This window comes from Schistocerca cancellata, chromosome 3 (genome assembly GCF_023864275.1).
Source record: "Schistocerca cancellata isolate TAMUIC-IGC-003103 chromosome 3, iqSchCanc2.1, whole genome shotgun sequence".
NCBI lineage: Eukaryota > Metazoa > Arthropoda > Insecta > Orthoptera > Acrididae > Schistocerca > Schistocerca cancellata.
Window position 1 is genome coordinate 546,736,440 of NC_064628.1, and position 814,977 is coordinate 547,551,416.

The window sequence follows — 814,977 nt, forward strand, 5'->3', positions numbered from 1 at the left end:
CATCCAACTGGCTGAGGAAGTCAAGGACATGTGGCATCAGGATAAAGTTGACATTATACCAATTGTACTATCAACTAGAGGAGTCATACTACACAATATCCACCAGTACATCAACCAATACAGCTACATACAACTACATACAACTACAGAAATCTGTAATTATTGATACATGTTCAATTACCCAAAAGTTCCTAAATGCAATGTAACATATACCGTACAGTTAAAAAGAAGTCACGCTTGATCAAGGTCGGCGTCACTTTCCATTTTTAACCAGACATAAGGTCTGAGAAAGGAAAATAATTATAATAATAATAATAATAAATAATTAGTGGGGGAATACCCAGTTCACATGTGCACTAACAGAAATGGAGAATGACTTGTGGGACTCTGTAAAGAATTTAACCTAGTAATGAAATCAATGACCTTTAAGCATCTACCAAGAAAACAGAATACAAGAACTTCACCCAATAAACTCCTAGGAGAGTTTCAAATAGATCATGTTGTCATTTCAAGAAAGTCTTATAGTGAAGTCCAGAATCAGACCACTACCCCTCAAAAATAAAGTTCAGATTTCTACCTAGGAATACAAGGAAGTCTCAAACTCCCAAACTTACCAAGTTTGACTGGAAAAACTGAAAACCTGCTATATGCTTACAGAGAGAATGCAAGCACTAGATCATGAATGCAACAACTAAGACCAACTAAGGGACAAACTAGTAAAAGCCGCAACAGAATTCGCCCCACTAAAGAAACAGTAGAAACATGAGTGGTGGACAAGTACCTGCGACCAAGCGATCGCAAAGAAACAAGCAGCTTGGCAAAGATAGAGCTCACAGAAGTCCGAAACAAAGAAGGAGAAGTCCATAGAACAGCGCCGGCTAACTGCCAAAACCATCAGGCATGTTTAACGCCAGATCACACAGGACCAATTTACTCAATTGGATGATAATTTAAAGAAGAGAAACACTACAAACTTTTACCAAACTTTCAAACGAAACCTTCTTCAGAAGAAACTGTTACCTTACATGTGGATGAAAGGAAATTTGAGCGACATCGCTCGAGTTAAAACATTAAAACCACAATAAAAACATTTTCCACCTGAATACATAACAGGTACAGTCAAAATTTTAAAACAATATATAAATATGCCGCCATGGGAATTAGAGCGACGCTGTTATTCACTCGTGACCTATGCCACTGTAGTGCCCTTACTGGCATATTTATACATTGTTTTAAAATTTTGACTACACCTGTTATGTATTCAGGTGGAAAATGTTTTAATTGTGGTTTTAATGTTTTGACTAGAGCTATATCGCTCAAATTTCCTTTTAACCACATGTAAGGTAACAGTTTCTTCTGAAGAAGGCGCCTGTAGTTGGCGTTGAAAACTAATTAAAGAATTTTAAATTCTATTTGCAACCGGTTGGCTGGAAATTTGTGACATTGTAATTAAATATGGTTGCTGATCATAGCCGTGTTCAAAACATTATGTTCCTAAGTTCTTGGTTGTACTGTCAAAACGTACTGTTGTCTGTTTCCTTGCAGCTCATCACCAACACCGAACCTCCTCTGATACCTCTAGCACTGTGGCTCAGGACAGCTTCAATTTCCTGGATGAACAAACGGGTCCAAATTAGCATACAGTCTAGGGGCCACTCACGCATCACATTTATCCATCTCAGCCTCTCTGGCATATCTTGAAAAATAAGCAGTCAAGTTCAGGTGAACTCCTGTAACAAAAAAATATTGAAAACTATACAGAGATTATAAAAGAATTAAATTCATAAACATGAATGCTCAATTGGATGCTTTACTTTAGAATTTGATCTAAATAATGATGCAAATGGTGATGTATGTAATTTATCCAGTTTATATACTGATCAAAATAAACAAATGTACTGTAATTTAAAAATATTATCCCACCCTCCCTGTATCTCATCAGTCATCACTCAGAAGCCGTGTATTCTACTTTCACTTCCCATTAATCAGTACCTTCTATGTAACCGCAGAGTAAAAAAATAATCTTAACCTTTAAAACTATGTAAGCAATAAATGTTATCCCCTGAAATTCTCAGATGCAGCAATACGAGATATGATTTGTAAGTTTTAAGAATGGATCCGCTACTGCTTACTGATTTGGCGGGCAGGTACACGGAGGGTAAGGAGTGAGTCATTAGCTTGTCCTTGAACGCCCTCTGACAGGAAACTGCGTTTCCTTTATTCAATTCGTTGTGGCAGCTGGTTGAGTGCCTGTCTGTTAGGGCTTGTTGCCATATTCTGTCTGCGTGAAAATGGACGTAAAAACGGAGCCAAGAGTTTGAGTGAAATTTTGTTTTAAAACCGGGAAATCAGCTTCTGAGACTTACGAACTATTAAAAACAGCTTTTGGAGATAATTATATGGGCCAGTCAAATGTTTTTGTTTGGTTTAACTGATTTAAAAACGGCCGCGAATCATCTGACATGAACCATGGTCCGGCCATCGTCCAACCTCAAAAACGAATGAAAATTTTGTGGAAGTTCGGGAAATAGTGCACACTGACCGTAGACTTACAATTACGGAGATGGATAATGAACTTAATTTAAATTTCTATGCAGTTCAGTCAATTTTAACAGAAGATCTGAACATGCCTTGAGTGTCCGCAAAATTCATCCAAAAGTGTTGTCAAGTGACCAGAGACAATATCGACTTGAAGTGTGCCAAGAACTGATTAATCGGACTAAAAATTACCCAGATTTTTTAAATAGGGTAATTACAGGTGACTAATCGAGGAGATGTGTATATGATCCTGAAACCAAAGTGCAGTCTTCGCAGTGGAAGACTCCAGGTTCACCACGACCAAAAGAAGCACGACAAAGTTGGTCGAAGATGAAGACAATTTCGGTGATTTTTTTCGATTCTACCGGTATTGTGCATCATGAATTTACCCCTGGAGGACAAAAAATTAACCAGGAATACTACAAATGTATCCTTGAGCGTTTGCGCGAAAAGGTGCGGAAGAAAAGGCCTTGTGGAAAGACAGGAGTTGGGTGCTACACCATGACAATGCTCCGGCTCATCGTGCCTTCTCCATCGTTGAATTTTTGACCAAATTCAAAATTCTTGTGCTTCCACAACCGCCATATTCCCCTGATTTGGCCCCTGCGGACTTCTACCTCTTTCCTAAACTGAAATTTTCACTGAAAGGGAAGCGATTTGACTCGATGGAAGACATCCAGGCAAATACGGAGGGCGTCCTTAACACACTTCAGAAAAAAAGTTCCAGGAATTTTTCCAAAAGTGGAAACACCGTTGCAGTCGGTGTGTTCAGTCAGAAGGGGATTATTTTGAAGGAGATGCACTACAGTAGCACGTAAGTGCCACCATTGCACAATTACAAACCCATTCTTAAAACTTTACAATCCCACCTCGTATAATTTCATTTAACAAAACTAAAATTAAGACAAACAAATACAAATAATTTGAAAACTGACAATCATAATTTTTACACACTTCACGCACACTGAGGCACTTCATCAAACACTCATCTTTCATATATCTTTAAAATTCTGACCCTTCGGGTCAAGCTCTTCTAATAATTCAGTGAGTTTCTCCCTCTGTGCTTTATTTATCCCCTCAATCTCAATAATTGTATCATCAACTGCACAAAGTACCTTTTGCTTTCATAGCTCAAGCTGATCCCATTGTGCATAGTTGTTAGCTGATTCGTGGCACCGCTAGAATGAAGCTTAAAGTTTCTTGATAAAACCTTGTTAAATGAAACTGTAAAACTGTTATCACTTACTTTTAATTCAAACAGTTGCCTACTGCAGTTAATCATAGCACCTGCTTTTGCCATTTATTCCATATCCATACAAAATTCAGACTCACATCTGGGATCACTAAACAAGCGTGACTAAATTCAGTAACATCTATTCTGAACGTTAGCAAAATCTGCTTTCTTACCGGCTTACTTAGCTTATTTGGTGCTCCTTGAATGTCCACCCCAGTGACTGAAGACTAAATTAACTTAGTGTGCTCTTATGTATACTCTACAAACATATCTGGTTCACCACAAACCTGACTCCCCCTATCCAGCAAAGCCTCTGCTTCAAGATCTCTTATTTTTACGTACACCGCTGGTTGTATTCTAGCACTAATTCTCTCCTCAGGCTTTTCTTCCTTTAACAAATCCCTCTGTAGTTCTTCAAAATTATCTTTAGAAGCAACTGACGGCGTGGTTGCTATATTCCTCTCCTCCTCAAAAGGCTATTTCGAAATCACCATCATGTCATTTTCCAAGAAATATCCTATCTTACGTTCTACAAGAACTCCCTTGCGAACACGAATTTATTATCTTTCCAGTAATTTACACATGTCTGATGGCATAGGAAAGCAAACTCATCCCAGTCTCTCTGACTTTTATATTTCAATGTTTATAATTCCAGGCATTCTTCCCTATAGTGTATCATGTCCTTCCTATAATTTATTAACTGCTACACTTAAGTCATTTCTCATATCATGAAATTCTTCCGCATCACCGTATTACGTGTTACATATTTTATTACTGAATTTATGTTTGACCTTAATCCCCTTGATTTCAAAGTATCGTCTTCATTTGTCACAACTGTTGCGTTCGACTTCATCACTTGAAAGGTTTCAGCCCCAGTAAGACTTTCTGCACTATCAACAAAATGAACTGAATCATCAATAGTTACAGCACTGTGCAAACCAACTCTAGCATTAATAGCTTCAATCATTTATAGAAATAAAATCACCAACCTCATAAACACGAAAATCGGCAACATTGCTTATAAAAGGTATTTTTACTTGTGCAACTAGAGTCTTTTGAGCTCCATCAATATGCACATCACTAATATCAACATGCACTCTCTCACATTCATTCACACTATTTGGCTGCTGCAAACTCTTATCAATATCACTTCCTTCCAATGGTGCCACTGGAATAAACACTTCATTCTGCCCATTTAAAAATACCACCAATATCGTCACTCAAACACTACATTCTGCCCACTTAAACAAACGAATTTACGTAACACACTAGCTTCTGTTATAATAAACAATTAAAGCAACTTATCATTATTTTCTATCAATTGGTCAGCTGATAAATAAACAGAATATTGATATGGAAATCAATAAGGCAGCCACGAGAAACTTTTATAACCGTGCCTGGGTCTTAATCCGTGTAACTGTGAGAGTAGCCTTATTTGATGATTACGTTCTTTTTATTTTACTGTTTCTCTTCGATCTACTTTTCTATTTATATACGAGGTTAAGTCAATTATTATCCGCAAAGTATTTTTCGACATAGTCTCCTTGTGTTTGAACGAACTTGGTCCATCGTTGTACAAGTTTCCTGATGCCCTTATAAAAGGAAGTCCCTGGTTGAACTGCGAGCCAGGAATGCACCGCTTCTTTCACTGCTTCGTCCGAGACAAAGGGACTTAATGTTTGTTTGAGTGTACCAAACAAGTGATAGGAGAGGCAAGATCGGGACTATATGGAGGATGATGCAGTATTTCAAATTTGAGATACTGGAGCGTTTCAGCAGTGTGGGCAGCAGCATGCGGACGGGAACTGTCGTGCAACAACGCAACACCTTTTGACAGCAATCCTCGGCCTTTGCTTCGAATTGCAGGCTTTAGCCTGGCATTAAGCATCTCACTGTAACGTACACTGTTTATTGTTGTGCCCCTTTCCCCATAATCTTCCAGTACTGGACCTTGTGAGTCCCAAAAAAACCGTAAGCATCAGTTTTCCTGCGGACGGTTGAGTATCGAACTTTTTCTTGCACTGTGAATTTGGATGTTTCCATTCCATACTGTGCCGTTTACTCTCCGGCTCGTAATGAAGGATCCATGTTTTGTCACGAGTAATGATCCTGTCTAAGACGTTGTCCCCTTCGTTACCATAGCGATCCAAATGTTTCTTGCAGATGTCCAAGCGAGTTTGTTTATGCAACTGTGTGGGTTGTTTTGGGACCAATTGTGCACAAACTTTATGAAACCCAAGTTTGTTGTGGATGATTTCGAAGGCAGAACCGTGACTAATTTGCAGATAATGTGCCACTTCGTCAATAGTTAATCGTCTGTCTAAGAGAATCATTTCACGTGAACGCTCAATGGTTTCTTCATTTGTGACGGTAAACGGTCGTCCGGCTCCTTCATCGTGCGTAACACTTACCCGACCATTTCGGAATTTTTCAATCCATTCGCAGACACTCCGTTGTGGCAAAACACTGTTCCCGCACTGTGCCGAAAGTCTCCGACGAATTTCGGCCGCTGATACGCCTTCCGACCGCAAAAAACGGATCACTGAATGCTGCTCTTCTTTGGTGCAAATAGACAGCGGAGCAACCGCGATTAACAGTACGACAGCGATTACTAAACTAACGCAGCAGCTTGAAAATTGCAAAGATATAACAACAAATAAACAAAGCATGCATCATAAACGTAAAACGACAGTACTACCAAAATAAACAAAAATGTAACTAAATTGCGGATAATAATTGACTTACCCTAGTAATAACCCCGCGTTTTTAATATTTTATGGTTTGTTACATGTTTTAATTGATTGGTTGGTTGGTTGGTTGATTCTGGGGAGGGGACCAAACAGCAAGGTCGTTGGTCCCATCGGATTAGGGACCGATGGGGAAGGAAGGCGGCCGTTCCCTTTCACAGGAACCATCCCAGCATTTATCTGTAGCGATTTAGGGAAATCATGGAAAACCTAAATCAGGATGGCCGGACGCGAGTTTGAACTGTAGTCCTCCCGAATGCGAGTCCAGTGTGCTAACCACTGCGCCTCCTCACTCGGTTTCAATTGCTTACATAGTTGTGTGTCAGCATAGTAATAATAATGTTTTTAATAATGCTGTGTAATGGTAAAAATTGAATATGTGTGTATGTATTGTCAGTAACAACGTTAGTTGAGGGAATACATGCGCGTGTTTTGACTCAAAGTACAGATACTAAAAGTTTAAAAAGAAAATCCGATATTAGACACACAACAGTAAGAGTCATTTTACACTACGTTCCAAAAAAATGTGTTTGAAATCTTATGGGACTTAACTGCTAAGGTCATCAGTCCCTAAACTTACACACTACTTAACCTAAATTATCCTAAGGACAAACACACACACCCATGCCCGAGGGAGGACACGAACCTCCGCCGGGACCAGCCGCACAGTCCATGACTGCAGCGCCTTGGATCGTTCGGCTAATCCCGCGCGGCACTACGTTCCAAATAAGGGGGTTATGGGCAGAGAGTAACAATTAGAATAACATCAACTTATATAAATATGAGTGCATTTATATATAAATGTGTATATGCTCTGGAATGGCGTCAGTGCATGGTACCATTCTCTCTCTGCCGTAACAACTACTTCTTTTTTTCTTTGAAAGGAATCTCGGGAACTAATCGCAACTGTTTACTGCACAGTATTACACTTGATGTGTTATGCACCTGCTTCTGGCATTTAATGATAATGTCCGAACAGCGGTTAAGGCAAATGTGACAAGTTACGTTGCAAGCAGATGAAAGTGAAGTGCTGGAAGAAGAAAAAACAATCAGGCGACAAATGATTTTTCTTCCTTTACAAATATCGAGTTCCCGTATTTGTTACTATTGGTACAAAAAATAAGGTTTAAAAAGGAGGGATGATCCTCGCTACGAAAGTTGAGTTTAGAAAGAGATATCACACTTAGCCAATATTGGAATACCATCCTCGTAATAATAATAATAAAAAAACTGTTAAATTCTTTTTACTAATTGTTTCTGGAGACGATTAAAAATATACCCAAGCGTTAGCAAATCCTTTCCTAGGAAAAAAACAGTATTCACTGTCAGTCCGCTTATGTCTCTGTTCATTAGAGGTTGTAAATAAAAACGAGTTTCTCTTACATATTTGGTACAGTTGGAGCACAACACTTCATAACATATGTAACAATCCTATGGCTATGTCGTTAGATGGTGTCGTTCATCATGCGCTCTTCTTGTGTACATATATATGTAAAAAGCTTTGTTAGACGTTATGTTGAACGGTATGACAACGTAAGTGCTTTCTGCGTTGCGAGGCTTCTTATATTTAGTGATATGATACTTAAACCTTTTCCTCTCATAATGTTTTTGTTGATTTTGGTTTTTAGCTTTGCTTGGTTCTGTGCTCTTATTTTTATATTTGAAGATGGCTGTAGACCGCAGCTGAAACCACTAGCTGTAAAAATAAACCTAGTACGTTTAGTCCAGTGTAATAACAAGAAGAAAAGAGATTTATCAGATGACCTTTGTCTCTCCATTCGCAGCGTTGGGGACGTTTTGTAGAAGGTAGCATGTATTAGTGGTTAAGCCAAGCACCAGGATTCATTAATAGTCTTACAAAAACAATAAACTATGATTAAATCAGGCAGATAGTGGGGTACTTAACTCTGGAAAGAAAAGACGCTGGGTAGGTTTAGATATTCTATTTCCTTGTGAGTTGCACCATGTAATATATTGGAACAGGTATGTTATATCAACACCGAGAAGGTCACTGAGGCACAGCTGAGTCCTGTCTGAAAATTTAGTGAACTTGGACGCAAAACAAATGTGGGAACATCCAGCAGAATTGTAAACTACGGCCGCGTACAAGTGTGGCTCCAACTAAAGAACTGAGCAACAAACAGCAGATCCTACACAAATGCCTGAGGCGCGTAATAACCAGTGCTAAAATTTGGCGAAAGTCGTAGAGAAGGTGTAGATGAACTGGAACACTTTCAGAATTCGCGTGAAAATAGGCCTCTAAGTGGAGGTCGGAGGAACCGAGACCTAAATTGTATTACTCCTAGTACGCCGGGAACTGGCAGCCGCCGAAAAGATCAGAAAAGCTATAAGCATACAGCTACCGACAGAGTACTGCGGAGATCTCATGTGGACGAGAATGTTACTCTGGGAATTAAAGCCTCTATCATATTTCTACGAACAGTTCTACAGAACAACTGATGTAATTTACGACTACTGCAAATATCAAAAGTCGTGTAATCGCGTCGGCTGGCAGCAGCACTGTGAACGACCTTGAATTGCTCCTGGAAGACTTTCTCCAGCAGCTCGAGGGGATGGGAAGGCCCCAACTGTTCCAGGAATGGCATCGGCTGAAAACAATGTTGTCCAGGTCGCAGCCCAGCTCGTGGAAACAGTTTCTCTTTTGCGATCGCAACCGTCGCATTTCCCTGCGTTACGCAATATGTGGTTCTCGGCTGTGTAGCGACATCATACAGCCAGTGGACGGCGTCGAGATGCTTCTGTCTGACGACATATATACCACGCATAGCCACAATCCAGACTCGCGTTTACCACAACCTTCTTCATTTATATACATCCGTCCCATTTTTTTGGTCGTTGTCCCGGCCGATTAAATAGTTTCTAGCTATTTATATGTACATTGTCGACTATATCCATACCACAAGCTACAGTACATAGGAAAGTATCATTATTGGTCGCTTAATTTTCTGTGCCATTTATGCAGAAGGCAGGAGGGAATGGCTCCCTAAAAGCCCTGTTGTCTCTTGTTTTGTACTTCGGCTTTGCTATGAAACGCATCATATGAACAATTAACATTTTTTGGTTTTCTAGATTTATTCAACAGAATTCAAATCTGCATCCATCTTCAACTGAGAACGAGTATGTAGAGTGTGGTGTCTCGCGAGAGAAAAATTGCCACTCTTTTTACTATTCCAGACGAAAGCCTGGTTTACACCGAAGTCAACGAACGAGCATCAACCAACGAGAATTTTTGCTGGTGTAAACGATAGAGAACATGAGCGAATTACATTCGCCACGAGTTTTAATTCCACTCTTGAACCTTTCTCTCCCTCTCCCCCACCCTCTTCTAACAACCACTAAATACATTCACAGACAATTCCCTGAAATTGTATACCTTATTCTTCCTCCCTCTCTCCCGGTTGTTCCAACTTTCAGGACTAATGTCACATGTTCTGTATGTTGTAATTGTATTAAGTAGGATAATTGTGAGGACATTGAAAAGATTATGGAAAAAAATAAGATAAAAATAAAAATAGCGGCGCACTCACCGAGTGCCGAATGTATGTATTCAGTAATATACTACAACATAAAACACTAATCTACGACTTATGCATGTCATGAATAAGAATTTTTTGAAGTAAATTACAAAAATTTAGAAACAGTTACCATAAAAAAATCAGTATAGTTCTCAAATGTTATATTATTAAATAAATATTTATATTTAATTTTTTGTTAATTTTGTAAGTAAAGAGGAAGAAAATATGAACAGATTTTCAGAACACTTGCATGAGAGCCCTCTAGTGGCTTTAGTTATTTATATGCCTTATTTTTGCATCATGCTATTCAGATAAACTGTGCCGGCCGGTGTGGCCGTGCGGTTCTAGGCGCTACAGTCTGGAACCGCGTGACCGCTACGGTCGCAGGTTCGAATCCTGCCTCGGGCGTGGATGTGTGTGATGTCCTTAGGTTAGTTAGGTTGAAGTAGTTCTAAGTTCTAGGGGACTGATGACCACAGATGTTAAGTCCCATAGTGCTCAGAACCATTTGAACCATTTTTGAGATAAACTATGGTATTTCGAGTGAGAAGGTTCCAAGATGTGCTTCATTGGTCAGTAAATGTAAACATTGCCACATACGTGCACTTTTAACACATGTTGCTGCTTTTAACAATTGACAAGCATCTAAGGAGTGCTACATATGTAGACAAGCGAAGTTCCATTAGGTATATTTTAGCTTTTGTATATATTTTTGCTTGTGGCAGACCTGTCTAATTTTATTTTTGACAGTTGTGCGGAATGTGAAACATACCATCCACTAAGATGTTAACATGGCATGAATAATGAACGCACAGTGGAACATGACGCAGAACCAAACAAGTTTTTGGAGGTATGTAAATGTATAATTGGCATTTCCTCATGTTTATCGACACAAAAATAATGGTGGTAGATGTAGTTTATGTAAATTCGTAATATTACAGACCTAAAGACTACAGTCGTACCTGTCGAAACCGGTTCATAAAAACAGTTTTGAACGCCATCTTGGCTATAAAAAATTCTTTAACGTACATACAGTTCGCTCCTTCCCATGTGTCATTATGAGAAACTTCTATCGAACTGCCTTCGGTTGTTTTTGGTTCTCATTCGCTAGTGCCTACTCGTGTTCTGCTGGTTGTCGGTCATTTAGGAAACCATCAAACGAAGTGCGCTTCCTTTCCGCTTTGGCGCTAGCAATACGGAAATCTTTGCTCTGCTAACTACGAACTTAGTTATCAATATGTGTTGAGCGATGGAATGGTTTGAAGAGGACGAAATCATGCTAATGGAAGAATATAGATACCAAAGGTACTTCTCCGATTCAAAAGATCCACAACAGAAATGCCGAAGGAAAATAAATATGAATAGTAGAGAATTGGCGAAAGACGGAAGTTCTGTCTAGAGATGAGAGAAAGACGACAAATTCATTAGATGCTTGTATGAAGCGGATATAGAGTTAACAAGTACAATCTTCGTATTTCTTTTATTAAAATGGAAGGTAACAGTAAATTTCCATAAAAGTAAACAAGTGCTACTATGGTGATGATTTAAAACTATACCTAAAAACTACTCATTCACGTCACGGTAAATGTAATAACGTAGGTGGCGTTTCATTGTGTACGAACTCCTCTCTGTAATGCGGAATTGAGCTCTGGAAGTCACGAGAGGCGAACCCTCCAATATGGAGGGAGGGGGCGAGTTTTGCGTTGTCACTAGAGAAACAGTAACCCCAGAATGTGTCGGTTAGAAGACCTCAGTGATGAAGAACTGCCGGCCGGTGTGGCCGTTCGGTTCTAGGCGCTACAGTCTGGAACCGCGTGACCGCTACGGTCGCAGGTTCGAATCCTGCCTCGGGCATGGATGTGTGTGATGTCCTTAGGTTCGTTAGGTTTAAGTAGTTCTAAGTTCTAGGGGACTGATGGCCACAGATGTTAAGTCCCATAGTGTTCAGAGCCATTTGAACCATTTGATGAAGAACTTAGGCTACTGAATGGATGTCACTTGAGCAACAAATGCATCAGGGATATTTCAACCCTTCTAAATTTGCCCAAGTCGGCTGTTTTTGACGTGATTCTGAAGAGGAAACGCCAAGGCACAACGACAGTGAAACCAAACCAGGGCAGACCTCACGTACTAACGAACAGGGACCGTCGAGCGTTGTGGAAGGTGGTTGTAAAAAATCGCATGAAATCAACGGAAGGAATCAGTCGTGCGTCTTAGAATGCTACAAGCAGTCCAGCTAGAAAAATAACAGTGCGTAGGGAATTAAAAAGGTAGAATAGTCAACTAGGGGATCATAAGGCACACGTTGCTGCAGTCAGTGCTGTGTGACGCTTGAGATGGTATAAAGAACGACGCCACTGGGTAGTGGATAGCTGGAAACGAGTGATGCGTGCTGAATGGCGCTGTACCCCGCGGCAGTGGTTCCAGTGTGACGTCTACCTCGAGAACGTTATCTGTCACCATATCTGGTGCCAACAGCGCAGTATGGAGGAGGTGTGGTTGCGGTATGGAGGTGTTTTTCGTGGTTGGGTTGTTGTTTCCTTATAGCGCCTAAAAAACGGTAAATGCAGAAGGATGTGAACACACTGTACGGCATTGTGTACTGCCTACAGCACAGGAACAGTTCGGAGGCGATGACTGTAGTAGCACAACACTGCGTCCTGATGTAAAGCAGCGTCTGTGAGGCAGTGGTTCTGGACATAAAATTCCTAAAATGGACTGGCCTGCGGAAAGCTCCGACCTGAACCCAATGCAACAACTTTGGGATGAATTAGAAAATCAGCTTCGCTCTGAACCCCGGCGTCACTACCTTCTCTAGTTTCGGCTCTTGAGGGATATGGACTGCCATTCTTCCACACCTCATTGAAACAGTTCCCAGCGTAGTTCAACTCATCATAAAGGCGAACGGCGGACGCACCTAATGTTAATTTACGGATAATTTTGATCAGTTAGTGTAAAAATGGTTTACCCCGGATCTCACTAGCCGCCCTCTACAAACTATATGACAGATTTTATCAAATAGCCTATGTGACAGGTCACATGTATATTTCACAGTTAATTAATCATATTTTATGAACATTATCTTCTTTATACGTTAACAAATCCGAAGATTGCTTTGCATTTGTTACCACAGGCTCAAATTCAAAATGGTTCAAATGGCTCTAAGCACTATGGCACTTAACATCTGAGTTCATCAGTTCCCTAGACTTAGAACTACTTAAACCTAACTAACCTAAGGACATCACACACATCCATGCCCGAGGCAGGATTCGAACCTGCGACCGTAACAGCAGCGCGGTTCCGAACTGAAGCGCCGAGAACCACTCGACCACAGCGGCCGGCCTACCGGCAGGCATCAGAAACTATTTGTGATATAGAAGTTATCGAAATGCAAAACAATCACTAACGCAAATGTCCCCAGTGAGCCGTGGCGGCTTCATTTAATTTTTTCTGCCCTTTGATTTGCTGGCTCCCCGCTAGGTGTCATGAATTACCCTTAGTTCCTGTGTGTTACCGCTGGCGCGGAGTCTTGAAACATGACGGAGCGTGTGGAGTTGCGAAGTGACTGGGTACGCGGCGAGAGGGCCGTTGGCGCTATTTTTGCGGAGACTGATTAGTTGCGAGTGTAGCCTTAGTGGCTGCATCGAAGTTCTCGCCATGCTGCATTCTGTTGTGTCCATGCTGTGCACTTTTGGATGCTGGCGTTTGGCACTGAGCTGAAATTACGGAATAACGACTTCTTGGTGTAGCAGTAGTTTGTATCTCTCGTGCTGTGATATGCCCGCCTCTGTGACTCTCGCTTTATCCTGCGAGCCGTCAGGCGGTTTTTTACTCTAGTGCTTAATGAAATTGCGTATTTAGTGCTGTTAAATTGCTCATAAGCTCCTGCAGAGTGAAAATCTCATTCTGGTAACTTAAATTTCTTTAAAACCCTTTTAAGAGCTGTAAGTGGCGATTTATTCTTAAAGTTTTGGGAGAAAAATTCTTTTAATTATTCCAAAGCCAAATTGCTTTAATTAATAAATGTATTCCCTTACCTTGAAATTTTGTATTTATTACTGATTATTTGCCTGTGCCTTGGAGCTTTGATCAGAGGCTAAAACCGATTATTTGTAAAAAAAAAAAAAAAAAAAAAAAAAAAGGCATGTTGCTCATTCTTTGGCATGGTTAATGCTGTATTCGATGTGTTAGTGTAATTTGTTGTGTAAATACATGCGAACTGTCGAAGAAAAAATGATGCGAGTATCATGGGTCTTTTCATGTGAACTTCCTTTCCCATATTATGTAAGGGGATTTAACCCATTTGCTGATAATATCCAGAGTGTAAATACTAACTTTTCTTCAGGTTATGTTGGTCGTCGGTAATTACGGTTCTGCTTTACTTTCTTCCCATTGCAATGATAATTTAGCGAAAAACCTCAACCGATATCATGTGCAAAATCTTGTATTATTGCTAAGGAAAGCTGGGGCTGCAATTCAGTTTTAAGTGCACGATCTGCAAGCATTTCACGCTTACTAAATTCAGACACCGAAATTCCTCTTTTCCTATGCATTTTTGGTTACTTGGTCGAAACAGTGCGTTCACGTTTCGAAATAATCCTCTCTGCACATCAGGCTTGCGCCGTGGCACCCTGTGTGCCGATTCTTAACGACAAAAATCCGTAAAGCTATGACTATGCCCCTTATCTCATGCAGCCTTCCGTTCCCTCAAGTGTTCAGACAGAAGCGAGCAGTGGTGAACACTGGCAAATTGTCTGCAAATGCTCGTTCGCTTGTGTGCTCCAATGCAAACCAGGCTTAAGGCGAACAGCCAACCAGCTTCGCCGATTCAGAGATGCTCGTTCACAATTGGTCCTTTGTCAAAGTCGGTTATGTCGATGGATTTCCCCTTTGCGACCCTTATTGATGCCACGATAATTCTCATTCGTCTTCGTTCCACTTCCATATTTCTTTCCCTGCGTCACGTACTCGCAGTGTCACAAGGTATTCGTCATAGAGAAGGGCAGTGATGATAACGTTTCAGCTCATCAGTGGTGTGAGCGTGTGTGTGTGCGCGCGCCTAAAACACATAATGGCAGATTTAATTATTAGTACTGTAACGGTCCACTTGTAGCGACCATATGAAATTACTTTATTGTCCAATACAAAGGTCTATTTGTCTGGGGATGTTGTTTAATGTAGAGGCAGCTGAGAAGACAGCCGTGGCCCATAATGAGGGGAATTTCTGTGTCCAATCCTAGTAGAAAAACGTTGCAGGAACACCGATGTAAATAACTTGTCGCCCCTGTGGGCAGCCCGACCGGTGAAACAGGCCACTAACATCGGGCGTCAGACGGCGCGACGAGGCTGAGGCAGCCGACAAAGAGAACACAACCTTGCCGGCCGTGTGAGTTTATTTGATATACCGTAAAGTAAAGAAGTCCTGTACTGTACCTAATCTTGTAACGATGAAAGCACCAAGCTCGAATAGATATTTAATGGACATAATTGTAACTTGATTCCATTCAAACCAGGCAATAGCAAGGGCGTTCTGCTGTGTAAATACATCCAAATATAGGTTGATACAAAAAGAAAGAATAGGTTTTAGTTGTTTATTACAGACGAAATATGAAAGATAGAAACACATTGCGCATGTCAATAGATCGAGGAAGGTTCAGAGTTTTATGATTGCACAAACGCTATACCATACACTCAAAGTGAACTCAAGAATCACCGAAGTGGTAGCCCACTTTATTTCACAGACAAATAAACAGGTCTCTGTTTATTGCATAGACAGTTTCAACAATTCGATTTCTCAGTTGTAGAAGAGTAGTCGTCATAGTTGGGAGAAAGACTCGTCTTTTATGTACCTCCACAGGACACACAACACCGTTGTTAGTTAACTTGTAGTTCCTGGCCTGCCCGTCTAGCGGATTTCCGAGGGCTCTGTGTGAACGCATCTCGGATACGTCTGATATTTTCATCAGACGTGCGTGGACAACCATTGCCCTTCCCTCTGCATACGAAACAATCTTCCGAGAATTGCGTAAGCCCGACATAAAACTGCTTATACAAAGGAGTCTTCTTGCTGAATCGATAGCGGAATGCACGTTGCACTTGAACAAGGGATTGACTTCACCCAAATTTCAACACACAATGATTTCTCTTGTGGTGTAGCAGCCACGTTGCTACAAACAGCGCACATGCTTCAAAACTTTGTACCTTCATCCATCAAATGAATTGCGCAATGAGGTTCTATCTTTTATAGTTTGTCTCTAATACTCCACTGAAATCTGTTCTTTCTTTCTGAACCACCTGGTACAGTATAATGATGTGTATCTGAAGCAATTCTGGCTGTGATTCGCATTCTGAATTTCTCTAAATTTTTAGATGAGTTGGTAGGACGGGTTTCTACCTGTATGAATGCAGAACTAGTCTGCGACATTTTTAATAGGCAGTTCAAAGCATTTTTTATATAGACAGTGTCAAGCTGTTTATTCGGTGGAAGATGTTAATATGTGGTTTTGATGACTTTTGACCAGTGCTTTTGACAATATTAAAACTTCTGTAAGTACTATCGTCTTTCGACTCTAAGTGCGCAGTTAAATATTAAATAACTCAGGGGCTGATAAGCATCTGTCAGGTGAAAATTCTACACAGGATTTCATTATGTTTTCAGGTGGTGGTACTCCTCAGCTCGTAGATATATGAAAAATGTCATGATTATCGCTCTGAGCTGCTGATAAAATTGTCTTGACCCGACGTGTTTAGATCGGCTGCCTGCCGTCAGGTTCCTATATACCAACTAAAACATTACATAAGTGACTTTTTAGAGTCTTAAACTGTTACGAATCTGTTAACGGATGCAAATGTTAACACGCACATAAAACGTCACGTACTCACATAAAAGTATTCATACTACCGTGATAGGCGAAATATAAAATCATTAACGTCAGATGATAAAACCATGAATTAAACGTGGTAAATAAAAGTATGCCGTTACACAGTGATGTGGATAATCAAGACCCCAATCTTAATTTCTTCGCATTCGTACAGAGTTATGTTATCATATCGTAATATTAATTATATTGTTTATTAAAATCTGTGCTAGGCTGTGCTGTCATTGCTCTCATTTGTACTATAGCTGCAGTTGACGTTAATCCTGTGAATAGATTCCTATCACATAGATCGACTGCACAACTGTTCACTGTTTACTGGTAGAGCCAGGAAAGGTCATAGAGGTCTTCATACACAGTGACAAGTTTTCATTGTGTATTAGGACGGCTCCTTAGGATCTTGCGAATGTGACTGTGACCCAAGTATTTCCATCTGATGACTTATACTATGTAAGTCTTTAGATTACGCGACAAATGATTGTTTTATATTTGACAAACTGCCTATTGGCTTCTGTCTACGGTTCTTCGGCCGACGTTCATCTAATGATTTTTCTGACGTTTCGCCAGCACGAGTGGCTGGCATTGTCAAAGCTTCACCCTCCATTGCCGGTGATGAACTGGAGCCGAACTCGCGACCGCAGACTATATGTACCTGGGGCGTCCGAGGTTGGCGCGCCAGGTACATATAGTCTGCGGCCGCGAGCTCGGCTCCAGTTCATCACCGGCAATGGAGGGTGAAGCTTTGACAATGCCAGCCACTCGTGCTGGCGAAACGTCAGAAAAATCATTAGATGAACGTCGGCCGAAGAACCCGAGACAGAAGCCAATAGGCAGTTTGTCAACAAGTGGCCACGAAAGCCTTAACAATTTTGCGTGTTATATTTGTTTTAACTTACTTACACCTGATAGGTATCTCAATGATTTGAAAACGCCTGGGCAGCCGAAACTGCGTAATACTGAATGCGAAACGAGATATGTCAACTCATCCACTGGAAAACAGTGTGAAAGAATTAAATAATTCAGAATTTTTAAAATATCATTAGAACTGGTCAGCATAGAGCAGAAATAAATACAAGAAGAAAAATAAAGATACCAAGACGGAGCCTGCGCGCAAGATTGGCTTGTGACTTGGAAGAACCTTGATGGGCAGGGAAAAAGAGCATGAGCATGAACATAGAGAGAGAGAGAGAGAGAGAGAGAGAGAGAGGCGGGGAGGGGGGGGGGGACATTGAGGCACGCAATACTTTCCAGCTGATTGGCTGTGATAATTCACACAAGAAGAGGCTGTCAGAGATCTATGATCCATCCTGCTTGTACGTCCCACACGCAGAATGCAGTTTTTTCCTCCACCGTAATTTTTAACCGCCTTTCACGTTGACAGCTATGACTTGAAAAACATTTGTACACATAGCTCATTGCTTGTTGTGTCACCTGATGATCGAAGTTACTGATCAGTCTCAACATGTTGTCTCTTACTGCGATGAGCGTTATCAGAAGATTTCTAAATTCGCTAATTAACTTCCAATTTATTCGTAGTACACTGTTCTTTACATATTTTCTGAGGCCGAGTCAAATATTCACCGCAAGTTAGCTTTAACACTGTCCAACGTGAATTAAACTTTAGAATTGTACAGTTCCGTCCATTAGGACTCAACGTCCATATTTGCTCTAAATCAGTGGCACAAATGTTATAGAGGTTTACGAATCTGCTATCAATAATCACCATCGAGCAGCCACACTTTTCTAACTCAGAATGTCGTGTTAATCGACACGGTCCTTAGTTTTATTAAGAGCTAGCTACAGATTTTTTGAGTTAGTTTGTCTTGAAAGTTGGACGTCTATGATCCTGCTGTGTGTATACACAAAGTCTTACTTATTCTGAGGTATTAATACCGCGAGTAGTAGCGAGCAGCTGGAAGTGAGCAAACGCAGCGTACGGTGGAGAGAAGCCGCGCGATATGAGCGATCGCAGCCCGCCATGATAGAATATCGAGGAGCACACTGGACATTGGACGCTCTCCTCTCATGGGGTTGACATATTTTTAGTTAGCTGCCCATTGAGCGTCATTTATGTTACACTATGACTTGGTATTCTGTTCTATTCAATCGACACATTGAGGTTAAGTCCTTACTTGCATATTGTATGGGTATTGGTGAATTACTTTGTAAATGTCTTTCCAAAACCTTAGAGACTGAAATACACACAAAATTTACTAGGCTTCTGAAGTCGCTGTTAAATCTCTATAATCTATTGTTTGGCAATAGTGTTTTACCTCGGCAGCACTTGTTCGGTACAGCAGCTCTGATAGCCTCTTAACCTGAATAAGTTTATATTTGACAGAAAAAAATAAAAAATTATATTTTGCAATCATAATGAAGCGTTATAAAACACATAAGGTTAAATCGAAGGAATGTTGTTCCTGTCAGTTATAATTGGGTACGTCACATATTTGCGACAACTGACTTTTGAGAAACTTATAACACTTCATTTAGCAACAGACATTTATTTAATGTATTGATGATGCACTGATTGGATTTACATGATTAAGAATGAAAAAATATGGTAATATACTTTTTGGAATACAATGGGCGGTCAAATGAAAAAGGACAAATGGGAAAAAAGTCAGTAAACTGATTATTTCAAACTACTCGCCATAATTGTGAGATAAGACGGTCAAGAATGTGTGCGGTTACATTACATTAATACATGTTCCATAGATGATGAATACAACATTTTGTAATGATGTGGAATGTGTCAGATCAATGTAAGGTTTCTTTACAAGATATAATTAATTTTTTTTCAATTACTGCTTCATATCTAGAAATTCATCTATTGAGTAGAAGCAATTGTCATTCAGAAATCCTTTTAATTTGTTTTTAAATGCTGATTGACTATATGTCAGGCTTTTAATGCTCTTTGGTAAGTGACCAAAGACTTCTGTGTCGGTGTAATTCACCCCTTTTTGTGCCAAAGTCAGGTTTAATCCAGAATAGTGAAGATCATCCTTTCTTCTAGTGTTGTAGCTATACACTTTGCTATTATTTTTAAATTGGGATGCGTTATTAATAACAAATTTCATAAGTGAATATATGTATTGCGAAGGTACTGTGAGTGTCCAAAGTTCCTTAAATTGTACACAGTGATCTTGAGTGGGTTCCATCAATTATTCTGATTACACGCCTTTGTGCAATGAATACTTTTTCTCTTAATGACGAATTACCTCAAAATATGATGCCATGTGAAACCAGTGAATGAAAATAGGCATAGACTAATTTACTGCAACAACTAATAGCATAAGTAACTGAACTCAAACGTTTCAGTCAACCATGAATGCGTTTCCTCCAATACAATTTCGCATCAGGCACCTTCCCAGAAATTTTGAAGATTCTGCCTTAGTAACAGACTGTTGTTCAAAATCTATATTTATCAATGGTGGTATGCCACGTACTGTACGGAACTGTACATACGCAGTGAGAGTGCATTTGCAGATGTTGTTGTTGTTGTTGTGGTCTTCAGTCCTGGGACTGGTTTGATGCAGCTCTCCATGCCACTCTACCCTGTGCAAGCTTCTTCATCTCCCAATACGTACTGCAGCCTACATCCTTCTGAATCTGTTTACTGTATTCATATCTTGGTCTCCCTCTACGATTTTTACCCTCCACGCTGCCCTTCAATACTAAATTGGTGATCCCTTGATGCCTCAGTACATGTCCTACCAACCGATCCCTTCTTCTTGTCAAGTTGTACCACAAACTCCTCTTCTCCCCAATCTTATTCAATACTTCCTCATTAGTTATGTGATCTACCCATCAAATCTTCAGCATTATTCTGTAGCACCACATTTCGAAAGCTTCTATTCTCTTCTTGTCCGAACTATTTATCGTCCATGTTTCACTTCCATACATGGCTACACTCCATACAAATACTTTCAGAAACGACATTCTGACATTTGAATCTATACTCGATGTTAACAACTTTCTCTTCTTCAGAAACGATTTCCTTGCCATTGCCAGTCTACATTTTATATCCTCTCTACTTCGACCATCATCAGTTACTTTGCTCCCCAAATAGCAAACCTTCTTTACTACTTTAAGTGTCTCATTTTCTAATCTAATTCCCGCAGCATCACCCGACTTAATTCGACTACATTCCATTATCCTCGTTTTGCTTTTGTTGATGTTCATCTTATATCCTCCCTTCATGACACTGTCCATTCCGTTCAACTGTTCTTCCAAGTCCTTTGCTGTCTCTGACAGAATTACAATGTCATCGGCGAACCATAAAGTTTTTATTTCTTCTCCATGGATTTTAATACCTACTCCGAATTTTTCTTTTGTTTCCTTTATTACTTGCTCAATATACAGATTGAATAACATCGGGGAGAAGCTACAACCCTGTCTCACTCCCTTCCCAACAACTGCTTCCCTTTCATGTCCCTCGACTCTTATAACTGCCATCCGATTTCTATACAAAATGTAAATAGCCTTTCGCTCCCTGTATTTTACCCCTTCCACCTTCAGAATTTGAAAGAGAGTATTCCAGTCAACATTGTCAAAAGCTTTCTCCAAGTCTACAAATGCTAGAAACGAAGGTTTGCCTGTTCTTAATCTAGCCTCTAAGATAAGTCGTAGGGTCAGTATTGCCTCACGTGTTCCCATATTTCTACGGAATCCAAACTGATCTTCCCCGAGGTCGGCTTCTACCAGTTTTTCCATTCGTCTGTACAGAATTTGCGTTAGTATTTTGCAGCTGTGACTTATTAAACTGATAGTTCGGTAATTTTCACATCTGTCAACGCCTGCTTTCTTTGGGATTGGAATTATTATATTCTTCTTGAAGTCTGAGGATATTTCGCCTGTCTCATACATTTTGCTCACCAGATGGTAGAGTTTTGTCAGGACTGGCTCTCCCAAGGCTGTCAGTAGTTCTAATGTAGTCTACTCTAGGGGCCTTGTTTCGACTTAGGTCTTTCAGTGCTCTATCGAATTCTTCACGCAGTATCATATCTCCCATTTCATCTTCATCTACATCCTCTTCCATTTCCATAATATTGTCCTCAAGAACATCATCCTTGTATAGTCCCTCTATATACTCCTTCCACCTTTCTGGTTTCCCTTCTTTGCTTAGAACTGGGTTTCCATCTGAGCCCTTGATATTCATACAAGTGGTTCTCTTTTCTCGAAAGGTCTCCTTAATTTTCCTGTATTCAGTATCTATCTTACCCCTATTGAGGTAAGCCTCTACATCCTTACATTTGTCCTCTAGCCATCCCTGCTTAGGCATTTTGCACTTCCTGTCGATCTCATTTTTGAGACGTTTGTACTCCTTTTTGCATGCTTCATTTACTGCATTTTTATATTTTCTCCTTTCATCAATTAAATTCAGTATTTCTTCTGTCACCCAAGGATTTCTACTAGCCCTCGTCTTTTTACGTACTTGATCCTCCTCTGCCTTGACCACTTCATCCTTCAAAGCTATCCATTCTTCTTCTACTGTATTTCTTTCCCCCATTCTTGTCAATTGTTGCTTTACGCTATTCCTGAAACTCTCTACAACCTCTGGTTCTTTCAGTTTATCCAGGTCCCATCTCCTCAAATTCCCACCTTTTTGCAGTTTCTTCAGTTTTAATCTACAGTTCATAACCAATAGATTGTGGTCAGAGTCCACATCTGCCCCTGGAAATGTCTTACACTTTAAAACCTGGTTCCTAAATCTCTGCCTTACCATTATATAATCTATCTGAAACCTGACAGTATCTCCAGGCTTCTTCCATGTATGCATTTGCAGATAATCATCTAATAATTTTCTGAAATTATTTACAATTTCCTCAGTTGATTCTTGTATGTTGGGCATGATTACTATACTTGTATCATCAACAAAAAGAACTAACTTTGCATCTTCATGAATATACAGTGGCAAGTCATTAATGTACACTCCTGGAAATGGAAAAAAGAACACATTGGCACCGGTGTGTCAGACCCACCATACTTGCTCCGGACACTGCGAGAGGGCTGTACAAGCAATGATCACACGCACGGCACAGTGGACACACCAGGAACAGCGGTGTTGGCCGTCGAATGGCGCTAGCTGCGCAGCATTTGTGCACCGCCGCCGTCAGTGTCAGCCAGTTTGCCGTGGCATACGGAGTTTAGTAGACTATCTGTACTGTTAATTTAAATATTCTGCATTCTTCCATTCATGCACTGTCTCACTCATACCATAATACATAAGCTTAACTGGAATTTCATGATTCACATAGTCGAAAGCCTTTGAGAGATCGAAAAAAATCCCATTAAGTGATGTTCGGTTATTCAGAGCATTTAATATTTGATCAGTGTAAGTATATACAACATTTTCTGTTGAAAAACCTGTCCGAAAACCAAACTGACATTCTGTTAGTAGTTAATTTTTAGAAATATGTGAAGCTACTCTTGAATACATTACTTTTTCAAGAATTTTGGATAAATCTGTCGGTAGTTGTTAGCATCAGACCTATCTTCCTTTTTACGCAATGGTTTAGCAATAGCATATTTCAGTTTATTTGGGAAAATGTCCTTTTTCAGTGTGGTACCAAATATGTGGCTGAGAATTCTGCTTACCTGTTGTAAACAAGCTTTTAGTACCCTGTTGAAAATACCATCAATTCCATGAGAGCTTTTACTTTCGAGTGAATTTGTTATTTTCCTAATTTCAGTGGGACATATATGGGAACTCCTTCTCCCCCCATAGTGTCTCTGCTTGCAAGTGCTGAAAGCTTATATCCACCTACAATTATCTTTCCCATATGTGACTATATGATATTCAGACCGCCATAGTACATATATTCTACGCTCAGCTTCTAAGTATTCTAACCAAACAAGGTAGTCATCTATTTTGTTTTTTAATCCCCGATATTCAGATGCAATTCACTGACGTTATTTTTCACTGTACTTTTATGAGATTCTTGTGGTATTTTAATACATTTTAGCTGCTCATTAAGCTTAATTATATTCAATGTTGAATCGTTGGACACTTATTTTAGCTTACATAAACATGACTGTACCCCGTCGTGCACCTGTTCGTCCAAAGGGCACGAAATAAGAGTCTGTCTTCAGGGCTCCAAAAATATGGAAATCGCATGGGAAGAGATCTGGACTGTATGGAGGATGCGTAACTGCTTCCCAGCGAAACCTCTGCAGATTAGTCGAAACAATCTTGGCAACATGTGAATACTCCAATGACATAATAAATTAGTTCTGGTAGACTCCTCTGGAACTGGTTTGTTGGATCCCGAAGTTCCTCGCATAGTAGTTTTGTTTCTATACTGGCTGAAAGCCTACCTCAGTTTCTTTGTCATGTCTTTTCCCTATTTTCAGACAGTCTCAACTTTTACAAATTTGAATTTCAATATATAATTCGTTTAGCATGGGGAATTTTGATACTGTCAGTCTCCCGCCGTGGGTGGTACACCACCTATCAAATGTGCATTTGCATTGCCTGGAGCATAAAACCTCGGGTATTTTTAATAAAGTAAAAGCTCCAGAGTATTAGCAGGTCATTAAAATTTTCACATCACAATAGAAGTGAAATGTAATCAGTCAAAACAGTATTGTGTTCCACTTGATTTCACCTAATTGTGAGGCATGATCCTACAAAGCTACACAAATGATGCGTATTTTGCACTATCAGTATTTTCCAAGTCCCTTACACTTGCAACTGGTTTATCACATCAAAATATGATTTAAATCACACCATTGATATGTTATACTAACAAATAATTATCGAAACTGAACTTACCTCTGTATCTAGATGTAATTCTTCAGAGAATGATGTTAACATCTTGTGTGTGTGTGTGTGTGTGTGTGTGTGTGTGTCGAGAACAAAGGCGCGAACAGCAAGTGACTCTTGAAGTACCCAAAACGCTCGAGAAATGACAGCACGTGTTAGAGGCGTTGGTAGCTTCGTATAAAAGTTGCACCTACCGTCAGGAGCCCTTAAAAACAATTAACTTTCCGTTTATTGAGGACCCTTTGGTATGGTGCGAATTCACGGTAAACGGCACTAAGGGGTCTACATTTTCATCAGCGATTTTTACCTTTGTTCGACAATCCGTGCTGTTATTTTATAATAGATGTTCACGTAGGTGATTCGTCTTAGGTTCCCAATTACTTTATTTCCTGAGCTTTTAAGAACCAAGATCATTATCCCTTCTGCAATGTCCTTTTGTATATTACTATCCAGATCTGCCGGTTTATTGTATTTACATAAAAGTTTATTTTTCATCTGTACAAGGAAAATCTGGTGATCCTCTACGGGGATATCGTCTGGTATGGGATATTTACTGTTAAAGCTTTGTTTGATCACATATTACAGCTCTTCTTCGAAAATTTCTGTTATTACATTCTCTTTTTCTTTTTAAGCTTGAAGAAATGGAGCAGCAGTTTGTCAAGATTTGCGAGATGAGCAAGGGATGTTTGAAAGAATTCGTAACTCATTGTAGAGATGAAGACAGTTTTGCGTCTAGATGACAAGACGACGTGTAGGGCAAATCTGATAGGTGCCAGAGTACAGATACACCGTGTTGCAATTTGAGTCCATTTCGGCGGGAGCTTAATCTGAAAGCCTACATCTCAAATACATTTGTACCAAGTAATACAATACTTCATACTGAAGTTAATGGCAGGTCGTAACCAAATATTCACAATTACGTCGCAAATGGATAGTTTACGCACACATGTGTACTATCATGAATTGGGTTTCGCTGTTAATTATGAAGCATACTGCATATCACTTTTTTATTAATTTCCTTTTTTGTTGCTGTTGTCCTATCGTCAGTTATCTTTTAAAAAAATTCTGGACCCTCCATAATTCACCCACATCACATTATACGCTGATTCTTGATTTTTGCTCTTATTTAGTTAGCTCAATAGTTTTTCTTCTTTAGGTCCAGTAGCATAATATGTGCCAGATAATAATATGATTATTAGAAAGATGCTATTTGGAAAGCAAAATAATTGATGTTGGTCGAAGTAGAGAGGATATAAAATGTAGACTGGCAATGGCAAGGAAAGTGTTTCTGAAGAAGAGAAATTTGTTAACATCGAGTATAGATTTAAGTGTCAGGAAGTAATTTCTGAAAGTATTTGTATGGAGTGTAGCCGTGTATGGAAGTGAAACATGGACGATAAATAGTTCGGACAAGAAGAGAATAGAAGCTTTCGGAAAGTGGTGCTACAGAAGAATGCTGAAGATTAGATGGGTAGATCATGTAACTAACGAGGAGGTATTGAATAGGATTGGGGAGAAGAGAAGGTTGTGGCACAACTTGACTAGAAGAAGAGATCGGTTGGTAGGACATGTTCTGAGGCATCAAGGGATCACCAATTTAGTATTGGAGGGCAGCGTGGAGTGTAAAAATCGTAGAGGGAGAGCAAGAGATGAATACACTAAGCAGATTCAAAAGGATATAGGTTGCAGTAGGTACTGGGAGATGAAGAAGCTTTCACAGGATAGAGTAGCATGGAGAGCTGCATCAAACCAGTCTCAGGACTGAAGACCACAACAACACCAGCATCAGAATAGCTACTTATAATAACTAACATTTATTAATGTTTCTGTATTTATCGCCATTGCCAATTACTTCTGCAATACAATCTCAAACATGACTGCGACTTCTAGAATAATGTGACGTCCATATTTTGTCGTTAGTGAACTGTCTCATAAGTGTAAGTGTTTTGATTAGACGGTAAATAACGTAGATATACTGAAAATTAATTATGGCTTGACAAAAGTTTGACAGTTCTATCCTCACGACCAGCAAGAATGTGTCTGGAGACGTCACAGACAGAGGTAGTATAACAGCTTGTGATGTGCCATATGGCCCGACAACCAGGAATGATGGTGTGGGGTGCCACTTTATTTCATAGCAGGACCCCTTCTGATGTCATCAGCTGCAACCTTACAACACAGCGGAACGTCGACAATATTCTACGTCCCGTTTTGATGCCCTCTATGGCAAGCTATCTTGGGCTTACATTTCAGCAAGATAATTCCCGCCTGCACACTGCAAGGGTTTCTATTGCTTGTCTTTGTGCTTGCAAAACCCTATCTTGGCCAACAAGGTCGCCAGCTCTCTCCCAAACTGAGAACATTTAGAGCATTATGGACAGGGCCCTCTAACCATTTTGAGATTTTCACGATCTAACGCGCTAATTGGATAGAATTTTGGACGATAACTCTCAGGAGCATATCTAACAACTCTATGTATCAGTGCAAAGCCGAATAACTGCTTTCGTTAGGGCCAGAGAGGTACCAACATGTTATTGACCTGCTCAATTTGTGAAGCTCTTTCTCTTTAATAAATCATCCAGTTTTTCTGAAATTGTAATCTTTTGGTTGTCTGTTCATGTATATCACATCTATTGATTAGATTTCTGTCTCATTCGGATAATTCCTTCGTTGTGTGTGCTATAATCGATATATTCATAGTATGCTTCCGGCTGGTTACTTTCTTTGACAGCCAGCTATTGTCTGTATGGTCATTAACGCCGTATAATGACGGCATTTGTTTTCCTTCTACGTTTTTTGACGTACGGTCGGTGTGTCGCCAGGCTCCACATATGTGAGAGCTACATTTTCAGTTTCTTACGTGCCCACTTTGGGTGTTCCGAGGAACATTTTGTATCGTATTTCTTTGTTCTTGCCACAGCTGTTGTCTGATGATGATGCTGTATCTAAACGCATCAGTGAATTATTTTGCGACCAAGGCCTTCCACAGTTCATTGTATCCCAATAATTCATTTTGCTATACCAACATTTTTCAAGGCTATTATTGATTTAGTCGAAATTTGTACTTCTCTTGCTGGAAACCTGGTAATATGTACTGTGTGCTAATACGTGGTCAGTTGTTCCACATGCTGTCTACGCTCGGGGCTGAAACGTTTCCCCGGTATCGAGACACAATTATTTATGAGGGTATGTGCATTTTTAATCCTTCCTCAGTTATCTCAGTTTCATACAGGTAAATTTTTAACGTTGCATCATTTTTCAAAAACGCCTTCGCATAAGTGGATTTTATTGGTTTAACCTACTCTGCCGATATTTATCACTTTTTTACCAATATTATAAATGTTTAGAGGCCAAGGTCAGCATGCGTTACATTCCTAATGTTCCCATCGATCTACTTAAATTTAATCCAGACAGGACACACTAAAATGAAACACAGAAGTTAATGATGGTTGCACTACTTGCGTTATCTACATTGATTGTAGGAATTTAAGATTTGTCTTGATATCATTATCTTCTTTTATTTATTTATTGAACTTGATCTGATTTAGGGCCATCAGCCCCTCTCTTACATCGGACAAGAGTTTCACTTTTACGTCATAGTTACCTAAGAAATATCAATTTTAAAATGACAACAGCTGTAAAATGATCTGTGTGTCTATAGTAACAATGTGAGTAAATAGTACGGACTGTGAGCTAATTAAGTTAATACTGGCAGTGATACTCTTGCTGCTTCCATTAATAATGATAACAGTAATAATAATGACAATAATAACGATAATGATAGTGGCAGATATAAAAAGAATTTATAGATGTGCAAGATAGATGTTTCTGATACAGCGAGTTCTGGGGAAAGGACGTTTACGGGGACTGTACCAGGTAAGAATTCTGAGAAAAGAGGAAAGATCAGGTTGGGAAGAAAGATGTACAAAGGTAACGAGTGCGTACAGGGACAATGATAATCCTTTTTGTTGCTTTAATAAATATGTCAATAACTGTCTTTTGAAACTGGAGATGTCACTGAGTTCCCTAATATAATGCTGGAGATTATTCCAGAGTCGAGTTCCTGCTACTGGGAAAGGACTCTGAGAAAGTGGCTGAACGATTGGGTGAGACAGAAAGGATTTTGCTCTGATGTGAATGGGTGTTTCTGTCTTGCTGTTCAGACAAGAGTGTTAACGTCGAGAAAGGATATGACGACTGCGTTCGTTGATAAGACGGCAGTGAAGACATAGGGCACGGAAATCTCTGCGTCTGTCTGCACGCAACAAGGACAGCTGTGCATATTATGGTGACATATGAACGAATTATCGAATATAACGAACACATGCACTCAAAACCAGTTCTAGGCGCCTTGAGATTTCCTGAAAATAACTTGCAGTAAACGTCTCTGCAATCAATAATTGGAAGTGTAAGTGTTTGTACAAGTTTCTTTTTCCGGTCAAGAAGGAATAGCTTTTTATAGTATTGTAGGGTATGGAGAGATGCTGACACCTTCTTGCACATTTCAGTTATGTGCTCAGTCCAGTTTAGATTTTCATCTATTATTTCTCAAGCTATTAGCTTGAACTAATTCAACCAGTTGCTGCGGTCTTCATAATAGTAGGTATTAGCAGGAGGAGTTAGGTTAAGGGGAGCTGGAACCTTCTATCCCGACAATGTTAAATTTAGTGACTTGGCTTCTCTGTATTTCAGGAACCACTGTAGCCACTGACATGAAACTTTTACAGGACATTAAACTGTATGTTCTGAGTCTACTGAACTACAATAATTGCATTTCAGCCACTGCTTTCGGAAATACAATTTTTAACTACACGGTTAAAATTTTGAGTACTTTTTTGTACGTTATCCTAAATAATTTTAATTATACCTAAAATTCTGTTCTTCTTTTACTTCAGTAGACTCAGGATACGTATGTTATTACTCCTTGATAATTTGAATACTCTACTCTAAGTGGTTTCTGAGATTTAAGGAAAAAAGTAACAGAAAATGTAAATTTTCAGGAACGCCTTCTCAGAAGTACCCTGCACCATACTGTATATCATCCTCTTGATCTTTTTCCAGGTTCTTTCTTCTTTTTTCTTCTTTTTCTTCTTTCTGGACTCTTTAGTGGCCTACTGTGCTGCATAGTCTGCTTTATCAAAGTTAATCTTGCCCATCCGTTCAAGTTTTCTGATGCACGTTGCTCCAGGATTAATTCCCGTATGCTGTAGCACTTTCACCCTACCAATGTTGCCATCATTAAAAGCAATAACAGCCTCACTGAACCCCCATTTTGGTGTCTTCATTCCAACAAAAACATTTTTAGGTAAGCGAGTCCATATAAGATTATTGAACGACTCATTGGGATTTTGAGTCTGACCATACAGACACTTCTTCAGCAATTCAGGATTTGCCGGGTCTCTGTAAATAGGTTTTTTGATATCCATGACTGCTGATGGGATGGAATGTTTATGGCTGTATGAACTGTTCGAGTACTGGGCATTGCCGTAATTGCAACATGAATCAGGTTCAGGAGGGCAAAGGTGGTGGACTGGTTTTTCATCACTTAACAGCCAAAGGAAGAAGGTAGCCCATACTGTCTGCTTCATTTTCAACAAATCCTCTGTTTTATTTCTAATGGCCATCCCATAATACTGCTGTAGTTCATTCTTTTTGCCAGTCAACCTGCCTCTTATGGTTTTACCATCAGGAAGTTTCTTGTCTCTCAAACTTTGTTTCAACTTCCGCAACCTGGTGCCCATCCTCTTCTGGGCATGACCAACACATTCCAGTTTTGTGATAATCTTCTCAACATAAGGCTGAGCGGCTACTACACTGTTATATGCTTTTGAGCCTCCATCACCTAAGAACTTAGTGTAACACACTCCACTTTCGTTCACAGCTCGACTAAAAATTTCAATACTGCAGAGGCCTCCATATCATCACTTATTCCTTTATAATTTCTGTCACAGATATGCCCTTCATTCCCTGATTTACACTCATAACAATGTTTGGTTAAGATCTAGAAATCTATTACCTTTCCAGTATTCACATTAGTCACCATAGCAACAGAGTTCTTAGAACTGTAGCTGCTCTTCTGCCAAGTGCCATAAAAACCTTCTGGTATGTCAGTCATACTATCATTATTTTCAACAACTTCGTTTGCAGCACACTCCATTTACTCACATGCAACAGATTCCACAGCAGCTCCAATAAATCCTGCATACTTGTCGATTTTACAAGGTGGGCGTGGCATATTCATCACGGCACACATTGTTTCTGCTGCAGTGTGTCCTTTACCAATAGCTCTCAATCTATAAAACCACTTATCATTTACTTCAAAATAATTATCTTTACACTTATCAGAATTCCAAAATGAATGAGTATATCTACAACTGGCACAACCAATGATAAGTTTCCTGGCTAGTCCATTTGATACCTCACTATCTTCACGTAAACTAACTGGCCCTCCACATATTTTACAACACACACATTCACCTAACACCCTTGTTAGGATGTGTAAATCTATCAGAATATAACCTAACCTACCATTTACATCACTTTCGTTTTGAGAAAACTGTGTATCACAAGGTTTTATATTAATCTTCGAAGCACTAAGGGGCGTTTCTCTAGATACTGACGAGTTTGCCTGTATTTCATTCTCTGTAACTTCACACGCCGCATTTTGAACATAATGTTTCCCTTTATTTGAAAATTTATTACCACGAAACCCATGTTTCTTAAAAACACTTCGTTTTGGCGTCATACTTTACCTTTTGAGAGATTTACCAATCTAGTCGTCAGTTTTCCTGGGAAAAACGTTATCACTTCGACGTACAACGCATTCTTATACTATGAAAAGATACGATACTGTTTTTGACAGTGTTACCAATACAAACACGTAATTTAAGCTTTATAACACAGCAATCCACAACCTTCTATATAAAAAATTACCGATTTTATTAGATCTTGAAGTAATGCACGTAAACTTTTTAATATTTTCAACCGGTGTAGATTATATTAAAAAAATACTTCCCATGTGAGTTTATAAGTGATATATATGTCATTTTATTCGGAAAATAGAAAATTCTATAATGAGACAAAAATTCGCAAAATGTGAAAAAATCTTTTTTCCGTTCTAACTTCCCTTAAGTGTACATACTTTTGCTAACTGACTCCTGTTTTGTGGAACTATGGTACACAACCGAGCTCTGGATAAACAGTAAATTCTGCTCGAATCGATATCACCCTACTGATCTGATTATGTTTTCTGCTAAACCCGTTGTATGCGGCGATTAAATAAAAATTGTAGCATTCCCCTTCTAAAAATGCTACTCTGTCTGCGATTTATATGTAAGAAATGTGTTTTGACTGTAATATACACTCCAGGCAGTGTTCGACCATAGCTGATTTGCTTGGCGATTTCAGTGAGTGCTGCGGTGACGTTCCTTGCTCTTATCCTTGTCTATTCGGGTAGTATGGTATATATTAAATCAAACTCTAGCACTTAATGTCGTATACAACCGACAGTAATAAGGTTTATCCTTTGTTATATCGATTGTCAGTATGTATCTGTCTTGCGACCAGCAACATTCAATTGCCTGTTCAACACGTAACGCCGGAAATGCATATCTTCCCATTTCCATCTTTTGTACTATAATTTTTTTCCTTATTTTTGTTACCTGAATATATGACGTTTCTGTGTCTTTACATATTGTAATTGTTTTACTATTTGTATATATATATTTACGCATTTATGTCGATGTATAATTGGTTTGTTTCGTAAATATTATTTGTATTTTTACGCTGGGTCTTGCCTAGGGAAAACTGCTATCGAACGATTACATCGATAGGTTGTGTGAAGAATCAAAGTGTGTAGGATCTTTGGTAGTGTTAACTCTGCCGCGTGGAGCGCGGGCTGAGCAGAGGGAGTCTGGCTGGAGTAGCGAGTGGAGCAGGTGTGTTGTGTGAAGCTCCCGCGAGTTGCCGCGCTTTCGGGGTTTGGCAGCATGTAATTGCGCTCGACTTGCGATGATAGTTTCTGACATGGTGTCGCGGACGGGAAGCATTAGCTGGCGCACATCAAGAGCCCGTTTCGTCTGGTGACCGTGTCGAGAAGAAGGCGCGCCAACATCCAGCTTCTGCTACAGCGACGGCCGACAATGAGTGACTGTCGCCACCTCCTCGATCGACGGCTTCAAACCTTCAATCAACCAACAAGGAAGACTGGAAGCACGTAAATTTTTAGAACTGTATGGCAGACCTCAGTTTTTCAAACTTTTAAAATTGTTGCATCACAAAATTACAGCAACTTAGCATGAACCTTTGTTGCTCATTGTCCCAATTGCATTACCAAGCAGGGTCCCTTCCTTTTCCGGAATGAACCCGAGTGTCATTGAAATTCAAACGCCAGCATTAAAGTAATATTCTATTTCACTGCTTTAATTTCAAAGTTCAGTTAAAGTATTCATAGCTGGCTACAATATTTAGATTACACAAGCACAAATTATGAGTGCGAGTTTTCTTACCATATTTTAGCTTACCTGTGACTACAGCTCAGCTGTAAATTTTACTATTGTTAATTGTTCACAATCATGTAATTCAAGTTCAAAGTTAAATCTCTTATTTCTAAATTGCGTAGATTCAAGTAGCTTTTGAAATGATTGTTGAGGTAGTCCAAGACTAACCGTATTTTACTGAATTTCGATATGTTTCAGAAAGAAAGCTCACTATTAACTTCAGTCACTAAATTAACTTTCGATTTTCCGGTTTTATTAATTCTTTTGCTAAATTAAGTCAGAGTGTAGCGAAATTTATTACTTCTGACAAACTTTCAGTTTTCACACTACACTTGTCAACCTTCAGTTGCCACACTCCTAGTGCTAATTATATGTGTAATACTCTTTCTTTTTCAGTTACTATAGTAATTGTCCTTAGGACTGGCGACCGTAATTTCCCCCAAATCTCAAATATCTAATTACCGCTAGTTGATTGTTAACGTAACGGCCGCACATTTACTTTCTTTATTAACTTTACCCCTTTTTCAAAATTAATTTCCACCAGTTTCATTAGCATTTTTCCTTTCATTTAGATGTAACCCTTTCCTCCCTCTTTACCGACAAGTTAACCTCGGTGACGATTGCTTTTCCCAAATTTCCATTAGATACACGCGGTCTAATTTTTCACTGTCATTAAGGTCGATATGTGAGGGGGAGGTTACAAACATATGGCGCAGAAAAGTCAACAGAATTGCTATTTTTATGTCAGTGCAGCTTATAGTAGGTACATGCCGCACAGTAATCAATATATATTATAAAATTAAGTATACAATGTGCGTGACGCTAAAACTCAGAATGAGTTCCGGTACGATCAACGATATGGTGTGGTAGCCCTGCGCCCAATCCATGAAGGAGGTTCCCGCTTTTACCCGATGGGCGTGTTTTTGAAAATATAAGTGTTGGGAAGTTCCACCCTCTAGAAATTTCTAGAACATTCCAGAGCATTCGAGAGTATTCAAGAGCATTCCATAACATCCCAGAATATTCTGGAATTTTCCACAATAACCTGAAATGTTCTGGAATGTTTGGGAATTGTCTAGAAATTCGGGAAGATTCCAGAATGTTCGGTAACATCCCAGAACATTCCAGATTATTATGGAACATTCCAGAACACTTTCGAATGTTGTGAAATGTTCTGGAACATTGTAGACCATTCTAAGCCTTTTTGGTGTGTTCTGGAATTCGCCACTGGTGGGGCTACCCTTTGGTAGGAGTGTATAATGGCAAGACCCAGCGTGGCTTCGACGTCCGTTTCTTATCAGTGCGAAGGGAAAAACCGACATAGTAGTGCAGTTGAGTGAATAAAAAAACCAGTGAAGTGAGAGTAGTCAAAGTGACACAATGACTGAATATGAATCGAAAATAAAATGTGTGTAAAGTGTAGTTAGTGTATTTGTTAATAAGGAGTTGATTTGATTTATACTTTAGACAATGCCCAAACGTAAAAGAGGAGGAGATCTTACCGCCGCGCGGAAAGGCCGTATGGTTTGAGGCGTCGTGTCACGGATTGCGCAACCCTTCCCACCAGAGGTTCGAGTCCTCCCTCGTGCATGGGTATGTGTGTTGTTCTTAGCATAAGATAGTTTAAGTAGAGTGTAAGTCTAAGGGCCGATGGCCTCAGCAGTTTGGTCCCTTAAGAATTTACACACTTTTGAACGTTTTTTTGAGATCTTACCATTGCCAAGCCATCTGGCTGCTGATACATCTCAGTATTGAAGCAGAAGCAATTATATGAAAGGAACAGCTGCGAAAGTTATGTAAGCTCCTTCAAAGCTCCTACTGACAAGCATTTGTGTTTGAGAAAGTTACTTTTTATAATATTAACAGTATCCTTGATGGGGATGTTAGTCTAGAGATCCTTGATATATAGTGATATCCATTTGTAGTTATCTGGAATGCTAATATTTTCGATTTTAGAAACTATTTCATATGTATGCTTGCATCGCCTCGGTTCTGAGAGTTCGGTAACCTGAACAGAAAATTGGAATAGAGATCAACAAAAACATCATTTCCGCTCTTTCTTTTTTTTTTTCTCATGAAAACCACACATTGCATGTTATACCACAGTACAGAGAGACCTTCGGGTGTTGTGTGATGTCCTTAGGTTAGTTAGGTTTAAGTAGTTCTAAGTTCTAGGGGACTGATGACCATAGATGTTAAGTCCCATAGTGTTCAGAGCCATTTGAACCATTTGAACAGAGAGACCTTCAGAGGTGGTGGCCCAGATTGCTGTACACACTGGTACCTTTAATACCCAGTAGCACGTCCTCTTGCATTGATGCATGCCTGTATTCGTCGTGGCATACTATCCACAAGTTCATCAATGGAATGTTGGTCCTGATTGCCCGACTCCTCAACGCCGATTCGGCTTAGATCCCTCAGAATGGTTCCTGGATCACGTCCTCCATAATCAGCCCTTTTCAATCTATCCCAGGCATGTTCGATAGGGTTCATGTCTGGAGAATATGCTGGCCACTCTAGTCGATGTCGTTATCCTGAAGGAAGTCATTCACAAGATGTGCACGACGGGGGCGCGAATTGTCGTCCATGAAGACGGATGCCTCGCCAATATGCTGCACTCGCTGGATAGTGTGTCTAAGGTGTTCAACCTGACCGGGTTGCCTCCGACGATCGTCTGGTTGAAGGCATTGCGACACTCATCGGTGAAGAGAAAATTATGCCAATCTTGAGTGGTCCATTCGGCATCTTGTTGAGCCCATCTCTACCGCGCTGCATGGTGTCATGGTAGCAAAGATGGACCTCACCATGGACGTCGGGAGTGAAGTTGCGTATCATGCAGCCTATTGCGCACAGTTTGAGTCGTAACGCGAGGTCCTGTGGCTGCACGAAAAGCATTATTCAACATGGTGGCGTTGCTGTCAGGGTTCCTCCAAGACATAATCCGTAGGTAGCGGTCATTCCCTGCAGTAGTAGCCCTTGGGCGGCCTGAGCGAGGCATGTCATCGACAGTTCCTGTCTCTCTGTATCTCCTCCATTTCCGAACAACATCGCTTTGGTTCACGCCGAGACGCCTGGACACTTTCCCTGTTGAGAGCCCTTACTGGCACAAAGTAACAATGCGGTCGCGATCGAACCGCGGTATTGACCGTCTAGGCATGGTTGAACTACAGACAACACGAGCCGTGTACCTCCTTCCTGGTGGAATGACTGGAACTGATCGGCTGTCGGACCCCCTCCGTCTAATAGGCGATGCTCATGCATGGTTGTTTACATCTTTGGGCGGATTTAGTGACATCTCTGTACAGTCAAAGGGACTGTCTCTGTGATGTAATATTCACAGTCAAAAATCTATCTTCAGGAATTCCTGGAACTGAGGTGATGTAAAACTTTTTTTGATGTGTGTACATAATATTTAAACAATGCCTCATTTAGTTTGTGGGAGTGTCTATATGATGAAATTCCTACATAATTAACTATTAGTCTCATGGGCCCTCAGGCGTGTGGCTTGCGTATTCATAATCTCTATGGTCTTAGTAGTCTTCTCATCAAACAGAAAGGAAATATTTTTAATGAGCTTTTACTGTGTTTTGTAAAGTATTTTGTCGCATGTTTGAGCTTAACAATGCCATTCGTTTCACAACTCTGTTTCTTTAGTGATATATTCACTAAAATAAAGTATAACTAGCGTATTACCTTCATCTGGCGTTAAGATAATAGCATCATTACTTTTAGTTTCTTATTAATATTGATTGCATACAAGCACTTCTTCATTATCTATTCTGTTTGTCTTATTGCAGCTGACGTTTTTGCTGTTTTTCGACAAAGCAATTGCTTCAGCGACTTTCCCACCAAGGATTATCTGTCTAGATCTATCAACTTTAAGAACATCGGCTTCTCTCTTAACATTTACAATTAAAGGTTTTGTGTCATTTCTATTCCATATTTATTGCCTTTCAGAATAAAAAATCAGATTCTTTGTTATTAAAAGCAATCTCAGAACAATTAATAACTATATCGAAATCTCCCACTCAACCTCGTCGTGTGGCTGTTAGGAACTTTCTGCTGATGTTTAAGGATACAAGTGATCCTATTGTGTGTATTAACAATTTCATTTCATTATTTTCTGTTATATAATCTGCATATGATAAAATAAACCATCAAACTGACTAAGGTTCATAAATTTACTAAGACGCACATGCTCAAGGTAACGTTGTTTAGATAATTCATGTTGTTCTCCTTATAGGCTCCTCAACTCCAGCGTCATCCATTGCAATTCACTTTTTGAATTATCCTTGCCACTAACATAATCCCGCTTCTTTTTTATTGTAATCTGTGCAAACCTTGGTGTAACACGTTCTGCTAAACATCTCTTAATGAAGCTGACAGCAGCAGTTGTAGCCAATAGCTTGGTTTTCTTGGATATAAATCCACAGGGCCTTCCATAACGTGGTACAGTATGTTCAGTTTGTGAAAGTCTATCCTGCTTGTGAATGTGGGACAGCGGCTGACAATATAAATAATGGAAATGAAACATCATAGCCGTATCGTCAAACTATTTGTTATTCAGACGACTAGTTTCAACGCTACATTTGCATCTTCCGGTCCTGTTTATCAAAAAACAATTCATATTGTTACAGTGCCTGTGTCTAATGATGTAATTGATGTAAAAATTAAGATACAACTGCTTCAACATCATACAACCGAAGTACCCTACAAGAATACACATTAGTACATGGAAATACTTTGTATGTTATGTAATTCTTTTTTTATTAGACACAGGCAGGGTAACTTGATAAGTTGTATATTCATGAACAGGACCTGATGATGCAAATATAGCTTTGAAACTAGTTGTCTGGGTAATAAGTATTTTGAAAACACGACTGTAGCGTTCCGTTATGATTACTTATATTGTCAGCCGTTGTTCCACGTTCACAAGAAGGATAGACTTTCACAAGCTGTACATTATGTCTCCCTGCTCTTGAATTGAATATGCTGCCATGTATGAAAGGAGCACTTTCCATTAGTTCACTACCTTAGTACATGTGCACAATATACTCGTTGAAGACAGGTGAACATAAACAAAGCTCCGTGGCAACACAACGCCATATAGGATACGACTTAAATTTGGTGCAAATATTTTGTTGTCGGGTTGTACCTGGAAAGCCAATGAACGTCAGCTTTCATTAATAACTCGAAAAGGAAGGATTTTCGGACATACGTTTATATGAACTTTTTTTCTTGTTTTGGAGTAAGGAGTCTGTTCCCAAAGTTTGTAAAACGACTTTTCAAACATCCTGCATATTCACTTTTCAGTGTGACACATTTTTGTCAACGGATGATGACTTGGCCGAGACCTTGTTGTAGAAGTTGCACTTTGTTTGTTCAGGAAATGTTCTACAAACTGAGGCCCTTTGTACCTCCTGGTCAGACGGCTGATCGTATCGGGTTGGGATTGTAAAAGTTATTGTCTCTGTCACATAACCTTTTATTACAACTGGTTTCCGGTTTCGGCTTTTCATCCGTCACCAGATCTTAAATTTAGCATTCTCGAAATGCATGAGATGCAGTGCCTTCCTTAAGCAAAAGAAAGGGTAGGAAGTCGTGGGGGTGTTGTTAGGAGAATCCGGTTGGGAGGATTGGAAGTGGGGGAGGGGGGAGGTGAGACGCAAAATTAGATAGCTAAATAGAATGCCCTGTGTAGAATTGACCGAGGCGTTGTCGTGGTGGAGGAACACACATTGTGACAATTTTGCGCAACGCTTTGTATTGCCAGCCACCCATAACCCCGTCAGGAGATTTTAGAAGTATGCTCCTAGTGTGACGTGTTCCCCTTACGAGCATACTCTGTTAGCGTCATACCACGGCAGTCCCAAAAAACACTCAGCATCACGTAATCCGATGACGGTTGGGTCTTCGGCTTTTTCGGCGGTGATGAATCCATACGATTCCACTGCTTGCGTTGCCCTTTTCTCCCGGGGTCATGACACTCCCAGCAATCGTCTCTGGTGATTAGGTGGCTAAAGAAGTCATCTGAATTGGCCTCACACAACTCCCACGTTTACGATGCTGTCTCGGTTCGGCGAACTTTTTCAGTAGGTGTGAACTGTAGGGAAACCCCCCGGGCGCTGACCTCTGTAATGTTCAAAATGTTGCGCAGGACGTTGAAAATTAATTCATTACTGATTTTCAGTTTTCCCTCTATCGCCTCTATTGTGATTCGCTGGTCTTCGAGCACCACGATTGTGTGATCCCCTGTTAATCATGGAGAGATTGTCTGAACTTCGTTCTTCGTAGTTCAGAATACGGTGACTACGCAAGCGTCTGCGGCACCTAACCACTATGACACACGATGGTGCGTTGCTGCCATACATTTTCACCAACTCTGCTTGGATTGTTGCAGCGATGTTCCGCTTGAAATACCGAAAACGGCTTACCTTTTAAGGGATTCGTCATTTCATTGTGGCCCCTCTAACCGAGTGCTACGGTAAAGTAGGACTGCAGCTACATATACGCTAAGAAGCAAAAAATAATTATGTAACTTCATACTTTCGACATGATAATTCTTTCCTCGTCCACTCACTGTAAGGTAGTTCTTTCTTTCCTTGATTCTCTAGCACGGTTTTGTTACATTATCTCACTTGGAGCCCAATGAACGACAGTGAGACACACTGTAAGGTTACTACTTAGACGGGGTGGACAAAAATATGAAAAGGCCAAAAACACATTTGCATGCCTAATATGATGTACGAAAACCCTTGGCATTCAAAGCAGCTTCCAGTCGTCACAGAACGGATAAATACTGGAGCTGTATGGTTTTAATGGAACCTTATACCAGTCTTCCTGCAAAATATTGGCAGCTTCAGGTAACAATAATGGATGTGGATAGCGATCAAGAAAGATTCTCTTCAATGTAGACCACAAAGGATCATCAATATTAAGGTGTCATTTCTGAGGTGGCCAGGGGAGATATTTTATCTTCGTACTCACAGAACCATTTCTGGACGATGCGAACTGTCTTCTTGGAACACAGCACCGCCACTGGGGACCAAAAAATTGTATCATAGGATGAACCTAATGAGCCAAAATGGTCAATTAAACATCGGCAGTAAAGCGATCTCGGCAGAGTAACCAAGGGACCATGGAATAAACCACATGGTGAACACCCGCCATGTTTCACTCTTGGCAGCAAGAAGTCTGCATCCTAGGATTGGAAGACGTACGCGAGAAGTAAATTAAGACGGAAGTTGGAAAGAGTGCGAAACAGGACTCATTCGACCAAATGAATTTCTTCCATTGCCCCATAGTCTAAGTTTTATGGCTCCGGCACCACGTTATCTGTTACGGGCATTTCCCTCACAGACGAGTGGTTTTGGGATACCAGCTCTCCCTGCAGCTCCCAGCTCATGAAGCTCCTTTCCCGTTTTTTTATGGTGACGGGGTTCGCGAGATCAACATTTAGTCGTCCAGTGACTTTTGCAGCTGTCGTCCCCTCATTTTTCGCCACAATCCTCTTCAATGACCGTTCGCACGAACACTCAACATGCACTTTTGACCGCGTTATTAGTCAGCGGATGATGTTTTTCTCCTTTCCCTGTAAGTGGTATAAATCTTCGATACGGTGACTCTTGAAATACCAAGTACTTCGGCACCCCTCGCTTACGGCAGGAACAACCACATCAGCACCAACAACTTGCCCACTTAGCTCCAAGATAACGCACCCACAACTACACAGAACATTGTTCTGACCGCGACTCACACTTGCAATGTACTGAGGAACAGCACATCCTGCAGGCTTGGCTGACATCTTCATTTATGTTCAGGCTTGCATTTTTGGCGGTGTTTCCACGCTTTTGTGCAACCTGTGTAATTCTATCGGTAGACATTCAGTTCAAATGACAGATGCGTATTACATTCTACGGAAATGATTTGAGTGCATACAATCAGAGTAATTTTTGCTCTCAAGTTATCGATTGTTATGGAAGACAGTCAGACTGATGTGCGCGAGAAATGACGTCAATGGGCGCAACCGTGGCGCATCGATTTGCTCCTACCCGTCCGACGACCTGTCGAATGAGCGGGTAGGCAGGCAGCCCTTGCGGTCAGACGCCAGTGTGTGACGTGAGACATAAGCCAGAGGCCACGTCCCGGGTGGGCTGCATGCAATTTACCTGCAGGATCTGACTGTCTCACAAGCGAACAGCTGACGCAAGTCGCACTTACGCGTCGTTCTTCTCCGATGATGCATGGCTCGCTTCACGTTGACATATCTATACCAAACGGTCAAAAAATCTTTGATTGAATTGTGTAATACTATTTGATATTTCGCTTTTGGCTGTCTGCATAGCAGATTTATAATAAATAATGTTTTATCCGTGATTATTGCACTTCTTTATCTTTGATACTACCAGAAAATTATGCCACTGGAAGAAAGAAAAAATGTGATAAACTGTTATACATTTTTTCTGTCAGTCTTCTGATTTATTTAATGCTCTTCGCCACCCTCTCCTGTGGAAATCTCCTCGTTTCAGACTAATACATACATCCATAGCCCTAAATTAGTCACCGAGCGAGGTGGCGCAGTGGCTAGCACACTGGACTCGTATTCGGGAGGACGACGGTTCAATCACGCGTCCGGCCATCCTGATTTAGGTTTTCCGTGATTCCCCTAAATCGCTCCAGGCAAATGCCGGGATGGTTCCTTTGAAATGACACGGCCGACTTCCTTCCCCATCCTTCCCTAATCCTATGAGACTGATAACCTCGCTGTCTGGTCTTCTCCCCCAAACAACCCAACCCTGAATTAGTCGCTGCATAAAGAGTACATATTCTAATTCCTGCCATCGCTTACAGGTGCTTCCCTCTACAGCGCCCTCTCGTACCATGGAAGTTAATCTCTGGTTTCTTAACACTTCCTCTCATCCTACATATAAATATAGCGATACAAAGTGTAGTGAAGCAATATGATATTTTGTTTCATGGCTGGAAGAAGAAAAATGATTCTGTGTGGCCGTCAGTACTTCATCATGGCATTTCCACACCTGAAAAACTTCATCGAAGATGAAAGGTGCAATGTTCACCTCCTAAATCCTGAAGAGAATGAAGGTACACTACAGAGACGAGTGATATACAATATTTTAAATATCACAGCAAACGTGGAGCTATGAAATTAAGTGAACGAAAAGGCCATGCTCATGTTAAAAGCGTTATCAGGAATGGTTACAGTTGTTGTTGTTGTTGTTGTTGTTGTTGTGGTCTTCAGTCCAAAGACTGGTTTGATGCAGCTCTCCATACCACTCTATCCTGTGCAATCTTCTTCATCTCCCAGTACTTACTGCAACCTACATCCTTCTGAATCTGTTTAGTGTATTCATCTCTTGGTCTCCCTCTACGATTTTTACCCTCCACGCTGCCCTCCAATACCAAATTGCTGATCCCTTGAGCCTCAGAATATGCCCTACCAACCGATCCCTTCTTCTAGTCAAGTTGTGCCACAAATTTCTCTTCTCGCCAATTCTATTCTACACCTCCTCATAGTTAGGTGATCTACCCACCTAATCTTCTGCATTCTTCTGTAGCACCATATTTCGAAAGCTTCTGTTCTCTTCTTGTCCAAACTATTTATCGTCCACGTTTCACTCCCATACATGGCTACACTCCATACAAATACTTTCAGAAACGACTTCCTGACACTTAAATCTATACTCGATGTTAACAAATTTCACTTTTTCAGAAACGCTTTCCTTGCCATTGCCAGTCTACATTTTATATCCTCTCTACTTCGACCATCATCAGTTATTTTGCTCACAAAATAGCAGAACTCATTTACTACTTTAAGCGTCTTTCTCTGGTTACAATTAATCAATGCCATTGTTGACTTGTATTCGGAAGAAACAAATAAAAAAACACTCACAAAAACAATTAAAATGTGAGTGGAATAAAACCAGTACTAAGACGCGCAACGAAAGGATAACTCACAAGGAATTTTTATCGGAATAAACAGTCTGCATAGCACACTATTTTGGCAGAGGATAAGTGACATTCAAATGAAAGCAAACTCCAAGGGGAAAAAAAACGACGCACCACGAATGAATTATCCGAATAGGACGGAAATCTATGGATGTGATTTACATGTACAGGCAAACAAATAATAACTATTTCAAAAAATTGGATGATTTATTCAGGAGAAGGAGATTCACAAACTGAGTAAGTGAATAACTCATTGGTCACCTCTGGCCCTTATGAAAACTGGCTTGGCACTGATTGACAGAGATGTTGAATATCCTCCTGAGGAATGTCGTGCTAAATTATGTCCAGTTGGTGCGTTAGATCATCAAAATCCCGAGATGGTCGGTAGGTTCTGCCCGTAATATTCCAAACGCTGTCAGTTGGGGAGGGAACGCAACTTTACTGGCCAAGGTAGGGTTTGGCAAGCACGAAGATAAGCAGTACAAACTCTCGCCGTTTGCGAGCGCGTGTTATCTTGCTGAAATGTAAGCACAGGATAGCTCGCCATCAAGGGTAACACAAGGGCTCGAGGAATTTCGTTGACGTACCACTGTGCTGTTAGGGTGCCGCAGATGACAACCAAAGGGGTACCACCATGAAAAGAAATGCAGCTCAGACCATGACTTTTGGTTGTCGGGCCGTATGGCGACCGAGAGTCAGGTTAGTATCCCATTGCTATCAGGATCCCCTCCAGACATGTCTTCGATGGTCATCGGGGCTCGATTCAAAGCGGCAATCATCACTGAAGACAGTTCTACTCCAATGAGATTCCAGGCCGAAGACTTGTCTGGAGACGTACCGGACAACGATGGGATACCCAATTTGAATGTCGGCTGCCATAAGGCCCCAGGAGTGATGGTGTGAGACCCATTTGAGCGTCATCCGCAGCAACATTACAGTACAGCAGTAAGTCAACGATATTCTACACTCCGTTTTACTCCCCTCCATGGTAAGCCATCCTGAGCTTACATTTCAGCAAGATAATGCCCGGCCGCACACTGCGAGGGTTTCTGCTGCTTGTCTTCGTGCTTGCCAAACCCTGCCTTTGCCAGCAAAATCTCTGGATCTCTCGTCAATTGACAACGTTTGGAGCGTTACTTGCAGAGCCCTCCAACCAGTTCCTGATTTTGACGATATAACGCGCTAATAGTACAGAATTTGGCGCAGTATCCTTCAGGAGGACATCAAATAACTCTACAGTAAATGCCAAGCCGAATAACTGTTTGCGTAAGGGCCAGAGATGAATCAACACTTTATTGACTTGCTCAACTGGTGAAGTTCTTTCTATTGAATAGATCATCCAACTGCTCTGAAATTGTAAGTATTTATTTGCCTGTACATGTACATCACATCTATCGATTTCCATCCCATTCCGACATTTACTTCGTGGTCCGTCATTTTCTTCATCTTAGAGTGTATTAAAGAAGTCTAACAGCGATTTGTTGCACATCAGAAATGAGCAGCAGAAAGTTAAATAATTCTCCTGTTTTGAAAACGAGATTATTCAGGAAGCCTAAAGCAGAAATGACCGCCTCCGTAGCTGAGCGGTCAGCGCGACTGACTATCTTGCGGAGAACCCGGTCTCGAATCCCGGTACAGCCAGGGATTTTTCCTTGGTGGGTGTACTGGCACGAATTATACTGTGCCTCGTGGGACCAACTAAAGACTTTTTTCTATTCTCTTTTGGCTCATCAGTTTTATGACTGGTTTGAAGGGGCCCGCTACTTATTCCTCTCCTGTGCCAAACTTTTCATCTCAGAGTAGCAGGTGCACCCTGCGTCCTCAATTATTTGCTGGATATATTCCGATCTCTGTCTTCCCACAGTTTTACTTTCTACAGCCCCCTCCCCCTAGTACGATGGAAGATATTCCCTTATGCCTTAACAGATGTCATATCATTCTGTCCCTTCTTCATGTCAGTGTTTTCCACATGTTCGGTTCCTCGTTGATTCTACGGAGAACCTCCTCATTTCTTATCAGTCCGTTTAATTTTCAACATTTGCCTCTAGCACCACATCTCAAATACCTCTATTCTCTTCTGTTCCGGTTTTCCCACCGTCTATGTTCGCTACTGTACAATGCTGTGAGCCAAACGTGCATTCTCAGAAATTTCTTCCTCAAGCTAAGACCTATGCTTGATACTAGCAAATTTCTGCTGGCGATCATCCGCTATAGATTATTTTGCTGTGTAGGTAGCAGAGTTCCTTAACTTGGTCTACTTAGTGATAACCAGTTGTAATGTTTGTCGTTGTCCTCATTACTATCGTTTTTCTTCAGTTTACTCTCAGTCCTTATTCTGCACACATTAGACCACTCCATTCAACACATCCTGCAATCCTTCACTTTCACTGAGGATAACTATGTCATCAGCGAATCTTATGATTGGTACCCTTTCACTATGAACCTTAGCAAATTTGTGGTAAGATCCTGTGGGACCAAACTGCTGAGGTCATCGGTCCCTAGGCTTACACACTACTTAGTCTGACTTAAACTAACATACGCTAAGGGCAACACACACACACATACACACACACACAAAACATGCCCGAGGGAGGACTCGAACCTCCGTTGGGGGCAACCTCGTGAACCGTACAAGACGCCCCAGACCGCGCGGCTACCACACGTGGCATGAATTTTAGTCCCTCTCTTGAAACGTTCTTTTATTTCCTTCATTGCTTCTTTGTCGTATAGATTGAACAGCAGGGGTGAAATACTACATCCGTGTCTTCCAACCTTTTTAATCCTAGCGCTTCGTTCTTGGTCTTCCAGTCTTATTGTTCCCTTTTGGTTCTTGTACACATTGTATATTACCCGCCTTTCCCTGTAGCTTACCTCTATTCTTCCCAGAATTTCGAACATCTTTCACCATTTGCCATTGTCGAACGCCTTTTCAGGGTCGACAAATCCTATGAACGTTTCTTGATTTTCCTTCAGTATTGCTTCCATTATCAACGTCAGAACTGCCTCTATGGTGCCTTTTCCTGTCCTAAAGCCACACTGGGCCTCATCTAATAGATCCTCAATTTTCTTCTCTATTTTTCTGTATATTATCCTTATAAGCAACTTCAATGCCTGAACGGTTAAGCTGATTGTACAGTGATTCGCGCAATTGTCGGGTCTTCCTATCTTCGGAATTGTGTGGATGATGTTTTCCGGAAAGTCTGATGCTATATAGCCAATCTCATATATTCTACACGCCAACGTGAATATTCGTTTCGTTGTCAGGTCCCTCAACGATTTTAGAAATTTCAATGGGATGTTCTCTATCACTTGATCTTAAGTCTTCCAAATCTCGTTTAAATTTTGATTCTCATACTGGATCTCCTATCTCTTCAACATCGACTCCTGTTTCTTCTTCTATCACATCATCAGACTAGTCTACCCCATCGTAGAGACCTTCAGTGTACACTTTTTTCACAGTGGAATTCCTACTGAACTCTTAATATTACTGTCCTTGCGTTTGATTTCACCGAAAGCTGTTTTGTCTTTCCTATATGCTGTATTCGTCCTCCCGATAATCATTTCTTTTTCGATTTCTTCACATTTTCCATGCAGCCATTTTGCCTTAGCTTCCCTGTACCTTCTATTTATTTCGTTCCTAAGTGACTTGTATTTCTGTACTCCTCAATTTCTCTGAACATTTTTGTACTTACTTCCTTCATCAATCAGCTGAAGTATTTCATCCGTTATCCATGGTTTTTTCGCAGTTGTCTTCCTTGTACCTACGCTTTTCAACTTCTGTGATTGCACTTTTTAGAGATGTCCATTCCTCTTCAACCGTACTGCCTACTGAGAGATTAGTTATCGCAGTGTCTATAGCCTCAGAGAACTTCAACCGTATCTCAGTATTCCTTTGTACTTTTGTAAGCCACTTCTTTGTGCATTGATTCTTCCCGACTAGTCTCTTAAACTTCAGCCTACTCTTTATCATTACTAAATTGTGGTCTGAGTCTACATCAGATAATAGGTACGCCTTACAATCCAATATGTGATTTCAGAGTCTCTGCCTGACCTTGGTGTAATCTAGCTGAAATCTTCACGTACCTACCGGTCGTTTCAAAGTATACCTGATCAACTACACGACGGATTATTAGCGGTTCCAAGATCAAGAAATACGACAAAGAGCGGGAAAGTAGTGTGTTGATCACAGGCCCCTCCCTACCGCATAAAATGACGTCATTGTCTGAGTATGACATGGCGGTCAGTCTGACCTGACTGGCACACCCATTAGAGTCCTGCATGACCGAGTAAGCGAGCACAAAATACGGGATGGGGCGAGCACACCCTAACTGGATAGGCTGCCCGCACTAGTTCATGTGACCGAGCATAGAAGCCGTGACCGAATACGTAGCACGTAACTTCAAACACATTACATGTGTCATTATCCGTGTGAGACTGCAGCCAGTACAGGCTTCTCATTTGTGGTGTGTCTCTTTCTCTGTAATCATGCAGTGCGAGGAAGCCAGTGCAGTAAGACGTAAGATTGAAATCAATGTTTACACATTGAAGAAACGGGAAGGTCTAAAAAGCCAAGCAGGGAGCATATTTTTGTTGGTTGTAGACGAAAACAGTGCGTCTACTGGGTACGTATCGTGCATAAACTGCTCCACATTATTGTGTTTCCAATCGGGAACCATTCATTTAAAGAAACACAGTTGCAAGAAACCTCACAAAGATACAGCTCCTTCAGGAATACAGGCAGTAATAAAAAGTAGTATTACAGCAAAGTGTGTTGCAATGTGTGCTAAAGATATGAGACCTTTTAATGCTGTTTGCGGTGAAGGTTTCAGAGAACTAGGCCAAGAATTAATACATCTAGGTGCGCATTATGGAGAAGTTAACGTGGCAGATGCCATGCCACATCCCTCTACTACAAGCAGACATGTCAAAGAACAAGCTGATGCAATACGAAACAGCATAATGCGTTCTGTTATTGCGGAAGTTATTAATAAAACATGTGCTGCGACAGTTGATGTGTGGACTGATTCGCATAATCAGCTGCACTATTTGACGCTTACAACACATTACATTAACACAGATTGGTCTCTTGTGATCAATGTTTTATTTACAACAAAATTCCCGAACGTTAGAAAGACGGGAGTAAATGTTATAAAAGAAAGTGCTCTATGAATTTAGCTGTGTTACGAACCCGTTCTTGGAAACGTTACTTTTGTATTAAAAGAGAGAGAGAGAGAGAGAGAGAGAGAGAGAGGGGCGTTGGATTTGTAAAGTACAGAGCAGCGAGCCGTGGCGAGGCGAGGTGAGACGTCATCGGTGACCGGTCATGCTCGGTTATCCGCGTGTCCGGAATCCGGACATCAGACATGGGGCGAGTACGTGACCGAGCCGAGTCGTGTGGGGCCGGACACGAGCGGCTCGGTCCCCCCGTCAACAGGCGGGCCGTGACCGGTCAAACATGGAGCGTTGCAGCACCCAGGGCCAGAACGAGGAACTAAAGCAAGACAACGTAAGAAGCAGATTGTAGCAGGTGAAGAAACCAGTTCGGCGAGGAATTCTACTTTCGAGTGAGGACCTTAGTAGTTTAGTCCCTTTAACCAACCAACCAATTCTACTGGCTACAGATAGTATAAGGAATTGAGGAAGAAGTTCCTAAAACCTTAAACCGTATATCTGGGGAACAGCTTTTTTTATTACTATAACATGGATCGTGTGCAAACTGCGGAGGAAGGAACTGGAAATTCAGACACAGTATGGAATAAAAACTACTAGAAAATACAAGAGAGTCTATTGCAAACACTAGCAACAGAACTTACTGCTTAATGGAACGTTCGCTAATTCATCACGTAATAGTCAAATTAGTAGGAGACGGAACGGCAGAGACGAAAAATACTACGTACAAGCTAAAATTAGAATCCACAAGTCGATTAAGGTGGATGTTGTAGACTTTAAATGTCAGGAAAGAACGGATAAACGTCGACACCAAAGCCAGCCGAAATGCTAGTGGCTCCGGCTCTCCATCAGTTCAATACTAAAATTAACAGTAGAACTGCCCCTGTGTTATGGAAGGAAACAAATTGTAACACGATAATCGACATTTATGCAGTAGTATGGCCTGCCTAATCTCGTCAACAAAGTATTTTGCTATTTTTCTGCGATATAATTATGACGTTCAGATGCTCAGGGGAATGTAAAGAGTCCTTATATATCAATTCATCCTTCAATTCTTTGCTAAATTTCACCAGATAGTCATTCTCCTTCTGAAAATCTTAAGGCAACAACGATTTTGGCTGGGATACGACAGATTTTGAAATAAACTTCGTTCTCATAATGCCGACAATCTCGGACGTTCGCTTGAGTGGAAAAACTACTAAGTTGTCCATAGACCGATGGCTGGAGTGGAAACTAGAGTGATCTCACATGCATGGTCCTTTTGAAGGTCGTATGCCCTTGCTTTCTTCCGATCTTTTAACTGATCTACCCAGTAAGTAATTGGAGTAGTGGACTCCGGACGAGAGTGCAAATCGTCACGTTTCACACGAAGAAGTCATCGGCAGAAGTGAAAGAAGCGAAAAGTGGCGGAAAAACCTTGGATCTATTGGACATCAATCCCTGGACCTTTGCATGTGTAATCTCGCTCTCACAACTTGAGCCACCGCACCGCACGTGATACTGTTAAGAAGAGGGAAAAGTAATTATGTGGAGTACAGACATTTAATTTTGCCTTTCATTAAACAAGGGGAGATTTTCTTGAATTGGTTCACATAAATGTGTGGCTGGTACGTCACGATTTCCAGCAGTAACAAGTAATACTTTTATTTGCTATAAGCAAATTTCAACCTCATGCTCAGTATCGAGCATTTGCATGTAAATGGTCGTATATCTACTATCTGCAGAATATCCACTAAGCTTTAAGTGTGCTATACGACCATGTTCTTGATAATGACCATGTTCTTGATAATGACCATGAGAGTGAAATTGGCCAATAGCAAATAAAAGTGTTACGTAAAGCTGCAGCCTGAGCGGAAAAATGTCCTCTTTTTATCGGTATTCGATGATTGTGGACTCAGTTTCGAACATCACGATTTAAACAAGTAATATCAAAGACGATGATGTAATTTTGTCATAAACACTTAGTTAATTGTGCCAGAGAAGTGCATGGGAGGTACGATGAAACACCTCATGGTAGAAGATATTACGTTGAAGTTGACTTCAGATTCTGCTTTCAAATATTTAAAACACTCACCGTCAAAATTTACTACAAGAAATATCACTTTGAATTCAAATCCTATCATAAGCTATAAAATTATGTCTCATTGCTCCCTTTTCTGGCAATCCTTACTGATTTTTGTCACAGTTTTACGATTACCAAGTCTATTATATTTTCCTCATTCTCTTCTTGGCATTCAGAGAACATTTGACTTTTAATCCTCCTCAAACAAGCTTCACGACGGTACAGTTCAATAAATTCGGTCTCAAAATTCTTAAAGTAATTTCTTATATATTACATTTCAGACCCTTATGATTGCACGGAGTATCTTCAGACATGTGAATCACTCGCAGAATGCTAGACTGATAGGCCACAATTCATTATACTGGACAGTGAATGTTCAACAGGAACGAATGTAACGTTTTCTGTAGCCCAAGGAAGCGTAATATGATCGCCGGTGTTATAGTGTCAGACAGGATCAGCAGTACCACCTTGTTGTTCGCTGGTGTTCCTGTTATCTACTGGAAGGCAACTACATTAAACGAATGTAAGGACGTGTAGAAGGCCCGTGGTCTACATTTCAAAGCAGCGTGTGCTGGGAAATGTCGGCGGGGAACGAAAACGCGGAAACTGGTGGATATGAAGGATGTCTTTAATAGGAAAAATGAACAACTGATCGATACAAAAGAAGTAAAACTTTAAGAAGACTCGAAAGAGGAACTAGAAACTTCGGAAAAGAGATTATCAAAATTAAAAGGTAGAAAGAAGAAAGGGAAGAAGATGACGGAGAGGATAATGAGGATGGTGACGCAGGAAACGACGAAAGTTCCATTCCTGAATCCGGCCCGGAAAATGTCGGGTGCAAGAGGCAGAAAAGGGGTGGAGAACTTTACTTCATGACCCTAAAGAAAGAAAGTTTTGACATTCCACCACTCCGATTTCGTTGGTTATTCACCCTTTTTCTCGTGGTTACCTTCCACTTGGCAATGCTCTCTCGGAGAATCGAGTAGGATAGTAATCTGGTGTCTAGTACCAATGGAGAACTCATCACGACACTTTTTTGACTTATAAGCAACATGTTCTGACATTACGTGATTTTAATGCCTTCATTATACTCATCCCGTTGGTCAACGTTGAATCTTGCGCCTTTTGGCAGTTTTCCACCCCTAGAGCAAGAGTGTGCCCTGAACCTCTGTCCACTCTTCTGCCCTCTTTGACACGCGGTTGATAGAACGAGTGGACTTTGTATACCGGATTTCTTCTCTTGCTTTTGCTGATCATTTATATTCAAAAATTAAACAGTGGCTAGGTTAGAACCCTTGAATCATGACGTTCTGATTGCCAGTCTACTTCTTTCTTTCTTTTGATCTGGTACTTAGTTGTTTTTTCGTCAGTGGTTCTGTATGGATGTCTCACAACACCGTTAAATTTCCATCAATGAGAACTTTACTCAGTTACAGAAGATGACCAGCTCTCTCGCCGAGCACGCTGAGCTACCATTGACGGCATCCCTGGACATTTTTTGTATATCTATCTATTTGCACTCATATCCATCACAAAGGAAGAGTATATTTCAGAGAATCTTCACATTTGGAAATCAGTTACAGGATTCTGTTTTAAATTAGCAAACACAAAGAAAATTACAAATGTGATACGGGACATTACTCAAGTCACCACCATCAGACAGACTGTAAAAAAGAGTTCTCGTATTGGACAAGTTGCAGAAGAGTGCGATGAAATCTAACGTCACAACAGATACTCAGATCACCATCATTATGACACTCTGGATATCGGCCTTTTGAAATGTAAAGATATTACCATTCTATACGACTGCTGATAATTAACGAAATAATGCAGCTTCCACACTAGCACTGTGCAACCAAATCCGACAGTAATCCATATTTCAGTTCGTCATATAAACTGCCAGACGATATCCATTAGAATCAAGCACAAATCGAGGTCAGAATCATTGTAAAATACATCACAAAAGTTCAATACCAACTTACCAATCAAATATGATTTAGACTGAAACAAAAACTGAACAGAAAATATTTGTACAATACAGGATTCATAGGGACTGTGTTTCAAGTGCAAAAAAAGTTGTAAAAATTATGAAAACATGAACACAATGTTGGCAGATGTAGTTCTATCAACTGTGTCGTTTTGCACAAAGCTGAATAGTACAGTTAAAAATCAAATACTGTAGCAGCAATACTATAAAAAATCTTTCACATGAATATGGAACGTCAAGGTCGCAGAAAACTGGAAAGTTGTAAGTAGGCTGTTTATATTTTCTTATTGGCAAAGTTACGTAGCGCTCTATATGAAAATCACTGGCTGTGCTGTGTGCAGTCTGTGGCTAGTTTGCATTGTTGTCTGCCATTGTAGAGGGGCAGCTGGATGTTAACAGCGTGTAGCGTTGCTCAGTTGGAGGTGAGCCGCCAGCAGTGGTGGATGTGGGGAGAGAGATGGCGGAGTTTTGTAATACTGGATGTCAATTATGAATATTAAGGTAAATACATTGTTTGTTCTCTATTAATATCTTTCATTTGCTAACTATCCCTATCAGTAGTTAGTGCCTTCAGTAGTTTGAATCTTTTATTTAGCTGGCAGTAGTGGCGCTCGCTGTATTGCAGTAGTTCGAGCAACGAAGATTTTTGTGAGGTAAGTGATTTCTGAAAGGTATAGTTTAATGTTACTCAGGGCCATTCTTTTGCAGGGATTTTTGATAGTCAGATTGCGTTGCGCTAAAAATATTGTGTGTCAGGTTAAGCACAGTCTTGTATAAATTGTTCTAAGGGGACGTTTCATATGGCGACTTCCCTTTTCTGCATTGTTGTTTTTAATGTAATATTTTTTCTGCTTGAGCTATGTCATGTTTAGGTATAAGTTGCTGCTGTTTGCCAGGCATAGTGTTATTGAATTTGACTTTTGCTAATTTCTTAATGCTGCTTGCTTCGCAAATCTGCGTTTTTTTTCATTGCTGTTTATATTAACTGTTTTATGTGATGCTGCATTGCCTCGTCCCTTGGTGTATATATCTGAGCTCAGTAGATTTAAGTTAGCTTAAGAGGGGTAGACTATATAAGAAACTAACTATGATGACTTGGAAGAAATGCATTGAGAAGCTATCAGAAAATGGTCTGGCAAAAAAAGGGATACTGTACAGTGGAGAAAAACTATTTTTGACAGAGGATCTGAACAGAATACAGAAAGCAGGCTTAGATAGGACTTTTGGGAATAATGATGAACGAAGGGAGATCTCCATGCAAAATACTGTAGTAAAAAAAAAACCCTGTCCTTTCCTTTTGTGTTATCCCACTATGTGTTTGTGTACCCTTGTGTATTTGTTTTCTTCCTGTCTCTGTGTAGTTTCATAGAATTTTTTCTTCTGTTAATATTAAGCTACATTTACTATGATGAGGAATACTGTTATCCTCAAATATACTTTGCATTAATAATATGGTATTTTCTTTGTAAAAATGTTTAGACATTATGTATTCTGTTTTGTTTTAATGCTCATGTGTGAAGTTGACGTTTCAAGAGTGATTCTGATCTTTTATTTTTGTACTCATGTCATCATTCCTGTAACACTGATGTATATGTTTATTTCTATTCTTTTGTAAAGCCCCTATTACTACAAATGTTATCTGTATTGTTATGTTTTTAATGATGTATTTTGTACCTTTGTAATTGTATTCTTATGTTATATAATTGTAATTGACGCCAGTTAATCAAATTAAGTAACTTGTAAGCATTCATATCACTGCACACATTTCTGTTGGTCATAGTATATGGACAATATGTGAGAAGTAGGGACTGATAGTGTTTGCACGTGTGTTAATAATTCAGCAAGGGACTGGATAACAGCATTGCTGGTTCTAAGGACAATTAGAAAAAAAAAAACTTTGTGAGTGGACAAGTGGTGGTTTATGGACTTGCTATATTCTCCGCAAGACTCTTCGATGGTGAATGTGCACCTGCACAGTCGCAACAGATGGCTGCTGGCCGTCTCCACAAGGACTACAGTGGGTCTGCATCTTTGATGACCCACCAATACCATTATTTCTACAAGGACTGCAGTGGGTCTGCACCTCTGGTGGCCCACCAATACCATATTTTCTACCAGGACTACAGTGGGCCTGTCCACAATTTCTACAAGGACTACAGTGGGTCTGCATCTCTGGTGGCCCACCAATACTCTCTACCAGGACTGCAGTGGGTCTGCTCTGTGATGACCTACCTACCAATATTCGTCAGAACTTCGAATGAATCTGCTGTGGGTTTGCTCCATTGTGGCCCATTACCTGTCAGCATGTCAAGAGTCAGCACTGTCTTTCCGTTGGAAGGACACCACTACTTCTTCAAGACTGCATGGAAATCCACTACTTCTGTGTGCAATTTTTTTACTAATGAGACTTTGTGAAAAAAAGCTGTAATTACTATTATGATGAATGATCAGGACTGTCTTTATGGACTGTGAGAAAATTTTAGCTTTTGACCAACATTGTATCAATAAGTGTGTGCCTTGGATATCTTTGTTAGTGTAATTATGAAAAATTTTATCAAATCATTATTGGCCACTGGCCAAAAAAATTTGTAAAATTTTTTGTGGGGAGCATGGGGGCTATGTAAGTAGGCTGTTTATATTTTCTTATTGGCAAAGTTACGTAGCGCTCTATATGAAAATCACTGGCTGTGCTGTGTGCAGTCTGTGGCTAGTTTGCATTGTTGTCTGCCATTGTAGAGGGGCAGCTGGATGTTAACAGCGTGTAGCGTTGCTCAGTTGGAGGTGAGCCGCCAGCAGTGGTGGATGTGGGGAGAGAGATGGCGGAGTTTTGTAATACTGGATGTCAATTATGAATATTAAGGTAAATACATTGTTTGTTCTCTATTAATATCTTTCATTTGCTAACTATCCCTATCAGTAGTTAGTGCCTTCAGTAGTTTGAATCTTTTATTTAGCTGGCAGTAGTGGCGCTCGCTGTATTGCAGTAGTTCGAGCAACGAAGATTTTTGTGAGGTAAGTGATTTCTGAAAGGTATAGTTTAATGTTACTCAGGGCCATTCTTTTGCAGGGATTTTTGATAGTCAGATTGCGTTGCGCTAAAAATATTGTGTGTCAGGTTAAGCACAGTCTTGTATAAATTGTTCTAAGGGGACGTTTCAAAGTTACAACTTCTCTGAAATATAATTTTAGTAATGAGCTTCTGAAATTAAAAACTACCACTAGTAAAAGATTTCTAAAACTGCAATAAAAATATTCGATTGTGTTCATATAAATTTTTGAAACATCGAAACAAACGTGCATACTAGAGTAGGCACCTGGATTCATTCTCACGGTGTTTTTATGAAAGTTTTTTTAGAACTGCAAGAGATTATGTTTTGTTATTTTATAAACAAAATTTAAGTCACGTGACATATTCTTGAGAAGTATACCATTCTGCAAGACACTTGTGAAGTGCAGCACGACTATTATTAAAACTTGCAGAAGTTTATTCTTCAAGTAGATACCAAAGCTTTTACTGTTACTTTAATGAAATCCTTCTTCCGTGCATGATTAAACTCTAGATAATGAGCATATCCTTGTCCACAAACACCCTTCATTATTATCTCCTACAGGTTAGCTTTCTCCAAATTTTCTTTCAAGGGCGTATTTATCTCTTCATCAGTAGTGGCTAATGTTCAGATGCAAATTTGTCATCACTCTTGCTAAAGAATTACCTTTTTTTTTTTAGGGCTCTGTGCCTCAGCCGGTAAAAACGAAGCCCGTATAGGATCGCTTTCTTGTCAGTCTGTCTCTACGACTGTTAAAAACCCTTTTCTCAGGAACAAGTAGACGTATCTTGTTGAAATTTATGTCACACACTGATGACTATGGTCCCTTGCAGGTGTAAAAATTGGAGGCTTTTAAGTTAATCCAGTCAAAAGATACGGCCATTTATGTCACATACTTTGATACTCGCAAACTCACTCATCAGAACCCATTGGCCTAGAATCGTGATACTTTGCAAGAAGTAAGATTTCACCGTACAACTGAAGGGAAAAATCTGAAAATTGTAATTATATCATAGGAAAAAAATTATCATTTTTTTTTAATCCGACTGTCTATACGTCCGTCCAAGACCAATTTTTCTCAGGATCGGGTAGACGTAACAAGTCGAAATCTGTGTCAGATATTAATGTCTCTGGTCATTTGGCAGTATAATAAACGTTAGCTTCTAAGTCAGTGCAGTCAGAAGACACGGCCATTAATTGCATATGTGAAAATTCCTGGCAGATTAAAACTGTGTGCCCGACCGAGACTCGAACTCGGGAACTTTGTCTTTCGCGGGCAAGTGCTCTACCATCTGAGCTACCGAAGCACGACTCACGCCCGCTCTCACATTTTCGAGAATGTTTTAATTTCCACAATGCAAGAGGCAGGCGACTATTTTTATACTGATCAATAGTACTCCATTCAGGCTGACCGTGTCACAATATATATATATATATCACCCGTTACGGGAATCAAGAAACTCGACCATTTTATATAATTACTAATAACACCAAAAATGGTCGAGTTTCTTGATTCCTGTAACGGGTAAACTGTATATATTTATAATTAGGATTTTACGGAACTGTCAGTGCGAAAGACCTACAGGCAGATTTCTTCCCAGACTTTTTGTTGAGAAATTTTTTAGAGTTATGTTTTGAAGCCACTCTTTCAATGTTTTGTTTTTGGTAGTATAAGTACATATTTTAGACCGTAGCGATTTCTTCTGTTAACACTCTCTCAGTTTGAATCACGGTTATATTTATGTTTGTTGTTGAAAAGTGTTATTTGTGAAAAGTTTCGCTTCGTGCGAGTTACGAAAGTACTCTCTCGTTCAACTTCGTTATTTACGGATTTTAATACGTGAAATTGTTGAAGTTCTACGATTTTATATCTGAGGCTGATTGGCTTAAAAATACTAGACTGCGTTTCTAAAATTTTGAAATCAGTCTCAATTCAACAACAGTTAAACAATTTTCATGAAAAAGTTAACTTCCGATCTCAACGCAAAGCGGTCGGCTCACTGTCATTTATTTGAAGAATTTCACTGACTACATTGCAGAAACCTCTCTGACTTTCAGCGTGTAATCTGACGCGAAAACTTAATTACGACAAATATAATGTGTCAATAAATTTACTTTCAATTCCGAGTTCTTGAAATTAATTCTAATTAAAAACAAATAGTATTTGTTCTTCGAATTAGATTGAGTTTGCTTAATAACAGGGCTTGTGAATAAACAATTTACGACGATGTCAAGCTACGTTACGTCAGCTATTACTGTTTTAAGAGATTTTAATGAAGTTCGTGACTGGTTCTCCCAGCTTTAAATAAAAATAAACTGAACACGACCCTGGAGATCGAAGACATCTTCACTTGCCAACTCAATAAACTAAAATTTAGCACCCACGGAAGACAACAAAAAGGGGGAGGAGCCACAGTTTTTTTTAGTTTGGCTTCTTCGATCCTACATCGATTTTCACTTCTGAATTCGAATGGTCCTTTTTATCTTCATACATATCTTCGTCATATGATGAATCTTTTTTTAATATCTTCCTTTAGCCCTCTTTGAACGCAATGTTAGTTCCTGTGTTTCATCTTCAAATTCTGAATATCCCTTGTTGATGGCCTGAGCTGCAGACCGCTTTGGTTTGTTGTTGGGAATAGGCACTCCAGAATTTTTGTGCTCTAAAAACACCTAAGATTCTCTCTACAGTTTCGTCATGTTTTTAGTTTTCTTGACGTCTAAAATACAACAAATAGTTTTCAAGACACTCACTTCCTTCTTACCCGGAATGTGTTCCTTCTCTTATACTGATCATACCTTTTGTCAAAATGAAACCCACAGAATTTCCGTGTGTTGTTTCTTAGAATAGTGACCTTTCCGTCTCTGTTGAGAAGAGCTCTGTGTAGTGACCTTACAGCCTCAGCCTTTAATTTCTTGAGAAGTGCGTCAATTCTTGATATTTCACCAGAGGAAGTTACTTTTCTTTCGGTTTTTCTGTTCTGGAAAGGAAAACGCAGAGGTTCAGTCAAGACATGGTGGTCAAGGAAGTGAAATGAAAAAAAGAAATAACGATTTCTGGCCAGACTAAAATGAGGCAAAACCAACAGCAGAAGAAAATGGTAAAACTGGTGTAGCAGTTACTTTGAACAGTTGAGTGGTAGGGTAGTTCTCATCAGAATCGACGGCAAACCGACGATAACAGAAATTCTCCAGAAATATATGCCAACATTACAAGAGGAAAAAGAGGTAGATAAAATATATGAGGGTATTGAAAATTGATGAAAATGGTGGTGACAATCATGGAGGACAGGAGCGCTATAGTAGGAGGAAGAATAAGACACAGTTACGGGAGACTGTGGCCTAGACAATAACAATAAGAGAGAGGAAAAACTGAGTTCTGCAAGAAATTTTAGCTAGTAATAGCGAAGGCGCTATCCAAGAAGCAGTGGAGGTAGCCTATAATTGAAAAAATCCCGGAGACATGGGAAGATCCCAGATTGATTACATCACGGTCAGACAGAGATTACGAAATCAGATATTGGACAGTGAGGTGTACCCAGGAGCAGATATAGACTCAAATAACAGTTTAGTGATGATGAAATGTAGACTGGAGTTTAAGAGAATCGAACGGAGGAATCAATGTGGAAAGAAATAGAATACTGAAGTACTATGGAATTATGAGATGCGTTTGAAGTTCTCTGAGGATTTAGATATCGCGATAATGGAAACCACAGTAGACAGTTCAGCTGAAGTCGAATGGATATCTCTAACAAGGGCAATCACAGAAGCTGGACAGACAACTGCGACATATCTAAAAAGAACAATCACAGAATCTGGACAGACAAATGTAGGCACAATACAGGTAACTGTGAAGAATACAGAAAAAAAAATCCTTAAACAGATCTACGAAAGAAGTAAATACAAAAATGTTCAGCAAAATTCAGAAACCTAGAAATATAAGTCACTTACGAATGAAATAAGTATGAAGTGTCGGTAAGCCAAGACTTTTCTCAAACAAATGTGAAGAAATAGAAAAGAAATTGTCGTACGACGGATTCAGTATATATTCCTAGAAGCGTAAAAAAATAAAAACAGCTTTCGCTAAAATTAAATGCTGAGGCGTTAACTTTAAGAGTGCAACTCGAATTTCACTGCTAAACGCAGATGAGAGAGCGAATAGGTGGAAAGATTGCACCGAAGGCCTCTACGAGTGCGATGAATATTCTAATGTGATAGGAGATGGAAGAGGAATCAATGTGGATGATATTCCGGTTTCAGTATCAGAATCAGAGTTTGACAAAGTTTTGAAGGACTTGTGGTTTTGTGTCAGAAGCGATAGTTATCAGTCCACCACAATTTATAAAATTAGGCGGTAAGGTGACTAACAAAAAATCAGGTTAGTGTGTAGAATCTATTAGTCTGAAGACATATGATCAGCTTTTCGAAAAAATACTATCCACGCAATACCGAAGATAGCAATGGTAGATAAGTGTGAGAGCTATACCATATTCTACTTAACAGCTCATACATCAGTTAATGACAAGAATAATATACGGAGAAATGGAAAAGGAAATTGAGGATCTGTTAGATGATGATCGATTAGGTTTTGGGGAAGATAAAAACACCAGAGAGGCATTTCTGACGTTACGATTGATAATGAAAGCAACAGTCTACTTTAGAAAAATCAAAACACTATTCTTATTAGAATATGTCAGCCTGCAAAAAGTATCCGACAAGTGTTAGAACCTCATGTCAGTGTACTGTGGATTCCAACTGCGCTCATCGTTGTATTTAGTGGAGGTAGAGGAGAGGGTTGAAGAGGCAAATGGAAAAGTAGAGGGAGGATGATTGGGAGAGAGGAAGCATGGAAGGGGGAGTGGTCTTAGGTTAAAATTATGAAAAATATAATTATGTAAAAAATCTCATTTAAATATTAATACCTTAGAACAATGGGTGTGTAAACAGTAAAGAGCATAAAAGAGTAAAATTGAGATTTGGGGAAGAAGGCAGGGACCAGGAGGTGGAGGGGAGTTGTAGGGTTGTCATGAGTTTAACAAAAGAGGGGGGTTATATTAAAATCGCAGAAGTTCAGTTAGGTAACAATTTTCCATTAAAATATTAAAGATGTAGGTCAATACATATGCAAAATGTGAAAGCCATAAAACATTAAGTTATAAACATGGAAACAAATTAAGTAGCATCTTAAAATATTAAAAGTACCAACAATGAAAGTATAAAATCATAGAGGGCTTGCTCTGAAAGTATAAAAACTAAAATTTTACAATAATTCTTACTAAGATATTGAAAGTATACAGCAATGTAGTATAAACAGAAGAAGACAATAAGATTGTGAAATTAAAAAAGTGGAATTGTGTTTAGTATCTAGAACTAAATTAAGTGTTATTAAATATTAAAAGATTTTAAACACTGAAAGTATAGAACTGTGAGAAGTATAAGACAACCAATAATTCAATACTAATTTTATAAACATGAAAGTAAATCTGCCCAATAAGCTTTTATGACCAAACCTCTGAGCTGGTCTTGATGAAATTTGGCATGGAGACAGCATAAACGATGAGGAAGAACATAGGCTACTTTAGAAACTGTGAAGGACAACATATTTATTGACTTGAAGAATATAACTCGGAATAGCTATTTACTGTTTTAATTTTGAACTTTATTATATTTATGGAGATGCTTTTGTTGTTTGAAATGATCTGCGTAATACTATTTGACGTAACGATTACAATGCTTTTACACATCATCTACGTGTTTAGTCCATACTTTCATATTGATATCAATCACAAGCCGATTGCATTATAGCCACTCAGCGTCACACGTATCATAGCCTTAGAGACATGTATGACTTGCATCAACAACCCGTGGTCATTTAATTAGTGCTGCACGCTAACTGTCGTGAGGTCCCTGCTTCGATTTATGGCCAGGTCAGGTTTTCTTGACTTGTGACTGGGTGCATATGTTGTTTTCATCATTTTATCACCACCCATGCGCAAGCCACTGAAGTGGCGTCAAATAACACTTACATCAAGTACCTGAACATCCCGACCAGTCTTTCCCGGACAATAAACCCATTACGCACATTTAGTTTCATTTTACTGACATGTAAGTGAAGCCACAGGTAACAGCTAGTAAATTATGAAAGTGAAACTATTTGCAGCAACTAAAGTAACAGCGAATAGGATGTGACAGTTATGACTAATTGCATTTGCTGTTGCCTGGTGCGGTTGCACAGCACGCAGTTATGCAGTATGTAAGGAAGCCAGTTTGCACACCACCCTGCTGTTAGGACTGTGTGGTGTGACGTATTTTACAGAAATTTTGGAATGCTGTGACGTCTTAGACGTGGAAAATAATTAATTTACTACTCAGTTGCGTTTTCTAACCTTGCAGCAATATATAGGTAGCAGTAAGAAGTTGTGGTTCACAGAACGAACTTAGCTCATATTACAATGCAGCCATCTGCTGGTGACAGTAAGCACTGATTTGCAACTCTGCTGCCACAAAAGGGTGACAGAAGCAAGCGGGATGTGAAACAGAACTTATTTTTATTTCATGTTTCGGGGTTTCTGTAATAGTATTTCAGGTGAAACTCAGTTTCGACAAATGTGAATTCCTTCTTCATTATTTATATTTTACAAGCAAATGTTGGATTTTAATTATTTATAGAGAAGTGTGCTATCTATTCTCTCCAATATTCCATGGGAAATGATATATAACTTCAAATGAGATTCACCGTTGTGACATTGCTGTGCATCCTCCACTGAACAGATAACCCACTCCCTATGGCCTGAGGCAGAGTTACTGTTGGCCACGATCCATCAACAGTGACTACATCATCCAATCCCATACGAATTTCTCACCCACATAGACCCTAAATTTTCAACTAATATTATTGCCACTGACCTTAACATCAATAGCCAGTCCCACGTTGAACTCCAGCTGTGGCATTGGTTTACTAACTTCCTCGATGGGGAGACAGTTCTTCTCCCACTACATACCCATCCTAAAAGTAGTTTCATTCCTGATGCTATCTTCACCTCTCCTAACCTCCTTGGGTGCATTATCACAGCAGTCCTCGACTCCATTAGAAGTGACCATCTCCATGGACTACGCACCATCCCGTACACCACACACCCCGCCCGTGCACCCACTTCTCCTGCCTCTCCCAAACACATCCAGGACTGCTCCCACACCAATTGGGATACCTACGAGGAATTCATTGCTACCCAACTCGGAAGCTATCCAGTATCCTTCCAACACCCCAGTGACATCCACCATGCTGCCACCTTCCTACAACAGGCCTTGTCAAACGTCATAACTCACCACATTTCAACGAATGCCATCTATCCACAGCATCACACACTCCCTCCACGTGCTCCCCTAGTTCTCCATGAATCCTGTCACCTGTACTGATCTTTTTTGCAGACCTGTGAACGAGACCCACACATATACCACCGACAACTACAACGACACATTAAAAATGAACCTCGCCGCCACACTGCCATAAACTCTTTAAGATATTGACAGGTATTTACCGTCTTACTGGCAACAACGCTGCTCCCTCCTATCTCCTCCTGTACGATAATCTCCCCGACAACCTAAGCAAAGCCAACCACTTTTCGTCTTTTCGCTGACACGTTCACAATCCCAGACGACTCCTACCTCCCGACGGTCCAGGTGCATACTAATACCTCCCTCCCACCTCTCGCTCCTAGCTTCTAGTACCTCAACAACATCCACAGTCACAACTCAGTACTCCAGTAACGATACAAGACACTCAATGAATACTCCATAACAAACGCAACACTGTTCCCAGTCACAACTGCATAAACTAGAGACACCTGAAAGAGTGCCTCTTTTCCTGCCCAGTAATCCTAACCACCCTTTATAATATAATCCTTCACACGGGTTTCTATCCATGGAAAATCTCTCGAATTGTCAAACCTAACAGACCAGCCATTGACGCCTCCTCTTAGCGTCCCGTCAGCCTCATCTCTGTGTTTAGCATGGTTTTTGAGTCCATCCTATCCCAATGTATCCATAAACCCCTACAACAACTCCTACCAATTCCTGTCCATCAATATGGATTCCGTCTCAGTTTCTCCTACGATGATCAATTCCTGTATCTTAATCTCTTATCCCACAAAATTAACAAACGCAAATCCGTCATTTTTGACTCCCTTGATCTCGACAAAGCATATGAGCATGTATGGCATTCCAGCTTCCTCTTTAACCTCCAGAACTATGCGCTTCCCATAAATTATGTATACCTTATCACATCCTTTCTCTCTAAGCGCCCATGTTATGTCACCGTCTACATCTACATCTACCTAAATACTCCGCAAGCCACCGTACAGTGCGTAGCGGAGGTAACCCTGTACCATCACTTGCCATTTCCTTTCGTGTTCCACTCGGAAACAGGGCGAGGGAAATATGACTATTTATATGCCTCTGTATGAGCCCTAAGTTCTTGTATCTTATCAATGTGTTGGCGGTAGTAGAACCGTTCGGCAGTCAGCTTCAAATACTAGTTCTCTAATTTCCTTAATAGCGTTTCTCGAAAAGAACGTCGTCTTCCCTCCAGGGATTCCCATTTGAGTTGCAGAAGCATCTCCGTAACACTTACGTGTTGTTCGAACCTACCGGTAACAAATCTAGCAACCCGCATCTGAACTGCTTCGATATCTTCCTTCAATCTGAACTGGTGTGGTTCCCAAACACTCGAGCAGTAAAGAATAGGTCGCACTAGCGTTTAGCGTTTTGTGTGCGGTCTTCTTTACAGGTGAACCACTCTTTCCTAAAATTCTCCAAATGAACCGACCATTTGCCTTCCCTACCACAGTTCTCACATGCTCTTTCCACCTCATACTGCTTTGCAGCGTTACACCCAGATACACTCCTGGAAATGGAAAAAAGAACACATTGACACCGGTGTGTCAGACCCACCATACTTGCTCCGGAAACTGCGAGAGGGCTGTACAAGCAATGATCACACGCACGGCACAGCGGACACACCAGGAACCGCGGTGTTGGCCGTCGAATGGCGCTAGCTGCGCAGCATTTGTGCACCGCCGCCGTCAGTGTCAGCTAGTTTGCCGTGGCATACGGAGCTCCATCGCAGTCTTTAACACTGGTAGCATGCCGCGACAGCGTGGACGTGAACCGTATGTGCAGTTGACGGACTTTGAGCGAAGGCGTATAGTGGGCATGCGGGAGGCCGGGTGGACGTACCGCCGAATTGCTCAACACGTGGGGCGTGAGGTCTCCACAGTACATCGATGTTGTCGCCAGTGGTCGGCGGAAGGTGCACGTGCCCGTCGACCTGGGACCGGACCGCAGCGACGCACGGATGCACGCCAAGACCGTAGGATCCTACGCAGTGCCGTAGGGGACCGCACCGCCACTTCCCAGCAAATTAGGGACACTGTTGCTCCTGGGGTATCGGCGAGGACCATTCGCAACCGTCTCCATGAAGCTGGGCTACGGTCCCGCACACCGTTAGGCCGTCTTCCGCTCACGCCCCAACATCGTGCAGCCCGCCTCCAGTGGTGTCGCGACAGGCGTGAATGGAGGGACGAATGGAGACGTGTCGTCTTCAGCGATGAGAGTCGCTTCTGCCTTGGTGCCAATGATGGTCGTATGCGTGTTTGGCGCCGTGCAGGTGAGCGCCACAATCAGGACTGCATACGACCGAGGCACACAGGGCCAACACCCGGCATCATGGTGTGGGGAGCGATCTCCTACACTGGCCGTACACCACTGGTGATCGTCGAGGGGACACTGAATAGTGCACGGTACATCCAAACCGTCATCGAACCATCGTTCTACCATTCCTAGACCGGCAAGGGAACTTGCTGTTCCAACAGGACAATGCACGTCCGCATGTATCCCGTGCCACCCAACGTGCTCTAGAAGGTGTAAGTCAACTACCCTGGCCAGCAAGATCTCCGGATCTGTCCCCCATTGAGCATGTTTGGGACTGGATGAAGCGTCGTCTCACGCGGTCTGCACGTCCAGCACGAACGCTGGTCCAACTGAGGCGCCAGGTGGAAATGGCATGGCAAGCCGTTCCACAGGACTACATCCAGCATCTCTACGATCGTCTCCATGGGAGAATAGCAGCCTGCATTGCTGCGAAAGGTGGATATACACTGTACTAGTGCCGACATTGTGCATGCTCTGTTGCCTGTGTCTATGTGCCTGTGGTTCTGTCAGTGTGATCATGTGATGTATCTGACCCCAGGAATGTGTCAATAAAGTTTCCCCTTCCTGGGACAATGAATTCACGGTGTTCTTATTTCAATTTTCAGGAGTGTATTTAAGCGAATTGACTGCGTCAAGGACACTAGTAATAATGTACCCGAGAATTAGAGGTTCGATTTTTCTACTCATCCGCATTAACTTACATTTTTCCCCATTTAAGAATAGCTGCCATTCATCACATCAACTGGAAATTTTGTCTAAGACATCTTGTGTCTTCCTACAGTCACTCAACTTCGACACCTTACCGTGCATCATGGCATAATCAGCAAACAACCGCAGATTGCTGACCACCTTGTCCACCAAGTTATTTATGTATACAGGGAGCAACACCGGTCCTATAACACTTCCCTGGGGCACTGCTGAAGATATCCTTATCTCTGATGAACACTCGTCGTCGAGGACTACACACCGGATCCTATTATTTAAGAAGTCTTCGAGCCACTCACATATCTGTGAACTTATTCCATTCGCTCGTACCTTCGTTAACAACCTGCAAAGGGGCACCGTGTCATATGCTTTCCGGAAATCTAGAAATATGGAATCTGCCTGTTGTCCTCCATCCGTAGTTTTCAATGTATCATGTGAGAAAAGGGCAAGCTGAGTTTCGCACGGTCAATGGACATAAGCATCTCAATCTCAAGAAAGTTTATTGTATTCGAACCGAGAATATGTTCAAGGATTCTGCAGTAAACAGAAGTGAGGGATATTGGTCTGTAATTTTGCAGGTCCCTTCTTCTATCCTTCTTATATATTGGTGCGCTTTTTTTCCAGTCGCTTAGGACTTCGTGCTGGTCGAGAAACTCACAATAAATGCAAGCCAGGTGAGGGGCCGATGCCGTAGAGTACTCTTTGTAAAATTGAACTGGGATTCCACCCGGACCTGGTGATTTATTTGCTTCCAAATTTTTCAGTTGTTTCTCTACCCAGGTATGCTTATTACTATGTCGTGCATACTGGAGTTTGTCCGATAGTGAAATGACGGTATGTTTGTACGATTCTCCTGTGTGAACGATTTATTGAATGTGAAATTTAATAATTCGACTTTCGTTTTGCTGTCTTCAACTGTCACAGCAGACTGGGCAACAAGGGACTAAATGGAATCCTTAGACACGCTTGGTGATTTTACATACGACCAGAATTTTCTCCGGTTCTCTGCCAGATCTACTCCTAAGGTGTGACGGTGATAGTTGTTGTATGCTTCGTGCATAGATATATTCACAAACGCACTAATCTCAGTTAATCTTCGCTTGTCGTCATTTGTGCGTTCCCTTTTGAATCGAGAGTGCAACAGCCTCTGCTTTCTCAGCATCCGCCGAATATCGTTATTAAATCATGGTAGGTCTTTTTCTTCCTTTATCCACTTACTAGGCATGTAACTCTCCAGACCACGATTTACAATCTGCTTAAACTTTGCGCATAATTCCTCTACATCCGTCTTACTGGAACTAAGTGTTGTCAATCACTGTCTAAGTTAGATGTTTATAACAATCTCCTAGTCTTCTTGATTGATTTATTAACTTTCGTAATCAGTTTGCTATAAAGACATCATGATCGCTAATCCCCCTTTCTGTAATGACATTGTCGATAAGGTCCGGCTTGATTGTAGCTACAAAATCTAAGATATTTCCCATTGCTTGTGGGCTACCGGATAGCTGCTCAAGACAATTTTCAGAAAACAAGTTCAAAAGTATTTCGCATGATTGTCTGTCTGTACTCTGTGCAATGATTCCATAGACATCCCAGTCTATAATCGGCGGCTAAAGTCGCCTCCAATTAGTATTGCATGACGTGGGTAGTTACGCCCTATTGACCGTAGTCTTTCTTTGAATAACTCGTGTCACAGAAGAATCGGGTGACGGTAAAATGGTTCAAATGGCTCTGAGCACTATGGGACTTAACATCTATGGTCGTCAGTCCCCTAGAACTTACAAGGGAATGGTCAGACTTGTCATGTCGAAACCTGTGTTGCTTTTTTTACCACTGTGAGTTAACATTGCAAGAAGTCTGTATGCAGAATTTTAGCTGCTGACATGACCTGGAAGTCTGTAAACAATTTTATGAAGTAAGTCATTATTGTCGCATGGTTTCCACGCTTATAACTGCCTCTTGTACAACCCTGACCTCTCTCGCTACGTTATACCAACGCCATCTAGGGACAAGGTGGCGTTAGCTACGCGCCGCTCTCTTGCCACAGCGGTGAGAGAGCTGATTCCCCCAGTGAAAGCGATCGTATGATAATTAAACATTCGTTGACAAATATGGCTGATATGTTATCTACGACATTCTTTCCAAATAGCTATGAAATTGACACAAATAAATATACGGTTTAGAACACGTCCAAATTTTATTTATTGTAATTACCGCAAAAATGCGAAACATTGATACATTGTTCAAAACATAGGTTTTTTGTGCACCAAGAACATACAAGTAAAGACGACATATGACAGCCCTGCGAATCACAGACGTTGTTAGATGTCCATAGACAAAACTGGGCTGGTGTTAGGAATGAATCAGGCCTAATATCGGCATATTTCGAGGAGTGTCACGCATATTTAATCAAATTCTGAAATCGTGGGGAGGAAAATTGATAATGTACTACTGATTGCAGCTTGAGAATATTGTCACGGTGATAGACAGGAAATTGCAGTGATCAGCACACAATAATTTTCTCTGTTAGTTTTCTGTAAAATGCCTTCCACTGGCGGATAAATTCTCTGTCTACAGGTTGAATTACGTTGGTCGTGCCTGGTGGAATCTGAAGCATCTCTACTTCTTTGTCAGGGTGGGCTCGAAATACAGCTTTTAATGAATCAGACCTTTTATGACCTGACCACGAATCTAGAAGGAGAAGAGATTTGTTCCCGCAGAACGGAAGAAAAGCATGACGTATGAAAAGTGTAACATTTTTGTTTGCCATTTTTCCAGACTTCGATGCGTCTACTACAAGACTGTTTGCGTAGAACATTGTTCTTTTGACACGTGGTCCAAAACGTCCATTGGTTCTTGAAGACACACATAAATTTTAGGCAGCAATGAACCATCCAGACTAATTATGGGCATTATAGTGTATGAATGGGTGAGTGCAGTCGTGGACTGTGCAATCGTCTTAATATGTTTTTCCCGTTTGAATGACAGTGTTCTTTTCGCACGCATTTCTTTTTGAAAACCTGACTGATCTGCATTGTACACGTATGATTCGCTAAAACTAGCGATCTTATTTTTTGCATTCGTAAGAAAAGCTTCTATCATTTCGATTTGTGTCACTTCATTTTCCGACCTGTTTCTCGATACAAATTTTGTTATTTTCCTTGCCACAATTTTATGTGATCTTTTGAAGCGACTAATCCAACTTCGAGAAGCTGTAAATTCTTTAGCGCCTATCGCGTTGGCAATCTCTAACGCCCAGTCACTCAAAGTTGTATTGCTCACACCAAATGATTGTTGTCTGCCATCGGTAAATAACTCAAAAAGTCGCGCAGTTATCTCCGTCGCAATTTCCAGTCGACTATTACGTCGTCGAGCGACTTGCTTTTTCCATCTATACAATTCACGTTCAGAACGGACAAAGCGATACTTATTTCGAACAGTACTGACACGTAGGCGTTTCTTACCACTTTCGTTCAACCAATACGTCACCGCTTTTTCTTTGTCTGATAAGGTAATTGTAGTTGCTGGTGTTACTTTCGGAGATAATTGATGATGGTACGCGGCACTAACACTCGAAGAGTCTTCACGAGTGCTACTTTCGTCGGTGTCTTCGCCGTCTGTATAGTCACAGTCTGCAATATCGAGTGTTCCAGTTGTTTCTAGCCACATGTCTACGCCATTTACATGCTCGTCTAGAAGTTTAACAACCATGTCGCACAACACATAGTCTTCACGCGTGTTTTCTGTTGATTGCTTCATTTGGCGTCTGTGGTATATCTCTATGGCAAGCAGCAAAACATTTACAGGGTTCGCCATCACTTGTGAGGGGAGGTTGAATGTTCACCGTAAAGTGGCTTGCGGAGTATAGATGAACATGTACAGAACATCTTTCATATCTCTAACCAGTTTCAGGACGGTATGTTTCGAAATACGTACCAGAAATTAAAAGGACGTGCATGCCACAGAAACGAATATTCGTTCCCCCTTTCCACCAAAACCTTGCAGCGATATTCCTCTTTAGTGAACGCCGCGGTAAGACGGCCGCTCTACCCGACCATGCGCACAACGCTCGCGACTCGCCATTTCCAGGGGTGGCCAGCCGCCACTGCAAGCGCCAAGCAGGAAACACAGCCACGTTCGTGATTTTTTTTGGGGGACTTCCAGTTCATGTCAGCAGCTACAATTTTGCAAACGGACCTTTTGCACAGTTAAATAACAGTGCTAAAAAAATCAATACATGTTTCGGCATGACAAGTCTGACCATTCCCTTGTTAGAACTACTTAAACCTAACTAACCTAAGGACAGCACACAACACCCAGCCGTGGTGACGGTAAAAACATCCAACAACTAACTTGGTTCCACCTACACATGATATACTCAACCAGATGACTTCATTGTCACACTCGTCTTCGACCTCAATAGAGACAATAGTTTTGTCAACTGCAATGAACATTCCCCCTCCTCTGTTCCCGATGTAAGTTCGACAACTCGCTAAATTTCTCAGAGCTGGTTTCAGCCAGCTCCAGCTCCCAAGATAATTTGAGCGCGAGAACTTTCTTGGAGAGCAGTAAATCCGGGAACTTATTACGAATACTTCGACATTTTACTGATAAAATTGTGACAGTTGAAGTGTCTTAATTCAGAACGCCGTTTGACTTCCCTTGTTGCACGTAGACTGGCGAGCGTTCATCAGAGCACCTCAAACTACTGCCTAGCCTAAAAATCCCACATGTGCGCTCCACAAGTACTCTGCTACCCGAGTAGCTGCTTCCTTTGTGTAGTACACCCGTGACCTGCAGACACCACACGATAACGCAGGTCTAGGAATCTGCAGCCAAGACCGTCATAGGGTCGACGAAGCCCTTGGTAGAGACGCTACATTCGGCTCCAAACCAAAGCACCCCGATCACCTCTGAGAACGATGCTGCAACTTGCGAGCTCTGCTTACAGCACGCACTCGAGGCCAGCAGTCGTCACAACCTCCGCCAGCAATCTGTACGAACTGAGGATAGCCTCAGAACCCGTGCAACAGGCGTCGTTGGTGATGATGTGAGCCACAACATGCAGACGACTGCATCCTGCACACTAGCAACACCGACTCCTGTATCTTCCTTCCCACTGCAGGTGCGCCCTAGGGTGCGGTAATGCCAAAGTCCTGTCCCTCTGTGTATTTCCCCCGGTACGCCGATGACTGCATTCCTCGCCATCCACCCTACCCTCCAGAAATCCCAACGATCCCTTTAGCTCCATCTCAATCAGTTCACTTCCTTTTAAAAGCTGTGCTCCTCAGATCAACCCTAGCACTAATGACTGTGATGCTGTATGCTCCATATCCAAAATCATCATCTCCGATGCCATGCCCAACAAATTGTAATTACTCAGTGTAGGTAATAAGTTGCAATTCGACTACAGTATTTTTTAGCAGAGCATCCCATGACAAGCTATGCAAACTAACGTAATGGGCAGTACTCAGTTCACATGTGTTAAGTCAAGGACCACGTAAGTTTTCGAATACAGCACCAAGGAGTACCACATCAATTTTCAGGCGTGTAACAGTATGATCTGCAAGTGCTATACACTTAAGTACGTTACATACAATGCAGTCTCTCTGGTATTTGGCTTCTGTATTCATTTCACCTGTTAGCAAGCTACGTATTAAACTTTTCGATTGAGCGTAGGCAAGGTTCCAGTAAAGTCGATTCGTTGCTCACATACTCATATAGAAAAACGCACCTTAAGTAAATAGGTTAAACTCTCGATCATCAGGACGATTATGTCCTCACTGTGTTCAGTTAATCGGATTTCAGGTAAGATGCGCACTTTTTGAGGGATAGCGAACAGACAAGTTGGAAATTTGTATTATAGTATCGCTCTCGGTGTCATACTTCAATACTTCTCGTAAAATATGTATGTTCTTCATGTTTGATGGTAGAATAGAAATGTGGCCTAGATATAATTTAATTTCTTCATCTACAGCTGACCTCTTTTGTTCGGAAATGTTTGTTATTAAAAAATGCACTTCATAATTGCTAAGACTGTGGAACACGACAGGCCCCATATAGTGGGGCCTGTAGTATTTGCTGCGCCTCCGTATGCACTGGTGAAATGATAGTGATCTCTGCGTTTTACCTCACCTTCCTCAAAATGCTAATTTTTACGTAAAATAAAAAATAATCCGCATTCAATCGCAAATGGTGATTTTTATTCCAATGCACGATCGATTGCGAGCCCTGAGGAGTCATCCTCAAATGCCTCATCATATTTCGTAGTTGATCTTGTTAAGGATACATAGGTATGCTGCAAAGTGACGTATTGTGACTACAATTTTTGCAAAACTAGGACAATACCGAAAAATTACGCACTATTTCCAGTAATGTTTACATGGTTTTTAAGCACAGTATGAGTAGACACATTTATCTACATGTAACACTTTTCATCCTACAGCATATTTGTAAACACGTTTCAAAAAAGCGGAGAATATCTAAATGTAATTTTCTACTGACAGTGTCGAATATAGCACTCCGTCTTCAGGCCACAAGCGGTCCATCGGGACCATCCGATCGCCGTCTCATCCTCGGCTGAGGATGCGGATAGGAGGGGCGTGTGGTCAGCACACCGCTCTCCTGGTCTTTATGATGGTTTTATTCGACCGTAGCCGCTACTATTCGGTCGAGTAGCTACTCAATTGGCAGCACGAGGCTGAGTGCACCCCGAAAAATGGCAACAGCGCATGGCGGCCCAGATGGTCACCCATCCAAGTGCCGGCCACGCCCGACAGCGCTTAACTTCGGTGATCTGACGGGAACCGGGGTATCCATTGCGGCAAGGCCGTTGCCCAGTGTCGAATATGACCTCTCAATTATTTCTCGTTGTTCTAGCAAATCTTGATTTCTACCATTATTTTCTGTATGGAGTACAGTTTGGCATTTCTGATGTACAGAAGTGCTATTTCTAATATTTCACAATGACATTACAGTATTGTTTATATGTAGATGTCGTTTGTAAAACAATTATTTGTGTAGATAGCACATGGGACCTGATCTTATGAAATGGTTGCAGTATTAAATATTTGATTGTATAGAAAAAAAAAAAACTTCGAAAATACCTGAAATAACTGTGGCTGTTCAACACTGTTTATTTAACAGGTTTTCGTAAAATGTTTCGTTGTGCAATATTTCCCCTTATACCTTACGACTCTATCATCACATAGAAAGCTCTATTTTATGATATGAAGCTTAGAATTGTTACCACTGGAATGTACTATCCCTGATAAGTGCACAGAAAATATGACTTGTGAATGTACTCGTATCTTTGCACCAACGGCCTCAGTTCACATGTAAAAAGTGTGTTAGAACATTGATCTTACTGATTTGTCTTAAAAATGGCAACACTGGTAAACGGTTTACGTAATTTACATCTTTTCATGATGTACAGAGTTTCGCGCACTTGGAAATTAATAAACTCCTACAGTGGACATGACGTGTATATTAATAGAAGAATTTTAAAAGTCTGACATGTGCTGAAGCAAAATGTAAGTCATGTTATAATCACATTTTTTTGTAATGTACTATTGACTGATGTCATGTTTGTGTGACTCCGTATATACACCCTGTGCTTCATTTTCTGCATATTTTTTTTAGCTTTTGCAGTACCACTTGATAATGGCTCAAGGACCAAAATTGCAAAAGTGATGTGAAATATTGGGTTGGTGCATACATTCGATGCGTTTTTCCATAAGTTTAATAAACACAACATATACACATAACAGGATATTAGTCTACAATAACAAACTCTCCTTAATTACTTACAACAGCCTGCCAACGCCGGGTAACTTTTCGAATCCACGACGATAGAAATGGCAGTTCTGTGGCGAAGAATTCGTCGAATCATGTTCGGAGCGCATCTGGAAAGGAAGTTCCTAGGCGGCTAGTCGACAGTGGGTGGAAAAGGGGAAAATCGGGGGATGCAAGATCATGCGAATAAGATGGGTGGGGAATGACGTCCCAACTCAACTCCTGGTAGTGTTTCTTGCCATTCAAGCAGTATGTGGCCGGGCGTTATCATGGAGCATCACTTCACGCAGTCTTCCTGGTTGTTGTTCTTGGATTTCGTGTGCAAGACGTGTCCATTGTTGACAAAAGTCGGCAGTAACGGTTATATCTCACTGAAGCAATTCATAGAAAGCCATAGCATCGCTGTTCCACCAGATGCCTAATATTATCTTTTGTGGATGCGCACCGATCTTTGTGCAGGGAGCTGCTGCTTTGTTTGGGTCAACTATTCCTTTCTTCTCTTTCTGTTAGCATAAAGACACGATTTCTCGTTGCCAGTAACGATACAGGATAGGAATAGTTGGGGTCGTTCACGAGCCATTTGATGACGAGCGAGCAGAGATGCAACTATACCCACCTATTGATTTTCGCGATTTTGACTTAAAACATGCGGTAGCCAAACACCCAATTTTTGAACCTTCCCCATTGCGCACAAATGTTGAATGACGATGGAATTGTGGGGTGGCAGTTGGAAATCATTGGTATAAAAATTTTCCTATTATTTATTTAATGCTGTTGTTTGCCATTCTCAACACTGGCTCTCTAACTACAATATTGGCAACCAGAAAGTGATTAGCAAAACGTGAAGCCTGTAATTAGAATTCCTAATGCCCACTTCATCTAAGAAATACATTTATAGCTACAGCTTATAGCTCTGAGGAATTAGGAGATTGTCTGGGATTCATAATCAAAAACCATTTTCTCTAAAATGTTCACTATATTCTGAAAATCACAGACCAAAAGGAATCCACACAATCCAACTACCAAAGCAGTTCAGAGTCTCATGCGCTGATGCAACTATAACTGTTCAAATTAAATGTTTAAGTGAATGCTGGCCATAATTTGACGATAATGTTCATCAAACGCCACGCTAAATAATGGTAGAATGTCTGTCCCGCGGCAGCACGTGAAAATACGACATACGCAAACTGAAGACAGATCATTAAAGTCATCCCAGAATTAACACATCACTCGAAAACGATTTCATGGTTACGCGTATCCCGAGTAACTTATTATGGCATCCGAGGCTGTTTATAGCAATGATACCGATGCGACGCGACTCCCGGCACAGGTAGTGCGCTAATCAGCGTCTGGAGAGAACTGGGGCATTTCTCTCTCATGCAGCGTTCTTATATATATAAAGCCGTGGTGCGGACGGCTAAGGGAATGCCTGATCAAATCCGCTCTCCTGACTAGCCACTGGGCTAGTAATGCACCACTTTAAGTTATTGAATAAATCATTGCTTCCTTTGCTGATGGCCGATGAAGCTCTCAATTTAAATGTGCAATCAGGACACAGGTAAGTAATCATAATAAAAGTCTGACGTGGCTAAGTAAAATATTTTGGGCGAGAGAATTAATTTAATTACACTACACACAGTAGACGAATTCTGAACTTGCCCTTTGGAGATACGCTATCGCTATAGTTTTATAGTTATTCAGTTGAAACTTCTCACATCTTTATGATTACAGCGGATCTCCCTTCTACTTAAATTTAAACATCCTAGCTTTATTTATTCGCCTACTTAATCTACACTCCTGGAAATGGAAAAAAGAACCCATTGACACCGGTGTGTCAGACCCACCATACTTGCTCCGGACACTGCGAGAGGGCTGTACAAGCAATGATCACACGCACGGCACAGCGGACACACCAGGAACCGCGGTGTTGGCCGTCGAATGGCGCTAGCTGCGCAGCATTTGTGCACCGCCGCCGTCAGTGTCAGCCAGTTTGCCGTGGCATACGGAGCTCCATCGCAGTCTTTAACACTGGTAGCATGCCGCGACAGCGTGGACGTGAACCGTATGTGCAGTTGACGGACTTTGAGCGAGGGATATAGTGGGCATGCGGGAGGCCGGGTGGACGTACCGCCGAATTGCTCAACACGTGGGGCGTGAGGTCTCCACAGTACATCGATGTTGTCGCCAGTGGTCGGCGGAAGGTGCACGTGCCCGTCGACCTGGGACCGGACCGCAGCGACGCACGGATGCACGCCAAGACCATAGGATCCTACGCAGTGCCGTAGGGGACCGCACCGCCACTTCCCAGCAAATTAGGGACACTGTTGCTCCTGGGGTATCGGCGAGGACCATTCGCAACCGTCTCCATGAAGCTGGGCTACGGTCCCGCACACCGTTAGGCCATCTTCCGCTCACGCCCCAACATCGTGCAGCCCGCCTCCAGTGGTGTCGCGACAGGCGTGAATGGAGGGACGAATGGAGACGTGTCGTCTTCAGCGATGAGAGTCGCTTCTGCCTTGGTGCCAGTGATGGTCGTATGCGTGTTTGGCGCCGTGCAGGTGAGCGCCACAATCAGGACTGCATACGACCGAGGCACACAGGGCCAACACCCGGCATCATGGTGTGGGGAGCGATCTCCTACACTGGCCGCAAACCACTGGTGATCGTCGAGGGGACACTGAATAGTGCACGGTACATCCAAACCGTCATCGAACCCATCGTTCTACCATTCCTAGACCGGCAAGGGAACTTGCTGTTCCAACAGGACAATGCACGTCCGCATGTATCCTGTGCCACCCAACGTGCTCTAGAAGGTGTAAGTCAACTACCCTGGCCAGCAAGATCTCCGGATCTGTCCCCCATTGAGCATGTTTGGGACTGGATGAAGCGTCGTCTCACGCGGTCTGCACGTCCAGCACGAACGCTGGTCCAACTGAGGCGCCAGGTGGAAATGGCATGGCAAGCCGTTCCACAGGACTACATCCAGCATCTCTACGATCGTCTCCATGGGAGAATAGCAGCCTGCATTGCTGTGAAAGGTAGATATACACTGTACTAGTGCCGACATTGTGCATGCTCTGTTGCCTGTGTCTATGTGCCTGTGGTTCTGTCAGTGTGATCATGTGATGTATCTGACCCCAGGAATGTGTCAATAAAGTTTCCCCTTCCTGTGACAATGTATTCACGGTGTTCTTATTTCAATTTCCACGAGTGTATCTTGCTTCCTTAATTTTTAAGACAAAAACCAGAAAATCATGAATTTCAACTAAAATTTTAATTTGTGATATCCAGAATACTGTTTCTACTAAATTATTATGAAAAAGGAATCTAAATATAAATTTTTAAGTTTCTAGCTCTTTTCTGTTGTGACAATGATTTTTACAGAAAAACATCCAAATCTCGAAAATGGTTAAAGTTATTGAATTGATATTCAACCCATATTGATTTAGTATTACTCCTGACATACTAGAATCGTTTCAGGTTATTTACTTGATTTTTAAAGTATCGCGCAACATTTATGACTTCAGAGCTAGTTACAGTGGACTAGGCTGGCACACAATGGAAAGACTGATGTGAATTTTATACGGCGTGAGTAGGCTGCTTCCCTACATCACCCTCTACTTAATTTTTTTAATGTAAATGGAAAAAAATTAATTACAAAAAGGGAAGCAAGAGTACAGCTTAACTCCCTAAAAAATTAAAATTGAAATGTAAACATATAGAAATATTAAAAGAAAACTTATTACCTACTTCAATTATTTAAATTGCTGGGATCTTCACTGCTTAATAAGCAACATTATCACTTAAAATTTAAGCAAAATCAATGAAACACTTTGGCATACATATTGCCTCAGACAGACAAAGACATAAAATATGTGAAATTATGATAATCTTAAATCCATTAAATACATTTTTACATACACAAATTCAAAGAGAATAACACAGTTATTCATGATACATAAACAGATAATTATATCTTAGCAGTCTTTTATAAACCTGAAAGAAATTTTCACAAATCATGATAATTTCATTTTTACACACATGAATGTCGCCGCTTTGGCTGGCGTTCTACACTTCCATTCACAAGGGAAGAGGAGGGGAAGTTGCTACGGAGTGCGTCCTTCACGTTCACTCTAAATTACATGGGGAAAGGGGAGGGGTCACTGTGAGTTGTGTCCAAGTCACTCCATGCTTTCACGCAGCTACCAGGCTGCCATTATCTGGTTTGTCCTGTAGAACAAACAAAAAGAGTGCCTCAGACTCTGTTCACTTAATATCTAAGGGAGGGTCACAATGAAATGCGGATGTATACATTTTATCTTTCAATATGTTACTGGGACAAAGTTAACGGAACTTTTTCAGTTTTACTCTCGCGGTTACTTAACTGTCATAAAATCGATAAACAAATGGCTCAAAACACCGTTAGTCATGTACGAGATAAAATTTATGCTCAAGGCATACAATCATAAATCCTATTTAATTTCAATTTATTATTTCTGGGCCGGAACACTGAACCAATGCTCGGTACATTCCTGACAAATCTGTATTTTATTTACTTATCTGACTCGTCTTCGATTACCATATTCTTAGAGATAGTATGAGTATATTTGATTAGTAGTTGTCTTCTCAGCTTCTTTGCACATGTGAGTAACTTGTGGTAATAGTACAGTTCTGAGTGTTCAAAACACACTACGTTTAGTTGACTACTAAATCCACTTATTGGTCCTCTGCTGCTGTGTCAGTTCCACATCTGTAATTATGTACTTACTTCCTCGAAGTGTATTTATGCTGAGCTATAAATAATGTTTCACGTCTGCCATTATGTTACTCAATTATGTTGCTAGTGTATGTACTTATTTAACACTCACTCTATTAACATTTAATGCATAGGATAGCACATTTATTTCATATCTATAGAGTACTGCAGCTGATCAGTTTGCTCACGTGGCAATCCATTTCCACTCGATCGGGCGCTGAAACCACAGGTAGTCTCTCTCGACCTACCACTAAAGTGCATTAAGTAATTATGGACGAGCGTAATGCTAAATTCCTTAAACCTATAGGACACCATGAGCTGCTCTGTCTCATCCAAAATAAGGGTACCTATGGTCGCATTCACGCCTCCAACTCATAACCTCTATACGTGTAGGTGTGTTCTGTCACACACTACACCAAATAATGGCCAGCTCCAACCTTATAAATATTTCAAGGATGTGTCCTTCACGTCTCAATCACAAACACTGTTCAATTAAACTGGTGATCCCTTGACGCCTCAGAACATGTCCTACCAACCTATCCCTTCTTCTAGTCAAGTTGTGCCACAACCTTCTCTTCTCCCCAATCCTATTCAATACTTCCTCATTAGTTATGTGATCTACCCATCTAATCTTCAGCGTTCTTCTGTAGCACCACATTTCGAAAGCTTCTATTCTCTTCTTGTCCAAAATATTTGTCGTCCATGTTTCACTTCCATACATGGCTACACTACATACAAATACTTTCAGAAACGACTTCATGAGACTTAAATCTATACTCGATGTTAACAAATTTCTCTTCTTCAGAAACACTTTCCTTACCACTGTTAGTCTACATTTTATATCCTCTCTACATTGACCATCATCAGTTATTTTGCTCCCCAAATAGCAAAACTCCTTTACTACTTTAAGTGTCTCATTTCCTAATCTAATTCCCTCAGCATCACCTGACTTAATTCAACTACATTCCATTATCATCGTTTTGCTTTTGTTGATGTTCATCTTACATCCTCCTTTCAAGACACTATCCATTCCTTTCAACTGCTCTTCCAAGTCCTTTGCTGTCTCTGACAGAATTACAATGTCATCGGCGAACCTCAAAGTTTTTATTTCTTCACCATGGATTTTAATACCTATTCCGATTTTTTTTTATTCCTTCACTGCTTGCTCAATATACAGATTGAATAACATCGGGGACAGACTACAACCCTGCCTCACTCCCTTCCCAACCACTGCTTCCCTTTCATGTCCCTTGACTCTTATAACTGCCATCTGGTTTCTGTACAAATTGTAAATAGCTTTTCGCTCCCTGTATTTTACCCCTACCACCTTCAGAATTTGAAAGAGAGTATTCCAGTCAACATTGTCAAAAGCTTTCTCTAAGTCTACAAATGCTAGAAACGTAGGTTTGCCTTTCCTTAATCTAGCTTCTAAGATAAGTTGTAGGGTCAGTGTTGCCTCACGTCCTCCGATATTTCTACGGAATCCAAACTGATCTTCCCCAAGGTCAGCTTCTACTAGTTTTTCCATTCGTCTGTAAAGAATTCGCGTTAGTATTTTGCAGCTATGACTTATTAAACTGATGGTTCGGTAATTTTCACATCTGTCAATACCTGCTTTCTTTGGGATTGGAATTATTATATTCTTCTTGAAGTCTGAGGGTATTTAGCATGTCTCATACATCTTGCTCACCAGATGGTAGAGTTTTGTCAGGACTGGCTCTCCCAAGGCTGTCAGTAGTTCTAATTGAATGTTGTCTAATCCCGGGGCTTTGTTTCGACTCAGGTCTTTCAGTGCTCTGTCAAACTCTTCACGCAGTATCATATCTCCCATTTCATCTTCATCTACATCCTCTTCCATTTCCAAAATATTGTCCTCAAGTACATCGCCCTCATACAGACCCTCTATATACTCCTTCTACCTTTCTGCTTTCCCTTCTTTGCTTAGAACTGGGTTTCCATCTGAGCTCTTGATATTCATACAAGTGGTTCTCTTTCAAAATCTTTCATTTGCTAACTATGCCTATCAGTAGTTAGTGCCTTTAGTAGTTTGAATCTTTTATTTAGCTGGCAGTAGTGGCGCTCGCTGTATTGCAGTAGTTCGAGTAACGAAGATTTTTGTGAGGCAAGTGATTTGTGAAAGGTATAGGTTAATGTTAGTCAGGGCCATTCGTTTGTAGGGATTATTGAAAGTCAGATTGCGTTGCGCTAAAAAAATATTGTGTGTCAGTTTAAGCACAGTCATGTATAATTGTTCTAAGGGGACGTTTCATATTGCGACCCTGCCAGGATTCGAACCTGGAATCTTCTGATTTTTTCTTGTAGTTTGTGTAATTAGTGTAGATTTTGTTTATTGCTAGCGCGTAATTGTAGAGAGAATTTCCTTTGTAGTTGCAGTCTTTCATTGTTGTACAGTAAAACAGGTGTGGCACACATGTAAATTTGCACCAAGTATTACGCACCTGCGCTTGCAATTAACTAGATATTATTTTCAGTGCTATGTTAATGTGTTTTCTTATTTTGCTCTTCAAATTGTGCTTTTCTGTGTTATCGTGTGAAATATTGTGACAATAATGGCGTGTGAAAAACGTAACACTAGGCTCCAAAGTAAACTGAGAAATAATAGTGACAACGAGCGTAGCTTACCAGCACCACTGTGTAATGAATTAACAGACATTCAAAGTAGTAATTTCGTAACTGTGCATAGGGAAATGGAACGGGCGTCAAATAATGGTGTAGACAGTGAAACAGGTAGTGAACAGGGAAGCATTATCGATCGATCGGTCGGCAACAACTCGCCTCAGGAATCGGGAAGGACAGAACACAATATTGCAAATACTGTAGACTCAGGTTTTGGGTTCTCTCCGTTTTTCCAAATAAGTCAAGACACATTTTCTGCTGGTCAAAATGGGAATGGTGGCGGTGCAAATGCACTGCCGAAAAGCATAGAGGAACAGATTCCAGACACAAATACATTATTATTGCAATTAATGCAACAAATGAAACAAAATCAGAGACAAACACAGCAACAGTTAGACACAATGGAACAAAATCTTCAAAAGTAAGACACCACGCTTGAAGAAACACGTGAAGATTTAACTACAGAGTTACATAACATCGAATCGAAATGTCAAAAAGTCTTTAATGACGTAAAAACACAAATTTGTGAGCATTTCCAACCTATTTTTTCGCGGCATGAAAATACATTACAGAATCACGAAGCAGCCATAAAAGAACTGCAAGCTATTGTTCATGAAAATCACGACACCTTGCAAGCTGAAATTGACTCAGTTGCATCTACCGATTCGGTTACGCAACTTGCAAAAACTCAGGAAAACTTAAAGGACACAGTAGATACGATTTCAACACAAATGGACACTCTGAAACTTGGTTCAGAATAACAGACAGAGGAAATAATTTCACTATCGGATAAAGTAGCCGAACTTTCAGATGAGTTCACTAACTTATCTACAAAGGTAGATGATGATCTGAATGACACAAGACCTGTAGCCTTCACGGACACTGAAGAGTATGAACAAATTAGAAAATTCAAACAAAATCAAAATCAAATCAATACACAGTACAAAAGAGAAATCTGGGAAGTACAAGATCAGTTGGCACAAGTAATACAAGAATTACATATTTCAGAGGACACTCGCCCTCCAGTGCGGGAAGAGGGACATAGAAATACGGAACAACCACAAAATAATAACACAGGACATTTCGGAAATTATGAAAGAAATTGGCAAGGTGCACCGAATTTTGAAATGGAACCGCCGAAACGACGTAACAATGACCGACATGCGACTCGCCGACATGATGAATTTGACTATAAGCTGTTTATTACTACACATAAATTCAAAACATTTAAGAATTCCGGCAACGACATTCATCCACAAGCATGGCTTCATCAATTCTCTCATTGTTTTCTTCCCAACTGGTCATTGGAGCACAGGTTAGAATTTATGTGTGGCTACTTGGAGAATGAACCAGCTGTAAGAATGCGATCGGTCTTTCACGATTGTCACAGTGAAGGAGAATTTTATCATGCCTTCCTCTCAGCATATTGCACTCAAGCTACACAAGACCGAGTAAAACATAGCATCATGATGATGAAACACTTTGAACAATTTGAATTTTCCAGTCTTGTCAAATATTTTGAAGACATGTTGCACAAGAATCAGTATCTTTCAAACCCATACAGCCCCTCAGAACTCATCCGCATTTGCTTAATCAAATTGCCTGAACATTTACGACATATTATTTTAGCAGGACGTTGCAAAGACGACATTGAAGCTTTTCAGGGACTGTTACAAGAACTGGAAATTGACACTGACAATCACGGAACGCGAAAACAGGAGCACAACAATTACAGGTCACATCCGTCGCAATTCCGCGATGACAGAAATGATACGCGACAAGGCTATTCTTACAACGTAAATCGTGACCAAAAGAGACACCACCCATATGACAACCGTTGGCAGAGTAGTAATAATTACAGAGAAAGATCGCATTTCCGTAGCAATGAATATGTCATAGATAACCACAGAAACAGACAATATGGTAACCAAAACTCTTATTGTCATGGGAGACAGAATAACTTCAGACGCAACAGTTCAGAGCGCAGTTACGATTCAGGGAGACATTCTAGACCATGTGACCAACAAGAAGGAAATTACGGAATCTACCGTTATGACGACAGACGATATAATCGTAACAACAGACCAGAATTTAATCAGAACTGGCGGGATTCAAACAGAGCAGGGCCCTCTCGACAATGTGAATTTGTAGAAGTTAGGTCTCCAAATCCCAAAAACGACGCGCGGCAACAAAGAGACAGACAATGACTCGCACCGCAGGCAGACACGTGCGTCGGCTGGCTCCGAGAAAAATAATGTAGACGCTAACCTTGAGAAAAATTTTAGCATTCCTTACTGACGTATACCACATCATAACTGCATTGAAGTTGAAACTCTGCGTACTAGGAAGAGTAAAGGTTTACACCACATTGCACATGTAAAACCGTTTATTGAAAGATAATCTGTTTTTTTTTTTTAACTTTGTCTTTGCCATAAAACTTTTCACTTCACATTTCTAGTATGCATTGTCAGACTTAGAAACTGTTACCATGCAACAATGCTTGAAGTTAAATATCCAATCAAGAACCAAGAGAACTTATTTAAACAGTAATTACAAATGCATTGTTATAGTGAACAGACGACACAGTGTTATTGTGTGTGTACATTCTTGCTTGTTAGTTGCACGATTATGTAACAACTATAAGGCCCACATACTTAGAACATATACTGGTACTGCTAATGAGATTTTAATGCAACATTTTGGTTTACTTGAAAATACATTCTGGATTTAAAGTACATTCTGAGAGATACCAGATGAGACAGTGGTTAGTTTATGTGACAGCTACACGATTTTATTATGACGCTACTAATGAGTGACAATTTATAATGTTGTTTTTGCGGTTTTTCTGTTTTATATCTGCACAGTTTTCCTGAATTATTCTGGAAAGTAAAACATGTTTTAGTAGTAACTTTGTGGTATAGCTACAATGAGACAGCCTTTTCTGTAGCATAACAATACGTTACAGCACAGTACTTTCTTCATCACGGCAATAAGCGTAATAACTAAGATATCTATACGCAAAGCATTTCACTTTTGTTTATCATGAGGTAAGTACATTGGCTTCTGCAGAACTTAGCTTTCAGAGGACAATAACTACGACACTTCCACAGAGATTATCTTACAGCAAGATGCACATTTAGCGCTACAGGACACGTATTGGAGTGATTAATTTTGTACTTAAATTATTAATTTTTAAAGATATTTGAAGTACAATGATACAAAGGTTTTACCGTGATACATTTCATTCCATTGCTGTAATCTGCAACACCTGAGGGTATAATTACATTAATCCTCAGGGGGATACACGCTTACTTTGTGTACCATGTGTTTGGCAAGCACAAGGAGTCCTAGCTAATGTGGTATTTGCTTATACAACTTTACACATCGGTACCATATTTCTCTAACGCATAATTACACAGCTATCTGATCATTTAACTGAGAGAGACAAACTTTTTTTATTACATCAGTGACACATGTTTACGTAATTACACAGTTGGATAACTTCACACTTATGAAATTGTATTTTGTCTGTACTTTGTGAACTGCTCATATATTTTTTGGAACTGTTGTGATACTATGAGAGCTTTGAATGATGTATGTGGTATGGGAACATGATTTTTAAAGTACATTTGAGGTAGTTGACACTATTGAAATGAGCAGAGAATTTTTTTTAGGTTTTGACATTATTGCAGAAAGCTACGACGTTTTTGAGATTTGACTGAGGTGTTATGATATTTTCACAATGACGATGTGTATTATGCTGTTGCGGTATGTTTATGATCAATAAGCTGATGCTATATGAGGAATTTGATTATGCTATGTATTTATTATGATGAAATATTGAAGAAGTGTCGACGAATATGTATATGTGTAATAATTTAAGGAATAATGAGTAGTGGTTAGGGACTCTGACTTGTGAAAAAGGATGTTGGAAACCAAGAATCGTACTTAAAGAGTTATGAAATGTGTGTAAATGCGTGAATGTACCACAATACCAACGAAAATTTTTTGGACACTGTTATATTTACAGGATTTTGTTTCTACAGATTTGTAACGCAAATTCTAGACCTGTGAAATTTTTTTTGTGAGACTGTCACTGTAATGCAATCTGGTGTCGTAAATATTTCAGTAAGAAAGTTAAGTGGCCACCTTCACGTAATGAGTCGTGGGCATCCAGCTGCGCGACAGTCGCCTGGAAAAAAGCCATTAGTGTGTGCCTTTCAGAGGCACAGGAAGAGGAAAAAAAAAGAGGCCATTATCCTCACTAATGACATTCCTTTGTAGAAAGCATCGCAAATACGACACGCTCAAACTTGAAAACATATGATTATGCTGTGGAGATTTTAATTTATGATATTTACTAAAATTCCTAATGAAACGATGAGAAACATTTCACGGCTATTGTCTTGCTAGTTGAGAGAAATGCCATATGGCTTGCTTTATGTTTTATTTACTCATTTTATTTAAAATCTAGCTTCTAGCTGCACTGCAGCATTGGTTAAAATAAAATTTAATAGATGTACTAATATAGTTATTTTATGCCTACAGATCCAGTCAATTATAAATTTATGATCTACTTCCAAGAAAACGAGGGCACATAAATAGACATTTCCCTTCACAGGAATTGCATAAATAATTTTTTTACGATTTGGTAACTTATCTGCTAGCGTAAGTTCTCGTGATGCATCACACTAGTGTTAAGATGTGACATAGGTATTAAACATGGCCATTTTTACTGTAATATTTTTTCTGCTTGAGCTTTGTCATGTTTAGATATAAGTTATTGCATTTGCTGCTGCTGTTTGCCAGGCATAATGTTACTGAATTTGACTTTGTATTACGCTGTTAAGCCAGTTTTACTGCGGATTTATTTTTCTTGTTTGCTGCACAGTGCCTTATGTTTATTGTAATATTGCAATTGCTTTGCCAATTTGAATTTTTTGTCATTGATGTTTGTGTTAATTGTTTTGTGCTACTGCATTGCCTCGTCCCTTAGTTTAGCATCCGAGCTCAGTAGATTTCAGTTAGCTTAAGAGGGGGAGGCTATATAAGAGAACGAGTGGTGATGAATTGGAAGAAATGCATTCAGAAGCTATAAGAAAATGGTTTGGCCAAATAAGTACTTTGAAAGAGGATATGAACAAAAAAGTAGGATTTAGGAACAACAGGTTAAGGTAGGATTTTCTTGGAAATAAATGATGAGGTAAGATAATGGAAAATAAATAATGAGGTAATAAATATGTGAACATATAAATACAGAAATACATGCTTGGATAGGATTTTTTGGTGGAAACAAATGTTGAAATAAGACGAAAGATCTATGGAATGAAGTTTTGGGTAAGACTGCAGTACCAAATGTCACACTGAAAACAAACCCTGTCCTTTCCTTGTGATACCCCACTATGTGTTTGTGTACCCTTGGGTATTTTTCTTCCTGTCTTTATGTGTTTATCTGATGAGAGTTGCGTTGTAGAATTTTTCTAATACTATGTTATTTACTTTGTAAAGATGTTTAGACATTATTTATCTGTTCTGTTTTGTTGCTCACGTGTGAAGTTGATGTTTCGAAAGTTATTCTGATCTTTTATGTATGTACTCATGTCATAATTCCTGTAACACTGATGTATATGTTATTTCGATTCTTTTGTAAAGCCTGTACTACAAATGTTATCTGTATTATTATGTTCTTTAATGATGTATTTTGTACCTTTGTAATTGTATTCTTATGTTATAAAATTGTAATTGACACCAGTTCATCATATTACTAACTTGTAAGTTCCATTTCACTGCACACGTTTCTGTTGGTCATAGTATATGGACAATATGTGAGAAGTAGGGACTGTTAGTGTTTGCACGTGTGTAAATAATTCAGCAAGGGACTGGATAACAGCATTGCTGGTTCTAAGGACAATTCCAAAAACTTTGTGAGTGCACAAATGGTGGTTATGGACTTGCTATATTATCTGCAAGACTCTTCAATTGTGATTGTGCACCTGCACAGTCACAACAGATGGCTGCTGGCCATCTCTACAAGGACTACAGTGGGTCTGCAACTTTGATGACCCACCAATACCATTATTTCTACAAGGACTACAGTGGGTCTACACCTTTGCTGACTCACCGGTACCATTATTTCTACAAGGACTGCAGTGGGTCTGCACCTCTGGTGGCCCACCAATACCACAATCTCTACCAGGACTACAGTGGGTCTGCACCTCTGGTGGCCCACCAATACCGTAATCTCTACCAGGACTACAGTGAGTCTACTCTGTGATGACCTACCTACCAATATTCTTCAAAACTTCGAATGACTCTGCTGTGGGTTTGCTCTGTTGTGGCCCATTACCTGTCTGCATGTCGAGAATCAGCACTGTCTTTCCGTTGGAAGGACAACAGCACTTCTTCAAGACTGCATGGAAATCCACTACTTCCGTGTGCATTTTCTTTTACTGCTCAGACTTTGAGAAAAACACTGCAATTTTACTGTGATGAATGATCAGGACTGTCTTTATGGACTGTGAGAAAATTTTAGCTTTTGACCAACATTGTATCAATAAGTGTGTGCATTTGATATCTTTATTATTGTAATTATGAAAAATTTTATCAAATCATTATTGGCCACTGCCCAAAACAATTTGTAAAATTTTTTGTGGGGAGCATGGGGGCTATGTAAGTAGGCTGTTTAGGTTTTTATATTGGTAACGCCACGTAGCGCTCTGTATGAAAATCACTGGCTGTGCTTTGTGCAGTCTGTGGCTAGTTTGCATTGTTGTCTGCCATTGTACTGTTGGGCAGTTAGCTGTTAACAGCGCGTAGCGTTGCGCAGTTGGAGGTGAGCCGCCAGCAGTGGTGGATGAGGGGAGAGAGATGGCGGCGTTTTGAAATTTGTAATACTGGATATCATGAACTGCTATATACATTACGAATTTTGAACACTATTGAGGTAAATACATTGTTTGTTCTCTATCAAAATCTTTCATTTGCTAACTATGCCTATCAGCAGTTAGTGCCTTTAGTAGTTTGAATCTTTTATTTAGCTGGCAGTAGTGGCGCTCGCTGTATTGCAGTAGTTCGAGTAACGAAGATTTTTGTGAGGTAAGTGATTTGTGAAAGGTATAGGTTAATGTTAGTCAGGGCCATTCTTTTGTAGGGATTATTGAAAGTCAGATTGCGTTGCGCTAAAAAAATATTGTGTGTCAGTTTAAGCATAGTCATGTATAATTGTTCTAAGGGGACGTTTCAATAGATTGTGGTCAGAGTCCACATCTGCCCCTGGAAATGTCCTACAATTTAAAACCTGGTTCCTAAATCTCTGTCTTACCATTATATAATCTATCTGAAACCTGTCAGTATCTCCAGGATTCTTCCATGTATACAACCTTCTTTTATGATTCTTGAACCAAATGTTAGCTATGATTAAGTTGTGCTCTGTGCAAAATTCTACCAGGCGGCTTCCTCTTTCGTTTCTTACCCCCAATCCATATTCACCTACTATGTTTCCTTCTCTCCCTTTTCCTACTGACGAATTCCAGTCACCCATGACTATTAAATTTTCGTCTCCCTTCACTATCTGAATAATTTCTTTTATTGCATCATACATTTCTTCAATTTCTTCGTCATCTGTGGAGCTAGTTGGCATATAAACTTGTACTACTGTGGAAGGCGTGGGCTTCGTATCTATCTTGGCCACAATAATGCGTTCACTATGCTGTTTGTAGTAGCTTGCCCGCATTCCTATTTTCCTATTCATTATTAAACCTACTCCTGCATTACCCCTATTTGATTTTGTGTTTATAACCCTGTAGTCACCTGACCAGAAGTCTTGTTCATCCTGCCACCGAACTTCACTAATTCCCACTATATCTAACTTTGACCTATCCATTTCCCTTTTTTAATTTTCTAACCTACCTGCCCGATGAATGGATCTGACATTCCACGCTCCGATCCGTAGAACGCCAGTTTTCTTTCTCTTGATAATGACATCCTCTTGAGTAGTCCCCGCCCGGAAATCCAAATGGGGCACTATTTTACCTCCGGAATATTTTATCCAAGAGGACGCCATCATCATTTAACCATACAGTAAAGCTGCATGCCCTCGGGAAAAATTACCGCTGTAGTTTCCCCTTGCTTTCAGCCATTCGCAGTACCAGCACAGCAAGGCCGTTTTGGTTAGTGTTACAAGGCCAGATCAGTCAATCATCCAGACTGTTGCCCCTGCAACTACTGAAAAGGCTGCTGCCCCTCTTCAGGAACCATACGTTTGTCTGGCCTCTCAACAGATACCCCTCCGTTGTGGTTGCACCTACGGTACGGCTATCTGTATCGCTGAGGCACGCAAGCCTCCCCACCAATGGCAAGGTCCATGGTTCATGGGGGGAGGGGGGGCTGACGTTAAATGTAGCTACCAGGCATTTGCTTTGTTTTTCAATTAAAACTACTCCCTGTCATTTGGGCGACTCAGGTAGATGCATGCCGCTTGTGTGAAGAATTAAAAGCTAAGATTCAAAATCCCCATATTAATGATGCGGCAAAACGGTGTGCAGTGGCTGAGTTGATGTTGCACAAGAGACAGGCTGAAAAATTCTATAATAAACCTGAAGCGGAATCTGAAATGAAAGATAAACACCATGTATTATCTCTGGCAATAGTTGTATTCAGAACATTCAGTTACCAGTGACCCCTGTCCAGGAAACTTTTTACATGCGCCAGCTGACTACTAATGTGTTTTGCATTCATGATATCGAGAAAAATAAAGCTAAAATACATATTTATCACGAGGGAATTGCCAAGAAAGGGTGTAATGAGGTATGTTCTTTCTTGTATAATTACCTGCAGGATATTCCTGCTGAAATTACAGAGCTACATTTGTATTCCGATAACTGTGCAGGGCAGAATAAGAACCATGCTTTAGTAAGGCTGCTTCTATTTTTAACAGACACTGGCCGATTTAAACAAATCGAGCAATTCTTTCCAGTCAGAGGTCATTCTTTTCTGCCCTATGACAGGGATTTTGCTTCAATCAAGCGCACCCTTAGAAGACATGATCGACTATATTGTGTACATGAAATAACCAAACTGATCGTAGAAAGTAGTACATCTGTGAAATCTGAAGTATGTGAAGTGAAAACAGAGGATATCTTGAATTTCAGGAACTGGTGGCCAATTCTTTATAAAAGAAACGGAATATCAGAAGAAACTATACCGGAGTCAGTACTACGAGACCAGAAAATACATTTGGGAATCAGTACAATGATGCACTTTTCATACAGTAGCCAACACTGTTGATTTATAATAATATCCCAGTGTATTGATGCTATTGTGAAACACACATTCCGTCTGCTCAACCTGGCCATATGTCTCATTCTACTTTTCCACCCAACTGTGCATAACCCATGGGGAAAGTTCCAATAAAAGCAGCAAAAATAAAGGACATTTCTAGATTATTACCTTATATACCGAATGAGCATGAAGAATTCTACCACGAACTGACACATTGGCCCGCAAGTGACGTTGTTAACAGAGAAGAGCAAGATGACTAAAGAAACTCAAAATGATGTATTAAATTATTTTTCTTCTCAGTTATTTTCTTAATAAATATTGATTGAAGACCAGTCGTTTTGCTTTATCTAATGTTCATGACCCTTTCACATTCCTAAACTATAAGCATATCCTCAAAGTAATAGAGGAATCATTATATTTTCCTCAAGAAACTACTAAAAGCGTGAAAATCTATTTTGGTCCATGCAGAAAGGACTTCAGTCCATCACCAAAAAACATCCTTTTTTCCTAAGCTAAAACACTTTAAACGAATGTAAACTCTGTAAGGACCTTGATACTCGGTCAATAAACAATATATATTTTTCCTCTTAGCTTTGATCTCATACTCTAGTGTCTAGATTTTTTTAAAAATATTTTCGTCCGCTTCACAATATTCGAACCACATTAACATAAAGTATTAGTCGGAATATCACCACTTCCTGCGTAGCATGTTACGGCGATACAACATTGTCTATTTGCTCACGCGGGTCCCAACGCACGCTGACCATCTCGTGATCGTGCTGGCGACAATGACCAGTTCCGGCGACAATGCCTCAAATCAAATGACGTGCGCGGGCGCGATAATTCAACGTTCAGACATCGAGTAAGATGGGGATGACAATACGCTCACATTGATGGAGAGTGAACGACTGAACAGTTTCCGTATGTTTAGTTTCAACTACAACAAATGGACGAGTTGGGATTCCCAGGGTATCTGCGTTGTGTGCTACCACATTAAAAGCAAAGTCACTGTTACACCCCTAATAACCTCATGTTTACGCCAATGGTACAATATGATTGTAAACAGCTATTGAGTAAAAGTGGATTACCGAATAAAGAATGTAGGGCGAGTGGAACTTACGCACCGATGGTTCCGTGCAAACGTAATTATGTATATGTAGTTCATCCGTCCCGGAAATCGAGGATCTGCACTATATTTACCTATTATTGGCATTATGCACGCTTGATCTATGGGTAGCGTCTTTGATCGGTAGGCAAAACGTTATCGGTCCCATTTTCGAAACCCGCCCCTGTTCAAATTTCGATAAATTATCAGCACTAGCGGCGAAGACTCCAACATAACAAGTCACCCTCATTCTGCCAACGACCTCGTCAAAGAGGGCGGAGGAGCAGACAGAGGTTCAGGGCACTGTCTTGTCCTTGAGGTGGGAAACTGCCCCTAAAGGCGTAAAGATTAGCAATGATCAACGGCATGAGGATTCGGAAGGCAATGGAAATCACTGTATTAAAGACACAGAACTTGTACACACAGGACATGTGGCCTGTAACTGAAAAAGTGTCAAGATGATTTCTCCACTGGCAAAAGTTTTCGGAATAATCTGCCATTCAGATCTCCGGGAGGGAACTGCTAAAGGGGACGTGACCGTGAAAAAAAGACTGAGTAAGCAACGGAATGTCAGAAAATTGAATGTGGTAGGGAAGTAAGAAAGTTTGAAAAGGGAAATGTAAAAGCTCAGTCTAGATATGGTAGGGGCCATGAAGTGAAATGGAAAGAAGACAAGGCTTTCTGGTCAGATGAGTATAGCGTAATATGAACAGCAGCAGAAAATGGCTCAAATGGCTCTGAGAACTATAGCATTTAACATCTGAGGTCATCAATCCCCTAGAACTTACAACTACGTAAACCTAACTAACCTAACGACATCACACACATCCATGCCCAAGGCAGGATTCTAAGCTGCAACCGTAGCAGTCGCGCGGTTCCGTACTGAAGCGCCTAGAACTGCTCGGCCACCACGACTGGCAGCAGAAAATGGTATAACAGGAGTAGGATACGTTATGAATAGGTTCCTAGGGCAGAGAATGTGTTACTTTGAACGGTTCAGTGATAGGGTTGTTGTTGTCAGAATCGACAGGAAACCAACACTGACAACGACAGTTCAGATATACATGCCGACGTCCCAAGCCGAAGAAGAAGAGATAGAGAAAGTATATTAGGATATTAAAAGGGCAATGCAGCACGTAAGGGGAGATGAAAATCTAATAGTCATGGGATACTGGAACGCAGTTGAAGGGGAAGGAGTAGAATAAAATGTTGCAAGAGAATATAGGCTTGGGACAAGGAATGAGAGAGGAGAACGACCAACTGAGTTCTTGAATATATTTCAACAAGTAATAGCGAATCCTCTGTTCAAGAATCACAAAAGGAGGAGGTATACTCGGAAAAAGCCGGATAATACGGGAAGATTTCAGTTAGATTACCTCATGGTCAGGCACAGATTACGAAGTCAGATATTGGGTTGTAAGGCGTACCCAGGAGCAGATATAGACTCAGATCACAATGTAGTAGTGATGAAGAGTAGGTTTATTTAAGAGATTAGTCAGGAAGAATAAGTAGGAATGGAATGATAATGCACGCTTGAAGTTCTCTAAGGCTATAGATACAACAATAAGGAATATCTCAGTCGTCAGTATAGTTCAAGAGGAAAGGATATCTCTAAAAATGGCTATCACAGAAACTGGAAAGAAAAACATAGTTACAAAGAGGTTAACTGCGAAGAAACCAGGGCTAACAGAAGAAATACTTCAGTTGATCGATGAAAGAAGGATGTATAAAAATTTTCAGGGAAACTCAGGAATACAGAAATACAAGTCGCCGAGGAGTGATACAAATAGTAAGAGCAGGGAAGCCTAGACGAAATTTCTGCATGAAAAATACGAAGAAGTCGGAAAAGAAATGATTGTCGAAAGGACACCTTCGGTGAAATTAAAAGCAAAGGTGGTTACATTAAGAGTGCAACGGGAATTCTACCGTTAAATGCTGAGGAGAGAGCGGATAGGTGGAAACACTGAAGGCCTCTATAGGGTGAAGATTTGTCTGATGTGATAGAAGAGGACACAGGAGTCGATTTAGAAGAGATAGGGAATCCAATATTAGAATTTAAGAGAGCTTTGGAGGACTTAAGATCAAATAAGGCAGAAGGTATAGACAACATTCCATCAGAATTTCTAAAATCATTGGGGGAAGTGGCAACAAAACGACTAGTCAAGAAGGTGTGTAGCATGTGTGAGTCTGTCGATATACCATCTGACTTCCAGAAAAATATCATCCACACGATTCCAAAGACTGTAAGAACTGAAAAGTGCGAGAATCATCGCACAATCAGCTTTACAACTCATGCATCCAAGTTGCTAACAAGAATAATACACAGAGGAATTTAAATGAAGTCCCACGCTTCTTGACAGAGCATAGAGGAACGGTGCGGGAGGTCCGCACCGGCGTACTAGGCAAGGTCCTAATAGAAGTGGTTTGGCGTTGCCTTCCTCCGAGCGTAGTGTAGATGAATGATGATGATGCAGACGACACAACGACACCCACTCATCTCGTGTCAGGTGAAAATCCCTAACACCGCCGGAAACCGAACCCGGGACCCAGTGCTCGGGAAGCGAGAAGGCTACCGCGAGACCACGAGTTGCGGACGCACAAAAGAATGGAGAAGAAAACTGAGGAGGTATAAGATGACGATGAGTTTGGTTTTAGGAAAGGTAAAGGTACAGAGAGGCAATTCTGACGTTGCAGTTTATAATGAAAGCAAGACTAAAGATAAATCAAGACACGTTCATAGGATTTGTGACCTGGCAAAAGCGTACGACAATGTAAAATGGTGCAACATGTTCAGAGTTCTGAGCAAAATAGGGGTAAGCTAATGGGAGAGACTGGTGATATACAATACGTACAATAGCCAAGAGGGAATAATAAGAGCGGACGACCAAGAACGAAGTGCGAGGATTAAAAAGGATGTAAGACAGTGATGTCTTTCACCCCTACTGTTCAGTCTGTACATCGAAGAAGCAATGGTGAAAATATAAGAAAGCTTCAGAAATGACATTGCTATCCTGAGTGAAAGTGAAGAAGATTTACATGATCTGCTGAACGGAATGGACAATCTAATGTGTACGGAATGTGGATTGAGAGTAAATCGACAGAAGATGAAAGTAATGAGAAGTAGCAGAACTGAGAACAGCGAGAAACTTAACATCAGGATTGATGGTCACGAAGTAGATGAGGTAAAGGAATTCTGCTACCTAGGCAGTAAAATAACCAGTGACGTACCGAGCAAGGTGGACATCAAAAGCAGACTAGCACTGACCAAAAGGCATTTCTGGCAAAGAGGAGTCTACTAGTATCAAACATAGGCCTTAATTTCAGAAAGAAATTTCTGAGAATGTACGTTTGGTGTGCAACATTATACGGTAGTGAAACATGGACTTTGGGAAAACTGGAACAGAAGAGGATCGAAGCATTTGAAATGTGGTGCTACAGACGAATGTTGAAAATTAGGTGGACTGATAAGGTAAGGAATGAGGAGGTCCTGCGCAGAACAGGAGAGGAAAGGAATATGTGGGAAACACTGACAAGGAGAAGGGACTGGAAGATAAGACATCTGTTAAGACATCAGGGAATGATTTACATGGTACTAGAGGGAGCTGTAGAGGGCAAAAGCCGTAGACGAAGACAGAGACTGGAATACATCCAGCAAATAACTGAGAAGGTAGGCTGCAAGTGCCACTCTGAGATGAAGAGGCTGGCACAGGAGAGGAAGTCGTGGTGGGCCGCATCGAGCCAATCAGAAGACAGATGACTAAAAAAAAAAAAAAGACTGTCATGGTATTAGTCCGGGATTTCAAGATTTTCGAGAACATTTTAATGTTAAGTTATAAGTTTCTATTTTTTGTGTACTTTAACATTTGATATTGTAACTTTCCATTTCTTTTATTAATGTTTGAAGCTATATTAATCTGCTATGCCAATTGACAATTACGGTTGTGTTGACTTCGTCTACGCTAATCCCAGTTGTGATTACTGGTAAGATTTGACGGAAGCGTTCAGAGAAGAATACGGTACAAACGGCCACGGGGCTACTGTTGGTTCGTGAATGTAGAACTGCTGTGTGGAGCAGTTCAGGGGGATACTTTATGGGCTGTCGGAACATCATCCCAAACAATGAAAGCGCAATCCTGCATCGATTACCGGTATTGCTTGCTCTGAAACATTGCAGATGCTATACGTGTCGTAGGCATAGACTGTCGGCGTGGTAGTCGAGCGGCGTTATGCGTGTCACCGCTAGAACACAGAGGCATCGTTTCCGCAGGCACTTCGTTGTAGATTGACCAATTAGCACGAAGTATTTGTAAATTATAGACACAAACCTTCCTCGTTACTCACTCTACCAATAACTGAAATCCCTACTGCATTTCCTAGATTTTGACAGATTACGAATGCAAGGCAAATTTATAATGGCAAAAAACAATTACGTGCTGTGATACAATTTAACAGTTTTCGGATTACTTACACTGTGGGACCTTGCTTGTTGCCAAATTTCAAGATTCTAGGTCAAAGGGAAGTACTCTATAGGTTTTGATGAGTGAGTTTGCGAGTATTGTATCTTTTGATTGCACTGACTTGGAAGCGTAATTTTTTTGCCGCCGAGGAACTGTAGAGGCTAGTATGTGCCACATTTTTTGACTTGACAAGTCTAGCAGTTCCTGAAAAAAAGGATTCTTGACAGTCGGACAGACAGACAGGCAACAAAGTAAGCCTATAAAGGGTTCCGTTTTTACCGACGGAGGCATGTTCAAATGTGTGTGAAATCTTATGGGACTTAACTGCTAAGGTCATCAGTCCCTAAGCTTACACACTACTTAACCTAAATCATCCTAAGGACAAACACACACACCCATGCCTGAGGGAGGACTCGAACCTCCGCCGGGACCAGCTGCACAGTCCATGACTGCAGCGACGAAGGCATGGAACCCTAAAAAGATGCACCGCAGTTCATATTTTCACAACGAATCATAATAATAATAACAATAATTACAATAAACGAAATCATGCTAGTTAAAGTTCCTTTGGAATCTAACAACATTTACTAAACACTTTTTGATTTATTTTGCTTGTCGGCAATAGGTTATTTGGGGTGGTGAAGTAGATGAGACACTCTGCTCTCGAGTGTGTCGTAGGGATGGCGGCTATCACAAAACGACTGGTTTTCGGTTGTAGCTTCTTTTCTTTCTTTTTTCAAGCCAGGTTAATGTGACTGAAGGGTTTCTGAAATAACCAATTTTCGGTTTTTTATTACCATTATTTCCTGTAATAAACATAGAAATCGAACAAAGGCTGAAATATTTTGACTCTCTCAGGTTCAATATGCATAGAATCAAAATATTAAATTAAATAGGCAAATGAAAGGATATTTAGTCCGGCCACAATCCACTATTTTTGTTGAAAGTGGTTGAATACTGCAAAAAATTAGCAGTATTGTCCTATATATTCTAATTTTTTGAAACTCTGCTCAAAGTTCATGTACTCCTGGATCATACCATTATTTGGGCATTACAAATAGTCATATCTAAAGCGTGAAAACTGAGATTGAAGGACTCTGTTTTACGTGCTGATTTGTCCGTTTTCGAGGGCGACAGGTGGATAAAGGCGTATTACGTAGACACAGGCAGCAGATCAACTTTTTTTTTGTTGTGTACTGTGAATGAATTGTTTTTAAATTTTTAGTTTATTACTGTCATAATTTGCTTCCATTTTATTATTTCATGCCAATGTCCTTGCCACAGTGGTAACACAGGTTCCCGTCAGATCACCGAAGTTAAGCGCTGTCGGGCTGGGCTAGCACCTGGATGGGTGACCATCCAGTCTGCCGAGCGCTGTTGGCAAGCAGGGTGGACTCATCTCTTGTGAGGCAAACTGAGGAGTTACTTGATCTAGAAGTACTTAGAAGGAGAGACAGCATTGGTCGTATTTTTTTTTTTTTTGTTTTATTAACCGCAAAATCGATTTTCGGTCACTTAGTGACCATCCTCAGTGCTGTAATATACAATTTAAATTGGTAGGTACTGGTGTCAACAAGCTTAGTGACCATCCTCAGTGCTGTAATATACAATTTAAATTGGTAGGCACTGGTGTCAACAAGCTTAGAGCTTGTTGACAACCAGTGCCTACCAATTTAAATTGTATATTACAGCACTGAGGATGGTCACTAAGTGACCGAAAATAGATTTTGCGGGTAATAAAACAAAAAAATACGACCAATGCTGTCTCTCCTTCTAAGTATATCCATTATCTGGTCGTGGTGCACAGGACACTCCATGGGGTCGCCAATCAATTGATCTAGAAGTAGCTGCTCCAGTCTCGTACACTGGCATACTGTCGGGAGAGCGATGTGCTGACGACATGACCCTCCATATCCGCTTCCAGTGACTCCTGTGGGCTGCGGTTGACACGGCGGCCCATCGGTACCGTTGGGCCTTTCGAGATCTGTTCAGACGGAGTTCAGTAGTTTATTAGTTCATAGAAATGGCAGACACTGGTTCAAGTGGCTCTGAGCACTATGGGACTTCTCAGGTCATCCGTCCCCTAGAACTTAGAACTACTTAAACCTAACTAAACTAAGGACATCACACACACCCATGCCCGAGGCAGGATTCGAACCTGCGACCGCAGTGGTCGTGCGGTTCCAGACTGTAGCGCCTAGGACCGATCGGCCACTCCGGCCGGCGGCAGACACTGCTTTAATCTTTTAAGGCAAATGAAGCATTGTACTTCGTTGCTATGTCACTTTGTAACAATGCTTTCAGACTAGGGTTGATGTCATTCAGCAGTACGAAGGATGTCCGGCGACGACAGCAAAAAGCTACCGTATAGGCCAGGTGGGGGCAAGTGTTACACATTGAAGACACGCACGTACCTTAAGCCACGACACACAGCAACAGGAACATAATTGTCCCAACAATACTGTGTCAGTTCGTATGCCATATTTCAAACCAATCAATTTGGCCGAATAAAAATGTCGTTTTTTTTTTAAAAAGATTTATTTAAAATCGAAAAATTTTAGCACTGCAGCTATGCCTCATTCATATTTCGGTTTTTTACTCGGTCATTAATGAAAAAATAAAAGAAACACCTGTTATAACAGAGACCAACTATTACCGTAAATTACCGGTTATTCGGAACTAAAGTACCGGTAACGGTTTTAACCGGTTGGTTTTTCCCATCCCCGTTGTGTCGTGTGGGGTACGCTGCAAGCGGGCGTCATTAAGAGCGCTGCCTGCGTGACGTTTCCCTGGCTGTGTGTGCGCGAGGCGCGCCCCGGCCGCCTGTGACGTCGCGTCGCCCCTCGCCTCCGCCGCCGCCGCCGCCGCCTCCTCCTCCGCCAGTACCCGCCGCGAACGCGCCCGGCACAGTCAAGCAACGCAACGTCACTCAGCGCGCTCGTCACGCCGCCATACGGTGAGTACAGTACTAAAAACAACAGCGCTCTCCTCGCCTGCAGCTTGCCGTTTTTATCCTCTTTGTCACGTCCAGAGCTGCGACATACAAGGCGAATCGCAACAGGCATAGCACTCCCGTTGTTCACAACAGCTGTAAACACACAAAATGCCGTTTAGACACTCTGTGGCAGGGTAGTCCATCTTTTTCACCTACCACCCACATTTGTATCTCTTTTAACCCTAGTGATACGAACATATTTTCTATAGCTTACGTCACCAACGGGGGAAGGGGTTACTTTTTGCTCACCCTAAAAAATTAAAAAAGCAAAATTCGTCATTATTGCTGGTGAATTATTTTCACAATATTATTGGACGATAAATAGTTTGGACAGGAAGAGAATAGAAGCTTTCGAAATGTGGTGCTACAGAAGAATGCTGAAGATTAGATGGGTAGATCACATAACTAATGAGGAGGTATTGAATAGAATTGGGGAGAAGAGGAGTTTGTGGCACAACTTGACGAGAAGAAGGGACCGGTTGGTAGGACATGTTCTGAGGCATCAAGGGATCACAAATTTAGCATTGGAGGGCAGCGTGGAGGGTAAAAATCGTAGAGGGAGACCAAGAGATGAATACACTAAGCAGATTCAGAAGGATGTAGGTTGCAGTAGATACTGGGAGATGAAGAAACTTGCACAGGATAGGGTAGCATGGAGAGCTGCATCAAACCAGTCTCAAAAAAAATGGCTCTGAGCACTATGGGACTTAACATCTACGGTCATCAGTCCCCGAGAACTTAGAACTACTTAATCCTAACTAACCTAAGGACAGCACACAACACCCAGCCATCACGAGGCAGAGAAAATCCCTGACCCCACCGGGAATCGAACCCGGGAACCCGGGCGTGGGAAGCGAGAACGCTACCGCACGACCACGAGATGCGGGCAAACCAGTCTCAGGACTGAAGACCACAACAACAACAACATCATTTGTAAAGAGATAATGATGATTAAGTTGGTTCTAGAACGTGAAAGCATGTTTAAACACTCTGTTGGTAATATCAATATACTTTACATATCGCGTAATACTAGCTTTATGTCTGTCACAAAAAATAATTAAAAATGGAAAATTCGTTCATTGTTGTTGACTTGTAGTCTCAAAAGACTTTTTAAAGAGATACTGATGTGTAAATAAGGTCCTGAGCCTGAAATTGTAGAATATGACATTCATTGTGGATTAAAACATATATGGAATATGATACAAGAATTCATTAAAAACAATAAATACTTTTTTTCGAAATTTTAAAATATAAAGTACGTGACTATTTCGAATATTGGGCATTAAGTATCCGCTCTCCGTAGTACTGTATGGGTTAACAGCAAAATTTTCTAACTGCCCACCGATATCACAGTAACAGTCATTTGTAACGTATAGAAGTAATTTCACTTTATAAAATTTATAAAGCAGAAATATAGTAAGTTAAAGCTCATAATAATAATTACTTATCAAGTAAGCGGTTCTAGGCGCTTCACTCTGGAACCGCGCGATCGCTACGGTCGCAGGTTCGAATCCTGCCTCGGGCATGGATGTGTGTGATGTCATTAGGTTAGTTAAGTTTAAGTAGTTCTAAGTTCTAGGGGACTGGTGACTTCAGCTGTTAAGTCCCATAGTGCTCAGAGCCATTTGAACCATTTGACAACATAATGAAAATGATTTTCAAATCGGTACCGCCTGCCGCTCAACATGATAGCTGGAACGCTCACTAGTGAACATTAGGAACCAGGTTAACTACCACTGATCTATGGTATAGACGGAACTGAGGGCGCCCACACAAGGGGGCGATGGGGGCAGTGTCCACGCCCCACCCCCTCCCACTTAAGCTCTCAGGGATGGAAATAAAATATAGTTGAGTGAGGTGGTTTTCTTTCACAAAAATTGTTTAGAAGCAGTTATTACGCAGTTTCGCAACTGGAACTTTTTATGGCTACTTACAAGCAGCCATTCGTCTGCAAAATATCAAGAATACTCCTCATCCTCACTTCTAGGACGCCTCCTTCCCTCTCGCTACAAACTATCGTAAGGACGCCCTTGACTAGAGCTACGTTCTTACGTCGAATTATAACTACTCATTTCATTATGATAGTATTGCTTCAATTTCGCTGCCGCAAAGATATAACCGTCTGTTGTGCTCCCAAGTATCACAAATGGCTAAAGAATATTTACGTACACAGAGCGATTCGCGTAAGACGGAATATCCCTTTTCATTTCGTGAACTGTTCAACATACTGTAACAACGTTTTCGGTAAATAGTACGATGCAGATGAGCGCACAATTTTGCATCATTATTGACATTATTGACTCAACTCAGAAATTGAAGTATTTTTGTAATAGTCTGAAATACTTTCTTATCAGCATCCGAGACCTCTTGAAGAAGCGAGTACGATGATATAACGCTTGTTAATATTGCCGTTGGAACATTCCGCAAAGGAATGTGCTAACACTGAAAGGCAACGACGTCAGAATATACTGTTGCGGTGTAAACACAGCCAATCGTGACTAGCGACGGTCTTCGTCGTCGTATCGAGTCTTCCGACTGTTAACTTGTTTCCGCAAAAGATGTTCGTCTACATACGAGTAAATGAATAATCTAAAATACCAGAGGCGTTCAATAAGTAATGCAACACTTTTTGTCGGTCTGTTTCGCGTGAAAAAAAGAGGACTTAACATCTGAGGTCATCATCCGCTAGACCTAGAACTACTTAAACCTAACTAACCTAAGGACATAACACACATCCATGCCCGATGCAGGATTCCAACCGGCGACCATAGCAGCCGCGTGGTTCCGGACTTGAAGTGCCTAGGACCGCTCGGCCACAGCGGCCGGCTCATGTCATCACGCACATATATGTTCCATAGTCTTTTAACGAAATTCTCGTATTGATACACTCCAGCTACATACACGCTTCAAAATCAAAATGAATACACCAAAGCAACGGAAGAATTATTGTAATGATTTTCGTTATCAATTTAATCATACCAATGCCGTGGAAGAGGGGCGCATCCCCTGCATATGTACTTCACTTCAACAGTGTCAGCTTTAAAGCCCAAAGAAAATAACGCACAAGAGCGATGTTAATAGCCGAATAGCGCTAAGCTACTTCTTTAAAGACAGATTGATTCGTTTCGTTCACTTTCACTGCATTTGTGAATCGCAAAATAGAAACGCGGCGCCGTCTACAGGTTAGAAACCGCGCAATTTGACTCAAAGAACAAGGCATGTTATCAATCTCAGAACAGTATTTCACAAACCCGTCACTCACTCGACTGTGCGGAATTTCGTGATCAGGCATTAGACGTCTGTAGTAGGGCGGAGCAGGTGAGCACCGGAGAGCGGAACATTAAAAGTTGTACATTCAGAAGCTTATAACTGCATATGATCAGGATTATGGCCCAAATTTTGGCGCGGGATCGATTGCTGAGGCTTAGTGCTTAGTACATTGCTTTATCAGACCGTCCAATAAATCGCAAATCGGAGGAATATAGCGTCCGAAAGCGTATGTCCAATAATTTGAGAAGATGCGTAATAAATATGTGCTATAACAGCAACAACTTCTCAAAACATTGACAAAGTTAAAATTTATGGGCGCTTGCAAATGAAGGGAATGCTTTTGCTTCAGTTTGTTTCCGCCTACGCTCGCGAAGTGAATCTTCCCGCCATTTTGTTTTTCATCTTGGAGGGTCTTTCCTATTTTTTTCCCCTTATTCAGTGTCCTATGGTTTTCCAGTTCTACCTATGCAATCAGTATCCGTGTCGGATTTGTTGTCGATAACTGGCACGATCAGTTTGTGAACATGCGTCTTAACCAAGCTGTAATGTTTTCCGGTGAAGCCGCAGGCCCAACCAAGTGGGCAAGCAATGGAAAGAAACCTGTGTTAAATGTAGCTTGTAATTTCTAGAATTCCTTGCCATATTGGAGAATATGCTACTGAGTTTTTCCAAAATTAGTAGCGAAATTTGCCAATTTCTATATCTAAAAATCCTCCTCATTTCTTATCCTGTCTTGCCTCAATAGCTACAGACATCTTCTCATACAGTCCATGTCTACTGTTCTAAATTTCCTCCCCAGCTTTCTTTCTTTATGGGAATATCTCAGCTCCATATAAAACAATGTTCTCAAACACAGTCTGAAATATGCTTTTTTAAGTGCCCTGCCGAATATTATCATTTCATATTATCCCAAGCAAAGCTTTACTAACTCTTTTCCCAATGATATTCTGGACGTAATATCTTTGTCACGTGTACCGGAGGTATCGATTATCGTTCCCAAATAATTTTAGCTTTTGCAGGATTTAATTTTTCCTCCTCCTTGTCAGTTTTCAAGAAATGCTGTCCCATACACATACATCCTGTCTCGTCCAGTTTATTCTGAAACCAATTTGCTATACTCATCTATAAGATGTCTCAGCGTGTACACCATAGCCTCTTCATCTTGAGAGAACTTTATCTGATTGTCCGCAAATGAAAGAGGGTGAAGAGTGTGGAGGTGAACGGAGATAACATGCTCCATAACAAAACCTTTGGAAAGTAGAGCACTTCAGTGGTATGGGTGGGTACAGAGAATGCCCATCCATAGATCGCCAACGAAGATTTTAAACTGGGAATCGCCCAGCAGAAGGAGAGGAAGGATAGCGCTAAGATGGTACTAATTCATTCAGGAAGCTAGGAAGCAATGGAAGACAGAAATCTCTGACCGGGTGACTGGAACGAAAGAGGCTTGTGGAGGTCGAAAACGGCTAAATACTGGGGGAAAACGCCGAAGAAGAAGAAGATGTATCTAAAAATGTAAAATCCTCTAAAATCATAAACATGGCTGCAACTTCAGTAATTATCTGACAATAAAGGTGGGGAGGTTGAAAAAAAATCAGCCAGCCAGCTGGAAATATTTTATTGGAACCTTTGACCCAGGTTTGGACAGTTTTAAAATTGTCTTCTTCAGAAGGTGTAATAGGCCTTATTACATCAGATGTTGAGTACTTAATCAGCACATGATGTTGAGTACATCAACACATTCTGAAGAAGGAAATTTTAAAATTGTCGAAATCTGGGCCAATGGTTCCAATAAATCTTTATTTGCAACTGGTTGGCTGATTTTTTCAACATTCCCAAGTTTATAAAAGCTTCTGTTTAAATGATTGTGGTGGATCACGACCCATTTGATCCGCGCAATTTTCCACCGTATTATGTATGGAACACTAGCAAAATCAAAACGCGTAACTTTGCACTAACAACGAAAACATTGCTCGATGGATTCGTCAGATTTCGTGAACTATGCCGTACCCCAGTCGATGTTTCACAATATTAAAAATCTTTCGCCGCAAAGGTTACTTCCCACGTGGCATTATTGGCTGGCCAACTTTCTCGTACCATCTGTACGTCGCTAGCTGGCCGCAATGCTGTCCGTCCACAGTTAGAAGACACTGCGCGACTGCTACGGTCGCAGGTTCGAATCCTGCCTCGGGCATGGATATGTGTGATGTCCTTAGGTTAGTTAGGTTTAAGTAGTTCTAAGTTCTAGGTGACCGATGACCTAACATGTTAAGTCCCATAGTGCTCAGAGCCATTTTAGAAGACACTGGTGGTTACGGCGGGTGGATCGCCAGAATAGGACCGGGGACGTGGGCCTGTACAGTGGCTAACGACTTGATAAGTGCGCGGCCGATACGGCAGGCACACGTCAGCCCCGCCGGGCACTGGACTCCAGGGGGCGTCGGCTGCTCCAGCTGGCTTGAGGCTGACGTCTGTGAAGTAAGAGTCGTCAGAGGGGAAAGGAGAGGAGGTCTTACGGAATATCAGCTGGCCGGAGCATTACGTGGCGTCCCTGGAGAAAGCGCGCGCCCGACGGTAAACAGGCCGAGACAAGAGCGGACGCCCAGTTAGAGCCCTGCGCGGAAAACCCTTGCCGAGCGCTGGCGGAGCGCTACAGCGCCGCACACGTGCGGTTGCGACCGAACCGTCAGGTGTCCGAACTTCGGCACAACCGCCTTTTGAGGACTTCAAGCGAGTTCCATCGGCAAAGGAGCTCACGTGTCGTGTGACCTTCCTCTAACACAGGTTAACCGTGAATCGTTGCGTGCCATGAATCCGTGTACGGCGGTATACATGCCTTATTGTTGCACGACCTCCTCGTTTCAGGAAGTCTTTCCGTACGGCAGGAGAACCGCAGCTCCTGCCCACACTGCTCGCGAATGCCTTTACCAAATAACATAAAGTAAGCGACTGCCTATCTACACTACTGGCCATCAAAATTGCTACACCAAGAAGAAATGCAGATGATAAACGGGTATTCATTGGACAAATATATGATATTAGAACTGACATGTGATTACATTTTCACGCAGTTTGGGAGCATAGACTCTGAGATATGAGTACCCAGAACAACCACCTCTGGCCGTAATAACTGCCTTGATACGGCTGGGCATTGAGTCAAACAGAGCTTGGATGGCGTGTACATGTATAGCTGCCCATGCAGCATCAACACGATACCACAGTTCATCAAGAGTAGTGACTGGCGTATTGTGACGAGCCAGTTGCTCGGCCATCATTGACCAGACGTTTCCAATTGGTGAGAGATCTGGAGAATGTGCTGACAAGGGCAACAGTAAAACATTTCCTGTATCCAGAAAGGCCCCTACAGGACCTGCAACATGCGGGCGTGCATTATCCTGCTGAAACATAGGGTTTCGCAGGGATCGAATGAAGAGGCACGGGTCGTAACACATCTGAAATGTAACGTCCACTGTTCAAAGTGCCGTCAATGCGAACAAGAGGTGACCGAGACATGTAACCAATGGCACCCCATACCATCACACCAGGTGATACGCCAGTATGGCGATGACGAATACACGCTTGCAATGTGCGTTCACCGCGATGTCGCCAAACACGGATGCGACCATCATGATGCTGTAAACAGAACCTGGATTCATCCGAAAAAATGACGTTTCGCGATTCGTGCACCCAGGTTCGTCTTTGAGTACACCATCGCATGCGCTCCTGTCTGTCATGCAGCGTCAAGGGTAACCGCAGCCTGGTCTCCGAACTGATACTCCATGATGCTGCAAACGTCATCGAACTGTTCGTGCAGATGTTTGTTGTCTTGCAAACGTCCCCATCTGTTGACTCAGGTATCGAGACGTGGCTGCACGATCCGTTACAGCCATGCGGATAAGAAGCCTGTCATCTCGACTGTTAGTGATACGAGGCCGTTGGGATCCAGCACGGCGTTCCGTATTTCCCTCCTGAACCCACTCGATTCCATATTCTGCTAACAGTCATTGGATTTAGACCAACGCGAGCAGCAATGTCGCGATACGATAAACCGCAATCGCGATAGGCTACAATCCGACCTTTATCAAAGTCGGAAACGTGATGGTACGCATTTCTCCTCCTTACACGAGGCATCAAAACAACGTTTCACCAGGCAACGCCGGTCAATTGCTGTTTGAGTATGAGAAATCGGTTGGAAACTTCCCTCATGTCAGCACGTTGTGGGCGTCGCAACCGGCGCCAACCTTGTGTGAATGTTCTGAAAAACTAATCATTTGCGTATCACAGCATCTTCTTCCTGTTGGTTCAATTTCGCGTCTGTAGCACGTCATCTTCGTGGTGTAGCAATTGTAATGGCCAGTAGCGTATAACGTACACTAACAGCAGACCGTAGTCAAAGGACCGTGCCTGGCACTACTGGGATGCGAAGTCTTCTTGCTGCCAATATCTGGATGCAATCAAAAGCACTGATGCCGCGCGTCTTGTCCATAGCAAGCTCCAGTATCACGGCAGTTCACTGTAATGCACTGTCTGATCAAGAGTATCCGGACACTCACACGCATTGCCGAACTGAACACAAGGCGTCACGACAGGGGGACCCGCCATTATAAAAGGAGGCAGGGAGTATTGCGTTGTCAGTAGAGAAGCAGAAACAGCAGAATGTGTCGCCAGGAGAGGTCAGTGAACGTGAACGTGCACTAGTCATTGGATATTACCTGAGTAACAAATCCTTCAGGGACGTTTCAACAATTCTCAAGCTGCTCAAGTTGATTGTTCGTGATGTGACCTCATGTACTGATGGGTGTTTGTGTTGTCCTCATCATTTCATCATTATCATCATCATCATCATCATTCGTGACAGTGACTAAATTGGACAGAGTAAAAAAAGAAGTTAAACTGTGTAAAATTGGGACTTTGTACGGTCGCTGATGACAGCGTAGCTGAGCGCCCCACAAAACAGTCATCATCATTATGTACTGACGGGCAGGGACCGTCGAGCATTTGGGAGGATCGTCGAGCATTTGGGAGGATGGTTGTAAAAAATCGCCTAAAATAAGCGTAAGGAATTATTCGTGAGTTCCAGAGTGCTACTGGCAGTCCAGCTTACACAATGACTGAGCATAGGGAATTAAAAAGAATGCGATACAATGGTCGAGCACCTCGTCGTAAGCCACGCATTTCTGTTATCAATAATAAGCGACGCTTGAGGTGTCGTAAACAGGTACGCCACTCAATGATCAATTACTGGAAACAAGTAATTTGCAGTGTTGAATCACGTCACAGCGTGTGGCAATGGTATGGATGGGTTTAGGCTTGGTGAATGCCTGGAGAATGTTACCTGCCATCAGGTGTAGTGACAACACTGAAATACAGGACAAGTGAAGTAAGGTATGGAGCGGCTTTTGGTGGTTAGGATGTGGTCCCCTCAATGTTCTTAGGAAAACCCTAAATGCTGAACAATATGGACAAATTTTACACCATTGCGTGCTGTGTGCAGTCGAGGAATATTTTGGGGACGATGACTGTTTGTATCAGAGTGACAGTTCACCCTTTAATAAAGTAACATATATGAGGCAATGGTCTGTGGATAACAAAATTCCACATATGAGCTGCCCTGCCAAGCATCTCGACATGAATCCAATGAAAGACGTATGGGATGAGGCAGAATGTTAACTTGGCTCCAGACACCAGCGCCCAACATCACTATCATCTTTGGTTTTGGCTATCGAGGTTGAATGGGATGCCATTCCTCCATAGACATTCGGACACCTCATTGAAAGTATCACCACCAGAGATTCAAGCCATTATAAAAGCGAAGGGTGGACACAGCTCGTATTAATGGCCACTGATAGGTATCTGGCGGATACTTTTGATCAGAGGGGGTATGTACTCGTTAACATTTTACGCTTAACTATTATGGATGGAAGTTTTTAGTTTGACTTCTGGTCGATATCATATTCATAGATGGAGTATTGGCTCATTTTACAAACCATGGTAAAGAGTGTCGACAGTTCCTACTCCAGTTTTCCAGAATACAAGACCAGAGCTCTGACCACTGCGGCATCACGTACGTTGATGTCTCATCTGGCTCGATACAAACCAACAGCCGATCAGGCAAACCGAAACTACCCCTTTATACACTCCGCCGCCTTGCCTCGTAACACCTATACGGAGTTGTTTACGTAAAACATGTAACCGCAAACGCAAGTACGTGAGCAATAGTCTCGGGTCCAGTGCAAAAAACAGCTGGTCAAGGTATACGACGGAATAATTCTCGACCTTGGGCCTCTAGAACCGGATCCTGCAACTAAGTGCCTCTGATGGGTGTACCCTATAATGTCACCGGTTGGGTGTCCGCAGTTGCGCACAGCGGCGCTTTACGTGTCATCCGAGTCTTTTGCTTGTAGTCCGGCGGCTCCTTCTTACTGAGGTCAGAGGTTGTTATATGGTACCTAGCAGAATACACGCCACGCCACCGTTTTCTTTTCGAAAAAAAATCGAATTTAGGATAACCAGTAGCTGCTGAGGAAATAAATTATTACTCACTACCAGTTTCGACTAACCGGTCATCAACCGTTACAATAAAATTATTTACATCAGTCTGCATGACATCGTTCCTTCCTGTGGGGTCAAAAACAAAAAATAAAAATCATCTACTTTCATTAAAGGTGCTGATAGCAGTAAATTTCATTGACAAAGTCAACCGTACAATCTATTAATATAGTCAAATAATAATAATAAAAGGCACGCGTCTTAAATTCATCAAGAACTTACTTAAAACATTAATCATCAGTATAATTGATAATACGGATTGGCTTGCGGTTCGCTTCATAATCGGAAATCTCTAAATCGAACTGGCTACAGGAGTCCTTATTTCCTACCTTAATTTTCGCACAACGTTTTCCCTTTATTACAGTAATGGCCGCAAACACAGCTTCGCAAAAGAATGATGGTGCAAGTGGAGTTAACATCCGTTAAGTTTTATTGCAAAGAAGCTGATATTCTTCTGTTCCTGACATTCAGAATTCTTGAAGTTTTATGCTTCCAATCTTTGTTTTCAATGCTCTATCGCAAGACATTTTAATAAGATTTTATTTTTCGAAAGAAGTAAATTCAAATTAAGTTATGGCTCGAAATGGGTTTTGAATCCACGTGATTTCTCGATACTATGTTCGTGAAAGTAGTTTTCGAACCATTTGATAAGCTGTGGCAGATTATCTTAAAAGTAAAATCTATATATGAAGACAAATAAACTTCATCAGAGAACAGAAACTGGTGAAACAAGGAAAAACAACCATGAATAATATCCACATACACTTTGCCTTTTTTGTAGTTAAAATATTCACAGTTAATTTTGAAATTTTCTGCCCATTGTAGGATATCACATAAATATGGTAGTTCAACCAAAGACTCAGTTTACACAAACTCTTTGGTAGACTCGTACATATTTCTTGACGTAATTGGAACGTTTGGAACAGTACAGTGCCACAAGAAAGCCATCAAGAGTGGCAGCAGTACAAGAAAGACGCTTATTTGGCTCATGTGTCCCCAGACGAGTTTCTGAAAAACGTTGCTTTCTCTGTCAAAGTTTTTATATTAATAGTTTTTTACACTCAGCCACACATTCTGAGACTAGCTTCAGTGTAGGACTCAAATATTTTCTGGAAAATAGTTCTGTATTGGCTGTGCAGCAGGTCCATGCTGAATCCGAACCTTTGTTTCGAATTAGGGTCTGCAGTCGTCCATAACTGTCGAACTCCGCACTGGAATTGTCTACGAACTCACTTTGTACACTCCAGTGTCTCGAACTTGTGCCTTTGTACTTGCGGAGATACTTCTAAAAAGGAAAAGGTCCTCCACAGTACAACTATCACATATGTATCATACATAGAAATGCTTATTACTGTCGGCGACATGACCAAGCTGCAACCCAAATTTATTTCGTTAGAATTGGTTTATTAAATATTTAGTGAGAGCCTCCGTTTCGTGTTGAATTCTGAGACTGATGGTACCATTATTCAAATACGCATTTCAATGCAGTGTCCCCACATGTTTTATCGATCTTACTAACTCTATAACAGCTGGCAGTTTCAATAGTTCTGCGATGATACAGGGCTGTTTATACTTCGGAATGGTATATGTATCCTTGTATGTGCTGCTTTACTTCACTTAAATTTAGGTAAGCAAGCCGCGAGGTTTACTAACAGAGTGTAAACTGCACGGTACATACCTTACAACGGAATGCAAACCTATGACAATGGATTTTTATTCTTTTTTTTTTCAGTAGCCTCTAGTGTTGCAGAGAGTATCGTGTCCAATATTGGAACACTTCGCGGCGTCATTCCACAACAGTTTGGAACCCATTGGGTTAGAGAGGAAACTGGACTCACAATTACTTGGAACCGAATTCAGATCTCCATCCAGCCGTCCAGGTTTAAGTGGTTTCTCTACATAGAATGAGAGACAGCGAGTGTTACTTAGAAGAAGACAGACGATTTCTTTCTCCATCCGGGTACCATCCGAGCACGCAATTTGTCTCTAGTGATTTGTTGGTAAACAGGACTTCAAACCCTAACCCACTTGCCTTGTATCCCTTGCTCGCACGGCAATCAGTTATTCAGTGCCGGCTGACACAGATCAAAATCCATATTTTAGTAAGTCTCGGTACCTTTCCCGGTCTGGGCACCACAAAAGATATAAACTGTAGTGGCTGGGTAGCGGAGTGTTTTTGTCATTTAAAAAGTTTAACCCTAGGTTTTAACTGACAACTTCTAAAATAATGCAAGTTAATAGCTTTGTACGGATAAGAATAGTGTCAAGATGATCTGCAGGGGATCTTCACAAAGACGATGACAGTGTCAGTTTTACAGTTGATTTAGTGCTCCAAAAAGAATTTGCCTAATGCCCAAAACATTTCTGCTCTTAAAATAACGTTAATATTCGTCGTAGCTGAAATCTGGTTCAATAAGCTCTGTATTAGTAATTCTATCTTTCGTTACTCGACCAAATTTTTTCAATAAACAAATTTCATGAATATAGTCAGTTCTAGAACTTTCTGCACTTATTTTCCTATGGCACCACAATGCTACGATATTCGGGTGCGGCGACTGTGGTGTTCAACTCTGAAGCAGTCAGTATGCTGAAACTTCCTGGCATATTAAAACTGTGTGCCGGACCGAGACTCGAACTCGGGACCTTTGCCTTTCGCGGGCAAGTGCTCTACCGCAGGAGACCTTCTGTAAAGTTTGGAAGGTAGGAGACGAGGTACTGGCAGAAGTACAGCTTTGAGGACGGGGCGTGAGTCGTGCTTGGGTGACTCAGTCGGTAGAGCACTTGCCCGCGAAAGGTAAAGGTCCCGAGTTCGAGTCTCGGTCCGGCACACAGTTTTAATCTGTCAGGAAGTTTCATATCAGCGCACACTCCGCTGTAGAGTGAAAATTTCATTCTAGTCAGTATGCTGTTTAATAGCTGTCCTGTGCTACTGCAAAAAAAAATCCCTGTTGATATTGATTTATGAAGTGTCGTGCATGTGTTTTTTTGCTGCGTGGCAAGGAGTAGACTTAGGCGTTGCGTCATGTCAAGTTGGAGGCCACGCATAAGAGGATGACGTGGGCTATTCAGTGACCAGCAACCATATGCAAAAAAATATTGGAAGTTGCCTGTTCGCTTAGCACCTTCATTTCTACCCATTAGATTTTGATTTTAGTACGAGTGTTTCATGCCTATGAATTTTTATGTGAAAATTCTTATAGCTCTCAAAATAAAACAAACGTTAACATTCTAACATCTTTATTCTTTATGTTTACATATATATTTCTCAACATAGTCACTCTGGCAACAAATACATTTCTCCGAACGAGAGACGTTTCGTGATATTGTCATAGCAGAATGTGTGACTTGCCGACCCACAACGTCACCTCTGCTTGCACCACTTCATATCAAAGTGAAGTCCTCGAAGGTATACTTTAAGCTTTGGAAAAAGATGAAAATCGGATGGGACCAAGTGGGGACTGTGTGGAGGACGGTCGATGGCAGTCAACCCACGACGTCGAATTCTTCAGACGTCGCAGCGGTCGCGTACGTTGTGCATTGTCATGCTGAAGAGGACGGTGCTCCTTGCGTAGACGAATTCTTCGAATTCGAAACTGGATTACTGTACGCTGTTTCTGACGCACCGATATAGTAGCACACCACCATGTTACAGGCTACAATATTTTTTTTTTGTTCGATGTAGTTCGTTGCGTTCGATCGGGCCGGACGTCACAAGACAGCCGTTCAAGTTGATCGTTGATTCCTGGACTCAGTTTTTTTGTTACAGAGAGCACGTCGCCCTCTGACCGAACATGCCGAGCTACCGTGCCGGCTGAATTCGGCGCTCTCTAGCGGCAGAGGGCTGCAAATATGTAGACATGAAGAATAAAGATGTAGAATGTTAATAAGGTTTATTCTGTTCACTTTTCACATAAAAGTTTCGGAGGCATTACTTTTCAGAACCCAATTGTAGAACGCGACATTTATATTTGCAATGCTTTACCAGTATCCGTTCTTCTCGGCTTCGATTAATAATTGTAAGCACTGTGAGCAACCTCCTTGCATTGTCGCAGAGGCAGTTTCGCATCTTTGGGGATTCAGATTATTTTCCTAACACGGGAAGCTTTCGCGAGTTTGAAGCCCCTAGGTTGTCCTTGTCTGAAATAGCATTCACAAATCTGTTTCTGATTCTGTTCCTGTTCTGTCTTGCTGCCTGTATTTTGATGTGAAGGGTCCTGTTTTGTGTTCCGGCTTGGGAGGAAGACTAATTTTTTCTGGTAGCGATCTCTGCTGGTGTGGAGATTCTGCAGTGAGGAAAGAATTGAATGAGACGATTTCAATTACTTGCCGTGGTGAAGCTTAGCTAAAATGGCCAGATTGTTTCGGCATTGTTTGCTCACGATTACTTCTCGGTTAGGAATGCTGGAGTATTCTTGCGAGTGATAAAATGCAAATTTGTATCGATAGCATTGGTAAAATACAAACTTGTATCGATAGCGTTTTCTCGGTTTACAACCTGCGAAACTTGGAATAAAATACTGGAGGTTTCGATAGTTGCCTCCGCAAACATCATGAGGAGTTAAAATCAGCCAAAATACAGGAGTGAACAAAAATATGGAAACACCAAAACACATTACTACGCTTAATACGGAGTAGGAAAATCATTGGCGTTCAAAACAGCTCTCAGTCATCTCGGAATGAATATGTGCAGGACGCGTATGATTTTCTTATACTACTCTTCCTGCAAAGCAGTGGCAAGCTCAGGAAATGATTATGGAGGTGGATAGCGATCACACACCCCTCCATAGCAGACCACAAAGGGGTCAATATGCTGAGCTCTGGTGACTGTGGTGACCGGGGAAGACGCGCCAATTCGTCTTCGTGCTCACAAAACCAGTCCTGGACTACGCGATCTGTGTGAACAGGGGCCCTATCGTCTTGGAACACAGCATAAACTTTGGAAAACAAACACTGGACCATGGGATGGATCACCCAAAATAGTCATATAATCCTTGCCCTACAGTGCGACCCAAAGACTGGAAAGTTGCACAGGTCACACCAATATTCAAGAAAGGTAGTAGGAGTAATCCACTAAATTACAGGTCAGTAGCATTAATGTCGATATGCAGCAATATTTGGAACATACACTACTGGCCATTAAAATTCCTACACCAAGAAGAAATGCAGATGATAAAGAGGTATTCATTGGACAAATATATTATACTATAACTGACATGTAATTACATTTTCACGCAATTTGGGTCCATAGATCCTGAGAAATCAGTACCCAGAACAACCACCTCTGGTCGTTCAAATGGTTCAAATGACTCTCAGCACTATGGGACTTAACATCTATGGTCATCAGTCCCCTAGAACTTAGAACTACTTAAACCTAACTAACCTAAAGACATCGCACAACACCCAGTCATCACGAGGCAGAGAAAATCCCTGACCCCGCCGGGAATCGAACCCGGGAACCCGGGCGCGGGAAGCGAGAACGCTACCGCACGACCACGAGCTGCGGACCCTCTGGTCGTAATAACGGCCTTGATACGCCTGGGCGTTGAGTCAAACAGTTCTTGGATGGCGTGTAGAGGTACAGTTGCCCATGCAACTTCAACACGATACCACAGCTCTTCAAAGGGGAGTGACTGGTGTATTGTGACGAGCTAGTTGCTCGGCCACCATTGACCAGACGTTTTCAATTGGTGAGAGATCTGGAGAATGTGCTGGCCAGGGCAGCAGTCGAACATTTTCTGTATCCAGAAAGGCCCGTGCAGGACCTGCAACATGCGGTCGTGCATTATCCTGCTGAAATGTAGGGTTTCGCAGGGATCGAATGAAGGGTAGAGCCACGGGTCGTAACACATCAGCAATGTAACGTCCACTGTTCAAAGCACCGCCAATGCGAACAAGAGGTGACCCAGACGTGTAACCAATTGCACCCCATACCATCACGCCGGGTGATACGCCAGTATGGAGATGACGAATACACTCTTCCAATGTGCGTTCACCGCGATGTCACCAAACACGGATGCGACCATCATGATGCTGTAAACAGAAATTGTATTCTTCCGAAAAAATGACGTTTTCCCATTCGTGCACCCAGGTTCGTCGTTGAGTACACCATCGCAGGCGCTCCTGTCTGTGATGCAGCGTCAAGAGTAACCGCAGCCATGGTCTCCGAGCTGATAGTCCATGCTGCTGCAAACGTCGTCGAACTGTTGGTACAGATGGTTGTGTCTTGCAAACGTCCCCATATGTTGACTCAGGGATCGATTCGTGGCTGCACAATCCGTTACAGCCATGCGGATAAGATGCCTGTCATCTCGACTGCTAGTGATACGACGCCGCTGGGATCCAGCACGGCGTTCCGTATTATCCTACTGAAGCCACCGATTCCATATTCTGCTCATAGTCATTGGATCTCGACCAACGAGAGCAACAATGTCGCGATACGATAAACCGCAATCGGGATAGGCTACAATCCGACCTTTATCAAAGTCGGAAACGTGATGGTACGCATTTATCCTCTTTACACGAGACATCACAACAACGTTTCACCAGGCAACGCCGGTCAACTGCTGTTTGTGTATGAGAAATCGGTTGGAAACTTTCCTCATGTCAGCACGTTGTAGGTGTCGCCACCGGCGCCAACCTTGTGTGAATGCTCTGAAAAGCTAATCATTTGCGCATCACAGCATCTTCTACCTGTCGGTTAAATTTCGCGTCTGTAGCAAGTCATCTTCGTGGTGTAGCAATTTTAATGGCTACGAGTGTATATTGTGTTCGAACATTATGAATTACCTCGAAGAAAACGGTCTATTGACACAAAGTCAACATGGATTTAGAAAACATCTTTCTTGTGAAACACAACTAGCTCTTTACTCGCATGAAGTGCTGAGTGCTGTTGCGAAGGGATGTCAGAATGATTCTGTATTTCCGGATTTCCGGAACGCTTTTGACACTGTACCACACAAGCTTGTAGTGAAATTGAGTGCTTATGGAATACCGTCTCAGTTATGTGACTGGATTCGTGATTTCCTGTCAGAGAGTTCGTAGTAATTGACGCAAAGTCATCAAGTAAAACAAGTGATTTCTGGCGTTTCGCAAGGTAGTGTTACAAGCCCTTTGCTGTCCTTATCTATATAAACGATTTGGGATACAATCTGCCGCTTGGGATTAGCCGAGCGGTCTGGGGCGCTGCAGTCATCGACTGTGCGGCTGACCCCGGCGGAGGTTCGAGTCCTCCCTTGGGCATGGGTGTGTGTATTTGGCCTTAGGATAATTTGGGTTAAGTAGTGTGTAAGCTTAGGGACTGATGACCTTAGCAGTTAAGTCCCATAAGATTTCACACACGTTTGTACATTTGGAGACAATCTGAGTAGCCGTCTTAGGTTATTTGCAAATGACGCTGTCGTTTATCGACTGGTGAAGTCAGCAGAAAATCAAAACAAATTGCAAAACGATTTAGAAAAGATATCTGTATGGTGCGAAAATTGGCACTTGACCCTAAATATCGAAAAGTGTGTGATCATCCACATGAGTGCTAAAATAAATCAGTCAAAGCTAAAGGCCTTAGATTCAACTAAATACCTAGGAATTACATTTACGAACAATTTAAATCGGAAGGAACACATAGAAAATGTTGTGGGGAACGCTAACCAAAGACTGCGTTTTACTGGCAGGACAGATAGAAAATGTTACAGATCTACTGAGGAGACTGCCTACACTACGCTTGTCCGTCCTCTTTTAGAATATTGCTGCGCGGTCTGGGATCCTTACCAGATAGCATTGATGGAGTACATCGAAAAAGTTCAAAGAAGGGCAGCACGTTTTGTATTATCATGGAATAGGGGAGAGTGTGTCACAGAAATGATACAGGATTTGGGGTGGACATAATTAAAACAAAGGCGTTTTTCGTTGTTGCGGAATCTTCTCACTAAATTCCAATGACTAACTTTCTCCTCCGAATGCGAAAATATTTTGTTGACACTGACTTACATAGGGAGAAACGACCACGATGATAAAATAAGGGAAATCAGAGCTCATACGGAAAGTTATATGCGTTTGTTCTTTCCGAGCGCTTACGAGATTGGAACACTAGAGAATTGTGAAGGTGGTTCGATGAACCTTCTGCCAGACACTTAAATGTGATCCATGTAGATGTAGATGTAGATGTGGATGTAGGCCTTGCAGATAAAGAATGCGCTTGTATTATACCCCGATGTGGGTGCCCGAATCATCACCGAATCCCCGTTTCCGTCTTGGGACGCAAACTCGATCAGAAGTTGAAAACAGTGTTAAACAAAACTCATCCGACCAAATGACTTTCTTCCGTTACTTCATAGTCTAAGCTTCATGGCCTTGGCAGGACGTTTTCCTGTTGCGGACATTTACATCACCGATGAGTGATTTTCGAATTCCAGCTCGGCCTCAATTCCTGGCGTGTGGAGCTCCCTTAATGCTCTGTGAGTGCGAAATTCAGTTCTGCATTGACTTCAGCAGCTGTTGTCCTCTTATTGTGCGTCACAGTCTCCTTCAATGACCGTCTGTCTATCGCTCAACAAAAATGGTTCAATGGCTCTGAGCACTATGGGACTTAACATCTGAGGTCATCAGTCCCATAGAACTTAGAACTACTTAAACCTAACTAACCTAAGGACATCACACACATCCATGCCCGAGGCAGAAATCGAACCTGCGACCGTAGCGGTCTCGCGGTTCCAGACTGAAGCGCCTGGAACCGCGCGGCCACATCGGCCGGCTATAGCTCAACACACACTTTCTTCTGTGTTGTGACTTAGTTGATGATGGTTTTCCGCTTTCCCTGCACGCAGTATAAATCTCCCATATGGTCCCTCTTGAAGCACCAAACCCTTCGGCTACCTTCAGTACATAAGCATCCATCATACGACCACCAACAATTTGTCCACAACTGAATTCTCTTAGCTCCTACATACTGCACTCAACAATTACACGGAACGCTGTTCTGACCACGACTGATATTTGCAAGGTATTGAGCACATTGCACACGTGCCGTTCGTGGTGAAATACAACAGTGCAATCTGCAGACTTGGCTAACATCTTCATTTATGTTCCAGCACGCATTTCGTTACGTCTTTCCACCTTTTTTTCCAATCACTGTAGGTAGTAAGATACTAAAAATCAGCTGCTATTCTGCTAGCTTAATTCCCATGATAATTTTTGTTTTGGCTGAAACCACAGTCATGGCAAATTTTTTGAATGATGCTGCCACCATTTGACGGTAATAATTTTTATTTTATCGTTATCCGATCTAGATTTCGGTCTAAGGCCATTTACAAGTATAAATCTAATCTATGTGTCAAAAAACATCCAGTTCTTAAGGTCACAGCGACATACGCTATCAATAGACGCTTCACAGAATGTGCGTGCACAGAATCTCGTAAAATTTTACTAGATATATTTTGAAATGATTAAGACGGATTGGTTTTTACATTTTTAGGAGGCACAGTGGTAAAGACATCGGACTCGCGTTCTCATGAGCAGGTTTCAAGCCCTAAATATCCCTGAAGAATTTATGGACTGTTTCCTTCAACAAACCGCTATTCTTTCCTATTAACCTAACACTCAAACCTCGATGTCGGCGCGTCGGGAATCTAACCATGTTTTCTCCTAGTTCATTATTAATAGAATGGTTTACTGAAATTGGGATCGCGTTTGGAAGACTCTGCTCCTACGATAATTGACCGGTAGTAAAGAAGTACTCAATAACAGTTGCGATTATGTACCAATAATTAGTCGATGACATTCCTAGCGTGGGAAACGGTATTATAGGTAGCATCGAACAATGGAAATGGTCCTGCCTAACACGGCAGAAATTCCCAGCAACAAAGAAGGAAATGATTCACAATGCTACGAAGACTGGCGCTGGTAAGGAAAGTGGAAATATGATCCTAAATGTCACCCATGAACCGAAAGCGAGGAATCGGAAAATTACGCCAGCCGTAATGGGCTGTCTCGTCGTCGGTGTGTGTATTTCCACGCTACTGCGACTCGAATGCGCAGGACGAAGTGGCAATGTGTGCGGTTCGTGTTTATGTGGAAGCTTCGCAGAAAAATCTGGAATTTTGCCGATTTTGTTAGTACCCGTTGCAGCCTTGTTAAACGATGTTTACCTAACACTGAGAACTCTGATTCGGTGTCAGTTGTGATTCCTGTCTTTGGCATATCTCCCGGAAAGTTTTAAAAGTTAGCGAGCTTTTTAATTATTGACTCTGATTACAAGAGCCATCGAATACATCAAATACTTTACTGTTAGATACTATCGTATAAGGCTTAGAAAATGATGTTGCACTCTGTTGTGCATAAACCACGTTCGTTGTTTTTCTGCAAGGGCAGCGTATAATAGGGTTTTGTTTCACTGTTTTCGCTATTTCACACTGCACAGAATGACTGATCTTGTTGTGTTGCCATCGCAACCTCACAATGATATGTACAAAATGGCTGACCTAGGAGACGGATGTAAACGCTATATTTGACAACAGCGTCAGAGTGTAACGTTCAGAGACAAACCATCCAATAACAAATGAGATGAACGTCAACAGGAGGACAGTCTATTGTAAGCCACTGAGTACCAGTCGTTCTAAAACCAAGCACAATAACCCAGGTATCAGCAAGCACTTGCGATTATATGTTTGTATGACGTACGTTTCTTGTTTTTAGCAGTATTAACTGTCGTGATGTGCTGCAACGTCACATTCATATAAACATAGACACAGGAACAGTTAACAGACACAAGAACAGTTACAAACGTACAAGTTCAATAAACAAAATGACATCCACGCGTAGCTGGTAAACAGCAAGCGTGCACCGGGCCAACACAATATTCTGAAGTTGAATATGCAAGTCACCATTGGTGATGCATCCGGAAATTGGCGAAGTAACATCGAGCGACCAAACACGCGAATCTGCTTGTGCCTCTTGTTTTCTCGCATGTGTGTTACGTAGGTCCAGCGCTCTGCCAAAACTGTTTTCAGGAAGTGATCTTTAAGATTCAGAGATTTTTAAGATTCTCTTTATTTTCTCTTTGAAGGGAGGGGAGTCTTTTTTTCTTGCATCGCTGTCTTTTTCACCGTTCGGTTTTGTCAGGACTTAACTTAACCTGCATACACAATAACAATAAAAATATAAACAGTACGAAAACTTTAATAAATAAAACTCTTCTTTTGCCATTGGATTTTGTACTCTGTCCGATTTCGTCAACTTTGTCTGTTTTCTGTGACCAGACACAAGCAAATTTCAGAGCGATCTCGTTCAGATGGCACTCATCGGTAAAGTTGTAGCACCAGGGAGTAATTATGGGGCAGTAACTTGTATGATTGTCTTTACTAATTTCACTTGCGGAACTTAGTGCATGGCTGTAAACAGTAGGCTTCCACGGCCATTGTCACAGTCAATAAAATTCTTCTGGGTTTGAGACCGCATTGTCAACTACAAAATTCTGACGTTTCGGCGACTATAGCTAACGCCTTCCTCAGGGTGCGTCCCCACGGTCTTAGTTTAGATTCTGAGGCTATGCCAAAGGCTGAGCAGCCATACAGCGTCGCTGGCAGCACCGTGGCTTTATAAGGCGTAAGTCTGGTTTCGTTTGTATGCCGGAACTTAAGAACAAAGGCACTAAGGCTTTTGCCATGACTATACATTTTTGTCCTTCTTAGTATGTGATGGTTAGAATAGAGTCCTTTATCGAGCGTCACTACGACCTGTTTAACTGTTTCACAATTACTGTCAGGAGTACGGAGTTGATGCCAGAGATTTGTTTTACTGGAGAAATTTATTGATTTCTGTCTTATCTTGATTAAGATAAGACAGTTTGATTGTTTTTACAGCACCACCGGGCAGTTAACTATATAGTATCTGACTAAAAGTGTCCACACACCCCCATGTAATACAGAACTGATCACCAGATGTCACAAGAGGTGAACCCGTCATTATAAGAAGAGGTAGTGTATATTGTCAGTTGAGAAACAGTAAAAGCAGAATGGGTCGATCAGAGGACCTCAGTATCTTCTAAGATGGACTACTCATTGGATGTCACCTTAGTGATAAATCCATCAGGCTCACTTCAGTCCTTCTGAAATTAGCGAAGTGGACTGTTGGTGAAGTGATAGTGGAATGGAAACGCGAAGCCACAAACATAGCGAGACCAACACCAGGCAGACGTCATATACTGACGGACAGGGACCATCGAGTACTGCAGAGGGCTGTTCTTAAAAATTACATGAAATCAGCAGAATGAATCACTCGTGCGTTCCAAAGTGCTACCAGCAGCTCACCAAGCACAATGGCTATGAATGGAGTTAGAAAGAATGTGGTAGACCGGTCGAACAGTTCCTCATAAGCCACACATTTCTATAGTTAGTGCTAAGTGACGTTTGAGGTGGTGTAAAGAGCACTCACTGAACACTCGGTGATTGGAAACGAGTGATTTGGAGTGATGAACCATGCTGTACCTTGTGGAAGGGTTTGGATTTCTCGAATAGCTGGAGGACGTTACCTGTCATCACGTGTACCGCCAGCGTCCCAGCAGTGAAGTGCGGATGAGATGGTGTTACAGTATGTGGAGGTTTTTTGTGGTTAGGGTTTGGTCCCCTCATTGCGCTTGAGGGAAAGGTAAAAGTGGAAGGATTTGAACACATTTTGCAGCACTGTGTACTTCGTACAGTAGACAAACAGTTTGGAGACGATGACTGTATCGGCATGACAACGTACTTTGTCACAAAGCAGCATCTGTGAGGCAATGCGTTGTGAATAATAACATTCCTGAAAGGCACTGGCCTTCCTAGAGTCCCGACCTGAACCCAGCGGAACACCTTCGAGACGAGTTAGAATCTCGACTTCGCTGCAGACCACAGCATCTAAAATCACCAATTTTCTTTTGGTTTCGGCTCCTGAGGAAGAATGGGCTGTCATTCCTTTTACAGATATTCAGACATCTTGTTGAAAGTGTCCCCAACAGAGATCAAACCGCCGCAAACAAAAAGTATGGAAGTTGTGCGGATACCTTTCATCAAACAGTGTAACTGCCTTTGGAGTCTTATATCACAAAACGAATGTTGTCTCGAACTTATGTACATGGCCGTATCATTTGCAGCTGGGCAGTTTGGATATTATAGTGCAGAGGTATGACACAGCCGTTGTTTGATGCATGTGCCCACAGCTGCCGTCCCGGAGACCACTGGTTCAAATGGCTCTGAGCACTATGCGACTTCTGAGGTCATCAGTCCCCTAGAACTTAGAACTACTTAAACCTAACTAACCTACGGACATCACACACATCCATGCCCGAGGCAGGATTTGAACCTGCTACCGTAGCGGTCGCTCGGTTCCAGACTGTAGCGCCTAGAACCGCACGGCCACTCCGGCCTGCCCGGGGACCACTGTTTGGGCCTACTTGAAGCTGGCGCTGGAGGTTGGGGGAGATGGGTGTCTACTGCTCGGAGTGCTGCGGTGTTCAGCCACCGGACCAGATTGTCACTGGTGGTGTGACTTGACAGTCCTCGCCGCTTGCGTCGTTAACGCTGTCGTTAGCGAAGCACTGCTGTCCCCTGTAAGAATATGAGGTCTTTTAAACATCCTGGATAGTAATTTTTTTAACGAAACATTCCTTCAGTAGAAACGACACAGAAAATCGCTGTCACATTCTGCATACGAACTGCTGTATAATCTCTTCTGATGTCTCTAAACACAGGCTCGGCTAAAGCTTCTCTGACAGTGTTCCCTCTCAAGTCGCAATGAATGTCTGTAGTAACTGGGAAAATCTTTATAAGTGTTAGGTAAGTGGTGTTGAGTTACACTTTCCAGTCACATTAATGTGACCAGCTGTCAAGTCTGAATAATCACCTTCTGTAGCGCGGACCGCTACAAGACGTGCAGGAAGAGTCAAGGAGATTCTGGAAAATACCGACAGGGGTGTGAAGCTATGCCGACACCAGCGTCGTGTACAGTTGTACTAGGTGTCTCGGTTGAGGATCCATGGCACGAACGGACCGAGAGAGGCGATCCCACAGATTTGAAAATTGGTTTAAATCTGTTGAATTTGGTTGCGGGGGGAGTATGGTAAATTCATCCTGGTGCTCTTCGAACCACGCACGTATACTGCCAGCTGTGTGACAAGTTGCTTTGTCCTGTTGCTCGATGCCATTGTGCCGAGGGAAAACATACTGCACGTAGCATTGGACATGGTCCCCAAGGATAGATGCTTACTGGTATTGATTCATTGCATCTTCCACATGACGAGATCGCCCAGGAGTTGGCACGAAAATATTCCTCAGGCCATAACGCTCCCTCCTCTAGTCTGGACCTTTTGCTTTCAGGCGTTTCGCGCCGTACATGACAACGGCAGTCTGTCCGATGAAGCATAAAACGTGGTTTATCTGAAAAGGCCACTTGTCACCACTCAGTGGACATCCAGTTGCGAGCCTTATTGTCGTGCAAATACCAGCCTCTGTCGCTGATGAACAGCAGTCAGCATGGGTGCATGAACCAGGCACCTACTGCGATGTCCCATACGCAGCAACGTTCACTGAACGGTCGTTGACGAGACACTTTTGGTAGCCCTTTGGTTCATCTGGGCGGTCAGTTGCTGTCACCTACGTCCCGTAACGCACCACAGTTGCCTTGGCGCCGGTTTTGAATAGCACCATTTTACCATGCTCAGTATACTTTAACGACGACGCCGCGCGAACATTCTACAAACTGAGAAGTTTCGGAAATGCTTCCACCGTTGGTACGAAAGCCAACGAGCAGCCCTTTTGGACGTCAGAGAAATCGCTCCTTTTCCGCACTACGATAACGACTGTATCATTTCCCGCGTCGCCTCGACATGCTTTATATACCCTATATTGTTAGTGCTGCCACCTGCCGCCTGTGAATGGTTATTCCACCTTGATGTTGAACAGAGGCGGTGGCCACACTAATGTGACTTGACAGTGTGTTTGGACGCTTCCGCAGTGTTATACATACACTCAAGTCAGTGATGACGTGCTTGGTCGGCTGTGGAAGCAAAGATTTTTTTCTTTTTCAATTTATTATCTTTCTGGAAGTGTCCATTCAGCCAACTCAACAGGCGAATGTCAATTATGACGATACGAAAGTAAGGACAACACAACACACGCGGAGAAAATCTCGGACCCCACCGGGAATCGAACCCGGGAGCCTTCGCGTGGTAATGCACAGCGCTGACCGCGCAGCTACCGAGGCGGACGAGCAACGACCATGCGTCCCCTGGGCAGACGCTTACTTCTCCTGGAGAAGGGGAGGCGAGCTGGTAGTCTCTTTCGCCGCCACGGCTACCCCTACCTCTATGCTTCTCCACGCCGGCTACAACGCGGCAGCAGTAAACAGACTAGCTATTTGCTAAAACTGTTGGCAAGTGGCAATAGGCTTCATCACTTACAGGTACGAGGGCTTTGTTCCAGAAGGTGATCAGGCTGGCATAAATGCACAACACAAAAGATGGCAGTACGAGCTTAGCGGGTTCAGCAAACTAGCATAGTAAGTAACAGTGCACAAGCAAACAACACGTTTTCTTCAGTTAAAACAATGAGAATTCCACAGAAAGGGGCATATGACATAATGTAGTAATACTGTAAAAAATTTGTGCTGCCTCTTAAGGATACATGGGAATCGTTTAACAGAAACTTTAATCATAAACTGGGAATAGATTCCGCTCCTATCCATAGCTACATAGTTAACAAAACATTATCATTTCTGACCGCAGCCTACCTGTCCCACGGAGAAAACCTGAACATACTGCAAGTCTAATTACCAGTGACACAGCACTGGTATATGGTTGGAAAGAGCAACGATAAGCGTATCGATGATTCGCTGTATACATGAAAGGAAATGTCCTATCTGATTCGCTGACTTATCATCGCCCAGCCCAAACCGCTAAGGATAAAAATTTGAAATTTGGGGAGGGTCTTGATCTTACACATTAGGCGTCGTTTAAGAAGAATATTTTCACGGTACCGCCCCTAAAGGGATGAAATAGCGGCTGAAATGTTTTACGAAAATATTTTTAAAGCTAATGATATGAAACTTTCTATTTGGCGTCTCGGGTAGAAATTAAAAAAATACTGTTTTCAGTGCTGGTGGAAATTCAACCCCAAGGGGATAAAATAGGGGATGAAATGTTTTATCGGAATATTTCATTATGAAAGCGTTTTAAACAATGTCTATGAAAAATTGTGTTTGGCTTCTCGGTCAGAAATAATATAATACGTGTTTCACTGTTTTTGGAAACTGATTCCCTAAGGGGGTGAAATAGGGCATAAAATTTGTTTTTAAAATATTTCATTATTTAAAAACATTTTAAAGCTAAATCTATTGAAAGAAATGTTTGACTTCTGGGTTACAAATAAAGAAATATATGTTAGGGGATGAAAGTTTCTACGGAAATATTACCACAAGAGCTCAATATGCAGGATTAACGAAAACCTCCGACTCCAGCTACTAGAATCGCTTTTTGGTCGTAAGATATTCGGAAAAGATCATGATTCTGTAGCCACAGTTGGGGTGAAAACTTTAGGTGTTGCAGGTTGTGAACTAAATCAAACAAAGCTATTTAACAATCACCACAACAAATCGGCCTTCTCAGAATAGCATAGAAAAAGAAACGGTTCTTTAATACATTGAACTTTTAGTATGTCAAATATATGTTTATGAATATTTATCTCTCTCTCTCCCCCTTTTTTTTCTGGAAACGGGAACGAAGCAGCGGGCGCTAAGCTAGTTACCATAGTTACCAACAAGACCGAGTCGGAACATCAGGTGCTAACCATCTTAACTGCGTCGCCACAGTACATATATTTGGTATTACAATTCGTTATAAATGATCCTCCACCATTTAAAAAGAATAGTGAGGTCCCTACCTACAAACTAGAGGGAAAAAATGGCTGTCAGTGGCTCAAGAGTTCAATATGCAGCTACAAAAATCTTTTATATCTGTCCAGTAACATTGAAATGTCTGACTGGTAGCAAGTCAAATTTTAAGTGTAGCCTAAAATTATTTCTGTTGGACAACATATTTTATTTCATGGACGAGTTTCTTTTTAAAGGATGCTGGGGTATATATATATATATATATATATATATATATATATATATATATATATATATATATATATATATATAAAAGACAAAAATCCGACAGTTCCTGCGTAGATGAGTCTTAAAGCCACGCGTCGTTCAGTCGGAAGTCGCTTGGGAAACCTAGTCAGTCATAAACTTGACGAAAGCGAAATTCTGACATCAGCTGCAATCGGGCATCGAAATATCTCAGTTGGTGACAAGTGTAAATTTGTGCCGAACCGGCAGTCGAACGCTTGCGGTCGCCTTAACCACTTCGGCTATCCGAGAGCACTTCTCCTCCAGATCAAATCGCTGTATGTCGCACTCTACTTACTAGTGTTCCTTGTACATTATCCTCATTGTTTCCAGCCTCACCTGATTCCCGCAAGAGGTCGAACGAAGAATGTATCCACATTGAACTTGTTATTTACTGTCAAGGCACATATAAAAAAGGTCAAACACCTCTCGACAGCTCGTGCTTACTCGAATATAATATTCTCTATGAATTTACGTTCCCTACAGGCACCTTTTTTAGGATATGCTTGGATTTTAACTTTATGCCGTCCATGTTGGTCGATATTTTAAGGAAACTGCGACTGTGTACTAGCTGGATGCAGCTAGTTCTTTGTTTTGGTTGTATGTTGCTACAAAAAGTATTACAGGCGTTTGTTATCATCGTATGGCACTAAAATTACACATTTGAAATGGTGATGAAGTTACTTACAATCTGTTCCAGTGCACAGAATCCTACAGTTCGTCACAAATGAACATTTCTGACTTGATTTTTCACGCACAAACACGAACCATTAACATAAACACACCAAAGATTGTAGCGATGTAGAAATTTGCTATTTTGCCTCAGACATGATTCATAGCTAAAAAATTTGTGGATCAGAGATGTAGATTTTTTTGGGTGTTTTGTATCTAAATGCATTAATGTGTTCTTTGAATCAAGTTTGAAAGCTTCGTCCGGTCTAACCTACATACTGTACAGAGAATTTATTGCATTTTATCTTGTATACACCTGAGTTGGAGAATTTATCCTTATTGGTTTTTGTATTGTGTGGCAGTCTGTTACCTAACTTACTGTTTGTGGAGAAATCTGCCATGGCTACACACATTTAGGACACTGTACATGCCTTTGACAACATAGAGGACAATCTAATAATACTTTACAAACTGAACAAAGGCCACAAACTCAACCTTTATGAAGAGCTGGAAATTTTCATTCACAACAGAAAACATGGACGGAACACACTAGAGAAAAAGCTGAGACAGTGTATGAGCTTCTCTAAGAGCTTTGCAGGTACACTCGATCATGCATTATAACTCTTTCTACCTTCTGCTTCCCGAGTCACTTACAAATAAATAAAAAGAATCTCAAAGCACTGTAGAGGAACAGCATATTCGTGCAAGCTCTGCAAGTTATATATTATCTATTTTATTTTATGTTTCTGTCATATATTTTGCAATGTAAGATGTTGTAAAGAAAGAAACGATTTTATAATTACTATATGTATTTCTGATCAACAATTATTTTTAGGTATGAATGAACTGTGAGGTAAAGTACCATATCATTACATCGCTACAGTCATGATGTATTTATATTAGTGGGTCGTGTTTCTGTGTGCAAAATTTATGACGAACTGCAGGGTTCTGGTCACTGAAGCACATTGTAAGTAACTCCATCACCATTTCAAATGCATAATCGTAGTACCATATGTCGATAACAAGTGCCTGTTATACTTTTCGTAGCAAAGTGAACGAAAACAAACAACTGTCACATCTTTAACGAGATATCGCTGTTTTCCGTCTGAAGATGAGAGTATCAACTCTCGAAACGCGTCGTGGGAGAAAATAAAAAGTGACTGACACAGATAAATTGTTTTATTTGAACTTTTATGTACATGGATACTGTAACTATAAACGAGGACGGTTATAGAACTAGCTGACTAGCTAAAGTGATCTCTGTTGTAACTCCTTCACGCTGACCTCTTTCACAACAAAGCATCGGCTCTCTAGCTGGCTGTGTGGTAGCTTTAGTTAGCTGGCACTGAGAACTAATTAGCCTTATGTAACTGCTGTACTGTGGCTCACATTGCGGCTTTATTACTTTATGGGCTGTTCATCTTACTGTAGATCGTCAGTTTAAGATACACAGCACTGTGTCTACCAGTATACTGACCTCGTTCCGACAAGCCAGACTAAGAAGAAGAAAAGCGTGGCAGACGGCTACATTATAATGGCCCAGTTCGTCCTTGACTTTTCGTAGCAAAGTGACTGAAAACATACAACTAGCACATTTTTAACAAGATTAATTTCTGGGATAAAAAACCGTCTTAACTTAAATTCTATCTCAGACAGACACTGACTATACCAAGGGAATCGCAGTCTTCATTAGGGCACCTACGCTGACATCGAGGAAGTCTTAGTCATCACGCAGGTGGAAAATGCCACGTTTTCAAGTTTTATAAACTTACAGTGACGCTAGTCTGGTGGCCCTTATGGTTTCCTAAAATCACTGCTTAGCGACTGTGTCCACTTGCATCATTCCTATACAAAATAAACAGACTAGTCGAACTACTCAGTAAGTGATTAGAACTACAATGAAAACAATTCGTTTTAGAGGACACTAACTGTTTTCATACTAATTTTCCACTCGATTATACTTTAGCTGAGTCAATTTCAAAGTCTGTTGTTGCTTCATCTTTAGACTCTTAGGCACAGTCGTATAAATTAAATACAACAGCAAGTGTATCTTGTTCTCGTGCTACAGCACCCTCTATTTATTTCATTAGAGGAAGTTGTACAGGAGGTACACTTGCGCCCGTATTTCGCTTCGATAACTGTGCCTAAGAGCCCTACAATAAAGCCATAAAAAGCTTCAAAATCGATTGCAAATAAAATAAACCGTAAAGACAGCCGAGTGGAAAATTAGTATGAAAGCAGCTCGTGCAATCTAAAACAAAATAATTGCAAGCTTATTTTTGAATTATCCAGCGTCATTGAAGGAACAAGAGAATGGAAGTGGTGTATTAGTACTCGACTGGTTTTGGACTTGACATTATCCAAGCGCCTACCACGAAGAGAAACTAAGGAAGATAAGAAGTTTCGCGTTTAGCGTCCTACCGGAGATGACGTCAAGAATGACGGAGCACAATCTCGGATTGGAAAATATTGGCGAAGGAAATCAGCCACGTTCTTTTCAGACTGCCTCTCCCAACCGCTACCCACGACCCACCGACAGTTAAGCCATTGACAGGAACGACGAGAAACTAAAATATATACTGGCAGACGGGAATTTGATCAGCAGTCCTCTTGGAAGTAGGACCAGTTTCTTGGCAGTGCACCAACTCGCTCGGAGCGACACTGGATGGTTACGTTTAATTTAGTCACAATTCTCTGCAATTACAGACAAAGCGACGTGAGACAAAAAAAAAAAAAAGGCGAATGGAGACTACGTCTGATTCATCGCATTCTTGCGTGAAGTAATTTTTCTAAGAGGAAGCCTTCTTCTCTACCCCCCCCCCCCCCCGACCCCCGCCACTTGATACGTAAATTCCGAGTGACGGGACATGTAAATTAAGCACTGCCTCACGAGACGATCACATAACCAGAAACTACTGTGTCAACTGGTGAGGAATTGTAAGAAAATGAATAACTTGTAAGCCTTGTCTTGCGCTACAAGTGTACTCAGTTCTTTATTTCTGATATACCGAGTTCAGCAACATCATTGTAGCTGGTGAACCCGCCAGGACTGGTATAGCATAGTGAACGACTACATTCAGAGTTGCATGAATGACAAGTTTAGAAGCACTGTTACTACGGTCTGTTATTCCATTAACTATTTTTGAGTATGAAGGAAAACTGTTGAAAATAGCCGTCCGGTGTGGCCGAGCGGTTCTAGGCGCTTCAGTCTGGAACCGCGCGACCGCTACGGTCACAGGTTCGAATCCTGCCTCGGGCATGGATGTGTGTGATGTCCTTAGGTTAGTTAGGTTTAAGTAGTTCTAAGCACAGGGGACTGATGACCTCAGCTGGAAAGTCCCATAGTGCTTAGAGCAATTTGAACCATTTTTGTTGAAAATATCTCTAAAACGCCCAAAGAAAGAAAAATAGAAAATATGTAAATAGAAATAAAGCAATAATCCAGTCATCAGTTAGGTTAGAAAAACAAGCGGGCCACTTAAATAATCAGGAAAAGGTTTGAAAAAAGAGATCACATACAGAAAAAATTTTACAGATTAAAAACCGTCCTCCTATCTCGCAAAACCAACCAAACATTAACTATGACTTCCTATGCGTTTACAGAAGAATAACTCTAGAAACTCTTCTCGAGTTTGCAGCTGGATTTTCAAACTGACACGGTATTTCGACAGTCAACCTGGTCATCATCTTCAGCTGAGGCACTCTTATTCCTGAGTATCGTCGAACTGATGCAAACTATGGTGGACCAAACTCACTTTTGGAGTTACAGTGCGGCACTTGCCCATTGATGATAAACTCTTATACAGGCCAGGAGAGAATACCAAGAGCGCGTGTTCCAAGTAGGTTGAATCCTGTCCCCTCAGCAAAAAATAGAAGTAGGGCCGCCGGTAGTGAAGGCAAACAGAAACATTCTTAAAGATGATCGGGGGCTAAGGTAACGCTGTTTTTACAAAAATCCACGCCACCGTGGCATATCATACATTCGTTAAACAATTCGTACCTGCTAGCTATTTCTCTGCCGTTCACTCTCGAATAGCCCACTGGAAAAACGAACACTTAAATCTTTCCGTGCGAGCTCTGATTTCTCTTATGATGACCATTTCTCACTATATAGGTGGGCGCCAATGAAATCTTTCCACACTGTGAGGAGAAGGTTGGTGATTGAAATTTTATGAGAAAGTCCTGCTGCAGTGAAAAACATCTTCGTTTTAATGACTGCTGCGTCAATTTGTGTGTCATATTGTAGCACTCTCTTCCTTATGTCACGACAATACAAAATAAGCTGCTTCTTCTTGAAATTTTTTCGATGTCCTCCGTCAGTCCTATCTGATGCGGATCCCTCACGGCATAGCAGTTCTCCAGAAGAGGGAGGACAAGCGTCGTGTTAAGGTCTCTCTTTAGTAGACCTGTTAACGTTTTGTAAGTGTTCTGTCAGTAAGCTGCAGTCTTCGGTTACTTTCCGCGCAACATTATCTATGTTATCGTTCCAATGCAAGTTATTCGTAGCTGCAATCTCCAAGTATTTACTTCACTTTATAGCCATTAGACTAGTGTGATTTATCGCGCGATCGAAATTTAGCGGATTCCTTTTACTAGGCATGTGGATGACTTCATACGTTTCATGATTTAGACTCAATTGCCACTTTGCACCCTACAGATAAGTTGTCTAAATCAATTTTACAATTTGTTTTGATCATCTGACGGCTTTACAAAAAGGTAAATTACAGCATTCATCAGCAAACAATCTAAGAAGGCTGCTCAGATTGTTTCCTAAACCGTTCATATAGATCAGGAGCAACAGAGGGCCTATTTTCCAGATATTACTTCTGTTTTGCTCAATGACTTCTACATCTACATCTACATCTACGTGATTACTCTGCTATTCACAATAAAGTGTCTAGCAGAGGGTTCAATGAACCACCTTCTTGCTGTCTCTCTACCGTTCCACTCGCGAACGGCACGCGGGAAAAACGAGCACTTAAATTTTTCTGTACGAGCCCTGATTTCTCTTATTTTATCGTGATGATCATTTCTCACTATGTAGGTGGGTGCCAACAGAATGTTTTCGCAATTGGAGGAGAAATCTGGTGATTGAAATTTCATGAGAAGATCCCGTCGCAGCGAAAAACTCATTTGTTTTAATGATTGCCACTCCAATTCACGTATCATGTCTGTGACACTATCTCCCCTATTCCGCGATAATACAAAACGAGTTGCCCTCCTTTGTACTTTTTCGATGTCATCCGTTAGTCCCACCTGATGCGGATCCCATACCGCACAGCAATACTCCAGAATCGGGCGGACAAGCGTAGTGTCTTTGATAGACCTGTTGCACCTTCTAAGTGTTCTGCCAATCAATCGCAGTCTTTGGTTTGGTCTACCCACAATATTATCTATGTGATAGTTCCAATTTAGGTTATTTCTAATTGTAATCCCTAAGTATTTAGTTGAATTTACAGCCCTCAGATTTGTGTGACTTATCGCGTAATCGAAATTTAGCTGATTTCTTTTAGTACTCATGTGAATAACTTCATACTTTGCTTTATTCAGGTTCAATTTCCACTTTTCGCACCATATAGATATCTTATCTAAATCATTTTGCAAGTAGTTTTGATCATCTGTACTTTCCGTCGGTTATTCCGAACTGTGACCTTTCTGACAGCGAATCACGAATCCAGTCACACAACTAAAACGATGCTTCATTTTAATTAGAAGTCGCAAAAGCCTTCCGGAGGTATAAAGATATGGAATTCATCTGTAGTGCCTTGTCGATAGCACTCATTAATTCGCCAGAGTAAACAGCTAATTGGGTTTTACAAGAACGATATTTTCTGAATCCGTGTTGACAGTTTTTCAATAAATCGTTTTCTTCGAAATAAATCATAATGTTCAAACACAATATATGTCCCATACTCCTACTGCAAATCGCCGTCAGTGATATGGGGCCGTAATTCAGCAGATTACTCCTATTTGCTTTCTCGGGCATTGGTGTGACCTGTGCAACATTCCAGCCTTTGGGTATGAATCTTTGGACGGACGAGCGGTTGTATATGATAGTTAAGTGTGGAGCTATTGTATCAGCATACTTTCGAAGGAGCCTAACTGGTCGTCGTCCTCATCGTCGCCCTCGTCGTGACGTCAGTTCAACTAGACTCAATAAGAGAAGATGAAACACGAGGTGGGCAGCCGAAATATTGTGTCAACCTGACTTGAAAATCCAGCTACAAATATGAAAAGAGTGTCACAAATATTAGTACTCATGTGAAAAACTTCACACCTTAAGCAATTAGTAAGGTATATGATTCCGTAGATAGACATCCACTGTCTAAGCTACTACAGGAATTCACACGGACGTGACGAAACTGATGGTTTAGCGATATGCACATATACATATGACTGTAGTATCGCATAGCAAGGTACAAAAGGAGAGAGCATTGGTGTAGCTGCCATTTGTGTTCAGGTGTATCTGTGTTCAAATGACGGCTCCGCCAATGTGAAAAGGTTTCCGACGTGATAATGGCCGCACGACGGAAATTAACAGACTTTGAACGCGGTTTGATAGTTGGAGCTAGAAAAAATAGTTCAAACAGCTCTAAGCACTATGGGACTTAACTTCTGAGGTCATCAGTCCCCTAGACTTAGAACTACTTAAACGTACCTAACCTAAGGACATCACACACATCCATGCCCGAGGCAGGTTTCAAACCTGCGACCGTAGCAGCAGCGCGGACCCGGACTGAAGCGTCTAGAACCGCTCGGTCACAGCGGCCGGCTAGTTGGAGCTAGACACATGGGACATTCCATTTCGGTAATCGTTAGGGAATTCCGAGATCCACAGTGTCGAGAGCGTGCCGAGAATCTCAGATTTCAGGCATTATCTCTCACCATGGACAACGCGGTGGCCGACGGCCTTCATTTAACAACCGAGAGCAGCGGCGTTTGCGTAGTGTTGACAGTGCTAACAGACAAGCAACATTGTATGAAATAACTGCAGAAATCAATGTGGGACGTACGACTAACGTATCCGTCAGGACAGTGCGCGAAATTTGGCATTAATGGCCTATGGCAGCAGAGGACCGACGCGAGTGCCTTTGCTAACAGCACGACATCGCCTGCAGCGCCTCTCCTGGGCTCGTGACCATATTGCTTGGACCATTGACTGGAAAACCGTGGCCTGGTCAGACGATTCCCGGTTTCAGTTGGTAAGAGTTGATGCTAGGCTTCGAGCCGTGGAACCAAATTGTCAACAAGGCACTGTGCAAGCTGGCGGTGGTTGTGGGCTGTGTTAAAATAGAATGGACTGGGTCCTGTGGTCCAGGTGAATCGAGCACTGACTGGAAATGGTTATGTTCGGCTACTTGGAGACCATTTGTAGCTATTCATGGACTTCATGTACGAACAAACGTCACTGGCCCACAACTGTTCTTGACTGGTTTGAAGAATATTCTAGACAATTCAAGCAACTGATTTGGCCTCCCATATCACCGCGCATGAATCTCATCGAACATTTATGAGACACAATCGAGAAGTCAGTTTGTACGTAAAATCTTGCACTTTTGCCGTTATAGACTGCTGTAGAGGCAGCATGGTTCGATATCTCTGATCGGGACTTCCAGCGATTTGGAACTGCTGCACTACGTGGGGCAAAAGGACGTCTGACACGCTGTTAGGAGATATCCTATGACTTTCGTCACCTCAGAAAAAAGCTAACGACAACAAGGGAACTGATCAAACAAATTCTGTCGGATACAACAGCTGATAAATTATGTTCTTCCGGCTGTTCTGATGAGTTGTTTTCTACATTTTAAGCACAAATAATGGAAATACGTCTGCAGAACACCGGGAAGCACACCATTAATCGATCGGGTCCAAAAAATCTGAGAAATCACGCAACAGCAGGTATTAAATTTTTTGGTGAATTTTCTCAGCCGTTCCAAGCCAAACGATTGTGGCCAGACAAATGGATAGATTATCACCATTAATTTAATTCAACTCTGGAAAAAGTGATCACGAAACAGAAAAATAATACTATAGGTAAGTGTTGACAGGAGTCTTCAAAACACCATTTGTCTTCCTTGTCTGTCATTTGCTGCTTACATTGAAATCCTTCCAATAAAAGACCAGAATCAGTCCTGTCTGTAGACAAACTCCATTAAATAGCGGCAAAATTAAGCTCCACGTTTAATACGAGAAGACCCTGTGTGGAAGAGGCCAGATCAAGTCTCGACAACCATCCTTTAATCATAAAGTTCGCAAAATCTCCCAAGGAGAGAGAGTCAAGGAGCTAGGACAAATAATTCAACTGACGGAGTTCATATAAAAATTAGAAAACTACAAGCCTTGGCTTCCCCCGTGGGAAGTTCGAGTCCTCCCTCGGGCATCGGTGTGTGTGTAGTCCTTAGCGTAAGTTACTTTAAGTTAGATTAAGTAGTGTGTAAGCTTAGGGACCGATGATCTCAGCGGTTTGGTCCCATAAGACCTTACCACAAATTTACCAAAAACTACAAGCAGCATATGATACAACAAAACTTCTGTACCACAAAAGGCAACACAAGCTCTTCACACGTTTGAAACCGTGGTACTTGGTGGCTGATCCCAAATAAAAATCTTTGAAAAATAAGAAAAGATGATTCTCAAAAGTATTTTAGGATTCGACGAAAATAAATAACCGGAGATCTATCAACGTACAGAAAAGAAATCACAGATACTACCATAGTTCACAAAGAAAATTCTAAACTAATATTAACTACAACTGACTAACAGAAAATACTGAAGACCTGAAAGAAGTTGATATTCGTTAAGAAATCGTTGAGGATAGAATGAAATTTATAACCCTAATTGACGAACACAAATATGTGGAGTTGCCTACCAGACAAAATTCAAGATGGATGGAAGAACTTAAATAGCAACACAGTGAACAAATCAAGAGCTACGGGGAGGAAAAAAAAGTGCTAAATAAATTCAAGCGCTCTCCTTGGATGGATACTACGTAACAACGAAAAAATATTCAGTTAGTTGCTACAAATACCGAGCAGCTTCGTAATTGCTGCGGGAATAGCGAAAGCAAAATCACACCATTCTGAGTTCAGTCCGTGCAGAGACCAACAGTGTCCTCAGTTGCTTTCCAGGTTAGTACCGTAGCTGTACGTTTCTTCTTCCGCCTGCATATGTGAGAGACTTGTACAGGAATTTATACGAACACTGATAGTTGCCTCATCCTGCAGCTTTAGAAACAAGCAGATGTGCTACACTAGGTTGATGGGGAACGTGATTTACACGAGGAATATCAGTTCCTTCACAAACATGTCTAACCTGATAATGGGCCAGAGAGATGAGCTGCTAGGAATAGCGGGGGGAAAAGGAAGCCACAGTTTCGTGAATCACATTGTTGATCTCACACGAGAGAGATCAGAAATCGCATTCTGAAGGTACCGCGAGGAAAGATTGCTTCTGAATCATTGTATCAACTAGGAAAATAATTAAAATGACGACAAAAATGAATAAAAACATGATATTATTCATAGCCCTAATTTTTTCAACAACTCTGGTATATATTTTTTCAATAATAAAATTCAGTCTTCAGCTGCACAACTGGAATATTTTACTGCATTTAACCGTTTTCGACAGACTGATCTGTCATCTTCATAAGTTTACTGTTGTTGTTGTGGTCTGGAATCCGAAGACTGGTTTGATGCAGCTCTCCATGTTACCCTAACCTGTGCAAGCCTCAACACCTCCAAATAACTACCGCAACCTACATTCTTCTGAGCCTGCTTACTATATTCATCTCTTGGTCTTCCTCTACGATTTTTACATCCCCCCCACGCACACACACACACTTCCATCGAATACTAAACTGGTGATCCCTTAATGTCTCAGAATGTGTCCTATCAACAGATACATTTTTTCAGTTAGGTAGTGCCACAGATTTCTTTTCTCCCCTATTCTGTACAGTACCTCCTCATTAGTTACGTGATCTACCAGTCTAATCTTCTGAAGAACCACATTTCAAAAGCTTCTACTTTCTTCTTGTCTACACTGTTCATCATCCATGTTTCACTTCCATACATGACTACACTCCATACAAACACTTTCAGAAAAGCCTTCCTAAAACTTAAATCTACATTCGACGTTAACAGATTTCTCTTCTGTAAAAACGCTTTTCTTACCGTTGATAGTCTACATTTTATATCCTTTCTAATTCCACCATTATCAGTTATTTTTCTGACCAAATAGCAAAACCCGTCTACTACTTTAAATGTCTCATTTCCTAATCTAATTTCCTCAATTTTATCTTATTTAATTCGACTGCACACCAATATACTTTCTTTGATTTTGTTGGTGTTTCGCGGGACAGAGGGATGGGTGCACAAGTTCGTTTAAGTTAGATTAAGTAGTGTGTAAGCCTAGGGACCGTTGACCTCAGCATTTTCGGCCCACAGAAACTTACCACAAATTTCAAAATTTCAAGACACTGTCCATTCCGTTAAGCTGCTCTTCCAAGTCATCTACTGTCTCTGAAAGAACTACAGTGTCATCAACCAACTTCAATGTTTTTATTTCTTCTCCTTGAACTTCAATTACTACTCCAAGTTTTTCTTTTGTTTCCTTTACGGCCTGCAAAACGTACAGATTGAATAACATCGGCGATAGCCTACAGCACTGTCTCACTCTCCTCTTAAACACTGCTTCCCTTTCTTGACCCTCGACTCTCACAACTGCCATCTGGCTTCTGTACAAGATGTTAAATAGTCTTTCACTGTGTGCATTTTACTCCTGCTGCCTTCAGCATTTCATATAGAGTATACCAGTCAACATTGTCAAAATGCTATAAACGTAGGTTTGCCTTTTCTTTGCCTATCTGGGAAGATAAGTCATAGTGAGGAATTCCAGTTAGTATTTTTCATCTGTGCCTTATTAAACTGATAGTTCGGTAATTTTTACTCCTGTCAGCAACTGGTTTCTTTGGAACTGGAATTATAAGTTTCTTCGCCTATCTCATATATCTTGCACACTAAATGGAAGTGTTTTGTCATGGCTGGCTCAGCCAAGGCTATCAGTGGTTCTGAAGGAATGTCGTTTCATCCTGGAGTATTGTTTAGACATAGCTGTGTTATTGCTCTGTCAAACTCTTCTCGCTGTATCATATCTCCTATCTCATCTTCATTTACGTCTTTTTCCATTTCTATAAAACTGCCTTCAAAGTTATGTTCGTGGTACAGAACCTGTATATACTCCTTCCACCTTTCAGTTCTCCCTTCTTTGCTTAGGACTGGTTTACATCTAAGTTTTAGATATTCATACAGCTGCTTCTGTTTTCTGCAAAGGCCTCCTTAACATTCATACAGGCGGTATCTGTCTTTCGCGAAGTGAAATATGCTTCTAAATGCTTACATTTGTCCTCTAGCCATTGCTGTTAAGCGATTTTGCGCTTTCTGTCAATACCCTTTCTTAAACGGTTATATTCCCTTTCGCCTGCTTCATTTCCTGCATGTTTTTAACTTCTCCTTTCATCAATTAAATTAGTATCTTCTGTGTTATCCAAGGATTTCTATACGGCCTTGCCTTTTTGCCTATTTGATCCTTTGCTGCCTTAAAGTTTAATATTAGATTATAGCATAGAAGCAGACATCAATACCCTATTATGCTTCATTGATGAATTTTGACAACATAAACAAATCAATAAGTATATTTCGTAGACATCTCATAAAAGTCAATGACATCTTATGAGTGGAAATAGCGCTATTTATGAACCTAATGGTACAACCACATATTTTCTGTGCCCACATTTAATGGCATTAAGCGGAGCATTCGGAAGCAGATAGAATTTCCGTTTTATTTTTTGTTTCAAAGGACAAGTATCGTGACACTAGTTACCTTTTGTATGTGTAATTATATCAACATGTGGACAAATAATCCACTAGGCAACCACCACCGCATGGCGGAGCAAGTTTAGTACTTTCTACACGCCTTCTCTACTTTTCTTTTCAGTGATCGTTCCATTTCATGTCGCTTCGTAGTATTACCCCCAGATATTCAAAAAATGGCTCTGAGCACTATGCGACGTAACTTCTGAGGTCATCAGTCGCCTAGAACTTAGAACTAATTAAACCTAGCTAACCTAAGGACATCGCACACATCCATGCCCGAGGCAGGATTCGAACCTGCGACCGTAGCGGTCACGCGGTTCCAGACGGAAGCGCCTTTAACCGCACGGCCACACCGGCCGGCCCCAGATATTCAAGCCATGCAATTTACCATTGATCCTGTCGGATGCTATCCGATTCTTTCTCTTTATCATAGGAATATAGCCTTTATCGACATTGAAAAAGAGCCATTTAGTACACTAAGTGGAAAAGCTGTCCAAGCTGTTTTGCTTGCTATCTTCCAGAAACGATACTTCTATGTAGTTAGCGCCATTATCAGTGAATAGCCTGATAGTGCTGCTGAAGCTGCCTTATAAACAATTGGAGGGGACGAGGAAATTAATGTTAAACGTTCCGTCGGTAACGAGGTCATTAGAGACGGAGTACAAGCTCGGATTAGGGAAAAATTAAGAAGGAAATCTATCGGGCACTTTCAAAGGAACCATGCCGGCATTTGCTTGAAGCGATTTAGGGAAGTCACGAGAAACACAAATCAGGATGGTCGGACGCGAGTTTGAACCGTCGTCCTTCAGAAAACGAGTCCAGTGTGCTAACCACAGCAACACTTCGCTCGATATATAAACAACTGCCTGAGAACATTAGCCAGCGCCGTGAGCAGTGGCTAGCACTCTGGACTCGCATTCAGAGGACGACAGTGCGGCTGGTCCAGGCGGAGGTTCGCCGGCCGCGGTGGTCTAGCGGTTCTGGCGCTGCAGTCCGGAACCGCGGGACTGCTACGGTCGCAGGTTCGAATCCTGCCTCGGGCATGGGTGTGTGTGATGTCCTTAGGTTAGTTAGGTTTAAGTAGTTCTAAGTTCTAGGGGACTTATGACCTAAGATGTTGAGTCCCATAGTGCTCAGAGCCATTTGAACAAGGCGGAGGTTCGAGTCCTCCCTCTGGCATGGGTGTGTGTGTTTGTCCTTAGGATAATTTAGGTTAAGTAGTGTGTAAGCTTAGGGACTGATGACCTTAGCAGTTAAGTCCCATAAGATTTCACACACATTTGAACATTTTTTAGGACGACAGTTCAAACCCGTGTCTGGCAATCCTGAAATAGCTTTTCCGTGATTTTCCTATATCGCTTCAGGAAAATGCCGGAATGGTTCCTCTGAATGGGCACGGCCGGTTTCCTTCCCCATTTTTCCTTAATCTCGTGGGGCCGATGACTGCTGTTTGGTCCCGTCCCCACCAGAGAACATTACAGGTACATTACTCTTCCTTGAGACGCACCCGACGTTACTTTGAGACTGAGCTCTATTAGTCGAAAATTCCCCGACACAGACACTTGTGAGGCTTCTACTTATGACCAAATCTTGTTTGTCTGTGAACATGCGGTGCGGTGCCGTGCGGTTCTAGGCGCTGCAGTCTGGCACCGCGAGACCGCTACGGTCGCAGGTTCGAATCCTGCCTCGGGCACGGATGTGTGTGATGTCCTTCGGTTAGTTAGGTTTAATTAGTTCTAAGTTCTAGGGGACTAATGACCTCAGAAGTTGAGTCCCATAGTGCTCAGAGCCATTTGAACCATTTTTGAACAATAAGCTACAGTGTGCAACGCCTTTCGGAAATGTAGAAAGACAAATATGAGAGTTCACCTGTCATTACAATTTACTCGTTTCTGAATAAAGCGATTTGCCTCTTACACGTGTGTTCTTCTTTCTTACAACGGGGTTGATTCTTTGAGAGAAACGACTTAATGTTCAAAGTTAGAACTTGCCCTGCAAAGAAAGATTCTGCAAAGAAAGGGCTTTGCGGTCTTCAGCAGTCACAAGAAACTATACGCTGATAGAGAGTTTTTTGTCAGATATGAGGAAATGTGCTAATTCTACAGCGTATTTCATCTGAAGCGTAACAGAAATTCAGTGAGGGTCTAGTGCCTTGGTCACTATGGACGCCAACAAAGCAGAATGGAACAGAACGACTCTTTATTTCCACAGAAGTACATCCTCTGTTGATTTGTGCAATTTACGCCCAAAATTACCAACTAATATTGAATATTTAGTTTTTTGAGTACAGTATGTTAATTTTTTTGTTTTTGCCTCGAAACATCCTCAAAATTACAATAGGGAGTTAATAAAGCGCAAATGTTTTAACTACAACCGAGGCATTGCAGATGAGTCGTGTTTAACTCTAATAAGTGCTGCATTTATTGTGGAGTAATTCCATGATTACAAGACGATATTTAAAGTTTCTGAGGAAGCAAGCTAGCGACGAATCAACTCAAAAAACCTCGAATCAGATACGTCCCAGTCAAAAGCCAACGGGTTATAACAGCCGTGAAGTAACTAATGAAAGTTTAAACTACATAGAACTGGATGACAATTTAGATCTACCTCAAGCCAAGGGGAGATACCTTTCGGTTCCACCATCTATTTTCTCCCTTCCCAAGTGCACTTGCGAATGATGTGTGGGGAAAATGGCTGTCGGAAAGCTTCATACGAGATAATTCTCTAATTTTCTCGACATGAGCATTTCGTGACAAATATGTAGGAGGAAGTAACATGTTGCTCCTCTTGGAACGTACGCTCTTGGAATATCAACAGTAAACCTTTCCGTGAGACACAACGCCGCTGTAGTAGCGTATGTTGCTGGAGTTTGTTGACCATCTTAGTAACGCTCGCCGGCCAGTGTGGTCGAGCGGTTCTAGGCGCTTCAGTCTGGAAGCGGGCGACCGCTACGGTCGCAGGTTCGAATCCTGCCTCGGGCATGGGTGTGTGTGATGGCCTTAGGTTAGTTAGGTTTAAGTAGTTCTAAGTTCTAGGGGACTGATGACCTCAGATGTTAAGTCCCATAGTACTCAGAGCCATTTGAACCATTTAGTAACGCTCCTGTGCTTACCAAATGAATACGAGACGGAACGTACTACTCTTCATTGGATCTTGTCTCTCTCTTCAATTAATACAATACTCTAGAAGCTGTCGAACAAGTATTTTCTAGAGCACTTCATTCGTGGTTGAATTAATTTTCCTTAAGATTCTTCCAATGAATCTCAGCCTACTACCTGCTTCTCCTACAATTAGTTTTATCAAATGGTTCAAATGGTTCAAATGGCTCTGAGCACTATGGGACTTAACATCTATGGTCATCAGTCCCCTAGAACTTAGAACTACTTAAACCTAACTAACCTAAGGATATCACACAACACCCAGTCATCACGAGGCAGAGAAAATCCCTGACCCCGCCGGGAATCGAACCCGGGAACCCGGGCGTGGGAAACGAGAACGCTACCGCACGACCACGAGCTGCGGACTTAGTTTTATCTGATCACTCTATGTAGATCTGGACGATTACTTCTAGCTATAATGCGGTTGCTACACTCTTCAGTTACACTCGAACAGTTATTGATCCCCTTACGTCTTTATGCGCACAACGTAGGTTTTGTCACGACGTGTTAAAATTGAGTTCCCTATGCGAAAGATATACACACTTAAACCGGATTCTTGTGGCCTCATGTCGCTTTCCTTCAATTTGCGATGCGTAGAGTAACGTTGTGCCTGTGCTGTTACTGGTTTGCTAATATGGAACGAAAGAAGCAAGAGGTTGTAATCGGCTGTCACGTAGTCCACAAGCCTCGAACACCACTACAGCGTCTGCAGTTTTTAACTACCGCCTGTACTGCCATTTCCTATCAAATACTAACAAGGAACATTTTATCATACTACCACAACTCGAACTGGCTGCTTCTGATGTGCTGCTTCGTGGGACGTCGGCTATGGAGGCAACGACCACCTTTCGTGTACGAGGAGCGTTACAACCTAACGGAATGACGCAAGGGACCAGAGACAGGTGCGCGAGTCGCGCTAAATCACAGCCGGTTCCCGGAGAGACGGCGTGTCGATATGTAGGTCATTACCGCCGACCGCCTCGCCGGTTGGCCGTGACCGCGCACCTTCTTTACGGGGCTCGTCTCACTAACCCCACAACAGCACCAGACGCGGCACCGCCTTTGTCACCTTTCCATCCAAAAGGTCTGTTTCCGGGACCATGCATGGCGGTTTCCATGGAATGAATGGACATTGGTGAGCGGTGGACTGCTGCGGCCTGTTGTGGGGTTGTGAACCAATGAGGGCTACGGCGGGACGTCCGTCGTTTCTAGGTCCCCGGTTTAATACGCAATACGCACTGATGAGCAAAAACATTATGACCACCTGCTTAATAGAGTTGGAACGAAATACATCACTGATCCGACAGTTCGTTGGTAGGTCTGTGGAGGTATGTGACATTAGATGTTTACGCACACGTCATGTAAGTCGCATAAATAACGAGCCGCTGATTTTCGTACGTGGTGATGGAGCCCGATAGCTACCCAGATGGGTTCCATACGACTTACATCAGGCGAATTTGGTCGCTGAGAAATTGTGAAATTCGCTACCATACAAGACTTTGGCAAAGGACGCACTGCTATGACCCGCGACCTGAGAACGAGCGTCTCGGATATGGCGAAGTGAGTCGGTTGTTCGCGTGCTACTGTCGTGGGCATCCGCTACAAATGGTTTGTAGACGGTGAAACGACGAAATGAGAGATATGTTGTTGGACGTCCACGCCTCGTTGGCGTTGAAAATCGGGCTCTGCAGCCAACGACCCGTAGGTGTTCCCTTATGAGCCCGACCACATCGTCAGTTACGATTGCAGTGAGCACAGGGTCATCGGGGTTAGACTGTCAGTCAATAGAAACCTCCTGAAAATATAAGGCGTTAAGGGTAAAAGTGCAGGTACTGACGTAACTGAGGACAGTATAATGAACAACAGTACATCAGTATTTACTTCATTTGCAGATTAATAATTATTACTATTAGAAGTAGTACGTTTTTAGGTTGGTTAGGACTTGCAAGTACATGTGGCAAGAGCAAGCCATTAATGCTTACTTTCTCCTGGGCAACAGGACAGGTGTTGAAGTGTGGATTTATGGACGCAAAACGGTTAGTCTATACTCACAGGCATAATCCACTTATTGGTGCAGTTACGACGGTGCAGAAAACATCACCTAGTAAATTATGTGATGTTTTTGTGGGAATACTGTTAGACACAGAGAAAAAGCAATTAGCACACTATAGTGGGTACATATTAAGGTACTAACGGTCACAATATCTAAAACCCCGTATATTGGGATCAATATAAAATTGTCACCATGTCGAATGAATCACGTTTCTTGTTACGTCAGGTCGCTGATCACGTCTAGATATGCCGTCACGGCTTGAAGGCAGGCCACTGGAGAGGGGGGAGGGTGGGCAGGGGAGAGGGGGGGCGCAGCATTATGCTATAGGCTATAGGCGACATTTATCTGGGCTCCATGGCACCTGCTGCGACCATTGAAGGCACCATGACAGCTATGCGCTACGTGAACATTATTTTGACCATCTGCATCACTTCATATTTAATTTCACCGACGGCCTACACATCTTCCAGCAGGACAACTGTCCTTGTACCAAGGCCAGAATCGTGCTACGTTGTTTTCGGGAGCATGATAGTGAACTCACTTTGATATCTTGGGCACCAAATTCTCCTGATCTGAACCTGACGGATCACATCTGGGACACTATCGGGCGTCAGCTCCGCGTCCTCAAACAATCGGCCCAAAATTTACTGGAATTTTGTGACCCGACCTGCGCGTAGACATCTGGTGCTGCATACCTCCGAAAACTATCAAACACTTGTCGAACTGAGATCACGCAGAATCGCTGCTATAGAATCGCCGAAGTGGACCAGCACTCTGTTAGGCTGGTGGTTATAATGTTTTAATTCGTCAGTGTGTTTAAGTTAATGTTTCATCGAATTCCAAACAAAATGAATCTCTCGCTGTTTGCAGTAGGTGGTTTTCCAAATTCTGAGCAAAACTTGAGAGCTTACACGCGGTGGTTCTGGCTTTTCTTCAGGAAACTCTTTCCGTTCCCGGGAGGCACAGCTGCGTCGTTACGTGTGTCCTTGCCGGCAGTAATTCTGCCGTGCCGGAGCCGCTGGCCGTGTGTAATGACGGCCGTTGCCGTAATGACAGCGCCGTGTCCGTGTTTACCCGCTGCTGGTCACACCGCACAGTCCGGCGCACGGCAGCCTCGCTTCACGCCTGCGCAGTGCGTGCCCCAGGGGACTGCCGCCAGCGGTGCAACTCCGTGCCAGTCAGCTCACACTAGGTTACCAAAGAAATAATCCACGAAACTTTTCCGTCACTGACCGTTACGAAGTTCACAGTTTACTTGTTGTTATCTATACTGCAGCGCTTAGGCCTTAATTTGAGGAAGAAATGCTTCGATTCTAGTTTATCCCGGTTTCTCCATGGTCCATGATTCATTACCATTCAGTGCTCTGCTCCGAACGTACATTGTCAGAAATTTCGTCCTCAGATTAAGGCCTATGCTTCATATCAGTAGACCTTCTGACCAGAAATGCCCTTTTTGCGTGTGCTAGTCTGCTTTTTATCTTCTCCTTGATTTGTCATCATGTGTTATTTTGCTTCCTATGTGACGGAATTCCTTCACTTCATCTACTTCGCCCCCCAGTCGTAATGTTAAGTTCTTAATCTCATTTCTGTCAACCCTTATCACTTTTTAAATATTTCAGTGTCTTTCGGGACGTGCCCATACAGAGATCTCAAAAGTGGAATTTCAATTATGACGATATGAACATAAGGACAAGACAACACCCAGTCTCCGAACAGAGAAAATCTCCGATCCGGGCAGCAGTCGAACCCGTGCCCTGTCGGTTAGGAATACGCCGCGCTGTCCGCGCAGCTACCGAGGCAGACACTTCTCAGTACTTCGTCTTGTTTCTGTTTACTGTCAGTCCACGGTGTGTGTTCATTAGACTGTTGTTTCCATTAAACAGATCTTGAAATTCTTCCTTATTTTCTCTGAGGATAGCGGACACCAACGACTCTTATTGATGAAATTCTATCACTTTCAGTTTTAACCCCAGTCTGGAACATTATTTTATTTTCGCCATTGCTTCTTCGACGTACAGATTTAACAGCAAGGTCGAAAGACAATATACCTGTCTGTTTCTCTTTGTAATCCAAGCACTTAGTTCTACATCCACATACATACTCCACAATCCACCATACGGTGCGTGGCGGAGGGTACCTCGTACCACAACTAGCATCTTCTCTCCCTGTTCCACTCCCAAACAGAACGATGGGAAAATGACTGCCTATATGCCTCTGTACGAGCCCTAATCTCTCTTATCTTATCTTTGTGGTCTTTCCGCGAAATGTAAGTTGGCGGCAGTAAAATTGTGCTGCAGTCAGCCTCAAATGCTGGTTCTCTAAATTTCCTCCGTAGCAAACGAAGAGTGGAATTAGTATCTGACTTCAAAAAGTGCAGGAAACCTGAAAATAATTTGGAGGACGTACCTACCTTATACTATTTCCACAAATTTCATTTCTCCTGTCTATGAGTCCCTTGATATATTCGAGGGGGTGTTCAATAAGTAATGCAACACTTTTTTTGTCGTACAATTTCTGTTGAAAAGCGCGGAATTTGTTGTCGGGGAGTGTGGGATATTCCTACTTCAGGCCCTAAAGTCCAATGAAGTTTCGATAGGTAGCGGCGCTATACATACCCTTCAAAATGGCGTCTGCAACCGAGGTGCGTTCCAAGCAGAGAGCTGTCGTTTGTTTTGGCTGAAAACCAGATTCATAAGTGCTTGCAGAATGTCTACGGACCCCTAGCAGTGAACAAAAGGACAGTGGATCGTTGGGCGAGGCGTCTGGCATCATTGGAACAAGGTCGCGCAGACCTGTCCGATCTCACGCCTGCCGGTCGGTCGCAATAAGCTGTGACTTTTGAAATGTTGGACTGCAGCGTCTTCGTAGCCACAAAAATTCAAATGAACTTCTTCTTCCCCATGACAACGCAAGTTCTCACACAAGTCAGTGCAGCCGAGAGGAGCTCACAAACCTTCATTGGATTGTTCTTCTCTGCAGCTCAGATCTCGCACCTTCCGACTTCCATCCGTTTGGCCCAATGAAGGAAGCTTCCGTGGGAGGAAGTACGTGGATGATGGGGAGATTATTGATACAGTAAGACGTTGGCTCCGACGTCGATCAGCAGAGTGGTACCATGCTGGCATATTGGCCATCCTAGTAAGGTGGCGTAAGGCCCTTGCATTGAACGGAGATTATGTTGTAAAACAGGGAGTTTAGCCCAAAGAGTGAGGAATAAGATGGTGTATTGTAGTCCTGAATAAAATCAACCTGCTTTCATAAATAATTGTGTTGCATTAATTTCTGAACGTCCTTCTACATAAGAGAGGATTCTTTAATTAATGTAGAAGAAGAGAATAAAAAAATTCATTTTCCATTTTCCATGCTATCGAACGAATTGGTGAACTAGCCACGCATTCAGGAACGAAATATTTCAGATTTAATTTTCCTACAGGTTCCCTATATCGCTTAAGGAGTGGTTCCTCGGAAAAGAACAGGACCGATTCCCTCCCCTATCCTTTCTCAATGCGAACTCCGTCTCTAATGACCGCATCTTCGATGGAACGTTAAACCTAAATCTTTCTACCTTCCTTCGTTCTTTCCTAGTAAGATACGAGTAAAAATTAGGTTAATGCACTTCTGCTAATTAAGAGCACTCTTTCTGTTGCAACTTTCTTTTTTATATAATTAAATCACTCTTTTTCTCAGATTGCTGGTTAACTAACGGTCCACATGGCGAAAAAGTCCAACGAAGAAGGCGAAGCCTACATTTAAGAAGAAGCGAAGCATCCCAGCCTAACGTATTCCATATAAACTTTCTTCCTTGGCTGAACGAATGTTAATGAGACTGTAATTACGTGAAACGAGTGGCCAGGAATTGATATTCGTATCTCAACATAATCTGACTTGATTATTTTGTTCTTACTTTCATTTCTGTATAACATGGGAGTTAGGAATGCGACCAGTAACCTGAAATGCTGCTAACATTGGAATAAGGCCACCAAAGCGGTTGGACCGCATTTGTTAATGAAGGAACCATTAAGTACACTCTTCCTGATTCGCTTTTGGGGCTGCCAGTTTACCTCAGTACCCAGTAACACGCGAAAGCAGTCACTGCTTAACTTACCTGTTGCAGAGGAATGTTACTCGCAAGCTGCTGTGGTCATAACATTCAGCAACAGTTGCAAATGGTGAATGTCTTTTCTTTGACATGTACTAATTCCGTTCAGTGCTTCTTCAGTGAAATAATGTGGTAAATATAAAATCGACAAACATGTACCTTGAACAATTAAAGATACTGAAGTATTCATAACAGTCTTCTATTCCAAGTGTTTTTAATTCCTTCGTATCGGAAACATGGCCCCATCTTGATAAAGAGTGACATCGTTACGATGAAGATCCAAATGCTCGAAATTGCGAGCAATTATACCAGTCTGCCACCAGGCTCTTAAAAACTCTTGGGATTATCAACAAATAACGATCCAAGCGTTTGGCACTGCAGTAATTGTATCGATGTTTTATCAGTTTCTTAGAACCACTTACGGTTATCAACAAGTAGCTATCAAAATGGTGGAACTGTAATATTTTAGTAGCGTATCAAAGAATGGTACAAATATTACTGTTTCAAACATCTAGATCGCTGAAACATCATCGAGACGATGTAATACTCCATTTAGGGCAGCATGTTTATCGCCTTCTAAAAATATTTACGTCTTGAAGATGAAACCCTCAAAAACTTCGCAGTTTCACTGTAGAGCTCTAACAGCCTGTGATAACGGAATATTAGGCCAGCTTTATGATTGGATCATGGTAAATAGAACACAGTATCTTATTCTGAAAGGAGAGAAATTTTCAGACGTAAAAGTAATCCATGCCGTACCCGATGTTGCAGTGTTATGCAATCTTTACTGTTCATAATATATATAACAAAGCAGATAATATCGTAAGTTTCATTTGGCTGTTTGCAGATGGTGGTCTTGTTTATGGTGAAGTTGCAGTCAAAAAAATTGTAGCAATATGCCGGAAGATCTACGTTTGATAAAGTATTGGCAGTTGACCATCATATGAACAAGTATAATGTAACGCGGATAACTGGGCAGAAATATCCGTTATTTTGTGACTACACAATCACTGCAAGCAGTCACATCTGTTAAATATCTACGAGTAAGCTTACGGAGCGATTTATAATGGTACTAACACATAAAATTAATAGCAGTTAAGGCAGATGCCAGACTGAGATTCATTGGAAGAAACCTCGGGATCTGCAGGCCACCCACTAAGGAGGTATTCGTCCGACCGATACTTGAGTATTGACGTAGTCTGTGACCCTTAAAAGCTAATATTGATAGACGAAATAGAGAAGGTCCAAAGATGAGCAGTGTGTCTCGTCACACGGTCGTTCGGCAAGCGCGAAAGCATCACGGAGGTAACCATCCAACTCAGTGGCAGAGGCCACAAGAGAGGCGTTCTCCACCACGATGTACTGCACTGTTAAAATTCCGACAGCGTACAATCCTTGAAAAGTCAGCCAGTATACTGCTTCCTCCTACATATATCTCGCGAGAATAACACAGAGGTAAAATCAGAGAGATTAGAGCTCACACGGAAATCGGCCAACGTTAAATTTCCGAGAGCGTATGTTTCTGGAAGGACAAAGCAATATAGTTTTCTCCTAAGTATATCTCGCGAGAATAACACGAAGGTAAAGGCGTGAGATTCGAGCTCACATGTAAACTTACCCAGGAGAATGTGTATTTTCAACCGGGAAATCCGGGAAAAATCCGGGAAATTTTTTTCCTTGTCCATGTATACACCCATCATCTGCTGTTGCAGCGAAGCGTTCCTGTTGTTATGACAAACTGTATAGTTCACATTGCAACGCAACAGGTACGGGCCAGTGGCGCTAAGGTGAAACTCTGCCTCTGCAAGACGCTCCATTTCAGCGAGTATGAACATGGCTCGATAGGGGGCGCTTTCACGTATGACATAGCGTCTCTGAGGTCGTGCAGGTGCTGGACTTACAAGTGCAACTGTGTTCGGAGAAACCGCCACCACTAATGCCAAACACCGAGGACAGCAATGGGTACATGGCACAGGTGGCCGTCGACTAGTGAAATGCAGCAGCGGATTGAGAAATCATAATGCACTCACCTGTTACTCATTAAAACGACCAGTAACTAACCATACCACCCAGTACCATCTCTTCGCTACGAGAAACGAAAGCAACTGAGTCACACTTGTGGTTCTGCACACTCCACTGTACGAAATAGGGTGTTCAACATATCTAGCGACCTCTTTCCCCTAGGAAAGAGACCGGGATCTACTGTCGGACCACATCTAAGTTCACCAGACATAATTTTAATTTCCTTAAAAGAGCACATGAGTGGATTTGAAGCGCAGTACATTGTGTACAACTGTAATCAGGCGGTCATATGACATACATCATGATAGCGAATTGGTGTACCAGTGGATCGTATGGAACTAGCACAGTAAAATTGATTAACGCGCGGACGTGACAGAATGGCAGGCAGGACCTAGCGTTCTTCGACGTGCCCGTAACCACATCGGGAAGGAAGTTACCTAGTTTGTTAATGTACCATGCCGGACCATTCAGCGCATCTACGAGGAAAAAAATACCACTCACAGCTACGTAATCCAACGCAAGAACAGTGTTCATAAAAAAGTTCGGAAACGAACGTCGTGCTTTGTTAATGACAGTCGACTTCTAGCCTAACAGAAATTGCTGCTCTTAGCGAATGCAGGTTCATCTCAACAAGTTTCTGAGCGAACTTTGCGAAGGAAACCATTGGTACGGGCGTTCGGATTCATACACCTCACAAAAGGCTATTACTCGCAGCAGCACATAACACTAGACGTCTCCAGTGGACCAAACAACAGGCACAAGCTGACGAGCGGCAGGTAATATTGCCTAACAAGTCGCCATTTTGTCTCATTTCAAGTGTCGAGTGGCAATGAGATGCTCAACTTGCAATGTATGCAGGGTGTAGTTCAAAGCAATAGTGGTTATGTGGTATCTTGTTGTTGTTTCTTGTACCCTGAATTGAATCCAGTCTTTCAAGTTACTGTGAACATGAATCAGGATGTTAACTGGATTTTCCTTCGCTTCTTGGTAGAACAAGTTCATCATTATAGAGGGAAAGGACTACATTGTGAATGTTCTGAGCGTGAGGAGCGGTATCAAAGAAAGGGACGCACTTAAATGCCAATGAAGTCGCATTGCTTATGAGCTGGTTTTATATTTCACATTTCTCTACAACACAGATCCCAAACAAAACAAATTTTCAGTATTATTTCATTAATTTTGGAGCACTGAAGCCACAATATAATTTATATCCGATATAGACTGTCGACGTATTGGCAGAAGCGGATAATTTCACAGATTGTCGTAGTAAGATGCCACGTAATAGTCAATAGTGAGTTATTTAGTTTCGTAATCGAAATAAGGTCTTTCACACACCCACACGCACAGACACACACACACACACACACACACACACACACACTCACACTCACACACACACACACACACACACACACACACACACACACACACACACACAATGTTGGTAGAAATATTGTAGCGCTTTTGCAACCTCATTATGAAGAAGTGGAAACTCATCTAAGGAAAACAGTGTAGACATCTTGGGCAATTTTGACGAAAAAATATTTGTCTTTAAAATGAGAATTGCAGTGTAGACCATTCAGTTACATCTGTACATGAACAGGGGCACTTTAAACTGAAACGGTAAACGATCTCGAAAACAATGTCCTCAAAAAGTTAAGAAAACTATCATTGTGATTCTTCCAAAGCCACAACAGTGTCCTCAAAAAGTTAAGAAAACTATCATTGTGATTCTTCCAAAGCCACAATGAACTCTTCAAATTTCGCATTTTCTTTACCGTCATTGAGTTTATCGAAATGCACGATGTTTTTTGTCAGAATTTTTTCCTTTCACAAAGAGATTTTCTTTTCTAATGTATCCCCATCAAATCAGAAGTTAGTTGCTTGTCATTTTGCAGAGTCTTACAGTTGTTAGTATGCAGTCGAGTTCACTTAAAATGCAAGGTGTGCCGCCCATTGTGGATATACTAATTTTCGTCCCTTCACTCCTTTTCCCTTCATAAATTCTACAGTTGTGGGATTTAAATCGCAAAATCGTTCCAGGCGTGCCCCTTGACTTAACCATCGCACTTTGCGGTATTATGCAGGGTGATTTTTTTCCCACCGTGAACAAACTTAAGGGATTGATCGACGAGAGAATACGGAACAATAAACGTCTAATGACCTTATGTCCGGAAATGCATGGGTTCCATGCTAGAGACCATTATTCAATCATACACAGTTACAGAGACGGGCTGTACCATGCAGCCACAGTTATGGTATGTGTTGGAAATGGTTTCCATGTGCCTGAACGCATGCGTGTACGCGCCGTAGCATGTTCTGTTTCAGACGTTCACATCGGCAGGGCTGCATCCGAACTGTGTCAAAGGGAGCATGAATACGCTGCTCTAGTGACTGCACATCTGGAATGGTTTCTGCATACAGGATACTTCTGACATGGCCCCGTAGCCAGAAATCGCGCGGGCTGAGATCCGGTGGACGAGCAGACCACGCAACTGGACCCCCTCGTCCGATCCTTCGACCAGCGAAGATACGATTCAGATGCGTCCGGACGTTAACGGCAAAATGTACTGGAGCACCATCATGTAGCAGCCACATGACCCTTCGAACCATCAATGGTTGAAGATGATGATGATGTTTGGTTTGTGGGGCGCTCAACTGCGTGGTTATCAGCGCCCGTACAATTATCCAATCTTTGCTCTGTCCAATTTCGCCACTTTCCTGGATGATGATGAAATGATGAGGACAACACAAACACCCAGTCATCTCGAGGCAGGTGAAAATCCCTGACCCCGCCGGGAATCGAACCCGGGACCCCGTGCTCGGGAAGCGAGAACGCTACCGCGAGACCACGAGCGGCGGACCCCATCAATGGTACTTCTTCTAGCAGCAGAGGGAAAGTCGCCCGCAAGAAACGCCGATAGTTCCGGCCTGTTAGGCGACGTGGAAGGAAGACTGGTCCCAAAATACAGTCGCCAATTATCCCAGCCCACACATTCCGGCTGCACCGATGCTGATGATTCGCTGTCAGCATACCATGGTGTTCCTGCATACTATCCCACAGACTGTTACGAAAGTTGAAGATACCATTCCAAATAAAGGTGGCCTCATCTGTGAATAGGGTGGATGACGCAAATCCAAGAATCGTGGTTGCCTGGTGAAGAAACCAGTGACAAAACTGCTCCCGATGTGGAAATTCTGTCGCTTATAAACCTTGCACACGCACTAAGTAATAAGGGTAGCAACAATTGTCACGGAGAATGTTACACGCTGTCGTTTGGCTTACCGTGTGCTGGCGGCCAACTGTCTGGTACTGACACAGCGGTCGCCTTCCAGAGTGTTAATCACATTTTCTCTATGTCTGGCGTTCGATCATTTCTGGTACGTCCTTCATGATTTCCTGATTTCTGAAACGAGCCTGTCTCAGACACCAGAGTGATTGCCCATTAATTTCCGCTTCGTTAGCAGGCAGCATTCGGTCTGGTGCTGGGCATTAGTTCAAAATGGTTCAAATGGCTCTGAGCACTATGCGACTTAACTTCTGAGGTTATAAGTCGCCTATAACTTAGAACTAATTAAACCTAACTAACCTAAGGACATCACACACATCCATGCCCGAGGCAGGATTCGAACCTGCGACCGTAGCTCCAGACTGTAGCGCCTAGAACCGCACGGCCACTCCGGCCGGCTGGGCATTAGTCATAATGGTTTGCCTAATCACTGCAAACTGTTCTGCGTGCTTACTTAGCTGCTCTGCCATAAAGTCTTGCACTACCTCGCGATAGTTTCGAAGCAGTGCAGTTCTTCAGAAGTCCACCAACGGAGAAAGCGTGTAGGGAGTATCCTTAGTCTCCTGAAATTGGTGTTTTTTGTCCCCACGCTACCTTCCATTACCGATGAAACTATTCTTGATCTCTCGGGATCCGACTTATGTCTTCCTTTACTCATTTCTTGCGATTCATTTCACTACTACTCATTAGTTAACCAATCTACCAATTTAATCCTCAGCATTCCTCTGTAGTATGTGGTAGTGTTTATCAAACGCTTCTTTCTTTGTCTGTGCTATTTACCGCCATCGTATCACTTCTGTACTAAGCTACACCTCCTAACACTTTTTTATTTACTAAGCAACAAATTTCGTTTTTCGAGAAATGCATTTCTTGCTTTTGCCTATCGATATTTTTTTTTATCCTCTTCACTTTTGCCCTCTTCAGTTATTTTCTTGTCCAAATAGCAAAATTCGTCTACTAATTTTATTGTCTCATTTCCTAACCCAGTGCCCTAACGCGATTTAATTGGACTTGTCTCCATTATCCTTGTTTTACTATTGATGTTCATTCTATAACCTCTTTACGAGACACCATTTCCTTGTTTGTCAACATGCAAGTGTCGGTGACAGACTCGGTGTTCGGTTTTTATTTATTTATTTTATTTTATTTTATTTTTTACAAGTTTGCTAGGACACATATGTGTCTAAAAGATAACAGGAATAATTTTGAATTTTTACTTGTTATTTTCATTCGAACTGTAATAGTAGGATCGACAGGAAGTGGGTCTGCTGTGTGTGGATATAGGAGGAGCTAGTCGCAGTTCGCGAAAGGCTGACGAAGTTGTTGGCGACAATCAGCAGTCCTCAGGCTGCCACCTCGTGGTGCAGCGGCGGCGGGGAAACAGGTGAGTTGCAAGGGGTACCTCAAGTATCGCTGTTTCGCCCATGGACCATTCCGTCGAGGTACCTTCCAGCGTAACCGATGCCTCGGAGAGGAAAACGAATGTGGGGACTGACTGTTTGGCCTTGCCTGTTCACGCTGTGAGTGGATAAGTGGCCGCTCTTTCAGCAGATTCCGAGCAGGCAGACGGGCGGTGCTCTAGTGTTAGACGTGTTATTGAGACCCTGAAGGAAATAGCGTCGAGGACAGGTAAGAAGTCCAAAGTGCGCCAGGAATGTCTGGTGGGAATGGAAATTTGTGGTAACGTCTTATTGGACCAAACTGCTGAGGTCATCGGTCCCTAAGCCTACACACTACGTAATCTAACTTACACTATAGACAACACACACACCCATGCCCGAGGGAGGGCTCGAACCTCCTACGTGGGGAGCCGCATGGACCGTGACAAGACGCTCAGACCGCGCGGCTACCCCGCGTGGTGAAGACTGCTGGCCTTGCTCGATGGCTGAAATCGGAGCTTACAGTTTACAGTGTCGTACCCGAAACTCTTTGGTTTGGAGCCGTGGCCAATCCATCCAACTTTCAATCTACAGAGGAAATCAGAGATGAGGATCAAGTTGGAGAAACCGTTCAAAACATTAGCAACAAATCTGAGTGAAATATACCATAAGACGAGGAACAGAATCAAGAGCAGGATCTCTGTGCATCCTCAGCGATTGTGGAAAATCAAGTTTTCGGAACCTCTCCAAAGAAAAAGAAAAAAACAGATGGACCACCAGGAAATCTACATGACAGCACCAATATTGCCCCAAAAAGGAGCACAAATAGCCCACAGACTAACAAAAAAAAGCTTTTCACCGACACTATGAACATATCGGTTTCCGATTTTAAATATTCAAAGATAATAGCCCCTTTTCAGGATAACAAGATAGCCACTCTTAACGTAAGCAGAATCACTTCCGAGCGGAAACTACATAGGCTTCGTGATTATTTATCCAGTTGTGATGCCTATATCACTATATTACAAGAGGTGGAATTCCAACCTAACATCCCCAGATACGAAGTGCTTGAAACCACCTCGGGCACTGCACTCAAAAGAAAGACGATTGGAAAATGGCAGAGGAATGTCATGCCTTATTAACATCATTAGATCTATTAGCAACTACACCCTCTTTGAGAATCAAAATAGGGGGGTAAGAGCCCACTTATTTGCATGACGGATGCCATATCTCGTAAGACAATATCGGGAGAAAGCGCTCGTGGAGGGCGATTTTAATCGTGTCGTAAAGCTAAAAGAAAAAAAAGGGCCACACTTTAAAAAATGAGAAGCTCTCGAAGAAAGTTTACGCCATTTAGAATTGGAGGAAGCATGATAAACAACGAAAGGAGACCAACAAATGTGTCATACAGCTACAACAGCCAGCCGCCTCGATAGCATCTACGTGGGGAAGAAACTGCGCGACAGAGTAATTGCAACGGAAACGTAGCCAATATATTTTTCAGACCACTTAGTATATCATTTTACCATTCCAGTGATAACACAGAAAACGTTCCGTGGCTGAACTGTGTGGAATTTAAATATCGGAATTCTCGAGAAGCAAGAGTTACGTGAACGAGTGCAAGAAATATGGGAGTCTAGTTGGCGCAAACAGCATATATTTCCATCTGTAATGCTGGATGTTGCAATCTGTGTCAGATCTCGACTAATCAGCTCTGTGAATGTTTCTACTTATGAAAGGAATCAGTTGCAGACAGAAACTTTTGCATTTTATTTTTGATGCCTTCGTGAGTTGTATTCCAGAACACCTCTAAAACAAGAAAATTTCAAGAAAATCAGCCGGCCGGTGTGGCCGAGCAGTTCTAGGCGCTTCACTCTGGAACCGCGCAACCGCTACGGTCGCAGGTTCGAATCCTGCCTCGGGCATGGATGTGTGTGATATCCTTAGGTTAGTTGGGTTTAAGTACTTCTAAGTTCTAGGGGAGAGATGACCTCAGATGTTAAGTCCCATAGTGCTCAGAGCCATTTGAGCCATGAAAATGAAAATAAGTCCGTTAGTACTTAAATGTGGACAAATGGAAGGAATTACAATCCGTTCCAAATATAGTGACAGCAGTTCCGAGGAAACTCCATTATCATTCCATTCCGGGAAACGGAAACGTCGGGCAAGACAAAAACTAATTACCGGGTTAAAAGAGGAACATGTGACAGTTCAGGATGAAGAAAAGGGGACATGTCACGTAATATTACAAACAATATTATAGGTGAGCCTGTGGACGATGAAGCATTGACTACAATGCAAAATTATCTTTCAGCAACACTAGACAAGCAGAAATGCTAGATAAGCAGGACGAGATTCGGGATGCAATGAGGAAGGCGCTAGTTAATAAATTAGTTGACTTTTATAATCGATTTTGATATTTGCGGGAATATTGGTTTATACGAATATGCAATGAACGTGCCCAAATACCGATTGGCTTCACTGGCAGCCTCATAGTATTGACTCCGCAAGAACACACAGATGAAGATATAAATAAATTTCGTTGCCTTTCCCTCATGAACTCTGATTAAAAGCTTGTGCCACGCGTTACAGCTGCTAGAATAAAGAATGTCATTGAGTAGACCATACGTAACATCCAGACGGTCGCAGTACCGTGATGAACGAACTTTTAAAGTTTAGTTCACAACGAGAGATCATATCTTGCAGCACAGTATCACGACCAGAGGCTGCAGTTTTAGCTTTAGATCAATATAAGGCTTTCGACAGGGTTTCTCACCACTACTTGTTCCACCTAATGAACCATCTCGGATTCGGAGTAAACTTTATTCAAACGTATGGAACTGTGTATAACCGTGTCAGTTCCATGATTATCATCAATGGGCTACTCACCAGATAAATACCTGCTGAGATGTCGATTCGACAGAACTGCCACATGTCAGTCCTACTCTTCGTTATTGCAAATTGAGCCCCTAGTCAGAATGATAAATTTCGAACTTCAAGGATAAATCTGTACTCAAGCATATGCAGATGACGCGGATGTCACTATACAGTAGCATACATGAATATGAAAAAGCGTCTAGTTCTAGGCTAAATTTCAGAAAAACTAGCCTAATGTCAATCGGGAGAGAGTTCAAAATACTCCATTCAGAGTATGCGAGAATGTCTAACGGCTAGGAATAAGAATGGACAACTGCCCTCTAAAAACAATGGAAGAATCTTTTGGCTATGACGAGAAGCTGTCTACAACACAACAAAGGCAGAGTACAGAGTTTGATACAGAGGGTAGATTTTCTAAAAGTCAAAATACTATCAAACGTATGGTATGAGGACAACGAAGCATGTCCGTTGATGTGCTGGCTACCTCTCCTGCTATGCTGCGCTTCAGATCAGGACATGTGTGAATGTTCCCCTGGTAAACCCTGTCCTTCAGGTAGCCGCACAACCAGAAATCACAGGGAGTGAGAACAGGTGATCTTGCTGGCCAAGCATTTGGAAACGATCGGCTGATAATTTGATCGTTTCCAAATTCGTTTCGGAGAAGCAGGCTAACTTCACGAGCGATGTGCATGAAAAATGTTGAGTTCAATGAGTCTCTCTCCTGTAGGGCGAATGTGACATTCTGGCGAAGCGTATCGCAGTAACGCTAGCCAGTCACATTGCACGTCTTTGGTCCTGTTCAAAAAAGAATCGGCCAGTGATGAACGTAGTCATAAGGACTGTCCCAGGGCCAGCTCTCGTCAAGTTCAACCCTTGCGAAAAACAGGAGAACAAAGTCAACACGTCGTTGTGCGTCATGTTGTACAAGCTGCTGTGCGATATGGATCTTGTACGGATATCATTTGAGAATCGTTCGAAGCACCTTCCGTACAGTGGACCACGGGATGTTCAAGTGTCGTGACACAGCAGTCGTACTGCCTGATGATCGGGAATTGCGCGCAGCGTTGTCTGCCAGAGCAACGGCGATTTCATCAACCATCTGTGGTGCAACCACTCGTCGACCTCTTCCTGGAGCGACGCCCAGTTGTCCAGTTGATTCGAACTTCTTCATCACGCTCCGCACAGCAGGTGGAGAAAGAGGACCTTCCATAATCCTTCCAGCCGTCGATATTCTCGAAGTGAAGCTGCAGCATTACTGTTGTTTTGATAATAGAGCTTCATCAACAATACCCTGCTCCTTTGTCCAAGCTCATGTTGACACGCCATCAAGTGCACTGCGACTGGTCAGGTGTGTGAGGCTATGAATCATGATGACTGATCACGGCACCTGGTGGCCATAGCTGGAACCGGACGGTGGCGCTGTGAAGCATGGAAATTATGCACCGATAATTTGGTCATTAATGCTACGAAGTTTGGTGTTTTTGTTTTTTTTTTTTTTTTTGTTTTTGGTCATCAGTCTAGTGACTGGTTTGATGCGGCCCGCCACGAATTCCTTTCCTGTGCTAACCTCTTCATCTCAGAGTAGCACTTTCAACCTACGTCCTCAATTATTTGCTTGACGTATTCCAATCTCTGTCTTCCTCTACAGTTTTTGCCCTCTACAGCTCCCTCTAGTACCATGGAAGTCATTCCCTCATGTCTCAGCAGACGTCCTATCATCCTGTCCCTTCTCCTTATCAGTGTTTTCCACATATTCCTTTCCTCTCCGATTCTGCGTAGAACCTCCTCATTCCTTACCTTATCAGTCCACCTAATTTTCAACATTCGTCTATAGCACCACATCTCAAATGGTTCGATTCTCTTCTGTTCCGGTTTTCCCACAGTCCATGTTTCACTACCATACAATGCTGTACTCCAGACGTACATCCTCAGAAATTTCTTCCTCAAATTAAGGCCGGTATTTCATATTAGTAGACTTCTCTTGGCCAGAAATGCCTTTTTTGCCATAGCGAGTCTGCTTTTGATGTCCTCCTTGCTCCGTCCGTCATTGGTTATTTTACTGCCTAGGTAGCAGAATTCCTTAACTTCATTGACTTCGTGACTATCAATCCTGATGTTAAGTTTCTCGCTGTTCTCATTTCTACTGCCTTCGTCTTTCTCCGATTTACTCTCAAACCATACTGTGTACTCATTAGACTGTTCATTCCGTTCAGTAGATCATTTAATTCTTCTTCACTTTCACACAGGATAGCAATGTCATCAGCGAATCGTATCATTGATATCCTTTCACCTTGTATTTTAATTCCACTCCTGAACCTTTCTTTTATTTCCATCATTGCTTCCTCGATGTACAGATTGAAGAGTAGGGGCGAAAGGCAACAGCCTTGTCTTACACCCTTCTTAATACGAGCACTTCGTTCTTGATCGTCCACTCTTATTATTCCCTCTTGGTTGTTGTACATATTGTATATGACCCGTCTCTCCCTATAGCTTACCCCTACTTTTTTCAGAATCTCGAATAGCTTGCACCATTTTATATTGTCGAACGCTTTTTCCAGGTCGACAAATCCTATGAAAGTGTCTTGATTTTTCTTTAGCCTTGCTTCCATCATTAGCCGTAACGTCAGAATTGCCTCTCTCGTCCCTTTACTTTTCCTAAAGCCAAACTGATCGTCACCTAGCGCATTCCCAATTTTCTTTTCCATTCTTCTGTGTATTATTCTTGTAAGCAGCTTCGATGCGTGAGCTGTTAAGCTGATTGTGCGATAATTCTCGCACTTGTCAGCTCTTGCCGTCTTCGGAATTGTGTGGATGATGCTTTTCCGAAAGTCAGATGGTATATCGCCAGACTCATATATTCTACACACCAACGTGAATAGTCGTTTTGTTGCCACTCCCCCCAATGATTTTAGAAATTCTGATGGAATGTTATCTATCCCTTCTGCCTTATTTGACCGTAAGTCCTCCAAAGCTCTTTTAAATTCCGATTCTAATACTGGATCCCCTATCTCTTCTAAATCGACTCCTATTTCTTCTTCTATCACATCAGACAAATCTTCACCCTCACAGAGGCTTTCAATGTATTCTTTTCACCTATCTGCTCTCTCCTCTGCATTTAGCAGTGGAATTCCCGTTACACTCTTAATGTTACCACCGTTGCTTTTAATGTCACCAAAGGTTGTTTTGACTTTCCTGTATGCTGACTCTGTCCTTCCGACAAACATATCTTTTTCGATGTCTTCACATTTTTCCTGCAGCCATTTCGTCTTAGCTTCCCTGCACTTACTATTTATTTCATTCCTCAGCGACTTGTATGTCTGTATTCCTGATTTTCCCGGAACATGTTTGTACTTCCTCCTTTCATCAATCAACTGAAGTATTTCTTCTGTTACCCATGGTTTCTTCGCAGTTACCTTCTTTGTACCTATGTTTTCCTTCCCAACTTCTGTGATGGCCCTTTTTAGAGATGTCCATTCCTCTTCAACTGTACTGCCTACTGCGCCATTTCTTATTGCTGTATCTATAGCGTTAGAGAACTTCAAACGTATCTCGTCATTCCTTAGTACTTCCGTATCCCACTTCTTTGCGTATTGATTCTTCCTGACTAATGTCTTGAACTTCACTCTTCATCACTACTATATTGTGATCTGAGTCTATATCTGCTCCTGGGTACGCCTTACAATCCAGTATCTGATTTCGGAATCTCTGTCTGACCATGATGTAATCTAATTGAAATCTTCCCGTATCTCCCGGCCTTTTCCAAGTATACCTCCTCCTCTTGTGATTCTTGAACAGAGTATTCGCTATTACTAGCTGAAACTTGTTACAGAACTCAATTAGTCTTTCTCCTCTTTCATTCCTTGTCCCAAGCCCATATTCTCCTGTAACCTTTTCTTCTACTCCTTCCCCTACAACTGCATTCCAGTCGCCCATGACTATTAGATTTTCGTGCCCCTTTACATACTGCATTACCCTTTCAATATCCTCATACACTTTCTCTATCTGTTCATCTTCAGCTTGCGACGTCGGCATGTATACCTGAACTATCGTTGTCGGTGTTGGTCTGCTGTCGATTCTGATTAGAACAACCCGGTCACTGAACTGTTCACAGTAACACACCCTCTGCCCTACATCCCTATTCATAACGAATCCTACACCTGTTATACCATTTTCTGCTGCTGTTGATATTACCCGATACTCATCTGACGAGATATCCTTGTCTTCCTTCCACTTCACTTCACTGACCCTTACTATATCTAGATTGAGCCTTTGCATTTCCCTTTTCAGATTTTCTAGTTTCCGTGCCACATTCAAGCTTCTGATATTCCACGCCCCGACTCGTAGAACGTTATCCTTTCGTTGATTATTCAATCTTTTTCTCATGGTAACCTCCCCCTTGGCAGTCCCCTCCCGGAGATCCGAATGGGGGACTATTCCGCAATCTTCTGCCAATGGAGAGATCAACATGACACTTCTTCAATTACAGGCCACATGTCCTGTGGATACACGTTACGTGTCTTTAATGCAGTGGTTTCCATTGCCTTCTGCATCCTCATGTCGTTGATAATTGCTGATTCTTCCGCCTTTAGGGGCAATTTCCCACCCCTAGGACAAGAGAGTGCCCTGAACCTCTATCCGCTCCTCCACCCTCTTTGACAAGACCGTTGGCAGAATGAGGCTGACTTCTTATGCCGGAAGTCTTCGGCCGCCAATGCTGATTATTTATGAAAATGTAGGCAGTGGCGGGGATCGAACCCGGGACCGAAGACATTTTGATTATGAATCAAAGACGCTACGCTTTTTTTTTTATCTCATTTTGTTCGATTTTGTTTAGTTGCATCTGCTCGGGGCGGACGTCGTAAGACACCCGCTTAAGGTCGTTGTTGATCGATTAACTCAGTTTTTTTTATTACAGAGGGCAGCTAACCCTCTGACCGAACACGCTGAGCTACCATGCCGGCTAACCCTAGACCACGGGTAGAAGTTTGGTGTTATAACGTGTTAAATACGGAAAGTTTTATTATAGCTATTATTATTGTAACTATCTGGTATACACAAACATTTAAAATATTTCATAAATACTGGACACATATTTCATCTGTATCTGTAGCGAACTTCGCCCTGCAGTTTCACATGAATCCTGAGAAAACTTGTTATTCTGCCTGGGTAAAAGGTTTAAAAAAGTCATGGACAATTGTTTAACTTTTTAGTTGGAAATCCTACTGCCATTGGAGCCTGATGGCTCTTAACCTTTAATGCTTCTATCCGGATAATATTTGTATGAAGTATGACTGAAATTAATCCAGTGGTTTAGGAGATGAGGAACGTACGTAAGTAGATACGTACAATGGTTTATAAATACATAGATTTAAGTAGTGGCTGGACTCGAACCCATGATCCAGGACATTTTGCTTCGTAGTCACATAAGCTGTCGTAGTCCAAAACGACCTTGCAATAGCATATCACAATGTTATTAGGTTGATTTCTACGGACCTGCGGTTGGTGAGAAGTATCAGTGCACAGGAGTTGGTGACTTAACGTGTTATGATTGGCTTTTTAGAGCGCGAAATGAGTTCATGAGGGCAATTGGCGGGTTGTCAATGAGGCGATGGACTGCTTATAAGCGGGTGAGATATTTTTGAAATGCTTTACTTGCCAAGGAGGAGCCGAGGTGGCGTTTCTTCAGGATAACTGGAGCCACTGCAGACCTCGCTACCAGTGGTCACGGACGCCTCCGCCTCCTCCTCCCTTTTAGTTAATTGCGTTCGCCCACACCGACCAGACCACGACAGCAGTTAACTCGCAACAGCCTCTCTCTCTCTCTCTCTCCCTCTCCCTCCCTCCCTCTCTCTCTCTCTCTCTCTCTCTCTCTCTCTCTCTCTCTCGCTGTCTCGTTCCTGATTCTCATACGAGCACACGACGGCAATTTCAATATTTGTAATTTTGATGTTGTGGTTGTGGTCAACGTAATACCTCGTTTAATACCTTGTAAGAAATTGCTTCAGTTTTGATAAATAAGATTAATTTATACTCGATAGTAAAAAAGAACTCCCAAACACAAAAAGTACTAGTTTGTTACAGAATGCTGTTCTAACACAAATTCCATGACCTACAAACGTCACACAACAAACTGGCACGAACTACGCTGTATGACAGAACAATAAAATAAAAGAATCGACGCACCACGAATGAATTATACGGATGGGAAGCAAATCGATAAATGTGGTATACATGCACAGACAAAAAATGCTTACAATTTCAGAAAATTTTTGATGAATTATTCAAGAGAAAGAGCTTCACAAATTGAACAAGTCAATAGCGCGCTGGTTTTAAAGTTCTTATTTTTATTCTCTCTGTTATTTAATGAGCATTTATTAATGTGATTGCGTATTATTATTAATTCATTTTTATTTATGGTTTGGTTTAGCGATTCCTTTTCACTGTTTGCTCCTTTTATTTAAGTTGAGTCCTTCTAATTATGTTTGCGGTGGTTATGAAGTCTATATTTCTTACTGTTCTCCTTAAGTTAAAGAATACGGTAATACCACATGCGTTACGCAGCAGCAGATCTCGTTGAGTCTCAGCGCTGGAACTTCTCCACATGAAATCGCTAAAGATAATTTACCGCTCTACGGAAATGTTATATGCATCACCTCATGTAAGCAGTTAATGGACTTGCCACTGATTTTTTGGATGTCCTTCTGAGGTATACCGTGCCAAATTCTGTCCAAATGTCGCGTTAGACCGTCAGAATGTCGAGCTGGTTGAGGCGCTCATAGTGCTCCAAACGTTCTCGATTGGAGAGAGATGCAGCGGCCCTTTTTGCCGAGGTAGGGTGCGACAAGCACGAAGACAAGCAGCAGGTACTCTCACAGCGTGGGGGCGGGCATTAACTTGCTGAAATGTAAACCCAGGATGGCTTGCCGTGGAGGTCAACAAGACTGGGCGTAGAATATCGTCGATGCACCGTTCCGCAGCCGAAGGAGTAGTGCTGTGAAGTGAAAGAATGGCACACCAGACCATCCACTCCTGTTGTCGGGTCGTGTGGCAGGCGACAGTCAGGTTGGTCCCCCTTCACTGTGTGGGTTATTTCCAGACACGTCTGCGCTGTGATAGGGACTCAATTCGAAGCGAGATTCGCCGCTAAAGACAATTATACTCCAGTCAATGAGATTCCAGGCCGAAAACGTACCTGGAGACTCCCAAATTGTGAAAGTTTGGAACATTGTGGGCAGAGCCATCCAACCGTATGGGGAGATTGACGATCTAACGCGCCAATTGTACAGAATTTGCTACGATATCCCTCAGGAGGATATCCAATTACGCTATCGATAAATACCGAGTAATTGCTTGCATAGGAACCGGAGGTAGACCAACGCGTTATTGATTTGCTCAACCTATAAAGTAATTTCTCTTGAATAAATCATTCCATTTTTCTGAATTTGTTAATTATTTGTTTGCTTATACATGCACATCACATCTACCGATTTCCATTTCATTCGTATAACTCCTTCGTGATGCGAGTTTTTTTCCCCTTGGAGGGTATTTAGTACTATGGGTGCTTCGGAGCATTCAATGCTTTCGAAGAGGTGTCCTTGTTTCACATATCGCAAATTGCAAATTCATCGGAATACAACGAGAAATGTCGTTCTTGAGTGCAATTCAAAATTTATCCGAGTACTATGAGCGAACAGTTCTTTGCGTTGTTTTCTGAAGTCTTCGATTCCAATAAGAGTCAATACACAGTGAGCTGTATGAGGGACGGCAGCTGTGTGGAGCAAGTGCACTCTGTCACACATACCATGTTAGCGATAGACGTCTCTTCGGTAGTAGTCATTTATTTATGATACTTCTTGGAGGAAATTACACTGTAACAACAGCGCGTGTTTACAGTCGCGGACGAAGCGAAGGTTGGCAAAAGGTAGGAACACAAGGGATTGAGGATGCTGGTACTATTCCGGTTAGTTGTAAACCCGTCTTTGCTTCTCACGTCAGTTTGTGTTCCCTATCTATGCCTGCCCCCCCCCCCCCCCCCCCCCATGAACCATGGACCTTGCCGTTGGTGGGGAGGCTTGCGTGCCTCAGCGATACAGATAGCCGTACCGTAGGTACAACCACAACGGAGGGGTATCTGTTGAGAGGCCAGACAAACGTGTGGTTCCCGAAGAGGGGCAGCAGCCTTTTCAGTAGTTGCAAGGGCAACAGTCTGGATGATTGACTGATCTGGCCTTGTAACAACAACCAAAACGGCCTTGCTGTGCTGGTACTGCGAACGGCTGAAAGCAAGGGGAAACTACGGCCGTAATTTTTCCCGAGGGCATGCAGCTTTACTGTATGATTAAATGATGATGGCGTCCTCTTGGGTAAAATATTCCGGAGGTAAAATAGTCCCCCATTCGGATCTCCGGGCGGGGACTACTCAAGAGGATGTCGTTATCAGGAGAAAGAAAACTGGCGTTCTACGGATCGGAGCGTGGAATGTCAGATCCCTTAATCGGGCAGGTAGGTTAGAAAATTTAAAAAGGGAAATGGATAGGTTAAAGTTAGATATACTGGGAATTAGTGAAGTTCGGTGGCAGGAGGAACAAGACTTCTGGTCAGGTGACTACAGGGTTATAAACACAAAGTCAAATAGGGGTAATGCAGGAGTAGGTTTAATAATGAATAGGAAAATAGGAGTGCGGGTAAGCTACTACAAACAGCATAGTGAACGCATTATTGTGGCCAAGATAGATACGAAGCCCACACCTACTACAGTAGTACAAGTTTATATGCCAACTAGCTCTGCAGATGACGAAGAAATTGAAGAAATGTATGGTGAAATAAAAGAAATTATTCAGATAGTGAAGGGAGACGAAAATTTAATAGTCATGGGTGACTGGATTTCGACAGTAGGAAAAGGGAGAGAAGGAAACGTAGTAGGTGAATATGGATTGGGGCTAAGAAATGGAAGAGGGAGCCGCCTGGTAGAATTTTGCACAGAGCACAACTTAATCATAGCTAACACTTGGTTTAAGAATCACGATAGAAGGTTGTATACATGGAAGAACCCTGGAGATACTAAAAGGTATCAGATAGATTATATAATGGTAAGACAGAGATTTAGGAACCAGGTTTTAAATTGTAAGACATTTCCAGGGGCAGATGTGGACTCTGACCACAATCTATTGGTTATGACCTGTAGATTAAAACTGAAGAAACTGCAAAAAGGTGAGAATTTAAGGAGATGGGACCTGGATAAACTGAAAGAACCAGAGGTTGTACAGATTTTCAGGGAGAGCATAAGGGAACAATTGACAGGAATGGGGGAAAGAAATACAGTAGAAGAAGAATGGGTAGCTTTGAGGGATGAAGTAGTGAAGGCAGCAGAGGATCAAGTAGGTAAAAAGACGAGGGCTAGTAGAAATCCTTGGGTAACAGAAGAAATATTGAATTTAATTGATGAAAGGAGAAAATATAAAAATGCAGTAAGTGAAGCAGGCAAAAAGGAATACAAACGTCTCAAAAATGAGATCGACAGGAAGTGCAAAATGGCTAAGCAGGGATGGCTAGAGGACAAATGTAAGGATGTAGAGGCTTATCTCACTAGGGGTAAGATAGATACTGCCTACAGGAAAATTAAAGAGACCTTTGGAGATAAGAGAACCACTTGTATGAACATCAAGAGCTCAGATGGAAACCCAGTTCTAAGCAAAGAAGGGAAAGCAGAAAGGTGGAAGGAGTATATAGAGGGTCTATACAAGGGCGATGAACTTGAGGACAATATTATGGAAATGGAAGAGGATGTAGATGAAGACGAAATCGGAGATACGATACTGCGTGAAGAGTTTGACAGAGCACTGAAAGCCCTGGGTCGAAACAAGGCCCCCGGAGTAGACAACATTCCATTGGAACTACTGACGGCCTTGGGAGAGCCAGTCCTGACAAAACTCTACCACCTGGTGAGCAAGATGTATGAAACAGGCGAAATACCCTCAGACTTCAAGAAGAATATAATAATTCCAATCCCAAAGAAAGCAGGTGTTGACAGATGTGAAAATTACCGAACAATCAGTTTAATAAGCCACAGCTGCAAAATACTAACACGAATTCTTTACAGACGAATGGAAAAACTAGTAGAAGCCAACCTCGGGGAAGATCAGTTTGGATTCCGTAGAAATGTTGGAACACGTGAGGCAATACTGACCTTACGACTTATCTTAGAAGAAAGATTAAGGAAAGGCAAACCTACTTTTCTAGCATTTGTAGACTTAGAGAAAGCTTTTGACAATGTTGACTGGAATACTCTCTTTCAAATTCTAAAGGTGGCAGGGGTAAAATACAGGGAGCGAAAGGCTATTTACAATTTGTACAGAAACCAGATGGCAGTTATAAGAGTTGAGGGACATGAAAGGGAAGCAGTGGTTAAGAAGGGAGTAAGACAGGGTTGTAGCCTCTCCCCGATGTTATTCAATCTGTATATTGAGCAAGCAGTAAAGGAAACAAAAGAAAAATTCGGAGTAGGTATTAAAATCCATGGAGAAGAAATAAAAACTTTGAGGTTCGCCGATGACATTGTAATTCTGTCAGAGACAGCAAAGGACTTGGAAGAGCAGTTGAATGGAATGGACAGTGTGTTGAAGGGAGGATGTAAGATGAACATCAACAAAAGCAAAACGAGGATAATGGAATGTAGTCGAATTAAGTCGGGTGATGTTGAGGGTATTAGATTAGGAAATGAGACACTTAAAGTAGTAAAGGAGTTTTGCTATTTGGGGAGCAAAATAACTGATGATGGTCGAGGTAGAGAGGATATAAAATGTAGACTGGCAATGGCAAGGAAAGCGTTTCTGAAGAAGAGAAATTTGTTAACATCGAGTATAGATTTAAGTGTCAGGAAGTCGTTTCTGAAAGTATTTGTATGGAGTGTAGCCATGTATGGAAGTGAAACATGGACGGTAAATAGTTTGGACAAGAAGAGAATATAAGCTTTCGAAATGTGGTGCTACAGAAGAATGCTGAAGATTAGATGGGTAGATCACATAACTAATGAGGAAGTATTGAATAGGATTGGGGAGAAGAGGAGTTTGTGGCACAACTTGACCAGAAGAAGGGATCGGTTGGTAGGACATGTTCTGAGGCATCAAGGGATCACCAATTTAGTATTGGAGGGCAGTGTGGAGGGTAAAAATCGTAGGGGGAGACCAAGAGATGAATACACTAACCAGATTCAGAAGGATGTAGGTTGCAGTAGGTACTGGGAGATGAAGAAGCTTGCACAGGATAGAGTAGCATGGAGAGCTGCATCAAACCAGTCTCAGGACTGAAGACCATAACAACAACAACAACAACAACATCTATGCCTGCGCCCTTGACCGCAAGTCCCTCGTTATGGTTCTGGGAGCCGGGTTCGTACCACAAGGAGCCGTGCAAACTCCTCCAGTCTGCCGCCTGCGAGTATCTCTTACCCTCCCCACAGACTCCATACGGACATATCTGTACAACTTGCAGTACTACACTGGTGTGCAAAATTTAAGAACAATCTTTCACCTAAAGTATCACTGCCAAGTAACTTATCTCAATGAAACTTGGATCACACATAGAAAAAAGAACTAAGAGACTGGAGGAAATACGCACCGAAACGAACAGAAATGACACATTTATTCAAAGACAATAAATACATTGAAGTCACTGCTAGTTATGATGGTCCCCTGGACATTACAAAAGGGCGGACATGGTTCTTAATACGGTGCGTGCTCACCACAGACAGCAATGCATGATCTGCAACGGGCTACCATGATGGCCATAAATGTAGTAGAGAGTTTTTGTGGTGGGGTGGTCCATTCCTTCACCAGTGCTGTTGACAACTGGTGGATGGTCGTCGATGCGTGTGGACCTGCTGCAACACGTCTCCCTAGTGCATCTCACAAGTATTCGGTTGATTTAAGTCGGGAGAACGGGTGTGCCAGGCCATTCGTTGGATATCCTCTCGTTCCAACAGCTCTTCCACATGCGCAGTTGGATGTGGTCACGCATTGGCATCCTTAAAAATGAAGTCAGAACGGAATGCACCGCTGAAATGACGTGCACGAGGAAGGTGTAAAGAGTCACAATAATGTAGACAGGTGAGTATGACGTGTTCAAAGATCTCGATGTCATCATTATACTGGTCCCCGCCTTAAAACCTGGACCGCCAGAAGGATCACGATCGACAATGCTCTTGGGTGCATTACTTGTTCCTGCGTCTCGTCATACGAGGGTACGTTCAGATTAGTACCCAGACTGAATCCGCGTTCATCAGAAAGCTCCTTACTGATCCAGTTCCTATGCTCCTGGCACCATCGCAAACAGTGCCAACGTAGTGCGGGTGTAGACGGAACTCAAAGTATTGGTCGTCAGGCAAAGAGACCAATGCAGCAGCCATCTGTGGTTATTTGCAGCCGACCTCCTCCTCTCCTGCTAGCAGTGCTTGTTGTTCCGAATGCTCCCCGCACGCACGTGAAACAATGCTGTGGTCAGTACCAAATTGCTGGTCAATAATCGTTAAATATCGCCCATCTTCCAGTTTTCAAGTGAGTCTTCCCCGTGTCGTCTACGGGCCTTTTTGTAATGAACAGCGTCACGACAGTGGACCGTAATTTCTCGCTGGTTGACACAGACTGACGTTTCCCGTTCCTTCAACGCCAGTCCCAATTGGCGCTGTTGAGGCTCACTTCACTCTTTGCGACGCCCAGCTTTCTGTGCACGACTGGGAGATCTCTGCCAACATGTTTCCGCGCTTTCACGCATTTCCGCTGAGCTATAAATATGTTTTGTTATTTTATCTAGATCGCCCTTAAGTCTTGCAGAACGGCGTAAGTACTAAGCTTTGGACTATGCCGCGAGATTCGTCTGGATGACTATGTGGTAAAAGCTATGATCCGAAAACACAATAGTCCATCTTGCGCCTGATGAAAAACTAAATCTGGTGATAGGATAGAAATTTGCTTGTATCACTTGCAGAACACGATTGCAGTGTATTAACCATTACGTTATGCTACTTCGCCGCATATCAGCTGAGCTGAGAGGGGATGGCCTAATGATATTGGAGACTAAATGAGCATAATCATGGAAGAACTACAGAAGACCACATACCCAGAAATACGATAAGTAAAGCCATCCACTACGTCGTCGCGAATTATAAACCACTTGATAGCAGTACCTCAGTCTTGCACGAGTAAACAGTGATAGAAAATACAGCAAGGAGCGTCAAATAAGGAATCCAGTAGCCCAGGTCACAGCTGCATAGTATATGAGCCTAGTCGTCTGCAAAGGCAGCAAGAGGGGGATACGAAACACTGTTTTTGTTTTTAAGTTTATTTTCGATTCTCTTCTTTGAGAAGCATTAGGTTAGCATTTTTCTAGACTATTTCTATTACATTCCAAGAGAATTTTCTCAATCATTCTGATTTCTTTCTGTTACTGATTTTTAATTTTCGGTGACAATCTAAAGTTATTGGTGTATTAATAAAAATATGTGTTGTGAATGTCTAGCTGAGTACCCTGGAATTAACAAAAAATGACGTAATTTGAGATCGTTAAATCAAATGTTGGCTTTCATTTCCGTATTAATAATACACTTAGCATATACCAATGAAATGTGGTTACTGTTTCGCTGTCATAGTATTCTACTTAACAACATTGAGTAAATATACTTTGATCGATTAAGATTCAACAATTCATGTGCAATTCTTTTCAAAATTTAGTGACTGGGGCAATATACATTCCCAAACTACTTTATCAGTTCCAGAATGAGATTTTCACTCTGCAGCGGAGTGTGCGCTGATACGAAACTTTCAGGAAGATTAAAAATGTGTGCCGGTCCGAGACTCGATCTCGGGACCTTTGCCTTTCGCGGGCAAGTGCTCTACCAACTTTTTTTTTTCTTTTTTATTTAGTCTCGTTTTGTTCACTTTTGTTCGTTGCATCTGCTCGGGGCGGACGTCGTAACACATCAGTTTAAGTTCGTTGTCGATCGATTAACTCAGTTTTTTATTACAGAGGGCGAGCAGCCCTCTGACCGAACACGCTGAGCTACCGTGCCGGCACCCCTGAGCTACCCAAGCACGACTCACGCCCCGTCCTCACAGCTTTACTTCCACCAGTACTTCGCCTCCTACCTTCCAAATTTTACAGCAGCTCTCCAGCGAACCTTGCAGAACTAGCACTCCTCCTGAAAGAAAGGATATTGCGGAGGCGGAAGTAAAGCTGTGAGGACGGGGCGTGAGTCGTGCTTGGGTAGCTTAGTTGGTAGAGCACTTGCCCGCAAAAGGCAAAGGTCCCGAGTTCGAGTCTCGGTCCGGCACACAGTTTTAAGCTGCCAGGAATTTTCATATCAGCGCACACTCCGCTGCAGAGTGAAAATCTCATTCTGGAAACATCCCCCAGGCTGTGGCTAAGCCATGTCTCCGCAATATTCTTTCTTTCAGGAGTGCTAGTTCTGCAAGGTTCGCAGGAGAGCTTCTGTAAAGTTTGGAAGGTAGGAGGCGAGGTACTGGCGGAAGTAAAGCTGTGAGGACTGGGCGTGAGTCGTGCTTGGGAAGCTCAGTTGGTAGAGCACTTGCCCGCGAAAGGCAAAGGTCCCAAGTTCGAGTCTCGGTCCGGCACACAGTTTTAATCTGCCAGGAAGTTTTTTATTTTATCACTTGTTTAAAAAGCAGTAAATTCAGAATGTTGCTCGATCTTGAAAAAATTTCTACTGGCGTCGATGTATATGAGGTAATTCCAAGAGCGTCATCTAAACTAGTAGTTGTGAGTCTTAATGGTCAATGCTACTTTCATAGTACTGGCAGTCCTTTCTACGTTCGACGGGGCTGTGACGACTGGATGAACATCTCTCCAATACTTAAGTTTTAAATGTTGTAAACTCTCATTTGATGATACTTTGCACAACATTGTCCCTTTCAGTAAGGTCACCAACTTCAAGAGGGGTTTGGCAGAAACTTCTTATAGTCCTATCGCATATAATTCATCTCACGAACTATACAGACCTTACACGCTTAAATAACTATTGCAGTTTCACAATGCTAAAACTATTTACTCTGTAAAAGTAATGACACTGCGTGGCACTTGTTTCGAGTGTTTGTTTTACCACGCATTACTTGGAATCGACAGGACAGTACAACTAAGCTGAAGAAAACGACTGCTCCCCTCTCCTTTTACGAATCCTGTTTCGCCGAGGTCAAGGTACTTGTGAACGCTGTGATGTAAGTCGTCGCGTGTGACGACACACGTTGCCGCCGGAGGGCCCTAAAATTTCGCTTGTGCATGAAATTGCTGCTAGCTCTCCGCTATCCGTCATGTCGAGACTGGGGAATGCTCACAACTGTGCCAGACTCCTTGTCACTGTATTTATTCACTCAACACTGTAGCAGATTACATAGTACTTTACAATGAGACATTTACCGTCAACAATTTTGACTCTACAGCTAAAAATACAGCATAAAATAGTATTACAATTATTATCACTGTTACTATTGTTACCACTACCTCCATCACTGTGAACGTTCAGTTGTACGTAAGTGGAAAACCAATATACCTGAAGACGGCAATCGAGAATGGCAGTACAGAATTGTGTACGCTATCAAAAGGTGCACGGGATGTTGAACTTTAACCCCATCAAAACCCAAGCGGTTAACATTTTAGGCTCATTAGTTCGATACATCGGGGATCCCTACCATCTTTAACCCTAATGTGGACAAATATCAACTTCTTTCCTTCACCAAAGAGTCTAGGAGTAACACCAGACGGAAATCTAAATTGAATTGAGCGCTTAACGGCAATATGCAAGAAAGCATCAGCATCTCTCGACGCCCTACAAAAATATAAAAAGCTGCTCCTCTTGACCTGAAACAGGAACTTGCACATTGATTACAGCGATGTTATCCTACAAGGCCTTTCTCAGGAAAAGCCGGCCGGAGTGGACGAGCGGTTCTAGGCGCTACAGTCTGGAACGCGCGACCGCTACGGTTTCAGGTTCGAATCCTGTCTCGGGCATGGATGTGTGTGATGTCCTTAGGTTAGTTAGGTTTAAGTAGTTCTAAGTTCTATGGGACTGATAACCTCAGCAGTTAAGTCCCATAGTTCTCAGAGCCATTTGAACCTTTCTCAGGAAAGCTCACGGCTTTATATCTGTGACGTTCGACTCTTTGATCATATTTCACCATGATACGCGCAGCTATCCTGGCCGAGTGCAGACAAGCGCAGGAATTTCCATACCTTCTGTTTTCTCTGCTTCGTTATCCATGAACACTGCTCTCGTATCTCTCCTCGACCTTAATGTTCTGAACAACATGGCAGATACATCCGTTCCCTTCAGAGAAAAATCCCTCCTGTCCATCGATCATCCACTTTCCCAAAGTTCTCAGTAACAGGAAACCCACTCTGGAATAACCTTCCGCATTACATTAGAGAACTGAATAACAACTTCAGAAGACAATTAATGACATATCCACTAAAGCAACAAAAGAATTACCATTGTTTATATACGCCCTCTTTAACCTGTACATCCCTCTTTCCAACCTGATATTCCTCACTTTCTAGTATTCTTAGCCGCTGCAGTCTACTTAAATTTACTTTCGTCAGAACTCGCTTTATCAGAAAATAACTATTTTGTACACCTATAAATTCTTATTTTACCTACAAATATCGTTATTTTAATTATTATTGTCACTATTATTATTATTATTATTATTATTATCACTATTAATGGCAGCAGCTGCAGTAATACTGGCAGTATTGACTATCTTTGTTCATGTTTAGTATAATTTACTCATACTGTAACTTTAGACACTGTTATCATTTTAGTACTATTTACTCTATTAAATTTGTTATTTCCTAGGTAACTATTATGTAAAAAAGGTACTGTATGTGAGAAACCCTGGTTCGATGTAAGAGAGGGATGGCGCTGATCAGATTGGGTTAAATAAATAAATGAATATTCCTACTACTAAATCTGTATACCTGTACTATTATTACCTCTACTACTACTAAGAACCATAACCATGGAAAACTGTCTTTCTACTTAATACTTTTTGCATTGGAGATTCCTCACCTTTGTGTATTGTATTTGTGTATTTAAACCAGCATTGTATGGTAGTGAAACATGGACTGTGGGAAAACCGGAACAGAAGAGAATCGAAGCATTTGAGACGTGGTGCTATAGACGAATGTTGAAAAGTAAGTGGACTGATAAGGTAAGGAATGAGGAGGTTCTACGCAGAATCGGAGAGGAAAGGATTATGTGGAAAACACTGATAAGGAGAAGGGACAGGATTATAGGACATCTGCTGAGACATGAGGGAATGACTTCCATGGTACTAGAGGGAGCTGTAGAGAGCAAAAACTGTAGAGGAAGACAGAGGTTGGAATAAGTCAAGCAAATAATTGAGGACGTAGGTTGCAAGTGCTACTCTGAGATGAAGACGTTAGCACAGGAAAGGAATTCGTGGCGGCCCGCAACAAACCAGTCAGTAGACTGACGACCAAAAAAAATTTAAACCAGGAACCTAGAAACGATGTAGAGGCTTTGTCCCGCAATAGCTCTCAGCAACTCACAACCCCACAATAAGCCACAGCAGTCCACCCACCCCGCCGCCGCCCCACACTGAACCAATGGTTATTGTGAGGTTCGACCACCCAGTGGACCCCTACCCCCCCGTCCCCCTCCCCCTGGACATCTCATAACAGATGAGTGTAACCCCAAATGTTTGCCTGGTAGAGGAATTATGGTGTACACGAACGTGGAAACAGTTTCTATGCAGCAATTGCCGACATAGTGCAACTGAGATGGAATCAGGGGAACCAGCCCGGATTCGCCGAGGCAGATGGAAAACCACGTTAAAAACCATCCACAGGCTGGACGGCACTCCGGACCTCGACATTAATCCGCATTCGTGCCGGGGACTGGCACACCTTCCCGCTCGGGAAGCAGCGCGTTAGACTGCGCAGCTAGCTGGGCGGGCCTTCCTAACCGTTACTCGGTGGTTTCTTGGTCTGTAGGTCCACTACCAGTTACGTAGTGTTGCAGACGACGTTGTGAAGGAATCAGAAATCTTTGTTCAGTTTAGATAACAGTCTTCGTGTGCATACTTTTGTCTCGTATTCTCTAGAGCCGAGGCGTTCGCGTTCTCATGGTTCTGTGGCACCTTGCGGTATTCAGTATTGATGGTCGCCGCATTACGACACATGTCATTACGGTCACTAGGATTCTTCGGGTGCGCAAATCAGTACTTTGCTGGCACTGCTGTTCCAGCTGTATAGGAGAAACGTATTCGTTCAAATGATGATGTGCCACTTGTGTGCCTTTGGACACAGCAACTGTAGTGTTGACGAAGATTTACCGAGTTGTGTCAAGGAGCAGCACCTTCTTAACAGCCCATGTTCCATGCTGGGCCAGTTGTGACTGCCCTGCATCAACCGCGTCCACGTGTAGAGGGCATCACAGGCACTGTTCCCCGCAGGCACGTCCAATTGTATCTTTCCCTTTAAGTCAGTGAAAGTATGTGCTGTGTGGTCTGTGGCCTGTCAGGAAATGGGTCAGCTCTCTTGAGGGATTCAGTTGCAATCTGGTTGAAGATTTGGAAAAAACTGTAGACTCCTCTTCTAGTTTCGACGTCACCCTATCGTTCCTTCCAAAGGAGGAGGATCCGGTTTTTGTTCTTGTTTCTGGCCTATAGCCTACACTCCAGTGATATTTTGAACTTGATGGTACTCGTTCCTGTTCAACCAGTGCCTAGCCGCTTTTTCCACATTTGTAGGTCATGCGTGTAAAGGTATAGCTCTAAGGATCCTGTATAACTTTTTCCTTTTATTACTTGGTTTTATTCATTATGTTGAAGAACGATTACGGGTAATGAAGTAAATGATCCACGAAGTGGACATGAAATGGAAAAGCTACTCCTTATGTTTCTGATCTAGAATGCCATAAAAATGCGAAGGAACTGTTAATCAGAACTCAGGGAGAAGTTGTAGTCTAATTCACAATCGATTTATTGATCTTAAAGAAGACAAGACAACAAAATTATTAAAGAATCATCATAAAAAAATTTTATTTACAAAAGCCTTACTAAAATTGGATCTATGGTTGACTAAGTGATCTGCTGGATATCGACACACGACACTAACCAGAACACTACTCGCTTTATCTCACTACGTACACGTGAATCCAGGTAATGGTATCAAACTATGCCACCACCAAGCATCTATATTCTACCATACAAAAAAAAAGTAAAAATATGGTTCGAAAGAACAGGGTGCTCAGAAATAGATATTTAGCCCTACGTCGCGGCAGCGAATACTTTACCATCCTACTGGTCAAGGCAGCCCACTACGATGCGTTCGGCGACTGAAGTCATGGACGGTGGAAATCTGTTATTAAATGCGTGTTCCCGAAAAAAGCAAGTACGCGATCTCGCGTTCAGTTAATTCAGAATGAAGGTATTTCCCTAAGAGCCTCTGAAACCCTGACGGATTCCAGTGCGCAGGTTGACCCGTTTGCTGGTCTGCCAAACCAATTTGACTCTGTGCCACGACTGTGCATGTCAGAATACGTCAAATGTTTAGACAGCTGACTCAAGACAAACAAGTACACCCACGCGTCACTCGTTGTGATGATATAAGCAGTACCTCTGACGGTTTAGAAGGTGACTGCCACAGGCTCTAAGTCGCACCCTAGTAAAGGACAAAAGTCTCACCGTTTAGGTAGAGACCTGCAGTTCTTTACTAGCGAAGCGCCAGTACAAGAGACTTGTACAAGAGTGTAGATCTCCCTTTCTCTGTGTTGCCTCCTCAGCTTGGTTCCGAAAGCACATTTCTCTTTTTTGACTTCCCCCATTTTCACACAAGCCAATCACGAGCTGGAGCCCGGCATTCTAAGCTCGGTGAATGGTCTTTGCACTGAAAACCGATTTCACCAATCAGAGACTAAAAGTTAATTGGCAGAAGACGGAAAACAATTCAGCTTCACAGCCTCTTTCCCACATATTTGCTGTGCCTTTTGCCAACACAATACAGGGTGGAAGTGCAGCCCTCCATAAACAGCTTCTTATCTCCCCTGTTGCGTTCATTTCGAAGTTTGCAAAGAACGGCCATAAAAGCGCATTGACAAAGCGTGTTTTGAAACAGAGTCTGGACGTCTGGGCCCCATTTCCCCTGTCCCACGGACATTTGCAGAACGTTTACATTTCTTTTGGTGGCTTGCTCGCTAACAAGACTTACAATGCGCTGTCGGCGACTTTTCGGCGCTAGGCCGTATACCTGGACATCTGGCGGAAAAAGCTAGTGTGTTTTGCACAATGCAACCGCTGCACGCGGCCGTCTGGAAATTTCTCTTCATCATTCCCCAGAAAAAACGCGCTTTGTTGGCCCACCAACACCGTGCTTTTACTGCAGTCATTTAAGTCGGCACCCTGTTCCTTTGAATGCAGGTAAAGCTTACCCTGTTTCTTTTCCTAGAGCATGCAAACAAGACCATAAACTGCTGCCCACCATTTCGTCACAACGTATGAAGTCAAATCGCCATAGATCGTATTTCCTACACCGAATCAGAAGTGAGAGTGCCGTGAAATCTCTCAATGTTTATCAATAAATGTCAGTACATTCACGGATTACCAATAAAAATTAATGTTTCTGTGCAAGGGCGCCCATACCATAGTCTGTAGGGGAGGAGGTTAGAACAGAGGTATGGAGTACTTTTTAATAAAAAGTTCCTGTTCCAACCCAGTTAAAACCAGCGCAATACCGACTTTTAAATCATTTTCTTGAAATAAAAACACGTGATTCCACTATACCTTTTCCTTTCCCTGAGAACCACCGCCCCACCCCTCTCCCACTCAGAGTGTTGGCGTCCTTGTTTGATCGTCTGTGTGGTGTGTGTGTGTGTCGTGCTCTGGTAGCCAAAGCGTTTAAGGCGACCTCTCACGTAAATCGCGAAATCCGGATTAGAGTCCCGGTGCAGCACAAATTTTCACTGCCTTCATTCCCTTATACAGCTGATGGTCGCAGGTATCTGCAACTGTGAATACATCTAATGTATTTCTCAACGGCTGTAGCTGCCCCGGTTCCTTCGGACATCTCTGCTTGTCCAAAGGAACATTGCATCGTTCTTCTTAACAATACAAGCATTGCGATTTCGTATTATCTGCCGATACTGAGCAGCGACTTTCAATTAGAATGTCCTCCCCTATAATGTGCGTACGGGTACAGGTTGTGATGCAAGAACGACACCATATTTAAGTTTCTGTCTGGCCATGGGTCGTGCACGTATAGCCAAAGTGGTTAACGCGACTGCTCAAGTAAAATAAGAAATCTGGAGTCCAGTCTATATCTGGCAGTAATTTTCACTGTCAGCATTCCCTTATACAGCCGATGGTTGTTCGTATTCACAAATGCGGATATATTTCATGTATGACTTTCGATGTTGTTGCTGTTGTGGTCTACAGTCCAAAGACTGGTTTGATGCAGCCCTTCGTGCTACTGTATGGTGTGCAAGCCTCTTCATCTCCAGGTATCTACTGTAGCTACATCCTTCTGAATCTACTTACTGTATTCATCTCTTGATCTGCCTCTACGATTTTTATCCCACACACTTCATTCCAGGACTAAGTTGGTGATCCCTTGATGCCTCAGAATGTGGCCTGCCAACCGATCCGTTCTTTTGGTCAGGTTGTACCACAAATTTCTCCCCAATTCCATTCAGTGCCTTCTCATTAGTTGTATCATCTACACATCTAATTTTCACTATTCTTCTATAGCACCACATCTCAAAACTTCTATTCTCTTCTTGTCTAAATTGTTTATCGTCCATGTTTCACTTCCATACATATCTCCAATCCATACAAATACTTTCAGAAAGGACTTCCTGACACTTAAATCTATACTCGATGTTAATAAATTTCTTTCTTCAGAAAGGCTCTTCTTGCCATTGCCAATCTACATTTTCTATCCTCCCTTCTTCGACCATCATCAATTATTTTGCTTTCCAAATAGGAAAACTCGTCTACAGCTTTAAGTGTCTCATTTCCTAATCTAATTCCCTCAGCATCACCTGATTTAATTCGACTACATTCCATCATCTTCGTTTTGCTTTTGTTGATGTTTGTCTTATATCCTCCTTCGAAGACACTGTCCATTGCATTCAATTGCTCTTCCACGTCCTTTACTGTCTCTGACAGAATTACGGTGTCATCGGCAAGTTTTTATTTCTTCTCCCTGGACTTTAATTCCTACTCCTAATTTTTCTTTTGTTTCCCTTACTGCTTGCTCAATATACAGATTGCATAACGTCGGGGAAAGGCTACAATCACTCCCTTCTCAACCGCTGCTTCTCTTTCGTGCCTCTCGGCTCTTATAACTGCCATCTGGTTTCTGGACAAATTGTAAATAGCCTTTCGCTCCCTGTATTTTACCCCTACCACATTTAGAATTTGATGATAGTATTCCACTCGACATTGTTAAAAGCTTTCTCTAAGTCTACAACTGCTGTAGACGTAGTTTATCTTTCCTTAACCGATCTTCTATGAGAAGTCATAGGGTCAGTGTTGCCTCGCGTGTTCGATATGACTTCAAAATCAGATATGGCTCTCAGTTTCAAAAGTGATGCAGTATCTCTTTTCTCTTTAAAATAAAATTTTGTCACAGACGCAATTAATTTGACGATCTTTGACAACACTGTCATTGTAAATTAATCAAACTGTAAATGTCAGTAAAATACAGTAATAGCCACGTATGCTCTATTTATTTACGGCACTAAACATAATTCTCAGATTCTGATTTCTGAGATAGTAAATAAATATTTTTTCTGAAATGAACAAATTTGCAACCCATCATTATACGACTCTCTAATATTAGTCTTCTTTTTTTCTGATTGGCCGAGAACTGGTGCTCGCACGGTATTCAAATTTGACAACTTATGTACGCGTGTTTGGGGTTGGCGTTTTGCAATATTACACGAGTCGCTTGAGTTGGTCGCGTCGGTGTATTTCGAATAAATGAGTGCATTTCTGGGAGCATGCGCAGTCACTGGTACTTATTATTCAACAACAATACTGGTACTATATACTTGTGCCACTATATCTAACGCCAAAGAATGATATTTAAGTATCTTGATCTTGATTTTTGCATGTTTGAGTAAAGGTACAGGTCGAACACGTGAATAGAGTGTTATTTCTTTCGAGTTTCACAGAAAATTTAATTTCATTCTTCTGACACAGAATCGTACACGTGGAACTGATCACGGTTAGCTAACACAAGTAAGTCCATTCAATGCAACGTAACGGGATTAGGTCACCACTTGCTTACATGCTCATTTACACTATTTAGATTTAGGTCGCTAATCGCGTTGAGTTATAAGTGAATATATTACAAGTATTACTTGAATTGCTTCCACAGATAGGTGTCTAAAGCTCCTGATAGACTGAGACATAATCTTCGTTGTACTTTGTTTATTTTTTTGTGCTGGCGTTACCACTAGTACAGCCTGAGAGGCCGGACACTTGCATAGTAACCAACGATAGCGGTTAACACAATCGAATTGTATAAACTGGCACTTTATAAAGGCGCCTGACTAAGCATTTTCTTTCTTTTCATCGTTTTCCTGCTTCTCTTACTATGAGCGTAGAAAATAAGTCACTCGCCCAGAAAGACAGCTAAATATCTAGACACACTTTTTCTTTGTATGTTCATGTTTATTAAGTTGCGTTATGTATCTCTCAAGAGATTATTTTAGTTTCTATGGGTTCAGTTGCGCACAAAATTCTTCAAACGTTCCAAAAGAAACTGTAGTCTTCGCTGCTGTCTCAAAAGAATATGAGCCCACAGTCCGAACCACAGGCACAGTAGGGACCGATGACCGTAGCAGTCTGGTCCCTTTAATCCCACAAACCAACCAACCAACCAACAGGTACAGTATACCACAACACCATTATTTTTTTCTATTTGAAACAAGTTCCTTGTAATGGCTCTGAGCAGTATGGGACTCAACATCTTAGGTCATAAGTCCCCTAGAACTTAGAACTACTTAAACCTAACTAACCTAAGGACATCACACACACCCATGCCCGAGGCAGGATTCGAACCTGCGACCGTAGCAGTCCCGCGGTTCCGGACTGCAGCGCCAGAACCGCTAGACCAAGTTCCTTGTAAATAATATGTATAACTGTCAAGAGTTTGATGGTCTTGAAGTTTAAATGCGTTGATGGATGTTACCCAGCTTCAACATTCACGAAACACAGCAGTGGATCTATTAAATGGCTCACTATTGCATGAAGTTCACCACCACAGCTGATTGGTCAGCGCTTCTGGTACTACCAGGGGTTTTTCCTTCGTGGGACAACTGGAACAGGATCCAGTCAGCCTCGTGATACCAACTGAGAAGACACTTGAATGAGAAGCAGCGGCGCCAATGTCTGGAAAGCAGGCAACTGCTGAGAGATTGTGTGTTGTTGAGTTCATGCTCCAGATTACTATACGGCGGCCGGTCAGCCTTCTGGGCCCGAAGACGGTATTATTTTTCACTTAATGTTACAATTGTCTGACGTATTCGTTTACATAAATTCGGTTGTTTCACATATTTTCCCCGTTTTAAGACTCATGCAACTGTGTAGACTTTGACACGTGTGTCATGTTAAACTCACTGTCAACACATTACGCTAAGCAGCTTAGTATTATGGTAGTTTTCGAGTCCAATTTTTGTTTCATCGTTACCTGAATATCGGTGATCGTAACAGACGTAGGTCTGGACGACACGAATTTCTCCGTTTCAAACTTGTCCTGTTAAATACTTCCTCTTTAAATAAAAAAAAATCTCCTTCGAATCACTATTGCAGTTGTTTGTTGGAGGCAATACATTACGCTGATCTACTTCATGCATGTGCACCAAATCTTCATGATTTTCATAGTGACAACGAAAAAGTCTACATACTAGGGTAGACTCATAAAGCTGGTAAGTTACTATGAAAGAATGAGAGATGGTGATAAAATCCACCAGCTTTTTAAGCATGATTTTTGTCACGCATTTATTGGAAGTTCCAAAAGCATACAATGTGCAGTGATTAATTTGAATGGGTTAACAAATGAGCAGATCAAAAGCGGATTTCATTTAAGTTTATCGGAGTCTGCACTGGTATTTGAGTGTAAATTCGTATGATTTCGCACCATTGTCTGTTTGAATAATTTGTTTTCTGCCACGTCATTATGAAACACTAAAACAACTAAAAAGCCGACGTGTCGAACGACTTTTCCGAGGTTCTCTTCAGGGCGATTAAGTGCGATTAATTGCTGGAGTCTGGTGATGGCTTCCCCATCTGTACTATTTCGGTTGTCAGGTTGTTATCGACGCCACATTCTGGGATGACACTGGACAGTCCCTGAATGTAACGTAGGTAGCCATAGAACAACAGAAACGGTATGTAAAACCTATTTCTTCGATGGAATGAGAAATTCTGACTCACGCTAATTCTCGAAAAAAGAATAATTTGAGAATTAAATTGTTAACATAAATTAATTATTGTTCACTTACTAGATTCGAAAGTAAGGCACTCAAGAGGCGGAATGTAGGCAAGTGTTTCGTTCTCCCACCTACAGAACATGTCTCGTTATTGTCATGAGCATTCCGTGCAATAACACTGGACCTTCTTGTTATACTATTGTTGCGTGCTATGCCTTCACGAACTACAGCGCACGGTGAAACGAGTGGAAAACTGCATGGAAACTTCACTGGAACTGGCCGGTATGTTTGTTTGGCGACAGACAAACGCTATCATATTGTAAACATTGGCAGTAAAAACCAAGAAAAAAAGCCACGGTTAGCATTCTCCGTGTGTCAAAGCAATTATCTGCCGCACGCTAACGTTGGTGCATCATTGCCCATAAAACCCACAAGGCACTGAGCTGTACAGGGAAATACGTGTGTGAGCTTCAGTTCTGGAGACTCGAAGAATTAACGCGAATGTGTTAACGTGCGGAGCCTAAGAATAAATACGATTCACGTGCTGTTACATTTGGATTACACAGAACATGTTACCATATTCTTCGCCACTTAAAACATTCTGTTAAAAATAAAGAAAGCTTCTTGTGGCATTATGAAACAGCAAATCTAGTCATCTTACGTTAAAAATAGTAAATAAACGAAAGGTACAAAACAGGATCATACAGCAAGAAAGAAAGTACAAAGAAAAAGATCAATTCTTTACTGAGCTGTTACATCACAATTAAACTACTGTGACGCTCAGTCAGTTATGAACATGAAGAAAATTTCTATCTTGAGATAAAACTCGGCATATGAGAGAGGAAATGTTCTTGTCGTTTTGTCTCACAGTTGAAGTTGGCTGGTATATAAATGTTTTCTCATTGTTTCTTTATGGCTGAATGTTAAAGTTCTTAAATACATCGAGATAACAACGAAATGTATGGTTGAAATACAAGTACTAAAGAATGCCATGCTACTGCATACAAAACAAGTAGCTTTTCATATTTTAGCTTCTCAGTTATGCAGGTGTTGCGATTCTATTAGATTGGTGCTTAAGTTCGTAGCGTTTTTGTTTTGCATTTTGATATTTCTATTGCTACTGGTTTATTTATCGATTACCATCTATTTGTAGTTCTCTGTTGCTACTTGAATTTTTATCTTGTCATTTGGCGATAGTGAGTGAAGCTGTGGAAGCTGTATGAACGTTTTCTGTCACCAAGATAATCTTTCTTGAAGTTATTGCCATACTTCGATGGCTGTGCAACACATGAATCTATGTCTTAACGTGTCGTCTTTCTTACATTTTCCAAAGTTGGGCGAATCCGTTATGTGAATAGCATGCAGCTTCCTACACACTGGGATCATTTCATTGACAATGATACACCACTTTGACTTCATTTCTATTGTTAGTTGATGACTATCAATATTTTTCCATATCTCAATCCAGTTTAAAAGAGAGCACTTGCTCTGGATTCTGTTTGGACATGTTGTCTATCGAACCCATCTGTGACCTCAGTTACAGATAAGGGTAATAGTCGTCTATAAGGTAAGGATAAAACTACGCTTACCCAATGTAGGCAGATAACGGTGGACACCGTTTGACCAACAGCTACAACATGGCAGAGATATTGTACATGTTTGGTCGTAGGTCAAATGGTTGGCTGTTTCTGTCCAACGCATATGGTGTCCAAGTAACACAACACCGTGACTTGCGCCAGTGTTTTGGATTGAATTCAGGCTTGAGTGAAATCATATGAGGCTATTGATGGTATTCCTTCTCAGGAGGACGTTAAGCTTGGAGGCTACGTTGATGCTACTGAAAAAGAACGGACTACATGCCGGCGCCCACTCTGAAAAAGTAAATACATTCACTGATGGCAGCCAGTTACACTAAATTTTTATACTTAAGAAACATCCCTCTTGAAACATCATTTTTTTCTTATTTGTTGCGTCAAAAACAAAGGAAACTACATCAATAATTGGAACAATGAAAAAAATTGTGTCCTCGTATAGAAAAAAATGCGGCAAACTTTATTTCCATTTAAAGAGTTAGTTTCTTCAACGTAAATTTCGGATCACTTTGTGCAGTACACAAAGAAGCAGTAAGTGGAAATAGAAACTATTGCCATTGTTGTAAAGATAAGTCTTATGAAGATTGATCTCATTCCTAGCACAAAGATATGCTGCTGGGCATTACAATTGCAACCCCAGGAAGGATAACAAGTAACGAAATTTTACTTACTGACGGTATACAGTGTAATTTGAGGATTGCATGATGAAGTTTGTACGTAATTTGCCGAAACACAAGGTGCAAAATAGAGTACACACACTAGAGTGCAAAACATAGTACACACACCACGATTAATAAACTCTTAAGTAGGATGAAATGACGTTATCCGAATATGGTCTGACTCGATATTCAGCAGGATTACTTAGAGTCATTGTCGTTGACATAAGTGGCACACGACTCAAACAGGATTCATCGGGCCAAATGACTTTCTTCCATCGTTCTATAATGCAGGCCTTATGGCGTCTACGCCACGTTTTGCTGTTACGGCCATTTGCACAACTGACGAGTTGTTTTGGAAATGCAGCTCGTCTTGCAGTTCCCTGCTTACGAAGTTCCCTTCGCGTGGTTTTTGGGGCTGACAGGATTCGCAAGTGGACGTTCATTTCTGCAGTGACTTTTGCAGCTGTCGTCCTCTTATTTTTCGTCACAATCTCCCTCAATGACTGTCTCCCACTACCGATCAGCACACAATTTCGTCCGCGTTGTGACTTAGCGAATGATGTTTTTCCATTGTCGCTGTTTGCGGTGTAAGTCTTCGATACGGCGCCTCTTGAAACACCGAACACTACGGCTACCTTGGTTACTGAAGCACCATCTATTTGCCCACGTTTGAATTCAGTTAACTACGACATAACGCATCCACAACTACACAGAACACTGTTCTGATCACGACTGACGCTTGCAACGTATTGAGGACATGGCACAGGTGCCGTTGTTGGTCAAATACAACAGCGCAACCTACAGGCTTGGCTAGCAGCCACATTTATATCGAAGCATGTATTTCTACATGTGTTTCCTTCTCTTCGGTCCAATCCCAATACGTGACATATCTGTATGATATTCTATGCCCAGTTGACTGCTGTGTCCGCTAGGTTTGGCCACCTTACACCCATCTATTCCAAGTTCTGTTGACGGTGGTGCGATCCCGACCCAAGCGAGCAGCAAAACAGAACAGCGGTAAACCGCAGTCTCCATACGCTACGAAAATGACGCCATCGCGTTTCTTCGCGTTCTGGTAGATATTTCTCCTTCTTACACGAGACACGAAACGATCTTCTCACAAACAACCCACATTCATACGTGATTACTGTATGGGAAATCTGCTGCATAATCTCTCCTTATCGTTACAGCGAGGTAGCAATGCAACAAAAGTGACTGAAAACGCCGTGTGCAGTGTTGTGGATTGGTAAAAGAGCCAACCCGGTATGAGAGGAAGCCGAAAGGCACGCGTTTTAGCTCACGCAGGCTGGCGTGAGGTCTGGAACAGGTCAAGGACTAGACTAGCAAAAAAGGACGTAGCTGTGGAATAGTTAACTTTAATCCATAAATGGTGAACATCGCTCTTGACGGTACATGTTTTACAGCATCAATAGTAACTGGTAATGGCGCCTTGCTAGGTCGTAGCAAATGACGTAGCTGAAGGCTATGCTAACTATCGTCTCGGTAAAATGAGAGCGTATTTTGTCAGTGAACCATCGCTAGCAAAGTCGGCTGTACAACTGGGGCGAGCGCTAGGAAGTCTCTCTAGACCTGCTGTGTGGCGGCGCTCGGTCTGCAATCACTGATAGTGGCGACATGCGGGTCCGACGTATACTAACGGACCGCGGCCGATTTAAAGGCTACCACCTAGCAAGTGTGGTGTCTGGCTGTGACACCACATGCAGAATCGGGATTTGGTGGGGTAGCACTCCGCTTCTATTTGGGCTAGGAATTTTGGGTGAAAAGTTTTTGGTTTAGCCCGGACCAGCGGCTATTTATATAGCCATTCTAACATCTGCCTTGCTATTGCTATTTTACAGTATATTAAGCAAGATTTGAACGACGAACTAGGGCTAGCATCAAGGCAAATTGTGCGAATTGATTAATTCATTTTGCAAAACATTTTAATTGAGATGAATTTAGTGCTCGGTTAATGGCACCATTTGTTTGTTCTCCGTTCGGATTTTACTTGCAATCACAGCCATCTTCACTCGGATTTTACTGCAAAGACAGTCACCCTAATATAACTCCAGACTGGAGCGAGACTGATGGTTCGATCTGGTCCATCGGTGTAACTGACCTTGGTCTAACATAAGTTCTAACCTTTTTAAGAAAAAAAAAAAGCTTGCTTCGTTTGGATCTTACGTACAAAAGACACATTTTTCTGGAAGGCTTATAAAACGCACCACTTCTATACTTTAAACTCGTAGGAACCCGTCCAAACTTAACACTAAGGTTGATAAATGGATAAAGTCTAAACTAAATTTATGTTATCCAATAATCTTTATTCGTTCTCGAGATACGGTGATTTAAAGTCGAGCTAAATGTAGCTCGTAAAATTTGTTCTTAGGTGAATAAAATGAATTCTTACGATAAAACCGAAAACTTGCTTTCAAAAATCTAACTTCATTCTGATTTTGCGTGCTGAAAACAGGTTTTTTCTGAGTTTTTTAATGCGCGCAGCTTCAGTGTTTATAACTTGTGCGAATCGGTTCATATATTGTAAAAAGGTAGACAAATAAATGTAATTAACTGTCATCCTGTTGTTTTGTGAGCGCTTTATCCTTTGCCACGAAGTAAGCGATATGGTTCGAAAGACATTAAAAAATCTATACCGGATCAGTTGTCACCTGAGTCAAAAAAGAAAAAAAAATGTGATGATGGCCAAATTTCTGATCGGCGAAATATTGCAACCGACCCGTGGACCGTTCGATCAGCAAATACGTCGGTTGCTAAGCTCTGACGGTCTAATGTCAAAATTATGATAGAGTGAAAGTTGGGAACCAGAATGGAAAATTCCTATCGTAACACAAAAAAAGGCGAATACATCTTGGGCAGAGTTAGGGATGTAAAAAAGGGGAACTAGCTTTTTGGCTTACCTGGCAGCTTCAAAGCCATTTAAATCAAACCGTCTTGACATATTCACACTTTTTAGGTGTAAACCCTACTTTTCCAATGCAATGGGCTCGACACAAATTTATGTCTTCTAGAGCGGGGTGCATCCACAATAGAAAGTATCCGAGAGCGGGAGTGCATGTATAATAAGAAGTATCGCCGAGTGGGGATGTATGCATCCTAAACTGCAATGACACGTTGTGTCATATTGAACAACATGACAAATGCTATGTAAGATGACGTATTATACGCATGACATCATGTATCATGGAACTTTAGTTGTCACGATACATTATATTACATGACTTGCTTACTGATACTAGCTAGTGAAAAATTTCGAATATGCCAAGATTTTTTGATTCAAATGTCTTTTAAGTTGCCAGGTAAGTCGAAAAGCTAGTTCCCTTCTTTTGAATCCATTACCATGTCCAGGAAATATTCACCTTTTTTGTGCTACGATAGGAACACTTTTCACTGTGGTATACATAATGTAGAAAGCGTTACCACTACCTACTTTACGCGTCTGTGCTTAACGCTTATCATTTGCATATCCAAAGAAGTTGCATACTTCATGCCAATGCCTGTTGCATGTCGCCTTCAACGATTGGCTATCATAATGGCCAGTGTAATATTGTGTTTACTGCCATCGTTAGTGGTTTTGACGAGTAATCCATAATTTGACGGCATTATTTCATCACAGCAGCCATTACGAGGGCCACGGAGGTCACTGTTGCAGTAAGCGGAGATTTGCGACCAAAGCTGCTCGATGGACGTTCGCGGAAAAAAAGAATCTGAAAGCGGCATAAAATGCGAGACGTGCGAGCGTAAGGAGTGACGCTGGAAACGCAAGGACGACGAGTTTGGAAACGGCTGCCGCAGAAGTGGACCACCGCCACTGGGTCAGCGGACCGCGGAATGGACGTTGCGTCGGTGCGTAGCGTAGGATCACGCCACGCCAGGGCACGGCCGGTCGCACGGCACGCGCTCGCGTGAGACCATTTAGCTTCGACCGCACGCAGGCGCGGCGCTCCAAAGGTACAGGTCGCTCTTGTCATCAGTTTTCAAACTGATTTGATGCTACCAGCTATGAATTCCTCTCCTGTGCTAAACTCCTCACAGTAGCACTCACAGCCAACGCCCTATTTATTGGATATGTTCCAACCTCTCTCTTCCCCTACAGTTCTTACTCTCTACAGGTCCCCCTTCTACCACTGGTGTTATTTCTTGTTGTCTAAACACACATCCTTCATTCCACCCTTCTTATGTCAATGTTTTCTAGATGTCACCTATTCTGCGGAGAACCTTCTCATTTCTTATCAGCCAACCTAATTTTCAGCAATCTTCTATAGGGCTATATATCTCTTCTTTTTCAGGTTTTCCTACCGCCTGTAATTCACTTCCATACAATGCTGCGCCCCAAACTTAGAATAAAAAAAAATTCTTCCTCAAATTGTCATCAATGATGCCGTCTTTGCCTGTGCTAGTCTGCTTTTTATGTACTTCTTGCTTCGTTCGTCATGCGTCGGTATGCTTCCAAGATACCACACTTCCTTCACTTTGTCAGCTTTCGAATTCTGATGTCAAGTTTATCTTTACTCTCATTTCTGCTACTCTTCATTACTTTCCTCTTTATTCAGCTTACTCTCAATACATATTCATTCCTCAGTAGACTGTTCACTACATCCAGTACCTCCTTTAATTCTTCCTCGCTTTAACTGTGGATAGCTGTGGCATCTTATCGTTGATACTCTTTCACTCTCAATTTTAATCTCATTCATAGCTAACTTTTATTTCCGTCATTGCTTCTTTGATATACAGGTTGAACAGTAGGGAAGAAAAGTAGCATCCTTGTCTTACAACCTTTTAATCCGTGCACTTCGCTCTTGGTGTTCTAGTCTCATTGTTCCATGTCGGTTCTTATACATACATATTGAATATTACTCGTCTTTACCTATTCCTGCCATTTATATTTTTGAGGACTTCGAACTTCTTGCTCCAATTTTCATTGTTGAACGCTTAACTTGAATAGCCGTTTGGTTGCCTTTTCTCCCAATGACTTTAGAAATTACGAAAGAATTTCATTTAGACCTCTACTCTTCGCAAGTCTCAACGTTCTCTTGAACTCTGTAATAGTGGAGCGATCTACTTCTTCCAAATCGACTTGCACTTCTTCAGTCATTCAGAAGACAATTCCACCCCTTTGTATTCTTTCCACCTATCCGCTCCCTCCTCTGTGTTTAGTAGCGGAATTCCTCACGTACTCTTAATATTGACAGCTTTGATTTCAGTTTCACCGAATGTTTGACTCTTTCATATGCAGAATGTATCCTTCAGACGACTATTTCGTTCTCGATTTCTTCTCCTTTTTTCCTGCAGCCGTTTCGCCTTAGCTTCTTTCCTCTTCTCATCTGTTTATTCATAAGTGCCTTACACTACTGTATACCTTCGCTTTCCTTAACATTTTTGTGCTTACTGCTTTTCGTCGAGTTATTGAACTGCTTCTTCTTACCAAATGTTTCTTCGCAGCTACTTTCTTTGTACCTATATTTGTTCTACGGCTTCTGTGATTGGCCTTGTTAAAGATGTCCATTCCACTCCAACTGCACTGCCAATTGTGGTCTCAGAGAACTTCAAACGCACAGCATCATTTCTCAGTACTTCAGATCCCACTTCTTTGCACTTTGATTCCTCATGATGATCCTATAAAAATTTCAGTCTACTCCTCATCATTATTTAATTGTGATTTGTGTCTGTATCTGTACCTGGGTACATTTTACAGTCCGACACCTGATTTCTGTGTCTGTTTTACCGTGATGTAATTCAGCTGGTATCTTCCCGTGTGTCCAGGCCAAGTACAACTTCTCCTCTTGAAAATTTCTAACAGCGTATTTCCTATCACCAGCTAAAGTTTACGGCAGATCTTCAATAGTTCTCACCCTCTGTCATCCCTAACACCATCTTCAATTCCCTCACTTATCACGGCGTTCTAACCCCCTATTCTATTAGGTTATTATCTCCCTTTACACACCGAGTTAACCGTTCAACTGTCTTCTACTTGTGATGTCAGAATGTAGGCTTGTATTATTATTTTTAGTGTTGGTTCGCTGTCGTTTCTGATGAGAGTAATGCTATCATTGAATTTTTGAATTATTCAAAGTAATTCGCTCTCTGACCTAAATTCCCATCCATAACGAGTCCTGCTCCCTTTATACCATTTTCTGCTGTTGATGATTTTACCCTTCGCTCGCCTGACCAGAAATCCTTGTCTTCTTTCCATTTTTCAATGAACGTCACTATACTTAGATTTAGCCTTTGCGTTTCCCTTTCCAGATATGTACTGCATTCAGACAGCTGACACGCTCAGACATTCTACGTTACCCTTCCTTTGGTTTTTCAGTCTTTTTTCCAACACTAGTATTTTGACAGCAAAGTCTCGACGGTTGCCCCGCAGTCTTTGTTTTAGAGTGAGGACTCAGGACGAGGCTAGGGACGTTAAGACAGGCTACCCCTTTGAAGATAATCGAATGCAGTAGGCAGTTTGCCGACCCTAGCTTTCATTCTCTCCCTTGTCTTCATTCAACAATCATCACTGTAAAACAAACACAGCGATACACTGTACAACTTCACTGTAGTCGTCATACTTTGGTAGAGTCGCGTTCAAATTCCCTGCGGTTCTTTAGGTTGTATGTTATTTGCCTAAATCATTCAAAGCAAATTTTGGAATGACACTTTTCGGAAGGTAACAGTCGATTTCCTTTCCTTTGCTTTGTCCAGTGGTCCATCCCAATTCCTTAATTACTCGTCGTCGACGAGACAATAAATCCTAATGTTACTTTTTATGTTTTGGTACTGAGAGAGAAATGGAGTTGGATTGACAACCTCTGTCCTCCGTCTGACAGAAAATAAATTTTTTTGTAATGTACCCGTATTATTTTGACTTGTTTCATATCCACTGTCTTATGGTACGTTGCGGTAGATGCTTCAGGACAAATGACTCTTGGTGAGCCATATACCTTCATTGTCTACTCCTGAGAGAAACGTATGTTCTCAAAAATTCAACAACAAACCCAATCACCACATTTCCTTATTCTGTCGCGAATGGGCGCGGGACAGACGACTCTTGGTAAGCCCTTTGCTTTCACAGTCTTTTCGTGAGGTGGGAGTACTTGTAGGATGACGATATTCACTAACGGAGTCTTCTAGGGACGTATGCTCTCGGTATTCCAACTGTAAACCCCATCGTACTGCAATATATTCCTCTTATTAAAACACCAATTTTTTAAAATGAGCCGCGCGGAGTGGCCGCGCCGTTTAGGGCGCCATGTCACTGATTGCGTGGCCCCTTCCACCGGAGGTTCGAGTCCTCCTTCGGGCATGTGTGTGTGTGTTGGTCTGAGCATAAGTTAGTTTAAGTAATGTGTAAGTCTAGGGACTGATGACCTCAGCAGTTTGGTCCCTTAGGTGTTCACACACATGTGAACATTTTTTTTTTCTTCAATGAAGTGATGGACAACGTCGGAAATTCCGTTGAGTCTGTTCGCGGATGATGTATAGAAACAGTCGGAACGCTAGAAATTTGTAGCATAATCCAGGAAGACTTTCTATCGACTAGGGATTGTCTGTTACTCTCAGTATACATAAATGTATCGTTTTTCGAGTAAATAGGAGGAAGGACCCATTACACTTCCATTACCGGGGATTTCAAATTTGAGCTCCTCCCGGAGTATAGACTGTTCAGATAAGTTACGGAAATACATCCGTCGATATTTCGACAGGTGAACAACCCATCATTTTCAGGGCGCCAGAGAGATCGCTCTGCATGGCAACTGAAACCTTCGTTGGGCGGGATTACGCCAACTGAAAGACAAAAAGGTGATATATGTAGAAGGACAACACACAGTAAACGATTAGCGCCGCCATACAACCAAACTTGACCAACGTCTGGTGTCCACAGTGGAGAACTAACTGTGGTTGAGCAGATTGTGCTAACTGGCCCCCTGTTGTTTGACCCCTGATAGAGCACTTTTCCAGTCATAATTCAAGCGAAAACCTACATCCCTATTTATAAGGTCGCGTGTTAGTTTAATTTCAACAGTTTTCTTCATAACACTATCCCAGTAATTGCAAATCCACGCCAGAATCACGGTCGCATGGATGTGTGGGATGTCCTTAGGTTAGTTAGGTTTAAGTAGTTCTAAGTTCTAGGGGACTGATGGCCTTAGAAGTTAAGTCCCATAGTGCTCAGAGCCATTTGAACCATTTTGAACCACGCCGGAATCTATGTGTTGCTACATTGCGTTGATTGAGCGGTACCAAATTAATGCACTGCAATTCCAAATATGCCTGGGTGTTTTAAGTGTGTGTGACGCTTATGCTGTATACACCGGTCCTCCACTGCCCTGATGATCTGACCGATGTATGACTCGCCACAACTTCAGGGTATATGGTAGACACCCGCATTACGCACACCGAGATCGTAAGCTACAACCGGAATAAGGAAAGTTGTTCCTGTTACTAAGTCAGCCAAACGCTGATGAGGGTAGGCAAGTTAATATCTACAGTGCACACTATCTGACAAAAGTATCCGTACACCTACTAGCGGACGTTAATACGGGGTATGTATACCCTTCGCTTTAATGACAGCTTTTACTGTGCTCAGAACAGAGACGCGGAAACCAGAGGCGCTAGTGACATTGGATGCTGGGGTCGGGAGCGACGGCGACGTTCTGTTTCTTCCTAAAGGTATTCCGATAGGTTCAGGTAGGGATTCTGGACAGACCATTTCAGTTCAGGTATGTTGTCCACAAACCATTGCCTCACACATTGTTTTATGACAGAGTGTAATACGTAGTGTAAACGTCAGTTTTGCTTTCCCGCTGCATTTGGCCTGCCATATTCGGAAGATGTCGTATTAGGGACGGGAGGGGGGGGGGGGGTGCCTGTATAGTACGCCAGAATTTTGGCGGATCACTCTTTACGTAAGTAAGAAGTCGAATCTAACTGAGCGCGAGTGAAATATGCAATTTTCACTTTGTTTACTAGGGCCTTAGTAAATTTCTCGCACCATCAGTAACCATTCGCATACAGTTACACAGTCTACACTGCTGCCTTGATAGATTTTTACTGAAAATGGTAAAATACTTTCAGTACCTTGGAAAATAACAAAGCAGCGTAATGCGGCCGACTTCGACAGGCACGAGAGGAACAATTTGTATGTCTGTTTCCATGTCCAGGTCGTGTCATCCAGAAAATAGCAACAGCTCGATGATTCTCTCTATTGACTTGCATACCACAACGTAATGGTGAGGGCGGCGTCCACGTCTTCACCTTCTTCAAGTCCGCCAGGTGCAGTAAGTTAGAGAGCACTATCTCGTGCGCATTTCGCAGCATTAGCAAAGCGTTCCCAGTCCACTCAAGCATTTGAAGGCCAGACGCAGCACCTGAAATTGCAGAGTCACGCATTCCATCAGCAGAGCGGATAATAAACGAACTGAGCAGAGATGGTACAGGTTTACAAAATGCTGAGTCAGCCCGAGGCTAAGTAAGGTTTTACGAAGTGAACAAGAAAGGAACTATAGTTTAATGCCCCATAGATATAGAGGTCATTACAAACGGAATAAAACTCAGATTCCTATCGAAAACCTCGTAGGTAGTCATCTAGTGAAACGGAAGTTATATCTGAGGTTCCCCAAGGAAACATTATATCTCTTCAGCTGTTCTTAACCAACATACACAATACAGAAAATAATATAAGCAGCCCTCTTAAATTTTTTCCAGGTGACGCTGTCATTTAGGTATCAAAACGAATTACAAAATGTTTCAGACAAATTTTCTGCAAGGTGAAAAAAGTGGCAGTTAACCCCAAAAATAAAAAAGTATGATCTCCTCCACATGAAGTCTATCGATTCACCTTGAATTAGAACCATCACATACAAAATGTTGAACGGAATGCTGCCCAAAGACTGCGTTTTGTTGGCAGAAAATTTTAAAAATGCAACAAATTTGTCGAAGAGACTATCTATACTACACTTGTCCGTGCACTTCTGGAGTATTGCTGCCCGGTATGAGATCCTTATTAGATAGTATTGACGGAGGACATCGAAAAAGTTCAAAGAAGGGCAGCTCGTTTTGTACTATCGTGAAATAAGGGAGACAGTGTCGCGGATATGATAAACGAGTAGTGATGGCAATCATTAAAACAAAGACTTTGTTGCAGTGAGATCTTTTTACAAAATGTCAATCACAAACTTTCTCCTCTGAAAACCAAAATATTTTGTTGACTCTCACCTAAATAGGGAGAAGTAATCATCCTAATAAAATAAAAGAAATCAGAGTTCACACGAAAATATTTAGGTGTTCTTTTTTTCACTTGCTATACGGAAATGGAATGGTAGAAAAATAATCTGAAAGTGTTCTATGAAACATCTAGCGTACACTTATTGTGAGTAGCGGAGTAATCGTGTAGCTGTAGGTGTGGAGCAGGGAGAGATATCGCCCTTGGTCTTGCTTATAAAAATGTTCGCCTCAAGTGATTTGGGAGACTCGCCGAAGATCGAATTGAATACTGTCGGATGGGAATTTTGAACTTGCCTTTGCCAAAGATTAATTTTTTTAACTAGGGGTGCGCGATGTTTAATGTACTGCTAAAATAATATTGTTACTGAGAGCCGGCCACGGTGGCCGTGCGGTTCTAGGCGCTGCAGTCCGGAACCGCGGGACTGTTACGGTCGCAGGTTCGAATCCTGCCTCGGGCATGGATGTGTGTGATGTCCTTAGGTTAGTTAGGTTTAAGTAGTTCTCAGTTCTAGGGGACTGATGACCTAAGATGTTAAGTCCCATAGTGCTCAGAGCCATTTGGACCATTTTTTGTTACTGAGATATAAGTATTACGCAGATAATAAGATACACGATAGACCATATTCAGTTTTAAATAGTAGGGCAGGGTTCGCCAACATAAAGGTGAGTTTTTCAAGTCACCTCTTCTATGCTTAGTGATTATGAGTCAAAAGGTTAGACGGCCGCAGTCTAAACCTCTTTGCCGGCCGCGGTGGCCGTGCGGTTCTGGCGCTGCAGTCCGGAACCGCGGGACTGCTACGGTCGCAGGTTCGAATCCTGCCTCGGGCATGGGTGTGTGTGATGTCCTTAGGTTAGTTAGGTTTAAGTAGTTCTAAGTTCTAGGGGACTTATGACCACAGCAGTTGAGTCCCATAGTGCTCAGAGCCATTTGAACCATGTTTTATTATTTTTTAATTTTACAGTTACTTGGTTTCGAATATGATGTACTGATATCGGCTGCTCTTTTGTATCTTATCGAGAAATTCGTTCATTGGCTTACTTTTGATGCTTCTGCTTATGGGCGTATACTGATTTTTTTTAAGCCACATAATGGTGCGTGGCGGAGGGTACATTTTTACCATTAACTGAACCCTCCAACCCTCATCCACTCGCGAATAGCGCGTGGGAAGACTGACTGTCGGTAAGCCTCTGTATTGGCACTAATTTCTCGAATTTTCTCCTCATGGTCATTACGCGAGACGTATGTAGGTGGAAGTAATATGTTGTCCGACTCTCCCCTTAATGTGCTCTCTCGAAATTTCAATAGTAAATCTGTCAGTGATACACAACGCCTCTCTTGTAACGTCTGCCAATGGAGTTTGTCGAGCATCCCCGTAACACTCTTGTGCCGACTAAACAATCCCGTGACGAAACGTGCCGCTTCTCGTTGGATCTTTTCTATCAGTCCTATCTGGTAGAGATGCAAGATAGGCGAACAATACTCAAGAATGGATCAAAAGGGAGCCTTATAAGCCACTTCCTTTGTGGATGAGTTACATTTCCTGAGTCTGGCATATGCTTTTCCGATTATTTGTTTTATATGTTTAAATTTGGGACTTGAATAGTGGCAACTATTTATTCACAACCGATACAAAAGAGCTACACGTTTGCACTTGTTACTGTCCTTCAAAGTAGACACCAGCGTTGTGTACAGCCCGTTGCCAGCGATGTGGAAGGCATAGTATACCGTCAGCAGAGCTGTTCTGTTTAGGGTGCGAATGGAACGGTCTAAAATTATGGTGATTCTCGTATACAATTGTGATGGTGTTATCCTAACGCATTACGTTCCTTCACGGCAGACTGTCAATGCACAGTATTACCGTTCGTTTTTGGAGCATCATCTGCGACCAGCTTTGCGAAAGGAGCGGCGACGCTTCCTGCGCAACCCACCCATCATTTTGCACGACAATGCGCGGGCGCATACAGCGCAAGCTGCGGCTGCTCTGTTCGGTCGAGGGACTGGGAAGCACTGTACCATCCACCATACTCCCCTGACTTAAGTCCTTGTGACTTTGATTTGATTCCGAAGATGAACGAACCACTTCGTGGCATTCGCTTCAGAACTGTTCCAGAGATTCGACAGGCAGTAGACCGCTCCATTCGCACCATCTACAGAACAGGCTCTGCTAACAGTATACTATGCCTGCCACATCTCTGGAAGCGGGTTCTACACAACGCTGGTGACTACTTTGAAGGACAGTAACAGCTGCAAACATGTAACTCTTTTGTATCGGTTGTGAATAAATATTTACCACCATTTAAGTTCCAATCCTCGTATATGTATAAAGCTTATACGGAATTCTCAGAGCGTGAGGCGTAATCGCACTTGTACTTTTTAAAAATATATGGGGCTTATGTCTGTCCCTCTTTCATTCAAAATGGTTTATTGAAGTTCCTGTTATTCTTTTGTTTTATCCTTCTATCGTATCCACGAAGCGAGTATTTCTTCGGTAAAGGTGGTCGCGAGATCTGATACTACGTAACGGCTGGTATCCTATGCGGTGGAATGTAGACTGAGTTCTCTAATGTTTCCGGTTCTAGAATCTTTCATAGGAAGTGCCCTCCGTCCTTTACTACTTAGGAAGAGCTGTTTATTGCTGGAAAATTCTAAGAAAATGTAATCCATCCACAAAAGACCAGGCCTACAAAGTGTTACTTAGTCCGGTACTCGAATATTTCTCGACAATCTGGAACCGTCACCAAGCATGAGGCATAGAAGAGATGGAGAAGAGACAAGAAAGAGCAGCGCCTCGCGCCGAAGGTTGGTTTAGTAAGAGCCACAGTGTTACAGAGATGCTTGTCAAATTCCAGTGGTAGACTCTATAAAAGAAGCTTTGGTGCAGCAAGGAGGGGTTTACTGCTAAAATTTCCACAATGTGAGTTCAGAGAGGAGAAACATTTTTCTTCCTCTCACACCCCTTTTGCGAAATGGCCACGAAAGGGAAATAAAGATATTTCTGCTCGTTCAGAGGGTACCGGCTGTCACATCTCCCACGCAACGTTTATGAATGGAACGGGAAGGGCAGAAATCATAATGGGACCAGAAGCATATTCCTTCACAATCCAGGAGGTGGCTTGTGGAGTATAAATGTTGATAGTCTATGCGTAAGTCCCGTACCAATGGAAACATTACAGCGTAAAAATTAATCTACTGTCTGTTAGAGCAAACAAAATTGCACAATTTTAGTGAACAGTGAGTAATCAAAATGACCTGCGTCTCGATTTCGAACCTTGCCACTGCTTAAATTTTGAGTAAAAATCATGAGCAATGGCGGCCGAAGATTTCCAGCACAATAAGTTCTGTCAACGGCCTTGTGAAAGAGGGCAGAGGTGATGACAGAGGTTTAGGGCCACTCTCTTGCCCTCAGGACAGGAAACTGCCCCCAGAAGACAGTGGTCAACGGCATGAGGGTGCAGGGGGCAATGAAAATCATTGCGTTAAAGGCACTTAATTTGTATCCATAGGACATGTGACCTATGATTGAAAAAAATGTCAAGACAATCTCTCCATTGACAAAATTTCGGATTAGTCTCCCCATTCGGATCTCCAGGAAGGGACTGCCACCGTGGCGGTGACCATGAGAAAAGAATGGAATAACCACCGAAAGGGTAGCACTCTACGACTCGGAGCGTGGAATGTCAGAGGTTTGAAGGTAGAAAATCTGAGAAAGGAAATGCAAAGACTCAAACTAGATATAGTGAGGGCCGATGAAATGAAAGAAGATTTTTGGTCAGACGCACATAGGATAATATCACCAGCAGCACAAAATTATATAACGGATGTAGGATTCGTTATGAATAGCAATGTAGAGCAGAGAGCGAACTACTGAGAACAGTTCTGTGATACGGTTCTTCTCATCAGATTCGATAGTAAATCAACCATTCATCAATCCACTGAAGGGTATTTTGCAAATCGATACTGTCTTCTGACATTTCTACTTTCTTACAGACAACCGCATCAACTGCGAATAGTCTTAAAGAGCTTCCGACGCTTTCTAGTGGATCACATACATCATGAAGAGTAACGGTCCTAACACTCTTCCTTGGGATATTCCGAAATTACCTTTACATCTGTTGATTTTGTTCCGTTAAGAGCGACCTGACCCGATACTCGACAAGCTCTGTTGATTTTTTTTTCTTTTTTTCTTTTCTTTTATTTTTTTTTTTTTTTTTGCACTAAGCTGCAGTGCAGGAAGGTGTCAAATGCCTTCCTGAAATCGAGGAGCATAGCATCAACCTGAGTGTCAACGTCTACAGCTCTGTGGGTCTCATGGAGCAAAAGAGCGCGCTGTTTCGCAAGATCTCTGTTTGCGGACCCATGTTGACTTTTATACAGGAGACTTTTCTCGTTCGTTTCGTTTGAGCATGAAATATTTTCCGTATTTCTACGACAGATGAACGTCAATAATGTGGCCTGTAATTTTGTGCATCTTTCCTTTGACCCTTCTTGAAGACGGGAAATACCTGCACTTTTCCTAGTCGCTAGGTACTCTTCGTTGCTGCAACGAACTACGATAAACTGCAGCAGAAAGAGAGCAATTTTTTCCCATAATCCTTGTACAGTATGGCAGGTACATCGCCTGGTCCTGATGCCTTTCCACTTTCAAGCGATAGTAGTTGCCTTTCTATTCCGCTATCAATTATGTCAATATCTGGTATTTCGACTTTCGTACGATGATTGAAGGGAGGGATCATACTACGATCTTCCTCGGCGAAATAATTTCGGAAGACCGAATTCAGTATTTCCGCCTTGTCTCTGTTATCTTCCGTTTCAGTGCTAGTATGGTCACTGAATAAATGAATAAATTTTTTTAAATAGTTTACTGATTTCACGAAGACCAAGATATTTTATGATTTTTGTCAGATCGGGTGACAAAAGTTTACTTTCAAAGCCATTGAACGCTTCTCTCATTGCTCTCCTTAAGCTCATTTTCGCTTCAGCTTCTGTCTGGTAGTTTTGACTTCCCTTGAATCTGTGGTGAAGCTCTCTTCGTTTATGGAGCAGTTTTCTAACACGGCTATTAAACCACGGTGGGTCTTTCCCATCCCTGAAGACACTGTTTTGAGCATGTTTGTCTAAGGAATATTGAAAGACGCTTTTGAATTTTTTCCATTGTGCTCCACATCTTCTTCCTCACACTGACTATTTGACGTTGACTACTCAGATACTTTGCAATTTGCATCCTGTCACTCCAGCTAAGCAAAAATATTTTCCTACCTTTCTTTAACTTCTTTGTAACAAACACAGTCATAGTTGCTGTCACAGCTATATGATCAGTGACACCTCCTTCTACGTTAAGATTCCATAAGTTCAAATCTGTGGTTAGGAGGTCTAAGATGTTACCTACACGAGTTAGATCTCAAATTATCTCCTTTCATACGCAGTACAGTTACCTATGATGCGCCACTCGTTTTAACATGCAAATAATATAGCATGAAGATAAATCACATTGCAAGTGTATTCAATAAGATAATAACAAGGCAGATGCACGGAATGACGTATCCATTTCTTTGAGAGCAACATAAATATTCTAATCGCAGTAAATATCTCACCCTACGACATCCTGGAGACATGAAAATGCTTCGTACGACATATAAACAACAAAGTATACCTGCACTGTCATATATACAGGGTTATTACAAATGATTGAAGCGATTTCACAGCTCTACAATAACTTTATTATTTGAGATATTTTCACAATGCTTTGCACACACATACAAAAACTCAAAAAGTTTTTTTAGGCATTCACAAATGTTCGATATGTGCCCCTTTAGTGATTCGGCAGACATCAAGCCGATAATCAAGTTCCTCCCACACTCGGCGCAGCATGTCCCCATCAATGAGTTCGAAAGCATCGTTGATGCGAGCTCGCAGTTCTGGCACGTTTCTTGGTAGAGGAGGTTTAAACACTGCATCTTTCACATAACCCCACAGAAAGAAATCGCATGGGGTCAAATCGGGAGAGCGTGGAGGCCATGACATGAATTGCTGATCATGATCTCCACCATGACCGATCCATCAGTTTTCCAATCTCCTGTTTAAGAAATGCCGAACATCATGATGGAAGTGCGGTGGAGCACCATTCTGTTGAATGATGAAGTCGGCGATGTCGGTTCCAGTTGTGGCATGAGCCAATTTTCCAGCATGTCTAGATACAAGTGTCCTGTAACGTTTTTTTCGCAGAAGAAAAAGGGGCCGTAAGCTTTAAACCGTGAGATTGCACAAAACACGTTAACTTTTGGTGAATTGCGAATTTGCTGCACGAATGCGTGAGGATTCTCTACCGCCCAGATTCGCACATTGTGTCTGTTCACTTCACCATCAAGAAAAAATGTTGCTTCATCACTGAAAACAAGTTTCGCACTGAACGCATCCTCTTCCATGAGCTGTTGCAACCGCGCCGAAAATTCAAAGCGTTTGACTTTGTCATCGGGTGTCAGGGCTTGTAGCAATTGCAAACGGTAAGGCTTCTGCCTTTTCCGTAAGCTTTTCCAAACCGTCGGCTGTGGTGCGTTTAGCTCCCTGCTTGCTTTATTCGTCGACTTCCGCGGGCTACGCGTGAAACTTGCTTCGCTCACTGCAGGCCGACCCGTTGATTTCCCCTTACAGAGGCATCCAGAAGCTTTAAACTGCGCATACCATCGCCGAATGGAGTTAGCAGTTGGTGGAGCTTTGTTGAACTTGGTCCTGAAGTGTCGTTGCACTGTTATGACTGACTGATGTGAGTGCATTTCAAGCACGACATACGCTTTCTCGGCTCCTGTCGCCATTTTGTCTCACTGCGCTCTCGAGCGCTCTGGCGGCGGAAACCTGAAGTGCGGCTTCAGCCGAACAAAACTTCACGAGTTTTTCTACGTATCTGTAGTGTGTCGTGACCATATGTCAATGAATGGAGCTACAGTGAATTTATGAAATCGCTTTAATCATTTGTAATAGCCCTGTACGTTACCAGTAACCACTCTATTCTGTAATGTGACTTTTGGGTTCATGAAGGTAACACTTTTCTGTGAAATAAAATGGAACACCCACAGCCATCCTTACGATGTTATTTATTGTATGGCTACCAATTTCGGTGCTTCAGTGCATCTTCAGGCCTTAACTGAAGCTGAGGGGGCTAATTCATCAGTGGCTAATATCTGTGAACTGCTTTTTGCAGACTACCTGTAACAACGATGTTGTGTCTCCATCCATCAACTATCAACTGGCTGGAGAAACAACTTTTTATGTTTGGAACCAGTCTCCCCAGCTTGTATTTCAAGCAACTTTTTGTATCACATCCGGAGAAATGTGAGACGGTTCCACCAACAGGTCAGAACACCACCTTCATCAATCCCTTTGAGAAAAATAGAAGCTGTTATGATTTATTCTGCTCGTAGCACAGCCTAATGGACGGGTTTGAGATCCCAAAAATTGTATTCGCTTTTTGATGATCAACTCCACGGAAAACTACCAGTTATTGATACACTTTAACTCGACAAACCGAGTGAGTCTGTACGCACATTTCGTCCATTTTATCTATCGTCTTTGTGAACCAGGAAAGGAGACGAAATGTCATAAACATGACAGCAATGTTTAAAAAAATCATTGATCCTACGTGCCTGACCACTAAATGACAGATACATTCATATACATATTGAATTTCAGTAATCAAATTCTGAAATAAATAGATGTCAAATACGTTGATCGTTATGTAGTAATAATGCAATTGTAGGAATAGAAAAAGCTATGAATCCGTCTGCTAGTAAAACCGACAATGAGAACACTACCTAGAGCATATACTGTCTTTAAGTCAGTGAATCTTTCTAATTAACGCTTCAAAGAACAGTATTATTATAAACGGTTCATTAGTGGGGCAGGTTATCTGCAGAATTTTCACGTTTCTATGTAGCTGCTAAAAGGCGTTTTGTTTCGCCATACGTAGTGCAATATATAGAAGAAAAACGTTTTCTTTAGTCGGAAAATAATATTATGAACAATTTTCGTTGTGGAGACATTAATGGAGATGTTAAAATAACAGTGTTTCATATAAAGTAAATCCTCCGTGTTTTTCTCACCTCCCCGTTACCTGCATCGAGGTGTGTAATTTTTTGTGTTTATTTTTATGTCAAATATTGACCTGAACCACTACGTATGTCATATTCATATTATAATGCTTCATACATATTATAATGCTTTATTCACTTAGACTTATTAAAGGTTTATACTTTTATCGCGAAATACTCAAGTCGCACTTTTCTCACACTGATATCCTGAAAGCTATGGACAAACACATCAGTTCAAAGCAGCGTTTCTGGGTATAGAATAGAATTTTACCACGTTACACACCAACACTTTAACTGATACTAGAGTCCTACGAGATACAAAAACGAAATTTTGTGACTGGATTAAGAATTTATTGCCGGAGAGGACACAATATGTTATCCTTCATGGAAAGTCATCAACATATGTAGGAGTAACTTCAGGTGTACCCCACAGAAGCGTGTTGGAACTCTTGCTGTTCATATGTATATTCATGTCCTGGAAGACAGAAGGTGAGGTAAGAGTACGCGTGTGGTAATGGATCGCAGTGGCATCTTCTCTACATTGGCAACACTGACCGACAACTAAAAACTACATTCAGCTGTTGGTTCTATATTGACGCCATTATATGTGATCTGGAAGAGCTCCACGAGATTTATTGGTTGTAGCAGGTAAATATTAGTTTTTGTTTCAATTATGTAAACTTTAAGCTGTATATCGTAAGCAGTAGTGTGGCACATCGGTCAAAAGTACGCTGTCAAGGTAGCGGGAAAACTATGCACGTACTCTTAATTTCCCCCCCCCCCTTCGTTTCTAACGGTTAGTTAGCCATGAAGACGCCTTAGGTAGGCAGATGTGAGTGCTTTGTTTTGACCTGCACATTCTAGAGTAGCCGCAGACCAAACATCTGAAAAATCCTTCGAGTGAACAGGAATATTCTCACTCAGTCTGGGTGTCTTCACAGCAGAAGACTTTGTTCCATCAGAAATCACTAAGAGACCCGAATTTCCAACAACTCAAGAAGGCAAAGGAGCTTAACAGGAGCCCAGGAACAAATGCTGCCCTTCAGTTACAGATAAATAGTCTGTGCGGTCATCAGGGTAAAACTAAGAACGTAACACAAATGAAGTTCAGAAAACTGATGTATGAACAGATACAGGCCTCTCCAGTGTTTTTCCAGTGCCAAAATATGATGTAACCACAAAGAAGTAGTGAATGTGAAAAAATCCCAGAATAATGCATTCTTAGACAAACAAGCTCAACCAGACAAAACCAAGAAGAGACAAAATACCAGTACCAAAACGTAAGATCTCTAGAGCTAATCTGGACATAAGCTCTACATCAGCTTCAGGAACAATCAGGTCCAAATCTAAGGAGAGATCTGTTTTGAATTGCCCAGGGTGTGGTGAAGTCTACAGGGAGACTATCACGGAAGACTGGATTCAGTGTGATAAATGCTGCCAATGATGGCATGAAGAATTCACAGACTATGAAGGACTCGATGAATTTTCTGTGATTTATGTTAGTGCATACTCTTTGACTAGATGTCGCGCACTTTTACCAGTGGATGAGGCTAAGGGTACGAACGAGCAGTATCTTACATATGTTGACATTTAAGGTTTATGTTAAAAGTTAGGGACTGTAACTCATATTTGTTGTTCGCAAATAAACCGGCAACAATTTGTTGTAAGAAAAGTTTGTTTTAATGTTCTGATCTACTAGGTATGATCGGTTAAAATACTTAGTGGGTACTCTTTCTCGACTTTCCCCTAATAGTAGCCTCACATTCTTTGCGGATATCCAGGTATTGATAATAGTAGTGCAAAGGTTAGCAAGTTGATTAGAATGGTGAAAAATTTAAGACAGTGCATTTCACAAAATACAAAAGCGCAGTATCCTATGACTGCAACATCAGTGAGTCACAATTAGAATCAGCCACTTCATGCACACTCCTGGACCTAACAACTTGAGAAGATATGAAATCGAATATGACGTAGACTTTTCTTAGCACTCGTTCGACCCAGTCAGGAATATTTCTCAGGTGTGCAGGTCCAAATGGTTCAAATGGCTCTGAGCACTATGGGACTCAACTGCTGTGGTCATAAGTCCCCTAGAACTTAGAACTACTTAAACCTAACTAACCTAAGGACATCACACACATCCATGCCCGAGGCAGGATTCGAACCTGAGACCGTAGCGGTCGTGCGGTTGTGCAGGTCCCTTACCTAATAGAACTAGCAGAGAATATTGAAGATGAGCAGCACGAATTGTCACAGGTTTGTTTGGCTAGCAGAATAGCGTTAGAGTAACACTGAAAATCTCTGAACTGGCAGACGCCTGAAGATGGAGGTCAACTGCCCCCCGAAAGCCTACTTACAAAGTTTAAAGAACCAATAGTACGTGTGGAGTCTACGCGTCACTCCCGTAGGGGCTGCAAAGACAATGTTAGACTAATTAAAGGATGCGCAGAGGCATTTAAGCAATCAGTCTTCCCACGCCCCATACGGAAATGGACCTGCAAGGAACTCTTATGCGTTGTACAACAGGGTGAACTCGTTGCCATGGCCTAGACCGTGGTTTGCAGAATATACACATACAGCACTGCATTTCACAACAGCTCATCAACGCTGTCCACACGATATAATTTAATATCTTACATGTGATGAACGAATCTCATGGCTTCCATCCGTCCTTCCTGTCAGGAGAGATATCTAGGAGTAGCCTACTCCTCCTAGTGCTCATAAGTAAGTAGAGAACGTTCAGTTGGCTTTCTTTCTATTTCTGTTAGTGATTGTATAGATGGGGGGAGCACACAAACATATACAGGGGCGAAGAACAATATGGAAACACCAAAATCACATTATTACGTCTAAAACAGTGTAGGAAATCCATTGGCATTCAGAACAACTCCCTGTCGTCTCGGAATGGATAAATACAGGTCCTGCACGCTTTTCAACACAATCTTACACCATTCTTCCTGCAAAAGAGTAAAGATAAATTATCGTGTTTATCCAATTGAGAAATTTTTTCCACTTCTCAAATATCGTATTTCGTATTCACTAAGATGCAGGTGCTATTTGCTAATGAGAAGCCGCAAACGCATTTGCTGCGTAATGCCGTATTACAGTGTTTCACCAAAGTGCAAGACGGCATCGTCGAATTATTACACAAGTCAGTCTTCAGTTCTAAATAAATGCAATGATGTTTAAGGTCCAAATTCCACTAAGAAATGAGAGTCTAGATCCAATTGAATTAATTATTATTATTTCAAGATTATCACACATATAAGCAGAACGAATTCAAAATTAATCGCTGTCAGAAACAGAAAACAACAGAATAGCTTCTTGCCTCCAAAACAAACAGAGATTAACAACAAGTGTCAAAGGTCACATATCGCTCCCTTTTCATAGATATTCACATCTTACCGATAAAATCTAAATAACAATATTAATTTATACTTTTCGCTTGTCTTTTAGCTGCAGATTTACATTTTATCTATCTACAGCTTATCAGACACGTTTAACGTCGCTTTCAATATCACTTCTAGTTCATTTTCGTCAGAGAGTCGTTACAAGGTGGGTAGCATTCAAGCAGCCTTCGCTCCAAAGTAGACCACAATATACTGAGATATGGTAACTGTGCTGAACAGGGGAGATGCGAAAATTCATCCTCGTGCTTACAGAACTAGTCCCGGACTAAGCGAACTGTATGAACAGGGGCCCTATCTACTTTATTTTATTTATTTATTTACACGTCAAGTTCCGTTGGACCCTAGGAGCAAATCTTCAAGGCCATGGAACATGCCAATACATGAAATTAAAACATAAAAGTAATAATAGATAAAAATAAAATGTATATGAACCCGAAAAAAGCCAATCCATCAGTTAAAGTAACTGTAATCAGCAATACAATAAGAATCAGCTTAATTTTTCAAGGAAATCCTCGACAAAACAGAAGGAGTGGCCCATGATGAAACTCTTCAGTTTCGATTTGAAAGCGCGTGGATTACTGCTAAGATTTTTGAATTCGAGCAGTAGCTTACTGAAAATGGATGCTGCAGTATAGTGCACACCTTTCTGCATAAGAGTTAAGGAAGTCCGATCCAAATGCAGGTTTCATTTCTGCCGAGTATTAACTGACTGAAAGCCGCTTATTCTTGGGAATAAGCTAATATTGTTAACAAGAAATGACATTAAGGAATATATACAGGGTGTTACAAAAAGGTACGGCCAAACTTTCAGGAAACATTCTTCACACACAAATAAAGAAAAGATGTGATGTGGACATGTGTCCGGAAACGCTTAATTTCCATGTTAGAGCTTATTTTAGTTTCGTCACTAAGTACTGTACTTCCTCGATTCACCGCCAGTTGGCGCAATTGAAGGAAGGTAATGTTGACTTCGGTGCTTGTGTTGACATGCGACTCATTGCTCTACAGTACTAGCATCAAGCACATCAGTACGTAGCATCAACAGGTTAGTGTTCATCACCAACGTGGTTTTGCAGTCAGTGCAATGTTTACAAATGCGGAGTTGGCAGATGCCCATTTGATGTATGGATTAGCACGGGGCAATAGCCGTGGCGCGGTACGTTTGTATCGAGACAGATTTCCAGAACGAAGGTGACCCGACGGGAAGACGTTCGAAGCAATTGATCGGCGTCTTAGGGAGCACGGAACATTCCAGCCTATGACTCGCGACTGGTGAAGACCTAGAACGACGAGGACACCTGCAATGGACGAGGCAATTCTTCGTGCAGTTGACGATAACCCTAATGTCAGCGTCAGAGAAGTTGCTGCTGCACAAGGTAACGTTGACCACGTCACTATATGGAGAGTGCTACGGGAGAACCAGTTGTTTCCGTACCATGTACAGCGTGCGCAGGCACTATCAGCAGCTGATTGGCCTCCATGGGTACACTTCTGCGAATGGTTCATTCAACAATGTGTCAATTCTCATTTCAGTACAAATGTTCTCTTTACGGATGAGGCTTCATTCCAACGTGATCAAATTGTAAATTTTCACAATCAACATGTGTGGGCTGACGAGAATCTGCACGCAATTGTGCAATCACGTCATCAACACAGATTTTCTGTGAACGTTTGGGCAGCCATTGTTGGTGATGTTTTGATTGGGCCCCATGTTCTTCCACCAACGCTCAATGGAGCACGTTATCATGATTTCATACGGGATACTCTACCTGTGCTGCTAGAACATGTGCCTCTACAAGTACGACACAACATGTGGTTCATGCACGATGGAGCTCCTGCACATTTCTGTCGAAGTGTTCGTACGCTTCTCAACAACAGATTCGGTGACCGATGGATTGGTAGAGGCGGACCAATTCCATGGCCTCCACGCTCTCCTGACCTCAATCCTCTTGACTTTCATTTATGGGGGCATTTGAAAGCTCTTGTCTACGCAACCCCGGTACCAAATGTAGAGACTCTTCGTGCTCGTATTGTGGACGGCTGTGATACAATACGCCATTCTCCATGGCTGCATCAGCGCATCAGGGATTCCATGCTACGGAGGGTGGGTGCATGTATCCTCGCTAACGGAGGACATTTTGAACATTTCCTGTAACAAAGTGTTTGAAGTCACGCTGGTACGTTCTGTTGCTGTGTGTTTCCATTCCATGATTAATGTGATTTGAAGAGAAGTAATAAAATGAGGTCTAACATGGAGAGTAAGCGTTTCCGGACACATGCCACATAACATATTTTCTTTCTTTGTGTGTGAGGAATGTTTCCTGAAAGTTTGGCCGTACCCTTTTGTAACACCCTGTATATTGAGAGGCCAATACCCAGACTCGTGAACAGGGGTCGACAAGAGGTTCGTGAACGTACTCCCCTTACTGCCCGATGAGCTCGTTTCTGAGCTAAAAATATCCTTATAGAATGGGAAGAGTTACCCAAAATATAATACCATACGACATAAGCGAATGACAATAAGCAAAGTAGACTAATTTTTGTGTTGAACGATGACTCACTTCAGACACCGTTCGAATAATAAAAATGGCAGCATTAAGTCTTTGAACAAGATCCTGAACCTGGGCTTTCCACATCCATCTGAACACCTATAAATTTGAACTGTTCAGTTTCACTAACCACATGCCCATTCTGAGAAATTAAAACGTCAGGTTTCGTTGAATTGTGTGTCAGAAACCGTAAAAAAATTAGCCTTAATGTTATTTAGCGTTAATTTATTTTCTACAAGCCATGAACTTACGTCATAAACTGAACTATTTGAAACCGGGCCAATGGAGCACACAACATCCTTTACTACCAATCTAGTGTCATCAGCAAACAATTATTTTAGAGTTATCTGTAATACTAGAGGGCACATCATTAATATAAATAAGGAACAGGAGTAGGCTCAACATTGATTCGTGGGGCACCTTCCACTTGACTGTTCCCCACACAGACCCCACATCACAACCATTCTCAACATTGTGAATAATGACGTTTTGCTATCTGTTGCTAAAGTAGGAGGGAAACCAATTGTGAGCTACTTCCCGTATTCCATAATGGTCCAACTTCTGGAGCAATATTTTGTGATCAACACAATCAAACGTCTTAGTTAAATCAAAAAATATGCCTAGCATTCGAAACCTTTTGTTTAACCCATCCAGTACCTCATAGAAAAAAGAGAATATAGCATTTTCAGTTGTTAAACGACTTCTAAAGCCCAACTGTACATTTGACAGCAAATAGTGTGTTATAAAATGACCAATTATCCTTACATACACAGCCTTATCAATAACTTTAGCAATCACTGATGGCATAGAAATAGGTCTAAAATTGCCTACATTATCCTCTTCTCCTTTTTTTTATAAAGCAGCTTTACTACTGAGTACTCTAATCGTTCAGGAAACTGACCATTCCCCAAGGAAAAATTACAAATATGGCTAAATACAGGGCTAACATGTGCAGCACATTAGTTTAATATTCTGCTAGGCACTCCATCATATCCATGAGAGTCCTTAGTCTTCATTTATTTAATTATTGACTCAATTTCCTACTTGTCTGTATCACACAGGAGTATTTCAGAGCGGGCCAGTGTGGCCGAGCGGTTCTAGGCGCTTCTGTCTGAAACCGCGCGACCGCTACGGTCGCAGGTTCGAATCCTGCCTCGGGCATGGATGTGTGTGATGTCCTTAGGTTAGTTAGGTTTAAGTAGCCCTAAGTTCTAGGGGACTGATGATCTCCGATGTTAAGTCCCATAGTGCTCAGAGCCATTTGAACCAGTATTTCAGACATCAATCTCGGAAAGGCATTTGCCAAGAAACTTCTATGATTTCCCGTAGAAACTAAATTTTTATTTAATTGACCAGCAATGCTCAGAAAATGATTGTTAAATACTGTACATCTGATTTATCAGTAACAGAAATTTTTACCGCGGACTGACTTTATATCGTCGACCTCTTGCTTCTAGCGCAAAGATTGTACCTTGGGATCGGCGAGAATGGCCACATAAACCTTGGCAGTAATGTGATCTTGCAGAGCAACCGTGGGTTCCATGGAATATCCCGATATGGCTGTCCCACCGAATCCCCACCGTGTTTCACTCTTGGGGCGTAACGTGGCCATTATGTGTGTACAACAAGACAGTGTGACAACAAGACTTATTTGACCAAAGGACTTTATTCCATTGCTTCATAGACCAGGTTTTATGACTTCGGCACCGCGTTTTCCTTACGGACATTTTCATCACTAGTGAGTGGTTGTAGAATTCCAGCTCACCGTCCAATTCCCTAATTATGGAGCATTCTTCGTGTTGTTTCGGTGCTGACAGGGTTCGTGATTGCGAGATTCATCTCTGTAGTAATTTTTTCAGCTGTCGTACTCTTATTTTTCGTCACAGTTCTCTTCAGTGATCGTCTATCCCGATCACTCAGCATACACTTTTGTCAGTGTTGTGACTTAGTGAATGATGTTCTCCAACGTGTTTCTTTCAAACGTTTATTGGTTATTTCTCTTTCGCGTCTCCTTACAAATGTTTTCACGGAGCTTCATTGTCCTACGATTTTCATGAGAGCCCTCTCAAATAGTGAGAGTTTAATTATAACAACCCTGTACAACGGCAATGGCCCGCATCTCGTGGTCGTGCGGTAGCGTTCTCGCTTCCCACGCCCGGGTTCCCGGGTTCGATTCCCGGCGGGGTCAGGGATTTTCCCTGCCTCGTGATGGCTGGGTGTTGTGTGCTGTCCTTAGGTTAGTTAGGTTTAAGTAGTTCTAAGTTCTAGGGGACTTATGACCACAGCAGTTGAGTCCCATAGTGCTCAGAGCCATTTTGAACAACGGCAATGTGGAGGCTTGGCTAGCAACTACATCTATGTTCAAACGTGTATTCCTCGCGTTGTTTCCGTATTAAATTTATTAGTTTACTCTTGCTGAGCTCGAAGGGGCGATCTGTAGTGATTACTTAGGAGAAGAAGAACTTCTTAGCCGAAACCGCTATAAAAAAAAATCTTTTTTATAACGATATAGGCTAAGAAGTTCTTCTTCTCCTAAGTAAATGCATGTTAAATTTGTCCAATTCCTGTAGGTAACAATCCTATTAGGCCATGGAAAGTATTATTGTTTTCAACCAGCGTTTAGTTATTTGAAGGATTATCAGGAGATAATGCTTGACCAATCTGCATTTCCGTGCTAATTATTATATTTCCAGTATAATTATTATGCCATGCTCTGAAAACAAGCCATGAACGTAAACGTGCATCTTAACGTTCACTGTCGCCCCAACACCGGAACAGAAAGTTGGGATCTTGCCAAGTTCTCCCTGACGCAGTAAACTTTCCGTCTTGTGTTTTTCCGCATGCTCGACCAGTTAAAGAATACAACTAATGGACGCTAATGCACGCACCTTCTTTTTCGCATACATATATTTCCGCTTGTAGAAGGCACCTGTCGAACAACTTTTTTCGCAGTAGCGCTTCTCACCTCGAGGTCTTTGTTTTGGCGACTGACGTGAGAAGACGTAGTTTTTGTTCACGGTAATATCTCTGTTGCTAGCGCACCGCAATTACATCAAGGTGACTGCGAAGACGAGACAACTTGTAGCTTTAATTATCATGCTTTCAAGATAAAATGTGTCTCCATAAATGAAAAACTGTCTGACGTGTGCTGAATACATCATTGTCATCGAGGATTACCACCGAATCTGTTTACAGTTCAATTTTATGGCTGAAAAACGTGACCGGCTGCCAAAGGTATATCACCATCGACTCAGAAAGATGATAAATACAAAGTCTGTGTTTACATGCACAAGTCGTGATCTTACGTAAACGCCCATGACAGCAGACACATGAACGGCTGCAGCTGAAAAAGTTGGAACGTGGGACCACACAGCCGGGAGCATCGATTTATCGATTATAAACTGGTGTCTGACTGAGAACTATTCGTTAATTTGTGGGGCAAGGCACAGACAAAATTCACTACTCCTTGTGCAAGTGTTGCTTATTATAGCTAACAGGTACATCAAACGTTGCTCTGTACGCACAATGATGTGCAAAACTTAAGGACGAAAGTAACTTTCGCATGGCGTGTCACTACCAAGTAACATAGCTCGATGAAACTTATAGAAAGAACTGGCACAGTATAGTGCAGAAGGTAACGGAAACAAATATGCTGTGAAACGGACAGAAATAACGCTTCTATTCAAAAACCATAATTACTGAAGTCTACTCTGTTTATGAAGGTCAACTGGAATTACAACAAGTGGGTCATGGTTCGTAGCAGAGTGAGTGATCACCACGGATGGCAATCCCTGTGCTGCAACGTGCAACGCTAGTAAGGAGTTCTGTGGTAGTGCGTTCCATTCCTCCATGAGCGTGGTTGACAACTGCTGGATACTCTTTGGTGCGTAGGATGTGCTGCAAACCATCTCCTCAACGCGTCCCACATGTGCGCGATGGGATTTAAGTCGGGGAAGTGGGCAGGTCATTTCATTCACCGAATATCATTTCGTTAAAGAGTTCCTCGGCCTGGGCTGTTCGACGTGGTCGATCATTGTCGTCCATAAAAATGAAGTCAGATCCGAAAGCACCACTGAAATGAGGCACCGTTCAGTGTACCGTATTTTAAGATTTGGAGGTCATTAACGCCCTGGCAATGTTGTGCCTCCCCACACCATAACAATGGACTATCAAAACATGACCTGTACTTTCAATCATCGTACGAATGTCGAAAAGGCAGATACTGTGATAACCGATCGGGGAACAGAAAACCAACTACAGTCGCTTAGTCGTGGAGAGGCATCGGACATAATGAGACACCTACAACAATGTACAAAGATTAGTCGAAAGAACTTTCTCCCCTTCTAGCAGAAGTTATTCTTAGATCGTTGGAGCAACGAAGCGTTACCTAGCGACTGGTAAAAAGAGCTGGTAATTCCCGTATATAATAAGGGTCATTGTACCGCAAGGAAGCAAGGGAGAGGATGTTGTTATGGGTGGCCGGTATCCTCTTTGTACAACACAAATCCACACATGGGTTAATATGGTTCTGTATTTACATGAACTGGAACATTTTCTTAACTTGAATAGAGTACATATTTGTGGTACAAGCTCATCAGTAAATAGTCCCACTATAGTCATTAATCGGGTCGCTACCTTCTGTCGTAGCCTGTGATGAAATAAACCCACTCTGCGAGTAAACTGACAGGCGCCAAGCCCCACCGGTCAGCGGCGGCTGCCTAAATACATGCCATCGAGAGGGCGTTGGCGGATTGTTCCTTGTGGGTGTGTCTCTTGCCTCTCTCGTTATAGGCGAACTTGACCCAGCGCGTTCTAATCGATCTTCTTGCTTCATCTTTGCCGACTGGTGTGCTGGCGACAACTTACGTCAGCACATTCATAGGAGAGATGCGTATTATCATAGGCCTATATCGTTGATGTCAGTCGGTTGTAGAATTACGGAACATACTTTATGCTGAAGGATTATGATGTTTTTGAAGAACGAAAATTTCCTCTATAAAAATCAGCTAGGGTTCCGCAAACAGGGATCCTGTGAAACTGAGCTCGCCCTGTTCCACCACGTGATCCACAGATCTGTAGATATCGACTCTCGATTTGATGCCGCCCCCCTCGACTTCAGGAAGCTATTTCGCACCATCCCGCACTGCCGCTTATTGAAACAAAGATGTGCTTACTGAGTATCGGATGAGATTGTCGCATGGATTCAAGACTTCCTTGCATACAAAACTCAGCACATCGCTCTTAACGGAACAAAATCGATTCATGTGAATTTCCGGAGTGTCCCAAGAAAACGTGATATGACCATTAGTGTTTACACAGTATGTAAATAATGATCTAGTAGAAAACGTCAGAAGCTCTCTAAGACTGTTTGCAGATGATGCGGTTGTCTACAAGAAAGTAACAACGCCAAGAGACAGTACGACTTACAGAGGCTTGATGATTGGTGCAGGCCCTGGCAGTTAAGCCTGAACGTAAATAAATGGAAGATATTGCGCATACATAGGAACAGAAATCCACTATTGTTTTATTCATAGCTGTTATTTTTCAGGAACTGTAGTACATAGCCGGCCACTGTGGTCGAGCTGTTCTAGGCGCTTCACTCCGGAACCACGTGGCTGCTACAGTAGCAGGTTCGAATCCTGCCTCGGACGTGGATGTGTGTGATGTCCTTAGGTTGGTTAGGTTTAAGTAATTCTAACTCTAGGGGACTCATGACCTCAGATATTAAGTCCCATAGTGCTTAGAGCCATTTGAACTATTTGTAGTATATATTTCAGGATAAAATACTAAGCTTCTGAAGATGAAAAATTAATTTGACAAACCATAAAGCGAAATAAAAATATCTGTGCAACTGGCGATGAATTTTACTCTGCAATTCACTACCTTAGGACTATACTGTTAATAACAAATTGCTGAAAACTGTATCTATCGTAAAATATCTAGGAGCAACTATCCAGAGCGACCGTAAGTGGAATGACCACATAAGACAAAGAGTAAGAAAGGCAGATGCCAGACCGCGATTGATACTAAGAATCTTAAGGAAATGTAACTCATCCACGAAAGAAGCGGTTTACAAGGCACGGTTTCGACATATCCTTGACCATTATTCATGGTGGTATACAGAAAACATCTTCCAAAATTGTACTAAATGCTTTCTCTGAGAATTACTTTGAACAATTAGTTCATGAGCCCACACGAACTGTAAACGGTTGCGAAAACACACTTGACCCCTTAGCCACAAATAATCCTGATCTAATAGTGAGCCTCATAACGGATACAGGGATTAGTGAATATAAGGTCATTGTAGCGAGGCTCAAAACCATGTCAACCAAAACCACTGAAAATAAACGAAAACTATATCTATTTAAAACAGCAGATAAAAATTCATTTGATGCCTTCCTAAGAGAGTGTCTCCATTCCTTCCAAGCTAATTATGTAAGTGTAGACCAGATGTGGCTCAAATTCAAAGATACAGTATCGACAGCAATAGATAGATTCATATCGCATAAGTTAATAAGAGATGGTGCTGATCCACCATGCCCGCATCTCGTGGTCGTGCGGTAGCGTTCTCGCTTCCCACGCCCGGGTTCCCGGGTTCGATTCCCGGCGGGGTCAGGGATTTTCTCTGCCTCGTGATGGCTGGGTGTTGTGTGCTGTCCTTAGGTTAGTTAGGTTTAAGTAGTTCTAAGTTCTAGGGGACTGATGACCATAGATGTTAAGTCCCATAGTGCTCAGAGCCATTTGAACCATTTGATCCACCATGGCACACAAAACACGTCAGAACACTGTTGCAGAAGCAACAAAAAAAGCATGCCAAATTCAGATGAACGCAAAATCCCGAAGACTGGTAAGTGTCACGGAAGCTCGAAATTTAGTGCGGACGTCAATGCGAAATGCTTTTAATAGTTTCCACAATGAAACATTGTCTCAGAATATGGTAGAAAACTCAAAAAGGTTTTGGTCGTACGTAAAGTACACCAGCCGCAAAAAACAGTCAATACCGTCACTGCGCGATGGCGATGTAAATGTTACCGATGATGGTGCCACTAAAGCAGAGTTACTAAATACAGTTTTCCGTGAGTCCTTCACGAGAGAAGCCGAAGTAAATATTCCAGAATTCGAAACCAGAACAGCTTTTAGCATGAGTGACATAAAAGTAGATATCTTAGGTGTTGCGGAACAACTCAAACCACTAAAGAAAGGCAAGTCTTCCGGTCCAGATGGTATACCAGTCAGGTTCCTCTCAGAGTATGCAGACAGAATTGCGCCTTTCTTATCAATCATATACAACCGCTCACTTGACGAAAGGTCTGTTCCTGAAGACTGGGAAGTAGCACAGGACACACAAATATTGAAGAAAGGAAATAGGAGCAACCCACTGAATTACAGACTCATATCACTGACCTCAATTTGCAGTAGGATTTTGGAGAATATACTGTACTCAAACATTATGAATCACCTTGAAAAAAAAAGACTTATTGATACATAACCAACACGGATTCAGAAAATATCGTTTTTGTGCAACACAGCAACTAGCTCTTTATTCCCATGAAGTAATGAGTGTTGTCGACAAGGGATCTCAGATCGATTCCATATTCCTATATTTCCAGAAGGCTTTTGATACCGTTCCTCAGAAGCGACGATTAATCAAATTGCAGGCATATGGAATTTCGTCTCAGTTGTGTGACTAGATTCGTGATTTCCTCTCAGAGAGTCACAGTTCGCAGTGATAGACAGTAAATCATCGAGTAGAACAGAAGTGATAGCTGGCGTTCCGCAAGGTAGTGTCATAGGCCCTCTGCTGTTCCTGATTTATATAAACGATCTAGGTGATAATCTGTGCAGCGCCCATAGACTGTTTGCAGATGACACTGTAATTTACCGTCTAGTAAAATCATCAGACGATCAATTCCAATTACAAAATGATCTAGAGAGAATTTCTGTATGGTGCGAAAAGTGGAAATTAGCACTAAACAAAGAAAAGTGCGAGGTCATCAACGTGGGTACTAAAAGAAATCCGATATATGTTGGGTATACGATAAATCGCACAAATTTAAGGGCTGTCAATTCGACTAAATACCTAGGAATTACAATTACGGGCAACTTAAATTGGAAAGACCACATGGATAATATTTCGGGGAAGGAGAAACAAAGACTGCGCTTTGTTGGCAGAACACTTAGAAGATGCGACAAACCCTCTAAAGAGACAGCCTACATTACACTTGTCCGTCCTCTGCTGGAATATTGCTGCGCGGTATGGGATCCTTATAAGGTAGGATTGAAGGAGGACATCGTAAAAGTGCAAATAAGGGCACCTCGTTTCGTTTAGCGCGCAATAGGGGTGAGAGTGTCACTGATATAATACGCGAGATGGGGTGGCAGTCACTGATCACTGCAACAAAGGCGGTTTTCTTTGCGGCAGGATCTATTTACGAAATTTCAATCACCAGCTTTCTCTTCCGAATGCGTAAATATTTTGTTGACACCCACCTATGTGTGGAGAAGTAGTATGAAATTGGTTCGATGAACCCTCTGCCGGCCACTTGAGTGTGAATTGCAGAGTAACCATGTACATTTAGATGTAGATGTATAAGAGTCTCATTTCTGTTCGTCTCATTTTGTATTTCTTTCAGTTACCTTTTGTAGTGTACTATAGCAGTTCGTTCTATGTACGGTCCAAGTTACGTATAGCTATTTTACTTGGCAGTGATACATCACGCGAAAGTTACTTTCGTCCTGAAGTTTTGCACATCATTGTATTTTGTTCTTACTGAATGTTGTCCCGAGAGGTCTTATCACATGTGGATAATTTCTGCAAGAAATAGAGATGAGATTCTTGAGGAGCGTGAAGGGCTGCACAAGAAGAGAATTAATTAAAAACTGAAACACTCGTTATGAGTTGGATCTACAGTCTGTTCGTGAGGAAATAGCTGCACAAAAAGGTAGGTGGAAATATGAGAATGGATGAGGGCTGAAACACTACACAAGAAAATCCTGATCTACAGTATAAAGCCACTGGTCGACCCAGGAAAGGATGGACATTATGAAGGCTGAACAGATAGATGAAGACCACGACAACGACGATATCGCACTGCCTTTTAGCTGTATCAGTTTCAGGGAACACTCCACAAATTAGAAGCTACAGAAATTAATCCCCACTCGCATCTAATATTCTTCGGAGGCCATACGCAGACGCATCTAGGGTACGAAAATCTTAATTAAATGATAATTAAATCGACACTCTAGCTACAAACAGGCGTTGATGTACATCATTGGGGACATGTTGAAAGTGTGTGTCCCGACCGGGACTCGAACCCAGGATCTCCTGCTTACATGGTAGACGCTCTATCCATCTGAGCCACTGAGGGCACAGGGGATAGTGTGCCTGCAGGGACTGCTCACCGTGAGACCCACACATTTTCGTCATGTCCCAAATGATGTATATCAACGTCTGTTTGCAGCTAGGGTGACGATTTAATTATCATTTCGTTCTAGAGAATCTGCACGGTCATCAATGGTATCTGTTCTTTCGGGAACAGATACTACCTTCATACATAGTTAAAATCTTAATTATTGATTATTATGCAAGTGAAGTAATACAGAAGAAGTGGCTAGGCGTGAGTAGGACTCGCGCTCTGTGGTTTCAGAACAAACTTAATTATGTATCTAGACCGTTGATCCAGTATGGGAATCGAGAATCACGACGATTTTTGCCGGTTATCGACTTTCATACTGGCAATATGTCGGTCCAGGGACTTCCAAGACTTTCGATAATGTTTTACTTTTAAGTTGGGTGTTGCATAACAAATGGTAAAGAAATACGTTTTGCGTGTGCTATTATTACAGATTAACAATTTCGAACTTTTCCCAGTACTTGTACTGTGGAGCCTTTCTTGACAAATATCATGGTTCTAGGACAACGGATAGCACCCTATAGGTTTTGAGGAGTGAGTTTGCGAGTATCAAAATATATGATATGAATGGCCGTATCTTTCGGCGACTGGAGACTTTAGTATTTGACGTAAATTTCAACTTGATACCTCTACCCTTACATGAGAAAAAGAGGCTCTTAATGGACGGACAGACTGATAGACGGACGGATGATAACGTGATCCCACAACGGTTCCGTTTTTACTGCGTCTGATGACCTCAGATGTTAAGTCCCGTATTGCTCAGAGCCATTTGAACCATTTTTTAGATGTTCAGGAATGATATAAAATTACAAAAGATGGACAAACATTTAGCATTCAGTTATTGATTTTATTCATCAGAAACAAGGAGAATGGTATGGACATGTTCAAAGGATGCGAGAAAAAAGTATTCGAATGAGTGTATAGTGGATAGGACTTGAAGAAAACAAAAAGAGGATGACCACTTAACAAATAAACACAGATAACGGTATCATCAAAAAGGGAGAAGAGTGTTTTGGAAGAATTCTGAAGAGACTAAGAAGAAGGAACAAAACAGTGACATTGTACAATCATAGGTGCTGGAAAATATCAACATTTTTCTTGGAGTGTCTGCTAATGCAGGGTATTAAATATGTATGTAACTACATACACTGGTATACAGGGAGTTTGAGTATTACAGATACAAATGAAAGGAGCTAGTAGACCACAATAAAACAAGCGAATAATCCTAATAAACATAGTTTCGGAGACCAATGGTTTCTCCGACACGAAGTATTCGCAAGTGCAGTCATTCTAGTGTTAAAACACTGTTACCGGTGTATCAGGCTACGGTTTAGGAGATGTCCCTTACGCTGAAAGGAAGCGTATGTGGTGCATACAAGATGGAGCAGTCACACACATTCGTCTGACCGTTAGGGATTACGTAGTACGAAAATTGGACACCACATGTATCGGTTGTGGTTCATCAGTACCATGGCTTCCAAGATCCTCGGAGTTGAACCCGATGGATTTTTAGTGTTGGGTACTTAAAACGCTTTGGTGTATACATGCCCTGTTGACAGTGTCGATATCCGGGGAGGCATTGTGTGTGGATTGTTGTCACTGAATTCGAAACACACGTAGGATTTTGAACCTTTGTGGCCATCGACGAGGAGACGTGCTCAAGACAGCCTTCGTATGACTGGTGGCCATGTGGAGCAATTGTTGTAAAATGTTGGTCCTCAATTGCATATCTGCATGTTATGAGGGCTATTTGTTAGTTAAGGCCCGAGCGGTCGCGAAACGGAAACGACAGTGAAAATCAAAAATGTTTTATTTGCAACAGTTAGCTACACCTTCCAGCTGGTTCTGTACATAGTCACCGATCCGATTTAAACATCTGTCGTAACGTTGTACCAATTTTCCCACAGTCATAGAAGGCAGCCGCCTATTCTTTCCGCCAGTTCTCTACGCTTGTCTGCAGTTCGTCGTCTGTGCCAAAATGTTGTCTGCAAAGCCAGCGGTTCATGTGAGCTGAGATGAAACTCAGAGGTAGCCATGTCCGGGCTGTACGGTGGGTGATCAAATATTTCCCATCGAAAACGTTGCAGGAGCCTCTTTATTGCCCCTGCAATGTGCGTCTGAGAATTATCATGAAGAAGGAAATGCATAACACTTATATTGCGTGGGTTGAATGAAATCAGGCGAAATCTCTCCGTAGGCACTCACACTTGTCGGGAGACATCATTTTCTAGGCATCTTTACGAGCTCACTGTGTACTCAGAACTACAAAGTGCGACGTTATGCGATCGATAGGCATACTAGAGACAATCCCAACATATCTGTGCAAAGCTTCATTGGATTTTCATTGTGGTTCCCAATACGCGACCGATCGGACCTTAATAAAGGCACAGCCCTCATAGATCTTCAGGACTCTGCTATAAGGTGTTCAGGTACTCTAACGTAACAAGTGGTGTCGGTAAAACAGTTGGTTTCTGGACTTATGTTTACTGTGATTATTTGCTTGTTTCACTGTCCTCTACTCTTGTCTCGTTTGTACCTGTAATAGTGAAACACCCTGTACACAAGACCTTCAAATGTATTCCATATTTTGAGAAGTGTCGGTATAGACAAAAAAAGGGAAAAATGTCCAGTCAAAAAGGACTCTAAAATGCGTACCTAAAGAGCTACGAGCGCTGGTTCAACTTCGCTGTTGTGAAACACACCTCTTCTATTACAGTAAACAAATGAGTACTTTTTTCCATTTGCCGGACCATAACAGAAGATCATGTCTGCTACTTCCCGTGTAAAACAACAGGCTTCTGTTACGCTCTCAAGTGCAAAGATAAAACTACAAAGCATTTCATAAACTTATCAAAACACAAATTGGTACCATTAGAACGGATGTATGCACTACACTTACCCAGAACTGTGAATACAGTTCATAGCAACAGCTCTGACAGATGTTTACTGCTTGCTGTGTCCGTGGACTGTGACAGAGCAACGTGTCGACATTTGTTTATTGCATTCTGTAGGTTGTTCGTAACAGTGAAGAGCCTGTAGTAAAAGAGAAGTGTTTCACAGCAGCGGAGATGAGGACGTGCTGATAGCTGTTAAAATATGCGTTTTGGAGCCATTGTTTATTGTACATTTTTGTCTTGTTTTGATCCACACAACCACCTATCCAAATATGGAATACTTTCTGTAAGAACCTGCATCAACACTAGTACCATCTGTAGCAGACTAAGATTTTTACTTTGTTATTCACTTGTTTTCGCTTCTAACGTGAGCTGTAACAAAAACAAATATGTGATACACGCCATCATTTGCTGAATACATAAATTTACTTGCTCCACACAACTTCAGTTGAAATCGGGTGGTCGTCACAGTGATATATGAAAAAGTTATTAATTGGCTAACATCCGCACCGAGCTGAGCTAGTGCTGCTTTAACAATACGAGTCAAGATGGATGTAACGGAACTTGAATAGCGTATTCGCCTCTACTGGTTACGGTAGAGAGATCGATCTTTCGGTCCTGTCTGTATATTTATATATAATATTGCATGAATAAAGGCTGGGCGAGTGTAAAGCTATCGTTAAAAACGCACGCCGCGCGATTTGTTACAATTTGGTCGGTCATAATAACATGCTTTTGAATACAATTAAAATATAACGGCGATACCTGTTTAGTGTTATTGGAAATAATATGTAGTAAATTAATGAGTAAGGTAGCCGATCCTATAAGAAGAGGTAAAATTGGGCATAGTGAGGTGTTTTGCTTTATATCGACGAAGCCGATGATACGGCGTCATTTTTTTCGTTTACTCTTAGAAATAAACAAGTAAAGAAGTGCTAATTGTGCGTAGTGAAAAAATATAGGGGCGAGTTTTAAATAACTACAGTATACAATCTGAGTAACAAAAGGACATTTAGTTACACGAAATCGCGGATAGCGAAGTGTGGTCATTAAATTGAGTACACCTACAGGGCGGTCAATTACGGGATAAATCTATACGCATCTCACGAGGGACGTGGTATTGAGACCGTTTTTTTTTTAATTATATCGCGGAGGGCGGGCTCCAATTTATGAAAAGGAGAAAAACGTTAACTTTTACGCGAACTCTTAATAACTGTGGATCGAAGAGAAAAGTGTGTAATTGTGTTACGCCTAACAAACATTCGAAGAGGCGGTGGCTAAACTAGAAGAGTCAATCACAGAATACTGCATCATTATCATTGACTGTTGGTGTCTAGCAACCAAAACTGTTCATCAAAGGGTTTCGATGGAACTTGGGAGTTAGGGTTCAGGCTTTCGCATATACTCCACATCAGAGTGTGAATGAGTGGTGAATGCGAAATAAAACTGTGAACAAAGTTACGTTAAATAAGACAGAAGAAACAAGACAGTTTGGTCGTATCTGATATTATTCCATAAACTGTAACATTTCTTATCGTTGTACGTAGCCTTTAATAGACGATCGTTATGACAATTTGCTTCGAAGGGATCTCGTTACGAGTTAAGTTTTGGGGACCTGGTCAAAAGGGGGTAGTTCGTAGATCCTAACTACTGCAGCTATTCTGGAATCAGCTGCTACCGTGACCGTTGTGTGTTGTCAATGACTTAGGGTTACCATATCTCATGCTCTAAGATCGACGCGCCTTTCCACTTGGTATAACGGTGCCTCACGGTAACAACGACAACGTCGACGACGAAGGAAGATACGGTAGACTACTACTATGTTATTGTGGTTGGAACGTTGGACTTTGCGGTATTCTTTCCCAGGCTGTGTGTGCGCAAGGTGAAGACTACACTGTCTCCGTGAATTGATCGACTGCCAGGTGACATTCACGCAGTAAGTGTGTAATAATTTGTAGATTCGGCAGCGAAGAGAGTGTGGGCCTAGAACTGCGCCCTGAGGGACGGCTGCAGAGCGCTCTCGCCCCTGGTGTCCCGTACCCTTGCGACATCCTGGAATGCGGCGTGTCCTCGGCGCGTCGCCTGCATCGCCAGCAGGTCGCTGAAACCCGCTCTCGTTTCTCCGTGTTGCGAAAACGTTTTGTTTACCAGAGCGGGAGCACGAATGTTACGTGGCATTCGAGTCCATTTGCCGGTTAGAGTGGGATGTGCTGCCCTACGAGATATGCCACAAAAGCGAGCTAACCAGGTAACAGGACCGAGGAGAGGTGGTATTTCACCGAAGCGAAAAACTCATGAAACAGAAGGGCGAGTTGCAAAATCTAGTCGGTTAGTCACAATATTCATGTACGTCTTATCTACATAACATCTTACAAAGCTCTGCGAAGTCCAGCTGGGACTTTGGCGACAAGAGGTCTTCTCGTTCCCTCCGCTAAAGGATGAAAGACTGGACAACAACTTCCCATCGACATCGAGGTTTGTAACTTGTTAAGGTTTCCGGCAAAGTTACAAATAACATTTTCATTAGCGACTACTTTCGAACATTTTCGTTCATTCTCAAACCATACCTACATTAGAAGGTACAAGTTACTAAGAAAAATGGAATTTTCAGACATTTTGTGAGCGGAGATTACAGCAGCGCATTAAATCTTTTATGACATGGCTGTAACTCTAACGTTTCACTGTACATAATACATTCGTTTTTACATCAGATCAGTGTAACAAATGTTACTTGCCTGCATTACGATTGCCTTCATACACTGGAAATTCGGTAGACGTCGTTAGTTGTTTGTATATAACAAATTTTACAGGCGCCTTCAGCTGTTGTGATCTGTCCATTTGCAACAAACCAACACACTTAGATGCGGTAATAAGAGATGACTCCAACCACTCAAAACAACATAAAAAGGCATATTTCTTTCTTATGGTAGTTCTCCTATGTTATTTTCCTTTAGATGAAACGGAAAAACAACGGGAGTTATGCATCTTCGAACAAATAGCAGTAGGTAACTGTTTTTGAGAGAAGCTTAGTTACGCGCATTGTCAAAAAATACAAAAGCGAAAAAAACTACGGTAAAGAAGAAAAAAAGTTTATTAAGTTGAAATATTATGGCCATATTACGGAACATTTAGCGCTCGCTTTTCCTGAACGGTACAAAATAGCTATCCCTACATCAACTCAATTAAGGTTTAAACTAAGACAAAATTGTAAAGAGTGAAAAAAGTGTAATGCATCTGGTTTGTATAGATTAAAATGTGGAACATGTGATCGTTTTTATATGGGCCAAAGTTACCGGAATTTTGTAATTAGATAAAAGGAGCATATCATCCCAAACAAGAAGAAAGCTTTTTACCCTCATTTTCGGAGCACAAAATAAACAACAGGTGATATTAAGAGTACTGTGAAAATTTTTCACGTGACACCTAAGGGAATGACGTTAGACATACTTGAAGAATGGGGAATATACAGACGGAAGATAAAAGAGCCCGACAAATTGATGAACGAAAAGTTCGAAGTTAAAATACATAAATTTATTTGCTCTTTTTAAAAATGATTCATGGTACAGTAAACCAGTTAGCTTCTGACATATGAGTAATTTATAAAATACTGCGATAATGTCTGAGACCTTTATTAACACAGCATTTATAAACGTAATAGAAACATTATGATCTCTGAGCGACGGGACATATGAACACGTAATAAACAACTGAAGGCGCCTGTCTACTTTTGTTTTCTTATAAACGAGTAAAGACGCCTATCGCTTTTCGTATGTATCAAGTCAAGTAACATTTGTTATACTGATCCGACGTAAAAACAAATTTATCACATACAAATGAAACACTATAATTGCAGGTATTTCGTAAAAGATTTAGTGTACTGCTGTAATCTGTGCGCCGACCGGTGTGGCCGAGCGGTTCTAGGCGCTACAGTCTGCAACCACGCGACCGCTACGGTCGCAGGTCCGAATCCTGCCTTCGGCATGGATGTGTGTGATGTCCTTAGGTTGTTGTTGTTGTTGTCGTCTTCAGTCCTGAGACTGGTTTGATGCAGCTCTCCATGCTACTCTATCCTATGCAAGCTTCTTCATTTCCCAGTACTTACCAGAACCTACATCCTTCTGAATCTGCTTAGAGTATTCATCTCTTGGTCTCCCTTTACGATTTTTACCCTCCACGCTGCCCTCCAATGCTAAATTTGTGATCCCTTGATGCCTCAGAACATGCCATACAAACCAGTTCCTTCTTCTTGTCAAGTTCTGCCATAAACTCCTATTCAATACCTCCTCATTAGTTACGTGATCTACCCATCTAATCTTCAGCATTCTTCTGTAGCACCACATTTCCAAAGCTTCTACTCTCTTCTTGTCCAAACCATTTATCGTCCATGTTTCACTTCCATACATGGCTACACTCTATACAAATACTTTCAGAAACGACTTTCTGACACTTAAATCTATACTCAATGTTAACAAATTTCTCCTCTTCAGAAACGCTTTCCTTGCCATTGCCAGTCTACATTTTATATCCTCTCTACTTCGACCATCATCAATTATTTTGCTCCCCAAATAGAAAAACTCCTTTACTACTTTAAGTGTCTCATTTCCTAATCTGATTCCCTCAGCATCACCCGACTTAATTCGACTACATTCCATTATCCTCATTTTGCTTTTGTTGATGTTCATCTTATATCCTCCTTTCAAGACACTGTCCATTCCGTTCAACTTCTCTTCCATGTCCTTCGCTTTCTCTGGCAGAATTACAATGTCATCGGCGAACCTCGAAGTTTTTATTTCTTCTCCATGGATTTTAATACCTACTCCGAACTTTTCTTTTGTTTCCTTTACTGCTTGCTCAATATACAGATTGAATAACATCGGGGAAAGGCTACAACCCTGTCTCACACCCTTCCCAACCCCTGCTTCCCTTTCAGGCCCCTCGACCCTTATAACAGCCATCTGGTTTCTGTACAAATTGTAAATAGCATTTCGCTCCCTGTATTTTACCCCTGCCACCTTTAGAATTTGAAAGAGAGTATTCCAGGTAACATTGTCAAAAGCTTTCTCTAAGTCTACAAATGCTAGAAACGTAGGTTTGCCTTTCCTTAATCTTTGTTCTAAGATAAGGCGTAAGATCAGTATTGCCTCACGTGCTCCAACATTTCTACGGAATTGAAACTGATCTTCCCCGAGGTCGACTTCTATCAGTTTTCCATTCGTCTGTAAAGAATTCGTGTTAGTATTTTGCAGCTGTGACTTATTAAACTGATAGTTCGGTAATTTTCACATCTGTCAACATCTGCTTTGTTTGGGATTGGAATTATTATATTCTTCTTGAAGTCTGAGGGTATTTCGCCTGTCTCATACATCTTGCTCACCAGATGGTAGAGTTTTGTCAGGACTGGCTCTCCCATGGCCGTCAGTAGTTCTAATGGAATGTTGTCTACTCCCGGGGCCTTGTTTTGACTCAGGTCTTTCAGTGCTCTGTCAAACTCTTCACGCAGTATCGTATCTCCCATTTCATCTTCATCTACATCCTTCTTTGATTAGAACTGGGTTTAGTTAGGTTTAAGTAGTTCTAAGTTCAAGGGGATTGATGACATCAGCAGTTAAGCCCCCTAGTGCTCAGAGCCATTTGAACCATTTTTTTGTAATCTGTGCACACAAAATGTTTGAAAATGTTGTATTTGATACTTTGTTATCAACATTGTACATTCCAATGTAGGTAGTGGTTTGAGAATGTTCGAAAGTAGCCATTAACAATAATATTTAAATTGCAACTCTGGCGGAAACTGACACTGGACTGAGTTCTGTGAGGAAGCAGGCCCAGCCGGCTACTGTGGCCGAGCGGCTCTAGGCGCTTTAGTCCTTAACCACGCTGCTGCTACGGTCGCAGATCTAATCCTGCCTCAGGCATGGATGTGGGTAAAGTCGTTAGGTTTAAGTAGTTCTAAGTCTAGGGGACTGATGACCTCAGATGTTGTCCCATAATGCTTAGAGCTATTTGATTGCTACGTTTAAACCGCAATTCCGAATAATCCCAGATATTTTTTCCGTTATTTAAATCCGGTTATTTAGGTGGCAAGTCGAGGTGCCAGAATGTTAGTCAAACACGGTACGTATACGTATAGTGATGTGAACACCAACCGTTGTCACCACGAGAAACAGTATGCTTGTCATGAACCTGAAGAATGAAGGGCAAAACTTAGTCAGCGAGAAGATATGAGGGTGTGTTGAAAAGTGGTGCCTCCGAATTTTTTATGTGAAAAATTTTAAAGCTTTTAAAATAGAGCAAATCTTATAAACATTCTACATCTTTGTTCTTCATATCTCCATATTTATTTATCAACATATCATCCTTGCGACAAACACATACTCCCAATGAGAAATCAGTTTCTTGATACCAATATTGTAGAACGCTTGACTTTCTTCACCGAGTTACAGCCGCACCTCTGCTTGCACCACTTCATCAGTATCAAAATGAAATCCTCGAAGGTGTTCTTTAAGCTTTGTAAAGAGGTGAAAATCGGATGTGGCCAAGTCGGGACGTATGGAGGATGATCGATGACAGGGAACCCAAGTCGTGTGATTGTTGCAGAGGTCTTAGTGCTCGCGTGTGGTCTGGAATTGTCACGCCAAAGGAAGGGGTGCTCCATGCGTGAACGAATTCTTCCAATTCGTGCTTTCACTTATATGAGGGTCTCGCATTACCTTGCAGAGTTTATCGTGGTCCACTTAGGCATGAATTCCAAATGTATCTCACCTTGAACATCTCAGAAAACTGTGAGCATTTTACCCGCTCGTGGCATGGTTTTTGAAATTTTCGGCGGAACGCCATTGATGCTTTCTTGTTTTCAAAATGAAAATCATGAACCTAGCTTTCATAACCTGTCCAAACGTTATTAATGAAGCCATCTCCCTCGCGCTTAAAACGCAAAACAAATTATTGACAGATGTACAGTACCCTCCGTTTCATGTCAGGAGTGAGCATTTTGAGGTATCCACAGTGAACACAATTTTCTGCCCGTTGTAACCTCCCCACACGTAAAATTATTCACCACAACCTCTCAACACAAAATGTGAACATAAATAATATTCACGCCAAGTGTAACTTCCCCACAAAAATTTTTAAATTTAAATAAAAATTATTATTGTGGATAGCGATTCTAATTTTTGTGTTACCTCAGAACAAAACTGGTTCCCACTTAATGTACCCACAAAATTCTTTTCTCATTTAATGTAAGCACGAAACAGAAAAATCCCTAAGCCTCATAATAAGAAAATAAATTCAGTAACCTGGTAAAATTTGGACGACAGCAGTGCTGCATCGTGGCCCTGTAAGATCATTCTGAATAAAAAGCAAAATTCTTACCTCAATAAAAACGGCGAATATATCTGCTCTTACTTAACATTTTTTTCGGCACAGGTCCGTGCAATGCTGGCTTATACATTTGTGATTTGTGAAAGGAAGCAACTGATTTTTAAAATTGAAATGAATGCTTTTAAAAAAAATTACTTTATATTGCAAAAATTATTATTAGGACATTTTTTTTAAAAAACATTCGGATGACAGTTCAAATACATCACTAGATATGCGCGACGCTGCTTCTTTACCTTATACAACAATACTCCAACTCCAGATTCCCGACCAGAGCAGACTGCAGACAAGCGCAGACCACCTCAGACAAGCGACTAGCAACAACTACTACAGTTACACAGTTCGTACTGCAGTCAACACTGCTCTCTGGTCAGCGATTCTCATATCGCAGATAGCGCATACCTCTTACATAACCCTCCACTGGGGGGGGCAAAAATTTGGCAGCGATGGTAAGTCAATTGGACTTGTCATGAGCAACAAATTTTTCTTAATTAACTAAGTTTACAGTCACAGAATATATACATATAATTGCAGAACATGAAATAAAATATAGTGCACATGCACTGAGTACAGAACATATCAAGCAATGACAAAATGTATACGCAATGAGTACAAAACATATTAACAAATGACATAAAGTGCACACGCACTGTAGTACAGAACATATCAGGAAATCACAAAATGTATACGCAATGAGTACAAACCATATTAATAAATGACATAAAGTGCACACGCACTGTAGTATTTTTTTTACCATTTTACAAGAACTAGGATAGGAAAGGGAAGGATTGCATCATGGTTGTAGCACAGTAGGTTGCACGTAGCTGCACTGAAAGTCCATATCTTCCTACGCAAGCACAACACCAAGTGAGACAATCTGAAGTTCTCTTCCCTGAAGAATTAATCAGTGTAGCCAAGACACTGAAATGTCGTATTAATATTCCCTGTTATCATTTTGGTAGTACATTAGGTACACCAAACAGTGGGACCATAATATCATCTCCATCGCTCAAGGTGGTGGACAGCATGTCGTGTCAACACCACGTTCTTGTAAGGTACTCCAACGTAGAATTAGTGCAAAAACCAAATATAGTGCTCCATGATCATGAGGATAGACAGGACAAACGGATATTGCAGTAATTCCTGGTAATTATGTCAGAAGGTGAAGGACATTAAGTCTTATGCCAGTCATCATTGAGAATTACACTAGTCTATCAACTGATTTGAGTAACTGGTGGCACAAATCGCCTAGTTACTGAACATTTGTGTACTATGTATGAAGTATTGCAAAATGATGTTCATAAGTCATCTGATTATAGTGAACATTGGCACTCATTGCCCAGTTACAAACCATTTTATGCATTATTCAAACATGATCATTCAAGAAGAGTTAATTAATTGCAGACTATTTACATAATTCAGCTAGTTATAATAATCATTGGCACTCATTGGCCAGTTACAAACCATCAGAAGTCATCCTTCAAAACAGGAGCTAATGAGTGTAGCATCAAGCTACTAGTATTTATATATATAGCATGTAACTGACATAATACAAATATAAGAAACAGTGGCATTCATTGACCAGTTACTAAACATTTAGGAAGTATTGAATATTACAAAATATTTTTCATCATTCAAGTGACATACGACATATTTAAAAATAATTATTGGCACTCATTGGCCAGTTACAAAACATCAGAAGTCATCATTCAAACAGGAGTTAAATAGTGTAGCATCAAGCTACTAGTATTCAAATATATAGCATGTAAGTGAGATATTACAAAACATTTTTCATCATTCAAGTGACATACGACATAATTAAAATAATTATTGGCACTCATTGGCCAGTTACAAAACATCAGAAGTCATCCTTCAAAACAGGAGTTAAAGAGTGTAGAGCATGTATGCATTATTACAAAATATCATTCACTATTACTCAGAACTCATCATTCAAGTGACACGTGACATATTTAAAATGTAGCACACTGTACTATTACTCGAGGTCTGTGATTAGAAAAACATCATTCAGTATTACTCAGAACTCTCTTAAACTGGTAGCATGATTTGGGACTGTTAATACATTTTTTTATGCTAGCAATGCATTGCCTTGGGATCGATAATTAATTGCTGGAGCATAACAATATTTACTCTTGACTTATTGGTGCAAATGAGGATAGGTAACGTCATTCGTCATCAGTCAGCTGTAGCAAGGTTATGAAACAAATAAAGTATATGTGATCACATTCATGAATGACACACACAAATGGGTAAAAGAATGCAAGTACTAGAACAGGTTTAATGACCAACTGCTTATAGCACATTAATTTCATGAATAGCTTCTCCTGGGAAAAAAAAGATACAAAATGGACTATTAAGCTGAAAGAAGAAAGGCATATTATGCTGAAAAGTAGTGAACTTCGAATTAACAGGTGTATTAAATATATATGTTCTCTAGCTGTCCTTTCCAAAACCTTCAGTCATCGTACCATGCGACATAAGACATACTGTCAAAACGAACTGCAACAAATACTTAAATAACTACATAGCATAAATACATATACTTCATCATTGTCCTCATCTGCAAAGAAAAACTTAAAAGCGGTGCGTTTAGTGGGCATATAAAGTTTATCACTATCAACACCTGTAAACAAAAACTTCATTATTCATATCACCATAACTTCATTATTATCATCACCTGTAAAGACAAACTTCATTATTCATATTACTATATTCTTCATCACTATTCATCACCATTCATTATCATCTGCAAAAAGACACTTCATCATACAACTATTCATAGTATAGAGTTCCTTATTTCTAGCATATTTCATCACTAAAACTAAGATGTGTAGTTCTGTCTGACAGTCTGCATCAATCGCCTCGTATTCTGAAAGAAAAAATTAGTTAAGACCGCTATCATACGATGTGTATAGTATATTCTTGTTAATGCTTGTTAATTCTGATCCATTTACTCTTCGTGACGAGGTATTGCATCTTCTTCCGTTCATTCCGAAGGTGAAATTCCCATTTAATTTATTTCTTTTACACGTTATTGCTTTCTGAAAATGATGAACAATGATTAATGTCTTGCATTTAAATCATATACCCATTAAATAAAAATTGGTTTCTAGTGATATAATTGAGCATACAGCATAGCATGACAGAAAACGTAATATGTCAAAAACATAGACAGTTTGCAGCTGCAAAAAAATGTACACAGAGTATCACAATGTAGCAGCAAAAAAAATGTAAAATAGTCACGATGTTGAGATATCATACGGCAAAATGTCAAAGTCAACTAGTGTTTGTTACATCTTAAATATTTCATAGTGCATACAAACAAAACAGGAAAACAATCATACATACATGAAGAATGGAAAATGTGCACGGTTTGATGTGTAACGACAAGAAAAGCGACCTGCTAACCTTACCTTGCCGAGCACTTGCCAAGAAAGAATACGATAATCATCAGTAAGTAGTCACATAAATATAATTGCATCATTGGTCATATAAAAATCAGGAAATGGCATTACAGTGTGATAAATCATAAAGTATATTCATTTAATAAAGGGTTTAATATTGGAGACATGGTGATTGCCTTTACTTTTTCTGGTTCTCAAAGTTTGACATGTACTACATTGGGGTGAGGAATGCTGCGAATTCGATATGGACCTGCGTATAGAAGCTCAAATTTACTACACCTATTCTTTCCTCTGTTGGATAAATAATGTGTGCGTACTAATATCTTCTGTCCAATGTGAAAATCACGGCGTGTACAAACCTGTTTTTGCTGTCTTCTCCGGCGCTCTGCGGCACGTTTGATGTTGTTCAGCGTAATGTCAATTATTTCATAGTGTCGTAGTCGACGAGAAGTAGGAAAGGTTACTAATTCTTTAATTTTGTTAAGTGGTTCAACATTTTTCAGTATGACAGTCGGAGATAGCATAGTAGATTCATTTGGTATGGAATTAATTACATCTTGGAATGAGAGTATGTGTGTGTCCCAATCAATATGTTTTTATGGCAGTATATTCTACACAGTTTACCAATTTCTTTCATTAATCGTTCACAAGGGTTCGAAGAAGCATGGTACCTGGATATATAGATCGGAGAAATGTTTCTAGCTCGTAACATACGTGTCCATATAGCAGATCGAAACTGTGATCCATTGTCAGAAATTACTTTCAATACATGCCCTACATGGAATAGAAAATGTTTTACAAATGCTTTAGAAACAGTTTTAGCAGTAGCTTTGCGTAACGGAGTGAAGGTAAGAAATTTTGAAGTGAGTTCAACAGCGACAAAGATGTAGCAAAAACTTCTATTAGTTCTGGGAATCGGACCAAAAATATCTACAGCAGCCATGTGTCTCAATTTAACAGGTACAATGGGATGTAACGGAGGAATATGTGAAGTCGTATCTGACTTAGCTTTCTGTCAGATTTTACATGACGCTAAAACTCGTCGAATACGTTTCTCCATGTTGGTAAAACAACAGTTCTGTCTCAGTATAAGAAAACATTTTCTGGCTCCGTAATGTGCGTAACTTAAATGAGTATACCAAATTAATTTGTTGACGAGCTCGTCAGGAATACATAATAACCAATTGTTGCTGTCAGGGTGAGAGCGGCGAAACAGAATATTATTCCGTACAATGTAATGGTTTCTAATGGTAACATTATTCCTATCTTGCCAAAGGTGTTTAATTTCTTTCCATACGTTGTCTTTACTTTGCTCTTGTGCTATGTCTTATAATGACGACGAAATGAAATTTTCAAATGCAACTTGTTGAATGTACATGACGCTGAAATTTGCTTTGCAGAAGTTGGTTGCGATGTCTTGCTGATTGCTGCTGAGAGAACGGGATAGTGCGTCTGCTACAATATTTTGTGTACCGGGAATGTGAACAATTGTAAAATTAAATTCTTGTAAATAAAGTTTCCATCTGCTTAACCTGTCGTGTGTAAACTTTGCGGAAAGTAAAAACTGTATAGCTCTAGGATCTGTGTAAACAGTCGTATGTCTTCCATAAAGAAAATGCCTAAATCTCGTAAATGCCCATACAACACATAGTGTTTCTAGTTCTGTAACAGAATAATTGCGTTCAGCAGGTGACAGAATGCGACTTGCAAACGCGATGTTTTTAACTACTGTAGTGCCATCTTCTTCAATTTCCTGAAAAATGTGTACGCCTAAAGCGGTGTTAGAACTGTCGGTGGCAATGGAGAAATTTCTAGTAAGAACTGGATGTGATAAAAGTGGTGCATTCAACAAAGCTTGTTTCAGGTTCATAAATTCAGAATGTGTTTGCCTATCCCAGGACCAAATAGTATTTTTACCCGTCAATTGACATAATCTAGGGGTGTCTAAAGCAGAGTAATGAATAAATTTACGAAAAAAGTTAATTAAACCCAAAAAGCTGCGTAGTTGTTTCTTCGTCGTAGGAACAGTAATGTCACGTAAAGCTTGAAGTTTTTCCGGGTCAGATGCAATGCCTTCTGCTGAAATTACATGTCCAAGAAATTTTATAGAAGTTTTGCCAAAGTGTGATTTACTGAGATTAACTGCAAGTCCTTGTGCACGAAAAGTTTGCAACAGTTGTTCAAGAATCAGATTGTGTTCAGACCAGTTAGCTTCTGCAATAAGAATGTCGTCTACGTACGTTGTGATTCTGTCTTTCATGCAAAAGTGTGTCTCGGATGTCGTCAAAAGTAATAACATTTTCGTGAACAAGATTCTGCGTGTCAAAAGCATTCCTTGCGTTACTGTAAGATGCAACCTGTACTGTATCTAGTCAAATTCTATGTGACGTGCTATTATTTTCGGGAGGAGGCTGTGCCATTTCCACTATTTGTACTGTTCTGTTATTTCTTCCTGACGTATTACGTTCGGGATGATATCTACTGTCTGATTCATTCATGATGATCTGGTGTTGCGGATGATTTTGTTGCTGGTAAGGCCGACTGTTATTAAACGTACGCTGAAAATTGTGCTCATTATTTTTACGTCTGTCATGATAATCATTTCTTTACGGTGCATTGCGATAGGAATTGAAATGGTGTGTTTTCTGTATGTACTGATTCCCTTGTTGCTGTGCGTTACTATTTGTTGGAGCTGACGCTATACGCGTAGGCGGCGAAACATTAAAGCTTGGTTGACCTTGTACATTACATTGTTGGTTAGGTATGCTAACCGGCTGGCTTTGATGCTGTTGCTGTGAAAAACCTCTATTGTTACCAAAATGCGGTTACTGATAATTTTGACGATTGCTGAAAATGTTGTACATACTGATGATTACAATTTTATATGTTATTAAAATTATGGCGGTAGTTGTCATTTCGGGAGTGTCTAAAGAGAACTGTCACTTTCGGTAAAATTTGTCATATCAGGTTTTCTTTACACATTCTTAATCATAGATAGATCGATAGTTGAAGAGCTGTTTTGATAGATATAAAGGATAGTAGAAGAGAAGGCAGCAGTGCAGAAAACTAAAGATGAAATAGCACTACTACAGCTCGGGGCCCTGTGCACGCTACGGCACATATTCATCGAAGTGTAATGAATCCCCTGAGATCCTTTACGCACTGCAAATAAATTTTAGTTTCTGCGTTACAGGCAATGCCGGTAAAAATTCAAAAGCAAATTGTTGTATCCATGGCAGTTCTAGTTTCTGCATTACAGGCAATGCTGTTGAAAATATAAAAGCAAATTGTCGTATCCAGTCCAAAGCGTGTACCTGTGCTCTGTCATTTTTAAACACCTTAGATTTTTTTACGGATAAAAATTGCTTATAATCAACGTTATCGTCTCTGAATGTGTGAACAGGTTCAGGTTTGTGTAAGAATCTATTTGTCTATGATTGTTCGGAATCTAACTCACGTACTCTCTGTAAATTACCTAAATTATACTGGCTGTGTGAGTCTGACAAATGTTCCCATAGTGGCGTATGCTGTGATGTGTTAAAGGCTGAAATATTTTTCATTTCCGTCACTTCGTGCTGTAAAGATGACAATTTTCTACGTAATGTATTATTGGACGAACCTATCTCACTGATTGCTGTAAATTTTGGAATTCAGGTGTTTGATTAAACGAAACTGGTGACGTATCGTCTGATTTGGTATCATAATTACTTTCGATAACATCAACACGACTGGCCAATTGATCATATTTTTCAGTCAGTGCTTTTACCTGATCATCGTTTTTATTATCACAAGCATTAATTTGTTTTTGTATTTTACGTGTCGTTTCGTTCAATTTTTTAACGTCTGCTTTGATGGCATCGGGATCCTGTATTAGTTCTAATTGTTCAAGTCTATCGGTCACTGTCTGAAAGTCTACTGTGTGTGTCTCTGTTTTTGCTTTAAGATCGGAGATTTCATCATGCAATTCGGTGTTCAACTGTTTGATAGCATTAATTTCGTCTGATACTGTAGCAATATTGTTGTCTACGTATGTTTTCGCTTTGGTAAACAATTTACGCTTATCTTCCTGTCCCTGAGCAGTAATTGTTTCCATTACTTGTCGCTTTACTGTATTCTGTTCCTGTATAAATTTACGGTAACACGTTTCACTGTTTTCTAGGTGGTGACTGAAGCGTCCGTCAATTTGGCTGTTCTGTTGGTCAAATTTCGCGTCTACTTTCGCATCCAGTGTGCGTGAAACTTCTGCTGACATTAATTTAAACTCCTCGCGTAACTGTGTTGTGTTTTCAGAGCATTGTTTAGCGACTGCACTAATTTCGTGGTTAAGTGATTCTGTTGTGGCTGCTTGTGTATTATTTAATTCTTGTACAACAGATCTAATTTCTTCACTACTTTTACTAGCACAAGCCTTAATTTCATCACGTAATTGTTCTTTAGTATCATGACATTGCGCGGCAACGGCTGCAATCTGTTCACTAAGTTGTTTGGAATTGTTGTCTAGTTTTTCATTAAGTTGTTTGTAATTGTTGTCTTGTTTTTCATTCGACTGTTTGGAATTATTGTCTAGTTTTACATAAAGTTGTTTGTAATTGTTGTCCTGTTCTTTCTTAAACTGTAGCAATACTGCCATAATTTGATCCAAACCAAAATTAGCGACTCTTTTCTCTGAGCTATGTGGTGGTGTATCTGAATTTTTCACGTTTTGTGTAACCATTTGGTCATTTTCTGATTCTTGAAAAGGTTCGCCAATTGGATGTGCACTGTTGGTCACTACCTCGGAATCAAATAAATCTGACGTATTTTGCCTACATTGTTCATCTTCGTGAGAAAAATTTATCTGTTCACTATGCAAATTTTGCAAACCGGGTGTGTCAAACTGAGCAGCGTTCATTGTATCGGAACGTGCCGCGTCATCAATTGTTACATTTACTCTGGACATAATTGCATTTGTTCGCTCATCGTTAACATTAAAATCATTACTAGTGATCGGTATGCACTGATTGTCTGTAAATAGGGAATTATCACTATTACGCTGAGTGTCGCAAATATTATCGGTCAAGCTATTCGAGTCGGCTATTTCACTCATTGCACATCGCGTTGTACTGTTATGTTTTTCGCGGCATTTTTACACAAATCAAAATTAAGCACAAAATGAAACAACGACAAAGCAAAAAGAAAAAATGGAACAAACACAATTACAACAAAGAGCAATAAATTGCCGATGATCTGTGAAAGAAAAAGTGACAAATTAGTAAATGCGTTGCGCTAGATGCAAACTACATTTAAGTAAATAAGAGCAGATATATGACTACTTCTCAGAGATTCACAAAGAAATACGATCCTGGCCGGATGTCGCCAAGTGTAACCTCCCCACACGTAAAATTATTCACCACAACTTCTCAACACAAAATGTGAACATAAATAATATTCACGCCAAGTGTAACTTCCCCACAAAAATTTTTCAATTAAAATTAAAATTATTATTATGGATAGCGCTTCTAATTTTTGTGTGACAGAAAAAAACTGGTTCCCACTTAATGTACCCACAAAATTCTTTTCTCATTTAATGTAAGCACGAAACAGAAAAATCCCTAAGCCTCATAATAAGGAAATAAATTCAGTAACCTGGTAAAATTTGGACGACAGCAGTGCTGCGTCGTGGCCCTGTAAGATCATTCTGAATAAAAAGCAAAATTCTTACCTCAATAAAAACGGCGAATATATCTGCTCTTACTTAACATTTTTTTTGGCACAGGTCCGTGCAATGCTGGCTTATACATTTGTGATTTGTGAAAGGAAACAACTGATTTTTAAAATTGAAATGAATTCTTTTAAAAAAATTACTTTGTATTGCAAAAATTATTATTAGGACATTTTTTTAAAAACATTTGGATGACAGTTCAAATACATCACTAGATATGCGCGACGCTGCTTCTTTACCTTATACAACAATACTCCATCTCCAGATTCCCGACCAGAGCAGACTGCAGACAAGCGCAGAGCACCTCAGACAAGCGACTAGCAACAACTACTAAAGTTACACAGTTCGTACTGCAGTCAACACTGCTCTCTGGTCAGCGATTCTCATATCGCAGATAGCGCATACCTCTTACACCGTACACGCTCTCGTGATACGCCACACGTACCTCAGAGCTGCGTCTGTGTTATGACGACTTTCTCGGATGAGTTCATCAACCCGACTCCGAGGAGTCTCGTCGTTTGCCGTACGCAGTCATCCACTCCGAGCTCTGTCACACACGTTGAGTTTACCATCTCCGTTTCCTTCATTACGAGCAAAAACAACCTAACGCCATACGTTACTGATGTCGATACAATCATCACCGTACACAGCTTTTATTGGTCTACAGACTTCAATTGGACGCAGTCTGAAAAACTTGTAAGGGTGTTGCAGGATACGTTGCGCTGAGAAATAACAGTTGAGAAAAAATTTGATACGTGCGCACTTTCCGAGTCAATTAGCATTGAAGTTAGTAAATGTCCACCCCGATAACTGTGTGGTCAGCGCGGCGGTCTGTCACGCCAAGAGGTCCGGGTTCGATTCCCGGCTGGGTAGGAGATTTTCTCCGTACAGGGACTGGGTGTTGTGTTGTCCTCATTCTCATTTCATCATCAGTGGAAGGCAACGAGAAACCAGCACTGGAATCACTTCCCTAGACGCTCATGCGGTGGACCTCTCTGACGAGGCTTCCCCAATGACCAGACCTGCCGTAAGGCAGAACACAAAGTTAAGTTAGTAAATGAGCCCAGTGCACATGCTAATTCAAGCTGCCCGATAGACACAATTAGTATCAGTTGTTCTCATAGCGTAGATGACTGCGCAACGAGAGTGCTCAGCCTGTGGCTCAGATTCTATCCTTATTATCGTCCCATGTCCAGTTTTGTATCGTTCTCGTGTTTGGTTTTAGGAAACCAAACGAAGAACACGTTTGGCGACGGCTGGCCGCTTGAATTTGTGCGGGCAGTGCCCTGATTGGCCAACTTCAATGCAATTGCAACATACTGAATTTTGCCCTGAACAATTGTTTCCCTGCGCAGTCTTCCCTGCAATGCTCTCATAAGCTTTTCAGGCTGTTTCTGACCACTCTGTGTATGAAACTATTCGAGAGCAGTTCGAAAGCACAATCCCTAATTGCGAAATGTTTAGCGAACGTTTACAATTCCGTGTCTTCGTCACTAGTAGTCGGTCATTCTAGTTTTACTGTCAGATATTGCAGAATTGTTGGCACCCTTTTTCAGGAGTGCCTCACATTCTGACTGCACAATCTTTATGGAAGAAATGAAAGATGAGAAATCCAGGATTACTGTCGCTGTCTATATCTGTACACATTTCAATACCATGTCAGTTGTGTCCTACAAAAATTCCATACACTCGAGTAACGTTGCATTTTAAAAGTATATTTAAGCAGTCTCTTCCACAAAAGTTGTCGAATTACTCTGTGTATTGAAATACCATATGGGAATACAGCCTTCTTTTCACACATTTGGCTTATGGTAACATTGAAAAACAGTAAGCAAGCCAACATATATTAATAGCTCACTAACATCAAAACGTTAGGGATGTATCAGCGCCTCGGACTGGAAATGGGTGAGGAAAGAAATCAACATAATGTTATTGAACCATCTGTTTCGATATCCGGCTGTATTGGTTTAGGAAGATCGCGGAAAACCTAAACGTGTGAGTCGTGCCTTCGCGCTAGCATCTCACTGTTGACAAATAAGAGCCTTTGTTCCCATACATATAGGAAGTCGCATTGGATACGAACTTCAATTAGCGAAATTAGCTGAGACTGTAAAACAGAAAGTGTCCCACTTGCAAAACTACTTACATTGCCTTGCCCTTTAAAAGTTAACCCTGTGGGGCTGTTATAAAATGATTGAGAATGTATGCAAAATGTAGTTTACTAACAACATTTGTTATCCCGAAACAAAGACAGACATAAATTATGCCAAACAAGTTATTGATTGAATACAACTAACGGTTAAGAGTACAATGGACAAGGATCCTGGGGGGTAGAAGTGAGTCAAGTACTTCGGCCTAAAAATGTGGATAGCGCAATCTGAATTGATCTGACGCTGCGCAGACATTGATTGATTAAATATACTGCGGTTTCACTACATAGGTGCAGCTGAGAGCAAGTGGCGATTGAGATCTGTACGCCCTGACAATGCCGGAGCAGCAGTACGTTACCCTGAATGAAATTTCCACTCTGCAGCGGAGTGTGCGCTGATATGAAACTTCCTGGCACATTAAAACTGTGTGCCCTGCCGAGACTCGAACTCGGGACCTAGGAGACGAGGTACTGGCAGATTAAAGCTGTGAGGACGGGGTGTGAGTCGCGTTTGGGTAGCTCAGTTGGTAGAGCACTTGCCGGCGAAAGGCAAAGGTCCCGAGTCCGAGTCTCGGTCCGGCACACAGTTTTAATGTGCCAGGAAGTTTCAGTACGTTACCCTGTTTGCTTCGTGCGGCGATGTAACTTACAGCTGGCGAGATGGGTGCCGCGGAGGTGAGACGAGAGGCGGCATCTGTGAATCTATCGCGGCCGCAAAAGAAATGCAAAAATCTCAGGTCAAGCGATCAGGCAGGCGGATCGCAATGTACTCTCTACCAGAGCCCTGAAATCACGGTAGATTTCAGTGTGTGATACACCCATTCGCTGGTCGTACCAACGACCAATTTGGCTCTTATACGACAGAGCACACAAGGATACCAAACGTCAAGACTGGTAAACCGTAAACGAATAAGTGCGTCCTCGGTAAACGAATAGTCCGAGACGTTTGAAGTCACAGTGTCAGTACAGTAAGAACTTCACCACAGGCTCTTCAGTCTAACTACTCTCAAGTGAAGTCAGTCTTCAGACAGACCCAAGCACCAACCACACATGCCAGAGCTTCGACCAGAAGGCTCCTCTACCTGACCAAAGTCCAGCACCCGAGTGCCTCACACCTCTCCAGAAAAAATTCCGTTTTCCCGCAAAGTGCACGAACGACACCGCCTTCACGCCGTCTTAAGCCTTTCATAGGGCTTTAGAGGCGCTAAATTTCCCCTCTCACACGACAGCACAAACTCATGTCAAACCAGGGCAAGAGTTAAGAAACATGCGTTTCTGGAAAAAAAAAAGAAACCACCAATTATTGGCTTTTTTACGTTTTCCCAGAGGGGGAAGATGATTTTCTCCAAAGTCGTGTCACTTCCCACGCAAACAAGTGAACACGTACAATTTAAAGATCTTTATCTGAATCACCTGTACCTTGGAGCTTGTTAGTCGTAGCTATGATGTGTAATAAAGATTGTATCTCCAAACGTTTCTCAGATGCCAGAGTTTCTTATACAACCGAGGCTGCTGACGGATGTGGGTCACAGGCCTATTTAAAGTATCGGCGAACATGAAAACTTGTGAATTTTTGTCCAGTTTACGACTCCACTGTGTAGAGACTGTCCTTTAGTCCATCGCCCCCAGCCCAGACTTTGGCTGGCGCCAATGTAGGTATCGCAGCAATGTTCTGGTGGAGACATGTCTCGACGACGGGTTGCGCTGTCTGCCCTGTACGGCTGTGGGCCTGTCTGGCAAGATTTAATGAGGGATGGGCTCGCCGCCAATTGCTTCCAACTCCCAACATGCTATTTCTACGAGCTAAGAACCATAAAAATACCTTATGCTTTTAGCGCCCTACCAGGCTCCATCAACATCTGCTCAGGCCGTTAACTTTCTAGAGTCTTGCTCAAGGTGCGTCAGGTTGTAATAAAATCTTTAATAATTTTCCTATACGGAAAATAGGTGAGAGAGTAACTTTTTTGTCCTCTCTCACCTCTTCTAAAAGTAAATTATTACTTTCAGATGATGTCTCTGAGCACTATGGGACTCAACTGCTGTGGTCATAAGTCCCCTAGAACTTAGAACTACTTAAACGTAACTAACCTAAAGACATCACACACATCCATGCCCGAGGCAGGATTCGAACTTGCGACCGTAGCGGTCGTGCGGTTCCAGACTGTAGCGCCTTTAACCGCTCGGCCACTCCGGCCGGCTTACTTTCAGATGCAAGTAGAGAATCCAGTGTCAAGCGTACACTGATGACACAAACATTATGACCACACGCATAATAGTATGTTGACCCACTTTTGGAATACACGTACTTGACTACACAAGAAGACACGTAAACTACCGAATTATTTTGCACCGGTGGCTAGCAGTGGCATGTTTGAACTTTAAATGATGTGACGAAAAGATCTGGTCTCTCTGAGAGTCGAAAACGTCACGAATCGTTATTGACAATAAATGCAGAGAAGTTAAGAATCTAAATAAATTTCCATTAACAGTTAGGTGCACTCATGCTAAAGCCTGAAAGGACATTATTAAAATTTTTGTGCTGAACCGGGATTCGAAATCTGACATGTGCTCTACGTGGAGGACTTGAGGAGTTTGGAATCTTGAGCAAACAACTAACTAGAACCAATGTAGTCAACATCTCAAGCTGAAATAAAAGACAGAGTATGTGCCCTGTGAGCATACCCGGCATTTAGTTATTTTACTAAAAGAAAAATGCTGGTGTAAGAAAGGTTAATGGTGACAGATTTTCTACATGCTGCTACCCATGCCCGTGTCATGGCCCAACCTAACCCATAGTCGGTAATGAAGGGACATCAGGGTTAACGTGAATTTGGAACCACGGCGGAATCGTATGTTCTTCACTTGGCATAATCAGGGGTAAACAGGATCTACTAGTGCCTACTAAAAAACTTCGCCTCGAGGGGGAATCGAAACATGGCCCCCACTAACCTAGTATCAAACTCCCAGACCACAGAACTGCACGCAAGACTGGCTCATAATTTTTCGTAGCACTGGCACGCCAGACCTTTTGAGAATTCTATCTTCCTGACTGCCTGGAGTGAATTACAGTCGATTCAAAATATTCATTTCTAGCTCAATAAAATCGCCATTAACCAGCTGCCTTAGCTACCCAGTGCGTACATTCAGTTATTGTCCACAAAACATTGCCTTACAGATGCTGCTTTATAAAAGTTTGCATTTTTATCCTGATGCAATCATCGTCTCCGAAATCTGTTGTACGCAGTACACAGTACCGCAAAATGTGACCATATCCTACCGCATTTGGCATTTTCTTAAGTGGAATAATTGGACCACATCCAAACCAGGAAAAATACCACCATACCACAAACCAACTCCTCCGTGCTTCACTGTTTGGCACTACAAGTGACGGCATGTAACGATCTCCAGGCATTCGCCAAACCCAAATCCTTCCACCTGTTTGCCACAGGGTGCAGCGTGGTCGTTACTCCTATCACTCGCTCCCAGTCATCCAATGTGCAGTGGCGTCGCTATTTACACCACGTCAAGCGTCGCTCAGCACCGACTACAGGTATGTGTGGCTTATGAGGAGCTGCTCGATCAGTGTACCTCATTCTATTTAACTTCCTAACGCATAGTCACTGTGCTAACTGGACTACTGGTAGCACTTTGTATCTCGCCAGTGGTTTCTTCCACTAACTCCTTGTGTCTTTTTACAAGCAATTTTCGCAGAGTCGGATGGTCCCTGACCAACAGTACATGCGGTCCGCCTGTCTTGGTTTATCTGTGGCTGTTCCTTTGCATATCCAGTTCTCAGTCACATCAACAACAGTTCACTCGGGCAGCTTTATAAAGGTTTTAATGTCCCTGTTGGGTATGTTACTCAGGTGACATCCAACGACTGGTCCACTTTCGAAGCCACTGAGCTCTCGTGATCGATCCAGCGTGCTGTTACTGCTTGACTACTGCCAACACATACCTCCCCGCCTCCTTTTATACTGACAGGTACACTTCTCATGGCATCCAGTGGTCAAATCCGGGTGTCTGCATTCTTGTATGAGACAGTGTATGACTGCTGAAGGCTGAATGCTTAGGAGAAATATTATGTGGTAGTTTCTCTTGTTTTTACATTTCTCGAGACTCATAACACTGTGCATGATCTTACACTGTTATTCATTGCGTATATTAACGATCTGGAATATGTTAATACAACCTCACAGCGTTCGCCTCCATGACATTTACTTGTGACAATGTGCTGCCAGGAGTACGACGTGCGGGCATGCAACTATACCTCATTAACTGATAGTCCACAACAGGAAGACCACCGTTCACCGCGAGAATGACGTACTTGAAAGTTCAGGTTTACTAACTGATACTGGCTGGAAATGTGTTATATCCCGTCTCTTAATCGTTAGTCAGCAGTGACGATTGGTGTAGTTGTCGCGTCTCACAACATGTGAATAACTTCCATTTTTAATATCACTTTGTGTTCGATAGCCGGTGATTTTCAAACTGCGCATAGATCAACTTTCCATCATGAATATTGTGACATTACGTAGTTGATGTTGAGGTTTCGATAGCGCGCTTGATGCTGTCAATCGTGGTTTTTCTAAGTATCTCGTACATTAATCGGTTTATGCATAAGTACTTGCCAAGTCGATAGTAGTTAATAGGTCGTTGGAATATCTTTTACAGAACAAGTATACAAGAATGACTGATGTGTTAGAGTTACAGTCATTATTTGCGTCAGGTATTAAAGAGAGTGGTGACACTACAAATATCACTTATTGTAATAAATTTGACTTTACAGGCATTTAGAACTGTCTTAGGTGTTCCCTAATATTTATAGTATTGTGTTATTGATTTATATCTAGTGTTTTCTAGTGGTCACTTGTGATAATCATCTTGTATAGTCAAATGACTGAGATTAAGGAACTGCAAGACAGTTATGTTATGTGAGCTGCATATAAGTCAGGTGAAACTTAATCAGATCTTCCGTATACTTTTGAGCATAATAGTACGTGTTCCAGTTTTATACATGAACAACCAACATACCTATATTTTTGTATTGACTGATGCGATGGAATTCTGCTGCGGGTAGACGACGGTTAACATATGATGATGATCCTGCAGGTCAGTTTCCTGCTCTTCTCATTTGTTTACTGCAGCTTTATAATTCAGATTAAATAGCATTGTTCTTCGTGAAATAACAACGCTATTTATTCATCTCTCTCGCGCACTGTGTCATCCAGCGTTAGATATCTGCCACGGAACTATTGGTTGTGCTCTCGGTAAAGCGAGACACCTGTTAGACCAATAGTATTTGATACTCCTGTGATGGTTTATATAACCCCCACGAATCTGTCTTGTTATTATCGCTGCTGTAACTAAACACACAAATATACTAGAATAGCGAGAATCGAACGAGTCGAAAACTCAGTGGTGCAAGGAATGTGACGTCACAGTGAGATGACGCTGCGCCGAAATCGATCATAGAGCATCATCTCGAATCACTATCTTGTCCAAAACAGACACATCGTGGAAATGTGCTTGTACTATAGTCAGACAGATTATAAACAGCAACGAGCACAAGTAAGGTGTTGTTGTTTGAGTCATCAGTCTTCTGACTGGCTTGAAGCGGCCCGCCACGAATTCCTCTCCTGCGCCAATCTCTTCACCTCAGAGCAGCACTTGCGACCTACATCCTCAATTATTTGCTGGATGTATTCCAATCTCTGTCTTCCTCTACAGATTTTGCCCTCTACAGCTCCCTCTAGAACCATGGAAGTCATTCCCTGATTTCTTAACAGGTGTCCTATCATCCTGTCCCTTCTCCTTGTCAGTGTTTTCCACATATTCCTTTCCTCTCCGATTTGGCATAGAATGTCCTCACTCCTTACCTTATCAGTCTATCTAATTTTCTACATTCATCTATAGCACCACATCTTAAATGCTTCGATTCTCTTCTGTTCCGGTTTTCCCACAGTCCGTGTTCCTCCAACATACAATGCTACACTCCAAACGTACAATCTGAGGAATTTCTTCCTCAGATTAAGGCCTATGTTTGATACTAGTAGACTTCTCTTGGCTAGGAATGCCATTTTTGCCAGGGCTAGTCTGCTTTTGAGGTCCTCCTTCCTCCGTCCGTCATTGGTTATTTTGCTGCCCAGGTAGTAGAATTCGTTAATTTCATCTACTTCGTAACCATCAGTCTGGATGTTAAGTTTCTCGCTGTTCTCATTACTGCAACTTCTCATTACTTTCGTCTTCCTCCGATTTACTCTCAATCCATATTCTATACTCATTAGACTGTTCACTCCATTCAGCATATCATGTAATTCTTCTTCAGTTTCACGAAGGATAGCAATGTCATCAGCGAATCGTATCATTGATATCCTCTCTCCTTGAATTTTAATTCTACTCCTGAACCTTTCTTTTATTTCCATCACTGCTTCTTCGATGTACAGATTGAAGAGTAGGGGCGAAAGGCTACAGCCTTGTCTTACACCCTTCTTAATACGAGCACTTCGTTCTTGGTCATCTACTTTATTATTCCCTCTTGGCTCTTGTACATATTGTATATTACCCGTCTCTTTTATAACTTACCCCTATTTTCCTCGGAATTTCGAACATGTTACACCATTTTACATTGTCAAACGCATTTTCAGGCCGACAAATCCTATGAATGTGTCTTGATTTTTCTTTAGTCTCGCTTCCATCATCAACCGTAGCGTCAGAATTGACTGTCTGGCGCCTTTGCCTTTCCTAAAGCCAAACTGATCGTCATTTAACACATCCTCAATTTTCCTTTCCATTCTTCTATATATTACTATTGTCAGCAACTGGGATGCACGAGCTGTTATGCTGATCGTGGGATAATTCTCGCACTTGTCACCTCTTGCAGTCTTCGGAATTATGTGGATGATATTTTTCGGAAAGTCAGATGGTATGTTGCCAGACTCGTACATTCTACACTCCAACGTGAACTGTCTTTTTTATTGCCACTTCTCCCAATGATTGTAGAAATTCTGATAGAATGTTATCTATACTTCTGCCTTACTTGATCTTAAGTCCTCCAAAGCTCTCTTAAATTCTGATTCTAATACTTGATCCCCTATCTCTTCTAAATGGACTCCTGTTTCTTCTTCTATAACATCAGACAAATCTTTCCCGTAATAGAGGCCTTCAAGGTACTCTTTCCACAAATTTGCTGTCTCCTCTGCATTTAATAGTGCAAGTCCCGTTGCACTCGCAATGTTTCCATCCTTGCTTTTAATTTCACCGAATGTTGTTTTGATTCCCCTATATGCTGAGTTAGCCCTTCCGACAATCATTTCTTTTTCGATTTCATCAGGACTATCTTTATGGACTGTGAGAAAATTTTAGCTTTTGACCAACATTGTATCAATAAGTGTGTACATTTGATTTCTTTGTTATTGTAATTACGATTATGAAAAATTTTGACAAATATGTATTGCCCACTGCCCAAAACAATTTGTAAAATTTTTTGTGGGGAGCATGGGAGCTATGTAAGTAGGCTGTTTATGTTTTCTTATTGGCAACGTTACGTAGCGCTCTGTACGAAAATCACTGGCTGTGCTGTGTGCAGTCTGTGGCTAGTTTGCATTGTTGTCTGCCATTGTAGTGTTGGACAGCTGGACGTGAACAGCGCGTAGCGTTGCGCAGTTGGAGGTGAGCCGCCAGCAGTGGTGGATGTGGGGAGAGAGATGGCGGAGTTTTGAAATTTGTTATACTGGATATTATGAACTGCTATATATATTATGACTATTAAGGTAAATACATTGCTTGTTCTCTATTATCATCTTTCATTTGTTAACTATGCCTATCAGTAGTTAGTGACTTCTGTAGTTTGAATCTTTTATTTAGCTGGCAGTAGTGGCGCTTGCTGTATTGCAGTAGCTTGAGCAACGAAGATTTTTGGTGAGGTAAGTGATTTGTGAAAGGTACAGGTTAATGTTAGTTAGGGCCATTCCTTTGTAGGGATTTCTGAAAGTCAGATTGCGTTGCGCAAAAAAATATTGTGTGTCAGTTTAAGCACAGTCTTGTATAATTTATTCTAAGGGGACGTTTCAATCTTAAACTTGAGAAGTCAGCATGTATACCCGAATTATCATTGTCTGCGTTGATTTGCTGTTGATTCGGACAAGAACAACTGTATCACTGAACTGTTCATTGTAACACACTGTTTGTCCTACCTTCTTATTCATAACGAATGCTACTCCCGTTATATCATATTCTGCTGCTGTAGAGATTACCCTATATTCATGTGACCAGAAATCCTTGTCTTCTTTCCATTGCACTTCACTGACTCCCTACTATATCTAGAGTGAGCCTTTGCATTTCTCTTTTCAGATTTTCTAGTTTCCCCACTACGTTCAAGCTTCTAAATTCCACGCCCTAATACGTAGAACATTTTCCTGCATTTTTAAATATGGCTGCGAATCACCAACTGTATAAATTTGAAGAGGTTAAGAAAAATAAACAGCCAACCGTTTGCAAACCAAAGGTTTATGCAGAAAATTAAATTTACAAAATAAATTAAAAATAAGAACGATGATCTAAATTTCCTTGATCTGAAATTACGCGTACAGAATGGCAGTGTCACTTTCGATATTTATCGTAAGACGAACTACTTTGATAATATTATTCCATCAGATTGTTTCCACCCATGGGCTCATAAATCTGCGTTTTTTTTTCATTCAACAATAAACCGTGCTTTAACGACGCCACTTTCCCCATACGATTCTCAAAAAGAAATTAATTTGATTAAGACTACTGCAGTAATAATGCTTATAAACAAGACGTAGTCGACCAGATACTTAATAACAAAAGGGCAAATAAAAAATTTTCGACACCAGGTGACAACAAATTGAGGAGTAATGAAGAGGGAAATGACAAGTTCATTTCGATAACGTTTTTAGGTAGTATGTCCTACAGGATTGGCCGTCTTCTGATTAGAAAATACATTTGTAAAGTCGCCTTCTCTACTAACTACAGTTAGAACAATTTAGTGCATACATTAAAATCTGAACAAGATCCTTTCACAAATTCAGGCGTCTATAAAGTCGTCTGTAAAGACTGCCCTAGCTATTATCTAGGCAGACTGGTAGAACTGTTAAAGCCTGATGTATGGAACACCTGTTGAGTGAGAAAGGGGGAAATGTTTATAATTCTTCTTTTGTTGAACATTTACTTATTGCAGAACATTCTCCGATGGAATTAGAAGGAACCGCAATTTTACGTAAGGAAATAAAAGGCTGGAAATTGGAAGAACTTGAAATTTAAAAATATCTTTCTAAAGCACACGGTAACATTTTGAACGATCACGTGCAACTCGCGGGTAAGTACTTCGTTGACGGATTTAAAGCGCTGTTCATGGTCACATAATACGTGTTTACCGATCTCCGTTAACCTCGGTGAACGTGCGATTTTTGTCAAAATATTTCCTCCGTACTGTTGAGCTACTGACATTTCATATCACTAGGTTTCGTTTTTCGAGGTCTTTTCAACACATGGTATTCCAAAAAAATTGTATTTGTACAGTTAAGCAGAACTTTCTCGTTTTTATGTTGTCATGTAACTTTATTCGTTTTAGTTTTTCCTTCACCTTTTTGTAACAGAAGTACTTTTTTGTAATAGAATTGTTATCTTCTGCACACTAAATTTACAACCAGTATGACTCTGCTACATAAATGTTTTACAGATAATTTTATGTTTAATGTACGCTACTAAAACTATTGCATTTATTACTGGCCTTCTATAAGAGATTGTCATTTCGCTATAATGTAAAATTATGCTACTTAACACCAGCAAGACGCAGTACTTACGTGCATGTATGTAGCGCCCACGGCTTTCCAATTTTTCTTATTGCTTAAGCTTCCGTAGTTTCAAGCGGAAGTGTTTCTTTTTGTGACGTTGTTTTAAATCAAATGGGCTCTTCTTTCCCGATGCATTTGGAACATTGCTTCTTTGTTAACAGAGCTCTAGCTTCTGCACGGTGAATTTATGTACTGTATTACTCTGTCAGCAAATGTATTAAAAATTTTATACGTAATGCATACCCGTAAATTTATTGCAGTTTAGTAGTCTTAATAGAGAAAATTTCATTCTTACTTTAATGTAAAACGATGTAATTTAACACAAGCAAGGCGTTGTTCTTACTTGCATGTATTTAGCGCCCTCTGCAGCCCAGTTTTTCCTGGTAGCTTGAGCCTGTACCTTTAAACAGTTGGCCTGACATGGTGAATACTTAGTTTATGCGAATATTTTATCGTTTGGACTCCTTTTATAATTTTATGATGACAAGAGGCTTTACCAGTGGGCAAATACATTCGTGAATTTATTCTGACGTGTGCTGAATGTAATCTGGCTACTGTCTTAAGCCATGGCATGTGATGTTTCTGGTTTTTATATCGGTTTTATATATGACAAGAGCCACTCGGCTTCAGCTTATGTAATTTACCTCCATGTGATGTAACAAGTGACAAAGCTTACCTCACAAATATATTTTTCTGTTATTAATATTTTGTTATGTATGTAAAATAATTTTTGTAACCGGTTATCTCCTGCTGAAGAAGATATTTTTAGAAATATCGAAACATAGATCAAGGGTTGAATTAACCTTTCGCTTGTAACTTGGTGGCTGATTTTTTTTCTACCTCTTCGTTTCATTGGTTATTCAATCTTTTTCTCATGGTCACCTCCCCCTTCGCAATCTCGTCCCGGAGACCTGAATGGGGGAATATTCCGGAACCTTTTGCCAATGGAGAGATCGTCATGGCGCTTTTGCGTTACAGGCCACATGCCCTGTCGATACACATTACATGTTTTTAACATAATGGTTTCCATTGCCTACTCAATCCTCGTGCCGTTGATCGTTGCTGGCTCTTTCGCCTTTGGGGGCAGTATCCCACCCCAAGGACGAGAGAGTGTCCTGAACATCTGTCCGCTCCTCCGCCCGCTTTGAAAAGGCCGTTGGCAGACTTATGCCGGAAGTCTACCGCAGCCAAAGCTAATTATTAATCAAAATTTAAGCGGTGGGGGGTGCGAACCTGGGACTGAAAACATGGTGATTACGAATCAAAGACGCCATCCCCAGATCACGGGTGGGTAAAGTTTATATTCGAAAGTCATCATTATGGGTTTGGGATTTAAAAAAAATGATTTTCAGGCGTAATTTTTTTGCTGAGGGTTCGATTTGCACCCATTTACTGGTGATACAGTCGCGTACATTCCTGAGCAACGAAACACAGTGTGACTCTGTGTTTTTATTTCTCGTGCAATGACGTTTGGTGCGCAGGACATGAAAGTGTTTCTTCTCAATCGTACATCAAAAGTAAGAATCGCATAACTCCAGATTTAGTGCACGAACTCAAAATACATTCTAAGAAAAAAAAAGTATGACGCCCCAGGAAGATATTATCCAAACTGAACGGAAATCAATTTCAGAATAATCGAGCAACTCAGTAATGCATTATCCACCTGCAGCCTTCATGCAAACAGTAATTCGGCTTGGCACTGATTGGCAAAGTCGTTGGATGTCATCCTCAGGGATATCGTGTGGAAGTCAGTGTAATTGGCGCGTCAGATCGTCCAAATCCCGAGCCTGTTGAAGGGCCCCACCCGTAAGGCTCCAAACGTTCTTAATCGGGGAGAGAATTGGCGACCTCGCTGTCCACGGTATGATTTGGCATGCGATGGAAACTCTTGTCGTGTGCTGAAGAATATGCATTATATTGCTGAACTGTAAGCCCAGGATGGCTTGTCATGAAGGGCAACAAAATGGGACGTAGAATATCGTCGATGTACCGCTGTACTGCAAGGGTGCCGCGGATGACAACCAAACAGGTTCTGCTATGAACCGAGAAGGCAACCCCAGCTTATCAGTTCTGGATCTCGGGCCGTATGGCGGGTGATAGTCAATTTTGTATCCCACCATTGTTTTGGAATCTCGTTGTATGGAGTAGAATTGTCTTCAGTGATGAGTCCCGCTTCGAACTGAGCCACGATGACCAGTGAGAACGTGACTGGTGACGCCCCCGACAGCGGTGGGATACCAACCTTATTGTTGGCCGCCATTAGGCCCGACAGCGAGGAGTGTTGATCTGGGGTGCCATTTCATTTTGTAGGAGGACTCCTTTGGTTCTTATCCGTGGCACCCTTGCAGCACAGCGATACGTCGACAATATTCTACGCCCCATTTATTTCATTTCGTGACAAGCCATCCTGGGCTTACATTTCAGCAAGATAATGACCGCCCGCACACGGCGAAAGTTTCTACTGCCTGTCTTCGTGCTTGCCAAACCCTATCTTGGCCGGTAAGGTCGCTATACCCTCCCCAATCGAGAATGTTTGGAGTATTATGGGCAGGGCCCTCCAACCAGGTCAGAATTTTGTGTTGCTCTAACGCGCCAGCTGGACAGACATTGGCACAGTCAGTCAATACTAATACGAATAATTGCTTGCAGAAGGACCAGAGATGAAGCTACATTTTACTGGGTTGCTCAATTCGTGAAGCTCTTTCCCTTGAATAAATCAACCAGTTTTTCTGAAACTGTAATTGTTGGCTATACTTCTACATCACATCTACCGATTTCCGTCTCATTCGGATAATTTCTTCGTGGTACGTGAACTTTTTTTTCTTTTCTTTTTTTGTCTTAGGGTGTAGTTCCTGGAAAGCAGCATTCGCAGTATGCTAGCGTATGTTATTAAACGCCTACAATCAGAGTTCTCAAACAAAAAAACCTGCAGCATTTCTGTGAAGATGGAATTTTAAATCCTCTGTTGACTTTCGACTAAACGTTTTGTACATTTCTTATTCGGTTGCTGTTTTCCAGTTATAATCTGCGTAATTCACCTCCACTGTTCCACAACCTTGGAGCATTTCTGTACATGCGGTATCGTTTACGACAGTAAGTCGCTGACGTTTATTACCAGGGAAACCAATTGTCTCTTGAATAGCTAACACATTCATTACTTAAATACAGTACAACGGTATGCATCGTCATTATAAGACTGTTGCATATGTTCCTATCCACACAAAAATGTGTGTATCATAGCAACTGTTTAAATGATGACCAGAAATCTCTCTCCAAAATCCCCGCTGTCAGTTGCTTACTAGTGATGTGATGCGTTTAGAGAGCAATATTAGACTGCCTGTTCCAATTATTACTTTGACGAGACGTGTGTATTTCCTTTATGTTTTCACTATGTCTGTATAAACTTTATGAAAGAAGTTGTTCTTGTTATGGTCTTCAGTCACAAGGTTAGTATCATGCAGCTCTCCATACTAGACCGTCTTGTGAAAGCCTATTCATTTCTACACAAAATTCCCTCTGTTACGAAGTTAACTATCCATTGAAGCCAAGGCATACGTAGAATTAATCTATCCCTTCTTTTAGTCAAATTAGGCCACAAATTTCTTTTCTGCCGGGAGCAGAAGATCACTCGTGAAGTCATTTTTGAGACAATTATTCATTAGTTGAATCTTCCGCAATATCGAAGCTATTTTGCTGTTATGGTATTTATGAATATACGAAAATCATTGCTTTCATCTTGTTTCAGAATCAGTGACGTACGCGGTTGTACAGTGAGAGGACTGACAGCATAGCAGAACACTTACTCTTGTTACAGGTAACCGACATTTTGATTAAACAAGTAATTTATTGTCTTTGTTACTCGAAGCACTGTTTTGGCAGTATGCTGATTGCAGACTGTGGCTACTGAAACGTATTAACAGACTACATACTACCGTATGAAGAGACGACTTTCAGAGGCTAAACCTCTGTCTGCAAAATAAGTGTCATATGTTTTAACCTGTCTACCCTCACTCGTAACACAGACCAGTTAAAAACACAGTCGTAATCTAAAACGTATTTTCACTTTGATAGTAGCGAAATAAGTGTTATTGTTAAGTTTCTGCCAAAGAAATTGAAATTCAGCTGGACTGCAATACAATAGCGGAACCAATTAAAACACTGCAGAGGCCCGTTTCTGGTGGTTATCGAACTTCAGTTCCCATCCCAAGTATAGCTGCAATATCTCTCCATCGCCGCAATTAGCAGAGCCGGTTACGTTTCAGCAGCCACGAGAAGGCGAAAGTAAAACACTTCATGCCGTAACCTTGCTACCAGAAGCTGGTCTTTGCACGTTGCACACGTGCAGATTTGGGATCGTTAACTGAGACATATTGGGATTGCAGCCTAGTGTACACTGAATCACATGTATATGTCTTCGTAATCGCTAAAACGATTTAGCGACGTACGTGTGCCAAAGTAATTAAAGAATCAATCAGTCAAAACATAATTATTGTGTTTTACGAAGTTGGAACATTTAACATGTTGTTCACTGAAAACATGTAGCATGTTTCTTTTTGTAACACCCTGTATATGAAATGGTACTTCAAAACCAGCCTCGGAAAAGGTTAGGGCATTCCCTGCAGGCGACACTTTATTTAAAATTAGATTAACAATTAATTTGGTGTTAATTAAATGAAACAACAATTTCATTATTACCAGTCACCGTTTTATTTATTTCCACGACGCGTTTCGAAGGTTTAAACCTCCATCATCGGGTGGATTTACAACGATGACTGGTAACAGTGAAATTGTTGTTTCATTTAATGTCAGTAACAGTCACGGTAAAGCCTAACCTAAAAATGTTCGCATTTAAAGTTAATTTGGTGTTATTACGCATCCTGAGGGACGTGAATAACACCAAATACACTCCTGGAAATGGAAAAAAGAACACATTGACACCGGTGTGTCAGACCCACCATACTTGCTCCGGACACTGCGAGAGGGCTGTACAAGCAATGATCACACGCACGGCACAGCGGACACACCAGGAACCGCGGTGTTGGCCGTCGAATGGCGCTAGCTGCGCAGCATTTGTGCACCGCCGCCGTCAGTGTCAGCCAGTTTGCCGTGGCATACGGAGCTCCATCGCAGTCTTTAACACTGGTAGCATGCAGCGACAGCGTGGACGTGAACCGTATGTGCAGTTGACGGACTTTGAGCGAGGGCGTATAGTGGGCATGCGGGAGGCCGGGTGGACGTACCGCAGAATTGCTCAACACGTGGGGCGTGAGGTCTCTACAGTACATCGATGTTGTCACCAGTAGTCGGCGGAAGGTGCACGTGCCCGTCGACCTGGGACCGGACCGCAGCGACGCACGGATGCACGCCAAGACCGTAGGATCCTACGCAGTGCCGTAGGGGACCGCACCGCCACTTCCCAGCAAATTAGGGACACTGTTGCTCCTGGGGTATCGGCGAGGACCATTCGCAACCGTCTCCATGAAGCTGGGCTACGGTCCCGCACACCGTTAGGCCGTCTTCCGCTCACGCCCCAACATCGTGCAGCCCGCCTCCAGTGGTGTCGCGACAGGCGTGAATGGAGGGACGAATGGAGACGTGTCGTCTTCAGCGATGAGAGTCGCTTCTGCCTTGGTGCCAATGATGGTCGTATGCGTGTTTGGCGCCGTGCAGGTGAGCGCCACAATCAGGACTGCATACGACCGAGGCACACAGGGCCAACACCCGGCATCATGGTGAGGGGAGCGATCTCCTACACTGGCCGTACACCACTGGTGATCGTCGAGGGGACACTGAATAGTGCACGGTACATCCAAACCGTCATCGAACCCATCGTTCTACCATTCCTAGACCGGCAAGGGAACTTGTTGTTCCAACAGGACAATGCACGTCCGCATGTATCCCGTGCCACCCAACGTGCTCTAGAAGGTGTAAGTCAACTACCCTGGCCAGCAAGATCTCCGGATCTGTCCCCCATTGAGCATGTTTGGGACTGGATGAAGCGTCGTCTCACGCGGTCTGCACGTCCAGCACGAACGCTGGTCCAACTGAGGCGCCAGGTGGAAATGGCATGGCAAGCCGTTCCACAGGACTACATCGAGCATCTCTACGATCGTCTCCATGGGAGAATAGCAGCCTGCATTGCTGCGAAAGGTGGATATACACTGTACTAGTGCCGACATTGTGCATGCTCTGTTGCCTGTGTCTATGTGCCTGTGGTTCTGTCAGTGTGATCATGTGATGTATGTGACCCCAGGAATGTGTCAATAAAGTTTCCCCTTCCTGGGACAATGAATTCACGGTGTTCTTATTTCAATTTCCAGGAGTGTATATAACAGCGGCAACACTGGTGGCAGTGAAATGCGACAAGAATTGTTATTAACGAGGTCCGCAGCTTTAGCAGGCTTTCTGCAGTTAGCTAATACGCTAATATGTAACAAGGGCGTCCGGACTGGTTACAAAAGCGTGTTCAAGTTTCCACTTGACTCTGAATGGGAGAATGCTACAGCGACTAATTAAACTGTGTCGGATTTGCGGTTAATATTCACAAAACTAAGCCAGAAAAATGAAAGAAATAATGATGACCGCTAATGGCTTATTACGTATCCAATCGACCTACATCAGACACGATTACGAGGTTATCAATCTACCGACTGCTGTGGTTTACGAACTAGTTCACTTGCTGTATAAGACTAAAAAGATAGGTGTAAAATGATTTTCCACTTGCTGTTCTCTTTTCGAAAAACCAATAAATTACCATCAACTTCCTAGAAAAAAAAAAGAACACACCGATCCGTTTTCTTTTTGGATTGAATCTCACTCTTATAACAATAAATCTATAACTTCCCTCTTCGGTAAAGTATTCGATTTAAGTAAAGTATACTATTTAAAAAAGACAAGTTTTTAAAATTGCTCTATTAAAAGGTATTAATTTACTTCTCAGATTTTGTTAAAACAGAGTACTGAAAAATTCGTATTATTAACGAGAGGGTAAAGCTTGGTATGATTGCACTAATTGTTCGAAATATTTTATCATATTGGTCGTCACCAGTCGCTGCCTTGCACTATTGGCAATATCTTTTAGAAAGCAGTCGTCACAGATTGGGCACAACCGCCAACATTTTGAACGGAAATGAGCAGTTCTAGATTAAAATTTATCAGTCATTTTTACCGTAGTGTGTAAAGTATTGCAGCAGCATCCATGCCAAGCCAATGATTATTTACCTTCTGCGTTGGAAATCACTGACTTTTTATCAAAGTGTTAAAATGGATTTTGCACTACGTGGAGGAAGGTTTAATATAATTATATTTACACTGAAATTCATTAGACGTGTGCTGGAGGATTGGTAGATGTGTTATTTAAATACCTTGACGTGGCAGTCGCACATTTGAAACGTTTTCGTTCTGAGGACAATGCAAACATGTCCGTTACGTAACATGAAGAGAAAAAAACTAGAAGTAAAAATAATGCAATTGAAAATACCATGATTTGTCAATCTCTAAAAATAGGTATTTTAAATTTGTAACTTGTTCTCCTCCATGCCTTCCAACCTGAGAGAGAGAAGTATAATTTTAAAAAGCCATAGGTGAACGATATTTTCACTCTGGAGTGGCCTGTACACTGATATGAAACTTCGTGGCAGATTAAAACCGTGGGCCAGACTGAGACTCGAACTCGGGACCTTTGCTTTTCACGGGCAAGTGCTATACCGACTGAACTACCCAAGTACGCCTCAGAAGACGCCCTTACAGCTTAAATTCGGCCAGTAGCTCGTCTCCTGTCTTCCAAACTTCACAGAAGCTCTCCTGCGAAACTTGCGAGACTAGCACTCCTGGAAGAAAGGATATGTGGTGACGTGTCTTAGCAACAGTCTGTGGGAGCTTCTGTGAAATTTGGAAGGCAGGAGACGAACTACTGGTGGAATTTAAGCTCAGAGAGCGGGTTCTGAGCCGTGCTTGGGTAGCTCAGTCGGTAAACATGTGGCCCAGAAACATGCGCATTAAGAAAGAAAGAAGTGTTGCGGAATTGGCAGAAGGATGAAAGGCTGGGACTGACTGATGGAGTTGAGTTAGAAATTGCTAAAAATTGCATATTTATTTAAATAACGACATATGTAACATATCACAATAACTTGAACAGATCGCTCGTTAGGGCATCTCGGTGAAATACCTTACAAACCTGAAATTTATCTTGAGCTCAAGTAACCAACGGATTGAACATTTACCAGTTGTGTCGCAAAACTTCTCGTAAACAGAAACAGGATCAAATGCACCAACACCTGTAAAAACAAGGCTCAAAAGCCATTTAACTTAAAAGCTTAAGTATTTAAAAGCTGCTTAACAACTGTTAAAACATCATGCTTAAAAACCAGGACATTTCTTTCATAATATAACTTAATCGTAGTAAAACCAATAATCAAACAGAACTTGGGAATTATTACAGAAGCCGACAATTACACAACATAATGTTAAAAATCAGACATTTCAAGAAAGACGGCTTGTCTTCGATAATGAACTTCGATGGTTCCGGGTTTGTATCCCACACAATCTTGCTGAAACCTGCCTGCTGAAAAGTATCCAACTAGTTCCATTACACATGAGGACTGGCTACATCATCCATGCGTATATTAGCCATTACTCAAAGGTTCACCTGAAACAGTTCAGTTCAGTATTAGACACAAGACACAACAACATGTTAGCGTACGCCTCTGTTATGTCGCTAAAAGCTTAAATATTTCAGAAATAACTGCTTCTGAACAGGTACACGTATTGACGTGCAACGAAAACTGCATTCACTGCTGCATATAACCTGATTACTAATGGACAGAAACATTTAACAAACAAGTTATGAAAGTTTCGATGGAAGTAAAACAGTTCATTCACTCCGGCTAAGCGATGGTAGCATTAGCAAAAACATCGGCACACAGCGCCTGTTCGATAATCTATCCTGCTGGGCACATACTGATCACATTTACTTGCAGATCATGCAGTAACATACTGTGTCCAAAGTGTCGGAATTCTCAGACACATCTGCACAACACCGTCGAGCTACACGTGCGGAAACGCCCTGTGTTTACTCTGTCCAACGGGCTGCTGACAGCCGTGCTACCCTTGGCACAGAAAAGAAATATTTGGAAACCTTTGGATATATAGCTGTAGAGAAGAATGGAGAAAATTAAATGATTGGACAGAGTAGGGAATGAAGAAGTACTCGACAGAGTAAAAGAAGCATATCAGAAAGGGAAAGCGATCTGATTCAGATACATTCATGGAAAAACTGTTGGTAAAAACCTATCATTGAAACAGAGGTAGAAAAAGAAGTATAGTTTGGTTATAGATTTGAGGGGAGAAATATCGTACCAAGAAGTAAAGGAAGAAACAAGGGATAAGTCATGGAGGACGATGTTCAGCTGAAATCTGTATTTTGACAGTTTTTTTGTGATGATTTTTTGAGTAAAAAAGTATTAACGATATTAAAAGATGATTATCTCGGTATTTAACATGCGTCAGTATTTTATGAACTCCTCGTGGATATTTGTGTAGGTAGAAGTAGATCACAATTGTCTTTAACGTGTTAGATAGATGTTTGAAGTGTAAAAGTTAAGTTCATATGTTTTCAGAAACCAACATGTAAAAGGTTCGAATGGCTCTGAGCACTATGGGACTTAACATCTGAGGTCATCAGTCCCCTAGAACGTAGAACTACTAAAACCTAACTAACCTAAGGACATCACATACATCCATGCCCGAGGCAAGATTCGAACCTGCGACGGTAGCGGTCGCGCGGTTCCAGACTGAAGCGCCTAGAACCGCTCGGCCACTCCGGCCGGACATGTATAAGGAAGTGATTGAGAAAATACATGTAGTTTTCGAAGAGCTAACCCAAATGTTTACCACTCGTACAGTTACTGCAGTGAGTAAAGGATGGAATTGATCAAGTTTTATTATTTAATAAAATAAATTTATTCTTCATAAATCAGATTTATTCGGCAAGAAATATAAAAACAGAAATTAAAATTATAATATTCTTATCACTTGCGAACGCGTAACTGTGAACCGACTGCTAGCATTCTCCGAAATTTCATTTTGTTTCACTGTGGAAAGTACGGCTTTTCGCCTCTTTAGTGGTGGGTGGTCCATTAACTGGCATGTCAGGGAACGCTGTAATATGTATTAGTTATGAGGACGCACATCACAGCACACTTTGTTACCGAGCTTACTTATCGGTTATGCAGGGTGTCCCAAACGTTTAGGGTCAAAATGACAAAACCGTTTTAAGTTAAGGGGCCAGTGGTTGGAAATGAGTACTTCACGTGGTACGAGGTCTTGGATGAGGAGTACGTGTCAGGCATGTGTTTGTAGATAACTGATGTGCCATAACCAACAACGCGTATCACACTGTCGTTGGTGGTGTTAGCCTGAAACACGAAGCTCACTGAAACTTGAAGTTAGATTTGTCAATAATACTTTTGCGTTTCTATAATTTCCAACAAGGAAAGGCAAACCTACGTTTCTAGCATTTGTAGACTTAGAGAAAGCGTTTGACAATATTGACTGGAATACTCTCTGAAGGTGGCAGGGGTAAAATACAGGGAGCGAAAGGCTATTTACAATTTGTACAGAAACCAGATGGCAGTTATAAGAGTCGAGGGACATGAAAGGGAAGCAGTGGTTGGGAAGGGAGTGAGATAGGGTTGTAGCCTATCCCCGATGTTATTCAATCTTTATATTGAACAAGCAGTGAAGGAAACAAAAGAAAAATTCGGAGTAGGTATTACAATCCATGGAGAAGAAATAAAAACTTTGAGGTTTGCCGATGACATTGAAATTCTGTCAGAGACAGCAAAGGACTTGGAAGAGCAGTTAAACGGAATGGATAGCGTCTTGAAAGGAGGACATAAGATGAACATCAACAGAAGCAAAACGAGGATAATGGAATGTAGTCGAATTAAGTCGGGTGATGCTGAGGGAATTAGATTAGTAAATGAGACACTTAAAGTAGTAAAGGAGTTTTGCTATTTGGGGAGCAAAATAACTGATGATGGTCGAAGTAGAGAGGATATAAAATGTAGACTGGCAATGGCAAGGAAAGCGTTTCTGAAGAAGAGAAATTTGTTAACATCGAATATATATTTAAGTGTCAGGAAGTCGTTTCTGAAAGTATTTGTATGGAGTGTGGCCATGTATGGAAGTGAAACATGGACGATAAATAGTTTACACAAGAAGAGAATAGAAGCTTTGGAAATGTGGTGCTACAGAAGAAAGCTGAAGATTAGATGGGTAGATCACATACCTAATGAGGAGGTATTGAATAGGATTGGGGAGAAGAGAAGTTTGTGGCAAAATTGACTAGAAGAAGGGATCGGTTGGTAGGACATGTTCTGAGGCATCAATGGATCACAAATTTAGCATTGGAGGGCAGCATGGAGGGTAAAAATCGTAGAGGGAGACCAAGAGATGAATACACTAAGAAGATTCAAAAGGATGTAGGTTGCAGTAGTTACTGGGAGATAAAGAAGCTTGCACAGGATAGAGTAGCATGGAGACCTGCATCAAACCAGTCTCAGGACTGAAGACCACAACAACAACAACAACAACATGATTTCCAACAATGGAGTTTACCAGGAATACAGTCGGTAACTAGTTGTCGAAGATAAAACATTACTGTAAGAATTTGAAGACATGCTTTTAACGTGAGTTGCCTGAAAAGCCCAACAAATGTACACAGAAAAATTTCGCAACAGCTGATATCCTGGCTAGAAAAAAAATTACTGTAGTGGACAGAGGTTCGCGACAAATTCGGTCGTTCCAGGCACAGAGAGCTGGCCAAGATTGCCAACAAGAGTTGTTCCTGAAGTAGTTTTGGTAGAGATGTGTTGGATCCTGTGGGAGAATGTGTGTGGTAATAAATTGTCAACTTGCCCGACTAATGGACACTACGAAGGATACAGTGCTGCGGAGAGTACTGATAGAGGAGCAATCTCACCCATATCGCAAACCGCATGTGCAAACGATGCGGTAACATGAATTTGAACCCAGAGTTCTGTTCCGTCAATGGATTATGTTGCAACACATACAGTGAGATTAGAGATCGTCAATTTGAACATTTGCTATCGTGTATCCGGTATATGTAGTTTTTGTTAACGAAAAAACTAAATACTCTTTTTGTGCTATTAGGTCATCAATTGAAAGTATTCAGTTAAGTTCCTTTCCACATTAAGGTCCTTTCCACATTATTATACGATTTCCACATTAACTGAAATCTCCTCGCATATTAAAACTGTATGCCGGACCGGGACTCGCACCTGGGACCTTCGCATTTCGGAGGCAAGTGCTCTACTGATCGAGCTATCCAAACACGACTCACTACTCATACTTACAGCTTTACTTCCGCCAGCATCTCCAGACTTCACAGAAGTTCTCCTCCAACTTTGAAAGACTAACACACTTGGAAGAAATGATACTTGAAGACATGACTCCTCATTTCTTCTGTAGTGCATTCTTGCAATGTTGTAGACGATCTGTGAAGTCTGGAAGGTAGGAGATGAGATGCTGGCGAAAGTAATGTTGTGAGGATGAGTCGTCAGCCATGCTTGGATACCTTAGTAGGAAAAGCACTAGCCGGCGAAAGGCAAAGGTCCCAGATTCACGTTCCGGTACGGCACACATTTTTAATCAGCCAGGGAATTACGAACATGCAGAGTGAAAATTCATTTTGACAGATTCTGTGTGGGATACCCTGTATTTGTTTATAAAGATGGGTACAGCAAGCTAGCCTGTTTTAAAAATTAGCGTGTTATACACTGTGGGAAATGTTTCAGGAACACTGACGTATTTTGATTCAGAGCCTTCGGTTGTCTTCGACTTCATTAAAGATATCTTTACAAATGTTTACCCTTCAAGTGGCAGAAACTTCATTTCACTCGGGAAAATACTATACTATGTTACGTTTGCTGCATTTAATTTCAGATGGCGTGTTTTTACTCTTTAGCATAGTACAAAATCTGATGAACATTTGTGGTTTGAAACTTCCTGGCAGATTAAAGCCGCGTGCCGAACTGAGACTCGAAGTCGGGGCCTTCATCTTTCGCAGGCAAGTGCTCTACCGACTGAGATACCCAAGCACGACTCACGACAACTCCTCCAGTATCTCGTCTCCTACCTCCCAGGCGTCAGAGGATCTCTCCTGCGAAATTTCCAACACTAGCACTCCCGGAAGAAAGGATATGCGGAGACATGACTTAGCCACAGCTTGGGCGATGTCCTGCAAAATTCTTTTTTAGTTGAATTCCAGTTGTACTGTTGTCATTAATACACGTATCATTTCTGTGCGCTATTTTTGTCTTATTTTAATGGCACAGTTTTTCTTCCTAAGTAAAGAAATAGTTTACTTGTTAGGATTTATTGCCCTGTAGAGTTATATCTACTGTCCGCTCGTCTATTTTGTCTTGGGAAAGTTGATACGCATCCCAGGTGTTCTTTCCTTTATTCTTGGAGCTCCATGATTTCCCAGAGATATTCATTGGCTGATAGAACCACTTGTTCACCTCCTTATTTAATAACTTCCATTCTCCTTCCAACTTTATTCCTATATTTTTCAATGTTTTAACCACAAGTCTGTCACCATTGATAATAAACAGAACTGGAAATTTGCAGCAACCTTATCTCACACCACTCTTAATAGGTATTTTACTAGCTTCTTACTCTCGCACTTTTACGATTAGTCTTCGTTTAACTGTGGCGCCTTGTTAGTCTCCTTCCAGTCTGTTCCCGTTTATTTAAGTAATTTAAGCATAATTTTTCATTTTACTCGATGAAAAGTTTTTACCCAATCCAGTTCTGAATCAGTAAAATATTAGTACATTGTAGATCTGACTACAAATTACAGTGTAAACATGCATTTAAAATTGACGTTATTCAGTTGTTCTTTCAACGAACTGAATAAACTCCATGCTACACTTAACAGAAGTATCCTCTACAGACATAAGAGATACTCGATTAATTTCGAGTTGAATTTTGGAGAATCTAAATAAATAACCCCTGTTCACGTAGATGCGCTTTGTCACGGGAAATACTACTGTTTACTTGCAGCATGTTCTCCGCAAAACACTTCAAAACTCGAATCGCCGAAGCAAGGCGGTTCGTGTGTTCTACGTGGATCTAGACTGCAACACGGTCGGTTACCAGGTTTTGTCTAAGTACAGCGATTAAAATAAATTGTTGCCTCGCTCGACTAATAAGGACCAGTCCCAACGGAGGACCTCGCAGCACAAAACATAACTTATACATTTTTTCTGCCGCTCAGATGACACGCAAGCAGAATCCGGTACACTGCAACTGAACTCCAGCCGTTTCTTCACGCGGCACCAAGGTCGGCTTGTTCCTAGAGCCCCGCCAATGTTGCGAAAGTATTTCGTCTCCGGCAACCTCTGTACGTGCATAGAAGCCACGTAATTACGTCTCCCGTCCTAGCAGCAATTGTTTACTAGGGCGGAACTTCGCCACAAGGAAGGACAAAGTTGCCGACGTATCATTTTGAAGCTCCTCTAATTTAGCATTGAATTCTAGTTTCAATAACGAAGTAGAACTGAAGGCACTCTCAGGAATAGTGACTGTTTACTCTGTAAGTGCTCAGACTTTTCATGTTATTATATTATCATGAGTATCCAGCGTGATTCAGTTGGCCCTATCCAAGGTTTTTATGCAATCTGCAACACCTTCAAATACCATGTGCAAAATTTACACTACTGGCCATTAAAATTGCTACACCACGAAGATGACGTGCTACAGACGCGAAATTTAACCAACAGAAAGAAGATGCTGTGATATGCAAATGATTAGCTTTTCAGAGCATTCACACAACGTTGGCGCCGGCGGCGACACCTATAACGTGCTGACATGAGGAAAGGTTCCAACCGATTTCTCATACACAAACAGCAGTTGACCGACGTAGCCTGGTGAAACATTGTTGTGATGCCTCGTGTAAGGACGAGAAATGCGTACCATCACGTTTCCAACTTCGATAAAGGTCAGGTTGTAGCCTACCGCGATTGCGGTTTATCGTATCGCGACATTGCCGCTCGCGTTGGTCGAGATCCAAGCACGGTTAGCAGAATATGTAATCGGTGGATTCAGAAGGCTAATACGGAATGCCGTGCTGGGTCCCAACGGCCTCTTATCACTAGCAGTCGAGATGACAGGCATCTTATCCGCACTGCTGTAACGGATCGTGCAGCCACGTCTTGATCCCTGAGTCAACAGATGGGGACGTTTGCAAGTCAACAAACATCTGTACGAACAGTTCGACGACGTTTGCAGCAGCATGGACTATCAGCTCGGAGACCATGGCTGCGGTTACCCTTGACACTGCATCACAGACAGGAGCGCCTGCGATGGTGTACTCAACGACGAACCTGGGTGCACGAATGGCAAAATGTTATTTTTTCGTATGAATCAAGGTTCTGTTTACAGCATCATGATGGTCGCATCCGTGTTTGGCGACATTGCGGTGAACGAACATTGGAAGCGTGTATTCGTCGTCGCCATACTGGCGTATCACCCGGCGTGATGGTATGGGGTGCCATTGGTTACACGTCTCGGTCACCTCTTGTGCGCATTGACGGCACTTTGAACAGTGGACGTTACATTTCAGATGTGTTACGACCCGTGGCTCTACCCTTCATTCGATCCCTGCGAAGCCCTACATTTCAGCAGGATAATACACGACCGCATGTTGCAGGTCATGTAGGGACTTTCTGGATACAGAAAATGTTCGACTACTGCCCTGGCCAGCACATTCTCCAGATCTCTCACCAATTGAAAACGTCTGGTCAATAGTGGCAACAAATGGCTCGTCACAATACACCTTAAGAGCTGTGAGCACTCGTTCATCTTTAGTAGAGTGAAACACATCTCTTCTACTGCAAGCTCTTTGCTTTCCATACCTTGGGAGGAGATAGTATGGACCAAAATAATAAAAAGCTGTCTAGTGAACACAGGGTCTAATACACATACCTTCAGAGCTATGAGTACTTTTTCAGTAGAAGAGACCTGTTTCACAGTAGCGAGGACGAACAAGTGCTTATAGCTCTCAAGGTATGAACTTTAGAGCCCACTGGACATTTTTCCTTGTTTTGGTCCATACTGCCAACACTCAACATAGCGAAAGCAAAGCGCTTGCAGTAGAGGGGATTCGTTTCACAGCATGGAAGATCAAGAAATGCTCATAGCTCGTAAGGTATGCATGTTAGAGCGTATGTTTACTAGACTTTTTTGCTTGATCGTTCGTGTCATACCCCTGAATACTCCTGGGACGCCATGTAAATCCTGCAGAAACCCGTTTAACATACTGAGTCGTAACAAGTGTTTAATGAAATTGGTCATAAATACAATCTCCAGTGACAGTAACATGACTACCTGTCAAAAGCCTGAACATCGTCCTCTGGTGCACAGGCCGCTGCGAGACAGTCAGTGAGGTTCTGGAAGGTATCGACAGGGATGTGGAGCCATGCTGTGGCCAGACGCGGTAGGTTTCTCGGTTGGGAATCTAGGGAGCAAACAGCCCAATCGAGGTGGCCCCTTAGATTCTCGATTTGCCTTAAATAAGAGCAATTTGGTGACCAAGTGAGTACAGTAATCTCATCATGGTGCTCTTCGAACCACGCACGTACACTGCAAGCTGTGTGGCACGTTGAATTTTCCAGCTGGTATATACCAACGTCCCGTGGAAGAACAAATGACATGTATGGGTGAACATGGTCCACAAGGATAGTTCCATACTTGTGTTGATCCATTTAACCTTCCAGTTTAACGAGATCACCCACAGAATGCCACGAAAACATTGCTCAGACCATAAATCTCCATTCTTCCGACGATTGGTGCATGGTGTTAGTCCATCTATCCGATGGAGCATAAATCGTGATTCATTCGGAAAGACCACCTGTCGCCACTCATTGAACCTTCACCCTTCGCCTCTGAAGATCAGCAGTCGGTTTGGGAGCACAAACCAGGCGCTTGCTGCGGAGGCCCTCGTTAAGGAGGCACTGATGATTGTCTCTTGGTTCATCTGGGCGGTGGGCGGTCAGTTGTTCAACAGTTGCACGACTATTCGCTCGTACACGTCACCACAACCTACCTCCTCCCCCCTACCCCCCACCCCGTCGTCTGTCGTCTATGGCCTGTGGTGTCGTGTACCACAGTTACCTCAGCATCGGTTTTGGATAGAACTATTTTGCCATGCATAGTATTCTTTAACCACAGCGGCACACCAACAGTTTACAGACTTAGCCGTTTCGTAAATGCTTCAACGGTTGGCGTGAAGTCAAATGATCATGCCCATTTAGACGTTACATACACCGCTCCGTTTTTGCCGGCCGTTGTGGCCGAGTGGTTCTAGGTACTTCAGTCCGGAACCGTGCTTCTGCTACGGTCGCATGTTCGAATCCTGCCTCCTGCATGGGTGTGTGTGCTGTCCTTAGTTTAGTTAGGTTTAAGTAGTTCGTAGTCTAGGGGACTGATGACCTCAGATGTTAAGTCCCATAGTGCTCAGGGCCATTTGAGCCAAACCGCTCCGTTTCCGCATTGCGACAACGACTGTACAGTTGTCCAGTTCCCTCTGATACGCTGAATATAATTTCCACTGTTAGTGCTACCACCTGCCGTTTGCGAGTGGTTATTGCACGTTGACGTCAAACATAGGCGGTGGTCAGATTAATGCGACTGGACCGCGTAGCTCTATTACACCGTTTACTCTGATTTGTGCATAAAGTGTGTCACTTTGATGTTTCCTCTTACTTTTCAATGATTGGTGAGGCAGCTGCCATAGTTTTCGCCAATGTTAATGTCACCTACCCAATGTCTGAATAAAATTTTCTCTAAAATATACATTTGACGAGGACTGCGAGTGACTGTAGGTTAATCAGATGTTAGTAATATTTCCATAACAAATAGCGATACATTTATAAAAACGGTCCTTTTCTGATTTGTCCACATCAGCAAAATTTCCGTCTGCTGTCACTTAGGTGTCCCTTTTCTTAATCTTGGGTTTTAGCAGCTGGGATCACCTAACAACTTCAGTCCTTCTTCTTTCTTTACTATTTCCTATTTTCCTAGTACTGTTTCCTCTGCTCCCATTTTGTCTGTCTTCTGTCTACATTTATATCCACATTCCGCAGTTCACCAGACGGTATGTGGAGGAGGGTACACTTGGTGCCACTGATTCCCTCTTCCCTTTTCCATTCGGGAATGGCGCATGGGAATAATGGTTGCCCATGTTGTTCCTGATTCGTTGCTTCTTCTGCCTTGGAAGTCATCTAAATGTAGAATTTTATTTATGTAATCTACGCTACTTTTGATTTATTTTTTCAGAAATAGGGGAATATTTGTTTCATTAGCCTATTATCATTCATTCGATAGAGGTGTCCATAGAAGATGCTTTACCGCTGATATTTTCTATGTGTTTTGGTAGATCACCTCAATATTTCTTATTTTCCAATCTTTTGTGCTTTCTGTCACGCATTTTTTAAAATAATTCATCTTTTTAAGTTACCTTCATGGTGACTCAAATTGAATCTCATAATTGAGAGTCCACAACCGATTATACTGAGACAGGGAACCAACTGTCAAAAGTGCATATTTATTGTGTTATGGACAGAGAGTACACCACATAACAATAACGTAGCACGTAACAAGTGTTCTGAGTAATGACAGCCAGTCACAATGCATGCTTGGCAACGGCGCCTGCATTTCTGCCGCACTCTCTCTAAGATCCCGGATGTCTGTTGTACCAGGAGATAGGCAGCTTGGATCCTAGCAGGTAGGTCTTCATCCGTTTATACGGAAGTTTCATACACCAACGTAACCCCAGAGGAGAAAATCGTGAAGTGTGAGATCCGGAGATAGCGCTGGCCACGGGACAGCAGCTCCCCTCCCAATGCAACGATGTGAGTACGTGTTGATCAGGTGCTCGCGGATGTTAATATCGAAGTGAGCTGGTGCACCATCGTGTTGAAATAACATCCTTTCGCGACACAAGGGTACAGTCTCCAAGAAATGTGACAATACATCTCGCAGGAACACCAAGTAACTCGGACCAGTCAAATGGGAAGGCAGCAAATAAAGTCCTATTAGGCAATCTTGTACAACGCCCGCCCAATAGTTGATAGGGAGTCATTGCTGGTGACCACCGATGTGATGTGGCGTGGGGATCATGCTCTCTCCAGATGTGGCTGTTACGTTTGTTGAAAACACCATCATGGGTGAATGAGGCGTCATCCGTGAACAATACAAACTGTACAAAGTTCGGTACTATAGCACTGCGGAGGATAATTCACTGACTGAAGTATATGCGGGGATCAAAATCCGTTGGTCCCAGTGATTGCACACTTTCTTTATGATATGTAATACCTATCCCATGAATATCAAGAGCTCAGATGGAAACGCAGTTCTAAGCAAAGAAGGAAAAGCAGAAAGATGGAAGGAGTATGTAGAGGTTCTATATAGGGGCGATGTTATTGAGGAAAATATTATGGAAATGGAAGAGGAGGTAGATGAAGATGAAATGGGAGATACAATACTGCGTGATGAGTTTGACAGAGCACTGAAAGACCTAAGTCGGAACAAGGCCCCGGGAGTAGACAACATTCCATTAGAACTACTGACAGCCTTGGGAGAGCCAGTCCTGACAAAACTCTACCATCTCGTGAGCAAGATGTATGAGATAGGCAAAATTCCCTCAGACATCAAGAAGAATATAATAATTCCAATGCCAAAGAAAGCAGATGTTGACAGATGTGAAAATTACCGAACTATCAGTTTAATAAGTCACAGCTGCAAAATACTAACGCGAATTCTTTACAGACGAATGGAAAAACTGGTAGAAGCCGACCTCGGGGAAGATCAGTTTGGATTCCGTAGAAATGTAGGAACACGTGAGGCAATACTGACCCTACGACTTATCTTGGAGGAAAGATTGAGGAAAGGCAAACCTACGTTTCTAGCATTTGTAGACTTAGAGAAAGCTTTTAACGATGTTGACTGGAATACTCTCTTTCAAATTCTAAAGGTGGCAGGGTAAAATACAGGGAGCGAAAGGCTATTTACAATTTGTACAGAAACCAGATGGCAGTTATTAGAGTCGAGGGACATGAAAGGGAGGCAGTGGTTGGGAAGGAAGTAAGACAGGGTTGTAGCCTCCCCCCGATGCTATTCAATCTGTATATTGAGCAAACAGTAAAGGAAACAAAGGAAAAGTTCGGAGTAGGTATTAAAATCCATGGAGAAGAAATAAAAACTTTGAGGTTCGCCGATGACATTGTAATTCTGTCAGAGACAGCAAAGGACTTGGAAGAGCAGTTGAACGGAATGGACAGTGTCTTCAAAGGAGGGTATAAGATGAACATCAACAAAAGCAAAACGAGGATAATGGAATGTAGTAGAATTAAGTCGGGTGATGCTGAGGGAATTAGATTAGGAAATGAGACACTTAAAGTAGTAAAGGAGTTTTGCTATTTGGGGAGCAAAATAACTGATGATGGTCGAAGTAGAGAGGATATAAAATGTAGACTGGCAATGGCAAGGAAAGCGTTTCTGAAGAAGAGAAATTTGTTAACATCAAGTATAGATTTAAGTGTCAGGAAGTCGTTTCTGAAAGTATTTGTATGGAGTGTAGCCATGTATGGAAGAGAAACATGGACGATAAATAGTTTAGACAAGAAGAGAATAGAAGCTTTCGAAATGTGGTGCTACAGAAGAATGCTGAAGATTAGATGGGTAGATCACATAACTAATGAGGAGGTATTGAATAGAATTGGGGAGAAGAGGAGTTTGTGGCACAACTTGACTGGAAGAAGGGATCGGGTGGTAGGACATGTTCTGAGGCATCAAGGGATCACCAGTTTAGTACTGGAGGGCAGCGTGGAGGGTAAAAATCGTAGAGGGAGACCAAGAGATGAATACACTAAGCAGATTCAGAAGGATGTAGGCTGCAGTAGGTACTGGGAGATGAAGAAGCTTGCACAGGATAGAGTAGCATGGAGAGCTGCATCAAACCAGTCTCAGGACTGAAGACCCCAACAACAACAACAATCCCACCATACTCTCCACACTGCATCCTCCGAAGTGTGTGATTTACGGCAAGTTCACAGGTCTTATTGCTGGAGGATCGGCCACACGATCTCCTCAGTCTGGTGTTCGGATATGTCTTAGGCGGGAACCTTGACCGGCTGTCAGTGGCGTTGACTACCCCGCCTTTCGTAAGTTGGTATTCACGGAGGTATACTTCTTCCAGTTAGGACGATGTCTGTTGCGAAAGCGTTCTCCGTATGTTCGTCTGCTTTACAGGCACTATGTCCTGCCGCAACGTACGTTAAATACATATCTGTTAACTCTCGTGACGAGTAACGTTCCATCTTTGACTACACGTCATGCACAGTACATAGTAACCCCTCACCATGGACACAACACAAGCTGTCTGATGCAATAGACAGCTGACATGAGGAATAATGGTGTGCATGTGCCACAAGCCAATGCGCCGGTGCGATACATGCGGTCGTCACATGACACATGTGCTACGAGCTAATTTATGCGCAGCATGTCTGTTTGTGATGAGGAGTGTAAGCTGTGTGTATCGCCCGCTTCTTGTTCCATTGTACAACAGATACACGGGATCTTTGCGAGAGTGCAGCAGACCTGCACGCGCCTTTGAAATACATGCAAAGAGACCGGCGGTCGTCGCTTTGAACAATTACTATGAACTACGTTGCTATTATGCGGTTTACGCTATCTATGTCCATAACACAAAATGTGCACTTCCGACCATTGGTTCCCTATCTCAATATAATCAGTAGTGAACCCACTGTCACTTATTCCAATTTGCCCGATAGGGCTTGAGACACCCTGTACACTGTCTTCCTTAGACATTCACATGTCTTTAAACACTCTGATGTTACCAAGCTCATGTTTAGGGGCCGATCAAAAAGTTTCCGTTCGACGGCGGTACAGTCCAGATTCTGTAAGCTAATCAGGTGAAATCGCTGTGATCACTGAGGCAATCATTCTACCGACGCACGCAGCTGAAGGTACTCGCTTGATTAAAAAAAAAAAAAAAAAAGTGTCCTGCTGCTTGGAGAAGTCCGTAACTTCCTGCTACACATCCTCGTCCGACAGGAATCGTAGATCCTTCTCGGCCTCTCTGCAAGGCCCCGGAGGCGTGATAATCGCATGGGGAGGAATCAGGTCTATACTGAGCTTGCTCGAGTATCTTCCACTTGAGTTGACGTAACTTCTACGTTACGACATTTACGGTGTGCCTAAGTGAGTTATCAAGAAGCAGCAGCACTCCTTGCCGCACCATTCCACAACAGTGGTTTTCGGCTAACATACTGCCCCACAAACATTCTTCATTCTCCGATTGGTGTCTGCGACGGGTGTCTAATACTGTTTGGACGCATTTGGTAATAACGTCAGCATTGTTCACGTTCCCGCATTTACCGCACGCATGTCGGAAGACAAAAGTGCCACAGTGATCCCTAGCCTACGTGTCGCATCGGAGTAGCCCTACATTGCCTGTAGGCTGCAGAAACGCCCTCAAAGGGAAACCTTCGGATCGCCCCTTATAGTATTTTAGTTTTATATTTCTGTAGATGGTTTTCTGGTTGTAGATATTTTTAGTTAAAATACACGCTCTTTCCATTTTACTAATTCTTACATATACAGCAGATTTTTTACACAAATACTGGCAGTTTGGAAAGAAAAATAAGTACTGCAAACCACATGCAGTGCAATGCAATGAAAACTGAACGGATACTAAAGCATGGTCAGCGACAGTGTGCAATACAGAAATTTCCTCAATGTCAAAAACCGTTGGAACTGGCGCCAGACATGCACCAGACTCAATACTACACTCCTAGTTAATTCTTCCAAGTACTGGAAAGTATTCCACCGATTTACTGGCACCCATCCCATACATCACTATCCGATCCTTCACAGCAACCTTCCCTTGCCTGTCGACCTTAGCAAAGCTAGTCACTTTGCATCCGATCTCCCCAACATCTTTTCCATCCCCGACGCCCCTCATATTGCCTATTCCCAATTCCTTACTGTCCATGAACGCGCAGATACCACAGTCCCATCCTTGAATCCCAGATTCTGGTTCCAGAATAACATACCGGAAACACCATTAAACACAGCACGGGATATAAAACAAGTACTTCACAGAAAACTCAACACATCCCCTGATCAAGACTGTATTACTTTATGCGACCTCAAAGAACGCCCAATCTCATAAACCATGCAACCCTGTATACCACTATTCTCTCTAAAGGCTACCATCCTGATCTGTGGAAAACGTCCAAAATCCTAAGTTTGCTCAAACCGATAAACCTCCACTGATACCTACTTGTACCACCCCATCTGCCTCACCTCAGTGTTTAGCAAGGTCTTTGAAACCGTTCTCTCCCGACGTATCTATCGTCATTTGTGTCAACACTATCTGCTTCCTGTACCCAGTGTGGCTTCTGTCCCTCCTTCTCTGCTGATGATCAGCTCCTGAACCTCGTCCATCTACTCTCCCAACGGCTCAACAAACGTAAATCCGCCATATTTGGATCTCCCTTGACCCAGAGAACCGTGTATGGTACTCCGATCTCCTTTTCAAACTCCAGATTTAACGAATATCGCCGCGCGGGGTAGCCGTGCGGTCTGAGGCATCTTGCCACGGTTCGCGCGGCTAACCCCGTCGGAGGTTCGAGTCTTCCTTCGGGCATGGGTGTGTATGTTGTCCTTAGCCTAAGTTAGTTTAAGTTAGATTAAGTAGTGTGTAACCTTAGGGACCGATGACCTTAGCAGTTTGGTCCCCTAGGAACTTACCATAAATTTCAAATCCAAATTACTTACGAATTTCAAAACAACAATGTCCACCTTATTGCATCCTTCCTCTCGATTCGCCCATCCTATGTCATTGTTAATAACATCAATTCCAATACCTTCCGCCCCACTATAGGAGTGCCCCAAGATTCCTTTCTCTCCCTTTACCTCTTACAGACTGGGAACATGCCCAGACCACCTCCACCCGTTCGCCTCCTTCAGTATGCCGATGCCTCGAAATGTACCTCGATCAGTTTACCTCCTGCTGTAGCCAGTGGTTCCGTAAGGTTAACCTCTCCAAAACCCATACAATAATTATGGGATGCACCAGCTGCACCTTCCATCTCCATCACTTCTACTTCACCATTTATGACTATCACATCCAGCTCACTAACACACTAAAATATCTTGGACGAAACTTCATTCGGTAACTAACTCGGAAATCTCAACTACTAACCATCCAACAGAAAGTCCACAATACACTAAAACTACTAACTGGCCAAGAATGGGTACTAAATCTTTCCATTGTCCTTCCTATGTACAAATCCCTGATCCACCTCATCCTTTGCTATGCAAATGTTGTATATACAAGTATATGCATTCCTTCTAAGTTGTACAAGTCCCCGCAGATCCTCGAACCCCATGCTCTCCATGTCACTTTCTGCATCCGCCAACCTTTCTCCGCAAGAATCATTTAACAACTCATCCAATTCCCACCTCTCCTCACATACATTGAACACCTCCAAATAAGCTACACCATCCTCGACTCCAACAGTCCTGTTGTGCCCCTCTCTGTTTCAATACTAGTGTGCTACTGCGCATTTGCCTACACATTGCAGCAGACCTTCACCTGCACAACCTCCACGTCCCCTCACAAGGAAATTTCAACCATCTGCCTTTCCCAGACTATGAACTCCACCCCGACATATCCTACAATCTCTGAATCCGCCCTACCCTATCCACCCCCACCCCCACCTCAAGGGCTCCCTCCTCCTCCTCTCTCCGTATCACATCTCCTCCATTTCCCCTTCCATGTTGCCCTTCCATCCCCCTTACGCTCCAATCTATAGGTTCCTATACTAGTTACCCATCCTTGTCCCCCACAGCCACCCCTTCGCTTCACCATCGCTTTCCTTTCTCCCTCCATACCCACCCTTCTTTTCCATCTACAATCTACCATCCCATGCCAGTTACTTCTCCAGTTTTAGTGAAAGTGCACAGTGCTATGTTTTGAAAGGCCAGTGTATTTTCTGTCGTGTTCCGTGTTTCTTCAGTTTTTTCTTCAATTGTTTCTCAAGTGTTTTCAACTATGCTGTCTGTGCATATTCTTGTTACTGTTTCAAACAGTTCATGCATACAGCATTACATGATCTATATTTTTCAGGTGATTATAAATTCATAGTACTCCCCTTTTTTTAGCTTCAAAGATAGTGTTAAATTCAACTAGCTGAAAAGCGGGTTATTTTTTGTAACCCCCGCCCACCGCTCACATGGGGAAAAAAGAAAAAAACACAGTTTACAATGGATTAGTCTGAGGATAAGAAGATTTACTTCTGAATAGGATACCGAATTTGCAGTTATCGACATTGCACAGGAATGTTCCACAAAATTTCGGGAGAACTGCCGGATATCTGTAGCTTCCTGCCACAATATTTCGATGCAGAGTCTTCTGGCCATCTTCAGGTACGATACGTATGCCGGGAAACTTTTAAATCTCATTACACAGGGATGCTTCTAGAAATATTCACACTTCGTGAGAGGGTGTTTATCTTAGCATGGGAATGGAGGATGCCGGGCAACAGCTATTAAAGTTGCGTATAAGTAATTCGATTGACGAGACGAAGAACATGGAGGTGCCCGAGCGTATGTAAGGACAAATTCTAAGTATATTTCGCAGAACAATTGGGTGGGAAGGAAAGAATGTTGTAGCCCTCCTGGAAACATTCTTTTGCTAGGCTTAACATGAGGTGCTTAAGTGTCGCTGCGACTTTGCTCTTTGGTGTAAGCAACAACAGTCAGCCAGCTATTGCTGGCAGAGCTTGTCTCAGCCACTGCCTTCACGCTCACCACTTGAAATGTTGCCTCCTATGTGTACAGCACTATCAGTATGGAAACATCAAGTCATCAGTAACACATTGCCTCATAATGAGATGCAGCGTGGCACTTTAAAAGTCTGTGTATAATGTTCCAAACAAAACACTAATAGCTAGGAAAGTCACTCTGAAAGAATTGTTAATACAATGGCCATGTCATTGTTCTTTGCTCGATCTTTGCGACTAAAAGATGTTACTTATTTCAGAATACATTCTGTAAAGGATAAACGAATTTTGTCTAGCTGTGGTCCAAAACATTTATATTTGTTGAAATAGATAAGGAGTCGACAACAGATGCCAACTGGTAATAACAGAGCAGCTCCATTTACTGGCTCCACATTTGGACTTGAAACTGGTGTGATGACAGTCGTTATCCACGGCCCAATCACATTAATGTGACCACCGCATGTGTTCGACGTCAACGTGCAATAGCCACTCACAGAAGGCAGGTGGCAGCACTAGCTGTGGAGGGTATATAAAACATGTCGGTGGGGGCGCAGAAAACTTAATGCGGAAACGGAGCAAATATCTAAAAGGGCATCAAATGGTTCAAATGGCTCTGAGCACTATGGGACTAAACTGCTGAGGTCATCAGTCCCCTAGAACTTAGAACTACTTAAACCTAACTAACCTAAGGACATCACACACAGCCATGCCCGAGGCAGGATTCGAAGCTGCGACCGTAGCGGTTGCGCGGTTCCAGACTGTAGCGCCTAGAACCGCTTCGGCCACCCCGGCCGGCTAAAGGGGCATCATTATTGGCTTTCAGGCCAAGCGTGGAAGCATTTCCAAAGCGGCTAAGTTTGTAGAATGTTCGCGTGCCGCCGCGGTTAAGGTATACCATGCACGGCAAAATGGCGCTATGCAAAACCGGCGCCCAGACAATTGTGGTTCGCCATATATCACAGGGTTGAATAATGGCTGCAGAGATGTGTACCAGCGAACGAGTAACTGTTGAGCAAATGACCACCCAGATGAACCAAAGGCAGTGTCTCCTCAATGACGGCAACGACGGTTCAGTTAACATTGCTGGGTATGGGCCACCGCAAGCAGGTGCCTGGTTGGTACACCGATGCTGACTGCTGTTCATAAGCGACGAAGGCTGCAATTAGCACGCCAGTACCGCAACGTGAAATCCACCAGAGGCAAGCAAATTCATCTTTCAGGTGAATCACCTTCTACGCTCCATCAAACAAATTGCTGTTGGCATGCAGCTGGCCGGTGTGGCCGAGCGGTTCTAGGCGCGTCAGTCTGGAACCGCGCGACCGCTACGGTCACAGGCTCGAATCCTGCCTCGGGCATGGATGTGTGTGATGTCCTTAGGTTAGTTAGGTTTAAGTAGTTCTAAGTTCTAGGGGACTGATGACCTCAGGTGTTAAGTCACATAGTGCTCAGAGCCATTTGAACCATTTTTTTGTTGGCATGCAAAGCGTGAAACACGTCAAAAGCGAAGTGGCCAACCCGGTGGAGGTAGCATCATGGTGTGGAGAATGTTTTCGTGCCATTCTCTGGGTGATCTCGTCGTTGTGTAAGGCACACTGAATCAAAACTAATGTGCATCTCTCCTTGGGGACCATGTCCACCCCTACGTGCAGTTTTGTTTTCTTCGGGACGATGTCATCTACCAGCAGGGCATTGCAACGTGTCACACAGCTCGTAGTGTACATGTGTGGATCGAAGAGTATCAGGATGAGTTTTTGAGTTTTCTGTATTCCCTGACCACGATGTTCCCCGGATTTTAACCTAATCCACAATATGTGGGACCACCACGATCTATCTGTTTGCTCCATGAATTCTCAGCCGAGAAATCTACTGCAAATGGCCACGGCAATGGAATCGGCATGGCTCCACATCCCTGTCGGCAGTTTCCAGGATCGCATTGACTCTATTCTTGCACGTCTCGCACTGAAAAAGGTGGTTATTCACTCACATTAATCTGACTGTACAGTGTACATGGGAAATCACCAGTAAAATTAAAATTAATGTGATTTGGACTGATACTTTTTATTCCAGGAAATTCGTTGCCGTTCCAGCATGGTACCAAAAATTCTTAATTTCGCTATCCTTTAATTACTTTCTCACTGCTAACACACCTACACATTTTATTTTTTACTTGCTGCAAGTGCTTCACTCAAGTACAATTGTTTTAATAAATGGGATTTAGAGAAATTTGCTTCCCTAGCTAAATAGTGTATTAAATCTATAGTGATATAAATCGACTTGTAATGCGGAGGCTGCTAACAAAAAAGCATGACAACATAATTTTCTTTCCAATGTTGCACTAACTACAAAATGCACAGAACATATTCTTGGCAACATGCTAGCCAAGGACTAATTGTTAAGAACTTACTTCATATTTGTTTTCCTAACAGACTTTTTTTTGTCCTGTACGCCCAACGCAAGGTAATTTGCAGGCACAACATTCCTGAAAAACATTCTGCTATCTGGACGGACTAACTATCTGCTCAAAAGAATCCACACACGATTTGTGGACATTAGTAAGAGGTGTGTCCACACTTCGCCTTTATGACAGCCAGAACTCTGCTGGCGACATTTTCAGTGAGGTGTCTGAATATCTGCGGAGAAACGGCAGGCCATTCTTATTTAAGAGCCGAAACCAGAAGAAGAAGATGATGATGATGTTTGGTTTGTGGTGCGCTCAACTGCGTGGTTATCAGCGCCCGTACAAATTCCCAACCTTTGCTCAGTACTAACTCGCAACTTTCATGAATGATGATGAAATGATGAGGACAACACAAATACCCAGTCACCTCGAAACCAGAAGACGTAGTGATATTGGATACAGGAGTCTAGAGCGAAGTAGATGTTCTAACTCATCCAAAGGTGTGCCAATGGGTTCTGGTAGGGACTGTGGACAGGAATGTTCTTGTCCACAAACCACTGCCTCACAGGTGCAGCTTTATGACAGAGAGCACTGTAATGTTGCTTCAAACAACCATCGTCTGCGCACTGTTCCTCCATTGCACACAATATGCTGTATGTTGTAAATTCGACGATTTCTGCTGCGTTTAGCGTTTTCTTGAGCGAAATAAAGGGACCACTCCCTAACCACTGTACGTCACTGTTGGCACTGCACATAATGGCAGGTGACATTTCCGAGGCATTCGCCAAAGCCAATCACTTCCACATGATTGCCGTAGCATGATTCGTCACTCCAGATCACTTGTATCCAGTCATAAATAATGACATGGAAATAGGAGAAGTTGAGAGTGTAAAATTCTTGGGATTACAACTTGATTATAAATTCAGTTGGGAGCAACATACTAACGAACTGCTAAAGCGCTTAAACAAGTCTGTATTTGCAATGCGAATGATGTCAGACGTAGGAGATATAAATATAAAAAAACTGGCATATTTTGCTTATTTTCACTCCATTATGTCATATGGTATCATATTTTGGAGTAACTCCACAAACAGAGAAAATGTTTTTAGAGTACAGAAGCGTATAATAAGAGTAATGAATAGTGTAAATCCAAGAACATCATGTCGAAACCTATTCAAAGAATTGGGCCTATTAACCACAGCTTCTCAGTATATTTATTTCTTAATTAAGTTTGTTGTAAATAATACATCTCTTTTTCCAACAAACTGCTTAGTACACAGTATCAATAGTAGGAATAAGAACGATACACATAAAGATTTAAAATCACTTACTCTTGCGCAGAAAGGAGTCCAGTATTCAGCAACGCATATTTTCAATAAGGTACCATCAACCATAAGGAGTTTAGTTTCAGACAAGGCACAATTTAAACATAATTTAAAAGAATTTTTGGTGGCCAACTCCTTCTATTCCATCGATGAGTTTCTTAACAAGTGCAGTAGACCATATTAATGAAAATTTATTATAATTTAATTTTTGACAATACTTGGTTCTAACAGCCAAGTAACTACCTACTGTGTGAATAATGGATTTATGGAAAGCAGATGTGAGTCTTAAGTCTGTAAATAGTGGAAGTTTAATTTTAAGTCTTGCACATAACCTGACTGTTCTTAAGTGAGGATCACTGAAATGAATAATTTACTTTAATTTTTGACAATAGTTGGTTGTAATAGCCAAGAAACTAGCAAATGTCTGAATGATGGATTTAATGAAAGCAGATGTAAGTATTAAACCTGTAAATATTAGAAGTTTAAATTTGATTCATGTACATAATTTTACTGTTTATTGACTGAGGATCATTAAAATTAATGACACTCAAGTTTTTCTAATTACATTTTTGTAATGTGTTTATCTGACATGTTCCACACCCAGGAGGATTCCCGCTTTTATGGGTCTATGGAATGAATAATTAATCTAATCTAATCCACTGTCCAGTGGCGTCGCTATTCACACCTCGTCAAGGGTCGCTCAGCACTGACTACACGCATGTGTGGTTTATGGAGAGCTGCTCGACCACTGTGCCTCATTCTCTCTAACTCCCTAACCATATTCATTGTGTTAACTGGACTGCTGATAACACTCTGTAACTCGCGAGTTATTATTTCTGCTAACTTCGCAGTGCTGCATAGTCCCTGTCTGTTGGTACATGAGGTGTGTCTGGCCTTGGTGTAGATGTGGTCGTTTCTTCGCATTTCCATTCCACAATCACATCACCGACAGTCGACATGTGCAGCTTTAGAAGGGCTAATATATCCCTGATGGATTTGTTACTCAGCTGACGTCCAATAACCAGCCCACTTTCTCTACTGACGATACAATACGATCAGCCTCCTTTTATAAATCTCGAGACATCAAGCGGTCAATTCAGCATTACTCGTACATACAGGTTTCAGGAAGTCAAACTGTTGAATAGCACAGAATCTAACGCGAGTTTTTTCGGAAACTTTCCAGAAGAAGATTTCACGCACGCAATTTGAACGGACTCGCTGCTAGAGTCACGCACCTCCAGAGACCTTCGTTCGCCTTCTTTCTTAGGATCAGTGCTGATACAGGCGCAGGAAACATTTGCTGAATCGTCGGCATCAGTTTATGTTTGCCGGCGCGTCACTGCGCTGTCGTCAGCTCAGACAGAGGTTTTTCTGTTGTTGTTTTGTCAGCGACCGCGGTCGGAGGACAACAGGTAGTTGCGAAAACTCATCAGCGAGCGTCGACCGCGACGGCGAAAAGTTGTCAGCAATAGGGATCTCATTTTTGCTCGGGTGTTGTTATTGCACCTCACTGACGGACACTAACCGTCTGTCATAAATTCTAGTGTGACTGTTTTCCATGATGTTTCTGTGGTTATGGACCCAGCCTTCAGATACGACAGAGAAACACTGAAACGTAAACGTTGTCATTACACCGAATTTGTCGTGAATGGGTGTGTCGAATGTGAATAATAAAGTCGTCAGTGATAAAATGGTTCACATGGTAACTACTTCCGTATTTGTACTTAGGATATGTGGGATATGGCTGGCTCTGAGCACTATGGGACTTAACTTCTAAGGTCATCAGTCCCCTAGAGCTTAGAACTTATTAAACCTAACTAACCTAAGGACATCACACACATCCATGCCCGAGGCAGGATTCGAACCTGCGACCGTAGCGGTCGCGCAGTTCCAGACTATAGCGCCTAGAATCTCTCGGACTACGTAGGATATGGTTGTTATGTACAGTTCTGTCTACGTCATCAAACTTACATGTATTTTATATCTGCGTTAAAAGATGTCACATATATAGTTAAACCTTACAGTTTATGTTAACGTATGTGCGTAATATATTTGTTCTCAGCTGTGGTACCATGATTGTCCAGCATGACGTGATCCACTCACAACTAATTTTGTTATCTGTAATAAGTGGCTTTTGGAAATAGGCAAAGTGCGAAACTAGTCCCCCGAAAAATAAACAGCAGCTTTGGTACTAAAAATGTCTTTTCTTCAAACAAAATAATATTTTATTAAAAACAGCGGCGCATATTGATCGGATCAAAACTTATAAACATTGTCCTCTCAACCGTCTCTTTCCTGTTCATGTCAAACGAAGGACGCCTGTCAATGTTTTTCACATATTCACTTCCTCCCCAATTCATTTATTATCGGCCCACCAAATTTTCAACACTCTTCTGCAGCATTACATCTCAAACGCTTCGATTCTCCTCTTTTCTGGTCTTCATACAGACCATAATTCATCTGCATATAATGCCGTGATCGAAACGTAGTAAGAGACTCCTTTACGCCAGGAATGTTCTCTCTGCCTGTATTAGTCTGCTTTTTATGTTCTCTCTACCTTGTCTGTTATGAGTTACTTTGTTTTCAAGCTAACAGAATTCCTTAGTTTCGGCTACATCGTTATCCCCAATTTTTATGATGAGTTCGTATTTAACGCATTTATTCCACTCCTACTTACCTTCCCTTCTGTTTACTATCAGTTCTTAATATGTGCGTCTTAGACTGTTCATTTCGGTCAGTAACTCACATAACTCTTCCTCACCTTCACTGAGGATAGCAATGTCATTGCGAACCACTCTTCAACCTCTCTTTTATTTCAATCATTGGTTCTTCAATGTTTAGACTGAACGATAGAAACGAAACACGGCGTCCCTGTCTGACAGCATTTTCAGTCCGAAATTTCATTCCTTCTTTTCCATTCTTTTTGTTCCCTCTTGGTACTGTACATACTGTATACTGACCTTTCTTTCCCTATAGCGTTCGAATGTTTTCTGAGAGCTTCGAGGCCGATAAATCCCATGAGAGTATCTCAGATTTTTCTTAAGTCCTTGCTACCTTTAACAATAGCAACGGCAGAACTTCCTCTCTGGTGCCTAAAGTGGAACTGATCTACATCTACATTAACATACACTCCTGGAAATTGAAATAAGAACACCGTGAATTCATTGTCCCAGGAAGGGGAAACTTTATTGACACATTCCTGGGGTCAGATACATCACATGATCACACTGACAGAACCACAGCCACATAGACACAGGCAACAGAGCATGCACAATGTCGGCACTAGTACAGTGTATATCCACCTTTCGCAGCAATGCAGGCTGCTATTCTCCCATGGAGACGATCGTAGAGATGCTGGATGTAGTCCTGTGGAACGGCTTGCTATGCCATTTCCACCTGGCGCCTCAGTTGGACCAGCGTTCGTGCTGGACGTGCAGACCGCGTGAGACGACGCTTCATCCAGTCCCAAACATGCTCAATGGGGGACAGATCCGGAGATCTTGCTGGCCAGGGTAGTTGACTTACACCTTCTAGAGCACGTTGGGTGGCACGGGATACATGCGGACGTGCATTGTCCTGTTGGAACAGCAAGTTCCCTTGCCGGTCTAGGAATGGTAGAACGATGGGTTCGATGACGGTTTGGATGTACCGTGCACTATTCAGTGTCCCCTCGACGATCACCAGTGGTGTACGGCCAGTGTAGGAGATCGCTCCCCACACCATGATGCCGGGTGTTGGCCCTGTGTGCCTCGGTCGTATGCAGTCCTGATTGTGGCGCTCACCTGCACGGCGCCAAACACGCATACGACCATCATTGGCACCAAGGCAGAAGCGACTCTCATCGCTGAAGACGACACGTCTCCATTCGTCCCTCCATTCACGCCTGTCGCGACACCACTGGAGGCGGGCTGCACGATGTTGGGGCGTGAGCGGAAGACGGCCTAACGGTGTGCGGGACCGTAGCCCAGCTTCATGGAGACGGTTGCGAATGGTCCTCGCCGATACCCCAGGAGCAACAGTGTCCCTAATTTGCTGGGAAGTGGCGGTGCGGTCCCCTACGGCACTGCGTAGGATCCTACGGTCTTGGCGTGCATCCGTGCGTCGCTGCGGTCCGGTCCCAGGTCGACGGGCACGTGCACCTTCCGCCGACCACTGGCGACAACATCGATGTACTGTGGAGACCTCACGCCCCACGTGTTGAGCAATTCGGCGGTACGTCCACCCGGCCTCCCGCATGCCCACTATACGCCCTCGCTCAAAGTCCGTCAACTGCACATACGGTTCACGTCCACGCTGTCGCGGCATGCTACCAGTGTTAAAGACTGCGATGGAGCTCCGTATGCCACGGCAAACTGGCTGACACTGACGGCGGCGGTGCACAAATGCTGCGCAGCTAGCGCCATTCGACGGCCAACACCGCGGTTCCTGGTGTGTCCGCTGTGCCGTGCGTGTGATCATTGCTTGTACAGCCCTCTCGCAGTGTCCGGAGCAAGTATGGTGGGTCTGAAACACCGGTGTCAATGTGTTCTTTTTTCCATTTCCAGGAGTGTACATACACGCAAGCCACCGTACGGTGCTTGGCAGGGGGTACCCTGCACCACTACTAGTCATTTCCTCTCCTCTTCCACTCGCAAATAGTGCGAGGGAAATATTACTGTCCATATACTTCCGTATGACCCCTAATTTCTCTTTTCTTCGTGGTCGTTCCGCGAAATGTACGTTGGCGGCAGTAGAATAGTTCTGTAGTCAGGTTCAAATGCCGGTTCCCTGAATATTATCAATAGTGTCCCTCGAAAAGAATGTCGCCTTCCCTCCAGGAATTCCCATTTCATTACCCTAAGTGTCTCCGTAACACTTGTGTGTTGTTCGAACCTGCCGATGACAAATATAGCAGCCCGTGTCGGAATTGCTTCGAGGTCTTCCTTTAATCCGATGTGGTGTGAATCCCAGTATTCAAGAATGCGTCGCAAAAGTATTCTATATGCGGCCACCTTTACACGTGAACCACACTTTCCTAAAATTCTCTCAGTAGACCGAAGTGGACCATTCACTTTGACTACTATAATCCTTACATGCTCACTCTATTGCACATCACTTTACAACGTTACGCCTAAATATTTAATCGACGTCGCTGTGGGAAGCAGCACTACTAGTGCTGAATTCGAACATTACGGGTTTGTTTCTCCAATTCATTTGCATTAATTTACATTTTCCTACATTTAGAACTAGTTGCCATTTATCACACCAATTAGAAATTTTGTCTGAGTCATTTGTATCTCCTACAGTCACTCAACGACGACACCTTCTCCTGTGCACCACAGCATCATCAGCAAACGGCCGCAGCTTGCGGCTCATCGTGTCTGCAGATCATTTAAGTATGTAGATAGTAGCAGCTGTCCTGTCACACTTCCTGGGGCACTCCTGGCGATACCCATGTCTCTAATAAACACTCCCCGTCGCGGACACTTTATTGGGTTCTACTACTTAACACGTCTTTGACCAACTCACTTATCTGTGAACTAATTCCGTATGTTCGTACCTTCGTTAACAGTTTGCAATGCACATCATGTCAAAAGGTTTCCGGAAGTCTAGGAAAATGGAATCTGTTACCCTTCATCCATAACTCGCAGGATATCATGTTAGAAAAGAGAAAGCTGATTTTCGCACCAGCAGTGTTTTCTAAAACCGAGCTAATTCGTGGAAAGAGGTTTCTACGTATGAAAAAAAATTATTGTATTCGAACTGAGATTATGTTCGTCATGTAACAGATGATGATGATGATGTTTGATTTGTGGGGCGCTCAACTGCGCAGTCATCAGCGCCTGTACAAAGTCCCAATTTTTACGCAGTCTAATTGTTTCACAATCCAATATAGCCACTGTCACGAATGATGATGATGATGATAACGACGAAATGATGAGGACAGCACAAACACTCAGTCCCCGGGCAGAGTAAATCCCCAACCGGGCGGGGTCGTCATGTAACAGATCCTCGATTTTCTTTTCCATTCTTCTGTATCTTATTCTTGTGAACAACTTGAGTTGCGTTAGCTGTCGATATGACTGTGCGATATATCTCTCAATTATCTGACGTTGCTGTATCTGAATTGCGTGGACGATATTTCTTCTGAAAGTCTGATGTTGTGTCTTCTGTCTCGTAGATTCTGCGCATCGGTTAGTTTGAATAGCTGTTTGTTGGAGTTTCTTCCAGTGATTTTAGAAATTTCGGAAGAATATTATCCATGCCTTGTCCCTTATTTGATCGCTCATTAATACAGTGCTTATTTCATCCTCAAGATATGCGATGACTGACGTAATTTGTTATTTTAGCCAAAGTCATCTACGAATACAAAACTCTTCTAAACACCGTAAGTAAAATCGTCACACTCTGGCAGAGCATAGGAATAACATCTCACGCCTCTCCGATAACAAGTTTTTTCTTGCGTTAGCCTGATGAACTAACAACGATTGCAGCTGCCGCCCTGCTGTGTCGCAACGCCTTATGGCTATAAGTGTTTACCGCTCCTGCCGCCCAAACATCAGCTCTCATCTGCGAAAGCAAACGACTTTCCTTGCGCGAACGCAGCGTTACCTCACTCGTTTACGAGTTCCGCCTTAACAAGTGTGCACGGTTACCGCACTGACTCTAGAGATCAACACCTTAAGAGTCCTGAACACAACATTCGGTTAATCGAGAGGCGGAACAAGTAACGTGCTGGCAAGAAACCAGTCATTGGTTCTAAGCAGAGACTAAACCTGGTTCAGCACTTGTAGACTTACGGAGGTTTATTCATAACAAACCTTAGTAACGTATTCTCCAATTATCATTATGGGAGATGCGTGTTTCTCGCGCTGCTGTCCTCGGCAGGATCCTACTAATAGCGCCGGTAATTTGCCGTTTCCCATCTCCCACATGTTATCAAATGCCAAGTATGGGAAGTACCAGGTGGCTATAATTAAAATGCAGCTACTCGTGGAGGTCCAGTCCGGGCTATAATTATCGTACTGCAGCGAAAATTGGTATATATCCGAATGCGTTAATGTGGAACCGACGTATGTTCGAAAAAAAAAGTTCCAGTTTTAACCACCAGTTGCAAATCTGGCGTTGTGAATGCAAGAAAGATATACAGAAATGCTTCCATATGTAGGGAATTAGGAACGGGACATGGGTGGAGGCTAAACAAATGACAAAGGCATAACATTGATTTTATCATCAACTCCCGGTTGTTCAATATAAGAATCCGAGACGTCTAAGAGATGCTGCATCCGTAAAAAAATGTGATCAACAGTTACTCGAAGCAGTTCCGATGGAATCTGAGCAACGTGTTCTGTATACTGGCCTTCAGAACAGGTATTGACCGAACGTGTTCCTGATAACGGCATTCTTTTAGCTATCCCCAGAGCCAAAAGTCACATCGACTCAGATCAGGTGGTCTTGCAGGCCATGCGCCTGTAAAACCTTTGGAGATGAAGGGTTCGTGAAAGGTTGCATTACGTAGATCTCTCGCTGTACGAACGACATGAGGTGTTGCTCCGTCTCACACGAAAATAGTGGTTTCCACACAGCTGCGTTCTTCCAAAGCAGGAGTGACATGCTGTACAAGGAGGGCTCGATAGCGTGCAGACGTCACGGTTCACTTGAGAGGTCCCCTGGGTGTATTCCCTTCAAAGAACGACGGATCGAGAATAAAGGTGCCTGTGAATCCACACAGCACAGTCATACACGGCGAATGCAATGGCACTTCGTGCACAACACGTGGTTTAACAGAACCCCAAATTCGGCAAATTTGTGTATTCACTTCACCTTGCAGTGTAAAATGCGCCTCATCGCTCCATGTAATATTGTTCAGCTTCGATCCATGCTAGGAACCGGAAAGCAAAATCATGAGGTTCCAGCTGCTGCAGTGTGCGATCTTATACGGGTACCGCCGTAAAACAGACCGAAAACTTTCCGTACTGTGACACCACACGAGCACCAGCACTATCTAGGGCACGTGCTGCGTCAGTTACCGCAATAGCAAACTCGGCAATAACTTCCACTGGGGTAGAAGGCCTTCCTCTTCCAGGTACCACACCAAGCTCAATCGTGTTTTCGAATTTCATTAACATCTCCATTAACCGATTTTATGACATCGGACCTCTCCTCAGACCTTTTAGTCGGCAATACTCTCCCAGTGCAGCACTGTAATTGCTGACGTCCACATAAAACTGTTTCACAGACAGCGCACGGTCCCTTTCCTCGATAGCCATACTCTTCACTCAGGTTATGGCTTGGCAGGTAATAGCATGGATGTCACACCGCCATACAGTGTACAGCCCCAGATTTACACTTGGTAGCGACAACTGGACTTAAATTGTTTTCCATCATAAATCGATTCCGCAATAACGCATTACCATATCTACCAACTTTCGCTGCCATATGATCATTACAGCTCAGATTGGACCACTTGAGTAGCTGCACTTTAATTATAGCCATCTTGTATTATACAATGAAGCAACAGTGCCAAATTCGTGAGACTTTGAGGATTTGTTTATCACATAATGAATATTAAATGAATAAAGTTTAGTTCTATTCGGAACTGTCTATCAGCAACATCAGTACGAGGTGTGACCCCCTCAGCCACGAATACACTCTTGTATTATTTGTGCCATAGAAGCAAGCAGCCTCCAGGTCATCTGTATGATTTTCTTGCCATGCCTGGAACACACACTGTAACAGTTCGTTAAGCTTCCTGACTGGAGGTTGGTATGACAATGTATGGCTTCCCATTACATCCGAGACATGCACTATATGGAACTCTACAAATCTGGGGATGCTTTTAACTCCACATTTGGTTTTATTGACCTACCAGCCTTTCCCCCACAGCTTCACCTCCATATGTGTTTGACACATATATTGGACACACCTCCACCTCCCCATGTCCACTGCTTTTCCCTCCATCCATCTTACACTCTCACATCTGTCTATCTCCTCATCCCCTATCTACCTACAATTCCTCACCTCCCTCTTTTTCCATTTCCTCCACCTGTCTCTCTCACCATATCTTCTTCCCCCTTTCTCAAACTCCATCTCCCCCACTTCCTTTTCCTCCTTCCCACTATCCTTCTGCATCTTCCACCTGCCTCCCCTCTTCCCATCTCTTTGCCTATTTCCTCCGGCCCCCCTCTCTGTCCATCCCCTCCTCTATTCATTCTGTACCCAGCTATACCCTTTTGGCACATATAGCCCCTGCAGTACATTTCAATGAAGCAGGCCAATACTTCTCTGTAATGCCCATCATGCAGAGCAGCCTACACATCAGGGGCTTGAATGTCATTTATTTGCACCTGACATACAGGCCACCATGGAGAGCAGGTCTATAAAGCAGGTTAATACTACTCCAATGCAACACTCCAGTCATGTGAGACAGCCTACATGTCAGGGCCCAGAATAAAGTTAATTGCCTCTGATATATAGGCTGCCCTACAACGCAGTTCAATCTGGCAGACCAGCGCTGTTCCCACACAACATACCTGTTATGTGGGGCAGCCTGTATGCCAGGGGCTAGAAACATGTTTTTTTCCATAACTCTGTTCTTATTGGAGCTAGGAGGTTGTAAAAGCAAATAATGGGCGTAAAAAATAACAAGCAACCAGCTGCTTTAATTTCTTTTACATTACTAGTAAGAAAATCAAATTTATTTTATGCAACTGGTTGCTTATTATTTCGTGACATATAACTACAGTTGCTGAGGATGGATAAAATACTAAACAAGTAATGGGCATTTGATGCAATTTTTATAACGCAACTGGCTATTTTCCGGCTCATAATACAAATGTATGTCACTGCATGACTGTAACTAGTAACAATGTTTTTCGATGCATGTTCAAGTCGTTTGTAAGATTTGAACGATTTGAAGATGGTTTTAGAAAGCAACCAAACTAGTCATCACGCTTTAATTGTTGTTGTTGGGGTCTTCAGTCCTGAGACTGGTTTGATGCAGCTCTCCATGCTACTCTATCCTGTGCAAGCTTCTTCATCTCCCAGTACCTACTGCAACCTACATCCTTCTGAATCTGCTTAGTGTATTCATCTCTTGGTCTCCCCCTACGATTTTTACCCTCCACGCTGCCCTCCAATACTAAATTGGTGATCCCTTGATGCCTCAGAACATGTCCTACCAACCGATCCCTTCTTCTGGTCAAGTTGTGCCACAAACTTCTCTTCTCCCCAATCCTATTCAATACTTCCTCATTAGTTATGTGATCTACCCATCTAATCTTCAGCATTCTTCTGTAGCACCACATTTCGAAAGCTTCTATTCTCTTCTTGTCCAAACTATTTACCGTCCATGTTTCACTTCCATACAAGGCTACACTCCATACAAATACTTTCAGAAATGACTTCCTGACACTTAAATCTATACTCGATGTTAACAAATTTCTCTTCTTCAGAAACGCTTTCCTTGCCATTGCCAGTCTACATTTTATATCCTCTCTACTTCGACCATCATCAGTTATTTTGCCCCCCAAATAGCAAAACTCCTTTACTACTTTAAGTGTCTCATTTCCTAATCTAATTCCCTCAGCATCACCCGACTTAATTCTACTACATTCCATTATCCTCGTTTTGCTTTTGTTGATGTTCATCTTATATCCTCCATTCAAGACACTGTCCATTCCATTCAACTGTTCTTCCAAGTCCTTTGCTGTCTCTGACAGAATTACAATGTCATCGGCGAACCTCAAAGTTTTTATTTCTTCTCCATGGATTTTAATACCTACTCCGAATTTTTCTTTTGTTTCCTTTACTGCTTGCTCAATATACAGATTGAATAGCATCGGGGAGAGGCTACAACCCTGTCTTACTCCCTTCCCAACCACTGCTTCCCTTTCATGCCCCTCGACTCTTATAACTGCCATCTGGTTTCTGTACAAATTGTAAATAGCTTTTCGCTCCCTGTATTTTACCCCTGCCACCTTTAGAATTTGAAAGAGAGTATTCCAGTCAACATTGTCAAAAGCTTTCTCTAAGTCTACAAATGCTAGAAACGTAGGTTTGCCTTTCCTTAATCTTTCTTCTAAGATAAGTCGTAAGGTCAGTATTCCCTCACGTGTTCCAGTATTTCTACGGAATCCAAACTGATCTTCCCCGAGGTTGGCTTCTACTAGTTTTTCCATTCGTCTGTAAGGAATTCGTGTTAGTATTTTGCAACTGTGGCTTATTAAACTCATTGTTCGGTAATTTTCACATCTGTCAACACCTGCTTTCTTTGGGATTGGAATTATTATATTCTTCTTGAAGTCTGAGGGTATTTCGCCTGTTTCATACATCTTGCTCACCAGATGGTAGAGTTTTGTCAGGACTGGATCTCCCAAGGCCGTCAGTAGTTCCAATGGAATGTTGTCTACTCCGGGGGCCTTGTTTCGACTAAGGTCTTTCAGTGCTCTGTCAAACTCTTCACGCAGTATCGTATCTCCCATTTCATCTTCATCTACATCCTCTTTCATTTCCATAATATTGTCCTCAAGTACATCACCCTTGTATAGAACCTCTATATACTCCTTCCACCTTTCTGCTTTCCCTTCTTTGCTTAGAACTGGGTTTCCATCTGAGCTCTTGATGTTCATACAAGTGGTTCTCTTGTCTCCAAAAGTCTCTAATTTTCCTGTAGGCAGCATCTATCTTACCCCTAGTGAGATAAGCCTCTACATCCTTGCATTTGTCCTCTAACCATCCCTGCTTACCCATTTTGCACTTCCTGTCGATCTCATTTTTGAGACGTTTGTATTCCTTTTTGCCTGCTTCATTTACTGCATTTTTATATTTTCTCCTTTCATCAATTAAATTCAATATTTCTTCTGTTACCCAAGAATTTCTACTAGCCCTCGTCTTTTTACCTACTTGGTCCTCTGCTGCCTTCACTACTTCATCCCTCAAAGCTACCCATTCTTCTTCTACTGTATTTCTTTCCCCCATTCCTGTCAATTGTTCCCTTAAGCTCTCCCTGAAACTCTGTACTACCTCTGGTTCTTTCAGTTTATCCAGGTCCCATCTCCTTAAATTCCCACCTTTTTGCAGTTTCTTCAGTTTTAATCTACAGGTCATAATCAGTAGATTGTGGTCAGAGTCCACATCTGCCCCTGGAAATGTCTTACAATTTAGAACCTGGTTCCTAAATCTCTGTCTTACCATTATATAATCTATCTGATACCTTTTAGTATCTCCAGGGTTCTTCCATGTATACAACCTTCTATCATGATTCTTAAACCAAGTGTTAGCTATTATTAAGTTGTGCTCTGTGCAAAATTCTATCAGGCGGCTTCCTCTTTCATTTCTTAGCCCCAATCCATATTCACCTACAATGTTTCCTTCTCTCCCTTTTCCTACACTCGAATTCCAGTCACCCATGACTATTAAATTTTCGTCTCCCTTCACTATCTGAATAGTTTCTTTTATTTCATCATACATTTCTTCAATTCCTTCGTCATCTGCAGAGCTAGTTGGCATATAAACTTGTACTACTGTAGTAGGTGTGGGCTTCGTATCTATCTTGGCCACAATAATGCGTTCACTATGCTGTTTGTAGTAGCTTACCCGCATTCCTATTTTCCTATTCATTATTAAACCTACTCCTGCATTACCCCTATTTGACTTTGTGTTTATAACCCTGTAGTCACCTGACCAGAAGTCTTGTTCCTCCTGCCACCGAACTTCACTAATTCCCACTATATCTAACTTTAACCTATCCATTTCCCTTTTTAAATTTTCTAACCTACCTGCCCGATTAAGGGATCTGACATTCCACGCTCCGATCCGTAGAGTGCCAGTTTTCTTTCTCCTGATAACGACGCTTTAATTATATAATGAAAATTGCAGTCTGGGGATTAGAAGTTTGTTCGCATAAAAAAATGTATTTAATAAATTACGTGAAGACCGCTGCCTCCATCTGATCCTTCCTGACAATGTCAGGTTTCAGTAGACATCATCCTACATAAGTCGTGATAATGATGAACTAGAGTGAACTACATGCTTATGTACAGTGGAGTACTCAAGGAATGTGTACTTTGAAACAGTAAAATTTTTATTATCTGTATCCTTAATATTAGACAACTTAACAAGAAGTCTAAAATTATCAACCACTGAGAACTTCTTGGCTATATTTCACATGTCATAATATGACTACTGTTTCGTAAAATGACAAAGGAAGCCTTGGGCATATCTGGTTCTTACCCCAAACACCCAATGTCTGCAGATCTGTTTCCTGTGTTATTACGAGTTGATCCCAAGGACAGGTCTCATTCTTTCACCACATGATGGAGCAGTTTCAAACAGTGCAATGGTAGTAAAATTTCAGTTTCGTCCAAAAGTGGAAATATCCAGTTACTGCACCAATATCTTGAATTGAGGAAGAAATTTCCGAGAATGAACGTTTCAAGCAAAGCATTGTATGTACTCGAATACTGGGCTGTGGGAAACCGGGAAAAGAAGCGTTTGAGAAGTGGTGATACAGAAGGATGTTGAAAATTAGGTGGACTGATAAAAAATGAGGAGGTTCTCCACAGAACAGACGAGGACAGGAAAAATTGGAAAACATAGGTAAGAAGGAGGACAGGGTGTAGGATGTGCATTGAGACATCAAGGAATAACTTCCAGGGTACTTGACGTAATTGTAAAGGGTAATAATTGTAGGGGAAGACAGAGATTGGAATATATCCAACAAAATACTGACGAAGTGGGGTGCAAGTGATACTCTGGGATTAAGAGGTGTTCCCTTTTGTGTCTGAGTCTCGTAAACGAATTGTTTATCCCAGTAAATTAAAACTGATGTAGGATGTACTGTGTACGCACCTATGTGTCATAGCTGTACTCTTTAGATCTGACCATGGCTACAAAACTGAAACCGGTAATACATTTTAATAAAGCGGCACGTGATTACAAAAGTCATTGACTTTTAGAATCTAAATCTAAATTATATTTTCTTAATAATCAAAAGCTAAGACACTGTCTCCGCACTGTTTGGTCATATGCATGCTCCACAGTAAAACAACGTATATACAAGTAAATGAATATGACTAAATTCTGTGAAATATTAATAAATGTTATTTTCCTGAGTTGTAAGGCAGTATTAATTGCCAATGCTTTATCATTCGTCACTCAAATGGAAGACATCTCTGTCTCGTACGCAATTATTCGTGAGGACGCAGCAGACAGAAGCGTATTCGTGTACTCAAACCAGTAACTGGTCAGTATGAAATGCTCACAGTCTTGCACCATCACTGACTCTGAACAAAAATGCTGATGAACGCTAGCGTCGAGTTAGACAAACCAGCTGTAAACTCGCCAGCATGTAGAGTGCTCTCCATATGGAAAACTTGAACCTGATTATGACAGTGTACAAAGTGTCGGTACATTTTACTATTAACTGTATGATCTATTTCACTACTAACTGTGGTGACGAAGAATTGATTTTTTTTATTTGACTCCACAGTAGGAATATTACCATGTAGGCTAATTTTATAATACGTGAAGAATATCAGACGAAGGAAACCAGTAGTAAAAAAGAATTATTTTATCGGAAGCTCTTGAGTGTTCTGAAATACGACTTTTTATCGAACAGGTTAAAACTGTGTACCAGACTAGAAGCCGAACGCCGATCCCTGCCGTTCCCGAGCAATGCGCTTCCTATTGCGCGAGCCGATCGCGCCCCACAGATACATGTTTTTTTAAAAAAAAGTTCAAATGGCTCTGAGCACTATGGGACTTAACATCTGAGGTCATCAGTCCCCCAGACTTAGAACTACTTAAACCTAACTAACCTAAGGACATCACACACATCCATGCCCAAGGCAGAATTCGGACCTGCGACCGTAGCAGCCGCGTGGTTCCGGACTGAAGCGCCTAGAACCGCTCGATGTAATCAGTCGACCTGCTACTAGGCGCTCTCCATGCCTTTCGCGTTCTCGGATGGAACAGGGATACGAATTCGTTTCCCGACCCGAAACATAGTTTTTCCCATTAACAAATGTGTACTTGACTAAAGAGGAGAACCGTGTCATCTCATCATGTGCTATTGCCAAACATTTCTGCCAAGTTGCTCGTCATCGAACTGCCCCTTAGTAGCCGGTCTTGATTCTTCCTGCTTTTCTGGATCTTTTCGTCTTCTACAGGTCAACGAGATTTATCGTTCGTTTCGTTTTTTGTCGTAACAAAGTTTTCTGTTCTGTGCAACATTTTAGAACCGTACTCGGTGTGATATAATCTGTCGAATTTTAAAACTCCAGAAAAATTAGCACGGCTTACGTTAGTCACCGTTAGTTAGTTACCCGTACAAATTTCAGCATTTTCTGCAATATCTTTGCCGGCCGCGGTGGCCGAGCGGTTCTAGGCGCTACAGTCCGGAACCACGCCGCTGCTACGGTCGCAGGTTCGAATCTTGCCTCGGGCATGCATGTGTGTGATGTCCTTAGGTTAGTTAGGTTTAAGTAGATCTAAGTTTAGGGGACTGATGACGTCAGCTATTAAGTCCCATAGTTCTTAGAGCCATTTGATCCATTTGCAATATCTTTGATGTATTATTATTCAGTGATAGCTACGGTTTTGAGATGAGAGCAGATGATCCATTGTACAATGTCTCAATGTTCTTGTCACTTCATCCCTATTTGCACACGCTGGATTAATTAGACGATGGTGAATTGTAACCATTTTACATGTGTGATCATTACCTCCATGCACTGAAATACACCCGTAAATCCAGAAAAACAATGTTGTGCCACTTCAAGAGCATCTGAGTAACCTTTACAAATAGTCATTGGGGAGGGAAGGATCCTTTATTACCCGTTCAATAACACAGAGAAGTTAAAAAGAGATCCACTTTCACCTCTCTTTAATAATACTGAAAGGGTTCCCACTCTGGTCACGAAGTCAGTAACAAGCGCTGTGTTATCTATCCACAACACTTTCCAAATTTCTCTTTGGCTTCCTTTACTGCTTGCTCGGTGTACGGTCTGAGTAACACTGGGGACAGGCTACAGGGCACAAATCAACCACCGCTTTCCTTTTTATTCTTCGACTTTTCTTACTGATGTCTAGTTTCTGGTTAACTTGCATACATTCTTTCGCTCCCTGTATTATATCTTTGCTACTCTCAGCATTGCAATGCGTGCATTCCGTCAATTTAGGCAAAAGCTTTCTGTAAATCTACAAATACTATAAACGCACGTTTTTCTTTCTTCAGTTTTTCTTTCTCCAGTTTTTCTCCCAGCTCTATATTACTAATTTCCCTTCCTCAAGATAGAAATGGGGTCGACCGTTGATGTTGCTGCTACAGTACAGGTAATTCAACCAGAAACGTCTGTGACGCCACACAAGCTAGGATATAGCTCCAAGACACGTTTCAGAAATGGGAGTAAAGTTGCGATCGAAGAATGTGTTCCCAAACATAAAACGTCGTTGTTGCAGTCTTCAGCTAGAAATCTGGTTTGACACAGTTCTCCGCGCTAGTCTGTCCTGTGCAAATCTCTTCATCTCTGTATAACTACTTCACCCTGCATCTATTTAAAAGTTCTTATTGTAGTCAAGTCAAAACTCACTTCAGTATTTCGAACCCCCCACCCCCTTCCCCGCAATTCCCACCATTACCAAACTGACAATTGCTTGATGCCTCAATGTACCGTATCAACTGATCTCTTCCTTTAGTCAAATTGCGCCACAGTTTTCCTTTATCTCAATTCGATTCAGTGTTTCTCCATTAGTTATCCTACATACACTCCTGGAAATTGAAATAAGAACACCGTGAATTCATTGTCCCAGGAAGGGGAAACTTTATTGACATATTCCTGGGGTCAGATACATCACTTGATCACACTGACAGAACCACAGGCACATAGACACAGGCAACAGAGCATGCACAATGTCGGCACTAGTACCGTGTATATCCACCTTTCGCAGCAATGCAGGCTGCTATTCTCCCATGGAGACGATCGTAGAGATGCTGGATGTAGTCCTGTGGAACGGCTTGCTATGCCATTTCCACCTGGCGCCTCAGTTGGACCAGCGTTCGTGCTGGACGTGCAGACCGCGTGAGACGTCGCTTCATCCAGTCCCAAACATGCTCAATGGGGGACAGATCCGGAGATCTTGCTGGCCAGGGTAGTTGACTTACACCTTCTAGAGCACGTTGGGTGGCACGGGATACATGCGGACGTGCATTGTCCTGTTGGAACAGCAAGTTCCCTTGCCGGTCTAGGAATGGTAGAACGATGGGTTCGATGACGGTTTGGATGTACCGTGCACTATTCAGTGTCCCCTCGACGATCACCAGTGGTGTACGGCCAGTGTAGGAGATCACTCCCCACACCATGATGCCGGGTGTTGGCCCTGTGTGCCTCGGTCGTATGCAGTCCTGATTGTGGCGCTCACCTGCACGGCGCCAAACACGCATACGACCATCATTGGCACCAAGGCAGAAGCGACTCTCATCGCTGAAGACGACACGTTTCCATTCGTCCCTCCATTCACGCCTGTCGCGACACCACTGGAGGCGGGCTGCACGATGTTGGGGCGTGAGCGGAAGACGGCCTAACGGTGTGCGGGACCGTAGCCCAGCTTCATGGAGACGGTTGCGAATGGTCCTCGCCGATACCCCAGGAGCAACAGTGTCCCTAATTTGCTGGGAAGTGGCGGTGCGGTCCCCTACGGCACTGCGTAGGATCCTACGGTCTTGGCGTGCATCCGTGCGTCGCTGCGGTCCGGTCCCAGGTCGACGGGCACGTGCACCTTCCGCCGACCACTGGCGACAACATCGATGTACTGTGGAGACCTCACGCCCCACGTGTTGAGCAATTCGGCGGTACGTCCACCCGGCCTCCCGCATGCCCACTATACGCCCTCGCTCAAAGTCCGTCAACTGCACATACGGTTCACGTCCACGCTGTCGCGGCATGCTACCAGTGTTAAAGACTGCGATGGAGCTCCGTATGCCACGGCAAACTGGCTGACACTGACGGCGGCGGTGCACAAATGCTGCGCAGCTAGCGCCATTCGACGGCCAACATCGCGGTTCCTGGTGTGTCCGCTGTGCCGTGCGTGTGATCATTGCTTGTACAGCCCTCTCGCTGTGTCCGGAGCAAGTATGGTGGGTCTGACACACCGGTGTCAATGTGTTCTTTTTTCCATTTCCAGGAGTGTACTATGCTACCTTCAGCATTCTTCTGTATCACTACATTCAAAATCGTCTATTCTATTCTTGTCTGAGATGCTTATCTTTCTCGTTTTAGTTATGTACAAGACTAGGTCCAGACAAATACATGCAGAAGAGACTTCCTTTCACTTACATTTATGTTCGACGTTAGCAGATTTGCTCTATCAGAAATTATTTTCATGCTGTTGTCTGTGTTTTATATCTTCTGTACTTCTACCGTCATGAGTTACTTTTCTGTCCAAACCGCAAAACTATGAGTGGGCTCCGAAAGGTAATGCATTAGAATTTTTATGTGAAAACTCTTAAGGCTTTTTAAGTAAAAGAAACGTTATTAACATTCTGTATCTTTATTTTTCATGTCTACATATTTCTAGCCCTCCGCCGCTAGAGGGCTCCGAATTATAGCGTGTTACATTGTGGTATGCAATCTATATCGATGAGTAAGACAGTGTGCTGTAATCGACTTTCGAATTCGAGGAGTTCGTCGGCATATGGAGCACCCTCTCCTTCACCATGTCAAATACCAGACCACACACGAGCGCTGCGACACCTGCAACAATCCCACGCCTTGGGTTCACAGTCATCGACCATCCTCCATACAGTCCCGACTTGGCCCCATCCGATTTTCATCTGTTTCCAAAACTTAAAGAACACCACCTAGAAGCGAAGAAGCGGTGCAAACAGAGGTGAGGCTGATGCTGCGTCAACAAATCCAATAAAGATTTAGAATGTTAATAGCGTATGTTTTATTTAAAAAGCATTAAGAATTTTTTCACATAAAAAATTTGGGTGGATTACTTTCCTGCACGATTTCATACATTTAGTTCTCATTTTGGAGACAATCTGAGCAGCCGTCTTCGGTTGTTTGCAGATGACGCAGTCGTTTATCGACTAATAAAGACATCGGAAGATCAAAACAAACTGCAAAACGATTTAGAAAAGATATCTGAATGGTGCGAAAAGTGGCAGTTGACCCTAAATAACGAAAAGTGTGAGGTCATGCACGTGAGTGCTAAAAGGAACTCGTTAATCTTCGGTTACACTATAAATCAGTCTAATCTAAAAGCAGTAAATTCAACTAAATACCTAGGTATTACAATTACGAACAACTTAAATTGGGGAAGCCTAACCAAAGACTGGGTTTTATTGGCAGGACACTTAGAAAATGTAACAGACCTACTAAGGAGACTGCCTACACTACACTTGCCCGTCTTCTTTTAGAGTACTGCTGCGCGGTGTGGGATCCTTACCAGATGGGAATGACGGGGTACATCGAAAAAGTTCAAAGAAAGGCAGCACGTTTTGTATTATTTCGCGAAATATCAGAGAAATGATACAGGATGTGGGCTGGAAATCATTAAAAGAAAGGCGTTTTTCTTTGCGACAGAATCTTCTCACGAAATTCCAATCACCAACTTTCTCCTCCGAATGCGAAAATATTTTGTTGACACCAACCTACATAGGGATGAACGATCACCACGATAAAATAAGGGAAATCAGAGCTCGTACGGGAAGATATAGGTGTTCATTCTTTCCGCGCTATACGAGATTGGAATAATAGAGAACTGTGAAGGTGGTTCGATGAACTTTCTGCCAGGCACTTGAATGTGATTTACAATGTAGATGTAGATTTCCTAATCCACTTCCCTCAGCATCTCCTGATTTAAGTACACTGCGTTCTGCCTTTGTTGACGTTCAATATATAACCTCGTTTCAAGACGCTATCCGTTCCTTTTAAGTGCTCTTCGAAGACCTTCACCGTTTCAGAGAGATTTGTAGCGTCATCAGCAAACCTCAAAGTTCAGATTTCTTCTTATTGAACTTTAATTACCTTTCCAATTTTTTTTTCTTAGTTACCTCTACTACTTGCTTCATGTACTGACTGAGTAACAAAAGAGTAGGCTTCAATCCTGTCTTTAATGCTTCTCAATTATTGTCTGCCTTTCGTGCCCTTCAACAGCAGCCTGGTTTATGTAGAAGTCTCCCTGTATTTTATCCCAGCTGCTCGTAGAATTCCAAGAGTGTGTTCAAGTTAATACTTTTAAATCCTTCTCTAAATATACAAATGCTATAAACGTAGGTTTTCCGTCTGTCTTCTAACGAATGTGTATAGTCAGTAAAGCCTTACATGCAACTAAGACGTAAGAGATTGTTATTAACACATCGGGGGCCCGCCCGGTTGGCCGTGCGGTCTAGCGCACGGCTTTCCGGACGGGAAGGAGCGCCTGGTCCCCGGCACGAATCCGCCCTGCGGATTTGTGTCGAGGTCGTGTGAACCGGCCAGTCTGTGGATGGTTTTTTGGCGGTTTTCCATCTGCCTCGACGAATGCGGGCTAGTTCCCCTTATTCCGCCTCAGTTACATATGTCGGCGATTGCTGCGCAAACAATTTCTCCACGTACGCGTACACCACCATTACTCTACTACGCAAACATTGTCTGGTGTGAGACGTTCCCTGGGGGGTCCACCGGGTGCCGAACCGCCCCTGAGTTCGGTATGGGGCGGTGGAGGGGTGAAGTGGACTGCGGTAGTCGTCGTGGAGTTGTGGACCACTGCGGCTGCGGCGGGGACGGAGACTCTCCGTCGTTTCTAGGTTCCCGGTTCACATACAATACAATACACTACAACACATCGGGGGACGTTTTGGATAGCACCCCGTAATGACAGAGTGTTATCAGCTGGGGTCTCCGGAGGAATTAAAAAGACGGAATGTTGCAAGACGTGAACTGAAGGTGCATCCTCACCGTGGTAGCGGTCCGTCTTCCCGTGTACCGCGGCGCTAACGGTAGCGCAGATTAGCCGCCTCCACGTGAGTGTGCATGTAACAAGGCGGATGCGTCAGCAGCCGTTGAGTCGCGGCTGGCACCTGAGATCTCGCGGCTGCGATGACACCCCGGCCGTGTGGTAAGGGGGCCGCCGGCGCGTGACCGACAAACACCTCGTTACGGCGAGGAAGTGACGAAACGCGACGAGCTGCTGTCTGTTGTCTGCGCTCTTCAAAGGGCGCCCTGCACAACCGCGGAAAGGGCAGTCTTTTACACAGACGCGGCCGCCACGGTAAGTGCATCGCTTCTCTACTACAAGCTCATTAGACAACGGTTCGCATCATATGAAGTAAAACTACACTGAGAATCTCATAGCTATTTCTCTATTTTTATGACTGATCCTTAGGGACATGATAATTTCTCGTAAACGGTGACGTGAAAAATCTTCATGTTCGTCTACAACTGTACTCAGCAGTACTCAGCAACCCACCTGACGGTGTGTAACTAGAGCAACCAACTCTCCCATATTATAGTAGTAGTGGTAGTAGTAGTAGCTTTATTCATCCGTAGATCTCTTTTTACAATGATATAGGACATGTCAAAGTATTTAAGAGTTTAGACCAATTTAAAATAAACTAATTCGTATACACATATATTTACAGACTTCTTTCTTTTCTTTAAATCCTTCCGTCTCTCTTATTGACCGCCTGTTTCTCACATACATTTCGTCAGTCATCAGTGCTATAAATATTAACCCAGCAAATACTATCGATATATCAACTCCCTGACCGACAAATCTCGAGAAGTTTCCGTATAATAATCGATAGTATTGTGTACACAGTGTCTTCTTTCCCGTTCGTGTTTCTGTGGAAAGAATCAACGTAATGAGAAGAGCGAAGAAAGAATGACATACACAGGCGGAAAAATGTATTCAGGCACTGGGAGTAACCAGAGAAGTAAACCCTAAAGGTGTTTTTAACTCTAAACATATATTTTATTCTTTACAAATGTGTAATACATATGTCAATCTGAAGATATGCAGAACAAGAAATAACAAAATACGTCTTATGTAAAAAAAAAAAAAAACGAAATATACAATGAGCAAAAGTATTCAGACACTGAGCAGTCAGTAGTTGGTAATGCGTCCCTTTCTCTGTATTGCAGCCCTCAGTCTTTGTGGCATGGAGTAAACAACCTTTTTTCTGTATGCGAACCGATATTTACCCATTATTTTTCTATCAATGGACGCAAATGTCTCAAACTACCCACAGGTCGTTTGCGTTGTCTTGTTTTCAGTTCATTCCAGATGTTTTGGATTGGACTGAGGTCCGAATACTGCGGTGGGATAATGATGCGATGAGGCGTGTTGTATAGGATCCACGGTTTGACAATTTCCGTCGTACGCTTAGGATCGTTGTCTTGTTGGAAATAAAAGTTACCTCCAGGATCCAACTTCGCAGCTCTTTTCCACAGATTTCGTTTGAGTGTTTCGAGATAGCCCAATGTGTCCATGGTGCCTTCAATAAAGACAAGCTCGCCAACATCTATGGAAAACATGCATCCCCAAAAATCACTCAAATGGCTCCAAGGGCCTAGAACCGCTCGGCCACAACGGTCGGCATTCATTTGTAGTATTTAATTATCCGTGTTTGGTTTACCCTCCAAGTGGCCTTTAGATATCTCCGTGGTAGTTGTAGATTATCGTGCTTTATGCTGTTATACATTTGTGTTGTTAAAAGACATTTTGCTGTACACCGTGAGTTATGTGTAACGATATTCCATTGCCAGACCGGTATTCAGGTGTATATTGTGGTGTCTGTATCAGATGACGTGTTTGTCAGATATGAAATCTTTGTTATAAAAACTGATGTGGATCTCTATGGTACACAGGTTATTGTGTGTACATTTTTAGGTGTGAAAGGCTAAACGGCTATTATTATTCTTATCTGTACTGAAATATCGCCGTAATATGGTTCGATCACCGTTATCCTAATCAGCATTACTTTCCATATTCGCAGTAATTAATATATAATTCTTCAGTTCTCATTTTAAATTTTACCACTTTTAAGTGTTCGTATCTTTACTTACAATCTTTGTTTCGGTGATGGTCATGTTCCAGGATATACACCGAAACGTCATATTATCTAAGGAACTTAATTTTGACTGTTAGTGTGGTAGATTAATATTAGATGAATCTACAGCTTTCGAGAAGTCCTTGTTGGCCGAGATGACAAAGTACATTTATATGGACTAATTAGATTTCATGAAACACATTATTATCACACTACAAAATGAAGGATGCGTATATAGGGTCACTACTAGCACTGAAGAGCCAAAGAAACTGGTACACCTGCCTAATGTCGTATACGGCCCCGGCGAGCAAGCAGAAGTGCCGCAGCACGACGTGGCTTGGACTCGACTAATGTCTGAAGTAGTGCTGGAGGAGATTTACATCATGAGTCCTGCAGGGCTGTCCATAAATCCGTAAGAGCAGAGAGGTGTGTGGAGATTTCTTCTGAACAGCACGTTGCGAGGCATCCCAGATATTCTCAATTATGTTCATGTCTGGGGAGTTTGGTGGCCAGCGGAAGTGTTTAAACTCAGAAGAGTGTCCCTGGAACCACTCTGTAGCAATTCTGGACGTGTGGGGTGTCGCATTGTCCTGCTGGGATTGCCCAAGTGACATGAATGGATGCAGGTGATAAGACAGGATGCTTACACACGTGTCACTGTTAGAGTCATATCTAGAGGTTTCAGGAGTCCCATATCACTCAAACTACACACGCCCCACACCATTACAGAGCCTCCACCGGCTTGAACAGTTCCCTGCTGACATGCAGGGTCCATCAATTCATGAGGTTGTCTCCATACCCGTACACGTCCATCCACTCGATACAATTTGAAATGAGACTCGTCCGACCAGGAAACATGTTTCCAATCATCAACAGTCCAATGTCGGTGTTGACGGGCCCAGGCGAGGCATAAAGCTCTGTGTCGTGCATTCATCAAGGGTACACGAGAGGGCCTTCGGCTCCAAAAGACCATATCGATCATGTTTCTTTGAATGGTTCGCACGCTGACACTTGTTAATCACCCAGCATTGAAATCTGTAGCAATTTGCGGAAGGGTTGCACTTCTGTCACGTTGAACGATTCTTTTCAGTCGTCGTTGGTCCCGTTCTTGCAGGATCTTTTTCCGGTCGCAGCGATGTCGGAGATTTGATGCTTTGCCGGGTTCCTGATATTCACGGTACACTCGTGAAACGGTCGTACGGGAAAACCCCCACTTTATCGCTACCTCGGAAATGCTGTCCCCCATCATTTGAGCGCCGACTGTAACACCACGTTCAAACTCACTTAAATCTTGATAACCTGCCATTGTAGCAGCACTAACCGATCTAACGACTGTGCCAAACACTTGTTGTCTTATATATTCGTTGCCAACCGCAGCGCCGTATTCTGCCTGTTTACGCTTCTCTCTATTTGAATACGCATGCCCGTAACTGTTTCTTTGACGCTTCGGTGTATAAAGCAATCATTGTATTATTATCCATTTGTTAATAGTCATCAGTAATACTGAATTGTGGGGTAAATAGAAAAACTGAGTGGGTACCCGGCGGAAATCAATTTCACTTCAGAAGAAATAAAGGAAGAAAGGAGCCCCTTCGACCTTGTGCTGAATGATGGAAAGCATACAGAAAATAGAGGATGTCTCTGTGGCATTTGTGAACGTGTAGAACGTCTTAAACAATATAGAGTTCTGTTCAAATCCATTCTAAGAATAATGAGAATAAAATACAAAGCCGAACGTATAGACCACAATTTTTTGTGAGAATGAAACTCCAGAAAGAGGCAACGGCCGGTTTGCAGCTTGTCGCCACGGTACGCGTATAAGAACCGATCCAAGAAACAACTGAAAATTTTAAAACAGAAATAAAAACTTAATGGTTGAATACGTATTAATATTACGATCTGTATATGGGTAGCCCTTTTGGTGAATTGAAGAAAAACAATACTTTTCTGCATAAAATTTGCGTTAAGGATTTAAAAAGGAAAACTGTAAAGAGTAATTGCGTCTTGTTAAACGTCAGCATTGGGGTGCACACAGTAGATAAACTGAAAGAATTGTCGCATATGAGAAACAAAATTGCGCAATATGGCCGAACGACTGGAGGCATCGAAAGCAGAATAAGCTTCACGCCCAGGCCTTGGAAGCCCAAGGGACGTCGACCGGCGGCCGTGTCATTCTCTGCCTTGTGGTGTGGAGGGGCGCGCGGTCAGCACACACCGTGCTCGCAGTCGTTTTTCTGACTTTCCAGACGGTGGAGCCGCTGCATCTCACTCGAGTAGCTCCTCAGTCAACATCACGAGGCTGAGTGCATGCAGAACAAAAAAAAAAAAATAATAAAAAAAGTCCTTCGCACTACCGGGAATCGAACGGGGGTCCTCCGCCTCGCAGCCGTTTAGACTGAGCTTTTTTTTTTGCATTTTCTCCGTTATTGTTCGTTATACACTCCTGGAAATTGAAATAAGGACACCGTGAATTCATTGTCCCAGGAAGGGGAAACTTTATTGACACATTCCTGGGGTCAGATACATCACATGATCACACTGACAGAACCACAGCCACATAGACACAGGCAACAGAGCATGCACAATGTCGGCACTAGTACAGTGTATATCCACCTTTCGCAGCAATGCAGGCTGCTATTCTCCCATGGAGACGATCGTAGAGATGCTGGATGTAGTCCTGTGGAACGGCTTGCCATGCCATTTCCACCTGGCGCCTCAGTTGGACCAGCGTTCGTGCTGGACGTGCAGACCGCGTGAGACGACGCTTCATCCAGTCCCAAACATGCTCAATGGGGGACAGATCCGGAGATCTTGCTGGCCAGGGTAGTTGACTTACACCTTCTAGAGCACGTTGGGTGGCACGGGATACATGCGGACGTGCATTGTCCTGTTGGAACAGCAAGTTCCCTTGCCGGTCTAGGAATGGTAGAACGATGGGTTCGATGACGGTTTGGATGTACCGTGCACTATTCAGTGTCCCCTCGACGATCACCAGTGGTGTACGGCCAGTGTAGGAGATCGCTCCCCATACCATGATGCCGGGTGTTGGCCCTGTGTGCCTCGGTCGTATGCAGTCCTGATTGTGGCGCTCACCTGCACGGCGCCAAACACGCATACGACCATCATTGGCACCAAGGCAGAAGCGACTCTCATCGCTGAAGACGACACGTCTCCATTCGTCCCTCCATTCACGCCTGTCGCGACACCACTGGAGGCGGGCTGCACGATGTTGGGGCGTGAGCGGAAGACGGCCTAACGGTGTGCGGGACCGTAGCCCAGCTTCATGGAGACGGTTGCGAATGGTCCTCGCCGATACCCCAGGAGCAACAGTGTCGCTAATTTGCTGGGAAGTGGCGGTGCGGTCCCCTACGGCACTGCGTAGAATCCTACGGTCTTGGCGTGCATCCGTGCGTCGCTGCGGTCCGGTCCCAGGTCGACGGGCACGTGCACCTTCCGCCGACCACTGGCGACAACATCGATGTACTGTGGAGACCTCACGCCCCACGTGTTGAGCAATTCGGCGGTACGTCCACCCGGCCTCCCGCATGCCCACTATACGCCCTCGCTCAAAGTCCGTCAACTGCACATACGGTTCACGTCCACGCTGTCGCGGCATGCTACCAGTGTTAAAGACTGCGATGGAGCTCCGTATGCCACGGCAAACGGGCTGACACTGACGTCGGCGGTGCACAAATGCTGCGCAGCTAGCGCCATTCGACGGCCAACACCGCGGTTCCTGGTGTGTCCGCTGTGCCGTGCGTGTGATCATTGCTTGTACAGCCCTCTCGCAGTGTCCGGAGCAAGTATGGTGGGTCTGACACACCGGTGTCAATGTGTTCTTTTTTCCATTTCCAGGAGTGTATTTGGCGTAGCGGACGTCACATGACATCCATTGCAGTTCGTTCTTATTCCTGTCATTCATTTTTTTTTTTATTACGACTGACCACGCTGCGCTACCGTGCCGGCTGAACACTTAGCTATGGAGGCGCACAAAAGCAGAATAGCATAGAATAAAAAGGCTTCTTCTTAAACAAATGTGCTCTACTGCTACCAAAGAAGTTTTAGCAACTGTACATTTGCAACACAGAGTTTTTACATAAAAATTGGATGACCATAAATGAAGATACTGAAAGTGAAATGCACTATTAAGTGGGATGTTGGAAATTACGTGCACATATAAAGTACAGAATGAGGCCTTCGTAGCCGGACGTTGTGGCCGAGCAGTTCTAGGCGCTTCAATCCGGAACCGCGCTGTTGCTACGGCCGCAGGTTCGAATCCTGCCTCGGGCATGAATGTGTGTGATGTCCTTTGGTTAGTTAGGTTTAAGTAGTTCTAATTCTGGGGGAGTGATCACCTCAGATGTTAAGTCCCATAGTGCTTAGAGCCATTTCAACCATTTGAAGCCCTCGTAGAATAATACAGAGGAAATAAAAATATGCAAAAAGCATACCGCAAGCTTACCGCAAAAAGCTTACCGCAAGAAGCAATGCGCATATAGGTCAGCACCTAAGTATCATTAACAAGGCACTTGCGGAAAGCGATAAAGTGAAAATTGTGGGATAGTCAAATATTAGAATACGTAGAAGAGATTATTGAACTTGTCGTGCGTAGAAGGCATGTAGAAGGGAGAATCTTAGGACAGAAAGAAATGGGCGACACGAAACCAATCAGAAGTCTGATAACTATACGATACTGAGGCATAGACTGAACTTTCCGTAAGACAAATAGTAACAGAACAGGTAAAGCGCAACTATCCATTACTGATCTGAATACCTCTCTTGCTAGCTAACAACAACACATAAAAGTATTTGGAGAACTAATAAGAGATGAGATGAGTGACTACTGAACTGTAGAGTTGTACTTGGACAAATCTCATCTGTTCTGTATGGTAAAAATCTGAAAAAACATTATACTATAGAATGATAAGTATTTAGACTATAAAATATTGTGGGGAAGCAGTTCCAAAGGCACTGATGAAGTTATCTGATTTTGATAAGAACGATTTTTTCCTGAGGTAGATATTCAAACACAGCTTCCTGCAATCGCATTTAGCTCGTAAGTTCTTCCTTTAAATACCTCTTCCGTGCCTGCATTTTTTCAAAGCGTCCGATCACCGCAACTCCTAGCGAAGATGAGAGGTGATAAACTTGGCGAATCGTTGCTTCGAACTAAACATGTTACTCGGCTGACTTCTCCAGAAGACCTACTCTGAGTAGGCATACTGCGTTAGGGAAACACAGTCCTGTAATTTTTTTATTATACCGGGTGACCTCGAACTCCACCAACGAAATTTCGGAAGTTGTTCTGCGATATTTTCTGAATATTTTTGTACAAGAGTCCCTTGATCTCTAATGGTCTGTTACTGAGTAATACTGTAATTATGAGATATTCGGTATGTTACCACAATGCCAATGTTTTTTATGAAACACAGCGGAAAAGTTTATCATACTCTATCATCGCAACGTACAGAGTAAAACACAGAACCTTCAGATGTTATACTACTGTAACGCGTGCTTTCGGACTCTGCGGGAACAGCTCAACATAGGATCGATGGGCCGCTCTCCATTTGCATGGAGTGAATCCGTACGCGAATTGAATAGCGGCCAACTCTACATCAGTAAACTTACGTGTACTGATGTGTATCGCTGTTAATAAACGATTAAAAGTGCCGGAAAAGATCAATCTTAGACAGAACAGAGCGCTACTGAGGGCAAACTTGAACACGAAGAGTGAAGTGGACGTTACTGTTCTCAACAGTAAGTACACATACCGTGGAGAGTTGCAGATATTTTCAGTGCAGGATACATACACAGATAAATGAGGGTAACAATTACCAAATGCAACTACTTCGAAATAAATTCGTTGAATGCGAATTACTTGGCTTTAATTGTGTTAGGTGCAGTTGTACCACTTGCTGCTGACATATGAGAAACTGTGCCAGACCGGCACTCGAACCCGGATTACCCTCTCATCGGAAGTTATAGGGATACCGACAGTGTTGTACACGGAAGTTCGGGTCTGTCCGGGGGGCGCTGGACCGCTCGCGATAAGCGGGAAATTCGGGCTCGAGTCCAGGTCCGGTAGCCGGCCGCTGTGGCCGAGCGGTTCTAGGCGCTTCAGTCCGGAACCGCGCTGCTGCCTCGGGCATTGATGTGTGTGATGTCCTTTAGGTTAGTTAGGTTTAAGTAGTTCTAAGTTTAGGGGACTGATGACCTCAGATGTTAAGTCCCATAGTGCTTAGAGCCATTTATTTTTTTCCCCGGTCCGGTAAAAATTTTCTTATGTCACCAATCACATCTGTAGCTAACACAGCTGAAGTCAAGTTACTCGCATTCGGCGAATTTACTTCGAAGTGATTCCATTTAGTTTGATTTGTTGTCTTCATTTATCTATGTTCCTGTATTGCACTGAAAATATCTGCACAACACTGCAACTGTCGACAGTATACGCTGTGGCTCTTTATTTCGAAGTAATTTCGTGCAGCTATCTATAGTCAACAAAGTCTGTTCATCCAGACATTCATTCATACATTCATATCAATTTTGCCCATATGGGCAGTATTTGAACTCAAATATCTAATGATGACACAATTTTCACTTCTTCCCTTTCTTCTTTTTCTCTTCCCAAAATCTCTTCATCCTTTGACTATCCTCTTGTTTCCATTGTTTCGTCCGCAATGCTCCCACCTTCCTCTTCTCATTTACCATAAATTTTGCGTTCTTAATTTTGTTCCTGAATTCCTTTCTGTCTTTTATCATTTTTTTGTTGATACCCAGCTGTCTTCCTCTATTTCATTATACCAATTTGTTTTAAGGCTTGAACGTTTTACTACATCAAAGATTCTCTTTGTAAGTCTGGTGTTGTCCATTCTCTGTATGTGTCCGTAGAAATTTAGTCTGCGTTTTCTGATCATGTCTGTGAGTCTGTCAGTGTGTTGGTATAACTCATTGGTAGGTCTTTTCATCCATATGCCATGTTTGTGTATTAGTCCGAATATTTTCCTGAGAATTTTGTGTTCTATTTTTTCTGTCTCTGTGATGCCTGATGCTCCAATTGTGGTCGTTTCTGAGACATATAGTGCTTCCGGTAATACAACTGTTTTGTAGTGTCTAATTTTGGCCTGTCTTGATATGCTTTTCTTATTATAAAGTGACCATGTGAGTTTGTAAGCTTTCTGGAATCTTTCTGTTCGTTCTGTGTTGGATTCATTGTTTGATCCTCCTATTTGTATGTATTCCCCTAAATATTATAATTTTTGGACTATGTTTACGGATCCATACATCTTTTGCGTGATGTATACAGTGTTGGTTTGCCGTTCCATGTATTGAGTCATCTCATACGATTTCTGTAGACCTATTTTGGCAGCTATTTTATGTAGGTGTTCCAGTGCTTCCTTTGCCTCCTGTCTGTTATTACTAAGTATGGCTATGTCATCTGCAAATGCCAGACATTTTACGATGGTTCTCGTTTCAGGTGTTCTTCCGAGCTGTATTCCTTTAACTCGTTCCTCCCATTGTTTGACAATTTTGTCTAAGACTACACTCCTGGAAATTGAAATAAGAACACCGTGAATTCATTGTCCCAGGAAGGGGAAACTTTATTGACACATTCCTGGGGTCAGATACATCACATGATCACACTGACAGAACCACAGGCACATAGACACAGGCAACAGAGCATGCACAATGTCGGCACTAGTACAGTGTATATCCACCTTTCGCAGCAATGCAGGCTGCTATTCTCCCATGGAGACGATCGTAGAGATGTTGGATGTAGTCCTGTGGAACGGCTTGCCATGCCATTTCCACCTGGCGCCTCAGTTGGACCAGCGTTCGTGCTGGACGTGCAGACCGCGTGAGACGACGCTTCATCCAGTCCCAAACATGCTCAATGGGGGACAGATCCGGAGATCTTGCTGGCCAGGGTAGTTGACTTACACCTTCTAGAGCACGTTGGGTGGCACGGGATACATGCGGACGTGCATTGTCCTGTTGGAACAGCAAGTTCCCTTGCCGGTCTAGGAATGGTAGAACGATGGGTTCGATGACGGTTTGGATGTACCGTGCACTATTCAGTGTCCCCTCGACGATCACCAGTGGTGTACGGCCAGTGTAGGATCTCGCTCCCCACACCATGATGCCGGGTGTTGGCCCTGTGTGCCTCGGTCGTATGCAGTCCTGATTGTGGCGCTCACCTGCACGGCGCCAAACACGCATACGACCATCATTGGCACCAAGGCAGAAGCGACTCTCATCGCTGAAGACGACACGTCTCCATTCGTCCCTCCATTCACGCCTGTCGCGACACCACTGGAGGCGGGCTGCACGATGTTGGGGCGTGAGCGGAAGACGGCGTAACGGTGTGCGGGACCGTAGCCCAGCTTCATGGAGACGGTTGCGAATGGTCCTCGCCGATACCCCAGGAGCAACAGTGTCCCTAATTTGCTGGGAAGTGGCGGTGCGGTCCCCTACGGCACTGCGTAGGATCCTACGGTCTTGGCGTGCATCCGTGCGTCGCTGCGGTCCGGTCCCAGGTCGACGGTCACGTGCACCTTCCGCCGACCACTGGCGACAACATCGATGTACTGTGGAGACCTCACGCCCCACGTGTTGAGCAATTCGGCGGTACGTCCACCCGGCCTCCCGCATGCCCACTATACGCCCTCGCTCAAAGTCCGTCAACTGGACATACGGTTCACGTCCACGCTGTCGCGGCATGCTACCAGTGTTAAAGACTGCGATGGAGCTCCGTATGCCACGGCAAACTGGCTGACACTGACGGCGGCGGTGCACAAATGCTGCGCAGCTAGCGCCATTCGACGGCCAACACCGCGGTTCCTGGTGTGTCCGCTGTGCCGTGCGTGTGATCATTGCTTGTACAGCCCTCTCGCAGTGTCCGGAGCAAGTATGGTGGGTCTGACACACCGGTGTCAATGTGTTCTTTTTTCCATTTCCAGGAGTGTATGTTAAACAGGATTGGTGAAAGCCTATCTCCTTGTCGGCCACCTGTGTATATCTGGAAGGGTTCGAAATTTCTCCCATGTCTCATCCATACATATAAATAAATAAATTCAATTACTCTGTAACAAGCCAACATAGACCCCAAGCATTTATACCAAAATACTCAGAGAAAAATTTCATCGGTGCAGTTCAGATTCATGTTGTATGTTTCGGTTTCAGGTCACTCTAATTATATCATGATACCATCTGAGTGAGCTGATAACTATATATTATAATAATAAAACCGGAAAAGTCATAGTAACTCTTACTTCGGAAATACTGGCCAGTCAAAATATCAGCCGTGCCAAGGATGTTTTAGGTTACGCTATGAAATCGCATAGTTAACGTACTTATTCAGATGAAGGCTAGCCTTTCAGTTAAATAAAAAAAATCATTGACACATAGCCTTAAGACAGCTGACAATGAGTCCTTGAGTCGCGTCCGTGATCCGCCGGAACCGCCTCTCGTGTCACGGACGCGTTCATGGCCGACCCGGTCCTGCGCACTCTGTACATTCGTGATGCTCTCACATGGAGAATAGTGGTCTCACTTCTCTCAACTGTTCTTGGAGCAAAACATATCGAGCCTTAGTTTGTCAGACCGGCACTCGGAAACAGCACTCGCACTCGATTTCTGTATCGCCAGATACATCTACATCCATACTCTGCAAACCGTTATGAAGTGCATGGCAGAGCGTACTTCCCATTTTAACATTTGTTAAGGTTTCTTTCCGTTCCATTCATGCATGGAGAGCAGGAACATTGACCCATTAAATTCCTCTGTGCGCGGTGTACGCTAAGGTCACAGTTGCCCTCGGATACCTTCTACTGTAATACTGTGTCTGGCCTCCTTTTGCCCGGCGTAGTGCAACAAATCGACGTGTCGTGAATTCAACAACTCGTCGGAAGTCCCCTGTAAAAATATTGAGCTGTGCTGTCGCTAAAGCCGTCCGTAATTGCAAAAATGTTGCCGGTGAACAGTCTTGTGCACGAACTGACCTCAAAATTATGTCCTATAAATGTTCAATGGAATTCATGTCGGGCGACCTACACTCAAGCTCATAAATTAAGGATAATTGAAAAATGTGGTGCTACACAACGTGGCACTACACAAAACTGGCGCTAATACCATAGACACATAGGGAACACACACGACACAGATCTGTAAGTCCACGGTACTGGTGATGTTGAGAAAACCGTCCCGAAACACATGTGCTACAAAATGCCACTGTTTCCTGCGCATGTACCCCGACATCAGCATGGGATGTGATCACCATGCACACGTACGCAGGCCGCACAACGGGTTGGCATATTCTGGATCAGGTGGTCGAGCAGCTGCTCGGGTACAGCCTCCCATTATTGCACCAGTGCCTGTCGGAGCACCTGAAATGTCGTAGGGGTTTGAAGACGTGCAGCGATACGTCTACCGAGAGCATCCCAGACGTGCTCGATGGAGTTTAGAGAGGTCTGGAGAACAGGCAGGCCACTCCATTCGCCTGATATCTTGTTCCAAGGTACTCCTCCACGATGGCAGCTTGGTGGGGCAGTGCATTATCATCCATCAGGAAGAAGGTGGCCCACTGCACCCCTGAAAACGAGGACATACTGGTGCAAAATGACGTCTCGATACACCTGACCTGTTACAGTTCCTCTGTCAAAGACATGCAGGGCTGTACGTGCACCTATCATAATCCCACCCCACACCATCAAACCACGACCTCCATGCAGGTCCCTTTCAAGGACATTAAGGGATTGGTTCCTGGTTCACGCCAGATGAAAATCCGGCGAGAATCACCGTTCAGACTATACCTACTCGTCCGTGAACATAACCTGGGACCACTGTTCCAATGACCACGAACTGTGTTCTTGACACCCGGCTTTACGGGCTCTCCTGTGAGCAGGGGTCAGTGGAACGCACCGTCCATGTCTCCGGGCGAATAAACCACGTCTGTTCAGTCGTCTGTAGACTGTGTGTCTGGAGACAACTGTTCTAGTGGCTGCGGTAAGGTCCCGAGCAAGGCTACCTGCAGTAATCTGTGGCCGTCTGCGGGCACTTATGGTGAGATATCGGTCTTTTTGTGGCGTTGTAAACTGTGGACGTCCCGTACCGTAGCGCCTGGACACGTTTCCTGTCTGCTGGAATCGTTGCCATAATCTTGAGATCACACTGTGTGGCACACGGAGGGCCCGTGCTACGACCTGTTGTGTTTGACCAGCCTCCAGTCGCCCTTGTATTCTATCCCTCATTACATCATCAATATGTGTTGTTTGAGCCATTTTCAACACAGTCACCATTAGCACGTCTGAAAACGTCTACACACTTACTCGCTGCACCGTACTCTGACATGCACCAACACATCTCTGCGTATGTGGACTGTTGTCAGCGCCACCGTGCGACGACCTCAGGTCAAATGCACCGCATGGCCATACCCCGAGGTGATTTAAACGCGCAAACCGCCCATCAGAGCGTTGTTTCAGCATGTATCAGCATTATCCTTAATTTATGAGCATGAGTGTAGGTGGCCAACTCATTCACTCGAACTGTCCAAGCCATTCTTCAAACCAATCGCGACATGGCGCTTATCACCCATAAAAATTCCATCGTTGTTTGGGAACATGAAATCCATAAATGGCTGCAAATGGTCTCCAAGTGTCCGAATATAACCCTTTCCAGTTAACGACACGGATGAAGCCACCACTACCCTTCACATTGACTTGTTGACAAACCTGGGTCCATGCCTTGATAGGGTCTGCGCCACACTCGAGCCCTACCATCAACTCTTATCAACCGAAATCGGGGCATCCGACCAGGCCACGGTTTTCCAATCGTCTGTCAGACCGCTATGGTCACGAGCCTAGGAGAGGCGCTGCAGGCGATGTCGTGCTGTTGGCAAAGACACTCGCGTCGGTCGTCTGCTCACACCCTTTTAAGGCCAGATTTCGCCGCACTGTCCTAACGGATACGTTCGTCGTACGTTCCACATTGATTTCTGTGGTTATTTCACACAGTGTTGCTTGTCTGTTAGCACTGACAGCTCCACGCAAACGCTGCTGCTCTCTGTCGTTAAGCGAAGGCAGTCCGCCACTGCGTTGTCCGTGGTGAGAGGCAATGCCTGAAAATTGGTATTCTCGACATACTGTGGATCTCGGAATTGCGATTTCTCTAGCGATTTCCAAAGTGGAATGTCCCACGCGTTTAGCTTCAACTACCATTCCCGCTGTGCCGCCGTAATCACATTGGAAACCTTTTCATACGGATCACCCGATTACAAACGAGAGCTCCGCCAACGCACTGCCCTTTTATACCTTATGAACGCGATACTACCGCCAACTGTGGGTATTCCTATACCATGACTTTTGTCGCCTCGATGTAATTAGTTTAATCTTGTTTTCCCGATTCCTACGGGAGTGATATGTAGGGGATTGTAGTATATTCGTGGACTCATGATTTAAAGGCGCTCCCTGAAGCTTTGTAAGTAGGCTTTATCGGGGTAGTTAGCGACTACCTTCAGGTGTCTGCCAATTCAGTTTCATAATCTCGGTGAGACTCTCCCATGGCTCAAAGGAAACTGGGATCATTCGCGCTGTCCTATTTGGTAAGGTTTCCACACACTTTCGAAAGAAGTTGCTCCCCTTCTACCAGCAGTTCATCGCAAATCGCTGGAGCAACGAAGGGTGCTTAGCGAATCGAAAAACCGCAGCTCATTCCCGTATTCAAAAAGCGTCGCAGGATAGATGCACACCATTAGAGAACTACACTCCTGGAAATTGAAATAAGAACACCGTGAATTCATTGTCCCAGGAAGGGGAAACTTTATTGACACATTCCTGGGGTCAGATACATCACATGATCACACTGACAGAACCACAGCCACATAGACACAGGCAACAGAGCTTGCACAATGTCGGCACTAGTACAGTGTATATCCACCTTTCGCAGCAATGCAGGCTGCTATTCTCCCATGGAGACGATCGTAGAGATGCTGGATGTAGTCCTGTGGAACAGCTTGCCATGCCATTTCCACCTGGCGCCTTAGTTGGACCAGCGTTCGTGTTGGACGTGCAGACCGCGTGAGACGACGCTTCATCCAGTCCCAAACATGCTCAATGGGGGACAGATCCGGAGATCTTGCTTGCCAGGGTAGTTGACTTACACCTTCTAGAGCACGTTGGGTAGCACGGGATACATGCGGACGTGCATTGTCCTGTTGGAACAGCAAGTTCCCTTGCCGGTCTAGGAATGGTAGAACGATGGGTTCGATGACGGTTTGGATGTACCGTGCACTATTCAGTGTCCCCTCGACGATCACCAGTGGTGTACGGCCAGTGTAGGAGATCGCTCCCCACACCATGATGCCGGGTGTTGGCCCTGTGTGCCTCGGTCGTATGCAGTCCTGATTGTGGCGCTCACCTGCACGGCGCCAAACACGCATACGGCCATCATTGGCACCAAGGCAGAAGCGACTCTAATCGCTGAAGACGACACGTCTCCATTCGTCCCTCCATTCACGCCTGTCGCGACACCACTGGAGGCGGGCTGCACGATGTTGGGGCGTGAGCGGAAGACGGCCTAACGGTGTGCGGGACCGTAGCCCAGCTTCATGGAGACGGTTGCGAATGGTCCTTGCCGATACCCCAGGAGCAACAGTGTCCCTAATTTGCTGGGAAGTGGCGGTGCGGTCCCCTACGGCACTGCGTAGGATCCTACGGTCTTGGCGTGCATCCGTGCGTCGCTGCGGTCCGGTCCCAGGTCGACGGGCACGTGCACCTTCCGCCGACCACTGGCGACAACATCGATGTACTGTGGAGACCTCACGCCTCACGTGTTGAGCAATTCGGCGGTACGTCCACCCGGCCTCCCGCATGCCCACTATACGCCCTCGCTCAAAGTCCGTCAACTGCACATACGGTTCACGTCCACGCTGTCGCGGCATGCTACCAGTGTTAAAGACTGCGATGGAGCTCCGTATGCCACGGCAAACTGGCTGACACTGACGGCGGCGGTGCACAAATGCTGCGCAGCTAGCGCCATTCGACGGCCAACACCGCGGTTCCTGGTGTGTCCGCTGTGCCGTGCGTGTGATCATTGCTTGTACAGCCCTCTCGCATTGTCCGGAGCAAGTATGGTGGGTCTGACACACCGGTGTCAATGTGTTCTTTTTTCCATTTCCAGGAGTGTATGTCGTTGCCATCAGTCTGTTGTAGAATTATGGAACGTGTTTTTTGCTCAAGAACTGGAGAACGAAAATTTCCTTTAAAAGTCGACGTGGATTCTGCAGACAGAAATCTTGTGAAACTCAGGTCGCTCTGTTCCCCCATGAGAACCATAGCGCTGAAGGCAGGAGTGCTCAGGTTGATGCCGTATTCCATGATTTCAGGTGACTTCAGGAAGGCTTTTGACACGACCCAGCAGTGCCACTTTGTGAAAAAAAATGCGAGCTTACCGAGTATCGGACCAGATTTGTAACCGAATTCAAGACTTCCTTGCAGACAGAACTCAAAACGTTGCTCTTAACGGGACAAAATCGACAGATGTAAATGTAATTTCTGGAGTATCCCAACGAAATGTGATAGGATTGTTACTGTTTACAATGTATATAAACGGGAAGGTAAATAAATGTAACGTATTTCGAATACACAGGAAAGAACTCCACTACCGTAAAACTACATTATTGATGAAAAGCTGCTGGAAACAGTAGCTACCGTAAAATATATAGGAGTAACTATCTACAGCGACCTTAAGTGGTATGAGCACATAAAACAAGTAGTAGTAAAAGCAGATGCCAGACTGAGATTCGTAGGAAGAATCTTAAGGAAGTTAGCTCATCTACGAAACAAGTGGCTTACAAGGCGCTTGTTCGACAGATTCTTAAGTATTGCTCAAAGCCAGGGATCCTTACCATGTAGAACTGATAGAAGAGACAAAGAAGGTTCGAAAAAAGCTCCGCGTTTCGTCACGGGATCGTTTAGTCGACACGAGAGCGTTACAAGGATGCTCAACAAACTCCAGTGGCAGACGCTACAAGAGAGGCGTTGTACATCTCGGAGAGGTTTACTACTGGAATTTGGAGAGAATATTTCCCGGGAGTAGTCGGACAATGTATTTCTTCCTCCCACACCCATATCGCGAAATGACGACGACGAGAAATTTCAAAAAGTTAGAGCTAATACAGAGAGCTACTGACAATCGTTCTTCCCAGGTGCCTTTCGTGAGTGGAACAGAGTTGTGGGTTCAAAAATGGTTCAAATGGCACTATGGGACTTAACATCTATGGTCATCAGTCCCCTAGAACTTAGAACTACTTAAACCTAACTAACCAAAGGACAGCACACAACACCCAGTCATCACGAGGCAGAGAAAATTCCTGACCCCGCCGGGAATCGAACCCGGGAACCCGGGCGTGGGAAGCGAGAACGCTACCGCATGACCACGAGCTGCGGACAGAGTAGTGTGGATCAGCTAGTGGTACCAGAAGTACCCTCCGTCACACACCATTACGTGGCTTGCTGAGTAAGATGTAGATGCAGATTTTACGTCACGGAACTTTTTTATAGATCGACAAATCCTATGAGCTTGTCTTGATTAAAAGTATCGCTCATCCATATGTGTAAAATGATGCCAAAAAATTAAAATAAAGGTTATTTAAAGATAAAAAGGAAAAGCACAAAAATATCCCCTGACAATTACAAGATATGGAAAGTGGCGTGGAATTCAGTACATCCCAAGCTTACACCAGCAACTTTGGCGCGATTTTGCAGGACCGTATTTTAGTCAGAGAAGACTACGCATTACACCTCGAAATTGCTGCGCAAGGCAAGCAGTCTACAGTTCCAGCAATTGATTAAGATGCTCCACGACATGCAACTCACAGCTAAGAGCCAGCACTCTTCGGGCCACTCCACGGTGTCCTACTCCGCGCCGCCGTCGTTGTCTGGTATTGTGGCTTTAGACACGCCACGGTCGTCGGCCGCTCAAGACTTTCGCGCCAGGTTCCGTTCGTTCTCTGGACGCAGCGCCTGAAAAAAGCGAGTCTCCCCAGAACGGCTCCGTTCAGCGATCATCCTCGTTCTTCTTCTGCCTTACGTCGAAGCACCGAAAATTACCCGCGAGCTGCTAACGAAATAGGAAAACAACGTCCTTACGTTTCTCTCTTCTCACAGACATCAGCAGATGTCTCTCATCCTGCACGTGTTTATTATTTCAAGACACGTCAGCGTATCTATGAAGACGTAGCTGTGCAAGTACAAAATTCGAGGAGGAAATTACACGTCATAGTTTGCCAAGAACGCTGTAGACCACTTCTGTAATTGAGACATCACCCAGCAGTTCGAGTCCAGGTGTTGTCGAATTTCACTGGTAACGGTTTAATATAATATCATTTCCTGGCTGCAATTGTGTGGTCTTCAGCTGTCAATTGTGTATGGCACAGCCAGCATCCATTGGATGGGGCCCGGAGATGATTGTCCGATCCGTCCCTAATTCTCCAAATGGGTTGTGGCCAGAGCCTATATGACTGAGGCTGCGCTCTTGTATTTGACCAGTAATGGCACCTGTGCATTTGTTTGTGATCAGCCATGATGGCCCGTGTCTCTCACTACCCATTGCGGGTAACAGTTCTCGCAGGAAGCACTCTAAGTGGAACAAGGAAATGGACAATGAAAATGCCTACACTCTGCTTCCCATACTCTTTGACTAAACGGCCTAAATGGTAAATAATTTCGTGAAGCAGTTTGGAGCTCGTGAAAGTTGGGAGTCAGTCGCCAGCTCTCGCTGGTGTACTGGCGTTGTAAAAAAGTATGGAAACACGGCCAGAAATGCGTGGTTGAACAGAAATGCACATGCTAGCCAAGCGTGAGGCTGCGCTCTTGTATTTGGCCAGTAATGGCACCTGTGCATTTTCCTCCAGTGTCTGTCTTGGTCATAACAGTGTTCGGTGTAATCGTGAGTGCGTTATGTCGCAGCTTAGTTAATTCGCTTGCGCAAATGATTGGTGCTCGTTTGCCAGGTGCATCCACAACCAAGGTAGCTGAAGTGTTTGGTGTTTTCAAGAGGCACCAAATGAAAGATTTATACCGCATGCTGGAAAAGAGGGCAACGTCATCCGCTAAGTCACAACACGTATGTTGAGTGATAGTGACGGACAGTATTTGAAGTGGACTGTGACGAGAAATAAGAGGACGACAGCTGCAAAAGTCACTGCAGAACTGAAATTCGCATTCGCGAACCCTAACAGCATCAAACCAGCACGAAGGGAACGCCATAAGCAGGGAATTTGAGAGCGAGCCGAAATACCAAAACCATTCATCAATGATGCAGATACCCGTAACAGGAAAACGTGGTGCTGAAGCCATAAAACCTGAACTGTATAGTATTGGAAGAAAGTCACTCAGTCGTATGAGTCTTCTTTCACACTGTTTCCAATTTCTGGCCGAGATTACTTCACAAGAGTGAAACAAGGCTGGGCTTCGGTGACGATTTTGGGAGCAGTATCATGGTATTCCATTAGCCGCTTAGGTACTCTGTAGGGTGGCATTAATGTTAAGGATTACCTATTCATTTTGGCTCAGCTAGTCGAACCCAAATACCCTCTACCTAATACGAATTGCGGAGTATAGAATTAGTTTACAGTGACCACACTAGTCAGCCTCTAGGCTCGCTGCGATCGAACAGATAAGACCGACGCACACGATTAAGTCACGTAGGATTTAACGAATACGACGTATGATACGACTGGTGCAGGTGAAACTGTTTTCCAAGAAGACAACGCTCCTGTTCACATAGTTCACACCAGCAGTGATTTTTAGAGTTTAAGGATCAACTGTCGCATCTCTCTGGCGACCACAGTAACAAGATCCATATACACTCCTGGAAATGGAAAAAAGAACACATTGACACCGGTGTGTCAGACCCACCATACTTGCTCCGGACACTGCGAGAGGGCTGTACAAGCAATGATAACACGCACGGCACAGCGGACACACCAGGAACCGCGGTGTTGGCCGTCGAATGGCGCTAGCTGGGCAGCATTTGTGCACCGCCGCCGTCAGTGTCAGCCAGTTTGCCGTGGCATACGGAGCTCCATCGCAGTCTTTAACATTGGTAGCATGCCGCGACAGCGTGGACGTGAACCGTATGTGCAGTTGACGGACTTGGAGCGAGGGCATATAGTGGGCATGCGGGAGGCCGGGTGGACGTACCGCCGAATTGCTCAACACGTGGGGCGTGAGGTCTCCACAGTACATCAATGTTGTCGCCAGTGGTCGGCGGGAGGTGCACGTGCCCGTCGACCTGGGACCGGACCGCAGCGACGCACGGATGCACGCCAAGACCGTAGGATCCTACGCAGTGCCGTAGGGGACCGCACCGCCACTTCCCAGCAAATTAGGGACACTGTTGCTCCTGGGGTATCGGCGAGGACCATTCGCAACCGTCTCCATGAAGCTGGGCTACGGTCCCGCACACCGTTAGGCCGTCTTCCGCTCACGCCCCAACATCGTGCAGCCCGCCTCCAGTGGTGTCGCGACAGGCGTGAATGGAGGGACGAATGGAGACGTGTCGTCTTCAGCGATGAGAGTCGCTTCTGCCTTGGTGCCAATGATGGCCGTATGCGTGTTTGGCGCCGTGCAGGTGAGCGCCACAATCAGGACTGCATACGACCGAGGCACACAGGGCCAACACCCGGCATCATGGTGTGGGGAGCGATCTCCTACACTGGCCGTACACCACTGGTGATCGTCGAGGGGACACTGAATAGTGCACGGTACATCCAAACCGTCATCGAACCCATCGTTCTACCATTCCTAGACCGGCAAGGGAACTTGCTGTTCCAACAGGACAATGCACGTCCGCATGTATCCCGTGCCACCCAACGTGCTCTAGAAGGTGTAAGTCAACTACCCTGGCCAGCAAGATCTCCGGATCTGTGCCCCATTGAGCATGTTTGGGACTGGATGAAGCATCGTCTCACGCGGTCTGCACGTCCAGCACGAACGCTGGTCCAACTGAGGCGCCAGGTGGAAATGGCATGGCAAGCCATTCCACAGGACTACATCCAGCATCTCTACGATCGTCTCCATGGGAGAATAGCAGCCTGCATTGCTGCGAAAGGTGGATACACTGTACTAGTGCCGACATTGTGCATGCTCTGTTGCCTGTGTCTATGTGCCTGTGGTTCTGTCAGTGTGATCATGTGATGTATCTGACCCCAGGAATGTGTCAATAAAGTTTCCCCTTCCTCTGACAATGAATTCACGGTGTTCTTATTTCAATTTCCAGGAGTGTATCATTGAACCTTTGTGCTATACTTTGCAGGAAAAGGTGCGTGATCGCTATCCACCATCATCGTTGCCTCAACTTCTTACTATTTTTGAGGAAGAATGGTATAAGATTTCCTTTAAAATCATATAGGTCATGTATTCATCCATTCCGATACGAGTAGAAGCTGTTTTGAATTACACTGCTGGCCATTAAAATTGCTACACCCAGAAGAAATGCAGATGGTAAACAGTTATTCATTAGACAAATATATTATACTAGAACTGACATGTGATTACATTTTCATGCAGTTTCGGTGCATAGATCCTGAGAAATCAGTACCCAGACCAACCACCTCTGGCCGTAATAACGGCCTTGATACGCCTGGGCACTGAGTCAAACACAGCTTGGATGACGTGTACATGTACAGCAGCTTCAACACAATAACACAGTTCATCAAGACTAGTGACTGGCGTATTGTGACGAGCCACTTGCTCGGCCACCATTGACCAGACGTTTTCAATTGGTGAGAGATCTGGACAATGTGCTGGCCAGGACAGCAGTCGAACATTTTCTGTATCCATAAAGGCCCGTACAGGACCTGCAACATGCGTCCGTGTATTATCCTGCTGAAATGTGGGGTTTCGCAGGGATCGAATGAAGGGTAGAGCCACGGGTCGTAAGACATCTGAAATGTAACGTCCACTGTTCAAAGTGCCGTCAATGCGAACAAAGAGGTGACCGAGACGTGTAACCAATGGCACCCCATACCATCACGCCGGGTGATACTCCAGTATGGCGATGACGAATACACGTTTCCAATGTGCGTTCACCGCGATGTCGCCAAACACGGATGCGACCATCATGATGCTGTAAACAGAACCTGGATTCATACGAAAAAAAGGACGTTTTGCCATTCGTGCACCCAGGTTCGTCGTTGAGTACACCATCGCAGGCGCTCCTGTCTGTGATGCAGCGTCAAGGGTAACCGCAGCCATGGTCTCCGAGCTGATAGTCCATGCTGCTGCAAACGGCGTTGAACTGTTCGTACAGATGTTTGTTGTCTTGCAAACGTCCCCATCTGTTGGCTCAGGGATCGCGGTGTGGCTGCACGATCCGTTACAGCCATGCGGATAAGACGCCTGTCATCTCGACTGCTAGTGATACGAGGCCGTTGGGACCCAGCACGGCATTCCGTATTACCCTCCTGAACCAACCGTTTCCATATTCTGCTAACAGTCATTGGATCTCGACCAACGAGAGCAGCATTGTCGCGATACGATAAACCGCAATCGCGATAGGATACAATCCGACCTTTATCAAAGTCGGAAACGTGATGGTACGCATTTCTCCTCCTTACATGAGGCATCACAAAAACATTTCACCAGGCAACACCGGTCAGCTGCTGTTTGTGTATGAGAAATCGGTTGGAGACTTTCCCTCATGTCAGCACGTTGTCGGTGTTACCACCGGCGCCAACGTTGTGTGAATGCTCTGAAAAACTAATCATTTGCATATCACAGCATTTCATCAGGCAACACCGGTCAGCTGCTGTTTGTGTATGAGAAATCGGTTGGAGACGTTCCCTCATGTCAGCACGTTGTCGGTGTTACCACCGGCGCCAACGTTGTGTGAATGCTCTGAAAAACTAATCATTTGCATATCACAGCATCTTCTTCCTGACGGTTAAATTTCGCGTCTGTAGCACGTCGTCTTCGTGGTGTAGCAATTTTAATGGCCAGTGGTGTATAATGGGTTTTCTGCATGGTAATGTATCGTGTTTTCGGTGTTTCAATATTTTTTGTCCGCCTCCTGTAGGTGGTGTCCTGCTCCCTCTGAGGAACAGGCAGTGTTCTAAAGTGTGTTTCTGAAGTCAGTAGTAGGTGATCAGGAGTAATCAGCCAAGTTATTTTTCCAGTACCGGAAAACTGCATTTTCCTGAACCAGCGTGGACTTCTGCTTAGGTAGTTTCCATTTCTCTAGGCGAGTGTTGCCTTTATGTGAGCATACCCGTGTCCGGTATGCAGTCTATGGAACCAGTAGGTAGTGTGATGGTATGGTTTTAGAGAACGAGATGAATTTGGTGAGGTTTAATGGAAGCCAATGAACTATATTTGTCGATGTAATTTTGGGAGTGGTGTTGTGGCAATTCATGCCCAATCTGTCACACATCGTGTTTTATAATGTAATATGCACATCCCAATAGTCAGAACAGTCAATTATTTAACACTGAATTATAACTGCAGACAATATTCAATACTGCCAATGACTGCACGGCTACTGACTTCTTCTTATTTCTTTTTATTTCGATGAGGAGTTACTGTTATTTTCTGCAGCCTTCGGAACTTTCTTTAGCTGACTCATGAGAGATAAATTAATTTAGAAGGACCAGAGGGTTATAAAATTGTTCTACGCTGAAAGCAGACTCCAAGCAGTTATAGGACAGGGAAGTGTCTGTGTTCTGATTCTGCACAGCAGGCGCATTGCAGGAGGGCCTGTGAGCCATAAAAACTGCATCGTGCGAGATGCTAGAAGGAATCCTCTTCACGAGCTAAATAAAGGCCTGAAAGCCAGGTGAAGCACGCAGAACTTGAGACGGTGGGTCGGCCATTATTTGCAGCCATTCCACTAAGAAACGTACATTTAAATTCGAGTAACAGGGACTGTGATTCACTAACAATAATTATTTCAGTAGAAGACGCATTTTTCCGTGGATATCTAAGTGGCAAGCCTTTTGGTTGGCTAAGGTTAGATACCTATCATGCAATGGGAGAGATTTTCAGCCTTCCTTCCTGCGCCACACCATTGCTGATTAACTGTGACAAAATTTGTGAGATTAGGAATTTGTTAAAAATATTTGTAAAATTATTATTGATTGGAACTCACAACGGCTGTTGCAAGAACCGGTGGGATTCCTACTCTCGCAGAATCAGCTAGGTTTTGCGGAGTAAAGTCAGAATGTACTTGCTTCAGGGAGACCGGTGAGAGCAATTGCGGTAGAGGGGTTGATAAGAGAACTAGAGAACTGCTGAGATAGATGTCTCCAACTTCGAGTAGAGCACAGAGGTCTGTACTCAGAATATCCAGTTGTTGCTGTCCTGTCTTCTACACTAACACCGTTAGGGAGTGGCGAGCATGAGGCGGCAGTGGGATCACCAAGCCAAGGCGGATGCGAGGTTATTTAACTTACGTCGTGGTTTAACTGCGCAGTTTTAACGTTCGTAGCCAGCTTGCTGCTACCGTCATGCACTTCAGCGAATTTATTGGAATCCTTTCTTCAAATCATTGACTGTTTACGCAGTCATTGGCCATATCTGGGATATAGTTTCATATTATGCTTTCATGTGTGCACCCACCTGTACAAAGCTCTTAATTTAACCCTTCGTCCACTTGTTAAATGTTCATATGCTTGATTCAGTGAGTAGATCACTTCTTCGCTGTCTTATGGTAATAAATCAAATTGTTATAGTGACTGCTAGTTTCCTTTTGCAGTTAAACGAGCCCTTCAACAATATGTCCATCTGAGGTGTAGTACCCATAATTTCTTGCTTAATTGAAGCATCCCTAGTAATTTTCATTCAATAAGGCGTTATCTGATGTGTGACTTTGTTTCTCTTAAGTAATCCCACCACGATCTGCCCTTTCTTGTACGTCACAAGGGGTCGGACTTCTAACATCTTAGGGGTATGTTAAACAGATCAGCTGACACCTCACACCGTTAGAATGTATCCTTGTTACGTTCCGTGGATGTTATAGGCGACAGGTAGGTGACGTAGGAACTGTAAACGACGTATCTATTCCAGTACAGTGGTCGGATCGCGGTATCGTTCTGTTAGAGTTGGACTACTGCAGGACTTTGACTGTTGACTTTGCAGTACTGAGAAATTTAGCCCTGTATCACGGGTCAAACTAGCATGGCGACTCTTATGTAGACTGATTTTACATTTGTAGCAGTGCAGAGAATTAATCCGGCTCCACCAACAAACGTTTCCGGTTAATCTGCAGAGCAGTATCCCAAAAGTCATCACATTGCCTCATGGGGTGAGGTATGTTCGTGGTGATGCTTTCGTCAGGCAACGATGTTAATCTCGGCGATCTGGCAAACCTGTAACGTTTCCAGAAATACGAGCTACACTATGTGATCAAAACTATCCGGACACTGGCTGAAAATGACTTACAAATTCGTGGCGCCTTCCATCGGTAATGCTGGAATTCAGTATGGTGTTGGCCCACCCTTAGCCTTGATGACAGCTTCCACTCTCGCAGGCATACGTTCAATCAGGTTTTGGAAGATTTCTTCGGGAATGGGAGCCCATTCTTCACGGACTGCTCCACTGAGGGGAGATATCGATGTCGGTCGGTGAGGCCTGGCACGAAGTCGGCATTCCAAAACATCCCAAAGGTGTTCTATAGGATTCAGGTCAGGACTCTGCGCAGGCCAGTCCATTACAGGAATATTACTGTCGTGTAACCACTCCGCCACAGGCCGTGCATTTTGAACAGGTGCTCGATCGTGTTGGAAGATCCAATCGTCATCCCCAAATTGCTCTTCAACAGTGGGAAGCAAGAAGGTGCATAAAACATCAATGTAGGCCTGTGCTGTGATATTGTCACGCAAAACAACAAATGTTGCAAACCCCCTCCGTGAAAAATACGATCAAATCATCAAAACCTCCGAATTTTACTGTTGGCACTGCACACGCAGGCAGATGATGTTCACCGGGCATTCGCCATACCCACACCCTCCTATCGCATCGCCACATTGTGTACCGTGATTCACGTTTTTACACTGTTCAATCGTCCAATGTTTACGCTCCTTACACCAAGCGAGGCGTCGTTTGGCATTTACCGGCGTGATGTGTGGCTTATGACTAGCCTCTCGACCATGAAATCCAAGTTTTCTCACCTCCCACCTAACTGTCATAGTATTTGCAGTGAATCCTGATGCAGTTTGGAATACCTGTGTGATGGTCTGAATAGATATCTGCCTGTTACAAAAAATGGCTCTGAGCACTATGGGACTTAACTGCTGAGGTCATCAGTCCCCTAGAACTTAGAACTACTTAAACCTCACTAACCTAAGGACATCAAACGCATCCATGCCCGAGGCAGGATTCGAACCTGCGACCGTAGCGGCCGCGCGGTTCCAGATTGTAGCGCCTAGAACCGCTCGGCCACACGGGCCGGCGCCTGTTACACATTACGATCCTCTTCAGCTGTCTGCGGTCTCTGTCAGTCAACAGACGAGGCCGGGCTCCACGCTTTTATGCTGTTCGTATTCCTTCACGTTTCCACTTCACTATCACATCCGAAACAGTGGACGTAGGGATGTGTAGGAGTGTGGAAATCTCGCGTACAGACCTATGACACAAGTGACACCCAATCATCTGACCACGTTCGAAGTCTTGTGGGTTCCGCGGAGCGGCACATTCTGCGTTCTCACGACGTCTAATGACTACTGAGGTCGCTGATATGGAGTAACTGGCAGTATGTGGCAGCCACTGCATCTAATACGGAAAACGTATGTTTTTGGGGGTGTCTGGATACTTTTGATCACAGAGTGTATGTGCTATCACCGAGTTCCATTCTCTCCCTTCCTGTTATACCACAATCATCCATTATTACGGAAATGCAACAGCACACTGCACAATTATTCATCCATCTTCCGTTCAGTTCCTCTGTATATAATCAGGAGAAAATTAAGCAGAAAACAGATACCTCCATTTGTACAGATCATCTGTTTCCACGATAACAGCGGTATTATTCAACGACACCGGCATATGACGCAGAAAAAGGTAGGAAGATTAGGTTCAAATGGCTCTGAGCACTATGGGACTCAACATCTTAGGTCATAAGTCCCCTAGAACTTAGAACTACTTAAACCTAACTAACCTAAGGACATCACACACACCCATGCCCGAGGCAGGATTCGAACCTGCGACCGTAGCAGTCCCGCGGTTCCGGACTGCAGCGCCAGAACCGCTAGATCACCGCGGCCGCAGGAAGATTAGGGCTCAGTGCTTAACACATGAGGAAACGATTCGACTACTAAATGCTGGACAAGAGCAGAGAAACCACTTCAAAGAGAATAGGATTAGGCAATTTCACCACCTGAATAGCGGTTGATGTCTCCCGTGATCGATTTCGGAAGAACCGTCGTTCCAGCTGAACCAGCATCGCACGCGAAATTAATTTGATCATATTCCATGTATGCCTCGCAACGGGGCCTCTGAAAAGTGGAATAAGTCAAAGACAATCCTTTTATTTATGTAAAGTGAAATTAAATTACTTTACATCACAAAATACTATTGTATTACACTATTAACAATAACTAGAAAATAAACTAATATATCAAAGTGAAGGTTCTGTTCAATGGAATAGAAGGTGATACCCAAAAAAAAGTTCTTTAATTCAGTCTTAAGCTCCAATACATTTCCCCTAAGACGTTTAATATGCACAGGCGCCGACCATAGTGGCCGAGCGATTCTAGGCGCTACAGTCTGGAACCGCGCGACCGCTACGGTCGCAGGTTCGAATCATGCCTCGGGCATGGATGTGTATGATGTCCTTAGGTTAGTTAGGTTTAAGTAGTTCTAAGTCCTAGGGGACAGATGACCTCAGATGTTAAGTCCCATAGTGCTCAGAGCCATTTGAACCACGCTTAGGCCACGACATGTATAGTCCGTATGAGCGGACAGTTGCGGGTAGTTAATTTGCCATTGTACACTACTGTTTCAATAATAATTCAAATTAAAGCATATCCGGACAAATTTGTCGTAATTTGTTACTTTGTTCGGACCTTGTGTCGTTAGATGTGGCAACTGGCTATGCCGGAGGCTCAGTTGGTGATCTGTCGTACAAAAATTATAACGAAGCCTGCGAAGTATAATCCATATATTTCAGCAATGCATCTCAGTGCAAGACTGTACACACTATCACGGTTTCTTCACGCGTGCTGGTAGTGCACTGCAACACAGAGCCTTCCGCTTGCCGCGCGTGAGTTGTGAAGCAACTCGGCCGTGCTCGCAGTCTGTTTAGGTGGGCGCTGTGTCAGCTCAGCCGCCTGCAGAATTACGGAGTCGACACGTAGTTGCGGGGCGAACGATCGAAGACTGTGTCTTTGACTTCTTGTCGACAAATGCACACATACTGCTCACGTCTACTTTCGAGTATCTCATCCACATAATTATCCTTGTCCAAGTAGGATTTCGGAACGCCGTGTGCGTCGCGTAGTCCTGTTTGTAATCCCTTCCCACTTTTCGTGGTGTTCCACATCGCATATTACCGAGTGAGGTGGTACGCACTGGATTTGCATTTGTTAGGATCGGGGTTCGAAAGCCCGTTTCAGTCGTCCAGATTTGTGCCTTCTGTGTTTTCCTTAAATCACTGAAACTTATTCTGGGACGGTTCCTTGGAAAAGACAAGCCGATTTCCATCCCCATCTCAGTCCACCCAGAATTTGCACTTCGTCTTTAGTATCCTGGTAGTCGAGGAGACTTATACACTCTGATCCTTTCTGCGTCACTCGCTGCTTCTGTATGTCACATTTGCTAAAATTTTTACCAGCTGAAGTAGCCAATCTGTTAGATATTGTTTCCGTAGGACAGGGTTCAGTTAACTGGGTAGATTTCTCAGAATTTTTGGGTTTTCAGATTGATAACAACTTGAACTGGAAGAAGCATATTATTGAGCTTCTCAAACAACTAAGTTCAACTTCTTTCGCTCTTCGTATAGTCACTAGTCTTGGTAATAAGCAGATCAGCCTCCTAAGTACTTTGCATATTTCCACTCAATAATGTCTTACAGAATAGTTTTCTGGGGTAACTCACCATTTAGACATAAAGTATTGATTGCACAAAAGAGAGCAGTGAGAATAATTACTGGTGTTGACCCAAGGACGTCATGTAGGCACCTTTTCAAGGGGTTAGGTATTTTAACTGCACCATCAGAGTACATATATTCGCTAATGAAATTCGTTACAAACAATCCATCTCAATTCGCGAAGAACATTGATGTTCATACGTACAACACTAGAGAGAAAAATGACATTTCCTATCCGTTATTGAAGCTGTCAGTTGCTCAAAAAGGAGTACATTATTCAGCAACAAAAATCCTTGATCATTTGCCCAACATCATAAAGTGTCTGGCAGTAGCAGATCAAGTTTTAAATCTAACTTAACTCCTTCTATTCCATGGACGAGTTTCTGTTTCAGAACTGGTAAAAAAAATGTACCTCTGAATGTAGTTGCATGTGTATAACTAAAAATTTCAGTAATATTAATATTAGCACTATTCATATGTAATCTGACTTGTTCCACATCATATCGATAAAATAATCGGGAAAATGATCTACAGAACATGACATGACTAAAACTAAGAACATCATCTTTTTCTAATGACTGTCCATTCTGGTTGTTGGCGACCATCACAGCTATCAGTCTTGCTCGTTCGAAAAATTTCCATGTCCTTAAGTCTCCGAACCAAGATCTTCTTCTCTCTCTCCCCGCCCGCATCTCGTGGTCGTGCGGTAGCGTTCTCGCTTCCCACGCCCGGGTTCCCGGGTTCGATTCCCGGCGGGGTCAGGGATTTTCTCTGCCTCGTGATGGCTGGGTGTTGTGTGCTGTCCTTAGGTTAGTTAGGTTTAAGTAGTTCTAAGTTCTAGGGGACTGATAACCGTAGCAGTTAAGTCCCATAGTTCTCGGAGCCATTTGAACCATTTTCTCTCTCCCCCTCATTTACCAGACACTTTGATTTGAAGAACGTTCTGCAGCCGTTTTTACCTGTTTTTACCTCTCATGGCAGAGATACTGTAATTATCTGCATTTTACTGTGCTTAAGGTTTCTTTTTCTGCCAATATTTTGCGAAGAATGTCGTTGTTAGTAATTTTATCATTCCGTGGCACTCCTATCATTCACCTCTACAGCCTCAAGCAGTTTGACCGTTGTCTCGGTCAAAATCTAGGTGCCAGAACCACAGAAAAGGATGGGAAGCATGTAGCAAGGTAGAAATCTTAACTTTGTTTGTATTGAGAGGTGATGCATCCCGAATACATTATTTATTTTACAAATAGCGGCTCTGGGTTTCTCACATACGATCTTTAATTTCTTGCGAGTTTACCATTGGTTGTTAATGTAAGTTACCGGACACACGTATTTGTTAAATTGTTAAGTAAGTTTGTCCTTTGGATTTTTTCACATAAGAATTTAATACTTCATATTATCTCGGATAATCAGATGAATAGTGAGCGGTCCATCCTACGTTGCTTTCCAAGATGATGGAATTACGGCTAGTTGGAGAATGAGCAAAGAATCGTATCTATACGGAAATAAGCACAAAACGAAGCACCTGAGAGTAGTGAAAAATATCTAACAGCATCTAATACTATCCGCCGTGCAAATTACAGAATATATAAAAATAGACAAAACTGTGGAACCTGCCAAACAATGCCTACGGCTATGCTGTAGAACTTGTGTAGACCACACAAAAAGGCGTTACGCCGAGAGAAAAATATTGAGGTGGTGTCGGTGCGGAGGGGGGCGGAAGGGGGGGGGGTGAGCTAAGAGCGATGTGAGCCTTTGTTCACAGCGGCGACAGCACAAGACTGCGAACAGTTAGCGAGTTGCTGTGCATTACTTCACGGCGCCTCTCGTTGCATGTTGTGTCTCGCTGTGCACTGAGTTGACGAGAATGCGGCCGGGCTGTGCTAGAGGTTGCCTGCATCTGAATGACCCCGAAGTTACAGCCACGCGTCCTGTGCTGATGCGCCTGTGATTTGGAAGATCAGTCCCAAATGTCTCCTCTTTTCCCAGTTATCCTTCCATCACGTAATTACACAAATAACATACATCCTCTGTAGCGTGTAGCTCATTTCCAGAAATGAGACGTCTGTGATTCACAAGCTTTGGTGACCCGTGCTTAATCACGTCAGCTCAGCAGCACACAATTGATTTCCGGAACACGGAAGCAAATGCATCAATGTCGGCGGAATGACAGCTCCGTTAAATTTCTGATGTGCAGTAGCATAAATTCAGCTTCTAATATTGCGGCTGTTTATCATTCAGCTGTCTTCAGAGTAAGACGAAAGACTGGCGCTACATCTCTCGCTCCGACCTTTTAAATTCGCGGACCGCGCCACCGCGCGTGCCGCCACAGATACACAGGTGCCGGAGATGCTGATCGGCGGAAAGCGGTACAGTGGCTGTGGCTGCGGAGTCTATCCATCCTCAGACGTCAATATATCCCTCTGAGCAGCGCCCTCACGAATTCTTTGTAACTTTATTACAGAAAGCGCCTGATTCCATGACTCACCTAAGCTGAAGCCGCTCTACTAATTAAATTCGTCGCTTGGCGATCCCGCATTTGCAGTTTCGTGGAAGTCAGGTATCTTTGAGGGACAGGCAAGTACCTTCGAATCAGTGGGGTTCTCATTGGGCCTTGCATGCAAGATGTGGAGGAAGGAAAGTTAGTTCAGTTTCGTAGGCGTTAGAGATGGGTTACCAGCTTAGATGAAAACGCGCCGAAGGAAACTGCCGCGGCTGTTTTGAAGTGACCACCGCAGTATTTTCCGGAAGTGTGAAAAGAAGGAGACCTAAATCTTACTGACCTGAGGAGTGTTTGAGCGCACTCCTTGTGTCCTAGACACAATTAGAAAGAGATGAGATTTACCTACAGTCGGTTCCATATGAAGTATAAGCAAAGCCTCGTTTCGTTGCGGTGTCGTGGACGAGTCGGACTTGCTTATATAGCACCTGTAACATGTCTCTAAGATTGACGTACAAAAATTTTGGCTTCCTGAAAAATAGTTTGTGTAAGTGATTTCGATGTTTAAGCGTTGCTTCTTAATACGTGCGACATATTAATATCATTCTTGGTATTCTCATCATTTCCAGAAGTTTTCCGCTGCCTTCTTTTGCTGCGACAGTTTTCTAAATGGGTGTGAGGAAATTATCTGAAAAGGCATGGACCAGATTGTGTATCGAACCAACAGCCGTTACTTCTCCCGCACAAACTGTCTACAATTTCTATCCTGTTGGAGCACATTCAGTGGATTGCCATGTACAGTAAACAGTCATAAAAACTAAGGGTTTATACTTTGTACATAACTGAATGACGTCACTGCCTGTTCCTACAGACTGTAGGTGTCGTAAACATCGACGTATATTTGTTTAGTGTACTGGAGCACGACAGCTAGAAGCGGATACCAGTTACCGCAATCAGAAATAATATTGTTAAAATCGAGCCACTTCACCCAGATGCAATAGCATTGCGACAGAATTTTCTTCTAAGGAACTTAGGCTGGGCTATTTACCATTTAACCCGTTTCGTACGACAAAAATTTATTTCTTATTGTTCGTATCTTTCTACGGTAAGCCCTAGGGGTTTTGCAGTTTCTAAATAGTTTAATAGAAATAAAGTTTTGAGACGAGTCGTAAATCGTGCTTGGACAGCTCAGCCATAGAGCATAAGCCCGCGAAAGGTAAAAGTCCCATGTTTGAGTCCCGGTCCGGCACACAGTTTAAATGTGACAGGGAGTTTTATTTCGATAATGACTGACATCTCCACCATGACTAAAATGTCTTTCTTTCTAAAATACAGTTTTCTCACGTCTCTTCACCAACTGAAGGAAACACATAAAAAGTCCTTCTATGAAGTACCACTTTTCCTTGAGGCATTTGTGTTTTAGGAGGCGAGCGGTGAAGAATTACTCAGGAAGGGCGTAGACGTCTGGCGGGCGTTGTTTGCCGAACGCACGTCAAGCACCGCGTGTGGGGGAAGCTGGCGCAGGGACTCCTCCCGCAGGCAGAGGCGGGCAAGAACAGCTCGGCACTAGTGTGAAAACGTTCAGAGCTTACATCTTTCTGGGAGGTCCACCGTTGTCCATAATTCCGTGCCTTACCTGTCTGTCGTCAAGGTGTTACAAACGCACTTTTTGGAACGCCTGCAATATTATGTTCAATTTACAGAAGTCACAGACGACGTAGGCATTATCTAGAAATAGATGTTGGGTAAGGACAACTTAAGCGAGAGAAATAATCTTCTTTGTGGCAGATGATGCAATACAGAGCAATATGAAGACACTAAACACATTAGGAGCAATTGGAATCAGCTTTAATAGATGACTCAGTATATAGTTTATTAATGATGTGTTGGAGACACCTCTCCAGCACTAGTGTAGCTAACAAAAAATCTCCGCACTGCTGAGACAGTTTCATCACTTATTGCCATTATTACATTAGGTTAATTAGACCTTGCTGAATCAGGCAAAGCTTTATGATGAATTTTCTGAATTTACATGCAGTTCTCATATTTCCTCCATAAATTCCTTTTCTTTCCTCAGCCAGTCTTGTTACTGTTTTCTTCACGGTTCCGTTCACCAATTAGACTTCTCCTCTGCCAGTTTTTACACTTGTACGAGCGTCTGTCTAAAGCTTCCGAGAAATTTATCTCGGCCCTGACTCGTTGAATACAACGTACAGTATCTGAATCGGTTTTGTAGGATAATCGTAAGTTTGCTGCTAAGTACCTGTGGATGTGCCCATAAAGTTCTTATTTTCTCTTTTGAATGTCTGCCGTGAAGATGGATAACTGTTTCGTTGTTTTTGAAAATTTAGTCTGTAGCTATCTTCCGTAATGTTTGGACCTTTTTCAGGATCTCTATTGGTCCATTACGGCCAGGTGACATCAACTGGTACATACTTTCCAATTCAATAAACTTCACCAACAACCGTAGACTTTAAGATATTTTATTTTATTTCGAAAGCAACCAGTTTCGGCAATTCATTTTGCCATCTTAAGGCCCCATTCACTTTTTCTTCTAATCAACGTGCTTAGCGTAGCGCCATAAAACTGGATATCGTGAATCCCAATCGTTGTGTAGTTGATTCACGCTTTCGTTTGAATCAGCTGTACAACGACTGAGATTCACGATATCCAGTTTTATGGCGCTATGCGATAATCTCGTTGATTCGAATAAAAAATCTTAAAGCGTACGGCTGTTGGTAAAGTTTATTTGATTGAAAACTTTTTCAGGATGTTTGCTTCGTCGCATTTTATGTGATGGGTGAGAGTTCCGCTGGAATAAAGGGCTTCAGGTTAAATAACCATGCAGTAGACCAAACTTTTGAATGTGTGGAGAAACAGTTTTTGTCGTACATTTTGTTTCTTCCGTAGGTCCTTATGAATTTCTGTAGGCGAATTCTCTGTGCTGTTGTCTCTCCCCAGTAGGTTCAAAGAATTCGCCTAGGTCCTTGAAGTACGGTACTCCCTAGATTTGACCATAATTGCTGGACTGTTTTTGGATTTCCAGTACTGAGAACACGAACTAAGTGTTATGGAAGGAAATTTGTGAGCTACCTTTCCAGCGCATCTTAGATTGCAGTGGTATCGTCATTCCAATTTAAATATCTCCATCTACAACTACATCTACTTGATTATTCTGTAATTCACAACTTAGTGCCTCGCAGAGGGTTCATCGGACCACTTTCAAGCTACTTTTCTATCGTTACATGCGGGAAAAACAGGTGCTTAAATCTTTCCGAATGAACTCTAATTTCTCTTATTTTATTATGATGAACATTTCATGTAGGTATGCGCCAGCAAAATATTTTCACGCTGAGAAGAAACTTAGCGATTGAAATTTAATTAGAAGATCCTGCCGCAATGAAACACGCCTTAGTTTTAATGATTGACACCCTAGTAATTCACGCATCATATTCATGCCGTTCTATCCCCTACATCGCTTTGAACTTTTTCTATCTCCTCCATCAATCCTATCTGATGCGGACCCCAAGTCGCACAGCAGTACTTCAAAAGAGGGCGCACAAGCGCAGTATAAGCAGTTTCTTGTGTAGACCTGCTGCATTTTTAAATGTTCTGACAATGAATTTCAAACTTTAGTATTCTTTCCCCACAACATTACGTATGTGACGGTTCCAATTTAGTTGAATTTATAATTTTTAGATTTATTACATAACCGAAATTTAGCGGATTCCTTCAGTTACTAATGTGGATGACTTCACACTTCGTTATTTACAGTCAGTTGCCACCTTTCCTGCAATACAGATATCTTGTGTAAATCATTTTGCAATTGGCTTTAATCATCTGATAACTTTACAAGACGATACGTGACAGCATCGTCTACAATTGTCTTTTTATTGTTTATATAGATCAGGAACAGCAGAGGACCTATAACACTTCCTTGAGAATCGGCAAACATTACTTCTGTTTTACTCGAGGACTTTCCATCAGTTACTACGAACTGTAAACATTCTGACAGGCAATCACGAATCCAGTCACACAACTGAGGCGATACTCCATAGACAAATTTGATTTTAAGACGCTTGTGAGGAAAGATGTCGAAACCCTTCTGGAAAACTAAAATCATGGAATCAATTTGACATCCCCTGTCGACAACAACCGTTACTTCGAGAGAATAAAGAGCTAGTCGTGTTTCTTTGAAACGATAGTTTCTGAGCTCGTGTTGGCTGTTTGTCAATGAATTGTTTCCTTCGAGGTACGTCATAATTATCGAACGCAGTAGATCTTCCAAAATCCTACTGCAAGTCGACGTTAGCGATATGGGTCTGTAATTTAGTAGTTTACTCCTATTTTCTTTTTTGGTATAATCCTAATGTAGTTCTAGTTAACGTGTTTCCAGTAGTTTTGAATTTTAAGTTCTTTTTCTACTTTCGGATGACTTGGTCCAGAACTATGTTGAAGAGCAGCCCTGTCGGCCACCGGTTTTAATCATATTGCCATCAGACATTTCACCCGTGAATTTTACTTTACACCTTGTGCCGATAAAAGGCTGATTAATTAGGATCAGAGTTTTCAGATCAAGTCCATGTTCTTCGAGGATTTAGCTAAAACGAATGGTGTCGTGGTCTGTCTTACATCAGTCGTATTCGTTGCATCCCAGCGGACGGAGTCATACGCGTCGGAGTCATACTCGTTTCACTTCCTACAAACGTGACGTCATTTTGATACCACACGCACTTTCGTTAGCGTTCGATACGGCCCTCTCAAAAAAAACTTCATGCGGGAGTGCTAGAGATGTACAAAAACTCCTCATTTTTGTAATGACTTGTTATAATTATTGCTATACCAAAATGTCCCAATGATTTATCAATGTTTAGTACCTTCAGATAAGAGTACTCTCGTCATTAATTTAGAAATTAAGCATGAAACAAGTTTGTGTTATAATTTTCAGTCTGTCGTTTCAGGGTAATGGAACACCGAAAATTTATTACAAACAAGTATCCATTATCATTAAATGGCACGTAACAATGCATAAACGGTATAAGCTTTCAAGAGAGAATATGGTAATCAAGACAGGAGACAAACATGACACAAATAAATGCTAGTGTAATGGATAGCGTCGTGGTTACTGGACCCAAAAGATGTGGGTTCGCATCCTTTCACACGCAATTTTTTTCATGTAAGCCTTATCAACACGTTCTGGGACTTTCTTCTGTACGTAATACAAGTACGTTCTGCAATATTCGATGTTATTTACATTCCGTCTTTTGAGAACGAAGGATGACATTGATATTTAGCGATTTCCGAATGTATAGTTATGCAGGGACCTAAGAGGACAGCTTAAATTGCTGCGACTGAAACGAGCAACAATAAAATTCATATTCGTCCTTCTCACAAATATTTGGCTCTTTACTTCCGAATATGTGCCGCTTTTTGAGTGTGCGCTTACCAAGCACCTAAGAGGATTGTTTGAATTGCTGCGAATGATACGAGGAGCAATAACCTTCATATTCTTCCTTGTCACAAATATTTTGCATTTTATTTGCGAATGTGTGGCGATTTCCGAGTGTTTACTTAAGACAGCTGAAATTGCTACGAGCGAACCAAGGAGCAAAGTACATTCATATTCCTTCTTGTCACAAAGTCGACAGCCGATCATGCGGTAGTCGGTATTGGGCGTGACGTCAAAATGACATCAAGTCTGCAGAAGTTTCACAAACTTTAATGAAGCGAGTGTTACCCGTTAACTGTTCTATTGCAGGGAGCCTACATAATCTGCAGAGCCGCATGGTTCAAATGGCTCTGAGCACTATGGGACTTCACATCTGAGGTCATCAGTCCCATAGAACTTAGAACTACTTAAAAATAACTAACCTAAGGACATCACACACATCCATGCCCGAGGCAGGGTTCGGACCTGCGACCATAGCAGCAGCGCGGTTTCAGACTGAAGCGCCTAGAACCGCTCGGCCACTTCGCCCGGCTCTGCAGAGCCTGTCAGCTGCGAGCTGAGAATGCAGTTTCTACTACGGCTTGAGGAGGGTCATTTGCATTCCACTGTCGTTTGTCCCTCTCCTGATCCAGCCGCGAATGGTGCGCAGCATGAAAATCTAACGGTAAACCTCCACAGCAGCTCATATATCCCTCATATTTCCATTTCAGCTGTTGTATGTCGAAACAAATTAATACGCTATCTGAAAAATTCTTGCTCCGTTATTTAACAGTAAATCTTTACTTGTCGTAGAATGACTCTCTGTTGTCTGGCATTAGAATTTGATGAGCATCTGGCACTTACTACACGAATTCGTGACGAAAAGCGCCGCTTTTCTCAGGATCTTTTACCTTCTCTTATAACGTTACCTGGTAACGGTCCTAAACTGACAGAAATACGTGCGAATGTAGACTTTTTTTTGCTCGCGTTGTTGTCTTCAATAAAACTTTTCGGGTATATGACCGCGTCTTCATGTTTTTTTACGGCTCTATGTTTCGGTTACTGTTGAAAAAAAGAAAAATAAAAAGAAACAGCTGTCAATAAATTACATCAGTCCCCACCTCTCCATTCCTGGCATCCAGTGAAGATAGAGATCAATGCCGTTTTTACAGACTGATACCAGGGACAGGACGGGATGTGACTCCACAAAATATGAACGTGGCACTGGCCAAATAGTAAACGCGTCAACCTGATGCGGGTCACTTCTAACAGTGGTCGAAACGACGTACAATGTGATTTTGCTAAATGGGAACAAACTGCAGGGAACAGTCCCAGATAAGTTATATGGGCATATTATTAGGAATGTGTTCCAAGGGAGGTACATTCACTGGGAATCCCTATCACTCACAAAGCAGGCATTGCTTGTTACCGACGTACTTGGTCCTTTGGCGACGGTTTTGTCGCCGGTTCGTTGCTCAGACCACCATGATGCTGAGATTTCTTTCAGCCACCCTATCCACAGATGAGTCTGCCATTACGTATCATCAGTCTTCACAACACTCACCTGCGGGCTACTGGAGGATTCCCATGGTGTAGTGGCAGCGAAACGTCAGCATCCGTTCAGCCTCAGTGAGTGGGCGGGATTTATCGACGCCCGCCACGTGGGACCAATCAGCCATCCACTACGCCTCACAGGTGAGGCACATTTGCACTTCCTGTGAGTGACCAAACCTCCCCTGTTGGATGACTTGCCGTTTCTATTAAGAATAATGTGACTACCACTTGATGGTACTCCAGAGCGTGAAGCTAAAACATTAGTTCAGACAGAATATTCCCACTTTCCTGATGTGTTCTCGTGTGTGCTTTCAGTCACTGGAACCTACACTGTTGAAGATCTTTTATCGCCATCTTAAAGTGGTTGTACCTCTCTTGGAAACCATTTACGACCATATATCCTTATGACCTTTTCTGCTCCTCATCAGGTATCATTTCCTGCATGTGTGTTTATTTTTCTGTAGTCTTGCTTGCATTATCAACCGCAACGTTAGAATTGCCTCTCTAGTGCCTTTACCTTTCCCAAAGCCAAACTCATCGTCATGTAATATCACCTCAATTTTTTTCTGTTATTCTTGTCGGCATCTAGCATGCTTGAGTTGTTAAACTGATAGTGCGATAATTTTCGCAGTTGTCAGCTCTTACAGTCTTTGTAATTGTGTGGATAGTATTTTTCCGAAAACCAGATGGCATATCTCTAGACTCATCTTGAAATTTGCCTAGACGAGTGCAGAATACCAAAGAAAATCCACACACATGCCGAAGGCAGTATGAGAAGAACCGTCGCTTATCTCGCACGCGGATTGAATGAGGGCGGGATTCATTTCCCTAAGCTAGCATGCTACGGATAATCTATAGGGTTAGGTTTACAGCGCGAATAATACATGGATTTCACGATAAAAAGAATAAATGAACAGTTTCGTAATGGTCCGCATGAAAAACAGAGTCATATACAAACATAATTAAGAGGGAATTCGGAAGTTGCTATTTCCGGTAGGACGTTATCACTGCTCATGTAGCGTTTTTATATGGCGTCGTCTAATGTGGACAAAGCGTAGTGTTTGTTTTGGAATAGTTTGCAGCCCTATAGTGACAATGTCCTGTGTATGACCCCCAGTCGCCCAATTCGGAGAGACCTTTGAAACTTTCGCATCCGCTCTCACTATAACTTACATGCGTTATTGACCTCTATACACCTCGTAAACATTCTTCTGTTCCGTTATTTCAATTAATGAATTATTAGTTTTTGCATATATAACGATATGTTTCTGCGCTCTTCAAGATTTAGGTTAAAAGCAACACTATTTATATCCTTACATCTTATATCAACAATATTTACGACACATAAAAAATAAATTCACAATATCTGCGCAGGCAGAACAGTTCACTGCAATATCCATATAAATGCTATTCTGGGTATGTTAGGAAAGCTAAGAAAATTATGAAAAGAGAAACTGGTCTTTCGCTAGTCGGTTGAACTTCTGTATACTCACCGATGGAGCATTGGTTAGCACTTTGGAATCGCATTCAGGAGGACGGCGGTTCAGACCCTCATCTGACCATCCAGGTTTAGGTTTTCCGTGATTTTCCAAAATCATTCCGGCAAAATACGGGGCTCATTCCTTTGAGAGGATACGACCGATTTCCTTTCTCAACCTTCCTCAATTCGAGCTTATCAAATGGTTCAAATGGTTCTGAGCACTATGCGACTTAACTTCTGAGGTCATCAGTCGCCTAGAACTTAGAACTAATTAAACCTAACTAACCTAAGGATATCACACACATCCGTGCCCGAGGCAGGATTCGAACCTGCGACCGTAGCGGTCGCTCGGCTCCAGACTGTAGCGCCTAGAACCGCACGGGCACTACGGCCGGCCTCGAGCTTATCCTTTGTCTGTAATGACCACCGGATTTTAAACACTAATCTTGCTCTTTTTTTGTTGTTACCTCTTCGAGTTTCTCAGCTTTCGGCACCTTCGATGATTTCTTCACTCCACTATCCATTTTTTACACACCAGCCAGAACATTATGACCACCTACCTAATACCCGGTATGTCCACATTTGGCATGGATTACAGCGGCGATGCGTCGTGGCAAGGAAGCAGTGAGGCCTTGGTAGGTCGGTGGAGGGAGTTGCCACCACATCCACTCATACAAGTCACCTGATTCCCGTAAACTCCGGGGTGAGGACCAATAACCCCTGACGCTACGTTCAATCACATCCCAGATGTCTTCGATCGGGTTCAGATCTGGCGAGTTCGTGGTACAGGTATCAACTGGAACTCGCCACTGTGTTTCTCGAACCACTCAGTCGCACTACTGGCCTTGTGACACGGCGCTTTATCTTATTGAAACTTGTCGGGAAACATTTCGTCATGAACGGGTGCACGTGTTCTGCAGCGAGACTCCTTGGCCGTCACGGTGCCTTGCAAGAGCTCCACTGGACCCATGAATGCCAACGTGAATGTTCCCCAGAGCATAATGGAGTCGCCGCCAGCTTGGAAGACGCCGATTCACGCCCTCCCATTGGCGTGATTAAGATTGTACTCTGCCCAACATTATAGTCTGATTTTAGTTCAGCCACAGTGCACCGCCAGTTCTGTTTTACCAGTCTACCCAGCCTACGACTTTCGACATCTGCAATGAGGTGCGGCCTCCCAAACCCGACCTCTGGACGTGATTTCACCTTGGTTTCACTACATGTTGAAGACACTTACCACAGCACTCCTCGAACACCCTGGAATTCGTGCAGTTTCCTAAATACACTCCTGGAAATTGAAATAAGAACACCGTGAATTCATTGTCCCAGGAAGGGGAAACTTTATTGACACATTCCTGGGGTCAGATACATCACATGATCACACTGACAGAACCACAGGCACATAGACACAGGCAACAGAGCATGCACAATGTCGGCACTAGTACAGTGTATATCCACCTTTCGCAGCAATGCAGGCTGCTATTCTCCCATGGAGACGATCGTAGAGATGCTGGATGTATTCCTGTGGAACGGCATGCCATGCCATTTCCACCTGGCGCCTCAGTTGGACCAGCGTTCGTGCTGGACGTGCAGACCGCGTGAGACGACGCTTCATCCAGTCCCAAACATGCTCAATGGGGGACAGATCCGGAGATCTTGCTGGCCAGGATAGTTGACATACACCTTCTAGAGCACGTTGGGTGGCACGGGATACATGCGGACGTGCATTGTCCTGTTGGAACAGCAAGTGCCCTTGCCGGTCTAGGAATGGTAGAACGATGGGTTCGATGACGGTTTGGATGTACCGTGCACTATTCAGTGTCCCCTCGACGATCACCAGTGGTGTACGGCCAGTGTAGGAGATCGCTCCCCACACCATGATGCCGGGTGTTGGCCCTGTGTGCCTCGGTCGTATGCAGTCCTGATTGTGGCGCTCACCTGCACGGCGCCAAACACGCATACGACCATCATTGGCACCAAGGCAGAAGCGACTCTCATCGCTGAAGACGACACGTCTCCATTCGTCCCTCCATTCACGCCTGTCGCGACACCACTGGAGGCGGGCTGCACGATGTTGGGGCGTGAGCGGAAGACGGCCTAACGGTGTGCGGGACCGTAGCCCAGCTTCATGGAGACGGTTGCGAATGGTCCTCGCCGATACCCCAGGAGCAACAGTGTCCCTAATTTGCTGGGAAGTGGCGGTGCGGTCCCCTACGGCACTGCGTAGGATCCTACGGTTTTGGCGTGCATCCGTGCGTCGTTGCGGTCCGGTCCCAGGTCGACGGGCACGTGCACCTTCCGCCGACCACTGGCGACAACATCGATGTACTGTGGAGACCTCACGCCCCACGTGTTGAGCAATTCGGCGGTACGTCCACCCGGCCTCCCGCATGCCCACTATACGCCCTCGCTCAAAGTCCGTCAACTGCACATACGGTTCACGTCCACGCTGTCGCGGCATGCTACCAGTGTTAAAGACTGCGATGGAGCTCCGTATGCCACGGCAAACTGGCTGACACTGACGGCGGCGGTGCACAAATGCTGCGCAGCTAGCGCCATTCGACGGCCAACACCGCGGTTCCTGGTGTGTCCGCTGTGCCGTGCGTGTGATCATTACTTGTACAGCCCTCTCGCAGTGTCCGGAGCAAGTATGGTGGGTCTGACACACCGGTGTCAATGTGTTCTTTTTTCCATTTCCATGAGTGTACTTGTGCCGAGCCTCTGCCCTAGGTCAAACTCAGACATATCGCACGTATCCCCATTCTAAACACATACAACACGCTCACTGATAGTACAGGCACCGTGTGTGTGTCTGACTAGCAGTCATTCTTCGTCAGGTGACGCTACTATCGTCTAGAAGGATTTACATCGATACTAAGTCGGTGGTCATAATAATCTGACTAATCAGTGTATATTGTTACAAGTTCTCTGAAATCTTCTTTCTTTCGTTTCAGAAAGACCAGTGAAAAAAACGGCAGCTCTCACATAGATAGTACACGTAAGTACCTGCAACATTCCTACACTAGTGAAAGGTTGACGAGTAATAGCAGCCGAGAGGCATCATAATTTCTCGCTCCTAGATTTCTTAAACGAAACTGCCTGAAGGAAAGAATGAAGCACCCAGAAGACATGATCAAATGTCAATGTAACTTCGTATATGCACACACCATCGGCGGGGTGCAAACGATTAGAGTTTCGTATCTGTGCGGCAGTTAGAACTACCACTAGAGTGCTTTGTTGCTGTTAGTTTGAGTGTTGTTGCCAGGCTTGGTGGGTATACAAGGGTCGCGAATAGCGTCAGATGTTGAGTGATCGCTGTGGACGACACTGACTCATGTAAGACTGCGTTATCAGCACCAGACAATAGTTTGAAAGGGACCTCATTGTCGGTCTTCGTTTCCCGTTTAGTCTAATTGTACAATATCCATGTTTGTGTGGCATTCGGATATAACAGTTGTCCGATGTTAGAATGCGTGGGGCTGTGAGGGAAGGTATACTCGTCGTCACGGTTTAGTTCGGCGATGTCAGACTAACGCAAAGGAACATCGCCGTATTGTACACCAAGCACAGCGTAACTTCAAATCTGTGCCTGTCAGTCGCGAAAAAGTAATAGATTCTCTGCAACATCCTCCTTCATCCCGCACCAGTGGTCAGAGACTAACAGCAATCGGACAGGGAATTGTCGTCTCAATGAGAACCAGCCACAATCGCTTGGTAGTGGAAAGGCGTCAGGACCAGATGAGATACCTATAAGATTCTATAACGATTATGCGAAAGAACTTGCTCCCCTTCTAGCAGTATTTTATCGTAGGTCGCTTGAGCAACGAGAGGTACCTAGCGACTGGAAAAAAGCGCAGGCCATTCCCGTTTTTAAGAAAGGCCACAAAACAGATCCACACAATTATAGACCTATATCGTTGACGTCAATCTGTTGTAGAATTATGGAACAAGTTTTATGCTCAAGAATTATGACGTTTTTGAAAAATGAACATCTCCTCTATAAAAATAAACATGGATTCCGCAAACACAGATCCTGCGAAACTCAGCTCGCTCTGTTTCTCCGTGAGATCCACAACGCAGTGGACAAAAGCGCTCAAGTTGATGCCGTGTTCCTTGATTTCGGTAAGGCATTCGATACCGTCCCGCAGTGCCGTTTAATGAAAAAAATACGACCTTATGGATTATCGGAGCAAGCCTGCGATTGGATTCAAGACTTTCTTGCAGATAGAACTCAACACGTCGCTCTTAACGGAACTAAATCGACAGATGTAAAGGTAATATCCGGAGTACCACAGGGAAGTGTGATAGGACCGATGCTGTTTACAGAATATATATAAATGATCTAGTAGAAAGCGCCGGATGCTCTTTAAGGCTATTCGCAGAAGGTGCAGTATATACCAAAGTATCAACGCCAGAAGATAGTAATAATTTGCAGAAGGACCTGCAGAAAATTCATGAATGGTGCAGGCTCTGGCAGTTGACCCTGAACGTGAATAAATGTAACGTATTACGCGTACATAGGAAAAGATATCCACTACTGTACAGCTACACTATTGATAACAAACAGCTGGAGACAGCGTCTGCCGTAAAATATCTAGGCGTAACTATACAGAGCGACCTTAAGTGGAATGGCCGCATAAAACAGATAGTGGGAAAAGATTCATCGGAAGAATCTTAAGGAAATGTAACTCATCGACAAAAGAATTGGCTTATAAGGCGCTTGTTCGCCCGATTCTTTAGTACTGTTCATCTGTCTGGGATCCCTATCAGGTAGGACTGATAGAGGAGACAGAGAAGATCAAACGAAGAGCGGCGCATTTCATCACGGGATCGCTTAGCTGGCGAGAGAGCGTTACGAGGATGCTAAACGAACTCCTCTGGCAGACGTTACAAGAGAGGCGTTGTGCATCACGGAGAGATTTACTATTGAAATTTCGGGACAGCACTTTTCAGGAGTCAGATAACATGTTACTTCCCCCCCCCACATACATCTCACGTATTGACCACGAGGAGAAAATTCGAGAAATTGGAGCCAATGCAGAGGCTTACCGTCAATCATTCTTCCCACGCACTATTCGCGAGTGGAACAGGGTGGGAGGGATCAGATAGTGGTACCGAAAGTACCCTGCACCACACACCATTAGGTGGCTTGCGGAGTATGACGTAGATGTAGATGCGTAGGCTACCATTATAACGTCACGACACAAATGCCTGTGTTTGGAGTGCTGCCATGACCGGGAAGCATAAACTGCTGACGGCTGGCGTCGCATTGTCTTTTTTTCTCGTTCGTTATTGTTCGTTGCGTTTGGGCTGTGCGGATGTCACAAGACATCCGTTCAAGTTACTCAGTTTTTTTTATTACAGAGGACGAGCAGCCCTCTGACCGAACAAGCTGAGCTACCGTGTTTTCAGCGATGAATGATGGTTCTGTAGTACACAGGATGACTGACGATGTCGGCAAGTGTAGCGTCTATCTGAGGAGAGATCCCATACTTCCAGTGTTTTGTTTTGGAGAGGCACAGCTGTGTTACACAGGCATCATGGTATGGGGAACCATCGGGTATGATTTCGGATGCCTGGTAGTGATTAAGTTGAACAGTGACAGCACAACGGTATGTCATGGACATCCTGTGTTCTCATTTTTACCTCTCATATGATAGTATCGTGGTGCCGTTTTTCAGTACGATAGAGTCAACACATGGCACGTGTCTCTATGAACTGTCTACGTCATATTGAGTACTTCCGTGTCCAGCAAGATCACCAGAGACGCCAATTACGTCCCAGGGCCAGTATCCAGGATTTTAAGGCCCAGATACAACAGTTGCGGGCCAGTGTGTCTCCCGATGAAGATACAAGAGCTTTATGACATCCTCCCCCCCCCCCAACCGAATCAGTGCATGCATCCAGGCCAAAGGGGATGCAATGTCATACTGATAAGCTGGCTCACAGTCGCAGGTTCTTTGTAAGTTCGACTCGGGCTTTTAATCAGTAAAATAACATCACATGCCGTGAAGATTCATTTTGTTTCTCCCTCCCCCTTCCCACCTCCCCCCCCCTCACCCCCGTCTTTCTGGAAGCTTCAATTTTTTTCTCAGGTAATGTACTTTATCCTTCTGGACTGTCAATTTTTTTAGTAAAAGAAATCATTACTGTGACGATATAAAGGATCTGTATTCGCAATACACAATGTAACGAATGATAAGTTTTTTTTAGATAAAATGGTTTAAGCTACACACCAGCCGAAGGCAAAAGTTTCTGCAATCTACATCTACATCTACGTCTACATGATTACTCTGCAATTCACATTTAAGTGCTTGGCAGAGGGTTCATCGAACCACAATCATACTATCTCTCTACCATTCCACTCCCGAACAGCGCGTGGGAAAAACGAACACCTAAACATTCCTGTTCGAGCTCTGATTTCTCTTATTGTTGCAATCAAACCAATTTTTGTGAATTGTAAACTTGTAAGTCTGCGGTTTCTAGTCCCATAAATAGCGGTGGAAATTTTTTTCCAACCGCGCCTTGTTTGGGATAACTGCAACAGCTTGTGTTAAGCGTGTTCACAGTTTGTGGAAACGCCCCGAAGCTTTGAGGCTGCATGTTCTTGGGAAATCTGAACGATTCCGTAGTCACTGCTTGCGTCATCAGGCGAGTCTCTTGCGAAAACACCGTGACAGTGATGGCGTCAGGCGACAAGCTCTCTTAAAGGCAACGTTGTGAATCTCCCTGACCGTTTGCAAAGTCGCATAGTATGCAATGATCGGTATCAGGTTTCGTCCCGTATGACACTTGTTTCGTTCATAGTGAGGGCATCGTGCACCTATTCCAAAAAAGAATTCGCAATACCGTGGTCATTGGAAATGAGACTCTACCGTAGATGCGAGACATGGCACTGTATCAGCATTAACGCAGACGAAGGAAACAACGATTTACCGATAGTCATACCTCTCTCCTCCATTCGCCGGGAACATGAAATGCAAGAAAATGATAGTGCTAATAGAAATATCCACTATCACACATTGTAAGGTGACTTGCAGGGTATACATGTTCTTGTTTTCTTTTTCTTTAGCGTTTGTTCCGCCTTGTTGCAGGGCCCGCTGAGTGGATTCGCTCTCCTCCTTTTCTTCGAAGGCCATGTCTGGATGAAGCTTTACAGACTTTTTAGGTGGTTGTGCAGAGTGTCGGCCAATCGCTGTCTTGGTCGTCCTCTTGGGTCTCTGTTCCCGTTCTCTTTTCCCATGGAATCCACTGTGTATGCTGTTTTTGTAGTGATATCGTCCTCTACGCGCGGCATATGTCCAAACCATCGCAGACGGCTTTCTCACAATTTCTTCCGGGTCGGTGCGACCCTCAAGCCGTTTCCTGGTAGTAATTGTCAATGTCAATGAAATTCTCCAACACCTGTGTAATTGTTATTTTATTTTATTTTGATGACTACTAGTTTCGGCACTCCACTAGCCTATGTCATCTTCAGGCACCTGCATAGTAAAAGAGTATAAATGTAGTGTATATCGGGATGTACAAAGCAATCTTACAGAAAGCGACGGGTAATCATAAAAGCGCTTAAAGATACAAAATGAAAGTAGTGGCGTTAAACCACATCTCTGTGTACATCCAGCACAATAGACTAAAACATGTGTACATACTTGTTAGTCATAAAACCATTTAACACCACGGATTTACAAGAGAATCTGCAAAAAACATTAAAAAGGTCTGAACTAGACAGTACACAATCAGGAGCTCCGCTGAAACAAAGCTTGTTCGTTCGCTTTTTTCCTTCTTTCTTTTTTTAGTTTTTGAATGAGGAGATCCCTAGTATATTTGAGGACCTATCTTCATTTGAAGTAAAATGTCACACAATAATCTATGAAGTACAATAATATGCATATTTACGGCCTAGGTCCTACCACAACTGGTGATATAATTAGTTGTCACAGCATCAGAAAAATAACTTGACGCAAAACCCAACAGCAGACGACATATCAAGAGAAAAGTGGCATGCAAAGAACACGATAAGAATATTCACAAATACGTTGTGGGCCTAGGTTAGACAGCAAATCTAAATAAAGAGATATGATTTGGCATACTTTATATCACTGAACAGGTCGGCTTTACCACAGTGAAATAAACCAACAAGGATCTCAAATCCTACTTAACTACGGGTAGTCCTCCAAGTCCTAAGCCGACATTGTCATACTATTTCCATTTCCTAGCGATCTATCTGTAGGTGACGGATCCATATAAATAATAAGATATTGCAAGTTGTCCCGCAATAGGTAACGAGGGTATGGAAAAGGATAAAAGGTAAGTGAGTGTGCGAAAACCACCATATCTTCAAAGCCCACTAAATGAGTAACGTATTTGGGCGCCAAAAGGGCACAGATTGTGCGTGAAAAAGAGTTTATTAACTGGAACGTTATTATAAAGTACTCGTGGAGTGAACAATACTAATCAAAGCATGGATAGTAATGGAGAAGCCCAGAGCAATGAAAAAAAGTGTTAGTGCCAGTCCAGATACGTATGGAGTCTCAAGGCGATCATGTCCCACAGTGGTACACCATTAAGTCAAAAATTTTGTAACTAACGTGAAGTCAACATCAAACTTCAACACGTGTCTGGTAAGAACATCATAGTATTCCCCCTAAGCTGTATGGAGAAGTAAGAATAACTCTGAAACGCCGATAAACTATCAGAATCTTAATCATACCCAAAAGATGCAGTCAGGAAGTACCGAATTCCCACAAGTGAACTAGGGACTGTGTCAATTTGGGTCTATAAAAAAATGACAAGCTTTGTTTCAGCGGAGCTCCTGATAGTATACTGCCTGGTTCTGATCTCTTTAATGTTTTTGCAGATTCTCTTTTAAATTCGTGGTGTTAAATAGTATTATGACTAACAAGTATGCACACTTGTTTTAGTCTATTGTGCAGGATGTATAAAGAGATTTGGTTTAATGCCACTACTTTCATTTTGTAGCTTTAAGCGCTTTTATGATTACCTCTCTGTAAGCTTGCTTTGCGCACCCTAAGATACACTACATTTATACTCTTTTACTATGCAGGGGCCTGAAGACGGCACAGTGGAATGCCGAAATTGGTAGTCGTCAAAACAAAGTAAAAGAACATCTCGTTACACGGCTGTTGGAGAATTTCATTGATATTGACCACTACTTAACCAACTGATGTCCCATGTCCATGATGGATGAACAGAGTTTCCTGATAGTGTCGTTCGAAACGTGATGCAGTCACGCAGCATGCTTTGTGTCAAATGTTCCACAATTTTGCAAAATGGTTCAAATGGCTCCGAGCACTATGGGACTCAACTGCTGTGGTCATAAGTCCCCTAGAACTTAGAACTACTTAAACCTAACTAACCTAAGGACAGCACACAACACCCAGCCATCACGAGGCAGAGAAAATCCCTGACCCCAGCCGGGAATCGAACCCGGGAACACAATTTTTGCACCAATCCAGCTTGTTTCCTTGTGATTTGAGTTATCTCTCGAGTCATTTTGTCGAGAATGCGTTGAAGGATCTTCATCGCGTGGTTCAGTAATCTGAACGAGCGGTAATTAGAAAATTTATCATTTCATCTTAGTTTCCATGACCCCTAATCGTCGTTCTACTTCGTTTGTAGCTGGCCTGCTCTCGGTGCCGTAGAGAGGAACAGGACGGATGACAGTCTGGTACATCTATGACTTCAGATGATCCTTAATCCGACTGTCGTAGGTGACAGCTGTTGTCTTTTGCCATTTCATTCAGGCTGCTTGCGTCCTTACGTTGTCCCCGCTAGTATGGAGCCTAAGATACTTAAATTTTGATACTTTTGGTAGATCTCCATCAACGTTGATGGTCCCAAATCCTCATGGATATCATGTACTACCGTCAGTTTTCTTTTTGTTGAACCACAGGCCATATCGCGCGACTCGTCCGATCCATCCTTCTGTTTGGTACTGGAGATCAAACTTATTCCCCACAGCCATCATGGCATCATCAGCATAGAGAAGCGTCCATGGCAGTGGCATGCGCACGTCTGATATGACAGTGTCCATCGCAAGAATAAACAGCTATGGTGATAAGGCCGGGCCTTCGTGGACTCCTACCGTGATGCGAAAGTTATTTGACACTCCTGCAGTCGCTTGGACATAGCTCCTCGGTTCTACATGCAGAAGCCGTAGCCAGTTAGCAAGGTATTCTGGAATGCCATGTCCTCGAAGTGCCAACCAGATTAGATCATGCGGCATCCTATCAAAAGCCTTTTCGAGGTATAGAAAAGCAAGATTCAGTGGCTTGGTCTTTGCTGTATTTTTCAAACAGCAGCCACGCAGCATGGGTTGCGTCAGTTGCGCTTCAGTTTTTGACAAATCCAGATTGGTTCCTTGTGATCTGAGCTATCTCTCTAATCCTTTCGTCGAGAATGCATTCAAGGATCTTCATAGTGTGATCCAGTAATCTGATCGTACGGTAATTAAAACATTCAGCAGTGCTTCCTTTCTATTTGAAGATAGCTACCTTGACTTTCCGCTGCAAGTCTGCTAGTATTCTACCTTATCTGATGGTCTGGTTGAGAAGATCTGTTACTGCCGCATTCCATGTTGAGAACGCTACAACTCTTCTGGGAGGTCATTGGGGCAAGTGGTTTTCCCTCTCCGTCTCCTCCACAGCTGCCTCGACTTCGACAGTGTTAATTTCCTTTACTAGTCCTTCAACGGCTGACATGATCGGTATTGGTGAATGGAAAAATTCCTCTGTCGAAATTCTCTCGAAGTAGCTCCACCAGCGTTCCCCTCCTTTCTTCCAGTCGACCAGCAGCTCACCAGTTTCGTCGTTGGTGCCATAAAAGTGTTGCATGTCGTCTCCGTTTTCCGATGTTTTGAGTTGAATAGTCGATGAATGTCGCGTTCTCCTTCGCATCTGTCAAGTTTCGTGTAGAGATCTAGATACTTGTGTGCTTTCGTGACTGCAGTGACCTTCTTCGCCTCCTTGCGGGCTTGTTTGCAGGCATTCGAAGGGGGTAGTGTTTTGTCTGCAAGAAACTCGTAGTACAATTTTTCTTCTTCTTCTTGCATGTGGTAGGCGTACATTAAATATAACGTGCCACCGAAGTGCAATTCCAGTTTACCCAAATAAAAGCAGCGTGTAAATGGTATGTTCCTGCACATGAAAGTAAAATAAATCTGTAATAAAAATTTTGTCCTCTAACCATTGTATAAATATAGAAGCAGACTGAAGACCTCGTGGTTAAAGAAAAATCGTTCCTAACTCCTACTACTTTGTTAGCGCACTACACTCTATGTAAGGGTTTAGGACACAGTACGTTCATGTCATTAAATTCACTGTCACCTTCATGTCTCACAGAGATACGAATTTATGTGAGAATTATTTTACAGCCCAGAAATTGAAAAACAAATCTGCAATAAACCATGATGCAGATAAGTGGTTCGAAATTAAACCTAGGAAGCAAGAACCCTGTGATGTAACTGCATATTATGTACATACGGGATACATACAGGAACTTCCTATCTCATCTACATGGGAATGAGATGCTAGATTTTAATAATGAATGTAGTTCCAAGAAATCTCATACAGTTTCACAGAAGGACGCATAAATGCATTGGGGATAACTTAACCTTGGTTTGAAAATGGAAAAAAGACAAGGAAGTAGTTACGAGGTGATCAACTGTTGACAGTCGGAATATTACACACTAGGAATACTCGGAAAGCAGATTCGTCTATTTTCACGTCACTTTATCTGACTATGCGACGAAACATGAAACCACATGTCCGTTGTGGCGTGTACTTCACGACTATCGCAGAAGACGCCTCGTAAATATTCTTGGTGTTCTGCGTCTACTGCAGAATGTAAATTGGGCGTTGTAATACAGTGTACACACGTATTCTAGTAATTTGATAATTTTTCTAAGAATGATGGCTTTAATTTGTAAGCAGTCCAAAGTTCCTTATGGATACTAACATTGTTCGAAAAGTTTGTCATACATGGTGATCAATGTAATATGAATGTTAGTGGCTGATGTTATCGTGTAAGATCAGTTTAGCAACCAGATGACAATTTTGACTTCATGAAAATTTCTTAGAGTAATTAACTATAGTTACATATTTAAAATTATTCAGTCTGATATGTTACCAAGAACCACGCACTCGGCAAGAAACAGAATTATATTGGCCGTCAATGACGAGCATCGTTCTGTTCCATCCAATACTAAATGAAACGGTCTGGCCTGTGATGCACTATTTTCTGGACAAGGCACATTTACATATGCTTATTCACTTCGTAAATCACTGAAAGATGCATGGTGGGGGATACATATACCAATATTAGCCATCCTCTGTCTTCCTTCATTCGCGATTGTAGGCTTCATTATTCTATCTTACCTTATTTCCCTTATGATTGTACAAGCTGAAAGATGAAGGCACCGTCTTCCTCAGATATAGTGGTCTCTAAACTTACACACCTGGGTTGCAGGATACCAATGTTGCCCTTCTTCCGACGATTCCCGTTCAAGTTCCTTGGGCATCCTCGTTCTACTTTCATATGGGATTTACAGGCCTGACACGATCCTGGCATTGTGCATTCGAATTTCTTTCAAATCTTGTACGAGATACACTCCATAAGAAACCTAAACATAGTAGTATTTCTCTTGGATACGTAATGAGATGCACTGCACTTTCTCAGAATAATTCAAGCAAATCTGTCTTACATTCACCTAAACTGGGACTTCTTTCCGCGTCTACATTTCTTCTCGTATCGCTATCTACTGTTGCCCAAGGTATCAAACGGTATGACAGCCTTCTTATGTTAACACAGACATTGTGATTGGATTGTCATGTTCTCCTTTTTTGGGATGTATGTTTCATGTATCCACAGTGTCGGAGAGCTGCCATTCCAAATCGTTCTTTGTTTCATCACTAGCATCCGGCAGCTACACTTAACTGCAATCAACAGCATTGTCAACAACAAAACTTGCTAACCCTACCTGCGAAGTCTTTTATGATTACAAAGTATAACAGCGTACCTGCTTGTTTACTTTTTCGTGTGTCACACATTCGTATCGTGTAGTATACTGGACACTAAGCAGTTCTTTTAATACTGCTTGGCAGTTGCCAAGGAACTACTGAAACTTGCTAAGGAGTAACAGCCAGTTGCTACAGAGAAAGTGACAATCGCTACGTAACAACCGTCCAATTATATAAAGAAATGTAGAGGGTGGGAAGTGTTATCTTCAGCGAAGTCTGTGCACTACCGTTCTGTATAAATTCGACAGTTCATGCCGTACATTGCTTGATAAAGAGTGTTGTGGAACCTATTAGTCCGACATTGCCTGTGGTACGGCAACATGTCTGCAAGGCATCATTTGAGTGCTTTGATCGTTGACGAGCTTTTGGACTGCTCTGAGCTGGCCACAATGTCACTATTGTGGCCACAGTAGAGGGTGTGTCCTAAAGTGTCATGTCGCGCTTAAAAAAGGACGTTGAAGGTGGAAATGCTCTGCAAAGGAATGCCAATGACCGTAGACGAGCCGCCACACGACGAGTGGATCGATACGTGTTCCCATTGTCGAAAAGAAACAGATATCTCCCTCCCAGGAACATACACTATGTGATCAAAAGTATCTGGACGCTAGGCTGAAAATGACTTATATGTTCGTGGCGCCCTGTAATTTAATATGGTGTTGACCCACCCTTAGCCTTGATGAAAGCTTCCACTCTCGCAGGCACACGTTCAAACAGGTGCTGGAAAGTTTCTTGGAGAATGGAAGCCAATTTTTCACAGAGTGCTGCACTGAGGAAAGGTATCGATGTCGGCATTCCAAAACATCCCAAAGGATGTTATTGTCGTGTAACCACTCTTCCACAGGCCGTGCATTTTGAACAGGTGCTCAATCGAGTTGAAAGATCCAGTCGCCATCCCCGAAATGCTCTTCAACAGTGCGAAGCAAGAAGATGCTTAAAACATCAATGTAGGCCTGTGCTGTGATAGCGCCACGCAAAACAACAAGGGGTGCAAGCCCCCTCCATGGAAAACACGCCCACACCATAACATCACCGCCTCCAAATTTTACTGTTGGCACTACACACGCTGGCAGATGACGTTCATTGGGGATTCGCCATACCCACACCCTACCATCAGATCGCCACATTGTGTACCGTGATTCGTCACTCCACAATGGTTTTCCAATGTTTCATCGTCCAATGTTTACGCTCCTTACACCTAGCGAGGCGTCGTTTGGATTTTATCTGCGTGATGTGTGGCTTATGAGCAGCCGCACGACCATGAAATCCAAGTTTTCTCACCTCCCGCCTAACTGTCATAGTATTTGCTGTGGATCCTGATGCAGTTTGGAATACCTGTGTGATGGTCTGGATAGATGTCTACCTTCTACACATTACGACCCTATTCAACTGTCGGCGGTCTCTGTCAATCGACAGACAAGGTCGGCCTGTACGCTTTTGTGTTGTACGTGTCCCTTCACGTTTCCACTTCACTATCACATCGGAAACAGTGGACCTAGGGATAGTTAGGAGTGTGGAAATTTCGCGTACAGACGTGTGACACAACTGACACCCAATCACCTGAGTTCCGCGGAGCGTACTATTCTGCTGTCTCACGATGTCTAATGACTACTGAGGTCGCTGATGTGGAGTACCTGGCAGTAGGTGGCAGCACAATGCACCTGAAAAGCGTATGTTTTTGGGAGATGTCCGGATACTTTTGATCACATAGTATAGCTGCAGATCGTGCAAGAACTACCGGTACACGTGTCTCTGCCAGAACCATTTCGTGGCGATTAAATCAGGCTGTTTTGTATGCTAGGGATCCTGTTAAATCCATCTCGGTTCAGCCATGCCATCGTCGAGAAAGAGTTCGTTGCAGTAGGGAGTATGTTGACTGAGGTCAGGAACAATGGTCCAGAGTGATGTTCTCCTACGAATCCTGCGTCACTGTGTCAAGTTATTCTGGCCCCCAGTTAGTGTGGGAGAGAGAGAGAGAGAGAGAGAGAGAGAGAGAGAGAGAGAGAGAGAGAGAGAGCGAGAGAGAGAGAGAGCGAGAGAGAGAGAGAGAGAGAGAGAGAGAGAGAGAGAGGGAGGGAAAACACTTTATACACCACAGAATGTTCATGAACGTCATCGGTATGACGTGCCCAGGCATTATGCACAACGGCCAACCACCGCTGCATATCTTTGAGTGAGGTACGGTTACAGCACGGCGGTACTGCAGGGAAATCATGCTGCATCATGTCCGTGTTTTTAGAGGTCCGGTTAAGTCCCGACTTTCTGTTACAGACGCCAAAGCCCGCCCACATAGGATTGCTGAGGTGTCAGACACACTGGAAAGTGAAGGTATTTAACGTATGGAATGGCTTGCGTATTCATCGGACCTAAAGCCAATTGCTCTGCTTCGGATGCTCCTGGCAGACGTGTTTCTCAACGAACGCCCCCTCCCCGAACTGTGCAAGAAGTGAAAACCGCCTTGAGAAAGGAGTGGGGCAATATCCCCGAATGACTCAACAGTTTGGTAGCCATTATGAATAACAGGGTAAAATGTGCGTTATTACCTGTGGATGACATATTCCTTACTGAAAGTCCGATATTATTTATTTCTATTATCCCGCTTCCCATATGTCGAAATCTGTACCATTTTTGTCGTAATTGTACGACTTCATCTTTATTACGTATGTACTGTGTTACATGTCATCCATCATTGCCCTTGGTTACGCCTGTCCAACAGTGTCTCTGCTCCTCAGCAACTGCCAAGCAGTGTATTTACTTTAAACAGAATCACAGTAACACACAGACCATTTACACTCTGCTGGAATTACAATTTCCTTGAGACGTATGAATCTGAACTTTATCTTTAATGGTGATAGAAGCTGAATAAATGAATTAAAATTTGTGCCACAGCTCAGACTTGAAGCCAGGTACTCTAGTTACTAGGCACATGTGCTAGCCATTACATCACTGCAGCAGTATGGATAACACCCCTGCACGGATTATTCTAGTGCAGCGCCCTCCCTAATACAAACTTCAATTCACGCCTTCAACCCATTGTACTCTTTTGTACACACAAGTTGGGTGCTATTCCAGCACTGGAGAACCTCAGCAATAGTACAATTTAATAAGGGGAACATAGATTGAAGGCATGAATTGAAGGTTTTGTTGTGTAGGGCATTAGACTAGGATATTCTGTGCAGTTGTGTTGGCCATACCCCTATGGTGATGTAATGGTTAGCACCTCCGCCTAGTAAGCAGAAGACAGGGGTTCAAGTCCTAGCTGTGGCACAGATCTTAATTCATTTATTCAGCTTCTATCGTTATCGAACATGTAGCTGTGTGAACGTGCATGACCGAGCGAACGATACATCTATCCTGTAGGGCGCTTGTCGTGTGGGTCAGTTGAGATGCTGCATGGCGTTGAGCATGGCCCTCCACAGCATATCAGTTCAATAATCACATGACAGTCGTGAGATGCCGACCAACACGAGCAGCAGTATTTCAGAACGATAAACCACAGGCCACAGTTCTGCCGTTGTCGAAACACGACACTCGCTGATACACGTTACTCCTTTTTACAAGAGGCATGACACGTTCTTCTTCGAAGAAAAAACATCCAAATTCGATTTTCTGATGAGAAACCCCCAGCATAATCTTTCCTTGTATACAGACTGCAGATGGTTACTCTATATGCTAGCTCTGAAATGCTAATCATTTTCATGTCTATGCATGTAATACGCATCAGACCAATTTTAAGCTACTTGCCGTCTTCTCCGTTGTAATATTAATGGACAGAAATGTAGACGCTGTATAGATATTTCCAATATCGCATATACAAAACCTGATTCTCAGTTGGTCGTTTGCCTCTATTCTATACACCTGCCTGTCCCTAAACGTATAAAAGGTGCTTTTAATGCCTCAACTGAATTATTGGTATCAGAGCAAATAGGCATGTTACGAAAAAAATTTATAATTGATGTCAGAAATATCGTTTCAATGGTATCTGAAGCCGATTTATGCGTACATTCAAAACCGGAAAGAAGAGGTGTCTACAATTGCCTACTGCAATTAGAACACATGGCCTCACATGTCATATATGTTTGCTCATCCCGATACGAGAGTAATGAGTGTGTTTCTCGAACCTGACTGTGGTGAGCGTTGTTGTCTGTCTCGTTTCTCTAAACAAGTCCATTTTTCTCGTTTCTTGCTCTGGACGTGTGGCCTCCATTTTAAACCGAACGCTTCAGCTTTTCAGTCTGGTTGTTACAGTCCACAAAGAAAATGTTTTCTTTCCGATTTTTTTTTTTGCCATTAGAGCGGAGGGGGGGGGAGTAAAAATAGTCACTAAACAGTGTTCTCCAACAGCCCGTTAAATATACAATCTAGTTTTTATAAAAAACTAGCAGCATGTGCTTAATAACATTTTGGTATCATTCATTTGGAAAGGTCGTCTTGAAATTCTGAAACGCCGGTAGCGTACTGACTTCACAGAACTTCATTTTGAAGAAAATGTTCATTGAAATGTCCTATTGCTACAGGCTTCACTCTCTGATATCCTCTAAGTAACCCATCTACCACGTGTTGTTACGTGCAGTAAAATATACATGTTCGCTAAAAAGAGCTTAAGGTTGGTATTTAACGTCTCTTCGAGGTCAATGCTTCGCATTCCTTGCCTCAAACCTTTACGTCATGGAGAACATTGTTAGAGAAAAAACATTCGCTGATGCTGCCCGGTGATACTTGAAATTACACTGAAATTGCAGCATCCACTAACTAGGTGAGCCGCGCAGGATCAGCCGAGCGGTGTTGGGCGCTGCAGTCATGGACTGTGCGGCTGATCCCGGCGGAGGTTCGAGTCCTCCCTCGGGCACGGGTGTGTGTGTTTGTCCTTAGGATAATTTAGGTTAAGTGGTATGTAAGCTTAGGGACTGATGACCTTGGCAGTTAAGTCCCATAAGATTTCACACACATTTGAATTTGAATAACTAGCTAGGTGCATCGGCATACTGCGTACCCTAGTAAACTGATACAGCAATTTTCCAAAATAAAACTTTGAGAATTAATTTCTCCAAGGAGACAAAGATATTTTAAAAGCGGGTCAGGAACTCGGAACAGGTGAGTGGATTATAGACAACACACAATGAATACGCACGCCGCAAAGTGGCTATGTCCTGCCGCCTCTCAGGAGCATAACCAATAATAAAATACTCCTGGCACGACAGGAAGCGTGGGCGAACATTTTGTCTCGAACATAACTTGTTACCCACGATGTTATCTATCGCCCAAGTCGTTTCATGGAAATACTTGGGAGCGCCCTGTATATGAGCGAAAATGTCACAGTCATCTGGCTAACATACTGGTCCATCTTTGGAACGCAATAGCAGAGATTCTGCATCTCATATATTCGACAAGTCCTTGGCAGATTTCCAGAGGTATATGACACCAGGTCACATAATTCTCGTAAAATACGAGCCGATGATTTGTGGACGCGGAGCTGACACCGAATGGCGTTCAAGAATTGTTCCGTCGATATCGCACCGGTGAATTTCGTCGTCAAAACATCAACATGGATTCACTATCATGCTTGTCAGATCATTAAAGCACGATTTTGGCCTTGTGACACGAACAATTATCTTGTTTGAAGATGCCATCGCTGTCATGGACATGATGGGATACAGATGATAGATAATAATTTTCACATAGTCAACATCTGTCTTTATATTATTACCCCAGGTCCCATGGAAGCCCATAATCAAACTCTGCCTCGGAATCTGGCAGAAAACCCAAAGATGTTCTGCTCATATGTGAAGTACACCTGCCACGATACGCGGTCATTACAGTCACCGCGCCATAACAATGGTGATGTAAGTGATAACGGAGTTCTACTCAACACGGTTTTCCGACACTCCTTCGCCAAAGACGACGAAGTAAATATTCCAGAACTTGAATCTGAAACAGTTGTCAACATGAGCAACTTAGAAGCAGATATCCTCGGTGTAGCGAAGCAGCTTAATAAAGGCAAGGCCACGGGTCCAGATTGTATACCAGTCTGGTTCCTTTCAAAGTGTGCTGATACAATAGCTCCATACGTAGCGGTCAAATACAACTGCTCGCTCGTAGAAGGGTTCGTGCCCAAAGACTGGAAAGCCACACCAATACCCAAGAAGGGAAATAGAAGTAATCTGCTGAATTACAGATCCAGTACGATTTTGCAACATATACTGTGTTCCAACATTATGAGTTATCTCGAAGAATACGACTTACCGACTAATACTCAGCACGGATTCAAAAAATATCCTTCCCTCGAAACACAACTAGCTCTTTATTCTCACGAAGTAATGCTATCGACAAAGAACGTCAAATTGACTCCATATTTTTAGATTCCCAGAAGGCTTTTGACCGTTCCTCTCAAACGAATTCTAATCAAATTACGTGCCCATTGAGTATCGCCTCAGTTGTGCGACTGGATTCGTGAGTTCCTGTCGGAAAGGTCATATGTAATCATGTTTTACGGGAAATTATCCAGTGAAATAGAAGTAATAATTGGCGTTCCTCAAGGAAGTGTTGTAGGCCCTTTGTTGTTCCTGATCTACGTAAACGATTTAGGAGACAGTCTGAGCAGCCTCCTAAGACTGTTTGCAGGTGATGCCGTCATTTACCGTCTTGTAAAATCATCAGATGATCAAAACCAAATGCAAAATGATTTAGACGAAATCTGTATGTCGCGAAAAGTGGCAATTGACTCTAAATAATGAAATGCACCACACCTAGTTAGTAAATGCCGCTAGTTCAGTGAAATCTCGTCATCCCAGGGCCGGCGAGTTCAATAAAAAGATGCCAAGCATCGCTGGGCAGCGTCAGAAAAGGTTTTTTCTCTAACAATGTTCCCCATGAAGTGATCTATCACCCTTAGAGGTTTGAGGCAAGGATAGTGAAACAACCACGACGACACGTTAAATCCCAACCTTTAGCTCTTTTTACCGAACAAAAATTTTTCACTGGATGTAACAACACGAGACGCGGTAGATATCAGAGAATGAAGTTTGTAGCAATAGCACATTTCAATGAACATTTTGTACAAAATCAAGTTCTGTGAAGTCAGTGCGCTTCTGGCGTTCAGAGTTTCAAGACGACCTTTCCAAATTATGATGTTGTTGTTTGTTGTTGTTGTGGTCTTCAGTCCTGAGACTGGTTTGATGCAGCTCTCCATGCTAATCTATCCTGTGCAAGCTTCTTCATCTCCCAGTACCTACTGCAACCTACATCCTTCTGAATCTGCTTAGTGTACTCATCTCTGGGTCTCCCCCTACGTTTTTGACCCTCCACGCTGCCCTCCAATACTAAATTGGTGATCCCTTGATGCCTCAGAACATGTCCTACCAACCGATCCCTTCTTCTGGTCAAGTTGTGCCACAAACTTCTCTTCTCCCCAATCCTATTCAATACTTCCTCATTAGTTATGTGATCTACCCATCTAATCTTCAGCATTCTTCTGTAGCACCACATTTCGAAAGCTTCTATTTTCTTGTTCTCCAAACTATTTACCGTCCATGTTTCACTTCCATACATGGCTACACTCCATACAAATACTTTCAGAAATGACTTCCTGACACTTAAATCTATACTCGATGTTAACAAATTTCTCTGCTTCAGAAACGCTTTCCTTGCCATTTCCAGTCTACATTTTATATCCTCTCTACTTCGACCATCATCAGTTATTTTGCTCCCCAAATAGCAAAACTCCTTTACTACTTTAAGTGTCTCATTTCCTAATCTAATACCCTCAACATCACCCGACTTAATTCGACTACATTCCATTATTCTCGTTTTGCTTTTGTTGATGTTCATCTTATATCCTCCCTTCAAGACACCATCCATTCCGTTCAACTGCTCTTCCAAGTCCTTTGCTGTCTCTGACAGAGTTACAATGACATCGGCGAACCTCAAAGTTTTTATTTCTTCTCCATGGATTTTAATACCTACCCCGAATTTTTCTTTTGTTTCCTTTACTGCTTGCTCAATATACAGATTGAATAACATCGGGAAGAGGCTACAACCCTGTCTTACTCCCTTCCCAACCACAGCTTCCCTTTCGTGTCCCTCGACTCTTATAAGTGCCATCTGATTTCTGCACAAATTGTAAATAGCCTTTCGCTCCCTGTATTTTACCCCTGCCACCTTTAGAATTTGAAAGAGAGTATTCCAGTCAACATTGTCAAAAGCTTTCTCTAAGTCTACAAATGCTAGAAACGTAGGTTTGCCTTTCCTTAATCTTTCTTCTAAGATAAGTCGTAAGGTCTGTATTGCCTCACGTGTTCCAGTATTTCTACGGAATCCAAACTGATCTTACCCGAGGTCGGCTTCTACTAGTTTTTCCATTCGTCTGTAAAGAGTTCGTGTTAGTATTTTGCAGCTGTGGCTTATTAAACTGATTGTTCGGTAATTTTCACATCTGTCAACACCTGCTTTCTTTGGGATTGGAATTATTATATTCTTCTTGAAGTCTGAGGGTATTTCGCCTGTTTCATACATCTTGCTCACCAGATGGTAGAGTTTTGTCAGGACTGGCTCTCCCAAGGCCGTCAGTAGTTCCAATGGAATGTTGTCTACTCCGGGGGCCTTGTTTCGACTCAGGGCTTTCAGTGCTCTGTCAAACTCTTCACGCCAAATGATGATATCAAAATGTTATTAAGCACATGCTGCTAGTTTTTTTGTCATTTCTTCGTGTTGCGACATTACCATTGCAGTTGTGAAGTGTATGGCGCTGTCAGAAGCTCTTATACCAAGGTAGGTACTTTGTAAGTTAGCCCACTGCCTTACTTTCATTGACTGCTCGATTAGTATTAAACAGTGGCATTTTGTGAACTGTATGTTACTAGAAAAACCAACCATATTTCACACTGCAACCATGAGATACACTCGTTTCTTTCTGTTCTCTAGCTCACAGGATACAGCTTTTAGAACATTACACGGTAGATCTCTTATATCTGGAAATCACTCCGCAATATTTTTCCGAGAATGTAATAAAACTGGATTGTGTATTTAACGGGCTGTTGGAGAACACTGTTTAGTGACTATTATTACTCCCCTCCCCTATAATGGTAAAAGCTGTACGGGAAGATAAAATGGTTCAAATGGCTCTGAGCACTATGGGACTTAACATGTGAGGTCATCAGTCCCCTAGAACTTTGAACTACTTAAACCTAACTAACCTAAGGACATCACACACATCCATGCCCGAGGCAGGCTTCGAACATGCGACCGTAGCGGTCTCGCGGTTCCAGACTGTAGCGCCTCGAACCGCTCGGCCACAACGACCGGCTTAATCGAAACATGTTCTTTGTTCTTTGTAGACTGAAACTGCCAGACTGAAAAGCTGAAGCTGTTCGCCTTAAAATGGAGGCCACAGGTCCAGAGCAAGAAACCAGAAAAATGCACATGTTTAGAGAAACGAGGCAGACAACATCGCTCAATACAGTTACGTTGGGAAAACGCACTCATTACTCCCGCATCTCGATGAGCAAATATATGTGACGCGTGAGGACATGTGATTTAATTGCAGCAGGAATTTGTCGACACTTACTCTTTCCGGTTTTGAAAATACGAGTAAATCGACATTAGATACCAATGAAACGATATTTCTGACATCAGTTTCAAATTTTATTTCTGTAAGACGCATTTGTGCTTTGACGCCATAATGGTTAAGGTGAGACATTAAACGTACCTTTTATACGTTTAGAGACAGGCAGAAGTATATAATAGAGGCAAACGACCAACAGAGAATTAGGTTTTGTATGTGCGGTACTGGAAACGTCTGTACAGAGTCTAAATTGCTGTCGATTAATATTACAACGAAGAAGACGGCAGCTAAATTAAAAATGGTCTGATGGGTATTACTTGCATAGACGTGAAAGTGATTAGCATTTCAGCGCAAGTATACGTAGCAGCCATCTGCAGTGCGTATTCAAGGAAAGATTATGCTAGGGGTTTCTCATCAGCAAGTCGAATCTGAATGTTGTTTCTTTGGAGAAGAACGTATTATGCCTCGTGTAAAAAGAATAAACGTCAGTCAGTGAGTGTCGTGTTTCGACAATGGCAAATCTGTGGCCTCTGTTTTATCGTTCTGAGACAATGCTTCTCGCGTTGGTCGGCATCCCGCGACTGTCATGCTTATATGGAACTGATATGCTGTGGAGGGCCATGCTGAACGCCATGCAGCATCTCAGTTGCCCCACGCGACTAGCGCCCGACAGGACAAAAGGAATCCGATCAGTTTCGGTTGCACTATAAATGACACAAATCTAATGGTTGTAAGTTCAACTAAATTCTTTCGGTTTACAGCTACGAATCATATAAATTTTAACGATCACATAGATAATTTTGCGGGGAAAGCAAACCAAAGACTGTTATTTATTGGCAGAGCACTTACAAAGTGCACGAGATCTATTAAAGAAACAGCTTGCATCACGCTTGCCTGTCCTCTTCTGGAATGTTTCAGTGTGGTGTGAGATTATCATTAGATGGGACTGACGGAGGACATCGAAAGAGTTCAAAGAAGTTCGACCCTTTTTGTATCATCGCGAAATAGGGGAGGTAGTGCCACGGACATGATAGGTTAACTTGGGTGACAATCATTAAAACAAAGGCGTTTTTCCTAGCGACAGGATCTTCCGATGAAATTTCAATCACCAAATTTCTCCTCCGATTGCAGAAATATTTTATTGGCTCCCTCCTACACAGGGAGAAGTGATCATTATGATAAAATAAGAGAAATAAGAGCTTGCACAGAAACATTTAAGTGCTCGTTTTTCCCGCCCGCTGTTCGAGAGTGGAACGGTAGAGAAAGAGCTTGAAAGTGGTTTGATGAACTCTGTCAGGCAATTGTGAATTTCGGAGTAATGAAGATATAGATTCGTTCGTGACGCTGTGCATGTTGCCAGGCATTCGGTCACCTGAATGACGACACGTTCAGACACGACCATTGAACTGGTGTAAGAAGAAACGTGATTCATCGGACCAGGCGACAAGTTTCCGTTGATCCATGGTACAACCTTCATGATCCTATGCCCACAGCAATCGTATTTAACGAAGGCGTTGAATCGACATCGGTCCACGAAGAGGTCATCCGCTGCAATCACATGTCCAACATATACTGCACGGTGTTTCCGAAACACTTCTGTCTGCACCAACTTAGTACGTCGTCGTCTTATCTGCCACAAATCACCACCTTTCGTGCTTTCCAGAACGAACAAGCCTTCGACGTCACTTTAATGAAGAATGGACGTCCAACACCTTTTCACCTACTCGTGGTTTACCGTGCTTCAGCCACTTTCTCGTAGATACTCACGGTGGTAGTGCGTGAACAATCAACCTGCTCTTTGCTGTTATCGAGACGCTCGTTCCCAATCACGAGGGTGTAAAAATCTGTCCTTTTCAAAGTCGCTTATATCATTAGATGTCCCCCTTTCCAATGCGTATCGTCGCTAGAATGATTCCCCATCCGTCTCTGCAACGTTTATATACTTGTACACTCCGTACTGCGTCACGTGCCCACAATGCCACTGGGCAGCACACATCTTCCATGCGCGTGTTTGTGTGTGTGTGTGTGTGTGTGTGTGTGTTTTCTGGCGCATTAGGTCTCCAGTCTTCGCCGGTCGTGCGGTTCTAGGCGCTACAGTCTGGAGCCGCGTGACCGCTACGGTCGCATGTTCGAATCCTGCCTCGGGCATGGATGTGTGTGATGTCCTTAGGTTAGTTAGGTTTAAGTAGTTCTAAGTTCTAGGGGACTGATGACCTCAGAAGTTAAGTCCCATAGTGCTCAGAGCCATTTCTCCAGTGTTCAATTTCTTCAGATAATCTTCATGCGTTATTACATGTTTTGAAATATTTCTAAAGCTAAACCTTTTACATGGCCCAGTTGGAGATGATATACCCCTTCCTTTTTACCTCTCAACTGACTTACACATCCAGCTGTAGAGACACCTATGGTTTAATAACTTTTAACATAGCAGGGCGTCAGCAATAGTGAATAATTTAATGATTATAAAGAATTCGCCTCGTTTGCAAATATAAACCGGATGTTGACCTAGGTTTCGGCGCGGATAACCACGCCTTCTTGGGAACACACTAAAACTACAAAATGCCCAAAGAGGCATGATCCAACATTAATACAGAACGCCAAAAGGGCAAAAGACTCGCATAAAATGTAAAATAAACGGTACGTGCGTACCATGTCAATAGCTGTTCTTAGCTCAAACGTCAGAAGCGTACTTCCTCACCCCAGCCAACGTTCGGTGGGCCGCGAGCTCTCGGGTAAACTGAGGCGGCGCCGGCAGCTAGGCAGCGAGAATGTCAGAAAGGAACGCGCATGCGCACATTGAGAAATCATCTTCTTCCATGTGACTGGCTTAAAATGTGTTACGAAAGTGATCCGATGACCGGGTCAAAGGCGCAGGAAGTTAATGCGTGTGTATGTATAATGTCCTAGCTCGAGGACAATTTTATAGAACTATAAAACGTGGATAGGTTGAAACTATATGTGGGATAGCAAATTCCACGGATGGTCAAAACGCTTGCAAGCAGGACCGACAAAATACCATCAGCTAGAAGCAGGCTGAAAATATTGGGGATGAATAACCCATTTTTCAATTACTTGGGGTCGGTGATAGTATTTGATGACTACGCTTGAATAAGCGTGTAAAGTTACTATATTAAATTCTTAGCGCTATTGACCAGAAAAGGGTCAAATTAGTATAACAGGCTTAATGTAATTGCGTGAAACGACGTAAAACGTCGCCTTCATCGCTCTTAATATCTAATGACCGACAGAGATCATTTTGAATAGTGCTATCGGATATGTAGCAAAATAATGTAAAAAGAACCTAAAGCTAAACTAGTTTCTTAAAATCAGGTGCTTGAGGTACTGAACCATGAAACTTAATCAAGTGAGGTCTGTAAACGCATATAGCGTGGAACAGACAAACTACCTGTATGTTCTAATAGCTGTTGACGTGAAAGGTCAAATAATGTAACGAGCTTAATATACATGCATGAAAGGACGTACAACGTCACTTTCATCGCCCTTATTGCCTATTGACCAACAGAGGTCAAAGTGATTAGTGCTACGTACGACGTCACTTCAACGTTTTTTAAAAAAGAGTTAAGGATTTATTTCCTCATTTTAGACCAGAGCTCGGACTTGGGATGAATATGACTAAAAACATGCTTGCATCACCATATTCAACTTGGATAATTATAACTAAGCGGTAATGGCTATTTGGACCATATTAGAAATACTGGAGCTTGTAAGAAGTGAGAATGCTGTGAACATGTACAAGAATCACTCATTATAAGGCGTTAAATGAAAGAAAAAAGATGTTATTGTATTAGTGTGCCCACGTTTGTAAGGTCAACCGTTAAAACTAAAATTAAGGGAACCTAGAGCGTGACTGAACGAATTGATCATCCGTGACACCAAGCGACCGCATGAATGCATCGGCTATCTTCTATGCGGTATGGTAGAATGTGAAGTATTGAGCAAGGGGATAAAAATTCGAAAAATTATTTGTTTTTTAATTGGAGTTGGTCGTTGAGGATGCAGCCTTTGTCATACCATAGATGTTTAAAAATCTCCATTTCTTCTAATATGTCTAATTTCACACCCTTAACTTCAGAATCAATCAGCTCGGTACTGGCCGGGGGATATATTTCTATAGTTTAACGTGGATTCCAAATCACGGCGCTACTTCTAATTATTCACACACAAAAATCGTAGACAGAGGTGAAAGAAGCAACAAGAGGTAGAGAAAGAGTCACAGAACGGACTGAGTATCCAAAGAATATGATACTATAGCTTTAACTTAACACTAATTTACCCCTTTTTACATGCCATCGTAGGCTTCAATTTTAAATCAGGACACACATCGAATAATACGAGGGGCGTTTAATAACTAAAGCAACACACTTTCATCTGAAAGCAGGATTCCAACACACCGTGTTATCCCCCACCCTTTTATCTACAAAACCCTGTTTTTCAACATAATCTCCATTCAGTGCGACGGCTTTACGCCACCTTACAGTGAGGGCCTGTTTGCCCGCATGCTACCACTCTACTGGTGGACGTCGAAGCCGACGTCTTGCTGCATCAATAAACTCCCCATCATCCACGTTCCGCTTCAGGCAGATTGCATCCTTCATTGAGCCAAACGGACGGAAGTCATAACGTACAAGGTCCGGGCTGAGAATGGACGAGGAAGAGGAGTCTAATGAAGTTTCGTGAGCTCCTCTCGGGTGTACGAATTTGTGTAAGGCCTTGCATTGTGATCGAGAAGGAGAAGTTCGTCTGCATTTTGGTGGTGACGAAATCGTTTATTCAGTTTCCTGAGGGTAGCACAATACACTTCAGAGTTGATCGTTCCTCGTTGAATCATGGGGAAGGACATCAAACAGAATAACACCTTCAGAGTCCCAAAAGAGGGTCGCCATGAATTTAGAGTGAGAGTGCGGCTTCTATATTTTTCTTCGGAGGAGAGGTGGTATGACGCCACTACATAGATTGCTGTTTTGTTTCCTGTTCCAAGTGATGAACCCATGTTTCATCGCCTGTGATGATGCTCCACAAAAAATTGTCACGATCAGCCTCGTAATGCGCAAATAATTTCGCACAGATGGTCCTTTGTTGCCCCTTATGGTCTTTTGCTAGTTGGCGATGAACACAGCGGGCATATACCTCTGAGTACCACAACTGGCGAACGAGTGTGTCAACACTACCAAAAGAAGCTTCCAGATGAGCAGCGAAGTGTTTGTGACCCGTCAATCACCTCGAATCAGAGTGTCCGCACATTTCAGCAGTCACAGCTATGTGGCACGTGGGAGATAGGACAGGTTTGCGCGACTTTGTTGCCACGATGACAGTAGGAGCTGAAGTGGGAGTATTCTACGGCGCAACAAACTCTGTATTTTTTCAAACGAAACTGGCCTAGAAAAAGTGTGTTACATTATTTCTAGAACGCCCCTCGTTTGTGTTCTTCACCTTACTATGATTGTATTACACGCAATTAAGAAAATGAGAAGTGCTCGAAGGGTCACTAAAAAAACCGATAACAACTGCACGTCATTCGGACGTGAGCAAGGAAGGGAAGAGGCAATGAACGTGTTGCTCTGACTTGTGTGAGATAAACAGCTACTCGGCTGCACTGCCATTGATTGCTCATTTCTGACGGTACCGTTTCCGCCGTGCGCACATGGGCAGGAAAACATGAGGCATAGCCGCTCCACAGAAAGACCGCCGACCGTCTGACCTGTCCAATGCACAAGTTAGAGAAAGTGTAAGAAATTCGCTGCATCAGAGAGGAAAAGTATATCCAGCAAGAGGAATGCGTACGACACACAAGCGTTACGACAGCGTTGTGACGCATACAGTAAATTTCTTGAGAATGTGGCGCTGGTGCGTGCAAGTCAGGGATTTTGTGAGGTGGCAGTGCAGTCAGTCGGCATGGACAAATTGTGTTTAAAGATATGAAACGGCTATTAATTGGATGTTCCGTATGTTCTTGTTAGAATTATTTTTCAATTATGAAAGAAAAAAAACATGATACTGGTGTAATATTGTACCATATTAATATTTTACAAACCGGTTTTCGGGTGGTATGCCATCGTCAGGTAAAAAGATATAAATGTGTGGACATGAATTTTTTCTGGGAAAAAAAATTTTAAATTTCGTGCATCTACAGAGCATTTCAGTTAGCTTTCAAAGACGGAAAATGGGACAAAAACGAGAGGAGTAATTTCAGTAAAAATCAATGTAAAACCACTTAGCTTAAAAATGTATCTCACATTAAATATTGAACCCTATGACAAATTACAAATTATAATAACTGGTTTGAGAAGAAAATAAGTTGAATAAATATAGTAGACTTTGGTGACGTGTTTCAAGGGGTGACGGTGGGGGGGGGGGGGGGGCGGGGGGGGGGGGGGGTGTACAGGGACTGTACAAGATAATCTTGCACTTAACAGTTCCAGTATTACAAACACGTAAATACACTCCTGGAAATTGAAATAAGAACACCGTGAATTCATTGTCCCAGGAAGGGGAAACTTTATTGACACATTCCTGGGGTCAGATACATCACATGATCACACTGACAGAACCACAGGCACATAGACACAGGCAACAGAGCATGCACAATGTCGGCACTAGTACAGTGTATATCCACCTTTCGCAGCAATGCAGGCTGCTATTCTCCCATGGAGACGATCGTAGAGATGCTGGATGTAGTCCTGTGGAACGGCTTGCCATGCCATTTCCACCTGGCGCCTCAGTTGGACCAGCGTTCGTGCTGGACGTGCAGACCGCGTGAGACGACGCTTCATCCAGTCCCAAACATGCTCAATGGGGGACAGATCCGGAGATCTTGCTGGCCAGGGTAGTTGACTTACACCTTCTAGAGCACGTTGGGTGGCACGGGATACATGCGGACGTGCATTGTCCTGTTGGAACAGCAAGTTCCCTTGCCGGTCTAGGAATGGTAGAACGATGGGTTCGATGACGGTTTGGATGTACCGTGCACTATTCAGTGTCCCCTCGACGATCACCAGTGGTGTACGGCCAGTGTAGGAGATCGCTCCCCACACCATGATGCCGGGAGTTGGCCCTGTGTGCCTCGGTCGTATGCAGTCCTGATTGTGGCGCTCACCTGCACGGCGCCAAACACGCATACGACCATCATTGGCACCAAGGCAGAAGCGACTCTCATCGCTGAAGACGACACGTCTCCATTCGTCCCTCCATTCACGCCTGTCGCGACACCACTGGAGGCGGGCTGCACGATGTTGGGGCGTGAGCGGAAGACGGCCTAACGGTGTGCGGGACCGTAGCCCAGCTTCATGGAGACGGTTGCGAATGGTCCTCGCCGATACCCCAGGAGCAACAGTGTCCCTAATTTGCTGGGAAGTGGCGGTGCGGTCCCCTACGGCACTGCGTAGGATCCTACGGTCTTGGGGTGCATCCGTGCGTCGCTGCGGTCCGGTCCCAGGTCGACGGGCACGTGCACCTTCCGCCGACCACTGGCGACAACATCGATGTACTGTGGAGACCTCACGCCCCACGTGTTGAGCAATTCGGCGGTACGTCCACCCGGCCTTCCGCATGCCCACTATACGCCCTCGCTCAAAGTCCGTCAACTGCACATACGGTTCACGTCCACGCTGTCGCGGCATGCTACCAGTGTTAAAGACTGCGATGGAGCTCCGTATGCCACGGCAAACTGGCTGACACTGACGGCGGCGGTGCACAAATGCTGCGCAGCTAGCGCCATTCGACGGCCAACACCGCGGTTCCTGGTGTGTCCGCTGTGCCGTGCGTGTGATCATTGCTTGTACAGCCCTCTCGCAGTGTCCGGAGCAAGTATGGTGGGTCTGACACACCGGTGTCAATGTGTTCTTTTTTCCATTTCCAGGAGCGTATTACAAGTGAGATTAAATAGGTAAGTCAAACAACTGTAATTATTTAAAATAAATTATTAAGTGTGCAAGTTAAACTATAGTACCTAAAATAAAGGAAAATTTGGACATGTGAGTAGGAGGATAGTTTGCAGTGGTCTGGATGGGATCATTAGCAGTGTCTGCAGTTAGAAGTGGCGAGTACGGGAACTGTCTTTCATCATCCACTTCTAAGCTTAGGCAACTAGATATATGTTTATTAATTTCCATTATTTGAAGGTAGTTCATCTTCCACCCTTTGTTGGTGTTCACGTTCATGTTGCACCTTGTAACTGTGGCGAGTTTCCAACTTCTATCGTGTCCCTTCAAGAAAATGGATATAGCCCTACCAGACTGACCTATACGGAATTTTCTACAAAAACAATTGATTTTCTATATTTCACTATTTTCCAAAGCTGATCTGCTGAAGAAGGGGTGAAGAGGGTTGGTATTGGTTTCGTGCAAAGGGGAATAGAGGGAAAAATACAATTTCTCACAAAAAAAAACCAAAATTAGTGGAATACTGTGGTCATTGATCACCAAGCATACTAAAGTTACCACTTTATGAGAGACCAGTGGACATCGATTCTTTAAAGAATCCCACTCCCATGTATAAAACATCAAACGTCTGATTACTTGGCAAATGAGTTAATGCATTAAATGTTTGACGTTAGGCATCTAGCCGAGAAAAAAGATTGGACAAGGTTTGAAATTATGCTCATAGTTTGTTGGAAGTCACGAAGTGCTGTCATATGAAACACTGGATGAATATAGTACGGATAATTTGCGCCCTAATTTAAACAAAAGCAGTTTTTTTCACGTATCTGTCGTACAATTATATAATTTTGCAGGTACATTAAGTGGTGTATACAGACACTGTATGCAAAGTGTATTGTGAAGAGAATTAGTACTAAAGAAATAATAAATGAAAACGTCATGCTTTATGCTAAATGTTGACTGTACGAACATCGAGAATGTAGTAAGAGATTAACTTTTTCATTTCATCATTTTATGGGGGTGTCTGCGAGAAAAAGTTTCGGTAAGTTTGAAATTATGTGTAACCTTTGTTGGAAGTCGCTGGAAGTCCTCTCATTCTCAAATACTGGATGAACGAAGTCCGTATAATTCCAAATGTCAGTTACGCTGCATCAGGACAAACACGTTGTTTTTAACCGTAATATTTTTTTATTGTGTCAAACTTTTAACGTAAGATTATACCTCTTAATGACTAAATTATGACAGCAGTTTAAATTTTTTATTTCCGTCAGCGATAACGCGAAATACTGAAAACCGAATTTTATTGCCCCTAACTGCAACTGATACCAGATTCTGGGGTAGCGTTTTAGTACAAAACCTACCATTACAGTGTCTTTAATTGAAGGAGTAAGTTTATTTGTACACTTTTTTTTACTATCGGGCAGATAATTTTCACATGTATGCGAAACGTTCTACATTGACATTTAGCAGTTTTTAACTCTGGCTGGTTATACGAGAAACTGAAAGTAGAGTGATACTGGAAGCTTTCAGAAACCCCTCTCATTTCATTGCGAGGAGAATAGCGGTACACTGCGAAACAGTTTTGTTTTGAGATTTCAAGGTAAATGCCTCTGGGTACGCTTGCTAGCAGTCAGTATCTATTACAAGTTCAGGCTGTCTTCAAGCTGATACTGAACTGATACGTTTGTCTGAGTTTCGAGGCAGCATGCGAATTCTGTTTGCGCTCCCTGGATATCCCCTTGGGTGTACCATCACCGAGCCATCTCGCTCCACGAAATGAAATGATATTCGTGTTGTGATCTTCGGTCGGAAGATTGGCTGAATGCTGCGCAAACCTCTTCATCAGTGTATAACAACCGCAACCTACATCCATTTGAACCTGCATACTACAAACAAACATTGGTCTCTCTAAAATTATTACTCCCCCCCCCCCTCCCCCATACACAGACATATATATACACTCCTGGAAATTGAAATAAGAACACCGTGAATTCATTGTCCCAGGAAGGGGAAACTTTATTGACACATTCCTGGGGTCAGATACATCACATGATCACACTGACAGAACCACAGGCACATAGACACAGGCAACAGAGCATGCACAATGTCGGCACTAGTACAGTGTATATCCACCTTTCGCAGCAATGCAGGCTGCTATTCTCCCATGGAGACGATCGTAGAGATGCTGGATGTAGTCCTGTGGAACGGCTTGCCATGCCATTTCCACCTGGCGCCTCAGTTGGACCAGCGTTCGTGCTGGACGTGCAGACCGCGTGAGACGACGCTTCATCCAGTCCCAAACATGCTCAATGGGGGACAGATCCGGAGATCTTGCTGGCCAGGGTAGTTGACTTACACCTTCTAGAGCACGTTGGGTGGCACGGGATACATGCGGACGTGCATTGTCCTGTTGGAACAGCAAGTTCCCTTGCCGGTCTAGGAATGGTAGAACGATGGGTTCGATGACGGTTTGGATGTACCGTGCACTATTCAGTGTCCCCTCGACGATCACCAGTGGTGTACGGCCAGTGTAGGAGATCGCTCCCCACACCATGATGCCAGGAGTTGGCCCTGTGTGCCTCGGTCGTATGCAGTCCTGATTGTGGCGCTCACCTGCACGGCGCCAAACACGCATACGACCATCATTGGCACCAAGGCAGAAGCGACTCTCATCGCTGAAGACGACACGTCTCCATTCGTCCCTCCATTCACGCCTGTCGCGACACCACTGGAGGCGGGCTGCACGATGTTGGGGCGTGAGCGCAAGACGGCCTAACGGTGTGCGGGACCGTAGCCCAGCTTCATGGAGACGGTTGCGAATGGTCCTCGCCGATACCCCAGGAGCAACAGTGTCCCTAATTTGCTGGGAAGTGGCGGTGCGGTCCCCTACGGCACTGCGTAGGATCCTACTTTCTTGGCGTGCATCCGTGCGTCGCTGCGGTCTGGTCCCAGGTCGACGGGCACGTTCACCTTCCGCCGACCACTGGCGACAACATCGATGTACTGTGGAGACCTCACGCCCCACGTGTTGAGCAATTCGGCGGTACGTCCACCCGGCCTCCCGCATGCCCACTATACGCCCTCGCTCAAAGTCCGTCAACTGCACATACGGTTCACGTCCACGCTGCCGCGGCATGCTACCAGTGTTAAAGACTGCGATGGAGCTCCGTATGCCACGGCAAACTGGCTGACACTGACGGCGGCGGTGCACAAATGCTGCGCAGCTAGCGCCATTCGACGGCCAACACCGCGGTTCCTGGTGTGTCCGCTGTGCCGTGCGTGTGATCATTGTTTGTACAGCCCTCTCGCAGTGTCCGGAGCAAGTATGGTGGGTCTGACACACCGGTGTCAATGTGTTCTTTTTTCCATTTCCAGGAGTGTATATATATATATATATATATATATATATATATATATATATATACTTTCCGTCGTTGCAAAATTCACGATTCCTTGATGCCTCTGGTCGTGTCTTATCAACCGATCCTTTCTTTTAGTGAAGTTGTGCAACAAAAATCTTTCCTCTCAGTTCCATAACGAACCTCCTCATTAGTTATGCGATCTACCCATCTAACCTTCAGTATTCTTATGTAGCACCACGCTTCAAAAGTTTATGTTTCCTTCTTTTTTGAACTGCCCGTCGTCCACGTTTGACTTCCGTACAAGACTGCTGCACTGTTGACAAACACTGCACCTTCAGAAAAGATTTTCTAGCTCTCAATTTTATATTCAATGTTAACAAATTTCTCTTTTCGAAAAACGCTTTTCATGGTATTGCCAATCTGCGTGTTATATTCTCTCTGCTTTATCTTTGTCGTTTATTTTGCTGCCCAAGTATCGAAACTTATCTTCTACTCTCAGTTTTTCATTTCCCAATCTAATTCACCCCGTATTGCGTGATTCAATTGGGCTCCATTCCATTACCCTTGTACTATTTTTGTCGATGTACATCTTATAGCGTCTTTTCAAGACGTTATCGATTCCGTTCAACTAATCTTCCAATATTCCACAATTTCCGACAGAAATTCAATTCTTGAGAAACCTTGGTTGCACACAGCTGTATTAATCAACGTATTACACAATCAGTTTCAGTAATATACAGACAATCTTCAGGTGCATTTTGGCATCGTAATCAATGTGAGACAACCCTTAACCAGTATGAAGCATCATGTTACAAACCAACATCCCCATTCAACCACCAGTTAGGAGATCCTGACTTATAGTTGAGTGGAGATGTTGTTTTGTAGCATGATGCTTGATTATAGTGGCTATCGATTTCACACATCTGATTACGATATCACAGTACGCCTGAAGATGATCTGTTTATGACTGAAACTGATTAAAATTTATAAATACAACTGTGTGCAACCATGATTTTTCAACAATTTTTGTGGTGTCACCGCCAGACACCACACTTGCTAGGTGGCAGCTTTAAATCGGCCGCGGTCCATTAGTACATGTCGGACCCGCGTGTCGCCACTGTCAGTAATTGCAGACCGAGCGCCACCACACGGCAGGTCTAGAGAGACTTACTAGCACTCGCCCCAGTTGTACGACGACGTTGCTACCGACTACACTGACGAAGCCTTTCTCTCATTTGCCGAGAGATAGTTAGAATAGCCTTCAGCTAAGTCCATGGCTACGACCTAGCAAGGCGCCATTAACCATATCTAGAGAGAGTCTCACTTGTATCATCAAGAATGCTGTATACAAATGATGGATTAAAGTTAAGTATTCCTGGAGCTACGTACTTTTCTTTATAGCATTCATTACGTATCCTGTTTCAGACCTCACGCCCATCTGCGTGAGCTTAACGCGTGCCTTTCGGCTACTTCCGAGTGGCGTGGCTGTCTTGCTACGCCACAACAATTTTTACAAGTTGTAAATCATCGTCTCCTCAAAACAGTGAGAATTACAATGTCATCGGTAAATCTTGAGGATTTTATTCTTCTCCCTGCATTTAACTTTCCTATTCAATTTCTTCTCCGTTTCTTTTACTGCTTGTTCAATGTACTGAATAAATAACATTGCAGTTCAACTACAGTCCCCCCACATTCTCTTCACAATTACTGCTTCTCTTTCATGTCCTTCGTATCTTCCTGTTTCAATTTGTTTCTTTAGGAGTTGTAGATAATCATTCACTTGCAGTATTTCGTTCCTGTTACCTTCAGAATTTCAAAGAGTGTTTTCCAGCCGTGATTGTCAAAAGCTGTTACTAAATTTGTAAATGCTGTGAACATATTTTTTCCTTCGTTCAACCAATCTTCTAAGATAATTCGTAGGACTTCTTTAAATCAACAAATGCTGATATTGTAAATTTGCCTTCCCTCAATGTATCTTCTAAAATACGTAGTACGTTCGGTATTGTCTCGCGTATAATCTCATCAGATGATCAACACCAATTGCAAAATGATTCAGACGAGATATCTGTATGCTGCGAAAATTGGCAACTGATTCTAAATAACTAAAAGGATGAAGTTATCGACATGAGTACTAAAAGGAGTCCGTTAAATTTCGATTCCTTGGTAAATGACACACGTCTAAAGACTGTCAATTCAAATAAATACTTAGTGATTACAATTAAGAATAACTTAAACTAGAACGATCGCACGGATAATTCTGTGGGGAAAGCAAACCAAAGACTGTGTTTTATTGGCAGAACACTTAGAAGATGCAACAGGTCTACTAAATAGACTGCCTAGGCTACGTTTGTCCGCCCTCTGCTAGAGTATTGTTGCACGGTGTGGGATTCGGATCTGATAGTATTGACGGAGGACATCGAAAAAGTTCAAAGAAGGAAAGCTTATTTTGTGTTATTTGAAACAGGGGAGAGAGTGCCACTGATATGATACGCGGATTGGTGTGCAAAAATAAAGGCGTTTCTCGTTGCGGCAGGATCTTCTCGTGAAATTCCAATCAGCAGGTTACTCCTCGGAATGCGAAAATATTTTCTTGACGCCCATCTACGTAGGGAAGAATGATCATTAGAATAACACAAGAGAAATCAGAGCTCACGCGGAAAGATTTAAGTGTTCATTTTTCCCGCGCGCTGTTCGAGAGCGGAACGCAAGTGAAATAGCTTGTAGGCAGATCGATTAAGCCTTTGCCAGACACTTAATTGTGAATTGCAGAGTAGTCATGTACATGTACATGTAGATGTATTGCTACATTACTCTTTAAACCAAACTATTATCCCCCTAATTAGGCTTCTACCATTTTTTCGATTCTTATGTAAATAAGTCGATATAGTATTTGATGACCATGTGTCATTAAAGTGATGCTTCGGCGGTATTGGCACCTGTCAGCAACTATGTTCTTTGTAATCAGGTTTACTTCATTCGTCTTAAAGTCTAAAGATATTTCACCTGTCTTATATATCTTGCGCACCAGGTGAAATACACTACCGGTCATTAAAATTGCTACAACAAGAAGAAACGCAGATGATAAACTGGTTTTCATTGGACAAATATATTACACTAGAACTGACATTTGATTACATTTTCATGCAATTTCCTGTCAATAGATCCTGAGAAATCAGTACCCAGAACAACCACCTCTGGCCGTAATAACGGCCTTGATATGCCTGGGGAGTCAAACAGAGCTTGGACGGCGTGTTCAGGTACAGCTGCCCATGCAGCTTCAACACGATTCCACAGTTCATCAAGAGTAGTGACTGGCGTATTGTGATGAGCCAGTTGCTCGGCCACCATTGGCCAGACGTATTCAATTGGTGAGAGATCTGAAGAATGTGCTGGCCGGGGCAGAAGTCGAACATTTTCTGTATCCAGGAAGGCCCGTACAGGACCTGCAACATCCGGTCGTGCATTATCCTGCTGAAATGTAGCGTTTCGCAGGGGTGGAATGAAGGGTAGAGCCACGGGTCGTAACACATCTGAAATGTGACGTCCACTGTTCAAAGTACCGTCAATGCGAACAAGACGTGACCGAGACGTGTAACCAATGGCACGCAATACCATCACGCCGGGTGATACGCCAGTATGGCGATGACGAATACAAGCTCCCAATGTGCGTTCACCGTGATGTCGCCAAACACGGATGCGACCATCATGATGCTGTAAACAGAACCTGGATTCATCCGAAAAAATCACATTTTGCCATTCGTGCACCCAGGTTCGTCGTCGAGTACACCATCGCAGGCGCTCCTGTCTGTGATGCAGCGTCAAGGGTAACTGCAGCCATGGTCTCCGAGCTGATAATCCGTGCTGCTGTAAACGTCGTCGACTGTTCGTGCAGATGGTTGTTGTCATACAAACGTCCCCATCTGTTGACTCAGGGATCGAGACGTGGCTGCACGATCCGTTACAGCCATGCAGATAAGATGCCTGTCATCTCGACTGCTAATGATAACGAGGCCGTTGGGATCCAGCACGGCGTTCCGTATTACCCTCCTGAATCCACCGATTCCATATTCTGCTAACAATCATTGGATCTCGACCAACGCTAGCAACAATGTCGCGATACGATAAACCGCAAGCGACAGACTACAATCCGACCATTATCAAAGTCGGAAACGTGATGGTTCGCATTTCTCCTCCTTACACGAGGCTTCACAACAACGTTTCACCAGGCAACGCCGGTCAGCTGCTGTTTGTGTATGAAAAATCGGTTGGAAACTTTCCTCATGTCAGCACGTTGTAGGTGTCGCCACCGGCGCCAACGTCGTGTGAATGCCCTGAAAAGCTAATAATTTGCATATCACAGCATCTTCTTCCTGTCGGTTAAATTTCGCGTCGGTAGCATGTCATCTTCATGGTGTAGCAATTTTAATGACCAGTAGTGTAGTTTTGTCACGGGTGGCTTTCCCAAATATCTCAGTGATTCTGAAATGACGGCAATTGACAAGGATGATACTGAGAACAGGAAGGTACGTGAAGCCCAGCCGAGATAGACGTCAGCTCGGTAGAGACGGCGTACAGAGCCGCTCGGCTGTGGGTGACGTTCTGCGAGCACAAGGGCGGCGCTGCGTGAGGGCAAGTGGCTCACCTTGCAGAGGCGGACTCCGCGGCGCAGACGCCGGCGCTGTCAGTTGCGCGCCGGCAGTCGTCGCCGCAGGAAGCCACCGCCTCGCAGCAAGTGTTCGCTCCCTCCCGCCGACGCCAGCTGCGCTACCTACAGGTAGGTGCGTCAGGCCATGAGCGGGCCATCAGGCGCGGAAGAGACTCACAGCTCGCCGCTGCAAAAGTGACAGCGCAGTGTTGCACGTCAAATGTGAAGTTCGCTGATAACGAAGTAAACAAGAGTTATTCGCTGACGAGTGTCTTGCTGAAAGGCAACGTGAGAACAGTGTCTTATAGCACACGTTGTGTTCTATTCTTCTACACAATTCTATAGTACTGTAGCTTTGCTATCCTCAATGTCGGCATTACTACAGAACGGAGCGATAGCTTAGTCTGACAAGTTTTCTACGTCTAGATCTGCATCCATTCCCTGAAAACCGGCCGGCCGGGGAGGTCGAGCGGTTCTAGGCGCTACAGTCTGGAACCGCGCGACCGCTACGGTCGCAGGTTCGAATCCTGCCTCGGGCATGGATGTGTGTGATGTCCTTACGTTAGTTAGGTTTAAGTAGTTCTAAGTTCTAGGGGACTGATGACCTCAGCAGTTAAGTCCCACAGTGCTCAGAGCCATTTGAACCATTTTCCCTGAAAACCACTGATAATTGCATGTCTGACGGTACGTTCCCCTGTACCATTTCGGACTTTTCCCGGTCCATTCATGTATTGAACACCCGAAGAATTATTACTTAAATGTCTCAGTGCTTGATTAATTAGTGTCTTCGCGATCCTATGGGGCGCGATACGTTAGATGTTCTGATACGTTCCCAGATTCATCGCTTAAAGTTGGTTCTAGAAACTTTCTAAGTACTTGAGACAAGGTGAACTTCTTATCGAAGATCGCTTGTACCCTTCATTGTCGATTACCGGTTTCGGTTAATCATGGCTACCATCTTCACATCTATGAATTCATTCATACAATGTGAAATTATGCTGAGATAAAATTAAGTATACAATGGCACGTGCGCTTTAATTGCAAAACCGTGTTACAACATATCTTGATAAAAGGTCATTGCATGTCTCCTACACCAGCGGTACAAGTACTCTATGTAAAACATTGCCTAGTATGGGAGGGTCGAGATGCGCGATGCGCCGGCGAGTCAAGATTAAGACCACGCCAAATGCCCGTATCCTGTATCACACACTACAGTGCACTTCACTGCAGCCAGGGCACTGCTGGGCTGGCAGGTGGTGGCAGGTACTGGCCGGCAAATGCTACCGACAGATGTCGCTTGTGTATTACTGTACTTCGTGTCAAATTTATTTATTTATTTTAATTGCAGCGTGATTCCTGTTACGTGTCAATAAAAGATCCCTAAACGCCTTTTCTAAAATTGTTGCAAAGTAGGTATTAAAACGGAAGGTAAAAAGTTATGTTTCTACGCTCAATTGCACAAGTGTACCATTGTAGGAACTGGTTTACAACTTGGTGCAATTTGGTTCAAATGTTTGAAATGGCTCTGAGCAGTATGGGACTTAACTTCTGAGGTCATCAGTCCCCTAGAACTTAGAACTACTTAAACCTAACTAACCTAAGGACATCACACACATCCATGCCCGAGGCAGGATTCGAAACTGCGACCGTAGCGGTCGCGCGGTTCCAGACTGTAGCGGTTGGACCCCCCTCCCCTCCGTCACTCCGGCCGGCCTTTGGTGCAATTTCCGCAGACTGATATACAAGAAATTTCTGTATGATGATATTTTGTTATTTATACAAATCTGCAGACATAACGGTAAAATTATCAAAATATGCAGAACTAAAGTTATAAGGTCGGTTTTTGCTACGTCATATGGACAGAAATGTACGCTGCGGATGACAACCTAAGTAATCACTATGTATCAAAATAATAAAATTATTACAGTGATAGTGGATGACACACTAAATTCACGTAGTACGTTTCCATAGGGTAGTTGGCGACTGCCGGTTCAGTTCTTTCAGCGTCTTTGTGGCAATCTCCGATAGGGTGAACAAACCTGTGGCCGTTCGAGCTACCCTCATTTGCATCCGTTCAATATCTGCTGTCAGTCCTATTTCGTACGGGTCCCACCCATTTGAGCAATTTTCTAGCTATGTTTCGGATAAAGTCTTTTTTTGTATGATTCCAATTGCCTACTATTCCACCAATGAACGGCCGTCTAAAATCCGTCTGAGACTATATGACCGTTCCATTTCACATACCTGTAAATTGACACACTGAGGTATTTGTATGCCAACTGCCTTGCCACAGTAGTAGTACCCGTTCCCATCAGATCGCTGAAGTTAAGCGCTCCCGGGCAGGGCTAGCTGTTGGATGGGTGACCATCCGGTTTGCCGAGCGCTGTTGGCAAGCGGGGTGCACTCATACCTTGTGAGGCAAACTGAGGAGCTACTGGATTGAGAAGTAGCTGCTCCGGTCTCTGAAATTGACATACGGCCGGGAGAACGGTGTGCTGACCACGTATCCGCATCCAGTGACTCTGAGGATGACACGGCGGCCGGTCGGCACCGTTGAATCTTCATGACCTGTTCGCGAGGAGTTTAGTTTTAGCTTAGTTTAGAGATATTTGTATGAGCTGACCAATTCCACTTGTGATTCATTGATATTATAGGCATAGGATCATCATCATCATCATTTAAGACTGATTATGCCTTTCAGCGTTCAGTCTGGAGCCTAGCCCCCCTTATACAGTTCCTCCATGATCCCCTATTCAGTGCTAACATTGGTGCCTCTTCTGATGTTAAACCTATTACTTCAAAATCATTCTTAACCGAATCCAGGTACCTTCTCCTCGGTCTGCCCCGACTCCTCCTACCCTCTACTGCTGAATCCATGAGTCTCTTGGGTAACCTTGCTTCTCCCATGCGTGTAACATGACCCCACCATCTAAGCCTGTTCACCCTGACTGCTACATCTATAGAGTTCATTCCCAGTTTTTCTTTGATTTCCTCATTGTGGACACCGTCCTGCCATTGTTCCCATCTACTACTACCTGCAATCATCCTAGCTACTTTCATATCCGTAACCTCAACCTTGTTGATAAGGTAACCTGAATCCACCCAACTTTCGCTCCCATACAACAAAGTTGGTCGAAAGATTGAACGGTGCACAGATAACTTAGTCTTGGTACTGACTTCCTTCTTGCAGAAGAGAGTAGATCGTAGCTGAGCGCTCACTGCATTAGCTTTGCTACACCTCGCTTCCAGTTCTTTCACTATATTGCCATCCTGTGAGAATACGCATCCTAAGTACTTGAAACCGTCCACCTGTTCTAACTTTGTTCCTCCTATTTGGCACTCAATCCGTTTATATTTCTTTCCCACTGACATTACTTTCGTTTTGGAGATGCTAATCTTCATACCATAGTCCTTACATTTATGATCTAGCTCTGAAATATTACTTTGCAAACTTTCAATCGAATCTGCCATCACAACTAAGTCATCCGCATATGCAAGACTGCTTATTTTGTGTTCACATATCTTAATCTCACCCAGCCAGTCTATTGTTTTCAACATATGATCCATAAATAATATGAACAACAGTGGAGACAGGTTGCAGCCTTGTCTTACCCCTGAAACTACTCTGAACCATGAACTCAATAGTCATAGGATACTATGTATTTTCGTTCAGTGCATGAAAGGATCGTGCGCTGTTGTAAACAACGGTCCAAGCATTCGCCGAAGTGAATGGAGGATTATCCTGAAGTGAGTATTGTGTTAACTCCCAAACTGGCATTGAGCCTCAAATCTTTCAATTGGTAATCTCATTTTCGAAGATATCTAGAGACAATATGCATATCACAGCTATCCAGCAGCAATATGCATATCACTGAGTGTCGATAACTACCGCAAGGTAGAACCGAACTACACAAACTATGCACGGTAATATGTGCCTGTTACCATTTCCATTCGTCTTCCTGTTCATTCAGTCGTTGGATAATGGCTGGGATAAATGAATTTTACCGGTGGATAACGAATACTATATATTTCTATTTCCAGTTGCTTGCAATTTAATTGCCATGTACCTCGGAAATATAAGGCTCCGCCTTCAGGCATACAATACGATACTCGATGTATGATCAATCTTAAGTTTCATCTGAACTTGAGGAAGCTGCTCATTCGTATGAGTCAAAAATGTAAACTCGTTTCTTTGAAGTGATAACAGTTCCAGGTGTATATGCACAGTATTCTAGAAATTACAATTACGAGCAATTAGATTTGCGTGTGATACTTACTGACGCGGCCTGATGATAATAGTGACATGGAATCTACGATAGCTTTGGAGAGCCATTCTGAACCACGATGGCTCAGACGGCATGCACAACTCTCGCAGATTTCGAGATGTTGGTTCCATGTATCTCGATGACGTGTCAACTGTGCTCTCTTGCATTCAAGTCAGGTGAGATGGCTTCGTGTGAGGACGGGGATGAGGGCTTCTGAGGATCACGATCATCTCTGTAGAGTGTTCCTGTAAAAGTAATTTCGGGAGTACCCCAAGGAACTGTTATAGGACCAATACTGTTCACAATATACATAGATGACGTAGTGAATAACGTCGGATGGGCCATTGTAATACAAAAAAGAAGTCCCAATTCAGAAAATTTACGAATGGTGATGGGATTTCTAATTGACTCTCAACATGAGTAAAGGTAACATATTGTGTAAATAGGTACGTCATAATCATCATCATCATCATCATCATCATCATCGCTTCCGGGAGTAGGACGCACGTATAGAATAGTCACCCAAAGTACTGCTTTCTGTATAGTCCACAAGGCAATATTGGAAATATTCGAGTTCACAAAGAGGCTTACCAATAGTCTTTCTTTCCGAGCACCACTCGTAACAGGAACACGGTATGGTGGAGGAAGGGAGCGGGTATGGAAGAGTACAGTGCTGTACAAAGTACCCTCCGCCATACACCGTAAGGTGGCCTGAGGAGTATAAATGTAATTCATTGTTATACTGAAGATACAGGCTGTTTGCAGGACACATGGTTGTACAGTTAGTTCCTGTATCTCTCGCCTGTGAGACATGATGCCAAGCGTATCATCGTACTTGTTTCATAACATGTAAACATTTCTAAACCATCAGCCTGAAATTTGCACTGTTAGCAAACAGGACACTTCACCTCATGCGGAGTTTGATATAGTTGTACCCTGCTATCAGCGAAAATCACCTTTCTCATGCTTTAAACACCCATTGAAGGTTTCCCTGCGCGCGTGTTAATTCCACTGTCGTGTGACGTGAGGGACGATGTATTCTGTATTACACAGCAAGGAGATAGTCCTAGAAGCTGTAATTAATAATCGGTTGCTGTTGTTCATCACTGAATTGACAAATGCTCTGATGAACTGTGTGTGGCTTGTCTATCCGCTGTTATACCGCACGACAGTCGACAATCACCAAGGCACATGATTTTGGCGGCGGTAGTTTCACCGAGTCGACGTATCTGCGCTACACCCTTCATACAGTAACACGTGCAACGCTCCATGGCTGCACGGCTTCAGATACGGAGTATCCTATGAACATCCTATCCGCCGGGAAGCAGCGCGTAGTTTGGCAGCGATTAACTGCGCCCGCCCGTCATGCCATAAACTAGACAAGTTATGACGACATTCCGCCACGTGAGTAGCTATTTGTGTTCTCGTGAGTAGATGAATAGCTCGTGATAACAGAAATCTAATCGACACTTTATAAAGAATGGCGATGACTAAAAAACCATCAGAAGAGAATTTAAGTCATTAGTAAATAAACTCATCAACAACAGAAATCAGAATTAATATGTCAGCTCGATAATTAGAGAGCTGCAAGCTACGCTTCTCAGTCGTGGAATCTGGAAAAACAGCAAAGGAAAGAAAGATACAAGCAGCTGATTTATGGATATGGAGGAGACTCACAACATCATACTGAACGCAAAAAAAGTAATGACAGGAAACTAAAACAAATTTACCACAAAAATTAGATTAATATCATACATAAGTGAAGTTCAAAATTAAATAGATACCGAATTCGGCATACTGATGTTTTAAATAACGGTTTCCGAGGCAAAAACTCGGGGGAGAAATCAAGAGATAGGTCTGAAAATTCTATGATACGAACAGAGAGAAATGGATGCAACAGTTACAACGGAGTGCTAAAGATGGAGAGATACAGAGAAAATTGACGGCATCGACAAGGCGTTGCCTTAAATGTATGACCAGTAGTGAGCGGACGACGAACAGTGAGGCACCAGCTGCGCTCGTATTTCAAAATCGCGTGATCTCAAGCCCAATTTGTGTTCTACCTCACAATGAAATTTCACGTGAATCACTGCGGTGAACTGAAGCTGAGACCTCTTCCCCATAACCGCCCCTCCCCATTCCTGCTCTCCCCGAAGATGTTTCCGCGAACACGAAACTAAATGTTGGATCCATCAAGAAAATGCACTCCACCACAGTATAAAAGTCCGGAAAATTCAATAACAGCAACTTTTCACAATGAATTTTCACCCTGCTGCGGAGTGTACGCTGGTTTGTAACTATTTGGTAGATAAAATAGGTGTATCGCACTGGAACTTGTATCTAGGACCTTCGTCTTTCGTGGGTAAGCGCTCTGCCGAGTAACCTATCCAGGAACGACTCACAACCCGCCCTCACAGGTATTGGCGGAAGTAAATCTGTGAGGGCGGGCCGTGGGTCGTGCTTGGATTGCTAGTCGACAGAGCACTTCACCACGAAAGGCTAAACACCGGCGTTCGAATCCCGGTCTGGTACGCACTTCTCATCTGCCAGAAAGTTCAATTGTTACATTTAACATCGTGAAAATCCACGTTTTATGGTGAAATGCCGTGTTGTAGGATCGGAATTCTCATTACTAATATTTTGTGCTCAGCACAGAGTTCACGAGTATGTTGTGTGGCCGCGCGAGGACGATTTCTCGAGGCTGTAGCCGGCCACAGAGGTCACTGCGCGACCTGGAGTCCAGAACCACTACCTAGGGACGCGGAGTTTTCCAGCGGCTCCAGCGCGGAATTCCCAGGCGAGCCAGTCACACAAGTCGGCCTCGGTTGCGCCTGCGATCTGACGTCACGGGACAGCCTCCCGCCTGCCCACGCCGCGTCACATCGAGGTGCGCCGCCAAGGGCGGTTACCCGCCTCCAACTCACCACACCACGCATAAGACGTCCGTGCGACGGTAATGGACAGTTAATGGCAGATCTTGCGGCAGTAAACGACGTCGGAATAGAAATGTGGACTCTAGCAAGGCAACCGAACAGGCAACATATAGTGCGACATCTGGCTCCGAATACTGCTAGGAAAGTGACATACAAATCATACACCACAGATTTTGTTATGTATCTATGTCCAGTAGTGTCTGCTTTGCGTGTGAGAACTGATTTTGAAGATACTATATCAGTGTGTTACTTCACTTGTTCGTTAACGTTAAATGAGATACTACTCTGGACCAAATCTAAAATTGATGTACTTACATCTGCATCTATATTTCACAATTTACTTTACGGAGTATGGCAGAGGGTACTTCGTTGCCTTCTATCTCCCGCTCCTGCCCCCCTTGCTCTACTTCTCCTGGTCCATATTCTCGAATAGTGCAGCGGAAGAACACGTAGATAAGGTTCCGTATGGTTATCAAGTATCCTTCGTACAAAAATGAGCGAGACTGATCTTATACGACGTAAATTCTTAAGTTTCCTGAGGCAACCATAGGAGCAGGTGAGGATAACAACAACAACAACTTCGTCGTACAACTGTCATATCTGTATGTTCCCAGATGAAATCTGTCGTTAACATCTGGTAAGAATTTAAATAAAAACGTTAATAAATACTACACAACGGATAACATTCGCCTCCACTGTTCCTGAATAAATCGGCCAGTTATGTAACCATTATTAATGGTTCTCTCATCCTTGGCGTCTTCTTCTCAAATGGTAGAAGGATACTGTGATCGTAAAAATAACTTCATCTCTATCTAGAATTAGGCATATAAATACTAAAAAACACTGTACATTTATTGCACCATATATTTTTGGATATCTTGTATTTCTGGATTTTCACTGACGAGAACGACTGATTGTGAACAATGTGTTGGCAGGTGGCATTTACACTGTCCATCACACATACAGAGACATCCGTTGCTAAGTGCTGCAGTCCTGGAAACGGCATATCGATTACTACATATGTCCTTAGGAACATGGCTGCCAAGGAGGGGAAGAAAGCTAATGTGCACTCTGACTGCATACCCTATGGAGTCATTCCACACGTGGAACAGTTCCTTTCGGATCCAACTGCAAGCAGTGGCTCATGGTCGGCCGCTGTGGGACTTAACTTCTGAGGTCATCAGTCCTCTAGAACTTGGAACTACTTAAACCTAACTAACCTAAGGACATCACAAACATCCATGCCCGAGGCAGGATTCGAACCTCCGACCGTAGCGGTCGCGCGGTTCCAGACTGTAGCGCCTAGAACCGCTCGGCCACACCGGCCGGCCTGGACACAGTCTGTCTTATTAAATGCCTTCTGCAACGCATGAAAATTATACAAGCACCATTGATGATAAGATTGATTCAATTACTCAAAACAGATGATTTAACTTTTAATTTGAGAGCTGTATGTCGAAAGGTTCGGAGTTAAGATGTACACCTATGCTTAAAGGTTAAACAGATTAGCAAACAATATGACAATGATAAGGCTTACTTCAAAGCAACCAACCTCTTAATTTCAATCGGCAACCAAGGTGCGACTGGATCCCAGTCTGCCCCTTCTGACAATTTTATTTTTGACTAAAGCCCTGGTAACAGTTGGCTGTTAATTTTTTCAAAGTTAAACTGATTAGCAGTTATTAAGACCGCTGTGAAAAACCGTCTTAAAACTTTTCTTGTGAACACTTATTACGAGAGAACTAACTCGGCGGAACCACATGACCCAGCTAAAATACACCAATAATGACCCGATCTTTCAAACACAGAAACGAACAGCTTAGTACAACAGATTGTTCAGATTACAACTAATGACTGAGAAATGCAATTACAATCAAAGAACTGAACCGGTTAACAGCTAAATCTAACCATAAGGTCCCTCTATTGTTTAACGGCAACGTGTGCCTTAGTAAAATTGTTCTGGCTGTATTTATGACCAAGAGCTGATTAATTAGAACATTAATGATCGGGTACAAACCAGAAAAGAAAGGAAATATAATAGCGGGACAAATTTTCAAACGACAATTATTGTCTTCGTACAATACTACTGCCTATAGTTACGACCAAAGAGCCGTCCGAATAAAACTCTGAGGGTCAGGCACAAATCAGGAAATAATAAAAAGGCAGGTAGACAATGAAACAAATCAGCAAGCGGTTCCATAGTTCCACGGTGCGCCGCAACGGTTACTCAGTGATGCCGATGAAAGCCTGGTAGAAGAGGGTAGCGAGGCCACGAGCGGTCGTCCGACACGAATGTTGCCAACCAACCGACGGGATGTCGGCCTGCTGCTTGTGGTCGGCCCTGACCCCGGTGAAGTACTCCGGTATCTTCGCTCTGCGCAGACCCTCCTTGCGCAGCTCGTGGCTTCGGCCGCTCCGATACCGTGACCACCTCTTAGCGCGACGCTGTCCCCAATCCCCAAACTTTGTGCTTCTCTCTCGGGCCAGCGAACCCCGTAAATATATCGGCAAGCAAAGACCTTCTAAGGACACAACCCACAGATAACAACTCTTCCTCACATACATTGGCAATGGGACCGCAAGAGGAATACTCGATACTGCACCTGAGCCAGTGGCGCCAGACAGAACAGTCTACTAACTCAATAGCGCCACGGCTCAACAATTAGCGCCTTCCCTGGCCGATAGCAATGGAAATACAGTCGATGACAGTGCTGCTAATGCAGAGTTACTCAACACAGCCTTCCGAAATTCCTTCACCAAACAAGACGAAGTAGATACTCCAGTCCAGATTGTATGCCAATTAGGTTCCTTTCCTTTCGGAATATGCTGTTGAAATTGTTTCATACTTAACAATCATATACAACCGCTCCCTCGTCGAAAGATCCGTACCCAGAAACTGGAAAGCTGCACCAGACACACAGTATTCAAGAATGGTAATACGAGTAGTCCACTGAATTACAGGCCCGTATCATTAACGTCGATATTCAGCAAGATTTTGGAGCATATATTGTGTTCGAACATTATTAATTACCTCGAACAGAACGGTCTATTGACGCTTACCAATACGGGTTTAGAAAACATCGTTCTTCTGAAAAACTACTGGCTCTTTACTCACACGAAATGCTGAGTGCTATCGACAAAGGATTTCAAATTGATTCTGTATTTCTAATATTTCAAGAACGCCTTTGACACCGTACGTCATAAGCGACTTGGTATCAAATTGCGTGCTTCTGGAATATCGTTTCAGTTATGCGACTGGATTTGTGTTTTACTGTCAGAGACGTCACAGTGCGTAGTAACTAATGGAAATTCATCGAGTAAAACAGAAGTGATATCTGGCGTTCCTCACGATAATGTTATAGGCACTTCGTTGTTCCTGAACTATACAAACGATTTAGGAGACAATCTGAGCAGCAGTCTTAGTTTGTTTGTAGATGATACTGTCGTTTATCATCGTAAAGTCATCAGGAGATCAAATTCAATTTCTAAACGATTTAGATAAGATGTATGTTTGTTGCTAAAATTGTCAATTGACCATGAATGATGAAGAGTGTTTGGTCATCCACATGAGTGTTGAAAGACATCCGTTAAACTTCGGTTACACGATAAATCAATTAAACTTAAATTCTATTATATAGGAATTACAATTACATACAACTTAAATTGGAAAGAACACATAGAAAATGTTGTGGCGAAGGCGACCCCAGGACTGCATTTTGTTGGTAGAACACTTAGATGCTACAGATCTATTAAAGAGACTGTCTACTCTACGCTTGTCCGTCCTATTCTAGAGTCCTGCGGCGTGGTGTGGCCGGCCGAAGTGGCCGTGCGGTTAAAGGCGCTGCAGTCTGGAACCGCAAGGCCGCTACGGTCGCAGGTTCGAATCCTGCCTTGGGCATGGATGTTTGTGATGTCCTTAGGTTAGTTAGGTTTAACTAATTCTAAGTTCTAGGGGACTAATGACCTCAGCAGTTGAGTCCCATAGTGCTCAGAGCCATTTGAACCATTTTTTTTGCGTGGTGTGGGATCCTTACCAGATATTGTAAACGGAGTACATCGAGAAAGTTCAGAGAAGGGCAGCACGTTTTGTACCATCGAGAAATAGGGGGGAGAGTTTCACGGGTACGATACAGGTTTTTGGGTGGTAATTATTGCAACAAAGGCGTCTCTCGTCGTGGCGGGATCGTCTCACGAAATTTCAGTCACCAACTTTCTCCCCCGAATGCGAAAATATTTTGTTGACTCCGACATACATAGGGAGAAAAGACCATCATAATAAAGTAAGGAAAATCAGAGCTCGCACGGAAAGATATAGGTGTTCATTTTTTAGTCACGCTGTTCGCGATTGGAATAATAATGAATTAGTATGAAATTGTTGGATGAACCTTCTGCCAGGCACTTAAGTGTGATTTGCAGGGTATCCATGTAGAAGCAGATGTACAGGACCGCAAAATTTTCGTATATTACGATGACACTACTGATTAGTAATTCTGCATATGTAGACCGCAGTGTGCTGTGTTTCTTAATTATTGCTGTAAAGCTAGTAAAATCAGTCTTCAGCACTCTACGGCGGAAGGTTTTATTTACAGTACATATCAATTATAAACGTCGCTCCGATTTACCAGAAGGAAGTACATTACAATAGCTTGTTTGTCACAGTTTTAGATATGATCATATTGCGAGCGGAATGAACATATTAACCTGCCATTTAATATTGGCTCTGAGCACTATGGGACTTAACTTCTGAGGTCATCAGTCACGTAGAACTTAGAAATACTTAAACCTAACCAACCTAAGGACATCACACACATCGGTGCCCAAGGCAGGATTCAAACCTGCGACCGTAGCGGTCACGCGATTCCAGACTGTAGTGCCTAGAACCGCTCGGCCACTCCGGCCGGCCCGTTTAATAAGAGAATGCTGAAGGGGGACCTGGAGTTTTACGTGCAAATAGAAACGCAGATAGTGTTGGCATTTCTATCACATATCAAGTAAAATGGTATCGAACCACGAACATTTATATTAATCATAAGGAATTTATCCAAGTGAGGACGGAAATGTGCTTATCAACCGTGCGCCATATCACCTTCTTTCTAGTAGTCTGTTCATGCTGACGCTTTAGTTTAATGAATCCACATTACATCCTATATTTCTCTCCAGTCGCCCACATCATTGTTCTCTGATTATTGGCGTCTTCAATTCGCCCAGCCTCGACAGCTCCTTTTTTGAACCCACTCCTTGTATCTTCCTAGCAAGTCCCATTCAACCAAAATCGAATTCTTGCTCACAAACAAAAGCAGAACGACGTCAAATGAAACGAAAGGACAGCTATGCGAAACGCTTTCGACGAATGTGAAAGCAAATTATTAACCACCGAATTGGCAAACAATCGTAAAAAGCATTGGTCCTACATAAAACCAATCAGTGAAATAATTTCATGTTCCCATATGCTTATTGATCATGAAGACCCCTAAACGGAAACTGCTAACATGAGATAAAATGTTAAGTTCTGTATACGAAATTACTTTCGACATGACGTATACACAAGAAAGTGGGCGTGAAACAGAAAAACATCGCAAGTTGCACGATGGAGGGAATGGCACTGGATCTACATCAAATTTACGGAACACTTGGCCGCACTTCCAGCAATAGTTTGTCATAAGTCACTGAACAACAGAGTAGTCCGTGTATTTGGAAAAAAAGATACTGATTGTTCCAATCAGTAACAAGAGTCGCAGGACATATGCGATAGAGCAATCTCACTGTCAGCACGATGTAGAAGCGGGTGACATTTGTGAAGAGATAACAGCTCCTTTGGTAGAATCAATATGACTTCCTCAAGCAACGATCGTGTGAAACCGCAAATTGCTTCATTTCAGTCGAGTGTCGACTGAAACGGACGGAAGGCGGTCTCAATTAACTGAACATATTTGCTACGTAAACGCATTTGCAAAGTCACTCTCTTTACTTTTGAGACAGACCTCACACAACGACAGTTATCGGCAGAATCCAAGTGTGCGTCTGTAGTACTTTGCCATGCCCACTAGCAATGATTCGATCGATTGTAACGAAATTTGCTACAGCGGAAGAACACAGCCCAAGGTCGACAAACAGTTACGCTGTAACTCTACATGACAAGTAGTCAGCTGGACAGTAATATGCACAGTCTCTGCTTTCTTGTCACGGCTCGAATAATCACATAACACTTTTTATCGACATATCAAATTATTTCACATCACTCATCTGTGGTAGGTTCGAGAAACTGATACACAATGAGTCACCAGCGAATTAATCACGGCTATCTCATGTCGAGTTAAAAACTGTTTCCCTACAAATACAAACAATTAGTGACTACGTCCATAATGGGAAGAATGCGACACAAAGTCTCACAGTTTTCTGCATACAGTGTATTCTATAGAAGTTTGTCTGTGTTTGCTGTGTTGCTGGAAGACGGGCCTTGACTTTAATTAGCGAAGTTGCCAATTAGTGGTCGTACACTCAAAGAAAACCTTCTCTCAGAGTCCGTGAACCAAGGTAGCTGGAAACTAATGCTGGCGTCTGACATCATGACACCCACTCGTGGCACGAACTTGGATTATGTAGACAGCGGCTCTTCCACACTTGTCTCACATACTCCTAAAAGCAACATACACCTCGTCAAGTACCTCCCATTTCAGCGACGCTAATTCCGTAACAAGGGCGTAAAATTCCGGCCCGTGCGCCTTTCAGTGCGCTGCAAGATTGAAGAAACAATCCACAGTTTAAAAACTCTGTCGTAGTACTTGCCAGACCTACAATACATAAGTGTTATATTACTGAAATAGTCTTGATAAAAACCGTTATTCTGGAGATAAAATAGTAACACTTTCAGATCGGTAGGCTTTTTCGTGGCCATGTTACTCACGTCGCATGTTTCATGTGCTCTGCCACAACTCAGCAATCACTTATCAACAATAGGGGTGAATTCCCTCAAAATCTCGAAAGTATTAAATGACCTGATGTGGCCTGAAAAAACTGTTTAGAGTCGAAATTGGGTGACTGAGCACGAAACTCTCAGAGGTTAGGCAAAGTATCACACGAAGAACTCTTAAGTAGAACCTTTTGTGTTACTATTAAGTCAACCATTACATAGATATACAAAATATTCACATTAAGTCTTTTATCATTTGGCAATATGATGCACATTCATTGAAATGTTAAATGACTTCATGATGTTCAAAAGGCATAATTATATTTGTTTATCTGTATAAAGCTTTTTGAAGATTTATCACATCTGAAGATGGCAACTTTGTCAAAACGTAAGTGTGAATATTTTTTGTATTTCTAAGCGATCGTTGACGTAAAAAATATTGTACAAACATTACAAAAGTCGCATACTTCCAATTAGCAATCAGACAATTAAAAAAAATAAAAAGTAGAAACTTAGTAATAACAGTAAAAGTACCCGTACTAACGAAGAAACATTCTGGTTGTTGTGCTATATAGGATGTTTCACAATTCCTATTACTGGCCTCTAGGGGTCGTAGAGGGAACTTCGATACGGGATCCCTGTCCGAAAATGTAGCGTTTGGATGTAAAGTAATTTGGAAATCGGATAACTTTCGAATCTCTCGCCTCACTGTACACACACACACACACACACACACACACACACAATGAGATCTGACCTTCTTGCTCTACAAGAACTGCTCCAAGTGTTGACTCTATTGTTCTTTGCACAATGTGCATCTGCGACACATGCTTTCATAAACACGGTCCAAAAACCCTGATTCGCGTGCATGGATCTCCGTAGTCAACTATCTTAGCTGCGAACGTAATAGTTTCGCGCAGTCGAAAAAAATAGTATGTGACGCGATCAGTAAAACGTTCTCGATACATGCTGTGTGCAGCTATACCATTATGTGCCCCACCTTGAAGCGGGAGACCCCGAGAGATCCTATCTTCAAACTTATTTCATATTCAGACACCTCATTTCCAGACGTGGGTTCCAAGTCAAAATTTAGTTACCCCTACAAGCCGTAGAAACCCGTAATAGAAACTGTGGAACCTATAGAGCCAGGCCGCACAGTACTAGTAATCGTCGACAGAACTTATAGGTATAATGATGGACAAAAATTGGATGTCTTAAATTTCAGCCCCCTAAATGTCTCGTTTACGTGGCTGTGCTGAGTTTGTGTTGTTGATAATTACAGACAAGAGAGGATGAAACAAGGTGACAGCATGTAGCCTACTCCACACTGGAATATTACCAAAAGCTTAAATGCCTACATCGGATTGACGCATCGCCATACAGTGTTACATGCCCTCATTCTACGAAAAGACAGAAGACGAAAGCTTAGGGTTTAACGACCCGTCGTCGACAGATCATTAGATACGGAGCACAATCTGGGACTGGAGAAGAATGGGAAAGAGAATCGACCGTGCCTTTTCAAACGAACTATCCTAGTGTTCGCCTTAAGCGATTTAGGGGAATCGCGGCTCACCTAAATGCGGATGGCTGGAGGCGAGTTTCAACCGCCGTCCTCCCGAATACGAAGTTACGAAGCTTACCTCGGCGTCACCTCGAATGGTCTCATACCATGGCACCCTGGAGAGAGGTTTAAACTGCAACATTCCGGGACTCTGGTACAAAATTTGTAGATCTGGAACTTTACGCCACCACCTATTTGCGTGTCCCCCCCCCCTCACACACACACACACACACACACACACACACACACACACCGCCCCTTTTTTTTCATCCTCGGTTACAGAACACCAGTAACTCAGCGAAGGCAGACATAGAACAAGAATCGAAATTATAAAATAACGTATGGAACTGCATTTGAAGCCAGGAAAACGCACTGCACAAATATCAACCCGCAGCCTGCTACGCATTACGAGCTTATTGTATTTTAAGAAATTCCTGCCTTGCGCGAAGAGAGACGTAAAATTCCCGGCTGATGAGTGTCCGACCAGTCTGACTTGTGTAATCTCGCCGTGCTAGAAAGCTTCAGTAGCCTCTGCTGCCAAGGCCTACAGCCGACTGTCAGAGAGGACTGTTGCTCAGACGCTGAAATGATTTCTTCACAGCCACTTTCTTTCTAGGTTACTGGCCAGTTTAATGGATTGCGGCAGCTAGACTGAACGTCTATTTAAAAAAGGGGGTAAAAAACGCTTGACACCTTCCTAAGAGACAATCTCCACTGCTTTCAATCTGGACATGTAAACGTCGACCAGATGTGGTTTAAAATTCAAAGACGTAGTATCGACGGCAGTTTAATTAATAAGAGATGGTACTGATCCCCTAGGTATACAAAAAAGGTCAGAACACTACTGCAGAAGCAACGAATAAAGCGCGCCAAGTTTAAAAGAACGCAGAATCCCCAAGACTGATGAACTTTTACAGAAGCTCGAAGCTCGAACTTCAATGCGAATTGCTTTTAATAGTTTCCACAACGAAACTCTCTTGAAATGTGACAGAAAACCCTTAGAGATTCTGGTGTATGTAAAGTACACCAGTGGCAAGACGCAATCAATACCTTAATGCGCGATAACAATGGTAATGTTATTGGTGACAGCGAAACTAAAGTAAAGTTACTAAACGCGGTTTTCCGTTACTCCTTGCCAAAAAAAGACGAAGAAAATACTCTAGAATTCGAATCAAGAACAGTTGCGAACTTTAGTAACGTGGAAGTAGATATCCTCTATGTAGCGAAGCAGCTTAAAACAATAAAGGCAAGGCTACCGGTCCAGATCGTATAGCAGTCAGGTGCCTTTCAGTGCAGGCAGATATAGTAGCTCTGTACTTAAGCAGTCATATAGAACCTCTCGCTCGTAGAATGATCCCACCCAAAGACTAGAAAGTTGCACAAGTCACACCAATATCCAAGAGAAGAAATAGGAATAATTTTATGAGTTATAAACCCACATCCATTTGCTGTAGGATTTTAGAACATATACGGTTCTCGAACATTATGAATCAGCTCGAAGAAAACAATTTATTCACAAATAGCCAACACGGATTCAGAAAATATCGATCTTGTGAAACACTGCTAGTTCTTTATTCTCACGAAGTAATGAATGCCATCAACAGGGGACGTCAAATTGACTCCATATCACTAGATTTCCAGAGCGCTTTTGACGCCTTTCCTCACGAGCGACTTCTAATTAAACTGCATGCCTACGGAGTATCAGTTATGTGACAGGATTCGGGATTTCCTGTTACAAAGCCCTCATTTCATAACACCTGAAGGAGAGTCATCGAGCAAAACAGAAATAATATTTGCTGTCCCTCTAGGAAATTTACAAGCCCTGTGTTGTTCCTCATCTACATAAACGATTTAGGAAACACCTGAGCAGTCCTCTTATATTGTTTGCAGATGATGCTGTCATTTACCGTCATGTAAAGTTATCAGATGATCAAAATTAATTGCAAAATGATTTAGACAAGATACCTGTATGGTGCAAAAAATGGTAATGAAAAGCACGAAGTCATCCACATGACTACTAAAAGAAATCCGCTAAGTTTCGGTTACACGATAAATCACACGAATCTAAAGGCTTCAGACTCAGATAAACACTTACGGATTACAATTACGAATAACTTAAATTGGAACGATTACATAGATAATGTTGTAGGGAAAGCAAAGGCTACGATTTATTGGAAGAACACCTATAAAATGTAACTGGTCTACTCAAGAGACTTGTCAAATTACAAGTGTCCGCCCTCTTGTGGTGTACTGCTATGCGGTGTGGGATCCACATGAGGTGGGATTGACGATGGACATCGAAAAAGTTCAAAGGAGGGCAGCTTGTTTTGTAGTATTGAGAAATAGAGGCGAGAGTGCCACAGATATGTTATACGAATTGGGGTGGTAATTACTGAAACAAAGGCGGTTTTCGCATCGGCAGGATTTTCTCATGAAATTTCAATCACCTACTTTTTCCTCAGAGTATGAAAATATTTTGTTGGCGCCCACCCACATACGGAAATATGATCATCATAATAAAATAAGAGAAGTCAGGGCTAGCGCGGTGTTCGTTTTCCCGCGCTGTTCGAGTGTGGTTCGATGAAGCTTAAAGATGGTTCGACAAACCCTCTTCCAGGCACTTAATTTTGAATTGCGCAATAATCATGTAGATGTAGATGTAAATCAAATACGATGTTGACGTCTTAGGAATTTTACAGGCTACAAGTAGCTGTAATCTCATGTACTGAGAATTCGGACCTCAGGTTGACATGGCTGCCCGAATTAACGTCACTTTTATGCAGTTTTGGGGACCTACAATTGTTCACGGAGATTTTTGAAAACGAAAAGTGATCTTCATTGAGGTTAGTATCTATCACTTTTTCTGCACATTTTTCGTTTTAATATTTTGCAACAATGATTTATTAAAGTGATGGTTCGGTATTATGCACACCTATCAGTATCTGCTTTCTTTGGCACCGGAATTATTACATTATTCCTAAAGTCTGCGATTATTTCGCCTGTCCTATATACAGCAGGTGGAATCATGTTGTCATGGCTGGCTCTCCCGAGGATCTCAGTAATTCTAATGGAATGTTTTCTACTGCCGGCCGCTGTGGCCGAGCGGTTCTAGGCGCGTCAGTCCGGAACCGCGCTGCTGCTACGGTCGCAGGTTCGAATCCTGCCTCGGGCATGGATGTGTGTGATGTCCATAGTTAGTTTTAAGTAGTTCTAAGTCTAAGAGACTGATGACCTTAGATGTTAAGTCCCATAGTCCTTAGAGCCGTTTGAACCATTTGTTTTCTACTCCAAGAGACTTGTTTCCACTCCCATTCTTCTCGCGGTATGATGTCTCTAGTCATTCTCACCTGCTTCTTTGGCAGTAACGTTGTCCTTAAGTTTATGTCCTTTATGTAGATCCTCTGCGTACTCGTTGCACCTGTCCGCTTTCTCTTCTTTGCTTAGCTCTTGACATTCGTACAGTTGCTTCTCTTTCTCAAAAGGTCTCTTCAGTTTTCCCGTTGGCAGCATCTATCATTTCACTAGTTGTGCATTATTCTACAGCCTTGCATTTGTCCTTTAGCCACTCCCTCTTTGCCATTCCACACATTTTGTCAGACTCATCGTCTGTATTCCTTTTCGTTTGTTTCGTGTCTTGTCTTCCTTTTCGCTTGCTTCATTTGCTGCATTTCTATATTTTCTCCTTACGACGATTAAATTCAACATCTCCTGCGGTATCCAGTGGTTTCTACAAGATCTTGTGTTGTTACCTATGTGATCTTCTGTTGCCTTTACTATTTCATCTCTCAAAACTCCCTCTGGAACTTTCAGCCTCTGATTCCTTCACTTTATCTGGGTACCATCTCCTTAATTTCCTATTATTTTTTTTACAGTTTCTTCAGTTTTAATCTGCAGTTCACAACCAATTAATTAAAGCCAGAGTCCGTATCTGCCACTGGAAATGTGATACAGTTTAAAATCAAGTTTCTAAATATCTGTCTCACCATTTTTATTCAACCTGAAATTTTCCAGTGTCCCAATAGTGTCCTCCATGCATAAAAACAGTTTTTCATGATTCGTAAACCAACGGTTAGCGATGATTAAACTATGCTCTGTGCAGAATTCTACCAGGCTGCTTTCTCTTTCATTCCTTTCTCCTACTCATTGTCCTCCTGCTATTTTTCCTTCTCTTCCTTTTCCTATGATCGAATTCCATTAAACCATCAAAATTAAATTTTCGTCTCTCTTATCCGGATTATTTTTTATCTCATCATACATTGTTTAATCAGTTCATCATCTGCGGAGTTAGTTGACCCGTGGTCTCTTCCACGTATACAAACCTTTCTTCATTATTATTAAAGCAAGGGTTAGCGATGATTGAACTATGCTCTGTGCAAAATTCTACCAGGCTGCTTCCTCTTTCATTCCTTTCCCTCAGTCACTAATCTTACTATATTTCCGCCGGCCGCAGTGGTCGTGCGGTTCTAGGCGCTGCAGTCCGGAACCGCGGGACTGCTACGGTCGCAGGTTCGAATCCTGCCTCGGGCATGGATGTGTGTGATGTCCTTAGGTTAGTTAGGTTTAAATAGTTCTAAGTTCTAGGGGACTGATGACCTAAGATGTTAAGTCCCATAGTGCTCACAGCCATGTGAACCATTTTGGACAATTTTTCCTTCTCTTCCGTTTTCTACTGTCGAATTCTATTAAACCTTTACAGTTAAATTTTCGTCTGTCTTCTCTGAATGCTTTTTTGTCTCATCATACATTGTTTATTCAGTTCATCATCTGCAGAGTTATTTGGCAGTACAAAGTTGTACTACTGTGGTGGTAGTTAGTTGCGTGTCTGTCTTGGCTATCTTAATGCGTTCATTATGCTGTTCATAGTGGCTTACAAGTATTCCTATTTTCTTGTTCATTGTTAGACCAACTCTGTATTACCCCTGTTTGATTTTGTATTTATAACCATGTTCACCTGACCACCTACTATATTTAACTTCATCTTATCCATTTCCCTTTTTAAATCTTCTAAATTACCTACCCGATTAAGGAATCAATCATTCCACACTTCGATCCACAGACTGCCAGATTTGTTTTTCTGATGACGACATCCTTTTGTGTAGTTCCCGCCCGGAGATACGTATGGCGGACTATTTTTATGTCCGGAATATATTACTCAAGAGGATGCTATCATCATTTGACCAAGCAGTAGAGACAGCTGCATGTCCTCGGCAGAAGTAACGGCTGTAGTTTCCCCCTGCCTTCAGCCGCTCGCAGCGCCAGCACCCCAAGGCCGTGTTGCCTAATGTTACAACGCCAGATCAGTCAATCAACCAGACTGCTGCTACTGCAACTACTGAAAGGCCTGTTGCCCCTCTTCAGGAACCACGGATTATTCGACCTCTCCAGATATATCACTCCGTTGCCCTTGTTCCTACGTTAGTACTAATATTCCTGCCTTCCTCCTTCCTTCCTATCGTAATGCATTATGAAATTTATCCTATTAATCGATTGGGTACATATGGTGAAATGAAACATCGTTTTAGCTCTCCTAAGAGCCAAGAACTCATGTCATCTGGTAACAAGAGTCGCACGTGTTTCCGTGACATTTCGTACTTGATTAGCGCGCTGACCTGCGGTGGGTTTTCCGGTGAGAATACCTGCTCACGTGTGGCAACTGCCCGAGGTCAAACACGTGGCCTCTCTAGATCAAGACTTGTTCTCACATTCGCGCTGTGGCACGAGCCAGGTGTCGTGGAACGTTGCGTACCACACTAGCTCCTGATACGTCTCTTCTGCCAAGAAAAACAAAAAAAAAAAAAGAAACACTAAAGACCTTAATTCCTTTGCAGCTGTACTTTTAGAAGGCAGCTCGACTTTTCAGCTTCCCCTCAGCATTATTTTCACACAATGGTAGGAAAAATCAGTCACAATGGAAACAGAATTAAGGCTGCGCACACCTCTTTGGTGGGCGCAAATAAATACAATTTTTGCCATGTGCTTTAGCTTGCTAGTATGTTTTCTTTCTCTGACGAGAAAGTTTTACTTTCAGAAATTATGAAAAACGGTCAGGTATTAATATCTGTTCTAATTATAATTCTCTCAAATACAAGAAGAATAATTAATGCAAGTTAGCAGCAATTGAAATATCCCTGCTTAGCCGCTCTCTCTCTCTCTCTCTCTCTCTCTCTCTCTCTCTCTCTCTCTCTTTTCTCAGAAATCAAGGAATTCTATTAACGGAAACTTATTTAAATTCGCCCAGTCTTAATTTGGTAGTCTCCCTGCTTTGGTTGTGTTGCTGGATGCCATTCCTGACACCACAAAACGTCGGTTGCTCCGACAGAGTGTTGTATACGACTTTTCCGTGAATCGTGGAGCATTTTTTCTGTGTTTATTCCTGTTTTAACAGTGTTTCTGTAGAAGTGACTGGAAACCAGCCGGTGATTTTCCTGGACTAGCGCAGAGAAAACGTGGCTGGTCGGTGTATCAACTCGTTAACGCTGTGAATGGACTTAATTGCTATATGGCTCACATCGCTGTCCCGCAAGCTACTGGGGTGTATCAGAATTACTTTCACTAGTTATGGGACAGCAAAACAAGATAAATACATAATCCCGTGGTTTCTGAGCTATTACTGAAAGAACTTTTTCCAAAATCCTCAGTTCAGATAGTCATGAAAAAAGTTTAAAGTGTCCTCCTCCCGCTTTCACACAGCAAAACGTTAGTCGTGTCATCCAGCGTTGCACAGTTCACGGCACCACTGTAGGGCGTCGAATGGTTTCGCTGGCTTCAATGCCATTTTGATCAATCACTTCTGCATTAAGAATGTCTGATGCACAAACCAGCTGTTTCACATGGCCCCATGGATCACAACAGGAACAATTGAAACCGTGGGAAATTGCAAGCCATGGGTCTATCCCTCATCTGACTATTCATCTGTCAAGGTAGGTATCATCTGTTGCATTCAAAAGCATGCTTTTATACTGAAAGGATAAGAAGCTGATTTTACTGTTGCCCAGGGAGTTACAGACCACTCTCGCTTCTATGTCATGTCTACAATGTCTTCGAACGAATGACCCATAATAGGCCCTTAGATGCAGTGGAACCCACTTAATCACACATCAAGCTGAATTTAGACCGGTTCAGAGCTGTATAGCACGGGTATGAAAACTTGCCCACGATAATGTAGAAGGCTTTGGGATCAGGAAGGTCACAGAGGTAGAATTGATTGTTCTAACAGCAGCTTACGACACAACCATCAAGTGCTCCTGCACAAAATGTATGGAATAACTAAATATTACATCGTACACCAATAATTCAATACCTGCTTCAAATTAGAATTTCAAGGTCAGCGCAATCGATGGAGAGTTCAAAAGAACGGGTTAACAAAGAGCTGTGTTTAGGCTGCTCTATTATTTAATATTTGTGCCAACTATCAACCCCCGCCTAATTACACACGAAGTTTCACCTGTGCTGTTAATTTCGCCCTCTATTTTCAGAGTACAATCTTTGAACAGGTGGAACTAAATCAGAAACATCACAGCAAAATGCAAGTGTGTGCGTTCCGTCTCAAGAACAGATGGATCCTAGCAAACTTTGAGTGATACGGAGAGGAGTGCAGCTGGAACGCAGTTTCCAGCCCAAATAGCTTAAGCTCACTCTTGATCGTAGCTGGAACACAGTTTCCAGCCTAAATATCTTGCGGTTACTGTTGACTGCACACTGACTTGCAAGCAGCAGTGTCTGAATATAAAACAAAAAGTATCGACAAAAAACTGCATATTCCCCAAAATTACGGAAAGTTCTTGGATGCAACAGCAAAACCAGTTAAATCTATAGCTGGGTAGGCTTCTGCGGGCAGAGTCAATTGGCATAAAATTTTCTGGTATTAGTCGCTTTCATATTACAAAAAGTAAAAATAATAGTTTTCATAATATGAAGTGGTACTATGCACAGTAAACCTTTACTTCAAGTGGATATTTCACTTAATGAATCGTGTAGACTAATTAATGGATCTCACATACCCACTCCGCGGGACAAACTCTACCATTTCGCTGGCATTGCTCCTCCAGACATCAGGCGTGAGGTAGCTGCATGCAGAGAAAGACATTAAGTAACTATTGTGGTGGGTAAAAATACGGAAACACCAAAAACACAACATATTGCCACGCCTAAGAAGATGTAGGACTGCTTGACTGGTGCATCGTGCCTCCACATAAATGAGATACAGTCAGCTAACTCGGTTAGAGTGTAATCAGCCATCAGGAACCTGTAAATATCAGTAGAAACTTTCATGTAAACAGAACAAAACATCAACAATAATAATGTAATTCTTTATAAAGAGATCTCGACACCGTTAACAGTAATGAAAACTTCTTCCTGGCAGTGACATATAACTGTGTCGCAAATCAGAATACGAACCAGTAAAGACAACTGTGAACGCTGGACTAAGGTAAGTCCAGCGTGAAACCCTTCAAGCACCCACAGAGGGAAAATGGTGCACATGTGACACTTCTGTCACAAAACAAAAGCGTTCCTTATTACACCCTGCATGTACTGAGCGTCTTCTGGCTTGCAATATTTCGACAATGGAGACTTGGTACCGCAGCGACCGCAGTCGTTTAAAGCGTGAATCAGCTGCCATTGACCACACTTCCAATTTGCATGTTGTATCCGGCAGTTTGCTGGAGTACAAAATCGGTAGTTTCGTATTCTACATCTACATCTACATCTGCATGGATACTCTGCAAATCACATTTAAGTGCCTGGTAGAGGCTTCATCGAACCACCTTCACAATACTCTATTATTCCAATCTCGTACAGCACGCGGGAAAAACGAAGACCTACTCCTTTCCCTGCGAGCTCCGATTTCCATTGTTTTCTATGTAGGTCGGTGTCAACAAAATATTTTCGGATTCGGAGGAGAATGTTGCTGATTGAAATTTCGTGACAAGATTCCGCTGCAAAGAAAAGCGCCTTTGTTTTAATGATGTCCACCCCAAAATCTGTATAATTTGGGTGACACTTTCTCCCCTATCTCACGATAGCAAAATATGCTGCAGTTCTTTGAACTTTTTCGATGTACTCCGTCAATCCTACCTGGTAAGGATCCCACACCGCGCAGCAGCATTCTAAATGAGGAGGGGCAAGCGTAGTGTAGGCAGCCTCTTTAGTAGATCTCTTACATTTTCTAAGTGTCCTGCCAATAAAACGCAGTCTTTCGTTAGCCTTCCCTACAACATTTTCTACTTGCTCTTTCCAATTTAAGTTGTTCGTAATTGTAATTCCTAGGTATTTAGTTGAATTTACAGCCTTTAGATTTGGCTGATTTATCGTGTAACCGAAGTTTAACGGATTTCTTTTAGCACTCATATGGATGACTTCACACTTTTCGTCATTTAGGGTCAGTTGTCTGATAAAGCTTTTGAAAGAGTTTCTTGTTGTCTGATAAAGCTTTTGGAAGAGCATGTACAGTCGATAGTAGAATCTGTATATTGTTGACGGTGTAACGAATACGCGACTAGCAAGTTTGTCATAATATAATGTGAGTCCTAAGTATTTAACAAAGTCTCACTAACACCACAACGGTCGCCGATGTATATCTCCGCTACACGTTGTGACGTCACTATAGCTTAGCTGAGCCCCACGAGAAAGACAGACCGTGGCGGTTACTTCACAGCTCGTGACGCTGCAGGTCTTCCGAGTGCCGGCAGCCGTCTGCGGCAGGTAGAGAGTAACTATTTCAAACGAATTTAATAATTCTGAATTGTGCGTTTAAACGCATGCAAACTCGCGATAGCCCACGACGAAGTTAAGAGTTTTAGTGGGTACCTTTTCAATCACACGCAAGGAGCCGAGCGTTCGCGAGGTGTGATGAACAAGCCGACTAGTGTGACGTCACAAGTTCGTTGCAGCGCCCGTATTTCTCGTAGGCCCATGTAAACCGCAAGGTCTAGGTAGGCTATATTCCTTTTTTTTTACCTGGTCTATTTCCACTCTCAAAAAATTGAGGCTGTGGAACACCCCCCCCCCCCTCCCGCCCTCCTCCCCCCCCCCCCCAAAATAAATAATCAATGTCAATAAAGTGTATAGTTTGTTCTCTACATACAGATAAGCAAATTACTCAAACGTAGCACCCACTCTCCCAAACAAGTGTCGGGGTTCTAGCGGACGCAGCGGTGGATTCGCTGAGAAGGAGGTCCTAGTCGTGAAGGAGCCGCGCATCTGAGTTGCCATTCTCCGCACGGACTGGCCTGTCAGGGAGACTCGTTCGTGTCTCGTGTTGTGTGACGGCAGTAGGCCGCAGCCTTGAGAACTTGCCCCGGCTGACCTCTTAAACTCAGACCCGTGCCCTGCCGATCCTCCGACGTGCATTATGCACGAAGCGGTCGATGCAGGGGGCCGCGTGTGACGTGGCATGGGGGACACTAACATGGGGTCAGTCCACAGTAATTACTTACTTGTTTGTTAAAATGATGACTAACTCTTTGGCTTTAGGAAAGGTGTAGGGACCAGAGAGGTCGATCTAACGTTACGCTTCATAAGAGAAGTAAAACTTAAGAAAAATCAAGACGTGATTTATCGACCCACAAAAAGCATTCGTAATTGTAAAGCGGTGTATGATGTTTGAAATCAGAAAAATAAGTGCGTTTACTATACTCGTGCAGAATTACGAGTGGGAACAATACGAATGGAAGATGAACAAAGAAGAATACGAATTAATATAGGCTCAAATTGTATCAAGGAAAGGGGGAAACCAAGGAAACGTTCAGAAGTGGCATTAAAATTCTGGGTGAAATCCTATCAATGAAAAGATTCACAGATGTCCAAGCTGTTTTCTGTCAGAGTAAGAAAAAATTACACAATTCCTTTAATGAAAAAAAAGTAAGAAGAAAATGTGAATTGAGACTCGCAGAAAGACGAAAGTGTTGAGGAGCAGCAGAAATCAGACTAGAGACAAACTTAGCAATGAAACAGGGAACCACGTAGTAGTCGAAAAGTAGGAATTCCGATATCGTGGTAGGAAAATAACGTATGATGGACGAGGCATATGGTAGTAAATGGACAACTACGGAGGAAACGAAAAAAGAAAACAATTGTAGCATTTTACATGTGGTGTTGCAGAAGGATATTGAACATTAAGTGGACTGAAACAATAAGAAAGGAGGTGGTTTCCCGCAGAATAGACGGGAAAAGGAAAATACGATCACAGTAACAGATAGAAAGGGCAGAGTTGAGACATGAGAAAATAACTTCCATGTCAGAAACAAGGAGCCGTAGAGCGCAAAATATACAGAGCGAGGCAGCTAAGACAAGCCACCCAAAATACATCCACAACGAATAAGTATATCGAGAGCGGTTTTCATCAAGTTATAGCGGACAGTATGGCGAATTTCCTGACGTTAACAAGTAATTTTTATCGTTTATAGTCTCTGAATTACGACAACGACCTTTTTTTAATGAAACTATGTAATTTTCTATGATATTTCAGACAGCTTCTAAGAGGGCTTCAACGACTTAACATTTATGGGACTGGATCAATAAGTATCAAAATAACAGCGCCGCAAACTGTTATCCCACCGTCAGGAGATGAGGTACCACAAACCTCTGCCCTATTACCCCGAATGTAAGCAAGCTCGTAACTCAGATACGGTTCTTGTGTTTACCTTTGAACATAATATGTTCTGCGGATGTAGCAATCAGATAACTCACTCGTAAAGCTATTAGGACATTCACAATGTATACGGCAGTTGAAAAAGTGAATATCGTTTACGGCAAACGTCGTCAAATTACTAGAGCAGCGGTGCGGTTGTGCGCCGAAGAAATCACGATCTGTCTTTCGAAATATTACAAAAAAATTTCTAGAAACTAGAAGTGTGGAGTATAAAATACGCCAAGGAAAAAGAAGCGCAACTGATGAAAGAACTGAAACTAGCATTTTAGCAGCATAACGCTCAATGCAAATGCCACCAAGAGGCACTGCTGAAGTACCAGAGGATCAACCAAACGAATGTTCAGCGAACACTACATTCCATCGCACTGCATCCTCTTCACATTTCGCTTCATTTTTAGTTCCAAGACAATGACTTCCAAATTTGGCAATCCTCCAAATGTTCTCGAAGAAAAGTGTAAAGTTGTGCGGCATTTCTATGCAAATTTTTTTTAAAGGCAGGAGCTTCGTTTAAAAACCACAGGCAGGTCAATGTTCACAATATGCCAGTTCAAAATTCACGCCAACTCAAAGAAATGGATCAAAACAACGCTCTTGGTCTGCCAACATCTGGTGCGTGTTTTTAAAGACCCATATCACTGGTCCCTGTTTTATTAATGGGAATCTACTCGTAAATAAACTCAAATACTTCGAGTTCTTAAGCTGCCGCCGTTGATGGAAGTCATCCCACTGGACGTAAGACTATCAATGTGGTACCAACATGACGGATGTCCGTCCCGTTCTGTACCTGTAATGACAGACTCTGTTAAGAGAACGTTAGGAGAGCACTGGAACGGTCGTTCAGGGAATGCAAAATGGTCTGCACTCTCACTATACTTGACACTACTATACTTTTATCTGTGGCGAAAACTAAAACAAGAGGTCTGTTAGGAAACATCGACAGCTGTTGAAGGCTTGAAATGTCTCATTGCACGGGCCTGTGCTCTCCTTAACTTCAGATGAAATTCAACATGCAGTATTGTTTCTCCAGAACTACTTTATAGCGTGTAGCGCTGCTCAAGATAAACGGATGACAGCCGTGATAATAAATACGGGAACTGTGTCTAAGTTACGTACTTGCTTACATTTGGTACGACAGAACATATTTTTGTGGAACTTCTTCTTCTGACGGTGGGACTACTGTTTGCGGCTCTGTTATCTTGATACTATTTGAGCAAGTCCCATACACATTAGGCTGTTGAAGTTCTGTTAGAAGTTGCTTTCAAATCCCACAGAAAAAATATATAGTTTCATTAGAAAAAAAAATTTGAAATCCCACAGAAAAAATACGTAGTTCCATTAGGAAAAAACAAGCCTGCGTTCTAATTCGGCGACTATAAACGATAAAATTCACTTGAGAAGTCAGGAAATTCGCCGTGTTGTCCGCTATAATTTGGGGAAAAACGCACCTCGATAGGTCTATTCATTCTTGATACATTTGGAGCGGCCTGTCTTAGCTGCCCCACCGCGTGTATACAGGGTGATTAGGTTGCCACTACCTAAGGATTTTATGCAACCCACAACACCTTTACGACCGCGTGAGAGATTTTCATATTATTTCTCTCGATGCGCGCAAACTATTAGTCCTACATAAAAAATGAGCAGGACCTCTTTGTAGGAAATTTAATGTAGTTAAATTTTATGCTGTGATACGTTTTCGCCAGAGGCCACAGTTTTCGAGTTATTCAAGGAAAAGGCGTGCCAATTTCCTTTTTGTACGTTTTTCTTGAATAACTCGAAAACGTATCCCAGTACACAATACCTAAGTTACATTTCCTACAAAAAGGCCTCATTCATTTTTTTCTGTAGGACTAATAGTTTGTACATAGTGAGCGAGAATATGACAATCTTGTGCAAGGTATTTCAAGGCATTATGGATTGCATAAAACACGTAGGTAGGGGCGGCTGAATCACCCCACCCTGTGTATCTGAGGTCATTGGGTGTAGGTGCCATTGCGAGATTAAGAGATTTGCCCAAGAGAGAGGCTGGAGTAAAATGGGCCATTCAGCCGAACAGTCATGCAAAGGTGGCGCTGACCAGGTTTCAGTCGCTGCTAGAGATATTTTCGAGAAGGAAAATGAATTGAGGGATCTGAAATGGGTCAACGCTTCCCCGTGCTGTCAATCACAAAGTCATTGACGTGGTTGCAGCAAACTGTGGTCGCCTCGAGAGACTTGAATCTGGCGGTAGTCTTACGATATTTACTTATTTGGGAGGGCCATCCAAAACTTAAATTTTGGCTCATCTGGTCTAGGGTAGCTACTGCCGAGATGTAAAATAAATTTTTTTATGCGACACTTTTTTTTTATTGAGTACTGAGTATTTTTAATATTTATGACTGTATTCGTACATCCAGCACAGAAGTTGAAATATATATATATATATATATATATATATATATATATATATATATATATATATATGTATAGTACTGTATTTTGTTCTGTATTTTGTTCATAGAGGAATACTTCTAACTACACACAGCCATGGGCAAAACGACTCTGACTAGGTCAGCAAGTCATGAACTTTGAAGCACTTCTTGAACATGACAATTAAATGTTATTAGAGATATGCTCAAAATATTCTCAAAAATTAAGTTATTTTACTAGCAGGTCCTAAAAACAGGTCTGAGTCGAACTTTTTACTTATGCTCGCAGTAATTGGCAAGAGTGATAGCGAGCGACATTTAACTGCAACAGGGTTTATTGTAATCTCACTCGCACTAGATACCGGGTGGTTATAAAGTGCAGTTACTCTCAGAGGCCGAGTGTGGGCTGCAGTTACCGTAAGACAGCGAAACTGGGTAGATATCATTAATGCGTTTATGTGGAACCGATTTAAACTAGAGAAAAATTAGTTCCAATTGTGGCCAACAGGTGCAAATCTGCCGTTGTGAATGCAATAAAGACGTACAGAAATCTTTTCACATGTAATGGAGTAGGAACGGTACGTGGGGCAGACAAGGTCAAACAAGTGAGAAAGGCATACTGTTGATTTCGTTATTGACCACCTTGTGTGAAAGCAGTGTTTTCCACATAGCTGCGCTCTTCCAAAGCAGGAATTCCATGATGTACAGAGGTGTCTCGATACCATACAGACGTCATACAGCACCTGACAGGTCCTATGGATCTACCCTCCTCAAAGAAGAACGGATCAAGGGGCTTGTGAATCCACACCGTACAGTCACATATGGCGAGTGAAATTGCCCTTTGTGCACAACATATTGTTTAACAGTACCCCAACTTCGACAGATCTATGTATCCACTGCACCCTGTGTGAAGTGTGCCTCGTCACTCCACAGACTATTGCCCCGCTACATATCATCAACTTTAATCCGTGCCATAAAGCGAAGAGAAAATTAAGAACGTTTGCTGCGGATCATGAGGTTTCAGTTGCTGCACCGTGTATGGGTACCAGTGTAACACACACCACCAGACTCTCCGTAGGTTGATCATGGGGTGGACAATTCTCGTGACACTGTACGAGCGCTAACATTACCCGAGGCACGTGCTGCATGGCAGTTACATCAATAGTAACCTCACCAATAACTTCCACCGGGATAGGACTTCTTCCTCTTCCAGGTGCCACACCAGGCTCACCCGTATTTTCCAAGTTCACTAGCGTCTCGTTTAAACTACACTCCTGGAAATTGAAATAAGAACACCGTGAATTCATTGTCCCAGGAAGGGGAAACTTTATTGACACATTCCTGGGGTCAGATACATCACATGATCACACTGACAGAACCACAGGCACATAGACACAGGCAACAGAGCATGCACAATGTCGGCACTAGTACAGTGTATATCCACCTTTCGCAGAAATGCAGGCTGCTATTCTCCCATGGAGACGATCGTAGAGATGCTGGATGTAGTCCTGTGGAACGGCTTGCCATGCCATTTCCACTTGGCGCCTCAGTTGGACCAGCGTTCGTGCTGGACGTGCAGACCGCGTGAGACGACGCTTCATCCAGTCCCAAACATGCTCAATGGGGGACAGATCCGGAGATCTTGCTGGCCAGGGTAGTTGACTTACACCTTCTAGAGCACGTTGGGTGGCACGGGATACATGCGGACGTGCATTGTCCTGTTGGAACAGCAAGTTTCCTTGCCGGTCTAGGAATGGTAGAACGATGGGTTCGATGACGGTTTGGATGTACCGTGCACTATTCAGTGTCCCCTCGACGATCACCAGTGGTGTACGGTCAGTGTAGGAGATCGCTCCCCACACCATGATGCCGGGTGTTGGCCCTGTGTGCCTCGGTCGTATGCAGTCCTGATTGTGGCGCTCACCTGCACGGCGCCAAACACGCATACGACCATCATTGGCACCAAGGCAGAAGCGACTCTCATCGCTGAAGACGACACGTCTCCATTCGTCCCTCCATTCACGCCTGTCGCGACACCACTGGAGGCGGGCTGCACGATGTTGGGGCGTGAGCGGAAGACGGCCTAACGGTGTGCGGGACCGTAGCCCAGCTTCATGGAGACGGTTGCGAATGGTCCTCGCCGATACCCCAGGAGCAACAGTGTCCCTAATTTGCTGGGAAGTGGTGGTGCGGTCCTCTACGGCACTGCGTAGGATCCTACGGTCTTGGCGTGCATCCGTGCGTCGCTGCGGTCCGGTCCCAGGTCGACGGGCACGTGCACCTTCCGCCGACCACTGGCGACAACATCGATGTACTGTGGAGACCTCACGCCCCACGTGTTGAGCAATTCGGCGGTACGTCCACCCGGCCTCCCGCATGCCCACTATACGCCCTCGCTCAAAGTCCGTCAACTGCACATACGGTTCACGTCCACGCTGTCGCGGCATGCTACCAGTGTTAAAGACTGCGATGAAGCTCCGTATGCCACGGCAAACTGGCTGACACTGACGGCGGCGGTGCACAAATGCTGCGCAGCTAGCGCCATTCGACGGCCAACACCGCGGTTCCTGGTGTGTCGGCTGTGCCGTGCGTGTGATCATTGCTTGTACAGCCCTCTCGCAGTGTCCGGAGCAAGTAGGGTGGGTCTGACACACCGGTGTCAATGTGTTCTTTTTTCCATTTCCAGGAGTGTAGTTAATGACATCTAGCCTCTCCTTAAATCTTTCAGCCGGCGATACCGTCTCAATGCAGCACTGTAATTACTGCCGTTCACGTAGAGCAGTTAACAGAGCACAGACTCTTTTCTCGATAGCCAAACTGTTCACTAGCTTGTAAAATGACAGCGTGGATGTCACTCCGTAATACATACAGTGCACTGCATCAGACTTGCACCTGGTGACCAAAAATGGAACTAATGTTTTTCCAGTTCCGCATTAGTATATCTAGCAAGTTTCGCAGCCATACGATGATTACAGCCCACATTGGACCTTCGCCAATAGCTGCACTTCAATTACAACCATCCGGTATGTACCGCTACAACAGCTTTTGTCTTAGTCATCAGGCACCTCAAGCAGGACGTGTTGACTGACATAACCTCGTCACTTCACAGTGCATGTCTTTACTCTCAAGAAGCTACGGCTGCACGAGTACGAGCTCCGTGAGAATAAGACATGAAGCGTGAAGTGATGCGGTTATCTCAGCCAAGGCATATTGTTTGGTATGTCTGCAGATAACTAAGTCGTAACTGGTTTTAGCTAACAATACATACCCAGTGAAATTTTGACTGCAATAAAAATTTTTGTTTCAAAAATATTTGCTTACAATAGAATACTGAAAATTATGTAACTTAAAATCAAAGTTCACTTTGTTTTATGTAGTGTATATTGAAAAAACTTTATTTTCTTGCCGGTTGGCAAAGAAGAAGTACTGTTGAACAAACCTTTCAATTCTATAATTACTTTTCTTCGTCTAATCCTTTTACCACAAGGCTATCTCACATACGTTTGCTAAAAGATAGGTTGTAGTGCAGTATACAGTTCCAGAAACTTGATAATGAGATCTTGGCGCTGCAACCTTTTCGTAACCTAGACTACTTTTAATAGTTTCCCATTTAATTCCTGATGCTCTTCTGGCTATTTAATCTAAAATACGTTCAACGGCGTGGCTTTAATTCACAATAATTTTTCATTACATTCGGTTAACACGTATTGTTTATATCTGGAAGCAATATCTTTATAAAAAAGTACTTCATTTGAGAAGGACACGGCCGACTTATGTTTCCGTCCACAGACCCCAGTGCTCTCGCGTTCCACAGTACGGACGTTCAAGTATTTGTTCTTGGCTTCAGGAAACATTGGTCGACTTTCTTTGTGAACCATTGTGGCTTAGTCTACACTCTGATCTATATTGTGCATTTCTTCTTGTCATCGATGCCTTCTGGGCAGAAGCAGGATCATGAAACCGAGCGCTATTCTCTCTCGAGGGATGCTTGTACCAGTAAGCTCTCTACGTTAGTTGCAAAAGAAGTTCTCACCAGTAGTTGACAACGATGCCTGATGACAGGTTCGTGCAACGTGCAGTACAGTTCAAAAATGGTTCAAATGGCTCTGAGCACTATGGGACTCAACATCTTAGGTCATAAGTCCCCTAGAACTTAGAACAACTTAAACCTAACTAACCTAAGGACATCACACACACCCATGCCCGAGGCAGGATTCGAACCTGCGACCGTAGCAGTCCCGCGGTTCCGGACTGCAGCGCCAGAACCTCTAGACCACCGCGGCCGGCGTGCAGCACAGTTCATAAATCCTCGTCAGTTACTTTCTTAAGTATACCAGAGCGATCAGCAAGAACAAAGCTTCCCTGATTTTTCCACCTCAGAATAAAATCACTAAGATTTGACTTGGATACAAGTATCTCTCATCAAGTCGTTCAAACGGAGTCCGCGAACTTGTGAGCAATTAAAATTGCGTCCCTTTTGAAATCGCCCACTACCTTGCGTTGATTCACAACAGGGAAGACCGTTATGACATTGTTTCCTCGAACCGACACAGTAGCCGAAGTAGCTAACGCATGTGGGAGTGGCCGAGCGGTTCTACGCGCGTCAGTCTGGAACCGCGCGACCGCTGCGGTCGCAGGTTCGAATCCTGCCTCGGGCATGGATGTGTGTGATGTCCTTAGGTTAGTTAGGTTTAAGTAGTTTTAAGTTCTAGGGGACTGATGACCTCAGATGTTAAGTCCCTTAGTGCTCAGAGCCATTTGAACCACGCTTGTGACAAATGGGTCCACTGTTTGAGCCCAGATGATGGAAGACGTTTTCACCGCTGGCATGTGGCCGGCAGGAAAAGCAGAGATTGTATAGGAAAGTTATTGATCTCCTGTCTTTGCGGAAGTTTCATGGAATAAATTCCAAACCTGTCCGCATTGTCTCACCAACAACACAAACGCACCACTACGTTATAAACAGTGTGTCCCAGAAATGTTGCTACAAACTTCGAGAGGACGTAGAGGACACCTCGAGGAACAAATCGAGGATAGGAACCCGTGTCCGAAAACGTCATCCAATATCTTTGCAGGGCGTCGAAATTACAGACGGCGGCGCCTGCCACTAGGCCACCACTTCGGCATCAAAGATGACGTTGTACGCTGACGGACCGCAGGTGGAACGTCTCGCAATGTTGTTTGTTATTTAGTGATCGCGACTGATTGCCACTGTCGCCTGTGGAAAAGATGGAGCTAGCTGCCGCGTAGACAGGCCTTACCTCCTACGAATGCGTTGCTCTGTTGCCTTGTTGGGTGATGGATTTGCATCTGCTGTTTGTATTTCTCCTGTAAACTGAAAAACATTAGAGATTTTAAAAAATTCCAGGGGAAAATGAAACTGCGGATGGATATTTGTGTCCTAAACCATCACGCACCGAGGCAACAGAGCATCACATTTATAGGAGACAAGGCCTGTCTACGCAGCAGCTATCTCGATCTTCTCCACTGACGAACGTGGCAATCATTCGCAATCACTGAATAACAAACAAATTTGTGACGCGTTCCGCCTATGGTCGGGCAGCGTACAAAGTCACGTTTGCTGCCGAAGGGGAGGCAGACTCCGGTGCCTTAAACTTCGACCCTCTACACTAAGCTGAAGAAATTCTTGGGATAGCGATACGCACACATACAAACAACGGCTGCTTCACGTACACACGATATAAAAGAACAGTGCATTGGAGGACCTGTCATTCGTACTCATGTGATTCGTGTGAAAAGCTTTCCGACGTGTTTATAGCTGCACTATGCGAATTAACAGACTTTCAACGCAGAACAGTAGTTGGAGCTAGACGCATGGGGCATTCTATTTCGGAAATCGTTGGGGAATTCAATATTGCGAGACCCACAGCATCAAGTGTGTACCGAGAATACCAAATTTCAGCCATTACCTCTCGTGGACAAAGCAGTGGCTGACGTCCTTCACTTAACGACTGCGAGCGGCAGCCATTTCGTAGAGTTTATAGCGCTAACAGACGATCAACACTGTGTGAAATAACCTCAGAAATGAATGTGGAACGTATGGCGAACGTATCTGTTAGGACAGTGCAACGAAAGTTGGCGTTAATGGTCTATGAGAGCAGACAGCCGCTTTGCTCGCAGTATGACATTGCCTGCAGCGTCTCTTCTGGGCTCGTGACCTTATCGGTTGGACCCTAGACGACTGGAAAACCGTCGGCTGGTCAGATGAGTCCCAATTTCAGATGGTAAGAGCTGATGGTAGGGTTCGAGTGTGATGCAGACCCCACAAAGCCATGGATCCAGCTTGTCAACAAGGCACTGTGCAAACTGGTGTTGGCTTCATGATGGCGTGGACCACGTTTACATGGAATGTATTCTGTACTCTGGGCCAACTGAACCGATCACTGACTGGAAATGGTTATGTTCAGCTACCTGGAGATCATTTCCAGCCGTTCATGGACTTCATGTACCCAAATAACGATGGAATTTTTATGGATGGCTGTGCGCCATGTCACTGGTCCACAATTGTTCGCAATTGGTTTGAAGGACATTCTGGACAATTTGAGCGAATGATTTGACCACCCAGACCGCCCGTCATGATTCCCATCCAACATTTATGGGACATAATCGAGAGGCCTGTTCTTGCACAAAATTCTGCACCGCCAACACTTTCGCAATTATGGACGGCTACAGAGGTAGTACGTCTCAATATTTCTCTGTGGCATTCCGACGACTTGTTGAGTGCTGCAGTACGCCGGGCAAAGCGAGGTCCTACACGATATTAAGATGCATTCTATGACTTTTGTCACTTCGGTGTATATCGTCGCTGGATGACATTTATGGTCAGGGATTCCTATCTTTGATTTGTTCCTCAAAACACCCTCTAGTCTCCCTCGAAGTCTGTCTCAATATTTTGGGGACACTCTGTGTACAAGATACAAACTGAAGACACCTGACATGCAAGTGACCCAAGTGATTTCAATTAGAAGAACCTCTAATCAGGTCGTACGTCGTATAAGTTCACTCATTCATCTACGCTCGGATACCCAATCTGATGTCACACAGAGAGCGTGTATCGACAAGCCAATTTCTGTTGTCGGCAAATTTTTGCCATAGCGGAGGAGGAACTTTTGGTAAAAAGCGCGACGGGAAGTGGGAAGCTGGTTTCGTGGCCATCATCTCGGGACAAGGTCGCCAGGTTTACGTAAGGACGCCTGCGGCTGCGGCAGCGGCAACCAACCAAGACCTGCTTTCTCCCGACCGACAACGCCGCGACGCTTGCCACCTGGTCAAGTCCGGAGGCCCCGCGGATAGGAGATGGCCGCCTTCCAAGGAAGGAAGATTAATTGTCCACGCACACTGAGCATAACTTCAGAGCCACGTTACGTTGCATAAAACATTCCCCTGTATAATTTAAATAGTCGCATTTGGGGCACTGTGGACGGAACCGGCACCATTACACGGAGAGGTTTTCTAGTGGAATCCCGAGAAGAGTACATTTCGGGAAGAATCGGACATCATATTACTTTCTTCCAAATACGCGAAATGACCTCAACGAGAAAATTCGACAAACTAGAGCTAATACCGAGGCTTACCGATAATCATTCTTCCCACGCGCCATTCGCGAACGTTACGGGCAAGGGGAGAAAAGTTAGAGGTACTAGAAGTCCATGTGTAAGGGGGGGTCCTTACACATCGTCAGGTGGCTTGCTAAATACTGATATAAATGTAGATGTTGCGACCAACGCGAGACATCTAAAACTACCAGGGGTAGAAGTATGAAACCGGAAGTTCCCTATAGATGGTGCTAACTGTCAGTGTAGGTCCCATGACATTGCATCTGGAGCGGCATCTGCTTCCTGTGATGGTTGACGACGTATGTCATCACATAGTACCCAAGTTCCACACATCGTTACCTGTTTCAAACCCGTAAACATGTCGAGTTTTGGGCCTACGAACTACGATTTGCGGACAGCATTGGTTTCTGTTATCATTTGCAGGAAACTGCTACAGAATCGCATAGAATGCTTGTCGAATCTTTCGGCGAACACGCTTTTGGGAAAACGCAGTGTTTAGAGTGGCTCAAAAAATTTAAAAGTGGTGATTTTGACGTGAGAAACGTCAAGCGCTGGAAACCACCGAAAAAGTTTGAAGACAACAAATTGCAGGCCTTATTGGATGAATATGACGCTCAGACTCAAAAGTAAATCGCAGAACAACTGAATGTGACCCAGAAAGCCGTTTCTCTTCTGTTAACAGCTATGAGAAAGGTGCAGAAAGTGAAAACAGGGGTTCCACGTCAACTGGATGAAAGACAGCAGGCAAACCGAAAGACCACTTGTGAAATGATGCTCGCCAGATGCAAAAGAAAGTCGTTTCTACATAGAATAGTGACAGGTGATGAAAAATGGATATGTTTTGAGAAACGGGCGTCGTAAATCATGGATGAATCCAGAAAAACCATCTACGTCCCCTGCAAGACAAAATCGCTTTGGAAAGAAGACAGTGCTCTGTGTTTGGTGGGATCAGAAGGGTGTCATGTATTGCGAGCTGCTAAAAACTGGAGAAACAGTTCACGCTGATCGCCACCAACAGCAAATGATCGATTTAAATCGAGCATTACGTGAAAAACGACCGGAATATTGAAAAGGCAACACAAAGTCACATAGCTCCATGGTAACGCCCCATCACACACAGCAAAACGGGTCAGTGAAACGATCGAGGCGATCAGGGGGAAATACTAGGGCATGCGGCTTATTCTGCAGACTTGGCTCCGTCTAATCATCACCTACTTGCATCACTGGGACATGCTCTCGCTGTACAACGCTTCAATTCGCATGAAGATGTAGGAAAATGGCTCGCTGACTGGTTCGCCTCGAAAGAAGAACTGTTTGTTTGGTGTAGAATTCACAGCCTGCCGGAAATGTGAGAGAAATGTATAAATAGCAATGGAAATTATTTTGAAAAAAATGTTGTTTCTCAGTTTCAAAACAACAGACTTGTAATTATTGCACCAAAATTCCTGTTTCATACTTCAAGCAACTGAACACTGCAGTCGTGTCGTGTCTCGGGCCAAAATCGAGGCGCCCAAATGAACGTCGTAAGCTAAGAAGCCAACACCTCAGAAAGGCTTTCACTCACCACAAGAAGTCCAGCCACGAAGAGTGGTAGCACTTCTAACAAGACCACACACACACACACACACACACACACACACACACACACGCAGGGGAAAAAATCTGCCAAAGCTAAACTAGCATACACTCAAAACAGTCGCATGAAATCCCTTCATAGAACAGACCCTCCCTGCCTGATCATCACCCGAAATGTGTGTGGTTACTTCCGATCGAAGTCTCACAACTTCCAGCTCATGTTGCAGGAAGCCGGTGTGAGTCAGTATTGTGTTGGCGGTGGCGGCCAGCCATTTCCGCGTTGCTTCCAACCTGCTCTACCGGTTTCTTCGTCTCACCGACCATTACGTTTATGGTATGACTCTTCATTCAATGTATTTAAGGAGTGCGATACACTAGAAAGATAAACATGTTAAAAATACATTGTAATTCATGAAAAGCTACCACTGATAAAATGAAATTGGTCAGCGAATTCATCTTCGGTCACTGTGAAATTACGGTTCACAACCTTTCAGTACTGAGTATTCTAAATAATATAATGCCATTATTAAAATGTTCAAATGTGTGTGAAATGTAATGGGACTTAACTGCTAAGTTCATCAGTCCCTAAGCCTACACACTACTTAACCTAAATTATCCTAAGGACAAACACACACACCCATGCCCGACGGAGGACTCGAACCTCCGCCGGGATCAGCCGTGCCATTATTAAAGACTGTAATTGATTGAGAGAAGAATTTGTGATGACAAGCGTAAATAATCTTATCAGGTAACTCGACTTTATTTGTGGTCCTGTTGGGATCTCCAGACCGAGGAATAGTTTAATGCAGCTATCCATCCTGACCTATTCAAACCTCCTCATCTACATTCACTTGACTCTGTTCACTGTAGGAAGACTTCGCCACTGTAACTTTTACTTCATACTTCCGTCTATTCCCAAATTAACTATTCCTTGATACTTCCGAATCTGTTCTGTCAACCGATCCCTTCTATTAGTCCATTTATGCCATAAATCTCTTTTCATCTTGATTCGATTCAGTACATTAGCTATCCGATCTACCCATCAAATCTTCAGCATTCGTACGTATCAGCACATTCCAGATTCTTCTATTGCCGGCCGCTGTGGCCGAGCGGTTCTAGGCGCTTCGCGCTGCTGCTACGGTCGCAGGCTCGAATCCTGCCTCGGGCACGGATGTGTGTGATGTCCATACGTTAGTTAGGTTTAAGTAGTTCTAAGTCTAGGGGACTGATGACCTCAGATGTTAAGTCCCATAGTGCTTAGAGCCATTTGAACCATTTGATTCGTCTATTTTCGTCTGAACTGTCTACCGTCTAGGTCTCACTTCTGTATAAATCTACACATCAGGTAAATATTAGGTTGGTGCATAAGTTCGTAGCGTTTTTGTTTTGCGTGTTCCTCTTGCTATGGACTTATTTATCGATTGTAATTATTTATTGGTAGTTCACTGTTTGCTATTTGAGTTTACATATTGTCATTTTGTTACTTGGAGATAGTCGATGGAGCCGTGGACGCTAGAAAATGAGTGTCAAGTGGAGAAATAGGAACATTTCCGATATATTCTTCTGTTTGAATTCAATAGAGGAGTGACAGCAACGGAGGCAGTCATAAACATTTGCGCCGTTTAGGGGGACTTTGCCATTGGACAGAGCACTGCAAGAAAATGGTTTTCTTGTTTTAAGGGAGATCGTTTTGACGTTAGTTCAGGGAAACCTTCGGGGTTTGATGCAGATCGTTTAAATGCATTAATCCACAAATATTCACGTCAGTGTACTCGATAACTGTCAAATATAATGAACTGTGATCATGTCACTGTCGTGCAACATTTGCATGGAGTGGTGAAGGTGCAATAATTGAGTGTATGGATAACATATGCTTTAAGCGAAAATCACAAAAATTAGCGGGTGTCCATATGTGTAACTCTGCTTGATCATCAAACTGACTCGTGAACAACACCGACCATTGCTATTTTGTCTAAAACTGACATGGTGAGACCGTGGCTGTATTTAATTAATGTAGGTTGATTCTTAAAAGAAGAAAACGGCAACCAGCCACTATTGATACTGCTATTTATTTAAGTAAATATTTAAATAAGAATCATCCTACATTAACCGACCATTGTTATCTTGCAGCGTTATTGGTGATGATAAGTGGTGTCTTTACGTTAACATAAGGAAAAGAAAGGAGTGGCTGAACTCAAACAAAGCAGCAACTGCCCCTAAAAATGCCTGCGCGCATCCATAAAAGATAATTTTATGTATCTGATGAAACAGCGGCCGGCCGGAGTGGCCGTGCGGTTCTAGGCGATACAGTCTGGATCCGAGCGACCGCTACGGTCGCAGGTTCGAATCCTGCCTCGGGCATTGATGTGTTTGATGTCCTTAGGTTGGTTAGGTTTAATTAGTTCTAAGTTCTAGGCGACTGATGACCTCAGAAGTTAAGTCGCATAGTGCTCAGAGCCATTTGAATCATTATTTTTGGAACAGCGACGGTGTGGTGTACTAAGAATTGCTTCCCTGAATTGTAAACATCGCTGCTGACATTTATTGTCAACAACTGACACGACTTACAAACGCAGCCCAAGAACTACGACCAGGAAGACTGCGTAAAATGATGCTATTCCGCGATAACGCCTGTTGTTCTGCTAGACTGACAACAAACACTATACAGACGTTGGGAAGTCATTCCGCGCACACCTTATCCTCCTGATCTTGCGCCCTCAGATTTTCACCTTGACCGCCCTCTACCGAATAACCTTCAATGAACGTCCTTGCCGGATGAAAATGCGCTCCGAACATCGCTCGACGAGTTCATCACCTCAAAACCACGTCATTTCTACAGTTGTGGAGTCGAAAAGGCACCCTAGGGTTGGCAGACTGTTGTAAATAATGAAGGCGAAAATATTATTGATGATTAAAGTGTTTCGTGCATCTGTTGCGTTTATTAACCTATGGAAAAACGCTACGAATTTATGTACCAAATTAATATTTGCAGAAAAGACCTCATAACTTTTAAATGTGTGTTAGATAAAATACGTCTTTTCTTTCTAGGAAAGCTTTTCTTCCTATTAGCAGCCTGTATCTTATATTCTTGTTATTTCTTCTAACGTCAGTTACATTGCAGTCCAAGTATCAACAATCGTCTTCTACTTTTAGTTTCTCATTCAGTAAAGTAATTCTCCCAATATCACCAGATTTCATTCGACTACGCTCCTCTATCGGTGTTTTACTTCTGTTAATGTTCATCTTAAATCTGTCTCCAAAATACTAACTACTCTGTACATCTCATTCTGGAAACATCCCCCAGGCTGTGGCTAAGCCATGTCTCCGCAATATCCTTTCTTTCAGGAGTGCTAGTTCTGCAAGGTTCGCAGGAGAGCTTCTGTAAAGTTTGGAAGGTAGGAGACGAGATACTGGCAGAAGTAGAGCTGTGAGGACCGGGCGTGAGTCGTGCTTCGGTAGCTCAGTTGGTAGAGCACTTGCCCGCGAAAGGCAAAGGTCCCGAGTTCGAGTCTCGGTCGGGCACACAGTTTTAATCTGCCAGGAAGTTTCATATCAGCGCACACTCCGCTGCAGAGTGAAAATCTCATTCTGGAAACATCCCCCAGGCTGTGGCTAAGCCATGTCTCCGCAATATCCTTTCTTTCAGGAGTGCTAGTTCTGCAAGGTTCGCAGGAGAGCTTCTGCAAAGTTTGGAAGGTAGGAGACGAGATACTGGCAGAAGTAGAGCTGTGAGGACCGGGCGTGAGTTGTGCTTCGGTAGCTCAGTTGGTAGAGCACTTGCCCGCGAAAGGCAAAGGTCCCGAGTTCGAGTCTCGGTCGGGCACACAGTTTTAATCTGCCAGGAAGTTTCATATCAGCGCACACTCCGCTGCAGAGTGAAAATCTCATTCTGGAAACATCCTCCAGGCTGTGGCTAAGCCATGTCTCCGCAATATCCTTACTTTCAGGAGTGCGAGTTCTGCAAGGTACGCAGGAGAGCTTCTGTAAAGTTTGGAAGGTAGGAGACGAGATACTGGCAGAAGTAGAGCTGTGATGACCGGGCGTGAGTCGTGCTTCGGTAGCTCAGTTGATAGAGCACTTGCCGGCAGTCAGCCTTCGGCGGCGCAGCGGTTCGGACGGTGTTTACGTCCCTGCCGCACGTCTGCGCGAGAGGTGTTTACGTTAAGTGTGTATCGGTGTGTCGCTGTATACATAGAACGAATCATGGCCTTGTCGTTCCGCAAATCGACACTGAAATTTAGTTTTGTTAACGAATATGCTCGACCGAAGGCTTACGAGATCGAACGTTATTTACGGGACGAGGTGAAAATCGAACCTGATGTTCTAGTTGGAATAGACTTATCTATAGTCAGCAGCGTGGTCTATGTCAAGCTCATCAATGAAGCGGCATGTGACGAACTACTACTTCGACACCGACAAGGACTTCGTTTCTGTCATTCGGACGGGAATGTTGGAGCGGTAACAGTTGAACACGCCGGTATGGGCCTCCGAACGATCCGCGTCTTTGAGCTTCCATTCGAAGTGCCACAAGAATTGGTGACAGACGCCCTGCGTCCTTACGAAACGGTCCTATCCCACGTGGCTGAAAAATGGGCGAGTTTCAAGACGTATCCTGTCCTCAATGGCGTCAGACAAATACGGATCGAACTCCGAAAACACGTCCCGTCATACTTGTACATCGCCGGTTGTAGGGCGATTGTCATTTACGACGGGCAACCAAGGACGTGCTCTGGATGTGGGAAGGAGGGCCACATACGTTCTGAGTGTGCTCAACGAAAGTTATTACAGCTGCCACTGGATGATCCACCCCTCACGCCGCATCCGACTGTGCTCCCCATGACTTACGTCGCCGCAATACGCGATGACGTGGGCCGCGAGACCGACGCGTACCAGAACACACAGACAGCGGCGGATCGTGGCGAGCCACAGAAGGACGACGTTGCGCTGGACCGCCTGCAGCAGTCACAGGACGCCCTCTCTTCGGTTCCGCTTGCGGCCCCTTCAGATAAGGCACTTGGAGACGTCGATAATACGACGGCGCACGATTCCGACGCGCCCCACGAACAACTGGAGACCATGCTGACCTCTGATTCCGAGGCCCGGCAACGTAAACAGCGATCACCAAAACGCCGGAAGAAGCGCCGCCTCACGGTGGAGAACGACCAATCTGATCTAGCAGACAATTCTGAGAAGTTTACGGGTACAGAACAGACGACCATGGATACAGAAGAACTGCCTAGCGTGGATGCTACGGTGGCCAGCGGGACGGCGACACGACCTACCGCTGACGATGCTCCAGACATAGCGACGGAGCTCGATCGACGGCAACAGCCTACTGAGGAGGCTACGGCGCCTGCACTGCACGACAACGATGGGACACTAGGGGACTGGTCAGAAGACCCACCCCCGTGGGGAACAGATGATGCCGGAGGAACTGCTCCCACGCACTCTCCCGGTGTAAGACCGGCAGAGTGCACGGACTAATGACAGACCATATGAGGGGACGGCGGGGGACGTTAGTCCGACAGCAGCCTATGTACGGCAAAATTAGCGACCGTACGTACCCTATCTACGTTGACCGCCATGCAACAAGCTTATCGGATAGGGTCTGTTAACATCAATAGCATTGGGACGCCGGTAAAAATCAAGATGCTCAGTGACATGATAAAGGCTGCGGATTTAGACATTGCACTATTACAAGAGGTTCGGGTACTTACCCCCTCGGACTTTTACGGTTACGACATTTACTGTTCCCCGTGTGACGAGAGAGGCGTTGGCACAGCTATACTATTAAAGGAAGGGATACGTGCAGACGAAGTAGAGTATTTGCCTTCTGCCCGTGGTACGGCCGTGACCATAGGTGGAATACGTTTGATCAACATATACGCACCGTCAGGCTCGGATAAGAGAAGGGACAGAGCAGATTTTTACGCCCATGAGGTTACACCGTTGTTCCAGGGACGATACGATGGTTGCATACTCGGCGGAGATTTTAATTGTGTGCTCGACAGAAAGGACCAACAACCTAACTATACCACTAGCCAAGAACTTAGAGAGCTGATCAACGGGATGGAATTAGTCGATACATGGGACCTGAAGTATCGCAACCAACCAGGATATACATTTTTTACTAGCCACTCCGCGGGCCGTTTGGACCGAATCTACGTTTCTAGGGCGTTAGCAATGTCGACGGTGGACGCAGGAATATGGCCGACAGCGTTTACAGACCACGAGACATATATTTGTACCGTTAACCTTGATAGACAGCAGGTGTGGAGACGGAGGGGTAATTGGAAGATGAACGTCTCCCACCTGCGAAATGCAGAATGCCGACGCATGGTGGAGGACGCGTGGCATGGCTGCCTCCGTCGACGACATTCTTTCGGTTCTGTCCTGCAGTGGTGGATCGAGTGCGCGAAGCAAGCTTTACGGAGGACGTTAATAAGTTATGGGAAGGAGGTTTCTCAATGGCAGCGCACGACCACTGAGTCTTACTTTACGGCTCTCCGGGAACTGTTAGCTCAACCACCTACACCAGAACGCCAGACGGCCGTTCACCGAGTTAAGGCGAAGCTGGTACAACTTGCGACGCAGAGGATGGCAGGTACGATGATACGCGCGAGGTCGCAGGATTTCCTGCCCAACGAGGTTCCCTCGATGCATTATGTGATAAAGGAAAGACGAAGAAGACGCAGGAATTTAATACATGAGATCGATCTCGGCGATGGCCGTCGTTTTACAACACAAAGGGGTATAGCACAGGCGTTCACGGATCATTTTAGCAGATTCTATGCGAGCAGCGGGGAGGGTCAGAGAGAGCTGGGGAACGTCCTGGAAGAGATCCCAGACGCGCCGAGTGTGAACGTGGAAGCGGACGGGTTATCTGAAATTACGTGTGAAGAGCTGGAGGAAGCGATTACACGAGGTGCTTGCAATAAGTCCCCAGGTCCAGACGGATTCCCGTTGGAATTTTACCGTGCCTTTGTGACCATTATGACACCGATGTGGCTATGTATGTTTAATGAGCTTCTGCGGCAAGAAGTACCGGTTCACATTCAATTCACGGAAGGGCTCATGATACCGATACCGAAGCCCCGTGGTGGCAAACGGCCTTGTGATTATCGCCCCTTGACCCTCCTTAATAGTGACTACAAGATCTTCATGCGCATCCTGGGAAGTCGTATCAGAAGTCGCTGGAGAATCGAATACATGCCGATCAGACTTGCCTTGGCGGCATCAGTAATATCCACACCGCCTTGGGAGACTATCGTGACGTCGTCGCCCTCGCGGCTGCATGCCGCCTCCGGGGGGCGATGGTTGCAGTAGATTTCGATCATGCTTTTGATCGCGTGGATCATGTGTACCTTGCGGCGGTGATGAACAGGATGGGTGTCTCGCCATTATTGACCAATACTGTGATGCGACTGTTGCACGGCGCCAGATCAGCGATGGTGGTCAATGGAGGGAGAACTGAGTATTTTAAGATCTTAAGATCAGTGAGACAGGGTTGCCCCTCGTCGATCCTCCTTTATGCGATCGCCTTAGAACCGTGCCTCGCAGGCCTTCGCCGCCGTCTTACCGGGATCTCCCTACGGCATTTGTCATTCAAATGCAGAGCATACGCGGATGATATTGTGTTCGTCGTACGGAATGGGAGGGAGACTCAAACCGCACTGGATTGGCTACAGACGTATGGGATGGTAGCTGGCAGTGTGGCCAACTACCGAAAATCACAATTCATGCATGTGGGGCGTGGACTAGAACCAGGAACGGAAGGACCCTTACCTGCGGTGGAAACCCTCCGCTGTTTGGGTATCACCTTTCATAAAGAGACAGCGAGAACGGCTGCGGACAACTACCGAAGACTGTTACTCAGAGTCCGCACGGCAGTGCGACTAAACGCCTTACGGTCGATGGATATGCTGCAGCGAGTGTTACTCGTCAACCTTTATCTCGCGCCCATGATGTGCCACCTGACACACCTTCTCCCCTTGACGCGCACGATGCCTATGAGGATTCAGGCGGCTTTTGGGTACTATGTGTGCCTGGGACGACTCTTTAAGGTACAGTACAACACGCTTACCCTCCCAGCGCGAGAGGGGGGCGTTGGTTTAGTGAACGTGCACGAGAAGGCGCGTGGCATGTATATTAATACTATGCTCAAACGGTGGCGCAACAGGAATCACTCGCTTACGGGGACGATCATCGAAGAACTCGTACCAACATCGCATCTTCCTCCAGTCAGTGTCGGCCATATATCGCCCCCTTTAACGTATGTGCGCACGTTCATCGTGGAACACAGTTACGTTCGAGAGCGTTTACCGACGACCCGACAGTCGACATCGAAGGACGTGTACCATCTGCTTCTTCGACAGATCGCCCGGAATAGGGTGGAACGCAAACATCCAGCTGTTAATTGGCACGTGGTGTGGCGCACATCAGTCAGATCAACTTGGTACATTGTCGTCAACCGAAAATACCCTACAAATGATAAAAAGTACATAATACATTTGGCGGATTCGCCCTTGTGTCCCCAATGCGGCGTGCTGGATACGGACGACCATCGGCTGGTCTGCGGCGAGGCATTGGCTGTCTGGACTCTCGCAAGGAAGATAATAGCGTTCATGCGGCGCACTATCTATACAGCAGTCTGTTCTGACATAGTCTTTTTTCCAGAGGAAACGTATTTTCCGCGTCATAAGACGAACGCAGTGGCGTGGATCACAGGTATGACGGTCCATTACATCTATAGAGACACACGTACGAACTTACTGAACGCCCTGGATTACTGGCAATACTTGCAAGATGGACACACAAAACTATTACGGCTACAAAAGTACAAGGATTGGTATGCCAATTTCCTAGTAACGGTTTTTGCGGACCCGCCATGTACTTGGGGTGTGCCGGGTGCGCTAAGATGAGCGGCGGTGCTTTCGTTGTGAAACCGACCACGTAATGTGATCGACTAAGAACACTATGCGAATATGCGACCTACGAAAAACACAGGCTTGAACAGTTAGCAAATGGATGTGCTTCAAATTTTGTTTTCATATCCATAAATACTTTTCTTTAGGGTGCCGGAGGTGGCCCCACTTTGATTTTGTTGTTATTTCATGCTGCATGGTAGGACGGCAGCGAGGTTCCTTCCCGGACAGTTATCATGTGTCAGGACGTACTATGTTTATTTTGTGAATAATAAAGTTTTCTGTTTCTCCTACCTATAAAAAAAAACAAAAAAAACAAAAAAAGTCTTCCCTCGAGTGAAAAGTTTACTTCTTTTATTTCCGCAACGTTATGATCTGTCCGTTCGTGAAAAAAATAAAATAAAATAAAAAAAAGTTGGTAGAGCACTTGCCCGCGAAAGGCAAAGGTCCCGAGTTCGAGTCTCGGTCGGGCACACAGTTTTAATCTGCCAGGAAGTTTCATCCCTAGGTATTGCTGTATACGCAAAAAAAAAAAAAAATGTATTAATGTATTATGCTGGAATTACTTTGTTAGAGATATAACATTAGTGTATGTACATGGTGTTGGTAATTCTATTTTATTTAGATGCGGAATTACACTCTAATGCAACATTGGATTAATTATTTGGATTTATTGCATGTTTCTCCTTCATTAACTTGTTGCAATCGCAACACATTTTGCACTCTCACCCCTAACCAACAAAATGTCATTTAAACTGTGCTCTGAATGCGTTTCTGGCTATTGATATCGATGTATAGTGTCTGAGAGGTAGAGATTTTACATTTTAGGTCCAAATTACACAGCAATTTCATTTTAACCAATCTGTTGTTTGCTGAATACCTTGTAAACAGACTTTTAAATCCATAAAATACAGCAAGTTACACAGTTTTAAGCGTCTTCTGTGCCGCAAATAAGCTGTATTTAGGAAAACACTTTACAGAGACCATACGTTTGCAGAGTGCGACGAAAAATTGATAAAATGTATGGTCCTATCAGTCCTTGACCAACAGTTCCTTGCATTGATACTGAAGCGGTCCTGCTGCTTAATGATTGCATGAGGATTTCCATCAGTCCACACTATCGATTGTGGTATTTTGCTATGCCCCCCATCTGAATAATCTGTAAGTAAAATGCAGATGGCTAACTGCGGATCTCCAGGGCCCATATCTCAACATGTATTGTTTTCCGGATACATCATTATTGGAACTTTTCTTCTCTTTTCAAACAATACTTCCTCCTACAGGAATCTGTGACAGTTTTTTAAAACAATTACCCCATATGTAGATTATCTTGAAAATATGTTTTAAGATAGCAGCAGTGAACAGTGAGAGTCAGGTTTGAAAGGGATCGTCGGTATAGCATCTTAGTCAAAAGTTGATCCTCTTTGAAATTTCAGGAAATGGCTCCATCGCGTAAATCAGATAATAAATGGAGCATTAACTGATAAGACCTAAAAATACAACAAAACGGCATTTCTAGTATTCAATGTAAGTTTTCAGGGTGAATGAGTGCGTCGTCATGTTATATTTCAGTTAACAGTGTCATTCGTAGTGTAAAGTTACGTATATTTAGGCGATGTAATCGGCGGCCCAGTACTGCTACGGCGTAAGCTGAATTTGTTGTACGGTTGAACGCTAGAGCGGCCAAGTGTCAGGGCGCGCCGCGGCTATTCCGGTTTCTGGCTGGGCGACCGGTACGAGCGAGTCCAGGTACAAAGACTAGCAGCGCCGTCGGAAATGGGGAAAATCCCGAAGCTGGGAATCTGGATGGCTGGCTGTTGCTCACGTGGCCTTTGTGCGGGAGATGCTCCAAGAAATGGCTGTGTGCCAGAGAATCTTAAAGATGGCTAAGTTACAGCTCTTTCGGATTCGACAATAACTCACAGTCAAATATTAGTGCAAATCTGAATAATCGGCGAGCTCTGATAAATGAGGCGCATCCAATGACGCTATAGTATTTCAATGTCTTTAAAGCTGCAGAAGTTAATATTTCACAGTGAATAAACATTTTCAAAATGAACCTCTGAATTAACAACTTTTAAATGCTAAGTGCGAATTTCAACATACGATATCTCAGATGATAACGTTGCACTGGAGCTACCATCTCTGAAAGCTACATATCTGTCTCTTTTATTTTTTTATTTATGACGTCTTTTATATATGTTTCATTATGCAAATGTTTGTTAGGACATTGTATCAGCCACAATTACACAGCAAATGGATACAGCCTGAATATCTCATATTTTGTCATATTTTTCTATTTATTTAATGAACAATTTACTATTTTGCCAGTAACTTTCTTTAAATGTTGATTGCAAATGCCGATAAAAACCATGGTAGTTTAAAAGTGGTCAATCGCTTATACTACCTGACGCCACTACTGAAAAGGGAACCAAAAGACGCTACTGTCAAGAGGCCATAAAAATTGTTTAAATCATACCTAAAGACAATTTGGTGTTATTTATCATGAGCGCATTTTCGCAAGAATACTTATTTACTTATGAACAAACCTTTATTTATATTCATTGTACATGGTCTGAGTGTGATCAGTTATTTATAACATTTCTTTTATTTAAAGTTTGTAGTAATATATTAGTTTATTGTTTGAAAGTGGTCAAGAGTGGGTCAAATCGTGTGTGTAACATGTAAGAACGCTGTACTTTTGGTGGGGAGGTCTTTAGCTAGTGAAAAGCGGACAGTAGCGGGGCGTTACGGGAACAAGTGGAGACTGGGGCTTTTCGAGTGAAGAGCTCATGGGAGCGATTATGCACTTTATGTGGAGTTCTGCAAGGAGGCAGATATGCCTGTGGCAGTTAGTGGTAGTCGATCGTGAAGATGTTTGATTTTGGGCGGTGAATGGCTGCTATTATACTTTAACTTCTGAAGCGACTTAATGCACTCCTGGAAATGGAAAAAAGAACACATTGACACCGGTGTGTCAGACCCACCATACTTGCTCCGGACACTGCGAGAGGGCTGTACAAGCAATGATCACACGCACGGCACAGCGGACACACCAGGAACCGCGGTGTTGGCCGTCGAATGGCGCTAGCTGCACAGCATTTGTGCACCGCCGCCGTCAGTGTCAGCCAGTTTGCCGTGGCATACGGAGCTCCATCGCAGTCTTTAACACTGGTAGCATGCCGCGACAGCGTGGACGTGAACCGTATGTGCAGTTGACGGACTTTGAGCGAGGGCGTATAGTGGGCATGCGGGAGGCCGGGTGGACGTACCGCCGAATTGCTCAACACGTGGGGCGTGAGGTCTCCACAGTACATCGATGTTGTCGCCAGTGGTCAGCGGAAGGTGCACGTGCCCGTCGACCTGGGACCGGACCGCAGCGACGCACGGATGCACGCCAAGACCGTAGGATCCTACGCAGTGCCGTAGGGGACCGCATCGCCACTTCCCAGCAAATTAGGGACACTGTTGCTCCTGGGGTATCGGCGAGGACCATTCGCAACCGTCTCCATGAAGCTGGGCTACGGTCCCGCACACCGTTAGGCCGTCTTCCGCTCACGCCCCAACATCGTGCAACCCGCCTCCAGTGGTGTCGCGACAGGCGTGAATGGAGGGACGAATGGAGACGTGTCGTCTTCAGCGATGAGAGTCGCTTCTGCCTTGGTGCCAATGATGGTCGTATGCGTGTTTGGCGCCGTGCAGGTGAGCGCCACAATCAGGACTGCATACGACCGAGGCACACAGGGCCAACACCCGGCATCATGGTGTGGGGAGCGATCTCCTACACTGGCCGTACACCACTGGTGATTGTCGAGGGGACACTGAATAGTGCACGGTACATCCAAACCGTCATCGAACCCATCGTTCTACCATTCCTAGACCGGCAAGGGAACTTGCTGTTCCAACAGGACAATGCACGTCCGCATGTATCCCGTGCCACCCAACGTGCTCTAGAAGGTGTAAGTCAACTACCCTGGCCAGCAAGATCTCCGGATCTGTCCCCCATTGAGCATGTTTGGGACTGGATGAAGCGTCGTCTCACGCGGTCTGCACGTCCAGCACGAACGCTGGTCCAGCTGAGGCGCCAGGTGGAAATGGCATGGCAAGCCGTTCCACAGGACTACATCCAGCATCTCTACGATCGTCTCCATGGGAGAATAGCAGCCTGCATTGCTGCGAAAGGTGGATATACACTGTACTAGTGCCGACATTGTGCATGCTCTGTTGCCTGTGTCTATGTGCCTGTGGTTCTGTCAGTGTGATCATGTGATGTATCTGACCCCAGGAATGTGTCAATAAAGTTTCCCCTTCCTGGGACAATGAATTCACGGTGTTCTTATTTCAATTTCCAGGAGTGTATTTGGAAAAGTCTGAATGCGCTCCATAGTTGGACTCTAATTTTTTCGGCTCGTATCACTGAACTGAGGACAGACAGTGTATGATTTACTATTCTTTGTATCATGTGCGAGAATTTGTAAACCATCATGTTGAAGTCTGAACTGTATGAACTTGTGTATATGTGGTACACTGTGATTACGAAATGGACTTAGTTTTTCGCGTATCTTCGATGACTATTTAGTTTGCGGATTTTGCTACCAGTCTCGTAATGCTCTCAATGTAACTTTACCGCATTTGATAAGACTATTTTCTGTCTGTATTTTAACTAATCGTAATATCACTTCCAGTTTATTAGAGATCACCGGCCGTGGTGGCCGAGCGGTTCTAGGCGCTTCAGTCCGGAACCGCGCGACTGCTACGGTCGCAGGTTCGAATCCTGCCGCGGGCATGGATGTGTCTTATGTCCTTAGGTTGGTTAGGTTTAAGTAGTTCTAAGTTCTAGGGGACTGATGACCTCAAATGTTAAGTCCCATAGTGCTCAGAGCCATTTGAACCATTTTTATTAGAGATGCTCTTTCTTGAATGAACGTTATTTAACATAATTCCTTCGTCTACATCAATTACAGCCATTAGAATATGAACCTTGTTATTAAGTTGTTCATTTAACTTTTATTTTGTATTTTTGCGTATTTTATTAATTCGTACTTCTACTTCAGGGTCACAGCTATTATTTGCAGTGATTAGCTGCAGGGGATGAAAACAGATGTGCGCAGCTCGACCATATGCCTACATCGGCTATTCTTTTTGAACAAACCCGTCCATAGCCCAAGTACCTAAAGTACGAGTAATCACAGGTAACGACGCATTGGTTTGAGCGTATAGAACGCTGATTAAAAGAGTAACTACACAAGCATCGTAACTACACAAGTATCGTCTCAATAGAGTGCTTAGTTGGAACAAGATACCTGTTTTAGTGAAACTATCTGCGTTTGACCAGGGTAAAATTAAATTTTTACATTCGAAGGCTGCCAATTCTCATTCAACTAAAGATAATGGCATCAAGCGAACCGATCATTCAGCGAAGCGTGGCATGTTTCTTGAAGGTTAACAACTTGGAATCCAGTTAAGCAGAAACAGCAACAGGATTTTAAACAGATTTCGTAAAAAAAGTGGAAAAGATAACCTTCAGGATATCAAGAGGTTTGATTGTCGTTTTAAGTTCTTGCTTAGGGTGACAATTTCTGGGAAAAAAGAAACAAAAACGAACAATTTTCCAAACTATGGGATTAAACGGAGGAAGGATAATAAAAAACACAAGAAGCACACCCCAGTACTTAGGGTTACAGTAAGAATCGATAACTTCAAATAAATATCATGCAGTTTGATTTCTGAGCTGTTAAATGCCATTCTGTTTTCGGAGTGCTGTTTTGCTCCTAGTAATGGTACAACAACACCAGAAGGCACGCATTATCGGGTCGAGACAGGTAGTCGGCTCTCGTTCCTATTTCTCTGATTGGGATTGCGCAATAAGACAAGATTTATCCGTTAAAGAAGTATAGACGGAATTCGTTTACAGAATATAAGTACGCTACCCTAGAACTGTGACAACGATGAAGAACCAATATAAAACTCATATTTGAGTCCGTTGGGCTGTAGAGCGAGGCTTGACATAATTCGCACTCTAAAGGTAGACTCACGCTTTGTCCACTGAGCACAAAACCGCTGAGCCGAGTACAAACGTGAAAGAGTAAAACTAATGTACAAAATTCCGATCCTAAACCCATAATACAAGACGTCTGCGCTGTGGCGGAACAAGAAGACGATGTTCTGGAAAATTTTGTAAGATATGATAAAATGCGGGTAACTTGCCTCACATTCAGAAATTACCCAAAGTTAGTCAAAATGTGACCTACCCAGTCACTAAAAAAATAATTCACACCATTAAATTAGCTCCAACGAATCGTTTCAACCATTTGCCTCCATGTCGTCGTAAGAATAGCGACGTCTGCTTTGCTTCGAATTTGTTTCCTGCATTGTAATCCCCATCTGCACACTGTGCGCGGTGAAAGAAAACTGTTACAATATTTAAAGTGGAAGCTTGCTTTACGCAAACATTTTAGGCATATTGTTCCACAGCTTATAAAAATTTCGTGAACGACATGTTATCGCCATTCAAAGACCTCTCGTTTGTGTTTCGTCCTAACTGGATGTAAATAGTATGTCTTACTCTCTGATGATGAACTTAACGCAGATACCTGTCTAATAATAAAATTATCTAAACGCATCTGATAGGCGTGGGTTTGAAAGTATGATGGCCTCCATTGTTTTGAGAAGCTGAAGAGAGGTGCAGGCGTAGCAATTGTTGACGATGAGACCTAAGAGGCGGTAGTGAAGAAGTGGGAGAGCACGTGAAATATTTATAAGATGTGTGGGTATAGGGTATGTGGCGTATCCAGCGGGACGGAATATCGCGTCTCTACTGAAACATGATAAAGTCGTAGGTTGTGTTCCAAAAATGAATAGCATAGAGACATAAGTGATGACACTTTCTGCAGGACCTGACCATCATTTTGCAGGACAATACTCATGCACGTACAGTGCAAGCTGTTAGTGATTTGTTTGACTGATGGGGCTGCTAAGTGCTATACCACCTACCGCACTCGTAAATTCAACTCGATTTCTAAACTGAAGGAAACACTTCACGGCATTCGCTTCAGAACTCCTGCAAATTTGTCGGGCAATTGACCGCGCCACTCGAACTGTCGACACAACTGGCACTGCTAAGAGTATTCTACGATTTCCACATCGCTGGTAACGGGTTATACATGATTCTGGTGACTACTTAGAAGGTCAGTAAAACTTTGAAACACGTATCTATTTTGTAAGAGCTGTAAATAAATAGTTGCCACTATTAAAGTTCCAACCCTCGTATTTATGTCTCAACATAGTCAGCCTGACGAAGAACACATTTCTCCAAACGAAAGACCAGTTTGATATTGTAGAATGTTCGACTTTGTTGACGGAGTCGCAACCTCATCTCTGCTTGCACCACTTTATCACTATCAAGGTGAAGTCCTCGATGTTGCTCTTTAAGTTCTAGAAACGGATGAAAATGGATGGGACCAAGTCGGGACTGTTATGAAGGATGTTCGATGACTCTGAACCCAAGGCGTCGGATTGTTGCAGACGTCGCAGCACTCGTGTGAGGTCTGGCATTTTTATGCTGACCAAGAGGATGCTGCATGTGTGGACTAACTCTTCGAATTTGAAACTCGATTACAGCACACTGTTTGCCACACACGTTAGCTACGTTAGACACCGCCATATTACACACTAAAATTCGGAGCCCTCTAGCGGCAGAAGGCTGCAAATATGTAGACATGACGAATAAAGATGCAGAATGTTCATAAAATTCGTTATATTTAAAAAGTTGTAAGAATTTTAATACAAAAAATTCGGAGGCATTGCTTTTCAGCACGCCCTCGAAATAGATTTTTACAGTACATCCATTTTGGATCAAATTGACGTTGCACCACATAATTTATGAATGTGACCCATTGCAGGAGAATAACAACGGAACTAATGGAACACTATCAAAATGCGACCCACTTTGTCGCATCCGTCCATGGCATAACGCAGGAAGTTATAGTCATTGCAACTTTTCTTCATAATGTCAACTAAGATGGTGGAACGTGATCGAGCTCGTGAAATGTACCTCTTAGCCAAAATCGTATTACTTCAAACTGATATGAAAAAAGAATCTTAAATTCTTTATAAATTTTTCGTTATTAATACTTAGGAGACTGCAGCAGACTTCAACTGCCTTGGTGTACAGAACACACCAATGCTTCTATACGAAAAAATAAACGAAAAAAAAATTCGTTTTGCTTGACCTTTGAATTAAAACAAAGATTAATGTACCTTACACGTTCATTAACAACTACAAAGGCAGAACAGCAAATTATTTTCGTTTAAATAAAGGAAAAAACCTAAGACAAATAATGTGTGTTCCACATTTGATTTCCGTCATTTTTACACACAGACTTGAATACTACAACGAAGTTACCAGGTCATTTTTCTGTCCACTTATCGACATTTTTTAAATGCACATATCAGACCAAAGCCAAAACAGTAGTCAAGAAACAATATTACGTTTTTTCTCCCACACACAATCATTTCTGTTAAGAACTGAAAATTTCCGCTTACAAATCGCAATTTTCGCTCTCAGGTGCTGCTCCTTGTTGGCGCGATAACTACAATCATTTCGCATGCGTTTGTTTCATTACATTTTTCGTAGAAAACGCTTCCATGCTTCTCACAGCATTCAGCGCCGAATATAGTTACATACAAATAAACAAAAAAGGAAAATTTCAATAGGCTTCTCATCCCCTCACTTACTCTTGTTTAACCTAAACTTTATTTTATTTTGTTGCCGGCCGCGGTGGCCGAGCGGTTGTAGGCGCTTCAGTCTGGAACCGCGCGACCGCTACGATCGCAGGTTATAATGCTGCGTCGAGTATGGATGTGTGTGATATCCTTTGGTTAGTTAGGTTTAAGTAGTACTAAGTTCTAGGGGACTGATGACCTCAGACTTTAAGTCCCATAGTGCTCAGAGCCATTTGAACCATTTTTTTATTTTGTTTCCACTGTAGTATCTCATTTGTAATGTTCCATGACATCCATAGTAACTCATTCCCATGGTTGGTGGAATATACTGGAGGAAACAATGGAAAAAAATTACTTTTCGTCTACTTATAAAACTTGTTATTGCTTTGTCAGGACAAAGTATGCATGGGAAGAGAAGGGGCGGGTCGGTGGTGGAAGAAGCTGCCCTCTCCCCTTTTTGGAAAAAAAATAATTTTCCCAAACTGAACCTGCATTCTGTTCCGGCTCACAGATAGACGTACCAGTAGAGTGTCAGTCTGAAGAAAGACGGAACATCTAATGATGGAGTAGCACCCCCCCCCCGCCCCCCGTCTCCTAGCTCGTGGGTTTTCTTGATATAGGTGATTATTACTCGTATGCAACGATAGATGCATTCAAAGGCTCTACCCAGTTAATAAGAAACCATAGCACTTGGGAAATATTTTCCGTACTTTATATTTCTAGTGAACGGAGTAACGAACTGTTATTGAGATCAACTTTGGCCCTTACAGATCAATATCGGCCGATACGAACGACGATTTACTGGTTTGCGATACAGTACAGTATACCTTTCCATGACGCAGTAACAAGTTTCCTCATAAGAGTGAAACGACGCGAGGGTTTTCCAGAGGGTGCTTCGCTGTAAACATACGTCCATCGACGGATTAGCAAGAAACCAGTGTATCCAGTGCATCGGGATTTCTCACAGGCCAAGGTCATGAGAGCGGCTTCTGGCGTGTATCTAGAACGCAAAAACAATGGAATTGCCGGCAGACCGACTTATGACTTTGACGCCTTTGGACTAAACGTAATCACTGGTACAGCCGCTGTTCTTTGCAAAAAGGGTACACAATACGTGAAATGCTTCTAGAAGTATTTTCAATTCACGAAGTGTAGCAGTTAATACCGACAGTGATCATTTTAAACAAAATATCAAGTATTCAACCTAACCTAACGAAAGAGGCTCGACTATGTTGCCGTCTAGAGTTTGGGCGGCCATAAATGAACCACTGACGTTCATTTTTATATTCACCAAGTGACGCATAAATACAAGTGTCATTTCGGACATTTTCGTTTTGGATCATATTGATGTTGCACCACATAATTTATGAACGTGATTCCAGGAGAATAACAGCGGAACTAATGGAACACTATCAAAATGCAGCCCACTTTGTCACATCCGCCCATGACATAACGCAGGAAGTAGGAAATATGACGTATAATTTCCGTTACGTATCCGTCACACTTACCTCCGACCTGTTTGTAAGATTGTTTTGCTGCAGTAGTTAATTTCGCTTAATGCTTACTTTTATTATCAGATTATTAAATTCCGACGAATGAGGATTGTAACTCTTTGAGACAGACTCAGAGCTGCTGAAGATTTATTTAAGTGCGGGTATTCTTAATTTAATTTAACGATTCAAGTGGAACAGTGCAACATCAAGATAACATACTGCGTTTTATATACGTTATATATAGTTCGTTGAGTAAGGGCAACAGATCCAAAGGTCAGGGATCTGGGGTTCGATAAGCACTCAGTCCTAGGACTTTTTACACTTCTGCCAACGTTTTGTTAACGCACCTTGGTTCAGAGTCCACGTTAAGTTATTCCCCATAAACGGCTACGTAAAGCAGTTCTAACGTCAGAAGAATGCAATACCACCTCCCATTGGACCATGCCTAATAAAGCACTCTGATGTTCATTCCAACATTCGAGTTGAAGACAGAAAGTGATTTATACTCAATTACTACAGTATTTTTTCGATACTCGTGACACATCATTCCTTCTTCTGTGGTCCTCTAATGACATTTGGAACTGGTTGCTGAAGGGTGTCCAAGTAACCCAGGGAAACGTTGCGAAAAGACCACAGAACATTGAATAACGCCCGTTGTACCTGCAACACATTATGCTGGAAGTCTTCGACATGGCGTTGGAAGCAATGAGACATGATTCAACGGGACACGTTAGTCTCTTCCAATCATCGTTATTTTTTAAGAGTTGTATGGCCTTGACTGCATTTGCGTTACTCTTATCAGTTCTTGAAATATTATTTAAATCTATAAACCGCCATTCGGTCGTGAATGTCCAGTGCGCGTCGTTCCCCCTTCAAATTTTGTGGCATGAACGTCGCATCTACGTAGTAACTGGGTTGTGACGTTATTTGTATCGCATTATCTCTATATTTCTTTCTGAGCTTAATCTTAAACATTCCGAGGGTTAAAATCTTCGTGAGTTGGTGCTTTCTCAGTGTTTCTCTTCCTTGATGATATCCCGCCAGGAATTCTACGCATATGTTGTGGCCATATTTGACATTACTGTTCCGGATTCAAACTGCACGATGGCAGTATTCGACAAACATGTTCAAACTTACCGCTTTCCAAAAAAATCTGCGCTAGTCCTTGATTTACTTCACATATCAGTAGGAAATAGCGCAGACAAACACGTAACACATGGAGTGTGGTGCTGTGGACTATCATCTCCCCCTTCAGTAACAATATTACAGTCACAGCGCACGAGTTATCTTTGTTACCATCGCAGTGTTTTGATATTTACGCGCATGCACTTGGAATAGCCGTACGATTACTTCATCATACGCTTACGTGGAGTATCTGGTTTCCCTAAGGGACGACGTCCTAAGGTCGTAACTAATTGCTTTTCAGACAGCCGGTAATCTCTCCCACGGCATCTTGCACGGGACTGGGTGATTTTCCTCCCATGCACCTTCAGGCAATGGCTTGCACCTTGAAACATTGCAGATTAAGGTCAAACTTCATTGCACGCGATATCATACACCTCCTTTTTCTTCTCTGATTCACGTCATATGATTCTGCATATCACCTGTTTTGCGTCATTAAGAATTCCACCGTTAATGCGGACCTACCAACTCTGAATTTAATCGAAAGCTTTAAATGATGCGATACAAAGACAGCTTTGCCATTTATTTTATTTTTCTCTATGAACCCGACAGCAATTAATTTTGCTAAAATATAGTTTTGCGCCAAAAATAATTATTTTCATAACGACTAGGAATCCATTGTGTTTTTGTTTCAGGACCGGCGTATTTTCTGCCGCCTCCTGTAGTCGACGTTTTCAGCAGTGCACATGTCTGTGTATTTTAGCTACCTGACTGTTACAGAATAATTAACTTACAAATTTTAAATTACAGTCCTCAGTTAAAGTGCTCAGTAACTCGACGATAAAGGCTGCTACAGATCGCTGTTAGAGCGTGTTCGCTCTATTAGTGAAAACATTAGTGTGACAATGGATCAGGAACCATCTGTCAACTACATGATTAAATACAAAATAAATGCTTTGGACCTAGAATTTGTTGATTATCGTAGCTTGAAAATAATATATCTCAGGTGCACATAATAATACGTGTATGGTCAAATATTCAAATTAATGGTTGGTATAGAAGCAAACACCATGACATAAGAATTTCGATTCTTGAATTAGATCCATCGTAAAATCTGTCATTTAGTCACAAATCTTCACGTGCGTTGTAGTTGATTGAATCTTGCAAATTTCAGATCCTCGCCTATACAGTCTGTTTCTAAATATGTCTCATTTAGAAAACAAATATGAAAAATATTGTCCCTGTTTGACACCGTCACTTCAGTTACCCATGGGGAAAACAATGTTGGTCCCTATTTGAGGTGTAAACGACTCCACCAACTAGCATTCCTCTATGCTCCGAATAATCGTACTTCCATAACTATTGTCAATGTCAATAAAATTTACCAATAGCCGTGTACTTTAAGATATTATTTTATTTTATAGTGAAAGCAACCAGTTTCGGTATTTCATTACGCCGTATTCAGGTCCCATACGCATCTATCCAAATAAACGAACTTGCCATATAGCGCGATAAAATACTGGATATCGTGAATTCAATCGTTATATAACTGCTTCATTCGAAGACGTGATAGCACAGAGTACTGAGTATGCAGGAAGTTATTGTGTATTATTGAGAATAAAACGTTATTAAATGTTTTTTATTGCTTTATTGCTCTGATCGCTAACACAGCGCAGAACCGGTATCGACGTAGCAGGGAGTCCAGTGTTCTGTACTTGTGTGGCTGCTGCAAGAATTGTTGCAGCCAGTTCCGCCTCTGAGTCAACAGGGGAAGGATACACGTCGGCTTTCATGTAGCCCCAGAGAAAGAAGACTAATGGGGTGAAGTCCGGAGATCTCGCACGCCTCTGTACAGCTCGTCTCCGGCCGAACCACCGATTGCAAACGTACTGGTTGTTTCTGCTCGGACTGATTCTACAACGAGCGCTGAGGCCCCATCAGGCTGAAACCACACCTCCTTCTGTTATGTAGGAGTATCTCCTCCAATAACTCCGGCAGATGAACTTGCAAGAACATTCGGTACATGGCCACCAGAGTAGAACTAGTCCAAAGTACGTTGTCACCCACGATACCGACCCACATGTTTACTGCAAAGCGTCTCCGATGACCTCGCACAACTTTAATAAGTGGGTTTTCATCCGACCATAAATGCGAATTGTAACACTGCTCCACTCGTCTATTACCTACGCATGCTCAGTGCTCACACAGTATGGGTTTCCTACATATCTTTGCTTTACGGAATATAGTTTTTTTGTCTCTTGTATCGTCCCTCTTAGTTTGGGCACTGAATTTTTGGGCAACCTGGCGCAGAAGTAACAGGTACGTTCGCAAGGAGACGCGCCAGCAGTCGTTGCTGTGCACTGTCTGCGACCAGAACTGGAAAGGATGGAGCTGATATTGATCCACTTTGTTCGCTCTTCCACAAGCCACACCTTGACTGTAAAATGCTGGTTTTGATTATTGTCAATAACGCTAGAAAACGTTAAGTATGCATTAATAAGTGGACAGACAAGGGACTAGTAACGGAATTTTGTCTCAGCAAGTCACGAACGAAGAAAAAAACTAGTATGACGTGTTGACAAAGTGGGTGCATTGACCCGCACCGTTGAGCCGGGAAGCAGGTTGTGCGACAAAGAGAATGAGAAGAGTTCCGCAGAGGTGGCCCCTCATAACCTCGTCTACCACAAGACGTCATCTCGAGAGCCTTGGAGGAATTTTCCGCAGTCCGTACGCAGGAGGCTGAGGGATCCGTTGTGTGCCTCTGGAAGCTGTTCACCCTGACATGGCGACCGGAGGCACGCATTATCGTAAAAACGCTGTGGAGGGCCACATTATCTCAGCAGCTACTGCCAGTATTACGCGGCCAGACAATCTCTGTGGGATGCAAGGTCTGCGACATCAGCTCAGTAACTTACGATGTCGTACTGCGGGAAGCCGATAAACTGAAGGGCTGAAAATCAGAGACAGTGCACTAATCAGGTGTTTCCCCTATTTCTTCTTTTAAATTTACATACATATCTACATCTAAATGCATTCTGCAAACCACGTGAATTGCATGGCACCACATGTTAGGGATGTTTCCCGTTCCAATAATGTGCGGCCCGCACGCACTGTAGTGAGTCTAATTTTGTCTTATAGTTCCTACGTAAGGAAGGAAGGAAGTGAGATCAGTGTTTAACGTCCCGTCGTCATCGAGGTCATTAGAGACGGGGTACAAGTACGGATTGTGTCAAGGATGGGGAAGGAAATCGGCCGTGCCCGTTCAAAGGAATCATCCCGGCATTTGCCTGGAGTGATTTAGGGAAATCACGGAAAACCGAAATATGGATGGCCGGACGCTGGTCTGAATCGTCGTCCTCCTGAATGCGAGTCCAGTGATCTCAAGTTCCTACGAGAGCGATACTTAGGATGCCGCAGTACACTCAGTGATTAATCACTTAATGCTGATTCTTGAAACTTTGTAAGCAAGCTTTCACTGGATAACTGGTGACTATTTTCAGGTGACAGCTAATTCAGTTTATCCAACATTTTCGTGACGCTTTCCAGCGAGTTAAATAAACTAGCGACCATGTATGCGTTAATTATGTTTGATCTGTGTCGCACCCGTTTGCGCAATGTTTTAAGATAGGAGGCACAGATATTTTGTGAACATGCTTCTTTGTAGATTGATCACATTTTCATAGTATCCCTTTACTGAACCAAAGTCTCAGACTTGTCTTGCCTGCGATTGAGCCTACATGATCATTCTATTTTATATCCAGACAAATTGTTACAAACAGGTATTTCTGTGGGTTGACTGAGTTTGCATTTCTGTACCGTTAAACCTATTTGCTAATATTTGCACCGCTTTAAAATGATACAAAATTTTAAGTGAATAATTGTGCTGTTTTTTATCAGGCAGTATTTCATTTGTAAAAACGTCTGAGATTACTAATAATATTATCTACCATGTCATTAACACACAACATGAACGGCAAGGATCCCAGTACACTTCGCTGAGGCACGCCTGCAGTTACTTCTGTATGTGGAGACGACTCTCCCTCCAAGATAATATTCTGCGTCCTCCGTGCCAATAAATCCTCAGTCCATTCATAAATTTTGTTTTTTACCTCATACGATATTAATAAGCGTTGCTTTGGCAATAATAAGCGTTGCTTTGGTAATCTCTCTTTCTTTGTCGCGTGGTGCCTTGCCGACGCCGGCTGGAAGTCTTTTTATTTGGCGTCATTTAGGTGACTTGCGTCTAGTTGATAATGAAACGATGATGAGGATAACACAACATCTAGCCACTGAGCGGAGAAACTCCGTGACATGGATGGAAATCGAACACGGGCCCCTACGGTTGACATACAGCCACGCTGACCCCGCAGCTACTGAGTCGAACTGCTCTGGTAATGAGTAAAACGCTTTTCGGAACTCAGTGAAAACTGCGGCCACCCGATTGGCTTTATCCGTGGCTTTTAGGTTATCAGGTGAGAAACATACGAGTAGGATTTCGATTTTTGCAGAATGTTGACTGACAAGGAGGAGGTCATTCTGTTTGGCACGTAGTAGATCTGACATATGATTCAGTGTCCATATACTCGATCTATTGTCACAACATTAAGTTACGGTATAAAAAGGGGTTTTGTGGTATGTTTATGAAACGGTGATGAGGAACTTTTAACGATTTCTCCAAAATGGGTTTGGGAATCAGCCAAAAAACGATAGCCAGGCTGGTCAGTATACGAAACCAGAGCAATGGTCTCTCAGTCGGTACAAGTCTTTCTCAATTCCGTGCCTTGCAAACCAATGATACACGCATTATGCTACACGATTAGATGCAAACATAGCAATCGCCAAATATAGAAAAAGAAGAAACAAAATGTATTTAGAGAAACGGAGATCAGAATCTATCATCCCAAAATACCTGCGATACCCTGCAGTATATCTTCATTGCAGTGGAATGTGGAGATAAAACAGAATGGCGGGGCGGATGTTACCACTTTCTCAGAGGGCACATCGCGAATATACCAGGCGGTTATAATTAAAATATAGTTACTAACATAGGTCAAGGGTGAACTGTAATTGCCGTATGGGAGCAAAAATTGGTAGATATTCTAGTGCGTTAATGCGAAACCGATTTACGCTGGACAAAATTAGTTCCAATTTTGGCCACCAGTGGCAAATCTGGCGCTGTGAATGGGAGAAAGACATATGGAAACGTTTCCGTATGTACTGGATTAGGAACAGGACATGGTCGGAAAAGGTCAAACAAGTAAGAACAGCATAATGTTGATTTTAATATTAATCGGCGGTTTCACAATTTGTTCAATATGAGCACCAGAGGCATCGACAAAATGCTATACAGCACCAGATTTGCAACTGGTGGCCAAAATTGGAAATAATTTTTTTCAGGGCGTAAATAGGTTTCGCATAAACGCATTAGTTTGTCTACCAAGCTATACGATAATTGCAGCCCACACTTGATTGACCTGCGTGAGCAGCTTCGGTAAAAGATTGGGCAAGCGACGCGGGGCGAGTTAGTTTTCGATGCAGAAGGGAATGCTCCATCAGTAAGGAACCCATTACCGCCGGTGGAACATTCCTGTATCCATTAAGAACGCTTTGAGCTAGTAGTCAGCCAAATCCTTCTGAATGGAATAGCCGTATGCTGATTTCGATTGTTTCTGGAAAAAAACACCTGCCGTGAACGTGTGACTCGAATTTATGTAGTGTTCAAAAATGGTTCAAATGGCTCTGAGCACTATGGGACTTAACATCTGTCATCAGTCCCCTAGAACTTAGAACTACTTAAACCTAACTAACCTAAGGACAACACACACATCCATGCCCGAGGCAGGATTCGAACCTGCGACCGTAGGGGTCACGCGGTTCCAGACTGAAGCGCCTAGAACTGCTCGGGCCACACCGGCCGGTTTCTGTATTGTTAAATGATATTTGTCTCCCACTGTTCCTCGCTTCAGATTCTAAATTTATAGCAGCACTGCAACTCTTCCTTGAAGCACCGTACTGTTTCTATTTAGGTAAGATACACTACTGTGACGTCAACTCGTGGAACACATGAATAGACGTGGCGGTGTGGTTTGCGCAGTGGACTCCCATTAAGAAGGACTACGGTTTAAATCCGCATCTGGCCATTCTCATTTGGGTTTTATGTGATTTCCCTACCTCGCTCCGACCAAATGCCGGAATGTTTCCTTTGAAAGGGCACAGCCGATTTTCTTAACCTGACTTGAAACATTCTCTAATCACCTCAGTTTCCTTCTTTCCTTCGAGGTACACCTGGGCGATAACACTGACTCCTGCAATTTCTGTAAAACCAAAACTAATCCGAAGAAAAGTGTTGTAATGTTTATTTCCGAACTGAGACCCCGCCCCGAATCCCGGCTGTCAGCTCTTCGTTGGCGACCGGAACCTGCACGAGGAAGCACTGAAAAATAATGCCTCTTTAAATAAAACAAACTTTATTAACATTCCACATCTTTGTTCTTCATGTCTTCACATTTATTTCTCAACACAGTGACTCTGACGACGAGCATACTTCTCCCAACGAGAAACCGTTACTGTAGAATGTTTGACTTTGTTGATGGAGCCACAATCTCACCTTTGTGTGCACCGCTTCATCACTGTGAAAATGAAGTCTTCGTTTTCGAAGACGTTCTTTAAGTTTTCAAAACAGATGAAAAACGGGTAGGTCTCCGTGGGGATTGTATGAAGGATGACCGATGACAGTGAACCCAAAGAATCGGATTGTTACAGATGTCGCAGCGCTCGTGTGTGGTTTGGCATTGACATGCTAGAGGGTAGTATGCTCCAGTGATCGAAAGTAGCCGGACACCCCCGAAAACATACGTTTTTCATATTAGATGCATTGTGCTGCCACCTACTGCCAGATGCTTCATATCAGCGACTTCAGTGGTCATTAGAAATCGTCAGAGGCTAGAATGGGGCGCTCCGCGGAACTCACGGACTTCGAACGTTCAGAAATGGTTCAAATGGCTCTGAGCACTATGGGACTTAACATGTGAGGTCATCAGTCCCCTAGAACTTGGAACTACTTAAATCTAACTAACCTAAGGACATCACACACATTCATGGCCGAGGCAGGATTCGAACCTGCGACCGTAGCGGTCGCGCGGTTCCAGACTGAAGCGCCTAGAACCGCTAGGCCACACAGGCCGGCCTTCGAACGTGGTCAGGTGATTGGGTGTCACTTGTTTCATACGTCTGTACGTGAGATTTGCACACTCCTAAACATCCCCAGGGCCACTGTTTCCGATGTGATAGTGAAGCTGAAACGTGAAGGCACACGTGCAGCACAAAAGCGTACAGGCCGACCTCGTCTGTCGACTGACAGAGACCGCCGACGCTTGAATAGGGTCGTAATGTGTAAAAGGCAGACATCTATCCAGACCATCACACAGGTATTCCAAACTGCATCAGGATCCACTGCAAGCACTATGACAGCGGGAGGTGAGAAAACTTGGATTTCATGGTCGAGCGGCTGTTTATAAGCCACACATCACGCCTGTAAATGCCAAACGACGCCTCGCTTGGTGTAAGGAGCGTTAACATTGGACGATTGAACGGTGGAAAAACGTTGTGTGGAGTGGCGAATCACGGTACACAATGTGACGATCCGATGGCAGGGTGTGGGTATGGCGAATGCCCGGTGAACGTCATCTGGCAGCGTGTATGGTGCCAAGAGTAAAATTCGGAGGCGGTGGTGTGGTCGGGTTTTCCATGGAGGGGGCTTGCACCTCTTGCTGTTTTGCGTGGCACTATCATAGCACAGTCGTACATTGATGTTTTCACCACCGTCTTGCTTTCTACTGTTGAAGAGCAATTCGGGGAAGTCTATTGCATCTTTCAACACGATGGAGCACCTGTTCATAATGCACCTCCTGTAGCGGAGTGGTTACACGACTATAACATCCGTTTAATGGACTGGCCTGCACAGATTCCGGACCTGAATCCTGTAGAACACCTTTGGGATGTTTTGGAACGCCGACTTCGTGCCAAGCCTCGCCGACCGACATCGATACCGTTCCTCAGTGCAGCACTCCGTTAAGAATGGGCTGCCATTTGCCATTCCCCATGAAACCTTCCAGCTCCGGATTGGACGTACGCCTGCGAGAGTGGAAGCTGTCATCAAGGCTAAGGGTGGGCCAACACCATATTGAATTCCAGCATTGCCGATGGAGGGCGCCACGAACTTGTAAGTCATTTTCAGCCAGGCGTCGGGATACTTCTGATCACATAGTGTAGTTACGTTGCACACCAGCACGTTACACGCTGTAATTCAGATCCCTCTTGCGGCAGAGGGTTTCTGCTTGCATCAACGAAGCGGGGAAGTTGACCGAGTAATATGCATAACATATAAAACCTCAACCGATTTTGAGAAAAGAATAAAACATTCGGAGGAATTACTTCTCAGCGCACCCTCGTACTTACTTACGCCTCCAGTCGATAGAGACTAACGTTTTACCAAGTCGCTTAAGGATTAGGAGGAATTGAGATTACAGCAAGTGATATTGCCCCCATGTGCTGTTTGCATCAGAGATGAAGCCTAATACTTCATAGTCACACAAATGCTCACAACGCGCATTAATAACAGCAAAGCTGGAGCCTGCGAACAAGAGCAATGTCACCTGATACATTAGAAACCTTTCAAGCAAACAATGAATCTTTGGTATAGCACAAAACGTTACAAAATATCTATTAGGAAAATTCAACTTCGCTCTTTGAAACTACTCATTCGCTACGTACACAGCAATGAGATACGTTACATAAACCGTCATCACTTATCACCAACGGGGCAACGTCAGGGCTCTTCTATTCGGGAGGACGGTGATTAAAATGCGCTTCCGGCTATCCGGCTTTGCCTTGTGTTTTACATGATTTCCCTTAAGAGTGCCTGGGGTAGGTCCTTTGAAAGGGTACGTCCGATTTGCTTCATCTCCCCTGCTGGAATTTATACTCCGCCTCCTACGCTCACGTCGTCGACTGGACGTTATATCACTATTTTCCTTCCTTCCTTGCACTATCACAAGACACTTCAAGATATTTAGTGCCGGCCGCGGTGGTCTAGCGGTTCTGGCGCTGCAGTCCGGAACCGCGGGACTGCTACGGTGCTACGGTCGCAGGTTCGAATCCTGCCTCGGGCATGGGTGTGTGTGATGTCCTTAGGTTAGTTAGGTTTCAAGTAGTTCTAAGTTCTAGGGACTTATGACCTAAGATGTTGAGTCCCATAGTGCTCAGAGCCATTTGAACCATTTTTTTTATGTTTAGTGTAGTGCAGTAACAACACATACCGTATGCAGTATCATTCAAATTTCCACAAAATAACTTTCTAATTGTATCAAGGTAAGCCAGATGTTTGTCGGGTACAGCAGTGGTAGGCTCTACTTCTGTGACAAGAAAACGAAATAACGACATGTGACGACATACGCTCTGTTCCAATGATAAAATGCTAGCATATAGTTTTCTTAAGTATAATCTTGGTGCTCTCGATTGTTTAAAATTTTGCTGACGCCATTAGCCAGTATTATCGTAGGCTGTTGATTTGCTGTAGCCGCTGCGTTCCTCTGTCTAGAAGAATTGTACGAGCCGGCGCATCAGTCAAGACTGGATTTGAATTGTGGAAGAGCGCTGTTTCAGTCTCCCTATGGCCATACACATAAATAATTCTTGATGCGTAACGTACTGATTGGTCCGTATCAACTCTTAACGCTGCAATATTACTGAAATCCTCACCAGTCCCACCTTATCACACTGGGTTATTACTGATGACTGTCTCGTAACAGCGTAATTCCAAGATCGGATTAATGTACTAGAAACGCATATCCTTGATTTCACGCCACACTGCCTCCGTACGACGTCCTCGCCAATTTTAACAAATAATAAGTATCGAGGGTTTAATGTACTGTTTAATAACATGGATATAGAGTATATGAGGTGAGTGTCCTGCTTCATAACATGAGCGTCTCTTTCGTAAGGAATATTGAAATGTACTCTCGTTCATTCGCAAGTAATTTTCATATCAATGCCATGAAATTCACACATTCACCCTAGTACGCTTCTTTTATTTTCGCTCCTCTCCCACATATAAACACAATGCAGCTGTAGTACAGCCAACGGCCTTTCCACAGTGGTAACGCCGGATCCCGTCAGATCACCGAAGTTAAGCGCTGTCGGGCTTGGCTAGCACTTGCTGGGTAATCGTCAGGGCTCCGAGCGCTGTTGGCAAACGCGGTGCACTCAGCCCTTCTGAGGCCAGTTGAGGAGCTACTTGATTGAGAAGTAGCGGCTCCGGTTACGAAAACTGACAACGAGCGGGAAAACGATATACTGACCACACGCACCTCCATATTCGCATCCAGTGACGCCTCCGAGGATAACACGGCGGTCGCTCGGCACCGTTGGCCTCCCGAGGCCTGTGGGGAGTATTTTTTAACTGCAGTTCAGGCATAATAACGTGTTTTCGTCGGTCATTCTGAAGGAACTGTGAGGATATATTTGATGCTAGTGTAATACCCCTTTCTGCGCCACGTGAAAAGATCTCTGTCAAAGAAATTTGGCCATAGACAGATGGTTCAAATGGCTCTGAGCACTGTGCGACTTAATTTCTGAGGTCATCAGTCCCCTAGAACATAGAACTAATTAAACCTAACTAACCTAAGGACATCACACACATCCATGCCCGAGGCAGGATTCGAACCTGCGACCGTAGCGGTCTCTCGGTTCCAGACTGCAGCGCCTAGAACCGCTCGGCCACTCTGGCCGGCGGCCATAGACAGATGGCAGTAATAAGAATGAAAGAATGTGCTCATTATTAAAAGTCAGTAACGGTGGAGAAAAGCCTGCTCGTGTAGTGTGATCCGCAGAGCTGTAGCTTGCGCGCCGGCCGGAGTGGCCTTGCGGTTCTAGGCTCTACAGTCTGGAACCGGTCGACCGCTACGGTCGCAGGTTCGAATCCTGCCTCGGGCATGGATGTGTGTGATGTCCTTAGGTTAGTTAGGTTTAATTAGTTCTAATTTCTAGGCGACTGATGACCTCAGAAGTTGAGTCGCATAGTGCTCAGAGCCATTTGACCCATTTTTGTAGCTTGCGCGACATGGTGAGGCCGACCAGGATCGAACCCACGTAGCGGATAAACGACCTAGGGCTGGTGAAGGGGCTGGCCTGAGAGTGATTTTAAGGGGTTTCCCAAGCTCGTTTGGGCAACTACCGGGCTGGCCCCCAATTTCCGCCTCAGAGGATGCAGTACACAAAAATAGCTGCTGCTAAGCCTTTCGGGATGTGAAGTCGTGGTCCAAGAAACTCTTGTTCCTGACCGTTTCGTTCAGGACTGCGCTGGACATCCTCAGAGGCACTTCTCCGCTGAAGTCTTGCCCAACGGAGGAGCTCCTCTAAGGACGTCCAGCGCACTCCTGAACGAAACGGTCAGGAACAAGAGTTTCTTGGACCACGACATCACATTTCGAAAGGTTTACCAGCAGCTGTGTCATCCGGTCGTGAAAGCCTCCATTCTAATACACAAACAGTTCAATTACCATCACACACAGAACAAAAGTTTACACGATTCACAGACAGGACGCACACATGGTTTTGACTCCCTTAGGTAAGTGTCGTGTGCGGCAACAGGAAGGAAATCCGGCCGCAAAGGTAAATAATATAAATTTGCCAATCTTAAGTACTCTGTGCCCCGTACTAGACGATATTAACGCGAAGAAGGTGAAGAAGAACTGACCCGTTTCCGTAGCGCCTGGCGGATGTACACGGAATATCAGGACAAATGTTACGTCTAAATGGCACGAACTATCTCTCAGAACCCACAAGTCACCAAGGAAGCAAATTCGAAATATGCGGTGAAGAGCCTCGACCTCTTTGCTCCGAACTCGGGCGGCCGGCGTTATGCAAGACAGACGAGCGAGCGCTGGCGCCGCGTCGAGGAGGCCGGCGGGTACGGCGCGTGACGCGGGAATTGCCTGCTCAGGAAAACGGAAAGCTCCCGTGCTGCGGGCCGGCCCTCCGGCTCGCAATCACCTGACTCAGCGCCTCCTCAGCAGCTGCGGTAATGAGTAATGCATTCCGGCGGAACTCGGCCACCGGCCGTTGAGTAACGCGACGCACTGCAACACAACACAACTGGCCGCACGGGGCGGCTAAAGAGCGGTCAGCACGAGAGACGGGCACAATCGAGAGCGCGAACCACACCGTCTCTTCACACAGACGTACGAAAACGTATTTTTAAATGTATATATCAGCTTCAAGTCACATAAATTGTATCGTTACCGGTTTCGACTTATTACCAAGTCATCATCAGACGATCTGCCTAAATAAGAAGAAAAAGGGGGATAGTAAAATACTGGGAAAGTAATTGATGGATGTAAGGTCTGCCAGTTATGCAAATCCAAGTGATGAATATCAAGGAAAGCAAATTGCAGATCAAATCTACACCCAAATTAATTTACTTGAATACGTCATGTAGTAACTCGTCAGCTGAAGAGGCCTGGAAAGCAGCTCACGGTGTAACTGTCGGAACTGAAAGCTACAGGTAACCCAGTCAGTTAACTCACTGTTGTGTGTCGCGACCTCATTTCTTCGTTACTTTCTTAACTAATTAAATCGATAATACAGCAATCTTCAGCTCCTCTTAATATAACGTAAAGAGGTAGGCTAGTAATCTTTTTCGCCTGATCCAGCCATCTGCTTGCTGCTCTTCCTCTTGGTGTTCTGCTTTCAATTTTGACTTGTAAGATTTTTTTTTTCCTAAATCATCCTCTTCTCTGCCCAAAATTGCCCATTGAACTGGAAGTATCTTCGGCTGACACGGGAAGAAAAGGCCGGCCGGTGTGGCCGAACAGTTCTAGGCGCTTCAGTCTGGAAACGCGCGACCGTTATGGTCGCAGGCTCGAATCCTGCCTCGGTCATGGATGTGTGTGATGTCCTTAGGTTAGTTAGGTTTAAGTAGTTCTGAGTTCTAGGGGACTGATGACCTCAGATGTTAAGTCTCATAGGGCTCAGAGCCATTTGAACCATTTTTTCGGGAACAAATGCTAATTTCTTGTGTAATTGAAGCATTAGTTCTTCTTTCTGTCCATGGTGCATGCAACGTTTTCCGCCAACGCCGCATCTCGAAGGCATCAGTTCGGCTCTTGCCACTAGCTTTCACAGTACAGGTCTCGCAGCCGTACAACAAGACACAGAACACGAAAGATTCCATCAGGCGCATCTTCGCTGTTTTCGATATTGTCCAGCTCTGCCAGATCGTAGTGAGTTTAACCATTTCCTTACCACACTTCCCTATGTCATTGATCATAGATGCTAGATACACAGTCATTCACTACACTCAGATCTTTTAAGCATCCTGTAAGGTGAATCTCATCTGAACCTTGTCGATTAATAACCATTGCATGGCTTTCTTCACGTTTAACTCTAGACCGAAACTTAAATTAATAGTTTTCACCCTGGAGACCAGATCCACAAGTTCCTCTTCCCTTCCTGCAATGAGGGTAGCATCATCCGCAAAGCGTAACGTGTTGATTTGCCTGCTTCCAATTGAAGTTCCACCATCCCAGCCGTTCAGTGTTCTCTTAATGACATACTTACTGTATTCTGCAAAGATGTTATAGAGCTGTGTTGACGTCTACATCTACATCAAACTCCGAAAGCCACCAAATGGTGTGTGGCGGAGGGTACTTCCAAAACCATTATCTGATCCCTCCAACCCTGTTCCACTCGCGAATAATGCGTGGGAAGAATGATTGTCGGTAAGCCTCTGTATTGGCTCTACTTTCTCGAATTTTCTTCTCGTGGTCAATACGCGAGAAGCATTTGGCAGTAAGCAATATGTTGTCTGACTCCTCCTGAAAAATCCTGTCCCGAAATTCCAATAGTAAATCACTCCGTGATGCAGAACGTCTGCCAGTGGAGTTTGTTTAGCATTTCCGTAACTCTCTCTCGCCAGCTAAACGATCCCGTGACTAAACGCGCCGCTCTTCGTTGGATCTTCTCTATCTCCTCTATCAGTCCTACCTGATAGGGATCCCAGATAGATTGACATTACTCAAGAATCGGGCGAACAACCCCTCATAAGCCACTTCTTTCGTGGATGAGTTACATTTCCTTAAGATTATTCCGATGAATCTGAGTCTGGTGTCTGCTTTTCCCACTATCTGTTTATACTTGGTCATTCCAATTAAGGTCGCTCTGGATAGTTATACAACCTTCTCTGACTCTGTCACATCGAAAAATTCCGAGTATTTGCCATCCACCTTTACGGTTGCAATATGACTATTATAAAGACCTTTTAGTAAAGATATTAGGTAGGTTTTTGGAACCCAAACGCATTGAGCAAATGCCACAACTTCGCGCACATGACACAATCAAAGTTATCTACGTAATAATGTTTAATTATCTCCGTCCGAACAGGCCTTTGGAAGACCCAACGGTACCAACCGGTCGCCGTGTCATCCTCAGCCCACAGGCGTCACTGGATGCGGATATACAGGGGCATGTGGTCAGCACACGGCTCTCCCAGGCGTATGTCAGTTTGCGAGACTGAAGCCGCTACTTCTCAATCAGGTAGCTCCTCAGTTTGCCTCACAAGGGCTGAGTGCAGCCCTCTTGCCAACAGTTCTCGGTAGACCGGATGGTCACCCATCCAAGTGCTAGCTCAGTCCGACAGCGCTTAACTTTGGTGATCTGACGGGAACTGGTGTTACCACTGCGGCAAGGCCGTTGGCAATGATATTTAATTGTTATCTCTTACATCGCAGATGTAAGATAAAACTTATCACAGTCTCCAACAATGTGAAAGGTCTTTTCAGAACGAAAACAAATCTTTTAACTACTGGTGTAAATAAGCTGTAAGTTTACAAGAAGCAAGGTATACACCAATTGATCAAAAGTATCCGCACACCCACTAGTCTGGTCCACCATTCCCTTTTGTGACGGCTTGGACGCTGCTGGGGACGCTTTCGACGAGGTGTCAGAATGTCTGAGGAGGAATAGCAGCTCTTTCTTCACAAGAGCCGCAATCAGAGGACGAAGTGTTGTTGAACTCAGGGGGCTGGAGCAAAGTCTATGCCCTAACTCATCCCAAAATATTCCATTGGGTTCAGGTCGGGACACTAGGGAGGCCAATCCATTTCAGGAACGTTTTGTACACAAATCATTGCCTCACAGACGCTGCTTTATGACAAGGTGCATTGTCATGCTGATCCAGTCGTAGTCTCCACACTTTCCCTTCACAGCAGAAAGTTGTCTTAATAAGTGGACCACACCTTAACCGCGAAAAACATCCCCATACAGAAATTCCACACGGTCCATACATCATTTTAGTACTACGCAAATGGCAGGCAATGTTCTCCAGGCATTTGCCAAATCCCAAGCCCTTCCATCCGAATGATACTCGGTATGGCATGATTCGTCACTCCAAATCACTCACTTCCAGTCCTCTACCGACCAGTGCTGTCGCGGTTTACACCAGCCCGAGCGTCGCTTAGCATTGGCTACAAAAATTTGTCCAACGCACAGTCAGTGTGCAAGCTGAACTGCTGGTAGCTCTTGGGAACTCTCGACTGATTCCTTCCGCTGATTTCATGCGATTTTTAGAGCCACCCTCCTCAATGCTGGACGGTCCCTGTCCGTCAGTACATGAGGTGTGCCTTGCCTTCCTTTAACTGTGGTTCTTCCTTCGCGTTTCCACCTCCCAGTCACATCGCCAACTGTCGATTTGGGCAGGGCTGAACTGTCCCCGATCGGTTTGTTACCTAGATGACATCCAGTTATTAGTCTACGATCGAAGTCACTGAAATCTCCTGTTAAGTATTTTTGCTGTTACTCTTTCTCTACTCATAACACAATATTCCTGAATGCTTTTATACTGGTAGCTATGCCTCTCGTGCCATCTACTGATCAATTTCACATTAAATAGAGGTGTCCGGATCCTTTTATATCAGATTATGTGTGTGGTGCACGCCTGTAGACACGATCCGCTAGTAGAGAACGATGCCTAGATGAGATTAACAAAGTGATTGACAGATGTTTCTTTGTTTCTTTAAAGGACAGCCACTACAGAAACAACCAATCACCCCTAACTTCTACACTATTCAGAGTTGCTCTGTTACGTCGCGTGCTTGTTACGACTGTCAGTTGCGTACCACGAATAGACCAGTAACGTAACAATATGATTCGTTTTTATTATTTGTGTTGCTTTTCTATGACTTGTCTTTATTTAACTCCAATGAATATCTGAAACTACATGCGAAAGTGCACAGAAAATTGATAAGGCTACTACTATTCCTCTATGCAAATCTGGCAGAGAACATGCGAACGTGTCAAGAATTGAAGTCCACAGCTGTTACTCCCGTAGCCATATCATGCGCACTGGCCAAAGCCAAGTGTACAGTAACTGGCGGTCCCAAGTATACAATAATAGCCAGCACGAAGTAATTGATAGATGAAGAAAGTGGGAGCTGGCAGGAAAAAGAATTCCAACAAAGAAAGAACGCAAAAAACAGGGAGAAGAGACATCATAACGGGTTAGAAAATACTTCGAAAAAGTCGTTATTACAGAATCGCTTTGTTAATTTATTTATTGTTTTGGGTATTTCTTTTTTAAACTGCTAAAAATTTCTAGCTCTTGAAATACATCCACACGGCAGGTGTTAAGCTGTTGAATTACGCTTCCTACTTTGCCATCTGATGATGAAGACTTGTTAATAAAAGAAACCGGTATTTATAAGATTCGTGAGACGGAACTATGCAGGGTGTTTCATAATTCCTATTACAGACTTCTAGAGGTTGTCGAGGGGAATTAGTGCATAAACTTGTGGTAAGGAACCCATATCAGGAAATGTAACGTTTGGATGTTTGAACATCAGATCACTTCCAACTCTTCCGCTTCACGGTACGCGGACACCAGAGACAATGAGTTCTGATCTTTCTGCATTATGGCATGGACACCGTTTCGAGTTCTCTTCGTCGAGTTCTCTTCGACGTGACGAAAGACGTTGTCTTCAAAATCAAGAGTGCAGCGCGTCCGTGGAGCACCACTGTACCATCCCAGTTGCGGACGGGCCACTTCCTCGCAGCCATTGTAGCTGTCGGACGAAACTAGCATGTGATGTCACAGAAACATCAGGGACTGACGACGGCGACCTCTTTTCAATTTGTGCACGCATCGTGAAACGACAGATTTGAAACTGCTCCGGTCTTCATATTTATTTTATACCCAAACGGAATATTTCTAGACACGGCTCCATTGTCAAAACTTTAAGTCTCCTCTGCAACCCCTAGAAGCCTATAACAGGAATTGTACAACATGCCGCACAAAAAAGCATGCTGTACGAGCAGCGTTCTGGCGTAAAATTTACTACATCTACATGACCAAGCAGCGCTCTGGCGTAAATATTTACTACATCTACATGACCACTCTGGAATTCACACTTAGGGTTCATAGGACCACTTTCAGACTGTTTCTCGACCTTTATATTGTCGAATAGCACGTTCGAAAAACGAACATCTAAATCTTTCCGTGCGAGCTCTAATTTCCCTCATTTTATTATGATGATGTGTCTCCCTACGTAGGTGGGAGTGAATAAAAAATTTTCCCATTCGAAGGAGGAAGCAGGTAATTCAAATTTTGTGAAAAGAGCTCGCTGCAGCGCAAAATGCCTTTGTTTAAGTGGTTGCCACCCCTACTCGCAAATCATACAAAAACAGTTGCCCTTTCGCTGAACCTTTTCGATAACCTCCGTCAGTACCATGTGGCAAGGACCCCATGCCGCATATCAGTAGAGCACGGAGTGTAGGCAGTCCCTTCGGTATGCCTTTTGCATCTTCTAAGTGTTCTGCCAATAAAATATGTCTTGGTTATCCTTCCCCACAACGTTTCCTACCTCATAGTTACAAATTAATTTGTTTTTACTTGTAATCCGAAGCTATTTTGTTGAATCGACAACCTTTAAATGTGTTTCATTTATCATGTTACTGAAATTTAATGGATTCTTTTTACTGGTCATGTAGAGGACCATACACTTTTTATTGTTTTGGATCAACTGCCACTTATAGCACCATACAGATATCTTGTCTAACTTATTTAGAATTTGATTTTGATCTTCTAATGACTTTAGTTGATGATAAACGACAGCCTCATCTTCATACAGTCTAAGAGGACTTCTCAGACTGCCTCCTAAACGCCCTTGAGCAGCGCCAGATACCACTTATGTTTCATTTGGTGAGTTCCCATGAATTACTACGAACTGTGTTCTTTCGTATAGGAAGTCACGAATCCGGCCGCACAACTGAGATCTACATATAATTTCCTCCTCAAATTACAGGAAGTCCTATAAATTCCAGTTATATGCTAGGCCAGTTAGGTAGTGTTATAAATACTAGACTGGGCGTGAATGGAGTAGGAGACTGCAAAAAAAAAAAAAAAAGGAGAAAAAAACACCACCTTTGCTAAACATTTTCTAAATGAACGTCATTCTTATCATACTAAATGTGACGTTCTCCATAGAGAAGATAAAGGCAGAAAAAGTAATATTACTCGAAATTTCTGGCTATCAGTGAACACCAATCAAAGAATTCTCACTTAATCTTTAATGGCTACATGCTGTTCCATTATTCACCTTCATTACAGCAGCAGCAGCTAGTTAATATTCTCACACCAGATGATATGCTTCTTGTAAATAGCATAATTGTTCCCTATCTACATTCCATTGGCCCCTTCCTCTCATCTGTCACCCCCGCATTTTTTTTTTTACCCTGTTCATCACATTCTCCGGTAATTTTTTTCACGTATCATAGTAGTGTGCCAGTAGTTATTAGTGCACCGTTTCGGCCAGTACATTCTTACACCTTTAGTCTTTGAGTTTAAAGTAACATAAGATTTATTTGTTCATAGCGTCCTTGCGAATTTCAAAATGCTTGTGTTTTTGTACAGATACGTATTTTTAAAAGGTCGTATATCTTTGAAAAAACTATCTTTGTGCAGCTATAAACTCTCTCTCTGATGTTGTGTGGACTATCTGTTTAGTCCAAAGTTTTCTGAGGATGGACTAGAAAGCCGACAGTCGGTTCATAACGAAATACGAAATAAATATTATCATGGAACATCAGTACTGTGTATTTCAGTTTTTGATACATCTTAAAATTCTACTGCTAATTGATGTCAGTGATATGGGTCTATAAATCAGTAGATTGTTGTGCTTTTATTCCATCGTTGTGTACTAGTGTGATCTGCACAAATTTCCAATCTTTACGTGCGGATCTTCCGTCGAGCAAGCGGCTGTGTATAGTTGCTAAGGATGGAGCTGTTATATCTGCACAGTCTAAAAGGAATCTAACTGGTACACAATCTGGACCGGAAGACTTGCCTTTATTAAGTGATTTACACTGTTTTGCTACACCCAGGAACCTTATGTTACCAGCAGTTCTTGATTCGAATTTTGGAGTATTTACTTCTTCTTCAGTATTTCGTAAATCTGCTTCAATGGCACTATCATCAGTAACATTATCACCACTATCGCACGGTGAAGGTATCTTGCCGCTGGTGTATTCTGCATACGACCAGAATCTCTGTAGGTTTTCTGTCAGATTTCGAGATAGAGTTTCACTGTGGAAACTATTAAAAGCATCTCGCACCACGCGCTTTGTTTCAGGCTTCTGCGAAACATCACCAACTTTGAAAATACGGAGTCCTTTTAAATCTGCATGCTTTTTTCATTGCTGCTACAACTATGCCCTGACCTGTTTTGTGTACCATGGGAGATTTTTTACGTCTCGGATTCATTTATTTGGTAGGAAACACTCAATTTTTGAATTTAAGCCCCACCTGGTCATCGGTTAAATAGGTGGTTTGAACGGAATAGAGACTCTCTCTTAAGAAAGCATCAATCAAATATTTATGTGCTGTTTTAAATAGTTCTAATTTGCGTTTATTTCTAGTGGATTTAGATGTTACGGGAGCCTATGATCACTAATTCATGTATCCGTCAAGACGCACTCTACTTGCTGACAAGAGAAGAATACACTCAGGGGGTCACAGATTTTGCGCATCTTTTACACGACTGCAGTAAAATAACTACTGTTCTAGTACGATGTACTTTCAAGAGTTTCCGAGAAACCGACCTTTAAAGTTTTACGATCCTGTTGAATACCAGCAGCAGCTTCCACTGCTCGACAATGATGAAATAGGTTACTAGAATAGAAGCGACAAGAAACAAGGTTTAAAACAGCTAGAAAAAAGAGGAAGAAGATAAATGATAAAAATTAATAGAATACCATGGAAAACCAAATCAATAAGGGAATTAAATTATGTTATAAGATAGGTTATCTTGCTTTCACAGATAACCTAGCTGTTTCTTCAGGTCCACTGGAAACAGCCGCTAGACAGATAGAATTACTGAAAAAACAAGCTGAAGCCCAAATTTATGATAAATATTAAGGTAACCCCCGTGATAATGAAAACTAAAGAGGGGGAGCACTAACAAATTCAAGCATCTAGGAGAAGTAACCGAACAAGACATTTCGGGAAAAGAAGCTATTAAAGCAAGAGTTAATAAGATGAAAACAGCGTAAGCCTACTACTTCACCAAGGATTTAAGAATATATAATAAGAAATCAATATCACTCAATCCTAAACTTAGACACTACTCTACAGCAATTCGCCCAGAAGCACTTAATGCAGCAGAAAGTTTCACTCCACCCAAAAAGGCGATGATGGAAGCACTGGAAATCACAGAAAGAAAAATATCAAGGAAAATTTTGGGACAACTTAAGCGGTAGAAACAATAGAGAAGACGTCGTAATAGTGAATTTTGTACACACATAGAAAAAATTACAGATATAATAAGAAAAAGAAGAACAACTTTCTATGACCACTTCCCAAGACTGAATACCAACAGACTAACAAAAAGACTGTTCACTTATTTCGGTAAATTAAAAATGCATAACATATGATACAAAGAAATTGGAAGGGACATACACGAACTCCAAATTAGCCCAAAAGATGTTGAACAACGATTGCCACTCAGAAAGAAATTGCGAGATTCCATAGGTTTCCACGAAAAACTCAAGAAGAAGACTAGAGCTACTTGAACAGAAGAAAGGACAGAGAAATGATGAGAGAAATGTTGAAGAAAGGGAAGGAGAAACAGTTTAAATAAACATAGTCCATAGTGGTCCATAAGTAAAAAAAGAAAAAGAAGAATGAGTAAACAATAAATATTAAGATAATGAAATTTATAATGCTTTCTGAGACGCCCTGACGGAGGAAATAAACACAACAAAAATATTTTAGAAACCATCGTAACCCAAAATATACTTGAGAAACTATGATTGAGACTACTTCATTCATAATGCTCTCCTTGTTAGATACTACTGCTAACTGATAACTTTGGTCCTTTCTTTTCTTCCATCATGATTTTGCCATACTCTGTACATTCTCGTTTCAGTATAGCGTTTGTACATTAAATATGTTTTATATGATGTCAGGACAGTTGCAACATGATACAACTGCAGATTGAACGCATTTCACAAGCTTTATATTTAACACGAAGCTGTGTGTTTGCTTGGCCACTGCTGCTCTTGGCAAAGAATGTAACTGTAACTGCTTACAAAGAGACGCCCGATGCTCCTCATGAAGTAACAAGACGAACGGTGTCCTCGAACGCTGGACACAGTTTAACGAATGCTGCGGTCGGATGCAACCCGAATATTTAACTTCGTCGTCTCGTTGAAAGTGGCACGCAAAACAAGCGAGCATCCTAAATGTAGTCATGTGCATCTAACTGCAATGCATTTAGGACGATTTTCGCTGTCTTAAGAGTCAAATCACAACGCTCTACTGCGCGCTCTTCCGTTTCTGCGATACAACTGAATCGAGGTTACTGCAGAACTGATGACATGTGTTGTTACAACAGTTAGCAATCACATACAACCGAAAGCGCTTGCGCACATTGTGGAATACAATTTTTTTCACGAATTAGATCTGGAACATCTCTGTTTACACAATGACATCGTGGAGAGTAACAGCAGTAGTAGGTCAATTTCGTGCGCCAACAGAGATGAGGTCTTTAGATACAGCTCTAGGATACATTACAGCTGAATTCATCCTAAATGAAGGTATGGGACACAAAATGAAACACACCAGTTTAAACGGGTAAAGCATATTCAAATAATGGGCGATAATATATATCCAAAGATATCTATAATTACGAAGCCTTAGCGAAACGTAGCACAGGAGATACTAATTTCGAGATCCTTAAAAACTGGACGCCCTAAACGAGAATAATCCTGATTATTTTATCCTAATAACTTCACTGACATGAAAAAAGTCGCCGGATACCCCCCCCCCATCGGCGTAGTGCAGCATCTTGGCGCGGCATGGACTCCACAAGTCGTTGAAACTTCCTTGCAGAAACACTGCCATCTGTATATGTGCATATCGCTATCCCATGACTTTTTGTCACATCAGTGTAATTCTTACTTATCCTAGCAACCGCTAGGACGCTAGCTCTCAACCAGAAGGTACAAACAGATATGCAAGTGACAACATACAATTCCTGATTGATAAACTGAACACTATTATTCCGAATTAAACCCCAAGCTCCGACCAACATGTCATGGGGAGAGACCATATAGCACTGATATGCATATCCCCTGGAAAAAAAATGGTTAAAATGGCTCTAAGCACTATGGGACTTAACATCTGAGGTCATCAGTCCCCTAGACTTAGAACTACTTAAACCTAACCAACCTAAGGACAACACACACATCCATGCCCGAGGCAGGATTCGAACCTGCGACCGTAGCAGCAGCGCGGTTCCGGACTGAGGCGCCTAGAACCACTTGGCCACCATATCCCCTGAGATTCTTTAAAAACTAAGTAGTATTGTTTGAATCTCGTCAGGATTAAATGTAGGCTTCCAGTTGCTTGCCTATTGTTGTACAAGTTATAGGTATATCTCAAGCTTATTAACTATAAACTGGAGCTACTTCTATAGAGCACAGTGTCCTCTGCAAATAACGAAGAAATTCCGTCCGTTAGGGGCCTCATTTGAAAATGTATAGTACACTACTGGCCATTAAAATTGCTGCACCAAGAAGAAATGCAGATGATAAATTTATTATACTAGAACTGACATGTGATTACATTTTCACGCAATTTGGGTGCATAGACCAATACTCAGAACAACCACCTCTCGCCGTAACAACGGCCTTGATACGCCTGGGCATTAAATCAAACAGAGCTTGGATGGCGTGTACACGTACAGCTGCCCATGCAGCTTCAACACGAGACCACCGTTCATCAGGAGTAGTGACTGGCGTATTGTGACGAGCCAGTTGTTCGGCCACCATTGACCAGACGTTTTCAATTGGTGAGAGATCTGGAGAATGTGCTGGCCAGGGCAGAAGTCGAACATTTTCTGTATCTAGGAATGCTCGTACAGGACCTGAAACATGCAGTCGTGCATTATCCTGCTGAAATGTAGGGTTTCGCAGGGATCGAATGAAGGGTAGAGCCACGGGTCGTAAGACATCTGAAATGTAACGTCCACTATTCAAAGTGCCGTCAGTGCGAACTAGAGGTGACCGAGACGTGTAACCAATGGCACCCCATACCATCACGCCGGGTGATACGCCAGTATGGCAATGACGAATACACGCTTCCAATGTGTGTTCACAGCAGTGTCGCCAAACACGGATGCGACCATTATGATGTTGTAAACAGAACCTGGATTCATCCGAAAAAATGACGTTTTGCCATTCGTGCACCGAGGATCGTCGTTGAGTACACCACCGCCGGCGCTCCTGTCTATGATGCAGCGTCAAGAGTAACTGCAGCCATGGTCTCCGAGCTGATAGTCCATGCTGGTACAAAGGTCGTCGAACTGTTCGTGCAGATGGTTCCTGTCTTGCAAACGTCCCCATCTGTTGACTCAGGGATCGAGACGTGGGTGCACGATCCGTTACAGCTATGCGGATAAGACGCCTGTCATCTTGACTGCTAGTGATACGAGGCCGTTGGGATCCAGCACGGCGTTCCGTATTACCGTCCTGAACCCACCGATTCCATATTCTGCTAACAGTTATTGGATCTCGACCAACGCGAGCAGTAATGTTGCGATGCGATAAACCACAATCGCGATAGGCTACAATCCGACCTTTATAAAAGTCGGAAACGTGATGGTACGCATTTCTCCTCATTGCACGAGGCATCACAACAGCGTTTCACCAGGCAACGTCGGTCAACTGCTGTTTGTGTATGAGAAATCGGTTGGAAACTTTCCTCATGTCACCACGTTGTAGGTGTCGCCACCGGCGCCAGCCTTGTGTGAATGCTCGGTAAAGCTTATCATTTGGATATCACAGCATCTTCTTCCTGTCGGTTAAATTTCGCGTTTGTGGCACGTCATCTTCGTGGTGTAGCAATTTTAATGGCCAGTAGTGTAGAATATGGGGACCAAAACTGAGCCTTGTTGGAGTCCACCTTTAATGGATATTATATTGCTATCGGCTCCTGGTATATCGACGTAGAAAGCTCTGCTTTTGAGAAATGGCACTACTGTCCTTATAATGTGACCTAGGCAATCATATTCACGATGCTTGCGTATAAGATCTTTCTGCTACACACAGTAAATGGCCTTTTCAGCATCTACAAAAAGCACTCCTGTAGTATGGTGAATGTTTCGAGCAGCACATATTTGTTCAGTTAACCTAATAACTTCTCTGAGCCCAAACTGTTCGAGAAAACCAGGCGATGTGGCGCAGTGCCTAGCACACCGGACTTGCATTCTGGAGGACGACGGTTCTAATTCCCGTCCGGCCATCCAGATTTAGGTTTACGTGATTTCCCTAAATCGCTTAAGGCAAATGGCAGGATGGTTCCCAGAAAGGGCACGACTGACTTCCTTCCCCATCCCTCACTAATCCGAGCGTGTGCTCCGTCTCTAATAACTTCGTTGTCGACAGGACGTTAAATCCTAATCTTCCTTTCCTTTTATACTTGTGCGTGAATAATGATACAGGTGTCTTTGAGAAAATTCCTCGCGTTGTCGTATATGACCCGCTCCTGTATCTTGCCGACGATCTTTAACAAGGAATCTGGGCGTTATTTTGCGGCAATAAAGGGTCCTTATTTGGGTTACGTGCAACTATTATCCGAGTCTGTTTCCAGCACTTGGAAAGTAGTTCTGGTTCAGGTGGCATTATAGATTGACGTCTAGCAAATTATAGCTCTAGGCAGTAGGGGTGGCTGAACGTTGTCACTGACTGGAGTTTTTTTAGAGTTGAAATTCCTAATATGCCGACATGCAGTCCCTACTATATGATTGGAAGAAGTACTAATCGGAATATGCAAAACTCGAGCTATTCTCCTGATGATTCGTTCGTTCTTCGTGATCGTCGCTTTTCGGACCAATAGACTCGAGAGCCCTGAATTGTCTTTCCAAGGAGTCGTCCAGAGCTTCAGCACAGTTTTGGAGGTCGAATACGATTCTATTCTCAGTATGAAGAAACTCAATTGAGGAGTAGTTCATTTTTCTGGTTATGTTGATTTTCAAAAATTTCTCCTGATTTTTCTCTGCTTCGTGGAGCGTGTGTATGCCCCAGGCGCGCCGCGAAAGATTTCGAATTCACGTCTGATTCGCCTGGCCAATCTGTCATCCTCTATCTGTTGGATCTAGGTCGCTTTTCCACCGGCGTCTGTAGAAGCGGTGTTCCGCTATCAGCTCTTGTATGTGATGGAAAGATGATTTCCTAGCCTGACATGTTTTACCGTAGTTGTGGCCTTCTTGCTGCAATCACGTATGACACTGCTAAAATATTCTGTTGCGGTCTTGATGTCATGTTTTGACCGACGTGAGGGTATAAGTGGTGTATTGATTTGAGCCAAATGGTTAAATCTAATGCACATTGGTGTGCTTCACTCTTATTGTTCATGTATCTTGTAAGCGAGCTAAGTCTCCATCAGTTTCCAGAAACACCGAATTGTGATCAGAGTTAATGTTATTTACCACCTTGGTTGACGTCTACCAAGTCAATTTTTTGGCTAAGAATACGTCTAGTATGTGAGGGCGGCATTTTGGGTAGTAGTGATAATTGGGGGGGGGGGGGGGGTGTATATCTTGAAGTAAATTTATCGTATGTTGATTGGTATCGAGGAATCTGCGAAGTACTTGTCGACTGGCGTTCGTAGCTCTGCAACTCCACGACCTATGGCGAAAACAGAACGCAAAAACTCTTGCACAACAACCGCTGGAGAACACGAGAAAACAGAAGTCACTTCCACTTGATATCACAAATTTCTCTGCTCTCCTTACAAGGAGTACCCAATAACCAACTTTAAGAATTTGCAAACTTCAATACACCCACGTCGTCATCAGCTGCCCCAAGTCTGTGGTCTGACATCAAAGAAGTATTTAATTTCCTTAGCCAGATCAATTTCGCAAAAATCATTCGCGCCATCAAAGAAGCTGCAACTCAAATGAGACAGGCAACAGACGCATTTTCAAAAAATACAATTTTATTTTCTGCTACAGCTAGCCTTCACGATGGAAAATATATCTTCTATCATTATGGATTGGAATGCCAGTGGCATTATTGATCAGATGAACCTTATTGGAGAATTCGTTGACGCGAGTAACATTACGTATGCCTTGTCAGAAGCGCCCATGAACACAGGTACACAATGGACGCTACATCGACAGCTCAGAGGAAGAGAACTACAAAAAAATTACGCAAGTTTCTGCACTGCTTTACATTTATCTCCTCTTATAGAGTCGCTTTGCACCGTGTATCCCAGGAGGCCACAGCTAACGCGATCTGTTCTCGCGTCAGAGGTCGAACGCCGCCCTCAGTAGCTTATAGTATCGCCGTAACTGTAGTCCACTCCAACAATTAGCATGTTACGCGCTGAGAGTCCCTGAACTTTCCACCGCATCCGCGTTGCGCAGTCAGTGTGATTTCGCGGTCAATCATCAGCTTTTTACGGGACGAAAAATTTTTGTTATCTGTATATGGCTTTGTTATACAAAATAGTTGCTGCAAATATTGTCGTAGATTACATAATCGCGTATATACGAGTCTGGCTCAGTAGCGTAACTGATTCAGCGTAGCTGATTCACTGTCATACTTCTCATTCAAAGGCTGTCATATCGATTCCTGGTTTGTAATACACGTTTACTTTTCTTCTCTGACAAGGCTAGTCTCAGGGGAAACAAATATTCAGGCGAAGTTTGTTTACTGTTCCTGTTAATACTAGTAGATGGACAGAATGTGTCTGAGATTCCTGGACGACATCAGCATACCAATATGAAAGCGTTGTTGTGTTCAGGTTCAGGTTGAGCGCTACCATTGTAGAGCCTAGCAGTGACTTACGTTACGAAGGCGGTTGCCATGTATACAAGACAAAAAGTACATCATCGTCGTCAACATAGAGGTGTAGTGTTGTTGAGACTGTTCCGTCTTCGAGGTGCTGACACCATTCATTTTTTAAGCCAGCACGCAATCATGAATGTTTGTTCATACAGCACAGGCATCCAAAGCCGAAGTTTATGTCATTGCTGATTTCTGTTTTTAGACGTTAATACTTATATTACAAAAGAATCATGGTGCATATTTGTGTTTCTACCCACAATTTAATCTTCTGCTTACACGTTTTTAATGAATAAGAAAGTTTTGTTTTACTTTTTATTTATTTTGTCATTGTACTTGACATATGATCGTGGAACACGTCATTACAAATCGGGTCGTCAGAAGCCAGATATCCGAAAATGTTGATGTTTAAAACACCGAATTTACAATATTTAATAATGGGTAAGGAATGAGGAAGTTGTTGAGCATGACCTGTAAGTGAGAACCATTCTGCCATTCTCTTGCAATGATTTGGAAAACACACGGAAAATTCTAACCAGGATGATTTGTAAAAAAATGCTTGCATCCTCTTTATGCGAACAGTTATTCTCACTTTTTCATTGTTTCGGTGAGTGGACACACGATCTACTAGACCTGAATCATTCTCAAACGAACAATATTGTTCTGTTTCACTATCGCTTTCAGATCTAGCAGAAAAATATTAGGAGGCCCCGAAGTATTCATACATATAGGAACACAACAGGAATGATCAATCGAAGTTAAAAAGTCTCGTGCAATGGACTCTGAAATGGATACCTTAAAAGCTATGAGCACTTCAACTTAAGTACTGTGAAACAAATCTCTTCTACTGCTAGCTGTTTGCTTTCCATATTTTGGGAGTAGGCAGCAGGGACGAAAATAAGAAAAAATATTTGGTAAATATGGTGTCTAAAATCCATACTTTGAAAGCTATGAGGACCTACTCGGTAGAACAGATGTGTTTCACAGTAGCGAAGATGAACAAGTAAAATAAAAACAACCCAAGTAAGTGTACGTATAAGCCTGCGAAAGGCAAAACCGTTTAGTGCTTGTAAAGCTGCCTTGATGGGAGACGAAATGGTTTTATCTTCTGATAGGTTTTTGGAGGCTGTGTAGCTCAGCAGAAATGAACTGTTTAGAAGAAGTAGTTTTCCAAGGTAATAACAATTCGTCTCGGGTTTTAAAACATGCCGTTGGTTCACAACAACGTTCAATTCCTCATATAACATAATGAAAATATATGTTTCTGCACGTTGAACGTTATTTTTGAATAATTCTTATGGGTGTGGACAAAATGAAAAGATGGCCCTTCTATCTCATAATGAAGGAATGTATTCTGTTATTCATTTTAAATAAATGCGTTTTTTCAATCACAAATTTATTGAGTGAGTAGATGCAGCGCGAAATGAGTGTAACAATACCCAGGTATCTACTTAGCGACGCAACCGAGATACCTGAACTGACGTCACACGTCGCCTGAATGGCACGTCTTTCAATGTTCCTGTACCTGTACAGAGCGATTCAGCTGCTACCAATTTGCTTCGTTAGGTAAGTAGAAATAATGAGAAAAGAATGAAGGCTCCTCATAACGGATGCGGACTTCATACACAGCAGCCGTTCCAACGGTAGTTTTATTCTCGCTAATCCGTTGTGACGCTAGGCAAGTTGCACTTGCCGTTAACGTTCAGTAACAGGCGTAATCTGCAACTGTTGCGGAAGGGACTTCGAGTGAAGTGGGAGCAGAAGTGGGGCGAACGGTAGTCGCTAACGGTGAGAAATGGCAGTGAGTGATGTTGCCCCTGACTTTGAGAGTTTTGTTTTGTCCTTTTCCAGATGTCGAGCAGCACGGAAGACATTACGGCGCGGCCCGCCGCCGAGCCAATGACAGGCGTGGACAACCCCGTAGCGCTGCAGGTCAGTTCTGTTGTAAAAACTGACGTTAATAGTAGTAATTAAGTAATAATGCAGTCAGCCCGGCTGAGATTTTTTATTTATTTGAGTCACTTCCGTATGCTGTGACTGAAGACTGATTTAAGGCAGCTATCCACGTTAGTCCATCCTGTGCCATCAGTGCATCTCTACATAAATACTGCAACCTACAACTATTAGAAGCCACGAACTGGAGCCAAGCTTTGGTCTCCCTCTAGCGTTTTTACCCTTCCTACTACTTCCATCCGTTAAGAAGTGGGTGATTCCTTGATGCCTCAGTCAAGTATTGCTTTAAATCTATCTTTTCCTGCGACTAGATTCAGAGCCCCTTCATAAGTTGTCTCATCTACCCTTCTAATCTTCAGCATTCTTCTGTATCACAACATTTCCAAAGCTTCTGTTTTCTTCTCACCACAACTATTTATCTTCCACGTTCCATCACTGTACATAGCTATGCTCTAGACCAGTGTGTTTCAACCTCTTTGAATACGCGACCACTTTCCAAGAAAAAATATTCTGGCGACCCCCAGAACGATAATAAAAGCATGTCAGTGATTTCGAAGACAACGTATTTAATTTTGTTTCTGTTTGATACTATACTGATCGAGAAATCAAGTGCAATGTGAAAAGAGGTCGCAGTGCTCTGTGGGCAGAGATTTAATTATATTCTCTGCCGCGGTAGATACGTGGAGGTGACAAGGGGGCAGCGGGGGCATAGTCGTGCGTTTTCGGTTACTACTATCAGTTGTCCGAGTACACCAGCAAGTACTGACGTGATTATTGTCTTCGCGCTTCACTCTGAGTCAAGATAAAGGCTTTAGGTTGAAAAACACAGCCTCGACCAATAATGGCCACCGGCTTTATAGACTCTTAGTTCACCTTTGAAATGCAATACATCTGTGATACCAAAGAGTAATATTCTATGAGTTGGACCGCCGAATGTCAGAAGCCGAATGTCGTAGAAAAAATCTTAAAATGGTAAAGCGAGGGCTCAGTGTATACAAACCCTGGGCCGCATGTAGCCCAAAGTTAGTATCACGCAGCCCAAGAAGTGAGCATCTATCATACGATCGGGGGGAGGGGGAGGGGGGTTGGTAAGGATTTAAGGATTACTGGTCACATGATCATAATTAGTTGAATTTGATGGTAGGTCAAGAGACTGAGTTACTGATAACAATTCAGTGATAGTGTTGTTCGTATAAGATTCGGCAGCAAACCAACGCCAACAACAATAGTTTAGGTATACATGACGATGTCACAAGCAGAAGTTGAATATGTAGAGAAAATATGTGAGGATATTTAACGGTAATTCAGTGTGCAAAGGGAAATGATAATCTAATGATTTTGGCGATTTTAACGTAGTAGTAGAGGAAGGAATAGAAGACACAGTAATGGGAAGATATGGGGTTGATAATAGGAATGATAGAGGAGAAAGATGATCTTCAACTAGTAATAGTGAATAAACTCTTCAAACCTCATAACAGGAGGAGGTATACTTGAATAGATCTGGAGACACAAGAAGGTTCCAACTGGATTATATCACAGTGAGACACAGATTCTGAAATCAGGTATTTTCGGGGCGTGCTGAAAAGTAATGCCTCCGATTTTTTATTCCGTTTTCAATATCGATAGAGGTATTAAACATCTTGCGTATTACTCCATCAACTTTCCCACATCTCTGAAACAAGTTGCAATCCTCTGTCACTACGGGGCTCTGAATTGTAGCTTCTAATGTGGCGATGTATAACGTAACTGCGCCGGTGTATGATAAGAGACACTCGGAAAATTGAGAGCACAAATTCAAAGAGTTTGTCCAGACACGGACCACCCTCTCCATCAGCTTGACAATGCCACACCACACATGATATCTGGAACAGTCCGACGCTTTGGATCCACTGTCATCCATCATCCACAGTACAGTCCGAACTTGAGCCCATCTGATTTTTGTCTGTTTTAAAAATTTAAGAACGCCCTCAAGGACTTCACTTTGATAGTGATTAAGCAGTACAAGCAGAGGTGAGGTTGTGGCTGAGTCAACAAACATTCCACACTGATGGTATCGACAAACTGGCATCTCGTTGGGAGAAATACGAGGCGTGTTTTTTAAGTAAGTACCGTTTTGAAATTAAAAAAAGACGTGCTAAGATATCTCAATAATTTTATTTTTACATGAAAGCCTGTACCTTAATCTACTTTTCTACGTAATTTCCGTCAATATTGAGGCACTTGTCATAACGTTGTATCAGTGTTTGAATACCCTCCTCATAGAAGTCTGCCGCCTGACTTTTTAACCACTGCATCACCACTGTTTTTACTTCGTCATCGTCTTGAAGACGCTGACCGCCCAGGTGTTTCTTCAAGTGCAGGAACTGGTGATAGTCACTGGACGCAAGATCGGGGCTGTACGGAGGATCTAGAATTTCCTAGCGAAAAGATGTGATCAGATCTTTGGTCTGATTCGCCACTTGCGTACGACGGGCATTGTCTTGCAGCAAAACTATGCCCTTGCTCAACTTCCATGGACTGTTGCTTTGATTCTGGTGTGACGTAGGCCACCCATGTTTCATCGCCTGTAAGAATTTGGCTTAAAAAATCATCACTGTTGTTGTGGTACCGCTCAAGTAAAGTCAATGCACTGTCTAAACGTTTGGTTTTGTGCACATCCGTAGCATTAGTTTTTTTTAAGTGTTATAGAACAATTAGGTTACAATAGTAGTGCCATATATGTTTTATGTTTGAAATATTCTTAATAATAAATATTTTTACTTTAGTGCAAAGGTCAAATTTTCATTCATAATCAGAGATATATAATTATACTTACGTATTACGATAAGCATCCTGCATGTGTTTTGTACTCGAAAGCTTTATGTATTTCATAAACAATGTTTAGTTTGGAGCATAGACCATATCTTCGAGATATCAAACTTTCCTCTCTGTGTGGAACCTTGTCCATCATCATCTTTGTCCATTTTGTGTGTTTTCAATTTGTATTTGGAGCATTTCAAAGCTATCCTTGCATATTAAAAAAGAAATGTAGTTTGAGTGATACAACACATTAAACATTTTGCAAAATGTACAATTTCCAAGATCAAGAAGTAGTAAAATGCGTATATTAGACGAAAAATAACTTCGATAATATTTTTTTAGTACAGGCCATGATGCATTATCTTTCTCCCCACAAAAGTGTACTTGGTGAGTTGATTTAGTACTGGAAACTTCTAAAAACATCAGGTGCTGAAAACCATTCATGACAGTATTTTGTAGCTACGACTTACTGAGCTGGTGGTTCTGTAATATTCACATCTGTGAACAACTGTCTTATTTCCAATTAGAATCAATACATTCTTCTTTAAGTGCGAAGGTATTCCACATGCGTCATAAATCTCGCATACCAGGTAGAACAGGTTTGTTGAGGCTGGCTGTACCAGTGATCCCAGTAGTTTTGCAGGAATATCTACTTCAAGTGCCTTGTTTCTACTTATGTCATTCAGTTCTTTGTCAAATTCTTCTCTCCCCTCTCACCGTTATCTATTTCCTCTACTTTTCCCGCAATATCGTGTCGAAGTTCGTTTCTGTTGTGGAGCCCTTCTATAAAGTCCTCCCACCTTTCAGACGTGCCTTCTTTGCTTAGTACTGGCCTGCCATCTCAGTTTTTAATATTCTCATCTTTCTAAACATTTCTTTGACTTTCTTGTAGACACTATCTACCTTTCCTATAATTACGATTGCTACTACAGCGTTTCATTTCATCTACGTCTACATCCATACTCCGCAAGCCACCTGATGCTGTGTGGCGGAGGGTACTTTGAGTACCTCTATCGGTTCTCCCTTCTATAGCTTCTCCCACTTTGCCTTTTAGCCTGCACACTTCGTTTTTTAGGCGTCATTTCTCCATTTTTACCTGCTTCATTTGTTTTTATAACTTCTTTTGTACTTGATAATCTGCAAATTGACTCTTCCAGTTGCAATTGTACAGTGGCTGATGACTGACGAAAATGTTAGCATGTCATTTGAGAATAATTATTTGATAATTATTGGTACAGTATAGATTTCAAACGCTCACTGTAGCAAACAAGGTGTTACGGAAACAGATTTTTGTAGCTTTTGCCCTCTAATCGTCAACTTTAAAAGAAACTCGTACCGGTATGCCCCCTGGAGCTTCTGATGAAACGAATCGTTATTTGCTACAAGTTTCGATCGGAATTGTCATCAATAGGCAGCATAAAATTTAAGTATCAGGTTATGCGGTATCATTCCTACCGCTGCATCTTTGAAAATAACGTTATGCAAGATCACCCGATGCCTGTTTCACGACTTTACTTATTAATACTTCTGTAGTACTTCATGGTCCGTTTAATTTTTAATGTTCTTCGAAAACACAACTTTCTGATTGCTCATTGACGAATAGCTTTGACTCAGATTGTTGTTCTCAAGTTAAATAAACATTTGAAAATCTTTCTGGTGTGACTTGACCAAAGTGCATCACTATCATCATCAACATCATGGATTAGATTTGTTGAGACTTATCCATCTTCAAGGATCCAGTTTATCTGTGGTCATCTGGTATTATGTTTCCCTACGCCTTTATAGTGTTACATAATTTTTGGGTAATGCGTCTCTCATTCCTTCAATACGCCTTAGGCAATTTATCTGATGTGTTTCACTTTGCCCCAGTAGATCTTTAAAACTAATATAAGCCTTGGATTCAATTTCGGATGCGAACAGCTCTTTTACATCCAGAATACCATCAGAAAAACCTCGTTTCTGTTGCCAGGTTTCTTAGATACTGATTTTTTTTTCAGTGTTGAGTACTCCAAAAATTGTAGAGGCTGCTATGGTTTTATAGAACTGTATCACCGACTCAACACTAGCTTTGCCACCTAAGTTTGTTCACTGCCTTGCAGCAGTCACTCGTGGCCCCAAGCCAGGCTGAAGGACGAGGGTTCGGCATTGCGCTAACAACCCAGTCCTCATTACTCTACTTTCAAATGTTAGTAGTTTTTCTATTTCTCGTTTAGTCATGATCCAGGTTTCTGAACCTATCTAACTGCTGGGCACATCACATTCCATTTTGCTTCCCTTCTTGTATATCGAGCATATTTTGACCAATTTCCATATCCATATCAACTGGATCAGTTTATACTTTATGTCTCTAAGTGCAAGCCCTCACCTCTCTCTTTGACTAATTCTCCTGTTATTCTTTCCTCCCCAGGAACATTTTGTTTCTGTGTCTTTTGACTGTAATCTTCACATCTTCGTCAGTCACTTCCCAGTTTTCTTCATCTTTCCTTTCCTCCGTGGTATCTGCAGGTAGCATCTCATCTGGGTCTGGGCGATTCAAGAGTTCTGAGAACTATTCTCTCTATCTTTCTACAGTTCTTTCTTTGTCATTTATCAAATTGCTAATGGTGTAGCACTACTAAATGAATCAAACAATGTGTCGAAAGAAATGTAGCAGGAAATGGACAACTACGCACAAAAGGTTGGGATAAGAATGAATCAAGACAAAGCGTAGTCCATGCATCTAGGAAGAAGACAAGAGCAGCAGCAATTTATTGTGATAGATGGCATGGGGATCAAAAGAGTCCATCAGTTAGGGTACTTGCGATCTTCATTTACCAGCAACAACAGCACAGGAATGGATATCAAGGAAAGAATAGCAATGGTAATGAAATTCATGTATTCCCTCAGTGAAACGATCAGCTCAGAATCAGTATCAGCGAGAACAGAGAACATACACCAAAGAGCCAAAACATTATGACCACCTATTTAATAGATTATTATTCCACTTCTCAAACACAGTGCAACAGAGATACTGCTTGGCATGGATTCAATGCATAGGTCAAGCAATTACCACAGATTACGGGATGATGGTTTATGGGCATGCAGCTGGCGCCCGATGTATTGCAATGGGTACAGATCAGGCACATTTTCTGGCCAAGATAGAGTTCACTATAATGCCCCTCAAACCACTGCAACACGATTCTGAACTTGAAGCATGGACAGTTATCATGAGGGAAGATATCATCGCCGTAGGGGGAAACTTCAAGACTGACGCGATGCAGGTGTTCCGCAATAATGTTGAAATGTCCCCTTAGAAAAATTAAGAATGACTGTGCTGGTAATACTACGTTATTTGATTTTCAAACAGCTGAGCAAAACTCGACGTACTCAAACAGTTTTCTCTTTACTTATTCTGATCATCACTAAACTGGCACACAATATTTTAGCGCAACGCAATCTGACTTTCAATAATCCCTACAAAAGAGTGGTCCTGACTAACAATAACCTATACCTCTCATGAATCACTTACCTCACAAAAATCTTCGTTACTTGAACTACTGCAAAACAACGAGTGCCAAAACTGCCAGCTAAATAAAAGATTCTAACTACTAAAGGCACTAACTACTGATAGGCATAGTTAGTAAATGAAAGATTTTGATAGAGAAAAAACAATGTATTTGCCTTAATAATGTTCAAAAGTCATCGTATATCAATTCATGACATCCAACTTTACGAATTTCTTTTTTCTGGCGGACACACGTCCAGATCGTCCGTTTGTAGTAACCTCTCAAAACTCTGGCTTCTCTCTCTCCATATCCACCCTGCTGGCGGCTCAGCTCCAACTGCCCAACGCTACGCGCTGTTCACTTCCAACTGTCCAACACTACACTAGCGTATATTCCAACAATGTGTCCAACCAGTCACAACTGCACACAGCACAGTCATCGATTTTCATACAGAGTACTATGTGGCGTTACTAACATAAAAACCTAAACAGCCCACTTAAAACCTAAACAGCCTACTTACAATGTTCATGTAATTCACTGCTGTAATTATGCCTTCGATTACCCTCATAGATCCCAAGGAAGCCCAAATCAATGTACCCCACAGCATAATTTTGCCCTCACCAGCCTTCATCTGCGGTGGTTTGCATGTTTCGTGCAGCCACTCGCCTGGATGACGGCGTGTAAGGACCCACCCATCGACCTGGTGTAACAAGAAATGCGATTCATTCGTCAGACGACACGTTTTTTCTGATCCACTCAGTGATGATGTGACCACCGCAGTCGTAACTGACGATGTTGTTGGGTCAACACAGGAACACATAAGTGTCGTATGTAGAGTTCCATGTTCAACAATGGCCTTTGAACACTGTGCTCTGAAACACTTGTACCTGCACCAGCATTGCACTCTGTGCTAGATTTGCCACAGATTGCCTAATCTGGATTACACAGCGGGAAATCCTCCGACCTCTACATTTGTGATGAGACGTGGCTGTCCAATACCATATGGACTATCCATTATTTCACCACCCTTCAACCACTTTCCGTAGGTGCTCACGACAGTAGTACGCCAACAGACGCCATTTCAGAGATTCTCATTTCCAACTGCAGCGCCCCAAGAATGTATAGGGTTATTACAAATGATTGAAGCGATTTCACAGCTCTACAATAACTTTATTGTATGAGATATTTTCACAATGCTTTGCACACACATACAAAAACTCAAAAAGTTTTTTTAGGCATTCACAAATGTTCGATATGTGCCCCTTTAGTGATTCGGCAGACATCAAGCCGATAATCAAGTTCCTCCCACACTCGGCGCAGCATGTCCCCATCAATGGGTTCGAAAGCATCGTTGATGCGAGCTCGCAGTTCTGGCACGTTTCTTGGTAGAGGAGGTTTAAACACTGAATCTTTCTCACAACCCCACAGAAAGAAATCGCATGGGGTTAAGTCGGGAGAGCGTGGAGGCCATGACATGAATTGCTGATCATGATCTCCACCACGACCGATCCATCGGTTTTCCAATCTCCTGTTTAAGAAATGCCGAACATTATGATGGAAGTGCGGTGGAGCACCATCCTGTTCAAAGATGAAGTCGGCGCTGTCGGTCTCCAGTTGTGGCATGAGCCAATTTTCCAGCATGTCCAGATACACGTGTCCTGTAACGTTTTTTTCGCAGATGAAAAAGGGGTCAACCGTTTCTTCGCTCACTGCAGGCCGACCCGTTGACTTCCCCTTACAGAGGCATCCAGAAGCTTTAAACTGCGCATACCATCGCCGAATGGAGTTAGCAGTTGGTGGATCTTTGTTGAACTTCGTCCTGAAGTGTCGTTGCACTGTTATGACTGACTGATGTGAGTGCATTTCAAGCACGACATACGCTTTCTCGGCTCCTGTCACCATTTTGTCTCACTGCGCTCTCGAACGCTCTGGCGGCAGAAACCTGAAGTGCGGCTTCAGCCGAACAAAACTTTATGAGTTTTTCTACGTATCTGTAGTGTGTCGTGACCATATGTCAAGGAATGGAGCTACAGTGAATTTATGAAATCGCTTCAATCATTTGTAATAGCCCTGTAGTATTTGTTAAAACCACTTGTATCAGTAGATTTCCGCATTTGCAACCCGTATTCGTTATAATGATTGCCCATTCGTGTCTCATCCACTTACATTCTTCCCTTACTGCGTGTAACACACTGATGTGCCCAGCAGCAGGTATGTATCGGAAATCTGGAGCATAACTAAACGAGAAAAAAACCCGTGCTATTTCTGGTAATTGGGCCGTTTCAAACGTATCGTGTATGCAGAGCCTATTCCAGATGTGGAGACACAGGAGCAGCGTATTCATGCTGGCCTTGACACTGTTCGGATGCAGCCTGGCCGATTTAAACGTATGAGACCGAACATGCTACGGCGCGTACACACATGCGTTGAGACACATTGAAACCCTTTTCAATACATACTGTAAGTGTGGCTGCATCGTACAGCGTGTATTAGACTGCATTCTCTGTAACAATGTATGATTGAATACACTGTCTCTAGAATGGAAACCATGCATTTCTGGACGTAAGTTCATTAGACCGTTTTTGTTCAGTATCGTCTCGTCGATCAATCCGTAGAGATTGTACACGGTGGAAAAAATCATCCTGTATAATCAGTTTGAAACGTTCCGGTGTCTCCAGATCTCTTCCACACATACACCCTTCTTTCAAGATTCTTAAACCAAGATTTAGCGATGATTAGATTATGCTCTGTGCAAAATTCTGCCACGTGGCTTCCTCATTCATTCTTGCCCCCCCCCCCCCTCCCCCCGCCCACATTTTCTTCCTTCGCCTATTTTCGAATACGAGTCCCCGATCACAATTAAATGTTCCTCCACCTTAACTATCTGGATAATTCCCTTTGCATGATTATACATCCTTTATATCTCATCATCTGCGGAGTTAGTTGGCGTATAAAAATGTACTATTATGGTAGGTGTTGGCTTCGTGTCCATCATGGCTACGAGAATGCGTTTACCACGCTGTTCATTGTAACTTACAAGCATTCCTATTTTATTCTTCCTACTTCCACCTTACCCCTATTTGATTCTTTAATTATAACACTGTTCACCTGACCAAAAGTCCTGTTCTTCCTGCCACCGAACTTCACCAATTCCTACTATACATAACTTCAACTTATCCATTTCCCTTTTAAAAATTTTCTACGCTACCTACCCGATTTAAGGATGCAACACTTCACACTCCGACCCGTAGAGTCCCAGTTTGGTTTTTCCTGATGACTACAACCTCTTGAGTAGTCCTCGCCCACAGATCCGAATGGAACGTCATTATTACTTAACCATGCAGTAGAGCTGCATGTTCTCGGGAAAAATTAACGCCTGTAGTTTCCCCTTGGTTTCAGCCGTTCGCAGTATCAGAATAGAATGACCATTTTGGTTGATGTTACAAGGCCGGACCAGTCAATTGTCCCGACTTTTGTCACTGCAACTACTGAAAGGTTTACTGCACCTCTTCATGAACCACACGGTTGACTGACTTCTCAACAGATATCCATCCGTTGTGGCTGCACCTACGGTACGCCTGTTTGTATCGTTGAGGCACGCAAACTACCCCACCTCGGTAGGGTCCTTGGTTTATGAGGGGATTTTGTTTATTTTTATTTCATACACCACAGAAAATCCAAATAAATGCGAGACGTTCAAGGTTAGGATACGGACACCTTGTGAGTCCTGTTCCCACGTAGAATCACACAGATTTGTTCTGCAACGGTTCACGTCGAATTGTTCCCGAGTGTGGGCGCCTCTGCAGACACAAGTTACAGCACTCGTTCTTTCCGTGGTGGAAGCGGCCTTGGGCTGAAAAGCATTTTCTCCGCGTGGGAAGCTTGCCGCCCGTGTTGTGCGTGCTGTCCGCCGCAAACAGGCTGGTGTCGGCTAGAGGTGGTGTTTACGAGTTGGGCAGTTGCGTGGGAGTCTCGTCCACCATACTGGTGTATTCTTGGAGAGAATCATTGCTTCACGCCCGAGGCTGGCACACATTGCTGCAGCTACAGTAGCTTAATATTACAAACATTCCGTCTAATGAAACTTCCTGGCAGATTAAAACTGTGTGCCCGACCGAGACTCGAACTCGGGACCTTTGCCTTTCGCGGGCAAGCGCTCTACCATCTGAGCTACCGAAGCACGACTCACGCCCGGTACTCACAGCTTTACTTCTGCCAGTACCTCGTCTCCTACCTTCCAAACTTTACAGAAGCTCTCCTGCGAACCTTGCAGAACTAGCACTCCTGAAAGAAAGGATATTGCGGAGACATGGCTTAGCCACAGCCTGGGGGATGTTTCCAGAATGAGATTTTCACTCTGCAGCGGAGTGTGCGCTGATATGAAACTTCCTGGCAGATTAAAACTGTGTGCCCGACCGAGACTCGAACTCGGGACCTTTGCCTTTCGCGGGCAAGCGCTCTACCATCTGAGCTACCGAAGCACGACTCACGCCCGGTACTCACAGGAAGTTTCATATCAGCGCACACTCCGCTGCAGAGTGAAAATCTCATTCTGGAAACATCCCCCAGGCTGTGGCTAAGCCATGTCTCCGCAATATCCTTTCTTTCAGGAGTGCTAGTTCTGCAAGGTTCGCAGGAGAGCTTCTGTAAAGTTTGGAAGGTAGGAGACGAGGTACTGGCAGAAGTAAAGCTGTGAGTACCGGGCGTGAGTCGTGCTTCGGTAGCTCAGATGGTAGAGCGCTTGCCCGCGAAAGGCAAAGGTCCCGAGTTCGAGTCTCGGTCGGGCACACAGTTTTAATCTGCCAGGAAGTTTCATATCAGCGCACACTCCGCTGCAGAGTGAAAATCTCATTCTGGAAACATCCCCCAGGCTGTGGCTAAGCCATGTCTCCGCAATATCCTTTCTTTCAGGAGTGCTAGTTCTGCAAGGTTCGCAGGAGAGCTTCTGTAAAGTTTGGAAGGTAGGAGACGAGGTACTGGCAGAAGTAAAGCTGTGAGTACCGGGCGTGAGTCGTGCTTCGGTAGCTCAGATGGTAGAGCGCTTGCCCGCGAAAGGCAAAGGTCCCGAGTTCGAGTCTCGGTCGGGCACACAGTTTTAATCTGCCAGGAAGTTTCATATCAGCGCACACTCCGCTGCAGAGTGAAAATCTCATTCTGGAAACATCCCCCAGGCTGTGGCTAAGCCATGTCTCCGCAATATCCTTTCTTTCAGGAGTGCTAGTTCTGCAAGGTTCGCAGGAGAGCTTCTGTAAAGTTTGGAAGGTAGGAGACGAGGTACTGGCAGAAGTAAAGCTGTGAGTACCGGGCGTGAGTCGTGCTTCGGTAGCTCAGATGGTAGAGCGCTTGCCCGCGAAAGGCAAAGGTCCCGAGTTCGAGTCTCGGTCGGGCACACAGTTTTAATCTGCCAGGAAGTTTCATATCAGCGCACACTCCGCTGCAGAGTGAAAATCTCATTCTGGAAACATCCCCCAGGCTGTGGCTAAGCCATGTCTCCGCAATATCCTTTCTTTCAGGAGTGCTAGTTCTGCAAGGTTCGCAGGAGAGCTTCTGTAAAGTTTGGAAGGTAGGAGACGAGGTACTGGCAGAAGTAAAGCTGTGAGTACCGGGCGTGAGTCGTGCTTCGGTAGCTCAGATGGAGCAGTCTGCGTTCGGCAGGGCAGCAGTGCGCACCGCGCTCGGCCGTCCACGCCGCTGCGCGCGCGGAGTGTTTTGTTTACTTCCTCGTCACAGCGCTTCTCAGTCGAACAAGCTGTAATGGCCAACTCTTACAGAAAGAACACTCTTAAGTTCACCTTCTCAAACGAATACGCACGACCCAAAGCACTGGCCGTCGAACGCTTCCTACGCGAAGACGTGAAGATCCCGCGTGACGAACTCATCGGCATACACCTATCGATCATTAGCAGCATCGTTTATGTTAAGATGACTTCCGACGCTGCCTGCAATGAGATCATTCAAAGGACGCGACATGGACTAAAATTTCGGCACTCCGACGGAAACGTCGGGCCTGTGGAAGTCGACCATGCAGGACTTGGCCTTCGGACGATCCGTGTATTCGAACTGCCTTTCGAGGTGAATGAAGATGAAGTCATCGCGGCGCTAAGCCCGTTCGGAAAAGTCCAGAGCCACGTAGCCGAGACATGGGCACAGTTTACGACGTATCCGGTACTTAATGGTGTGAGACAAGTCCGAATCGATCTCAAACGGCACGTTCCATCGTACATTTCTATCGGCGGCTGCCGTGCGGTGGTCATCTACGACGGACAACCTCGAACATGTTCCGGTTGTGGCAAAGAAGGACACGTCCGTAATGAATGCCTGCAACGCCGCATCACACAACTACGGCCCGACGATACGACCACCGACAGAACCACGACCACCCTTCCAGTCACCTATGCGGCGACACTGCACGTCCAGCCCTCACAAGGCGCCGTTCATGAGCTTCTCTCTGGTCCGATACACCCGGAGGCGTCCCAGCACCTTGACACCGGCGATGCCGCCCGTGAACATGTCCAACAGCCGGACACACCAACGATAGAAGATCACAAGGATACCAATGAGAGTGTTCTGGAGAATGAAGACCGCATCACAGCACCCGCGGCTTTTGTACCGGAACGACGTGAATCTCTTCCTTCCTCAGACACCGAAACTCATTGCCGAAAGCAGAAGTCGCCCAAACGACGAAAAAAACGCCGCAAGACATCAGACTCGACTATTGCGCCCCCTCCGCAGGACGAAGAGATGCCACATCACTCCGACGGAGAACACGATAACACTTTCTCCTCTGCCACGGAGACGCGTCATCCACAAGACGGTGAACCGGCCAACAGAGATCGTGCGCAAGCCCCGCGCCCAGAAGCCATGGAACATAGCACGCCTGTTGTCACCGACGCCATTGAGCCGACTCGGCCAGCGCTGCCACCTCTCGCCGATGTCAAACCTGTCGGACACCTTTCATGGGCGGATGACACGGATTTCCCACCTCCATCTGATGCGGAAATGAGATCTGTTTCTCCGTTAGACCAACACTAAAATGGGGGAAGTTTCTACGGCGACTCCTGCGACTTCTATGGACTTCCAGCATCCACCACAACAATCTTCACCAGCTACGAACCTATCGGCAGCACGGATCTCCCATCAGGCGTACCGAATAGCTACTATCAATACTAATAAAATCGGCTCCCACGCTAAACTTCAACTGCTCCGTGACACGCTACGAGCAGCGGACATCGACATCGCCCTGTTACAAGAACTGAGAACAGCGACTTGGACTGGGTGTTATGGATATGAGACGTACGCCGCCCCTGCAGCTATGGAACACTCAGGCGCAGCCATCCTCCTCCGAGAAGGAATTGCAGTTTCCGATGTCGCATACCTCCCAACAGCGCGAGGGGTGGCCATAACAGTTGAAGGACTCAAAATCATAAATCTCTACGCCCCATCGGGCACTGATAAACGGAGGGATCGCTCCCATTTCTACGCAGAAGATATAACGCCTTTATTCCTCGGTCGATACGATCATCTCATCGTAGGTGGAGATTTCAACTGTGTTCTCGAGCGCACAGACCAATACCCTCATTTCACCACATGTCCCGAACTTCGCTTCCTCGTCCGCCGCCTTCGTCTCCTCGACACTTGGCGAGTGATACACGGCGACCGCCCGGGGTATACACACATCACGAGCCACTCCGCCAGCCGACTTGATAGAATATACATCTCTAACGCTCTAAAATCAGATCTCCTCGACGCGGAACGTTGGCCGTCTGCCTTTTCGGATCATGACATCTATATCTGTACCATGAACCTACGTCGACAATCTGTATGGCGCAGTGCAGGACCTTGGAAACTCAATGTCGCGCTACTGCGGGACCCTGAATGTCGACAACAGGTCACCGACACGTGGCACACCTGTGTTCGACGCATTATGCGTTACGAGACCACACTGCAGTGGTGGTTGCTGTGCGCCAAACCGGCCATCCGACGCACATTGACACACTATGGCAGAGCCAAAGCCAGGTGGAATCACCATACAACTGATTTCTACTATAGCGCTCTACGTGAACTCATGGATCATCCTCCATCCCCGGATCGCCTCCAAGAAGCTCAACGCATCAAGGCAAAGATTTTATCCTTGACCAGATGCCGTCTAGAGGGAGCCATTGTACGAGCCCGCAGCCAAGACAGGATTAACGGTGAAGAACCTTCTATGCATCATATTGTTCAAAATGTTCGTCGACGCCGACAGGCTTTAATGACAACTTTAGACTTACCTGATGGACGACGGCTGACTTCGCAAGCTACCATTGCGGATGCATTCACAACGCACTATAGACTTTTCTATCAAGAAGTACCTGCCGGTGCAGAGGCAATTGCTGAGGTTGCCCAGGAGACACTTGGTACTCTAAACGCAGCAGCTGCAACCCTCCTGACTGCTGAAGTGACCACCGACGACGTCCAAGGCGCTGTGGCCAAGGGGTCTCTGAATCGATCTCCCGGCCCGGATGGTTTACCTCTCGAATTTTACAGAACCTTCCAAGATTTGATGATGCCACGATGGAGGGACATGTACTGGGAACTTTTGTCCGGCGCGGCGAACCCGCCACCAATGTTCATGGAAGGCTTACTTGTACCAGTCCCGAAACCCGCAGGAGGAACACGACTCGACAGTTATCGGCCGATCACGTTACTCAATTCGGACTTCAAGATTTTCACACGCCTTCTAGCAGTGCGACTCAAACGTGTCTTACGGGACATTGTTTCCCACGAACAAACATCCTTAGGCGGCGATCGTAATATACAGACAGCCCTCAGTGAATATCGAGATGTGATCGCTGTGGCAACACACTCGCGACTGCCAGGCGCTTTAATCTCCATCGACTTCAAACAAGCGTTTGACCGCGTCAATCATGCATTCCTCAACGCAGTGATGGACCGAATGGCAATTCCCCCGACGTTCACGCAGGTGATTATGCGGCTCCTTCGTGGAGCAACGTCCAGACTTCTCGTCAACGGCAGACTTACGGAACCTATACGGATTGAACGCTCAGTACGGCAGGGTTGTCCATTGTCGACGGTGCTTTTTGCCATTGCGATGGAACCACTCATTTGCGGATTACGGCGACGTTTGACAGGTATTCCACTCCGGGATCATATGTTCCGCTGCCGAGCTTATGCGGACGACTTGGCCCTCGTCGTACGTTCAGCGGCTGACGTACAAGCTGCGATGCAGTGGATTACCCGTTACAGTGCAGGGGCAGGGAGCGTTATGAACGTGGCAAAATCATGCGCCATGAAGATCGGCCGCGGCCTTCCCGCAGACAGCGTAGTTCCATTTCAACTGGTGGATACCCTTTGTTGTCTCGGATTGGTGTACACCCGAGACATTCGCCGCACCTCGGCGATTAATTTTCGGGCGCTGCTGCAACGCATCCGGGCCAACATACAAAATCACATACTACGCCCGTTGAATATGTGCCAGAGAGTGACCTTCGTCAATACCCATCTGGCGGCTCGGATACCCCATATAGCGCAGATTCTGCCCATCACTGCGACAATGGCGGCCAGGTTACAGGCGGCATTCGGCTATTTCATTTGTTCTGGACACATCTTCAAAGTCCAGTATGAAGCTCTCACCTTACCGAAGCGGGATGGTGGCCTCGATCTGGTTAATGTGAGAGCCAGGACTACGGCACTTTACACCAATACTATGCTCCGGTTATGGAAAAGCCAAAATGCTAGTTTTACTGGAATGTTGACCACCGAGCTCGCACCTGTTTCGAGACGCCCACCGACGTCTTTGGCACACATCCCACCTCCGATGTCACACATCGGCCGTTTCTTTTTGGAGTACAGCTACATATGCACCGAGCTCCCCAGGACCAGGAAGACGACCACCCGCGACATCTACCGCCTTCTCCGAAAGTCTCCACCCCGCAACCCCGTCGAAACACGTCACCCCCAGGTTTCATGGCCTACAGTTTGGAAAACGATCCACCAACCGTATCACACCACTGACACCACCTCTATGTGGTACCTTCTCGTCAACGGCAAGTATACTACAAGACAGAAACTGCATCGCATCGCACTGGTGGACTCACCCCTGTGCCTCAAGTGCAATGTCGAAGATACAGATTTACATCGTTTTGAGTGTGGGCCAGCAGCAGCTGTCTGGACCCTCGTACAGAAGATTGTGGCTTTCTACCTCCGAGTACCACCACATCACGTTTCTCCCACAATGATGATATATCCTGACACGACCTACTTTCCATCGGCTAAGTGGCACGCCATCACATGGATCAGTGGCATGGCTGTCAACTACCTCTTCCGGGACGACATTGTCGATCCGGCGGAATTTTGGACACGCCTCCAAGTACATCACCACACCCTTCGCCGGCATCGACACTATCGGGCCACTTTCGCGAACTATTTACAGAGCATTTTCACCAACCCGCCTCAAAGCTGGAATCTGAACGAACCGTGCCAGCCAAGACTGGACGATCCCACGTTCCCCTTCAATGGTCAATGATAGAATGCATTTTGTTCTAATGGCGCGCCAAAGTGGAGCATGGCGCGGAAAGTATTCCTATTTTATTTCACTTTTCTTTTCTCCTCCTCTTCTAAGTTTTTTTTTCTCCTTACACATGTTTATCCTTTTCACACATAGCTCTCTATCTGCAGCCTATTTGTTTTCTTTCTCTTGTGCTCCCAAAAAAAAAAAAAAAAAAAAAAAAATTGCTGCTGATGGTGAGACTGTATACTCATTTATGTTAACAAAAAACATAAAAATACAAAAGAAGGCCGTTGCGGAAATATAGCTACCTTTTATGTTTTACGTTTTCAAAGAATATTGTGTTATTTTATGAAGAACGTCGTCTTTTATTTAAGAGGTTTTTATTTGTTTTCTAAAAAAAAAGCTTGCAAAAAAAACAAAAAAAAAAAACAAAAAAACAAGAAAAAAAATAAAAACTAAAAAAAAAAGAAATAAAAAAAAAAAGTTGGTAGAGCACTTGCCCGCGAAAGGCAAAGGTCCCGAGTTCGAGTCTCGTTCCGTCACAAAAAAAAAAAAAAAAAAAAAAAAAAAAAAAAAAAAAAAAAAAAAAAAAAAAAAAAAAAAAAGATGGTAGAGCGCTTGCCCGCGAAAGGCAAAGGTCCCGAGTTCGAGTCTCGGTCGGGCACACAGTTTTAATCTGCCAGGAAGTTTCATATCAGCGCACACTCCGCTGCAGAGTGAAAATCTCATTCTGGAAACATCCCCCAGGCTGTGGCTAAGCCATGTCTCCGCAATATCCTTTCTTTCAGGAGTGCTAGTTCTGCAAGGTTCGCAGGAGAGCTTCTGTAAAGTTTGGAAGGTAGGAGACGAGGTACTGGCAGAAGTAAAGCTGTGAGTACCGGGCGTGAGTCGTGCTTCGGTAGCTCAGATGGTAGAGCGCTTGCCCGCGAAAGGCAAAGGTCCCGAGTTCGAGTCTCGGTCGGGCACACAGTTTTAATCTGCCAGGAAGTTTCATATCAGCGCACACTCCGCTGCAGAGTGAAAATCTCATTCTGGATTCCGTCTAATTCTAGAACAACTTACCGACATCTGAGAAGTGTTATTTATTTTGCTGGACCAAATCATCAATATTAATCCGCGCACTGTTTCTAACAGCTCAGCGTTGAAATGTTTCGTGAAGTTCGTAATTCCACAAGACGATGGTTCCGTTCTTACATACAACCCACAAAAGATCATTTTAAATATCTACTAAATCGGTTGTATGACACCAGTAAATCTAGAGAACTGACAGTGGAACGAAATAAACTAGGATCCACTTCTACATAGGCTTCTGTGTTTATAATAAGATACGTCTCCTATAGGTAATCGATGTGGCTGCCACGTATTGACAGTACCGCTGGATAATCCAGCATCTCTTCCACAAACTCTATAAATGACTGAATTACTCAAAATAAAATGTTTTGTTCTTAAACAACAGGTATAGTACACGGTATGTCATTTCTATAACGAAACATCGACAAAAGTGAAAGTAGCGCTTGATGTATCACAAGAAGTATGGTAGGATCGCTATTGTTCAGTAGCGCACCTAACGATTTCTGTTGTCTGCTGGCGCGCAAATCCACTCATCTCGGCGTAGTACCTTGGCTGGTGAATGATTAGTGCAGATTTCTCTGTGCATCTATAAATTGTGGAATGCATATATATCGAGAAGAGTAGATGGGTCAATCCGTATAAATGATGTGACAGATCACGTTCGTATCTCGCAGAGGTTGATCGCTGGCGACACTATTATAACAAGGGACGTGACGTCTTAGAAGTATTGTTGCCGTGTCGACGGAGACTTAGAGTTTTATCACCGAGAAGTGCATCGATTATCACTGGTAGATGAAAATGATCAATACTGTTCGGTCACAAGGCTGGTGACTGATCACTGGCATGAGACACAACTGTCAGGAGACAAACAGCATCTGTGTGTCTGTACACGCGAGATCTGCAACACTTTAAAATTCTTTATGATAATGTTCTCATGCAACTCCCAGAGATTTAGTTTTTCTATCCTTGACAGTACGCTCTCCCCCATTCACACACGTGTCTCAACGGGTAGTAAGGATTTTCCATTTCTCCAGGCAGTCCTCAATAGATTCTGCAACCGTATCTGTGCCCTACGACCCACTGTACGGTATGTTTCGACCGCCTTTGCAGCTTTACAGCTACTTTTAGTGTTTCAAAATGATGCGGCCTATGTTTTTATCTTAGTGAAAATGTGCATTTCTTAATTTTGCCTCAAGGTGAAGTAGTCAACTTTACTTACTATGCAAGCGCTTTGAAAAGGTCACGCTAGTTTTCTTGCAATGTCTCCCACTGTAGTTCGCCGATCATCTCCCAGACTGATGACCAATATTGAAGATTTGGTCACATAAGCTGTCCTCTATGCCGCGGAGAGTGGCCGCGCAGTTTGAGGTGCCATGCCACGGTTTACGCGGCCCCTACCGCCGGAGGTTTGAGTCCTCCCTCGGGCATGGATGTGTGTGTTGGTCCTAGCATACATTAGTTTAAGTAGTGTGTGAGTCCAGAGACCGATGACCTCTGAAGTTTGGTCCCTTAGGAGTTCACACACATTTGAACACTTTGTCCTCTATGCCACTTCATTCATAGTGAATTACATTTCCTTAAGACGCTTCCAATGAATCTCAGCTTGGCGTCTGCTTTTCCTACAATGTATGTGATAATTCCACTTTACGTCTCTCTGGACGATTACTCCTGGCTATTTTAGTGTTGTTACTGTTTAGCGTGATTTTTAATCAGTTCCGTATTCGAACAGCAACGGCTATTTTCCTCTATATACATGTAATAAGTTCCATTTACCCACGTACAATGTCGACTGCCAATCCGTCCACCAATCACGGATCTTCTGCAGGTCTTCCTGCGTTTCATCAAAGTTTCTGGCATTCCTACTTCCGTATAGACAACACAGTCTTCTGCGAGCAATCCCACAGACCTTTCAGTGTTATGCTCTACATCACTTACATACATTGTTCAAAAGAATTAGGGGAACGTGCCTTTGGACACCTGTCACACTCCACTGAGCACTAATTGAGGACTGGTTACGTTAACAAATTATACCTTTAACTTCCACAAATTAAGTACGTAACAAAACACCACTACATTGTCGATCGTTTACAAGAATTGTAATGTGCGACAGGTGCAGAAAACGAACTGGTAACAATTGTTCATCCTGCCATCCTCGGTAAAATGGTTCAAATGGCTCTGAGCACTATGGGACTCAACATCTTAGGTCATAAGTCCCCTAGAACTTAGAACTACTTAAACCTAACTAACCTAAGGACATCACACACACCCATGCCCGAGGCAGGATTCGAACCTGCGACCGTAGCAGTCCCGCGGTTCCGGACTGCAGCGCCAGAACCGCTAGACCACCGCGGCCGGCTAACCATCCTCGGTACTTTTCATTGGACTCTGAGAGCTCTCCGTGAGTGTTTATCGCTGCTTGACAGCTATGTGGGCATGCTCCGTATAAATCTATGCTCCCATTCTTCAGTGAGAGCCCGTGAGAGTTCTTGGATAGTCTGTGGTGGAACAGAATGACCACGAACGCATCGGTCGGGACTCACCGCTGGTCATTCCATTACGTCATTGTCCAGGATTCGCAAGAGATCCGCCGCATAAGCCCTGGCATTACAAGGAATTCAGGGCCACCACCGTTTGCAGCAGTCACCGCATGGTCCATGGATCTGTTCGATTTACTGCGTGGCGGTAAGGCGAACATAGACAAGTCAAGATCAGTATGGTTGTCAACACTGATACCTCCCCACAACATCAAACAACCTTGGAAATCTGTAGATTTCCTGGACAAAATGTGGAAGGTAGAACTCACCACGGGTCTCCATCACCTTGCGTCACAGGATATCTGGACTAGTGCGTGAATAATGCGTTACGCCAGTGACGAAGTTGCCAGTTAACATGGGAAGGGAAGAACTGAAGGCGAGTTTCAAGATGTTGTCGCGTTAAGCGCTGCATTCGAACAGGACGTCTGGGTCGTACGGTAACCTGTTCATTGCAGTCAGATCGGACAAAGTAGCTCCAGTAGCCCTTCTGAGATCGTCCTGCAGTGCTCTGGCGTATCCGTGCGTCGTAGAGACAGCCGGATATTGGTCTTCACGTGGGGCTGTAACGCGTCGGCGACCTTGTCCAACTCGCCTTGTGTACTGACCTATCTCCCTGTAGCGTGTTCACAAACTATCAATGACAGATGGAGAACCATTGGCATCTGCAGCAACACGACAGCAAGTCCATCCTTTTCGGATCAAGCACACTCCCACTGGAACTTGCACTGCATTAAGATGTCGCAATGCATGTGCTTGGTTGAATACAGCGTCCACAAATGACAACTACCATCTGTGTACCTCACAAGAGAACACTGAGACACCGGTAGTCACTTCCTTCTGATGTTCACCTGAGACTGCAATGCATGACACAGCCACTATGGCGAATGACTTTACTTGTTGGACGTACTGAAAGCGAAGTTCTCAAGCAGTAAGACCACAGGTATCGCCTGTATCAAAATAAATTTAACATACCGGACGTTGATTCACGTGTTCACCTAATTCTTTTCAACAGTGTATATTAAAAACATTCTTTTAGAACGTACTCTAGTTCCCAAGATATATTCTCATTAATGTCACCGACGGTGACCGAATGATGTTATTTCAGAAGTTTAGAAGCACGATGAAAGCTCTTGGAGCGAGTTATGGGGAGTAGGATGGCTGGGAAAGGACAGCTGTCAGATTTTCTGTAGATTTACAGAGCTGCGTTGGTAAGCGCGTTCTCACTTTGAATTAACTTAAAAATGGTTCAAATGGCTCTAAGCACTATGGGAGTAAACATCTGAAGTCATCAGTCCCCTAGACTTAGAACTACTTAAACCTAACTAACCTAAGAACATCACACACATTCGTGCCCGAGGCACGATTAGAACCTGCGACCGTAGCAGCAGCGCGGACCCGGACTGAAGCGCCTAGAACCGCTCGGCCACAACGGCCGGCTTGAATTAACTACGAGATGTCTTGTTATAACTATGATCTCACTATGTGAATTGTTTCAGGCGACCTTTGAAAACCAGTCGATTATTTCACCTTGAGGCAAATATTAGGAACGCATCATTTCACTGATATATAAAAACAAAGTTAAATGTGTCATTTCGAAAACTTAAAAACAAGCATAACGCTGCCAGATGCTCGAAATGCTGGTTTTAGAGATGAGTTTAGTGCTCCAACATGACGAGGCCTAATACCCATAAGGATTTTATTCAGATCGACGATAACCATAGAAGTCTGTGTATCTACACAGAAAAAAAACCTGTACCTGACACTGACGCGAGATACTCGCACTTTTCAATTACGTTGATATCTCTAGCCAACTAGCTAACTTTTATCTCAGTGTCATAGCTGCAAGTCCAACATCGTCTGGTGATTTAATCCTTTTCATGATGTTCACCACTCGTTGTTAGCGTGTTCAATGAGCATTCTGCATACCTTCACTCGGTATTCTTTCTGTTCTTCGGTCATTAAACGAGGAACAAACTTTGCTGCAATTTGTTTTCGAGTAAAATCTCATGACATGAATTATTTGAGATTTTGATAATCTTCTCAAGGTTGTCTGAGAGTTAGATGACGAACGAGAGTCGAACCCTTGATTTTTTAAACAAGAGTCCCATCAGTGGAGACGAACGATACGTAAGCTTTTGCCAACCCATTGTGACTAACGAAATTTTATCTCAGTGCCTTAGCTGCAAGCCCAACGTAAGCTGGTGATTTAATCCTTTTCATGATGTTCACCAGTCGTTGTTCGCGAGTTCAATGAGTATTCTGCATACGTTCACTTGGTATTCTTTCTGTTCTTCAGACATAAAACGAGGCACAAACTTTTCTCCACTTCCTCGCAAAATTTCTTATTGCAACGCTGCTTCCGTAAACAAAACATTGAAAAGATCATCACTAACACTTACCACATTCTTGTAAATAGCAGCAGCTCGGAAACGAAACAAGGTAAGCAATCATATAATCCGGTGAAGTTACTTAGGAAACTGTAACTGTTACAGTGCTGCTAATGTCACATCGTTAGGCTGCCTCGTTGCCACATACAAATTAGTTCGGTTATTTTTTTGAAAACACTTCCAAATTCGCCCATGGGGAATTCTGATGCCAGACTGAAATATATAGAAAAAACCCTAAGGAAGCGTAATTCGTCCACGAAGGAAGTCGAAATTTCCTCGAACTCTCGTTCGACCAACAACTGAATATTGCTCATCACGCTAGGAAACCTAAGAAGCTAACGCCAGATAGAATTCAAAGAAGATTTGCTTGTTTTGTCACGAGCTTATTCAAGGGAGACCTCACAGAGATTTCCAACAAACTTCATTGACTAGAAAGTCAATATTCATTGCGAATAGCCTTTTCAACTTTTTAAAGCTCATGCGCAAGCTGCAGTTGCAGCAATGTCAAGTAACATACCATTTTCTTCAATGTGCGTCTCACATAATGATCAGGCGGGAAAAATTGGACAAATGGCGGTTTATACTGAGAGGCGTCGAGTATAATTTTTCCCCAGTGGCGTACGAAGGGAAAAAAAGATTGTGGCGCACTAGTACCCTTCGTACTCATCGTAAAGTGGCTTATCGAGTACAGATGTAGACGCAAACTGTACGTTCTGACGTTTACAAAAGTAATCTACGGAAAACCGTCCAAAATAATAATGCTTTTTGAAAATGTCAGCGACAAGCAATCAACTAGGAAAGACCTGTGGCCAAGTCCATGGAAACGATTCGATTAGGATGCTGGTGAGAACGCACTCTTCAGAAGGTGTGTGAGAATACGCCTTCTTCTAGTTCACTAGTGGGTTGTGCTGCCTAGTGGGATGTTCTAGAGTCTTACAACTGTGTCGAATGAATGGGCCCTTCACCTGTTCTGCGCACAGAGACGATCTGTCCGCGCCGGCCGCGCAGCAAACCAGTCGAGTTTACGCTCGGTTGTCGACCTTGCTGGCTCTGCGTACGCCGCATTCAAAAACAAAGAGCGTACGCTCAGCCGGCAACAGGTCAATCCGTACAGCGCTGTTATGCGGAAAATTCCTACGCGGTGAACCTGCTCGCGTCTGCAGTGATGTAATATTTGCTCACACAAACATACCACATTTCCTGTTGGTACTGGCGTAAAACAACTACATGCAGCTACTATTAAACAAATAACTACTGCAACGAACTGTATCTGCCAGTGCTTCGATAAAATGACCTGATTAACGCAAATTTTTAAATAGAGTACGCTGTAGAATTATCCTTTTCCTCCGCGTGGGCTCCGAGCCTGATTGCAGAGTTATTTACATTTTTTTTAATTTATCATGAGTAGTTTCAATGACTGTAAAAATGCACACGTTACTGCTATTTATAAGAAGGTTAGGGGAACAGATGTATAAAATCGCAGACCTGTTCCTTTTACATCCATTTGTTGCTGAATGCTATATCAAAATGAAGCGAATAAGTTTAGTTTTACAGCTCGTAATCTTCAAGGTAAGGGAAAGTGCCCTAGCTTAGTTGAACAAGGATGGTGAAAGGATGAAGCCGTATCCTTTTAACGGAATCTTTCGGCTTTCGCCTGAAATTATTGAGGAAAACAATGAGACACCTAAATTAGAATGGCAAGACGGACATTCAAAACCAGACCCTCCCGGCCGGCCACCACATCTGTCGGTAATGCAGAACGTATAACACACAAGTATAAACTCAAGTGAGACAAGTGTCTCTCAAACAAATCGGCATCGCTGCAATAGACTAAAAGACAACACGCTGTCAGGTGTGCTGGGTGACAAGTGAAGTGTGTGAAGCAATACAAAACTACATAATGGAGCCTCTCTTGAGGTTAAGATGTCGGATGACCCAAAACTTTAGAGTCAAAATTATACAGACACTACAGGTCCCTGAAGAAAACAGATTAGCCAGGTGAAAACTAAAATCTGCGCATTTAAGTCGAGCATTAATATAAAACTGTGCCACCGAAGGCGCGGAAATATTGCCTGCCCTACTAGTAATCCTGAACTACAGGTTGTATTGAACTGTATTGAACTGGGACCTAGAAACGACGGAGAGGCGTCGTCCCCGCCGTAGCCCTCAGTGGTACACAACAGGCTACAGCAGCCGACTCACCCCACCGCCGCCCCACACCGAACGCAGGGTTATTGTGCGGTTCGGCCTCCAATGTATCCCCTCGGGAACGTCTCACGCCAGATGAGTGTAACCCCATTGGGGTAATTATGGTGTACGCGTACGTGGAGACAGTGTTTGCGCAGCATTGCCGACATAGTGTAACTGAGGCGGAATAAGGGGAACCAGCCCGCATTCACCGAGGCAGATGGAAAACCGCGTTAAAATCCATCCACAGACTGGCCGGCACGCCGGACCTCGACACTAACCCTCTGGGCGTATTCGTGTCGGGGACCGGCACGCCTTCCCGCCCGAAAGCGGTGGGTTAGACCGCACGGCTAATCGGGCAGACCAACGGGTTGCTCAACTTCGCACGCTTGTTTGTCGGCATTCTGCTGTTGGGGGTGGTATGTCTATGCCTTCCACCGACCTCTGGACTGATTTACCCAGACAGTTACAGACTAATCTACAGTTTAACGTGAGATCTGAATCACTGAGCAACTCTGGGTTATTCACACGTAGAAGAGATGAAGAAAGCGATATATCCATATCTACATGCTCTGTCTGACAAAAAATATAAAGCACCCAGGACAAGCGGTCCGATGTCCATGAAACCCCGTACAAGTACACACCATCGGCGTGTATGTATGTAAATGATTACAGTTGGAATTTTCGGTGATAGACAGAACTGTCACCGCGGCGTACTGGTGTTATTTGCGTTTAGTGTTGTTAACAGGCTTAGGGGCGTGAACAGTGTGAGGTATTAAGTGCTCCTCACTGTGGAGGACGCAGAGTTGCCGTGTACTGTGTTGAGACAGCGTTATCTGAACTTAACAGAGTTTGCGAGGGCCTCATTGTGGCTCTCCAGTTGGCAGGCTGGTCTAGTCGTGTAATCTCCAGATTTCTGGGGCATTCGGATATGATAGTGGCTGGATGTTGGACTCCTTGGGAACCTGAGAGGAGGCTCAAATGGTTCAAATGGCTCTAAACACTATGGGACTTAAGATCTGAGGTCATCAGTCCCCTAGACGTAGAACTACTTAAACCTAACTAATCTAAGGACATCACACACATCCAAGCCCGAGGCAGGATTCAAACCTGCGACTGTAGCAGCAGCGCGGCTCCGGACAGAGGAGGCATACTCGTCGTCAAGGTTCCAGTCGACCACGTCTGACTACTACGAGGGAGGATCACTGTCTTGTGCAGCAGGCACGTCGTAACCCCTTCACATCTGCATCTGCACCGGCCGCTGTGACCGAGCGGTTCTTGGCGCTTCAGTCCGGGACCACGCTGCTGCTAGGTTCGAATCCTGCCTTGGGCATGGATGTGTGTGATGTCCTTAGGTTAGTTAGGTTTAAGTAGTTCTCAGTCTAGAGGACTGATGACCTCAGATGTTGTCCCATAGTGCTTAGAGTCATTTGAGCCATCTGCACTGCCACCCAAGAAGAATTAATGCACTCCGTGCTATATTCTGTTTCATCCAGCACCATCTCGAGAGTAACAGTAACCGAGCTATGGAATTAACGGCCAATGCGTAGGCTACAGTTAACACCAGAACGCATACCGCTGTATCTGGAATGATCCCGTGATCGGGACGCCTGCTGATGAATCGTGGTTATGCACTACCTCGGATGCATATCGTCGGCAAGTTCAGCGGCGACCTTGGAAGAGGACTCATTGTTCCAACGTGTTGGAGAGACATAGTAATGTTACTCCTGGCGTCATGTTGCGTGGAGCCATCGGATATGACTTCAGGTTACGGCTGGTAGTAACTGAGGGAACTCTGAGGGCACAATGGTATGTCGCGGACGTCCTGCGTCCTCACATGTTACTTCTCATGCGCCAGTATGTGATGCCATTTTCGAAGAGGGAAATGTTCACCCACATGTGGCACGTGTTTCTGTGAACTGTCTGTGTGATGTTGACGAACTTTCATATATGTCCCTGATATAAAATGTGTGGGAGCAGCTCTGACGTCAACTGCCGAGGGAACGATTATGTTAGACAGTGTTCCTGGGTGCGTTACGTGTTACCGTGTTTCGCCAAGTGAGGGCCTGAACAACATTATCGAACATCGTCGTTTTGATGGTCCAGGTGTTATGGTATGGAGAGGCATAACGTTGCATGAGGGTACTGACCTCGAACTCACTGACATGGTACGCTTATCGGTCAACATTAATGTGACACAGATCTCCCTCCCCGTGAGCGTCTTTTCAAGGGTGCATTCCACCCTAACATCATTTCTGTAGGCGACAACGCGCGACCGCATCGAACAGTGCAGCCGGAGGAGCTCGTAGAACGAAAGAACATGCGGTGAATGGAGTTGCCTATCCGTTCCCCCGACGAAACGCCCTACCATAAGAACTCCTTACCAACCATGTGGATAGAGCGTGGGCACGCGTTGCAGGAAAAAAAAAAAAAGATTGGAAATTTGTGGTAAGGTCTTATGGGACCAAACTGCTGAGGTCATCGGTCCACAAGCCTATACACTGCTTAATCTAACTTAAACTAACTTACGGTATGGACAAATCTCACTCCCATGCCAGAGGAAGGACTCGAACCTCTGACGTGGGGAGCCGCACGGACCGTGACAAGGCGCCTTAGACCACGCCGCGTTACAGAGCATACATTGCCGTCAGTGGTGATCACACATGCTATTGAAAACCTTGCCCCGTCTTGAAATGTCCAGGGGACCTCATTAATCACGGTGATTTCAGTGTAATGAAATGTAAATGTAAATGTCGTGTGACTAGAACCTCACGTCGGGTAGACCGTTCGGCGGGTGCAAGTCTTTCGATTTGACGCCACTTCGGCGACCTGCGCGTCGATGGGGACGAAATGATGATGATTAGGACAACACAACACCCAGTCCCTGAGCGGAGAAAATCTCCGACCCAGCCGGGAATCGAACCCGGGCCCTTAGGATTGACATTCTGTCGCGCTGACCACTCAGCTACCGTAGGCGGACTTCAGTGTAATTACTGCCCGTGAATAAAAGTGTTATTTCTGTTTGTCTCATTCGAAATTTCTTTCAGTTATATTCTGTACTATGCTGTTGCATTTCTGTCTTACGAGTGGTCCATGTTTCATTGAGTTACGTAACTTGACACTCACACATCACTCGAAAGTCACTTTCGTCCTTAACTATTGCACACCAGTGTATTTTATGCGCCTTAAGGTATGCAACTCAACTCACATAGTATGAATCTGGGACAGATAATGTAAATTGGGTTACCTATCATCAGGGCATGAAAAATTTTCTGGGACAGTTTTGTTTGCCCATCCTGCAAATAAACCACTTATCAAAGAGGATCACTAGCGCTATGAAACTGGCAGCTATCGATGCTGTTTCCCACAGGAAACTGTCACCATTGCACGGTGGTAAGGAAATGCAGAAACACTTGAAAAAAAATTTCAGCTTGCGGCAGTTCTCTTGACAGGCGTGTAAATGCAAGATAGTGCTTGTAACAAGGAGACAACCCGATAGCATCTGATTACATCTTGAGCACGTCACATTACAAAAACATTTACGGGTAATACTAAGAAGCGATATAAAATAGAATTAATACGTAAAACTAGTGTTCGGAAAGCGAATGAAAGACTTAGAGTTGTAGCAATCTTCTGGGAAAATGCAAGTAATCTGTAAAGGAAATTACATTCAAGATGAGGAGCTGTTTGATCATTGTACCAAATTCTTTTTGACTCCCTATGCACAGTCGAGGTAGCTGGATTTATGGTAGCGCTTTGGAACTGACGAGTGATTCCTTCCTCAGAGTTCGTGTGATTCTCTACAACCTCGTCTACAGTGCTCGACAGTGCCTGCCCGTCAGTACATAAGGTCTGCCTGGGCTTGGTTTGGCTGTTGTCGTTCCTTCGTGTTTCCACTTCACAGCCACATCACTAGCAGTCGACTTCAGCAGCCTTAGAAGGAATGACACAATTTCAGAGACTTTGTTTGTCGCGTACAGACATGATTTTATGCGTATAGACGGAAGCAGCGAGTGGAAATTTGTACCAAGGCCGGGACTCGAACCTGTGTCTCCCGCTTACTAGACAGGTGCTTTAGTCAGTAAGACACCTCGGCACTGCACGTATTACCCTGGCACGCCCCCCTCCTCGATCAGTGCAGTTGTCTGAACCACTGTGTCAAGGTAGCTTAGTAGCCGGCGTGGTAGCTCAGCGTGTTCGGTCAGAGAGCTGGTTGGCCTCTGTTATAAAAAAAAAAAAAAAAAAAACTGAGTGGAAGGATCAACAAACGAACATGACCGGATGTCATGTGACATCCGCAACGACCAAACACAACGATGAACAACAACAACAAAGCACCTGCCTAGTAAGCAGGAGACCCGGGTTCGATTCCCGGCCTTGGTACAAATTTTCACTCGTCGCTTCAGTCTATATACATAAAAGCTACAGAAGGGTTGAAAAACCTTCTATATCCACACCTATTGGATACTTCGCAAATCACACTTAAGTGCCTGGCAGAGGGATCATCAAACCACCTTCACATTAATTCACTGGTATTCCAATCTCAACAGCGCGCGGACAAAATGAACACCTACGAGTATATCTTCCCTGCGAGGTCTGACTTCGTTTCTCCCTATGTATGTCGGCGTCAACAAAATATTTTCGCATTCGGAGGAGAAATTTGGTTCTAATGGCTCTAAGAATTATGGGACTTAACATCTGAGATGGTACAAATGGCTCTGAGCACTATGGGACTTAACTGCTGTGGTCATCAGTCCCCTAGTACCAAGAACTACTTAAACCTAACTAACCTAAGTACATCACACACATCCATGCCCGAAGCAGGATTCGAACCTGTGACCGTAGCGGTCGCGCGGTTCCAGACTGTAGCGCCTAGAACCGCTCGGCCACTCCGGCCGGCTAACATCTGAGATCATCAGTCCTCTAGACTTAGAACTACTTAAACCTAAATAACCTAAGAACACCACACACATCCATGCCCGAGGCAGGATTCGAACCTGCGATCGTAGCAGCAGCGCGGTTCCGGACTGAAGCGCCTAGGACCGCTCGGCCACAGCGGCCGGCCGAGAAAGTTGGTGATAGAAATTTCGTGAGAAGATTCCGTCGTAACGAAAAACGCGTTTGTTTTAATGATGTCAACCGCAAATTCTGTAACACGTCAGTGACACTCTTCCCTATTTCGGGGTAACTCAAAGAGCGCTGCTTTTCTTTGAACTTTGTAGATATACTCCCTTAATGCTATCTGGTAAGGATCCCAGACGGCGCAGCAGTACTCTAAAAGAGGACGGACTAGCATAGTGTAGGCAGACTCTTTAGTAGATCTGTTACATTTTTTTAAATGTTCTGATAGTAAAACGCTGTCTTTGGTTTGTATTCCCCACAACATTTTTTGTGTGCTCTTTCTAACTTAAGTTGCTCGTAATTGTAATTTCTAGGTATTTAGTTGAATTTATAGTCTTCAGATTTGACTGATTTATCCGGTAACGGAAGTTTAACGGATTCCTTTTAGCATTCATGTAGATGACCTCACACTTGTCATTATTTAGTGTCAAAAATGGTTCAAATGGCTCTAAGCGCTATGGGACTTAACATCTGAGGTCATCAGTCCCCTAGACTTAGAACTACTTAAACCTAACTAACCTAAGGACATCACACACACCCATGCCCGAGGCAGGATTCGAACCTGCGACCGTAGCGGTCGCGCTGTTCCAGACTGAAGCTCCTAGAACCGCTCGGCCACACGGCCGGCTGAGCTGTTACACTCTAATATTCCAGCTTTAGCAGTTATCTGAGGCTGTACCAGAAACGTTCACCGACACCTTGCTAGTGTCGAGCAGCCAACTACAGTGGTGGCTCGCCGTGTTACAGATGGTGGCAGCCGAGGAGGGCGGCGCAGCGGGCCCCGGGCCGGCCGCAGAGTCCTCCGGCGGCGGCCCCGGGTCGGCGGACGTGGGCCTCGAGCTGCAGACGCTGCAGGAGCGCCGCCGCCGCCAGTTCACGACGCAGCACTCCACCCTGTGGACGCGCCGGCAGCAGGCCGTCTGCGTGCGCCGCGCCTACAAGAAGTACGGCTCCAAGTCCGCGCCCAACGTCATCCTCGACGGCCTCAACATGACCGTCCCCAAGGGCACCATGTGAGTCTCTCGCTTCTGTCTCCCGCGATTCTCAGCCGTATTGTATAACAATATGCATCTGACAACTAACAGCCGAATCGAAAAAGTCAACTAACGTTAAGAGTTGTAGTTTTCCTGCTTGCAAGGGAACATCCCCATCGCACCCCCCCTCAGATTTAGTTATAAGTTGGCACAATGGATAGGCCTTGAAAAGCTGAACACAGATCAATCGAGAAAACTGGAAGAAGTTGTGTGGAACTATGAAAAAATAAGCAAAATATACAAACTGGGTCGTCCATGCGTAAGATAGGCAATATTAAGGGGAGTGTGAGGTGAGGAGCGCCGTGGTCCCGTGGTTACCGTGAACAGCTGCGGAACGAGAGGTCCTTGGTTCAAATCTGCCCTCCACTGAAAGTTTTGCTTTCTTTATTTTCGCAAAGTTATGATTTGCCCGTTCGTTCATTGACGTCTCTGTTCACTGTAATAAGTTTAGTGTCTGTGTTTTGCGACCGCACCGCAAAACCGTGTGATTAGTTGACGAAAGGACGTGCCTCTCCAATGGGAACTGAAAACATTTGATCGCAAGGTCATAGGTCAACCGATTCCTCCACAGGAAAACGCGTCTGATATTTTGTATACGACACTGGTGACAGCATGTGCGTCACATGACAGGAATATGTTGTCGACCCACCTAACTAGTACACTTGGCGAATGGGTGAAAAGTTTCTTCTACCCTGCCCGATTTAGGTTTTCTTGTGGATGTAATAATCACTCCAAAAAAAGTGATGAAAACATGAGTTTTTCACATAAACTGAAAATAAAAAGTTAAAATTTTCGGTCGAGGAAAGATTTGAACCAAGGACCTCCCGTTCCACAGCTGTTCACGCTAACCACGGGACCACGGAGCTCCTCCCCTGACATTGCCCTTAATATAGCTTATCTTACGCATGGACGACCCAGTTTGTATATTTTGCTTATTTTTTCATAGTTCCACACAACTTCTTCCTGTTTTCTCGATCGACCTGTGTTCAGTTTTTCAAGGCCTATCCACTGTGCCAACTTATAACTAAATCTGAGGGGGGTGCGATGGGGATGTTCCCTTGTTAGTAAGAGAAAAATACTTACACAGCCAGTTACGATTTTAAGATGTGCTTAATTGTTACTCGATGTTGATAAATTCGTCCATGAGCTAAGTAGTTACCTCAGGGGTGTAGGGGTCAAGTAGCGCGGCCACTGCTGTGTTAAAGCGGGAAACTTTTATTGTTTTGTCTTCCAGTACCGATAACTCACGTGTGCGAGCGTCTCGTAGCGATCAGCTGCTATGGCATGAATTTTGAGACGGAAGTACCATGGATTTGTGAATGCGTGTTGCAGAGACGGTCATAGTTAAATGTGGTACTTACTTGCAGCGAGGAACATTACATTAAAGACATTATAATACAGTGCAATGAGTAGAAGAAGACTGACATTCCAATCATATATCGTACTGTCTCATACTGAATAATGCTATGAAACATAAGTACAGTTACTTTCATTAACAAATTAACCATCCGTTCACACAGAGAACACAATACTTAGTTAGGCAAAGCTATGTTGCGACTTTTGGGTCGATGAGGGTGCAACAGTCTGAAGTAGAGAACAGTTGACACGAAGTGGTCTGAATGGTACCGATTTTTAACGATCACTACATGGGAGACAGCTGCCAACTTATCGCGCCCTTACCACAACTAGTCTACAAGACGCTTGCAACTTACTGATTTGTACAGCTCATCAATTAATAATAAGATTGGTACATATGCGGCCGGAGGTGGCGTCCCTCAATGTTAATACTGTCTCTATGGCTCTTGAGCAAAAAGCTTTGACGACCACTTCCCTAGACAGTCCAACAGGCAGCGTATCTCAAATCTTTAGACTCCCTATTTTCAGAAAGTGAGCGAATGGTCAGAAATGATCAAACCACGGTTCAGACTCATAACACATATGGAAGGATATGGAAAGTGCTACACCAAGAAGCACCAGTGCGATGTTAATCACATAATGGATGTGGAATCATTAAACTATGATTCGATATTGGACTGATATTCCATCAGAAGGGATACACGAAACTGTCGGGGATGAAGGTGGCTGCAGCAAGACTGACGGCGTTTACATAAACTGTATATTACTCCAACGAACTCCAGGAAGTATAGGCGCGCAACTTCGGCCAGAGGCGCGCCCGGCGTCGATAAATGGCGTCTTCGTTCCACAGATGCGGTCAGGCGTTAATCTTGCGACCCACAATGGCGAAAAGCGGTTTCAAGAGGACGGCGGTAGCCGCTGCCTCCGTAATGCTGAGGGCTTACAAGGTCAGCATACCTCGGCAGTGCTGTGTGAGATGCGGCGGCCTGGTGGTGTTAAGCTTCTGGCGGGGCGCTTGCGTCTCCCCATCCGAGGCGAGTGTCGAGCGCTGGTTGGCACTCAGTGTCTCAGTTACTAGGAGAGCATTAGTTCGATCCCCGCCTCACCTGTTTCCGTCCTGCAGCTGGAAGTACGTTGGCGCCTCGCGGTGGCAGCCGGTACACAACGGATGCCGATTCGAAGCCTGGTTGTGTAGGCGTCCACAGTCTGGCCAGACGGACAGCTTTTATACACGCCTGGGCAGTTCTTGTCACGTACGCGGCGCGCTAAGCGACATGAAAACATGTCGAAAAGTCGATAACTGCCACAGTGACGAAGCTACTGATAAGGCAAAATCGCTGAACTTGCAGCTGTTGAGAAGCGTTCGAATTTCGGCATCGGGTCCTGGCATGTTCCCGTAACGTTAAAATATGGTCATCCAAAAAACTTCCTGGCAGATTAAAACTGTGTGCCGGACCGAAACTCGAACTCGGGACCTTTGCCTTTCGCGAGCAAGTGCTCTACCATCTGAGCTACCCAAGCACGACTGGCGGAAGTACAGCTGTGAGGACGGGGCGTGAGTCGTGCTTGGGTAGCTCAGATGGTAGAGCACTTGCTCGTGAAACGCAAAGGTCCCGAGTTCGAGTCTCGGTCCGGCACACAGTTTTAATCTGCCAGGAAGTTTCATCCCTAGGTATTGCTGTATACGCAAAAAAAGCATTTATTAATGTATTATGCTGGAATTATTTCGTTAGAGATATAACATTAGTGTATGTACATGGTGTTGGTAATTCTATTTTATTTAGATGCGGAATTACACTCTAATGCAAATTGGATTAATTATTTGGATTTATTGCATGTTTCTTCTTCATTAACTTGTTGCAATCGCAACACATTTTGCACTCTCACCCCTAACTAACAAAATGTCATTTAAACTGTGCTCTGAATGCGTTTCTGGCTATTGATATCGATGTATAGTGTCTGAGAGGTCGAGATTTTACATGTCAGCGCTCACTCCGCTGCAGAGTGAAAATCTCATTATGGTCATCCAGATGGCAGCCTTCTGTCGACCGCGATTTACGATTTTGAGTTCACTGCCAGAAGTCACTGAAGACTTCAGCTAACAGGCACTGGCTAATCGAACCTACTTCTTCAGACCTACAGCTTTCAACTCCATTAAACTTTCGTGTTTATTAACGTAGCTGTGCTCTTTAAAATACCTCGACTGCAGCTGAGTCGTCGTTAAGTTGATGCCTGACAACTGCAGCGGGCTGGGCGCGCCGCAGCTTCGCGGGGCTGCCTCAACCAGTGCCGAAACGAGACTTTGTGAACGTCTCTATGTGCAACATCTCAGTGTGGTTCTTGCTCTACAGACGGCTACGATTCCACCTGCAGCCGTTAGCACTTCGCAGTTGAAAGCTGGCAATACTGCTGTGAACTGTCAGGAAGCTTCTTACGCCGTCTCAGGAGGACAAGTCTGGTGATCTTGGCAACCAAAGAAGATCACCGAAATGAGGAATCAGGCATCCAGAGAAAATGTTCCTCACATCTGCCATGGCTGAACTTGCAGTGTGCGATGTTGCACAATCCTATTGAAAATAAACACTTTTCTCATTTATCTGCCGTTTCCACAATTTCGGCAGAAAGAACGTGTTCATCTTGTCTAAAAACGAGATCTAAATTACGCTGTCGCTGTTATACTATAAAAAGGCGCGAATACCCCAGCCGCAGCTATGGCACACTGTACAATTACATGTGGGGAGTGAAGAAGTGTTTCACAGTGTACAGAAGGCTGTTTAGGGGCCCAAAAACAGTAGCTCTGTTAGTTAACTGAACGATTTAAGTGAAAATGCTCCTATTGCATTTGGGTCGCGCTCAAATATCATTTGCATGCACACGGCGAAGTCTTCACGTTGTTGAAAGCCACTGTCTTTGACCTTCTGAATCACCAGCTATTTATAGGAATGGAATTCTAAATCGCGTTTTCTCACAGACTCGTATGTCATCTGTAGACAGTGTGCATATTTATGTGCGGGTCGCCTCGGACTACTGATGATTGGCTCTCTCTCAATGGCGTCGTTTTCGGGTGTCCTTGCTTCTTGATAAGAATGTTTCCTGTTGTTCTGACAGCTGAAACCTATTTTAGGATCGTATTCCGACTTGGAGCTATGCGATTAAAATGGCGAAGAAATATCGGCCGTGCTGTAACAACGGATTCACAAGGGGACCGTACGAATTTCGCATCGTCGATTTGATTCATACTGACAGCGTGTGTAAAGCACGAGTAGCACTTCAACATATGTAGACAGGACGACGCAACTCTCAACCGTTTTCGAGAAGATCTAGTTTGAAAATTTTAGCCTCGCTTATGTACTGTGTATAGTTGTAGATGTAACCTCGCAAGAAATTACACAGACAAATGGAGTGTTACAAGGAGACCCCCCTCAGCCCCCTTGTGTTCAACGTAATCATATACGACGTGGTCCTAGCGATAAGAACTTAGGGTTCGTCCCTCAAGATCTATATATACGCAGACGACATGGTGGTGGGATCACACGATACAAATGAACTACAGAAAGGAATAAATGCTCTTGGAACGTGGGGTGAATACAACGGACTGCAGATAAACGCAGAAAAGACCGTACACATGGTCCTCAAGAAAGGAGGACGCCTACCCACGAAGGACAAAATACACCTGAAACAAGAACCTCTACAAACTACGAACTATCCTGTTGAACAACACCCCCTGGAATGTTGTTCATGGATGGCAGCACAACAGGTGCAATCACCAGACTGACGTATAAATTTGCAGTCAGGGGAGGTGGGATAACCACGAGAATGCTCCTGCTGTCATGCGAAATCGCACCCTAGACCACAACTTCAGGTGTAGGTCCAGGGTGTCTAGCACGGAGACACATTGGCCTCTTTCTATCCGACACACGGCCATCACTGGCACTGGTGCCAGCTTTCGTCAGAAAAAGTAACAACCTCCACCCTGCCCTCCAATGAGCTCTCGCTTGATAACACTAAAGTCGCAAATGGCGGTGGTTTGGGGTCAGTGGAATGCCCGCTACAGGGCATCTGGCTCAGAGCTGCCCTTAAAGTAAATACTTGTCAGCCTTTAGGATAAAGGTACTTAGGCAGAGACGAGATGCGGTTCCGTAGCTCCTAAAATGGCGAACTGTCGCGGAGTAAATGACACATTCTGTCATGTCCATCCTACCACTGACAGCGCTGTGTTAGCCACTCTAAAAACATCTGTTTCCCGTTGGTCACCCATATTTCACACACCAAGTACACTACTGGCCATTAAAATTGCTACACCACGAAAATGACGTACTACGGACGCGAAATTTAACCGACACGGAGAAGATGCTGTGGTATGCAAATGATTAGCTTTTCAGAGGAGTCACACAAGGTTGGCGCCGGTGGCGACACCTACAACGTGCTGACATGAGGAAAGTTTCCAACCTATTTCTCATACACAAACAGCAATTGGCTTGCGTTGCCTGGTGAAACGTTGTTGTGATGCCTCGTGTAAGGAGGAGAAATGCGTACCATCACGTTTCCGACTTTGATAAAGGTCGGATTGTAGCCTATCGCGATTGCGGTTTATCGTATCGCGACATTGCTGCTCGCGTTGTTCGAGATCCAATGACTGTTAGCAGAATATGGAATCGGTGGTTTCAGGAGGGTAATACGGAACGCCGTGCTGGATTCCAACGGACTCGTATCACTAGCAGTCGAGATGACAGGCATCGTATCCGCATGGCTGAAACGGATCGTGCAGCCACGTCTCGATCCCTGAGTCAACAAATGGGGACGTTAGCAAGACAACAAACATCTGCACAAACAGTTCGACGACGTTTGCAGCAGCATGGTCTATCAGCTCGGAGACGATGGCTGCGGTTACCCTTGACGCTGCATCACAGACAGGAGCTCCTGCGATGGTGTACTCAACGACGAACCTGGGTGCACGAATGGCAAAACGTCATTTTTTCGGATGAATCGAGGTTCTGTTTACAAGATCATGATGGTCACATCCGTGTTTGGCGACATCGTGGTGAACGCATTGGAAGCGTATATTCGTCATCGCCATACTGGCGTATCACCCGGCTTGATGGTGTGGAATGCCATTGGTTACTCGTCTCGGTCACCTCTTTGTTCGCATTGACAGCACTTCGAACAGTGGACGTTACATTTCAGATGTGTTACGACCCGTGGCTCTACCCTTCATTCGATCCCTGCGAAACCCTACATTTCAGCAGGATAATGCACGACCGCAAGTTGCAGGTCCTGTACGGGCCATTCTGGACACAGAAAATGTTCGACTGTAGCCCTTGCCAGCATATTCTCCAGATCTCTCACCAATTGAAAACCTCTGGTCAATGGTGGCTGAGCAACTGGCTCGTCACAATACGCCAGTCACTACTCTTGATGAACGGTGGTATCGTGTTGAAGCTGCATGGGCAGCTGTACCTGTACACGCCATCCAAGCTCTGTTTGACTGAATGCACATGCGTATCAAAGCCGTTATTACGGCCAGAGGCGGTTGTTCTGGGTACTGATTTCTCAGGATCTACGCACCAAAATTGCGTCAAAATGTAATCACATGTCAGTTCTAGTATAATATATTTGTCAAATGAATACCCGTTTATCACCTGCATATCTTCTTGGTGTAGCAATTTTAATGGCCAGTAGTGTACTAAAGGCACCTCTTTACTTGTTTTCAGCGCTGGCGCCATCGTTTTTCTGTCGTTTGACACGCGTCGTTACTTTGCAGCTACGGCCTGCTCGGGGCGAGCGGGTGCGGCAAGACGACGCTGCTGAGCTGCATCGTGGGCCGGCGGCGCCTCGACGGCGGCGAGATCTGGGTGCTGGGCGGCCGTCCCGGCTCCCGAGGCTCCGGCGTCCCAGGCCCGCGCATCGGCTACATGCCACAGGTCAGCAGCGCGCCTCGTCGGCACATCCAGCACTTGTCATATGATAATTACGAGTACAGCCTGGAAACTAATGGTGAATTAGTAAGGCACAAGTATGAGGATTACCAAGAGTCTTAACGGGGGTGACTTTGGCAACAGAGATAAATGAACTCCTCAACAGTTTGTCCGGTGGGGGGTAATTTATGAGGAATGTAATTAAAATGCTAAATACTCCTCGATGCTAGGACTACAAGTTGCACTAAATTAATTCGTATTTTAGTCGTGTATACAATGTATACCAAAGAGTACCGTCAAACTTTATGGACTCGTTAAAAATGTCTGGTAAACATGGGCTCTAAAATGCCTAACTTAAGAGGTGTCAGCATTTGTTCATCTTCAATACTATGAAAAATATCTCTTCTATCGCAAGGTCTTTCCTTTCCATTTTTTGGGAGGAGGAAGTATTGACCAAAACAAGAAAAAAATGTCTAGTAAACATGGGGTCTAATACGCATACTTCAAGAGCTATGAGCAATTGTTCATCTTCGCTAATGTAAAACACATCTCTTGAGCTTTGCAGTTTACAGCCCATGTTTTATAGACTTTTTTTCTTGCCTTTGTCCATACTGTCTCCTCCCAAAATATGAAAAGCAAAGAGCTTCCAGTAGAAGAGATGTATTTCATAATAACGAATATGAACAAGTGCTTATATTTCTCAAGGTGTGCTCTTTAGACCCCTTGCTTATTAAACATTTTTTTCTTGTTTTGGTGTGATGTACTTGTTCCTAAAGTTTCTCCGTGTTTTCTTGGGACACCCTGTATTTTAAACACATATTTGCGGATTAACTTTCTTAAAAGGAAAAGTTCAAGAGCTTCTGTAGTTTTAAAATGTGTATGTATATGGTTTAGCTGTAATATTACAGTTCATGTTGAAATCTCTTCCACTTCCAGGTCCAGGAACGTTCATGCAATTATCAGAAATCCGAAGAATCACGTTTCCGTCACATTGCTGAATATCAGAGACCCAACTGTATACCTCTTCCATTTATTTCGAATTTGCTGTCCGTCCTTTACATAAAGTTCACTGCAACATCTTCCATTTGAAGGATTTGAGCCTTTTGGGCATGCTCACATGAAGCCGTGCAAGTAAATTCAAAGAAAATGCTTGACAAGGCGTCATTAAATTCATTTGTGTGCCCATAGTACCAGTAATTGCTTTGCAATTCTTGAGGGTATTTACGTTCTGTCGTTGCAACTACAAAAAAAATGAGTGTTTTTTCACCAGCCACGTCTTGCTTTATTGCGGTAAAGCATCATCAGCAGTGCGGGTCTCCCGCATTGTCCCCTACGCTCTGCCAACGAATGTGGGACTTCATCTTCATTGTAGTCGGCAGCTAGTGGTCTTGCGGTAGCGTTCTCGCTTCCCGCGCAAGGGGTTCCAGGTTCGATTCCCGCCGAGGTTAGGGATTTTTTTCCTGCCTGGAGATGATTGGTGTTACTGTGTCGTCTTCGTCATCATCAGTCATCCCCATTACGGTCGGATGAAGGCAATGGCAAACCACCTCCGCTAGGACCTTGCCTAGTACGTCGGCGCGGATCTCCTGCATCGTCCCCTACGCTCCTCGGAGTGTGGGACATCATCATCATCAGTGATCTGTAATTAAGTTATTTACATTTTGATTTGCTTTTAGATCAAAAAACAGTTCGTTAGCAATATGCTGGTTTTTACTTACAGTGATAACAGCTTGATTTCTCGCCCGCATCGGGAAGTGCCGCCTGTTAACATATCGTTGTTTTTCTTCTGATAGCTGTGATATGAATACGCGGTGTCTCTCCCAAAGAACAGACACCACGCAGGGACGGTGGGTAGGTAGCACTCGGTCTTGAGGCGTGAGCCGTGTCGAGATAGTCCGTGCAGTTGTGACAACGCTGTGTCCCAGATGGCGCAGAGGTTACCACCGCTGCCCAGTAAGCAGGAGATCCCGGGCTCGAATCCCGGTCCGGTACACATTTTCGATCGTCGCTCCTGATTCCGCTTAATGTCTCGTTGCAGCTAACAGCAGTGATTCCCTTTAATTTACACTAATATGTGTGGTCTAATGTTTAGTTGCTGTGCAGCACTATGCACCCCACCGAACCCCTCCCTCCCCTCCTAATTTCATGTCACTTCTTGCTACTCACCTTCTCTTCCAATTCACACTCCATCACACTACTATACACTTAGGTCCTCTCATCATGGCTTCACTCTCCCCAACCAAAAAAAAAAAAAAATCAATCACTATTCCTTCCCTACTCATACACAGCATATAAATACACAGCAACGCAATTAAATAGAATTATACACATACAATAAACAAAAAGAAGAGTATAGGTCAAGGCAAACTTGTGGCGAAGTTATTCTGGCAACATTACAAAACACAAACCGCAGTACATACTTAGAAGTATAAAAACAAACAGAAAACAGCAGTGTGCGAAAAAGTGTGCCCTGAAAAACTTAAAAAATGCTTAGTGCTACAGAGCAACTAAACATTAGACCACAACTGTCTGACGAAGAAAAACATCAACGATGTGCTAGCAGACGGCATTTCCCGATGTAGGCGAGAAATCAAGCGGAAATCACCTTAAGTAAAAACCAACATATTGTTAACGAGCTGTTTTTCGATCTTAAAACAAATCGAAATGTAAGTAACTTAATTACAGGCCACTGATGCTTTACCTCTATAAAGCGAAACGCGTCTCGTTAAAAACACGCTTTTCTTGTAGTTGCTACGAGAGAATTACAATACCCTCAACAAAGGAAATCAATTCAAATGAATAACTTAATGTAATATTAAGAATTCTACTTTAAAGACTTATAATGTAATTGTACATTTGCTTTAAAACAATATTTAATTTATTTTTAATAACAAATATTTCGCATGAGTACTTACGTATAATTGTTTCTCTAACCGCATCATTGCATTGCTCTACCTGTTATTACGAATTAACTGAGTACGCGGCATTGCCCTGGTATGTATTTATTTCAATCCTGGTTGTCCATCTCCCCCTTCCTCCTCTCTCTGTCCACCTCCCCCCACTCCTCTCTGCCCGACTGCTTCTCCCTCCTCTCTTTGTCCTATTCCCTCCCACCCTCTCTATCTCATCCCTTCTACCTCTCCACTCCTCTCCTTCCCTTTCTCTGTCCTGCTCCTCATCCCCTCTCATTGTGTCGTACAACGATATAATTTTGGAGGTACTTCAGCGGCATGTACAGATACTGTCTGCTAAATGTGTAGGGAATAGAGTTAGTAGCAAAGAAGTAATAAATTTATAAGTCATCACGTCATGCCTGATGTGACAATTTTACTGCATGGACAGCGAAAATGTAGTAAGGTATATATTGTGAATTGTAAGCTACAAAAAATTTCGTAAAAATTTGCAATTATCTGTAAAGTTCATTGCAAGTTACTAAGTGCTCTCGTTCTCAGATACTGGCTCAACAAAATGTCGGTGTTCGTGGGTCGTGGCATACAATTCTTTTTCACCCACAATCCCTGTGATAGGTGGTTTTTACCTTCAGAACGTTTCTTCCAGACAGTACGCGATTTGTATACGAAGTTTGGATGAAATCGGTTCAGTGGTTTCGGAGGAGATGTGGAACATACATTTTTATAATGCCGATGGATATATTTTGTCCGTGATCCGGTTTTGATGAAATAAAGTCTATTCGTTGCTCCAAGCTACGCTGAAGTCACCAGTGAAAACGGCATAGAAATCCGTCTGGTAGTTTTGGAGATTAACGTATTCAAAGACAAACAGACAGACACACCGGTTTTACAGTTTTATTATTAATATAGGTTTCTGTATAATACCGATAATTGCAAAAATTCTAATTAAAAAATCGATGTTCCTAAACAGATTAATCCATCCCTAATTATTAACAACTAAAAGAAATTGTAAGATTTCTATCATTCCTCCACATTACTACTATTTAATGTATAGAATAAGTGTTTGTTCAGATTTTAGCAAAGGCTAAGTCAATTTCATTAAACAATGTTTGAAATACAATGCAGGAGCTAAGCATTGTACATATCTTTCAGTTCCACCGTCTCAAATCTCCAGTACACGTATTCCAAATATCGTCATCTTTCAGTGATTTGTAAGATATCTTACATCTCGACAACCTTTAGTATACTACACGATACACTTAATTATAGTAGAGCTATGAGGGGAAAAAACTCTTTTAGTCATTTCTCAACCACTGGAAGCACTATCCAGCATAAAAGTTGAATGTTTCTAAAAACAAACTACAGATTGTAGGAAATGACATATTACGGGTATGGAGAGAAAAATGTCGTCATTAGAGCGTCAACGTATTCATATCACAGATGTGGTGTCAATCAGACTAGTTGAAGTCCAGGCAGCGAGCACGCGTAAAACTGCAGTCTCCAACACCTGAAGAAATTACTAGATCAGCATTCGCAGCACTGCACACAAAAAATGGAGTAGTCACATAGATTGGAAACTCAAAAAAATACCTTCAGTCACATTTGCAATACCTCGGAAATTTTATGCTTCTTACCCCATTAGTGTGTGTTGCGTTGCTGCTCTATCTATGCATAAGGCGACGAGAAGACATAAAAACCATAAACGCGGTACACATATACAGAAAAACGTTTTCTCTTTGTGCTACGAACAATGAACATAAAAACCATAACAAGCAAGAAATTCTTGCATAATTTATTTACTTTGTCGTGTACTTCGAAAAGCAGGTGGCATTGTGTAGCTTCTAAGCATCTGTGCATTCCGATCAATACGCTTCTCCCCTTTCTTTCGCAGGAGATAGCCCTGTACGGTGAATTCGGCATAAAGGAGACGCTGACATACTTCGGATGGCTCGCGGGCATGTCAGCCAAGGAGGTCGATGCCAAGTTCGATTTCTTAATCGAACTACTGAAGCTGCCCAACACCAGCAGGTTCGTCAAGGAACTGAGGTAAGTCGTACTCAAATTCAGCCTTTCGTTGCCACTGTCAAAGCACAGGAACATTCATAAGAAAGTGAGCTCACCGGACAAATAGTTAGTCACCCGGTGGCTACGCACAGATGATCGTAAAACATTTACAGATGGCGCAGCGATTGAGTCACATGCTCAACAGCGCACGTACTGCCTGACGTGAGCATAAGACACTAGCGATCATTAAGACATTTCCTATATGTTTCAAGCGGACACTGTACGCAAATATGGGTAAGGTAAGGATGTAACAAAGAGGCAAAAAGGGGAATCGTCTTTGGCGGTACCCACGGCCATACGATGTGTGAATTTGATGGATTTGTTGGTGTTTCGCGGCGGACAGCTCGCACAATTGGCCATGAAACACGATGTAAGAATTGTGGTCGGGAAAAGATCCTGACTGATAGGGACCCGGGACGCGTTTCATGGCTTGGGAATCAAAATCTTTGCTGCAGGCAGTGAATGAAGGTGCATCCTCCCCTGTTAGCGAGAGAACATTACGATGGCAATTGCATGTTAATAACATCTGGAATCGGTCACCTCGCAAAAAGCCATTGTTCACACAGGCACATAAAGCTGCACGTATTCAGCGGGCTAGAAATCATCGTCCATGGGCAGTAGCTGACTGCGGAACGTAATGTGGTCTGACGACGAATCACGTTTTTTTATTTACCCAAATGGTGCTCTTCGTCGAATGCACCGAATGCAGTTTAAAGTTTCTGGATGCCTCTGTAAGGGGAAATCAACGGGTCGGCCTGCAGTGAGCGAAGAAACGGTTGAACGCGTGCGGCCAAGTTTCACGCGTAGCCCGCGGAAGTCGACGAATAAAGCAAGCAGGGAGCTAAACGTACCACAGCTGACGGTTTGGAAAATCTTACGGAAAAGGCTAAAGCAGAAGCCTTGCCGTTTACAATTGCTAAAGCCCTGACACTCGATGACAAAGTCAAACGCTTTGAATTTTCGGCGCGGTTGCAACAGCTCGTGGAAGAGGATGCGTTCAGTGCGAAACTTGTTTTCAGTGATGAAGCAACATTTTTTCTTAATGGTGAAGTGAACAGACACAATGTGCGAATCTGGGCGGTAGAGAATCCTCACGCATTCGTGCATCAAATTCGGAATTCACCAAAAGTTAACGTGTTTTGTGCAATCTTACGGTTTAAAGCTTACGGCCCCTTTTTCTTCTGCGAAAAAAACGTTACAGGACACGTGTATCTGGACATGCTGGAAAATTGGCTCATGCCACAGCTGGAGACCGACAGCGCCAACTTCATCTTTCAACAGGATGGTGCTCCACCGCACTTCCATCATGATGTTTGGCCTTTCTTAAACAGGAGATTGGAAAACCGATGGATCGGTCGTGGTGGAGATCATGATCAGCAATTCATGTCATGGCCTCCACGCTCTCCCGACTTAACCCCATGCGATTTCTTTCTGTGGGGTTATGTGAAAGATTCAGTGTTTAAACCTCCTCTACCAAGAAACGTGCCAGAACTGCGAGCTCGCATCAACGATGCTTTCGAACTCATTGATGGGGACATGCTGCGCCGAGTGTGGGAGGAACTTGATTATCGGCTTGATGTCTGCCGAATCACTAAAGGGCACATATCGAACATTTGTGAACGCCTAAAGAAACTTTTTGGGTTTTTGTATGTGTGTGCCAAGCATTGTGAAAATATCTCAAATAATAAAGTTATTGTAGAGCTGTGAAATCGCTTCAATCATTTGTAATAACCCTGTATATCTGTTGTATGCAGCCATATATGTAATGCATCGCTGTCACAAGATATTGTTCATATTGTGTCATTGTCAAATCGCCATTTAAGGAAGGCATTAGGACAAATATTAATAAATGACAGATATTAATAAGTGTCGACACTTTTCCCTATTATTTACTTTCTCAAACGTTTTGTAGTAGGCAGTGTTGTAACTAGCAGTTGATCATTTCTGAAAATTTTGTGGTTCTGGGTTAATCACAATTTAAATTTTAGAATAGTATCTCCACTGAAGGTGCCAAGTACTATTTAATATACTACGACATAATATCAGTTACCAGGATTTTTTATGACCTGAGTAATTCATTCGAATGTGAAAATCATAACATTACTTTCGAAAACTTTAAAGTTTATGGCCTTTGGATAAACTTCATATTTAACTGACAGGAAGCAAAGGATCATGTTGATAGCTCATGCAGTTTTCGTGGTGAATCTTATGAATGGGGACAAGTTACTTCTGCTGCTCCGCAGCTTTCGAAATTAGAACCGTTCCCGTCCTTGTTATAAATAAATGACCTTCTATTCTATATTGACAAAGAACACGTAGTGATTTTTGTTGCTGATGAAAGCCTTATAAACCCAGTACAAACGCTAAAATAGATGGTACAAAGTATGAAAGTTTAGAAAAATCATTGACTGGTTCTCAGTATATATCAGTTTATATATATATATAATATAATGTCAAATAATATAGATAAAAAACAGATCTTTCAGTTCTGTACAAGGCGAGATATATCGTCATCAGTACGAATAGAGATCAGCGGAAAGTAATTTGCGAAATGTTTAGTGTGTGATAGGTTTCTCTTCTGGGTAATATGCTGGATGGGTTGAAGTGAACTCATGCAGTTAGAGCAGATAAAATTCAAAGTTACAAAACCTCTCATCCGAAACAGTGTCCTTAAAGTAGCAAAGGGATCTGCAACTGAATCCGTCCAGTAAGCGATTCTAGAGTATGCAACGTCCGTCCAAAAAGTTACGAGACTAATTTTATTGCTGGCGTAGAAGCGACGTCAGCACAGTAACTGCGGTGGCAGCTTGAACTAACAACAGTAAACGATGGACACGCCATTCGACCAGTCAGCTTTGAGCAGGCAATATTATGTAGTGGATGTCGGCCACAGTGTGTCAATGTTCTTTTATCACAAATCACAGTGGAACAGCGTCTCTAAACCAAGTGTTCGACACATTCTCCAGAATATTTCGAAGAAAAGAAAATTGTGTGCAAAATCTGTTCCGTAATCCTTGACTCACAAGTAAAAACGGCGCGTGTACGCCTGCTGCAACTTCATTGAAGTGCAAAACATCGACGCTTCTTTTCCAAAAATAATCATCACTGTGACGAGATGTGGTATTATCAGTAGGAACTTACCACTGATCTACAAAGTGCAGAAATTCACGCGAAGGGGCAGCGCTTAGGTGACATAGCCAACATCAAAGCTGATTGACGCGCGAGTTGAACAACATCCCAAAGAAGGACTTCTCTGACAGTTTTACATGGTTGTATGAATGTTCTGTGCACTGTACTCAGATGGGTAGGGACTATGTAGAATACCTGAAGCGTTAAAACCACCATCTTACCTTTTGTCTACTTCTTAGTAATTGACGGGCTAAGGTAAGATTAAGTCTCCAATTGACGCCGTCGCTGTGGGGCCACCGTGAAGCCACGAGCACGGTGAAGCGGAGGTGCAGCTAGGCCTATGACTACAACATTTGTCGTCGGTGTGTTGCAGTGGCGGCCAGCAGCGCCGCGTGTCTCTGGCGGCAGCTCTGGTGCACGACCCCGAGCTGCTCATCCTGGACGAGCCCACAGTGGGCGTGGACCCCGTCCTCAGGCAGAGGTGAGGCTACCAGACTTAAGGCTCAGTTCTCATCGGCCAACACTTTGTTTTGAACCACGTAGTGATTCGCCATACACCGTCTCCCTTCCTCAGATCTCAGAACAGGCTCACCCAACGATCACTGTCGTGGAATGTAGTGCGAATTCGCATTTTTCGTCTAAACACATACTCGCTAGATCTGTGGTCGTCAAAATCTTTTTGCTCAAGAGCCAATGTTGACATTGTGGGGCGGCACCTTGAGCACAAATGTTGGCTGATCTCATTATTACTTAGTAACCTACATAAATTAGTATGTTAAGATCTCCTAATAGACTAGCTGTAGGAAGTGTGCGACTAACAAGGGGAGGCCACAACGTTTGGAACGCGGATTTACTGTAAACCTCGTACACTCGTAGTAATCCATGAGGACAACAAAATGTGTAAGCAGCAACGCGTACTTCTCATGCGTTACTGAGAAAATCGCAAGATAATTTCGATCGTCAAATATACGTATATCTGTGCGTCACCATTTTTACCATGAAGCGGCTGTAACCGAGTGGTGTTGGCACAATAGCTCAGCGTGTTCGGTCAGAGCGTTAGCTACCCATTCTAATAAAAGAATTGGGTGAACGGATCAACGAACAAACTGAACGGGCGTCATCGGACGTCCCCCCTGGGCAAATTCAACGAACAATACAGAACAACTTAACAAAAAAAAAAGAGGTTGGCGTTCAAGCCGCTGGATCGCTAGATCGAGTTTCGTTCGTCAGATTTTTTTATTTTTTTTTTTATTTTCAACACAGTCATTTTCTTTACTATTTATATTACAATTGATATAATGGGAAAAATACGTGTGTAATCGGACGAACTTTTCTTAAATTTACAATGTTATTTGGCAGTCTACTAATTTTTATTATCACAAATAATATAATATTCATAACTATCGACTAGTAAACGACCAAACGCATAAAGTGATACTGAAAATGTATGCTTGTCCGTGTCTTCAAAACTGTTCGTATTTAATCGAACGAGAACGAGAAGTTGCTTCTCGGAAGACGCTATTAAAATACACCCGATACTGCATAACCAATTATCAGCGTCGACTTTTAAGGAAATACTGCGTTATGCATGGTTTGCTTCCAAATTATCTTCTGAAAGAGAGGTTTTTGAAAATGTTAACGAGGTTTGTTTTTCCACGAAAACATCAAAAGACCTTGCGTATGCGGAAACGTAGCATTTATTCAATGCAGCTGGTGCCGTTTAACTTTATGTTTTCCATGTTTTACGAAAAATACCATCCTGCAACCTGCACTCGTAATGTCTAAAGCGACGATTAATTGTACATCTTTCGAAAGCCGTCTGTGCCGGTCAAAACTTGGAGGTAAGAAGTCGTTTCGCGCTCCTTCCACATTTCAGGGATTTCTTAAATCACGGACAAGCATACATCTTCAGTATCACATCATGCGTCTGGTCGTTTACTGCTCGATAGTTATGAATATTACATTATTTGTGATGATAAAAATTAGTAGACTGCCAAATAACATTGTAAATTTAATAAAAGTTCGTCCAATTAGACGTATTTTCCGCATTGTATCAATTATAATATAAATAGTAAAGATAATGACTGTCTTGAAAATAAAAAAAAATAAAATATAGACGAACGGGACTCAATCCAGTGATTACGGTGCTTGAACGCTTTTTTTTCGATATAGTTCGTTGCGTTTTAGTCTTTGCGGACGTCACAAGACATACGTTCAAGGTGATCTTTTTTTCTTATTATTATTATTATTATTATTATTATTATAGAGAGCACGCAGCCCTCTGACCGAACACGCTGAGCTACCCTCCACTCGGCTGCTTCCGCTTCATGGTAAAAATGGCCACGCACAAGTATATATTTGACGACCGAAATTATCTTGCGATTTTCTCAATAACGCTTGAGAAGTACGCGCTACTGCTTACACATTTTGTTGTCCTTATGGAGTACTACGTTCCAAACGCCGTGGCCTCCCCTTGTAAGTTGGCCACCGGCTCCCAAGTGCTGATCCTTTAAAGTCGGCACTATTTGGGATACTTCTTGTGGACTGTCATCTGTTTCGAATTGCTGCCATCCTCAGTGGCCCCCAAGTTGTGACGCTATAATTGCCCGACAAGTGTTGTGATGGCTGTGTAAGCGGATGACGACTTTCTTTTTTGAGTCATCAGTCTTCTGACTGGTTTTATGTGGGCTGCCACGAATTCCTCTCCTGTGACAACTCTTCACTTCATAGTAGCACTTGCAACCTACGTCCTCAATTATTTGCTCTAATACTATGGAAGTCATTTCCTGACGTCGTAACAGATAATTCATCATCCTGTCCCTTCACCTTGTTAGCGTTTTCCACATATTCCTCTCTTCTCCAGTTCTGCACAGAACCTCCTCATTCCTTACCTTATCAGCCCACCCAATTTTCAACATTCGTCTGCAGCACTACATCGCAAATGCTTCGATTCTCTTCTGTTCCGGTTTTCCCAGAATCCATGTTTCATTACCATACAGTACTGTGCTCCAAACGTACATTCTCAGAAATTTCTTCCACGAATTAAGGCCTTTGTTTGATACTAGCAGACTTCTCTTGGGCAGGAATACCCATTCTGTCAGTGCTAGTCTGCTTTTTATGTCATCCTTGCTCCTTCCATCATTGGCTATTTTGCTGCCTAGGTAGTAGAACTCCTTAACTTCTCCTACTTCGTGACCATCAGTCCTGATGTTAAGTTTCTCGCTGTTCTCAATTCTGCTACTTCTCATTATTTTCGCCTGTCTTCGATTTACTCTCAGTCCATATTCTTTACTCTTTGAACTGTTCATTCCATTCAGCAGGTCACGTAATTCTTCTTCATTTTCACTGAGGATAGCAATGTCATCAGCGAATCGTACCATTGATATCCTGTCACCTTGAATTTTAATTCCGCTCCTGAAGCTTTCTTTTATTTCCATCATTGTTTCTTCGATGTACAAACTGAACAGTAGGGGCGAAAGACTACACCCTTGTCTTGTAGCCGTTTTAATCCTCGCACTTCGTTCTCGGTCGTCCACTCTTATGATTCCCTCTTGGCTCTGTGCATATTGTATATTACCCTTTCTCTCCCTATAGCTTTACCCACTATTAATTAATAACAATAATTGTACTTATATTTAAATGGATTAACCATATGACACACAATCACAACTGTTTACTAAATATTTTGAATGTCATTTATCTTCTACTCACTGTGTTATATTACAACAACGTCAGTTTAATTTCGTATTCATCGCTACAAATATGTACCGCATCTCAAGATGTGCATTCTTCACAAATCCCTGTTACTTCCGTCTGAAATATATACCATAGCAGCTGATCGGTAAGAGTCGCGTGCTGTCTCTGTAACTACTTTTGTTAGGTACTAAGCTGGAAAATTACACTCCTAGGGAGATCTTAACGTTAACTGGCGTTTTTTAGTTCGGCTGTTAGCTGAGAGATGCATGTTACTATAAAACACGACTAAGAACAGCGGGCCGCACGAATACGTGATTCGCCACAGTTTGACTACCATTGCGCTAGATGAATGTCCAGTTTAGTGCCAGTAGAGACTAATGGATAAAAGCGCTCGTCCGCCGGATGACTGGTTTGCATACCGCATTGTCGAACGAGGGAGGTGAAGTGCCCGACCAGAGAATCAGTTCATCCGACCAATCACTTAAACGAAGATGTACAGTGTTTCCTGGAAGTCTCAGTACTCTGTCAAGGAAGCGTCACAATAATGATCTCATGGAAACAGCAAATTATCAGCCCAAGAAACCCGAGAGAAGATTTTGGCTGTAATTCTGATAGTATGCAATTACGACCTTCTAAATGTACAGTTTTTAAACTTTCGCGCTCACCGGTTGTTTGTCACTCGCTCTGCCCCACGGCAGCCGCGTAATGCCCGAGTGCGAAGTACAGGGTCACCCAGAAAACCGGTTAACATTTGAAAATTCATTACTTCACGGTACAATGTACGTAGAGATGCTTCAAATAACATGTGGTTTTATTGAAACCGAAAATAGTGCATAAAATGTGTTGTGACTTGGCAAGACAGCCAAGCCACTAGGAGAAGAAGCCGAAAGGCACGCGTTTAAGCTCACGCAGGCTGGCGTGAGGTCTGGAACAGGTAAAGTAATTATACTAGCAAAAAAAGGTACGTAGCTTCTGGAATACTTAACTTTAATCCATAATTGGTGAACATCGGTCTGACGGTACATGCATCACAAGATAAATAGCAAAGGATAATGTCGCCTTGCTAGGTCGTAGCAAATGACGTAGCTGAAGGCTATGCTAACTATCGTCTCGGCAAATGAGAGCGTAATTTGTCAGTGAACCATCGCTAGCAAAGTCGGCTGTACAGCTGGGGCGAGTGCTAGGAAGTCTCTCTAGACCTGCCGTGTGGCGGCGCTCGGTCTGCAATCACCGATAGTGACGACACGCGGGTCCGACGTATACTAACGGACCGCGGCCGATTTAAAGGCTACCACCTAACAAGTGTGGTGTCTGCCGGTGACACCACAAAATGATCAACAGATGGTGCTTCATATGATACAAAAGCAATAATTAGCAAACGCAATATTCTTTACAACAAATGCTCAACGTGACATCTGTCATTCATCAATATCTCCAGTTGGGGGACAATGTTGTGAAGAGCACTGTCTGTAGTTAACGCTAACTACGAATTCATAATGGTTGATTTTGGAGTCAGTGGTCGTATTTCTGACGGAAGTGCTCTGGAATGTACGGAGCTCTACAGAAGGCTAAAGAACGATATGCTGACAATTCCCAAACCTGAAACTAGTGACAGACAATCTACCGTTTGTTTTCATCGGAGATAAGGCGGTTTCGTTGCAAACGAATTTTACAAAAGCTTTCATCCAGAACAATGTAACAGAAGACAGGCATGTTTTCAACTACTAGTTATCAAAGACTCGCAGAATTGTGGAAAACGCATTTGGGATTTTATCTGGAAGATTTAGGATTTTCCTTTACTTCTGCATACACCAGAAGATCTGGAAGAATTTATATCCCAGGATAAAAGTCAGCAATGGGATTGCAGATACGGCACACTATTCATTATAACCTAAGTCAGTTCGCGAAAAATTCGTTGAATATTTCGCAGCCAAAAACACTACAGAATGATTTAAGTACTGACAATACCTTTGAAATGTGGTGTATTTTACGTACTGATGTGCGTTTTTATCTGTATAACTGTTTATGTTGTTGTTGTGGTCTTCAGTCCTGAGACTGGTTTGATGCAGCTCTCCATGCTACTCTATCCTGTGCAAGCTTCTTCATTTCCCAGTACCTACTGCAACCTACATCCTTCTGAATCTGCTTAGTGTATTCATCTCTTGGTCTCCCTCTACGATTTTTACCCTCCACACTGCCCTCCAATGCTAAATTTGTGATCCCTTGATGCCTCAAAACATGTCCTACCAACCGATCCCTTCTTCTGGTCAAGTTGTGCCACAAACTTCTCTTCTCCCCAATCCTATTCAATACCTCCTCATTAGTTACGTGATCTACCCACTTTATCTTCAGCATTCTTCTGTAACACCACATTTCGAAAGCTTCTATTCTCTTCTTGTCCAAACTAGTTATCGTCCATGTTTCACTTCCATACATGGCTACACTCCATACAAATACTTTCAGAAATGACTTCCTGACACTTAAATCTATACTCGATGTTAACAAATTCCTCTTCTTGAGAAACGCTTTCCTTGCCATTGCCAGTCTACATTTTATATCCTCTCTACTTCGACCATCATCGGTTATTTTACTCCCTAAATAGCAAAACTCCTTTACTACTTTAAGTGTCTCATTTCCTAATCTAATTCCCTCAGCATCACCCGACTTAATTTGACTACATTCCATTATCCTCGTTTTGCTTTTGTTGATGTTCATCTTATATCCTCCTTTCAAGACACTGTCCATTCCGTTCAACTGCTCTTTCAAGTCCTTTGCTGTCTCTGACAGAATTACAATGTCATCGGCGAACCTCAAAGTTTTTACTTCTTCTCCATGAATTTTAATACCTACTCCGAATATTTCTTTTGTTTCCTTTACTGCTTGCTCAATATACAGATTGAATAACATCGGGGAGAGGCTACAACCCTGTCTTACTCCTTTCCCAACCACTGCTTCCCTTTCATGCCCCTCCACTCTTATAACTGCCATCTGGTTTCTGTACAAACAGTAAATAGCCTTTCGCTCCCTGTATTTTACCCCTGCCACCTTCAGAATTTGAAAGAGAGTATTCCAGTTAACATTGTCAAACGCTTTCTCTAAGTCTACAACTGCTAGAAACGTAGGTTTGCCTTTTCTTAATCTTTCTTCTAAGATAAGTCGTAAGGTCAGTATTGCCTCACGTGTTCCAACATTTCTACGGAATCCAAACTGATCTTCCCCGAGGTCGGCTTCTACCAGTTTTTCCATTCGTCTGTAAAGAATTCGCGTTAGTATTTTGCAGCTGTGACTTATTAAACTGATAGTTCGGTAATTTTCACATCTGTCAACACCTGCTTTCTTTGGGATTGGAATTATTATATTTTTCTTGAAGTCTGAGGGTATTTCTCCTGTCTCATACATCATGCTCACCAGATGGTAGAGTTTTGTCATGACTGGCTCTCCCGAGGCCATCAGTAGTTCAAATAGAATGTTGTCTACTCCCGGGGCCTTGTTTCGACTCAGGTCTTTCAGTGCTCTGTCAAACTCTTCACGCAGTATCTTATCTCCCATTTCGTCTTCATCTACATCCTCTTCCATTTCCATAATATTGTCCTCAAGTACATCGCCCTTGTATAAACCCTCTATATACTTCTTCCACCTTTCTGCCTTCCCTTCTTTGCTTAGAACTGGGTTGCCATCTGAACTCTTGATATTCATACAAGTGGTTCTCTTCTCTCCAAAGGTCTCTTTAATTTTCCTGTAGGCAGTATCTATCTTACCCCTAGTGAGACAAGCCTCTACATCCTTACATTTGTCCTTTAGCCATCCCTGCTTAGCCATTTTGCACTTCCTGTCGATATCATTTGTGAGACGTCTGTATTCCTTTTTGCCTGCTTCATTTACTGCATTTTTATATTTTCTCCTTTCATCAATTAAATTCAATATTTCTTCTGTTACCCAAGGATTTCTATTAGCCCTCGTCTTTTTACCTACTTGATCCTCTGCTGCCTTCACTACTTCATCCCTCAGAGCTACCCATTCTCCTTCTACTGTATTTCTTTCCCCCATTCCTGTCAATTGTTCCCTTATGCTCTTCCTGAAACTCTCTACAACCTCTGGTTCTTTCAGTTTATCCAGGTCCCATCTCCTTAAATTCCCACCTTTTTGCAGTTTCTTCAGTTTCAATCTGCAGTTCATAACCAATAGATTGTGGTCAGAATCCACATCTGCCCCAGGAAATGTCTTACAATTTAAAACCTGGTTCCTAAATCTCTGTCTTACCATTATATAATCTATCTGATACCTTTCAGTATCTCCAGGATTCTTCCAGGTATACAACCTTCTTTTATGATTCTTGAACCAAGTGTTGGCTATGATTAAGTTATGCTCTGTGCAAAATTCTACAAGGCAGCTTCCTCTTTCATTCCTTCCCCCCAATCCATATTCACCTACTATGTTTCCTTCTCTCCCTTTTCCTACTGATGAATTCCAGTCACCCATGACTATTAAATTTTCGTCTCCCTTCACTACCTGAATAATTTCTTTTATCTCGTCATACATTTCATCTATTTCTTCATCATCTGCTGAGGTAGTTGGCATATAAACTTGTACTACTGTAGTAGGCATGGGCTTTGTGTCTATCTTGGCCACAATAATGCGTTCACTATGCTGTTTGTAGTAGCTAACCCGCACTCTTATTTTTTTTATTCATTATTAAACCTACTCCTGCATTACCCCTATTTGATTTTGTATTTATAACTCTGTAATCACCTGACCAAAAGTATTGTTCCTCCTGCCACCGAACTTCACTAATTCCCACTATATCTAACTTTAACCTATCCATTTCCGTTTTTAAATTTTCTAATCTACCTGCCCGATTAAGGGATCTGACATTCCACGCTCCGATCCGTAGAACGCCAGTTTTCTTTCTCCTGATAACGACGTCCTCCTGAGTAGTCCCCGCCCGGAGATCCGAATGGGGGACTATTTTACCTCCGGAATATTTTACCCAAGAGGACGCCATCATCATTTAATCATACAGTAGAGCTGCATGTCCTCGGGAAAAATTACGGCTGTAGTTTCCCCTTGCTTTCAGCCGTTCGCAGTACCAGCACAGCAAGGCCGTTTTGGTTAATGTTACAAGGCCAGATCAGTCAATCATCCAGACTGTTGCCCGTGCAACTACTGAAAAGGCTGCTGCCCCTCTTCAGGAACCACATGTTTGTCTGGCCTCTCAACAGATACCCCTCCGTTGTGGTTGCACCTACGGTACGGCCATCTGTATCGCTGAGGCACGCAAGCCTCCCCACCAACGGCAAGGTCCATGGTTCCTGTTTATATGTATGCAAATACGTCACATTGACTAAAATGAGTATATTTATTTCCATTTTCAAATGGTTCAGAATGCTCTGAGCACTATGGGACTTAACTTCTGAGGTCATCAGTCCCCTAGAACTTAGAACTACTTAAACCTAACTAACCTAAGGACATCACACACATCCATGCCCGATGCAGGATTCGAACCTGCGACTGTAGCGTATTTCCATTTTCCATACAGATCGCAACGATCAGTAAAGTTCTATAAATTCTGTTACAAACTATCTGGAATAAATCGGCGAGCTTGAGAATCTCTAGTAACATCACTTATACTGAATTCTGTTTTATCACAATACCGACCCAACAAGGACGCACAATGAACTGAGCGATTAGTCTGAGATAGCATTTAACGCTCAGTCTTGTCTCTGTGTCGTCTGCGTGAATTCAAATCCTGCCAAACTTTGCGTAGGGTGGACCCGACCAACAGTGCACACAAATTTACAGACAGTGACTTGTCTGCGAAAACAGTCTGTACAGACAGATCTGAGCACATGTCGGAGCGGCTGAAGGGGACCTTAAGCATGATAGCAGTAGCGGCTCAGCACGTGATCCTCATCAAACGAAGTGCACAAGATATCTTTCACACACGTATCAGTATGGAGTGGAGCGCCATCCAGCATAAAAGTTGTACCTTCATGAAGGTATTTATCTGCCAGACTAGGGACGACGCGATTCTGCAACATATCGGCGTACCTTGCACCTGTCACGCTGCCTGTTTGAAAATCAGCATTCCTTCAAAGAAGAAGCGTCCGTTCACGACTGATGTGATAAATCCACACCACATCGTGACTCTCCTGTCATGCAGTGGGGATTCCACGACAGTTCTAGGTGTTTCGGTAGCCCAAATTCTGCGGTTGGGGATGCTGACGGACCCTTGGAGTGTGAAATGTTGGTCCACAACACGTTAGACAACCAATTTTTTGAAATGTCCATACGACAAATTCTCTCCGTGTCACAAAACCAGTGGCTAACAGTTCATGACGATGCTGGATTTTGTACCGATTGGAGGGTACCCTGTCGAGCGCCATCTGTTGGCCAGTTTTTGCAATCGTTTTCATTTTCAATAAAATCTCGTGTCGTTTCAGGCAATTTGGCAATTTTTTTTTACCTCTCTACTTACCTTATACCGTGAAATGGTGCATTTTCAAATGTTAACGAACTTTTGAGACGCTATGTTTACACAGTGCAGAGAGTAAGAAGTCTCTCAGTAGACACTGGTAATGATCTTCGTTCACTGTGACAAGGTACCGCACTCGGGTTCTAACTTGTAATATTTTGACTAAAGTTCAGTCTTGATCACTCATGTATGTTTTAATGATACAGGTAACCGGTTTCGGTTCTTTCTACAGAACCATCATCAGACCCATGGCTCCCTTAGGATGGTAGGCGGAGCTCTCCTTGCTGCTACGCAGTCAACAATCTCTGTCTTACCATTCTATAATCTATCTGAAACCTGTCAGTATCTCCAGGCTTCTTCCATGTTTTTATGTTATGATTCCCAAATGCAGTGTAAATGAATGAAACAAAATTGGTGTGTCATTAAAAAGTAGGATAGCGCTATTTAACTATTAACATCTGTGCTCTGTGTTTTTTATGCTGGCGCTGTTAAAGTGGAGTACATTTGAAGGTGATGCGCTATTTTTCAATGCGCTTGGCATTATTAAATTATAAAACGAAACTCAATAACTTCATATGATAATAATTCTTCAGTTTAGAATAGAAGCTTTTGAAATTTGATACTACAGGAGAATGCTGAAGATTAGATTAGATCGAATAACTAATAAGGAGGTAGTGAATCGAACTGAGGAGAAAAAACCTTATGGCATAACATTATTAATGGTGGTACGACACATCCTGAGGAATCAAGGGATTATCAATTTGGTACTGGACGGAAGTGTGGCGGGGAAAAATTGTAGAGGAAGAACTAGGCATGAATGTAGTAAGCGGGTCCAAAATAGATAAAATTTTCTGCTTCCCAGATGAACTTTTGGAACAGACTACAGTATCTGCTGATCTAAATATGCGGTATGTATCCCCATTACATATCCTCTCCACTTCCTTCTGAATATCGCCCAGATGTGTCTTAAGACTATTGAAACCTTTTGTAACAATATGTTGTAACTGTGGCAACCCTTTAGAGACGGATTAGACATCTCTCAACTGCACATAATGAGCAACTGTAGCCCATCTTTCTAAATGTTGACTGCAGATTCTATCAGTATTGATGTTCATGCAAATTGTTCTCGTAGTGAATGCAGACAAATTGAGGTTTCAAGTGCTGTTGGATTCTTCTTTGAATGGCACCAAAAACAAACACATGCTTGCCACTATTTATCAGTGATAGTGACATTGTTCAACTACTGTTTCAGCATTTGGGATCACCTGGTGAGCATCACCAAAGAAGGCAACAGGACAGTCATCATCACCACTCACTACATTGACGAGACGCGTCAAGCCGGCATGGTGAGTCTGGTATCTGTCTCATTCCTTACACTGCCAACAACTGAAATTTACAGCATTATCATCCTGCAATGTAGGATACCTAGCCTTCAGAGATGCAGCAGTCAGAACTCGCAACATGCGACAGACTGGCTCAACGTGTGGAACAAATTTATCAGTCAAGTTTTACAATCTTGCTTAAGTACGACTTGGTGTCATGTAGTTAAGAATGACAATTAGTAAACATAAAATTGAATGGAGCAATCATTGTGAAATTTGGCTAATGGTTGGAAGAATCTCTGTTTATATCAGAACTAGCTAGATGCAAATGTACAGGTCAGGTAGGGTTTGCTTTCTGCCTGTGAAAATTAGTAGTTTTATGTGCTTCTGGGACCATTGTTTGATGGTCAACAACCAACCTTTCCTGTTGGATTTTGTGTAGACAAAAAAGATAGAACACTCCAATATCGTTTCATGTACAAAATATATACAACAGATACATAAATTTCTTAATGTGACTTGACGTAATATATAAACTAAAATCACTTTAAATACACCAGGTGCTTTAAGTTAATAGTGTATCTCCCCTTTGTTAACTTCAGGAGAGCTGAAGACCTGTGTTCCATAAATTTTGAAACATTGCACTATTGCCAAGACTAGGACTGAGGCATCTCCTGGAGTAGATGTGGGATTTCGACTCATCTAATATTTTCATTTTTCTTTTTATGTGTTTATGTATATGTATGGAATAATAAAGTGAGGCAGCAAAGAGGACTACTTAAAAAAAATATAAGTTTATGTCATTCATGTTACGAAGATCGTCAACTGTAAAGTGTGATTGTTAGCCGGAGAAAGCATTAGAAAAAGTGTACTGAAAAGTCAGTGGTATAGAAACCAGGCAGACAAAGGCAATCTTTTCTTGTATATCCATCTTCTGGTGAATATTGGGACAACAGCTGTTATTGTACTTTATCTCACATGAAATAATGAGAACAACTGTATTTACTGGTTTCATTCATATGCAACCTGTTTCTTTGTTACAACATACCCTCCTCATACTCCTTTACTACTCTGTGTGACCACATTAGCATTGGGAATTATCATAATACTTTTAGTTGCAGGTCCAAAAAATATCAGCATACATAAAATTTCTTATCGTCTGTGGTGCATATGGTGGCAGTGCCCTGTAACAAGTCGTGTTGTTGGTTGGTCATATCCCAGAATGTGATAAGTAGTGTAACAAATGAAACACGATCTTCCAAAATGGTTGAGGTACTAAGATGTGAGTTCAGTTTTGTGAGATTCATACAAAATTTGTTATGTTGTGCTTGGTATCAGGTGTTGTTCAATTTTGAGATTCACAGTTGTATCATGAGGAGGTCTCAAGACATCAAGCTGGCATTGATCTGTGAAAGGTAATCAGTGACAATGTCCACGTCTTTCATGTGATGCATATTGCTTGTACAACTGTGTGATGTAATCCAGGTGGTGGAAACGTCTGGGACAGAAGTCTTTTAGTGGGTTATGGATTGAGTCTGTTAGTGGTCAGTGATATGCATAGATGACAAAGTGGTCTACCTTCCATGTCATCCTTAAACTGAAGAATTGCCTTGTAGACCTCAAGGAGTTTGCACTCATAGGTAGAGTGTTTGCTGTACAGCCACCACTTCCTGTTTCAGGATTGTAGCAATCCTGAAATCACTTGCGTCCGCCACAATAGTTAACTGTGTGTGGGAAGTGAGTGTACCATGGTTGTCACCTAGATAGTCTTTGAGCTGGATGAAGGTTTCCTGCAGGTTAGTGGTCCACTTCAGTTTCTGTTTACTGTTGATATTTTTCCCTTTTAGGACCTCTATGAGCAGGGTCTGAATAGTGGCTGCCTGCAGGAGGTGGCGCCAGTCGAAGTTGAGCATTGCTAGAAATTGACATTATTCCTGGTAGTCTTGTAGGGGTAGTAGTTGCGGAATGAGCAGATGCCCACAGTATTGACAGTAAGGCAGAAAAAGTTAATGGAGTTAGCATTTTTCATTGTTAATTATGATGCCATTTGCTGTAAGTACACTTGTTTGAGACAAGAGTCATGCATGTCATTATCCCAGGAAAAATGGAAGTCATCAAATTCTGGAAAACATTAAGAACCCCTATATTTCCCAGAATGCAAAGGGACATCAGGTTTTTTCAAAGGAAATGAATGACATGCTACTGGTATAGATAAAGGAACAATATTTATTTAAAGAAAATACATTGCCTAGTAATAATAGTGTAGAGCACTCAAGTGCAGTAAGATAACCACACGATACAATAATAAACAAATATTGCTGCCTGGCAGATGCAAATTCACAAAGAGAAAAATACAGTGAGTTTGAAGAAAAGAACTAATGACACATACATTCAGAGAATCAGATCCTAGAATAAGAGTTCAGGGGAAGGCACGTATAAGTAGGAACAGTGCAAGAAGCCTAAGTAAGCCCAACTGGGTTGTTGCTTTGATTAAACTGTTAATCCTTTTCCAATTGTGATATTCTCTGTTGTCAATCTTAAGCAATGCCCCTAGCTGGCATGGCATCTGTGGGAGTTTGGCACTGCACACATGCATCTTGCAGATGTCTGTCCTACATTTCTCATACTGTAGGAGTCACTAGTGCAGGGCTGTGTAGACTTCCTAGTACTGCAGGTGTACTCCTCATTTTGACTTTGCAAGGGCAAAAAGAAAAGAAGACTACATAATTAGTTCACATCAGCTTCATAAATATTCATTTTATTTGACAAGTATAATTACAGTAATGTATTTTTACAGAAACATTATCTCCTTTCCCACAGGTAGAAAAAATTAGAATGAACATGGGGGGTTGAACCATTATCAGAATGTGGTCTGTGCACCCTGCACTAGCAGACTGCCTAAACATCCCTCAACATCCCTCAGAGGTAAGGTATTATGGTTACCTTATGAAGGGCTGGTTTCCTACCCATGATGGGCAGCTGATGTTGTTCAAATGTGTGTGAAATCTTATGGGACTTAACTGCTAAGGTCATCCGTCCCTAAGCTTACACACTACTTAACCTAAATTACCCTAAGGACAAACACACACACACCCATGCCTGAGGGAAGACTCGAACCTCCGCTGGGACCAGCCGCACAGTCTACGACTGCAGCGCCATAGACCGCTCGGCTAATCTCGCATGGCTGATGTTGGAAGACATTGCTAGTGACTGCAGAACAGCAGAAGAGGCACAGCCTCACAGAACTTCTGTTATGGTGTGTGTGTGTGTGTGTGTGTGTGTGTGTGTGTGTGTGTGTGTGTGTGTGTGTGTGTTGTGCCAGTTGGTTGTATGGGATCAGTTCAGTACAATAACATTGACTAACATGGTGACATGCCACAATGGCAGACATAAACTATTGTGTTGAATGTGTCCACGAACACGCCGTAAAGGAAGCTGCCCTGTTTGTTTCAAACCTGGCAGAAACTGCTGCTGTCAATGAATGCAGGCCCATCTCAATCATATCCCGAGTGAGCAGTTGTGAAGGGAACTGCATGCAATGGACATTTGGGATTGGGTACCTCATTAAAAGCCATTGTTTACATGAAACTGCGCAGATTCAATAGGAAACAACAGAAAAACTTGGCATAGCTGACTCAAGGAATATAGTGAGGTCAGACAAGTCACAATTTTGTCTGTTTTCAAGTGACACAAGGTGTCAAGTGCACCAAGAGCCCAATGAAGCTTTGAAACTACTGACTATGGATGGTGCAGTTCAGGCTGGAAATGATTCTCTGATATTTTAGGTGTGTTTTTCATAGCATGATTTGGGCCCACTCATTCAGATACCATTAACATGGACAAAAATGTTTATTCGAACACTATCAGTGACCATTTGTCACCCAATCCTCTCCATCTTCAAGAAAACTGTGCTATGGAAATCTATGACAGACAACAGCCACATCCATAGGCCTATATATTTCTGGTTTGATTAACACTCAAGGCACCTTATCACACCTCTACTGACTCACTAAATCATCCAATCTTCATCTCACAAGAATGGCTGGGACTATTTGGAACAGTTTAAGAAGTTTAACAGTCACCATCTATGCAGTCTGGTAGTGCTATGGGATCTAATCATTAATGAGTGGCTTCATCTGGATATGGTGTACCTGGAGAAACTGTTGGACTCTCTTCATTGACTGAAAGGGCACAATAATGTGGTACCAGTACCCAATCAGTTCATCTTCAATTTGAAGCCATTATCAATGCTAAAAGTGGCATTGTACACTGTATTACCTTAATGTCTCCTGTGAATGACTAATTTTTTGTTCAGTGTGCTTACCTAGACATGTGTATGAGTGATACCTGCTTCCAGCAGCAATACAACTGCTGGTAGATGAGGACTGCAGTAAGTGAGCAAGTATATATTGCTTTATATGAGAATAGAAGTTTGGATCAGAAAATTGCAATCTAGTTATACAGTATTTCAAGCATTTGTTGAAACAGGAAAGAAGCTACTCTAATGACCTGTATGAAACCAGAAGGTCAAATCATATTACCTCAGTTGTTTCAGATGTTTAATAGTTATAGAAGCTTGAAGATCTACACTGGGGGTACATATGATGCTGGTGCCATATACATTGTGACAATGAAATTTCACTTTCTTGAACTAGCTCAAAACTTCCACATCATTTCCAGGAAATGTCATTTCTTGCATGCTAGACATTGGTACTACTTTCTGTACATCAATCTGTGCCATTGATCAGCAACTGGCAGCATCCAGACTGTGTGCTTACAGCCTAATGTATAGAACATCATTAAACCATAATAAAAGGCCTACAAATGGATTAGTGCTGTAGCTAAGACTATGGGTTGTAAATGAGAAGCAATATCTATTTTCCAGTTATCAATGCTATTTCAGCACTACTGTAGATAAGTGTCAGTTGGATGTATAGTGGTGCTGAGAGAAGAAGGTAGATCTGTCTGCCATATAGTATTCCTGCCATTGTAATATAACTGTTGGATTTTTCTTGAGACCATCATTGAAGGAAAAGAGGTTAGAGTCTTACATCCCATCAACATCAAGGTCTTTAGAAGTGGAAAACTAGTTCAACTGAACAACAGCAGCAAAAGAATTCAGGAGAGGATTTTCTTAAGTCCCTTGTCATAATTGAGCTAAATCTTACTTGGGCAGCTAGCTATACCTCTCCTCCTGAGTGTGAGTTAAACCATCTACCCACTTACCTACTGCACTCTTCACAAAGTGGATTACTTCAGGTAGTAACTTAAAAGACTCTTGTGGTGTAATAAAATGCAATAAACATCTTGTATCAACATAACCTCTTATGAGACAGAAATCTAGTATAGTGTCTCACCTAAGTACAATATATGTGTGAGGTTATGTGAACTGTTTCCACTGTGATGAGACATTACCATTATAAGCACAGTCCTCAGGTTTTTCACCAATATGACCTATGTGATGTCAATCCGAATGACAGTTCTGACTTTTTCAGTACCTAGAATGTCGAGAACTAATTCAGCATATGTGAAACAGTTTGCCATAGTCAAAGATGAATTGGCTGTACATCTCTCCTCCATACCATATCACCTCATGATTCCAGATCTGAAATAGTGTGACAACCAATGGCATGCAGCCATGGGACCAGAACTGCTCAGACCATTTATTTAAAATAATTTTGCTATTTCACTTGTCACATACATTTATGTATCCTATGCCTTCTGCTCATTTACTTTAACGTTCATAAGTATTACAGTAACTAGTTCATTAGAAGTTTCATTTGTTCTACCTTAGCACTGTACTTACTACTTTGAATTTTTTTTCTAGATTGGTTTGATGCGTGCTGGAAAATTCTTGGCAGAGGAATCTCCAGAAGACTTGCTTCGTAACCATGGTTGTGACTCTTTGGAAGATGTCTTCCTAAAACTGAGCAAGATACAAAACCGGGGGAAGAGAAGAAGATCAAGTTTCATGCAGGAGATCATGGCAACAGTACCTCCACCAGAAGTAAGTGACTTTTTTATACAGGTACTTTCTTTCATCACTCTCTAGCTTATTTGTTTATCTGAAACTGTAAATGAAATGATTATGTTCTTAGTGGCACGCACTAATTGAAGTCAGTTTAAGCACCTCTAACTTCACACTGGACTATGTAACTGAAATGCTTACAGCAATGAGTGGATTTTTATATAACAGGATTTTATCACATGTGGATTCATATGTTGCCAAGGTTGTTTTGATTACACTGCAGAAGTTTCACTGGGAAGCCCTTACACATCCTCCAGACAACCCTAATCTCTTCCCATATGATTTTCCGTATCTTTTGAGCCATAAAGGCAGAGATTTGTGGCTGTAGATTTGCTTCAGACAAAGAGGTGTTCACCTGGTTACATTTATGGTTCCATAGGCAACTGCAAACATTTTTTCATGAAGGCATTGACCATTTTGTCTCACAGTGAAATAAATGTATAAATGGCTATGGTGACTTTTGAAATAATAAAAGTTTACTTCTTTCTTTCCCATCTGTCCCATTTTCAGTTGAATGCTGCTTGTAATTGGTGAATAGACATGACATAGTTCACTTATGCCATGTTCTGCAGAATACATTCTTGGTAGGCTCCTATAAATAGGAGACAGAGGCCACAGTTAAAGTTCAATGTAGGAGACAATTTTCATAAGTCCCAGAGATACGCTGAAGTAAATTATGTGTTATCTGTGGCTCACTGGTGGTAAAGAAATAGTGTTAATTTATATAACTGTGATATGATATTATGTTTATAGTTGACTCACAGACAGAAAATAGTGCATACAAACCAAAGTTTTAGAATATGATCCGTATCAAGCACAAAGTTACAATTAGAAAGTTTTTATTTCATTTCACTACAGAATGAAAGTTTCACTCTTTCACCTTGTTTTGCTATTTCAGCTCTTTATGAAACAAGTTGCAAAGTCGAAGCTCAAAGCCTGATGTTAGGACTTGCATCATGCTTTGATTGTTCTTGACTTTTTCTCGCACATAGCTTCTAAAGAGATACTGATGTGTAAGCAGGGTCCTGAAAATGAAATTACTGAATATGTCATTTCACTGGGAAAATACCATCTACTACTAAGGCTTAAATTTTTGGATTAATTTTAACAGAAAAATTTAAAACATTTATAGTATCTATCTGTTAAAAGACTTCATTAAAAACAATGAATATTTTTTCAACATTTTGAAATACAAAGTAACTGACTAGATTATAAATTTTGGAAAAAGTGGACAAAAGTACCTCCCTCAGTATTGTGAAGGTTAATATATTGGCTGAGTATGTCTTTGATTTTAAATTGTACTTTGTCTAAAATGATAAATTAGTTTTTAGATAGGTCTAGGTATCAATTTCTTTTAACATTCTTTTTTGCAATTTGTATTTCTATTTATCCAGGAGCCTGTCTCATATGACCTCAACTCAGAAATTAGTGGGGAATTTGGTGACAACATTAGCCTCTCCAACAAGGAAGCTGAAGTTTCTGTAAGTATCTGAAAAAGCATAGTAACATGTTTGTTTTTTAAGCATATATAGTTAAACAACCAGAAACTTTTATGCTAAATGTTTCAAATATTCATGACTTGTTTAACAAAGTACCATTTTTAAAGTAATTCTCACTGGATTTTGAAGGTGGTATTCTAATTTGATCACAAACTGTACTGGTAGAAGTAAAAATCTTATGTAGACAAGTCACTGGTAATGGTATTTGCATTTTAAGATCTGAAGCTGTAGCAAGCTGCAGTGAAAGAGTCTGCAACACACACTGTGTCTTGCTGTCGCCATAGAAGAGTGCATTTAGGTGTCTGTGTGGTTATGTGTGTGAATGCTTGTAGTATTGCTGGAATATTAACTAATGCTCAAAAGCTAGTGTCAGTGCTGGTTTCTGTTACATGTTACTGTGTTCCATGCATTGATCTGCTGTATGTGAGTTATTTTATGTAGTGCTCCATCCATGAATTTCCACTATTGTTCAATATACACATCATTTATTCCCCATTTGTAATTATTGAAAATATTTCACTGTGCAGCATTCTTACTGCAAAGCTGAAGCTCTACAAAATATATTATTTTGTGGTAGATTTTTGAACAGTTATGATCCTTTTTTGGAGTGATAATTTTTCACTCTTATATTGTGTTTTATGCACCTCTGTATGAAGACTTTTCAGGAATGTGAGATATGTGGACAATAAGTTTGTATACTAAGTAGTTAGTACAAGCTCCTGTGGTCTACATTAACTTTCAGATAGTGTAAGCAATAGTTCAGAGTATGTTACAGCAGTCAAAGATTCTTAGTGAAAGTGTTTAAAAGTGGTTAACATATAGGTAATATATAAGTAGAAATTCTGGTTTGAGTGGCTTGCACAATGAATCTGGAAGCCAGTGAGTGTCATATTTCACACTGTTGATGGTGAGGTCCCCATTGTCCGTGACGAGCCATGTCATGTGTGACAGCAAGGCAGGACATGAGTTGACCATTTCTCAGTAAAGGAGCAACAGTCCTGGTGTTTCTGTAGCCTGGTGTTTTTGATTAAGGTATGGAGGAGCTTGTCAGATACAACTGTAGCGAGGTTGCTGGTCGGTGTTGAAGTTCTCGAGTTGCAGAGGAGGAAGGGTGCATTGTCATTTCCCTTCTTGAGTTATCTTCTGCCTGAATGGCACTTGTATCTCCTGTGCTTTATGTACCTTGTAAGATCCAGATGGGTTTGAGGTGCATGGAGATGTGAACCTGGTATGGTGTTAATTTCGTGTGATGTGTCATGTTTGACATGTCTCTGATTACACATCACACACATTGCATGGGTAACACAGGGGGGCACTCGTAGTCAGTGCTTTCACATTATTAGAAAAGTTCACCATGTTGACATGTTTTTCAGTGAAGTATGCACAAACTGTCCATATATGCTTTCCATCAACACTGCAGTGGATGCTGCCTCATTCATGTCAGGAAGTTGTGAATCGTGGTACCATTCCCACATTAACTACCTAAGAGAAGATTTCATAGCATCCAGTTCCCTACCTAACAAAAATATGCCCGGGCTTGCAATTCTAGATTCTCATTGTGTAGCCTGAGCCTGTTTTTTGTTTCTTTTTCTTCCTCATAATTCTTCATCACCACTTGTAGTTTGGACTCCAGAGCCCAACAGTCTTCAAGTACAGTTTGAAAGGGGCTGTATCAGAATAATCACCTCTGAAACTGAATTTGTATGTGCTTGTGGGCTGCTGGTGAAACCAGTACAAACTCTGTACTGTTGGTTTGCTGAGGATTCCTAGTGTTAGGTCAGAGGAGAGGTGAATTCAATGGAGAAAATCCATGCCCAAGATCAGTTCATGAACATCTGCAGTCACAAACTGCAATGAAAATTCTCATGCAGACTTAGGTCTACAGTGTGTGTGATGCTTTCATATAGGCTGATAAGAGTGTTGTTTGTAGTGCACAGTTGGATGACAGACATCGTATGTTCAGTCTGTGACTGTTCCCGGGAATTGGTGTTCCCTGAGAGCCAGTGTCTATAAGGAGATATTTATTTGTTGTGTTGTCTAACACAAGCAGTCTACCACCATCACTTGTAGATGGGGTAAAACTAGTTTAACTCACTCACTTGAATTGTAGGTGGCTTTGTTGTGCATTTGGGTGGTTGGACAGCATAGAGCACCTGCATGCCTGCTTGCCAACACATGAGTGAAAGCAACATAGCTGCAGCCATGCCTCCTCACTGCCATGAGAGCTGTTGTTGTTGGCAGCAGGTGTGGCAGCTGCTCTCAGGGCAGTCACTCATGATGTCATTCTTGTTAGTGTATGCAGCTGCTTAGGTAGTAGCATCTCATCATGTGTGCAGCCAGTGCATCAGGCCAGGAATCTGCTGATGTCAATCACTGTTATACATCATATCTGACCATCGTCATAGCTATGGCATTGCAAAAGTCTGTCAGCCAAAAGTAAATTGTTTTCCCTCATATTGTATTCATGCAGAATCATTGCTGGTTGTATCTGAGGCAGTAATTTAACTAAACAGAGTTTGCTGGCTAGCATGAAAGTCAGGTTGATCAATTCAGAGATGTCTCCACAGATGAGACGGTGCCCTGCTGCCCAACGGTTCCTCATAAATGACTTGTTGTAGCTGTAGCTCTGGTGTCTTGGCCAATCAGTGGAGCACCAGTGTCTTTGGAGTGTCGAATTTGCCTTTGGCCACGCATCCTTGTTTGATGTCACTAATTATGTGGGCATAATTCCCTATGTTGCTTAGCAGGGCCATGAACTTAGATGTATCACCAGTGATTCCAGCATTGTTTACAGTAAAACCTCTGTAATTGAAGACCTGGAGACCTGAGCGTCCATTTCATCTTAGGTGGACGATGGCTGACTGCTATATTTCAAAAAAATGAAAGTAATATCATGGATAAAATCGAAACTATGCAGGGAGTGGGTGTGATCACTGGCTGAGATGCACATTGTTTACAATTGTGCCCACTTTATCTGAATTGTTGTTTCACCTGCCGTCAATCAGACCCAGTGTGGTTTCTATGTGTAGTTTGGTCCATGTTACATATTTATTATTCTTCCTGCCAGTTTTTGCCAATGTGAGCAGTGACTCTTAAAAGCTGAATGGAAATTAATTTCATTGGAGATGAAAGTCTTAGTACTGAAAAATTGGGTAGTGGAGAGATTATAAAAATAGGTAGCAGCAGAGTTAGGTGTAAACAAAGTAACAGTAAGTGACTGGCAGGGAAATAGCATCAAACTAGAGCAGTGTTATTCTACCAAAGCATCTTGTTTTTCTTCCAAAAAGGCATAAAAATTCAAAGATCATAAATTCATAAACACATCAGATTGCAAAAAGACTAGTAAACCCCCTTATTTGTGATGTACTCAACAGCGAGCTAAAGGATGTCCAATAAGTGGTCCGATGATTCAGGAGGAAGACTTTCATTTTGAAAAAATTAGAAGAAGAAAAAAAAAGGAAGTTTTTCTGCTGTTTGTGAGTGCTGGTGCTGGATAGGTAGAAGAAAAGTACAGGTTGTGGTAGCTTGAAAACTGTGGTGAAAAGTGATCCAAGAAAAAATTTCTAAAACAAACTCTAAGTAATAGGTTAACTGATGAAATAACTTCGTTATTTGTGATATTATTGTGAACACCAAGTACTCAATTGATTTTTAAATAAAAAGTCTCTAAAACTGTCACTCTTCATGTAATTTGAGTTTTTATCAAATTCAAGTTCTACTTTGTCTCAATTACTCTCAATTATTGGAATTTTACTGTAGTATGAATTTTATAATCACAGACCTTGTTGACGGGTATTCCATCTGGAAGGTCTATAGTTTAAGTTGAGAAACCAATGGTGTATGTCCTCCACAGAAGTCCTGTTGTGGATGTGTTGGGACATGTGGTCCAAGGTCAGTGGCAGGTGAGATCCCACAGACTGTCTGCAGTGCAGGTGGAAAACAAAAGTGTGTTCTCATGTGGTGCAGCTGGCTGGGTCTTGAATTGGATTCTGAACAGGTTCATCTGGTTCATTCCCAAATTGGATGGATGAGTAAAATCAGATGTTGTCATGCAGACCTGAATTAGTTGCCTGGATATTGTCTTGTTGATATGAGAAAAGATTTGCCTTAACACTGAAATCACCTAGAAGGACAAAATGCACGCCACATTGTTTGTGCACACATTCACCGTTGTTGCTGTCAATGGTAAGACACAGTTGAATATCGCCTTCCTGTTTCACACAAATTGTAACCTGATCAGCATGGAAGAAAACATTTTGCTAGTCACTCTTACAGTCACCATTCTGTCCAAATTGTTCAAAAAGATGGTGATCATGGGATGACTCCAATATCAAAGCTAACACTATATCACATTGTACACTTTTTAAATCAAAATATATAATGCCATCCATTGTGGGATCAGCAGTGTAGGAATTCCAGTGAGGGGTGGCTTGCAAAATGAAGCTGGAAGCCATGAGTGAAGTCAACACGAATTTTGTTACTGATAACAGAGCATGCAGAAAGATCATGTTCATACAAAACAGTTGTTCACAGCAAACTGAGAATGGCTAGACTGACAAAGATACTCCACGTTGTTGGAGCTGGGGGGAGGGGGTGTCAACTCATATCACTGCCAAAGAGACTTATTTTTGTGATATTTTGTGTCAATGACGATGTGGTCCCCATAAGTTCATTACAAAGTTAGCAGCACAAACCATTGAATGTTCATTCAAAATTTTATATATCTAGAAAGTAATGCTGTTCTCTGTTTGGAAGAAAATATGTGCTAATCTCTTAAAGTGGTTACTACTAGTCCACAAAAAAGAATTTATTTGTTTATTCCATTTTACTTCCTAATTGCACTATCTTATGAATATTATCCCCTCTTGTGTAGACTGGTCAGCCTTCAGATCTTCCTCCAGATGATGAGCCAGGAAATGAGTGGACAGATATGTTCAAGGTAGCACAGTTGCATCACTTGAAGGCTCTTCTTTGGAAGAATGTACTGTGGATGTGGCGAAACTATGGGTATGTATAAATGTTACTATGGTTTCATTGAACTTAAATACAGGTTTTTAGATGTAGAAAGATGTTATACTAAAATAGATTAAAAACTCACATTGAGAGAGAGTACAACCTGTAAAAGGATAAACAGCAGTATAAAAATATTACTCTAAACCTTAAAGGCATAAGCCTTTTCCTTTCAGTTTCGATTGTATTGCAGATAATTTGGTAACTTAATGCTATTCTGGTGTTCTATGTCTTGTTTCCTTCATTGTATGAGTTTTGAACTAAGCACATATTCATCAGTGAATTTAGTATGTATTTAATGTTGTTTTTCTTTTCTCTTCTACTTTGTCCAGTAGTTTTTACCACAAACACTGAAAACAAGACTCATGATGTTTATAACATGCAGCATCAGATTAAGAAGTATGTCAACTGAGCTACTCTGAACGTCACATTTTACTTTATACTTCCATTTCCACATTTCTGAGGAGGCATCTTTGGTTGTGTAAGATCCCTACAACACAAAATCGACTACACTATAATACTGATTCAGAGTCACAACTTAGAGGCTCATTTTCTATTTAAAGTTATTCAAAAGTGTTAACTATATTCTACTTAATCAAATATAAAAAATAGAATTTTATGTACATATATATAGGCACATAGCTAAAATGTTACAGACGCTTCTAGATTAACTATTCTGAAGTAAACAATATTTTAGTGAAGTATGTATAACGAAATGAATTTCATGTCCGTATAATGAGCACAAAAGGCACATAACTACACACACTAATTACCAGAAGGACCTTAGTAAAAAGTCTAGTTTTATCTGGAAACACTTTGATAGTTATAAGCTGCCACACAGAGAAATTATGAGGCAGAACCTACAGATTTGAGCAATTGAAAAATAAATTTTAACCAAATAAAGGCACAAGAAAGTTTTATTAGTAAGCTTCATTAAATATCTCATACAAGGGAATGGTCCAATAAGACATGTTGAAACCTACCCTGGATTTTTTTACACAAGAAGAAGACAATGAAAGAATTGCACTGTCAAAATTTTAGCTGCTAAGAGGCACTGCAAGTATTAAAAAAATAGCTGAAAATTGCCAAATTCGTAACACACCAGGCAGCGGTAGAAATATACACCCCTACTGGCACTGTAGCAACTGCTCATGCACAACTAGGCACACACACAGCCAAGGTCAGCGTAAATTTGTAAGCAGGAAACACGACACAACCCGATCATAATTTGTAAATGACGATTCAGGTTACCATTCATTGATAGTTTCTCTGACACTACAGTACACAGTTGTTATTCTCTTGAATTAGCTGCTCAGGTAACATCTATTACAAATTATCAGTTGCTTTTTGCAGTATTGGTAAGTATTGACAATACAGATAAAGTTGAATTAATCTTAACTGTTCTTATGTGAGAGTACCTTTTTTTTCTTCCAGTTTCATAGTAATGTGGAATCCAATTAACGTTCTCAATTTAGCAATGATGAAATATGAAGAAGGTAGTTTCCAGCCAAAATCACCTACTTCTCCTGAGGATGTACATATGTATTATTTGTTAGTCAATTTCCTTGACATTCATTCAAATGATATCAACATTCCGTTTGAAATTGTGAATACATTAGAAGAAAAAGGAAATAATTGTTATGATTCCATGAATTGTGGTTTTGATGACATCAGTTGTACCAGTAACAGTTATGAAGAAGAATACCTTTCAAGCCTTAAAAAAACAGCTTTCATCGAGAAAGAAAAGGCAGTGAAATATTGGTTAAACGAAGGAGGGAAAAAAAACACTTGAAGTTACACAGTGTGCAAAGGCATTTTTGTTTCATAAAATCTGAGTGTGAACTGTACAAATGGAAGAATGAATTACATAAAGTAAGAAATATGCATCAAACAGAAACCCAAAATCATCTGAATGAAAAACTGTTCGAAAGATTTAGAACTGCTCGTGAGAGGCTATGCACCATTACTGATGAAGATCTGCGTGACTAGGTCTTCCAAATTGCAGCTGACATGACATTGCTGATTTTCAGGCTTCGTCAACTGGGCTACACAGGTTCAAGAAATCATACACAATTGGAAGTTGCAAAATTACCAAGTTTACGTCACTTAAATGTGTAGAGCAGCTGCCAGTGATAGACAATGCTATAGAGAAATTCATAGCTGACATAAAGACGAAACTTGCTGGTTTCCTCACAACTGCTGTTTATAATGCTGATCAGTCAGGTTTTGTGAAAGAACTGCATGCACACTGCACTTTATCATTTTGTGGTGAAAAGAAGGTGGAATCAGTTGCCCAATCAATGAATGCAATGACACATTCATATACAATAATACCAGTGATAAGTATGAGTGTTTTTCTGTTTACGTTGCTAGATCTGTCTTCAAGAACTGCAAGGTAAATTAGGACCAAAAATAAAAAATGGACTGTTTGGTTGCAAAAATCTTGTAATTGGCATATCAAAATCTGGAAAAATGGGAAAGAATACTTTTCAACATTTTGTTTGAAATGTTATCCTATCAGCTGCAGAAACTAATTCACTGCTTTTGTTGGATTCATGGTCTGGACATAATGACACATCTGTTTTTGTGGAGGACAATGCAAAATCTGTAGATGTAATGTGGATTCCGCATGGAACTACTAGTGCAATTCAACTTCTCAATAAAGAATTTTTTTTGACAGTGGAAAGCATTTTTCAGGAAATTATCAGGCAACATAATTTCTGATACCTCTCTCTGATTTCAGGTACAGTATTCTTAAACGGAACGGCATTCTTAAGCTCCAGTCATTTGTGCATTACCAGTTTTCTTTGCCACACTTTACGAATTTGATCAAGTATGTTTGGTATGCAGCGCAATATGCAGAACAATGGCCGGGACCATTTATGACTCCATTCCAGTTCTGTCTAAATAAAACTAGTGGTTACTGCGAAGTGCTGACTGCGTCAATTTTTCCTTTGTCCAGTGTGTCTGGTGCAAGAAAAATGTTTGTTTTTGTCATTCAATAGACACTTCACAGTTTTGTGATGAGTACAGGGAATAAACAAAGAACTGTTTCACTGATAGTCAACTGTACAACATTCAAACATTATTATAAGGAATGACCTACAGGAATTGTTATAAAATGTAGTATTTCAAGACATTTCATTTCAAAGTTTACAGGTCCTCATTGATGGAAGTCGTCTGTGACATAAAACACTGCCACGATTTCATTTTCTCTGCTAGCCACTTTTATCAGAATTACATGAGCAAGAATTGAACTGCCAATATGAAGTTATTCAAAAAAATGTTCCTATGGTTTAAGCGAGGTTTTCACCAGAGCAAACAAGCTAACAAGCATGAACAGAAGAGAATTCTATCTGGTGCATCCAGTAGGCCTCTTGCATGTCTTTAAACTGGACGCCACTGCAGCTTATTAAGTGTCCCTAACCTTCCCCAGTTACCCAATCGGAAAATAGAGTCCTGCAGTTCAATGTGAAATCCGAACCACATATCTTTTGTGGCCACTCCAACATCTGTGAGAAGTGAATGCTCGGTTAAAAATCATAGTGAAAAAGTTGTGGTCTGAACAGGATTTGATCTCATGCTCTCTGGATCACAAAGCGTGCTCTTTGCCACTAGACCATTTTTGATTTAGGAAAAAAAAAAATGACTATTAGACCTTACACGCGTAGTGGAAACGCTAGCTGTGTCACCTCTTGAGATGATGGTCGACGTCAGTAATTAGTGTTCTGTTTATTAATTTCCCCTTAGTGGTAAAGAGAGGCCAGGGAAAAATGGCAGGTGACATACAAGTAAAATTTAGGACCAGTGCTAAGGAAAGATGGTGATGCATTTCCATGTAAAGTGTATGATCTCCAAGCATGTCAAACTTCCATGCAAATTGAGACACTTAATTCTTCCTTTCCTGTGCCATTTTCCATACTCCATCAAGAACAGTGTGCTCACCATGCAAAATAATCGTCACTGAATGGAAAAGTTTTGAATTGTGGCTCTAACAAGATAGAGTTACATCCTTTATGCTGAATATTAGCTCCGAAAACTAAAAACTAAAACACAGCGTTCATAGGGAATGCTGCTACCTCATTTTCTCTTCCGTTCCCTTTAGTATAAACGATTCTACCCATATATAAACAAATGGTAGCAAATTTTCTGCAAATACTCATTCACACATGTTCGCTTCCATTTGCTTCTTTGTAAGTCAGGCTTTAGGTGCTTAAAATTGCTGTCTGTGAACTCCGGATAATTCCGCTATGGGGCACTGCATGGGTGATTTGCCAAGTCCCATGCTAGGCAGGCAGGGCTGTACAAACTGCTGTGTTAAGCTGTTCTTTGCACAGCAACTTCAACATTTTTTACAAAATGCTTGCAGTGCCTCTTAGCAGCTAAAATTTTAGCAGTGCATTTTTTTCATTGTCTTCTTCCTGTGTAAAAAAATTCAGGGTAGGTTTCAACATGTCCTATTGGACCATTCCCTTGATAGTTTCACTGGTTCTTAGAGCATAGAAAGATTCATTTATTTATCCATTGGTAGCGTTTTGTAAATCCCATCATGAAAGAAAGCCTTCAGTATTGTGGAATAAATCAAGCTCTATATTAATAGGCAGAAGCAGGAAGAGCAGGCTACTTCTGCAAAGTGTACTAACAAGAATTTGTAACTTGTGTTAATCTGCTCACTCTTATAATACTATTGGAATTATAATACTATTGGAATTACAATACTATTGGAATTTCTTTATAAGGAGAGAAGCAGTTAGTTTGAAAAATTCCATTGCTTCTCCTCTTATACTTCTCAGCTGCTATTTAATGTAATACTTCAAACAAAGTATTTGTGTAACCAAACAAACACTTTTTTAGCCTTGTTTCACAGTTTCTGAAACAAGGCTAAAACAGTTTTTGTTTAGTTAATTTACAATGTTTCACCAAGAATATTATCAACTGACTATAAGCTGGAAAATACGAATGATCTGTTTAATTGAATATTAAAGATAAGAATAATTTACATCCTTGAGTCCAACATAATACAATATAAGAATGGCTAATAATATTTTATTTAGCTCTGTTTTGGAATGTAAGGCAATCTTCAATTTCCTGCCTGCCAGTTACTGGCATACTATTATAGATCTTTGCAACAGAACACAAAATACCATTTAAACAGGGATCCATGGAAATCATTCTTACTTCTAGTATTGTGATTGTGAATTACCTAATTCATTTTTACTTTACTCTTTTTATTAACTGTAAACACAATAATGGAGGAAATTTATTGACGTATAAGTGTAAGAATCCCAGTGACCCTGAATAGACCCCTGCAAGAAGTTGTGTTATCAACATCACATAATATTCCTTCTACAGAGGAGAAATGATTTGAGCAAACTAGATTTTTAAAACATTTGGCATGGCAAATATTGCTCATGAAGGGAGTCACGGCAGAACAGAGAAAGAGGAATATCAATAAATGCATAAATTGACTGCTAGGTGTGGAAGACACCTCACATTAAAAGTAGATAAACAAGATAGTGATCAAATATACAACTTTTTTGTTGTAGAAACAATGGATAGGACCCAGTCACCATTTCTGACAATTACTGTCTGAAGTAGAACAATAAATAAGATGACCTATAATAAAGGCAAGCAATATACTCCTTTTAATGGGGATAAATGTGGTTTCCAACCCAGTTTCGACCATAAATCAGCTATGTGAGAGCACTGTAAAGTAAAAATGATATGAGGAGGGTTATTCAGAAAGTATATTCTCTAGAACCATAATCAGAGACTACAGTGGCCTGAAAGTTTTATTAGGACATACATTTAAATATTTGAGCATGGAGAACTAATGTGACATCAGCGCTCCTCTTTCTGGGGTAAAGTGGATGTCAATGTTTCAACACTTGTGAAAATTCTGTCTGAGAACTCATCACTGTCAATGTAGTACTGCTGCAGAAATGTCAATTGTGCTCCACGTATTTGAATTGCATACAAGCATCAGATTTCTCAGTGCACCCCAGGCACATAATTTCCAGAAAAATGGTTTTTTTAGAGTTAACTGCAACAAGGATAAAGATGAATCTTGGAAATAGCTGTTTAGTTTTGTAATCATGTTAAATGTTAGTGAGAATCACCCCATACATGGACATGAAATTCATTTTGTTAGACACACTTAACTAAAATATTACTTACTTTAGAACAGGAACAGTTAATCAAGATGTGTCAGTAAATGCTCTGCCACAACTGTTTCATAAGATCATATTGAGAGAATATGAGGATGGAATAATTTTTTTTTGTTGTGGGAGGGGGAGGGGGGGGGAGATGGATATAAAAATTTAATAGCCCAAAGAAGCAGTAAAGCAGGATCTGTGACTGTGTCCTACACAGAATGAGCAAAAACAGCCCCTTGGACAGCTTCCTGCACTGTGCACTGCTTCATCTTGGAGGTTCCCCCCCCCCCCCCTCCCCCCCCCCACCAATCTCCTCAGGAGATTTTGGTAATATGCTCCTGCATCAATTATGAGAATAATCTTTTAGCAACAAACCATGGCAGTCCCTAAAAACCCTCAGCATCATCGTGGCCTTGATGGTCAAGTCTTCATGTTTTTGGTACTGGTGAATCCATATGTTTTCGCTGTTTGATTTCTCCTCTATCTCTGAGTGATGATACATACAGCACTTGCCCATGGTGATTAGGAGGCTAAAGAAGTCATCAGGATGAGCCTGACACTGCTGCAACATTTCTGCTGCTGCCTCAGTTTCGCGGGCTTTCTGAATAGGTGTGAGCACTCACAGAACCCAGTGGGTGGCATTATTTGTCATTTTAAAAGTGTCATGTAAGATATTTAAACCTAACCTACAACTGATTTTCACTTTTCTCCGCTATTGCACCTGTGTGTCCTTTCTTCTGTGTCATTCAAACTTGTTTGAACACACTGGACATGGCTGCACCATCTGTGTGCAGCGTTTAGATGCAGATGTTTAGGACGGGTGGTAGGGACAGAGCATCGAGTGACATTATACTGAGTGCACTATCCGAAAATTACCTCGAGCAATTAAACAGAGAACCGACTCGTGGAGATAACATCTTGGACCTACTGATAACAAACAGACCCGAACTTTTCGACTCTGTAAGTGCAGAACAGGGAATCAGTGATCATAAGGCCGTTGCAGCATCCCTGAATATGGAAGTTAATAGGAATATAAAAAAAGGGAGGAAGGTTTATCTGTTTAGCAAGAGTAATGGAAGGCAGATTTCAGACTACCTAACAGATCAAAACGAAAATTTCTGTTCCGACACTGACAATGTTGAGTGTTTATGGAAAAAGTTCAAGGCAATCGTAAAATGCGTTTTAGACAGGTACGTGCCGAGCAAAACTGTGAGGGACGGGAAAAACCCACCGTGGTACAACAACAAAGTTAGGAAACTACTGCGAAAGCAAAGAGAGCTTCACTCCAAGTTTAAACGCAGCCAAAACCTCTCAGACAAACAGAAGCTAAACGATGTCAAAGTCTGCGTAAGGAGGGCTATGCGTGAAGCGTTCAGTGAATTCGAAAGTAAAATACTAGGTACCGACTTGACAGAAAATCCTAGGAAGTTCTGGTCTTACGTTAAATCAGTAAGTGGCTCGAAACATCATGTCCAGACACTCCGGGATGATGATGGCATTGAAACAGAGGATGACAAGCGTAAAACTGAAATACTAAACACCTCTTTCCAAAGCTGTTTCACAGAGGAAGACCGCACTGCAGTTCCTTCTCTAAATCCTCGCACCAACGAAAAAATGGCTGACATTGAAATAAGTGTCCAAGGAATAGAAAAGCAACTGGAATCACTCAACAGAGGAAAGTCCACTGGACCTGACGGGATACCAATTCGATTCTACACAGAGTACGCGAAAGAACTTGCCCCCCTTCTAACAGCCGTGTACCGCAAGTCTCTAGAGGAACAGAAGGTTCCAAATGATTGGAAAAGAGCACAGGTAGTCCCAGTCTTCAAGAAGGGTCGTCGAGCAGATGCGCAAAACTATAGACCTATCTCTCTGACGTCGATCTGTTGTAGAATTTTAGAACATGTCTTTTGCTCGAGTATCATGTCGTTTTTGGAAACTCAGAATCTAATATGTAGGAATCAACATGGATTCCGGAAACAGCAATCGTGTGAAACCCAACTCGCTTTATTTGTTCATGAGACCCAGAAAATATTAGATACAGGCTCCCAGGTAGATGCCATTTTCCTTGACTTCCGGAAGGCGTTCGATACAGTTCCGCACTGTCGCCTGATAAACAAAGTAAGAGCCTACGGAATATCAGACCAGCTGTGTGGCTGGATTGAAGAGTTTTTAGCAAACAGAACACAGCATGTTGTTCTCAATGGAGAGACATCTACAGACGTTAAAGTAACCTCTGGCATGCCACAGGGGAGTGTTATGGGACCATTGCTTTTCACAATATATATAAATGACCTAGTAGATAGTGTCGGAAGTTCCATGCGGCTTTTCGCGGATGATGCTGTAGTATACAGAGAAGTTGCAGCATTAGAAAATTGTAGCGAAATGCAGGAAGATCTGCAGCGGATAGGCACTTGGTGCAGGGAGTGGCAACTGACCCTTAACATAGACAAATGTAATGTATTGCGAATACATAGAAAGAAGGATCCTTTATTGTATGATTATATGATAGCGGAACAAACACTGGTAGCAGTTACTTCTGTAAAATATCTGGGAGTATGCGTGCGGAACGATTTGAAGTGGAATGATCATATAAAATTAATTGTTGGTAAGGCGGGTACCAGGTTGAGATTCATTGGGAGAGTCCTTAGAAAATGTAGTCCATCAACAAAGGAGGTGGCTTACAAAACACTCGTTCGACCTATACTTGAGTATTGCTCATCAGTGTGGGATCCGCACCAGATCGGGTTGACGGAGGAGATAGAGAAGATCCGAAGAAGAGCGGCGCGTTTCGTCACAGGGTTATTTGGTAACCGTGATAGCGTTACGGAGATGTTTAACAAACTCAAGTGGCAGACCCTGCAAGAGAGGCGCTCTGCATTGCGGTGTAGCTTGCTCGCCAGGTTTCGAGAGGGTGCGTTTCTGGATGAGGTATCGAATATATTGCTTCCCCCTACTTATACCTCCCGAGGAGATCACGAATGTAAAATTAGAGAGATTAGAGCGCGCACGGAGGCTTTCAGACAGTCGTTCTTCCCGCGAACCATACGCGACTGGAACAGGAAAGGGAGATAATGACAGTGGCACGTAAAGTGCCCTCCGCCACACACCGTTGGGTGGCTTGCGGAGTATAAATGTAGATGTAGATGTAGATGTATTCCCCTTAAAATACAGAAAATTAATTACCACATGACATACTACTTTATCAATGGGCTGCAACATTTTATTTTGGCTCCTCTAGTCTGGGAACCTAAGATCAGAATTACAATTACAACATAAAAACCCCCAACTTAGCCTTGCACTGCCCCTTGTATAGACAAATAACAATTACCAATTATTGTTTTTCACTTTATAGTTTTAATTTAACTTGTTTTATAATGAAGAATCAAATTTTTGTATAGTTTTAAGTATGACAACATATTCTGAATAAATGAATAACAAACTTGAAATAGTTATTTTTGCTGTACACAAAATTTTCCTGTATTAAATTGTATGCAAATTTCACTAATATAGGTTAAGTATTTTAGTTGCTTTCAATTACAGAGTTTCAAGTGCTAATGTTTTATTATTTTGTACAAGGAACAGTATCTAAAACTAAGCTGAAAATTGTTAATCTGCTAAACGTTTAAGTTTTGTATATTCAACTACGTGATTTCATAATGTTTTGCAGATACTTCCAATCGAATATTCTACATATTTTACATAAAAATTGCATCACGTGAATAAGTTTCTGTCTTCTTATATTCAAAATTATTGAAATGGCTGAATGCAAACACGCATGATGAAGTTTCAGTTTGTATAGGATCTTAATTTTTCATATGCAGTGAAATGAAAATATATCTTGATCCATACAATGTACTTTGTCAAAGGATAAATAAAGAAATAAATATGACAAACTTTTCTGCTGCAGGTCATTAAGTAACAATAGTTCATACTGTATTAAATAATTATATATATAAGATAAAACATAAAAATAGATGTACAGCAACATAATAAAAAAAAAAAATTACAGTGTATCACGTACTTCGATAGAAGCATATATTGACTATTCCAATATGAAAATCTAGGGCTGTTACATTACAAGATACATTAATCTGTAACTAATATCTTCCTCCTCCCAGTGCACTAGTATGTGGATGTCAAACATACTCTAAAATATTTGAGAATTTCATTGCTTTTACATACACAATTTTATTTAAAAATACTTTTCTTAAATAAGGAATGCTTTGTACTCATCAAAGTCATCTTGAAAAGCTACTTTTTTATTTTTGTATCAGAGCATATTCTAAAATATTTGTTTTTCCAGTCTTATCTTCTCACAGATTACATTAATTCATGTCAAATCTGGAGGGAACAGTTTGCTTCTTAATTACGGATTTAAATAGCATTACTTTTTTATCAAATTGTGTGTACTGTAGCACATGCAATGAAGCAGAACTAAGTGTTTTGACATATGTGAGAGCAAAACATTTTTCTACACACCAAACAAATTAGTTTCTTTGAAAAGAATAATAAATAATACTAAATAATTATATTTGCTTATCTGATTTCCATCCACAAGATTTCAAATATACGGCTTCATAAACTAACTTGTATTTACCACATTTTTTTTTGCAGGTTTATGGCATTCTTATTTGGTTTGCCTGTTGTAGAAACTGCTCTCTATTGTCTTACAATTGGACGTGACCCAGTGGGATTACATTTATCAATTGTTAATCATGAGCTCAATAATACTATGGATCCGTGCCCAAAACATGAAGGTTGCAGCTATGAACTATTAAGTTGCCGGTACCTGCAGCATCTTTCGAAACGAGGAGTAATACTGGTAGGTCAATTATAATTCTACTATCTAGAAACTATCTGTTAATAGTCACATTCCTGTTCTGTATGCCCAGTATGACAAGAGGTTTGTAGAAAATAACTGGTATTTACTTTTCATTTGTTCAGCAGCACTCTGTGGCTGGCTGACATCGCAAAAATGCTAAACAATTATAGAAGTTGTCCAAAAAAACCTGCAGTGTACCAAAAAAAAAAACATGTCCCACTGTCATCCATTGCTAATTTCTCGTTGTTGATGTCCATCTTCTGCTGCCCATGTTTGTCTCTTTACGTCGACATCTCTGAATGATGGTTACATCTAATGCTTTGAAAAGTCCCCTTTTTACTAACCTTCCCCTTTAAATCTTACAAAGTGATCATAGGTACCAAAAGGTATGTGTTTCCTTTTTTGTATCATCCAAGCGAATAGTTTCCTCTTGTTATTTAATTTTCCTGCTTTTCTGTTATCCTACAGTCTCTGATCGACCTCTCTCTCTCTCTCTCTCTCTCTCTCTCTCTCTCTCTCTCTCTCCCCCCCCCCCCTCCCGCCCTCCCCTTTTCCCTATACCCACTCCTACATTTCCTTCTCGTCCCTCCCCCCTCCCCCCTCCTCACGACTGCCAGATACTGCACTTGAACAGGAATGAGTAGTGCTGTGAACTGGAGGAGGATGAGGTGTGGGAGAACGGTAAAGAAGCACAGGGCAGAGAGATGAAGGGGCTTCAGGGTAGGGAAAGAGGAACATTGAGACAAGGATGGTTCCCACAGAAACAAGCAAAGACTCTAGGAATTCTACATACAAGATTACTAAAGAACATTGTGTGAGCTGAGAATAGTACTAACAAGAGGAGGGAGCAGGATTGTGGACCCGTATCTGATAATGAAGTGGGCAAGATTAATTTACCGTACATTGAGATGGCATCAGTTTTTGCAGTAGCAGGATAGTAGAATGCATACCGTCCCACGCTAGTATATATGGGGGTGTGGGTTAGGTCCCAGTCCCGAGTGAATTTTGTTTTCCTTCTCTTTTTTCTTTATTCTTTCTCTATTTTCTCTTTTGATAACAGCTGATAACTGCTTTCATTATCTTTATTATAAAACAGGGGACAGAAAGATAAAATAAATTGATTTCATATGTAGTATGCTGTAGACACATACCAATTTAACAGTTTTTAGGGGAATAGTCTTCATAGAACACTGGAAACATAAACTGTTCTTGAACTAGGCATACTGAATAAAGGCAAATTGCAAACTGCTTCCTGCAGCTTAATCAACTAATCAATATTCTAAAAAGGAAAGTTGCCTCTCACCATATAGCAGAGATGCTGAGTCACAGATAGTCACAACAAAAAGACTGTCACAATACGAGCTTTTGGCCAACAAGTCCTTTGTAGAAAATAGAAGACCCCCCCCCCCCCACACACACACACACCAATACCAATGCAAACTCAACTCACACACACATGATTGCAGTCTCTGGCCAAGAAACAAGTGGACCACCCTGTTGCTGAGCACACTGCCCAACACGACATCCTTCATTTCAGTGACTGCTTCACAGCCTGACCCCACGTGGATGCTTCCCATCAACACCAGCTTTACTGAATTGTGCTGGTGGGAACTCTCCCTGTAACACATCCTATGTTCCTGTAACCCTCCTGGCCTCAAACTTCGCTAGTCATTTTTCTTGCCCATCCAGCCCTTCCCTGTTCCCAGTTCCCGTTCCAGTACTACACAGCCCTCATTCTGCCAATACACCCAATATTTTTACTTCTCTCCTCTTCCGCAACCCTCCCCCCCCCCCCCAAACACACACATCCCTCTCCCCTGCCCTCTGTCTAATTTCCCGACTGCACCTAGCTGTCCTACCCTCTCTCTATCTTGTCCTTACATGCTCCCCAGCAGCACTTCACTATCCCCAACCCCTACCCTGGTATCCCTCCCCCTCCCTGCCCCAGCCTCCACCTTACCCCCACCCAGCTGCTACTCCCATCATGCACTGCTGCTGTTGCTTGCTGTGTCACCAGTGTTGCTTCAGCTGCCAGGCTGCCAGAGGCTGCAGTCGTGTGTGTGTGTGTGTGTGTGTGTGTGTGTGTGTGTGTGTGTGTGTGTGTCTGGATTTTTGTTGTGAGTGACAACTTCCCTTTTCATAAATATTGTTGCATTCCACCCTGTATTTTCCATTGTTTGATTTACTTAACTTACCTATTGTCATGTTCTTTTGGTGGTTGATATACATCGGCTTTTTCATAATCACTATTAATTTTCAATAGTCCAGCCTTGGTTCATTTGTTCTTGCATATCAGACAATATTTGGCATTTCTAACTACTGAATGAAGAAATTGACACATTTCTTGTATCAACTTTTGAATGTATTAATGAAATTGATAAATTGAACTGAAATTTTATTGAAATTACAATTACAAATAAAACTGGCTTTAACATGAGCAATGTCATGTCATGAAGTACATATTCTGATCATAAGTTTACAAAATTCTCTTGTGGTGTTATGTGAAATTACTCTGAACTTGAACTATTAACAGTGATTCTAACTGATATGTAATATACTTCCAAATTACAGTAAGTTGCATGATGCTAATATAATTTTGAAACTGCTAAATAACGTGTGTTTTCTGAAAGACTTTTGCTGTAGAAATCTGTTATGCTTCAGTACTGGAAATGTTTACATGTGCACAATAGCAAGGATATTTCATAATCAGATAATTACATGATCATGCTGACTGTGAGATTGAAAACTGTTTAAACATGAGATTTGAAACAAATTACAGTTTAAATAGCAAATAATACACGAATAAACAAAGTTAACTGGTATTCAAAAAGAGTAAGTGCCATACACAAAATTTGTATCATAATCTGCAGCTGATGTTGTAGTGTATGAATCTGTATCTGTCACTTGACTCTGTCACTTTACAACCTTACCATAGTGACATTTATTTTTCAATAAATTTCACGGGAAACTTGTTCCAGTGTCATTCCAAAATACTTGTTTTAATCTGTTGATTTGGGAACCATAAACAAAAGTCTAAACAAAATCCTGTAGTATTCTTCCTTACCTTTAGTCATAAATGTCAAGTCATTATGAAGGAGGCAAAAATAACAAAATAATAACATTATATGACTTGTGTCAAACCTTAAGCTGTTGACACCAAACATTTTCAATTGTTTGAACACTATGGAAACCAATACCATTTCCATGGATGGTATATGTAATACATCTACTTTCTGCGGGTGAAATCTCTTGAAGGAAGGCCAAAAGGATGAGCAGCTTCAGGGTGAGGTACCTTAGATTACATGACCATTCATACAGTTCTTTGATTCCTATCCATGACTCCATGCTCTCCGTTTGTAAGAGAAAGAAATGGAAGGATATGGTGACACCAGAAAACTAAAAATAACCTAAGTGGCAGAGAGGTCCATGAGCTAGTCAGGATAGGAAAGGAACTGAGAAAGTGTACAGGAATAAATATGTATAGATGAAAAGACAGAAGGAAGTGTACAGAAATAAATATGTATTTCCCTTACCATGTTGACTGACACTGAGTTATTGCAATTGATCTAGACAGGGTTTTGACAAGCTGCCCTATTTTTTGTGAAGTAAGAATTATGTTTTGAAAACTGTTCTTTTTCTTTTTTGTAGTACATAATAAAAATTAGATTGCACTCTACAGTAACCAAAAAATTCTTTGTGATCACAACTAGAAACATATCATGAAATATTAGTTTGTGTAAATTCTGGACATCATATAAGTGATCCACCAATAACAAAGGATTTTCTGGAAAAGCCCTAAGTACAGCTGTTCTGTAGCACTCACTGGCTCTGTTACTTCTCAAGAAAGATAACAGAAGTATGGCAATACTGCAGCCCAATTGTTAATTGTCAATTGTATGACAGTTACATATCACCTTAGAAATTCAAACAAAATATGTACATAATTTAAAAATTTACAGACATCTTATGTATGCAATGTATCATATCCTCTGCAATGTGTAAGAAGTCCAAGGGGTTCCCAGTGTAGGAATTTTGAGTGCACTCTTTTAACAATGTGTCTGACAGTCTGTCTTGGGGTGTCACAGATGTGTCCTGCAGTTGTAATCTTTCCCCATCTGTATAGAAGGTCACCTCAAAGCAGTCCAATAAATTTTATCTCTGCACCAAATAAAAAACTTGAAATTAGAGCTTTTTAGGGCCAATGTTTTTTATAATTGTCAAAGAATGAAGGGAAGAAACTGACAGGTGCAGAGACTGCAGCTCATTACCATATAAAAGCAATATATCTTACATTCCTGTAAGCCCCCCCCCCTTTCCACTGCTGGCCTCATCCTTCACTAGCCCCTGTCTTTTACCCCCTCCCCATTTCTCTGCTCCAACTACAACACCACAAAGTCCTCTGTTTTGCTAATGCACTCACTACTCTTTTTCCCCTCCTCTATTTCTCTCCTTTTCCACTCCCCTACCCCCACAAACTTTCCAACTGCACCTAGCATCCCTATTCTGTCCCCACCATACCCTTGCTTTCTCCCACAAGCAGCACTGCAACCTCCCCCGCCCTTACCATGCTGTCCCTAGTTTCCTCCTTATCCCTACCACTCACAGATTGCTTCACCCATCAGGCCTCAGTGGCCAGACACAGTGGTGATATGTGTGTGAATTGTCTTGTGTGAATGTGTGTGTGTGTGTGTGTGTGTGTGTGTGTGTGTGCGTGTGTGTCCTATTTTAGAAGAAGGCCTTTGGCTGAAATCTCAAATGTATAGCAGTCTTTATGTTTTGCCTGTCTGTGACTCAACATCTCCTCTATATGGTGAGTAGCAATCTATCCTTTCACAATATTGTCATTAAAGCAGGTGCACTTTTGTAGTTTAGTAAAAACTGAATAAAAAATATTATTACAATTTGTTTTAACTTGCATATCGAAGATTCTAGGGCTAAGATTTCAGAGTGTCATCACAGCAAATTGATAATTATGATAGATATCATGCTTTTTCGTGTAATAACTCTAAATGTACTAAAATTACAGATTCTGTTGTGAGCTCCTTTACTGCAAATTATTATGGCAGTACGTTGAATTACTTTCCGCAGTAATCTGTGATGTACAGTCCATCCAAAAAGTTTTGAGATTGACTTTATTCCTAGAATATAAGCAGTGTCATTGCAGTGACTACAGACAGATTCACATGGTCTTAAGAACTTTCTGTGTGTTGCACTCAAGTGAGGTAGACTATGTAGAACATCTGAAGCATTAAAAAAACCACCATCTTAACTTTTCTGTATTTTTTATCGCTCCTGTCTCCAAACTTTTTGGACTGATGGGGTATGTAAATATGAAGATTTTTATCTATTGTTAATGTAATTTTAAATTCTTATTTTTGTGTGTTGTTTTCTGGCTTCATATACATTATGGTAAGTTTCCTGATATGTAAATTATTTATCATGCAGGTGATGAAACTGCCTGACTAACTATGGACAGATCACTAGTCAGGAAAGAACAGAGGTGCTGAGCAGTAGATATATATATAGAAAAGACAGAAAGTTGCTTAGCTTTTGAACACAGTTCTTCAGCTCTAAACACACACACACACACACACACACACACACACACACACACACACACACACACACACACACACTTGCATGTGTGCCCACATAACCACCCAACTGCACGCTGTATTTTCCTGATGCTACCATTTGAGTGTGTGTGTGTGTGTGTGTGTGTGTGTGTGTGTGTGTGTGTGTGTGTGTGCATTAGCTATATGATCAGAATCTAAGCAACTTTCTTTTTTATGTGACTATTTCTACTCATCACCACTACTATTTTGTGAGAAGTGATCTATCCTCATATATAAGAGGCAGTCAAATAAAAAGAAGACAGATGGAAAAAGTATGTAAACTACTTATGATTCCAAAAGTAAACATGATAGGTGTTAATACATTTATCACACCAAGAGACATAATGCGGCAATGCCTTCATGAAAACATGTTTGTGGTTTTCTTTGTGGTTGCCTACAGAACCATGATTATGCACAGCTGTGCACCTCGTTGACTGAAGCAAATTGACAGCCACAAATGTCTTTCTTCAGGGCTACAAAAATATAGAATCTGCATGGGAAGAGACTTGGACTGTATGGAAGATGTGTAAGGGCTTCCCAGTGAAACTTCTGCAGCTTACTCAAAACAACATTGGCCATAAATCGGCAACCTGGGAGGCCCTCACACATCCTCTGTAAGTTCCTGATCTCTACCCAAGTGATATTCATCTTTTTGGAGTCCTGAAGAAAGGCATTAGTAGCCACTGATTTGCTTTGGGCAAAGAAGTGCTCTTCTGGGAACAATCATGGTTCCATGGGCAGCCACAAACATTTTTCCATTAAGGCTTTGGTCATTTTGTTTCACAGTGGGATAAATGTATGAATAGTTAGGGTGATTACTTTTGAAATAATGAACAACATACTTGCTATTTTTCCATCTGTCTCATTTTCATTTTACTGGCCCTTCTATAAGTTATATGTTTTCCTGATTTTTCCATGAACATTAGTTAACTTTCTGCAACATTAAATGAATGAACAATATTTCCAGGATCCCTATCAAGATTATGATGCTGGACTTTATGCTGTTCAGAATGGACATGCATGGGGACTTCTTGAGTTTGCTTCTAATTTCTCACATAGCCTCGTTAAAAGGATTAATGAAAATCGGGAGGCTGAATGGTATGAATTAGAAGGCAGTGATGTAAATGTATGGATGGATATGTCAGGTGAGTTTTCATTATTCTTGTATTTCCTTTATTTCTGGTCAAAATGATCATAATAGACAAATGCAAATGTTACAAACAATGGATCAGAATAAACAAGAAAATATGTGTTTGTTAAATCTTATTCTTAATATACCAAAAATTGCTAAAGTATTATCATTATCTGTCTTGTTTCTGCATGCAGATAATACCAACTTTTGCAAGATTTTTGTTCCACTCTTATTGCATCTTTTTCACTGAGCTCTCTGATCTTCTTTTGTTAGTCTCACTCACTCTTTTTTCTCCTTGTTTATGTTCTGCTGTCACTTTGTCATTAGATGGTTTCTTCTACAATTTCCTGTGATAAGATTCCTTTGTCACTCCTGTAATTGTGCTCATTTGTACTTCTGTATTTTTAATTTGTTGCATGTTAGTTCTATATGTTTGTGAGAAGAGCTTTTGACAAGTTACAGTTTCTGAAATGATCAGATTTTTTTTAGATTAGTATTTTTACCTTTATCAAATATTAATTTATTCTATCTGAAAAAAATTGTCCCTGTTTATAGTTTAATATCAGACTAAAGAAGAATTTTCACTGACCTAAGCTCACAAAATGATGATACTGGTATGAAGACACACCGATTTCAGTACAATCAAGCTGATTAAGATGAGAAATTGTTATTGTCTTGCATAGAACTGGCGATTATGAATACTGGCAGCAAAAATGAAAAGGAATAATTGGATGGAAAAGTAGAAAAACTGAGAACTCAAATAAACGATTTGTTGGAGAAAATAGTTTTTGTTGAGCAAGAAGTCACTAAGAAGATTAATGAGTAATATGAATGATGCTACTGCTTGGATCAGTTAATGTTTTGAGTCATTGCATTCAAAGAAAGCTTATAAAGAAAATACAATAAGTGGAAGGAAGTTGAAAATATTTTACTGTATGTTCTTAGGTGAATTTATTCAAAATTGTCATTTCAGTGACTAGTAGCAAAACAAAACTTACACTGCAGTAACAAGAATTCATTATAAGTAGAAGCATTCATGACTGAGCAGCACAGCAGAAATATATACTGTGTAAAATAAATATATCATTGTGCCCTGCAGTGTAAATTATTATGAAACTTCCTGACAGATTAAAAACTGTGTAACAGACCAGGTTTCAAATCAAAACTCTTGTCTTCCATGTGCAATGTTCTTACCAATTACATTCTTGAGGCACAATGCACAATCTACAATCACTGCTTCAACTACACTACCTCCATCCCAGTTTCCAAACTTTTACTTTCCTTATTCAAACTTTCTGAAAGTAGGAAACTAGAGGAGAGAACAAGTACTATTGACACTGTAAATGTAGGTTGTGAGTTGAGCCTCAATAGTTCAGTTGGTAAGGGCATTACCCAGAAAAGACAAGAATCTGGGTTTGAGTCATGATCTGAAACACAATTATAATTTAACAAAAAGCTTTACATGTCAGTAGTTTAAGCAGGACAGAATTGGGTATCCACATGTTCTTTCTTTGATATACAAAAAAATAAATAAATAAACAAATAAAAATTGAAAGACAACATATATGTGAGAAGTAATTTGTATAGAAATCATATGAATTATGTACTTAAATGAGTATTGGGACAGATATGAATACGTACTGTCAAGTAAAAATTGAGATACTAAGTGTGTATGGAAAGCACTTTCAAGTCATAAGACAAGTAAAATCATTAATAACAGGAATTTTATAAAGGTATTTAGAGAAATAGAATTTTCTAACATAATCAGCAGGCTTTACAGCACTCAATGCCCACTAGTTCACAAGGCTTCAGGTGCTCTCCATAAATATATTTGTAATGGCACATAATAATCTTCCTTTTGCCTTCTCATTTTCATTCTTATCAGTCAGTGTCTGATTCCAAAACCTTTATTGCAAAGGACAAAACAATTTGAAATTGGCTCTACCAATTCTGGTGTGTGGCTGATGTTTCAGCATCTAAAATTTATTGTCACACAATGTACTCTTCATATGTACAGCCACATTAGGCCATGTATTCTCATAGAGCAGCCATACCCAAAACGAGAAGAGATATCCACAGTAGTCTGATCCCATATTCTGATCCCATAACTGCCTTCAACTGCTTTACCAACATGTTACTGTAGTGAGCATTAGGCACAATTAGGCCCGACTCCTGCAATTGCACCAATATTGGGCCATAAAGGTCCTAAAGATCATCAGCATGACTTTACTAGTTGATCCCCAGATCATAAATTTTTTTCCCAGACTTCCATTATATTCATTGTTTCTTATTCTGTTGTGCATAATGGGACTTCCAGGATTCATCATCTGACACAATCTGATCAAGAAAAGCATCTTCTTCATGCACGTAATGATCGAATTACTCCTGGGACCTTGTCTACTCTACACACCTGTGATTATCAGACAGCTTCTTTGGCACCCAACAGTTACACATTTTCATGTAGCTAAGATTACCATGAATACTGTATACAGGAATTACTGTATGCGGATCTGCAACTGAGGTGGAATTACTTAGCAATTTCACAAGAGTCACATTTACCCAGGTCCAGAGTTACTGATAAACATGGGAGATGTTCCCGTTACAGTAGATAATGCTTGCACTGCCTGTAATCAAGCTGTCAGTAGCACCTTATAATCCTGTGTGGTTCGTGTTAGAAGTTATAGTTCAAAAATTTTCAAAGTACGATTTGCACATGTACCAGGTCCCAAGTTGTCACCACTTTTTTATACCGGGCAATATACTCTCACAGCAATTGAGTGTATTTACAACAAGAGACATGTACATAATATTACTAGGAACAGTGCAAACTATCTTAAGTCCATTTCTCCAATCGAAATTCCGTCCAAGTTATATCAGTTTTCCATATGTCACAGAATCCAGCAGAATAACACTGTAGCCAATACGATAACATTCATATTATGCTCTCCACAGATAAATTCTAGCATATGATTCCACCTGTCAGATTTGACCAGTGGCATCATATTAGACCCAAAGATTCAACAGACACAAGATTTCAAAATGGTGACCAATACCCGCAAACGTTTCCATGGTGCTGAAATGTAATCATGAATTATAGAAACATGGGACTTCTTAATAATAAATATACTAACTAACCATCATTGGAAAATGGGAGTCTGGGTGGGGAGAAATTAGTGTAATGACCTCAGAATTGCAGTAAAAGTAAAATATAGGAACTGCAACAGAGACAGTAACAAGATATAGCTATAAATCATGAAAATAACAAAATATAGAATCAACAAGTAGAACTGAACAATATAATCAAGCAGAGAGTGCAAAACCAAAAAAATAAAGCCTAAAAGTAATAACACTAAAAACCTAACAAAATCATGAAAATAAGGAAACGGAATTGGCAACTAGAGTTGAGCTATATAGTCCAAGTACATACAGCGATTCCAAAATAGTAAAGTCCAAGTACATACAGCGATGCCAAAATAGTAAATCCCAAAAGAAATTGCACTACACACCTAACAAAAAATCAGGAAAAATAGTGAAACTTGGCGTCAAAAATTAGAATTAAACAGTATAGCTTAAGTAGGCTGAGTGATACCAAGAACTTAAATCCTAAAAGAAATTGCACTCTGCGCCTAATGAAAAATCCCAAAAACTAAAAAAAAATCAGTACTGAAAAAATAAGTTCAAGTGTATAACACAATGAAAACACCAACAAAAAAAATCAAGTAGTTGGTTGGAGACACAACACTGTTGTTACAGGTAGCCTGCAAAAACAGTTCATAGTTGCTGGTCACTGATGAATTGTGTATATGATTCGGGTTAACCCGCTCAGCATCAGTTAAAGCCTGAAGATGGTGTACTGAAGCATCAAAACTGGTAGCCATATAATAAATAACATCGTAAGGATGGCTATAGGGGTTCCATTTTATTACCTTATGTTATGCTCTTCACTGTACTTTTCTTCTCAAAACAAGACTCATCTTCTTCCAGTATGACCCCCAGTCAGTTGCAATTGCAACCTATATCCTCAATTATTTTATTGATGTGTTCCTATGTCTGTCTTCCTCTACAGTTTTTACCCTTTATAGCTTCTCCTAGTACTGTGAGTTTATTCCCTGATGTCTTAACAGATGTTGTATCACCCTGTCCCTTATTCTTGTCAGTGTTTTCTCTATATTCCTTTCCTCAGTGATTCTACAGAGAAACTCCTCAGTCCTTATGTTATCAGTCCACCTAATTTTCAACTTTCTTCTGTAGCACCATATCTCAGATGCTTTGATTCTCTTCTTTTCCATTTTTCCCACAGTTCATGTTTCACTACTACACAATGCTTTGCCCCAGAAATACCCTTTTTGCCAGTCTAGTCTGTTTTTTATGTCTACCTTGCTGTGCCGAACACAGGTTATTTTGCTTCCTAGGTAGCAGAATTCCTTAATTTTGTCTTTCTTGTGACCCCCAATTCTGATGTTAAGTTGCTCACTGCTTTCATTTCTGCTACTTCTCATTACTTTTGTCGTTCTTCAGTTTACTCTCAGTCCATACTCTGTACTCATTAGACTGTTCATTCCATTCAACAGTTCCTGTAATTCTTCTTCACTTTCGCTGACAACAGCAGTGTCACCAGCAAATCTTATCATTGATATCTTTTCACCCTGAAGTTTAATCCCACTCATGAAACTTTCTTTTGATTCCAGCGTTGCTTCTTCAGTGTATAGTGGAACAGTTGAGGTGGAAGACTACATCCCTGTCTCATGCCCTTTTTAAACCAAGCATTTTGTTCTTCATTTTACAATCTTATTGTTCCCTCCTAGTTCTTGTAATACTGAATATTACCTGTGATCTCTGTAGTATACCCCTTCTTTTCTCAGAATTTCAAACATCTTGCTCCACTTTACATTGTTGAACACTTTTTCCAGGTAGACAAATCCTATGAATGTATCTTGATTTTTCTTCAGTCTTGCTTCCATTATCAGCTGCAACATCATAACTGCCTCTTTGCTGCCTTTACCTTTCCTAATGCCAAACTGATCATCATGTAACTGATCCTCAATTTTCTTTTCCATTCTTCTGTATATTATTCATGCCAGCAACTTGGATGTGCGAGCTGTTAAGCTGATTGTGCAATAATTCTCATACTTGTCAGATCTTGCTGTCTTCAGAAGGGGTAGATGGTATCTTTCTGAGAGTGTGATGGTATATTACCACTCTTATACATTCTACACACCTATGTGAACAGTTGTTTTGTTGCCACATTCCTCCCACAGTTTTAGAAATTCTGGTGGACTGTTATCTATATCTTCTGTCTTATTGTATATTAAGTCATCCATAGCTCTTTTATATCGAGTCCTCCCTCTCACAGAGGCCTTCAAAATATACTCATTCCACCTATCCGCTTTTGCCTCTGCATTTAACTGTGGAATTCAAAAACTATTGTTAGCTGATGACACAAGCATACTTTTAAAGCTTCCAAACTGAACTAAATCACACACAGCCCACATAGTAACTGACTAGGCGTATGACTAGTTTATAGCAAATTGGTTCATGTATACCTGTTAAAGTGAAGCAGCATCTTCATTGTACCTTTCTTAGATTGAAGTCAGCTGATAGGTATTCCTGCTTAAGGGAAGTCTCTCTAACAAAGGAACCACTTTCAACAAAGCTTAGGTATCTGATTAATGAGGAAATTAGTATAGTTCATCAAAATATACAAGGTATTAGAGATAAAGTTAGTGAACTACTTATAGATGTTGACTCTGAAATTATTGGTATATCTGAACACTTCTTAAAGAAGGAGATGATTCAGAGGCTTCCTTTACCAGGATACAGGTTGGCTGGCAGCTTTTCTAGGAGTGGGGGAGTAGCCATGTATGTGAAAAATGGTATCCCATTTGAGTCAATTGATGTTTCAAAGTACTGCACTGAAAAGGTGTTTGAATGTTGTGCAGGTGTGGTTAAATTTAGTGGAGCTAAACTTCTAACTGTTGTTATTTATAGATCCCCAGACTCCGATTTCACAACATTTTTTCTAAAGCTAGAGGAGGTTCTTGGTTCACTTTATAGGAAATACAAAAAGTTAGTTATATGTGGTGACTTCAATATTAATTGTATAAGTGATTGTGCAAGGAAAAGGATGCTGGTAGACCTCCTTAATTCATAAAATCTTATGAAAACCATATTCTTTTCAACAAGAGTACAAGGGAACAGTAGAACAACCATAGACAACATTTTTGTTCATTCTTCATTACTAGAAGTGCATTCTGTTAGCAAAAAGGTGAATGGCCTTTCAGATCATGATGCACAAATTTTAACTCTAAAAGATTTTTGTGCTGCAACACATGTTAAATATAGTTATCAACTTCTTAGGAAAACTGATCCAGTAGCTGTAGAGACCTTTGTAAACCTTATCAAGGAACAAGAGTGGCAAGATGTTTATAGTGCTGATACAGTAGACGATAAATATAATGCTTTCCTCATGACTTTTCTCGTGCTCTTTGAAAGTTGCTTTCCATTAGAATGTTCAAAACAGGGTACTAGCACAAACAGGCAGCCTGGCTGGCTGACTAGAGGGGTAAGAATATCCTGTAGAACGAAGTGGCAATTATATCAAAACGTAAGAAACAGTCAAAATCTAAATGCAGCAGCCCATTACAAACAGTATTGTAAGGTGCTTAAAAAAGTTATTAGGAAGATAAAAAGTATGTGGTATCCAGATAGAATAGCTAAGCCTCAGGATAAAATTAAAACCATATTGTCAGTCGTAAAGGAAGTGGCTGGTCGGCAGAGACAGGTCGAGGATATAGAACCAGTGCATAGTGGGAATGTCCGTGTTACTGATAAGTTGCATATATGTATAGTATTTAATAATCACTTTCTGAATATAGCAGGTGAACTAAATAGAAACCTGGTCCCAAAAGGAAAAATATAGCGCTCATAGAAAAAAGTGTTCTGAGACTGTTACCTGAAATGTTCCTCCATGATACTGACAAGAGGGAGATTGAGTTAATAATTAAATCACTAAAGACCAAGAACTCTCATGGATATGACGAGGTATCTAGCAGAATACTCAAGTATTGTTCTATGTATGTTAGTCCAGTACTTAGCCATATCTGTAATTTTTCCTTTAGGAGTGGTCGGTTTCCTGACCGATTAAAGTACTTGGTAGTGAAGCCATTTTATAAAAAGAGAGACAGGGATAATGTTGACAATTATAGACCTATTTATATGCCATCGGTGTTTGCTAAAGTTATTGAGAGGGTTGTATATACAAGGTTACTGGAGCACTTAAATTCACATAATTTGCTGTCAAATGTACGGTTTGGTTTTAGAAATTGTTTAACAACTGAAAATGCTATATTCTCTTTTCTCTGTGAGGTTTTGGATGGATTAAATAAAAGGTTGCAAACGCTAGGTGTGTTCTTTGATTTAACTAAGGCTTTTGACTGTGTTGACCACAAAATATTACTGAAGAAGTTGGACCATTATGGAGTAAGGGGAGTAGCTTACAATTGGTTCACCTCTTACTTGAAGAACAGAAAGCGGAAGGTAATTGTCCGCAATATTGAGAGTGATAGTGATGTTCAGTCCCAAAGGGGCACTGTTAAGTGGGGCATTCCCCAAGGGTCAGTGCTGGGGCCACTGCTGTTTCTTATTTATTGAAATGATATGCCTTCTAGTATTACAGGTGATTCAAAAATATTTCTGTTTGCTGATGACACCAGCTTGGTAGTGAAGGATCTTGTGTGTAATATTGAAACAGTATCAAATAATGTAGTTCATGAAATAAGTTCGTGGCTTGTGGAAAATAATTTGATGCTAAATCACAGTAAGACTCAGTTTCTACAGTTTCTAACTCACAATTCAACAAGAACCGGTATTTTGATCAAACAGAATGGGCATATTATAAGCGAGACGGAACAGTTCAAGTTCCTAGGCGTTCAGATAGATAGTAAGCTGTTGTGGAAAGCCCATGTTCAGGATCTTGTTCAGAAACTAAATGCTGCTTTATTTACCATTAGAACAGTATCTGAAATAAGTGACAGTTCAACGCGAAAAGTAGTCTACTTCGCATATTTTCATACGCTTATGTCATATGGTATAATTTTTTGGGGTAATTCTTCTGATTCGAAAAGGGTATTTTTGGCTCAAAAACAGGCTGTTTGAGCTATGTGTGGTGTAAGTTCGAGAACCTCTTGTCGACCCCTGTTCAATAGTCTGGAAATTCTGACATTGCCCTCACAGTATATTTTTTCTTTAATGTTGTTTGTTGTTAGCAATATTAACTTATTCCCAAGAGTTAGCAGCTATCACTCAGTTAATACTAGGCAGAAATCAAATCTGCATGTGGAATGCACTTCCTTGACTCTTGTGCAGAAAGGAGTGCAGTATTCTGCTGTATCCCTTTTCAATAAGCTACCACAAGAAGTCAAAAATCTTAGCACTAGCCCAAACGCTTTTAAGTCTGTTTGTGTCTGCATATGTGCGGATGGATGTGTGTGTGTGTGTGTGTGTGTGTGTGTGTGTGTGTGTGTGTGTGTGTGCGTGCGAGTGTATACCTGTCCTTTTCTCCCCCTAAGGTAAGTCTTTCCACTCCCGGGATTGGAATGACTCCTTACCCTCTCCCTTAAAACCCATATCCTTTCGTCTTTTCCTCTCCTTCCCTCTTTCCTGATGAAGCAACCGTGGGTTGCGAAAGCTTGAATTTTGTGTGTGTGTTTGTGTTTGTTTGTGTGTCTATGAACATAGCAACGCTTTTGTTTGATAAGTTACATTATCTTTGTTTTTAGATAAATAAAATAAATAAATCATGAGATTAAAAATATCCTATTGCAGATTATTTCACTGTAGAACAGTCTGATGGGAATAGACTTCACTACCCACTAGACAAAAAATTTGTTGTGTGTGTGTGTGTGTGTGTGTGTGTGTGTGTGTGTGTGTGTGTGTGTGTGAGAGAGAGAGAGAGAGAGAGAGAGAGAGAGAGAGAGAGAGAGTGAGTAAATAAGTAAACTAAGAAAGTGAGTTAGTGTAATTCTTAACTAATAAAGAGTTTTTTGACAGATCAGCAAATTGGTAATATGCTTAGGAGGGATATGATATACTCCTTAATGGATTTTTCACAAGATATACTTTCTGCCTGTGACTATAATCCACATCTTGCACAAACACCATTGAAGGTAAGTGAGAATCCAGCCTTCAAATTAATAACAAACATGGATTAAGTTCTGAAGGTTTAATACAATTTTATCAGTTTGAATCCTACATTCTTCACCAGTTGAACCTAGTAATCTACTTAGTAGTTAACAGCAAAAGAGAAAAAAAATCTTTTTATCATTAAATACTCCTAACAAACTGTTTCACCAAACAATGGAAAGTTTGGTTTGGAAAAAAAGGGGGGGGGGGGGAGATAGATTGCTACTCACGATAAAAATGACATGTTGAGTTGCAGACAGGTATGACGACAAGACTGTTACGCACTTAGCTTTTTGGCAAAGCCTTCTTCAGAAAAGAAAGGAAGACAGTCACACATATTCACACAAGCAGGCACCCCTCAAGCACACATGACAAGTATCTCCAGCTGCTTTAACTGGACTGCTAGCTAAGGTGGCCGGAGGTAGTAGTTGTGTGCATGAGGTGTACCTGCTTGTATGAATGCATGTGTGTGACTTCCCTTCTTTCATGAAGAAGGCTTTGGCTGAATGATAAGTGTGTAACAGTCATGTCATTATGCCTGTCTGCAGCCCAACATGTCATTTTCACAGCGAGTAGCAGTCTATCCTCTTCCAAGCTGCTTCACTAGTTATACAAAAACAGAACACTGAGTGATGAAAGACTGCAATACTTTTATTCATTCTTCTATGCTTATTTTCTTTTTTAAAAAATAATTTGAAACAGATGAGGTGTGTCTCTGTAGATATTTGATGCTTATAGATTTTTATTATAATTATGAGAAGACATTATGTATGTCATGGTGAAGACAGCATATCATGCAAACTGAGGAACACTGTATCTTGATAAATAAAGAACAATAGCTGTTGAATGATCCTTTATTGAAATGAGCAGTTTCGTAGTTTATAACTGCATCCTCAGGTTTTCATATGAATTGAAGAAGGGGGGGGGGGGGAGATGTAAAATAAAATAACAGTATTGTTATACCTCAAGTTAAGAAAGGATGTAATAAGTAATGAGTAAAAATACTCACAGTCTATTCATAGCAAATGCAGATTGGACTTAAATGGACAACCTAACATTCTGAATCAAATCAAAATAAAACCTCTGTCAAAGGAATTGTTGGCAGGTAATAAAATCAGCAGAGTGATATTGACTGACCCAGACAGCAAGGCATCCTACAATAAAAATGTCAAGAGAACTGATATCGTAGGGTCTAAAATTCAAAATTTGAAAATGTGGAATTAAAATGAAGGTAATTAATAAAAAGGTAATATACTAGATAAACTCACAATTAGGAGAGCAACTTGTGTGGCAGCAGCATAACTGGTGCATAGGCAGAAAAACAGATCAGATAAAAACCACAATAAAATAGGAAACTTAAAGTAAAAATGGAGTGTTAATAGCCAATAAAGGCAAGTTGGGGTGGAAGGAGAGATAGAGAAACAGACTAAGCAAAAGACACTGAAAAACAGAAGTGCTACATTAAGAAACTTTCCAGAATGTGAAAGTCAGTAGAATATCAGAGTAAAGAAAGAGCAAGTACTGTAGAAATGGGTGCACAGAAAACATAATAACTGAAGGAAGAGTTGAAGAAAAAGCAAAATGTTAGTCAATACTATCTGTCTGAAGAAAGATATTTTTGTATGCAGAAACAAAACAGAAGTAAAACAATAGGTAATTACAAAGCAGTGTCACTCATAAAAATTACTTTTTTGCAGTGTTTTCCATATATTTAGATGGTATAGAGTACAGACCATTTTGTTTCATACAATACCACATTAACAACTTACAATTTTCATTTCAGAAATGGATAGGCTACTCTGCACAAAAATCTGTGGTTAAATTCACCGATAAAGTTTCATCAAAGCTGAACAAAATCAAAATTAATATTGGTATTTTCTGTAGCTCTCAGAGGGAATTTAGTTGTACAAATCATAGAAGCCCCTTTTGTTTTGAAATTAATGCTAGTTTTACTCTTTTACTTCAATCATAACCCATCTGATTCAGGATTTTGAGCAAATTTGCCTGTTCTTCCTCTCAACTAAATTAATCTAAATAATCCATTTTTGAAAATGTAATTGGATAGATAAAAAATTTACTCACCAAGTGACAGCAGGAAAACACACATATAAAAGGTATTATGCATGCAAGTTTTCAAAGCCAGTGGCTACTTCTTCTGGAAGAATGAAGAGGTGTGAAGGAAAAGAACTGGTGAGGTTTATGTAATGGGTAGAGTTTGGAAAATTCACCCAGAACCCCGGGTCAGAGGAGACTTACTGCATGGGATGAGAAGGAAAGACTCAGATGAGAAGGAAAGACTCAGATGAGAAGGAAAGACTCTTTCCACCAGTCCTTTTCCTTCACCCCTCTTCCTTTTCCTTCAACCCTTCTGCTAGAAAAGGAGCCATTGGCTCCAAAAACTTGCATACATAATACCTTTTATGTGTGTCTTTTCCTGCCACTGCCTGGTGAGTAGTTTTTTTTTTTTTTTGTCCATCCAGTTATATTATGTAACCAAATACACCAAAAGTTAAGACATCAGGAGCTGTAATCATATTTTATTGTTTATTTTATTGTTTGTCAGCATTGCTCTAGCAGTTCCCTGCTTTGTTGAACATGAAAAGTAAATTATTCTCTTCTCTCCATTACTGTTAACTTTATGTAGCATTGTGACTGATGTAAAACTCATAATAATTACATTGTCTTGTTTCATAGTTTGAGAAGCCTGTTTATGGTGCAATAATACCAAACTTCAGAGACTTTGCTGCTCCTGGAGTCCTCTTAACGTAAGTATTATTTGAAAACTTTTTGGTGATTCTTTAATTTGTTACTAACTCTGGATATTTAGAAAAACTACATTTAGATTTCACAAACTGAACTTCATTGTATAACTTATCACTGACTAGATCTCATTCATTTTCACAAACCAGACTGCTGCATGATGCATGTAAACTGCAGCCAGGTTTCATGGCTTTCAACTATATTTGACATATCACGGGAAAATGTTAAAAGCTGTCTTTATAAATACTTTCCTGCACATTCTAACATTTCTTACTTTATCATAATAATGTGTAGCATAGGTTCATGAGAGATCTTAGTGATCCTCAGGATAACAACAGGCATGATGATAACTTGTGCACTCTAAGTCCCCTGGCAATAATGTGACACAACATTGTGATTTGGATAAAAATTAGCCTCTATGAGAAAACTGGTCTGAGCTATGGAGTGGGACTTACACTGCATGATGTCCCTCCACTGATGGCACACGGAATGCACAATCTATCTGGTGCCCAGCACAGTTTTTCAAATATTCCTCCCACTGCTGAATAAACACACTCTACACATCAAGAATGTTCTCTGATGGCAGTATTAGGACTATAATCATTTGGCAGTTCCAGTTGAATAATTTGATGCAAGTACAGGGTGTGAACTGGGCATTTTAGATGTTTGATGTCACATTGCAAGTTCTCATTCACCAGGCTAGTCCTGTATGATTAGGAGCTCAACAAGAAGCCGATTTGAATGTCCATCAGGTTAACTTCCATTAGGAAAGTGGGTGCACTCAGCAACTGTGATATGATTTAAAAAATATACAGCACAGCAATCAGTCGTCACTCCTACTGACTCATGAATAAGATGGCGGCTACAGTAAAAGTTAAGCAAGTGTCCTTCCAGAAAAACTTAAATTTTGCCGTAAAAAAGAGATCATGTGAAAATTGTAAAGACGAAATCAAGAAACTGAATGAACGCATAACGAGCTTACAGTTCATAATCGGCAGTTTGAAAACGGACATTTCGAAAATACAACAAGAAAATAGTGAACTGAACACGCTAAAACTTGTGCGAAATAGTTCGTCCGTTACGGAAAAGTGGTCTAATGTAAAGTGCAAGAACAGCAAGTCCAAAGTGCAAATTCGGAAAACCTACGCAAGCTTTGTGCACGAAAACACATTTCAAGTACTTTCGATCGCCGATAGTGAAAATGCAACTTACAGTTCGCATGAACGATGGAAAAAGCAAAAAGGCACTTTGGGGAATAAGGTAAGAGAAGAAAATTTACTGACGCAAACAACTGTGAAGGAGGTCAATATAAATGTGCCGACCAAAAATTGTGTCGAAGTGTAGTAAAACAATACAAAACGATTCGTGAATTGTGAACTCCAATAACAGGAAACTGTTTGTGTTTTCAGACAGCCATGGTCGTGGACTTCCGACTAAACTAAAAGAAACAACTAAAACATTTTCGTGTGGTATAGTGAAACCGGGAGCCCCACTTAGCGAAATTAAAAAAATGACCGAATCCACAGAGGCAAAAAATCTGCATGATAAAGACTTCGTTGTACTTATGGGAGGTGCAAACGATGTCTACAAAAATGAAACAGCAAGTGCAACGCGCGATCTTAAACAGTATCTGAGGAACCTCACTCACGCTAACGTAATACTTGTCAATATTCCGCATCGCTATGATCTTGTACGATGGTCATGTGTTAACAGGGAAATAGAAAGTGCCAACAGTCAGTTTGCAAAAATCTGCAGACCTTTTAAAAACGTGAAATGCGTTGACATAAGCAGTATTGGACGTAGATTCCACACGCAACACGGACTTCACCTGAATGGCTTGGGAAAGAATATCTGACAAGCCTGATAACCAGGGTAATAAAAAACCATCAAAATAAATTCAAAACCAAAATGATAATTGCATTGCCATCGCCTGACTCCATAACGAAAACGCTCCAAAAAAATTCATTAGAAACTTCTTCAGCAGCAGCAAAACATGTAAAAAAAGACCAAATTTTAACAGAAAGAACAGTGGACATCGATTTCAACAACAAAAGAACTACTGTTCCTCATCAGCCAAGTATTATTTTAGACGAAAATAACAAAAACGAGAAGACTCCAAGTTGACAAGGAAACACAGCAGTAGTGGTAGCACCAACATTTGAAGTGTCAGAAACAGCACCACCATCAACAACAACAAATAGAAGGCTGTTGGACAGAAGAAATGCTGAGCCTCCTTCTCATCTCAATGATTTTTTATGTGTGGGCCTGAAGAAAAAGAAGGGACAACAGTAGGTAGTGTCAGGTGTCTCCTCTCTTCTGTCTTAAGGCAGACTCCAGTGGATTCTCAGTCAGGTAACAGCACTAATAGAATGAAAAAGCAAGAGGAAGGCATCTCTTTCTTTCATCAAAACATAAGGGGCCTCTTAAACAAAACAGATCAACTCCTTATTAACATTAGTGAAAAGGACAGTATAAATAATGCCCAGATTTTGTGCCTAACTGAGCACCATGTTACTGATAAATGTGCCTTGCCATCTATAGTAAGTTATACTTTAGTGACATACTACTGTAGGGAAAGTAAAGATAAAGGCGGAGTAGCAATTTATGTTAAGGATAGTGTAGCATACAAAGCTATAGATATTAAGAAATATTGTGTGGAACAACAATTGAGGTATGTGCCACAGAAATAACAACTAAATTCTACCCAATAATAGTGTTGGCTGTCTACAGGGCTCCTTCAGGTGACATAAAAACTTTTCTGCATTCAATGGAACTCCTACTTTCATGGTTACATTCAAAAGCGAAGGATATTGTAGTATTAGGTGATTTCAATATAAACTTTTTGACAGAAAATAAGAATAAAATAGACTTTGAGATTGTGATGACCTTACACAATCTGACATCAATAATAAACTTCCCAACAAGAATTACATCCGAGTGCCAAACTATGATAGACAACATTTTTTTAGATGTAAATAGACATCAGAATTATATTGTCAGGCAGGTTATAAGTGGGCTTTCGGATCATGATGGACAAATTCTCACTATTTATGATGTTAATCTGTTCAAAAAAGAATTTCCTCGGTGGAAATTCATAAGAGTAATTAATGAAGGGGCGAAAGGAGCTTTCAACCACAGGTTGCAGCAAATGGATTGGTCTTTAGTATATAGCCATGATGATGTTGATACTAAATTTAACTGTTTTATAAATAAATTCTGTGCTCTTTTTGAAGAAATATTTCCCAAGAAATGGGTCAGAAACAGGGCTTCCAATTCTGTAAGCAAGCCTTGGATTACAAAAGGTATAAAAGAGTCATGTAAAACCAAAATGGAAACTTATGCTGCAATAAGATTCTGTAAAGATGTAGAAAAATGGGAACACTATAGAATATACTGTAAAATTTTGAAGAAACTAATACAGAAATCAAAAGCCCTTTATTATGAGAAGAAAATAGATAATTCTAATAATAAAATAAAAGCAATTTGGAGCATTGTAAAAAAAGAAACAGGAAGAGATACAACAAGTAAAGAAGATATAAGTAATATCAGATATGAAGGTATCCTAGTAGATAACCCCAAAGCGGTGGCTGAGATTTTTAATAAACACTTCCTATCAGTAACTCAACAGATTGGTTGCAAGCCCGATGTTGATGAAGCTGTAACTCTTTGTCAAGCCGTATATTCAAACACAATTTCAGAAATGCACTTTAATCCCGTCACTGTAGAAGAAATTCAAAAAATCATCATGTCTCTAAAAAGTACGAATTCTGCAGGGGTTGATAATATATCTAGTAATTTATTGAAATATTCTTGTGTGTGGATAAGGGACATTCTCTGTCATATTTTCAATGCTTCCCTTCAGAAAGGTGTAGTTCCCAGTAGACTTAAGTATGCCATTGTGAAGCCCCTGTACAAAAAAGGGTGATAAAGCTGAACTAACTAACTATCGACCTATCTCTTTGCTGACAGCTTTCTCCAAAATTCTAGAAAAGCTAATACATGTAAGAATTACTGATCATCTCATGAAGAACGAAGTTCTCAGTAAGAGCCAGTTTGGCTTTCAAAAGGGCCGTTCAACAGAAGATGCAGTCTACGCACTTGCAAATGAAGTCCTAGAAACTCTTAATGAAAAAATGCTAGCACTTGGTGTCTTCTGTGATTTATCCAAAGCATTTGACTGTGTTGATCACCAGATTCTCTTGCAAAAAGCAAAATTAGTAGGAATAAGTGGTGTTGCATGCAATTGGCTACAGTCGTACCTCCAAGACAGAAAACAAAAAGTTGTGTTGAATAGCTCGGGTGGAGTACGTGACACTTCCTCAGATTCTGAATGGAGTTCCATTACATGTGGAGTGCCCCAGGGCTCAATTCTTGGGCCACTATTATTCCTGATTTTTATAAATGATCTACCATCATGTACAAGCCTGCCGTGTAAATTTACATTATTTGCTGATGATACCACAATTTTTATGAGCAGTAGAACAGACAACACTCTTGAGGAACTCATTAATCACATACTCTCAGATATGGTTAATTGGTTCAAGGTGAATGGTCTCTCATTAAATTCCAGTAAGACCAGCTTTATTCAATTCTGTACAAAAACAGAAAAAGAAAGAGACATAAGTGTGACATGTGGTAATCAACCAATAGTTAGAATGGAAACAACAAAATTTCTTGGAGTGCACATTGACAAGAAAATGAACTGGTCTTCACATATTATTGATCTCTGTAAGAGGCTTAGCTCTGCTACCTATGCTTTACGGGTTGTCACTACATGTGTTGAACCTAACACTGCAAAAGTGGCATATTATGGCTATTTTCATTTTCTCATTGAGTACGGAATTATTTTTTGGGGCAACCAGCCATTAGCAAGGAAAGTGTTCATTGCACAGAAGCGAGCTTTAAGAATTATATGTGGATTGCGCCCAAGAGACTCTTGTAGAAATAGTTTTCGTAATCTTAAAATATACACAACTACATGCCAATATATTTTTTCTCTCACGAGTTTTGTTTGTAAAAATATACATATATTTCAACCAAACAGTTATTATCATGAGCATAACACACGGAGGAAGAATGGCATACACAGTGAACTCAGAAATTTGAGCTTGGTGCAAAAGGGTGTCCACTACACTGGAGCAAAACTCTTCAATGCTCTTCCTCCCGAAATAAAGACAAAGATTCATAACAATAGTGAGTTTAAGAAAGCTCTAAAAATATTTTTGCTAGAAAAAGCTTTTTACAGTCTAGATGAATTTTTAACTAAATAAATTGTAATATTTTAATACTATATAATACAAGTTGACATAATGCCACTATGAATTTTATTTAACCTGAGCTCTGTAACTGTGTGTGCTCCATATCTGTTTTCTGTAGTGTTTTAATGATTCTAAGAAAATATGTATTTTCTTTTTCTGTATTGCTGCCCAAAGAATTTATTGTATAAATTTTTATATAATTATGTACTCAAATTTCTGTATATGCTATAAGATTATCAGATTGTACTTGTAAAAAACTGACTCGTTCCACGTCCTTGTGTATCCAACACAGTTTGACCTATGGAACACGAAATAAATCAAATCAAATCAAATCAAATCCCGAACAACAGGCAACTGACATGTATCGAGAATAGAAAATAGTGCTTTGATAATGGCCAGGCACTTGCTGAAATCTGGATTTGCCAAATAAAACCTGGAAAAAAAAAGGATGACTGATTGCTGCACTCTATAATTCATTAAAAAATTTGAATGTATTTAATTTCAGAAATGACAATGCTGCATTCTTCCACAAAACAGTGATTTTATTGCAGACTAACTCTATAGCTAAGAACAGGTTTAAAATAACATAAAACATTTGTGCGCACCAAGTGGTGGCAGGGGAACACACATATAAATGTGTAGATATATACTCTCCTGCCACCACTTGACGAGCAGTTTTTTTTTTTTTTTTTTAATCTATCAACTTGCATTATATTTTCAAAAATTGGATTATTTTTGTTTATGTAAAACATTAGTTGATAAATAATCAAAGTGCGCACTCATGCTTACATTTATTTTATTTTTCTTTCTATCCACAGGATCATTTTCTTCCTGTCTGTGGCATTGACATCTGGAGCAATGTTAATTGAGAGAAATGATGGTCTTCTGGAAAGGGGTTTGGTTGCAGGTAAAGATTATATGACATAGGTGTGTTCTCTATTTCTCCTATGTAGCATATACTGTCTGAGGAAAATGGTGAAATCTTTTCCTCAGTGTAATACATCAGCTTTCATTGTTGGATGGTACATAAGAAAGTGAATAATAACACTCATACTGTTTAGCAGAAATGCTGAGAAAATTAGCTGCCATTTAATATTTCTGATAAGTACAGGGTAGCAGGTTACATGGAAGCAAGAACACTATGAAGAATCTGGATTCTTTAATATGCTGTTTGTCAGACATCATCAAGCAGTTACCAGTCTGTGGTTACATCAATGCAAATTTTCTAAAGGGTTCTGATAGGAAAAATGATCAGGAAACATTATTTGGATCTTACAATTTGATCTCAGTAATTAACTTTCCAACACAGGCAGCTAAAGACATTAGGACCCTAATTGATAATGTTCTCTTTTGAGAAGCTCAAAGCAAGAAAATGACTGTTTACCTAGTTACATACAATTAATTAGTATTGATAAGATAGTGACTTACACTAGGGATACTTCTCAGTGAAAATCTGTTACAATAATCAATGACTCCAGGACAAATGTTTTTAAGAATAGTTACAAGAGATGACCTGAGATGTAGTTTACAATAAACCAAATACTAACATAAAATGTAATCGGATCCATGATAAATTCATATCATTATTTGAAAATAGCTTCCCTCATAAGCTAATCAGAAAGGACATTAAACAACCATGAAAAAACCATGGATCACTAGATGGATCAAAGTATCTTGTGAAAGAAAAAGGGAAATGTATTTGTTGGTAAGAACAGGTAGAGGTTTTTCAGTAGTTGCACACTAAAAAACTACTTGAAATTACTAAGGAAAATTATTGAAAATCAAGGAACATGTATTTAATGTCAGAAATCAGTCATTCTGACAACAGATTTAAGTCTACATGTAGTGAACCAGAGATGAGACAATCAACTATAAAAAGGATAAATCACTATTGAACTGAATGGAAGGACTATAAATGATGAGTCACAGCTAGTAAATAAATTTAATAATCATTTCTTAAATATGGTAGAAAGCATAGGGACAAATAGTTCAAGAGAAAAAATTACAGCAGTATGTTGAAAAAGCAACTCTCATAAAATTCATTCATATGAATGTATCACCAACTTCCCCTTCTGAAATCCTTACATTCTTTCAAAATTGGAAGCTCATCTAGTTTTGATGGTGATTCCAATACAGTACAAAAGATTTGTTCCCATATGATGAACCCAATGTCATCTGAAATATGTAATACATCACTAACTCTAGGTGTTTTTCCACAGAGACTGAAATATGCCATTGCTAAACTCCTGAGAAGATGATATATTCTATAATAGTATCTCACCTGAGTAGCAATAATATGATCTTTGAATTTTAGAACAGCTGCTCTACTAAGAATGCCATTTACATGCTATCTCACCAAATTTTACAAGGATTAAATAATAAAATAGTGCCAGTTGTTATTTTTTGTGACCGATGTAAGGCATTTGATGATGTGAATCACAGTATTCTCCTAGATAAATTATATGTTTATAGACTGAAGCGGCTAGTGAAAATGTGACTGAGGCTGGCAATGGAACTTGAATCTCTGCTTTCTAGGCAGGTGTGTTCGGCACTAAGCCACCTTAGCACAGCAGTTCACACAGTTGCATGGATTACCCTGCCGTGCCTCCCTCCTCGATCCAAATTCTCACTGTTGCTCCAGTCTACTTTAAATTCCCCTTTACACATGAACAGAATTGCCGAGGCTCTCCATGTTTTGGACTAGCACCTTAGCATCGAAAGTAGATGGGGGATCCAGCCTGAAAAACTGGGTGCCAGGCTGGAGCTCCATTTACATTTGATGCTGAGGCTCTACTCCAGAACGTGGAGAGCGTCGGCAATTCTGTTCACGTGCAATGAGTATTTAAAGTAGACTCAGGCGGCAATGAGAATTTGGATTGAGGAGACCTGGGTTTGATTCCTGGCTTTGGTACACATTTTCATTCACCACTTCCGTCTATATACATAAAATCACACCTCTATGAGACCAGTAAAATCTCTGAATTTGTGTCATTTCATTTCTATAATTAGTACCAGCAACTGGGTTTCAGGCTGGATTCCCCATTTAGTTCAATGCTGAAGTGCTATTCCAGAACATGGAGAGCCTCAGCAATTCTGTTAATGTATAAGGGAGAATTTAAAGTAGATAGGGGCATCAGTGAGAATTTAGATTGTGGAGGGAGGTGTGCCAGGGTAATCCATGCAATTGTGCGAACTACTGTGCCAAGGTGGTTTAGTGGCTCATGCACCTGCCTACTGAGCAGGAGATCTGGGTTTGATTCCTGGCCTTGGTACACTTTTTCACTCACCGTGTCAGTCTACATACATAAAATCATACCTGTGTGAGACCAGTAAAGTCCCTGAAATTGTTTCATATCTTCCCTAGATAAATTGAAGTTTTTAACAGATTGATTGTACAGTTAACCAATGGATAATGTCGTATCTAACCAAAAGAATGCAGAAAGCTGCACTTAGTAATTCAACCGAGGTAGTCCAGGGACATTATTCTGACTGTGGAGCAGTCATGCGTGGGGTCCACCAAGGCTCAATCCTAGGTCCACAATTGTTCCTCATATATGCAAACGATCTTCCATCTAATGTACAAAAAGTTGATGTAGTACATTTTGCAGATTACACTAGTATTGTAATCAGTCGAAGCATACATATTTGATTTGATTTTGATTTTTATTGTTGGAGAGACCTCAGAGATCTGAGGCATTATGAAAGTCAATATTACACAGTATAAATGTTACAAAAATAATTACAAAAACAAGAAAAATATTACACAATATAAATATTCCACAAGTAATTAGAGTACCTTCACACAAATACAAAACAGAGAAACTTCTGGTACAAACTGATGTTGCATAGCAAATTTAGCCAATTATACTCAGATATAGAAGCATATACAAACTGATCACATAAAGTGTAGGCATACCATATTCTTTGCCTCTCTTAAAAATTCATCAGTTTTATAAATGCTGAGCTCAAGAAGAACTTCTTTTACTTTTTTTAAATTGTTGAATTGGAAGATCCCTGATATGTTGGGGTATGGCATTAAAAAATTTTATGGACTTGTATAGGAAGCACTTTTGTGTATTTTTATAGTTACATTGGAAAGTAACTATGTCCTGCTTGTTTCTTGTGTTATAATTATGTCACATGTCATACTGTTGATGACTGGAATAGTTTGCCTTAATATGCACACACTGTAGTATAAATATTGATGGTAGGGTCATAATCTGTAATTTTTTAAAGCTTGGCCTACAGTGAGCTCTGGGTGCCAAGCTACATATCAGTCTTATTGCCTTCTTTTGTAGTTTGAAGACATTAGCTGCCTTGCTTTAATGTCCCCACATTATTGTGCCGTAGGAAATGTGACTTGTATTAAAGCAAAATAAACCACTTTAAGTACTGGCACATTTAGACAAAGATGAAGCTTCCTTAGAGCAAATATTCCTTTGCTAATGTTGCTTCCCACTTTTTCTATATGGCTGCTCCAGGATAATTTTGAATCAGTTGAGATTCCAAGGAAATTAACAGCATTTGAGCTCTGCTCAAATTCAATGTTATTATTCCATGATACATACAGGTCTTGTATTTTTTTTGGTTGACACAAATGGAATTAGCTTTACACCAATTTTCAACTTTGACAGTGCACTGGTCTGCTTCATATTTCACTTTCTGTGCTGTTTCTGCAGCTATACAGACTGCAAGACCATCTGCAAATAAGTAAGTCCTAGTTGAGGGCCCAACTGTGTTACATAGTAATTCATTTATATAAGTAATAAACAGACTTGGGCCAAGTACAGAACTTTGTGGGACACCCATGCCCACAGATAAGTAATCTGATTCTGCACCATTAAAAACCACCTTCTGCACTCTGTCACTTAGATAAGATCTTATCAGTTCCAGAGCACTCCCTGTAAAGCCATAGAATTGCAGTTTATTCAAAAAGATTTCATGAGACACAGTGTCAAAAGCTTTTGATAAATCAAAGAGTTTATTCTGAACCACTAGCTCGCTTTCTAGTTACTTCACACACTGTGTTAAAAGTGATAAGGCAGATTTAACAGTTCCTAACCGTGATCTGAAACCAAATTGACTATCAGTGAAGATTTTGTTTTCTTCATAGTATTTTACTATTTGATTATTTAGTATAGCTTCTGTCACTTTAGACAAGATGGGCACAATTGAAACAGGCCTAAAATTGTCACAACTTGAGAGGCTGCCTTTTTTGTGTATTGGAGTGACTTTAACAAACTTTAGGCCCTTTGGAAACTGAGCCTCCAATATACATGTATTTACTACATGTGTTATCAATTCCGGCAATCGAACTGAATCACACTTTAACGTGGCTGAACTTAAACCACAAACATCATTACTGAAACTGTTCTTCATTTTCTTCAGTATATTAGTAACATCCCGTACCTTGACCAGTTTTAATATTTTTTGTGGTATCTAAAATTTAAAAACCTCCCTCACACCGGCCTGATTTAGCTTCACTGATCAGGATAGTAAAAAACATGCGTATATTAAGGGAATTTTCATTCACAAAGCGAGCTTATCACATTCACACAGTTCAATACTGTTCTATCCTGATTAAATTGAGCTTAACTTAAATTCCATAAGGCAGTGAAGCAATTTCGAAGTCTCAGTGCGACGAAAATTGTCAGTCAATCTCCTGAAAACATTTATAATAATTATTAACTTTCGGTGATCACATGGGGAAGACCGGAGATCTGCTGGTAAGACTGTGTTAGCCTATTTATTGAAAGTAATAAGCTGGATATCTTGAGCATACAAAACGGCAGGTTCGTCCAGTGTAAATCAGACATTCCCCACTGATCCCGTGCAACACAGCGTAGTAAGCAGACACTGTCAATAATAATCAGTTAAATAATATGCGAACACACTTACTTTAGTTTAGTTCATGTATTAAATTCCTTCTCATACAGAATCTCATCAAGATGGTGACTAGCTCAACAATACATACATATACATCTTCCTTCTTTCACACCTAATCGGCAAGATCTCCTTCATTCTTTTCATAAGAGAAGACATAGATAGCAGAGAAGCTATTCCATGGAGTAAATGGACGCTCCAAGGAATAATAGGGCTTGAAACTACTTTGCATTGATAATCATCGTATATTAAAGTTTAGGAATCGGTAAGATAAGAAGAGATATTTCGAGATATGTACTGAGTTATATAATTTATAAAATTTCTGAAAATATCGCGGAGAGACCGCTGCAAGAGACATTACACAGTTTAAAGCTGAATGTACTTTCAGGCTTTGTGATTTTTCTCAGGTAATAATTGTGGTCAGTGGCTATATTGAAAGTGCCAGTCACCTTTATTATTTCTTGCACCTTCTCAGTGAAGATTGTATTAACTGTGCAGCATTCAGATTACTGCTTACAGCCTGTGAAGTCATTTTCTTATTGCAGTGACTATTAATGATCTTCCAGATTGCACGTGTCTTATTTTCAGATGTTAGTATTATATCTTTATTTTTTTTACACCTAGCTTCCTTTAAGGCATGTCTTAATTTTTTCTTTTTCACTGTGAGCATGTTTTTAATTACTTGAGAACCTGTACTTCTATACCAGTCATAATATTGATCACACTCCCTCTTGATCTTCAACACCTTTTCATCCTTGACTTTATTTACTCTTTACTTTTTATTATTTAGTAACTTAATGGGAAAGGACATCTTAGCATATACAGAAAGAGTTGATATGAGATCTTCCACCTTTTTATCTACTGCATGTTCTCAATAAACCTGCAACCGATAACTTTTATCAATATGATACTTAAACATATTTAGATTATCATAATTAACCACACATACTTTCTTTCCTGTCACGTGGACTGAGCCAGTGTTACAATTTCTTGTTATATCTGTTCTAAGAAATAGTGGCCAGTGGTCAGATACCCAGGTCTTAATTACCTCTGACTTGAGATGCATTAACTCATTTGATACAACTATATTGTCAATATAGGTACCTTTACCTTTATAATGTGGCCTTGTTATTTCAGTGGTTGTCATATAAAAATCAAAAGAATTTAATAAATTATTTACATATGAGTTATATAGATAGTAGACAACTGAAGATTCAAATCGAAATCTCCACAGATTATTATCCTACACTTATACTTACAGACTGTCTCACATAAAGACACTAACTTGTTAACAAAATCATCTGTTGAATTGCCTCCAGTCTTAGTTGAGTACAAAGCTACAACTGTTACATTTGAATCTGTTAATCTAACAGCTGCAATTTCACAAAAAAGATACTGCTTTAACTTTTGCTATTGGTTCATATTTAATCCCTTTTTTTAGAAATATCACACACACACCATGATTTTTATTAGTTCTACAATATTTGTCAGCTAGGGTGTAGCCCTCAGGGCAGTATAGATCTATTTCATCATGCTTTAACCAGTGTTCTACGAGACAGACTATATCTGCGTGGTAAGTCTCTATGACATCTTCCACTACTTCCAACTTATTAAATAAACATTGTACATTCCAGTGAAGGACATTAAAAGTGTTTTATCTGTGCTTGAATCTGTTTACCTTGAGATCTTCTTCCCCCTTTGGCCTACCACTAAAAAATCGTTTAGATGGGAGGAAAGCACTGTTTTCTGTTTACTCACCCTGTTAGTATTTGGTCTTGTTACTGGGATTAGTGATGATGCTAATTCATCTGCTGCTGCTGCTGGTGGTTGTGGTAGTGGTTCTGCCATGTCTGATGGTATATTGTCAGCTACTGTTGTGACTATGCCTACTGTTGCTATTAGTGCTCCTGGTGATTTCACAGTTTCCATTGTGATTAATTCTTTATGAGATGAAGCTGTGGCTTGACTGTCTGCTGATGTTTTTGCTGCTGCTGCTGATGGTGGTTCTGCTGTGGCATCTGATATTTGTACTGCTGCTGTTTTTTTGGTTACTACTTTTTTAATTGAAGCCACAACTCCTGCTGTTCCTTGACTGACTTCTGCTCCTGATGGTGATTCTGTTGTGGCATCTGATTGTTGTACTACTGCTGTTATTGATACTGTAGCTGTTGTTCCTAGTTGTGGCTTCTTGTTTTTCATTTAATACTACTATTACTGGTACTGCTAGGCCTAATTCTCTAATGTCTTCACTTCTTTTTGTAGGGAAATTGTTTTTAAGGTATGTTTTACCTTCCAGCAGGACCTTATTAATATGGCAATGTTTGCACATAGTTTGGTTTTTCTCTTCTATTTAAGTAAGTACCATGATGTAGGAAGTGCCCTCTGTGCAATATAGCATTCACATCCAAGGCACTGCTATTGGAGTACACACCTTCCTAGTCCATTATTGCACTATTTAGTGTATAGATTGCTAGGTTCTTTTCTGGTTTATCATAATGGTAGGGAATTGTACACATCACAATTCTGGTATTGGTAATTACTGAACATAATCTTTTTGTGGTAATCGTAAGATTGTTACTGTTTTTATTACAGTCATTTGACCTTGAAAGAATTACAATTACATCATCTAAAGTAAATTCTTTTGTTAACTTGTCTACATCCTTGATCACATTCCCAAACAATGCATTTGGTTTGATCATTGCAGGCACACTAAACTGTGACTCCAGAGTTTCCCTTAAAATTGAAGCACAATGTCTGCCTTGAGCATCTGACAACAGTAGAATCTTTTTTGTTCCATTAACATTACATTTCACAGTGTCCCTGCTTTCATAATTAATATTTACACTTCTGTCTACAGTGTTACTGTCACATAGTTTCAATACAGATCCATAATTATCAGTCTCAATTTTAGAGACTTTTGTGACAATGTCCTTGTCTACACTTTTTTTGGTCATTAATAAACTGGATTTTTCAGTACTTAAACCTACAGCCTTTTCTAGTGTGTTACATTGGGAGGATGAATTTTTTAGTCCTACCACCATTTGTTTGCTCTGTCGCCTCTCCTGTAACACTAAACTGTTCACATTAGGCCTAGTTGCAAAAATATTATTTCCGTCCTCTGTTTGAAGAACTTCAAACCTGTTGCTTGTTCTTCTAATTGATGAACAATCTTTTTAAATGCCTCTCAGCTGTTTTAAATGTCTTTTAGGCACCATATATTGTTTGTTTTTGCCACAGTTTCTTTAACACAACATTGATCTTCACATGATTTAGGAACATATTTTTTCTCTCTTTGATAACTGTAACACATAGTAAGACAATTCTTAGATATCCACACTGATGAGAATTTAAACTGCAAAAAGCACATGTTGGAACTTCTAAAACAACTTAGTCCAGCCACATTTGCACTTAGAATCTTTACAAATCTAGGTGAGAGACAGATCAGTAAGTTGACATATTCTACATATTTTCATTCAATAATGTCATATGGAATAATGTTCTGGAGAAACTCATCTTTATAAAAGAAGGTCTTCATTGTTCAAAAATGTGCTGTAAGAATAACATGTGATGCTCACCTTGTAAACTTCATTTAAGAGATTGGGCATTTTGACTATTCCTTCATGGTACAAGTATATTTATTTCCTCATGAAGGTTATTGTAAATAATCCACTGCAGTTCAAATGAAACAATGATGTACTTAATCACAATACCGCAAGTAAAACTGACATTATGACTCCACATTAAAGTTATCCTCAGCATCAAAGTGGTGCAGAATGACCCAACTAAAATTTTTGCTCACTTACCTGGTGATATAAAATGTCTGACATACAGCAAAGTAAAATTTGAAAACAAACTGAAAAAGTTTCTCCTTGATAAATCCCTCTATCCCAAGTAGAATTTTCTATTATTGTAATGTGTAAAAGGTGGTGGGTAGGAATTACTAACTCAATCTGTATTTAAAAAAAATAATAAATCTCATAAATGTTCAGCATGCAGACACACTGCCAAATTAATTTGCGATGAGAATATAAAATGACTCATTCCACATCATAACGCAATACATTAATGAATCACACATATCTGGACACTGGATTTCTTGATTATAGTTTTGGAAGCGTATTGAATCTTTTGTGTACGAGGCATTAGCTTTCAATGCACAAATGTTACTAGCCAAAGTACTGTGGCATACCTGTCTGAACTAAATGTGGTAATCGTCTGCTTGAATTCCTTTACTAAAATCAAATCCATAATGAAACCTTGTGTGCAATAGATCATGTACACTGTACAAGAATCTTATTTCAGTTTAATCAATCTCAAAACAAATGTCATATACTGACATAATATAATATAGGAGAACATGGGTTTCTACTTGATTTTTTTTTTTTTTTTTTTTTTTTTTTTTTTTTGTTATTTGGTCCTCTCTTCACATTCCTTACCTAATCAATAACTTGTTAAAACACAACATATCAATTTATGGAAACTATTTTAGATTAGAAAATTCTTATTTTTTGAAGCTAATCTAGTTTTGCTTCTGAAAAATGTGCTGTTATCCATAAATTTCAGAAATAATTGTACTCTTCAAAGATACAAGGCATTCCAGTGACTTTAGGAAACTGGTACAGCAATTATAAAACTGTTTTGTGAGCTAAATTTCTCATTAATTACTATGAATACCATTATTTTTAATGTTACGAATATCAAATACTGCTGCTTGTTTACTTGTATATTATTTACATATACAGGGGATAGAAATACAAGGTTCTCCTGCCAAATAACTGCTCAGTGGCAACGTGGGATATGTATCATGAGGTTCTGGAGCACTATTCCTATCCATTGCTCTATGACAAATTTGCATAACCACATAAGTTATAAATTCATCTACTGTATCTGTTTACTAACTGCTACAATAGGAACATTGCAACATGGTAACAAAATATATAAATTTAGAAATAAGTATTTTGTCATGATTTGGCAGCTTTGTAAAAAAAAAATCCTTAAACAGGGGGCAAAGAAAACTAGGTGGATGAGGAAAAGAAGTAGTATTTTCGCTCCATACTGGCACACTGTCTGGAAAAAGTTTTTCTGCCAACTGTATCCGTTGCTATCTCCTTACGCATTTGCCCCACAGTGAAAGAACTAATTTTAAAATTTAAAGAAACTTAAGATCCATTTTCATCTTTTTCTGTTTGTATAGCTGTCGCAATAATCTAATTGGCCTATTTTTTTAGTGTTTTGTTTCAATGGGTAATGTATTTGTACAATTTCTTCATAATTGTTTTGTGATCATTTCCTTAATGATCACATGGATTTTTATAACAGAAGTAATCTCATACATGTCATTAGTGTGAAAGTGTCATTTCTAAATTATATTATCTTCATTTCAGGTATTACAGTGACCGAGATATTATTTTCACATGTAGCTACACAGTTCATGGTTATGTGTGGCCAAACGGCTCTTGTGCTTGTATTTTCATTCCCTGTTTTTGGCATAACATGTGTGGGCAACATGGGTACTGTGATTGCACTTACATTGCTGACAGGATTCTGTGGAATGTGTTTTGGTAAGTTCTTATGTAAAGTACTATAATACATGTAAATGTTCTAAAGTACAGATCTATTATGACATATTTTCAGTGTGACAAAAATAACCAAAGTGCCATCAAAAATGTACATATATGGTACTTAGTAAAAGTAGTATAGCAGATAAAACTGTTCTGCGCCTCAACAGCCAGAGACTGTGCTCATGTGTGTGTGTGTGTGTGTGTGTGTGTGTAAGAATCACTTACGGCATTAGCTGTTTTGAATGGACAGTCAAAAAATTCAATAATTTGGTTTGACATCTGTCTTCATGAGAAAAATATTGAATACAAATGGGATGCATTTTTCTATTTCCTTTATTAGATGTATCAGTTGCGATACTGAAGTAAATTTTAGGATATCCATCATGACCAGAAGATTTTCTTCAGCTCTGAAGCCAAGTACATCATTGACTATACTTTCAGACTTAGTCCTGCCACAGGAAATTTTTTTTGCGATAGCTGAATCAGGCAATATATGAGGAAGCAATTTCATGGCACAGTCCATGAATGAGTATGAAATCTTATGTTTAACACAATGATATGTTTCCATTAATTGAGCCAGGGTTATCATACTAATTTCTGTGAAATTACATTTTGGAGAAAAATTTGTCATTAAGTTTGAAGTGCTTCTCAAAAGCTGTTTCCTTTTATGTTCATTTCCATTTGTGCGATGTTATTGCTTGATCTGCTATGAGATATGGAAAAATCCTTATCGCAAATTTTGCATTGTGAGTAAAAAATTGAACTACCTTTGGCACCCCTTGAATTCCTCTGTAACCATTCATCATAAAAGTGGTTATCATTATTATTGTCACTTTCAGGATCACTCATTGTGGCAAACTGTTTTCTGAAAAGAGAAAAAAACATCACTCTATTCCATGCCATGCCATGCCATCATGGCGTCATCAGACACCCATATAAAATAAAATTAAAAAATATTACAGAATCAAATAAATATACATATAAATATTTATACAGCAATTCTGGCAACCCAACTCCTGAAATCATACTTAATCAAAAAGAATAAAATGAAGCTAGTACAATTAACTCATCAATTCCTAGTGTCACATTCAGTGAGGAAGATTTGTTATTTTATTATCTATGTGTAAAAGCAAATGACATATTATTATTTTTAATGCAAGGAGCCTAACATAGGAAGGAACTGAGAAGTTAACCCTTTGCATTCCATAAAGCAGACACAGGGCAGCATTGTGTGCTCATGTTTAAATCGTTGCTCCTGGGCAGCAGCACGCCACAGAGAATTGTGCAGATCACATTGTGAAAACAATGGGACCACTGACCAACAATTAGGGTGTATAGTAAAACAAAAAGTGCGCTTTCATTCAAATATATTTACAGAAGCATTGCACAAAAAACTTTTCATGGCATGATCTTTTTACAGTAGAAACTTCGCTATTGCAAAAGTGACGGCCTCTCAGAAATACTTCTCATCTGATTTTAGGGAAACTATTCAGTATAAAAAATTGAAACTTTAAACATTTCATAGTCAAATATATTAGCAAAAATCAAACAATGGAAAATCCAGGATTGAATGTAACAATATTATGAAAAGGAAAGTTGCTACTCATTATATAGCGGAGATGCGGAGTCACAAATAGGCAAACAAAAAGACTGTCACAAATAAATAAACCTTTTGGCCATTAGGGCCTTCGTCAACAATAGAAGTAGACACACACACACAACACACACACACACACACACACACACACACAAACACAAACACAACTCACACACATGACTGCAGTCTCAGGCAACTGAAACTACACTGCAAGCAGCAGCACAAGTGCATGATGGGACTCGCGAATGGGTGGGGATAAGAAGAAGGCTGGATGGGGATGGGGTGAGATGTATGGTGGGGATGGCAGACAGTGAAGTGCTGCAGGTTAGATGGTGGGCAGGGGAGAGGTGGGGAGTAGGGGGAGGGGAACTAGTGGAAAAGGAGATAATTAAATAGACTGAGTGTGATGGTGGTATTATGGCTGTGTAGTGATGGAATGGGAACAGAGAAGCGGCTGGATGGGTGAGGACAGTGACTAACAAAGGTTGAGGCCAGGAGGGTTATGGGAATGTAGGATCTATTGCAAGGAGAGTTCTCACCTGCGCAGTTCAGAAAAGCTGGTGTTGGTGGGAAGGATCTATATGGCACAGGCTGTGAAGCAGTCATTGAAAGGTAGGATGTCATGTTTGGCAGCGTGTTCAGCAACAGGGTGTCCCACTAGTTTCTTGGCCACAGTTTGTCGGTGGCCATTCATGTGGACAGACAGCTTGTTGGTTGTCATGCCAACATATACATATCAAAAAAAGTTTTGCATCCCCTCAGTTGCGAGAGATCCAGAACCTGTACAGAAAATTGGAATAGAGATCAACATAAACATCATTTCCGCCCTTTTTATTGCTCATGAAAACCACACATTGCATGTTGTACCATCATACTGCGAGATCTTCTGAAGTTGTGGTCCAGATTGCTGTACACACCAGTACCTCTAAACCCAGTAGGATGTCCTCTTGCATTGATGCACGCCTGTATTCATCGTGGCGTACTATCCACAAATTCATCAAGGCACTGTTGGTACAGATTGTTGCACTCCTCAATGGCAATTCAGTGTAGATCCCTCAGAGTGGTTGGTGGGTCACATCATCCATAAACAGCCCTTTTCAATTTATCCCAGGCATGTTTGATAAGGTTGATGTCTGGAGAACATACTGGCCACTCTAGTCAAACGATGTCTTTATCCTGAAGGAAGTCATTCACAAGATGTGCATGATGGGTGTACGAATTGTCATCCATGAAGACAAATGCCTCACCAATATGCTGCCGATATGGTTGCACTATCAGTTGGAGGATGGCATTCATGCATCGTACAGCCATTACAACACCTTCCATGACCACCAGCGGCGTACATCGGCCCCACATAATGCCACCCCAAAACAGCAGGGAACCTCCACCTTCCTGCACTTGCTGGAGAGTGTGTCTAAGGCGTTCAGCCTAACCGAGTTGCCTCCAAACATGTCTCCAACAATTGACTGGTTGAAGGCGTATGTGACACTCATCGGTGAAGAGAACGTGATGTCAATCCTGAGCGGTCCATTCAGCATGTTGTTGGGCCCATCAGTACCGTGCTGCATGGTGTCATGGTTGCAAAGATGGACCTCACCATGAACGTCGGGAGTGAAGTTGCACATCATTTAGCCTATTGCGTACAGTTTGAGTAGTAACAGGATGTCCTGTGGCTGCACAAAAAGCATTATTCACCATGGTGATGTTGCTGTCAGGGTTGCTCCAAGCCATAATCTGTAGGTAGCCATCATCCACTGCAGCAGTAGCCCTTGGGTGGCCTCAGCAAGGCATGTCATCGACAGTTCCTGTCTCTTTGTATCTGCTCCATGTCCGAACAACATTGCTGTGTTTCACTCCGAGATGCCTGGACACTTCCCTTGTTGAGAGCCCTTCCTGGCACAAAGTAACAATGCGGATGTGATCGAACCGCGGTATTGACCATCTAGGCATGGTTGAACTACAGACAACACAAGCTGTGTGCTTCCTTCCTTGTGGAATGACTGGAACTGATCAGCTGTTGGACGCCCTCCATCTAATAGGCGTTGTTCATGCATGGTTGTTTACATCTTTGGGTGGGTTTAGTGACATCTCTGAATAGTCAAAGGGACTGTGTCTGTGATACAGTATCCACAGTCAACATCTATTTTCAGGAGTTCTGGGAACCAGGGTGATGCAAAACTTTTTTTGGTGTGTGTAGAATGCAGCACAGTGGTTGCAGCTTAGCTTGTAGACCACATGACTGGTTTCACAGGTAGCCCAGCCTTTGATGGGATAGATGATGTTCATGACCAGACTGGAATAAGTTGTGGTGGGAGAATGTATGGGACAGGTCTTGCATCTAGGTCTATTCAGGGATATGAGCCATGAGGTATGGGGTTGAGAGCAGGTGTTGTGCAAGTATGAACGAGTATATTGTGTATGTTCAGTGGACGGTGGAATACCACTGTGGGAGGGGTGGAAAAGATAGTGGGCAGGACATTTCTCGTTTCAGGGCATGACAAAAGATATTTGAAACCCCAGCAGAGAGTGTAATTCAGTTGCTTCAGTCCTGGGTGGTACTGAGTTACGAGGGGATTGCTCCTCTGTGGCCGGACGGTGGGACTTTGGTATGTGGTGGGAGACTGGAAAGATAAGGCATGGGAGATTTGTTTTCATACAAGGTTGGGAGGATAATTATGGTCTGTGAAGGCTTCAGTGAGACCTTTGGGATATTTCAAGAGGGACAGCTCATCACTGCAGATGCGATGACCATGGATGGCTAGACTGTACAGAACAGACTTCTTGGTATGGAACGGGTGGCAGCTGTCGAAGTGGAGTTATTGCTGGTGGTTAGTAGGTTTGATATGGACAGAGGCACTGATGCAGCCCTCTTTGAGGCACAGGTCAACATCTAGGAAGGTGGCTTGTTGGTTTGAGTATGACCAGGTGAAGCAAATGGGGGAGAATTTGTTGAGGTTCTGGAGGAATGTGTATAGGGTGTCCTCACCATCAATCCAGATCGCAAAGATGTCGTCAGTGAATCTGAACCAGATGAGGGGTTAAGGATTCTGGGTTTTTGGGAAGGATTCCTCTAAATGGCCCATGAATAGGTTGGCATAGGATGATGCCATGCAGCACCCATAGCTGTACCATGGATTTGTTTGTAGGTGATGCCTTCAAAGGAGAAGTAATTGTGGGTGAGGATATAGTTGGTCATGGTGACTAGGAAGGAGTTTGTTGGTTTGAAATCCATCAGCCATTGGGAAAGTTAGGGTCCAATAGCGGTAAGGCCATGGGCTTCAGGTAAAGGGACAGGAACTGTGAAGAGTCAGTGGAGGAAATAGATGGTATCTTTTATATAGGAGGGTAGGTTTTGGGTAATAGGTTGAAGGTGTTGGTCTACAAGAGCAGAGATTCTCTCAGTAGGGGCACAGTAACCAGCCACAATGGCACATCCTAGGTGGTTAGGTGTATGGATTTTAGGAAGCATGTAGAAGGTAGGAGTGCGGGGAGTGGTAGGGGTGAGTAGAGAGACGAAGTCCGAGGAGAGGATCTGAAGTGGGCCTAAGGATTTGTGTAGCGACTGGAGACCCTGCTGGATTTCTGGAATGGGGTCACTGTGGAAAGGTTTGTAGGTGGAAGTATCTGTCAGCTGGTGGAGTCCTTCTACCAAGTAGTCCTTGAGGTTCAAAACAACAGTGGTGGAGCCTTTGTCCGTGCATAGAATTATAAGGCCGGGATCAGTTTTTAGATGATGGACTGTGGTTCTTTCTGTGGATGTAAGGTTAGTTTGCATATTGAGGGATTTGGGGAATGATGGTGAGGCAAGGTTCGAGGTTAAGAAATTTTGGAAAGTTAACAGGGGGTGAATAGGAGACAGTGGGGGTGAATCACGATTGGATGGAGGAGTGAACTGAGTTAGACAGGGTTCAATATTGGTCTTTGGTTGAATCTTATTGGTAGGGTTGGTGGCAAAAAAGTGTTTCCATTGTAGGGACCAGGAGAAGGAGAGAAGATCTTTAACACGTCCTGCATGATTGAATTTGGGAGTGTGGCAAAAGGACTGATGTTTCTGTGGACTAAGGCATCTGAAGGAAAGGTTCATGATTGTGTTATGGATCTGTTTAGGTTCTGGATTCTGTGAGATGGTGGGAGGAAGGTTTAGAGGATGGGGTAAGTGCAATAGGTCTACGGGACAGGTTTTGTCAGCTATTAGGGGACATGGGGGAGGATGTTTGGAGGTTGTTGTAGAGGTGGTGGACAGTGATACTCCAATGTGGGAGTAGGAAGCTCTCTATCCTGCACAGGCACACGAATTGCAGTGTTTATATGATGAACAGTACCATCGTGAACAGCACAAACTGCATGTGGCCCAATAGTAGGGTGTACATCTGTAGCCAGAAACACACTGAGTTGTAGAGCAGGGTAACTGGTAAGAGCAGTTAACTGGTCGGAGCAGTGGGAACACTGTCAGAATCACGCACTGAAGTTGGATACAGTACTTCACAAACTTGTTCAGATTCCTTGCAGCTAGGCCTTGGAAGTATGTTGGCATCCTCTGAAGAGGCAGGCATGTGGTGTGGCTGTTGCAAACATTGCAGGATAGCTAGATTGTCCTTGGCAGTGTGAATTGATGCTGCTGGGTCATCAGTGTGCTGCCACAGATCCATGTTTTCGCATCTTGTGCTGTCATTTGTGGCGCTAGTGAAGAATAGTTGGACATCAGAGAGCAAAGCTCACTGGAGAGCATTGAGCACTTTAGGAGGAGGTCCAGTGGTCTATCTCCATGTGATGATGAGGTGGGAGGTGGACAGGAATTTTCAGGGAGAATTTCACTGATAACTCGAATGATTGGCTGCTGACTGTCAGGCCTAATAACAAATCATGGGAAAGATAAGGAAGTCTGCTCCCAGGACCATCTTGGTGATGGGAAAGGTCCAGTGCATATGTCTCTCTGCCACCAAGCCCAAAGTGATTGAGGTGGTGCCGGCAAACTCGATGACAATGTAATTCGTGTCATGTAATTGGAGTGATGATGGAGAGAGAGTAGTCAGCGCTTGAGCTAGTGGGAAGGTGCTGACATCAGTGCTCATGTCAATGAGGAATTAGATTTGCTTCAGATGGTCGTACACAAATAAGCATGAGCGTCGGAAGGGCTGTGAGAGGTGGCAGAGCTGTGCAGTTGCAGTTGATTAAGGCGTCTTGTGATTGTAGAGTGGCCTGGTGAACCTGTGGTAGACCGCTGTGTCTGTTTGGGTAAAGACAACACTCCACAGTTGCTAGCCTCTCATCTGAATCTGCTATGGAACCAACAGAATCACTTGGCTGTCGAAGAGGCATAGGCGGGTGGCATTGTTCTCTGAAGTGGTGTCTGTTTGTAAACAGTACTGGAAGGAGGGGGGGGGGGGGGGTGGTAAGCCGGGGTTGGAAAGCCAGGGAGGTGAGCGTATTTGCTGTATCATTCAATGATTGTTGCCTGTCAACACTTTGGAGGTCACACGGCATGGCGGTGGGAGGGGGTCCAGGTCAGATCGGCTGGAGTTGGCAGGCCTCAAATGTGTCATGACTGAGCAAGTGGAAGCAGTGATGGTGGCCAGCAGTAAGTGAGGCAACTTGGGCCAACACGGCAGTTGTTGCTTAGCCTCGGTTGCCTCATAGCTGAGAGGAGCAATGACCTTGCTGTTGACGAGAGTACGATGCTGTGCCAGGGCATGAATTCAGTTCATGAGGCAAAGTCTGGCATTGAGTTGGTTATCTGTGTGTGACAGCATTATGGTCTGGATGTGTGTGGGTTGTTTTGATAGCCAGTGTCCAGAGCGTGCAGTCAGGCATCAGCGTAGGATCAATCTGTGTCTGTAGGCACTGCCAGAGTGACGGTGGCGGGTTGTCTCCAAGGGTTTCTTCTTGCGTTACTACATGTAGTTGCTGTTCTAGGGAGAATGAGAGGAGCTGGAGAAGCAAAGCCTTAGTCATCTCGTACTTGTTGTGAGTGGGTGCTGCACCATCATTGAAGATCCCATAGACAGACAGCAAGCATTTGCATAGAGTTAACCATATAGCTGGAAGGTCGGTACAGAACAGGGGTAGTTTAAAACGAGGCTGGGTGGTGTGGAGACTGTCCGTGGATTGTACGTTCGGGACTATCCAGAGCATGGTGTTGACCAACGCGGCCACTGCAGGAGCAACAGAGCATGTAATATGCAGTTGCTGCGTCTCTTGGAAGTGATTATCTGGCAGCAATGTGGAAGCATGTGATGCTAATGGCGTGGACATCATGTCATCCAGAGCAAAGACCTTGGGCGACATACAGTACGATGAGGCTCGTGGAAGTGTGGTATTGTGTGGCTCAAAAGCTGACATGGTAGGATAGGATGTATAATGCTTAGTCAGTCAAACAGATGCATCCTGTCCCTATGAGTGGTGTACAAGAGGACAAAAGCACAGCATGGCTGGTGCAGATGTGATGTCAGACATGGGTTGGTGCAATGTAGATGGAACTTGAAGTAGTGAATGCTGCCAAAGTTCAGGCCTGTGGAGCATGTTATCACAGTATGCAGAATACATCTGAGAGGTGTGAGACACAAGGTACGTGGTGGTGGTTAGGTTAAACATGGTATATGGTGTGGGAGGCGCAGCTAAAACAAGCATTATGTCACTGTTCAGTACACTGGGATCACTTTTGAGTGGAACTAATGGTGCAGAAATAGTTGTGACATGAGGCTCAGATACTGTGATGGGATGGGCCATCGTAATTTTCTGCCTTTAAATTGGAGTGGTAGATGAGATAATGGCAGGATTATTTGACAAAGGCGGTTGTTGATGCATTGGAAAGGCACTGGTAGGAGCATCTAGTCAGCATTGTGGCTGGAAAATATCACTTGCATTGTGTCTGGAAAATATCACTTGAAAAGTTGCTGGAAAGGTTCAGCAGTCTGTGGGTAGGCATGGGAACTGGAGTAGAGAAAAAACTAGGAGCACACAAGGTAACAGTTGCAGGATAAACAGTGCTTCATCGTTTGTCACTCCACTCAGCATTGTTTCTGTCTAAATCATTGCACTGAAGTTCCTCTAGTCCAGGTCGAATGTTACTTTGTAAATTGTGACACAGAATGTTCATATCGCATCGTGGCAATGTTTGTGAAGTATCCTCGGTGCCATCGTTGACACAGTGAGGTGATGTGGTGAATGATGGCAGTATTGTTGGGTACCAAACAGGTGCAGCAGATCTGTACTAAATCACTATGCAGTACATTAGATGAGTCACCAGTGTAGGAAATGCAGTACCAGCAAGAGTGCATATGTAATAATGGTACAGAGAGTGTGGTAGACAGATCCTCACTTTATTTACTGGACAGAATTACATTGTGGTCTACACTGGACAGAGGTTCAACACATACTAAACCATCTGAGATATTGTTGTTCACTCTACTGCCCAGGGCAGCGATGTTTGTTTTGTCAGTCAAAGGCGACATATAGTTGCTATTTCACCACAAAGACATTTAAAGATGATAGGTGGCCATGTTATGCTGATGGATGTGACTACCATTATATATTCCCATTTATACAAAGAAAAACTGCACACTACTTTCTACAGGCCATGGACCGTCAGCAGAACACTTGCTTTCAGATGTGTTACTGACATGTGTTCAGACACAGAAAGTATTCCTTCATCTGTTGAGGAATTTACTAATTCTTCCAACTCAACATCAGACAGTGATCTAATTGTCAAGGTGTTGCAATTCAAACTGAGAAACAATCCATTGTTATTGATTGTTCAGAGTATTTTGGATTGTTAAAAATCATTGTTATCATAAAGTAAAACAAAAAACTATAAAAAATTGACATGAGAATTATAATATTTACACTGAGGTGACAAAAATCATGGGATACCTCATAATAATACGTCTGATCTCCTTTTGTGCAGCATAGGGAATCAACTTGATGTTGCATGGTCTCAACAAGTCATTGGAAGACGCCTGCAGAAATAATGAGCCACACTGGCCCTATAGCCATCCACAATTGCGAAAGTGTTGCTGGCCCAGGATTTTGTGCATGAACCGACCTGTCAATTATGTCCCATAAATGTTTAGTCAATGGCCAAATCATTCACTCAAACTGTCCAGAATGTGTTTCAAACCAGTCATGAACAATTGTGGCCCAGTGACATGGCATACAGTCACCCAAAAAAATCCATCATTGTTTGAGAACATGGAGTCCATGAAAAGCTTCAAATGGTCTCCAAGTAGTCAAACACAACCATTTCCATTCAATTATTGGTTCAGTAAAAACAGCCCACCCTATTATGGAGTCACCACCAGCTTGAAAGTGCCTTGTTTGACAACTTGGGTCCATAGCTTTGTGGGATCTGAGATACACTTGAACCCTAAAATCAGTTCTTACCAACTGAAATTGGAACTTCTCTGACAAGGTCAAAGTTTTCCAGTCATATAGGGTCTGACCAATATGGTCACTAGCCCAGGAGAGTTGTTGCAGGTGATGTCTTGTTGTTAGCAAAGGCACTTGTGTCAGTCATCTGCTGCCATAGCCCATTAATGCCATATTTCACCACACTGTCCTAAAAGATTCATTCATCATATGTCCCACATTGATTTATGTGCTTATTTCTCCCAGTGATGCTTGTATGTTAGCACTGATAACTCTACACAAACGCTGTCACCCTCTGCCATTAAATGAAGGCCATCAGCTATCGCATTGTCATTGGTGAGAGGTAATGCCTGAAATTTGGGATTCTCGGCATTCTATTGACACTATCGATCTCAGAATATTGAATTCCCAAAGGATTTCTGGAATGGAATGTCCCATCTTCTAGCTGCAACCACCAATCTGCATTCAAAGTCTGCAGCTATAATCACATTGGAAATCTTTTCACATTAATCATCTGAGTACAAATGACAGAGCTCTGCCAGTGTACTGCCCTTTTATACCCTGTGTATGGGATACTACCACCACTTGTATATGTGCATATTGCTGCCCCATGACTTTTGTTACCTCGCTGTATGTCAGTTCATTATGACCTGAACATTACATATGTTGCTGTTATGACTAAATTATGTAAAATACTTTAAAACATTTTTAAATACATATTTCTCATGTATTTTCAGACAGTCACTGAATTTCAGAAAGTTATCTTGGAAATAATGAGAAACAAAATTTATAATGATTTGGGACATATAGACCAGAACAGAATAGCAGGGTTAAATGACAAATTATCACCAACTAGAATCTTAAGTGTTCTAACTGTACTTATATTCTATAGCACAGAAAGCATACTGGTATACTTCATATGTATAATATGCTCAGTACAAACTTGGACTATATCTATGCATGAGGAAGAGAACAGTGGTAATAGTCGGGGTCCTGTTGTTATGCTGCATGCAGCAGAAGTCACAATAACAGTTCTCAGTGTAATAGCCAATAACCAGTAGGCAACTAAAATAACATTTATTTGTAGCAAAGAGATGTACTCACCAAATGTTCAGGGTCTGAATGTGTCTGCCATTCATGAAACACATTACCCTGTTTAAGGTGTAACCCTGTAAAATAACTGATTTTCTGTAAAATGGTTATTGCTCCACTTAAGAAAAATCGTGGTTCATACAATTATGTACAATGTAGAACACAATTTTCAAAATGTAGAACACTGAAATATTTAAAGCAAATTCACTTGAAAATTATTAAAACTATACATTTGAATTACTTCTTTATACAGTCACCATTCAGATTTAAATATTTATCACACTTCTTAATCATCTGACAAGTGCAGAATGTCGGAACTATGTTAAAGAGGTTTGGAGTACAGCAAATTCTTCACTTGCACCCCAGGAAAAGACTCTCTACTAGTAAATGTGCCTGTCCATCAGCTGTTACTAATTTCCAACAATTGTGGCATCTAATAAAATAACTATACATTTCAAATCCTTAATGCCAAATAGAGCATATAGTTTTCATATAGCCCTACTCTGCCAAACTGTACAGTGGTGAGTATTCAGTATTAAGGTGCAGCCTAACCACATGTTAAGTGACTAAGTTAGACAGTTCTCAGGTCAAAGGAAAGTAGGGGCATAACAGTGCCAGTGGGATATGCCTTGAGACAATGAGATGTCTGAATCAATATTTAGGTTGATGATATCTTTATTTATGTTTGCAGGTTAAATATGCAAAAGAACTGTGATCCTTATAGTTTGTATCCCCATTGTCATCATTACGTACCTTTTGCTATCATGACAATCTTTGTACAATAGCAATGATGTCTAACCTCTTTTGAATTATTCACTTACAGGTTTCTTTGTATCCTGTGTGTGCGCAACAGAAAGGACTGCTACATATCTTGCTATGGGGAGCTTTTTACCAATTGTTATGCTCTGTGGTAAGTATAATTTAATCTGACCACTGGTATTTGTGTGTATGGAATAAAAGGAGTAGTGGTTTCTCCTACTTTTAAATTTTTCTGAAATTTAACTGTAGGGCAATCTAGAAAATAACTTCCATTAGTCTATAAATAAAACAATGGAATATTTAAAGCAAATTCACCAGAAAATCTTAAAAGTATTCATCTGAATTATTTCTTTATATAATCACTATTCAGGTTTAAATATTTATTATACTTCTTAATAATTTGACAAATTCTCTCCCTATAACTTTGGCACCTGAGATTGCACTCAGTCCATGTCAGCACTTCGAAATTCTTCATCAGAGTCAAATTATATTTCATGTGGATGAAGAGATGGAAATCACTTGGTGTGAAGTCCAGGCTGTAGGATGGATTTTCAAAAATATTCCATTTGAATGCCACAAAAAATCCAGAGTTTGCTGTGTAGTGTGTGGCTGGACATTGTTATGCAAAACTACAGGTTGGTCAAGACACTATATTGCCTGCTTTGGATGGCTCTTCTCAGTGTGCTTAATGTCTCATAGAAGGCTTCAGAATTGATTGTCCTTCCATGTTTCAGAAAACAAACAAACAGGGTTCCTTTAGTGTTCCAAAAAACTGTAGGGGATCTAGTTACAGATTCAAATCACTGTCTACTGTTTTGTTTCCTCATTAGCGTAGGAAACATATGTCTCATCACCAATTACAATTCTGTTCTGTAAGACTTTTCCTTTGATATTGTAATGGGAAAGAAAACTCAGAGAAGCACTGATCTGCTGATTTTTGTGGTACTTAGAAAGGTGTTTTGGGACCAAACCAACACAGAAACTGGAATACATTAATTGTATAGTCGTGATCACATGCAAAACACTCTATGACATCTATTGAAAGTTGTCTGACAGTTGAGATATCAGGAGATGCTATTTTTTAAAAAATGTTTTAGCAATTTATTGAAGTGCTCATTTTGCATGGTTAAGGTGGTGAACAAGGTGCGGTGTGGCTTTCTATCAGATCCCTAAGTCACTGACCTACTGTGTGAGTTAGTGTAGCAAACATTCTGCTCCCCTCACTACTCTCCCTATGACATGAAATGGATGCTCCTTTCTGGATAGATATCATAATTAGAATTAAAGATATTTTTAGCTACTCAGATTGACAGCAGATATCAATGTGTACTTGTCATAATAGAAAAAAATATAATAGTACTTGCTTTTTACTTTTAAAATGAGGCTTACTGTCATGAACTTGTATGGTGTTAAAAGCATGCTGATAAAAGGTAAGATTTAAGAGCTTCAGTAGTGAAATAAAATAAATGGCACACTTCCTTTCATTTGTAAAATGTTGGAATTTTGCAACTGGTGTAAATAAGGTATTTCTTTAATTTTTATTTTTATTTTTGTTCTTTTGTGGGGAGGGGGGGATCCAAAGCCTCATAATATTTGAGAACATACATAGGAAATCTGTTTAAATCTATGAAAATCATATCATATCTAACATAGAATCTCAAGCACGTATAAAGTAAAAGAAAGAAAGGAGGTTCTCATCGACATTGTAGTCTTTAGAGATGGAGCAGAAGCTCAGCTGGAAAGGGAACAGAAGAAAATTGGCTGCAACCTTTCCTTGGAATCAATTTGAGGGAGATGTGAATTGACAAAAAGTCTACATCAGGATGACTGTACATGCATTTGAGGACTTTACTTCCTGAAAACAAGTTCAGTATTTTAACTTATGTGTCAGTTTGCTTGCTCATAGATGAAGAAAGACAACATTAAAGTCCACAAATTAGTTGGGCTCTCACAAGATTGACTATGATCTAAGTAACTGAGCTGGAAGATTCTCAATGAAAAGCTTTAGTTATGTTGTGGAAGCAATCTTAAAAAATTTCAAGAATCAGCTCTCAATGTGGATTCAAAATTACATTACTATCTGTCACATACCACATTTGCGAAAGAGTGAGAAAGAGATTAGCTCCTACAAAAACAAATGAGCAAACATTCACTTATGTTGTGCATGGAATGAGAACAAAATTTTCAATATGATAAAAGTACTTCTTTTCACAAACCTTAACTGGTGGTAATGTACAGACACACTTCTACTTGCAAAAATTATGAAAATCTTTTGAGATGAAGGAAGAAAGATGATTTGGGTCACACCAGTTCATGGGTTTATAGTTACAGATCTTCACATTCTTACATCTGCAAATAGTGTCATTTTCTTGTTTGATTTTTGGAATGTGCAAATAATATTGTCAATACTATTCCTTTTTGTAATATTCTTATTGCCTTGCATTACTGTACAGGTATTATATGGCCAATTGAAGGCATGCATCCGATCCTGAGGTACATAAGTTTCATAATGCCACTGACTCAGTCAACAGAATCCTTGCGAACTGTACTTGCCAGGGGATGGGAGTTTCATCAGCCAACTGTCTACTTTGGGTTCGTCTCTACGTTCATTTGGATTATCGTCTACCTGACTGTGAGTGTACTAGTGTTGAAGTTCAAGAAAGGATAATGTATGAGTGGAAATTAAAACTCATACGCAAATATTATGGCAACTGCTGTAAGAAGACAGCATTCACTTCTGTGTATTTCACATCTGGTGAAGCTATCAAACAAAATCTGTGAAGCAGAATTGTTCTGTTTCCCATGGAACTGTTGTTTAACAAAGAATGAACATTCAGAAAGAATTATGATAGGGTCTTTAGGTAGCACTGTTCCATGGTGTAAGAATTGGTGCAACTGTAAGTGATCTGTTACATGAATGTTTTTGTTGAACACTTATTATATAAGTGATATATATACCATTTTATGTGTATGTTTTGTGCGTATTTACATGCATACAGTAATTAACTGGGAAGAATGCTATTCTTCTCTATCTAAGACTGTAAATAGCCACATTACTGTTCACTGATGACACAAAGTTAAATTACATGACTTTTTCCAGTAGTCATGCTACCACGTCATGCTGTCACAAAGCATAGACTGTGAGTGAGATATGTAATCGGGGTGAATTTCTCTTGCCAAGCAGATTTTCCAATATCTGAGAGACATTTTTACATCCACAAAAAAATAATGGTAATAAATCAACTGGCTATGTATGAAACAAATTCATTAATCATCTCTGGGAACTGAATTTATATCTGTATTGACTTTGTTGTAAGTCTTGCCAAAACAGTGAGTTACACAAGTGTGTGTGTGTGTGTGTGTGTGTGTGTGTGTGTGTGTGTGTGTGTGTGTGTGTGTGTGCCACCATACATCTGTCTGCACATTTTCATGTGTAGTTGAGATAGAGTGATTGTGTGTGATAGAGAGAGATAGAGAATTAATATGGAGCTGAATACATTCTTAATAATGAACTTGTGTTGATAAATGTGTTACTACTTTTTGATGCTTTTATAATGCATTGTTTGTCAATACATATAAAATTAAGATTAATTTTCATGGTTATTCAGTTTTGTTTCTCTATTTCTGAGCAACCAAAAACATGCAATTTGAGATGATATGTTGTTGTACATTTGTCATTGTATAGTATATTAAAAATAAAGTTACTAAATAAGAAATTATAGTCAGTATTGTTTTACTTCACATCTTCCACAATCCAGAGTCCTGGATTGCAAATTCTCCTTCCTTTCATTTCTTTCCTATCATCTACCAATTATTTAACATTCTGATAGGTTGCTTTTTATGATTTCTTTATTTTACTTCTTCCTTCACTTACACATTTTTCTCATATGTCCACTTTCCACTCTGGATGGCCCATGTGCAAGACCCAATTCACACACACACACACACACACACACACACACACACACAGAGAGAGAGAGAGATCGTGGAATGTTTCCCTCTATTATATATATATATATATAAAATTGGTAAGTCACATCATCTTTGTTTTTAGGTGTATATATATATATAATAGAGGGAAACATTCCACGTGGGAAAAATATATTTAAAAAGAAAGATGATGAGACTTACCAAACAAAAGCGCTGGCAGGTCGATAGACACACAAACAAACACAAACATACACACAAAATTCTAGCTTTCGCAACCAACGGTTGCCTCGTCAGGAAAGAGGGAAGGAGAAGGAAAGACAAAAGGATATGGGTTTTAAGGGAGAGGGTAAGGAGTCATTCCAATCCCGGGAGCGGAAAGACTTACCTTAGGGGGAAAAAAGGACAGGTATACACTTGCACACACACACACACATATCCATCCACACATACACAGACACAAGCAGACATTAATGTCTGCTTGTGTCTGTGTATGTGTGGATGGATATGTGTGTGTGTGTGCAAGTGTATACCTGTCCTTTTTTCCCCCTAAGGTAAGTCTTTCCGCTCCCGGGATTGGAATGACTCCTTACCCTCTCCCTTAAAACCCATATCCTTTTGTCTTTCCTTCTCCTTCCCTCTTTCCTGACGAGGCAACCGTTGGTTGCGAAAGCTAGAATTTTGTGTGTATGTTTGTGTGTCTATCGACCTGCCAGCGCTTTTGTTTGGTAAGTCTCATCATCTTTCTTTTTAAATAAATAAATAAATAAATAAATATATATATATATATATATATATATATATGATTGAATATAATAGAGGGAAACATTCCATGTGGAAAAAATATATCTAAAAAGAAAGATGATGAGACTTACCAAACAAAAGCGCTGGCAGGTCGATAGACACACAAACATACACACAAAATTCAAGCTTTCGCAACAAACGGTTGCTTCGTCAGGAAAGAGGGAAGGAGAGGGAAAGACGAAAGGATGTGGGTTTTAAGGGAGTGGGTAAGGAGTCATTCCAATCCCGGGAGCGGAAAGACTTACCTTAAGGGGAAAAAAGGACAGGTATACACTCGCACACACACACACATATCCATCCGCATATACACAGACACAAGCAGACATTTGTAAAGGCCTTTACAAACATTTCAGTGATAGGGTTGTTCTTGCCAGAACCAACAGCAAACCAACATGGACAACAATAGTTCAGGTATACATAATGACAGGATGAAGAGATAGAGAAAGAAACAAAGAATGAAGTGCTCAGATTAAAAAAATGTGTAAGACAAGGATGCTGTTCAATCTGTACATCAAATAAGCAAAGATGGAAATAAAAGAAAGGTTCAAGAGTAGGATTAAAAGTCAGGGTGAAAGAATATCAGTGATAAGGTTTGCTGATGACATTGCTATTGTCAGTGAAAGTGAGGAAGAATTACAGGGTCTGTTGAATGGAATGAGTACAGAATATGGATTAAGAGAAAAGTAATGAGTAATAGCAGAAATGAGAGAAGTAAGAAACTTAAAATCAGAATTGGGGGTCACAAAATAGATAAAGTTAAGAAATTCTGCTGCTTAGGCAGGAAAACTACCTATGATGGATGCAGGAAGGAGATCATCAAGAGCAGATTAACACTGGCAAAAAAGGCATTCCTCACCATGGTGCTAGAGGGAACTGCAGAGGGTAAAAACTACAGAGGAAGACATTAGGCTGCAAGTGCTACTCTGAGATAAGAAAAGTTGGCACAGGAGAGATTGAATAAAACCAGCCAGAAGACTAATGAATCAAAACAATAATAATAATAATAATAATAATAAACAGTCTCATATTCATTTTTGAGAGCCACACTATAAATGACTGAACTGTGTAATTTACCCGACAGCCATCTATTAAAGGCTAATGAACCCTCTCAACATAAAGCTATATATGCAGGATCCTGGACACTGTGGTTGACAGCAATCAGGTGGGTGCTGTTTTTGATTAAAACTGTGATGGCTCCAATTTTTTTCTGCAGTGTCATCTAACAGAGAGAGTAAGCCTGTAATACATAAAGTCAGAATGACCTGATTTATGTAATAATGAGAGCAGTTCAGAAAAATAAATCTGGGAGGAGAGCTATAAAAAGCTGACAAGAGACCCATGCAACACATAGAGGGTACTATTTATATCTCTGCTGTAAAGTATGGAAATAATTAAACACAATGCAGAGTTCCCGCTTTGCGGACATTCATACTGTCTCATTTTCTCCATAAATGAAATACAAACAGTCAAAATTTGTGTGGGTGTTGCACTGGAGATTAATGGTGCAGTGCAGTAAAGCACCTGCAAGCACAAAGCAGTCCTTGGATAAACAATACAGTTATTCTTAAAATGTGTATGTAGAGAAAGCAATAACTTTACTAACTACTTTGTAAGTAGCTCTCAAAGATGTAGGTATGACTGTAGTATGAGAAGTGATTGTCATATAATCACAATATTTAGAATTAAATTATATGGGAAGGTCTGCCTGTGGACAAATAACTGAGAATTTCATGAAAGCAAAGTAGGGCATCTATGCTCTAATTATTGCAGAATACATCATAGTTTACGAAAGGTATGCATCTCTCTTAATTAATAACATTCTGTGTCCCTGAAATTTTCACACTGGCTTACATTAAGATCACAGGGATCAAGGGATAGTGAATAATAAATTGAACATGCAAGCCTTTTCTTAATTCTGTTTGGGAATACAATTCTTTCATCTGGATTATTCTTTTTACTGCAATACAACTAACATTGACAGCTATCGTCCACCTTCCACTGAATACTGTACATGCACCACACATCTTCCTTGCCATCTTAAGATAAATGACAGTGCTTTTCCCCATTGCATTGTCATATAACATAATTTCTAGGAAAGAGCAGTTTCCAGCACCCAAGAAGGAAAGATGGAACTAGAGAAATAAATGCATCATAAAGTCTGCTCATTGAACACTCGCAAGCTTAGTTTTCACAGATTATGAATTCATTCATGGTTCTTACTTAGATTCCTACAACAGATTCAGTGTGAAGTGAAGTGTGTTAGGCTATCTTAGTAAAATATATACTGAAGAAACTGCACAAAGGTGGGAATTTAAGGAGATGGGACCTGGAGAAACTGAAATAACCAGAGGTTGTACAGAGTTTCAGGGAGAGCATAAGGGAACAATTGACAGGAATGGGGGAAAGAAATACAGTAGAAGAAGAATGGGTAGCTTTGAGGGATGAAGTAGTGAAGGCAGCAGAGGATCAAGTAGGTAAAAAGACGAGGGCTAGTAGAAATCCTTGGGTAACAGAAGAAATATTGAATTTAATTGATGAAAGGAGAAAATATAAAAATGCAGTAAGTGAAGCAGGCAAAAAGGAATACAAACGTCTCAAAAATGAGATCGACAGGAAGTGCAAAATGGCCAAGCAGGGATGGCTAGAGGACAAATGTAAGGATGTAGAGACTTATCTCACTAGGGGTAAGATAGATACTGCCTACAGGAAAATTAAAGAGACCTTTGGAGATAAGAGAACCACTTGTATGAACATCAAGAGCTCAGATGGAAACCCAGTTCTAAGCAAAGAAGGGAAAGCAGAAAGGTGGAAGGAGTATATAGAGGGTCTATACAAGGGCGATGTACTTGAGGACAATATTATGGAAATGGAAGAGGATGTAGATGAAGACGAAATGGGAGATACGATACTGCGTGAAGAGTTTGACAGAGCACTGAAAGCCCTGGGTCGAAACAAGGCCCCCGGAGTAGACAACATTCCATTGGAACTACTGACGGCCTTGGGAGAGCCAGTCCTGACAAAACTCTACCACCTGGTGAGCAAGATGTATGAAACAGGCGAAATACCCTCAGACTTCAAGAAGAATATAATAATTCCAATCCTAAAGAAAGCAGGTGTTGACAGATGTGAAAATTACCGAACAATCAATTTAATAAGCCACAGCTGCAAAATACTAACACGAATTCTTTACAGACGAATGGAAAAACTAGTAGAAGCCGACCTCGGGGAAGATCAGTTTGGATTCCGTAGAAATGTTGGAACACGTGAGGCAATACTGACCTTACGACTTATCTTAGAAGAAAGATTAAGGAAAGGCAAACCTACGTTTCTAGCATTTGTAGACTTAGAGAAAGCTTTTGACAATGTTGACTGGAATACTCTCTTTCAAATTCTAAAGGTGGCAGGGGTAAAATACAGGGAACGAAAGGCTATTTACAATTTGTACAGAAACCAGATGGCAGTTATAAGAGTCGAGGGACATGAAAGGGAAGCAGTGGTTAAGAAGGGAGTAAGACAGGGTTGTAGCCTCTCCCCGATGTTATTCAATCTGTATATTGAGCAAGCAGTAAAGGAAACAAAAGAAAAATTCGGAGTAGGTATTAAAATCCATGGAGAAGAAATAAAAACTTTGAGGTTCGCCGATGACATTGTAATTCTGTCAGAGACAGCAAAGGACTTGGAAGAGCAGTTGAATGGAATGGATGGTGTCTTGAAGGGAGGATATAAGATGAACATCAACAAAAGCAAAACGAGGATAATGGAATGTAGTCGAATTAAGTCGGGTGATGTTGAGGGTATTAGATTAGGAAATGAGACACTTAAAGTAGTAAAGGAGTTTTGCTATTTGGGGAGCAAAATAACTGATGATGGTCGAAGCAGAGAGGATATAAAATGTAGACTGGCAATGGCAAGGAAAGCGTTTCTGAAGAAGAGAAATTTGTTAACATCGAGTATAGATTTAAGTGTCAGGAAGTCATTTCTGAAAGTATTTGTATGGAGTGTAGCCTTGTATGGAAGTGAAACATGGACAGTAAATAGTTTGGACAAGAAGAGAATAGAAGCTTTCGAAATGTGGTGCTACAGAAGAATGCTGAAGATTAGATGGGTAGATCACATAACTAATGAGGAAGTATTGAATAGGATTGGGGAGAAGAGGAGTTTGTGGCACAACTTGACCAGAAGAAGGGATCGGTTGGTAGGACATGTTCTGAGGCATCAAGGGATCACCAATTTAGTATTGGAGGGCAGCGTGGAGGGTAAAAATTGTAGGGGGACACCAAGAGATGAATACACTAAGCAGATTCAGAAGGATGTAGGTTGCAGTAGGTACTGGGAGATGAAGAAGCTTGCACAGGATAGAGTAGCATGGAGAGCTGCATCAAACCAGTCTCAGGACTGAAGACCATAACAACAACAACAATTCTAAATGAACCTTACACGTACGAAGTAAAGAATGAGAGGCCAAAACACACATAACTCAGAATTCTACAGAATATTACAGTATACATTTTGAAAAAGTCCTCAGTAGCTTTCACTAAATTTAAGACCTGACCAAATGTGGGTATTGCATCCTTTTATCATGACCCATGCCTACAAAGCCTTGATTTTACCAAACCTTTCCTGAGCCAATTTGTGATGCACCAGCTCCATCAAAACATTTCTGTCATTACTCTCTTACTGAACACCTATATATTTCTTATGCTTCTCACAAATTTGGCACCAACCCCATTATTATCCCCCCCCCCCCCCCCCATCTGTTAACCATAGCCCTCTTTTTCCCTGATTAATAGTCCCAGTACCCAGCTACAGTTGCATAAGCAAAGTCCTCAAATGTCAGAGCTAATCCTCTTCACATTATTTCCCAATAATATAATCAAATAAGTCAATGGCTTCAAAGTAACAGGCTGCTACGTAATGCAAAAAAGACAATTGGAATAACCTTCCACACTGCCCAAAACAGAAATCCATTACTACCAACTATATCGCTGGAAAAAAATAATGTTAAACTTGAAAATGAAATAAAATTTTTGGGGGTCACAATTACTGATACGCTAACATGGAAAAGGCACATTGACGTTACCAGCACAAAACTTAGTAAAGTATGCTTCATGATTAGATCAATAAGGAACATCACTAATACAAGTACCCTAACCACAATGTACCATGCACTCTTTCACTCTGTACTTAACTACGGAATCATCTTCTGGGGCCAAAATTCTGAATCAATTAAGATATTCAAACTGCAAAAGAAGATAGTCAGAACAATTATGTTCAAAAAACAAAAAGACACTTGTAAACCATTATTTAAGAAACTAAATATTTTGCCCCTCCCATGCCAATACATACTAGAATTATTATTCTTTACCAAAAAAAGTATCAACAAAATTAGCAAAAATATGGATTACCACGATTATGACACAAGATCAAAAACCTCTCTAAGAATACTTCCCCACTCAACAAAACTGTACAGTGATGGTGTCAAGTGCATGGGAATAAAATTATATAACCATCTTCCAACTTTTATACAAGAAATCCAAGAAATAAATAAATTCAAACAGATGGTGAAGTCTCTTTTAATAAAAGACTGATTTTATACCATCCAGGAATATTTGGAATCAAAGTTGTCTTAGTGCATGATAATGTATCAAAGCTGAATGTTATTAAGTCAATTTTGTCACATCATGTAACAATTCTCTGTAAAGCTGTAACTTTAAGTAACATAATTTGTAGGTAATGTAAAATAATCATTCCTCTGTGTTCTTGTTTACTGTTTTAGACTCCTGTAAACTGTATATTTGTATTGACTTATCCCATATCAGTTGTACAAGCCATTGTACTGATTTGATCTATGGGACAAATAAATAATAAATAAATAAACTAAGACTACACCTACACTGGATCCATATTTCTCTTGTATCGACTGACAATCAGGCAATATCAGATGGAGAACCAACTCCCAGCCTACAATGTAAATGTCTACACTGGAACTGGAAATCAAATTCATTAACTTATGATGATGCCTGGTATCATTCCTGACAGACAAAACATGTTTGTTTCCAGTCCAATATCAGAGCCCAATAGCAGATAATTATAGCAAAAATTGACTATCTCTATCTCATACATAGTAACTCATTAACAGTTCTTTATTAATAACACCAATATTAGTGAGAAAATGCAATGTAATTATTGCAGAGTGGGTTGTTATTTCTTTTAAAAAAGACATTTCCATTTGTGGTAATACCTGAAATCTTTCAAAACTCTTTATGAAAAAATTTTGTTAGACACAAGGTGAAAATTATTTAAACTCACAAACTTTGGGAGATTGCACGGGACCCAGAAACAAATATTTGTCTCTATTGTCAAATTTTCCTGTGAGAAATTTTTTAACTGGTAAAGGGAGTTTTCTCTGGGTGAAAATTAATTAAAATAACAGACTCTGGGGCCAATGGCCTTGCCACAATGGTAACACTGGTTTCCCTCAGATCACTGAAGTTAAGTGCTGTCGGGCTGCATTTGCAGGGTGATCATACAGTCTGCCGAGCATTGTTGGCAATGGTGTGCACTCAGCCCCTGTGAGGCAAACTGAGGAGCTACTTGACTGAGAAGCAGCAGCTCCAGTCTTGTAAATTGACGTACAGCTGGGAGAGTGGTGTGTTGACCTCATGCCCCTCCATATCTGCATCCAGTGATGCCTGTAGGCTAAGGATGACACGGCAGTCAGTGAGTACCATTGGACCTCCATGGCCTGTTCAGCCAAAGTTTTTTAAGAGACTCTGGGAGGTTGCATGGGACAATGAAAACGCTTTATGTAATGTGTTTTTCAGTTAGGGCAAAAAGTAACTCAGCCAAGCTTTATTTTTTACTGAGAGATAACAATATTAACACAAAACAATTACTTCAGTTACAATACAGGTTCAAAATTACTTCCATTGGCTTGTAAACAGAGGTTGTACTGGTGGGTCATGTTCTGTCTAACACAGTCAAAGACTGCAAGAGTGTCTACTGCTGCTGCTACTATCTGGGTTATCGGATACTCTTCTCATTTAACAGGTGTTTTATAATTAAGACTTCACATCTCTCGTGACACAAAAAAGTTTAGATGGGTCAAATAGGGAATCAAGTAGGCCCTTGTACAGGACCACCACTGCCAATTCACTTTTCTTAAAACTGTCGGTTCAAGAATCAAAGCACAGGATAACTTAAATGTGCCTGTGTCCCATCATGCTGGAGCTACACAAGCTGTCTTGTAGTGAGTGGCTCATCATCCAGCAACTCTGACAACACTATGGTGAAGACATTGTAATAATACCTGTCATTTAATGCCCTAGATAGGAGAGGTGGCCCAATCAAACAGTCAACAACAATATCTGCCTACACATTCACATAGAACTACAACTGTTGAGCATGAGTAAATGCATCTTGTGGATTAACCTCACTCAAAACATGTGAATTGTGGATGTTGGAGACCCAATCATGCCAAAACATTTGATGCTATACCAGGTATCACTGTGAAGACTGTGATCTGAGGGGATACTCATCTGGCTCTAGGTTGTGCACATGTTGTAAGTGAAATAGGTTAATAATTAGTCATGAAGGACATTTCCACATTTGTCTGATTAGTCCCCATGTTATGCATTATTGCATGAATGCTGTGAGTGAGTACACTCTCTACCAGATTAAAAAAAGCTCACAGGTAATTACGACATTAGAAAAAAAATGTTTGTTTTGGCATCCCAGGCAATCTCCCGGAGTTTACCAGTTAAATAATTTTCATCCTGTATGCAGGATGGATCATAACTAATGATACAGTAAGTTGTGTCAAGTAATGCACTGAAGTAGTACTAATATTATGAAAAGGATAGTTGCTACTCACCACATAACAGAGATGCTGCGTCACGGATAGGGTCAACGAAAAGACTGTCAGAAAGTGAGCTTTTGGTCAGAAAGTGAGCTTTTGGCCAACAAGGCCGTCACCAAAAATGGACAACATACAAACATACAAAAAACACACACACACACACACACACACACACACACACACACACACACACACACACACACATGACCACAGCCTCTTGCTGTTGTGGCCAGACTCTGGCCTTGACAGCCAAAGACTGTGGTCATGTATGTGTGAGTTGCATTTATCTCTTTGTGTGGGGAGCGGGGGTGTGGGGTAAAGAGGGGGGGGGGGGGGGAATGGATGGGGTAGATGGGTGAGTGGGTGGGTGGGTGGGTGGGTGGGTGGGTGTTTGTGGGTGTGTTGTCTATTTCTGATGAAGGTCTTGCTGGCCAGAAGCTCACTTTCTGACAGTCCTTTTGTTGAGCCTAACTGAAGCTCAGCATCTCCACTATATGGTGAGTAGCAACTATCCTTTTCATAATACTGCTACAGTCCATACTGAAGTTGTATTGCATTTCTTGTTAAGGTAGCCCTTGGGTGAAATTTGTGCCCAATTAGATATGGACTTAATAAAAAAAATTATGCAGAGAGAGTAATCAAAATTTTCAGCAGAAGCACTGGATATATATGAGATGAATGATACCACATATACACTTAGAAAAAAAATCATACAAAGGGATACACTTAGAAAAAGAAACAAAGGGATGACACCACATTTATGTGTCTTAATAGTGGAAAGATGGGACATTCTAAAGACATATTGTCACAAGAATTTCATATTCCCCTTTACGTCTCATACTGCTTCAGCAATAGGCATATTGGGAAAAATTTAGCAGGGAAGCACTGGAAACCATTTGGAGAAAATATAAAAAAAAACCTATGGTTATGTCATTGGCTTTAGTTAAATCCATTTTCTAATGGGTCAGGTGCCTGGAATTATTATCATTTTATGGATTTGTGTGTGTAATGAAATTCCTTGCTAGGATTTATAAGAAATCAGGATGTAAAATGGGAGTACAGGATATTCTGTATAGCTTACATTGCATTTGAGATCCTGATGACTTCCTAACACTCCTTTTGAAGAAAACTGGTCAAGATTAAGGAGTTATGATTTTAGTGCTAAAAAATACAATCAGCATACAATACCACCATCTGTCGACATGGACATTCTTCTGCAAGGTTAACAAGATGTTATTTTATTCATCACAGATTGCTGTTGATTAAACATTTGGGTTTGTATCATTTGTTAAAAAGTGCTTTGCAATGTGTATATAGCACACCAGAGGTTTGTGGCAACTTGATACAGACCTAATGTTCTCTGTGCTGTTGCCTACTGTTAAGTGATTTACCATAATTTTAGCCATTGTTTTGAGTTTACTGTATGCACTTTATTTACACGGTGCTCTGCACATTGGGACATGGAAGATAAGTTATTGAGATATGCATTTGCAGTTTGGTGGAGCTATCTGAACATGTGGTCTGCATTAATATTGTCCATATCATGTTGCTGTGTGGTAGACAAAGCTACCTCTAATAACACTCCCACTTTTGAGCATTTGCTGGTGGCCTACGGTTTCAATGTTTAACAATTAGCATAGTGCAACGAATACACTCTTGTTACATGGTGTAACTGCTCTACTCAAGGACTGGCCTTTTGTCATTGCATTCTAAAACCAGTATGGGATGCATACACAGTAGAAGACTCTAGTTTTTTAACGGAACATTTGTAAATGGCAGGAGGCAGTACCAGACACAGCAACTCTCTCCTTTTAAAAAAAGGGGGACTGATAAACGTACTGTAGTTGCAGTGATTTACTATTCCATCAGTTCTTGGTACAATATTTTATGTATTATGAATGAAAATGAATTCTACTTTTGCAGATCACTTGCTTAAAGAAAGCCATAGTTACAAGGTGCAACATGAAGTATTTCATCATATCCGTAAAGGAAGGAAGATGAACTACCTTGAAATAATGGAATTTAATAAACATATGTGTTGTGACTCGCCGATCATTCAAAGCACCGCCGCGCAATTACGCGCGTCCTCTACGTGCGGCGCTGTCTGCCAGCCATGCAGCAGCTGCGCCACCTAAGCGGCCAGCCGAGTAGCGGCCGCTGGACTGGGACTCAGTGCTTATTCAAATGCTAACGTGTACACATGTCTTGCTTGTCAACTTACTCTGTGACATATGTGTTGTGTTGTTCTGAAATATATGTGTTAAACTTGATGTTATAACAATATGTCCATCTGCCCAAGCATTCAACTGAATCACCAGACACAGCTCTCTTACTTGCCATTTCCAATTGCAAATACCACTGGATGAAAGTATGGACAGGTCATTCAGCTCACAGGTGCTCTCGATGACTTACATGGTTTAATCCTGACAGCATCATGTCACCACAAAATAAAAACTGAAAACTCCTCCATACTGCCAGCACTGCACATGGCTGAGAGTTGCATGTCTGTGGAGATGGATATAATTTAAGTCAGTGAGTGTTAATGAAATAAAGCACCTTGAAATTATTGTATAAGAACATCAAAGCATTTCTAGCCTCCATGACAAGACCTTTTACATGGTTTATACATTTGTATTCAATGAAGGATGAGAATCTTTAACAATTCTGAAGTCAACTCAGAAATATAGAGGGAAACATACCACATGGGAAAAATATATCTAAAAAGAAAGATGATGAGACTTACCAAACAAAAGCGCTGGCAGGTCGATAGACACACAAACAAACACAAACATACACACAAAAATCTAGCTTTCGCAACCAACGGTTGCCTCGTCAGGAAAGAGGGGAGGAGAAGGAAAGACAAAAGGATATGGGTTTTAAGGGAGAGGGTAAGGAGTCATTCCAATCCCGGGAGCGGAAAGACTTACCTTAGGGGGAAAAAAGGACAGGTATACACTCGCACACACACACATATCCATCCACACATACACAGACACAAGCAGACATTTGTAAAGGCAAAGAGTTTGGGCAGAGATGTCAGTCGGGACGGAAGTACAGAGGCAAACATGATGTTGAAAGACAGGTAAGGTATGAGCGGCGGCAGATTGAAATTAGAAATTAGCGGAGATTGAGGCCTGGCGGATAGCGAGAAGAGAGGATATGCTGAAGGGCAAGTTCCCATCTCCGGAGTTCTGACAGGTTGGTGTTAGTGGGAAGTATCCAGATAACCCGGACGGTGTAACACTGTGCCCACAGTACAGGCAAACTCTTTGCCTGTACAAATGTCTGCTTGTGTTGTATGTATGGATGGATATGTGTGTGTGTGCGAGTGTATACCTGTCCTTTTTTCCCCCTAAGGTAAGTCTTTCCACTCCCGGGATTGGAATGACTCCTTACCCTCTCCCTTAAAACCCATATCCTTTTGTCTTTCCTTCTCCTTCCCTCTTTCCTGACGAGGCAACCGTTGGTTGCGAAAGCTAGATTTTGTGTGTATGTTTGTGTTTGTTTGTGTGTCTATCGACCTGCCAGCGCTTTTGTTTGGTAAGTCTCATCATCTTTCTTTTTAAATATATATATATATATATATATATATATATATATATATATATATATATATATATATATATATATATATACCTAAAACCATAACCATAAATATATATATATATATATATATATATATATATATATATATATATATATATTTTTTTTTTTTAATCCTCATGAACCCTATGTGATTGACACAGAGGGGATTGTAGTATATTCCTAGAGTCATCATTTAAAGTCGGTTGTTGAACTTTGTTAACAGACTTTCTCAGAAAAGTTTACATCTATCTTCAAGAGTCTTTGAGTTCAGTTCCTTCAGTATCTCTGTGACACTCTCCCATGGATTAAACAAGCCTATGACCATTTGTGCTGCCCTCATATGTATACATTCAAAACCCTATGTTAGTCCTGTTTGCTATCGGTGCCAACATTTAAGCAGTATTCTAGGATGGGTCACACGAGTGATTTGTAACCAACCTCCTTTATAGACTGATTGCACTTCCCCAGTATCCTACCAATAAACCAGCACCTACCACCTGCTTTACCCATTACTGAGCCTATGTGATGATTCCATTTCATATACCTACAAAGTGTTACACCCTTCCATCTGTGGCTCATTGATATTATAGTCATATGATGCTACATTTTTTCGTTTTGTGAAGTGCACGATTTTACATTTCTGAGCATTTAAAGCAAGTTTCCAACCTTTGCTCCACTTAAAAATCCTATCAAGATCTGACAATATTTATGCAGCTCCTTCCAGGCAACACTTTATTATAAATAACTGCATCATCTGCAAAAAGCCTGATTTCACTATTAATATTGTCTCTGAGGTTATTAATATACAACATGGACAACAAGGGTCCCAACACACTTTCTGGGACACACCCGAAGTTAATTCTACATTTGATGATGACTCTCCATCCGAGATGACATGCTGCATTCTCCCTACCAAAATGTCCTCAGCCTAGTCACACATTTCACTTGATATTCCATATGATCGTACTTTTGAAGGTAACACAGGTGTGGTATTGAGTCAACTGCTTTTCAGAAATCAAGAAATACAGCATCTACCTGATTGCCTTCATCTAAAGCTTGCAGTACGTCATGTGAGAAAAGTACGAGTTGGGTTTCAATGACATATCAAAATCCATGCTGCTTGGCACTGAAGAGGTCATTCTGTTCAAAATATCTCATTTTGTTTGAACTCAGAATATGTTTGAAGATTCTACAACAAATTGATGTCAAGGACACTAGATGGTAGTTTTATGGATCACTTCCGCTACCCTTCTTGTAGATAGGTGTGACCTGTACTTTTTTCCAGAATTGGGCATAGTTTTTTGTTTGAGCAATCTACAATAGGTTATAGTTAGAAGAGGGGCTAACTCAGCTGCAAATGCAGTATAGAATCTGACAGGGATTCCATTGGGCCCTGGAGCTTTGTTCAGTTTTAAGCTGGTTCTCAACATTACTGGCACTAATACTTATTTCATTCATCTTTTCAGTGATATGAGGATTAAATAGGGGCCATTCTCCTGTGTTTTCCTTTGTAGAGGAACATCTGAAAACAGAGTTAAGCATTTCAGCTTTTGCTCTGCTAACCTCAATTTCAGTTTCTGTGTCATTTGCTAGGGACTTGACACTAACTTTGGTGTCACTAACAGCCTTTATATATGACCAGAATTTCTTTGGATTCCATAAAAGATCATTTGACAATATTCTGCTATGGTAGTCATTGAAGGCATCATGCATTGTTCTCTTGACAGCACAACATGTTTCATTCAGCATCTCTCTACCTGTAGCCCTATGCTTTGTTTTACACCTATTATGCAGTAATCTCTGTTTCTTTAGAAGTTTCTTTACAGTACTGTATACCATGGAGGGTCCCTCCCCTTACGAACTGTTCTACTGGTTACATATCTATCAAAAAAAAGTGTATGGACAACTATTCTTTTAAATTTGAGCCATAGTTCCTCTACATGCTTTTGCCCTTTGCTCAAAGTTTCAAGTTCCTCTCTGAGATACAACACTACTGATTTTTTATCTAGATTACTGAATATAATATATCTTTGTGTTTGTTTTAGTTGTCCTTTGTACTTTGGCAGTCATTGTTGTCACAACTGTGTCATCATCACTGATACCAGTTTCAATCTGTACATTCTTAAAGAGGTCAGGTCAATTTGTTGCCATGAGATCCAATATATTTCTATTATGAGTGGGGTTCCTAACTCTGTTTTAGGTAGTTGTCAGAGAAGGCATTTAGTAATGTTTCACAGAATGTCTTTCAAGGCCACCACTAACAAAACAGTAATTTTTCCAGTTAGTTGTTGGATGATTAAAGTCTCCACCAATGATTACAATATGATTGGGGAACTTGCATACAAGTGAATTGAGGAAAATAACTAAGGAACTGTATAGTGACAGACTTGTGATGTAATGACTAAAATGCACTCAAAAACTTATATTAGTCTTTAACACAGTATTTATTAATTTTATTCTGCCTTGCACTTTGTGTCTTAAACCATTTTCAAAGGCTCTACAAGACAACACATGAAATGATATCCATGAAAAAACATTGGTACAATTACAAGAAAATATACATGGCAAAAATGAAAGAAGCAAACACTCAGTGGAAAAAGCCAGAATAGAGCAAGACTAATATAAGTTTTTGAGTGCATCAGAAATGAGCGAAACATCTCATAGAACATTTATGCAATTTATTACTGGAAATACTCTCCGTATTTAGAGTGACATGTAATTAAAAAAATTTAGATAATTTTTAAAACTGTCTGCATACTGTGTCCAATGGATGTTTAGGATAGCATCCATGCTGGTTAAATCTAGCTGCAAAGGTACTGCTGGCAGGTGGGTACCTTTAAGCTGTAGTGTGACTGATATCTGGAGGAGGCATGTGCATCTTCCAAGTCAGTGTGAGGAGTGCTTGACCACTATCATGAGTGACACAGGTTGAGGGATTCTCTGCCAGGTACGTGTAGGATGCTTACTGGCAGTTACTGGCAGCAGATGTGCAAGTGCTGTCTACAAGTTGAAGCCTGTCAGTTGTAGGTGTAGGTGTGAGCATACTTCCCCGGGCTAGAAGGTGCATACACGCAAGGTATGGAGGCATTGGCTGTCTCAAATACAAAGGAGCAGCTCTGCGCAGAGCATTCAGTCACAGCACTTCCTCAGGATCCATGCTATTGGAGATGCATGTAAACTGTGGAGACAATTAAAAGTGTGACTTCACATCATATTCTTTTAGTTTTTTTACATAAGATGCTTTTCTGTCCTATTCCTATCCAATGTTATTGCTGGTGGTGGTTAGTGTTTGCAGTGTATATTTAGTGGTGTGTTGTGTGTGTATATACTATGGATTTTCGCTCATTATTTAGTAATCTACTATGGCCAGTTTTACAGTGACATTATTGTTTTAACATAATATGACATCATTTTTTTTATACTGGTGGTAGTAACTGCTTACAGTCCTTTTTTTGTGATGTGTTGTGAGTGTTTTACCATAATTATTTTCAAGTTGCTAGCAGCAATCTTATAGTGATATCACACACTAATAATGCAGGGATAATGTAGACTTGGTACTTAGCAAGTGTGTATTTGTTGTTAAATAAAGCTTTGTGGAAATTGTTAAAAATTGAATGATCTCAGATTTATGTAAGTGTTTTGGAACCCTGGGCAGTGGTCATCCTTCATAGCACCTACAGAAAATGTCATGACATTATTATATTATATAATACAATAATATTATAGCATTGCTACCTACTATACTATAGTGTTGGGTAATATAGTATTACATAGTATCTCTGCCAATAGCAAAACAGATATGCTTTTACACACATATTATGATGTCAATAAAAAGACTCTCACAATTACAGCTTTCAGCCATTAAGGGCTTCATCAACAATAGATACACACACACACACACACACACACACACACACACACACACACACACACTCATGCAAATGCAACTCACACACATGACTACCGTCTCAAGCAACTGAAGCCACACTGCGAGCAGCAGCACCAGTGCATGATGGGAGTGGTGGCTGGGTGGAGGTAAGGAGGAGGGTGGGGCAGGGATAATATGGAGGGGGTGGCAGACAGTGAAGTGCTGCAGATTAGACAGAGGGCAGGAGAGAGGTGGGAGGGGGGGAAGCAGCGGAAAAGGAGAAAATAAAAAGACTGGGTGTGGTGGTGGAATGACGGCTGTGTAGTGCTGGAATGGAAACGGGAAGGGGCTGGATGGGTGAGGACAGTGACTAACAAAGGTTGAGGCCAGCAGGGTTATGGAACCATGCATGCAGTGCACACATGCACATCCAAAGGAACTTTGCATCATAATTCAGAACAACACAGTTACCACAGTATTGTAAGTCAAAATTGGTATAAAACTTTTGTTGTCATTTTGAAATAATGTATAGCTGCATTAAACCTTTACTTAAACATTTGTTTTGATGTAAATGATGAAAAAAGGATTTCTAACCAAAACAAGAAACAAGAAAAGACTTTCCAGTGCTTATAGTTTTGAGCTGTTAAGAAAAGTGTCAGGTAGTATGGGCCACACAACAAAATACAGTTTTTTAAATAAAAGATGTGTTGTTGTCTTTCACAGATAAATTAATCTGTTTATATAGCAAAGGTACAAGATAATAAAAATACATTTGGTTAAAAATCTTTCAACCTGACACAATTCATTTAACTTGTGTATTGAGGTTTTCTGTAAGACCGTTCTGGTTGCTTCTTCATATTGGTTTGATGAAATCTTTACCTGCCAATTTCTTTTATCTCACAAATCTGTGAGGCAGTTTTAAGTTTTCCTAAACTGTAAGGCAACCTATGAAACTCAGTCATGGCTAGCCGCATTACCTTGGAATCCAAGTCTCTCATGTGTGCTATAAGGCCATCTGAGGTGATATAGATGTCTGCTGATTCCCTACAATGATTTTCATCTCCATTCCAGTGTAGTTCTATGAACATTACAACAATCAGCGGTAGCTCTTTTGGTCATTTTGCCTTCCAAAACAACTGAAACTGTTTGCTTTATTGCAGTCTCAGACTGTTCCCTTTGACTCTCACTGGCTCACTTCTTCTTCAGCCTTAGTATCATGCCTTAAAAATAAAAAAAATAAAAATTACTTTTAATGCCCTTACCACTCAACTTTGGTACGGCTCATATTACCCTACCGACACCATACATTAAGAAATGGAAAAAGAAGCTGGCTTGAGTGAGTGGAATTTCATTATTATATTACAGTCTACATTTTCCTACTTAATTATTAATTGTAGTATGATAATATTAGTTCTTACATTTGAAAGTATAATCCTATGTTGATAATTACTTTGTTCGCCAATGTACACACTCAAAAACAAATCAAATTTGCTTATAGCACAAACTCAACAGCTACATGACTAAAGTTGTAGCAAATGGGGAAGTGATGTCTGTGCCTTACTTCAAGTATTGCAGGCCTTCATTGTTTTGCAGCAAAACTGAGAAACACGAAGCATCCAATAATATCCACCAGCCTTTACTAACTTCCATTGCCATAATCCACAGGCTGGAGGTTGATGATGACAGACTGCTTTCGCTAAAGCCATACCCAAGAAAGACAATTCCTGGGATTTGTGTTTTATTTCCAGTACATATTAATGAGTTTTGGGACTGATTAGTTCTTATTATGAAAAACATCGCACTTCAGTGTCAAAATGTTACCACTGTTTATGCACACATTCTATGAAATACCACTGCTTGATGTAGACTGATACTCTGCTGCAGCAGACAAGATTGCCCTTCTGTTTGCTCACAACCCTTACCCACTAGAAAATGCTGCTGGTGTCCTTTGAAGGAAGTAAAGTGAAGGTTTTACATCTCTGCCACTAGAGTTGGAGATAAGATGAAGCTGGGTGAGCCAGAAAATTGGCCAGAAAACTTAACATCATTCACATGAAGCAATTTGGGAAAATCTCAGGCGACCTCTATATCAGGATGAACACTTGGGGATTTAAGATTCCTTAGTTTTTCCTGGCATATTTGTTGATCAAACAGTTCACAGGTGTACTGCTGGTTTGTCAGGATGAGCACTTGGGGATTTGAGATTCCTTAGTTTCTCCTGGCATATTTGTTGATCAAACAGTTCACAGGTGAACTGCTGGTTCATAGTGTCCAACAGGCGATCAGTTATGTCATTAACATCAGATGTGCTGACAAACTGAGCTGCTGGGAACAAGTGGCTGACGTATATGGAGATTTGATTTTCCTGAAAAGTTGTGCAGAGTCATAATCAGTGCAGCATCTCTCCTGTTCTTTACCAGAGTAGTGCAGATCATGTATAGTTTCCTGTAGGTTGAGCAGAACAAACAGTGGACCTTCATGAATGTTTTATGCAGGGCTTTTGAGAGCCCTACTAACCAACTTTAAGGTACGATAGGTCACACACAGAGAATAATTTTTTGTTCAGAGACACATCATTTTCTATGCATTATTAATGTATTATGAGCATGTGTGAGCTTACTGGTCATGGTATACAACACACTGTAGTTAGCTGTTACTCTGATTCCATGCCTCCAATGTCCCATACCAGTTGTTGTTGTTTATATGGAAGTCCAGGTCCTTGCATCTACTTCAAATTGTTTGTGCTCACACAAATGATTAAGTGTTATGGTGAGACAAGAGATAATGGAACAACATCCATTGTAATCATATCTATTAATATCAGTTTCCTAACAGAAAACATCCACACTGCAGAATGCTTGATAAACTTTACTAAAGCCACCGAGAAACAGCGAATCTGCATTCTAAACATATTAGAGGTGAGAAACATAATGTAAGAACATTGAATTTTGAGAGTATTATGACAGAGAATAAGGCATCTTCTACAAAAATGCAAGCTGAGGAGCAGGTCACATAACAGTTTGAAAGATATCACAAGAGTACAATTCACCTTCAGAAGGTGCAGGCAACTGGTGTGTAATATCTGCAGGGTTTTATTCACCAAAACGCTAATTATGTTGTCTTCCACACAGGCATATTATTCAAACGTCTGGTGGCAACAAATAGACCTGACCTCTTCAAGGACATCCCTGTTAAAATGGTATCACTGACCATGAGGCAGTTCTAGCAACACTGATTACCACCATACAGCAAAGAAGAACTAAAACTGTAGAAAGATATGAATGTTCAGCAAATTAGATAAAGATGCAGCAGCTTCATATTTCAATGAGGAACTTAAAATGTTCCACTCTCTGCAGGAGCATATAGAAGAACTGCGGCTGAAGCTTAGAAGAATCTTTAACCAAACACTGGACATTTACACTAGTGAGCCAAACATGATGTCCACTGCCCACCACAAGACAGAATGCCAGCTAGGGGAATTGTGGGCATATGATTCAGCAAAGAAAGCAGAGCAGAGATGAATGGCGAATGTTTATCAAGCCTATCAACTATAATTTCTCCCCACTTATTTCACTTCAAATCAGAAACAGAGCAGAGATGAATGGCAAATATTTATCAAGCCTATCAACTATAATTCCTCCCCACTTATTTCACTTCAAATCAGGGCTCCTTTCCCTTTTTTCTTTCTATGTTCCCCTTTCCCTTCTCCCCCATATACTAGGCACTGCCCACACATCAATCTCCTCTTCCTTTTTTGTGTTCCTACCATCCACACCAACACCTTCCTTCATTCCCATAGTTAGCATCCAATGGCCCACATATTTGTACCCACACCCTTCAACCCTACAATACACCCAACATTTGCCTCTCCCCAAAACAATTTTTTTCCCAGTGCACGTCCTTCAGCTTCTTAATGAAACACATCTGGGACTCTATCAGGCACCAGCAACATTTCCACAAATCTCTGTCCCATAATGTACAGAAACTGTGTGACCTCCTCCTAGATGTTTGATGCCACATACCTCAATAAATTTTCCAAGGACTTGTCAAATCCATGTCGCATGGAGTCGCTGGTGTATTGCTTTCCAGAAATGAACCAAACCACTGTTAATTAGGCAGCCCTTAGGTTTAGGCTCATCAGCATATGTATTTGTCAACAATATTTGAAGCTTTCTGTGGCTGTTCTTATATATTGTGGCTCTGGCTCCTGTACAGGGAGATGTCATTGTTGGACATATGTGGGGAGACATTGGAAGACCAACAGATAATCATAAACTGGTTCAAAACATAGCAGGAAATGTATGATATAAGCAAATAAAATGTGATACATATAAACAAGTAATATGATTCAATATTATATATCCATACAATCAGTGGTTAGTTAATGGGATCAGTCCATCCACAATATATATCTGGGTACCCACCCATAATTATTTAAAGTGGGCCAACCAATAAATCTAATTGTGAAGAGAGTAGATGACAGGCTGTGACCCACAGAAAGAATCTGAAAGTGTAAGTCATCCTTCAAAGACATTTATTTCAAAATCTTTATATGCAGATTCATGAAAGGTTCTTGTAACACCACAAGAGAGGTGTTTTGCATCCCTATAAGATGAACATACAAAATTTCAGGAACCATGGAACATTACTTGTTTTCTTTCTTTTTTTATCAATTTCTGGAACACAGGGAAGGATGACTGTTTTCGCACCTCCATATCTTCCCAAATCAATAATAGATGAGATCAGCCTAGAACATGCTGGAATGACATCCAGCACCTCCTAGAGTATTTTTTTGAGTCACTGGAACAAGTTGGCATCAGAGCTTTAAAATAGTACACATGTATTAAATTGCAAGGTAACTAGGATCAGTCTGTGAGAGTTGGACCACTTTTTTCCTTCAACATAAAATTTGTTTGTTTTAAAACTTTTTTTTTCTTTTGGCAGCAAGTTCATATAGAGTGTCATATACAATATATTATTGAGGCACTGCCACTTAAAATGCAAGAGAAATGTTGGGGTGAAAATATGTACGAGTGGCCTATCTCACCCATAGCTGGATGGGTGAGATCAACCAACATACTGGGAGAGATGGAGCATATAAAAATGGCTATACACAAATAAAAAAGTCAATTAAAATTCCATATTTTTATTTTGAATGTGATGTAATGGATACAGAATTATGCTATTAAATGTTATTGTCCAAAATAATTTTATCCCTTTGTTGTGAATCTTGATTGAAGATTGGCTTTTGTAATGAGTTGTTCATTTAGTTCAAGCATTAGCCTGCCTTTCTCTTTCCAGAGCAATTACATTTATTACCAATAGTTGAACAACGTTCATGTGACCACTGAGAACAGGAAACACATTGAACCCAGTCATAATTTTTATTAGTTTCATAACAGATTTCACTACACCCAACACATTCATCATCATCCCCTTCATCAAAGTTATTTTCAAAATCTTCTTCAATGTATGCATCTGATGAACATGGTGAGCTATTTGAAGTATTCTTCTGTCTTAGCTTCTTCAGTCCGTTTGCCTCTTCACTGGTATTTCCCTATAGTGATCCTTTTGTGTCTTTTTTCTTTTCTGTTTCCTTTTGTTCCCTCTTTTTCTTAAAGTTTCAAAATTTTCAACCGAGTTTAGCCATTTAGACACAGTTGCTGTCTTCCTCTTAAAATTCATGGTTTTATCAATAGAAGACACAGGTGATATTTCTTCCAAAAGTTTTGTCTGTGTTGACTTAGGAGTACTCAGTTTTGAGGTGGGTTGGAAGATTTAGGTTTAGTAAGAGTAGAGTCCGAAGTAGTGTCATTGAAGGAATTTGACTTGTGCAGATAACTCTGCTTTTTTGATGTGCTTGGAATCAATAGGTCTTTTGATATGCTCTTAAGTGGTTGTTTGGCCTGTGCATGAAATTCTGCTTTTCAATTTGTTGGCACAGAAATATGTTTTGACAAATAAGCATAGTCTGAGACTGTGGCTATCTTCAGTGGGATAATTCTACATGCCTTGAAGACACATTTAATTGTGCTCTCCCACATTAAAATAAGTGGTCCATTTCTCCCAAATAACTCTGGAACAAGTCTCCTAACTGTCTGGGGGAGATGAACCACTCTGACTTCTATCTGTAAGTAGCAAGCTTGGTGGCCATTTTAGGTTATTTTCACGCCAACACATTTGTCAAATTTGCAGTAAAAATATTGCACCAATACTATGCAAATTAAGCCTTAATATTAAAATTATGTAAGTATATTATAAAATTTCTTGGTTTACCGGAAACAAGAATGTTATTTTTCTCAGGAACTAACATGGAAATAACAGCAACAATTTTGCACCATGTTTGTTCACAAAAGAGCTTCCTTGCAAAAGGGAGCAGTTGCTCTCCAGTGGTGCATTTGTGAAATATGCCCCTTGTCCATCTTACCCAGTGATCCAATTCTCCTGGAATTACCCTATAATCCGCCACTGTGCACACACAAGTGAATGTGACAGGCAGTGAACAATGCCACTGCACAGACACAAGTGAGCATGACAGTTGGTGATGGATGTGGCGCAATGGGCAGGGGCAAGGTACTGTTTAACTAGAATAACACATTAGTTAACGAAACTTTTCAGTCTGAAAATTTAAGTTTCCTGAAAATACATGATAAACTTTTCTAAAACCTACAAATACAAGTGTATACTCAAAACTTACTCCCCCCATGAACCATGGACTTTGCCGTTGGTGGGGAGGCTTGCGTGCCTCAACGATACAGATAGCCGTACCGTAGGTGCAACCACAACGGAGGGGTATCTGTTGAGAGGCCAGACAAATGTGTGGTTCCTGAACAGGGGCAGCAGCCTTTTCAGTAGTTGCAGGGGCAACAGTCTGGATGATTGACTGATCTGGCCTTGTAACATTAATCTAAACGGCCTTGCTGTTGTGGTACTGTGAACGGCTGAAAGCAAGGGGAAACTACAGCCGTAATTTTTCCCGAGGGCATGCAGCTTTACTGTATGGTTAAATGATGATGGCGTCCTCTTGGGTAAAATATTCCGGAGGTAAAATAGTCCCCCATTCGGATCTCTGGGCGGAGACTACTCAAGAGGACGTCGTTATCAGGAGAAAGAAAACTGGCATTCTACGGATCGGTGCGTGGAATGTCAGATCCCTTAATTGGGCAGGTAGGTTAGAAAATTTAAAAAGGAAATGGATAGGTTAAAATTAGATATAGTGGGAATTAGTGAAGTTCGGTGGCAGGAGGAACAAGACTTTTGGTCAGGTGAATACAGGGTTATAAATACAAAATCAAATAGGGGTAATGCAGGAGCAGGTTTAATAATGAATAAAAAATAGGAGTGCGGGTAAGCTACTACAAACAGCATAGTGAATGTATTATTGTGGCCAAGATAGACACGAAGCCCATGCCTACTACAGTAGTACAAGTTTATATACCAACTAGCTCTGCAGATGACGAAGAAATTGAAGAAATGTATGATGAGATAAAAGAAATTATTCAGGTAGTGAAGGGATACGAAAATTTAATAGTCATGGGTGACTGGATTTTGACAGTAGGAAAAGGGAGAGAAGGAAACGTAGTAGGTGAATATAGATTGGGGCTAAGAAATGAAAGAGGGAGCCGTCTGTTAGAATTTTGCACAGAGCATAACTTAATCATAGCTAACACTTGGTTCAAGAATCATAAAAGAAGGTTGTATACATGGAAGAATCCTGGAGATACTAAAAGGTATCAGATAGATTATATAATGGTAAGACAGAGATTTAGGAACCAGGTTTTAAATTGTAGGACATTTCCAGGGGCAGATGTGGACTCTGACCACAATCTATTGGTTATGAACTGTAGATTAAAACTGAAGAAATTGCAAAAAGGTGGGAATTTAAGGAGATGGGACCCGGATAAACTGCCTAAACCAGAGGTTGTACAGAGTTTCAGGGAGAGCATAAGGGAACAATTCACAGGAATGGGGGAAAGAAATACAGTAGAAGACGAATGGGTATCTCTGAGGGATGAAGTAGTGAAGGCAGCAGAGGATCAAGTAGGTAAAAAGACGAGGGCTAGTAGAAATCCTTGGGTAACAGAAGATATATTGAATTTAATCGATGAAAGAAAATGAAGCAGTAAATGAAGCAGGCAAAAAGGAATACAAACGTCTCAAAAATGAGATTAACAGGAAGTGCAAAATGGCTAAGCAGGCATGGCTAGAGGACAAATGTAAGGATGTGGAGGTTTATCTCGCTAGGGGTAAGATAGATACAGCCTACAGGAAAATTAAAGAGACCTTTGGAGAAAAGAGAGCCACTTGTATGAATATCAAGAGCTCAGATGGAAACCCAGTTCTAAGCAAAGAAGGGAAAGCAGAAAGGTGGAAGGAGTATATAGAGGGTCTATACAAGGGCAATGTACTTGAGGACAATATTATGGAAATGGAAGAGGATGTAGGTGAAGATGAAATGGGAGATACGATACTGCATGATGAGTTTGACAGAGCACTGAAAGACCTGAGTCGAAACAAGGCCCCGGGAGTAGACAACATTCCATTAGAACTACTGACAGCCTTGGGAGAGCCAGTCCTGACAAAACTCTACCATCTGGTGAGCAGGATGTATGAGACAGGTGAAATACCCTCAGACTTCAAGAAGAGTATCATAATTCCAATCCCAAAGAAAGCAGGTGTTGACAGATGTGAAAATTACCGAACTGTCAGTTTAATAAGTCACAGCTGCAAAATACTAACGCAAATTATTTACAGACGAATGGAAAAACTGGTAGAAGCCGACCTAGGGGAAAATCAGTTTGGATTCCGTAGAAATGTTGGAACGTGTGGGGCAATACTGACCTTACGACTTATCTTAGAAGAAAGATTAAGGAAAGGCAAATCTACGTTTCTAGCATTTGTAGACTTAGAGAAAGCTTTTGACAATGTTGACTGGAATACTCTCTTTCAAATTCTAAAGGTGGCAGGGGTAAAATACAGGGAGCGAAAAGCTATTTACAATTTGTACAGAAACCAGATGGCAGTTATAAGAGTCAAGGGACATGAAAGGGAAGCAGTGGTTGGAAATGGAGTGAGACAGGGTTGTAGCCTCTCCCCGATGTTATTCAATCTGTATATTGAGCAAGCAGTAAAGGAAACAAAAGAAAAATTTGGAGTAGGTATTAAAATCCAGGGAGAAGAAATAAAAACTTTGAGGTTCGCCGATGACTTTGTAATTCTGTCAGAGACAGCAAAGGACTTGGAAGAGCAGTTGAATGGAATGGACAGTGTCTTGAAATGAGGATATAAGATGAACATCAACAAAAGCAAAACAAAGATAATGGAATGTAGTCGAATTAAGTCAGATGATGCTGAGGGAATTAGATTAGGAAATGAGACACTTAAAGTAGTAAAGGAGTTTTGCTATTTGGGGAGCAAAATAACTGATGATGGTCGAAGTAGAGAGGATATAAAATGTAGACTGGCAATGGCAAGGAAAGCATTTCTGAAGAAGAGAAATTTGTTAACATCGAGTATAGATTTAAGTGTCAGGAAGTCGTTTCTGAAAATATTTGTATGGAGTGTAGCCATGTATGGAAGTGAAACATGGACAATAAATAGTTTGGACAAGAAGAGAATAGAAGCTTTCGAAATGTGGTGCTACAGAAGAATGTTGAAGATTAGGTGGGTAAATCACGTAACTAATTAGGAGGTATTGAATAGGATTGGGGAGAAGAGAAGTTTGTGGCACAACTTGACTAGAAGAAGGGATCGGTTGGTAGGACATGTCATGAGGCATCAAGGGATCACAAATTTAGCATTGGAGGGCAGCGTGGAGGATAAAAAGCATACAGGGAGACCAAGAGATGAATACACTAAGCAGATTCAGAAGGATGTAGGTTGCAATAGGTACTGGGAGATGAAGGAGCTTGCACAGGATAGATTGGCATGGAGAGATGCATCAAACCAGTCTCAGGACTGAAGACCACAACAACAACAACTCAAAACTTCTGCTTCATCAAGTTACTGGCAACAGTTGAAAACATGAGTCACAGTCATGAAGACTACTGACGTGTGCCCATATATATCGAGCAGAACTAGGGAGCAGCATGACACTGCTCTGAGGACAGAAGGTAGCACCTACTGTTTATGCCCTGAAGTGACAAAAGTCATGGGATACCGATACCCACATATACAGATGGCAATAGAATTGCATACACAAGGTGTAAAAGGGTAGTGCATTGGCAGAGCTGTCATTTTCACTCAGGTGATTCATATGAAAATCTTTTTGATGGGATTATGGCACACAGAATGGCACTTGGAGTAAGAACCATGGGACAGTCCATTTTGGAAATTGTTAAGGAATTCAATATTGTAAGATCCACAGTGTCAAGATTGTTCCAAAAACACCAAATTTCAGACATTACCTCTCACCATGGACAATGCAATGGCCAATGCCTTCACTTAATGATCGAGAGCAGCAGCATTTGCATAGAGTTGTCAGTCTTAACAGATGAGGAACACTGCTTGAAATAACTGCAGAAATCAATGTGGGATGATGGTGGACATGTCTCTTAGGACAGTGTGGTGAAATTTGGCATTAATGGGCTACAGTATCAGGTCACAGACATGAGTGACTTTACTAACAGCACGACATTGCCTGCAGCACCTCTCTTGGGCTTGTGTTCATGTCATTTGGATTCTAGATGACTAGAAAACTGTGGCCTGATCAGATGAGTTCCGATTTCAGTTGGTAAGAGCTGATGGTAGGGTTTGAGTATGGTGCAGATTGCACAAAGTTATGGACCCAAATTGTCAACAAGGCACTGTGCAAGCTGGCCGTGGTTCTGTGATGGTGTGGGCTGGGTTTACATGAAATGGACTGGGATCTCTTGTCCAGCTGAACTTGTCAATGATATTGAAATGGTTACGTTCATCCCCTTGGAAACCATTTGTAGATGTTCATGGACTTCATGTTCCCAAACAATGCTGCAATTTTTGTGAATGACAATGTGTCGTATCACTGGGTTATAATTGTTCATGACTGGCTTGAAGAACACTCTGGACAATTTAGGCAAATGGTTTGGCTACACAGATCACCTGACATGAACTCTGTTCAACATTTATGGGGCATAATCAAGAGTTCCCTTCACGCACAAAATCCTGCACCAGTAACACTTTCACAATTATGGACAGCCACAGAGACACCATTTCTGCAGGCGGCTTCCAGCAACTTGTGGAGTCCATGCCATGTCAAGTTGCCACTTTACACCAGAGAAAAGTAGGTCTGACACAATATCAGGAAGTATGCCATGACTTTTATCACCCTCAGTGTATTAAATTTTGTGGTTTTATTCGTTACATTACAAGAAATAATGTTTTAAAAACCTAAATTTTAGAACAGCATTTTGTAAAAATGATTTCTCATTGTATGTTTTATCATAAGTTTCCAAAAATTGAAATGTGATTTTTATGGCTGGGGAAGGGGAGGGATGGTGTGTTTGCATGATTGAAGAGGTGCTGTCTGCTACCTGAAATTTTGTAAATAAGCACTGCACAAAACCCGTGGGTGAGGAAGGAATATCATACACTTTTTCACATAAAAATGCTAGTAATTATGTTATGTGATATGTGGTTTATTCATCTCATTACGTACAATTTTCAAATCGTTTGATTTGATGTACAGGAGACATGTCAAGGTTTACAAAAGAAACTTTTTTCACTTTTTTGAGAGAAATACAAAAGTTTACATTATATTTTACATTTCTAAGTTACAGCTGCACATGTACATAAAATAATACAAGTAATACAATCCCTGTGTTCAGACTGTGAAGCTGTCCTCAATGAATTCATCGACATAATAATAAAACTTTTCCACCAGAAGAGTAAAGAGCAATTTTTTCAGTGAACCAATCTCCATTTTAAATATGTTACTGCCATTTATTTTATTGAAAATTTTTAGCGCCATATACTCTGGCATTTGGGCATAAAGTTTTACACGATGTGTTGGAAGTTTGAAGTTATCTCTGTGGCGAGTGCTGTAGTTGTGGTCAAAATGGAAAGTGTCTAGTGTATGTTGATTCCTATATAGGAACATCACCATCTCATATATGTAAAGTGAGGGGATAGATAGTATTTTTAAATTATTTAACAGTGGTCGACAGGATTCTCGTTTTTTTGCAATACTTTCTTTTGTAATACTAGGAGCCTAGTGACATTTGCTGAATTTCCCCAGAAGATTATGCCATAACGAATAACTGACTCGAAGTAGCAGTGATAAACTATCTTTCTGGTATCCATGTTTGTGGCACCTGACAAAATAAACATTGCAAATGCTAAGTTGTTCAGTTTATTTGCTAAGTAATCTATGTGTACCTTCCAATTTAAATTTTTGTCAAGATTTAGGCCTAAGAACTTCATGTGGTTTGCTTCTGTAATATCCTGATCATTCCAAGTTATCTTTATTTCACTCCTTTCTACTGATTTAACTTCAAATTGCATCATTTTGGTTTTAGTTACATTTAGTTTTAGTCCATTTTGATAGAACCAAGATTCAAGTTTTTCTAAAGTATTTTTGGCTTTTTCTGTAATATTTTCAGATACCTCATTTTCAATTAGAACTGATGTATCATCAGCAAATAAGACTGAATGAACATCAATAGCAAGTGGTTTGTCATATATGTAAAAATGAAACAGATAGGGACCCAATACAGAACCTTGTGGGACTCCTTGTGGAACTTTTTTCCAGTCTTATGAATAATTGGTTCCATTTGAAGTTAAAATTACTCTTTGTTTCCTACCTGACAGGTAAGAGCTAAACCATTTTAAAGCAGTGTCCCTGATTCCGTACATCTGTAATTTGTGGAGGAGTAATGCATGGTTCACCGAATCAAAAGCTTTAGTCAGCTCACAGAATATACCTGTGACCTTTCTACCTTTATCTAATGTGGAGCATATTTTTTGGATAAACTCATTTATAGCATTCACAGTGCTTTTACCCTGTTGGAATCCGAACTGGTTTTTAAAAATTATATCATTTACAGTAAGTAAGTTATTAATTTGTTTTGCTGCAATCTTTTCAAACACTTTAGAGAAGACCGGCAAGAGAGAGATAGGGCAGTAATTCCCCATATCTTCTGTCGATCCTTTCTTGAATAGAGGTTTGATCTCACCATATTTCAATACATCTGGAAAGCATCCCTGTTCAAAAGATTGATTTATAATAGTTGACAGTGGTTGAGAAATAATATCGTACACATACTTGATTACAGATGTTGTTATTTCATCTCATCCATGTGACGTTTTGTGTTTTAGAGACAATATTTCTTTTTCCACATTCCTTTGGGTGATTTTTTTCAAATTGTTTAAAAGATGTATTCTGGCTGTTTTCCAAATTTGTGATGCCCTGATAGAATGTCATATCCACATCCGATCTTACTACATTTAGGAAGAATTCATTGAAACAACTTGACATCTGAACAGGGTTTACTATAATTTCATTTTCATGTCTAATTTTCAAAATCTCATGAATTTTTACTTCGGCTCCTAATTCAGACTGAACAACTGACCACACTGCTTCTGTCTCATTTCTGTGTTCTCGTATGAATTTATTATTTGCCATTTTTTTAGCTGCCACTACAACTTTCCTAAATACAGCTTTATAGCCTACTGTTTGACATAAATAACAAAATTCGGATTTCTGTTTGATTTTAACTAATTGTGGAGCTCTCTCTTTCTGGCACCAGAAATTTTTATTCCTGTTGTAATCCATTTGAGTTTACCATTAACTTTCTTTTGCTTATATCTACGAGGTAATGATTCATTAAATACCTCTAAGAAACAATTTAAGAATTTGTCATAGTTTATCGAGCTTGAACTATTGTAGTCTACAGGCCAGCTTATTATACTTAATTTACTGCGGAATAAATCCATTTTACTTTTACTGAGATCCCTTTTTATACACATTTCTAGAGGCTTTAGGTTATTTGTTTTTGGGAGCTCAATAAACAGAGCTGAGTGATCTGAAATACCCAAGTCTAAGCAGTATTTGTGCACTGTCAAATTTGTAGTTAGTAATAATATTATCATCAATGCAGGTCACTGATCTGCTGTTTTCCCTAGTGCCTTCAGAAAAATTTTGCTTGGAACCAGATTTCTGAATTAAGTCACGAAATTTTGTTGAATCATTGCTTTCAAATAAGACATATAACAACTTTTTTCTTACTTTTTTTCTGGAGTTTTTCCAGGAGGCATTCGAATTTGGCTAAAAACACTTTTGTCACCACTCATTCAGGGATTCTGTAAATTGCTATAACCAGTGTATTCAGACCACTTAGTTCTACAGAGCAACTTTCAAAGACGCTTTCTTCATTTAAATAATTAAAACAATCTCTTACTGTATAACTTACAGAAGAATTGACAAGAATACAGGAGCCTCCACGAGATTTGCTTATTCTACAAAAGCTAGCAGCTACCTTAAAATTATTAATACTATTTAGTACTTTTATACTATCTTCTGTTAACCAGTGTTCATTTAAGCAGTTTATTTTAATATTTACTGATTCTGAAAGCAGAATTTTTAGTTCGTCGATCTTTGAAAATTTACGATTTGGTAGTTCTGCCCCTAAGCCATTTATATTCCAGTGCATCAATAGATCATTTTTTCTTTTAGTTATTTCACGTGCATCCTTTGTTTGGCAACTAAACTTTTTATTTTCAGTTTGAGTTTTTTCTTTGTCACCCCTGTCAGAATGAATTAGTTTCCCTTGCTTCTTAGGATTTTACACACGTCTATGAACATTTTACTAAGGTTCACAGAGCCTAATCTATTCAAGTGCAGGCCGTCTTTTCCCAGACACTTGCAGCTTTAGAATTTGTTTGGGTCAATGAATACTGCACCGAGTGTGTTGCACTGTTCCCTAATGCCGGTATTTATCCTGCTGATGTAAGTATCACTTACCGATCTTCGATGAATAATTCCACTAATTACCAGCCTGGATGTTGGGTATACAGATTTCGCCGATCTAATCAGATTCCGTGTTTCATTCACGATTTCTTCCTCACTGTTACTGCGGATGGAGTTTGTGCCCACGTGGATTAAGACGCCTCTGTAATCGTCGGTACTTAAGGTTTTATTCCAGGTCGAACGTCGACCTTGCAGTCCGGCACAACATCATTTTTTAATATAGAATCGCCTATTAACAGAAAATCGTTTTTGTCATCTTCTTTGTTCGTTGCACTTTTACGTTTGTCCTTCTTATTATAGGAAACTGTTTTCCATTTATACTTATCACTTGTTTCACTGGCAGAGTTCTGTGGTATTATTCGCCGTATTACACATATGCGGATGTTTGTCACTTTGTTCAGTAATGGGTTGATTTCTACGCACGCAGGATTTTCTTTCAACAACTAGTTCAGAATTTTCTTGTTTCAATGCTAAAATTTCCGCCTTCAGCGCTTCAATGTCACTTTGAATCAATTTAATAATTTCTTCTTTTGAGTTCACAGTACTTACGAGTTCAGCCGTCTCAATACGTAAACAATGTGGACACAAGTGAAGTGTGGACACTTCACACAAAAGATGCCTTTCATGACGCGTTTCGAACATTCCCTACACGATGAACTATTTAATCTAACCTTTTTTGAGGACAGATGTGTCACAACAATCTTCTATCGGCGCCATCTTGAACAATCATTTTGTAACAATGAATTACGATATGTGCAAACTAGCCACAGGTTCATCTCAGTGAGGACCCATGCAGAATGCAAATGATGGGAGCATGATGCTCTAATGAAAGTTCCATCCAAGAGATCCCACATTAATAACTGCAAGGCAGATTGCTATCTTAATTTGACCTTGATGTGAGATCGGCATAGCGGGCTAGCTTCACATAGTAATATAATAGTTTGATCAATAAAAAAATACCCCTCCAAAATAATAATTGGTAGGAATTAAGATAGGACTATCTGATGAATTGATAAATGCAATCCTACCATCACACTATTACATTCATTTTCTTTAAAAATATATTAGTTCAGAGTAATATTTCATCAGAACAACGACTAAAGTGACAAAAGTTCAAATTAATCTGCAAACACAGAATAAGTGTCTAAGCAGTTGAGAAATCCCTCTATCTGTCGATACTGCACAAAACCCCCGAGACTTCTCTAGTGCAAATGAGGGGATGAAATGAATTAACCAATCATAAATCATATACTGTAACCCACTACCATCGATCAAGGTGAAATGATACATTCACTGCAACAAGCAAAAACCCTGAGCCGTTATTTTGGGAGCTCTAACAACAGATCAGAACAGAGCTGCTTATATTACTAACCAAATACTTCTTATGGACGCTTCAATGACAGCAGCTGTGAGACAGTCCCCTGATCTCCAAATGGATAGCCCCCAGACTGGAGACCGATCAATGCATATCCCCAAAAATTATGAAGACATTTCCTGGATGACTGCTCAGACAAACTTTTATCAGAAATTCTTTGCAGTGGAAGCTGCAGAGTGATGTGACTGTCCAGTGTGATGTCACAAAGCATGTCCTTGAGAACTGCTCTTCCACAGCACAAAGTGAGTTTCTGCTTCACTGTGTGAGACACTGGCCAATGGTGACCTTCAACAATTAAAGCAGCTCGTACTTTAACAGATGTTGTAAGCTTCCCACTAGCATACACTGTTAATTTTCCTGTCAATTAATGAACTTCCCTCCAGTTCTTCCGAAAATGGGAAACTTTAGCTGACATCACTGTCATCTAGCCAATCCCAGCTACTGCAAGGGGCATACTCTCGATGCTTCTCGGCATTTCTGGTGCTAACAGAGCCTGCTAGGAGCGTTGTGTGTGCATGGCACTGCATCGGCTGTTCACCAGGGGTTAGGTTGCCGTTTCTGTAAACAAGATTGAAAAAGCGCACAGCTTGTAATGCCAAGCTATGCCCTTTTGTTCGCGATACAAGCTTCTCGCCGAAAAGTAGCTTTCTGTCATCAGGATGACTGTGAGAGTTCATTGCCCCTCCTTCTGAATAACAAGACCAAAGATGGTGCCCATCGGTGGCAGTTGAACACTGGGGCTCAAGGGCCACATTGTCCTTGGTTGGCAGCTCTGTCTTGTCGGGATGGAAGTCCTCATCCCCTCGGACACTTGCAGGTGAACTCTGATGCAGCCGCCTGCAAGCATCTTCCACAAACACAGGAAAGCTTAAAACTTACTCCATACCCTCCCATACAGTGTTACTTCTGAAGGTAAGTTGCACCAGATTACAGATTGCACGTGACTGATAAGTTAGCATGATGATGTTTCCCATTTCTCCATATCAAGGAATGAATTGCATAACTGAAAATATCTAAAAGCAATAAAAATTAAGGTTTTGCAGGTCAGTTGGGCCTTGTAACCTGTGTGAAAGGACCAAATGGCCTACCATCTTGTACAGGTATTAAATGTTGTAAATATTCATATTGCTGTGACAATTATTTGTAATATCACATGTTACAAGATAATATTTCAGTCAGGCAAAAAAGTGCACGCCAATAACATAGCGGCACTTCAACGAAGACGCAATGCGCAAGTGAATAGAGACAGCTTCACAAATTCTAAATGTGGGAGAACACCTGCTATCAGTGTTCTGCATAATACCATGTACATCGTCAGACTCCGCCGCTTATGTCATGCTTGCATTGAGGTTGATGGCTGTCAGTTTCAGCACATTTTGTAAGATACAGTACGAATGCAAACCACTGTGAAATGTGTGGCAGAGGGTGCATCCCACTGTACCAGTTATTAGGGTTTCTTCCCTTTCCATTCACATACGGAGCGTGGGAAGAATGATTAAATAAATGCCTCTGCATGTGCTGTAATTAATCTAATCTTGTCCTTATGATCCCTATGGTGGTGATATGTAGGAGACTGTAGTTTGTTCCTAGAGGCATCGTTTAATCTAGTTCTTGAAATTTGTTAGAGAATTTCTCAGGATAGTTTCCATCCATCTTCAAGAGTCTGCCAGCTTAGTTCTTTCAATATCTCTGTGACACTCTCCCACAGGTCAATCAAATCAGTGACCAATTTTGCTGCCATTCTCTGTGTATGTTTAATATCCCCTGTTAGTCATTTTTAGTACGGTCCCACTCACTTGAGCAGTGTTGTAGGATGCATCACACTAGTGATTTATAAGCAATCTCCTTTGTTGAAATAAGGTGGTTCTGTAGTATACTATCAGTGAACAGAAGTCTGCTACCTGCCTTACCAGCGATAGAGCGTATGTTCTGTTTCATATCCCTACTAAGTGTTAAACTCAGGAATTTGTCTGAGTTTCCCGTTCCAGCTGTGACTCATTGATATTATATTCATAGGATAATATTTTTCTTGGTATTATGAAGGGCACAGATTTACAGTTCTGAACATATAAAGTGAGTTGCCAATCTCTGTTCCACTTTGAAATCTTACTAACGCCTGACTGAAAATTTGTACAGCTTCGTTCACACTGTACTTCACTGTAGATAGCCGCTCATCTTCATAAAGTCTGAGGTTATTATTAATATTGTCTGCAAGATCATTAATATACAGTAGAACATAAACAGTAAGGGACCCAACACACTTCCCTGTGGTGCACCCAAAATTACTTCTACGTATGTCGATGACTCTTCATCCAAGATAACAATCTAAGTCCAGTCACAAATATCGCCTGATACCCCATACGAACATACTTTTGATAATAAGCGTAAATGTAGTACTGAGTCAATTCGGAAAAGCTAGTAAAGCAGTGTTTGCATAATATTATACCAATATTCTACACATGTAAAAGCTTATCATAAGAGAAGGGTTTCAGACGTAGAAAAACATGTGAGTTCAGTGACATAAAACAACATTGGACATTGGAAACTGCAGACACATAGCAGTGATCCATCGCATGGGTGACTGATCGCTTCGTAGATTGCACACGTTTGGGCAAATCACAGCGAGCAGTTGTTGATCGCTGATTGCGTGGAAATTGCAGGCAATCTGGTGGATTTGACTTGTTTCTCTAGTTATTAAGCGTGGTTGTGTAGTTTTGTTTCGTTTCATTTAGCCCACATTGAGTAAGAACTTTACGTTAGAATCTATAGTAATTCAGTGACCATGGACTGCTCTGAGAAGTGAATAGCAGGCCGAAGTTGCCATTTATGTGGAGAAGTATCACAAAAAAAAAAAAAAAAACACAGTCCCACTGCATAGTGGCATTTAAGTTACGTACTTCTTCACATTAATTCCATTGTGTGTAGTCCTGATTATAACAATGCCAATGCAGGATTGCTCCTCTGCTGCTTGCACAAATTCCTCTTGTCTACTCTGAACCTCCGGATGCAGGATTCTCCGTGCGGGCGAATTAATGAACAGCTGTGGTCTATGTGAATATATGAATAAAACTTTACTTTCCTAATAACTTTTTGTAACACTTTTAATGTACGTTTGAAATACACATTTTTAAACAATGCTGATATGACGGATCTTGTCACATGTCCACTCGCTACCATTTATAGAAACAAACAGGTGAAGATACAGAAATTACTCAATTGAAGAGCGTATCTCTTCTCTTTTTTTTTGTATCAAAACATTATCTCTGCCACAAAGCAGCTCATCAATTTAACTTTGGCTTTGTGTGTATATAGCTTACGTGTATAAAAGGATAAGAATGAAGAAAGATAAAGATAATGGAGGTGCACAGTGTCTGAGCTTATTTCCCTTTTTGAGGGTTGATAACCCTGCTGAGTATGGACATAGCCTTTATTTTCGGCCAATGGAATTATCCTGTATGGTTATCAGTTTATATGGGCATGTCAGCTTCTTTTAACTCAGACATACATAAGTTTTCTCTCCTAACAAACTGCTTGCTGTAACCTCATAGTCCCATTGTTGTCAGGCAGTACCTGCACAGTGTTTAGTTCGCATTATCATCCCGCACTCATATGTTTAGTACAAGGCCATAGTATCCATGTTGTGTGTTTACAGTAGCTTTCACTGCACAAATTTGTGATGCTCGTGTTCAGCGGCATGATCCGGTGTGAAATCTTCGATGCGGTGACAATTGGTTTCAATATCAGAAGTCCGAGGAATTTATTTCACCTCGTCGCTCTCACTTAATCAGCGGCGACACCATCCATACATCCGACAGCCGTCGACAAGGTAAGTTTCTTGCCGCTTCTGTTGAGCACAGAAAATTCATGTTACACGAAGTATTTCCATCTTTAGTTTATCACACACCCGCCCACGGGTATCACACACACTTCACACTTTGCAGTTATTCTTTTTAAAGCTTTCGCGCTTTTTTTTATAGCATCTTTCATACAGTTGCATTACATAAAGTTTCTGTAATGTCCTTTCCACATACTATACACATGACACAAAAATATAAATATAATTACAAAATACACTTATCCTAATCATTTGCTGACATGTCATTATCGTCGCTTATATACTTTGTAGTCTGTAACATATTCTCTTCCATTATTATATATATTTTCATGGCTCATCATTTTGTTTTAGTACTTTTGTTAAATTACAATTTCATGACATTATTCGGTTCCAATTATATGAGTACATATATTACTCTCATTTGGTTATACATTCTTCATACAATATTCATACAGTAATAGATTCTGCTCGCCTTTATGGCATAAATTGACATACATTTTATTTCAGTTTACAATGACTTCTTGTCAGAGAACATTTATCAATTCCAAAGAATTAGCCGGCTGGAGTGGCCGAGCGGTTCTAGGCGCTACAGTCTGGAACCGCGCTACCGCTGCGGTCGCAGGTTTGAATCCTGCCTCGGGCATGGATGTGTGTGATGTCCTTAGGTTAGTTATGTTTAAGTAGTTCTAAGTTCTAGAGACTGATGACCTCAGAAGTTACCGAGCGAGGTGGCGCAGTGGTTAGCACACTGGACTCGCATTCGGGAGGACGACGGTTCAATCCCGTCTCCGGCCATCCTGACTTAGGTTTTCCGTGATTTCCCTAAATCGTTTCAGGCAAATGCCGGGATGGTTCCTTTGAAAGGGCACGGCCGATTTCCTTCCCAATCCTTCCCTAACCCGAGCTTGCGCTCCGTCTCTAATGACCTCGTTGTCGACGGGACGTTAAACACTAACCACCACCACCACCTCAGAAGTTAAGTCCTTAGTGCTCAGAGCCATTTGAACCAAAGAATTAAAGAAGTGAACACTAGTCGGCTACAATAGATACTATATGCGCAAACAAAGTTGACACTTAGTGCGGTGGCTGATGGGAGCGACCGTAAAAGCATTTCCCTTGCCTGTCGCGCTACCGTGCATTTCACAAGTTCATTTATTTGTTTACAACTGAGCTACGCGCAAGGTGAAGTGTGGTATTTGGAGTATCGTCGTCTCTAGACACATAAAAGTAAAATTCTTCCTTGTTACAACCACTCATCTTACTGTTTACACATTTGATATATAAGAAAAAAATACAAAAAAATTTTCCTTATCAACCAACAACATAAATTCTGGAATGTGACTTTCCAGCATCCTAAATCTAATAATACTATACATATATACAACTTAGAGGGCATACAGCCCTTCTTCAATATATAAACATTCTCAAGTCTTTGTGTGGGTAAAGGCCCTTGTCTTCACCCATGCTCATGTGTGCCAATCTGTATGCCCTGAGTAGGGGATTTAAGTAATTATGTATGGTCCTGTGTATAGTAAGAGCCACTTACAGTTCAGTTTTCCAATTTTTGTGGATTTGGGATGTGTTCTAAGTAACACCTTTTGCCATATATAAAATTGTGTTGTACGTTTCAGCTTTCTGTCACAAATTCCTTTCCTATATTTAGCCCAGGTTTCAAGGTTGATCACTGCTTTTCGTATTTTATCATCCAGTGATAATTCCAGTATCAGCATCATGGGTAAAGATTTTTTCCACTCGTGTACATGTTTGCAATTGAACATTAGCTCATTTGTTGTAAATTCAGTTGATGTACTGCTGAGGTTGTTAACAACTTGTAGGAAGATTTGTGTTATAAGAGTAGAGAGGCATGCACGGAAGCAGTGGTTGGGAAGGGAGTGAGACAGGGTTATAGCCTATCCCTGATGTTATTCAATCTGTATATTGAGCAAGCAGTAAAGGAAACAAAAGAAAAATTCGGAGTAAGAATTAAAATCCATGGAGAAGAAAAAAAAGCTTTGAGGTTCGCCGGTGACATTGTAATTCTGTCAGAGACAGCAAAGGACCTGGAAGAGCAGTTGAACGGAGTGGACAGTGTCTTTAAAGGAGGATACAAGATGAACATCGACAAAAGCAAAACAAGGACAGTGGAATGTAGTCGAGTTAACTCATGTGATGCTGAGGGAATTAGATTAGGAAATGTGACACTTAAAGTAGTAAAGGAGTTTTGCTATTTGGGGAGCAAAATAACTAATGATGGTCAAAGTAGAGAGGATATAAAATGTAGACTGGCAATGGCAAGGAAAGCGTTTCTGAAGAAGAGAAACTTGTTAATATCGAGTATAGATTTATGTGTCAGGAAGTCATTTCTGAAAGTATTTGTATGGAGTGTAGCCATGTATGGAAGTGAAACGTGGACGATAAATAGTTTGGACAAGAAGAGAATAGAAGCTTTCGAAATGTGGTGCTACAGAAGAATGCTGAAGATTAGATGGGTAGATCGCATAACTAATAAGGAGGTATTGAACAGAATTGGGGAGAAGAGAAATTTGTGGCACAACTTGACTAAAAGAAGGGATCGGCTGGTGGGACATCTTCTGAGGCATCAAGAGATCACCAATTTAGTATTGGAGGGCAGTGTGGAGGGAGACCAAGAGATGAATCCACGAAGCAGATTTAGAAGAATGTAGGTTGCAGTAGGTACTGGGAGATGAAGAAGCTTGCACAGGATAGAGTAGCAAGGAGAGCTGCATCAAACCAATGTCTGGACTGAAGACCACAACAACAACAATTCATCATTTAAGTTACGGACTTCTTCACATTAATTCGATTGTGCGTAGTGCTGATTATAACAATGTCGATGCAGGATTGCTGCTCGCGAATATTCCTCTTGTCTTCTCCGAACCTCCGGATGCAGGATACTCGGCGAGGGCGACATGATGAACACACAGGTGTGGTCGATGTGACTATCTGAATAAAATTTTACCTTCCTAATAACTTTTTGTAACACTTTTAATGTACGCCTGAAATACACATTTTCAAACAGTACTGATGTGACTGATCTCATCATACGTCCGCTCGCTACTACTTATAGAAACAAATTGGCGAAGATACATAAATTAGTCAACTGAAGAGCGTATCTCTTTTCTTTCTTTGTATCAAAACATTATCTCTGCCACAAAGCAACTCGTTAATTTACCTTTGGCTTGTGTATATATAGCTTATACGTATAAAAGGAAAAGAACGAAGAAAGAAAAATTAATATGATTCATTATACCGGTACCACTTTTGGCGCGCAAATTCAAGCGGTCCGCAGATACAATTAGTCTCAGTTGTTTTCATAGCGCAGATCATTTTCAGTTTTTATATCGCTCCTTTTTCGGTTACAGCAAAGTAAATGAAGCACCCGTTTGGCAACACCGTGTCTGGAGGGCTGCTTGAATTTGCGTGGGCAACGGCGTGATTACCTAACTTCAATGCTCATTACGTCGGAAACGGCACGACCTCTCGAATTTTTTTCGTAATAATTATTTATCAACACAAACTACCCTACAAGACCCTTACAAGCTTTTCTGACTCTTTCTGTCTATTCTGCGAGATTAGAAAACAAATTCTACAAATACTTGAAGTTAAACTATAAGACTGATGAATGAAGAAGAAACTGAGGACTAATAAGCGAAAAGCGAATTGTATTAACACACTGGAAAGATGTACACAGCCCACTTGGCGTCAGTGAAAAACGTAATATATTCTACAAAGTAACCTACAATTCCAAAGAAATTACAAAATGGCTCTGAGCACTATGGGACTTAAATTCTGAGGTTATCAGTCCCCTAGAACTTAGAACTACTTAAACGTAACTAACCTACGGACATCACACACATCCATTCCCGAGGCAGGATTCGAACCTGCGACCGCAGCGGTAGCGCGGTTCCAGACTGTAGCGCATAGAACCGCTCGGCCACTCCGGCCGGCAAACAAGTATTCATGGGGATACGCAGATCAACTGCGACTACTGCTAAACATAGCAGCTTATTTTCCATACCAGAAGTGCTTGGCACAGTGGCGTTCATAACACAGGTTGCAATTTCTTGGCAAATCGCTCGTGGGTGACATGGTAGAAGCGAGCGTCCGATTGCAGGCACATTGCATGCGGCGAATCGCTGCGATCTGACACTCGTGTATGACCCTTTAAATATAAAGCGAATGGATTTGTAAGAAGAATCAGAAATTACAGTTATTCTCGAAGAAATAATCGTGGACACCTAGTCGAAAAAAATCAAATCCATGTCAGTTTTACGAAATTTCTAAAGATTCCAGACAGATAGGTAAAAATTGATTGGAAAAATCCTCTCTGTGCTCTTGACACATGGCTTTGACGTGCTTGTTATTTCCGACAAAAGAACGACAAGACCTCTAGAGCAGCTGGTGTACTAAAAAAAGTCTGCCACTTTGATAAAAAGTATGAGACTCTTGCAAAAGAGAATGTATGCATTGCAGGAGCGGTGTGCACTAGATTAATCCGAAATTCGTGAAAGACGTAAGTAAATGCCTCTGACTTTGCGGACGACAAGTATAGATGTTGCCATGGTCTGTAGTTCCCAACCTGATTTGACACAGCTCTCCATGCTAGTCTTCCCTGTCTTCTCTTCATCTCTGCATAACTATTGCACTGCTTACTGTATTCAAGCTTTGCTCTGCCTCGACAAGTTTTAACCTCTACACTTGCCTGCATTACCAAATGGATAATTCTTTCACGCTTCAGGTTGCCTTCTATCAATCAATCCCTTATTTAATCAAATCGTGCCATAAATTTATTTTCTCCGCGAATCGGCTGAGTACTTCCTCATTAGTTATCTAACCTTCAACATTCTTCTGTGGCACCAGATTTGATAAGCTTCTATTCCCTTCTTGTCTGAACTGTTTTATCGTTCATTTTTCATTTCTGTACAAGGCTACATCCACGACAAACACCACCATACAGTATTGATTAACATTTCAATTTATATTCGAGTTAACAACTTCCTCTTTTTCAGAAACACTTTTATTGCTATGACTAGTGTGCATTTCACATCCTCTCTACTTCCACCACCATCAGATATTTTTCTGCCCAAATAGCAAAACTACTTTTAGTGCCTCATTACCTAGTCTAATCCTTACAGCGTTGCCTGATTTAATTACTCTTGTTTTATTTTGTCGACGTTCGTCTTATATTCTCGTTTAAAGACACTATCCATTCCGTTCAGCTGCCCTTGCAATTCTTTTACTGTCTCTGACAGAATTACAATATTGTCTGTAAATATCAAAATTTTTATTTCTTCTACCTGAGCTTTCCAAATTTGTTCGTGGTTTCCTTTACTGCTTGCTCATTGTACAGACTGAATAAGATCAGGGCTAGGCTACTCCCTTCTCAACTACCACATTCCTTTCACGCCCTTTGACCCTTGTAACTGCAGTATGATTTCTGTGCGAGTGGAAGTTAACTTTTCGTTCCCTGTATTTTATCCGTGATACTTTCGGAATTTCAAAGAGAATATGCGACTTGACACTGTCAAACACTTTCTCCAACTCTAGAAGTCCTACAAAAGTAGATTTGCCTTTCTTTAAACGATCTCCTAAGACAAGTTGTAACGTCCATATTGCCTCGGTTTCACCGACATTTCTCCGGAAATGAAAGTGATCCCCCTCGAAGTCAGCTTCTATCAGTTTTTTTTTACATATTTCTGTACAAAATTCGGGTCACTATTTTGCAGTCATGACTTTATCATCCAACAGTAAAGTAAAATTCACTCCTGTCAGCACCTTCCTGGTCTGGAACAGGAATTCTTACGCTCTGCTTGAAGTCCGAGGGCATTTCACCTGTCTCATACGTCTCGTACATCTTGCATTCCTGGTGAAATAGTTTTGTTATGGGTGGCTCTCCCAAGGATCTCAATAATTCTGAGGGAACGTCGTCTACACCAGGGTCCTTGTTTCGACTTGGATTTTTCGGAGCTCTCTCAAACGCTCCTCTCAACATAGCATCCCCCGTCTTATTTCCATGTTCATCCTCTTCTTTTTGTATAAAATTGTCTTGAAGTTCATTTCCCATGTGTAGCCCTTCTATGTATTCCTTCCACCTTTCAGTTTTCATTTCTTTGCATACAGAAATAAAACGAACACAAATAAATCCCATGATCACCATATCGCAGGAAATTGGCGAATTGATGCTTATATAACGAACACATAAGATATATCAGAAAAATTTTCTTATATTCATAAAGATTAGTATAATAATAAGAGCAAAATATTATAATAGTAAGACGAAAATGATCAATATATGCGTGAATGTTAATTTAAATCCTTGAAACGTGGGACATAATCTTCGAACGAAAGTGAAAGTTAGAATTTTATCAAGAGTTGATAACATCGTTTGGTCTAGAACCAGTATAACTTGCCGTACGAAGTCGCCTCGCTAACAACTGGAATACGGAAGCAGCGAATGTTCATGTAATAGCTCAACAGAAGGACGGTATTCTTGCCAGTGATGAGTCGGCGACTGGCTGCGTGCCTGAAAATACAAGCAAGGCAGCAGTAAACATGTGGAACAGCACGCACCTTATAAACTGGGGCAGGCGCTGCTCCATCGTTTGAACGATACAGCAAGGTCGGATTTAGTTGAAATCGAACTACCTGAAGAGTTGGTTATTCTCATTGCTTTTATGGAGCAATGTGGCGCAATATTAATGGACTCGTATTCGTTAGGTGTAGAAGAATTCAAATGCTCGTCAAACCGTCCTGATCTGGGTACTTCGTGATTCTCCTATACCATCATAAGCGAATGCGGGGATGGTTACTCCGAGAAAGCCACGGCCAGTCCCACTGAGCTAGTGCTCCGTCTCTAATGACTTCCAGGTTGATGGGGCTTTAAATTATACCTTTCTTTCTCGTTATCCTTTCGGCATCAAACGCACAATTCAAAAAACATAAAGAGTTTCTTTAAGTATTGATTTAGAGATTCGAGAACTAAAAGTTCACAGAAAAAATTTTAAAATGATTTACTATTTGATGCTTAATCTCAGTCCAGTGTGGAACTGTGCAAGCTAAGAAATATTTATTTACTCGTTACATATCGAATCAAATTTACTTTCTCGTCAGGAACATGTGGCTGTTTTGGAATGTCATGTTAAAACTTTATTGTAGCAGTCTGTAAAACGGTTTTTGTTTTCTGTATATTGTATCCCATGTGTCAAGAAATTTAACTAATCTGCTTTTTGCAACTAGTGCAGTTTTGTCAGTATTTATTTCAAATTTTGAAAATACTTGTTCTTATTAGTTCCAATTCAGAATTGGCATCTACTAATTTAGTATTGCTTGAGACTTGGTCACCGTCTCGCTTTTCTGTTGGACTCTAGCACTGACAAGGGAAGGACCTCAGAGGTGGCCAACCAGTTCCATTCATTTTTATCAGGTCGCTTGTGAAAGAACAAAAAGTAAAGACAAAGATATTTCGGCTCGCAACCTCACAGATATTGAGAAAACCACCCTTAAGGTTCATGATGCTAAATCGACTTCAAATTAAATGGATCGATAGATAATTGTCGACTGAGCATTTTTCATCATCATCATCATCATGCATGTTGTCCGAAAACGCGTATTTTCCGAGAAATCAAGAAAAGAAACTTTTACGACTGTCGCCAATACGCGCTTGAAGGTAAACCTCCTTCAGGGAAACCGCGCTAGCCGAGTGACCAGGACACCTGGTTTGTGAGCTGAGATTCCATATTCGGTTCCTCTACATGGATACTGCATTTTTGTTTTTGCATCTGTAACTTTCTCCGTTACGAAATTGGTGGAATTAAGGGGTTCATTAGAAAAATAAATCAATAGGGAATATTTACAAGATAGGTGAATCAATTATCTCAAGCAGTTTCAAATCAGGTCCAAAGAGGACTGCTGTGAATTCTTCACCAGGAACACCTGCCTAAGGCCTTTTATGTGCGTTTTTGGCCTTTGTTTGGTGCTACTTTTACATTACTTTTACCGAGCGAGGTGGCGCAGTGGTTAATACACTGGACTCGCATTCTGGAGGACGCCGGTTGAAATCCTCGTCCGGCCATCCAGATTTAGGTTTTCCGTGATTTTCCTAAATCGCTTCAGGCAAATGCTGGGGTGGTTCCTTTGAAGGGCACTGCCAGTTTCTTTCCCCATCCTTGACATCATCCTAGCTTATGCTTCGTCTCTAATGACTTCAATGTCGACAGGACGTTAAAACCAATCTTCCTTCCTTCTCCCTTCCATTGCTTTTCAACGAAGTATTGAGAAGAGGGATTGTGCCAGACTCGTTTGAAGTTGGCAACATTGTGTTAATTCCTAAAAGTTCTCATCAGGCAGCAACTGATACATTTAGTTCGACTACCTTATTAAATTTTGATTATGGGACTGTGGCGAGAGTGTCTGCGTTGCTGGGGAAAGTTGTTGCTGATAATCAAAGATATATTCCTGGTCGCCCTATTCTGACCCCATTAGCTGAATGTCGTGATGTCATACTGGTGGCTGCTGTTACTTCTGTTCCTCGTGCTCTGGTATTTTAAGATTTTGACAATGCGTTCGACCGGGTCAGCCATGGCTTTCTGTTTCAGGCACTGGGAGCCGCTGGTTTTATAACTGACGCGGGTATGGTATACTTTGTTCACTGGTATCCAAGCTTATGTGGCTGTCAATGGCCAACTGATACCCCGATTACCACGCATAGGGGGTTTCCTCAGGAAATCCGCTTTCAATGTCGTTATTTGTTCTGTCACTTGAGCCTTTTCTTCGAAGAATCGTCACTCAGTTACCAGGATGGACTCTCTTGGGCGAGACGATCTCGGTGCGCTCATGATGATGATGTGATGGTGTTACTCCACTCTCCCACTGAGATTCAATTGCTCCAGGCTACGTTGGATGACTTTTGTCTTGTATCTGGTGACCGCATCAACGAATGCAAATATCGATTGACGTAATTACGGAATTCTGATAACGCTGTCATTTCGTGGGCGACGATGGTCGATAGACATAAATCTTTGGGAGTGATAATTGACCGTTCTCCACTCCAAGTGGCTACACTAAATTGGAAATATGTTACGGAGAAGACACAAGGAGCAATACTGGAACATTAACGGGGTTCCCTTAACCTAGTTAAGAAAGTTCGGATTCTGGTAACCTAGGTCCTGTGCAAAGCATATTACATCGGTCAGATCTTTCCCCTCCCCGTAACGATGGCTAGGAAACTAAAACAGCTGTCTAGTCGTTTTTTATGAAAGTGTCACATTTTTCGATTACAATGCGAGATGGTTTCACTTGAGCATTCTCTCAGGGGTTTGGGACTTTTCGACATTCAAAGGTAAGCGCCTGTGTTATTTGCTCGGTGCTCCGTGCTGACTATCTCTCACGCAATCCACACATTGACGTATCTGTTATTTTACTGTCTGCAGATTTACACTCTTGATCTACCTGTCGATGTTAGTAGAGTGAATTTCCAGTTAAAACGTGTCGGTGAATTTATTGCTGTCAGTTATTTGTGGGCTGATATTCTACTACGGCGGCGGTGGATCGGGCATCACCGCAAACTTCTTGGAAGACAGTGTGGTTTCGTCTTAGGCTTTCTGTTCTACCAATAACGGTGGCGTCCTCGTGGTATGAGGTGGCACGCAATCTGTTATCCACCAATGAGAGCCTGTTTCGTGTTGGACGAAGTGTCACGGATCAAGGCAGGCTCTTCCCTCCACAGACACGCTACAACATAGATTTACCTGTCATAATCTCGAAGCGAAATGGCACTGGCTTTCTATCTCGATCCGTTGATACTACCTTCTCGGCTGATATCCGATAGAGTCCAGACTTTTCCTGCTTTCCGAGAGCAAAGTCAAATACCGTTCCTTGATTGTTAGGCCACTATGTCCGTTACACTGTAGATGTAGGTGGCTATTTGGCCCCATTCGCCTTCCGCCAGTGTATGGCCACTGCATATTGGAAGTGTTCGCGCTTGCCACTGTATTGCGACTTATTCGCCAAAACTTAGTATTTCGAGGTCAAGGTATCGGCTGAGTTAACTGGTCCTCGTGGTATACTTGTCATAGTCCCTTTTCAGGTTTGTTGTTATGTAGTCTATTTCATTTTTGTGGACTGATTTTTTTAATTAATAAAAAGAAGACGAACAAAAAATTGTTGCAGGTAATGGCTGAAAGCTGTGTCGGCTTAACTCCGATTTTATTTCACTCTTTTTTCAGTAGCGAGTTATAATGTTTCAAAAAATAAATAAATAAAAATAAAAATATAATAAAATTAAACAAAAAAGGTCAGTACCATGTGAGGGAGCAGCACAGTGACTGGTGGGGAGGCATCGTGGCCAGGCCTCGGGATTGCAGCCCTGCCCACATTGTCTCCACCCAGCCTGAAGCTGACGTGTCCATTCATTCCTGCGATACAAGCTTTCTGAGTAGCAAAAATATAAAAAATTTATAAAACACGGTAACAGCATTAAGCTGCCAAGCTACTGGTACGTATTCGATTCTTGGTTATGAAAAAAAGAGGGGGGGGGGGGGGCAGTGCAGGGACTAGGGTTAGCAGCCGCCGCGCTTGCGGGCGTTTTCCATGGTTAGTCTGTCGCAACCCTCGAGTGAACTTGCAGTGAACTGTTGTTGCATTCCACGAAGTACAACACCTTTTTCGAAATAATACAGGGATCTTTCGTAAGCAATATACGTCATGCACCTTGTGCTGTAAGTAATTTGTAGCAAATCCCATGTTACATTGTTTACTGTTTACTGAGCCAGGTGGCTCACTGGTTAGCACACTGGATTCGCATTAGGAAGGACGGTGGTTCAACCCTCGTCTGGACATCCTGATTTAGGTTTTCCGTGGTTTCCCTAAATCGCTTCAGGCAAATGTCGGGATGATTTCTTTCAAAGGGCACAGACGACTCCATTGCCCACCTTTCCTTAATCCGATAGGACCGATGACCTCGCTGTTTGGTTCCTTTCCCCGACTCAACGAACCCACCAAACTGTTCACTGTACTGTTGTAATTGTGGATGATGCACCGCCTTCGACCACCACTGAAATGCGTATATGCGAGCGTGCCACAGAAGACACGACGGAAGTGACAGACGCTGTGTTTCGGTTTATGTAAGATTTGCAAAACAGATGTATCATCAATGCATTACCCGGCAGCAGGAAGTTCATTTTTTCGACGATAGACTGGAGAGACTATCGTCGAGCAATTTTTGGAGCTGCGGAACGAAATCCTTTTGTTAATATTGAAGAACTGTATCACGAGGATGACAGTGAGAAAATGGAATATGTCGAAATTTGTGAGACTGCAAACGTTGGTGGCAATTCAGGAACGTTCAAGTCTCAGTCAGACTCCGCTTCATTAGTTCTGGATGAAAATTACGAGCCAAAAAGCTAACGGTCGAACAACAGAACAATAGTCTTTGCAGTTAAAGTAAGAGTGGTAACGTTGACCAAGGAACATCCAAATTGGAATCTGCGAACTTTGCAGAAGAAAGAAGCAACAACGGCCCTGAAAAGGAAGAAGGATTTGACATCGTGGGAAAGAGACATCATTAAAGGAGGGACAAGAGATGACAAATAACAGTCGATAAATAAATGGACATTCGATCGATTTGTCGAATCTCATCGTCGTTACGAGCATGTAATAACGAGAATGCTCCAGCAGTGGGCTGCAGGTGCAGCGCTTCAGTTTACGACTAACAAGGATTTTACGTTTGCTGCAGCACTTCTTCTTTTTTTCTTCTTTTTGTTTTTTTTCTTTTGGGTCATCAGCCTTCTGACTGGTTTGATGCGGCCGCCACGAATTCCTCTCCTGCGCCAACCTCTTCATCTCAGAGTAGCACTTGCAACCTACGTCCTCCATTATTTGCTGGATGTGTTCCAGTCTCTTTATTCCTCTATAGTTTTGCCCTCTACAGCTCCCTCTAGTGCCATGGAAGTCATTCCCTCATGTCTTAACAGATGTACTAGCATCTTGTCTCTTCTCCTTATCAGTGTTGTCCACATATTCCTTTCCTCTCTGATTCTGCACAGAACTTCCTCATTCCTTACCTTATCAGTCCACCTAATTTTCAACATTCGTCTGTAACACCACATCTCAAATGCTTCAATTCTCTTCTGTTCTGGTTGTCCCACAGTCCATGTTTCGCTAACATACAATGCTGTACTCCAGACGTACATTCTCAGAAATTTCTTCCTCAAATTAAGGCCTATGTTTGATACTAGTAGACTTCTCTTGGCCAGGAATGTCCTTTTCGCCATTGCTAGTCTGCTTTTGATGTCCTCCTTGCTCCGTCCGTCACTGTTTATTTTACTGCCTAGGTAGCAGAATTCCTTAAGTTCATCTACTTCGTGACCATCAACCCTGATGTTAAGTTTTTCGCTTTTTCCATTTCTGCTACTTCTCATTACTTACGTCTTTCTTCGATTACTCTCAATCCATGTTTTGTGCTCATTAGATTGTTCATTCCATTCGATCATGTAATTCTTCTTCACTTTCACTCAGGATAGCAATGTCATCAGCGAACCGTATCATTAATATCTTTTCACCTTGAATTTTAATTCACTCCTCAACCTCTCTTTTACTTCCATCAACGCTTCTTCGATGTACAGATTGAAAGGTAGGAGCGACTGACTACAAACCCGTCTTACACCCTTTTTAATCCGAGCACTTCGTTCTTGGTCGTCCACTCTTATTATTCCCTCTTGGCTCTTGTACATATTGTGTATTACCCGTCTTTCCTATAACTTGCCCCTACTTTTCTCAGCATTTCGAACATCTTGCACCATTTTACACTGTCGACCACTTTTTCCAGGTCGACAAATCCTATGAACGTGTCTTGATTTTTATCTAGTCTTGCTTCCATTATCAGACGCAACGTCAGAATTGCCTCCTTCTTGCCTTTACATTTCCTAATGCCAAACTGATCGCCACTTAGCTGCAGCGTTATCTTGTGCAAAAAATTTCAAATCAGAGTACAAAATTCGTCAAAGACACGTCACGAAAAACGTTTCGAGCACGGAGGCAGAAAATGTCGGAGATCTACAAAACAGGCAGCACTTTTCAGCACACAGACTGCGTCACTCATTATCGATTTTAATCGTGATTACGTGATCAACACCGAGCAGACAGGGTGCGAATATCGGGCCAACATTCGACGCACACTGTCGCATAAGGGAGAAAAAAGAAACCTTATTGCAGTCGGAAGTGTACATAAAACCAAGCATTTGTACACGCCGCAATATTCCATTACCGCGGCTGGCAAAATTTTTGCCTAAAGTTTTCCTTTGTTTAAAAGAAACTAGTGATAAATTTGGTCTCGAGTTAGAATCAATCGTTAAGGGGCTCCGGAACGCCCTATACTTGCAATCTTAAAATAACGCTTATAAATTACATCTTTCCTCACAAAGTATTTGAGGTAGGAAGTTGAACTTTTTACAGATTATTTATTGGAATATGGGCTACAACTTAACACAGGGGATTTTACAAAATTTTAGTTCAGTTATTAAAGATGATTTTTTTCAATTGTAATGAAAATTCACAACATTTTTTTGCAATTTTTTATTTATATATTCAAAAATATACAGTTTTTTTGGAAAAAGGCTGTGTTAAATTATGCAGAAGGTACTGTGTAACATTTACTGAAAGTTTGAAACAAATATGTTTGGAAGATCCTTAGAAAACATGTAATTAGTATGAGAAAATAAAAGTTTTGGGAATCGAGCGACAAAGATTGGATTAACTTTTTAGTGCATTCCAGGTCCATAGGATGGATTATCTTCATCCTCTGCAAACTCCTCCTCCAGCTTCCTCTTGTTCCTCCTCCTGTTTACTCTTGCTTGTATTTCTAGACTCTTTACAGCCCTGTCTGCAGCCCGAAGGCGTTCCTTGTCTGAAGCAAGCATCGCTCGTACCATGTTAGAACCTATCTTCATTCCCATATTTCTAAATACCTTGCACCTTACAATGTTGCCATCATTGAAAGTAGCAACAGCAACTTTACTTTTACTCATTATTATACTTCAACAAAACAGAGACTCAAGAAACAGAATTAATTACGAATATTTTCGAGATAACGACAGAGTAAATAAACATGAAACAATCGACAATCACACCAGCGATATATATTGAACCATCACGGGTTAGCCACAACACATACTTTATCTCACATCACTAAAATGTACCTGATGATCACGGACGTTAATAATAACACCATTTGACAGCAGTTTAACAGCGCCACAGTGGGTCACGCCCATGTAGAACACATTTCAAAAAAAATTTAAAAATAGTTGTAGTCTTCGGAAAGGAATAAATTATATATCTATTAAAAGGTAATAGTCTGCAGATTCAGAAAACGCAAAAAAGTAAAAATTGAACTTTTCATGATTTTGAGCCTTTCCGGAGCCCCTTAAACCAATTCGTTAAAATATATTAATGTTACCCGCCACGAATCCGGGAAACTGCCATATTCAGTTTAAAGAACGTATCTTGTGAGCGTTTTAAAACCATACGTTGATGATAACAGGTTTTGTCTCATATTAGATTTCCGGTGTGGACAAACTAATACTATTATATATGATACCATGTTTACAGACGACGAGGGTCAACCGACTAGCACGGTAAAAGTAATACGCCAAACCGTACAGCTATACGCCAGCCATGTGATGTTTTATCGCCAAGTTAAAAACTTTATCTCAAGGTTTCAAAATTGACATTGGCTTCTTGAAACCAAGCGGGAATAACACAACCGTGCAGATGCAATCACAATCCACAGCATTATTCATGATCAACTTTCAGCGCCGGTTTTTCGGGCGATGTTATCGTATGTATGGTACGCATCTCGGTAAAGAAATATTCTTAAATGTTATCCAAGTCTGTTTTCCTCCAAATCTTGGGAAAGAACATTGTAGTTTCTCGGAAACTGAATTCATTAGATGTGTTTGATGATAGTATTACAGGGTGTTACGAAAAAGTATCCAGTATTATCAAGGAATGATGTTGTTGTGGTCTTCAGTCCAAAGACTGGTTTGATGCAGCTCTCCATGCTACACTGTTCTGTGCAATCCTCTTCATCTCCGAGTAACTTCTGCAGATTATATCCTTCTGAATTTGGTTACTGTATTTATCTCTTAGTCTCCCTCTAAGATTTTTACCCTACACGCTTCCACCCAGTACTAAATTGTTAATCCCTTGATGCCTCAGAATGTGTCCTACCAACGGATTCCTTCTTCTAATCAGATTGTACCACAAATTTCTCTTCTCCCCAATTCTATTCGGAGCCTCTTTATTTATTATGTGATCTAGCAATCTAATCTTCAGCATTCTTCTGTACAGGGGATGATAGTGTGCATCAAAGCAAGACAAAAATCTCTTTTAACCATGGGTCCTACAAAGCATACGTTCTGACATATGAACAACTGTTCACAGGAGGCACTCTTGTAATGTCATCCGTGGTAATGAATTACTTGTCCTACTACCGACGACTACCCGATAATTAACGTTAATTACAACCTCCTCGCATGGAACACTGCACGGTAAGAATGCATTACGAACGTGTAGTTGTGGATATGAGCACCGTTGTTACGTTGGCGCTACGTGTCATACCAGGGTCAACAGCGTGCTAGGATACTGCCGTGCAGTGTCGATGTAAACATTTATTGGCTCAGTGGTCTGCAGTGACTTGTTGAGTTTACCTGCTGTAGTTTTGTTACATCTGTTTATTGTTCGCGTACGTTTCTCCTAACTCCGGATGCGTACCGTGATGTTTGGCCTACTTACAGGACGCGTTTAAGGTCCATGTTGTGGTGATGTTTGTGGTGCGGTACAACATGTTTTCTCTCTTGCAGATATTCTGACACAACCTAGCGATGGAGGCCTTTTATTGCACAAGGGACATGGTTGACGTGATTTACTGCTGTGGTTCAGCAGAGCCTGTAACCTGCACACTGAACGATTTCTAGCACGCAGGGTACCATCCGTTAAGTTGTTCAGCCGATTCTTTCAGCGTATGGACGAAACAGGTTCCGAGCACCCAACAAAGTAGACAGTAGAAGGCCTCGTTCAGTCCGCATGCCTGAAATGGAGGAGCGTGTTCAAGGTGCAGTGGACGACAATCCTTGAACCAGAGTGCGACGAATAGCAGCAGCTGAAGGTGTTAGTCATCCTCACATCTGGGCAGTACTTCATGAGCAGTTGTTTCCGTATCATATTCAACGCGTTCAGGCCCTTAGGGCACAAGACCATCCTGCCAGAGTGCAGTTCTGCCAATAGTTTTTGCGGCAGTTTGGTTCAGATCCACAATTTGCCTCCAAGGTCTTGTTTACTGATGAGGCAGAGTTTACACGAGATACCATTGTAAATTTCCATAATCAGCATGTGTGGGCCGATGAAAATCTCCTTGTGGTTCAAGAAACAAGACATCAAGATCGATTCTCAATCACTGTATGGGTGGGCGTTCTTGGCGATAGATCACTAGGGCCACATGTGCTACCATAGAGATTAACTGGAGATCGCCATACGGCTTTCTGAAGAACGTGCTGCCTATCTTGCTGGAGGATGTGCCATGTCAGGACAGACTACAGATGTGGTTTATGTATGATGGCATACCAGCATATTTTCTCTGCAGTGTTGCTGACATCAGCGATTTTATCCAGAACTCTCACTGCCTTCCTATTCAGGAAAGCATGTACCAGACTCAGATTCACTGAAAGAATCGTAAGGAAGTTTAATTCATACATCGAGAAGATAGCTTACAAAACCCTCGTTGTAACGCTTCCTGAGTACTGCTTGTCAATCTGTGATTGTTATCACGAAGGATTAACAAAGAAGATCCAAAGAGAAGCAGCGAATTTTCATGACAGTTTTGTGCAGTAAGCATAGGACTGCCAATGAAATGCTCGTCGAGTCCCGGGGACAGAAACTACACGAGAAACGTTGTGCTTCGCGACGACGTTCACTAGCAAAATTCTGAGAATTGGCGTTCCAACGCGAATCACACAATGCATTATTTTCTCCCACAAACAATCCGGTAAGTGACTGCGACGTTAAAACAATACAAATTAGAACTCACAGCACAAGCCTCCGTCCAGTCTCGTTCCCATGAGTCGGTTAAGTTGACTGAGACGTGTGCAGTTCCATGGCTGTTTTCAATGTTGGTTTTCTTGATCAAAGCCGGTTTCTTTCTAAGATAACAGTCCTATGGATAGAGAGTTGCGGGTTGCCTTGTGTGCGTTTAATCTCACGGAGAAGCGCTGATTTTCGTCGAAGTCTGGAATGTTGTTCAATTTAGACGGCCATTCGATAGCGGTTGATCTTAGTGTACGACTGATAATCCTCAGCGTATTGTTCAGCTGTGTGTCGAGCGTTTGTGTGAGTGCGCTATTGAGCCTTACAGGAGCACCATATTCCGCAGGAGAGTAGACAAGTCCAAATGCTGAAGTGTACATAATCTCAACAGCAGAGTCCCAGGTTGTTCTGCCCGGCTTATGTAGGATGTCGTTCCTAGTTCGTATTTTCGCAGTGGTGTTTTCGTCTTATAGGACAGTTTCTGGTCCAGTGAAATCCCTAGATATTTTGGGTGCTGATTGTGGTGAAGTACTCTCTCACCAAAACAGACTTTGAGTTATCTATTCGTTGCTCTGTTGCCCAAATGAAAGCAAGCCATCTTTGTCGTGGTTGGATCTTCTTTCAGTCTCCATCTTTGAAAGTGTATTCCCAATATCACCAGATCAGACGTAAAGGTGGCTTCCCACTCTTCAAAATTTCGATGGTCCACTGCCATCTGCCAGTCATCGGTGTATCCAAAATTACGAGATCTAATTTCAGGCATATTATTTATTTATTTGCACTGGTGTATTCTAGCGTGAAGGCTTTGGTATGACTTCACCCTATGGTTCAGCGATCGATTACGATACTAAACTTGTTGCACAGACTTGTGTGCGCGTGCACAGAACCAGGCTGCATCACCGCGTCAGTCTTCCTCTTGGCTAGTACCAGAGCACCCTTGGAGCAGAACGCACGTCGATTTTGCAGCCCTCTATTTGGAAAGCGTTTGGTTGTTGGTAGTCAATGTGTTGTGTAATTTCCTGTATGTTGCCGAACTGTCTTCCACAATGTAGACAGCCACTGTTCGTGCATTGTCCGTCACTTTTGCTATCGAGGGCTTCACCTGAAGCGTCATATCCGATACCAGTGTTGTGGTATTTTGAAGGTTTTTTGCATTCGTAATAGTATGCAACATCTGATTACTGTCCCATTTCACCTGGCGTCTAACTTCAAGGTGAAGCACTTTGCACAAACATTCAAGAACCAAAAGAAAACCATGACTGCCTGGTCCAGCTAGTCTAGTTTTCCTGCCCTGTAACGGGCGATGCCAGTTTATGAGTGAAGTCAAGTGGAACGTTTGCATGGGCATCAGCCGCAGAATCTTTTGGATTTAGTGCATCCCGAGTCCCATGCCTTGAACTGTTTTGGCCCATTATGCTTTCTTCATGGGGCTTGGTGCCCGGGTTTTCGGCGGGCATCAGGGATGCCTCCATACCAGCTGGATGGCGAGGTCCGTCTTGGTGTTCTCCAGGAGGGAGGCTCCCAATTGTGGCAGTGTGCACACTTGCTGTCGTGCTCTCCATCGTTCTACTTTCACCCAAGGTGGCGACTGCTTTTGCTACTTTAGTTCTGGGCCCCATAGAATTGAAACCGGCGACATCCTTTCCCCGCTCGTCCATGAATTAGTCCTCAGCCCTGCCTAGACTATGTGGTCAAAAGTATCCGGACATCTCCATAAATATACGTTTTCCATATTAGGTGCATACTGCCAGGTACTCCGTGCAGCGACCTCAGTGTCATTAGACATCGTGAGAGAGCAGAATGGGTCACTCAGTGGAACTCACGGACTTCGAATGTGATCAGGTCGTTGGGTGTCACTTGTGTCATACGTATGTACTGCTAAACGTCCCTAGGTCCACCGTTTCCGATGTGATACTGAAGTGGAAACGTGAAGGGACACGCACAGGACAAAAGGGTACAGGCCGACCTCGTCTGTTGACTGATAGAGACTGCCGACAGTTGAGGAGGGTCGTAATGTGTAATAGGCAGACATCTGTCCAGACCATCACACAGAAATTCCAAACTGCATCAAGATCCACTGGAAGTACTATCACAGTTAGGCAGGAGGTGAGACAACTTGGGTTTCATGGTCGAGCGGCTGCTCGTAAGCCACACATCACGCCTCGCTTGGTGTAAGGAGCGTAAACATTGGACGATTGAACAGTGCAAAAACGTTGTGTTGAGTGATGAATCACGGTACACAATGTGGCGATCCGATGGCAGGGTGTAGGTATGGTGAATGCCCTGTGAACGTCATCTGCCAGCATGTGTAGTGCCAGCAGTAAAATTCGGAGACGGTGGTATTATTGTGTGGTCGTGTTTTTCGTGGAGGGGGCTTGCACCCCTTATTGTTTCCAGCATTACCGACGGTGGGCGCCACGAACTTGTAAGTGATTTTTAGCCACGTGTCCGGATACTTTTGATCACATAGTTTATGTACGGGGACAAGCCATTACGCCAACCTCTGCAATGTTTCCCCACTCTGGAGACGTCAGCTACTTCAGTATTGCCTGCTTCAGTGGTAAATCTGCTGCCAGGGAATCTCACGCCCTCTCTGGTTTTGCAACAGAGGTTATGGCACAAACCAGGCCATTTTTCAGGCATACATGGCCTTTTAAGGTGGAGACACGTAGTATCCCTGACAGTAGAGATCGATATGCAAGGAAATGAGTTGGTGTGTGTCTCGCGGCATAGAAGTGTGGCAAGCTGTCACGGACGACATACATAAAGCACTTTATGGGCAGAAACCCCGTTTTTACCTGTCGATGGTGATACGTCGGGCTCGTCAGTTCTTACGCTAATTTCAACTATCTCGTATCTGGCCTTTACCTTGCATCAAGCTCTGTTTCCGCGTGATAGTGTTCAGTCATTCGCTCTCGTGGTGTTTTGTGTTTATCTCTGTGTATGCCTCTATGTGGTGTTCGAACTCTCTGCCACCTCGTTGATGTACTTGCACATCGAGTTTCATTCCGTCTCTGTGACTCAACTCCCCAGTTAGATGTCGAGCCACTGTCATCTATTATAGTTACATTTGCGTCGCCAATGACGATTTCGCGGCGTTGTCACCCCCTGTGCAGAGAAAAATTCGGATATGTACATGATTAGAGTTGCAGTTCACAGTGACATGTAGAATGCCCACCAGTGTACATTAGTATCGTTCGTGTTCGGTGTTGTTACCGGGCATGGTAAGGTACATAAGGGGCGTAAACAGCGTCAGGTGTTGAGTGATCAGTGTGAAGAACACTGTACTTGTGTGAGACAGTGTTATCAGCACTTAGTCTGTAAGCGGTCTCATTGTGGCGCTTCATCCGGTCAACTGAATGGATCGTGCAATATCCAGATTTGTGGGACATTCGAATGTGACACGGCATGGTGTTGCACTGCATGCGAATATGAGGGCAGGTATTCACGTCGTCAGTGTTCCGATCGACCACACCTGGTACCACAACTCATCATTACTCCTTCCCATCTGCACTTGACACTGGAGAGCAAGTAATGAATTCTTCTGTTTCATCTCACACCATTGGTTGGAGACTAGCAGCAGCCAGACAACGTAATTACCGTCCCACGCGTAGGCTACCATTAAGACTGCAACAAAAACAGGTGTATTTGGAGCGGTGCTGTGGCTGGGAATCGTGGACTACTGGTTAATGGCATCGCATTCTGTTCAGCGATGACTCGCGGTTCTGCACGCTCTAGATAACCATCGCAGGCGAGTATAGTAGCGACTAGGAGAGTGGTCTAATTCCCCTACTGTTTTTGGTGAGGCGCAGCAGTGTTACTCCTGATGCCATGGCGTGGGGAGCTATCGGATATTACTTCGGACCATGGCTGGTAGTGATAAGGGGGAGCTCTGATGGCACAGCTATATGTCATGGACGTCCTGCATACACATATCTCTCATGCGACAGGATTGTGGTACCATCTTTCAACAGGACCATGCTCATCCAGACACTCCAAGTGTCTCTATGAAATCTCTGTGTGATGCTGATGTACTGCTATAGCCAGCAAGATCCTCAGAACTGTTCTCAATCTACATCTACACTCTGCAAACCACTGTAACGTGCATGGCAGAGGGTACATCCCACTGCAATAGTTATTAAAGTTTCTTCCCATTCCTTTCACATATGGAGCACCTGAAGAATGTTTAAATGCCTCTGTGTGTGCTGTGATTAATCCAATCTTATCCTCACAATCACTATGGGAGCCATATGTAGGAGGTTGAAGCATACTCCCAGAGTCATTATTTAAAGCCAGTTCCCGAAACTTTCTCGGAACAGTTTGTATCTATCTTCAAGAGGAGTTCAGTTTCTTCAGCATCTCTGCGACATTTTCTCATGGGTCAGACAAACCTGTGACCATTCGTGCTGCTCATCAGTGTCCCCTGTTGGTACTATTTGGTATTTGTCCCACGCATTTGGGCAGTATTCCAGAATGGGTCGATAGGACATACACGGGACTAGCTCGAACATCATCTTTGTCACAGAGCCAGTGTTTAGGATATTAGGGACCAGTTACAACAGCTGTGGTTCAGGATTGGATACAAAAGCTCGACATACTTCCCAGCAGAATCAGTACATGCATCCAGGTCAGAGGGGGTGCAACGCCATACTGATAACTGGGTACATATTGAAAAAATCTTTTTAATTTTGACTCGACTGAGTAATCATTTAAATAACATCACATACGCTTTCAGCCTATATTGTTTCACTTCGTTTCCTCTTCCCCTCCTGCGTAGTTCACTTTTGTGACAGGCAGTGTATTAAGAAACACCTAATTTTTTTGTAACCATAAAAATTAAGAAATAATATCATTGGGGGCTATTTACTTTCGTAAAGTATGGTCACAGCTGAAACAGCTTATTGGTTTCGGATTCAGATCTATTGCCATCGGGATCCTGCTGATCGGTTTAGTTATTCTAACTACGTTAATTATGCAGAACCATATTCCATTCGCTTCAGGGACTAATCCAAATGTCCGCAGCTCGTGGTCGTGCGGTAGCGTTCTCGCTTCCCATGCCCGGGTTCCCGGGTTCGATTTCCGGCGGGGTCAGGGATTTTCTCTGCCTCGTGATGACTGGGTGTTGTGTGCTGTCCTTAGGTTAGTTAGGTTTAAGTAGTTATAAGTTCTAGGGGACTGATGACCATAGATGTTAAGTCCCATAGTGCTCAGAGCCATTTGAACCATTTTGAACTAATCCGACTGACCGCAGTTAAGCGCATGGGTTTATGGCACATGCGGCATCACAAACGTCTTTACAATGGTACTGGGTAAGGAAGGCAATCGCGCTCAATGAGCAACAGTTTCTAAAAATGTTCAAATGTGTGTGAAATCTTATGGGACTTAACTGCTAAGGTCATCAGTCCCTAAGCTTACACACTACTATACTAAGGACAAACACACACACCCATGCCCGAGGGAGGACTCGAACCTCCGCCGGGACCAGCCGCACAGTCCAGGACTGCAGTGCCTAAGACCGCTCGGCTAATCCCGCGCGGCAACAGTTTCTGTTGAAGTAATTTCGCTCTCAAACAACTGAGATGAAAACAGACACAGTGCTGCCACACTAATCTCGTTTGATCTTGTTTCCCAGTATCATTCTGCCAGTCAAGGCGTCCAGACCTGGAAAAATGCACGCTTATTCATTGAACCTGCGATTTTCGACTTAGTTGCTTTGACGCATGTCTACAGACAGGATTGTATCTCAGAAACATAAATATCGTCTCCAATAAAACGGGTGTAGATGTGACGTGGAGAATATGGGATGTAACTCGTTCTGCGATCCAAGTGTGTATCTAAAAAAAACTCAAAAAAATGCACTGCTCATCATTAAAACTGCAACACCAGGAAGAATAGCAAATAACAAAATTTTACTAATATTGCTTGTTCATATAGTAGGAAGGACGCACGATGAAATTACAGATGTGGAGAACATACTGGGCGGGGGAAGAGTCGAAACCACGTCGTATCAGGCAGGTCACAATAGCACTGACAGTTATCTTGTTCAAAGAGAACGTCAGAGAAACCTGAAAGATGGAGCAAAGCCACCAAGATCTGCCATCCCGCTGCTGCAACAGTCGCAGGTTCGAATCCTGCCTCAGGCACGGATGTGTGTGATGTCCTTAGGTTAGTTAGGTTTAAGTAGTTCTAAGTCTAGGGGACTAATGACCTCAGATGTTGAGTCCCATAGTGCTTAGAGCCATTTGAACCATTTGGACCTGCTATCCGAACCGGATGTGGTCGTGTTGTGCACCGAATGGGACCCTATTCCATCACACCAGGTGTTGGGTCCGATGCAATGTGGTGAAGTTCCATTTCTCATAAACTCACCCCCCCCCCCCCCAACACACACACACATACACTGACGAATCGAAACATTACGACCATCTGCTTAATAGCTTGTTTGTCCGTCTTTGTAACGAAATACATCACTGATTCTGCCCATGAGGGATCCGACAGTTTGTTGATAGGCTTCCTGGTGATATGTGGCATTAGATGTCTATGCACAGGCCCCCCGATTTGCGTACACGGTGATGGCACCCGATGGCGACCCTGATGAGTTCCATAGTATTTACATCAGGCGAATTTGGACGCCGAGACATCAACGTGAGTTCACTATAATGCTCCTCAAACCACTGCAGCATGGTTCCGGCTCCGAGACAGGGACAATTATACTGCTGGGAGATGACATCGTCGTCGGCGAAGACTTCAAGCATGAAAGGATGCCGGTGGTTTGCAGCTGTCAGTGTGTCTTCTATTACTACCAAAGGTCCCATGCAAGCGCAGCACAATGTCTCCCATAGCAAAATACTGCTCCCATCAGCTTGCGACAATGGCGCGCTCCATGTTTTGAGCAGCCATTCACCTAGATGACGACATTTGTGGAGACGACCAACAACCTAGTGTAGCAAAAATATAATTCACCCAAAGAGCCGACACATTTCCATTAATCGACGGTCGAATTCCGATGGCCCCGTGCCCACTGCAGTCTTAATTGACGATAAAGTAGGGTCAATATGCGAACACGTAGGTGTGGTCTGCTGCGGAGTCCCATGTTCAACAATGTACGATGAACGGTGTGCTCCAAAGCACTTGTGTATGCACCAGCATTATGCTCTTTCGGCAGAGATGCCACAGACCACCATCTATCCACTTTACCGCGCAGACAAGCCTCCGAATCCCACGTTCTGTGAAGAGTTGTGGAGGTCCAACCATCTACCGCCCAGTGTTAGATTCACTGTCCTTGTACCTCTTTCCGTAGATTCTCACGACGTAGCATGTGAACATTCGACCAGCTTTGCCGTTTTTGAGATATTCGTTCACAGGCTCTGCGTAATAGTAACCTGCCCTTTGTCAATGTCGCTAATCTCAATGAATTTCTCCATTTGCTGCCCACATCTCCCGTTCGTGTCTGCTCCGCTTAAATACACTACTGGCCATTAAAATTGCTACACCACGAAGATGACGTGCTACAGACGCGAAATTTAACCAACAGGAAGAAGATGATGTGATATGCAAATGATTAGCTTTACAGAGCATTCACACAAGGTTGGCGCCGGTGGCGACATCTACAACGTGCTGACATGAGGAAAGTTTCCAACCGATTTCTCAAACACAAACAGCAGTTGACCGCCGTTGCCTGGTGAAACGTTGTTGTGATGCCTCGTGTAAGGAGGAGAAATGCGTACCATCACGTTTCCGACTTTGATAAGGTCGGATTGTAGCCTATCGCGATTGCGATTTATCGCATCGCAACATTGCTGCTCGCTTTGGTCGAGATCCAATGACTGTTAGCAGAATATGGAATCGGTGGGTTCAGGAGGGTAATACGGAACGCCGTGCTGGATCCCGACGGCCTCGTATCACTAGCAGTCGAGATGACAGGCATTTTATCCGCATGGCTGTAACGGATCGTGCAGCCACGTCTGGATCCCTGAGTCAACAGATGGGGACGTTTGCAAGACAATAACCATCTGCACGAATAGTTCGACGACGTTTGCAGCAGCATGGACTATCAGCTAGGAGACCATGGCTGCTGTTACCCTTGACGGTGCATCACAGACAGGAGCGCCTGCGATGGTGTACTCATCGACGAACCTGGGTGCACCAATGGCAAAACGTCACTTTTTCGGATGAATCCGGGTTCTGTTTACAGCATCATGATGGTCGCATTCGTGTTTGGCGCCATCGCGGTGAACGCACATTGGAAACGTGTATTCGTCATCGCCATACTGGCGCATCACCCGGCGTGATGGTATGGGGTGCCATTGGTTACACGTCTCGGTCACCTCTTGTTCGCATTGACGGCACTTTGAACAGTGGTCGTTACATTTCAGATGTGCTACGACCCGTGGCTCTACCCTTCATTCGATCCCTGCGAAACCCTACATTTCAGCAGGATAATGCTCGACCGCATGTTCCAGGTCCTGTACGGGACTTTCTGGATACAGAAAATGTTCGACTGCTGCCCTGGCCAGCACATTCTCCAGATCTCTCACCAATTGAAAACGTCTGGTCAATGGTGGCCGAGCAACTGACTCGTCACAATACGCCAGTCACTAGACTTGATGAACTGTGGTATCGTGTTGAAGCTCCATGGGCAGCTGTACCTGTACACGCCATCCAAGGTCTGGTTGACTCAATGACCAGGCGTATCAAGGCCGTTATTACGGCCAGAGGTGGTTGTTCTGGGTACTGATTTCTCAGGATCTATGCACCCACATTGCGTGAAAATGTAATCACATGTCAGTTGTAGTATAATATATTTGTCCAATGAATACCCGTTTATCATCTGCATTTCTTCTTGGTGTAGCAATTTTAATGGCCAGTAGTGCGTCCCGCAACGCGCCACCAGTCGGCATCCAACGTCGCGGTGGGCAGTGTCACAATGTTTTGGCTCATCAGTGTATAAGTCCATCATGAAGCTGTGTGCAGAACCGTGACTCATCCGAAAAACCGACTTCAGTCTCCAGTGTAACTGAGCACATCACTGTCGGCCCATGTCCGTGTTGCCGCGTCATGGGAAGCTGCAGCAGTTGTTGTTTGCCGACAGTAAGAGGTGCTTTACACGTTGTCGCACTGTCCGTGTTGATACTCATCTTGCGGAGAACAGGTATAATTCGCGATTTAAGATACGTGACGTAACGGTATGACCCTGCATGGTCTCGGGCGCTACTCGTACAGCGACCCTGAGATCCTGTACGGCATTGAGTGCGGGCCTCCTCAATTCATCAGTTTCATATTCGCATGACAGTCGTGGGATACCGACCAAGGCGAGTAGCAGCACCACAGGACAATAAACAGCACTCTCAAAAGGTCATGGTCCTGCCGCTGTCGAATTCCGACACGTGCTTATTAGACGCCGCACAACAAAATCTCTCACATACAACACCCAAATGCGAGTTCTGAATAAGAAACCCACCGGTAATCTATCCTAATACGCAGAATCTAGATGGTGTTACTCATCCGCCGGTAGTGTGGACAGCCGCCATAAAGAGGGCTGTCAACCGCGGGCTTCATCGCTCCCGGCGGAGGTTCGAGTCCTCCCTTTGGCATGGGTGTGTGTGTTTGTCCTTAGGATAATTTAGGTTAAGCAGTGCGTAAGCTGAGGGACTAATGTCCTTAGCAGTTAAGTCCCATAAGATTTCACACACATTTGAACATTTGAACGCTTCATCGCTTCCATCTCGTACTGGTGAGGATAGAAATTGTTCCGCCGACAGGATCGGTGCATCATATTCATATGAAGTTTTTGCTTCAAATAAACGTTCCTGTCATACTCCTGAGTATTAACCATTCCTCCTGAGACCCCTTGTATACATGCCCTATACGAAACTATGGAAATGCGAAGGAAAAAGTTTCTGAGCGTTCCCTCATTAATAAAGTAATGTTCTTACCCTCCGTTCATGACTCGAATATCTGCGGGACGCTTACTTCATTTTCGTGAGCTCTTATTAATCTAGTAGGGAAAAAGTGATTAGTATAATCCGGAGGGTAGTATGGACTGCGTAGTGTTTCTTGAGTTTGCCGCAGAACAGTGGACGCATGAAGAGCTTGGAATATAGCGCATACGTCATTTAGGCATTTGCTAGAACTTGAGTGATGTAACCGTTGAGTTTGTGTCGCAAGTAAAGTTTATTAGTTTCTGAGCGTCGAAGTTGGTGAACGGTGTTATTTTTTTAGCTTTGGTTTATATTTTTTAAAGGTATGAAGTAATATTATCATATTAGTACTAATATTTAACTAGTCTACTGTAGCTTGTATGCCGCGCGAGGTAGCCGCGCGGTGTAGGACGCCTTGTCACGGTCCGTGCGGCTTCCCCCGTCGGAGGTTCGAGTCCTCCCTCTGGCTTGGGCGCCCGTGTTGTCCGAAGCGTAAGTTAGTTTAAGTTAGATTAAGTAGTGTGTAGCCTTAGGGACCGATGACCTGATAGTTTGGTCCCATAAGACCTTACCACAAATTTCCAAATTTTTAGCTTGTATCGTAAGAATGAAATTCCGTTCACTCAAGTCGGTTTCTGTTGCCTCCATATCTTAATGTGTAATGTCATTCGGGTAGTATGGGCCATACCAAAGTCCGGTGGTATGGGCCACGTAACTAACTCTTGTTTTTCTTTTCAGGACTCTATGACAAGGTTGCGGAAACCTACCGCTGAGGGTCGAGGTAAGTGTTCCGAGGCAGCAATGAAGTAAGTGGCTTCAGCTGTTTTGGAAGGCAAAATGACCGAAAAATGATGCTGCCGAGGGTTTTAATGTTCCTATAACTGCACTGCAAAGACATTAAAATCAGTAGTAGGGAATCGGCAGACGTAAGGAGTTTCCAAACCAGCATTTGAAGAAAATTACGAAGAAATGCTTGTAACACACATGACAGATTGAGATTACTGGTTAATGCCGCTAGCTATGATTAAGTTTCAAAAGTTGGCTTAAGATTTAGCAGTAAACTTAAAACTATCTCACAGATTTAACAAAAAAAAAAGGTTAGTTAAGATTTCTATTACAACTGCATGACGGATCCCCCAGAACTATCTTACAGAAAACGTCAGTCACAAGCTTAATACGCTATTCCAGGTTTGATAGACTACAAGTTGAAAGGTTTTTAACCAACTGTTATTTTTATTAATGTTGTGCCTCTGTCGGTAAAAACGGAACCCTTATAAAGGAGCACTTTGTTGTCCATCCGTCCGACTGTATGTCTGTCTGTCCGTCCTTCCGACTGTTTAGACCCCATTTTCTCAGGAACAGGTAGAGGTACCAAGTTGAAATTTATATCAGACACTAAGGTCAACGGTCCCTTGGAGGTCTAAAAACGTCAAACTTCTAAGTCAGTGCAATCAAAAGGTTTCACCATTTATGGCACATATTTTGATACTCGAAAACTCGCTCATCAAAATCCGTAGGGCATTTCCCGTTAACATAGAATCATGAAATTTGAGAAGCAACGTTTCACAGTACAACTAAAGTAAAAAATCCGATAATTACTAATTTGTAATTATATCACACGAAACAAATATTTTTTGTCTTCTTTTTTAATTATCTGCCTGTCTGTTCGTTTGTTAAGACCATTTTCCTCTGAAATAGTTTTGGTGCATCAAGTTCATATTTATGTCATATAATACATATACATACTACGGTCCTTTCGGAGTGTAAAAATTGTAAGCTTCTAAATCAGTACAATCAAGAGATATGGTCATTTATGTTACACATTTTTGTACTAGAAAACTCACTCATCAAAATCAACAGTGTACTTCCGCTTGACTTACAATCCTGAAATTCTAAAAGAAGCGAGATTTCACAGTATAAGTAAACTAAAAAATCTATACCTTGTTAAATCGTAATTACATCACATAAAAAACATCTTTTACCATTTGAACAAAGATTGGACTCGTCATCCGTCAAAAGCGTAGTAGACGGACATTATTGTATGCACATATAAAATGTAAGTCGTAGTCATGGTTTAATAAGTAAATAAAATGCTCTATTTAATCTTCTTTCTCTATGTATATAAATTAATGTTCCAGCTCGCTTCTTTGTGTGTGTCCGGGCTCGTCTGAAGAACTACTGCAGAGATTTTGCTACGATCTTGGAATTTCCAGGATCAATATGTTGCCAGTATCGATATCGATAACAGGTAAAAATATTTGAGATTCTCGATTCCCAGGATGGATGAAGTAGACTGAAAAGCCAAAGAAACTGGCACACCTGCCTAATATCGTGTAGGGCCCCCGCAAGCACGCAGAAGTGCCGCAACAGAAGCGACATGGACTCGACTAATGTCTGAAGTAGTGGTGGAAGAAACACACACAATGATTCCTGTAGGGCTGTCCATAAATCCGTAAGATAACGGAGATTTCTTCCGAACAGCACGTTGCAAGGCACACCGGATATGCTCAATAATGTTCATGTCTGGGGAGTTTGGTGGCCGGCGGAAGCGTTTAAACTCAGAAGAGTGTTCCTGGAGCCACTCTGTAGCAATTCTGGACGTGTGGGGTGTTGCATTGCCCTGCTAGAATTGCCCAAGTCCGTCGGAATGCACAAAGGACATGAATGGATGCAGGTGACCAGACAGCATGCTTATGTACGTGTCACCTGTGAGAGTCGTATCTAGACGTATCAGTGGTCCCATATCACTCCAACTGCACATGCCGCACACCATTACAGAGCCTCCAACAGCTTGAACAGTCCCCTGTTGACATGCAGGGTCCGTGGATTCATGAGGTTGTCTCCATAACCGTACACGTTCCTCCGTTCGATACAATTTGAAACGAGACTCGTCCGACCAGGTAACATATTTCCAGTCGTGAACAGTCCAGTGTCGGTGTTGGCGGGCCTAGGCGAGGCGTAAAGCTTTCTGTCGTGCAGTCATCATGGGTACAAGAATGGGCCTTCGGCTCCGAAAGCCCACATCGATGATATTTCGTTGAATGGTTCACACGCTGACACTTGTTGATGGCCCAGCATTGCCGACCGGAGTGGCCGTGCGGCTCTAGGCGCTACAGTCTGGAGCCGAGCGACCGCTACGGTCGCAGGTTCGAATCCTGCCTCGGGCATGGATGTGTGTGATGTCCTTAGGTTAGTTAGCTTTAATTAGTTCTAGGCGACTGATGACCTTAGAAGTTAAGTCGCATAGTGCTCAGAGCTATTTGAACCATTTTTTTGGCCCAGCATTGAAATCTGCAGCAGTTTGCAGCAAGTTGTGGTAAGGTGGAACTTTGTTACGTTGAAAAATTCTCTTTAGTCGTCGTTGGTCCCGTTTTTGCAGGATCTTTCCAAACCGCACGATGTCGGAGATTTGATGGTTTCCCGGATTTCTAATATTCACGGTACACTCGTGAAATGGTTGTACGGGAAAATCCCCACTTCATCGCTATCGGGGAGATGCTGTATCCCATCGCTCGTGTGCTGACTATGACACCACGTTCAGACTCACTTAAATCTTGATAACCCGCCGTTGTAGCAGCAGTAACCGATCTAATATTTTTTTCGCCATTTCTACCAAATCAAATTTTCAAGCAAATTTACGCATGTATTACGTTATTTCAAAACAACAGAAGTTTTATATCTGTCTTCAGTGATCCAAACCAGACGCCGTTCCCTAGCAGTTTCGATTTACAGTGAATAAAAGTGTCTGCAGGTGCGCACTGTAACTGTTTAAGATGCCCGTAAGCTCCAGCTTTCGTTAAGACTCGTGCATGAAGTCACGCCGGCAGTTTCTATATTCCCTCAACTCACTGGCAGACTACAGTTCTCACCCAGTTGAATATTACTTCAGAATAGAGCACCTGAACATTATATAAGCGGTAGATTCGTAAAAGATATGAAATTTCACAGCATTCTACGTACATAGTGAATGCTGTCAGCTGTTTACGTGGTTCCTAGTATACGTATGAGGCAAGTGATTCCATGTTTAGAGCCAGTACTCTTGCGCACACCACGAACTCACCCACATTCACCAGGTGAGGTATCAATGAATAACAAAATTATCACTTTGACAGAACAGTAACAGTCTGTGATGCAAGGAAGGAAGATTCGGGTTTCACCAGCACCATCTAAAAAACGAGGTGTTGGTTTAACTTTCTATCGACAACGAGGTCTTTAGAGATGGGTCAGGCTGTAGATGGATAGGACTGTGCTTGCTGGAAGCGATAGTGTAACAAAATGGAGAGAGAGAGAGAGAGAGAGAGAGAGAGAGAGAGTACAACGAAGGCGTTAGGTAGTTCACATGGCAGTTGCACAAATAATAATCAGAATCGTCCCGAGGAAGATTGTTTGATTAATTTCAGCAACCAATATTAGAATTCACTGAGAAACAAGGTGTTCTGGCTGTAATGTGTAGTTCATGTAGTGTCACAAAGCACGAAATGAGGCAGATCAGCGTGCGTGCAAGGGATATATACAGTTTTTTCCCATTCTATTTGCAGATTCGACAGGAAAGAAGATATTATTGGTGTGAGGTACACTTTGCTATGGACCATGCAATGTGAAATCTTCTATACAGATGCTCGAAAGGATAGATTACCATTTAAGCCAATCCATGAAATGTTGCCTTAAAGGAAAAATTACATTTTGTACAGTTACGCTGGCTGTACACAGAATCACAACATCTCCACTCATAAGAGATATGCAAAACAAACACACTGTAAGCGCTTAGAACTGATAAGAGTGCTCCATCTCAGAACCGTTAAGAGATACGAGTCCATTAACTACAGAAGCTAAAAGCTGTAATTAACTCTACTCGTACATCAAATGTTCCTAAGTTAGCTATCTTCGGCACTTGACATCCGAGTTCCCTTGGATCAGATTCCCTGATATGCTGTACCCCCCATTACGATTTTTGAACGATATTTCCACTTTTTAGGCCTTATAACCATCGCTTGGTGTCTGTAGCACCTACCAGTTTGTAGACAAGAGGCGCAAGCATCTTACGAGTCCTTTGTGCCATTGAACTGACACACTACAAGAATAATCAAGCAAGGACACAATCCTCATCAATAGCCGTCGAGTCATTAATGTAAAGTGGTATTTCAGTAGCTTTGTTATTCAAATCACAAGAAAAATAATGGAAAAAGCTTACGACATGTAAGAAGTATTGGAGTGGCTCCCTGCGCGATTAGTGTCTAAGTAATGAGATTTGAAGAACGTAGAACTACATCCATAGTATGCGGGCGAAAATATCTGGACTGCCGCTGTGATTTATTCCAAGGACGACAGATACGCTACTTATCCGCTATTACTACGTTTTACGTTTTTGGAAAGACAATGGTCGAACTTCCATGTGCTAAAGGAAGAATTTGTTTCTGTTCTTCCTGAGCGACAGTGCACGATCGTGGTGTTTTTCGGTGAATCTAACTGGAATGCAGCAGAAGACCTGGATCTTCCCAGAGATGCACTGTAGGCTTCAGACAGGCCAGTCCGCAAAATGTACCTGTTCCAAGACACAAGCTTTGTTTTGGCGAGTAACAGGGGCCAGCCTTGTTCGACCACCTTAACTTAGGTTCTCCGTGATTCCATACATCACTTTAATTAAAGACATCTCTGATTATTTCAATAAGGGAACGATCGATTTCTTCCTCAGTTTTTACTTAAGGCCTTTTCTTCGACCCTTGAAAGTCTCAGTCAGCTTGTTTTGTTGTTATGGTCCGTAAGCGAAATATAACGTTGAAATAGTAGGTTTTTTTCAAAGTAGCTTGGTAGATGCCTAGCGGCTCGCCTCTGGACGCACTGGCGTGATGAGAAGTATTGCAAACAATGGAACTGTTCAAGAACAAGTCGCACAGGAGTGTCTTACGGAGTCCTTACCCTGACATACCTTCCTGTTCATAATATACTATCATAATTTAGATTTCTGAGTTACTGACATTGTTTTTTCTCCCTCTCAATTACATTAAAGTATCTAAGCATTCCTCCAGGCACGACGTGTCATCAACATTGATCTTTCCTCCTATTTCCTGTGAACTTAATATACAATACATCACTATGACAAAGTAAGCCATGGTTCTACAAAATATGTTCTCCCTGAGGTGCTATTCATATAGTCCCAAACACACTAATAAATTACTAAAGAAATAGGTAAGACATGTACATCTACGTGACCACTCTTCAGTTCACCTAGGTGTTTGGCAAAGATCTCAAAGAATCACTTCCAGACTGTTTTTCTGCTGTTGCACTCTCGAGTAGCACGTGGGAGAAATGAACACCTAAATCCTTTCGTGAGAGCTCTGATTTATGACAATGGCCATTTCTCCCTAAGTAGGTGGAAGACAATGTTTTTTGTTTGTTTTTTTTTTTTAGTTCGGAGGAGAAGGTTGATGATGCTGAAAAAATCTCACCCGAACGACAAACGTCTTCGTTTTAATATTTGTCACGTCAAATGGCTTATCATATCGCGGCACCCTATCCCCTATTCTGGGGTAATACAAAACTAGCAGCCCTTCTTTCAACTTTCTCGATGTCCTCCGTCAATCTTACCTGGTAAGAATCCTATAACGTGCAGCAAGTCTTCAGAAGAAGACGGACTATCGTAATTTATACAGTCTGCTGGATTTGTTATATCTTCTAATCGTTCTACCAATAGCCTAAGACAAACATTAGAAATGAGACACACGATAACCCAAGAAGTGAAAAAATATTACCACTCAACTTTTACCGACTGGGATCAACTTAAAGTAAGAGATGGCTAATAAACTGTACCCGTAGAGTAAAAAAGTCGCTGTTATGATCACAACTAGTGAGAAGCAGACAAACGTGTGTCATACACTTAGAACTGTTTGGGTTTAGTTTCCGCCGGCGAAAAAGCAATAGTTCTACATGACTTTTGCAACAATGTGCAAATTATACAATAAATAGGAAAGAGCCTTTCAAGTCGATTTTTTTGTAGACGATGAAGACATCGTTCTACATCCAAAAATAAACAATGAATGTGATTTTAAACTGAAACAACTTTCATTTCATTAACCAATGTGTTTTCATTTAGCAGTATATTTCACTTTGTGACACTGTCACTAAAGGAGAAAGCATCAGCAATGATCAGCGGTATGAGGATGCAGCTGACAATGGAAACCACTGCATTAAATCACACATAATTTGTGTTCAAAGGCCAAGTGCCCGTAATTCAAAAATATGTCATGATAATGCCTCCATCAGCAAAAGACTCCGAATTAGTCCCCCATTCGGATCTCCGGGAGCGGACTGCCAAGAGGGAGATGGTGAGGTGACGAATAGGCAAAGGCTGAATAACCAACGAAATGTCAGGATTCTGAGCGTGATAGAAAGGCTGGAAAGTCTAAGGAGAGTAACGGAAAGACTCAGTCTGGATATAGTGGGGGTCAGTGGAATGAAATGGAAAGCATATAATGAGTTCTGGTCATACGAATACAGAGCAATCTCAACAGCAGCAGAAAACTGTACAAGAGGAGTAGGATTCGTTATGACTAGGAAGATAGGGCAGAGAGTTGAGTTACTGTGAAGAGTTCAGTGATCAGATTTTCCTCATCAGAAACGATAGCAACCCAAAAACAACCACAACAGTTCAGATATACATGCCTACGTCACAAACAGAAGATGAAGTAACTGAGAGAATACGTGAGGGCACTGAATGAGTATATCAGTAAAGGGAGATGAAACTCTGATAGTAGTGGGGGACTGGAACGATGTAGCAGGGGAAGGAATAGAAGAGTCACAGAAGCGTAGGGGTAGGCAGTAGGAACCAACTGAACTCAACGATTAATTCCATTTGGTAAAAGCGAATACATTGTTCAAAAATCACGGCACGGCGAGTAATTCTTGGAAAAAGCCTGGAAAAACGAGAATATTCCATCTGGGTTATATCGTGGACAGCGAGTCCAAAAGCATGTATCGTATTGTAAAGAGTATTCAATTTAAAAATGATAAGTGGGCTAAATTTAAGAGAATCGCCAGGAAATAAAGCAATATAATTCACTTAGGACTGAAACAAACAGGAAGTGCAGGGAATCCAAGGTGAAATGGCTGCAGGAAAGATGCGAAAAATTTAAAAAGAAATGATCGTTGGAAGGTCAGATTCTGCAAGTCGTAAAATCAAAGTAGCCTTCGGTGACATACGAAGTAAACGCGTCAACATTATGTGTGCAAAAGTTATTCCACTGTTAAGTCTAGAAGAGAAGGTGAATGGGTGGAAAGAGTTAATTGGAGGCTCCTACAATGGGGAGAAACTATCAGTTAAACTGGTGTAAGAAACGTGAGTCTCTGTGCAAGACGTAGAAGATCCAGTATTTCAGTCAAAGTTTGGCAGAGCTTTGAAAGATTTACAATCAAGTAAGGAACACTGGGTGGATATGATTCCTTCAGAATTTCTAAAATCATTGTGGGAAGTCTGGCATATAAATGAGTATTCAAGTTGGTGAGTAGACTCTATGACGTTGGCGCTTACAATCAAACTTTCGGAAAAAATATCACCCACATAACCCCAGAGACATCTAGGGTACATAAATGCTAGTTAGTATGACAGCTTATGCATCCAAATTGTGAGCAACAATAATATACAGAATAACAGCAAATAAAACTGAGGCTGTATTAGATGACGATCTGTTTGCCTTTAGAGGAAGGAAATGGCACCAGACAAGCAATTCTGTAGTTGCACTTGGTAATTCAGGCAAAACTTAAGAAAAATCAGGACACATTTATAGGATGGGGCCTACGTCGAACTAGGAAAAGCGTCCGACAACGTAAAATAGTGCAAATTGTTTGAAATTCCCAAAAAATAGGTATAAGCTATAGGGATATATACAAGAATGAAGAGGGAAGAAAAAGACTGGAAGACCAAGAACGAAGAACTTGGTTTAAAAGGAATGAGAGACTAGGATATAATCTGCCTCCCCTACAGTTCAATTTTTACTTCGAAAAAGAAGCGACGGAGTTAAAAGAAAGCTTTTGGAGCAGAACTGAAATTCAGGATGTAAGCATTTCACTATAGTATTCGCTGATGTCGTTGTTCTCCTCAGCGAAAGTGAGGAAAAAATGAGAGAATCTGTTGAATATGGTAAACACGATAATGAGTACAGCACGTGGTAAATCAAAGATAGACGAAAGTAGTGAGAACAGCAAGAACTAGATTAGCCAAAGACATAAAATCAAAACTGGGATGGGAGAGGGGAGGGAGGGTGGACCATGATGTAGATTAAGTGCAGAAATTTTGGAGTATTTTCTGCCAAATGACGGACGAAATGAGGAGGTTGTAAGAAGCAGGCCGGCATAGGCAAAGAGGACTTCCTTGGTAAGAAAAGACTACATTTATCAAATATAGTCCTATAGAAGAAACTTCTATGAATGTACGTACGAAGCACAGAATTGTGTGAATTGAACCAAGGATTATAGGGAAACCAGAAATGGAAGAGATCGAAGTGCTTGAGATATTGTGTTATAGAAGGTTGTTGAAAATTATGTGGAATGATCAGATACGACGTGAGAAACACTTTCGAGAAGTTGACATGGAAAGGAGTACGTGGAAAATACTAATAAGAGGAAGGAGCAGAATGATAGGACCTGACCTGACATCAGAACAAATACTTGAGGAAGTTGTGTGTAAGTGGTACTCTGAGATGAAGAGATTGGTGCGTAACTTACGTATAGAACTACAACGTTTTTATTTTCGAAACATATATCCTATTTTAGAAGAGCATCTCTTTTACATGCGTGCTCACGCAGCTATGGAGTACTTTTTAACATGTTTTTATTACGTCACTTTCTTGTCTGTCTGACCATTCAGTACATACTTTGCAGTAGACTTTATGAGTGAAAAAACTTTATGATGAGGTAGAGACTTGAAATTATAAACAAGGCTCAGAGCTGGATTACAATTCAATATTAATTCACTTTCTTGTTGGTCAGTTCGATGGGGGTTGGGGTGTAAATGGTTGGGAACGCCTGACATCTCAGCTGCCCTGCAGGACTGGCGTGCATTCCAGGTAATTGTGTGGAAAGCCAGATCTCCAGCATCGGCAGGTAACATACAATTAACAACGAGCGCGCTGGCTACGTCAGGGAGGCTCCTGTAGGTTACTGAATGAACAGGTAACTTGCAACTGGCGGCAAGGTAAACTATTAGTTTCGATGTGTACATTGCAGTCCACCCCAAGTTTCTGTCTTCATTGATTTAGAACAGTAGTTTCCAAGCTATGGTTAATTACCGCCTGAGGGGTAAAATAACTTTTTCTGAAGGGTAAAGACAAACGAGATTCAATCGTGTTTCGGTCACGAAACTAAGTTATTTTAAAAAGATAATTACTTTTGTCAGAATTTTGAACACTGAGGTGACAAAAGTAATGAGATAGCTATATGCACACATGCACACATACAGATGACAGTAGTATCATGCACATAAGATATAAAAGGGCAATGCATTGGCGGAGCTTCATTTGTACTCTGGTGGTTCATATGAAAAGGTGTCCGACGTGATTATGGCCTCACGATGGGAATTAACAAACTTTGAATGTGGAATGGCAGTTGGAGCTCGACGCATGGAACATTTCGTTTCTGAAAATCATTAGGGAATTCAATATTCCGAGATCCACAGTGTCAAGGATTTGCCGAGAATACCAAATTTCAGTCATAACCTCTCACACCAAAGAAGGCAGTGGCCGTTGGCCTTCACTTAACGACCGAGAGCAGCGACATTTGTGTAGAGTTGTCAATGCTAACAAACAAGCAAGCAACACTGCGTGAAATAACAGCAGAAATCAATGTGGGATGTACGACGAACATATTCTTTACGACAGTGCAGCGAAATTTGGCGTTAATGGGCTATGGTCGCAGATGACCGAAGCACGACATCTCCTGCGGCGCCTCTCCTGGCTCGTGCAAATCGGTTGGATCCTAGATGACCGGAAAACCGTGGCCTTGTCAGTTAATTCCCTATTTCAGTTGGTAAGAGCTGATGGTAAGGTTCGAGTGTGGCACACAAACAATGAAGCCATGGACCAAAGTTGTCAACAAGGCATTGTGAAAAGCAGTGGTGGCCCCGTAATGGATAGGGCTGTGTTTACATGGAATGAACTGGGTCCTCTGATCTTGGAGACCATTCGCAGCCTTTCATAGATTTCATGTTCCCAAACAACGGTGCAATTCTTATGGATGACAATGCGTCATGTCACCGGGCCACAATTCTTCGCGATTAGTTTGAAGAACATTCTGGACAATTCGAGCGAATGATTTAGCCACCCAGAACGCCCAATGCAGAACGTAATCGAGAGCCCAGTCTGTAGATAGTTCTAGCAGTAGACCAGAAATTGCTTCATTATTCACTTCACAGCAACAGACGAACTAACTGAGAACCAATACAGGAATAACTATGTAACGGCTACTGTACGGCCCTAAGGCCTACATCGGTAGTCGTCAAACTGCGGCCCGCGGGCTGCACGCGGCCACAATCGAGTATTCGTGTGGCCCGCGGCGGTCGGCCGTATTTTACAACGCCGTGCATCTGACGACTATCAGCCCGGTCCAAAAACGTGATTTGACGTTAGGAGCTTCTTAAGAATGTAGTTTTCCTGCTTAGTAACAAACAAAAATATTTACAGATACAGTAATATTTTAAGATTTACTTAATGTTAATTTACGTTGTGAATTGGGCAACGAGCTGAGTGAAGCTGGCCGCTTGCCTCAGGGACAGAGTGATGAGCAGCGTGACCAGGTCGAGAGGAATGTTTGACACTAGTCCTCCGCAGTGGCCGGTGACATAATGTTAATAGCTGCTGCCACGTCACCATTTGATGCGTATACACTCCTGGAAATTGAAATAAGAACACCGTGAATTCATTGTCCCAGGAAGGGGAAACTTTATTGACACATTCCTGGGGTCAGATACATCACATGATCACACTGACAGAACCACAGGCACATAGACACAGGCAACAGAGCATGCACAATGTCGGCACTAGTACAGTGTATATCCACCTTTCGCAGCAATGCAGGCTGTTATTCTCCCATGGAGACGATCGTAGAGATGCTGGATGTAGTCCTGTGGAACGGCTTGCCATGCCATTTCCACCTGGCGCCTCAGTTGGACCAGCGTTCGTGCTGGACGTGCAGACCGCGTGAGACGACGCTTCATCCAGTCCCAAACATGCTCAATGGGGGACAGATCCGGAGATCTTGCTGGCCAGGGTAGTTGACTTACACCTTCTAGAGCACGTTGGGTGGCACGGGATACATGCGGACGTGCATTGTCCTGTTGGAACAGCAAGTTCCCTTGCCGGTCTAGGAATGGTAGAACGATGGGTTCGATGACGGTTTGGATGTACTGTGCACTATTCAGTGTCCCCTCGACGATCACCAGTGGTGTACGGCCAGTGTAGGAGATCGCTCCCCACAACATGACGCCGGGTGTTGGCCCTGTGTGCCTCGGTCATATGCAGTCCTGATTGTGGCGCTCACCTGCACGGCGCCAAACACGCATACGACCATCATAGGCACCAAGGCAGAAGCGACTCTCATCGCTGAAGACGACACGTCTCCATTCGTCCCTCCATTCACGCCTGTCGCGACACCACTGGAGGCGGGCTGCACGATGTTGGGGCGTGAGCGGAAGACGGCCTAACGGTGTGCGGGACCGTAGCCCAGCTTCCTGGAGACGGTTGCGAATGGTCCTCGCCGATACCCCAGGAGCAACAGTGTCCCTAATTTGCTGGGAAGTGGCGGTGCGGTCCCCTATGGCACTGCGTAGGATCCTACGGTCTTGGCGTGCATCCGTGCGTCGCTGCGGTCCGGTCCCAGGTCGACGGGCACGTGCACCTTCCGCCGACCACTGGCGACAACATCGATGTACTGTGGAGACCTCACGCCCCACGTGTTGAGCAATTCGGCGGTAAGTCCACCCGGCCTCCCGCATGCCCACTATACGCCCTCGCTCAAAGTCCGTCAACTGCACATACGGTTCACGTCCACGCTGTCGCGGCATGCTACCAGTGTTAAAGGCTGCGATGGAGCTCCGTATGCCACGGCAAACTGGCTGACACTGACGGCGGCGAAGCACAAATGCTGCGCAGCTAGCGCCATTCGACGGCCAACACCGCGGTTCCTGGTGTGTCCGCTGTGCCGTGCGTGTGATCATTGCTTGTACAGCCCTCTCGCAGTGTCCGGAGCAAGTATGGTGGGTCTGACACACCGGTGTCAATGTGTTCTTTTTTCCATTTCCAGGAGTATATTTCTGATGTCACTCGTATCGAACATTCCTCTTTATCAGCGCGACCATTGCAGAGACTGAGGATGTTAGGGAGAGAACGTTTTATTGTTGGCTCTCAGTATTGATATCCTACGGGTGTGCGCGCCGTGTGCTGATCAGCTACTATGACATAAATTTTGGACAGGAATGTAACACGGATCAGCGAATAGGCATTGTGCAAATGATCATCTTTAAATGCGGTACTTACTTGTAGCGAGTAACATTACATTAATTAAGACAGTTGTAATACAATCCAGTGAATAGAAGAAAACTATATGAAACTTTTGTGATGGTGCCTCATATTCAATACTGAATTTAAACACAAGTGTAAATATTATTACTAATTAACGTCATTCGTACACTCAGTAAAATCATCAACACTACACCACGCAACTCTAGTGCCACAATCGTTAAATCATAGAGATTTATAGCAATCTGAAACAGACCACAATCACCACGAAGTGTTCCGAATGGTGCCCACTTTTAACAATCAGCATTTGGTAGCCGTCGGCGAAATTGTCTGGCGCTTACTATAGTTAGTTTATTGGGGGCTCATAACATACTAATTTATGTAGGATACCAATTAAAAATGAGATCGGTACATATGTGACCCGAGGCGCCGCGCCACACTGTCAGTGTTGGCTCTTGCGCAAAAATGTTTGACGACCACTGGACTACATAGTATTATTATTATTATTAGTGGTAGTCAGGTACAAAGTACTGGTAGCCTGAGATCTTCAAATTTCAGTCATTTCCGAAGTAAGGAGTCCTGCAATCAAGTGATTTGCTAACTATAAGTATTAGTAAACTTCGATTCTTTAAACAGTCGAACTTCCACGTTTCAAATAGCCTCAAATTTCTGATTACTTCAAAAATGAGCTAATGTGTCAATTATTTGATGTCAAGCAACCGAGAAAAAGCTTAGAAAATGTTTGATATTGTGTTTAAAGTTTGTTGGAAGTCGCAAAGTGCTTTCACTATCAAACACTCGATAAGTATAGTCTGGATAATTGGCGCTCTGTTTTAAGCAAATGCTACTTTCTCCCGAATCTCAATGTTTATGACTTCTGTTTATGTCTTCTGAACTAGTAGCTTAGTGTATAAGTTCGTAGCGTTTTTGTTTTGCATGTTGGTATTCTGGTCGCTACGGCTTTATTTATCGATTGTCACTTTTTAATTTGTAGTTCACAGTTGCTGTCTGAGTTTACATATAGTCATTTTCTCATTCGGGGATAGTGACTGGAGCTGTGGACGCTAGGAAATGCAGTGCCACGTGCAAAAATCGGAACATTTCCGACATTTCCTGCTCTTATGTGTGGTTCTGAGTAGACAAGCCGAGTGGCTGACCAACAGCTTAGATCTGAAGCTGATCCAGAGTGATCGAAACATGCAATCTAATTTAAAAAAGTGTAACTGAGACGGAACAATAAATGAGAATTATTTTAATTATCTAAACAGTTGTTGGATCTCTTAAGACGATTTTGTCGATTGTACTGACATATTTATTCTTCTGTTTGATTTCAGTAGAGCGGCGACAGCAGCGGAGGCAGCCAGAACTATTTGCGCCGTGTATGGAGATAATGCCATTGGACAGAGTACAGCAAGAAAATAGTTTTCTAGTTTTAAGGAGGATCTTTTTGACACTAGTGACTCTCCACGTTCAGGAACTTCGGCGTTTGACGTAGATCGTTTAAACACGTTAATTCACAATGATCCACGTCAGTGTACTCGAAACTGCAAATGTAATGACCTGTGATCATTCCATCATCGTGCGACATTTGCATGCAACGAGAATGGTTCAAAAATTGGGTGTGTGTAAGTACTGCTCCTATAACCGTAGATCACAAGAATCAGCGGGTGGACATACGTGCATCTCTGCTTGCTCGTCATCAACTGGCTCGTGAAAAACACCGACCATTCCCATCGTGTGTCGTTAATGGTGAAGAGAAATGGTGCCTTTATGCCAACATAAGGAAAAGAAAGGAATGGTTGAGCCAAAGCAAAGTAACAACTCCCTGTACAAAAAAGACCTGCACGCATCCACAAAATATACGAGTGTTTCCCAAAAAGTAATGCACCTCATTTTTTTTCAACAATTTTTTATTGAACATAATGAGAATTACAAACACGAAAGAATAGTGTTTTATCTACACACACTATTTTTCCACATAACCTCCATTCCGTTCTATAGCCTACCTCCAGCGTGAAACAAGGGCGAGTATGCCCTGTCGGTACCAATCCTTGTCCTGGTGGCGCAGCCAGTGCTTCACTGTGTGAATCACCTCCTCATCGTCCTCGAAATGCCTTCCATGAATGGCATCCTTTAATGTCCCAAACAAGTGGAAGTCCGAGGGGGCTAGGTCAGGGCTGTAGCGTGGATGGGGTAACACTGTTTAACCCTGTTGTGCGATGTGTTCAGGAGTCCTCAGACTTGGCTGGGGCCGAGCGTTATCGTGTTGCAGTAAACATCTCCTGGGTTGCTGTGGCGCCGAAGTCGCCGGAAGCGCGTCTTGAGTTCTGTTAACGTGTTGACATATGGTTCTGAATTAATGGTACCGCCTCTTGGCATCATATCAATGAATATCACACCTTTGTAGTCCCAGAACATGGTGATCATGACCTTATCGGCGGAAGCAGTTGTTTGAATTTTGTCTTCTGTGGGGAGTGGGAATGACGCCATTTCATCGACTGTCGTTTTCTTTCGGGCTCAAAATGCTGGACCCAAGTTTCATCACCTGTCAAAATCCAGGACAAGAAGGCCTCCCCCTCAGCTCCAAAACATTGCAACAAATCAAGACAAATGTTTTTTTTCCGTGCAATTTGTGGTCCACCGCTGGACACCGCGAGACCCATCATTCACACAATTCTGAACATCCAAGAGTGCGGATAATTGCATCCACACTTCCTTTGCCGATTGACAGATGCAGCGCCAAGTCTCGAGTCGTAATGCGTTTGTCTTCGCGAATGACGTCAGCTCGGTGCAACATGTCAGGTGTGACAGCCGTGGATGGTCTCCCCCGCTGCAAATCGTGGAGCTCCGGCGAACCGCCTTCTCATGATCTCACCCTTCGTGCCCAAGGACTAACTGTACTTCTGTAACCACAGCAAATGCTCCATAGACGTTGCACAAGCTTTTGTGAATATTCCCTACAATTTCTTTCTCCGCAGTGAGAAATTCAATGACGGCAAGTTGCTTGTAACGTACATTACCTACAGACGCCATTTTGAAACAGTCCTGCAGCTACGCTATCTTTCGGAAGTGACGGGAGCTTGCCGCTCTCAGTCAGGAGACTTCAAATAATACACGGCGTAACGTTTCGCATTCGTACTATAGTTTTCGGCTGAGAAAAAAATTGGGTGCATTACTTTCTGGGCAACCCTCGTAGCTATGCATCTGGTGGAGGAGCGACGGTGTGTGTGGTGTACTGCGAATTGCTTCCCCAAGGTGTAACCATCATTGCTGACATTTATTGTCAACAACTGAGACGTCTTGCAGACGCAATCCACTAACTGCTCCACGGTAACGTCGGCCACATTCTGCTAGACTGACAAAAAACACTATAGAAGTGTTGGGTTGAGGATTCATTCCGCAGCCACTTTATCCACCTTATCTTGCGCCACCAGGTTTTTCCTCTTTTGCACTATGTACCAAACAACCATCTAAAATCTTTCTTTCCGGATGAAAATGCGCTCCGAAAATCTCTCAACGAGTTCTTCGCCTCAGAACCAAGTGACTTCTTCAGTCGCTGCATCGAAAAGTTACCCCAGCGTCTCAGACTATTGCAAATAGTGACTAAAGTCTTTGCTATGTTTATTGAACATACGGAAGATGCATTAAGTGGTGTATGTGGGTATTGTCTGCAAAATATACTGCGAATCAAGTTAGTACTGAAGAAGTAATATATTAAGACGTCATGCCTGATGCGGCAATTTTACTGCGTGAACAGCTATAATGTAGTAAGCGATGAAATTTTTCCTTTTATCATTTGGGGAAGAGGGGGGGCAGCAGGAAAAAGTTGGTAAAGGTTTGGAATTATGAGTGTAGTTTGTCGCAAGTCATTAAGAATAACCATTTTCAAACATTGGATGAACTGATCTGGGTACCTGCGCGCAGGGAGTTACGCTGCCTCGAGACATATAAATAGTTTCTAACTGTAATTGCTGTCTTACTGTGCTACACGTTTAAGATAAAATTATGTCTCTTAGAGGCTAGATTATGACAGCAATTTAAAATTTTAAAGTTGGTCAATAATCGTATGAAAAACTGAAAATAAAATTTTTGTTGTCCTTAAATCGTTAGATAGGCAAGATGCAGTTGGGGCCAGATGTCATGAACCGGGTCAACTGTTTAGTAATATAAATAGTGAACACATTTTAAATTGGTTGATTTTACAGTAAATAAGGATTCAAGGTGTGGTTGAAGAAAGAGTCGCTAGGGAGAAGGGCGGTGCAGAGAAAGCATATTTTGTAACAAGTGTCTACCCCAAATGTCTGTTGATATTGAGCAGTTGTGTGTCTGCCATTCATTTTGATAGTTACCTTTATTTTCTGAGGAGTTGTGAGTAGCACTCGTGATTTACTTTGACTTGCTTACTCATTCTAAAAAAAAAAAATTAAAAACAAACTGTACAAATTGTCTCATTGACTTACTACCATGTGGCTTGCACTGAGGTAACGGGACACCTCCAAATATCGTGTCAGACCTCCTTTTGCCCGACGTAGTGCAGCAGTTCGACGTGCCATGGACTAAATAAGTCGCTGGAAGTCCCTTGCAGAAATACTTAGCCATGCTGCCTCTACAGCCGTCCGTAACTGCGAAGGTGTTGCCGGTGCAGGATTTTGTGCACGAGCTGACCTCTCGATTATGTCCCGTAAATGTTCGATGTGCTTCATTTTTGGCGATCTGGGTGCCCCAATCATTCGCTCGAATTGTTCAGAGTGTTCTTCAGACCAATCCCGAACAGTTGGAGCCCGGTGAAATGGCGCATTGTCGTCCATAACAATTCCATCGTTGTTTGGAAACATGAACTCCATGAATGGCTGCAAATGGTCTCCAAGTAGCCGAACATAACCAAGACCCAGTGCATTCCAGGTGAACACAGCCCTCGCCATTACGGAGCCACTTCCAGCTTAGAAAGTGTCTTGATGACAACTTGTGTCTGCACCATCAGATCTCACCAACTAAAATCGGGACTCATCTGACCAGGCCACCGTTTTCCATTCGTCTAGGGTCCAACCGATATGGTCGCGAGGCAGGAGAGGCGCAGCAGGCGATGCCGTGCTGTTAGCACAGCCACTCGCGCCGGCAGTCTGCTGCCATAGCCCATTAATGCCAAATTTCGCCACACTGACTGAAAGGGATCGTTCTTCGTACGTCCTACATTGAGCTTTGCTGTTATTTCACGCAGTATTGATTGTCTGTTAGCACTAACCACTCTATGTAAACGTCGCTGCTCCCGGTCGTTAAGTGGAGGCCGTCGATCTTTGCGTTCTCCCTGGTGAGAGGTAATGCCTGAAATTTGGTGTTCTCGGTACACTCTTGACGCTGTGGGACTCGGAATATTGAATTCCCTATCGATTTCCGAAACAGAAAGACCCGTGCGTCTGGTTCCAACAACCATTCCACGTTCAGAGTCGGTTAATTTCCATTGTACGGCCATAATCACGTCGGACGCCTTTTCGCATGAGTAACCCGAGTAAAAATGACAGCTCCGCCAATGCGTTGCCCTTGTATACCTTGTGTGTACGATACTACCGCCATCTGTATGTGTGCGTATCGATAACCATTGACTTTTGTCACCTCGGTGTAATAAAAACCAACAAAAATTAAAGTTCATTTATCTTCCATCATTTTAAAAATAAGTATTCAAAGAAAATTCTTTTTCGTTCTAATCCTTAGTTAGGCACCGATGTGTATTACTATTTCTTCGTGTAGTGAATAACTGAGTAATAGTCAACCAACACTGATACTTTTCTACTGATTGCAGCATCGCCAACAGACGCAGATAATTCGAGAATCTTGATCATTTGCGTCGTAAGTGATCACACCTGTCGTAAACTTAGCCGTCGTATCACACTTTACTGCGGAACGCACAACGTTACTAATGGCCACTTGCTGATGAGTATTACATACTGATTTCTGGCTGTTAAGAATTCTTCGAATCAATGACGTATGTGCTAAGATACTAAGAGTCTCTGTTATCAGCTGCCAGTTTGGCATCGTGCCGAGCGCGTTAGGTTTTCTAAGAATTCGGAAACTGGCCATCCTCATGTGTTTGTCATTTATCGCGTGTGGAAACTACCAGCGGTGTTTCGCAAAGTTAATGCTTACAAAATCTATGTATATTTATTTTTAACACACAGAAACTTTTCTTTTTTCCAGAAACTAGAGCTTTTAAATTCTAAATTTGTAGACGGCAGGTTGACTATTTAAGTGGTTTCATCATGTGTATTACACGGCCTCCAGAGTTGGCATTTCTGTGGGTTCTGTGCACACAATCCTGCATGACGACCTGAAAATGCGAAAAGTGTCATCCAGGTGGGTGCCACGAATGCTGACGGACGACCACATGGCTACCCGTGTCGCATGTTGCCAAGCAATGTTGACGCGCAACGACAGCATGAATGGGACTTTCTTTTTGTCGGTTGTGACAATGGATGAGACGTGGATGGCATTTTTCAATCCAGAAACAAAGCGCCAGTCAGCTCAATGGAAGCACACAGATTCACCGCCACCAAAAAAATTTCGGGTAACCACCAGTGCTGAAAAAATGATGGTGTCCATATTCTGGGACAGCGAGGGCGTAATCCTTACCCATTGCTTTCCAAAGGGCGCTACGGTAACAGGTGCATCCTACGAAAATGTTTTGAAGAACAAATTCCTTCCTGCACTGCAACAAAAACGTCCGGGAAGGGCTGCACGTGTGCTGTTTCACCAAGACAACGCACCCGCACATCGAGCTAACGTTACGCAACAGTTTCTTCGTGATAACAACTTTGAAGTGATTCCTCATGCTCCCTACTCACCTGACCTGGCTCCTAGTCACTTTTGGCTTTTTCCAACAATGAAAGACACTCTCCGTGGCCGCACATTCACCAGCCGTCCTGCTATTGCCTCAGCGATTTTCCAGTGGTCAAAACAGACTCCTAAAGAAGCCTTCGCCGCTGCCATGGAATCATGGCGTCAGTGTTGTGAAAAATGTGTACGTCTGCAGGGCGATTACGTCGTGAAGTAACGCCAGTTTCATCGATTTCGGGTGAGTAGTTAATTAGAAAAAAAATCGGAGGCCTTAGAACTTGAATGCACCTCGTACTTCTTCAAGCCACTGGGGCAAGTTTATTTCAGAAACTTGCTGCAAGTACTTGTTGAAGAAGTGCAGCTATCCTTAAAAATCAGAGCAGTCGCCACTGCTGTTGCATTATTATTAATGAACAAAAATCGTGACGAAACAGAAAAATTAAAAAATAGGAAAGTGTTTCAGGAGTCATAGTGATGTTACCAAGAAACGCTATTCAATTAACTAAAATCAGAGGAGTTCACTTACATTAAAAAACAGATATCGTATACAAATTTCGAACATCTCTCGTCGATTGTACAATCAAGTATTTGCTAACAGGAAACAAAAACGCGGCGCGGTATCTCACCAAGGGACTGCGTTTTAATTCCTCTTCGATTTTTGCTAGCAGTATTTCCTACTTTTACCTCAAATGTTTACCGTAACATTGAAAAATCAGCTAAAATTTAAAGACATCTGTACTGCCATTTTACTTGGCCTACTGAAGAAAAAAATTGATTGGTAAATTTATTTCGCACTTCCTTTACTCGTGGCGCCAATTATATGTGTTTAAAGGTTCCAATGGTATTTTTGTTTCGGCCCATCTGTCTTCGTGCCATTCTCCTCTTCGGCACACATTTTCGCACCGTAATAAACACGCACAACTGCTGTAAGTTCGAGAAAAGCTTCCATGACATGACAAATTTGGAAAGTACTTGCAGCAAGATGCAAGAACTACAACGATTGTTCACCCGCAGCGGAGTGTGCGCTGATTTGAGACCTCCTCACGAATTGAAACTGTGTGGTGGACCGGGACTCGAACCTGTAAATCCGATCCAACACACAGTTTTAATCTGTCAGAAAGTAGCATTCAAGAAACTGTTTCCACTACTTGCGAACTGCTTGACGTTCAACGAAACTAGCGGACGTGGACGGAAGGGGAATGGGGGGGGGGGGGCGGATAATGCGCAATATCACAGTAGGACGTTCGACAAACTGCTTAATAAATAGGATTTCAGGATTATGACCTTAGAGTGATTGCGAGACAGGTAAATAAACTGCTGCAACGACTCACTGATGTAGGCTGAACTGTTATCTAAATTAAAGGAAAACAAACCAGGCGTGAAAGTGTCAGTCGTGGATAAAATCGCTGAGAGCAGAGGCCACAGAGTAGCCGTTTACCACCCTACAAGTGTGATCTACATCTGACAGATTTGACATAGACCAAAATAAAACAATGTCACGGAGAACAACGTCACTGATGAAATTTCTAAGGAAATATTGCAGAACCTTGTTAATGTTGCTTTCCTTTCAGTTACTGCACTGGAGTGCCAAGGTTACTGCAGGAAAGTACAGCACCTGGAGCAGGAATATTGGAAACGAGATGGAATAATGGAAATGGTCATTGATGAAGTTATCATCAATACCATGCCCTCAAACGATGATGGTGATGATCTTGAATCAAACACAAATGACAGTGATCTTTAGTGAGCAGCATTTTGACATTTCTTTCAGGCACAGTTAATTACCCTTTGTCAACATTATTACTGAGCTGTGTTTAACAAATGCAATTTGCAAACAGGTTCCAAAAATCCATTTTTTCTCTCGATTCATAGTGTCTTAAGTTGTACATTCATCTACTTTCATTTTTCATTATTTTCGATAAATAGTAATAAATAACTTATATATAAAACTCTCGAGCATGAATATGTCAACAAATAGGTGTCGACTATGTGTACAAACTGTATCTTAACTCACACACAAAGAAAAGAATACCTATTACAAGAATGCTTTACCAGTTTCTTAAAAAAATACGAAGATGAATTGTGATCTTATTAATGGATTGTTTCCTCCAAACGATATTGCAACAGATTCACACTTACACTATGTAATCAAAAGTATCCGGACACCTCCAAAAACATACGTTTTTCATATTAGGTGCATTGTACTGCCACCTACTGCCAGGTACTCCATATCAGCGACCTCAGTAGTAATTAGACATCGTGAGAGAGCAGAATGGGGCGCTCCGCGGAACTCACGGACTTCGATCGTGGTCAGGTGATTGGGTGTCACTTCTCTCATACATCTTTACACGAGATGTCCACACTCGTGAACATCCCTAGGTCCACTGTTTCCGATATGATAGTGAAGTGAAAACGTGAAGGAACACGTACAGCACAAAAGCGTACAGGCCGACCTCGTCTGTTGACTGACAGAGACCGCTGACATTTGAAGAGGGTTGTTATGTGTAATAGGTAGTCATCTATCCAGACCATCATACAGGAATTCCAAACTGCATCAGGGTCCACAGCAAGTACTATAACAGTTAGGCGGGAGGTGAGAAAATTTGGATTTCATGTTCGAGCGGCTTCTTATAAGCCACACATTACGCTGATAAATGCCAAACGACGTCTAGCTTGGTGTAAGGAGCGTAAACATTGGACGATTGAACAGTGGAAAAACGTTGTGTGGAGTGACGAATGACGGTTTATAAGCCAGCGTGTGTACAGCCAGCAGTAAAATTTGGAGGCGGTGGTGTTATGGTGTGGTCGTGTTTTTCATGGTAGGGGTCGGCAGCCCTCGTTGTTTTCCGTGGCACTACCACAGCACAGGCCTACATTGGTGTTTTGAGCACCTTCTTCCTTCCCATTGTTGAAGAACAATTCGGGGATGGCGATTGCATCTTTCAACACGATCGACCATCTGTTCATAATGCACGGCCTGTGGCGGAGTGGTTACACGACAATAACATCCCTGTAATGGACTGGCCTGCGCAGAATCCTGACCTGAATCCTATAGAACACCTTTGGGATGTTTTGGAACGTCGACTTAGTGTCAGGCCTTATCGACCAACTACGATACCTCTCCTCCGTGCGGCAATCCGTGAAGGATGGGTTGCCTTTCCCCAAGAAACCGTCCAGCATCTGGTTGAACGTATGCCTGCGAGAGTGGAAGCTGTCACCAAGGGTAAGGGTGGGCCAACACCATACTGAATTCCATCATTACCGATGGAGGGCGCCAAGAGCTTGTAAGTCATTTTCAGCCAGGTGTCCGGATACTTTTGATCACATAGTGTGCAAGAACAACTTTCATAACGTGTCCTCTGGATTTCGTAGATCTCCGTGCTATGGCATCTTGGATACGTTCAAGATTTTCATTTGCGCTTTATAAACTGCATGTATAATAGCCTGCTGTGAACCTTTTTGCAAGCTGCCCTTTGACGGCAGCCAACATCAACCAAGCAGCAGTTGGACAATGGCTCCCCACTCCCTACATGACAAACCACTTCGCGTGCAGCGTAGCGCCTTTCTTTCATACAAGGGACGGCACCATTGCATCTACACAATATTTCTATGCAAACGTTCATAATTCTCCTCTCGTGCATTAACAGGCAATTGTACAATGCCAGGACGTGGTTCCGACGAACACCATACTACTGCTCGATAAAGACGCAGTAGTTCTAGAGGTCTCTTCGGAATACGAAAATGTTAAGGAACATTTTCACTCAATACAGACTCGACAGTAATCTATACGTGAATCGTTTTAAGAAATTTTGCTACGGAGGAAATAAACTGAGAACACCTTTTTCTTGTTATATGCCAAAAGCTAGTCTGTTCTGTGGCTGAATAATGAGGATTTCTTAGAAAAGTCTATCAACAACAAACTTCGTAATCCTGGACCAAAAATACCCTGGAACACTTTCGAGTTGACGGAAGGTCGTATCAGAGAATAAGTGGTGTGTTAGAACCAACGATGCACCTTAAAAAGCACTGATTCCGAATTCTAAAAACAAATACTACGAAAAAATACTACAGAACAAACTGGAATATTAGAAGAGGCGTATGTATCAACAACTAAGCGCATGGGGAATACCGCATAAGATTGAAATGGAATAGATCAGAACTACGCGAATCTTACATGATGTGATTCCTGCACCACAGCCCACAAAACCTTCCCAGGAGATGATTGTATGGCACTGACGCAATCCCTCGGGCATGGGTGTATGTGTTTGTCCTTAGGATAATTTAGGTTAAGTAGTGTGTAAGCTTAAGGACTGATGACCTTAGCAGTTAAGTCCCATAAGATTTCACACACATTTGAACATTTCAACCGAGTTGCAAGTCGTTTCAGTTGACGCCTCATTGGGCGACGTGCGTGTCGATGATGATGAGTACAACACAACACCCAGTCCCTGAGCGCAGAAAATCTCCGACCGGATGGCGAATCGAAGCCGGGCAGTCAGATGCGATGGCCATTGAGCTACCCTTCCAAGCACTATCACATTCATTCATCCGGCGACATCACCGCTTTGATGAGGTTAGATTGCAAAGGGTCACACTTGTAAAGCGCTTCCAATAGGTAGCTTGATTTTTTTAACTGTCTTCCTTGAAAAGAAGTGGCCTCCTTTACGACACGTGTCGTGAAAAATGATTTACTTGTGTAAGTACGAGGGTGAGTCAAATGAAAACCTTAAATTTGTAATAACAAATCGAAAATCTGTGCTCACTTCCACCAACCGGAAACGAAGAGAGCGGGCAAGGAATGGCGCCATTCCTCATCACCAAAACCAAAGAAGTTTTGAACAGAACCATCAGCAGGGAAGGTTATGCTGACTCTCTTTTGGGTCGAAAAAGGCGTCATTTTGGAGCATTACATGCCTTGAGGGACCACTGTCACCAGTGCATCATACACAGATCTCCTACAAAATCATCTGCGGCCTGCAATCAAATCAAACTGACGTGGATTGCTGTCAGCAGGTGTCCTTTTGCAACATGACAATGCAAGGCCCCACACTGCCCGTACAACAGTTGCAATAATCACAGACTGCATTTTGAGTGTCTTCCTCATCCACCATACTTACCAGACGTTGCCTCAAGTGATTTCCATATGTTTGGACCACTCAAAGACGCAATGGGAGGAAAGAAGTTCCGTTCTGATGAAGAGGTACGCCACGCGTTGCATGGGTGGTTGCGCGGACTACCAAAAGAATTTTTTCTAAAGGAATTTATGCAATTTGTAAGCCCTGGAGGACTTGCATTGAACGTGGGGGAGATTATGTTGAAAAGTGATTTAGCTTTGTAACACTTCTGCACAATAAATAATATTTAAAAAAATATTTAAGGTTTTCATTTGACTCACCCTCGTACAAAAGGAGATAATTGGGCGAGGTAATTCTTTTGTAATCTTCGGTATACATCGTTGGTTGATCTGGGGGGGGGGGGGGGGGAGGGGGAGGACCAAACAGTGAGGTCGTCGGTCCCATCGGATGGGAAAGGAAGTCGGCCATGTCCTTTCAGATGAACCATCCATCCCGGCAATTGCCTGATGCTATTTAGGGAAATCACGGAAAACCTAAATCAGGATTGCTGGACGTTGGTTTGAACCGCCGTCCTCCAGAATGCGAGTCAGTATACATGCCGATCTTGCAAATTCCTGCTTTCTCATGTAGTGACCCTTCTTGCTTAATTAACTAATCATGAACTGCTTCAGACAAGATCTCTCACCGTCTCTCTTCTTTTGGCTTGTCTTTACACTCCCTCCTTCGTTCCCTCTTCTATCAACTTTCGATTACTTAATTCAGTTTCTATTAGTTTTACTACAAAAGTGTTGTGATAGTAACACAAATTCCATTGAATCCAAAAACTTGTTTTCACATCTTCACAAAGCACCTCGCTTCAAATTACACTGTCTGTTCAAAAGTATCCTGACAAGTATCAGTGGGCATCAATATGGAGTGTGTCCACCCTACCGAGCGAGGTGGTGCAGTGGTTAGCACACTGGACTCGCATTCGGGATGACGACGGTTCAATCCCGCATCCGGCCATCCTGATTTAGGTTTTCCGTGATTTCCCTGAAACGCTCCAGACAAATGCCGGGATGGTTCCTTTGAAAGGGCGCGGCCGACTTCTTTCTCCATCCTCCCCTAATCCGATGAGACCGATGACCTCGATGTTTGGTCTCTCCCCCCAAACAACCCAACCCAGCCCTGTGTCCACCCTTCGCCTTTATGTCGAACTATGCTGGAGACACTTCCAATGAGGTGCCTGAATGTCTGGAGAAATGGCAGCCCATTCGTCCTCAAGAGGTGAAACCAGTGAAGGTAGTGATGCTTGACGCTATACTGGAGAGAATTCGGCGTTCCAAAAGTCTTCCTTTGGGTTCAAGTCGGGACTCTGGGCAGGCCACTCCATTTCAGGTATATTACTGTCCACAAACCACTGTCTCACAGATGGTGCTTTACGACAGGGTACATTGTCATTCTGATACAATCACCTTATCCGAACTGTTCCTCAACTGAATGCAGTACACAATGCTATAAAATATGTTCATGTCCTTCCGCATTTAGCATTTACTTAAGCGCAAGAAGAGGACCTCCGCGAAGAACACCCTCATACCGTAATACTGCCTCCTCCATACTTCACCGTTAGGAGTACACGTGACGGCAGGTAAAGTTCTACAGGCATTCAAAAATGGTTCAAATGGCTCTGAGCACTATGCGACTCAACTTCTCAGGTCATCAGCCGTCTAGAACTTAGAACTAATTAAACCTAACTAACCTAAGGACATCACACACATACATGCCCGAGGCAGGATTCGAACCTGCGACCGTAGCGGTCACGCGGTTCCAGACTGAAGCGCCTTTAACCGCACGGCCACACCGGCCGGCTTCTACAGGCATTCGGACTGCCATAGAGTATATTGCGACTCATCACTCCGAATCACTCGTTTCCAGTCATCCAGTGTCCACTGGCGCCGCTCTTGACACCACCCAATGCGTCGCTTAGCATTGACTAACGGAATGTGTGGGTCATGCGGAGCTACCCGGCCTTTGCACCCCATTCTCTTTGCCTCTCCACGCAAAGCCATTTTGCTCGCTGGATTTCTGGTAGCACTATGGAACTCACGAGTTGATTCCTTCCACTGATTTCACGCGATTTTTTACAATCCCCTTCAAAGTGCTCGATGGTTTCCGTCCGTCACTATATGAGGTCTCCCTGGTCTTGGTTTAGTTGAGGTTGTTGCTACGCGTTTTCATTTCTCAGTCACTTCATCAACAGTCGACTTGAACAGTTTTAGAAGTTTTGAAACGTTCTGACGGAGTCGTCACTCGGGTGACATCCAGTGACAAGTCCACGTCCGATGTCACTGGGCTCGCCTGACCGACCCATTCTTCTATTAGTGATTCTCTACAGACGACACAGCACTCCCCTGCCCCTTCCATACTGGCGTGTCATCTAGTGTTCAACTGCGTATTGGGGGTGCCCGAATGCTTTTCACCAAATAGTGTATTTGTGCTAGTCCATTCTTTCACGCCACTTCGTTAAGGTCCAAGTGAGTCAAAGTTTCAGAGGTCAACGCCTGCTTCTAAGCTACCCCTTGGGTAGCAGACGTTGACGAACCGTAAGTGGAACACCCTGCAATGGATCTAACAGGATTGTGCCGTTACACGACTGCTACAACAACGTTGCGTCAGCGTACAAGCTGGCGCCACTGCCGAGCAGTTATCTTAGCGGTAAGCCTTGGCGTCTCTTAACTTCGGTGATCTGCAGTGTCGTTGGATGTCGTTCTGGACACTGGTTCCTGTTCTTAATTTGTTTCTAAAGTCACCCTCGACGAGATTTGAAGTTTGTTAGTGTCTTTTTGTTATACCTAATAAATACCAGTTGATGATGACGTCGAAATTTCGTCAAAAGAAAACGGCGAATTAATGCACCTACAAAGCCGGAAACTTGGGAATTGTCAGTGACGCCGAGGAAAACTGAAATATCACGTAAAACGTACCCGTGCAAGGTGCGGGGTCAGTATTTTCTTACTCTGAAAATCAAATATTCGTATGGCATATTTTGGCCGGGAGTGCAAGTCTTTTTATTTCACCCACTTCGGCGACCTGCGTGATGATGATGATGAAATAATGGTGAGGATAACGCAGTCCCTTTATGGAAGATAGTTATCTTTTTCTAAGTGTGATGCTTATATCCTCCATGTTTCATCTTTGTCGATTTACCTACGCTCCGCCGTATGAAGAATGCGTTTGTATCTTCAGCAGTTTCTTTGGTTCAAAATGGTTCAAATGGGACTTAACATCTGAGGTCATCAGTCCCCTAGAACTTAGAACTACTTAAACCTAACTAACCTAAGGACATCGTACACATCCATGCCCGTGGCAGGACTCGAACCTGCGACCGTAGCGGTCGCGCGGTTCCAGACTGAAGCGCCTAGAACCGCTCGGCCACAGCGGCCGACAGCGTCTTTGGAACAACATGTTAAATGTTTTTGTTTTCCCTGAATAGCGTTCTGTTTTATATTACGATTTATTTTAGGGCTTTTTACACGTACGATAATATGATACCGGATACTCTGAAGTATGGTCATAACTTCTGTTTTCCAATGTAAACGCGTTGGATGTTGCGAGTGCATGTGCTTCTACAATTACATCTAAAGTGCCGTTAAAGCTTCAAAGGCATAATACGGAACTTCCTATGATTACCATGGTGACTTAAGTACAGTTTACGTGTGAAAAATCGAAATCTGTTTATACAAATGTGGTAAATGTAATGTGGGAACGAGGTGGATACTCCGGCTATATTGAACTCCGACGTTGTGTGAGGAAATGTGTAAATGACTGTAAAACACCTGAAGAAGGACACAAGCCCGAAACGGCCGTGTGTTAAAAAGAAATCACCTTCTGTTGAGACTGGTAGCTACTATTACTCTACACCCTCTTCCAGTTGTATTTTATGCCCGTTTTCCAGGCAAAGTTCAGCTTCGACCGACTTCTCAAGCTCCCTTTGTTTAAAGGCAAGCCGTTAAAACCGGGCACTCGAAGAGCTGTGTCGTCTTTAACGTGACGTAACATACCCCATATCTCTGAGACAGGCCAGAATTCTGGTCTCAGTTCAAGCCTCTGCAGCACGCGTGCTATCTTGCTGTTAGTTGCTCCACAGTATGGAAAGAATGTAAACGACTTTGCCTCTATCGTCGATTCACGATGCGTCCTTCGTCGGTGTCACCTGAAGAGTTTGCAATGCCTCCCCTGCTGCAACCATTTTCTCTGGACAGGCGTCTGAAGTGTTAAAATTCAAATTGTACGTGATTGTTGTCAGAAATAATGCTTGCTCTTTGTACCTACGTGTTCAGGAGTGCTTTCTCGTGTACAGGGTACTGAAAATTATTTGTGGTTAAGTACCAGTTAGTGTGCTTGGATTTCCAGTACACTGAATGAAGAAGATGGGCTACTGCCTTCCGCACAATTAAAGGTTCCAAGAACTATAGCTTGCCGTCCCTCTCCATCTCGATGGTAAATTTAATGTTTGAATGGACACTGTTCATGTGATCAAAAAACCACTGCAGTGCATTTTTCAACGGGGCGGTCACACCAGGAAGCTGTCTTCAGGCACAAGGTAGCAGAATTCAGAGCTTGCTCCTCAAAGTGTTTCATGAAGAAGTTCGCGACAGGTGCAGACAATGGGGATCCCTTCCTTGTGCCATCAGTCGTCCCGTAATATCCATCGTAGTAGAAGACGTACGTTGGCTTTAGGATGAGGCAGAACAACTCGACAGTCCCAGGTGGGAAATGATGAACCAAAAGATCCAACATGTCTTATACAGGCACTCTTGTAAAAAGTGACACTACGTCCGGATTAACCATTATGCCATCATTTTGAGTGTCTCTGCAAATGTCTGCGAGTTACCAGATGTTTTGCATTCTATAAGTGGTTGCACCTGCAGCTGCAGAATCCTAAATGCGTTTGATTTTCTGATTTCGGTTTACGTAAGATCTGACGAATACAGCTGAGAATTTAAAGCAGACATGTTAAATCACCTTACCTCTTCTCAACACTTAAAGCTGTCTTTTTTCTTCATCCATGTTATTCAATGTCAGTCCACTCTTTTTTACGCCTGTGGCAATATTTTCCTCATCTACGTCATTTAGTGTCCACCTACTCATGATAAGAGACTTTTGCGAACTGTTGTTATCGTGCACTGTGATACGACCGATCGAGTAGGATAATCAGCGTATAGCTTATCGACTAGTTTAATGCTTCTACTATAAGGACAGATTGACAAATCTGGTAAATTTGGTTGGAAGAGCAACAAGTTTGGTTAAACTGAGCTACTAGTGGTAAGCATTTTGTTTGGAAACATCAGATACATTCGACTTTCAGTTGTTAGGTGGCAAGCATCTTACCAGTTAGTGCAGGTACTACATAAAGAAACAGAAGTTCCATGCCACCATCAAACATTTTTATTTATTTGTAATATCTGATTCTAGCCCTTTTTTTCGACTATAACATATATATTTCTTAATACAAATATCATACGACAGTATTCAGTGTAACAAAACCAAAGAGATAATAAAAAGTAAAGTACACGTGAGTACACCAGGAGAAATGATCTCTGTTTTTGGTCTATAAAACCGATAATATTATCAATGTTGAGCTCTCTCGGACTGTCTGTGAAACTAATTAGACTCTTGTACTGTCTTGGGTGTTATCTTTTGTACACGTGATTAATATTATTGAAATAATAATCAATTAAAAAAAATAACTCTCGTGTTATTGATTTAAAGCTACCCTCCCGTCAGTACAATGATTTTCTGATTTCAGCGCCATTCTTGAGAGCCATTTTGCTCTGTTTTGATTTTCTTAATATTTCCCAAACAGAGCCTGCCATATTTTGTAAAAGAAGTGCAATTGCTTTTCAGATTAAATTCATTTCCACAGATTATTATTTTGTAATCGTGTGTAAACGCAATTTCACAACATATCGATACCAAAAAGACGATGAGCCTAGCTATGAATATCAATATTCTCTAAAAAGAATTTCAAGTAAGTAAAGGCTTTATTAAAATAATTAAAAGCATATACAAGCCATTGCACATCGGGTTGTAGTAAAAGCAATGGGAAACGTTATTTTTTTATCTAGTGTTGGGTAACCACCTCAACGTGAATTTCAATTAGAAAAGGGTGGGAACTATAAATCTTGTAGCGTACGAGCCAAACAATGGAATGGCTACGAAATGATAGGATTTATCACGTTTTATGTAAAAGGTAATTTAGTCTTTTATAATGGCGTACTTAAAATTTGTGTTTTGTTTTCCACGTGCACCAATCGCATGAGAGAGTGTGACAACAGGAAATGAACGAAAAAGGAGATAAATCGCGGAAACCAACTAAAATTTTTTTTTTCAAAAGTTTAAATCACGCGCTGCTGGGCTACCTTAAGCAACGAAAGGTATGAAAATCGCCGTTTTCACTTATCTTTGTGTGTGTCGTTCGGGTAAGGCGTGTAAAGTGAAGAATCGTGTCTCACTTTAGGGTCGATTAATTTATCAAATTTTTTTAAACCCATAAAATATATGGTCGAACTGTAGGACAAATCACGAAGCGCTGATAGATCGTTTCATAACGTACCGCGCACTAATAAATATTAAATCAATATAGTTCATAAATATGCAGAACCGTTAAGGCATTGCTAAGTATTCGATTACAATAAAAGCTATTTGTTTAACTAAAATGCGAAAAATGGAAAAACCAAAACAAACGACTACCGCAGACAATACAGATATGGAATCGGAGATTGATGAGCAAGAAGTAATTGGCACATCAATCAAAAATCTTGATTCTATCGTAACTGATAAAGAGATGTCGGCAGAATGTGAGCAAACTTCTCAGACGCTACCCGGATACTTCACTGATTTTCGTAAATTTTTTGAATAAATCGCTCTAAGTAATCGCTCTGCATTACATACTGAAGTAAATGCACAGTTCAGTTCAAAGATGAATAATAACTTTGACCGTTTGGCATCTGTACTAGGAACAAGAATTAATTCTCAGTTAAAACAAAACTTTCAGTGTATTAGGGCGGAATTTACTGAACTAAAGAAAGCATACAAAGATTTGGCGGCGACTGTGCGTAATTCGTCTCGGCGGGTCAAACCTGCACAGGGAACAACAGAAGACACCTTTGAGCAATTTGCTAGACAAGTGCAGAACGTTGCTGCAGAGCAAGACAAACACGTACAAGAAAAATTTGAGAAGAAAAGTAAAATAATTACCCTTCACTTTTTTCACTGGTTTAACCAAAAGGACGATCAGCTGACGGAAGTTTTTCAAAATGAGCTACCGGTGATAGTACAAGAAGCTACAAACGAAGCTTTGTTAGCCTGTAATGGAACTAATGAAGTGGATAACAGAATGTCGTTATGGCATGATAAGGTAACTGAAGAAGTGAAGAAAATCAAAATGTAAGTTTCAGCAGGAAAGGGTGTGGCTAAAGATAGCAAGCCTGTTACGAACAGAACTGTTGAAACACACACTGATTCGCCGCGTGCAGTGGAGGTGAACAGTTGTGAAGTAGCGAGTGCTAGTCTGTCAACCAGTCACTTAGCGCGTGACGTGCGGGCGGCTCCCCTCCCTCAAATCAACCAATCAACCAACTTATTGACGAGAGTCTACTAAAGTACAGACAATTTCAGACGTTCACTCCGAACGAAAAAGGCCCACACCCAGTGATTTTTATAAGGTTTTTGGAGTGCAATGCGTAAAACGTAGACCGACAAGCAAAAAATTCAGTTCTTGTACACATGTATCCTGGGGGTTGGTGCACTGTGGGCAAATGGCACAGGAGATTACTGTCAAATGTAAGCACAGTTCGAAAAAACATTACTGAGTAAATATTGGTGAAATAAAGTGCAAGAACGACATCGACGGGAAGTGTTTCACCCTGATTCACACAATAGCAGACAGGGGATCCGCTGGAAGTATTTTGAAAAATATATTTAAAAAAAACAGTATTGGGATAAGCCCATGTTGCAGCGAGAAGTAATCTGGCTCTTAAAAGCCAAATAGCCAATGCATATCAAAGAAAAATTAACACATGTACAAGAGTCAGAAGAAGATCTTTTTAACACTTGACTTAGTTGATCTACTACATGAAGAAGCGAAATTGAATGATGGGCATTTTACGAAAAGTAACAACCACTATAATAATTGCAATCCTAATGGTGATGGAAAGAACATGACGCTTCGCGCCCCGATCATAATGGTGCAAATAACAAGACTATGAAATGACGGAAATTCGTCACCTTTTAGTAAACGCAGGCGACAAACTTGATACAATCCTGGCTATTTCCAGTAAGGAAACAATCATCAAAACCAATGGCAAAATAATCGGCGAAGTAACGTGCGACAGGATGTGAGAAATACACTCAATGTCAGCTGGAAATGCGAACGCGCAGCAAAGCGCGCTTGCACCCAACAATACAGGAGAGCAGAAGTGGCATCACCCGCCTGTCCGAGTGATCGAAGTGGTGGAGGATAACAGACCCAGCACCTCAGGGGCAACAGGCTCACTGCGACCACATTGCCCTAGAAAGACGGTTGCGAAAGGAGCTGGGGGGCTAGTCCTGCAAGCCACTACACTTAGTGCCAACTACCGTCATTATAGACACCGGAGCTGCAACGAATATCATGTCCTTGGAACTGTATAAAAGGACTTGTGAAACATCCGCACTACTTACCTTTCCTTTCCAAAACTGTAAATAGGAGGTGCTTTGGGCAACAGGGCTAAAAATGTCCGTGTGCAAACCCAAGTTTTAGTAGAGACAGGTAATAGAGCAATAACAAGCACGTTCCTGGTCACTGAGAGTTTATTGATGGGCTGCATATGGGGGTAAGACTTTTTGCATTGGTCGACCCCTCTTGTGCCAAGTGTATATTATACGTAGGTGGGAAAGCAATAATATTACCACTTATAAGGAGTAAGGCAGGACACAGTATGTTATGTCAGGATGCTAGGATTAGATTCATAGGTCCTAAGGTAATGTCTAAAGACAACAAGTTTCTTTTCTTTTAACAGGACAAGAGTTCATATAAGAAAAATAATGATGGGCAAAGTCGACATATGTGAATTTTGAGCTACAAAATGAATGAACTAAGAGACATACTGCCGAAAAAGAAGTCGTAAATGGCAGATGCTGTTTACAGGATACTGCAAGATTATAAGAATCCCTTAGGAATGTACGTAGTTACCTATTTGCATACACTGAGTCGAACCTTATGAAAGACTCATATTCTCATTAGGAGGTGAAGAAATATACTTAGCGACAAACATGGTTGTTGGTCTCAAAAACATATTTATGTGTTTAGTACGTGTGTAAATTCATGTATATATGTGTGGTGTTATAAAGGTGATATCAAAGTAAATACTTTGTGACAAAATGTGCTACGCCATTTAGCTAAAGACTGATGGTGACAGAAATTAATTTCCATTAGTACATGAGTAGTTCACCAAGTCAATATTTCAAAGAATTTTTTCTGAGTGCAGCACTTCCTTAATGTAATTTAAAGTAATTAGAAGGATTTATGTAGAGTAATACTTACTAAGAATAAATATTAAAGCAATGACGTTCATCTAGAGCAATATAGGCCTAAAGATGACAGATGACGTGAACTATGATCTTTTGTGAATGTAGTGCACAATAGTGTCACCATCTGTCCCGATATATCGTAACCGTCCCCGTTATGGACGTTCTTGTCCCGACATCCCGACAAGACCGAATTTTGTCGTGATTTTGCAAAATAGTGTTACGAGTTCGGCTCGAGTACTGAAGTAACAGCATCTGTTAGCGCAACGTGTAAATGCAGCCTCGTTAGTTTTATTTAGATCAACAAGTTTATATTGATAAGTTCGTCTTGCAGATAGGGGCGCCAACATTCGAGAAAATACCAGATTTCTCCAGTAGCACGGGGCTGGAACTATTTAAGCAGCACCACGCTGAAGAATCGGGCAGTACCAATTTGAATAGCGATCTGATAACAAGACGACCCCTTTTAAACGTAATACGAACAACTAGTGCAAGTTAGTAATGTCTGAAGAGTTCACTGCGGGTATGTAGGGCGTGAAGTGTATAGTGACGTGTAGTTCGATAAGTAAAGTGCTATTGTCGATTGTTTACCGTCTAATAAACTTATCATAGCTTACGAGAATGCCTAAGAAGGAAAAGAGAAATTTTCACTTCTCGGATGATTATTCAAAAGAGTGGTCTTTTGTCAAGAAAGGACGTACGGATCAGAAAGCGTTGTGCGAGACTTGCAGTTGTTCCGTCTCAGTAACCCAGGGAGGCAAGGCAGATGTGAGGCATCATATTTCTACGAAGAATCATGCAAATAGATTCACAGTAGCGTCGACATTAAAGCCTAGTTCTACATTCATGATTAAAGAAAATATCCAAGAACAGTTGCTCGTTACTGTTGCAGAACTACAAACATCTTAAAAATTGTCAAGCATCTTCAGTCCTTCAGTTCTCTTGACTGTACAGTAAAACTGAATGCTGCAATGCATCCTGACTCCAATGTCGCCGCAAAGCAGTCTACGGCCAGAACCAAGTCTACAGCGATTGTTAGCAACATTCTCGCACCACACTCCGTGCCCACAATTGCAAGGAGTTTCATTTTACGGCATAGGCACCGATGCAACGAATATCAAGGATGAAAAGATGTTTCTTTAGTTTTTCAATACTTGAAACTGAAGGAACCCAACAGAAGCTGTTGAAGTTTGATTCGCTGAATGACGAAACCTTGGAGACAACTGCACTGTTTTGTCTAGACACTTTAAGACAACTGCTAATTCCTTTAGATAAATTAATCGCTTTTTGTGGAGACAATACCAATACCAACTTAGGACGCGGCCAACGGAATGTGTTTCACCAAAAAAATGGAGAAGGAATTGGATGCCTCGCCCATATTCTCCACAATGCTATACATCATGCACTGCTGAAGTCTTAACTGTCAAAATTGAAATAATCGTCATAAAAATATTAATTATTTTTCAATACACGCGGTATGGACAGAGAAGCTGAAAGAGTTCTGCTTATTTGTTGACATCAAGCTTCAGACTCATCTACCTCCCTCAAAAACAAGATGACTGTCGTTAATGCCCGCAGTCGAGAGGATTCTGAAGCTTTGAATTCCATTAAAACAGTTTTTTGACACCGAAGTGAGGCCGCCTTGGAATAATTTCAAATTTTTTCAGTAGTCCGATCAGTGAAATTTAATTCATCTTTCTGCAGTCAAACTTGACTCTATTGAAAAACTGTAAAAAGTGTGGAGAAGAATAAAAACTCGATGATTGAAATGAGAAACATATTAATCGATACGCAAATATGTCTGAATGAAAGGAAGACTGCGAATTCTATTGGCATGCAAACCAGACTAAGAAACCTAACCAAGAAAGAATTTGACTTCGAAATTTGAGGAAGAGACAATGGCTTTCTATACCACAGCATTTGATTACTTAGAGGAATCGACTATTTCTTTAAATAAATATAAGTATTTGACTGGATGACACTATCTGAAACCTCAAACTGGGTGACGACTGAGAACATTCTTATATATCTGGCTAAGAATGGTGTTAAGATTTCAGGTGACAACTATTTTCAGGAATATACGTATCTGAGGAACTGTTTTAACTAAGTGTGACTCCGAAGAATGGAAGTCTAAACACTCCGGGGAAGAAAAGGGGATTTACTTTCTTAAGGAAACCGAAAACCCTGAAAGAAAATGCCAAATGCTAAATTACGTGAGTATTTGTTTTTTAATCCCGCACACTACGCCACTGTGGAATGAGTATTTTCGCTGATGTTGGCCCAGTAGACTAATGAAAGAAATCAACTGCCACCAGGGACTGAGGAATCAATCTTACAGTGCCAGTTTAACTACAATCTGACTTATGTGGAGTTTTATAAATACGTAAAAGGGAAAAAAAGACTTGCTGAAAAAAGTGAAATCTTCCGAAAAATATGGTATACTAATTACACTCACGCTCAGAAAAACATAACACCTTGAACGATTAGAGATAGAACGTTCATATTCACAGGACATGTACATTAGTATGTTCTGCAGGAATGATTAGCTTTTCAGATACCTCGGTTCAGTATGTGTGCCAGCCGCGGTGGACGAGCGGTTCTAGGCGCTTCAGTCCGGAACCGCGCGACTGCTACGGTCGCAGGTTCGTATCCTGCCTGGGGCATGGATGTGTGTGATGTCCTTAGGCTACTTACGTTTAAGTAGTTCTAAGTTCTAGGGGACTGATGACCTCAGATGTTAAGTCCCATAGTGCTCAGAGCCATTTGAATCAGTATAAGTGTCCTGTTGTCTAGACAGCACAGGGTCCGCCATGGACCCTGATAATTTATTTCATGCGTCATGGCATCGAAGTGTATAAGGTGCGAATTTCGTCCTGTGTTATAACCATCCATGCTGCATTCACCTGGTTCCGAAGTTCATCTGTGACGTTTGGCACTGGGTCACAGTGCTGCACCCGTCCTTTCATCATATCCCACACATTTTCGATTTTGACAAGTCTCGAGATCTGGTTCGCCAGAGCAAAAGGATGACGTTCTGTGATACCAATAAGGCAAATGTTCGTGCAGCAACATGTTGTCGTGCATTGCCTTGCTGAAAAATGGCGTCTGGGATGTTGTGCAGAAAGGGTATGCCTACAGGTCGCAGGATGTCATACATGTAGGTCACACTGGTCTCAGTGCCCTGGACACGCAGCAACTGTGATTTTTCGTTGTACCCAATAGCACCCCACACCTTAAGGCCTTGAGTTAGCGTTGTACGTCTTGTGCGAATGCAGTCACTGTGATGCCGCTCCCCATGTCTGCGGCGAACCTGGATTCGTCCCAAAACACTCTCTGATCCCACTTCTGTCCCCAGTGACGTCGTCCCATACATTGTTGTCGTCTGACACGGCCGGCCAGTGTGGCCGAGCGGTTCTAGGCGCTTCAGTCTGGAACCGCGAGACCGCTACGGTCGCAGGTTCGAATCCTGCCTCGGGCATCGATGTGTGTGATGTCCTTAGGTTAGTTAGATTTAAGTAGTTCTAAGTTCTGATGACCTTATATGTTAAGTCCCATAGTGCTCAGAGCCATTTGAACCATTCGTCTAACACGTTTCTGCACATTCGTCAAAGGTAGATGGAGAAGTGGACGACGCACAAGTAACCGATGCCATGATAAATGTAGTGTTTCTCTAGAGCCGAGGAGAACGCAGATCTGCCATTCGGATGAGGTGTCGATCTTGTCGGGGGGTGGTCTGGGTGGTGCACCCTAACTTCGTGTTCTATGGCCTTCTGTGAACCATTCAGCACATACCCGTTGCACTGCCAAAATACTTCGTCCCACATTAGCAGCAATTTTCCCACCACATTCTCTCATGCCAATAATGCGCCCTCTTTCAAACCCACAGATTTGACGGTGCAGTTCTCGCATACGTATGCGAGGCATCTTGCACGTCTGCTCAAGTCGCACAGATCCATCACCTTCGGTTTACAGCAACAACGAGAGCCGCTAGCACTTTTTACCGGTAGGTGGCGTTGCGCCGCGATATCGATGTTGATCTGGAACCCGGCGGCCGACATGTCTTGTGAATACGAACGTTCTATCTCTAGTCGTTCAAGGGGTTCTGCTTCCTCTGGACATGAGTGTAGGCTGCTTCTGCCGCAACAAGTTACATGTAATTGTGTTCTAAATAGAATGTAATTACATTAAATAAACTTTTACTTCATTTCTACAACCCCATCACAGTGTCCCGACGAGGTCCGCTAGATATGGCAGCAGTACTGGTCGCACACTTTTAGTTGTCCCCTCTGCGATCGGCAAGTCGTCAGACTTCGCGCAGCTCCAGATGTTAGCACTCGTTGCCACCTTTGGTACGTAACCAGACTGTGCGCCATAACAATACGTAGCCGTTGTGAATATACTGTCGATCCGTGTGAGCTGTTAAGTGTAGTGATTGCTAACATTATTTACAGATATGAGTTAAGAGGCTGTACCTAGTCATTACGTTTCGTGTCACTTCTCGTCACTTTAATCCATTGCATGAACGTTTCTTCTATAAGCTAGAAAGTGGAGGCGGGATTGTCTCAGCAGCCAATGTGCAACGAGCCTATCGCAACCTTCCACTCCCAGCATCCTCCACTCAGGGGCCAAGTAAAAGTGTGAGGTCAGTAGTAATAATAAATTTATAAGCCCTTACTTAGCTTAAGAAGTCCTACAGTAGGTCATGTTTTTTCATGAACGTGATAGAAAGAATTAGTTCGGCATTAGACAAGGCAAGTTTGTGCTTCGTGCAGATTTCACTTTATCCATAGTGTTTCCTCTATCGCGAATAGCCTGAATACACTCAAGGAAACAACGAAAACAGTGATTTCCTTAGCTTTTACACTGATTGCGACACATACATAGACACTCTAAGTACATGCATGTAAAGCTAGGCCTCACGATATTACAACATGACCACATGAGAGATTACGAAACCTTGTAAATAAAAGAATTGAGAAACTGCCATGTAAAACACAACACTTGTCAACAATAAAATACAACAAAGCTGTGGATTAAACCAAAATGTTAACTAGGAATGACACCCATAATTTAAAAAAAAGTGTTATTCAGAGTGAGTCTACAGAACAGAGCGAAGCAAGCGGATATGTTGTACCTAGAACTTTTGCCGAATGATACGCAAAATCTGTTGTTGCATTGTCACGAAGCTAGTGTGTCGAAATGGGCGGCAAATATTACTTGAAATGTGGAAATGACAGTTCTGTTAATTTATCTTATCTGCAGTGATGGTATGATGTATTCTGCTGCAAAGTTGTAAGAAGGACAGGCAGTGCAGACGAACCGTGTCTTCTACTTATAACTGTTTTTCCTGCCATGTGCAGTGACTTTTGAAGCAGACTGTGCCAGCGGAATGCAGCAAATAAGCACGGCTTACTTCTGACTGTTGTCGGGCCATGCTAACTGTTAAGCGATTTATCTGTATCGATTACGCTCATGAAAGACAATACGTAGCCGTTGTGAATATACTGTCGATCCGTGTGAGCTGTTAAGTGTAGTGACATTGCACGTGTAGGCAGCAATCGATACAGAGGAAACATATTTGTGAGCAATAACGACAAATGAAGAAGCAGTGCACTAATACGCAAATCATGTTCAACATATCTGCTTGAAACAACAACGCAAATAGAAATCAATAACCCACAGCCACAACGAACAGTTGTACTGTATAATACTATATGTCTGTATAGGTATGTAAATATATGAACTAAGAAATTCTCTCACGATCCAACATGAAAAACAATGGACACATGCTTCATGTTAATCCCTGCATGATGATCTGCCTGGCCTACTGTAAGGGAACTTCTTGTATCCTAAGACCTGCTGTCGCCTGACAACGCCCCGGCCTGCACACAACGATACTTGTCCACATCCGAGGGTCCTTCCTTCGGAACACGACACCATATTTGACCGGGAGCCTATTCGTCTCACCAACACCAACTAGCAGCACATCAACACGCCAATAATAAAAACCGTTATGTGAATGTCGTGGTTCACAGATTTGAATGAAGAAACTGAAAACAATATTAAAATAACGCATGTGAAGTTTCCTTATACCTAGACTAATTTCAGCGTGTTCAGTGTATAAATGAGGAAAAAGGACTCTTGTGTAAAGTAATAAAAGGAAACCCAGAAAACTCTTTAAAATGTATGTAGAAATGCAAAGAAAAGAATCAATGCTGTTAGTAGTTCCTGTACTAGTATAGGCTAGTGAATAACTGGCCAGGAAAAAATTAATATTTTTGTTGAATCTTAAATATTTCCATATATTACTAAGTTGTGTTGCAGATGTCATTAACTCATAGAAACATTTAAAAAAGCTACAATACTGTTAGTAATACCTGTACTTGTATATATCAGTGAATAAATGACCAGGAAAATAGTTAACATTTTTGTCGAACCTTAAATATTTCGATATATTACAAGGTTGTATTGCATATGCCATTAACATAGAATAGATCTAAATGTCTTGAAGCCTTTTCTGTAGTTTTTGCTCAGTTTCCTGTGGATCTGGATGGAAAGGTAACAGAAATGCTCTGAGCTCAAGTTAAATTTCAGACTTAAGCCAACAAACAACACTCCTGTAATTATTATGCATAAAGGTACAACGAAACATCCAGGTAACTGTAACCCTGGGCATCGTAAAGGTGTCAAACATTTGGGAGTTGAAATGAACTGATAAGTTATGACAACCTTAAGAACTATGTAATTTCACCTATGTAAAGAAACTGCAGAATAAAGTTGTGGCTATGGTTGAAGTTTTGAATGAGAAAAGTAAACATGTCTGATCATAAAATTCAAGGGGAAATTCCAGCTGCCTTTTTTGGTATATAACATGTATATTTTGCAGTATAAATATTATACGACAGTTATCAATGTAATAAGCCTAGAGAGATGATAAAAAGCAAAGTACATGTAACTAGAGCAGGATAAATGATCTTTATTTGTGGCCTATGAAACTGATGACACTATCAATGTTAAGCTCTCTCTGACTAACTGTGAAGCTGATTAGATTCTTGCATAGTCTTGGTTGTGTAAGTGATTATTATTATTGAAATAATAAGCATTTTTTAAAATATCTTTCGTGTTACTGAATAAAGGTTACCCTTTCTGTAGTACAATGATTTTCTTAGTAAATGTAAATGTGACCGTCTTTCATAAACTATATCGATTAGTAATTTTAATGAAGTCATTTTTGAGCGCCGTTTTGCTCCATTTTCATTTTCTTAATAGTTCCGACATAGAACCTGCCATATTTTGTAAAAGAAATCCGATTGCCTTTCAGATTAAATTTATTCCCACAGATTATCATTTTGTAATTGTGTGTACACACAATTTCACAATGACTCGATACCACACAGATAATGAGCTGCATGTGAATAACCACTGAATATGCTGAATATGAATAACCACTAAATATAATTTCAAGTAAATAAAGGCTTTACTAAAACAATTAAAAGCATATACAAGCCATTGCATATCGGCTTTTAGCAAAACCACCTCAATGTGAATTTCAATTAAGATGCGAACTACAGACCTTGTAGCATACGAGCCAAACAACAGAAGTTCAAAAGTATCTGGACGCCCGTGTGTAATGTGGAATTGACATCTAGATGTCACGAGAGACGGACTTGCCAATATAAAAGGAAGCAGAGAATATTGTGTTGTCAGTAGAGAATGTGTAATAGCACAGTGAGTTAGTCTTTGGTCGTACGTAAAATCTATGAACGTTACAAATAATTCAATACCATCCCTTGCTAACAGTAAGGGTAATGTAACTGATGATGATAAACAGAAGGCCGAAATTCTAAACCTAGCTTTCAAAAACTTGTTTACGATAGAGGACTGCAGCACCATTCCCCCTTCAATAATCGAACAAACGAAAGGATGGCTGACAGAGTGTTTAGTGTATCTGGTATTGTTAAACAGTTAAGATCCTTAGACGGCAGAAAGGCATCCTGCCCAGACGGTATCCCCGTAAGATTTTATGTTGACTATGCTACAAATATAGCACCATTTTTATCCGTCATCTATCAGAAATCATTGTAAAAGCTGAAAGTTCCACGGGACTGGAAGAAAGCCCAGGTCATAGCAACCTATAAAAAGGGTAGAAAATCGGATGCACATAATTACGGGCCAATTTCACTGACATTGATTTGTTGTAGAATCATAGAACATATTTTGTGTTCAGACATAATAACCTTTCTAGACTCTGAGAAGCTCATCTGCAAAAGCCAGCACGGTTTTAGGAAACAGCGGTCATGCGAGACGCAGCTGGCCCTCTTTGTGCATGATATACAACAGGCTCTAGATACCGGCTCCCAGGTTGATGCCATATTTCTCAACTTTCGAAAGGCGTTCGACTCAGTTGCGCACTGTCGCTTGCTAGAAAAAGTGCGCGCTTACGGTCTATCCAATGACATATGCGGTTGGATAGAAAGTTTTCTAACAGACAGGGAGCGGTATGTCGTCCTGCACGCGGAAACTTCAACAGAAACAAGAGTAACTTCAGGTGTGCCCCAGGGCAGCGTAATAGGTCCTCTGCTTTTTACGATTTACATAACCGACCTGGTTGATGGTATTGACAGCAGCCTTAGACTGTTTGCCGATGATGCTGTAGTCTACAGGAAAGTAGTATCACAAGAAAGTTGTGAACAAATCAATGAGGATTTGCAGAAAATAAATGCGTGGTGTAATGACTGGCAGTTATCTCTCAATATTAGTAAGTGCAACCTACTGCGTATAACAAGGCGAAAATCCCCATTAATGTACGAGTACAAAATAAATGATCAGTCTTTGGAAGCGGTAACATCACTGAAGTATCTGGCTGTGACTATTCGAAATGATCTCAAATGGAATGATCAGATTACACAAGTAACGGGTAAGGCGAACTCTAGATTGCTGTTTATTGGTAGAATCCTGAAGCGATGCAGTCCTTCAACAAAGGAAATAGCTTACAACACGTTAGTTCGTCCAGTCGTAGAGTATTCTTCGTCTGTATGGGACCGTTACCAGTTGGGTCTGATTCAAGAGATTGAGAAGGTCCTAAGAAGAGCGACAAGATCCGTGACTGGTACATTTAACCATCGCGAGAGCGTTACAAATCTCATAGAAAGTTTGAAGTGGGACACACTTGCAGATAGACAAGCTGCTCACTAAATTCCGAAATCCAATCTTCACCGAGGATGTAGAGCATATATATTATTACCACCAACTTTCAAGTCGCGTAATGATCATCCTTCAAAGATAAGGGAAATAAGAGTTCGTACTGAAGCGTTCAGACAGTCGTTTTTCCCTCGCGCAATCCGCGAGTGGAACAGGGGGAGGGGGGGGGGGGGATATGACTTTGGCGCGAATTGTGCCCTCCGTCACACACCGCTTGGTGGCTAGCGGAGTACATATGTAGATGTAGAATGACTCTGACAGGCCATTTGGTGTCTCCCGAGTGACAAATCCATCAGGAATATTTCAGGAATTCTAAAGCTGTAGAGGGTAAAAACTGTAATGGAAGACAAAGATTGGAATACATTCAGCAAATAACTGAGGAAGTAGGATGCAACTGCTACTCCGAGATGAAAAGTTTGGCACAGGAGAGGAATTTCTGACGGGCTGTGTCAAAAGAGTCAGAAGACTGACGATTAAAAAAAGTGAAAACTACCTAAATCGACTGCTGATATGATTGTGAAGTGGAAAAGCAAAGGAACAACCCCAGTTAAACCAATACCACGAAGATCTCGTGTAATGATCGACAGGAAATGTGAAGCATAGTAAGGGTGGTTGTAAAAAACCGCATGAGATCAGCAAGAGAAAAAACTTGTGCGAGTTCCAAAGGGCTAGCAGCAGTCCAGCTAGCACAATGACTGAGGTGCATAGGGAGTTAAAAAGAATGGGGCACAGTGGTCGAGTAGTTCTCATATGCCACACATTTCTGTAGACAATATTTAGCGAGGCACTGGGGAGTGAATGATTAGAAGTGAGTGACCTAGGGTGATGGATCACGCTGTACCCTGCTGTAATCCAATGGAAGAGTTTGGGTTTGGCGAATACTTGGAGAACATTAGCTGCCATCATGTGTAGTACCGACAGTACGGATGAGGTGGTGCAAGTCAGACTTCGCGCAGCTCCGGAATGTTAGAACTCGTTGCCAACCTTAAGTACGTAACCAGACTGTGCGCCATAACGATACGTAGCCGGTGTGAATATACTGTCGATACGTGTGAGCTGTTAAGTGTAGTGATTGCTAACATGATTTACAGAAATGAGTTAAGAGGCTGTACCTAGTCATTACGTTTCGTGTCACTTCTGCGACACTTTAATCCATTGCATGAACGTTTCTTAGCTAGTAAGTGGAGGCGGGATTGTTTCAGCAGCCAATGTGCAACGAGCCTATCGCAACCTTCCACTCCCAGCATCCTCCACTCAGGGGCCAAGTGCGATTTGAGCAGACTTTATCCATAATGTTTTCTCTTTCGCGAATAGCCTGAATACACTCAAGGAAACAACGAAACAATGATTTCCTTAGCTTTTACACTGATTGCGAGACATACATAGACACGTACATGCATGGAAAGCTAGGCCTTTCTATACCATAGCATTTGATTACTTAGAGGAATCCGCTATTTCTTTTAATAAATATCAAGTATTTGACTGGGTAACACTATCTGAAACCCCAAACTAGGTGACGATTGAGAACATTCTTATATATCTGTCTAAGAATTATGTGAAGATTTCAAGTTAAGATATGGTGCCGTTATTTCTGTTAAGAAAACGTTAAATGCGGAAGGATAAAAACACATTTTAGTGCACTGTGTACCGCATACAGCAGAGGAAAAGTTCGAAAACGATTATTGTTTATATCAGCCCGACAATGCACCCTGTGAGGCAATAGTCCAACGGAACTCTTCTGGTGTGAGTTAGAACATCGACTTCGTTTCCGATCTCAGCGCAGCGTTCAACATCACCGCTTTCCCTGCTCACGGCTCTTGAGAAAGTTTCAGCTGTGATTCCTCAACAGATATTAAGATAGCTCATTGAAAGTTCTCATTGAAAGTTTCACCAGCAGAGCTGAAGCGGTCGTAAAGAGCGAAGGGTGAGCGCACCCCATATTAATGCCCACTAATAGGTGTCCAGATACTTTTCATCGGCTACTGTACATACAGATTCTGGATGCATATTTCATCAACATCGTCATCGTCATCAGCAGGAATTTTACATCCACTCTTGTAGAATTTGTCAAATCGTCATTCGGATTCACGTTGATTCTGCATGTTTCCCAACGTCGTACACCCAATTTCCATTAGGTTGTCGCCTTGGTGTTTTCTTAGCTCTTAGAATCTAGCAAAGAATTCTCTTGGTCCGTTCATCATCCATCTACCTTCCTTTTGGCTGACTCACCTCGATTTCATTTTCTTAACTGTCAGAATTACATCTTCCACTCCATAGTGTGCCCTGATCAGTTTCGAAGCCTTTATTTGGAAACCCAATTCACTTCATCCAACCAAAAGTAGTCTAGGGCCTCTTTATTCGGCTACAATCTACATTTGTTATCTGCAAGTCGCAGTGAATTGTATGGCAGAGCATACTTCTCACTGTACCATATACTGGGGTTTCTTCCCGTCCCATTGGCGTATGGGTCCCAGGAAGATTGTTTACTTAAATGCACCTGTGCATGTTGTAATTAGTCTAAGCTTACCTTCACGATCGTTACCCCACTTAATATTGGTTCTTGAAACTTCATTAGCAGGTTTTCGCAGAATCTGTCATCTGCACTTCTTCGACTTCTAAGGAGTTACGGCTTGGCGACTGGTGGGAGTCGCTGTTTCGATGCAAGTCGAATGGCCTCTGTCGATACCGATTTCTGTTTCAGTGCACCCAACCACAGTTAGCAGAAGGCAGTGTGTTCAGCGCGTCTTAGTATTCGTAAACGAAAACGAGACGCGATACAGGGAGTTCGAGATCACAGAAATGTAATATGTATTTGATGGTGAAATGGCTTAAATTTGATATGTTCAATAAAGCTACTCTTTGTTTAAAAAAATACATAGCAGTTACTGCGTAAATAAAACGTATTATTAATAGCATTTGGAGTCGCTTTCCTAGTACTTAAAATACATATTTTTTGCCGGCCGTTGTGGCCGAGCGGTTCTAGGCGCTTCAGACTGGAACCGCTACGGTCGCAGATTCGAATCCTGCCTCGGGCATGGATGTGTGTGATGTCCTTAGGTTAGTTAGGTTTAAGTAGTTCTAAGTTCTAGGGGACCGATGAACTCAGGTGTTAAGTCCCATAGTGCTGAGAGCCATTTGAACATATTTTTTATCTTGCCACTGCGGCCACACAGACGAAGAATTTAAATCAAATCTAGTTTTGGCAGAAGGTAAAATTTATATAACATTCAATAGATCACCAACGACCTTCTTTTTCTTTTTCTGACAGTGGCGTATCATGGGCCTAAATTCTGAGGAGATCACGAAACACTGTGGAAAATCCTCTTTCCTTACCTTTTAATATAAGCATACCTAGCGTTCCTAACGGCCACCATCATCACAACCACCACCACCACCACCACCAAGACGACGATGACAACAACGACAACGACTACTACTACTACTATTATTACTACTACCACTACTACTATTACTGCTACTGCTGCTGCTGCTAGTAATAATAATAATAATAACATTCACTTTTCTTTAAAAAACTAACTGGAGACTGGGCGTTTGATCATTGTTACTTGTAAAACAAGTTAACTGACCCGATCCTCCTCCATCCCGAATTTTTCGATAACATCAAATGTGTCTAGGCTTTCAGGTATTCGCCGTACTGGTTTTTCTATTGAAGTACAAACAAGAGTTGACAAGTGATCTTGGAATATACCGTGCCTCAAATACTGTTTGATGCGTTTCAGACAAGAAAAACTGCTTTAAACCAAAGCACTTACAGAAATGGTACCTATTAGACAAAATACTTCGAATCCTTCTCGAAGAATTTGATACGTTTCATCGTCAGTCATACTTCTGATTATGTCTCCCAAACTGATATACTGAAACATTTATTTATGCTGGGAAGAAAGTACCGTTTGCAGTTCTACACACAACTACGAGCAGTTGAAGGGCGCGGTTGTAATAATAACTCCACACACTGTCTAAAGGGAATTGCTGAGCATAACAGCAGAACTGAGTAGTATCGCCGTATTTAAAGAAGCGCAGTTTATCACAATGTGCAAATCCCGTTTCCAGTTGTTTTATAATATTATCCAATACATGGAAGTACACCTGTTTATATTTTGACAATAGCGGGTTGCCATTGTATTCATCCATCATTTCATCTGTATTCAAGAAAGCTTCAGGTTGCAGATTAGTCGATCATTTCATGGAATTTAAAAAGTCAATCAATTTATCTTAAGTTTTTCGTGTGAGCTGTGCGTTGTGAGACAGCATTAATACAAAATTGTATCACTGATTTTTTCTGGAGAATGTTTGAAACCATTTCAGTCCTTAAAAAATGCTTCGAAAAGCAGAGAGGACAAAAAAAAAACGAAGTCAAGGTGTAGGAGGCTATTTTTGGAAACACTGGCATCTCTTGTAGACGTTGCACTAGAGACTGGACTGTTATTTATCCTTTAAACCCTCAGCCCCAGACAGTTTTCGTGACTGGGAGATATTATTTTAGCGTTACAGTTATATCTCGTTTCGCTGTTCGAAGGAATGTGTTTACCAACAATACTGTTGAGAATTGCTGTGCGTTTGGAAGACTGATGAAAGAAAGCAGGAATACCCCGAAGCGTGGAGAAAGATGTCAGATGTGTAAAATAGAGAGTAAAAAGTGCTTGGGGAGCAATTTCACAGACCTTACCTTGCAGGCCATTAAATTCTTCTGCCAGAACGGAAACGCCATCATAGGTCTGGGCCACAAATTAGTTCTTCATATCATAATTCTGAAAAACGCCACTGAGCACAGTGAATAAAGCAACCGCAGTTCTAGCTTGGCTAATAGCAGGAAAACCAAGAAAATGTTCTTGAATGTCGCCGTTACAGTCCACCAAACAAACAAGGCTGAAACGTCTGCTGCTTCGTCCAAAAATCAGACATAAAATGAGGTCTATCCGGACTTGAACGTATACTATCACAAATCTCCTCATTTATACATTCAATCGATTCGTTCTGTAAATATACACTACTGGCCGTAAAAATTGCTACACCACGAAGATGACGTGCTACAGACGCGAAATTTAACCGACAGGAAGAAGATGCTGTGATATGCAAATGATTAGCTTTACAGAGCATTCACACAAGGTTGGCGCCGGTGGCGACACCTACAACGTGCTAACATGAGGAAAGTTTCCAACCGATTTCTCATACACAAACAGCAGTTGACCAGCGTTGCCTGGTGAAACGTTGATGTGATGCCTCGTGTAAGGAGGAGAAATGCGTACCATCACGTTCCGACTTTGATAAAGGTCGGACTGTAGTCCATCGCTTGCGGTTTATCGTATCGCGACACTGCTGCTAGCGTTGGTCGAGATCCAATGATTGTTAGCAGAATATGGAATCGGTGGGTTCAGGAGGGTAATACGCAACGCCGCGCTGGATCCCAACGGCCTCGTATCACTAGCAGTCGAGATGACAGGCATCTTATCCGCATGGCTGTAACGGATCGTGCAGCCACGTCTCGATCCCTGAGTCAACAGATGGGGACTTTACAAGACAACAACCATCTGCACGAACAGTTCGACGACGTTTGCAGCAGCACGGACTATCAGCTCGGAGACCATGGCTGCGGTTACCCTTGACGCTGCATCACACACGGGAGCGCCTGCGATGGTGTATTCAACGACGAACCTGGGTGCACGAATGGCAAAACGTCATTTTTTCGGATGAATCCAGGTTCTGTTTACAAGATCATGATGGTCACATCCGTGGCGACATCGTGGTGAACGCATTGTTAGCGTATATTCGTCATCGCCATACTGGCGTATCACCCGGCGTGATGGCATGGGGTGCCATTGGTTACACGTCTCGGTCACCTCTTGTTCGCATTGACGGCACTTTGAACAGTGGACGTTACATTTCAGATGTGTCATGACCCGTGGCTCTACCCTTCATTCGATCCCTGCGAAACCCTACATTTCAGCGGGATAATGCACGACCGCATGTTGCAGGTCCTGTACGGGCCTTTCTGGATACAAAAAATGTTCGATGCTACCCTGGCCAGCACATTCTCCAGATCTCTCACCAATAGAAAACGTCTGGTCAATGGTGGCCGAGCAAGTGGCTCGTCACAATACGCCAGTCACTACTCTTGATGAACTGTGGTATCGTGTTGAAGCTGCATGGGAAGCTGTACCTGTACACACCATCCAAACTCTGTTTGACTCAATGCCCAGGCGTATCAAGGCCGTTATTACGGGCAGAGGTGGTTGTTATTGCTACTGATTTCTCAGGATCTATGCACCCAAATTGCGTGAAAATGTAATCACATGTCACTTCTAGTATAATATATTTGTCGAATGAATACGCGTTTATAATCTGCATTTCTTCTTTGTGTATTAATTTTAATGGCCAGTAGTGTATTAGTAAAATGAAGAAATTCATACAGAGATGACGTGGCAGGGATGTGTCGCTTCGTAGTCAGCGCCACATCTGTTCGCCGGCACGAGTGGTGCACTTTATTTACGGCACGCGCGCAGGAACGTCCAAAAGGTGCACTGCTGTTTTCATTTATTTGAATTCATCCGATGTGCCACAGAAAAATGGATTTATGTAGATTGTAAGTAGGCTGTTTATATTTTCTTATTGGCAAAGTTACGTAGCGCTCTATATGAAAATCACTGGCTGTGCTGTGTGCAGTCTGTGGCTAGTTTGCATTGTTGTCTGCCATTGTAGAGGGGCAGCTGGATGTTAACAGCGCGTAGCGTTGCGCAGTTGGAGGTGAGCCGCCAGCAGTGGTGGATGTGGGGAGAGAGATGGCGGAGTTTTGAAAAATGTCATGAACTGCTGTATATATTATGAATCTTGAGGTAAATACATTGTTTGTTCTCTATTAGAATCTTTCATTTGCTAAGACTATCAGTAGTTAGTGCCTTCCGTAGTTTGTATCTTTTATTTAGCTGGCAGTAGTGACACTCGCTGTATTGCAGTAGTTCGAGCAACGAAGATTTTTGTGAGGTAAGTTATTTGTGAAAGGTATAGTTTAATGTTAGTCAGGGCCATTCTTTTGTAGGGATCTTTGATAGTCAGATTGCGTTGCGCTAAAAACATTGTGTGTCAGGTTAAGCACAGTCTTGTACAATTGTTCTAAGTGGACGTTTCATATGTATAAATTGTTCTAAGGGGACATATCATATGTCGACCCTTAGCCTAGGATACCTCACTGGAATCTTCTGATTTTTTCTTGTAGTTTGTGTATTTAGTGTAGCTTTTGTTTATTGCTAGCGCGTAATTGCAGAGAGAATCTCCTTTGTAGTTGCAGTCTTTCATTGTTGTACTGTAAAACAGTTGTGGCATGCATATAGATTTGCACCAAGTATTTCGCAGCTACGGTTGCAATTAACTAGATATTATTTTCAGTGCTATGTTAATGTGTTCTCTTATTTTTGCTATTCAAATTGTGCTTTTCTGTGTTATCGTGTGAAATATTGTGACAATAATGGCGTGTGAAAAACGTAACACTAGGCTCCAAACTAAATTGAGAAATAATAGTGACGACGAGCGTAGCTTATCAGCACCACTGGGTAGTGAATTAACAGACATTCGAAGTAGTAATTTGGTAACTGTGCATAGGGATATGGAGCGGGCGGCAAATAATGGTGTAGACAGTCAAACAGGTAGTGAACAGGGAAGCATTATCGATCGATCAGTCGGCAACAGCTCGCCTCAGGAATCCGAAATGATAGGACACAATATTGCAAATACTGTAGATTCAGGTTTTGCGTCCTCACCGTTTTCTCAAATAAGTCAAGATACATTTTCTGCTTGTCAAAATGTGAATGTTGCTAGTGCAAATGCACTGCTGAAAAGCGTAGAGGAACAGATTCCAGACACTAATACAATGTTATTACAATTAATGCAACAAATGGGACAAAAGCTTCAAAAGTTAGACACAATGGAACAATACCAGAGACAAACACAGCAACAGTTAGACACAGTGGAACAAAATCTTAAAAAGTTAGACACAGTGGAACAAAATCTTAAAAAGTTAGACACAGTGGAACAAAATCTTAAAAAGTTAGACACAATGGAACAAAATCAGAGACAAACACAGCAAAAGCTGCAACAGTTGGACACAATGGAACAAAATCTTCGGAAGTTAGACACCACACTTGAACAAACACGTGAAGATCTAACTACTGAGTTACATAACATTGAATCGAAATGTCAAAAAGTCTGTAATGACGTAAAAACACAAATTTGTGAGCATTTTCAGCCTATTTTTTCGCGGCATGAAAATGTATTACAGAATCACGAAGCAGCCATAAAAGAACTGCAAACTATTGTTCATGAAAATCATGAGACCTTGCAAGCTAAAATGGACTCAGTTGCATCTACCGATTCGGTTACGCAACTTGCAAAAACTCAGGAAAACTTAAAGGACACAGTAGATACTCTGAAAATTGGTTCAGAAAGACACATGGAGGAAATTAGTTCATTATCAGAGAAAGTAGCCGAACTTTCGGATCAGGTCACTAACTTATCTACGAAGGTAGATGATAATCTGAATGACACAAAACCGGTAGTCTTTAATGACACAGAAGAGTGCGAACAAATTAGGAAACTGAAACAAAATCTGAATCAAATTAATACGCAACACCAAAGAGAAATCCGGGAAGTACAAGAACAGCTGACACAGGTAATACAAGAATTACGTATTTCAGAGGACACTCGCGCCCCAGTACTGGAAGAGGGACATAGAAATACGGAAAAGCCACAATATAATAACACAGGACATTTCGGAACTTATGAAAGAAATTGGCAATGTGCACCGAATTTTGAGATCGAACCGCCAACACGACGTAACAATGACCGACATGCTACTCGCCGACACGATGATTTTGACTATAAGCTGTTCATTACTACACGTAAATTCAAAACATTTAAGAATTCTGGCAACGACATTCATCCACAAGCATGGCTCCATCAATTCTCTCATTGTTTTCCTCCCAACTGGTCATTGGAGCACAGGTTAGAATTTATGTGTGGCTACTTGGAGAATGAACCAGCTGTAAGAATGCGATCGGTCATTCACGATTGTCACAGTGAAGGAGAATTTTACCATGCGTTCCTCTCAGCATATTGGTCTCAAGCCACACAAGACCGGGTAAAACATAGCATCATGATGATGAAACACTTTGAACAATCTGAATTTTCCAGTCTTGTCAAATATTTTGAAGACATGTTGCACAAGAATCAGTACCTGTCAAACCCATACAGCCCCTCAGAACTCATCCGCATTTGCTTAATCAAATTACCTGAACATTTACGGCATATTATTTTGGCAGGACGTTGCAAAGACGACATTGAAGCTTTTCAGGGACTGTTACAAGAATTAGAAATTGACACAGATAGTCGCGGGATGCGAAAACAGGGAAACAATCACTACAGGTCACATCCGTCACAATTCCGTGACGACAGAAACGATAACTGGACGCGACAAGGCTATTCTCACCACACAAATCGTGACCAAAATAGACACCACCCGTATGACAACCACTGGCAGAGTAATAGTTACAGAGAAAGATCGCTTTTCCATAGTAATGAATGTGACAGAGACAACCATAGAAACAGACAATATGGGATCCAAAATAATTATTATCAAGGGAGACAGAATAACTTCAGACGCAACGGTCCACCACGCAATTACGATTCCGGGAGAAATTCTCCACCACATGACAGACAAACAAGAAACTATGTCAACTACCGACATAACGACAGACCTGAATTCCATCAGAACTGGCGAGCTTTAAACAGAGCTGGGCCCTCTGGGCAAGGCGAATTTGTGGAAGTTAGGCCTCCTAATCCAGTAACGGCGCGCGCCAACAAAGAAACAGACAATGACTCGCACCACAGGCAGCCACCTGCGCCCGCTGGCTCAGGGAAAAATAACATTGACGCTAACCTTGAGCAAAATTCCAGTATTCTTTACGGACGAATACCACATGATAATTGCATTCAAGTTGAAATTCTACGTACTAGGAAGAGCGAAGGTTTACACCACATTTCTCATGTAAAACCATTTATTGACAGATAATCTGCTTTTTAACTTAGTCTTTGCAATTTTCGCTTCACGCTACTTGTACAATTTGTCACACTGAGAAATTGTTAGCATGCAACAATGTTTGAAGTTAAATATCCAATCAAGAACCAAGAGAACTTATTTAAACAGAAATTACGAATGCATTGTTATTGCGAACAGACGACACAGTGTTATTGTGTGTGTACATTCTTGCTTGTTAGTTGCACGATTACGTAACGAATATACGGCTTACATACTTAGAACATATACCAGCGCTGCTAATGAGATTTTCATGCAACATTTTGGTTCACTTGAAAATACATTCTGGATTTAGGGTACTTTCAGTGAGTTACCAGATGAGACAGTGGTTAGTTTATGTGACAGCTACACGATTTTATCACGACGCTACTAATGAGCGACAATTTACAATGTTGCTTTTGCGGTGTATCTGTTTGATATCTGCACAGTTTTTCTGAATTCTTCTGTAAAGTAAAACATGTTTTAGTAGTAACTTTTGTGGTATAGCTACAGTGAGACAGCCTCTTTCGTAGCACAACAATACGTTACAGCACAGTACTTTCTTCATCACGGCAATAAGCGTAATAAGTATGATATCTATACGCAAAGCATTTCACTTTTATTTATCATGAGGTAAGTACATTGGCTTCTGCTGAACTTAGCTTTTGGAGGACGATAACTACGACACTTCCACAGAGATTATCTTACAGCAAGACGCACATTTAGCGCTACAGGACACGTATTTGAGTGATTAATTTTGTACTTAAAACATTTATTTTTAAAGATTTTTGAATTACAAAGAAAGTTTTTCGTGATACATTTCATTCCATTGCTGTAATCTGTAACACCTGAGGGTATAATTACAATAATCCTCAGGGGGGTACACGTTTACTTTGTGTACCATGTGTCTGGCAAGCACAAGGAGCCCTAGCTAATATGGTATTTGCTTATACAACTTTACACATCGGTACCATATTTCTCTAACACATAAATTACACAGCTATCTGATCATTTAACTGAGAGAGACAAACCTTTTTACTACATCAGTGACAGATGTTTACGCAGTTACACAGTTGGGTAACTTTACACTTATGAAATTGTATTTTGTCTGTACTGTGTGAACTCTTCATATTTTTTCGGAACCATTGTGATACTATGAGAGCTTTGAATGATGTATTTGGTATGGGATCATGATTTTTAAAGAACGTTTGAGGTAGATGACACTTTTGACATGAGCAGAGAATTTTTTTAGATTTTGAAATTATTGGAGGAAGCTACGACGTTTTTGAGATTTGACTGAGGTGTTATGGTGTTATTTTTACGACGACGATGTGTATTGTGCTGTTGAGGTATGTTTATGTCAATAAGATGATGCTACCATATATGAGGAATGTGATTACGTGTTTATATGTATATGAATAATGAAAGAAGTTAAGGACTCTTGACTTGTGAAAAAGGATGTTGGAAACCAAGAATCGTACTTTAAGAGTTATGAAATGTGTGTAAATGCGTGAATGTATCACAATGCCGCCGAAAATTTTTTTGGAGACTGTTATATTCATAGGATTTTGTTTCTACACATTTTAAACGTAAATTCTCGACCTGTGAAATTTTTATATGAGACTGTCACTGTAGCGGAAACTGCTGTCGTAAATATTTCCGTAAGAAAGTGACCACCTGCACGTGCGTCGTCGGCACACAGCTGTGTCAGACACCTGGAGAACAAGCCATTAGGGTGTGCCTTTCATCGCTAATGCGACATGCTCGAACTTGAAAACATATGATTACACTGTGGAGCTCGTAATTTATGATATTTACTAAAATGCCTAATGAAATGATTAGAAACATTTTACATCTATTGTCTTTGTAGTTAAGAGATTGCTCATTTTGTTTAATATCTGGTTTCCAGCTGTGTTGCAGCATTGCTTTGATAAAATAAAATGCATTTGCTAATGTGAACACTTTCTGTCAACAGATCTATGAAATAATTATTTTATGATCCACATTCTTTAAAAAAGGAGCACTTGGAAAGGAAAGAACAATAAGAAGGAACTAGTAACAGTAACACATAATTTTCTTTTCAAGTACATGGTAATATTTTTTTACAATAAGTTGTTATGGTGCACCACTTTAATTACATAGACATTAAGATGTGAATATACATTTCCCTTGTCTGCATTATCGTCTTTAGTGTAATATTTTTTCTGCTTGCGCTATGTAATGTTTAGGTATAAGTTGCTGCTGTCTGCCAGGCATAGTGTTATTGAATTTGACTTTTGCTAATTTATGCTGCTAGCTTTGCCAATTTGCATTTTTTGTCATTGCTGTTTGTGTTAATTTGTTATGTGATGCTGCATTGCCTCGTCCCTTGGTATGTATATCTCTGAGCTCAGTAGATTTAAGTTAGCTTAAGAGGGGGTAGACTATATAAGAAACTGACTATGGAGAATAGGTAAAGAATGCATTGCGAAGTTATATGAAAAAGATTTGGGCCCCAATGAGTATTGTACAATCAGACATAATTATTTTGAAAGAAATATGAATAGAATACAGGAAGGAGGTATAGATAGGACTTTTTGGGAATAATGATGAATGAAGGGAGATCTCCGAGAAGTAAAGAAAGTTTTGTTTGCAAAATACTGCAGTAAAATAAACCCTGTCCTTTCCTTCTATTATTCTACTATATGTTTGTGTACCCTTGTGTATTTCTGTTTTTCCTGTCTTTATGTGTTTAGCTGATGAGAGCTATGTTGTAGAATTTTTCTAATACTCTGTTATTTTCTTTGTAAAGATGCTTAGACTTTATTTATTCTGTTTTGTTTTAATGCTCATGTGTGAAGTTGACGTTTCAAAAGTGATTCTGATCTTTTATTTTTGTACTCATGTCATCATTCCTGTAACACTGATGTATATGTTTATTTCTATTCTTTTGTAAAGCCCCTATTACTACAAATGTTATCTGTATTGTTATGTTCTTTAATGATGTATTTTGTACCTTTGTTATTGTATTCTTATGTTATAATATTGTAATTGACACCAGTTCATCAAATTAAGTAACTTGAAAGCATTCATTTCACTGCACACATTTCTGTTGGTCATAGTATATGGACAATATGTGAGAAGTAGGGACTGATAGTGTTTGCACGTGTGTTAATAATTCAGCAAGGGACTGGATAACAGCATTGCTGGTTCTAAGGACAGTTCCACAAACTTTCTGAGTGCACAAGTGGGGGTATACGGACTTGCTATCTTCTCTGCAAGACTCTTCGATGGTGATTGTGCACCTGCACAGTTGCAACAGATGGCTGCTGGCCATCTCTACAAGGACTACAGTGGGTCTGCATCTCTGATGACCCACCAATACCATTATTTCTACAAGGACTGCAGTGGGTCTGCGCCTCTGGTGGCCCACCAATACCATACTCTCTACCAGGACTGCAGTGGGTCTGCTCTGTGATGACCTACCTACCAATATTCGTCAGAACTTCGAATGACTCTGCTGTGGGTTTGCTCCATTGTGGCCCATTACCTGTCACCATGTCAAGAGTCAGTACTGTCTTTCCGTTGGAAGGACACCACTACTTCTTCAAGACTGCATGGAAATCCACTACTTCTGTGTGCAATTTTTTTACTAATGAGACTTTGTGAAAAAAAACTATAATTACTATTATGATGAATGATCAGGACTGTCTTTATGGACTGTGAGAAAATTTTAGCTCTTGACCAATATTGTATCAATAAGTGTGTGCATTGGATATCTTTGTTAGTGTAATTATGAAAAATTTTATCAAATCATTATTGGCCACTGGCCAAAAAAATTTGAAAAATTTTTTTGTGGGGAGCATGGGGGCTATGTAAGTAGGCTGTTTATATTTTCTTATTGGCAAAGTTACGTAGCGCTCTATATGAAATCACTGGCTGTGCTGTGTGCAGTCTGTGGCTAGTTTGCATTGTTGTCTGCCATTGTAGAGGGGCAGCTGGATGTTAACAGCGCGTAGCGTTGCGCAGTTGGAGGTGAGCCGCCAGCAGTGGTGGATGTGGGGAGAGAGATGGCGGAGTTTTGAAAAATGTCATGAACTGCTGTATATATTATGAATCTTGAGGTAAATACATTGTTTGTTCTCTATTAGAATCTTTCATTTGCTAAGACTATCAGTAGTTAGTGCCTTCCGTAGTTTGTATCTTTTATTTAGCTGGCAGTAGTGACACTCGCTGTATTGCAGTAGTTCGAGCAACGAAGATTTTTGTGAGGTAAGTTAATTGTGAAAGGTATAGTTTAATGTTAGTCAGGGCCATTCTTTTGTAGGGATCTTTGATAGTCAGATTGCGTTGCGCTAAAAACATTGTGTGTCAGGTTAAGCACAGTCTTGTACAATTGTTCTAAGGGGACGTTTCAAGATGAAGTAAAGCCACTTCATTTTTCCAGTTAAAAAATAAAAACCACTGTCCTGAGATTCGCGCGTGTTGTCCGCCATGCACTCCTTCTCATTCGATCTTGAGGAAACTATTCGGCAAAAAAAAAAAAAAAAAAAAAAAAAAAAATCTTACAATCTGACATCACAGCTTGGCACTCAACTGAATTTCGTTACTACCCATAGCAATTGTTATATTTCCCAAATAAGTAAACCACTCGGCATAATTTCAAAAGTTTGCAGTGAAAAACGTAGCCGCTGGCCAGCTTTCGTTTCATGGATTTCAAGACATAGCTTGCTGCTTGCAAAATATAGCTAACATATCAAAATTAAAGGGAAAAATGTATATAAAAAAATAAAACAAAAGAACACACACATCTTCGTGGTGTAGCAATTTTAATAGCCATAGGTAAGCAAAAAGTATCCAGAACACAGTAGGCTACTTTAGTAATATCTGTTGTGAATTGGCAGGAGCCAATTCACGGAGTTTGGAGGAAGCCGAAAGGCACGCGTTTAAGCTCACGCAGGCTGGCGTGAGGTCTGGAAAATGACAAGGAATTATAGTAGCCAAAAATAGTACATAGCTTCTGGAATACTTAACTTTAATCCATAATTGGAGAACATCGCTCTTGTTGATACATTAATAACAATCTCAATATAAACTGGTAATGGCGCCTTGCTAGGTCATAGCAAATGACGTAGCTGAAGGCTATGCTAACTATCGTCTCGGCAAATGAGAGCGTAATTGTCAGTGATCCATTGCCTGTTTCCTGAATTAAACTGAGTGTATACAGTGTACAGCTGACTCTGGCACTGAATCGGCGACTATCTGCCTCTAGTTTCCAAGTGAAAATAACTCTCACTACAATATAACTCGACGAAACGGCTGCGCGCTAAGCTACTTTGTGGCACGTGTTTCACGTTCGTATGTGGTTTATGAAGTCAGTTACACTCACATTTTAAGTGACTATAAACATATGAATGTGAAAAATGGGCCACAAACGAGGATATGGCAGCCATAGTATCGAGTGTTGCGCGTCGTTACTCTTTGTTTTCAAATGTCATAAATTTTTTTAAAGAAATTTCCGCCATTTGACTGTTAATTGTTCTGAAAGGACACAGTTGGCATCTGAGTTAGTATGGATAGAGGTCTTTCTTGGCAATCGGAATAAAATAACAACTCCTTTTACCGACATCCCAACTCAGATGTACAATTGCTGGAAGGTTCAAAGAAAATTTGAGTCTAATTTCAAATAAGTACCCGACTCATACAATTATAGTTGGTTCAAATGGCTCTGAGCACTATGGGACTTAACATCTGAGGTCATCAGTCCCCTAAAACTTAGACTTACTTAAACCTAACTAACCTAAGGACATCACACCCATCCATACCCGAGGCAGGATTCGAACCTGCGGTCGTAGCGGTCGCGCGGTTCCAGACTGAAGTGCCTAGAACCGTACGGCAGTTATAGTTGGTGGCGACTTTAATTTACCTACGATATGTTGGGGACAATACTGCTTAAATTCGAGGTACGCATAAAATATCATCCGAAATTGTGCTAAACGCCTTCACTGAAAATTATGTCGAGCAGTTAGTTCATGAGCCCACTCGAGTAGCAAAGCTTGCGAAAACACACTTGACAAATAATACTGAGCTAATAACCTGCATCGAAACGGATACAGGATTAGTGAACACAGGGTTGTCGTAGCGAGACTGAATATTGTATCTGCAAGATCTTCCAAAAATAAACGAAAAATATATCTATTCAAAAAAGCAGTTAAAAATTCACTTGACGCTTTCCTGAGAGACAATCTCCACTCCTTCCAAATTAACAATGGAACTGTAGACCAGATGTGGCTTGAATTCAAAGAAATAGTATCGACAGCAATTGACAGATTTATACCAAATAAATTAAAAAAACGCCGGAACTGACTCCCTTCGTACACAAAACGGGTCATAACTGTTGCAGAAACAACGAAATAAACTTACCAAATTCAAACGAATGCAAAATCCCCAGGATTGGCGATCTTTTACAGAAGCTCGAAATTTAGCGTGGGTTTCAGTGCGAGATGCTTATAATAGTTTCCACAATGAAACTTTGTCTCGACACCTGGCCAAAAATCCAAAGAGATTCTGGTCATATGTAAAGCATGCTAACGGCAAGACACAATTATTACCTTCTTTGCCCGATAGCAATGGAAATACTGTCGATGACACTGCTGCGAATGCGGAGATACTAAACACAACCTTCCGAAATTCCTTCACCGAAGAAGACGAAATAAATATCCCAGAATTCGAATCAAGGACAGCTGCCAACATGAGTAACTTAGAAGTAGATAAACCTCGGAGTAGTGAAGCAACTTAAATTACTTTATAAAAACAAGTCTTTCGGTCCAGACTGTATACCGATTACGATCCTTTCAGAGTATGCTGACACGACAGCTCCACGCTTGACAATCCTATACAACCGCTAGCTCGACGAAAGATCCGTTCCCAAAGACTGGAAAGTTGCACAGGTCACACCAATATTCAAGAAAGACAAAATAATGCACTAAATTACTGGACCATATCATTAAAGTCGACGTGCAGCAGGGTTTTGTAGCATATATTGTGTTCGAACATCATGAATTACCTCGAAGAGAACGGGCTATTGACACAGTCAACACGGATTTAGAAAACATCGTTCTTGTGAAACATAACTATTTCTTTACTTACACGAAATGTTGAATGCTACTGATATGGGATTTAAATTGATTCCGTATTTCTAGATTTCCAGAAGGCTTTTGATACTGCGCAATACAAGCGGCTTGCAGTAAAATTGCGTACTTATGGAATATCGTCTCAGTGATGTCACTGATCTATCTAATCCAAAAAAAAAAAAAAAAAAAAAAAAAAAAAAAAAAAAAAAAAAAAAAAAAACGGGATTCCGATTTTCCGGTCGGAGAAGTCGCAGTTTGTCGTAACTCACGGAAAGTCTTCAGGTAAAATAGAAGTGATCTCTGATGTTCGCCAAGGTAGTGTTACAGAACCTCTGCTATTCCTTATCTACATAAACGATTTAGGAGACAAGCTGAGCCGCCGTCTTAGGTTGTTTGCAGATGATGTTCTCGTTTACGGTCTAGTAAAGTCATCAGAAGATCAAAACAAATTGGAAAACGATTTAGAAAAGACATCTATATGGTGTGAAATAAGGTAATGGCCCCTAAATAATGAAAAGTGTGAGGTCATCAACATGAGTGCTAAAAGGAATCCGTTAAACTTCAGTTACATGATAAATCACTCCAACCGAAAGGCCGTAGAAAATTCAACTAAATACCTAGGAATTACAATTACGAACTTAAATTGGAAATAACACATAGAAATTGTTGTGGGGACGGCGAACCAAAGACTGCGGTTTATTTACAGAACACTTAGAATATGGAACAGATCTACTAAAGAGACTGCTTACACTACTCTTGTCCGTCTTCTTTTGGAGTACTGCTGCGCGGTGTGGACTCCTTACCAGATAAATAAATAAATGTCGCGTGACTAGGGCCTCGCCGGCCGTAGTGGCCGTGCGGTTCTGGGCGCTACAGTCTGGAGCCGAACGACCGCTACGATCGCAGGTTAGAATCCTGCCTCGGGCATGGATGTGTGTGATGTCCTTAGGTTAGTTAGGTTTAATTAGTTCTAAGTTCTAGGCGACTGATGACCTCATAAGTTAAGTCGCATAGTGCTCAGAGCCATTTGAACCATTTGAACTAGGGCCTCCCGTCGGGTAGACCGTTCGCCGAATGCAAGACTTTCGATTTGACGGCACTTGGGCGACTTGCGCGTCGATGGGGATGAAATGATGATAATTAGGACAACACAACACCCAGTCCCTGAGCGGAGAAAATCTCCGACACAGCCGAGAATCGAACCCGGACCCTTTGGCTTGACATTCTGTCGCACTGACCACTTTTTTTCTGATCTCCTGCTTACATGGCAAACGCTCTATCCATCTTTTTGTTTTTTCCTCTGCCAACCAGTAGGCGTCTTTCAGTTACGACAAACAAAATTAGAATGTACATCCGTAGCAACAACAGAACAAGAGTTCCTTCTAAACTATGAAATAGAATTTGAAACCAATAGTGTGATGATAGATAATAAAGAAAGAAAACTGTAACCAAATCCCGCACGCCATTCCATGTGCATGGCCCATCTGCGTACAGATTCCATGTTCCAAATTGGTGCAACATTTCGCAGCGTGTGGAGCCGCATGAAGGCGGTCATCCTCTGCCCGGTACTCCTCAACTGTGAGGGGGTTTATCGAAGACACTGCGCAAATAGTTCGCAAATAGTTGTCGGTATCGGGGTGTACACTCAAGTGTGCTATGACTGTCCTGGAGAAATTGCCAGTAATCAAGCACCATCTTCTCGTCATCTCGAAAGAGGTAGTATATGGACATGCCTTTAAACAATGTGAGAGCGTGAGTCTTCGCAGGTGGGAAATAAGTATCCTCTGGACAAAGGAGGAGCCGTGGCTCAATTGTGCGAGGCGCGATACGTAGGTAGCAGGCGAAGATCTTCTGCACTAGCAGCCTTACCTCTAACGCCGATCCACATGTTAAACGGTGTTCGTCCGTATCCACGAGGTGGCAACGTGGGCAAAGGGAGGAATCCGCCATCCCAATAGCGTGCAGCCTTTGTCGTGTTACAACCTTCCCGTTCACCACCTGGTACCACGCGGCTCGCACCCGCGTGGGGAGGAACGACTTCTGGACCGCTCTCCACACTGCAGACCATAGGGTCGTAGGGCTCTTCCTCTCGATCACATTGCGAGGGATGGACCTTAGCAGCAGTCTGTAAAAGTCTCTCGCTTGGGAGTGCGAGTGTTGGGAAGGTCTGGGTGCACGTAACTAACTCAAGAATAAATGCCGAGAGGTGCGAGAGTGAGGGTGTAATGTGCGCAACCGTGACAGGTGGCAGAAGAGACGCCGGCAGCAATTCCTCTAACATACGACCTGTAAGGGAAGCATCTTTGTGGGTCCACAATTTCATCATTGTGCACAAGTATAATGCTGTAGCCCTCGCTCGTACATTTATAAGTCCCAGTCCGCCATCAAGCGGAGGGAGGGTGAGTGTTTCGTAGCGGACTTTGAATAGGTGTCCGGCGGTAAGGTAATATCCAAACGCTGCTTGCAGTCTGTGTGCCATAACTGTCGATATCGGCAGGACCTGGGCCAAGTGGATCATCTTAGTTGCCACGTGAAGGTTGAGGTATTCCACACGCTGTAGGAGGTCCATCTGTCGAAGTAAGTTCCAGCGAACTTCTGTGCGTATTGCCTGTAGTAATCGCGCATAGTTCATGGCAGCCGTGCGGCGCACATCCTGTGTAAATGTTGTGCCCAAGAACCGGATCTTGTTAACTAGTGGGAGTGGGGCTAAAGCGTCCTCCTGTAGACCTCTCCCAATGGGCATCGCTGTCGACTTGGCCACATTCATGAGGCTGCCCACTGCCAAACCATAGCGATTGATCCATTGTATCACCGAGCGTACCTCGTCACCAGATCGGACAAGTAATAGAAGGTCATCAGCATATATCCTGCAGTGATAGGTGTGATCCCTCAATGACATGCCCGAGAGCCTGTTTTTCAACCCTCCAACAAGTGGTTCGAGTGCGATCGCGTAAAGGATCATGGAGAGTGGGCATCCTTGGCGAACTGACCGTCGGATCGGAAAGGGACCCGCAATCCGTCCATTCACCAGTACACAGGATGCAGCTCCACGGAAAAGGCGCTGAAAGATGTCGATAAAGTCAGGCGGGAAGCCCATGCGGGCCATAACGGACAGAAGGAACTTGTGGTGAACTCTGTCGAAGGCGTGGTCGAAATCAATGGAGATCAGAGCAGCTCGAAGGCGACAGGATGTGGCGATGGCTATAAAATCCCTGCATTCACTGGTTGCCGTTTGCATGTTGGTCACTCCGCCCTGTGTCGTTTGCTCCATTGAGAGGAGTAGGGGCAGAACCTTCTTTATGCGGCTGGCGAGTAGTCGGGCGAAGATTTTATAGTCCGAGTTGATCATTGTAATTGGCCTGTAGTCCTCGACCGTCCGACCTCTGGAAGGCTTGTGTATCGGTATAAGGAGACATTCCACGAATGCAGGTGGCACGTGGGAACCGGGGGTCATCAGTTCTTGGTACATGATGATCCATCGGGGCATCATGAGATCGCGGAAAGTACGATAAAACTCGAGCGGCAGTCCATCTGGCCCGGGAGATTTGTTGAGTGCTCCCTTGTTAAGCGCGTCCTCGATGTCGTCTCGTGTAATACCACCTAACAGCGTCGCCGCTGCTGCATTGTCGAGGGTGTGCGACACATGCTGCAATATGTCGTGATCGTCCGCTTCCTCGTCCTCTGTATTCACCTCGTCGTAAAACCGGCGATAGTGATCTGCGAAGGCTTCTGTAACCGCCGCCTGAGTCATTACGACCCTACCACCTGGCAATACGAGGTCCGTGATCAGCTGCTATCGGCGTCGGCGGCTGTCGAGCACGATGTGATTTATAGACGGGTTTTCTCCTTCCACTCGGTCTTGACGTCGCGATCGCACTACGACCCCCTCCAAACGTTTCCTCGTAAGAGACAATATTTTACCTTTAATTCGGCGGCTTTCCATTTGTCGGTTTGGAGATGGTGGTTGGCTGTCGAGTTCGCGAAGCATCGTGTAATAAAAGTCCAATGTGTGACGATGCCAAGCTGCGATATCTTTTCCGAATTGTGTTAGCACACGCCGAAAAGCTGGTTTTGCACAGTCCACCCACCATGCTAGAGTTGATGGGTATCGGGGAAGACGACGTTCCCAATCCAGCCATGTGTTGGCGATAATCTGACGGCATTCCGGGGCTTGAAGATGTGCCACATTCAGCTTCCAGGGTCCTCGGCTGCGCCATATCCGCTGCTGTTGTAGAGTGAGTGTGCATATGAAAGCGCTATGATCGGAGAAGGCAAGCGGCCAACGTTCGGCGTCCAATACTCCCGGTGCTATAGCTCGTGAGACATAAATGCGGTCTAGGCGATTGGCGGAGTGACTAGTAAGGTATGTCGGCCCGGGACGGTCACCGTGCACTGTCTCCCACGTGTCGGTGAGAAGCAGATCTCGAACCAGGAGCCGAAGTTCTTGACAAGTCGAGAAATGTGGGACTTGGTCTCTGGGGTGGAGCACACAGTTAAAATCGCCGCCGAAGATATATTGCTCGAAGCGGCTGATAAAGAGGGGGGCGATATCCTCCGAGTAGAACAGCGATCGTTCGCGGCGTTGGTCAGTTCCTGATGGAGCGTAAATGTTAATGATGCGCGTGCCCAGTGCTGTGATCGCCAGCCCCCTTCCTGACGGAAGGTAAGTCACTTCTTCGATGGCAATTCCGTCGCGCACTGGTATTGCCGTACCGCTGCCATTCCGGTCCGCCGGTGACACATATGTCATATAACCGTAGAAAACGGGGAGGGCCGCTATATATACTTCTTGCAACAGGGCAATGTCAATATCCGAAGAACGAAGCATCTCACGCAGCAACTGGATCTTCACTGCCGTTCGTATCGTGTTGAGGTTAAGCGTGGCGATACGACAAGCTTGTTGCCGAACCGCAGGTGTTAAGTTATCCATTAAGACTGGAATTACCTATGACGCTTCTGACTGTATTGACACCTCCGCATCCCCCCAAACCTCACCTGCAGTCCTTTCTAGAGAGCCGGCGCCAATGCCGTGGGCTCTGTTGGCGTAACTTGCATGGTTCCGTTGTCGTCGTGGTCATCCGCCCACGTCGGGGAACTGAAAGCAAGATCGGCCTCCCTCGCTTCCTCAGGACACGGCATGGGTGCTTGCACTCCAGAAGGTGGTGGGCAGCATCTGTCCTGCATCTCGGCATCCGATTTTGCCACTGTAGATATATGTGGTTTGTCCTCAGTTTCGTTCGATGGTGCCACACTGCAGCAAATGGCGGCTGCCTCTGTGGTAGCGTCGTCATTGAAGGTGGAATCGTCATCCTCTGGAGGCTGTGTCGCATCCCGTTCGGAAGTTGCTCTACGCCTCCGCTTCCGTCGCTTCGGAGAACGTTGCTTCCTGGTGTGTCCTTCTGTGTCAGACGATGGCAAAGATTCACGACGTTCCGGCACAAAGGCAGCCGTAGGCACAATAAGCGAGCCTACGGCCATGCTATCGTCATGTATGTTGTTATCCGTCGACGGGGGCGGCGGCATCGGAGTTGAATTCGTAGCTTGTGGAACGGGTGTATCATCATCGCCCTGTATTGGAGCATGGAGCCGCGACCCAACAGTGGATGTCGGCTGTCGTGGTGAAGTGGTAGCTGTCGTGAAGGCTGCTGCATAAGTCACAGGAAGCAGCGTCGGCTGCGATGGCGGGTCCGCTTCAGCCGGCGGCAGTTGAGTGATTCGACGTTGCATACATTCTGATCTGAGGTGTCCCTCCTTCCTACAACCAGAGCAGGTCTTCGGTTACCCATCGTAGATGACGATGGCACGGCAGCCACCGATATTCAGATATGAAGGTACATGTCTTTTAAGTTCTATTCGGACCTGGCGGACGCCGTTCAGCACAGGATATGTCTGGAATTGCGTCCATTTTTCCGCAATATGATCATGGACCGTGCCGTAGGGGCGCAGCGCTGTCACGACGACCTCCGCCGGTAGTTCGAAAGGACGTTCGAAAATTCTGATCGTGCGAAGTCCCATGCCAGAATAATCGACGTGCACAGTCCCCACATTGCCATCAGCATGGCGGAAACGGAGGCCCTGTTTCGTGTCCCGAAGGATCCGTTCACATGTTGCGTCGTTGATGATCTTGACATATACGATACTACACACAATGGACAAGTGAATGCCGGGAATGTCGGTCGCCGGGATTTTAACTTCTTCTCGAAGAAATCGTTCGACTTCGAGTGCTTTGGGCCGTGCAAATTCGTTGCGGAACGTAAATTTGAGCGTCGATTTTCTGTATTGGTGCGCCATAGTGATCTATATGCTGAGTACGGCACGCGCGAAACGGTCGAGTACTATGTAAACAACACGAGCGCTCGCTCCGCGGCAGGAAAACAAACAGCGCGTCCTCACCGCAGCACAGCCAAAGGCCAACTGTTCACTCAGCTACTGGGGGCGGAGTAATAGAGTACACCGAGATAGTTCATAGAAGAGCAGCACGTTTTGTATTATCGAGAAACAGGGGAGAGAGTATCACTCATATGATACAGGATTTGGAGTGGGCACCGTTAAAACATAGGCGTTTTTCGTTGCTTCGGAATCTTCTCACGAAATCTCAATCACCAACATTCTACTCCGAATCCGAAAATATTTTGCTGTCGCCGAACTACATAGGGAGAAACCATAATCATAATAAAATAGGGGAAATCAGAGCTCTCACGGAAAGATATAGGTGATCGTTTTTTTTTTGCGCACTGTTCGAGATTCGAATAATAGGGAATTATTGTGAAAGTGGCTCAATGAACCCTCTTCCACGCACTTAAGCGTGATTTGCAGAGTATCTATGTAAATGTTGATTTATTGTACCCAATCACGATTTCAACTTTGTAGACATCCTAAAGCGCATGTTGAAATATTAAGATATGTCTGATTCGTCTGTGACATTTCATTGTCGAAAATAGATATTTCTGGTCTTACAGACCAGTTGTCGTATTACGAGATACGAGTACATATCCAAGTTATAAAATGTAGCTGACGTTGTGCACCATGAGAAACCATTAACATACAGAGTAGCGTATTTAGCAGCTAATATATTTCTGTATGTCCCCCCCCCACCCCACTCCTTGGACCATGGACCTTGTGTTGGTGGGGAGACTTGCGTGCCTCAGCGATGCAGATAGCCGTACCGTAGGTTCAACCACAACGGAGGGGTATCTGTTGAGCGGCCAGACAAACGTGTGGTTCCTGAAGAGGGGCAGCAGCCTTTTCAGTAGTTGCAGGTGCAACAGTCTGCATGATTGACTGATTTTGCCCTGTAACATTAACCAAAACGGCCTTGCTGTCCTGGCGCGGCGAACGGCTGAAAGCAAGGGGAAACTACAGCCGTAATTATTTCCCGAGGGCATGCAGCTTTACTGTATGGCTAAATGATGATGGCCTCCTCTAGGGTAAAATATTCCGGAGGTAAAGTAGTCCCCCATTCGGATTTTGGGGCCGGGACTATTCAAGAGGACGTCGTTATCAGTTTAAAAAAACTGGAGTTCCACGGATGGAGCGTGGAATGTCTGATCCCTTAATCGCATAGGTAGGTTAGAACATTTAAAAAGGGAAATAGATTGGTTAAAATTAGATATAGTGGGAATCAGTGACGTTCGGTGGTAGGAGGAGCAAGGTTCTGGTTAGGTGAATACAGGATTATAAATACAAAATCAAACAGGGGTAATGCAGGAGTAGGTTTAATAATGAACTTTAAAAAATAGGAGCGCGGGTGAGCTACTACGAACAGCATAGTAAGTTTATATGCCAACCTACTCCGCAGCTGCTGAAGAGATTGAAGAAATGAATGATGACTAAAAAGTGGCTCTGAGCACTATGGGACTTAACGTCTGAGGTCATCAGTCCCCTAGAACTTAGAACTACTTAAACCTAACTAACCTAAGGACATCACACACATCCATGCCCGAGGCAGGATTCGAACCTGCGACCGTAGCGGTCGCGCGGTTCCAGACTGTAGCGCCTAGAACCGCTCGGCCACTCCGGCCGGCGGAAGTGATGAGTAAAAGAAAATATTCAGAGAGTAAAGGTAAATGAAAATTTAATAGTCATGGGGGGCTGGAATTCGATATTAGGTAAAGGAAGCGAAGGAAACGTAGTAAATGAATATCGAATGGGAGTAAATAATGAAAGAGGAAGCTGCCTGATAAAAGTTTGCACAGAACATAATGTAATCAGAGCTAACACTTGGTTTAAGAAACATGAAAGAAGGTTGCATACGTAGAGGAGGTCTGGAGACCCTGAAAGTTTCTGATAGATTATATAATGGCAAGACAGAGATTTAGGAACCAGGTTCTAAATTGTAATTCATTTCAAGGGGTAGATGCGGACTCTGACCACAATTTATTGGTTATGAACTATAGACTAAAACTGAAGAAACTGCAAAGAAGGTGGGAATTTAAGGAGATGGGACCTGGATAAACTGAAAATACCAGAGGTTGTAGAGAGTTTCAGATAGAGCATTAGGAAACGATTGACAGGAATAGGGGAAAGAAATACAGTAGAAGAAGAATGGTTAGCTTTGAGAGATGGAATAGTGAAGGCAGTACAGGATCAAGTAGGTAAAAAGTCGAGGGCCAGTGGAAGTCCTTGAGTAACAGAAGAGATACTGAATTTATTTGATGAAAGGAGAAAATATAAAAATTCAGTAAATGAAGCAGGAGATAAGCAATAAAAACGTCTCAAAAATGAAATCGATAGGAAGTGCAAAATGGCTAAGCAGGGATGGCTAGAGGACAAATGTAAGAAGGCATATATCACTAGGGGGTAAGATAGATAATGTCTACTGGAAAATTAAAGAGATCTTTGGAGAATATCAAGAGCACAGATGGAAAACCAGTTCTAAGCAAACAATGGAAAGCAGAAAGGTGGAGGGTCCATACAAGGGCGATGTACTTGAGGGGAATATTGCGGAAATGAAAGAGGACGTAGATGAAGATGAAATGCGGGATGTGATGCTGTGTGAAGAATTTGACAGTGCACTGAAAGACATAAGTCGAAACAAGGCCCCGGGAGTAGACAGCATTCCTTTAGAACTACTGATAGCCTTGGGAGAGCCAGCCATGACAAAACTCTACCATCTGGCGAGTAAGATGTATGAGACAGGTGAAATATCCTCAGACTTGAAGAAGAATACAATAATTCCGATCCCGAAGAAAGAAGGTGTTGAAAGGTCTGAAAATTACTAAACTATCAGTTTAATAAGTCACGGCTGCAAAATACTAACACGAATTCTTTACAGCCGAATGAAAAACCTGGTAGAACCCAACCTCGGGGAAGAGCAGTTTGGATTCCGTAGAAATGTTGGAACACGTGAGGCAATACTGACCCTGCGACTTAGTTTAGAAGATAGAGTAAGGAAAGGCAAACCTACGTTTCTAGAATTTGTAGACTTAGAGAAAGCTTTTTACAATCTTGAGTGCAATAATCTCTTTCAAATTCTGAAGCTGGCAGGGGTCAAATACAAGGAGCAAAAGGCTATTTACAATTTATACAGAAACCAGATGGCAGTTATAAGAGTCGAGGGACATGAAAGGGAAGCAGTGGTTGGGAAGGGAGTGAGACAGGGTTGTACCCTCTCCCCGATGCTATTCAATCTGTATATTGAGCCAGCAGTGCAGGAAACAAAAGAAAAGCTCGGAGTAGGTATTAAAATCTATGGAAAAGAAATACAAACTTTGCAGTTTGCCGATGACATTGTAATTCTGTCAGAGACGGTAGAGGACTTGAAAGAGTAGTTGAATGGAATGGACAGTGTCTTGAAAGAAGGGTATAAGATCAACATAAACAAAAGCAAAACGAGGGTAATGGAACGTAGTCGAATTAAATCAGGTGATGCTGTGGGAATTAGATTAGGAAATGAGACATTTAAAGTAGTACATGAGTTTTGCTATTTTGTCAGCAAAATAACTGATGATGGTCGAAGTAGAGAGGATATAAAATGTAGACTGGCAATGACAAGGAAAGCGTTTCTGAAGAAGAGAAATTATACAGAATTTCGTGGCAGAACACATCTTACTTTCAGTGTTGTAGATCACCTGGAGGGCGTAGTTATGAGGTGATTTCGTGCTTCTAAAACCGCTGACGCTATATATTTTCGTCGCACTATATATTCCCAGAGCCTAATGAACGTGAAAGGACAGAGCCATAAGAGCGGAACTTGCAGAAAAACTGAGACATACAAAATTCAGTGTTCTTACTGATGAGTCAAGGGACGTAGGATCTGTTAAAATGTCGTGTGTTGTGGGTACACATTTTTATGAACACACAAATGTAAATTTTGGAATCTTTATGAAATGTTTAAGCAAAAAACATTTATTCTAATCTAATGCTTTCTTTTTCTGAGTACAATGTTTTTGACAACAATATTATAGGATTTACTTCTGATGGTTGTATGATGGGCTCAAGAGACTCCTTTGCTATTCGGTTAACTGAAAAATATCCTGGACTATTTGTCCTCAAATATATATGTCACTTGCTTCACAAATGTGCCAGTGAAGCCTGTTGTAAATGTCTTCCCTGTCGTTGTGAAGACCTAGCTAGGAACATTCATAACTATTTTAAAGCTACTGTTGAGAGACAGTCACAACTGCATAAATTTCAAAAGTTTTTAGATATCAAAATTCATACATTGCGGCATCCTTCACAGACAAGATGACTATCTTTGCGGATCGTTGTTGTGAGAATTTTAGAAAAGTGGAATGCTTTGCGTCTCTATTTTGATTCTAAATACCTAGAGCAGAGGCTGGTTAACTCAGAAGAAATTCACCGATCCCTTAATGACAATTTTTTAAGATTATTGAATTTATTTTTGGCCTATATTTTACTGAAATTCACAGATTTAAATAAGTATTTCCAGAGTGGTAAAGTTATTGTTACTGACTTACATGAAAAGCTAGCAGAAGGGTGCAATGAAATGTTGCTTTCATATATGGACCGGCAGTATGTCGTAACCAAGAAACTGGTTGTCACTGACGCAAACAAAAGCTCAAAAGTTTCTTCCTGACAGCCAAATGTATTTAGGAGTTGAAGTTCTGAAGGCAGTTCAGAAACCAGAAATATATAATGAACGGGATGCCTTGATAGACCTTTACAGCAGACGTAAAGATTTCATGCAAAACTGAAAAAGAGATATAGCTTTCATGATGATTTATTGCGATTGATTGCAGTTTTGACGCCTAAAAGGGCACTTCCAAACAAAGAAAGATAAAAAATACCCTCTCTTCTATTTATTATGTCAAAATTGCCCAGAGTAGTTTCTCTAGACGATGATAAGCATCTACAACAAATCGATGATGACTGGAGGAATCTTCCTATCGTAAAAACAGACGTAAATATTAATAACTCTTCGGAAGTGGAGGTATTTTGAGGGAACATAATCAACCTAAAACCTTTATTTGCCGAGAGACAATTTCCAACCCTACCAGAGTTTGCGCTCTCGTGTTTATCCCTTCCACATTCAAATGCTTACTGTGAAAGAGTTTTTAGTAAGGTGAACCTTATAAAACTGAAAAATAGGAATAGCCTCGTTACTTTCACAGTGAATGGATGTTTACTTGCCAGTCAGTGTATGATCATCAGCTCATGCAAAAATTTTGTTACTGCTGAAAATACCCTCAATAGCATGAAGAAAACACAGTTATATTCACGGATCTCCAGAGGATGATGATGATGATGATGATGCATTCCGTGTTTAAATCTTCTTGCAAGGTAAGCAAATAAAAAAAGTTTTTTTTATAAATTTTTTCCTAAAAAATCAAAAATTAGTAGCATTGAATTATGAAGAAGCTAACGCAAAAAAATCGGACATACCTATTTTTATGTGGTACCAGTACAAAGACACGGGCGAGGCCGGTCACGAGTTCTTCCCAATGCGTAGCAACCATCATAATAAGCATGCAAGTGAGAAAAAGTTTAAAAAAAGGATTGAAATTATGTTTAAAGTTTGTTGGAAGTCGCTAAGTACTACCACTTTCCAGTTATGGATGAATAAAGTTGGAATATTTGAGCGTCATTGATTTCAAGACAAACACTTATTTTCTGATCGTAATACTTATCATGTTAACTTACTGCTAACGAGTAGATTATGATAGCATACGCCACCTGATACAAAAAGTCCAGGGCAGACGTCCGCTTTTTGTAGATAGCAGATATATATATAAGATCCCTTAACGAAATTACGATAATTTTGATGCAGTTATGCGATTCAATAGCGCTGAGAGGTTGGCAACGCAGCAATTTAAGCTGTCCTTTCAGGTTCCTGCTTAAACACACCCTCGGAAATAGCGACTTGTTCGGAAATAAACACCCAAACACTTGTGAGCAGCGAAGAATTACACTACTGCCCATTAAAATTGCTGCACCACGAAGATGACGTGCCACAGACGCGAAATTTAACCGACAAAAAAGATGCTGTGATATGCAAATGATTAGTTTTTCAGAGCGTTCACACAAGGTTGGCGCCGGTGGCGACACCTACAACGTGCTGACATGAGGAAAGTTTCCAACCGATTTCTCATACATAGACAGCAGTTGACCGGCGTTGCCTGGTAAAACGTTGTTGTGATGCCTCGTGTAAGGAGGAGAAATGAGTACCATCACGTTTTCGACATTGATAAAGGCCGGATTGTAGCGGTTTAGCGTATCGCGAAATTGCTGCTCGCGTTGGTCGAGATCCAATCGGAATCGGTGGGTTCGGGAAGGTAATACGGAACGCCCTGATGGATCCCAACGGCCTCGTATCACTAGCAGTCGGAATGACAGGCATCTTATCCGCATGGCTGTAACGGATCGTGCAGCCACGTCTCGATCCCTGAGTCAACCCTGAGTCAACCCTGAGTCAATCCCTGAGACAACAACCACCTGCACGAACAGTTCGACGACGTTTGCAGCAGCATGGACTATCAGCTCGGAGACCATGGCTGCGATTACCCTTGACGCTGCATCACACACAGAAGCGCCTGCGATGGTGAACTAACGACGAACCTGGGTGCACGAATGGCAAAACGTCATTTTTTCGGATGAATCCAGGTTCTGTTTACAGCATCATGATGGTCGCATCCGTGTTTGGCGACATCGCGGTGAACGCACTTTGGAAGCGTGTATTCGTCATCGCCATATTGGTGTATCACCCGGCGTGATTGTATGGGGTGCTATTCGTTACACGTCTCGGTCACCTCTTGTTCGCACTGACGGCACTTTGAACAGTGGACGTTACATTTCAGATGTGTTACGACCCGTGGCTATACCCTTCATTCGATCCCTGCGAAACCCTACATTTCAGCAGGATAAAGCACGACCGCATGTTGCAGGTCCTGTACGGGACTTTCTGGATACAGAAAATGTTCGACTGCTGCCCTGGCCAGCACATTCTCCAGATCTCTCACCAATTGAAAACGGTTGGTCAATGGTGGCCGAGCAACTGGCTCTTCAAAATTTGCCAATCACTACTCTTGATGAACTGTGGTATCGTGTTGAAGCTGCATGGGCAGCTGTACCTGTACACGCCATCCAAGCTCTGTTTGACTCAATGCCCAGTCGTATCAAGGCCGTTATTACGGCCAGAGGTGGCTGTTCTGGGTACTGATTTCTCAGGATCTATGCACCCAAATTGCGTGAAAATGTAATTACATGTCAGTTCTAGTATAATATATTTGTCCAATGGATACCCGTTTATCACCTGCAATTCTTCTTGGTGTAGCAATTTTAATGGCCAATAGTGTATATATGTCGTTTCACCCGCAGCAGCTTAAGCTGTGCTCTTAGGTTCCTACGTAACCACACATTCGGAAATCGCTACATATTCCGAAACAAACAGGGAAATATATGTGACAATGAATAATATGAATTTCATTGGTGCTCGTTTCACTCTCAGGAATTCAAACTGTCCTCTTTGGTTCCAGCCTAACCAAACACTCGGAAATCACCACATATTCGGAAATAACCAGCTAAATATTTTTTTCATTCTTGTTTTCTGATCAGACGGAAATATAAATAACATAGAACGTTGCAGAACACACTTGTATTACATTTCCATGAAAGTCCTAGAAAGTGTTAACAACGCTAACAAATTGTAAAAACGGGATTTAACAGAGCGAAACGCAAAACTACAAACCTACTTTCTTCAGCACTGCAATAAACGACGTTAAAGATCATGCTACACCATATTTGTGATTTCCGTCTTTGTTTTCCGTATCATAGTGTCTCCTGAAAGCTTGTGATGTTGATGCGTCATTAACTGACATTTATTGATAAGGGTGACGTGTTCACGATAAATCCTCAGTATGCTGTTACCTAGAATACAAAAGAGCTAGTTAAGCCAAAATAAATATACTTCTGTGACCTGCATGTGATGAATGCTGGTAACCACTGCAACCTACGTCCTTCTGGATCTGCTTAGTGTATTCATCTCTCGGTCTCCCTCTTCGATTTTTGCCCTCCACGCTTCCCAATTGGTTATCCCTTGATGCCTCAGAACCTATCCTACCAACCGATACCATCTTCTACTCAAGTTGTGCCACAAATTCGTCTTCTCCCCAATTATGTTCAGTACCTCCTCATTAGTTACGTGATCTACCCATCTAACCTTCAGCATCCTTCTGTAGCACCACTTTTCGAAAGCTTCTATTCTCTTCTTGTCTAAACTATTTATCGTCCATGTTTCACTTCCATACATGGCTACACTCCATACAAACACTTTCAGAAAAGACTTAGCAGACTTTGTGCATGCGTAAGGTGATGTGTTTCTTACGTCACTTCCGTTTGGAGCAGAAAGCGCATTGTATGTAGGTTCATCGTCTTGTCTCCTGAGTACTAGCAACAATCAACACTACGGACAACAGTTTTTTTTCCTTTGTTGGAACTGCGCCATTTTCATCGAGATTTCTTTCTTAATTTAAACTGATGAGCCAAAACATTTTGATACCTGCCATGGGCGTACCCAGCTATGGGTAGTCGGGGGCCGTTGCCGCTCCCATCTGGAACAAACGTTAACTCGTTCCCGCTGACGAGGGTGTTGTTTTTACGTCATCGGCACATGGCTGTCGCCAGGGAAGTTTATCGAAATTATAAATTTGGGCGATAAGCAATCCGCTCTGCTACTGGTGGGCAGTGCCACGTCACCATAAACAACAACGTTTCTCCCAGCTTTTTTAAATATAAAATGTTTTTCTGCTGCAAAAATATTAATTTTTTAAAACTGTGTCATTTTCTAAGATAGGCCTATACGCTAGATAGTTGTAACAAATCAAATCACGTATGTATTTGTCACTGGCCCACCTTTTAATTCGAATCGTTGACTTAAAAATTCAGGAACTTGGAACACCATCTAATGAAATACGTTAAAACAAGGAGTTAACTGTTGCACACTAAGACCTACAAAAAACAATGCGAGTTCGCCCTCTTGCTAGCGACGCTAGCATGCAGTGCGGTAAATATGCCAACCTCTAGCATTATCACTCTTGTTAGGCTGCGAAATAATTGTAGACATGCGGTAAGAACAAGAAACATCGACCAGTTTCATTTTGCGCTTCTCCGGTTTCAGTGATTTTACACCACAATTGTCAAACGATAATACTGTTAAGACATGTCCATTAAATGCATGGCATATTTAAGGACTGTTATGTTGATACATCAAAGTACAAAGTACAGCATTTCCAGTGGACGATGTTCTGAAATATAGTTATATACGCGTTAGTGAAGGAGCTTCGCTGCCTGCATTACAGTTATGACGTAAATGGAAGTTCTCTACAGTGCGTATATTTTCAGAATTTTTATTCAGTTGTTCCCTATTACCAGGATAAAAATACCATGTTCTTCTTTTTCGAAGTGAGTTGCTTTTCAATACGACAATACGACTTTCGCATTCTGCAGGACCTTTTTTTTTTATTATTTCTGGATGAATGGTGTGGAACCTCTCAAGACACTCCTTTCTCAGAATAAGTTGCTGTATCTACACACAGGAGCAAATGTTAATTCAAAGCCCCTTTTCTGAGGGTTCCGGCACTACCGCATGGCAAACTACTTGATGGGTTGTATCTGTTTTAAACACCCTTTCATACAGTAACTTCAACTACGACCGAAGAAAGTTTCTTACTTAACCAGATTCTTGGAAATGATAAGAGCAAATAGAACCGTTTCCTACAGTTAGATTGGCTTTTTCGACAACAAAACTCCGTCTAATCTTGCATGCTAGGGAAATATGAAGTAAAATTTCAGTTCTTCTTGTGTTACAATCGTGCAGTTCGCAGCTTACATAAGCACAGCCTAGGATTGCGTAAGACTCTACGATGATCTTTACATACCAATTATGCCCAACATCGAAGTACTTTAAACAATTAAAAAAAACGACAACACTGGTAAACTCAATATTGCTTTCTATTTACAACAACTGCACCAATCAAAACACACTTCCCTCTGCACGCGGCTTAATGCATCCCCCTGGACGGCAGGAAGTATTCCAAACGCCGGCGCCAAGAAAGACGTGCGCACTGCAACGGTATAAAAAGCAGAAGTCCAGGCAGATAATTAGTGTTGGGAGCCAGTGTTTTGAATAGATCAGTTACCACGTTTGTGATTGTTTCGTAGAGTTATTGTAATCGTCAAATGGATATCAGGATTCTTTTTTTTTTTTTTTAAAGGTGAGTTTAATTACATTACCTACTTCTTTGTTAATGTTTTTCAAAAAGCAGGATATTTAACTAAAGTTTTTTATGTGTAATTTAAAGTAGACTGTGAGGCAATAATAGGATTATTAATGTTTTGTCGTTCTCTATATAAACTGACGATACGTGCGATATAGTGCATAAACAAATTCTGCATCTACATGACTACTCTGCAGTGCACACTTTACGTGCCTTCCAGAGGGTTCTTCCAACTACTTTCAAACTATTTCTCTACCGTTTCACTCTCGAACAGCGCTGGAAAAATGAACACTTAAGTCTTACCGCGCGTGCTCTGATTTCTCTTCTTCGTTACGATGATCATTTCTCTACATGAAGGTGGATGTCAAAAAAATATTTTAGCTTTCGGGAGAGAAAATTGGTGACCCAAATTTCGTGAAAAGATCTCGCTGTAACGAAGAAATACTCTGTTTTACTTATTGGCACTCCCAACTCGCACGTCATATCTGTGACACTGTCTACGAATGAAAAACAGAACATTATCCAGAGACTATCAAAGCAAACGTACATTATCCGAGGTAGTCCTCGAAGTATATTCTTTGAGGACAGAGTTCTTCACCACCTCCCTTCCTTGAGAAGGTTCACGGTGTGTGTCGTCTGCCGCGTCTGGCACATAACCCACACGTAATCTTATGTTTCATTAAAGTTGCCCAAACAGGCAAACTATTCATTGTGCAAATGTGGAACTGTGATCAATGTGTTCTAGATAAGTCGCTCAACGTTTCGATTTTAGTTTCATGTGCGGCAACAAATTGTAGCCGGCCGCGGTGGTCTAGCGGTTCTAGGCGCTCAGTCCGGAACCGCGCGACTGCTACGGTCGCTGGTTCGAATCCTGCCTCGGGCATGTATATGTGTGATGTCCTTAGGTTAGTTAGGTTTAAGTAGTTCTAAGTTCTAGGGGACTGATGACTTCAGATGTTAAGTCCCATAGTGCTCAGAGCCATTTGAACCATTTGAACAAATTGTTAAGTCGATGCACAGAGAGTTTATGAAAACGTATTTCCTGGGGATGTTACAGAATTTTCGATATGCGAGAAACTTTTCTGTTATTGAAGTTAGGTGAACACATTATGCGAACGAAAGCTTAAAAATACGTCACATTTTCTTCTGCTCCAAAGCAGAACTCTGTCACAGATTTTTAACTATGACGAATAACCGTCCATTCGCGAATCAAGTACCTACGTCGTCGTCAGTGCTAAAAATCACAAAAATCGACAGGTGGCCATATGCGCATATCTGCTTGCTTGTCATCAATTGGCTCGTGAACAACATTGACCATTTCTACCCTGTATCGTTACTGGTGGCGACAGATTAGATGCTAACATAAGGAAAAGAAAGGAATGGTTGAGCCCAAACAAAGCGGTAACTTCTCGTACAAAGGCCTATGCGAATCCACAAAAGATAATCATCGATCCACAAAAGATAATCATGATAATGCATCTGGTGGAATAGCAACGGTATGTTTTACTACGAATTACTTCCCCGAGGTGCAACCATCACTGATGACATTTGTTGTCAACAACTGGGAGGTCTTGCGGACGGAATCGTAGAACAACGATCAGTGGTGCTACTAGACATAACGCCCACCCGCATTCTGCTAGACTGACGACAAACACTACGCAGTAGTTTGGCTGGTAAGTCATTCCACACCCACTTTACTCATCTCCATTAGCGTACGCAGATATTCACCTTTTCCGTTCTTTATCGAACAACCTCTAACTTCCTTTCCGGATGAAAATACGCTCGACGAGTAATTTGCTTCAAAACCACGTCATTTCTACAGTGGCGCAACCGAAAAGTTACCCAGCGTTGTAGTCTGTTCTACATACTGAAGGAGAATATGTTATTGATGCATGAAGTCTATGTTATGTGGTATCTATGGTGTTTATTTAACTTATTGAAAAACTCTACGAACTTATGCACAATCCCAGTAACATTGCGTCTGCCGCAACCACAAAAAAAACTTAAAGGACTGTTAGTAGGAAGACTATTGTCGACACCAATTGAAGGAAATCCACAATGAAGAAGGTAGCGCATTCCAGAGCGCTGGCTAACGTACCGGCCACTGCTTATGAGGATAAACAGCAACATCACTGACGAAGATGTGTCTGTGCGCTGCGAGCATGTTGACCGCCACACGCTGTAGCGTTATTGTTAACATTGAAAAAAAAAAAAAACTATGAAATGCCTGCTGCCAAGCATCTGTCTGCTTCTCCTTAATGAGTTTCCGTGGCTAAATCGAATATAAGAATACATTTTCAAATAAATCACTAAAGCAGGTTGCGTCCTCCCAAATACGCGGCCCACTTCTCACGGGGACCCGGGCCATCTCCTCCCCACACGCTGCGGGGACGTTATTTACGCCAATTAACCTGAGAATGTTCTCTGATATTGGGAGAATAAAGTACATTCTACATTTTATACAAACGACCCCTTGCCTCCCTATTTCGCGATAATACAAAACGAGCTGCCTTTCTTAGGAGTTGTTGGATTCCTCCGTCAGCCCTATCTGGTAAGGGTCTGACGCTGCACAGTAGTACTCTAGCAGAGGACGGACAAGCGTAGTATAGGCAGTCTCTTTAGTAGACCTGTTGCATCTTCTAATTGTTCTGCCAATAAATCGCAGTCTTTGGTAAGCTTTCCCAACAGCATTATCTATGCGATTCTTCCAGTTTAAATTGTTCTTAGTTATAATTCGTACGTATTTAGTCGGACAGGCAGCCTCACATTTGTGCGATTTATAGTGTAACCGAAATTTAACGGATTCCTTTCAGTACTCATGATGACCTCACACCTTTCATTGTTCAGGGCCAGCTGCCACTTCTCGCACTATACATGTATTTTATTTAAATCATTTTGGCAATGGTTTCGAACTTTTGATGACTTTACTAGACGGTAAATGACAGTATCATCTACAAACACTCTAAGATGGCTGCTCGGTGTGTCGCCTAAATCATTTATACAGATTAGGAGCAGCAGGGAGCTTGTAACACTTCCTTCGGAATTTGCTGCTACGGAACGGCTCTATTGAATTCTGCAACAAATATCAATTAATGAAATGTGCTTGAAATGTATAGAGAGCGTTACAACAAGAAGTTACCTTAGTTCCACACATAAACAGATTGTTGCCTGAATTACAAATACTATATGCTTTGTGCTGAATTTATCAAAAATCGTAGTAGTTTAAATGACGTGGATATATTAACAAGTTCATAAACTATAATAATAATTTCTTTAACTCGGACTGATGGAAGAAATAATATAGGTACTTTTCACTTAAAGTTATTATATTTCCGATAAAAATGTCTTCCATTTATATTAACTCTATTTTCATTCGTCGAAATAGCAGCAGTGGTAGCAATGACGATCATAACAAAAATGAAGTGTCATGATTAACATTTAATGGTAACACTGAAAACAAATTGCATGGTAATACCTATAACTGTATCAGTCCCTGTTCTTAATTCTCAGTCAGCATACCAAGTAGCTTTTATGTCCAAAGATGATTCGGAAAGTGCAATTAGAAGTGACTGCAATGAAATTGATCTGGGTCGTTACGTTGGGCTAATTACCTAGATATCAGTGAAAAAGAAGAAGAAAGCTCTTACCAAAGTTTTGGATCCCTTAAAGGAATTATGATTCTGAAAGTGACACAAGCAATTTTGCAAAGAAAATTTAATCGTGCTTCGTTAGATCAATATGCACCGTGATTAGTGTATTCCAAGCTACTAAAAGGTCCCCTGTGCAAGCACTGTATTTGTTTCCTCCAGTCACTGGCACTGTTAGAGGCATTTTGGGATCATTTGTCATCAGGCCATTCACAGAATTCAAGAACGTGCATGAATACTGTCGGAAACGTTTTAAAACTCAGCTTCTCTTGGCTGCGTCAGATGGGGTTAAAACTTTTCTTGAACAAGTACCTGTGGACGCTCAACTGCATAAAGTGCACCAGAAAGTGATCCATGAAAAGCGGCAAACATTGTCATCAATTCTTTCTTGTATAGTTTTTTTTGCGATACACATTAAATGCCTCTTAGAGGAAAACAGGCAGCTGAAGGTGTTTACTTAGATGTATTGAATCTAAGAATCAATTCTGGCGACGACAAGTTAAAGAGTCATCTGGAAAAGTGTCGCAGCAGTGCTGTTTACACAGCACCAAGAATACAAAATGAACTGATAAATTTATGTGACGATGGTATCAGAGAGAATATAGCCATTGAAATTAAAAAAAAAAAAAAAATGTTTTACGCAGCCTCGGCCGATGAAACAGCAGACATGGCCGGGAAGGAACGATCGTCACTAAGGAGTACGGTTCTACAGTGAATATAGGAAGTATTTGTAGGTTTTATGGAACTAAAGTCACAAAATGCATCATCAATCGCCGAAGCAATTGACAGTTTCGTGATTAGTAACTATCTTACAGCAGAAGATTGTGTAGGCTTTGGCTTCGATGGCTATTCCATAATGGCAGGCAGAGAAGCGGTCTACCAGCCATTTTAATAAAGAAATATTATCGAGCCTCATACGTTCATTGTTCAAGTCACAAACTCAGACATGTGTTGAGCGATTCAAATGCAGTGTCGGAAATTAGAAATGCTATGGTCGCTGTAAAATATACTATACATTTTTTTAGAGACTCGATTACACGTCGGAAATATGCTCCCAGTTTATCACGAATGTGTGAGACGGGATGCACTGAAAAATATAAATCCATCAGACTATTTTCTCAACTTTTCCCATAGATTGTTAGAGATCTAGAAAAACTGTCCACGGAGGGAAATTATGCAACGAGAAAATCTGCGTATCAGTTGCACTCAGACATTAACCAGTGTTCCTCTTAGCTTTACAAACAATAGCCAAATACACGGCTGTTTTGGAACTAGTAGCTAATGTCCTACAATCTAAGTCCACGACATGATTGAGTTGAGAGAACATAAAACAGGATTCCTTGACATATTTAGTAATGACCGAAAGGAAGCAGAATGAATAACTATCGAATTACTTGCAAAAGCACAAGCCACAGCAGATTAACTGGAAATAGTTGTTGCACGCTTTGCTTATAAGCAAAAATTCGGAAGCAATCCGCTGTCGGAAAGTGACAGCGAATATTGGCGATGTTCGCTGGTATTTCCATGTATCGAATCACTCACGGCATCGTCGAAGATTCGATTTTCACCAAAAAGCTTCAGTTTCTGCGCTAAATAAGCTATATCCCTTGAATATGAGCAAAATTAGTATAACAGAATTTCATTAACAATGCAGAACATTTTAAAAAAGGTTAAGGTTTGGATGACATTGCGGGGAACTGGACCTATGGTACAATTTATGGAGGAGAAAGAATGTACCTGAAGCTAAGTTAAAGGACAAAAACGTCGTTGACCTGTTTAACGATACCAATGTGTTTATCCCCCCTAACATTAGAATAGCACTACGAATTTTGAGTAATATTCCATGCACAACTGCGACTGTGGAATGATGGTTCAGTACGCTTCGAAGCGTAAAGACGTGGCTTAGAAGCACTCTGAGAGAAGAAAGGCTCACTGAGTTGTGCCTCATGAGCATACACCGAAACTACATGAAAGAAAACTGCGAGGTGCTACAAAAGAAAGTACTTGACAGATTTGCGGCACATCCGAGAAAATTGTGTTGTTATTCAAGTGCATTCTCATGTTTAAAAGGTTATTAAAAGCAATTTTGCACTGGTTTACTGTTTTATTTACTATTAAATGCTGCCTGTTGTTCCTGCTCCCTATTCCTTGAGACTATTATGACCTGCCCCCTCCCACCCCCACCATCCCAGATCTTGGGTTCCCCCTTGACCACTGCCCACTCTGAAACTCAGTTCCACCTGATGGCGATGTGGAGAAGTGACACAACATGGAAGGAGCAGCAGAGATCAACGGAGAATCATAATAGAGACGACACAGTCCGCAAATGGGAAAATCAATTTACATTACTGGCCATTAAAATTGCTACACCAAGAAGAAATGCAGATGATATACGGGTATTTATTAGACAAATATATTATACTAGAACTGACATGTGATTACATTTTCACGCAATTTGGGTGCATAGATCCTGAGAAATCAGTACCCAGGGCAACCACCTCTGGCCGTAATAACGGCCTTATACGCCTGGGCATTGAGTCAAACAGAGCTTGGATGGAGTGTACAGGTACAGCTTCCCATGCAGCTTCAACACGAAACCACAGTTCATCAAGAGTAGTGACTGGCGTATTGTGACGAGACATTTGCACGGCCACCATTAACCAGACGTTTCCAATTGGTGAGACATCTGGAGAGTGTGCTGGCCAGGGCAGCAGTCGAACATTTTCTGTATCCAGAAAGGCCCGTACAGGACCTGGAACATGCGGTCGTGCATTATCCTGCTGAAATGTAGGGTTTCGCAGGGATCGAATGAAGGGTATAGCCACGGGTCGTAACACATCTGACATGTAATATCCACTGTTCAAAGTGCCGTCAATGCGAACAAGAGGTGACCGAGACGTGTAACCAATGGATCCCCATACCATCACGCCGGGTGATACGCCAGTATGGCGATGACGATTACACGCTTCCAATGTGCGTTCACCACGATGTCGCCACACACGGATGCGACCATCATGATGCTGTAAACAGAACCTGGATTCATCCGAAAAAATGATGTTTTGGCATTGGTGCACCCAGGTTCGTCGTTGAGTACACCATGGCAGGAGCTCCTGTCTGTGATGCAGCGTCAAGGGTAACCGCAGCCATGTTCTCAGAGCTGACAGTCCATGCTGCTGCAAACGTCGTCGAACTGCAGATGGTTGTTGTCTTGCAAACGTCCCCATCTGTTGACTCAGGGATCGAGACGTGCCTGCACCATCCGTTACAGCCATGCGGATAAGATGCCTGTCATTTCGACTGCTAGTGACACGAGGCCGTTGGGATCCAGCACGGCGTTCCGTATTACCCTCCTGAACCCACTGATTCCATATTCTGCTAACAGTCATTGGATTTCGACCAACGCGAGCAGCAATGTCGCGATACGATAAACCGCAAAAACGATAGGCTACAATCCGACCTTTATCAAAGTTGGAAACGTGATGGTACGCATTTCTCCTCCTTGCATGAAGCATCACAACAACTTTTCACCAGGCAACGCCGGTCAACTGCTGTTTGTGTATGAGAAATCGTTTGGCAACTTTCCTCATGTCAGCCCGTTGTAGGTGTCGCCACCGGCGCCAACCTTGTATGAATGCTCTGAAAAGCTAATCATTTGCATATCACAGCATCTTCTTCCTGTCGGTGAAATTTCGCGTCTGTAGCACGTCATCTTCATGGTGTAGCAATTATAATGGCCAGTAGTACGAGGTGCATTCAAGTTCTAAGCCCCCCGATTTTTTTTCTCCGGACTGGAAAGAGATAGAAACATGCACATTGTTTTAAAATTAGGCCGCGTTCATTGTCAATACGTCCCAGAGATGGCAGCACCGTACGGCAGATGGAATTTTACCGCCAGCGACGAGAATGAGAACTGTTTTAAATACTTGAAATGGCGACGTTTTCCTTACTTGAACAGCGTGCAATCATTCGTTTTCTGAATTTGCGTGGTGTGAAACCAATTGAAATTCATCGACAGTTGAAGGAGACATGTGGTGATGGAGTTATGGATGTGTCGAAAGTGCGTTTGTGGGTGCGACAGTTTAATGAAGGCAGAACATCGTGTGACAACAAACCGAAACAACCTAGGGCTCGCACAAGCCGGTCTGACGACATGATCGAGAAAGTGGAGAGAATTGTTTTGGGGGATCGCCGAATGACTGTTGAACAGATCGCCTCCAGAGTTGGCATTTCTGTGGGTTCTGTGCACACAATCCTGCATGACGACCTGAAAATGCGAAAAGTGTCATCCAGGTGGGTGCCACGAATGCTGACGGACGACTACACGGCTGCCCGTGTGGCATGTTGCCAAGAAATGTTGACGCGCAACGACAGCACGAATGGGACTTTCTTTTCGTCGGTTGTGACAATGGATGAGACGTGGATGCCATTTTTCAATCCAGAAACAAAGCGCCAGTCAGCTCAATGGAAGCACACAGATTCACCGCCACCAAAAAATTTCGGGTAACCGCCAGTGCTGAAAAAATGATGGTGTCCATGTTCTGGGACAGCGAGGGCGTAATCCTTACCCATTGCGTTCCAAAGGGCACTACGGTAATAGGTGCATCCTACAAAAATGTTTTGAAGAACAAATTCCTTCCTGCACTGCAACAAAAACGTCCGGGAAGGGCTGCACGTGTGCTGTTTCGCTAAGAGAACGCACCCGCACATCGAGCTAACGTTACGCAACATTTTCTTCGTGATAACAACTTTGAAGTGATTCCTCATGCTCCCTACTCACCTGACCTGGCTCCTAGTGACTTTTGGTTTTTTCCAACAATGAAAGACACTCTCCGTGGCCGCACATTCACCAGCCATGCTGCTATTGCCTCAGCGACTTTCCAGTGGTCAAAACAGACTCCTAAAGAAGCCTTCACCGCTGCCATGGAATCATGGCGTCAGCGTTGTGAAAAATGTGTATGTCTGCAGCGCGATTACGTCGAGAAGTAACGCCAGTTTCATCGATTTCGGGTGAGTAGTTAATTAGAAAAAAAATCGGAGGCCTTAGAACTTGAATGCACCTCGTATATATAGGGGACTCTGAGAAAGTGCAGACAATTATGGACCAGCATCTGGGTAGATGCATCTCGGAAACGTCAAAACTGGTCAGCTGATCGCGTGCTACTCTCGTGGGCGTCAACGGAATATGCTTGAAGGATAGCGATACCACGAAAAACCGAGCAGGTGTTGGACGTCCACGCCTCATCACAGAACGCGGAGGATTCAGGCTTGCAAATCTACAAAGCAGGATTGGCGGCGATCTGTGGTAGATATGACAGAGGACAATGCTGGTGCAGGCACAAGTGTTTTGGAGGACAGTGTTCAGCGCACATCGTTCCCAATGGGCCTAGGAGACAACTCCTGCATGTTCCTATGTTGATCCAACGACATCATTTCCGATTTCAGCAGACCAGAATCATCTACATTAGACTGTGGATAAATCAAAACGTTTCTTCTTACACCAGCTCAATGGTCATGTTTGGATACGCCATTTTCAACACAAATGGCTGCTCTGAACATGCACCACATCACAGATTCATCCATTCAAGATGGATCTTTTCTCTGAGGGCAATATCATATAGCAGCAGCATAACGGTTCACCTCACAATCCCAGATTAGCGGTGCAGTAGTTTGAGGAGAATGATAGTGAACTCATGTTGATATCTTGGACTCCACTATCTACACAATTGAACCCAATGGAACATACCTGATATCTGGGGTAATATGAGGCACCAGCTCTGTCCACAAACCAGCAGCCCATAATTTACCAGAAACTGCGTGACATGTGCATAGGTATCTGGTGCTACACACCTCCAGAAATAGACCAATAACTTGTCGAATTCATGATACACAGAATTGCTGATGTATTGCGCTCCAAAGATGGGCCAACATGTTAGTAAGCAAGTGGTCATCATGTCTTGAATTATCTGTATATGTTCTACGTAACAGGGTAAGGATGGTGTCAGGGCATTTTGTTAGTGCACTGCATACATTAAAGGGCAAATATGGTTGATTTATGAGCCACTCCCTCTCCCCTTAACCTGTTGTCACGCTTAGTGGATTATGAACCTTTGGGGTAATGCATCCTTCCCAGATTGTCCCACTTTAAGTCGGAACTGAGCGGAATTTGAAGAGTGCTATATCTAAGAACTTCTGCATCCCATGGAGAAACAGGGAGAACTGAGTTAATAGGACAGGACTATGTTTTGACCACTCGGGGGAAATGGGAACGTATTGTATTGGTTCTGCCAACAATGTACAAAGTGTAAGGCCAGGGCCAAATGAAGCTTTCTCCTGCAACATGAGGTAGTAGAAAAGATATTATGAGCAGTTATGGTAGTGTTTCTCATTGGGTGTCATCCTGCTGGTGTGTCCACCAACAGACAGAGAACACATCTGTGAATATAACATGTGGTGGATCCAACTTTGAATTCTATCCTGGACATGGAATATTGTGGATCCGCATCTGAACTTTGTTCCAGATACAACACATGGTAGATCTACACTCAAACACTAACTTGGGTCTACTCAGGGTCATGTAGGCCATCCGTGACACATGCACAGACACAGAGATACAGAAAACAGAGCAAATGGACTGCAACTTGGAATATATGATTGGAAGCGACTGGGTGCATTCGAGTACAGTGCTATACTATACTGGGCGACCAGAAAAATAGTGCATTTACGCTAGGGACTGACAACTGTACTAATCTGACAATCAATTTTAGAATAAGTGGTGAGAAGTGATGTCATGATCACATGGGCAGAAGTAACAAAAAATCGATTAAATTGTTAAAATTGGCAGAAAATATGTGTAAATGGAGGAAAAATACGCCAAAATGTGGGGAAATTGGAGAGGAATGAGGAAGTATTTACATATCTGCTGCTCAAACCAGGAAAATCCTTGTACATGGGAATGAGTATGTGACAACAGGAGGTATACAAGAAATGACATGGAAACACTGGGAACCAGGGAAACAGTCATTTTTCGTTGACAGCGATAAGACAGCTGGAACACCAGATGCAGAGTAATAAATTTATATATATAAGATCTCAAACCCAGGGTGCCCCCAAATTTATCGGCAACCACCTTATAGATTTTTATAAAATATCCTTAGCTAAAAAGTGTTGTATTGCCATCTGGGGGACAGCAGTATACAATTACAGAATGGATCACATGTTTGACCATGTGTGACACTGTTTAGGTGTTTTGAACCCTAACAAACAGTGTTTACAATGTGCTTCTCTGTACTCTCCACCCATCAGAACCATGCAGTGTAAGGCAACAAATACCTTACAGAACAGTTGCTGTATGGTTTTTTAACAATATTCTGCTGTATGTCTACTGAGTTAATAGAGACACATGCAAGTTGACTGCTGTCTTTGATGCTTCCCTGGAAAAGAGAAGCATCTGTCTCTAAACTGACATGGAATTGCTTTAAGTCATGACACAAAATAGGTGGAGAGATCGGTTGAAAGGGATTGTAACGAGGTATGATTTAATGGTAGGCCGATGATGCATTCTAGAGAGAGAGAAAGATGTTGTTGCAAGTCATTTATCATGCATTTAACATTTTCTCCGTTGTCGTTTCAGGGTGCATCTGTTGTATGGTATAAGTTGCGATCGACTTGTACACAGCTGTGGGTTCTGTGTGTGACTTAGAGCGCTATCTATCTGCAATCGTTAAAGCAAATGTCTCCATAGCAAAGCTAGTAGAGGACTTTCAATGCATGTGTGGTGAATCATGTCCATCAATGGAAAACCTATTTCAACACTCTCCTCTAGACGAATGAAGATGTATGCAAAGTACCCCCTTTCTCTCCCACATCATGACATAAATCAAGTCTTCAGTTTCATAACTGCAGTGGTTCTAAGTTCGTGTCAGGGGTTTGTGAGGCACTGCAAACTCTGTTACATATTTACTTGATAGTTGTCATATTTATGGAGTTAGTACATCATGGTGCGGAATTTCACCTGTGAAACTGAGCTGCTATGCGTTTGTCTGTTTCCTTGTAAGAGGCATTTTCCATTGCTGACGATCATTTTATAGGACTGCTGCGAGTATAGTAAAATTTCTGAATCGTGATCAGATGTGAACAGTGGGCGCTATACACCTCCAGAAAACTATATTGCGCATGCATCACAAAGAATCTGTGTTTTTCTTTGATGTAAAAGGAAGCAGTTTTATCATCTTAAAGTTTGTCACTGGAGTGAGTGGGATAGAAAACTTGCAGGGTGAATGTATGTCAGATGTTGGACATCGATTTCCTGCATTAGAGCATTAATAGCATTGCACTCCTCATGACTAATACTCAGAAACCATTTGGCTTTAACATTATAGCACGTTTAAGTGCAGAACTGTATAGCTTTAGAAGTGCGTGTGTTTATGTTTTATGATCATTTCTCTCTTGCTGATACCTTCTTGATACTGGCCGCAGTCACTAGAGCAATACTTAAGAATTGATAGAACAGTTAATTTACGTAAGATGCGTCAAACTACGTCTGTCTGGAGCTCCATCATGGATAAACCACATGTTTCTTTTTAACTGTCTGTTATACTCGTATCAACTCAACACTCTCATACCTACTATACACAGACAAGGGGTCTAACCTCCTCAGCCAAGCGCGCGTCTGGAGACATTTTATGCAATTGGATGGGTGCCATGAGTAAGATGGGTGCGGAACAGTCTACGTTGAACAGTAATTATTGACTCAGCTTGCTCTGCTCCTTCACTAGACGTGGAATTTGGTGGGTATAGTTCCCCTCTACTTCTGGTCAGCTGCAAATTGAATCAGCGACGGTGTTGTAGGGAGGGTTGCTCAAAGACAATGCAGGGAGACCTTTCAGTCTCCCAATTTGTCCTAAGAATGCGAGAATACTCTCTTATTCCCATCCACATAGGGAAAAGTGAGCAATCGTAATCGCAAATTATGCATTATGATCGAAATGCTAGAAATATGTAGATAATTTATCTGCATTGGTGTACAATGCTGTCTGGTATACATTGGTGTATATGTTTGAGTATTATCCATGAATGGAAGTACTGCACAGTCATCTATCTACATTTGGAATCTAGTATATGGTACTCGCAAAGCAGTGTGTGTGTGGGGGGGGGGGGGGGGGGGGGGGGGATGATTTAGCGACGGTACAGAAATTGTACAGCATGCTGCTGTGTCATTGTTTGGCGTTCTATATTAATGGCGCCTTTTCCATCCCATCTGTCCACTGGTATGCAATTTATTATCACATAATGATTAACTGACACCACTTGTTGGAGATGGAGGGAGTCTCGGTAGGAGCAACACCTTCTGGGAATGGCCAACACTAAAACAGTGATCACATACATGGCTGCAATACAAGGAATCAATGCTCTGTCTCTTTTCGAAATGGAACTCCTAGACATCTCCTACCCTGTGAAAGATGAGATTAAAGGTAGAGGTATCACCTTCAGGCAGCTGTTTGGAAACGCTCCACAATGCCATAAACTCTTCCAGATTCCATATGTTGCGATGTCATCCACATTTTATTCAATAAGAAACACCACTCTGTCTTTTATTTCAGCATAGTTTACACCATGCAATGTCCGGTTTTCTGTGAGAGCCGCTGGATTGAAATATGTTAATGTCAGTTTAGCACCCAACAAATCCTTGAAGTCGTGGTGGAGAAAAAACTGTATGGTGGTGTACAAAGCTGTGGTCATACACTGCTTTGATGGGTTACCGATGAAAAACAATGTATCAAACTGCTTATGAAAGAACAACACATGCACACCCTATTGCGATTGATAGTCTATCGGATATGGCCCTCCTTCAGTACTGATAACGAAACTTTACACTGGTCTGTGCAAGCGACTTCAATTACTGGCCATCTGCTCCAGTGGACCAATACCCGTAAATATAACCACATATGCTCGATGTCAGCACGCAGATGGTATTTGTTTTCGATCTATTGGGAGAGAGGGATGCAGCAATATCTTATCGAGTTTTCTACTGGGTGACGTCAGTGGGAATTTTATAGTTCATAATAGTTCTCTGTTGGACGGTATGAAATAACGAGGATACAGAGAATGTTTGGGTGGTAGACGTGAATGCACCCTGGGAGGCGCAGATCTCGTTCAAACTGCATTACCTGTATGCAGTTTGGAGATGCATCGCAATGCACTAGCAAAATCCTCATTCTTCTTACAGTTCACATATGACGTGGAGCCTTCCTAATTTTCCCAATAAGAAACACCACTGTAACTGCTCATGCTGTCTTTTCTACAACCCCATTTTGCAGGAGAAAGCTTCGTTTGGCCCTGGCCTTACACACCGTACACAGTTGGTGGAAATAATTCAACATGTTCCCATTTCTACCGAGTGGTCAAAAGACAGTTCTTTCGCGTTAACTCAGCTCACCCTGTTTCTCCATGGGATGCAGAAGATCTTACATATAGCGCCCTCTGACTCCTGCTCAGTTCCGACTTAATCTGGAATGACACATAGACAAAGCTGCACGAGGTCAGGGCAGAGAGTGAGGAACAGTTACAAGATGCAGAGGGATTGTCTAAAGCCATGCTGGAGTTTTGCTCTATGAGGACCTCAGCAAACAGTTTTGAGAAAGGTGACATGTTTCGAGATATGAAAGTGCCATGAATATGATTCACCAGTGGCTGTAATCGTTAAAAGACATCTTCGTAGGATCCAACGCAAGTATTTGGTTGAATGGAGAGACTTGATTCCAAATCACAGACAGAATATCTACCGGAAAGTGTAACACTAAAGATCTCAAAAGCCAGTGTATTGCTCACAGGATTTCATACATTTCTTATGACTTCAATCTAGCGTAGCATTTTTTTGTGATCCCTCACATAGCACACCATTTACTGCATGTGGTCTTTGTCAATCAACCATCATCCTCCCTCGCCTATAACCCTTTGGATATTTCACAGAATCTTTGTTACAGTGTCTGCATGGTATAAAGATAGAATGCATTACAAATACTTTTAGTCAGCATGGGAAATATCTAGCAGTGGCAAAAGGGGATTGCAAACATATGTCCATCAATCACGGATTTTCGCTCAAAATTGTTTGGTGCCAGCGGCATTCAGGTATTGGTGAAATATTATATTTTGTAGTGGATGTGTAATGGATTCACTGTGATTAGTAGGCTTATAAATTTTTTGTTGGAATGTAAAGTTACTGTGGTCATTATTCCAACATATGCAAAGAATATGACTATGTCCAGTCATAACTTCGGTATGAAGTTGACGTCAGAGATTGCAATTTCAGCACGCCAATAGCCCTAAGGGGGATGAAGGATTTTACATGGAAAATTATGTCCAGTCATAAGAGGGATATAGACATTGATATCTCCAGAGCCACAGGCATCAGGAGGAGATATTTCTGGTACTTCATTCATTGTCAAATATCATCAGATTGGGGCTGCAATTGTAATTACAGTGATCCCTAGGACGACACCATTCGACATGTGGGGTGTGTGGTGGAGGTAGCCTGTGGCCGGAAATAATGGGCATTTCCGGCTTAAGGCTGTTTCAAATGGCAGGTACAAAGAAAATTTCCAATTGGCCAGCTAGTCGGTTCTTGCCCACAGCTGAATGGGGAAGTACTGGCGGCGGCACCATCTGGATAGCTGAATAGCGAACTAACGCTCAGTATGTATTGGGCTGTCTCTGTGATCACATGTGTAGTGTGTATACTCCATGGAAATTTTAGCGATTCAGTATCGATCACAGCTAGGTGCAGGTGCTGGACGTATTGATAACATCCGAATTCTTACTACTCTAATCATCCACAGATGCCCTCCATTGTCAGAGGTGGTGCTCTGGCATACATGCACGACCACAACTGCAGCTGCAGTTGCGGTGGCAGTTTTCACTGACCTCTGAACGTTGGCACTGGTGGTGTATGAGGGGACTGACATGCTGCATATAGACCTCGAAACATGATGGTGTAGCATGTACACAAGTTTCAGTGATCTGCGACATCTAGCCATGACGACTATTGCTATGGACTGGATCGTGTTTGAAGTGTGTTGTGTTCAAAGCTTCTCAATATATCGCAGTGAACTCTGTCTTGCAATGGTATTTGCTGTTATCTCTATCCTATCACACAGTAGATCTTTCCTTCTCCTCCCAAATGTAGCACAGAGATACAAATTTAGGAATTTTATAGTGCATCAAAAACTAATTGCGAAGGCGAATTCCCGATTGATAGCGATCTGCAACATCTTGCCATGACAATTACCACTACTATGGATTAGATAATGGGTTAAGTGTGCCACGTTTAGTGCTTCTCACTACATTGCAGTGGTATTTGTTGTTGCTGTCTCTATCCTGTCACGCAGTAGAACCATCCCCTACCTCCTGAATGTGGTGGAGAGAACCAAGTTAGGAATTCTACTGTGCTTTAAAAACCCAGTCACAACACCATATTCCCAATTGATCAATTTATTGTTTCTGGTAGTGATAGTGTGAACATGCATCTGCCCAGCCTCTCCTGCAAAATGTTTAAGGACATAGAATGCAGCTGAACTGAAATTTTCATGTACCTTCAATGTAATGGACTTCCTACTAAATGACCTATCTGTGTCAGTATCCACCAGTAGGAGGCAAAGAAAAAAATTGCGGAAGGGAGAAGAGTATGGTTTGGAATCTGTGTAGTGCAGGATCAAATCCCACCAAATATACCAGTCCTAGTATACACCTATAGGCTGCAAGGAAAAACCTAGCTGCACACAAAGGATATTGATTTGATTAATTAGTCAATCAGTGTGATAGAATAAGGGAATAATCCCAAGACATCCACAATTGTGGGGTTCACCAGTTATCCATTACTTTGTTCAGAACAGAGGTGAGTTTAGTCTTCTCGAATAACTTTGTTCCATCCGCTACACATTTCCAAAGCAGCTGGAAGTGTGGGAACAAAGGGATGTACTGACCACCAGTGCCAGGTCTGCAAGGTTGGTGTGAGGGCAGGGGAGGAGGATGGAAAAGAGGAGGGGTAGGGAGGAGAGACATCTTTTGTCTATGTGTGTTTTTGGATGTGTTGGTTCACATAAACAGGAAGCACCCACTTGACAGAGAGACAGAGAGAGTGAGAGAGAGGGAGAGCATGTATTTCGACAGGAATTTCTCATGTATCGATATCAAAGGGTTGCTGCCACCTGAAGCTTTTTTGGGGGGATTAGCATGGCAGCTGACAGTGGTCACAGGGCCTGTGCACATGGAAAAACATGAGATGGCTGGCATGTGGTGCAGGCTGGCAAAGTGGTCGGGGCATGGGACCGCATTGCCCTGAGGTCAGGGTGAATGAACAGTGTAATTATGTGTGGTGAATATGTTGATCATATTACTTGTGTGATCAGAATAAAAAGAGCTATCAATTTAATTACTTCTTTTCGATGTATTCTACAAGGCCTGCATCTTCCAATACAGCAGAGAGTGATGAGCAAGAGCGGGCCAACCCCTGCAAATTGAATTTTGTATCATGAGATCTTTCATCTCCAGCACAGACCCGCCAATTTCAAGATGGGGAGGGCAGGGGGAGCTGGGGGGATTTACCAGAGGGGGAGGGGTTAATCGGTTGGTCAGTTTAATTAATTAGTCAATCAAATTGATAGAGAGGGAGGGGGCTACTTGAGTAAGCCCTGAAAGTGTACTTAGATTGGTCAGAGGGAGGGGGAAGTGTGAGGATGGCGTTCTCAGACAGCTGGATTATACACAGCTTAGCAGAACTATAGGTTAAAGGGAGGAGATCATAAATCAATCCAGTGTGCCCCTGAATGTATGCAGCCTGTACTAACAAACTTTGCTGATACCACCATTTCCCTACCACTGCTCTGTTCATTCTGTGAACTCCCAATTATAAATTATTCATGACTACCATCAATAGGAAAGAAACCACAATACACTGTCCAGTCTCATTAATCTGACCCCCTGTCTAAAGTCAGAATAACAACCTTTTGCAGCGTAGAGTGTTGGTTCAAATGGCTCTGAGCACTATGGGACTTAACTGCTGAGGTAATCAGTCCCCTAGAACTTACAACTACTTAAACCTAACTAACCTAAGGACATCACACACATCCATGCCCGAGACAGGATTCGAACCTGCGACCGTAGCGGTCGCGCGGTTCCGGATTGTAGGGCGTAGAACCGCTCGGCCACCCCGGTCGGCGAGCAGCGTGGAGTGTACTGAGATGTACAGTAGGGATGTGGAGCATGCCGACTCCAGTGCTGTGACCAGCTGCACTAAGTATCTCGGCAGAGATATGCTGTGAGTAGCCCCATCAAGTTGGTCCCACAGATGCTCGATTATGTTTAATCCAGGGAGTTTGTTGGCCAGGGGGGTATGAAATACTGATCCTGGTGCTGTTCAAACTGCAAAATTTGTGACATGTTGCATTATCATAGATGTTACCATACTGATGGAAAACAAACTGCACGTAAGAGAGTACACAGTCCCCGAGGATCTTCCAGAATGATGAAATCACCCAAGGTGTGTCACGAAAGCATTTCCCAGACCATACCACTCCCTTTTTGTTGCAGGATGTTTGCTTTCAGACATTTCACGCCGCGCTAATGGGCATCTGTTCAATGGAACGTAAAACGTGATTCATCTGAAAAGGGTAAATGTTACCGCTCAGTGGGTGTCCAGTTGCGGTATTAGTGTGCAAATTCAATCCATCAGCCACTGATGATTCGAAGTGTTATGTGGCTGCTACGCCGTTAATGTCTGGATGCACGTCAACCATGTCTTCCCTGCTCGATGGATCAGACGATGGGGTCCAGTTGCATGGCCATGCAATTTCATGTTATGGAGCCATCTCAAAAGTATCGTGTATGCAGAGCCTATACCAGATGTGGAGACATTGGAGTAGCGTATTCATGCTGCCTTTGACACTGTTCGGATGCAGTCTGGCTAATGTGAATATATGAGACAGAACATGCTAGAGCGCATACATGCATGCGTTCAGGCACGTGGAAACGATTTTCAACACGTACTGTAACTGTGGCTGATTGGTACAACGCTTATTAGACCACAATCTCTGCAACAATGTAAAATTGAATACATGATCTCTAGCATGTAAACCATCCATTTCCGGACCTAAGTTCATTAGACCTTTTTTGTTCTGTATCCTCTCATCGATCAATCCCTAGATTTTGTACATGGTGGAAAAAATCACCCTGTATGCACTCCGCTGCTAGTGCTGCCATCCGACGTCTGTGAGCGGTTATTGCACGTTGATGTCGAACATAGACGGTGATCTCATTAACGTGACTGGACGGTGTTAAAACGCCTGCATTACAAATAAAATAAACAAGGTGTAACATACGAAATAAATTTTTATATAAAAATTGTCAACATAATGTTTCTATTTAGTCAGACCGCACATCCCTGCAGTGAATGAATATCGCATTTAAAGCAATTCTACTTTCCTGGTATAACAGAACGACTCCAAATAATCTAGGAAGTGCAGCTGTGCAGTAACCAATGCTCAAAGAAAATTTTTTTATTGGGCTTTGAACTTCGTACACGGATGAGTTAATTGGTTCTCATCTTCTCCTTCACAACCAAAATCACACACTGAAGTTCCCTTCAATCCTTCTCGAAACCGATGTATTAGTCGCTCGAACCCATACATATCCTTCACCTTCTCCTATTTGAATTATCATTCATAGATATTGTGCTACATTTGGATGCAGTCAACCATAATGGACTCCTTTCAAGACCTTGGTTGAATGGCATTGTACGTGACAGTTGTTTTGGTGATTGAACTGTGTGTTTCCTAATAAGGAAGCATATAATTTTGATTTCACCTAAATTTATTTCTCGCTTGGCTGCTTAACGAGATGGTCCGTGGTTAAGACATCCGTAGTTAAGGCACTGGACTGTCAATTTAAAGGATCGTGTTCAGTTCTCTGCCCTTCCTTTTAGTTTTCGGTTTCCTGTGATTTCGCTGAATTACTTAGGAAAAAATGCTGATTTTTTTTTTCCGGCAGCGGATACGGCCGATTTCCTTCCTCTTCTTTCTTCAATCCGAGCGTGGGCTGCATCTGTAATGGCCTCGTAGTCAATGATATATTAAACTCTAACCTTCCTTCCTTCAGTTTGCCATCACAGACGTTATGTGTGGCGCGAGCATACAAATGCCCAGAATTTTTGTCGCCAAGGTACGTTGCCCCAAAGTCACTTGGCACTTACCTACAAATACTTGTCACTCCTTTTCACGTATTTCGCTTTTCATACTTAGTAGCAGTAATAATTATTCACCATTGCTGTTACTTAAAAATAAATGTGTACAAATAGTACAAAATTAATGTTAACCTATTAGTGCCCAAATCACTATGTGTCAACTTTTTTTACATTTATTACTTTTAATCTCTCTGTTACATTAGAAAAGACGCATTTGAAGTGAAAAAGCGGTTTTTACCTTTCTAGCTATAATACACTGCACCATACATCTTACGCTAAGCACTTTTGAGAGCAGAACATATATTTATATGAAAAAGTTTTGAAGGAAACAAATAAAACATCAGTACAAATAACAAATCAAAAACAAAAGCAACAAATTTCTTGAAATGATAAGCTGTAAAGAATCCGACACACAGTCCCAGATTATATTTGTTGCACTGGGCGCGTGCTGATTAGGACTGTTGATATTTTTAAAAATATTGGGAATCTGATATATCGAAATTTTGAAAGATATAATTATTGGTCCTCATCGTATCGAGAGAAAGTATCGATATATCGGTATACCGACGGAAAAAATAATGACTCACAGGCCTATAAAAATATCGGCTTCATATTGTAAATGCGCTGCCGGTTTTAGAGCTGTATATTTAAGTATTTATTTGTTATTAGAAATTCTGTAGATCAACAAACTAGCAGCGTGCTTATCCCCTTGGAGAAAGAATTGCAAGGAAAACGGTGCACATTCATGCTTGGCGATAACCACTTTGCTAATAATGATAATTGCTTGTAAGTGGCTCAATAAAAGATGTCTGATGGGTACGTCGTTCGGTTTCGTCGCATATCGAAATGTACGGAACACTTCATTTCTGCAAACGCCAGCGACATAGCAATTGTAGTGTCAAATTGCCAGGTGAAGTTGAACGTTATACACTCCTGGAAATGTAAAAAAGAACACATTGACACCGGTGTGTCAGACCCACCATACTTGCTCCGGACACTGCGAGAGGGCTGTACAAGCAATGATCACACGCACGGCACAGCGGACACACCAGGAACCGCGGTGTTGGCCGTCGAATGGCGCTAGCTCCGCAGCATTTGTGCACCGCCGCCGTCAGTGTCAGCCAGTTTGCCGTGGCATACGGAGCTCCATCGCAGTCTTTAACACTGGTAGCATGCCGCGACAGCGTGGACGTGAACCGTATGTGCAGTTGACGGACTTTGAGCGAGGGCGTATAGTGGGCATGCGGGAGGCCGGGTGGACGTACCGCCGAATTGCTCAACACGTGGGGCGTGAGGTCTCCACAGTACATCGATGTTGTCGCCAGTGGTCGGCGGAAGGTGCACGTGCCCGTCGACCTGGACCCGGACCGCAGCGACGCACGGATGCACGCCAAGACCGTAGGATCCTACGCAGTGCCGAAGGGTACTGCACCGCCACTTCCCAGCAAATTAGGGACACTGTTGCTCCTGGGGTATCGGCGAGGACCATTCGCAACCGTCTCCATGAAGCTGGGCTACGGTCCCGCACACCGTTAGGCCGTCTTCCGCTCACGCCCCAACATCGTGCAGCCCGCCTCCAGTGGTGTCGCGACAGGCGTGAATGGAGGGACGAATGGAGACGTGTCGTCTTCAGCGATGAGAGTCACTTCTGCCTTGGTGCCAATGATGGTCGTATGCGTGTTTGGCGCCGTGCAGGTGAGCGCCACAATCAGGACTGCATACGACCGAGGCACACAGGGCCAACACCCGGCATCATGGTGTGGGGAGCGATCTTCTACACTGGCCGTACACCACTGGTGATCGTCGAGGGGACACTGAATAGTGCACGGTACATCCAAACCGTCATCGAACCCATCGTTCTACCATTCCTAGACCGGCAAGGGAACTTGCTGTTCCAACAGGACAATGCACGTCCGCATGTATCCCGTGCCACCCAACGTGCTCTAGAACGTGTAAGTCAACTACCCTGGCCAGCAAGATCTCCGGATCTGTCCCCCATTGAGCATGTTTGGGACTGGATGAAGCGTCGTCTCACGCGGTCTGCACGTCCAGCACGGACGCTGGTCCAACTGAGGCGCCAGGTGGAAATGGCATGGCAAGCCGTTCCACAGGACTACATCCAGCATCTCTACGATCGTCTCCATGGGAGAATAGCAGCCTGCATTGCTGCGAAAGGTGGATATACACTGTACTAGTGCCGACATTGTGCATGCTCTGTTGCCTGTGTCTATGTGCCTGTGGTTCTGTCAGTGTGATCATGTGATGTATCTGACCCCAGGAATGTGTCAATAAAGTTTCCCCTTCCTGGGACAATGAATTCACGGTGTTCTTATTTCAATTTCCAGGAGTGTAGTTGCTATTGGTAGCACCGAGCACCGATTACGTCAGCATTTTACCCTCAGACGTCTCCGCCCACCACAAAAACAAATTTCGTCATTTAGATTATGTTCATCATTTTCAGCTGCTGTTTTGAAAAATGCCGATATGAAGAAGTAGCACACTAGTTGCGTTATAAAGTTTCTTTTTTTTTCTTTTTTTAGCTCAACTGGTGTGCTATTTCTTCACATCGGAAAACCTGTTACTCCATTCACACTGCCACCCATCAGTGAAATCGGATTTCTTTATGCCACTTGTACTTGCTTCACACAAAGAGAAAGACTAGGCATGAGGAAAGCTCAAAAAGTATTAAGACTCCTTCACACAGCGAAGGTAATATTATTTTCTATTACAGTTTCGAAAGAACAATTTCAAGTATTTACCGAAAATTGCGAAAAAAATAAAAATATCGGCACTCGATATTTCCATTTCTATATCGATATATCGGGGAGAAAAATGTAACCCACAAATATCAATACTTTTTGAAAGAGATATCGATATATCGTTATTTTATCAACAGCCCTAGTGCTGATGTCTTACGTTTAATCTGACACGTCGTCTTATCTTGGATTCCTATCTTTTGACACTTAGGAGGTTCATTCCATCAAAACCGGACCTTATCTGCGTCGCGTACCTCCTCAAGTATACCTGTACAACTTCTCCTCGAAAATTTACGTGACAGATTGTATTTCCATTTTTGCGCCAGAGTATCCAGGTATATTGATGACTTCATCGTCATCATTATAGCTCAGACGACTCGGCTGAACTACTTGCATCAAGTGGCTGGAAAGGAGAAGCGCCAAATTTTTTGGAGTTCATTTCAAAATCTTGAATCCGGATATCCATTTTGCCACAGTGTGTGTACCACTTGTACAGAACTACTGCAAACTGTGGTGGCGGTTGTGGTGATACTGAAGCAAAAACATTGCTGTTGGTGGACGAAGTAGGCCTACACCATTTTTCAAGTTCAATGTCTGTGCATCCTGTGGTTGAGGTAATATCTCTTGTCCATAAGAAATTCTAGCTTCAGCATCAGGAAGAAACTGTTTTCGACAGAGATTGGTAGGAATTCCACCTCCTTCCTCCTCCATAGAATCTTCATCACACAGTATCTTTGAACCAGGAGGGCAATAAAAATATCTAGCACATTATGTTCGTCTTCAAATAGTACGTTAAAAGCTTCCTGAGACGAGTACTCGCATTAGCGCTTATCGTTACTTATGTATCATCATCATCATCATCATCATTTAAGACTGATTATGCCTTTCAGCGTTCAGTCTGGAGCATAGCCCCCCTTATACAGTTCCTCCATGATCCCCTATTCAGTACTAACATTGGTGCCTCTTCTGATGTTAAACCTATTACTTCAAAATCATTCTTAACCGAATCCAGGTACCTTCTCCTCGGTCTACCCCGACTCCTCCTACCCTCTACTGCTGAATCCATGAGTCTCTTGGGTAACCTTGCTTCTCCCATGCGTGTAACATGACCCCACCATCTAAGCCTGTTCGCCCTGACTGCTACATCTATAGAGTTCATTCCCAGTTTTTCTTTGATTTCCTCATTGTGGACACCCTCCTGCCATTGTTCCCATCTACTAGTACCTGCAATCATCCTAGCTACTTTCATATCCGTAACCTCAACCTTGTTGATAAGGTAACCTGAATCCACCCAGCTTTCGCTCCCATACAACAAAGTTGGTCGAAAGATTGAACAGTGCACAGATAACTTAGTCTTGGTACTGACTTCCTTCTTGCAGAAGAGAGTAGATCGTAGCTGAGCGCTCACTGCATTAGCTTTGCTACACCTCGCTTCCAGTTCTTTCACTATGTTGCCATCCTGTGAGAATATGCATCCTAAGTACTTGAAACCGTCCACCTGTTCTAACTTTGTTCCTCCTATTTGGCACTCAATCCGTTTATATTTCTTTCCCACTGACATTACTTTCGTTTTGGAGATGCTAATCTTCATACCATAGTCCTTACATTTCTGATCTAGCTCTGAAATATTACTTTGCAAACTTTCAATCGAATCTGCCATCACAACTAAGTCATCCGCATATGCAAGACTGCTTATTTTGTGTTCACATATCTTAATCTCACCCAGCCAGTCTATTGTTTTCAACATATGATCCATAAATAATATGAACAACAGTGGAGACAGGTTGCAGCCTTGTCTTACCCCTGAAACTACTCTGAACCATGAACTCAATTTACCGTCAACTCTGTAAAGACCTTTAATTGCTTGCAAAAGTTTGCCTCCTATTCCACAATCTTGTAGAATAGACAATACCTTCCTCCTAGAAACCCGGTCATATGCCTTTTCTAGATCTATAAAGCATAGATACAATTCCCTGTTCCACTCATAACACTTCTCCATTATTTGCCGTAAGCTAAAGATCTTATGTATAACGCTGAAAATATAACTGGTGTCACTGCGATACAAATAATATTGATAAACTTGAATAGATGACATGCGACTTATAGTTTTTGAACCGAAGTGATAAACATTTTAGTTGTACTTAATCTAAATACGTGGTAAGATGAGATCGGATTGTAAAAAAATATGTTTAAATTCAATTGCCGATTGTTGCCGGAAGTGGAGTATTTCTCACAAGCACAAACCCAAAAATGAGAAAAAATATGTTCAACGACTCTTAAATAAGCGCAACAAGTTTATAGAAATTCGTTGCAAAAAAAAGGAAAAAAAAACAGTGTAAGTTGAGCCCTGTGCACGACGCACGCGCACATTGCGGCATGCGCGCGAGCAACTAGTGTCTGCAACAAAACGGACCTTGAAACTTCCTGGCAGATTAAAACTGTGTGCCAGTCCGAGACTCGAACTCGGGACCTTTGGCTTTTGCGGGAAAGCGCTCTACCAACTGAGCTACCCAAGCACGACTCACGTCCCGTCCTCACAGCTTTAATTCCGCCAGTATCTCGTCTCCTACCTGTGAGGACGGGGCGTGAGTTGTGCTTGGATAGCTTAGTTGGTAGAGCACTTGCCCGCGAAAAACAAAGGTCCTGAGTTCGAGTCTCGGACCGGCAAACAGTTTTAATCTGCCAGGAAGTTTCATATCATCGCACACTCCGCTGTAGAGTGAAAATTTCATTCTAAAAACGGACCTTACTTAAAAAAACACGCCTCGTATTTTCGCTTGGCTTGTCAACTATTTGTAAATTTCAGGAAAGCATCATGAGTGGCGGATTTTGACTAAAACCTGCACATTTCTCTTGTTGCCACGTTTAAATTTGCTTCTTTTGCCAAAACATAGCGGAGTTTACAAAACGACACCTTCTATGAAGACCTACAGAAGACTGAACAAAAACAGTGCTACTGACTAGGGTATTATGACAGGTGATTTCAGTGCCAGAATAGGAAATATCCCAGTAAAGAATACATTGGGCTTTTTGGAGGACTAGTATGTAACGAAATGGAAAAATACTACGAGATCTACAAACCATTTTTAAGAAAAGAGATATGGAAAAGTGTACATGTGCCAGCAGAAGTCTTAGATGAATAATTGACTACATTTTAGTAAATGATAAGCTAGCGGGTCAAGTAAGTGATACAAAAGTTTACAGAAGACAAGATATAGGATATGGTCATTCCTAGAATAGATCTTTTTGCTAAATGGAAGAAAATGACAAAAAAAGTAACCAAGAAGGTCAAAGCATTAGGAAGATATACTTGCGTGAAGAGGGCAGCATCAAACATCTTTACCAAAGCAGATTAAATGACGAGCTAGCAAACTTGCTAACCAAAGATGTAGAAGAAGAACGGCAAAATCTAAGGCATGTGATCTGTAGAGTAGCAAGAGAAGCTCTCGGTAAAAGGAAAAAATAAGGAAAAGCAAGGGCCTAAAAATTTGGAATGAGGATGTAAGAAGAGCTATTAAATAAAAACAGGATGCATATATAAAATACTTAAGCAACCCCACAGGTGAAAAGATGTAAACCTATAAGGAGGGAAGAAATATTGCTAAACGCGTAGTAAGAAAGTACACCAAGAATACTGGGATAGATTTATTTCTAACATCGAGAATGATGTTCTTGGGAGATAGCAAATGGCCTATGAAGTTTTAAATGCTTTAAACACAACAGAAAAAGAGAAGATACAAATAAACAGTCCTGCAGAAGAACAGTGGACAAATTACTACAAAAGATTATGTTATGATGATACAACATATGAAACTGAAATTGAAAATAAAGATGACAAGGGATTAGATGAAATACAGTCTGACGAAATAATATCTGACTTAAAATTACTTAAGAACAGAAAAGTGACAGGAATAGATGCTATTATTGCTGAACTGCTAAAATATGGAGGAATGATGCTACATCTCAAACGATTGTTGAAAGAGTACCCGTAAACACTGGAAGATTGCTAGAGTGCTATCAATTTTTAAAAAAAGGAGAGAAAAGGCTATACAGTAACAACAGAGGAATAAAGCTTACTGGACTCATCATACAAGATATATGCTAAGATTTAAACACAAGACTCAGAAACATGACTGAAGTAGTACTGCATGAGGAACAAATAGATTGTAGAGAAGGATGCTCTACGACAGATGGAGGTTTTATTGTGCAACAGATAATACAAAAATGCAAAGAATATAATAAAGAAACATACATTGCTTTTATCGATTTTAAAAAAGCTTTCGCCAATGTCAATGGATAGAAACTTTAGAAGATAATAACAACTCGCGGATGTCCGAAACATCTGATAAATGCGATAAAAATTTTGTATAAGAACATGACTATCAATCTAGATTCCAACGGAAAAATGACGGAGGAGAGATCAACTAACAAAGGAGTATGACAAGGCTACTGTATCTCCTTTAATTTGTTTCGCATTTATGTACATGTAATAATAAATATATGCAAAACAGAATTTCGAGAAGATATACACCTCAAAAGATATACACCTCTTTTTAAATAACTTACAATGTGCTGACGATGCAGTGTAGGAGCAAATAAAGAAGAGAACTTTCAGAAAAGAATTTACGTAATGAAACAAATAAGTGCTGAATTTGACATAGAGATCTCAACAGAAGAAAACTTAGACAATGGTTTTCATGGAGAAAGAACACTTTAAAGCCAAAATAGTGTTCGATAGAAAGATCAATAGAAGACAGACAAAGGATCAAGATATTAGAGAAGAACTAAAAAGTTTAGTGCAAACGATATAATCCTAGACAGTAGAAGAAAATGAAACGAACACGTAGAAAGAACGGAGGGTGACAGAATCCTTTTAATGGCTACAAATTATAGGTGCCAAGGAAGAAGAGATAGAGGAAGTCACCGGCAATGATCGGCACCGTAACAGGCAATTTCGCCTACTACTTGAAGAGAAGAAGGAGAAAAAGAAGAAGGAGAAACTGAAGTGGCTGTCGTAACAGGCAACTTTCCTAGAAGAAAAGTGCGTGCGAAAAAACACGCGTTCATCACAGATGGGGAACGTGCTGCGCGTTGCCGTCAGTGTGCCAGACATTTGCTCCTTTCCAGACAATGATGCGCTTACCTACGGGTGACGTGGGCGACAGACTCTGCGGTCTCAAGTCACGCAACGTTCTAGTTACCTTTCAAGCGCAGACATGAGGTCTGGTGCGCGAACAAAGACCTGCGTCACGCGTCTCCACCTCTAGCACAGTTGCTCTCAGGACAGAGATGCGATCCGCGTCGTGTAAGTCGTCCATACATCCTGCTCGCTTTCTGGCTTAACAGAATACGAGCGTACAAAATCTGAGAACAACTTTTGATTGGAGTGAAGAGTTCTTAGCAAACATAGCATGTCAATCTTCATGGAAAGAAATCTTTAGACCTAGAATTAAGTTCAGGCGTCCTCCAAGGGAGTGATATAAACCATTACTGATCACGAGGGCGTGTTGAAAATTAATGCTTCTGTATTTTTTATGTGAAAACTCTTAAATATTTTTAAACAAAATGAACTTAATTATCATTCTACATCTCTGCTCTTCATGCCTACATATTTGCAGCCCTCTGCCTCTAGAGGACTCCGAATTGTAGCGTTTAACATGGCGGTGTGTAACGTAACTGCGTCGGTGCGTGAGAAACAGCATGCTGTAATCGAGTTTCCGGTTCGAAGAGTTTGTCTACACACTGAACACTCCCCCCCTTCAGCATGACAATGACGGACCACACGCGAGTGCCGCGACATCTGCAACAATCTAACACCTTGTGTTCACTGTCATACAGTCCCAATTTGGCTCCATGTTTTCCAAACGTGAAGAACCCCTCCGAAGCATTGACTTTGATAGCGATGAAGCGGCGCAAGCAAAGGTGAGGTTTCGGCTCCGTGAACAAAGTCAAACATTCTACAGTTACGTACCGACAAACTGGTTTTTCGTTGGGAGAAACGCGTTGGTCGCCAGGTTGTCTGTTGTGGACCTGAGTCCGAAGACTGATTTGTTACTCTACACTGTGCAAGCCTATTCATTTCCGAATAACTACTTCAACCTACATCCTTCTGAATTTGCTTAATGCGTTCACCTCTTGCGCTCCCTCTACAATTATTAGCCCTCCCCCTCCCCTACCCACATTTCCCTCAAATAGTAAAGTGGTGATCCCTAGATATTTCAGAATGTGTCCTATCAACCTGTCCTTTCTTTTAATCACGTTGAACCACAAATTTCTCGTCTAATCAGTTCTTTTCAGTACCTTCTCATTAGTTGCGCGATCTACCCATCTGGTCTTCAGCACTCTAATGTAGCACCACATCTTCAGCACTCCAATGTGGCACCACATTTCAAAAGCTTCTATTCTCTTCTTGCCTAAACTGTTTATCGTCCTTGTTTCACTTCCATACATAGCTACTACAATCCTTCACAAAATACTTCCTAACACTTAAATCTATATTCGATGTTAACAAATTTCTCTTATTCAGAAAACTTTTCTTGCCATTGCCAGTCTACATTTTATGTCTTCTCTATTTCGGCTACCATCAGTTATTTTGCTGCCCAAATAGCAAATCTCATCTGCTACTTTCAGTGCCTCGTTTCCTATCTAATTCCCTCAGTATCACGTGATTTAATTCCATTACATTCCATTATCCTTGCTTAGCTTCTGTTGATGTTCGACAGGGTAACTGTTGAGAAATAAATATGTAGACGTGAAGAATAAAGTTGTACAATGTTAATAATGAATGTTTTATTTCAAGTGTTTTAAGAGTATTCACATAAAAAAACAGGCATTACTTTTCACCACGTCATCGTACGTAAATAACCTAGAGAGTAACATAGTAAGTTCCATAAGACTGCTTGGGATAACACTGTCGTATGCGTAGGAATCAAAATGCCAGAAAATTGAAGCGATGTATAGGAGATCGACGCTTCGTGCAGGGAGTTGAGCCCTCGCAGTTGATTTCTACATAGACACATATAACACCATCACCACTCACGGATAGGTCTTAGGCCTGTTCGGAAATGCCAGTTGCTGTCTACAAGCGAGAATGAGGAACAGTCTTTGATAGTGGGAGATACGACCAGCATGTTGCCAATCCCCCCTGCCGTTATTGTCAGTAGATAGATCTTGGTGATGACGGTGCTCATTTACTCAAGCAGCTCCTCATATGACCCGCGAGACTGAGCGGACCCCATTCCAGAAAAATCCGAGGATGTACCAGGAATCGAACCTGGGCCCTTCCGTACCGAAGGCAGCGACATAACCGCTCGCTATGGATTGAATACTGCTCGTCAGTCTGCGGCCTATAGCAAAAAGTGGAAATGGAGAAGATTCGAAGGACAACAGTGCGTTTAGTCGCGGGTTCGCTTGACACAATGCTCTTACAATCCAGTGATAGACGCGACAAACGAGAAATTGTGCTTCGTGGTGTGGGTAACTGTTAAAATTCCGAGAACGCACATTCCTAGAAGTAAATGTTGTGCGACTAGGGCCTCCCGTCCGGTAGACCGTTCGCCGGGTGCAAGTCTTTCGATGTCGGCCACTTCGGTGACTTGCGCGTCGATAGGGGTGAAATGATGATTAGGACAACACAGCACAGAGTCCCTGAGCGTAGAAAATCTCCGATCCATCCGGGCGCTTAGGATTGACATTCTGTCGCGCTGACCACTCAGCTGCTGGAGGCGGACATCCCTAGAAGTGTCAACGGATATGCAGAGTGTCTGAAACATTTTGGGTCAAATTGAAACAGGTGATAGAGGGTCCACAACCGATTACATTAAGATAGGAAACAAATGATCGGAAAAGCATATATATTGTGTTTGGATATACACTGCGTACACCGCAGAACACCAACGTATCCCATAGTGTTGTACAAAGTGACGACCGCCAGTCTCAATGCGCCGGCCGGAGTGGCCGAGCGGTTAAAGGCGCTACAGTCTGGAACCGCACGACCGCTACGGTCGCAGGTTCGAATCCTGCCTCGTGCATGGATGTGTGTGATGTCCTTAGGTTAGTTAGGTTTAAGTAGTACTAAGTTCTAGGGGACTTATGACCACAGCAGTTGAGTCCCATAGTGCTCAGAGCCATTTTTTTTTTTTTTTTTTAGTCTCAATGCATGCATGGAAACGGCGCATGAAGTGCTGCAGCACTTCCTCAAAGGTCCCTGGTGTCTGTTGTACCTTTGCAAGCAAATCTTCATCCGTTTCTACTGAGTTTTAATAGACCAACGTCTTGACTTAGCCCAAAGGAAAAAGTCCAGAGGTGTGGGACCCGACGATAGCGCTGGCCATGAGACAGGACTTCCTCTTCCAATCCAGAAATGGGGGTACGTGTTGTTCAGGTGCTGGCAGTCATTAACAGCGAAGTGGGCTGGTGCACTGTCATGTTGAAACCACTCCCTTTCGCGGACAACGAGGGGAACAGTCTACAAGAACTGTGGCAGCACTACGGTCGCAGGTTCGAATACTGCCTCGGGCATGAATGTGTGTGAGGTCCTTAGGTTAGTTAGGTTTAAGTAGTTCTAAGTTCTAGGGGACTGATCACCACAGATGTTAAGTCCCATAGTGCTCAGAGCCATTTTTGTGGCAGCACATGTCGCAGGAACAATAGGTAATGTGGACCAGACAAACGGAGAGGCAGTAAATAAGGGTCTATTACATGATCCTGAACAATGCCCGCTTATACGTTGACAGAGAATCGTTGCTGGTAGCTAGTAATGTGGGTGGCATCGGGATTGTCCTCACTCCAGACATGGCTGTTGCGGCTGTTGAAAACACCATCACAGGTGAGTGAGGCCTCATCCGTGAACAATACGAACTGTATGAAGTTCAGCACTACAACACTATGGTGTATAATCCATTGACAGAAGTGAACGCGGGACCCAAAATCCGTTGGTCCTAGTGTTTGTACACGTCCTTTATGACAGGCGTGTAATATTTTGTGCACCATTATTCTCCACGCTGTATCTCTCGAACTGTACGTGTCGTCGGCAAATTGACGAGTGTTTATTGCTGGGTGGTCGGCTACACGATCCAGCACCATCTCAAAGTCCCGTGTTCGGACACGTCTTTGGCGGAAACCTTGACCGTTCCTTTGTGGTGTGAACGATCCTGTCTCTCGTAAGCTGGTATCCAGGGAGACAAACATCCAGGTAGGATGGCGTCTGATGGGAAAGAGTTCTCTGTGCATTCGTGCTGATTTACAGGCACTAACTGGTACTGCGTCGTACATTAACCTCTCGTCACGAATAACGTCCCGTATATGACTACGCATCATGCACTGTACGCAGTAACACATGTCACCACAGACACTCCACAGCCTCTCTGATGCAATGCACAACTGACACCAGGGAATGGTGTGCTTGTGGCAAAGGTTAATCCACCCACCGGTGCGATGCATGCGGTGGTCACATGACACACAAGCTATGAGGTAAGTTATAGAGTAAATCTGTTTGGTGGTTAGGGGTGTACGCTGTTTATCACCCGCTGCCTGTTCAAAAATGGTTCAAATGGCTCTGACCACTATGGGACTTCACATCAGAGGTCATCAGTCCCCTAGACTTAGAACTACAAACCTAACTAACCTAAGGACTTCACACACATCCATGCCCGAGGCAGGATTCGAACCTGCGACCGTAGCAGCAGCGCGGTTCCTGACTGAAGCGCCTAGAACCGCTCGGTCAGAACGGCCGGCCGCTGCCTGTTCCAGTGCACAATAGACACCCTGGATCTTTCTGAGAGTGTGGCAGAACTGCATGCAACGTTGCAGTTCACGCACTGAGACTGCCGATCGCCGCTGTGAACAGTTACTATGAGCTCCGTTGTTATGCGTTACATGCTGTGTATGCCCGTAACACAGTTATTACACATTTCCGACCATTGATTCCCTATCTCAGTTTAGTGGATTGTGAACCTACTATGACCCAAAAAGTTTTGGCAAACCCTGTATTTGTCCTCCTACGTATATCTCGCTGAAAGACCACGCAAGTAAAATTATAGAGAGATTGGCACACACAGAGGCTTGCCAACAACTATTTTCCCCGCGCGTCTTCGCGACTGGAACAGGAAACGGGGGAGGAGACGCTAGTACATAAAGTACCTGCCGCCACACAACCAGAAAATGGCTTGCAGCATATATGTAGTTCTTTTGCCAACAACTTCGTCAAAGTTTTCGTTCTTATAATGCTACCCACTATCAAAAGGGCAAGTAGAAAATTTCTTGGATTGTTTTTGTAATGTCGGTATGCGTTGCAAAATAACTAAGGCATGTGTCAAATTGAGCTGCGGAAAAGTTATGTTCTTAAGCTTTTCTCTATATTTGATCGCAGGTCCTCCGAAACTCTGTTAAACTGTGACTCCACTAGTTTCTATATCGACTCCCATTTCCTCTTCTAGAATACCAACACACACTTTCACCTCCTAGTATAGGCGTTCAGTGTACTCTTTCGTCCTATTGTCTCTCTCCTCTGAGTTTAACGGGGGAATTAAAATTACTCTCTTAAATTTAACAGCTTTGCTTTGAATTCACCGAAGACTTTTTACTTCTCTGTGTACTTTCAATTCCTTCGCACTTTGTCTGTAGTCATTTCGCCTCTACCTCCCTGCGCCTATGCCTAAGTGACTGATATTGGTGTATTCGTGTGCTTTCCTGAACATTTTTTTGTACTTTCTTCTTTCGTCAGTCAGGTGAAGTATTTCTTCTGTTACCTGAGGTTTCTTTACATTACGATTGCCAGTTTTAGAGTCCATTCCTCTTAAAGTGAACTTTCTTTTATGGCATTCATTATCGTGATATCTACACCCTTAGAGATAAAAATTGTTCTGTGGCTAGAGATGTCAGGGGTGGATACTGGTTTTAAGCGCGCAGGGCGGAGTAAGCCGCGTAGCGTGAGCCAGGCGTATGCTAGTTGCGTAATGGAAGCGCGACAAGTGCTACGGCACCGTCTGAATGATGGGCCAGAGTCTCCGAGCTTGCTGTCCAGTCGGTGGGTGGCGGGAGTCAGCATTCAGTGTGGAATTTGAACTGAGTCATTCGCCTTGTCTGGAATAGTTATTTGTCCGTCTGTGATCTACTCCAGTCGCCAGTAAACTAAACTGTTTTCGGTTAGCAAGTCTCGAGAGCATTTTCTCCATTTCTTCTGGGACACATCATATTGGATGTAGCGCCGAAGAGCGGGTTGCGCTTCTCATTGCCTGTAGTGTCACGAAATTGTATCCTGGCAGTGTTCTGCAAATTTCCATGTTATGTGTGGCTGATCGGATGCCTTTCTGTTTTAGACTTTCCGGACTGTGCAAATCATTTTGAACTATGTACATGGCATTCTAGAGAAGTGATGTTAGCTTCAGGGCACTTCGTAATTATGAGTACATGTTCTCAGGTTCCACTGGCCGAAATTTCCATGTAAGGGGTGTTATGGTTCAAATGGCTCTGAGCACTGTGGGACCTAGAACAGTCCCCTAGAACATAGAACTATTTAAACCTAAATAACCTAAGGAAATCACACACATCCATGTCCGAGGATTCGAACCTGCGACCGTACCGGTCGCGCGGTTCCAGACTGTAGCGTCTAGAACCGCTCGGATACCCCGGCCGGCGTAAGGGGTGTTAATTAATTTCTGTGATTACAAAGCTACGTTTAACTGTATTATTCTAAATCGCCTCATGTTCAAGAGGTAGGATGCACGTAAAGTTTGCTAAGACTGATAATGATGATTTGTCGTTTGCAGTGCTTGTTCTTTAATGTGGACTGCAGTAAAGTAAACCATGTACCGATGTATCTCATGCTGATGAAAGGTTGATTTCTGTGCAGCTGCACTGGCTCATGTTATGCTTCTGTTAAGTGTAATTAAATTTTGTTATAGGTTTTTCTGGTAACTATCCTAACGTTGGTTTTTTGACAACCGGATTCATTGAATTGGCGTTAAGTCATTCACATGTCGGTATCCCTATCGCCAGTTACTGTGCATTAATGTAAAAGTCATTCTGAACTTAAGCTTAATTGTTAAAAAAATTACCTTGGATGATTGTAATTTTTTCAAAGTTATTGGTTTTAACGTTTAAAGAAAAGGAAAGTTAGGCAGTCTAGAGCTTCAGTGACTATTCTAAATACCTTGATGATTTTTATTTTTTTTCAAAGTTATTAGTTTTAATGTTTAAAGAAAAGGAAGCTTGGTCAGTCTAAAGCTTCACTGATTATTCTAAATACCTTGGATGATTTTAATTATTTAAGGTTACTGGTTCTAACGGTTAAGGAAAAGGAAATTTTGGGTAATTTAGAATTTCAATAATTACCTTTGAATATTTTGAATGATCTTAAGCTTTTTTTTAAAAGGTTAATGTTTCCGATTTTTTAAAAAAAGAAAAACTTGCGTAGTTCAGAACTTCAGTCAAAATTCTAAAAAATTTGCATGATTTTAATGTTTTAAGGATTATTTGTTTTAATGTTTGAGAAGAAGAAAGTACGAATTTTCTGTACATCCATGTATGCCTGTGTAAACTCAGAAAGGCAATAAATGTTCTGCTACTGTGTTCAGCCGCTTATCACACCAGAACCGTTGTGTTCTAGCTTGACCAGCTCCTAAAGCTACTTTTCCCTTTCGAAACCTTAAGAGAGGGTCCTAATTGCTAAATTGTGATCAGAGTCTATAACTGTTCCTCGGTATTCGTAACAACCCAACATCTCATAATGGAATCTCTGTCTGATGCAATCCAGCTGGAATCTTCCTATGTCTCCATGCCTTTTCCATGAATTCTTTCTCCTCTTGTCATTATTGAACAGTGTTTTCGCTACTACAAGCTGGAATTTATTTCAGAACTCAGGCGCTACTACAAGGCGAAATTTACCGTAGAGTACAGTTTGTCTTTCTGTTCTCTCTTTCCTGTTACCGAGCCCTTACTGTGCCATAACTCTGTCTTCTATTCCTTCCCCTATCACAGCGATCCAGTCAACCATGATTATGAGATTTTCATATCACTTTACACCTCAATTCCACGTTCATCGTCTTTGTATACATCTTCTATCCCTCCATCTCCGTCAGCATGTAAACCTAAACTGTTGTTGGCGATGGTTTGCTGTCGACTCTTACTGGGATAATCCTCTCACAGAGATGTTCACAGTAACTCGCCCTCTGCTCTACGTGCCTGTTCAAGATGTATCCTCCTGTTATCGCATTTTCCGTGTCCTATTTCGCTGACCAAAAGTCCATATCTTTTTTGTGTTTCATTTCACTGACCACCACTGCATCTACATTGAGCCTCTGCATATCCCTTATCAAATTTTCTTGTCTTTCTGCCAAGTTGAGACTTGACACTATATTCCTACTTTCGTTGATTAGTCACTCTTTTTCTGTGATCGCTTCCCCTTGGCAGTCCCGTCCAGGAGATCCGGATGGGGCAGTAATCCGGATTCTTTTGCCAATGCAGAGGTCATCACGACGCTTTAAGAGTTACAGGCCGCATGTACTGTGAATAAGCTTTACGTTTCTTTAATGCAGTCGTTTCCACCGTGTTTTGCAGCCTCATGCCATTGATCATTGCTGATTCTGCCGCCTTCTAAAAGGCACACCGCCAAACTCTGTTTGACAGGGCCATTGGCAGAACTAGGATGAATCCTTATACCGGAAGTATTTTGCCGCCATTGACGATTTTAACCAAAATTTGAGCTGTGCTTGGCATCGAACACAAGGCGAGGTCCCAGTAGTACGTTCTGATAACAAGACAAAGAAATTACTCTTAGGTCACAGTGATGATCCCACGAAAAAGCACAGAAAAATCATTAGATCACAACTTCCTTAGGCTGTGCATACACTGAAACAACCAAGTAGCCAGGGTGCTCTTACTCTTACTTTAATTAAGCGGACAGTGTAAGCTAATCACTGTAACGCATTTTTACCATAGCACGAATTACCCGCAAGCAGAAATTGACAATTGCCCACTGTTCTGGGCGCTGACTCGTGCAGATTGTCTCGAAATTGATTATAAATATTATAGTTCATGTTAAAAAGTAAAATGCGTAGCATTATGAGCTCTGGATAGAACAAAATTACACAAGATACACCACAGTTGGATTCAGCGTATGCAAGAAGATTTTTCGACACAAGCGACATATCATTTCAACCCCCCCCCTCCCCCCTCTACCTTCCGCTCCTCTATCTCCGTCTTCCGCAGACGTTGGTTGGCTTTCACCTTACGTTGCCGGAGAGTTCTGTAGACTAAATCTAAATCTAGTCACCTTTTAAAATAAGTACTACATCGAGAATAATCTATAACAGAAATGAATTTCTTAGTCTTATTCCAGCTGGACGGACCCTCATATGGTGAGAAGTAGGAACACGTAATACACTCAGGACCACTGTCGGACATGATTCGTACGCCGAGGGTTGGGTGACTCCCGAACCTGCTCCAGAACAGATTTGCTCACAGGGTCAGCCTACGATTTAAGCCCAGCATCTGGTGTAACAGCTGCTCGACGCTCGTGGGAAATGCTTCCAGTTACTTTTCGTGGAGATTCAAAACTATCCAGTAGAACGACTGAAAACATTGTACTGAATATAAAGGTAATAAATAATTAATACAAATAAGTTTCTGCGAGGACATGTAGCACTCTGTCTGAGCCTGATATTTGAATCTAAGTGGGCGCCAGCAAATGGTGTTGAGTGTAAGTACTGAACCTCGGGTAATTTAAAACAGTATTCACCATTAAAAGAAAAAAACACTTATTTCACTCTCAGAATTTAAAATGATTGACAATAACTAACCACTTACAGCTTTAACAAAGTTAAAAATTTTCTTCTTATTTTACTGTCCAAGAAAACCGTGACTGGACTCAAATTTTAGCAGCTTGAAATTACATGAGTAACCTTTTAACTGTCCAAGAGAACATTAAATGGTCTGAAATTTATAACAGCTCGAAATTACATAAAACAATAACGGCGCCAAAGGTGGTGTTCTTGTTGTGGTCCTCAGTCGTGAGACTGGTTTGATGCAGCTCTCCATGCTACTCTATCCTGTGCAAGCTTCTTAATCTCCCAGTACCTACTGCAACCTACATCCTTCTGAATCTGCTTGGTGTATTCATCTCTTGGTCTCCCTCTACGATTTTTATCCACCACACTGCCCTCCCATACTAAATTGGTGATCCCTTGATGCCTCAGAACATGTCCTACCAACCGATCCCTTCTTCTAGTCAAGTTGTGCCACAAACTTCTCTTCTCCCCAATCCTATTCAACACCACCTCATTAGTAATGTGATCTACCCATCTAATCTTCAGCATTCTTCTGTAGCACCACATTTCGAAAGCTTCTATCCTCTTCTTATCTAAACTATTTATCGTCCATGTTTCACTTCCATACAAATATTTTCAGAAACGACTTCATGACACTTAAATCTATACTCGATGTTAACAAATTTCTCTTCTTCAGAAACGCTTTCCTTCCCATTGCCAGTCTACATTTTATATCCTCTCTACTTCGACCATCATCAGTTATTTTGCTCCCCAAATAGCAAAAGTCCTTTACTACTTTAAGTGTCTCATTTCCTAATCTAATTCCCTCAGAATCACCCGACTTAATTCTGCTACATTCCATTATCCTCGTTTTGCTTTTGTTGATGTTCATCTTATATCCTCCATTCAAGACACTGTCCATTCCATTCAACTGTTCTTCCAAGTCCTTTGCTGTCTCTGACAGAATTACAATGTCATCGGCGAACCTCAAAGTTTTTATTTCTTCTTCATGGATTTTAATACCTACTCCGAACTTTTCTTTTGTTTCCTGTACTGCTGGCTCAATATACAGATTGAATAGCATCGGGGAGAGGCTACAACCCTGTCTCACTCCCTTACCAACCACTGCTTCCCTTTCATGTCCCTCGACACTTATAACTGCCATCTGGTTTCTGTACAAATTGTAAATAGCCTTTCGCTCCCTATTTTACCCCTCCCGCCTTCAGAATTTGAAAGAGAGTATTCCAGTCAACAATGTCAAAAGCTTTCTCTAAGTCTACAAATGCTAGAAACGTAGGTTTTCATTTCCTTAATCTAGCTTCTAAGATAAGGTAAAACCGCAATAAAATAAAATAAGAGTATTAAACAATCAAAATATAACATCGAGGAAAGCAGCTTTCAAGATTCAAACAAATGAAAGAACCAGACACACAGTCGTAAAATCACAAGAGTTTTGAAAACAGGAACTCCTTTTTGGTCAGGACAACGGGGGAAGCCAAAAATTACTAAAATTCCATCGAAGTAGCCTGAAATGATGGCTGAGTCTTCTAATACATATGCTGCCTGTGCCCAAACACCAAGGTGCTGGTCTAAACTGGCCGGTAGCACTAAACGCCGCCCGTGATTGCAAAATAAAATCCAATGCTGAGATAGGTCAAAATACGGCAACAGAATAACCTTAATCAAGCCTCTAAATAACAAATGGGTGCCCAGACGCACGTGTAGTACAGACAAAAGACTACAAATAAACATACAATAGCCGGCCGCGGTGGTCTAGCGGTTCTAGGCGCTCAGTCCGGAACCGCGCGACTGCTACGGTCGCAGGTTCGAATCCTGCCTCGGGCATGGATGTGTATGATGTCCTTAGGTTAGTTAGGTTTAAGTAGTTCTAAGTTCTAGGGGACTAATGACCACAGATGTTTAGTCCCATAGTGCTCAGAGCCATTTTTGAAACATACAATAATTATTCAGTACCAGACTCGATAGAAAATAGGTTTCAAGGCAGTCAAATTAAGGCAAGCTATAAGTAACGGAAATAAAGTAGCTTCAAAATTTAAGCCTTAACTTGCATCATTACTGTCACAATAGTTCATTAACCTTTATGGCCGAATTAAGAAAGTGTATCAATTACAATTGGCCTAAGGACAAACTGCACCTTGAATCAGTTATTAATGATATGTACACTATAACACTACTCCACTTTTTGTTGCCTTAGCGACACAATAAACCAATGAGAGCGACTTCATGTAATAGATAATTATGCACCCTGTGAGAGATTTGTAATCAAAAGGTAGGAGCTCAAACACTTTTAATAATATTAGCGCTACGAACTATCATTAGATTTCAGTGAAGCTCAAACATCGAAACTGGTTTGTTGGTTGGATGATCAAAGGGACTAATCTGCGTATTAGATCATCAGTCCATTTTCCTCAAATAGGCGGGTCTATATGCCTGCAGATCAGAGATAGCTTACTGCGATAATCCCAGAGGAAGAAAACACCAAACTCTATCAAATGTCAACGAAGCTAAGGAATACAAAGAAGAAATGGAGACAAAGGAAGAAAGGCAGCCAAGGTGCCCCAGCTAGGGAACAACCGGAAGCCCCCAAAAACGTAGTGCAATGAGGGGACATGCATGCCCAGCTCCTGCGACTCACCAGAGGTACTTCACTCAGAAACTGCCTAGGGAAGACCAGCAACACGGCCAAGGCAAGAGAAGTACATAGAGACAAAATATCAACAAGTCTAACAGACCACACAAGAGAGAGCAAGAAGAGTAAAAGAGCTGGTAGGGTTAGGACTGGGGTGGACCACCAAGCCCAGACAGCTGCATCCCAGTCTGGGCAGAGGAAGCAACAGTGTATTCTGCCTTCCCCTCAAGGGGCCAATAAGGTGAAATAGCCCTACCTTAAAGAGAACTGGAGAAGCCCACCTCACAAATAAAGCATAAAACTAAATCAGCTGCTGAGGCATCGTCTGCTAACACCAGCGATTGCGAGTCAGGGAGATTAACAGTCCACTGCAGGGCAGCTAGGCTGGAACAGTGCAGAAAAATGTGGGCCACTGTCAAATAGGAACCACAACAACCATGGGGCGGGTCCTCGCAACAGAGGAGATGATCATGAGTCACCGGCCGGAGTGGCCGAGCGGTTCTAGGCTCTTCAGTCTGGAACCGCATGACCGCTAAGGTCGCAAGTTCGAATCCTGCATAGGGCATGGATGTGTGTGATGTCCTTAGGTTAGTTAGGTTCAAGTAGTTCTAAGATCTAGGGGACTGATGACTTCAGATGTTAAGTCCCATGGTGCTCAGAGCCATTTGAACCATTTTTGAACCATGAGTCAGTCAGCTTTGGCCGATGGGGAACCAGTAAACGACGGTAGAGTCCTTGTTAGGATCTCCACAGATACATAGTCTCTTTTATCACTGGTAGTTTGGTGAATTCAGAGTGAGCCATTCTAGATTCCTAAAACTTGACAGCACAATAGCGATCAAAGATCTGTTTCCATAATACCAAACTTTAGAGTCGGTTTGCTCGTAGCCAGTTTTGCCAGGCTATCAATGAATTCATCCCTAAGCTCCAGACGTGGCCTGGGATCCAGAAGAAGGTTAATGAACATCCACATTGTTCAAGGGCATACGAGGAATCCTGGCAATGGAGAAGGTAACACTGGTCAATAACTTGAAAACTGTCAAGGAATCGCTGCAGGAGGAAGGACCGCACCGATGCAGGAACGGATATGATCAAGAGCACGACAGTTGGCTACCATCTTTGCAGTGTAAACATTACAACCATCTGGCAAGGAATGCAGTTCAGTATGTCCCGTGTGAGTATAAGCAAAGCCCATGTGACTGGCAGCCATCAAGCCATCGGTATAGACTACTTCTGGATACTGGAATGAGCCAAGGATGGAGAAAAATTGGCAGTGAGGGCCTAGGGGAGGACCAGGCCTTTCAGCCTTGTGACAGGCCAAGATGAAGTCCTGGCCAAGGGATGTACCATGGAAGTGTACGTGAATGGGCCCAGAGGAGAGGTGGAAGAGGAAACAACTGGAGGTCAGAGAGGACAGACCGGAAGCAGTTTATGATGATAATCCGTGATCTCATCCACTGATAAGGGAGATGAATTTGCATGTTTGCAAAGAGAAGATGGTAGTTTGGATGCTTAGGGGAACTGCAGACATGGGGAAGCATAACTGATAAGCTATTATTGTTGGTGCCTGATCTGCAATTGAAGGACCCCACCCCCTACAAGTAAACTGTTCATAGGGCCAGTTCGAAAGGCTCATGTTGCAATTTGAACCCCATAGTGGTGTATTAAATCCAGTATCCACAATTCTAAAGGTGATGCTGAACCATATTCCAGACTCCCATAATGAAGACAGGATTGTATCAGGGTTTTATAAAGCTGCAGAAGGGCAGTACAATGTGCACACCAGCTGGTGTTATTCAGGCAGCGAAGTGTATTAAGGTGCAGCCAATACTTTGGATTATGCTGGCGAAGATGGGGAATCTACATCAACCAAGAATCAAAGACCAGTCCTAAGTCTTCACCACATTAAATAGTTGGTCGTCAAGGTTCAGTTCTGGTTGTGGATGACTGGGACATTATCGACAGAGGTGCATGATGAGAGTCTTAGCAGTTGAAAAGGTGAGGGACCATGCTGGTGCCTTTCGTATGAAGCCTTGCAGTCGATGTTCAATGACATCCACACTACAGGAGCAATAGTAAAGACAAAAGTCGTCAGCATACAAGGAGGTTCTGTAGTATCGCGGAATAGTAATGAGTTGGAAACGTGGAATATTGTCAAAGTTTCGTTGCCTATGCCAAGAGCCAGAGGCAGTAGGTTAGCCAAGAGGTAAGAGGATTTCACATATATCGGAATGTGTCGTCACGCAGGGGCAATGGCCGGGTTACACACAACAAGCGAGAGAGAATTGCTTAGCACGCAGGTTTGTGTTAGACGGAGACTTCCGTAGAGTGCAAGACAGAGGTACAGCGTCAGCTGCACTGCATTTCACTACTTCGCGTAAGTCTGCTGTAACAACACGTAACTCTGTCGCAAGAACACCTAAGGGGCGAGTACGGCAGATGAATCAGCAGTATAAGTGGAACAAATGCGTTCATTACAAACGAGCATGATGTCAGGACGTCGCTTGTGCTTCCTTTAAATACGCCAGCTTTGATAGCAACAAGGCACTCGCACTCGCAGTTAGACTTGCAGTTAGATGTGTACTGGGTCGCTGCATAGCACTCAGCTCGGTGATCGAAATGTTAATCTTAAGGAGATGTTGCATTAAGGGCGGCCCATCCAGCAGCAGACGTGAGGGGACAGTACCAGCTCTGGTCCTCTCTGCTGCTGCTGTCAATCATCAATCCAGGATTAGCAGACATCGCGCCAGACTCGCTCGTCGCCAATGCTGACCACATCAGTGAGCCGTCGTCGAGATCGTGCTGGGCCTAGGCCCTGTGCATTCGCCGTCGCAACCGGGTGAGCCGACGACGTTGGGGGACTGCAGCCTGTTCCGCCCGTCCACCGTGGACGAGCCACCAGGAGGAGCAGGGAAGAAGACGGGGTGGGATAGAGTACATTCTGCACTACGAGAACGCCTCTTGCGCCGATAGCGCCGGGACTCCGACCCGGAGCCTCCACGCGCAGTGGCTGCTGTCTGCAGCCGAGCCGACCGGCCAGCCAGACGCCGCCAGCCACGCGCGGCCGAAGTAAGGACATTCCTCCGCTACGGCACAGCACGCGGCGCTGCGCTAGCAAGACTGTGCGGCCCGGAGCTGGTGTCATCGCTACGAGTCAGCGAGGACTCGGGGAAGGTCGTTGATATCACCAAGCCACATTGTACTCGGCAGGAATAAAAGTGTTATGAATTAATAATGTTTCTTTGGCGTTTCTGACGCTTCCACAGCCATTTCCTAGCATCCTGGCAACTAGAGAGGTTACCGCTCAGCCTCCAGTCCACTGTAGGCGACCGGGACCACTGGGGCGCCTACAGATGTGGTGTCAGAAGTCCTCGCGCCCACTGCCTACAGATTTGGTGTAGTGGTAAGTGTACGAGGCGATTTTTGTTAATAACTATGGATGCACGTTCTTTGTTGGGAGTGCACTTTGTGAGACCTGCGGAAACAGCAAATTTATCTGAGTTTAAGGGAAACAGTTGGGAAACTTACTTGGTACCAGTGAGATGTACTGTGTGTAATTTAATGGGGCATGTACGAAGTTCGTATCAGTAGAATGTTCAATTTGTAAACGGTTTGGTCATGCAGTGCACAATTGTAGAGAGTGTCGCTGGGCAATAACAAGGCGGAAGGATTAATTTTGTTTAGTTGTGCATTGTGAGTCTTGTTTGTCTTCTTGTGTGTAGTTTTCAACTGTGACAAAGGAGTTGAGTAGCTAGTGTAGTCATTGTTCTGAGGAGTAAATTCAGTATAGAGTAAGTTGTTGGTAATTTGCACAAATCATGCCGGAAACAAGATTCGTTAGTACTGAAGTGAGTATAGCTGCTCTGATGGAGCAAGTCTCAAAATTGTTAGAAGAAAATGTGCAGCGTAAGTTACGTCATGTAGAATTAATGACCCAAACGGAGACCTTGCGTTCAGCGCAAGAGTCGCAAACGGGTTCAAGTGAGTGCAAGTCAGTAGCAATGCCCAATGTTGCAATATGTCCTTCGGTAACTAACCTGATCACGGCTTTCTCGGGTAAAACAACAGAGGATGTCACAGCGTTCATTAACGATGTTTTGGCAACAGCTGCAACGAGCAATTGGTCGGACGTAACTACGTTACGTATGGAAAATTTGCGACTTTCAGGGGAAGCCAAGACGTTCGTGATGTACCACGAGACGCTTAGTAAGGCGAGCACGTTTGAAGAATTGGCAGATGGGTTACGACAAAGATATCGTAAGCAGAATAGTTTAGATTTTTTAGGGAGAAGTTAGCTAATTTGACACAGAAGGTCAATGAGACAGTGGAGTCTTTTTCAGATAGGATACGGAAAATTAATTCGCAGACCTATGAATTATCTGGTAATCCTGATGCGGATCGTGTATTACTACGAGAGGCAGAAAACAGAGCCCTCGGTGTATTCCTCAGGGGAATTCCTGCAGAATTTTCTCGTAGGGTTAGGATGGAGAATCCTGGGGATTTAGCTGCAGCACTGCGTATTGCAACGCATCTGCAGGAGATAGATATTGCAACAAGGTTTCGCAATGATAAACGCATCTTTGCGTCGGACAGGAATTGTTACCGTTGTGGGAGGAAAGGTCACGTGAAGGCTCAATGCAGACAGCCGCAGTGCTATGCTTGTAAACGCTACGGTCCCAAGGCGAATGAGTGTCGTAGTAAGCAGAATGGTAACGGAATAAACAAGTAAAAGCGTTAAACTGGAACGGGAGTGTTTCGTCCGTCGGAAGATATTCCCGGTAAGCAGAAGTACGGTGAAAACTAGTACAGAGACGGATTGCTGCTTGATGGGTGTTGTAAGGAATAACAGATGTAAGTTTCTGATTGATACAGGGGCACATGTATCTGTTGCTAGTCTAGACCTCGTGGGTAGGAGAATATTAGGTACTCCTAGGTATAGATTACGTGGATTAGGGAATAATGAGTTGCAATCATTGGGTACAACACAGCTCGTTTTTAAGATTGGAACTGTAGAGTTCAGAGATCAAATGGAAGTGTTGCCAAATGTGGGACAAGGGTATTCTGTGATTCTCGGACTGGACTTCCTCGATAAACACCATGCCAAAATTAATCTTTCACAGCGTACAGTTGAACTTAGTGGAAACTTGTTTTCAATGGGTACAACAGCTGTAAATGTTTCTACGTCGCGAGGTGCATCCGTTGCTAAGATGTCACCAATTGAACCGCGTACAAGGGCATTAAAGATGATTACGCATGTCAAAGTGCCTTCGGGTACAGGGAAGTTAGTTTTGTTGTCAGTAGGTACCGATGTACCACAGCAGAGACTATGTGTGGTGGAGCCACTGCAGAACAATGAAGCATTGGATGAAATGCATTGTTTTATTAGGAGGAGCGTTGCGCGCGTAACGGATATAAATGGGAAACTGATGATTCCGGTCAGTGTAGATAATTTTGGGGCAGATGAAGTGGATCTCCCAAAGGGTTTAGTGGTAGCAAGTTTGGAAATACTCGACGATGAGGATATAGGTGAATCCCAAAGTGATTATAATGTCAAGCAAACCGTCAAGGCATCTGTACTACGTGATAAGATTCGTCATTTGGAGAATGGTGATCGGAAAGCTATGGAAGCTTTGCTATTAGAGTACTTAGATTTGCTTAATTCAGAAGGTCCATTACCAGCAACTCCTATTACACAGCACCGTATACCGACTGGCGATAGTCCGCCGGTCTATAGAAAACCATATAGGATAGCGAAACACCTACAACCACTAGTGGAAGAATTTATTAATCAACAGCTAAGGGACGGTATTATAGAGAACAGTGAAAGCCCGTGGTCTGCCAACATAGTGGTAGTTCCTAAGAAGTCATTGGACGGTACTAAGAAGTATAGGTTTTGTTGTGACTATCGTTTTTTGAACGCACGAACTATAACAGATGCGTATCCAATACCGAACATCACGGAAATATTGGACAACCTAGGTCGGCGTAAATATTTTTCGACACTAGATCTAAAGAGTGGATACCATCAGATAGAAGTAAGTCCCGAGGATAGACCGAAGACGGCCTTTACAACAAGCCTTGGTCACTTTCAGTATCGCAGAATGCCATTTGGGTTGAAAAACGCTCCCGCTACTTTCCAGCGGCTGTTAGATGGTGTGCTTCGGGGACTGAAACCGAAGATTGATATGGTATACCTCGATGATATTGTTACTTTTTCGCGTAATATAGAAGAGCATGTGGAACGACTGAACGAAGTATTTAGTAGGCTAAGAGCGGCAAATCTTACGCTTAATGTCGAGAAATGTCAGTTTGCTCAGACGCAAGTGACTTATCTGGGGCATATTATCAGTCAGGATGGGGTAAGAAAGGATTCTCGTCTAACGTCGGCTGTGCATGGTTTTCCAGTACCACAGACCACTAAACAAGTTCAGCAATTTGTCGGTTTATGTAATTACTACAGACGATATGTAAAGGGGTTCGCGGAAATTGCACATCCATTAACGAGATTGTTAAAGAAAGGTGTTAAGTTTGAATGGACAGCACAGTGTCAGGAGACATTCGAGAAGCTCAAACATATACTAACATCAGACCCAGTGTTGATGCTTCCTGATTTCGAACAAGAGTTCATACTATCTTCTGATGCTAGTAATATTGCTGTAGGTTGTATTCTTTCTTAGAGGGTTAATGGACAGGAACATCCAGTGGCTTATGCTTCCAGGCAGCTGAATAAGGCAGAGAAGAATTATTCAACTACAGAGAAAGAAATGTTAGCAGTGATTTACGGTATCTCGTATTTTCGCTGTTATTTATATGGGCGTAAGTTCAAGGTGATTACAAATCACGCAGCATTGAAGTGGTTGTTGGGGTTGAAAGATCCTTCGAGTCGTTTAACGAGATGGGCACTGAAACTAAGTGAATTTGACTACGAGGTAATTCACAAACCAGGGGTGAAACATACTAATGCAGATGCGCTTAGTAGTAAAATAGCAGCTGTACAAGTTGTGGGCTTAAGTGAGAAGGAGTGGATAAAGGCGCAAGCCACTGACAGAGAGTGTCAATTGTTCCGAACGCAACCGCAGTTTGAAATGCAGGATGGGTTGCTTTGCAGGAAGACGAAGTGCGGACTACGTGTCGTAGTACCGGAGTCGCTGAGGGAAGAAGTGTTGAAACAAGCGCATGACCATGTATTGTCGGGTCATGGTGGTAAAAGAACCACTGATAGACGGGTAGCTGAAAGGTTTTGGTGGAAGACACGTCGCAGTGACGTAGGGCAGTATGTGCAAAATTGTATACCGTGTGCGCAGAGAGCAGATTTGAGTCATCAGAAAATTCAGTTACAGAGACTACCTGAAGCGGATCGTCCGTTCACATTCATTGGATTAGACGTAATCGGAGCATTTAACAAGACCCAAGCGGGTAATCGATACGTATTAACAATATCACATCATTTTTCCCGATACCTGGTAATGGTAGCTATTCCAGATCAGAAGGCAAGCACTGTTGCGCAAGCCTTAGTAAATAACTGGTTGCTGAAGTATGGTGTGCCTGATACTATAATTACAGATCAGGGTAGTAACTTTATGTCGGAGCTGATGAAGCAGTTATGCCGTTTATTGAAAGTTAAGAAATTACGGACAAGCCCATTTCATCCTCAGTCGAATGGACGAACAGAACGGGTTCATAGGACGTTAGTTAAGATGATTAGTCATTATGTAAATTCAGAACACACGGATTGGGATGTGTTTTTAAATCTGTTGACAAGCGCATATAACGCGAAAGTTCATACAGGAACGGGGCTCTCTCCGTATGAGGTAATTTATGGTCGGAAAATGCCATCACCATTTGATGTGCTCAAACCTCAGGTAGCTTCACATGATAAATCAGTGAAGAATTTCGCCAAGAAATTGAGAGAGATTTGGCAAAGGGTACGGCGTGCTAATACTAAAGCTTTGGAGAAACAGGAGAGTATTGGGCTAAGAACAGGTAAACTGCCGCAATACAGAATTGGTCAATAGGTATTGTTGGCTAATCCTTATGTTCCGAAGGGTAAAACGAAGAAGTTTTTGACGAAATATTCTGGACCGTATCAGGTACATGAAATAGTGTCTCCAGTCAACGTAAAGTTGCAGTTACCAACCAAGTCGTCAGTAGTTCATGTGAGTAGGATTAACCCATTTAAGGGCGTAGTGAATGCGTTACCGCAGATTCCTCCAGCAGTAACAAAGGGTGTGAGGGTACCGAAGCTAGAACAGCAGAGGAACGTTCCTTACGCACTTAGGTCTAGGGATAAGTAGATTAAGTGTCCTCGAGGAGGAACATGTATTTATTGTTATTAGGTAATAGGGTATGTGTAGTTTTTACTTGTCATTTGTGTGTTTTGGACGTGGTAAGGAAGGGAGCGATTGACATGGCTTCCTTTTCCTTCAGGTGCCGTGCCAGGATGCGGCCCGGGAAACTTTTCGTCAGTCTGGTACTGCTACACTGTTGGCGGAGGAGACAGTCGAAAGTGTATTGGCACACGACACGTATAGGTAACATGGAGCAGGGAATACTGAATGTCACTAGAACAGTGCGGGAGTTGACGTCAGACCTCGAACGATATGCAGCAAGTAACAGGAAAGTGTTTAATGGGGATATAGAGGCTATACAGGCGAGATTGAGCCGAATAGACGAGAAAATACAAGTAGTAGCTTTATTGAGGGCATTGGCAGACAGGGTGGATGTTGCACGTGTCGAATTGGAAGCGTTGTATGAAGCTGTGCATCACGCAGTGCATGGGCAATTGAGTGCCACTTTGTTAGGTCCAGATCAGATGCTGAAGGCGTTGCTGAAAGCGCAGAAAGAATTCTCGGAAGGAGTGCGTCATGTCGTGCCTCCGGCGAAGCGGAATTTACCGTTATTCTATCGCATGTCTAAAGTGAGAGTAAACCTAATTACGCATCAGGCGAGTATACACGTAGAAGTGCAAATACCAGTGATGGGTATCAATTTGCGGTACCAGTGTTATACAGTACACCCGTATCCAATTAGATGGCGTGCACTTGGGAAGTGGGTGCAAGTGCAAACTCGGGAAGTGTGGTTAGTGTCAAGACGGAGGAGTGCTCATGTGGTAATGTCTACGGAAGATTTGACAGACTGTTTCAGGGGAAGTGTTGTTATTTGTCCAGCAAAGGAGGTGGCAACCCACAATCATTCGTGTGAGATGCAGTTGTTCTTGGGGAATGTGGGAACCTTAGAATGCGAAAAGAAGGTGTTACTTCCGAGACCGAAATTTCAGAAAGTTGGGGAACATTGGATTTACTCTGTGTTCGAACTAGAGACCGTAGTTGCCACTTGTTACAGAAATGGTAGATTGACAGATATATCAAAGCTTGAATTGCAGGGCAGTGGGTTATTGATTAATGGCACTGGATGTGAAATAGTGGGGAAGCATTTTCACCTACCAGCTACTTTCGCGGGTACAACAGTCATTAACGTGACACAGCCTATCTTGTATTATCCAGACGAACCGCCACACATATTGCCTCGCCAGAACCTAACGGTTATTAACGAGTCCTTGGATCCCACATTGCTACAATCTTTAGATAGCCTGATTATCTCAGAAAAAGAGCAGATCTTAGTTAATCAACTACTGCAGCACGTGCAGCAATATCGGGAGAAACGTAAGCAAAACACAATTATATTTGGTGTGTCAACGACTAGCATAATCTTAGTTCTAGCGTTAATTTGTGCAAATCACTTTTGTATACGGAAAAAGATGTCTCGTTCTGAAATAACAACCGTACATCAAATACCTATGGGATGGATCGGGAATAGTGGAACGTAATATAAATAGATAACCAATGATAAGATTGGAATCAGTATTAAGTGTAAATAGATTATTAGCGGATAAGAAAAGTTTGACAGTGTTGAAGGAGTAGTTGTAAGATACCTGTAGAGTATAAGGAAGCATGGCGTGCCCAACCAGTAAGGCCAGAATTGTAAAATTCGGGACGAGTTTTCTTAAAGGAGGGGAATGTGTAGTGTCGCGGAATAGTAAAGAGTTGGAAACGTGGAATATTATCAAAGTTTCGTTGCCTAAGCCGAGAGCCAGAGGCAATAGGTTAGCCAAGAGGTAAGAGGATTTCACATATATCGGAATGTGTCGTCACGCAGGGGCAATGGCCGGGGTTACACACAACAGGCGAGAGAGAATTGCTTAGCATGCGGGTTTGTGTTAGACGGAGACTTCCGTAGAGTGCAAGACAGAGGTACAGCGTCAGCTGCACTGCATTTCACTACTTCGCGTAAGTCTGCTGTAACAACACGTAACTCTGTCGCAAGAACACCTAAGGGGCGAGTACGGCAGATGAATCAGCAGTATAACTGGAACAAATGCGGTCATTACAAACGAGCATGACGTCAGGACGTCGCTTGTGCTTCCTTTAAATACGCCAGCTTTGATAGCAACAAGGCACTCGGACTCGCAGTTAGACTTGCAGTTAGATGTGTACTGGGTTGCTGCATAGCACTCAGCTCAGTGATCGACATGTTAATCTTTATTAAGGAGATGTTGCATTAAGGGCGGCCCATCCAGCAGCAGACATTAGGGGACAGTACCAGCTCTGGTCCTCTCTGCTGCCGCTGTCAATCATCAACCCAGGATTAGCAGACATCGCGGCAGACTCACTTGCCACCAATGCTGACCACATCAGTGAGCCGTCGTCGAGATCATGCTGGGCCTAGGCCCTGTGCATCCGCCGTTGCAACCGGGTGAGCCGACGACGGTGGGGGATTGCAGCCCATTTCGCCCGTCCACCGCGGACGAGCCACCAGGAGGAGCAGGGAAGAACACGGGGTGGGACAGAGTACATTCCGCACTACGAGAACGTCTCTTGTGCCGACAGCGCCAGGACTCTGACCCGGAGCCTCCACGCGCAGCGGCTGAAGTAAGGACATTCCTCCGCTACGTCACAGCACGCGGCGCTGCGCTAGCAGGACTGTGTGGCCTGGATCTGGTGTCATCGCTACGAGTCAGCGAGGACTCGGGGAAGGTCGTTGATATCACCAAGCCACATTGTACTCGGCAGGAATAAAGGTGTTATGAATTAATAATGTTTCTTTGGCGTTTCTGACGCTTTCACAGTCATTTCCTAGCATCCTGGCAACTGGAGAGGTTACCGCTCAGCCTCCAGTCCACTGTAGGCGACCGGGACCACTGGGGCGCCTACAGATTTGGTGTCAGAAGTCCTCGCGCCCACCGCCTACAGTTCACACTGAGGACTCCAAGGCTGCTGCTAGACCATCTATGGCGACTAGAAAGAGAAGGATGCTCAGTACAGGCCCCGGAGGACCCTCTCATTTGGATATGAGGGATATTGTGGGAAGCACCAATTCGAACCCACAACTTATGGTGCACTAGGAAGTTGTGTATAAAAATCAGAAGCGGCTCCCAGAGACTGCACTTGTGTAAGGTAGCGAGGATGTGGTGTCGCCATGTGGTGTCATAAGCCTTTTGCAGGTTGAAGGAGGTGCCTACAAGGTGTTGGCATCTGGCATAACCTGTTCTGAAGGCAGACTCCAGGTAAAACAGATTATCAGTAGTGGAACGGCCTTGGTGAAAACTACCCTCGGACGCAGCCAGAAGACCCCAAGACTGCAGGAGATAACACAGTCGCCAGCTCACCACCTGTTCAATCAAAATCCAGAGAACATTGGTGAGACTAATGGGGCAATAACTGTCCATCTCTAGAGAGTACGTAACTAGTTTCAGTATTGCAATGATGATGGTTTCTCGCCATTGTCATGAGAAGTTGCCCTCTCTCCAGTTGCAGCAAAAGATGGCAAGGATATGAACTGACAATCCACTGGCAGCTGCTTGATCATTTGGCTGTGGAAGTAGTCCAGCCCTTTGGGCTAGGACACAGAAGAATTCCCAGTCGCTGAATGGATTATTATATGGCTCCAGGTGGCGTGTAGGAAAAAATAACTGTTTAGGCTCTGACCACTGTTTTAGAATATGAAAAGCAGGTTGATAACTTTCAGACACCGAGACTTGAGCATAATGCAGAGAAAAATATTCGGTGACAATGTCTGAGTCAGCGTAGACAGTACCATTCAGTGTAACACAAGGTACACCTGGGATCTTAGCCCAAACTTGCAAAGAAGAGGAACATGGTCCCATGGTTTAAACGTACTGTTTCTAGCATTCTGGCTTCCATAATTGTATTAAGTGGTAGGCCCAGGTAAAGAGCTGCTTAAAGGCAATAAAGTGGTCCATCACTGGGCGCTACTAATGGTGTTGGAGAGCCTGCCTAATGGTCTCTGCGACTTCTGATGATCACTAAGGTACTGTCTTCTGTTGGGCTGGGCCCAGGTAACAAGAGATAGCTAAATCAGCCGCCAAAAGAATGACTGTAGTTTTATTCTTGAGTGCTTCATCGATATCTCCATGTAGTGGGGAGCCACTGCCCACAGTAGACGCGAAAGCACCCCAGTCAACAGTGTTGAGAGCAGGTGAGTGATGCTGAGGGAGAGACAAGAAGATCGGGAAGTGATCATTACCACATAGATCATTGTGGTCTCTCCAGTGGATGGATGGGAGAAGACAAGGGCTGCAAATGGAAAGGTGAATGGCCGAGAATGTTCTCTACCTCACACTGGTATGTGCAGGGGTACAAGTATTCAAGAGGCATGGTCAAGTTGCGCCAGGAAGCTTTCGAGGCTGTACTGCAGCCAGTGATTGTGATTCCACCCCACAAAGGGTTATTGGCATTGAGATCACTCAACATTCGGAAAGGTGGGGGGGGGGGGGGGGGAAGGGGGTTGAGAAACCAATGCAAACACTATGTTTTGAGACACGTCACCATCGAGGAGGAGGTAAACATTGCAGATAGTAACATCCTGAAATGCACTTATCCGAACAGCCACAGATGCCAAAGATGTATTAAGTGGCACAGCTCTGCTACATGGAGCATCTAGAACATATGCACAAACTCCGCCCTATACTCTGTCATAGACAGCACGATTCTTATAATATCCCTAGTGTCAGTGAAGGCCTGGAGTCTGTGTTGCTGGAAACCAAGTCTCCTGAAGGACATTGCAGAAGGCAGGTGAAGTGCTTAAAAGATGTCGTAGCTCAGCCAGGCTATGGAAAAAACACTACAATTTCACTGGAGAATAATGTTGTCGATGTACTGTGAGGCCGCGAAGGGAACAAGGAGGCAGGTTATGCTGTAGAGTCATCCGCTGTCACTGGTTTAGGGTTTGGCATCAATATATAGGCTCTTGTGTGGTGCGAAATAGGCCTCAGAGGCTGTTAGAATCTCCGCCTTGGCCACAGGAGTGGAACAGGCGTGATCTGGTGACATGGGGGCCACTGGAATGTCCTTCTTGGAGAATCTTCTGTTGTCTTTCCTCTCCTTAGAGGACATCAATGATTGTGAGTACTTCTCTGAATCAGTTTTAGGTAAATATGATGACCGCAAAGCCCTGCAACCAGCAGCCTGTGGCTCCTGCAGCCACTGGCAAGTGCCTGTTTGTAGACTGGAGGAAACCTTGGATGAAAGTGTCCTGAGGTATGGATTCTTGGCAAGAGGAGGCAAAGGAAGGTGGTCCGTATCTGGCTGCGAGATGGAGACCACTGTTTCTGGTGGGTGGGAAGCAGCAAGAGGGGAGTCCCCCCATCAGGAGGGCAGACATGGTTGAGTGGCCCTTAGGGCCCACTGTAGAAGGGGTAACAAATGGGAGTACCGTCACTTAAGTGGGCGACGTCGTCATAGCTGTAGTGTATGACATTGTTATACATGCTGGGTGCAGCCACTCATACTACTTCTTGCTCTCTTGGTTAGTTAATTTGTCTAGAGTCTTGTATTTTTGTATCTTCTTGTCTCTCTTGAAAACCGCGCAGTTCGGTGAGCAGGGTGAATGGTGCTTTCCACAGCTGACACAGATGGTGAGAGGTGCACAACGAGTGTTTACATGCAACACTCATCCACAATCTCTACATATGGGGCTAACGTTCCAACATGAAGACATTCCAAGCACTTTAAGCACCACTTAGGGGATGGGAGCGTACGATTTCACATTGCATCAGTATACCATCACTTTGACCTTTTCAGGCTATGAATCAACCTCAAGGACCAAGATGAAGGCACTGGTAGCGACCCTATTGTCCTTTGGTCTCCGATGTACATGCATGCAAAAGTTGGTGTGCAACTCGTCATCAGATTATAGGAGCAAGTCTCTGTGGAAAATGATGCCCTGAACCATATGAAAAGTTTTATGTGGAGTGAGTCACTGGTATGTCACCCAGCTTGTTACAAGCAGTGCCCAGGCTTGGGCAGGGGATGATGTTTTGATCAAAATTGAACCACTCTTCATTCTGGAGATGGTTGCAACTTCCAAAAACTTGTCCTGTATAGTTTCTACAAAGAATGAAGGGTTTGTGGCCTAGAAGGAATCCCCATCAGTCCATCTGCAAACTAAGAATTGGTGGGGAGGGACGTGGGAATGTTTCCCTGCTTTCCACTTATCTCTCGTTCTTCCCATGGCGTAGCCATGGAGGAGAACATTTCAGGGTCATATCTCACTGCACTAAAAGAGAACTGTCCTTTCAGAGACTGGTGGGGCTGCCTGACCACCAGCAGGAGAGAACTTCATCCATTTCATGTGCAGCTCATCTGCCTTGGTGCCACCCATTTCGAATGGGGGTCTTCGCATGGACGCAACCAGCCTCAGCAATGGCTACCTTTCCATTGACTGGAGTTCCCATACCACATTCAGGATGGGCACATACTCCTTACCATACATGGGGAGTTTTCAGATCAAGCAACAACAGCACAATCCCTGCATGGTCAGGAGGCTACCACTGTACAGGTACTTGATGAACACCCTCCCCCCCCCCCCCAACGGGATGGCTACCATGCTGGGTTTTGGGTATATTACCTTATTAAAGGGAAGGGTACAAAGATGGAAAGCCACGAAAGTGGCGCATATAGTCATTGGGCGACCTTCCCTGCACGATACGTGCTTATGGAGAATTTTGAAATTGGTGACAGGTCAAACCCATCAATGGCGACCATGTGTTTATGTAATGAGAAGTTGTAATAAATGCTGGAAACGGAAACTCGATGATACAATGTAAGCTTTCACGGCTGGTACTGACATCAGTTATAACTTCCGGGATAATAGGCAATGGTTGATATATATTAGCCCAAAAGTTTTAAATAATGAAAACTCGAGTACCAATGATAAACCATTCCAATCAGGGTCTGCACCAAGAAAACCACCCGATGGAGAGGCAAAGGAGGAAGGGATAGTGGAAAAATAAGGTTGCAGCATGGAAAGGAAGTAATGCTGCAAACCGAGCGAGGTGGCGCAGTGGTAGCACACTGGACTCGCATTCGGGAGAACGACGGTTCAATCCCGCGTCCGGCCATCCTGATTTAGGTTTTCCGTGATTTCCCTAAATCGCTCCAGGCAAATGCTGGGATGGTTCCTTTGAAAGGGCGCGGCCGACTTCCTTCACCATCCTTCCCTTATCCGATGAGACCGATGACCTCGCTGTTTGGTCTCTTCCCCAAACAACCCAACCCAAAGTAATGCTGCAAAGGCCGGGGGCCTGTGGTAGCCAAGCATGTATTTAATCTAAATTGAAATAAACTGCCTTTAAATAGCCAAACACACATAGAAGCGTGCTACTCTTAATACCAAAACTGCTTACAATTTTCAACCTACTTTCCCTCACCCAATACACGGCCGGGTATTAGTAATGAGTTTACTGACGAAATTTTCAGAGTTAATTGTTGTATGATTGAAGTGTCCACCGATTGTTACAGTATGATTGTGGAACTTACATACAAGTGAACTGAAATTTTTCCTAAAGTTTTCAGTCACATCAGGGAATGAGTTTGGAGGGCAATAGGAAGATCAAGTTATCATTTTATGTCCATCACTGATACTGAGTCTGCCCAGACAGTCTCACATACAGCTTCAACTTCTTTCTCTGTGGATTTGAGTTTCTTGTCTACTGCAACAAATACATCACCTCCAGTTCCCATCTGCCTATCTTTTCGATGTACAATTAAATTCTCCCCAAAATCTCATAGCTGTCAATTTCAGGTTTCTACTGTATTTCTGTACCTAGCATTGTGCGAGTTTCACTGCTTTTCATGAGCGCTTCTAACTCTGGCACTTTGTTGCGAATGCTTCACCCGTTTACCATTAGGATTTTAAGACCCGTTTCACACGAGGACACTGCTGACGGTCACCGACAGAGATACATTTGTTTGAACTGGAGCATTCACACCGGAACAACACAATGCCTCACCTAGCCACTGTGACCCAGCAGTGACTCACCCTCGCCACATGTGACGGACAAGGTCACTGTGTTTACAGCATTCACCGCCACACATGCATTAGTCTGAACTGGAGTGTTCACACTGGGACACAGATCACAGACACAGCACTGCAGATTTACCAACCGACAGGCAGTCATTTCTGAGACAGTGACGGAAATATTCATTGTACATTATATTGTACACACTGTAACCATGAGTTTAGATTTAATTAACACGGAAGATTTTATAATCTCTTTGGGATGTGAAAAACGATGACTGTAGCAACAAAGTTATGAAAACGAATGCACAGGAAGAAATTATAACGAAGTTTGTGCATGATTTCAACAGATAAGAAAAACAAAATTGGTAAGCCATACTTTTTTTTTTTTTTTTCAAATTTAATACCTTATTTTTCGGGCCATAAAAGGCTAGCGAAATTAATTGCTACCCCTGTACGAGTCCATTTCACTAACTAATCAGTTGGCAATACCTGCGGTGTCCAACACAAGTGATCCGAGTGTGTTCACCACAATTACAGGTGACCATTACTGGCGACCATAACCAGTGTCCCAGTGTGAAACGGGCCTAATACTCTCACCTGTGGCAGGCATTTCTTTCGATCTTACACCGATACTTCTAGGTTTCCTACTTGATGTTAGCTATTGTATTTTACTTTGTGCAAAAAAACTATTTGAACATTTACTATATACCGCAACGGCATCTCACAACAATACAATCTATCTCCTTCTCTCACACGCCCGATCTCTCCATTTCCTTCACAAAGAGTCCTTAAAACAAAATCTTTGGCACAGACATGCATTCCGATTTGTGCAGTCGGTGTATGCCGTTCAGCACAATATCAATTCGTCGCACCCAAATTAGAGTTTTGCATACATTGGTACACCGTACACCCCACACACAGTCAGCTACCTGAGTAGCAGCCTCTGATGTGTAGCATACACATTACCCATTTAGGGGGACTCTCTAGCTCTGAACCGTATGGCGCAAGTCCAGGAAGTCGCAGCCTAGATTATCATAGAATTGTTTGAAGGTTCAGTCCTCCCACTTCACTCAGAAGCAAAGAGCGATGATCAGTTTTCGGGACGATGACGCAAATTGTGAGCTTTGTTAAAACTCCTCTTCTCTGCCAGTTGCTGGAATGACCCTATTATGACCTCAGAGCCTAGACGACAGGCATCATTTGTGCACCTCAGTCTGCATCTCAATAGCTGCTGTAATAGCCTCTTCAGCATGCTGAATGAGGCCCCTGGCCATAAACACTGAGTGCACTTGTGTCCTTTCCTGTCCCTGCTGCCATTTCCCTAAGGGGTACCGTTATGGTCCTGCTGGCTCAGTTTCAGCGACAGAGAGCACCTCAAACTTGTTGATTACGGGATTCGACACAATATCCCAAGTCCTCCCTGGTCCCTGTCCACCCTCTACAGGATGCCTAGATCTACCATTGCCACTCCTCTCACAGTCCAGTGGATGAGTAATGACAGATCCTATACTTTCTGGAGAGGAGACAGGATCCACAGGAGAGAACAATATTTGAGGAGGAGGAGGAGATTAGTGTTTAACGTCCCGTCGACAACGAGGTCATTAGAGACGGAGCGCAAGCTCGGGTGAGGGAAGGATGCGGAAGGAAATCGGCCGTGCCCTTTCAAAGGAACCATCCCGGCATTTTCCTGAAGCGATTTAGGGAAATCACGGAAAACCTAAATCAGGATGGCCAGAGATGGGATTGAACCGTCATCCTCCCGAATGCGAGTCCAGTGTGCTAACCACTGCGCCACCTCGCTCGGTAGGGTGGACACACTCCATATTGATGCCCACTGATACTTGTCAAGATATTGCCGTTCGGCGGTTGACAGACAGCCCGGCCACTGCCCCAAGTGATACGCACACGTGTGGAACAGGTTTTGCTGTTTGTCTCCACCTCACGTCGGAGGCATTCACATGTAAGCTTCACTTCGGAGCAAACACACGTCACCTGCGATTTAGTCATACACTATGCATGGCGACACAGTATTCATTTGAAGAACAATGAGACATGGCTTTTGTTTATGGAGTAGACGACGGTAATGCGCCATGAAGCTCGACGGTTGTATGAGGAACGGTACCCAGCAAGACGCCACCCACATCCGCAAATGTTCACAGCAATTCATCGGCGACTTGGCGAAAAAGCCTCATTAGCGGGATATCATAGTGATGCTGGAAGACCTCAAACACGATAGGATGCTGCATTTGAAGATAATGTTCTCGAGCGTTTCAAGGAAGCACCTATGACAAATACTCGAACAGTTGGATATGACATGGGGGTCACTCACCAATTTAGTCTCGGAGGTTTTGAAGGATGACAGCCAGCATCTATTTAGATTCCACCCCGTCCAAGACCTAAATCCTGTGGCGGACTATGAACACAGGCTAGGGTTTTGCCGCTGGTTTCTGTGATATGTTGCACAAGATTCGGACTTCCCCGCCATTGTGTTGTTTACTGACGAGTGCACCTTCCATCGGGATGGCTTTTACAACACTTGAAACGTTCATTACTGGGCAAGGGGAAATCCTCACGTTACATGTGTCTACAGACACCAGGAATCATATTCGCTCAGCATTTCGGTAAGCACTTTGGGTGACCATCAGACAGGGCCGGTCCATCTACCTCCTCAACTTACCAGGGAAAATTACCTTCACTTTTTGCAAGAAACTCTACCCAGTCTGCTGGAAGATGTTCCTCTGGACATACAGCTACGCATGTGGTTGCAACATGATGGGGCACCCGCACATAATAGCCGTTCCGTGCATGGATATTTAAATGAACTCTTCGATGGCCGGGTATTTGTCTGAGGTGCTCGTAGAACATGGACCCCGCAATCACCAGACCTCATGCCATCAGACTTTTTACTGTGGGGATACTTCACCTACCGTTTGACGTTCCCAAGCTTGTGTCGTGTCAGAGGGTCACCAGTTCGAGCACCTGTTTTAACAATGTCCTCGCTACAAAAAAAGCCCTTTCCAGAGCCGACACAATTTGTAAAAGACTTTCTGTATGCAAACTAACAGCTGTTGATGGATTTGTTCCCCGTACGTCTTATCATGAAACTACAATGGATGTCTTGGGTCCCTTGAGGATTCGTCCCCAGAGTGGAAGGCTGGTACACTACCACCAAGCATGTGGGCTGCGTTGGATACATCGTGATCTCTGGCAGGCAAAGCATTCGTGGTCATGCGTTCTCCAGAGCATCCAGCAACAGGGCAATCTACTTGGAGTACGGGTGCCAATTTTCTGTAGTTTAAACATTGTGCATTTTCGACCTATACAACATTAGTAAGTTTGGTTCCTACTGGCATCAGCTATCTGGGGTTAAAATTTCGTGACACAATTTTTCTCCATCCGTTATAAATAAATGTGCGTACTGTACAGATTTTTTACTTAGCTGTTTCTGTGCACACTTCTACATTGGCATCCCAGAGAAAAACACTGCAGTGTGAGTTTATTTCGGTCAAAATTGAAAAAAATTGCAGCACCAACTCATCATGGTGGTCTTTGAACCACTCATGTACACTGCGAGCTGTGTGATGTGTTGCATTCTCCTGCTGGTAGATGGCATCGTGCTGAAGAATAGCAAACTACATGTAGGGGTGGACATCATCCCAAAAGATAGATGCTTATTTTTGTTCATCTAATGTGGCTTCCAGAACAACAAGATCAGCTAGAGAATGTCACAAAAATATTCCCCAGACCATAGCACTCCAATGATTGTTACAGGGTGTGTGCCTCCAAATGTTTTGTGCCACCTGTCCAATGGAGCATAACACATAATTCACCTGACGAGGCCACTTGTCGCTACTCAATGGCCGTTCAGGTTCAGTGCAGTACTGGTGTGCAAATTCCAGCCTTCATTATTGGAGAATAGCTGTCAACATGGGTGCAGGAACGAGGTGCCTGCTGCAGAACCACATAAGCGGCAACATTTTCTGCGTGGGTGCTGGGGAGACACTGCTGATATCCCCTTGATTCATCTGTGTGGTCAGTTGCTTGACAATTGCATGTCTGTTCACTCATACATATTTCCAGGGCTGTTGTTTATCCCTGCCATCTATTGCCCATGGTGCACTCAGTTGCCTTGGCACCAGTTTTTGGTAGCGGCATTTTGCCATGCACAGTATACTTTAAACCAAGGCAGCATGCAAACAGTTTACAGACATAGCCATTTCGAAAGTGCTTCCACCCTTGGTCCAAAACCCAATGATCATTCGTTTTTGGGTGTCAGGTAAATTTCTCCATTATAATGACAACTGCACCGTTTTCCACATCCCCCAACACACTTTATATAAACCCCCTGCACTGCTAATGCTGTCACCTGCTATCTGCTGTCGGTTTTGAAAAAACTGTAGTCAGAGCTCGCAACACAGGATCAGTGAAAGGCATCTGTTTAAGCTTCCTTTCATGTAACTGTCATTTGTAATTCGTAGCTAACAGTGAATTAGTATTCTGCATTTTTTGTTATATTTTTATGCTGGGAAGCCTGTGAAGGCACACAGTTTTATTGATTATTATTTTATTTCGGACATGTGCAAAAAAAGAGAAATCTGCAGGAGGGGGAGGAGAAGAAAGGAAAGGAAAGGGACGGTTATCACTGCTGTCAGCTGCATCAGGACATTACATGGAGTCAGCAGTGACAAATGAAAGTGCGTACCTGACCGGGATATGAACCCACTATCTTTTGCTTACTAGGCTGGTGCATTAACAACTGTGCTATCTGGGGCACAATGTTACTGGAACTGTGTGGACTACCTTGGCACACCTCATGGCCGATCCACACTACCATCGAGTGTCACCTTTTGCAGTCTCTGTCCATTTCCTCCACATTCTCTACTCTGAGATTCCCTTGCGAGATCAGACGTATTTGTGCATCCACAGTAAAGAACATGGATCCACTGCCCAGCTAGGCTAATTAATTATATGAATGTTTTGGGTCTGTTCTTTTGATTAATGCACCTGCCCAGTAAGTAGGATATCAAGGGTTCAAATCCCTATGAGGTACACATTTTCACTTGTCACCACTGATTCCGCATAATGTTCCAATGTAGCTGACAGCAGTGATCGCCTCCCTTTCCTTTCCTCCCCTGTCCCCATCAATTTACATATAATGTATCACAGCTGCGGATTCTGTGCAATGTTTGTTCTTTCAGACATGTCCGAAAACTAACACCACACATTCATATAATTAATTAGCCTAGCTGGGCAATGGATCCACCTTCTTCAGTGCAGATACTCAAATACATCCAACCTCCTGTGCGAATCTCAGAGCAGCAAACACGGAGGAAATGGACAGGGACTGCAGATAGGTGGCACTTGATGGCACTGTGAATCGGATGTGAGGCGTGCCGAGATAGTCCATGCAGATGCAATAACACTGTGTTCCGAATAGTGCAGTGATTAATGCACTTGTCTAGTAAGCAGATCTTGGATTCGAGTCCCGGTCAGGCGCACATTTTGACTCATTGCCGCTGATTCCCCATTATGTTCCCGTGCACCTGACAGCAGAGATCCCCTCCCTTTCCTTTCCTTTCTTTCTTTCCCTCCCCCTCAATTTACATGTTATTTTTGTGTATCATATCAGCAACCAGTTTTACTCTTTTCCATAATCTCCATCACAAATAAGCTATGTAGTGTGTGGTTAATTTTATGCGTATATGTACCAATAGTGATCAGGGTAGTTTTTCTGAGTTCTCTTTTTAGAATCTTTGGGACTTTTGTTTAATCTTATTCAACTATGGTGTGTGGCCTGATGTAGCTGAGAGATGTCCTGTCTTATTTTAACGTTTGCGATTGGTCAAGCAAATTAATGCACAAAGTCAAGGACACTGTCCACTGAACTTTGTTCAGAATTTCGTCTGGTAAACTTGTATTGTTCCATAGTAACGAATTCCCACCATTCTTTGGCATCCTTCCAATTAGACAACATCTGGAACCTAGTTGTCGGTTTTTGCATTTGGTCTACTACCTCCCACTCTGAAAGGATGTGCCAGACAGTGGCAGATAGCAAGGGAATCGTTGGTTTTAGAGGAGACATTGTTTCTGATGAAGGCACAGTGATTGCCTCGTGCTCTCTGCAGATAGCCTAGTATATGTCTCAGTTTTGTTTGGAATCCATTAAACGTTTCACTTTTTGATGCAGGTAATCCTCACATTTACTTAAATTATCAGCCATGATAATTAATGCTCTTCGGTGTTGTGTTATGTGAATATTTACTTAGATTCACTGATTTCTTTTTGTGAATTGTATGAGATCTCCATCAAATTGTCATACCAATAATCAATAACTACTTTTGTTGCTAAATGCAACAGTACACCGGCATAAATCCAAATTTGTGTGTGCCATATCCTAGAAGTATTGTTTATTTTTGACAGGTTGACTTTGAAGTTAGCATCTACCTGCAATAGGACCATATAATTGTATCCTACTCAATTCCCTGTGAAGAATGGATATTCAGAAACCAGAGAAGAAGTTAACAGGTTGGGATTTATTGGAAGTATTAGACTTTTAGTCAGTATGTTGGACTTAGCTTCTTGTTTCCTTTGAGGTCCACCTGTAATTATAGTGAATGCTGGTATGAAAATCTCGGGTAACTCCTGTAGTTTTTGACGTGAACAAGTGTCATGTACTGCAACACTGACTGTCGGGTGATTGCCAGTGGCCACAGCCAAACCTCACACCTGACACTACAGCCTGTCATGGCCTGGCAGTCAAAGACCCTACGCTAAGTGTGCAGGTGTCAGCCTGTTAAGGGAACCTCGCCCCTTTAAGGAAACATATTAATAAGATTGTTCTTGGCACATGATATGTGAGGCAAAATGAATAACAAATATTTAATAAAACCCATTCCCTGGATCATCACTTTGCAGTCTCAGTATTAGTTTCCGTTGCATCTTTGAAATAATTCAGTGCTTCAAATATAAGTAAACTTTCATACAGATTTCACATGACATTGCACATGGTGGAACTGGGGTATGCATAATGTGTCCCAGCTCAGTTTGGACTGTGGCTATGAAAAATATGAGTCTCTGTAGCCCTTTTTTGGAACTGCATTTACTACTGTAGTACAATTTTCTTGGACATTCTTAATTGCAGTGTAATGATGTCCTTTCTTTGGCAGTTTCAATGTGGAGAGCAAGCAGAAGCAGCTGGAGCCATATCCAATGAATATCGTAGATGACCCAGGACTGTGAGCTGTTTGCTGGACAAAAATTCACACTTTGGGCTTGGGTGCTGTCACGGAGGGCAACCACGAACCTGCCTCTCGGTATTTGGGTTAAATTCAATGAATTCTCCCCCACCAAGCACAAAACTTGATGTTGCCTCGCTGTTTCACCACCATTTTCTGATGAGTGTCAGACATGTAATGTTACATGTGTGACCAGGGTGCCTTCTGCAGTGATGCTCGAGTTTTTATCTTCCACGTGGCTGTTACTGAAACTTCAACACCACAACTCATCTCAAGACGACATTGCAGTTTGGAATTTCACACAAGCAGTCCTAACAGAACTGGGGCACATTGTATAGTAATGTTTTCCCTAATATTAATAAGAATAGTAGTTTTCAGAAGTCCATGGAATAAGGATGAATAAGAATCATGAATAGACAGAAGGGTTTTAAATGACATATGGACACTGTTTATATTGTGATGCCTGCCAGGATATTAGATATCGTGGAACTTCTGGTTAGCTATTAGACTGAATGGAGTGTTTAATTTATAATTTCTGTTGTACATGTCACACAGTTCTGACTCGCATAATGATGGCGAGAGGTAGAAATGGACCCTGTAGGGGTCTGAGGTACTGTGACTTGAACACCAGAGGTCGTACATCAAGATCAAAACTTTAAATGGAAAAAACCCAACAGAAATCTACAGTGCATTAAATGAAGTTTGTGGTGAGTTTACAGTGGACCAAAGTACAGTTTCACATTGTGTTAATCATTTTCACAAAGGTATTCTGAGAAAAGATTTGAAGAGAAAAATTTCTGCAAGATGGTTCCAACACTGTTTGACTGCTGAAGAGAAGTGGGGACCTCCTCACTATGGATCAATTGGAATGAATGTAAATCTAATCTAATCTAATCTAATCTAAAAATACCTGTACATTGCAGCCTTGCTCAAACAATGATTCGATCATGATGGTCTAGGATTCTTATGTTGAATTGTTGCTATTGATAAAATGTGAATTAGAACCACAGTTGAAATCACAGTCCAATGAATGGACAGCTGCAGATTCTCCATGTTCAAAAAATTTTGATGCGCTCAATCAGAGCCCAAGCAAATGATGATTTTTGCTTATGATCACCAAAGAATCATCATGACAGATAGAGTCCTATGTGGAACAAGTATCTCAACAGTGTTTTATCATAACTTCATAAACCTGTACAGAAAAATGCACAGAACTCAACCGCAGTTGCTCTGTGCTGAGCCACTCATTCTCTGTGACATTGCTTGCCCACATATCAGCACTGTTGTAGTCCAAAAACTGTGTGAATATGGATGAGAAGTGTTGCTGCATCCTCCCTATAGGAGGACATGAGTCCACCAGACGTTGACTTGTTCCTGAAGCTGTTATCTTTCTCTGGAAGAGCTCTCTGCCACTGCTACCTGAACCATTTGACAGATGAACAGAAATGGCATCCTGGGTGGAATATTAAGAGCTTTCAAGACACTGGGATTCAACAATACAGAAGCAGGGAGACTATACTGAAGGACTGGAAAAAAGGAAAATGTAAGTAAAAAAATTAGTGTGCTTTATTTTATTTATGTAGTAATGTCCCTCGTATTTAGGGATTTCAAGTGAGTTTTTCACTTTGTGTCTTATATGCAAAGGTCTGTTCATTTGCACGCAAGAAGTCTAATCAGTATGAACCACTTTTGAGGGGTAAGCACAGAATGGGATCCCACTGAGTGCAAAGGTGGGATATTTTCTGACAATGTAGAAGCTTTCTCAGGCAATACAATACAGGTCAAGGACTTTCTGAAGCATTTCAGATGGTGAGATGACCATCGGTCGAGAAACGGGCCACCTCTTGCCACATCCGGACCTGCAAAGCAAAAGAACAATCATGGTGCTAGCCATGCAGATAGAGCATGTGAAGGTTTATGACCCTAAATCCTTAAGAACATTTCCAGGCTAGGGGATGGTTGCTGTACCTGCATTCAATCTTAGCACTTTTCAAATCCAATGTTTCCAAGCCCAAACAGCATACACCAATATCTATGCAAAAAAAAAAAAAGTGCAGAAGATGAACTTGAGAAGAGAGCAGACTCATACATTGCAGAGAGTGACTACTACAGAGGAAATCTGAAGAGAAATGGCTGAAGTTAGGAGTGATCTGGAAATGGTACACCAATGGCACTAAGAAGTTAGCAAGAAGGTTTCTGAGGTGACAGAACAGCAGTCCAAATCTGTAGGGTGCATTGAAAACCAGATGAGACTCTGTAATAGCATTGCAAAGTGTCATAGGAAGTAAATGACAAAGTTAACAAAGAACAAAGAGAAATTGTACAGAAGGTGTACCAACAAATGTTGGGGTATGATGAGGTGAAGAAGTAGGAAAAGTTGCAGAGAAGTCAGAGATGCTTGGTGACATGGTTGAGCAACTTTCATTCCACAACGATAAGAACTCTGATCGCTCCTGTCCCATCACCATGAGTAACAGTGTCGAAGTTCAGTCCTTGCTGCCGTTCAAACAGAATCAGGCCAAAATAAAATGGAAGAACTGAGAAGTGTTATCTGAGCTTCAACAGCTCACGAGCCATAAGAGAACTGCGTTGAGCAGTGATGCGAATGATGAACTTAGCAATGTGAACAAATGCATACACACTGAGTTGGAGGAACTGCGTGAATTAAAAGAAAGATTTGTGGAGTCTGTGGCACACCTTTGTATGCTAAACTGAACACACTTGAATGGTAACTGATCTAGATGAATATGAGAGCAAGCAAAAATGTATACTTTTCTCTGATCCTGCAAATGATCAAAATCCACATATGTGGATAGATAAATTTGAGGGGCACTGCCCAAGTCATGTAATACACTATTAAAGATAAATTTCATGTGCAGACATTTGAAAGAAGAGGCAATGTCATGGAGGCAATTGCTAATACACATTGTAAAACATTTCCAAAGTTCAAATGGGTATTTCTGACTGAGTTCTGGTTACACAGAACCTGTTAAAATTGAGTATTTTGATGATGGAAACTTATAAAGACAAAAGTTATAGGGATCCAGATCTGTTATTTACAGAAATGATAAAAAGAAATCAGTACCGTATGACACGGCAGAACTATAGAGGATATGTGTAACCAACTACAGTGAGAAATTGTCATGTCAGGAAGAAACATGAGTGATGTAAGAGCCTTTAACATCTTTTACAAGAATTGGGCCATAACTGTGATTGTGAAGTACCCGTACTGATGTAACAAGCGAGGACTAATGCCCCATTGGATCACCAATTAGAAGAAAGGAGAGGGTGGCAACATCAATGTCAATTGCATTGGAACGATGAATGGTGGAATCATGGTTCCAAGAGAGACCGCTGGTCCCCGAGAAATCATTACAACAGCAGGCACGACTTTGGTAGGAATGAAAAAGTTCCAAGTCATGATTCAGCACTAGAAATCATAAAGGTGCATACCACCAACCTGCAAAATAATGTCCCGAGTGCAGATAAAGTTAGTAACTCAAGGGACAGACTGGAGGTACATAGGTCGGGTAACAATGTAAACAGCAAAAATGATCTTGTGTCATTTTTACAACCTTTGACAGGTAAGGAAGGTGCTGATGATGAAGAAGATGGGGTTGAGGTTGCTGGTTACCCAGGACTTAGGATTATGTTTAGTAACAAGGAAATACACTGCATCCTCGACACAGGAAGCCAGGCCACACTGATGAATAACAGTGTTTTTCAGACTTGCCTGCAGGAGAAAGCATGGCCTGAATTACCGACGCAAAAGGCAAAAGTTGAAGGTGCAATCATGGGAAAGATATAATAAATGAATCATCACATGAAGCCACGGGGATGGCACCCATCCTGGACTTAAACAGTCAGTGGCCAGGTGTCAAGATCATTTTTCGCCTACAGGGAGAGAGAGGCATGTCAGAATTGTTGTGATGATTGAGCAAATAAAATGAGCAGTGCAGAGGCAGAAAATGATTAAAAAGGTGTACTTTGTGTCATACACCTAACAGAGGGAGACAAGGGCTTGGTTAAGGCACATAGCTCATGTAGAAAATAAAAATTTTTAACTTACATAGTGGGTCATTACAGGTCCATAGAGTTATTCTCCTAAATGTGGTTGAGGTGGAGGCACTTTGTACGGAAAGACCTCATGAAATATATAGTGTGTCTAATCTTACTGAGTTTTGAAAGCAAGCTGATGAACATAAGTCGGGAAGGTAAACGCCTGGAATAGCTATAGGATCTGCAGCATTATTTTTAGTCCACTGTTTATCACTGAGTAGCTGGTAAGTTAGTTTTGTCCTTGAGAATAATATAACATGATATGAATATTTCTTTGCCTTGATGTTAGAAATGTGGTGCGGAGAGTGGCAAATTCTACATTTTTCATTCTATGAGACACATTGAGCTGTGAAGAGGAAGTTTTGCAGAAGTCACAAGAAAGAAAATTTAAGTTATAGATGGGAAGTAAGACTTTTTTGTCAACTTTGTAGTCCCAGTCATGAAGGAAGTGCTGTGCTATTTGAGGAGCAGAGGTAAGTGCCTGTCAGGGTAAAAGCAGAGATAAGGGCCTGATACATTATAGTAGAGTTCTTCTTCACTGTGAGTCCAGATCATGAAGATGTCATCAATAAATCTGTACCAAACTTTGGATTGGCAGGCCTGGGTAACCAAGAAGGCTTCCTCTAAGCGACCCATGAATAGGTTGGCGTACGAGGGGGCCATCTTGGTACCCATGGCTGTTCCCGTTAATTGTTGGTATGTTTGGCCTTCGAAAGTGAAGAAGTTGTGGGTCAGGATAATGAGGTAATGAGGAAAGAGGTTTTAGGTAGGGTGGCAGGTGATCAGCGTGAAAGGAAGTGCTCCATCGCAGCGAAGCCCTGGACATGCGGAATATTTGTGTATAAGGAAGTGGCATCAATGGTTACAATGATGGTTTCCGAGGGTAACAGACTGGGTAAGGATTCCAGGCATTCGAGAAAGTGGTTGGTGTCTTTGATGAAGGATGGGAGACTGCATGTAATGGGTTGAAGGTGTTGATCTACGTAGGCAGAGATACGTTCTGTGGGGGCTTGGTAACCAGCTAAGATGGGACGGCCGGGATGATTGGGTTTGTGAATTTTAGGAAGAAGGTAGAAGGTAGGGGTGCGGGGTGTTGGTGGGGTCAGGAGGTTGATGGAGTCAGGTGAAAGGTTTTGTAGGGGGCCTAAGGTTCTGAGGATTCCTTGAAGCTCCGCCTGGACATCAGGAATGGGATTACCTTGGCAAACTTTGTAAGTAGTGTTGTCTGAAAGCTGACGCAGTCCCTCAGCCACATACTCCCGACGATCAAGTACCACGGTCATGGAACCCTTGTCCGCCGGAAGAATGACGATGGATCGGTCAGCCTTAAGATCATGGATAGCCTGGGCTTCAGCAGTGGTGATGTTGGGCGTAGGATTAAGGTTTTTTAAGAAGGATTGAGAGGCAAGGCTGGAAGTCAGAAATTCCTGGAAAGTTTGGAGAGGGTGATTTTGAGGAAGAGGAGGAGGGTCCCGCTGTGACGGAGGATGGAACTGTTCCATGCAGGGTTCAATTTGGATAGTGTCTTGGGGAGGTAGATCATTAGGAGTAGGATTAGGATCATTTTTCTTCATGGCAAAGTGATATTTCCAGCAGAGAGTACGGGTGTAGGACAGTAAATCTTTGACAAGGGCTGTTTGGTTGAATCTGGGAGTGGGGCTGAAGGTGAGGCCTTTGGATAGGACAGAGGTTTCGGATTGGGAGAGAGGTTTGGAGGAAAGGTTAGCTACTGAATTAGGGTGTTGTGGTTCCAGATTGTGTTGATTGGAATTTTGAGATTTTGGGGGGAGTGGAGCTGGAAGTGGGAGATTGAGTAGATGGGAGAGACTGGGTCTGTGTGCAGTGAGAGGAGGTTGAGGTTTGCTGGAAAGGTTGTGAAGGGTGAGTGAGTTGCCTTTCCGGAGGTGGAAAACCAGGAGATTGGATAGTTTTTTGAAGTGGAGGGTGGCATGCTGTTCTAATTTGCGGTTGGCCTGTAGGAGGATGGTCTGAACAGCCGGTGTGGATGTGGGAGAGGAAAGACTGAGGACTTTTATTAAGAATAAGGATAGGAGCCCTCACCCACCTAATCCTTCACCTACACATCAACTCAGCCAATGTAGCCCTCACCCACCTAATCCTTCACCTACACATCAACTCAGCCAATGTACTTCTCGTTATCCGCCAGGCCTCAATCTCCGCTAATTTCAATTTGCCGCTGCTCATACCTCACCTGTCTTTCAACAACATCTTTGCCTCTGTACTTCCGCCTCGACTGACATCTCTGCCCAAACTCTTTGCCTTTACAAATGTCTGCTTGTGTCTGTGTATGTGCGGATGGATATGTGTGTGTGTGCGCGCGAGTGTATACCTGTCCTTTTTTCCCCCTAAGGTAAGTCTTTCCGCTCCCGGGATTGGAATGACTCCTTACCCTCTCCCTTAAAACCCACATCCTTTCGTCTTTCCCTCTCCTTCCCTCTTTCCTGACGAAGCAACTGTTGGTTGTGAAAGCTTGAATTTTGTGTGTATGCTTGTGTGTCTATCGACCTGCCAGCACTTTTGTTTGGTAAGTCACATCATCTTTGTTTTTAGATATATTTTTCCCACGTGGAATGTTCCCTCTATTATATATATATTTCACGACACAGTGAAAAGACAACACCCAATATCTGGCTGGACATCAGTGGCAGGTCCTGTGAGACCATTTGTAATCACGAGCATCCGGAACTTCACACTGTCACTGATGCCAGGTGACAAGGGAGGCGAATCTCTGCGGGGCCATCTTTCACTCTCCTGGCATCCTGAGGGCAACACTACCTGCCTTCAGCTGTCTTTGACAGTCATTGCAAATGATGGCCCAGAGGGCGGCATCTGCTGCTTTGATGGGCCCCCAGCTTGCTGTTCCTGTTGCTGTGGGCACACATCACAAAACGCCAATCCAACAGGTCTGCACATGAGATCACACACTGGTTGTGTGACTGTCCTTTGCCATTGTATGTGGTTGCAGGTGAGCTCTCTATGGAAGCAGCACCTGAAGCAACTTCTAACAGACTCATTCACTGTCTTTGGGTGAACTTGAGAGAAATATTTGGCCTTGGCGTGATATGAATTTGTGTGTATGTTATGACTGATGAGCATTCTCACAAACACTAATTACATGTTTTCCACAAGGAGGATATTTATTTAAATCAATGACGTCAGTGACTGTGGACTGATATCTACCATGAGAGAGTGGCTCGTAGACAAAATGGAACTTTTGAACTGTGGGAGCCATGAACATAATAGTCTAGTGAATGGCTTCCATGTGGGACCTCTGAAGGTGTGTCTTCCTAGTAAAGATGGGTGTAATCCACTGGAAATCACAAAAGATCTCTAAGTAAATCTTAACTAATGAGATGAAGACAGTTTGTGGCAGGACTGAATGAAGTAGGATGCAGTATTAGTCAATGAAAGAGCACTTCATTCACTTGTGCCCGAGAGGGACTTTGCATGGGACTGACGAGTAAGACTAAAAAACCACATCACTAGTATGTTTTCTGTTCTCACCCTGACCAAGTCTGGTTATTTATTTATTTAATCGCATGGCTAAGGCCCCCCATCGGGCAGGCCATTTACCGGGTGCCGGTCTTTCAATCTGACGCCACTTCGGCGACCTGCAGTCGATGAGGATGATGATGATGATGACAGCACAACACCCAGTCCCTGGGCGGAGAAAATTCCCCAACCCAGCCGGGAATCGAACCTGAGCCCAGAGGATTAACAATCCGTCATGCTGACCATTCAGCTACCGGGGCAGACAACAGTCTGGTAGGAATATATGTCAACTCTAATCAGCATTTTATTGCCCTGACTTTTACTGCTGTGATGTTTGGGTAGAGTGATATGCCTCACACCATTGTGTGAAATGTATTTTTTTTTTTTTTTTAATGGCGACTTTCAATCAGATCAGTGTACTTCACAATTTATGTGGGTTTTTTTTTTTTTTTTTTTTTTTGCTCACTTTTCATACTGTCCAAATGGAAACACTATTTCTGTATGTACATGATTAACACTATGGTCTTGCGATTCACAGCAGTAATTTCATACCACAGTTTTCATAAATACTGATCTTAGTAAACTTATTTTGTTCTGTAATAATGATTACGGCATAATTTATTGTGCCAGTAAATGTATTTCTACAGTGACAAATGGTAATGAAATGTGGACAAACAGCTATTAATGAACACGTGGTTTATTACCTAGCCTTTTTGAGCATAATTGACTTATTGTAATTAGAGCTTTGTTGAACTTGTGCAGTAAGGTAAATTTTCTAAGACTGATTATTGTTTTGTTTTATGTAATTATGATTTGCTTTTGTGTGTTAAAATCGGCTTACAATCATATAGGGCCAAGTGATGGTGAGAATGATTTACTATCTTCTTTTAATGGAAATGACTTATGTATAATTTTTGCAAAATCTTTGTAAATCATTTTGTTCTGAAAAGTTTAAGTTATGTTTATCCACTAGTGTGTACTTAATAACCTATAAGAACATGAGGTTATGGTTCCCCCAAGTGTCATTGTACTATATTATGCTGAATAATAATAATAATAATAATAATAATAATAATAATGAGTGTCACTTGTCCCTGATGTCATATTATGACAGTTCTGGCTTAACATTTCTTCCCCAACGAGTTAGTGTGATGAAAAGGCCTGTCATTTGTAATTAGTAACTTTCTCTATTTTTGTTATTATGTTGCTATGCTGGGAGAAAGCTTGCATAAGGAGCCATTTTTATTAATTATTATTTTTGTGTTCCACACCAGCAACCTGTTTTACCTTTCCATAACTGCTGCCATGAATAAGCTCTGCACTGTGTGGATGTACATGTAACTGGATGTGCTCACATACCATTAGTGATCAGGGTAGGTATTCTGACTTCTCTTTATAGAATCTTAAGAACTTTAGTTGAATCTTGTTCAACCGTGACTTGTAGCCTGATGTGGCCGAGGACAATGTCTCATCACCTCTCCTTTAACAATTTGTGATTGATCAAGCAAATGAAAAATGTGAAGATGAGGTAACTATCCACTGACCTCAATTCAAAATTTTGCACCTCTCTTTCGCGACCTTCTGATTGGGCAAACACCAGACATCTCATTGGCAGTGTGTGTGTGTAATGTGCAGCCTGCCGTTTTAGTATATTCACCGTGAAATCCCTGATGCTAGGAGCCCTGCTTGACAAATGAATAAGAAATGTTTAATAATACACATTCCCAAGGTCATCGCGCTTAAGTCCCAATATTATTTTCTACTCTGCTTTTCAAATAATTCATTGGGTCAAATACAAGTAAACCTTCATGACACTGCATGTGGTGAAACTGGAATATAGTAACATTTTCCCTATTATAAATAAGAATCTTTGTAGTTTCCAGAAGCCCAAGGCAAATGGCAAAAACTGTGATTTAAACAAAAAATAAATAAAAAAATCATATGTTAATAACAACATGAAATTTATTGGTTTTGAAGCTCGATTAGATTAGATTAGATTACTTTCATTCCGATTGATCCATAGTGAGGTGGTCCTCCAGGATGTAGAACATGTCAGAAAAATAATAATACATGACAAATACTTACAACTAAAACAAATAAGCTAATGTACCTTCCACAGGTCCCAAGTGGAATGATCGTCTTTTTTAATGAACACTACATGCAAGAATTATTTTACAACACTCATTTACTAAGATTGCTTGAATGCACTGATTTTAAAATTTAAAAAAAAAATGTTTTATTTATTTATAAGGTAACAAACATATAATAGAACT

The 814,977-nt window shown here is 42.3% G+C and overlaps 1 protein-coding gene, 1 long non-coding RNA gene and 3 pseudogenes across 4 annotated transcripts; 2 read left to right on the forward strand and 3 right to left on the reverse strand.

Moving 5' to 3' along the window:
• Nucleotides 1-72,559: 72,559 nt before the first annotated feature.
• Nucleotides 72,560-72,677, reverse strand: LOC126177373 (5S ribosomal RNA; annotated as a pseudogene).
• A 26,100-nt stretch (nucleotides 72,678-98,777) lies between these two features.
• LOC126175383 (ABC transporter G family member 23) lies at nucleotides 98,778-600,016 on the forward strand. Of its 2 annotated transcripts, XM_049922158.1 has the most exons (20): nucleotides 98,778-98,824; nucleotides 253,733-253,801; nucleotides 343,557-343,600; nucleotides 467,484-467,564; nucleotides 498,427-498,692; nucleotides 505,831-505,990; nucleotides 510,788-510,942; nucleotides 514,463-514,570; nucleotides 525,510-525,603; nucleotides 531,407-531,586; nucleotides 533,002-533,088; nucleotides 537,980-538,113; nucleotides 548,889-549,096; nucleotides 555,679-555,856; nucleotides 564,892-565,007; nucleotides 567,718-567,788; nucleotides 573,860-573,948; nucleotides 584,309-584,485; nucleotides 596,362-596,448; nucleotides 598,751-600,016. In XM_049922158.1, exons 4-20 carry the CDS (start codon nucleotides 467,484-467,486, stop codon nucleotides 598,963-598,965), a joined length of 2,406 nt encoding a protein of 801 aa, XP_049778115.1. In that variant the 5' UTR covers nucleotides 98,778-98,824; nucleotides 253,733-253,801; nucleotides 343,557-343,600; the 3' UTR covers nucleotides 598,966-600,016. The 2 variants fall into 2 exon arrangements, with proteins under 2 accessions (XP_049778115.1, XP_049778114.1); XM_049922157.1 differs by lacking the exons at nucleotides 98,778-98,824; nucleotides 253,733-253,801; nucleotides 343,557-343,600 and adding an exon at nucleotides 379,111-379,226.
• LOC126177916 (5S ribosomal RNA) lies at nucleotides 448,372-448,487 on the forward strand (annotated as a pseudogene).
• On the reverse strand, nucleotides 452,872-452,989 carry LOC126177937 (5S ribosomal RNA; annotated as a pseudogene).
• Nucleotides 555,952-631,448, reverse strand: LOC126175384 (uncharacterized). Of its 2 annotated transcripts, XR_007535557.1 has the most exons (4): nucleotides 631,278-631,448; nucleotides 595,551-595,615; nucleotides 585,253-585,350; nucleotides 555,952-556,308 (listed from the first exon to the last, which is right to left on the reverse strand). It is a non-coding gene; the product is annotated as an uncharacterized LOC126175384 (long non-coding RNA). The 2 variants fall into 2 exon arrangements; XR_007535556.1 differs by lacking the exon at nucleotides 595,551-595,615.
• Between the last annotated feature and the right edge of the window lie 183,529 nt (nucleotides 631,449-814,977).

What these genes read in the sequence shown, in the direction of transcription:
- LOC126175383 (XM_049922158.1), top strand. Translation starts at nt 467,484, where the DNA reads ATGTCGAGCAGCACGGAAGACATTACGGCGCGGCCCGCCGCCGAGCCA. An exon ending in ACAAGGAAGCTGAAGTTTCT is followed by an intron (nt 533,089 to 537,979) that starts GTAAGTATCTGA and finishes CCTCTTGTGTAG; the next exon opens with ACTGGTCAGCCTTCAGATCT. An exon ending in TTGCACAAACACCATTGAAG is followed by an intron (nt 565,008 to 567,717) that starts GTAAGTGAGAAT and finishes CTTGTTTCATAG; the next exon opens with TTTGAGAAGCCTGTTTATGG.